The 1,150,559-nt window shown below is 45.1% G+C and overlaps 2 protein-coding genes across 2 annotated transcripts; one reads left to right on the top strand and one right to left on the bottom strand.

Annotated features, from left to right (window-relative positions):
* Positions 1–160,813: 160,813 nt before the first annotated feature.
* On the bottom strand, positions 160,814–162,501 carry LOC147705780 (uncharacterized). Its single transcript, XM_086929559.1, has 2 exons — positions 162,075–162,501; positions 160,814–161,796 (listed from the first exon to the last, which is right to left on the bottom strand). Exons 1-2 carry the CDS (start codon positions 162,499–162,501, stop codon positions 160,814–160,816), a joined length of 1,410 nt encoding a protein of 469 aa, XP_086785685.1.
* Positions 162,502–461,967: 299,466 nt separating this feature from the next.
* On the top strand, positions 461,968–969,372 carry CTNNBL1 (catenin beta like 1). Its single transcript, XM_086932233.1, has 16 exons — positions 461,968–462,112; positions 586,132–586,311; positions 595,882–595,988; positions 628,709–628,848; positions 636,692–636,789; positions 645,231–645,324; positions 647,125–647,216; positions 647,922–647,994; positions 653,375–653,433; positions 718,753–718,901; positions 820,296–820,477; positions 922,521–922,618; positions 927,409–927,489; positions 939,882–940,019; positions 943,570–943,642; positions 968,570–969,372. Exons 1-16 carry the CDS (start codon positions 462,083–462,085, stop codon positions 968,656–968,658), a joined length of 1,683 nt encoding a protein of 560 aa, XP_086788359.1. The 5' UTR covers positions 461,968–462,082; the 3' UTR covers positions 968,659–969,372.
* The last annotated feature ends 181,187 nt before the right edge of the window (positions 969,373–1,150,559 follow it).

Here is a 1,150,559-nt window from a genome sequence, read left to right on the forward strand (position 1 = left end):
GTGTAGATATTTTCTAAGAGAAAGGTCATTATCATTTCTGTTACACACAGACATGGTACTGGAAATGATTGCACTATGTTTGAAGAACAACTTCTTCATTTTCAATAAAGTTTTGTACAAACAGGCCCAGGGGACGGCAATGGGAACCTGCTTCGCCCCCAGCTTTGCAGGTCTTTACCTCGGCTGGTGGGAGGAGCAGGTTGCCCGGAAGATCGATCAGTACCAAGATCATGTCGTCCTCTGGGTAAGGTACATTGACGATGTATTCTGTATCTGGGATGGTGACCAACAACAGGCAGAAGAGTTTGTAAGTAAACTGAATCAAAATGAATGTAATTTGCAATTTACTTGTGAAATGAGCAAGAAGAAAATTGAATTCCTTGATTTAGAACTTGATATTGTCAATAACACAATCTGTAGTAAATTGTACAGAAAAAAGACAGCTGGCAATAGTTTATTGCTAGCTCAGAGTTGTCATCCTAAAAACCTTATTAATAGTATTCCCTACGGGGAATTGCTGCGTGCCAAACGCAATTGCAGCTCGTCCATGGACTTTGAAATAGAACAGCAATTGATGATATCTAGATTTAAGGATAGGGGATATAGCTTTTCAACCATTCAAACAGCAGTTGACAAAGTTGCCCTAGTGAAAAGAGAGGACTTGCTCGTTCACAAAGAGAAGGAACTGTCTAGTGACAACAAGACGAGATTCATTACTACATACCATAACCAGGCATGGGAGTTACGTAGGAGTTTGAGAAAGTTCTGGGAGGTTCTTAGAACCGATGAAGATTTGAAAGAGAACTTGTCTGATCAGCCATCTATAACGTTCAGACGTAACAAATCACTGAAGGATATACTTATGACAAGTGAGATTAGAGAAACTAAGAAAAGAAACCCAGTACAAGGATTCTTTACATGTTCTAAGTGTAAAGCTTGTCGTTATAGCCGGAACTGTAAAACAATGAAACTGAACAAAGATCTTGCTGCATTTCAAATATTGAAACACCTATCCTGTGATACAGAATTTGCTATTTATGCCCTGAGGTGCCCATGTGACCTATTTTATATAGGCAGCACGATCAAGAAAGCCAAACTGCGCATCTTAGAGCATCTGCGGGCAATCACTAAAAATGACAAGCAATACCCGGTTGCTCGACACTTTTTTGAAAAACACAACCAAAACCCAAACCTGCTTAAATTCTGTGTGCTTGACACAATACCCCTAAGAGAAAGATGAGGGAATCGCACACTAGAATTGAGGAAATTGGAGTCAAAGATAATTATAAAATATAACACCGTGATTCCTCATGGTTTAAATGTGGATAATGAGATTTCTATACACCTGAGATGAATCATGTTCTGTATCCCAACCTCCTTCTTACTGTATATCTTTGTTTGATTTTAAAGTCTTAAGTTTGGTATTTTTTTGGACACTCAGGGTTCGAACTAGTTTTAAAGTCAGTTTTCCGTTTGTTTCTTTGCAGACTAAAGACGTAACTTCCAAAGATGTTTTGCCCAGATGCTGTGAATATTTGCTCACTAGAGCTACATCACAAATGAGACTATATTGAAAGCCCAACTGATATAATTTTGAAATGTGTAATTAAGCCCACTTGGGCTAAATGAATGTGAAATGTCATGGTTAATTAATGGCTACAATGTATTTCAGGGCAACGTGGAAAATTAATTATGTTTACTCTGCTCGAAACCAAAAAACTGAAGTATTTTTACTATGTTTATTAAGTTGGAACCCTGCACCTTTGAATGTGTGTATTGCACTTTATTGAATCACCCTTGACAAAGCAGTGAGGTAACTGCGAAACGCGTCGGGTTTGCCCGAAAGCCTGAATTAAAGACCGTTTATGAAACGTGGCCACGGCACCAGTGGATTCATTTATTTTTCTAATACTGGGTTACGTTGGAATATATATATATATATATATATATATATATATATATATATATATATATATATATATATATTTATATATATATAGTGTAATATGTATATGTAATGTGGTATTTATAGAGCGCATACTGTCACTCCGGAAGGAGCTTCCTGGCGCTATACGGATAGAAACAAGCTTAACAGTGAAGCATAGAGACCTATATGAGGGCTTGACAGAATTAATCTGATGCTCCAAAGATCCAGGTCTTTAGGACCTTCCTAAACTGCATTTCTATTTCTATAGACCTCAATTTGTTCGGCATGAGATTCCAAGCCTTTGCACCTAACACGGCTGCAGATTTCCATCCCTGCGTTTTAAGTTTGAAACCAGGCGGTTTGAGGAGGTTTGCTGACGAAGATCTAAGTAGCCCCGTTGTAGTATGTGGTGTGAATCTTGCAGAAAGATATACTGGACCCAGTCAGCGGGAAGCTCTAAAGGAGGTAACAAGGAGTTTGAGTAAAATTCTATTATGTAGCGGGAGCAAGTGAGTGAGGTTTCAGAGCTGCTGAGGCGGAGGCCCTATGAGGAAGTTTCAAGACCAATTGAGCTGCTGCATGCGGCACTACCTGTAGCCTCTTCAGGGTTGATTTGTTGGCACCTGCCAGGAGGCTGTTACAACTGTCTAGGCACGAAAGTATAAGCGTCACCGCGACTGTTTTCCTGGCTGAGAGGGGGATATCATCAAAGAATTTTTTTAAGGTTTTAATTAAGCCAAAGCAGGTGCCGGGCACCTCAAGTACATGGGGTTTAAAAGAGAGAGAGGAATCAACAAAACTTCCAGGTTGTTAGCCACTACCACAGCGGAAGGGTGGGCTACCACATGCTTGGGCCACCAGGCCTTAGGTTGAAATGGGTTGTCTTTTCCTATCAGTAGGATTTCTGTCTTGTCTGTATTACATCGGAGGTGGTTGTTTTTCATCCATTGGATGACCTCCGTGAGACAGAGTTTAAAATGTTCTTCTGCATCCGTAGAATTTTTGTCAAGGAACAGGATCAGCTGTGTATTTCCAGCGTAAGATGTTATCTCAATCCCAAATGATGAAATAATGGAAATAAGCAGAGCCATGTATATGTTGAATAAAAGTAGACTGGGTAAAGAGCACTGTGGGACCCCTGCAGTAATGGAGCATTCTGGAGACAGAAAAGGGCCGAGAGAGACCGCTTGCCTCCGGTTGGTCAGGAAGGATTTAATCCAGGCCAGTGCAGTGTCAGAAATGCAGCAAGATTTTAGTCTGGCCAAAAGTATGTCATGTAAGATGGTATCAAAGGCGGCAGACAAATCAAGCAGAATCAGTACTGCCTTCCTGCCATTATCTGTAATACATTTCAGAATGTCTGTTATCTCAAGCAATATCACAGGGGGGCACCATCCAGTGGTGATTCTGATTTACAGGCTAAAATTGCAGCATATGTAAGCGTGTCGCGTTCTAATCAAGGACCCTGATCGATACTGTGACCTTATGCCCCTATACGGCTATAAACCCTTTATTCCCCTATATTGGCATAACCGATCAAATGCAATATTCAGAAACTCGTCTCTGGCCTCACACGAACAGAGCCACATTTCAGAATCGCTTCCTCTGCAACTTCCTTTGCAGCTCATTAGTGCAAATGACACAGCAGAAGCCACTATCTAAGATTCCTAGATTAACACTCCAAGTTCTTCAACAAGATAAAAACTCAGCAACCTGGGAAAGCCCCGCTTGCTATGTTTTGATTAGTAATAGAACTCTAATGAGCACTGAGAGACGATCACTTCCTAGTGACATCTTTATTGACGTCTTATGTCCAAAAACTTACGTCAAACAAGGCACCTTTCAGGTATAAATATTACCAACGTTGCCTTAAGCAAATGCTAGCTGCCTCATAGACATCGCTGCCGTTATCGCTGCTGATGCTATCGCTGCGAACGAGCGAACGATGGTGTGGTGAACACAGGAGCTGAACAGCTGTCCCCCTGCAAGAGCCCAGCAGATGCAAGCTGCCCGCGGACGCTGCCCCTCCTCCTCTTCCTCGACGCGCTGAGAGAGACGCTGCCTTTTCTCATGCTAAGAAATCCAGCTCCAGCGTTTCCAGCCTACTCTTGCGAGTGACTGGGATATCGAGTCCCTGGAAGGAGATACCAGACCTCCAACATTCAATTCCAGAGGTATGGTGTTAACTATACACTTAGAGAGAATTCTTGAAGCAAACATTGGCAAAACCAACTTAACTTAAAGCTACTTACTTGCTCCCCTCCCAAGTATTAGGCTTATGTCAGGTACACTGGGGTAGGCGGAGTTAGAAGCACCAGTTGAGTACGTTAGTCAAATGTATATATGAATGTATATATGTTTTATTCATTTTAAACCATTGTATGGCTAAGAAACCATATCAATGCTTTTACAGTATTATTTCGCAATACTCATTTTACTGTACGCACTTTTTATAATAACAAGTCTTGCAATTGTGGCAATTCATTTCTCTTGTATGAGAAGAAAGACTGTTCAATAAATAATACCTTTTATTGAAAATGCCCGTCTCTCTATTCTCTACATATTGTGAAAGTAATCTGCACAACAACTGACTGAGTAAAATAACTGTCTATTGTTTCACACGACTCTAGAGATTGACTCTTATCTGAGGAGCAAAGTTGTCATGTTGCACGGTTGTTGGAAAACAACTGAATCCCTTCTTGGCTGTGCCAGGGAAGCTGATCACTTCCTATTCAGTCAAGAAAGTTTCCAGTGACCTCTGAGCTAGTTGGTAACAAACCCAATTAAGTTTAGCATAGTCAGTAGAGGCCTGGAAGATCCGCACTTCTACGTCGATACTGCTGTTTATGTTATTCCAATGCGCAGGGCCTATTGGGAAAATAGGAACTACACTACATGGCGCCCAAATGTTTGGTAAGGCGATAAACTAACGCAAGACGTTAGAGTAACTCAGCCGTGCATTTTTCACACAGACCCCTTCTCCCGTAAATACTCCAATAGACATCTGGAGTGGGTGAAAGGTTAAAATCCGCCCGAACTCAGTAGGAAGAGATTCCTATGTAAAGCTCTGGTTTATTCAATGTTGAAGGATACAGTGTTCCAAAATATTGTGCACCTAATCTTTGTCTCCTTGGAGACCTGCTCTGTAAAACCTGCATTTATAAAATGTCAGTAGAAAACAACGGAACTGATGCCACAGTAGATGCGACTCAGCAGGGTCCCGACGGGACTACTGAACCGGGTGCAATAATCATCCCGGCACATTTAAGAAAATCTATAACGTTAAAACTTATAGAAAATGGACTGACCACACAAGGTGGCACAGTCGTCTTCGTGATAGAGGCACACGAATATCGGCAGACAGAGGTATTCTATTCATGGATAAAATTTCCAACACACGAGTTCCACTACTATGTAGTAGGAGTTCCACCGGATGAATACGCTCATTTCGAGGAGATTGAAATCCCATTAAAATACCAAGAGCACCTGCTCTGGTTTAAAGGCGCCCTAAAACATAATGATCACATAATCAGGCTCGGTCCACTAGGTAGACCAGGAGCAACGTGGCCGGTTCTAGCCAGCTACACACCACATCCGGACATTGCAAAAATGTCTAGAGAAGAGCTGTTAGCACAGCTAAAAACACTAATTAAAATACATAGACAGTTAGTCCAATATGTAATGCGGACTGCAACAGTCCAACCAGCTGTTAATGTTCCACAGCTGACCCCTCATCAGGTGAACACAAATAAAATTACACCACAGAACATGCAATCATGTCTTGGTAAAACACCCGTAAAACGGGAACAAATTCCTTTTTGGTTAGCGCAGAAAATTACTCAAATAGAGGCAGTATTTCCGAATACTACCCCTATTGAGAAACACAGAATCTTGACCATCTGCCTTCCAATGGGGGTCGCACCACATATGGAGGACTGTGACACTTGGGGTACAGTCTTTGCTTCCATTTACACAAAAACACATGGTGTTCCGTCAATGGCGGTAATACCAGATGTGCTAAAACAGATTCAAAATGAATACGGTCCAGAACCTGCTTTAACTCTTGGTATGAAATTACTGAAAGACTTCAAGCAGGTCTCGGCTATATTACTAGCCAATATAAAAGGAGAAGCCGCATCTGTGGCGATCCGCCAGAAGTTGAAGGAAACAGATATAACAGATCAACCAATTGAGCTAGCCAGAATCATAGAGAAATGCTATGAAGAACTAGGTAGAGACAGCTTGGGTGGGAAACCAGTAAAGCCCCAACTGCTCGAAAATCCTGAAAAATTATTTATTAAAAATAATTCAAACACTCCTAAAAAGAGCTGGGATGGAAATAAACAATCCACTCCCAAGGAAAAAGTTTTCCAGTCCAGAGGAAGGTCTCCTCGATGGAGGGAAAGAACTCCGACTCGAGAACACCAGTCTCCCCAGAGGGAGCCCTCTGAAAAAAGATACAACCTTAGAAATAGGGATAATTTGAAGAAGCCTGATAGATATCAAAGTATTGATACACGTCCCTCTCGATCTTTTTCGCAGAAATCGGAAAGAAGAGGACGGTCAGACCCATGAGAGCACACCAAGTCCAAAGACAAGGACCTGCTCAGAGTAAAAAATCTCAATTTCCAAAAAAGAAGGTAGCCAGTATTAGAGTAATCGAACATGCCGAGAATACTGAGGACACAGTTGAAAAACGGGGAGTGGGCACAGACAATGTTAGACAGTGCAGCAGAAATCAGTATAGCTCGCAAGATCCTGATGAGTCATCTGGAGACAGTGGACACGAATGAATACATTCAGGTTGAAACTGCCGACACCAGAGTTAGCGAGCCCCATAAGATATACGAAATAACACTGCGTATAGAGGGTGATAAGACTAGGAAAATAAGGGGTCTATTTTGGGATAAACTCTCAAAAGGCTATGACATTCTGTTAGCGGAAAAAGATTGGCCCCCAGAGTTTGTCAGGGAGTGCCCTCGTGGCGAAGAAATGATTATGCCTGCCTTCTCGAATCACATTCCGATTCACAAAAAATATACTTATGCAAGGAAATGGGCAGTAGCCCAGGCACCAGCATTATATAAAAATCATGTAGGATGGGATGAGGACTCTCCTCCTCACAAAATCCAGTTAAAAAGTCAACCAACTGCACAAAGGCAGTATCCCATTAAGCAAGAAGCTAAAAAACAAGTCAGCGTGGTTTTAGATCAACTTGAATACCAGGGGGTGATTGAAACATGCACCTCTCAAATGAACAATCCTTTGTTTCCTGTCTCCAAGCCAGACAATTCATATCGTCTAGTTTTGGACTACAGACACCTTAATGCATGTTGCAAAACTTTTGCAGTACAAAATTCGCATAGTGCTGCACTAATGAATAACATAGTTAGGAAAAAATATAAAACAACATTAGACATATCTAATGGTTTCTTTTGTCAAAACATTGCACCAGAAAGCAGATACTTGACCGCTTTCTCAGTAATGGGGTCACAGTAAAAATTTCTGTAGGCTCCCACAGGGATTCAAGAACAGCCCAGGACTATTCTGAGCTAGAGTAACAGAGTTACTACAAATATATGATGATGAGGCATTATCTTACGTAGATGATATCTATCTCACAGACGACCACTTGGATACTCACTTGAAAAGAGTGAACACCATAATACTTGGGTTCGCTGCAGAAGAATACAAATTCAACTTTAAAAAGTCTCCAATTGCCCATCTGACAGTATTATTTTTAGGATACGAATTATCAAGTGAAGGGAAAAGCCTAGCGGACAACTTCTTAGAGAAGTGCGCTGTACTCCAAGCACCGAAAACGCTGAAGAATTTACAATCGATTCTAGGCTTTCTGAATTTCGGTAGAACTTACATTCTAAATTACGCAGAGAGGGTTAAACCTCTCTACGAACTAATTAAACCTGATTTTAAACAAATCACCTGGACTCAAAAACACACAGAAATTTTGAGATCACTGCAAACAGACATGTTAGCAAAAACAAAATTAGATACACGTGACAACACACGCAATCTTGTCATCCGAGTCATCCCAGGAAGATGCGGATTCACGTACCTGACCTCTAATGAGGGAGAAAAGGTACCAATTTCAATTAAATCTCACTTGTACACACAAGCGGAAAAGACATTCAGTCCCACAGAAAAAACTGTGAAAGCAGTGCAAACTGCAATAGCAAATGAACGAGAACTAGCACACGGCAAAAGGATTAATATCCTCACAGCGGAATCCGCCTTCGAGGCGCTATTCAGCCCAGTAAACCTGCCTACAGTGTCACTGGATCCGAAATGGATACAGTGTGTAGATTCTCTTGGAGCAGAAGATGTGAAATACTATTTCGCCCCGCAATTCGAAGAACTGAATGAATTGACTTATGAAGAAGAATATCCTCTGCCAATCGAACTTCTGCCTCTCCCACAGTACGTCTGTATAATCTATACAGATAGATTTGTACAGCATTTTAACGTAGAGAACAAATCCTACGATGCAGCCTGCGCGATTGTTAAAGGTCGTTGGCTGTGCGGTAAATTCAGACTGAAAATAACAAAAACTGAATCAGTAAAGTATTGTTCGGCTCAGAGAGCTGAAATCAGATCTTTAAAGATGGCGCTAGAAAACGCAGAACGTGAATTCCCGACACTTATCATGTGCGATTCTCATTTTTGCGTCAACTCTTACAATAATAAGTTGCAGAGCTGGATTGAAAACGATTACAAAGATGACACAGGTGCCACAATAAAGCATAAATTGCTCTGGAAACAAGTAGCTCTTTTACAGAAAGAACTACAAAAGACTCACGTGATACACACTCTGAGTCATCAACGTGATGGCGTTCACGTTGCAGGGAATTCATTGGCTAATACAGCCACAGCGGAAGCAACTAAACCGGCTTCCGTAGCCACAAAAAAGCGTTCAGAAAAATACATAGACGGGGAAACCATGCTGGCAGTAAAAACGGTCCGTAAAAGGCGACTGTGCAGCACTACCCGTGAACTATCCACTCAATTATTCACACGTAATCGATGCAAACTCCGTTCCTTTTGCTCGAATCCCTGGAGTGGGGGATAAGGTAATTCCAAACATGAACCGGAGAAAGTTATTAATAGCAGACGCACAAATGGGTGAAGGTCCAAGGCACAATGCAATGAGGGAATCTCTGACAGAATTACAATCAGTGTACTGGTGGCCAGGAATGAGCCTACACCACTACAGATATGTAAAGAACTGCCCGGACTGCGACAGAGATCGCAGCAATGAGTCAAGCGCATTAATGCCATGGTAGGCATAATGCTGTCTACCTGCCATCCAGCGTCCTATTAATCATTAAGGCTAAACACACTTAAAAAATGTGGCCCCAGAGCTCGGCTGATGCCAGAACGGTTATAAAAGATCTGCAAGTCTTTATCGGCACATACGCAATTGCCATGTTCCATTCTGACCAGGGTCCTGCTTTCAGCTCTCGAGCTTATAAGGAGGCCATGGCCAGCATGGGAGTTGGGTTGCGGTATTCTTGTCCATCACACCCCGAAGGGAACAGTGTGGTAGAAAGAAAAAACCGGGACATAAAGCAATCTATAACAGCGAAGGTATTAGGTTCAGGTGCTGGGTGGGTCAAACATTTAATAAGTGTCCAATTAAGGCTAAATAACTTGCCAAGAAATTCTCTAAAAGGTTTCAGCCCATACGAACTATTGTTCGGAACTAGAATGCGAATTCAGGACTTAGATAGTCAGGTATCAGTGGTAAAAGATAAGAAAACAGACTTTGATATCAAAGACCGTTTGGCTGTTTTACAGGACTTGAATGAAACAAGAAAATCCTTAAGCAACATAAAGTTAAAGCAACAGCCAGCTACCACTGACGAGGCACCACCAGCACCAGCCCCAGCAAGGCCTGTCTGGATTCCAAAGATTTGGGATCTAGTCAGAGAAAAAATAGCGGTGAAGAAGGAATTTGGGCCTTCTTACAGAAAAGCAGTACCTGTCTTAGCAGTCAAAGGAACAAGATCAGTAGTACTACCGCCCCTTGCTGGTAAAAAGGAGAACAGAGTTGTATCAATCGACCTGGTAAAACCACAAGCATGTGGCCTATAATCAACAGTAGGCCCAGTGGACTCCCAAAAAACAACAGAATACCCAAACTTGCAACAATCCAAGAGGTTCAAACTAAAAGACTAATCACATTCGATCAGCCTGCAGTGCACAGAGAGGGACTATGCAATAATGCCATGGAATTCGTGCCTCTTGAAACACAGATTGAAACAGTTCGTCAAGAAACACCAGTCTACAATGATGTGGCATCAGAATGTGCCACCGAAAGACAAATTGAAAGAACAATCCCAACAATTGACAGAACTGCCTCTGGCTATTTCATCAACTTTGATAACTTTTCTGAGGATCAAAGCAACCCCGAAGTGATGCCAGAAACAAAGACTTTTAAAGAAAAAGCAACAGAACTCTTTCATCAACTGAAGGAAATTTACCTTATTTCTCCATGGTTAGAGTTCTGGTTTGGTCTAGGTGTATTTTTCCTCCTGCTTTGGCTCATCATGGTACTATGTTTGGGAAAATTCATTGAGGGAAAATATAGTACAATGGACACAGCAAGTCAGAACATCAACTTAGTCCTCAAACCACACAGATCATCCCACGTGAAGAAAAGAGAACTGTCAACAGTAAATGTCCCAGCCATTCCAATACCCGGTGGGGTAGTATGGGAGAAACCTGACTATGAAATCTATGGTCCGGTCGAAATCCTGAAGTATCCTCATCAATTTAAGGTTTCCTTAAGTGACTTTGTAAAACCTAGTACATTCTCTGATGATTGGGACTTTGAAAGTATTAATAATATGATGTCGGATTTAGTAATGTCAGCTAGATTCACAGAACATGATTATTTACAAGGTTCGTCTAGGTATGAACAGATGTTCTGCTTCACACACTATGGTGATCATTATTTGCATAAATCTGCACAGCCTAGAAATGTTTTTAAGTATAACCAATGGGAACATTGTGCTACACCACCTAAAAGCAGTTCTAAAACATTCTATGAGAAATTCCAGTACTTCTCAGGGTTTAACACTAGTGATGCAGAAACGTTTTATTACAAACTGTTAAATAAAGCAGGATTGAAAACAATGCTGACAAATACTAAATTGATATATTCAGAAGCATTTTATGAAAATATGATGACATTTGGATTTGATTATTGGAAAAATAACATTGAAACAAAGACCAACTGGGGTACAAAAGAGTGGCAGGTATAAGGCCTAGAAGCATTATTCAGAGCCTGCATGATCCCAGAACAAATGATGTTTTTAAATGACACAATTCACCAAACATCCTGTCTTGGCCTAGCTAAGATTAAAGACCTTAACAAACCGTCTATTCCAAAGCCAATACCTGAAAATACAACAACAGATATTGAGATAGACGTATCTAAAATTTTACATTTAAACAGAACACATCCTGATTGGAAAAAGTGGTTAATCTGGCCTACTTACACAAACAACTGTCAAGATAGATTCCTGAATAAAACACAGGGGTTAAAAATGACCAGACAAGACCCTAGATACTCCCAGAGACAACATCCAGGGATAGTAACAACATACAGTGTAGGGAAACTCTGCCTCGAATGGCTAGGATCATCCACACTGGCTGAAATTAACCAACACTTATCTTTACTTAAAGATGGTGCTGATTTGCGCGATTTTATTATGGGACCACGCAAACAGCGTCAAAAGCGTTTCATAGCGACCAGTATCTATGCGGTATACAACGAGGCTTGGAAAGTCACACAAATTGAAACATCAGAAAAAATACGAGAAATTGATCGTATTAATTTGGAAAAATCGCTTTCTGTAGTGGACAATGGGTTAATGACTCTGTCCTCCAGAATATATTCACTTTACAGCATTGTATCATCTGCCATTGATATAATAGACAAAGACTTGCTAATGTTACAGCATGGCCTTTCACAATTGCGTTCTATTGTACAGTTAGGCTGGACGCTGCAAAATCTTCGTTCAGGCTATGTGCCTTGGCGTTTAATCAACACAACGTCATTGTTTTCCATCTTTAACCTTACTGATAAACAAATCAGCTTGGCACAGAAAGGAGCAGACTATACAATCCTGAGCATCGAAAAACTTGAGAGATTACCTTTGACAATGTCAGAAAGTCCTGTCATTGAATGGATAATACACAGGATTATCACAATTTCGATAACAACTTTCCGATTTAAAAATTGCCTTGAATACATACCTACTGGCCAGTATGAACGATTGGGTAAAGGTTACATTAAGTCAACATGGAAATTACCATATACACACACATGCTATAGTGACAGCAACAAAAATGTATTTCTTAGTGGTGAAAACTGTAAACGTTCACTAAGCGGTATACTTTTGTGCCAGGGTATTAATTTACACGGAGCCTGTGAAGGAAATTCTAACAACCTTTCATGCCACCAACATGTCACACCTGCAACGCAGATAGAGCCTTTCTTTATGCAGCTCTCGAATGGGAGTTACATTCTAATAACGGATCACAGCTGTTGTGGCCTTTTGCCAGGGAAAGCCTATCTCGTAAGCGTAACTTCCATGGTCAAATGCTGTATGCAAGCATTGTTTCCGAGCGGCCCTGGAGACATACAGCCATATTCATCAATCTCCCGTTTTGCGAGGCCCTAATAGCAAATTATAGCGATTCGCTATTAAGGACTCGCAAAACGGGATTCATGTAGGATTAGCAAAATTTATTGCGATTCCTACTGATTCCTTATTTGCGATTAGCAAATTGCTAATCGCAAATAAGGAAAAACTCCCCATTCATTCCTATGGGCGAAAAGGCCCATAGGAATGAATGGGGAGTATTCCTTATTTGCGATTAGCAATATGCTAATCGCAAATAAGGCAGGGCCTTCTCCACCCTAGCTCCCAAATGGTGGAATGATCTTCCTTTGGATCTTAGATCCCTACCCTCCCTACAGAAATTACGTAGTGCCCTCAAAACTCGCCTCTTCCTGCAAGCCTATGTGTAAGGATGTTTGTTTCAATTTCTGATCGTGTTGTTAGGCGCCTTGATACCTGCGGGTTATTGTTTTGCGCGTTATAAATTTTGTATCAATCAATCAATCAATTGCGATTTGAAGGGTGCCAGGGGTGTCCAAAGGACACCCTGTAGCACCCCTCAAATGCACATCTGAACAGGTGTTGCGCACACACATGTCCAGAGGACATGTGTGTGTGTAACATGCAAAAGAAAAAAATGCCCTAAAGTGCTTTTTACTCTTTTTTCGCAATTTACCACGAAGTCAGATTTCGTGGTAAATTGCGAACAAATATTGCGAATTCGCAATTTCAAATTGGGTGATGAATTGGATTTAAGGAATCTCTATTAGAGATTCCTTAAAATCCAATTCCTCGCAAATATGCGATTTCGGTAATAGCGATTTTTGCATTTGGGATGATGAATCCCAAATGCAAAAATCGCACTCGCAAACGGCCAGATTCTCAGAATCTGGCCATTTGCGAGCGCAATTCATGTTGATGAATATGGCTGATAGAGACTCCCATTTGGCCTCGTTTGAATTTCTCTTCTATACGAATTGATACTTTAAGCAAAATGAAGTCTGTGCTTTTTCAGACAACAGTGCCCATCACGTCATCAAAAGAGACGTATGATCTCCTAGTTGCAAGGACGGCTACGGAGATACATGACCTTTTATCAACAAATTGCCCCGTGCATTTCACAGAAATGCTTAGCCAACTCCTTAACATGTCTAGTGCCACAGGCATCCCAGGCATATTTAAGGACGATTTTTACGGGACTGCTAACACCATTCAAAGCAATTCTGGGAATCATTCCTAATTTTGTCCATTCAGTCTTTGGCGGCATACCCCTATTTTTGGGACTTGTAGCTGGCATTTTATTTTTGACCCTCCTGCTTCGATATGGCAAGCCACAGCTCAGACATGACTCCGGCGGTAATGGAAGAAACAATCCTAGCAGTGCGCTACCGGGACAGAATAACTAGAGTCCTTGGATTGGCCAGGCTGAGAGATCTAAACATGACCTGGTTCCTTTCATTCAGACCTATATGGCAAACCTGCATCTTACCTGTGCTTCGATGTATGCTATGCGGAGATGAATGCGTGTTGGACACCTGTCTTGCACTTCCATCAGCAGTACCAATGGATATCGATACTTTACTCAGTCCTGTAACGGCTCACGCATTGTGTTGTCCCCAGCGGCTACCAATCCTGATGACGGCATTCGTTGAGACTCCTGTACTACGACTAGGTGGTAACAGTGGAGCGAGTGACAAAAGCAACATCACCCAGGTACGACCTTCTGTGAGCATTGCTGATCCAGACTTTGATGATAGCAATCATTCTCACACCTGCCAAGTTACAGCACTATCCAATTTGGTCGAACTGTCACCTGATTTTGTAGACCAATTTTTTGAGAGCCTGTCTGATATGATGTTCTCACCCGAACAGAAACAATAACTTTAGAAAAGCATTCCGACACACAGCGTTCCCATGAACTCTGAATTCGGCCTTCAGTTTTGATCAACAAAAACTGCCAAAAAGCGTTGGAACTCTATTCCCCCGTTCAACAAGAATTCTTTTAGAATTGAACACTTTTTAAAAAAATATTCACCTTTTTTCTGGCACGAAATTTCTTTGCTTAAAGTAGACCTATTCATAAAGAACAGAAGCTTCTACTTCTATTTAGGTAAATCTAGAGACATAATAACTTAACACCAGCCTCTAGCTCATTTTACAACAAATGCATTTATATGTGATGAAATTATCTCGCCCTTCTTTTCTGTATTAAGAGATATTTCATGTGTAAATTTTTCGCAAAATCGTTCAAACTGATTACATATGCTATAATTTTTTGAATGATTCCTATGCTTAAAGACGTACAGTACCTATATTTTCACGTATTTCAAATACGCCTATTTCAAATGCAAATATGTATTTTGGGGTGGGCAATGTTACACATGCATCTTATTGCTCTAGTTTTAGTAATTTGATGGACATAAATTCGTGGAGTGGGTATCGCGTTCTAATCTAGGACCCTGATCGATATTGTGACCTTATGCCCCTATACGGCTATAAACCCTTTATTCCCCTATATTGGCATAACCGATCAAATGCAATATTCAGAAACTCGTCTCTGGCCTCACACGAACAGAGCCACATTTCAGAATCGCTTCCTCTGCAACTTCCTTTGCAGCTCATTAGTGCAAATGACACAGCAGAAGCCACTATCTAAGATTCCTAGACTAACACTCCGAGTTCTTCAACAAGATAAAAACTCAGCATCCTGGGAAAGCCCCGCTTGCTATGTTTTGATTAGTAATAGAACTCTAATGAGCACTGAGAGACGATCACTTCCTAGTGACATCTTTATTGACGTCTTATGTCCAAAAACGTACGTCAAACAAGGCACCTTTCAGGTATAAATATTACCAACGTTGCCTTAAGCAAATGCTAGCTGCCTCATAGACATCGCTGCCGTTATCGCTGCTGATGCTATTGCTGCGAACGAGCGAACAATGGTGTGGTGAACACAGGAGCTGAACAGCTGTCCCCCTGCAAGAGCCCAGCAGATGTAAGCTGCCCGCAGACGCTGCCCCTCCTCCTCTTCCTCAACGCGCTGAGAGAGACGCTGCCTTTTCTCATGCCGAGAAATCCAGCTCCAGCGTTTCCAGCCTACTCTTGCGAGTGACTGGGATATCGAGTCCCTGGAAGGAGATACCAGACCTCCAACATTCTATTCCAGAGGTATGGTCTTGACTAAACCCTTAGAGAGAATTCTTGAAGCAAACCTTGGCAAAACCAACTTAACTTAAAGCTACTTACTTACTCCCCTCCCAAGTATTAGGCTTATGTCAGGTACACTGGGGTAGGCGTAGTTAGAAGCACCAGTTGAGTACGTTAGTCAAATGTATATATGAATGTATATATGTTTTATTCATTTTAAACCATTGTATGGCTAAGAAACCATATCAATGCTTTTACAGTATTATTTCGCAATACTCATTTTACTGTACGCACTTTTTATAATAACAAGTCTTGCAATTGTGGCAATTCATTTCTCTTGTATGAGAAGAAAGACTGTTCAATAAATAATACCTTTTATTGAAAATGCCCGTCTCTCTATTCTCTACATATTGAGAAAGTAATCTGCACAACAACTGACTGAGTAAAATAACTGTCTATTGTTTCACACGACTCTAGAGATTGACTCTTATCTGAGGAGCAAAGTTGTCATGTTGCACGGTTGTTGGAAAACTGAATCCCTTCTTGGCTGTGCCAGGGAAGCTGAACACTTCCTATTCAGTCAAGAAAGTTTCCAGTGACCTCTGAGCTAGTTGGTAGCAAACCCAATTAAGTTTAGCATAGTCAGTAGAGGCCTGGAAGATCCGCACTTCTACGTCGATACTGCTGTTTATGTTATTCCAATGTGCAGGGCCTATTGGGAAAATAGGAACTACACTACAAGCGGAAGAGTGACAGGTTGAAAGGTTTGCAAGTAGGGCCTATTGTGCATATGATCCAATTTGTGATCGTTGACGAGATCTTGTGAACATAATGCTCCGAAATCCTTTTGGATATTCTTAATCTTGTCCTCAAAGTATATCGCAATATCATTGCCGAGGGTCTGAGAGGGGAGAATTTCAGAGTGTAATGCTTTGGGGTCAATATAAGATTTTATGATTGAGAATATCTCTATTTGATTGTACTTGGCATTAGCTATTCTGTTGGAAAAATAGTCTTTTTTTGCAAATTTGATAGCAGTATGATATTGTTTCCTGTATTTTTTAAAAACATGCAAATCGGCTGACTCTTAGCCCCTTCTCCATCTAAGTTCTAGTTGTTTGCAGTGTAGGGGCTGCTTCGCTAGATCTTTTGTAAACCATGGGTCATTATGCGATTTTGCTTTGCCTCCTCTAATAGAGTGTTTAGACTGGATTAATTCCTCACTTGTAGCTGTCATCCATGTGTGGAAACTATAAGAATACTCTATGGGATCACCAGTTAAAACTGGCTTGTTTTCTTGGGCAATTTGAGCAGGCTGGGGTTGGAAGCTAACAGGTGTCATTTGCGCCTAGGCTCGGCCTTAGGAGTTTCTCATTGTAATGCCTACTATGGGACCGCCAACAGCATGTCGGATAGTCCCAATCCCCGATACTATGACTGAAGTCCATCCGCCACCGCAATCAGCCCCTTAATATCACCAAATCAACACACATCATCCAAAAACTCAACATAACTAGACACAAACACCACAGTACAACAATGCATTCCTCTGCTGGTATTTACCTGTGTACAATTCTACAAATATCATGGCTGTTTCAAATAGGGAAAACAGGATATCCTCATTCAAGAACATTCTTCTTTTTGGAGTTCAGCAATCAGTCCAAAATCAGCCCGTTTTCAGATTATTTGAAGCTTGGCAGATGTGTTTTCATTAGGCCTCTCAGACTAAGGCATATTTGTCATATGGCTGCGTTGCTTTTGCACCACGCAACGCAACAGTGACGCAATCCTTAAATTTGATTTATCAAGCCATGCAAGGCCAAATCCTGAGTGAGCAATTCAACGCAGACTGCGCTGGAAAGACGTTCAATTGGTGGAGCGTGGGTGTTCCCACACATACACCGATGGATTCTGAAGCATTGCCAAATTAACCAATACTGGTAAACCTGGGAATGTGCCAGAATGCTGCACCTATGTGTGTTGCATTCTGTAGCAAACAAAGAAAGAGGAAAATGCCTCGGGGGATTGTTTTTGTGCAGGAAAGTGTTACTCCCTAAACAAAAACATTCCTGCTTTTTAACACAGGCACCCTTGCACAATGGGTAAGGGTCCCTGTGTTGTTGCTAGGCAGCATGTTGTGCTCCAGCCCCGAGAAAAGACAGGAATGCGCTGTATTATGTTGAATACAGCGCATTCCTGCTAATTCCCTGTCGGGTAGCGCACCAAGGTGATTTGCTCTGCTGCTCTGTGTTGTGTGACTTTTTGTTAAATATGCCCCTTAAAGCTTATGGAAAACATTGTACTATTGACTCTGCAAGCAAAGCAAGAGCTCCCCAAGCCCCAGATGGATAAACTAAGATTTATGGCATCTGAATGCACTCTGCACCCTCAATTACGAAGAAGCCTGAAAAAGAAACACCAGCTTTGGCAGTCACATCAACTCTCAAAGTAGAGAGGAGACTCTGTGATGATGAGCAACAGAAAAATGTCAAGACGGTGGTAAATTTAGCCATGAGTGAGAACCATGAGGAAGATGGGGTGTCAAAAGAAACACATATACTGAGAAAAGTAATCATTACAGGAGGGCTGGATTGCAGAACTAAAAGCAGCCATGATAAAAATGCTCAGACTAGCCCCACTCCCTTCATCTTCTCGCATAATCTCTCTCTTTCAATCCATCCATTCTCTTTCTTTCCTTCTCTCCTCTTTTCTCCCTCTCTGATCGCTTTCTTTCTACATTCTTCCACCCTCCTTCTCCTTCCCTTTCTCTTGAAGCCTCCCTGTGCCTGCTGTAATCAATGAGCTGGGGAAAGGGACAGAAGAACCAGGAGTAGCCCTTGTCTTTCAAATCCAGCATCCAAGTGCTCCAGCCTACCAGGGAAATGCCCAGTGGAATAAAAGGCCTGTCCGGCCTTGAATACAGGTAAGAGGTAATGAGTAGAGAGATTGGAGGCAGGAAAAGGAAGCTAAGAGAGAAAAAGAGAAATTCAGGTGCCTACCATAATATCCAGGACAAAAGATGTGAGGAGGAAGAAAGAAAGGCAGGCAGAGAAAGAAATATATGATCAGTTAACTTTTGGGTAAGGGAGCTGAAAAGATGGAGCGAGCCAGAAGAGGAAAGATTCTGAAGCTGAAGAAAGATTAAGAGAGGAGAGAGTGAAAGAACAAGATAGAAAAGGGTAGGCAAAGAAATGGAGGGGTCTTGAAAGTGGGAAAGAGACAAAGTAATGGACAAAAAGACAGTGCGAGGAGAGGGTAAGCAACTGGAAAACAGGCAGAACAAGAGAAGTTTACCCAACATTCTGTGACAAGTAAGGTGCATGATTTTTCAGGTTTCTAATTAGCAACATTGATTACATTACAGGAAATTACATCACACGATCGTTGACATTGACCAAATATAAAAAATAGCATTACAGCCCTGTATGGGTCCCTCTCTAGAGAAGACAGTGCACTTGGACATGTCAGTAATAAGAGACTAAGGGCCAGATGTAGGTAATTTCAATGTACCTATTCTTAAATACCGAATCATGCTAATTCGGTATTTAAGACTAGGTAAATGGGATGTAGGTAATTTTTAGTTAAAAATTACTGAATCGGTAAGTTTCGGTAATTACCGAATTGGTATTTACCGATTTGGTAATTGCCATTCATTCCTATGGGCCTGGAGGCCCAAAGGAATGAATGTCAATTACCGAATCGGTAAATACCGATTCGGTAAAAGGGGGAAAAGATTGAAGGGTGGCAGGGTGTCACTTTGACACCCTGTTGCACCCCTCAATTGTGTATGGGTGCACATGTGGCACACATACATGCCCTAAGGGCATGTATGTCTGCAACATCGCACTGTTGGAAAAGCAAAAAAATGCTTTTTCAAAGGTTTTCATTATTTACCACCAACTTGTACTTGGTGGTAAATAACGAATCCTTAACTGAGGAATGCACTGACTGGAGTGCTCCCTACATCCTGGATTCGGTAATTTACTGAATCGGTATGTTAGGAATTCAGTATTTTACTGAATCCTTAAATTACCGATTCGGTAAAATACTGAATCCTAAAAAAATGCCACCTACATCTAAAAAGCCCAAAACCGGTCGGTAACGGCCGAAATTCAGTAATTTCGGCCGTTACCGACCGGTATTGGGCCACCTACATCTGGCCCCAAATGTGAAACGGGTGAGCAATCAAACATATATCTTTATTCGGCAAGGATGCCTTTAAGCACATAATAATGAAAGGTATCAATACAGTACAGTATGATAAAACAGGCCCGGACTGGCTGTTGCGGGCACCGGGCAAACCCCGGTTTTGGGCCATTGGGGGCCGTTTTTTGTAACAGGGCCGTTTTTGCAGCATTGCTGAAACAGCACTGTAACAAAATCGGCCGAAAACCGGCCCTGGCACAGAGCGCGGTCGCATCCCCAACCCCCCCTGGGGGGTGGGGGGCCGGCCGAGCACTTTGCCAGGGCCGGTTTTGGTTCCCAGTCCGGCCCTGCGATTTATATAGTTGCATTCAAAATCTAAGAGGATTGAGCATTAAAACAGGATAACATAAATGCAATCATACATTAACAGCACAGGGGCATAGCACGCCAGAACCTACACTTAAAGTGGCTTTCTTCAAGAGGCTAGCTTTTTTTGTCTAGTTCTCCACATATTTAACAGGAAACAGAAAATAAAATTGGTTAACACGTATTAGTTCTCATAATCCTAATTTCTGTTCTTATTTCTCGACTCCCCAAGCTACGACAAAGCTGCAGAATCCTCTTCCTCCTATACCCATGGTAAAATAAGCCACAAATAATAGCCTGATCGATTATTCTATGACATGAGGGCAAAAGTGACAGGATGCATTTGAATCAGAAGTGGTATGCTGCTATTGCGTTGAAACTGATCGTAACGGTTAACTCCCAAACTGGAGTTTCATATATAGGGGCAGATTTATGTCAGTCTTGCGCCACGTTTAAGCCGCTGTTGCGTCACGACGCAACTCCAGCAATGCGCCACCTTTACAGCACAGATGCGTCACGCATTTGTGCAGTTTTTGCCCCATGGTGCGCCGCATTGAAAATGCGACGCACCATGGGTGGCGGAGCTGCAGCGCACAATTACTGGCGCATCCCTGGGGATGCGCCAGTTATTGTAAATCTGCCCCTATGTGCTTTGGCGAGAGGGGGGCTCAATCTCATCCCAAAAAACCTCAAAGGAGCAAACATCTTTCAACACAAAGAAGGCAGTAGTTAGTAAACCCACCCTCCCATTCCTGTAGAGCACAGCATTTACAAAGCCCTTGAGGGTGGATTCTAGATTACACATGCGATCTCAGGGGTAGACCAGAGAGTCTTACATCCCAGCTCAGTAAAGTGACATTTTATAAACCTGAACCACAGGATCCTAGTCGTCCCATGTAGCTTCAAAATCTCCTCCAACCCCAACTGGTATGACACAAGATCTGCAGATGCACAAACCCTTTGCCAGTACAGTAATAGACTAAGACCCACTTTATTGTTAAGTGAAATAAGACCTAGGTCAAACTGAAAGGGGATAAGAGAGGTGAGGATGGGGAGGTTTGTGAGGAGACACATGAACCGGTACTCAACTAGATCCATATCACCAACATTCATGTGGCCCCAGAGCTCCCCACCGTACAATGACTCTACAAGAGCTTGCAGGTAATAGATTTGGAGGGCTGGGGAAAGTGGGCGGAATGTAGAGCCTCGTAAAGCTCTCACAATATCCCCGATGTATTGCTCCAACTTGAGTCTGCACTGCTGAATATGTAGCGTCCAAGTGAACTGCTCTGTAAGTATCATCCCTAAATAATCAAAGGTGCAAACTCTTTCCAAGGGGACGCAATAAGAACTGGATTTGAACAAGCCGTCCGGCAGGGACTGAATACCATATACCTTATTTTGGTAAGGGTAATTTCCATGCCTCTCTGTTTGAGGAAGGTTCAGAATTGATTAAGAAGCTTTCCGATCCTCATAGGATATTTTTAAACTAAAAGGGTGTCGTCTGCAAACAGAAGCGCTGGAACCCTCCCATTTGCAAGCCTCAGGGCGTCATGATCGCACAGTTCAAGATGAGCCACCAAATCATTACTATATAGTAACAAGCATTTACAATGCAACGGTTTCACCTTTGGAAAAGTTTGAGCTATGGGCATTGTAAATGACAAAATTTGTATTTATGTGTTGGTTTTGAAAACAGATAAATAAATAGCATTGTTATTTACATTGCCATTAGCTTAATCTCTCGCAAATGTGAGACCTATTGTACCCTACGGACGAGCTCAGCAGACAGCAATTACTACCACACACACACACCCAGAGCCACACAAACACACCCAGAGCCAGCCACACACACACACCCAGAGCCAGCCACACACACACACCCAGAGCCACACACACACCCAGAGCCACACAAACACCCAGAGCCACACACACCCACACCCAGACACACACACACACACCCAGAGCCACACACACACACACAACCAGAGCCACACTCACACACACCCAGAGCCACACACACACACCCAGAGCCACACACACACACACACCCAGAGCCACACACACACACACCGAGCCATACACACCCACACACAACGAGCCATACACACCCAGAGCCACACACACCCACCCAGAGCCACACACACACACACACAGAGCCACACACACACACACCCAGAGCCATACACACTCACCCAGAACCACACACACCCACCCAGAGCCACACACACCCACCCAGGAGAGCAAACACAGCCAGGGGGCAGGGAAGCAAGCATAGCCAGGGGGCGGGGAACCAGGGGGCGAGGAAAAGGTTTATTGGTCACCTTTCTATTATTTATTACTTTATTTTAGAGCGGAGCTTGCATTAATGAGGTGCAACCTATGCTCAGACATTGTTAACAAGTGTAAAATCTGCAAAATAATAAAGTAATACTACAGCTAAGTGTATCTCACTAAATCTTTATCATGCTCTATATTTTTGTAATCGTGTACAATATTACATGTGTAACGCATGACTGTGATGCCATCCACGCGATCATGTAACTAATCCCCATTCCTATGCCCCCTGGCCGGAGGAAGCAAATGTTTTAAGAGTTTATGCTTGACATGTTTGTAATTCGTGCAAGAATAAAACTGATCAACATGGACTGAAGTACGCACCGCATCCCTCCAGAACGCGAATGTACATTGCCTAGGTTTGTGATTTATACAGCGCTTCCATGTTTCTAGAGTAGTAATCCTCAACAAGAGCCCAGAAACTTTCAGCGTTACACATAGCACTACACCAGCGGCCCAAAAACAAGTTAACAGCAGTTTTAGAATGCAAGTTATGAAGCGCTATTTAGATGCTAAATGCAGTACAGTTGTGGTGCTGCAAAGAACAGCGAACTTACAGTGGTCACCGCCAGTGCCTGGACGCCCAGGGACAGGCCGAGGAGCACACAGAGCAGCTGCAGCACCTTCATTGCAAAAGAGATACGGCAGACGCCACTCAGCAGACTCCGCCCCAGGCAGCGGGCTGATCCGGTCAGGGAGGTAATGCACCGCGGGATTGTTCTCTTATATATATAACCCCTCAAACAATTTCTCAGGTCAAGGCCCCAAAAATGTTTTTAAAAAGACATGGGGTAGGCACTGCTACCCCTAATTGAGTCCTCTACCATGCCGCTTCCCTCGTTTCATCTAAATCCGTTAAAACCAAAACACAGAGCTCTTTTGCTGTTACGGTAGTGGGGAGAGCCTGGCGCTATGGTGTTCGCATTAAAGGTTCCGTTTATCGCGGCCGCCACCGAGGCCGAGCCTGAAAGCTGCTTGTGCGAACCTATCATTTTCTCTGCGCATTATGAACACTTAGCCACAAAGCAAGTCTTGGCTGCAGAGCCCCGCGCACTCCTCTGCCCCGGCCCCTCCTTTGCCTTGCTTTCCATGGGAACCAAGTCACCCTTTACAATCAAAAACCCTTCTCTGCCTGCTTCCCTCCCCTCCCCTCCCCTCCCCTCCCCCAGCAGCCGCAGGAGGACAAACTTCTGGTGCATTCGGAGCTTTCATCAAAAGAAAACGTGAACAATAAAATACTTTTTCAAAGATTAATAATATATACTGTTACATCCTCCAAATGCAGGGAGCGTAGACACCACCCCATCTAAGTAAAATAAGCTTAAATCGAAGTTTGTTTACCACTTGAGTCAACAAAAAGTACTAAAAGTTTCTTTTAAATGATTGTGTCGGTATGCGGTCCCAGTGGCCTCGCCTGGACTTGTTTGGAATTATGCAAAAGTCATTAAATTAATATCGATGGTATTTAGTTGTGTTGCAACAGCTCAGCATCTGCTAAATATATGGCCTCTTGGCGCTGTATGGTGTGGTTTGCACTTGTGGTTGTTTGGGGTGGTCCTCTGGGCATTTTTCCTTCGGGCCCTTGTCCATGAGCAGCTGTGTTTGATATAAAGTGCATCACCTCGGGCGTTTATACACACCTTCACAATCCAATCCATGTTCATACATGTTATTGGCATTGCGCACATATGTGGTATTGTATAAGGCGAATTGAGTTTGTCTGGGACTTCTTGCATTCTATTGAGGGATGTTGTAAGTCAAAGAAAGTAAAACTATTGCAAGAAACGTCACGCTCGCTGGCTGAAAAGGCGCCTCAGCCGCGCACGTCCGCAGTGTCGGCATGTGTGATGTTGCGCATCCCAATGGGCTTTTCAGCGCTCTCTCACCGCCTCTTGAGCCGGGCATGCTTCGCCTGTCCCTCCTGCCGCCCACTACGCCCGGGCACACACTGGCTTCAAAGCGGGGGCCGGCCGCCCATTGTGCGCGCCTAGAGCCCGCTCCGAGACCGTATTTAGGTCAGCGCTGCCTCCGCCGTCTCAATGGGCCGGTGGCTGTCAGGGACCAGTGCACACCAGCGCCCGGAAGTGGAGTCCCGCAGGAGGAGGGAGGGCGGACGGGGGCGTCTGAGGGCCATCCCACTCCGGCTCTGTGCGAGGGAAGGGCTGCTCGCAGCTCGCCCGCCCCTCCCCTCTGCTGGCGCCTGGAGGCGAGAGGCTGCGGCGCTGGAGCGGTGCGGGGTGCACCGCAGCAATAGGGGTCTGTCACAGCTGCCCTCGCATGAACATCTGGCTGCTAGTGACGCGCGTGGCCCTGGTGTGGGTCCTGTGTGGAGTTTCCTGTGAGCAGGAGGGCAGAGGGGCGCTCTGGATCCGTGATTGGCTCTACCAATGCTGCTTGTGTTCAACACCCGGGGGCACCGTCAGTAACCTAAGCTTTCTTCTTGCCCAGATCTTCCAATGGCGGCAGTACAGGACACGAAGACAACACACGGAGACGACAGGAAACAACAACACTCGGAGACGGCAGGAAACAAAGCGCAGCCCACTCCTGCAAAAGGCAGGACGAAAATAACAAAAACATGCTGAGACAAAAAAAAAAAAAAATACGCCACCGCCGCAATGACGTGCTAAAAGGGGCTGGATGAGAAAAAATCGCCGGAACGCCCACGAGTCGCCTCGCACAATGAAGGACGCCTCTCTCTTCCAATGGCTAGCCTCCATTTATGGAGCTAGCCAATGGAAGACAGAGGCGGGACAAAGCCCAACTACTGTAAACAAAAGATTTTGCCTGCGCGAAACGCTGTTGCGCAGCTTTCGACAGGCAAAACCTAAAAAGAGGGTTCGGACAAGCACACACCCATTCCTCACACCCAGGCTAACAGAAAAGAGATCAGTAAATTCTCCAAGGGAACCACATTTAACCTTAGCATAGTTATTAGAGTGGAGCCTAATGATGGCCTCAACTAAATATTTGGGAGCACCCAAATGCAAGAAGACCCTTCACAGAGAGTCCCTGTATACAAGATCAAAAGCAGACCAAAGATTTACAAAAACTACGTAAAGGCCTCCACGCCCCAAGTTAACATATTTCCAGAAAATTATTTGGAGGCAAAACACCTGATCAATAGCTCTAGTCCAGTCCCTAAAAACAGCTTGCATGGGAATCAACAGGCCCACCTTTTTCATCCACTCGTTCGGTCTCTCCAAAACAAATCCGACTGAAAAGTTTGTGTGAACTATCAAGCAAGCTGCCAGGCCAATAACTGGAGGGAAGAGACCTAAAGTCCTTTTTAAAAATTGGTATAATCTTGGCCCCCTCCAGGTAAGCGGAATGGTGCAACTGCCCAGTATAGTGTTAAAATACAGAACGAAAAACAAATGGACACCATGTGTCTTTATCAACCTTAAAAAGGTCCCCTGGAACCGTATCCAATCCAGGTGCTTTACTAGGGGTAATGCAGTCAATAGCCTCACTAACTTTCCTAGCAGAAATGGGTCTAACATCACAAACACCCTGGGTGGTTGGACGAGCACCCACAGATGTACCGACTATGCGCCCCCCCCTTCGGCGACAAGTGGCTCTACTGATGCATGTTCAGTGCAAACCATACCACCATACCCACACCACCATACCCAAGCCACCTGGGTGAGCATCACTTACCCAGTTATCCTTTCCAAGATCAGGTAACCGCTCTGTTTCACACTCCTCAGAGTCCCCATCCACATCATGTATGTGTACATCTTAGAAAAATGGTCGAGCAAAGAAGCTGCAGGAATACTGCATGCCATTGGAGGGGCAGCCACCGAGATCCTATTGGCCAAGATGCACAAGAAGAAGCAATGATCTTTCCCTTTAACAGCAGATAGCAGAGTCTCCCATTTAGCCAATTCCCAGTCTCTTTTGGCCCTTGATATCAAGCCTTTGAATCGGGACCTGGCTTCCTGAATTAAAGTCCTGCAATTAGATAGCAGTTCCCTAGGTAACCTACTGGGAGTTGGAATAACTAATAGGGATTCTCTATCAACGAGAGGGTTGTGTTCATGCTACGCATGCGTGGCTTCAAGCCGGTATCGTCTTAATGAGCAACACACACATAGATAACAAGCTATTAACATTCAAAGCTCTGAGGGAGGACTATAGCCTCCATCAGGGGCAATTTTTTATCATATCACGCCTGAAAGAAGCCATAAATACCACGTGGGGAGAAGTAGAGAATGAACCACTGACCTTAGAAACTCTCCCACTCATACCGAGACATGGGATACAATGCAATGCTGTGACCTGCGTACAGCGTACTATCCTAGTATGACAGACCTGAAGTGTAAAAATTGAACAGTAAATGGAAACAGAGTTGACCGTGAAACAATTGGAGCGCATATTAGAGTATACGAAAATGGCTAGCGGGAATCCCCATTATAAATTAACACAACTTAATTATATACACTGCCCATATCTGTACCCGACCCAACTAGTCAAAATGGATCTGGGAATACCACTGATGTGCTCTAGATGTCAAATTGAGATGGCTGACTTCTTTCACATGGTATGGGATTGCCCCCACATACATCCCTACTGTACAATCTTTAAAGGCATATTGGAAGACCTGAAGGGGCAACTGTTACCACTAATGATGGCTGCAAACCTCTTGGGACGATTCCCCAGGCCAACGAAAGCCAAACAAATGTCTACATTTTTGGACCCGGCCTTACTCCTGGGGAAACGTAACATAGTTATGCACTGGAAGGTGTCTGCGCCTCCTCCGGTGGCTTGAGGGCTTCAAGAACTGATCAAATGGACCACTGCAGAGTTCGCAGTTCAACTGCATATACATAAACCGACAGGGAGAGGTACATCATTGACGGAGTACGACGCCTTACTCATGGCTGTACAAGCCAAATCCGAAGAGAGGCCCCCAGAGGAGGGACTGACCAAGACTAAATAATCACTACACAGGCTGAAATGCCACACACTATATGTGACACGGAATGGGACCAATGAGATCTGTTTCAAACACACCAATCACCCCAACGTAGATGCACGTATGAGTGGAATGAGGAGACCTGCGTGTGAGCAGCCCGCCTCACACAACATCGAGATACATAGGTGAGAGGGATACACAAGTACGGGTTGACGTCGACGAGATAAGGGAAAAACAGGAAGGGTGTGAGGGGTCCGATATGAAGAGATGCATATTAGTACGGTGAATCCCACCAGACAGATTGGAATTGCGAATGATACGATGTAATGAGACTGCTTTGTGTTAAAGCTCAAGATTGACATTCATCAATGTATTTACTACACTATAAACAAGGGTAATACTGTTGCTATATGTACACAAAAGTGTATACAAGTGTACCAGATTATATATATTAAAACCCCATAAAGAGCTGTTGTCATTGCACAACTTCCAGAATGCTTAGTTTGTGAATGTGATGGCTTTGTGGATAGAAATCTGTTTCTGAATTAGAGTGTACTCTGAAGATAAGTAAGTTGTTTAAAGTGTCTGAAAATGGTCCTGATGGAAGAGAACTCTTCTAGTGACAGTCAGTGGCTCTGTATTCAGTGGAGTGCAGCGCTGAGTTATATACTGCCACGGAAGAGGCCCCAAAGGGGTGGCAAGACCTCAGGAGTATGCCAAAGGTTGGTATAAGTGATCTCTTGTCTCTCCCAAAAACCTCCCACAAGCCTTTTTCCCTGTTTTCTAAGAGCGTCCTTCGTGAGTTAGGGCTGCTTCAGGGACTAAGAGATAGGTAGCCCATGAGGCCTGGTTATAGAAATAACCCCAGTGAGTTCAGATGTAATTCTCATCACATTGTCCAGTAATTTGTTAGGACCTTTGGGGCTGTCAATGAGTAAGTTTGTGGCTCTCTATTGTTAATGCTGGGATTATCCATTACCCTTGTCTTGAAGTTCTGGTGGGTTAAATTCTCTTGAAATAGCACGTTTTCAATTTAGCTCCAATGAGCAATACATCCTTGAACCTGCTTATTGTGATAATTTAATTAATGTGCCTTTAACACACTGATCTAGCATCTGTGCTCTTTTTCAGGCAAATAGACAATTTTGAGTCACAGCTCTTGTACTGCTAAAACATCAGGTAGAGGCACTTTGATTTATTATGGGTGAATAGTGTGTACAGTTAATAGTGACACCCCTCACACCCATAAACTGGGGTTTGTCAGGCCCCATGTTCCTATCTGATGATGATATTGCAGGAAATTACGTCACTTGTCCGGTGTTCTGCTGACCTCTCATGAACATAAAAAACAGCCTAAAGTTTTGTCTTAAGCCTGTATAAGACTATCAGCCAGATTCATCAAAGACCCGTTTTGCGAGTCTTTAATAGCGATTCATAAGGAATCGCTATTACAGACTCGCAAAACGGGATTCATGTAGGAATCGCAAAATAAAATGCGATTCCTACACATTCCTTATTTGCGATTAGCAAATTGCTAATCGCAAATAAGGAATGAATGGGGAGTATTCCTTATTTGCGATTAGCAATTTGCTAATCGCAAATAAGATAGCGATTTAAAGGGTGTCAGGGGTGTCCAAAGGACACCCTGTAGCACCCCTTAAATGCAAATTTAAACAGGTGTTGCGCACACACATGTCCAAAGGACATGTGTGTGTGTAACATGCAAAAGAAAAAAATGCACTAAAGTGCTTTTTACTCTTTTTTCGCAATTTACCACGAAGTCAGACTTTGTGGTAAATTGCGACCAAATATTTCGAATTCGCAATTTCTAATTGGTTGATGAATTGCATTTAAGGAATCTCTATTAGAGATTCCTTAAATCCAATTCCTCGCAAATATGCGATTTCGCTATTAGCGATTTTTGCATTTGGGATGATGAATCCCAAATGCAAAAATTGCACTCGCAAAGGGCCAGATTCTCAGAATCTGGCCCTTTGCGAGCGCAATTTCGCTTGATGAATCAGGCTGATAGTAAACAGGTAAGCAGTAACTAGGTATGGCTACCTACATACTGCATATACTCTCTCGGCACACTCAACTCTCTAAAACGAAAATTACTACTTCCCACAATGTTTATAAGATAGATAAGCCGACGAGAAGCAAAGCAATCTCTGAGAAATTCATATCAGCCTCATCTGAACAGTTCAACAGCATCAAATTTGCCATTTTTCGCCGATGCTAATTTTCCACCCTGATGACAATTTGTCCTCGTCTTTCAAATCCCTAATACAAATGTAAGCATGCGGAAACACGTCGCGCGCTCTCGAGGAGAGGGAGATCTGTAATCGTAAAAGTCGCGTCCTCAATCAGACCGCGCTACTAATGGTTTGTCTTATCACGACGGCGGATCTCCTCCGTGGCCCCCACCCCCTCCCCGCCAGCCCCCGGCCCGAGCCCCCGAGGCAGCATTTACATTTCTTAATAACCCCTGATTCATATTCATGACGTGGGGAGGGCTGGAACAGCTGAGCGCGCGACACTAATTCAATTTGAGCAAGCCTCCGTGTGTTTAGCTAATCACCGAGGGACCCGGCTCCTCACTTCAATTATTTATTTGGAATTAGATCTTGAAGCATGGGGACTCAAGAGCAACCGGGAACGGAATACAAAAAAACCTCACTTTTCTTCTTCCTGATCTGACTCCTTTCTCAGTCCAAGTCCTCTCTGCCCTCCTGAAAATACTAAATCAACACGCCACATAAGTACTTTTTCAGTCATTTGTCCGTTTTTTTCTCCTTTTCATTTCTTTTGTCCATACTGTCCAACTTAGGAGCTGACAAAATAAAGTGTTGACTGTCTGAACGCCTAGCACTACTAAGTGGCTTATGGTAAAACAAAAAAATACTTAAAATGGAAATAAAAAACTGGTGGCTTCTGGTAAAAACAAAAAAAATACTTACAAAACTGGTCTAATATTTCCTGATTTGTTTTTCTTGAGCTCATAGGCCTTTGCTTATATAATTGCAGGGACCCATTTGTTCTGCCAAATGTGTAAGTTGTCTGGGTCTTTCTTCGACCACCCTACACTTCATGACTGATGGTCACTCATGCAGGTTCCATTACATCCCTGCTTTCCCAGTTTGTCACAGTTTCCTACCTTTCTCTTCCTCCTTCTTTCTCAATTTTCAGCTTTTCTCTCTCTTGCTTTGGGTCATAGCATGATGATAAAAAAATAAGTCCTTATTAAACAATCAGTTATCCACGAAAAATGGCCATCATTAAAAATTAGTCACAATTAATCAAAGTGGACCTTCTGCGCCACATACCGTACAAAAAGCGGGAGACCGAGAACACAATAAGGGGGGATATATCATATTTTAAAATTCTAACGGCTTGAGCACAATGTTTTAGTCCCAGATTTATACATAGTGGTACCAGCCAGGCTCTCCGGATTACGCTATAAGCAGGGCAAAAAAACAAAACATGGGCAATGTCTTCTTTGCCAGTGTTGCAGACAGGGCAGATTCCCTCCTCTTGACCTGCCCATTTGCAGGTCAGTGTCCCAAGTGGCAGGCAGCCATGCCTTAATTGTGTGTTTAATTTTCTTGCAGGGTGAGGTTCTATTTGATCCAGAACTTCCTCCCTGCTGGAGAAGGGTTTTACCTACAAAAACTCCGAAGACAACCTGCCCATACTTGGCGAACGGTGCAGCAGACTTAGGTTTTAGTGCCTCAGAGAGGCCAGCAGCACAGTTCTCCTCAGCACTGGACAACTCTCAGCCGGAGTCTCCCATATTTGGGGCATTCCTATTCGAAAGGCAATAGTTTTAATATGGAGCAACCAGGGTATTTTCTTGCTCTTCAACGACCCCCAGACAGCAGCGAACTCAGCTCTATAATCCGCAAGCTCCGGTACTGTCCAGAGCCTTCTACCTCAATAGGGTGTGGATATAATGGTTGTGGTTCTCTGGTGACAGAACACCTGAGACAGTAAGAAACCGGTGCATGACAAAAACAGGCATTATTGCAAAAGGATATGCACAAAGTGTTTGTGCTTCTCGAGTGACAGAACACTCTAGAGAGCAGGACCCTTGTAAAATGAAGTATGAACCAGGTTCTACCTCAATGAGACATGTCTGTTCGTATGTGGTTCTCAGTGGTGTAAAGAGAAAGCCACCTGTACTTGAAGAAGGAATAGTACCTGTTAGAAATGGGGGTCTCTAGTTGACAAGGGTTGGCACCTTTGTCCAAGTAGGGGTCCTTCCTTTGAGGTGCCGGGTTTTTAGGAACCCGGTGGTGCCAGGGGATAACACCCGAAGACCTCTGAGTTCTCCCTGTTCCGGACCACAGAAACCAAGAGTCTTCTAGATGAAGTCAGAGATCGAGTTTTATTGGCTGCAACCAAGTAACATGTGTCCTAGAAGCACGACAGCACGGGTCGTAAGTTTGATGGAGCAGATTTCATCTGCAGTCAGGCATTGTTTTATTTTTGTGCTTCAGACAAACTGCATTTAAATTGCCACGCACCTTTTGGTGCAAGTTAAAACCAAAGGCACATGAAAAATATAAAAGTGACACCTAGTCTTTCTGAAATGCTTGTGCTGAATTAACATGTGTTTTTACAGTATAAAGAAAAGTGGCTTTTTTTTTTTAGCTTTAAAGATGAATAAAATGTGTTTCTCTCCTTCCTAGCTCATCTATTGCAATCTGAATTCACTATTTCCTGTTTTAAAAGACTTTAGCTTGTTACATATTTAATAAACGTGTTTAGTTTAAAACACCTCTTTTTATAATGTGTGAAAATAATAATGCACCAAACACTACACATGGTGCTAAAATGCTTTGTACATGAAAAGGTATCTAAAACATTTATAACATGTTTCTGTGTGTGTTACATTAACTGTATGTGCTTTTAAATTTTACACTAAAGCATAATATGCTTTATTATACATTGCACATTTATTTTGCATGTTATTATAAATAATAGAAAAAGCTGCTTTAAAATTAGTAGCTGGGTTAGGTAAACATTATAGTATTAAATGGTATACATTGTACACATTAGTGCTGTATCTAGAGTATGTTCTCTTTTTTATTTTTATTATGTGTTTACATCACATGACCCACCCACGTGACCTAAGAACTGGGCCTTGCAGCATTGGAACCTAGCCAGTTGGCTACCGAAGCTGGGACTCTCCTGGAACGCTCACCTTCGCCCCTGAAAAGATGCTGTTTTTACGTCTAATAATGATACAATGTTGCACTCTTTTGCATGCTCTATTGTCCTTTCCCTCACGTATGCCTGGGAACCCAAACTCTAAGGGGAGGGTACTGTCACGTGAACACGTACTATGGGAACGAAGAATTATAGGTGGTGACAATGACTTAACCACCTCCCTTGACCAATCAAAAGATGGGACCTTGTCACTTGCAACATTTGTGGGTGGTCTAGGGGTCCCAGTAGAGTATAAATAGCCTAGCTTAGCTTAAAGAAATTGTCCGTCTGGGCTGACTAGCTGACCAGACACTGACCCACCGCTCTACAATAGGCCCCATAGATAGATGCTGCGAAGCACTCTGTCACCCTGCCAGAGGACCCGGGACGAGGTCTCTGAGCCTAAGTGCTGCGGAGCACTCTGCCAAATTTTCTAAGTATAGCACCCAGATAAGGAGAAGTGCTACAAAGCTCTTTGTCATTTTTTTTTCCCCACCGGCTCCTTTTAACCCAGCTGGCACTGGGCACATTAGGGAGGAGGGGGCGTGTGAGCCTTGACAGGAGACGCAGATTAGAACAGGCATCTCTGTGGGTTAGGCACGAGATCGTGGCGGGTATTTTTGTTTTGGGCGTTCCGAGGAGGGTCTGATAAGAGGGTTTCCCTGTTGATTATTTCAAAATCCTGGCACGTCATATTTTGGCACAATAGGCCACATTCCTCTCTGCGAAGGGCGGGCTGCTTGCTCTTTGGAAACGGACAGAATGCAGAAGAGCAGTGTATAGATAGAATTAGGTTTAAAAGATTTGTCCAACTTATGCATTTATTTTTCTTAAAGGGAGACTATTGATTACCCTTGCAAAACTATTTTCTTAGAGACTCATTAAAAGTTTTGTATGACATTCTGCGCCACATTTTTCCTTCCTACATGAAATGCTTATATGCAGACTGTAATACGTTCTGTACTAATGCTATTTTACCTGTTTTCCAAATTTTGTAACCTGATTGATGTTACTGATGAATAAAGGGTCAGAAAAACCTAACTTTTGATTAGAAAATAAAACCCTTTAAAACTCAACAACTCTCTTTATTGGCTTAAATAATAATTGCATTTTTGACTGTTCATGATTATTAAAGTCTCCTGAAGGTAATACATGGTGTGAAGGGCCCAACACCTTTTGAGCGGTAAATTAGAGGTAGCATGAGGGTTTTGCATTGAGAAATTACCAGAAGAGATTACCGCTCCATCAGTTTTTGGTAGCAGAGGATGGTCATTATTGATTAGTTTGGTGATTAATGATTATTGATTTCACCATCAACTACTCAACTAATGGATCATTGACCTTAAGAAGGGAAATAAAATGATTGCCCAAGTTGGATAAATGTCCAAGTCCTGATTCCTGACTCCAATGCTCAGAACCTGAAGACTGGCAAGGCAGTACTGGCAGGTGATGCAAGAAGTGGTGTGAGTATCAATAGGGTTGTGAAATGTTGTTAATATGCTAGCATGTATGTATTTTTGAAGTGTTGAAAATAGTAAGGGTTTTTACTGTTGGTGACATTTTGCTCATTTTGAATTGATGGTGTTATTGATTATATTGGTAATTTCATAGGACATAATTTTTGGTTATTGATTACATGTTTTAACTCTTTATGTTAAGTAAGTGTCTTGTTCTATGTTGTCTGAACACGCAGGTATGCACACCTGTGGAATCCCGGGAAGGAATAGCGGGTGGTAAATGGAAGCCACACTGCACTGAGGTTACTCGTCTGTTGGAATAGCACTGAGAAGCTAGGTAGGGCTGGCAGTGTTAAATTAGGGACTATTTTCTGTGTGAGTGATTGTAGCAAAGAGTTCGCTGGTGAAACTTTGGTCTGATATCACCTAGAAAGGGTCACACCAAAGGAGTAGCAGGTTCTTCTGAGCTTGAGTGACATCAAAAGGGTTCGCTGGTGAAACTTTGGACTAAGATATATCCTGAAGGATAAGTCCAAAGGAGTAGCAGGTTCTTCTGAGCTTGTGTGACAGGTAAGCGGAAGGGATTTACCTGCAGTGTTTGAAGAGTAAACGGAAGGTCTTACTTTGTGAAGGGTAAGCGGAATGTGTTACTCGCAGTGAATATAAATCTATCCTTTATTTAGCACAACAGACAGAGTAGCGAATGTATTTATGTTGTTACTAAGAGTTATTGATTAAGAAAATATTGCAGTAAGGTTTTGTGGAGGGTCAGTGTTAGGAGTAAAACTGACTGAAATTGAGACTGACAGCTTTGGAGAAAAGAAATTGCATTGAACTATTGCGAAAATTGTTTGAAGGCTTAAAGAAGCTGTTAGGAGGTAAAGTGAAAAATTCGTTTTTTATTGATGATGCTCCTGAAGGAACACCTGTACATTTTATGTCTACCAATTTGGGACAAAATACATGTATGTGGGTTCACCAATGGTGCAAGATTACTGAAAAAGAGGGTGTTTTGAGGTTTCCAAAAGATGGTACTTTTGAATTGCAAATTATTGACAAATTAAGGGAAGTGTTATGTGAAATAAAGACACCATCTAAAGCTGTACAATTTGAGGCCTTAAGCTTGTGGGAAAAGACAGCAAGAGAGAAAGCAAGTGAGGATAAAAAGGTAAAGAACCAAATACAGGAGAAGAGAATTAATGATGATAAAGAGCTTCAAATAAATAATGATTCAGGGGATAAAATAATGGATGCATTGTTAACTGAGTGTCCACCACTTTATGTGGTTCCCATTAAAAATACTGAAAATAGTGTACTAGTAAGCACTACAGTGGCTACTGCTTCTGTTAAACAGAGAAAAACACAGGTTGAGAAAACTGTGCAAACATTTCAGATTGACCCATTACCTGTTGATTCAGCACTGACAGTGTTACCTCCAGGTGTTACTGCTTCAAATGTGCCTGATTCAGTCCAAGAATTGCTAACTGCAGATGCACAGATAATGCATAGAAAAATTATGACTGTCCCAATTAATATGGTCCCTACTGAAAAGGTTCAAAGAGCTGCAGAAGGAGTGATTATGGCAGAGTTTATTTCAGAAACTCAGAATTCACAGATTATTGAACAGAAATTACCACAAGCACTGAAAGGTGAGGGAAAAATGGCCTTTACAACATCTGCAGCCCAGAATAAAATAAATGCAATTGAAAATGGGATTTCTCAAACCTGCTTTGAGGAAGCAGCAGTGATTAAAACGATAGAAAACATGGGAGAACATATTAACACAGGCCCTGAAAAAGAGAAACAGCTTAGTGTTTTAAATTCAGCACTTGAACATGGAGAAAATAACAGTCCATGCTGTTTAAATAATGAAAATGTGAACCAGTGTCAGGAAAAAGAATTATTTTCCCTGAGTAAGGAAACAGTTGCATGTGCATTAACTACTCATAATGGCCTGACAGATTTGGCTCAAAATTATGAAATTGATGTTTCAGGAAGTTTCCCATTTCAGAAAAGTTTTAGGGTACATATGGATGATGAAGCAAATGAGAAAATGTGTTCTTCAGAAATGCAACTGCACATTGCAGAAATAAAATATATTTTTAAATGCAATGGGTTTGAGACATTAGGAGACAAATGGGCAAGAAAACATGAGAAGAAAAAGAAACCACCAGACCTAGCAAGGAAACTGGATAAGGAAAAGAAGCCACCAGATTTAGTTGAGAAAAATAATAAGCAGAATGAGGGAGAAGCTTTTGCTTACTCATTGAGAGAAATAGTGGGAGGAGTGCATGTTCCTATGCCACAGAATAAAAGTGAACTTGCAGCATTTCTGAACACAATCCCACAATTGAGAGACAGAATTATGCTGTGGTACCCAAATGTTGATGGATTTGTTGAGATTTTAAAAGAGCTGTGCAATATTTTGGAAATGTTCTTTTACATTGCCATGCAGACTTAATTGTGGTTTGAATCTAAAGTTTTGCAAAGGCCAGGTGAGGAGACAGTGAAAAGGGTTTGCATGAATGCACCATTATTTTCTGTTGTTATGGAGGAAAATATAGCAGTGATTATTTTCCTGAAGGGTGGAGTGCCAGCAAAGGATGTTGATTGGGTACAGATTAAAAGAACACAGGATGGAAGTAAAGGTGGTTTGGTATGTGAAAATTCAGGTATGGATGTTGTAATGCTGGAAAATGTGTCCTTTTGCCATCTTTATAGCAGATTTGAGCATTGGAAGAAGAAAAATAAATGTAAACATGATGCACAAAAACATGGAGAAATGCAGATGCAAAATATGCCAGCTAAGCAAATGCAAATGTCAGTTCAGAAACAGGTACCTATGGCAGGAATTTTCCAAGCAAAGATGGTCCCACAAAATATGGAAAATGCTAAAATTAATTTAAATAAGGTGTCCAGAGCAGGAGTGAATTATTTCCAGAGGCAAAATCAGAACCCAGTTTAACAGGTTGCTGTGTTTGAAAAGGAGAGTTTTAACACTCACAATTCAGAATTTACCAAGTGCATTGTGAAGGCAGAGGAAAGTCCAGATTTAAATGCAGGAGGTTTAAACAAAGAAATTACAAACCCAGTTTTAGAAAAATGTGCACCAAAATTAGGCCCATTTGAGGAAGATTGCAAAACTGTTGTCTGTGATTCAGGCCTAGCAGAAAAACAATTGTTTTGTAAATTAAGCGGCAGAGATTACTGTGCATCAGATAATGTTCATTTTCAGATTCCTGATGAGGAGGTACATTTTAAAAAGGCCCAACAAGAAACAGCTGTAGCATTATTTTCAGAAAAGACAGTTGAAAATTACCTTCTGTTTTTGAAAGAATAATAAACACAGAAATAAGAGAGTTCAAAGGGAAGGATGCCAAATTAATAAAATGTGCAGAACATGTCTTATTAAAATTAGAACCAGATGACATGTATTCAGGAACACCATCAGTTGCAGAAATGTTACCAATAAAAGGATTTTTGATGGAATTGATTGGAAGTTTGTGTAACTTTCTGATCACAGGCTCACAGAAAATAAATGAAAAGAATAGAATAGTGCAGGAGATTAAAAGCAAATTTTTTCCATGTTGTCCTGTGGTACCGAATCCAGCCAATATATTTTTTCACATTCCATGTGCTGAAGAATGGCTTACTTTTATTGATTTTTGCGAAGTCCATGTAACAGTGCCATTGCATGAGAATAGTCAGGAGTACTGTCAAAAAGAACATGAATACCTGGGACACAAAATTGGAAAGGGAGGTAGAAAGGTGTCACCAGAAAGGGTGGAAATAATTTCCAAGATGAATCCACCTCAGATAAAGAAAGAAGTCAGGACATTTATGGGAATGGTTAGCTGCTGTAGAGAGTGGTTACTAAACCTTTCCCTAGTGGCTAAGCCTTTACTGAGGCTGACACACAAAGGTGTGTCTGATCCGCTTCCATTGGACAACAATTGCACAAAAGCATTCCTAGAGTTGAAAGAGAAAGAATGTTGCGCCCCAGCACTAGGAATGAAAGTTTATTTAAGAGAAAATACACCAATTTGCAGTGAGAGGGAGGGCTGCACTCTCTCATTGCCTATTCAAAAAGATGACTGTGTTCAAAGCTCTGTGATGTATTGCCCAATGACCTTTGACCCTAACTTCACAGAAATGTCAGCAAATGATTTGAATTGTGATGAAACTGAATATGAGTGTCTAAATATCATGAAAATATGCATAAAGCCAAATTCAGACTTTAATGATGAACGTCTGAGTCAGCCCAACAATGTCCATTTTGTAGATGGCCCATGTTTGAAAGGTGACACATTAAAAGCAGCACATGCTGTGCTCCTTATACATTATGTTGTCAAAGCTTCATGGCTCTCAGTAGTTGCCCCAGTCCAAAATTCGAAATTGATTGCCCTTACCATAACATGCAGTATATCTGCTCAAATGAGAGTCACTGTTGTCATGGGAGAGAGAAACGCTTATTCAGTTGCACACATTTGTGTTCTGTTAGCATGCACATTCTATGGAATCTTCACAGGTGAAATAAAAGAGGCTCAAGAAAATGTTTTTGAAGCAGCACAACAGGGTTGTATCAGAACTGTTTTTGAGAAAAGTGACAACTGCATAGTGGAAAAAGTGTTATTGCAAAGACTGATGCCCAGGTATAGATTGCCAGTTTCTCTGAAATCAGATTATAATGTGGTCACAAAGATAATGAGTGCAGAACAACAGATTGGACAAGGAATGGATTGTAGCTATCTGCCTGAAATGTCAAGCATAATAAAGCAACACAATGGCAGCACTGAGTTACCTTTTGCAAAAGACGGTGTCTCACCAACACCAAAGTGGCTTGAAAATGCATATGCAAATGCACTTGTGGAAAACACTGAGGAGAACACTAGCCATGGCTGTGTAGGTCTGGTTGATGTACAGTGTGCAGTTTCTCACCAGATTGCAGCTGCTACACAAGATCTGCATAATGGATGGTGCAACGGCTTTGATCTGAGAGATGGTGTGGTGAATCATCTGAATCTGATCAAAGTGAAAATAAGAGTGAAAGGCATTGGTTGAAAAAGTGCCAAGGATTGATGGTGCTCTGTCCGAGTTTCTCAGCACCTAAGTAGTCTCATTTGCATTGAAAAGTTACAGAATGCCAATGAGCCATTCTGATGGCAAGCTGATGACAAAGAGAAAAGAAATGCTGAAACTGTCCTGTTGAATTTTTTTTTTTTTTATTATTTTAGTTATTTATTTTAAAGAAGACTAACTGTTCCAAGAAGCTACTTACAGAACTCTGCACTAAAACATTTGAGCTTGGCTATATATGATCTGATTACAGATAGACTTGTGTTTGCCTTAGAAATAGAAGTAAAATTGTTATATGCTCAGCTTTTGCAATTTAAAGTCACTTTTGAAAATGAAATACGGAAATGTGTGATGAATTATAAATCATTTTATTATGATTTGAATTATCAGAAGGGTGGATTGATGGAGCAGATTTCATCTGCAGTCAGGCATTGTTTTATTTTTGTGCTTCAGACAAACTGCATTTAAATTGCCACGCACCTTTTGGTGCAAGTTAAAACCAAAGGCACATGAAAAATATAAAAGTGACACCTAGTCTTTCTGAAATGCTTGTGCTGAATTAACATGTGTTTTTACAGTATAAAGAAAAGTGGATTTTTTTTTTGCTTTAAAGATGAATAAAATGTGTTTCTCTCCTTCCTAGCTCATCTATTGCAATCTGAATTCACTATTTCCTGTTTTAAAAGACTTTAGCTTGTTACATATTTAATAAACGTGTTTAGTTTAAAACACCTCTTTTTATAATGTGTGAAAATAATAATGCACCAAACACTACACATGGTGCTAAAATGCTTTGTACATGAAAAGGTATCTAAAACATTTATAACATGTTTCTGTGTGTGTTACATTAACTGTATGTGCTTTTAAATTTACACTAAAGCATAATATGCTTTATTATACATTGCACATTTATTTTGCATGTTATTATAAATAATAGAAAAAGCTGCTTTAAAATTAGTAGCTGGGTTAGGTAAACATTATAGTATTAAATGGTATACATTGTACACATTAGTGCTGTATCTAGAGTATGTTCTCTTTTTTATTTTTATTATGTGTTTACATCACATGACCCACCCACGTGACCTAAGAACTGGGCCTTGCAGCATTGGAACCTAGCCAGTTGGCTACCGAAGCTGGGACTCTCCTGGAACGCTCACCTTCGCCCCTGAAAAGATGCTGTTTTTACGTCTAATAATGATACAATGTTGCACTCTTTTGCATGCTCTATTGTCCTTTCCCTCACGTATGCCTGGGAACCCAAACTCTAAGGGGAGGGTACTGTCACGTGAACACGTACTATGGGAACAAAGAATTATAGGTGGTGACAATGACTTTACCACCTCCCTTGACCAATCAAAAGATGGGACCTTGTCACTTGCAACATTTGTGGGTGGTCTAGGGGTCCCAGTAGAGTATAAATAGCCTAGCTTAGCTTAAAGAAATTGTCCGTCTGGGCTGACTAGCTGACCAGACACTGACCCACCGCTCTACAATAGGCCCCATAGATAGATGCTGCGAAGCACTCTGTCACCCTGCCAGAGGACCCGGGACGAGGTCTCTGAGCCTAAGTGCTGCGGAGCACTCTGCCAAATTTTCGAAAGTATAGCACCCAGATAAGGAGAAGTGCTACAAAGCTCTTTGTCAGTTTTTTTCCCCACCGGCTCCTTTTAACCCAGCTGGCACTGGGCACATTAGGGAGGAGGGGGCGTGTGAGCCTTGACAGGAGACGCAGATTAGAACAGGCATCTCTGTGGGTTAGGCACGAGATCGTGGCGGGTATTTTTGTTTTGGGCGTTCCGAGGAGGGTCTGATAAGAGGGTTTCCCTGTTGATTATTTCAAAATCCTGGCACGTCATATTTTGGCACAATAGGCCACATTCCTCTCTGCGAAGGGCGGGCTGCTTGCTCTTCGGAAACTGACAGAATGCAGAAGAGCAGTGTATAGATAGAATTAGGTTTAAAAGATTTGTCCAACTTATGCATTTATTTTTCTTAAAGGGAGACGATTGATTACCCTTGCAAAACTATTTTCTTAGAGACTCATTAAAAGTTTTGTATGACATTCTGCGCCACATTTTTCCTTCCTACATGAAATGCTTATATGCAGACTGTAATAAGTTCTGTACTAATGCTATTTTACCTGTTTTCCAAATTTTGTAACCTGATTGATGTTACTGATGAATAAAGGGTCAGAAAAACCTAACTTTTGATTAGAAAATAAAACCCTTTAAAACTCAACAACTCTATTTATTGGCTTAAATAATAATTGCATTTTTGACTGTTCATGATTATTAAAGTCTCCTGAAGGTAATACATGGTGTGAAGGGCCCAACACTTTTTGAGCGGTAAATTAGAGGTAGCATGAGGGTTTTGCATTGAGAAATTACCAGAAGAGATTACCGCTCCATCAAGTTCTCAGGAGACTGTTCGTTTTTACAGAACCAGCCTTCCCTCTTTATACAGAAATAACAGCTGCAGGCAAGAATTCTTGAGTTTATGATATGGTTATACACATATTTCTACAATAATACAAAGAGCGAAGTCATGCTGGTCAACACATATTTTAGATGTCCGGATCGTGATGGATGACCCAGCTCGGCCCAGAACTACCATCAGATATCGACAAAACCCCATTAAAACAGGGCACCTCCTTGTCATAAAACTGGCCATAAACAAGGAACATGGACGGATTGGTGTCAGTACAACGCGGATTTTTACAACGCATTCCGTTACAACGGAATTTTTACAACGCAGGATCCATTACATCGGATGCCATTACAACGTATGGCATTACATAGCAGATGCTATTACAACGCATGGCATTACATCGTAAGTATAGGTAAGTATACCTTTTTTTTAAAAATGTTATTAAGTTAATTTAATTAATTTAATTTAATTAATTTAATTAAAATACATTTTAAAATAGCCATTAATTTAATTTAATAAAATAATATCTATTTAATAAATGTAATTTTAATAAAAAATGGAAATAATTTAATTGAATTAAAATATGAAATTAACTTAATGTACATATTTTTATAATTGAAATTAAATTAAATTAATTGAAATAATTTATTTAATTTAAATAATTTAATTTAAAAATGTAATTAATGTAATAAAATTAATTTAATTTATTAAATATATTTTAATTAATTTAAAAATGGTAAATATAATTTAATTAACCCAAAACACAAACCTACCCCTGAACCCTACAATACCCCTGTACCCCAAAACCCAAACCCTGCCCTAAAACCTAAAAACACCCCTGTACCCCAAAACCCAAACCCTGCCCTAAAACCTAAAAACACCCCTGTACCCCAAAACCCAAACCCTGCCCTAAAACCTAAAAACACCCCTGTACCCCAAAACCCAAACCCTGCCCTAAAACCTAAAAACACCCCTGTACCCCAAAACGCAATTCCTGCACTAAAACCTAAAAACACCCCTGTACCCCAAAACCCAAACCCTGCCCTAAAACCTAAAAACACCCCTGTACCCCAAAACACAAACCCTGCCCTAAAACCTAAAAACACCCCTGTACCCCAAAACACAAAACCTGCCCTAAAACCTAAAAATACCCAAACACCCCAAAACATATACCTCAGTACCCCAAAACATATACTCCTATACTCATACTTATTTAAAAAATTACTTAAATTAATATATTTAATTTATAATATTTAAAAACATAAATAAATATTTTTATTTATTTTTATTTATAATTAATAATAATTAAATCAATTATATAATATTAAATAAAATAAAAAAAATTATATACTTACCAATACTTACGATGTAATGGTATGCGTTGTAATACCATCTGCTATGTAATGCCATGCGTTGTAATGGCATCCGATGTAATGGATCCTGCGTTGTAATCGCTGCGTTGTAACAGCATTACGACATAAAAGTTGCGTTGTAAGTGTTACATACCACATGGACAGGTGTATGTGTGTAGAAAACATGGTCTGTATGTAGTGAAGGGTTTATGGCATGTTGTGCTTTGATGATATCTTACTCGGCCACTGGGCGAGGAGCTGCTCAAACAGGTTCGGCTGGAGGCGGTGGAGTCAGTTCGGCCAGGTCATGGGGAAGTCAGCTAAGGTGGACGTGTCCTTTCAGATCAGGCTCGACCTTAATCAATTGACTTATATGAGGGCAAGGCATAAGATGGACGCCGTTCACAAAATGGAGTCCGAGGGTTCAGAACGGAAACCACGATTCGAGGGCGTCGTTGGCATCGCTCAATCACGACGCAAATGCACAGGGTTAATGTCCTAATCATTACCGGTCTGCCGATACCAAAGTCGTCATGGTACGATGATATTTTGTGACACGAGTGTTGAACCTCGGTACCGGTATTACAGCAGGGTCCAGAATTTCAGAACCACAGACCCTCCTTTTGCCCTCATATTTAGGCAATAACTCATGTTAATCTGAGTCCAAATCCGTATTAACGAATTCATGGAGATGCTGCTATAGCATCATTCTGTTGCTCAATTCGTCCCTTGACACAGGCTTCCTTACACATGAAGTAGCACAGAGGCCACATATTGCAGGAGCGCACTGTACAAACAGGCAGAACATAAACAGAACGGCTAAGATCATCCCAATGAAAATCAGAGTTTTCCATCCCCAGGCGGAGATCAGTTCCCAGACCCACCCTAGCAGGGACCAATCCCCTTTATCCACATGAAGGGAATCAGAGATTTTGTGCAGTTTGGAGATGGCCTGGTACACTGTCGGAGCGTTATCAGGGATGAAAATGCAACAACTGGATTGGATCACCCTACATACACCACCACGGTCTGCAAGTATGACATCTAGGGCAACCCGGTTCTGAAGAGTCATAAGCCGGTCCGACTGGAGTTCTGCTGTCAAATTACTAAGGGCACCGGCCGTCTCGGTCACGGCGGATTCGACTACCCTTGGTAACTGGCGGATGTTCCTGCTGTTCACCATAGGCCCCCAAAAGGGCAGAAAACCCTTTGCGAAGTCCCCAAATTCTTGACCCGCAGTGCCGTCTTGACTCACGACACCCCTAACTGTCCTTTTCCGATGGTAATCTGCTCCGGCCGTATAGGTGGGTGGCAGCAGAAACGAGATAAAACATGTGCCCGAGAAGTCAGGGGGCAACCAGGTGTATGCTTTGTCATGGCAGATGAAGTATGTACCCTTAGCTGCCAAAAATGGAGGGGAAGTTCGGGATGCAAACACGTACGTTTCTGTGCATGCGCTCTTTCCCATCCGTGCTTTGGGATCCCTGCCAATACCTTGCAGACATAGGTGACCTCGGTGGGGTACTACCCAAACCGGGGAGGATTTCTTCGAATTCTGGCTCTCACTTAAGGAAATCCCATATTTGGTGATGTTCCACCTACTGTACGGGGCAAACTCATCTTTGGGAATCGTGCGATAGGTGTCGATATCCCTGCTCATATTCCTTACTCCTGCCACTAGTGCTTTGTTGCTGGAACTGCTCCCTGTGGGACGTGGGGGATATGGTTCTATGGCAAACAGGAACATCGTCTGAAAAGCCCACAGAGAACCATAGTAACTGAATGGCAGGACAAAGTAAGGGATACCCTTATCGGTCGTGCATGGCATTAGTCCACATATCCAACAGTTCGATGTGTTCATTATAGACTGGTGCTGGTGTAGGAGCTGGATGAATGAGTTATTTACAAATTCTAGTCTTCTGGCGGACTCGTGTTCAGGAAGAGGGTGAAAGGAGTGTGTAGGAACAGTAGAAGGAGGTGTGGGCAGAGTGTTATTTACAAAGGTAACTTGGAACGTGGATAGAGTATAGCTAATCAAGAACATCGTTATGCTGCACAACAGTAAAATACATACTATCAAGAATCTCTTTCTGGCCATTACGGTGCATATTTGCCTTTTAGAATTCGTAGGTCTAGCAGGTCTATCTGCCCTCGGAAACTCCATCCTCTAGTTGCTGCCCGCGGTGGGAGTTTGATTCTGCCAACGAGTGCGCTCTGTTCGGCCCGGGGTAATTCCCTCAGACCGACCAGAACCGTTGACCTAGGCGTCCCCAGCTGCACTCCTCAGACTTCAACCGCGGCCCTAGCAGCAGAACCGGATGGCGGTTCGAAAATCAAAAATGAGCAAGTTCCCTGGGCGAGAGAGCTGTAAAATCAAAAATAGTTCTTAGGGGAAAGAAAGTCACATCAATTCACGTTTATTAGTCCCTTTTTCTCGACCTCAGATTATATTGTTGTTTCCCAGCTACGGTGTGGTCTTTAAACAATGTTTCAGGTTCTGTAGTGTCCAACTGTATTGACGGTGGCACAAATCCTTGCAAAATACGATCACTCTCCTTTTCGGTACCAGTTCCTTTCAGTCGTGCATCGCTGAAGAGTGCAAAGCGAGGTACAGCTTCGGTTTCAGAGTCAGCGATTCCGTCCTGGACCCACCGATCATATGGAAGAGGCAGAGGGACCCGTTTACAGTGGGTCCCAAGGATCCAGTTCTTCTTTCCTTCCACCCGAACGGCTGATCTTGTGGAAAGAAGGACGAGGTGCGGTCCGGTCCACCTGGGCTGTTCGTTGTTCGTGCGCTGAAAATTCCGCACCAGCACCCAGGTGCCGGGTTCAATGGAGTGACCTGGATCATCAGAGGCTGGCGGGGAGGAAATGTGAACCTGTTGGTGTAAAACACGCAATTTAGTTGTCAGTTCGTGCAAGTAGTCAAGCAGTACATGGTGCTCTATCTCGCTGAGCCTTCTGGGCCTCGGTACCCCCCATATATTTGCTGGGCGCCCGAACACGATTTCGTGGGGGCCAAGTCCCAGTCTAGAATGGACAATCATTCTGGTAGATAGGAGTGCTAAAGGCAAGGCGTCAGGCCATTTAAGACCTGTGCTGGCTTGGATCTTGGCTAGTTTGAGCTTTAGAGTGCCGTTGTAGCATTCTACTAGACCTGCTGATTGGGGGTGGTTTGCAGCGTGAAATTTCTGGTGGATGCCTAGACATTCGCACACTCTCTTCATCACCCGTCCCACGAATTCACTTCCATTATCACTCCAGACCATTCTAGGCATCCCAAACCTAGGGAAGAATTCTTTGACAAGGGCTTTGGCAGTTGACAAGGCAGTGTTGTCCTTGAGGGGATACGCTTCCACCCACCTGGAGAAGGCGCAAACAACAACAAGCACGTATTTCCGATTGTTGCACCTCTCCATGTGGATGAAATTGAGCTGCAAAACCTCGAACGGGTACGTTGGAGGCGCAAAATGACAAGCTGGAGTTGGGGTCCCTCTACCGGGATTGTACTTCAAACACACCATACAATTCCTGACCAAATTCTCTGCGCATTTCGGGATACCACTATTCTGCCATACTGGGGCCAACAGTTTACAGATTCCTTTCGCACTGATGTGTGCCATTCCATGGGCCATTGTCACCACTGCGAGTACATATGCGTTGGGTAACAGCCATCGTTGGTGCTCTGACAATTCGACCCAACAGCCATTCGCATCTAATCTTCCCTTGCTTTCTCTCCATTCATTCACCTCTTCTTCGGTTGCATCAGCTTGTATGGGCTTCACACTTTCAATAGTGTCCTCACACATACCCACATCGGCGACCCATCTAGCAGGACCTACAACATACATCCGACTCATCGTGTTCCTTGCGGTCTCTTTCGCAACTTCGTCTGCAAATGCATTCCCCCGACCAACATCATCTTGAATCTTCCTGTGTGCACTGCATTTTACAATCGCAACTTGTAGCGGCAAGGTCAGTGACTCGAGGAGCTCGTTAACTAGCTGACCATGTTGGATTTTTGCACCATGTGACGTCAGGAACCCACGTTCACGCCACAATCTTCCAAAACTATGGGCTACGCCAAAGGCGTATTGGCTATCTGTATACACGTTCACTCGCTTTCCTGTTGCCAACACACACGCTCTTGTAAGTGCGATTAACTCTGCTGCTTGCGCAGAATTCTGGGGGATGCGTGCGGTCTCTACAATAGTGTGCAATGTTGTTACAGCATATGCTGCAGTTGTATCACCATTTGGCAACTTGAAGCATGAACCAGCATCAACCCATAAAGTATCATTACATTCAGGAAGGGGTGTGTCCTGCAAGTCTACTCTCCCTTTTGTCTCTTCTTCTGTCCTAAAGCAGCAATCATGTTTTTCGACCTCATCTGTCTCTGCTGGGATGGGCAATAACGTAGCGGGGTTGAGTGTATCACACCTCTTTATGTGTATGTGGCTCGCTAACAGTGTCAGCTCATAGCTGGACAGTCGAGCACTAGTTAAATGCTGTGTCTTCGTTCTGTTTAGTAAAATGTCTACTGCGTGTGGGACCATAGCGATCAGAGTATTATTCATGACTAACCCAGCAGACTGTCGAATACAGACAGCTGCTGCAGCAGTGGCCCTCAGGCAACTTGGTAATGCCTTAGCTACAGGATCTAGAGTCGCTGAGAAATATGCACATGGGCGCTGTTTGTCTCCAAAGTATTGTGTCAGTACTGATAATGCGCAACCTTCCTTCTCGTGGACGTATAGCGTAAAAGGCTTACTGTAGTCGGGGTTGTCCAACACAGGAGCCGAACACAATGCTTCGCGCAACTCATGGAAACTCGTCTGACAATCTTCAGACCAAGGCATAGGATTGGGTGTGTCTTTGCAGAGTAGTGCCAGCAAAGGTTTGGCCAATAGGGAGAAATTCGGTATCCATTGTCTACAGTAAGATGTAATGCCCAAGAAAGCCCAAACTTCTCTTTGTGTCCTTGGGGCACTCAATCTTGCGATTGCCTGTATTCTTTCTGGGGTCAGTCTCCTTCCCTCCTTCGATAATATGTGACCTAGGTAGGTCACTTCTTGTCGGCAAAATTGTAATTTCGAAAGAGAGACTTTATGCTTCATGTCACATAAATGACGCAACAACGACAGTGTGGCTTGCTTGCAAATTTCTTCAATATCTGCAGCGATCAGTAGATCGTCTACATACTGAATCAGAGTCGCACCATCAAGTAGAACAATCGTATCAAGTTGTGTTTTCAGAGCCTGACTGAATATGGATGGGCTTTCGCAGTAGCCCTGAGGAGCGCGTTTGAAGCGGAAGCTTCGTCCTCCTAAATTGAAGCCAAAAATGTCTCTGCTCTCCTCAGCGATCGGGATGCTGAAGAAGGCGTTCTTCAGGTCAATCACCGAAAACCAAGTGGCTGAAGCTGGAACCATTGTCAATAAGGCAGTAATGTCGGGGACGACTGGAAACTGTGGTACAATGATCTTATTTACTTCACTGAGATCAATCACGAATCTGTATACAGAGGGCTGTGAAGGATCAGTACGCTTTAAGACAGGCAAAATAGGACTGTTTCAAATGTTGCCTGTTGTTTCCTCAATGACATCTTTCTCAATCAGATCGTAAATGATTGCTAACAACGCCTTTTCACATTCGCTAGAGATCTTGTATTGGGGAATTCGTGGCAACCTAACATTGGCTTTCAACGTTATGACATACGGTGCGATCTCCAAATGACCTACATCATTAGAACCAGTAGCCCAAAGTATATCCGGGAGAGATGATAATTCAGTCGGAATATCCTCCTTTGACAAATACATTGGGGAAATCACTTTCTTACCAAGGGTAAGTTGTACTCCCGAAGGAGAACAGTACAAAGTCGCATATAATCTTTTTAACAAATCCAAACCTAACAAATTTTCGCCACAACCTGTTGTAAGGATGAGGGGTGCTTCTAATTCGCATTGGCCGACAGAAAGGGGCATAGGATTAGAGATCGGGTTTCTAACAGGGGCGCCAGAGAAACCTACTGAAATATTCATTTCGCCAGACAAAGGTGCTCCAGGAAGTTTTGAGTGCATAATAGAACTTTTTGTAGCACCAGTATCCATCAGAAATGGCTCTGACACTCCTGATGTGATCACCTCGACATAGGGTCCATTCTGATCTACTGGAACTGAAACAACTCCCTCTCTTTGTCCATGGCTGTCCTAGCAATTATTACACTCATTCTCGTTTTCAGCGTAATAGTCATCGGCATAGTACTGAGCTGACCTCGAAGACGCATTATTCTGTTGACCAAAGCTATTCATGGAATTCTGAGGCGGAAAAGAAGTGTTATTCTGGGGGAAATCTCCACGGCCCCTACCCCTAGGAACTTGTTGAACACCTCTACCTCTTGCACCGGAACCACCATTTAGGCGTCGCGCCAGAGTTGGACAATTGTTCTTGAAATGACCCTCTTCTTTGCAATAGGCACACTGATTCGGGCCGTATGGTAAACGCTGATGGGAAAACTCGTTTCCTCGCACGTTTCTCGAATACTGCTGTGTTTGTTGATAATTGGGCTGACTAGGTGTGCGAGGCGAATAGGCTTGCTGGAGAAGAGCTTTGGTCTTTAAATCTTTGGTCTTTTTGTCTGCCTTATCTAGCTCGTCTTTGCGCCTATTTTCGTAGTACTGGGCTGTGGCTAAAATCTGTGCTGACGTGGAAACAGCCCAAGCACTCTCTGAATCTTTTAATTTATTACACAGTTCGGGAAGCAGATTATGTACAAATTTGTCTACAAACAATCTTTGGCCACCCTCGGTAGCCATGTCCTGACCACTGTGATCGACGAAAGTCTCTTCAAATCTGGTGAAAAAGTCAGACACATTTTCATCTTTCTTCTGTTTGCACGCAGACAATTTGTCCCAATTAACACGCAATTCAGGCATTAAGGTCTTCATGTACGTGATAATTCTCCCAGGAAGTTCAGCTATTAAAGGCTCGGGGTTGGAACCACCAACTTGTCTAGTATCCGTAGCAGTAATATTAGCCCATGTGTCACCTAGTTCTTGATCATGATCTGCATGACGAATTTTACTCCATAAAGGCTGTGGAACGACGTTCCCAAACAGCATGTCTATATCTGCTAAATTCATTATACATGAGCTGGCAGTCTGTGATAACTCCTTATAATACCCTGCAGGATTTTTACGTGGATCGGGCAATGTCTGCTTGAGTGCTAACACTTCAGATCTTTTCCAGGGGACATGTACCCATACACGCTGGAAATGCGGTGGAACAGGTGGATGTGCATTCGCATCGCCTTCCCTCCAAACTGGAGGAACCTCTCTCATAGGGTACTGTCGCGCCTTTTTCCTACCTGACACGTCTTCTTCATACAATGATCTAGAGACATTTCCCTTACTCCTATAGGATAATAACAGATCTATTGCTTTTTCAACATCGGCGCCTACAATCATGCCTTCATAGAACTTAAAACGCATGCGAAATAATTCCTTCATCTTGCGCTTTGGATCGTTTGTCTCTAAACCTTCACAAAGATATACACACATCTCTTCAAATACATATCTCTGAGTGGGTGCATCCCATTGTCGGAAGACTTCCATAACAGACTGAACATCGTGTCTAACAGTGTCAGTAACCCATTTGCGTGCTAACTCATTCAGCACTTCTCTTTCCTCATAATCAGGCAGTTGACTACGCAACTGTCTACGTCCTGTTTTAGGGGTCGTTTTAGGCGACCCAAAGAAAGGTGAGAACAGACCAGTGACAGTACTTGCTACTCTCTGTCGAACAGAAGGAGAAGCTTGCGGAGAGGCAGATGCGCCAGAAAAGACAGGCTGATGTAAAGAGGAAGTCGAGGCAATAGCAGAGGAAGTCGAAGCAGTAGCAGAAGTAGTATCAGAATAAACAGGTGGAGTGGTAGGCAAAGTTGTAGGAGAAGTAGTCGGAGTATGTAGCAAAGGCGGTGGCCCTTGAGAAGGCTGCGCCGGAGAAGTAGGAACCAGCTGAAGAGGAGCTGGTTGTTGTGCAAGAGCTGCTTTTCGCGCGCCGGGGCGCGGTATAACAATACGCTTCGTGGGTCCCACAATACTCGATGTATATGGGGGTGGTGAATTCAACAAATGGGACATTAATGGATCTTTGTCAGATGCTCCCTTCGGATCTTGTCCTCCATGGGGCAACATTGGGTAGCATTTATCTGCTGCTAGTTTCTTGCTTCTGAGCATTTGTTCACTTTCCTGTTCTTCCTCATTATCCCTGTATGCAATGGCAGCTTGCACCATCGACATACCTCTTTTATTCTTCTTAGCTAATTTTATTTCTTTCTGTTTGGCTTCTTTGCGCCATAGCGAAAAGAGTCAAACATCGCCGGCCGGGCTTTCTTCTTAAACAATTTGACCTCGAGGTTGTCTAAAATTTCTGAGTCAAAGCTACCATATTGGGGCCATTTTAAAACACCATCCTTGCGGGTGTATTTTATCCATACTTCATTATACGTGATAGGGCCTACTCCGTGCTTGATATATAATTCATATGTTGGAGTTCCAATCGGAGGAACCGGACATGAATCCTCTAATCGGGAGTCCTTACTACAACCAAGACAAAACAAGTTTCCAAGTCTACTAAGACCAGGCATCTTCGCTCACTAGTCTAGCTTCAAACTTCGAGGGATTATCTAATTATGATTTGTTTGTGAATACACGAATCCCTCGGTTTTGGCGCTTGCAAGTTCCAAACAAGGTGTACCTCAAGGATACCAAAGACTAAGAACCAAACTAAGGACTAGGAGACGCTCCACTTATACTTAACTGAAGTATTGAAGATCGGTGACGTCACTAGAAGACTCGTCTATCGTTTCGCTCTACCAAGGATCACTGGGTCCAAAACAGGGCGATAGTCAGGGCAGCAGTCCTTCGTAGCCGTCGGGACGCGGGGAACCTCGCAGCAAAGACCTTCGGAACCACGTCGACATACAGGGGTCGCTGAAGTGGCTGGCCGTCCTCTGGAATTTTCACACGAAGCTTCTCACGAACATCTGGCTTGGACCGTCACCGCTTGATACCACCCCACGTTGGGCGCCAACTGAGGTGCCGGGTTTTTAGGAACCCGGTGGTGCCAGGGGATAACACCCGAAGACCTCTGAGTTCTCCCTGTTCCGGACCACAGAAACCAAGAGTCTTCTAGATGAAGTTAGAGATCGAGTTTTATTGGCTGCAACCAAGTAACATGTGTCCTAGAAGCACGACAGCACGGGTCGTAAGTTCTCAGGAGACTGTTCGTTTTTACAGAACCAGCCTTCCCTCTTTATACAGAAATAACAGCTGCAGGCAAGAATACTTGAGTTTATGATATGGTTATACACATATTTCTACAATAATACAAAGAGCGAAGTCATGCTGGTCAACACATATTTTAGATGTCCGGATCGTGATGGATGACCCAGCTCGGCCCAGAACTACCATCAGATATCGACAAAACCCCAATAAAACAGGGCACCTCCTTGTCATAAAACTGGCGATAAACAAGGAACATGGACAGGTGTATGTGTGTAGAAAACATGGTCTGTATGTAGTGAAGGGTTTATGACATGTTGTGCTTTGATGATATCTTACTCGACCACTGGGCGAGGAGCTGCTCAAACAGGTTCGGCTGGAGGCGGTGGAGTCAGTTCGGCCAGGTCATGGGGAAGTCAGCTAAGGTGGACGTGTCCTTTCAGATCAGGCTCGACCTTAATCAATTGACTTATATGAGGGCAAGGCATAAGATGGACGCCGTTCACAAAATGGAGTCCGAGGGTTCAGAACGAAAACCACGATTCGAGGGCGTTGGCATCGCTCAATCACGACGCAAATGCACAGGGTTAATGTCCTAATCATTACCGGTCTGCCGATACCAAAGTCGTCATGGTACGATGATATTTTGTGACACGAGTGTTGAACCTCGGTACCGGTATTACAGCAGGGTCCAGAATTTCAGAACCACACCTTCTAGTCAGGATAAGGGAGTTACACTCCTAAAATAACCCATGCTCACCCCCTTTGTAGCTTGGCACAAGCAGTCAGGCTCATCTTAGAGACAGTGTGTAAAGTATTTGCACAAAACCAACAGTAACACAGTGAAAGCACAAGTGGACACCACACCAAATTTAAAAAATCCAATACTTTCATATACTTAAAACAAGTCCAAAAATGATAAAAATACACAATACAGTACTTAGAAATCTTCAGTCATCAAAATAGACTTGAAATATAGTTCCTTGAAGTCAATAGCTCCATCTGGGGCTAACTGTCACAATTCACTCCATGTGCTCTTGTATCCACCACCAGGGGGCCACATAGTGGGACTTACCAGTCCTCTAATAAGCTTCCAGACCCTTCCCTGCATGCATATCCTGACTTCCAGCCATTTGGACACTGGTTGGAAACTGACATCCATTCCCAATCCATGCCGGGTTTTGTGAAAGCCAGCCTGGGTCCTTGTTGTCTCTCACATTTTTTCCGCAAACATATGCATAGCAGGAGCGCTCCGTACCGACACAGGGGCAGGCACCGCAGCGCCTCCCTGAGATGGAGACGTATCCGTGTGGAATGGCGGGACAACAATGGCGGCCATCCTTCCTCACAGATCTCGGGCGCCATGGAGCAGGGCCGCATGCAGGGTCGTCAGAGCAGCCAATATATCTTGGGACGTGGGTTCATTTTTGTGCCGCCAGACCTCTGAGCACTCCCGCACAGCGACTTTTTCATTCAGATGCAAGCTGCATAGGAGGGTGACGGCCGCCATCTTAGCTGATCCGGCCCCGTCCTTCTTCACCTCACCCCGGGACCATGCCCCACACCCGGGCTAAACAGGATGTACAGTGTAGACCCAGAAAGTCTAGGCAGGTCATCCGGCGAAAACCACCAAAAGGCTAAACAAATCGCTGCCGCTCCTTGGGAGCCGCCCGCAAAACTGAAACTGAAAGGGGGGCCAAATTTCACATGCCCCCCTCAATCCTGCACTGCCACGCATCCCCCGGAGGCACTCCGCTATATGGACTGAGTCGTCGCCGCCGCCATCAGCCCAGCAAACCTCCGGTGCCCACCGGCCGACTCCACACCTCCACCAATGGCCGCTGTTGTGACAGTCGCGGCTGGCTACTCCTCTCACTCGACACCCCGGTCCCAACTCTGTGAAGGCAGCAGAACAGTCGGGGACATTTCTTCGGGTCTGCCGCACGTGGAAGCCCCGGAAGCAAATGGTAAGTGAAGGTTTTCCTTTGCCTACTAAAATCCGCCGTTACAGCTCAGGATAAGTGTCAGGATGTATGTGCGGGGCGAGAGGGCTCCGGGAGCTGAGCGTCTATGCGGCCATTTCGGTCGCCAGCTTGGCTCCTCCTTCAGCCTGCTTATACTTGAAGCCAGCCTTCTCATGCCTGAAACTCCATTACCCAGAATTCCCTGCTCACTGCTTTGTCTCCACCCCTGCAGGCCAAGGATGGGTGGATGAATTTAGCTCACCTGTGGCTGGCTGCTGCTAGCCTGTTCGCACCTTATGCATATGATTACTGTGAGCTCTTTTAAGCCCCAGCTCCCTTCAGGCCAAGGTTAGTCATTGTAGCTGTTTACCGGTGAGACCGATCCTTGTTTCCAGTGCTCTTTGAGCTTTTGCTATGCTTGTTCCCAGTCTTTCTTGAGCTTTAGTTATGCCTTGTTCCTGACCTGCTGCTGTTATCCTTGTTCCTGAATTAGCACTGCCTGCAGTGCTACTGTGACCCCTGAGCCTTAGTATTCCTTGTTCCTGAACTGAAGGAGTTTAGTTTCCCTTCTCCTGAATTAGCACTGCCTGCAGTGCTACCTTGACCCCTGAGCCTTAGTATTTTTTGTTCCTGAACTGCAGCAGTTTCCCTTCTCCTTGCGGTGTGTGCGTTGCGGCGGGCCCTCTGAGGTGCCTTCAGGACACTGAAGTCGGCCGCTGCATCATAGATGGCATTGGATTGCTTTTACTTCTGTTGCAGCACAAAACACACAGTCCCCAGTGCTGATGGTAGAAGAACTTCAAGTCTTTGCTGTTCCTGAGACTTCTAGAACGGGGGCTACTTCAAACCCTTGGATAAACTAACAAAAATGAAGTTGCAGAAAGTTCAGTCCAGTCCTTTCACTGCCCAAGACAGAAGCAGCCACTACAGGCCAATACATCAAAGCTCACAGCAAAGAAGTAGTCTCTCCTCACAGCTTCTCCAGCTCTTCTTCTTGGCAGTCGTCTTGCTTCCATAAGAGTTCTAAAGTTTAGGGGTTTGGGCGCCACTTTTTCTAGCCCAAAATCCTTTGTTCTCTGGGGTCAGCAAGTGTCTGTGTCCAGTCAGAACCAGTCTTGTCCTCCCTGGTGCAGCTTCCTCGCAGAAGGTGGAGACAGCATTGTCAGAGGTAGACCAGGCCCATTCAGGTGAAAGGAAATCTCCTCCCCCCTACTCTAAATGCAGTTCAGGTCTATTCAGCCCATCCCGACCCATCTAGATTCTCTGAAGCCACTGCTCCTCCCCTCCTCAGCCCCTGTCATCCCAAAGCCAGACAGTCAATCCACAAGCCCAGCAGAGGCACACTGTATGGCAAAGCAAGAAAATACCTACTTTCTAAAACTGGTATTTTCAAACGGTAAACAGACAAAATATCGACTACAAAATATCGAATGGACATAATATCGAGTACAAAATATAGGCTGGACAGAATATCGAATGGACAGAATATAGACATAAAAAATATCGTTTTGAAGGTAAGTAATGTAATATCGAAATTTAAAATATAGATAGTCAAACTATCGAAGTACATAATATAGGTTAATAAAAATATCAAAAATGTAATAATATCTAATTTTTTATAGTGTTAAAAGTGTTTATTTATGTTATAATGTAATTTAATTAGTGAATTTAATGTTATTTACATTTTGCGTAATTCAATTCTGTAGCGGGTTGTGGGTTTATAGGAGAATAGCGTGGGAAGTCATTTAATTATAATTAATTAAATATGTAAATTTATTTATTGGTATTTGTTCATAATTAATTGTTAATTAATTTTTATTTTGTAATTAATTACATTTGAATTGCCAATTCATTTTATTTAATTGATTAATTGATAATTATGTTAATTTAATTAATGTAAATTTTGTAGTGGATTGTGGGTTTATAGGGGAATAGGGTGGGAAGTAATTTAATTATAATTAATTAAATATGTAAATTTATTTATTGGTATTTGTTTATAATTAATTGTTAATTAATTTGTATTTTGTAATTATTTACATTTTAATTGCCAATGAATTTTATTTAATTGATTAATTGATGATTATGTTAATTTAACTAATTTATTTTATGTAGTGGGTTGTGGGTTCATATGGGAATAGGGTGGGAAGTAATTTAATTATAACTAATTACATATGTTAATTATTTTGGGTATTTTTTAGATTTTAATTGTTAAATAAGTTTTTAATTACAAAATAATTAATTGTTAATTTGTAATTAATTAGTATTACTAGATAACTAATTGTAATGATTAAATTAAATTAGTATTTGGAAATAATTTTTATATTATATTAAATTGGTAATTACTTTTAATAATTTTTTTTATAGATATTAATATATATATATATTTTTAAATAATATATGAAGCATCTACTTTCCCTACTGTTGCACTCTTTGGAGTGGGAATAGTAATTTTTACCCCTACGCTATCCAACGCTTTCCCTACTGTTGCACTCTCTGGAGTGGGAATAGTAATTTTTACCCATACGCTATCCAACGCTTTCCCTACTGTTGCATTGTCTGGAGTGGGAATAGTAATTTTTACCCCTAGGCTATCAAACCCTTTCCCTACTGTTGCACTCTCTGGAGTAGGAATAGTAATTTTTACCTCTACGCTATCCAACGCCTTACCTACTGTTGCACTTTATGGAGTGGGAATAGTAATTTTAACCCCTATGCTATCCAACGCTTTCCCTACTGTTGCACTCTTTGGAGTGGGAATAGTAATTTTTACCCCTATGCTATCCAACGCTTTCCCTACTGTTGCACTCTCTGGAGTGGGAATAGTAATTTTTACCCCTACGCTATCCAACGCTTTCCCTACTGTTGCACTCTCTGGAGTGGGAATAGTATTTTTTACCCCTACGCTATCCAACGCTTACCCTAATGTTGCACTCTCTGGAGTGGGAATAGTAATTACTACCCCTACGCTATCCAACGCTTTCCCTACTGTTGCACTCTCTGGAGTGGGATTAGTAATTTTTACCCCTACGCTATCCAACCCTTTCCCTACTGTTGTACTCTCTGGAGTGGGAATAGTAATTTTTACCCCTACGCTATCCAACGCTTTCCCTACTGTTGCACTCTCTGGAGTGGGAATAGTAATTTTTACCTCTACGCTATCCAACGCCTTATCTACTGTTGCACTCTCTGGAGTGGGAATAGTCATTTGGGAATAGGGTGGGAAGTAATTTAATTATAACTAATTACATATGTTAATTATTTTGGGTATTTTTTAGATTTTAATTGTTAAATAAGTTTTTAATTACAAAATAATTAATTGTTAATTTGTAATTAATTAGTATTACTAGATAACTAATTGTAATGATTAAATTAAATTAGTATTTGGAAATAATTAATTTTTATATTATATTAAATTGGTAATTACTTTTAATAATTTTTTTTATAGATATTAATATATATATATATTTTTAAATAATATATGAAGCATCTACTTTCCCTACTGTTGCACTCTTTGGAGTGGGAATAGTAATTTTTACCCCTACGCTATCCAACGCTTTCCCTACTGTTGCACTCTCTGGAGTGGGAATAGTAATTTTTACCCATACGCTATCCAACGCTTTCCCTACTGTTGCATTGTCTGGAGTGGGAATAGTAATTTTTACCCCTAGGCTATCAAACCCTTTCCCTACTGTTGCACTCTCTGGAGTAGGAATAGTAATTTTTACCTCTACGCTATCCAACGCCTTACCTACTGTTGCACTTTATGGAGTGGGAATAGTAATTTTAACCCCTATGCTATCCAACGCTTTCCCTACTGTTGCACTCTTTGGAGTGGGAATAGTAATTTTTACCCCTATGCTATCCAACGCTTTCCCTACTGTTGCACTCTCTGGAGTGGGAATAGTAATTTTTACCCCTACGCTATCCAACGCTTTCCCTACTGTTGCACTCTCTGGAGTGGGAATAGTATTTTTTACCCCTACGCTATCCAACGCTTACCCTAATGTTGCACTCTCTGGAGTGGGAATAGTAATTACTACCCCTACGCTATCCAACGCTTTCCCTACTGTTGCACTCTCTGGAGTGGGATTAGTAATTTTTACCCCTACGCTATCCAACCCTTTCCCTACTGTTGTACTCTCTGGAGTGGGAATAGTAATTTTTACCCCTACGCTATCCAACGCTTTCCCTACTGTTGCACTCTCTGGAGTGGGAATAGTAATTTTTACCTCTACGCTATCCAACGCCTTATCTACTGTTGCACTCTCTGGAGTGGGAATAGTCATTTTACACTCCCGCTATCCAACGGTAATAATATTGGATATTTTTTAATTATATTATGTTACTATATATATATGTTTTAACAAATATGATTGTAACTTTTTTTTTATAACTTTAATTAATTATTTAGTTATTATACGTTAATTTAAGTATTTTTAAGTATATTTTAGTAAATAATTTTTAATATTAATTTAATTTAACATTGTTTTTACTAAAGTCGATATTTTTACAAACTATATTTTAGTAAACAATAATTTTTTACTCGATATTTTTGTACTTACCTGTTTGTAGATACAAAGTCGGTATTCTGTCTGTCGATTTTTTGTCGCCGATATTTTAGGTAGTCGATATTATGTCCCTCGATATTATGTCAGTGATCCTTTTCAAACACAGAATGTAAAAATCACCTTTACTAAAAGATGCATCTTTAGATTCTAAGTTTGTGCATACTAAACTTTATTTTCCTACTTTGTTCCCAGGGGTAGTTATGTTTCTAAAATGTTATAAGCAAACTCCCCATTCTGTCCTATGGGAACCGGATAGCCTTGCAATAGTTAAAAAATTAAATTGGCAGTGGTTTACTATCAGGACATACCACACACCAGGGCATGTCCTACCTTTCACATACACTGCACCATGCCCAAAGGGGTTCCTTGGGCCTACCTTAGGGGTGACTAATATGTAAGAAAATAGAAGGGTAGGGTCTGGCAAGTGGGTACACTTGCCAAGTCGACATGGCAGTACTAAACTGCACACAGATACTGCTGAGGCAAATCTGAGTTACCTTTTCAGGGCTACTCATGTGGGTGGCACAATCAGTGCGGCAGGCCCAATTAGTAGCATTTGACTTACAGGCCCTGGTACACTCAGTCCACTTTACTAGGGACTGACTAGTAAATCAAATATGCCAATCATGGAAACACCAATCCATAATACAAATTTCACAGAGAGCATGTGCACTTTTGCACTGAATAGCAGTGGTAAAGTACCCAAGTCCTTAAACCAACAACAGCAGGTCAGGAAAAAATAGGCGGAAGAAGTAAAAAGTTTGGGGATAACCCTGCAAAAAGGGCCATTCCAACAGTACCTCATCAGTAAGAGTTGTATGTTGTCTATGGAGTCCCTGTAACCTGTATACTCAACAATGTTACACTTGTAGGAAGGAAGTTCTGGCTCAACGGGGCATGCATGTGGTGTTTGTGGTCAGGGCCGGACTGGCTGTAGTGTGCATCTGGCATTTCCCTAGAAGGCTGGAAGGTGGAAGGTTTTGTTACTGGGGGCCGGTTATGCAGTGGTGCTGCAATATTGGCTCCACAGTAGCAAAAGCCGCAGTGCACTCTTGCGCAACTTTGCAGGGGTATCAAGGAAGTAATATTACCAAAGCACAAATGTTTCCCATGTCAATACCATGGTCAGCTTCCCAAACATACTCGTGGGAATGTCTGTGAAGTCCAAAAGACTTCAACTCTAAGATTACCTTTGTGAATCGGGCCCAAGTATGTATGCCTGGCCTGCCCTGTCTTAACCCTCACACTTTCACACACTTGGTTACAATAAACTTACAAAACATGTTTCTCTGGTATTTCTCTCTCCTTACTTCACATATTCTACCAAACACCCTTGTCTTCTGTCTCTTTCTTCCCCTCTCTCTCTTTCTCTATGCCTAGCTGTACATCTCTATGCCACTGCACCATCTCAACTATATCTTACCTCACCTTTCTGTCAATACACCTCTTTCTAAACCACCGCTCTCTACCTCTTGCTCATGACCACATCCTCATATCTTTGACCTTTATATATCTCCCTCAGCTTCCCTTGTCTCTACCTCAAATCTATCTACCTCACCCCTCTCTGTTTAGCACATCTCTGTTTCCGTCTCTACTCTGGTATCTTTCCTCTGTATTCTTCTCGTTCTCTCAACCTCATCTCTTTGTTTAACATACCTCTCTCAAACTCTCTGTACTAAACTTGTCTCTATGTCTTCATCAGTTCTCTCTCTAACTCACTGCTCTCCTCCCCACTTCTTTCTTTACCTTACTGTACTCTCACTACCTCACATCCCAATTTATGTCACTCATTTTATAAGACCATTTCATCCTTATCTCTACATCACAACTTACTTGCTTCCATTTCTGTTTCTCTCACTACCACAATTCTCGCTTCTTGTCTGCTTCTACCTCTGGCTCACTGTCTGTAGTTCTCTTTACTTCTCTAACTCAATCTAAAACATTCCCTATCACCCCACCTCCCTTTTACTTACCTCTTCTTATTTGTATCTTTTATTCTGACTCCCTCACAATTCCCTCTTTACCTTATGTCTCTCCCTACCCCACCTATCTCTTTACCTCAAATCTAGCTGTACCCCTATAGGAAACTGAAGTTTTGTTGCAGTTGTTCTCCCACCTTTTGCTCCATTAGAATCACTAGGTGCTGGTGTTTGACTCTGACAGTGCATTGAAACCTGCTAACTAGGCGCCAGTGCTCTTTCCCTAAAACAAAAGTAACCATTCAATTATACCCCAAGGAGCAAAGACTTTAGCACCCCTATAAGTCCCTGGTTAATGGTACCAAGGGCATGTGAAGTGCTAAAGGGGGTCCCAGTGGGCGGTAGCATGTATTGTGTCACCCTAAGGGACCCAGACACAAATCCATGCAGACTGCCATTGCAGGCTGCGTGACATGGTGCAAACCATGTGTAAAGCACGACATGACACACTCACTGTGTGCCATGCCAAAGCCACTGCATGTAATATATGTATGTGACCCCTACAGCAGGCCTTGTAGCCCTAAGGCAGGGTGCATTATATTATATGTGAAGACACATCTGCATGAGTAGCTCTGCCCCTGTGCCGTCTAGTTCAATTACTTTATGGTACGAGTGAGCAGGTAAGCATCTTACATATATGTACTGGGCACTGGTCAATACGAGTTCCCAAGCTACATGATGGCTTTACTGAAACCTATGGTGTTTGATATCAAAAACCTTGTCTTAATAAATCTGTACTGTTATCAGTGCTAGATTCATTAGGACATGCACTCAGAGGGCATCTTGGAGTTGCCCCCTGAAAAACCTACCAGTAGCTACTGTGCTGGCTGGCTGACTGGTATCATCCAGCCTACCACCACAGACAAGTTTTTGCAGGTGAGAGCCCGCATTCTCTGAGGTCAGAAACAATGCCTGCTCCAGAGGATGGTGTTCACACCTCTTCCAGCAGGATCCCTAGTGATTTAACATATCAAGGTCAAAAGGCTTCAAAGCCCTTACTGCCTTTGATATATGACCCCAGCTTCCCCCATATATTGGAGATGTCAGCCCCAACCCTGAGGCCCATTTGGTACCAGGATAGGCAGGAATTAGCCATGCAGTAGGTGTGTTGCACCTTTGGGACAGTCACACCCCTTATGTGAGTTATTTGATGTACGCCATGAAATAAGGGTTCAACCATCTTGTTTTTTATAGAATTAGGAACTTTGGGACAGGGTTATGCCCACTCCCCACAGGAAGTGGTCATATAGGGGATGTAGTGATCCCAGGGGTAAGTAGCCCATTGACTATTTCCCTTTACTCCCCTTAATGCCCCAAAATGTATCATTTAGGTGGTCCCCTGACACCAGTAACTCAGATTTGTCTGCATGAAAGAAGAAGGACAAAAAGAGATGACGACGTGAGAACTGTGAACCAGGACCTAACAGAACAATACGCTGCCTGGCTGGTGCTCTCCCGACAATCGCCAACACAGACTAATCATGAAGCAAAACAGCCTCATCAAACCTATGAAGGTCTGCCCAGCACTTCATCAACCCAGCAACATCTCCCTTGGAGTGGAGAAGCCAATTCCCTGCACCAGCAGGCACCGACTGCATCTGCCCAGTACAGCGTTCTGTCGACGCCTGTCCCCACTTAGGAAGCAGCACTCCAAAAAGAGGTGTTCATTGCAATAATCTTGGTGACAACAATTATATAAAAATCTGTGTTATTTTTCGAATTTGCTCTTGAGTTTCTTCTTGAGTGTGTGTCTCATTTATTGACTATGTGTGTACAACAAATGCTTAACCCTTATAAGCCTAAACCTCTTCTAAGCCTCTTCTAAGCCTAAACTGCTTGCCCACACTATCACAAGGAGAGCATTTGGGATTACTCGTTTAAACCAAGTAAGCCAATCAGGGTCATCTGCACTTTCTACTTAGTGTACCTTATTTTGGTACACTACATAAAAAGTAATCTACCTACAGCCTCCCCTTCTCCCTCTACATCACCTCTCTCACTATTGTGTTTGCTTTAAATCTCTCCTTCTTCTGACGTCTGCCCCCTCCTTATCTCTTACTCAGCAGAGTCAAACTGTCTAACACAGTGGTTCTTAGCTTATGGTCTGGGGTCCTCTGGGGGTCTGCGCGCGCTACTCGGGGGCATTGACTACATTTAAAATTAGGCAATCACATATTAATAAAGTGTATGTAAATAAAGATCCATAAATGAAAATTATAAACATTATGTAAATGTGAAGGAATTTGAAATTGGAAGTTAAAAAATAAGGGCTTGATTAATATATTGTCAGATGGAGTATTATGTATCGGCATGGTGGAGTACTTCACAACCGCCATACCAAGTGTACTCCTCCTGCGGTATGTAGATTCATCTGTTGGAGCAGTGGACATATTTAGAATTTCCAAGATCTGCCATCATGGTGTTTCCTGGAAATGCATTGAAAGGGTGGCCTCACTTGTATTTAGAAAAGCTCCAAGCTCCAACTTCCCTATTAAATTTAGAATTTATTTTTTTCTTAATTGTTTGTGAATTGAATTAAATATTTCATAATGTGTTTTCATTTGACTATGGTTCCCAGATTACAGTAATGACTCAGTGGGGGTCCCGGAATTCCAATATTGATTCAGTGGGGTCCACAGACGTCAAAAGGTCAAGAATCAATGGTCTAACCAGAGTAATGCACCCATAGAAAGAGGGGAATAGCGACAAGGTAAGGGAGAAGAAATAAGGAGAAAATTATACATTTTCATGTAAAGGAATGGTGAACATCCTCAGACCAGTGCTTTGATTTTCACTGATGCAGCAAGAGCTCCAGTAGTGATGGGAGATGTAACAGTGGAAATGAATTGCAGAATATTAGAGTATTTTACATTACTCATTTTGGTATTCACAGAAGGTACTTACTCATTTCGGTATTCACAGAAGTTAGGAGTCCTAACTTTAGGACTCCTAAATGCCTTCTGTGAATACCAAAAGTCTTAAAGTTAGGATTTTTCTCAGTTTAGGAGTAGTAAAGGTAGGACTCCTAATTTTAGGACTCCTAAATGCCTTCTGTGAATACCGAAGTCTTAAAGTTAGGATTTTTCTCAGTTTAGGAGTCCTAAAGTTAGGAGTCCTAACTTCACTACTATTTCATTTCATATACAATGTATAACAATTTATTTTCTTTTTCTTCGGGTCATGGGGTGAGGTTTCCAGGCGCATCGCTGATAAAGTGAGACTTGGCGGGGGTTGAATGCCAGTGATTTCAAGTCTTACGAAGGTTCAGTGTGCATGCACCGCAAATCCGAGATGGAGAATACAGTTACTCGTCAGGCCTAAATATGAGCTATTAATAAAGTCAAAGAGAGAGACATCAGAATACAAAATTAAATTAATGCACTGGATACCACTTATTTCTACTCTAACCTTATTTCTTTATTTTCTCTTTTGCATTAGCAGTTAAGCAAAACATATGAGGTTTAGTTTAAGCAGAAGCATATGCATTAGCATGTGAAGTTTAAAGCGGTCATATAAGGCACTACTGCACAGCTGCAGAGAATTCCCACCAAAAGCAAAGACGTCATACTATGTAGATGCAGTAGACACATGCGCAGAAGAGTTCCTGCGTTTTCGGCAGCCATTTTATTACACTCGGATTACTGATAAGTGAACACATAAGCAAGCTTCCCCTAGATAAAAGAAATGTCGTGTGGTGCAATTATTAGTATTTACCAGACATGTTGGTTAATTTGTTACATGTTATTTCGAGAGGATTGAATCCAAGCAAGTTTCTTTACGTATGAAACCTTGCTCCATCAGGGGCAGGGAGTGTCTTGTGATCAATTAAAGAGCTATGAAGTGGAATCAAGACTAGGCAGCCTTGGCATTCAGCAACCAGATATTCGTGTTATTCAGCAACCACGTTATCATAGTGCAGGCCACAGACTTCTGAGCAATAGAATATCGTAGTCAGAGGAGCATCTGTCACAAACATTACGGCCGAAATATTGTTAACAAAACTATTACCAACATGTAAATAATAATAAAAAATCCACACTCTGTTGGATGATATTTTTGTAAACAATTCTTATGTCAATAAACATTGCTGGCTATGATATTCTGTCATACAAGCCTTAATGGACAGTAATATGCAGGATCCTGGGTGGGGGCCTAGGGCAAGAGCTCCGCAGTTGCATTACCTTGCCTATGATTGCTCTGGGATGTGACTTAAATTACTAATCATTGTCCTTAAGTAGTGCAGAAAATCACATTATGAAATCCCTTAGTACCTTTGAATGAGAAAGACTATAATTGAAGTAAATGTATGTTCAAAATGCCGTTTAATTAAACACTTAGATGTTTTCAATTTATTTTTCTCTAATATAAGTATGTGCACGTGCATCATTCGCAGGCGGGTGGCGGATGGCTGATCATTGAGGCAGGCGAGTGTCTGGAATGAACATTTAAATGGAAAAGGAGGGCGGGGAGGTGATCTCCTCCCCCTGGAATCAATATTTATTCATCCGAGGGCAAGCCTTATCCTCCCCTTACATTTCATTATGAAGCCTTCAAATGGGATAAACAAACCCTAGCCATTCCTAAGCAAGGTTGGATTGACTAGTTTGACATTCTGTCATTTCCCAGTGAGAAGCAAGGCAATGGTCGACTTTTAGAGCCAGTTGGTCTCCAGCTGTTTTGCACTGATGCAGACCTTCTAATTCACTCAGTGCACCATGTAGCACTCAATAGCAGCCCCTTTCACATGGTCTATAAATGAGTGGCTGGTATCACATGGTGGCACAAAAGATGAGCCGGAAATCCCTTCATGGAGTGGGTTCCCAGCTTGTGCTTAAAGGTCCCACACAGCCAATGTCCATTATGGAGTGTGAAACGTTCTCATGACATAAACTTAATGCTTAACAGCTTTTTATTTTCTTAGTGTAGGGGTTGGGCCGGGTAGAAGTGTCTCAGGCTGTGCCTTGCCCCATCCAAAGCTGCTCCCTCTCCTCCCACATGGTGACATTGTATGAGAAGTTTGCAGGTCTGTTGATGTGCTCACTGCCCTATTATTGCCACACTACTAGAGCCGTGTTGGCCTTAGTGGGCACCGGATGTTTCACCGGTTGGCCGCCAGTGCGGGGGCCGGTTTTGCAACTGTAACAAAAGCGGCAGCGGTTAGACAGAAGTGGTGCTTCCAACTAGCTCCCCCCTTGCCTACGATGCCTGACGAGCTGTTTGCCAGGTCCGGTTTAGGTTCCCAGTCCAGCTGTGCACACGTTCAACAAGTACCACATCAAGCCGAGTGTCTTTCTTGCTCGGCTCAAAATAGCACCCTTTACAGGTACCTTGTTAATCTAGGCTGGATCTACAGTCATCCTGCAAAACTATCCACAAAGCATTTGCTTACACGTGCGTAGAAGGTTTCATCCAAAGGTGTTTAGAGCAGAAACTTGGAGCACAAGATTACATCGTCCTCACTGGCTGGAGCAGAAACAGAAGCAGTGCTGAAAAAGATGAACGGCGCTGGCTGCAGTCTTTGTTCAGTGGTGTACTGAGCACCAGGCACTTGGTACAATGGCTACTGAAATGGGCTATTAACGTAGCAAGGAAGACATGGGCCCTGGTAGCACGAAAATGGGATCTTTATGACCACTGATGAGGTAGTAAAGTACAGCAATTATCAGGGTTCAATGGGCCCCTCAGGGCCCTGGTGCCACTGCACTCGCTGCACCAATGGTAGCCATGTCTGAAATGGGCCCCGCTCATCCTACTACATTCAACAAAAAGGAAGTTGAGGTTTGAAACATGTTGTCAACTGGAGCAGTGAACAGTGAGGGCAATTTGGTTTCTGGCATTACATTTGTACTGTACATACGGGGTCAACATGGACTCTGGCATGATTCTAACAGTTTCTGCATTGTTGAAGTGCCCGTGGGACGTAACTTTTGCACCAGACCAAAACTTTGTAGACAAGCTGGCCAATTTTTTTCAAAGTAAGGCTCAGTCTGTTTACAATGGTCTTTCAAAAGCAGCTAAGGATACAGTGGGAATTGTTCCAGCTCAGGCTGATGACAAGGTCGAGCCCTGTGGTCTCTCACAATTTCCATCATTGACACGGGACAAAGTAACAGACCTGTTGCCAAAAATCAAATCAGGCTCTCCCCTGGACCCTTGCCCTCCGTTCATATTACAGCTGACCCCGGAGGAAATAAGCACTGTACTCTCTACTGTACTGAATCAAATTATTAGCTCAAGAGTTTTTCCTATGGCATGGAAAAAAGCTTGTATTTGCCCCCTGTTAAAAAAAACTAAATTGGACCCACTAGACGAGAAGAATTACCGTCCCATCTCCTGCATGTCTCTGCCTGCCCAAGTGCTGTTGAAGGCCATGAATTCAGAATTAACATCTTATTAGGACAACAATAACATTCTTGATAACACACAACATGGCTTTCGTTCGAAACACTCTACGGAAACAGCATTAATAATGGCAGCGGAGGAAATACGCAAGGTGATGGATGAGGGAGGAAAGGCCATACTGGTCCTGCTTGATTTAACAGCAGCCTTTGATACCGTGAATCATGCGGTACTTATACAAATACTACAGGATGTAGGTATAAGCTGCACAGCTCTTACTCTCCTCTCCTCCTTCTTAGCGTCTAGGGAACAAATGATCTTTTGGGATGGATATCGATCCGAAGACTTTATACTCCATGGTGGAGTTCCCCAGGGTTCGGCCTTATCACCTACACTTTTTAGCATTTATGTAGCCCCCCCTATCTAGATTAATAAAAAGTTACGGCTTTACGCTGGTGTCATATGCTGATGACACTCAGCTGATAGTCTCGGTAACCCAGTCAGCGGATACGATGGCTGGCGAATTCTGCAAGAGCACTTCCGCCTTGATGACCTGGATGAAGTCTAACTTCTTAAAGTTGAACACTGACAAAACTGAGGTCTTAGAGTTTGGTCAGAAAGGCTCGATTTGGAATCATGCTTGGTGGCCTCCTACAGCCGGTACTTGTCCTGTGCCAGTTAATAAAGCCAGAAATCTGGGCTTTATGTTTGATAAGAACCTTACCTGAGCCTCTCATATCAATCAAGTTTCATTCGCTTGTTTTTTCATGCTGAAAGGCCTCAGAAAGATCCTCCCATTCATCCTGTTTGATTTGAGGAAAACAGTGGTAGGGGCCACAATTCTGTCTAGAATTGATTACTGCAATGCACTTTATTTGGGAGCAGGTGCGGCCCAGTTGGCTAAACTTCAATCAATTCAAAATGCGGCAGCCAGAACCTTGCATCATCCTACATCTAAGTCTATAAAACAACTTCACTGGCTCCCAGTGAGACAGCGTGTTGATTTTAAGACTCTCTGCGTGGTGCATAAAGCCTTGTTTGGTGGTGGTGCTGAGGACGTTCAATTACTGTTCTCTCATTATCTGCCATCACGGCCCCTAAGGTCAGCCTCTCTTGGCCTGGTACAACTCCCTAAAATAAAAAGACTACGGTGTGGAGGAAAACGTTTTTCCTTCCTGGCGTCCAAACGTTGGAATTCACTGCCCTTACATCTGAGGAGATTATCTAACAGATCTATTTTCAGGAAGGAAATTAAAACATGGCTCTTCTCCCAACATTAAACATGTCAGTTGGTTGTTTGTCATCTATCTCCAGCGCCAAGATGCCTCGGTAGTAGTGCACTTTATAAGTACCCTCATCATAGTTCTGTTTTGCGATTTCTAAATAGCGATTTTTAAGGAATCGCTATTTAGAAATCGCAAAACGGTATGTATGAAAAAAATCGCATTTTTTTTGCGATTCCTTAATCTTCCTTATTTGCGAATTCGCAAGTTGGGAATTCGCAAATAAGAATAATTTCCCATTCATTCCTATGGGCCAGGAAGCCCATAGGAATGATTGTGAAATGCATTTCATTTTGCGATTCGCAATTTGCTAATCGCAAAATGAGATTGATTTCAAGGGTGCAGGGGTGTCTCAAGGACACCCTGCTGCACCCCTGAAATCAGCATGTGTGTGCATATGTCGTACATACATGCCCTATGGGCATGTATGTGCATCACATGCCACATTCAAAAATGCCAATTTGTGCATTTTTACAAGAAATCGCAAATTACCACCAATTGAAAGTTGGTGGTAAATTGCGATTTCTTAAGCTTAATTCGCTATAGAAAAATGCTTCATACATAGCATTTAAGGAATCGCAAAATTGCGATTCCATAAATGCTATAGCAAAAAAAGGAATCGCAAATTTATGCGATTCCTTATGATGCGATTTTTTAATACATATCAAAAAATGCAGCACAGCCTTTTGCGATTCACAAAGGCCGGAATTCGCCGAATTCCGGCCTTTTGTGAATCGAAAAAGGCTTGATATATATGGCCCATAGGGCTATATTTAAGATGTTATTGGCGCTTTAAATCTGAAGGCAATAATGATTGCACCATGACAACGGTGTTCGCATAATGGCTATTAGGAATTTTAGTATGGCAATGCAATGGAGCTTTGCATGTGAAGCAACATGCATTCTGCAAACTGGTGTTTTACATACCTACACGGTGGGACTTTTTATATGACAGTTTTGTTTTCATATATCAACAATGTAGAAACTGCCATGACAATCTTTATTTTTCACATTGGGCTGGAATGGACGAACCCCTGGATCACAGCAGTGTCTGTACCCTAGTGGCGATCACTATTTTGTGAGGTCTGAGCCTGTGTAATAAGTAACCTGCAGCAGTTCCAGCTCTCTGAACAGTAGCGATGGCCAGTTTAAAAAAAAAAACTGATTTTATTAGTTTTTCGGTGGATCATACTACAGGTATCACATTGTTTAGGTATTATCCTCACCTTTTGTATCAGTTACAGTATTTGGTCAAGTATATATACAAATGCAGCATTGGCATATTAACTCCTACAGTGAAGTACAATACATATGCATTATAGTGACGCATTTTACACCTGTGTACGTATGTTACATCACATAACAAAATTACTCAATTTCTATACTAAACCCCCTTAACTCTCCCCACCCTCAACTTTCGGATCGCAGTTCCTGTGCTGTAACATATCAGTAGAACCTTTGTTATCGTTACAGTAACTCGCATCTCACATATGTATACATACAACTTTTCACTTATTATACCTGAGTTCAAGGCATGGGCAACCCAGTATACAGCAGTACGGAAACTTGTCAGACCGTTTGGTCTACATCGGCTGTTTTCAACTCCTCTATCATAACTTCCCATTCTAGTGATATCTGTACTTTACGTACCCCTCTCGCTTCTTCTCTGCGCAGCGCTGCACCTTCTGCAGTACTCCATCGGATCATCTCTGTATACCAGTGCGAGATAGTGGGGGGTTTGCTTGACTTCCAGCGCATTGTGAGGGTTCTAATGGCTAGTATTAATGCAAGGTCTATGAAGCGGTATTGGACCTTGTATTTTGACAAATGTGTGTGCAGACCCAGGATACATTCTTCCACAGTATCATGGATCTCGTGTTGTGCTGCTGTTCCAGTTAGGCTTCTAATCTTGTCCCAGTAGTCCTGTATGATCGGACATACCCATATTATGTGTAACAAGTCTGCCCCTTCCGTCTCACAGCGTGGGCAGACGTGCTGTGTTTGTGGGAACATTCTATCCAATCTACTCGGGGAGAAGTAAGCACGATGCAGTACCATCGTTTGGATAAATTTGAATTTCGTGTTTCTTGATACCTTTCTGGGATGTTCTACTATGGCTGTCCATTCCTTGTCTGTCATATTTCTACCTATATCCTCCGACCAAGCAGTTTTCAGTGCTTCTAGCGATATCCTTGTGTGGGCACTAATGCCATTGTATAACCAACGTATCAAGTGTCTACCTCTTCCCATATAGTGCACCATCTTCACTAGTTCATTGCTGGAGGGTTCTCTCCTCTGTGGTGCCCAGTGTTTTTTCACATAGTGTAACAGTGCAGCGTGTGTTAGGTACAGGTGGGCCGGGGCACCCGTCTCATGTACGAAGGCATCATGATCCGGGAGTGTCTCGTTACTAAATAAGTCTCCCACTGTGCTGACACCTGCTTCCGCCCAGGGTGCTAGTCTGCGCTTGGTGAGTATGCCGCTTTCCAGTGGGATTCCCATCAATGGAATATTGCCGGTGTATACAGGGGGTGCATTTGTGTATCTTAGCACCGATTTCCAGCACTTAAGTGCAGTATCCAGCAAGGGAGGTAGGTCTCTCGGCACTCTATGACCTGGTAATAAGAAGGCGTGTAGACCTCCATTATCTATGTCGGTCGCAGTGTACCCTATTTCTTTCAGATTACGACCCGTCACCCAGTATGACAACCATTGTAGTTGGCAATCATAATAATAAGCATGGATGTCTGGAACTCCCAGCCCCCCGGCCCGGGTGCCCACCTGCAGTTTTTTTAAGCTTATATGTCTCCTACCCTTCCCCCATATTAATTCTATCAATAGAGTGGGTTAGTAAAATAATACAATAATCGTGGCAAAACAACCGTTTTCGAGATTGCAACTCTTCCCATTACAGACAATGGGAGCGCTGTCCAAAAAGCAACACTGGATTTTAATGCTCTGATCGCCCTGTTAAGGTTGCCCTCCAACATGTCCTCAGTTTTCCTATATATCTGTATCTCCAGGTATTTAAATGTAGTCTGAGCTATGTGGAGTTTGGTATCTGGGAAGTCTATTTTCACTGCATCTGCATGGTTTGTGAAGAAAAATGCATGGGACTTTGCTGTGTTTAAGGCCAGACCCGACAACTCCTCAAATTGTTTATACAATTCGAATATTGGGATTAGGGGTAACCGGAGATCTCTTATGTACACAATAATATCTTCGGCGTACGCCGATAAAAGGTGTTTCATGTTCCCTATCGGGATTCCCCATCCCAAAAAGGCCTGTCTCATTTTTATTGCCAAGGGTTCCAATGCCAGAATAAATATAAGGGGCGAGAGCAGGCAGCCCTGTCTGGTTCCCTTATGTATCTCATATTCCCCTGATATGTGTCCACCTGTTCTGGTGCGCGCTGTGGGAGCCTTGTACAAGAGGCTCAGCCAGTCCACATATCCTTCCGGTATTCCAAATTTCGGTAAAACCAGAAACATGTATTCCCACCTTATTGAATCAAATGCCTGCCTAAGGTCCAAAGAAAGACAACCCGCCTCGGCGGGTCTTTAATTAATTAATTAATTAATTGCGGGTTTATATAGCGCTAGGATCGACTCCCGGAGGAGTATCTCCGCGCTTCGACCACTGGGGAACCCGTCCTGGCTCACCCTGAGAGATGGTCCCTAATGGGTATCTCTAAGGTGCGACCAAGCATCCCCGGCGGTCTGGGGGGGCCGTTGTGAAGATGAGGCAAGCTAATGCCCAGAGTTGCCGAGTGTGGTCCCTGACTGGAGTGGGCACCGAGGCGAGAATTATCGAGCCCGCTGACCCTGGTCCACAACCCTGCCACGTCGGGAATCGAACCCTGGTCCCAGGCCGTCCTCTGCTTACGGGTCTGCTGCCTCTAACCAGTGAGCCACACCACTCCACTACCAGTGAGCCACACCACTCCACTCCGTCTTGGGCTCAAAATTCCACGGACCTGATAATTCTCGCCTCGGTGCCTATTCCAATCATGGAGTCCCACTCTGCAACTCTGGGCAATAGCTTCCTTAATCTCCACAACGGCCCCCACAACGCTAAGGATGCCTTGCCTCCACCTTGGGGGTGCCCAGGAGTGGACGCCTCACAGGGAAAGCCAGGATGGGTTCCACAGCGGTATTCGTACAAGCCCCTTGAGACCCTTGCGGGTGAGTAGTGCGCTATACAAGTATCAATTTACATTTACAAGTAGTGTAGTTTCCTGATATTTAGTGATGTTCTACGTCCCGGTAAGAACCTGGTCTGTTCGATGTGAATTAACCTTGATAGATATGGCAATAGCCTGTTGGCCAGCACTTTACTCAATATTTTGTATTCTGTTGATAATAGCGACAGGGGGCGGTAATTAGCCATGTCCGCATGGTCTCTTCCAGTTTCGGTATCGATATTTCTAGTGCCTGCGCTGTGGTGAGAGGCAAGGTACCCTTATCCCATACTTCTTGGAACAAAGCTGTTAGCTGAGGTACTAGTGTTTCTGCATACGCAGCATAGAATTCAATGGGGGGCCCACCTAACCCAGAGGTCTTATTACGTGGGAGGCCCTTCATGGTAACTTTGATCTCCTGCTGCGTAATGGGCCCTACTAATTCTTTCTGTGCCGCAATCGGTTATATCCGGAAAGTTAAAGTGGAGAGAAAAGTCTCCAATTGATCAGTGGTAGCATCTGTCGTCACTCCATACAGCATCGCATAGTAGTTCCGAAAGGCAGTATTGATATCCCCTTGATTGGAAACCCGTGTCCCATTTGCAGTGCTAACTTCACTAATGACTTTTGTAGGAGGGGTGTCTCAAATTAATCTAGCAAGCAAAGTACCTCCTTATCCGCTTCCACGTGTGTACGTCTAGTGTATGCCTCGTAATCTATAACCCTGAGTGGCTCCAAGAGTTCAGCATGTCGAATTCGCGCCTCTTGTAGCAGGCCCTCCTTTTCGCCATCCACCGCAGCCTCCTGCTCTAACCTGCCCATTGAGTACTCTACCTCTACCAACGATCTATGGACTTCCTGTCTGGCACCCACCACCGCACTGATCGCTTTGCCTCTTATGACCGTCTTAAAAGCGTCCCAGTCTACCAACCTACTCGACACAGTATTCCTATTTTCCGCAAAGTAATTATCTATAATTTGTGAAATATCATTGCGGAATACTGTGTCCTCTAGTACTTGTGGCCACAGTTCCACGTGGTTACCGAGGTGGGGATACTGCCCCAAGTGATAACCAACTTCTGTGGGTTATGATCCGAGAAAGTTTTGGGCAGGTATGTGGTGTGCAGCACTTGCATGGCTATCCTATCAGAGCAAAGAATTCTATCAATTCTAGTGTGTAGGTCGTGCACCGCAGAGTAATAGGAGTATTCCTTGTATCCCAGATGTCTCATCCTCCATACATCGCACAATTCCCATCCTTCTGCCCATCTCCCCAATGTTTCTGCCTGTTTAAAGACCCCAGTGCCATGTTACGTCGCTGCAAGTGTGCATGGATTCTATGTCATTTGTGTGTTGTACCCATACCTCGTATGTTCCAGGTTACAATGGTGAATTTCCCCAGGACATGCATTGTATCAGGCATTTACTCCAGTTGTGTGTCAACAAGGTTCCCAATATATCTGAAATAGCTGCACTAATGTGAAATCTGCGATCGTCCCAACCTCCAATTTGTACAATACTCAGTCTGGTCTCCGAACCATACCAGACCATAACATAGAACTAAACAAATAAAAACATAGTGATCATATAGAGGGCCTTCGCAATATGGGGGGCACCGCCTGCACTCTGCATGTGGTGGTATGCGATGTCAAGTTACTACACTCAAGCTTCAACGGTACCTGGGCTCAATAATGATGTCTGACGTAATGCTGACAGTGTGAAAGGGGGAAAAGCATGGTCACTTTAATGCAAACACTCATATAGAAAAAAACAGTACTTGCACGAGTCCATTAACCAAACAGATCCGTGATCAGCTGCGGGGTGGCCGAGGTCTCCTTCCTCTCCTATGTCCTACCGAGGTTCCAGTGTGGGGACGGCCCCCTTCCTCCTTCTACGCAGCGAGGTCCGCAGCAGTAGTCAGTTCCATGACCTCCAGCCAGTCTTCCACGTCTGGAGGACTTTCAAAGAAATAGGCTTTCTGTTCATACATTATTTTTAGTCTGGCCGGGAAGAGTAGTGCATATTTCAGATTTAAGTCCCTGAGCCGCCGTTTCACTGCCGTAAAGGAAGACCGTTGTCTCTGCACTAGTATCGTGTAGTCCGGGTAGAAGGAGATTTGCGCATTTTCAAGGTTAATCGGCGCTACTTCCATGGCCTTTTGTAGCAAAGTGTCCCAGTCTCTGAAGTTCAGTAGTTTTACTATGAGGGGCCGTGGTGGGGCGCCCGGTCTTGGTCTCCCCGTGGGTATTCTATGGGCACGCTCAATGCAGTATTGTGCAGATAGTCCTTCCGTCGTAACGTGATCCCGAAACCACTATTCCATATAACTCGAAGCGTCAGACCCTTCACTTTTTTCCGGCAGACCGATCACTCGTATGTTGTTCCGTCTCGCCCTCCCTTCTGCATCCTCCATATGCTCCATGAGAGTGGCCACCTGTGTCTGAAGCTGCTTCACATAATTTTCAGTCTGTTTCTGCCAGGAAAGAACCTCAGCCAGCGACGCCGCGCTGTCTTTAACTATGTCCGCCGTTTTCGCGTGGTCCGCCTTCAGCAAGTTCAGGCCAGTGGACAGGGCCCCTATCTGTATCTCAATTGCTTTTCTAGAGTCCCTTACTTCTCGTAAAATGAGGTCCAGTTTATCCTCCGGATCCATTAATGTAGTTGGAGGGATACAGCTAGATGCGGGCGTACTGTCCATGCTGCTTGCCAGGTCCTTGATCGGTGCTGCGCCTCCCTGTTCCTGCTGTTTGGCCTTGGTCCATCCCATCACAGCGATTTTATGTGGCGGCTGGGCACAACCTCCGCAGACCCCGAGTCAGATATTTTGTGCTTCCCACTGCCGTAGGGACACAAGCAGTTTGCCTCTCTTCAGAAATAGGTATGTATAGTCCGCCGGCTTCCTATGGCCCAGTAGCGCTCCTGGCCACTGCGAGGGGCAACGCACCGCACCCCGATATACAAGGATCCACACTGGCAGAGCTGCAAAGTGAGTCGCCAGTATTGACACAGATGCCGCTTTATAGTAGTGCTTGCCCCTCCTGTATGTGCACGGTATCAGTTCTGGGCCTGTTCATGAGGGGCCCATTCGCCCACGGTGGGGCACCGGAGCCCTGGGCTACAGTCAATCACCCAACTGCACCTAGCTCCGTAGTTCACCTGCAGCCCATCATGGCCATTCGCACTCTTTACGGCCCCCTCTCTCATTCGACAGTATCAAACAACATCCCACGGTGTGCCTCACGTGCGTCCTTGGTCCCACCACAGTGTGTTGTGTAGGGCAAACAGTTGTGATGCCACCCCACTTCGGCCAGCCTATTCACCTCTGTTGTCTCTCTCCAGGGGAGCCTGCAGCCTGAGCACACTATCACCACTCTCAGAGTTAATCCAGGGTGACCAGTCCCAGTATATCGCGTGGGGCCTTCTCCCCTCGTTGCAGCCACAATATTCCTCCTGGGGGGGGAGGTGGCACCTCACGTGTCTTCTGGGGCGGTCCGGCAAGCCTCTCCAAAGCTCACTGCTTCTCCTCCTGTAGTCGCCGTTCCTCCCGCCTCAGAGGCTCTTTCCCGCGATCCGTGTCCAGGGAGGGGGGCTTCCAATTTCAGCGTAACTCGCAGCTCCCGGGTCCAGGTGACAAAAGCCAGCGGGGACTCCCTGCCCTCCCCTCCCCCGTCCCGCCAGCTGCCTTGCGGGGAGAGGGTATGCAACAGGTCCCGCCGGCACTCCGGTCTTCTTTATCCCACTGCAATCGCAGGGACCGCCAGGTGGGAGGGGAGGGGGGGGAGAGACAAGAGCCGCCCGCACCTTCCGTACCCACAGGTGCGTCACGTCCGTCGAGTCTATCCCCTCCTCCGCTGCCTCGTCCGTTCTCGGGTCCTCCAGGCGCTCCACACCAGGTATTCCCGCAGTCAGTGGAGCCTCCACCACCGTTTCGCAGTCCGCCTGAGCTGTATCCCATCAACAGGGAATAGCAGTGCTCCTCTCGTCCTAGGCCCAAGATGGTGCCCCTCGAGCCCCGTCGTCTCGATCCCCGCAGCACACAGCGACCAGTGCCGGTGTCCAACACGGCCGTTGTTGGTATCGCTCAGCTCCTCCGTAGTTCCGGTAGCTTTATCCCGCCTCCTGTCTCCAGCTGTACACGCTCAACAGATTTATGCCAGGATAGTTGGTGGCCTGGTCCGGAACTCGGGTACTAGACAACCGCCATGCTCTGCGCTTAGCCACGCCTCCCAGCTATGGCCAGATGAGCAGCACTTTGGCACAGTCAGCAGTCATATTGAGCAGCACTGGCCTTCTTGAACATCAGGGATGACACCAGACAGACTGGCATTTTGAGAAATATCTGGCCCAGATTTACATAGACTTGGCGTCACGTTTTCTTTACTTTTTTTAACGCAGACTCAACAAAAGTCTACCAGTGGGATTTACAATCCACTACTAATCATGATTTGCGCTTGATTGTAACCCGAAGTAATGCAACGCAGCGCAATGCAATGACCTGCATTACTGTGCATTAACCGGGCGTTCCATGGGTGGTGCATGGGCATTCTCATGCAGCCAATCATGGAGTAGCAATTGTAGACAGCAAATCCTGCACCTCCAGAGGCAGACATAATGGGGAGAATTGTTTTTATTTCTCCTCATTTTCTTCTTTATTTCTTCTTTGTATGTGTGGTGTATTCTACAGCACACTTACAAACAGGAAAATTCTTTAAAGAATAGTTTTTGTACAGGGAGAAATTCTTTCCATCACAAAACTACGCACAACCTCAACGTGTGCACCCTTGCAGTATGGTGCAAGGGTGCCTACGTTGACACATGGCGTCCGCAAGTGCGGAAGCGCCGGGATAGAGCTAAACTTTGCCTTCTACATAGTAGGGTGCAAGTCTGTTCTTCCACATTCATGCAACGAGCACAGCACCTTTACTTGCTGCTCCTATTTTGCCAAAAATATTCTGAGGCAAGGAAATTGTTTATACTGCCAATTCTGAGGCAACATAAGTGTAGGCAATGTTGGGTCGTAATGTATTTTTTAAAAGCCCTACATGACCCATTAGTCTGTTTCTGTGTTGCCTCATATCTATGGGCCTGCCTCAAGAAGAGGAAAAGGGTGGCATAGCTTCTAGCAGCACCCTGTAACCATATTATGAACTGTTTTTTTCTATTATAACCGATTTTAAAGGTTTTAATTGGACCACAGCTAAATTTATTTACTAATGTTTTAATTAATGTAGACCTGGATATTTTTTATATGTATTCTTTTGCTTTTATGATCTGTTCACAATGATCGAATAAAGCTGTGTGAAATGAAAAAATACTTACTGTGCTGCATTGTGTAAACTCTATGTAAACTTCAGGGGCGGGTCCTCCGTAATGGGGGAGGAGTGCCGCCCCCTGCTAAAAGACGAAAAATAAAATGATAAAAGCATTTAGCATTTTATTGTTGCCTGTCTGAAAGCAGGTTTGAGTCTTTGGGGCGGGCCCGGCAATCCTGCGTGACAGGCATGGCAGAGGGAGGAGAAGCGAGCACTTTTATTAATAAAACTAGCAGCCCGTTCCGACCTTGTCTGGGAGCATTCAGGCTTCCTACCCCTGCCTCCCCCGACATTGCTCAGCAGCCCATGCCCCCGCCTGCCCCGTCCCCCGCCTGGCCCGACACCCGCCTGCCCCGACATTGTCCCCGGAGCCTTGCCTCAGCCGCCGCACCTCAGTTCACCGCTCCTCGCCGCTCTGCTCCTCACCGCATGTCCTCCGCCACTCCTCCCCCGCGCCATGACCGCCTCTCCACTGCTCGAACCGCCACTGGCCTGTCCGCTGCTACTCACGTCACTGCTCTGCCCCGCGCCATGTCCGCCGCTCCTCGGACGCCGCTCCTCCCCGTGCTCCTGGCGTGAGCACGCACGTCGCGGCCGGCGCTACTTTGGAGGGACTACTTTTTTTTTAATATAAAGTTTGTAAATAACGTTTATTTTTTATAATTATATAGCCTATAACCATCTACACACCCTGACGATTTCAACGGTGTATCGGGTGTGTAGATTGGTGCTGTGGTTCCCGAGTTTACCCGCCTCAAAGCCTGAAAGTTCTTACTTTATTATAGTAGTATAGATGTGTGATGCATTTTCAGTTGTTGCTAGTTAAAACACAGCATTGGCTGGACCATGCTCCCTGCAATAACAGGTACCTCCAGATTTACTTTTAACAGATGTTTAAGCACATCATAACAAAATAGACTAATGTTTACTCAGGCCAACACAAAGCCTTGCCTCACACCCTGGTCAATTATAAAGACGTCACTACACCCGCTAGAGAAGCCATATCAGACCCTGGTCGAATTTTTGGTGAGTAGCCCATCTATAGGATTTTAAAGAGGGCTAGCAACACCCATATTATGCAGTGATGACCTGAATTGCTCCCAACTGATGAGGTGGAACTAGAAGTGGTCCTGCACCTCCATCATAATTTTCTTATTATCCACCCAGCCCTGTGATCTATTAAATAGGTCCTTACCTAGGATCTTCCCTGCACCGTCCAATAGAAAAATCGGGTAGTTCTTTGGGGGATTTTTTCAGCTACCTTTCTTGTGTATCTGTACCAAGAGCTCTGATTGCCATAAAATCTGAATCTTATCATTTTATAAGTTAGCATTAAACACCTTTGTGAGAATACAGGACTAGGCTTTTAGCTCCTCATGATATGTAGGAGGTATTAGACCTGGACCTGGGGCTTTGTGCTTTTTCATACTAAGGACAGCTCTTTCCATTTCTGAAGCTAGAATGATTTACACCCATTTTTTACCCACACTTGGTTCATTATTAACCACGTTTTCACTTGCAGGGTGTTTGATCAAATAGAACTGCTTAAAATAACTTTATCCATTCCTTAGCACCTATATGGTAATCTTGCCTATTCGTTCTACCTGTTCCCACATTAGAAACAATCTTGATTAACTTCGTTGTTTCCTTCCTATCTCAGACTTACTTTAATCCTATCCACCGTCATTTTTAGGTTGAGCATAGGCAGCGCACATTCGCTGTCTTCGAGACATGCAGTATTGACTCTATGGGCTTTGAACACACAAAACGCTTCTCATTGGTTGTTTCCTCCGACTTTCGAAATTCCAGCTGTTGTTGGTGAATTTTTACATTTGCCCTCCTGGTGTGTTGAGCCCTCCCATGGCAACTGCCCCTGCTACATGTCCCCCTATTGTTTTGTTTATTTATGTTTTTTGGGTGCACTCTATTTTTCTTTAGGCTACTCATGTTATTGTTGTTATTGTTATTTGCGATTTTTATAGCGCTAAATCACCGCGAGGTCTCTCAGTGCTTAAACAGAGGTAGACAGCTCACTGCATGGATGCGACACACAATCTAGAGGAATTAATCAATGTTTAAGGCTTCTTTAAAAAGGACAGTTTTAAGTAGTTTCCGGAAGTGAAGCAGGTTAGGTTCTCTACACAGTAGAACGGGTAACCTTATGTCTTTGTGCAGCCTGTTTGGCAAGGCATCCTGCATGCTTGAAGCCATCCTGCAAATTTGCGGGTGGCTCCGCCCTCTTTGGGCATTATTTAACAGTGGTCCATGCGGCCTGGAGTGCTCTGACACACTGCAACGCCGGCCTCATTATCTATGAAACCTGGTTGTCATCCTTCCGCTGACTCTGGATCTTAGGGGACAGTGGGAGGGTTACTTACAATTGCTTTGCACGATCCTCGACGGCTGCCTCTCTCCACCTAGGTGTGGGGGACCCAGCGAGGTTCCCCCAACTGAATTCTGAAGGGTGTGTACTGTAATGGTTAGCATTCTGGCGTTTCAGTTTGCTAGCCCACGTCATCCGCAGGCCAGGCGTGGCCTGCGGGGATAAAATAAAAGGTGAGAGACCACACGTAGGTTATCTCCGACCACTGTGAAACAGAGTGTGCGTGTACATTTATTCTTAAGCCAATCCATTAAGAAGTTATAGGCCTTACTTTAACCACATTGCCCCCAGCTCCTCACATGAGTGACCACGCTTTCCCACATACCTTGGGGACACTGATTACAAGTAGCGGCTCGTGGAGGGAGTGCTACGGGGTGGTGGGGAGTGGCAGCGGAGGTGCAGGATGGGAGGTAGTAAACGCCGGCTCACGGCCGACCGGAGTAATGTAAATAAATAAATAAATAAAACTAATTTCATTGCCCGTGCTGAAACGCCAAATTTGGCACGTACCATCGGGAGGAGGCCGCTGCCCACAACACCCCCCCCCTTCCCCGAAGCTATGCCACTGTTTGCAACTGCATTGGAAGAAAAATAATGTGAAATATTTTATTTAGTCAGGAATAACGTTTTCACTTTAAAGCACAGTAGTCACTCTGAAAGTCTCATCAAATACAAACTAAGTGGAATTGTTTTAACTCATTAGAAATGTGCAGATCTTTGCAATCAAAACTCTCTTCCAAGTCGAAATACCAGAGGACACCTAAACCCTCCAACCCATTTCCCATCTGCTCCTGGAAAATGTCAAACATATAAAGAACCTACTATCCACAGACCAAATTCACGAACTTTTAATTCTATAAGCGAGTTAAGTTATGAACGCCTATGTTTGAGAACTTTGCAATATTTGCGAAGGTTTAAAAAAATTAATAGAAGATACTTCAGCTATTAATAAAATTCTGATACAAAAACTCCACAGAATCCTATATTGATTTTGCTTCCTCCACCCACACCCTTCTTCTTTCTCGCTTGTTGCTTCTCCTCCACTGCCCCCACACCTCCACCCTCTATGTCGCTTCTCTCCCTCCCCTGGCATTATGTTACAACCAAACTACCAACATGGCTACCAGAGTCTCTATGTAGGATACAACACATTAATGGTGCTGTTAAGATCTTAGATAAGAGTTTCCCACAGTGCAGTAATCAGCAATACAAATGCAACGCTCAATAGTGGCTGATAATTGCACTGTATCCATGGCGAGGAATTTCAAATGTCAATCTCTTTGAAAGACACCGGCAGTGTCAGGCAATCAAAGTGCACAGACAGCATTTTGTTAGTTTCACTGTAAGCAATCCATTTTTGTAATATTAAACTGTCTATTTAAACTTCTCTCCCAACTTTAGAGGCATGGACGTAATTTAGAGGGTCGCAGTTGTGAACCCTAGCTTGCCCTTTGCTACCCACTACCTTTGCGACCCCTGGCCTCACAGGTGGCACAATCAGTGCAAAGAACACAGGGTTCTATTATTAGAGTCAGGCTCTAACCTCGTTTTCTGCTCATTTTTATTACATTAATAGTGAGTGATAGTTTATTATTCACTATTAGTGAAATAAAAAGTGGAGCAGCGAGATCTGCACCTTCATTGGCATCTTAGATAAGAAAAATAAAATGGCTTTAATGTATGTTGTGTGCGTGTATGTGGGTGAGAGTGAGCTTGGGTGACAGACCATGTACATGTATGATCATGTATATTTCTATATGCGATCGTGGATGTGTGCGCATCAAAATGAGTGAGTAAGTATAAGAAAGTAAGAGTGAGTGTGAGCAGTGGTGGCTGGTGACATTTGAAAGCGGTAGGCCTAAACATTCTGGATGACTGCCCTGTGGCAAGCGAGTGTAGAGAAGGTTCTCCCCTCTATAAATTTTTTTAAAAAGAGTGGGCAAATAGTGCATTTTCAAGCTAATGTGAGAAAGGTTTAAACCATTTGGCCCGGGCTAATATGGCTTCCATTATTTCAGTTCACCATTTACAAATGTTTCCCCTGGACCTTGCTGATGGCATGCAGGACTGATCCAAGTATTAAACTGCTATGTGGAAGAATCTATTTGCCTCTTGGAATTGGCTGGAGGTGGTTACTGGCTGCTGCAAGGATTTTTCCTTAACCTCTTGGACTGCCGTTCTGGGTTTTTTCACAGGAGATTTTCGTTCACTATTCAAAAGTCACACGCTACAACTTGATCCAGTTAAAACAATTTAGAAGCCATTCTCCATGAATCTAAACGTTGTACATAGATTTATTTAGATTCTGCAGTCATTAGGGTCGGAGATGCTCCGTGCAGTTAGTAGGAGAATCGCTACATCCGTCATCATCATGAACACAAAAGGCCTCCCTAATATGTTCCCTAAGGCATTTCAACATCAGAGTGAAAGCAATGTATCCTACCAATCTGTCGTCAGAACTATCCATGCCACATTTTTGAACGCCCGCCTTAACATACAATGAGTAACGGTTATCCAGAAATAGTGAATATAGCTGACAATTGAATTCCAGGATTGAGGCAACTGTGCCCCATTCTACAACGCCAATGATTTGTGGAGCTTGTTTTTTGTTGTTGCAGTTTTATATAGCACGAACTCGACCCCAAGGAATCAAAGCACTTTAAAAGAGCACCAGTTACATTATAGACGGACATATTAATTTCAATGCATGGGGAGATTGGGGAACAATTTGCCCAGAGTCACAGGATGTTTGAGCCTCGCCAGACTCGAACCTGGTTCCCCAGCTTCAAGGTCGGCCGCTGTAGCCGTTAAGCCACAACTTCTCCCGTGTTGTCGTTGTTGGATGTTTTGTGTCGGCCCCCATATGTGTAAGTGAAGGACTTCCTCAAGAAGACAACCGTAAGCGGGTGACTGTGGTATCGCCAGGACCGAGGGATCAGAAACATCAAATATCCGATCAATGCAGGGCCCCATTTCACAGCAACACTATCCCCACAGCGGCACGCGGCCAGTGGAGTCACTCATAGGACCAAAAAAGGTTCCTTCGGACCTGGAGAGAATACAGATCCTGTGGAGATGTTATCATGTTACCTCTCTTCTGGGACGAGCTTTTAAAAGGTTTTGAGCTTTATAAAGGGATTCAAATCCATTTCTTCCATAAAGCATCTATGGCCCGGTTTGATAAACAACACGTGAAGGAGTTAGGCATACACATCAGCGTAGTTGCAGTCACGGCTGGGGAGGGGGTGGGGGAGATTATTGAAATACATTTAAAAAAAGTAAAATCCTACCTGAGGTGAGGTCCTGAGCAGGTCCGCACCGCCCTGGGTCCGTTTGGCACCTACAGCCCCTCTCAGCCAATTCTGGCGCTGCCATCAGTGCTAGGCAGCGCCAGGGCACGGCTATTTTTCACCCGAGGCACGCCCATTAGGAGCCCTAGGGGCTCCTAATGGGCATGCGCAACAAGCCAAAACACAAGTGCGCATGAGTGGGCACGGTGCGAAAATTCACCCTCCGTTCCCACTCATGCGCACTTCTGTTGTGCTGCTGCCTGTTGCCCCCCACTAGTCTGACAATCATGTCACTCAACATGACGCCAGACCGCCGCCCACCCCCTTCAGACTCTGAAGGGGTGGGTGGTCCGACGTCATGCTGACTGACATGATTGTGAGTTCTCCCTCAGCATCTTTGAACTTAAGTAAACTGAGAGTTTACTTAAGTTCAAAACCGCCGAGGGAGCTGCGGGCAGGGGGCGGGGGGGCTATGCCCCCACGCCCCAATGGACGCACCGCGCCTGAGTGAGAGTGCAAATGAGTGATTTATTTTGAGAGTGAGTGCAAGAGAGTAGGTGAAAATGAATGAGTGCAAGTCAGTTCTAACTATAGAGTGAGTGTGAATAAGTGAATGTAAGTGAGCATGTGTTGTTATGCTTGAAGGTCCACTGTTGGACCTGGCATGCTTCTTGCCTTATAGATGCAGCCTTGACAAATTGTTGCCACTAGAATACTGGAGGCAATGCTTGCATATGGGACACCCTCAGCAAAATGCTACTGCTGGCACTCTGTAGGTACATTTTGGCAATGTAGCACCCTTGAACAAATTCCAGCCCTGGCTCCTGGAGGAAATTATCTGTATGGTTTGCACCTTTGGCAAATTGCTGGTAATGGCACATTGGAGGACATTCTTGGCATATGGACAGAAAACTGTGGCAAGGTCATGATACCATCCATGACAAAATGTGGTCCTTGACATATTAGACATAACCTTTGACATAGGGGTCTACCGCAGTGCAAGAGATGCACTATTATGAAAATTCTGGCACTGGTATATTGTATGTAATGATTGGGCAAAAGACGCCACCATGGCAAAAAATGCTGGTCCTTGCAATAAAGGTAATTTTTGACCGGGACATTTAAAAAACTATAATTGGGCGAACTCATGGGGACAGTCAGATTTCAGCAGCTTGGCACACCATGAAAGACTTAAATATTTAGTGAGTGTTTTTTAGAGCATATGACTTTTTAGCAAATTTGCTCAGGTAAGAGAAACCCCCACCCTCTGATCTCCCCAAGAAGAATATATAATATTAAATATGCAATTATGTCATCAGGATTAAGGTCAATGGACATCACTTCTTGGGATGATGCAGGGTCAAAGGTCATATGATGTCACTTATTGTGACATCATTATCGTCAAATGGTATATGATGTCACTTCCGCTACCCCAGGCATTAAGGCATTGTGGTGAATCGACGTTCATGTATCAAGGTGGTTTGAGACAAAGAAGCGACGTTAGCATAGGCTGTGGAAACCTTTGAAGCTGTATGTGTCTGTTCCTGTGATACGATTGAAAGATACTCCTTTTCAGACATTTTACGTTTTTTGCTGACATCTGGCATCATTTCTACAACTCTTAGCTCTCAACTCTTCCGCCAAGGTGCATGAAAGGAATTCCTCCCCTCTCTCACCCAAGTCCTTTCCATTTCTTCGAACACTGACACAACAGAACCGTTAACCTCCATCAAAGGCTGAGCACCCATCACCAGAGACAAGTGGGAAAACCTGTGTCACTTTTGAAAGGACTGACATCATAAACTGTCAGGGCAGGGAAACAGTGACACACAACGGAACAGGAAACCCTGATATCCGTGCACAGTCAGCTTGTGGAAGAAGTTTGCAGGGTGGAAATATGGCATGTATGAAAGGCATGGCCAGGCTGGATTCTTGAATGCCGGGTATTTTAGGTTTCATGTTTATCTCTCAATCTTCTCAGTTGTGCTCCAGCACTAGGACAAGTGCACATGTTCCCTGCCTGATTTGGAAAGGGTTCTCTCTCTCTGTCTCTCTCTTTCTCTCTCTCTTTGAAAGTTTTCTAATCATCAGCATTGGAAATGCAGGTGTTACATAGGGGTGCAGTGACATCCACTGCTGTCCTGCTCACCTCTGTGCTCTCTGCTCCGCCTATTCTCCTCCATGCAGATCACAGGATCCACTCCTCCTGAGACAGCTCAGAGGAGCTATTGGACCCGCAGCAGGGATCGGGATATAAGATGCAGGCTAGAGGATTCACACCCCATAAGACAGCTTACGGGGTTACTGTACCCACTGCAATGATCTTTGTATAGCATGGAGGTGATAAGCTCCACACTTCATAAAACAGCTTATGGGGTTACTGTACTTGCTTCGGATATCTGTGTGCACAATGCTGCTGCAAGGCGGCACTCCCCATGAGACAGTTTGAGGGTTACTGTAGCCACTGTAGAGATTTGTATGCAATATGTACATTACAGGCTGAACCTCAAATTTGACAGCTTAGGGTTTTTTGTACCCGCTGCAGAAAACTGTGCAAAATGCAGATCAGAGGCTTCCTTTCTTGTGATACAATTTATTGGGTTACTATACATGACAAAGAGATGCGTGTACAGCAGGCAGGCAGCATAGTGCCCACACCGTCATACGCTCCCCCTTGCATTTTATACACTTGCCCATAATGACTACACAGGACACATAGTTTATGGGTAAAGAACTGCTGCGGGTTTATTTTCATACAACAATAGTATGACATTTTCTGTGGGTTATCTTACGGACGATGCAAGGCAGGCAGCCCTTCACTGCCCCGCCCGCATAATGAGCCAGCCGGCACGGTGGGTCGACGCCCAGACAGTGCAGCACCTTTGTAGATCCCCTTCTGGACCACTTGATCATGCGTTATACTCCCGCCTCTTTCAGGGCGGAGAGTGGTCTGGCACACCCCCGGTTGGTCAGGCCCCCCAACCGCCCGAAGGACTAACGGGGCGCCGTTGCGGTTTCCTGGGAACCTCCCTGCTGCTCCAGGTGCTTGGCTCAGGCACCCTTACTGTGCCAGGCAGAGGCACCCTTACGTTACCAGTCTGCCGCAGAGGTACCCTTACTGTACCCGTCTGTCTCCAGATCCCCTTGTAACTCCGCCACAGCTCTGGAGGAGGCTATCGTCGATGACAGAGCCTCCCTCTATTGCGTACCTTACTTGCAACCTACAGCTTCCAGTGCATTCTGCACATCCAGGAGAAACATATCCATCCCAACCCTGGACAAGTGCACACCATCTTCCTCATAATAATCTCCAACTCTTGCCTGTATCAGTGCATGCCTTATGAACCCCAAGCCTCTCCGTTCCATGAACTTCTGCATGGCCCTGTTGACCCTCTTACGTGTATGTTCTACCGCAGCTATGGATCTGGCCCCCCGCCACTCCCTACGTGGGACAATCTCTGACCACCATACCTCGCATGACCCCAGTCTGTTGCTGATAGCCCGATGTCATTTTGCATGGTCTGTATGAGTGCCCTTCTTCCCACATTGACCATGTCATTGCCACCCAAATGTATAATTAGGACATTGGGCGGGGGTCCCCCTAATGCAAGGCGTTGCTCTAGGCTGATTCTCGCACTGCTCTATCTCATCCCAGGGACGCCCAACCAAACAAACTGCGTCCATGCGAACCCCTGGGTCCAATTCTTGTGTGCTGTCCACTGCGCCAACCTGGCCACATAAGAGTGTCCCAGCAACCACACCCGACAACCTGATGAAATAAAAAGGGGGGGGGGGAGGACGCCATCTTGTCACACCTGTTTAATTTGTTTGAAAATCCCTGTACACATTGATTACACAATTTTTTCATAACAGTCACATTTGCACTTCATTGACTTTGCACCTTTAGAGACGAATGTAAAGCTGGAAACACTTCGATTGCCAGCGCCCCACACCCTTGACTCCTTCGGGCCCCATACCCGCTTTGAATGCCGCCGTGGCTGCGCCAATTCTGAAAGAGTGACTTGAAAATGTTCTACTTGAACTTACTAGACCGGCATGTATGAGGAAGAGCCCTGGGTTTGCCGGCCTTATTCTCAAGTATTCCCTTACTGTGGTGACAGGGCAATACCTGGGGTCCCCCAAAGCTTGCAATACTATTGTTGCACCCCACCCCGCCTGATATGTTTTGGATCTCCGAATGCGAAGCACGAGGTGGTCAGTTGCACTGACATCCTGTATGGCCAGGGCTGCCCCTGCTGTGTCAGTCTTGGATTTGGCGATGAACTCACTCACCCTGAGCACCCCGAAAAATGCCAGGCAGAATGCTGTTGTGAAAAGCCTGGACTCGAATGGGGAGTTGGTGACCTGTGGCACAACATCTATCATGCCCTGCAGGAAGGGAAAATCTATCGGTGCCCTGGAATCTGGGATCCTAACCTCCTCCTCGCCCACCCCTTCAGTACTGCCCTGACCTTGAATGAGCCAGTTGGGTCGAAGCCCCCGTTGAGCCTGGTGTCATGCCTCAGAGCGGTAAGGTGACCGCACACCCATGAATGACTCTTGCCGGTGTCCTTGGCCCAAACAACAAAGACCTCCACCTGCTCCACTAGTGACATTGACTCTGCTTTCACCGACTCTATGACTGTCCTGAATGTTCGCAACTGTGACCCATATTTCTTCCTTGTTGCCGGGGCCAGTGACCGCTCACCCATCATATTCAGTTGCTCCCCCACCATAGCGTTCGCCATAAGGAGGCCGGGAATGGTGTCATCTCTGCCCTCGCTCGTGGCCAGGCCTCTCGAAAACGGAGCCACTGAAAGCGAGAGAGAGCGTCAGCTGCCACATTCTTCACACCTTCAATGTGTTGCGCCCTGAACTCAATGTTGCTGCGCAAACCCACCCTGACCAATTCTCTCAGTAAACTCAAAACCAGGGGACATGTGGCTGTTAGCCCATTTATTGCCTGAACAACTGCCATATTATCCGACCAGAAAACCACCATCCTGTTTCCCAATGTTTCTGGCCATATATGGAGAGCGACTATAATGGGAAAGAGCTCCAGTACTGTGATGTTTGAGGTTATCTTCTTTTTTCGCCAAGCATTTGGCCACTTCATCGCACACCACTCTTTCCCCAAGATAACACCGAAGCCCTTCCTACCTGATGCATCAGAAAAAAGGCAGATTTCCTGGCTACCCGCCCAAGGGGCCCTCCAAATGACAGTCCCGTTAAACTCTTTCAAGAACTCCGCCCACATCACCAGGTCGGCCTTCAGCCCGGAACCGAGTCGCACCAAATGATGCTTCTTGCCTATGTTATTGAAAAACAGAACGAAATAGCTGATCAGGATTGTTTAAAGAGAATTCAAGGTCCACACAGCCAAAGCGTACTGCGTGGCAATGGTTATATATTCCAAACAAATGTATTGTCATTTAGAATCAATTTGCATTAGTTCATCAGAAACATGACATGAAAAAGGGACCTTCTATCAAAACAGTCAGTTCAAAAACATGCAAGAATATATACAATATATACAAATATACAGACATTTTAGGTAAGTACTCAAGATGGAGTGACACCAACAGAAAACACTTGAAGCCAGTTACATTGCAAAGTAATCACAATCATAAACCACCTTTACAGAAAAAATGATGGAGGATCTCCCTGAAGCTCTTGCTGGACACTGTCGTTGTTTGTTTGTTTTTAATACTAGGTATTGACAATCGCAACGCAAGAAGGGTAATATAATAGTGTTATCCTCCCTGAAATACATATTTTGTGGTAGCCATAGGAGCATAGATACACCACACCATATACAAATTAGAGTAGACAGTTTTCCTCACACTTAGATACCTGCTAACATAGTCACACGTGGTCCTGAAGAATCGCTTGATATTCTCTTTATAGCATGAAACATGTTGACCTGACTACAACAACCTTTGGATCAGAGTTGGAAACATTATTTTTCTTCACTCTCCTCCAAGGTAATCGTTTTTAACCAAAGCAGTGGCCCTCTGAATAAAGTACTCTTGGTACCACTAGCTTTATTTTAACCCACAATACCCACGTCTACCACCTACATCTGGCCCCATACCCACACTTCATCTATACGGCAGTTGGAAAAAGATCTCCGCCAAAGAGCCCCTCCTTGTGGTGTCGCCCGTTGGGTATTGCACCGCCAACCCAACGAGGAGCAAGCCCAAATGATGAAGCATGACACCTGAAAGGGTGTGTGAGGGCATTAAATCCAACAATATGGATTCCCAGGGTGAACTTCTAACCACCCTCCCATAATCCATTCACATCACTGACTGTACCAATCCTTCCTTTTGTTAGGAACAGCACGACAACTTTTTGCATAGACTATAGGATCTAAGCCTAAACCTTGAGGCGGCTATGAGCTTGTTGAAGTGATTCAGGACAAAAACTTACCAAAATCGAATTTGCAAATATTGGCTTCGAGGGTAGCTGCTCCTAAAGAGGTGGAATTAGCCACCATGTCTATCACCATATGGTGGTTTTCTGCATAGCACCACACAGCTATCTTCATAGTTGTGATAACATAACATAACATGAGTATTTGTAAAGCGCACGTTTACCCGGAGGTATCTTGGCGCAGAATAACAGATGTTTATTGTTACCCAACTCAATGGTAAGAAAACATTCCACTAAACTGCACCAAATCCACAGATGGAGGAATCCGTAGTTGTCCTTGAGTTTCCTCAACTCGTTGGTCATCTTGACTTACGAAGCCAATTCTTAGAACCTCCAGGGAACAACTTCTTACAATGTGCGGTTGCTCCCTAAAACAGTCCACTTTTCCAGATGCTAGGAAAGTCACAGTGGTCAAACTGCTAATAAAGGAGGCAACCCTCAGCCCTTATGACGTCAACAACTGTCAACCTTCATCCAATTTAATTATTTCCTTATATGGTACCGCTGTTCGAGAAATCTGTTTTGTTCCCGCTTCAGAATGTCGCTAAAGCAAACCTCTTGCATACAGGGTACCAAGAAGGATTCCTGGTAGGCTACAATGTCGAGCTGGTGAATCTCTCCGCATCTGATGACCTGTGCCAACTCATCGATGCCAGGGATGGTGGAATGTTAATTCGCTTAGACTAATCGAGTGCTTTAGATCCCCTCTATTATAATATCTTTGTTAACTCACTGGAAGCACCTGGCTTCACTGGCACAATCCTGAAGTGGGCCTTCATTTTACAGAGAGCTTAACTGAGTGCATTACCACTTTTTCCTCCTAAGTGTGGGTCCTATGCTGTGATGTCCTAGAAGGATCCATTCTCTCTCTGTTTCGGTTCAACTTGAGTAAGCATCCTCTCTTGCAAACACTTATTCAGACCAGGGTATGCTTCTATATGCATGCTGATGTCACCAAGCTTATTTTCAACCTGCATTGTACAGGGCACCAAAGTCTTCCAGGCAAAGCAGGAGCACCCTAGCAGAACCCCTTTCCATTGTTCGATAGTCCATGGCAAAGGCTTATGAATGCAAAATCAGAGAAACCACCTACATCCGTCTTAGAGAAATCCAAGTGACTGTTGCTTGATATGGGGGTGGTCCCCTTCCCACTTCCCCAATAAATACACTTTCCCTGAAACCCCAGTCTACATGTGTCACGTCTACCGTTTTAACACAACTGATATATTCAAAAAGATTCCACAAATAATCAACTTAGTTCAGCTTCATGGTAACTATATGCCGTCTTTCGGTTAAGGCTGGATTGTGCCATCTCAATTTACCTAGAACATGGCAGAATGCACACCTAATCTAATAAGTTTCTTTTAAATGCTCAAAGGTTTTAAGTTGCCATTTGCACCCACATCAAGTACCCTTCCTTAGGGGTAACAGTGATAAAACAAAGCATGCATAAATCACCCATGCTCAGGAGAGGTGGGGCAGGGGGCATAGTTGGGGGGGGGGGGGGGGGGGATTTGACAGACCACCACGAGGGAAAATGAAATAAATATTAACTTTTCCCTCATCGTCATCTGTCGTAATCCCCCTAACCCGGCCACAATGCCACACTGCTCTTACCTACACGGGTCCCTCCTTTTACTCATAGCAGACTCATCTGTGCTGTTTCTACTTCCTACGAGTTTACACAAAAACATTTTTGTTGATTCATGGGACGCATGATCATTGAGCAAGCTCTCACAAAGTAATAACAGCACAGGTGAGTATGGGTGATTTTATATATTCTTTTTGTTATAACAGTTAACCCTGAGGAAGGGCAGTTGATGCCCGGAATGCATTGGGTTAGAAAATACCACCTCGCGCTATGAGGAATGGTGAATTTCCAAGTGTTTTGAAGGAAAGCCTGGATAGGCACATGGTAAACTTGTGGTTGAAATTTAGAGTCTGAATATGTTTGCATTTTAATGGACCATGGATTCGATTGGAAGAAATAAATATGGATTATCAATAGAAAAACCTGTTGAAACTTTATTGTTTGTGAATAAATTTCATTTAATTGCTGTGCATCCTTATTTGCGACCACGCAAGGTTCCAACATGTCTTTAATCTCAATTTACTGGCCATTTCCAGTGAAACGCTTGCAACCTCTACAGTTTGTCAAGAACCCAGATGCCTGTGAATTGACAGGGATATTAACCCTGGGCGTTGTTTGCAAAGTAGTGCTACGCTTAGCTACGCGAAGTACACTATGCACTACGCGAACTGCGTAGTAGCCTGTACGCACTGTGCAAGATGCCGTTTTCAATGATTGCACAGTGCGGACAAGCATCTGGCACTGTGCAATCATTGAAAACGGCATCTTGAACAGTACGAGCTGTAGTTTTTTGCCGATCAAGTAGATTTTTACTCGATTGGCAGCTTTCTCAACACGAACTGGTAGTTTCTCATCGCGAGCGGTCGCGAGCATACGCGATTACTGGCATTGAGAAACCTGACCTCCCTGCATTGAGAATCTCGTCGGGAGGTTTATTTTCCACGCTCGCAATCGGCAACTTGATGTTGCTGATCGCGAACAAGGAAAAAGTCTCGCCGGGATGTCATTTTGCTTGCTCGCGGATGCCAACTTGACGTTGAGGACTGCGAGCAAGAAAAAAATGACTGCTGCACTATGCTACGGTATGCTACGCATGTTTGCACTGTGCTACGTGCAATTCACGTAGTGCGAAGTAACGGAAACTTCGCAAACTTTGTGAGCGTATCATAGTGCTTTGCCCAGGGTTAGATATTATCTTAGTGCTAAGCTCTACACACTGTGTCCTTCTAAACACTGGTGATTTGGGGGAGGGGGTGTGTAAGGAACCTGCGTCCTGTACATAAAGCCTTTTGGGGCAAGGCAATGAGTGATTTACATTTGGGGTCCGTCTATTCATTGAGTTTGAACAAAAAAATGAAGGAGTGGAATTCGGGCTGGAGTAACTCCCAGTAGCTGAAATGAATTCAAATATTCCGTGCATCACATTTTTGGTTTATTTCATATCTTGGTGCATGAGGTGCCAATGACGTTGCACACCAGGGCACTGCTGCTGAGAAGAGAAGTTATTAACAATTGTCAGACTGAAGAGGTGTAATGCAGGCCCCCACAGCCTCTGTGGCTCAGGAGTGCCGCCACCCTTCAAGTAGCCCCCAATCAGAATCTGCACCATGAATATATGTGACATGTGAGAGCCCGAGGGGAGCCCCTAAAGACATTTTGCGTGGGAAGGGAGAATCATTTTACCTTACGCCACTGTCAAACTGGTCTTAAGGCGAGGCAATACGGAACCTCTTCCACCTGTGCTCTCTCTGAAAATGTAGGCATGGCCACCGAGAACGGGAAGTGCCTACTGAAAGCCTCAGTGTGCACAGCAGGCCATAAAGTGTTAACAACGTAAAGCAGCAAGAACGAGTGAAAATCTTTCAGTAGTTTGTGGCCTAGAGTCTAACACGTGTTTTATAACTTGACCACAGTGTGTGATCCTGGGCAAATTACTTCCTGTGCCTCGAGTCATCTGCAATAAATTGTACGCACTTGGTAACATGTTAAATAACTGATGGCAAATGAACATTCGTACCGTACACCCTCTGATATTCCAGAAAGTCCCAAATTCGAGGTTTAAAGATTAGTTTCCAACAGCAAATATGTGTCCGTCCCCAGAACAATGTTGCCACTCTGTGTCGGTCATTCACTATTCCAAATTGTCCGAGATAAACAGAGTCCACACTGTGTAGTTTCTTCAGTTTGATGTTAATGTATTTCCTCATAGTTTTTACATCCATCAAAAAAAAGACTGCCACTATGCCAACACTTGTTTCGTCTCCCCTTAGACTTTGTCAAGGCGATGGTTGTTCTATTGTTCATGGAGTAACTGAACTCCCTCGTACTTCTGGGTAGAAATAGTCCACAGCCTTCTCCCAAGTATATTCTCCAGTATCATCCTGGGCACCCGCAATCCGTGCCCCAAAAGTTGTTCTATAGTGAACGCTTATAATGAGCATTTATTGTTCTTCAATAGGTAGCACCACCTGTTTTCAAGTCTCTGAGGCACCCAACATGAGAGAGGGGATATTCCAAATTTGCCTATCAACTGTAACCAAATCGTACGTTTTGTACTTTCTCGATGCGACTCAACACCTGCTACTGTTCAGGTTGGTGCACTACCCCATCCAAGGTAGGTAGGTGTGTGTACTTATATAGCGCAACCTGTCACCCAAAGGGCATCCTGGCGCTTGCTTAGGGAACCCGTCCTGGTATTCCCCTGTGAGAGGCCCCGGCAGGGTGTCCACAGGGTGAAAGCCAGGCATCCCGCCACGAGGGGCCGTAGTGGAGATTAAGCAAGCTATTGCCCAGAGTTGCAGAGTGGGACCCCGTGAGTCGAGTAGGCACCGGAGCGAGAATTATCGAGGCAGTGGAATTTTTGAGCCCGAGACCCACTGAGGCGGGGAATCGAACCCTGGTCCACGGTCGATCCCAGCTTCCGGGTCTGCCGCCTCTAACCACTGATCCAACTCAATTGTATAGTATTACTCTTGGGATTGCAAAAAAACTCTTTGTGTCCTGTCAATTGGATGGTCAATGAAGAAAAAAACAACAGACTAGTCGGTATTAGAAACATGATAAATTCTAACCCGTAAATCACACAATTAATTCCCTTTTTCCAGGCCGCCTGGAACTGTTTGTAGTGCTTTATAAATAAAATCTTTCTTGCGGAGAACTAATTCTCACAAGCATCAGTGACCTCGGAGAGCTCTCGGTCTCACAAGCCATAGTCTACCTTCCTAGAATTAACTGCGTCACACAAAAAACAAGCCCGCTGAAATCATGCGATTGTGCGACGTAGCTGTTTTAGCATAAATTAGCATAAATGAGTACCATTTCTGAGTTCCAGTGAGTTGGGTAACAATAAACATCTGTTATTCAGTGCCAATATACCCTTCTTGGGTGTATGTGTGCTTTACAAATACACGTTATGTTATGTTAATTGTGAATTTATTGCACTTGCTCTAATGTGAAAACGTTCCTGCGGTGGCCTACTAATTCAATTATGCAACTAAGTTTATAAATATCTAATCAGGTGACAAAAGATAGAAAAATACTGAACTGCGACGGGAGCCTTAAGTGACATCTTGGCCCAACTCTTTTTAGCGTTGTCATCTTGCTAAAATAGCAATTCAGTTCCTTTTCACCATCCTAGTTTGGAGTTTGAGTGTGGTATGATTGTTAGCACGTGAGTGTGTTGAGAGACATGGGTGTTACCAAGGGTTATTATTAAATAATTTTGTATGTTGTACATAAAAAAATTTTTGTTGTAGATATTCATGATTTAACTGTACTTGTCCTAAAATTTTTTTGATATGAATTGAAAAATGTATGTCTTGTGAATTCTGATTGATAACAGAACTCATATGAATTGAAAGATAAAAAGAGAAAAATAAATTTTTACACGTTTTGAATAAATTCAGTATTTTTCTATCTTTTGTCACCTGATTAGATATTTATAAACTTAGTTGCATAATTGAATTAGTAGGCCACCGCAGGAACGTTTTCACATTAGAATTGTTGCTTGCTCCCCTCTGTTCCTGGGCCACAACTTACTTTTTTGAGGGGGTCCCTTCTTACATGTTGCTTTATTGCACTTGCCACATAATCCATAATCTGCTGCATAATATATTGATTTCACCACAAAAAATTGTTTCTAGCTCAAAAGGTTCAAAAGTTACTAAAAACCCAGTGACTCGTGTTGTCACACCGAAAGTTGACTGGTAAAATTTCTGTCTCTTGGAGAAGTGTGGCTCACTGGTTAGAGCGGCAGACTCTGAAGCAGAGATCAGGCCCGGGACCAGGGTTCAAGTCCCGACGCGGCAGGGTCTTGGGCTCAATGTCCATGGACTAGATAATTCTCGCCTCGGCGCCTACTCTAATCATGGGGTCCCACGCTGCAACTCTGGGCAATAGCTTGCTTAATCTCCACAACGGCCCCTACAACACTGGGATGCCTGACTTCACCTTGGGGGTGCCCAGGAAGGGGCATCTCACAGGGAGAGCCAGGAAGGATTCCACAGCGTTATACAGCGCCGGGAAAAATTAAATAATAATGAAGTCATATTATAGCAAAATGTGCATCGTTATGCCGCATAATTTGGCTTTTCTTGCCGCATAATTCACTCAAACCTACTGAATAATTTGGGCTTCTCCAGCCGCATAATTCCAGTGGCCCTGCACATAAACACCTCAGAAATTGGCAAACAACTCAGCATTGCCATTAAGACAACTTTGTTTTAGCTACCTTCTCAGCCACCGATTAGCTGTGAGACACAGCATTGATCAAGTCAAGACCCTTGTAATGTGAATTTCCACAGTAGAGGTCAGTGCGAGAAGCATGCAGTGTTGTAAATGACACAGTAGAGGTCAGTGCGAGAAGCATACAGTGTTATCAAAGCATACAGTTTTGTCAATGATACAGTAGAGGTCAGTGCGAGAAGCATGCAGTGTTGTCAAAGCATGCAGTGTTGTCAATGATACAGTAGAGGTCAGTGCGAAAAGCATGCAGTGTTCTCAATGATACAGTAGAGGTCAGTGCGAGAAGCATGCAGTGTTGTCAATGACACAGTAGAGGCCAGTGCGAGAAGCATGCAGTGTTGTCAAAGCATGCAGTGTTGTCAATGATACAGTAGAGGTCAGTGCGAGAAGCATGCAGTGTTGTCAAAGCATGCAGTGTTGTCAATGATACAGTAGAGGTCAGTGAGAGAAGCATGCAGTGTTGTCAATGATGCAGTAGAGGTCAGTGCGGGAAGCATGCAGTGTTGTCAATGACACAGTAGAGGTCAGTGCGGGAAGCATGCAGTGTTGTCAATGATACAGAAGAGGTCAGTGCGAGAAGCATGCAGTGTTGTCAATGATACAGTAGAGGTCAGTGCGAGAAGCATGCAGTGTTGTCAATGACACAGTAGAGGTCAGTGCGAGAAGCATGCAGTGTTGTCAATGACACAGTAGAGGTCAGTGCGGGAAGCATGCAGTGTTGTCAATGACACAGAAGAGGTCAGTGCGAGAAGCATGCAGTGTTGTCAATGATACAGTAGAGGTCAGTGCGGGAAGCATGCAGTGTTGTCAATGACACAGTAGAGGTCAGTGCGGGAAGCATGCAGTGTTGTCAATGATACAGAAGAGGTCAGTGCGAGAAGCATGCAGTGTTGTCAATGATACAGTAGAGGTCAGTGCGGGAAGCATGCAGTGTTGTCAATGACACAGTAGAGGTCAGTGCGGGAAGCATGCAGTGTTGTCAATGATACAGAAGAGGTCAGTGCGAGAAGCATGCAGTGTTGTCAATGATACAGTAGAGGTCAGTGCGAGAAGCATGCAGTGTTGTCAATGACACAGTAGAGGTCAGTGCGAGAAGCATGCAGTGTTGTCAATGATACAGAAGAGGTCAGTGTGAGAAGCATGCAGTGTTGTCAATGATACAGTAGAGGTCAGTGCGAGAAGCATGCAGTGTTGTCAATGATACAGTAGAGGTCAGTGCGAGAAGCATGCAGTGTTGTCAATGACACAGTAGAGGTCAGTGCGGGAAGCATGCAGTGTTGTCAATGATACAGTAGAGGTCAGTGCGAGAAGCATGCAGTGTTGTCAATGATACAGTAGAGGTCAGTGCGAGAAGCATGCAGTGTTGTCAATTATACAGTAACTTTCATATTTCAATTATTTTGCTTGAATGTTCTTTCCTCTGCAGGTGCAGATACAAGGCTTTGGTATCTAGAGTAAGGCATTGTTTGCTTCCAGCAAAGGTAAGGTAAGGGAGGAATGCATCCTCCAAATCCAGCAGCGGCAATGGCTCTTCCGCCATCTTAGGTAGACTCTGGAGCTCCCGCTGACGTGACCCCGCAGACAGCGGATAATATCATTTGACATGCACTTTGTTGATTTGCTGTTTTCAGTTATCCGCTCCTGGTCACTTGCTAATGAATTACTGTGGTGCCTGTTCCACCTTAGTCTACACATGTTGCAGGTGGCATCCATGAAGTACATCTTTTACTTCTGCTATTGAACGATCACAATACTGCACTGTTTATATATCTGACTTCTTTGTTACAAATGTTGTTGGGATCTATGTACTGCTGATGCCTGATTATCTTGAATGCTAAGGGTACCTCATACTTGGCTTGTTGTGCCTTACCACCCCCTAAGTACCTTCGCCTTCATATATAGTTGCAGTTCAGTAGTTTGGGCGGATACATGTTTTCTTTTGTGTTATGTGGAACCAAGCGCCACAGCTGCACTCACACACATTGGACATCGCTTTCAGGTGCCTGTCAATGGTGCCACTCCTCTCCATTACATGCATGACTCCGACTAACATTATCACCTGAAACGTGCAGGAAATCCATATGTTCACATGTAGATACTCTATCCATTCATACCTCAAACATCTCTCCACTCTCATAACACTTTTACAGGAGACTCACTTAACGCTTCTGGAGGCTATTAGGCTTCAGAAACGGTGGCAGGGTCAGCTATTTTCCACTAACTATTCCACATACGCCAGGTGAGCGTTGATGTGGGTTAAACCACTTTGTAGGGGACAAGGTTGACATTGATACGGAGGACCACTATGTCTTTGTAGGAAGTCGCCTCGATGGGCGACAGATGCTTATAGGCTCGATTTATGCACCTAATTCAGAGCAGCCTCTTTTTCTCAACAGTGTCGAATGCATTATCCCGCTAGGGCGGGATCCCATGGCTCATAGTCAGGGCACAAGTCCTAAAAAAATAAGTGGGGGGACGCTGACGTCACAACGGGAAGTGACGTCATGAAAGCTGGCTTGCACCATCAGACGCATTGCCCTTAGATGCGATTGCATCAGAGAAGCCAGCGAGTGAGCGGCGTTCTGAATGAGCTCCGATCTCGCCCCAGAGAGGCCAAAGAGTGAATGTGTGGGTCCATTTGCTCCAGTTATCAAGCTACCAGTAGAATAAGTGTTGGGAAGCCGTCCACCCGCGTGGTACCCCGACTCAAGCCTTGCTCATAGTGGGAGACTTTAACAGTGTTACCAACACAGTCCATGACCCTTTTTCCCTCCCCTACCCCAGACGTCTACAGTTGCCCATGCAAGGTTGCTGCAAGACTAAGTCCAACACTGACAATTAGTTGACATCTAGCGCTTGCAAAATGCAAGTACGAAAGTGTATTCCTTCTTACCTGCCGCAGATCAATTACTTGTCCTAATTGGCCGGCTACTCAGTCTGCTGATTTGTTACCTTCCGTTCTTTATACTAACTAATTAGGTCATAGCCACTCTGACCATAACCCACAATATTTGCAGTTTGTGTGGGGCACTGACCCTCCACCCATCCCTACTTGGAGGCTACAGGCAGAGGCACCAGAAGACCCTCCCTTCTGTACCTCTCTTGGTACAGTCATTGCAGATTATTTTGAGCAGAACACCGATCCATCTTCCACAAGACTTCTTGAATGAGATGCGTTTAAGGTAACCATACAAGGAAACATCCTTCCCAACACGGGCATTGCATCACAATGCCTTTACATCGCGGGCATTACAACGCAAGTCGTTACAACGACTTGCGCTGGATGGTGCTCTAACCTAACGAATAGTATCATTTACTATTGCAACACCTTCCCTACTGTATGTAGACTGGAGATTGAATAATAAATCATACTATTCCTAAATCCAGCACCCTGCAGCGCAAGTCGTTGTAACAACTTGCATTGTAACAAACGCGATGTAAAGTACTGCGTTGTAAATGTATGCTTAGTAACGTCATACATTCGAGCCGCAAGGGAATGTATGACGTTACTAAGCATACATTTACAACGCAGCGAAACCCAGGCAGCATACAACCCGTCTAGGATATATAGATCAGCGACAATGAGCCGTGAACACACAGCGCTGCTAGAAAGGTTACAATGTCTTAAATATGCCACACTCTGTCACACGTATGCCAATGCTGACTGTTTGGGCTGGTTCCTCACAAGGCTTATTCGCCAAGACCAATTGCGATCCCCCAACTTGACACTACGCACTTCCCCCGGAGACTTGATTATACCCAACATGAAATACATACAGAACTCACACGGCATTACACAACATTATATCAGTCAGTTACTGTCACCAATTCTAGCAAGCTTGATCAGTCCTTTTACGCGCTCTCGTTGCAGCGCATCACACCTGACCAATGGACAGAACTGGATGACCCCATCACACAATCTGAAATAAAAGAAGCCATCTGTGCACTCACTAGTGGCAGGACCCGAGCCCCAAGGGCCTGTCTGCTGAATTCTATAAAGCGTATGCCCCAATTGTGGTGCCTCAACTGCAAGTCTTATTTGAGTAGGTCCTTTCACCATCTGCTTTATCTGACTTCAGCAAGAGGCATTACTTGTCTCTCTCCCCAAGCCAGATAGGGACCCCATTGAGTTGGGATAACACACTGGCCTTTGACCTTGCTCAACACAGATTTTAAGGTCTTAGCCAAAATCCTTGTGGATCACCTGGCACCCCTGGTCCCGTTACTGGTCCACTCGGACCAAAATGGGTTCGTGCCAGCGTGTAACACTTCTTTGAACCTAAGGGGCTTTTTTTGTGTTATGAAATATTCTTCGCAATATTGGCCTCGAGCAGGGTCCCTTTTGCTGGACCTTTCACTGGAATGTTGATACTTTGGCACCCCAGGAAGTTCAGGTACTTAGGTGTTCGACTATACCAATCTCCAGTGGACCTATTTGGCAACCTCACACACAAGCCACTTCTATCAGATCCCAGATGACCTTTTGGCACATGTTGCCATTGTCAGTGGCAGGACGGGTGGCCCTACTACAAATGGTGGTGCTTCCCCACCTCTTATATTATTTAACAATCTCCCTCTGTATATCCCAACTGCATTTTTTGGGGATCGCGAGACTCACATTAGGGAATTGATCTGGAACAAAACCAACCTCCGAGTGGTGCTGGTGAAACTCTATTCGCCTCTGGACCAGGGTGGCCTGGCTGTACCAAATTTGGAACAGTATTACCTTGCATCCCAGGTTTAATGGGTGTATAGTTGGGTCTCTGGCCTACAACTGACTGACACAGCCACAACACTGCCAGCCTGAAAACTGCCCCAAATCCTACACCAGTTTTACCCATGCACTAGGAGAAGGACACCCGGAACTCTATTACTGCGAGTGGTTCATCCTTGTTATCGCCAGAGGCTCTATCTTACATGATCAGTGACCCCTTATGCACCGGCGCTAGCCTTATTGGTTACACCCAGACACATAGCCTCAACCTCAATGGGGGAACTTACTACCTAGCTTACAGCTGGCTTGTACACCCTGGAAGATCTTTACCGGTACGTCACGGTCATCAATATTGGACAAGTCAGGTTTACTACCCGGATAGTACCTATTATAACTCACTGCTCATGCGCTGTCTCGTAGGTGGGGTGACCTTATTTATGTGCCTCCAACCCACTCAGTGGTGCAGTACCATCATGTAATGGGGCCGGGCAGACACCCAGTGCATTGGTTTGCTTAATCGTTACAAATCCACACCATGCCTTTGCATACAGCTCCACATAGCAACTGGAGGGCAAGCTTACCGTCCCTGTTAAGACAAGGAGTGGGCGGCTGTACTAGGAAGTTCTACATGTGTACTGCACAATGCTAGTTTTCAATTTACACTATTTTATATTGTGTACAGAGCCTCCCTTACCCCTGGCAAAATCAATCACTATTTCCACCGCGTAGATGCTGCATGCCCATGATGAACCTAGTAGATGCAGACCTGCTGCATATGTTGTGGTCTTGCCAATCTCTCCAGCCTTATTGCCAAGGTGTCACAGCCCACCTGTCAGCTTGCATGGGGTGCCCTGCACTGTCTAAATGGGAAATATGCATATAGGGTGTTTATCACAGGGACAAAAAGAAAAAGGTTACCTCCAGCTTTCTTGAACTGAGCTTCTTGATGGCCACGCGCCTTCTCACCCTCAAATGGAAGGCATCAGAACCTCCAACACCTGAGGCATGGTTGCATTCCCTCATGGCGTGGGCACAAGCGGAACGTGTGGTGTTATGCAGAGAAGATGTCCTGGGGTTGTGCAAATATTCTATGTCCCCTAGCAAGGACACCATACAAACAGATCTCCAGGCCAACACACAGGAAGGGAACGGGAGTGACACGTTTTCACTGGATGGCAAAGACCATATGGCAATTGATTGAGTCCCACATTAATCATCTGTTCACCATAGAGATCCAACAACTTCCCTGCTAATGTTTCTTCAGGTTTATTTCACCTTACATGTTCATCAATTTATTCAAATGTTTTTTGCTTATGTGTGCTGACCGCAGGAGTTGGCAAGGGGGTCCAATGTTGTGGTTTCCTTTTGTTACTGTTGTCTACTCTCATATAACTAAACCTTTTTTCGTCGTTCATCACATTGTATACAGCTGCTTCCTCATTAGATCATTGTGAATCCTCTTATGCTTATTCGCTAGAGATAGCAGGATTAAGTTTGTTAATCATTTGTGGCCTGATGCTTGCTTGATCAGATTAGTAGCGTACCTTCTGTAACCATCAGACACTGAACTCTCAAGACTTGCATTATTAGCTCTATACTCCATGTCAGTTGTATGTGTGATTGGAATTGCTGTTATCTGCTCATTTTCACTCTAAAACATGGACATCAAATCAATAAAAAAAATTTAAACTAAGAAAGTAAGATATAGGAGAAATTTCTTGGCAAGAAGAAGACGTGTTTATGAGGTGGGAGACAAGTTCTCATGGCAGAGAAGGGACGCGCAAGGACAATCGAATGTGCTCCATTGAAAGTGTGGGAGAAGAGCAGGATGTTGCAAAATTTTACCTAGGACAATGGAAATGCACTGATAATTAACGATGATATTTACCTTGAATACTCTGTGTGCTCATAGTTGTTGTATTGTTAGTTAGAGAACAGAGGGGCATATTACCAACAACTAGTGATAATTATCGCTATGTTGGCTTAGCGGCAATAATATTATCGCCGAGCTCCGTCGATTTTTATCGCTAAGAAGCCTTGCTATTACAAAGGTTTATCTCATAAGCGATAAAAATCGGCCGAAATGCATGAATATTGCTGAAAAGTCAGCGATATTCATGCATTACCGAGCTAATGCTCTTAGCCATGTTATCCACCTCCCATTGGATAACATGGCTAAGAACTGCTGTGGGCAGGCGTTAGCTTTTGGAGATATTCGCGCTTAGCGCGAATATTTCCAAAAGTAGGTAATAGGAGATAGCTATGTTAGCGACTGTTTCCAGTCGCTAACATCTTGGCACGCCCACTTTGCATGTCATTAGCGATAAGTATCGCTGACATGCAAAGTGGGCCCCAAGATGATCGCTATCTCCTACTAGCTGTCGCTAACTGGTGTTAGCGACAACTAGGTAATAGGGCGATGAAATTATCGCCGCTTTAGCGGGAAAAATTCCCGCTAAAGCGGCGATAAGGCCCTTGGTAATATGCCCCAGAGACTTTTAGGATTTCATGAGGTACAGACCTCTTTTTTGATCCCCCTCACAGTGTAGCTTTATGCTATACTCTCTAGGCTTGGAGTACTTTTACGAAAGACTCTACCATGCTGACAACTGTTCCTTTCTTCCCATAGTTTATCAGGGTTTCCCCGAATTTAGGGGTCAATTACAATGGCGGAAGGACCGCCAAATTAAGATGACGGGGGGAATCTCCTGCGACCATGTCAGTCGCAAAGTCCGCCCACCACGGAACTCCACAGGCAATCCTCTGGATTGCCTGGCCAAGCGGACTTCACCAGTAAAATGGAGGCGGTGCCTAGCAGACACCCTCTGCCAAATTACGATGAAGGTTAGGGACAGCCTTTCCATGGTGGTGGAACCGCCATGGAAAGGCTGGCGGGGATTGTGTTTGGGGCCCATTGCGGGCCCTCATTGTGTTGGGGAGGCCAGGGTGCACATGGGGGTACCCATGGTACCCCCCTATATTTCACAGCACTACGTGGCAAGCACTGTGTGGTGCCTGCCACGTAGTGCTGGGAACTGCACAACATGGCATTGTCGCATCGCGGCGGGTGCTGCTGTCAGCAGCAACCGCCGCAATGTTAAGATGCAGGATCCAACCGCCACGGTGGCGGTCGCATGCGGGACCGCCGCATGCATGGCGGATGGTCCCGGTTTACACCAGGATGGCGGATGGTCTACATCCTAATGAGCCCCTTAGTATAGAATAGGATAAGCTTGATTTTACTAGAGATACTAATGACTTTGCAGGAGGATCGAATTCTGCAAATAAACCTTCGGATTCTCTTTCTCATTTTCTGTATCGCAGCCACCGAGTTTGTGGTGTGCTTCCTATTGTTTAGGCTGAAGTTCATCAGGAGATTTGGATCAATGCTTTTGATGCTATATTTTTACAATACGCTTCGGAGACTCATCTATATCAGTCTGTTTCTGAGTCTGTAATAAAACACTTTAACTTTCTTCAGTAGTCCTAGCCTTATTGTGTGACCAGTTTGTTACACTGTTATTGTGATATGCAATGTCTGTTTACTCCCACTTACCTCTCAGGCAACTAATAAAAGATCCACCGACCAAGGAGAGAAAATATTTATAGGTTTAGACCGATCTGAGCCTTTAGTTTGCTCCTGGGCTATTTCATTCCTGTGGCAGCCATGATAACATCTCACACACCGCCACCAGAGATGTTTCCCTCCCTTCCCACTGCCTTTCCTCACGTCTTTTCACCCCTAGCTGCTTGTTTCTGCCTCGCCATTTCTTGCCCGCCTGTATGACAAATGGCGCCGCTGATTGCTCCTTACACGGCAGATGATGGAGAAGGGAATGAACAGCAGAAAGAATGGGCCGGCGAGGCCTGTCATAACTTTATTTGTGGGAGGCGAGTGCATGTGTCTGCTGAGATAGATGGCTGGCGGCCAAGACTCAATCTACGTCGGTGTCTGTTCTCTTCCTGCTGCCTCTCATTGAGTCCCTCCCTTTGCTTCTATCTCACCTCTCTGGACCTCTCTGTTAGTCTTTCTATCTCTCCTCCTCTCTAGCTTTCTCTGTCTTGCAGCCTCTTTTGCTCTGCATGTTGATCACCCCGATTTAACTCTTTTGCACTGTCTCACTCACCTCGCCGTCTCATAATCATTCTCGGTACCTCTGCCAATCTCTCACACACCCTCTCTGTCCTTTCACTCACACTTATTTTCGCTTACTCATCCTCTGATTTATTTTTCAACTTTATGTCTCCACCTCTCTATCTCCTTCCCTCACTAGGGCCCGATGTAGGTAATCCCAGATTACCACTTAAATACCGAATCATACCGATTCGGTATTTAAGAACTGGCAATGGGGATGTAGGTATTTTTACCGAATTAATTACCGAATCTGTATTTGCCATTGATTCCTATGGGCCTTGAAGCCAATAGGAATCAATGGCAAATACCGATTCGGTAATTACCCAATCCTGCCAGGGGGAACAGGGTGTCACTTTGACACCCTGTAGCACCCCTGTTTATGGCTTGTGTGCAATGTGACACACATACATGCCCTTAGGGCATGTATGTGTGCCACATGGCACAGGTGAACATGCACAGATGTGCATGTACACATGAATTCTTTATTTAAATAACGAATTCTTAGAGACCTCTAGCACTGTCAACAGTGCTACCTACATTAGAATTTACAGATTCAGTATTTTTACCGGGTCTGTATTTACCGATTGGGTAATTTTACCGATTCGGTAAATACAGAATCGGTAAAAATACAGAATCTGTAAATAAATGCCTCCTACATAGGAAAAGGCATTTACCGGTCGGTAACGGCCGAATTCGGCCGTTACCGACCGGTAAATGCCTACCTACATCGGGCCCTAAGTCTTTCTTTCTTTCTTTCTTTCTTTCTTTCTTTCTTTCTTTCTTTCTTTCTTTCTTTCTTTCTTTCTTTCTTTCTTTCTTATTATCTCTCTCTCTCTCGCTTAGCCCTTGTAGCTCTCCTTCACCATTTCTCTAGTCATATCCTCTATTATTCAGTTTGAAGCGTTTCTGGACGTCCATAAAATTTGCGTAATTACATGCAATTTCGGGCAAATTGTGTGAAATGAAGTCCAATTACATAAAATGTTACACCGGCATTTGGCGTTACATTTTAGTAGGAAGAGAAACCATGCGTCAAACAAATGGCACCAAAAACACAGGGGCTTATTTATGAGCCCTTGAGCCACTTTTGCGTCGCCGGTGAGTCACTTTTTGTGACGCACCAGCGGCGTAAATAAATGAGCCATGTTGCTTCATATGTACAAAGTGACTCATCTAGGTAGATGTGTCACTTTGTAAACCCCTGCGCCACATTATACCTGCGCCAGGTATAATGTATGCAGGGTGGGCGTTCCGACACAACGTAGAAGTGGCAAAGGGAAATCTATGAGATTTCACTGCGCCACTTCTAGGATGCAAATGCGTCCATATCTTACGCCTGCTTCACATCAGGCGTAAGACTGACGCAACCACATTTGAAATGGGACTTGCCCATGTGAAATGACCAATTGCTGGAGTTGCGTCATTTTTGTGACACACTCCAGCAATGCATAACTTTCGCGCCTACAGATACGTCAGAAATACTGACGTATCTGTAACTCCTCGGGACATGATGCCTCAAACTGTAAATATGACGCATCATTGGTGTCGCAAGGAGGGCGCAATGAAAAGTGACGCATTGCTGTTTTCACGCAGCGATGCGTCACTTTTCATAAATAAGGCCCACAATGAGCAGCTGCTCACGTTTGGCTGCTAAGATGATGCATGTGCTACATTTTTGTTTTGAACAGTGTGTAATTAAGCAATTGCACGGTATTTTGCATGAAAAGCTTAATGTGAAAGTACAAACAATAGGCGAGATTACGCTGCTAAAACGGAAATTTCGCTCAGGCCTTCCTCCCACCTGCATCACATGAACTCATCTTTCTCTCATCTCTGGTCCTCCTGCCTCATCCCTTTTCGCCCGGCCTCTCTCACTGACTCTTTCATGTCCCGCCGACTCTCCTATTTTGTCTCCATCTTTCTTCCTGTTTCTCACACTCTCTCACACCACCTCTCTTTCCCTCTCCCTCACGCCGTCTCTTATCCCATCCTCACCCCTCAGGCTGCCTCGTCCTCTTCCACAGCCAGACTCCTTTCCCCTCTCTTCGTTCCTGTCTCTCCCGCTTCCTCCTCAGCTCTCCTCTTTCCCATTCATTGCTCCTGTCGCAGATGGCTGCGCGGCCTTGGAATAAATAAAAAATGATGCGGCTGAGCAGCAAAAGGGGAAATGCGTGGTAGCCAAGTAACACTGCCAGGAGATCATTTTTCTTGCGAGCGAAAGAATTGGAAATGTCCAATATATTTTGCTGCGATGTCGAAGGGCAGGGAATAAAGCTAGAGAGAGAAAAGCAGAGAATCCAGCAAGCACGGGGGCTTACAAAACCAGGAGACTCGGAAACTGGGAATGCAAGGCTGAATGGGAGCCCGAGAGATTTGCAGGACAGGGCGCAGGGAACAATAAAGCAGAGAAATAGAGAGGGGATACAATGTAGTTACATGCCGAGGCGGCTCGTCCCCTAAGGCGGAGGAGTACTGCCCCACTGCTATAAAATGACAATAACGTATCGATATTGTCATTTTATTTTTCATATTGAGTCAGTGGCCTGTGTGCAGTATGGGGCGGGCGGGGCTGGCAGCGCAGCCAGAGGAGTGGTTTGTACTCCCTAAGTGCACATAAACTGTTTGGCCGGCCCTCTTGGACCGACCAAACAGTTCATGCGCACTTTGCATGTGCCTACCAGGCTGCTTTACACAGCCTGGACAGGAACATGCACAGGCTCCCTGTTCCAGTCTGAGCGCTGATCCACGGCTTTCAGACCAATCACAATGCTGCAATGACGTGAGTCCCTTGCTCACTTTGCCACTGGATTCAAGCAAGCCTGGCTGAAGACGGCTGGAATGCCAGAAACCGGTCCTCGGAAGCTTGTTTCCGGTCCAGGGAAGACATGGCTTGGCAGTTCGGGCTGGACTGTTCCCATGAGGCACAGGGTCAGACTGATTTGAATATAGCCATGTCTGAACTGGGGTGGCAGAATGGGCTAAAGAACGGTGATGGATTAAACCCAGATCTTTTGACTGGGTGTGAGTGTTTGATTGATGCAGAAGCTCCGTCCATCACCACCCCCTTTTGTACCGCAATGTTGTGATTGGCTCAGGAGAGCCTGTGTTCCTGGTGCTTCCTGCTCCCAGCTGGAAATCAGAGGAAGAAGGAAGAGGACGCAGGGGAGGCAGCTGCCGACCGTTATAAGGTAAGTTTTTTAAAATTAATGAATTTCCCCTCTCGCGCCACAATCCCCGTCCAGTAGCAGTTGCTTCGGGTTCAGTGAAGGGAAAAGAGACAGGAGAAAAAATACAGGGAAAGACGGGAGAGGTAGAAAACAAGGGAAAGCAGTAAAGTGGTTGGAAGGGAAAGAAATCAGGGTGGCAGCAGGAAAAAGATGGGAATCAAAAAGTGAAGGGTTTCAGCAGGATTGAGCAGGTGGTGGCCCTTTCCCTCCAGGCTTTACCTGAGAACAATCCTCCCATTGGTTAAGGCTCTTTCAGACCTTGCACCAGGGCCTTGAGGCTCCCGCCGCAATGCTCCTCTCACGCCTATCTCTCTCTCACTGTCTCGTCCTCTCACTCTTCTCTGTTTCTTTCCCCTTTGTGCTCTTCTCACCCAATGGCGTAACACAGGCCCCAGCAGCCCCCGCACTGAGGGGGGACCCATGGTGCACCCTCAGCACAGTACTCAGGCTGGAAAGCTCCAGATTGAGTCTAGAAGGAGCCCCTATACCTTGCAGGGGGGCCCCTCAAGTTTTGTTACGCCATTGTTCTCACCACTGCTTTCTCTCACCTTTAAATCAGTGGCGGCTCCTCTGCTATGGCGGAGGAGCGTCGCCCCATTCCATTTGAGCAATATAAAGGAAAGAAAATATAAAATGATAATAACTTTGAGTTATTATCATTTTATGTTTCGTTTGCAGGCGGGCATGCGGCTGGTGGGTGGGGCTCCTCTGCTCACCGAGCATGGCAGGGGAGGAGTGGTTTGCCCCATTCTAAGTGCGCAACGCCTGCTTGGTCGGCCATCTCGGGCCGCCCATACCAGCCATGCACACTTTTCCCACTCTCCATTCAAGCTGCATTACAGCCTGCTTGGAAAACAAGCCCAGATCCCCATGACCTGGTTAAGCGTCAAACCAGGATGCTCAAAACCAATCACAACGCCATGCCGGCCACCACTGCCTTTCATCATTACTGCTCTCAATCTTTTTCTCACTTCTTTTATCTCGTTTTTTTGTGGCACTATTTTATGCCTTTCTCTCTTTTAGCTCAAGTCTCCATTACGTTCACCCGTTTCATTACTTTTGCCTGTTTTTGCTTTTCGATCTTTCTGCCATATTATACTTTTGTTTCTCACCAGTTGTTCCTTGACTTTTTGCTGCATTTCTTTGTTCTTGATTTTATGCACTCTTTCATTTTGTACAAGTTAATCAAAAATGAAAATGGACACTTGTTACACTTTACAACCTTAGGTTCAAGGAAGAAGAGTACCCTCAAAAAACTCAATGCTATTCGGAGTGCGGTATATATGTTTCATCCGCCCCGCATTGAAGTTTTGGCAGTTATCATTGGGTTTTCTTCAGTGCGTTGGCTGCCAGCCTCATCCAGAAAAGGGGGTGGTGATGAACAGAGTGTCTGAATTAAGCAGACCACTCTTACCCAGTCCAAAGATCAGGGCTTGATCCATCACCGTTATTTATCTCACTGCACCATCCCAGCTCAGAACCTGGCTATATGCAAATCAGTCTGTCCCTGGCCCAGTGCATCACGGGAACAGGGCAGACTAAACTACCAAGCCAATTCTTCACCAGAAAGGAGACAAGCTACCGGGGACCGGTTTCTGGCATTTCAGCCGTCTTCGGCCCGGCTTGCTTGAATCCTGATGGTGCAGTGAGAAAGGGACTCATGTCTGACTATACCCTGCCATACCTATAGTGGCCAAAAACGATTCAGAAAAGGGGGTGGTGATGAACAGAGTGTCTGAATTAAGCAGACCACTCTTACCCAGTCCAAAGATCAGGGCTTGATCCATCACCGTTATTTATCTCACTGCACCATCCCAGCTCAGAACCTGGCTATATGCAAATCAGTCTGTCTCTGGCCCAGTGCATCACAGGAACAGGGCAGACTAAACTACCAAGCCAATTCTTCACCAGAAAGGAGACAAGCTACCGGGGACCGGTTTCTGGCATTTCAGCCGTCTTCGGCCCGGCTTGCTTGAATCCTGATGGTGCAGTGAGAAAGGGACTCATGTCTGAGTATACCCAGCCACACCTTTAGTGGCCAAAAACGATTCAGAAAAGGGGGTGGTGATGAACAGAGTGTCTGAATTAAGCAGACCACTCTTACCCAGTCCAAAGATCAGGGCTTGATCCATCACCGTTATTTATCTCACTGCACCATCCCAGCTCAGAACCTGGCTATATGCAAATCAGTCTGTCCCTGGCCCAGTGCATCACGGGAACAGGGCAGACTAAACTACCAAGCCAATTCTTCACCAGAAAGGAGACAAGATACCGGGGACCGGTTTCTGGCATTTCAGCCGTCTTCGGCCCGGCTTGCTTGAATCCTGATGGTGCAGTGAGAAAGGGACTCATGTCTGAGTATACCCTGCCACACCTATAGTGGCCAAAAACGATTCAGAAAAGGGGGTGGTGATGAACAGAGTGTCTGAATTAAGCAGACCACTCTTACCCAGTCCAAAGATCAGGGCTTGATCCATCACCGTTATTTATCTCACTGCACCATCCCAGCTCAGAACCTGGCTATATGCAAATCAGTCTGTCCCTGGCCCAGTGCATCACGGGAACAGGGAAGACTAAACTACCAAGCCAATTCTTCACCAGAAAGGAGACAAGCTACCGGGGACCGGTTTCTGGCATATCAGCCGTCTTCGGCCCGGCTTGCTTGAATCCTGATGGTGCAGTGAGAAAGGGACTCATGTTAGCCAATTTGAAACCCAGCATGTCCTCAATGAAACCAATCCATACTCTTCCAGTATATTATACTGGAAGAGATACATCGATGACATTTTATTGATTTGGGACACTCAAAAAGACCTATCCCAATTTATAATCTGGCTAAACAGTTTGGATCCCTGGCTCAATTTTACATACACCTCTAGCAATCATAAACTGGACTTCTTGGACCTTACTATCTTCAATGAAGACAACATCCTGCAAACAAAGACCTACACGAAACCAACGGCCAAGAACAGCCTATTATCGTACAAAAGTTATCATCCAAAACCACTCAGGGATAACTTACCCTACAGCCAATTTTTAAGGCTCAAAAGAAATTACAGTAGGAATGAAGATTATAAAACCCAAGCGGAAGAACTCACTACCAAGTTGAGAAATAGGGACTACACCGAGAAGACAATCAGAAATTGCAAAAAAAGAGCCAGTAATCAACAGAGAGAGTGGCTATTACAAACTTACCAAAAAGAACCAATAACAGATCTTACTACTTGTGTGACCACCTTCAACCCGGCCACATATGCCATACAAAAACTAATAAATAAAAATTGGCACATTCTCAACACAGGAAAATTTGATTGGCCCAAACCTAGATTTGCCAATCGCAGATCTAAAAACCTCAAAGACGCTGTAGTGCACCCTCGCCCTCCAAAATACAAACCAGCAACCATAACGAGAGATGCAACAATGACACCCATAACAGGACATTACCCCTGTGGGATGTGTGTCGCATGTAAGACCACATCAGTCTCCAAAACATTACAACTATCAGAAAACTTTACATGGACACAAAAACAACACACCACTTGCAATTCCTCCCATGTTATCTACATGGTGAGCTGCCCTTGTAAAAAACAATATATAGGAATGACATGTCGCAAAATTAAAACAAGGATTAGTGAACACAAAAGTAATATCAGACTGAAAAAGAATACTACTAAATTGTGTTCACATTTCATTGAAATGAACCACTCTTGCGATGATATACACTGGACAGTGATCGAGATGTTGACGGACAAGTCACAGAACGCAGAAAAAGTGCTGTATGAAAAGGAGCAAAGGTGGGTGAACCGATTGCGCACTCATGAACACGGTCTAAATGATGAGATCATGTGGCACCACTTTGCTCATTGACCTCATGAACCTGGTACTTTTTGAAAAATGCAAAAACATACTATTGGGAACAAATGCACCCCCCGGAATAACGACACTACCTATTATGCACTGAAAAAGTAAACAAATTCACTCATACAAAGCTGCCTATCCATAATGATGCATACGATTTTAATGTTTGTTTAATAAACAACTATATTGTTATAAATCACCCAGTTTTTTCAAAAAATAAGACCACCTAGGCTCCTTTAATTACAATCGACTACTTGATTGCGGCCCCTTTAAAACTGAGTAACCGGAACACCTTCGATATCCGGGGGCAGAGCCAGCACTAGTCAGGAAACTCTCCACACGCGGGTAATGGCGCCGATAGAGAGACCTTCAATTTTACGGTAAGACGCAGCGTCCTTTTTTCTGTCTAACCCTGCGTTCATCTCTTTACCATCCTACTAGCCCTGCGCTTAAAAGCGATCTCCCCCGTTGCAGCCACGAGTTCTACAAATTCAGGTAGGACGCTTCCCCCTTTTTGCTAACTATACTGTATGTATTTCACTGACTGGCGCTAAGTGTTTTCAATTGTTTGTGCACCGCATAAGACACCAGCATCTCTAACGCATTTGTTTTTAGAACGGTATGTTACCCCCATGTTCCGCTTAAACTATGCTGAGCCTCCACCTTAGAACCAACTTGGCATTAATGGGTAAATACGAGCTTACCCCGGCTATAACAGCATTCTAATGAGCGCCACACACTGTAATAACTACCCACTACCAGCTACAAGCGCCCCAGTGTTATCCAGAGTATACTTGCAGATTATAAGATCAATTCTGCAACTTAGATACTGTATACATTTAATATGCTTTAACAATAACTGAGCCCAATAACCTTCCTCCCCATGTTTTTCAATAGAGTATAATCTAGTATTTCTCCACAAAAGAAAAAAAAATTTCCCCACTGTGTAAATGAACTTCAGACAATACTGCAGTTGTTCGCACTAACATGCAATTCTCTTTCAGAACCTGGATATTTGATCCTATCTTGAAAAGACTAAATCGATACTGCACAAACAGTGTGAGTATATCCCTTTTGTTTTGTTAGTCCTGACGAAAGCTTCACAGACCCCTCGGGCCTAAGGAGCTGAAACATGTCAACGAATCCACAATAATCTATATACTCACAGACCTAGTAACTCGGTCTGCATTAAGTATCACATCATTTTAATACTACTGGGAACCTACCCCTTAATAAATCTTTGGGGTTTTCTTCTCATTTTTAATTACTATTTTTGCACATCACTATTCTTTTTTCACATTGTAAGTGGGGAAACCCTCAATCTCTGGACACTGCACCAAAGAACCCAGAGGTGCCTCTGGATGAGGCTGGCAGCCAACGCACTGAAGAAAACCCAATGATAACTGCCAAAACTTCAATGCGGGGCGGATGAAACATATATACCGCACTCCGAATAGCATTGAGTTTTTTGAGGGTACTCTTCTTCCTTGAACCTAAGGTTGTAAAGTGTAACAAGTGTCCATTTTCATTTTTGATAAACTTGTACTCTTACCCCGGGGAAAGAAACGGACACAGCAATTCCTCATCCCTCCCTGTTGATGAACCACTCTTTCATTTTGTGCCAGTGTTTTATCTGATTTTCATTCTTTGCCTTCCTGCCCCATTTTTCTGCCCTGTTTTGTCTGCTTCCAACCTTTCTTCACTCCTTCCCTTACTGCTTCCCCAACGTTCCTTACCTGCTCCTCGATGCATTCTCTGGCTCCATTCCTTGCACACCCCAGCGCTCCTTTCACCACCCAGAACCTACTAAATGGCAGCCACAGAGGGATGCAGCACTAGGACGCCAAAGACAAGCCCATCGGTAGTCACCCATGCCTGTCAGCGCCTGGACCACACCTGATCTCAGAAACCCTGGTCCACCACGGACCCGCTGCCCTCCTCAACACTCCTCCAAGCCGCGAACCCTAGACGCTACTTCCTGCAAAGCTGCCTTGCCGCACCACACATCTCAGAAGGAGCTTTCACCAGCATCTTCCACCTCTGCACCTACATCACCACCCCCACTGCTCCCACTCCCACCACAACCACACCAACAGCACTGTCAGATAGTGGAATATTATGTGGTATGGCTGGAAACCTTACAATGTAATATTATCACAATACCTTAAAGATAATCCTTGGATTCACACCAATAAATCCTTATTGCCATGAGTGGCAAAGAGCAGTCTGGCTTTCCTAAAGGAACATGTGTTAAGCATTTAAGAGTACCAGCACGGACGATAAGTAATTAACACAACTGGAGAGAAATCGGAGTGTATTTTATCTTAATTTAGACACCAAAATGAATGAAATAATATACATAAAACTGGAATTATGGATTTTTGAAGCAATATTAAATCAGTGCAGTAAATGGACAAAATAACATTGCGGTCAACGGTAAAAACCACTAGTGACAATCAGTCACGTGCAGTGTTTCCTTTCAGGTGCGCACCTCTCTTCGTGGGAGCGCGCATTTCCGTGTGGAGCTCGCGCACACACCGGACAACCTAAAGGAGTTCGCGCCGCCGTTTTAAAAAAGCAAGTGGTGCGAAAAACTTCCTGGATGCAGCTTTTGGAGGACTCTGGAGTTTAGGTAAGTCTGTCTGGCTTGGGGTTTGGGGCTGTTAGGAAAGCGCTGTGTGGGGCATATTGTGCGCTTTAGTTTAAGTATTCATGTTAATCACAGCCCCTCATGAGCTGTGATTAACATAAATACTTAGACACAGGCACACAATATGTCCCGCACCTCGCTTTACTTACAAGAGTACAGCAAGTTTAAAAACACAGCGTGTACTTTCAAGTACACACTGTGTTTTTAAACTTGCTGTTTAAAAACACAGCGTGTACTTTGTCTAAGTATTCATGTTAATCACAGCTTGTGAGGGGCTGTGATTAACATCAATACTTGTCATAAAAAGGCTCTCTGGGTGTTTAGAAGCAGGGAGTGAGCACAACCACATTGATACATTGTCTTGTTAAGTTACAAGACCATTGGCATTGTAATACCCTAAGATCATTTAGCTGGCATGGTTTACGTGTGTACACAGAGCATGCCTCTGTGGAGAAGTAGTGAAATATGGCAAATTCAAGTATGGATTTTATGAATGGACTTTAGGAGAATCATATTTTATTTGTGTTTTATTAAAAAAAGGTTTTCTGAATAAAAAGGATTCATCAATAAAATCGGTAGCTTTATGTAATGTTCCTAGCTCTCAGCTGAAAACGCATTGTATGTTGTAAAGAGTATGCCAGAAGTGTTTTTGAATTAGTAAGTTGAACAGCGCAGAGCCTATATTCTTAGTTAACTATTTTTTATATGTTAGCAAAGTGTAAACATAGATGAAGAACACACTGAAAAACACGTTTGAGCGTAGGCAAAGACTCCCATTTCCTGCTGCCAGTGCTGCAATTATGCAAGAGGGGGGTGGCATTATCCCAGGGTTAGGCATCATTGTGCCATAGATGCCGGCAGCTGCCACCATTATGCTTGAGCTATTATTCAAATGGTAGGCACCATCATACCATGGATTCCCTTACCTTGCAAAGAATTATCAACATTATGCCAGAGCCGGCTTTATACTAGAAATGTGCCAGTCACACACATTCAGGCATGCACACCAATACTCTGGCACATGCACTCTCATTAACTACATTAAATGTAGTTACTCTGCGAGGCTGTAGTCCGTGTGGTGCAAGCTGCAGCCCCTCTCCCTCGTGGTACCTATAGCATAGCAGGAGGTATGAGGTAGAAAATGCAGTTTGAATTCTAGCTAGTCACTTTGTGGTTTGAGACGTATAGAGGTTGGCTGTTATTTAGGCATCTATTTTAGTATTTGAGGAACTCCCATGAATCGGCTGCCCTACTGTGCCTTATTCTGTGTTTTGTTTAAACTTATCTGCAGGTAAAACATGATTAAAGGTTATTCCTCTTGATGCTGATTTTTAAATTTAAGGCTCAATTTTCTATTTACTGTCAAAAAGCACCCTTACGTTCTTACAATCAAAAGCTATATTACTCTTCCGCTCGGGTGGTCTGTCACAGGTTTTCTGCCATTGCAATGAATGGAAATGCAGCTCTTTGATAGTTATTAACTTACTGTTCTATATTAGGATTTAAACTTATAAACTGCAAGTAACAAAAGGGGCAACATTTCCCCACTTAATGAACAGTGCTCCAGCTAAGAATCTTTAGTAAAATCTTATGATGGTACCACCGTTGGGGCATATTATCAAGCACGGCGCTAAAATTATTATCACTTTGGCAGCAGGAAACTGCCGCTAAAGCGGCTATAATGGGCTTGATATTATGCCCTTGAGAATTCCAATAGAAGCCCAGGTTCACACCAGAACATGGGCTTCTATTGGAATTCTCAAGGGTATATTATCAAACCCATTATCGCCGCTTTAGCAGCAGTTTCCTGCCACTAAAGCAGCGATAAATTTAACGCCGTTCTTGATGATATGCCCCTTGGAGTCTTGTGCTTTTCTAAACCTGAAGTACACTTGCCTGTGTAACCAAATCATGTCATGGCGTGTTTATCCAATTTTCAAACTGACCTTAAGACCCTTAACGTGGCGCTGTATGTGTGAAAATGCACCATCTTTTCTCTTTTCTAAGTAAACGTTTGGAGTGACATTTGGTGCTGCACACGTGTGCGGTCTGGCTTCTGGCGCTGCACACACGCGCAGTCTGGTTCCAGACGCACATAGCCATGGTTGCAGCGCACAGAGACTCTCCACTGCCACACACAGAAGAAAAAAATTAGAGGGATCTTTGGTCACGTGTATGTTGAGTTTCGTGGAACTCTTACAGAGTTAAGGTCATCCGGGCCCAGAACCAGGCCAGGACAATCAGAACAATTTTACCTAGCCCATGGAGTCTAGGTTCAGAGTTGTCCTGGCTGTCCTTAGTGCTGAAAGTGAGCCACGCTGGTGCTGATTTTACTGCTTACACAGTGCTGAAGAAACAGATTGCAAAAAACAACAGATACACACCTGCTGACATCAGATGAGGGTTGCACAGTGTTCCCTGTAGATGCAGTGCCAACTGTGGGGGTCGGTTACCAGATTGGTGACCAACCAGCCTTGGCAGCGGTAAGCACAGCGAAAAACCTATGGGCCTTCAATGGGTCCGAGGGGGTGATGTAGCTGCCTGAGACTTTGGAGCAAGAGAAACTACAGCCCTTACAATGTATTGGACCACCTGGATTTGGGCAATCCCACAGGGGACCCAATGGTAAGTGATTCTATGGATCTGGTGAGTAATTTTACCGGCAATTTGCAGGGGACTAGTGCAACTAGTCCAGGGCAGACTGAGGGTTCTTCTGGCTGTCACAGGGGTCCCTCTCTTCAGGAGTGCTGAGGGTTAGCCACGAATGAGGATTGTTCATGCAGTTTCCAAGTCTGTTGCCACAGGGACAGACTATCCCTATTTTGCTTTGGTGCTATGGGCAAAGTTCTATTGTCCGCGACACAGGTCTCCTCTTGGTCTTTCCTTGTTGCAAGTTGTTCACATCTGAGGGTCTGGTGTTGGGGGCCCCTTAAATACTAGATTCAGGGGAGGGAATTAAAGGCATGTGAGCTAATAGCCCATGGGCAGCGAGTCCCTGCAACGAATCCACCCTTGATGTGACCACATACATGGGTGTAGGTAAACTTCTCTACCCAGAACCAAATATTCCTGCCCTCCTAAAGATGGCAGAATTCTATTTTAGATGTACAGATCAGGCTGCCCACCTTAGAGGTTTGGCCAGCCTTCCTGGAGGTGCACACCTCCTGCATGCCTAATTTATCACCTTAGCCGGGTGCAAGCACACCTGGAGCAAGGGGAAAGGTGTTCCCTCCTCAGGGGGACAGCAAAAACACATATTAGAGGCAGTGCAGCCTTCGAAGCTCACCGCCTTGTTGTGCCAATTCACTATCCTGTTTGGGAGGAGCCTTTGTTCCTGACTCCTGGTAGTGATCACACTGCCTGACAGGAGATCAGAATCTTGTGTTGGCTGCAGCAGGAACGTGAAAGCATGGGCTGGTCAATCAGAACACAGTGAAGTTGGGGCAACCCGGTGGACCACCTCTTAGGTTGCCACCTGGGTGAATGACACGTCACCCAGGGCACAAGACTTGTGTCAGGGGTGCGAAGGCATGTTGTTTGATACCAAACATGACATATTTTAGTGGTACCAAAATGGAGATGCCAATCTCAGAGTGCCCGGTTGGCAGCCCACGTTATCCCATGGACCACTAACAGTTATAGTAGTTTCCAAAGGGAAACTATACCATAGGGACAAATAGACTTGAACTTATATGTCCACACCTTTAATATAATTCACCCATCTCCTTGGCTCAAGATGCCTACCTAAGGGGTGTCTGCCATATTATACACAGTGCATTTGACTGTGCCACACATGGTAAATGCATGGTTGAGTTTGAGCAGCTTCCTCTTCCCCTACAGTCTGTAATGGCAGGCCTGCTGTTAGTAGTTTGCTTGGGTCACCCACAGTGGCACACAACTGTGCTGCAGTCCTGGGGATCCCTTTAATATCTATGTCCTGGGTACCCCTGTTACCATTTACTAGGGACTTATACGGGGTAAATTATTTGCCAATTTGGGATTACCAAGTCAAACAAACAGTTTTGGGAGAGTGCACATGCACTGAGATCTGGGTAGCAGACTCCAGTGCAGTATCAGAGTTATAACCATCAGCATTTAAAGAAAAAAGTGTGGGGGGGCCATACTCAAAGGGACACTTCCCTTAAGGATTGCCGCCCCTCAGATGAAAGGTGATGAGAAATAAGCATGGGCGAATTTTGCGAATCCGGCGTTCGCGAATTTGCGTATTTGCGAACTCGCAATCCGCAAAATCCGCGAATTCTCGCGAATTTGCGGATTTTTTATTTTTTTGTGTTCGCAAGGGTTTCTGCCAGTTCGCAAGGGTTTTGTACCAGTTCGCAATTGCGAACTTACTTGTCGGCTCGCAATGATCGCGACTATGTTGTTTCTACGTCTGGTTCATCATCACAGGTTCACAGCACCCTCTGTTTCACCACTGCCACCCTGTTTCACCCATGCCACCCTCTGGTACATCAATGCCACCCTCTGGTTCATCACTGTAGATTATGGAGGGAAAAGCAAGCACACTTGCCCTGCTTCAACTGACATGAATTAATTTGGGGTTGATTTCTTAATGTGTCACTGTTTTAAAATTCCAGTCTGGCACCTGCTTCCTTATCTGTAATTTGCTTCCTGTTGCAGTGCAATTTTTTTTTTCAGGACCTTTGTGGCCTACTTGTAGCTATTCTATGAGCCTGCTGTGAGGGTCAGAGCAGGGTCATAGAATTGTTGCAACTAGCAACTGAACTCTGGAGGGGCCCCAGTCAGGAAGCACTACAGGGAATGGTTATTAATGATGAGTTTGAACTTTTGCACCTGGTGAGTGCTTTCAGTTTTGCAAAACTCGTTTTTCTGCAGAACAGCAACTGTAATGCCCCAAACAAACATAGGCAACTGAACTCTGGAGGGGCCCCTCAGGAAGTACTACAGGGAATGGTTACTAATGATGAGTGAACTTTTGCACCTGCTGAGTGCTTTCAGTTTTGCAAAACTCGTTTTTCTGCAGAACAGCAACTGTAATGCCCCAAACAAACTTACTTGTGAAAGTTGATTTCTAATCCAAAAGTGATCCAAAGAAAGTCAAAAGGCCTCAAATCCAAAAAAGTGCAGGCAAATGTCAACCTGAGGAGCTATTCTGATAAAAATCATCATTTTCAGAAGGTCTATGCTGCTTGCTAGTGGATTTCTTGTGCAGAATTGCAAATTTTGTAATTTCGCGAGTGCGAGATTGTTGCTGTCCGCCGCACCTACATGTTCGCAATTGCGAACTCTCGCGATGCGTCGCCAAACTCCCGCGGGATCCCGCAGCAAGATCCAAAATGGCGCAGCACTCGCAAAATATTGAGAAAAACAACTCGGCAAACGCTGAATGACGGTAAGTGAACGCCGCACACCGCAATATTGTATCACCAAGAAAAAAAATCCGCTGTGTGCGAATTTGCGGATTTTCGGTAAATTCGCGAGAGTTCGCGGATTGCGAATTTACCGAAAATCCACAAAATCCGCGAGCGGAACGGATTTTCCGCCCATGCTGAATGAGAAACTTAGCTGTCACTGGGCAGATCGCATCATCTAAGTGAAAAAAGCTGGAAAGGCCATCTGCTCTAGAATGGTCAGCCCTTTGTCTGTGTTTCACTGTAAAGTCCATAACCTCATCATCTACATCAGCCATCTGAGAGATCTGTAATCTGTGGTTGGTTTGAACCTTGAAGTGAGTCTGAAACAAGTAGGGTCTCAGATTCTTCAGGGACCAAACCACAGAAAAGGCTTCCCTCTCAATCACACTCCAACGTGCGCTTCATGAAGGAGTTGCCTGCGGATATAGGCAACTGGTTGATCCTGGCCCTTCTCATATGTTTGTGCCAACACTTCCCCAATCCCATGTTCAGCAGTATCAATAAACCCCTTTCCATAGCCAGGTACCTTCAGTACAGGTGCGGGGCACACAGCCTCCTTTAGGGTGTCAAAGGTTTTTGGATTTTGTGGTTCATATGCATGCCTTAAGCTGTTTCTTAGAGGTAAGTTCAGTAAGTGGGGCCAGAATGGCCCCATAACTCTTCCCAAACTTCCTGAAGTACCCAGTCAAGCCAAGGAAGGCCCTGACTTGAGTCTGGAATTTTGGGAGCCTCCCAGTCTAGAATAGTCTGAATCTTGGGCTAAAGAGGTTGGACTGGCCTCCGCCTACAAGGAGGCTCAAGTATGCAACATAGTTCTGCCCTATCTGGCACTTACTGGCCATCATAGTTAGGCCTGCCTGATGCAGGGCCTGTAACACTTCCTTGAGGTGGATCAGGTGATCCTCCCCGGTAGAGATAAAGACAGCTACATCATCTAGATATGCTGCACTGATAACTTCCAAACCCAAAAGGACTCTATTCACCATCCTCTGGAAGATGGCACGTGCATTGTATAGTCCAAAATGCACCACTCTGCATTGGAAGTGGCCTTCTGGGGTCGAAAATGCTGACCTCTCCTTTGCTCCCTAGGTGAGTCCAATCAGCCAATACCCTAATGTTATGTCAAAGGTACTCAATAATTTGGCTACACTTAGCTTGTCAATCAATCAGCCTGCTCTCAGAGTGGGAGAGCATCAGCTTTGGGAACTGCATTGAGACCCCTGCAATCCGCACAGAACCTCATCTCAGATTTCTCACCCTTAGAATGAGGATTTGTAACAAGCACTACTGGGCTAGCCCAGGGGCTGTTAGAGGGTTAAATATCCCCATTCTGTAACATCTTGCTGACCTCAGTCTTAATGCAAGCCTTCACTTAGTCTGACAACCTGTGCATCTGATTTTTCACAGGGAGTATGTCACCAGAGTCCACATCATGGGTACACAATGATGTCTAACCAGGGGCCAGGGAGAAGAGCTCAGCAAACTTACCTGGGACTTGTCTGCTATCATATTGCTGTTTTGCAGTGAGGGTGTCAGTCAAGACAATACCTTTAACTGATCCATCCTGGGGGTTGTTTGATAATATGTCAGGGAGGGGTTTACTTTCCTCCTCCTGTCCCCCATCAGTGACCATGAGCATGGTCATGTCACTTCTGTTCTGGTGGGGTTTTAGGCAATTTACATGGAGAACTCTATGAGGACTCCTTGGGTGCCTAAGTCAACCAAATAAGTGGCATCCTCCTTCTTCTCTAAGATTGGATATGACCTTATCCACTTGTCCTGGATGGCCCTGGGAGCCAGAAGCCCCAACATCCATACAAGAGGACCTGGTTGGTTCTCCACCAGTGCTGACTTCTGGTCATACCAGTACTTTGTAAGCTCCTGGATAGCCCCTAGGGTCCTGTTTTCCCTCTTCATGTACTCTGTGATACGTGAATGCAGGCCTAGCACAAAGTCTACTATCTCTTGCTTGGGCTCTTTGAGAGGTCTCTCCCATCCTTCCCTACAAGAATCAATAGACCCCTTACTGGATGGCCAAACAAAAGTTCAAATTGGGTGGAATCCAATCCCCTTTTGTGGTACCCTCTGTATGTAAACAGTAGGGAAGGTAACAGGACATCCCATCTCCTTCTGAGTTTTCAGGGCGACCCATTATTATGCCTTTCATCGTTTTGTTGAACCTTTCAACTAATCTGTAGGGTTGAGGGTGATAGGGGGAGTGAGCTTATAGCTCCCACCACATTCATCTCAAGTAGCTTTTAGGTATACAGACATGAAGTTAGTCCCTCTATCAGAGACCACCTTTTTAGGAAACCTACAGTGCTGAAGGTTCCAAGAGGACCATTGCTACTGCAGGAGCAGTTGCAGTTTAGACAGTTTGCCTCTGGGTATCTAGTGGCATGGTCCACTACCACTAGGATCAATCTATTCCCAGATGCAGTTTGAGGGTCAAGGAGGCCATCAGTACCAATCCCTACCCTCTCAAAGGGAGTCCCAGCCACTGGTAGTAAACTTAGGGGATCCTTTGGTTGTGAACCTGTCTTGCCACTACCCTGACAGGCCACACAGAAGTGACAAAACTCCTTCACTTTTTCAGACATCTGGGGCCAATAAAATGGAAAGTCAACCTGTCCCAAGTTTTGTCCCAGATATCCAGCTAGGGGGGTGTCATGGGTCATATTAAGGATGAACTCTCTGTACTTTTAGGGGACCACTACTCTCCTGGCTGCCCCTGGTTCGGGCCCCTGGCCTCAGTGTACAGAAGCCCATTGCCATAGTAAACCCTGTGGGTGCCACTGACATCACCCTCTTCCATCCCTGCAGCTTGCTTCGCAAGGCCTTCAAGCGTAGGGCACTGTTTTTGCCATTGGCATATGTCCTCTCTGGAAGGTCTCCCTGCACTTAGGAGGTCTGCCAGGTCAGGCCAGACACCATTATCTGCAATTCAATGCTCATGCACCAGGGCATTACCCTCCAGAGAACTCTCCCTCTGGTCCAGTGAGTCAGATGCTGCCTTAGCAGATTTATTGCCCTTTATCTTGTTTTGGGTCACTTGGTCCACTGTTTCAGGAAAAAAAGTTCCCATGGCTTCTATTGCGTAATGCTTGTGTTCTGGTAGTGACACACACCCACTATGGGAGACCCAGCATTCGGGCATCAGCCTTCCTCTCCACCTCTGCCCATGTAGAAGTCTCAAGATCATTTCACAACAGACCCTCCACTTGCGATGGCAGGGGACACAACAACATTTTTGGGGCCAGTAACCCATTCCATTCTAAGCTTACCAAGGTTATTGGGCGGAGCGTAGTTTCATTGTCAACATTGGTAACCTGGTGACCGACACCAGGCAACATTTGGTCTAGGAAAATCAATATAGCTGCCAACAGTGTGATGCTTGGAAGCCTGTGAACCCCTTTTCAGGTCACTCCACACCATAGGTCTTTCTGGACACCTGGGCCTGACCCATTTTTCAGCTATCTTCCTCAGCTCTCTGGGAGAAGACAACTTTGAATCCACCAAATGCTAATGCAATTTGTCCATGGAACAATTAGTGAAACTGTGCTTCATCTTTTAATTCTACAGCCCATCATAAGTGACCACCTCATTGCCTTTTATCTAGCCATCTAGTGCTTTGACAGAAGAGTCCACAAAGTCCACCCATGTCTAGTTTTAACCTTTATATGTGGTTCTGAACTTTACCCTGTATGCTTCTGTAGTGTGTCCAAATCCTTGTATCAATGTCTCCTTCACATGCTGATAGGACTCAGCTACTTCCTCAATGAGGGTCAGAAGTTTATCTCTGCTAAGAATTCCCAAAGTAGAGAGCCTCAGTGCTGAAGTGCTATCCTCCTGATCTGCAGGCTCTCTCAAAGGATGCAAACCATTTGTCAATATCATCATCATCACTAAATATAGGGGCAATCCCTTTGGGGGTTTTATGGTCCAAGGATTTTTCTTTCTCTCTGGAACTATGATTTCTGGCACCATCTTTGGGCCTTAGGCCCAACGTAACCGTTCACTCTTCAAGGGCTAGTCTCCTCTCCTCAAGTTCAAGCTTCTTCTCAAGATGTCCTACCACCTTACCTTTGGGGGTGCTGCTAGAGCGACTCCTGTCACTTCCCACTGGTGAAGGGGGTCTGGGGAAGAGTGTAGAGTTGAGTTCTTCACTTTCTTCCCCTTAGTTATCAATTTGGGGTAGGGCATGATCCTCATCCTCTTCAAGACAATCTTCTGAGCCTTACCTTTCTAATCTCCCTTTCTCATTGGAGCTTCTCCAGCGTTTCCTTTTTAGCTGTCACCTTGTAGCTAATCCCCCTTGCTCTGCACAACACCCTTAGATCCATGAGCCTCAAGGCTGGGATGACCGCCAGGTTGAGATTCTGATCAGTCTCCATTGTACCTAACTTTTTACATAGCAGCTGGGATCTTATTAAAAAAAACGTTTAGAGCTTTTCCTATCTCACTATGCCTTTTTGAATGTACTAATGGTATAGGGGTCTATAAAGGGCACTAACAATCCAATTATAAAAATTGAAATAAAGTCAGAAATAATTATTTTTGATGCTAAAGTCAATTAAGTGGATTTAATTTGCAAAATCACTTATGACTAAGTGGTACTGCAAAACAAAGGTTCAGGATTCCCACCATGTAATACCAATGTAGGAAATTGAAATTTTACGTGGCATGGCTGATTAGCCTTACCATGTAGTATCATCATCGTATACAAAGGGGGTCCTTGGAGTCACACTAATACATCCTTAGCTCAGTCCTGGTAGTGTGGCAGAGACCAGTTTGGATTAACTGGAGGAACATGTGTTAAGCATTTCAGAGTACCAACTTAACCGTAAGTAATTGACACAAGTCGGGAAAAATCCAACACCAATTATTAAAACAGAGAGTATGTTTATCTTAATTCAGACACAATAATGAATGCAATAGCATACTTATAACCAGTGTTATAGATGTTTGAAACAATATTATATCTGTGCAGTAAAATACAGGGATAAAATAACATTGCAGTCAATTGTAAAAACCATTAGTCACTTGCAGGTTGAGTTGAGAGGAACCCTTACCGGGTTAAGATCATGTGGACCCCAGGACCAAGCCAAGACAGTCAGATCAATTTTACCTAGCCAGTGTAGTCTGGGTGCAGAGTTGTCCTCGCTGTCCTTGGTGCTGGACGGGAGCCAGGCTGGTGCTCATTTTACTGCCTAAACTGTGCTGCAAGAAACAGAATGTGTAAAACACAACAGACACACAGTTGTTGATGTCGGCTGAGGGTTGCACAGAGTTCCCTGTAGATGCAGCATTGAATGTGGGTGTTGGTTACCAGATTGGTGTGCAACAAGCCTTGGCAATGGTAATCACAGCGAAAAGCTTCTGGAACTTCACTGGATCCGTAGGAGTGACGTAGCGGCCTGAGTCACTGGGACAGTCGAGACTACAACTCTCACAATGTACTGGGCCACCTGGATTTGGCCGATCCCACAGCGGGCCTGATCGCCAGAGATTCATTGGATCCAGTTTTTACCTTCAGTTTGCAGGGGACGAGTGCCACTAGTCCAGGGGAGACTGAGTGTGCTTCTGGCTTCCACAGGGGTCCCTCTCTTCAGGAGTGCCGAGTTTTAGCCCAGGATGAGGTTGTTCATGCAGTACCAAACCTGTTTCCACAGGGACAGAGTATCCCTCATTTGCTTTGGTGCTATGGGCAAAGTCCTGTTGTTGGCGACACAAATCTCTTCTTGGTACTTCCTTAAAGCAGGTTGTTCAGATCTGAGGTTTTGGTGTCAGGGAGAGGCCTTAAATACTAGATGTAGGGGTGTTAGGGGAGTGGGAGCTAGTTGCCAATGGGCAGCTAGTCCCTGCAGCTACTCTGCCCCTGAGGTGACCACATCTGAGGGTGTAGATCACCTTTTCTGCCCAGAACCCACTGTTCCTGCTTTGTAAAAATGGCAGAATTCTATTTTATATTTACAGATCAAGTACCTACTCTGGAGGTGTGGCCAGCCTTTCTGGAGGTGTGCACCTCCTGCATACCTAATTTCAGCCTTTCCAGAGTCCAAACGTGCCTGGGACAAGGGGAAGGCTGTGTCCTCCTCTAGGAGATAGACTAGATACACATCAGAGGCAGTGCAGTCTTTGAAGCTCGCCGCATTGATGCCTGCTTGGAAGGAGGGAGGTGTGACCTCCTTCCTGCCCAAGCCTTTATTCCTGACCCCTGGGAGTGATCACACTACCTGGCAGGCGGTCCGAATATTGTCTTGGTGGCAGCAGGTGTGGGACAGCCTGGGCTGGTCAGCCAGAACTGGGCTGAGGAGGGCTAACTTAGGGGTGTCTGGCATATATTATAGGACGTGCATTTGACTGTGCCACATATGGGGAGGGCCCAGTTAACTTCAAGCATTGTTCACTGCTTCTGCAGTCTGAAATGGTAAGCCTGCTATCAAGAGTTTACTTGGCTCACCCAGGGTGGCACAAAACTGTGCTGCAGTCCTAGGGACCCCTTTGCCACCTATACTCTGGGTACCCCTGGTACCCCTGGTACCATATACTAGGGGGCTTATACAGGGATAACATATTTGCAAATTTTGAATTACCAAGTCGAAAAGAACAGTTTTGGGAGAGAGCACAGGCACTGGCATCTGGCAGCGGACTCCAGTACACTATCAGACTCATAACCATCAGCATTTGAAGCAAAAAGTGGAGGGTGCCCATTCACAACTGGGCACTTTCTTACAAGCAGCCAACACCACACACAATTAATCACCCACAAACTTAAACGCACCTACACACCAAACCTCAATCCGGCCTTGAAAAATATACTCGACCACCCGCAATTGTGAGTAAAATTTTTATGAGGTCGAGCTATTTTTAGTACCTACTCGTCCCATCTGGTGAGTGAATTTAGGATGGAAAGGAGCAAGTGTTCTGTTCATTCAGAAAGTGAATGAGCAATAAAGAGTCCATTAAATCTTGTTTTTGTCTTGACACATTTGCTGTCTGTTCAAGGAAAGAAATCAAATGTTGATTTGCCTTTTTACTAACTGCTGCTTGGAAAATGGAGTTTGTTTTTCTCTTTCTCTTACTAGAGTTAGAGGTTTTTGTCAAGTGAGCTGTCTAAAGATGTCAGTTATTTTTCTCTAGCACATAACATTTAAATAAATAGCCTGTAAATTAATATTACAAACATTTGAAAATATATCAGGAATTATAAATGCAACTTGTTTGTAAGTACGAAGTTTGATGCAAACAAAGAGTTAAATAGGAGCAAAGCGACAAGAAAACTTTACTTGATAATAAGCAAATGCTACAAATGACACATATTTGCAGAAACTCTATTTCCAACCATTATTGTTTGTACACTATATAGTTTTATCAGTTCAACCACATGTCAGTAGAAAGGTTTGTGGCCATTTCAATGTAAAATCTGCTGATTACAAATGACAGTGTGCTACCACATCATGCATTAATTATGTATTTATTAAAAGCGATAGTTTTTAAACATGATTTGAGAAACATTCCTGCCACCACCCTGATGACAATGCTGTTAATGAACAAAGAGGCAAGTCAGGGTTCATGTATATATTGTGGCTAGGTTTGTATTATATATGGAAAATATGTTTAGTCTATTAAATCAAACTAAATAGTTTTTGTACAGCAGACATGCTGAACTCGCACATTTGAAGATGCTCCCACATGTGATAATGAAGAAAATGGAGGCTCAAGGAATTAACAAAATTGCCAGCGCATTACAAATAGGTCGAGTAGATTATTTAAGTCACTAGACCTGCAGGCCTAGTAACATTTTAATGATTTTTCGAGGCTTGTCAATGTCATAAATGCTCCTTATCACCTGCTCATTCATTAGACACACCCAAGAGATCTAAGCCCATCTAAGTCTAGCCCACCTCAGATTTGACATAGACAGAATCACATTTAGGACCCTCGAAGCGAAGAATAAATCTTACTAGGTATATTATTAGGAAATTATTATATGTTGTTATCTCATGTAATGCCACAGTCATTTGTATGGTCCTTTCCACCAACCATTGCTATGGTGCTGTACCAATTTCAGAGTCTGGACACACTTCATGGTTCTGTGGTACTCATTGACTCAATGTGGTCTGTCATTATATTTGGTTGTTGCATATATTATTTGGATATGAGTCTTATTACACAGAGGCCAGAGAGGATAGAAAGACCAGAGGAATGTTTAGCAGTGGATCAGCTTTGGAGAGGGGCTGGAACCTGCTGTTGATCTGTGTGAAGCATGATGAGCATGCAGAAGGACGTTACTTGTTTCAATCTGGTATGGTGTAAGCCACGTTTCCCAGGTTCAAGAATGTCTAGCTACTCCAGTCCAGTTTTTATTTAAATTGTGGGACTTGTATTCTACAGTGCCAGGTAGAACAAGGAGGGGGACATATCATCTTTCCAACACTGATAAATCAAACGAGTATTGCAATTATTTGAAATAGACACTCAGATATCGGCCTGGTGGACAATAGTGTACAACCTTTTGTACTAACTTTCCATCCTTTTGTTTCTGTTTAAATTTCTTTTTTCAAAGATCAGTAAAGAGATTTAGGGTCTGATTTCGATCTTGACAGATGGGTTACTCCTTCACAACGGTGACGGACATACCATCCGCCGAAATATAAATTCCATAGGATATAATTAGATTTATATTTTGGCATACTGGATATGCTGCACCATTGTGACGGAGTAACCCATCCCCCAAGATCTAAATCATGCACTTAATTTATCACATATTACTGTTTGCTACATGTATATCAAGGTCAAGTGAGCTACATCAAGGGGATACCAGGCTAGTGTATCCTGGGCTACGCTTTCTGTTTTGGTTTTTACCCTGTGTTGGACCTGGCCCTTTTTGCAGGCTTATCCCCAAACTCTTTGCTTCCTTCTTCTTATTTATTCTGACCTATTTTTGTTGGTTTAGGACTTTGGGCACTTTACCACTCTGCTGATCCGTGCTAAACTGTAGAAGCTCTTTGTGCAAATGACTATTTATTATGGCATATTTAATTTACTGCTAAGCCCCTAGTGTGTGCCCAGGGCCTGTAAATGAAATGCTACTAGTTTGCCTGCTGCACTGATTGTGCAGCCCATACAAGTAGCCTTTCAAATGTGTCTCAAACCTGCCTGCTGCAGTGTCTGTGCATGCAATTTTAAACTTCCATGTTGACCTGACAAGTGTACCTAGTTCCCGTGCAAGTAAGACTCAATGGAGTACGTATGTCAAGGAAAACCAGTAGGTTTTATTAGAAAGCCCTCACCCACCAACCTAGTTGGTGGCATGCTTCATCATCGGGCCCACCACAGTGGCACCTAACGTGCCCCGGGTGTGCTTCGACGCCAGATTACTGCGGAGCTGGTATAATTACTGAGTGTGCAGTGTGGTGAGTATGAAGGTGAAGATTAAAAAGCCATACAAAAGTCCCAGCACCCGAGGGTAAAAACTATTTTAATAAAACTGGGTATCTGTTGGCACGTTAAAAAGGCAAACGGACACGGTGGAGTATGGATTATGACCTCCAGTGTCCTGTGTGGTCTACATGTTTCAGCCTGGCCTTTCTTAATTTGAAACAGGCTTTCCTCAGGACCAAGTGAGTATGTGTAGGTTTATAAAAATAATTTACAGTGAGTGTTTTTTGGATTTTATGTGTAGCACGCACTAAGGTGCTATATGGGTGAGAAGGGGATTCCCTCTCGCTTTGACAGTATTTAGCTGTTCAAAGCCTCCTGTGCACAACCGGGCGCCGCAGAAGGATTACAGGTCCAAGGAGGAACCAGATCGACAGTTTCGGTCTTTTTCTCTGCCAGGCGACCCAAGGAGGCTTTGAACAGCTAAATACTGTCAAAGCGAGAGGGAATCTCTGATCCCTCAACTTTTTTGTTTGGCAGTCGCAGTTTCCCTAATGGTCCTGAAGAAAGCTAAGACCAATAGTCAGTACAGCTGAAACATGTCGACCCTCACTTACTCTGCCCACATGTAGTTATTATTTCAAACTATTTGGCAGAATTTTAATTTTAATTTTTTTATCTTTTATTTTTATCATGTGAGCTCATTGCACTTTATCTAGAAATTATAAGCTGCTATCACATGCACTTATGCATTTTACCTCCAAAACTGGAAAATGGTTAATCAGATGTCGGGCATGTTATATTTTGGCATTGTATTCATATAAGTTCAATCAGACTATGTGCTTGTATGTATTTTTGTTTTTGTAATGATTTTAATGAATCAACATATAAAGTATTTACACCTGACTGATGGAGAGTGGTGTTAACCAGGGGTTATAATCGCTTTATGATATATAATCTGTTTTGTACAGTGGTTTTTATTATGTGTATATTTGAATGTTAAAAAAAATTATTTTGTATGAATTTGTAATGTAATTTATGCTGAATATTTATGAATTGCTTATGAACTTGGACATAAGGTAATACAAACCTTTATGAGAGAAAAAAAGAAATAAATTGTATATGAAAAGAAATAAAAGAGAATATCTTGTGAAAAAATTAAAAAAAACCTTTTATAAAAATGATAAAGGAATATTGTGTGTTTGTCACCCTTGTTCTGTTTATACATATATTAAAAAGTAAATGAGAATTATATCTTTACTAAATTATTGTGGTCAATGAGGGAAATGTGTTTTTCTTGAGAAGGATTCGGTAAAGCCATCTACTTTGAGAAGATAGAGGCCCCGGAGGGACATTTTGCCTTTCAGTGCCCGAGTTCACTGTGGAACAGAGGCTGCAGTGCATTCACAGCATTTCTGACAGATGTGTACCTTCATATTCCCATTGCTCCCTGGCATCATCAGTTTCTTGGTTTTGCCATTGATCAGATCACTGATAAAATATGTGGTCCTCCCTTTCATCTAAAGCTAGCTCTGATAGTATTGGCCGATATGTTTGGCCCACCTGTAGCACATTAACATCTCCAGAGGCTGATGCTCTAGCCCTAATCAGACAATTGGCTGTTTGACACTCCTGTCTGAAAAGTGGTGGATACAAGAATCGACAAAAGGTTGAAAGTTACTTCAGAAACATAATTGTACAATTATTTAGCATTCAGCACACGACCTGCTGCTTTTAGAAGGATGATTCTGGGCCGATATGAGCATGGTCTTTCTCCCAGAAGAAAGGGTCTCAGTGCCCTGAAAGCTGGTGCTTCAACAATACCACTCGGCTGTGATGTGCCTCTGGCTGTGGGTGTCGGGGTACATGACATAATATGTGTGGTCCTACTCAATGGGACACTCTCCATCTAATATCTATGGGTCTCAGGTTCCCAGCATAGACCTTCAAGCGAATCCAACTATCTCAGCCTATATTTGAGGCAGTCTGTAAGTGGGATTGGTTTCAGCCAACTTGAGCTGCAAGTAGTGGCAGCAAACCCCAGCAAAAAGGTGAGTGGAGTAACACTAGGGTCCATAAAAATCAAGAGATGTGGTAAGCATCACAGAAGTGTCCATCATTGAACTAGAAAGAGTTATCCACAATTGCAATGATTTCTTCCTCATTTTCAGTAAGAGTCTAAGGATACCCGAGCAAGGGGAAACAACCTTTACAACGCAACTTTTACAATGCACTACCATTACAACGCAGTCATTACAACGCAACATCCCTTACAACACATGTCATTACAACGCAACCATTACCACGCATGACACTACAACGCATACAATTACAACTCATGTCATTACAACACAGTCAATACAACACATACCATTACAACGCATATTATTAAAAAGCATAGTACCCTTACACTATCCAACACTTACCCTACTGATGCACCCCCTGTAGTTAGAATAGTATTTTTCCCCTACACTATCCAACACTTACCCTACTGTTGCACCCCCAGGAGTTAGAATACTAATTTTTACCCCTACACTATCCAACACTTACCCTACTGTTGCACCCCCTGGAGTTAGAATAGTAATTTTTACCCCTACACTATCAAATACTTACCATACATGCAATGTAATGGTATGCATTGTAATGGTATGCGTTGTAAAGGTAGTATGCGTTGTAATGGAATGCGTTGTAAAGGTCGTTTTTAAATATTCGTTGTAATGGCATGCATTGTAATGGAATATGTTGTAATGGATGTTGCGTTGTAAAAAAATGCTTTGTAAAGGTATGGGTTGTAAAAGTATGCGTTGTGACGTCATACATTCCCAGCAAGTCATTTGGATGCCTAGGCAGAAGGGTATTGGCTGAATCTATTTGTGACCAATATCAGATGGGTAAATAATTGTTCTGTTCGATGGGTCGAGCAGAACCTTTACCATATTCCAAGAGATCTTACCTTGGCCCAAAGCTTTCCATCAATTATGAAGAGGTTTGGATCTCTCTGGTAGGATCTATCTGCCTCAGCCTTTATCTTTTGAAGTTTTTCTCCCAGTTCGAAGATCTATTCACACAGGGGATGGACGCATGGTGGTATACTCCCCAGAGGGTTTATCCCATTCCCACTGTAGTGATAGTAGAGGTCTCAGTGGTGGCTCTTTTTCTCCATGGAGAAGTTAGTATCTTATCATGAATTAGCAGTGGCGGACCTGACTTAGAAGCCTTCCCAGTAACCCTCCACGCCTTCTTTTGATATGACATGCAGTAGGTGCACATGCGCCATACTGCAATCCTCAACCTGCAGTATTAAGTGGCTGGTTTGCAGAGCTCAGACACAGAAGAATACGGGTCATCCATCTTTAGGTGTCGCTGGCTGAGAGATGTCATATTTGGATATTCAGAGGCCTCATATATTTTGTCATCTATGTATGTTGCAGATACACCGCGGCCAGTGTCCTTTACTTTTTACAAAATCTGATCTGAAGACTGCTCTGCTTTTGCTTTCTTCAATGGCAAAGGCTGGGAAGAGGACAAGAGATGTGATGGTAATGCCGAGACTACTTGGCGGTAATGTTTGTTATTCCAAGCATCCCAGCATACCTCAGGACGTACATCACACCATACCCCCTTTTTGGTATGGGCATTTGTGCAAGAAGGTAGCGTATGTATATTGAAAAGGCTTTTAACATGGTCAAGTCCCAAAGCACATGGATACTCACAAACATTTGCCCAGGGGCCACAAAGTGAGGTCTGTGGTGTGACCAAAGGCCGCTCTGATGCCAGCAGGGTGGCGCTAGGGGGTCTGGGTGGATCAGGGGTCGAGTAAGGGGGTAAAAAAAAAGTTCAACAGACAGGCAATCATTTTTTTGCAGGTTAATAAATGCTTGCCTATTTATTTAACATTTTTTCTGAATATTAGTGTTCAGCAACTAAACAGCAGGGGGGGGGCGCATGCACAGGCCAAGAGGGACACAGGTGGCCCCCGGGCCGTACTTTGAGTATCACTGCCAAAGCACATGTTAGAGGTAGGCCGTACACCACCTCAGAAAGTATTTCAATGGAAATCTTGTCTCGGAAGTGCCAGCTGGGGATGCCATCTGGCTGCTTTTTTTTACTTCCAGGACCAATATTTTGAATCCCCCACCGGTACGAAAATTTGGAAAACCCCTTATTAGTATACACTTTAAAAAACAAAATATGAGTTGCTAGTTCCAGTATACAAAGACAGACAGGCTTTGTTAAAAATGCATACAGACAAGTTTTTAAAAGGTTTCATTTTGGTATCACGGGGGCACAACTAGATTCAAAATTCAGTGGGGAGGCTTACAGGTCAACAAAAGGAGGTGGGGCTAACACTTCAAAAAATGGAGTGGTGCTATCCTTTAAGTAAATACAAGAAAATAGAGTGCTAAACTGTACATTTTAAACATATTGGTCAAGCCCTATGTGATTACAACAAACTCCTTTTAGTGGACTTGACAATGTTTATAGGCTACTGGCAGGGATCTTTAAAAAGAGGAATAAATCATTTGATGACAAAAAAGCAGATGCCACTGATTTCAATGCAAACCACTTGAGAACCAGTTTCTAGAGAGTTAGTTCAAGATAAGGACTTTTTTTGACCATTCTCTAAAACTATCTCTTCTATGAATTGACAATGAGCTCATGCAATATTTTTAATTCCATCTCCATAAAGGTGCTCTTGCTTGACTGTTGACTAAAGGATCATTTTCAATCTGTTTGTTTAGACTTTGCAATATATGCTTGTTTGTGGCCGCACACGTGTACTTGTCTCAGAATATTGAGCTTACGGGGTTAACGCTTCTGATTTCAGGATATGCAACTGGTCAGTCTTGAGTTTGATTCATAATGCATCTTCCACTCATCCTGAGACTGAATAAGTGAGTGCCAATCAGTTGGCAATATTACTGCTTGTTAATTACTGTGTCAGAAGTCTGCGTTATTCTAAATCAAAATAAAATGATTGTTGTTAGCACCCCACATTTCTCATATTCAATTCTATTCTTAAGACTCCAGAAAATAAAGTATCAAATCCACAAAAATATCAATGTTGATTTAAAGTCTTGCAGGGGAATGTGCTGTATAAAATGTAATATTTGCTTTGAATTTCTCCAAAATTCTTATGAGAAAAATATTCTTTATAATAGTTGTTCCTAAAAGTATGTACTAATTATCCTGACCTGTGTAGAGAAAGCGGACAACCTTGAATGGAGCACAAGAAGGACACCAGGCATGGTTACCAGCTTGTCATGATGACACAACAACAAGTAGTGCACAAAGTAGTGTTTTCATTGGGCAGTGCTTCTACATTAGTAACCTATTATACACAATATCAGAGTTATGCTTCTTTTGAAAGTCCCAGGCTTGGCCTAGCAGCAGGATAAGATTTCACAGTAATTTTGCTGCCAAATTTCATTTGTTTGGAGAGTTAGGACACAGGGATTCAAAGCTTACCAAAGGGGAGTGTAGGTTTACCGCATCTGCATGGATACCATTCCAGTGAAAGGCCACACAAGTCATATGTTACAATAAATTCTACATTTGTTTTACAATGTACTCTGAGAAAACTGATCCAAGAGACGTTGGCTTAAGATGGCAGAGGTTCAATATACTCAGATACACTGATCAAAGAGACGTTTGCTTTAGGTGGCAGAGTTGTGTTTCTGGTTAGACATAAATGATATGTTCAGGCTTCGCATAGATGAGCTATGTCTTAGTCTGCCTATAGGTCAGGCATCAGAAACCTGAGCCACACCACAGGTGATACTGATCCATCATCAAAGGATAAGAGCCACAATCCATCCTTTCTGCTCAATTACTTCTAAGATTGCCACTGCCCCAGCTTTTAGTGCATGTGGTCACCTACTAAGTATACTTAAAACCTGTACATGCAATATATGAGTGAGTTGGTACTTATAAAGTTGAACAGATGTCCTAAGGCATCTTGTCACTAAACTGACGAATAGTGTCAGAAAAAATATGCAGACAATCCAAAAAATGGTTACATTTGAGACCCTTCCTCTATTTTGCTCAGGCTGAGATGGAGTACATCCCAAATGGAGGAAGCAACACACACACCCCATCCCCACCAAGACTTTCTCACTCTGGGGACAGATAATTGCTGCTAGTGGTACCTTTGAGTGGGGTATTGAATGGATAGTATTATTATTTTTGGAGATCCCCACCTCAAAATGACGCCTGGGGTGGAATTACTGTTTACCAATACGATTACTGCATGTTTTGCCTTTATGTCTTATATATTTATTTTAACTGTAATTATCATTTTCTAAAACAAGAACAATACATCATCAACAAGCCCAAAGCTATGGGTATACATTTCAATAGCAGTGAACTGTAAGGGTCATAGGTATAGAAATGTCAGCGTGTACAGAAGGCAAAGCATGGTACAGATGGGCGAGGCAAAAGTATACAACAATTCTGGGGTGTCAGTTATAACAATCAGAATTACAAATCACAGAGGTGTGAGACTCATAGTCATATACATTCAGTGGCTAGGTAGAGACGTCTGAGTCAAGTGTTAAAAGGTAGACCCCAAGATGCTGCCAGATATCCTTTGGCCTAGAGGTCGGTGGTTGTAACGTGGTATGCACTTCACTTGTGGTATCCCTGTAGATCATACTGGTTAGCCAAGCCTTGACAGTTGGGCAAATACTGCTACCAAAGTGCAACTCTATCTCCCTTTTAGCCAACAATAATTCAATGGCAGTAAATCTGTGAACTGATTTAGGGACGTCTGCCATGTTGGCCATAAGCACCGTAAGGGGATCTGGGTTGAACTCAGTGTCCGTCGTCAAGGTAAGACCCTCAAATTTTGCCCCAAGATGCACCAATAAGTGGACATGTCCAAGTCAGGTGGGCAAAGTCTGATCTGAAACGCTGCATTTTGGGCAGTTTGGAGATTTGGTAGGATCTATTCTGACAAGTGAGCTGGGGTGACATATGCCCCGTCAGAAATTTGTGCCAATCTTTTGGGGACACTTATTTAATCTGTGGACGGCATTAGTACCACTCCTTGTAAGACAGGGTATGGCCCAGGTCAGTGCACCAGTTCCCTTGAATCTTTCTGTCATGTGTGGGTTTCAAGGACATGCAGCCTATGTAGAGTTTGGAGATCAGCATCTCCTCTTCAGAATCAGATATTAATAATATTAATGGGGGAAAGGCATCAGGGGATATGGGGTATGTGGACATACTTGTACTTAAAGCTGCATGGAGGCAGCACAAGATACAATGTTCCATATGTGTAAATCTGGTGTCATCAGTATGACCATCGAGGAATATATCTCCCACCATGTGTAAGTCAAATTTACTAAGTGCACGGTTTACCACTCACTCTCAGGTCAGAGGGGTCCATGGACTGTTTGCTAGTGGAAGCAGAGGTGCATTCAGAAGACCCATCCCCAGGAACTGGCTGAGTTTCTTCCATGCCCAGCTCGTAGTGGACATCGTTTGTATATCAGTGGGGTATAGTTTGATTTCCTGTGGGAGGATTGATGGTAATGGGAAGTCCTCCGGTTCGTCACACTCTGGGATAGCATAGAGCAATCTGGCATCAGTGTGGAACCAATACGATGCAGATGGGATTTTCACCGCTAAGTGATATAGTTGAAAGTCAGGGACACCAAATATAACCCTGTCATAGGGAAGCACAAGTGTATTCCACTGAATCCATGGCCTAAGGCCGACCCAAATGAGTCATGGCAACAGATTCCAGAGGGTAAGAAAGAAGATATTGGTCAGGGGTATAGGGATGTTCAGAAAAATATAAAGAAAGAGGGGATGGCCAACCATTTTAACAATGGATATCCGAGCCGCCATAGAGAGGTGGAGAGACACAGCCACCACTCAGTCTGGACTGTAAGCCTATCAATGGTGGGGCCGTAATTCAGACAGATTACTTGCTCCTTATCCCTATGGAGTATGACACCCAGGTAGTTGGTGGAATCACTTCACAACTTAAGTGAATATTTGCATGGCAGCGGTGTGATAGCATCAGTAAGGGGAAACAAATCCTATTTCGCCCAATTGATATTGAGTCCTGAAAAACCCCAAATCGAATGATCTCCCGAATAACGGGAGCAGGGTTTTGGGAGGGCAGAGGAATAAATAATAAAATATCATCCGCGTGTGACAGCATAGACCACAATGCATATGTTTTTCCTGGAGCTGGCGTACTAATGGGTCCATGGCAATAATACAAATAGTGGTAACGGGAGCAACCCTGTCGCATACCCCGGGCAATCACGAACCGGTCAGTGAGTGATCCATTCACTCGTAGCAGTGCTACCGACTGGCAATAGAGAAGCATGATCAGCACAATAAAGCCCCTAGGGAGCCCAAGTTCCTGCAGCATCGCTTGGAGAAAAGGGCATTTTAGAGAATCATGCTTCAAGGAAAGGCCATTGTAGAGGTTCAAAGGCCTTATTCGCGTGTTGCAGGGCAGTGGCCAACGGTATCTCTGGTGAAACCCTGTTGAGCACATCAAACACTATGCTGAGGTGGAAAGACGTGGATTTATTGGGGACAAACCCTGTCTGGACTGGTGAGATGATCTAATCCATCAACAGCGACAGTCAGGTAGTAACCACTTTGGCCAGGATTTTATTATCAAAGTTTAATAAGGAGAGCGGTCTGAAGGAGGTGCAAAGCTGGGGGTCTTTGCCCAGTTTCAGCAATAGTGTGATAACTGCTTCTCTCAGCGAGCACATTAAAGTGCCCTCCTGTAGGGCTTCAGCATACATATCTAGTAGGTGGAGTACAAGGATATGTTGATAGGTTTCATAAAAAATACACCCATCAGGCAACCGGGGCCCGGGTTCTTAGAGCCATCTAAGACATCAATGGCCTGTATGATTTCCTCTGCAGAGAAGTGATCTCAGCCAGTTGCGCCCACCCGCTCGATGTCTCAATCATGGTGGGAATTATGTATTGTGGGTGATAAGTTTGGAAGCAATAGTGATCCCTTCCAGACAGTTGTCACTGAATAAACAAAAAAACAATAGCAGTCCCCATTCAAACAAATCGCACAAGGCACCAAACTTGCCGCAGAATTCCGGATAAACCAAACAAGCAAACATAAATACCAGAAGACATAGTGTGGTATACACCATGGGGGTGGGGCAACGCTATGGCAAACAGAGCCCATATGAGTGAGATACCTGATGTATGTCAAAATATGGTTACAGCAATTATGAGATTGCACCATCTAGAGCACAGTTAGTAAACATATAGTGTTGCCTAGAGGTGTTCATTCTGTGAATTGCATCATGAACAGGCCTGAGGTGGACAAATCAGCCAGGAGGAAAGATGTCCATTATTACTGTGTGGTAACAACCCAGCAATATTGTGCAAATATGAGTTACAGCCATGGAATAAGGAATTACTGTGAGATACCGGATTTACCAAACAGTATTACACATGGAATTCCCTTTTCCCTGGGGTTTCATACACACATTTACAACCTGCTCTGAGAAAGTGATGAAAGTGAGCAGGAGGTTGTGGTATAATTGTGCAGGGGACTGTTATGGGGCATGAGAAGAGGGAGGGGTGCAGAGGGTGGGCAGTGGCATAACTAACTTGAGCCCACCCCCCTGCAAGGCACATGGAGGGGCCCTTCTCCAGATTCAATCAGTAGCTCTCAGGCCAGAGTACTGTGCTGAGGGGGGGCCCTGCAGCTCAGGGGCTTCTGAGGCCTATGTTATGCCACTAAGAGTAGAAGGATGTAATTCTACATCCCTGCCTTCTGTGATGGTCATGCAGGGGTCATGGAAAGGGCATGAGCTACAATGCAGCCTTTCCCTAAGTGATTTTACGGGAAACAACCTTTACAACGCAACGTTTACAACGCACTACCATTACAACACAGTCATTACAACGCAACATCCCTTACAACGCATGCCATTACAATGCAACCATTACCACGCATGACACTACAATGCATACAATTACAACTCATGTCATTACAACGCAGTCATTACAACGCATACCATTACAACGCATACCATTACAACGCATAGTACCCTTATACTATCCAACACTTACCCTACTGTTGCACCCCCTGGAGTTAGAATAGTAATTTTTACCCCTACACTATCCAATACTTACCATACATGCAATGTAATGGTATGCGATGTAACGGTATGCGTTGTAAAGGTAGTATGCATTGTAATGGAATGCGTTGTAAAGGTAGTTTTTAGAAAATTTGTTGTAATGGCATGTGTTGTAATGGAATGCGTTGTAAAGGATGTTGCTTTGTAAACAATGCGTTGTAAAGGTATGCATTGTAAAAGTATGCGCTGTAACGTCATACATCCGATTTTACCTGCTGAGCTTGCATTCCTTTACTCCTTTGCCTATTAGAGGCTGTACAGAAAAATAGGGTATGAACAATGTTTTCTGCTTGGTCTAAAGTGCATTGAGTGCAAGTCTCTGTCTGGTAAGGCGTATTCATCTTCCATTTTGAGGTGTAAGATCTGATTTGGAGAATTCCATAACGAAATTTCAAATACAGTATCTTCACCAAAAAAGGCTGAATTTCATCTAGGAACTGGAAGTCTTCAAATGCAGCGGCTGGTTTTATATTGAGAAATTGGGTTGCAAGTTACCTAGTTTTATGTTGCGGTGTGGGGAGTCTGCAACATATTCCTGGCACACTGATTTAAGATGTTTCTTTGAGCTAGTTTGTAGTGTTTGAGGCTCGTTCCAGTATGAAGGAAGGGTAAGTTTTATGTACCCCGCTTTTATATATCGCAACCATGAGTAAGTTAGATTCCTATCTAGTTCCAGTATTTCCTTTTGACCGTCTCGATAGTGACCCAGCTCTTCCATGGTCCAGATCTTATCCAGTAAAGGATAGATCTTAACGGTGTGATGTGACCTCAGTGATTGAAGTGGGCTAGATCTATTGGGGACAACATTCCCAATCATTTTAAATTGAACAATAACACTTCCCATGAATTTTGTTAAAAAAACAACCAGACTTTTGATCGTCTCTGGTTGAAAAGGAAGGCGGAGTCACCTATTCTTTGGAATCACAGCGGAAGCTGTAAGAGAAAGCAGTAACAAGCCTTGTCTCCAGGGATCCTGGTACCTGGAAGAAATGTAAATGTGAACAAATGGGCAGCAAATCTAAAGGCTGAGTGGGGGCCAGGATACGGTTTTAAATGAAGGAGCCATTTGACCTTCATGGTGAGTCGAATTAATTCTATTTAAGAGGAAATGTGGGGGTATCAACTGAGATCTGGGGTGTTTTCTTTTAATTGTAAATTACAAAAAAAGTGTGCACTGGGTATAGTCTACTACTAAAAACATATATATATACTTTTAACACATTTATCTTAAACACTGAGGGATAGATATACATACATTTGGACACCAACTTTTAGTAACTCAAATGGTATTTTGAAACGCCTATCTACTAATAGGCCAGCTCACTAAATACTGAATTGCAGTGTGTCACAATTTGACCTACCTCATGAATATGAATGAGGTAGATCGCAAATTGCGACCACTATGATTCATGGCCATCACAGGGATGGTGGCCCGCTGGGCTTAGCAGACAACGAATGTGATTGATTTTCAATAAATTAATATTTTTTTCAACTGCAGCCATTTTCTAGAGGAAAATGGTATGTGTTTATAAAAAAATATATAAAAGTTTGCAGAACTCTTCTTTAAGAGTAGACAGTGGTTGGGAAAGGTTTTTGGGACAATTCACAAAGGACCCTATCCCATTTGCGATCAGGTTGGTAAAATAATAATATTTTGGGCCTGCATTTCGGTGTCACAACATTGATACATACCATAAAGCAGGGGCATAACAACCCCCCGTTTTACCAGCTACAGAAGGGTTTGATTCTTTATGGGTTTCTTCTGTCTGCAACTGCCAGAAAAAAGCTCACAATTAATTTAAAGAAAGACAGGTCAACAGAAAAGGGAAAGAAGAACGTCATGTTAAAAGAAAGAATAGGTTAAACGGTGAAAGGATGCGTGGGTGGTTGAAGGATGCATGGATGAAAGGGGTTGGATTGGTGAAAGGATGGGTGAAAGTGTCCCCTGGTCAGGATACGCCTGGTACGGAACACCACAATTTACATGCTCATGTTTATTAATTTGCCTTCTCTTTTACACACAATGACTTTTTACGTACATTTGCATGTGTGACAATGCAGGGTAACATTCTCCGAATCGGCAATGCTTACATTTCCATTTCATAGGCACACTATCACAACACCTTGAACATTCAGTACAAAGGATAAAGTTCACTGCGCAAATGTCGTTGTTGTTATTGTCTGGTAGGCGACAAAGCTGTCAAACTAGAATAAAAAATTGCGGCCTTACTGGGGTTAAGACATGACCACATGAGTGCTGTTTATCATATATACAGAACCACTTCCTTGTTTAAGACAGAAGAGCACTCAGCTGACACTGTGAGGTCACTGCATGCCGGAATTTCAGTTCAACTGATTCCTGTGTTTACCAACACAAGGTATGTCCAGCTCTACACCAAGATGGACAGCCTGATGACACTTACCTGTAGGTAATGGGGAGCTACACCATCCAGCATGGATGTGGCAGATCACCCACCCTAGGCAAGAACTAGGTTATGGAGCGCTGAGTAGGAGTACACTATAACACAGTACTTATATGCCAGCATATATTCAGTGTTATAGCACAATGCTCAATTTATTGATCTTTTTCACCTTTCTCATCATGCTAATTACTGATTAGCACAGTGCACATATTTTATATAAGAATCACAATGCTTTAATAAATATTAAAATGCCTTGCTGAGTATTTCTTGTGTATTTCTTTCAGTAAGCATGAGAGTCCAAACGAAAAGGTTCTAGATCTGTTACCACAATTACCTTGGGGGATTAGGTTTGTCCTGTTCTAAAGTTGCACACATATTTGTTACCCTGTAAGGTTAGGGGTGCTGATAGTGCATTGTGGGCTAGAAGGCCTATAGACTAACATATCCTGAGGGTGTGCACGAAATCAGTCTGTCACAATCCTGACATTTATGTTGCCCAACAAATACACAGTTTTACCGGAGAGGCACAAGTTGTACGACAAAGGATCCATGGATGTGTGAAAAGATGCAGGGGTGGGTGGGTGACAGGATGGTTTAAAGGGTTAATGGGTCAAAGGATGCATGAGTGGATGAAAGGATGAGTGAAAGTGTGGATGGGTGAAATGATGCATGGGTGGGTGAAAGGATCTAAGAGAGATAAAAGGGTGAATGGTTGGGTGAAAGGATGAAGGGGTGAATGGGTGGAAGTATGCATCGGTGAGTGAAGGGATGGATGAGGAAAAGAAGCCTGGGTAGGTGAAAGGATGGATGAATGGATGCGTGAGTGGGTAAAAGGATGGGTGAATGGGTGAAAGAATGGGTTTAGTGGATGAAAGAAGGGTCTATAGGTGAAAGGATGCATGGATGGGTGAAAAGATGTGTGGGTAGGTGAATAGGTGAAAGGATGCATGGGTGTGTGAAAGGGTGAGTGGGTGGTTGAAAGGATGGATTAGTTAAAGGACAGGTGAAAAGATGGATGGATGAATGGATGGATGGATCGACAGATGGATCAACGGATAGAACAGTAAAAGACTGAATGATGGATGTAAGAACGAATGGATGACAGAATGTAAAAGTGAAATGGTGGATATCCGCTGGTGGATGTAAGGGTGAAAGGATGAATGGATAGATGCTAGGATAGAAGAGACAAGGAAGCTCTTCTGGGGAGGGTCGGGCTCATGTGATTGGTGCCATCAAAGCTTTGGTTCAAAATGGATGGTAATTTAATTTTGTGGCTACTCCCTTGCCATAAAGAATCGCTATTTGGAAAGGACACTCTAAACTGGATTAGCGCTTCAGTAACGTATTACTGAATCTCTAAATGGGCTTAGTACTTTTCTAAAACCACATTTCCTTGTTGAAAACCCTGTGATTTACTGAATATCAGGGCTTGCAACAAAAAAATGTGTTTGGACATCTGGCCCTTAATCGCCGCACATTTTATAGCAGCCTATCTTATACTGCGTGCACTGCAATTTTAAAATAATGCTTGATTATTCAGAGTGCTTTCATTTTCAGGCTGGGACCCCATTGCACTACAAATACACCCGACCCTATTCCCCAATGCACACACAAGGATTCAGTTCTGAGACTGTCTGCCAAATACATTTACAGTGATCGCATTAAACAGTTAGGCGTTCATAAAATAAATTAGTGAAATTCCCACCAATTTTTACAATTTATGTTTATTTTTCATTTAAGGTGTACATGTTCTTTTTATTTTATGTATATATTTACCTGAAGGTGAAAGAACAACAAAATAGATGTGGAATAGTTTGCTCTTTTTCAGCCATGCACAGTTCCCTTTTTCATGGACTTAAGGCTCTGGATGACCTGAAAAATATTTTGCATGCGGCGGTCATAGGGCCCCCATTTACAGCCCAGCAACCAGCAGTTAAAGAACTGTCTGCAGCCATCTCAAGTGCCACACATCTTGTGTTAGAATAACGCATTTTTTGTAATGTCCGCGCATTACCGCAAAGCATGGGTTTGTCAAGAAAAAAAAGTTTTACACTTCACTGAGCTTGCACATCTGATCAGATTAAGCTGTTAGTTGAACTGTGTCCCCAAAGTGCCTTGTCATTGCCAACACCAGCAACTTGTCCACTCTCTTCCTCTATATATAAGGAGCACTAGGCTGATCAGCACAGTCAGGTGATGGGTGGACTTTAACAAATGTTTTACTGGGGCGACAGGTCCCTCCCCTCCTTATAGCAACAGGACAAAAAATACTAGTTAGCGCGTCAAGAAGTTTCAATTCTCTTAAGGACACAGAGGTAAGGATTATGGTTCTCTTTCTTAACTACTGAAGAACACAGCAGCCAATCAAACATTAAACAGAAATAAAACTACATTTCCCATGATCAGGGTAACCGCTCTCCCCTTGCGCAGCTCCGTGCTTAAGGCACTGCCCCCAGCAGCTTCTGATCTCCAGGTAGGTGTTCGAGGCCCTCTTCCACCCGCAGGCTCCCGCCAGCACCTTATCCCTGGTGGTACAGTAGAAGAGCCTTGCTCTTCTGCTGGTTCGCTCTGCCAGCCTTTCTGCTTTTTTTCTGTCTACTGTTTTCCTTTTTGTCTGTTTGTTCCCTTTTATCTGTTTGTGCCTTTTTGTCTGTGCCGTTTTTCTGTCTTCTGTTTTCACTGTTTTGTTTTTGTTTTCTCTGTTGCTTTTTTTTGCTCGCTTTCCATCCGCTGCTGCCCCCGTGGCCCCTCCCCCCCTGCGTGTTCCCGCTCCCGCCTCCCAGCTGATCTCCCTCCCCGACCCCTATTTGATGGCAGTCGCCATGCGGCCGCACGCAGCGGGCACACCGTTGGCATGTCAGAGGCACACCAAAGGCAAGCCTGACCATGACCAGTGCCAGGGACCCTGGTCCTCTGACCCCTGCTGCTACAACTCAGGAACCCTCCACGCACTCAACCCTGGATGCAAAAGGAACTGCCAGCTCTCAACGCGGAGCATCACCCAAGACTCTTTCTCCTGCCGACACTGCCGCCGCACCTCACCCACCTCCGGATCTCAACAGCTACTGCCAACCCACCAGATGCCAAAACTCCCAAACCCCTGATTTGCATCCTTCAACATAAGCTACCTGCACAGACACGTAGTAGAAATCTGAGACCTCCTCAAAACCCTCTCACCAGATTTTGCCTTTCTCAGAGAGACCTGGACCAATGCCAGCTCTGTGCCCGACATCGCAACCGCCATCCCCGAGGGTACAAGATCCAGGGGAAAGACTGCCCCAACCACCCTGGAGGAGGCCTCTCCATCGTCCACAAAAGCTCCCTCGTCTGACTACCTCCATCTCTAACGACTGCTCGTCCCTTGTGGAATGCATTCACTGCCAGATCCAGGTCAACCCCAGAGCGACTCTATGTGCCACACTCGCCTACAGACCTCCTGGACCCCACGCCCCGTTCACTAACACCATTGCAGAACATATCACACCCCACGCCCTCGCCTTCATGGACCACGTACTGCTCGGAGACCTGAATGTCTACCTTGACAACCTCAGCGACCCCAACTCAACCACCCTCCTAGACAACCTCGCCAACATTGGACTGAATCAACTCATCACCACCCCCACCCACAAGGCTGGACACACCCTCGAACTCATCTTCGCCAGAGGAAACACATCTGCTTCAGTCACATTACGCAACCTCTCTGGACGGATCACAACTGCGTACACTTCTCCTTCTCAAAACCTTCCGCACACAAACCAATGCCACGCCCACCACGCAGAAACTGAAGCAAGATCACCGAAGAGCACATCACCTCCACCCTCAGCCGCACTCATCCCCCCACCATGACCGATGCCAACCCTGCAGTCAACGACTCCACAAATGGATCGCCGACTGGACCAGCATGCTTGCACCACTCCAGAACTCCGACAGAAAACACACCATGAAAGCCACCTGGTTTACCACAAACATCCAAGAACCCAAGCACCAGTGCTGACGACTTGAGAAAGCATGGAGGAACAGCAAAACCCCGAAAGCACGTATCGCCTACAGTACCACCACTACGGCACACCACCAACTCATAAGATCTACGAAGAGGAACTTCATTCAGGACCGAATCCTCTCCAACTCCCACAACTCCAAGGAACTCTTCAACATCATATAAGAAGTCACCAGACCCCTCAGCGAAACCTCTGACGTCCTTCACTCCCAGGACCTCTGCAACAAACTCAACTCCTTCTTCCACCACAGGACTCTCTACGACAACTTCAATGAGCATGACCAAGGCACTGACCATACACCCTCCACCAGAAGCACCACACAGAGGACCATGCTAGACTACACCCCTGTCACCACAGAAGACATTGCAAAGATCATGAGGAGCATACACTCCAGAGCACCCACTAACCCCTGCCTGTTGCACATCTTCCTCAGGGCTGCCTCTGCCATCGCACCAGAACTACGACAGACAATCAACTGCACCCTCGAAACAGGCATGTTACCCGATGACTGGAAACACGCTGAAGTCAAACCCCTCCTCAAGCAGCCCTCCGCAGACCCAACGGACCTCAAGAACTACAGGCCCATCTCTCTCCTCCTCTTCACCGCCAAAGTCACCAAGAAGATAATCAACATCCAGCTAATGAACTTCATAGAATCCAACAACACCCTCAACACATCTCAATCCAGCTTCCGCAGCAACCCTAGCACCGAGACCGCCCTCCTTGCCACAACGGACAACATCTGCACACTCCTCGTTCAAGGCCACACTGCAGCCCTCATCCTACTAGACCTCTCAGAAGGCTTCAACACAGCCTCCGACCGCACACTAGCCACCAGACTCCATGACACCGGCATATAGGGACCTGCCATAGACTGGTTTCGCTCCTTCCTTGCTGATCGAACACAAAGAATAAGACTCCTGCCCTTCCTCTCCGAACCCACGGAGATCAGATGTGGAGTACCCCAAGGATCCTCCCTCAGCCCCATGGTCTTACACATCTACATGGCCCCTCTTGCAACCATCATCAGAAAACACAGACTCAGCATAGTATCCTACGCCGATGACACCCAGCTCATCCGCTCCCTCACCAAGGAACCCAACATCACCAGACACAATTTCTAGGAAGGAATGAAGGACGTCGCATCCTGGATGAGTAACAGCTGCCTGAAGCCTCATCCTCAGGTCCAACCCCTCCGCGTGGGATGACACCTTGTAGCCCCCCACCCTCGGAAACCCTCCCACGCCCACAGACTACACCTGCAACCTCAGCATCATACTCAACTCCTCCCTCACCATGAACCGATAGATCAATGCCTTACCCTCCACATCCTTCAACTCCCTCCACATACTCTGCAAGACCTTCAAATGGATCCCCGAATCCAGAGAAGACCGTCACCCACACACTCATCACCAGCAGGCTGGACTATGGGAACTTTCTCTACGCCGGAATCAACAAATCCCTACTTCACAAACTCCAGACTGTCCAGAACGCCGCAACCAGACTCGTCCTAAGCATCCCACAACAAGACCACATCACCCAGCATCTATGAGACCTTCACTGGCTCCCAGTCGAAAAAAGAGTAACCTTCAAGCTGCTCACATATGCCTACAAAGCCCTCCACAACACTGGACCCCAATACCTCAATTAATGAATCTCCTTCTACGCCCCCAAGTGAAACCGCCGCTCCACTGACCAAACCTTGGCCAAAATCCCTGCACCCACAGAGCCAGAACGGTAGGCAGATCCTTCACCTACATCGCAGGCAAAATACCTGGAACAAAACTCCCTCTCAAAATCAGACGAAGCCTCACACTGCAATCATTCAGGTAGAGCCTCAAGACCTGACTCTTCGGAAGACCGGAGCTGCCCAATGCCACCCTCCCCCACAGTGCCCTGAGACCCTAACGGGTGAGTAGTGCGCTCTACAAATACCCGATTTATTGATTTATGTCATAGACCATCACCCATACTATTCTACCAATCATGATCCATCAGACAATATAAGACATCATATGACCTTAGTACTTCCTCTCTTTGCAAAGTCATAACTGCCTCAATCCATGCATGAACAGCGGTCTCCAGCATGGAAATCAGGAACCAACTGCAAACCATCGATCAACTGAAGAGCTCAAACTCAATATCCAATAAAAACATATCCTTCAGCTCCTGTTCTTTATTCCTGGGACCCTTAACCATCTGCTCTCCAACGAGGCTCACGCCAGTTTGTTATTCATGCCTGTCAACAAGAAAAACTGAGGGGTTGATTAAGATATTGGTTGGAAAGCGTTCCGACCGAATCCGTCTCAGAATGGTTTCCGACCGAATCCGATTTGGATAGTCCAACCCACCGATTACGATGGTTCCGGATACCATTCGATCAGACTCCCATTGACTTAAATGGGTGCCTGTGTTCCGACTGAACACACAGGCTCCCTTTCAAGAAAGGGGTGTGTGGGAAAATGATGCACCCTGTTGCAGGCACCCCTTGGTGCCTGCCACACTGTGCATGGTCTGAGAGAGCGGTCCCTTGGTTGCCCCCACGGTCCCCATTTGAAAGGCTCCGGGTGAAGGGGGATTTACTCCTGTCCCCCAAAGTCAGATTCTGACAGCCAATCCGGTTCCTCCGATTGCCATCCAGAACGAACCCGGAAATTCCGAACATTATCCGAATATCGTCATCGGTCGTTTGGTGAGCTGTCCGAAGCAGTCGGAAAGACGGCATACGAATTTGGATTCTGCAGACCTGAATCCAATTTGGAGTCATTCCGACAGACATCGTAATCGAACCCTAAGTTCGAACAACTCATCTCCATCAGAGATAATAATAAACATAGGCTAGGTTAAGAAGTTAGTACAACATCAGCCTGATAGCAAACATTGTATACTTCCCCAGCAATAATCATTATGACATACATGATCAAGACTGCTGACGGTGGGATAATTCTTACCTCCCAGATCCTTAATGGAATGGAAAATTCTTGATGTGCCAGCTAGATAATGTTTATTTTATGTCAGGACTGGAGGCTTCGGATTATGCTAGTTCAAAGCTGTGCCACCACTGTTGAAGCTACATCACAATTGGTTTGTGATCAAATATTTTAAAAGTGGTATCAGACGACCTGTTAGCAGCTGCCATAATATCTCCAAGACTAGACCCCACAGAAAAAGCCTTAGAAGTTATGGCACCTCAAAACAAATGCACTCAAAAACTGGCTACATTAATTCCCATATCAGCTAACAACCATTTGTCCAAATGGCCCAACGTTGCAAATAAAATGGACGAAAAGGCTTTTGAAGAGAGCTAAGAAATTGTACTGATTGGTACCAATTCACTACACCAATGAACCCATCATCGCCATGCAGCTGCATATCTCTTGGGAGTACTGGGGACTCAATACTGGGATACATAGCTGGCTCCGAAATACCTGGAACTTGCCATTGTCTCCTGAATTCCTCCACGCCATGAGAGATAACCGTTCTTCGACCTCCAAAGGATGAAGGAGACCCATTGTGTCCGAAAGATGGTCATAGAAAGACCGAATTGGAACCGGATAGTGCACAAGATAGGACCATTGCCACCGGAAACCAAGACTGCGCCTTCCAACAAGGGGTCATCAGAATCACGTCTGGTTTTACAGTGCACCTAAGAGAGAACTCTCTTAATATTTGCCAAAGGGGAAACTCATAAAGCAAGTTCCCTGTCCACGAATGGAGAAAAGCACACCCACTCACTGCCAGAGGGTCTGTTCTCCAACTGTAAAAGATTGGAATATAAGTATTCAGATGCAACGCAAAAAAAGATCCACCCCACAGGGGCCCAAAAGCTGTCCAGGGCCCTGAAAATGTGAGGAGAAAGTCTCCGGTCGCTGGGATCGCAAAGAAACCAGGACTTCCTGTCTGCTACAATATTCTTTTGACCCGGGATATATTCCACTGTCATCACTATCTTGCATTCCAGGCAGTAGTTTCAAAAGGTCTTGGCAATTTCCAGAAGGAGATACAGGCATGTGCTCCACAGTTTGTTGATATACCTCACTGCCAAATTATTATCCATTGAAAAAAGTATGCAATATTTCACCCTATGAGTTGTGAGAGTTCGCACCGCAAAAGCATAGGCTAGAAGCTCAAGCATTTGATATGAAGGTGAAGTTTGTCTGAAGACCATCTGCTCCCCCGTCTCCACCGGTCCTCATCACACTTCCCAATCCCATCTGGTGGCATCCGAGTCTATGATCACCTCCAGTACAGAGGCAAAAATGACCTTGCTGTTCCAAGCTTCCATGTGGCCTAGCCACTAGGAAATATCAGTCCTGGCTTCCTCTGGCAGGGTTATGTGTTCCGAATAGGACATCCCTTTCTAGAGATGGAAGATTTTGAGTCGCTGTAGAGCCCGAAAGTTAAGTGAACCCGGGAAGATAGCCTGAATAAAAGATGCTAGAAGGCCAACCAGTCAGGCTAAACTCCTCAATGATATAGTCTGAAAGACAAGGGCTCTTCTCAACTCTCTCTTGATGGACATCAGTTTGGAAGAGGGAGTTAAAGTTGAGCCAAAATGGAATCCACCTGGAACCCCAAGAACTCTAGATTCTGCGACAGAGTCAGGAGAGACTTCTAGTTGTTGATGACAAAGCTCAGATCTTGGAGAAGATGAATTGCCCAAGAGAGATGGAGAAGGACCTTTTCGCATTGATGATGAGAATTTCGCCTAGATAGACAATCTAATGCGCTCCCCTCTCCTTGAGGTATTTAACTACTGGACAAAGGATCTTGGAGAAACACCAAGAAGCCGAGGAGAGACCAAACAAAAGAGCAGTAAATTCATATTAATGTTGATGCCAATGAAACTGAAGGAATTCCTGGTGTGGAGAAAAAAATCAGAACCGTTTTACGTCCTTCAGATCGAGGCCCACCATCCAATCTCCTTCCTACAAAAGATCTTTAAGCAGATGGATGCTCTCCATCATGAAATGGTTACAGTCCACCCTAGAATTTAATTATCTGAGATTGAGAACTAGACAGAAACCCCACCCCACCTTATTTCTGCACAAGGGTAATTGTGTTTCAAAGCCACAGGGGTGAGGCTGTAGGAGTATCAACTAGATCTTGGCATCTACAAAAAGACTCTCTGACTGGGAAAAATGGAGAGGGGGCGGGGGCGGGGAAACCTCCTGAGACGGGGGTCCCATAAAATTCCAGTTTGAATCTCTGTGCTGTATCTAAAAGCCAGAAATCCTGAGTAATCTTTCTCCAATTGTGCAGGAAAAAACTGAGTCTGCCCCCCAAAGCAATGTCAGAGAAGGGAAAAGTTTTTATCTGTATATGTGGAGTTCGATGTTGTGTTTCCATCACAATAGCCACCCCTGGAGGAGCAACCCCTGCCACCTCGATGGGAAGGATAGAAGCTGTTGGAACCAGAGTAGGTTGGTGTTCCTCTTCCTCTGTGGTAGTAACCTCTAGAAAGAATTAATCAAAGACTGGGCCTTATCTAATGCAGAGAACATAGCAACATATTTACCCTCATTTTTTACAAATTTGTTGCCGAACAGAAAGCCATTTGCTAGAGGACCTGTTTCGGCAGATGCTAATTCAGCCAATTTTGGATTGATGCACATTAACAATGATTTGCCTCTTTCAGCGGAAATGGCGCAATTGGCATTGGCCAGGGACCACTCTAACAGGGCATCAGAATCTACTGATAATCTACTGGGGTGTTGGAGTCGTCCTTAGCCTGAACAGCAAGTTCCAAGATCTTCGTGAGTGGTCCCGTGATGATCCCAGAAGTTTATCCTGGCAGCTGCACCAGGCGAGGTCACTCCCTTTTTTTGGAATATTCGGTGAATTCTATATCAGGGGCGTCAGCTACCTTGCCTTGGAGTGAAGGAAAAGGGCATTTAGAGCACAAAGTGTTGCAAACCTCCCTTTCAAAACCCTTGCGCAAGCAGAGCTGGACATACTCCTCTCTTGAATGAGGGTGAATAATTTAATCTAGGTTGAATAGCAGTTTTTGTTGCATAGCCAAGCTTGGCTTCAAGTGAAATAATGGGACTTATATTTCCAATTGGAAGCAGGTTGAGAGTCATGTTGGGATTGTTCCAAAGTGGAGAAGTGAGGGGCAGAGTCTTCTGAATCCTGCTCTTTCTCGCGGACAAGCCCTCTAGGGCCTTGCGTTGCGGTAGAGTCATAGTCATGATCCAAAGGAAATGATTTTACCATCTGCTTCAAAGCCTCAGCATTAGGCCATCCAGGGTCCGTAGACTTAATCTCTAGCTGAGGGGGAGGGGGGTACCCATAGGCCGTGCGCCCAGTTCTCTCCTACCATTTTGTATTTTGTATTTTGTATTTTGTATTTGAGCTTATATAGCGCACAGCTACCCACAAAGGGTTTCCCGGCGCTTGCTTAGGGAACCCGTCCTGGTATTCCCCTGTGAGATAACCCCGGCAGGGTATCTACAAGGTGAAAGCCAGGCATCCCGCCGCGAGGGGCCGTTGTGGAGATTAAGCAAGCTATTGCCCAGAGTCGCAGAGTGTGAACCCGTGAGTCGAGAAGGCACCGGAGCGAGAATGTATCAGAGGAGTCATGAAGGGGAGGAGTGCCCTAAACAAGGCCCTGTTTATGGTATCTTGCACATGGATGTCCAATAACTCCACCTACCTTTCCGCCAATTGCTGCTCATAAAAGACTTCATAGTACTGCCCAAAAGAATCCTCTCCATTAACAAATCAGGTCATAATTATGCAAAGCACTGGTATATTTCTCCAGGGGAGTACAAATATGACGAGGGGGAATAACTAGGAGGAAGTTAAGGGGAGGGGACCCCAAAAAGGTTAGATATTCGCAACAAGAGTGAAAAAGTGAAGGGAACCACCTGTATTCCCATAGGGCAGGGCCCTTAAACGCCTACTCAGCCCCATTGGGCGTAATTGGGGGCAGAGTCTCTTTTAATTAAAGTGCAGTCGGCCTGCGCAAGGGCTCTCCGAGTCCAACTGCAGATTAAGCGTGCACATGCACAGTGCTCAGAAGCAAAAGAGGACGGCGTCCTCCAAACCTGAGTGCCGTGTGTACTGAAAAGCTCCACTTCCGCTTCAAACTGGCGAAATAAACAAAGAGGAGGCATAAGCCCTCATGAACTGCCCTGTGGGCCAAACACTTACAGTCAACTGACAATAGCACACAATAGTAATAACAGTAGAGCGAAAAGTGTGCCTTATCTGTGACCTCTGTGGGGTGACCTCTGACCCTCTGGGCCGGTCACCCCATGCACCGCGCACACTCTCTGCGAGTGAGCCCAGGCTGCCCCAGTTCCCGCCGACTGCCGCTGCTGCCTGCAGCTGTGCTCCTGGTCTGCTGTTGGGGTAGCTCCTCTGCTGCACTGCGTTGCTCCCTGCTGTAATCTTGCTCGTATTTTCACTGCGTGTTCCCTGGTGTAATTTTTATCGTTTTTGTCACCACGTTGTTCCCTGTTTAATTTTCACTGTTTGTACTTTCTCTGCTGTCTGCTTGTTGTGCCCCTGCCCTCTGATTATTCGTTTTGCTCCCCCTCTGTTGTGGCCAACCCCGGTCGCGTTTCCCGCCCGCTCCCCGCCGCTGCCCCCCTGTGGCCCCGCCCCCTTCCCTCGGACTCCCTTCCCATTCGCCGCCCGCTCCCGCCTTCCAGCTGCTCCTCCCTCGCTCCGCTCCCCCCCCACTCTCCACGTATGGCAGAGTGGCAAACGCACAGCGTTGACGCGCAGCGGGCGCGCCGATTGTGCGCCAAAGGGCGCCAAAGGTAAGCCGTCCGCGCCTGGCCCGCGCCCGGCGCCCGAACCCCTGGCTCCCGTAGACACCAGCCCACCCGCCGGACCTACGACGCCACCGAACTCTACGCACTCAACAACGGCCGGACCTCCGGATGCCACCGAGCCACCCCGAGACACACCCAAGGACCCTTCAGCTGCCACTCCTGCAAGTTCACCTGCATCCGGACCTGCACTGCACCCGCACCCACCAAGCCGAGCACCGTCAGCAACCACCTGAAGTGCATCCTACTCAACACCCGCTCCGTCCACAGACACGCCGTTGAGCTCTGGAACCTGCTCGACACTACATCACCAGACGTCGCCTTCCTCATGGAAACCTGGATGAACGCCTCCTCAGCGCCCGGCATCGCCATTGCCATCCCGGACCGATACAAGATCACCCGGAGGGACCGCGGCAATCAGACCGGAAGAGGCATCGCCATCATCCACAGGAACACCATCCGCGTCACAACCAACACTGACGACACCCTCACAACCGCCGAACACCTGCACTTCCAGATCCACACCGACCCCAAGACCACCCTCAGAGGCACTCTCATCTACAGACCCCCGGGACCACACACACAATTCAGCGAAGACATCGCTGACTTCACCAGCCCGCACGCCCTCCCCTCCGCTGACTACATCCTCCTCGGGGACCTCAACTTCCACCTGGAGAACAACAACGACCGCAACTCCACCACCCTGCTGGACAACCTCGCCAACCTCGGTCTCAAGCAAGTGTTGACCACCCCCACCCACTACACCGGACACACACTCGACTCCTTCTTCTCCTCCAGCAAGGACATCGCCTTCAGCCACGCCACCGGACTCCACTGGACGGACCACAGCTGCGTCCACTTCAGCTTCAGAAAGAACACGACCCACCACCACCAGCAACAGGTTGCACGCAGAAGCTGGAACAAGATCACAGCCGACCAGCTCGCCGCATCCCTGAGCCAGGATCCCCCCGCCAGCTCTGCGAACCCCAGCCAGGCCGCCAACAACCTCACGAAGTGGATCAGCAACTGCGCAGACGACCTCGCCCCTCTGAGGACCCCGCCTAGCAGACCCGGCAGCAAGAAAGCCCCATGGTTCACCGACGAACTCAAGAGCTCCAAGAAGAACTGCCGAGCCCTCGAGAAAGCCTGGCACAGAGACCCTACTCCAGACAACAAGACCACCCTCAAGCTCGCCACCCGAAAACACCACCAACTGATCCACACCACCAAGAAAACAGCATTCAAGGAACGACTGGACAACAACGCACACAACAGCAAGGAACTCTTCAACATCGTCAAAGAGCTCTCCAACCCCAACGCCGGAAACAACGACATCACAAGACCTCTGCAACTCCCTCGCCTCCTACTTCCACAACAAGATCGCAGACATACACAACAGCTTCAGCACACAACCAACGCACCCCACGACCGAACCAACGCCCCCCACCACCACCCTCCGCGCCTGGACCCCGATCAGCACCGAAGACACCATCCGCCCGATGAACTCCATCCACTCCGGATCTCCATCCGACCCCTGCCCTCACCACGTCTTCAACAACGCTGTCATCGCACCCCACCTGCGGGACATCATCAACACCTCCTTCGACACCTCTACCTTCCCGGAGAGCTAGAAGCACGCCGAACTCAGCGCTCTACTGAAGAAACCATCAGCGGACCCCACCGAACTCAAAAACTACCGCCCCATCTCGCTCCTCCCCTTTTTCCGGCCAAAGTCATCGAGAAGACGTCAACAAGCAGCTGGCCGCCTTCCTCGAGGCGAAGGGAGCCCTCGACCTCTCGCAGTCTGGCTTCCGGGCCAACCACAGCACCGAGACCGCCTTCATCGCAGCCACCGATGACATCCGAGCCCTGCTCGACAACGGAGAAACAGCGGCCCTCATCCTCCTGGACCTCTCCGCGGCATTCAACACTGTCTGCCACTGCACCCTAGTGCAGCGCCTCAGCAACGTCGGAATCCAGGAGAAGGCACTAGAATGGATCATCTCCTTCCTCGCCGGAAGGACACAGAGAGTCCGCCTCCCCCCGTTCAGATCAGAAGCCACCGAAGTCATCTGCGGTGTACCACAAGGATCATCGCTCAGCCCCACCCTCTTCAACGTCTACATGAGCCCCCTTGCGGCCATCGCACGCCAACACAACCTCAACATCATCTCCTACGCAGACGACACCCAGCTGATCCTCTCCCTCACCAACGACCCCGCCACCACCAGAGCCAACCTACACGAAGGGATGAAAGACATAGCCGAGTGGATGATGAACAGCAGCCTGAAACTGAACTCAGACAACAATGAAGTCCTGATCCTGGGATCATCACCCTCCGCCTGGGGCGACTCCTGGTGGCCCCCCGCCCTGGGCAGCGCACTCAAACCAACGGACCACGCACGCAACCTGGGCTTCGTCCTGGACTCCTCCCTCTCCATGACCAGACAAGTCAACGCCGTCTCCTCGTCGTGCTTCAACATCCTGCGCATGCTACGTAAGATCTTCCGGTGGATCCCCACTGAGACCAGGAAGACGGTCACCCAGGCCCTCGTCACCAGCCGGCTGGACTACGGCAACTCCCTCTACGCCGGAACCACTGCCAAACTCCAGAAGAGACTCCCGCGGATCCAGAACGCCTCAGCAAGACTCATCCTCGACATCCCCCGACACAGCCACATCTCCGGTCACCTGAGAGACCTGCACTGGCTCCCGGTCAACAAGAGAATCACCTTCCGTCTCCTCACCCACGCACACAAAGCCCTACACAACCAAGGCCCAAGATACCTCAACAGCCGCCTCAACTTCTACACTCCCGCACGCCAGCTTCGATCGACCAGCCACGCCCTCGCCGCCGTCCCCCGCATCCGAAGAGCCACCACAGGAGGAAGGTCCTTCTCCTACCTGGCCCCCAAGACTTGGTAGTCCCTCCCAACCCACCTCCGCCTGACCCAAGACCACCTCACCTTCAGGAAGCAGCTCAAGACCCTGGCTGTTCGAGCAGTAGCGGACCCCCCCCTCCCCAAGCGCCTTGAGACCCTCCGGGTGAGTAGTGCGCTATATAAATGCACTGATTGATTGATTGATTATCTGTTGCTATGAAGCAGCAAAGAAAGGCGCAAGACTTAGGTAACATGATGTCTTACATGATCTGATGAATCATTATTTGTGGAACAGTATGAATGATGGTCAAAGACTCATAGGAAATGTAGTTTTATTTCATTTTAATGTTTGATTGGGTGCTGGTTTTTTTAGTAGTAAAGAAAGAGAAGTTCCAGCACTCAATCACTCATGAGCACTTCTCCCCAGTTCCAGACGTACCAAGAGACCGGTTCCTGCTCTCATCCTGACAGTGGCTGTGGCACAGGACTGGCCACCAGATCATAAAAAAGTTTTAGATAACTTAGGGGCCTATTAGGATGGCGGTCAGACTTTTTTCCGGCAACCACTGTAGCAGAGATTGGGTCCAACCGCCATGATTTTATGATGTGACCGCCACACGCATGGCGGTGATTGAGTCCGACCGCCATGCTTCCAGCGGTAATTGAGTCCGACCGCCATGCTTCCAGCGGTCCTGCCGGTTGAATTATGATGGGCCCGCCACCACTGCGGTCACATTTTGCAGCGTTAAAATTGTGGCGGGCGGTGCTGGCAGCAGCACCACTGCATTGCGAAAACAAACATGTTGTGCATTGCACTGCACTACGTGGCAGGCACTGCACTGTGCCTGCTACTTGGTGCACTGAAAAGTAGGGGGGTACCATGGGTACCCCACAGTGCACCCACACACCCCCAACATGAGGGGGGCCGCAACGGGCCCCCAAACACAATCCCTGCCAGCCTTTCCATAGTGGAGAGGCCACTGTGGAAAAGCTGGCTTCCCCTTGCATCCTAATCCGGACGGTGGAAAAAGCTAGGCACTGGCACCATTTTAGCGGTCCAGCCCTGCCCGCCAGGCCAGCGGGCAGATTGCTACAGGCAGAAAAGCAACAGACTGATTTTCACGCAGCCGCGGTCACCACCGCCATCATGATCTGACCAGCGGTTTTCAAGGTTACTCCCGCCATCGTAATAGGCCCCTTAGTCTGCCTGGGGACTTGTCAGTTCTGGCAGTTGAATTCTATCTGTTGCAAGAGGACAACCCAGGCTTGCACCTCTAGCTTGCATGGACGATTGAAAGTTTGCACTGAGAATGTGTCAATGTCCTTCCGCGACAAGATGATCTGGCTCCGCTCAAGGCCACCTACAATGTTTTGCATTTTATTTTTACTATCGGTATGTACCATTTAGAAACAAAAATACTGGTATTTTGCATCCTAAAATGGCATTATAATAAAGTGCAAAATATTACGTTCCGAAGGCTCATGGTTAAACGCATTCATGGTGTAATACTCTCAGCTATATTCGCACTCTGCAGGTACTCAGCAGAAATCACTGTGTGCAACTCTTCACACAGCGTGGGGTCACTTTGCACTTCTAGGAATCGGGAAACGTGCGTGCCTGGGATCACATTGATCTGTCTACACCTCTCAGAGCACACAAATCGCTCTAGTGCCTGGAGGCATACAGATCTAACCTGTCACTGGAAACAGCCACAAAAACTCCGTAGTTTGTCAGTCAGCCACCCCTTTCTCCTTTTCCTCCAAACTCATGCTATCGGGGGTCACAAGAATCCATGCTTCCCTACCACACCCACACAATTTCGAGTTTCTTCTCGCACAGACTGATCACACCGCAGTCATAATTTCGATAACCCTCCCAGACTCTGGCCTTTCTTTTATGTCTGATGGCAGTGCTTAGAAGCGGGCACTCTAGGTCATGTGCATTCTCCATGCTGCTCAGTCTTTCCACCAGGGAGGTCAAATTATTTCCCAATCCTTGCCACCCCTTTACTCCCCAGTCTACGTAACTGGTTTCATGATCATATTCATATGCAGTACACCTTCAGAGCTGCTCTGTCACTGCGATCATGTGCGAAGGACCCTGAGGGGTGGGGGGCACCAACGCACAGGTAAGGAGCTAACCTATCTTACTTACAGCCAGATTCATGAAGCAAAATTGCGATCGCAATAGCTGCGAATCAGCAATTGCGATCGCAATTTGAAGAAAAGGAATTCATGATAGTGAAAAGTTTAAAATAGAGAATTTGCGAAAGAAAAATTGCGAGTTCGCAAAGTAATTCGCAGAATCCTGGAAGAAGCCCTTTAGCGAATCGGAAATTGCAAGAAACCATGGATTCTGCTAATTAATTTGCGAAATCGCTAAATAATCGCAATCGCTATTCAAGAAAAGTCACAAAATGCAAAAAACCCAAAAATTGCCATTAGCGACGCGCAATTTAAGGAGAACCCAAACCAGGTGGTAACCATTAAGGGAAAAAAATATATATATCTTCAACAAACTACCCACAGGTGCAGGCCTGACCAAACACACTTAAGGATACGTAGCTGGAGCATGAGGACTCTCACAATGCCAGGACTCTACATGGTGGTCAGGCGGCGAAGGTTTCAGCGAGCAGCACGGAACAGACGCAGTATACAGGAGCGAATATTTCACCAGCGGATCACCCTACTGGGTCAAACTGCGGAGCAAATCTACTCCAAGTACCGCCTGAATGGGGCAATGTTCACTAAGCTGATCCGGGACCTAGACCCCCTGATGCAGCACCCAACAAGGAGGACCAATGCCGTGCCCACCCATGTACAGGTCTTGTGCAGCCTGCACCTCCTGGCTTCCGGAAGCTTCCAGGGGGTGGTTGCCGTTGCAGGGGGATCTCCAAGAGCACCATGTCCTAAGGAGTTTCCTGGAGGCAATGCTGACCCAGCTAAACCATTACATCACATTCCAAACCACCCAACAGGACTTGAATCAAACCAAGCTGGATTTCTACAAAATTGCACAATTCCCCCATGTAATTGGATGCATAGACTGTACCCACATCCACATCTGCCCACCTGCACAAACAGAATACATGTACCGGAACCGCAAGTCCTACCACTCCCTGAATATCCAGATGGTGTGCAACGCTAAGACAATCATCAAGGACATAGTGGCACAATACCCGGGGAGCACACATGACTCATTCATATTACGGCACAGCGGCATGCACACACGACTGGCCAGGGCAGACTTTGGCAAAGGACACCTTCTAAGTAAGTACACATGCCACTAAATGGTACATTGTAACCATGTTGCTGCGCATAACAGGCACTCACCCTCTGCTCCTTTCATTCAGGTGACAGCGCCTACGGTCTCCGTGAGTACCTCCTCACACCCCATACCTCAACCCTGCCACACCACAGCAACGGCGTTACAATGCTGCACACATCCGCACTAGAAATTGCATTGAGAGGACATTTGACCTTTTGACGAGCCGCTTCCGCATACTGCACAAGACTGGTGGGGCCCTCAAATACGAGCCTGAGGTCTGCTGCCGCATCGTGGCCGTGTGTGCAATACTCCACAACATTGCTACCAAGCGCAGGATACCTGTAGAGATATCTGGCAGTGAGTCGGAAGGGGACAACCGCCCACCTGCACATGCGCATCATGCACACGGGGAAAATCCAGCTGAAGGACACAGACGCCGCAACCAAATCACAATTAACTGTTTCTAGTGCACCCACTCCCCTCACCTAACACTTCACTCATGCATGACAATTGAAATAATGACATGAGTCTGATGTACTGTTATTGAATAAATATTATTGTTGTTTTCACAATAATATTGCATTATTTTCAAAAGATACATTTGAGGTGTATTGCGTCATACATCTCCTGATTTGTTAGAGGGCATGCTTTTCTCATCAGCATGTCCCTGCATGATGAGCAAAAATGGTAATGGCGCCTCCGGCCCAAGGCTCCGATTCGCCTCTCCACCTCTTCCTCCGGATTCGCCTGTGATGCTGCAGTGGGCCTGCTGCTGCGGCGGGGAACTCTAACCGGTGGCAAAGACAGGCTGCTGTGGCTAGATGTTCCCTCACTAGCATCATCCCCTCCTGCCTGGCCATGGCCAGTTGCTTGCAGAGCCTGAACTGCAGTGGTTGCCTGCTCAAGTGCCCGTGCCACGTCCTGGCAGCATTGGACCATCTGGATTTGCATGGCCAATGATCTTTGGGACAGCTGGGATGTTGCGTTGCCAATTATATAATTGGACCGCGTGTACGCCGTGAGGCGTGTTAGGAGCTGGCAGTGGTGGCGCCGGGTGAGGTCCCGCTGGGTCAGCATGGTCTCAGTGTTTGCCTCCACTGCTGTGGTCATTTGCTCCATCCGGTCGGACAGCTGGCCAACATTCCTGGCTGTATTGTGCAGCTGCAGATGTATTGCTGCAAGGTGCTGTGCCTGTTGTTGGTGGACGCGCAGCATGGGGCACTCTAGTGAAAGACCCGGCACACGCACAGTCACCCCCCTCCTGCCGGCGCGTGGTGTAGTTTGGCGCTGCTCCCTGACCTGTCCGCTGGACTGGGTGGGCACAGTAGGTGTGCGTTGTGTTGGTGGCCTGGCGGCTGCTGGTGTTTCCGATGCCACTGGCATGGGTCTCACAGTTGGCGGTTGTGGTGCGCCTGTTGTCGCTGGCGTTGCAGGTGGTGATAAGGCTGCTGGCGCTGGTGCTCGCCCTGATGGACCTGGTTGTGTGGATGGATGTGCGTCACCCTCAGAATCCTCAGGATTCTCGTCAATTTGCAGCCCCTCACTGTCGCTGCTGGTATCTTCAGCGCCACCTGTGATGTAAAGTGGACGTTGATTAATAAAATGTATCTTGCACATGGAAGGTTGCTACATGCATGCAGGCTAGCATTCCCTGACTGGTTGTTGGATGGACTCTATTAGGACATATCTGGCTGTATGGGGCTGAATGTAAATTGTGGTCAGACTACATGTCCCACAATGCAATAGGGATTTTCTGGTGTGCATGGGCTGCATGACTGGGGTTTCTAATGGGTAGCTCTAGGGTCATGGCCATTGTTAGGGGACAGGGTCGCAGTCGCATGGCAATTACCTTGGATTTCTTGGGTGAGTCGGGAGGAGTCCAGCCGGGTTACCCCCACGCATGCCTCAGGTTGCAAGATGTCCTCAACGAGGTCCTCCAATGGGGTGTTGGGAGGGACTGTTGGCTCTCCCCCTCCTGTTGCAACACGCTCACCCAGCCTCTCAACGATCCTCTCCTTGGCACGACCTCGGAGGTCGTACCACCTCTTCTTGAGATCGTCGATTGATCGCTGGGTGACTCCAACTGAATCGACTTTTGCGCGGATGCGCAACCAATTTCGCCGTTTGTCGGCCTCTGGCACCCTCCTGGAGTCGTTCCCGAACAGTCTGTCATGATCTCTACTGACTCCCTCAATCAGATATTCAAGCTCCTGTTTGGAGAATTTAATTTTTCTCTTTCTCCCTGTGGAACTGGTCCCTGCTGCTTCCTGTGACATTGCTGCAGTGGGGTGTATCCTGATTCAAAGCTGGAGGTGGTTTAGAGTGGAGCTCTGGGCAGTGCTGCTTCCAAATCAGCCTCAGTATTCAGAATGAGGGAGGGAACTGCCTGCTTCCTGGTTGTGATGTCATCACTGTGCTCAAAATGCGACTTCCCGTTTTTGCGATCTCGCTATTAGCGAGATCGCAATTTGCGATTTCGCTAATAGAGCGGTCATTTGCATTCTACCGGGCTAGGGAGGATGCTACACTCTGCTTCTACAACTGTCATAGTTGTCAGGTAGACGTGCCCTGTTTGACACCTTTTGCTAGTTCTCAGCATGGCGTTTTAGCCAAAATCGTTTTGTACATTGGGCATTTAAACTGAAACTTGAAAATTGACACTACGAGTCCCAAAATAGCAATATGATGCAGGTAAAAAAGTGAGAATCACATTAGGGTATATCACATCATGAAGGGACGCTTAACATCTGAACAGTAAATTACAGACAGCCTTTCAAACTAAAATAGCCAGGAGTACTAAATACAAACAGGAGTCACAGGGGTGGCCTTAGTCATGTGCAAGCTGTGCACCTGCACAGGGCCACCAACCCCCAGGGGCCACCAGGCCAATATATATCCTTAATATAATAATCCTCTGAGGATGGATACATATTTGCGTGGCTTGCGTGGCGGCCCCTGGCAGGAATTTGGCGGCCTCCGGGCTATGTTTCCACTTCCAAACACCCTGACTCCCCCTCTTCACTGACCTCCGCGCTCCGCCCCACCCGGACCCCCTCTTCCGGGGCCACCTACCTACACTCTCTTCCCAGGGCCGCCATGAGCCTAGAGCCGCACCTGGGAGTCACCGCAATATGGGATAGCGGAGGAGAGAGAAAGAGCAGAAAAGTTGTGAAAAGGGAGAAAGGAGGGGCAAAAGGAAGAGGATGAGAGTAGGAGAGGGAAGAGAGAATTAGAGAAGAGACACAGAGGTTTGGGAGAGAGAGCTGAGAGAGGGAGATGTTATTTTGTAGGAAGTGGCTCAGCCTATATCCTCTTCCTCTGCAGGGGTGTTCCATTGAGAACCCCTCCTATTCGAGTCCCGATAGTCACGACGTGTGACGTTGGAACAGATGATTGAAATAAAGGAACTCGGAGGGCGTTGCCTCAGAGTGAAACGAATCCTGGTGTGTGGTGTCACCTTTACATTTATTGGGGCTTTCAGAATATAGGCCCAATCATCATAAACACCCCACACACACAACAGGAGAAAGGGAAAAGCCGAAGAGTTAGAGTGGAGGAGTTAGAAAGACAATGGAGAAGAGTTAGAAGAGAGGAGGTACAGACAACAAGTGTAGGGAGGAGAGAGAAAGAGAGACAAACTCCAGAGGGTGGGTAGCGAGGAGAGGAGAAACAGAAGGAGAGGGGAAGATGGAATGAGGGGTATTGGTAAGCAGATAAAGATAGAGCGCAGGAAAGGAGAGAGAAAGGGAGTCAGATATTGAGGGGAGGAGCATGAAATACTAGAGTGAGGGCATGAGGGAGTGGGGTACAGACAAAAAAAAGTGGGAAGAAAGGAGTGAGAGGAATGAAAGACAAGAGGGAGAGAAGAGAGGAAAAACAGAAGGGAGGAAAAGAGATTGCAAAGAAGGGAAATAGGAAGTTGGGATGAAGGACGAAGTGGAAGGGAAGAGAAGGGTGAATACATGAGGGAGAAGATGGGGGATAGAGAAAGGATAGAAAGTCGAAAGGATGGGAATAAAAAACAAATGTAACAGAGTAGGCGGGAATCTTGGAAGCAGGTTGGTTCGGAGAATAAGAAGAAGAGGGCAGGAAGCAAAAGTGGAGAGCAGGGTAAAAGGAGAGTGGGGTGAGTAAAAGTAAAAGCAAAGAATGGAGAGAGGAGGAAAGAGAAGGGGTGTAGGAACTTCCTGGTCTGTAAAGAGGGAAGAACAAATGCTCCCAAGCACTATCTGAGCGTACTTAGCTAGTGGTCCATGGACTCCATTTAGAGGTGAGTGCTGATCGATAATTGCCCAGTATTTGGAGGACGTGCTAAATCTGAAAGAGATTTCCCCAGGTAGCATTTCCTGCAACATAGTATTAAACTCATCTGGTTACTTCCACTATCAGGCTGTCCCTTTTTTCTTCTTTTAATGGAGTTTTATATAGCGCTACCTTGACCCGAAGGTATCGGGTATCAGAGCGCTTTGCACCAGTTGCGTTACATGAGGACACATTCATTTTTTTGTTAGGCATGGGGAGATTGAGTGATTTGCCCAGAATCACAGGATGTTCAGCATCGTTGCCGAGACTTGAACCCAGTTCCCCAGATTCGAGGTCGACCGCCCTAGCCGTTAGGCCAACTCCTCTCCTCTCCCTGTATTTACTGTTGGTCCTTTGTGCCAGGAGTCAAGATGCCAGGGCCCGCTGCTCTCCATGCTTGCCTCTTGACAGACTGCGACAGAAGAAAGGCTCCCAGTTTTTGCTTATTAATACTCTATTTCTCACAGGATTCGGTCTGCTAGGCCACTTTCCACATTGCCTGTGTCTAATAGTTTCATGCTGTTGCGGCTTCTTTCAAGTCCCATTAAGCACCCTCAGATAAGAGAAAAGGGCGTCATTTCTAAAAATGATCTATTGACATGGATGCAACTGTCTTATTTCACTCGTAATAAAATGTAACTCAAAGTGTCACATTTTACATTGAAATGTCACACATAAAACGCACTACACACATGGGAATGTCACACATAAGCAAGCTGAAACCTTGGCAGCAATTTAACCTGAGTCCCGTAAGCTTCTGCGGCCAGGGCTAGGTCGCACGATGTGATAAGTTAGGAGGGGAGTGCAGGAGTGTGGGGAGGGGGAGGCAATGAGCCTTGTGTGTCTATGTCTGGACCTTCGAAGAGAATTCTAAAACTGGGACTGCGACCTGAACACCAAGTAGTCGCAGGTTCGCTAATCCATATTCACTACCATGCGCATGTTTAGTTGTTTTCTATTATATCAGTTAATCGCTGTTTTTTCATTTCTGTGATTTCCAGTGCACTATTTCCCTTCTGGCCATGGACTGAATTGAACATGTTCCTATTTGTATTCAGACATAATATCGATCTTAAAATATCGATGTACAAGAATATTGGGTCATTAATATTGTTTGCAAACATATTTGTTTAACCCTTTGCATGTGTCGGACGGCCCCCGGCTGTCCGACGTCACAGTGGGCGAGTGCGGAGGACGGCCAGGGGCTGTCCTAACCACGCCCAGTCATAAATCACCCGCACCGCGGTGGAATTCTCGCCGCAGTCAACGTGTTAAAATATAGTTTTTAAAATTATTGTTATGTATTTTAGTTTATATTTTAAATGTATATAATGTAATTTTTTGTATAATTATTGTTTATGTTTTTTAATTAAATTTTGTGTTTAGTTTTGTAGCAGGTTGTGGGTTTTATAGGGGTATAGGACAGGAAGTGATTTAACTACAACAAATTCATGAATTTTTAGTATTTACAATTATTTATTTTATTAATATTTACTCATGTTAATTAAGGTATTATATTATTTTAAAGTAAATTTTATGTGCGTTTTGTGGGATTTATAGGGGTTAAGGGTGGGAAGTAATTTATTTCTAATTAATGATTAACTTATTATTGATTAATATTAATTAATTAATTGAAAATTAAATATGTTGATTGTGTAATTTCTTTGTTAGTGCGGGTTGTGGGGTTATAGGGGAAAGGGTGGGAAGTAAAGTATATATAATTAATGTATTTATTTTGTAAGATATTGTTAATTAATTAATAATTAAATATGGTAATAGTTTAATTCAGTTCTTGAGGGTTTGGGTTGTGGGGTTATAAGGGTAAAGGTTAGGAAGTAATTTATTTGTAATTAATTATTAATTATTTAGTAATTAAAAACAATTAATTGATTGATAATAAATTATGTGTAATTGTTTAATTAATTTTATTTAGGTGTGGTTTGTGTGGTTTATAGGGGTAAAGGGTGGGGAGTAAATTATTTTTATTTAATTACAATTATTTATTAAATACTACAAATTATTTAATTGACAATTAATTGTTTTAATTATATAATTAGTTTTGTTTGTAGTCTGATTTCAGGTGTGGATTATGGGGTTTATAGGGGTAAACGGTGTGAAGTTATTTAATGTCAAGGAATTTGTGTTTTTAAATTATTTGTTTTAGATTGTATATGTGGGTTGTGGGTTTTCTAGGGGAATGGGATGGGAAGTAAACTAATTTAAAGTAAATCATCGTTTTTATTAATATTAATTATTAATTTGATAATTAAATATGTTAATTGTGTAAATTATTTTTGATACATGTTATGAGGGTGTTTTGTGTTTGTAGGGGTATATTGTGGAAAGCTCATTAATTATAATTAATTAATAATATTATTCATTTCATGATAATTGGTTTGTTGCAAATTTTGTATTAATAGTGTACATTTTTCTTTTTTTAAAGTACATTTTTTGGTTCAGGTTGAGAGTTTTGTGAGGTTATACGGTAGTAAGTGAGTACATTAAATTCATGTAATAACTATTTTTTGTTAAAAAATAATTTTTAAACAAAAAAGTTTATTTGTCTGAAAATTATTTTTTAATTTTATGTATATTAATTGTAGGTATTTGTCTTATGTGTGTTTTTTAAATTAAATACATTTGTATGTTTTTTCAATATATTTATATTTTTGTATTTACTTTGTTTTTGAAGTAATTTTATTCAGTTTAAGATATTTTGTTGCATTTTGTTGTTGTACGGATTGTTGAACTTGCTGGAGTGAGAATAGTACATTTGACCCCCGTCACTAGCCAACACTTTCCCTACTGTTGCACTTATTGGAGTGGGAATAGTAAATGTAACCCCTCTGCAATCCAACACTTTCCCCACTCTTGCACTTGTTGGAGTGGGAATAGTAAATTTTACCCCTCTGCAATCCAACACTTTCCCTACTGTTGTACTGGTTGGAGTGGGAATAGTAAATTAAACCCCTCCATATTGCAAAACTTTCCCTACTGTTGTAGTGACTGGAGTGGGAATGACTGCAATCCAACACTTTCCCTACTATTGTTCTGATTGATGGAGAAGTACATTTTACTTTTCTGTTCTGCAATAGTTTCCCTTCTGTTGTAGTGACTCAATGATTGTCGTAAATGAAACCTATTTATAATTAAATATTTTACTACTATTGTTTTTATTGGAGTGCGATTTGTAACATTTACCAAGATTTTTTATTTTTGCATTGTGTGAACTTTTAAAAAATATATTTATTGTATCACTGAAACAATATCGATGACCAAAATATAGAACTACCAGAATATCGAGTAAAAAATACAGAATGCCAAAATATCGAGTTCCTATCTCCAAACAGGTAAGTACAAAAATATTGAATCAAAAATATGGATGTAAAAAATATAGTTAGTCAAAATATCGAATTTTTTAAAATGCTTTAAAGTAATTAAAAATTAATGAAATAATAAATATAATTAACCTAAACATACTTAAAATACTTAAATAAACTTAAAATTAATAAATAATTAATGTAAGTTAAAAAACAACATACACATTGATTTATTAATACATATATATATATATATGAACCTAATATTAATAAAAAAATATAAAATATTTTTACCGTAGGATAGCAGAAAGGGTAACATTTACTATTCCCACTCCAGTAGGTGCGCCAGTAGAGAAAGCATTAGATAGTGTAGGGGTAAAAATTATTATTCACACTCCAGTGAGTGAAACAGTAGGGAAAGCGTTGGATAGCGGGAGGGTAAAAATTACTATTCCCACTCCAGTGAGTGCAACAGTAGGGAAAGCTTTGGATAGCGTAGGGGTAAAAATTACTATTTCCACTCCAGAGAGTGCAACAGTAGGGAAAGCGTTGGATAGCGTAGGGGTAAAAATTACTATTCCCACTCCAGAGAGTGCAACAGTAGGGAAAACATTGGATAGCGGGAGGGTAAAAATTACTATTCCCACTCCAGTGAGTGCAACAGTAGGGAAAGCGTTGGATAGCGTAGGGGTATACATTACTATTCCCACTCCAGAGAGTGCAACAGTAGGGAAAGCATTGGATGGCGTAGGGTTAAAAATTACTATTCCCACTCCAGAGAGTGCAACAGTAGGGAAAGCGTTGGATAGCGTAGAGGTCAAAATTACTTTTCCCACTCCTGAGAGGGCAACAGTAGGGAAAGCGTTGGATAGCGTAGGGGTAAAAATTACTATTCCCAGTCCAGTGAGTGCAACAGTAGGGAAAGCGTTGGATAGCGTAGTGGTAAAAATTACTATTCCCACTCCAGAGAGTGCAACAGTAGGTAAAGCTTTGGATAGCGTAGGGGTAAAAATTACTATTCCCACTCCAGAGAGTGCAACAGTAGGGAAAGCATTGGATAGCGGGAGGCTAAAAATTATTATTACCACTGCAGTGAGTGCAAAAGTAGGGAAAGCGTTGGATAGCAGGAGGGTCAAAATTTCTATTCCCACTCCAGAGAGTGCAACAGCAGGGAAAGCGTTGGATAGCGTAGGGGTAAAAATTACTATTCCCGCTCCAGCGAGTGCAACAGTAGGGAAAGCATTGGATAGCGTAGGAGTAAAAATTACTATTCCCACTCCAGTAAGTGCAACAGTAGGGAAAGCGTTGGATAGCGTAGGGGTAAAAATTACTATTCCCACTCCAGAGAGTGCAACAGTAGTGAAAGCGTTGGATAGCAGGAGGGTAAAAATTACTATTCCCACTCCAGAGAGTGCAACAGAAGGTAAAGCGTTGGATAGCGTAGGGGTAAAATTTACTATTACCACTCCAGTGAGTGCAACAGTAGAGAAAGCGTTGGATAGCGTGGGGGTGAAAATTACTATTACCACACCAGTGAGTGCAACAGTTAAGAAAGCGTTGGATAGCGTAGGGGTAAAAATTACTATTCCCACTCCAGAGAGTGCAACTGTAGGGAAAGCGTTCGATAGCGGGAGGGTAAAAATTACTATTCGCACTCTAGTGAGTGCAACAGTAGGGAAAGCGTTGGATTGCGTACGGGTAGAATTTACTATTACCACTCCAGTGAGTGCAACAGTAGAGAAAGCGTTGGATAGCGTAGGGGTAAAAATTATTATTCACACTCCAGTGAGTGCAGCAGTAGGGAAAGCGTTGGATAGCGTAGGGGTATAAATTACTATTCCCACTCCAGTGAGTGCAACAGTAGGGAAAGCATTAGATAGCGGGAGGGTAAAAATTACTATTCCCACTCCAGTGAGTGCAACAGTAGGGAAAGCGTTGGATAGCAGGAGGGTCAAAATTACTATTCCCACTCCAGAGAGTGCAACAGTAGGGAAAGTGTTGGATAGCGTAGGGGTAAAAAATACTATTCCCACTCCAGTGAGTGCAACAGTAGGGAAAGTGTTGGATAGCATAGGGGTAAAAATTACTATTCCCACTTCAGTGAGTGCAACAGTAGGGAAAGCGTTGGATAGCGTAGGGGTAAAAATTACTATTTCCACTCCAGAGAGTGCAACAGTAGGAAAAGCGTTGGATAGCGGGAGGGTAAAAATCACTATTCTCACTCCAGTGAGTGCAACAGTAGGGAAAGTAAGTACTTCATATATTAATTAAAAATATATATATATTAATACCAATTAGAAATTAATTAAAAATAATTACCGAGGAGGAACCAAGCAGGCATTCGAAATGGCCGCATAGTCGCTCGGCTCCGCGAGCCCTTTCGCCCCACACGACTATCCTGGCGTTTATCCTGTGCTGAGAGGGCATACTCTGATAGGAGAAGGAATACGAACACCTACCGTGTGTTCCCGGAGCTACGGTGTGCAGCGGATCCTGTGGACTGTCCCCGTCTGCTCCGCGGCCTAAGCGGTGACGAGACCGGGGCGTTGACTCGGCGGGGCCTCCGGCCGCAGCTGTAGCGTCGACGGCCGTTGATGGTGATGGGGGCCTGCCGTTGGGTGCCGCTGACGTGAAAGACCGCTTCTGGCGGTGAAGACCCGGTCCGCTTGTCGGCGACCCTTGAGGAGCAGTGGGGAGACATTGGACCGGAGGGGGCGCTTGACTCTTGCCCCCCCTCCCCAAATTTTGTTGCCCAGGCATAACCAAGGTCTGCCCCCGATATAGGCGGGCGGCTCCCGGCTGGGACTTTAGCCTTTTGGTGGCTCTCCTTTCTGGTGCCTGGCCCACAGTTTGTTTGCCCTGGAGACGCGTCCCGTGGCGCCCTCGTGGTGAGGCCTAGTCCCTGAGTGTGGTGAAGAGGGACGGGGCAGGTTGGATCAAGATGGCGGCTGGTGCACTCCTCTATGACCCGAGTCCAGATAGGACGGCTGATTTACGGATGGGGCCGAGATGCTCGCAGCACACAAAGGAGTTCATTTCCCGAGACGTGATGGCCGCTTTAGCTGTTTTGCACAAGACTATGCTTTGCCATGCCCGAGACTTAGGCGGAAGAATGGACGCCATTGCGGTTTCGCCGTCCTTGGTGGCCACGCCCCGATTCCACGGGACTGCAGGTGAACTTGCTGCTGACCCAATGGAGGAATTTTCGGCTCCACGGAGCCACTCGTAGCCACATGAGGACCGAGCTCCCGTGCGGGCCGACTCGATTGCTTATCTGGATGTCACCTTGGGACATTTGCCTGGCTGGCAGCTGGGGATGGAGCGCTGTTTTTCCTTTTGGACTGGAATGGTCGTGTCGCAGCGGTGGCTGGACTGTGTGACTTTCCTCTCCTGGATGGCGTTGTTGGTTGTGAGCTTTGGGAGTCTTCCGGGACCGGCGTTGATATCATCTGTTCTTGGCTGTTTACACTTTGATGGGCTTGGATTATTGTACTCTTCCATGGTTGCGTCCCAGCCGGACCCACTTGTACTGTTTGGACCCTCAGGATTGTGCTCTAAATTGATCAACGAGATGACTTCTGGCGGTGCTACTGCCAGACAGGGTCAGGGATGATGTGGGTCATGTCTATTGGTGATATTATTGTTAGACGGTGCAGTGGGTATGTTCGATTGATATTATATTGTGTCTATACTCGGGGTTTGTTATTCTCCAGTAAAGTATTGCTTCCATTCTGGAATTTCCGTGGTGTATGGGTGAAGGGCGGGGCCGGGCGACACAATGAGGGCTCTCCTCCGCTTATTTTCTTCACTTTCCACTTCTATCTTTCTATATTTCGGGTCTCCATTAGGGCAACAGGCACGCTGCTGGGGGGGTAGGCCATGGCCTTCTGCGGGTGTGCAGGGTGGGGGTTGCGGGATGGGTGTTTGCTTGTTATTTGTTTCTATGGCCCTTTAGTCTTTCTTTCCTTTTTTAGTGTCGTCGTCGCTCATGCTCTCTGCGGTATGTTTGGTGTTGAGGGGCGGGGTTAGGCTTGCTACCCGATGGGGCTGTGCCCACCTTTCTCCTGCTTTGTATATCTTGCCCCTCCCGATGACTCCTTCGTATCACTATTGTTTGCTGATATCCTGATTTGCACATTATTGCGGGACTGTGTACGATTATGCGACACTTTCTTAGTTTCTTATTTGAAAAATGAACCTCTCGAATCCTGATTTTCAGCTGTTGTGTATGATTACAAGCTGCGCACTGTTATCTATTCCCCCGGGGGCCGAACTGCTCTAATTACGCATAATGCTTGCTTTACTTCAATTCTGTTTAGCGGCCGGCCAGGATGGTTGTAGGCCCATACCTGTAACTACATGCACTATAAATAAAGGTTAAAAAAAAAATAATAATAATAATTACCAATTAAATATAATATAATAATTAATCAATTAAAAATACAAATAACAAATATGTATTAAAAATCATTACCTAATAATACAAATTAAATACCAATTTAAAATAAATTAATTAACAATAGAAAAATAATGAACAATTAATTAAAAATAAATACCAATAAATATATTTAAAAATTTAAATAATTACAATTAAATTACTTCCCACCCTATTCCCCTATAAACCCACAACCCGCTACAATAAATAAATGAACAAAATCAACATAATTATCAATTAAGAAATTAATAAAAATTAATTACCAGTTAAAATGTAATTAATTACCAATTAAAAATTAATTAAAAATAAATTCAAGATAAATACCAATAAATAAATTAAAACATTTAATCAATTATAATTAAATTACTTCCCACCCTATTCCCCTATAAACCCATAACCTGCTACAGAAAATAAATTAATAAAATTAACATAATTATCAATTAATCAATTAATAAAAATTAATTACCAATTATAATTTAATTAATTACCAATTAAAAATTAATTAGCAATGAATTCAAGATAAATACCAATAAATAAATAAAAACATTTAATCAATTATAATTAAATTACTTCCCACCCTATTCCCCTATAAACGCATAACCCGCTACATTACTTAAAATAAATTATAAAATAAATATACAATTTTCACACATATACTAACATAAAAAACACTTAAAAAAATTTGATATTATTAAAAAATCGATATATTTAACATCTATATTATATACTTCAATATTTTGACTTTCTATATTAATGTAAATCGATATTAACTTACTTACCTCAAAAGCGATATTTTTGTAGTCTAAATTCTGTCCATTCGATATTTTGTCCATTACATTCGATATTTTTGTTGTCTATATTTTGTCCATTCGATATTCTGTCCATTCTTTATTTTTTACTCAATATTAGTGCAATTATATATTTTTTACTCGATATTTTGAGTGTATACCATATTTATAATAAAGCTTTAGGTAGTTTTAAATAAATTGCAGTGGGAATAGTATATGTATTAATGTTACATTTTATTTTATTTTGTTATAATTTATAATATTGTCTTTTTGTTTATTTAAAATTATAATAGTTTTGATTATTGGTGTTTTTCCATACGTGAATTTTTGTATATTACATTTTAAGAATTTTAAGCAGTTTAGTTTTTTAACTTTATTAGAATGGTTGTTTTAAAATATATATTTTATTAGTATATGTATAAATATATTTTTCTTTCTTATAATGTTACATTATTTAATAATTTTGAAATTATAATATAAATTATAATTATCAGTTTAATAACTTAACCGTGGCGGGAATTCCGCCGCGGTGCGGCGGTTTTAATAAGTGGGCGGGGCAGCGTCTTCCAACGGACGTGCGCAGCACTACAGAGGTAGTGCTCATGACGGCCGTTGGCCGGCGGGCGCAGCGAAGGGGTTAAATATTGTTTTTAAGTAGATATATGTAAATATATATATTTTTTATTATTTATTTATACAATTTATAAAGTGCGCAAATACCCAAGAGTGTCTCAGCGCTAAAATTCATTATTATATATGTGTGTTTAACTTTTTTTTTAATTTAGTTTATTTGTTATATTTGTTTAAATATATTTACATTCATTGTATCGTTTTAATTAGTTATTATTTAATTTATTTACCATTCATTAATTTATTTAATATATTTTAAAAAAACGATATTCAGTAAAACGATATTAGTTACATTGATATCTTTTTTCAATATTTTTGTGCTTACCATTATGAAGATATGATGACAATATTTTTGTCATGGATATTTTGGTTATAATATTTATCTATCGCAATTTTTATGGGGCCAATATTTTGTCAGTGAACCGTTCGTATTCAATCCTAGTCTATGAGCACCTTGAAGAATTCACTTCCATAGTTAGCTGAGAAAGAAATGGATGAAGCAGATCTGGTGGCCATTATGGAAGCTGCAAAAACATGTCAAGGAACGTGAGCAGAAATGACAGCGCCTCATGGCTTTTGAAGAATAGAAATCGCTCTGCTCGTTGATGAATTGTGTATGTATGTATGGAATTGGTGGGCAATCAAGTCATGCATCAAGCAAAAAATGGCTCTCAAAAATTGTGAATCGATAAAATAGACCATTAGCGAACGCAAAACAGTACTTTCCAATGCAGGAACCCAAATACAGAAAAACAACAAATTCGCAAAAATAAGGACTCGCAAAATGTGCGAGAACCAATAATGCGAATCTTTAATAGCGAGTCACACACCAGCCACCGCAAATAGCGATTAGCAATTAAAGGATCGCAATGCGAGTAAAAGCGCAATTAGCGATTTCCAGGAAAATCGCACATTAGCAAGTGCAGAAGAAGGGAAATCATAATCAGGTGGTAAAGTAAAAAACAAATTGCAGAGGTGCTACAAATCAGAAAGCCTTTAAAACTGGCTGAGAAGGCCCCTGAAGCCTCTCACAATGGCAGCACTCTACTTGATGGCGAGGAGGATGAGGAGCCATGCAGCAGCCCAGCGGAGAATGAGAGTACAGGAGAGGATTTTCCAAGTGCGCATCACATTGCTTGGACAAACAGAGGATGAAATCTACGATAAGTACATGCTGAACGGTGCAATGAACATGCACCTACTTGCAGAATTGGAACTCCTAATGCAGCGCCAGACCCATAGGACCAATGCTATCCCCGCACATGTACAGGTCCCATGTTGCCTGCACCTACTTACCTCAGGCAGTTTCCAGGGGGTAGTAGCTGTAGCTGGATTAGTATCACAAAGCTTACTTTTAAGCTTCTTCAAAACCTTCCTTGACGCCATGATGACAAGGATCCACACCCACATCACCTTCCCTACAGCCCCACAGGATTTGAATAAGACAAAACTAGACTTCTACCAGGTAGCACAATTCCCTCATGTGATCGGCTGCATAGACTGTACGCATGGCCCTATCTGTCATCCAGAAGCTAATGAAAACATCTTCAGGAACAGGAAATCATATCACTTGATCAATGTGCAAGTAGTGTGCAAGCAAAGCATATCATAACGGACATTGTGGCACAATTCCCTGGAAGCACCCATCACTCCTATATATTCAGGCACGGTGGCATCCACACGTGTCTGCTCAGGGGTGAATTTGGCGAAGGACATTTACTTGGTACACACATATACCTATTCGCAACATTAATCAAACAAATTTAAATCCATAACTGTAGCTAACCCTTTGCTTTCCACCCTGTAGGTGACAGCGCATATGCCGTGTGGAACTACATTTTGACATCATACCTCAACCCAGCCACACCACATGAGTAGAGGTACAATGCTGCACACATCAGCACACAGAATGTGGTTAAACGAACGTTTGGAATACTGAAAAGTCGCTTTCGCATTCTGCACAAATTTGGTGGATCGTTGCAATACCGTCCAGAGACCTGCTGCCGGATCGTGGCTGCATGTGCCAGAGTGAGTCAGATGAGGACAACCAACCACCCTCACAACACCGACTAGCGCACGTGGCAAACTCGGCAGAAGGGCACAGGAGACGTGCACACATCACCCAACATTTCTGAGGTAGCGAATAATAAGACATAACACCTAAATGGCAAACACAAAAGTATTTATTAACATGAGCCCATGTCTCAATGTGTAGCCACACAGAGATTTGTGCAGATTATAACTGTGATTGCATTTAGGTATTAAGTTAAATAAACAATTCCACGCACTGGGTAGCAATCACTAGTATGTTATTGACCATGGTTACGTCACCATGGCCAAACAAAGGAGGACATGCCTGGCTAGTGCCTCCTTCAACGCACACCCAGACGGCTTTTGCCTGCCTCGGCTACATCACCCTTATGTGTAACCGAAGATGTTGTGCTATGCAAACTGCGCCTCCTGGCAGTGGTCACTGGCACCGACAGGCTGCTAAGACTGGATGCCTATTCACTCCCCTCCTCCCCTGTCAAATTGATGCAACCAACAGTCTCAGCCTGTATGTTCCACAGCAGTGGTCACTTGTCCTAGCGGCCTGACAACATCCCCACAGTAATGGCCCAGATCGATTTGCATGGCCACGAACCGATGTGCCAGCAGCGCAGTGGTGTTGCAGAGCTTGATGTTGGCCCTTATATAGGCTGACATGCGCATCATGCTCTGGCGATGCCTTCTCTTTGTGCGTCGTTCCGCAAGCATTTCCCGGGTGATCTCCTGTAGGCTTGAGTCTGTCTGCCTATTCCCCTCATCAACTTCTGTGGTCAGCTCATGCATACTGTCTGTCATTATGCTGATGTTCTTTGCAAGTTTGGAAATCTGTAGTTGTATTGAGCCCATGTGTCTTTCCTGCAGGTGCTGCACATGTCACATCTGGGACTCTACGCCACCAAACACATTCGGAGCCTGGTTTTCATGTGCAGCAATACGGTCCCTTGACCTGCACCGCCATCCATGTTGGACCTGTGCCTGTGGTGTAGGTGGTGTTGCCATACTAGGCTGGCTGGTCCCTGTAGTGGGTGCCAGAATCCATTGGCTGCAGTGAAGGGATCTGGGGCCTGCCTTTTGTGGGTGCGGGTGGTGTACATGCTGGGGCAACTGGAGTCTCCATATCAATGTCAGCAGATGTCTTAGAGATGGGTAGGCAATTACTATATTCAGAGCCTGCCTAATCTGCATCTGAGATGTGAAACAGTGCAATGTTAATTTGTGTTATTCTTACTACTGTGTTACATTTTGAATACTTGGCTCACATTAAATCACTGACTCCAAACACTGATTGCCATGCAGTGTTGGTGTGTTCTGCTTGCCATTGTTGGGTTGGAATGCCCACTTGAATGTCATGCCTACAACTCCCATGATGGATTGGGTGTTGAGAGAAAACGTAGACTGGAGTCTGATCTGTACACTGTGTTTTGCCTGGGGGTATGTGCACGATTAAACATTACGTAGAGGTGCATGGTTGCATGCATTTTACCTTGTGGGGTACTTGCTGCGCCGGATGTGTCCAGCTGGTGACTCCAACCACTGCCTCTGGCTGAATTGCCGCCTCCACCAGGTCCTCCAGGGCTGTGTTGTTGGGTACAGTACATGGGCACCCTCCTATGCCACTTGCCTCCTTCAGCCTTTTGGCAATGCGCTCCTTGGCATGGCTCCGCAGGTTGTACCACCGTTTTTTAGGTCATGGATGCTGCGGTGTGTGACACCCACAGCATTCACCTTGGTCTTGATGCACAGCCATATCCTTCTTTTTTCAGCCTCTGGCACTTTGAGTGACATTTTCCCAAAGAGCTTGTCATGGCTCTTGCAGACCTCCTCAATGAGATTTCCAAGTTCTCTCTCACTGAATTTCATATTCCTCTTTCTGGGCGTGGGACTATCCCCTGATGCTGTTTTGTCCATCCTGAGGCACAGAAAGTTTCAGGAAACAGACTTGGGTGTTTTTCAGCTCACCTCCAATACTCTTCCTCCTCCTCTGAGCTCCTCTGGGCACTGAATGAAGCATGGGCTGGATGACATCCTGGTTGTGATGTCATCAGCATGCTTCCAATGCGACACGCTTTTTGCCAAATTGCAAATAGCAATTTCGCTATTTGCGATAACGCTAAAAGCGAAATCTCAAATAGTATTTTTCCATTTTAGCGCATCGCATTTGGGATCTCACAAATCGTTTTTGCAATTTTTAACGAATCTGTATTTTTTCGCTACAGGGCTTCATGCATAGCGGTTAGCGTTTTCTAAATTGCGATTCCTTATTTTTTTCGCAATTTAGGAATCGCTATTTTTGAGTTTGATGCATGTGCCTGAGTGTCCTTTGAGGAACGGTGAATGGAAATTACAGAGCTGCTTGATGAATGGGAATGGCAACGACGATTGATTACTGGTGAATTGGAGCGGCTGAGTTGTTTGATGAATGGGAAATGGTAGAGTTGTTTGATGATTGATGAATGTAGTGGCAGAGTTGTTTGGTGAATGATGAATGGGAGTGGCCGAGCTGTTTTGTGAATGATGAATGGGAGTGGCTGAGTTGTTTGATGAATTGGGAATGGGAGTGGCAGAGTCAATTGATGAATGATGAATGAGAGTTGGCAAAGTTGTTTGATGAATGATGAATGGAAGTGGAAGAGTTGTTTGGCGAATGATGAATGGTAGTGGCCAAGTTGGTTGATGAATGGGAAATGGTAGAGTTGTTTGATGACTGATGAATGGGAGTGGCAGAGTTCTTTGGTGAATGATAAATGGGAGTGGCCAAATTGTTTAATGAAAAGTGAATGGGAGTGGCAGAGTTGTTTGGTGAATGATGAATGGGAGTGGCAGAGTTGTTTGATGAATGGTGAATGAGAGTGGCAAAGTAGATTGATAAATGATGAATGAGAGTCGACAAAGTTATTTGATGAATGATGAATGGAAGAGGCAGAGTTGTTTGGTGCATGATGAGTAGGAGTTGCTGGGTTGTTTGATGAATGGGAGTGGCTGAGTTGTTTGATGAATGAGAAATTGTAGAGTTGTTTGATGACTGATGAATGGGAGTGGCTAAATTGTTTGATGAAAAGTGAATGGGAGTGGCAGAGTTGTTTGGTGAATGATGAATGGGAGTGGCCGAGTTGTTTGATGAATGGTGAATGGGAGTGGCAGAGTTGATTGATGAATGATGAATGATAGTTGACAGAGTTGTTTCATGGATGATTAATGGAAGAGGCAGAGTTGTTTGGTGAATGATGCATGGTAGTGGCCCAGTTGTTTGATGAATGGGAGTGGCCGAGTTGGTTGATGAATAGCGAATGGGAATGGCAGAGTTGTTTGACGGATGGTGAATGGGAGTTGCAGAGTTGGTTGATGAATGATGAATAAGAGTTGGCAGAGTTGTTTGATGAATGTTGAATGGAAGTGGCAGAGTTGTTTGGTGAATGATGAATGGTAGTGGCCGAGTTGTTTGATAAATGGGAAATAGTAGAGTTGTTATATGACTGATGAATGGGAGTGGCAGAGTTGTTTGATGAATGATGAATGGGAGTGGCTAAATTGTTTGATGAAAAGTGAATGGGAGTGTCAGAGTTGTTTGGTGAATGATGAATGGGAGTGGCCGAGCTGTTTGATGAATGATGAATGGAAGTGGCCGAGTTGTTTAATGAATGGTGAATGGTAGTGGCAGAGTTGATTGATGAATGAGAGTTGACAGTGTTGTTTGATGAATGATGAATAGAAGAGGCAGAGTTGTTTGGTGAATGATGAATGGTAGTGGGCAAGTTTTTTGATGAATGGGAAATGGGAATGGCAGAGTTGTTTAATGAATGGCGAATGGGAGTTGCAGAGTCGACTGATGAATGATAAGAGCCGCTGAGTTATTTGATGAATGGGAATGTCTGAGTTGTTTGAGGAATGGCTGAGTCGTTTGATGACTGGGAGTGGCAGAATCGATTGATGTTTGATTAATGCGAGCCACTGAGATGTTTGGTGAATGGGAGTGGCAGAGTTAATTGATGAATGGGAGTAGCAGAGTTGTTTGATTAATGGCGAATGGGAGTGGCCGACTTGTTTGATGAATTGAATTGGTAGAGTTGTTTGATGAATGGTGAATGGGAGTTGTTTGGTTAATGGGAGTGGTGGAGTTGTCTGATGAATGGCGAATGGGAGTGGCTGGGTTGTTTGATGAATGGAAGTGGCAAAGCTGTTTGATGATTGATGAGTGGTAGTGGCAGATTTGATTTATGAATGATGAATGGGAGTTGCAGAGCTGATTAATACATGATGAATTGGAGTTGCCAAGTTGTTTGATGGCTGGTGAATGGGAGTGACAGAGCGGGTTGCTGAATGGTGAACGGAAGAGGAAATAATCGGTGAGAAATGGGGAATGGAAATGGTAGAGAGTTTTGATAACTGGTGAATGGAAGCGGAAATGCTCGTTGAGAAATAGTGAAAAGAAATAGTGCAGCCATTTGATACATTTTACATGAAAATGGCAGAGCCCTTTGATAAGTGGTGAATGGAAGCGGCAGTGTTCCTTGAGAAAAGGTGAATGGGAGTGGCAGAGCAGTGTGATAAATTGAAATTGCATTTATATAGCACTTACTACTGCTGACGAGGTGTCAAAGGCGACTGGAAATGGCAGAACTGTTTGAAAAACCTGGATTGGAAATGGTGCAGTCATTTGATGAATGCTGCATGGGAGCAGCAGTCTTTTTTGAGGAATGGTGAATCGAAACAGCAGAGCCGCTTGATGACCGATGAATGGAAGAGGTAATGCTCTTTGAGAAATGGTGAAGGGAAGAGGCAGAACCGTTTGATGAATAATAAGTGGGAGCGGAAATGATTTTTGGAGAAATGGTGATGGGAAAGATATAGCTGTTTCATAAGTGGTGCATTAATATGACACTTTGATCAGTGGTGAATAGAAGCAGGAGTGCTCCTTGAGAAATGGCGAATGAATATCGCAGTGACGTCCGTCTGATGAAAAGTGAATGGAAGAGGCAGTGCTCTTTGAGGAATGGTGAACGGAAATCGAAATGTTTGTGATCCTAAGCAAATGTTGAATGGCAGTGGCTTTGCAATTTGGTAAATAGCATATGAGCATGGTTGAGGTCTTTCTCACAGATGAGAGATGGTTAAAAAAAATAATGGTGCTCTTAAACAAATAGTGAATGAATGGAAAGTCAGTGAGTGAAATGGTAATATTCTTAGATGAATGTCACCTTGAACTGAGTGTGCACTTTCACTCGTTGTGACTGAACAAAGAAGGGCACTTAGGTTTTTCAGGATTGGAAATCAGTTTTATTTAGCTCCAGGTGTATGAATGCTCTAGGGTCCCTTTTTCCCGAGAATGTGAGTGGCAGACTGCCCAGGGTTACAATGACAGACAGTGACATTGTCCCTTAGAAACTACTGAATACTGTCACCTATAACCCACTGGGCTACAATGAATGAAAGTAACACAATTTGTTACTGGTGATGTGAGATTGTATTGCTCTCTGGATCTTGGTGAGTGGCTTCCTAGGGTGGCTGAAAGAAATGACCTGTTTATGTGTCCTGGTAGATTGTTATCTGGCTGTCCTGACCTGCCTATACTCTATGTGACATCTAAAACAATATGGACCCGGAGAAATACCTGGGGAAATGATTCTTGTTAAGTCCACAGTGCTCCTAACATTCCTGGTTTGTATCTGTGCATAGGCACTGGGGGCCATATGTACGACAAAGTGTTGGAGCATGTTGTTAGCCTCCTGGGCTCAACGACACGCTCCACTACTTCGGAAACGCAAGGCTGCACCATATTTACAAGAATGTGGTGCAGGCTTGCATTCCCCCTGCGATGGTGCTAATTTTCACAACTTGGCGCCAACGCAGGCACCCTTGCACCAGAGTGCAAGGGTGTCAGTGTGCAGGGGAGGATTGGATATGTACCTTCCAACACAAAAACAATCCTAAAATGCCATTTTGTAACTTTCATGTGTGCTGCTTCGAGCAGCACACATGAAAGTTACAAAATGGCATTTTTAAAAAGGTTTGTTCATGTACAGGAAGGGACACCTTCCTGTACATAAACAAACCATGGCATTTTGTTTTTTACATGTGTGCTGCATAAGGCAGCTCACATGGAAAAAGCAACAAGCATTTACAATGCAATGGTCTCGGCATCATTAAAAGTAGAGCTATTGGCATTGCTCACGACATATCTTTTTTTTCCTTAAATCATAAATAACAGCACTCTGCACTCAACAGCACACACCACTCTGCACCTGCACTCACTGCTCTGCACACTCACTCTGCACTCACTACTCTGCATTCTGCACTCACTACTCTGCACTCACTACTCTGCACTCACTACTCTGCACTCACTACTCTGCACACTCTCTACTCTGCACTCACTACTCTGCACTCTGCACTCACTACTCTGCACTCTGCACTCACTACTCTGCACTCACTACTCTGCACTCACTACTCTGCACTCACTACTCTGCACACTCTCTACTCTGCACTCACTACTCTGCACTCACTACTCTGCACTCTGCACTCACTACTCTGCCCTCTGCACTCACTACTCTGCCCTCTGCACTCACTACGCTGCCCTCTGCACTCACTACTCTGCCCTCTGCACTCACTACTCTGCCCTCTGCACTCACTACTCTGCCCTCTGCACTCACTACTCTGCCCTCTGCACTCACTACTTTGCCCTCTGCACTCACTACTCTGCACTCATTACTCTGCACTCACTACTCTGCACTCTGCCCTCACTACTCTGCACTCTGCACTCACTACTCTGCACTCTGCACTCACTACTCTGCACTCACTACTCTGCACTCACTACTCTGCACTCACTACTCTGCACCCACTACTCTGCACTCACTACTCTGCACTCACTACTCTGCACTCTGTACTCACTACTCTGCACTCTGCACTCACTACTCTGCACTCTGCACTCACTACTCTGCACTCTGCACTCACTACTCTGCACTCTGCACTCACTACTCTGCACTCTGCACTCACTACTCTGCATTCTGCACTCACCACTCTGCACTCTGCACTCACTACTTTGCACTCACTACTTTGCACTCTGCACTCACTACTCTGCACTCTGCACTCACTACTCTGCACTCACTACTTTGCACTCACTACTTTGCACTCTGCACTCACTACTCTGCACTCTGCACTCACTACTCTGCACTCTGCACTCACTACTCTGCACTCTGCACTCACTACTCTGCACTCTGCACTCACTACTCTGCACTCTGCACTCACTACTCTGCACTCTGCACTCACTACTCTGCACTCTGCACTCATTACTCTGCACTCACTACTCTGCACTCTGCACTCACTACTCTGCCCTCTGCACTCACTACTTTGCCCTCTGCACTCACTACTCTGCACTCACTACTTTGCCCTCTGCACTCACTACTCTGCACTCACTACTCTGCACTCACTACTCTGCACTCACTACTCTGCACTCACTACTCTGCCCTCTGCACTCACTACTCTGCCCTCTGCACTCACTACTCTGCACTCTGCACTCACTACTCTGCACTCTGCACTCACTACTCTGCACTCTGCACTCACTACTCTGCACTCACTACTCTGCACTCACTACTCTGCACTCTGCACTCTGCACTCACTACTCTGCACTCTGCACTCACTACCCTGCCCTCTGCACTCACTACTTTGCCCTCTGCACTCACTACTCTGCACTCACTACTTTGCCCTCTGCACTCACTACTCTGCACTCACTACTCTGCACTCACTACTCTGCACTCACTACTCTGCACTCACTACTCTGCCCTCTGCACTCACTACTCTGCCCTCTGCACTCACTACTCTGCACTCACTACTTTGCCCTCTGCACTCACTACTCTGAACTCACCACTCTGCACTCACTACTCTGCACTCACTACTCTGCACTCACTACTCTGCACTCACTACTCTGACTCACTACTCTGCACTCTGCACTCACTACTCTGCACTCTGTACTCACTACTCTGCACTCTGTACTCACTACTCTGCACTCTGCACTCACTACTCTGCACTCTGCACTCACTACTCTGCACTCTGCACTCACTACTCTGCACTCTGCACTCACTACTTTGCACTCACTACTTTGCACTCTGCACTCACTACTCTGCACTCTGCACTCACTACTCTGCACTCACTACTTTGCACTCACTACTTTGCACTCTGCACTCACTACTCTGCACTCTGCACTCACTACTCTGCACTCACTACTCTGCACTCACTACTCTGCACTCACTACTCTGCACTCTGCACTCACTACTCTGCACTCTGCACTCACTACTCTGCACTCACTACTCTGCACTCTGCACTCACTACTCTGCACTCTGCACTCACTACTCTGCACTCTGCACTCACTACTCTGCACTCTGCACTCACTACTCTGCACTCACTACTCTGCACTCAATAGTCTGCACACTCTCTACTCTGCACTCACTACTCGCACTCACTACTCTGCACTCACTACTCTGCACTCACTACTCTGCACTCACTACTCTGCACTCACTACTTTGCACTCTGCACTCACTACTCTGCACTCTGTACTCTGCACTCACTACTTTGCACTCTGCACTCACTACTCTGCACTCTGCACTCACTACTCTGCACTCACTACTTTGCACTCTGCACTCACTACTCTGCACTCACTACTCTGCACTCTGCACTCACTACTCTGCACTCTGCACTCACTACTCTACACTCTGCACTCACTACTCTGCACTCACTACCCTGCACTCACTACTCTGCACTCACTACTCTGCACTCTGCACTCACTACTCTGCCCTCTGCACTCACTACTTTGCACTCTGCACTCACTACTTTGCACTCTGCACTCACTACTCTGCACTCACTACTCTGCACTCTGCACTCACTACTCTGCACTCTGCACTCACTACTCTGCACTCACTACTCTGCACTCTGCACTCACTACTTTGCACTCTGCACTCACTACTCTGCACTCTGCACTCACTACTCTGCACTCAATAGTCTGCACACTCACTACTCTGCACTCACTACTCTGCACTCAATAGTCTGCACACTCTCTACTCTGCACTCACTACTCTACACTCACTACTCTACACTCACTCTGCACTCACTACTCTGCACTCACTACTCTGCACTCACTACTCTGCACTCACTACTCTGCACTCACTTAGAGCATTCTCCCTTCTGTAGTGTAAATGCCCTTCACGGCCGGATGCAGTATGTAGGTACTCTCATATATTTCTTGGCACCTACGATGTAAGACTGTGTGTTGGATCTAGGAGGACATATATAGCACAGCACCATGTTTTGTTTCACTCATTGCACTAGCACTGTGCTTTTATCCTCTCTTCTCCGTTTGATTAAACACATAAGCCAGCATGTAAACATTTGTATTAATGCTTCGCACGGACTGCATCCACAGGTAAACACTTGCTTTTCATTTTTTGGCTTTCATGAACATGTTATTTTTCAGGGTTTTTTCGGTACGTTATTATTTCGCACATCTGATTTAAGCTTTTTGATTTTCAGTGCCCATCACAGCTTTAGCATTCATGTTTAACTTCGTTTTATTCGTTCTGTCCACATTATTTTTACTTCCTTGAAGCATGGCACTGTATGAGCAAGTGCGTGCATGGGCGCTGGTGTGTGTCTGTGTGAATGCACGACAGCAGCTGCCCACAGCGAGCGCGATCGCGTTTCAAATCGCCTCCAAGGCGATGCGCGCGGCCAGGAGTGTCTCCTGGGAAGCACACTCGCTAACAATAAGTTCTCGGCAACAACGCGCTTCCGCGCGTTTAGCCGAGACCTAAAAACGAGGAGAAATAATGCATTTCTCCTCAATTTGCCACCTTAAAACCAGGGTTTTCCTGGTCTTAATTTTGGCGCTGCCTCCTATGTACACCACCATTGTACATAGGGGGCAGCGTCAAATACAATGGGTGTTGCAGTGGAACGGCCACCGCAGCACCCAATGCACGCACCTTTAATGATAAACATAGCGTGAAAGGGTGCCTTATGTGCAAGGCAGCGTTAAGCCACGTTAAGTGGCTTAACGCTGCCTTGTACATAAGGCAAGGCCCCTATTGCCACGGTAACGTCACTAAAAGTGACATTCCCATGGCGATAGGGGTATCGCCATGGGGATGTCGAGTCTTGCAAAAAGTTGTAAGATGGAACAACGCAGAGAAATACGCTGCAAGCCGTAACCATGCATTTTTTATCACGCATTTTTTTACAACGCATATGTTTATACAACAGATGCCAGTACCACACATTGTTTATTTATTTAAAAACAATGTATTTGTGGGGGGGAGACCCCCCACACTCCCAACTTACTTGAAATGCATGGTAAAGGCATCTGTTGTAAAAACATACACGTTGTAAAAACATGCGTGCTTAAAAATGCGCTGTTAAGTCACAACTTGGTAAAACCCTCGTTATAAAGGCTGTTTCCCCTGGCAAACAACTCGGGGGCGAAGTGAGTCCTCACTCCTTTTGCCATTAAGACCATATGGTCTTTTAACTGACTATCCCTTTCGTCTCACCCCTTAGGTTCACCCATGAGCAATGAACTGTCTTCTTACATGAAAGAATTTTCAAGAAGAAGTTCTCTTGTAAGGAGAATCTACTCAGTACCACAGCACTGGCGCCCCCGTCAGGAAGGAGGCTCTAAAAACACCCATGTCAATTAGGGGAGCTTCGCACCAATACCATTCATCTGGAGCAACATGCAATCTGACACACCTGGAGACCAAGTAAACTAGACTAGATATATATGTTAATGGCTTTGCTTTATATGACGTGCCTCTGGCCTCTGCCCTCCCTTTCTGTTCTGAGCTAGTATTTTCTTTTCACTTAATTGTTTTTTATTCATATTTATTGACATTTATCATACATTGTCTATGTGAGGTATCCCTTGGTTGCCTTTCATCTATCAATGTGTTGCTTGCTAAGTAATGAAGACAAATCAAATGAAACCCAAAACACATGCCTTGAGCTCACTTCACTGCTCTAACATGGTTATATGTTGTTACAACGAATTCCGTTGCAACGCATGCCTTTACCACGCATGCGTTACAACGGAATTTGTTTTCTACGCATAACCTTTACCACTAATATTCCTTTACCACGCATAGATTAACAACGTCTTTCGTTGTTAATTTATGCATTGTGAGGGCATATTCTTGTTAAAGGTTACACCTCTCCCCTTACACTTCCCCAGCCCCCACTCCTTATAATTACCCCTGCCCTTAACCCTTTATTTTTTTTTTAATTACATTTCCCCTTACCTTTTTCACTCGTCTCCTCTCCATCTTCTTGGTTACGTCGGCCGTAGGTCGTAAAGAGGAAGCGGAAGTTTAATTCCGTTTCCTCTTTAACAACGCTGATTGCTTGATCTTCGGCACTTCAGGTTAGTTCTTTTTTTTGGGGGGGTGAGCCCCCCCAACCCCCCTTTATTAATCCCTCGCTTTTTTAATTTTTGGGGGGAGACCCCCCAAACCCCCACCCTTTTTTTTCATTTACCACACATACCTTTACTACGTATTTCGTAGTAAAGGTATGCATAGTAAAGCCTCTTGTTGTTACCACGCATGCGTTGTAATGCATGCGTGGTAAAGGTTTTCTTGGAAACGGCCTCGTTGTAGTGCCCGTTTCCCCTCTAACATAGGTTCTCTGCTGATTAAATATTTAATTGGTGAGTGGTAGATGTCTTATGGAGAAACACACACCTCGGCCCTACACAATAAATTGTGAAACTTTGTAAAGTGGCTGGTTTTGATTTTCTAAGATTCTTGTATATTGAATTGTGTAAGCATGAGGGTGGGATCAGACTAGTCTCATATTCAGAATTATCCTAAACAAAACTATTTTATCAGGACGAACTATTCTGAGTGTGTGCCTATATGTGTAAATATGTGTGTGAGTCTATGTTTGTGCATATGTGAGCAAGTATCTGTGTGTGTCTGTGTGAGAAAGTGCAGTTGTCTGTCAGTGTATGTGTATTTGTGTGTCTATGCATATCTGTGTCAGGGCTCGAGTCGGGGTACCACGCGGGTGGACGACGTCCCCCCACTTATTTTACCGGGTGGACGCGGTCCCCCCTGCCAAACAGCTGAACTTCAATCTTTGGCCTCTCTGGGACGAGATCGGAGCTCACAGCACTCTGCTCACACGTTGACTTCGCAGATGCAATCGCATCTAAGGGGTGAGCGAGGGGAGGCAATGAGCCCGATGGTGCAAGCCACCTTTTGTGACGCCACTTCCTGTCGTGACGTCACTTCCGGTGACAGCATCCCTCCACTTATTATTTTAGGACTTGTGCCCTGATCTGTGTGTCTGTGTGAGGGATTGTGTGTATGTGAGACGGCATTTGTGTTTTTGCATCTATGTGTGTGTGTGTGTTAGAGTGGTTCTGTGTGTGAATGTCTGTGCAAGAGTGTCTTTGTGTTTGTCGGTATACATGCATGTGTGAATATAGATATATAGACAATAAGGTTAAACAAGAATGCAAGAGTTTAAGCTACTGGCATTGTAAATGACAATGCCTTTTATTTATCTGTTTTGCTAACTAACACATAAATAAAAGGCATTGTCATTTACAATGCCAATAGCTCAAACTCTTGTAAATGCAAGACCTATTTAAAGAAGCGTCTGCCATTGCCTCAGGCTGTTCGGAAAGTGAAAGCACGCAGGGTGCGCGAATGTTGCAGGAAGGCATGTTGTGCCTGCATTAGGAGAAACTGATTAAAGAAAATAGTGCTTACAGACTAAAAAAGATGTACGGTCTAACAACCAAATTAAAGGGCCAGTCCTCACAGGAGGTTACAAATGAAGACAAGGCAGTATTAAGGAGGGACTAACAAACCTATTAACGAATCAGAAGTCAGCATTAACGAAGGGCAATGGCACGAGCCAATGACAAATATGGGTGGAGAGTGGGTGGGGCTGCAATTCCTACTCCAATACAGCATGTTGTAGAGCAGCGCATGTGCTGCCCAAGCTCGACGTAAAAACGTGGAAGCCCAGGAACTGATGAATGAATGATCACCCTTCTCTACTAGGAGAGCTATGTAAACATGGGCACCATTTGTAGTGGATGGGCTTGATGGTCCGTTGGGGGGTTAGAGGATGGAGGAAGGTAGGAAGTAAGGCTTGTTATGCGCCTTAAGAAGAGAAATTTAGAACTTTTGTAGGTATTTTAATCTCAATGTCCATATACATTTAAGGGTATTACTTCATGTTCCATTAAGGAGTCAGTTGACCTAGTTGATCAAAATCATCTCGCGTACTGGCTCAGCCATGTAACCTTAGTGCCAATTCTTTGGTCAAGAACAAAGAGAGAATGTAGTAATCTGATGCCAATAGCATATCCCACATTTGATAATGATTCTCCTACCAATGAAGGGTGCAATACCTGTGTATAATGATCTGTTCGCCATGAAACTCAACCCGTCCAATCCAACACTACCAGCAGTGATAACAGGTATGGCGTGAAGGTTAGAAAAAGCAATTCATGAAACTTGAAAACCAAAACATAAAGCCGAACATTTGAAATGGTGGGGCACCATACACAGTATGATGGGGTCCACATGTTGAAGTTCTACTGATGAAGAATAGTCATCTCAATCAAAAGATTACTATGTATACAGATATATAGACCTTTTTTTAAAGGCGCACAGTATAATATTTTGCAAGTGTTGATAGCCTCATGGTATAGTTTTGAGTAGAGACCCAAGGTGCACATGTGGCTGAACCATTTTTGTTTACGCCAGGAGTGAAAGAGTGTGCCCGGATTTAGTACTTCTGGGTGAAGCCTTCTGTTACAGTGTTGTATAATAGCCCCACTAAAAAGCTCAAAACCAAATCAAACCTAGGTCGAGATGTCCAGACTCCAAGTATAGCAGGCAGGCCAAATTTAGGCATCTGACCAGTAGGATGAAGATAAAGCTGAGCTATGCTGCTCCTTGGACAGCAAGATTATTTGAATGCCAGGATGAAGGGGTGTGTCTTTAGAGAGTTCCTGAATTTGATGTAGTCTTTTTCAAGTCTCGAGTGGTTGGGAACTGAGGGGCATATTTAGAAGCCCCTATCACCACAGGAACTTTACTCGTTGCGTTCTTCCTGTGGCGATAATCCATTCGCCTCATTTACAAGGTGGAATAAAGCCACTTAACGTGGGTTAACGCCGCCTTCTACATAAGACACCCTTTCAAGCTATACATAGCGTGAAAGGAGTGGGCAATGGTTGTTGTGGTGTGCATTCCGCTGAAACACCCATTGATTTTGATGCTGCCCCCTATTTGCAAGGGTGGCATATATAGGATGCAGTACCAAAGTTAAGATTAGAAAAAAGCTGGTCTTAACATGGCAAAACAAGGAGAAATGGTTAATTTCTCCTTGTTTTTGCTGTGTCTATGTGAGCTGCACTGTGCAGCACACATAGAAACAGCAAATCATCATGAATGATTGTGTACGTGGAGCAAGGTGTCCCTTCATGCACATACACAATATTTAAACAAAATGGTGATTTGCAACTTCTATGTGTGCTGCACAGAGCAGCACAGGTAGGAGTTTTAAATCAGCATTCTAGATTGCTTATGTGCAGGAAGAAACACCTTCCTGCACATAAACAAGGGGGGCTGCATTTGTGCTTGGCAACTAGATTTAGCATCAGCACTAGGGGGAAATGCAGGGGTTCGCCACATTATTGTGACTATTGCGCATCCCTGTGTTTTCAAAATGGCAAAGCGTGGCGTTAGCAATGTTTGCTTAACCTCTTCGATGCTAATGGCGGAACCCAGCAGTCATGAGTCACGGGTGGCCAGTGCGCATGACGGCTGGGTTCCGTCACGACCATATCCCGCGATTATAATGTCCAGCACCGGGCTGGAATTCCTGCCGCAGGCAAGGTGTTAATGCCACACTTCGCGCTTCTGTTGAAAATATGCCCTCATGTTGTATACATATCAGGCAAATAATTTAGAGTTTGTCAACATTTCTCTCCGCCATTACCATAGAGTCAGTCAGATAAGACTGTGAATCGATACCAGTTTACATGCAATGTCAGGCACCCTGTTAACGATTCAGTATTATTTTGTGTTGCTGTACGAGATTTAAAGATACTGATAACAATACTAATGAAGACTGCTCCTCACATAATTCTGTGTTGGAGATCTGACGCCCATCTACATTCCCATAAGGAACTAACAGCCTGATTCATCATAGTGAAGTTTTGCGAGTCTGAAATAGCGATTGATAAGGAATCGCTATTCCAAACTCGCAAAACGGGATTCATGTAGGAATCGCAATATTTTTTGCGATTCCTACAGGTTCCTTATTTGCGATTAGCTAATTGCTAATCGCAAATAAGGAATAACTCCCCATTCATTCCTATGGGCCTAAAGGCCCATAGGAATGAATGGGGAGTCATTCCTTATTTGCGATTAGCAATTAGCTAATCGCAAATGAGATTGCGATTTCAAGGGTGCAGGGGTGTCCAAAGGACACCCTGTAACACCCCTGAAATGTAAATTCACACAGATGTTACACACACACATGTCCAAAGGACATGTGTGTGTGTAATATGCAACTTAGAAAAATGCATTTAAATGCATTTTTCTAAGTTTTCGCTATTTACCACGAGGTTTGACCTCGCGGTAAATAGCGGCCCAAAATTGCGAATTCGCAATTTTTTAATGTTTCAAGAATAGCATTTAGGGAATCTCTAATAGAGATTCCTTAAATGCTAATCCTCGCAAATTTGCGAATTCTTTATTAGCGAATTTTGCATTTGGGATGATGAATCCCAAATGCAAACATTGCACTCGCAAAGGGCCAGATTCTCAGAATCTGGCCCTTTGCGAGCGCAATTTCGCTTGATTAATCAGGCTGTATGGCATTTAAGCATGTATAGGAGACTGCAATCAACTATGGACATTGTAATGTTACCTGATAATAAGATAGAAGCATAATGATAACATTTATTGAGGCCAGTCTGCTTTAGGTACGTGCTCTGGTCCTGAAGAAGGCTAGTCAGAAAACATGTATGTCACAGCCAGAAAATGTGTTGAAACATTATGTCCTTTTTATGCTACCTTGCTGACAAACTCTGAAGGGATTTCATTATTGCCATCTGTTTGGCCAAGACATAGACATGAATGTCTTATGCATCTGCCGAAACATAACAACATTATCTAATGAGGTACTACACATTTTCTTAATGTTTGTATATTTTTAGCTCCGTAGCATCTCCTTCAAGGGACAGTGATAGCACATTGATTTAATGTGGGTTAATCTATCAATGCTAATATTCAGTACACTTATCAAATACTTGAAAAGATGTTTTAGATCAAGTTTTTTGCAGAATAAGGACCCTACAAAAACCCTGACAGGCTATACTTCATTCCACCTGGGATGTACTTTACTGCCCAGGCAGCTACCGCCCACCATACTTAGACATGGCTGCCTGCCTGGTGGAGATCTCTGTGTCTTTCTTCAGAGGAGCCTCTGCCACAGTGGCTCAGTTGAAGGCATTGTAGCTTTGCAGTGCGGGTGCCTTGTTCAAGGCGCCTTCAAAGCAAAGTAACTCCCAAATTAGGACTTTGTTTTTGTAAAACAAAAAATCAACTGTCCCTCACAAGTTGGGAGTTTTCTGTTCAGGACTGCCAGGGTGGATGGTCTGAGGTACTTTGAACGACAGCAAAATGTCAGTCGGGCTGCCAGTCAAAGGTCTCTACTGGTGTAGCCAGCGGAGATTCCACCATTATAAACAGGATGGTTTGCCTGACTTTAAAATAGAGTAGGCAAACTAGGTTTTTGGTGGATAGGGTATTCTGATATGTTTGTAGTGGAATTCCCTGTTTGACAAACTCTAAATACGACCTTAAGACACCTGGGAATGGACAGACCAGTATGGATCAAATCAAGCATTGTTTCCTGTAGTAAGTTGGAAATATAAGCCTTTTCATATCTTGAACCCAAGATGTGGTATATCATGTTGCCACAGATAAGACTATCTTCTTCTCTCTCTTAGTTCAGAAAGGAGCTGAAAATACTCCACTTCAAGAAACATCTCAACCCTCATTAGAAACAATCTGATGACTCTTATCATCGCCACACAAGCTAACCTCGCATGTAATCCCTTTACCCTCCACTCACACAATTTTGATGTAACCTCCAGCCTTACTATGTACTCAATTTGAATTATTCCCCTCCTTGTATAGCACTGGATTGCTCACCATATAGGTCTTACTAGATGATTCCCAGCCCATTACATACAAGACAAGTTTAAATTGTATTTACAATGATAACTATTGAGGAGGGTTCTTCTAACTAATAGTTTGAATACCTCCTATAATATATTCCGATACAGTTGTGTAAGTTACAACTCTGGAGTAACTTGACAAGGGGTGTTTTACCCACCCACTGGTGACGTAGGTGACTTGGTTCAATGCTCCAGCAATGAATGTGAAAGACAGACTATTGTAGCCCCACAGTACACTATTCAATGTGTAATTGAAAGAGTGTTATTGCTTTTGGGTTACTGACAATACCTATGAAGGGATCAGGGGCACCATGGTAACACTAAGAAATCTATTTCCTTATTCACAGTATTACACACACACTGTCCTAATAAGAATGAATCCTTTTCATTACTAGTATTTATTACTACAGTACCAATCAGTTTCTCAATATATCTAAAACAAGTACGCAGAATATTATAAAACTGCAAGAAGGCCCATTATGAATAACAAGAATAAAATGAACATTTCTAGCATGTTTAAAATGTCATCTAAAACTAACACGCTAGTCCCTACTTCTATACGCTACACTAAGAGAGCACAGAAGGGAGAACACCTTGCAGTCTAGAGTTTCTTAGGACGAAGAGACGCAGGGCATACCATGTTGCCTGAATAAGCAATCTTTTATCAGTGGAGGCATGAAGACCGTGATCCCTGTGAGGGGCAAACACGCACTGCGGTAGCAGTCGGTCTTTCTCCGGGACTCAGCTATATCAGCTTCAGGCAAGATATGGAATCTGCGGAGTGTGCTTGCAGTAGGTGAGATTGTCCCTGGCAGAATCCTGTGCAATAATCTGGCCGAGGGATCTCTCCTGACAAGTGGTCAAGTAGTAGTAGGTTTAAGGATGTCTGACATTGAATATATCCTGCTAGATGTTTCCTTATGAACATATAAAGTAAAAAGACATCAATTCAGACGTCTCTATTTTGGCTAAATCTCTGTATGTGTTCTTATTGATTTTTGACCCAATGAAAAGTAGGCATTTGACCCAGACAAATTTCTCATTGTGATGCATCTTACCCCCAGATGCATCAAGCCCAGATTCTGCGAATTTTAAATTACGAAAAATACTGAATCGCAATTTAGAATTCGCAGAACGGGATGCATCAAGAACAGCGACTAAAAAAAGCGAATCGCAGTTGGCCACAATCGCCGATTGCGATTTTCGGGAAATTGCACAAAAATCGCAGAATTGCCCGTTTTCCATGTTCAAATTGCAAACTCGCAATTACCGAAATTGCAAATTGCGATCTCGCTAATTTCGAGATCGCAAAAACGGGAAGTCGCATTTCGAGCACAATGATGACATCACAACCAGGAAGTAGGCAGTTCCCTTACTCATTCAGAACAAAGAGCCTGAGAGTGGAAGAAGCACAGCCCAGAGCTCCACAAGACACATCCTGCAGCACCACAACAGGACACAAACACCAAAATAGAATGTCCTAGGAAGCAGCAGGAAGCAGTGCACCTGGCAGAAAGCGAAAAATTAAATTTTCGGAACAGGAGTTGGAGTTCCTCATCGAGGGAGTATCCAAGGACCATGACAGTCTCTTTGGCAAGGAATCCCGGAGGGTGCCTGAAGCCGACAAGAGGCACATTTGGCTGCACATCCGGTCCAAGGGGAACTCTGTTGGAGTGACCCAGCGCTCCATTGATGAGCTTAAAAAGAGGTGGTACGACCTCAGAGGTCATGCCAAAGAACGCATTGCTGAGAGGCTGGGGGAGCAACATGCCACCGGAGGAGGAGACCCCACAGTTACACCCAACACTCCACTTGAAGACCTGGTGGAGGACACACTCAACCCTGCAGCCTGCGTGGGCATCACCCAGCTGGACACCTCCCGACCCACCCAACAATCCCAAGGTAAGTGCCATGCAACTGCGACCCGTCCCCTAACAATGCCCATGACTCCAGAGCTAGCCATTTGATAACCCCAGTAATGCAGGCCATGCACACCTGAAATCCCCTATTGGATTATGGGACCTGTAGTGTGACAATATATCCCGGATAGCCACACACAGCCAGACCAGTCAAGTGAAACATATCCCTAAAGCCAGTCAGGGAATGCAAGCCTGCATGCATGTTGCAACATCCCATGTGCAAGATACATATCATTAATCATGCACCCATTTACATCACAGGTGCGTCAGAACAACCCAGCACAGACAGCGAGGCACTCCAGATTGAGGAGAACCCTGAGGACATCGAGGGAGAGGGCCATCCTGCCCCACGACCTGGACCATCACAACCACCAGCACCAGTACTACCACTTCCCCATGTGGACCGGGCCACCCCTGCACCCACAGGAGGACAGCAATCACCCCATGTGACACCCATGGCAGTGGCACAGGCCACACCACCCAGGAGGCAGACACGGCGCACAGCCACTGTGTGATCGCAGTCCAGCGGACTGATGAGTCAGCAGCGAAACGTGTCAACATGCGCTGGCAGAGGGGAACATGCCCCAGATCCTGGGCTGGGCATAGAACGCCGGATGCTTGCTGTCCACCAAAAGCAGGCACGGCACTTAGCAGCCATCCAGCTGCAGCTTTATAAGACAGCGTGAAACGTGAGCCAGCTCACGGAAAGCATGCAGGTGATGATGGCTGCTGTTAGGGAGAAAAGCCAGATCCCGGTGTCACAGCAGGACATCACCCGCCGCCGCCGCAACCGCCAGATGCTGACCCGCCTGTCAGCATACACAAGATCCAACCATCTGAATGGTAATGCGACCTCCCAACTTTCGCGCCGCTCCCTTGCGATGCAAATTCAGATGGTACAATGCTGCCAGGACGTCGCCAGGACCTTGGAACAGGTCACAACAGCTGTCCAGAATCAGCAGGCGTGTGGCCATGGCCAAGCAAGTGGGGGGATGATGCCAGTGAGGGCACATCAAGTCACAGCAGCATGTCCTTGCCGGTAGTAACCGCACGCCGCCGCAGCACCAGGCCCACTGCAGCATCACGGGCCAATACTGGCGTGGAAGACGTGGAGAGGCGACTGGGTGCGTACGGCCGGAGGCGCCAGTGCCTCTATGTACTCTAGCAGCAGGGCCATGCTGATAAGGCAAGCACGCCTGCTTCGCTATCATGGGGTTGTATGAGGAAATACAGTTGTCATGTATTTTGAAAAAAAAAAATTAAGACACATTATTGTGAAAATAACAATAAGAATTTATGTCACACGTAAATACGACTCATGTCATTATTACATTTGTCATGCATGAGTGCAGAGTTGTGTGAGAGGTATGGGTGCACTAGAAACAGTTCATTGTGATTTGGTTGCGGCGCCTGTGTCCTTCTGCAGGATTCTCCCCGCGTGCATGATGCACATGTGCAGGTGGGCGGTTTTCCCCTTCTGACTCACTGCCAGAGATCCCCACAGGTATCCTCCGCTTGGTAGCAATATTGTGGAGTATTGCACACACGGCCACGATGCGGCAGCAGACCTCAGGCTGGTATTTGAGGGCCCCACCAGTCTTATGTAGGATGCAGAATCGGCTCTTTAACAGCCCAAATGTCCATTCAATGCAATTTCTAGTGCGAATGTGTGCAGCATTGTAACACCGTTGCTGTGGTGTGGCAGGGTTGAGGTATGGGGTGAGGAGGTACTCACGGAGGCCGTAGGCGCTGTCACCTGAATGAAAGGAGCAGAGGGTCAGTGCCTGTTATGCGTAGCTACATGGTCTCGACGTACTATTTGTGGGCATGTGTACTTACCTAGGAGGTGTCCTTCGCCAAAGTCACCCCTGGCCAGGCGTGTGTGCATGCCGCTGTGCCGGAATATGAAAGAATCATGCATGCTCCCCGGGTTTTATGCCACTATGTCGGTGATGATTGTCTTTGCGTTGCAGACCATCTGGATGTTCAGTGAGTGGTAGGATTTGCAGTTCCGGTACATGTATTCTGTCTCAGAGGGTGAGCAGATGTGGAGGTGGGTACAGTCAATGCATCCAATTACATGGGGGAATTGCGCAATGTTGTAAAATTGTAGCTTTGTTTGATTCAAGTCCTGTTGGGTGGTTGGGAATGTAATGTAATGGTGTATTCGGGTCAGCATGGCGTCCAGGAAACAGAGCGGGACAGTGTGCTCTGGGAGATCCCCCTGCAACTGCAACTATCCCCTGGAAGCTTCCGGAGGCCAGGAGGTGCAGGCAGGACAAGACCTGGACATGGGTGGGCACAGCATTGGTCCTCCTTGTTGGGTGCTGCATCAGGGGGTCAAGGTCCCGGATGAGATTGGTAATCATTGCCCCATTCAGCCTGTACTTCAAGTAGATTTCATTCTCAGTCTGGCCCAGGAGTGTGATCCGCTGCCGGAAAATGTGCTCCTGGATCCTGCGTCTGTTCCTGGCTGCAGCCTGGAGCCTTTGCCGCCTTACCACAATGTTGAGTCCAGGCATTGTGAATGTCCTCAAGCTCCTACTGTGTCTCCTTAAGTGTGTTTGTTCAGCCCTGCATCTGTATCTAGTTTAAATATATATATATATATATATATATGTTTTTAACTTTATGGTTACCACCTGGTTTGAGTTCTCCTTAAATTGTGCATCGCAATTTGCTTTTTCGCTAATTGCGATTTTTCATACATTTGGTTTGCGATGTTCCACCTTGATTCTGCGATTTTATTTGCAAAGTCGCAAAATTTATTTAGCGATTTCGCAATTTGGTTGTTTTTCATTTCATGAATTGCGGTTCATGGAATTGCGATCGCAATAGCTGTTTCACAACTATTGCGATCGCAATTTGTGTTGATGAATCGAATGGCCTGACACTTTCACAGTTCCAAGAAAGATAAGATCTGGCGACATCTGCATCTAACAGCAAACATGACAATGTTTCTGCATAAATCAGAGAATACAATAGGGAAAATGGTGACCTCCATTAACTAAGATGGAGTCAGGACAAACATAAAATCAAGTCAGATTTCATTGGCTTAGCATCAGGTGGAAAGATGATATGAGTTCCTTATCCTAAGATGGAAAGGCGGGTTGTATATGGCTACAAGAGATCTCAGATAGTGCTGAAAGACATTTCTTTTGGGGGGGGAAACCTCACATTAGATGTAGACAAGACAGTACTAACGAGCCTGTTCTTTAAAGAAGAAGCCAGAAGATGTAAGTTACAACCTATTTGGAAAGGTAACATAAAAGTGCAACACTGCCATCCAATTCCAGACAGAAACCTATACATTACAGCATGCACACATTATCGGCCAAGTTCCCCATCGGAAGCACCAAAAATAACATTCAAGATGAAGTCTCCAGAGAGGAAAACCCTCTGAAAATGAGGATGGATAATCCTAGGTGTAGATTGCAAATTGGGTGGAATGGTCTCCCTGGCTGGGATAACCCGCTGCCTGACTATAAATAGCGCACTGTTCTTTCACCCTGATTTACTCGGTGAAGCAATACAGCATCCTATTTTATTGGTCAGAGACCCATCTGGGAAAATCCCATGAGGCACTGGTTGAAGGTACAGCCCTGCCACATGGAGTGCAGAACTTTCATTCCTAACAGCCCACAGATTCTTCAAAACCTCCCCTATCCCTGCTGCATCACCCTCGCCTGCCCTGGCCACCTACTCCATTTGCCACCTACTCAGAGTGTTAATCCACACTTAAGGGGTCATTAGGACGGCGGACGTACCCCCGAGGTGGAGGGACCGTCCGCAAGGGCAGCCGCGGTCCCTCCTTGCCAATTAGGATGTGACCACCACCCTGGCGGTCACATCCTGTATCTTTAACATTGCGGCGGGTGCTGCTTCAAGCAGCACCTGCCGCAATGTTTAAAATGCATGCATTACATTTGCATGCACAAAGCGGCAGGCACCGCGCGGTGCCTGCCGCTTTGTGCATGCAAATGGAGGGGGGTACCATAGGTACCCCCCATGTGCACCCCCACCCCCCTTCACCCTGGGGGCCCGCAAGGGCCCCCCACAAGCAAAGGTCCACATACTTTTCCACGGCAATAAAACCGCTGCGGAAAAGCATGTTTACACATGCTTCCTAATTTGGATGGCGGTGTCTTGCAGACACCGCCACCAAATAGCAGGCTACACCCCGCGGATCAGCAGCAGACAGACCTACCGTCCGCCGCTGATCCTACCGCTATCCTGATCTGGCGGGTGGTGAATCCGCATCCTCCGGGCCGGTGGTGGCTTCTACCGGCCCGGAGGATGCGGATTCACCGCCATCCTAATCGAGCCCATCATTTGGATTTTCGTGCTGAATTTGACACACAAAAACGGTGCATTCAGTGTGAGTTTATAGCTTAAAAATCCTCAGCACTGCCAGGATGCTTGCACATGGAGCTGGGGCTGGTGGCTCAGTGGACTAATGCATCTCCTAAAGGAGACAGTGTTCGACCTCATGGTCACAGGTTCAAATCCCAGCGGGTCCACTCAGCCTTTCATCCATCTGAGGTCGATAAAATGAGTACCATTTAGTTGTGTAACAATACACATCTGGTATTCAGTGCCTCCGGGTGAACATGCGCTTTACAAATACATATGTTGTATATGGGTGCGGTGATTATATCCCACCAGTACTGTTCATCTCAGTCCCTTAGAGAGATCGACAAAGCCACCAATAGCATGGCAAGGACCTTGCACAGCATGTGCGCAAATAGAAGTGAGGACTTAAGAGTAACACAAAGACAATCAAATGATGAAAAATAAGACATGGATTAATTTATGTTGCAAAAAAACCTTTCACCCCCTCTAGAATTTGTATCAAAGCAAGTATAACTCATAATTACATTAGTAGATATAACCTTGCTAGAAATGAGAAAATGCAAAGCGGTCTGAAAATGTAAATATGAATCCACTTAAACGAAGGCTTGCAATAATTGCATTTCTCATCTCGAGTCGGGAGCCTTTCTATTATTAGCATCAATACCAGGTACTCATCTGTGCATTCTGTATCTTACAAGTCTTCAATTACATTACTTTTGTTGTGAAGTCATGTTGGAAAGCTAGTGTCTGATCTACTCTCTCTGTCTGGATCTCTCTCTCTCCCCCCCCTGTTGTTTGACACTCTATTTCTACCTCTCTAGCTTTCTCACTCTCTTTTTCTTCTACCCCCCCCCCCCTCTCTCTCTCTCTCTCTCTCTCTCTCTTTTTTCAGTTGTGCTGAGGAGTTATCCAACGCATTAACCTACAGTAAAGATAGGCTTTTTGATGTTTTTGTGGCATTCATGTGCTTGATTATCAAACATATACCACCTAAATACCTAAGCAATAACAGAGTTTAGAAAACATTTTTATTTAAGCACATACTTTGGCCAATAGCACAATTTACTTTTACAGTAACTTGCTGTAACCCCTCAATTTGGCTAGGACTGTGGTTAGAATACTAAATATGACCTCTTAGGGCCTGATTCTGAGGGTCCCTTGTCACATGCAATAATTATCGCACCCGATAGTGTTCGTTAGGGGGCGCCGGAGAGACCAGACGAATTGGCCACTTTTTAGAGCAGCTCTGCCGACACAGCAGGAAAATCTATTTGCATTCTGCTGAATATTGAGCAATTTTTTGCACCACCCAACATGAGCTGACTCCGTGTTCAGCCAGGAGTCGGACGATAGGCTTCGCAAGCGCAAATCGGGTTGAAGCAATGGAGTAACACTAAGTGATGGCCCCCCCTGCAAAATGTGAAGAGGTTCCATATTCTCCCAGATCTCAATCAATCAGAGTACTTGTAGAGCGCGCTACTTACCCATGAGGGTCTCAAGGTGCTGAGGGGAGGGTGCTGCTGCTACTGTTCGAAGAGCCAGGTCTTGAGGAGTCTTCTGAAGACGAGTAGGTCTAGGGTCTGCCATATGTGGGTAAAGAGGGTGTTCCAGGTTTTGGCGGTGAGGTAGGAGAAGGATCTGTCGCCGTAGGTCATACGTTGGATGCGGGTGACAGCGGCGAGAGCGAGGCTGGTGGAGCGAGCTGGCGGGTGGGGGTGTGGAAGCTGAGTCTGCTGTTCAGGTAGGCTGGTCCGGCGCTGTGGAGTGCTTTGTGTGCGTGGGTGAGGAGCTTGAAGGTGATCCTCTTGTCGACGGGGAGCCAGTGTAGGTCTCAGGTGGGGGGTGATGTTGCTGTGGTGGGGGATGTTGATGATCAGTCGGGCGGAGGCATTTTAGATGCGTTGTAGTCGTAGTAGGTGTTTGGCTAGGATTCCTGCGTAAAGTGCTCTTCCATAGTCCAGTCTGCTGCTGACGAGGGCCTGTGTCACCATTCTTCTTGTTATGGTTGGGATCCACTTGTAGATCCTGCAGAGTATGCGAAGAGTGTTGTAGCAGGAGGAGGAGACGGCGTTGACCTGCTTGGACATGGCAAGGGAGGAGTCGAGGACGAATCCTAGGTTGCGTGCATGGTCGGTGGGTGTTGGTGCTGTTCCCATTGTGGTCAGCCACCAGGAGTCGTCCCAGGCTGAGGGGGTGGGTCCGAGGATGAGGACCTTCGTCTTGTCCTAGTTCAGCTTCAGACGGCTGTACATCATCAAGTCGGCGACAGCCTTCATTCCCTCGTGGAGGTTGGTTTTGGCGGTGTGTGGGTCCTTGGTGAGGGAGCGGATGAGCTGGGTGTCGTCGGCGCAGGAGATGATATTGAGGTTGTGGTGGCGGGCCATTTGTGCCAGGGGGGCCATGTAGATGTTGAACAGCGTCGGGCTGAGGGATGAGCTCTGGGGGACGCCGCAGATGATGTTGGTGGCTTCGGATCGGAAGGGTGGGAGGCGGACTCTCTGGGTTCTACCTGAGAGGAAGGACATGGTCCAGTCAAGGGCCTTCTCTTGGATTCCGGCTTCTAGGAGGCGTGTCTTTAGAGTGCGAGGGCAGACTGTGTCGAAGGCGGCTGACAGGTCCAGGAGGATGAGGGCTGATGTTTCGCCATTGTCTAGTTGGCTCCTGATGTCGTCTGTGGCGGCAATGAGGGCTGCCTCGGTGCTGTGGTTGAGTCTGAATCCGGACTGGGACGGGTCCAAGATGTTGTTGTTTTCCAGGTGGCGGGCCAATTGCATGTTGATGATTTTCTCGATGACCTTTGCCGGGAACGGGAGCAGGGAGATGGGCCAGAAGTTCTTGAGGTCCTTGGGGTCCGCTTTGGGCTTCATGAGGAGGGTGTTGATTTCGGCGTGTTTCCAGCTTTCCGGGAAAGTCTCTGTTTCGATGGAGATGTTGATGACCTTCCGTAGTTGGGGTGCGATGGCTGCGTCTGCTTTGTTGAATATGTGGTGTGGGCACGGGTCTGACGGAGATCCTGAGTGGACGGAGTTCATGACCTTGTGAGTCTCGTCGTCGTTGACGTTGGACCAGGAGGTCAGGGGTTGGTGCTGGTGGTGTTGACAGGGGAGGGGGAGTCTGGCGTGGTCTGGCAGTGGTGGTGTTGAAGCTGTTGTGGATGTCAGCGATCTTTCAGTGGTAGAAGATGGCTAGTGAGTCGCACAGTTATAGTGAGGGCGGGATGTCGTTGGCTTTGGCACTGGGCTTGGAGAGTTCCTTTACGATGCTGAAGAGCTCTTTGCTGTTGTGTGCGTTGTTATCCAAGCGGTCTTTAAAGGAAGATCTCTTGGCTAATCTGAAGAGGTGGTGATGTGTGCGGGTGGCGTCCTTGTGGGTTCCATGGTTGTCCGGTGTGCGTTCGTGGAGCCATACCATCTCCAGTTTCCGGCATACGCGTTTGGAGGTCTGGAGCTCATCGGTGAACCAGGTGGCGCTCTTGCTGGTCTGGCTGTTGGAGGGTTTTTTGAGCCGGGCGAGGGTGTTGGCACAGTCGTCGATCCACTGTCTGAGGTTGCAGGCTGCGGCGTCTGGGTTGGTGGGGTCGGTGGGTGGGTTTTGGGCGAGGGTGGTGACCAGCTGGTGTTCGGTGACTTTGCTCCAGCAGCAGTGAGGCAACTGTTGGGTGCAGTTGTGCGTGGTTGGTTTCTTGAAGGTGAAATTGATGCAGCGGTGGTCGGTCCAGTGGAGTTCGGTGGTGTGGTTGAAGGTGACGTGGGAGCCTGTGGAGAAGACGGGGTCCAGCGTGTGGCCGGTGGCGTGGGTAGGTGTGGTGACGAGTTGTCTGAGGCCGAGGTTGGCGAGGTTGGCGATCAGGGTAGTGGAGTTGGCGTTGTTGTCGTTCTCAAGGTGGAAGTTCAGGTCCCAGAGGAGGATGTAGTCCGTGGAGGAGTGCGTTGTTGCTGGCGAGGTTGGCAATGGAGTCGCTGAACTGAGGCCGGGGTCCGGGGGGGTCTGTAGATGAGTGTTCCTCTGAGGGTGGGGTTGGGGTCGGTGTGGATCCGGAAGTGCAGGTGTTCGGCGGTGTCGAGGGTGTCGTCTGCATGGGTGGCGACCTTGAGGGTGGACTTGTGGACGATGGCTATTCCTCCTCTGATTTGGTTGGCACAATCCCTGCGGGTGATCTTTTAGCCGTCCGGGATGGCTATGGCTATGTCGGGCGCCGAGGAGTCGTTCCACCAGGTCTCGGTCAGGAAGGCCACGTCTGGGGCGGAGGTGTCGATCAGATCCCAGAGCTCGACGGCATGTTTGCGTGCGGAGCGGGTGTTGAGGAGTATGCAGCGGAGGTGGTTGGGTTCAGTCCTTGGAGGTTTGGTGGTTCTGTCGCAGTGAAGCTGCAGGTGTGGCAGGAGAAGGGTCCGTGGGTCCGTTTCGGGGCAGCCTGGAAGCAGGTGTGGTTTTGGCCGGTGTTGAGTGCGAGGAGAATGTTGGTGGTGTCATGTCGGAGTCTGGTGGCGTGGCGTTCGCGGGGTCCAGGGGTTCTGGTGCTGGGCGCGGTCCAGGCACGGACGGGTGCAGACAGGCTTGCCTCTGGTGCGCTTCCGGAGCGCCAGCAGCGTGGCCGCGCAGCAGCTGCCATTTAGGGAGAGGAGGGAGGGAGGAGCAGCTGGGAGCGGGGTGGCGAATGGGTTAGCGAGGGGGCGGGACCGCAGGGGAGCAGCGGCGGGAACGGGACAGCTGGGACACAGAAGAAAAAGAGGGGGAGAAAAACAGTGTCAAGGAAGGCAGAAACAGAACACAAAAGAGGGGGATGAGCAGACTTATGAGCGAGTCCTCCGCAGCGGCAGCTGTGGCAGAGGCACACAGGCGGAGCTGTGCGGAGGGGGAACGACCTACCAGGAGGGTCAGGGGTCGCTCTCCTCACCGCGCAGCGTCTGGCATATATGGGGAGGTGGGAGGGAGGAGCAGCAGCTGGGAGTTGGGAGGCGGAGCAGCGAATGGGCAGTGGGCTGTCAGGGGGCGGTGCCGCAGGGGGCACAGCGGCGAGGGAACGAGTGGCACAGGAAGCAAAATGGGGCACAAGAGAGGGGGAAAACAGTGTCACAGAAGGCAAAAGCGGGGCACAAGAGAGGGGGAAAACAGTGTCACAGAAGGCAAAAACAGGGCACAAGAGAGGGGGAAAACAGTGTCACAGCAGGCAGAAACGGGGCACAAGAGAGGGGGAAAACAGTGTCACAGAAGACAAAAACGGGACACAAGAGAGGGGGAAAACAGTGTCACAGAAATTCATTGATCTTGGGCTCAATGGGGTCACCGTGAAGGGTCGGAGACCTTCTATGCGACAGGTGGCCTGCTTTGGAAAGCCGAATGACTTTACAGAGCGTTTTCCTATTTTCTAGTCTATGCCATTGCACGGGTTCTGTAAGGCATGCAATAGCATGGCTTTTGGAGATGAGGGGGCCCCTCCAAAACAAGGAACCCTACACCTCCCCCCTCCACATTCTGAGGCTTATGTTACGCCCCTGGGCTGAAGTAATAGTTGGGCAGGTGCCGTGGCCTGCGGAGACACAGCTGTCCTTGGACTCAGGTCCAAGGCACCGGGAGGCAAGGAACTGGCCTGGAGTCTTTGGCTGTAGCAGGACAGGGCACCAACACCACAAAGACAGGAATCAAGACTTCATGAAGTTCAGCCCGCAATGCCTCTGATAGAAGAGTAGCAACAACTGACGGAAGCTCATTTAATGTACTGTTTGTCGCCCCCAACTTTTAGTAACATATTCTATGTAGTGCAGCAGACAAGTCCACTTTAGCAACTTTACCCTTACAGTGCATGTTTAAACCCCAGTCCTGGATATGTTTCAACCACAAAGAAGGGCAAAACAGAACAGCAGCAATCAAAGTTAAACTTCGATACCTAAAAATTCACAAAGTCAACCTCAAAAAGCTAAAGGGCTCCCACGGGAGGTCATGAAAAACATGGAAATGAGGACGAAAAATGATTTTAATGTAATACTGTTGGATATGAAAAAGTCTCAAATTCATAGACAATAAAATAGAGAATCTTATAACAAAGGTTAATCATTTGAACAAATGTCTCAATAAACGTGTTGAAAGGATCAATATGCAAAAACCACAGTTGATGGACAGAATGCAGAACAATGTCATACATTGTTCTGCATTCTGTCCATCAACTGTGTTTTTTGCATTTGTCACCCCGAGTGGGATTGGTATGCTCAGACGTGAGTCCCATGCACTCCACACCACTGGATTCAAGCAAGCCGGGCGGAAGACGGCTGGAATGCCAGAAACCGGTCCTCGGAAGCTTGTTTCCGGTCCAGGGAAGGCATGTCTTGGCAGTTCGGGCTGGACTGTTCCCATGAGGCACAGGGTCAGACTGATTTGCATATGACCATGTCTGAACTGGGGTGGTGTGGAGTGCAAAAAAACGATGGATTTAGGCCCAGATCTCTGTACTGGGATGAATGTATGACTTTGTTCAGCATTCTGTCCATCAACAGTTTTTTTTGCATTTGTCACCCCGGGTGGGATGGGTATGCTCAGACGTGAGTCCCATGCACTCCACACCACTGGATTCAAGCAAGCCGGGCTGAAGACGGCTGGAATGCAAGAAACCGGTCCTCGGAAGCTTGTTTCCGGTCCAGGGAAGGCATGGCTTGGCAGTTCGGGCTGGACTGTTCCCATGAGGCATAGGGTCAGATTGATTTGCATATGGCCATGTCTGAACTGGGGTGGTGTGGAGTGCAAAAAAACTATCGATTTAGTACCAGATCTCTGTCCTGGGGTGAATGTATGACATTGTTCTGCATTCTGTCCATCAACTGTGTTTTTTGCATTTGTCACCCCGAGTGGGATGGGTATGCTCAGACATGAGTCCTATGCACTCCACACCACTGGATTCAAGCAAGCCGGGCTGAAGACAGCTGGAATGCCAGAAATTGGTCCTCGAAAGCTTGTTTCCGGTCCAGGGAAGGCATGGCTTGGCAGATCGGGCTGGACTTTTCCCATGAGGCACAGGGTCAGACAGATTTGCATATGGCCATGTCTGAACTGGGGTGGTGTGGAGTGCAAAGAAACGATGGATTTAGGCCCAGATCTCTGTACTGGGGTGAATGTATGACATTGTTCTGCATTCTGTCCATCAACTGTGTTTTTTGCATTTGTCACCCCGAGTGAGATGGGTATGCTCAGACGTGAGTCCCATACACTCCACACCACTGGATTCAAGCAAGCTGGGCTGAAGACGGCTGGAATGCCAGAAACCGCTCCTCGGAAGCTTGTTTCCGGTCCAGGGAAGGCATGGCTTGGCAGTTCGGGCTGGGCTGTTCCCATGAGGCACGGGGTCAGACTGATTTGCATATGGCCATGTCTGAACTGGGGTGGTGTGGAGTGCAAAAAAAACGATGGATTTAGGCCCAGATCTCTGTACTGGGGTGAATGTATGACATTGTTCTGCATTCTGTCCATCAACTGTGCTTTTTGCATTTGTCACCCCGAGTGGGATGGGTATGCCCAGACGTGAGTCCCATACACTCCATACCACTGGATTCAAGCAAGCCGGGCTGAAGACGGCTGGAATGCCAGAAACCGGTCCTCAGAAGCTTGTTTCCGGTCCAGGGAAGGCATGGCTTAGCAGTTTGGGCTGGACTGTTCCCATGAGGCACAGGGTCAGACTGATTTGCATATGGCCATGTCTGAACTGGGGTGGTGTGGAGTGCAAAAAAACGATGGATTTAGGCCCAGATCTCTGTACTGGGGTGAATGTATGACATTGTTCTGCATTCTGTCCATCAACTGTGTTTTTTGAAAGGATCAATATGACAGAGGAATGAACCTTTGATATTGAAGATAACACGTATGAAAAGAGACCAACATTCAAGATCCTGAAAAGACTGCTGTTTCTATAAGCACCAAAAGACAAGATCAAGGCACAATTATCTATGTGTAGTGTGTTTGATTTTATGTGCACTAGGACCTTCGCCGCTCTAGGCAGACTCTAAACAGGATTTACGTAATCTGCTGGAAGGTGTTAAGGTGTGGTTATGAAAGTTATGGCGCAATGCGTGCAATGTATGATTCATATGTTGAAGAATAAAGATGGTTGTTACAGAGATACATGTGCGGCATACTCCTTTGCATGCTCCCAGGCTGGGGAAAAATGCTACAACTGGCGACAAGTAGGGCATACGTTCCCCGTAGAAACAAGGCTGCTCTCTCTGAGAGTTTGCAATGGTACGGCAAACTGCTTGTGCATGCTATGGACACCCAGAATCGATGCAAAGCAGTTTGCGGTTGGCGTATGTAGAGTCAAAGCCCCGATCCAGCCCATACATAGTTGCCAAAGAAGTCGAAAGCCCTGCAGAGGAGCACATTTGAAAAGCGTACCAGAACCCACGGGTGAGGCTAAAAGAAGAGATACTCTGCCACACCATAACACAGAGCCATCATCCATACAAAGCAAATGCTAAAGGCAGTGACGATCAGGTACAAAAGCAGAAATGTGCTTAATGGCACAGACGAGAAAAAAAGTCCACACGAACTCTAACCGAACATGATGACCAAGGCAGAAGGCCAATGCATGAGGCAATTGCAAGTGGCATCCTGTGCAACAAAAGATGCCCAAACAGCATATACACTTGATGGCAGTGGAAGGAAGCGTGATATGTACCACAAGTATATTCCTAAAGTCACCACCATTGTTTGACATACTGAAGAAACAGGACATTGGTGTCAGGTGGATGGCAAGGATTACACATTCAATGACTTTATAGATGCGCTAGAAGAAAAGGACGATACAAAACCATTAAATATTTGAAAGACCCAAGCACAGTCGATGATCGTCAAGTTCATCATATAAAAGCTATTGAATGTAATTATCAAGTGCTACCAAAGAAGATAGATGTGCTTTGATGATACCAACTAAGGAATAACATCCACATGTAGGGTTAACTGCTTGCAAAGAAGATCAAAAGTCAAAGAAGAATCGACAAACGAAGCTACACATCTCATTTGGAAACTATGCTAAAATTACATTTAAGGTGAACAGTTGCCCTATAACCTTCATTTTAGACAGTGGTGTGTCGATTAACATCATGCCAATAGAAAAGTTCATTACCTTATCTCCTTTGCCACACCTTACCCCATCAAACACAAAGGTATACTCGTGGGCTGCTTCTAAACAATTACAAAGTCAAGGGTCATTTACAGCAACCATGCAACATAAAACAACATCAGTGCTAGTGCCAATTCATGTCCTTCAAGGAACGTCATCTAGTGCATGACTTCTTAACTTTGCCACTGCTGTTGACATGGGACTGATATGTCTCAACTACAACCTTTGTGCTCAGTACAAAATTGTGAGTCAGTTCCCATTGTTGTTACATGGCGTAGGAAGACTCAAATTGCAACTTCACATTAATGAGGACATTCGCCCTGTTGCCCAATGGCACTGTAGGGTTGTTTTTCACTTTTAAGAAGCCTCTGAGTAAGAACTAGAAACACTTTGGAAGCATGACATCATTGAACGGTCCACTGGTCCTATGCCATGGATGTCGTCCATAGCTGTGGTGCTAAAAAGGACAGTGGACTGAGGTGCAGTGCACATTTGTGCTGATTTGCGCAAGACCAACAAAGCAACAAAGCAATTGAGAGAGAAAGGCATCCTGGTCCCCGTATAACTGAAATGATCATGCAGCGGAATAGAGTCAAAGTGTTCTCCTCTCTTGACCTGAAAAAAGGATGCCATCAACTTGAGCTGGAAGATAACATTACCACTTTTTCTAATCATGTTTGTTTGTACACATATAAAAGACTGAGTTATAGAGTATCTGCGGAGATATTTCAGGATTTTATTCGCCAAGTAATTCAACCTGTTACACATGCTTTCAATTACAGTGATTAGTGGAACTTGGGACAACACAAAAAGAGCATGACAAGGCTCTTCCACAAGTATGCTGATGCTGGTCTCACTCTTAATGCAGCAAAGTGTGAGTTTCACAAAACCAAACTTAAATTCTTTGGGTATTTATGCTCTGATGGGGGATGACTCCTGACCCGATAAGGTACAAGCACAGTCATCTACTTGTTCCCCATAAGATGTAACCACTATGTGATCCTTCTTAGGCATGGCCAGGTATTGCTCAAGGTACATTTGTGACTACTACAGTGAGTGCCCCATTGAGAGACTTAACAAAGCAGAATGTCCCATTTCAGAGGTCTCCTGAGTGTGACCAAAGTTTCAAAGGAATAAAGGATGTGATTGAGAATGCAACTAAAATGGCCTATTTTTACCCCAAGTTATATACTGTGATCACAGTAGATGCGAGCCCGGTGGGGCTGGGGGAGATTGTGGCCTATGCTAGTAGAAGCCTGTCTGTAACAAAACATGCCTATTCTCAGCTGTAAAAAGAGATTCTAGTACGGGCCTTTGAACATTCCCATGTGTTTTTATATGGGAAAGGTTTCACTATTATCACAAACCACCAGGTGTTGCTCACTTTCTTTGGCAACCCAAAAGCTAAGATGCCCGCTCGCATTGTGAGGTGGGGGCAGAGACTGCAAGAGTACAACTATGCGATTAATCCTAAGTCGTGGAAAGACCAAAACCCCTCCGATTACTTTTCAGGAGTGCCACTAAATCGTCACAGTTCCACATCCAAAGCGGTTGAAGAGTATCTCAATTTCATCGTGTGGTCCAGCACGCCAGCAGCTCTCTATCCACTGAGAAGAATATTGCTGCTATCAACCAGTGGCATTTGGTGACATACAAAAGTGGTGCGGCACACAGTCAAGCTCACAAACATACAAACACATAGAGTCACAATCAGAACCAGAGCCACACAAAGACACACAATCAAAATATATAGTGTGCCAGGAAGGCATCACATTTAACAAATAAAAAATAAGTGCCTGATTCACAAAAGTAAACTTAGACCAAAAGTCTAAGTTTAGACCTAAAGACTAACTTTTGTAGTTGTAAAGTTAGACTTTAAGTCTAAACTTAGACTTTTGGTCTAAACTTAGACCAAAAGTCTAACTTTAGTAGTCGTAAAGTTAGACTTTTGGTCTGTGGCTCCGACTCCTCAAAGTGTAAGGTGACGACCCAAAACAAACTACCTTATTTAATTTGGACGCTGCTCTCATGCTGTTTAGCAGCATGAATGAAGCATCTGGATTGACTGGAGAAGGCTGGCTCAGTGCTCTGAAAGGCAATGGAGGTCTGCGCCTGCTTTTCAACCCAGCTGTCTAAGATAGCTGGGTTGGAGAGTTTAAATGCGCATGACGGACTAGCCATAGCAAAAAAGCCGCCCATACCGGCATCCGCACTTCATACTGAAGAGGCCAATCCTCATGGCTGCCAATCAGCAGCAATGAAGCACTGGCCCTGTCCCACTGTCACTCTCCATTCAGCAGAGATTTGGGAAAAATAAAATGGTAATAAAATCATTTTATTACCTTTTTATTTTGCCAGGTTTCTGCGCAGCAGTGTGGGGGAGCGTGAAGTTCCTCCACTTGTTAGGAGGAACCGCCACTGCTACCAACCCAGATAAAGACATGGTCATCCTCAAATACCTCATTACTAGACACTTCACTAGACACCCTAATTCCAAAAAATGGTTATCCAGCAAAAAAGTAGAGCAATCTGCACCATGTAACTCCCCCAAACTTAGGGAAATGAAACAAGTGTGTAAGCGCTTGGAGAGAAACTGGAGAAGGGGTTTCTCCACAACGGAAAAAACTAACTACAGAGCTGCCTTGAGAGCCTATAAGACAGAAATTAGAATTGCTCAATCTGACTACTATGGAAAGAAAATACTTTCTGCTGCCAATTCCCCCCAGGAAATTTTTAAAAGTTATGTTATGTTATGTTATAAAGGGCTCTTCTATAGCGCACGGATACTCCATGGAGTGTCCCGGCGCTTTGGCAAAGAGAGAATAGAAGGGAAGTACATAACACAACGCCCACCACATGGTGGCACAGAATTACTGGGCGAAACGCCATGTCTTCAAGTCCTTTCGAAAAGCGAGCAGGTTAGAAGCAGTTCTTAAAACAAGAGGAAGCTCGTTCCAACAACGAGGGGCCAGATACCGGAAAGAGCGGCCTCCAGTAGGAACACGTTTAATGATGGGGACAGCTGCTTTGGCCTGCTGTGCGGATCTTAGGGACCTCCTGGGAGCATAGAAGGCCATCCGCTTTTGGAGGTAATTAGGGCCGGTCAAGTGGAGAGCTTTAAAGGCCAGAGTCAAGATCTTAAAAGTGACTCTCTTGGCAATCGGGAGCCAATGAAGTCTCTCAAGCAACTCCGACGCGCGAGCCCTTCGCGGTAGTCCAAAGATGGCTCTAGCGGCCGAGTTCTGCATGACCTGCAAACGGGCTAGAAGATACTTCGGAAGGCCTAAATAGAGGGCATTCGCGTAATCAAGACGCAAGCCTATCAGGGCCTGAACAATAATTTTTTTATGTTGGAAGGATATTAGGGGAAGAAACTTCCGCAGCATTTTCAAAATGCCGAAGCACTTTCCGGTCAGCCCTACAATCTGGGGTCTAAAAGAAAGATCAACATCACATAAGACACCCAGATTTTTCGCCTCAGGGGGTGACATGTCACGAGGCAACCAAGACTTCCACTCGGGGTCCGGAGGGCTTCCAAAGAAGAGCAACTCTGACTTGTCCGAATTGCACTTCAAACTATGTCTCTGAAACCATTCAAACACGGCTTCCAGACATTCCCTGATCTGACCGCTGTCAAAATCTTCACCCTTGTTACACGTGAAGAGTAGCTGGGTGTCATCAGCATAGGATATGATCTGGCCACCAAAAGATTCCACTACCGCCGCCAGAGGGGCCATATAGATATTGAAAAGGGTGGGGCTCAGGACGGACCCTTGAGGAACCCCCACCTCCAGCGGCGGCATTTCAGCGGAAAACGGAGGTGCCCAGACCACTTGTCGGCGGTTGGTTAGAAATGACTTAAACCATTTCCACACCGTCCCCCGGAAACCGATCTCCCAGAGTCTTGAAAGGAGACCGTCGTGGGGGATGGTGTCGAATGCCGCCTACAAATCTAACATGACCAAGATGGCTTTCCCTCCTCCATCCAAAGTCTCTCGAATGGCATCGGTAATCTCTAAAAGAGCTGTCTCCGTGCTGTAATTCGCACGGAAACCTGATTGAGAGTCGTGCAACAAGTTGTTATTCTCAATAAAGCTGGAAATAGAGAGGTGCACGTGTTTCTCAATCACCTTAGCCAGAGAGGGAAGGAGGGAAATTGGTCTATAGTTTGCGTGAACAAGGGGATCTGGTGTAGGTTTTTTTAACAGCGGCAGAATCAAGGCGTGCTTCCAGGCCATGGGCACCTCTCCAGTTGTCAGGGAGGCATTGAGCAGTGGATTGAGCAAGGTGTTAATTACCGGCGCCACCCTCCCAAGGCATGTAGCAGGACAGGGATCTAGCGGCGAGCCTGATTGAAGTCGAGTCAGGAGGTCAAGAGAGGAAGCATAAGAGATGGACGGAAAGTCCACTAGAAGAGGTCCTGTCTCCTTCACAAGTGAAGGCAGAGGAGTCAGATGACAAACATCAGAGTTAAGGCCCGCTCTAGGGAAGGAGCCTTGGATAAGCTTGATTTTATTAATGAAAAATTCACTAAGTTGGCTGATCCAGACTTCCGTGTGAGAATGATTAGGAGAGCTCGGGGCAGGAGAGATGAACTCTTGTACAATTCTAAAAATTTCTTTACTCCTACTATCTGCTGCGTCAATTCTGTGTTCCAAATAAGCTTTTTTGCATCTAAAATTTGCTTATGGTAGAGTCGGATTAACTTCCTGTATGTAGTTTTATCTTCTGGGTCATACAGGCGTCTCCAGACTCTTTCCGCCCTCTTGCAGTCCTGACGCATCCTGCCAAGAGGAGGAGTAAACCAGGGGGCCGAGATGTGTTTACCCACCGAGTTACCTGGCTTACCAGGGACTAACTCATCAAACCTAGTTTCGAGCCATTTCTGGACCAGTTCAATATCATGCTCCAGATCACCTGATAGGAGGCAGGGATATTGGCCAAGATCGGTAGAAAGCATTTCTGCCGTGACTCGATGAAAAGGCCGCGACATCCTTCTGGTATCTTTCGCTCCTCTAAAACTGGACATGGCTCTAACGGAAATGCAAAATTCTATTAAAAAGTGGTCTGACCAGAGAACAGGAAGCGGTGGAGAGGCCTCGATAGACCTAGTGGAAAAGATCTGATCGATCGTATGGCCTTTGATGTGAGTCGGGCTAAAAATAAAAGGGGACAACCCTAGCGGACAAACTATGTCTTGGAGCTTAATGGTGTCGGGGTCAACAGTGTTGTCCATATGGAGATTAAAATCTCCCAATAGGATACAACGCTCCGATCTCAGGCAAGGTACAGAAAGTGCCGCCTGAAGGTCCTCAAAAAAGGAACCAAAAAGGGCCAGGTGCCCTGTAGATAATAATCCCTGTGCAAGTTTGACGGGGAAACAGTTTGAGAGTGAAGCCTAAGGCTTCACTACCCTTGATGTTATCCACAGGGAATGTCGAGCAAGAGAGACTCTTGTCGACAACTATTGCCACACCGCCACCACGACCAACCACTCTGTCCTTCCTGTAGATGGTGTAATTTGGAGGGACAGCAGCGGCAATATCAGGGCCGGAACACTCACTAAGACAGGTCTCTGTGAGAAACAGACACAAGGTTTTAGAGTCAGATATCAAATTCCAGATGTCAATGGAATGCTTGCTGAGAGATCTGGTACTAAGCAGGTGACAGAGAACATGTGGTGATGTGGGTACAGGTGGAACACCTTCCCGCATCGGCAAATTCCAGCCGCAGCCAGCGCAACCCTTTCTAAGCGAGCGGCCTCCTGGGAAAATATGGTGACAGGAGGTAATAGAGCCTTGTAGCGCTAATAGCTCAGTGGAGGAATAAGAGAGCATAGGAACTACTGATACGTCTTAACCACCAAACGACAGACTACAGGACAGCAAAGTTACTGCAGGCCTACCTCGCCGACTTCCGAGACGCGGACGAGCGCAGACGGGCGGGACTCTGGCGCGACTCAGGCGCAGAGAAGGCGCTCCCGCTGCGCATCACCGCTGCGCGTCACCGCTGCGCGTTGAGTGGAAACCTTTAAATAGGCAGCTCCCAGTGTCCCTGAGCTCAAGAACGCTCAAAGATGGCGCCCACAGTTCCCCTCCCGCACAAAGATGGCACTCCCTGCCCCCTGCCTCCCCGGAAACCGGACCCGCTAAACAGCGGTGGGGTGACAGAATTATAGTCCCTTCTGCTTTGCTTTGATAAAACTTTTTTCGGATATAGAATATCAATTAAAGCACAACGTTTAAGAAATGAAATATACAATTAAAAACACTGTAAAAACATTTCACAGCTTGTGCACTAATGTCTATAGTATAATATAAAAGATACAACAAGTGGACAGACAGAGTAAAAATTATACAAAAGAGCCAGTTTGTGTAATATTACAACAAGGTTCATTTAAACTAGCAGCAGAGTTTACAAATAGCAGAAAATTTTAGAAAAGTGCATTAAGTATAGTAACAATATACATATAATGAAAATCAATGAGATGCAATCTTCTAGTTACATTGAGGGCTAGTACTAACCAGCCACGGGTTCAAGAAATTTAAGGCTATTTAAAGAAATAGAGCAACAGTTACTATGGATCAACCAAAAACTCTGCGATAGTTAATACAAGCCTTTAGGAAACAAGCTATGGGGTTCACACTGAATTCAGTGTCCAGGCATTGGAGAGCGAGAAGCGCCGGACGACAGCGGCGCAGTCCCATATATTTTATTAGTGGAATAACCCACTGTGTCCGCGGGTATTCGTAGTAACTGCAGAAAAAAACAATGTGTAAGAGTGATTGCTCTGATCGCTCGTCGCAAGGGCAAGGAGAAAGATTGCTAGACCAGTCATTACGCTTCGGGAAAGTTAATAATCGATGAAAAATATTGAAACGAAACCTGGTTAGCAGATATTTCTCATAGTCTGTGTTGGAATGTAGTAAATAAGGCTGAATCCCATGCGAGGTCTGAGCCGCTAGAAGATGGACATTTGATGACTTTGTGATCTCTTTAGTTAAACGGAGCTCACGCAGATGAGATTGGAATAGGGTTTTCAGACTTGCCCGTGTTATTTCTGCTGTGGTTTCAGGGTGTAAAAAATAGGTCTCCAAATTTACATCTGTTAAAAAATTGTACACATAAGCCAACCATGGGATAGATTTCCAGTTATCTAAAGCTAGGCAGTCTGTAATTAAAGAACGGTCAATTTGCATTCCTTTGTTTGCCATATACGGTGCCATAGGAGTATTGGCTGGATAGCAATGGTGTCTGATAGATAGTCCAAGCCTAATTCCAAGTGGCAACCGTAAGTGGGGGAACATTTTGGGACAGCAAGGAGGTATCTGATGAAACCATTTTGTACTTTTTGCAAGATATCAGTTGCGACATGGCCCCACACCCCTGCTCCATATGTTGCCACTGAGCAACACTTTACCTGGTATATTTGGAGCATCTTTCGGGAAGGACATTGCCCCAAGTTCTGTGCAAACGATACCAACGCCGTAGTGGTTCTAAGGAATGAAAGTTTCCTAGCCTGTATGGCTTGCTTCCAGTTAGACTTATTATCGATCAGGATGCCCAGGTAGGGATAAGAGTTTATGCAATCCAACTTAACGTTGTTAATGAAAATACTGTTAGAGTGCTTTGCTCTTTTCCCTACATGCATTACATACGTTTTTTTAATATTAACGTTAAGATCTAGGCTCGCCATAAAGTGGCAGTATCTGTTAGGAAGTAGTTGTAGCTGGAGGGGAGTCCTGGCCATGATGACTGCGTCATCCGCATTAAGTAACGCAGGAATTGGGCGATGGTCTATCTGGGGCAGATCTTGGCTCCCTTCTAACATGGCCGCTTCCAAACCATTTGTGTATAGATTAAAGAGAAAGGGAGCCAGAACACATCCCTGTCTGACTCCCTTTACCACAGAAAATGATTTCGTAAGCTCCCCATCTAAGCCATATCTTACTTTTGCCGTGGCATTTGAATATAAGCCTTGCATGAGATAGACAAGAGGAAGATCTACACCCATGTTCAGAAGAATTTGCCACAGCTTTCCATGTGACACGCAGTCGAACGCTGCAGACAAATCGACATAGGCCAAATTCAATTTTCCTTTCTTAGCCCCTACATATTTACCCACTAGTAATGAGAGATTGAGTGCCTGTTCCACCGTCCCCAACCCCTCGCGGAATCCGTACTGTAAGTCTGATATTATGTGGTTATTAGAAGCCCAGTCTTGGAGTCTTTGAAGAACTAATCGCCCCGCCACTTTACCAGCTGCGTCAAGAAGAGAGATAGGTCTATAGCAAGCTGGATTAGTGCGTTCACCTTTTTTAAATATGGGGAGCAAGATTGAGGTTGTCCAAGATTTAATAGGGCCTATTTTGACTACGGCTTCGAAGACCTTTGTAAGGATTGGGGACCAGAGGCCAGGGTTGTATTTAAAAATGCCCACAGGCACCCCATCAGGTCCTGGAGCTTTTCCACATTTAGAAGCCATCAAAGCCATGGTAACTTCCTCATGGTCAAAACGTAGGTTTGGCATGTTAGTTAAATTGTCACAGGAATCACCACTCCCTGCTGTTGCTGAGGGCTGTAGTTCAGAGCCCTCTGTGTGCCCGAAGATCTTTGAAAAGTGGGTAATCCAAGCATTTTCATCCACTGCCACTTCTATTCGGGGGACTGAGTTTGGGTCTGTTAAAAAAGGGGCTTTTACAGTGCACCAGAAGGTGGTGGTATCCTTCAGTGCACAGCTCTGTTGCAGTTTATTCCATACCCCTTTTTTGATCCCTATTTTGCACATTTTTAGGGCCTGATTATAACCCTTTCTTAATTTAATAATTTCCTCCTTGTCCCTGACAGTCCTACGTAGAGCTTTCTTTAAAAGAGAATAAGCTCGCCTGGTGTCAGTATTGAACCAACCCTTTTTAGAGGTCTTTTTGCTTTTTATTTTACGGAACAATTCATCCTTAATTGTTCTAGTAATAACACGAAACTGTTTATTATCTGATCTGGTTTAGAGTCTAGATTGAGACAAACTTCCACTTGCGGCAGGGTACGTCTCAACACTCTAGCTGTAGTTTCAGCAGGGTCGATTTTTTCCCATTTTATTGAATACCCATTCAGTTTATCTACCCACAGTGTATGTTGAGATAATAGCGTGGGTTGAGTATGTTTTTTACGTGAGTGGGGAACTATTATACTTATAGTGTTAGGGAAATGATCGCTACTAGCATTGTTTCCAGTACTGAAGCTATGCATTTGTTCTTTCATATTTTGGGAGACTAGTACAAAGTCAATTAGACTGGACAGACCCCAGCCATTAAAGGTGGGAACAAAGCCAACTGGAGGAGCTACAAGCTCGTTTGCAAAACCTAGCTCTAAAATAAAAAGAATTTCAGTTAAACGCTGCCCTAAGCTGGTATGTGAGAAGTGGGTTAGATTAGCCCCACTCTCGTCCATTATCCCGCATTTCTTAGTGTCGCTTTCCTTGCATAAAGTTATGTTAAAATCCCCACCCCAGACCACATTAAAGAGGGTACCCATGTGTTTATTCCGTTCTTCCATAAGGAAAATGTAAATTTTATCTAGTATGTAGAATGCATCTTGGTGCGTTAAATTGTTATAAAAATTAATTATATAATAAACTGATGTTTTGTTAGGTAGTATTTTAAGAATTTGGAAGTTAGGGGCCTGCAGTAGGTCTTCTATGCCTATGCTTGAGAATTCATTTGCAATATATATTGACAACCCACCTTTTGCTCTACCAAAGGTGGAGGGCTGGGCAGGTGAGTTGAAAGTTTTATAGCCTTGCAGATGGATAGGAAAGGTCAACCAGGTTTCTTGAAGACATATAATGTTATGTCGCCTAATAACAGTTAACCAGGAGGGTGAATCTAACTTTGAACGCAACCCAGCCACGTTCCAAAATATCATGTTAAGATATGTGGTGATATATCCAGGTTTGAGTGTATAGGTGGTACTTCAACAATAGTTCCCGGGAATCCACAGTGAGAAAACATGGGATAAACCTTTTTACTAGGAGGGAAGTCTAAGGGGACTGAAACGGAATCCGTTATTTTAGGTTTAGGTGTCCCAGATATGTCGTTGTTAATTATGGGCTTACAAGAATTTTCGTCTTGGGTGTTACAAACAACAGAAAATAAATCAGACACATTTCCAGAGTGGCAGACCGGTGATACCAGTCATTCATTATCATCTAGGCCTGATAGTAAACTGAATCTGTTCTGAGTAACAACGACTTGGGGCCAAATAGATTGGTTGTTCAAGTTTCTCCATGAGGCAGACTTCTGGTTGTTCCTTGGAGGAGGGTAGAAGTATCCTTGTGGTAAAATCTTAATCCCTATTGGGTCTAAGATGTGATTAGCGCCTATTGTCAATATCTCTTTTACCAGGAGAGGGGAGGCAAAGGTTATTACTATGCAGTCCCCTCTAAGCTCCTTTTCCTTAGTACCTACCCACTTCACCCTCTGGATCATCTTAAATTCATCAAACAGGTATCTGCTTAGGCCTACCCGAGTACTTAACCAGTGCAGAGATTTATTTTTTAAAGCATCAGGGGATTCCTTTTCTGCGCCACTTAAATGGGGCCCGTTAGCCATAACCAGGACGTACGGGGTCGCTTCGTGTGGCAAATCAAGATGCCGGTAATCTGCATTATATTGTCTCTGGTGATTGATTTGGTGTGGTGGGTATTAATGTTGCCTAATGGTACTTGTAGGGGGTAAATTAAACATTCCATCATAAAGAGGTGGTGGGTTGAGTAAGTTGGTTTTACTTTGTGAAACTGTCACATTAGTTGGCCTAGTTGTTAAGGGTAGTCTATCGTTTGTTCTTACAAGGAAATTATGCTTATCACTAAGAGGAACGGTTTGAGTAGAAGAGTTCTTCTTTAGGGGCTGGATCTGGCTCTGTGCAACCCTTAAATTGGAGTTTATGGGGTTACTCTGTGATTTGTCCAATAATTCTAGTGGATTTATTAGCTTTGCAGTGACAAGCTCATCTATTTTTGCCAACCTGGCTGTCAATTGATCGAACCTAACTCTTACAAAGAGGTCTAGGTGTTCTACAAGAGAGCCCAATTTCTGTAGTTCCATTTGCGGTTTGTAACCATTAGAACCTGGGTGCTTTTTGACTACTTGGTGCTTCCTGTGGGGAACATCACTTACAACGCATTTTTTACAACGCACTACCATTACATCGCAACCATTACAACGCAAACCATTACAACGCATTGCGCTGGGGGGCGCTCTAGGATAGGGAATATATTTAATTTACTATCCAACACCTTCCCTGCTATCCACGGGGACTGGAGTTGGAATAGTAAATTAAATAATTCACTATCCAGCGCCTAAAAGCATTATGCGTTGTAATGGACTGCGTGGTAAAAACCGCGTTGTAAAGGCATGCGATGTAAAAGCATGCGTTGTAGTGACACCAATCCGCTTCCTGTAGCCCTGGCATTTCTTTGCTGACACTGTTAGACTTGGCAGTTTCTTCAGGGGGGATGGACTTGTGCACGAAAGCGCGGTGTGTTATTCGTCATCTCTGTAGAGATGACATCTGCTACAACCGGGTTCTTGGATCTTTTTGAGGGAGGTTGGGAAGGGGAATCGTTAACAAGGGAAATAATCTCATCAGAACTTGTTTGAACACAGCCATTTATGGTTTGGACAGGGGGAGTTCCTTGGGCTTTTAGAGCCCTACTCGAGAAGGCAAAGGAATTCTGACTCAATCTGGATGTTGTGCTATCTAAGGATTCCTCGACTGAGGCAATCTGGTTATCTAATAACCCCACCGCCCCTGTTAAATAGTTTAATAGGGTCTGTTGTGAGTGGGAAGGGACCTCAGTAGTCTTTGTGATTTTAGGACTCGTTTGCTTCCTCTTACCCATGCTTAGCTAAACAGATAACAACCAGTAATAGAACGATGGTACAATGATAACCGTTATTTGATTGTGCAGGGTTTAAACAGCAAAAAATAACAATGCGTAACGGAAACCTAACAAGAAACAGATAGCATAAATAGGTACGATCCTAGGTCTATATCGACAGTACCCACTTCACCCCAAAAAATAATAATACAACTTAAACCAAATAAATCTATATGGGGGTGTAGCAAAAGGCTCCTTAGTACCGCAAAGGCATCTGGATATACACAAGGGAAAAATATATAGGAACAGCTGATATACCAATGAGAGTACAGGGAGTACCTAGAGTCCAAATTGTCAGGGACCAGTCCCAACCCGACCTCCTTCGGCCTCTGATGGCCGTAGATGGCCCGCCCTTTGCCCGGGCTTAGCCCGGCGCGGTACCGTGACGCGAGAGCTGTGCGTTGATTTAAAGTCCTCCAATGGCGCAGGAATGACGTAGTCAGGCGGCGTCAGCCGATGGGTCCTGGGAAGTGGAGTCCCCCGCTCGGCGGCCGCAGATGGCAGGAAGCGTCAGCGGGGGGACTCACAGGGCCAGGAAGAGTGTCACACAGTGGGAACGACCAGCGCAAATAGCGGGAGCAGGTAGGCAGAGTGTAGACTATTCTTTGGCAGGACGGAAGAGCAGCACCCGCTCCCCGGGTCTGCGCATTGATTTAAAGTCCTCCAGTGGCGCAAGAATGACGTAGTCAGGCGGCGTCAGCCGATGTGTCCTGGGAAGTGGAGTCCCCCGCTCGGCGGCGGCAGATGGCAGGAAGCGGCAGCGGGGGGACTCACAAGGCCAGGAAGAGTGTCACACAGCGGGAATGACCAGCGCAAATAGCGGGAGCAGGTAGGCAGAGTGTAGACTATTCTTTGACAGGACGGAAGAGCAGCACCCGCTCCCCGGGGCTGCGCGTTGATTTAAAGTCCTCCAGTGGCGCAGGAATGACGTAGTCAGGCGGCATCAGCCGATGGGTCCTGGGAAGTGGAGTCCCCCGCTCGGCGGCCGCAGATGGCAGGAAGCGGCAGCGGGGGGACTCACAGGGCCAGGAAGAGTGTCACACGGCCGGAACGACTAGCGCAAATGTTATGTTAATAACTTTTATTAGGCGCACAGCTGCCCCAGCAAAGGGGCGTCCTGGCGCCTGATCAAGTGCCACAACACAACAAATCGATGCTGGAAAAGAGAGGGAATCAGTCAGCAGTAGGGAACAGATAAGTTTTTATGGCGCGTCTGAAAAGAGTCAGGCTGTTCAGGGCACGAATATGGACAGGGAGAGAGTTCCACAATCCTGCTGCTAGAACTCAAAAGGAACGACCTCCCATCCTACTCAGTCTGAACCTGGTCTTAACCGCCAGATGAAGAGATTCCGACCTGAGAGCCCGCGTAGGAACATAGGGGGAAACAAGATTCGCAAGGGCTGGAGGAGAGGAAAGTTTCAAGATCTTAAATGTCAGACAAAGAGCCTTAAATGTAATTCTTTGTCTGACCGGCAGCCAGTGAAGAGAGGTCAAGACTGCAGAAACAGAACATCGTCTAGGAAGGCCAACGATGGCCCGCGCCGCGGCATTCTGCACCCTTTGCAGCCTAGTAGCCTCCGCCTGATTCACTCTGAGCAGCAGCGCACTCCCATAGTCCAGCCGGGAAAGGATGGAGGCTTGGACCACCAGTTGCCGAGTAGGGGGGTCGAAGAATTTGAGGACTGGTCTCAGTCCTCGCAGAATACCATAACAGGTAGCTGCAATCTTCTTTGTGTGGCTGGTAAAGGAGAGTGTAGGATCCAGCCAAACCCCCAAGTTCTTAACTTTGGCAGCTGGGATTTATTTATTTATTTATTTTTGGCAATTTTTAGAGCGCGCAAATACCCGAGGGTGTCTCGGCGCTGTGACACAGAACTCTCCGTAGGAAAAGGAAACTAGGCATGGAATAGCCATGTTTTCAGATTTTTTCTGAACTTAAGCAGGGTAGGTGCACACTTAAGGTGGAGAGGTCTAGCTGTGGCAACGGTGAAACGTTTGTCTCCCCAGTTAGCCCTTCTTGTGCGGGGGACTGTTAGCAGATGGGCAGAAGATGAACGCAATGTTCTTTGCTGTTCGGGTGGGCGAAAGGCTTGTTTTAGAAATAGGGGGCCATGGTTATGAATGGCTTTGTACGCTATGCACAAGGCTTTAAATTTGATGCGGCTCCTTACCGGCAGCCAATGCAGCTGTTGGATGTAGGGGGAGACAGATGCAAATTTAGGAATGCGTAGCAGGGTCCTAGCTGCTGCATTCTGTACAGTCTGTAATTTATTGAGGACCTTTTGTTGTGCATTTAGGAGTAAGGCATTACAATAGTCGGTCTTGGAAAAGACTAGCGTGCTGACTAAAGTTTTGCCTGCGGAAGATGGTAGGTACGGGATGAGTTTTTTGATTTTTTTTAAGGTGTGGAAGGCAGATGAGACCACTGAGTTTGCGTGCTGCTGGAAGGACAGTTTGTTTTCGAAGATGACCCCCAAGTTTCGTACCTTGACCACTGGTACTGGAGGTTGTCCCATTTGTTGGGGCCACCATTGAGGAGACCAGGTTGGTTGTAGTCTCCCGAATGTCATCACTTCTGTTTTATCAGAATTTAGCTTGAGGCAGTTTGATGACATCCAGGAGCTTATTGCTTCCATGCCAGATTGGAAGTTTGACGCTACTGTTTGGCCATCATCGAATACGGACAACACCAGTTGTGTGTCGTCTGCGTATGTAGTGAGAGAGATACCGTGGGACTTGATGACCCTCGCTAAGTCAGACACATATATATTGAACAGTGTCGGGCTTAGCGAGGATCCCTGTGGTACACCGCAAGGCAGGGAGAAGGTCTGGGAAGTGTATTGTCCCAGCTTCACCGTTTGTGGGCGGTTTGACAAGAATGAGGCCAGAAGCTCCTTAGCCTTGTCCCTTACTCCTATGGCCGCGACACGGTCGATCAGAGTGGCATGATCGACCGTGTCGAAGGCTGCGGACAGATCTAAAAGTATGAGGATTGCAGCTCCTCCATTGTCCATAATGGATCGAATCTCGTCCGCCGCCTTCAGGAGAGCTGTCTCTGTGCCGTGTCCCTGACGGAACCCGAACTGGGTGTCATCCAGTAAGTTGTTGTTGTGGATGTATGTTGCCAGTTGCTGGTTCATGATCTATTCAAAGATTTTGGCCGGAAAAGGAAGGCATGCAATAGGCCTGTAACTGGATGGGAGAGACGGGTCTAGACTGGGTTTTTTGAGTAGCGGCTTGATAATGGCTTCCTTCCATACTGAAGGGTAGGTGCCGGATGTGAACATTGCGTTGCAGATCGTAGTGAGTGACGGGGCAACAGCTTCTGGGATAAGGTTGAGGACAGCAGGAGGGCATGGATCAAATGGAGATCCAGATTTGGTTCGGGCGATAAGGGTTGAACCGTATCTTTCGTGATATTTTCAAAGGCTGAGAAATTTGGAGTGTTATTTGTCGTAGGGTGCTCGGTAGGGGATAAGGAAGGGTCAGGTGCGAAAGTGGAGAAAATGGCTCTGACCTTATCTTCAAAAAATTTGGCCAGTGCATCTGAGAGGTCCTGTGATCCCTCTGAGGGGGGTGGAGGAGGATTGGACAGGTATGTTACTACCTGGAACAGTTTTCCTGATGAGTTTTTGGCCTGGTTGATTTGGTTGGTGTAGTAAGTGGTTTTCTCGGATGTGATCAGTTTTTTATAGTTGGAAAGGGCATTTTTATAGCTGATCTTGTCTGCGTTATTATAGTGTCGACGCCATTGTCTTTCTAAGTTCCTGCAATATTGGCGCTGCAATCTGAGTGATTCCGAGAACCAAGGGGCTGAAGGATGCCTTCTGTTCCTGTTAGATGTTTTTGTGGGGGCTAGTTTGTTACAGGCTGCGTTCAGGATGTTTAAGTAGGTGGCTGACGCAGCTACAGGGTCTTGATTGTTTAGCGGAGGACTGTCCCGTATGATCTCAGTGAGCTGGTCGATATTAATGTTTTTCCAGTCTCTGAATTTTGTTGGTCCAGAAGTAGTCTGGGAGGGTGGGCAAGGAGTGATGGGGACTGAAAAACAAACTGCCGAATGGTCTGTCCATGTTAGAGGAAGAACCTTATTGATTGTAATATCTCTGTCGTTGGTGAATAGGCCGTCTAAGGTATGCCCTGCTGAGTGGGTAGGTGATTTGACAATTTGTAGGAGGTCTACTGACTCCATGTCACCTAATAATGTTCCTGTATCAAGGTCATCATGAGATTCAAGATGAAAATTGAAGTCACCTAATACGGTGAAGTGTTGGGCTCCGATAGACATCTCGATGATTTTGTCTACATTTGAGAGAAATTTAGATCTGGATCCTGGGGGGCGGTAAATTAACAAACCTCTAAATGTAGTTTTACTGGAGGTGCGTATGGCAAAGAGGAGAGCTTCGCACTCAGGGAGAGTAGTTTCTGATGTTGTTAATTTTAGGTGCTCTTTATGTATGATTGCTATTCCTCCGCCTTTTCTTAGGGGTCTGTTTAGCTTGCTTACACAGTAATTGTTAGGCATGGCATCTCTGAAATCAGGTCCAGAGGATTCATCTCCCCATGTTTCGGTGATGAATAATAGGTCCAGGTCATGGGAGTCAATGAACTCGGCGATTTCCATTTTGTGTTTGGGTAAGGAACGAACGTTTATTAAAGCTGCAGACACTGTGGGTATGGAGGTGGTAGTGTCTGTAGACGGTATCTTTATGCATGTGGGACATGTAAGCGGTCCAATGCAAGAGTCGTAATTACAAAGGGGTATGGGATGGGCTATTTCGGCATAAGGTTTATAGCTCCGGAGTTCTGCAGAGGAGTAACCTAGCAGAGGAGTATTGATGGTGGGTCGTGGACCAGGCAGAACAGGGGGGGTGGCCCCGGGCCCGTCCTCGGCGCGGACGAGCGCAGACGAGCTTGCCTTATGCGCGCCTTCGGCGCGCAATCGTCGCGCCCGCTGCGCTCGTCCGCTGCGCTTCCGGAAATTGCACATATTAGTAGGGGTACGTAATAGGGAGGGGGGCGTGGCCTGGTGTTGGTGGGCCTGGCCTCAGTGTCCCGAAAATCGCGGCAACACAACTAATCCCGCAGCTGCCTCTAAAACTGCAGCGCGGTAAATGCCCCGAGAAGGTGCTAGTTTGATTTTAAAATAACAGAAATCACAAAATGCACAATTCAAGTTTAAAACACAGCGTAGTGACCCTCCCGGCTTCCGCCTCAAGAGGTCTGATGTCAGGGATCGCGCTAGCGAATCAGCGCGCTTTAAATGCTGGTGTGGAGGGGGGCGTGGCCTGGTGTTGGTGGGCGTGGCCTCAGTGTCCCGAAAATCGCGGCAACACAACAAATCCCGCAGCTGCCTCTAAAACTGCAGCGCGGTAAATGCCCAGAGAAGGTGCTAGTTTGATTTTAAAATAACAGAAATCACAAAATGCACAATTCAAGTTTAAAACACAGCGTAGTGACCCTGATGGGAGTCACCCCCAATTCTGGAGGCCACCACTGGTCTCCCCAGAGTTCCGCCTGCTTCCCTAGGATCAAGACCTCGTTTTTTTTGGCATTTAACTGCAAGCAGTTAGTGCGCATCCAGTTTGCCACGGGAGCAGGTAGGCAGAGTGTAGACTATTCTTTGGCAGGACGGAAGAGCAGCACCCGCTCCCCGGGGCTGCGCATTGATTTAAAGTCCTCCAGTGGCGCAGGAATGACGTAGTCAGGCGGCGTCAGTCGATGGGTCCTGGGAAGTGGTGTCCCCGCTCCGTGGCCGCAGATGGCAGGAAGCGGCAGCGGGGGGACTCACAGGGCCAGGAAGAGTGTCACACAGCGGGAACGACCAGCGCAAATAGCGGGAGCAGGTAGGCAGAGTGTAGACTATTCTTTGGCAGGACGGAAGAGCAGTCTCTTCTGAAACCATCAGTACCCCCTTTACCCTCAAAGGATAAAGATGAAAGATGTAATAATTTGGCACTGTTTTTCCATAAGAAAATTTAAGACATTTACTCCACCTTTCCCCTGCTAGCAATGCCAACAAGGTCCGATCTGTCTGAATACCCTACCCAACTCCCTGTCCCCACTATCAACATAATCCCCCCATGAATATAAAAACTTAAAAAATCTACTTTGCCCAATTGAAATCTGGCTCCCCGTGTGATAGCGCTCCTCCCACTGTCCTTAATAAGGTCCTTGATGCTATTGCTTCCGTTATCCTGGAACTTATTAATACCTCCTTTTCTACCGGGACTGTTCCCTCCTCCTGGAAACGGGCTATGGTCAGAGTCCTGTTGAAAAAAACATCCATGGACCCCGAGGTCCTCGTGAACTACCGCCCAATCTCACTCTTGACTGGGATAGCCAAAACTAGAAAAAAATACATTAACTCTGTTCGATCTACATTTCTAGAACAAAATAATTGTTTACACCCCTCACAAACTGGCTTCAGACCCAACCAAGGCACAGAGACGGCCTTACTAGTGGTTATTGAGGAGTCACGGAAAATTCTTGATGCAGCTATTATACTACTCGACCTTAGCGCGGCGTTCCATACGGTTAACCACCAGCGCCTGGTAATAGAATAAGAGAATGCGGGGTAACGGTATGCTTTTGAATTGGCTGGAGTCATTACTCTCAGAAAGGTCTTTGCAGGTCTATGAAGATAATGTTGTCTCAGATAGGATGCTTTAAGATGTGGGGTGCCTCAGGGCTCTTCCCTAAGCCCCATGCTTTTTAATGTCTATATGCGCCCCCTGGCCGATGTAGTTAAGCCCTTTGGAGTTAGGCTCATTACCTATGCTGACGACACTCAGCTGGTGGTGTCCCTTAATCCCTCAAACAATAATAGTGCCAGCTTGGCAAATTGCCTGGAAAGATTGTCTTCGTGGATGGACAGTTCCTTTTTAAAACTGAATGCTGCTAAAACTGAGCTCATGTTATTGGGGAAACCTATCAACTTGGATCCCAGTGCCTTTTGGCCAAATTGCCTAGGTTCTATGCCTCCCCCCAAAGACCATATCAAAAGTCTTGGGGTTTGGTTGGACAGCAACCTGAATTTTGGGGTATAGGTGAGTAAAGTAGCAGGCGCCTGTTATGGCATCCTCAAAATGATAAGAAAGGTTCTACCACTCCTGTCTTTCAATGCCAGGAAATTGCTGGTACAAGCCTTGATTCTTTCTCCGGTGGACTATGCCAATGTGATCTATTTAGGTGCTCCTGTTACGACTATCAGAAAACTTCAAACAGTTCAAAACTGTGCCGCACATCTTCTGATGCAGGTCCACAACCGGGAATCTGCTATACCGCAAATTTCATCTCTGCACTGGCTGCCAGTTGCCGAGAGAATCCAATTCAAGTCATTGTGCATTGCTCACAAATCTCTCTTGGATACTGCCCCTCCGATCCTTCGTGCCATCATTCCCCGGTATCTTCCTAAAAGGTCACTGCGCTCTGAGAAGAAACATCTTGCCATTATTCCCTGAGTGAACCGAGTGCGTAGTGGTGGCTGGCGTTTCTCCACTGTTGCCGCAAGGTGCTGGAACCTTCTGCCGGACGATATTCGGCTCGAGCCCAATCATTTACGGTTCCGCAAACATCTAAAGACTATGCTGTTCCCCTGAGCCGGCTGCTTTGCCTTCGTTTTATGCTTGTCTCCAGCACTGGGAGGCCTTTGGTAGCCATGCGCTTTACAAGTGTATACTCACTCACTCACTCATTACGACACAATCTTGGAAGAAAAGTATTCGACCCTTTGCTGATGATGTTAAATTTAAAACATTCTAAAATGTACATAGTTGGCTATCTATCACCCGAGAGGTTATAATATTGAGAGGCTCGAGATTCATAATGACTGAGAGTCTGAGACAGCAAGTAATTGAGTTGGCCCATGAAAGACATTGTGTCATTGTAGCCACCAAAAGAGCCCTAAGGGACTGAGTGTGGCTCCCTCGGTTCGATGAACGAGATAAGAAACAGCTGAAAGAGTGCTACCTTTGTAACTTTATATACCCCAAGGTGTCCCAGCAGCCACTGACAATATCTGACCTTCCTTCGCATACCTGGGAGAGAGTTGCAATTTATTTGTTTGGACCTCCTGGAAATGGACATCATCTAATGGTACTCATTGATGAATATCCATGTATTCCCATGGTGGAAGACTTATCATCGACATCCCATGACAACGTCATTGAGTGGCTTGATGCCATTTTTGGAGCGCTGGGCCTTCCACTATTCTAAAATCTGATAATGGCCTGCTTTTCAATAGCAAAGAATTAAAGGAGTATCTTGTTTGACTGAATATCAAGCATCTTTAGCCCCAAGCCAATGGCGTTGTTAAACGATTCTTGAGCACCCTCAAGAGAGTAATTCAGCGAGCATCAATTGAAGGAATGGGTCTAAACCAAGCCATATGTCAAGCCTCACATCCTATTGATCAACTCCTCACTTCACAACTGGTGAGTGCCCTGCCACCTTGCTATTCGGGAGAGCCATCGGAACCGCACTACCACAGTGTTCATCTAACCAATCGATGAATGCCAATAGGTTTGTGTCACAGACATTTCTCGAAAGTGCAAAATGAAACATATGCTTATCAGCAAGGACAAGTTGAGGAAGCAGTCTTCGATAAAGAGACTGTGTACTAGTCAAACAGAAGCGGAAGCAGAAAATGAGCACTCCATTTTCTGTCGACCCTTCAAGGGTTGTAATGTGCAACGACACAAGGTGACAACTCAGCATCCTTGAAAGTCCATCACATGGGACACGTCACACTTTAAACACCTATCTCGATGTTCAGCGGCTCCTGCGATCACGAGCTAGGCAGTCCTGTCTGAATGTATAGATCAAACATCTGAGACTATGTCATCAGTGCCTAATCAAGGTGCTTCTCAACTACCTCATGCCACCTGATCTGACAGGCCTGTGCAAGCACATCCCGACATATTGAGGAAATACAATTATAAAGTTGTTTGTACGTTTTATTTATCCAAGGGGGAGCTGTAGTGTCTCTGACATTATGCGCACTAGGACCCTCGCAGTTCTAGGAGGACTCTATACAGTATTTTCGTAATCTGCTGGGAGGTGTTAAGAATGATTATGAAACTTATAACGCAATGCGTGCAGTGTGTGATCGTATGTTGAAGAACAAAGACGTTTATTACAGACTCAGAGTGTGGAGTATTATTTTGTATGATCCCGGGGATGGAATGTATTACAGAAATTCCGAAATCTGCCAACACAGGCTTGATATAAACCTTTGGCAAAAAAATCTAAATGGACACTTTGGGCAAGACACATTTCTTCACAGTACTTATAATGGAGCGCACCCGCCACTTACCTCCTGTAGTGCCTCGTAGGCCTGTAATAGCCATTACCCCCTCATTCTCCATCCTCCTTGTCCATGTGCTGGGACAGGGAGCATGTTTTCAAAATCAAGGCCAGGCCATTCGGTAGTCACTTTGTGGTGGCCTGTGCTGTAGTGTATGCGCGAGTGTGCAATGTACACTGCAAGAGCTTGTTAGTATATCAATTATATAAACAGACAGGACGGTACACTAGCATGTCACTTCCCTATTTACACTATGGAGGGCAGAAGGCTCTATCAAAGTGGCATCATGAGGAGTTGCAATCAGAGGAGGAAGGGGAAGAAGTATTGCAAATTATTGAGCTGACCTCCAATCCCTCATGAAAGGGGCTGTGGATTTAACACTGGTCAAGCCTAGTGCAAAACTTTCTAGAGAGGAGGAGGAGTTGGATTCTGAAGAGTATCATAGAGGCAAATATGTGAAGAGTGCCCACCTTTGTCATCACCTTGTCTACATTAGAGAAACACTGGGATTTGAGCCTAAAACCGTCAGGAGGAAGGATTTTATCCACAGTACACCAGTGAAGAAGCAGATAACCTTCCTTTTCACAATGTTATAAAGGATTTGGTAGCTAAGGAGTGGAAGGATGCATACAAAGGGTCAGTGCTGCGTTTAAAAAAACATAAATACTTACTCAAAGAAATTGATAAGGACTTTCCTCAGAACCAAAAACTGAATACTATCATTGCTTCTATGGCATTTATTTCTAATTTTGCCTCAGATGACTTTGTTCTTCTGGATGTGGTGGATCGCAAGGTTGAAACGGCTTTTAAGACATTTTACATGACTTCTAACTTTGAGCTGAGAGTCAACATCTACTTAGCCTACGCAACTCAAGTGCTGTTAAAATACTTCCAAACTCTCATTGATTTTATTTAGGAGAATGAGGACCCTAGTTCTCCAGTATAAGATGGAGTTGGTGGCCTAATTTCTATCAAATATGTCTATTGATAGCTTGTGGAATGTCGCGTCCTTAGCTGCTGCTGTGATGGCTGGTCTAATAATACTTTGGATGAAATCAGGGAAACTGGAGGAATCCCCAAGGTCTTTGATCCAAAATTGCCTTCACACAGGTCAGAAATTATTTGGTTCTAATCTATATGATATGGTAAAAATAGGCGGCAAAGGAGGAAAAGGTCCTGCAGCCATTCAAGTTGAGTTCAGGAAAGAAGTTTTATTAGTTTAAATGCCCTCATCAGGCCGCACAGAAAATATGGCCATTTCTTTTTCATGTTCAGGCCCATGGTCGGGGGCTGCGTTTGCTTCCAAAACCCTACCCTGTACTTCCAGTGGACAAGAACAGTCAGGAAAATAACTATCCCATAGTTGGAGCAGCGTTAAAATTATTTTATCCTAGATTGGCAGAGTGTGTCACAGACCAACTGGTACTTTAGGTAGTGAAGCACTGATACAGAATCCCTTTCAACCAGAACCTGTCAAGTCATCATTTCAAAAGCAGATCCAATGCAACTAGGAATATAGTAATTAGTGGAGAAGAAGGCAATATTTCTGTTTCCTGTGGAACAATGTTAAAAGGGGTTTTATTCTGCCCTGTTCTTGGTTCCCAAGGCGGATGGTCATTTGAAGCCTGCTACAAATTTTGAATACTAAACCAGTTTCTACTTATAGAGACTTTCAGAAAGATTTCTCTGCAAACTACCATTCCATTGATTTCTCAAGATGACTTTTTGGTCACATTGGATCCTCAAGAGGCATATTTCTACATTACGATTCACCTTTCCAGTCCAAAGCTGCAGGGATTTGACCTGGGCGACTGGCATTTCCAGTTCCAGGTTTTTCCGTTTGGGCTTGCGACATCACCAATGGTGTTCACCAAGGTACTGGCTCCTGTTCTTGCTTATTTCCAATTATGTGGTGTTTCTATTTTCCATGTCTTGGCAACTGATTGCTCTGTGCTTCCTCTTTCTTTAAGGCTCTGTGGAATCTAGAATTGGTAACTAAGGTTCAACGTCAATTAGGCTTCTTGATCAATCCCCTAAAGTGCAGGCTGCATCCAATTCAATAGAATATGTTTATTGGGGCACAACACTCTCCAGGCTCATGTGTTTCTGCCACATGTAATGATTGCAGTGATTCATCGCACAATATCTCAGTTACTCACTCTGACATCTGCAACTGTTCGTCTTTGGTTGTGAGTTCAGGGTCTCTTGGCAGCAACAATTGGAATAGTCCCATGGGTTCGCTTTCATCTCAAACCTGCAGTCAACCACATTCTACAATGATGGGACAGCTACAAAGAATTACAATCTTCTTATTCTGGTGTCAGTGACACAGCCATTGCAATGGGGGTTGATGGAATACAATTTGTCAGAGTGGGTGCCATTGAAGTATCCATCTCCAGTTCAGTTGACAACCAATGCGAGTCTATGGGGTTGGAGACCACTCTAAAGGAACTGGAATTGAAGGGTCCCTGGACAACAGAGGAAAATCTGAATTCATCCCATTGGAGGGAATTGGTTTCAGTGTGGCAGCTTCTTCAGGCCCTTGCTCCCCAGTTAGAAGGCCAGAATGTTATAGTGAGGACCAGCAATCAGGTGACGAGGTGCTATCTCAATCATCAGGGAGGTGCATGGTCAAAAGCTTTGAATCATCTTGTGCAGCTAATATTCTCCTTGGCAGAGGTCCATCTAGTAGCTCAGGCATGGTATACATTCAGGGATCCCTGAATTTTCAAGCAGAGAGTCAGAGTCTGAATCTTCCATCTTAAGTAGCGTTTCCCTTGGGAGACAGGGAGAGGCACGCAGGTGGATCGGCCACGCTACTACAGGAGAACCTTCCCGAGTCCCCTTATTGATCTTATGAGTTCCTGACTCTAATACCAAGGGAAACGCTACTCCCTTCTACAAACTTGGTGGCACTGGTTAGTTCAGGCCGCCACTAATACTAAAATTGACCTTCCTTTGGTCCTGAAGAAGCGCTTTGGCTCTCCTTCTGAGGCCACATACAGCGCGAAACATGTTGACCGCTATATATGTCCATTAGGGACATATACCCAGCTACAGAGGGACATAATATCCCCTTGAGCGGCACCACACAATTTGTTTCAACAATGACGGATGGATCACCCTAATAAATAGTATCCACTCTCCCTCCAGTCATTTTTTAACACACCACTTTAGACTTCACTGCCACTTACACCCATGTACCCAAACGGCTTCTCATCAAAAGATCTCAGATAAAAAGACCCTTCGGGGACCCGTAGGGCATTGCAGCGCTGGCCCGATGAGAAGAAAAGCCCAAATGAAGAAGCATGACATCCTTCGGAGTGTGTGAGGGCATTATGATGAGGACACACTGATTGAGTAGCACACAACAAAAGTTTCTTCTTCTTTCATCCTCTACAAGGAACAGTGGCTCCCTTTGTATACTGGTTTTCTGATAGCGCCGGAATGCCTGCTAGGTGAACTCTGTGCTCAAAAAATTGACAATAATAATAATAATCCGCTGTTCTGTGGTGCTGGTATTATTCTTAATGACCCCACGCATTTTAAACTAATTAATTGGCATATCTGATGTCTCAACAGTCCTAAGAAGGGACGGCTGGTAGCAGCATACTTGCAGAAATTTCAGATGGACATTGCCTACGTTCAAGAAAGTCATCCGACTCCTGGATCAGAAGGGACATTTTCTAAGGCCCAGGGAACACATTGTGAGTTTGCATCTTAAAAAGTGCTTTTACTGGATGGGTGGTGCTATCCTCTTTAAAAGACAATTACCTTTTCAGATGAAAAAGACTGTAGCCAACACTGAAGATAGATATATAATAATACAGGGTTGATGAAACACAAGCATTTAACCTAGTCATCTCCTATGTTCTGAATTTAGACACCACAACATTTTATGAGGAATTATTTCAAAGATGTCACCTCATGAAGGCAGTATGATTTTTTGTGGTGGGCTGGTGATATGAAAAATATTTGTAGAAATTGTATCTGTTAGATGTACTAGCTCCCACCACCCCCTCACATCTTCATCTGAAATGTTACAAGTATATATATGATGAAGAAAATACTATTTAGTAGATATTTGCCATTTTAACCATCCTACATTTTGCTCTACAGTACATAACTCATCTTCACGCATAGGCTATTGGATTACCACTTTAGATGTCTGCATACACACTCACAGCGTAAACATACTGCCCTAACACTGTGAGATCACTTCCCCATAATACTGACAGTATCCTATATACACTTGTTACATAGATTCAAACCCTGGATATTCTCATCTAGCGCTCTTCTCAAATTTGCCTTTAATGAGCGATTTAGGCAAGGATTTGCCTATATCAAGGCTGTTGTATGTCTAAGCTGGGGAACATAATGAGTTCTATACATACAACTTAGATGAGGCAGTAAAGGTACTAAGAGGAGAATTTACTGCAATCCAGGAATCCAAAATTCTCAAGAAAAAAACATAGCACTCTGCTATTATTTAGAGAAGAGGCTGATAGAGAAATAAAATATATGGTCAAGTATAATGGGAGTGCCAACGTCCAACCCCAACCGCACACTGGCCAGGCCACTGAAATCAAGATGGGTCTCATAGGAGTTGCTTCAAATAAAACAAAAGAGGTGAGCTAGACATATTAATTCTCATGACATAAGAACTAATTTCACTGAGTTTTACACACATCTATTTACAGCTGATAATGGGTCTACAGTGGTGCAAATGCATGAATATCTAAACAAAACTTCTCTGAATTGGGTGGAAACTCATGAAAGGGAGCCCTTAAATCAATGTTTGACATAAGAAGAAATTGTAAAAGTCATTAGAGAGCTCCTTGGCTTAAGGGGACCTCAGATTTCTATAAGATTACTACAGACACACTAGCACACCACATGTTAGTGCGATAAGAAGAAGCGCATGAGGGAGGTAATATGCCTCCAACTCTGATAAAGGCTATCATTACTGTTTTCCTAAAGTTTGATAATTCCTCCATGTATTGTGCCTCTCTTAGGCCCCTTTCCTTAATCAATATTGAAATTCGATTTCTAGCTAAAGTAATTGCCAACCAGTTACATCCCTATGTAAAAGGAATGGCATCAACTGAGCACGCTGGGTTTGTCCCAGGGAGTTTCACTCCAGACAATTTATGAACATTTTTCTCCCACAAATGTAATATAGGTCTACTACTTGGCTCAATGCTAAAGTGCTCTCTCCTTTAAATATAGTAAAATTGGCTTACACCCAGTAAATGGCACTATATGTACCCAGGACCGGAACATTAAATGCTACTAGTGGGCCTGCAGCATGTATTGTGCCAATCAATTAAGGAAGACTTTGTAAACATGTCTCAGTCTGCCTTTGCAGCTGTGTGCACAATTTTAAACTACCGCTTCGGCCTGGCAAAATAAACCTTTCACCAGGCCTAAAACTCAATTTTTAATACATATCTGTCACCCCTAGGGTAGGCTCTAAAGAGCCCAGTTTGCATGTCCTGGTAGTGAAAAACACACTAATTATTTAATCATTACTTTGAGGCATACCACTCCCATAGGATAACATTGGGTTGACGTATTACATTGAAAAAGTGATTCGCTTTGTTCTGGGACCAGGTGGGAATGTCATGTCTTATGTCCGAGGAATCGTAATTCAAAACCCTTTTTATTGGTAAAGTCAGATTTTAATCCCTACGTCACGCTGGGAGTGTGCTCAGGACGGTCAATTCCCCAGCGCGCCGCAAATTCCGCACCTGCGCTGGAGAATTTATCAGTGGGCAGAGTTAGGACGGCCTCCGGCCATTCTGAGCACACACCCAGTGTGACGTAGGATAGCCAGGGGCTGTCCTGAGCACGCAAGGGGTTATGCCCCCTAATTATGTCCCCGCACCACAGAGAAATTCACGCCGCGGGGAAGCGGTTAAGCCACTATTCTGTTTCTTTTATTGAAACGTTTTATATCACTTAAATCTCACAGTGATAATAGAAATACAGGGTCGAATGGCCTCATAACAGATAAAAAGAAAAATATGGATTATTACAGAACCATTAAACATACAAAGGTACAATCATTCATACCTATTCATTTATCAAGAAAAAAGAGAATTAAGCAATTGATTAAGACACAAAATGTCGCTATTACTTCATATTTCTAGGTGGCAACAAGTCACAATTCTGAAAATGCCACTTTCAGAAAGTTAAAGACACACAATTGATGGACGGAATGCAGAACAAATCAAAACATTCACCCCCAGTCAAGAGATCTGGGTTAAATCTATCATTCTTTTGCTCACCATGCCATCCCAGTTTAGACCTGGCCATATGGAAATCAGTCTTGACCCTGTGCCTCATGGGAACAGTCCAGCCCAAACTGCCAAGCCAAGTCCTCCCTGGACCAGAAACAAATATCCTAGGACCAGTTTCTGGGCTTCACCCCTCATCAGCCAGGATAGCTTGAATCTAGTGGCACAGTGAGCCCGGGACACACATTTGGGCATACCTGCCGCACTTAGGACGAGAAATCAAAAGACACACAATTGATGGATGGAATGCAGAACAAATCAAAATATTCCCCCCAGTCAAGAGATCTGGGTTAAATCCATCATTCTTTTGCTCACCATGCCACTCCAGTTTAGACCTGGCCATATGCAAATCTGTCTTGACCCTGTGCCTCATGGGAACGGTCCTGCCTGAACTGCCATGTCAGGTCCTACCTGGACCGGAAACAAGCATCCTAAGACCGGTTTCAAGGTTCCACCCTTCATCCACCAGTATAGCTTGAATCCAGTGGCACAGTGAGCCCGGGACCCACGACTGGGGATACCCAGCGCACTTAGGGCGAGAAAGCAAAAGACGCACAATTGATAGATGGAATGCAGAACAAATCGAAACATTCACCCTCAGTAAACAGATCTGGGTTAAATCCATCATTCCTTTGCTCACTATGCCACCCCAGTTTAGACCTGGCCATTTGCAAATCAGTCTTGATCCTGTGCCTCATGGGAACAGTCAAACCCGAACTGCCAAGCCAGGTCCTCTCTGGACCGGAAACAAGCATCCTAGGACCGGTTTCGGGGTTTCACCCCTCATCAGCCAGGATAGCTTGAATACAGAGGCAAAGTTGGCATTTTCTAGTTAACCATTTGGTGCTTGCATCCCGCTTCCTGGGTCACATGACTGGGTGTAGATGGCAGTTGGCCTTTGTGTATTCCTCCCAGACAGTTGTACAATAGAGGGTCTGCGTCTTGGCAGGACTTGATGAGAGGGGCTGAGCTTTCCCCGGTCACACTTGCACATCAAGACACTGCCTCAGCTCACACACAAAGGACTTCACAGTCGCCAATTGTGCCTGTAGACAGACTGTGACCAGGACAGGGTGGCAGGAAATTCCAGACACTTCTTTACGGAAAGAACTCCAGATGTATTGTCCACTCCATAGTGGGCAACGGATTAAAAAAGGGGGACACAGGCCCACTCTTGGACCTGTGGATACAACAGAAGAAGGCCTGCCCTGCTACCAGATGACTGCCCTGCTGCTGGAGGCCTGCCCTGCTGTCTGAGAAGGAAGACTGAACCTGAACCTGAACCCTTCATCCCAGGCTACTTGAGTGACTCCAATGTCTAGTTAGCTATCCTCCTGTTCTGAGTTACAGTTATACAACAAGCTCCATAGGCCTTCCTGCAACTGCCCAGCTGATCTGCTTCACTGGACCAGCCTGGACCCTGCTGGCCTCTTCTAGAATTATTTCCTGAGTGCCCCAAAAGGTGCCTCCCAGGGTCAGGACCATTGGCGTGACATCAATTCAAGATCTGCACTTCATGCTACAGCATTGACAGCGTACAGTGACCACCAACGTGAATCTTAAGCAACGACCGTTCATGATGCCCCCAACAGGATCTTCTCGCTACAGCGAGATCATCCAAAATGACTGGCCTTCTCTTTTCATTACAACAATGAACATCCACAATGCCTTCCCTGCGCCTGGCAGCATCCTCCACCATGAACTGGGCTCTTCACGCCAGACTTTGAGAAGGTACCTTTTTCAAAAGCATTAACCTGGTCCCTGTATCCGGCCTGAGCTCTATCGTGGCCAGCCTGAACTTGTGACTTTCACTTAGTCTCATACAATCAGATAAACATGAGTGGTGCTTTCTGCTTTTAGGCGCCAGACTTAGTTTAAATCTTTGAAACTGCATATCTCCAGTTCTACTGAATGTATTTTTGTAATTTTTATGTCAAATATTGTAATACATTTTACTCTTTTTTTCTTAATTGGTTTCTAATTGGCGTGGGATTTATTTTGTGTTGTGTTTTCACTGTGATACATTTTGTGTGTTTTAGAATAAGCCTGGCTACTTTTTTGCCAAGCTAGCAGAGGAATAAGCACAGGTTATTTACTGATGTTGTGTGGTTCCTCCTGATAAGGACTGTGGCTGTTGCTTGAGTAGGGGTTCACCCCTTCAAACCAATACCCCAATCCCTCACACTGTTGTTCACATCCTGCCAGTAAAGCCTTTTTGCCCCTTGAAACTTCTCTCATATGGTCTGAAAGAGCAGAAGGTCCTTGGAAGGCCCTCTGAACGAAGGACTCATTCTTCAACTTCAAACGTCAACCGCGTCCTAGTTACAACCAAACGTTTTGCTTACCTGCCCCATTTAAAATTACTGCCTGATTCTGGAGGCTGCAGAAGGCCCTTTTGAACCACAGAGAGCGGTTTCTGCTGCCGAAAAACCAAGAGCTGCAGTTTGAATTGTATATTTTACTACAGACATGATAGAATGATAGAGAGCCTATGCAACTGGAAATTTCAAACTGGTGTCGAAGGATAAGTCATGAACATTTGGGTTCTAATTTTCTTTTGTCACAGTACATTTTAGCAAGAAAAAATCCTGAAAAGTTAAGCAATTCTGTCAGCAGAACTTGGTTTCATGCCCATTTGACCATTTTGAGAAAATAATTATTTCGCTGGGGCCGTACAAAGCCGTTTTATCCAAACAAACTTTATATAATGTTGCTATATTTTATTTCATACTATGTAATTTCTTACTTTTTGTAGCACTTTATTTAATAAATTCCTCTTTAACCTCTTGGTTTAGACCTTTTATTTTCTTTATTTCCTTAGCTCTATTCTTGTTTCGGTCAGTTATTACTCATGTACCACATGAATTTCTCTGACGAAGGGCTTACTGATGGACCCAAAATACTACGGTTCAGCTAGGGATTCATCACACAAAACAGTGTATCTTTAGGGGTCAGGTTGTTTGTTCCTTGGGGGAGGTAAGTCGCAGCTCGTATCAATACTGTGACCTCTCTCTCCAGTTGCTGAAGCTTCTGATTTCCTACATTGGAGAGTTGAATCATACCAGATTTTCAGGATTATCAATGCCTATGCCAAAGACTTCAATCTTTAGTTAATGTCTATAATTGTTTCTTGTGGAAGTAGCCTGAAAATCTGGCATGGGTTTGCTCTCCTGGTTGTACACTGGGAACACCTTATTTACAAGTATTAATCCCATATGTACTTGAACAGTATTTTAGTTGGATTCTTTGTGCATCAAAATCAGCGCCTAAATCAAGCATAACTAAGGCAGCTGTCTTGCCTTCACCTGCAGCCAGACACTTATACTCTAAGGTGAATAAGAGTGCCGATTCTGTGCTGAAAAGTGGCCTGAAGGCAGATTGAGACTCGTGCAAAAGTTCCGTCTCTTCCACAAAATTCATCAGTTGTCGGTTAACAAATGTGACTTTAGAAAAGAAAGGCAACATGGACATGGGTCTCAGATTCTTAGGTTTGGAAGGATCTAATGATGGTTTCTTCAGGAGTGGAATCACCATGGCGTGTTTCCAGTCAGAGGGAACACAACCTCACAAACAAGCACTGGAAATGCAGTAGGTCTCGCATTTGTTGGAGTTGGAGCTATTTGCATTGTAAATGTCAATGTGTTTTACTTATGTCGTAGGTCTGTATTTGTTGGCGCTATTGGCGTTATAAATGGCAATTATTTTTACGTATGTGTTAAGGAGTTAAATGACTGGGACATTAAGAGTAACTGAAAAGCACCAAGGGCAAGAGAGGGCAGATTGTGTGAGGATGAAACAGGTCCACATCATGATGGAATTGAGGGTTGAATGAAGAAAGAGGTGGCTAAAGCCGACAGCCAGCAAGAGCAGATGCAAGAGTTAGCTATGACTGCAGCACCAGGGCACCGGAAGGTTGATGGACAGGTGGGAGGGGCCAGAGCAAAGGCAGGGGGAGAAAGAACTCACCTGAAAGTTTTGCAGGAGGAGAGGAAGAGATGAACTGAGGGCCTCAAGTAGGGAGGGCAGTGGGAAAGACTCATGGGTAGAGGAGCCTGTTCGCGAGTTCTGGGATAGCAGAAGAGACAGGCTCAGAGAGAGAGGAAGTGTGGCAGACTGAGGTTAAAATGTTTTGGGGGTAGTTGGGGACCGTGTGGGATGGTGTGCAGGGGAGGGAGGGGTGCAAACATAGGGTAAAGACTCTGATAGACACTTGGGAGCGGCAAAGAAGAGATGTATGTTTAGGAGCACACTGTGTGCTGGGAGCAAGACATGACTAGCCTGCATTGAAATACCTGTATTTTCAGACATTCTCTTGGTCAGGAAGTACAGGGCTTTGATAAACGAGGCGCTTTTACTTACTTTCGCTTTCTGTTTTAGTGCAACGAGGGTGGAAAGTGACAGGCAGGAGAGAGGCTGGGGAGCGGAACTAGGGGGGCGAGAAGATGAAAAATTTGATTCACTTTGTGACAGCAGGGGCACCCCTCTCCACTGCCACGGCATTAATCAAGGCACTTTGGTGACACCCCGGGTGGCTAATAAGGCAACTGGGAAAGTGCTGCGATATCCAAAAGAAAGCGCACAGAGTGGTCCTGACTGTACCCGCACCCTCCTCCAAAGAGCAGCTGCTTCAGAGCTGCTGACTCCTGACGTGAAGATCAGTGTTTGAGCCTCAGTGTTGATGAACTGGGCAAATCACTTAATCACTCCAATGCTGAAGCTAAATAATTGTACAAATTTTCATAAAACAGCATCTACCTCAGAGGGGTGGCAGCGTAATGTAAACAAGTCAAATAAGGAGACACGGCCGGCCGAGCGGCCGTGAAACTGAAAGCACGGCCGGCCGGCCGTGAAAGCCTTTGATCTGGCAGGGGGTGGAGCGGCACCAAGCTGGGCAACAGATAGCTGGCGATTTGATGCTGTGCACGCGCATTTTAGGTCAATGCGCTTGCGCATTGACCTAAAAGCGCACGGGCACAGCACCAAATCGCCAGTTAGTTAAAGTTTGTTTAAAGCCCTATAGTCTCGCTTCTCTATCAATGCGCATGCGCATTGATAGGTCACGAGACCTAAAAAGATACGTTTAGCAGGCCGCAGAGCGAGGAGGCAATCGCCTCCATGCCTCAATCCAATATGGCGGGTGATCAGGATCAAGTGGCAATCCAGATTTCACTTTGGACATAAGACAGTGGGTCTCATGCACCGAAATGGTTTTCAGTCTGAGAAAGTCTCCCAATGAGGTGACTGGTAATAGGTCAAGTAGGGGGAATTGAAAGTTCCTATCACTCTCAGGAAAGGATGCATAGATGGCATCTATCTTCTCGAAGAAGTAGAGTGCAATCTGATCACATAATATTTGTCATCATCGCAGGCTGTTGTATGGTAGATGTTAACTCTGAGGGCCATGGGATATTCCTGACAATATGCTAAAGACAAGAAAATTACACTCAAGCAAATTCACGTTATTATGTAATGCTGCAGAAGAGGTACATAAGATATACTGCAATAGTAATGTAGGGTCAGAGCTGTAGTTTGTGAGTTTGTGTGTTTATGTTAATTGACTCTTCAGCTTCGAAGAACAACCTTGACCATAATATCGTTTTCTCCAGATTTTGGGTGGTGATAAGTGTGTTGGACCTTACATATGGATAGTTCCACTACTGCATGAACCATAGACGTACTAAGCTTAACCTTGGTTAATATTGGAGTGTCATAGGGATCCATCATTTAACATGCCTTCAGCCTGTCGCCGATGATATAAGATGGTTCTATAGCTAATGGACTGTCTGGAACTTAATCAAAGAACCATCAGCAGTGTGTTTGCTGCCATCCAGGTTTGGATGAGCTTGAATATAGGTAAGCGTGACTTCTTGTTAATTGCTTCACCACACAAATTGAAAAAGATGAAAAACCTATAGGAGAAGGTCTAGGGGGAGAGACTTTGTAAATAAGTATGGTAAAAAACCCAAAACACTGGGTTTTCCGTTCGATTTACCCATTCTCCCTACACTATCAGCTAAATCAAACAAAAGCAGTCCAGCAGGGACTATAAAAGCTACTTTGCAGGAGCCGAACATTTTTTGTTTGCCATACTCTATGTCACTGTTGCCATAGCAATGTGCGCTTCAAAAGTTGATAATTGAAATGCCATTATGATTAACACAAGAAAATGCCCTCTCTGCATCATGTGTTCTGCATATGGCACTTTTTAGCATAGAATATATGAATCTGTAAATTAAAAAAAATGACAACTGAGAGTGATATTCTAATTTGATAATCTAGTGTAAGGATTCGAGAACCACTGGGAGTATTTCATGGGGAGAAGGAACAGATAGTTTTGAGGGGAGACAGCATTTACAACGCAGTCATCACATGTCAGTTCCTTTACAAAAGCGGTCGTCACAATGATCGCGTTGTTAGAACACGATGCCTTTACAACACAAGTCATTAGAGTAACTTGCTGTAGGGGGTTCTCTTATATAAGGAATAGCATACATTTCTATTCCAACACCTTCCCTACTGTTGGGCAGGCTGGAGTTGGAATAGTAAATTACACTATTCCTAAATCCAGCGCGCTCCCTACAGCAAGTCGATCTAATGACTTGGGTTGAAAATGTATTGCGTACTAACAACACGGTCGTTGTAACGACTGCGTTGTAAAGGAACGTGATGTGATAGCATGCGCAGTAACATGCTATAATTGTTTTGAGGGTGATCATCTGAGGTGACGAAATCGGTTATTAATAATTCAAGATCACCATAATGTTATTGAAAGGGGGATAGTGTGGGTATAACCTTTCGATGTTGGACTTCATAAAAAATGGGGCACATCATTTAAACATTTGATGAACCCTGATATAATGGATTAGTTTGCCTTTCAGCAAATGCTGTTCTGCAGTATTTTCAAATAAATTGGTGGTATATAAATTATTTTATGAAACATGGATGTTAAAATGACCTGAGGATATGAAGTGCAGGTTTGAATTTGAACACCAAGGGGTCTATTAGGATGGCGCCCTACCGGCGGTGGCGATCCGCACAGCAAAACACCCCGCCGGACAGCCTTTTACCCCCTGCCACATTATCATGGTGGGGGTTCCGCGGCGGACGGAAAGGCCGTCTGCCGCTTTTCCGCCGGTAGGCAATTGTCACGATTGCCTCCCGGGTGGAAAAGGCCCATAATATGGTGGGGGTGCCTTGCAGACACCGCCATCCATATTATGATGCCGGCTGTTTGGTGCCTTTCTATTGTGGAGACTCCGCCATGGAAAGGCATGCAGTTGTCACTTTGGGAGCCCATTTCGGGCCCTGGGGGTGCAGGTATGCACTTGGGGGTACGTATGGTACCCCCCCAACATTGGCATACACAAGGTGGCAGGTGCCTGTCACGTTGTGCATGCCAATGCACAACCTGCTTATATAGCATTGTGGTGGGTGCTGCTTACAGCAACGCCCGCCACAATGCAATGTATGCGGGATGTGACCTTCAGGATGACGGTCGCATCCTACTTGGCGGTGCGGGACCACCACACCACTGGCGGCCGGTCCCAGTAACGCTAGGGGGGTGGACAGACTTGAGTCTGCACACCATTCTAATAGACCCCAAGATTGGAGAAAGTGTCTACTAATAGGAAGATTTTTTAGCACCATGTTGGTGCAGATCGGATTCCATGCACCCACCTCTTTTTCCCTACTGGTAGCTGGCATGTCCCAAGCCTTCTGATCCTTAGATGTATGGCTGACTAGTCGAGGTTCTCTAACTCACAGGCTCCTTTTTTGTCCCCAGTGTTTCCTCTTAGGTATTTGTCGAAGGATATCCACAAAGTTTTGCTTTCCTTCCATTTTTAAATAAAATGTTGTATGACTTTCAATCATTATGTTCTTTGTAATCCAAGATGGAGTCTGCAACTATTTCTATACTAAATCCCAATGAAACATGCCTCCCTTGAACTTTAAGGTCAAGGTAAGTAGCTGTACTATGTAAATAATAATTTAGATGCGCTTGAGTACCTATCTGCAGCCAATTTCAATTGCTTTGCTGTTGATGGTCTAGATCCTGCTCTCTGCTTCCTGCCTTTCTGCTCAATTTTCCTCTGTGTGACCATACAACTAGTTTCCCCTGAAGAGATTGTTATGTATCATTTTAGGACCCTATTGTAAGTTTCCCGATTCATGCCCTTATATAGGTATAAATCACCATATCCTTATATAGGCATAGAAATCATAACCATATTTAGGCATAGCTCATGCAGTCCAAATACGGCAGGGCTACTTCCACTAGCTCCATAAATCCACAATGATTTCTTGGAAAACTCAGCTTCAGCAGCTGGGGACTTACCCTTGCTTGAATATGGATTTGTCCAAGAACTCATGGAGTTTTCAAAGAACTGACACTCTTTGAGGACGTTATTATGTCCAACTGTACGTCAAAGTCGGCACCTTCAAGGTATAAATATGCCCACACTCGCCCAAGCAAACACACGGTGGTTTGGAGCAGTTCGACTATCTACTTGCCTGACGCGCCCTGCTTAAGCAAGTGCTGAAGGAAGCCAACCCTCCAGCAGACACACTGAGAGAGACGCTGTCTTTTCTCCTGCCGATAAATCCAGCTCCAGTGTTCCCAAGCTACCCTTGCGGGTTGTTGGGAAATCGAGTCCCGAGACTGACCTTCTCCATTCTAAACTAAGGTACGGCGCTGATTAGACCTTAGAGAAATCTTGAGCAGATTCTTGGCAAAAGAATACTACATTTATGCTACACCTCACTTACTTCTTCCCTCATACTAAGCTTAGGTTAGGTACGGTGTACAGACAAAATATCGACTCCAAAATATCGACTGGACATAATATCGAGTTTTAAATATAGACTGGACAAAATATCGACTGGACATAATATCGACTACAAAAATATCGTTTTTCAGGTAAGTGAAGTAATATCGACTGTATAAAATATAGATAGCAAAAATATCGAATTTTTAATAATATATAATATTTTATAGTGTATTTTTATGTAATAATATGTGTGAATAGTGTGTATTAATGTTATAAAATATTTTATTAAATGAATTTTGTTTTTATAATAATTGCGTAATGTAATTCTGTAGCGGGTTGTGGGTTTATAGGGGAATAGGGTGGGAAGTAATTTAATAATAATTAATTAATTAATATATGTTTGTTAATATTTTTAATTAATAATTAATTGATTAATTAATATTAATTAGTTAATTAATTAATATAATTTTGAACATATTTTGTATTAGTAATTAATTGTTAATTAATTAATTGTAATTAGTTAATTACATTAATTAGAGTAAATTTTTAATATATATAATTTTGTGTTATTTTTAAGTAATTAATTTGGAAAAAATAATATTAATTATTAAAATAATTACAGCTAATGTTCTAATATATTTACTTTATTGTTATTGTTAATTAATAATTAATTGGTAATTAAATAATATTGATAAATTTTGGGTAAAGGAGCATTTTTAGGGTTCAGGGTCAGTTTTCTGTTTTAGGGTAAAGGGGTATTTTTGGGGTTCAGGGTCAGTTTTCAGTTTTTGGGTAAAGGGGCATTTTTAGGGTTCAGGGTCAGTTTTCAGTTTTAGGGTAAAGGGGTATTTTTAGGGTTCAGGGTCAGTTTTCAGTTCATGGGTAAAGGGGTATTTTTAGGGTTCATGGTCAGTTTTCAGTTCTTGGGTAAAGGGGTATTTTTAGGGTTCAGGGTCAGTTTTCAGTTTTTGGGTAAAGGGGCATTTTTAGGGTTCAGGGTCAGTTTTCAGTTTTTGGGTAAAGGGGTATTTTTAGGGTTTAGGGTCAGTTTTGGGTTTTTGGGTAAAGGGGTATTTTTAGGGTTCAGGGTCAGTTTTGGGTTTTTGGGTAAAGGGGTATTTTTAGGGTTCAGGGTCAACAAATAAGATTGTAAAAAAATATTTTTATTATTTTCATTTATTATTTAATTATTATAATTTAATTTAAGTAGTTTTAAGTATATTTTAGTAATTAAAATTTAATATTAATTTAATTTAACACTGTTTTTAATAAAGTCGATATTTTTTACATCTATATTATTGTTAACGATATTTTGTACTCGATATTTTTGTACTTACCTGTTTGTAGATACAAACTCGATATTTTGACTGTCGATATTTTGTCCACGATATTTTGGCAAGTCGATATTTTGTCCCTCGATATTATTTCAGTGATCCGTTAGGTACACCGGGGTAGGCGTACTTTAGAAGCACCAGTTGAGTACTTTTTAGCCTTGTTATTTATGTATGTATTTATATATGGTTTAGGAACCATACAATGCTCTGACAGTATTATTTTATTCTACTATTTATACTGTACGCAATATATTTTACAAACAGTTTTACTATTGTAGCAGTTCATTTCTTATGCTTGAGAAAGAAGACTGTTCAATAAATCCTTTTATTGAAAACGCCCATCTTTCTACTTTCTCTGCACCTCTAGTGAGACGAAACATGCACGATTGACTGAGTGAAATATCTATCTATTGTTTCCACGACTCTGAAGATACGTTTTATCTTGGGGAAACAAATTTGTCATGTTTATGTGGTTGTCAGAGACTAATCCCTTCTTGTGAATTCGAGAAAGTTTCTAGTGACCTCTGAGCTAGCTGGCACACACCATTAAGTCTAGTATATTCTATAGAGACCTAGTCGACCTCAGTCCTACATCTAATCTATAGGATATAATATTCCAATGTGCAGAGCCTATTGGGAATACAGGAACTACACTACAAGATGGTTTCTGATCAGTTCTACATTTTTCTGACTTTTTCATGCTCACCTGTGGAAGAGAATAGTGGAGTGAAACAGTAGCCCGCATCCACACAACAAGATGAGGGAAGACTCTGTGCGCCTTTACTCCCTTGAAAGCCACAAGGCCACATCTCCCCTGCCTTGAGGACCCTACATCGGTTGCCAGTTTCCAGAAGATCCACATTAAAGCTGGTTGGTATCACCCACAAAGCAATACATGGAACAGGCCCTCTTTTCATCAGGAAGAAAATCACCAAATTCATTCAACTTCCGCTACAGATTGGCACCTCGTCTCAAACACCCACCATACAAGAAATAAAATATAGGTGGCACATCCTTCTCTGTTCAAGCAGTCAAACTATAATATTAATACCAGCATTTGTAAAGCGCACAGCTACCTCCAGAGAGGAGTCCCGGCGCTGGGGGCCCTCGGAAAGATTTAGCGAGCTATTGCCCAGAGTCACATGGTGCTGGGCTAATCTGCCGCCGGGGATCATACCGTGAACCCCGTAGTCGGGAGTCAGGCACCCTGGCTGCTTTGCCACACCTTTTCCACTATGGAACTCACTACCCCCAAACATAAGATCCACAGATAACAATCTTATCTTCCAAAGACTACTCAAGAGTTGGCTCTTCCCTACATAACCACCATACTCAAACACAAATGTACAGCATATCTCTGTGTATGCAAACATTTCATTTGATTATATGTAGGCATCTAGATACGTGTATTTCTTTGTATAAATATGTATAATAATTATGTTTATAAATATATAAATATTCTTTAGGTCTACTTATGCTTAACAGATGTACATATTACTTATGGTTATATTGTTCTTTGGTTAACATGTATATAGGTCACTGTATAGTTTTCATATAAGATTAGATACTTATGGTTCTCCATTTATTTATCAATAAAATATGTACATTTTATCATAACTATTTATTTACAATTGCTTTACTTTTGAATTATTGAAAGAAAATAAACAAAAATAAATTAGCTTAAAGTACAGTAACACTTAAACGTCGGAGTTTATTAAAATGAAATACAACTTAAATATTGATATATTATCTTCCTTATACATGTATACCTTCCATGTACGTATATATATCTATATATTTATTTCTTTACTCCTACTGTAAAAAAAAACACATTTGAGTAGCTCAAATGCACTACCCTATCTTTCACCCTATACCTCTCTCAATATATCCTCCACTGCCACTCTCTGATTCACCACAAATCTCATTCTGCTACTATGATCTCCAAGCTAACCCTTTCTCGACTCTTGCTTCATGTATCCCTCCTTAGACTGATCCGACACCTAATTTTGCTACTATGATCTCCTAATCTATTTCTAGAGACGCTTCCTTCCTCCGTCTCTCCTTTACTCACCCCAAACCTCCACCTGCTATTATGATCTCCCAATAAAATGTTTCTAGACTCTTCCCTCTTCTATCCCTACATTCTCCTTTTCAATCCAACTAACAGACTCACATGTCCACTACTCAAATGAATTCATGTTTCCCTATATTAATTCACTACTAATCTTTTTTGGGTTCCGCAGTTGCGTGCTACTTACCAAACGTTATTTGATGCCTCGTCAGGGGCTGTAAGCGCTATATAAATACAACTAGCAGCCCGTCCCGACATTGTCCGGGTATGTCGGCTGGAGCTGGAGCCGTTGGAGCACCAATGTAACTGTGAGTGTTTTCGGTTTTATTTTTCCTACCTGTGGCTTAGTCAGTATGTCAAGGTCCGTGTGTGCCGCGTGTTAGATTCACCCTTGTGAGTAGTGAATGTGCAAGCACCTTCGTGTTGAAAGCCGCGCACTTGTTTTTTTTTGTCAATTTACTGCAGCCTCCTTTGAGAAGGGTGACATCGCGTACTGAGAACATTGCTGATGAAAGGCGCGCCCCTTTTTGTTATTTTTTTTCCCGCCCCCTCTGAAAAGTTGTATGTGCACAAAGTTTTCGCCGCAGTAATGTTGGCTGAATGTGAAATGTTTCGCAGCTGTGTGCTTCTCCACGTACCTGTCAGACGTACTTGTCAAATGCGAATTGTCAATGTCGCTTCCTGACAACGTGAATCTGTACGCACATTGCTTCCGAAAGGCGCGCCCCAGAAGGGTGACGTCGCGTACTGAGAACGCGCATTGGTACGTACGTGTCAGACGCGAAGGTGGTTCGTGAATGGGCACGCACATTAAAGGCGCGCTACGTGTCATGCCCCTCTGACAACACTGTTGGCACGCCCCTCTGACAACGCTGTTGTGCCTGTGAAGGTTGCACGCCCACAAAGTAATAATGTACTGCTGTTGTGGCACACCCCTGTACTGTTGTGCCATGCCCCTCTCTGAATGTTGGACGCCCATTGACACGCCCACATGCAGTGTAGTTACTTTGACACGCCCACACTAACGCCCACAAGGGTCTACTTTACCCCTTTGCTTCTTTGACCTTTGTAATGTATATGGTGCCCAGCTGTATAGCCTGTGTCCATCTGCTGCATCTCCCCTTTCCAATGCTGTATTGGGTGTTGTGATTGGTGCTATACTTCTTGAGTTTACCCGCCTCAAAGGTTCCCAGTTCTCTCTTTATAATAGTAGTATAGATTAGAATATATAAATTGGTACACAAGATCTGAGAGACAGATATTAGGAGAACCTGAATGTCATAGTGGAAAGTAAAAGTGGGAATATGGGTAGGCAGGTTGTATAAATTAACTTAATGCCTTTTGTTGAAATGTTCGTTTTGTATAAAATCTGCCATATTTTATATATATGCAATGTTTTTGGTCTTTAAATTACAGTGTTAGATAGCACATAGTGTCACTGTGCTGTGAGAAAGGTTTTCTTGAATGGATAAAGATAATATAATCATCTTTTCATTCCACTAAAATATTAAGGACCGTGTGCGCAAGTATTGGGTACAGGAGTGGGTTATCAATGTGTAGCTGCTGTTCAGGTGATTTTCAGAGGATGGTGGATTGGGTGGAAGGTGGCTATTATTTGGAGGTTAAAAACCTGTGAGACACTATTTTTAATATCCTTGAACACTGTGAACTTTGTTAGTGGAGTTTGTGGTTAATATATAATGCTACAGGTGTCGTCACGAGTTGCTAAGGTATCAAGAATAGGCATACGGTCTGGTAAGACAGCATAGTGCTAAATAAGGTCAGTCCGTTGAGTGTTTATGTTGGTTTTCCAGTGGTATTGCATAATCAGCGTTAGACATATATTTGAATTTTATTGGAGAGTAGATGGGCAGGCGGTTCAGTTGGAGTGATGTCATCAAAACATATCAAAGCAAACACAAGGAGATGATGGACAGAGCGCTGAAACTTTTCAGACACTCACTCCAAGTCACAGATCTGGGTTGAATCCATCACCGTTCCTTAGCTTACTTCGCCACCCCAGTTCAGACACCACTATATGCAAATCAGTCCTGACCCTGTGCCTCATGGGAACAGTCCAGCCAGAATTGAGAAAGCCATGTCTTCCCTGGACCGGAAACAAGCATCCTGGGACTTGTTTCGGGGCAACAGCCCTCATCAGCCAGGCTAGCTTGAATACTAGGACATTTGCTGCATTCACAAGTAGCTGGGGTAAGATGGTCACTCTAGCACCTTGACCAAGAGCAGGCTGCAATAGTACACCTATTGCAGGTGAAAATTTGGATTACACGGTTGTGGAAGTTGTTAGTTAGTTTGCTTTATCATGTGACTGCTAAAAATGGACCAATTATTGCCATTCTTGAAAGGTTGTGGCCATCTAGATTCATGACCAAAATAATGGATGCCATGGGCCTAGGGACAAGTTAAGGAAATCACTTTCACTGCACACTGATGTCACGTACTGTGCTAGTGAATTACCGTCAAATAGTAAAACCTGAGCAGAAGTGGGGAAGCCTGTGAATTGACATTAAACATAGCTTTAGGCATGTTAAAATAGGCACTATCTGAGCTCCTATCACTATGCATCCTATGTGAACAAAGTTCCATTGAAATCTGCCTTTTTTGCCTAGGGGATGGCCTTAGTAGTGAGAAGTTCTATTAAAAATGATGGTCCTTTATGAAAATGTACTTCGATAGAGAGAAAAGTTCATCAGGGAGTTAACCACCGTGGAATATATCATGACGTAATTTGGCGTAAAAAAGAAATCAAATTCCTCAGCTGCGAGGTAACACACAGATAGAAGTATGGAAAATATTAACCATTGAATATAAAATGAATATTAAGAAAGTTTAATTAAAATTGAATGGACTGTTATCACAGCACCATAATACATTTAGAACAGATTACCTTTGTTCTTTCCATTAATAGAAAAGTGGAATAGGATGAATATGTTCTTAGGGTTTTTGGTAATGTGCATTTTGAGTAATTGACAAGGTTTGAAATTAAAGCATGCCTTAATATAAGACTCAGTGCTAATTAAATCAGTACCTCGAATTACTCTCAAATTGATTACTGAACTGCTACGTGATTGGTTCCAACTAATTGAGATGAATGGATTGCTCTGGCATACAAAATTTAAATAATTAAAAAAAATCATAAATTATGTGAAATCCTTTCTTCGTGTCAATTTTCTACGGTCTGTCTTTAACTTCTGGTTGCACATTAATGAAAAAAAGAGCAAATACCATGCGCTACAAGAAAGGTTATATTTAGCCAAGGGCAGAATCAGAAAATCTGCCATAAAAATGGTGAATAAAAGTCATTTTGTCAGGAGCAGCATAGCTTTAAGATGGTACAGCAGGCAAATAATAAGTGTTACATTACCTTATTGAGAGCTGCAGGCCTGCCACATTATAATCATATTTCCTAGTGTACTTATATGCCCTGGAAACAGTGCTGAAAGAGGCAGTGGCAGCTCCTCCAATAAGGTGGAGGAGCATCGCCCCACTCGAAAACTATAATGATCCCAACAAGCGTTATTATCATTTTTGTTTTCCGCTTCCTGGTGCAGAACAGGACTGAACTACGAGAGCAGCGGCCAGGCGGAGGGGTGGATGCTCCTCTCCAAAGTGTTCATAACTATTTGGCCCTCTCTGGCCGACCATAACAGTCATGCACACTTTGCATGTTCTGCACACAGGCTGTATTACAGCCTGGGTACAGAACATGCCCAGGCCCCCATTCCCCGTCTGAGCACCGAGCCATGGCACTCAGATCAATCACAACGCTGCTGTACATTTGTAGTGTCCACCAGTGGTGTAACGAAACAGTAGGGGGCCCCTGCAAAGTATGGTGGGGGGGCCTTATATTGACTCCTCCACCTGCTATGCTAAGGTACCTCTCCCTAAAAAATACTGTCTATGATATACACAGGAGTATCAGGGATACAATTAGCTTCAAAGAGATCAACACAGAAAAATATTTTAGGGTGTTACTTTGTGAGGAATAGGCAGGTATAAGTGAAATCAATTCAACAGAAGGTGAAGGTCACCACCTTCACTCCTAGATTAAAAAGCTTATTTTCATGTGCTATTTCTTCAATCTTTATTTTAGTTTTAAAAGAATAGTCCACGAGGCATGAATACCACAGACATGTTACAATGTGCGGGTGACATACACTTTCCAGAAGGTGTGAGTCAGGACCGGTGTCAAACAGTGCTCCCTACAACACAGTCAGTCCAGCCCTGGCTACAAACAGATACACATTAGCAGTACTTAAACATCCCACTACCATTCAATTGTACACTTAAAAAACACATTGCTTATTTCCTTATAAAGGTAAGAAGATTACTTTTCTATGATTTGTCCTAGCCTCTCAAAGCAAAGCTGAACTGTGTTTATTCTATCTACTTTATAGGGGCGGAACTAGTCTCAGTATTGTAGAAAAACTTGAGGCACATGCTTAAAAGTGAACACAAGGAGATGATAAACGGAGCGCAAAACTGTTTAAACACTCCCCCCAGTCACAGATCTGGGTTGATCTTGGTTGAATCCATCAATGTTCTTTAGCTCATTTCACCACCCCAGTTCAGATCCACCCATATGCAGAGGGACAGGTATGTCCAGACGTGAATCCCATGCACACTGTGTCACTGGAACCAAGCTATGCATGGCTGATGAACCCTATGTAGGGCGAAACTGGTCCTAGGTTGCTTGTGCTTCAGTTCAGGGAAGACGTGACCATGCAATGCAGGCTGGACTGTTCCACTGGTGCAGGGTCAAGGCTGATTTACGTATGTCTGGGACCAAACTGGGGTGGCATGGTGTGCGAAGCAATGATGGATTGAGATGCAGCCATGAGTTACTGCCAGTGGCTCAGATTAATTCAAGCATTCCATCCATCGTTTTTTATATAGTTTAGCATGTTTTATGTGGTGCCAGATCCTTCGCCAATATAAAGGAAGGAAACTGACAGTTAAATAGACATGTGTGCTTATATTTATCATTTGCACAGAACAATCTAAATGATCTCTGGCAACCTAAAGTAGGAATCAATATATTCCTACTAGCTTATGCCTTGGGATAATGGAAAGCAGTGTTAGCTCCACCAGGAAACAACCACACAGATCTTGTGGGACGCACTTTGCCCAGTCTTAATAAGAGCAAAGATTAAACTTCAATCGGCATGCAGGCATTCCGACTGACCTACAGGACAATCAGGCAGTTCATAAAGGGCTGGTCTGATAGATTAGTGAATGGGCTGGTGTTGTGGCTGTTTGTAGGCTATTTTTATGGTCTGGTTATCTTTTGATTTCTCTGATACTTACACAAGCTTTGCGTGCAGCAAGCACAAATGCATGCAGTTTCCAGTGCATTGCAAAACACCTATACAGTGTGTCTGCACAAGATTAAAACTGCTCTGATTTGCAAATGTAGTCCACGTTTTTAGTTACCTGATTCACTAACGGTGGCATCTGTTAATTTGGTGCCTGGACTATTTTTTATAAGTGTCCGCCCCAGCTTACATGCATTATATATAGAGCTTTATAATGCCCTTGGAAGCTAACTCTCAAATTCAAACCCTGCGTAAATTCAAGTAGTTATCAAATTAGTTGTCCAAGCTGACTTAAATTGTAGAATCTGTGAAGGGTAACAATGAGAACACAATCGGACAGCTTGGATCTGAGCTCTGGCATGGTTGTATAACATTCCAATGAATGCCTTAAACATGCAATGCATTTATCACGCATTGCCTCTACCACACGAAGACGCACTTCCATGTAGACAAAAGGATTTATTTTCAGGCAGGAGGCCTGGCGCTTACATAGAGAATTCTTTCCAGCCTCACGCGTTTCGGATCCTCCCGATACTTGTTCACAGGCAGCCTCATGACTTTACACCAAACAGCTGTGTCCATTTTTTCTCATGCTAATAAAACTTTATTGTCCTCCAGTAGACCTTTCAGGTAAGTTTGTTGTTTAATTGCATGCTGGGAAACGCAGTGTTGCAATGTTCATTGTTATCCACCAGTAAGTGTGCATAACCATAAAGCAAAATAAAAAAATGTTGAAAGCCCTTCAGGGGACATCTCAATGCAAGAGCCAGCTGTACTTACATCTTTTTTGCCAGTCTACTGTTCCTCTGCTTTGCTCCAAACCTTGAAAGAAACTGGACCCACAATTCTTCCTCTGTGGTGGTGCAGTCTTCTCAGCAGGAAAGCGATATAATCTCTCACCAAAGTTGCCCTTGGACATAAGACGCACTCCCATGTAGACAAAGGGATTTATTTTCAAGGAGGAGGTCTGGGGCTTACACAGAGAATTCTTTCCAGCCTCACGCGTTTCGGATCCTCCCGATCTTTGTTCACAGGCAGCCTCATGACTTTACACCAAACAGCTGCAGTCCTTTTCTCATGCTTATAAATCTTTATTGTCCTCCAGTGGACCTTTCAGGTAAGTTTGTTCGACATTTACAAGCTCCCACTGGAGGGAAAGCAAATATAGAAACTACCAGCACCACAAATCAATTGGCAGTAAACCCACTTGAGGGCAATAAAAATCAAAGTGAGATGAGGTTTCATTTGTTTGTGATGTCGAAATATGCAGCCTGTGATCAAGGACTCATGAGAGTCCAAAAAGCGTAAGGAATAAATGCATGCATTCCAAAATCGTATGCTTTGCTTTTGTTTTAAAGGAAAACCTCACAAGGAGTGCAACGTCATCTTTGGGACAGAAACCGAGCACTTTAAACGGCAGTCCAGCCAGGAAGTAAGCACCACTGCTGAATGAAATGCAGGTCCGTGACTTGGACTGGGCAAAGTCACTTTTGGAACGTGAGAGTACAATATATTAATATTTAACTGGCAAAGTTGACAGCCCACTGGAGGGTGATGAAAATATTTTAAAATTCAACATTTACAAGCTCCCACTGGAGGGAAAGCAAATATAGAAACTACCAGCACCACAATGCAATTGGGAACCCACCTGAGGACAATAAAAATCAAAGTGAGCTGAGGTTTTATTTGTTTGTGAAGTCGAAATGTGCAGCCTATGATCAAGGACTCGTGAGAGTTTAAAACATGTAAGGAATAAATGCATGGATTTCAAAAAAGTATGCTTTGCTTTTCTTTTAAAGGAAAACCTCATCAGAAGTGCAACTTCATCTTTGGGAAATAAATGGAGCGATATATAAACTCGTCACTGAAATAAACTGAGTTTGTTTTAAACCCCTACCTTGGAGTGTCGGATGGTTGTCTGTTACACTTTGGATGATCCTATATCCGATATGTATATATATATATATATATCCGTTCCAACTCCTACTCCTCAGCAAAGGTACCGACTCCTTGACGTAGGTACAGACCACAAATACTGCGCTTGTTTTCAAATCAAGGGTGATTTATTGTTCTTCTGTCCCCAGCATGACGCGTTTCGGCTGCAACACGGCAGCCTTGATCACATGACTTAAAAGAACCAATACGTGTGCTTATATACTGTGAATGTCCCCTTTGAGACGCAAGTACAACATGAACATGGAAAAAATACTTCGTAAACGGAGCAACTATCTAAGAGCCAGTTAACAATATACAATGGTCCATGTGCAAAAGGCAAATTCATTTCATATTAATATATACAATTGTCAACACTTAATAAGGCAAATTGATATATTTACACATTATTTACAAATAAATATATCGTTCCATGCTAGTGCCTATGGAATAAAGTGCATTGCCTGTCAAATCCATAATTCACTCCAATTAATGTATATATAGACTCAAATTGCTACAGGAAGTCTCAAATTACAGGGAACGTGCAAAATATGCTGTTACTAAAAGTGCAAAACAGTGCTGATGTGCAAAATTGTGCTTATTAAAACCGAGTCTCATACTCAAATGTTTATAGGGAGTACATTGGTGGTGGCACGTTGATTGGATCTCTATTAATGAAGAGTTACATGTCACCCACTAACAGAAGTAAATGTATATAACAGTCATAGTAACGCTGAAAAACCAATTTAAGACACCGCTAGTAATATAGCACAACGGGAACATTATGGCATAGTGCCCAATACATGATAAAAAAGCTCGCTACGGGAGGTACGGGGCCAAACAGGGGTGTAAACTCCAGTGAATATTATGGCATAGTGCCCTTTCAATGCTACGTGGACAGCTAGAAAGAGTGAGGAGCTTTACAGGGGTACCTCAAGTTGGTTAGACAGAATATCCATACCTGTCCCCTCGATGTATAACATATCAAAAAGCTTCTACCCCAGGCTTTACCCAAACGGATTCATGAACGTAGGTTATTTTGACAGGATGATTATCAGAGCTCCCTATACTACACCCTCTAGAGGAAGCAATAAAGGTCCTCCCCCGTATTTAATCCATTTGGGATTCTGGTATCTAGCAATACGATGTACTTACTCTCAAGCTGCCTTAACGCTCTCTCCCTGTTCCCCCCTCTGATGTTTTTTGGCACCGCATCAATGATGAAATATCTTAATTTGTTTAGATTTTTGTTGTGGACTAATTCAAAATGCCGGGCTACCGGATAATTGCCATCCGAATTGACCACAGCTCGTAGGTGTTGCAGAATGCGGTTAAAAGCCTGCAGTTTTGTACTACCAACGTACCTGAGTCCACAGGTACATTGGAGCACGTATACTGCAAAGTCCGTGCGGCAGGTGAAATGATCCCTAATCTTGATAGGATTGGGGTCAAAGGCAGAGCAATACTCACTGGTGTTTACACCAAATTTGCAGGCCCTGCAAGATATACATTTGAAAAAACCGCATTTGTTAGAAATTCGATGAGGTTTCATTATTACCTCTGGACTGGATTTAACCAACATGTCCCTCATGGACGGAGCTCTTCTAAACACCACCCCTGGTTCGGCTGGTATGAGGGGGGCTAGAGTGATATCTGTCTTTAACAGGGGCCAATGCTTTTTCAAAATTCCTCTCACTTTTTTGTGTTCTTCATTAAAAGTTGTTATTAGACTGATGTTATTAATCTGTGTCTCAACCTCCCTTTCAACTGGACTAGATGTAACATCCAAATTAATGGAAGCCAGATAATTGTCCCTATCCAGTTGGTTGGCTCTGTCTTTCGCCTCTAATAAAAGGGCGACATCATACCCCCGAGCACGGAATCTTTCCAACGCCTCATTCTGACATTTTTCCAAATCTGATGAGGTGCTGCAGATCCTCCTCATCCTAAGAAACTCACCATAAGGGATGCTTCTAATCAAATGGTTAGGATGGGAGCTACTTGCGTGCAGTATAGCGTTGCCCGCTGTAGCTTTCCTGTGCAAGCGAGTGTGTAACCCCCCATTCTCAATGTAAATCTCCACATCAAGAAATTGGATGAGGTGTGTACTGATCTGTGAGGTGAAACCTAAATTGAGATCATTGACATTTATCATATTGACGAATTCATTAGCTGACTCCAACGACCCTCTCCAAATCATACATATGTCGTCAATGAATCGCCAAAAATGTACCAAGCAATTGGGAAAACAATCAGCGAGTGTTCTCTTAAGGACATGCTCCTCCCACCACCCCACATGTAAACATGCGTAGGTGGGAGAGAAGCATGCCCCCATAGCCACCCCTCTCAGCTGCTGGTAAACCTCCCGGTTATAAAGGAAGTAATTATTGTTCAGACATAATTCAAGCATACTCATTAACATGTTGCTGTGTTGACTGTAAGATATGCTGCGTTTGTTTAAATAGTATCTTACTGCATTTAACCCGTCCTTATGTGAGATGCTAGTGTATAATGAATTAATGTCCAAAGCAATTAGAATAAAGTCATTTTCCCACTTGATACTGTTGATCTTAGAGAGGAAATGGCCAGTGTCTTTTATGAAGGACGGTAAATTTTCCACATATTCGTGCAGGAATTGATCAACATATCTAGAAATAGACTCCAATAAACTCCCTTGGGCGGAGATGATTGGACGCCCAGGGACCGGCAATGTTTGTTTGTGGATTTTTGGAATTAAATAAAAGAAAGGAGTGATTGGGAAATCATTTTTCAAAAAGGCATGTTCTTGCTTGCTTAGTAAACCAAGATGCCTCCACTGATTCAATTCCTTGTGGGTCTTCTCTTTCAGGCTCTTGATGTCATTAAAGCTACCCTTTTTGTAGCAGGTGGTATCACTTAAATGTTTTTCTGCTTCCGCCATGTACACGTCCCTTGGCCAGATGACAGTGTTGCCACCCTTGTCGGACTTGTTAATTATGAGATTCGAATCACTCCTTAATTTCTTCATTAGTCTTTGGTATTGTCTTTCCATGTATTTAATTCTTTTCTTTCTACGTGTAGTTCTCATTACTAATCCTTTCAAATCTTCCACAACTATGTCACAGAAAGCATCGATGTTATCTTTTGGCATGATTGGACAGAAAGTGGAAGGAGGCTTGAAGGATGTCACACAGGGTTGATTCATGGGAATCCCTGCCCTGGAAAGATTCTCCTGGGTGGAGCCTGGTTCAAACTCCACATTTTGTGCCAGTTCATTTGCCACTCTCAGAGCATTCACATCTGAGATCTGAAACACTTTTGAAGGTTGGGTCTGGTTAGTGATGTTTGTAGCCCGAACCTGAGCGTTGTTTAGTTTGAAATGCTTCCTTAATTTTAGTTTGCGGATGAATTTGAACACATCTATGCGTGTCTGCACGTAATTAAAAGAATTTTTCGGACAATAAGACAGCCCCAAAGAGAGGAGTTGCATCTCTGCTTTGGATAAGGTGGTGTCGGACAGATTGATGACCGTGTTATCCTGTGCCGCTTGTACTTCTGTTGTGTTAGGGGTTGTATTTAATATCTGATTCTGGGCCTCTGTTGGATTATCTAGGGTTAGGTTAGGTGCTGCCGTTACCATTTCTTCCCTTGCCCTCTGCCTCTCTTTGCAAAGCCTCTGCCTTTTGAGTTTTCTCCTTGCGCTGCGCTTTTTATTTGCTTTTCTTCGTTTAGTTTCCGCTGTTGGCGAGTTAGCGGTCGCAGCGTTTTGTGTCTGTCCTCCACGAGAAAACCCAATTCCTCAGATGGCGTATATTTGGTAGGTACCAATCCTCGACTAGTACCTCCTGCTGCCCCTTCATCTGAATCATAACTGCTCGATCTTGAGCTCATTTCTGGTTCTGATGCCTCCGATCTCTGTTCAACACCACCTGTTGCCTCAACATTTTTGGCTGCCAGTGCTTGTCTTTTTGCGTTGTCAAATTTTCGCGCAAACGTGAAAATCTTACCAGTTTCATAGTCATTTTTATCTCGTGCAAACTTATATTGCTTGCGCTGACTAATTGTTTCCTGGTGTTTTACCAGTCTGGCATCTGACATTTACAAGCTCCCACTGGAGGGAAAGCAAATATAGAAACTACCAGCACCACAAATCAATTGGCAGTAAACCCACTTGAGGGCAATAAAAATCAAAGTGAGATGAGGTTTAATTTGTTTGTGATGTCGAAATATGCAGCCTGTGATCAAGGACTCATGAGAGTCCAAAAAGCGTAAGGAATAAATGCATGGATTCCAAAATCGTATGCTTTGCTTTTGTTTTAAAGGAAAACCTCACAAGGAGTGCAACTTCATCTTTGGGCCAGAGACCGAGCACTTTAAACGGCAGTCCAGCCAGGAAGTAAGCACCACTGCTGAATGAAATGCAGGTCCGTGACTTGGACTGGGCAAAGTCACTTTTGGAACGTGAGAGTACAATATATTAATATTTAACTGGCAAAGTTGACAGCCCACTGGAGGGTGATGAAAATGTTTTAAAATTCAACATTTACAAGCTCCCACTGGAGGGAAAGCAAATATAGAAACTACCAGCACCACAATGCAATTGGGAACCCACCTGAGGACAATAAAAATCAAAGTGAGCTGAGGTTTTATTTGTTTGTGAAGTCGAAATGTGCAGCCTATGATCAAGGACTCGTGAGAGTTTAAAACATGTAAGGAATAAATGCATGGATTTCAAAAAAGTATGCTTTGCTTTTCTTTTAAAGGAAAACCTCATCAGAAGTGCAACTTCATCTTTGGGAAATAAATGGAGCGATATATAAACTCGTCACTGAAATAAACTGAGTTTGTTTTAAACCCCTACCTTGGAGTGCCGGATGGTTGTCTGTTACACTTTGGATGATCCTATATCCGATATGTATATATATATATATATATATATATATATATATATATATATATATATATATATATATATATATATATATTCCACAAGCAAACGTCCCTGATTAAGGAGGAGCGGCCAGTCAGCTGGTGCAGGCGACGAGTCAAGGCCTAGACTCGTGATTTATTGTCAAGCAATTAAATAAAGACACCGCACTCTTCTCGGGTCTGGTTGAAGCGATTTAATCCAGCTCAGAAAAACTTCCTTCACCTACGCGTTTCGAACAGTAAATGTTCCTGACCGTGATCAGGAACATTTACTGTTTGAAACGCGTAGGTGAAGGAAGTTTTTCTGAGCTGGATTAAATCGCTTCAACCAGACCCGAGAAGAGTGTGGTGTCTTTATTTAATTGCTTGCCAATATATATATATATATATATATATATATATATATATATATATATATATATATATATATATATATATATATATATATATATATATATATATATATATATATATATATATTTTGCACACCTCTTCGTTAGAAGAATTGAGTACGCACTCACCAAGTTCTTTCTTTTCCCAAAAAGGTTTATTTCGCAGTTGTTATCCAGCGTATTAGCAAATCATTCCGACGCGTTTCGCTACAAACATGTAGCTTGCTCACGGTTTATACAATGATGAGAATGAGTCCCTCCTATTTCTACGGAGGTTCCCGCCAAACATTCTGTTACACAATGCATCGCTTCCTGTTTCGTGATGCCGGAAGTAACTTGGGAAATGTAGTTTTTTATCAACATTTGACCATTACACATAAGTTAAACCTTAGTATGTTTAGTCACTAAAGAAATATTTTGGTATTTAAAACATTTCCAATTTGGTTAAGGGACATTCGTCTGTTTTAAAAGGAGGTCAAATATGTACCCGTATTTTACGAAGTTATATTCAAATTGTGATAGATTATCCGTGTTAGTTTTTACGATTTATTTTGAGTCCTCTAGTGGGCTTTGATTGTAATTATCCTCATTTCGATTCATTCCATAGTTATTAAAGGAAATTATTCCAGATATTGTTTTATATTTAACATTTTCCACCCTCTAGCTGGATAACAACTGCGAAATAAACCTTTTTGGGAAAAGAAAGAACTTTGTGAGTGCGTACTCAATTCTTCTAACGAAGAGGTGTGCAAAATAAATGAAGGCTTGACTCTGCTGAGGAGTACTGCACCGGAGACAGGAGCGCCAGGGGTCTGCAACCTGAGAGTCGATTCAGTGGATATATATATCCTTCCGGCCGACATGAAAGTCGCAAGCTATTCAAACTTGTGGTAGCCAGTTAATTATCTGATACCAACTGAGAAGACATCATACAAAATCCGGCGGCTGTAGGCGAGGGACATACGGCCTTTGGTGTGGCGATACTAAGAATCGGAACATCAGAGTCACCCAATTGGCCTGGTATCATCCAATGGCTGAAGTGGACAGAATATAACAGTCCAATCATTTACAGCGTACTATGGACAAGCATTACAGCATTGAGGAGGCGATGAACGCCGAAACGCGTCTGCTGTTACCAAACAAAGCCATATGCCGCAGTACTACAAGCAGTTTCAATATAATACGTTTGCATGTATATTCTTCCACTCTAGAATGGCCGCTGTGATCACGTCTAGGGCTAATATGTACCTACATGCCTTCTTTTATGTTTAATCATTATTTATGCACTTTCTTGTTGAACTGTGGTTCTGTGTGATCAAGACACATCTGTGTCGAAACGCGTAACGGTTGGCGAGAATAAATTCTTGGTGGAGCAACTTTGACCTCTGAGAGTGCGTCTAACTTTGTTGAACTTTTGATATATATATATATATATATATATATATATATATATATATATATATATATATATATATATATATATATATATATATATATATATATATGCAGTATGTTTCGTCCTCAAATCAGCAGTACAGCATGCAGCCAAAATCGTGGTATATATGCATAATTTATGTGTCACTCTATGCCTGCAAGGGAATTGTTTTTATATATATATATATATCGCACCGCTCCACTCACACGAGCAGTCGCTTGCGCTTTTCTCCCTGAAAAGAACGTGGAGCACAGACCCAGATAAGTGCTCAGAATCTTCTTTATTTAGCTGTGCAGGATGTCGGCCATTACGCGTTTCGGTACACAACGTACCTTGATCACATGACACAAAATAACGTCACCTGACCCCTTAAATGCCAAAAAAAACACTTTTTTTCTTTTCATTTTGCTTGTGATGCAGTGTTAAAGTGACAGTGCTCATTTGTGCATTTAAACAGTGCTACTTGGTAATTCCTTAGTAGTGACAGTATCGGTCTAGTGCCATACTTGATCAGTTTTTTTAGTTTTTCTGCAGTGGGTCTCACAGATACTTTTCTTATTGGTTGTATCCTTGACATAGACACATGTGCAAATAACGCTTGTGCAAATATCGCAATACAGTACATATTTTCATGTGCAAATCTCTGCATATAGCTGCCATTTACAAAGTGCAATTTATGCCTCTCTTGTAAAACAGTTATATGTGCAAATTTACGCGGATGTGCAAACTTTATATTTATATATATATATATATATATATATATATATATATATATATATATATATATATATATATATATAAAATTCACTAAAAAGTCAAAGGTTACAGGGATGTTATAGTTAGGTTCAGATTTTACACTTATAAAACCATAGCAATTTAGCAATTTAGCAGTTATAGTTATGTCAAGAAACTATAACTCATGCCCTAAGGTAAGTATAAATCACGCCTTGCCATTCACAGCTTTCTGATCAATAATTTTATTGCAACTGGTGCAGTGATATTATAAATGATTTATTGGAAGATGTCATAACTGATGTAATATATGGGGTCATTCGAAGTGTATGGTGGATCGCAAGCTATAGTTACCTAAGGGCATGAGTTATAGTTACTTGAGATAACTATAACTATAATTGCTGAATTTCTATGGTTTTAAGTTCGTAAAATCTGAACCTAACTTTAACCTTTGGTCTTTCAGTGAATTTCTAAGGTTATTTTAATTCTATTTACTAAAAATAACATCCCTGTAACCTTTGTTTTTCTCAGTGAATTTCTACGTTTTTCAATTCTATCTACTAACTATAACGTCACTGTAACCTTTAGTTTTCTCAGTGAATTTCTTTGGGTTGTTAATGTTATTTTCCTAACTATAATGCCCCTGAAACCTTTGTTTTTTTCGGTAAATTTCTATTGTTTTATAATGCTATTTCCTAACTATAACGTACCTGTAACCTTTATTTTTTCAGTGAATTTCTAAGAGGTTTTTTTTAAACATGAAGTGATATTTAATTACCATACATTAATCCAACCACTGTGTGACCAACCCCCTGTATACAGCCAACCCCATGCTGTGCATGGCCTTTCATCATGCACAGTGGGGGCTGAGGACGAGACCCCCCTCCCAGGCCAAGTTTTGCCCTGGGGTCCCCATCCCCTCCACTATATCTATGAGGGAGAGGGGCATGCAGCCCCCCCAAGGCAGATTTTAGCACTAGGGACCCCAGGGCCCGGCAAAGTCCAAAAGGGGAAGCGGGTATATAGCCCTCCTCCCTGGGTCACCTGTGGCCCCAGGGACCCTATACCCCAGGGTTCAGCACCTATTTGAATGTGGAGGGGATCACATAGTCCCCCTCCAGTAGCAGCAATCGGCCCCACCACACTATGGTTGGGGTCTGCTGGGGAGCCCCAAGGCCCTCGCGGCCCCAGCCAGCTCCCCGTTTCCAGCAGGAGCCAGAATTGCGCAAGTTATAGTTACTTTAGGGTACTAGTTATAGTAACTTGAGATCACTATAAGTGGTGAATTTCAGTGGTTTTTTAGGTTTCAAACTGTATGTTTTACATGACAATTTCACCTAACTATAACATTCCTTTAACCTTTGTTTTATTGAGTTAAGTTTTTTTAAGGTAAAGATAGATTTTCTTACAATTTCTAACTATAACCTCACTTTAACCCTTGTTTTTTTCAGTGAAGTTCTAGGGTTTATTTAACGTAAAATAGGATTTCCATTGTAATGCATGTAAGGGGGGTTGGATGCAGGATCTGGCCTGGCATTGTCCTTTGTGCTGTCCTCGTCCAAGCTTGCTGCCCCTACCCCCTCTTCCTTGCGATCCATTGTCACAGTCCATACCCCTTCCCCTCATCAAGCCCTGTGTGGCTGTTGTTCTGCTACTGCCCTTCCTGCCTGCCCTTCACAGTTAGCTTGCTGCCCCTACCTACCTCCTCCCTGCCCTCAGTTGTCCAAGTTCATTTACCTACCCTCTCCTTCCTGCACTGAATGGTCCAATATGCTGTGACTGCCCACCAGTTAGCTTGATGTCTCTGCTCACTCCTCCTGCCCTCCGTTGTCTGAGGGTATACTCCTATCATTGCCCTCTTGCTTAGCCTTTATTCTTCGCTTGCTGCTTCTCCTTTTCACCCCTACACGCCAATGTCTGTGTGCATGCCCCTACTCTTTCCCTTTGGCCACCATGTTCCATGGACTTGCCAGTGCCTCTTCTGTCTACTCGAAGTGTTCTGTTGAGCCTGCCAAAAATGATCAAATGGCTGATGCCTGTCCCTGCCCCCTCCACCTTGCCTTCCATTGTTTCAGTTCCTTGCTCCTATCCCCTCCCCCTGTTTTCCATGGTTCACTTCCCTGCCACTATCTTCTGCGTTCCTTGCTCAGTTGTGCTGCAACTGGTCCTCCTGCCATCCCCTGCATGGTCTGTTGTGAAGCTGATGTCTCCTTCACCTGTCCTCTCTTGTCTGAGTCCCGCCACCTACCTCTCTCTTCTGCCCTCTATGGTCCTCTGTGCATGGCCCTGCCCCCTCCATCTTGTCCATCATGGCTGTTGTGCTACCACTAACCCTCCCACTTGCCATGAATTTTCTTTTGTGCTGTCACTGCCCCTTCCACCTGCCCTGCATAGTCCATCTTCCCTCTGTTGTATCTGTGTGTGCCATTTTTGTCTCCCATTGACCTCCGTTGTGCTTTGTGCTTTCAGTACCCATCCCACCTGTCCTGCATGGTCAGCTTGCTGCTCCTGCCCGGTCCCCTTCCCTCTGTTTTCCATTGGTGGGCCCCAACCCTCCCTCTTGCCTTCCACAGTCTACTAGCGTCCCCCTGATGCCTCCTTCCTGCCCTTCATGGTCCGTTGTGCTGCAACTGCCTCTCCTGTCTGTCCAGTATGGTCAGCTTGCTTCCCTTGCCTCTTTCCCCTCTAATCTCTATTGTCCATGTGCATGTCTCTGTCAACTCCCTATTGCTTTCCATGGTCCATTTTGCTGCACTACCCTCCACTTGATCTGCATGGTGTATTGTGCACCTGCAACCCCTGGCTTGAGCCCTAAAAGTTCAGTTTGGTGCCCCTGCCCACCTCTCTCCTGCCCTGCATTGTCAAAGCCCATCTTCCTACCCCATTCCTTCTGCCCTTCGTGGTCTAAAGTACCATACATGCTAACATTTTGAACTTGGTAAGAGAGATTTTGAAAAAATTGGGGGAATTTATTTGCCCCATTGACTTGCATTGAAAAAGAGGATGTTTTAGGCAGGAGGCGGCTAAAATAAAGACTTTTGGGCTTAAAAACTTCGGGAGTGTCCTGCCTGACTCTGGTCTGTTAGCATGTATGGTTATACTGCCACTACCTCTTCTTTCTGCCCGCCCTCAATGTTCTGTTGTATTGCTACTGCGGAAACTTGTCTCCTCGATTAAAGGTTAATGGTTCTTGTTAAGCAGAATGAGAGGTAAGGAACGCCTCAATTCCCCCACGCAGAAACTGAAAGTTCTCAGTAACTCATATCCACAACTAGATAGTCGTTAGTCAATTTATTGTAGGTTTTTAAACAGATTTAAATATATCAGTCTAGGCATAAAAGTACAGAAATACATAGAAAATAGATGAAGCCAAATCTCTGGAACAATTTATCCTATATAACAAAAAGAAAACTTCAAGTTCTGTTATTGTCACATAGGATATTAGGACGCCAAAATGGAGGTTAGATTGCATCGAACTCTTTGGAAGAAATATTCCCTAAGTTCCCTAACTATCCCTACACGTTAGACAAGGGAAATATAGACAAAGCGAGGTTCAAGGAAAGCATAAACAGGTCACAGTCATCAGACACTCCAAAGCTAGTGCCACAATCATCAAGAGAGGTCTGTACCTCTGAAAGTCCACAAGACGAGTGTCAGCTAACCCTAACTTCATTAGTATAAAGCAGCCATCCAATACTGGCATCTCCCAACTGTAAAGTAATTTTCCATTATTCCAGTAGACTCCATAGACTCCCTTCTCCACCTTCTGCTTTACATGGTAAAGTTCCCTCATGTCCTTGGTGCCATGGCCTTCTCCCACGAGAATTCATTCCGTCTTTGTTATTCATTCCTTCCCAGGCCTAACTATCAACTAATGAAAGGGTCCTTCTCTAAACTAACAATATCTTGTCCATGTGCAGTGGGGGCAAAAATAAATGCAAGGTTTCACAGTACAAGAAAAATAATGTTATATGCTAGTCAGGGAAACAAGCCAGAAATATAATTCAGGCCTACTGCTTTGGCTAAAATAACATCACATACATTTCAATGCAACTTCTCTGCAACACACAAAATATGTTATTTTACTATCCACAACATCATGAATACCCAAGTTCTGCTATATTATCATGACAATGATGTTATAAACTATCTTACAAATACATTTAATGATAGATAATTATTGGGTGTTAAGGTGAAGTTTAGAGATCTCAGTTACATTCCTAATTGGCATGCCATGCATTGTAAGATAAAGGTTTACCACATCTTAAGCAAAAACCCTTTCAGTCCTAAACTAGTCACACAGAATATACATGATTTCAGGCTACTCAAGATTATATGCACTCCTACAGTAACTATTTAAAAAAAGGTGAAACAAAACATAAAGCGTAGAGCTACGCTTCTCCAATATTGCCACAGCGTTTCTTGCCTTTCCTGCATGATTGGTTTGTTAGCCCCACTCGCTTTCCCCTGCCTACTATGGTACATTGTGCTGCCTCAGCCCCTTCCTCCCTGCCCTCAATTGTCCAAGTCCGTGCATCTGACCTCTGCCTTCCCACAGTGTTCTAATGAACAACTAGGTTGCTAAATTTCGATATTTATTGCAAAAGTGTGGCACTCCTGCAGTCATATTGATGTAATCAGAACTGTAGTACCTAAAGCTTTTCCTTTAGAAAATATAACATTGAGGGGGTCTTTTTCTCATGGAAATAATGATTAGTGCAAGCTTGAAGATGAAGAGTGGTGTAAGGCTACAATTGCCCCTAGGGGGTTGGGCATCCGTGCATGTCTTCGCTTGGTCTAACTTAATTATCTCCATGTTGCATACTTAAATTTGCAGCACCTCCTGTTGATAGGCATGGTATCCCAGGCTTGCTGTGCTAGATGCCTCTTGCCTTAGGCAGACTTATTCCTTATGGTGTGGGCATTTCCAGGGGTGACCTCCTTCTGGGCAGGAGTTGAAGGGAGGTTCTCCACAATTTTTTGTTGAGGGCTACACCTAACCCTTAGGATTGCAAAAGTGGATCTGTTGGTGGATGTGGGTGGGCAGAGGATGGAGCATTCTTCTATTGGAGTGGCATTGTTTGTGGCGAAATAGGACATTCCTGGCCATTGGAAGTCCCAATCCCCCCTTGTTGGTAGAGTAGAGGAAGGAAGTGGACTGGTGTGCTCATCAGGATCGCCCCATTTACGAACCTAGCGGATGTCTGTGCAAGCATGAGAAGATTTGGTAAAAATGGTGTGCCTACTATGGACTTGATGTGGGGATTATTTACCTGCACTATTGCTATGCTTTTTCATTTGCCGATTGGTGTGTAATGGACATGTTTGTGTTATCATTGAAAGGTTAATAAAAATTGGTTAAAAAACGAAATTAAGGTTAGTGCTCTAAAAACCTAAATGAGGACACATATTCTGAGTTCTCTAATAGTTACAAATAGCTTTTAAATTACTTGCTATATTTATGTATCTTTATCCAGTTGATTACTTAATTATTTGTTGCATTTAAGGGAGAGGATGTGGCGTTACAGCCAGAGCTGGGACTTTGCAACTGGGCAACCAGGTTCGAGTTTCGGCGTTGGCTCAACTTCCTGTGATTTTGGCAGATCACTTAATCTCCTCATGTCCAAAATCAAAATGAATGTGTCCTCGCGTAATGTAAATGATGCTCATTTAAAGCACCCCAATACCTTTGGTTCAAGTCCACGCTAAATAGACTGCAAAAGATTTTTGAAAAGCTTTCCCGTTTTGCACAGTTCTGTCATTGGGCTATACTTGGGCTACATGTGGGTGATATTTGTGCTACATTTGAACTCTCTTTTCTCTGGTAGTTGTCTTGGGATCTTTTTTGTTATGAAACTTCCTCATTTCCTCATTTACTACAGTATTCTCAGTAGAAAATGCTTTCAGTTTTCCATTTTGATTCCATCTAGATGACATTCAGATGGTCCACACTCTTGGCATAACTTTAGAATGTTAGCACTCTAGCTGCACATTAGAACACTGTGGTAAAGCCGCAGAGCACCAGGTAGTTAACTGACACTCTGCTCCTGGTGTTGAAGGTGCGTATTTCAGGCTACGTGTTAGAATGTTTTCAATGAAATGTGTATGACAAAATGAATCCCCTCATTTTGTTCCTTTCTAAATGAAATGTTTTAAGTTTTACCAGTTTGATTCAATCAAGATGGCTTCAGGTGTGCCACACATTTCTTATAGGTAATTCTGTTATCACTCTAGTTGTTCTGTAGAACACACTGGGAGGCTGCTGTGCAACACAGGGAGAATCAACTAACAGGCTGCTACTGATGGAAGTACATGTTTTACTGAGAATGTCAGACTTTATTATAACATGGCTGAGAAAGATAGTGAGAATTTACCAAAATAATGCTCTCAATGTAGCTTCTGCAGAACTTTCCATAACCTCTATGAGAAAACCATGAGAAAACAGTTTTCTCTCAAACATGATTCATGAAATCCCAACAGCTGGTCAGCAATTTCCACATAGTAAAATGCCCTTAGAAAACACCACAGTACCAAAACCTACCATGGTACCACCAAGGAATGATTTATATTGTGATTAAAAACTGTTATCACCCTTTATACAGGCTCCTTTTTGTGACCATCAAAACCTGCCCTTCACGACAATGCATTTCAATTGGGTCCATTTCCCAGAGTCCTCTAACTGCTGCCAAAGCATTTTGTCCATGTTGTGGCAAGCCAATAAGGGCGGGGGGGACTTTTTGGGACCCCCCAACTTGCCCTTTGGGGTCTGGGTGTGCTCAATCTGCCCCTTATATATATTTTTAATTCATTTACAGGACACAGTGACAAAGTTCGTAAGTCTAGCAAAGGCTGCCAATAGGTTCAAGATTGACTAGTCTCCTTTAACTTTACCAATCAGAGCATATCTGGACACCAACTGTCCAGTTATCTCTATTTTTGTAACCTAAATTTATCAAAAACTACTAAATGGATATCACACACTCTATGGACCAAGATCTAGCTTCCTGCCAAATTTTGTGTCATTCTGTTCAGCAGTTTTTGTATATAATGCTCACTGGTGGTAGGCAGCAAGTAGTTACAGTTAGGGCCACGTTTCCATAGATAAAATGTTTTTTGACTTGCCTATATCTACATGTTTGGCGCCATTTGACGAAGCTTCACAAAACTTGCCAAACAAATGTGGCAGTGATTCTTGTTGTGCATGGAAAATTTCGGAGCAGCCCATCAAGCGGGGCCGAGAAAAAGATGGGGGGGTTTAAAGATTTTTTTTTCAAATCTTAATTTATGTAGAGATTTTTTGACACGACTACAGTCCGGACCACTGGACGGAATTACAACAAACTTCGTAGAAAGGTAGTTCTTGGTCTAGAAAGGACCCTATTTGTTATTTGGTGTAAATCTGTTTAGTAGTTCTGAGATATTTCTTGAACAAATTGTATATCTAGGGACTCGGATCATCCAAGGTTTTGACAGTCCCAGTGCTGAAATATAATTGGCTATGATTCAGAAAAGGGGGTGGTGATGGACAGAGTATCTGAATTAAACAGAACACTCATACCCAGTCAACAGATCAGGGCTTGATCCATCACCATTTTTTAGCTCACTACACCATCCCAGCTCAGAACCTGGCTCATTGCAAATTAGTCTGTCCCTGGCCCAGTGCATCATGGGAACAGGGCAGACCAAACTACCAAGCCAATTCTTATACTGGGAAGGAAACAAGCTTCCGGGGACCGGTTTCTGGCATTACAGCCGTCTTCGGCCCGGCTTGCTTGAATCCTGATGGTGCAATGAGCAAGGGACTCACATCTGAGTATACCCTTCCACGCTTATGGTGGACAAAACGACTCAGAAAAGGGGGTGGTGATGGACAGAGTATCTGAATTAAACAGAAAACTCATACCCAGTCAACAGACCAGTCTGCCCTGTTCCCATGATGCACTGGGCCAGGGACAGACTGATTTGCGTAAAGCCAGGTTCTGAGCTGTGATGGTGCAGTGAGATAAATAACGGTGATGGATCAAGCCCTGATCTTTGGACTGGGTAAGAGTGGTCTGCTTAATTCAGACACTCTGTTCATCACCACCCCCTTTTCTGAATCGTTTTTGGCCACTATAGGTGTGGCAGGCTATACTCAGACATGAGTCCCTTTCTCACTGCACCATCAGGATTCAAGCAAGCCGGGCCGAAGACGGCTAAAATGCCAGAAACCGGTCCCCGGTAGCTTGTCTCCTTTCTGGTGAAGAATTGGCTTGGTAGTTTAGTCTGCCCTGTTCCCATGATGCACTGGGCCAGGGACAGGCTGATTTGCATATAGCCAGGTTCTGAGCTGGGATGGTGCAGTGAGATAAATAACGGTGATGGATCAAGCCCTGATCTTTGGACTGGGTAAGAGTGGTCTGCTTAATTCAGACACTCTGTTCATCACCACCCCCTTTTCTGAATCGTTTTTGGCCACTATAGGTGTGGCAGGGTATACTCAGACATGAGTCCCTTTCTCACTGCACCATCAGGATTCAAGCAAGCCGGGCCGAAGACGACTGAAATGCCAGAAACCGTTCCCCGGTAGCTTGTCTCCTTTCTGGTGAAGAATTGGCTTGGTAGTTTAGTCTGCCCTGTTCCCATGATGCACTGGGCCAGGGACAGACTGATTTGCATATAGCCAGGTTCTGAGCTGGGATGGTGCAGTGAGATAAATAACGGTGATGGATCAAGCCCTGATCTTTGGACTGGGTAAAAGTGGTCTGCTTAATTCAGACACTCTGTTCATCACCACCCCCTTTTCTGAATCGAAATATAATTGGCTGGCAACACTTAAACCAGGAAATGTTGGCAGCCATCTTGAGACGGCTTCATTTTCTGACAAAACATTGACAAGGGTTAGAGTAGGAATACCCTGAACCCCAACTCTGTCACCCGAAAGGTCAAAAAGCAATTTTTTCGATTTTCAACAAATATTGCGGTGGGTCCTGAGCCCCAGGGACCACCACCTCCGTAGGACTAAATAACACAAATGGGAGGGCCAGCGGACTTCCCAGCCCCTGTGACCACCATCTCCCTGGGCCAAATATTTTTTTTAAGAAATGGAGACAGGCTGTTCGTCCGCTCTCACCGGTCGTTCTTGGCACTGGGGACCACCACCTATCCTTGGTGGCCCATGCACAAGAGAGGAGGGGACCCACACGGCCCCCTTCTGGAGCCACACATAGTCCTGGGAACCGCCATCTCTCAGGGTTGGTTCCTGAAATGTCCCAGGGTGCCCACCCCCAGGACATAGCTGTTTGCTTTTGCTTGGCGGAAGCTTTGGCAACTCCCGCTAAGCGAAAGTAAACACTCCAGGTCCAGCTGGTGGGAGCTGTCAAAGTGCCCCTGCCTGCCGGAAGCAGTGGTTTAATCTCTGTGGGCAGGGAAAGAGATGAAACAGATTGTTCCTGCATGGGGAATATGCCTTTCCAGCAGCTCCCTCCACGCAGCAGCAATGCTGGCTCCCGCAGGAGGCAGGGGGCCCGCTGGGACCGTGGGGGCCTTGAGGTTCCCCCCATGTCCCCAGGGGAAAAGAGAAGAAAGAGACAAAATTAAGGTCAGATATGAGCAGGTAGAGGCAGAATAAAGGTCAGAAACTAGCAGAAAGAGGCAGAATAATGGTCAGCAAAGAGCATAAAGAGGCTAAATAAAGGTGAGCAACTAGCAGAAAGAGCAAAATAAGATGAGAAACGAACAGAAAGAGGCGAAATAAAGGTCAGCAATGAGCAGAAAGAGGCAAAATAATGGTGAGAAACAAGCAGAAAGAGGCAAAATAATGATCAGCAACAAGCAGATAGAGGCAAATAAAGGTGAGAAACGAGCAGAAAGAGGCAGGATAAAAGTCAGAAGGGGAGCAAAAAGAGGCAAAATAGAGGTCAGAAACCAGAAGCATGAGGCAAAGTAAAGGTGAGACTCGAGCAGAAAGATGCATAACAAGGTCAGGAACGAGCAGAAAGAGACAAAATAAACTTGAGAAACTAGCAGAAATTTGCCGAATAAAGGTCAGAAACGAGCAGCAAGAGGCAAAATAAAACTGAGAAACAAGCAGAAAGAGGCAAAATAATGATCAGCAGAGAGAGGCAAATAAAGGTGAGAAACGAGCAGAAGAGGCAAAACAAAGGTCAGCAATAGCAGAAAGAGGCAGAATATAGTTGAGAAACAAGCAAAAAGACGCAGAATATAGGTCAGAAACGCGCGCCAAGAGGTAAAATAAAGATGAGAAACTTGCAGAAAAAGGCAAAATAGGCCAGCAAGCCACATTTTACCACACACTATGGACGTGCCCAAAAGTATACCCCTTATGGGAGGGAGCCACAACACATATGTCCACTGCAATAGAGAAGGAAGTAACTCTAACCCCACGACTAGGACTACTAAATATCTGGGAGGCCACTGACCTAACGGAAATCGAACAACAGTTCACTACACTGGGTTACACACTGGTGAAGAGAGAGGTGGCTAGGGGTTGGGGAGATAGAGCCCCGCCTTGTGTTACTCTACGGGGCAAGGAAATGGACCGGTGCATGCTAATGGAGACAGAGGTCTTTAAGGCAAGGGGGTGCCCTAAGAAATGGGACAGGAAGTGGTCTCTCTGGAACAGACATAGGGGAGATATATGTGTGTCACCCACTGTAGAAATGGAAATACGCATGCAGGACAGCTTGGTGAGAGATATACCCTGAAAGCTACTGACTGATGGTGACTTGTAATTTTCTGATGTTATCTGCAATGAGTCATTCAATCATATACTGTATTAATGTGATTTTCTGAATAACCAATAAAAAAACTTTAAAAAGAAAAGAAAAAGGCTAAATAAAGGTGAGAAACGAGCAGGAAGAGGCAAAATAGAGGTCAGAAACCAGCAGTAAGATGAAACAAAAGGTGAGAAACAAGCAGAAAGAGGCAAAATAAAGGTCAGCAATAAGCAGAAAGAGACAAAGTAGAGGGAAGAAAAACGAGCAGGAAATTGCAAAATAGAGGCAGAAAAATGAGCAGGAAAGGCAAAACAGAGGGCAGAAAAACAAACAGAAAAGACAAAACAGAGCAGAAGAGGCAAAACAGATAGCACTCAGACACTCACAACCCACTCACAGACCCATTCAAATGCTCTCACACTGACTTACACATCTATGCAGGGGCTCACACACACACTCACAGACCTACTGAGATACTCGTGCACTCACCCACACACTCACTGTCAAAGATTAGTGGTTACATTTAGGAAATAAAATGTAAAAGACCTTAGTAATTCACTTAAAAAAGCAAAGGTTACAGTGAGGTTATTGTTAACAAACAACATTGAAAAAAACTTAGAAATTCACTGGAAAAAAACAAAGGTTACAGGGACCTCAAGGTTAGGAAATAGAATTTAAAAAACCATAGAAATTCACTGAAAAAACAAAGGTCACAGGGACTTTATAGTTAGGCTCAGATTTCACTTGTACAAAACCAGTGAAATTTAGCAGTTATAGTTAGCTTAGCTAACTTTAACGTATGCCCCCGCAATGCACTGCTTATGACCTCACATATTATATCGCTCAAGACATGGTCAGTGACATCACTGATGACATCTAAAATGACATCACTGATGACATCAACAAGAGAAGCACTCACATACCCACTCACACCCCATACAACCTATCATACACCAACATACACACCCACACAACCACTCATACCCATACAAGTACTCCCACAACCGCTCACTAATCCCTAGAGCCACTCATACAACCAGTGACTTACCCGGCCACTCACTCACCCATACAAGTACTCACACACTTGCTCACACACTCACACAACCACATACATACCTATTCACACATCCATATAAGCACTCACACGTCTGCTCACTCACACATACATCCATTCACACAGACACTCATTCTACAATACAGCCACTTACACAGCAACTCACTTAACCAAACAGCAACTCACTCTCCCATACAGTCACTTACACAGCCAGTCACTCACTCATACAGCCATTCAGACAACTACTCACCCATACAGTTACTTATAAACACACTCACCTATTCATGCAGCCACTTACGCAGCAGCTCACTCGCCCATACAGCCACTGACACCCACTCACTCACAAATATAGTCATTCACACAGCCACTCACTCACCCACACAGCTACTCACACACCTACTTAAAGACCCCTACAGTCACTCACACAGCTACTCACACACCCATACAGGCACTAAGACACCGACTAACACGCTGATACACACAGTTCCACAGCCACTCACATAATATATGTTATAAATAGTATCACTCATTAGTAGTACAGAAAGTATACTATTTTATCTTTTGTAGTAACCTGGTATATATGTTTAATGCTCAATATTTTAGAAAACACACTCACTGGAGTATGTCATCAGTGATGTCATCTATGATGTTATTTGAGATGTCATCAGTGATGTTATCAGTGAGTCAAAGCCTCGCCAGGGCGCCGGAAAACTCTCTGGTACCGCGCTAGGAGACAAATGGTGGTATCACACAGGTGGAGCCTGTGAGTTAAATGGAGGGTGTGAAAGGAAATACTTGATTGTGCTGATACATTGTTTTTCTCGGCAAGGTTGAACTAACTCCATTGAACGAAGGCTCACGACGAGCGGATTCCAGGCCAGGTTTCGCAAAAATGCAAGAAAGCAAATGGTTTTTGTTCTGAACAAAACTTTATCAACAAGGAACTGCCACATTTAGACAATGTAATCGTACTTTTTAAAGACACTGCACGAGGAGGAAAATAGAATTGATATAACCTGCTGCCGCCCTCCTCCCCACACCACACACCGTGTAGCGAACTGGGGTGAGGTCATGGGGCAATAGGGGTTAGTAGGAGTGAACAAATAACAGACTGGAAATCTCTACATCTGCCCCCTTCTGATTTGCACCCTCGAAGAGAGACGCTGTGAGGAGCGTCGTGGAGCTGAGGACCTATGAGGATGTGAGGCAGCGTTCTCTGGTGGCACAACCATTAGGAATTAAGGCAGCCAGATAGGCAGATGGAAAGATCAACTCTGGGGAATCCTTACCAGAGCCCTAACATGGCACACCCCAAGCGATAACTAAAGCGCCGTGGTGCGTGGAGAGGTGAGCCCCGAACGTTCCCCATCTCATTCCCCATCACACTCAGGAAAAACTTCCTCAGCACTTTAAAGACCTGAGTTGGTGGAGCAGGTACAGAGTCCTTGCATCGCGGGAGCCACTGGAAGTTGCAGGAAGCTCCGGCAAGCGACCCAAGCACCAAAACTTGTCAAGCAAACCCCTCCCCAAAGGACACTGACCAAGCTCACAACCACGGATCATTAGGTGAAAGGGCAACAAACGCACCATGAGGTCTGGAAGGACAAGAGGTGGGGAGAAAAAAGACCAACACTTGCTAGCCAACTCCAAAAAAGATGCTGAAAAGGAAGCGGAAAAGGAAAGCACCCCGGTGCTGACCGCGGAGGAAACCAGCAGCCAACTTGACTCATCGCAGGGAGGAGCGAGCCAAACAGAGCCAACGCAAATAAACTGCGACAAGCAGAACATGTTTGGACTTTCATCAACGATCAACGCAGGGACCCCTGCAAAGACAAGTATCGAGCCTATCACCAGCAAAAAATTTAACGAGTCAGCCACACATGTAGCTCTTGAAGGTGGAAAGAAAGGCACTCCACCGGTACCACCCAGGCATCATTCATGCCCGAATAGCAGTAAACGGGCACTAATCACTGACTTTTAAAAGTGGCGACAAAAACCATCAAGACTAAACAGGATCAGACTGAACTTGAACACCCTGAATATTACAAAATCAGCAAAGATACCTCTGACACTCTAAGTGAAGTCGCCACAAAGCCTCTCCGGAAGAGAAGGAGCGGCGAGAGCCAAAATCATGAAATAGAAGATTTTTGGGAAACGGGTCCAGGCCACCAAAATCAGGCAAACATTGAAGTCCACACACCCGAAAGTCCCCTAGATAGGGGACAAAGCCACAAAACCAAAGCCACGGAGGCATTAATACACCACCATTATCACCCACTCATTTCAGAATCTCACTTGGAGCAGGAAAAACAAACAGCACCCAGCCCTCACTGCAGCAATGAGGCAGTTCCAACACATGAGACGAGTTTAAACATCCTCAGTCCATTTGGAAACGAACATATACCTACACTCACAGACAACTTGGACCCTGTTGAAATAAATAACAAGGAGAAACACCAACACACCACGTCTCAGCACCTACTGGCAACAGTGTACCAAAGTGGCCAGGATCTCCCATTTTCTAACCAATATGATGACACGTTCCTCAATTTCAAAAACGTTGAAAATTCCCCCACTGTGCCGTATTTACAAAAAAGGGAAAAATCAAGTGGGAATCCGGATTCACTGAATCTACTGTCTCCGGAGACCTCCAATTACCACAGGAGAAGAAAGCTAGATCACCACCGACAATAGTATGGACGCACTTGTTAAACACCCTGGACACCATTGGTAGAGCTATGATCTATCACGCTGATAAGTTAGACACCCAAGTGGATCTCTTAAACATCTTATCTACCCACGTACAGGGTGTTAAACAAAAGTTGCAAAACTTCAGCGACATGATCATGAGGGTGCGGCAAGACCAAGAAACCACCTTTCAAACATGTCTGTGCCATTGCACTCAAATAATAGATCAATTAGCTGTAGTCCCAGGTTTAATGTCCGAACTATTGGGGGTCTCCAGGGACAACGCATTAAAGATCAACCCACCAGTCAACAAAGTGAAAGAAACACTGAGGGAATAGGAACCGGCTTGTCCTGGCCCCCTAAAGGAGCGAATTGCAGAACTACTGGAGTCAAACCTAGACCAAACACCAGGAAACACTAATAAATCTCCACCAATAGCAGTCATAAGCAACCCAGGCCCCCCGGCCACTCCATCAAATGATCATAGTACCAAGTCACCAAAAAGAACAGCCCCACTATCCAAGCAGGAAAGAAAACGCTTGAGAAAGGCCAGAAATGGGATAAAACAAAGACAGATACAGCACGCATCCAGCATTACAAAGACGCAAGACGCGACTCAAAGCGAAGCTGAGACATTAATTAAAAACATTGAGGGTGTCAGCCTAGAGGTCGAAACTTCACCATCCATCAACAAGATCTCTATCTCTAAAAGCCAAATTGAACCCATAACAGGACACTCACAGTCACCAAACGTATACAGCATATTCAAACCCATTAAAAAGGAAAAGAAATGGCATGCATCAACCCAGGCCACACAAACCATAACAACCTCCACTACAATGGGCCTAAATATGCCAGAAGAAACCTCAACCAGTGCAAAGGACTTTATCCCGCACAAGGAGGGCGATGATGAGGTCAGGACCAAACATAAAATAACAACCAATCACCACAGGGGAAATGGCGCAGCAACGATTGTAAAGTATATTGACACATACAACCAAAATAGTACATTCAATGATCAAAATGTTCATAATCACGATCCGATCATTCCAGGACAAATTATGGAAGAGAAACTAATTAGTAACTGCGTGGAAACTGAACAGTGGCCGGTCTCGCCTGACCTCATCATTGACTATAAAAAGTTGGATTTTATCCCCCACTACGTCTCAAGGGGAACCCATGATATTCTCAATAGAAGTGTATTACTAAAATTATTTAAAGTACTTCCCTCCTTGAGTCACATAAACACCAGTAACCTAGAAAGCATAGCGTTTAAGCTTAATCCCGACCCAACAGGCCACGAAATCACCACAGATACTTTCATTGATAATCCTACCACCGAGCAGATCTGGCGGCAGCAGGAGTCATTTGCAAAATGGGGCATAGAAATAAAAAAGCAATCTCCTTCCCGTTACCCAAGTCTGTTACAACTATCAAATTCCCCAGAGAGTATGCTGAGAGGTGCGAAAGGCCCTGAAGACCACAACACAATAAAGAGCACAATTGAAACCGGAAGGAAAATAACTATCACGTTTGCTCACCCTAAAGCCACCTTATGGAATGGATTACCCCTGCCACTCAGGAAATGCACAGCACATCTGAGTTTTAGGAAACAACTTAAGACCTTTCTGTTTCAGTCATAAATCATTTCCTTTGGACTTGTTGAAAGCGTTCTCTAGATCACAGGTGCAGAGATACTCCTCCGGGAGTTTATTCTAGCGCGGTACAAACCTATAAATAAATAAATAAAAGCAAACAAGCATACTGGTCATAGGCAGACAAACACAACCGGAACCATTGACAGAATGGCATGAATAAAATCAACCAGAGGAATAAAACCAGATAAAGACTATCATTTGTTCCTGGAACGTCAATGGCCTAAGCACAAAACTAGAAGATCCCGACTTCATGGTATTCATTCAACAGTATGACCTTCTTCTTTTTCAAGAGACGTGGCAGATAAACCCCTCACCAATGGTGGGATATAAAGAATATCTAATTCCGGCGAAAAAAGGAATCGATATACGGAAGAGCAAAAGGGGGCCTTTCCATCTTTGTCTCGACATACATCTCATGGCAAGTTTCTGAAGTAGACCTCGACTCAGCTTGGATGTTATGTCTTAAACTAGAGGCTGCACCCTCTTTTAGCCTGCTAATATTGAATGTCTACATACATCCATCACCGAAACAAAAGAGAGCATGTATCGAGACCTTATCAGCAACACTCGCTACCCTCAAACTTGCCCACCCTCAGGCCAATTTCATACTGTCAGGAGATTTCAACATGAATCTACTACAAGTTCCCAAAAAAAGATCAACAGGCCAGACTCGACCCAGCAAGCGAGGTGATACTCACGGTAATAGATGCGCATCCCTGCTGGATTAACAGTCTATGTGCATATTAAACGGACAAGTCCCACCGGGGTGTCTCCCAGTATACACCAGAGTCACGCAAAAAACAGGATCAACCATTGATTATACATTAACAGATCATGACATCCTCTCACACATCTCAAATTTCCAAATAATAGAAAGGACAGAAAGTGACCATTACCGGCAATTCCAATACCAGGCAAAGCAATGTCCCAACACACACAATGTTACAACCTAAAACGCCTGACCTGGAAAAGGGAAAATATAGGTGATATCATGGCCACATGCACTGCCCTTCTGGAAAACTTTAAGGTCGAATCATCACATATAACGGCCTGGATATCCTTCACACATGCTCTAGATATGGAATTCACAAGAATGGACATCGGCCACAAAGTAGGAAGGTCAGCGGAGTCGGCGTGGTTTGATAATAACTTAAGGAAACAAAAAAAACAACTGAATAAACAATTAAGACAACTATGAACTCGAGGTTCAGACCCTCCACAGGGCACTCTCGCCCTAATATCAAAATTAAGGAAAAACTTAAAAAGGGACATCAATGTGGCCAAGATAAACAATAGCGAACTGCTCTGGGCGAAACTCCATCACGTCACCAAACAAAGAGACTCCAAGCGCTTCTGAGATGTCATTAACCAGATATCAAACGGCAAGAATCGCCATTTCAACTCAGAAATAATGGAGGATGCCTGGAGAGCACACATCGAACATACATACAACGCCAACCCACTCACCGATTTTGCAAACTACGGAGTCTCTAATGTAGGAATATCCCATGACAAAGCAAAGACAAAACACCCTGATTTTACCCTAGAGATCGCACAAGAGCAGGTCCTAAACATCACAAAAAATCTAAGGCCTGAAGGAGCTCCAGGGCCCAACGGTTTGCCAAACGCTTTATTCCGGCACGACCCCCCGTTCTGGTCAGGTATTCTTACTCCGCTCTTCTCACACGCGCTCACATCAGGCACTATCCCTGACTCCTGGCGAGGAAGCATCTTCAATCCTATATATAAATCAGGCCCACGCTCGGACCCCGCCAATTATAGAATGATTGCACTAATTGACGTTGAGGAGAAGATCTATGCTCCGAACCTGTTGGTAGATCTAGAAGAATGGGTGAGCCGTACAAATCTAATGCCAAATACACAAACCGGATTTCGGGCTGGAATGTGCACCCTCACAAACATCTCAGCGGTTACTCTGCTAGCGAAACAAGCACACGCAAAATCACGGACTCTGCACGCGTGCTTTATCAACCTTAAAGCAGCATTCGATAAAGTACCTAGAGCAAGAATATGGGCCAAAATACAAAATTGGGTGTTACCAACCAAACTTCAGTCGGCGATAATGAACCTTTATACAAAAACGTGGGTACAAGTAAAAAAAGGAGACGGACGCAGTTTAACAAGTAAGATTCCAACAAAAAATGGACTAAAACAGGGGTGTGTGTTGGCCCCCTTCAATACGCAGACAACATTGTTCTCCTTTCTCAAACACCTATAGCCCTGCAGCGATCAATGGCCCAACTAGGAGCATACATGATCACAGCCCAACTAACAATAAATCACAAGAAAACAAAGGTGCTATGTTTTTCCAAACATCAGAAAACAGGGTCAAAAGGTAAATTCATCTGGAATCTAGATGGCAAACTAATATCCCAGGTGAATTCCTACAAATACCTAGGGTTTCAACTTGAACACAACCTCAATTTTAACAACCAGCTGAACTAAGGAAAAACAAAGGCAAAACAACTCCATTACGCCTTTAAAATTCTAAAGAGGAAGTTAAAAGGCTGCTCAACGGGTCACCTGTTAAAGGTAATTGCAGCAAAATTCATTCCAACCATTTCATATGGCTCAGAACTGTTGAATACAAAAGATGCAACCGCTTTAAACCAAGCCCAGTCGAGTCTTTTTAAGAATCTATTTTCAATTCCACGATACATCTCTCAGCCTCAGATTCAATTGGAATACGGGCTCAAAAACAAAAAAAACCAGCCCGACAAGGAGTGGTGGTCAAATATTACTGGCGGATGAGGCAAGCAGAAGAAAACACCTTAGCCCACTCTTTCTGGGCAGAAATTGAACAGCAAGCGAGACAAAATAACGCCATTGTCAGCATATTAAAAGAATCACTTGCAGACCTACACCTTGAAAAGGCCTGGAATACAATCACCTCTTATTCCGTGTTCAAAAAAGTGGCGAACACAGCTGCGAAACATCGGTCTTTGTTAATGGATAAAACAGCATTTGCAACAAAAAAACATGCATGGGCAGTGATTCAATCGTATCAGACGCTGAAACCACAACAATACTTGTCAGAACACTTCTCACACCACAAAAAGCACTACCTGGCGATGCTACGGTTGGGGCACTTCCCCACGAAAGATCTGACCCCGAAATGGAAACGCACATGGCCAACTAAAGAATGCAGACTGTGCGGACAGGGAGATGAGACACTACTTCACCTCCTATGCATCTGCCCTTCGCTTTTTGAAAGACGGAAAATCCGCCTTTGAGAGTTTTTTAGGAAAAAACAATTAAGGACATGCAGAGCTTCTGTCATAGAAAGCCTAGGAGGCCTGTCAGTAAAACGGTCCTGCAAAGCTATCACGTTCTTGGAAATGGCAGCCAAAGAACTAGATAAATCACAAGAATTAACGTGAGTGGCCGTCACAAGACAGACTAATTGGACCTCACCTTTTGATGCACTAATTTTTGATCATTTCCAAAACGAAATATCCTACCATTTAAATACCGCTCCTACTATAAACATAACATTTCTTATTTGTAATTTTAACGGGGATTGCGTAATGACAACAGTTTTTTTTTGTTTATTTTCACCTTTTTGCATCTTTTAAATCATTGTTTTAATTACTGTGTATAACGTGTTTTTACAATCTTTTACGATTTTTTTTTACAAAATCAAATAAAAGTATCATTGACTGACGGACAGTGATGTTATCAGTAATGCCACTGACCATGTCATGAGTGATGTAATATGTGAGTTTATAGGTAGTGCATGGCAGGTGCCTATTATAATTAGCTCAGCTAACTATAACTGTTGAATGTCGCTGGATTTGTACAACCGAACTCTTAGCCTAACTATAACATCGCTGTAACCTTTGTTTTTTTCAGTGAATGTACATATTTATATATATATATATATATATATATATATATATATTTTCCAAAGCAATTGAAATAATACACCGCACTCTTCTAGGTTTTGATTAAGCTTCTTTAATCCATCAAGGAAAAACTTCCTCACCTACGCGTTTCAAACAGATTACTGTTCTTGCTCACGGTAGTTACAAGTCCATTTTTTCTTTTTACTATTTATACCCTCCTGCCCATATGGCAATTAGGATGCATTATGGGAGGGGTAGTTTTTGGTGAAAACAAACCATGTCAGGTCACTTTCGCAAGTTATCACAGTCCAATTAATTGACTTGAAATGACATATGATGGCTGAGTGCCTGTGGTTTTAATAAAATAAAACCATTTACAAAGCGAAATGAATTATGATCTATCTCGCTGTGTGAGTGTACAGATAATGTACAAACTAGGTGATAGCTAAGTGCTACACGTAGAAGTCAATGACTTGTAACTTGCTCCAGGACTCTGACATTATTTAAAATAAACGCTGGTAATAACAAACAAAAAAGTTTAACTTTTACATATGTATTCAGTTATACCCTATATATTTTCGACTTCTAAGCATTGTGTACTCAAAGGAATCAAAACGTCCAGATTAAGTTTCAAGTTTGCATTTCAAATCAATGTTATTTTAGATTCCAAAACTACTTTGTGAGAAAAAGTCTATTTGTCAGAAGAGAATGTCATATTGTAACCGGAGATTTCCATACAACTGGTCATGTGATTGCATTTGGGCTCTTGGATAAGTCATAAATGTACATAAAGTTCTTCGTCCCCGTTCAATCCTTGGGGGGTCTTAGTTTTGAATTTTATTATTAATTTTGACTCCAAACGTCTGAGTTTCTGTAGGCGATTACCTCCTCTCTCACTGTCTGGTATCATTGCCAGGCCTGAATATCTAACATTTAACCAGGTTTTATTCTTGTGAGTTGTGAGATGTTTTGCCATAGCATAAGTTTGGTCCTTGTTCTGCATGGCCCTAATATGTTCTAACATCCTTTTCTTTAGGGCACATATGGTCGATCCAATATATCTCTTGCCGCATTCACATTCCAGGAGATAGACAACATAATGGGATTCACAAGTGATCTTAGTTTGAATTTCAAAGGGTTGGCCTTTCGGATCTGTTATGGATTTGAGATTTCTTCCAATTTTACATGCTTTACAGGATAAGCATTTGGTGAATCCTTTTTGTCTTTTCTCTAGCCATGTTTCCTCTCTTTTGTTTATGAAATGGCTGTTGACCAGAATGTCACCAATTGATGGTGCTTTCCTGAAAGAAAGTAAGGGGGCATCTCCTATGGTGTTTCCAATATCAGGATCCTTTTTTAATACACTCCAGTATTTGGTGACCGCTTTTCTTATGTTTGCACTTTCTTTTGAATATGTCAAGATGAGGCGTGGTTTCTCTTCCTTTGTTGTTTCAGTATCCTCTTTTTTCTTGACTATCAGTGTCTCAGTTCTTGTTTTTTCTCGTGCTCTTATTTCTCCTCTTTTTATTGTTTTCATCTTGTATCCCCTTTGGGAGAAACGATTGACTGTTTCTGCAAATTTGTTTTCCATTTCCGATGGTTCAGAGCAGTTCCGTTTCATCCTTAAAAACTCTCCATAGGGTACATTTGATTTCAAGGAAGTTGGATGAAAACTTGTCCCATGCAAAATACTGTTGGTGGAGGTTTTTTTGCGGAAAAGGGTCGTATGTATGATGTTATCTTTGATATATACTTTTGTATCCAAATAGTTGATCTCCTTCTCTTGGATATCAGAAGTAAATTGTAGATTGAGATTAGCATAGCTTGGAGAGAAGGAAACTCCCATGGCAGTTCCGCAGTTTTGCGAGTATATGCCATTGTTGAACAGGAACACATTGTTCGTTAGGCATATGCGTATCATGTCCAACAGCATAGCCGAGTGTTTTAGTTCCCCTATTGGTCTCTATCTTAGGAAGTAAGCAATTGCATCAAGACCTACCTGGTGATCTATCGATGCTAATCTCACCATGGGATGGTGGGAGAAACACATAGCTTGGAGAGAAGAAAACGAACCATATACTGCCAAGACAGTTCTCTGGCTAAGATTTATCGATGATCTCTTCCTGGTGTGGAATGGAACCAGGGAGGAGTTGGAGGAATACATAAGAATCTTGAATCAGAATAATGTAGGCCTACAATTTACTTCTGATATCCAAGAGAAGGAGATCAACTATTTGGATACAAAAGTATATATCAAAGATAACATCATACATACGACCCTTTTCCGCAAAAAAAAAAAAAAACCTCCACCAACAGTATTTTGCATGGGACAAGTTTTCATCCAACTTCCTTGAAATCAAATGTACCCTATGGAGAGTTTTTAAGGATGAAACGGAACTGCTCTGAACCATCAGAAATGGAAAACAAATTTGCAGAAACAGTCAATCGTTTCTCCCAAAGGGGATACAAGATGAAAACAATAAAAAGAGGAGAAATAAGAGCACGAGAAAAAACCAGAACTGAGACACTGATAGTCAAGAAAAAAGAGGATACTGAAACAACAAAGGAAGAGAAACCACGCCTCATCTTGACATATTCAAAAGAAAGTGCAAACATAAGAAAAGCGGTCACCAAATACTGGAGTGTATTAAAAAAGGATCCTGATATTGGAAACACCATAGGAGATGCCCCCTTACTTTCTTTCAGGAAAGCACCATCAATTGGTGACATTCTGGTCAACAGCCATTTCATAAACAAAAGAGAGGAAACGTGGCTAGAGAAAAGACAAAAAGGATTCACCAAATGCTTATCCTGTAAAGCATGTAAAATTGGAAGAAATCTCAAATCCATAACAGATCCGAAAGGCCAACCCTTTGAAATTCAAACTAAGATCACTTGTGAATCCCATTATGTTGTCTATCTCCTGGAATGTGAATGCGGCAAGAGATATATTGGATCGACCATATGTGCCCTAAAGAAAAGGATGTTAGAACATATTAGGGCCATGCAGAACAAGGACCAAACTTATGCTATGGCAAAACATCTCACAACTCACAAGAATAAAACCTGGTTAAATGTTAGATATTCAGGCCTGGCAATGATACCAGACAGTGAGAGAGGAGGTAATCGCCTACAGAAACTCAGACGTTTGGAGTCAAAATTAATAATAAAATTCAAAACTAAGACCCCCCAAGGATTGAACGGGGACGAAGAACTTTATGTACATTTATGACTTATCCAAGAGCCCAAATGCAATCACATGACCAGTTGTATGGAAATCTCCGGTTACAATATGACATTCTCTTCTGACAAATAGACTTTTTCTCACAAAGTAGTTTTGGAATCTAAAATAACATTGATTTGAAATGCAAACTTGAAACTTAATCTGGACGTTTTGATTCCTTTGAGTACACAATGCTTAGAAGTCGAAAATATATAGGGTATAACTGAATACATATGTAAAAGTTAAACTTTTTTGTTTGTTATTACCAGCGTTTATTTTAAATAATGTCAGAGTCCTGGAGCAAGTTACAAGTCATTGACTTCTACGTGTAGCACTTAGCTATCACCTAGTTTGTACATTATCTGTACACTCACACAGCGAGATAGATCATAATTCATTTCGCTTTGTAAATGGTTTTATTTTATTAAAACCACAGGCACTCAGCCATCATATGTCATTTCAAGTCAATTAATTGGACTGTGATAACTTGCGAAAGTGACCTGACATGGTTTGTTTTCACCAAAAACTACCCCTCCCATAATGCATCCTAATTGCCATATGGGCAGGAGGGTATAAATAGTAAAAAGAAAAAATGGACTTGTAACTACCATGAGCAAGAACAGTAATCTGTTTGAAACGCGTAGGTGAGGAAGTTTTTCCTTGATGGATTAAAGAAGCTTAATCAAAACCTAGAAGAGTGCGGTGTATTATTTCAATTGCTTTGGAAAGTTTCACGAGTCTTGTCCTTGACTCGGCACCGGCACCAGCTGAATGGCCGCTCCTCCTCCAGCAAGGGACATTTGCTCTAACATATATATATATATATATATATATCCCTTTCAAAGTTGCTCCGCTAGGTTGCAGGTGGCCCCGTGTGAGGTGGCGCGTACACCGGCCGAGCAGGCCGGTAATTCACGCATTTTTCACCTACGTGATGAAGGCTTTTTCGTAAGCCGAAATATGTAGTAGGTGTTAATAAACACCCTTGGACTCTGAAAAAAAAAAACAGTAGGTGTTAATAAACACCCTTGACTCTGCACTCTGGCGTGGTGTGTTTTTGGTCTCCGAGAGCGTGACGAATTTGGAACTGTTTGGATATATATATATATATATATATATATATGTATATATATATATATATATATATATATATATATATATATATATCCACGAAGTCCTCTCAATCGAGAAAAGGATGACAAGCCACACCATCAGGTACTGGAAGAAGTTGTTTATTTGGGCATAAACAAACGACGCGTTTCGAGCTCACGGGCTCTTGGTCACATGACCACCATTTTTTTCTCATCATTTAAGTACTGATAGAAATCATGAAAAGGGAAGAAAGTTCTCCGTGTTTACAGACATCACACGGAGACTTCTTTTTAGAAAAAACATGCATTATTTACAACAACAAAAGAATCACTGTTGGAAATTTTATAATAATGCATTATCCCAATTTGTTTGTTTTTTTTAAGTCATAATTAAGTGATACATTTCATTTGTTAGGTTCATATATATATTTACCTGATAACTTACGATTTCATTTTAAAGGCATGTGTGGTAAAGGCATATGCGTGGCAAAATCCTGCATGGTAAAGGCAATGTGTGGTAAAGGCATTGCATGGTAAAGGATGCATCATAAAGGCATTGCACACTAAATGCCACATTGTAAAGGCTGGTTCCCCCTCTGGAATGCATAAAAACCTTCCGTGGAACATCACCAACCTTCAAATCTTGCAAGAAAGTCCAGGGCACGGAGACAGACATTGAATTGTTCATCAAAGACCTCAACCAAAATTCCCTAAATCTAGAATTTGTGGGGCATTATAGTAGGACCACCATAGACTTTCTAGATATCTGGATTAAACCTATTGAGGGAAACCTGGAAACAACTGTATTCCATAAAGCTACTGCTAGGAACTCAGTTCTCCATGCGGAAAGTGCTCATCCTGCCGCGCTAGTCAGGATTGTCCCCTTTGGGGAGTACTATAGAGCAAACTGACCATGTAGCAATCAGGAGGAATACGACAGAATAGAAAAGGAAATGACACAGATATTCATCCAAGGGGATATTCGCCTGACATCCTGAAAGGTGCATCAACCAAGGCTAGAAATCTAGAGAGATATAAAATATTGTTCGAGCTATCTAGAACAAAACAACGGCAACAACAGAGAGATAAACTGAGGGACCAAGATAACTCTAGATTCATAACAACATTCAATGTGAAACACGAAGAAATCAGGTCTATCCTGAACCAACACTGGCACCTGATAAGAAATGACCCGGTGTTGGGCTCCAAAGTTAAAAGAAATCCTGAGATTATTATATAAGAGATCTAAATCTCTGAAGGATTTGATTGTCAAGAGTGAATTCCAAGAAAGGAAGGGAGGTGCCCCCACATGGCTACATCAGAAACCAGGTTTTAAAAAGTGTTCAAAGTGCAAAGCGTGCCAGCATGGCATGAATCGCACTGATTTTAGATTTTTTTTAAATAAAACTGTAACTATTAGAAGTTTTCTGACTCTATTGCCCCCCACTTTCCAAATGTATGTAGTTATGAATGCGGTGTGAATATAGCGGAAGGGGTTTGTATGAATGAGAGCTTGTTGAAAAGTTGCTATCTGTCTCTCTACCTGAGGTTATTTAATACTACTGTATGACAATGTCATTATTTTGTAATAATATGTGTATATGTTGGTCAGAGTAATTTTATGTGCAAAGTTGATAAAAGAAATGATCAAAATAATTTTGATAAAAGAAAGAAAATAAAAAAACAATGTTAAGACAGATGAAGATGTGTATGTTGTTGCACTTTGTTGTTGTTTAAATTCTATCTTTAGCCCTTATTGAATTGGTGCTGAATCAGGGAAGAGTAATGCAGGTCTTGAGGGAGTTCCTTTCTTTGTAATTAACATTTGAAATGCAAACAGGGATTGCATCACTGACCTGGATTACCTCTTTAAAGGTTTTTGCACTAATTTTCAGAAACTCAATTTGTGTTTTCACCTGTAAAGTTAAGGACATAAATATAGGGCCCAGTAAGGACCTAAATCAATGTCAGTTTTTAATTACTGCTGATTCTCATTAATGGCTGGACAATTCCCATTTAACGCTCTGCCACTCACTTACGCACACAGGTGCCCTTTCTGACCAGCCACCAGCAAAACTCTGCAGTGCCTCGTGCCAGCAGTCACTGATCTTTGCGCTGAGCCCTCATGCTCGCATAGGCTACAGTGTTTTTTTTTATTTAATGATTGACAGTGCAGTCATCCTAACAAAAAAGCGGCTTAGCTCGTGTCAATCAGGAGCCCACCCCTGCGTGCAATACAGAGGAGGAAATGTACTAAAATGTGACGCAATGCAGCACAACAATCAAAGTTACTGTGCTGCAGTGAGTCAAAATTAGAGTGAAAAACAGCACCAAATCTACTAAGGTACGGCGATGTTTTTCTCTCTGAATGAATATAAAGCCCGCTCTGTGTACATTCTTAGAAATGGGTCTGTTTGACAGCCGAGATGTCAAAAGTCAGACCCAAACTCGTTCAGGGAAATAATAACAAATATATTAAATTATATTTCATTATATAAATATATTATATTATTATATAAATATATTATAATACATATTATATAATTTTCCTCTCTTATAGCAGTGGTAAACTTTATGCCATAGTGGGCGGTCGTGTGCATTTTGTCAAACGTACGTTTTGTACTGGATGGAAAGCCTTTCAGTATAAAAACTATGATTTGATACCTTTGTCACATTGTATGTGTGCTGTATGATGCAGCACACATGTAAATTTGGAAAAGTCTGGAGAATTTCAAACATTTCTCCTCCATTTTGTCTGCCTCCAAGAAGTATCATGTTTTGGCACAAATTCCTTTCTACAGGTGATAGGGATTTGCATCAAAACCCATGGGCGGTTGCATTTGAATGCCCATGAACCGCCTCCTTCACTCAATGTAGCGCAAAGTAGCACATACCACAACTTTGCGTTACTTTGGAGAACTTTGCATTGTAGATTTTGAGTTGTGTTGGAAAGTAAATTCCACCACAACATTGTGCACTGATTTTGCATTACATAGGTAACAGAAAGCCTGTTTATAGTGTAAATAAATCCGGGTTGGAGTCACTAAATTCTATGCTCCACTTTGATAATAACGATAATAATTCCTGATTTGTAAACCGCAATTTATCACCCAGAAGGGTCTCCAGGCGCTCGGGGCCGTCAGGAGATTAAGTGAGCTAGTGCCCATAGTCACATGATGCTGAGCTGAGCTGGCGCCGGCGATCAAACTGTGAGCCCCGCACTCCGGAGTCAGCTGTTCTAGCCGCTGCGCCACACCTCTCTGCCTGGGGCCTGTGTCTGCTTCTTTCCTTTCCTTGCCTCCCACACCTTCCCAAAAGTGAACAGAGCTGGACTGCAGTCAGACACTGGCACATAAAAAGAAAATTGGAGCTTGCCCACTTAAAACCGTGCTATAGCTTGTGCATTGCATTCTAAGCCCTGTCACTCCTCTAGGCCCCAATGCCACTGCACCAGCTGTACCACTGTTAGCTTTCCCGCTGATGAATCGCTCTAGATTACAGCTAACCAGAGGTCAATTGAGTTTTCTGCAAAGTTTTAGACGTATATGCCTCGAAGAGCTCAAAAAGCGACATGCAGTGACAACACAAACAACAAGGGCTGCAAAGTACAATAGGTGTGGGTTGAAAGTGCAAACACATGGAGTGTTAGCACATTAGAGCAAGACAAAGGAAGGGGCCAAGGCTGTTATTGTAAATTAATCTGCCATGCACTTTAATGCACGCTCAAGAGTGGAAGCGGAAAGATACACCCAAACAGCCAATCCCTTTAGGTGAGAGATAATACTCCATTTGGGATGAGCCAAGAAGTGATTGACAGCATTTTAATCCAATGGCTGAAAGAAGCTGGCTGGAGAAAGCCAATTGTTGAATGGGGTGAATTGAAAGCCCACTCCATGTGCAGTCTTAGCAATAGGTCTGTTTGACAGTTGAGCTGAGCTGTCAAACCGCAAACCTAAAAACTACAACTCGTTCAGGGAACTAATCAAACTCACATTAGACACGAGTCTGTCTCACATGAAGCGAAAACTGAACATGCTACTTTAAGATATGATTCTGCACAGTGTTGTAAACTTGCTGGTGTCTCAAATAGTGGAAGATCTGAAGCAGCAGTATTTTTTCACCTTTGCCAGTGAATAATTGTTATTTGTCACATTTATTTTTTATTTTTTTTTAAACCTTTATTGTAGCACTCAATAAAAATACAAGCATGGGCCTACAACCGCAGGGGCCAGCCGCTAAACAAAATTAAGACCGTCTATATCACAGTACGACACAGCTCATCAGCCGACAACCCTGAGGTCCGGCAGCGACTCAGGATAGAACTTGTATTAGAATGCACAACTGAGTCCCATGATGAGACAGAGGTTCCATTTTATATTATTTAAGAAAGGATCAGGTGCCATACAATCAAACAGAAGAATACCGGGGACAGGGCAAGAGACAGGATATGCACATAATAACCGCTATAATGGAACACTGGCGCCAAAGCATTTGGATCGGTGCAAAAAACAATACAATATACATTCAATGATGAGCGCCAGTTCTCAGGGCCTGCCCACCCGGGAATCAGGATATCATAAAAGCATACACACTAAATATAAGTACACAATAATAATCCAAATGAATCGTCAGCTATACTGATCCTTTAAGGAAGAGAAAGGGAAGGAAGAAAAAGGCCATAGAAATAAAAAAAGGCAAAATATAAAACCCCTTTCCGGCCCCCCCACCCTGCACCCCTGCAAATGGCTACAGCCTGACCCCACTAGCAGCGTGCCTGTCGCCCCTAATATCTAAAACCCTAAAAGTAGGAAATAGAATGGAGGAGGGCTTATCCGTTTGGGCTCCCGGCCTCTTTAGTCTCCCCGCCAGAAACAGACACCCCCTATCACTAAAAGACTAAAGTATGACAGCACTTATGGAAGAAATTAGGGGGCACCGTGATACACTGCCCAGCTTCTTAGATCAAACAGTTGCGGGTCGAACACCCGTAAAAGCCACTCCAAACTGTCCCGACCTGGTTGATCTTAACCTTGGCCCTTCCGAACCAGCACATTAACCCCCCCCCCCCCCCCCCAGCGAGACCCAAAGGCACACAAAGGAGTAATAAAGGAGAAGGGAGTCATCAAGAATCAATCTATGGCGACTCATAGGCAATGAGTCCACAAAAACTTTAGACGCAGGAGAACTCTCCCGCCTAGATGGACAGTCCCAATGTATCTTGTCCAGGAGTCGTAAAGTCACCAAGAAAGGAGAAGACGACCACAAAATGACTGGAAAGTCATGAACAAAAGTTTCCGGGAGGGGGAACGCCTTTCGGTACCTCCAAAGTCGATAGTGGTGGAAGGTTCGGCAGAACACTGACAACCTCGGGAACACCGTCCTCCAGGGCACCATCAGATGGTTTCAATACTTGCTTCTTCACGGGGTTCTCGCACGGAGTCAAAATGGCCGTGGTTTGAATGGCTGCAGATTGCTGTTCCAACTGTAAGGCTGGGTCCGGTTCCACCAGGAGCATCTCAGATAGGCGCGTGTCCAATTTGCTCAATAAGACATCCACATGTGAATGAAACACCCAAATTTCTGCCAATATTGACCTCAGCGATGGCTCAAGCACCGTTCGATCCATAGTCTCACGCCCGACACCAATCACAACCACCTTCCCGGGTGAATCTGGCATCCTCGGGGGGGAAAAACAGGATCCCGAACGTGCAGATGCGGAGGGTGACCAGTCTTTATTCGCAGCCACGGTCAACCCGGTTAAGGCCGCAGGCCAGAGACCCCGACCCACCGAACTCCGTCGGGCCCAGTACCGGGTCCGCGAGACGGGGACCCCAACCCGCAGCCAACAGCAAGCAGAATCACTCCTCCATCGATGCTGAGCAATAGAAACAATCGCCGCCAAATTCGGGCTTAAACAAAGCCTCCACTCCGATTGACCGGACCGGATACAGCCTGGGTCTCCTGGCCGATGTTGTTGCACTGCAGTCCGGCTGTGAAAGTACTCGAGGCCCCGGCTTCACCGCTGGAGTAGGCCACAATCTTCAACTCGATGGAACTTCGTCAAACCAGCCGATAAAAGATCCCGGATTTCACCATCGGAGTGCAGAACAGTTCATGCACACAGAGGCTAGGCGTAAAATCAGGATAATGTACAGGATATTGTGGCGGGATACGGAGGTCATCGGAGCCGGGAGCCTAACCAGCCATCTTGTTTGCTGACGTCATTTGTCACATTTCTATGTAAAAAAATGTGTTCCATTTTGATACAAATTTAGTAGTATTTGTGGATGCCACTAAAAAACAACAGAACACAATGACATAGCAGAAAGCACAATAACAAGACAGCAATGTACAACAAAATAAAACGATTGAAACAAAACACAAAACAACAAATACCTTACAAAACAATAATAACAGAATTAACTAATGGGGCGGGAAAACATCACAAAACAAACCCACTATAATAAAATACAATAAATGTTCCCAAACATTCTTGTCACATATCACAACCTCCAAACAGCTCCTTTAGTAGCACATTTTGGCACTAAGTACGGCCTTACTACAAAGGACACAAAATAAAATCAGGCAAACATTTTTGTCGTCTGGTCTATTGATAAAAATAGAATGGAAAAGTTTTTCCTAAAAATAAGTTGGATAGAACAGGTTAAACAGGAATGTAAAGAGTTGCCTGTTTTGCGACAATTAATTGAGGAGTGAGACAACAAAATTGACTGGCCAGTATTGTTAAATTGTATACAAGCCAAATAATGCAAGAGTTGAGATGGTGCACACGAAACATGACACTCAGTTCTTAGTCTAAGAGAGAAGCGGATGGACATTAAATTAGGTGACCTTGGAGAAGGCCTTGCTGTACCCCAAAGCACAAACTTTTTACTAAACTAACACCTGGACAAAAATAAAATGTGAAGTGAACTGTCGGACAGAAAAAAAATGAATCACAGTGCAAACACGCAAACCCTGGTCTTGTAATACGGGGTCACAAAAATTAACGGGGGATATACACGAACCTGAATATGTATATTTTTATTGCCAAATGAATCTTCAACAATGGGTGTCTTTTAATGGTATGTGCATGTGAGCATGCCTAAGAGCGCATATGTGGATGTAGAAGAAGTTTTAAAGATTATAGTGCACAGAAGAGGAAAATAGGTGTGACATTACAAAAGTGGTCGAAGATCCTTTGGCGAGGTACCACTCCCAAGGGACCCACCCTTTCTGTTCGACGTTGGCGAAGCATTGGCTTCTAAGTGGTTGGGGCTGGAGTTCAAGGTTGAGGAGGGAAGACCCTCTACTGAGAGATTTGTGGGAACTAGAACCCACATGGTACTGGATCCAGTCACAGAGGAGGAAAACTTATCAACTAGTGAGCGCAGGACTGCCATATTGAGAAAGATTCCCGAAAAGTCTTTGTGGGGACCACATGTCAGTAGCTAAACCAGCTGACATTCACAAAGTATAAGTAAAAATGATGTTTCCTGCCATTCCATCAGTTTTTCTTTGATCCCCCTTCCTATCAGGCATAGATTGCATATGTCTGTAGGGCAGGACTTGGCTGTGATTTCAGATTCTTCGAAAGAAATGGCCCCTCCTGGAAGTATTCTGGTCTTTAGCTGTAGGGAGCTATCTGCAAACACTTCAGCACTCTTAGGATTGGCCTTTGTTCTCAGTAGATACCCAGCTATGTTGCAAACGGCAATAAAAAAGTGATAAAGATGTAAACATTTGGACCGTGAGGCAACAGTAAAGGTAACTGGGAAACTATTCTCCAAGACCAGGTTGTTGGGCGAGCTTACCTTCTGTCCTACTCTGCAGTCCACATCTGTGGTTTAACACAATAGTATGGAACTTCCTTAGTAGGGTCTTTCAACCCTCTTAAGTCTTTTGTCTCTGTCAACTCCTGCTTGACATGTCTGCAATGGTTGTGGCCTTCTCTGTTTGGACAGCTTTGCTCCCTATTAGAATGGGCTTTCTGCCAGGGTCTACCTCTTTGGTTACCATAAAAGGCTCTTAACCACAACAGAGATGAAGTTGGCTGATGTAACATATTAGTGTGTTTCATTCCACTAAAACAAGTGTGCTGTTCCCCATCTATTGATGCAGCGGTATTGATTGATAATGGTGTAAGTGAGAACATGGTTTGTACTTAATTATTATTCCTGTGTAGCAACCTATGTTCAGAACACAGACATGCTCTTGTCATTTTTAAACTTTATCTAAAAGAAAAGAGCTTCCAGGACCATACATTTACCTATTTATATAAATAGGGAACATAATGGTCTACTAGCCCAACTGATGACTGCAATTTGATATCAACTGTTTGCTTGATAAAACATTTAATTACATGCAATTTCTCTGCCCTGTTTTGATACTAACTTTGTAACTATTGTTTAATAATTATTTTACGTATGTTTTTTAAAAGGTTGGATGGATGTTCATGCATATTTCTCAATAAAGTATTAATGAATGAATGAAACTGTTTTTATACTTAACACTTTCAAACACACCAGTTGCCACTTATCTGTGACAAAATGCCGCCTAGCAACATTAATGGAAGTATACACTATAGGGTATGCTTTGCGATTTTGATATAAAACCATACAAAACAAGCAATGATTAAAGGTTGTGTGACTAGTGTCCCCAATTTTTGGGATAAACTTGTTACTCTGAATAAAAATGTAAATTCATACAAGAAGCCATTTGAAGTCCACAGTGAATCCTTTTGTCCCTGTTCGGTTTGGTCAATTATATCGCCTAGATAGCGTTATGGTTGGTGTAAGATTTTGACTATTTCAATCGAAAGTTCTGTAAACCTCATACTGTAAGATGCCTATGAGATTTCACTTTTTTCACTAGTCTACCAGTCAGTAAAATAACTTTTTTTAGACTGTAGTCTTTCAAACAACAGCTTTTATAAACAATAATATATTATTAAATTACAATCTAAAAACCTAGGTAAATGAAACCCATTTAAAATCTCATTAAAATTATTTATAGCTATAAAACAAATATTCCTGTTGGAGACGTTCCATCAAAATATGTTATATTCATTTAAGATTTAACAGACGGTCTCCTGTCTTGTATCTCATACTTCCTAAAAATTGGCCTTAAAATTAAAAATAATGCACGATCAGTCAATAACCAGTTACACCCTAAAATAATACGTAATGTATTACATGTTACATTTAAGCCACATATACGATTGTGTTATCTCTTGAAATTGCATTCTTTATCTTTAAGCATCAATGGAATGGATTCAGCCTTATTCCCTAAATTGGAACACTGCAGACTTCATTGCTGCGTTGGATAATGTGTCTGTATAGTGAAAGACATCATTACAGTGCCAAGAATCCCACCTTAGCTGAAATGATATTTTAATACTCGAATATCTTACATAATTTTCACTAGAACATGTTTTTGTCAATAGTTGCAGCTATGTTTTTGCTATAATTACTTGTACGTTTTTACTTTCAATTGTAACAAACATGCTACATGTTTCATTTAAAACTTTTCTTACTTCTTGGGCTCGCTTAGTGAAAACGGGACCGCCCAACAAGGAGTCGGCAGTCCCGCTGCCATCATTACGATGCAACCACCTTCATGGCGGTCATAAAGTGTATGTTTTCTATTACGGCTTGTGCTGCGGGCTGCAGCACAAGCAACAATTGAAAATATACACTTTCAAAACATCCATGCACGTGCGTCAGGCACCATGCGATGCCTGCCACACGATGCATGGATGTTTGGAGGGGCATTCTAGGTGCCCCCAGACCCCATTGGGGTGGGCCAGGGGAAAGGGGCCCTGCTAAGGGTCCCCAAAGTCACTTTCTGCCTGCCTTTTCATGGTGGGCAGACGGAAACCGACATTGTACTCACGACTGCACAGCCAAGGCTGGCTGCGCTGTCAATTTGGGATTACTTTTCCGCCCACCACTCCAACGGGGTAGCCGGAGCCCATCAGAAGTGGAGCGGAATTCCCCCGTGGGTTTCCCTCCGACCACCTGTATCATAATACGGCGGTCGAACCGCAGGGGCGGCTGATGTTAATGGGCAAAATGGGTGTTGCCCTGCCCCTACCACTCTGAGGGGAGAGGCAAAAAGAGAATTTAGAAAATAGCCACGCATCTGAAAAGAAACTACCACTTGCTGCTCTCATGTTTTTATGGGCAGCTGTGATTAACTTTGCAGATGTCCTGCTCCTGCTGTGCATGTGCCCGCTGGGCGAGGTATTCTTCGACCTGCTGGCACGAGCTACAGCTGTGACACAACTGTGTACTGTCCCATGGAGCTCAGTCTTCAGCAGCTGCAAACACACAAGGGACAAAAAATACAACAGAATCGCAATCATTTTTAAAGCAACCTATCCCTGGTCTCATTTTTTGGTGCTGCTTTTGCAATCTGTGAGGCAGAGGTTACAAGGTCAGCACCAGAGGCGCCTGCTATTCCTGACGATCCACCAATGGCGTCCATGCATGCCTCTTACTCCTACAATCTATTTGTCCATTTCACCTTGGAGGTTCTTCATCATCCCTGTTTTCTCTCTTGTCATTGTTTGCCTAGCATTCTCTTCCGCCTCTTTCCTCCTTTTCTGCCTATTTCTCTTCGCTCTGGGTAAAAGATTAATAATGAAAACAAGTCTCGGGCCCCCAATATTGAGAACCCATGCCCAGCACCTGCACATATTCAGCATTCGTTATTTATACAAGAAGGCATGGGGGGAAAACAAATCAGACATACACTGGCCAGTGATTCTTGAATGGGGGCCCTGCATGTACAGTCTATACATGTAAACGACATAACTATTAAATTAAACAGAAGATGCTGGTACGGTTCGTTGCTACAAGAGACACTGGCACTGCATTATAAGAAGAGACATGCCTGGGGAATAATAGGCTGGCAAACTAAGAAGTTTTTGATTGGGGAAGGGTCGGTATCGAAAAGGGGGGAAACCTTCTTGGGAAGTTCTGATCAGAAAAACAGCCTAAGGCACGAATGGTACTGTGCTGTGACCTGATGTGAAAACACTGCATGATGTTTTTGTGGGTTCTATACTGGTGTGGAGAGAAGGATGGTTTCAGGGTTAATAGTTGGAGTGGAGCTGCTGGATAAAGCAGCTAATAAAAGAGGCCTCGGCTTATCTCAGGTCTCCTGGTGGATATTGACTAACATCACACTGCAATGAGTGACTGATATTGTGGAGAGATGCTTCAAAGTGAAGGCAACAAAGACTGGAGGTTCTAGGGGCCAGCAGTCAATAACAGTGTGAGAATCTGCTTGGAGATGAGTGGCCGATTTGTCGTGGCCAAAAGGAGGAGAGCTCATTGTCTAAGCTTGAAGCTGTGATCAGTTTGGTGGTGAATGTTTCAAGGTGTAGCTTCAATGCCTGTGAAGAGGAGAATACACCACCACTCACATAAGACACCCATGCAAATTAATCTAGTTCAGTTGGTCATGAGACCATTGTCTTGAAGTATTAGCGTAAAGGCCACAATGAGAAGTTGGGAAAGTTCTTGTCTATTACATTATCCGGACGCAAAGTTGGAATGATGATATAGCAGCCATCTTGGGTGGTCTGAAGTGGTATCTATTCATATCAGCACCTCACCTAGTTTGGGAACACTGTTATCCAGTGACGCACACACCTATGTTTTGTGTTTGTGATATTTACTACTAAGTACTTTTCATCGCACCAGAGTAAAAGGTTCACTGGCAAAATATCGAGTAGTATAACATCGACCTACAAAAATATTTAGACAAAAATATTGACTACAAAAATATCAACTAGCTATACTCAAAAGTACAAAAATATTGGAAAAAAATATTATTTACAATAATATCGTTGAATTAAATATCGATTTTCAAATAGATATAAATTAATATATGAAAAAAAATATGTACATATATTAAATTCTAGTGTTAATTTAATTAAAAAAATATATATTTTTACAAATATAACAAACTTACTTTAAAAAGTTAAAAACACATACATATATACATGTATTAACATATACCTATTTGAAAAATATAATTAAACTAATATTTTTTAATTATATTATAATTAAAAAATATATATATTATAATAATATAAATATATATATATATATATATATATATATATATATATATATATATATATATATATATATATATATATATATATATATATATATATATATATATATATATATATATATATATATATATATATCCAAACACAATCCAGTCCTGGAAAATGATCACACTGGAGCCATCGCCACAGGTTTGAAAACAATTTAATCCTTGATTTTACAACGGGATACACCCGACGCGTTTCGCTGTTGCAATCACAGCTTTGTCACGGGTAAAGTTTTCTGATTCAGTGCTCATATTTAAAGAGACAAAGACCACCTCCATTGCAATAGATATAGTAAAGAGACCCTTGTTGATTACACAGTGCATATGTTTAGCAAGATAATGGAATACATTATTATCATTCAAAATAACTCATGATGCATTTTTATAAATGATTAATTTTCAACATTGTTGCTGTGAAGCCCAAGTGGGCATAATTACAAACATATCAACGTCAAGCCATAAGAGGCTGAAAATGAAAATAGAATCCTCGTACTGGAAATGACTCAATCATGACAACAATTGTCCAGAGTTGACATTTTAGTCCCGCTCAAGTGAGCATAAATGTAAATTCACTTCTGGATCTTGCATTTTGTCACATGCGTCATTCTGCAAGAGAAACAACATATATACTCTATTTAATACCAGGGGAACTGCCTCATAGTGAATTAAAACTAATCAATTAACACCTTCGCTGCTAAGGCAATTCCCCTCCTGTGCTGGAAATTGCTATTTTCCTTATTCTATGACGAGCTGGGCTCGTCATCAGCACACGACCACTGTGCACCATGACGAGCCCAGCTCGTCATCAGCATCGAAAGGGTTAAAAACAATCTAGGAGGAGCATGCGTAAGGGTCAGACAGATTCCATGATTATCTAAGGTGAATTGACATTTCCTCGTCAAAATTTAATCCCCCAGGTATCATGGTGTTGTACTTGATAATCATTTTGGACTCAAGTTTTCTCCATTCAATTAGCCGGTTCCCACCTCTTTCTCTTAGGGGTATTGAGTCCAACACACAGAATTTCAGGAGTTTTTGGTTTTGGTTGTGCTTTTCATGGAAGTGTCGGGCTACGGGATACTGCTTATCATTATTGGAGATGGCTCTCAAGTGTTCAAGCACTCTTAGTTTGGCTTTTTTGGTAGTACTGCCAATATAGAAAAGATCGCATGGACACTTCAGCGCGTACACTGCAAACTCAGTGTCGCATGTGAAATGACATGCAATCTTAAATGGTAATTTGTCCTTTCTAAGCTTCACCGTTTTGCAGTATTGACTATATTTGCAGGCCTTGCACTTCATGCAAGTAAAGAACCCTATTACTGGATTTTTCTTCAAAGGCTCTTTAATCAGGTTGGTCATCAGGGTATCTTTAAGGGATTTGCATCTCCTGAAAGTAATTGATGGATATGGTCCTACGTGTTCAATCAAGTCCTCATCGGTTTTTAAAACCTCCCAGAACTTGGTTAAACTTTTCCTTATCTCCCACGTCTGGTTGTGATAAGTCGTTATAAACCTCAATTTGTTGTCAGACTGTCTCTTATCTGTGGAGTTAGTTATTAAAACATCCCTGTCAAGATTTCTGACTTTATCAACAGCCGTTGATATCATGTCATTACTGTAGCCTCTTTCTTTGAATCTTTGGCTCATAAGGGTTTCCTCTTTTAAATAGTCTTCATTAGAGCTACAATTTCTCTTTGCCCTCAGTAACTCACCAAAGGGAATACTAGAGACTAGGTTCCTTGGATGACAACTTTGTGATGACAATAGGCTGTTACCTGCCGTTTTTTTCCTGTGTAGCTTAGTTTGAACTCTATTATTAGCAATGTAGAGCTCTAAGTCCAAGAATACAATCCTTTCCTTACTGATTTCACTGGTGAACTGGAGATTTTAGTTGTTCACATTTAATCTCCTGACAAATTCCTTAGCTTCGCTTTGCTCACCTTGCCATACACAGAAGATGTCATCGATGTATCTTGCCCAGAGGACGACATGGTTCTGGTACAAATCGATCTTCCGGACCACCTGCTCCTCCCACCAGCCGAGGTAAAGACCTGCAAAACTGGGGGCGAAGCAGGTCCCCATTGCCGTCCCCTGGGTCTGTCTGTACATGGTCTTATCAAAAATGAAGTAATTATTCTTCAAACAAATACCTATCATATCTAACAACATCTCTGTGTGTGCCAGATAGGATAACAATCTGTCCCTTAAGAAGTGTCTGCAAGTGTCTATTCCAGCATTTTGTGGTATGCTGATGTATAAACTACACACATCCATACTTAGGAGAAGATAATTGTCTTGCCATTCAATATTCCTGATTTTTTTCAAAAAATCCCCCGTATCTTTTATGTAGGCTGGAAGGGACTGCACATATGGTTGTAGAAAATAATCTACATATTTTGATATGTTCTCCGAAATGCTACACCTGGAGGATACAATCGGCCTCCCTGGTGGTGTAGTAGCATTCTTGTGCAATTTGGGCATATATATATATACCAAACACATCAAGGTTCTAATTACTATGTCGATCGGAAAGCCCCCGGCCGCTGTATTATAGCATTAAACTGACGGCAGTCAGAGTTAAAACCAGCAGTGGTTCCAGCGGTCTAGTCGTAAAGGCCTAATAATCCTCTAAGGACGGCGTTTCTGCTGTTGTGATTATGATGGAACTTTACAACAGCAGTTCCATATGAGCCTTTCTGACATGGAACTTCTGTCGGAAAGTGTCTTAGGGGGCCCTAGCAGGGCCCCATCCCTACGCAGCCTTTGCATACTGTCCTGGGGGGCACCTGTGGTGTCCCCTTCAACATCCCTGCACTTTGTGGCAGGCCATGTGAAGGGCCTTCCACACGATACAAGGATGTTTCCATTTTTCTATGGAAGCTTATGCTCAGGGCCAAAGCCACGGGGCATTTGGGGGCTAGCCAGTCCACGTTAATCATTGCCACCCCAAATGGCAAAAGCAGCTAGCCCAATATTTATGAAAAAATGCAGTTTATCCAAAGAAACTCCATTCACATTTGAACACATACAGTCTAATCGGAAATAAACATGCTGAAGTTCAGAAGGTGAATGAGCAATAAAAATGTCATTTTTATCTTGTTACTTTTGCTGCACTCTATCGTTGTCGAGGAATTGACAAACCTGATTGTACATTGCCCTTAACCTGTCTTTAACCTGTCAGAATTCTCCTAAGTTGATTATGGGTCACCTTAGAAAAACTAATAGGAAAATGATAAAAGCTCAAATGTAATGGCATTAGCATCATCAAGGCAGTCAAGAAGAGACAAGCAGTTAACAATTGGGATACTGCCATCTCCCAGTAAAACATTGTGTCATTATTGTGTTTTTGAAAATTGAGTGTAGAAACGGTGTTGTCTTTCTAATCATGGAAAACAGTATGAAATGAACTAAAGTAACGAGGCAGCATGGTGATTATCAAATTAGAATGTACTTTACAAATTACTCTATGCAAAAATGATCAAACATTTTTTTTTCAATGTTATGAAATGCGCTAGTCACTTTAAAAAACTGAGAACCATACTCCTTCCTCTTCCCTCTCCTCTCCCCCCTCATCATCTTTTTGCTGCTAAACTTGACATCTAGTGTAGAGGAATTTATCTATAGAAAAACTTGTCCTCGTAGTTTTTAGCTCTTACTTTTTATACTTCTCATGATTCAACAAGAGGAATTCTGCATTTTAACTTTATGAAACCAAGAGTAACGAATCCGGCAGGTACAGAGATCAGAAAAAAGAATGTACTTTACAAATAACACTGGCCGCATAATTAAATAACATACTATATGCACTAGTCACTTTATTAAATGAACCTCTTGGTTTTTGTTTTTAGCACATAAAAATAATAATGTACTTTACATTTCATGACATGTGCTCTCATAACGATAACAACAACAATTACTGATCATGTTTTACAAAGCATTTGAAAAACCTTGTACTCTCTTTTAAAGACTCCTGCATAACTTGCACATGGATATATAAATTTATGTGTATCTACCTCAGCCTGAATTGGAATTTTCTGTAGATACATGTACTTTTTGTCAGGATTTATTTAAGCCTAGTCTTTCTTCTAATAGAAAGAAATGTAATAAAACACACTGATCACTTTAAATGAGATGTTCTAGACACCAGGACTCTATGGTCGAGTAGAAGGCTGGGAGCCGAAACACGTAGACTGTCCTCTACCGTTTTGTTTTGCACTATGGTTTAATAAAATAGCACATACTTGAACCCTCTGCGTGTGGGGCTGTGATCCTTCACTGAGTTTTACTGGAGTGGAGGAATTTTTGGGTGCAAATATATATATATATATATATATATATATATTAGGTCCAATCCCACTCCCGAAAGAATGGGTCCGAGTCCACTCGTATGACAGGGGATGATGTTTATTTGCCCATTTACAAGCGCAGACAAAGGAGTTAGTAATGTCCTTTTAAAATCACGTCAGAGGGGATTACTGTGTCCAGAAACCGCTGGACAGGGCAGACGCGTTTCAGCCTTTCTGCTTTCTTCAGTGCCCATTTCTCCCCAGCAGCGATGACACACCTGAGGGCCTGTTTAAATCTTGGTTCGTCCTCTCCCATTGGAGTACTGCACTGGCCCTTCCTCCTCGGCTGCTGAGTGCGCTGTTCCTGTTTCGGAATCCATGCCGGGTTTTGTGTTACCACGTAGCGGGGGCAATATGCAGTGATTTGCCCACTCGAACACCCAGTGGCATCCCAGGCTTGCTGGCCACGAATCCGGCAGGTACAGAGATCAGAAAAAAGAAAGTACTTTACAAATAACACTGGCCGCATAATTAAATAACATACTATATTCAAGCCATCTCAAAATTGAACTCAGGTTCCCCTTTTGATCCCTGTCCTCCTCTACTACTCAAGACCATAAAAGACGAGGTTAACCCAATGATCAATTCTATTCTGAACTCTTCCCTGCAAACAGGAGATATCCCCACATGCTGGAAAGTCGCAGTAGTCAAACCTCTCCAAAAAAAATCTATCCAGGACCCGACGACACTGTCAAACCTTCGACCTATATCACTTCTCCCAGCACTTTGTAAACTTACAGAGACATGCGTAAACAAACAGCTTACCGCATATTTAGAGAACAATAGCCTCCTTCATCCTAATCAAGCTGGCTTCCGCTCTCACCACTCCACGGAATCCGCCCTTATCTTCTCGATGGAAACAATCAGGACCGCGCTGGATCAGGGCAAAAGAGCTGTCCTGATCCTACTGGATTTATCCGCGGCGTTCGACACGGTGTCCCACGATATTCTACTTCATCGCCTGAGCAGTGCAGGCATAGGGGGCACCGTGTTGAAATGGTTCACCAACTTCCTCAGACAAAGAAAACAAACCATCATCTTAGGGCCATATCACTCTGAGGCAAGTGAAGTTCAATCTGGGGTACCTCAGGGCTCCAGCTTAAGCCCTATATTATTCAACCTGTATATGGTCCCATTAATGAAACTCATCTCCTCCTTTGCTATCAGCTCAATAGCCTACGCCGATGACACTCAACTAGTTTTAATCCTAGACGAGGACACGGCAATCGCTGAACGCTCTCTTAGGGACTGTCTGGAAGCAACTTTTGAGTGGATGAACACAAACCACCTGAGATGTAACACCGCAAAGACCGAAATTCTACCCTTCGGGAAAAATAATCTGGTCTCCCCCCAAACCTGCTGGCCACCCAATGCCGAAGCCCCGCCAAGCACTATAAAGAGTGCCCGAAACTTAGGAATTAAATTTGATGAGGCACTATCATTCAAGCAACAGACCAGTGAAGTTGCTGGTTCATGTTTCAATGTCATCAAGAGCCTTCGGAAATTCTTCGACTTCCTTCCCCTATCAGCCAGGAAAACTGTAGCGGTGGCATTAATCACATCCAGGCTAGACTATTGTAATGTTCTATATGTAGGTGCCAACAAAGCCTTCCTACATAAGTTGCAAATGGTACAAAATGCAGCAACAAGATTAGTGCTAAAACTGCCAAGAAAGTCCTCTGCATCTGCAGCACTAGACATTCTCCACTGGCTTCCCATTCAAAAGAGAATACTATTCAAACTATTGATAATTTCCTTCAGGGCATTCCATAAAACTGGCCCAACTTATTTGTTTAACAAATTCAACCGCTACCACCCAGGACGCCACCTAAGATCTGCTACGGCCAACCTAATGATCATCCCAAAGTTCCGATTGGCCACCAGAGGGGGAAAGTCTCTGGTGGTCAAAGGATCTAGAGCATGGAACAAACTCCCCCCTCAAATCCGGGAAATCTCATGTGAGAGTAAATTCAGGAAAGCTATCAAAACCTGGATCTACAACCAAACAACCACCTCCTGCAAAACCCTGGTCTAAATCTGAAACGTCTCTAGGGGTCATTACACCTCCTACCCCTCCTTCTGGATCTACACAAATCACATCCAGCGCCAAGATGCTCCTCGGAGTGATAGAGCGCTATACAAAACCCCAATCAAATCAAATATGCACTAGTCACTTTATTAAATGAACCTCTTGGTTTTTGTTTTTAGCACATAAAAATAATAATGTACTTTACATTTCATGACATGTGCTCTCATAACGATAACAACAACAATTACTGATCATGTTTTACAAAGCATTTGAAAAACCTTGTACTCTCTTTTAAAGACTCCTGCATAACTTGCACATGGATATATAAATGTATGTGTATCTACCTCAGCCTGAATTGGAATTGTCTGTAGATACATGTACTTTTTGTCAGGACTTATTTAAGCCTAGTCTTTCTTCTAATAGAAAGAAATGTAATAAAACACACTGATCACTTTAAATGAGATGTTCTAGAAACCAGGACTCTATGGTCGAGTAGAAGGCTGGGAGCCGAAACACGTAGACTGTCCTCTACCGTTTTGTTTTGCACTATGGTTTAATAAAATAGCACATACTTGAACCCTCTGCGTGTGGGGCTGTGATCCTTCACCGAGTTTTACTGGAGTGGAGGAATTTTTGGGTGCAAATATATATATATATATATATATATATATTCAAAAGACAAACTCCACACGCCACCTCCAATCACCCAGATCGGCGAAGCAAAGGAGAAACAGACCACAGGATCTGGCTTCAGAAGAATTTAGTGGGCAGGTGAAGCAACAACAGCACGACGCGTTTCGGGCCCGTGGGCCCTTGGTCACATGTAAAGTTGTTACAATTCTTTTCATTTTTAAAATGCTAGTGAATAAACACCACGCCCCCTTAGTGCCTAGTCATAAGAATCACCTGACCATAGACATAAAAGACACACTTAGTCAGTCAGTCAATCGATCAGTAAATATTCCTGGTTCTATTTTAAACAAAACATAAATGTTCAAACAGAAAAATAAGAAACTGTACAAAATATATATGCAATATTTCTTCTATCAGCGTAAATGCTTGATGGAGAGGTATCAACATAACAAGATGATGAAACTGTTAGTGATTCGGATGTACAGGATATCGTAGTCTTCCGGGATGAATCCCTATTGGCTTTCATTTTACCTGTAATACATCATAAGACAATTTCTTAAGAAAAGCTAAAAACAGAACTAGCGCATTGGGCAAAAAAACAGTATATGGTGACAATAGCAAAAATAAAAACAAATCTGAATAAGACAACTAATAAACCTGTTATAATAACAGGAAACAACTTAGCTAATAGTGCAAACATCGCTATCCAAATCAGTGCAAAGATTATTATAGAAAAGTGCCACGTGCCTAATGCGGAAAGAGTTTCCAACACACTATGTATAAATATGTGATAACAATAAAAGATCGGTAGTAGCCAAAAATTCATTGTTAAAATCAATAAAACAATACAAATGTTAAAACATCCTAACACATCATATATCATAGGGAGTAAACACCCAATAAAAGAAGTGAGCAATAAGAGAGGTCTTAAATATTAAATATGTACAAAGGGAAATGAAGCACATATAGAGGCAAAAGGGAACCTGACTACCTCTATAGACATTGCAAATTTACTAGAGAAATCTTGATCACCAGCAAAGCAGTCGACAAGGCTATACTGCTAAGAATCCTAGGTACAGGGAACCTGACTACCTATAGTTATTCACCTCCTTGTCTGCATTAAGAAATGGAACACGGACAACAGTTTTAAGTGGAAATGATGCCTCAGACAATAGAGAGAAGGACAGACACAAGGGTACACCAACTCTAAAGGTGAGTATACATATCTTCAGAGTTGTTTAGCCCATTAGGCCATCTACTATCGAACTGTAAGATCATAGTGGTCTCAAGCTGCCTGAGTAAAAGTTCTCTATTGCCACCTCGGCGCAGTTTTGGAACGGCACCTACCACATATTAAGAAAGGCATGTTAAATCATTCTTATGTTTTGCCTTAAAGTGCCGTGCCACCGGGTAAGCAGGGTCATTGTGTAAAATGGCCCTCAGATGCTGTAAAATCCTGACATGCACCTGTAATTTAGTGCTGCCTATATAATTTAGGCCACAGGTGCATGTCAGTTTTACAAGTGTAACAGCCAGGAATGGGAAACATATGCTCTCCAAAAGGTGTTTGATAGTGGGTTTTATTAATCCCGAATTTACAAGCCCTACAAGAAGAGCATTTTTGAAAACCAGCAACGGGTTTTAGCCAAATGTTTTTTTGTCTGGTTTCAGGACTGCTGATGTCAAGCAAGGACCCCATATTCCTAACCCTACTAAAGGTAACTGACGGACTATCAGGTAGCAGGTCACCTAGTACTGGATCAGTGAGGAGAATAGGCCAATTTCTTTTAACAATCATTCTGATTTTGCTTTCCTCGTTGCTGAAGGCTGTGATCAATCTAGGGCATTCGTTATCTATAGGAGTGGGTTGTACACACTCAGCAATTTCGTTATTAGATTCATTTGATTTAAACAAACTAACTCTCGAGGGCATTTCTGCCTTTGAGAGAGCTTGTTTTAGAAGGGCATCAGACTAGCCAAGTGCTCTAAATCTGGCATTCATTTGTGCAAGACACTGATCAAACTGAAGTTCTGCAAATACGTTTTAAACGCAAAGTTTCACCCAGCGGGATACTAGTAATTGTATGCTTGGGGTGCAGGCTGGTAGCATGCAAAGTAGTGTTCCCAGCCGTGGGCTTCCTGAAAAGTGTAGTCTCTATTTTGTCACCTTTAAAATAAACTTTCACATCCAAGAACTCAATTTCTTGTTGGCTCATTTTGGATATGAAATTCACATTTAAAGAATTAACATTGATCTCTTGTACAAATACAGCCGCTTCCTTTGCATCTCCTTCCCATAAGATGAACACGCCATCTATGTAGCGGAGGTATTTGACTATCTTTTCATTTACCCCAGTGTGGTGTTCGACATTCAGAACCTGTTCCTCCCACCAGCCCACGAGTAAACACGCGTAGCTGGGGGAGAAACAGGATCCCATTGTGACTCCCCTAAGCTGTCTCCATACATCCCTTCCATACAAGAAAAAGTTGTTATGGAGACACCAGTCTATAAGGCTAAGAATAACCTTGTTATGCTGAAAGTACTCCGCCGGGCGCTTGCTTAGAAAATACTCAATAGCATGGGCCTACACTGTGTGCGATGCTGGTGTAGAGGGACTCTACATCTAAGGCAATCAGTAGCATGTCATTATTCCACTCAAGATTCCCAATCTTCTATAGAAAGTCGCCAGTATCTTTAACAAAACTAGGCAACGCCTTCACCATAACCTGTAGGAAAAAATCTATGTATCTCCCTACCTGTTCACTAGCACTTTTAATAGCCGAGATAATAGGTCTCCCAGGATTGGGATACAAGCGTTTGTGAACCTTAGGTATAAGATAGAATACAGGGAGTACGGGAAAATCATTGTACATGAATTTAAATTCCTCCAAGGATAATAAACCCTCCCTGCGCCATTTATGCAAAAATTTAAGATTTTGTGGGTGGTCTTTTCATAGCAAGTCTTGTCGTTTAACTGTCGATAAGCTTCCACATTGTAATTCTTTTTAGGCCATAGAACAACATTGCCACCCTTATCTGATGTTTTGATTACAATATCTGTGTTGTTACTCAGTTTTTAGGGTGGTGATGGAGCGGACTTTCAGATTTATTTCTGAAAAGTTTGTGACAAATGAAACTCTCATGATTTTTATTTTTTAACTAATGTGTGTCGCATGATTTGTACGTTTACTGACTCAACCTAGAGTAATATACACCATCATAAACACGCGGGTATAACCATTTGTGCTCTTGTCATGTTTGTCGTTTTGCTTTGAATAATATATTTACTTTGTCTCTTGTTTTGTTACTTATTAACTGCAGCTGTTTTGAAAATAATAGCATGTGCATTCTTTTAAATGTGCTTTTGTTCACGTATTATTGTCTCATGTGTATGTGTTTGTTTATTTGTTCGTATGCAAAACTAGCTTACATAGCTAATGGGTTAATTTTAGTAGCGGGGGTGGGTAACAGAATAATTATCATTTCTTGAATTAATTATTGTCTTGTGTTTCCTTGCATACTAGACTAACCCTCATGCAAAAAGGCTTGTGGCCTACTTCTAAAATGGACGTCTGAAAAGCTTAGCCAAAGTGGGCCTTGCACAGCTACGCTGGAATGTGAAAATGTTTTTCTACATTAATTCTTGGAGAAAGGCTTGCAAATAAATGCTGTGTGGAAGCTTAGGACATTTGGTTCAGATTGCTTCATGGTCAAGGCCGTACTTGTCGTTCGGCAGCGGAAAAGCGTGAGCGGACGAAGGAAGTTTTGCTTTTTGTTAAATGTTTCTTTCTTCAGAAATTGCCGGTGACTTGCTTAATAGACAATGGCACTTTTGAAAACGTGACTCTGGCTACCTGAGAGTCGGATGATGACCGCATCGAAAGACATTCATCGATCAATGAAATCTTGTTCTGCTCGAATATTTGTATTCTTTTAGTTAGTTTAGATAGGAAAATACTATAAGAATTGCCCCCTTGCTAAGAGCACTGTTCGATCGATCCTGTGCTCCAGAGACGCTGCCAGATTTCTCATTCACGTAAGACTTGGAGATTTTACTTTACTCACAGGTTTTTCCTTCCTTCAGCTAAGTTAGGGAAATAGGTTATGGAGAAATAAATAAATAACTGTTTGAGCTTTACTCATGCTGATGTTGGTTCTTTGAATTTGCTAATCATTTGTGCCACTAATGAATTAAGTTGCTGAAATAAAAATTGCTAATAAAAGAGAAATGCTTCTGCTTTGAAATAAAATTTATAAAATAGATTTTGAAATGACAAGCTGGTCTTGATCGTTACTTTGATTTACCATTAGTTAATCCATTGCCTATTAAATGTGACTTAATTAAAGTGTTTGCTAGATTAAAATAATTAGGTCACATGATTCAGTAGGTCAGAATACAAGTCTCTGTCAAGAATGGGCCTAGTGAAAATTTTATAAATAAATGGTGAGTATCCTGGTGTAGAGTTTGCATATATGAGACTGAATTTTTTTAGACCCGCTGGATCAAATTCCTGGTAGCAGAGTTCGGTTACTATGGTAACATACATGTTACATGGTAATTACATAGGATACATGTTTAACACATGTTAAGTTTTGTCTAGATGTTATATGTTTGTTGTTAGGTTTTTCCAGCAGTGTGAAAAGCCGGCAGAGTAGTGTGACAAGTGAAGTTACACAGTTCATTTGTTCCGTTTCAAAATAGGGGTACAGAAATATCACTAAGTGTTGTGGTCGTACAACACAAGTTTAGGTATTTAGATATATGATAGTTTGCATGAATAGTGAGGATTGACTATGAAATTGTAACATTGAGTATAGGGACTTGGAGCCCGTTTTAAAACTCATTGTGAAAAGAATAGTAGGATTTTCTGAACTTGTGTGAAGGGTAAGATAGCTTTTTCTTACTGGCATAACAGGGATTCTATTGGTTGGTTAAAGTCCTACTGAAGAATTCATGTATATATGGATAGGTTTCTCTTTGTATGAAAGTGTATGAAAGCTGAAAAATTATTTTTATGAAAATAGCGTCGTCTGTTTCATGTGAGAGAAATTTCTGAATGTTTGATAAAACTATTACTTTGTTAGCGAATCGGACTAAAAATGGTTTGTTTTATGTAGTTATTAACTAAAATTCTTCGAAAGGAAGTGGTTAAAATGGCGCTGTGAAAATATTTTGTAAGGGAGGGGTGAATTACGGAGAGACACTGACACGCGCAGCTTCGCTGCAGCGGCAGTGTACATCACAGGGTTCACGCAGTGATTGGCTGACATACGTCACAGCAAGCGCGCTGATTGGCTCACGTAATCAAATCGAGCTGTTAGCTGATTGGTCATTTCTGAAAACTGGTTTCTCATTGGTTGAGCAAGGTAGTGACGTAGCTTAACCTGCTTGGCTTGTTGGTGAGTTTCGCGCATGGATTGGTTAGAACAGCGGAACAACAGAAAAATTATTTACAATCTTTTCTAAGCTTTACAAATTAATTTTAAAACATGAGTTATTGGTATAAAGAAGAGAAAAAGCCTTCATGGATTCAGAAAATTAAAAATTTATTTAATCCGGACAAGAAAATTAAAGCGCGTGGTGGAAAATTGCTTCATAAGTATTAAACACCTGCAGCACATATGGAAGGAGAATACGGATATCATACCGTTCTCTGGTTTGAAAATTGGATGCAATATACTAAGGGAGACAGTGTTTTAGCCTGGCCGGGGGATGGGTCATTTAATGTTAAAGTTCTAAGAAACTTAAGAGATAAAATGATGGCTCTTTCACCAAGACCGAGACCCACTCAATTTGAAGCCTTAGTTGAATGGGAAATTGAAATGATGGAGCTTGAGTGAGAAAATTGAGGAACACCAAGGAGTTTATATTAAGAAACTCATCAGGAAAAAGTACGCCGTTGGAGGAAAGGAGATAGGCAGGAAGGACTATATCCAGTATTAGAAATGGTTTTAAAATCTGGTCAAAAGAATTCTCAAGAGAAAGGTAAATTAGATCAAGAACTTGATGCAGTTTTAGAGGATATGTTAAACAGTCCTCCGCCGTATCAACAACCAGGTTGTTCACATTCTACTCCAAGAAGTTTTCCAGGTGTTTCTCCTTCTGCACCTAGGGAAGTTGAGGATTCACCCAGGTTTATGAGACTACCTGATAGAGAAAGGTCATGGAGTAAAACAAGATCCCCGAGAGAAAATTCAAATTCTAGAAATAATATTCAGAAGGATATATAAATGATAAAAGGACTCTGCCTGATATTCCAAATATAACAGATTATCTAAAAGCAAAGGGAGAATTAATTCAACAATTGACAAAAGGCATGGAAGCAGTGACAGTACCAGTTACAATTGGTCCTGTTGTACCAGTTTTTGATCAAAATGAGAACAGGCAGTCAATAATAGCAAATCCTTTGAATGCAGAGATTCAGAAAGTGGCTGAAAATTTTTATTCTGAATTAACAGAGATTCATAAAGATAAAATTATGCCAAATTTAACTTTAAATCAAGGATTGTCAAATGTCACACCATCAGTTGCAGAATCAGATTCTGGCTCTGTAAATAGAACAGAGTTAACACAAATTCCTTAATCAAGACAGCTTGATATTGCTAATTTAAAAGCAGATTTAGAAGAATTGATTACTGGCACAATTGGTACAGATTGTTTGAAACAATATCAGGATGATGAATTGCTTTTTATATGTTAGAGTATACAATGGAAAACGAAGAATAAATATGAACAGTTTGAAGAGGTGGCTGCTGAATTGGAAATAGATTTAACTCGTCAGAAACAATTACAAAAGCATTACAGAGTGGATTTTTCTGAAAGGGACATAGAAAATCTTAATACTACTGGCAGAATGACTCACATAAAAGAATTAATTGTATTCCTGAAAAGATTAGGTGATTTAAGCAAATGGAGAGTTGAATGGACAAAAAAGAGAGAAGAAGAAAAGAGGGACAGGGGAGAAGTTTTTGGTGAATTTCCAATGAGAGAAATAGCTGGTGGAGGTTATGTTCATGGTCCATGGACAAGACAGGATATATTACTATTTACAAATGATTTCCCAAGACTCAGAGAAAAGCTAGTGGAATGGTATCGCCAGGTAGACAGGTTTATTAAAGTTTCCAAAGTTCTGTGGATTGATCTTGATGGTTTCTTTGACATTGTTGTCCCGTCAGATCTTTGGACATAATGCAAAATTTCTGTGGGTTGGCCCAAGGGGGAACCACAAAGGCATAGAGTAACAGGTGCTCCTTCAGACACTGTCATGGATTTCTATGACAAAGTAATTGTCTGGTTGAAAGATAAAATTCCTGCAAAAGAAATAGATTGGGTTAAAATTGACAGAACCAACCAGGAACCAAAGGAATCAGTTCATTCTTATTATGAAAGATTGCTTCTGGTATTTAAACAATACAGTGGCTATGAGAAATTAAGTGAAAGCGACATGAGCCATTTCATTTATAGATTTGTTTATGGCCTGAGACCTGAAATAGGGGACATGATTAGGACTGGAATAGTTGGCTGGCAAGCACTTTCAGTTGATGACATCCTGAGAAAAGCAAAATATTGCAGTGATGAGATAGATGCTAAGCAGAAGAAACTCAAGGAAAAGGCAATGTGGGCGCAAGTGAAAGTAGCTGAGCAACAGATAGCAGCTTTAGAAAATAAAAATTTTCAGCAGAATCAGAATCCTGGTAAGTTTAAAGGAAATTTTACGAATAAGCCAAAATTTAATATAAACATTGAAGAATTGAAACAAAAGCTACCCTGTTTTAATTGCGGGGAAATTGGACACTGGAAGCGAGAGTGTAAAAATCCACCCAGAAATTTAAAGAATTCATCATTAAATCCACAGATGCAGAATGAGATAAATCAGCAGCAACAGCAACAGCTTCAGCGACAGTTAAATGAAATAAGTCAGCAGCAACAGCTACAGCGACAGTTAGTGAATCAGCAGCAGAATCAATTTATTCAGCAAAGCCAAATTTCCACAGCCATCTTTGCCAAATTGCAGAAATACACAAAGATACAATCCGGAAACAGGTTTCTGCGGAGCTGAACAGGTAAAAAGATCACAAAATGTGTCAAATGTTTCTCAACAATTTTGGTTAAAAGAAAACGAGAGCAGTGATTCGGAGGATTGCTCATGACGGTGCCTGAGAGGGGAAGAAGAGTGTGTACTTGGAGCCACTCTAGAGGTAGATCAGTCAGGTCAATTTGTAAATGGTAAGGTGAATGATAAAGATATCATTTTTCTTGTGGACACTGGTGCTACCCGTTCTACTGTTAGGTCAGTGAAAATTGAAAATCTTCCTCTCTCGGGTGATACAATCCAGGTTGTTGGTGTAGCAAACCAGCATATTAAAACTAATCTGACAAATCCTGTAGATGTAGAAATAGGAAATTACAAAGACAAACACAGATTTATTGTCTGTAACAGCAGTCCTGTTAACCTATTAGGTAGGGATCTGTTGTGTAAGATGAATTGTAAAATATACTGTTCACCTGAAGGTATTGAGCTTCAAACCTTAGAAGAAGATGGGTTGTACAAATTGACATTGTTAATGGTTGATGAAGAAAATAAAATGTTTCCTGCTTTTGATAAACATAATTTACCAGAAGAACTGAAAGAAGCAGTGATTCCAAAAATTTGGCATTTGACAGGTGATGAAATGGGTTTAATGAAACATGTAGACCCAGTTAAAATTACTGTAAGGCAGGGAATAGATTTTCCAAATGTTCCTCAGTACAAAATGAAACCTGAAACAATTGAAGGGGTAATTCCTGTCATTGAGAAATACATTACGCAAGGATTTTTAAAATAAATTGAAAGCAGCCCATGTAATTCACCGATTATGGGTATTAAAAAGCCAAACGGAACATACGGAATAGTTCAGGACCTGAGAAGAATTAATAAAATAGTTGTTCCTTGCTGTCCAGTTGTACCAAATCCAGCAGTAATTCTATTTCAGATTCCACATGATGCAGAATGGTACAAGGTCATTGACCTGTGTAATGCCTTCTTTACAGTTCCTTTACATCCAGATAGCCAGCAGATTTTTGCATTTCGGTTCCAGGATCGAAAATTAGCATGGTGTCGTATCCCTCAAGGGTATACAGAGAGTCCATCTATTTTTAATCAGTTGTTTAAAAAGTCCCTGGAAGATCTAAAATTGCCTGGAGAGTCAACATTAGTGCAGTATATTGATGACCTTCTTGTCGCAGGTAAAACAAGAGAAAATTGTGTGACTGACACCATTACACTTCTGAATCGTTTGGCAGATGAAGGGCATAAAGTGTCTCCTGCAAAACTACAGTTTTGCAAGCAAGAGGTTAAATACCTACATCACAGGATTGCGAAAGGAATTAGACAAGTGACAATTGAGAGAATAAAAATGATTCGAGCAATACAGCCACCAACAACTCAGAGACAGATCAGAATGTTTCTAGGAATGGTTGGTTATTGTCGCCAATGGATTTGTGGGTTTTCAGTTATTGCAAAACCATTACAAAGATTAACAAAAGCAGACATTAAAGATCCAATTGTCTTGACAAAAACAGAATTAGAGGCTTTTGAAAAGATAAGGAAAAGTCTTTGTGAAGCACCTGCGCTAGGTATGCCAGATTATAACAAAGAATTTGAACTGTATTGCAGTGAAAGAGAAGATTGTGCTTTATCAGTTCTAATTCAGAAACATGGAAACATGAGAAAACCTATAGCTTACTTTTCAGCTGTCCTTGATCCTGTTGCAAAGACTTTGCCAGGTTGCTTACAAGCAGTGGCTGCAACAAGTGTAAGTCTTGAGCAAAGTGAAGGAATTATAATGGGGTTTCCTGTAAAAGTATATGTACCTCATTCAATTGAAACACTTCTTACTAGAAGTAAAACACAACACCTGTCTAGCAATAGATTAACGAAATATGAAAAGGTTATTCTGGGATCAGATAATGTATCTATTGCGAGATGTCTGAATCTCAATCCAGCCACACTTTTGCCAGATGTGACTCCTGATGATGATGATGTAGAACATGAGTGTTTGGATGTTCTAGAATACTGCACCAAACCCAGGAAGGACATTAAAGATATACCTTTACCAGAGTCAGATATTGTTTACTTTGTGGATGGCTCTTGTTTAAGAACAGATGAGGGCATCCTGAGAGCAGCATATGCAATCTGTACAGTTTCTGAAATAGTTGAGGGTTCAACTCTTGAAGGAATTCGTTCAGCACAAATAGCAGAAACGGTTGCTTTAATTCGTGCCTGTGAAAGAGCTGAAGGGAAAAAAGTTACCATAGTGACTGATAGTCAGTATGGTTATGGAGTGGTTCATGATTATGGGCAGCTCTGGTCTCAAAGAGGTTATTTAACCTCTGCAGGGACTCCGATCAGAAATGCAAAATTGATTAAAAGACTAATTGATAGCATTCAATTACCAGAGAAAATAGCAGTAGTTAAATGTGGTGCACATAAAAAAGGTCAGGATTACATTACTAAAGGAAAAGCTTTCGCAGATGAGACTGCGCGTTACTGTGCAAAGAACAATCTTTCACTTAATCGGGAGAAAAATAATGAACATGTAATGAATTCTCTCATGCTAATATCTGTGGTAGAAACTTGGCAGGGAGTAAAAGATTTACAAGATGAGGCGAAAAATACTTGGCTCAAGGAAGATTGCAGACAGCGAGAGGAAGATGGAATTTGGGTTTACGAAGATGGAAGACCTGTTATTCCTAATTGCATGACTGCTGACATGGCACGGATGTACCATGGACCAGGTCATTTAGGAAGAGACACAATGATCAGACAGTTCAGAGAGACATGGTATAATCCAAAATTTAGGGTCATTGCAGAGTCACTTTGCCAGCGTTGTTTGATCTGTCAGCAAATCAATCCAAACAGAAAAACAGTGGCGAGCATGGGAACCATAGGTCGGGAGGGTGGTCCTTTTACCAGGTTGCAAATGGATTTCATTGACATGCCTCAACACAATAAGCTCAGGTATGTGCTTGTAATTGTCTGTTTGTTTTCAAGATGGGTCGAAGCTTTCCCAACTCGTCACAATGATTCAATCACTGTGGCAAAATTGCTTTTATAGGAAATCATACCTAGATATGGTTTTCCAGTAACTATTGAAAGTGATCGCGGAAGACATTTTGAAAACAGACTAATTGAACTAATTTGTGAAGCATTTGGCATCAAACAGAAGCTGCACTGTGCATACAGACCAGAGGCATCAGGTGTTGTAGAGCAGATAAATGGAACAATTAAAAACAGAATTTCAAAAATGTGTCTAGCTACAGGAATAAAATGGACAGATGCCTTCCACTTGTTTTGATGTCATTGAGAAGTACTCCAGACAAGAAAACAGGTCTTAGCCCTCATGACATACTTATGGGAAGAGTAATGAGACAGGCTCATATTCCGGTTGGAAAGTTGCTAGCAATAAATGACAGTGCAATTTTAGACTACTGTAAGCAACTCTCTGACGTGGTAACCTCTGTATTCCATCAGGTGGGAACAGATGTGATTTCAAAGGAAAAGGAGCAAGCTCATGATCTTTTGCCAGGAGATTGGGTCAGAACAAAGGTTCGTGAAAGAAGGAACTGTTTGGTACCCAGGTGGCAGAAAGCAAGGCAAGTAATTTTAGTGACAACTAATCCTGTCAAATGCAAAGGCTTGAAAAGGTGGGTGCATGCTAGTCATACCCTTCGTGTACCTGCACCAGATAACCCTGAGGAATACAGTGAAAAAACTACATCAGATTCAGATTCTGAGGAAGAAGAAAATCCTGAAAATCCAGATTCTGAAGATCGACAAAGAAGTCGACATCTGGAGGAATCAGAAGCAAGACAAGTATCAAATGAAAAGGAACTAGATATCGTCGCTGTTGATTCAGACAATGATGAAGATGTTCTAGAAAAAAGAACTGAAAAGGAAACTGTGTCAGAAGAGATTCAAGATCAGGAGAGTATTGAAAAGCAGATTGAAAGCTCTGAAAGCAGGACCAGAAATCCTGAAACTGGGAAGTTACAAGTAATTCCAGAAGAAGAAGAAGATGAATTGCCAAGTACCAGCTACAGAGATGTTGTTCCTAATGGAGTGAAACTGCTGAGTAAAGAAGTTCCTAGATACAGTATTGAAATCTCTGAAACTGACTCAGACGACAGTGATGAAGAATCAGAAATAAGAAAATTCAGAAAAAGGGCTTGGAAAGCTGAAAGTAATGAAATGGAGCCTAAAAAGAAACTTTTAAGAAAAGGTGATATTTGGCCTAGAGAAGATTTGAAATTCAAATTGGTCAACAAATCGAAAGAACAAGTCAATGAAATCACAAGTCAGAAAGGTGAAACAGACAAAAAGGGTCAAGTTGGAAAGAAAATTGAAGTTTTAAATAGAAAAAGTAAGAGACCATTGAAGCCTAATCAGAAGTATAAATCTCCAGAGTGGGCCTACTTGATTATCGCACCAATAGTTGAAATGAGCAGCAGTAGCCAAGAAGATTTGGAAGAAAACAGTGACAATGATTGAGGTTTAGTTACAATTAGGGTTAGGTTGGTTTTCTTTTTGGCATAAGGCTGAAGAAATTGTGTTAGGTGACACAAGGTCGAAGAAATTGTGTTAGCTGAATACTTTTATGGACGCAAGGTCGAGGAAAAGTTGTTAGAGGGTTTCTTAGATTTCTTTAAAAAAAAGAAATTTAAAAGGGGAGGGTGTGTGTTATTTGTGTTTTATTCAATTATACATACTAATTTCAGTTATACATACTAATTCTGGTAAAAAATTTAAATTATTTAAAAAAAATTGTTTTATTGAGTAAAATGCCTAACGCTGATAATTCTAGGTGTGCAATTCTTTGAAGATGTTGCAAAATGTCTTCTATTTGTGTTATTTTGATTATTTTAGTTTGGTTAATTTTAGCAGTCATTTTCCCTTTTGGAATTGACAAAGAGCATTTTAGAGTAAATATAACAAGCAAAACTGAATCAAAACAAATTGATCATGATGTTGCAGGCAAAACTAACAGAACCATTAAGCATAAACCAGATGTCCATCAGGACAGATCAGTTGGGGATTTTTCTTCTAATTAATTTTCCAGACAACTTTCAAAATATGTTAGAGTCATGGATGTTAAAGATTGTTACGTATGTGTTAAGCTTCCTACTTCTGTTTCTGAAGGGGTTAAGTACAATATGCTTCCCCTTACTTATGGAATTACCTGCAGTGTTATATCGAGCTTGTTCTATCAAACTGGTCGTCTGGAATACTATTATTCAGACTATGATGAGATTTTTGCTAATTTGAAAGTTGTGAACAGTCTTAACAAAGTTAAGCCTGCCAAACAAATGAGGGAATTATTCCTGGTTACTAACGAATTAACTTACGAATATGCGTTTAAGAATAATTTAACTTGCAAAATGAGGGATGAAGAAAAATATTTCCTTGATCAGGTTGAGGAGAGAAGAGCAATTTATAAGAGGAATGAAATGCTGAAACAGACTAAATCAAAATTTTGGCAGATAGAAGATGAAAAACGTAATGGTGAAAACAGATTTTCTGCCATCCATATAGATGAACCAGTTAGTGGAAAGCTTTGTATCAGAAGAGATAATACGCTCAATGATAACTATTTTGTTGGTGCTAGTCAACGTGAAGACACTTATTGAATTATTGGGGGTTGGGGATTTAAAGGTGGCAAAGACCCAATTTTCCCAGGGATTTATTTTGTTTGTGGTAGTAAAGCATATTTTAGTCTTCCTGACCATTGGTATGGCACATGTTACCTTGGTCTTGTTTTTCCTAAAATTTTTCATGTTGACAGAAATTAAAAAGAATCATTCGAAATTGGCAAACACCTGAATAGGATGGAAAGGGAAAGTTTTTCAGAAATCATGGGGGATATATTTGGTGCAATAATTCCTATGGTGGGAATTACCTTGAATGCAATAAAGATCAGGAAGGTTTCCACAATTGTTGATAGACTGTCCACTGATACTGCAAGTGGTTTCCAGTTGGTCCATACAGAGCTCATTGCTACCAGAAGCATGGTTATGCAAAACCGGCTTTCCCTAGATATTCTTTTAGCAAAAGAGGGAGGAGTCTGTGGGATTTTGCATGTTCAGCACTGCTGTACATATATCCCAGATAAAAGCCAGAATATTGAATCATTAATTAAGAATATTACAGAATTTCATACAGAAATAGAACCTATGGAAGATGACAGTTTTTCTGAACGTTTGGCAAAAAGATTCAGGGCAATCAAGGAATGGTTTGCTGACATTGGCAGTTCAATCATTGGCAAAGTACTCTATCCTGCTATAGTTATTGTTATAGTGACACTTCTGTTAAAAATCTGTTGCATGATTCACAAAAGAAAAAAGCATGTGAGGGAAAAGAAGAGGATTTACAAGCTCAGAAAGGCTCAGGAGAAGGAGATTGAAATGGATGAGTTCCGTAGGACTCAAAATGATAGTTCCAGACAAAGACAGACTGATGAGACAGGAGTTTAGGCTTACTAATTCTGAGAGAAATCATTATATGTCATTTATAAAAGTAAAAATTTAGTATACATTTTTGGGTTTTGTTTGGTGATTTTAAAATCACCAGAGGAGGGAGTTGATGGAGCGGACTTTCAGATTTATTTCTGAACAGTTTGTGACAAATGAAACTCTCATGATTTTTATTTTTTAACTAATGTGTGTCGCATGATTTGCACGTTTACTGACTCAACCTAGAGTAATATACACCATCATAAACACGCGGGTATAACCATTTGTGCTCTTGTCATGTTTTGAATAATTCATTTACTTTGTCTCTTGTTTTGTTACTTATTAACTGCAGCTGTTTTGAAAATAATAGCATGTGCATTCTTTTAAATGTGCTTTTGTTTACGTATTGTTGTCGCATGTGTATGTGTTTGTTTATTTGTTCGTATGCAAAACTAGGTAACATAGCTAATGGGTTAATTTTAGTAGAGGGGGTGGGTAACAGAATAATTATCATTTCTTGAATTAATTATTGTCTTGTGTTTCCTTGCATACTAGACTCACCCTCATGCAAAAAGGCTTATGGCCTACTTCTAAAATGGACGTCTGAAAAGCTTAGCCAAAGTGGGCCTTGCACAGCTACGCTGGAATGTGGAAATGTTTTTCTACATTAATTCTTGGAGAAAGGCTTGCAAATAAACGCTGTGTGGAAGCTTAGGACATTTGGTTCAGATTGCTTCATGGTCAAGGCCGTACTTGTCGTTCGGCAGCGGAAAAGCGTGAGCGGACGAAGGAAGTTTTGCTTTTTGTTAAATGTTTCTTTCTTTGGAAACTGCCGGTGACTTACTTAATAGACAATGGCACTTTTGAAAACGTGACTCTGGCTACGTGAGAGTCAGATGATGACCGCATCGAAATACATTCATCGACCAATGAAATCTTGTTCTGCTCGAATATTTGTATTCTTTTAGTTAGTTTTAGATAGGAAAATACTATAAGAATTGCCCCCTTGCTAAGAGCACTGTTCGATCGATCCTGTGCTCCAGAGACGCTACCAGATTTCTCATTCACGTAAGACTTGGAGATTTTTCTTTACTTACAGGTTCTTCCTTCCCTTAGCTAAGTTAGGGAAATAGGTTATGGAGAAATAAATAAATAACTGTTTCAGCTTTACTCATGCTGATGTTGGTTCTTTGAATTTGCTAATCTTTTGTGCCACTAATGAATTAAGTTGCTGAAATAAAAATTGCTAATAAAAGAGAAATGCTTCTGCTTTAAAATAAAATTAATAAAATAGATTTTGAAATGACAAGCTGGTCTTGATCGTTACTTTGAGTTACCATTAGTTAATCCATTGCCTTTTAAATGTGACTTAATTAAAGTGTTTGCTAGATTAAATAAATTAGGTCATATGATTCAGTAGGTCAGAATACAAGTCTCTGTCAAGAATGGGCCTAGTGAAAATTTTATAAATAAATGGTGAGTATCCTGGTGTAGAGTTTGCATATATGAGACTGAATTTCTTTAGACCCGCTGGATCAGTGGCATAATCTCTTTGTTGTTGGTTAAATTTCATACCCTTACCAACAGTAGATCTATGGAGTTGCTTGATCTCATTGGTTACACAATCATGGAATGTATCTATAGTACCTTTCACAGCCAGAGGTACAAAACTGGATTTACTTCTGAATGGAGTTAGCCCGCTCCCTTTTGTAATTTATACATTTTATTCAGTCTCGCTTGTGTGCTTAAGTTAATGTCCGGGCCACAGGGCTGAAAGTCTGTGGCATCATGCAGGTTATGGAGCGCCAAAAGGAGAGGGACGTCCCCCGCAGTAATCCCAGCACCGTTCACAGAGGCTCCAGTTAGCGGGACTTCAGACTCTGTAGTTCCTTTTAATTTTAGGATGGAAAATAATTTTTTCAATTTTAATTTCCGGATGAAACGGAAAACATCTATCCTAGTGGCTGCATAATTAAACGACTGTTTCGGGCAGAAATTTAAGCCTAGTGACAATAGCTGTTGTTCTGCCAAAGTTAGTGTGACATCGGATAAATTGATGAGAGAATTGTCACTTACTTGTATTTTTTCTGCCACTTCGTTTGAGGCTTCTTTTTTTGCTGTTGCTTTTTTAACACAGATGCGTCTCCTTTCCCGTCTTCTTTTATTTCGGCGATTTTTGTTTGATTCTTTAGTCATGGTCTCAATGTATCCAGTATTTCTTTGACTAAAAAATCCAATTCCTCTTCCAAGTTCAGAATAGGTGCTGCTTGTATTGTGGAGTCCGTATCAGAATCTCTCCTGGAACTGTTCGTGAGTGAGATGGAATCTATGCTAGAGGGTTCTTCTTCCAGGATGTTAGATGATTGGTGGTTTTCACTCCTTTCTAACTGTATTGTTGCCGTTTCGCCACACTGAATTTGCGAGTGAACGTGAAGATTTGGCCCTGTTCATAGTCGGCCTGATCTCTGGCAAATTTGAGTACTTTACAGGTTTTAATTTTATTTTCATGTTTTTTCAAACGTTCAGCCATAGTATCATTTAATTTTTTCACATCCTCTGTATCTCCGATTTTGGCAATTTCGTTGTTTAGCCTCTCTATTTCTTTCAAAACCTTATCTCTGTCGATGGCTGCATACTTGATTAAAATGTGCACCAAGTTTATAGAGCCTGAGAGGTTGCTATGTCCCCACTCCTTTAGCATTAGGGGATTAGGCTTGTCAAAACTCGGAGCCAGCATTGTTCTCAATCCTCTTGGCACTCTCCCTGCATCAGCGTATTTAGATAGCGAATAATACTCCCACCATTTAGTGGCTTCAAGTTTTTTTTTTTTCACCAGGTCTCTAAATAGAGTTTTGATGTTCGTTTCCTCATGTGCTTCATTTCGATTCGTGGCATTAGTGGAACCGGCGGCAGCCGCTACAATGTTCCTAAAAAGTTCTTCCGCCTCTGCTGCTCGAGCGCGGACAGCTTCTGCCGACATTCTGCTGAACACCTGCACCTTTCGATTAAAGTGAATGTAGCGCCAACTATCCCCTGATAGCTACAACTTCGCTTATAATGCCGATCTCACTTAACCTTCCCACCTCCACTCTGCCATGCAGTCTCACCGCGTTGTGGTGTGTACTCCGATCTCCCCTACATTCTCCGACCCAGGTGCAGCTCGCTTCCTCCTTACTAGCGGTGAAACCAATTCTCGGCTGTGTGAGGGGGCGTTTTCCGTAGTTCCCGATAGGATCCAAAAAACAAAGGTGGTTTGAAGAAAACGCCAACTTGTGAAAAGGGGGTCCGTAAGCAGAAGCAAACCAACTACTGCCGTCATATGCAAAAGACAAACTCCACACGCCTCCTCCAATCACCCAGATTGGCGAAGCAAAGGAGAAACGGACCACAGGATCTGGCTTCAGAAGAATTTAATGTGCAGGTGAAGCAACAACAGCACGACGCGTTTCGGGCCCGTGGGCCCTTGGTCACATGTAAAGTTGTTACAATAATTTTTTTCATTTTTTAAATGCTAGTGAATAAACACCACGCCCCCTTAGTGCCTAGTCATTAGAATCACCTGACCATAGACATAAAAGACACACTTAGTCAGTCAGTCAATCGATCGGTAAATATTCCTGGTTCCATTTTAAACAAAACATAAATGTTCAAACAGAAAAATAAGAAACTGTACAAAATATATGTGCAATATTTGTATATATATATATATATATATATATACATATATATATATATATATATATATATATATATATATATATATATATATATATATATATATATATATATATATATATATATATATATATATATATATATATATATATATCCCAAGAGCTCCGATTTCCTGATGCTGTTTCCTTACAGGCAAAGAAGCGGATACGGACCACAAAGTCTGTGCAGGTTAGTTTATTTTCGTGCAGCAAGTCGCCATGACGCGTTTCGGCCCCTCCCACGGGCCTTGATCACATGACAAAGGGAAAGACTTTGCATTGGTTTAAGTATATTTACAAGTTGTTGACATTTGCCATTGACGTGAACTGGCATATAAATACAATTAACATAGACAAAACACTGCATATATTAAAGACTACAACTATGTCTTCAATGTTGTTTCGTCTAACGATGTTGTTTGCGATAAATATACTTAATGCTCGCAAATTAAAATACATTTTAGTCGACATAGGTTCCAGTCAAAATACAGTTTTTACGTCCATGTATAAAACCAATCTCTCAATAAAGTGAATACATGTGCAAAAAAAGTGCAAAAAATCAGTGCAAGATAGATGAAGTAAATCTTAAAATAATGCAGCAGCAAATATTTACAGCATACTAGATCATTGGCAAATAATTCAGCCCAATACCTGTCTAAATACATCCAGACATTCCTAGTGGACCAATAAATAATACATACATTTTGGAAAACAAAATTGGAGCCCCAATGTTGTTGAGTTCAAATGGACAAGTTCTCTGATATATGAAAAATAATAAAGTGCAAGTGCTTGACAGATCTAACACATGGATCAACACCTGTAGTGGTTGGATCTCAAAGTGTATATGACTTTGAGTAGAAATATCGGTATGAATACCCTGGTTTTGCAAGAAGGGGAATTATAACGTTTTGTAAATTAAATACGATTATTGCCAGCTGGTAGGAAATAAACCCTACCTGCCGAGAGTGTATCGTAAGAAACCTATATGTCTAAACAACTATACAACCAAATTATTACACAACAAATATAAATAAGCTAAGCAATAAATTCCTATATTGGATAAAATAGCAGCCTAAAAAATATTATTGTATAAATAATTGATGTAAAATTTGTATGCAAAAAGGTTAATAGAATCCTCATAAATAATCAATAAATAGAATATAATGTATAAAAAACCCCAATTACAAAAAAAGTCTGTTCTGTATAAAACCTACCACTGGTTTGAAATCATGTATAAAACTGTCAAAGGATCCAACTACATTTTAACATTAACATATTCAGAGGCATGTGAACAGATATTCTGTGACACTGAGACTCGATGGTGCTTGGTGTTCAACTCCAGAATATATCTGGTCTCAAGATGGTGTAGTTTTTCTTCTCTATTTCCGCCTATTCTACTTGCGGGAACAGAATCAATAACAAAATACCTCAAATCACGGCTTCTGGACTCATGTATAGATTTAAAATGCCTGGCCACAGGGTAAGTATTGTCTTGATTGTTTATTGCCCTGAGGTGTTGTAGTATTCTTTTATGGACTTGGAGCTTAGTGCTCCCTACATACAGTAGATTGCAAGGGCAGGTCAAGACATAAACAGCATATTCGGGTTTGCATGTAAGCAATCTACTGATCTTGTGTTCCTTTTGATCAAACAGGGAAAGATACGTTGTTTTATTTTCACCCTGCTGGCAGGCTTCACTTGACTTACAGTTGAAGAAGCCAGTATGTGTTTGCAACCAGTTTGATGATTCAATAACTTCTGGGCTGGTTTTGACTTGTTCATCTTTCATTGATCGTCCTCTACTATATGTTATTGATGGTCTTTTAGGTAGTTTTAAGCCTATTGTGGGATCACTTAGGACTAAGGGCCAATTTTTCCTAATAATAGATTCAATCTTTTTGTGTTGTTTACTATATTGGATAATGATTCTGAATTCCTTATTTATCTCATTGGTATTTGTTTCCATAGCCATGTTATTAGCACCATCTCCAATACCTAACAGATCTAGCCTATTTTTTTGCATAGATTTAGTAATAGCAGTATTTATGATCTTGTCAGAATAACCCCTTTCCTGAAATCTCTTTTTACTCTCATGTTGGGCTATTAGAAGATCACACTCTTTACTGTGGATGCGTCCTAGCCTCAACATTTCCCCGTAAGGGATACTGCTTACCAGATGTTTTACATGCGAACTGTTACCATGGAGTGTTGAATTTCCCGCAGTTGACTTACGGTGGAGCTTGATTTCAATTTTGTTGTTCTCAATAACAACCTCTGCGCCCAAGAAGCTCACTGATGTTGAACTTATATTAGCAGTGAAATGCAGCTAAGAGTATTGTCATTGATAATCTATTTTCATGGGCATGTAAGGATCCACCGAAACGCGTCGACATATTTTAATGAACTTTTTTATTGATGATTTTTTTAAACATATGTTTTTCCTGTATATGGCTGAACAGAAAATGCCTACTTGTTGAATGTATTGTATTAGGTTTGATGAAATCTGTATTTTGATATGAAAATAGTTGTATGACGAACTGGCAAGAATAAGAAGCACTTGTGTTTGCCACAGTTTGTAGTTTTGAACTCTGTTTTTATAAATATATAAATAAAATAACGACAACATTCTTCTTTGGCTGTGTAATTAACCTTATAGATTGTAAGTGCTTTTGTGGTTTCAGTTCTAGTGAAGGGCTCTCAATAAATGGATGGATGATTGGTGTGTCTAGTGAACTTTACATGCCCATGAAAATAGATTGCAGCGGGTAAGGGCCAGTACCATACTGTTGATTTAGGATTAGAGCAACCAAGGGAACTATTTATTTATTTATTTTTTTCTGACCCTGTTCCCTTGTGATTGTGAAAGGGTGACTCTCCTTCTTTTTTCTATATTGTCATTGATAGCCTCCTCAGCTGTCTTCAAACTCCCGTCCCATATCACAAATAAATGATCTATGAAACGTAGCCATGTTTTGACATCAGTGTTTATGGCCTCTTTGTGTACCGTCATGAGGACCAGCTCCTCCCACCAACCCATGTGAAGACATGCGTAGCTGGGGGAGAAGCTGGCCCCCATGGCAACAACTCGCAACTGCCTGTACAAAAGATTGTTAAACATAAACATGTTATTGTTCAAACAAAAATCAACCATTTCCAATAGCGTTGTGCTTTGTCATATTACCCAAAGATCTTTCCAAATAAAAGTCAAGCGCTCTTAAACCATCAGAATTTATGATACTTGTATAGAGTGAACTAACATCAAGGGCTATTAATAAGAAGTTAGGTTCCCAATTAATGTCCTTGATTTTGCGTAAAAAGTCACTTGTGTCACTCACATGTGATGGGATAGCTTTCACATGGTTTTGGGGGAAAAAATCCACATATTGGGAAGTGTGTTCAAGGCAACCATTTCTTTCTGATATAATGGGCCGGCCCGGCGGATTTCTCAAGTCTTTGTGAATCTTTGGTAAAAAATAAATAGTTGGTACTACAGAATTTTTTTTTTTTAGGAATTTGAATTCTTGTCCAGTAATGAGACCCTCCGATTTCCAATTGGACAGTTTTTTGCTGAAGTTTGTGTACATTGTTTTCAAATCAGTTCCGTTGCATCTTGTTATGTCATTTAATTGGCTGTGGGCTTCTTTAGTATACATCTCTTTGGTCATTAAAACAATATTACCACCTTTATCTGAGGCCCGAATTATAACTTTGTTATTTTTCTTCGATTTAGATATCAAGGTATTGTAGTCCGCCTTTTCCTTGTTATATTTTGATTTGCCTCTATGGATTTTAATATTGAATTCCTTAAGTTGGTCCGTCACTTGAACATGGAAAAGGTCGATCGAATCCTTTAACATGACTGGGTTAAAGGTTGATTTTGGTTTAAATTCAGTTAGTGGACAAGTAGTTAAAGTTAATAGCGATTTGGAATCTGTATTTGATGCGGTTGTGTGTTCATGTTGTGATCCAGATCTGTTGTCCAATGAATCTGCATTCCACAACTCCTGCATGTCATTAATAAGAGCTTCTGTTGTTTGTGTATGTTCAATGGTATTTGAGCCTTCATCCATCATTGTTATTACTGGGTCATTTTTGTCTGGATTATGATTTAGTACATAGAATTTTTTCAATTTGAGTTTTTGTGTACTTTTAAATATATCCAGTCTTGGTTTCACGTAGTTGAAATCGTATGCAGGGCAATATGTTAGACCCAAATTCAATATTTCCATTTCTCTGTTATTTAGTGTCACATCCAATAAGTTTACAATTGTTTTGTTTGTTGCTGAGGAAGTATCTATTTTCCTTTTCTCCAACCCCCTCTCTTTTTGCGAGTTGCTCCTGTTTCGTTTGGCCTTCCGCCGATATCCTCGTTTCCAGTTTTTGCTTGGCCATAGTTTGTTCTTTGCGTGCGGGTACGGAGGGTTTGCCTCCTGTCTTCGCATAAAAAAAAAGACAGCTCTTCATCCGGGGTGCGTTTGGGCATTCCTTGTCGGGTTATCCCTTCCCACTCTGATTCGCTGTCTGAGGCCGAACTCAGGTCTGATTGTGAGGTGCCTGACGATACTCCATCTGTCCTCGCACTTTTAGTCTTTGCTGTAACTGTTTTACGGTTATCTTTGTTGGTTCTGAACACTTCATATTTTTGGGAGAAGGTAAAGATTTGACCCATCTCATAATCTGTGTTGTCACGAAAGAACTTATAGGTTTTCCATTCTTTGATTTTATCTTCCTCCTTTTTCAACCTCGCAACCATTTCCTTGAGTAATTTCTGTTTTTCATCCAATTGATCCATTGCATCGATTTCCTCATTGATTTCAGCAATTTCCTCCAGTAGTGCTGCCCTATCAATGTCTGCATATTTTATTAAAATTTGCATTAGGCGTTTGGAGTAGTCCAAATTGCATTCTGCCCACTCACGCATCATTAGAGGATTTGGCGCCTCATAGCTCGGTGCAAGGAGGATACGAAGTCCCTGAGGGACTCTTTCCACATCCAAATACATTTGCAATGAACGTGACTCCCACCACTTACTTTGTTCTGACCGGCTATTCTTTTCCAATAATTTGAACTTGTCCTTTAGTGTCGTATTAGTCTCTCTAATATTGGTGTTGGTGTTGCTTTCTTTATTTTGTACCACTCTGGCCTCTTTGAACATTGATAGTGCTGCCAGTTATATATATATTTCTTTTCCACAAGATCCAGTAGAATGGGGCTCGAACTTACGGCGGTCCTGAACCGATCCCGTAAATCTTTTAAATTCGCCACACTTATTCCAATTCAAAGAATAAAGTTCAGGACACTTCCACAGTGCTCAAATGCTATTTATTGCAGACACGATAGCCTCAGACCAACGCGTTTCACCTTTATGGCTTTGTCACAGACCATGTCAAAACCGTAAAGGTGAAATGCGTCGGTCTGAGGCTATCGTGTCTGCAATAAATAGCATTTGAGCACTGTAGAAGTGTCCTGAACTTTATTCTTCGAATTGGAATAAGTGAATAAGTGTGGCGCATATATACATACATATATATATATATATATATACATATACATATATATATATATATATATATATATATATATATACATACATACATATATATATATATATATATATATATATATATATATATATATATATAATAAATACCAAAAACATCAAGGGCCTAATTACTATGTCGATCGGAAAGCCTCCAGCCGCTGGAGGCTCTCCGCCTGACATTGTAGGTTTAAAGTCCGACCACCATATTATAGCATTATAATGACAGCAGTCAGAGTTTAAACCAGCCGTCGTTCCGGCGGTCCAGTCGGAAAGGCCTCATAATCCCTTAAGGACGATGTTTCTGCTGTCGTGATTATGATGGAACTTTACGACAGCAGTTCCATATGACCCTGTCCGACATGGAACTGCTGTCGGAAAGTGTCTTTGGGGGCCTCGCAGGACCCCATCCCTACGCAGCCTTTGCATACTGTCCTGGGGGGCACCTGTGATGTCCCCTTCAACATCCCTGCACTTTGTGGCAGGCCCAGTGAAGGGCCTGCCACACGATGCAAAGATGTTTGGAAACAACCATTTTTCTATGGAAGCTTATGCTCAGGGCCAAAGCCAGAGGGTCATTTGGGGGTTGGCCAGCCCACGTTAGTCATTGCCCCCCCCCCAAATGACAGAGGCAGCTAGCCAAATATTTATGAAAAACTCAGTTTAAATTCAATTTATCCAAAGAAACTCCATTCTTATTTGAACGCATACAGTCTAATCGGAAAGAAACATGCTGAAGTTCAGAAGGTGAAAGAGCAATAGAAATTTCATTTCCATCTTGTTACTTTTGCTGCACATTCAAAGACTGACTTTAAATGTCAGGCTATATGTTGTGAAAAATTGCTGCTTATTCTTTTAAGTGGAGATGCTGTTTACTTTTCTTTCTCTGACTGCTAAGTGAGAGGATTTGGCAATGTTAACTATGCTGCAAGAAGGGCCGAATTGTGCAACAAGCTTGACTAAATTGTGCGGCAAAAAAACACAAATTCTGAAGCTTAATGCAGAACAATTTGTAAGAGTATTACTTCATTCTTTTTACATGTTACCACTGTCTGGGTAAGGGTTTAACTTCATAACTGCCAGTTCCACACTCAAATACAGCTATGAGTAACTGAGGGATGATCAATAAACCTTTGAGAAGGACTCTTCACTGAGCGAAAGCAGTTGTTGCAGCATTTGAAGTAACTTTTGATCTGTTTGAGCAAGAAACACTTATTTGTTAAAATCTGCAGATTATGCAGTAGATGATGGATTATGTGGAAATGCAGGAGATTAATTCAGCGGAAAATGCAGCAGAATCGCATAATTCCAGTACAGGGAGTATAAAAAGAACTACTAATGGATGCTCATTTTATTCACAAAAACATGAAAATACCTGTAAATTAACTGTACAGATATTTCAACATATATCAGCAGTTATGAAAGAAAAAATTAAGCGCATTTTGTTTTATAATTTTGAAGTGTGATGGAAATAAAAGATTTTAATAGGAACAAAGAAAACTTGGTGAAGCACAAATGATAAATATTGTATTACATTGTATTGCAGCATTTATATAACGCTTACTACTCCTTTTGTTTAGCACTGAAGCACTTATGTACGTGGGAAGCAATCTATGCCATATAGGGTGGTGTGTGGTTGGAAGGGTGTGTCGTCGTTTTTTGATCCTATGTGGGAAATGTTTCCATGTTGTGGATGATGACTACCAAGGTGCAGTTATCATGCATGTTATGGAATGCAGCACATTGCAGGGTGGTGAAGTGTGCAATGTAAGCTACACAAGTCCCAAGTTATGGGTTTTCAGTATGTTGGCAGCTTTGAACAGCTGTGCAGGTCCCTTTATGGTATTTCATATGATTATAGTTTTGCTGATATATGTATAACAAAGGCAACACCTGTTGCACCACCTGCCTGTAACCATGGAAGGTGTGAGCCAATGTTGGGGTCTGCTTCAAGTCTATGCAGTGTTGACTGGTGCTTTTGACCGAATGTAATTGAATGATCCCTCTTTGGCACAACGTTATAGTGAAATTCAATGTGGGACATTCCCAACTTCCCCTCTAAACTGGCATCTAAGTTCTATTTCGTTTTCACCATTGTTGCAGCCCTAAATTGTTTAAAACACACAAATAATTACCGAAAATATTCATAACAGATTTGTTCCTAGCTCTCTGTAAAGTTATTTTGAATTAGTGATGAGTGTATTTAAAACCACACTTACAAAGGTGGGTGGAATTAGGAAAATCCACAGTTTATGAAAGAGATAGTTTGCTAACTTTACACGAGGTAAGAAGTATCCTTTAGGACCTTTCAGGTGTCATGATATTCCCCAGTAGGACATCCTCCAGTAAAACAATGTTGAGTGTGGAGGCTGGACATCCACCACCTGAGGTAAGAGGTACGGGAGAGAGGGTTCTTAGATGAGACCAGTTTATTGGTTTTTTTAAAGAAAAGAACCTCATAAACTTTGCATTTCACAAAGTTTTTAAAGTTTAGAAAATACACAAAGTTGCAAGCCAGCCTATTTTACAACTTTAGTCTCCTCTACTTTAAATCCCAACTAGCTGATGGAATTTAAAGTTGGATTGCAGAAAGTTGATTGACGTGCACTCTGAATAACGAAACCTGAATATCGATGGTACAGAATATCAAATCCAAATTATCAACAGGTAAGTTTAGATTTTTTTTTACCTTACTCCGCGTATATGTACCTACGCAATATATATATATATATATATATATTCAATGAAAAAACCATTGGTTTTAGGCCATATATAGTTAGGGATTTGCATTTACAAAACCTTATTTTACTCGCATAAAACCATTGAAATTCCATATATAGTTATAAGCGCTAACTATATATCGCGCACCCGCAATCCACTGCTGATGATGTCACATATTACATCATTCATGACATGGTTAGTGACATCACTGATGACATCACTGATGACATCTCAAATGACATCACTGATGACATCACTGATGACAACATCCAGTGACTGTATGTTTCTGTAAAGTTAAAATATGTCTTACATATTGAAGAATGAGTGGATGTATAAGTGTCTGGATGAAGGATTTAGTAGGTGCATGACTGACTGTATGAGTGAGTGATTAAATGTGTCTCACTGAGTGCATGGGTTAGTGACTAAACTGTTTTAATTTGTGCATCATTATGTCTGTTGTTCTGTAAACTGCTGCATGTGTTGATCAGTAGCTATATGAGTAACTGTATGGGTTATTCATTGGTTGTCCAAGTATTTGTATGGGAAACTGAGTGTGTGTGTATGGGTGGCTGGGAGGTGTGTGACTGTACATAGATGTGTGAGTAGTTGATTCACTATACGTATGGATTCAAAAGTGTATGTGGAAACAGCTGTATGGGCGGTTGACTGTGCATGAGTGTATTAGTGAGTGAATGGATATCTCAGTGCTACATGTCAAATTAAGTACATATGTAAAACACAGTACATGTGAGAGTTGACATCTATAAATAACTGTGCATAAGAGCCAGTGAATGTGTGAGTGGCTGTATGGATCATTGAGAACATGTATCAGAGATTGTATAAGAGAGTAAAGTAAATATGTGTTAGTATATGTTTGAATAAGTAAGGTGTGTATAACTGTATAGTTGAGAAAATGGAGGTGTGATTGATTTTTGGCATAACTGACTAGGTGTGTGAGTAACTCCATGGATGAGTGACAGTCTGTGACTGTCTGTTTACACTGATTGTATCTAAGGTTATATTAGAGTCTGAAGAGGTTCATGGTATTATCACATGAATGATATCATCAGTGATGTTATCAGTCATGTCAAATGAGATGTTTTCAGTGATGTCATCAGTGATGTCATTTGAGATGTCATCAGTGATGTCACTAACCATGTCATGAATGATGTAATATGTGACATCATCAGCAGTGGATTGCGGGTGCGCGATATATAGTTAGCGCTTATAACTATATATGGAATTTCAATGGTTTTATGCGAGTAAAATAAGGTTTTGTAAATGCAAATCCCTAACTATATATGGCCTAAAACCAATGGTTTTTTCATTGAATTTTCAAGGTTTTGTAAGTGCAAATTCCTAACTATATATCCACTATAACCTATGGTTTTTTCTGTGAATTTCATTGGTTTTTTAATAGCAAATATGAAAAGCTTTAAAATGTCAAGTACGTGATAGATAAAAACATTTTCGTATTTATGCACGCTGATGTGCTTTGAACGCTGCCCCCCCCCCTCCCCTCTTTTCTCTTAGTAGTACTCTCTCTTTGCAGATACTGAACAGTAGTTAACGCAGGCCTTTGCCCCCGTTCTAATCCGTCGTGCCTGCTTGTCTCTCCATTTGATTGATTGTTATCCAAGCATTTACTGTTTTAGAATTGGTTCTCTTTGGATCATTCTCTATTTACAAACAAGCACAAAGTCGCAATACTCTGTTTAGTTTTTGCAGATAGTGAAAAATCGTATAAAAAAATAAAAGTAATCGAGCAAAATCAGTAGGCCACTAATTGGATCTCTTTTTGACCTCGCTAAAATAGAAATATTAGGAACAACCCTTCATGAGAAATACGAAAATAGTGAGATGAACTGAGCTCCACACCATGAGGGCTGCAAGACAGCTCGACTCCGTCACCCACCCCGCCCAAAATAACGACAAACCCTATGCAAATATTAAAAATATAGACAACACACCAGCAGCAAAGAAACAGGGTAAAACATTTTATTAAATAACTATTTACATAACTACTTTATACTTTTTATTGCCCGATCCGGCTAGCTCAATCGATCGAGCATGAAACTCATGCACTCTGATAGCAAGCGTTGCTAATGATGCTATGCAGACCAAAACTGGTTTTCAGTTTGTACATTTTTCAATCCAAGGTTGGTTGACTTTGTAGAACGATGGCTTCAGATTTTCAACATACGGTGTGGTGGCGCGGACTGGGAGGGGGCGCTTCGCTCCTGCCCCCTCCCCAAGTAAGTTTTTCATACGTGAAAGTACGTTAATGGTTTGGGTCCCTGAGTTTCTTCAATGTCACTGCCATTCTCAAATGGCATAAGTTCTGGATGTTGGGTGCCATAGTTAAGAGTTCTGAGCAGTGCTTGTAACACTGTCTGAAGCTTATTTCCACCTACTGCAGCTTCACTATTCTCAAAGTAAGTGAGTGCCGTTTGTGGACCTGACTGCATTAGAAAACAATGTGATATGTTACCTTCCTAAACAGCTTGACGGAGGCCCCTGAGGGGCGGTGTGATGGCCATGGACTCGGAGAAGACGCTTGGCTCCGACACCCTCCCCAAGTCTTATAGCACTGGTGTAGCCTGAGATCGCCCCCGACATAAGCGGCCGGCTCCCGGGGTCTGGCGGAACTTTTTGCCTTTTGATGACTCTTCAATTCTGGACCTTGTCCCACAATCCGTTTGACCTGAAGACACGCTGTAGTGGGGCACCCCTTTACCGTTTCAGTTGCCATTCCGCCCGCTTTTGCTACACTGTGCCTCTTCCGCCATTCAGCTGTTTACCGCCCGCTCTTGCGACTACAGCGTCTCGCTCATCATGTAGTTGAGTTGCTCCCGCTCTTGCGGTGCAGCGATAGGCGGCTGCCACAGGACTCTCAAAATGGCGGCCGGCTCTTCGGTTTTGGGCCTGGTCCACTAAAATGGCCCTGGGACACCTTTGAACTCGGACGCTTCCCTGATAGGGCTTGGGTCCCATTCTCGAAAGCGTCCCCTCAGCCGTGAAGATTCTACAAAAGTCTTGGGGGCCTCCGACTCCCGTAGGCTTCTGGTGGGGAGCGGCTGCCATGATTGCTCGTGGAATAGCCACGACGGAGCTACGAGATGGTAGTGCTCTCATGCTGACGCCAGTTTTAGTCTGAAACATCCAGAAACACTGTAGACTACCAATTCGATCAGTTCCGGTAGCGCCCCAACATGACCCGGAAGAGAAGAACTTGCCCTCCCCTCTTTGACTGATGGTTCTTCTTGCCTGTCCCCTCTGTTGTCATTTAACAGAACTTTTTGGACTGCTGAAAGGGGTTGTGTTCCGAACGCTGGTTGGTGGAGACATTTTGACTATATTCTTGACCTACGTTGTCGCGTAATGCGTTATATGACACGCCGCGTTAGCGCACCCGGAAGTGATCCGAGGCGCGGCGCGCAGCGCGTAACGTAAGCATAACAGGTCATGTGACTTGTTAATAAAACTTTTCATTGGTTCTTTTTACTTTTGTTATTTTAATGATGAAAAGCTTGGTCATATGACCTAAAAATTACGCTTTTTATTGTTTTCGAACATTATTTTTTTTAAAACATATATGTTACAATATTCCAGGCTAATGTACTTTCCCGGAAAATTTACAACTGTCCTGCAAGTAAAATATATTCCTTTTTCGAGAAAAAGGTCGTTTCTTCATTCCATGACGGAGCCGTTGAGTAAAAGAGACTCGGCCTGCTGTCTTAGTCGCCGATACGCCTGATTATCAGATTCTTATCGATCACTTTATGTTGCAGAAATGAAAAACACAACTGCCCTTGACCATTTATCTTTACTGCGTTCCTACATATTATACCTTTTATCCGTCATGTAATTGGACTGCTTTATTTCACTTGCCTTTTACTGATTCGAAAACAGTGACTAAAAGTTAAAACTTTACCAATGTAAATACTACTACCGTGTTTTGTTTTAAAAACCTTTATTGTGAAAATGTCAGTATACAAATACGGGCCTATAACCACGTGGGCCGGCCACGGAGCAAACTGAAATCATATATGATGAGGAGACATTTACACTGAAGAGGAACGTAACGAGCGGGCCATTAGGTTGCAAGAACAAAGGTGTCTAACAGTTGCGGAATCGGTGGACGTACATTTTGTAATTAAAATACGACAGGGCCACTTACAATAACATTTTCTAGATATACATTTGCGGGCAAGGAGTTACGAGTCCCATTTATACCGGCGCCATTTTGTGCGAGGCCGGGCAGGTCCAAGATATAGTCAAAATGTCTCCACCAACCATCGGCCAGACCAGAACCCCTTTCGGCCCTTTATGCTACAAGATGGTGTCTTCCATTCAGAAAATATTGTTGGCAGCATTTTGAAAGGAAACAGAAACAGCCGTTCTCCTAGTGAGTTTCACATTGTTACATTTAGGAAGAATGTTGAAGAGTAGTATGTGGAAAATCTGAAGCCATTTTTCTACAAACTCTCAATCAGACTTGGATAGAAAAAAAAATCCTGAAGAATGTACAAACTGAAAACCAATTTTTGTATGTATAGCATCAACAGCAACACTTGAGTCAGCTTTGTGTCAAGCCGCCATTTTCATTCAATCAATAGCGTCCCCCTGCACACATTCAGGGACCTGGTCGTGTCTTCAGATGAAACGGATTGTAGGAAAAGAAGCAGAAAGGAAAAGGAAAAAAGTTCCGCCGGACCTCGGGAGCCGGCCGCCTATGTCATGTGCGACCTTTGGCCACACAAGGGCAATAGTGAAGCTGCAGCAGGTGCAAATAAGCTTCAGACAATCTTACAAGCACTGCTCAGAAATCTCAACTGAGGCACTCAACATCCAGGATTTGCCATTCGGATCTTGGCGCCTTGTGCTGGTTCCGACCTATTCACACATCGGTCCACTACTGACATCACCTCATAAGCCAACGGGGCACCCCACGCCGACTTTCGGCGCAGCATTGTAGGATGGCCACACCAGTGCGGCAAATTGCTGGACACAACCTCGGTGCCATCGGATCTCGGCGCGTTCGACTCACTGTACCGCAAGAGTGACTGCAACTCAGCTGGACACGCCGTCTTTCGGCGCAGCATTGTAGGATGGCCACACCAGTGCGGCAATTTGCTGGACACCACCCCGGTGCCATCCGGATCTCGGCGCGTTCGAGTCACTGTACCGCAAGAGTGACCGCAACTCAGCTGGACACGCCGTCTTTCAGCGCAGCATTGTAGGATGGCCACACCAGTGCGGCAATTTGCTGGACACCACCTCGGTGCCATCCGGATCTCGGCGCGTTCGAGTCACTGTACCGCAAGAGTGACCGCAACTCAGCTGGACACGCCGTCTTTCGGCGCAGCATTGTAGGATGGCCACACCAGTGCGGCAATTTGCTGGACACCACCTCGGTGCCATCCGGATCTCGACGCGTTGTGCTGCCTTCGGCCTATTCGCACATCGGTCCGCTACTGACGCCGCCTCACGTGCCAACGGATTTTCTACGCTTTTTGTAGCCCTATGCCGCAGAACAGGTCATGTGACTTGTTTATAAAACTTTTCATTGGTTCATTTTACTTTTGGTTTCCTAAAGATGGAAGGTTTGGTCATATGACCTAAAAATAACACTTTTCATTGGTTTAGAACATTTTTTTTTCCCAAACGATGAAAGCCCCACCTTGTTTCTGGATCATTCAGACTGAAGCTGGCGTCAGCATGAGAGCACCACCATCTCGTGGCTCCGTCGTGGTCATTCCACGAGCAATCATGGCAGCCGCTCCCCACCGGAAGCCTGCGGGAGTCGGGGGCCCCCAAGACTTTTGTAGAATCTTCACGGCTGAGGGGACGCTTTTCGAGAATGGAGCCCAAGCCCTAGCAGGCAAGCGTCCGAGTTCCAAGGTGTCCCAGGGCCATTTCAGTGGACCAGGCCCAAAACCGAAGAGCCGTCCGCCATTTTAAGAGTCATGTTGCAGCCGCCTATCGCTGCACTGCAAGAGTGGGAGCAACTCAACAACATGGTGAGCGAGACGCTGTAGCCGCAAGAGCGGGCGCAACTCAGCTGGATGGCCGCCACCTGGGGAGGCCCGTTCACGCCGCCCCCCCCGGGCCGCCGCACGCCAATTTTCGGAGCAGCATTGTAGGATACCAAAACCAGTGCGGCAGTTTACTGGACATCACCTGGGTGCCATCAACATCTCAGCGCGTTCTGCTGCCTTGGGACTATTCGCACAACAGACCGCTACTGACGAGGCCTCCCCCCGCACCACCCGGGACGCCCCACGCCAATTTTCGGAGCAGCATTGTAGGATCCCAAAACCAGTGCGGCACCCAGGCGACATCACCTGGGTGCCGTCCAGAACTCTGCACGTTGTGCTGCCTTGGGACTATTCGCACAAAAGACAGCTTCTGACCATTGTTGCTTTTTTGGGTGAAAAATGTTTAAATGTTTTTACAGTTTTTGTTCCGTTCATTATAGTTAAAAGTTAATAAAGTTTTATAATCTTACTTTGTTGGAGTGTTATCTATTTTTTTAAAAACGGGTGAATGGGGCCTTGAATCGGGTTACTGTCATGTGTGGGCTTTGGAAGTGTGCTGCTGCAGGATCGGACATTTCAAACTCAAATGCACGTTCTTTTTCTTACCTTTCCGAAGCATGGAGCGCAATAGCAGGCAGAGAAAGGGTGATGCACGTGTTGAACACTACCTGACCTGGCAAGTTGCTGGCAGTGCCCCCCCGCCCGCTCCTGAAAGAGGGCACACACACACCGCCGCCCCGAGTACTTCACAAATCTTTAAAAGACCATGCGCTTGTTCATGAGGCTTAAATGGTTTATCACCTCTTCAAGAACCCCTGCATCGACCCTCTGACGTTTCCTGGAAGAATTAGCACGTAACACAATACCAAGCCCTGTCAGCTGAAACTCCCGAGAAATCATGGGGCATATTATCAAGGGGGTTTATTTCCGCTTTTTGGACTTTAAAAGCCAAAAAAAAAAGAGATAAAATTATCTCCCTATTACCAAGCTGTCGCTAACACCAGTTAGTGACAGCTAAAAGGTGATAGCGACCATCTTGGGCCCTGCTTTGCATATCAATGATATTTATCACTAATGACATGCAAAGTGGGGGTGCCAAGATGTTAGCGACTGGAAACAGTCCCTAACCATCGCTATCTCCTATTACCAACTTTTGGAGATATTCGCGCTAAGCGCGAATATCTCCAAAATCTAACACCTGCCCTGAGCAGTTCTTAGCCATGTTATCCAATGGGAGGTGGATAACATGGCTAAGAGCATTTGCTCGATAATACATGAATATCGCTGACTTTTCTGCGATAATAGCAAAGTTTATCTGCGATAAAAATCGCCGATGTGCGGCGATAATTTTTGTCTCTAAACAAGTTAGAGACAAAAATTATCGCTAGTTGTTCGTAATATGCCCCCGGGTTTTTGCTTGCAGAAATCGGGAGGCGGGAGACTAGCACTGAAATCAGTAGTCTCACGCCTGAATCGGGAGGGTTGGCATGTCTGAATTCTCTACAGCTGGGGCCATAAACTACATCCGCAGGGGTAGGTGATAGCCTGGGACCAGCCTGGCATCTAAAATGGCTGCCGTGCACGACAAAATTGTGGCATTGGAAAAAAGGCAAGATGGCCCAGCCGCTGGAAGAGATGTATCAACATATATGAGCCTCCTCAGCCACCCTCAGGAAACATAGGGGATTAGGATACGTCTCCCGCACCCCCTTATACCTAGTAATTTAATTAACGAAGCACAAAATGGCGAATTCCCGTTTCGCTACCAGTTTGCGGCCCAGTTCGCGGCCCGTGAAGCGCTTCTACCGTGAAAAATCATTTTTATTTTATTTTCCCCACGGGACCCTTTAATAACCCCAACAACATTCCTAGGGGGTCAAGAGGGGGATACCTTGCCCCCTTTCATTAAATTCCCCCTTCGTTTTTCACCTCTTCTTCTCTCTCGATCCTACCGAGAGATAAGATGGCGGCCGCTCCGGACTGTCACGCAGCAAAAAAAAAAAAAGCTCACGCACAGCCGCTGGAAGAGATGTATCAACATATATGAGCCTCCTCAGCCACCCTCAGGAAACATAGGGGATTAGGATACGTCTCCCGCACCCCCTTATACCTAGTAATTTAATTAACGAAGCACAAAATGGCGAATTCCCGTTTCGCTACCAGTTTGCGGCCCAGTTCGCGGCCCGTGAAGCGCTTCTACCGTGAAAAATCATTTTTTTTTAAATTTTCCCCACGGACCCTTTAATAACCCCAACAACATTCCTAGGGGGTCAAGAGGGGTATACGTTGCCCCCTTTCAATAAATTCCCCCTTCGTTTTTCACCTCCTCTTCTCTCTCGATCCTACCGAGAGACAAGATGGCGGCCGCTCCGGACTGTTTAGAATGTTGACAGACACCGGAGAGCCAATCAGCTTTCTGCGCGCAAAGTTCCGTTTCGCGAAAAGTAAGCGGACCGGATCGCTGCCCAGAGCGCAGTTACAGATATATATCTTGTTTTGAACGTTAATTTCTCAAAAACTACTGGAGCACATATATTGAGACCTAGCAAAGGCACATCGGGCTAACAGTCCCTACAATTTTGCCAAGTTTCGTGCAAATCCATTCAGCCGTTCGAGCTAAAAGTGAGTCCAACCGCCCTATGGAAATTAACATGGGAAAAACGTGTTTTGGGACCCCCCTTTTTTCTCGGCCCCCCCTCGACAAAACCCCCCCAAATTTTCAGGGGCTGCTCAGAAACAAAATGTGCCATTTTCCTGAAAATTTCAGCCGATTCCGTCCACAAACGCCAAAGTTATTAGACATAGAATTTTCAAAAATGCCATAGGGAAAAAATCCTAACTATATATACCTACTGGCGATAGCCAGTAGGTAATATATATATATATATATATATATATATATATATATATATATATATATATATATATATATATATATATATATATTTCCAAGGTATGTAGATATGGAAGTAAGGAATAGTAAATAGTAAAGCTATACTTTCCTGCATGCACTTACCTTTCGATACTCTGTCCGTGATATCCATGTAGTATGGTATTCTGGGTGTTGATATTTAGTAACAGGGACGTGATTGGGTTGTAGGTAGCGGACTTCAACATGCAGGGATATTTTTAAAGATATAGTGCTAAGCATTTCATTTTCTAATGTATATTTCAATTGTGGTATTATCATACTGAGGACATTGCTTAAAACATATGTGGAAATTGAGGCTAACACCAATTATTTTTTCTATTGAATTTATAGATTTAGATATTGCCCCCCCACAGATTTTTGGGAAACTGCATGTAAATTGTTGTTTTTTAAAAACATTTGCAAAATGTGAAGGTAATGCATTTTAAATAAAAAGGTGAGTTGGGGTGGCTTAGGGCTTCCCAATTCTCAACTTGACCAGCATGCTGTTTGTTTCTGGGAGAATCACTTTTTCTTCCAGGGACTTAAATTGCTAATATATACAAATGGGTTATAGAAAATGTGAAAATAAAAGTTGCACTTCGTACTGTTCATATCACAATGCCCTCATTCGTCTCCCATTCCCAACTTTCTGGTTTGTGTAATCTGATCCCCCCTGTTGACCCCCATCACAACACAGGTTTCTGTACAGGACCTCAGTTTTGACATGCGACTCCTACATAAAAAAAAATATATTCATTGCAAAGCTCTCCACTGCTTCCTATATATGTCCGGACTCCATCAAGTACCTAAAAACGATGTTTATTTTATTAGCTCCCTCTGAAATTCTTCTTCACCCAGTGGAAGTTCCTGAACAAATACAGTTCTCTCTATTTTTCACTCAAAAATTCACACTTGAGATTTCCAAAGTGGCATACAGTTTGTCTGCCAAATGTTTGGTCATTGACGAGTTAAGACAGTCTCAGGCCAATCTGGGCATAGAAGTGACAACCTTGCTGTCATTGGATGAGCAGCAAGCTATAACTCCGTCAACCTGCACAATATGTGCAAGCTACACAGTCAGATATGTACAGTGTGCAGCAAAGTCGCAAATGTATGAAAGGTATGCATGTTGTAGATTTATGCACGTGGGTAGAGTCTCTGGCAAATACACTGTTTACAGCTTATATTATATGTCCAGTATATTCCTCAGGTCTCAGGTATATGCATGGGCTGCCCAGCCTCTAGCCTATAAACAACATGCAGGCCTCTAATATGTATCACTCGCCTGATAAAAGTGTTATTCATGCCTCACATTGTGTCTGCATATGATGCATATATTGAATAAAATGGCCTAGTGAGTTAACGCTCACCCCTGACATCTATTGTTATCTACAGGTGACAAATTTTAATCCAGCAAGGCCAGGTCAGTCTTCCTAGGTCAATGAAGTGATTAACCAGTACGGTGTGTAATTGGAGCACCTGTTATTTACAACAAGTAGGTTCTTCAAAAATGGCCGCCTACATCAAGCCAATCAAAAACAAACAAAAATTCACTCCAGCAGAAGCTACTAACTAGCAACCAATTTGCAAACCTTTATTCCTGCCAAACTCATTAATACAGAAGGCTTGAACTAGAACCTACCCTCTATCACCAAAAAAAGCTTCCTCCAATGGCTGAGAGACCAGTGTCGATCTAAATGGATGGGAAGTCTTATCATTAGCTAACCTGTCCACTGCCTTTGATTTAGTGCATCACCCCACATGGGTTCTAAGGCTAGCAGGTTTTGGTATTTAAGGAACCTTCACATAATGGATTCCCTCCTATCCCTCCAACAAATGAAGCATAATCTTGTGCCCACCCTACTCTTCAAGTCCTTTCTGCACTTGAGTCCCACAATGCTTCATCATCTCTGCACACCTCAGGCAACTACTAAAACGCATCTGGTCCTTCAAGCAGACCTGTTACAGCCGCCATGCAGAAGACACCTACTGCCCACTGAAGCTGAAACCCTGACTTATTCTCCTCTGTCCTAGATCACTGCTTCCAAGCCATTGACAAATAATGCTGTTCCACCACCTAAAATGTAACTCATCAAAAGCTGTTGGAAATCGGAAGATTACCACCTTACAACCATCTGACCTCAGGAACCAGAGCACTTCCAATGACATACAACAAACCTGGGAGTTATCATGGGCACTGACCCGTCACTAGTATCACAAGTGAAGAAAGTCCTTGATAGCGCCTTCTTAATCATGACAGTCCTCTGCCAAATTGTTTTCTCCTAAATTTCCCATAGAAAGTCGGGACCACCATCATCTTGATACTGTTCCACCTAGGCTAGGCAAACTTACTGACCATTCCACCCTTCAAGAAAATGCTCATTGGTGGCGCATCCCTGCCTCTTTAGAAAGCCAATTCCAAGATTTTACAGCCAGCAAAGCTAACAAATATTCACCATCTCCTGGCATTTAAAGAGGTAGCAAGAAGCTGATCTTTACAAAAAGATGTCCCACTTATTGGAAACACCACCAAACCAAACCTTCATTACCTAAGCAAAGGAAGAATCTGCTATATCCACACAATTATTTCTAACCCAACCTCCACTTCATTTGATTTATAAAGCGTATCTACATGTTCACTAGGACATCAAAAGCGCACCTCTCTGGTTGCCATGTACAATACAACAACTTTTCCCACATAAGCAATTTAAAAGTCCCACATTCCACGTATTTAGTACAACAAATGGTGTAGCAGTAATGAGATAAAATGCAAGGAAGGCTGACTCAATCTTTCATCATTGTGGGGTCAGTAAGCTTAGTAATTGAAACATCTTCTATTTACAGTGCTTAGAAACAGTGCTATACAAAGACAAGTTCCTAATATTTATTATTGAGGGGAAATGTATGTCTAACACAGGGTTAAAAAATAAAGTTACACATCACCTCCCTTTCATGTGGGTTAAAATATCCCCGCTCTCGTGAATGGTTGTATGAGTCCCCCACCTTTGTATGGATCTGGCACTTGATCCATATTTAGAAGCATTAGGTTTATATGATCCTGCTGCCAAGGAGATGGTCTTCAATTGTCTTTATGAGGAGCATGTCTCTGAACCATTCAGTGTACGAATCCAATCAGAAAAGTTTTTTTAAGTGCAAACCTAATAACTGTGAAACATGTTTGTGAAGAACGCCGCAACATAATGCAGAATCCTCTGTAGTCACTTATCAAATGACTATCCATCCAAAAGTGTGCAAGTTACATCTGGTCCCTATATCATACTCATACAACTTTCTTATTTTGGCTTAATACGAAAGTCTTATAGCACATTACAGTGCCACCTCTTCTAACTATGTTTGATACTAAGGCAAATATTAGCATTGAGTTGCTTCCCCATTGCGCCGCGCAAGGGGGCGCAAGGGTGGTGCAATTCCTAAGTCAGATTTATCAACCATGCAAGGCCAACTTACGTGGCCCTGTGTGGCTGATAAATGTAGAGTAACGCAATGCACGCAAATCACTGTGTTGCGTTACTCTGCCCCAGGGAAGAGTTTCATGGGTGGAGTGTAGGTGCTAGCAATGTCGGGTGGCGACAAAGGTTACACCACCGACATAGTGGCATGTACATTGTATATATGCTACCAGAGGATCCGATGTCCATCCTGGCGAGTGCCATGGACTCTGTTGAGCCACGAGTCAGAAACTTGTTGACGGTTTAGGTAACCTGGTATACTAGGTCCCCTATTCCCTATTTGGACTTAGAAAACATCATAGAACCCAAATCCATACTGGTGAGGGCAACGCATGAAATCAGAGCACCTTTGGACAGAGAAGGGATAGCTGCATTTGGTCCTGTTGGACCTTTCTGCGGCTTTCAATATGGACAACCATACATTGGTTGGCCATATGCAGAGTCTAGGGATAGGAAGTTCTGCACTTGCTCTCCGACAGTCGTATTGATCTATAAGTCTTACTCTCAGCCATCCAGAGCCCCACAGGGACGCTAATTGTCATGTCACTGTCGAAGGATGAGGTCAACTCTGGTGACACTTTTAGGAACTGCATGAGCGAGGTGAGTAAATTGATGGATGGCAACTGTCTGACATTACACTCATCAAAGACAGAGGTCATCCTTTTTGGCAATGATCCCTTCTTTTTGAAAGCCAGCGTGGTGGCCATCTGAATTGGGATCTCTTCCGACTGCAGTATCTAGAGTCAAAAACCTGAGAATAATGTTAGACAATGAGCTGAAGCTGAAAGAACAAGTTAACAAGATCATCTCTGCCTGTTTTTGCTCTTTAAGACTAGTAAAAAGAAATCGAGAAATATCTTCCCTTCGAGCTCTGGAAGGCAATAGTAATTTCTCCTGTAATGGCCAGACTTGTCTACTGCAATAGTCTCTATCATAGGGCCATATGTATCAAGATACCAATTAGTGATTCTGTAATAGCGACTTTTAAGAAATCGCTAATTGGAATGTATCAAGAAAATCTCAATTTTTTAGCGATTTCTTGATATTAATTAATTGTGAATTCGCAAATTGCGAACCCATTTGGCCTTGATACATATGGCCCTTAATCTCTTGGTAGGCTCACAGAAGAAGATTCAGACCTTGCAGAATTCAGTGGCACACTTTCTTTTAAAAATACCCATATTTGAATCAGCTAGAGGTGCCATCAGGAAACTTCATTTGTTGCCGTTCAGGCAGTGCATCATCTTTAAGGCCCTTTGGTCCGCCTACAAGACCCTGCATGGGCAAGGCCTTTTCATTTTTATGATCAATATGAGGTGGCATACCCCCAGCAGGACCCTTCGTTCAGGTTTTGCCAGGAAGCTGGTAGTTCCCTCTTTTTCAGAAGGGCCACCTGGGGCTGTACATCTTTCTTTAGGTCCACTGCCCTGTTTTGAAACAACTTGCTATTGGAACTTAAAACAGCTCTCTCTCTATCGGTTTTTAGATTTCACGGATCTTTGTCCAGAAATAGGTGATCAGAACTTCACTTCCCTGTCTCTTCTAGCACCAAGCCACTGGGCATTAGTTTGTGCTTAATACATTGTTCATTCATTCATTCCCCATATTTCATTTTTAAATAGCAGGTGGTATCCTATATAGTATAAAGGTCAGACCAGATTACCACATTGGTCTTTAAGAACATATTTCCCACAGATCAGTATTTAGTAATAAGTGCCTCCCTGATTTCAGGACTAAGGCCCGCTCTTTATCAAATTGGGTTTTTGAAGAGCGAGAGGAGTCCTATGATGAAGCATCACAACTGGTGGTGTGTGAGGACATCCCATCAGATATTTGTGTAGGTCTGGGAGCAGGCTGCTATAACATGAATATATTACGTAATGTGATGGATTAGAAAAAGTTTTAAGAAAATCACTAGGGTGGCTTTATTATGCGTAACAGTAATTAAATACTGACTTTGAATCGAGTCTCTTTCGGGCCATATACTCATGTCCTGACCTTTAGAGGCTAAAACATTGATTGATTACTCAGTAATTACAGTGAAACCCCTTAAGGAAACCCATATCAGTGAAGCAGTCCCTACTTACCTTTGTTTTACTTCATGTAACATTCCTTAAAAGTACTTTCTTTTTCCATGTTTCACATGCAGTTTTTTTATCATGCAACACATAACTTTTGTATAGTTCATACTTTGAACGGAGTCATCCCCTGGTGTCTGACCAGAATCAGGTTGTGGGTGAGTGTTTATGCTGAAGCTGCAGGCAGTGTGAATTTCTCACTGTGGCTGTCAGTACATCATAGAGGTGTGCAGACTACCTGCACATCCAGTGTTTGGCCTCTCTGCAGTGCGCACATGGAGATGGTCACATAAGTAGCAACTGCTGTTGTGATTCTACGGTAAAGTGTATGTAGGGGTGTTCTATAGTGGAAATTTTGACAGCACAAAAACAAAAAAGAAAATGCAACCCTCACAGGAGAGTGGGTGGTTTCTATATGCTGAGGAGGAAAGATGCAACTTGTTCGATATGTAAATGAAGGAGTTCAGAGAGATGGAGAAGAGAAAAAGGACGTTAGTGTTTAATAAAATGAGAGACTGCAGAGAAAGGTTAAGTAGAGAAAATGAGTAATTTAGACACTCTAAAGTCCACTACGCTTTCCGCAAACCTATGTAATCATTCATTCAAAATGTTACATTTTAATTCAACTTATTCAGAAGAAAATAATAATTATTGCCAGTTTATTTGATACTGCTGACAGGCACTGGGAAAGCTAAAAGGTTTGGATTGTCTTTTGATGTGATCTCTATGTCTGGATGCAATAACAAGAAAAGCACAAGGAGAGACCTATGTATTTGTTAGATGGCATGCTGTGTGAAGCACAGGTTTTTGGTTTACATGTTTTAAGTCACAACCTTAATGACATAAGAAAGTAATCTTAGTTACATTTCTGTGGACACTTTCATTTTAGAGACCCCCCGAACCACTTTTGAGTACTGCTAGGTTGTTTAACCATGTTTAACCATGAAAGAAAGTTATTTTATACAAGCAATTTTGTTAATTTTTTGAAAAACGTTTGTTGTTTCCGTCTGTGCAGCCTCAAAGCCATCAAGCATGTAGGTGAAGAGATGTAATCGCAGTCAGCTCCAGTTAAATTATATAATGCCAAGTTAGGCTATTCTAAAACTACATGATTTCATTCTCCTACCTGCCTCTGCCACGGTTTCTCTTTCTTCTTTCTGGCCAGGGCGTGCTGTAAGAACTCAGGTCAGGCACTTTTAAATCACTGCTGGTAAAGTGTGGGAAGAGACAGGGTTGCATGATAATTACCACCACTGCTGTACCAGCCCTTTGTTTTATTTGACAATCCACATAGGATTTTTGCGGTGGTTCCATCTGCACCGAGTTGGACACAGCCAACGGTATGCAGAATGGAAGGAAAAACATACAATGATGCTCCCGGCAGCTGTAGCGGCACTATCCAGCTCTCCTGCAGCTGCGCACAACACCTTGACTGGAGGTGTGATCAGAAAAAGAAAAACATATATCTTAAGCATTTATTTAAAATCCGAGTAATACGTGACCATCTGGTTTAGGGGGGCCGGCAGAAATATGGGCTGGCTTGGCCCCCGTAGCTACGCCCTGCCTTCATTGGTTACCGGTTGCCAGAAGATCCACATTCAAGCTGCTTTGTATCACCCACAAAGTGATACATGGAACAGGACCTCTCTTTATCAGGAACAAAATACATTCCACAAAGGAACCTCCGCTCTAGAGTGGCACCTCGCCTCAAAATTCCACCATGCAAAAAAAAAAAACTTGGGTGGCACATCCTTCTCTGTTCAAGCAGCCAAACTATGGAACTCTTTACCCCCGAACATAAGACACAGATAACCACCTTCAGAAGACTACTCAGGAATTGGCTCTTCCCCACATAACCACCACACTCAAACATAAATATACAGCACATCCCTCTGTATATAACCATTTATTTAGACTATAGATGTGTACATACATATGTGTATTGCTTTGTATAAACTTGTATAATAATTAGGTTTTTAAAGATATGGATATTCATTAGTTTCTGCTTAAAAAATGTACATATTACTTATAGTTACATTAACCCCTTCCACACTCATGACGAGCTGGGCTCGTCATGGTGTAGCCTCCTCATACACTGATGACGAGCCCAGCTCGTCATAAAACAATGAATATAGCAATTTCCCAGCACAGGAGGGGAATTGCCTTAGCAGCCATGGAGTTAATCTATGCTTGACACATATACAAGTACATATTTTATCATAACTATTATACAATTGCTTCACTATTGAAGTACAAAAAATAAAAACAAACACATGAATTTAAAGTACAACCAAAACTTGAAAGTCTGATTTTACTAAATGCAACTTTAATCTACATGCATTACCTTCCTTATGCATATATATAGCTTCAACGTACTTGTGTATCTTTATAATTATTACTTTGCTTCTAATTCATCATATCCAATGCACTACCCTATCTCTCACCCTATATCTCTTGCAATATATCCTCTATCTCCACTCTGACTCATCTCAAACCTTATTTTACTACTCTCTCCAATGCACTATCCTATTTCCCACCCTATATCTCTCTCAGTATACCCTCTACCTCCACTCTCTCACTCATTCCAAACCCCATTCTACTACTATGATCCCCAAAATAACCTTTTTCTAGACTCTCACCTATTTCTCACCCTATACCTCCCTCAATAAATCATCTACCTCCTCTCTCTCTCTCACTCATCCCAAACCCCATTCTACTACTATGATCCCCCAAAAAACCCTTCTAGACTCTTCCCTTCTCTACTCCTCCTTGCATCATCTCATACCTCTTTTACTGTTCAGATCTCCCAAACAAGCCTTTCTAAACCCTTCCCTCTGACTCTTCCCCTGCCACCTCCCCATTACTCATCCCAAACCACCTCCTACCGCTATGAACTCCAGACAGGCAGGGGGAATACTTTCTTGACCCTTCCCTCTTCTATCCCGCCACTATCCTTCTCAATCCAAATAACAGACTAGCATACCCACTGCTCAAATTTAATTTCATTATACCAATTTGCCACTAATCCTTTATGGGTTCTGGAGTAGCTTGCTACTCACCGAAAAAGTGATTCAACTCCTCGTCAGGTGTATTAAGTGATGTATAAATGCAAGTACAATACAATACAATCCCAGACATAAACGGTATACAACGTTTACAACAAAGTTTTTACCACGCACTACCACTACAACGCAGGCATTACCACGCATACCATTACAACGCATTGCGCTGGGGGGCACTCTAGGATAGGGAATAAGTATAATTTTATATCCAACACCTTCCCTAGTGTCCACGGGGACTGGAGTTGGAATATAAAATTATACTTACCACTATCCAGCACCTCTAAGCGCTATGCGTTGTAACGGTATGCGTTGTAAATACCGCGTTGTAATGGTATGCTTGGTAAAAGTATGCGTTGTAACGTCATACATCCGACATAAACTAATCTGTGGAGTCCATGCATAATCAAACAGTAGTGTAACCTAAGGAAAGCAACAAAAACAAAGACGTATGCAAATCTGGAACCTCTTGAGTACCAATGGAGTGCAACCCAATGAAAAGTGACCACACACAGAAGTATATTAACCTTTGGAATCTGCCTAAAGTACAACCTCAAGAAAGCAAGAAAAACACAGATGCTCATGAACCTATGGAATTCATTCAGATGTGGGTTGGGTGAGAAAGGAGGATTAGGTGGAAGAAGGGATGCTGCCCCCCCCCTTGCTTGGGTGGGGGCCTCTGACTGTGCTCACTTATGAGTTGATCTGCCTGGTTGTCCTGCTGGCTGCCCCTTGCTGGGTTATAACCTTTGTGGCCCCTGCAGGGAAATTGCATTGCAGTGCAGCCCTCGACTAGTGGTGGAGTGCTGCATGGAGCGATTATATTCTTCCGGGCTAGCTTCAGGAGGACAGCTGAGGCACACCCTGCAACCCTGTACAGGATTGCGCTCCACTACTGCGAATCCCTCCCCTTCGAACACTGAATTTGCCTGGCTGCTGTAGGCCAGCTCATGCCCCCTGCTGTGGCACTAGCGGGGTGAGCCAGGGTCCTACATTCACAACTACATTGAGACTGGATGGTGTTGAATTGCTGGTTATTATTATTATTATTATTATTGAGTCTTGTATAGCGCGTGGTTACCCTTGGGCATCCCAGCGCTCGTCCAGAGTACACACCATAGCAGAGAAAGCGTTAAGCAGGGAACAGATGGGTCTTTAGGAGTTTGCGAAATCGCAAGGTGCCAGTTTCGGAGCGCAGGGCAAGCGGAAGGGAATTCCATAATGCAGCCACGTTGACGGAGAATCTTCTACCGCCAGTCCTGGCTTTTCTTACTCTCGCGACTTGCAAGAGATGATGGTGGTCTGAGCGGAGGGCGCGAGGGGCCTTGTAAGATTGAACCATACTCCGTAGGATAGGTGGCCCTTTCCCCTGCAAGATTTTATGGGTCATGCAGAGTGCTTTAAACTTCACCCTCTCTCTAACAGGGAGCCAGTGGAGCGCCTTCAGCGCGGGTCGGGCTGATTGCCGCCTGGGGAGGTCCGTCAAAAGCCTGGCGGCAGCGTTTTGCACTTGTTGCAATTTGTTTAGAGTTGATTCTGGAGCCCCAGAAACAGCGCATTGCTGTAGTCCAGCCGTGACATGATGAGCCCCTGGATTAGTAATCTCCTAGTGGCCATCGGGAGGAGGGGTAGGATCTTCCGGGCTGACCGGAGAAGGCCGAAACACACGCCTGCGGTCTTTTTTGCGTGTGTCTTAAAGGAGAGGTCCTGCTCCAGCCACACCCCCAAGCTCTTAATCTCCTGTCTGCTCCAGCCACACCCCCAAGCTCTTAATCTCCTGTTTTGGGGTGGGTGGCGCTCCCAGACAGCTAGGCCAGCTACTTGGGGACAAGGAGGGAGGGGAATTCCCCAGCATCATCAGTTCGGTTTTTGAACCGTTGAGTTTAAGTGCTGAGTTGCACATCCAGGTGAAAATCTTGGCTAAGCATGTGTGCAGCAGGTCGGGTTGGTTCGCCGGCTGGGGGAGTCCTACCACCAACTGGGTATCATCCTCATAGCTGATGATCTTAATACCCAGTGGCAGTACCACACTCTCCAGTGGGGCCATATAAATGTTAAACAATGTGGGGCTCAGCGATGAGCCCTGTGGCACACCACACTGGAGAGGAACCGATGTTGACTTCTCGTGGCCTTCCCAGACCTCAAACGTCCGATCTTCTAAGAAGGACGCGAGCCATTTCAGGGCCATCCCGGAGACCCCCACCCCCGACAGCCGCTGGAGTAACACCTGATGGTCTACGGTGTCAAATACCGCACTAAGGTCCAGGAGGATCACTGCCACCGATCCCCCTGAATCCAAAATGCTCCTGGCATTCTCCACGACTGCCAGCAGGGCAGTGTCCGTCCCCTGGCCAGGGCGAAAGCCCGTTTGGGAGTCACCCAAAAGGGAGTTGGATTCCAGAAAACCTGAAAGGCGCCTATTCACAAGTTTCTCCGCCACCTTGCTAAGGCCGGGGAGCAGGGAAATAGGCCTAAAATTAGCAAGGTCGGTGGGATCCAGGCTGGGCTTCTTCAGGAGGGCCTTAACTACCGCTCCCTTCCAGCTGGGAGGCACCACTCCTTGGGTGAAGGATAGATTTATAAGGTCCGTCACTGGGACGCCGATGGTAGAAGCTACCTGCTTCAGATATTTCATCGGTACCGGATCTCTCGGAGACCCACTCTTCACGGTCGCCAGGACCCCAAGAGCTTCGTCCACAGTGACTGGTCCAAAGGAGTCCAGCTCTGCTGTCCTCACCCCAGGCTGAGACCCAGGGTTGCATACAGAGGATGGCTCCTGAGCTAACCGAGGGAGGGACGCTAAGATGTTTTCTATCTTGGATTTAAAGAACGAGGCTAGTTCTGAGCATTTCTCACGCGGGTTGTCGTGAATGACCGGAGGTTCTGGAGTTTTCAAAAGTTCTCTAATGAAATTAAAAGAGTCTTTCGGGGAGTTGGAAGAGAGACCTATTCTCTCCTCAAAGAACTTAGATTTCGCTACCCGGATGGCGGATTAGTAGGTATTAAGAGCTGCCCGATAATCTCTCCGGCTCACTTCGCCCCAGTCCTTCCTCCAAATCCGCTCCCGCCTCTTGCAGCCCTTCCTCAATGTTCTGAGCTCTGGCGTGTACCAGGGAGCTGAACCCACTCTCCTACCCCTGGTGAGTAGTCTTTTCTTAGGGAGGATAGCATCGAGCGAGTTGGTCAGCCAGGTGTTTACGTTCGCATCAGCTACTAACGGGTCAGGCCCGGGAGTGGGATGAGACGCCTCCAAGTGTACCGCCCAGGTGTCCACTGGGAGCCTAGACCAGGCTCTTTCCACCGTGTATACTCTAGCCCCCACATGCATCAATGTAGGATTTTGCATTTCTTAAATAGCGAAAATTAAGGAATCGCTATTTAGGAAATGCAAAATGCTATGCATCATTTTTTTCGGTATTTCTTTGTGATTCGGTAAAAATCGCATTTTTTACCGAATCCCAAAGATATACCGAATTCTTAAGTTAATTTTCGCAATTTCCATTGATTCCTATGGGCCAAAAGGCCCATAGGAGTCAATGCAAATTGCGAGTGGCACTTAGAAAATTTCATGGGTGCAGGGGGGGGTCCAAAGGACCCCCCCCATGCACCCCTGAAATGTATTTTTCGCATCATGTTGCACACACACATGTCCTAAGGACATGTGTGTCCGTAACATGAATGTAGAAAAAATAACATTTTAAGCATTTTAAACACTTTTTCCAAATTTACCGAGTGGTTCAACCACTCGGTAAATTTGGAACCCTAAGTGCGAATTTTCACTTGTCAAAAGTGATGATGCATTGCTTTTAAGAAGTCGCACATCTGCGACTTCTTAAAAGCACCCGCAATTTTAGAACTCGCAACAATGTTGCAAATTCTAAAATTGCTTCATGCATCCCAAAAAGCACTTTTGCATTCGCAAACGGCCGATTTTAAGGAATCGCACCGTTTGCGAATGAAAAAGTGCTTGATGCATGTGGGGGTAGGTGTTGGTGCCACTGGGACATCAAACTGCCACAGGGCCGGAATCATGAAATGGTCTGTCCAGGGCAGAACCAGCGCGGGCAGTACTTTGAGGCGTTCCGAGTTCGAAAAAATGGGATCGAGCAAATGTCCCTTCCCGTGCGTTGCACCCAAATTGACCAGGTTAATCTCGAATGCTTTCAGATCACACTGAAGATCTACTGCCAGCGAGTCAGATGGGTCATCAAAATGGATGTTAAAGTCACCCAGTGCCACGAAGTTGACTGTGGAAGAAGCAAGAAGCGCGACCGTTTCTAGAAAGGAGTTAAGGAAATTGCCCATGATCCCAGGTGGGCGGTAAACAAGGAGGCCTGCCAAGGAAGCGGTAGGCGGCAACCGTAGAGAGAACTGACAGCTCTCGCAGTCGCTCATCCCTCCATCCTGAACCTTACAGGTTAACGTATCCCTGTAAAGGACGACAATTCCACCTCCCCGCCCCACTGGTCTATCTAGGTGAAATATAAGAAAGCCTGGTGGAAGTGCTCTGACCATATCCGGGCCGGAGCAGGAAGAGATCCAGGTTTCTGTTAAGAACAACACATCCAACTTATGATCGAGAATGAGGGAATTAATTTCTGTCGCATGACTGGGGAGGGACCGACAGTTCAACAGGGCGATTGATAACACGCAACTGTCTTTGGCCGTTTCCTGACCCGGATTACAGACCCCACAGGGCAGGAACGGTTGTCCTCCCTCGTGAACATACCTACATGCGGCGAGTTTCTGCGACCGCCAAAGCATGAGTTCATCCCTCGAGTACCTGATGAAAACCGGAGATAGCTCCCGGGAGTCGGGCAGGGGGACCAGCCCTGAGCCCGTCTGGGCCCGGACGGGCACAGACGGGCTGAACTCTGGCGTAACTCCGGCGTCAGTCCGGCGTCCCCGCTGCGAGTGGCCGCTGCGCGTCAGCATGGCTGCCTATATGCCCGCCTAGCGAGTAGAAAGAGGACTTGAGCGCGCGATGAGACCCCCTCACTCAATATGGCCGCCACGAGCCAGGGGCAGAGGACCCGCAAAGTGCGGTGGATTTCACACAATTATGGTGCAAGTAGAATGACAGCAGTGGGAGTATGCGAGGCCAGGCTGCTAAAAACAGGGGATAAGTGTCCAAACAAAATTTAAAATTAACGACAAAACGGGAAATTAAAACCAGGAGCTGCCAAAAACAAGCACTGCAGGTATTGCGCTGACGCTGGAATAGGGCGCGCTGCAAGATTTACATGCCTATATTCCCGCCTAGCGAGTAGAAAGAGGACTTGAGCGCGCGATGAGACCCCCTCACCCAATATGGCCGCCACGAGCCAGGGGCAGAGGACCCGCAAAGTGCGGTGGATTTCACACAATTATGGTGCAAGTAGAATGACAGCAGTGGGAGTATGCGAGGCCAGGCTGCTAAAAACAGGGGATAAGTGTCCAAACAAAATTTAAAATAAATGACAAAACAGGTAATTAAAACGAGGATCTGCCAAAAACAAGCGCTGCAGGTATTGCGCTGATGCTGGAATCGTACCTTGGAGCTGTTCTCCCACAGGACTAGGTGAGGCCGTGTGAGTATTGCCTGCCTACGTACCTTACATTGGTTGTCAAGTTATTCACAGTTGTACCTCCTAGTGGGGTGCACTTGGAAGGAGGCGGGGCACTATGAATGAAGCGTCTCAGCCTGGTCGCCTGACACCACACGCCTCAAGTGACATCCCCCTGTGACTGAGTGTGCGGCTGCCTACACCATGAGGAAGAAAGACAATAAATATTCCAAGCTGTCCTTTAAATAACGCAGGACGACTGCTCCATGAAAGCTGCATCAGAGGATTTTATGCTGGGCCCCCAGGCCAGTGGGAGTATGTACCCGGAGTGGAACATTGGGTCCACGTTCGTCAACCTCAACCAAAGCCTGCACACCATGGACACAGAAATCGATATGCTAGCTGACCACTTCGGCCATCTAAAGGAGAAGGTAGACAGGAACGAACAATGACATGGAAGATATGCACTCCTCGACTGGGGAGCAACTCCTCCAAATGGAGAAAGTACTTGAAGTCATCCGTAACAAAATGAAAGATTTGGAAGCGCGGTCGAAATGCAACAATCTGAGGATCATAGGGGTACCGGAGTCGACCACTATGGACCACATGGAAGAATTTGCGCACCCTATTGGGGAGGCTCTGTCCCCATCTTGATCGTTGAGAGGGCACACAGATTGCTGGGTTAGCGCCCACCCTGGGGCACCGGCTCGACTAATAATAGCAGGGCTTTTAAACTATCAGGACAGAGATGCTACACCTTGCCAGAGAACGTCGACCCCTTCACTACCAGGGCAGTGAGATTTCATTTTTACCAGATTTCACACTGGCTGTCCAGGATGCCAGATGAGACTAAGTATGGGCGTAAAATCCGCTCCGCTCACGGATTTTGCGGATTTTCGGGAAATTTGCAATCCGCGAGATTCGCGGATTTCCCGCAAAATCCGCTAAATTTGCACGCAGCGGATTTTTTTTCTGGGTGATACAATTTTTGCGGCGCGCGGCGTTCATCAGCGTTTGCCGAGTTGTTTTTCTCGATATTTTGCGAGTGCTGCGCCATTTTGGATCTTGCTGCGGGATCCCGCGAGAATTTGGCGAGCGCGATTACGTAATCGCGGCTTGCCAACTTGCACAGCGAGAGTTTGTCAACGCGTGTACGCCGTGATCACGTATCGCGGGACTTCGCAATTGCGAGCTTGGAGATGCGGCGAGCAGCAACAATCTCGCACTCGCGAAAATATAAAATTTGCAATTCTGCACAAAAAATCCACCAGCAAGCAGCATAAACCTTCTGGAAATGATGATTTTTATCTGAATAACTCCTCAGGTTGACATTTGCCTGCACTTTTTTTGCGAGGAGTCCATTTTGGGGAGGGGGGGGGGGAGGAAGGAAGTGCCCCATAGTCTTTAACTTCCTGTTCCTGTCCAGCAGGCTCCTCCCAGTGCTTTGTCCATCTCCTGGTCACTTTTCATTTGGATCTGGAGCTGGAAGGATTACTTTTTGTGGATGCTGCTGGATATTTGGATTTGAGGCCTTTTTGACTTTCTTTGGATCACTTTTAAATTAGAAATTTCACAAGTAAGTTTGTTTGGGGCATTACAGTTGCTGCAACTACAATTTTGGAATTTTCGATTTTTGGGCTGTTTTGGGGCCTTTTGCCCAGGGTTACTCAGTGGTGGGTGGACTGAGTCTTTCTGTGGGGTGTCTTGAATTTAAACATCATGGAGGGCATGGATGGAATGGGATTGTGCTGATTTTTCAGTGATTTTCGTTTTTTGGGGCTGTACTTGTGGCCTTTTCACCAGGGATATTGAGTCTTGCATGGGCCTAGTCTTTCTGTGGGGTGTCTTGAACTTAAACATCATGGAGGGCATGGATGGAATGGGATTGTGCTGATTTTTCGATTTTTGGGGGTGTTCATGGGGAAGGACAGGCCAAAGTGGCTGGGGGCCATTTTGAGTGCTGCTACAGGCCCTGGCCATGTGCTGGGAGGCAAGTGGCCATTTTGAATGCAGGCATTGTTGTTAGGCCTGCAACCATTTTGCCTACTTTTCAACCTTTATGCCCAGGGGTAGTGAGTCTTGCATGGGCCTAGTCTTTCTGTGGGGTGTCTTGAATTTAAACATCATGGAGGGCATGGATGGAATGGGATTGTGCTGATTTTTCAGTTATTTTCGTTTTTTGGGGCTGTACTTGTGGCCTTTTCACCAGGGGTATTGAGTCTTGCATGGGCCTAGTCTTTCTGTGGGGTGTCTTGAACTTAAACATCATGGAGGGCATGGATGGAATGGGATTGTGCTGATTTTTCGGTGTTTTTCGATTTTTGGGGGTGTTCATGGGGAGGGACAGGCCATGTGGCTGGGGGCCATGTTGAGTGCTGCTACAGGCCCTGGCCATGTGCTGGGAGGCAAGTGGCCATTTTGAATGCAGACATTGTTTTTAGGCCTGCAACCATTTTGCCTACTTTTCAACCTTTATGCCCAGGGGTAGTGAGTCTTGCATGGGCCTAGTCTTTCTGTGGGGTGTCTTGAATTTAAACATCATGGAGGGCATGGATGGAATGGGATTGTGTTGATTTTTCAGTGATTTTCATTTTTTGGGGCTGTACCTGTGGCCTTTTCACCAGGGGTACTGAGTCTTGCATGGGCCTAGTCTTTCTGTGGGGTGTCTTGAACTTAAACATCATGGAGGGCATGGATGGAATGGGATTGTGCTGATTTTTCGGTGTTTTTCGATTTTTGGGGGTGTTCATGGGGAGGGACAGGCCATGTGGCTGCGGGCCATTTTGAGTGCTGCTACAGGCCCTGGCCATGTGCTGGGAGGCAAGTGGCCATTTTGAATGCAGGCATTGTTGTTAGGCCTGCAACCATTTTGCCTACTTTTCAACCTTTATGCCCAGGGGTAGTGAGTCTTGCATGGGCCTAGTCTTTCTGTGGGGTGTCTTGAATTTAAACATCATGGAGGGCATGGATGGAATGAGATTGTGCTGATTTTTCAGTAATTTTCGTTTTTTTGGGCTGTACTTGTGGCCTTTTCACCAGGGGTATTGAGTCTTGCATGGGCCTAGTCTTTCTGTGGGGTGTCTTGAACTTAAACATCATGGAGGGCATGGATGGAATGGGATTGTGCTGATTTTTCTGTTTTTTTCCCGATTTTTTTGGGGTGTATAACTGAACTGATGTTCCTCTGTCTTCCATTGCTTTGAGGTGCACAAGACTCAAGAGAACCACCAGTGCCAGGAAGAAGTCCTGCAGCGGTGTGTGTGTGCAGCATAGCGTCACGCGACGTCACGTCTGGCCTCAGACAACTCAATCAATCAATCAATCAATCATAGGCATTTATATAGCGCACTACTTACCCGGAGGGTCTCAAGGCGCTAGTGGGGGGGGGGGAGTGCTGCTACTGCTCGAATAGCCAGGTCTTGAGCTTCTTCCTGAAGGAGAGGTGGTCTTGGGTCAGGCACAGGTCGGTCGGTAGGGAGTTCCAGGTCTTGGCGGCCAGGTAGGAGAAGGACCTTCCTCCCGTTGTCATTCTTCGGATGCAGGGGACGGCGGTGAGGGCGTGGCTGGCTGATCGGAGATGTCGTTTGGGAGCGTAGAAGTTGATGCGGTTGTTGAGGTAGCTGGGGCCTTGATCGTGTAGGGCTTTGTGTGCGTGGGTGAGGAGGCGGAAGGTGATTCTTTTGTTGAAGGGAAGCCAATGCAGGTCTCTCAGATGTCCGGAGATGTGGCTATGTCGTGGGATGTCGAGGATGAGTCTGGCTGAGGCGTTCTGGATCCGCTGGAGTCTCTTCTGGAGCTTGGCGGTGGTTCCGGCGTAGAGGGCGTTGCCGTAGTCCAGTCGGCTGGTGACGAGGGCCTGGGTGACCGTCTTCCTGGTCTCGGTGGGGATCCACCGGAAGATCTTCCGTAGCATGCGCAGGATGTTGAAGCATGACGAGGAGACGGCGTTGACTTATCTGGTCATGTTGAGGGAGGAGTCCAAGATGAAGCCCAGGTTGCGTGCGTGGTCTGTCGGTTTGGGTGCGCTGCCCAGGGCGGGGGGCCACCAGGAGTCGTCCCAGGCGGAGGGTGAGGAGCCCAGGATGAGGACCTCCGTCTTGTCTGAGTTCAGTTTCAGGCGGCTGGTCGTCATCCACTCGGCTACGTCTTTCATTCCTTCGTGAAGGTTGGCTCTGTCGGCGGCGGGGTCGTTGGTCAGGGAGAGGATCAGCTGGGTGTCGTCAGCGTAGGAGATGATGTTCAGGTTGTGTTGGCATGCGATGGCCGCGAGGGGGCTCATGTAGACGTTGAAGAGGGTGGGGCTCAGCGAGGATCCTTGAGGGACGCCGCAGATGACTTCGGTGGCCTCTGACTTGTACGGTGGTAGGCGGACTCTCTGTGTTCTTCCGTTGAGGAAGGAGATGATCCAATCCAGTGCCTCCTCCTGGATTCCGACGTTGCTGAGGCGCTGCACTAGGGTGCGGTGGCAGACAGTGTCGAATGCCGCGGAGAGGTCTAGGAGGATGAGGGCCGCTGTTTCTCCGTTGTCCATCAGGGCTCGGATGTCATCGGTAGCAGCGATGAGTGCGGTCTCGGTGCTGTGGTTGGCTCGGAAGCCCGACTGTGAGGGGTCGAGGGATCCATTCGTCTCGAGGAAGGCGGCCAGCTGCTTGTTGACGGTCTTCTCGATGACTTTGGCTGGGAACGGGAGGAGCGAGATGGGGCGGTAATTCTTGAGTTCGGTGGGGTCTGCTGTAGGTTTCTTGAGTAGAGCGCTGAGTTCGGCGTGCTTCCAGCTCTCCGGGAAGGTGGCGGTGTCGAAGGAGGTGTTGATGATGTCCCGCAGGTGGGGTGCGATGACCGCGTCGTCCCTGTTGAAGACGTGGTGAGGGCAGGGGTCGGTCGGAGATCCGGAATGGATGGAGTTCATCAAGCGGATGGTGTCTTCGGTGCTGGTCGGAGTCCAGGCGCGGAGGGTGGTGGTGGGGGGCGGTGGTTCGGTTGTGGCGTGCGTCGGTTGACTGCTGAAGCTGTTGTGTATGTCCGCGATCTTGTTGTGGAAGTAGGAGGCGAGGGAGTTGCAGAGGTCTTGCGATGGGGTGATGTCGTTGTTTCCGGCGTTGGGGTTGGAGAGCTCTTTGACGATGTTGAAGAGTTCCTTGCAGTTGTGTGCGTTGTTGTCCAGCCGGTCCTTGAATGCAGTTTTCTTAGTGGCGCGGATCAGTTGGTGGTGCTTCCGGGTGGCAAGCTTGAGGGCGGTCATGTTGTCCGGTGTTGGTTCCCTTCTCCAGGCTTTCTCGAGGGCTCAGCAGTTCTTCTTGGAGCTCTTGAGTTCGTCGGTGAACCATGGGGCCTTCTTGCTGCCGGGTCTGCTAGGCGGGGTCCTCAGTGGGGGGAGTTTGTCCGCGCAGTTGCTGATCCACTTCGTGAGGTTGTCGGCGGCCTGGCTGGGGTTCGCTGAGCTGGCGGGAGGGTGCTGGCTCAGGGAAGCGGCGAGCTGGTCAGCTGTGATCTTGTTCCAGCTTCTTCGAGCAACCGGTTGCTGGTGGTGGTGGATCGTCGTTCTTCTGAAGGTGAAGTGGATGCAGCTGTGGTCCGTCCAGTGGAGTCTAGTGGCGTGGCTGGAGGCGATGTCTTTGCTGGATGAGAAGACGGCGTTGAGTGTGTGTCCGGCGAGGTGGGTGGGGGTGGACACCAGCTGCTTCAGTCCGTGGTTGGCGAGGTTGTCGAGCAGGGTGGTGGTGTTGCGGTCGTTGTTGTTCTCCAGGTGGAAGTTGAGGTCCCCCAGGAGGATGTAGTCAGCGGAGGGGAGGGCATGCGGGGTGACGAAGTCGGCGATGTCCTCGCTGAATTGTGTGCGTGGTCCCGGGGGTCGGTAGATCAGGGTGCCTCTGAGGGTGGTCTTCGGGTCGGTACGGATCTGGAAGTGTAGGTGTTCGGCGGTTTTCAGGGTGTCGTCGATGTTGGTCATGATGTGGATGGTGTCCCTGTGGATGATGGCGATGCCTCCTCCCATCTGGTTGGCGGAGCGGTCCCTCCGGGTGATCTTGTAGCCCTCTGGGATGGCGATGGCGATGTCGGGCAATTCGTGCAACTGCGGCCTGCTGTCTGACCTGCTCTGAAGAAGATGGCCCCAAAAAAAGGTCTCCGTAGCTCCTCTAGCAAGAAAGTTGCTAGTAAGGAGCAGAAGAAGCAAGTTACCAAGGAGGCTGGTGTGCCGGCCGCCGCGTTTTTTGGGAGCAAAAAAAAAAGTACGCCTGCTGCCGCAGCAGGATCTGCTGGGGACCAAGCTGGGAGCAGCACCCCCGCTCCATTGGGTTCAGTGCCTCCACCACCACGCCAACTTAAGTCAAAGCCCTTGAGTGCGTCAGAGGCAGTCAGTGTACTTCTCCAATCACCATCGACCAGTGATGTTGGCTCATCGCAAGAAAGTAGCAGCAATGTCCCTGAATCAACACAGGTTGTTGTAACTCATCTGACAAGTGTTGAACTACCACAGCCGCAACAACAACACCATGTGCAAGTACAAGCCCAAGTACATGTGGAAGGAGAGGCAGCGCAAGGAGATGCGCAAGCAGAGGTGCATGGAGGGTCACAAGTGCCCACAATAGTTGTTCCTCCCGAAGTAGGGGCACATCAGGAAATCGACAATCAAGCCGAGGAATCATTGGAAGCCACTCCACCTGATCATTCATTGTCTTCCACATCCCTAGCAAGGAAAAGATCAAGGTTGGTGTCTACATCTTCTTCAAGCCCACCTCCTTCTGATGATACGGATCCCAATTGGGAACCAGCACCACTGCCGTCTGAGAGTGAGGCACACCATGATCTGACAAAGGTACCTAAGCGTAAAAGGAAGGTCGTCGAAAAACTCATAGCTATGGAGTGTGATGAGGCTCAACAAGAAGTGAGGGATACTGCTGCTGATGAAGCCTCTCACGATGACGACGAGCAAGTCATCATAAAGTTCACTGCAGCCCCAACGGGCATGCAGCAAAGAGACATTTTGACCCTATCCCGAGAAGCTGCTGAGCGTGATGATGATGATGTCGACGAGGAGGCAATGGAAATGGAAACACAACAATCATTAGATTTGGAGTTAACTAGTACACCAACACCTACCGCTTCCATATTTCTTTCTCGCAAGAAGGGACCTCCATCCACCTCGACCTCAATTAGTGGTGGTGAAAAGTGCAAAACGTACTGAAGTTCGGCAATCCACATCCTCCACTTCATCTGGCATTAGCAGCAGGACCACCACCACCAGTATCGCCGCCTCCTCCGGCCCCCAAAGACATTTCAAGTCTCCGGTTTGGGACTTCTTTAGTGTTTGCCCAAAAAAGGAAAACGTAGCCATTTGTAGCATTTGTAAGCTTCAAGTTAGTCGTGGTAAGTTTGGTACCAACTATGGTACCGGAGGCCAGAGAGGTCATCTTAGGAGAACGCACGCTGTCCAATGGCTTGCGCACCTAGATGCGGTCAAGGAAGCCCGAATTGCACGTAATGAAAAAGTTGATTTTTCATCTGATGATGACGAGGAGGCAGAAGATGATTCAAACACTTCACTTACACCCAGTACCCCTGTCAGCAGCACACCCCATGTGAGCCACACTAAGAGTGTGGGAGAGAGTGAGACATCAATGCGAAAAAGTTCATCAGCGAGCGTAACTGGGTCGAAGATATCATCATCATCCCGTAAATCCTTGGTCCAGGGCAACATTAAAAAGATGTTGTTTACAGAAGCGCAATATGAACGCAACCACCCACTGACGCGTCTGTATAACACTAAGCTGGCTAAAATGCTAGCTCTGGACCTTCTCCCTTTTTCTTTTGTAGAAGGGGTTGGTTTTCTAGAACTAGTGGCAGCGCTCTGCCCTAAATGGAAGGTTCCTAGCCGGTTCTATTTTGCCCGAGTTGCGGTTCCAGCACTACATGAAGATGTTCTGGAGGTGATTGGGGCAGCTTTGCAGAAGAGTGCTGTTCACACTATACATCTGACAACAGACATGTGGACCAGTGGCGCAGGCGCTGATTACATGTGCATCACTGCACACTGGGTCTCTTTTTCAGGGGCTAAAGCAAAGCTAAACGTAGGTGTTGAGCCGGACATTGTTTTTAAAGCTGCTCGGAAACATGCAACACTAGCCATGTTTGGTTTGGAGAAACGTCACACAGCATAAAACCTTTTGGATGTCTTCAACACAAAGGTCCTTGACTGGCTGTCCCCAAAAAAACGCCAGGTTGGTTATGTTTCCACGGACAATGGCTCCAATATAGTTAATGCCATGCAGCTGGGTGACTATTTCAGAGTGCCGTGTTTGGCGCACTGTATAAACCTGGTTGTCAAAAAATTGTTGGGTGATAAAGACAGTGCAGCGTACAGAGTAGTGGAGACCTGCCGAAAAATGTGCAACCATTTCAGCCATTCTTTTAAGGCCCGGAAGCATCTGAGGACCCTGCTATATGAACGTCAAATGCCAGTGAAAGCACTCATCCAGGAGGTGGTAACACGTTGGAACTCAACCTTCTACATGCTTGAGCGTCTGTATGAGCAGTATACGGTACTCGATCACTATTTCTTAACACAGGGTACAGCTCAGAAGGAGGACCTGAGGATGGGTGCGGCGCAATGGAACATAGTTAAAAGCCTGACACACATGCTTCGTCCTTTTGAGTTCTTCACGCGTGCAGTCAGCAAGGAGGACTGTCATTTGGGAAAAGCTATCCCATTGTTGTACATGCTGGAGCACCAACTGAAGGAGGTGTGTTCTGTGTTTGAAAAAGATGAAAAAAACCAAGACCCTTTTGTTCTGGCTGAGAAATTATTAGAGCACCTACAAGGTGATGAACGTCTTAAAATGATCCACTCAAACCAGCATTACATTTGTGCTACTATTCTGGATCCACGCTACAAAAAGGCGCTGGCAGGCCAAGCATTCTTTCCTTTTGCTGATGAAGATGTTACAAAGTACAAACAGTGGATAGCCTCCTCAGCCAAGAGGTTTGAAAGAGAACGGCAGCAAATTGAAGGAAAAGGCAGTACATCAGCATCAGCAGGCCATCCCCAGTCAAAACAATCCACTTCTGCACCTGTGGCTGCGGCACAAGTGACCTCTCAGCCATTAAAGAGACCGGCAACCGGATCATCTGCACCACCAGACACAACAGTAACATTGGAGGCTGAAGAGGATTGGCTAGCTCTGCTTGGGTTTGGTTCTCAAAAGGTCACAGCAACAGCTAAGCAAAGTGGAGGAACCTTGGAGGAGAACCTTGATTCGATGGTCAAGGACTATCTGAATGACTCAACAGAGGTCTATGTTAATGCTGACCCATTGGCGTATTGGCATGGGAAAAAAGAATTGTGGCCCCAGCTCACCAACCTGGCTTTAAACTACTTGTCTTGCCCACTCGCAAGCGTGTCTTCTGAACGTGTTTTCAGTGCTGCTGGTGGCATTGTAACTTCCAAACAGAGCCGCCTCTCGCCCAAAAATGTGGAGAGGTTAACAATGATCAAGATGAATCAGCACCTCATACCACCAGATTTCAGAGTACGAGAAAGCGTGCCGGATGAAGACGAGGTGGACAGCAACATAGATGAGGGAATTTCTTCTCTGTCAGGTCACACTGACCTCACCCTGCCTGAATTCGCAGAGTATGATGACGAAGCCTTATTCTTATTCACGGACCGTGATACCGAGCCCTGAAAATGAGACAACGAATCAATAACTTTCTTTTTCGTCCTTATTCACTTTTATTCCTGTGTGTCTGTCTTTCTTTGTTGTGCACAGTTAATATATTTCAAACTTTAATCAGATAATCACAAAAACAAGCCCATCAGCAGAACTGTCTTCACTTGTTTGCTAATTGATTTGAAGGTGCCGCAGTCTGCATTCCTCAGGATCTCAAATTCAGAAGAACATGCTCCTCTATCCTCCTCCTCCAGACTCCTATTTCCATCAAAGCAGAGGGCTGGTTTACGCCCAATGAAGAAAGACTCAGCACTTGTGGGAGTGTTGTTCTACCTCTTTGCTGGTGAGTTGACGGCTCTGGGGCCATTGCTGGGAAGCTCTAATACCGGATAAAAGTGGTTTGGACCAAATCCGAGGCGGAAATTCTTTTGTGTTTTTGCTGACTTGCTTGCCTTTGAGGTGCTCTTAGGGGGGGTTCCGTCTGTTTGTGGGTGAGTTTCGGGGTCTGTGAGCACTACTGGGACACTCTAATCTTGATTGCATTTGCTTTTCAGGAAATCCGTGGTGGCAAACCGGACTTATGGCCTAGCTACGCAGCGCGTTTGGACCGAAGGCCGAGAAATATTGCAAGTAGGAGATGTTGCTTTTGGCCTGTTTGGGGGTGTTATGCTTTTTGGCGGGTGGGTTGGCGGGTCTTGGGACATTCCTGGGAAGGTCTAATACCGGGTAGAAGTGGTTGGGACAAAATCCACGCCAATTTTTTTGTTGCTATTTCTGACATTTTGCTCAATGTAGCGTTTTCGGGGGCCTGTTTGGGGGGCTTCCTGGTGTTTGTGGGTGGGTTTCGGGATCTGGGAGCACTGCTGGCTATGGATACTTTAATTTGCAAGAGGTTTGAAGCAAATCCATGGTGGCAGAGGGGAGTTAGGGCCTAGCTGCAGAGCGCGCGCGGAGTGATTTGGGAAATTTGGGAAAAAATGACTAAGTCCCCATTTTTGTACTTTTGCTCTTTGGCTGTTTGGGGGTCTTCTACTCGTTTTCTCCTGGGTTGACGGCTCTGGGGCCATTGCTGGGAAGCTCTAATACCGGATAAAAGTGGTTTGGACCAAATCCGAGGTGGAATTTTTTGTGTGTTTTTGCTGACTTGCTTGCCTTTGAGGTGCTCTTAGAGGGGGTTCCGTCTGTTTGTGGGTGAGTTTCGGGGTCTGTGAGCACTGCTGGGACACTCTAATCTTGATTGCATTTGCTTTTCAGGAAATCCGTGGTGGCAAATCGGACTTTTGGCCTAGCTACGCAGCGCGTTTGGACCGAAGGCCGAGACATAGTGTAAGTAGGAGATGTTGCTTTTGGCCTGTTTGGGGGTGTTATGCTTTTTGGCGGGTGGGTTGGCGGGTCTTGGGACATTCCTGGGAAGGTCTAATACCGGGTAGAAGTGGTTGGGACAAAATCCACGCCGATTTTTTTTGTTGCTATTTCTGACATTTTGCTCAATGTAGCATTTTCGGGGGCCTGTTTGGGGGGCTTCCTGGTGTTTGTGGGTGGGTTTCGGGGTCTGGGAGCACTGCTGGCTACGGATACTTTACTTTGCAAGAGGTTTGAAGCAAATCCATGGTGGCAGAGGGGAGTTAGGGACTAGCTGCAGAGCGCGCGCGGAGTGATTTGGGAAATTTGGGAAAAAATGACTAAGTCCCCATTTTTGTACTTTTGCTCTTTGGCTGTTTGGGGGTCTTCTACTCGTTTTCTCCTGGGTTGACGGCTCTGGGGCCATTGCTGGGAAGCTCTAATACCGGATAAAAGTGGTTTGGACCAAATCCGAGGCGGAAATGTTTGTGTTTTTGCTGACTTGCTTGCCTTTGAGGTGTTCTTAGGGGGGGTTCCGTCTGTTTGTGGGTGAGTTTCGGGGTCTGTGAGCACTGCTGGGACACTCTAGTCTTGATTGCATTTGCTTTTCAGGAAATCCGTGGTGGGAAACCGGACTTATGGCCTAGCTACGCAGCGCGTTTGGACCGAAGGCCGAGAAATATTGTAAGTAGATGTTGCTTTTGGCCTGTTTGGGGGTGTTATGCTTTTTGGCGGGTGGGTTGGCGGGTCTTGGGACATTCCTGGGAAGGTCTAATACCGGGTAGAAGTGGTTGGGACAAAATCCACGCCGATTTTTTTGTTGCTATTTCTAACATTTTGCTCAATGTAGCGTTTTCGGGGGCCTGTTTGGGGGGCTTCCTGGTGTTTGTGGGTGGGTTTCGGGGTCTGGGAACACTGCTGGCTATGGATACTTTACTTTGCAAGAGGTTTGAAGCAAATCAATGGTGGCAGAGGGGAGTTAGGGCCTAGCTGCAGAGAGCGCGCAGAGTGATTTGGGAAATTTGGGAAAAAATGACTAAGTCCCCATTTTTGTACTTTTGCTCTTTGGCTGTTTGGGGGTCTTCTACTTGTTTTCTCCTGGGTTGATGGCTCTGGGGCCATTGCTGGGAAGCTCTAATACCGGATAAAAGTGGTTTGGACCAAATCCGAGGCGGAAATTTTTTTGTGTTTTTGCTGACTTGCTTGCCTTTGAGGTGCTCTTAGGGGGGGTTCCGTCTGTTTGTGGGTGAGTTTTGGGGTCTGTGAGCACTGCTGGGACACTCTAATCTTGATTGCATTTGCTTTTCAGGAAATCCGTGGTGGCAAACCGGACTTATGGCCTAGCTACGCAGCGCGTTTGGACCGAAGGCCCAGACATATTGTAAGTAGGAGATGTTGCTTTTGGCCTGTTTGGGGGTGTTATGCTTTTTGGCGGGTGGGTTGGCGGGTCTTGGGACATTCCTGGGAAGGTATAATACCGGGTAGAAGTGGTTGGGACAAAATCCACGCCGATTTTTTGTTGTTGCTATTTCTGACATTTTGCTCAATGTAGTGTTTTCGGGGGCCTGTTTGGGGGGCTTCCTGGTGTTTGTGGGTGGGTTTCGGGGTCTGAGAGCACTGCTGGCTATGGATACTTTACTTTGCAAGAGGTTTGAAGCAAATCCATGGTGGCAGAGGGGAGTTAGGGCCTAGCTGCAGAGCGCGCGCGGAGTGATTTGGGAAATTTGGGAAAAAATGACTAAGTCCCCATTTTTGTACTTTTGCTCTTTGGCTGTCTGGGGGTCTTCTACTTGTTTTCTCCTGGGTTGACGGCTCTGGGGCCATTGCTGGGAAGCTCTAATACCGGATAAAAGTGGTTTGGACCAAATCCGAGGCGGAATTTTTTTTGTGTTTTTGCTGACTTGCTTGCCTTTGAGGTGCTCTTAGGGGGGGTTCCGTCTGTTTGTGGGTGAGTTTCGGGGTCTGTGAGCACTGCTGGGACACTCTAATCTTGATTGCATTTGCTTTTCAGGAAATCCGTGGTGGCAAACCGGACTTATGGCCTAGCTACGCAGCGCGTTTGGACCGAAGGCCCAGAAATATTGCAAGTAGGAGATGTTGCTTTTGGCCTGTTTGGGGGTGTTATGCTTTTTGGCGGGTGGGTTGGCGGGTCTTGGGACATTCCTGGGAAGGTCTAATACCGGGTAGAAGTGGTTGGGACAAAATCCACGCCGATTTTTTGTTGTTGCTATTTCTGACATTTTGCTCAATGTAGCATTTTCGGGGGCCTGTTTGGGGGGCTTCCTGGTGTTTGTGGGTGGGTTTCGGGGTCTGGGAGCACTGCTGGCTATGGATACTTTACTTTGCAAGAGGTTTGAAGCAAATCCATGGTGGCAGAGGGGAGTTAGGGCCTAGCTGCAGAGCGCGCGCGGAGTGATTTGGGAAATTTGGGAAAAAATGGCCAAGTCCCCATTTTTGTACTTTTGCTCTTTGGCTGTTTGGGGGTCTTCTACTCGTTTTCTCCTGGGTTGACGGCTCTGGGGCCATTGCTGGGAAGCTCTAATACCGGATAAAAGTGGTTTGGACCAAATCCGAGGCGGAATTTTTTTTGTGTTTTTGCTGACTTGCTTGCCTTTGAGGTGCTCTTAGGGGGGGTTCCGTCTGTTTGTGGGTGAGTTTCGGGGTCTGTGAGCACTGCTGGGACACTCTAGTCTTGATTGCATTTGCTTTTCAGGAAATCCGTGGTGGGAAACCGGACTTATGGCCTAGCTACGCAGCGCGTTTGGACCGAAGGCCGAGAAATATTGTAAGTAGATGTTGCTTTTGGCCTGTTTGGGGGTGTTATGCTTTTTGGCGGGTGGGTTGGCGGGTCTTGGGACATTCCTGGGAAGGTCTAATACCGGGTAGAAGTGGTTGGGACAAAATCCACGCCGATTTTTGTTGTTGCTATTTCTGACATTTTGCTCAATGTAGCGTTTTCGGGGGCCTGTTTGGGGGGCTTCCTGGTGTTTGTGGGTGGGTTTCGGGGTCTGGGAGCACTGCTGGCTATGGATACTTTACTTTGCAAGAGGTTTGAAGCAAATCCATGGTGGCAGAGGGGAGTTAGGGCCTAGCTGCAGAGCGCGCGCGGAGTGATTTGGGAAATTTGGGAAAAAATGACTAAGTCCCCATTTTTGTACTTTTGCTCTTTGGCTGTTTGGGGGTCTTCTACTCGTTTTCTCCTGGGTTGACGGCTCTGGGGCCATTGCTGGGAAGCTCTAATACCGGATAAAAGTGGTTTGGACCAAATCCGAGGCGGAATTTTTTGTGTGTTTTTGCTGACTTGCTTGCCTTTGAGGTGCTCTTAGGGGGGTTCCGTCTGTTTGTGGGTGAGTTTCAGGGTCTGTGAGCACTGCTGGGACACTCTAATCTTGATTGCATTTGCTTTTCAGGAAATCCGTGGTGGCAAACCGGACTTATGGCCTAGCTACGCAGCGCGTTTGGACCGAAGGCCGAGACATATTGTAAGTAGGAGATGTTGCTTTTGGCCTGTTTTGGGGGTGTTATGCTTTTTGGCGGGTGGGTTGGCGGGTCTTGGGACATTCCTGGGAAGGTCTAATACCGGGTAGAAGTGGTTTGGACAAAATCCACGCCGAAAAGCCTTTTGGCACTTTTTGTAACTTAGGGTTCGTTAGGGTTAGCCCTAGCAGCAGGATTGCATGTGTTTCGGGGTGTTCTAGATTTTTGCAACTGAGTTCTGGGGTCTTAGAGCACTCGTGAGAATGTGTAATTTTGGTTGCAAGTCATTTGAAGAAAATCCATGGTGAGAAAGGGGGGATTTGGCATAGTTAAAAAAAGCCTTTGCCACTATTCTTAACTTAGGGTTCGTTAGGGTTAGCAGTATTTCTATTGCATGTGTTTGGGTGGGGGGGTTTTCGAGTCTTGGAGCGATGCTGGCTATGGATACTTTTGCTTGGTTGCTTGCAAGTGGTTTGAATGCAATCCACGGTGGGTAAGGGGGTATTTGGGCCTACTTTTACTTTCAAAGTACATTTTGTCACCAGTTTTCTGCTAGGCCTCGTTTTTTGCGATTTGATTGGGGGTCTTCTACATTTTTGCGACTGGCTTTAGTAAGGGTCTGGGTGGGAGCACTGCTGGGAAGATCTAATTTTGTTCTAAAACACAGTTTACAGTACACCTAGCTTGAGGGGAAAGATCCGCTACATTAATTTGCCCATACTTATTTATTCTTCAAAAGGTGACTCAGACAGAGTACGCACTGTCAAAAATTTTGTACTGTCTACTAGGAAAATCAAAGTGTGACTTTTTGCACTCCACAGCCTACATACCTTATATTTATTTATCAGTGGTGTTGTAATATTATATCACTTCCTGTTTTTCGTTGAATAATTACAGGCCGGGTTTCAGTCTGTGCAATGGGGAAAAAAGGATGGAGTCAGGCTTCACATTAGCGAGCCGCAATTCAGCATTTGCCAGGCAGGCAGTGGACAGGGTGTCTTTGATGGACGAATCGTCAGATGGAATGGAGGAGTGCCGCTAATAAGAGGAATTTTTTTCTGCATGCAACTTACTTACCAAATTCAACAGGACAACTACAACAACATACAGATACAGTATCCATTGTGTTTTTCTATGACTGTGACTGCATTTCTTGGATCTCTCTCTGCTTCTAAATTGATCCCTTAACACATCACTTAGTCCACTCCACTATCACATCTGCACCACACATAGTCATTTGTAAGTGCTCCTACGTAATTCGCAAGTCGCAGCACGCCCCAGCCCGTAGAGGACTGGGATGGCCCCAATGATGAAGCATGTCACCAAGGGGCAACCCTGGTGAGTGAGGGGACACCTAGAAATAGAGCAATTTCTCCTTTTCTATCTACTACACCTTCCAGACCAACCCCATTGAGTGTTGTGAATGGATTTATAGTTGTGGTAAATATTTTACCGTATCATTTTTCCATATAATTACAAGTACAAGAATAGCTCAATAAAATGAAAGGCAGAGTCCGGGGTGTCTGAGTCTTAAAGGGCTTTAATTCAGAAATGACTCGAGTCAATGGAGATCTATTCCATCAATACAAGGGTTCGGGTATGCTAGGGAAGATGTCAGGAAAGATGTCAACGATTTATTCACAGTACATGGCATATATAGTAAAATGACACAATAGCATTGCATACAGTAGGCGTGACTAGTGAAATGTATATGATAAGAACACATGTGCGTAGCAAAAAGGCGTGAACATGGGTGTGCACAGAGGCGTGAACTAGAAACGTCACAGAATAGTGTCATAAGTGGGTGGATGCTTAGTGAATTCTTGCAGAGTCAGCTGAAACCTATGGCCTGAATGCGCGCGCAGCTAATATGACGTATGATTGACGTGCATCTGGAGAAAGCTAAGAGTCTGACTTTTAACACTAGTAGAAGAGACATAAGTCTGGCATGTCAGATCGACCTGTTCCTAATACATATCTGATATCTTGTGTTTGGAGGATGTTTATACTGGAGGAAAAGGTCTTTCGGGCAGAGGCTATGCTACACTGAATGTATGCGTGTCTAGGTGCAGATGCGCGGAGCCAGGGCCTACCATGGTAACGGGAGCAATGAATTTCATGAGGAGGACAGGAAGGCTTTACCCTTTACTCTGCAGCCGGGGAGCTGTTTACTTATTTTACTAGACAGGAATGTGTTTTCGAGGAGGCTGAGCTGGCTACGCTGATAACTTGAAGGCAATACTGTTTTTGGCAGGCAGAGCAGGCCGAGCCGGGCACCGCTCGCTTGGCAGGAAGTAAGGCAGAGGTCAGGGATGCATTTCATCTCCACGTTGCAGCTTTCGGAAACAGAGACGGGAAAAGTGGTTCAATGGCAGGAATCAGGGCCTAACTCGGCAGAGCCAGGAAAACGTGAAAGTGCACCATGTAAAGACGGTGGCACGGCATACTTAGGAACTGAATCATCAATCCATCCATGGTGGATCTGAAAGAGTACATGTTAACGTTGGACGCAAATGTATTTGCGTCTTCAAATTCGGTTGCGGAGGGAAGTTACATGCACTTTAACTCGTACATGGAGACGATGGGGTACTCGTTAGGGGACATAACTGACCATAAAAATTCCAATTACCTCATTCCCTCCTTGTCCCCTACGGACCCATTAGGATATATCTATTTTCATGAGACCATCTATTTGTTCGTATAACATCATTTGTTCTTCTTTCTTTAATCGGGAATGGGAACGTGAACTTGAGCGGGGAACACAAGCTGTGGCGCACAAGCCGCAAATCGCTGGCCCACATTGAAGACATAAACAGCAACTGAATACAATGGCCAATATAATCCCTAGGAATGACAATAGCTTCCATCCCCAGGCTGTTACTACACTCCAGAGCCAACCGGACCAAGTCCAGGAGCCTGGGTTCTGGTGTATCTGATGGGCAATTTCGTGAAGTCTGGTGATGGCCTTATAGACCGAAGGCGCGTTATTAGGAATAAACACGCAACAACTGGATCCGATGACTCTACAAGCCCCGCCCCTATCGGCCAGGATGACGTCAAGGACAAGGCGGTTCTGAAGAACAACAAGTCTCATAGCAGACTGCTCCTCTGTTAAGTTGCCCAAAGCTGAAGTAGTCTCATTCACTACTGCTTCGAGAACTCTGGTTAATTTGCGTATCAATTTACTATTGGACACTGTGCCTAAATAGGGAAAGAATCCTTTATTGAAATCAGTATATTGTTCCCATGCGGTTTCAGTAAAATCAACTAATGGAAGGTCTCTTTTGTGCCTAACTAGATCGAGGCGGGAATTTCTGTGATAATCAGATGGGGCTAGAAAAACTGGTGGCAATAAGAATGCAATGAAACACGTACCATCCCAGTCTAGACGTAAACGTACATAAGCTGTATGACCACAAATGAAGTAGGAATGTCGGGAAGCTTTGAATGTAGACTTGCCTTTATCACTGAATTCGACCACAGTAGTACATTCACTATGGCCTAGATGTACTGAACCATTCTTTCTGACACATAATTCACCTTTGACTGGTAATACTGACATAGATGGCAAGTCCGGACTAGTTTCTGACTGAACATTTAGAATCATGAGGTCGAGTGTAAAATTGCCTAATCCATACACTTCATTTTCTAGGTCGGTCCCTGTCCTTTGGGGAAGACCCTCCTTGTCTGGGAAACATGCCTTATTCATAACTGTGTTCAGATTTCCCCATACCCAATTGCCCTGGAAAACTATGGAATCAGCATCTACAGAATTAATTAAACTAAACCATGCACCACAGGAACCATTGTGTGTAAACGGATACGGAAAGAGGGGCAGAGCTCCCTTGTAGTTCTGATAGGGTGGGAGTCGGCCACATATCCAACAGTTAGTAGCATTGTTGATCTGGTGAGAATGGTGTAACATACGAATGAATGTATTGTTGCGCAGCGCAAGTCGATAAGACAGTTCGTGTGGAGGTAGTTCACTAAACGTGTGTTCTGCAGTGTCATTAGAAAAAGAATGTGCAATCGGAAAATACAGGTACAACATCAAGCTGATGCCAATTAACGTAAGACTCAGAAAAAACATAATAATCAGGGTGCAAATGCACCTACTACGGATATTTTTACAGTAACAATTTCTTTTCATGATCTCCTGTCTATCTCTCTCTCTATTTGGGTCTAACTTGATCATTGTCAGAAACTGCCTAACCGCTTCACCCGAGGGGGACTTAAACAATTAAACTGTCTGACTTACTAGACCTCAGTTTTTGTCTGTACTCCTCTTGGGGAGTTTTCTCTCGAAAAGGGAGTTTAGTGTCTGTCTTTGGTACGTGAGTGTTCTGGGAGTCAGGGTTTGGCGGAAGTCCATGAAATTTCTTCACGTGACTGGAGTGCACCCAGCCCTTCCTCCCCTCTAGCTTTACTGCATTCCGGGTTGTTAACAAAACAATCTTCGGCTCCTTCCAGCGGGGCTCCAAAGGACTTGTCCTATCGAAGTTCCCGAACAACAACAGTATCCCCCGGGACCAGTGCATGTGGCTTCACCTCGGTGTTGTCTGGGAAGGCTGCAGCAACCTGTGAACGACAAGATTGTAGTGCAGACATCAAGGAAGCAAGGTAATCTGTCAGCATAGTACTTTCGACATCGGTGATTTTTCTCGGCAGAGGTGTCCCCCACATATTAGGAGGTCTACCGAAGACCACCTCATACGGAGATAGCCCTGTCCTAGAATGGGCTACCATTCTCATATAAAACAGTGCAACTGGTAATGCTACTATCCAATCTACGCCTTTCTCTTTACACACTTTTGCAAGGCGAGTTTTCAGAGTCTGATTGTGGCGCTCCACGAGACCTGCTGCCTCTGGATGCCGGACACAGTGAAACTTCCACTGGTACCCCAATAGAAGCGAGATCTGCTTCATCAGTTCAGACGAGAATGGCTGACCGGTGTCTGAATACACAACACGGGGCAAACCGTATCGAGGGAAAAATTCACGAACCAGCTGCCTGGCAGTGGTCGGGGCAGTGTAATCTGGAACGGGATATGCTTCTGTCCATCGGGATAGGGCACATACAACTACGAGGACATACTTGAAACCTCGGCATCTGTCCATCTGGATATAATCCATCTGGAGGACTTCAAAAGGATAGTCAGGAGGATGAAATCCACCTTGCTCTACGGGAATCCCTTTTCCTGGATTGAACTGACAACAGATCATGCAGGTACGCACTTTCTGTTTTGCTGCTGCTCGTAAATGCTTGTTGAACCAGAGATTCTGTAAACTGTCTAACATGGCTTTTTCACCTAAATGTGCTGGGCTATGTGCAGTGTTGATGATAACTTGAACCATAGAGTCGGGGAGGAACCATGTGGTTTTTCCCCTCGTCATCCAACCCTGATCTGTCTGGACCCCTCCTTGTTCAGCCCATTTCTTGATTTCGTCTGGAGTAGCATGTGTCTGTATGTCAATGACATCTAGTACGGGGTCCCTTACTGTCATGCAGTGTGTCAGTGATGATACATCAGTCTTTGTCATATCAGTCGTCTTTGTATGTGTCTGTGCTGTATATTTCGCTGTCTGATCTGCAAAGTCGTTACCCTGGGAAATCTTGTCTGTTACCTTCGTATGTGCCTTGCACTTCATGATGGCTATGGCTGTAGGCAAATGTATTGCTTCTAACAGTGCTTGAATGAGGGGACCGTGCTGGATTTTGGCTCCGTGAGAGGTCAGAAAACCTCTCTCTTGCCAGCGAACACCGAAGTCGTGTACGACTCCAAATGCATAACATGAATCTGTGTATATATTTACTTTCTTGTTCTTGGCTAGTATGCAGGCTTGGGTCAGAGCAATGAGCTCTGCTGCTTGGGCTGACAGGGTGTCAATACGATGTGTTTCTATGACTTCAGTCTCAGTGGTCACTGCATATGCGGCCACTAGCTCTCCTGTACTTGTTCTCATGCATGAACCATCCACATAAAATGTCAGGTCTGGATCGGGTAATGCGACATCTGTCAAGTCTTGTCTGGGTTTCGTAACTGTGTCAACTACCTCTACGCAGTCATGTGGAGTAGGATCTGTTGTGCTTGACGGTAAAAGTGTAGCAGGATTCAGTGTATTACAACGTCTGATTTCTATGTGTGGTTGGAATAATGTCAGTTCATAACCTGTCAGTCGTGCTATAGTCAAGTGTTGGGTCTGTGTTCTGTTAAGGAGAACTTCCACAGAGTGTGGAACCTGTACTGTCATTTGGTGTCCCAATACAATGGAATCACTTTGTCTGATTGCTAGAGCTGTCGCTGCAACTGATTTCAAGCACGCAGGCAAGGCTTGGGCTACTGGGTCTAATGTGCTTGAAAAATAAGCACACGGTCTGTGTTTGTCTGCTTGAAGCTGAGTGAGAACCGACAACGCTGTGCCATCGCGTTCTGTGACAAAAAGTGTAAAAGGTTTACTGTAACATGGTGTCGCTAAAACAGGTGCTTGACATAGGGCTTTCTTCAATTCGTCAAAAGCTTGTGTATGTTCCTGAGTCCATGGGAGGACAGCCGAAGACGCTGCCTCCTGTGTTGTCAACTGTATGAGTGGTTTAGCTAGAAATGCATATTGTGGAATCCATTGTCTGCAATAAGAAGTGAGTCCAATAAAGGCTCGTACTTCTTTCTGTGTCTTGGGTTGTGGAAGATGTGCAATTAACTGTATACGATCTGGTGTCAGCTGTCTCCCCTCTTTGGACAGCAAGTGCCCAAGGTACACAACTTGCTGGGCACAGAATTGCAGCTTCGAAGGAGACACCTTGTGTCCCTTGTCCGCCAAGAAGAACAAAACTGTCAGTGATGCTTGTTCACATTCTGGTTCACTTCGGGCGGTGATCAATAGATCATCGACGTACTGTAATAGGGCAGTAGTGGGAGGCATGTGAATATCATCAAGTTGTCGTTACAGTGCTTGGCTGTAGATGCTGGGGCTTTCTGTGAATCCTTGAGGTGCGCGTGCAAATTTGAAGCTTCGGCCATTTAAACAGAATCCGAAAAGATACTGGCTTTCCGGATCAATAGGAACACTAAAGAAGGCGTTCTTCAGATCGATTACAGTAAAGAACGTCGCCTCTGAATCAATAGCTGTCAATAAGGAAGAGATATCCGGGACCACAGGGTACTGTGATACCACACATCTATTCAATTCGCGTAAATCAATAATCAGTCGATAAACTGGAGGTGCATTTGGATCAGTACGTTTAAGAATCGGAATGATAGGAGAATTACAAACATTGGAGTCGGTTTCTACAACCACTCCTTGTGCAATGAGCTCGTCAATGATTTTCAGTAAAGCCACTACAGCATCTGGTGGTAACTTGTATTGTCGGATACGTGGTAGTGTAACTCCTGGCTTGAGTGTGACACGGTACGGTGTAATGTGCATACAACCTACATCAGTGGGGCCTTTCGCCCATAAATGTGCAGGAACGTTCTGTAACCTGGGATCAAAATCTCTCAACACATAATGGCCCTTGAAGTCACGAAGGAACAGCCTGACTCCTTCCGGAGAACAACATATTACAGCTCCTAGAGCTTTCAGGGTTTTTATGCCAAGCAAGTTTTCAGGACATGATTTCGTGAGCAATAAATCAGTAGTTCGGGACAATGGACCAACTGCAAGGGGTACTGGTTTCGATACTTCATTAACAATAGGCTTTCCTGAAAATCCAAGGGAAACATTCTGTGAGCCTGAGAGGGGTGCCCCTGGAACCTCTTCGTGACTGATGGTTGTTCGGCTTGCCCCTGTGTCAATCAAAAACTTTCTATCTTTCCCTAATACCTGACTATGTACATAAGGACCCTCTTGATCTACAGGAACCTCTATAAGGGGCAAGCCAACCTCCCTCTCTAGGCTGTTTCATGTGTATTGCTGATAATCGGGGTAATCAGATTGAGCATACTGGTACATCTGCTGTGTGACATGCTGAGTCGCGGCAATGGGTTGGGGCTGTGGTACCGCTACGGCCTGCTGTGGAACATGCATAGGTTGTACATTTTGTGGAACATGCTGCTGGACCTGATCCTGTCTGGGCGGACGTGGCCTCTCTTTGGTTTTGCCTGTGGCGATATTGTGTTTCAAAACTGCGCAATCGTTTACACAGTGACCTGGCTGTTTACAATAGTTGCATGTCCCTTTAACGGGAGCCGCTGAATTATTTGAATGTGTCGCGCCTTTCTTCTGACCATCTGCTGGAACTGACTGAGCAACTAACATTTTCATTTTCGTGTCTTTCATACGTCTCTGTTCTTGATCATGTTCCTCTCTAATTCTGTTCTGGTGATATTGTAACATTTGTAACATTTGGGATGGCGTATTGGCTTGCCATGTACTCTCGACTTTCAAAACACGGTTCTTAACCTGAGGCAGAGAATTCTCGACTAATTTTGACACAAAAAGATGTGGGTATGACTCACTACTTGTTTTCAGGCCACTGTTAATAATAAAACATTTCTCGAATCTGGAATAAAAATCACTAGTGTCTTCGTCGGGTTTCTGTTTACAGGCTGAGATTGCATCCCAATCCTCCTTTTTAGTCGCTAACAGTCTAGGCAAAACCTGTACTAATAAACCTGGCAATGCTTTAGTTTTCTCCCCAAGGCCTACACCTGGGGTTCGACCAGTTTCTTCGTTTTCTAATGCAGCCCAATCAATCTTTTTGTCTCCCACCTCCCATTCTTTTTCTTTGAGTTTCTCGTAAATACCGGCAGGCAATAGCACTTTCAATATTTTCATAATGTCGGGATAGGTGTAGTCACCCATAAGTAACATGTCTTTTATTTCACGGTGGAAACCTGCAGGGTCTTTATCGTGACTGGGCACTATTTTCTTCATTTCCAATAATTCCATTTTAGTAATGGGCGTGTAAACGAACACACGTTCAAGGGTATTATCGTCTTTCCTGACTGGATGTACTTCACGTAAAGGATTCTGTTTGTCTAAGTGATATGGCTGCCTGACTGGGGGTGGAACGGAAACAAGACGTGGAGTCAAGAAAGTTCTATATTTGTGACGTTGTTCTAAAATCGTTTCAATTAAATCGGTACCTAGGCCTCTCCATCTTCTCAGGAGTAAGTCTTGCAATAAACTGTATAACGGACCTGGATCAGATGCTTGGTTTTCATACTGTATAATAAGGTGTTGGGTCATGTATATACCAGCTAGTCGCTGTTCTTCTGGAGTGAGACTTAAAAATGTGTGCACTACTGAATCGTCTTTGTATATGCTGTCATCCCCGGCCCACTGTACCGCGGACCGGGCTAGTTCCTGTTCTCGTAAGGTATTGAGTTCGTGATAACCTACTCTGTCTTTCAGTACTTTGTCAGTATTTTGGAACACATGCTCAAGGGAATACCGCTCCGGTATCGGACATAGATAACGTTTCTTGTTTTCTAAACGAATGGGTCTGTCAAAGGGCCGATCAAGGGGAGATGGTCTAGGGAGTTTCTCCCTACTACGTATGCTATCATGTCTCTATTTGGTAATTGTGAGGTTTCTGCGGTAATCTCTGGTTGTTCTTCCTCATCTGAGGTTTTCTCGACGTCTGACTCGAGTTGCCTATCAGACTCTCGGCGGACATGTATTGCTATTATTTCTGAACGGATTTTTCTAACCATAGCATGCACACATTTCTCTTTGTCATGTTTACCCTCTGCAATATTCTGACTCCATCTGATCAATCTCTTCATCTCTCCTTCGGGAAAACCGGCCTGATCTTGCTCTCTTATCAAACAATTAACCAGAAATCGCATTATTAAGCCTTGAGTCTCAACTTTCTGACGTGACATGGCTTCACCAACACACTCCGGTCTTTCTCCTGTTCTAATAAAATGATACATATTGTCTAGACGTTCTGGCATTTCTGGCAGTAAAACTAAATATTCGGTAACACGTCTTAAACGTAGGGATGCTAATAACATGGGTCCTGTTTGTCCTGGCACTGTATCATATCTGCAATCAGTAAGCTGTTCTTGAAGTTTTTCGGCTGGAGCTCCTTTAGGTGTTCGCGACATTGCAAGATCTCTCATTGTCATACGTTGTAACTGTGGTGGGGTACGAAAACCTCCTCTAGCACCTCCTGAGGTGGAGGCTTGAGCATAACCTGACTGTAGGGTCGGTATTTGTGGCGGGATTGGACCCTGAACAAAGGGATTAAGTGGATGAATACCACCAGGGAGAACTACAGGGGAAGTGACAACAGGTGCAGGATGTGGTGCGGGTGGAGTTTGCTGTTGCGGACCTGGGGGTAGATGATCGTGGGGTAGGTTAACGTCAGCAGGCGGTACGGGTACATGGGCAGGTGCATTAGTATATGCGGGAGCTACATCGTCTAAATAGGAAGAAAGGAAAATGTCCGCTGCGGTCTTATGACGTAATTTAGTCGGAACCAATGGAGGGGGCAGATCTTTCGGTATTTCCGGGGTCGCCTTGGGCAGGCCCTCGGCCAGAACTGGATACAGTCCTGTCACAATGGCATTACTCTGTCTGTCGTGTTGTTCCATTCTAACTCGTTCTCCTTCTTCTATTAGTTCTTTTTCTTTGGCTTTTTCGGAATCTTCTCTACTTTTCTCTGCTTTTCTGAACGCTTTCTCTGTCCGTCTATGTGATTCTTTACGCCACAATTCAATGGCATCTTTCTGTGATTGTCTAGCTTTCTTTTTCCATAACGCTTCTTCTACTCTCATGATGCAATCGGCATCCCATGTCCCTGTAACAGGCCATCTCTGATTCTCTGACAAGTCCTTCCCTTCGTGTAATCCACCCACAAATCTAGATATAATATGGCATCTAAGCCGTGCTTGTGGTACATAAAATGCCCAGGAGTGTCCCTGGGTGGGATGGGAACTGCTTCTTCAAGGATCCCTTTCCTAGTCCCTATCTGTTGTAACTTCGAGAACAAAGGCATTGCTGCCTCTAAAATGGACACGAAAACAATGAACACAATATAATATGCAAACAGTCACTCATACCACGACATTAAACACATTGAAACATTTCGAACATAAATTGACAACCCACTAATTCTATAACAAGAACAAAATTGAACCGTTGGATACAGGAATTACTTGATATACTGCTAAACAGTACAGATACACTGCTAAAACAGTGCAGACCGGGTCTGTGTACCCAAACCCGTCTTGACCGGATACAAATCAATGCACCCGTCTTGATGCGTCCCCAGCAACGGTACTCACCGGGAAGCACGGAACGGAAGGCCTCGGAAACTCGACTGGACTGGACTGACGTCACCGCTTCTGCTGCGCACTACGCATGCGCCTCGACACTACAGGTGGGCCTCTCGACACCTCGGACGCTGCTCTCTCGGCTGGGCTCTGGTCGGGATCCTCCGCACTCCTCACCGCCTCGTCTGGATGTCGACCGCAGTCTCCGTCACCTCCGTGGGCCTGAGGGAGATACAGGAAATCCTGCAGATGCGCATGGGGTCCGTCACGGCCGTGGCAGGGGGCTAGGCCTGCGACGCATCTCCGGCGCGTGGGGTGGGGGAGGGGTCCCTGTTCGGGCGCCAAATTATGTGGTAAATATTTTACCGTATCATTTTTCCATATAATTACAAGTACAAGAATAGCTCAATAAAATGAAAGGCAGAGTCCGGGGTGTCTGAGTCTTAAAGGGCTTTAATTCAGAAATGACTCGAGTCAATGGAGATCTATTCCATCAATACAAGGGTTCGGGTATGCTAGGGAAGATGTCAGGAAAGATGTCAACGATTTATTCACAGTACATGGCATATATAGTAAAATGACACAATAGCATTGCATACAGTAGGCGTGACTAGTGAAATGTATATGATAAGAACACATGTGCGTAGCAAAAAGGCGTGAACATGGGTGTGCACAGAGGCGTGAACTAGAAACGTCACAGAATAGTGTCATAAGTGGGTGGATGCTTAGTGAATTCTTGCAGAGTCAGCTGAAACCTTTGGCCTGAATGCGCGCGCAGCTAATATGACGTATGATTGACGTGCATCTGGAGAAAGCTAAGAGTCTGACTTTTAACACTAGTAGAAGAGACATAAGTCTGGCATGTCAGATCGACCTGTTCCTAATACATATCTGATATCTTGTGTTTGGAGGATGTTTATACTGGAGGAAAAGGTCTTTCGGGCAGAGGCTATGCTACACTGAATGTATGCGTGTCTAGGTGCAGATGCGCGGAGCCAGGGCCTACCATGGTAACGGGAGCAATGAATTTCATGAGGAGGACAGGAAGGCTTTACCCTTTACTCTGCAGCCGGGGAGCTGTTTACTTATTTTACTAGACAGGAATGTGTTTTCGAGGAGGCTGAGCTGGCTACGCTGATAACTTGAAGGCAATACTGTTTTTGGCAGGCAGAGCAGGCCGAGCCGGGCACCGCTCGCTTGGCAGGAAGTAAGGCAGAGGTCAGGGATGCATTTCATCTCCACGTTGCAGCTTTCGGAAACAGAGACGGGAAAAGTGGTTCAATGGCAGGAATCAGGGCCTAACTCGGCAGAGCCAGGAAAACGTGAAAGTGCACCATGTAAAGACGGTGGCACGGCATACTTAGGAACTGAATCATCAATCCATCCATGGTGGATCTGAAAGAGTACATGTTAACGTTGGACGCAAATGTATTTGTGTCTTCAAATTCGGTTGCGGAGGGAAGTTACATGCACTTAACTCGTACATGGAGACGATGGGGTACTCGTTATGGGACATAACTGACCATAAAAATTCCAATTACCTCATAGTGACCAGCAAGGCTCTCAGGTATCTGGCAACAGAGACCTTATGTTGAATATAGTTATCAATAATTCCACACACGCCCTATACCATGGGTACTCACAAACTTTCTCTAAGGGGCCAAATTCACAGTGTAGTTTGTGGCCGAGGGCCGCACCGGTGGGGGCGTGGTCAGTGAGAGAGGGGGTGGGGCTAGAGACAAAAAAAAACCTGTGACCATGAGGTTGAACACAGGCCCTGGCAGTGGATGTCTTTGTCCACTGAGCCACCAGACCGAGCATACACACATATCTCTCTCTCTGTCTCCCTCCCTCTCTCTATTTCTCTACCTCCCTCTCTCTCTCTCTCCGTCCCTCCCTCTCTCGTCTCCCTCACTCCCTTCGTCTCCCTCACTCCCTCTGTCTCCCTCACTCTCTCTGTCTCCCTCACTCTCTCTGTCTCCCTCCCTCCCTCTCTGTCTCCCTCCCTCCCTCTCTGTCTCCCTCCCTCTCTCTGTCTCCCTCCTTCTCTCTGTCTTCCTCCCTCTCTCTGTCTCCCTCCCTCCCTCTCTGTCTCCCTCCCTCTCTCTGTCTCCCGCCCTCCCTATCTCTGTCTCCCTCCCTCCCTCTCTCTTCCTCCCTCTCTCTTTCCTACCTCCCCTCTCTGTTTCCATCCCTCTCTTTTTCTCCCTCCCTCTCTTTTTCTCTCCCTCTCTCTCTGTCTCCCTCACTCCCTCCCACTTGTCCCTCCCTCTCTCCCTCTATCTCCCTCCCTCCCTCTCTCTGTCTCCCTCCTTCTCTCTGTATCCCTCCCTCTCTTGGTCTCCCTCCCTCTCTCTGTCTCCCTCCCTCTCTCCGTCTCCCTTTCTCTCCCTTTCTCTAACTGTCTCCCTCCCTTTCTCTAACTGTCTCCCTCCCTCTCTCTCCCTGTCTTCCTCTCTCTCTCCCTCTCACCCTCTTTCTCCCTCCCTCCCTTTGTGTCCCTCCCTCCTTATGCCTCTGCCTCCCTCCCCTCCCCTGACTCTCCCTCTCTCTCCCTCCCCTGACTCTCCCTCTCTCTACCTCCCTCCCCTCACTCTCCCTCCCTCCCTCCCCTCACACTCCCTCCTCTGTCTCTCCCTCCCTCGCCCTCCCCTGACTCTCACTCTCCCTCTCCCTCACCCTGCCCTGGCTCTCCCTCCCTCCCTCCCTCTCCCCTGACTCTCCCTCTCTCTTCCTCCCCTGACTCTCCCTCTCTCTACCTCCCTCACCCCTCCTGGCTCTCCCTCTGTCTCCCTCCCCTGACTCTCCCTCTCTCTACCTCCCTCCCCTCACTCTCCCTCCCTCCCTCCTCTCACACTCCCTCCCTCTGTCTCACCCTCCCCTGACTCTCCCCCTCCCTCTCTCACTCCCTCCCTCGCCCTCCCCTGACTCTCTCACTCCCTCAACCTCCCCTGACTCTCCCTCCCTCTGTCTCTCCCGCCCTGGCCCTCTCTCTCCATCTCTGTCTCCCTATCTCTGTCTAGGCAAGGTGTATTAATTCTATTAGAAATATCACGAATAGCAAGAGCTATTTGCTGCACACATCGAACCACCTTCCCCAGCCTTCCCAAAATCTGCAGCACATTATTAGTGCCTCCCTAATGTAGAGGGTGCACGAGAGCTGGCTGGACCACTGCAGCAGAGATCAGGTGTAATCCGGAGGGCAGAGATTCCAAATAAGGCTGGGCTGATTCAGACTTTCATCCCTTCAGTGTCGATAAAACAAATGCTACTCGAGGCTGCGCAGAGTGATCTCCAAGTTCATGCTCGGCTCGGTTCAATCAGTCACGGGGTTTGTCCTGATCACTGTAATTGTCCAACAATCCTCTCCCCTCCCCCCACCTCCTCTGTGGCAGCCCGGGATGAGTCAGCACACAGCCGGAGCACTTCACAGGTCTTTAAAAGACCATTAAATCGTTAATGAGGCTTTGTTCTGTTTCACCTCTTCTGAGGCCCCTGCAGCTCCACTCTATGGCTGGAATTTCCCGGCCCCCCAGAGCAGAGCCTCTCCGAGTCAGGCTGCATCAACCGGCGGCGTTTACTAAAACTCTAGATTTTTTTTTTTTTAAACTGGTACATGTCTGCAAGGTCCGGCGGGCCGCCAAGGAAGGCTTGCCGGGCCGCCACCGGCCCGCGGGCCGTACTATGAGTACCCCTGCCCTATACTGTCGCATTCTTTCTTCCACAGTTGTCGAAAGTACTACTTACTTTTCACTGACATGCATGCACTAGTGCATGCACTTTCAAAGATTGATGGATAGGTTTGTACCCAAAGATTTGTTTATGTTCAATTGTTTGTCCATGCTGTGCTTTTTTTACAGGGTGTCTTCTGGTGGTGACCAACATCGATGGACGAAGCGTCAGCTGCAATGGAGGAGTGCCGCTAATAAGAGGAATTTTTTTCTGCATGCAACTTACTTACCAAATTCAACAGGACAACTACAACAACATACAGATACAGTATCCATTGCGTTTTTCTAGGACTGTGACTGCATTTCTTGGATCTCTCTCTGCTTCTAAATTGATCCTTTAACACATCACTTAGTCCACTCCACTATCCCATCTGCACCACACATAGTCATTTGTAAGTGCTCCTACGTAATTCGCAAGTCGCAGCACGCCCCAGCCCGTAGAGGACTGGGATGGCCCCAATGATGAAGCATGTCACCAAGGGGCAACCCTGGTGAGTGAGGGGACACCTAGAAAAAGAGCAATTTCTCCTTTTCTATCTACTATACCTTCCAGACCAACCCCATTGAGTGTTGTGAATGGATTTATAGTGACCAGCAAGGCTCTCAGGTATCTGGCAACAGAGACCTTATCTTGAATATAGTTATCAATATTTCCACATACGCCCTGTACTGTCGCATTCTTTCTTCCACAGTTGTCGAAAGTACTACTTACTTTTCACTGACATGCATGCACTAGTGCATGCACTTTCAAAGATTGATGGATAGGTTTGTACCCAAAGATTTGTTTATGTTCACAATTGTTTGTCCATGCTGTGCTATTTTTTCTTGTCTCACAAAACCTTTCCCAAAAACCCCCGTACCCATCCATTTTTCAAACCCTAACCCTCTTCCCCCGGGCTGTGTGGTTTTGATTGATGTGTGACTAAATTACAGCAATAAATCCACACACTTGCTGGGGAGGATAAGGTGATACCAACAGGCTGGTGAAGAAATCCGAGGATATATTCTTACTCTGCTTGACAAAGACCCATGGCTAATGTCAAAGAACTTCAACCAAATTAGTAGTTATACTTTACCATTTGTTAGGCTACAATATGGCACTGTTCTAGTGTACTGTCACCTGCTATATTCTCTATTGTACCGTTGTATTGCTCAGGAGGACAAACCAGATTTCATTTTCTTTTTTTTCATAGGCATGCAACTGCCACTGTGTCACACCACTAGTACCACAGCAATGAGGAAATGTTATCCGCCCAGGATTGCCAACCTTATTCGCTGTTTCCCGTGGAGCCAGCCCTGGGCCTAGCCCTACTTGCAAACAGAAATTACAGGTAAGATAGGCGTTTGGTTGGAGGTAGTATAATGGAGTATTCGGAGAGACGAGAGATTGACGGTAGTACTACTAAAGTCCTAGGACTATTCAGGAAAACAAACTTACTGTTAAACCCCCACCCACCAGACTCAAAAGCAGTAAAAAACAGGTATGGTCAGATAAAGTTTCAAAAATTATATTTTTATAGCCCTAACAAAATAATCTCCCGCAAGACCCTCCCTAACCCCAACGATTGTCCTTCAAAAGTCCCCAAAAAACCCAACTCCCAATTCCCACCCCCCAAAAGTCTCTAAAAAAGGGGTAAGGGACACTATGGCAGGGTGCTGTTGGCTTTAGCAGCCAGGGCATCATGCTCCTTGCGGAGGGTGGCAAGTTCGAAGCGGAGGCCCTCCACCAAGTTCTTATAGTTCAGGACCTCCTGCTCCAGGTAGGACAGTCTGAGGGATAAGCGGCGCCGGTGTGCCTTGCAAATCCTGTGGGGGGCAGCTGTTGTCTTTGCTGCTCGGCGTTGGCGTTGGGCTTTGGTAGCCCGGCTCCGTACTGCTGGAGCACTGCGCTGGCTGGCAGCCCGCACGGAGGAGGATGCAGCTGTCCCCGTGGACGTTGTTGTTGTACCAGACTGCGTCTCCTCCTCCTCCAGGGCCACCAGTCGCCGATATTCAGCGACAGTGGCATCCAGCCTCCGTTGCCGGGCCATTCGAGCCAGCTCCTTCCTCCTTGATGGTGTCTTGGATTTGGAAGGAGCAACTACATGAAGAAAGAAAGACATAGTCTGTAACCAATGCTCCTTAAGATTAACACAAAATGATTGAGCAGAAAGCTGTCACAGTACAAGTAGCAAATTGAAACAAAGCACAGTACATAACTATTGAGGACAGTATCTATGTAACCTCCGACTTCTTCATCCTTGCTCTAACATTAGTGGGAGTTTAAGGAATAAATTCTACAAGCACTATGGACTTCCATTACAGTCGACTATGACAGTACACCAGTCTTATTCTTCTTCTTCTCTCTTGTTTAGGAAAATTGGTACGTTATCTTATGCAAGCCGGCATAATGCCAGCGCAGTGAACTTGCACCCGAGAAAAACAGACGCACACCATGGTGAGTGAGACAGACTTGCGTTACTGTACCGGTCCAGTACATGCAGGTGGTGAAGCTCTTACTTTTCTATTACGGGTGGCACTGAGAATACTCTGTTAAAAGGGCTACTGCTTAATTAATTTAGCTTTCACCCTACAGTGCAAATGAGTATTAGAAAAGGAAAATAAAGAAGCTAAATAATCTGATTATCTATCACTTCACATGGGATGTATTTGATGACATATGGGATGACTTTAGGTGCTTTGCTTATTATTGAGTGAACAGTGATACCCCCACACATGAATGACGTACTACTACTAAACTAAAGTTATTAAGAGAGGTAGGGAGTGTCCTCCGTAATAACCGGATATATGCTGTGCTTGCGGTTGCAATACAAACTACTGCTACTATTCATGGTAGTATTTGGACAAAATTACAACTTCTTTTCCTTGCCTTTCTTACACTGGAACGGACGTGCGGGTGCGGTGTTACATGCTCTTCAAAGTAACACTTCGTTCATCCAGTGACCGTCTACTCTCTCTAGATACACATATGCTATCTAAGAGTCAGATAGTACCATGAATGATCCAGGCATCCATCCATTCAAAGTATATGCACACATACAGTTTCTGTTTCACCCACCCAGGCTGTTCTCCTTCCACCCATCCTTGCTTCATCATTCACCCAGCCATGCACCATACCATATTCTTTCCTTCCCAGCCACCTCGGGGACCAAGCAAACACATATCATTCTTCTTTGCCAGTCATCATTACATTTCTCGTCCTTCCACACTTACTTACACCCTTCTTTCTCTTTTCGTTCATCCCTTCCATCAAGTTCACCTCAGATCTGATTGGGATTCTTCTCGCCAAAAACTTCACAGCTAAGTCGAAGTACATTTAGAGGAGGCTACTACCTGGTTTATTTATAATACACCCGTGCAGAAAGCACACTCTGCAGTCTTCAATCTCAAATGAGTAAGGAATGTATAGCTTACCTCTGCCCGCCACCACCGTGTCATCCCCCTCAGATTTGTCCGGCACTTGCACCGCCTCCTCCCCAGAGTTGTCCTCGTCCAATGCCACCACCACCTCGACGCTGGGCCCGCCTCCAGATGTTCCACCTACAAAGTACATTTAATAATGTTAGAATACACCACTCACTACTATATAATATTTGGTCTAGGAGGAAGAAAGAAATGTGAAAAAAACAGTATACAATTTAATAATTTGTGACTGTCTACTGTAAAGTAAAAATGTCCCTTTTTCCAGGGAAGGCTGTTGTCTTGCTGCACTTTTTGGCACAACTGATGAATGCTTGCTTTTTATTTTTAACACGCACCACTTTTTCTCCTAACAGACAGAAGCTTGACTTCTAAGAACACGAGCAGGATCAAGTTCAAACCAGGTGAGAGCTCGGCTCGACCACAAGAAATGTGTCCAATTAATCGTCAGCACTAAGCACTTTTCCATTTCCAGTTAAACGTTTACTTTTATGACAAACTTGATTTCAATTAATGTGTTTACTTTTAATAAAGCTTTTAAACTCAAATAGACTCTGTGGTTTTTGGTCCTCCAGACTAGAGTGGATGAGCTAAAGGTTTTGGAATTTTTGCAAGCATAAGTCCATGCCTCTGCCATCGGTGACTTTGGGAGCTAAATGACTCTGCCACACTATCTAGTCAGTAAGGAGATTGGGGGTTCAACTACAAAGTCTGTTATCACTGAGGTATGTGGAAAGTCTAACAGCACCTATTATAATTGATAAGCTAAGCAATGCATTATTTAGTGTCCATAGTTCTGTTTGTGCAGATTTGTCCCTGCAACAGTAGTAGAATGGATTGTCCTCCTATCCAAACCAAAAGTAAAGTAGTATCTTATTCTTTCTTGGTGGTCATTCACCTTTTTATTGTTGGCAATTGTCAAAGCATAAACATTTAGAATACTTGAAAAGACATTATGGACAATCCCAGAGGACTGCACTCAGTGCATAGAGCGATTGCTGACTAGAATGGGAGTCCAATGGAAATGCCAAATGTGCAATCTTAGTTAGCTACACAGACAGACTAATAAGAATAATCTAGTAATACCACACGGAGTCATAGTCGAGGCAGGATAAGAATTTAGATCCTGTCTACAAGAAGATCAAAGGCGATTTAGAAAAAATCGAATGAGGAACGCTAGGAAAAAATAAGTACTCTATATTAAAATTAAAACTTACTGGGGCCAGCAAAGGAGCCCTCGTCTGCCCGGTCCTGGCCTGCATCGTCAACAGCACCCTCCTCCTCCTCCTGTGTCCTCCTCTTGCCCCTGGGGGAAGCTGATGTACAACATGAAAGAAAGAAAAACAGAAAACATGGATGATATTTGTCAACCAAATCAAACATTTCAAAAGAACTAACAAAATATTTTAGCGAAATAGCAAATAGACAACTACTCCACGGGATATATTATTGACCAATCTCATGTGGTCGACTACGTTATTACTTTAGTATTGCTTGATTTGCGGACCGTCGAATTGGAAATTACCTTATGTAACTCACTAAACAAAGTACTAAAAAGGTTTGCCTAGGATTGGCAGGCAGCAGTCCGCAGCACGCGAAGTGACAGCCAAAGTCCATTGTGATTGAAGATCAGCGACAACACTAAAGTTTCCTACTACATTAACCAGTCAGTAAAATACTCAAACTATCAATCCACCACCACTATTTCTTCTTATCGCCATGTGTACAAAGGAAGGACTGGACTTGAGTCTGTAGGGGCTGATTTAGAAGCCCCTTGCGGCTCTTTTGCTCCATTGTTGCGTGACTTTTGTGACGCAGCGGCAGCACAAAAGAGGCGCAATGGTGCGGTGTATATTAACAACGTGACGCATATGGGAGATGCATCACGTTGTAAAGCCCTGCGCCAATAGGGGGCGTACCGGCGCAAGGGAGGGCGTTCCTGCGCAGGAACGCATCCTAAAAGTGGCTGAGGGAAATCTACAAGATTTCAATCAGTTACTTTGAGGACAATGATGCGTGACTCAAACCCTGCACCTGCTTGAAGCAGACGTACGGCTTGACGCAGCATTGGGGAGATAGGACACCCCAGAGCATTGATGGAGCTGCACCATCGTTGCGACGCAACTCCAGCAATGCGCCGCCTTTACGGCACAGATGCGTAACGCTTTGGTGACGTTTTGGGCCCATGGTGCGCCGCATTGTAAATACGGCGCACCATGGATGATGGTGGCGTGACGCACAATTACTGGCGCATCCCTGCTACTTTGCAGGGATGCGCCGGTAATTAGAAATCTGAACCTTAGTGTGTAGCATTACGCAGTTCTTTAAACTACACTCATACATAATTTCACAGGCCAATGAAATGAACACAAAATCTAAAACAAATAAGCATAGTAGCAACACTACTGAGAAGAAGGAGAGCAGTGTACCTGAAATGCACAGAAGATTTTGAAATATAATTTACCTACAATGTAATGAGCAGCATTATTGCTCTTGGTAAAAAACAAAAATTTGCAATATAATAACACAGCAGGAGAAAACATAGTAGTAAAGAAATAGCTACTACTACTCACCAAGCCCGGGGATCTCAAGGCCAAGGAGGTCGAGCAGATCTCGCTCACGGGTCAGGACATCCGTCCAGCGGTGGGTGGCCTGGTTGTAGGTGCGCCAGACCCGAGAGTGGTGGTAAATGGCCTGGCACACCTTCTCCCACCGCTTCCGGCGCTCCCGGACCCCGGACCCGGCACTGATCTTGCCGCCTCCCATGATGGTCCTGGGGAGGCGGCGCTGAACATAAAAAATGAGTTGGCCCACCTCCTCCGGGGTAAAGATCTCCCTGGGTATGACCTCCTCCCCCCTCAAACGCCCGCACGGGAGCCGGACACGGGGTGCGGGACCCTTCCCCTTCTCGGGATGCTTCCCGGCTCCCTTCACCATGGTCTGGGCGGAAAGGAATAAAGAAAATAGAATAGGGAAGAGAAGAAAAGAAAAGAGTTTAAAAAAGTAGTTTTAAATTAACCAAAAGTAGCAGTAAACACAAAAATATAGGGCTAGAAAAATAGAGGGATAGATAATAAGTAAAATAGATCAAAAAAAACTTCAAACAAGCAAAGGATGGCAGAGATTGACAGAGGATACAAAGACCATGCCCAGAACCATAGCAATGAATGAGAAACAAGATGGCCGCGCCCGTTCACGACCGCGCGGGTAAGTTCGCGCGAGATTTTCCTTGCGAACATTCGCGAAACTGTACAGGCGAGCCGCACACTTTGCGGGATTACACTTCGCGCCCGGAAACGGAAATACGTCAGGCAAACAAGATGGCCACGCCCTTGAACAACCGCGAGGGTAACTTCGCGCCTTGCGCTACGAGCGGCTTGCAAAAACGCACAAAACCTTGCGAACTAACACCCCGCAAAAAAAGAAATCGCATATTCGCACAAATTCGCAGCTTCCGAATCCGATCTCGCGCGTGTTCTCGTCCCGCGAATCCCGCGAAATTGCAGAAAAACGTGTTTTGCTAAACTGAAAGCACTCGGCAGGTGCAAGAGTTCAAACTCATCATTAGTAACAATTCCCTGTAGTGCTTCCTGACTGGGGCCCCTCCAGAATTCAGTTGCTAGTTGCAACAATTGTATGACCCTGCTCTGACCCTCACAGCAGGCTCATAGAATAGCTACAAGTAGGCCACAAAGGTCCTGGAAAAAAAAATGCACTGCAACAGAAAGCAAATTACAGATAAGGAAGCAGGTGCCAGACTGGAATTTTAAAACAGTGACACATTAATAAACTAACCCCAAATTAATTCATGTCAGTTGAAGCAGGGCTGGTGTGCTTGCTTTTCCCCCCCATAATCTACAGTGATGATGAACCAGAGGGTGGCATTGATGTAACAGAGGGTTGCAGTGGTGAAACAGAGGGTGCTGGGAACCTGTGATGATGAACCAGATGTAGAAACAACATAATCGCGACCGTTGCGAGCCGAAATGTAAGTTCGCAATTGCGAACTGGTACGAAACCCTCGCGAACTGGCAGAAATCCTTGCGAGCACACACAAAAAAAAATCCGCAAATTCGCAAGAATTCGCGGATTTTGCGGATTGCGAGTTCGCAAATCCGCAAAATTCACGAACGCGAGATTCACAAAATTCGCCCATACTTAGATGAGACTTGATCCCTGTAAAGTGTATACTTCAGAAGATGGACACCAATTACTCCCTGATCTATCTGGCCAAGCTTCGAGTGCACCACCTAGGGAAAAATAAAACATTTTTACCGACCTGAAGCCAGATGCCATATTGACCAGAGAAAAACCAAAGGGGATGACGGACGGAGCGTTGACAATACAAACACTCACCCCCAGTCAACTGATCTGGGTTTAATCCATCACCGTTCTTTAGCTCACTCCGCCACCCCAGTTCAGACCTGGCCATATGCAAATCAGTCTGAGCCTGTGCCTCATGGGAACAGTCCAGCCCGAACTGCCAAGCCATGTCTTCCCTGGACCGGAATCAAGCTTTCCAGGACCGGTTTCTGGCATTACAGCCGTCTTCAGCCGGGCTTGCTTGAATCCAGTGGCAAAGTGAGCAAGGGACTCACGTCTGAGCATACCCTGCCAACTTAGGGCAAACAAAGAAAAGCCAAAGGGGATGATGGACGGAGCGTTGAAAATACAAACACTCACCCCCAGTCAACTGATCTGGGTTTAATCCATCACCGTTCTTTAGCTCACTCCGCCACCCCAGTTCAGACATGGCCATATGAAAATCAGTCTGACCCTGTGCCTCATGGGAACAGTCCAGCCCGAACTGCCAAGCTCTGTCTTCCCTGGACCGGAATCAAGCTTCCCAGGACCGGTTTCTGTCATTACAGCCGTCTTCAGCCGGGCTTGCTTGAATCCAGTGGCAAGGTGAGCAAGGGACTCATGTCTGAGCATACCCTGCCAACTTAGGGCGAACAAAGAAAAACCAAAGGGGATGATGGATGGAGCGTTGACAATATAAACACTCACCCCCAGTCAACTGATCTGGGTTTAATCCATCACCGTTCTTTAGCTCACTCGGCCACCCCATTTCAGACATGGCCATATGCAAATCAGTCTGACCCTGTGCCTCATGGGAACAGCCCAGCCCGAACTGCCAAGCCATGTCTTCCCTGGACCGGAATCAAGCTTCCCAGGACCGGTTTCTGGCATTATAGCCCTCTTCAGCCGGGCTTGCTTGAATCGAGTGGCAAAGTGAGGAAGGGACTCACGTCTGAGCATACCCTGCCAACTTAGGGCGAACAAAGAAAAACCAAAGGGGATGATGGACGGAGCGTTGACAATACAAACACTCACCCCCAGTCAACTGATCTGGGTTTAATCCATCACCGTTCTTTAGCTCACTCCGCCACCCCAGTTCAGACATGGCCATATGCAAATCAGTCTGACCCTGTCCCTCATGGGAACAGTCCATCACCGTTCTTTAGCTCACTCCGCCACCCCAGTTCAGACATGGCCATATGCAAATCAGTCTGACCCTGTCCCTCATGGGAACAGTCCAGCCCGAACTGCCAAGCCATGTCTTCCCTGGACCGGAATCAAGCTTCCCAGGACCGGTTTCTGGCATTACAGCCGTCTTCAGCCGGGCTTGCTTGAATCCAGTGGCAAAGTGAGCAAGGGACTCACGTCTGAGCATACCCTGCCAACTTAGGGCGAACAAAGAAAAACCAAAGGGGATGATGGACGGAGCGTTGAAAATACAAACACTCACCCCCAGTCAACTGATCTGGGTTTAATCCATCACCGTTCCTTAGCTCACTCCGCCACCCCAGTTCAGACATGGCCATATGCAAATCAGTCTGACCCTGTGCCTCATGGGAACAGTCCAGCCCGAACTGCCAAGCTCTGTCTTCCCTGGACCGGAATCAAGCTTCCCAGGACCGGTTTCTGTCATTACAGCCGTCTTCAGCCGGGCTTGCTTGAATCCAGTGGCAAGGTGAGCAAGGGACTCATGTCTGAGCATACCCTGCCAACTTAGGGCGAACAAAGAAAAACCAAAGGGGATGATGGACGGAGCGTTGACAATATAAACACTCACCCCCAGTCAACTGATCTGGGTTTAATCCATCACCGTTCTTTAGCTCACTCCGCCACCCCAGTTCAGACATGGCCATATGAAAATCAGTCTGACCCTGTCCCTCATGGGAACAGTCCAGACCCGTTCTTTAGCTCACTCCGCCACCCCAGTTCAGACATGGCCATATGCAAATCAGTCTGACCCTGTCCCTCATGGGAACAGTCCAGCTCGAACTGCCAAGCCATGTCTTCTCTGGACCAGAATCAAGCTTCCCAGGACCGGTTTCTGGCATTACAGCCGTCTTCAGCCGGGCTTGCTTGAATCCAGTGGCAAAGTGAGCAAGGGACTCACGTCTGAGCATACCCTGCCAACTTAGGGCGAACAAAGAAAAACCAAAGGGGATGATGGACGGAGCGTTGACAATACAAACACTCACCCCCAGTCAACTGATCTGGGTTTAATCCATCACCGTTCTTTAGCTCACTCCGCCACCCCAGTTCAGACATAGCCATATGCAAATCAGTCTGACCCTGTGCCTCATGGGAACAGTCCAGCCTGAACTACCAAGCCATGTTTTCCATGGACCGGAATCAAGCTTCCCAGGACCGGTTTCTGGCATTACAGCCGTCTTCAGCCGGGCTTGCTTGAACCCAGTGGCAAAGTGAGCAAGGGACTCACATCTGAGCATACCCTGCCAACTTAGTGCGAACAAAGAAAAACCAAAGGGGATGATGGACGGAGTGTTGACAGTACAAACACTCACCCCCAGTCAACTGATCTGGGTTTAATCCATCACCGTTCTTCAGCTCATTTCGCCACCCCAGTTCAGACATGGCCATATGCAAATCAGTCTGACCCTGTGCCTTATGGGAACAGTCCAGCCCGAACTGCCAAGCCATGTCTTCCCTGGACCGGAATCAAGCTTCCCAGGACCGGTTTCTGGCATTACAGCCGTCTTCAGACGGGCTTGCTTGAATCCAGTGGCAAAGTGAGCAAGGGACTCACGTCTGAATTGAATTGGATTAAACCCAGATCAGTTGACTAGGGGTGAGTGTTTGATTTGCTCATCCCCTTTTGTATCGCTTTGTTCGCCCTAAGTTGGCAGGGTATGCTCAGACGTGAGTCCCTTGCTCTGAGGTAATAGAAATTTTCAGGTAGCCAAAGTGTCCCCCAACTCGCACCCTATCCATGCACCCATGTTCCTTGTATGTCGTGTAACTTTTGTTCTGTTCATGCTAGAGAGACGCATATGCATTTGCGTCCATCCTTAACATGTCAGCTATCCAGTCATGCATAGAAATCCAGTTCATTAGGCTTCTAAACCTATGGTGCCAACGTCTTTACATGGTACACTTTTGAATAAAGCACACGTTTTCTCCATGTTTCCTGGCCCAGTCGAGCTAGGCCCTTAACGAGTCTCCAAGTTCATTTCTGCCTCTGAAAGCTGCAGTTTAGGTATGCATCCCTGACCTCTGCCTTACATCCTGCACAGACGAGCGGTGTCCAGCTCGGCCTGCTTGCCTGCCAAAACGTTATTTTGCCTACAGTTATCTGTTCAGCCTCCGCGAAAACACATTCCAGTCTAGTGAAATAGGTAAACATATTCCCGGCTGCAGAGCAAAGGGCCCTGCCGCCCTGCCTTCCTGTCTCCATGCAAGTAATTTACTGCTCCCGTTACCATGGTAGGCCCATGGCCTCCGCACTCTACATGAAGATTCATATGCACGCATTAGCATTCAGTATTGAACGGCCTCTGCCCGAGAGACCTTTTGCTTCAGATACTACATCCTCCAAACATGAGATACCAGATATGCTATAGGTACAGGTCGTTCTGACACCCCAGACATCAGTCTCCTCCACTCGTGCAGAAGTCAAAGCCCCAGCTCCCCCAGCCATGCTCAGTTGCGCGGCCCATGTGTACGCCTTCTTACACGCCTCCTGTTACGCACATGTGTTCTTATCTCTCTCTTTTCACCTGTTACGCCTACTGCATTGGAACCAAGTATACTGTTTTACTATATATAATGTGTACTGTTAATAAAACGTTGAATATCCCTTCCTGAGCCTTCGTGGTGATGGAACTCGATGTCCATACCTCGAGGTATTATTGTAATATTCCCATTAAAGCCCGTATGACTCAGATTCCACGGACTCTGCCTCTCATTAATTGAGCTATCCGTTTACTTTTAATTGTATGGAAAAATGATACGGTAAATTTATTTACCACATAATTTGGCGCCCGAACAGGGACCCCCCCCCTTCCCCACTCGCCGGAGATGTCCCGCAGGCCTTGACCCCTTCTGCGGCAGCGACGGAACCAGTGCACTTTTGCGGGTTTTCCTGCTATTCTCCCTCGGGCCTACGGAGGAGACGGTGACTGCGGCCCAGCATCCAGACGAGGCGGTGAGGAATGCGGAGGATCCCGACCAGAGCCCCTAGTCGAGAGAGCAAGGTCCGAGGTATCCAGAGGCCCACCTGTTCCGAAGCGCATGCGTAGGAGAATCGTCACCTGACGCAGTCCAGTCCAGTCCAGTTTCCGAGGCCTTCAGTTTCTGCTTCCCGGTGAGTACCGTTATTGGGAACGCATCTAGACGGGTTCATTAATTTGTGCCCGGTCAAGACAGGTCTGGGTACACAGACCTGGTCCGGACGTGTTTACTTAGGTAAATACGACAACACGTGTCTCTTTATGGGACCGGTCTGTACTGTTCTAGCAGTGCATCTAGTAATCCAGTGCATCTAGTAATCTAGTAATCCAGTGTTCTAGAGTCTCGAGAATCTTACCAGTATTGTGTTTTCATGTACCTAGTAACTGTTCAGAAAATGTTTTTTAATGTGTTTCATGTCGTGGTATGAATGATTGTTTGCAATTCATTACTGTGTTTATTGTGTTCACGTTTAAATCAGTCTCAATATGCCACTGTTCTCGAAATTATGTCAGATAGGAACTAGGAAAGGGATACTCGAAGAAGCAGTTCCCGTCCCGCCTAGGGACACTCCTGGACATTTTATGTATAATAAGCATGGCTTAGATGCCATATTGTACCTAGATTTGTGGGTGGACTACACCAAGGGTCTGGAAGAAAAGTATTGATGGCCTGTCTCAGGGACATGGGATGCTGAATGCATCATGAGAGTAGAAGAAGCATTATGGAAGAAGAAAGCCAGACAATCCCAGAAATATGCCATTGAATTATGGCGTAAAGAAGCGCATAGACGAAATGAAAAGGAAATCAGGAAAGCGGAGAGAAGTAGAGAAGAATCCGAAAAAGCTAGAGAAAAAGAGTTACTAGAAGAAGGAGAACGAGTAAGAATAGAACAACAAGACAGACAAAGAAACGCCCTTATTACAGGACTGTATCCAGTTCTAGCCGAGGGCCTGCCCAAGGCGACCCTGGAAGTAACACGTAACTTGCCACCACCATTGGTCCCGACTAAACTCCGTCATAAACAAACCGCAGCAGATATTTTCCTTTCTAGCTATTTAGATGATGTTGCTCCAGCACATACTCATGTACCCGTACCACCCGTTAATAATGCACAGCAGCCTGCTCCGTCTGTTCAACCCACTGTTCAAGCCACGACCCCTCCACGTTCCCAAGTCACGCTTTCTGTGCCTGTTACTTCCCCTACTGCTACTGCTACTGTTACTGTCCCACCTACTGGTGGTCCTCATAATCCTTTCGCGACAGATGTGACCCAGAATCCACCTCCGGTACATATGCCACCTATACCCGCTATGACATCAGCAGCCACTGCCCAGTCAGCTCACGCCCTCGTTTCCGCTTCAGGAGGCGCAGTAGGAGGACATCTTCACACCCCGCCACAAACAAAACGAATAACGCTTAGAGATCTAGCATTACAGCGTTCACCTAGACCAGCTACATTCGAAACCCTTAGACAATACTTGACAGATTGTAGATATGACCCAGTACCTGGTAAGGGGGACATGATATTATCTTCGCTACGTCTACGACGTGTTACGGATTATTTGATGCTTTTTCCCGAAATGGTTAACCATCTAGACAATATATATCATTTTATTAGAACAGGGGAGAGACCTGAATGTATTCGTGAGGCCATGGCACATCAGAAGGTTGAGACACAAAGTATGATTTTACGATTTTTGATTAATTGTTTGATAAGGGAACGAGATCGACCAGGTACAAGCCAAGAAGAGAAGGCCAAGTTGATAAATTGGAGTAATAACATATCTGATGGTAAACATGATAAACAAAATTGTATAGACACCATGTACAGAAAGATCCGCAAAGAAATAGTAATAATACACGAAAGAGAGAAAGAAGCTAGGGGAACCGAGAAAGAGAGTGAAACCGAGGAGGAAGAGGATGGGTTAGAAGAGTCAGTTGACCGCCAAGAGATGATAGCATACGTAGGTAGAGCAAGACCTTTTGACAGACCCATACGCCTAGAAAACAAGAAACGTTTTCTTTCTCCCATACCAGAACAATGTTCTCTTGAACATTTATTCCAAGCCACTGATAAAATCCTGAAAGAAAGGATAGGTTACAACCAACTTAGTACAATGCGTGAACAGGAACTAGCACGGTCCGCAGTACAGTGGGCTGATAATAACAGTGTATATAAAGATGATTCAGTAGCGCAAACATTTTTGAGTCTTACTCCAACTGAACAGCGTTTAGCTGGTATGTACATGATCCAGCATCTCATTATGCTATATGAGAGTCAGCATTCTGATCCAGGCCCCTATACAATATATTAGATGACTTACTCCTGAAAAAATGGAGAGGCCTAGGTACCGATTTAATTAATGTGATTCTTGAACAACGTCATAAATACAGAATATTTTTGACTCCACATTTTGTTCCCGTTCCACCTCCAGTAGGGAAACCCTTTTACATGGACAGACAGAATCCCTTACGAGAAGTTCATCCCGTCTAGACTCCAGGGGGTGCGCTTCAACGCGTATTCGTATATACACCCTTAAGTAAAATGGAATTATTGGAAATGAAGAAAATAGTGCCTTGTCACGATAAAGATCCAGCAGGGTTTCACCGTGAATTAAAAGACATGTTACTAATGGGAGACTACACATATCCCGATATTATGAAAATGTTGAAAGTACTGTTACCGGCTGGTATTTACGAGAAACTCAAAGAAAAAGAATGGGAGGTGGGAGATAAAAAGATTAATTGGACTGAATTAGAAAACGAAGAAAGTACACGAATCCCAGGTACTGGTCTTGGGGATAAAACTAAAGCATTACCAGGATTATTAGTACAGGTTTTGCCGAGGTTATTGACAACTAAAAAGGAAGACTGGGATGCAATCTCAGCCTGCAAACAGAAACAGGACGAAGACACTAGTGATTTTTATTCCAGATTTGAGAAATGTTTTGTTATTAATAGCGGCCTGAAAACAAGTAGTGAATCATATCCACATCTTTTTGTGACTAAATTAGTGGAGAATTCCTTACCCCAAGTCAAGAATAGAGTCCTGAAAGTCGAGAGCACATGGCAAGCAAATACACCTTCCCAAATGTTACAAATGTTACAGTACCATCAGAACCGAATTAGAGAAGAACATGATCATGAACAGAGACGTATGAAAGACACGAAAATGAAAGTACTAGTAGCTCAATCTGTTCCAACAGACGGTCAAAGAAAGGGTGCAGCACCTCCAGGTCAGTCTGCAGCTCCCGTTAAAGGGAATTGCAATTACTGCAAACAGCCAGGCCACTATATAAACGAATGTGCCGTTCTGAAACACAATATTGCTACCGGTAGGACGAAAGAAAGACCGCGTCCTCCTAGACAGGAACATGTTCCACAGCATATTTCACAGAATACGCAACCACCACAGCAAGCACAACAGACAGTAGCTGTACCCCAAACTCAACCACAGCCTATTGCTGCCACTCAACATGTCACGCAACAAATGTACCAGTATGCACAGTCATATTACCCCGATTACCAGCAGTACACATGAAACAGCCTAGAGAGGGAGGTTGGCTTGCCTCTTATTGAGGTTCCTGTAGATCAAGAGGGTCCCTATGTACATAGTCAGGTATTAGGGAAAGACAGAAAATTTTTGATTGACACAGGGGCAAGTAGAACAACCATCAGTCATGACGAGGTTCCAGGGGCACCCCTCTCAGGCTCACAGAATGTTTCCCTGGGTTTTTCAGGAAAGCCTATTGTTAATGAAGTGTCAAAGCCAGTTACTCTTGAAGTTGCTCCATTATCACGCACTACAGACCTGTTACTTACGAAAGCATGTCCTGAAAATCTGCTTGGCATTAAAACATTGAAAGCTCTAGGAGCTGTGATATGTTGTTCTCCGGAAGGAGTGCGATTGTTCCTACGTGACTTCAAGGGTCACTATGTGTTACGAGATTTTGATCCTAGATTGCAAAATGTACCAGCACATTTATGGGCACAAGGCCCAACTGATGTAGGTTGTATGCACATTACACCATTACAGACTGGGTTTTTATCACAGAGACCTGGGCCACTGACTCCTCGGGTCATGACCTTCTTCTAGCCGTTCCTGAGGGCTATTCCTTACATAGGCATGACAGACCTAAACGTAGAGGAGGAGGCATTGCCATTCTTTTTAAATCCTCCTTACTATGTACGGTTAATCCACTTTCCTCGCCCCAAGATCGCTTTGAAGCTCTATACTTCTGTATTACATGTGCCCCCTCAGTCTCTTTTACGGGTATACTGATTTACAGGCCGCCTGGTCACAGAGCTAATTTTGCCTCGGACATACTGAGAATCCTTGAACCTTACTTTGGAAAGCCCTCCTTCACTATTTTAGGTGACCTTAATTTTCATCTCGATGAAGTTCACTCTAAGGATACTCTATCATTGGTTGAATCTCTCGGAGCTTGTGATCTTATTCAGCTCGTTACCAATGCTACTCACATAGCAGGTCACATTCTTGACGGGGTTTTCTCTAATGATCTAAGACTCTCCAGCGGTACACCTTTACCGTTGGTGTGGACAGATCATCTTGCGGTTCCTCTGCAGTTAGCCTTTTCTACTTCTCATTCGACTAAGAAAGGGACTACCCCTTTCGTTTCCAGAAGAAATTTTAGAAACCTTACTAATGAGGCTTTTGCCCCTTTTGTTCCTACACCAGAGGCTCTCTCCCTAAAAGATGCGGATGAGGCAGCACAAGATCTGCAGGATTCCATCACTAATGCAGTTGAAAAACTTGCCCCTGCATCCCTGCGATATGTAGCCCGGCGGAAACCATCAGCGCCAGGGTTCTCGGACCATCTTAGAGTATTAAGACAGGGTTGCAGAAGCAGTGAGAGGAGATGGAGGAAATCCTGGGATCCCATGGATAGGGAGGCTCACAAGTCTGCTCTACGGGAGTATAAGCAGAAAGTGATAATGGAGAAGCAGGAATACTTCTCCAACCTTACCAGTTCACTCACTTCCTCTAGGGAGCTTTTTAAAATTGCTGATTCGCTATGCTCCCTCCAACTTCCAGATCCCGTAGTCAGCTCTCAACGTCTTTGTGACGACATTGCAGACTTTTTTCATACAAAAATCCTTGATATTCATACTTCCTTGGAAGTACAACGTCTCTCCCTGGCTGAAAATCTTCCTCCAGGCTTGAGTTCTTTTGAGGCATTGGATATAGTCCCTTCCAGCCTCCTTTCTGTTTTTCCGTCTATGTCTCTGGAGGGATTGAATCTTCTTCTAGACAAGACGAAATCCTCCTCTCCACTAGATCCATTGCCTCTCAAAAAGCTAAAAGAGTGTAGGAACAGCCTCCTTCCTCCCCTACTTGAGGTGATGAACAAGGCAATTGTTCAAGGTACTTTTCCATCAATATGGAAGAAGGCCATTGTGAAGCCGCTCCTTAAGAAGCCTTCACTCGATCCTGGCCTCTTGAAAAATTTTAGACCCATTTCTTTGCTCCCTGCACCTGCTAAAATTCTAGAAGCACACCTGAATCGCCATTTATCCTCTTTCCTTGAAGCTTCGGAGTATCTTGACATTACCCAGCATGGATTTCGAAAACATCATAGCACAGAATCTGCCCTCACCTCTGTAGTCGATAACATCCGACGCAAAGTTGATGCTGGACAAACTACTGTTCTTGTGCTATTGGACCTCACGGCCGCATTCGACACTCTGTCTCCTGCCATTCTAACATCTCGGCTTAGGGAGGCAGGTGTCACTGACTCGGCCCTGAGTCTCCTCAACTCCTTTCTCCTTGATAGGGAACAGAGAGTGATGCTCGGCAACCACCTCTCCCCAGCAAAGTCTTTGCAATGTGGGGTGCCACAGGGGTCGGCATTAAGTCCGACCCTGTTCAACATCTACGTGGCCCCCCTTGCTAGGCTAGTAAGATCGCAGGGGATGGAGGTGGTATCATACGCCGATGACACCCAGATCATGGTCTCACTCACTCAGTCCTCTGTCATAACATCTGCCTTTAGCTTCAGGTCCTGTATGCAACACGTTGCAGATTGGATGGTTACCAACTCCCTGAAGCTAAATGGCGACAAGACTGAGGTCTTGATCTTTGGGAAGGACCAAGATATCTGGTCGAGTGAGTGGTGGCCTTCCTCTCTTGGCACCTGCCCCACTCCCTCTCAATCTGCCAGAAATCTGGGTGTAGTGTTCGATACTTCACTCTCGATGTCCTTACAGGTGAATCGGACTGTTTCGACCTGCTGGGGCGTGATCAGGACGCTCAATAGAATTCGCAGCTATCTGTCTCTTCTAGCACGCAAGCAGATTGCAGTCGCCCTTGTTGGTTCCAGGTTGGACTATTGCAACTCTCTCTACATGGAATCCAACAAGGGCCTCATACATCGACTGCAAATCGTGCAGAACGCTGCTGCACGTTTTGTCCTGGATCTTCCCAGGGCCTCTTCTGCTACTGCTGCGAGGAGAGACCTCCATTGGCTGCCTATTCAGCACAGAATTTACTTCAAAATTCTGTGTCTGACCTATAGAGCACTCGAGGATGGACCTAAAGGCGCTATCAGCTCCCTGCTTACCCGTTACCACCCCACAAGGTGTTTGCGCTCTTCGGGACTATTCCAACTTGTTGTCCCTCGCTTTAAGCTCACCAGATGGGGAGCCAGGGCTTTCTCAGTCGTTGCTCCACAACTCTGGAACATCTTGCCGATGGAGATGAAGACCCTACCCTCTCTAGCGCTGTTTAAAAAGGCCCTAAAAACGTGGTGCTTTTCTAGAGCTTACACAGGCTGAGCTGTAAGGTCGTTGTTATGAGCTGGATTTGGAATTAGGCGCCTTGACGCCCATTGGGCTATGTTTGCGCAAGATAAGATCCCTTTTATTATTATTATTATTATTACACCTTATCGTGTCACTCTTAAGCAAGGTGTTGTACTGCCCCGAATCCGACAATACAAATTGCCCCCCGAGGCTGTAGTGGCCTTATTAAAAATTATTGACGAATTGATTGCCCAAGGAGTAGTCATAGAAACTGACTCCAATGTATGTAATTCTCCAATCATTCCGATTCTTAAACGTACTGACCCAAATGCACCACCAGTCTACAGATTGGTGATCGATCTTCGAGAACTGAATAAATGCATCGTATTCCAGTATCCAGTAGTGCCAGACATATCATCCTTGTTGACTGCCATTGATCCCGAAGCTGCGTTCTTTACTGTAATTGACCTCAAGAACGCCTTCTTTAGTGTCCCCATTCATCCGGAAAGCCAATTTTTATTCGGATTCTCATTAAATGGCCGAAGTTTTAAATTTGCACGTGCACCTCAAGGGTTCACGGAAAGTCCCAGTATTTACAGTCAAGCCCTGAAAAGACAACTAGACAGTATTCACCTGCCTGCTGACACTGCTCTGCTCCAGTATGTAGATGACTTGTTAATCACTGCACGGACCGAACGTGACTGCGAGCACGCGTCACTGACTGTCCTATGTTTCTTGGCCGAAAAGGGGCATAAAGTGTCCCCTTCGAAGCTACAATTCTGTGCCCAGCAAGTGGTATACCTTGGGCACTTGCTGTCCAATGGGGGAGACAACTGACACCAGAACGTATTCAGTTAATTGCACATCTGCCACAACCCAAGACACAAAAGGAGGTACGGGCCTTTATTGGCCTCACCTCGTACTGCAGACAATGGATCCCTCAGTATGCATATCTTGCCAAACCACTCATACAGTTGACAACACAGGAGGCAGCGACTTTGACTGTCCTCCCTTGGACTCAGGAACACACACAGGCTTTTGATGAATTAAAGAAAGCCTTATGTCAAGCACCTGTTTTAGCGACACCATGCTATAGCAAGCTTTTTACACTTTTTGTCACTGAACGCGATGGCACAGCATTATCTGTGCTCACACAAGATCAAGCAGGAAAACACAAGCCCTGTGCTTATTTTTCTAGTACATTGGATCCAGTGGCCCAGGCTCTGCCTGCGTGCCTCAAATCAGTTGCAGCAACAGCTCTAGCAATCAGACAAAGCGACTCAATAGTGTTAGGACATTCCCTGACAGTACAAGTTCCACACTCAGTGGAAGTTCTTTTGAACCGAACCCAGACTCAACACCTGACCATAGCAAGACTGACTGGATACGAATTGACATTGTTTCAGCCACACATAGAGATCAGACGTTGCAATACATTAAATCCTGCCACATTGTTACCCTCGAGTACAATTGACCCGACACCACATGACTGCGTAGAAGTCATCAATATTGTAACGAAGCCCAGACAAGACTTGACAGATATTGCATTGCCCGATCCAGACCTGACACTTTACGTGGATGGTTCATGTATGAGAACAAGCACAGGAGAGTTAGTGGCCGCCTATGCAGTGACCACTGAAACTGAAGTCATAGAAACACATCGCATTGATACACTGTCTGCCCAAGCAGCAGAGCTCATCGCTCTGACCCAAGCCTGCATTCGAGCCAAGAACCTGAAAGTAAACATATACACAGATTCACAGTATGCATTCGGAGTTGTTCACGACTTCGGTATCCTATGGCAAGAAAGAGGTTTTTTTACTTCTCATGGAGCCAAGATACAGCATGATCACCTTATTCAAGCTCTGTTAGAAGCAATACACTTACCTGCATCCATTGCTATCATGAAGTGCAAAGCACATACGAAAGTCACTGATACTATTTCCCAGGGTAACGACCTGGCAGACCGAACAGCTAAACTCACAGCTCAGACTCAGACAAACCCGACAAAGACTATAGTACCAACACAGACATATTGTATGACAGTGAAGGATCCCACACTAGAAGTACTCGACATACAGACACATGCCACACCAGACGAAATCAAGAAATGGACTGAACAAGGAGGGATCCAGACAGATCAGGGATGGATGACGAAGGGAAGAGCCACATGGTTCCTCCCCGACTCTATGGTTCAAGTTATCATTAACACAGCACATAGTCCAGCACACTTAGGAGAAAAAGCCATGTTAGACAGCCTTCAGAATTTATGGTTCAACAAGCATTTACGAGCAGCAGCAAAACAGAAAGTGCGTACCTGCATGATCTGTTGTCAGTTCAATCCAGGCAAAGGTGTTCCCGTGGAACAAGGTGGTTTCCACCCTCCCGATCATCCTTTTGAAGTCCTTCAGATGGATTATATCCAGATGGACCGATGCAGAGGATTCAAATATGTCCTTGTAGTTGTATGTGCCCTTTCCAGATGGACAGAAGCATATCCAGTCCCAGATTACACTGCCGCGACCACTGCCAAGCAGCTGGTTTGTGAATTCTTCCCGCGATACGGCTTGCCCCGTGTCGTGTACTCAGATAATGGACAGCCATTCTCGTCCGAGCTTATGAAACAGGTATCGCTCCTGTTAGGTTACCAGTGGAAATTTCACTGTGTACGACATCCCGAAGCAGCTGGTTTGGTCGAAAGACACAACCAGACCCTGAAAACACGATTAGCTAAAGTATGTGCAGCAAAAGGTGTAGATTGGATCGTAGCACTGCCAGTTGCACTCTTCTATATGCGTATGGTAGCTCACTCCAGAACAGGACTGTCACCTTATGAAATTGTTTTTGGACGGCCTCCCAATATGTGGGGTACGCCTATGCCTAAAAAGATTACCGATGTTGATAGTACTATGTTGACAGATTACCTAGCTTCCTTGATGTCTGCACTACAATCATGTCGTTCACAGGTTGCGGCTGCCTTCCCGGATAACACCCAAGTGAAACCGCATGAAGTTGTCCCCGGAGAGCTGGTGTATGTTCGTAACTTCGACAGAGCAAGTCCGCTGGAGCCCAGATGGAAGCAGCCTAAACTGGTGTTGATGACGACTAGGACCGCGGTCAAGCTGGAAGGCCGGAAGGGGTGGTTGCACTCCAGCCATATAAAGGAATTTCATGGACTGTGTCCAGACACTCTGATCAAAGACTGCCCCCTTTCGGACACTGAATCTAAACTTCCCCTGATAGAAAAAACTCCTCAACAGGAGTACCGTTCAAAACTAAGGTCTAGTAAGTCAGACAGCGTTTAATTGTTTAAGTCCCCCTCGGGTGAAGCGGTTAGACAGGTTTCTGACATGTATAAGATAGACCCAAGTAGTCAGAGAGATAGGCGTATCGAAAAGAGAAAACATTATTGTAAAAATTTGCACAGTCGATGCATCATAACATTAATTGTCATGTTTCTTCTGAGTCTTACGATCATATGCTTAAGTTTCATGCTACATGTCTTCTTTCCTCTTGATTCATATGTACATACTTCCTCTAATGATTCTGCAGAGCACACTTTCAGCGACCTGCCTCCACACAAATTATCCTATTGATTAGCAATGCGCAACAATACATTCATTCGTATGTTACATCATACTCACCAGACCAGCAATGCCACAAATTGCTGGGTATGCGGCCGACTCCCACCTTATCAGAAATACAAGGGAGCTCTGCCCCTTTTTCCTTGCCCGTTCACACATAATGGTTCATGTGGTGCATGGTTTGCTTTAATGTCTTCCTTAGATAGTGAGTCCAAGGTTTCCCAAGGTAATTGGATATGGGGGAACCTGAATACAGTTATGAATAAAGCATGTTTCCCAGACGCAGACAGTCTCCCACAAAGGATAGGGACCGATCTAGAAAATGAAGTGTATGCATTAGCTAATTTTTCCCTCAATCTCATGATCCTGAACGTCAAGTCCGAGACTAATTCGAACTTGCCGTTTATAACAGTTTTGCCAGTGAAAGGTGAATTATGTGTTAGAAAGAATGGTTCAGTACATCTAGGACACAGTGATTGTAATACTGTGGTCGAATTCAGTGATAAAGGAAAGTCTACTTTCAAAGCATCACGCCATTCTTATTTTATTTGTGGTCATACAGCTTATGTACGTCTGCCCCTTGATTGGGATGGGACGTGTTATATTGCGTTCCTATTGCCACCTGTTTTCCTAGCCCCGCCTGATTATCATCGAAATTCACATCTTGTACATGTAAGACCCAGAAGGGAGATCAAGTCCCCGATTGTCGATCAAACTGAGACAACACTGGAACAATATACCGATTTCAATAAAGGATTCTTTTTCTTCATAGGCCCCATTCAAAACAGTAAATTGATACGTAGATTAACAAGAACCCTTGAAGCGGTAGTGAACGAAACTACTTCTGCTTTAGGTAACCTAACCGAAGAACAATCTGCTATGAGACTCGTAGTTCTTCAAAATCGCCTTGTCCTTGACGTCATTCTGGCCGATAGGGGCGGGGCTTGTAGAGTCATCGGATCCAGTTGTTGCGTTTTCATTCCTAATAACGCGCCATCCGTGTATAAGGCCATAACAAGGCTTCACGAAATAGCTCACCTGATACATCAGAATCCAGGCACCTGGACTTGGTCCGGTTGGCTCTGGAGTGTGATATCTGCCTGGGGATGGAAAGTATTATCATTCCTAGGAATAATACTGCTTATTCTATTCAGTTGTTGTCTCTGTCTGCAATGTGGGCCAGCGATATGCGGCTTGTGCGCCACAGCTTGTATTCCCCGTCCAAGTCCACGTTCCCGTTCCCGAATGAAGAGAGATGAGCAAATGATGTTATATGAACAGATAGATGGTCTGATGAATATAGATATGTCCTAAAGGGTGAAGTAGGGGCCAAGGAGGGAATGAGGTAATAGAAATTTTCAGGTAGCCAAAGTGTCCCCCAACTCGCACCCTATCCATGCACCCATGTTCCTTGTATGTCGTGTAACTTTTGTTCTGTTCATGCTAGAGAGACGCATATGCATTTGCGTCCATCCTTAACATGTCAGCTATCCAGTCATGCATAGAAATCCAGTTCATTAGGCTTCTAAACCTATGGTGCCAACGTCTTTACATGGTACACTTTTGAATAAAGCACACGTTTTCTCCATGTTTCCTGGCCCAGTCGAGCTAGGCCCTTAACGAGTCTCCAAGTTCATTTCTGCCTCTGAAAGCTGCAGTTTAGGTATGCATCCCTGACCTCTGCCTTACATCCTGCACAGACGAGCGGTGTCCGGCTCGGCCTGCTTGCCTGCCAAAACGTTATTTTGCCTACAGTTATCTGTTCAGCCTCCGCGAAAACACATTCCAGTCTAGTGAAATAGGTAAACATATTCCCGGCTGCAGAGCAAAGGGCCCTGCCGCCCTGCCTTCCTGTCTCCATGCAAGTAATTTACTGCTCCCGTTACCATGGTAGGCCCATGGCCTCCGCACTCTACATGAAGATTCATAAGCACGCATTAGCATTCAGTATTGAACGGCCTCTGCCCGAGAGACCTTTTGCTTCAGATACTACATCCTCCAAACATGAGATACCAGATATGCTATAGGTACAGGTCGTTCTGACACCCCAGACATCAGTCTCCTCTACTCGTGCAGAAGTCAAAGCCCCAGCTCCCCCAGCCATGCTCAGTTGCGCGCGCATCTAGGTCAAGAGTTTCTGCTGATCCTGCAACTTTCACTATGCATCCACCCACTTATGACGTTTCATGTTACGTTTTCTCTGACATGTCATGTACACGGCCATGTGTACGCCTTCTTACACGCCTCCTGTTACGCACATGTGTTCTTATCTCTCTCTTTTCACCTGTTACGCCTACTGCATTGGAACCAAGTATACTGTTTTACTATATATAATGTGTACTGTTAATAAAACGTTGAATATCCCTTCCTGAGCCTTCGTGGTGATGGAACTCGATGTCCATACCTCGAGGTATTATTGTAATATTCCCATTAAAGCCCGTATGACTCAGATTCCACGGACTCTGCCTCTCATTAATTGAGCTATCCGTTTACTTTTAATTGTATGGAAAAATGATACGGTAAATTTATTTACCACAGCTCACTTGGCCACTGGATTCAAGATAGCCTGGCTAATGAGGATTATGAATCCGAAACCGGTCCCAGGATGCTTGTTTCCGGTCTAGGGAAGACATGGCTTGGCAGTTCTGCCTGGACTGTTCCCATGAGGCAACGGGTCAGACTGATTTGCATATGGCCATGTCTGAACTGGGGTGGCTGAGTGAGCTAAAGAATGGTGATGGATTAAACCCAGATCAGTTGACTGGGAGTGAGTGTTTGATTTGCTCAAACGCTCCGTCCATCATCCCCTTTTGTATCACTTTGTTTGCCCTAAATTGGCAGGGTATGCTCAGACGTAAGTCCCCTACTCACTTGGCCACTGGATTCAAGATAGCCTGGCTGATGAGGATTATGAATCCGAAACCGGTCCCAGGATGCTTGTTTCCGGTCCAGGGAAGACATGGTTTGGCAGTTCTGGCGTGGCTGAGTGAGCTAAAGAATGGTGATGGATTAAACCCAGATTAGTTGACTGGGGGTGAGTGTTTGATTTGCTCAAACGCTCCATCCTTCATCCCCTTTTGTATCGCTATATTGACCAGAGGGCATCCCGCTGCTGAGCATGCTCCGCGGACATCACCTATGTGATTGGGCCACTGCCACCCCAGTGAAAATGATTGACGAACTGGGGCCTATATGTTTTTGATGGGGTGGAGGCTTGCCGCTGGCCCTGGGCTGCACCTACCCAACCATGATGCCTGTTTGAATCCTGAGGCAGGGAGGCCCCTTGGCCCTCTGTCAGATGGTGTGGGGTTCACAGCCAGCTCTGCCAGCAGAATTGCTTCTCACCCCTGGTCACCCTAAGTTTTCGACCTGGCCACCCAGGACGGTCTGTGCTGGGAGCGTGTTGGGAAGCTTCCTCACCCCTCTTGTGAGGAGTCCCTTTATTCTTTTCTTACTTCCCCTTTGGGAGATATTGGGTGGGAGGTATGGTCCTGGTTGGCTCATTTGGGGGGCCACAGTGGAATGGGGGTATTGGGTTACAGTACTGTTTTCCGTTTGTTTTCTCCCTGTTTAGCCACTTAGACCATCAGGACTTTCTCTCTACACTACACACACCTGACCGACTATACACACTCCCCCCGATTCTTATATCCCCCAATGGCTGCCATTAAATACTTAAAATATTAGTGGCATGAATGACAAGCGGAAGGTGCAAGAAGTATTTGCTTATCTACACCTACCTACTGCAGGAGTTATATTTCATGGACACCACTCCGATGTGCCTGAGAACAAGTTAAGTTGGTGAGAAACATGTAGCCTGCTACTCAAATTATTTGAGGGGAATTGCAGTGGTGCTCCGCAGGGGCTGCACTGGGGGACTCATTCCTCACTTTGCAATTTGCAGGTGCGGTATGTCACCCTGTCAGGAGTGCTTCGGGGTCGCCCTCTGATATTGGTGTCAATGTATGGCCACAAAAAGACCATCCCCTTTTCTTTGCTGAGGTCTACTGACTAGTGGGCATGCTGGACCCAGTGGCTGTGCTCTGGGTTGGGGACTTAAATGTGGTGCTGGACACCAGTGCGGATAGATCTAGTGAGATGCGCCTGCCGCACCCACAAGCTGCTGAGCAACTATGGACTATTATCACTAACAATAGTCCTACAGACATTTAGTGCACCCATCGCATACACAGCTCCGAGGGAACATGCATAACATCCACTCACAACAATTGGTCTAGAATCAACTTCTGGTTTGCCACCAGAGATGTTTTCTCCTGGACCACTAATCTTTAGCATCTGCAGTGAAAGCTGTCCGATCACGCCCAAGCGCCCCTTTTGCTCCATCTGCTGACACTGTCCAGTGTACATTTTCTTGACGGATCCCCTCCATTGCGCTGTGATACCAGGTGTTCCGGAGTCAAGTCCAGGACCTCCTGGACAATATAGAATACTTGAAACCTAATTCGCTGTCCATAGACTCTCCGTCCACCCATGTGGGAGGCTTTTAAGGTGGTCATCTGCTGGGTGTACATTGCAAAATAGGGGGGTGCTTAAGGCATTCCAGGTGGTCTTCTCTCGTCTGGAGGTGACAATTTGTGCTCTAGAACTCCGATTTTTCAAATCCAGGTGCTCTGCTTGCATCTATCTGTAGAAAACTCGTAGACTATGAGGAGGCAGCGATGTGCAAGTCATATTATCTGGGAAGAGAGGCCCGTGGCCAGCAATACCATGAAGGCGACTGAGATGGCAAAACTCTAGCTGGACTTTTGCATAAAACCTGGGCAAGCGACTATGCGGTTAAACTGCTGGACGACCATCAAAATATGCAGGTTTGTTAACATGGCCGTACAGCGTACCACAGTGAACTTCTATGCTAACCTGGACTCCTCCTTCACCATTCCACCACCCCAGACTCGACTCCTTATCTGGACTCCACTGGCTGGAGAAGGTCATTGCCTCTTGCTCAGCAAACCGTTCATGGTGGAAAAAATTGCTCAGGTAATTTCGGGTTTGCCTGGTGATAAAGCCCTTGATCCTAATGGCCTCACCGCTTCCTTTAATAAGGAATTTGCACCCCTGCTTGCCCCACACCTTCTTGACATGTATGAGGAGTCTCTGCGGATCAGCTTACTCCCTCCTTCCCTGCGAGAGGCTCTCATAGTTACCATCTTGAAACCAGGTAAGGACCCTTGGCGGTGCAATTCATATAGGCTCCCATGCATGATAAACAGTGGGGTAACAAAGAACCCTGCAGGCCCGCAGTGAGGGGGTCCCAAGCTTTAGGGGGCCCCTCCTTGCACTTTGCAGGGGGGCCCCTCAAGTTTCGTTATGCCACTGATGATAAACATTGATAATAAAATCCTGGCAAAGCCGATTGGCTCATGTCTCCTTCCCCTCTTCCCGCTTGCGGAATGACCAGACCAGTTGGGCTTTGCGCCGAACAGGTCGACAGCTCATATTCTGCGCAGGTTCTTTGCCCTCCTTCACACAATTGATCTGAAGCTAAGGGTTGCTGCTGCATATTTAGATGCCGCTGAGACTCTTGACTCTCTCTAATGTGCCTATCTTTTTCACCTCTTGATCTGATTGCTTTACACCCTTCCAGTCAAACTCCTGTGGATAAATAGAACAATTTCAGCTCCTTTTATGATAGCTTATGGCACACTTCAAGGGTGCTCGTTGTCGCCTACTTTATGCTCTATTGCGAAGGAGTCACTTGCGGCCCTATTGTGGCTACACCATTGCACCATGGTCTTGGGTTCCGCCCCATACAGATACCTGTATACATATATGCGAATGACGTTACTCTATATGCAAGAAATATGGCAGGCAACCTAGACCCTATTCACCGGGAGTTCATTTGCTTTGGCGGTATGGCGGGTATCAAGTTTAACTGGGCAAAATCCATCCTATTTCCGCTTATGGTGGCCATGCGGAGCTTCACTTCCGACTTCCCACTGACATGGGTCCAAAATCCTGCTCCATATTTGGGTGTCTGTCTTAACCAGGATCTAAAGGAACTTTGGCAGAAGAACTATGGAAGACTGATGACGTGGCCCGAGGACCTGGTGGCGGCATGTTCGAAACTACCACTGTCCCTTACCAGGAGATTGGCCTTAGCGAAAGTTGTCAGACTCCCCAAACTTTTATACTTATTTATCAACTTGCCACTCCCTCTACCAGCCTACTTTCAAATGAAACTCTGCTCCCTCCTGGTATCGTTGGAATGGGCCGGCAGAAGACCATGGGTGGTGTGGAGGGGCTGATGCACCCCTTTGAGCAGGGTGGGCTGGGGGTACCAAATATTGACTTGCATTTCCTTAGTGCCCAGGATCATTTTGCCCCCTACTGGCTTACCTCTATACAATATCAGTCGCATACTGCAGTGGAGGCTGACCGTTTGGCCCCGTGGCATGTACAGTATGGGCATGGAATGGGCTGCTGAAAAGAGGACACCTTGATCATATGTTTGCCGTGTCTGTTCCTATTTCAGGACACCTGCTACTAACGATGACTGCTGACTTCCGTTGGAGAGTTGTACCCCGATGGTAGATTGTGTCCCACCAGCAGGGGTTTCAGGACTCCGCGGCCTCTTTCTTGGATACCGTGACTTATTATCAGTTTCAGGCGTCAGTGCGACGCCTTAATTGTGAGACATTAGCCTGGCATATGATGTCCACTAGTTCTAGTGGACACCTTGCACCAGTGTAATCGACCCTTATTGATGACGGTTGTAAAGTCAACCTTATAGAAAGCTATCCTAGGCGTAGCAATGGCGAGCAGTCTTCAGGCTAAGACTTCAGAGAGCGAATTAAGCTAGTTGTTTTACCAATTATAATCGGATGTACGACGTTACAATGCGTACTTTTACAACGCGTGCCGTTACTACGCAACTTTTACAACGCAAGTCGTTACAACGACTTGCGTTGGGGGGTGCTGGATAGTAAATATTTTAATTTACTATTCCAACTCCAGTCCCCGTGGATAGTAGGAAAGGAGTTGGATAGTAAATTAAACTATTTACTATCCTGGAGCGCCCCCCAGCGCAATTCGTTGTAACGACTTGCGTTGTAAAAGTTGCGTGGTAACAGTACCGCGTTGTAAAACCTTCGTTGTAAAGGTTGTTCCCCATTATAATCTCTTGAGTACCAATTGAAAGTACACCACACAAGGTATATATCAAATATATATGTATTTATTCTGAACACAACCCCTCTGGACTCTTTATGAGGTCAGAGGTAAAAATACAATACAAGGAACTTAATTAGCATACGATAAGTTGCACAGTATACGTTTTGCCCTAGGGGCCTCACAAACCATATACTAATATAGTGGTATAAGTACCACGTGAGGAATAGAAATCAGGCCTAGGGCCTGAGGAATCGTTGGGGCTACTCAGAACAACCAAGGGTTAGGATGTAGGAGGCCCACGGGAGACGCGTGCAGTGTCTAAACACAGAAGCGGGTTACCATTGACTCTCTATGGGAAACAAACAAGTTACAAATTTACAATTTAAGGACACTTCTGAATGAACTACGATGGAATCCTTTTAGACTTAGACACTTGGAGGGCCCATACTTTCGAGACTACCAGAGTACTTGTGTTACCTCACCCACGGAAGTCGGGTGCATAGGTGTCTTTTGGTGTCCGGTTTTGTTGTTGATTCCAATGGAGATCTGCGAAGGAGTGCTGCAGGCGACCAGAGGAAAAGTGTCCGGGTGGATCCAAGGGTGGATCGAAGATCTGAAGAACCTGAAAGCAGAGGAGACGGAGTCTGGGCCACTAGCCAGTGACCAGGGCGGCGATAGAAAGATGCCACCAGATGTCGGGTGATTTCAGGTGAAAAGGTGAACTTTGTCTCTTCAGCTACGAGGACCAGGAGGCGTCGATGACAACCAGGAGCTGGATTCGAGCTGTCCCACAAAGAATCTAGTTGACTGCGCTGTCGGTATCTTGATTGGACCCAACAAGCCTTGGCAAACGCAACCCATGCAGGATGTCGAGATTGGCTTTGGTGCAGACCAGCAAGGTCTGAGGGACTTCTCCTGTGCAGGGAAGTTGGAGCAAGCCTGGAGCAACCAGGAAAGCAAGTTGAAACAAAGGATTGTCTTCTTAGGGGCTCACTAGCCAACGAACTAGGAACCGCGAAGACGCATTGAGCTGAAATGCACAAAGCGGGCCCACGGGACACTCGTGGAGTGTGGGCCTCTGAGCTTCGATGCAAAAGATACTCGGGGCTGGGGCTTCAAGCACCCCAATGCACAACTTTGGGATACCTTGGAAAGTTGGTGCAGGTAGCAAAATGAAGGATGTCCAGGAGTTCCGGTCCCACGTCTCTCGTGTCCGCCAAGGGTCTCAGCTTTGCTGTGAGCAAAGGTCGGGTCAGAGATGTCTGGAAGTCTATGTCATGTGTTGCAGATTCTTCGGGTTCCGGCGGGAGCCTCGAAAATGCAGACTGGCAAAGATGCTGTTGGTGCCTGTTTGAACAGGGTGGTCACTCCTTGACAACAAGGGAGATTTCTTCCATCTGCGAGTCAAAATGGAATGTCGAAGGTCCAGGATATATGTTGCAGAGTTTCGTCCAGGGTAATCTAAAGTCCTACGGACTGGGGTTCTATACTTATAGCAATTTTAGGGGTTGGACTAACTCTAAGTTCCCTCCTATGGGTGGACCTGGGATGGGGGTGGTGACACCCCTTCCCCTTTGTCCATTTTCATGCCTGAGCTGGGGCTGAGTGCCCCAGCAACCAGTTTGAACTGGGAAATGCATGGAGCACCTAGTGTCCCCCAGGCAGTGTCTGGAAAGCATTTACAGAATGCAGCCCTCCCTGCCCCAGTACACAAAGAGCCTGTCTTGGCAGGTGCCAGCACCTCCCTGGGCAGAAAACCTATTTTCCAGGACCCCCCCTGTAGGAGTTTCGTCCATCAGCAGGAGGGCAGGCTCGTGTCTGTGGCAGCAGCATCCATTTTGTGATGCTGAGGCTCTGTTTAACTTTAGCCGGGTAAACCAGTAACTACATGTCTTCTCCCTCTGGAAGGGTGGAATGCTACCCCCACCACCAGACCTGGTGGGGGGTAGTATTCCAAAGTGTTTGACACCTTACACGACATGTTTTGATAAAGCCAAACCAAAGTTAGCATTAACCGCGAGGATAATGCACTTAAGAGTATATGGTATGGCTATTTCATAGAACAGCTATAAGGAGATGGTTCCGAAAGCTGCAGAGGGGCTCAGCTCATGCTAGGGCATTCTCTCACATAAAACAAAGCACTCTACCTCCAGAATTGTCGAGGTCTGCCTTAGGAGTGGCTTATAGGTGTATATGTGTCTATATAGGTTTACAGATATAGGTATACCATATCTAAATAAGGGGTGATTACACAACCTTACCCAGACTGTAAGAAAAGACCTGTGGTGTCAGTTTGGAAGGCTAACCATGGGTGGCACAATACATGCTGCAGCCCCTGGTAGGCCTAGGGTGCACCTATGCCCTGTTTACCTAGGGTACACTATACAGTGGCTCAAAAGGGTGACCCAGTAACCAATCTGGTATGTTCCTAAAGTACATGGTATCAATTTAGAGAGAGAACAGCTGGGCTGTGGACCTGATTAACACCTTGGCTGCTAGGTGTTTTCCCCCCCTGTGCTGGAAACTGCGCTTAGGCTGCATTCATGACGAGCTCAGCTCGTCATCAGCACAGCTCAACTGTGCATCATGACGAGCTGAGCTCGTCATCAGCATCGAAAGGGTTAACAGGTCCACAGCCACACTAAAGTCGAAAAAACAGAGAATCACAGCAAAAAGTGGGGATAACCATAGGAAGCAGATCCTACTCTCCTACATTAATGACATGTTTTTGGCAACCCCCCACATTCACAGCTCTAAAGGAGATGCTTGCCAACCCTTCTCCTCGCAAACTGATCACGTGCATCTATGCTAGTATGCAGAGAACCACGGCGATCCGAGCAACCTCTTCTCACCAGACCTGGTCGGATAACATTGGAGTGGCGATAAGTGAGGAACAATGGATATACTGCTGCACTCAGTCTAAGGCCTTATCCCCGAGCTACAGATTGTGCTTGATTCACTTTAAATTCCTACACAGAATCTATCATATGCCTGCACGCCTGCTATGAATGGGTCTCATTGATAAAGGTTGCTGTGTGCTGGTCGCAATTATTTTCTACACCTTTCATGGAAATGCCCTGAGATCAGGACTTCTGGGAAGGGGTGGTTAGTGATGTGACTAGTACCACGGCTCATTCTCCTAAAGGCTCTACCCTTGTCATGCTGTTGGGCTAAGTCAAGGAGGTTCCCACGGAGGTCTGTCAGCTGACAGCTATGTTGCTGCTGCTGGCGAAGCATAGAGTGGAGATGCATTGGGGTAGGAGGTTGGTGCTCAGTAGGAGAAAGTGGCTTCAGGATGCTGCCACTTGCCAAGAGTTGCTAGAGGCATAATGGGAATTGATGCCCATCCGCTCACATCCGAAAGACATCTGAGCCCCTCTGGAGACTTACCTCAGACTTCATGGTGATTGCACTGAGGATGCAGTAGTTCCCAACAGTGCGCTTCTGACTGTGGACATGCCTGACTGCCCCACATTGGGTGGCGCTTTACCTGGTTGCCCTACCACTGTGGCCTGATGCCCTGACGTCTTATCTTGGTGGGAATTTTACTTTCAGATCATAATGACGCTTTGCCTTGGCTCCATGACCCATACCTGCTGCCTGGGACTGACGAGAGGGAATTGCTGCCGGACCCGCCTTCCTTGCTGGTGCCCCTGCTCACCCCCTGCCGCCGCACGTTTCCATCTATAGGTGCGGCCGCCGAGTGGGGTAGAGCTTTTGTGCCCACGATGGACTCCCAGCCCCACAAGTCCTTGCCCCCGGAAGAAGGCGCACAAATAGCCGCGTCACTTGCGGTGGAGCGAGACGCTTTGCCTTGGCCCCGTGACCCATACCTGCTGCCTGGGACTGACGAGAGGGAATTGCTGCCGGACCCGCTTTCCTTGCTGGTGCCCCTGCTCACCCTCCGCCGCCGCACGTTTCCATCTATAGGTGCGGCCGCCGAGTGGGGGAGAGCTTTTGTGCCCACGACGGACTCCCAGCCCCACAAGTCCTTGCGCCCGGAAGAACACGCCAGGAGGTGCACAAATAGCTGCGTCACTTGCGGTGGAGCGAGACGCTTTGCCTTGGCCCCGTGACCCATACCTGCTGCCTGGGACTGACGAGAGGGAATTGCTGCTGGACCCGCTTTCCTTGCTGGTGCTCCTGCTCACCCCCCGCCGCCGCACGTTTCCATCTATAGGTGCGGCCGCCGAGTGGGGGAGAGCTTTTGTGCCCCCGACGGACTCCCAGCCCCACAAGTCCTTGCGCCCGGAAGAACCCGCCAGGAGGCGCACAAATAGCCGCGTCACTTGCGGTGGAGCGAGACGCTTTGCCTTGGCCCCGTGACCCATACCTGCTGCCTGGGACTGACGAGAGGGAATTGCTGCCGGACCCGCTTTCCTTGCTGGTGCCCCTTCTCACCCCCCGCCGGCGCACGTTTCCATCTATAGGTGCGGCCGCCGAGTGGGGGAGAGCTTTTGTGCCCACAATGGACTCCCAGCCCCACAAGTCCTTGCGCCCGGAAGAACGCGCCAGGAGGCGCACAAATAGCCGTGTCACTTCCAGCGTCGCGGGAGCGCGCGGGTGTGCCCGGGCTAAGCCCGGGCAAAGGGCGGGCCCTCTGTGGCCCTCAGAGGCCTAAAGAGGCCGGGCTGGGCCACCCCATTTGACTCTGGACATCGAGATAACTGAGTAAGCTAAATATACATGAATAAATAAACAGTCTATATTATGGCTTTTGCTTGATAGTTCATATATTGGTTGCGTGGGTTTTTGTCCATTAACTATCTGTGCCTATACGATTTGTTGTGATTTCTGACTAAATTTAGAAATATTATATCTCATGGCTACTAAAGGGGTTCCTAAAACTATTATCTCCCAGGGGGGATCGCTTAAGGGGACAATAGACCACTATTTAACAAGAGCAATACCTGCTATTGAACGAGAAATAGCGCGAGCCGAACAACGCCTATCGTTAGAAATTACATCTAATAAAAGAGCGTCCTTGGTGGCTGCTGATTCTTTGCAAACTCCAACTGCATTAGGGGAAGGAATTGAGATTTGTGACATTACACGTACACCTCATTGTGTACTTCTCAGTGCTTGACCTCTCTCTCTATACCATCGGAGCAGGAGTTTAATCTCCTAGCGGACAAGGTCAAGTTTGGCTCACCGGATGACCCTTTGAGACCTGCCCAGTTTATGGACTCGGCATCCTTTTGCCTTCCTCCTATCCGCCACCTGGTGGAGCAATCCCTTACCATCGGTTCTGTTCCACCTAATTGGAAGGCTGCCTGCGTCATGCCCATCATAAAGAAGCCTGGATTGGATCCGTTGAAGCCGGAGAGTTATCGACCCATCTCCCTCCTTCCCTGGGTGGCAAAAATTACAGAGGCCCATGTGAATAACATCTTAACAAACCATCTGGAATCTGCACATCTTCTAGATCCTACACAGAATGGCTTTAGATCTGGACATAGTACAGAGACGGCACTTCTATTCATGGTTGAACATCTCCGCTCTGTACTAGATGCAGGTCAAACGGCGGCACTGGTCCTCTTGGACCTCAGTGCCGCCTTTGACACTGTATCTCACGCCATTCTTATTCGAAGGCTTGGTGAGGCTGGTATTTCAGGCAGGGCGTTGGATTGGTTTCAATCGTTCCTTTCGGAACGATCCTTTCAGGTTGTAGTGCCACCGTTCAGATCCAAGCCCCACGCCATCACTCAAGGAGTCCCGCAGGGCTCGGCGTTGAGCCCCACTCTCTTCAACCTCTACGTTCAACCTTTGGCGGAGGTTGCGAAGAGTTGGGGTCTCACTATGGTATCATACGCCGATGATACCCAGTTGGCGGTGGCTCTTAACGGGGACTCTGACCAACTGGCATCGAACTTTGCGGAGGGTTTGAGGGCCGTTGCTAGTTGGCTTACGTCCAATTGTTTACAACTCAACGCCCTCAAAACTGAGGTGATGGTGCTGGGGAAACATCCTGATCTGTGGGGTGCTAGCTGGTGGCCTAAGGAGCTGGGACCTCCCCCAAAACTTGTCTCCGAACTCAAAAATCTTGGCGTCTGGTTGGATTCCAAACTAACCTTCTCGTTCCACACTAAGAAGGTGGCATCCATGTGCTTCGGCATTTTGCGTGGCTTGAGGCCTATCCTCAAATTTGTTGATGCCCCCACCCGCCAGATGGTGATCCAAGCTAGCATACTATCGAGGCTCGATTACGCGAGCTCACTGTTCTTGGGCGCCAACCAGGCGGAAGTCTTGCGACTTCAACGGGTGCAGAATGCGGCAGCTAGGGCCCTGGTGGGCCTGCCACGCTTCTGCTCAGCCCGTAGCACAATTTTCAATCTGCACTGGCTGCCAGTAATCAGGCGCATAGAGTTCAAGGCCCTCTGTTTTGCGTTCAAAATTCTTAAATCTAACACCCCTATCATCCTTCAGCACCTTTTGTCCTCGTACACCCCTTCGCGCAGCCTTCGTTCTGCTGGCCAAAATCTGGCACTTGTCCCCCGATTTCAAAAATGTAGATTGGGTGGCCGATCGTTTACGGTCTTGGCCTCTAAACTATGGAACGTACTTCCTGCCTACATTCGCTCTTTGGATGACCTTCTTGCTTTTAGGAAAGCTGTCAAAACCTATTTCTTTCCTCTGTCTTATTAATCACTCCCTACTTTTTCTGTGTTATTAGTTATGTTACTTTTTCCAGTTACAGCGCCGGGACGCCCCTTAGCTGGGGCAGCTATGCGCTTAAAAAAATCCAAATAACATAATATAACATAACCTGTAGAACAAGATTATGGGTCAACAAGGGCTTCCAGTTGTGAGTTAACTTTGGGAAATATGAGTGCTGAGCCCAGCATACAAGTTATACCTGACGAAAGCCCTTTGGGTGTTGCCCCTAGTCTGTCAACTAAAGATAATACGCAATCTGTTATACAAGTTCAGGCTCCATTTGTTAAGAGAAAGCGAAAAGGCGCTAAACACAGGGGGAGATTAGCGAAACAACAAGAATTACATTCAAGTCCCCCAATGGTCACTAATAGCCCCCCAAGTTCCCCGAAGGAATGCCCAACACCACAAGTGCCAGTACATATTCCATCACCAGATCTACTGGCCCAGATTGAACATATGGTCAAATCATTAATGTTACCGCTACTAGAAAGAGTGAAGAGGATAGGGGAAAAGGTGGAGAGTATAGAAGAAACAATAAAGGCAAATGCCATTCTTATTAAGAAAATGACAGGAAATAAGCAAATTCAAAATTTAAATAAATCCACTGTGACCAAAAGTACTGAGGTAATGAATACCGCTTTAAATCAGCTGGCACCTTTGGAAACATCATCCTCAGATAGACAGGAGTTAAAACTAACCCAAAAAACTATAACAGTAAAGAGTGCTGCACCTATAGTAGGGCAGATTGAAAAAGACAACAACTTAGATGGATCCAATCAGGGTAGGATAAACAGAAGCGTCAACCGTATAGATTTACCCTCGGCGGCTGCACCCTTTGTGAGTGTTCTCTCAGGGGTGCCCGAGCTTACAAGTGGGAAAATTGAAGGGCACCTGGAATTAAAAAATAAAGTAGCCTTTTGGCTAAGTAAAAATAGACCTCTTCCAGCTAATATTGATGGTAACATTTTGAATGTTAGAAGGGTGGGGTGGCTGGGACATATGCCAAAGGACATACCAGGAGACCTGGTTATAGTACATTTTAGGGACAAACATGTTATCCCCTACCTCCGAAGCTGGGAACCCCAAATTGGAGATGGACCTATAGTTACTTGGGAATTAGGAGATTTCTACCCGAGAGCACCATATCTACCACCTGTAAGACCCGGACTAGGAAAAAATCATTTTGGAGGTAGTGCTGGTTATCTACCAGGCAGTTACAATATACCAACACATAATCGGTTTGACCTACTTTCAGGTCTTGAACTGGTGGATTGACTTTCTTGGGAAAAGCCTGTCATCAGTAAGCAATTTATAAAACAGGATAGTGAAACAAATAAGTTGTATGTTGAAGAAGTTGTATTGTGTGAAGGGAAGGTAGTCCCAAACTGCACAGATTCCCTCCCCCCAGAGAGCCATAGCAGTAATGAAGGGGAACGTATAATGAATAATAGTATGGTTAGAGTACTCCGGCAGGAAGATTCTGGAAGATCCGGATGTCAGGTTGAAATGAGTGAAGGGGGTGATGCGCTTAGAGCTGACCCAACAGATAGGGTAATCTCGCCCCCATGTGCCATTAGTACTACTAACAAAAAGGAATTCTGTAGCCTTATGTTTTGGAATGTGGCAGGATTAAAATCGAAAATTGGAAACCCTATTTAGGAAAATGTAGTAAATAGATATGATATCCTGGCCTTTCAGGAAACCTGGCTAATATAGCCTCTTCATATAAATGGTTATAAAACCCTCTTCACACCGGCATTGGGGGGAACGCATGGGAGAGCTAAGGGTGGCCTGAGCATGCACCTCTCTAACCAGCTTAAGTATGACAGAGCTCTATTACTATCAAAAAGTAGCTTCTATCAGCTGGTAAAAATAGATGTCAAAAAAGCGGTTAGTTTTATCATTATAAATTTTTATACCAACATCCCGAATAGCGATATTGCTATCATTATAAAAATGTTGAGGGATGATCTAAAACATGAAATAGATACCAATAAGAAAGAAGTAAAAATCTTTTTGGGGGGGGGGATTTTAACTGTGCTCTGTGCAAAAGGGGTCAACTAGGCATATGTGGCCTTATGTTAGAACAAGACATTAGCCTTACCCATTTTGAACATTCCTTGTATGGGGACCTTTTAAACAAAATACTGTTTGCTTATGATCTGGGATATACAAATGAAATTGCTCAAATATCATCTCCTTTTGTCCCAACATTTATTGGTAGGGGAGCCTTGTCTGTTATTGACTTTATTATATCTGCGAATAGATATGGTCGACAGATTAAAAGATTTAAGACCCTTGATTTGCCGTTGAGCGACCATCGGCCACTAACAGTAGAGATTGAAAATCCATTTCAGGAATTAGATGGAGAAGGGCCCTCTAGCCAGTCAGTCCCTGGTGTGATACTTGGGAGGCAAAATGGTTATACAATTAAATGGAGTAAGTTGGCCCCAGAAAAATTCACACAGAAATTGGTGAAGAAATGTTTAGAAAGTTTTATGATCTGTCTGGACGAGCACACAGACAGTGAGTGTATTATTGAACACTTTAACTACATAGTATCTACTATCAAGGAAAGTTTGTGGGTCGAGTTTAAGAATCGGGGTAAAGGTAATAGGAGTTGGTTTGACACTTCCTGCACTAAGGCACTCTCCGACCTCAAAAATGCGCTACACGGGATTCCTCGAGACCTGTTGTTGGTGAGAGGTTTAAGGAAAACATATAATGAGGCATTGAAAAACAGAAAAAATGCTATAAAAAGGGAGGCCTTGGATGCCCTTTGCGAAGCGTCGCTATCTAAAGATTCATCTGCATTTTGGAAGGCGGTAAACGCCCCCTTTCTTTATGACACCACTAAACTACGCATAGAAATAGCGATTGCTGAGGACGAATGGGTTGACCATTTTCTAAACTTTATAGTTGCCCATATGGAACACCCCAATTACTGTTTGGCACAACTAGGGGAAAAAGGGAGCTAGACTTGAAATTGGATATAACCCTGGAAGAAGTCCTGGAGAGTCTGAAATTAACTAAGGGCGGAAAAGCCGCAGGCCCGGATGGGATCCCAGCAGACCTATTTAAAGAAAACAGTGAGATTTGGGGGCCTATGTTGGTACAGCTTTTTAATGCTCCTGGCAGAAGCGGTCGCTCCACACGCTGCTCCTCGCCCTCACCTGGTATCGTAGCGATTCTCGCCCTGCTCTGCTTCTGCCTGCATAACTACTTCATTCATATTGATTGCCTGCATAATTATTTCACTGAAATTGAAAGCGAGAGATTGCCCCGCCTGCCTATTAATAATTAATTAATTGCGGAGGCACATTTGATCGTAGCGCTTGATTGTAACTTTTTTACTTGTGCTGCTGTGCTGCCTGCAGAGTTATTTTGCCTGATTGTGCCAACGCCACTGCCATTTGCTTCGCGCTACTGCCGATCCTGCCCCAGTCCCGTTACGTTATTGGCTTGCTGCCATTTTGTTTGTTGTTGTTTGTGCCTCCCTGCCCTGATCTCCACCCCACTCCCGCCTCCCAGCTGACCCTCCCTCCCACGGATACTGACCAGCCCACTCCACCGTGGTTGCGCTGTGACCGTCCTGCTCCCAGCAGAAGCGGTCGCTCCACACGCTGCTCCTCGCCCTCACCTGGTATCGTAGCAATTCTCGCCCTGCTCTGCTTCTGCCTGCATAACTACTTCATTCATATTGATTGCCTGCATAATTATTTCACTGAAATTGAAAGCAAGAGATTGCCCCGCCTGCCTATTAATAATTCATTATTGCGGAGGCACATTTGATCGTAGCGCTTGATTGTAACTTTTTTACTTGTGCTGCTGTGCTGCCTGCAGAGGTATTTTGCCTGATTGTGCCAACGCCACTGCCATTTGCTTCGCGCTACTGCCGATCCTGCCCCAGTCCTGTTACGTTATTGGCTTGCTGCCATTTTGTTTGTTGTTGTTTGTGCCTCCCTGCCCTGATCTCAACCCCGCTCCTGCCTCCCAGCTGACCCTCCCTCCCACGGATACTGACCAGCCCGCTCCGCCATGGTTGCGCTGTGACCGTCCTGCTCCCAGCGGAAGCGGTCGCTCCACACGCTGCTCCTCGCCCTCACCTGGTATCGTAGCAATTCTCGCCCTGCTCTGCTTCTGCCTGCATAACTACTTCATTCATATTGATTGCCTGCATAATTATTTCACTGAAATTGAAAGCGAGAGATTGCCCTGCCTGCCTATTAATAATTAATTATTGCGGAGGCACATTTGATCGTAGCGCTTGAATGTAACTTTTTTACTTGTGCTGCTGTGCTGCCTGCAGAGTTATTTTGCCTGATTGTGCCGACCCTACTGCCATTTGCTAAGCGCTACTGCCGATCCTGCCCCAGTCCTTTTACGTTATTGGCTTGCTGCCATTTTGTTTGTTGTTGTTTGTGCCTCCCTGCCCTGATCTCCACCCCGCTCCCGCCTCCCAGCTGACCCTCCCTCGCCCCTCCCCCTCCACCATCCAAATATGACAGATGCTATTGCGTGCAGAGTTCACGCGCAGCGGTCGTGCCCCATGCGCACCGAAGGTGCGCCAAAGGTAAGCCCGTCTACGCCCGTCTGCGCCTGGACCGTGCCCAGCGCCAGACCCCCTGGTCCTCGCAAAACCCACTCCACCCGCATAACGTATGACGCCGCTTCCCTCCTTGCCCTCTACCCCGGACGCTCACCACAATGCTGCACAGCTACCCCAGGATACACCCATGGACCATTCGCCTGCCACTCCTGCAAGTTCACCTGCATCAGAACCCACACCAAATCCTCTTCCCCCAAACACAGCTCTGACTCTAACTACCTGAAATGCATCCTGCTGAACACCCGCTCGGTGCACAGACATGCCACTGTACTCTGGGATCTACTTGACACTACATCGCCGGACGTCGCCTTCCTTACTGAAACATGGATGAACGCCTCATCAGCACCCGACATCGCCATAGCCATCCCGGACGATTACAAGATCATTCGAAAAGACCGCACCGTCCAAACAGGAGGTGGCATCGCCATCGTCCATAAGAACACCATCCGAATCACGACCAGCTCCGACGACAACCTCGCGGCCGCCGAACACCTTCACTTCCAGATCCACACCGACCCCAGGACCCCACTGAGAGGCACCCTCATCTACAGACCACCAGGAACCCGCACACAATTCAACGAAGACATCACTGACTTCATCAGCCCACATGCCCTCACTTCCGAGAACTACATCCTACTGGGAGACCTCAACTTCCACCTGTAAAGAAAAATGACAGCAACACCACCACCCTCCTGGACAACCTGGCCAATCTCAGACTCAAACAACTTGTTGACACCCCCACCCACTTAGCCGGACACACGCTCGACCCTATCTTCACCTCCAGCAAACACATCTCCTTCGATCACACCTCAGCTCTTCATTGGACGGACCACAGCTGCGTCCACTTCAGCTACAAAGAGACCATGACTCACAACCCCCCACAACCTATTCCTCGAAGAAACTGGAATAAAATCACCACCGACCAACTCACCACATCGCTTATCCAAAACCCTCCTGCCATTTCATCGGACCCAAACCAAGCCGCCACAAAACTCACACAATGGATCACCCACAGCGCTGACGAATTAGCACCCTTGAAAAACCACCAGATCAAACAAGGTAACAAAAAAGCCCCCTGGTTCAACGATGACCTCAAAAAATCCAAGAAGTTATGTCGCACCCTCGAGAAAACCTGGAGAAAAAACCCAACCACCGACAACCTGACCACTTTCAAGGACGCCACCCCCAAACACCACCAATTGATCCGATCCACCAAGAAATCAGCATTCAAGGATCGAATCGACAACAACGCCCACAACAGCAAGGAACTATTCAACATCGTCAAAGAATTTACCAACCCCACCGCCGGCACCAACAACATCACTCCCTCCCAAGACCTATGCGACTCTTTATCCTCTTTCTTCCACAACAAAATCACTGACATACATAACAGCTTTGAAAACCAGTCCGAAGAACAGTCCACTCCACCCACATCCGAACCAAAACATCACTCTCACAACCTTTGCACCTGGAACCCAATCACTACTGAAGACACCACCCGCCTGATGAACTCCATCCACTCAGGTTCTCCAACCGACCCATGTCCCCACCACATCTTCAACAAAGCAGACTCCATCATCGCATCCCATCTCCGCGATGTCATCAACTGTTCCTTCAACTCCGCTACCTTCCCGGAAAGCTGGAAACATGCCGAACTCAGTGCCCTTCTGAAGAAACCCACAGCAGACCCCTCTGAACTTAAGAACTACTGCCCCATCTCACTCCTCCCATTCCCCGCCAAAGTCATTGAGAAAGCCGTCAATAATCAGCTCGCCGCATTCCTCGAATCCAACAATTCCCTCAACCCCTCACAGTCCGGCTTCCGAGCCAAACACAGCACAGAAACTGCCCTCATCGCAGCTACAGACGACATCCGAACGCTTCTGGACCACGGAGAAACAGTTGCCCTCATCCTACTTGACCTCTCCGCCGCCTTCGACACAGTCTGTCATAGCACCCTCATACAACGCCTCAGCAACGTCGGAATACAAGGAAAAGCTTTGGACTGGATCATGTCGTTCCACGCCGGAAGAACCCAGAGAGTCCGCCTCCCCCCATTCAAATCAGAGGCCACCGAAGTCATCTGTGGCGTAGCACAAGCATCATCTCTCAGTCCCACCCTCTTCAACGTTTACATGAGTCCCCTCGCATCCATCGTGCGACAACACAACCTCAACATCATCTCCTACGCAGACGACACCCAGCTGATCCTCTCCCTCACCAAAGACCCAAACACCGCCAAAACCAATCTACACGAAGGAATGAAAGAAGTAGCCGAATGGATGAAGAACAGCCGTTTAAAACTAAACTCCGACAAAACGGAAGTCCTCATCTTAGGACCTTCCCCCTCTGCCTGGGACGACTCATGGTGGCCACCAGCCCTGGGTACAGCACCCATACCTACAGATCATGCACGTAACCTGGGCTTCATCCTAGACTCCTCCCTCTCGATGACCAGACAAGTCAATGCATGCTCAAAAAAATCTTCCGTTGGATTCCCACCGAAACAAGAAAGACAGTCACCCACTCACTGGTCACCAGCCGACTGGATTATGGAAATACCCTTTACGCCGGAACCACAGCCAAACTTCAGAAAAAACTCCAACGCATCCAAAACGCCTCAGCCAGACTCATACTGGACATCCCCCGTCAAGCTCACATTTCCGGTCACCTGAAGGAACTCCACTGGCTCCCCGTCAACAAGAGAATAACGTTCCGTCTCCTCACCCACGCACACAAGGCCCTCTACGACCTAGGACCCGAATGCCTCAACACACGACTGTCCTTCTACAAACCCACCCGCCAATTACGATCTTCCAGTCAAGCCCTCGCAGCAATCCCGCGCATCCACAGATCCACCATGGGAGGAAGATCCTTCTCCTACTTAGCGGCAAAAACCTGGAATTCTCTCCCCACTCACCTTCGCCTTACTCAGAACCACCCCTCCTTCAGAAAGCAGCTAAAAACCTGGCTATTCGATAAATAATGCGCCCACCATCCCTCAAGCGCCTTGAGACCCTCTGGGTGAGTAGTGCGCTATACAAATTCTAGAACTTGAACTTGAATGCTACACTTGAGAGGGGACTAAATCCCTCTTTGTTTACCTCGGTAATTGTGCCAATATTTAAGAAGGGAGATAGGCAAAATTGTGCATGTTATCGACCCATTTCTCTCTTAGACTCGTCTATAAAGATCTTTGGTAGTTATTTTAGCGAGACTCCAGAACTGGGCAGAAGAAAATGGGATAATGAGTGACCTGCAATATGGCTGTCAGAAGGGTATAGGAACAGTTGAATAAGGATTAAATTTATTTATTCTACACCAAAAATATATTAGGGTAAAGGGAGAACATTTATATTTTACGTTTGTCGATCTTACATCGACTTTTGATTGCGTGTCCCATAGCAAACTTTGGGCAATATTAGAAAGATTAGGGGTGGAAGAAAATATCATCTGTTTTCTAAGGGAATTATATTTAGGGGCCACAGCATCTGTCCGCTATGGGAAGGGTGGAGATTGTACTAGATCCTTTGGGATCGGCCCGTGGGGTACGACAAGGGTGCGTCCTGGCCCCTTTTTTATTCTTGATCTATATAAATGGCCTTGAGCAGCATCTGCTGCAGGAATGCAGGGATATGCCTATGGTTGGTAAAAGACCTATCCCTGCACTCCTGTATGCGGATGATGCGGTTTTAATGGCACGAATGCCCCTGGCCTTACAGAACCTGACAACATCTTTTAATAACTTTATGTTACAACTGGTTCTAAAAATTAATTGTACAAAAACATTCTCCATGAATTGCGGTGCAGGTGGTAAGCAACGAAGAAAAAAGATTTATATAAATAATATTCCCTTGGACTCTACCCCCACCTTCCCTTATTTAGGTATCCTGTTCCATGAGACTGGCACATGGGCAAGTGCAGTAAAAGCTAGAACACTTTTGTTCCAAAAAACAATAATGGCTTTAAAAAACTTTATTAAAAAAATGGGGAAAAAAACGATCAGGGAATTAATAACTATTTTCAATGCTACCTGTATATTAGTTGTACTTTATGGATCAGGCCTCTGGGGATATGCCAGCATCAAAACAATCCAAATGGCCGAAAATATGTTTTTGAGACACATTTTAACTCTTCTTGACAGTGTCGCGACTTATATTTGTCACGCAGAACTCGGCCAGCCGTATATTACAGACACTATTAGAATTCAGCCCATCCTTTTGTGGCACAGGGTATGGACTACAAATGAGTGTGTCTTAAATCGTGCTATTCTTTGGGATGTTTTAAATTTAGAAAAAGCGAGTAGGATCAAGTGGCTCAAATATGTTAAATCTTTCCTTGTTGAAATTGATTGCCAACAATATTATGACGATCCACCCGAAATGGTTAATATACCCAGAAAAGTTTTGAAAAAACTCTGTATGAAACATATTCAAGAGAAAAGAGCAAAAGATGAAGTAAAGAAAAAGACGGTTTCCTTACATCAACTGATATTACTTAGGAACAAACTACAGCCATATTTAACCCTATAAATGACTAATTACGAGAGGTTTGTCCTGACGCGTTTTAGATTAAACATTGTTTTTAGACTTCTGACTTTCCCTGAAATGAATTCCTGGTCCCAAGATTTAACTCTGTGCCCATGTGATTATTCTTCAGCCCAGTCTAATATCCATGTATTATTTTTCTGTAAATTTTATACATTGCCTCGCAGGAAATTTATTATTCCAATCCTTAAGGAAATGAATTTAAATTGATGTCGCCCAGCGTTTTTAGAATTACAGAAATTAGATACAGTTTTTACCGTTGCAACAGTCTCAGAATTTTTAAAACAAGTATTTAAATTGCGGAAATCAATCTGCTTGGATGAATTTTAACTGTCTTTTTGTGTGTAAAACCGTTTTTATATTGAAAATCAAGTGCAATATTCTCTTCTCCAAATGAAATGTATGGAAGAATTTTAATTGTTTCTTTCTGTGTAAAATTATTTTATATAGGGATTTAGGCGTAAAACTTCTTTGTAAATGATATTTCTTCTGGTATGCTTTTATGGTTATTGTCAATTAACCGAATAAAGTACTTGAACTTGAACTTGACTATGTATAGTATTGACCTCTACGAGAGGCTAGTTTGTTCTTCCTTCTTTTCCTGCGCACCTCCATCGCCATTACTGCCCCCCCCACCCATCTCCGCCCACCTTCTGGTACACTTTTCCGGTGCATTCCTGTGATGTCGAGATTATTGATGTTCCAATTTCAAACAGTATCTGATTCCAGAAGGCATTTTGCACTGAAGTTCTACTGTATTTGGTTAATGCAAAACTAAATAAATGAAATTAAAAAAATACATATATTAAAACATAATCACTTTAGCTCATAAATTTACAAAGGCAAACATTATCTAACATAAACAAAGAAAACCAAAGAAGATTTCATACAAAACCAATGAGTAAAAACCCTGGCACTTTCAGTTGGAAATCTAATGGCATTAAATATGGTTTGTACATGTTTTGAAGACCTAACTTTAAAAGAAATTAGTCTTTATGCTCATTGATGGGCTTCAGTGTATTAGGAAACTTGAAACCACATTCTTCATGACTTACATTTTTTTTATGGATCTTCGAGTTTAAAATGTATAAAAAGATTCTATTACATAAATATGAATGGCCAAATGCCTTCTCCAACGCAACTAAATGGAAACCCAAAGATCAACAGAGAGCCTCCTGTGTCCTCCTAATAAACACTGTTCCAGTGGTCAGAAAACCTATAGATTGTGAGTTATCTGATTGACGTAGTGCACTTAGAATTGCACCAATTTAACTAAGGCTTAACTATCTAACAGTGCACTAGTGTGAGTGTTGTAGTCTCTTGTGAACGTTTACAAATCCCATGGAGTTCTGGTCTCTGTGGTGTTCAGCTGCTATTCAATCTATAGAGGTGGACAAACTGCAGCACAAACTCTGTTGACATTGCAGGCCAGTATTGTGTCAGTTTCCATGTCATGGTGAGAGCTTATGTACTCATGTAGAATGATGAAGCTGGCACGGCTACGTCACAGACTAAGACTACCGATGGAGTCACTCTCTCCTCTGGGTGGTAAAGGGCATGCAATAGTACCTGAGGATCACGGATGATGCTAGTCAGGTACAGCTTTGGATCCGGTTGCAAAAGGTGCGTGGGTTGCAATGGGTCACCTAATTGGATGTCACTTGCATGGTACCACAAATCTCACAAAGAAAGTAGGCGCTCACATTAGTGATGGGCCACCCCTCAGGATGCATCTTGCGAGTCACACTTCAGCATTGTGCCTGCTGTGTGTTAGATTTCTGACCATATCAGGCCACATCATGGAGTGCGCTTCTTGCTGTGTCACACATTGACCTTCAACACAGAATGCAGAAGCTCAGAGTGGTGATAGGGCGCCTTTTTGAATGTCTCCATGGGGGTCACACGCCATCCTTGTGCCTGCACTGTTTCAATGAGCATGCTGCTTGGGGTGCTCTTTGGCCAAAGAAAGGCCATTCATTTCCGTTGAGTGTCGTCTATAGTTTTGGTCGGACTAGGCAAAACTAAGCATTGTACAGTAACACAGGAATGATAGATCTCAAGCTCTTGAGGTTCCTTAGCAAAAAACAGCAGCATTGGTCTTCTCCAGAGTCCCAGGGATTTCTTCCTAACTCCTTCAAGGAAGATAAAATGGTTTATGTTTCCTTTCCATTCTTTTCTCTTAACAAATGTGCAGAACTTCAGCTAGTCAACATGTGAACACTAGGATACAAGAAAGTGGCATGCTTTTATCCAGTTTTATGGGCAGTTGGCATTTCCAAATTTCCAATGAAAATTAAATAGCATTTTATTTGGCAATTGGCTCAACCCCTCCTCGAACTCAGAAATCAACACAGCCACTCCCGAAGGCTACAAAATGATTCACCAAGACTGTGCCTACCATCTTCAAGGAAATCATCAGACGCACCATCACCAAATACGATAACACACATCTCATTAAACATCTCAACTTCCTACTACAAACTGATGTGAAGATCATCATAAGAGGCACCCTCACCTCCAGACCCTCGGGACCCCGAGGAACATTCTGCGACGCCATCCAAAACCTCATTGCTAATTGACTCTCCTCACTTCGTTCTACTTGGCGACCTCAACTTTCACATTGATTACCCAAACAATGCCAATTGCATTGCCCTCCTCGAGAACCTGAGCAACATCGGCCTCATCCAACTGGTCACCAAACCCACGCACAAAGCGGGACACACACTCGATCCCATTTTCACCTCCAGCAACAGAATTAAATTCAGCCACACCACAGAACTCACCTGGACTGACCACACCATTGTACAGTTCACCATCACCGACGCCCAGCACATCACCACCAGGTGTCAGATCTCCCACCACAGCTGGAGCATGGTCATCGAAACTCAGTGGCCCTCACCACCTCCCAACCTGGGGCCTAAACAGACCTTGACCAGGCTGTCCAGACCTTTGCCACCTGGATCACCAACCGTGCCAACAGAGTCACCCCACTGAAACGTACAAATTCCAACAAGAGCTCCAAACATGCCAGCTAGTACACCCCAGAGCACAGAACCACCAAGCGCAACTGTCACCAACTGGAGAAATGCTGAGAATTCTCCCACCCTACAGCCATAGAGAACACCATCCACCCCTCCCAAGAACTGTACAACACCCTTTTTGACTTCTTTCACAGCAAGATCACCAACATCTAAAACAATTTCAACCTCTAACCCACCACCCTCAACCCGAATAACGTCAACCAGCCAGTGAACACCAGCCAAACCATTACCACCTGGTCACCACCCTGACCACCTCTGGTATCATGTCTTCCATCCAGTCTGAGGTGCCCACCGTCCCCTGCCTCCACCACCTCTACTACCTCGCAACAAACCCAAACAATACACAATTCACCAGCATCCTCCACACATCAATCTCCACAGCAACCTTCCAGGAGAGATAGAAACATTCAGACATCAGACCTCTCCTAAAGAAAGCCTCTGTCGACCCCAACCATCACAAAAATAACCATCCGATCTTCCTGCTCCCCTACCTGGTCAAAAGCAGCTCACCAAATTCCTAGAACAAAACCACCTACTGGACATCTCACAATCAGGATTCTGTGCCAACCACAGCACTGAGACCACGCTAATTGTTGTCACAGACAACATCAGAAACTCCTCGACAGCGGAGAAACGATGGTCCTGATCCTCCTCAACCTCTCTGCTACGTTCAACACAGTCTCCCACAACACCCTCATCAACATACTCTACAAAATAGGCATACAGCAAGATGCCCCCAAGTGGATCACCGCCTTCCTTACAGGATGCACACAGAGCATCCGACAGTCTCATTCACTTCCACACCCAAACACATCATATGCAGAGTACCACAATGATTATCCCTGAGCCCAACACTGTTTAAAATCCACATGACCCCGCTTACAGACGTCACCTGACATCCCAAGGACTCAACATAATCTCCTATGCAGACGACACTCAACTGATCCTCTCACTCACCGAGGAACCCACCAAAGCAAAAAACAACTTCTGCGACACCATGACCAACGTAGACAAATGGATGAGAGACAACTGCCTCCAACTCGAATCACACAAAACTGAAGAACTGATTTTTGGTAACAACACTTCCGCATGGAACAACAGCTGGTGGCCTGCAGAACTCGGAGATCACACTGACCGACCATGTACGCAACCCGTGCATCAACCTCTACAGCCATTTGACAGTGAAACAACAAATTAATGCAGTTGCTTGCACCTGCTTCCACAAACATTGCCTGCTCAGATGGATCCAAACCAACACCAGAAAGATCGCCACTCAGGCCCTTGTGTCCAGCCGTCTCAACTACGCAATGACCTCGACACGGGCATCTCCACCCAGCTCCTCCGTAGATTCCAGACCATACAGAACACAGCAGCCAGACTCATCCTAGAACTTCCCAAATAAACCCACATCGCCCCTCACCTGGGAGACCTTCAGTGGCTTTCCATTCAGAAAAGATGCCAGTTCAAGATCCTCATGCATGCCTACAAAGTCCTCCTTTGACCTAGGACCGGTCTACGTCAACCATCCACTGAACTTCCACCAACTTTAGAGACACAAGCTCTCCTCTTCACTGGCCCTAGTGCGCACCCCCCGCATCTGTTGCAGCCGTAACTGTGGCGGATCTTTCTCCTACATCGCTGCCAAAACCTAGAACGCCCTTTCCCTCTTCAGAAAGAGACTCAAGACATGGATCTTTGACGGAGACACAGCACCCAGATAACCCTATGCGTGACAGTGTTGCGCTTTACTTCTGCAGTTTGATTGATTGATTTGTCATGCTGTGTCTAGATTTCGCAACTTTTCTTTGCAAATTTGACTCTGATTTTGCTTGTTTGGGACTACTATCCATGCTCCCTAATGTTGTCATTCAATAACCTCAGGACTCCCCTGACCCTTCAGGGGGTTGATTATTAGAGCATAAGTCCCATTTATTACTTGCTTCTCCCCAACAGTTATCCTGGGCCTTGCTCTCCTGCCTTTCTGTCTATTTAACCCCTTCGATGCTGGTGACAAAGCCAGCTCGTCATGGGCGTTACCTGCGCGCATGACGAGCTGACTTTGTCAGTAAGGCTCTTTTTTGAAATGTCAGCGCACAACGGGAAAACCCGCTAGCGCGCATGCGGTTAACCCCTTCTCACATGGCCTCCAGACCAGGTTTCCGGATGAAAGGCATAGAGATTAAGGCTGTCTTCCTGTAGCATCTATGAGAAGTTAGCCTGGCATATGATGTCCACTAGTTCTAGTGGGCACCTTGTAACAGTCTAATCGACCCTTATTAATGGTGGTTGTAAAGTCAACCTTATAGAAAGCTATCCTAGTGGTAGCATGAACCAGCAGTCTTCAGGCTAAGACTTCAGTAGGCGAGTTAAGCAAGTTGTTTTGCCATATATAATCCCTTGAATACCAAATGAAAGGACACCACACAAGGTGTATATCAAATATATATGTATTTAATCTAAACACAACCCCTCTGCACTCTTTATTAGGTGAGAGGTAAAAATACAATACAAGTCACACAGTTAATATACGATAAGTTGACAGTATATGTTATGCCCTAGTGGCCTCACAAACCATATACTCAGAAAGTGGTATAAGTACCACGTGAGAGTTAGAAAGCAGGCCTAGGGCATGTAGAATCGCTGGTGCTACACTTAGCAACCAAAGGTTAGGAAGTAGGAGACCCATGGGAGCCGCGTGCAGTGTCTAAACACAGGCGCGGGTTCCCATTGACTTTCTATGGAGTTCGTAAAAGTTACACAGTTACAGTTTAAGGACACTTCCGGATGGACTAGGACAGAAACCTTTTAAACTAGGACACTTCGAGAGTCAAGACCCATGGGAGCACCGGAGTACTCATGTTACCTCACCCAGGGAAGCCGGGTGCATAGGTGCCTTTTCGTGTCGGGTTTCGTCGTCGTTTTCTATGGAGAGCTGCAAAGAAGTGCTGCAGGCGACCAGAGGAAAAGTGTCCAGGTGGATTCAAGGGTGGATCGGAGATGTGAAGAACCTGAAAGCAGAGGGGACAGAGTCTGGGTCACTAGCCAGTGACCAGGAAGGTACCAGGAAGGAACCAGGCGATGTCGGGTGCTTGAAGGTGAAGAAGGTGAGTTTGTCTCTTCAGCCACGAGGTCCAGGAGGCATCGACGATGACCAGGAGCTGGATTCGAGCTGTCCCACAATGGATCTAGATGACTGCAGTGTCGGTATCCGGATTGGACCCAACAAACCTTGGCAACCGCAACCCAAGCTGGATGTCGAGATTGGCTCTGTTGCAGACCAGAAAGGTCTGTGGCGCTTCTCCTTTTCAGGGAGGCTGGAGCAAGCCTGCAGGTACCAGGATCACAAGTTAGATTCAAGATGGCCTCTTCAGGGGGCTCACTAGCCAACAGGCAAGGAGACAGGAGGACGCGTCGAGCACAAATGTAAAGGCGGGGCCCACGGGACACTCGCGGAGTGTGTGGGCCTGAGCGTCGGTTCAAATGATGCTCGGGCTGGGGCTTCTCGTACCCCAATGCACAACTTACTGAGGCTTCAGGAAAGGAGTGCAGGTAGCAAAATGCAGGATGTTCAAGATGTCTGGTCCCATGTCTCTCGTGTCCGCCATGGGTCTCAGCTTTGCTGTGGATGTGGGTCGGGGTCAGAGAAATTTGGAAGTCCAGTTCTTGAGTCGCAGAGTCTTCGGGTTCCGGCGGGAGCCTTGAAACTGCAGACCGGTAAAGTTGCGGTTGGTGCCTGTTTGCACAGGGTGATCACTCCTTGAACACAAGGGAGATGTCTTCCATCTTCCAGTCAGAATGGAATGTCGAAGGTCCAAGATATGTCTTACAAAGATTCATCCAGGATAATCTAAAGTCCCAGGGATCACAGCTCCTCTCACAGGGCATCCAGACCAGGCTTCCGGATGAAAGGCATAAGGCTGTCTTCCTGTAGCATATTCCCTGTTTGGGCCTCTTAGTCCCAGGATTAGAGTTCTGCTCTTGTGCGAACATCCCACTCCTATCAATTTTTTAACTCCTACAAACACTATTAGTCTTTTGAGAGCAAGATACCCATAACACTGTTGCCATCAGATTGCTTACAGATTGAACCAATAAAGCGTTTACCAAGGCAGCCTGTAACCAGTCCACGCTGTGGGTACTTCTCTGTTTCTTTTGGGTGGACAACCCCTACAGTGTATTTATTCTAGTTGCCTTTAACCACTTTATGCTCCTCTTTTCCTTTTAGCCGGACCAATAGGGCTTTTTTCTGGCTGCCTAAAATCAAAGGACGTGTTGGGGCACAAGACACAAAAGGTAGCTAGCAACTGAGGAGAGAAAGTGCCTAGTATTATCTTCGAGACTGAAGAATCCAATAGGTAAAAACAGCTGTGGAAAAAAAGAGCAGGAATTCAGGATAACAAGTATTTATGGTTGGTAATAAAAGTGACAAAAAATATGGGAATCAAAAGCACTGCAAGGCATCCTTCTCAGTTCCAAGCTCCCTTGTCTATAAGTGGAACAGGAAATGGTATCACAAAAAAAATTTGATCTAACACCATCTTGGACAGAGAAGCTTTAGTTGCACAATCGAAGAAGATGGCTACTATTTTTAGGTCTCTCTAAGTACTATTCGAAATTTGTAAAACAAAATGTTGCTGATATTACAGACACTTTGAGAAGATTGTTGAAAAAACAAGAAACATTTTATTGGGATATTGATTGTCAAAATGGGGGAACAACCTTTACAACGAAGGTTTTACAACGCTGTACTGTTACCACGCAACTTTTACAACGCAAGTCGTTACAACGACTTACGCTGGGGGGCGCTCCAGGATAGTAAATGGTTTAATTTACTATCCAACTCCTTCCCTACAATCCACGGGGACTGGAGTTGGAATAGTAAATTAAAATATTTACTATCCAGCACCCCCCTAACGCAAGTCGTTGTAACGACCTGCGTTGTAAAAGTTGCGTAGTAACGGCACGCGTTGTAAAAGTACGCGTTGTAACGTCGTACATCCGTCAAAATGCCTTCACACTACTAAAAAAAAAGAAATTATTAATGCTCCTTATCTTCGTCATTTTTACACTAAAAAGTACGCAATAGTTACCACAGATTCCAGCACTAAAGGAATGGGAGCCGCTCTCAGTCAGATTGTTGAGGGAGAAGAAAAAATTGTAGCCTTTGCTTCAAAAGCACTAGCAGATGCTGAATCTATGTATTCAGTAATACAAAGAGAAGCACTTGCATGTTGTTTGTTGCAAAAACAGATGGACAGAATGCAGAACAATGGCATACATTCACCCCAGTACAGACATCTGGGCCTAAATCCATCATTGTTTTGCTCACCATGCCATTCCAGTTTGAACCCAGCCATATACAAATCAGTCTTGACCCTGTGCCCGATGGGAAAAGTCCAGCCCGAACTGCCGGGCCAGGTCCTCCCTGGACTGGAAACAAGCGTCCTAGGACCGGTTTCTGGGTTTCACCCCATATCAGACAGGATACCTTTACTCCAGTGGCATGGAGAGCAGTGGAGCATTTCAGATTTTTTTCCTTTTACTTTAAGAACAGATCATAAACCATTGATCTCTGCATTTTCTATTTAACAAAAACATTGAAAGAACCACACCTAGTATCTCCAGATGTCTTTGAGGTTGGGGGGTTTAAATTTCAAGATGGTGTACATTCCTGGTGTAAATAATTTAGCAGCTGATTATCTTTCTAGGCTGCATCTTGCTCATGAGGGTGGTGAAAATAGCATGATAAAGGAGTTTGTGGTCGCATCTGTCACTGGTAATGTCTGTGTTAAGGAATGGGAAGATAACATGAAATCAAGCCCCGGTATTATGTAAAATTAAAGAGTTGATATTAAAAGGGAGGCCCAAGAGATTCTCTGACTTGGATGATTCTCTAAAAGTTTATTAGGAGCTACGAAATGAACTGTACATTACTGGCAAAAATGTATATAGAGGGAGCAAATGAGTTCCACCAGATGGTTTGTATGAAAAACGTGTCAACCTAAATCAAGAAGGTCACATAGGCTGCAGTTTGACGGGAAAAAAGTAGGATGTCATTACTGGTAGCCTCGCATGGATTCCATGATTGAGAACAGTATAAGAGAGAGTGTGAGTTGCACATACAAGGACAAGAGCAAACAAATTAAAAAAAATCCTATATCTGTAGTTGAAATACCATCTACTCCTTGGAACAAAATTGCTTTCTTTGGACATTATTGGACCTATGAATTTCAGTGGCCTCGGGAAAAGGTTTATTTTGACCTTAGTTGATTACAATTTAAAATGGGTTGTAATCGAAGTGGTGGACAACGTTAATACCAGTACAGTAATCAAATTTTAAACTGAGTTTTTCACAACGTGGGCATACTCTAAATTATAGTCACCGATATTGGTGTACAAGTCACGTTGACGCAAATGAAGGAGTTTCTGAGTAGTCTTTCTATAACACATCTGCAAACTGCTCTATACTGCCCTTCAGTGATTGGTTTAGTTGAGTATATTAACAGATTAATTAAAGAATGTATTCAACTCAATACTGCCAATGGTACAAATCTGAGAACAGCTTTAGATGAGATGATATGGTTGCACCACATTCCACCTCATTCAGTCACATGCGGTTGTCCATTTTTATCCTTAAAAGGGAGAAATCCGGGAACAGAATTAGCCTCTCAGTGGTTAACTGGTAATACTACAGCTGTAGTAAATAGAGAAGGTATTATGGAAAAAGTACATACTTACTGTTAGACTAGGCACCATTGGCGTGAGTCTCCCTTCCACGTTTTGCTGTTGCCTCATCTGTTTTAGGGTCTAGATGCTTTGGGGACTTTGCCATTGCTGTTCAGTGCCAAAGTGCAAGTGCTCCCTATTCTAAAGTGATGTAATGGATTAGTGAATCCATGATTGGTTGTCTGATTTACTTGTCAGACCCTAGTACAGTGCACCATGTGTGCCCAGGGCCTGTATATCAAATGCTGCTAGTGGGCTTGCAGCACTGATTGTGTCACCCACAGAAGCAGCTTGTAAAATGTGGCTCAGGCCTGCCATCGCAGAGCCTGTGTGCAGACTGGGATTGCCATGCCGACTTGGCCAGTGCATACACTTGCCAGTCCCTACACCTTCCCTTTTCTACATGTTAGCCACTCCTAAGGTAGGCCCAAGGTACCCCTGTGGGCAGGGTGCATTGTAAGTGAAAGATAAGACCCAGAAAGCTCCTGAGGAGGTGGACCACTGGGTCAGTACCATGGTCCACAAGGGTCATGTGGGAGACTTCCCCAAAGGTGGGCAGGGTCCCCATCAGAAGAGTGGGGGGACAAGGCTAAACTGAAGGGTTTCCAGAAAGGGCCCCAAAGTAATCCCCAAGGGAACCAAGGGAAAGGTTCCCAGCCTTCCACTGAGAAAAGGCCATGGGTCCCCCCAGGTAAGACTGTGCAGAAGAGTACGAAAATCTGTTTTAGCTGTGGTCAGGAGGGTCACTTCAGGGGATATCCTAAGTGTCCCAAAACAGTTACCACTGCACCCACTGGTGCACCAAACCAGTAGGTGGCTAGTGTAGCCCTGGGGGAGGAGTTGGGTGCCCAAGGTGGGTGGGGCCCGCAGACGTGTCCCTAGTCTCTTTAGGAGACAGTGAGATTGTCCCTAGCACTCAACTGCCTGATAACACTAAGAAGTACAGGCAGTGTGCGACCATCAATGGCCCTAGGGTGGAGGCTCTGAGAGACAACAGAGCAAGTTTGACAGCTGTTAGTTGTCGGCTGGTGTCTGAAGAGCAGGTGATCCCAATGTGTCTACCCTGTAATTGCCACTGACAAGTCAGAGAGTCACTGCAAGGTGGCTCAGGTTCCCTTTGAGTGGGGGGGATCTCAGGTACCTTTCAAGTAGCTGTGAGGCAGCCGTGCCTGTTGACTGTCTGCTAGGCAGTGATTTGGAGAGCTCCCTGTTACAATTAGCCTTGTTGGTACATTCCGTCCACCCCCATTGTCTGCCCCTTGTTGGACCCTTCCATCCTGAAGCTCCCTGTGGAATGTTCGTTGTTCTCTAGTGAGGAGAGTGGATGGTCATTAAACAGTTACCTTGAATACTTCTGCGTCCTGTCATCCTTCAGGAATTCCAACACTGGCGACGGAACTGCGCAGGGGGCAGTATTGGCCATCTCCCCTTTGAGTGCTCTCTCCATACGTGAAGAAGAAACTATTAGTATTTTTCATTGTATTTGGACTACCTTATTCACCAGGAGGGGCGAGTGGAGTCAGATCGTGCGAGGCATTTTGTGTTCATGCCTTTGAACCGGGTAAGGCTTGGAGTTCAGCCTGCGAACAAGAGCTACAGTTTATAATTTCATAAGGAATGGCATGCGGTTGAAAATCAAAAATCAATGTAATAAGTGAACGAGAGGTGGAAGGTTTCCCCGTTGGTGTGTGCTACGCGTGACGTGCCGTGTGGAAGAAACACATTTTCTAAGCACCGCTAGCCCCACTCGTACCTGCTCTGTTGCGGGAGGTTCGTGGTGCATGAAAAGAGGAAGGAGTGCCGTCCGTTAAAGCACCGCTAGCCCCACATGTACCTGCTCTGCTGCGGAAGTTTCGTGGTGTGTGAATAGATGTAGGAGTGCCGTCCATTATGTTTATCTACAGCGGGAGATCAGCGTGCGATTCCTTGGTGCTACGATAAGATTCCCCCGTCAGGTGCAGACGGCAAGTGGCTCGGGTTGGCGCCTGCGCTAAATCCCCTCAGCGAGTGATTTCCTGGTGCCTGACGAGATTTCCTGTCAGATCTGACTGAAAGTGTCTTGGGTTGGCGCCTGCGCCCAATCTCTTTGTCAAACCGGCAGGAAGCTGATTGCTGAGTTGACGATTGATTCCTGGCTGCAATAATTCTACGTGCGCATCAGGAGCTCAGGGCCGCCTATTTTTCCTCACTTGTCTCGGAGGATCAGCTGTATCCAGTATTTTCGATCCGGCTGGCGCACCAGGAGCAAAGGAGCGGCATTTCCATTCCGGAGTTGTGTGAACCTTTTCTAAAGACTACAAGTTAGTCGGGTGAGAGGATTACAAGTAAGGAACTGGTTAAACGGAAAGCAGTTAACAGACAGTTGGTGCTACAAGAATTCAAGTGGTCCCATACCTATACCACAGTAACTTCAAAGTGTGCAGCGTTTTTGTGTTTCTTGCATTAAAATAGTATAACGGGGTACTGTTGGAAGAATTCCTGTACTAGAAAATCCATTCAAAGTTTAAGCTGTGTAGTACTGTAATTTTTAATGTTATTCTAGTCCCTCTTGGTTAGTGTTCCAGTGCCACTAAAATGGCAGCAGCAAGCATGAATCAACCCCCGCCCTTCCTGAACGATATAGGGGAACCTGAGATTAGCTGGAAAGAATGGGTGAAACTTTTTGAGTCGTATCTTATAGCCATAGGTGGACAGAGGTTCAATTCAGTAAGAAAACAACATATTTTGCTGCATAATTTGGGTGTACAAGGGCGTAAGGTGTATGAATCTCTACCTGTGCCTGAGCAGGATGGTAATGCTGTTGGAGAGGTAGATGTGTATGTGCAGACCATGGAGAAATTAGAAAAGCATTTTGGGGATAGAATCAATGTGGTTCTAGAGCGCCACAAATTTTTTTAAAGGTGTCAAGGAAAACAGGAGTCAGTACAGAATTATATTGCAGTGTTGTGGGGACTTACACAGTTATGTGAATTTGGTGATCTCACAGACTCTTTAATAAGAGATCAACTGGTAAGGTGCACGAATAATCCGCGCATCCAGGAGAAACTGTTGGCAAAAAATCCAGGGCTCAGAGAAGCTATTGAAATTGCCAAGTCAGTGGAACACACAGCAAAGTGTGTGAAAGAAATGAAGCCAGATGGGGAGATAGTGGCTACCATTGATAATGTAGAAGACAGGAATGACGTGTATAAGATGAAGTTTAAGGAAAATGCTAGCACCAAGATAGATTACAGAGAGAAGGGTCCCAAGTGTTACCGGTGTGGTAGCAACAACCATTTTTCCACCTATTTCCAGTGCCCAGCCAGGTATGTCACTTGTAAGAAATGCAATAGGAGGGGGCATTTCACCAGGGTGTGTCGGGATGGAGAGTTACACACCAGAGATCAAGAAAAGAATACAGATAGGGCCACTAGTAGAGAAGTGAAATGCATTGAACAAAAAGTGGAAAAATGTATTTTGCAAGTAAAAGATGTCAGCGACACAGTGAATTCTATTTATCCAAAATGTGATGTATTAATTAATGATGATCTAGTTGAAATGTTTGCAGATTCCTGTTCTCCGTTCACTTTAATAAATAAGGATGATTATGTGTCCACGGGAAAGAATAAGATTAGTGAGCTGAAAACCCCAGATATTTCCCCCTCAGGGTACAACAAGGGTAATATTCCTCTTTTGGGCATGAAGGATGTGCAGCTACAATTCAAGGATTCGAAAACCTATGGGACTGTATATGTAGTGAAGTCGGGTTCAAATCTTTTAGGATGGGTACATCAAAAGGAGTTGGGAATCATACTGGACCCCAATAGTGCTGAACAAGTGTTACTTACAGAGAAGTTTCCGGGGGGGGGAAAGATTTGTGATGAATTCAAACAGCTGTTTAAAGAGGAACTGGGATGTCTGCACAATTTTCAGCATAGGATTAAATTAAAGCAAAATGCTAAACCTGTGGTGCACAGCCTGCGAACTGTGCCTAATAAATTGAAAGAGCCCCTAGAAAATGAGCTGTGCAAGTTATGCGACTTGGATATAATTCAACCCATAGACTGTTCCGAGTGGTTGGCTCCGATAGTCCTCGCGGCCAAATCCAATGGAGAAGGCATATGCCTCTGTGTGGACTTGCGCAGTCTAAATGACTGTATTTGGGTAGAAAGACATCCCTTGCCAGTAATAAATGAAATGCTAAGCACCATGGGCTCTGCAAGGTATTTCAGCGTAATAGATCTATCCATGGCGTACCACCAGATCGAGTTACATCCAGATTCGAGGCCACTCACGGCGTTCATCACGCCTTTCGGAGCATTCATGTTCAAAAGGATGCCTTTTGGCCTTGCATCGGCTGCTGCCATCTTCCAAAGAGCTATGCAGAAGATCCTGGAAGGTGTGGAACGCACAATGTGTTTCCAAGATGATATATTGGTCTATGGAAAAAATTCAGAAGAACACGATAAAGTATTGAGGCAAGTCTTCCAAAGACTCACAGATGCCGGCCTAACGGTGAAGAAGGAAAAGTGTAAAATAAAAGTACAACAAGAGGAATACTTGGGCCATTCGATCTCGGAAGAAGGATTTAGACCAAAGAGCAGTTTGATCCGGGCAGTAAAGGAAGCTCCCAACCCAAGAAACAAAGATGAGCTAAAGTCCTTTTTGGGACTCATGGAATACATGTCAAAGTATGTGGACAATTTTGCTACTAAGTGCGAATCCATGAGAGAGATGTTAAAGAAAAACAAGGAGTTTGTGTGGAACGAGGAGCAGGAGGCCGTTGCTAATGCCTTGAAGGAAGATTTGATCAACTCCCCAGCCCTTGGGATTTTTGATGCTACTAAGAAAACTATTCTAGCAACTGATGCCTCGAACTATGGTTTGGGTGCCACTCTAGTTCAGAAAAACGAAAACGAAGAAAAGATTATTGCCTACGCGTTCAGAAGTCTCTCTCCACCAGAAAGGAACTATTCGGTAATCGAACGAGAAGCCTTGGCGTGTTTTTGGGCGGGCGGGCAGGCATTTTAAGTTTTTTCTATGGGGTTTAAGGTTTACAATACGGACAGATCACAAGCCCCTCACATATATTTTCTCGGTGAAAGGCCTGGAGAGTTGCACCCCACGCATCAGCAGATGGATTCTGGGGTTGGAACATTTCAATTTCAAGATTGAACATGTGCCGGGCAAGGAAAATACCATTGCAGATTTCCTCTCTAGATCACCCCTTCCAGAAGAAGATGCAACAGAGGAAGCTCTGGACAGTCCGATAATGATGATGGATTTTCCGGCCATCACGGAAAAGGAGTGGGAAGACGGAATGAAGAAGGACAATGAGCTCAGTGTCCTAAAAGAGCTTGTCAAGAATGGATGGCCAAACAAGAAGAAAGATGTGGAAGCAGAAGTGGAAGAATTTTGGGAAGTCAGAGATGAACTAAGTATCATTGGAGGGAAGGTTTATCGCAACAAAAGAGTGATACCTCCCAAAGAATTACGTAAGAGAGTCATAGACTTGGCGCATGAAGGCCACCTTGGACGCAGTGCTACTAAGGCAAGAACTAATTTCTGGTTCCCCAAAATGGATGCCATGACGGAAGAGGTAGTAAAAGAATGTGGAGCATGTGAAAAAAGTGATAAATCAAAAATGGTACACAAATCTCCATTGTCTCCAGTAAGTGTTCCAACCAAGCCATGGAGCAAGTTGGCAATGGACATCATTGGACCAATGCAGAATCAGGTTGTGCAGAAAAGATTCATGTTGGTTCTGATCGATTATACTTCACACTGGATCAAGCAAAAGTTTGTGCACAGCATCACTATCAAATCGGTGATCCAATTCCTAAAAGAGGTGTTCAGTGAGGAAGGTATCCCTACCACACTAATAACTGACAATGGGGTACAATTCACCTCTGAAGAGATGCAGGATTTTCTGAAAATGTCAGGCATAAGGCATGAAACCACAGCTCTTTATTGCCCAAAAGCTAATGGCCTGGTGGAGAGAGCAAATAGGGTCATTAAGGAAAATATCCAGCTAGCTGCCATCAATGGACATGACGTTGAAAACTCTTTGAGGGAATGTCTGTGGGCTTATCACACATCACCCAATAGAGTAACTGGGGTCTCCCCTTTCGTGTCTTTACGTGGGAGGGAACCATGCACCAAGTTTAATCCCGGTTGGTTAAATGGGGGTGAAGTCAGGGAAGTAGATTGGGAGGAGGCAGGAGAGAAGGACAGACAACACCAAACCAAGTACAAACAATGGTATGACCAAAAACATGGAGCGAAGTTCCAAAAGTGGGAGGTGGGAGACATGGCGCAAGCCAGAAAGAACACCAAGTCAGGAACTGCCCTCAGCAAGTTTCACTCTCCCTGTAAGATTATTAAAGTGTTGAAAAATGTGGTACAGTTCAAAAATGGGCAATGGTGGAGTTTTGACAACATTGTAAATGTGCAATCATAACGTGTTTTGCTGGGTACCTTGTGTTCCTCCGCTGATGCGTCCAGCCTACCACTAGCCCCTCTCACCTTTTCTTACTAGTGTCCTCATTATAAGGAAGGGAGATGTGTTACAATTAGCCTTGTTGGTACATTCCGTCCACCCCCATTGTCTGCCCCGTGTTGGACCCTTCCATCCTGAAGCTCCCTGTGGAATGTTGGTTGTTCTCTAGTGAGGAGAGTGGATGGTCATTAAACAGTTACCTTGAATACTTCTGCGTCCTGTCATCCTTCAGGAATTCCAACACTCCCCTTGGGCGAAGGTGGAGCGGAAGTCTCATTTGGAGGTGCTGGGTCTGCCTGAGTGGGCAGGTGTGACCACTAGGTCAATGGCAGCTGGTAAGGGTGTTCAAGAGGACCTGGAGCCTGAAAGAGTGGCCCAGGTGCCTGCCTTAAAGAGAAGAGGCAGTGGGCACGGGAAACCAGCCCCCGGAGTTCCCACAGTCCAGTATGAGGTAGACCTCGAGGAGGTTTCCCATGGAACCTACAGGGGAACAAGTAGCGGAACTGGGGGACCTGCCTGAGCTGACCCATTGGCAGTAGGAAGGAGGACCCTCCAGGGAAGAGTTCTGTGAAGAGCAGAAGACGTGCCCTTCTCTTGTGCGTTTGCAGCAACAGGCCACAAACCATGCAGCAGGCGATCAGTCTAGATCACATTGGATCTACTGGGAGAATGGTTTCCTGTATAGTGAGCCTAAGGTTGCTGAGCCTGGGTCAGCCGGTGTGCTGGTAGTACCCCTGTGCTCCAAAGCCTTCCTACTGGGTCTGGCTCATGATGTGCCTTTAGCAGGACATTTGGGGCAAGACAAGACTTTTGAAAGGCTTGTCACCCACTTTCACTGGCCCCAAATGTGCAAGAGTTCAGATACTCATTGCAGGACCTGTCAGACTTGCAAGGCAAGTGGTCAGAGTGGGAGGAAGCACAAGGCTACTCTCCAACCTTTCCCTGTGGTCAGCACCCCCTTTGGCACCCCCTTTGAGAGTGTGGGTATTGACATTGTGGGGCCTCTGGATCCCAAGACAGCCATGGGCAACAGGTTAATCCTGGTCTTGGTGGACCATGCCACCTGGTACGCAGAAGCCATCCCTCTCTGGACTGTTACGGCCCCTGTGGTGGGTCCTGCATTGATGGGGATTCTCTCCCATGTGGGGTGCCCCAGAGAGGTGGTGTCAGACTGTGATACCAACTTCATATCTAAGTATATGAAGTCCCTGTGGCAGGAGTGTAGTGTAACCTATAAGTTCACCACTCATTACCACCCCAAAGGTCATGGGCTGGTTTAGAGATTCAACTGGACCCTGAAGGGCATGATTATGGATCTTGAGGAACCCATGAGGTGTAAGTGGGACGTCCTCTTGTCATGCCTTCTGTTTGCTTAAAGAGAGGTGCCACAGAAGTCCTTAAGGTTCAGTCCCTTTGAACTGCTGTATGGTCACCCTGTAAGAGGACCTCTGAGTTTGGTGAAAGAAGGCTGGGAGAAAGCTCTCATTAAACCTCCCCAGGATGTATATAGCTACATGCTGGCCTTCAGAAACCAGACTAGGCATTTCGGACAACTGGCTCAAGGCGAATGTGGATGCCAGCCAGGAGGAGATTAAACCGTGGTATGATCAGAATGCCACTCTAATCGAGTTTCAGCCTGGACAAAAGGTTTGGGTCATAGCCCCCTGGAGCCTTGTGAACTCCAGGATAAGTGGACCAGACCATTTGAGGTGGTGGAGCACAAGAGTAACGTCACCTACCTTGCGGTCTCCTAGGAACACTTTGCGGGTCCTGCATGTTAACCTCCTGAAGCCCCACTTGGAGAGGTCCGAAGTGAGCCTGCTCCTAGCAACAGATGGATGGAAGAGGTGACCGAGCCTCTTTCTGACCTCCTGTCTGCCCAGGAGCAAGATGGGTCAGTAGACAGTGTAAACCTCTCTACCGCCCTGACCCCTGAGCAACAGAATGACTGCCGCCAGAAGTTGGGGCAGTTTTCTGATTTGTTCTCCCTGAGCCCTGATGTCAGTCAGTGGTGTGTCCATGATGTGGACACTGGGGACAGTCCTCCACTAAAACATAAGATTTACAGAGTGACTGACAGGGTCGGAGCTTGCATCAAGGAGGAGGTCTCCAAGATGTTAGAGCTAGGGGTGATTGAGTCCTCAAACAACCCTTGGGCCAGCCCAGTGGTCTTGGTCCCAAAGGCTGCCACACCCAGTGCCCACCAGAACACCGGTTCTGTGTGGACTACCAAGGGCTCAATTCAGTCACCAGGTCTGACACACACCCCATCCCCAGAGCTGATGAGCTCATCGATCGGTTGGGGGCTGCCCGGTACCACAGCACATTTGACTTAATGTCTGGGTACTGGTAGATCGCCTTAACTGGCGAGAGAGGTCAGCATTCTCCACACCCGATGGGCACTAACCAATTCTGGGTGATGCCCTTTTGGAGGAAGAATGCCTCTGCCACCTTTCAGAGGTTGGTCAACCAGGTGTTGGCTGGGCTGGAGGATTTCAGTACCGCCTACCCGGATGACATTGCAGTGTTCAGTGCCACTTGGGTGGAACATCTGCTCATGGGGTATTACAGGAGGTTTGTCAAAGGGGTATTGCAACATTGTTGCACCCTTGACATAGCTGACTTCCAGGAAGCAGCCCAAGAAAGTGAACTTGACTGATGCCTGCCAGAAAGCTTTTGATGCCCTAAAATCTGCCATGTGCACGGCACCTGTGCTTCAGGCGCCCGACTTCTCAAGGGAATTCATTGTGCAGATAGATGCTTCAGAGCATGGCGTGCGGGCTGTGCTTTCACAGATGAATGAGGAGGACCAAGGCCAGGGGTACTCACAAACTTTCTCTCTGGGCCAAATTTACAGTGTGGTTTGTGGTCAAGGGCCGCACTGGTGGGGGCGGGGTCAGTGGGGGAGGGGCGGGGCTAGAGCAACAAAAATAACAGTGACCATGAGGTTGAACACAGGTTCCTTCAGCGGACGCCTTCTTCCACTGAGACACCAGACCCGGCATACACACATCTCTCTCTCTCTCTCTCTCTCTCTCTCCCTCTCTCTGCCTCTCTCTCACTCCATCTCTCCCTCTTTCTCACTCAGACGGTCTCACTCCCTCTCTCTCTCCCTGACTCCCTCTGTCTCACTCATTCTGACTGTCTCACTCCCTCTCCCTCTCTGTCTCCCTCTCTCTCCTTCCCTCTCCCTCAATGTCTCCCTCTCTCTCCTTCCCTCTCGCTCACTCTGTCGCTCTCCTCACTCTGTCTCCCTCTCTCTTTCCCTCTCCCTTACTCTGTCGCCCTCTTCACTCTGTCACCCTCCTCACTCTGTCGCCCTTCTCACTCTGCCGACCTCCCCCTCCCTCTGTCTGTCACCCTCTTCCCTCCCTCTGTCTGTCACTCTCATCCCTCCAACCTACCTCCCTCTGTCTGTCACCCTCCTCCCTCCCTCCTCCGTCTGTCACCCTCTGTCTCCCTCCCTCTGTCTGTCACCCTCTGTCTCCCTCCCTGTCTGTCTCCCTCTGTCTGTCTCCCTCCCTCTCCCTCTCTTTGTCTCCCTTCCTCTATCTCGCTCCTCCCTCTGTCTCCCTCCTTCCTCTGTCTCCCTCCTCCCTCTGTCTGTCACCCTCCTCCCTCCCTCTGTCTGTCACCCTCCTCCCTCCCTCCTCCGTCTGTCACCCTCTGTCTCCCTCCCTCTGTCTGTCACCCTCTGTCTCCCTCCCTGTCTGTCTCCCTCTGTCTGTCTCCCTCCCTCTCCCTCTCTTTGTCTCCCTTCCTCTATCTCGCTCCTCCCTCTGTCTCCCTCCTTCCTCTGTCTCCCTCCTCCCTCTGTCTCCCTCCTCCCTCCTCCCTCTGCCTCCCTCCTCCCTCTGCCTCCCTCTGTCTGTCGCCCTCTCTCGTTCCATCTGTATGTCTCTCTCCCTCTCCCTTTCTCTGTCTCCCTTTCTCTGTCTCCCTCTCTCTGTCTCCCTTTCCCTCCCTCCCTCGCTCTCCCTCTGTCTGCCTCCCTTTCCCTCCCTCCCTCGCTCTCCCTGTCTGCCTCCCTTTCCCTCCCTCCTTTCCTTCCCTCCCTTGCTCTCCCTCTGTCTTCCTCCCTTTCCCTCTCTCCATTTCCCTACCTCACTCTCCCTTCCCCTCCCTTCCCCTCCCTCCGTCACTCTCCCTCCCTTTCCCTCCCTCGCTCTCCCTTTCACTCCCTCACTCGCTCTCCCCCTGTCTGCTTCCCTTTTCCTCCCTCCCTCGCTCTCCCAACCTTGCTTTCCCTCCCTCCCTGTCTCCCTCCACCTCCCTCCCTCGCTCTCCCTGTCTGCCTCCCTTTCCCTCCCTCGCCCTCCCTGTCTGCCTCCCTTTCCCTCCCTCCCTCTCCCTCTGTCTGCCTCCCTTTCCCTTCCTCGCTCTCCCTCTGTCTGCCTCCCTTTCTCTCCCTCCCTCCCTTTCCCTCCCTCCCTCGCTTTCCCTCTGTGTCTGTCTCCCTTTCCCTCCCTCCCTCGCTCTCCCTGTCTGCCTCCCTTTCCCTCCGTCCCTCGCTCTCCCTCCCTTTCCCTCCCTCCCTCGCTCTCCCTCCCTCTTGCTCCCTCCCTCGCTCTCCCTCTGTCTCCCTCCCTTTCCCTCCCTCCCTCGGTCTCCCTCCCTCTGTCACCCTCTTCATCTCACCCTGCCTGGCTGTGCCCGGGCTGAGGCAGCTTCTGGGCACACACACACACAGCCGCACCCAAACACTTCACATGTCTTTAAAAGACCATTTGTATGTTAATGAGGCTTTTGTATTTCACCTCTTAGCGCCCCTGCAGCTCCACTCTGACTTTCATTGGAATGCCCGGGCCCCCACAGAGCAGCAGAGTATCTCTGAGTCGCGGCGCGCAGTACACTCTTTAATTATTTTTTTTAACATGGGTAAATTGTCTGCTAGGTCCGCGGGCCGCCAAGGAAGGCTTGCCGGGCCGATGGCGGCCCGCGGGCCATACTATGAGTACCCGTGGCCTAGACCAACCTGTAGCCTTCATTAGTAGGAGGTTACTTCCACGGGAACAGAGGTGGAGTGCAATTGAGCGGGAGGCCTTTGCTGTGGTCTGGGCACTGAAGAAGTTGAGACCATACTTATTTGGGACTCACTTTAGGGTTCAGACATACACAGGCCCCTCAGATGGTTGATGCAGATGAGGGGTGAGAATCCAAAGTTTTTGAGGTGGTCCATTTCCCTACAGGGGATGGACTATACGCTGGAACACCGCCCTGGTACAGAACACGCCAATGCTTATGGTCTGTCCAGATTTTTCCGCCTTAGTGAAGAGAACTCCCCGTCCCCTCTCTAGCCCCGCCCCCCTCAGTGAGAGAGGGGGGCGGGGCTAGAGCCAAAAAAAAACTGGGACCATGAGGTTGAACACAGGCCCCTGCGGGGACGTCTTCATCCACTGAGCCACCAGACCAAGCATACACACATCTCTCTCTCTCTCTCTCTCTCTGTCTCCCTCCCTCCCACTCTCTCTTGCTCTCCCTCCCTCCCTCTCTCTCTTTCTCTACCTCCTTCCCTCACTCTCTGTCTCTGTCCCTCCCTCTCTCTGTCTCCCTCCCTCTGTCTTCCTCACTCTCTCTGTCTGTCTCCCTCACTCTCTGTCTCCCTCACTCTCTCTGTCTCCCTCCCTCCCTCTCTCTCTCTGTCTCCCTCCCTCCCTCTCTCTCTGTCTCGTCCCTCTTTCTGTCTCCCTCCCTCCCTCTCTCTCTGTCTCCCTCCCTCACTCTCTCTGTCTCCCTCACTCTCTCTGCCTCCCTCCCTCTCTCTGTCCCCCCTCTCTCTGTCTCCCTCCCTCTCTCTGTCTCCCTCCCTCACTCTCTCTTTCTCCCTCACACTCACTGTCTCCCTCACTCTCACTGTCTCCCTCACTCTCTCTGTCTCCCTCACTCTCTCTGTCAACCTCACTCTCTCTGCCTCCCTCACTCCCTCTGCCTCCCTCCCCCTCCCTCCCTCCCGCTCTGTCTCCCTCCCTCCCTCTCTCTCTGTCTCCCTCCCTCTCTCTCTCTCTGTCTCCCTCCCGCTCTCTGTCTCCCTCCCTCTCTCTGTCTCCTTCCTGCTCTGTCTCCCTCCCTCTCTCTCTCCGTCTATCCCTCTCTCTGTCTCCCTCCCTCTCTCCGTCACCCTCCCTCTCTGTCTCACTCCCTCCCTCTCTTTCTCTCCTTCCCTCTCTGTCTCCCTCCCTCTCTCTCCCTGGTCACTGTAATAGTCCAAATTGAAGCTTTGCACACTGTTAAAAGTAGGTTGTGAAGGACAGCCCTACCTTTCAGGGGCAAACAAGCTTATGTACGTGACCACCATAAACCTGCCTGCCCTGAAGGAAATATTTGTGCCACATACAGGCGTGCAACGCCCATTGAGTTCAAAGGGCTCCCCCCCTCCCCTCCCCACCCCCCCTGCCCCCCTGTGTGGCAGCCGGGATGAGACAGCTTGCCTGGCGCGCACACAGCCGCACCGGAGCACTTCACAGGTCTTTAAAAGACCATTAACTTGTTAATGAGGCTTTGTTCTTTTTCACCTCTTCTGAGGCCCCTGCAGCTCCACTCCATGGCTGGAGTCTCCCGGCCCCCATAGAGCAGGGCCTCTCTAAGTCCAGGCTGCTGTGGTGTTTACTGACACTCTTGAAAAAAAAATGTTTAAACTGGTACAGGTCTCAAGGTCCGCGGGCCGCCACGGTAGGCTTGCCGGGCCGCTGGAGGCCCGCGGGCCGTACTATGAGTACCCCTGGTCTAGATGCTTTGGGCACTTTGACACTGCTGTTCAGTGCCAAAGTGCAAGGGCTCCCTATTGTAAAGTGATGTAATACATTAGTGATTCCATGATTGGTTATTTGATTTACTTGTCAGACCCTAGAAGAGTATACCATGTGTGTCCAGGACCTGTAAATCAAATGCTGCGGGTGGGCTTGCAGCAATGATTGTGCCACCCACAGAAGCAGCTTGTAAAATGTGGCTGAGTCCTGCTATCACAGAGCCTGTGTGCAGTCTGGGACTGCCATGTCGACTTAGCCAGTAACACACTTGCTAGTCCCCAAACCTTCCCTTTTCTACATGTTAGCCACCATAAGGTAGGCCCAAGGTACCCCTGTGGGCAGGGTGCATTGAAAGTGAAAGGTAGAACATGCTCTGATGTGTGTAGCATGTCCTGATAGTGAATTACTACCAATTTCGTTTTTCACTATTGCAAGGCTATCTGTTCCCATAGGCCAGAATAGGCAGCTAATATATAACACCTTATAAATATAACTGACCCAGGGAACAAGATGGGAAAATAAAGTTTAGTATGCCTGAACTCAGAATGTTAAAGAGCATCTTTTAGTGTGAATGATTTTAACATTCTGTGTTTGTAAATACCACTTTTAGAAAGTAGGTATTTTCTTGTCTAAGTATCCAGTGTGCCTCTGCTAGATTTGTGTATTGCATGCTGGCTTGTGAGCTACATGAGCTGGGAGATGGCTGCGGCTCCAGCAGTCTGATGAGTCAGGGTTGGGCTGAATGGGACCTGGGTTGAATTTAGAGTAGGGGGAGGAGATTTCCTTTCACTTGCCTGAGCCTACATAGAATAGAGAGTAGGGGGGGGAGATTTCCTTTCAGCTACCTGGGCCAGGTCTGCTTTCACCAATGCTGTTTCCGCCTCCTGCCAGGAAGCTGCACCAGTGAGGACAGAACTGGTTTTGGCTGGGTACAGACACTCTCTGCCTTCAGAGACAAAGGATTTATGTGTATAAAAAGGGGGACCAGACCCCAGAATGTTAGATCACTTCTGGGAAATCAAGAGGAACCTTTGCCAAGGAGAAGAAACTGGAGAAGCTAAAGGAGGATTACTGCCCCTGTGATGTTTGCTGTTTGGGGTTGGCCTGCAGTGGTTACTTGTTGCCAAGGAAAGGAGAAAAGGACTTTGCTGTTTGCTTTGTCATCTTGAGGAAGATATCCAAGGGCTTGAACTGAGCTTGCCTCCTGTCTGAAGTCTCAGGGACACAAAGACTTCACCACCAGCTCCCTGAATTTCTTTGCTGGGAATTCTAACCTACAGAGAGGTGCCTGCAGCTGTTGAGGACCTCTAGAGACTGTTTGTCGCTGGAAGCACAACGCAACTACGAAGAAGCGTGTCCCATCCGCACAGAGACCCAACGCATAGCCGAACCACGGGAAGAAGCGTGCCGCATCTACAGCGAGTCCCGACGTAACACCAAGAACACTGTTGCAGCACCTGCTGTGCGGCTGCGAAAGTACATGCATTGGAACACAAGGAGACACTATTTTGTCCCATCGCATTGCACCGGATTTTCACATTGCATCGAGGCACCATCTTGTTGCATAGCAACCGGAACACAGTAAGAAACCGACGCATCGCTGCCTCTCCGGTAAGGAACAGACGCATCGCTTCCCCTTCGCTGCAGTAAGGAACCAACGCTTCGCCTCCCCCGAAGCAAGGAACTGACGCATTACCTTCCCTGCAACGCTTTTGTTTGTTTTGCGTGACGCATTTAAGGTACTTTGTTGGAAAAGTGTTGCATTTACAACTTGCATCAAATTGAACTATTTCTACCATTGAAGAGCCTATTTTAGTACTGTATTGTGGATTTTTGTCGTTTGGTTTTGTTTAGATAAAGCATACTTATTTTTCTAAACTGGTGTGGTGTCCATTTGTAGTGTTTCACTGTATTACTGTATATGTTCACAAATGCTTTACACACGACCTCTGAGATAAGCCTGTCTGCTTGTGCCAAGCTACCAGGGGGGGGTGAGCAGGGGTTATTTTAGAAGTGTTTCCCCTTTTCTTTGACTAGTGGCAAGGGTCCCTATTTAGACAAAGGTACCTATCTCTGGCAACTAGAGAACCCCATTTCTGACACTTACCAACAGAAATACATGAGTAGCTATAACAACAAAGTAAGTTGTGGTGAAGTGAACAGGAAAGTAGGAGAACTAGTGAGAGTAAAATTGCCTTGTTCTGTTCAAACTGGCTTCTAAAAATGTTCAGCTCGCAGAAACATTTGTAAGTTAATGAGAAATGTTGTTGTATTGGACAATGACCAAATCTAGAGTATGGGCAGAATTGTAAAATACAGAAATGTAGGAACAGGAAATGTGGGAGCAAAAGAGAAAAGTAAGGAATCAGATAGTAAAAGAATGTTTATATGTAAACAGTGCAAAAAACTTGTATGGGACAAGCACTTTGTACTGGATTAACTGTTTAGTTTTTAGGTCCAGCCTGGGCAGTGCATGCACTGCAGTGAGGCATGCAGTAGTGAGTATGAACTTGAAGCCCGCCCACTTCCACCCACATTTGAAATTGGCTTGTGTCACTGTCCTTCGTAAGCGCGGACTTCTGATTCATTATTAGACCTGTTAGTCCTTCCTTAGTACTGCCTTGTCTGCATTTTTTACCTCCCATAACGACTGGGCCTTTTACTTGTCTTGTTACATGGTCTGCTTTATCTTGGCTCTGAGCACTATTTTATTTAATGATTAGCTCCTATTCCACCCACTAATTTGCAGGACACCGCCCGCTTTTATTTTAATTTTTACTAATGAGGGTCCGCTTTAACTATAGTGGCCACGGTTTTTTATTTTAGAAGCTCGTCTGCATTAAGTATAGCCGCCGCACTTACTTATTTATTTATTAATTTTGTTTACTAGCGCCCATGCGGTGCTTTCACATTCATTGAGGCCGCGCCCTTTTCTTTACACAAACCGCATCTCAAATAAGGTACTCGGCTGACATTAAAGTGAAAGCACTGCATGGGCGCTTTTACAAAAAAAATATCTATTTGTCAACTTGACAAACAGATGCTTTTTTTTGTCAAAGCCCTGAAGCAGGGGTTTCACTTTAATGCCGGACACACCCCTTTCTTTAGATGCGGCTTGTCTGAAGAAAGAGGTGCGGCCTTCATGAATAAGAAAGCACTGCATGGGAGCTTGTAAAAAATAATATTTGCAAAGCAATAGAGCTTGCGTTTGCGAGAGTTTAAGCTATTTATTTATTTATTTATTTATTTAATTTTACAGATTTGTAGAGCGCATGGCTGCCCGTGAGCGTCCCATCGCTAAATAACAAGAACCTAGTGGGGGTGAGCCTCATGGGAAAAGCCATGTTTTGAGTGCTCTGCGAAATGAGAGAAGGTTGGGTTGGGCTCTGAGGTTTGTGGGAAGCGAGTTCCATAGTTTGGCCGCGTTGTATGAAAACAGTCGGCCGCCAGAGCGGGCTTTCCTGATCCTCGGTATTGCATTGCAAATAGCTTAAACTCTTGTTAATGCAAGACCTATTTCATTGCAAATTCTTGTTTTCACTGTGTCACATGAGATCTAATGACATTTAAGTCTCTAATGTTTGTCAAATATTTTTCCTATAGGAAGGAGATGTGTTGTATTCATGAAGTATTCACTTATTATGTATTCCCATATTATGTTGTTTTTTTGTATCTACTTGTGACAAGTATGTATATGTATATATTTATACATATCATATTGGTACAGTCAGTGTCCCCCTCTACCTTTCTCTGTACCATCACCAATTGTAATTTTGAGTTCTGCTAAGGCAGTAATGACACTTAGGGGCAAAGTGTTTGTTCTTTCTGAAGAGATTAGACATTGATGTTGTTGGAAATAAATTGTTTCTTGGTCATCGTATATTTGTGGTGATTTTTTTAACTGTAACATAGCACATCACGCATGGACGTGCGAAACCTGACACGGCAAATTGTTTTATCTCATAAGATTTAGGTTCGGCATTTTGCATTTTTTGGTTTCCTATCCCCGCAAAGTCTATTGCGATGCCAAACTAGATCTGTGCCTTTGTGACTCGAGGTTTGTACAGTGTACATTACATTTTATGCTCTTTTGGGAACTTTACATCAAACCACGGGGGCCTTTATTATTCCTCTCAAAGTTTTTAAATATTAGGAAGTGCTGGGCAGCCTTATATCACCTCCAGCTGTTTAATATCGACTCACCTGTCAGATACCAACCAATATGACCTGACAAACCCAAGCACTGGCTCAGGAACATCAATGAAGTCCCTATCTCCGAACTTGAATCCAAGATCCATGCCCATCTACAGTTCCAGTCCACCACTACGTCCGCCGATGACCTCACAGCTCACTTTAACTCAATTATGACTGAGGTGTTAGATCAAGTAGCGCCACTCAAACTTAAACAATTGAGATCTATCAAATCTAAAACATGGTTCAATGTGGATCCCAATACCGAAAGACGACAACTCAGACTCGCTGAAAGGACTTGGAGACAAAACCCATCAATAAGGCAACTAGCATTACTTAGGTCGGTTTGGTCGGAATATAAAAAGCACATCTTTAGAGAAAAGGCCTCATTCTTCCGCAGCCAACTTGACCAGGCTAAGAATAGACCCAGAGAACTCTTCAATATTGTCAAAAGGTAAACGAACCGCGCTCCTCCTTACGAAATTAAGGCGACCAAGGATTGGTGAAAGAAATTGCCAGCTTCTTCACAGACAGTCACTAAAATTGAGCAATTCTTCATCCAAACTTCCAATACACCATCAAACTTAACCTGCCCCCAATACTCACCCTCGAACAAGCAGATCTTAATCATACCAAGGACAACCAAGTCCGCTGCCAACTGAAAAATGATGCAAATTGGTTGGACTTCGAACTTGTGTTGGAAAATTAGGTTTTCAATTTAATTGCGAACTTAAATCCTACCTCCCACAGTACAGACCCTCTCCCAGCCACTATAGTACAAAAACTCAACCACATCATTACCCCTTTCTGGACTAAAATCATCAACTCCTCTCACACATCAGTCTGTGTCCCAGACTCCCTTCAACTAGGACAAATCCCACCCATACTCAAAAAACCAGGGGCCGACCCTAATGACCTCAACAACCTCAGACCTATCTCCAACCTCCAGTTCCTAGCCAAAACCTTGGAAAAGTGCATTCTCCATCAACTTAACAAGAATATTGAGGATTTCAACCTCCTCAACACCTTTCAATCGGGATTCAGGAAAGGGTGTAGCACCAAAACAGCCATGCTCAATATCTTAGATGATATCCACAGAGCCTTAGATATAAGTGAAGCCTGTCTCCTCATCCTTATTGACCTATCTGCGGGTTTCGACACAATTAATCACCCAGCTTTACTTGAGACCTTGAAGGGCCACTCTGGCATTAATGGCATTGTACTAAAATGGTTCACTTCCTACCTCCAGCATAGTTCGCAACAAATTAAAATCAACTCCTGTCTGTCTAAACCAACACGAGTCACACTTGGGTTCCCTCAAGGCTCGATCCTCTCCCCCGCTCTCTTTAATCTCTCTTCATGGAACCCCTTACAATCATTCTGAAACAAGCAGGAATCAAATATCACCTATATGCAGACGACACTCAACTCTACTACAAAATCAAAACACCTAGCGACATTCGACACCTCAATGTCACCCTAACTGTGATCCAATCCTGGTTTAACGCAAACCACTTAAAGCTGGACCCAGACAAAACAGAATGTATGCTGTTAGCTATAAAAAGTAACCACCTTGCTATCCAAGACTGTCTCAAGAACATGGTGCCCTAAACTGGTCCCTCGCCCTAACAGACTCGGTTAAGTCACTAGGCATAACCATGAACAAGAACTTATCGATGAAGGATCACATCAAAAACTCTTCAAAAAGTGTGCTTTACACACTAAAACGCCTGAAGAAAAATAAACCTTTCATTCCCCAAGACAATTTGAAGACTGTTGTTCAATCCCTAGTCCTATCCAAACTGGACTACGGGAACGCTATCCTTACAGGGACGCCAAAAGCTCACCTCGCCCCACTAAGGTCAGTACTTAACATGCCAGCTCGACTCATAACTGGGGTAAAAAAGTTTTATCACATCACACCATCCCTCCACTCCCTCAACTGGCTACCCATTGAAGGTAGATGTATCTATGAATTGGCCTGCATCACACACAAAACCCTTCACTCAGATTACCCCAACTACCTAAACAGCAAGCTGGTTAAAGCTGGAAGATATAGATCCCTGAGAAGCTAAAACTCACTTCTTCTCATCCCGCCGAAATTGAAAAAGAAAACCACTCAGTCCAGATCCATTTCCGGTAACGTACCCAAGATATGGAACTTACTCCCGACTGACCTCAGATGCAACCCCTCCTTCCCATGCTTTAAAAGGGACCTGGAACTCCTTCTCCTCAAGAAATACTTTACCGTCCAACTCAACAAACCTAGATTCCAATAACCTAGCTCACTTGTCCACCCCAGATAGGCGGATATTGGACTAGCTCAAACCTCTTAAGCTTCCCACCTACCCTTCACTGTATGCCTAATTATAATGTGTTGCTTATATCCCCAGGCACCCTTATGTCCTGCTAGGTAATGTATGCCTAATTATGTTTGGCTTATATCTTTATATATCCCTAGGTCATGCTATGTAATGCAACTGTGTATGTATAGCGTTCTGATACCCCGGGTCCAGCTAGAGCTTTATAAAACGTACATATAATAAAATAAATAGATAAAATAAAGGGGTCCCCAGGGTGACACTTGGAGTGATACATACCTGACAACATTTAAAAAAAAAGAAAGGAGTTTTAAAAAAACAAATCGGGCAGCGTATTTTCCCCAGTGATTTACATTGAAGCTGAAGCAATTGTAGGCATGAGAAAGCTAAAAAGACATCTTTTGGCTTACAAAATCGAGTGTCCCTTATAAATCGAATCTGTTGGCATGTATGGTGATACAACGAAAGGTTAACGATGGTAACATCATACCTGAAGAAAGAGGATGACAAGGGAAGACCACCGACAAAGCCACAGGGAAAAGTTTTCATAACTAATACATACCTGCCAACTTATAAATGAATGCCACCGCTACCTAAGAGGCACTCTGTCCCTCACCAAGCCCCCCCACCCCGCACCTCTCCCAGACAAATACATGCATAGGGTAATTGTGGCCCTATGGTTGTTTTTACACCTTTTAATGGGTATCAGCTGCATACAGCATCCGAAAACAACTTGAGGTTGTGGTCTTACGGCCAAAGCTACCGATTTTGGAGTTGGGGAAGCAGGTTCGATCGTCGGCGGCGGGTCAGCTTCCTGGGATTCTGGGCAAATCACTTAATGCCAGATGTAGGTAGGCGTTTACCGGGTGGTAACGGCCGAAATCGGCCGTTACCGACCGGTAAGAGCAATTTGACATGTAGGTCCCTGTATTTTACAGACTCTGTAAATTTACTGATAGGTAAATTTACCGAGTATGTAAAATACCGAGTCGGTATCATTACGGATTCCGGTAAATTGGTATGTAGGTGGGACTCTTCTGAGTCCCACAAGCAGTACAAAATCGGTATTTTACCATCAAATACTACTTGATGGTAAAATACCGTTTCTGGTGTGCATGCACATGTGTGCATGCACACCTATGCCATATGACAGGCAGACCTGCCCTTAGGGCAGGTATGCCTGCCACATGGCACCCGAGCCTCTTTTGGGGGTGCCAGAGGGTGTCAAAGTGACACCCCCTGCACCCTTGTGACAGTCGGTATTTTCCGATGTGGTAAATACCGACCGGTAAATGCCCAATCAATCCTATGGGCTTCAAAGCCCATAGGAATGAATGGGCATTAACTGGTCGGTATTTCCCGCATCGGAAAATACCGACTGTTTCCGATTCGGTAATTGCACATCTGCATTTACCTACATCTCGGTACTTTTATTTTCCGACCTCTGAAATACCGAGTCGGTATGACTCGGTATTTAAGAGGTCGGAAAATAAAATTTACCTACATCTGGCCCTTAATCTCCAGTGCCTACCAAAAATACGAGTGTATCTTTGTTTAACGAAACTGGTGCTCATGTAAAGGCTCCAATACCTTCGGGTCGAGTTCGCGCTTTAAGAAACTGAAAGAAAAAAAAAACACTGTTTACAGTTTTTTCTGCTGGTTTTCCCTGCCACCAGATAATATCGGCTCCTCGCCCAGTAACCGTGTGAAGAGACAGAAATCGGGTGACACAGGTTGGGACCGTGTGAGTTGGCGGGTATGTTGATAGCCAAGAGGATAAGGGGCTCGACAGAGTCTAACCCTACGTTCACTCTTCGCCAAATTGTACTGTGTTCTATTTTTCTGGTTTCGGTTTCTTTTGACAAGTACAGTGCGCGTGTACTCCGTATCTCCTATGGCAACACAACTTACTGAACTCTGCGTGCTTCACGACAGAGTGGCTCTTGATTGTTGTCGTGCCTGACACGTTTCGCCCGTAAGTCGCGCCCGTGCTGCCTCGTTTTACGGCAGTGTGGCTGTCTGTGTATGAAACTGAATGCCCGGCGCTTCTGCTTCGCTTAACTGGGTAAAGAAACATTCCGAGCCTCAACCGCTCTTTTTCGGAGCGAACCATGGATGTGGGCGAGCTGCTGAACTACCAGGTTAGTTGGGAGGGCGAGAGACGCTTCCGCATGCCCGGCTGCGACTGTCTCTACTGGAGTCGAACATTTTATTTTGTTGCAGATTTACATAGCGCTTACTTGGCCGAAGTCATTGGAACCATAATAAGTGAACCATGATGTGTGTGTGTCTGAGCGAAGGCATGGGCTCTTTCTGATGCACAATAACATATCATTCACTGTGTCTCACACCTGGCCTAATGATTTACTTCCTGGTGCACATTACATATCCCCTGCACACTTTCTCAATCAATCTCTTCTTGGAAGTGCACATCTGCTCCCACGCCTTCATGATACTGAATTGCCCCTTTTCCTTCCTACGTGCATATCTGCCAATCTTTTGTAGTTCACATTTCTTTCGCGCTCCTCCTGTTTTCACTGCCGCGCACACCTGCCCCCTCTATTCTACACACCTCAGTTTACCAGCTACTCTTGTCCACCCTTCCTAATGCATCGACGCCTCCCTTCACAGTATATGCATTTCCCCGTGCAAACGTGTTAGTTTCACGCCTGTCTCTTCTTCGTTCGCAATACTACATTGTTCCCTTTCTTTCCTCCGCATACACACTGCCGATTTTCCTAGTGCATGCTTACGCTCCATTAAATCCCATTGCACACGTGGCCCATTTACTACCTGGTGCCCATTTGTCTCATTCTTTTCCCCCCGGAGTACACTTCCCCTTTACCTTTCAGGCGCACACTTGCCATCCCTTTCATTGTGGTGCACATATGTTCAACATCCTTCTGGGACACCATTCCATTTCTTTCGAGGTTCACATCTGTTCCCCTCAGAGAGATGGGGTGGTAAATCATCTCTTTTTAGCACTCTCAATTAGGTTTTCGCCCTGGACACAGTACGAGTCTGCGTTTCTGATAGTGATGGAAGAGCTTGATTTGATTTGATTTATGCATTTATAAAGCCTAACCATCTCTCCGGAAGGAGCATCTTGGCCTAAAGTTACCCTTATTGTTGGAGGCACTGGGGCGCTTACTTTACTGGATCTTAGTACGTCGTTCTATACCATGGGTACTCACAAATTTTCTGTCGGGGGCCAAAGTTACAGTGTGGTTTGTGGCCGAGAGCTGTACGGATAGCGGTGGGGGTCAGTGGAGAGGCAGGGATAGTGTGGGAGTGGGGACAGTGTGGGGGCGGGGCTAGAGTAAAAAAACAACCCTATTTCAAAACAGACAATGCTGTATTTCAAAAGTAGATGTAACTGCAAAGAGCACAATTTAATAATACAATTTTATTAGCAGACAATAGCAATCTTAAGAGACATTGCATAAACACACTTTGACCCCAATTCCATCACAGCCTCTCTCTGTCAGTCGGTCAGTCTCTCGGTCGGTCGGTCAGTCTCTCGGTAGGTCGGTCAGTCTCTCGGTAGGTCGGTCCGTCTCTCTGTCGGTCGGTCCGTCTCTCTGTCGGTCGGTCCGTCTCTCTGTCGGTCGGTCCGTCTCTCTGTCGGTCGTTCCGTCTCTCTGTCGGTCGGTCAGTCTCTCTGTCGGTCGGTCAGTCTCTCTGTCGGTCGGTCAGTCTCTCTGTCGGTCGGTCCGTCCCTCTGTCGGTCGGTCCGTCCCTCTGTCGGTCGGTCCGTCCCTCTGTCGGTCGGTCCGTCCCTCTGTCGGTCGGTCCGTCCCTCTGTCGGTCGGTCCGTCCCTCTGTCGGTCGGTCCGTCCCTCTGTCGGTTGGTCCTTCCCTCTGTCGGTCGGTCCTTCCCTCTGTCGGTCGGTCCTTCCCTCTGTCGGTCGGTCCTTCCCTCTGTCGGTCGGTCCTTCCCTCTGTCGGTCAGTCAGTCTCTCTTTTGGTCAGTCAGTCTCTCTTTTGGTCAGTCAGTCTCTCTTTTGGTCAGTCAGTCTCTCTTTTGGTCAGTCAGTCTCTCTTTTGGTCAGTCAGTCTCTCAATCGGTCAGTCTCTCAATCGGTCTGTCAGTTTCTCAATCGGTCTCTCTCAATCGGTCAGTCTCTCTCTCTCTCTGTCAGTCTCTCTCTCTCTCTCTCTCTGTCAGTCTCTCTCTCTCTGTCAGTCTCTCTCTCTCTCTCTCTCTGTCTCTCTCTCTCTCTGTCTCTCTCTCTGTCTCTCTGTCAGTCTCGCTCTCTCTCTGTCAGTCTCGCTCTCTGTCAGTCTCTCTCTCTCTCTCTCTCTGTCAGTCTCTCTCTCTCTCTCTCTCTGTCAGTCTCTCTCTCTCTGTCAGTCTCTCTCTCTCTCTCTCTCTGTCTCTCTCTCTCTCTGTCTCTCTCTCTGTCTCTCTGTCAGTCTCGCTCTCTCTCTGTCAGTCTCGCTCTCTGTCAGTCTCTCTCTCTGTCAGTCTCTCTCTCTGTCAGTCTCTCTCTCTGTCAGTCTCTCTCTCTGTCAGTCTCGCTCTCTGTCAGTCTCGCTCTCTCTCTCTGTCAGTCTCTCAGTCAGTATCTCAGTCTTTGTCAGTCAGTCTCTCTCTCTCTGTCAGTCTCTCTGTCAGTCAGTCTCTCTCTCTGTCAGTCAGTCTCTCTCTCTGTCAGTCAGTCTCTCTCTCTGTCAGTCAGTCTCTCTCTCTGTCAGTCAGTCTTTCTCGGTCTGTCAGTCAGTCTCTCTCTCTGTCAGTCAGTCTTTCTCTCTGTCAGTCAGTCTTTCTCGGTCTGTCAGTCAGTCTCTCTCTCTGTCAGTCTCTCTCTCTCTCTCTGTCAGTCTCTCTCTCTCTCTCTGTCAGTCTCTCTCTCTCTCTGTCAGTCTCTCTCTCTGTCAGTCTCTCTCTCTCTCTGTCAGTCTCTCTGTCAGTCTCTCTCTCTCTCTCTGTCAGTCTCTCTCTCTCTGTTATTCTCTCTCTGTCAGTCTCTCTCTCTCTCTCAGTCAGTATCTCAGTCTCTGTCAGTCAGTCTCTCTACTCTTTCCTCTCTCTCTACACTGTCTCTCTCTCTCTCCCTCTCTCTCTCTCTCTCTGTCAGTCTCTCTCTCTCTCTCCCTCTCTCTCTCTCTCTCTGTCAGTCTCTCTCTCTCTCTCTCTCTCTCTCTCAGTCTCTCTCTCTCTCTCTGTCAGTCTCTCTCTCTCTCTCTCTCTGTCTCTGTCAGTCTCTCTGTCTCTCTCTCTCTGTCTCTCAGTCTCTCTCTGTAAGTCTCTCTATCTCTGTCTCTCTCTCTCTGTCAGTCTCTCTGTCTCCCTCTCTCTGTCAGTCTCTCTGTCTCTCTCTCTCTGTCAGTCTCTCTCTGTCAGTCTCTCTCTCTCTGTCAGTCTCTCTCTCTCTGTCAGTCTCTCGCTCTCTCTCTGTCAGTCTCGCTCTCTCTCTCTCTTACAGTCTCTCTCTCTGTCAGTCTCTCTCTCTCTCTCTGTCAGTCTCTCTCTCTCTCTCTCTCTCTCTCTCTGTCTCTCTCTCTCTCTCTCTGTCAGTCTCGCTCTCTCTCTGTCAGTCTCGCTCTCTCTCTGTCAGTCTCGCTCTCTCTCTGTCAGTCTCGCTCTCTCTCTGTCAGTCTCGCTCTCTCTCTGTCAGTCTCGCTCTCTCTCTCTGTCAGTCTCGCTCTCTCTCTGTCAGTCTCGCTCTGTCAGTCTCGCTCTCTCTCTGTCAGTCTCTCTCTGTCAGTCTCTCTCTATGTCAGTCTCTCTCTATGTCAGTCCCTCTCGGTCAGTCTCTCTCTCTGTCAGTCTCTCAGTCAGTATCTCAGTCTCTGTCAGTCAGTCTCTCTGTCAGTCAGTCTTTCTTGGTCTGTCAGTCTCTCTCTCTGTCAGTCAGTCTTTCTCGGTCTGTCAGTCTCGCTCTCTCTCTGTCAGTCTCGCTCTGTCAGTCTCGCTCTCTCTCTGTCAGTCTCTCTCTGTCAGTCTCTCTCTATGTCAGTCTCTCTCTATGTCAGTCCCTCTCGGTCAGTCTCTCTCTCTGTCAGTCTCTCAGTCAGTATCTCAGTCTCTGTCAGTCAGTCTCTCTGTCAGTCAGTCTTTCTTGGTCTGTCAGTCTCTCTCTCTGTCAGTCAGTCTTTCTCGGTCTGTCAGTCAGTCTCTCTCTCTGTCAGTCTCTCTCTCTCTGTGTCTGTCTCTCTCTCTCTCTCTCTCTGTCAGTCGCTCTCTCTTTGTGTCAGTCTCTCTCTCTTTGTGTCAGTCTCTCTCTCTCTCTCTCTCTCTCTGTCAGTCTCTCTCTGTCAGTCTCTCTCTCTCTCTGTCAGTCAGTATCTCAGTCTCTGTCAGTCAGTCTCTCTACTCTTTCCTCTGTCTCTCTCTACTCTCTCTCTCTCTCTCTCTCTCTCTCTCTCTCTCTCTCTCTCTCTCTCTCTCTCTCTCTCTCTCTCTCTCTCTCTCTCTCTCTCTCTCTCCACTCTCTCTCTCTCCACTCTCTCTTTCTCCACTCTCTCGGGGGGACATGGATACATTACCTGCAGGATCCGTGTGCCGCCAAGGACGGCCTGCAGGCCGTACTATGAGTACCACAGTTCTATACTGTGTCCCATCAAGGACCCAGGACCGGCTTTAGTGCTGGTGGCGCCCTGTGCGACAATGTCTGTTGGCACCCCCCCCCGACCACCTCTGCCACAGATTCTCTCACTAGCCCCCTTTAACAGTGCCCCTCAAGTCTCCATAACCACTGTCTCTCAGATTCATTTAATTTTATAGCCTCCCTCATACCAGTGTAAGGTGTTAGAGCACTTTACTCCACTCACATTGCACAGAGACAATCATAGGTGTGTAAATCAATGTATAGAAATGTAACATCAGACAGGACTACAAGGTGTAATGTAGGAGTGCCTTGTCATTGATATTGGTAGGCAGTATAGTTTGAGTCAGTCAGTCTCTCTTTTGGTCAGTCAGTCTCTCTTTTGGTCAGTCAGTCTCTCTTTTGGTCAGTCAGTCTCTCTTTTGGTCAGTCAGTCTCTCAATCGGTCAGTCTCTCAATCGGTCTGTCAGTTTCTCAATCGGTCTCTCTCAATCGGTCAGTCTCTCTCTCTCTCTGTCAGTCTCTCTCTCTCTCTGTCAGTCTCTCTCTCTCTGTCAGTCTCTCTCTCTCTCTCTCTCTGTCTCTCTCTCTCTCTGTCTCTCTCTCTGTCTCTCTGTCAGTCTCGCTCTCTCTCTGTCAGTCTCGCTCTCTGTCAGTCTCTCTCTCTGTCAGTCTCTCTCTCTGTCAGTCTCTCTCTCTGTCAGTCTCTCTCTCTGTCAGTCTCGCTCTCTGTCAGTCTCGCTCTCTCTCTCTGTCAGTCTCTCAGTCAGTATCTCAGTCTTTGTCAGTCAGTCTCTCTCTCTCTGTCAGTCTCTCTGTCAGTCAGTCTCTCTCTCTGTCAGTCAGTCTCTCTCTCTGTCAGTCAGTCTCTCTCTCTGTCAGTCAGTCTTTCTCGGTCTGTCAGTCAGTCTCTCTCTCTGTCAGTCAGTCTTTCTCTCTGTCAGTCAGTCTTTCTCGGTCTGTCAGTCAGTCTCTCTCTCTGTCAGTCTCTCTCTCTCTCTCTGTCAGTCTCTCTCTCTCTCTCTGTCAGTCTCTCTCTCTCTCTGTCAGTCTCTCTCTCTGTCAGTCTCTCTCTCTCTCTGTCAGTCTCTCTGTCAGTCTCTCTCTCTCTCTGTCAGTCTCTCTCTCTCTGTTATTCTCTCTCTGTCAGTCTCTCTCTCTCTCTCAGTCAGTATCTCAGTCTCTGTCAGTCAGTCTCTCTACTCTTTCCTCTCTCTCTACACTGTCTCTCTCTCTCTCCCTCTCTCTCTCTCTCTCTGTCAGTCTCTCTCTCTCTCTCCCTCTCTCTCTCTCTCTCTGTCAGTCTCTCTCTCTCTCTCTCTCTCTCTCTCAGTCTCTCTCTCTCTCTCTGTCAGTCTCTCTCTCTCTCTCTCTCTCTCTCTCTGTCTCTGTCAGTCTCTCTGTCTCTCTCTCTCTGTCTCTCAGTCTCTCTCTGTAAGTCTCTCTATCTCTGTCTCTCTCTCTCTGTCAGTCTCTCTGTCTCCCTCTCTCTGTCAGTCTCTCTGTCTCTCTCTCTCTGTCAGTCTCTCTCTGTCAGTCTCTCTCTCTCTGTCAGTCTCTCTCTCTCTGTCAGTCTCTCGCTCTCTCTCTGTCAGTCTCGCTCTCTCTCTCTCTTACAGTCTCTCTCTCTGTCAGTCTCTCTCTCTCTCTCTGTCAGTCTCTCTCTCTCTCTCTCTCTCTCTCTCTCTCTGTCTCTCTCTCTCTCTCTCTGTCAGTCTCGCTCTCTCTCTGTCAGTCTCGCTCTCTCTCTGTCAGTCTCGCTCTCTCTCTGTCAGTCTCGCTCTCTCTCTGTCAGTCTCGCTCTCTCTCTGTCAGTCTCGCTCTCTCTCTCTGTCAGTCTCGCTCTCTCTCTGTCAGTCTCGCTCTGTCAGTCTCGCTCTCTCTCTGTCAGTCTCTCTCTGTCAGTCTCTCTCTATGTCAGTCTCTCTCTATGTCAGTCCCTCTCGGTCAGTCTCTCTCTCTGTCAGTCTCTCAGTCAGTATCTCAGTCTCTGTCAGTCAGTCTCTCTGTCAGTCAGTCTTTCTTGGTCTGTCAGTCTCTCTCTCTGTCAGTCAGTCTTTCTCGGTCTGTCAGTCAGTCTCTCTCTCTGTCAGTCTCTCTCTCTCTGTGTCTGTCTCTCTCTCTCTCTCTCTCTGTCAGTCGCTCTCTCTTTGTGTCAGTCTCTCTCTCTCTCTCTCTCTCTCTGTCAGTCTCTCTCTGTCAGTCTCTCTCTCTCTCTGTCAGTCAGTATCTCAGTCTCTGTCAGTCAGTCTCTCTACTCTTTCCTCTGTCTCTCTCTACTCTCTCTCTCTCTCTCTCTCTCTCTCTCTCTCTCTCTCTCTCTCTCTCTCTCTCTCTCTCTCTCTCTCTCTCCACTCTCTCTCTCTCCACTCTCTCTTTCTCCACTCTCTCGGGGGGACATGGATACATTACCTGCAGGATCCGTGTGCCGCCAAGGACGGCCTGCAGGCCGTACTATGAGTACCACAGTTCTATACTGTGTCCCATCAAGGACCCAGGACCGGCTTTAGTGCTGGTGGCGCCCTGTGCGACAATGTCTGTTGGCACCCCCCCCCCGACCACCTCTGCCACAGATTCTCTCACTAGCCCCCTTTAACAGTGCCCCTCAAGTCTCCATAACCACTGTCTCTCAGATTCATTTAATTTTATAGCCTCCCTCATACCAGTGTAAGGTGTTAGAGCACTTTACTCCACTCACATTGCACAGAGACAATCATAGGTGTGTAAATCAATGTATAGAAATGTAACATCAGACAGGACTACAAGGTGTAATGTAGGAGTGCCTTGTCATTGATATTGGTAGGCAGTATAGTTTGAGTCTTATTATAGAAAAGCACAAATTCTGAATTTAAAACATAACATTGTTAGGTGGTCTCTTTCGTAATAAGAATTGTTTTCTACCCAAATGAACCCTTTTCACTAGATTAGGATGATGACAGACTGGGCAAAAAAACATATTGCTCTAACATATACCTTGCAGTTTGCATGGAGCTCTAAAGGAGCTCTCTTACAGGAGCAGTAAACCATTGACCTATTTACATTACATGCACTTTATCTGCATGCAGCATGTTCTTAGCAGCAGGCATTTTAACTCACTACGCTACCTTTGGAAGAGTTAAAACTTTCTCTAGACACACCTCGGGTCTCTTTCCAGGAAGACGATTAATCACCGGAGTTATCTTGACATTTTAATTGGTGTCTGAAAATTGCTGGAGGTCAGGAGCGCAGCAGCAGGTGCTTTTAAAATAACAGTATACATTGTCAAAAATGATGCCCCCATCCCAAGTCAACGCTCGGTGCATTCGCACCGATTGCACCCCCCTAGAGCCGGCCCTGCAGGTACCACTTTGAAGCCTTAAAGAGTGTGGAGTCTCATGCATAGCTTTGAACTGGTTGACTAGTTTCTGAGCGATAGCTCTTTTCAGGTACTATCTAAAGCTTCTAAGTCACCAGTGAGATGAATTCAGTATGGGCTGGCACAGGATTCTTCTGAGCCCCACACTTTTCAATGTCTATATGCGTCCTTTAGCAGATATAGTGGAAGCTTTTAGCTTCTCTATAATATCCTATTCGGACAAAATGCAGATTACCGTTAGATTGACGTCTGAGAATAATTGATGATCTAAGTTAAAGTAAACTCTTTAATCAGTGGCCAAATGGATGGAGGTTAATTGCCTAAAAATGTATGGCAGTAAAACAGAATTTATGGTGGTAATTATCCCACCTTATGGGGGTCCTAATGGTAGCCAACAGAATTAGATCTGGTCCCTGCTCCAACATCCATAGTGAAAAACCTGGGCATTTGGCTGGAAAACCACCTTCACTTGACCAGCAGTTTAATAAGGTGACGCATCTTGTTTTGGTTTTCTCAGATACTTGAGGAAATGTCTCTGCTCTCTGCAAGATAAGACAGAGAAAACAGTTATTCAGGCTATTATCTCCTGCCTGGACTATGGAAATGTGTTATACTTGGGAGTAAATAAAGACTATTTTCAGCATCTTCAGACCATCCAAATAGCGGAGACCCGCCTTCTGTTGCATTTGTCCAAATATTCCCATAGTTCGACTCTACTTGGGGACCTTCACTGGTTTCCTCTGGACGGATGTATTTGGTTCAAGACCCACTGTATTGTCTATAGAGTTTTGAAGGGTATTGCAGCCGTCTATTTTCGCCGCCTGATTCCTCAATATTCTCCAGTGAAATGTCCATGTTCATCAAATTGGCACTTGGACCAATTTCCGAGAGTTAAAGGAGCCAAGGAAAGCAGACATTCATTCATTCATTTCTTTGGCTACGAAATTAATTGTGGAATTCTCCACCCCCCTGACCAGCTGTAAGCCTCCCTCACAGAGATTCGCTCCCGCAAACTCCTCAAAACGAGTTTTTTTCACAAATATGGTATTAACCTAGTTTATTAAGGGTTTTTTAGATTAGGCACTACTGGTCTTCTTTCCTTGGTTGGGTAGTCATGCGCTCTATAAATCTAAAATTAATTCATTCAAATTATTTGACTGGATTTGGTGACATGCTGATCTGTGATGTTTTCAGCACTCAGGTGTTACACTCTTCTCTTTCATAGTGTATTGAACTGCTGTTGCTCTTCTTTCTCCAACTTGCTTCATTGCATAATTTGCCCCATTTCTCCTTTGCTTTTATGCAGCTTAGATTGCCATTTCGTAATGGTCTCCCGTCCAGTGAATATCATACGTGCCTAGGTAACCAAAGTTGTCATTGCCTTCAGTATTTGTCTATTGATAAGTTGTATTGAAGCTTGTGAACGTCATTCTTTTTTTGAGGGATAGGCAAGAACAGTGTGCACCTCTGATGATCATCTTTGCTTCACAGTTTTGACAGAATGCTGCTGCAAGGTATACACCTGAAAGAGTTGTCAAATACAACACTGTATAGCAACAACAATTTAAAAATCCTTATTGGCGTCTCACATATTTGGTGGTCAATGACATGACGTTGACTCTGTTCCCTAAATCTCCCTGATGTGAATGCAAATTATTTAGATTCACAGTGCTAATAACCCAGCTATTGTTGTTTCAGAGATGTATAGCTCAAGTTTTATTTTATTTGTTTTGGTACTCTAATGAGGACCACAAATTTTATACGATAAAATTCAGTTACATATACTTTTAGAATTTCATATTAATACAAAGCTAAAAAAGGTTTTAAAAATTTATAAAAGTTATAACAAACTAGTTCATTAGGAGGAAATTTGGATACTGTGATCAAGTCCTTTACTGTGGTGATACGGCAGTTAATGTATATAGGATACAGATGTTTTGTCCTAGCTGCCACTACTTTTGGGTTAGGACATATAAATAAAAGATGTTCTACATCCTGCTCCCCTCCGTGGCAGAGGTTACATAATGGAGATCCATTTGGGTGCCATCTTGATGTTGTGGTTAGCACTGGTAAAATGCTGAGCCGTAACAGGATGATTGTTCTCCTAGCTCCGTGCGAGAGATTAAAGTGTATGTATTGTTGCACTTGCTTAGGTGCGATAGTTTCCGTGAAACTTTTATACAGAGTCAATTTGGCACAGTGTGAAAAATCCAGATCATAACTGATTCTGGGGGTGAAATATTTTAAAAAGGGTTTCAGTTGTGACGGAGACCACGTGAGCAACAGGTTAACATTGATCTCAGCTAGTTTAAGTGCAGTGGACATGTTGCTGAAGAATACTTGTTTTGAAGCGTCACAGTCAAAGGTCTCGGTTTTAAGTAGTGAACGGAGAGTTCCAGCCTTTGCGTGCAGCAGGTTATATGCCCACCTGATGACGTTTGCGATAGCTCTTGAGTAGGAGCTCGTGATAGAGAATTCGAGGCGAAGAGCTTGCACCGGGGTGGATTGTGATAACTTCAGCATTTTCCTCAGTATCTTCCCTTCTTTTTGGTCCAGGAATGACCACTGTTTTATTGGAATATATTCCAGAGCAAATGATGAAACTGGAGGTATCTTTGTACTATATTCTTTGAGAAGGGATGAAAAATGTCTGTTGCTTGAGGCCGCGTATAGTCTTTGAAGGGCTCCGGCATGCACCTCGGATTTCCTAATCAGGTTATTAACCTGTAAATTGTTTTTTAATGTCTTAGTGAAAATCCTGCCCAGGTATGTGTATTCCTCTGTCTCTTCTATTGTTCCAGCGCCGAGTCTCCAACAGAATTTGGAGCTTCTTTTTCTTCCTGAGAAGGAGACTATTTTTGTCTTGGTGAGATTCGGGATTAAGAAATTTTCCTGACTATATTTGTTCAGAGTGTCTAGAAGTCTTTGCAGGCCAAAGGGGGTATGATCTAACATTACGATATCGTCTGCATATAAGAGGGCGTGAACATTGTGGGCTGCGATCTTTGGAGGCAGACTTGACGCTTGTTGCAAGTGCTGAGGCAAATCACTAAGATATAGCGAGAATAACAAAGGGGCTAAGAGACACCCCTGCTTTAGACCATTTGCTGTTGGAATTATGTTGGTCAGCCCTTTTCACTCCCCATTTGCACATGACACCACGTGTGCGAATGCAGTGTAATTATAATTTGTAATAATTGCTCAGGAATTCTTAACTTCCTCACTTTTTTCCAAAGTGATGGTCTGTCTATTCGATCAAATGCGGTAGAAAAATCGATGAATGCTGTGTATACCTATTGGGATTTTCCTACAACGTATTTGTCGAGGATTGTTTGTAATATCGCGATGTTATCGATAACCGAATGGTTAGGCCTCAAGCCAGCCTGATATAAGGGGATTAGATCCTGAGAAATTGCCCAATTTTTAAGTTGGTCCAACACTTCGCGGCGAAGATTTTCCCTGTGGCATCTAGTAATGCTATTTGGCGATAGTTGCCAGCCTGATGTCTTGACCCTTTTTAGGTCTCGTCGAGACCTATTGCTGCGTAGTTCGCTCTCAAGGGAGATTAAGCGGGGGACGAGCGCCGATTTTCCTATCGTGATCGCGCACGTCCAGCCCGGCGCCGTGCACATCTCCTAAACACATTCGCAACAAATCAGCTTCTCGCAATTGCGCATGCACTCATACAGCCACACTCATGCATGCACACACACAGACGTGCACACACACACGCATGCACCCCCCCCTACAACTAAGTAGTCGCACTTTTTCCCCAACATCCACCCCCAAACCACTTAAGTCGATTTCCTAGTGTCTTACCGGCCGGATTTAAACTCCTGACTTCCGACGTCCATTACCTCGACTGCCTCTCCGTTCTTCAGCAGGCTAGAGCCCTCCCACTCTGCCTCCCTGCTCTTCAGCAGCACCGAACCCTCTGACTCTGATGTTCGGCCAATCCACCACCTCCAGGCGGATCGAAACTACGGCTCCCACCGACTGTAAAGAGAAAGTCTCGGATAAAGACATTTGCGGAGTCGACAGCGAATCAGCACTTCGAAATTCGTTATTGCTCGCTAGCATTGGTTTGGGTGCCTCCAATCCTAGATCACTTTAAGCTTTAGCAGTACCGCCCACTTCCAGGCGCCTCCCAGAATCTCTCCATTTCTGGGATTGAGTGTTATATGACCCGGAAGTGCTAAACAAAATTATGGTTAAATGACATTGGTGAAAAAAAGCAGTAAAAGGCCACTGGCATGAGGCTGAATTCAGGGATGTCCCGTGTAAGTAGCGGACAGGTGGTATCCGCAGATGAAAAAAACCCAACAAAACAAATCTTTTTTAGACGCTCCCGTGATTTCCTGTCTCCGAAAGAGGACACACATTACAAGAACGTCTCCGCAGCCCTGCAATGGTGGTCCATCGAGAGAGGCCTTACAGGTGACTGGCAAAGCGAGAGAAGACCTGGAAATGTAAACTAGCGCTACAAAGTGGCTTCATGCCACAAGCCAGCGCTAGATAGTCATAAAACGCTTACTACCAAGATCTCAGGCTTCTAACTGCTATAAATAGAGTGCGTACTACACATACACATATTAACAAACACCTAGTGACAGTGTTGTGTAAAAACGAAACCCGACGTTTCTGTTTGATTCTGCAAAATGCGAGGAATGCTGAGCTCTGACGTTTCTCTTCTCATCAGGCTTGGTTTTGCCCATCTCTTCTAGCCAGTCTCCCCTCACACCAAGCGCCCTCATGTGAAAAGCATAAGCGCGCGCACTGATGTACTAATTAAAGAGGCTCGGCCGAGAGGTAGTATGCGCATACCAAAAAAATATGCTAATGCATTCAGTTCAGTGCTTAATTTGTCAACAAAAAATAATAATAAATAAACATAAGGGCCGGGGCCCTCGTCAGGGGCCACTGTTCGCTACCTCTTACATTTTGTTTGCTTTAGACACTTGCACAAGTGCCACCATTGCCTCTTAAAATCGCATAAATAAATGACACCCATGGAGGCTTTCCAGCTGCTCACCTCGGGGCCTCCCCCTCTCTTCCTGCCGCCTTCGAAGCCTTTGGTAGAGTCTGGGGGGTTGAGGCGCGGTTGGGCGCAGGATCTTCAGCCACGGTTTTCCGGGTCAGCACAAGCCCCGGTGGGCCGGCTACCGCCGTGAAAGAATTTCAGTCAGACCAGGAGAACGGGTAGTACGGGTATCGCAAAGAGACGTCGACGCTAGAGGACTTGCAGGGCCACAAGAACATCGGTATGTGCTCCTCGTTTATCACTTATTGAGTGGTGTAATGTTTGAAAATTGGAGTGCTCCAGGAGTACCTGTTGTTGAGAAGTGCCGGTGCTAATCTGTTAAAAGCAGTGCTTAATTTGTAAAGCCGGGGCAAAAAATTTGCTCTGAAACTGCCGTCGCCAGCACTTCAGAAAGTCGTGGTGGCTCGGACAGTTTGCAGTTACCGGTTTCTTGCGTTAAGACCCTAAAGAGGTGACACTGACTCTGCAGTCTCCCTGCAGCAGAGTTCTCTGGCTTTGTGTGATGTGCCAGGGAGACACCTCTGGTCACTACTTGTAAACAAACCACACTTTAATAACGGGGTGAAGGGAATGGTTTATTCTTTATTCCTACACACTTTTTATTCATATAGTGTTATTATCCAAACGTCTTTGCATAGTACAATAGTGGTAAAAAAATATTATTATTCTTTCTAAAGCTGTACTCATTTTGTCGAACTCGAGAGGATGAAAGGCTGAGTTTACTATGAACTTGACTTGAATCCGTGACCTTGAGATCTCTGTATGATTTCAGCAGCGCGTCCTTAACCCCTGAACTATATGTAAACGTGTGCGGTGTTTCATTCAGCGCTGTGATCGTACAAATAACAGGTATGTAGAAAGATTGCATGTTAGATGTACACATGTAACTCAAACCGATGCTAGAGTTTTGTGTTTTTAATATCACGTTTTTTCTAGATTATGTTCACATCAATACATTTTCTAGGTATGGTTTCATCAGAGCAAGCAGGATCGCGAAAAATCGAGACCCCCATCTTCAGCTTTTCCAGATCGATAAATGGATCACCATTGGTTGAGTAGCAGAAGCACCTGCTACATGTAGCACTAGAAAATGGCACAATTGCTGTGGGCTGATCGGCGGTCTTTATCCCTGATGAATTTAAAGTTCCTTATTTCAAGACATTCAAACAAATAAAATCTGTCGTACCGCGATCCGGGGCTGGTAATTATAAAGAGGCGCTCAATCAGAGTCACAACGCGCATGCATCCTATACTGCTGCAACTTTGACCTTCAAGGCGCTTTGACCTTCAAAGGGGGGCGGGGATGTGAAGGGTAGAAAGCGGCTCGCTGTCAGCAAGAAGGATGTGCAGCTAGCTTGTCCTCTGCCGAGTGAACAGTAAATACTTGCACAGGGGCTGGTCTGGGACACTTCCTCTGTTCTGAACATCCTGTGCCCCCACCTGCCTCTCCTCTAAGACCCGGCTTTGCTGATCACCGGTTAACAACAAAGGCCCTGATTTCGATTGGCCTGGGATCGGATGCCGTACCACTTTTTATACGGCTCGAATTAGAACCGGAGGTACTGGGGCGCTTTGCACTAGACAGTTACATTACACAAGGACGTATGCGCACCCTGCACTAGAGCGCTACGATGCATGCACGGGAGGGACACACACAGTAGTGTAAGTTAAATTGAAAAATGTGACGTGCGCCTGGTGCGCGCAGTGCAGCAGATGTGTGTAGAGTGTAGACCCGGCCCTGTCATACAAGCAACTTTGACAATGCTCCAAACCAGGTTAAATGCCACAACGATTTAGATGTTGCCTTTGAAGCTTCTCTTTGCACAGAAATGTGTTTGTCTGATTTTTTTTTTATATCTCTGTTCCGTTACTTGGGCACTCAGATTTGAATATCAGCATTTATTGCATTGGTTGACTCACAATGTACTTGGGCCAGGAGACTCAAGGATAAGGTGACTACAGAGTGCACAAGGCTGTGTCCGGCCTGTTTCACAGCTCTTGAAAACTGATCCTTAAAGTTTATATATGTTGTTGTCACCAGTTTAAAAGCACAGAAATTAGTTGGGTTAAAATCATTTTTGTTGTCTATCTGGAAAGTATAAGGTAATTCCCCCATTTTTGGTTGTCAGAAGTGTTTAGTATGCCATGGTCTAGTTGCAGTCATCTGCTTGTTAGGGGTTGTATACTAAACACATTTTGCCAATCAGAAATGATTGTTGATCCTACGTAGCTGCTAATGGAGAACCATGCATTCTGAAAACAGTCTGCTATGTTTCTGAATCATTACCTGCATGGGAGTGATGAAATACCAATATGAGTTCACTATATGTCCCTAAAGTAACAGTTGGACATGTGCTCTCACTTGGTCTACACCTGTTTGGTTTATTTAATTTACATGCAAGTCCCTTGTGCACAGGTATCCCATATACACAGGGCTTTTAAATTAAATGATACTAGTGGGCTTGCAGCACTGCTTGCGCCACCCTCCGAAGTAGCCTTTCAAATCTGTCTCAGGCCTCTGCCGCAGTAGGACCTGCGCGCGCAGTTTACTTCTGCATTGACGTGGCATGTAAAATTGTTGCCACGTCTGCAACTTCCCTTTTACTACATATGTCACCCCTAAAGTGGGCCCTCGCTAGACCTATGGGCTGGGTGCCGTGTTGGTAAAAGGCAGGCCATTTGCCTTAACTGTGTTGCATGTCCTGGTAGTGACAACAGCCTATTTGGTTTCTCACTGCTGTGAGGCTGCCCTCATACGTTTCCATTGGGAAATCACCGATATGTGCTTCAGTGGTAATTCTGATATGAGAGGGGTAGTGTGACCATGTTTGGAATAGTAGCGATGAATACTGCTTATTGGTGTAAGCAGAGGTGTCATTACTATTTTAGAATGCCACTTTTAGAAGTGGTACAGGAGAGAGGGGTACCAGTAAGAAGTGTTTGTGAGAGGAACAAGACGTACATGTAAACACTTATACACAATTATGCGATAGAGAGAATTAGAATAAACACACGGTTATTTAATCGCACTGTGTTTCATTGCATACACATTACTTTTCAAATCCAGTGAAAGTGGTGCCCCAAGGGAGTGAAAGGGATAAAGTGCATATAAGGCGAAATATGTACAGTATTATCACAAGTATAAATGAGGAGAATGTTCAATAACATCACAACAATGATTCCTTCTTGGCATCAATAGAGCCAAATGCTATGTGAACCAACAATGTTCAAAACATATTCAGATCTAAACCATGCTACATGCGCTACAGTCAATGTTCTCTACTTAGAAGGCGCGGGCTGGTTAGGGAAAGTCTCGCATAATTGTGTATAAGTGTTTACATGCACATCTTGTTCCTCTCACAAACACTTCTTACTGGGACCCCTCTCTTCTGTACCATATAGCACCCAGGTCCCAGTGACTGTTATGGGTATACCCTTCTACTGTAACATACTTTTAGAAGTGGGCATTTCTGTGTGCTTATGTGTCTTTGTGCCATGCCTGGATGTGTATTCACTTTCTGGTTTTGACTGACAGGAGAGAGGGGATGGGTATTCACTCTAGACAGTCACAAGGGGCGGTGAGGTGTGTCCTGCCTTTCCTGGGTGACTCAGCGCTAGGCTGAATAGACCTTGGCTGCATTTAGAGTAGCAGGAGGAGATTCCCTTGCCCCTGAATAGGCCTGGTCTACATTTAGAGTGGTGATAGGAGTTGCACCTGTACCTGAATAGGGCCATGTCTGCCTTCTACAATGCTGTCTCCGCCCCCCTGTACTGTTTCTGGGGCCATGGCTTGAGATGTGAATGCGGTCTTGTGCACTTCTAAACAGTGTTTGACGTGCCACCCCGCACAAAGACTTTGGAACTATAAGTACAGGGGCTGTGACCCCATGAAAAAGACACTGCGTGGACGGCACAAGGCCAGAAAGAACTGGCGTACTGCCAGGAGAAACCGCCATCTGAACTTGCTTTCTTTGCTATGCTCACCTGTGGCCTGCTAGGTCACAAGAAGGACTTCCACTTTGTTGCAGGAAAAGGACCCTGATGAGAGCTGGCCTGCTGGTAGTTGTCTGCTCTGCTGCTACCCCCCCCCCCCCAGGTTGTCCCCCAGGGACTGGGAAGGGCAGCACACACTGTTTGCCAATAGCGCGTGGTGAGCACTTCTGGGGTTGTCCTGCCCGCCGTTCCCGGTGTTGGGAAGTTATCGGGGCATGGCTGGGATTTGTGTTTGAGATTCTCGAAAGCAATCCATTTTCCTTTTCCTCTTGGGACTATTGTACCAGTAAGCAGTGCACTTCCTGGTGACCCCGGGGCACAAGCAGGCACCTGACAGCAGCGCGTGGTGCGTGCTGATTTCAGCCCAATGGTCCCTTTATTGCAGCTGGGCTGGGGATGTAGCGAGGCTACCATACAGAGTCTTGCGGCACCTGCGTTGTTGGGACCTGCTGCGGAAGCAGTCTGTAGGAGAGTGCGGTGGGCCACGCCTGACGCGACCTGGTAGACATCAACACCACTTCCAAAGTCGGCCGATCGGCTGGGTATCACCGGAAAGCAGAGTCCCATGAGCCGGACCCGTCCTGACTGGCTAGAGAGCCCCAGGGAGTCAGGCGGGTGTGACGGTGAGAGGTACTTTCCTGGGCAACACTCCCGTGTGGTGGGAGGATCGTATGCCCGACCCCCTTTTGCCAAACTCCTTACGCTACTCTGTCTCCCCGCTGGATTACTATCTGTGTTGTTCATGTACCCCCACCCCTGTGTACCTGTTGGGGGGGGGGGGGGCACTAGTTTGTGGTGGCCATTGAGGGGCGAGCCCGTCCACTATGAAAAATTCCCGAGTCCCGGCGCCCTGAAGTCTATGTGTCAGGGAGCAGTGACTGTGAGACTTTATTTGGGATATACCCAGAGGTCTCAGTGCCCTACATAAATGCCCTGGCTACCATAACGGATGTAATAGAAGCGCAAGGGTGCTGTGTTCATGGTTGTTTATGCTAAACATAGGGTGTGATGTATAAGCTGTGGTAAATCCGCTGTGTTCTGCATGATGCCCAACTGCTTGATGCCTATGTCCTGACGTTGTGATGCATGTTTGTTCTCCTCACATTCCCAAGATTGGCATAGAATGCCCAGCAGCCATGATTCATGTATAACCTAACCTGCATTTTAAGCCCTTATATTTTTTAATGTATGTTGTTTTGCCTTGCATTGGTCTGGATAACGAGCATTATGTCCTAGTATGCCTTATATGTGCAGTGATGGTGGATTTATGATGTGTATTTACTTTAGTGCACTACTGGTGGTGTTATGACAATTTCCTTGTTGGCAAAGTTATTGAGTAATATATGTGACGTCATCATGACAAGTGCCTAGTGGCACAATAATTAATGTGATTGTGGAGTCTCTCTTTGTAGTCTGCCAAGTCTGTCACTGGTGTTCGCGTGTGTTGCACAAACGCTTTACACATTGCCTTTGGGATAAGCTTGACTCCTCTGCCAAGCTACCAAGAGGTGAGCAGGAGTTATCTTGGGTGTGTAACTCCCTTACCCTGACTAGAGTGGTGGGTTCTGCCTGGCTTAGGTGCATACCCTAGTCAACCCGAAACCCAATTTTTAACAATAATATAGTAAAGATTTCACTGAGTAGAATCTGAGACATAGTCCTTGCCGTCTGGTTTCTCTTTCTCACACTAAATCCAATGCTCATGACCTACCTGTATCACATCATTAACACTACTAATCTATATATATATATATATATCAATCAATCAATCAATCAGTGACATTTATAAAGCACGCTACATACCCGTAGGGTCTCAAGGCGCTGGGGGGGGGGGGGGTGCGCGTGCCGCTACTGCTCGAATAGCCAGGTCTTCAGCTTCTTCCTGAAGGAGAGGTGGTCTTGGGTCAGGCGCAGGTCGGGAGGGAGGGAGTTCCAGGTCTTGGCGGCCAGGTAGGAGAAGGACCTTCCTCCTGTAGTCGCTCTTCGGATGCGGGGGACGGCGGCTAGGGCGTGGTTGGCTGATCGGAAGTGGCGTTTGGGAGCGTAGAAGTTGATCCGGCTGTTGAGGTAGCTCGGGCCTTGGTCGTGTAGGGCTTTGTGTGCGTGGGTGAGGAGGCGGAAGGTGATTCTTTTGTTGACGGGGATCAGAAAACAAGAATCCCTGTTTGAACAATTGTAGGCTAATATGGCCAAACAAAATAGTAATGGACGGGGTAGGAGATAAATGAGTGATTATCCTTATGAAAATTCACTCGAAGTAACCTATTCAGGCAGGCAAGGACTAAACCATTCACATAGCAAAAAAATATATAAAAAAATATAGTACACAGGTCAAATTTTTGTTGGTTACACCAAAGTTAAAACAATTTATTACCTCCCAGTATGGGTTACAATCTACACATCATAAAAAACAACATACAATTGTAACCCATACTGGGAGGTATTACTATTTTGTTTGGCCATATTAGCCTACAATTGTTCAAACAGGGATTCTTGTTTTCTGATACATAGACCCCCTTCCCTGCTATAGACATCAGGGGTACCTCCTTTTGTTGAATTCTATTTGTTGACGGGGAGCCAGTGAAGGTCTCTCAGATGTCCGGTGATGTGGCTGGTACGTGGGATGTCGAGGATGAGTCTGGCTGAGGCGTTCTGGATCCGCTGGAGTTTCTTCTGGATCTTGGCGGTGGTACCGGCGTAGAGGGCGTTGCCGTAGTCCAGTCGGCTGGTGACGAGGGCCTGGGTGACGGTCTTCCTGGTCTCGGTGGGGATCCACCAGAAGATCTTCCGTAGCATGCGTAGGATGTTGAAGCATGCCGAGGAGACGTTGTTGACTTGCCTGGTCATGGAGAGGGAGGAGTCCAGGATGAAGCCCAGGTTGCGTGCATGGTCTGTCGGTTTGGGTGCGGTGCCCAGGGCGGGAGGCCACCAGGAGTCGTCCCAGGCGGAGGGTGAAGAGCCCAGGATGAGGACCTCCGTCTTGTCAGAGTTCAGTTTCAGGCGGCTGGTCGTCATCCACTCGGCTACCTCTTTCATCCCTTCGTGCAGGTTGGCTCTGGCGGAGGCGGTGTCGTTGGTCAGGGAGAGGATCAGCTGGGTGTCGTCGGCGTAGGAGATTATGCTGAGGTTGTGTTTGCGTACGATGGCCGCGAGGGGGCTCATGTAGACGTTGAAGAGGGTGGGGCTCAGAGATGATCCTTGAGGGACGCCGCAGATGACTTTGGAGGCCTCTGACTTGTACGGTGGTAGGCGGACTCTCTGTGTTCTTCCGTCGAGGAAGGAGATGATCCATTCCAGCGCCTTGTCCTGGATTCCGATGTTGCTGAGGCGCTGTACTAGGGTGCGGTGGCAGACCGTGTCGAATGCCGCGGAGAGGTCTAGGAGGATGAGGGCCGCTGTTTCTCCATTGTCCATCAGGGCTCGGATGTCATCAGTGGCGGCGATGAGGGCGGTCTCGGTGCTGTGATTGGCTCGGAAGCCGGACTGTGAGGGGTCGAGGGATCCGTTCGTCTCGAGGAAGGCGGCCATCTGCTTGTTGACGGTCTTCTCGATGACTTTGGCTGGAAACGGGAGGAGCGAGATGGGGCGGTAGTTCTTTAGGTCGGTGGGGTCCGCTGTTGGTTTCTTGAGTAGAGCGCTGAGTTCAGCGTGTTTCCAGCTCTCAGGGAAGATGGCGGTGTCGAAGGATGTGTTGATGATGTCTCGCAGGTGGGGTGCGATGACAGCGTCGGCCTTGTTGAAGACGTGGTGAGGGCAGGGGTCGGTCGGTGATCCGGAGTGGATGGAGTTCATCGTGCGGATGGTGTCTTCGGTGCTGATCGGGGTCCAGGCGTGGAGGGTGGTGGTGGGGGGTGGTTGTTCGGTCATGGTGTGCGTTGGTTGGTTGTTGAAGCTGTTGTGTATGTCCGCGATCTTGTTGTGGAAGTATGAAGCGAGGGAGTTGCAGAGGTCTTGCGATGGGGTGATGTCGTTGTTTCCTGCGCTGGGGTTGGAAAGCTCTTTCACGATGTTGAAGAGTTCCTTGCAGTTGTGTGCGTTGTTGTCCAACCGGTCCTTGAATGCTGTTTTCTTGGCGGCGCGGATCAGCTGGTGGTGCTTCCGGGTGGCAAGCTTGAGGGAGGTCCTGTTGTCCGGTGTCGGTTCCCTTCTCCAGACTTTCTCGAGGGCTCGGCAGTTCTTCTTGGAGCTCTTGAGTTCGTCGGTGAACCACGGGGCTTTCTTGCTGCCGGGTCTGCTGGGCGGGGTCCTCAGCGGGGCGAGCTCGTCCGCGCAGATGCTGATCCACTTCGTGAGGTTGTCGGCGGCCTGGCTGGGGTTCGCTGAGCTGGCAGGAGGGTGCTGGCTCAGGGAGGTGGCGAGCTGGTCTGCTGTGATCTTGTTCCAGCTTCTGCTGGCGGCCTGTTGCTGGTGGTGGTGGGTCGCCGTTCTCTTGAAGGTGAAGTGGACGCAGCTGTGGTCCGTCCATTGAAGCTCTGTGGCATGGCTGAAGTCGATGTCTGTGCTGGAAGAGAAGACTGCGTCGAGTGTGTGTCCGGCGAGGTGGGTGGGGGTGGACACCAGTTGCTTGAGTCCAAGATTGGCGAGGTTGTCGAGCAGGGTGCTGGTGTTGCGGTCGTTGTTGTTCTCCAGATGGAAGTTGAGATCTCCCAGGAGGATGTAGTCAGCGGAGGGGAGGGCATGCGGGCTGACGAAGTCGGCGATGTCCTCGCTGAATTGTGTGCGTGGTCCAGGGGGTCGGTAGATCAGGGTGCCTCTGAGGGTGGTGTTCGGGTTGGTGTGGATCTGGAAATGCAGGTGTTCGGCGCTGGTCAGGGTGTTGTCGGTGCTGGTCGTGAGACGGATGGTGTTCCTGTGGATGATGGCGATGCCTCCTCCCATCTGGTTGGCGTTGCGGTCCCTCCGGACGATCTTGTAGCCCTCTGGGATAGCGATGGCGATGTCGGGAGCTGAAGAGGCGTTCATCCAGGTCTCCGTGAGGAAGGCAACGTCAGGGGCTGTGGCGTCTAGAAGGTTCCAGAGTTCGATGGCGTGTCTGTGGACGGAGCGGGTGTTGAGCAGGATGCACTTGAGGTGGGTGCTGCTGGTGTTCGACTTGGCGGGTGCTGGTGCGAGGCTGGTCCGGATGCAGGTGAACTTGCAGGCGTGGCAGCTGAAAGGTCCGTGGGTATGTCGTGGAGTGGCTTGATGGCATTCTGGGAGTCGGCCGATGTTGAGTGCGATGAGGGTGGCGGCGGAGTACGTCAGGCGGGTAGGTCGGGGTCTTCGTGGGCCAGGGGTCCTGGCGCTGGTCGCGATCCGGTCGCGGACGGGTGCAGACGGGCTTACCTTTGGCGCGCCTTCGGCGCACAATCGGCGCGCCCGCTGCGCGTGGCCGCTGCGCGTTCGCACGGTCGCCATTTAAGGCGAAGTGCGCGGGTGGGCGGAGCAGCTGGGAGGCGGGAGCGGGGAGGGTACAGAATAGAAAAAGGGGCGGGGAAAAGCGGCGGTGGCGGGAAGGGAGAGCGGAGGGCGGCGAGGTAGGCGGACAACCAGGAAGGAAAACGAAAACACAGGCACAACAAAATTATAGAAAACAGGCACAAATGGGGGCAAAAACAGAGCAAAATACAACACCTATCAGCAGAGGCAGGAGAGCCGGCAGGCGCTCACGGAGCACGCCGGGGGGCGTGGTCAGTCAGTGGCAGCGAGGCAACAGGGCAAGGGGCACACGCAGCAGCTGGTGGCCGTGCGGCGCGGGGGTGTCCCACAAGTGGGTCACACTCACCTGCGTCGCACGGTCGCCATTTAAGGCCAAGTGCGCGGGTGGGCGGAGCAGCTGGGAGGCGGGAGCGGGGAGGGTACAGAATAGAAAAAGGGGCGGGGAAAAGCGGCGGTGGCGGGAAGGGAGAGCGGAGGGCGGCGAGGTAGGCGGACAACCAGGAAGGAAAACGAAAACACAGGCACAACAAAATTATAGAAAACAGGCACAAATGGGGGCAAAAACAGAGCAAAATACAACACCTATCAGCAGAAGCAGGAGAGCCGGCAGGCGCTCATGGAGCACGCCGGGGGGCGTGGTCAGTCAGTGGCAGCGAGGCAACAGGGCAAGGGGCACACGCAGCAGCTGGTGGCCGTGCGGCGCGGGGGTGTCCCACAAGTATATATATATTCACTCACAGCTATCACATTAATAGTGTAGTAATATATAACACATTTACATTCACTTCCAAAATCAATAATCCAATGGCCTCCTCCATAGTGAATTTTTTTTTAATTTCATGATGACAACTCATTTCGACTTTACAGCCTTTCTCAAAAGCAGGTCCAATCCACCATAGAAAATAAATTGAACAAACCAATCATCAACTTAAAAGACATAGATAACAGAGTATGTCAGTAATGAACCCAGTCAGTCAGTCAAATTATCTTTATTCGATTTAGTTAAAAATCATACAAAGAGCATAAAAAATGTATTATATACAAGTAAAATACAATCAAACAATTTCATTTCAATCGAATACATGTGACAGGGTATACAGTAAAAACAGGGTTTAAAAAGGAATATAAAAACAATTTATACAGGGAAGTTTACTGGTTTCTTGCGTGTTCTTGATCTAGCTGCCGCCACTAAAAAATTTGCCACGCAAAATGTAATGTGGATGTTGTTCAAAGATTGGAGGTAAAACATGGCTGGTCTCACCTGGGAGAAGCCTGCTTCCCTTAAAACAGGTAACAAATGTTTTTTCCTCTGTACAGAAAAGAAATCGCAAAACATAATAAAGTGCATGGTGTCTTGTGCAGAGAAATTATCACAAGTACAGGGTGGTGCTAACTCTGGTTTTGTCCAACTTCCCAAATAAAAGTGAATAAGATTAAACATGAATTTCGTTAAAAGAAACCTGTGAAATGGGTTGGTAACAAAACATAAATAAGGTTCAAGTGCAGGTGTGTTAACTAACAAATAATGGCGGCTAACTGTGGGTTTTAACAATTCCGTTTCTTCTCGACTCATACTTGCTCTTAGCATAAATTGTTTTTTTAATGATGTCTACGTCTTGGTTTGTTATGCCAGAGGGGCCAGTAAAAAGACCTGGCCGTCCCAAGTCCATAAAGGTTTTTTTCAAATAGGCCAACCATGGGATTACATTGCTATGCTCCAAGGACATGACATCCTTCATAATCAAATGTTCATAATCAAATGATTGAGGGTTAATTCTGTGTTTAGCCATGTCTTGAGCTAGTATGTTAGGGGCGCCAGTTTTAACCTATCATGGACATAGTCCATTCCCACCTCCGCGTGTATGGAAAAGGTTGGTGTCGATTGAGGAAGGCACAAAAGAGAGCGTAAGAATCTATTTTCCACCTTCTGAATATTTTCCAAACATGCATAACCCCATAAAGGTGCGCCATATGGTGCCACAGAGAAGCATTTACTATTATAAACCTTTAAAATGGCTTCCATCGGTCTGTGACCCAACCTTTAGGCAAAACCCAAGAGGGCCGTTGATGTCCTGTCACCGCCAGGCTTTTGGCCCTTACCTGGGGACCCCAGGTACCCTTATTATCAAAAAGCACACCAAGGTAGGGAAAAACAGGTACTCTGGACACAACTTCTCTCTTGCATCTGAATGTTTTTACCATAGCTCTTTTCTCCTGCGGACCAACACCCACAGTGTGTGACTTGTTTGAGTTAACCTTCAAGTCTAGATGGTCCATGAAGGTACCGAATGCATCCAAAAGCTGTTGGAGATAGACGCCGGTGCAAGCTATAAGCACTGCATCGTCCGCGTATAGGAGAGCAGGGATCTTAACTTTTCCTACACGCGGAACGTCTCTCGCAGCGCCCTCTAAGTGGGTGCCTAGGCCATTGATATAAATTGTAGATAGCAGGGGTGCAAGTATGCAACCCTGCCTGACCCCCCGCTTCGAGCTAAAACGGGACGTGCATCTGCCTTCTTTTGTGACCCGCACCGCTGCAAAGAGCTCTTGGTGGAGTGAGGCCATAAACCCAACCAGAGCCTCGTCAATCCCAATCTTCAAAAGGATATCCCAGAGCTTAGACCTATTGACCACGTCGAAGGCCGAGGAGAGGTCCATGAACGCTAGGTACAGTGACCCCTCCTTGGCCACCGTATACTTTGAGATCAACAGGTGTAAGTCAGAGCACTGCTCAATCGTGCCTCTCTTCTCTCTAAAACCGTACTGAATGTCGGCCAAACCACCACAACCTTCCAGACTATCCCTTAACCTAGCCAAAAAGACTCTGCCTAAGGTCTTTATTGCAGAGTCCAAAAGGGATATAGGCCGGTAGCACCCCGGGTCATCCCTTTGACCCTTTTTAAATATGGGGACTATTGTGGAAGTCGCCCATGTGGTTGGAGGGGGGGGGGTACAGTTTGCAGCAGTAAATACATTTGCTAGGATACCGGCCCATAGTTCTGGTGAGTGTATATAAAATTCAGCCGGCACCCCATCCGGGCCAGGGGCTTTATTCCTGGTAGTGGCACGGATTGCTTTCTCTACCTCGGCCCTGTTAAAGTGCATGGGAGTAGCCTCAGGGATGGTCATGTTAAGAGGTTGGGTAAACGTGCCATTATCTCCATAAACCGAACTGAAATGGGCCAGCCACTTATCATCTGGGATGACACAGTCCGTATCTAAGTTACGTGAGTCAGAGAAGGAAGGCTGGTTGATTACGGCCCAGAATTGCCTGCTATCCCGCAAGATATCGATAGAGATTAAATTCTCCCAAGCCTCATGTTTAATTTTATCCTGTCTGTTCTTAATGGCTCTTTTGTAGTCTTTTCTTAGAGTTGCAACGGCTGCCCTGTCCCTAGGACTAGCTTTAAGGGCCAATTTTAAGGATTTATTGGCTTTTGAACAAGGAGCATCAAACCATCGGCAGTGTTTATTTTCTCCCTTCCTCAGCTTGACCGTGAGGTTAGAAGAAATTTTACTACAGATCGTTTGGAAGGCATCCATAATGTCATGACCTTGCGAAGATGGATTTTGGCAAATCATGATATGGTCCTCGATTTGTGGACCAATTTATTTATTTTTATTTATATGCTTGTATAGCGCAAGAATCCAGCCCGAAAGGGTTATCTCCGCGCTTTGACATCAGCAGGTCGCAAGAAACTGAGGGGCAGCAATCCTAAAGTTATATCTCCTCAAACAGATTCGTCTTCAACATTTTTCTAAAGGTGAGATGTTTGGGGACCTGTCTTGAGTTGAGGGGCAGGTTGTTCCACAGGGCCGGCCCCACTGTTGAGAGGGCTCTGCCGCCTTGTCTGGTTTTTTTAACGAAAGGTGTTTTGAGCAAGAGAAGATTACTTGACCGTAAATCTCGTTCTGGTTTGTAGGGTTGGAATAGTTTGGCTAGGTACTTGGGGCCGTTTCCAAATAAACACTTATGTACAGTGCAGCAGATTTTAAATTTAACCCGTTGGCGTATTGGAAGCAAATCACTAGGGACCACGTTTGCCCACTTAAGCCGTCTACCCGGGTCTATTGTGCGTAGGGCAGGTCCTGTAGTGACCTGTCCCGGCATAGGCCCATAGAATCCCCCCAGGCCACCACCAAGAGGACAGGATTATGGTCACTAAGGGGGGAAGGGGCTGTGCAATAAGAAATAGTTTGATTGAGAATAACTGGAGTCACAAAAATATAATCAATGATAGTGCCAGGGACTGTCCCCTTGAAGGTAGGTGTTCTAGACTCCCCCTCCCTATTCCCTGGTTCAAAAAAGTTAAAATTGGCCAAAAATTCTTCCAGTTCTTCACCTAATTTAGTGTGCTCAAAATGAGGACAGGATTATGGTCACTAAGGGGGGAAGGGACTGTGCAATAAGAAATAGTTTGATTGAGAATAACTGGAGTCACAAAAATATAATCAATGATAGTGCCAGGGACTGTCCCCTTGAAGGCAGGTGTTCTAGACTCCCCCTCCCTATTCCCTGGTTCAAAAAAGTTAAAATTGGCCAAAAATTCTTCCAGTTCTTCACCTAATTTAGTGTGCTCAAAATGAGGCCTCTCCTGTCCCATAGTCTCCATACGATCAATTGGACCACAACCATAATCACAGGGATGAATATTAAAATCACCCATGAACACATATTCATAGTTTGTATGAGTATTTTGACTGACTAGGTTTAAAAACGAATCCAGTGCGGCAATATTATTGCCACCACTATCCTTATTACCGGAGTTATGAAAATTTATGAACAGGGTACTCTTAGAAGAACTAATTTCCCTTTCAACAATCAGACAATTCGGGGAATCATATTTGATCTGTTTCAACGGCCCTTTGAGATTAAGTGAAAAAAGGGTCAAAAGGCCCCCCCTGGCTCTACCTGCATTACTTGGGGTTGCAGCTACAGCGAAACCTACGAAACCATCCAGCCAAAAGCGGGATGAAGTATCCCAGGTTTCGTGTAGAGCAATGACGTTATGTTCTGAAATAAAGCTAACCCAATCAGTGTCGCTCATTTTAGATCTAATTCCTGCGACATTCCAGCTAAGGATTTTACATGCTGCAACTCCATTTGAATTGCTTCCCCCCTCAATCGGTGTTAATTCTGCATTGGGTAGTCAGTCTGTGTCGTCCATGCCGGACAGGGGTGCATAATGGTTACTCAAGGTCAGCCCGCCGTCCTCTATTAAATCCTGTGGGTCCTGGGGGCGGGCTATCAATGGGACACTGGGGTCCATTGCAAATTGTGTTGTTGAGCTGTTGTCAACGTTTCTGCGTCCCGGTACTGCCCTCAGGCCCTGCCATCTAGCTTGGTAGTTGATTATAGGTATTGAGTGGGCTGGAGGTTGATAAAAGAAACCTAGGGGAACGGGTCTCAGGTGGTCCCTAATGGAGATCGCCGAACCGTCCCAGAACAGCCTATCGACTAGATCGGCCCTACAAAAATTAATTACCACGCAATCACCATGTGTAGTTTTCGGTTGTTTGCCAATCCAGCCCACCCTCCTTGCATGGATGTTCATATCTGCAATGTTCTCCCCACAGCATTTCTCAGTGCACCACATTTTTACTTTGGCCATGAGATCCCGGGTTGATTCCCTCTCCCCTTCCATAAGAGGATCTACCCCAATAAACACTGCTACCAGAGGAGACGCCTCTGGGGGAAGGTTAAGTTTATATGAACTTGGATTGGCCCTCCTTTGGGGGTGTGAGCTCTTCTGAGGTAAGGCCGTTGACTGAACCCCCGATGTGGGGGCGTTGGCTATCTGTTGAGGGGGAACTGGTTTTGAAACCTGAGGCCTGACATCTTTGAACATAGTGCTACTTGTGGGAAGTGTATTTATCATGTTGCCTGCTGGTGTCAAGCCCCCACCCGCTTCCTCAGGCAAACCTTTTCTTAATAAAGCGATGTTGGAAGGTAGAGAGCTTACAAGTCTGTCGATGAGGGAACATTTCTTTAAAAGACCTTCCAGGCACGTGTTTAGAGTGTCCACAATGTCTTTGGCAATTCCCACCAAAAGGGGTTCAATCCTAGCCACAAAAAGTTCCTCAGGTTTATCTCCTAGAATGTCCGTATGATCACTAGTAGAAGTCGTCATATTGACTTTTTTCCCTTTTTTACGTTTAGCTGGTTGAACACCCAGCTGGGGGGGGTCAAACTTTGAGGTTTAGCAGGTGAGGCAGAAAGGGTGTCTTTGCTCGTTTGACCCAGAGGGGGGGATTTACTATGGTGACAAGTGGTTCCAGAGGAAGAGTGGGTGTGTTCGTAGATCCTGGCAAGTCAACCTCCAAAGGTTGCGAAGATACTATGTTTCTCGGGGAGGTCGGAGCAATGCCCACTTCTTGCTCTGCGTTGGCAATCTCCTTGGTTAGGGCCCCCACAGCAGAGGAGAGGTATGACATGATAGAATTAGAATGTCTTGGTACCTTGGCATTTTTACCCCCCTCCTCCATAGTCAAGTTTTTCTTCCTCTTGCCCATTTGTTGTTGTAGATGTTAGCGGGATGGCCCTGCCCTGCCTCTTCCTGCCCTGGACGGCCACAGACGGCCCGCCCTCTGCCCGGGCTCAGCCCGGCGCTGCCCGCGGCGCGTGAGGAAGTGCTGCGCTATCAGGGCCTCTGGGCGGAAGTGGGTGTGGACCGGCAGCGGCCCCGCAAAGCAGGGGACGCTGGGTACTGTAGTCTTTGTCTGCCCAGCCCCTCTCGGCGGCCGCTGGTGGACTGCGGCGGAGGCAGGTAGCGCTGTGTGCAGGCGTCTCGTGGCGTGGCGTGGTCTGCTGTTACGCCGTTCACCCCCAAGGCTGAAAGATCCCCCGCTCCACCGGAGGAAGTGCTGCGCTATCAGGGCCTCCGGGCGGAAGTGGGTGTGGACCGGCAGCTGCCCCGCAAAGCAGGGGACGCTGGGTACTGTAGTCTTTGGCTGCCCAGCCCCTCTCGGCGGCCGCTGGTGGACTGCGGCGGCGGAGGCAGGTAGCGCTGTGTGCAGGCGTCTCGTGGCGTGGCGTGGTCTGCTGTTACGCCGTTCACCCCCAAGGCTGAAAGATCCCCCACTCCACCGGAGGAAGTGCTGCGCTATCAGGGCCTCCGGGCGGAAGTGGGTGTGGACCGGCAGCGGCCCCGCAAAGCAGGGGACGCTGGGTACTGTAGTCTTTGTCTGCCCAGCCGCTCTCGGCGGCCACTGGTGGACTGCGGCGGCGGAGGCAGGTAGCGCTGTGTGCAGGCGTCTCGTGGCGTGGCGTGGTCTGCTGTTACTCCGTTCACCCCCAAGGCTGAAAGATCCCACGCTCCACCGGAGGAAGTGCTGCGCTATCAAGGCCTCCGGGCGGAAGTGGGTGTGGACCGGAGGCGGCCCCGCAAAGCAGGGGACGCTGGGTACTGTAGTCTTTGGCTGCCCAGCCCCTCTCGGCGGCCGCTGGTGGCCTGCGGCGGCGGAGGCAGGCAGCGCTGTGTGCAGGCATCTCGTGGCATGGCGTGGTCTGCTGTTACGCCGTTCAGCCCCAATGTTGATTGTGTCTCTTAATCCAACTTAATTGGTATGTGCTATATATTGAATGATACATTTGGGATTTAACTAAGATAATTGACAAGTCCCAATCAAAATGTTCCGCAGTATGAATACAATTTCATCCTTCAATTATATGTCTGCTTTCGGCATATCAAAACATTATAGGTCAGAAACACATCCTCATGTATACACTTGTGCAATACATCATTCCATTGTCCTTAACAAACCCCTATGGAATAATCTTGCTCCATTCACATAACCTTTATAGACATTGGGTCTATAATAATTATTAAATTCCGTTATATGGATGCCACTAGGGACAGAATCCTCAAGGACAATCAACCATATTGCTTTTATGCATGGAACCATGATTAATTAGTCCAAAAAATCAAATAATCATAACGCTCGGAGGTGAATGCAAAATATCTAGTGACCATTCGTAGTTTCAAATAAAATTGGGGAAAAAATTACTGCTTAAATATGCACGGCAAGTTCCTCATCCATATTAAATGCACACAGAACCTTTGTATCCAAATCAACGATTAGACGTAATTCTCGAATACGCAGAGACTTCTCTCGGTCTTCTCTTCTTGCCAATGCCAAAAAATTGGAGGCCATCTGGGTTACTTACATGATTTATTTGGAAATGTCTATTTAAAAAAAAAAACTTTTTATTATTAACATGAGGAAATAGCAATAAGCAATAAACAATAAACAGTTACATGGCATCCATATATCCTACATAAATGTACTCCAGATTTTTTCCAGTTTACATAGTGATTGAATCCCCTCATTTTAGCGAGTGCGAGTTCCATATCATATGTTTCTTTAACCAGGCATCACCATTCCAGAGCCACCGGTGGGCTCCGCGAGATCCAGACCCGAGCTATAGTTAGTCTAGCACAAGCCAGTAGAATAGTTACTAGATCTTTCTGGCTAGAGTCCCTATTCTGTCCACCCAACATCACATTCAGTACTGTAAATGATATAGGCCTACCAAGTTTCTGAGACAACATTTTAACCATCCTTCGCCAGAACTCTCTTAGTGCTGGACATTGAAAAAACATATGTTGCAGATCAGCTGCAAATAAATCACACTTTGGCCACCTGGTCCAATCACTAGTAGAGGTATTTAATGACCATTTCGCTATCCTTTATAATATAATGAGCAAATAGTTCTATACTGCTGTAATCTCAAATTTGAGGAATGTACCAATTTACAAATACCACTAAGTACAGACGAGATAGTATTAGCAGTGATATTGGTCCCCATTTTTTTACTCCAGTTGGAAACGTCTAGCAACAGGTTATGTCACTTCATGGTCCTTAATGGCGCAAAGATGTTCCAATATTCTGTTTTTGAATGGGAAAGTTGTACTTCCCAAGTACTATAGTTTGCATGGACATTCCAAAAATAGACACAATAGTCTGTAGTAAAGGTGATAAATTGTGTAATCATTTTTTCTTTTCCATTTGGCAACAGATAATACTTATGGTTGTTTCTATGCATGCAGGCCTTACACCACCACATTTATAAAAACCTTCTGTATTTTTAAGCCAGTCAGTGATTTTGCGCTTTTGTAAGGGATGCCTGTGTGGGCCCCACAATGGTTTTTAGCACTGGGTCACCTCTTAAAACACCCCAGTGTTTATTCGTCAGTCGCTTGATATCAGCGGATTAAAAAAAAGCAACAACAATTTATATAAATCAATATGCACAATGTTTGTCCAAACTGTGTTTTTCAGTTAGACACTATGCACAGATTATTGCGCGTTTCAAATTTTTATTCCATCATCATAACGCCTTTCAGCTTTCAAAAGGCCTTGTTGACATAACCAGAGCTGCCATTGGCAGAATACATATAGAGTCTGTCAACATCATGTGATTACAAGTCACCATTGAAAGTGAAAACATACTAAATAACTCATACGTTCTTTAACATTCCCCAAGTAGTCACTTATTGTTGGGAATTCTTTTACAGAGTATTCTTTTCAATTCTCACAAGTATACTGATAAAATTCATTAATTTGCTTGAATTGAATACATATCAATGGCAAATCAAAATAATTACTTTCACGATTTAAAAAACAATATGAATTTGTAAGAAGGCTTTAAAAGCAATCTAACTATTTATCTCCCTGTAAAAAAAATGAGTCCTTCGATTAAATCTTTGAATTGTTTTAACCCTTGGTTTCTCCTTTTGACCAAATGTGTTATTGTTCAAAATTGTGCCTCAGTGGGCTATGCATTGTACAAAAACCTATACAAAATCTGTAACTCTATTGAGATTCTGTTGAACACTAGAATTGATTACTTGGAGTACCTCACTATTCACGACAATGTACCAGCACACTTCAATATGATACAGAGGCTAACCCAAAAAAAGGCAAAATTAAGTTGAGAAAAGAGAGATACTTATTCCTTTACCTAATTCTACTAATTTAGAAAGAGAAAACTAAAATACTGAGTGACAGCTGGAAAAAAAATTCTCAATATATATATTTTTTTAAATCAAGTATGAGAATGCAATTCTGCATCCATGTTTAAACCTGTTGGAGCCTTACTGTTAAAACGCAATATGTAGCTGGGTTCCCGTTTTCGCCAACTTTTTTCTCAATCACCTCCCCTTACAGAACTAGGTACCCTGTCAATCACATTTTAACTCATGAGCCTATCCTCATTGTGTGTTGCTGAAAACTGTAGAGCTACTGACAATGTGCTGTCCCGATTTTTCTATGGCTCTTATGTGTTGCAGTATGCATTTGTGTACTGGGAGTTTGGTGCTAGCTATATACCGTAGTCCACACGAACATTCCAGGACATAAATAGCATGGTGATCTTTACAGTTTGAGGCTTCCTTGATTTAATGTGGCCAAGGCTCTAAAGGTGTTGCGTATTTTGTCTTGTTGATGCCCTACTCACATGCCTTACATTTCTTACATTTGCAGAAGCCTTGACTGACACTCAGGAAAATTCCCAAATCTGGTTCTGTAAGAATGTTTCTAACCAGGTCGTCTTTCATTGACCTCACTCTTTTGTAGACAATACCTAATCTTCTCAGTACCTGTTTTCCAATCATTGGATCACTACATACTAAGTGCCAGAAATTGTTGTGCACCTTGCGAATCACACCATGTTGTGCGCTATAGTGTGTAATGAATCTCACCTTAGAATACTTCTGGTTTCTGTCTTCTGTCTTGCATGGTTTAAATAATACTGTTTCTTGTTTGAGGCTGCTGGTCTTATGTATTGCTCTGTCTACTACTTTTTCAGAATACCATTGTTTTCTAAATCTCCTTGACATTTCTTATATAGCTGTTTTAAACTCTGCATCAACACTGCAATTTCCACTCGGTCTCAATGCTTCACCATATGGTATGTTGGTGTTTAAACTGTCAGGGTGAAAACTCAGCTTTTAGCACCATGTTCCTTGCTGTGAGTTTTCTGTACACTTTGGAATGCAGTTTGCCTCCCTTCTCAAAGACTAATAAGTCTAGAAAGGCTACTTATTTCTTGCTGATTGTACTAGTGAATTGTAGATTTAATTGGTTTTCATTAAAATCTTGAACATATTTTAGAGCGCTCTCCTCAGAGCCTTTCTAGATTATAAATAAATCCCCAAACCTGGACCATAAAATCACATTGTCATTCCAGTTCTCATGAAATTCTTGCCTAAGCACCTGGTCCTCACACCAGCCCATATGCAGATTAGCATAACTGAGGACGAAACAGGTGCCCATGGCCGTACACATCATCTATTTGTACAGCTGTTTTTCAAACAAGAAATAGTTGTTCTACAGATACATTTTGATAATTTCTAATAGTATGTTGGTGTGGTTCTGCAAAGCCAATGGTCTCACTCCAAGAAAGTGTTCTAAATCTCATAGGCCATCCTTGCGGCCAATGCCGGTGTAAAATGATGTTACATCCATCGATATTAATAGATAGTCCTGTTACCAATCTATCAAAAATCGATTTCAACAAATCGCTTGTGTCCTGGACGTGTCCTGTAATGGCTGTAACAGCATATTTTTCAGGTTGTTGCTAGCTAATCTGGATTGATTAGATCCCTCTAAAGTGGCCAGTCATATCTGGATACCCACAGACCAGATATCACTATATTTTTAACCTCTTCATGACCACCTAGTTAAATGCAAATTTCTCAGATATGGTTTACACAAAAAAACTAAAACCATGCTTTCTAAGTAAAGGTTACATTTTTTGTCAGTTTGGGGCAATTCCATTCAGCATTTTTTTTCTGTTTTGCTTCCCAAACTTTGCTATGGGAGTGAACATGGTAAATCAACATTTTGGGGCTCATGCTTTTTCTTGGCACTCGTTTAATGGATTGATTTAAATATTTACAGGGAGGAGCTGAAATGGATGTGCTTTTTTTATTTGTATTTTTTTAAATGTTTGGTGATGATTCACAAAACATTACCAAAGCTAGTAGCAAAACAAAAATTGTCCCATGCAAACTTTGATCTAACTAGAACCTAAAAATACTTGAAGATCAGGCGTAGGTTATTAAATGAAGTATAAATTATGTACAGTGTTCACAGGTTAATAACATTTATACCATAGGTTATGTTTAGATTATTGCACAAATGTATAAAAAGATTACATGTACATTAATTCAGTATGCTTAAAAATAGCTCACTACATTCAATTTTAAAGTAATGATAAACATTTAAAGTTTGGGGTTTGATCATTAAAATAAATAGAAATTAATTGGATATTACTTGTTTTATTTTAACACTAAATATTGCATTTCTGATTGATGTAAATTAAAGAGACTACGATCATCCAAATTATGGTACTCCATTTACTCATCTTAAAAAAATTGAAGGCTACATCTCCCTTGTAGGAAATCTAACCTGTGGCCTTAAGAACCCCTCATTTGTCAGCTATCCTAATTAAAAGTAAAGGTTATGTTTTCAAATTAAATTAATGAAAAAATATACTGCATATGTGGGTTATTTATTGGGTATTGTATCCATGGCAGAGTGCAACGTACCATTTTATTCTGTGCTGTGCAACATGGATTGTTCTGTGCATTCTGCATTTTTAGTTTCAGCATACAAGTGGACAGCTCTGCAAGTGGCTCACTCTATTTCACAATAATCCTTGTGTTGGATTGGGGAGCAGCAGCAAAATACTGTTCTCACATCTCTGCCTTCCTTTAACTCCTTCAGGTCCATGTTTTAAATCTAACGACCAATGCATGGGAGATTTTATCTTAAATTGTTGCCCGAGTAAACGCTGTATGGGCACTTAATATTAAACTAAAGTTTGCTGATTAGAGGTTGATTAATTACATATGTATTTCCACAACCTGTTGTTTTATTTTCAAACCAAGATTTCACTAGTTTGTATACACCACATACACCTCTGATGACCTATCCTGCCCAATTCTCATCTGCAGCAGTCGCCCTCACTTAATGCTGTGTTAACTAACTTGTTGTGTCAAATACATTTCTACAGTACTGCCTTTGCCCAAGTAACTCCCCATGCCTCTATATATTCTATCCACATTGATACTGCCCTCATGTTGTGCGTTTTGTAAATGGTATATGTCAACTGTTATTTTCTTTAGTTTCAGTAGTTTACATTGACGTTTTATGACAGAAAACATATCAGGAAACATGTCCAACAAATATAAAACAATCCCTCCACATCCTCCCTTCCACCTCCTTTCCCTTCGGGTCACTTTTATCCTCTACATTATGTCTTTCTTAGAGCTCCTTCTGAATCATGTCGATCTAAGCTTAATTTCTTTTATGTTTGTCTTTATGTAAGAGCCCTGAATTACGGCTGGGCATGTTAATCCTCTATTATCCTTATTCAGATGCGTTAATGTCAGATCCCACATTTTAGTGAATTTGTGCAACTTGTCTCTCAAGTTGTCTGCAATTTTTTCGTTCAATATCAGCCGCAATTTCCTCTGCAGTCACAGTTCCACCATGGGTGAGACGTCCTTGCCTCATAGACTAAAGATTGTCTGTCTTCTCCAAACAGTTGGAATATTTTCTTGCTTCTAGCGAAGTGTAGCGGGTATAAAACCACTATCAAGGATCCAAATATAACTGCAGTGGTACTATCCCCCAGGTCGATGTCTTCAATTTCTCTTATGGTATATGGATGGATAACCAAACAATTACAAGATATGGGAAAGACTAGGGAATATGCATTATGGTACCAGGCTTCCATATTGTCGTCAGCACAGGTTAGAGCAGGGATACTCAAAGTACAGCCCCGGGGCCGCATGCGGCCCTCCTGACCTTTAATTGCTGCCCCCTGGTAAACAAACGCACTGAGCTGCTGTTCACGTAACCGAGCAGGAAAATTCAGAAAGCTGCAAAACAAACAGACATGTTTTATTTACACGTTTTACACATTAACTAAAGTAACCATGAGGAAGAAAAGAAAGTGCCCTAGACAATTTATCTTTAGGAACACCTTTAGTGTTAAAGGCACTTTTAGTTTTAAACTCTCTGCAAACAAGTACATTTTATTAACATGAATGAGAGTTGTATCTTAGTTGATCAGATTGTCAGTGTATTGAGAGGCATTTATTAGCAGTGATAGTTTTCAAACATGATTTTGAAAACTTTCATGCTGCCCCCATTCTGAAAAGAATGATATTAGTAAACCTAGAGAGAAGTCATTTATCCGGTGCACCTTGTGTGTAGCCTTGGCTGTTATATAATTGAAACACCCTCCAGTCAGTAGCGGTAGAAGCACCGGCACTTTATTCCTCGATCTCCACATCGCCACTTTGCCCTCGGGAGTACCAGGTACATCGGACTACATTACCCAGCACTCTAAGTGGCAGGATGTGCCAACGCGGTTACTCTGTGCCAGGTGGCGCATAAAAGCGTCCTCGGGCTCCCGCAGCACGGGACACACGCCAGCTAAGGGCGGGCCCGTCTGCGCCCGGTCGAGGTCTGACTGGGCCAGGACCCTTGGTTTTGGTCACTCTATTTTGTCAATCAGGTGTGCTACAACGCACGATCAAAGGTAAGACGATGGGAAAACGTAAAACTACCATTCCTTCAAAGAAGGATTGTCCGTTAACCACAACTATTACTAGCTTTCTGATTAATGCTAGGGGGGCTATCACTAGTGAGATTGAGTCTGTGGAGGAGAGACTGGGGGCTACTAAACAGGCTTTACACAATAGCTCTTTGCTGGACCTGGAGTGCTCCACAGACAATGAACTTTTGAGGTCTATAGACTCAATAATAGGCGCCACAGCATTAAATGGTCTGGAAGCCCCCTCAAATATAACTAACACCAGTGTACACCAGCAAGGCTGCTTTGTATACACCTTGTCTCCACCATCACTGAAAAAATCAAAGGCAATCGCCAAGCCTAAGAAAGATATCCTGCCGCCGGTAACTCGAAAGAAAATAACAGTACCTCCTGTATGAAGAATGCAAGGGTTTTAGACCCGGTAATAGATATATGACTGAAAGTAAACCAAGTTACAGGGGACACGTCACTACACACAGAACATATTGGTTCTCTCAAAGTAGTAATGAAGTCGTTACTTGAGCCACTTTTAAGCTTCTTGACTAACATTGATACGTCTCTAAAAATTTGATTGGCTCAAGTCTTTCCAGACTAACTACAGGGACAAGAAATGTACCTAACTCCGATTCTAACCCGCCACTTGCAGCTCCTTCCTCTTTGGCCCGCCCCAGGTGAAAGTCCTGTCACTGTTACTAAAATCTTAACTCGTTCTTCGCAGCCCCAGAGAAACAATGATCCCGTATTGGCCAACGGCCAGCCAATTATTCCATCTGGGCTAAAAGAGATTGGAGTGCTCAAGCCTCTTGACAATCGTCAACACAATTGTCATGTCACATCAAGGAAAAATCTTGAAAGAACACTCCACCTTCCACCCGAAGCAACTCTGTTCGTAATAGTTCTTAAGAATTTTCCATCTTTGCCATCTTATAAGTTGGAAGACTTGAATCAGCCAAAAAACAAAACTGTCCATTGGCTTGTGAAAGCAGAGGACTGGCCTAAAAGGGATAATGTATTTTCTCAAATAAATAATGTTGATTGGATCTCATGGCTGGGCACGCATTCTAAAATTGAGCAAGGAGATTGTATTGTTGTAAACTTTAAAAATAGGTCACTAGTCCATTGCCTTTGGGATAGACTTTTTTGGAGCAACAAAGTAAGTGGTCCCATTGAGGCAGTACCACTTGAGTACTTTTATAAGCCATATGTATCTATTGGACAGAGGCCTCCACTCCTAACTGAAAGTGTCATTCACTATTTTTTATTTCCAACCTCTAATCATTTTTCTTCTCTAGATTATGTGGATAGACTACAGCCTTTGGCGATTGGCTGCGTTAGACAAACTAAACATGATTTACATTATAGATCACTTGGTAATTGTACTGGTACCACGGGAAAATTAACACCGATTGTTGTGCAATATGCTGCTATTTCTTTTTCCCATGAGTCACCAGAGTTAGTTTTGTCGGCCCCCAATGTTAACTTACCGGGTGAGTTTGCTCATTCTTCGGTACCATCAAACCTGGTCACAACACACAAAATAATGAGAAAATAGTTGTCCTCCCTATTGAGGAAGTGCCCTATATCAATGGTAGTACAACTGTCTACGGGAGCCTTTTCTGTAACATTGCCGGCCTGTCCAATAAATTAGACTCCAAACAATGGGTTGCTTTTATAAAAAGGTATAGCATTGTGTGCTTACAAGAAACCTGGATGAGAGAGCCTGTACACATTAATGGCTATGTTTCTGTACACACCCCAGCCAACGTAGCCTTAGGTGTTCTTTCTAAGGGTGAATTATTAACACTGGTATCAACAACATTGGCATGCAAGATAGGCAATATTATTATTATTATTATTTAACATTTGTAGAGCGCCTGGCTACCCTTGGGCATCCCCGCGCTATTTTGACTACAGGTAAGGACCAGCATACGAACAACCTTATTGGGGCAGACTCTGAAAGAGCCATGTTTTCAGCTGTTTCCTGAAGGATAGGTGGTTAACTGTTGCACGCAGTTGCTCCGGAAGGGAGTTCCATAGCCTTGCTGCATTGAAAGAGAACATCCGACCCCCTGATCGAGTCCTCTTTATTTTAGGGATTGATTCAATTTCCTGCTCTCCATTATTTATGCTTGTTTTATGGGGGAACAAGTCATAGATATGTAAAACATTTTTGTTAAAAAATTCTGCTAATTCATCGCACCTAATCTGGGCCGATGCTAGTGGCACATCCAACTCCACACATCTAGTAAATGATTTTGTAATCTGAAAGATTTCCCTGGGTGTGTTTGCCGCTGCTGTTATTTTTTCCTCGTAAAAACAGGCTTGTTTTTTTTTTAAATTTCTACTTGATATGTTTTAATAGCTTCTCTATATTTTCGTTTTCTCCCCCTCATTATAGTCTTTTCTCCATGCTCTCTCCAATTTCTTACGTTGCTGTTTAAGTTCTCTTAAATTAGATGAGTACCATGGCGTCTGTTTTTCTTGCTGCTTCTCCTGAATCCATTTATAAGGGGCCGTAGCATCCAGCGAGGTAGTAATCCATTGATTATATGTCAGATACCCCACCAGTTACCTGTTTCTTGCGGAGAGATCTCGCAGAAACGACATGAGCTATCACCCCCACGCCGACCTTACCCCACGCTAGATCCGACCACAAACTAGGATGAAGATGGGAGTGGGGGAAGGTAGCTAAAAAGATCAGGATGATGTCAACAAGGTAGTAGTGGACGTCCCTCTGTTCAGATGAACCGTGGGCACCAGCTGGACACAGAGACAAGGGAACACCTACTACCATCAACCCAAACAAACCTGCGACCACTCACAAACAGATACTCATGTGGGAGTCAGCGATTACCCCCTGTGTAGACACCAGAAGGTCTGCTACCATCAAAAAGCACAGAAGGTCTTGCCACTGCAGCCAGCGCACCTGGGCTATGTAAAGGAAATCAATAAGCGCTCCTGCACTAGAGATCTATATTCTCCCCAAACAATTAGGTGCTTCAGCGCGATGAGGCTAAGTTCAGGAAAGAAATACCAGTAGCGCTATATACAAAAACAAAGGCGCTCCTGCGCAATGTGGCAAGGGTGCAAGTCAGAGTTAAAAACAAGCTCACCAGCGCTTCAGGGTATGGTAACAAGTACTGGTGCTAGTGGGACCGGATGGAGTTACCAGCATCAACACAGATGCTCCAGGGCTATGATGCAGGTATAATAACAAGTGCACCAGCGCGGGCAAACAAAGTCACAAGCAAACAGATAAGCGCTCCAGCGTGGCAGTGCAATTATGCAGTTCAGCGCTCCAGCGCAGCAGTACAATTATGCAGTTCAGCGCTCCAGCGTGGTTATCAAAGTCACGGGCAGAAACTAGGAAGCGCTCCAGCGCGGTTAACAAGATACGAGCAGAACAATAAGCGTTCCAGCGCGGCGGGCAGTAATACCTGTGACAGCGTCCTGAAGCAAAGGCAGGCAACAGGCATCTGGACTGGCGTCAATACGAAGAGCCGAACCGGGGGAAAACCACAGCTGAAATGCGGATTCCCCCGGAAGCGCTAATGACGTCATGGCGGTTCCGGCAAGAAGGGCTGGACCTCTAATCAGCAGAAACCAGAAGTGAGGAGATCGCGTCCCCCATGAGCAAGAATCAATCGCACACAGGCACCCAAGTGACAAGGGAAGGGGGGACGACAGACGAACCATGACATTATAGCTCTTTGATGCTATTGCCGTGTGTAGGAAATGGGACCCCCGGCCGGCCAGGGCTTGCGCCACAGCCAGTCAGAGACCGCCACTCCTATGAAAAGTCGACCCCTGCTCGCCCTCTAGGTAACGCGGCGCGGGCAGCCAGGCCTATCTCGGAGGACATGTGAAGCATTTGTGCATGCACCCACCAACAACAACATCCCGGGCCTCCCACAAAAGGAACTCCACACCAAGTATATATGAGAATAGTCTTTGTATTAAGCATGACACATATAGACATACATTGTACAAGGTGCCAGGGGCACGGGCAGGGGCTACAGGGAAGAAGGTACAGCGCAGGGCCAAGGGACCACTGCCAGGAATCACATACAGGGGACATCTGGCATTTCAGGGGGGAAAGGGCAAAAGTACATAAGTCTGCAGGGGTACCTGTAGGAAAGACACATAGAATAAATCTCAAGGAGCACAATTGACATTTAGCTAGTCCACTCAACAGGCCAACCGACCTTCGGGGGCTGGGACGCCCATAGTCTCAATGTCAGGGGTGGGGGGGACTGCAGGTACCCACCGATAAACCTAAACGTGGCAGCGGCCCACGAAGTGCTGGGCAGCTGTAGATGCTGGGGGCATCACGTTGGAGCCTTGCAGGCTCGGCAGGACAAGGGACAATGGTGGAGCCTCTCGGGCTCGAGGAATGAAGGGGCCAGAGGTGGAGCCTCGCAGGCTCGAGGTACGAAGGGGCCAGAGGTGGAGCCTCGCAGGCTCGAGGTACGAAGGGGCCAGAGGTGGAGCCTCTCGGGCTCGAGGATGAGGGGGCCCAAGGTAGAGCCTCGCCGGGCTCGGGAAAATGAAGGGTCAAAGGTGGAGCCTCGCAGGCTCGAGAGATGAGGGGGCCCCAGGTAGAGCCTCGCCGGGCTCTGGAAAATGAAGGGTCAAAGGTGGAGCATCGTGGGAATCCTTCCCGGACTCTGGGACCAAGGGGGGGGAAGCCTCGCGGACCCACAGCACTCCCCAAGGCCGAGGAGCGTCCCGTAGCCCGCCCGCACTCACCAGTTGTTAGAGGCGGCGGCTCCACGGGGCCTCAGCTCCTCGGCGTGGCGATGGCGGCGCTCCCTCCTCCGGGAGAACCCTAGACTGCCGGGTGCGCCTGGGGAAGCCCTCCAAGGTCGGGCCAATCCCTGCGCGGCCCCGCAATGACGCGGAAGGAGTCCCGGCGGCCAGGACCAATGGCGGGGTGGCAATGCTTTCTCCGGGGCCGCCAATGGCAGCGCGGCCCTGGATAGGGAGGCGGGCACAGCGCCTCCACAGCCGACTCCGGGCTGCAGCGGTGAACTCGGGGAGGTAGCGAGGAGTAGGCTCCCTCGTAAATATACCACGCAAGGGGGTAGGTGAGGTAGGCACTCGCTGGGCGTCGGGCAACTCCGTGGAGCAGGGCAAATGCCGGGTGGCACCGGCTCGATGAATCCAGCGCTCCCAAGCGCTAGGGTATAGATGCTGCGCTCCCAGCGCTAGGGATCAGAAGAAAAGCGCTCCCCAAAGGCCAGATGAAGGTAGCAAAGTCCATGGGGAGTCTAGGACCTCAGGTGGAGCGTAGCCGCTCCTAGAAGGGGGGAAAACCATCAGGAGTCCAGGAGTCGGGCAGGGCCCAGGGAGGCAAGCCAACCCTGAGCCCAAGCAGCAGCAGCTCCTGGTAGATTCAAGTTGAGAACAAGAACAAGTCCAGAGTGTCACAGCACCCTTTTTATACACACATTCTTGGTCTGAAGGGGCAGGCAGGGGGAGAACCAGCTGGAACTGGTTATGGGGGGATTCTTTACACTGGCCAGGCTAGGAACATCAGCTGCACCCCAGGGGGTGGAGCCAGCATTGTCTGGGGAAAACCCAGCCTCATTCATGACACTCAAACCAGACAGTCAATCCACAAGCAGACCCAGGCTCACTCCTCCCCTCACATCAGTATGCTAAACACTCCATTCACCACCGGGGCAGACCCTCCCAGATCCTAGGAGCCAGGCTCACCAGCCAGCCCCGGCCAATCATACGCCAGGCACATATTCCACAAATATGCCAACTTCCAAAAGGGGGACTTCTACACTAGACACACTCATACCTCATATACCGTTGCGCAGCATTCAATCTCACGAGTTCATACATACCAGACTTGACCCTGCACACCCTACGCACCGGGAACTACAGAGGACTCATCCATTCTCCATGTATTCCTATGGAAGGGTAGGTCGCTCTCTCTCCTCACACTCACTCAGAGGGGGAATCACCATCCCCAGGTTACATATACCATAAAAACTTCAGGGGCGGACCTGCCAGATGGGCCACGTCCAACACATGCCCCTCCCAGCCCAAACGCAGGGTAGACCAATCACTACCGTGATGGACTTCCCTGCTGCAGGGCGATAGAACATGGACGTGGCTCGCGCTACCAAGCCACCCTCCAGTTCGACGCCTACCTGGGCCGATAGACACACACAGGCTAAAAATTAAGAAAAATAAAAAAAATAATAAAAAAAATAATAAAGACATAGGTCCAACCAGGCTACCCCCCTGGCACGCCTTAGTTGTCCGTGACTAGGACCAGGCCCTAGGCCACCCAGATACCACTGGTCCCTGCGAATCCGAAGTGGGGGGTGGTAACCCTGGGCCCACAATAGCCCTTCTCCACTCCCTTTCTCAGGGTAGCCACGACTACCACTGTTCCTTCCACCTAGGGTCCACACCCTCAGGCTTGCCAGAGGTCACGGCCAAGAATGCCCCACCCTACCTCTACTTCTGAGGTTCCGCGTTCTCCCAGGAGAAACACCCTCAGAACACACTTTCCTAACAGTCTTGGAACTTCCTCCCTCCACTGGTCTTCCACCTGGGAACTAAGTGTTTTAGCTCTCCCCAAGGCAAGCCGCGGCCGCGCCAGCAGGTCTTCCTTGTCTGGGATACAACTAACATGAATTCAACAAAACGAGCCGCGGCAGTACTAGCCGGTCTCAAGGTTCAGCTCTCCCCAAGGCAAGCCGCGGCCGAGCCAGCAGGTCTTCCTTGTCCGGGATACAACTACCATAACTTTAACAAGACGAGCTGCGGCAGCGCCAGCCGGTCTCAAGGTTCAGCTCTCCCCAAGGCAAGCCGCGGCCGAGCCAGCAGGTCTTCCTTGTCCGGGATACAACTACCATAACTTTAACAAAAACGAGCTGCAGCAGCGCCAGCCGGTCTCAAAGTTCAGCTCTCCCCAAGGCAAGCCGCGGCCGAGCCAGCAGGTCTTCCTTGTCCGGGATACAACTTAACATAAATTCAGCCAGGGCGACACCTGACGCCTAAACCACATTCAGCGGGGTACGGAACGCATGATGCATCAAACACAATTAGCAGGGCAAAAAAGGGGGGGGGACACCTGACGCATCAAACACATTCAGCGGTGCACGGAACACATGATGCCTTCAACACATTCATCGGGATAAGGAAGGACAAGATTAACGTTGATTCAGCAAGCTCCCCATCCCAGAGAACTTATACTCCATTACTCAGCATACCTCAACATTCATGCACATACCGTTCCCTAGACTGGTAGGACAGTTTTCCACCGCCCCTGATTCCTCAACCTGACCCTATGTGGCACAGGTACCATTATTCCAAGGAAGGGACAGGGACCATATACATTGAACATAATTATGCTGCCACCACTGGATCCCACCCTTCCGGTGAGTCCAGAAAACACATTGTACTAGGGAGTTGATCTACCCTCCCTAGTTAGGGCCATCTAACCAGAACACATCTTTCATAGGACATTTACGTAAACTCTTAAAACAATAATCTCTTTTCTTTGCGACCATTTACAATACAGAGTTTTGTAGGGAGGCCAGTTATCATTGTGGTACTGCGCAAACACAAGTCCGGATCCCACCGCTGCCACCAGTGTAGGAAATGGGACCCCCGGCCGGCCAGGGCTTGCGCCACAGCCAGTCAGAGACCGCCACTCCTATGAAAAGTCGACCCCTGCTCGCCCTCTAGGTAACGCGGCGCGGGCAGCCAGGCCTATCTCGGAGGACATGTGAAGCATTTGCGCATGCACCCACCAACAACAACATCCCGGGCCTCCCACAAAAGGAACTCCACACCAAGTATATATGAGAATAGTCTTTGTATTAAGCATGACACATATAGACATACATTGTACAAGGTGCCAGGGGCACGGGCAGGGGCTACAGGGAAGAAGGTACAGCGCAGGGCCAAGGGACCACTGCCAGGAATCACATACAGGGGACATCTGGCATTTCAGGGGGGAAAGGGCAAAAGTACATAAGTCTGCAGGGGTACCTGTAGGAAAGACACATAGAATAAATCTCAAGGAGCACAATTGACATTTAGCTAGTCCACTCAACAGGCCAACCGACCTTCGGGGGCTGGGACGCCCATAGTCTCAATGTCAGGGGTGGGGGGGACTGCAGGTACCCACCGATAAACCTAAACGTGGCAGCGGCCCACGAAGTGCTGGGCAGCTGTAGATGCTGGGGGCATCACGTTGGAGCCTTGCAGGCTCGGCAGGACAAGGGACAATGGTGGAGCCTCTCGGGCTCGAGGAATGAAGGGGCCAGAGGTGGAGCCTCGCAGGCTCGAGGTACGAAGGGGCCAGAGGTGGAGCCTCGCAGGCTCGAGGTACGAAGGGGCCAGAGGTGGAGCCTCTCGGGCTCGAGGATGAGGGGGCCCAAGGTAGAGCCTCGCCGGGCTCGGGAAAATGAAGGGTCAAAGGTGGAGCCTCGCAGGCTCGAGAGATGAGGGGGCCCCAGGTAGAGCCTCGCCGGGCTCTGGAAAATGAAGGGTCAAAGGTGGAGCATCGTGGGAATCCTTCCCGGACTCTGGGACCAAGGGGGGGGAAGCCTCGCGGACCCACAGCACTCCCCAAGGCCGAGGAGCGTCCCGTAGCCCGCCCGCACTCACCAGTTGTTAGAGGCGGCAGCTCCACGGGGCCTCAGCTCCTCGGCGTGGCGATGGCGGCGCTCCCTCCTCCGGGAGAACCCTAGACTGCCGGGTGCGCCTGGGGAAGCCCTCCAAGGTCGGGCCAATCCCTGCGCGGCCCCGCAATGACGCGGAAGGAGTCCCGGCGGCCAGGACCAATGGCGGGGTGGCAATGCTTTCTCCGGGGCCGCCAATGGCAGCGCGGCCCTGGATAGGGAGGCGGGCACAGCGCCTCCACAGCCGACTCCGGGCTGCAGCGGTGAACTCGGGGAGGTAGCGAGGAGTAGGCTCCCTCGTAAATATACCACGCAAGGGGGTAGGCGAGGTAGGCACTCGCTGGGCGTCTGGCAACTCCGTGGAGCAGGGCAAATGCCGGGTGGCACCGGCTCGATGAATCCAGCGCTCCCAAGCGCTAGGGTATAGATGCTGCGCTCCCAGCGCTAGGGATCAGAAGAAAAGCGCTCCCCAAAGGCCAGATGAAGGTAGCAAAGTCCATGGGGAGTCTAGGACCTCAGGTGGAGCGTAGCCGCTCCTAGAAGGGGGGAAAACCATCAGGAGTCCAGGAGTCGGGCAGGGCCCAGGGAGGCAAGCCAACCCTGAGCCCAAGCAGCAGCAGCTCCTGGTAGATTCAAGTTGAGAACAAGAACAAGTCCAGAGTGTCACAGCACCCTTTTTATACACACATTCTTGGTCTGAAGGGGCAGGCAGGGGGAGAACCAGCTGGAACTGGTTATGGGGGGATTCTTTACACTGGCCAGGCTAGGAACATCAGCCGCACCCCAGGGGGTGGAGCCAGCATTGTCTGGGGAAAACCCAGCCTCATTCATGACACTCAAACCAGACAGTCAATCCACAAGCAGACCCAGGCTCACTCCTCCCCTCACATCAGTATGCTAAACACTCCATTCACCACCGGGGCAGACCCTCCCAGATCCTAGGAGCCAGGCTCACCAGCCAGCCCCGGCCAATCATACGCCAGGCACATAATCCACAAATATGCCAACTTCCAAAAGGGGGACTTCTACACTAGACACACTCATACCTCATATACCGTTGCGCAGCATTCAATCTCACGAGTTCATACATACCAGACTTGACCCTGCACACCCTACGCACCGGGAACTACAGAGGACTCATCCATTCTCCATGTATTCCTATGGAAGGGTAGGTCGCTCTCTCTCCTCACACTCACTCAGAGGGGGAATCACCATCCCCAGGTTACATATACCATAAAAACTTCAGGGGCGGACCTGCCAGATGGGCCACGTCCAACACCGTGTTAACCTCCTTCCCTGGTTTTGTATTTGTCAAGACCTTTGTCCACGTCTCTAGTGAACATTTTTCCCAGGAGCGTGTTCATTTCTGACAGGGTTGTTTCCCTTCAATCTTAAGTGGGGCTTTCCTCTGTTATGGGGATTTAAAAGTGATCCGACCATGGGACTGGAGTGGGGCTTTTGAGAAGACTGGGTCAAGAATATGGCCCTTCTCATGTGTTGGGCTGGGCACCTTTTGTAGAAGTTGAATGGCTTGTAAATCTTGAGTCAAGCCTTCTGCCTCTGCTTTAAGTGGTATTTGAAAATGTAGATTCAGGTCTCCTAAAACTGTCAGGTTGGGTGAAGTGCTTGCCAATCTGGCAGCGGCATCTGTTAGTGATTTAATTAACTGACCTCAAGGACCCGGTGGACGGAAAATTAAGATTCCTAAAAGTGTGGTGGTGGCGGTAAATGTAATCGTAATCGCAAATGCCATGCTTTCGCAGTCTGCTATGATGTCAGGTTCTATGCGACCCCCTCAAATGATTTTTTTAAATCATGATGATACCTCCCCCTTTTTTATTTTTCCTGTTGTGTCTTATAATGTGATAATCTGGTGTTAGTGTTTAAATTTAATCAGGTTCTGGATCCTCGTGGAGCCAGGTTTCTTAGAAACAGCACCTCCGGTTGTTCATCTCTTAATAGAATGTTGATTTCCCCCACATGTTTCGGGAGGGACCTACAGTTGAGGTGTATCATCTTTTGATCCCTCTGCCCTTTTATTCTTTGGAGTGCTAGATTGATATTTGCTGGATTGAATGAGCAGTGAGAGCAAGATTCTGATCCCTTCAGCATTTCAATAACATGCATACATTCATCTTTCAACATGGTTCGTAGTCCATATAATTGAGAGAATGAGTATCTCTTGATCTCAGTAGCTTGGGGACCATATTTCCAGGTCCCTGGCCCCGTTTGGGCGCAGACAGGCTTGCTTTTGGCGCACCGGCGGCACGTCCGCTTCGCATTGTCATCTGTGCTAAGTAGCTTCCCTTCCCTTCACTTCCTGTCTATGCCCCACCTTCTCTAGCCGCCTCCTCCACAACGCGACCTTCCGAGGAAGACCGGGTTCGGCAGGTGAGTTTTGTTAAGGGTACAGTGCGCTTCAAATATACTGTGCAAATTCAGGCTTTTCAATTTAAAAACAAGTTTAAGAACAGTTAAGAAAAATCCCCTCAATTCAATTCCCCAACGCATATTCAAGTATTAGCTTGCTCGTAACTCAGCTGCTTCTTACTTGTATATTCTGCTTCATTCATCTCACTTTCAAATTATTAATATTCGTTTAAAACAAACTGTGACCTTGATCCTTGTTAACTTTTGTCATAATAATTTTAACATCAAGAATACTGCCATCGCTGAAGATTTAGAAAATGCATTGTGCAGGAGATAAACATGGATTTTATCGTTCTTTGGGGGGGCCATTTTAATTTTAAATTATGCCCCCTATCAAAATAGTCTGCATGCCATTTATTAGACTGGGCAAGGGACGGCGGCTGTCCTTTTTTTTATCACAACCCTTGTGGGAAAATTTTTAACTCATTGCTTTCGAAATTTTCTCTTTTCCTTACACTTGATCTTACCCAAGCGGATAGTTTGGATTTTGTTTCATATGTAGGTAGAGGTCAAGGGACTTTAATTGACTTTATTGCCCTTTCTGAGTATTTTAAACCTCAATCTGTGAGCTTTAGCATTCATAAGGTCTGTTTCAGTGATCACTATCCCCTATCTCTCCACCTAGAGATTCATGTTGCTGACCGCGCTATGTCCTCTAAACCATGCCCAATGATTTATGGTAAAAATGAGGGGCTATTGCGGAAGTGGTCAACCATAAATCCAGACTCTGTCTTACAACAGATCATGATATCCAACATGACTCAAGTATTTGATTGCTTGAAAGACACTATAAACCCTCCATCCATGCTAAAATCCTTTGCGGCAATAATTGAGACCGTAAACTCTTCTTTAACTAGTAATCATAAAACAAGATCTCGGAGGCAAAGCAAGTGGTTTAACAGTGAGTGTTCACAATCTCATAACAAACTAGTTAAATCACTGAAGAAACCGCCCGAGACAATTTGGAGGTAAAACAGCTACGATGTGAATATAAACCTGTGTTAGGTAGACGCAAATTAGATATAAGAAAAGATGCCTGGGAACAACTCCATGTAGCCTGTCAGAGCAAAGATTCCATACTCTTTTGGAAGACCATTAACTCAGAATGTTTTAATAGTTCTCACAATAGCATTTTGGATGTCACAATTATGCCTAAGGTCTGGGTAGAACTGAACACTCAGACACAACTGTGTCTTGTGCAGGAATGCACTGTTCGAACTTGCACAGGTGCAATTCACTTACTTCATTCTCTTCTTTTTATATTTATATTCACATATATTTCAACTTTTTCAACATTTAAAAAGGTAATATGATCCCTACATCAATTGTAACTTTACTGCCAGTATTTATCCCAAACACATAAGTGAAATAACAAAAAACCTTAATGCCAATTCACTAATCATTTATTGATGGTTTTCAAAAGTTTTTCATATTAGCATTTCTACATACATATTCACAATTTAAATTCATTGAAAATATGATTCATTTTCTTTTGGCTCACGCCAAACTAGTGTAGATATAGCACAGTGATTATATTGCACATCGCGACGACTCCCAATGCATTTCGATGCTTCAGCATCTTCGTCAGGGGACAAGCTATATCCTCCAAGCGGGTGTAATATCTCTTGGTGAAATTTCGTATCGACAACAACAATATTTCGTGTTTCCAAAAAACCCGAATAGTCTTGAGTTTAAGGTTCGGCCGAGTGTTCCCTCCGAACCGCTGATACCGGCTCTCTCCTTCCTGCTCCTGTGTGAGAAAACGCCGGTCATATACACATTTTGTTAAGGTCTGGGTAGCACATTTTTCTAGTTTATATAGTACTAATGGTAAGCCTCATTTTATTTTAAACTTTGGGGCATCTGAACTGGCCCAACCGACACTTGAGGTAGAAGGGGCCTTAAATAACACTGTGAAGAATAAGGCCTCTGGCCCCAATAGCATCCCGGCAGATTTGGTTTTAAGTAATCCCCCCTATGGCTCCCACTATTGACAAATATTTTAAGTTGTTATGCAACCCAGGGTCCTCTGGACTTGTGGAGATCTGTGATAATAGTCCCTATTTTTAAGAAAGGGGACAGGTCTGAACCAAAAAGTTATCGGCCCATCTCCATAATTGATTGCACTTGTACAATGATGGGCAGGGTTATTTTAGAACGGTTGGAGGCCTGGGCAATCGACAGTGGGAAATTTTCAGATATACAATACGGCTTTAGGAGGGGTTTGGGAACAGTGGAACAATGTCTCAATCTGCACTTGGTCATAAGTAAGTACACGCTAGCTAAGCCTGGATCCCTTTATCTTGGGTTCATGGATCTCACGTCCACTTTTGAGTGGATGCAGAGAGGGAGCTTGTGGGAAAAGATGTTGAACATGGGCATTGAACTATCTATTGTCCACTCCCTAGCCACCATGCATGAAGATGTGACAGGGAGAGTTAGATATGGAGCAGCTGGTGAATTCACGGCCCCAATAAAAATGAACTGTGAGGTTCGCCAGGGCTGCATACTCGCACTTTTTTTATTCTGCCTGTACATAAATGACTTTGAACATGTCTAGAACTGGGGTGGGGTTGCAGAGGCTTTTGACTAGTTTTAACGATTTTATGAACGACCTCGGATTAAAGAGTAATGCAGGGAAATATTATACTATAGTGGTGGGTAAATTCCCAACCATTTTAAAATCTTGTTTTATAAAAAATGTAAAGTTGTCATATGTCCCTACTTTTTCGTACCAGGGAATTCTTTTCGATCATACAAGTACCTGGCATCATTTAGTAGAATCAAGGATTAGTAGTTTTAATCAAAATCTTGAGGCGATTTTTAGATATATGAAAAATTAGGTTCTAAACCAATTATTGCAATTATTAATATTTATAAGGCACGCCTCTGCTCCGCCACTTTATATGGTGCCGGAGTATGGGGCTTTGGTAAAGCAGGGGGCCTACAAAAAGCAGAGAACATTTTTCCGAGATGCCTGTTGACAGACCCTAAAAGTCTTGCTGCCACTGTCTGTAATAGCAAATTAGGGCTGATACCTTTGACCTTTCGAATACAGTTGGCTCCAATAATATTATGGTATTCAATCTGGGCAAAGGAAGAACCAGATCTTAATCGCTCAATTATCTCAGACTGTCTTAAACTGGATCATATGATAGAAATACCTTTGCTCAGTTATATAAAAAACAATTAGAAACCATGGGGCTACCGGACTGTTTTTACAACCCAGGTAGTATTGCTATCATAACGAAAGCGAAATTGAAAAGGGATTTTTTAACTGGCTTATACTCAATTAGAGGGAATTTAGAGAAGACAAAAGCAAGTGTCCTGGAACACTCTTTGCTAGTTTGCACACCAGGTATTGAGCCCTAGCTCTCTTTTTACTTCAGTCACGCCAAATTGTTTTATCTCATAGGATTTAGATTCGGCATTTCGCATTTTTTGGTTTCCTACCCCCGCAAAGTCTATTGCAATGCTAAACTAGATCTGTACCCTTTTGAATCGAAGTCTGTACAGTGTACATTACATTTTCTGTTCTTTTGCGAGCTTTACATCAAACCACGGCGTGCCTTTATTATTTCTCTTTTAAAGTTTTTTAATATTAGGAAGTGCCGGGTAGCCTTATATCACTTGCAGCTTTTAAAAGATGAATTTACTTGTCTAATTATTTATAGATATATTTCTCGGCTGTTCGTTTATGGGACATTGTTGGAAAATGATTTTATCCTATTTGTTTTAACAAGGATCAATTATGGGCTCTGTTATTTTTGGGTAAGGGGACTGTTAATGAATTTATTTGTACCCTGACCTTAACCCTTGATGTTATTTGTGGATAACGTTAATTATAATATTGACACTTTGACAATGAAATTGCTACTGTCTTGGAAAATATTGTTCTCTGTATGTTTCCCACTTTTTAATTTGTTTTATATGTCTCTTGATGCATTCTTTTATGGCTGATTATTAGCTGAATAAAGATTTTCTGTCTGACTGCTGAAACACCCTTTTAGTTTATCAAATAAAACACAAGAAGGTTTTCTATAGTACATATTCTATTTTATGGGGTTCTCGTATGTGTTAATGAAGAATTAGGAGGCAAATTGAAATACAAATTGCGTAAGATCACAGTTTCATCAAGTGGGGAAGCCATGATTAATACAGGGTTTCTGGTTTCACATTTTTCAATTCAGCCAGCAGATGAGTATCTCTTTCCCTCCCATGTTTTAATTTACATTATAAGTTAATGCTTTGACTTTAATTCTTGATGCATGAGAATAGGGCATAGGTGGCAGACAGTAGTCACGTGAAGGCTTGCATTGTTGTCCACACCATGCATCTGTTTCACATCACCTTACGCTCACCTTTCATCACCCCGACCCTCCCATTGTTGGCATCGGGCGGTCCTCGGGCATGCCACAGACAGTACCTTGCGGCCCCCAGGGAAATGTTTGTGAGTGCCCATGGATTAGAGTGTGTTTTGCTCATACTATTTTGTCTGACAAGGGTATGATACATTCCACAGTTTCTGATCCAGTGAAATACTTAGATCTTTTTTCCCAGCAAATTTTGTATGGATATTTATACTCTGTAGGTTTAATATGAAGTGTGTTTATATATCCTCAAACCCGCACTGTCTTAAGACAAGTTTCTAAGTTGTTACAGTCCAATAGGACATGCAATGTATCTTACTTGCTCTCCCCACATCTCCAGCAAGCTGAGTGCAGTAACAGGCCAACCCTGTGGAGCTTAACTGGGTACCAGTGCCAATTGTGGAGCAGTGAGAATTAAGAGAATTAAAAACTAGCCTCCCTAAGAAGAGTCATGGCAGTCCATCATTGTCCAAGATCTGGCAGTGAGAAAGTATAATTATTCAATAGACTATACATTCCTGAAATTGCTCTGTGTAAGATTCGATCGGCGAGGGTGGGATGAGTAATGAGACACCGCCTAACCTAAAGATACAAAGAATCTATGAGTTCATTGCATGTATTGTATACTAGGTCAATTTAGAAGAAGGCCTGTTGTCAAATGTAAAGCTGTTTAGGATGAAGTGTGGCTCAGGGGTTAGAGGCGGCAGACCCGGAAGCTGAGATTGGCCCTGGACCAGGGTTCGATTCCCTGCCTTGGCGGGTCTTGGGCTCAAAATTACACGGACTCGACAATTATTGCTCCGGTGCCTACTCGACTCACGGGTTCACACTCTGCGACTCTGGGCAATAGCTTGCTTAATCTCCACAACGGCCCCTCGCGGTGGGATGCCTGGCTTTCACCTTGTGGATACCCTGCCGGGGTTATCTCACAGGGGAATACCAGGACGGGCTCCCTAGGCAAGCGCTTAGATACCGGGTCGGTGATTTGCGCTATATAAATACATGTACATGTACATGAACAACACCTAATCTGCATGTGTTAAGTTTGAGAATATTACTTGCAAGCTGTTTGCCAAGATGTTCACAAATAGTTTTACGTCTGTGTTTAGTAGGGTCTTACTAGGCCTTAGTATTATATCGGTTGACACTTCGGTCATCGACTGAGGGAGTTTGGGAGTAGATCATAGATTGATATACAGGGTGGCTCATATGAGGCCCAGTTGTGATGCAAATCATTTGTGAAAAGCAACTGTGAAGTCCTTGTATCTCACTTTTTGTTGCTGTGGGAAGAGACAGAGTGTGTACGCATGCGGTTGCATCTTGTGGGTCCGAGGGGGAGCTTTTAAAAGTTGTTCACAATAAGGCTGTAATGCTAGTAATTTCCCTTCAATGGAGCTGTAAATTACCCTGGAAAGTCTTTGATTTTGTTTCTCTGCTTTGGTGACCCCTTCCTGGAATCTAGCTCCTACACACAATATGATGTAATTTGCGCTGTCATACTTTAATGTACGCACCAGACCATGAATATTCATTGCCTACCTAATTTTTTTTATGGTTATTCTTGTGCTTTTGTTCTAATGGTATCGCTCCACCCGCAACTTAGTTAAGGCAGCTTCTTTCATGTGTTGTAACCAGCTTGCTTCCTGAATCAAGTTCCCTGTAATAACTGCCTTCAGGGCATCACAGACTCTTCTCAAAGCCACTTCCCCAATGTTGTTATCTTTAGGTACTCCTCAATGGCTTCCTGTATTTCACGAACATCGAGTGAGTCCCTCAAAAGGTAGTCATTTAAATGCCAGGCCCTAGATGTGCGCTCAGCGTCTAAGATGGGCCAGTCAATTTCAAGCAAGACTGGTCCATGGTCTGAGACAGTCTGAGGTGGCTGACTCAATTCTCTCTAATGTTTGGGGGAGCCTCTGGTCTGTCAAGAGGTAGTCCATACTCACAGCGGTTTGATATGCGGAAGTGAAGAGGGTATAGTCCACCATTAATAAGTGTCTACGACGCTAAAAAGCATCCAAAATGCCCAGATCATTCATAAGGGTCCTAGTAGTTGCAGACAAGGAGGTTATGCCTCCTAAGCGTTGATTCAATTTATGGGATGTGAGATTCACTACTCAATTGAAGTCCTCCCCCCCCCCCCCCCCCCCCCCCCCCCCCCAAAGATGATGGGATTTTCTGAGATTCTAGCTATCTCCTGTATATTTTGGCCAATAAATTAATTTCTCCTGGACCGTATTTTGACCGTAGATGGACACAATGAGAACCGGGGTGTGTCCTCTGTGTCCTCATTGTCCCACCATGACCAAGCAGCTACCTTCGCTGTGAGCTTAGTGAATTTGAATTTATCTTTGACCATTATGGCTACTGGAGCTGTTTTAGTCCGAGTGGAAGCGTGATATTGACGGGAAGAAATGAAAGATCAGATCGTGCTGATCTTTTTTTCAGTAAGGGTGTCTCCTGGGACGGACATATGCCTGGACTGGATAGTTTGAACTCCCCACTACACTGAGGGGTTTATTGGGGTTGTTTAAACTGTTTTATGTAATCACTGTCAGTGCAGTAGATTAAAGAATGGTGTCTGGCTGTTGAAGTTTCTTGTGAGGCTAGAGTAGGAGTATTCAACTTATGAATTGGGTGTGTTCGTATTGGTTCACTATGTAGGAGGGTAAACCTCTTCCTCTTCAACCTCCACTTTTAACTCCAGCCAAAACATTCTCCAGGGTCCCCCCGAGCAAACGCTAGAGAGTAGTCTACGGTGTAAGACCCAGACACTGTTGGTTCCTAGATGTCATCATGTTTCAGGAGCATTCTGGGCTTTGGGCATGTGAGAAGACAGGCTGTTCTTCCTTGGATACTTGCAAAGGTGTGTCAGAATACTCCCTCTTCCAGATATGGTTTCTGAGGTGTCTGGTTTCAGGTGTCACCTTTTGTAAGATACTAGTGTCCATTGAAATCTTCTCTTTCAGTTCCCAGGGACTTGTGTCTGCAATAAGGTAACTTTGGTTTCTGGGAGGCCCACCACTGTACACTATTCTTAGAGGAGGCCAGAGAGCAGCTTTCCTTCCCATTTTAAAATTACTCTAATCGGGTGGCCCCATCTATATGTAATTTCTTTAGATGTCAGGATGTCGAGGATTGGCTTAAAGGTCCTGCATTTAGCAAGGGTAAAACCTTCTGAAATAATTGGATGTTGGATCCATTGAATAATAAATAGGGCACCTCCTGCAGTCTTGCATCAGGATGGCTTTTTTTACTTTTAGAGAAATGGGCCGTTGGGAGGGGCTCTCTGGGATGCTTTTTGCTGAAAACTCCTATGTTTTCGATCTGGTCTGGTCGTTGGCTCCTGGTGATTCTAGGACTGCTTTGAAGAGGTTCTACACATTGGTTAGGCGCTCTGCCAGGATCTATTTATTTATTTATAAAGTTTTATATAGCACGAACACAGGATACTTGGATACCCATGATGCAGATGTTTGTTTCTATGTGCTGTTTTCAAGATTTTCACATTATTCTTGGAGGGTGATGTGCTGTTCCTTCAGCAGTAGCATGCACTGTTGAGGTTTCTCATGGTTCTCTGCTTACTCGTGTAAGCCAGGTTCCACCTCTTTGACTCTGTTTCCTATGTCTACTCAGTCCCTAGCATTATAGTAGGAGCCACTTCAGGGTTTGTTTCATGTGCCACATCTTCTCCTGGGGTATCTGGAGTTGGTGCGTGTACCGGAAAGCCATCTGCCTCTGCTCGCTGTGCTGCTCACTGCAAAATGTCACCTCACAGGCCACCCTCCTATTCAGTGTATATGAAGGGGTCTCTCAGGTCAGGTAGCCCCACATGCCGCCAGCTCTAGGTGCTTGTGAGATGTCCGAGGTCTGTTTGAAGCTATGTCAGGCAGCGGAGTCCAGGGATGCATCCTTGCAGACCCCTCCTTCCAGGCAAGTGTCTCCAAGCTGGTCTCCCCTGGGCCTGCCGCTTTCCTCTTGCTTGTCTCTGGGGCGGTTTGCCACTTCTGTGCTCCCATCCTGATGTCCAGGAGCTGCATGCGGGTAAGCTCAGTGAGAGGTAGCGCTGGGCTCAGCTGCCATTTTCTATACCTCGTTGTGTCCCATAGTGCATATTAAGATTTCCACTGTCCTTGGCAAATAGGAGGGCTTAGTGACTATCACTCTTGTGTCAGGGATTGTTTCATGAAAGTTGCCAGGTCTTTTCTTGTGATCCAATTATCAAAATGATTTGTGATGGGAGTCCCCGAAGAGGAGCTTGCTAGAAAGTACCTGACATCTTTGTGTCTAGCCCCCCCTCCCCCAACCCCCCCATAGTGTTCTTTAATGAGATTACTTTTTACATCTTTCAGCAAGTGGAGCAGGGTTTCCGTTGTATGCGGGATATGGCAATGTTATTCAAAAATCTGGGTGTATACATTGAGGAGGCCTGTTGCCTTCTTATTCTCCTCCCAATTTTTCGTCTCTACTTAGATGGTACCCTGACTGTGGGTGTGCCTACACGACTGGAGATCGAGATCTTCTCAGCCGGAGAGGCACAGACACTGGTTGTGAATGCCTTCTAAACGTTGAAGCTGGTTTTCAAGATTGTATGGGCCAGTAAAGAGAGCCACTGGAATGCCATAAAAGTGGGGGTGATATGGCAATATTTTATCAAGCCATTTAAATGGTTCTCTATGATGTGTAGGATACCCCGTTTCTTATTGTATTCGGAAAATCTATTTCATGTGGAGCCTTAATGAATACAAATTTCTTTCCCTCAGTCCGAGGTTTCAAAGGCCCTCAAACTGGTGCCTGAAGCTGTGCTGTGTTATCGGCTGGGGAAGCCCGATGTCTGGCTGCACTTGTCTATGATCATTGCATGAAAAATTAATGCTAGCTGCTTAACCGTCAAGAAAAGAAGAGTTGACCCCATGGGAGCAACAATACCCAGAACTCGTATAACAGTGGCGCCAGGACAGAAATGACTTATTTCAAGGGCCATTTCATTTCAATTCATGCCGCCATTACTCTCCAGGTTGTTGCTTTTCACCTGCTTTAATTTCCTGGTCCCATTCCTCCTTGTATAATATTCTCTTGCTTTTCTTTTTTTTCTTGATCAGATTCGTGTTACGATTCCTATTTTTTATTTGACTCCTTATTCTCATTCTTGAGTCTAGCCAAGATTTATTTTACATTGTTAAATTACCCATCCTAAATGTTGCCACCTCTGCACGTTTTAATTGCCTCTGCTCTTTTCTCTTTAATTTAATAATTTAATGCTCCTTCTACATTTACAACCACTCTCTAATATGTAGATACATGTATAGAAAACCTAATTGCATGCCGTGGGTTCAGTATTATGGTGAAAAGGATTTGTTGTAATGTGGTCTGGAGCGGACTGTATTTATGGAAGGCTGGTGGAGCTTGGAATGAGTGATGGGTCCTTGAACACAAATGTGTGGGCATGAGGGGCAGTGAAGAATGTTGAAGAGAAAGCGGTGTCTGATAGAACTTACCGGGAAGCTGTTGATCGGTATAGTTATGAATTTGCTTTGAATAAAAACAACTGACATTTTTATTAGTATCTTCCAAAGTGAATGTATAAGTGATGGTACTCCTAATGTGAGTTGTGCTGGTGCAGCTGCAGCAGTCAGCCTAAATTTAGCATTATCGTTTGTTTCCAAGATGAGACTAATCAAGATACCCCTTGGAGAGGGTTTAGGGGAAATGGGGTTTTTTTTTTTTTTGTTTTTTTTTGAAAACCTTTATTTACAAGTGCACGATACACAGCGTCTGCCTACAACCCCACCGGGCCGGCCGCTATGACAAAAACTTGTTGAGCAAAAAATGTTATATCCGGCAGAACGATGCTGGAGCAATCTATCACATCAACATTATCGGCAAGAGCGTAGTATCATACAAATCAGGATAAGAGAGGTTTAATTTTATGTTTTTGTTGAACTGCACACAAACAAACAAACACATGGTATCATGGTGGCAAGGGTTGCTGGAGGTGGGAGGAGGGGAATGGATGTAGGAGAAAAAGCGAGTGTAGGGGGGGGGTGGCGCGCATAAGAGAGCAGAGCATTTGGTGAGTGGAGGAGGGGTACGGAAATCACGGAGAGGAGGGGAGAGGGACTTCGTAGTCAAGTGGAGAACAGATGTCGCCACGATAAGTATTCCAGGGAGTCCAAACTCTGGACCACTTCCCAGGGCGCCCCCGGGCCTCATATACCGTCTTCTCTCGAAACATGGACCAGTCCATGTTTTCTTTCCAGGCACTGAGCACTGGCGGCCTAGGGGAGCCCCAGAGCTGTGCGATATCCCTCTTCGCGATCATATTGCCCAGGGTGACCCAAAGCGTCTGGGCAGCAGTGCAGTCAGACGGTTCCCACACATTCAACAGACAACGACGCGCCTCAGGAAGCAAGGGGACCCCCGTGACACGACTCATAACTTCATGCACCCTCGACCAATACGCTACAATCACTGGACATTCCCACAGAACATGAAGAAAAGTACCATCCACCCCACACCCACGCCTGCAGCGTCCGTCAGCAATCAGACCCATTCGCACCAGACGCACTCCAGTAAGATACACGCGATGGAGGATTTTCAATTGGACAAAGCGAAGTCGTGCCGGAATAGCCACCTCCTTAGGGGAGGACACGGCGGACTGCCAGTCCTCGTCGTCCAATTCAAGTCCGTCAGCAGTCCAGGAAGCCCGGAGCTTCTCAAGCTGGTCAGCCCTGTTATGGATGAGCTTTTTATAAATTAAGGAGATGGTACTGTCTGGGACATGGCCATCTAGAACTCGATCCTCCAAAGGGGAGGACTGCGGAACATCAGTACCGGAGGGGAAGACAGAAGACAAGGCATGTCTGACCTGCATATAACGGAAGTGCTCCTTGTCGTCGAGCCGGTACTCCAGCTTTAGTGATTCAAAGGACTTAACCGCGCCACGTGTCCAAAGGTCCCCCACAGTACTAATCCCAATCATGTCCCATTTCTCAAACCCCTTCGTCTTCCACAGGTTGCCCAGTCGCTCCGAGTCGTATAGTGGCGTCATACGTGTCAGTCTACCACCCCAGCCCGTGGCCACCGTAGCATCTCGCCATGCCCGCACTGCACATTTCGTTGGGCCCGTAAGGAGTCGAAAGGGGGCTTTAGAGTATAGCGCCCTATTAAAGTTACCGCCGGGCAACAACAGCTTATCCAAAGCAAAGGCGGGGGCTGGCTCTGGAGAATATGTCGCATGGTTGATGGCGCTCAGGTGCGAGGCCCAGTAGTACCGTCTAATATCCGGTAGCGCAATACCCCCATCGTACCAGGAGAGTGTGAGCTTAGATAAGGCAATTCGGGCACGGCCATCCCAAATAAGTTGCCGCTGTAAACTTTCGACTTCATGGAAATAGCGGGCTGGAACGGGGTCGAAGAAATTTTGCAGGGCATAGAGGAAGCGGGGAAGCGACATCATCTTAAAGAGCGCCGCCCGGCCCAATGGGGATAAGGGCAGTTCGCGCCATCGCCGAACATCCTGCTTCAGCCTGCGGAGCGGAGCATACAAGTTCCGCTCATAGCGGACCGAAGAGATCATGGATACATGGACCCCCAAATACTTAAAACCGTCAGTCGCTACCAGGATGGGAAATCTACGGGGGAGAGGCGGTAGAGTACCAGCTATGGTGTAGACACAGGACTTGGTCCAGTTAATGACCAGCCCCGAGTTCCTACCGAAGGACGTCGAAGAGGACATTGAGTGACTTCTGAGGGGAAGTAAGGTAAAGGAGGATGTCGTCCGCATACAAGGAAACACGATCCTCGAGGTCAGGGGACCATCGGATCCCTTTGATCGAGGGTTCCCACCGGAGCCACGCGGCTAGAGGTTCGAGTGCCAAAGCGAACAAAAGCGGAGAAAGGGGACACCCTTGACGTGTGCCACGGCCCAAAGGAAATGGGTCTGAGCACCTCCCGTTCACAGCGACCTGAGCTAGCGGCTGTTCATAGAGAAGCTTGACCCATGCGATGAAGGTGGGGCCAAAGCCAAATTTGGCGAGGACTGCCCATAGATAAGGCCATTCAATGGTGTCAAATGCCATCGTGGCGTCAAGGGAGGCGATCACTGCTGGCTCGGCGAGAGTAGAAGCTCTCGCGAGGACACTGTGGAGCCTTCGTAAATTAAGAGCAGTGTTCCTGTGAGGGATGAACCCGGATTGATCCGGATGGATCAAGTCGCAGATAACAGCAAGCATCCGATTGGCCAGCACCTTGGCAAGGATTTTGGGTTCCGCATTAAGGAGGGAGATGGGGCGGTACGAGGCACAGCGGTCACGAGGTTTGCCATCCTTATAAATGACCACTATGGTAGCAAGGCGCTGCTCAAGGGGGAGGCATCCGGTCTCAACCGCCTCATGAAACATGTGACGCAGATGAGCGGCCATCTTGTCAGGGCAAAGTTTGTAGAGTTCAATGGGGAGTCCGTTAGGGCCCATTGCCTTACCCGAGTGAAGGGAACGGATTGCGAGGGCAATCTCGTCGACAGTAAAGGGGGCCTCCAAAGCGAGGCAGTCCTCATCAGACACGGTAGGCAGAGCAATGTCACGCAGGAGGAATCTGGAGTCGGCCTCATCTCGATCACTAACAGGCGTATAAACCATTCGAAAGTGGTCAACAAAACACTCAACAACCTCACCCGGATCCGAGACAGTAACACCAGAATCACGAACAATGGAGGGAACAACACGACTCGCACGCTCAGTCCTATCCAGCCATGCAAGAAGCTTGCTAGCCTTGTCACCCACATCATACAGTCGACCAAGTTGATTAGACCGCATCAATTTAGCAGCATCCGTGACACAGGCCTTATAGTCTGCTTGTTTCAGTTCCAATTCATGCAACAGTGCAGGCGTGTCATTCCCACCAAACTCACTTTCAAGCGCAGTGATTTCAGTTTCAAGAGCCACAACAGCCTCCCTCTTCACCCTACGCTCAGTAGCAATGAGTGACAGGGCGGAACCCCGAATAACCGTCTTGAAGGCCTCCCAGAGAACAGTGGGGGAAGTGACAGAGCCCAGGTTCTCAGAAAAATAGCAATCTATTGCTTTAATCAATTCCGAGCGGAGCCGGGGGTTTTTAAAATGCCAGGGGGGAATCGGGGGGACTCTGTTACCATGCCGACCACCCACAGAAATCGTGATCAACAGGGGGGAGTGGTCCGAGATACCCCGGGGAAGGTGCCGAATCTCACGAACAGTGGACAAAGTGGAGGCTAACATAAAAAAATAGTCAATACGGGAAAGGCTGCCGTGCGCGCCAGAATGAAAAGTGTATTGTTGGAGCGTGGGATGTAGTGAGCGCCAGACATCTACTAAGCCAAAAGTGTCAGCCATGTCACTGAGCCACATCTGGGACTGTGGTAATACTCTAGGGGGTAGTCGGTCGCAGTCGCCGGACATGACAGAATTGAAGTCCCCGCCCAGGACCAACAGGCCGTCTGGCAGCCCAAGAAGAGTCCTACCTAAATCAGCATAAGTGGTAGCCTGCAGTCCCGGGGGGATATAGACAACAACAAACACGACCTGTTTACCCTCCCACCTCCCCGAAACAGCAGCATACCGCCCACGCTCATCAAGGATAACATCATCAATAGCAAGTGCGAGGGAAGACTTTACCATAATACCCACACCCCGGGAACCCGAAGTGAAACCCGCATGTGCAACCAGTCGATAACCCCGGCGGTCTAATGCCTTGCAAGCGTTACCAATCAAGTGGGTCTCTTGAAGGAACACAACATCAGGGGCGTGGCGCCTCAAAAATTGCAGCACAATGCCCCGCTTAATTCTATCCCCCAGACCATTCACGTTCCAGGAAAGAATCCGCAGTTCACCCCCCCCCAGTATGGCAGAAACATTCCACACCCACCCCCCAGCAAGACCCACTGTGAACAATCATTGCAAGATATGAAATACCATGAAACAGAGAACAGAACAAATAAAACGAAACACAAACCAGTCCCCAAACACCGACCCCAGAACCCAAACCCGTTACAACACCCCCCTCCCTGCACCCCTGCTGACTAAAAAGCCACCCCCAACTGCAGTGTGCCTGTCGCCCCATACTTCTACACAAAGAACCCCCCGAGGAGGAAGGGAGAAATCACCCGTTACCGCACCGCCACGGGCAGAGTCATCAGAGAATAAGTCAATATGTACAGTACGTTGCATAGTCTTAATCGGAACCTCCAGGGCATCTGTTACTCCTGGGCCTCTGCACCACCCTCCGCGCCACCAGGGCCTCCGCTCCCAAAGTCATCTGCCGGCAACGAGTCCAACCAGTCGGCAGCACGGTCAGGTTGATCAAAGAAATAGGCACGTTCCCGATATTCAATCCGGAGCCGGGCCGGAAACAGCATGGCGTATTTCAGTCCCCGGTCCCTTAGGCGACGCTTCACTCCGAGGAAACCAGATCTTTGCCGCTGCACTTGAGGAGTGAAGTCGGGATATATGGAGATAGAGTTATTGTCATACTTCAGGGGACCATGCTTACGGGCGGCCTGGAGGATAGCATCCCTGTCCCGGTAATGAAAAAGCTTGGCAATGATAGGCCTCGGCGGATTCCCCAGCTTCACTTGACCTCCGGGGAAACGATAGGTGCGCTCAACGGCAAAGAACTTACTAAGCCCTGCCGGGGCCAGGTGGGCGACTATCAGTTCCTCGACCAGCAGATCGGTCGCTACCGAACCATCGCCTCCGACCAGGCGTATGTTGTTCCGCCTGGCCCTGTTATCATAATCCTCCATCCGCTTGAGCAGCAAGTCGTGCGATGCACGCAGATTGCCAATTTCGGACTGCGCCTCAGCCATGTCGGTCACCAGGCTCGACGTTTTAAGATCCAGTGCCTTCACCCGCTCATTCGTTTTGGCCAGGTCGGCTCGGATCAGAGTCACATCCACCGCCACCGTGTCAATTTTGGTCACCACGGCCTCAAACTGTTGGCCCATGTCGGCCTTAAGTCCAGTGATGGCAGCCATTAGGTCTTGGAGCGATACTTCCGACGTGGACAATATGTCCGTTTGAAGTCCTTCAGCACCCATGCATACGGTCCCGGGGGAGCCTCTCGGCTGGGTATAGCGTTCGATCATGTTCGTTTGGATCGATCCCCCCCGGGTCGCAGCTTTCCGGCGTCTTTCGGCCTCCACTTTCGTCGCCATCTCGCCTCCAGAGTTGGGCGGCTAGCCAAAGGAGGTGATGAACAGGTAGAAAAGTCTCGAAACTCCGATGCGCCAATGAAGCAGAGGTGTAGCGGCCTCCTTGCCAGTCCAACGGAGGATCGTTCAGATCGAGAGGGCAGCAGGCGAGGCAGAGTAGGAGGAGACAGGAACAAAGGGAAGGAAACCGAAAGTGAAAGCAATACACCTCCGGCGGGCCAGATGCCAGGCAGCCGTTGTTGTTCAATTACATGTCGGCCACAGTGGGCAGCCGAGTCCCCGGTCGCGCCAGCGGGCAGGCCAGAAAGTTCCAAGTTGCAGAAAAATGGTCCCCAAGGTCCGATTTCGACCGGAAAAGGATCAGTAGCATCAGCGATGATAGTGCTGCAAAAGCCCGTCAAAATGACCAGGATAGGTGAAGGATAGATAAAGGAGGACGGCGCGGGTCTCGGGAGCTCTCTGCTCACGCGACCATCTTGGATGCCCGCGTAGCTCCTCCCCCGGAAATGGGGTTTTTACTCGCAATTTTCACAGGCTGGATACTCTGGTGTCACAAGTGTGGTGTAAATGTGATGAGGGAGTGATTTAGCAGAGTATTTCAAAGTACTAAATACATTGTTCACTGGTGGCTAATATAAAATCATCATAAAACACATGGAGTGTTACCTAGTTCCCCATTTCTTATCTAACACCAACTTGTTTTGAGAGATAAGACACACACTTTAAATAAAGGTGGGAAGCATGAACTCTTTCTGTACAAGTTAGAAAGTAAAACATTTTTTTAATGATCACACTTTACTTATGGTTTTTGGTTCATTTGTGCAAATTGCCTTCTTTTCTGAACCTTCACTCTCCGAGGACAGAAACAAGGTCTGCCCTGGGCAGAGGTGTTCACACCTCCAAGCAGGATAGGCATTCTAGGGCGTGAAACTTCAAATGCCTGCTGCCTTTGTTATGCGACCTCTTGCCTCTCCAGATAGTGGAGTTGCCACCTCCTTTCCTGATCCCACTTTTTGGCGGCAAGCCTGGCAGGAAAATTAGTTCGATCAGGAAGTGTGCCCACATTCAGCCAACACCACCACTAGGGTGTGCCAGTTGATGTGGACCCCACTTTTCAGATTCTTCCATGTTGTTTTGTATGGAATTCGGGTCCGAGTTATGCCCAGTTACCACAGGAAGGTCATATAGAGGGTGGAGACACCCTAAAGGTGGGTAGTCCCTTGTCTACTACCCGTCACTCCCCATCACTCCCCATAACGTCCCTAAATTGAGTACTTAGGTGGCACCCCTTAACTCAAGGACTTAGATTTGACAGATCAACTCAAGAAGATGGACCAAGAAGAGTCACTGCCTGGCGAGAACTACAGAGGAACTTTTGGACTTTGGTGCAAAACCCTGCCGTCCTCACCTCTCTATCAACAATTGTGACAGAGTAATTCTTACTGCGAGCTGGAGAACTAACAAAGCCTTGTGTAGCCGACTAGGAGTGTCCAGTTTGGATCCTCATTGCACCAGGACCAAGCAGCCATCAAGGGATGTCAGCATCACTGGGACCCACTTTGAGAGTGGCCCAGCTGCTCTGATTTTGCCCCTGCAATCTCTCTGATCACAATGGTGCTTCTTTGCCTATCCAGGTCAGCCGGCCAAACCACTCTGTTCCCAAGCCCCCTGTGGGCCACAACAAACCAGCTGTGCCCCGTGCTCCAAGACACTTTGCGACAGAGCCCCCTTTTGTGAGCTCTCAGACATGCCCACAAGTTCCCCTTTGCAGCCTCTTTTCAGGTGGTGCCCCCTCTTCATAGCGCCAGCGACCAGCACCCTGCTCCCAGTAGAACCTGACAGTTCCTGAAGAACTGCTGGTAGTACTTTGAACCTTGGCTGACAACTACTCCGAGTTCGGCTGAACAATAACGGGGATTAAAGATTTCCTCCTGTTTTTGCAGAGACTGAACTAGTGAGTGGGCGGCCTTGCACAGCCGGAGAGAGCATAGAATTTACCAAAGTGAAATATGACTGTAGCCACAGTTACCCTGTTGCGTTTCGCATTTATTTCCTTATGTTTTTGTATTTGTCTGTATATTGTACATCTTGACTTCTTTTATGTTTGCTCTCTGGGATAAATTGTGTTCTAAATTAGAGTGCTTCCTTTCTTTCTAATGGGAGAGGTGTAGGGCAACAGCCAGAGCGGCTGACTGCGGAGCACAGGGTTCACGGTTCGATCCCTGGATATTGGCAGCAGCTCAGCATCATGTGACTCTGGGCAATAGCTCACTTAATCTCCCAGACCACCACCAGCGCCGTGAAAAACTTAAGGGGTGATATGTTCACACTTTACAATTAGGAATTATTATCTAATCAGTTCACAGTTTATCCTAAGTCCACCATGCCGTATCCATCCTGGCGTGCCTTTTCTAGTTTGGCCTTTCAACTTGTCATAACGTCAGCATTGCCCTCCTTCGATTTCTAGGATCCCAACCAGTGTTTGGGGCTTCATTTGGATTCACTCCTGCCAGTCTTCTGACTAGATATGTCTCCTTTGGAGTTACTTTGGAGATTAAGGGATTACTTAATCTTCCACCACGTACTTGTGCTCCTCTACTTCAGAATGTTCCTGTTTTGTGTATTTTGCCTGTTGAGTATTTTGTGTGCAGTACAGTATAATTGGCTGTCGGACCTGTCAAGCCAGTATGTTATGTGCTAATCAATTCCAACATTGTGTGACCAGGATTTTCCACTGAAGGGTATGCTTGGAATATTTGGGAGTTATATGGACCGGTATTCAGCAGATGGCATCTCCTGTTGGTGGTGGTTTAGTCATACAAATTAGTTCACTTTTGTTCTCCTCCTTAAGTGAAGGGAATGGTGGATGGTAATGAAACTGCTAACCCCGTGCAATTTTTCATGGTGGCAACTCCACTAAAATGGCCACTGTGATACCAGCCACCCCCACGTGCGTTTCCCCAACTCCTTCAAACAGTACAACTTCCAAAAAGTTCCTAGTAACCAAAAATTCAAAGTGTGGCAAAGATGGCAAAACCTGTGGAAAGAAGCCGCAAAGCTGAGGGAGCTCTTAGTGAAAGCAAGGTGAATCATAGAAGTTGAAAAGGATGACCTAAATGTCTTTCAATATCACTAACTTCTTTTTCCCAAGTTACTTATATTTTTATGCACAGCATTTTTCCCAGGGTCTATAAACGCTATGTAAATGATGTTTCGCTCCCCTAGTTTTTTGGCAAACCTTTAGCTACTTCCTTCTAGTGCACAAACAATATGCCTTAGATTACTCCTCTGATGTGTCACCTCCATAAACAAACCCTTGTAATTTGATTTTTCTGCTGCAGGGTTGCCATCTTCTAAGGATTTTCTCGCTCTGTTATCTTTTAGAGGGGTTTTAGAATTTAAGAGTCTTAAATTTCCAGTTTGTTACGGTTAATTGACCCCGATATGTGATCTGCCTTCCCTTGCATGCTTTTGACGGTCTTAAATTTTCCATGTATTCTTCGTTTAGTAGGCCAGTAGTTTGCATGGTTGTGCATAGGCTTGGTTGATGCCTTTGGAACATTACAGTATTGAATATTTTTAGCAGCTGATGCCTCTGTTTCTTGCTGCCAGTCTGCATTTGCATGTTACTTTGTAATTCAGAAAGCTGCACATATTTGCATTTCATTTGAAAAACTAAAATGGCTTGTGCAGACTTCCTGCCAGAAGCGCAGAGTTCAGTGACAGTATGGCACCATTTTCTATCTCTGGTAATGGACTTCCTCCTCCATTGTGCTGCATAGTGGAATTTGGATCAATGTGTTTCTGCAACTTTGGGCCGGTTCACCGCCACTGCCTGTACTTAGTAATGTAATTCCCGATTTACCGTTAAGGCTAGTATGATTTCTGTATTATTGTAATTGTATTTATGCAGCACTTACCACCCCTGATGTGCTTTGCACCAAGTAGCACAATACTCTGGAACCCAAGGTTAGTGGTTAATTCTGTGTTTTTTTTTTTCCCTTTGGTTTTGATTTTTGGGATGATTCTTGTGTTCTCAATTAAACTATTCCATGCATTTACTCCAATCTCTTTATAGTAGATAAAATTAATTGGAGTTGCATGTGGGTTTATGCACATGGTTGGTGGGGTGAATTGAAAGGCTTGCAGAGATTAGTTTTGTGTTCCCTTTCCATAAGTGCTGCAGATTAGCCTCGAAATTCTCATTGGAAATGATGTTTTCCAGTCAAGCCTTAACTAAACCATGGACGAGTACAATGTCTGTATGTGATTCAGCTGGTGTGCTTAGATTTATAGTGCTGAAAGTTCTTGATCTTTTTTTCTATTTTCTTCAGTTCTATATTGCTCCGATTTGGATCCTTTGGGTGTTTGGGAGCTTTACATGAGGGACAGTTACATCCAAAGCAAATACCTGCTACTATTAAGAATACCTGCTACTATTAAGAATTTGCTTTTGTAGTGACTATTCAATCCAATCTTTTCAGGAAGGGGAATGTTTATTTTTTTTCCTTGTCCTCGGTATAACTATAGGTAGGTGAACCCGCATTTAGGGGCCGATTATGATAGCGGTTTTTCCGCATCCTCCGGGCCGGCGGAAGCCACCACCGGCCCAGAGGATGAGGAAAAAACGCTGTGGAGCCTCCAAAGACCCACCGCCAAATTAGGATGGCTGGTGGGTCTGGAATTCCGTCCGTAGCTTTTCCACTGCGGTCGCCTTTTGACCGCGGCGGAAAAGCTCTAACATGGCTGGCGGTGTCTATCAGACACCACCAGCCATATTAGGATGGTGGTGAATACATGCTTTTCCACTGCGGCTTTTCCGCCGTGGAAAAGCATACAGACTTTCACTTCGGGGGCCCGTTGCGGGCCCCCTGGGTGAAGGAGGGGATGGGGTGCACATGGGGGGTACCTATGGTACCCCCCTGCATTTGCGTGCACAAAGCGGCAGGCACTGCGCAGTGCCTGCTGCTTTGTGCATGCAAATGCAATGCATGTATTTTTAACCTTGCGGCGGGTGCAGCTTGAAGCTGCACCCGCCGCAATGTTAAAGATAGAGGATGTGACCGCCACCCTGGCGGTCACATCCTAATCTACTTCGAGGGAACGTCGCAGCCCCTGCGGACGTTCCCTCCTCCTCAGGGGTCGCGGACGGACTTGATCCTAATGACCCCCATAATATGGCTGCCATGTGTCGCAACATGAGAACGCAACATGAAGAATGACTACCGTGGCCACACTTTTTTCTTTGTTGAAGGAAAGTCAAGCTTTGGCAAAGCAGTTGGGTCTTGCCTTAATGACCTATTGGCTTTGACAATACTTTTTGCAAATGTAGTGCAACAGCAGCAAAAATGAAAATAGAAAGAAACAAAAAAAGACTCTTGATGCTGCTAATTTGGGTGGTCATGCCATTCATATAGTGCACGGTGGCAGATGTCACTTGGATAAGTTAATATTAAAAAACTAGGTTTTTTTGGGGGCGTAAAAGCGCAAAAAAACTAAAAAATATAAGCTATCATATCAACAACATGAAGTAGGCGAATGCTCATTTTCCTGTCCCACTTAACTCCAACTCCTAGTGGACTGCATTCAAACTCCTCACACACTGAACTCTCCAATGACCTGAACTCGCATACCACATATGAAGGTCACCTACCATCCTCTTTTACTAAGGCTCTTTGAACTGATGCCCTCATACCCCTCCTCAACAGTGCCAATTCCTCCCTGAGAATAGGATCTGACCATGCCAACTTCAGACCCATCACAAATCAACCCCTTATAGGAAACCTCATTCAGCCTCTACCCAACACCAGTAGCTGAGCAACGATAACACTCTCTTGCAGGAATACTATTCTGATTCAGGCCCTGTTGTAGTACAGAGGCAGTTACTGTTGAAATAGTTGAGAATGCTGTCCTCCCCAGAAACAAAAACCACCCCTGACTTGTGATCCTGATTGAAGTCTCTGCAGCCTTCTATGCAGTTAATCATTAAGTATTGTTTGCATCCTGGAAACAGGTGTGGGCTTTTCTGACATCGTTTCGAAATGTTGGACGTTCTTTCTCACCAACCACTGAGTATTAATTCAGATGGTAACCACAAGATTCCAGACACATCTAGTCCTCTGGGAGTACCCCATAATTCCATTGTCTCTCCCGTCATCTTAATTTTCTACAAGATCCTCTTGACTCTTTACTACCCATTGTTAATATTAAAATCCAGTGGCACCCTGATCACTCTCACATTTACTTTTTAACATCTGTTCTACTAATTACATTCAACAACTCAAAACCTGAGCTAATCTTGAACTGGATGTTGGGTGCCTTCCTAACGATCAACGATGGAGTTCTTCTTATTTGCCAACAATTCGAGACAACCAAACAACTTTGATATACAGGATCAACCTTGAAGTCTCCACCCCACAGCTGACTGACAATGCAAAATCAGTTGGATTTAACCTCGGCTTGGACCTAATCTTGAAAAAACACATCAGGAGGAAAAAAATCCTCATTATTTGAGAAATCTTAAACACTTCCTACCAGTAATCAACTTCAGAAAAACATTGCAAGCCCTAGTCCTCTCACCTGGTTTGAGGCATGAACCACGACTAGCTACCCTTGAAGGCATCCTACAGATTAAAGCATCAAGGTTTGAAAGAAATTCAACTACATCACTCCATCACTTAAGAAACAACATTGCTCCTCCACCAGGCCCAAATCATTGTCACAAGATCAACTGCACTGAATAGGAAGTCATCACAAGCCATAACTCATTATACCGGGCGACTACCTAAACACATCAGACGGACAGCAGTGTAGTAGAAGCAGACCAGACCGGAGAAGAAAATGTACAAAAGGAAGGACTTCTCCGTCTACCCTTCCACTGTCATCGTAAGTGCTCCTACCTTCTTGTGCTAAAGATAAATTTTTTTAAGGAACAGGATGTTACCTTACAACAGAGACACCCTGGTTACCTAGCTCTCTGTAAACAACTGCTAATCACTAGGCTGGGCTCTCACCCATTGTTTATTGGTGTGCTCACAATTATGTTCACTTTATATAAGTACCATTGCATACAAACATAGATGATTCTATGGACCCATCTGCATTGAGATGTACAGCTTTTACAGAAGGCTGGCTCCAAACGGGAGCAGTGTCCTGTACTGCAGCTACATCTTTGATTTGTCACAGTCTTCCCAGACATGCTTTTTGCAGGTACCGTTGTGAAAGTGTCCTTAGCAAAGATGGGAACATGATGAGATATATTGTAACTACGGAGATAAGTGAAATAATACATCTGTCCACATCAATGCAAGTAGCTTCTCAGAAGTCATGCTGGTGTACAGTACGCATTGATATATGTAAGAAGTTGAAGTAACTTTCACGGTAGATAGACTGGACTCCTATATTATATTGGCTAACCCAGAACAGATACCACGCCGTGAAGTATTATGACATCCCTCTGTAGCAGGAACCCTCAATCTCCAGCATGAACCCCCAGTCAAGAGGTCTGACCTTCTGCTGAGTTAAAACTGCAACAAAAGAATGTGTCCCCCCCTTGAGAAGTACGACTTCTGGTGGTGTTGGGTTCTTTGGCAGCTCTGAAAGCCATTCGGTATTGAGCACTAGAGGCTGGTCAGAGTCTGGGAGCAGGGGGCTCATTAGTATCTAATTTCTAATGCATCCAGCTTTTACCGTCATTAATCTTGATGAGGCAACTGATTACATCCATAAATCATAATTCATAAATAATTATTCCTGTGATACCACTGCAGCACTGCCAGCAGCTATTTCATAGGGACAGATGAACAGGTGTAGTTTTGATCAGCTGTTATCTGAAGTGGGTGCCACTAAGGTTTTAGTTGTAATCAATTTTGAGCTTGCTTCCTAAGTTCCAGGTGGAGGTTTGTAGACCAGCCCACCTACGCACAAAAGCTGCAAAAAGAATCATTTAAATGTATTTTTTGGGTGACAGTGGATCTTGCAGTAACTGGAGTTTTATTTAAAAACAGGGAAGCTGGAAACACATGTTCTGCACAAGGTACCTAACGGATTCCAAGGCATGTTTTTTAAATACTTCATTTAGTAGGGTCCTATTGTTTGTTTCGGTTTTTCTATAGTGCAGGCATAATCAAGGTTGATGCTGGAGTGCTTTAGGGAGAGTAAATGAAATGTTAGAATATCAGCTTAATATTTACATTGGTTATAGAAAGGTAAAATACATGCATACATAAGATCAACCGGTAAATTTAAATACAAATTGCTGAATAATACTGCATTGATTTTAATTCGTTGTAGCCGTTTACTCAGGTCAATGCATGGGTGTTCTATGTCGCTCTTGCAATGTATTTTTGGGTTTTCTATCACAACTCTGGTCTCTCTATAAATGTTTAACTTACGTGTGATGTGGCAGGTTCTCCTCCTGCAAGATATATTTCAAAGAAAGCTGAGAGACTCTGCAGATCTAAGTTTATTGGCCACTTTGTCTTCAAGGGTAATAATTATTGATGCTCCTTTGACTCTGTTCTTTTTATTTGTTCAGGCCACTTGTTTGTCATTGAACATCTGTCTCATTCACAGTTTCCTGGACGAAAGATGATCTTCTCATGTAGTGATACACATCTCCTTAATAAAATAGTGTCGTTATGGACTCCGTGATCCCCTTTCCCTTCACTTCCCTCTGACAAATACAAAGTGTGATCTCGCTTTATCATTTCCAGAATATACAACATCTTTATCAATAATGCAATGTATCTCCAGTGCCACAAATAGCTGCTCTTATCCATGAATCTATTTTTTTAATTCACATTTGACCTATAAAGTAATTGCGTAATTTAGCTGTGTGTGCTAACAGTTTAAGTCATCCGCATCGTATTTAGATTCTTTCTCCTTATCCTACGGTGTTCGTGTTCTACTGAATGGTAATTTGACCTCGGACAACCCCTGATAGCCCCACCCAAAACCCATAAATAAATGGCATCCTCTCCTTTCTCATGGCACACACTCTGGTTTCCCTTTTGCCATAAATGGAAATTCTGCTCCCACCAATTCTAGCACTGCTCTCATGCTGATGAGAGCAGCACTAGGATTGGTGAAGAGAGTTGCCACATCTTGTCCTTTTGGGTGTTGGTGAAAGAGCTCCGGGACGGAGGATATCCTGTTCGGTAAGTCTTTTAATGTTTGTTATAATTTTGCAGTTGCGCCTGCACCCGCTCCCCATCAATGTCAGCTGATACTGCTACCCCCATTAACTGCATTATTCCTTTTTTTTCACCCTGGCACATTTCCTTAGTATCCCAGTTGTGTGATGTTATTCCCCTCGTCATTCCACAGGTGGTTTCCTCTGTTGCAGCATGACGTTTACAGACCCTTGTGTACCATGCACTAGTGTACTCCTCTGGGCTCTCCAGTTGGAGATCACCATCCACTGTCCTACTGGAGTTTCTCCAGCGTCCTTCCTTACTGTCCCATGGCAGTTTGTTACTCCTACTGCCTTCTTGCACTTTCTTCCCACTACCATCATTGTGCTTTCTTCTCCTTCGCTGCATTGTGCTTTCTCCCCCCACTGCGTTATGCGTTCATCCCCCTCACTGATTTGTACCTTCTTGCCCTTGCTGCAGTATTCTGCTTTCTTCACCCTAACTACATTACTCTCTCTTCCCACTCATTGCAATGTGCTTTCTTCCATTTACTACCTTCTGTTTTAACACTGCAAAAAGCAATACGGTACACTCTGATTGGTATTCCAACATTAGATTATAGGTTCCCCGTGATTGAGAAATATTAGTGGCCCATGTAGACAATGATGCATCCAGATGTCTGGTGAGGAGGCGAAGCGGTGTTCGGCTTAGAGGTTGCCGGTTCATCCTAGTGTGAGGGACTGACAAGTGTGGTGATATGGGAACTGCGTCCGTAAGGGTGGAGCCATCTGGGTCGAGTTCTTGGAGGTCTAACATGACACAGCCATTAAACAGGATAGAAAGGGGGGAATGGGGGTCAAACCGTAGAGCTGGGAACTAGGAGGTGGTTTCGGGGAGGGGCATGGTATTTGGAACAGCGGGCCCCAATGCCTCATGGACCCCTTGTTGATGTGGTAGAATTTAGTGGCCGGGGTGTGAAAAGTAGCAGGAGGGGGGAAGGCAGAGGGGCTAGGGGTGCAGGGTTGGAGTACACCAAAAAGATTAGCTTTGTCCCCGATGCCTCCCTAGTGAAGCACATTTGTGGCGCCTACAGAGGAGAGCAAATTAGGGCTAGTAACTTTGAACAAGGAGTCAGTTGAGTCCGGTGGGTCAGTCGATTAAGATAGCATTCTTTCTCAGTCATGGGCTATACAATGGCTCCCAAAGATGGGGTTTAAGGTAGCTTCCATCTCATCGTTCTGGATCGTTTGACGAGAATTAGGGTGAGATCAAAAAAAAACATAGGTTGCACTCTTGCATTTTGGAGGCTGTTTAAGAGTACCTAATGCATGTATCTCCCAGGAGTTGGTTCCTGATATACCTGTGAACTCCTCAAGATGCTGCAGCACCGTCTCCCAAAAAGAGCAGATCTGGGGTTAGTCCCATAACCGATGCTGCAGCCCACAGCTGAGGCGCTACATTTTACACTGGTGTCTTGGGTTCTTGGAAACATTCTAGAGATCCAAAGGAGGAAGAGATCGGCCCTATGCAAAACATAGAATTGGATAAACTTTTGACAGGTGTTCCTGGAGACCCTCCTTGGAACATTCTTTTTCCTGTAGGGGATCGAATAAACTCTTCCTCCCATGTTTTCCTTACTGGTTGTCGGTTGATCTTGGTTTTCACTGCTAAGCCCCAGCAAGCCAGCTATTCAACCAGCAGCCTTCTCCTAAAGTGTACATGGCCTGGAAGAGTTGGTGGGTGGCTAGCTCCACGTCCTGAATCCTCCAAAGGCTCCTTGGACCTATCAGTCTGATGTATGAGAGAAATTGACCATCATGGAGACCAAATTGACCTACCAGGGCCAGAAAACACATGAGTTGTCCTTTTTGGTATAAAATCCCCTAAGGTGCGGATTCCAGGTTGAGTCCAAAGGCTCTGTATCTGGCCAATTATACTGCCTTTCAGGTCTTCAGGCCCAGAAAAGGGGAATTATGTGTATTAGGTATCATGGGGTGGTTATGTTGTGGCAACATGCTAAGGAAGCAATTCAGGGAGTCTGGTTTGAGCTGGGTCCCAAGGAGTGCTAGCCCTGGGAGTAGGGTGTGAGCTGAAGGTTAACCATGCATGTGTCCTCTAGCAAACGACCGGCTAGCCAGCATGATAGCCATTGCAGTTGAGAGGCCTCATAATAGAATTTGAAATTGGGGACCACAAGGCCTCCCTGGTTTGGGGTGGGGGTCGGAGTAGTAAATTCATGAATGCCACCTTTCTGCTCGAGTTCTGCCTAATGAGGCCTCCCAAGAGGGCATGCAACCCGCAAAAAAATTTGTGAGGAAGAATAATAGGGAGGTTTGCAAAAATAGTAGAGAAGATGGCTATATTGCACATCAATGACCAGTGTTAGAGAGTGCCAGAACGCCACCTGTGAGTAGAGCGACAGCACTGCCGCTATCAAATTGACCTCAAGCAAGACAGGGGTAGAATGGAATATGTGAATCATCAGGTACCTGAAGGAGGTAGGTTCCCGTTGCACCAGGCCATCTCCCAGATCGGGCTCTGCCGGGCTCGATGAGATATGGGGATTATACAGGATTTATGCCAACTTACACATAAACCCGAAAGGTCACTGAATTTAGCTACAAGCTGTGCAATGTGGGAATGTATTCGGCTTAAAGCGAAATGCCCCATTCCCTACCACTCAACCTGAGTCGACCGCCAGGGGCTCCATTGACAATGCAGAAAGAAGGGGAGATATGGGGCATCCTTGCTCCGGTGCCCCTGCCAACCAAGGGATGGAATCCAAAAGCTGTCTCCCATATCGCATTGATCATTTGGTTTGTATAGAGCAGATGGATCAATTGGATCAGGCAAGGTTCCAAAGCCAAATCGCCAAAGAAGTATTACCACCTGAGTGTATCAAAAGCTTTCTGCACATCTAAGACCAGGGTGGCAGTTCTTGGCCAGCTTCCTTAGGCAGACTCCATGACTCTGTAGAGCTTGCAAGGGACAAACCCATTCTGGTCTGGGTGGACCAGATGGAGAAGCACTTGTTGGAGATAGTCGGCCAAGATATTACTGAAATGTTCGTAATCAATGTTTAGGATGGCTATAGGGCGATATTAGGCGAGTCTACTGGGTCCTTCCTGGGTTTTAGTAGCAAGATCAGAGATTCCTCACGAAGCATAGTCAGGAGGGATCCCTTCCCTGCAAAAGTCTCTTTGAGGTTCATGAGTTTGGGGGCCGAACCACCTACATATATCTTGTACTATTTGTGAGGGAGGCAGTCTGTCACAAGTGTCTTCCCTGCCACTATGCTCAATATGGCTGCCTGCACATCTTAGACTATAATGGGAACTTCCAGCTCCTCCCGGTCCTCCGGTGAGAGTCTGGGGACAGGTATGGCCACTAAATAAGCCTGCAAGGCAGTGTGTGAGGCCTCCACAGGACTGTAAAGAGCGTAGTAATAAGTGGTAAAGGTCTCATGTATTTCTTGCTGAGTAAGGTGTGAGTCACGTTGTGGATGAAAACTACATAGGATTGCCTGGTATTTCTATCTATCAACCAGGCTAGGAGGCGGCTGAATTATCACTCTGAGAGTGTGCGGGCAGTGTAAGAGGTGTAGCATTTTTCCCCCCCTCACTGCATTGTGCTTTCTTTCCCCTCACTAAATTGTGCTTTCTTCCCCTATGTCTTTCCTATTGCCTCATTGCACTTTCTCCGCTGATGCTACCCCACAGCTCTTAACCCTCTTTTTTGTCTTCCACCGATGTTTAAAACTAATGTCTGAGCAGCACCTGATGTACATATATGCCTGCCCGGTCACACCTGGTTTCTATGCCCAGTGACATTTTTTTATTCCTCTGAAGCCTCTACTCCTTTTCTTGTGAATGCTGTTTTTGTGTTTCATGACTCCATGCATACCCAGATGGCTGTAAGTCCACTAGAAGAGAAGCGTGTGAGCTGCCCAGTTCTCCTTACCTCCGCAGGCAGGGAGGCAGGATTGATGGCTCACCAGCTTAATACAGGTGTTACAAACAAGATTAAGAGGTTGCTGGCGAGCAATCACTGGAGGTTTGAGGCTTGCTTTCTCCAGTCGTACTAAATTGACAAGTAATGGCTTTCCTGTTTGATAGCTCTCTTACAGATGAAAACCGCTGCTGGAGATGGGCCCACAAGGGAAGTTAGGGAAGGCTCTTGATTAATTTTTACATTTCTTAAGCAGACGATTCTTCAGCTCAACATTAATGAGGTGACTCTGCTACTAATACAAAACAGATCTCCTCCATAACTAAAAACTGAGCCAAGCAATCTGCTGCTGGAAGACATTTATGTTTGCTTGCTCTTTATATCCAGTGTGGAATCGGACATTTACCTCCCCATAGTTCACTTTTACATGAGTAGAAGGTAAGGTGTTTGCAAAAAGGGAAGGAAAAGAGTTTTTTGGTACTCCACATCCACTTCCTTCCCAACTTCTCTTTCTGGGTCATAAAGTCCCAAGTTGTTAGGTCGAGACTGGGCAGGGCATGTCCTGCTCTGCAAGGCATGCTGTATTAGAGTATGGACTTGAAGCTCCGCCCCCTCTCTGCTCATATTTTTCATTTGCTTGTGTCATTGTCCTTTGGTAAATGCTAGCTTCTGATTCGTTAATAGACTTGTTAGTCCCTCCTTAGTACCGCCTTGTCTTCATATGTATCCTCCTATGAGAACTGGCCCTTTTACTTCTGTTGTCACACAGTATGTCTTATTTCAGTCTGTAAGCACTATTTTCTTTAATGAGTTTCTCCTACTGCAGGCACTATGTGCTTTCCTGCAACATTCAACGCACCATGCAGGCTTTCACTTTCCAAGCAGCCCGGCACAATGGCAGCCGCTTCTTTGAAATAAAATAGATCGCACATTTATAAGAGTTTAAGCTGTTGGCATTGTAAATGACAATGCCTTTTATTTATCAAAACAGATAAATAAAAGGCATTGTCATTTACAATGGCAATAGCTTAAACTCTCGCAAATGCGGGACCTCTTGCATTAAAATTCTTGTTAATTTATTGTAACTAAATAAGCTGCACATACAAGCCTCTGACATTCTTCCTATACTGAATTATACCGCAGTCTTCTTCCCAATAACATGTGAGAGAGTCTGTTTCGGGTTGGTGAGCTCACAAAAACTTACAAACCAATTTGATGATCCTTGAGGCTGCCTTTCTCCCCCTTTCTGCAAGGACTGAAAGTACTTTGAGAAAGGTAGCTTTCAAAAGAATGCGAAGATCGAGCAGCTAGAAATGTACATTTTGTCAACATTGATCCTCATGACTAAAGGCTAAGAGACTTTGGGCCCCATAATGATCGTGGGCGGATCGCCAACGCCCGCGGCAGTGGCGATCCACCCGCCATCAACAGCCCATTTACCCACTACCACTTTAGCATTGTGGTGGGTACCACGGATGAGGGAAAGTTTGTCCCCTGCTTTTCTGCCGGTTGGATTGCCAGCCGGGCAGAAAAGGCACATAATATGGTGGCGGTGTCTTTCAGGCACCGCCATCCATATTATGATGCATGCGGTGTGCATGCCTTCCCATGGCGGAGACTCTGCCTTGGAAAGGCATGCAGTAAATGGCATCGGGGCCCGTTGGGGGCCCGGGGGATTGGGGGGGGGTCCGTGGCTGCACTGGGTGTACTTATGGTACCACCCTTCATTGCCATACACAAGGTGGCAGGCACAGCACGGTGTCTGCCCCGTTGTGAATTGCAATGCACGACATGCTCTCTTGACATTGCGGCGGGTGCTGTTTATAGTACCGCCCGCCGCAATGTTAATGGCAAGAATGCTCCCGCCAGGGTGGCGGGCACATCCTAATTGGCTTTGCGAGACCGTCGCATCTCTGGCGGTCGGTCCAGTTTTCCGTTACTCCCGCCATGGTAATGGGGCCCTTTGTCTTGTCACCTCTTGTGAGTCTAGTGTCCAACATGAAAGATTCACATTTTCTCAGTCTAGTTCTTTACACATAAATGGTACAATATTGCCATGTCTAAGCTGTGAAGTCAAAAGAGAATCTGTCAATGTAATGATCCTGCAGTTTTCTGAAGTACACAGATTTGTTTAAAGTACTTTGTGAGGCTGTGAGAACCACAACAATTTCCACTTAGAGGTGTAAATAACCCAAGTGTTCTAATAAGAGGTGGAGTGTGATGTAAGCCCTTAAAACGTCTCACCTAGCCTCTTTACTCCTCAATTTGGAGCAGGGGTGGCAAGTCTTACTGTTACCACCATCTCAAATAGTGTCCCTGAGAGATCTTCTGGCAATCCGGTCTCCTCGTCTTCAGATACTATCGCCACAGGGTCTTTTTCACACTTCCAAAAATTTGACATTTGAAGAGTTTGCAACAGTCAGTCCTCAAACCACTTGATTGACTACATTGTTTTGGTGTGATGTTAAGTCCCATTACCATAGAGCAGTCTTACCATTTAGTATACAGTCTTTGTCACCAAAATTGAACCGTTAGTATTAAAATACTTGACACATTGCCTACATTTGGTTGTACATTAACCTCTAAAATACACATTTTATTTGGGACCTATTTATTTTTATTTATTTTATTTATAAAGTTTTATATAGCGCAAACAAGATCCCGAAGGATATCGGAGCGCTTTACAATAAATTGGTAGAGAGGACAACATGAAATAAACATAGTAATTGAGAAAAGGAGAATAACAGGAAAAAAAATGCTAAACAGTAAACAATGGTACAAATATAAGGTATAATATTATGCAGAGGATACATCCGTGACTGTTATTTGTGCCATGGACGAAGGATCAAAGAGATAGACGCCTTCTAGGTGCCCCATCCCCTTATGGCAAGCATTTGCTCATTAAGAATCTTTTGGCTTCAACTTTGAAGGCTGTCGACGAGAGTATACGTACATCCGGAGGAAGGGAGTTCCATGTTTGAGGGGCAGCACCAGAGGAGGCTCGGTGACACGTTCTCTTTTTGCTGAGGATGAGCATCTTTCTATAATCACTCTATCATGTTGACAAAAACATGTTTAATGGTAAAATACTGAACAGCAATAGTCATTCCTGGGAGTTTATACTTTCTATGCCAGGCTTTGTTCCTAGGCGTGCTGAAGGGTAGAGTGTGGGAGAGGAAGGGCCTATTAAAATATAGAGTTTATTAGTATTCTTTTTTTATTCTCTCAGAATCTTTTCTCCCCTCCGGTCTTTCTGTAGCAAACTACTATTACACATAATCACAGGTCCCGGTAAAATATGGGGTTCACCATAAAAGTGACGGCCCCAAACCACTTTGCGCAGTTTTACCAAGTAAACAAAACCTGAACATTCCAGTTACAAACCTTGTCCAGTGTTAATTGCACATTGAGTGGAAAAGCTTCAACCATCCTTCCCTTCTGCAGACAGAATGTGTGTTCTACGTTCTTCTTAAATACATAACTACTTTTTAACTACTTTTTATCTTTGCCTACTGACAACTGCACAGTTTTGTCCCAATATTTCGCCTACTGTTTTCCATAAACTTTTACATGTTGCGAAAAACACATTTTAAAACTAAGGGCCACAAAATAAAAATGTAATATGTAAAAAATACATAACGGGATATCAAGTAATGTGGACCAGTACGATCATCAAAGTTTTCTGGTGACTACAGAAACCATGGGGCCAAAGGCTGAGTGGTTTGTAAAGTTCACCAGAATGCAGAGAAGACCATTTCAGACCATATTACACATATTTATTGTTATATTGCATATTTATTTTGGGGTTTGTTAGCTTGAAATTGTTTTTCTTCAAAGCCGAGCTAACAATATTCACGGACTTGAATTAGAATATTTACGTTTTGTTTAATTTTCATTAAATACTGGAATATGGTATGTATGGATTCTTGTGATTCTTTGGCGGCAGCATTTACAGACTAATTGTGTATACTGTGCATTTGCCACAACATTTTCTTTTCACTAAAAATATCTTGCTTAAATGGATGTAAACGATACCGCCGAAAAACGTACTACATTGTTTGCAATTTTCGCCTCTTAATTTAGATCAACTTGCCACATAATTTGTCCTCCAAGCCTCATGATTCAAGTAGCTCTGACAGTGGTAAAGCTCTGCAGAGAAATTTGGGGACTGTCATTATGTGCAATCCATGTTTCACGGCAAGCCATGAAATATATCCATATTTTACGTTTCCTTGAGATATGTGGGTTTTATATGACTGCATTTTCTGCAATAAAAGCACCCAAACATGTTCTATATTTATATGTGTTTTGCTTGATTGCCATAACCAACTCTGTAGTTCTGATAAAGGTTTTCCTAGTTAATAACATTTTACTCTCACAGACGCAATTAATTGGCTGGTTTCTTCTGCAAAAAAGTGGTGAATATTCAGGCCTCGCTATCTTCTTTTTCTCCGGCTGCCCACTCTCAGTTGCAAATAGATAAAGGAACTATTTGTACCTTGGCCTCTTGCTCTCAGCCACAAGTTGGAAAATAGATCATTTCCAGTTCCTCCCTCTTCTGCTCTTTGAGCACTCTTTTGCCTATTGACTTCTTGAATTCGATCAAACCTAGTTCTCCTTTAGATCCACTTCCGCTTGCCTATATGAGTAAATGTTGCCTTTATCTTCTGAAAATAGTGATCCAGCTCTTGAATTCCCCACCCTCAGAAGGCTGAGTCCCCAAAGCATGGAAACATGCAATGGTAATGCCCCTTTTCAAAAATTCTGAATCTTGATCCTCTCAACCTGTTTAATTATAGGTCGAGTTTGCTTCTACTACTATTTGCAAAAATTCTTGGAAAGCATGTCAATCAGCAAATTTTGTTATTCGTTGATACCAAGGGCCTTCGTGCCCCAAACCCTCCAATCACAATCCGGTTTTAGGACTGTTCATAGCACTGAGCCTACCCAGCTTGAAATCACAGAACAGCATAGACTCCAACTAGATAGAGATGGCACAGCTTCTTTGATTTTACTTACCTCGGAGCAGCATTTGCTCTGTGTCTCACCAGCTAAGACTAGAGGACATGGATCAGTTCATTCCTACAAGACCATTCTTTTCATGTCTTTTCTGCAACCCATATGTCCCACCCTAATACTCTATAATCAAGCGTACCCCAGGGTTCAGCTCTTAACTCAACCCTATTTAGCATTTATGTGCGATCCCTGCTGGATGTTGTGGAAAGTTGTGGTCTCACTTTATTTTCCTACGCAGATGATACACAGATTATTGTCTCTCTTTAACCTACGGTAGATTGCTACTCTGACACTCTGAATATCTGCCTTACGAAAGTTCCTGCTTGGTTGATTAAAGGGCGTAAAAAGCAGCGATAGAGGTCCAGTATATTGGCCCTGGTTACTACTTGAATAGATGGGCCATCAGGGCAGCTGTAAAGGGGGACGTTGAAGAGTTGGTGGCTTTTAGGCTGCCCTAGGCTCCCATCTGCTGATATGTGCTGAGTTATCAATTCTTGGCCATTTCCTGATGATATGGGATTTTTTTTTGGTACCACTGAACATATTTATTTATTATGCACTTGCACTTTATAGATATGCTAGTGTTTATAGGGAAGATGGAAATGCTGCTTCTGCGTAAAGACCTTGCACTTTCCAAACATTCATATGCACATTTTTCTCTATTTTAAGAATATGCTTTAAACCTCGGGGTTACTATGATAATACATTTTAATCCATTGTTGGAGCTATTGTTCATAATAATGATGGAAGAGGAGGTTTTATTTCTGCTGCAGTTTATGAACTATATATTAATAGTATGAATTGGTATTTTATACTACTGTTTCTATGTTTGCTGCAAAAATGTTATTGGACTGATCATGAATTTGAATTGTTTGTACTTATGGGTATTAAGAATTAATAAAAAGATATTTTTTGAAAAAATGTATTTGGGCATGGTTCAGTATTGCCTAAAGCAATTATATTTTAAAGGGAAAGAGTCTAGTTAAGGCCTGCCATTGAATATGAAACCCTTGTGTTTTCAGCACCAAATGTCTGTTTCATTTTAAAATGTATTTTTCATGTTTGAAGCCCAAGACAGATTATCATTAGTAGTGACTAATTTTTATAGGAAATGTTTCCGCCCTCACAGTATGCATTTTCTTGAGATGGGCAGAAGCATACCCAACCAGAAGAAATTACCGTTTCACAGTAGCAAACCTGTTATTGCAAAAATTGATCTCCAGGTATAGATTGCCAGTTTCTCTGAAATCAGATCAAAAGAGCCACTCTATCAATGAGGTCCTGAAGAGGATATGTGCTGTGCAGCACTACAGATTGAACAAAGATAGCACTGTAGATATCGACCTGAAGTTTCAAGCATAAAGCCTCTCTTAGAAAAAGCCTGTGCTTCAACAGCACTGACGTGGCCTCATGCCTTACCCTTGGTATTGATTAGTATTCGAAGTATTCCTGAGAGAAGACCTGCAAATGCACTTGTGAACCTCGCAGATTAGGTGAAACTCGATTGCTGCAAAGGATTTGCTGATGTGGTACGTTCAGTTTCTCACAAGGTTGCAGCTGTTACACAAGATCCGCATAGTGAACAGTACTACAACCTCAATCTGACTGATTTTGCTGTGATCAAGAAGCACATTCAGAAGACATGTTCGGAACAAAGATAAAAAGGCCCCTTCCAGATTATTTTGGTCACAAATAGTGGCAAACTGGGTGTGTGCATTGCAGACAAGAAGAGTAAGAAATCTACATGGGTAAGAAGTGTTCTCATAGTCTGAATGGAGAGCACTGGTAAAAGGTTCATCACAAGTTGCCTGACAGAAAGAAGCAGTGATTGAAAGATCATTACCGCGAGGCAAAGAAAGGGGTGAAGATTTGCAACCAGTCGCACCCATACAAGTTCCTGTGATGTCGCAAAGTGGCATTAAAGTCCCTGATGAAGAAGAAGAGACACCTCGAGCTGAAAAGACTTCTGAGAGCATCAGTACAAAATATGGGTAAAGGAAAAAAGCACTGAAAGAACGTGACGTTTTTGTAACCATTTCACAAAAAAAATGTGCGAATGAGAATGAAAAGAAGTGTATCAGTTCTTGGGATTTCAAAGACTTTCGCTTAGGAAACCGAGTCAAGGGGTGAAAATGCCACAGAAACAAAGAAAACCAAAGTGAGCAGGAGTTCCTTGACGAAGTAATCCAGATTCCGACTTCATTTACAATGGCGTGTTGTGCCCTGCACCCTGTGGTTATCACCTAATCTATTTTTTCATATATTATGGTTGTTGTTCGGCCTCAATTTGTGTACAAAATCCTGAATGTTCTTTTTCAGTATGATTCATATCGCAAATCGGTGCACTCATGTAACCGAGATGTTGTCTCTCCTTTACATTTCCCTGTAGCCCCCTTTGATTTCTGGACAGCGCTATGGAAGACAACAAAATAATGTTTTAAATATTTACCTGCCACCGACAGCGGTTCTGAGGGCAGCGTGACCTGACCCACCGTAGCTTTTACCATTCGATTGATTGCCATTCCATTTATTTTCTTGTGGTTTCCAAATTCTGGCTGGCGCAGTGACCCTTGCAGCTGCGCACCCCTGTGAAATGTTTGTGCTGCGCCTTGGGTATCACAGGAAAGAGTCGAACAGAGAAATTGCCGACAGCAGTCCCTGCCATCCCAACTTCCCGCGCTCTTGAAATGTGCTCTTGTCGAACAGCTCCGTGCTGATCAAAGCATCGCTTTGATATTCTTATCACAATCACCTCCTGAACCAGACTCCTGCCTTGGCAGAAAGCAGCCTTAATTGACACTCGGATGTAACGGAGCTGGGTTGCTGTTATCTACGTGCAGCTCCTGAGAAAAATGTTAATTGTGACAGAATAGGCCACTTCTGGCAAACCGTGTTCCAATCTATTCTGCCGAATCAATATCTTTGTCACTGAATGGATGTTATGACATCCCTGCTCTTTAAGCTCCGCGGCGCTGCATTCCTTGTTGTTCTCGCCATATTGTGTTCATCATTAGTTTAGCCGCTTTGTCGAATTCCGTCGTGCATCACTGTGCTTTGTGAATCGAGCATTTTACGTTTCTTTCCCTTAAACTCCATAAACTCTCAGTGCGTTAAGTGGCTTTTACTAGCAGAGACATCTTCTACCTCTGGGTGTTTTTATTGATTTACCTATGCTATCGAGGTTAATGCACAGAATGTGTGAGAAGCACATCAGATAAAGGGTGGCAGACTAGAGGGTGTGTGGTTACCTCTGGTTTTATTTAGCATATATTGAATGGAATACTAACAGGGCTCGTATAAGGTCTACATTGATAGAGCAGGATACCTATGAAGCCCAGAGGCCTTATCATTGAGGAGCACGTTAGTGCAGGACAAAACGGCACGCCTGTTACTATGCAATTGCACGTTTTACGTAGACTTTTTTTCAGATATAATGAAATAAAATGAAAAGTGAATCTTCTATAGCGCAATTGCCACTCCTACCGGAGTCTCCCGGCGCTGTAAATGCCAAGAATCGGCTGTATAGAACAAGACCTAAATAAGGTCTGGACAGCAAGCATCAGATATTCCAAAGATCCATGTCTTTAATGCTTTTGTGAACTGCCCCGCCTGTTCGATTACTCTAAGTTCCTTTGGCATACGATTACAGGCCTTTGCTCCTAGTACAGTGGCTGATCTTCCGCCTCTAGTAGCCAATTTAAAGCCTGGCACCTTGAGCAGGCTTGCAGTGCTGGATCTCAATGTTCTTACCGTGGTATAAGGCCTGAATCTTGCTGAGAGATATGTTGGGCCCAGATGACCATGTGCTCTAAAAGTCATCAATAATAGTTTAAACAGGATTCCTTTATGGACTGGAAGCCAATGGAAGGTCTTCAGTGCAGCCGAGGCCGACGCCCTGCGCGGCAGCCCTAGAACCAGTCTAGCTACAGTGTGCTGGACTACCTGTAGTCTCCTCAGGATAGTTTTATTAATTCCTGCAAGGGAACTATTACAGTAGTCCAGCCGCGATATGAGAGCCACTGCCACTGTCTTTGCAGCAGCCAGGGGGATCTGATTGAAAAACTTTCTCAAGGTTTTTATAAGCCCAAAACAGGTCCCAGTTATCTTCAGGACATGGGGTTTGAAAGAAAGAGCAGAATCAAACCACACGTCTAGATTTTTTTTGCAACCTCCACCGTTGATTGAGGGGTTGTAGTATTATCTGGCCACCAGTCCTTTGGTTGAAAGAAGTTGTTTTTACCGATGGGTAGAATTTCAGTTTTATCAGAGTTACAGCAGAGATGGTTATCTTTCATCCATTTTATTACTGCTGTGAAACAAGATTTGAAGTTTTCTTCCACATCGGTAGAATTCTTGTCTAATGACAGGATCAATTGAGTATCGTCGGCGTACGACGTGATTTCGATCCCAAAGGTCGAAATCAACGAGATAAATGGGGCTATATATATATTAAATAAGAGAGGACTTAGAAAAGCCCCCTGTGGCACTCCAGTGGAAACAGCTTGTGCTGGTGAAAGAAAAGATCCGGAGTGCATAGCTCTGGAACAGACAGGCAGCCACTGTTCACAGTATCTGTGCTGTATTTTCTGCCCCCCATGCACTAAGGGGCACATTTACAAGCCCCTTGCGCCACTTTTACGCCGCCGTTGCGTCACTTTTGTGACGCAGCGGTGGCGCAAAAGATGCGCCATGGTGCGGGGTATTTACAACGTGACGCATCTCCCAGATGCGTCATGTTGTAAAGCTCTGCGCCAGAAGAGGCGTACCTTCGCAGGGGGAGGCGTTCCAGGGCAGGAACGCCTCCCAAAAGTGGCTGAGTGACATCTACAAGATGTCACTAAGTCACTTTTGGGCCCATGCTGCGTCAAAACCCTGCGCCTGCTTGAAGCAGGCGTAAGGATTGACGCAGCATTGTGCACATAGGGCCCCCCTGATCATTGCTGGAGCTACGTCGCGCTTGCGACGCAACTCCAGCAATGCGCCGCTTTTGGCACAGATGCGTGACGCATCTGTGCTGTTTTTACCCCTTGGTGCGCCGCATTGTAAATGCGGCGCATCAAGGGTGGCGGAGCTGCGGCGCACAATTACTGGCGCATCCCTGCCGATATGCAGGGATGCGCCTAAGTTCTGAGAAATTCCAAGTTAACTGTATGCATTTTAGAATCGCAAAAAAATAGGCAATGCTAGAAAAGCAAATTGAAGCAAGGAGCTTAACAACTTTACACTAGTTATGTGCTGTTACCGGGACCAAGTTTATATTGACTGTCCCACTAACTATTTATAAAAGAATGCTGACCCACGACCACTTTTGTCTAATTATGGTTATGTACTGTGTGTGTACTGTGTCTGTATCTATGATCTCATGTACTGACTTTCCATTTCCAACAATACCCACATCTTTTGCAACCACTTACATGAGAGTTCTTCTGGCTACTTCCAAGACATAAGAATTTGCTTGGAGTCTAAGGGATATTTTTCCTTAGATCCATGGGCCAGTATATAGTCTGTGACGGACCCCTGGCACAACTGTGTGTTGTGCAAAGATAGTGGGTCTAATCAAAATATCTTCTCACTGATCTTCCTAATCCTCATTTTTTAGACCAACTTCCCCCCTAAACTGGTGAGATGAGTTCATGTAAAGGTCTCCCTCCAGAGTGCATCAATTTCCTCCAACTGAGAAAGACTGACTGTCCAGTTCTGGAGAGAAGTTGGTGTTCCTATGCTGTGGCATAATTGATGAAGAAGACAAGCCAAGTTTTTTTCTAACTCCAATTGCATCTCATCTCTTTAGACTGGCCCTAGTGACTGGGGAAGTGTACAGACAATGTAGGCGATACTTGGGTGTTTTCATAATTGGGCAAATATTAAGAATCTTCATCTTGTGCTTCCCACGTTCATCTGGCTGCCACTAGTTAATGGATGATTTCCAACTGTATCTAATAAATACCAGCACAATGCAGATCTTTATGGGTGAAGAATTGAATGGTACTGGATTCAGCTTTGATCCCCTCTTTTATGGCTCTGTTAGAAGCTGGCTTGTTTCCGTCTGCTCATTTCATCTATCAGCCAGATGCCTCCGTGAGTTAAATGCTCGCTTCTGACATCTGCTTTGACCAACATGTCTTGTGTTTGAATGCTGGCAGGCCGACTGAGTACTCCATCTTTCCTGTGTGGTTTAATTGAATACCCTTAAAGTGTAAAATAGTGACACCTATTATTACAGTTCTTCAATGTCAAAAATGCAGAATAAAGCTCCATCAGCCTGATTCATCAAGCTGATATGCGCTCGCAAAGGGCCAGATTCTGAGAATCTGGCCCTTTGCGAGTGCGATTTTTGCATTTGGGATTCATCATCCCAAATGCAAAAATCGGTAATAGCGATTTCGCTATTTTGCGAGGAATTACATTTAAGGAATCTCTATTTGAGATTCCTTAAATGCAATTCATCATCCATTTAAAAATTGCGAATTCGCAATTTCGGCCCGCTATTTACCGCGAGGTCAAACCTCTTGGTAAATAGCGAAAACTCAGAAAAATGCCTTTAAAAGCATTTTTCTAAGTTGCATGTTGCACACACACATGTCCTTTGGACATGTGTGTGCGCAACACCTGTTTCAATTTGCATTTAAGGGGTGCTACAGGGTGTCCTTTGGACACCTCTGGCACCCTTTAAATCACTATCTTATTTGCGATTAGCTAATTGCTAATCGTAAAAAAGTAATACTCCCCATTCATTCCTATGGGCCTTTTTCCATTGTCTTTTATTGGTATCCTTGAAGGGTCTGGCATCACTCTAATCATTTTGTCATGCCACTGTGGGCCATACTCGGCGAAAGGGGCATGGCTGAACTGTTAGAGTGGGTGCCAGTGTGGAGTTGGTGTATTTTGCTTACTGTAAGCTATTTAATAGTCCATCATTTCTTCCTACATCTGTCATTATCTGTTCACAGGCTGATGGACTAAGGTGGATTGATTGAGGCAGGATTGCTAATTGATTTGGAGGGAGGGTAGTCCAGCATCCGTTCCGCTTAAAGCCCAATGATTATCTTTCTCTGACTTATCTTGTATGAATTGGCTATTGGGTGGAGATGGATTGGTGTGGTCAGGGTCAGAGGTAGGACTATCGACCCTACACAACGGATCATAATGCTTGCCTTTATAACCGCCCCCGCCTCTCCTATGAACAACGCCACTTGGTCTAGCTTCATAAACCTTGATGAGACTGGCACTCTAAATCTTTCGACCTCCCTGAAATTTTCTAACCACTTTGTTGATCCTCTCCCCTCCCTAAACGAGTACATTCACCTACTCCCACTATGGACTAAGATAATCAAAGTCTCTCTCACCCAAGGCTTCCTACCAGATTGTCTCAAAATTGGTTAGGTATCCCTATCCTAAAAAAAAAAACTAATTCCGACCAGTCCGAACCCAACAACTACCACCCCATCTCCGAACCTCCCTACTATGGCCGTACTCCTACAAAAATGTATGCACCTACAGCTTCATAGTCACATTGAAGAATTCAACTCCTGGACCTTTGCCAGTCTGGCTTCCGTTCGGGTCACAGCACCGAAGCTACCATGGTCCACATTGTCAACGATACCCTACTCTCACTTTACCAGGATGAATCTTGCCTCTTGATCCTATTGGATCCCCCAGCAGCCTTTGATACCATCAACCATACTACCCTACTCAACCTTCTAGAACATAGGAAGGGCATCTCTGGCACAGTGCTAAAATGTTTCTCCTCTTTCCTACACAATAGGTCTCAGCACTTCCTAATTAAGCATACTCTATCCAAGCCAGCTCCAGTATTGCTGGGATCTCTCATCTCCCCAGCATTGCTCATCCTCTACATGGAGCCCTTAGCATGCATATAGTAGGAGATGTGGGAGCCTTTGAGGATATCAGCTAACGACACGCAACACTATATGAGAACAACCTCCCCAGAGGACAACCATACCCTTAATTACACCCTAGCAATAACACAACAATGGCTGACTCGCAATCACCTCAAGCTCAATGCCCTTAAAGTGAATTCTTACTGATCGCTCCACCAACTACCATCTCCAACGTCAGAGAATGTCTCCCCTTCTATATGACCTGAACTGCACCACACACATTGTCGACTATGCTAAATCCCTAGGTATTATGCAAAAACACATCAGCGTCATCACTAGAGGAGCTAACAATCAGCTGCACATTCATAGGAAACTAAAACCTTTCGTCTCCACAGCTGACCTTACAACTGCGACTCGTGCACCTGTGCTTTTGAGACTAGACCTTGGTAGCACTACCCTATTGGGCCTCACTTGCTCCCCTTAAGGCTATACTTAATGTAACAGCCAAGCTCACCATGGTTTCTAAAACCCCTGATCTTCGAGCTCTGACTTGGCTACCATTCGAGGCCAGAATGCATTTCAAAATTGTTTGCATGACCCATAAAGCTCTGCACTATAATGCCACTTCTTACCTATTCCAGAACCTGACCCATTCGGGTGGAAACAGATCCTCCAGAAGTATGAGCACTTTACTTCTCAAGCCACAAAAGCTCAAGAAAACGAAAACCTTTTACAGATTCTTCTCTGGTAGGGCCCCTAATATCTGGAACTTACTCCCTCCCTATTGAGAGAAGATGTAATCCATCCACACCCCTCTTCAAGAAAGATGTAATCACATTTCTTTCCATCAAATTCCTCTTTCACTGAGGACTTGGCTTCGCCCCCTATCCCTGTGTAGATCCTGCCCATCATCTGTCCGCTGCCCCCGGCACACCGTAACTTGCCTGAGTCTTGGACCTATGGTACTCCACACCCCTCGCGTAAATCTATGCATCACTACCTCTGAAAAACTGTGCATCGACTGTACCACCCTTGCATCTCCCTCGACAATTACCTCAGTACTCTTATGCACACTGTCTTTTGTCATTCTTTATTTATTGTCAGTCTGCATTTGTATTTACACTTCATGTAATTCGGGTTCAGTCTAGCTTTCTGTTTACATCTCCCACCGAAGGTCGTTTACTCTTTTTTTTCCGTTATTAGATATTTTTATTTACTCCCATTTTGTCTCCTGTTATTGCTGTTGTATTTATTCTGTAAAGTGCTAAGTTGTCTTGAATGTGATTGCTAAGCTGCCATGTCCTTCACCACCTCAGGGAGAACTATCCACCTACTCTCAACACCCTGGCAACTCCCCTACCCCCCAACTACCCCTGTTCTTTAAGTCAACACATGCTTTGTATTTTTATTTACGCTTTATGCAACCAGGGTATTTGCTGCTCTTTGCTAATATATCCCATTGTATACCATTCACTCTTTTTACCTTTATATTGTATCTATTGTATATGTACCTCAAGCCATGTCCCTATGCTTACTCTGTGAGGTGCTATGATACCTTCAGATGCTCCCTCTGTAAAGCGCTCAAATACATTCGGATCAAGTTTGCGCTATATAAAACTCAAATAAATGTGTAACCTTCATAGATAAGCTCATAACACTCCTGCCATAATGAAGCTTCACTGGCTCCCTGTCATACAGAGAGCATTTTTTTATAAATTAAATGGCCTGTATTATTTACAGATCTGTTCATGACCAGGCTCCAGCATTTGTAGTGAGCAAATGTAGGAGATATGTTCCTACTTGAGCCCCCAGATCATCTTTTGCCAACCGGTTTGAGGATCCCTCGGTTCAAGTGACAGGGGGCAGAAGTTTCTTTGTCCTGGCCCCATCTTATGGACCTCTTTCCCTTCCTGGGTCAGGCTGGATCCAGGTCCAACTTCCCGAGGTTCACAAAGCTTTTGAAGACCTGGATGACTAAGCAATCTTCTGATTAGCCTGAGCTCTCTCTACTGTCCCTCCTGGTTGTCAGGGCGCCACAAAACATTTGGTTTTATGTGCGCTTTATCAGTTTTCATAGCAAAACAAAACCACATAACCTCCTCAAGACTCACTGAATTTACCTCTCTTAAGTTGCCATGTGTCCTAGCATAATGGTAGAATAGCTACAGCATTCTTTGTAGGGATCAGATGATGACGTAAATGTTGGTTTTTGCACACTTTGCTCATAATATAAATGCTGTTTACATGAAGTATCAAAGTTTAAATTTTGTTTGGATACATAAAAGTTATATTACACGAGAGATAGTTTTTTTTTCACAATTATCATTCCATTTATGATGTAGAAATATTTCACCATGTTAAAAAATAGCGTAAATTGTGAAACCAATGATGAATTTACAAAGCAATGGTTAATTCTTTCCTATGTTATATTTTGTTCCTTCGGTACCGTTGTTACTTTAATTTTGCAAAAGATTGTCCATCAAGTAAATCTGCATGAATATGTAACCATTTGTGGACGTTAATTTTTCCCCCCTTTGTAAGCTATGCTCCTTATTGCAAGAGAATGTGTCCGTTTGTGTGCTGTAAGAGAAGCCTAGATGAGCCCTGACTTCCTTTACAAATTTCTCGTTTAATATATCCTTCTGCTCTCGGGGGCTTCTTCAGAGTGCCAGATGTTGAAACGGTCTGTTACTAGTGGATGTGTAAAAGGCAAACATAGCCTAAATTTTTCATCTTGATGAGTGTGTGTAAAATTGATCAATGATAGATCGCGGAAAAAAATATTATCTAATTTACAGTTCCTGTCCAGCCCAGAATCCCTTTTATATTCCGTTTCAATAATGGTATATTTTTGAGGAAAATGTAGGTGACTCTCAACCAGTCCAGAGCGATTTCAGGGCAAAGGTAACCTAACACCAAACAATCAAGGTATCTCTTCAGTTCAGGTACTTGGGCTAGCATAAGTCAGTCTTATTGAATTTATCATAACATGTTCTATGAAATACTTGAAGGCCTGCCCTTCAGGCTGTCCCTTGCAGCCAAAGTTAGGCTTTTCCTACACTGGGATAAAAGCGGGTCACCAGCTATCTTCTTTTGCTCCACGTCCATGAAGGTATTCTATTTGATGTAACTGACTAGTCTTTGTAAGGATTTACAAAGCTGTACTTGCCTTTCGAGCTGGAGGAGATGATCTTAACGCTTTACTGTAGGAGAGTAGGATCTGCTTACTATGGTTACCCCCACTTTTTGCTGGTGTTTCACTGTTTCTCAACTTTAGAATGGCTGGAGCCCTGCTAACCAGAACCCCAGCCTAGCTGCTTCCTCTCTAAAATGATTCTATGTACATTAGGTACACTCTAGATTGGTTACTGAATCACCCTTGTGAGCCCCTAGTATATGGTACCTTAGGTACTAAGGGCATAGGTACCCCAGAGGCCTACCAGGGGCTGAAGCATGTATTATGCCACCCCTGAGAAGCCTTGCAAAATTGCACCATAGGTCTGCTACTGCAGCCTGGGTAAGTTGGTGCATGCACCAATTTCTAAGATATAGGTTACCTATATCTACCTTTAATCACTGACGCATATAAACCTATAAGTCACTCCTATGGCAGGCCTTATCAATCCTGAAGGCAGAGGTCTTGGTTTTGTGTGAGAGGGTGTCCATGCATGAGCAGGACCCCTCCGCAGCTCTTGGAGCATATTTTCTGAGGCTGTTCTGTGATGCAGCCAGACCATATACTCTTAAGTGCATTATAACCTCGCGGTAAATGCTAACTTTGGAATGGCTGCATGGAAACATGTCGTGTTTGGTGTCAAACACTTTGGAATCCTAAACTCCCCCCCCCCCCCTGCCAGCCCTGGCTATGGGGGTAGAATTCCACCCTTCTAGAGGAAGAGACATATACACACTGACCTAACCGGCAATAGTTTAAAAGAGCCCCAGCCTCACAAAATGGATGGCCTGGACAATAGGTTTCCTGTCACAGGGAGGTGTAACCACCTCCAAGACTGGCTTTAGTGTATTGGGACTTCATTGGTGCATTCAGAGAATGCTTTTCAGACAGAGCTGGGGGCACATTTGGTGTCCCTGTGCATACACCAGTTCAAACCGGTTGCAGGGGCACTCAGCTCCTGCTCTGGCGTGAAACTGGACAAAGGGAAAGGGGTGTGGCCACCCCCTCTCTAGATCCTCCCATAGGTGGGTCCCCAGAGTACGTCCAACCCCCTTCCTTAGTATAAGTATGGGACCCCACCCCTTCCTTAGTATAAGTATAATTCCCCACCCCTCCTTAAGCGCCTTGAGACCCTCTGGGTATGTAGTGCGCTATATAAATTCTCTGACTTGACTTGACTTGACCTCAGTCCTTAGGACTTCAGATTACACCTGGACGAAACTCTGCAACATATATCCTGGAACTTCGACATTCTACACATTCTACACAACTAGAAGACGGAACAATCTCACTTGGGGTCAAGGAATGACTCCCCTGCTCAAGCGGGCACCAAAGAAGCATCTTGCCTGGCGGCATTTCCGAGGCTCCCGCCAGACCCCAAAGTATTTGGGACTCAGGACACTGACTTCCAGACTTCTCAGAGGCCGACACGAGATCCCTGCAAAGCTGAGACCCGCAGACCTCACAAGTGACGTGGGACCGGAACTCCTGAACACCGTGCACATTTGCTAGTGCATCCACTTCCCGATATTTCCCGATGTTGTGCATTGGGCTACTTGTAGTCCAAGCCCCGAGCACCATCTGCACCAAAGATTGTGGGCCTACACTCCACGAGTGTTCCGTGAGCCCACTTTTAGCATTTCTGCTAGATGCCCCTTCGCGATCCCTGATCCGTCGACTGGTGGGTCCCCACGAAGGTAACTCTTCTTTTCCTTGGGCTTTCCTGGTTACTCTAGATGTGCCCTGACTCTCCTCCAAAGCGTGAGTCCCTCAGACCTTGCTGGTCTGCACCAAAGCCAATTTCTGCTTTCTGCGTGGGTTGCAGTTGCCAAGGTTTGTTGGGCCCAATCCGGAAACCGACACCGCAGCACTCAACATCCTTCATGGGACAGCTCAAATCCAGCACCTGGTCGTCTTCGATGCCTCCTGGTCCTTGTGGATGAGAGTCAAGCTTCACCTTCACCTGAAATCACCCGAAATCGGTGGGCATCCGCTCATTGCCTTCCTGGTCACTGGCAAGTGACCCAGACTCTGTCCCCTCTGCTTTCAGGTTCTTCACATCTCTGATCCACCCTTGGATCCACCCGGACACTTTCTACTTGGTCGCCAGCAGCACCTTACAGCAGCTCGCCATTGAAATCGACGACGAAACCCGGCACGAAAAGACACATATGCACCCGGCTTCCCGGGGTAAGGTAACTCGAGTACTCCCGTGGGTGTTGACTCTAGAACCTCCTAGCTCTAAAGGGGTTTGCTCCAAGTCCTCTTCTAAGTGTCCTTAATCTTTAAATTTCCAACCGCGACTTTCCCCATAGAAGTTAATTGCAAATTCACAGCTGTGTTTAGACACTTCACGCGTCCCCTGTGGGTCCCCTGTGTCACTAACTTCGGTGGTTCCTGGTGGCTCCAGCGGTTCTAAAGGCTATAGGCCTTGTATCTATGTCAGTTGTGGTTCTTATACCACTTTCTTAATATATGGTTTGGTACGCCCCTGGGGCTCAACGTATATTGTGCTAATTTACAGTGTGCTAATTAAATTTACTGAGTGTACTTTTGCCTCTAGCCTCATAAAGAGACTAGTGGGATGTGTTTAGAATAACTACCTATATTTTATATATATACCTGGTGTGGTTATCCTTTCATTTGGTCATTCTTGAGATTATAGTCTGGTAAAACAAGCTGCTTTACATTACTCCAAGACTTCGCCTGAAGGCTGCTCTCCACAGCTACCACTAGGATAGCTTTCTGTATAGGTTGTCATTAAACCTATCATCAATAAGGGTCGTTTGGACTGGTGCAAGGTGCCCACTAGAATAGTGGACAGCATATGCCAGGTCAACTTCTCACACTGACGTTTTGTTTTGGGAAATCATCGGTATGTGGCATTTCCTTTTTTTGTTTTGTTTGCCAAAGCGGTTTCGCATCATCAGTACCATTTTTTTTTAGGTCTTGCCTACATTTTATAGCTATTTTCTGAAAGGCCTAATGTGTACAATAACACTACTTAGTGTGGGTTTTGGCGATGCCCTTATCTCATAATTGGTTGGCTTTCTTGTCGATCTTATTCAGTGATCTTCTTTCTTCTTGACTTGTATTCTTGCACTTCTTCCAGTCGCTCCTCCTTTTTCTTTTTTTAGGCCAAGCTTAGAGGCAGCTTGCTTGGGCTGATCTGCGAGGCATGCTGTAATCCCTCTGTGGAGTTTGAACACTCCCCTCTCTTTGATTGGTTGCTTAGTCTGCCTTTACAGATTCTGTTGCTTTCCATTGTGAACAGTGTTCATTTGTCTTGTGTCTGTTTTTTTTTTACTGCCCTGGGGACTGCCCTACTACAAGGATCCTTTCAGTAGTGGCCATATGTTTTCTTTTAGTGCACTACTTTTTCCTTTCCGCTGTCTCCTCTCCACTTGTGGGTGCACAGCGATACCGATAGACCCAGTTCCCTTATTCTCCTTCTTGCTGCTTCAGAGACCATGGCTCAACGGCTTATTTCCCCTTTTGAAAATGCAGTGATGAGCGGAACCGAAGATGTGTGAAAAGTTTTGTTTGTGGGGGAATAAAATCTAAATGTAACCCATGCCACCAACAGGCCAGTTTACACGTTCATCCCACAGAATGGTTCAACAAGCATTTACAATGCAATGGTCTCGACATTATTAAAGGTAGAGCTATTGGCATTGCTCATGACTTTTATTTTTAATAATAAATAAATGGCATTGTCATTTACATTGTCAATAGCTTAATAGTTAAATAAATGGCATTGTCATTTACATGCCAGTAGCTTAATCGCTCGCAAATGCATGACCTATTGAATTTCCCCCCAACAGAGCCACACACAGAGCCACCCACAGTCATTCACATAGAGCCACACACACAGAGCTACTCTCACACAGACAGTCACCCACACATAGAGCCACCTACAAAAAAAGCTATCCACACAGAGCTACACACACACACACAGAGCGCTGCACACCCACAGAGCGCCACACACAGACAGAGCGCCACACACACACGCACAGACAGAGCGCCACACACACACACACACACAGACAGAGCGCCACACAGACTACACACACACACAGACCAAGATCCACACACAGACTATGCTAACACATATCCTGCCTACTGTCCCAACTCCTCCATGCACTTTAAACCCCTTTAACCACTCTACACTCACCCCAAATCTTCTACACCACGAGAGAAAACCACTTCCAAACAATCACACGTTGGACCGCACTGCTATAATCCTCCTGCGTTCAATTAATAAACCTGCTTATCACACAAATAAAAAAATCCTAAACTCTACATCAGCATTTAAAACTCGTCCCACAGCTTGATATATACATGTCGCCCTTCCGCCTCTCTCTAAAATCTAACATCACCCTCCCACTATTATGACCACCCTTGGTGTGAGACTCATAGGTTTCACCCCAAGAACCTACCGCTTACATTCTCAAACCCTACAAGATTCCCACACCCATTGCACGCACTCCAAACACTCAAGCTACATACACACACACACCATCTATAACCACATCTACATCTTGATGTATATCCTCCACCCACATCACACCTATAGGCTCACTGAGTCATCTTCGACACCACACACCCACATCAAATGTTCAATAAGTAGATTACACAAACACATAACGGGTTAGATACGGCGGAGTTGGACCTTAAAGTTGTCAAACAGAAAACGAAAATGACGAAGATGATTCTACCACCGGCAAAGGCATGCATTCCTATTTTCCCATAATTCGAGTAAAATAACTTGTGTTGCTCGCACAATTGTGCGCGCCCCAGACAAGACAGCACTTACTGGGGTGTCCGTGCAGGTTGAGCCCGGGCGAGAGGTACTTGCTGGGGGCCAGCTGTGTCGGCAGCCCCCCCGGACATGTGGGCGGAGGTGGGGGCCATCTGGCCGGCCGTGGGGCCAGCCCCCACTTGATGTCTGTCCATGGCCAGAAGTGGAGGGGGGCGTGCACAGAGCGGGGGGGCCCAAAGTCTCGGCCATCCATCATCCCGTGCCCGGCCCTCTTCGATCAAACAAGGCTTAAAAACACAGCCTTAAAATGCCCCATGGCGCGCAGCTTCCTGCGGGCCCTGCGGGCCCTATGCTCTATGTTTCTGGGGCTCCAAACGAAAATTTACAAAATGCGCATTGGTATTACATACAGTTTTGGAAACCTGAATTTACAATAAAAGACAAGACTGCCCCTATATAGTGTTTACATCAGCAGTAAAAAACAGACAGTTCAGAAATTCTTAATGCAATACTGTTAGCATAGAAGACTAAATACATCCCAAATATTTCTATGTAACTTCAGAAACCGCTCTTAAGGATCAAAAAGGTTACGTTCAAGCGCTTTTCCACACTCACCCATTAAACTTCAATAAACGCATTCATTCAACGTTCCATATAGCGCCAAAGAAGACTAATCACACTGGGGTAGTTGTTCGAAAGGCCACGACTTAAGCGAATTTTAAATTAGGCATCAAACTTTGATATCTTGCAACAGAATCAGAATGGTGCATTTATTTAGTGCTCGCTTTATGTGCCTCGTGCCCCTTTGCACTAATCTCACACGGAGTCTCGAGGCGAGATATCACTGCTCTGAACTATCCTCAACCCCCGCCCCTTACAGAGGTCTTCTCGGGGTGGGAGCAGACATTTGCCCGAACACGTAAACTGGATCTAGGGCTGGTATCTACAGCTACAAAGCTGCAGGGGGATTGATGAAATTTATATAGAGGAGGGGGGAGTTTTGTTGAGCGGACTAAGGAGTGCATTGACATGAAAAGGGGGGGGGGGGCGTGGGTGACGGGTTCGGGCCGGAGGCAGGGTGCTCCCCCGCTCAGCACGGCGCTGGTGGCCATGGGGAGTGCAGACTGTGCGAGCTGTAGGACGGGGTGTAGTGGGGCTGCTGCTTGTGCGCTCTGGCTCCCGCTCCGTACCAGCGATCCTGTGCGTGTCTTCTGTCTGGGCCGGGCTGCCTCCGCCTAAGTCCCCGGCCATTGCGAGCTCTGTTGCAGTAATGCAGCAGCAGGGGCGAGGACTCGGCGACTTCTTGGTGCGGCGGTCGTCGCGAAATGGCATAAAGAAAAGCGCCGCCATTTTCAGATTCGGGGGCGTGTTCTGCTGTTCAAAATAGGCGTGGAAAAAAAGTGGAAAGAACAGCAAGGAACATGCCCCCGAATCTGAAAAAGACGGAGCCTATTTGGAGGGACGGCTCTCTCCTCCAATGGCTGGCCTCCGTTTAGGGAGCCAGCCAATAGAGGAGAGGCAAAAAGAGGAGGCGGGAGAAATAGCCATCTAAGCAACATAAGATCTCGGTACTTCCGGTTCTGCCTTCGGCAGACCGGATATTACCTCGGCCTAAAGAGACGCCCTAAAAGTAAATCATCATCTTGGCCCACCCAGCCACTGGACCTTCCTGCTTGAGATTGTGGAAGACTTATGTGCTAGTAGTTTTACTCCTTATGGTAGCAATGCCTTTGTTTTAAAAAATAATAACGTTATGGATTTTACAACAGTAATACTGGTTGAGCAGCTGTGGCTGCCTAATGCGAAATATAAACACATCTGGCAACTGTACACACAGTGCAATCACGAATAAAGACACCTCAATTAAGTCTTGGTGCACTCATTCTGCTGCCATCAGCTGCCATCATGGGAAACACGTGCAGAAATTCAAATTCCGCCTTTCACACTACTTTCCTGCGTTCTAAACAAAGTCTAAGTCTCATACTTTGTGACAAGGTTTTAATATTATAAATAGTCAGTCAGACTTCCTCACCAAAGGCATGCCCTGCCCCACTCCCCCACAATTGCATTTTGAGTCGTGTTACTGGCAGGCAGCGTGCTTTTTACAGACACACACTCATAGAAGAAAACACTCTCGGGTATGCACACCCTGCTCTTTAAAAAGTAAATAAATATATATTTACATTCCACCGTAAGACTTAGCGGTCCAGCATTTCCTCATGTGGTAGTCAAATAATAAAAACAACTTGTTCTTGAATCAGACCTTAGGGTGTGCAAGCCAACTTAGGAAGTTTCTCTTCTTACCCTTCTCTCGTTATCTATATTTTCTCCTATGATTTCCTTCGTAGTTTTTGTCCTTCTATACTCTTGCATCCACTCTTCCCATGAAACATAGGTCTGCCTCTTGCACCTCAACCTGCTATACTACCCATGCCTGCTTGTGATCTGTTGTTAATTATCTGCACTCTGTCTGTATACCTCACCATCTTTTTTGTGAAGTGTTAGTCTCTTCTGTCTTATTCTGCCAGATATCCCATCTCTCTCTCTTACCTTCTCGTCCTAGTCTCTGGACAGCATCCGCTCCTATGTAAGGTGTTTTTCTCTTCATCTGGTATCCCATCTCTCTCACCTTCTTCCCCTGAAAACTCTCTCTGTACCCTGCTCTTTCTTCTATGAGGTGTCTTGCTCTTCTTTGTCAGGTATCCCATCTTTCTGTGACTCTCGCCTTTCCCCGTGTAGACTCTCTATGTCCCACCTTATCCTGTTAAAGGTCTTTCTTTACCGTCTCAGCCTGCCAGCGGTCTGTAGCCTTTCATACTTTCGCCCCTGTAGACTGCCCCAGTTCCACATTCTCCCCTGTCTCAGCCTGCTACAGTTTCTCACTCTTTCCCCAGACCTGTTGTCTGTCTCCACAACCTCTCATTGTCTTACCACTCTCATACCACCTCTCTTTCCTGAAGTGCCTGTCTCTCTTACCTCCACTCGCCAGGTATTTCTCACTCACACTTTCCTCTCTGTAACTCCACCCTGTCTTTCTGTAAACATCCCTCTCAGAGATCTATGAAGCATCGATTGTCCCTGTCTTAGATTCTCATGTCTATCTTTGATGCCTGCAGTGTCTCTTTCTCCCCTGCATTCTGCCACTATCTAGCTACTATTATCTCCTTATTTGGCATTCATGGTCATCCAGTTGCTCGAGCTGTCTTTGTTTTGTTCCACACTTGTTCGTGAGGGCATTGTATAGCTATTCAATCCCTGGGGGCACAGCACTCAGGATATTGTGCTGCATGGCTAAACACTTATAAGGCCCCAAAGGTAAGACCTTTTGGCTATGCCAGTGCTTGGTTTCTTCTATAACTCTGTGAGTGTATCTGTTTTTTTGCTCTCTCGACCAAGTGCTGCTATTCCTTTTACATCCCTACCCAATGATCTCCCCATTGCTTTTCCTGCTCCCCCAGCTTCTTTCCTTGCATACCTCACCCTTCTAGTCCCACTTATTTTCTCCTTCCTCCCAACCACCTGTCCCATGAACTCTTACTCCCCAGCCTTTCCTTGCAGGTATTGTTGCTCTACGTCAGTCATCGGCATTCAGTTGCTCTGCCATCCGATCCTGTTTTTAAAAAAAATTCTTCATTTTTTAGAGGACCTGGAAGCTTTAACTTTCTTCTGAGCCACCCCTTTGCTATAATTCTTTTTTTACCCACCCTTTGTTGTGCTTATTAATTTACTGCTTAAAAATGGCTTCTATTCGCTCTGAATGGTAAATTTAAAGAAGTCAAAATGTGCTCTCTACGATGAATGCACCTGCTACTTCACAATAACACAGCAGTGTGCAGTTTGGCTTTATTTGTTTGGCAATATCAGAGCTAGATTGGGTGCAGAAATCGAGGGAAACGGTTAAACAACATGAGGAGAAGTAAAATTGTCCAAAACTCAGAGTAACAGAGAAACTGAGCTACACAATATAAGAGGAACAAAAACTAATAGAGTAAAATAAAAAAAAAGAGATTAATCGACAAGTGATATAATGTAAAGGTTACAGAGATGAAACACCGGATTGCCGAAAAACGAAACCAGAGGACCTGGCCTGGCAGTTCGTTCTGGACTGTTCCCATGAGGCACAGGTTCAAGACTGATTTGCATATTGCTGGGTCCAAACTGGGGTGGCATAATGGGCAAAAGAACAACGGATTTAACCCAGATCTTTTGACTGGGGGAAAATGTTTGCATTGTCAGCAGTCCATCCATCATTTGTTCGCTGTAATACTTTTCGACCTTAGTGGGATGGCTATGCACAGACATGGGCCCCTTGCTCACTGTGCCACTGGTTTTAAGCTAGCCTGGCTGAAGATGTGTGAAATACCCTGAAACTTGTCCAGGGAGGACCTGGCCTGGCAGTTCGGTCTGGACAGTTCCCATGAGGCACAGGGTCAAGAGTGATTTGCATATGGCTGGGTCCAAACTGGGGTGGCATAGTGGGCAAAAGAACGATGGATTTAACCCAGATCTTTTGACTGGGGAGAATGTTTGCATTGTCTGCATTCCGTCCATCATTTGTTTGTTGTAACACTACGTCAGTCATCGGCATTCAGTTGCTCTGCCATCCAGTCCTGTTTTTAAATGTTTTTCTTAATTTTTGGAGGACCTGGAAGCTTTAACTTTCTTCTGAGCCATCCCTTTGCTAGAATTTTTTTTTACCCACCCTTTGTTGTGCTTATTAATTTACTGCTTAAATATGGCTTCTGTTAGCTTTGAATTGTAAATTTAAAGAAGTCAAAATGTGCTCTCTATGATGAATACACTTGCATACTTCATAACACAACGGTGGGCGTATTTTGGCTTTATTTGCTTGGCAAGATCACAGCTAGATTCGGTGCATACATAGAGGGAAACGGTTAAACAACGCGAGGAGAAGTAAAATTGTCCAAAACTCGGAGTAAGAGAGAAACTGAGCTACGCAATATAAGAGGGAAAAAACCTAATAGATTAAAAGAAAAAAAAGAGATTACTCGACAAGTGATATAATGTAAAGGTTACAGAGATGAAACACCAGATTGCCAACAAACGAAACCAAAGCTTCAAACAAGGACCGAGATTTAGAGAAAATGGAAAGACATTTTGTGCGTTAAAAAAACCCCAAAGTAAATAAATGAAGTATGCTGCGGACTAATGTACCTTCGTCATGGTTCTGTGTGTAATATAGAGGTCACAGGTTTTGTTCCTTGAGAAATACGGGTTTGCGTTTAAATAACGAATGCACAACTTTGTGCATCTTGAATGTCACAGCATCAGGTTCCAGTCCGAAACCTCTGCTAAATGCAGCTGCTGCACATTTCTGTGTGTATACTGTAGTTCACCATTTTTCATAGCAAGGAGAACGCTTCGAGGGTTGGAAGTCCAATTGCTGGGATTTGCTTGCAACATATTAGTCACAAATTGTAATTTAAAGTAGTTGGATCAGAGGGTTAATGCATCTACTGCATTGATCTGTATATTACCTGTATTTAACAGGTTCTATTCAGAGTGAGCTGCGAAGTGGGAGTGTGAGGTCTACATCAGCAGAGGCTTAATCAGAAAGAGGAAACTTAGAAATGTAAATGTTGACTAGTTTAATCGACCACCCAAGGGCAATCCTAACTCCAGTCACTCTATTCCTCATGTGTCGTTTATACATGTTTCATATCCGGAGGCTCCATCTTGTGACCATATATATATATTCATGTGCCACAGTTATATATTCATGTGCCACATTCTAACACCAATGAAACCTTTCCCTAACCTCTGTTTATTGTGTGGAGTTTATTTGAATGTTTAATAGCTGCAACAAGTAGCCAGGAAAACTCTAGAATATCTGATGACTGATTGCCTCCCCCTTACTACTTTCTTGGAAAGAGTATATAACCAGATATTTGAACACAGGGTCTATCTCCAAATTTGAAAAGTAGCCGTTGTCATCACTATTAACCCCTTCGATGCTGATGATGAGCTCAGCTCGTCATCAGCTATGGCGCTCGTATGCTGATGACAAGCTGAGCTCGTCATGTAACGCAGTAATTTGAAAAAAGCCGCACACAGCGGGAAAAGCCGCCGCAGCGATGCGGTTAAAAAGAAGCTGAATGGAGAGCCAGGTGATTTTAAAATATGTATTCCCCATTTTGCTTATGCACACTCCAGCAACGTTTTTTGAAAGCTATCTTAATCAGATTCTAGCCGAGTTCATTTCCCCACAGAATTAGTTAGATTCCTCACAAAATGGATTTCATAGAGAACACAGTACTGAAGCGGACCTAGTAGCTGTAGCAGACAGTGTTCGTTGTCAGGTGGACCAGGGTGGCACTGACATCCTGGTAATGCTGGACCTGTCGGACACATTTGATATGGCGTCCCCCCTCTCGCCTGGTACTATGCTTGCGGCAGGCAGGTGGGGTTGAGGGACACCGCACTAGACTTATTGAGATCTTTTCTCATTATCAAAACTCTGCTCCTAGCCGTGGGTACTTCACAGCAGATCCCTTCTATCTTCCTTGTGGAGTACTGCAGGGGTCCTCACTCAGCCCTACTTTGTTCAATCTATATGTTGCACGCTTGGCAACTCTGATAAGGTCGATTGGTTTCCAGGTTTTATCCTATGCTGATGACACGCAGATTATTGCCTCTGTGTCTGATGATGTGATATCAGTGGTAGAAAGATCCAAGCTTTGCATGGTGAACATTGGGACTTGGATGAAGGAGAACTGGGTGAAAATGAATTTGGAAAAGACTGAAATTACGGTTTTGGGGTTCAGCTTTCGGTACTGTCAGAGCTGTGGTAACAAGTGTCTTGTGGCCCCTTCCTCTGTTAAAAACCTTGGAATAATCTTTGACAAGGCATTTACTTTTGATTCACAGGTCAATATGACCACAAATGCTTGCTTTTTAGGTTTTGCCTAGCCAATGCGTACGAAGTACGCATGTGCTAGGAAAAACCTAATGAGTATAGTATATGTGGCTTGGAATACGCCCCCGTCTTTCATTGGCTAGCTCCATAAATGGAGGCTAGCCATTGGAAGACGGGCCTGTCCGTCAATGTCGGACCAGATTCGGAGGCGTTCCCGAGAATTTTTGGCTTTTGGCGACGTCACGCTACGTCAGCCAAAACTGTTTGAAGTAGTTAAGACTCTGGCAGGGAAGGTGGTAGATCTGAACCCTCCACACACTCAGGAATTCTGCAATAATTTAGCAGATTACTTTTTCTCAAAAGTAAACGATATATATGCAGAATTCTCGGTCATTCCATCAAACACCAGCACTTATCCTAAATCACCAAAAAACAGTATGGACTGTTCGTTTTCCCAATTTAGGGATATGACGGAACAGGAAATAGGAGATATTATGAGACTGGTTAAAACAGGTTCAGCCTTAGATCCTTGCCCCCCTAAAATTTTTATTCCAGTAACTGATGTGGTGAGCAAAGTCATAACCCCCATCTGTAACGCCATGTTCCAATCGGGGATCTTTCCGGATAAGTTAAAAAACACTTTGCTGAAACCCTTATTGAAAAAAACTGGTCTTGATAAAACAATTCTCAAAAATTACAGACCCATTGCTAGCCTACCCTACTTGGCTAAAATTGTAGAAAGAGCAATGAATGTTCAACTAGCCGAATATATTGAACAAAACAGTCTCCTGGACGAATCGCAGTTTGGATTCCGGAAGCTTCATGGGACGGAGACTGCCCTCATTAAAGCCGCCGATGATATCAGAGCCATTAGAGACCAAGGAGGGACAGCTATACTGGTCCTATTGGATCTCTCGGCGGCCTTCGACACGGTCAATCATACCGTTCTGATTGACCGTGTCGAGGAGATGGGCATTTGCTCAAAGGCCAGAGAGCTTCTGGCATCATTCCTGTCCAATAGAACACAGGCAGTAACATTGGGCGCATTTCAATCCCCTCAGCTCGCCCTCCCATGTGGCGTCCCGCAAGGCTCATCCCTAAGTCCGACACTCTTTAACATCTATGTGTCGGACTTAGCAAGGGTGATTAAGAACCACCGGATGAGCCTTACCTCCTACGCCGACGACACCCAACTGGTGATCGCTATTAAGAACAACGGTGAGGAGGTTGCCGCCAGATTCCAAGAAGGCATGCTTGCCATCAAGGAATGGATGTCGGAAAACTGCCTGCGCCTCAACTCGGAGAAAACCGAAGTAGTGATCTTTGGAAATTTATCACCACAGTGGTCCACTCTTTGGTGGCCGACACCCCTTGGAGCCCCTCCAGAACCAGTAAAAAAGGTCAGGAACTTAGGCATTATGTTTGACGACAATCTTAACTTTTCCAACCATGCCAACCAGGTTGCGTCGTCTGCTTTCTACAAGCTTAAGATAATTAAAAAAATCCTGCCCTATCTTCCGGAGAGTGCTAGGAAAACAGTGGTGAGCTCCTTAGTACTCTCTTCACTCGACTACTGTAACGGACTGTTTGTAAACGCCCAGGCAAGGGTGGTGGCCAAACTCCAGCTTATACAAAATGCGGCCGCAAGGCTACTAGCTGGCATTCCTAAGTTTCAGTCCACCAGGCATGCGATTAGGAATCTCCACTGGCTAACAGTGAGAAATCGCATCAGATTCAAGACCCTGTGTCTCACCTACAAAGCTCTCAAGGGCCTTGGACCAGCCTTTCTCAAACGAAAACTTCAATACTATTCACCAAAAAGATCCTTACGCTCCGAACATAGTCACCTACTGGTAGTGCCTCGCACCAGGACGGTGACATGGGGCGACAGAAGTTTTACCAATGCTGCAGCCAAAATCTGGAACATGCTCCCAAAGGAAATAAAACTGGCACCATCATTATTCCAGTTTAGAAAACTGGTAAAAACTTGGTTATTTGATCAATAATCCGCTCAGAAACAATACGTTTGAAGGAAGATACCACCTTATTCTGGGATTTTCAGCAAATTATAGCGCCAAGACACCCACGGGTATACGCCGCGCTCTATAAATTTTTAAAATAAAATAAATAAATAAATAAAATAAAAGCCCTCAGGAACGCCCCCGAATCTGTTCCGGCATTGACGGCACCCGGAAGAAGTCCAGGTGAGTGCTTGCTTTTATTTTTTGGCCGTTCCCACCCACTCTCCCGCTCTCCGTGTCTCCGGCCCCGTTCCCGCCCCCCTCCCGATGCCTCTCCGGCCCCGTTCCCGCCCCCCTCCCGCTCTCCGTGTCTCCGGCCCCGTTCCCGCCCCCCTCCCGCTCTCCGTGTCTCCGGCCCCGTTCCCGCCCCCCTCCCGACAAGAGACATCTGAAGAATTCTGGTTCACACTCCGATTACGAATGCATCGTGTTACCTGGCGTCCAACCTATAGCTCTGTGAATCCCGGCATCTAGGCGCATGAACTCCCTGGCCTGTGACTGTAAGCATCTTTTTTACCGATCTGTAATAAGGAAGCATAATACGCAGGATTCCTGGACACACCGGTATGAATGCCATGTACAACGTGCGTGGGCGGCTTGTTGGCAAAGCTTGAAGGAAACGGTCCAGAGGCTGGGAAGAGCGCGCCCGTCCCTTCCTCCCCGAGCTTCCCTCAGAGCTGACGCCTAGAAGTTTACTCCAGTCAGTCTGCTTTCACTTTCGAGGGGGAGGGGGGCGATTTCGGCGCTAGGCACAATTTTTCTTCACGAGTGTCCACTGAAGAGTTTACCTTACGAGTGCGAAAAATTGGTATTTATTTACCTTACGAGTGTGGACAATTGTTATTTACCTCACGAGTGTGGAAAATACTATTTTACCTCACGAGTGTGAAAAATGGGTTTACCTCACGAGTGTCAACAAATGGGTTCACTTTACAAGTGTCAACAAATGGGTTTACCTCACGAGTGTTGTTTCTCCGGTCCTGTGATGTCTCTTCGCGCGGATTTTAAGTGCGTGTACTCGATACGTTTTCCTTTTATACGGCTTTATGCTTCTGATACCCATATTTGTCTACGTTCTCTGTATTCCTGATAGAGATAATATATATATATATATATATATATATATATATATATATATATATATTATCTCTATCAGGAATACAGAGAACGTAGACAAATATGGGTATCAGAAGCATAAAGCCGTATAAAAGGAAAATATATATATATATATATATATCCCAGTTCTACATAGCAGGAACTCGACCCGAAGGTATTGGGCGCTTTACAAGAGCACTTGTGCTAGCATCCATGGCAGAATGGCTGATGCTTTCAAATCCCTGCGCCTTTGTGTGATCTTGGGCGGATCAACCCTCCTCCTTTGCCAGAGCTCAGCAACAGGGAGCCTGAACTGTTGAAAGTTTAAAGGGGCGGGGTACTCAGATGTGTTGGGGGGAGGGGAGTTCTCAGCTTGTGCAAACATTGCGTTTTACACCCGTGCGCCCGCACATGGCCGTGTTGTTGAGGGGCAGGGCTGGTGCTCGGGTGCCAGGCAGGCCCACCCCCTGGTCCATTTGAGTTTGTTGCAGCTCCGGCCCAGCCCCTCCCCCGGCCCTCTTCCCTCCTCCTTGGAAGCCGCGGCGGCGTTTCTTTTTCCGAGTTGCCTCTTCCGTGTGCGCGCCAGAGGGATCGTGGGCCGGCAGGGGCGGGCGCCTCGTTGAGTGGCAGTGTGTGTCTGTCTCTGTTTGTTTGTCTGCCTGTGTTTGTGTGTGTGTTGTTTGTGTGCGCGCGTGATCCAGGGGTCCCCCAATGGCACACCACCAGCAGAACGGACAGCAGTACTACCGCACCGACAGCAGCGACTCCGCAGCCTGCATGATGCCCCCACCAGGAGGCAGGAAGCAGGAGGAAGACCCCGAGAAGGAGGGGGCGACGAAGGCACGGAAGAAGTGCAGCCCCGTCTGGCCCGCCACGGCCGTGATGGCCATCCTGGCGCTGCAGATCGCCTCCACCACCGGCCTCTTTGTTTACTTCACCATGTCCATTTCCAAGGTGAGCTTCGGGCAAAGTTACTGACCCGATTGTGCCCACAGGGGGCTGACCAGTTGGAGTCTGAGCGTGGTGGCAGGCACCGGCACAAGTAAAGTCGAATATGAGGGGGGCGAAGGGAAGTTGGGGCCAGCTGGCCCTCCAGGGTATGGGGGAGAGCTTGCAGGCACAAGACTCCATTGAAGTTAGATAACCCCGTCCAGGCTAATCTCAGTGGAAGCTGACCAACCCGAGTCCGAGGGGTGAACTGAACACCCTGAGCCTGAGGGGGCTTACCAGCATAAGTCTGAGGGAGAGCTGTCTAGCTAGAGTCTGAGGAAGAGCTGACCAGCCTGAGGGGTGCACTTACCTCTGGTCAGTGACCAGGCGAAGATGGACAATCACTCCTATAACATCACTTCTTATTTTGGGGCACATACCCACATATTCTGGTATTCGGAAAGAAGCACAGTACCGCCCCTTGACACGTGCATCAAGCATTGATTTCCTGGAGCTCTCACATTTGCAACATTGACAAGTACCAGCAGGTGGACGTGTTCACGCATGGAAGTAGGTTCGTGCAGAGAGTGTGCAGGTAGGGATGTGCCCAGCCAATCAGCTTCCAAGACACTTAAAAGTACACATGAAGAGTAGATTGTCTTGGGTTCCAGCCGGTGCTGCATTGCACTGGCCTCCGAGCTCTGAGCCTTTCATTCTGTGATGTCATGCCACTAGCATTTCAAGAGTAACATTTGTAAATCAAGCCTTTGTCATTCTGGATGACTTTTATCATCTCATTAAAGTTGTGTATTGAACAAATCGAGTCTTTTATGTCACACCCAAGACAACAGTTTAGTAGGGCTTGACTTTAAGCATTTCATATATTGGCATGTAAGTGAAGCAGGGTTTGCCCAGGATAACACAGAATGTTCAATAGTGAAAGCCAGGATTAGAACCACAGTCGCTTGGATACAGAATCTCGCCATGTGATGTCCAGGGCGATGACTCCTGATTTTCTCTTAGAAAGAGTATATCTTTTGGTATTTTTCTGCTTTTCAAACTTTCATCTAGGAATGAGTATGTTATGTTAGTGCGGGAACTTTCTCTGAGCTGCTGTGCACTCTATAAGGTCACTCAGTAAGTTCACTCTATCTTTCATGTTATGCTATGTTATGTTGTCTTATGCTTTCTATCTTGTTATCTTGCATTGTTCTGGGTTAATTTGTTTTGTCAGACTTTGTGTGGCACACTTCTACAATTTGTGTTTGCCATCTATTTCCAAATTTATGGCATTGGAAATACAAAATAGTGGAATGTAATGCTGCGAGCCTTTATCAGACCAAGGCCACTCTGGCCTTCCTGGCTGAGCTGGGGGCTCATAAAACTTAATAAATAAATAAATAAATAAAGTAACCTGGGCCTATCACATGTCCCTGAAACGGAGACGATACATTCGGAATATAATCTTTTGATAACAAGTAGGTCACAGTTTGAGTGCAGAATGTCTGGATTTAAATGCATGCGTTCGCAACTAATATTACATCAACGCCTCAATTCTCAGGACGCTTGCCATCCCCACGGCAAAAAAGATGCAGTGTTTTCAACAGTGTCTGTTGAGAATCTCCATGCCATATGGAAAGTGACGTGGCTTCCGGTGAGCACAGCTCCACAATAGAGGATCTGTCCTAAAACTGAGGTCTGTGTGGCATAAGCCTGAAGGCACTCTGAAAATAACTTTCATGGCCATTGAAAGAGAAAAACCTTGCTATATTGTGTATTTTGGGGAGGGTTTGTGTGGTTCCTTCTGCTCACAGCACTTTTCACCTACCTTTACGTTGAAGTCAGCCGGGGGCTCAGTGGACTAAGGTGCGCACGAGTTTATCCTTTCCTCATAGATTTCTCTCGCAGCCGAGCGCAGCCTTTCATCTTCATGAGGTCGATCAAACCGCAACATTTGATGCAAAGATAGAATCTGTTATTAGTGCTGAAGGCCCACTTTAATAACTCTGCTGTGCAATAACTTGATGCTGTGGCTTGTAACTGTACGCATATATACAAGACCAATATTTGAACAGAGGTCTGTATCCTGTTATTGGGTGAGGAGGGACTTGAGGTGGTTGGAAGATGGAAGGGAATGGTTTTGGGAGGTTGGTGGTCAGAAACAAAGTCCATCCCAGGTGCGCCTTTGGATTTCATTAATTTCCCATCCTCCTGCCTGATTTTGAACCTTAAATAGTTGCTAAAAAAATCAAAACAAAATCTGTCCAATCTTGGGTTTTGAGTTACAGAGGCCTGCCATAAAGGTATCTGTACATGTGGACTCTCTGTGGGGCTCCCAGTGGGCATGCATTGAGAAGCCAACCAGTGCCCCCAGTGGACAGTAGCAAACTCAACAGGAGGGGCAAACGCTGGGAAAGGTATCTGCACGATAAAACAGCCCATGTGGTTCATGTGCTAGCTGCAGATGTGTGTGCAGCTTATGTGTTTGGAGTGACCAGAGTGCCTGCTGTAAAGGACTGTGTATGTTTTAGGAAGTGTGATCTATGTGTAAACTGCAAATTATAGTGTTAGGCACTGCAGCCGTAGGGTATTTGCTTTAATGTGTATACATCTTGCAGGGACCGAAGGGGTGCGACCATGGTGAAAGAGCACAGACACTTAGTGAGCTTGCTGGAAAAACCTATGTGTAAACTGCAAGTTACAGGTTTGATTACTTGCTGTTAATGGAGTGGCTTCATGTGCCATCTGTGAAGATCTGTGTATTTATCCCGCAGGACAAGAGATTGAACCGAGAAAGATAGCATGGTGGTTGGGGTGCCTGTTGTAATCATCTGAGTACACAGATTGGGGGTTTGCTCTGACTGCTTCCATGGCCAATTTAGCCTGGAACGCCTGTCGCCACTACACCTGGCTCTGGTGCTTTGCAGCAGTTTAAATATTTTAGAGTTTCTGGTTACTCTAATGGGTGTATTTTCTGATATTTATATGTTCCTCTCGTATTTATTGCTTGATTTTGCTCGTGAGAAAGTGTCACTCATAGTCGTTGAATGTCGCTCATAATTACACTGAGATTATGAAAATGTCACACAAAAGCAATCTGAAACCTTGGCAGCTATGCCCAGCATCGGGGAGCCCTCCAGCGGGCAGAGGCAGACGGAGCTCCGGGGGTCACTCCCACCCCCGCTGACACCAGGCACCGCAGCCGGGCCGGCCGCTCGCACCCGCAGCCACATCCTGCCGGGGTGTCAGGGGATGCGCCGGGAGCAGCCCCACAAAGGGAGCGGCTGACACACGGAGAGGGTGGGACAGCCCCCGGGGGGCCGGCAAGATGGCTTTGACCAAGAAGCACATCTACACGCGGGTGAGTGGGGGCCGGGGGGCCGTGCACATACAATCTGTCTGCACAACTGGCTGTTTTAAATGTGTGTTATCAATGTACACGTATATGTGGGTTTAGGCTCATGATATGTGTTCACAGATGTGCATGTATCTATGTGCCTGTACATTGCACATGCGCATAAATATATATGTAGATATGTATACATACATACGTGTATCTTTTTAAAGGTCTTAAAATGTCACTGAGGCCTCATGTGACAATAAGCCATGAAGCCGAGGGCCTCGTGGCTTGCGACGCCCCCACACCCACGAGATTGCTTTGTTGGACCATTACACACAGATTACCCTCAGATTACCCTCTATGTGCTCCCATCCACCACCTTTTAGGTTGGAGCAATTACCAGGGCATTTTTTGGAAGGGATATGAATAGATGTACTGCAAGAGTCACATAGGAATGTTAGAATAGAAAGGTCTACTGCCTATACTAGTGAATACAGTCCTCTCTATATACAGAAAAAATGAGTTATATTTAGAGGGGTCGGAGTGGGACACAGTGGGTGGATAGACGCATGATGGATGGATGTATGCATGATGTATGGGTGGATGCGTGGATGGGTTGTTGGTTGGATGGGTTGGTGGATTGCATACATTGTTGAGGGATTGGCTGTATATATGCATCTATCCATCCACCCATCCATGCATCTATCCATACACCCATCCCAACACCCATCCATGCATGCACTCATCCATGCATCCACCAACTCATCCATGCAAGCATTACAACAAGAGCCCGCAGCTCTCCGTCTCTCCTTGCCCCCCCCTTCCCTGAGCCCTCAGCTCTCCTTCGTCTCTCCTCGCCCCCCCTTCCCTGTGCCCTGCTATTGTAAATGACAATGCCATTTATTTATGTTACAAAAAAAAACATAAATAAAAATAATGTCAAGAGCAATGCCAATAGCTCTAACTTTAACAAAGGCAAAACCATTGCATTGTAAATGCTTGTTCATTATCAAAATGTGAAAGAAAGATTCATCCTTTTATTCATGTGCAACACAGAATGTCAGTGGTCATTGTAATGTCTGAACTGGGGTGGTGGAGTGAGCTAAAGAATGATGATGGATTAAACCCAGATCAGTTGACTGGGGGTGAGTGTTTGACTTGCTCAAACGCTCCATCCATCATCCCCTTTTGGCGTCGCTTTGTTCGTCCTAAGTTGGCAGGGTATGCCCAGACATGGGTCCCTTGCTTACTTTGCCACTGGATTCAAGATAGCCTGGCTGATGAGGGTTATGAACCTGAAACCGGTCCCAGGATGCTTGTTTCCAGTCCAGGGAAGACATGGCTTGACAGTTCGGCGTTGGACTGATCCCATGAGGCACAGGGTCAAGGCTGATTTGCACATGGCCATGTCTGAACTGGGGTGGTGTGGTGAGCAAAAAAACGATGGATTTCAGCCCCGATCTGTCTACTGGGGTGAATGTATGACATTGTTCTGCATTCTGTCCATTAACTGTTGTTTTTGCATTTGTCACCCCGAGTGGGACGGGTATGCTCAATGTGAGTCCCATGCTCTCCACGCCACTCGAGTCAAGCTATCCTGGCTGAAGACGGCTGATAGCCAGAAACTGGTCCTAGGATGCTTGATTCCGGTCCAGGGAAGACATGGCTTGCTAGTTCGGGCTGGACTGTTCCCATGAGGCACAGGGTCAAGGCTGATTTGCATATGGCCATGTCTGAACTGGGGTGGTGTGGTGAGCAAAAAAACGATGGATTTCGGCCCAGATCTCTCTACTGGGGTGAATGTATGACATTGTTCTGCATTCTGTCCATCAACTGTTGTTTTTGCATCTGCAAATAGTATCAAAAAAGGGGAGTGAAGAGGTGGTGCTCAACGGCACCAAGGTGGGCACATCCTCCTCTCCTGTAAGTACGAGTTATCAAAAAGGTCCACCTCAGACTGAGTTATTGTGTGTCCAGATGTTCTTGGAATACACAGTATGTGTTAAAATACCCCTCACACACCAAAAGGGCCCTTGGTGTCCTGCTTCATCATCGGGGTCTTCCCGCCCGCTGCGGGACGGGCGTGCTACGACAGCGACTACGCTGGAGCACCTTTCTTATGTGGGTGCTATGTGAGTGTATTGGAGTGAGTGTCAGTAGGGTCAGGGTTGATATATAAAGTGATGTTAAATTAATACCTGGCCTCGTGGTAGAAAAAAATATTTAATAGTCACTGGCTGGTATAGTTAAAAAAAGTTGTTCAGAGAGATAAAGCTAGTTATTGGGCTTACTCTCCTGTGCAGGTCAACATGTTTCGGGGCGTGTTGCCCCTTCGTCAGGACCGGGGTCAGATCCCCCTGTCACTCACTAATGTTTTACCACAAAAATGCGTAAAGTGTATGTACAATGGTGTAAGATATTGTTATCAATGTGTGGAATATATACAATTTATATCTACAGTCGTGGCTTCCGACATATCACGGAAGCCACGGACGAGGGAGGATGCGAAGCCTGCAGTGGGTTGATTGGACCCTTTAACTACCCTTTGTCCAATTTGGCTCATGGGGCACTGACTCCATTATTTATCAGCTTATTACATCAGGAATTCTGACAGAGCTTGGGAAAGTGTAGATATAAATTGTATATCGCCACACATTGCTAACAATATCTTACACCATTGTACATACACTTTACGCATTTTTGTGGTAAAACATTAGTGAGTGACAGAGGGATCTGACCCCGGTCCTGACGAAGGGGCACCGCGCCCCGAAACATGTTGACCCGCACAGGAGAGTAAGCCCAATAACTAGCTTTATCTCTCCGAACCACTTTTTTTTTTTTAACTATACCAGCCAGTGACTATTAAATATTTTTTTCTACCACGAGGCCAGGTATTATTTTAACATCACTTTATATATCACCCCTGACCCTACTGTCACTCCAATACACTCACATAGCACCCACATAAGAAAGGTGCTCCAGCGTAGTCTCTTGTCGTAGCACGCCCCGTCCCGCAGCGGGGCGGGAAGACCCCAATGATGAAGCATGACACCAAGGGCCCTTTTGGTGTGTGAGGGGTATTTTAACACATACTGTGTATTCCAATAACCTCTGGACACACAATAACTCAGTCTGAAGTGGACCTTTTTGATAACTCGTTTTTGCACCTGCACCAACAAAGATCACTTGCCCTGAGGTTAGTGTTCCAATGGTACACACCTACAAGGCAGCTACGGTCTTCTTCCCTTCGGAAAGTTTTTCTTCCTAGGGCTCTTAAGGTGAAATGGGGTGGCTTTATCTTCTCTATACCGACTGCCAAATTATGGAATTCGTTGCCAATCCACATTGCTAGCCTAACTGATCACATGGCTTTCAGTAAGAATGTAAATTCTTGGCTGTATTCTCTCCCTTAAGTGCTCCGCCTGCAGACTGCTCCTTTCTAATGGCCGCACCATGGCGCCTTGGGGCATAGCGTGGTCTATGAATCAAAATCAAATGTTCACAGGATGAGACCTACTAGCTTTGCAAGCGCGTATTTTTAGAGTTTAATTAATTTGTACTGATGTCAGTCAGTATGGTAAGCTTAAGATTCTTATGTTGGCGCGAGAAGACTGAGAAAGAGCAACAGAATGGAGTACTGAGGCATTCCACTTGTTACTTTCTGTAGCTATGTATGCCTTTTTATACAACTACAACCTTTTACCTATTATCAAAGCCTTATGCCTTTTGCTGAAGGGCCGCTCCTTATAAGGACTTCTGAAATATAAACATCTTCTGCTTTTGGGCGGGTATAGAGACCACTCTAGCTTCTTAACTAGCCTCATATTTGCCTCCGATTCAAATGGAGGCACACTTACACGCTCTTTGTCGCTAGTGACTGCATTTTGTTTGTACTCATGTATAACTCTGTCTAAAAATGTACTCTTCTTAGTGCCCTGGGTGATGGGCCAATCTCTACTTTCGTTTCAAGCTTTTTTTTCTTCTTTTTGTTGATGGGTCACATTTATATTTCATTTGCGAACATGTGCATGCCACCATAGGGGTCAACATTTTTAGTTTTAGTTACTTTTACATTTTGATTGCCAATTGTGAATGTTTGCAAAAAAAGTAATAGCAGGCTTGACAAGGCCTTACCTATTCACACCTGCCAGCTTGTAAAACAATCTCAGTGTGAGGATGGGGCGGGGCCTCATGCAGAAAAGTACCTATGGGGCACTTTTGAATGCCCCCTCCCCACCCGCCGCTTTCACCCAATAATAAAATAAATAAAGCTTGCTGAGGCTGGTGCCCATGTCCTGAGGTGTTTTCCAACCCTCTCAAAAACCAGCTGGAAAGTCGCTATTTACAGTGGTTTTCAGCTTGTTTTGCCACAGTGTGATATCGGCTCCTCATCAGGAGACTGTGTGTTGGGAGCCGATATCGTGTGTCCCACTGTGGCACCGTGTGAGTTGGCAGTATGCCTATTATCGTTGCCAATTCATATTTACTGCTTGATGAAAACCTGATCGTGTATTGTAGGGCGGGTTTTCAGTATTCAGTGTTTATTTTCACTTTCTTGTAATGTTGCTGTATTTCAGTTTATTGGTTGTCCACAGTTGAGTCTGACCCCTCTGTGAGTTTGCGTAATGTAGGCCTCGGTAATTTGTCTGCCCCTTCCCTGCACCCATGTGGTGCCTCCATTTTGCTCCTGCCAGTTTTTGACGATCCAATGTGTTCCTTGGCGAATCTTCCCACCCCCCAAGAGTAGACCGTCCCCTTTAAATTGACGAGAAGCCTAATTGGTTTGCAGTGTTTTAACTGCACTCTAATTTCCCCCCTCTTGTATTCAATTACATTCCCGACGCCGATGTCACCCTAGCCCCAATAATTACACTCCCGCCTTTCCCATTACTTATCATAATGGCTGTATTTTGGCACAGTATTGGGGGTAAGGCGTGCGTTTACCCTCCACATCCTCTGGTCTCCCTAAAATAGAAACACAAATAGAAAAGGAATTAATTGAGGTGGCAGCAGATAGTTAATGGTGCAGATCTAGTTGCGAATGGGGGTGTTTTAATTTGGGATTTGTTCTGGCATGGCAGGCTCTCAACGCGGCACATTACTTCGCAGGCAGCAGAAGCACACTGTCCCTGTGGTCTGCCTCCACCAGCCCAATCTTTCTGTGCTTTTTAATTAAAAAGAAATAAAAGGCAGACAGGAAAAGATGGGGCTGGGAGTACCTCTGGAGATTGGAAGTGCGCAGAGCATCTATGGCTCCTGCTGGGTGTCTTTTAACTCTCTCTCGCCTCTTAACTGCTGGGGGCTGCTGTGAGGAGTCTTTCTGCTGAGAGAGATTGTTCCTGAGGTGTGTTCTTGCCGCCACAGGTTTCCTCTCAGTCCCCTTAGGTTATCTAACACAGATTTATCTCATGGAGCAAAAATCAAAGAAATTGGTCCAATGCTTGAAGTAGAGGAAATGAAACCTTGAAAAACGATTTATTAATGTTTTAGTATGGTCTCTGGTAGGTTTAGATGCTTGACTTGCATTTACACTGGGGAATCGTTTCTTATCATAGACAGAATGTATTTGTTATGCATGGCTCTATCATTTATTTCAGTTTCTGAAAGTCATAACTCCTTGCTCTGACATCACAACAGTTGATAACAAAATTGGTTATCAACTGTTGTGATGTCCTAAAGGCCTTCCAGGCTGAGTGACAGGGCTTTCTGAGAGCCTGTCAGTGCTTGGCTGCTTGGTGGGTTTTGCTTATGGACAGCAGATAAGATATTTATTCTTCACAATTACGTTAGGGAGGAGAGGGCATGTTTGTATATCCTTCCTATTATCCTCTACCCCTGCGCAGGTGTTGAAAACAGGGGCAGATGATTTTCGACGCCCTACATAACATAAACCTATAGATGGAAAAAAACTGAGTTTTGTGGATGTTTTACATCTCTAGGTTCTGAGTGACATCATAGATAATTGAGCTTCTCTCTCGTTGTCTAGTTGATGTTACTGAGAACTCCTCAGTGAGAAAAATCAACGTAATTCACTGTTCCCCATCTGTATTTATATATATATTAATGAGAAATAAATATGCTATCGAACGTAAGGTCATTTTTAAGGAGTAGCTCGCGGTCCAGGTGGAGCAGTAAGGTAGTTCAGGTAAGGTAAGTGTGCTGTTGACTTGTGTCCCTGCCTGCACATTCGTGGCAGGCAGAGGCAGTGTATAATCCTCCTGTCCACGTTACTGCTTTGCCCTCTAATGCAGTATCATTTGTGCTTGGTTGGAGCCTTTTAATAGACCTATTTAGTCTCCACGCAGGACATGAACGCAGTGTTATGGCTAGGCTATGCCCTACTCTGAACTAACGCCATTTGCAGTTAATATTCCAGGCTGGTGCAATACACTGCTGTCGTTGGCTCTTGACCGAGATCGCCAATTGCTGCTTGTGCTCTGAAGTGGTATTTCCACCGCTCCCTTCTCAATACAAGAAGAGCTGGAGAGACTCGGCTTTATTGTTTGTTGCAGAGGCTGCACTGTGCAGTTATGGTCCGAGGTTAATGTAGGTTGAGGATAACCGGTTAAGTAAAGGCAAGCTGCTTAAACAATGCTGGTCTGCAGAGATTTTCAGGGTTTGTTTTTTTCGCTTGGTCCCTTTTGGAATTGAAGGGTGTATGACTTTTTAAAAATGTAATATTTCAATATTGGGCATGTAGTGCTGTCTTTACCAAAGTGCATAGCAAAGGACCAATTCTTTTTGGCTGTAGGCCACAGCTTTGTTCACCTCGAGTATTAAGCTGCCATTTATCCAGTGATCATTATCAGCGTGCACGATTTTGAAAATGATGCGCAAAGTTGGCAGGTAACTCTTCATTCTCAGGTGGATTTGTTCCATTCTTACTCGGATTTTGATGAGAATTCCAGATTTGGGCCCCAAAACTCACATGTTCTCAGCACTTAGGGTGTAATTAATCCTGATGGCGGTCTGGCAGTCCCTTCAGAGAGCATTATGTCCTTTAAGGAGATATTGAGCAAGGTAGTGGAAGTCCTTGAAGTGGCACAGCCCTTGGCAGATGTTAAATCCAACCTTTGACTGATATTTTGCAGACCTGTTGTTCTATGTTGGAACCCTTTTAATGAGATGTTATTGGATTAAGATATGTCGCTTTGGAATAAATTAGCCTTCCATTGTGAGGTTGCTCATTGTTCCTCTGCTACCCGATCATGTGAGCCATCAACTCGCTAAAATGGTTAAACATGGATTTTGAGGTTGCTTGGCAACTTCTTAGAGCTGGTTGGCACTAAGAACTTGAGGGCCCGGCCTGTGGGATCCTCAGCGGTCGCATGCTTGGTTGTTTTCCTTAGGCATTCATCGAGATGCTATGGGTGAAACACTTGATGCTCTCATCTCTTGATTGAGCATACTTTCTTATAGATGTCACTACTACAGATGCGGTGATGCCCGATAGGTGGTCCTATCATCTGTTATTAACCTATCCGTGGATGATTGGGAGATTTGAACATTTTATAAGAGTTGTCCGAACAGGCATTGGCACCTCTGGCCTGATTCTCCTGCCTTCCTGTGGCTTTGGGGCACCTCATAAGATGATGTTTTCAGAAGCAGCAATCTTTTTCAAAGGTCATTCCCCAGTAAAATCAGGTTGATTATGTCTGCAGGGGTGGGCTTGGGAGAATGTTGGTATGCGTGAGTGAGTGAGTGATTGTGGTCCTATCATCTGTTATTAACCTATCTGTGGATGATTGGGAGATTTGAACATTTTATAAAATGTGTCCGTACAGGCATTGGCACCTCTGGCCTGATTCTCCTGCCTTCCTGTGGCTTTGGGGCTCCTCATAAGAGGATGTTTTCCTACGCAGCAATCTTTGTCATGGTCATTCCCCAGTAAAACCAGGTTGATTATGTCTGCGGAGGTGGGCTTGAGAGAATGGTTGTAGGCTTGAGTGAGTGAGTGATTGTGTTCTGAGAACAGTGTTATTGAGGCTGCATCTGCATGGAGGTGTATTCTGCCACAAATCTTGTTTGTTGCACTGTGTTTCTTTCGGCCACATGATATTCAATCAATGTTTTTTATTGAAATCCTAGTATGTTTTTCTCCGTCCTCTTAGATTATTTGATGGGAAATTCCATTCATGTTTATTTTCTCAATAAAGACCTTGTTTTGCCTAGGACATTTTGTACTTTTCTCTAGTTTCTAGAATATCCCAGCTGATCATCTCATTCATGCTGGGTGCGCCACTATTCATGGATGTCTTATCTGTTATCATCATCATCATCATGTGACACCTAGTGGCATTGTTTCACCATTACTTACTTGGGGTCTGAAGAGGTCTAACTTACAGAGTATTCAAGGAAGGAGTCAAGTTAGCTTTTGTACTTATTTGCTTTTTCTTACTACCAGTGCATGTTTGTGCTTTGAGGGATCAGTAGCTGGTATCTTCTCTCCTGAAAGTTCTCATCTACACATCCTTCTTCCATGCCTGATAGTGGTGCAACACATTGCAGCCACTGATGTCAACCTACGAGTGGTAAACGTATTTAGGGTTTGACATTAGGAGTTGTGTGCGTACATTTATCGATTCCTGCGTCCAGAGAATGTCAAGACCCTTCTAATGCCAAACCAGTGTAAGTCGCTGTAAAGCAATTGAATGAGCACATGACTGAAAAGCCGGCTGTAGTGGAAGCCAATTGTCAAGAAAGTACAATTTTATTGTATGGAGTCAGTGCCTTACAAAACTGTTTAGAAACGGCACCTCAGATTTCCTGCTGGCCCTTTAAATGGTTTTAACTTGATAGCCCGTTTGTCAGAAATTGAGACTCTTCCCTTCTGCAGGAGCATCTCCAGCCTGCCACCTGGGAGCTGCAGCGTCACTTACTGGCTCTACCTGCCCTCCGCTATCTTCTTCCCTCAGGCACCTCCTGAGGCTGCAGATCCTTCTTTCCATGATCTCACGTAATGTCAACTTGTCCTCACTTTTGAATTCATTGCTCAATGGCGGTCATGCGCTTCTTGCAAAGGTGGGGAGCCTCCTGAGATCTCCTCCATTACGTCATCTCTGCAAACACTGTATTCTTCTGTTAAGCGTGGCTTACTTCAATGGCCACAGACAAAATGGACGGGCCACAAATGAGTTCTACATCAAACCTGCAGCCTACACACATTCCTAATAATTAGCTAGCATCATCATCTGTCTACTTGTACCTTTCTACATGGTTCATGCTTGCCTGTAGCACGACCTTTCACTCAGACTAACTATCCAGCTGCAAGTGTCTACCTGCTGGACCTTAACCACAACGCTCGACTAGTGGGCACAGTGCTCAATAAAGGATTGGCTAATGTTGTTAATTGGAATATATTTACTGTTATGCGAGGGCATAATGCAAGCGTTGAAGCCGAGACAAAATACTTCAGAAAAATCACACATCATCCAAAATGTGTGCATGGCTGTGAATTGTGTGCCATGGAAGGATTATTTAAATCAGTGTTCAAATAAATCTGCTCCTTGGCATCGGTCGTTTCAATCCAAGTGAAGCAGAATACTGCTTTGTTACATATAACATCCTGCTGGATGGAGCCCCATGTTTTTAATTCTTCTTTTTTTCCCTGTTGGAGGCACCTTCTAGATTCTTGGTCCAGGATTTGCTCTGCGCTCCATTGCTGTAGATCCACTTGATTACAAAATAGTTTTCCTCAATTAGCCTATCAACAGTTTTACCCGTTTAGATTTTCTGGCCATATTCAATCCAAAATTTGTTCCTTGTAGAGCACACTACTTCCAACCGTGTTGCCTGTAAATTGACAATTTTTTCTGGTGCAGGAAATGAGTCTGAGGGAGAAAGTGATATTCCTTGGATCACTAAGTAGGGTTAAGCAAGGTAGTCCGATTTTGCTCCCTAATCACTGAGGTCTGAAGTCTGTAACTGAACCACTTCACCATATAATTCCCATCATCCCTGAAATTTTGTATGTTTTTTGGTAGTGAGTAAACTTTAATCATTAGACCCGCACTTAACTGCATCTTTGGCCATCACCTCCACCAAAGATATCTACATTATTGTGTTCTAGAAATGTAAGTTTTAGTGAAACCACAACGTGTCCTGGGACATTAATTGGTTCTGATCTTTGAAAAGTGTGAATGAAGAATATAAACTCTGTTGGTTTGGCCAGATTGCACTGAAAATAAAAGAATGCTGTTTTACACACATTAAATGGTTATGGCCCTGTTTTAGAGCAGTTATGAGTCAACATCCGTGACTACTTGCTAACATGAAGGCGGAGAGGAGAGGAGAGGAGAGGAGTTGGCCTAACGGCTAGGGCGGTCGACCTCGAATCTGGGGTACTGGGTTTGAGTCTCGGCAATGACGCTGAACATCCTGTGATAATGGGCAAATCAGTTAATCTCCCCGTGCCTAACAAAAATGAATGTGTCCTTATGTAATGCAACTGGTGTTATGTAAAGCGCTCTGATAGCCGATTCGGGTCAAGTTCGCGCTATATAAAACTCTGTAAAAAAAAAAATGTTTTAAATCATTCCAAGTGCATAGCTGTAATGTTTACTTCCCTTAATAACAATTTCTTTGATAAATATTTAAAGTACTTCATCACACTAATTAGCTACTTTTTATAGTTCTCAATTAAGATATTTTTTCTTTTGCAACAGGCATTTTCGTTACCTGGAGTACACCTGTTGGAAGAGATATTTCATGTTGAACATTATGTGGCCTGTTTTGAGGATGCTGTTTCATTAACTGTGTCTGATGTTCTTGCAACCCAGAAGCTGGAGGGGACACGAGTGGACCACACATATGTTGTTGTATCTAGGCCAGTTGTTTTCAACTGTTTTGGTGCAGTAGAGGCACTGTAATGTCAAAACATATTGATTACTTAACTTTGTTAACGTGGATGCCGAGGCCTTTAATCTCATCAGACATCCTCTGATGGATCAGGCCTCACCATCGTCAGTAAATCAGAGTTATTATAGCTGGTTCTTCTTTTAAAATCTTACACAGTTTTGATCATTAGGTCTGTTATTCAGAAATGGACCTCTTATGGCAAATGGTGCTACTTGAAGCAGGGTGACTTGTGTACCCCCAATTTTTTAAGCTGTTGAGGATATTTAATCCCCCGTCAGTATTAAAAAGTTGGCCTGCTTCATTGTTCACTTGTAGGTACATAGCGGATCAGGCAGTTGAACGATTGTGGAAATATATATTATTTCCTGTTGGATTATTCCAATCTAGTTGCATTATTTAGTCATATGTTAGTGATATTTTGTCAGATTCAGCAAGCCGATTTTATATTTTTTAAATTTTTTTTTTTTTAAGGAATTTATAGACCTGAAATTATCACTTGTTCTTCAGCTGAGCATTGACTGTTATATAGAATTATGCTGGTCATAAATCTGGATCTTCGCATCTGTGTTGCTATTTGCCAATTTTTTTTCTCTTTAAAACAGTTCACTGGGGAACAAGAATAAAATAGTGACTTAACTCTGCTCCTCTTCCTGCTTAGCTTTCCCCACACATGATAGGCTCTTGAAGCTTAAACACTATCAAAAATTGTCTTGTTGGTCCGATTAAATGGTATTTATTTCTAAAGTATAGGTAATTTGTTCAGATTAGAGTCTTCAGCTTTTCGTCATGCTTTTGTGTTGATTTTAAAACTGCAGAAGTTACGCGTAGCAATTTGTGGCTATGTTAACGCTTCTGATCGAAAGAATCGTGGAACACGCCAATTCAAGATCATATCAGATTGCCCATAGTTTTACTAGTTCTCCAATGTCTGCACTTTAAGATATTATTGAAATGTTTGATTATATTTGTGATAACCTTGTATCCATTCTGAAATTAATTGGTTAATGGTGTTGGCGAAACTCATAGAGCGTAGTTGGCGGGCTTCTTAAACTGATGAATATGTGAGTGCAGTTTTGAGGAATTGCCAATAGCTTGAGATAAAATCTTTCACACTAACCCTCGGCTTACCTGCTCCCCTTTTCATTGAAAGGATTGGGAAATGACTGGTCTGAAGCTGGAAGAATATTAATTACGGACACTAGTCAAGTAATAGTGTTTGGTATCAGTAGATTCCTCCTGGCAGTAAAATTCATTAGACAAAAACTGTCACTGCCATTTTAAATGTCTGGCTGTTATAATCCAATGTAATCCTTTTTTAACTGTGTAAATATTTTAAACTTTTTTTAATTATATTTATTGATGTGTGTTTCAAGCCCACTCCCGTGATCTAGCTGTGAAGGCTCAGGGATAGTATTTGGTAAAGCACTAGCACTTTTTGAATTGCACACTTTTGTATACTGTTGACGATAATGTGGCCACGTATATGATGTATTTTGTATATATATTATGTGTTTTGTATATCTTTTATGATGCAATTGCAACGAAATAAAGATTATTGAATTGAATTGACTGGTCTTCTGCTTGCCTTTCAGCCTGATCGAGGAACAAAGAGACCTCGAGAAGATGAAGTGGAGAAAGTTAAAGCTATGCGAAAGCGTGAACGTATTCGGCACCGAGAAGAAGAACCTACTTCCGCTGATGTGGTAGATGATGAGAAACGCAAGCTGCTTCAAGTTACAGAAAAGGAGAATGATGAAGAGGACGAGGCAGAGGTAAGGAAGTAGTAGTTCTTGAGGAAGAGTAATAGCAGGTTATTTTATGCTTGTGAACATATCAAAACATGCCTTTCTAGATGGAAGACCTAATGACGTTTACCAGCTGTAAAAACTGTGAAATGCAGTGTGTATTCTTTGTTTGTTGGCGCATCCATTTTTAAAAAAAAATATCAGCTCTTTCCCCTTTATTATATCATTTACTCCCTGATGAGACCTCATTCTCTTGCTTCTTTTCTAGCTCCCAACCCCTTTCGTGTTACTCACTCTATGCAGCATCTCATTCTTCCCACTCTTTCGCATCTGCCGTTAAACCTACCGTGTGTTTTGTTTAAAGCCCTCTTAGAGGCGGCTTGGTCGTGCTCATCAGCCACTCCACTTTTGCTGAGAGATTACTCTAATTTACTCCAGTCTGTTCCATCACTTCTTATTACAAGTCACTCCATCTTTTGGTTTATATTACCCACCTCACTTTCAGTCTTGCTGTTCCTGAATCTAATTTAACCATTTATGCTCCTTTATTTCGTGGTTGTGTTATTCTGTTCAGCCCAGCTCCTTTCTCCCCAGCTCTACATAAGAATCCCGTATTTTTTTCTAGCTAAAATTTCCTCCTGTTTTCGAGGTACACTGGGTTTTCTTCTTTTATTCTCACTTGTCTTGGTCTCAACAAAGCCCAGTCCTCTCACGAGTACACAATTATGAAATAGCAACTTCTCTTGCATGAAGGGCTTTTTAATAATCGGTTATATAGTTACATGAACTCTGAAAAAGTGTCTCCTTGTTACAAACATTGACATGTGGTCAGGATTGTCTTTGCCTCTAGTGTCTTCCGGTAATTATGTGCCAATCAGATGTTATTGTGTTCTTCAGAGTGCGCTTATTTGCCAAAATAAACTGTGTGAGATTTGATGTCACTGTATTCCCGAGTTCTCAATGTTATTACAATCGTCTAGCTAGCTTCCATATGATGTATTGACACTGTAAAAATCATTGATTTGAATTTTGACGGAAGTACTTTTCTTATAGAAACCTGCCTATTCATGCACTGAAACCTTGCATGGCTATAGGGAATTGTGATGAATTATTAAAATGATTTTTCACAGACGCTAAGCATATAACTGGAAGGGAAGGATTGTGAGCATAAAAAGCTTCCTTAATAGTTGTGGGGCAATCATTAAGATGAAATGGTAGATAGGTGGCTGGGAGATACACAGTGATATTTCATGTGCTTTAGACTGAAAACGTCACTTTCCTCAAGACCGCTCCAAAACACACTATGAAGTGCCAAGGGTAGCATTACATCACAGGTAATTAGGCAGTTCTCTGCTGTTTTTGTTGTGTGTCTTATTCTCTGGGATTTGAGGATATGACTTTTAAAGTCGATGTTAACTGTGCATACTTAGAAGAATGTAGCATAATGGGAACACTCTGAAGGTAAGTTTCAATAATCACAGTTCATGGGAATGTATTTTGTTTGAGGACGTCCTAATTGATATTTATTGGTGTATCACATGTAGTAGTGAGGCAAACACAAAAAGATAAAGATGATGGACGTAGTGCTGAAACTTTTCAGACACTCCCCCCCCCCCCCCCCCAGTCACTATTAGATCTGGGTTTAATCCATCATCATTCTTTTGCCCACCACACCACCTCAGTTCAGACCCAGCCATATGCAAATCAGTCTTGACCCTATTCCTCATGGGAACAGTCCAGCCCGAACTCCAAAGCCAGATATTCCCTGGACTGTAAACAAGCATCCTGGTACCAGTTTCTAGGTAACACCCCTCATCAGCCAGGCTAGCTTGAATCCAGTGGCAAGGTGAGCAAGGGACCCACATCTTGGCATACCCTGCCAAATTAAAGCTAGCCTGGCTGATGAGGGGTAATACTCCAAAACCATTCCCAGGAGGCATGTTTCCGGTCCAGGGAGGCCCTGGCCTGCCAGTTCGGGCTGGACTGTTCCCATGAGAAACAGGGTCAAGTCTGATTTGCATATGGCTGGGTCCAAACTGGAGTGGCATAGTGAGCAAAAGAATGATGGATTAAACCCAGATCTGAGACTGGTTTAGTGGTTGGAAAGTTTCAGCACTTTGTCCATCATCTTGTTGTGTTTGCTATGTTCTCCCTAAGTGGCCAAGGGTATGCCCAGATGTGTGTCCCTTACTCGCTGTGCCACTGGATTTAAACTAGTCTGGCTGATGAGGGGTAATACCCCAAAACCGCTTCCAGGATGCTTGTTTCCAGTCCAGGGAGGACCTAGCCTGGCAGTTCGGGCTGGACTGTTCCCATGAGAAACAGGGCCAAGACTGATTTGCATATGGCTGGGTCCAAACTGGGATGGCATAGTGAGCAAAAGAACAATGGATTAAACCCAGATCTTTGACTAGGGGTAAGTGGTTGAACATTTTTAGCACACCACCCATCATATGTTGTTTCACACTTTTCTTTTCCAAGACTTCAGGTGAATGATATCATGTATACAATAAAAACAAACATATGCAATAGGTATTGGTGGTATTGGCAATGGTATTGGGGGTGGTGGTATTGGTGGCGGTATTGGTATTGGTGGTGCTGATAGTATTGGTGGTGGTGGTATTGGTGGTGGTAGTGGCATTGGTGGTAGTGGCATTGGTGGTGGTATTGATGGTGGTAGAGGTGGTGATATTGGTTGTGGTGGTAATATTGGTGGTGGTATAGGTGGGCGGTTGGTATTGGTGGTTTTGGTGGGGGTGGTGGTATTGGTGGTATTATTGGTGGTGGTGGTGGTATTGGCGGTGGTATTGGTGGTGGTGGTATTGGATTGTTGGTGGTGGTGCTATTTGGGGTGGTATTGGTATTGGTGGTTGTAGTATTGGTGGTGGTGGTGGTGGTATTGGTGGGGCTGGTGGTATTGGTATTGGTGGTGGTCATATCGGTGGTGGTGGTATTGGCGGTGGTATTGGTGGTGGTGGTGGTGGTATTGGTGGTAGTGTTATTGGTGGTGGGGGTGTTGGTGGTATCAGTGGTGGTGGTAGTGATATTGGCGGTGGTGGTATTTGGTGGTATTGGCCGTGGTGTTGGTATTGGGGAAGTGGTGGTATTGGTGGTGGTGGTATTGGTGGTGTTGGTAATAAAACAGACTTTTGAAAACAACCAGTCAGGTGGCTTTAGTACAGATGGGCTGTTGTCAGCTTCAGCCATTAGCACAGGATTATGTGCTACCTGTAATTCACATGACTTAATTCGCGAATCATTTCTAAATTCATTTTACTTGGGGGCTTGAAACAATGCTGGGTTAAAGTGATTGAAAGCAGGCGCCCGTGTTACGGGGGTGGCCGTGCTGCTTAAAAAAAAAACACGCGGTTTCAGCTGAAGCAGCGCATGTCCGGCCTGCAATAAGAGAAACTTCCTGAAATGGTGTGTGGTCTGAAGAGTAAGTAAATAGCGATCAAGAGTATCCATGTCCCAAGTGTAGTGCAACCACAACAAATATAGTGAAGTCAATTAGTCCTCTGGTAGTAGGATCATATAAGATGTGTGAGAAAAGTGTGTTCTTTTGGAGGAGGGGAGGGGGGGTGTTTAGGTTTTGATGCCCAACAGAAGATTCCGAATTTGTATGGAATCCTGAGCTGTTTTTTGATGATGAAATGCATAAGACAAAAGCAGAGGTAGAGACTCCGAGGCATACCGCTAGGAAAACGTAAAGCATTCCCCTGGCTTCACTGCCAGCTCACAGCTGCAGATAGCATTGTTGCCTTAGCCAGCCATACTACCAGAATTAATCTCAGTGGCAAAATCCGCAGAGTCCGTGTTCCTCAAAGGTTACCTTCAAGCGTATGGGGTAGCTGGGAGCCATCTGCTGTAGCCGGAATACCACCTACTAAAATAAAACAATACCTACCATACTCCATCCTTACCCGCTCTTGGTGCGGGGGGGGGGGATGACTGATTTAAAAATACTTGGAAGAGAGACAGAAAAACAGATGGGTGCTGTCTATTGTCATGGCTCCCGATACATTGAGGCTGAACCCACCCCCTGCAAAAATACAACTGGCAGAGTACAAGCAACATCACACAGAAGTATTAATAAAAGAAGTACGTGTTTTCCAACAAATGCAGGTAGTGGAGAGAGGCCAGATATGCACGACAACAAAAACATTTATTTGAGGTTCTGTTTGGTGGCCTGAAAAGAGAACTGTGAATGATCCCGAATATAAGTCTATGTACTGGTAAAAAAGAAATAGAAGAAAGGGCTATCACTTCACTAGATATTCCTGGAGCACAACTGTGAGATTATCTGTAGCTGGACATCTCCAGAATGCACATTTTCATCCGCTGATCGGCCAGCAGCAAAAAAAATGTTTAACTGCAGTTTCAATACTGAGGAGAATAGGTCTTCACACCTACAGTGAACATTCCACTTTTTTCCTGTGAATAATAGTCAGCACTTTTGGCCTTGAGCAAAAACGTATTCCTTTGGGAAAACCATTATTGTTAGTCCAGAGGAAATACAGTATGTTGTCTGTTGGCTAATCCACACTCAACAGTAAGCCATGTTATAGGTGCCCTGCATCTTTGTAGTTCTCAAAACAAAGCTTCACATGTGACCTTTACAAGAGGGCCTCGGGGTCCACTGGGATCTGCATTCAAGGAGTAGGCAGTACAGATTGACAGAGTCCCCTGCAAAATTGCAAATATTCTTATAGTGAACCCTTTAGTTCAGAAACTGCAAAAGCAAAACATTATCACAGATGTTTTACCAGTAGGATGAGGAACGCTTGTCAGAGACCTGCAGACACAGGAGACTTGGTCCTGTGTAGGCTGGTTAGCTCCAGATAAAATTAGTTACTACAGCAGAATACATAAAATGTCAAAGCTTCATGTACCACAGGTCAACACTAGGTTTGAAGGGGAAAGCCATTTTGATAAAGTGTTTCAGGACGCTTGTCTATGCTGTACCCCTAAATTCCCTCATATTAAAGGTGATACCTAAACTGAATCAACACTGGGCTCGAAAGAACCTGATAAATCTGAAATCACGTTGGCAAAAGTGTTTCACAGATCACCCAAATATGCTGTCCAGGGCACATAGTGGACCATTGCCCCACAGCTTGCCATCACAGAGTGTGGGGCCTTGTTTCTGAGTTCCTGAAGGACAGACGCTTAACCGATCTTCAGACTACATGGACTTTATAAGAACGCAAAGAGAGGTTTCGCCCATGTGCCGTATGTCGTCAAGTAGAAAAGACTATGGTGTATCAAGAGGTCCACTGAGCCACTAAAGAAGCAAGAAGCAAATGATAACTACCATATGCATTTTACCTCACTAAATCTGGCTCAAAGTTGTTCTAAGTAAATGTACACATAGCTGCTATCACTGACTATAGTACCTCACTGAACTCTTTTTTTTTTATCATTTCATTTAATTGAGTAAAGATTTATGGAAAAGCGTCTGTTCGGAGATAAGCTTCTCCTTCGGTCCTCATGAGCCAGACAACACTTAAGCATCTATGCTGACAAGTGACTTACCTGGGAGCCATGACATCTTCCCAACATGTGCGTTAGATAAAGTCATTGTACTCTGAGCACTTCAGTGTCTTCTGTAGAAACAAGGTAGTCTTAGAAACACATTTGTCTTTCGTTCTTATCACCGTCTTAAATTTTCATATTAGGCAAACCATTTAGCTTCCTTTGTTCTTACCCTACTCTGTCTTCTCTGGCTGATCAAGCTCATCATCCAGGAGCTGTGAAAAAGGCTCCAACACGCAGCCTAGCCAAAACAAAACACATTAGACTATTAAGTCAATTGTTGATTAAGTATGGTTTTATCAGTAATGGGCTGACAGCCTCTACAAAATCTATCTGATGGATTGTTTCCTGTTCAATATGAGTTATCAGAAGGGTAACAAACTACTGAAGGGAAGACCAAAAGCTCATTCTATCACAGGAAAGGCTATCAGTATCACAAGTAAATAATGTTTCCTTTTAGCCGTGCTACACACTCTGGTCTCGAAATACATTACTCAGTCTGGGAACTAGAGGACTTTGAGTTTGAAGGGCAAAAGAATAACAATGCCTTCTCTTTACCTGCTTCCCTCGGCAAACCCTTGCACAACCATTTTCCACAGCAGCAAACTCTGCCTGGGAACTTATTGGAGAGTTTCTGGAACATAATTATCTTATAAACTGTAATAAGATATTTCTGATGGATGATAAAAATTACTGACTCCTCACCTTTTGAATATTCTCCAGGCACCAGGTTGAATCTGGAAGGTTTTCAGCAGTGCTCCTGTGCACTGGAAGGTGGCGTCCTGCTGCTCTGCAATGGTTCCATACCACCACTAAAGTGATGGATCGGAGTTGTATCTAAGCATCATCATTGCATGCAGATGTTAGTTAATTCTTTCTACACCTGATGTGGACCTGGAGCTACACTCCCAACATTGTCGGTATTCCAATGCTTTTGAATTTCTTGAAAGGCAATGTGTTAGGGAATGATGTTCAACCAAAATAATAAGTTTTAAGCCAAGCTGAGACGGTTGTATATCGGAACCATGCAGGCATTTATCACGTCTGCCTTGATAATGTGGCCCGAACCATGAATGCTTCTTTACCACACAAGAAGTTACAACAACTTGCCTTAGGGATAGCGATGGAATTGGAATAGTATAATTTACTATTTCAACTCCAGTCTGTGCAACAGTAGGGAAAGATTTGGACTTAAAGTCCAACATTAGTCCAACAATACTTTCCTTATGTCTAGTAGTTTTAACGACTTGTGTCGTAAAGGAATACGTTGTAAAGACTCGTTCGTGGTTCAGACCACATTGTTAACGCACTGTGTGGTTCAAGATGCATTGTAAAAACGGTTTCCCTGCTGAGACTCGTGCAGAAAGATGTCAGTCACAGACCATATGAGGAGTGTCTATGGTGCCTGGGCTCCTGTCACGACTGCAGTTCGTTTGACCAATGTACCGTAAAGCAACCAAAGGCATTCTGAGTCCGGGAGGCAAAGTTTTGCTTAGCCAGCATAAGAAGAAGTGGGTATCCTACAGGTCCTGCTCCAAGTTGTTGTTCCTGGTCTGGAACCATTGCTGTGACTACTCCACTTTCCGCTCAGAATCTTCAGTAAGTCAAAGTCCAAACACCAGCACAAAAAACGAAGCAGGATATGAGCTCATCCTGTCACTCTGGCTGCAAAGAGAAGGTGCAAGGGAGTCCAGATGTAAGCCACACTCCTTTGAGTTCTCTGGCTATGGAACAGATAGTCAACTGGTCCAGACGCCTCCAGATTGGCCTAGGCCGTTCTTGATCCTGCAGAAGATGGAGGCCCTCAAGGAGGCCTGGCTACTTGCTTACTAGTAAGCGTGTTTCTGGCTCCATCTGGTTCGCCTACAGCCCACAGGAGCTGCAGGATCTTCCCCGGTGATTTACTGCTGATGGGTCCTCCGTCAATGCCGTCTGCACCTTGGGACCTCTTACTGGGCCTTTATGGATGCCAGTACACACTTCCATGCTGGCCCAAAGGCTCACTCGGTTTCCAGCCGCTCTGACGTCTGCGCCGGTTCCACTGGCGCTGATCAGTGATCCAGTGCTGATGCCAGTGTTGGATTCTCCACCAATACTATGAAAGAATGAAAGTGTAACCAGTTGTTATGCTGCCTAATTCTAACCAGACACTTCTACTGTGTCACAGCTGTCAACAGCGACTCTATTCTCTTATTGGCTTATAATCTGATGCTGTACCAGAACAGGGATACTCCCATGACACTGATGGTGGGAAGGGGATGACTTCCACATCAATATGCTGTTAATGTCTCTTGCCTAGTCTTAGAAAATGCCAGTAAATTTTCCACCTTCCCTGAAACAGTGCTTGTCTGGACACATGGGCTACCAGTGGAAAAAAGTGAATCATTTGCTGAGATGATTTCGGAAGACTACTCCGATTCCTGCATTGCAGCTGCCCTCCATTGAGGTAATATAAGTGTTCTGACAAAGATTCTCCAACCTGGAGCAGATATGTGACATAGTCACAATCAGGTTAAAACCATGTTCTTGTCTGCCTGTAAGTCAACAAGTTGCCAGGGAAGAAAGTCAGAATTTTCTTACCAAGCAACCAACCCTGGAAAGTTTTATTTTGCTCGTTCTGACTCTAAAGTTAACAAACTAATTTCTGACCAATCCACGGCTAGAGAATCCAAACGGATTCATGCTGGTGGCAAAATTATGTTTTCTACTGACAATTTGGCATTGGAGTACATAAATGCATTTAGCCTCTTTGCTTATATAAGCTTGCCTAATGTGATATGGCTAGAGCAGTCTTTCTGGTGGTCCTGGAATACCTACCGTCCCTGTCCCAGACAATCAATAATGACCAGGATGTGTCAAAATACATTATCCACGCAGACCTACACATTGGCAGGGCAGTTGGTTCCAGTGTTGTGCTTCAAAGGCATTCCTTGATGAGGTCCTCTGGGTTTTCTGGCGATGTGCAAGCATCGCTGATGAACATGCCCTTCATTGGGTCTAGACTCTTTAGAAGGAAGACAGTTTTCGTATTGGATGTGCTAAATCCAGTAGAGTCACAGCACACTTGTTGTGGTTACTGACTCTTGTGTAACAATTCCCTATCAATTCAGCAAATTTAGGGGATGTCGATTGGTGTTACCCTATAAACAACTGTAACTTTCCTAACCAGTGATTCAGCGGGCCAGGTACAATACACCGGGAGACATCTTACAGGACATCATGGGCACCAGTCCTCCGAACTCCCTGTCCCCTGCTGCTACCAAACTGTTGTAACCAGCCTTCTGTGACTCGTGTGCAACTGGAATGAGGCAAGGTTGATTATTTCCTCCCAGGTTGGTGATTCTTCACATCCAAAAGATGAGTCTCACAGATTGTTTATAGGTTTGTAATTTATTTGTTGACCACCTCAGACCATTTCCTTCACTGTTTACAGTACTTTTTAAGTTGAAACTCAATGTTAAAAAAAAAAGAAAATTGAAGTTTCCCTTTGGCAATCAATAGCCATTTCATAGAATTCAGAATCTAGGTATACAGCTAAAGGCTAGAAAGTATGTAGACTGGGCATGAAAATGGGATGGGATGAAAGTGAGGAATCTGCTGTTAGACAGAGTATCCACCAGCAAGGGTGTTACCGAAGGTGAATAATTTCTGACAGATACTTCTAGCCCAAGAAAGATTCCATTTTCATTAACTACGATAAATATAAAAACTCAAAGCCTTCCTGGAGGATCTACCCGGTGGAGCCTGTTCTGTTTCAAAGGGCGAAGGGAAACAAAGAACTGGTAGAATAATCGATTGCCCAGCATGGGGGGAGATCACAACGAAATGAATGGCAGGGCACATATGTATGAAGGATAGGGTGTACTGAAGAATATATTCTTGGCAATAGAGAAGATCATCACAAAAATTCAGGATCCTAACTGGTTTTGACACACTCCATATATGCATAAAAATGTTGCATATTCTCTGTCTCCTCTTCTTGGTGACCCACTGGCAGACCTCAGTTATGTTCTATTTATATTCCAATCTCTGAATAACATGTTTTATTTTTTTATTGCCCAGGATGAACCGCTGGATGAAAGTTCTGTGAAGAAGATGATTCTAACCTTTGAAAAGAGGTCCTATAAAAACCAGGAGCTGCGTATCAAGTTCCCAGACAACCCTGAAAAGTAAGAGTACTGTTTTAAATACAAGTATTCCACATGCCAAAATAATTGATGTAAACGATTGAAGGAATTGGGGAACCCAGGAGGTACTTTGATCAGAGTAGAGTGACTGCCTGTTGAAGCAATTCTGGTTTCTTTTTCATGTTAGACATGTTCATTCAACTTTAATGAGTGCATTAGCAGACTTGTGCAATTTCCCTTTTGCCCATCCATGTAATTTGCCTTGTTGTAGTTAAGAGTTATTGACTGCTCTCTCTTGACTTTCATAGTGTTCCGAAGCACCCCGTTTTGAACTTCTTCCTCTCTTGATATCTGTGCTTTGAACCTCCTCTGTGACTCCTACTCCTGGGCTCTAGTTTTAATGTCTACCTCTCCCTGAATCTCACTATCTCTTCATACTCTCAGACCACTGTGTGGTGGTTAACTAAATCCCCAAAACTAAATAAATTATACACTAGTCATCAGCCCTTCTTTGAGTTTTTTCATGTTTACTCCAAATAGCTTCTTATTCCACATTGCTCACTTACCTTTAACTGAGCTTCAAATCAAGCTGATGTCCCATTTCTTAGTATTCTGTCCTTTACTGCAACCTATCCCAGTGTTATTTTGTCTCCAGATTTTAGTTTCAACCTTCTTCTGTATCCTCCTGAAAACGGTACAATATCAATGCACCACAAATAACACTTTCTCGTTCTACTTTTTCTGCCGTGAAACTCCTCCCAAGCACCTTTTTCTGGGCTCTCCATCTGTAATCGCTCCATCCCTTCACCTATCCAGTCTTCTATTACACCAGTGGATTTATAGGTTAGCAAACCTAATTTGGGCAATCGCACTTCCTGAGAAATTTCCCTGCGCTCCTTGAACCAGCTGAAAGTGTTTGTTATAGGGTAGTAGATGGTGGCCATTACAGGACAAGAAATGGAAGACATATATATATTTTTTAGCTTTTACATTGCACCACAAATCATTCAGTAAATGATTCAACAAGGTCTGGAAGAAACATGAAACAAGCTAAATAAAGAGAACATGACATTTTGCCAAGCAGTTTCTTTTGCTGAATATCTAGAAATGTTTGTTTTTACTGGTTTTAACTCCTCATGCAGCACGCTTTCTAGCAGTGCCCAATTTGACACCCCACTCAAACTCCTAGAAAATCTTTATTTCCAAGGTAGCTGCATACTGGTAGTTGACTTGAAAGCCCAGTCGCTTGCAGTTGGTTCGTTTTCAATGTGAATCCTGCTCCTACAAATGACGTTGAATCAAGCAGATCTGTCTCAGTAAAAGCTGCTAAATCTCTGGCCCTCTGTCAGACTGAAGGGCAGACCTTTAACTCTATGAGAATTGGGGGCGTACACATCAGTAAGAACGTATGGTCATTCTAGTCTGTGGATACAAGTCAAACCGTTACTTAAAGAAACTTCTACTGTCCAGTTGTCATGGTTCACCCATTTTAATCAATAACAATATTTTATAATTACAGGGCATAGATTACTTCTTTGTCAAAGTAACTTGAATAATCGTTAGCCAGGGGATTTTTAGCATCACTATAAAATAATAATTTCTTTAAAAATATGTTTTATAAAAGGCACCAAACTAGTCGTCAAGTTGTTCTTGTAAAGGACTTTCTGATGGAATATTCTAGCTGCAGATTCCTCACCTCTTGAATCTCCGCCATGTGACAGTCTATATCTGTAAGCTTGAAACAGCATTTTTAAGCTGATAGGTATACCCAGCCTTCCTCTCATCGCATCCAACCCCTGAGAGCTTGGTCGTCCATGCCTCTACCTCCTGTGGCGGATACCCTTCCGCACCACTAGATAGGGTACCTAGAGGCAGGATAGTTTCGGAATGAAAATATTTTCTTCCACCTGCCTGGCACTGCAGTCCATAAACGCGGTGTGCCTATTGGGCCGTTACTCCCATTCTTTACAAGAGACGGTTGCGTAAGTCCTGCCACAAGTCCCAGAGGAGGAGTGGGCTATCCTCCCCCAAGCTGCTGCTGACGGAAGAGACACAGCTAAGTTTACTATTTGCTGTGGCCTCAACACTACAGACTCGCTAGACTGATCGATTTTTGCTGACAGTGGCCGTTGGGTGCCACGCCTGGCTGAGAACGTCTGGCTTCTCTGGGGTTGTCTAAGCCAACCTGATGGACATGCCCTTTGGCGGCTCAGTTCTCTTTGGAGATAGGGCGGATGCCGCATTAGAGTGCTTCAAGGAGTCACAGGCATGGCCAAGTCTTTGGGGCTCTCTGTCATCCCAGCCAGCCTCTGCCTTTTGTGACTACGGAAGAGGTATCCAGCCGCGCCAGCCCTATCCAGCCAGAGGACCGCACAAGTTACACAACCTCTGCACGGCCGTGGGCGCCGCTCACCCCAACCCCGTGGGGCTGGGCGGCCAGAGGTCAGCTCAGGACGGAAACCCTCCCTCCCTCCTCTGCCTCCAACCCCTCATAGTCCGATCAGCCAGGTTCATGGGCATCCAGTTGGTGGCAGGATACCCCATCACCTCCACCACTGGCAGGACATCACCTCAGACAGATCGGTTCTCCAGATAGTCTGAAGGGGTTATTCCCTCCCCTTAGAGACTTCCCATCCCTCAATACCTCCAACATACAGTCGGCTGACGGAGGATCACATTACTTTACTGGCCAAGGGAGCCATAGAGGGGGTTCCGGTGCCAGAAGTAGGCTGTGGTTGCTATTCCCACTGCTTTCTGGTCCCCAAAAGGGATGGAGGCCTTCGTCCTATCCTAGACATCAGAGCCCTCAACTACTTTCTCAGAAAAGAGAGGTTCAAGATGCTCACCCTAGCTCAGGTTCTGTCTGCCCTAGACCCAGGAGACTAGATGGTAGCACTGGACTTGCAGGACTCTTACTTCCATATCCATGTCCTGCCTGCCCATCATTGCTACCTGTGGTTTACGGTGGGCCACAAACATTTTCAGTTTGCCCTTTCCCCATCGGCCTCACCAGCATCTCTTTGGTGTTCACCAAGGTGATGACGGTGGTCGCAGCTCATCTGTGGAGGTCAGGGGTTCCAGTCTTCCCCTATCTAGATGATCTAGCTGGAGCTTCCTTACCGACCCACTCATCTTTCCCACACTGCGTATCCGTTTTTAGTGTTGGTTATTCCTCTTCAGGGCCCTAGTTGTCTAATACACCACTGTCGGTCACCTTCATGGCTCCGCGCTTCTGGCACGGAAAGTCATGAAAAGTGCTGGCGTCAGTGCGCTAAGGTGTCGCCTATATAGACGACGCGGACGTCATAATGACGAACACAATGCCAAGAATTTCACGCGGAGTCGACCTACGCCACATATTAGCGCGTAGTGGTACTGCTCATGAAAAATCTTCCGGATCCAGTCTGACGCCTTGGAAGTTCACAGGTAAGGAATCTGCGGCTAGATTATGTCTCTACCAGATAAGGCATTACCGAGGGTCCACTGATGTTGGTTCTTTTTCTTTTGAACGCCCTTCGACTTGGAAGCGGAATTGCCCTCATGGAACATTTCATTATGTACATTTTCTTTTTTTAGTGTTTTTGACAATATGTCTTTCGTGAAAATTTCAGTGTTTAAACCTTGTTACTCCTGTCATAAGCAGATGTCAATCTCTGACTCTCATGATGTCTGTCTTTGGTGCTTGAACCCAAATATTACTCCCAAGTCGTGTGAGAAATTAGGCCACATACACGACAAAGCCAAGAAGGATGCTCAAGAGAAATGTCTGGTCTGTCTATGATCCCGGTCCTGCACCAAGTCCCACTCTTACTGTTCTTTCACCAGCAAGACTTCAAATCATGTTGCCAACAAGGACAATTCTTCCATGAAGATACACAAGAGGGATTCTTCAGCTTTAGACTTTGCTCCCTCTCGAGAGATAGGTCTTCTGTCCAGGACTTTGTTCCCTGACTTCGGCCTATATGTCTCCTGTATAGCCTATTTTGGTAGATGTGCAACTGGCATCTGTTCCAGGCTTGGAACTCCCACTCTGTTTCCAGAGTTTCTAGCTACTAGCCTTAATGCTGCACAGATAGTAGATTTTATACAGTTGATACTGCCTATCTTTCCCCAGTCCGGCTCCCTTTATTGTACCTACATGTCCCAAGAAGCCTTCAAAGCCTATGATCGTGCCTTCACGAGCAGTGCCATCCCTATTGTTAGCCAAATCCCCGCCTCCCCACCCCCCATAATACCCACATGCTCGAGTTCACTGAGAAACGACATCAATTTCTCCCTGGGAGAAAATAACACCAATATCTGCAAGTGTTACAAGTAGAGCCCCTGTTCATGCTCAAAATTTTTCCAAATCCCAGCAGAGGCAGGATTTGACTCTGGGTTCTAATTATGAAATAAGAGATCAGAAGATTCAAAAGAGTCAGATATTGGCCAAGCTGTTGTATGGTATCTGTTTAAGTCAGATTCGTTTCTTTCTTCCCTCATTTTATAATTTGTGTATTCTTCCTCTAAGTAATATGCTCAGGTGCTTGTGTAATGTTTTTATTTTGGCCATATATCTGTGAATTGTTGCTGCTTGTGATTGTGATTCTGTCATGTGCATATATGAAAGATCCAGTGTTGAAGAAGAGATAAATTACTTTCCTGTTCTTTACTTTGGGGTTTATTCATAGATTAACAAACAACCCTTTCATCCTCCCCAGTCAGAGGTTCAGGATATAAACGTCCTTTTACATCAATGCTATAGAAATCTGGAGTATGCCAGCCTCTAGGTGGAGTCTGTGGAGGCTTCATCTCATTGGCTGGAGTTTGGGTCTTTTTTCAATGTAGCGGTTGTGCTACTAAGATAAGGTTTGTTTTAGCTTTTTTAAATTGAGTAGTCTCCTCATTGCTATGTCTGAAAACTTTAAACGACCTGGAGCAATTCAAGCATCTGAATCGATAGAGATCCCAGCAATGGAGATCTTTAGTTAAGGTAAATACCTACGTTTTTTTAAGGCAACAACAGCTAAAACTGTTTTCTGCTGCATCTACTTTATTTTTTATTGTAATAACTGATAAAGAATGACACTATGGAAATTGTGTTTTCAGTTCATTTGTAATAATGCAATTGTCTTGTCTCATTTTTGGGATATTTACCTTATTGATATTTACAGTGTTATTTCAGTTTTTTTGGAGCCTGTATAATGCAAAATGTTCAGATTACTTTTGGAATGTGATTTGTATTTTTGCTAACGTCGATAATAGCATGCTTTTTATATTTTGCATAGACATAAAATGTAGTCTGTCTGCGGTTTCTGGTGTTCTAATATTAAAGGGTGTTTGGAGTCCTCCACATCCAAGATTATATTAGGAGTGTGTGCCTGAGGTGTAGTCTGTGCAAAGCTTTCCTGCCCTATCTTTTCATACCTTGCATCGCCTGTCCCTTGGTGTACCGGCGTTTGTCTTGCGAACAGAAACACACTTGAACTACTATCCTTTCTGATTGTGATAAAAAAGGTCACAGCTGGAGTGTTCTGCTTCTGATAATAGACTCCGTGACAGAGATTCACCCTACATGCAAGCATTATGTGCAAGTGAAACTTGATGTAAAGAGTCCCACTGGTAGCAGTCATTGGTGTGAATGTACTCTTCGCAAGAGTTCTGCCAGCCTGTTATACTACAGAAAGTACATTGGTTACGGTTAGTGAAGTGCTAGCTGGGTCTGTAGGAGATTCGTTGTGACATAATTGCAGTCTTCACTGCACTCCGGCATAGCCAACTGTTTTATTCTACGTTGTTACTTTAGTTGCACTTTTAATATGAAGCCTATTGTAGTAAGATTGCATTGTTCTTTTATTAGAATTATGAACTTTTAATGCCCACTTGTCCACTGTGTGTGGAGTGTAATTTTGTTTTGCATGTGTTTGATGAAATCTCTTTCTGATTTGTAGACCATTTCCTTTTGTTTTTAGTTGGTAACAAATCAGGTAGACAAAAATAGCCAATAGAAGGATATTTTAGGATAGTTACATGCTTTTGTTATTAATTTAGTCATAGCATATTTATTTACGCTAACGTTCACAGGTGTTACGAATATATATATCATCTACCTCACAGCGGTTGCTCGCTAACTGTTTATATATATGTTAACCCTTTTCCTCTCTCATGTTAAGCGCTCTGATACCCACGGGTCTTGTTCGCGCTATACAAAACTTTATAATAAATAAATAAATAAATAGTGAAGCAGATCATGAGTAGGCCTGGGCGGAATGCACAGAATTTGTCTCAGTGGAATTACAAAAAAAACTCTGCAAGATTCTGTGAAAATCCGCGAACAGGCAGAAATAGGCACGTTGCCATGCTCGTGCTGTGATTTGGCACTGGGAGCTCGTTCTACGCTAAAAATTCAGCACGAACGGCACCACACAGCGCACCAGAGGGCACAGCATCTCGAGTTAATTTTGCTACCGTTTGAGTAGATTTTGTACTCGAGCTGCAGCTTTCTGACTGTGAACGGTCTGACTTCCCGCAACTGCCCACTTTGGAGGAGTTTTGCCTGGTGCCCTCCTAGTGCGGGAAAATCTCTCTAGGAGATGCCAAATATCACCCACACTCACCAACTTACTGTTGGAAAACAATCTGCGCGGAAAAACTCCTCCACACAGGGGTTGGCTGAATTTGGCCAGAACTCCGCGGAGCGGAACATATTGCCCACCGATAATTGAGATTTGTTTGAGCCATCACATAACAGCAGAGAACAGGGAGTGACAGACTGTGCTGAAACAATGGACATTGACAATGAATCAGCGGTGTTTGTCAAATGACAAACAATGAATGAATACCTGAAAAATTGTCAGACTGTTGGCTGTTCCCTGGTCTTCTTGACATTGTGGCTGTGCTGCACACATCACTACACATCACTTTGTTTCTTGACTTGGCTGTTGGCTTCTTGATGATTGCCCCAGCATGAAATACCAGGGATGCTCTTCCACCACACCAGCCAAAATAGCTACTGGTAGGTCATTCAGTCTGAGTCATTTCTGTGCCTTTTACCACAGTTCATGGTCCTAAAATTAGCCAAGTGGGAGTGAAAAGAGCACCACTCCCCACAACATCAAGACAAAACTTAGGTAATCATCTAAAAGTCCAAGCCAATCAAAGAAGAAGGACCTGCTATCTACTGGTGAACCAGGAAAAAATTAAATTAGCAGATTAGCTGATCGATTTGGCTGTCCACGAAAACTGTTCCGTAGGTAATGTTTGATGATCTGTGAGCTCATGAGCATATTATAGAGATAGGCAATACATATAAACTATGTTTTGCCCATCTATAAAATGCTCATGAGCTCTATTACAGGTGGTACATTGTATAGAGAATCAACACCCCTAAGGAAGCCGACAGCTGATGGTGGAGAGGGCCCATCCTGAGACAAAAAAACATCGAAAAAGTTCTGTTCGCGAAATAGACATGAACACAGAAAACAAGCAGTTAGTAGACATGATCCTGTTGATTGCACCTTGATGACAAAACGAACAGATAAACATGTTGTTACTCATCATTTTGAAACAACACCCTTGCTGTATATAAGAAACTGATACCATCAAAGACAAAGTATAAACCAGCAGTCTCACCATGACATTATTATGGGATGAAAATGTGAAAATAAGTCAGAAAAATAACAAACCCTTACCATTCGATCCTGGACTCTGTGATTAGAGGCAGAACTGACACCAGTGCCTCAATGGATCTAATTATACAAAGACTTGCAGCATTGTATTATCTAGCACAAGGAGCAAGACACACATAAAAATTAAGCAAGCACAGGTCTCCAGTATAAGAGATTTCCAGAGTGAGTGCCATCTAGAGTTTGCTAATCAGCCTGGAAGACCAAATACTTGGGGGAACCTTAGAATATTTTGCCTGACATAGGGTCCAGCGACTCTATACACCACAATGTAAGATTTTGGATCCAATAGACCCGAAGTCTTTTTCTAAAAAAATATTTCATATAGAATTAGCCTGTAGATTACCATCACATAAGGTAAATTGTGAAAAATACCTTGGTGCTACAATATTGTAATGACCGACTGTGACCATGTCAAACAAATCTTATCCTACATGACAAAAGTCCAGAAAGTCATATGGAGTGGTTGAGGGATAAGAATTGCTAAAAATAAGGAGACTTCACTTAAAGCTGAAGTCTAAATCACCCCCTTTTCTTCAAAGAACTGTCTGCAAAAGAGACTTTCATAAACAACATATTAAAATTTGCAGTGGTGAAATGACATATATACCAAACATGGCGAGATGAGACTTCTTTCAGTGACTGTTAATCACACTAAGTTTTAATCCGATAATACGGGTGAAAGGAAATTGTTTTATTTCACTTTACCTAACCTGCTTCAAGTAAGTTCTTGCTGTTAACATATTTAGATGCTTGACTTGTTTTTTTTGTGATAGTATACATTTCTCTATTTTATCTACCTAATATAAGTGAAGATTGATGGAAACACACCTTATTTCTACACAATGACTTTGCCCTAGCACCCCTGCCCTCCTATACACATCTGCTCACACTTTATCAGAACACTAGCATTTCACTGAACCTTAATCAGGCAACAGTTCTACAGTTTTCTTACTCCTTAACTATGCTTCAACTTTTAGATAGTCACAAGGGTGGATGTGTGGACAGCGTGCGGGCGGGCTGAGTGTTAGTGTCATGTGGGTGTCACTGCCTCATTTATACTTTTGGGAGGGATGGGGGTAGGAAGAGGGTTAGAATGAGACTCTTGAGGAGTTTTGCTTTTCAGATTTCCCTTTGCCTTTTTCTCCTTTTTAAAGCCCTATTTATCGATTGATGCAAAAACAGTTAACCATAACACAACAATGCGATAGATGCCTGCCAATCCATATATTAGAACTTTGGGCAGGTTGCTCCTTACCTCATTCCTGTCAAACCATTCATTTCAGCCCTAAAATCTAATAATGTTTAACTAAAAGATCCTTTCTCTCAACGCGGAGTATCTTAAGAGGATAAAGATCATAGACAATTGTAATAAGCCTAAGAGACCAAAATCGTCATAGGAGAAGCAGTTCAAAGGAAAAATGGCTGGGTAGAGAGGACCTTCGATATTCAACTGCACACGAGGAAAAATTGGATGGTAAATGCATTCTCCAATTCATTGGGACTAACCATAGTCTATTCAAACTTTGAAAATAAGGGCCTCTTGTTAACCAGAAGATTACAAAAAGAGTGCTCCATTTTGTATTTATGCCTCAGTGGGAGATATCCCAGAGTTTTGTATCGCACTTCACAAGATATCTGAAATTCCAAGCGATCCAGGCATAATCCTGGAAGGAGACTTTAAACTACAAATGGATGGGCTCTCCATAGAAATTCATCATGTACTACAAGTCCAGTAAATCCAGTACTGAAATGCTCAATCTATGCAAAACAATGACGTGATCTGGAAACTTTATAATTCGAGCAGTATTTCACTACATGCTCTATTCACATCCCCTCAATACATTGTTTAGTATTACATTGTTTAGTAGTACATTGTTTATCGTAGAGTTGATAATACTGACTTGGCAAACTCCTCGTTGTCCAATATAGAACCCATTGTAGCCTCAGACCATGTCTGTATATTGGCAGAAACTTAGCTTGGTAATACAAGCCCTCATTTAAAAAGTTGGAGAATGAATGCCAGGACAGAATTATAATGGGCATACAAACTTTCAGAGGGAAAAACCTCCAACAATCCCATCACCACAAATAGTTTGAAATGCCCCAACTCAACTCTGACTTATGACAATACTCATGTGCAAATAGAATATAGAAAACAATATCAAACATAATAACCTGGAGAGAGACAATTCACAAAGTGAGCACGCCTATACTCTTACTGAAAGGGACGGAACAGCTGAATACACTGAGATCATCGAAATATGACTACAGTAAAATGTTAAGTTCCAGAGTACACCTATGAATTATATATATATATATAGTAAAACGAAAAAATCTGCAAACTTATTAGACCTTCAAAAATGCTGGCTGCTCTCAAAAAATTCTAGAGACACTGAATTGTTACACTCATTAAGAATGCTAAATCTATCTTAGTAACAAAAAGAGAAGACCTATTTGAATCCCATCACTCCCTTTTTGCGTTTCTTGACACACTAAATAAATTGTTCCTCTCTGAATAATGTGATGCCTATCAAAGAGACTAGAAGCTACCATCACTATTTATGTAGGATAGAGAAAGCCTGAGCAAACTGATAAATAGAGATGAATTTGCATGGCTATCAAAGAATGGTAGGTCTGAATGGGGGTTAGACCTTGTTTTAAAAATTGCGCCAAGAAGCTTTTTTAGGTCTCGTCCTATTAATCGCGCAAGCAATAATAGGACGAGAGTATAGATCATGGGTACTCACAAACTTTCTCTCGGGGCCAAATTTACAGTTTGGTTTGTGTCCGAGGGCCGCATCGGTGGGGGGGCAGGGTCAGTGGAGGAGGGGCTAGAGCAACAACATAAAACTGACCATGAGGTTGATCATAGGTCCCTGCAGCGGACGCCTTCGTCCACTGAGCCGTCCCGGCATACACACATCTCTCTCGGTCTCCCTCCCTCTCTCTAGCTCTCTCTCCCTCTCACCCTCCCTCTCTCCTGTCGTCCTCTGTCTCACTCCGACTGTCTCACTCCCTCTCTCTCACTCCCTCTCTCTCACTCCCTCTCCGTCCCCCTCCCTTTCCCTCCCTCTCACTCACTCTCTGTCTCACCCCCTTTCCCTCCCTTTCCCTCCCTCTCCGTCTCCTTCCCTTTCCCTCCCTCTCACTCCCTCCCTTTCCCTCCCTCTCTGTCTCCATCTCACTCCCTCTCCCTCCCTGTCCGTCTCACTCCCTCTCCGTCTCACTCACTCCCTCTCCCTCCCTCTCCCACTCATTCACTCTCACTCTCTCCCTCTCTCTCACTCGCTCACTCCCTCCCTCTCACTCCCTTACCATGCACTCCCTCCCTCTCACTCTCACTCTCACTTACTCCCTCCCTTTCACTCACTCACTCACTCCCACTCACTCACTCACTCCCACTCACTCCCTCCCTCCCACTCACTCCACCCCTCTCACTCACTCCCTCCCTCTCACTCACTCCATCCCTCTCACTCACTCCATCCCTCTCACTCACTCCATCCCTCTCACTCACTCCATCCCTCTCACTCACTCCATCCCTCTCACTCCCTCCCTCTCACTCACTCCCTCCCTCTCACTCACTCCCACTCATTTACTCATTCTCTCTCACTCACTCCCTCTCACTCACTCCCTCTCACTCATTCACTCCCTCTCACTCATTCTCACTCACTCTCACTCTCTCAGTCACTCTCTCCCTCCCTCCCTCCCTCTCACTCCCTCCCTCTCCCTCCCTCTCACTCACTCACTCTCTCTCACTCCCTCTCACTCCCTCTCACTCCCTCTCACTCACTCCCTCCCTCTCACTCCCTCCCTCTCACTCACTCACTCACTCCCTCTCATTCACTCCCTCCCTCTCACTCACTCACTCTCTCATTCACTCCCTCTCACTCACTCCCTCCCACTCACTCCCTCCCACTCACTCCCTCTCACTCTCTCCCACTCACTCTCTCCCACTCACTCCCTCTCACTCCCTCCCTCTCACTCACTCACTCCCTCCCTCCCACTCACTCCCTCCCTCCCACTCACTCCATCCCTCTCACTCACTTCATCCCTCTCACTCACTCCCTCTCACTCACTCAACTCATTTACTCACTCACTCCCACTAACTCCCTCTCCCTCACTCACTCCCTCTCCCTCACTCACTCCCTCTCCCTCACATACTCCCTCTCCCTCACTAACTCCCTCTCCCTCACTCACTCCCTCTCAACCCCTCTCTCTCTCACACTCTCCCTCTCACACTCACTCACTCCCACTCACTCACTCCCACTCACTCACTCCCACTCACTCACTCCCACTCACTCACTCCCACTCACTCACTCCCACTCATTTACTCATTCTCTCTCACTCCCTCTGTCACTCACTCCCTCTCAGTCACTCACTCCCTCTGTCACTCACTCCCTCTCCCTCACTCCCTTTCCCTCACTCCCTCTCACTCTCACTCCCTCTCACTCCTTCCCTCCCTCCCTCCCTCTCACTCACTCACTCCCTCTCACTCTCACTCTCCCTCTCTGTCCCCCTCCCCCTCCCTTTCCCTCCCACTCCCTCTGTCACCCCACCCTGCCTGTGCGCCAGCCGGGGAACACACACACAGCCGCACCCGAGCACTTCACAGGTCATTAAAAGACCATTTGCATGTTAATGATGCCTTTGTATTTCACCTCTCCTTAGGCCCCTGCAGCTTTACTCTGGCCATTCCTAGGATCGCCCGGCCGGCAGCCCCCACAAAGCAGGAAGAGTCTCTCTCGCTGCTGCAGACACTTTAAAAAAAAAAACTCGGGAAACACAGGTATTATGTCTCGGGGGTCCGCGGGCCGCCAGGGAAGGCTTGCCGGGCCGCCACTGGCCCGCGGGCCGTACTATGAGTACCCCTGGTATAGAGGCTCAACCAAGCTCTGAAACCATTGCGGATTTCGTCGAGTGCATGTGCTCGTGCACGCGCTTGCCCGAGCCGCCTGCCTGCGAGAGCTTCCCTTCAAAGGGATCCGCTCCCCCGCCCCCTGCTTCACACTTTTCACAGCCGCCAGGCCGTGTCTCGCATTTCTCCTCCCCCCCCCCCTGCTTCACACTTTTCACGACCGCCAGGCTGTGTCTCACATTTCTCCTCCCCCCTCCCCACAGCAATGCCAAGAGCCTGCTCCTTTCATGATTTATGCACTGCTTGTTTTAACTTTTAATTTTTTTACTTTTGTACCCACACTCCAAAGGTATCAGTGCTGGCTCAAACCCGGTTTCCCCGCATCAGTCTCCCACTCCAGCCATTATGTAAGATCCTCTTCATTCCCTTGTTCTCCCTGTTCCCTCCTTCCACGTGATATGTGCGAGTTCGAGATACATGCTGTACAGTTCTTCTTGTGTATAATTAACTAGGTTTTAATGTTACGCTGAATATCGATGCACGTCTGTGTCATGCCCCCACCTTCATCACCCCTACTGCCACCCACCATCAGTATCGCACACCGCCACCCGCCACTCCTCCTTGTTTTTTTTTTTTTTAATTGATGCTTCCTGCCTTGACACGGGCGTCGCGCTGTATGTTTTAGCAAGCCCGGTTTTGTCCATTATTGTGTTTTTTTATCGCCATGGTGCCCTTTCCTGACCTGCCATGAGCATAACTTTAAGAACCACAGGCGCCTCGCTATATATTGTAGCACGGTGACAGCTTTAGTCTTCTTGTGTTTTTTATTTCCTTGCTTAAGATTTTTTTCTTTATCAGCATGGCCCTTCAAGGGCTGCCATGTGCGTAACTTTATTAGGCAATGGCACCACGCTATATATTTTATTTGCACGGCGCCCGCTTTCGTCTTTCTTTAGCAAGGTTAACGCCGGGACTGGCTCCACAGCTATGAGCGCCATATTCAGCTTTCCGCTGGAAGTGGCCAGAGAGCTTTGTGACCCTGGCTGAAGGAGGCAGCTTTTCCAGGCCGCTGTGGCTGTAATTATTACTTATTTGTGCTGCACGGCTGCTGCAGGGACCGGAAGAGGCGGCGGAAGCAGAAAGAAGCAACGGTAATGCTGCCATTTTGATATGTGCGAGTTCGAGATACATGCTGTACAGTTCTTCTTGTTTAGTTTTCAAACATCACTAAAGGCTTTGTCCAAAGATGCACGCTAGCCTTCACAATCTTTAACATTGACTAGAGAATATGTCTGTGATGGTTTTTTGGCTAATAAGAGTTTTAGGGATCTCTTTAACAATATTCAGCCCAGTGGGGTGTATTTCCCCCAGGCATCAAACATGTAGGTATACGAAACACTCAGTCTGTCTGCAGCGCAAGTTTTTTGTTGCACAGGCATTAAATATGTAGGCACAAAGAAAATTCAACGCTGCCTATGTGGAGCTTACACCGGGAAGGCTTTGGCAAGGGGCTGGGAAGATGGTAAAACTCACTTTCATGCCGGACAAACATGGGGGCTCCATAACAGGGAAGTTTCCAGCAACTGATAAAAGACGCAATAACATGGCTATTCAAGTCCAGCACAAATACCTCATAAATCATATGCTTGTCTCCAGGAAGTGCATACCTTAGCTGCCCTCGAACCAAGGACTGGTTAGAAAGGTGCAAATAAAAAAAGGTTGAGAGATTTTTTTAAAAGGCTTTTTGAAAAGTGAAAAATAACTCTCCCCCTCCCATCTTCCCTCTCTCCTCAACCTCCCCTCCCCCCTCTCTTCTCACTCACCCCTCATTCTCTCCCCATTCTCCCCTCGCCTCTCCCCTCTCTCAAATCCCACTCTCCTCACTCTCTCCTCACTCCCCTCTCCTCACTCACCCCATCTCACCACTCACCACTACACTCCCTCTCCAATCCCTCTCTCTCCTCACTCACCCCTCTCTCGCCTCTCTCCCCTCTCCTCACTCACCCCTCTCCTCACTCTCTCCAGGCCTGACTCTCTCCTCCCCTCTCACCACCACTCTCCCCTCTCACCACCACTCTCCCCTCTCACCACCACTCTCCCCTCTCACCACCACTCTCCCCTCTCACCACCACTCTCCCCTCTCACCACCACTCTCCCCTCTCACCACCACTCTCCCCTCTCACCACCACTCTCCCTTCTCAACACCACTCTCCCCTCTCACCACCACTCTCCCCTCTCACCACCACTTTCCCCTCTCACCACCACTCTCCCCTCTCACCACCACTCTCCCCTCTCACCACCACTCTCCCCTCTCACCACCACTCTCCCCTCTCACCACCACTCTCCCCTCTCACCACCACTCTCCCCTCTCACCACCACTCTCCCCTCTCACCACCCCTCTCCCCTCTCACCACTCTCCCCTCTCACCACTCTCCCCTCTCACCACTCTGTCCTCTCACCACTCTGTCCTCTCACCACTCTGTCCTCTCACCACTCTGCCCTCTCACCCCTCTCACCACTCTACCCTTTCACCACTCTCCCCTCTCACCACTCACCATCACTCTCCCCTCCCCTCTCTTTTCCCCTCTCTCCTCACTCTCCCATCACTTTCCCCTCCCCCTCTATCCCCACTCTACCCTCCCTCTCACCACTCTCCTCCCTCTCACCACTCTCCTCCCTCTCACCACTCTCCTCCCTCTCACCACTCTCCACCCTCTCACCACTCTCCCCTCTCACCACTGTCCCCTCTCACCACTCTCCCCTCTCACCACTCTCCCCTCTCACCACTCTCCCCTCTCTCCTCTCTCCTGTCTCCTCTCTCTCTCTTCTCTCTCTCCCCCCTCTCCTCACTCTCCCCTCCCCTCTACCATCTCCCATCTCTCTCCACACTCTCCCTTCTCTCCTCTCTCCTCTACCCTCTCTCCTCTCTCTCCCCACTCTCCTCCCTTTCTCCCCTCTTTCCTCACTCTCCCTTCTCTCCCCTCCCCCATCTCTCCTCAAGGTACACACAATTCTCAATGAGCACTAACACAGCATCATTTATACCATTTAGTCAACACCACTAGAGCATCACTCAGCACACCAAATCATTAAACAGCATCAACACAGTATCATTCACCACCACTACACCATCTTTGATCACCAGCACTGCATTAGGCATTACTAATACAGCATAAATCTGCAGAACTCACACTACAATTATAATATGCCCCTCAAGCGGGGCACAAATTCACCACCACAGCATCACTGAACACCACAGCATCACTCGACAGCACCACAACATCACTCTGCGCCACCACAGCATCAATCTGTGCAACCATTCAACAACTACTGGTTCAAATATGTTCTCTCAATGTTTCAAGCTTTATTAAAAATGTCGCAAAAAGATGTTAATATTTCACTTCTGTTCTTGGATTTTCGTCACAATAAAATACACTGAACATAATCTTCATAAGTTATTTACAAAAGTTTAAGCTATTGCCATTATAAATTACAATAAATGTTATTTAGGTATTAATTATTAAAAAAAATAAAAGCCAATGTTATTTGTTATATCAATACATGTAAGTCACGAAAATACAACACATTGTATTACAAATGCAATAAGTGTCACATTTGCAAAAGTTCAATTCAATTCAATTCAAGAATCTTTATTCGGTGATTAAAAAACACCATAAAAGCACACATATATATACATAGATAAAAAGTCATTAAACATTAATCAAGATCCTTATACACAAAGTTAATACAAATTGAAATACTGACATACAGGTCCACAATTTAAAAATACAAAATCCAAAACATTTCATTCCTCTCCCCTAGTCTGCCTCAGTCGGAACGCAACCTTAATAAAATTCATAATACAGCACAGTGTTAGGGGGTCAGAGGCTTTTTGCAAAAAGACTAATGCGTCCCTGGCATGTTCCTGTTGGGCTTTTTTTGAAATATGTACAAGAAATCTGCGCCTGGGCATAGAAAAATAGGGACAAAGCAAGACAAAGTGAAGGGAATCCTGTGGAGACCTGTTGTCGCAGCCGCAGGGTCCCTTCTGCTCAATTGATGTGGTGAAACCTGCTGGTGAAGCCAACATAAAAGGAAGTAGATTCAATATGAAACGACACATTAGAAATCTATCCTGTGCATTATTCACAAGGTACAGATAAGGCTCCATACCCTCCACACTCTTCACCAGATTATGATCCCTCACAGTCTTTTTAGTTCCTTCAGCCTCAGCTCTGCATTGGGTTTTCCGCGCTAGGAAAATTTCCCCTACTTGTTTTGCTGGGCTGAAATTGTTGTAGGGTTCGTGAAGAGGTTTCCAGAACCTAATTCTTCAAGGGTGTTTTTTACGTATTTAAGCCAGGGGATGCGCATACAGTTGGCCCTATCCAAGCAGTCCAGTAAAATTTCTCTACTGAGATGCGCATCTGGATTAGCTATAAATCCAGCGGTACTGGGTGGTGCCCTCAGGATAGATTTCAGATATTTGTTTTCTTCCTGCTGGATTCTAGTGGTGTTCACGAAGCCCCATACTTCTGCCCCATAGATTACTTTGGAGCATGATACGGAGCTGTACAAGTTCATCACCTGTTCCGGGCTCCATCTACCTAGCCTCCTGCCATATCCAGCTATTGCCCCATTGGAGGCAATCATTTTGCTACAACGTTCCGCCACCAGGGAGTTAAACAGCAGAGCGCCGTCAAAGGTTACTCCAAGATAAGAGAACGTTTTAACCTCCTCTAAAATGTGGGTGCCTATTGAATAAGTAAATTTAGAGGAAGGTTTTTTGCCAGCCAGGAGCACGTACGATTTACCCAGGTTGACAGAAAGATCCAGGGTACCCATGAACTTAACAAACCCGTCTATCAGGATTTGTAAGCTTCGGGGTGTACGTGCAAGCAAGACCGCGTCATCTGCATAAAGCAGAACAGGGATATGACGCGGCCCGACCCTTGGGGAATCTGCCTTTAGACCCAACAGAAATTGCTCCAGGTTGTTAATATAAAGGGAAAACAAAAAAGGGGCAAGAATGCAACCTTGTCTGACTCCGCTCTTACAGGAAAAAGAGTCAGACAATCCTCCCTCCCTATTGAATCGAACCTTGGCCGTGGTATCGCTGTGCAATTCTCTTAATATGGTAATTAGACCACTCTCAATCCCCATACTTGACATCATGTCCCACAGTTTTCCTCTATTGACGTGGTCGAATGCTGCTGCCAGGTCCATGAACCCCATATAAATTGGTTCGTCACTGGCCAACGTATATTTGGCAGTCAGCATATAAAGGTTCAGGCATTGGTCACTAGTGGACCTCCCTGTCCTAAACCCGTATTGAGTGTCCGAGAAGGTGTTGTTCTCTTCGGTCCACTCGGACAGTCTGTTAAGGATTGCCCTACCCAAAAGTTTGGCCGATACATCAATCAGGGAAATAGGCCGATAGCACTTGGGGTCGTCCCTATTGCCCTTTTTGAAAATTGGCACAATAATTTCTTTAGATCAGGATGGTGGCAGGCCACAGGTGGTAGCAGTATTTATGACCCTGGTCATCAGAGGGGCCCATAGTTCTGTGTTGCTTAGAAACAGGTCAGGGGGAATTCCATCCGGGCCCGGGGCTTTGTTTTTAGTCAGACCCTCCATCCCTGCAGTGATCTCCTTAAGGGTAAATACTACCGGGGGAACCTGACTTGGAATAACCGGTAACTCTACAGGGGTACCGGGCTCATGGTTATATAAACCCCTAAAGTGGGTGACCCACTGCTCCGGGAGGATGTTAGCCCCTATTTCCGGGGAATCATTTTCTTGAAAGGTCGGTTTATTAATGATTCTCCAAAAACCCGCTAAATCCTTTCTTTCCCCAGCCTCTCTTAAATCTGCCCACACTTCTGCCTGCAGGGCAAGTTTCCTCCTTTTGGTCTCTTTTTTGTATTTTTCTCTACACACCTTGATTTTTTGAGGGTCCCTTGGTCTTAGTTTAAGGCAGCCTTTCAACTCCCTCAGTGCTTTAGAACAGTCTTTATCAAACCACCGAGGGTTAGCCTGGTTACGTGTGGGCGCACTGGTCTTAAGAAGGCCGTCGATCAGGTTAGCAATCTGATCAAATGCTTCCAATAACCTTGAACCCTGGACTTCTAGGTCTAGACAGTCGTTGATGGCCGATTTACCCTTGTCACCCAAGGTTTTATAAAACTTTACCCCGTCTATTTTAGACCATTTTAGTCTCCTGCCTTGGTCTGTGACCCTCTCCTCGATTGTACGATGGACTCTGGTTCCAGCGCCCACCCTATGCGTGAGCTCCAAAACAAGAGGGTTGTGGTCGCTGAAACAGCTCCATTCTATCCCTACACTAATTATTTTACTTATCAGGGATCTCGAAGCCAGAATAAAATCTATAATAGATGAGCAACCCCTGCCCTTGAAGGTTGGTGGGAGTGTGCCATCCTTCTGGGGATCTATCATATTAATGGTGTGCTCTAAGTCGTACTTAAACCGAAGCAAACTGAGAGCAGACCCAGTAGGCGTATGAGAAAAATGCGGCCCCTTCTCCATAGGGCATTGTGCCCAGTCTGTATTTACCTTGACCAGTGCCGGACAGAGATGGCAGTTAAAGTCTCCCATTAAAAGCAGCCCATGAGACTGCCCCTTATTTTGGAATGTAGTTTCTTGTCCCAACCTATGGTCCAGTTCAGCTAGTAGCGGGATATGATTGTCAGCTATCTCAGTGTTATAAATGTTAAAAACAGAAAATCTTAACCCCTTCCCGAGGAACCGAACTGCCTGAATTCCATGAGAGTACCAATCTGGGGCAGACCAGGTGCCTGGGAGGTCTAAATCTACGTAAATGGACAAACCGCCCATTGCTCTCCCTGATCTGGTTTTTCGTGCGGGAACAAAAAAGCACTTGTACCCCTGTAAGTGATAGTTATTCACCGGGGCCCATGTCTCCTGCACACATATAACATGAAATTTTCTAATAAAGTCAACCCATTCCTTATTATTAAATTTGCCTGCCAGGCCTGCTACATTCCAGGAGATCAATCTCACTCCCTCCCCCCTCCGTTCTAAATCCCCCTGGGGCCTTACTGGTATCTCCTGCATTGATCCTTGCGTGTCCAGCCCATGTCCCCCTCCTATACATTCTATGTCTGTAGCCTTAGGTTCAGCATACACGGATTTCCCAACACCACTCGGTGGAATTTGCTGAGCCTGAGACCTTTGGTCCTCCGCCACCTCTGCCGAAGCGCCCTTTTCCATGTAACCCTGGGGGGCATTATCCTTTTTGTCAATCTACCCCCTCTAGGCCATTCAGACAGTTAAACCGGTTGTAGGTGTGAAAGGGTGGTCCTGGTCGGCAAAAAATAATGGCCTGGGGTTAAAGTCCTGGTGTCTCCCCCTCCTGCCAACCCTCTCCCAGTTGTCATGAGTTTGGGGCAGCTGCAATGGGACTGGAATAATGGGAAAAAAGAAAGACACACGAAGGGTTTGGATAGTGGATTCCCTAGATCTATTCTTCCCTTGGCATATATAAGAAACCGTTCCTGTGTCCCTAAAGCTCACCAATATGCAGTCCCCTATTATGGATTTTTGTGTTCTCCCCACCCATGGCACCCTTCTTACCATTATGATTTCATTATTAAGGTGTATCGGGAGGGGTCTATTTATGTTTAACCACTTAATTACCCTACTTTTCAGAGAACAAAAGTCCTCAGTTTCACCTACTTCGAGTGGGGGGACACCCGCCATGACTACAGTGAAGTCATTAGTCTCTGGGGGTAGGTTAGGCCTACGTGGTCTCGGGGGAAGCTTCATTAGAGGAGTTAATGTGGTACTATCTACCGGCTGTGCCGGAAGAACAGGACCTGCAGGAGGAATGGGCATGTTAGAGTTAAGGGACTTGGTTGGTGCAGGCTTGGTCCTCAAGGGTTGTTGCGAAACCGCCGCGTTCGCGGCTTGTGGAGGGGCTGGATTTGCTGCACTATTTACAGGCTGATGGAGGGCTAATGTAGCGGGAGTGGGATCTAGATGCCTTCCCTGGTGACCAGCCGGAATTTTCAAACTAGTTAGCGTGGCCTCCAGAATGGTTAGTCTGATCTCAATCTTTTTTATGCTCTCGCTAATTGGTAGTAATAGGGACCTTAGCAGGAATTCCAGGTTTCCCAGTGGGACAACAGAGAGGGGAACATTAGCGATATTAGTTCCTGTATCTTTTGTCGGGGCGGGAACTAGGGCCTCCTGGGCTGTAGGTTTGGGATGTGATTCAGCCGTTAATTTCGCTGCTAATAAGGGAGTTTTTAAAGGCTTCCCAAAATCTGAGTGAGAGATTTTGGGTTTGCTCTTCCCCTGGGCTCCCTTCGATTTCCTCCTACGTTTATTAGGAGGGGGCCCAAATACGCCTTGCGTAGTGGCTGGCTTGGGTTTGGCTTTCCTAGCCTTGGGGGCTAGAGGGGGTTGGGAGACTAAATCGATGGTCACCCTAGTAGGACTTGGGCTGATAGCTGGGGCTATACTTATGGCTACAACTGGTGAGGCGTTCGTACAGTCCCTCAGCAGGAGTGGGACATCATCTATTGGGGTCAACTCCTCCCTGGACATGGTGGGGTAGTCTCCAAGGGGAGTATTTTTCAGGTTATCTATTGAGCGTCTCCGCTCTGCCCTTAGCCGGGATAAGTTGTTCTCCTTATCCCCCTCCCCCACCGCCCGGGAGAAATAGTTCTCTAGGGTCCTGTTTTTAACACCTCCCTGCCTCAATGGGGTGCTCTCCCTTACCGGGGACGGCATAACAATTAATGGTAGGATATATACGGCGGGGGGCTATAGCAGTTGATAGGACCAGGGTTCAAATAACAAACACAAGAGGGTAGGCCCAGCTCAGCCTAATCCGGCCTATGACGGCCTAAGACGGTCCCGCCCTTGTCCCGGGCTTCTCCCGGTGCCCTCCCGGTGCCCTCCCGCGCGCTCCCGCGCAGCGGGATCCTAGTGCAAAAAATAAAAGAAGAGGAGGTGGGGCGGGGGGCGTGGCAGTCAGGGAGAGTGACCCAGGTGTTGTGGGTTGACCTCACGCAGGGGCTCCTGGAAGTTGGAGTCCCTGCGGGTCCGCTCGCAGCCCTGTACTTGCCTGCCAAAGCCCAGAGTCCGGTGTCCAAGATCAGAGCCCCTCTATACTCAAGGCGCCTCTCTCCACACCGCGAAGCGGGACCCGCGGAGCGGGTCCGGCGAGGAGGTGCGGCAGAAGAAAAACACCACAGGTGCAGGGAACAGCCCACGGCGAAGTCCAGGCAAACAAGGTATCCCCCGTCGATCAGGAAGGAGGCTGCTTTCAAATGCTAGGGCGGGGGGCGTGGCAGTCAGGGAGAGCGACCCAGGTGTTGTGGGTTGACCTCACGCAGGGGCTCCTGGAAGTTGGAGTCACTGCGGGTCCGCTCGCAGCCCTGTACTTGCCTGCCAAAGCCCAGAGTCCGGTGTCCAAGATCAGAGCCCCTCTATACTCAAGGCGCCTCTCTCCACACCGCGAAGCGGGACCCGCGGAGCGGGTCCGGCGAGGAGCTGCGGAAGAAGAAAAACACCACAGGTGCAGGGAACAGCCCACGGCGAAGTCCAGGCAAACAAGGTATCCCACGTCGATCAGGAAGGAGGCTGCTTTCAAATGCTAGGGCGGGGGGCGTGGCAGTCAGGGAGAGCGACCCAGGTGTTGTGGGTTGACCTCACGCAGGGGCTCCTGGAAGTTGGAGTCCCTGCGGGTCCGCTCGCAGCCCTGTACTTGCCTGCCAAAGCCCAGAGTCCGGTGTCCAAGATCAGAGCCCCTCTATACTCAAGGCGCCTCTCTCCACACCGCGAAGCGGGACCCGCGGAGCGGGTCCGGTGAGGAGCTGCAGCAGAAGAAAAACACCACAGGTGCAGGGAACAGCCCACGGCGAAGTCCAGGCAAACAAGTTATAACTAGAGCCAATGTAAATGACAAAGCTATTAATTTCGCAATTTTTAAAACCAACACATAAATAAAAAATTTGACATTTACAATGCCAATAGCTCAAACTTTCTTAATGCGAGACCTATTGCATTGCAAATGCTTGTTTTTTATACCTGCTTGAATAATTATTTAAAAATTTTGCCAATAAGGGTTGGGAAAATGGTACAGCGAAGACTTGGTATATACTAAGAATTTACTCCTATATCAAAAATGTTGATTGCAAGGAATACACAAAAATGCTTGCCAAGACTAGAGTCAATACCACACTGGATACACGATTACAAGTGGGATTTCTACATGGCACTTTCTCAAGTGACAACACAAGTTTGAGTCTTATAATAGAAAAAGCCAAAACATTTCCCTCTTCCACTGCAGTTTAATGTTAGATTCAAAGAAGGTCTTCAATGATGTCTTATGGGTGTTTCCTCGTTCAAGGCTACTTAAATATGCTCTAGGATACAAGTTTGTTGAAATGATCCTCACCTCCATCTCCTTCCACAAAAGCCAGAGTTCGGATCAATAGCGCTATACCAGAATAGTCCCACTTAATGCAAGGCACACGTCAGGACTGGCACCAACCTATTTCTGTTTCTGCATATTATTGAGCCAATACTCAAATATCAGGGGATCCCAACGTTAGTGGAATTCATTGAAATCCGACACATTTAATGCAGCTTCATATGCAACCAATATCTTTGCATGGAATGGTGAACATCAGTATGAGCCCCCATTGATGACATAAATTCACATTCCAATGTCTCTGGCTGCTCTCTGAACCGGGACAGAAGTTAAGTACTACCTCTTAAGGGCTTTTGTAACTTCACTGTAATAGGTGATGCAGCACTGAAAGGGTACCAATCAAGAATTAAATATTTAGGCATCTGGTTTGGAAAGAATCTGGATGAATACTTTATATTTAATGAAAGTATGACACTATGGTCAAAGACATCCTCCGTTCACGGTCATCACAATTTATCACAAGGTGGGGACGATTTGATATTATAAAAATAATTACATCTGACCATATTTTCCTCAATAGGAAGTAAGCTGCTAGATAAACGTATAGACTGGAAATAAAAGAATCCAAAACTATCAATAAATAAGCTGTGGTGAAGAAGTGCGTGATGTAAAACATCTTTTCTGATTCTGGATGGTGCACATTTGTTCGAGCCAAGCCCTAGAGCCCCCATTCCGGCTAAACATCAAGAAGGATTTGATTGCTTCTCTCCCTCTGTCAGCTACTCTACTGACTAAATACATTAATCTAGACCACTCATCTAACCTTATTAAAGACGCAATGTTCATACTAAGACATCTAGCTAAGAAACCTCTAAATAAGATAGCTAAATCTAACTTCATTTAATTATGGCATAACCAGTGGCTTAGCTTGTTCAGTAAGACTGGGGTGGCATATCATGATGATAATTCAATGAGTATAGAAATACTATGTGAAATCCGACAGACACCTTAATATATCTGTCTGAAAGCTCCTGAACCCAACTACTGCTTAAATAATACATGTATTTGGGGGGGTTGTAACACCCTAAACACCGGTCCCTGAAGCTATGCCCCTGGGCAGAGCCATAACATTAGATTCAATGGGAAAACAATGTTTTGGGAGGACTGTGCTATCAGTGTGATGACTCCGGTCTTTCCACTTAACTTTTTCATAATTACAAACAGCAGTGCATCCTGGGAAAACTCCTTTGGACAAGAAGGAGCCTCGTGGCTACCGGAAAGAACCGAGCACGTTGCCTCTTAGGGCACATTAGAACACTGCACTCACCACAGGTAGTCAGTAAAGTCACTGGATCACACTACTGGCTGATAACTGGAGGAAGGAACTGACTTGGGGCTATCCTCTCTGCCTTGCTTCGTGGATCCCTGGTGTTGCCGCCACCTCTCGCCGCACCCGCTCCGCGGGTGCCGCTTCGTGGCTCGAGCTGGGGGCTGTCCCGGAATCTTCGTCTGTGGACCTTGCCTGAGTCAGGGAGTCAGCAGCAGCTTCAGGGGTGGTGCGCGGCAGGGACTCTCTTGCCCAGGAGTCCCTGCACAGCCTCGACCATCTCGCCCGCGCCCCCCTGATAGCCACGCCCCCCGCCTGATCAGGTGTTAAAGTCCGGTGTTCCCTGTGAGTTTGTGGGACGCTCACACTACTGGCTGATAACTGGAGGAAGGAACTGACCTGGGGCTATCCTCTCTGCCTTGCTTCGTGGATCCCTGGTGTTGCCGCCACCTCTCGCTGCACCCGCTCCGCGGGTGCCGCTTCGTGGCTCGAGCTGGGGGCTGTCCCGGAATCTTCGTCTGTGGACCTTGCCTGAGTCGGGGAGTCAGCAGCAGCTTCAGGGGCGGCACGCGGCAGAGACTCTCTTGCCCAGGAGTCCCTGCACAGCCTCGACCATCTCGGCCGCGCCCCCTGGTAGCCACGCCCCCCGCCTGAAACGCCCCCTATTTCAACGGCTCGTCTAACGCTTAGCGGGACGCGAGCGGGACGCCGAGCGAAGCCCGGGCAAAGGGCGGGCAGTCTGTGGCAGTCCGGGGCTCTCCTAGGCTGGGCTGGGCCACCCCACTTACTTTTTTGACTGTTTCACTAGGTACAGAGGGGTTTCCTACTAGTAATATCAATCTCTGGTTTGCTGTCTTGTAGTAATGTCTACCCGCTCAGGGAGAAGCCTGAGAGGGGGGGGCGGAACAGCTGTATTATAGTCACAATGGACCAATTTATTACACGGGTTGTCACTGTCATAGAGAAAGAAATTGCTATGACAGAGCGGCGCCTTTCTCACGAACACCCTTCGTCCAAACGGTCATCTTTGGGTTCCCTGGCACTTGTTACCTCCCCTGCAAGTAATTGTGCCCCCTTGCTAACTACTTCCCCCGTACAAGAGCTGTCACGGGTTGCTTCCCTGAGGGCTAGTGTAGATAGGCTAGAGAATTTGGCAGCTATTTCTATACCCATCCCTACTGTTATTAGTACTTCTGACCCACGACCAAATGAGTTCTGTGTCCCTACTTCCTGCCCTATCATTCCTGCTTCTAATAACAATACCCTGCAGATACCTGATGTGCCTCTGCCGGTGCCAAAGAGCTTAACACACACCAAAAGGAAAAGGATTGCTAGCCCACGCAAAGGCAGCTTCCCAAAGCCATATAAGAGACAAAGGAAACAGGGAGTCAGGGGAACGGGAATAAAAGCAGGTGAGGGGCTGGGCATGAGAAATCCCGGGTTTGATAAGGGGGATGCTCACCCCGGTGAGTCAGTCGAGAAAGTATGTGTAGATTTAACTACCGACTCCCTTGTAGCTCCACCTAATTCCACTACTACTGTACAAATTGAGGAACTGATGAGATCACTATTATCCCGATTGTAGACAGAGTAAAAGGGTTGGGAGAGAGGTTGGACAGATTTGAACAGGCAACTCTGGATAACTTCTTCTCCCTCAAAACCCTCATTAAACTGCACTGTAGAATTAGGGAGGACGGACAGGGAGGGGATATCAATACTCGGGTGATCCCTACTTCTCCACAGGCCGCACCTACTACTGCTTCTAATATGGCTAACACTGCAAATATGCAGGCTGTGGCAGATGCACTTGTTACCCAAGCGGTGGCTCCCTTGAGTAGTAGTGGACTCTCAGGGCCGGCCGCAACACCGGTCTTAGCACAACCAAATGCACCCAAACCACTTACTGTCCTGGCTAAGAAGCCTACCAGGGTTGAGCAATCTGGCAGGAAGGGACCTGCTAAACCCAAGGGGACCCCGATTGGGCATGGTACTGGACCTGTTGATGCCCCTCCACTAAGAACCTGTACTAACCTCCCAAAAGCTCCTCAGCTAGAAGTATTGCCCCCCAAAGCGGCACCAGTAGCTCCACCCATGAATTTACCCCCTGAGTGCCACCCATATGTCGCCATACTCACTAGCGTACCCTCCCTGAAGGAAGGCCAATACGAATCACAACAGGCTCTCAAAAACAAAACCATGCATTGGTTAAAAGATAATAGACCTCTCCCTAGGGGATTAGATGGGTTGATCCTAGGAGTTAGAAGGGTAGGGTGGCTTGGGTATGGTACTAAGCACTTAGTTGGAGATTGTGTGGTGGTAAACTTTAAAGACTGTAGGGTTGCCCAAACAATCTGTAACCAGAAGCTTGGTACTGGAAGTGCAGGCGTAGGTGTAGTAGATTTAACTTACTTTTACCCAAGGCCTGCAGCAAGCTTTAATGGTATACATCTTGCAGGTGGGGGATGGAGCAATATCCCTGCCTATCCTGAGAACCCTGCCATCCCACTTCTATACTAACCGGCAGCCTGGCTTGGGTCATATGGGAGGCCTCCTGGTTATTGAACCGATACCTGCCAAAAAGCGGCTATTGGGTTGCCGAGCCCTTGTATCGCCCCTGTTCTTAATGAACTGGGTAGACACAATAGCAACCTTCCTTTCCAGTCAAATGATGCCTCTAATCAAGTTCAGGTTATCAACCTGTGTACAGGAACCCAAAGTGGGGACAGTGGTCTGGGGACCATAGATCCGATGGGGGAGTCACTAGGGCTCGAGTCCCGCAGGGGGCCGGCTGTGGTGGATCCAGTCCTTAGGATCTTTAGCTGGAACGTTGCGGGTATCTCGAGGAAGCTGGGCTTACCGGATTGGAACGTCCTTGTGGAGGGCTACTCTATTTGTATTTTCCAAGAAACTTGGAGTAGGGAGCCCTGTCACAAGGTAGGCTATTCAACTTACTTTGTCCCCGCTGTATCCCCTGCATCGGGAAGGGGACACCCTTCGGGAGGACTCCTTATATGGGTTGCGATCTCACTTGACTGCCAGGTGGTCCAGAACTTAACTAATTCACCGGATCTCCTCAATATTACGATAAAGGGTGCACGGGGTGGCTTGCTCCTGGACATTTTTAATATCTATGCCAGAGGCATGAAGGGAGGTATACAGTCACCTACAATTTCCCTATTAGAAGGCTTGCTAAGACAGCGCCCCGACAAATCCCGAACCCTGGTGGCGGGAGACCTGAACTGTACGTTCGAGCCCTTGGGCCTGGACGATACCCTGGGAATCAACGAGGAGGACTCCAGGAGGGGGATCCCTGCCTTGGCTTTGACCCCAATAAGGAGGTGGACCCAAGTGGCAGTACAGATCAATTCCCTAAATATGGAATTTGATCTTAGGGCTACTAATGGGAGGACAAAGTCTGACGTAGCGGGAGCCCATACCTATAACAGGACAAACCATATGTCGAGAATAGACTACATTCTTCTTGACGTAAGGCTATGGAAATTTCTGAAAGATATGGAGGCCATACCGTCAATTGAGAGTGATCACAATCTTCTCTCACTTGTCCTTTCTCTTCAGTGGCTTGCTTCCAGGGGTGGAATTTCTTCCCATATATCACCACACTCCCATGAAGTCTTTCCATCTAATTGTGGCAGAAGGCTGAAATGGGCTAAGCTTACTTTGTCCAAAGAGAAAGTGGCAGACATAGGGGTGCTCCTAGCCGCAGCACTTTGTAAATTGGATTCTCTGACTGGACGATCCGAGGAGGTCTCCACGACCTTCTGTGATCTAACCAGCGCCTTGAGCAATTTGTTCATTCTCCCCAGCATGGCCCCTGTGGCTGATAATAGGAAGAAGCCACCCAAAGTACAAGGGTGGTTTACTAAAAAATGCAAGGAGAAGAAAAAAGCACTGGTTGGTGCTGTTAAATCTAAATCCCAGGCTGCAATTAGGCTCGCTAGGAAAGACTATTATGAGACCATCAAAATAGCAAAAAGAGAGTGGGATGAGAAATTTTGGGCGGACCTCCTGGATGCAAGTTCGGCAAGGGATGCTAGGGGATTTTGGAGTTTGGTAAGATCTAGGGATAGGCCTGTTGACTCTCTGCTGACATGTAATATCCCAGTTCAGAACTGGTTCAGCCACTTCCTGTCTCTCTATACCGCTTCTGAAGGGGCCTTTACCAACCAGTGGACTCTAGCGGACCACGCAATGGATATAGAGGGAGACACTTTTACCGCCAGAGAAGTGGAGGTCGTAATCAAGTCCCTGGTGCCCCTTAAAGCCGCTGGGCCTGACTGGATTCCCGGTGACTTGTTACGTGCCAATCTCAAGGAATGGGGGAAGCTGGTTTCTACACTACTGAATTCCATCATGAGGGGAGCCCCTGTACCCGAATCTTGGAAAGGGGCGGAGGTTGTCCCGATATTTAAGAAGGGTTGTCGGGACAACCCTGCTAACTATAGGCCTATAAGTCTAATCGATTCTTTTCAGAAAGTGGCAGGGAAGGTAATCCTGGGGAGGGTTCTACAATGGGTGGATGACAATAACATCTTGTCAGAGTTCCAGGCTGGATTTCGCTCCGGCACTGGGACTATCGAGCAGGCTTTTAGATTAGTCCTACTGTACTGGAAGGTGGTGGTGCTGGGCAAAGGCAGTCTTTGCTTGGCATTTATCGACCTCAAGACTGCCTTTGACCTGGTACCTAGGGAGGAATTGTGGAGGGTTTTACAGGGTCTGGGGCTGCCCCCTTATATCCTATTGCTCCTGATAAAATTACACACAGGCAATTATGCGCAGGTGCAGTGGGGTACGAACGGGGAAAAAACTGACAGGATCCCAGTGAGAAGAGGTGTGCGCCCGGGGTGCGTGCTAGCTCCCACCCTATTCTCTTTGTATATGAATGGTGTGGTTGAGTATCTGCTTAAAGAACCTGCAGACGCACCTTCCCTGGCAGGGACACGAATTCCAACACTGCTCTTTGCAGATGACACCCTCCTCATTGCAAAGACCCCCTAGGGCCTCCAAAAACTGCTTAACCGCTTCCAGGAGTTTTGTTCCCTTAGGGGATTGGTGATCAATGTTGATAAGACCAAATACTTGATCATGAATCCTCCTAGGAAACTGGGGCGCCCCCCGGTGTTGAACTCGGCTCCCCTAGAGAGGGTATCGGAGTTCGATTACCTGGGAATCCGCCTTAATGACTCATTGAGTTGGACTCCGCACATTCACAAGATGCTGCTTAGCCACAAAAGGGTGGGAGGAGTGCTGCTTAGGGACCAACGTTCCTCCACAACAAAACCTATCGCCCCAGTTGTGGAGATCTATAAAGCTAGAGGGGTCAGTGCAGCTCTGTACGGGGCGGAGTTGTGGGGTACAGGTAATTTGGATGTTCTAGTAAAATCTGAGTCCAAATTCTTGAAAGGTCTGATGGCTCTCCCTCTGAGCACACCCACAGTCCCCGTGCTACTGGATCTAGGCTGTAGATCAATTGCGGACCAGGCACGACTTCGTCCCTTGCTCTTGTGGGCTCGGCTCTGAAGGGTGCCCGAACTTGCCTCCGATGCTAAGGCATTGTCTGAGGTTATGGATATGGGAGGCTGGCACAGGATTAAATGGCTGAGGGATGTTAAATGCCTTTTGGGTGAGCTGGGACTTGGTGATGCCTGGGATACTCGCTCTGCCCCTCCTAAAGCCATGCTAAAGAAAAATTACTGGGATTTGGGTTACTTCTAAACTTATTGTCGACCGACGTCACTGTAATTCCACCTCAGATTTTCTGAAGATTAAAAATGTGGTGGCTTATGAACCGTACCTCGACATGATTTCTATTCCATTTGATCGGGCTTTATATTTCAAGTTTAGAGTGGGGACTTTACCTGTTAGTGACTTGGTATCCCGGTGGAAATCGTCCTCCCTGTCGTCCCCCTACTGTGCCCTTTGTTCCAAACTGGTCGAGACAGTAGCACATATCCTCTTTGAATGCCCAGACTATTCTGCTCCTAGGAGGCAATGGCTTAAACCACTGTGCAGACTCCTAGGAACTTGTCAGCACTCTGTGGCCCTACGGATCTTATTGTCTGACACATCCGCCTTGGTGGTTTGCGGCATGTCCAAATTTTTAAAGTGGTCTTGGTTGATTCGTGTAAAAAGGCTTTCTCTCTCAATTTAATCCTAATTTTAATTGTATATATTGGTTCTCAATTATGTCACTGCTTTTATTCCTTTTCATTGTGAAGGTGTTGTACATGTTGTAAATATTGTGGCCATTTTATCTGTTGTACTGCTTTTAAGATATTGCATATATCGAAATAAAGCCTATCAATCAATCAATCTAAATACAAACCAAATAGCACCTCAATAAGGTAGACTTCTATAAATTCCTCAAACTAGAAATGACAATATTCAAATTAAGCAATCTAGTAGAACCTAACTTTCCCGTATCACCGTCAAAATTGTTATTCAGGACTATTTTGCAGCTAAATTGTATAAACTGCTAGTCCCAAACGCTTCTAAACTGAATTATACAATTTAGAGTAAATGCGATTCAATCAGTGCTAACTCTAAATAACCCCCAGTCATTCAAAAATACTGATAGTGGATTTGAAATCACCCCGTTACTGGTCCAGTCCAGATTATGAGAAAATGCACAGAATTTGTTGGACGCCCAATCAGCTAGACAGGCTAGGAATACACAAAACTAATTAATGGACTGTAAATGTGTACAGACAGTTTGGAAAGACACATTGGCACCCCCTGCTGTATCCCTTTCTTTCATCTCAAACTAGATTTCACAAAGATTGCTTTAGACATATAAGTATCACCTTCCGTACCACATATGTCGCAGTCTGTGTTCTGAACGTTTCCTTGAACATGGGAGCTAAGACCATACTATGAGAAAGGAAAAACACCTAAGGAATTTCCTTTTACACTTGCTGGAACTAGTTATGTTTTATAAGGAGAACTGATAATAAGATACCCAATGGATCATGCACAGCATCTTCCTCAAAACGATTATGAGACAAAATGGACTTGTACTTGTAAGTATCCGACCGACCATGACAACATTCAATTATATATCTGTTTCTGTTACTCAATAACCATTATACATTATTTAACTTAATTCTACTCCCGTAAAAGATTACTTTTGACTCTTGCTAATCCAAAGCTAATGTATTATTTTCTAATGTAAATCCTCATCCTGAACGCCTTTTGAACATGATCAGTTACTCTCATTAGAGACAAGGGAATTGAGCAATTGATGGTCACTTCATGCTGCGTTTATTGTGATAGAATCTGTTTGTTGGCCTGCTTTTCTTGTGTTCGACAACAGTAGTTATTTAATAATCTACAGACCTCGTTTGTCATAAATAATTAATATATTAGGTGCCCATACATCATCTTGTGCTGTATCACTATGCTGAAATTCAGTGACAAAGATTTGAAAATAACATTGGACATGAGACATGTACACAGAAGTTGAGCTCCTGTTTTTGGAACACTTGACTAGGTCAATTTTCTTCGCCTTCTCTTGATTTAGAGGTACCTTGCAACAAGTCTTATTGTTGTGTACTTGTGTTGTCACTGTGCTAAACTTGGGTACTCTCCCGATTTCACAAAGTGTTAGGTAAATTGACTAGCTTAAACCTTGCACTCTACTAGCAAAATGATTGCGAGGCCCAAATAAACGTAGGGATAATGTGGCCTGGTGCTACAAGCCATGCTGGGCAGAATATAGTTTTAAGGCATAGTAATTTTTATTTTTATTTCTTGGCTCCTGTAGAGTGCTTAATGAGCGTGACAGAGGGGATTAGGAGGGAAAGAATAAAGGAAGAGGTTTTGAAAGTCTTTGCTGAAGAAATGGCCGTTAAAAAGAGCCCAGATTATCATAGTGAGCCTATTTCAGTCGTTATTGACATGTCAATTACAGCAAATCACGTGGACATTCTACTGAAAACGGTTGGCATATCAAAGGTTGTGCGGGCCTAGAGGTGCATAGCGCTATTGTGCTGCATAGAGAATGTGGTGGTGGAGTATTTGCATGTTATGGACAGGAAATACAGGAAATAGAACTGCATTTTGACTCTGATTCAGACATTAAAGACCATCTGTAGAACAGAATCCTGCATATGAGTCTGTAGCTGTGTATTAAATTCTTTGGCGGTAGCTGACAGACGTGTATGCAGCCTGGTGCTTATGATGTTTAGTTTTCATACCGGGCCAGAGAGTTTGAAAGCAATGATAAGGAGCCTACTGCAAAGGTGACAAAATAAGAAGGCGGCTCCTTTGAAGATGTTTATTTAAGAATGCATGAGTAAGTTTCTTTTAATAACACATGTCGATTAGTAACTGAGTTGCAGAAGGATGAAGGGGGGAGTTCATGACCAATTAATGCCTTGTGTTTTCGTACTGATCATCCTGAATAGGGTGTCCTTTCTCTAATTTCTTATTGTGGACGTTCTACTCAGATGTTTTCTTTTTTTTTTCTGGCAGATTCATGGAGTCCGAGCTGGATCTGAATGACATTCTTCAGGAGATGCATGTGATTGCCACCATGCCGGACCTGTACCACCTGCTGGTTGAACTGAACGCAGTGCACTCCCTGCTGGGGCTGTTAGGGCATGACAACACAGATATCCTTTGCTAAATCAAAAGGGCCATCTTCCTAATTTACATGTTTTCCTCTTTGGAGGCTTAAAATGGTTACTGAACTAGAACAAAATACACATGTGTGAATAGGATGGGCATCCTTACATTGAACATCCAGCGTCCCACTTTGGCCTTCTTTGTTTCCTCTTTAGAGGTTTTCTCAGAGCGAAGAGACAGAATGAGAAGAAACGACTTGGTGCTGTAAAGTTTGTGGTGTACTATTACTAATAAAAAACTATTTCTTGGTCTTTGAGGTCTTTCCTTCTGACCCTTTACGTCTTCCAGATGTGTGCAGAAACCTGGCTTGGACAACAGGACATCGTAGCTACTTAGCTTTGTCATTATAATTCTGTTCATATTCCAGTTTTTTGCGGGACATTTTTGCACTTGCATAAAATGAGATGTTTTTCTAACTCAAAAAACCAAAATGTGGAGAGATAGGACTGTTGGACGGCCGTCCTTGTCCCTAGAAGTATTTGATAACCAAAGAAGACGGCCAAAATGAATGACTGTCTTACACTAGAGTGTCTGGCACTTCAAAGGTTTGATAAGAAAACCCTCACACACCAACCTGGTTGATCCATGCTTCATCATCGGGTCCCAGCCGGGTAGCCAAATGTTTTTCTAACTGCCACTTGTGTCTGATGATGCTGGTAGTTTCTTCACCACTTTAGGTAGGCGCTCACAAATCTTAACACTCTAGGCATGTTACCTAATCAGTCTACCCTCATTGTACTGCAGCTGTTGACACTGCAAAACTTCACAGATTTTAAGCAGTGCTTGCCTTACTAGTACTCTTGCAGGGCCTCAATGCCGGTGCCCACTTCACTTTCATTAGTTGTACCATACGACACTTTATTGTTATGTTGTGTTCCGCAGTATTAAATTCAAGCTCGGAAAGCTCTAAGTTTGGCCGGGCTTACTTATTCTATTATGTGGTGTATTTGCCTCCTAGGTTTTACACTATGTATGGTAGAATATTAACACATGGATCATTCATAAGTGCTTTAACTATGCAATGCGTTGTGTTGTCAATAGGGGCACGTATAGCAATAAAATTATAGTTTTCTGTTAGACCTGCCAGCTTTAGTGTGGTCTTCCCCCAACCTTTTTGCCTCTCCATTTTGCTGAAATTATTTTTGTTGGCTTAGTTTCCATTTGTGGCAACTTTCCAGTGATCTGTTGAGTATATCCTCCAGAGTATTGCTTGTTCCTGCAACATGCTCCGCTTTGAGGGTGATGTTGTGAACTGTCAGCCACTGCCAAAGGTCCTGAGCCTCTAAGGAAAGAGCCAGGGACCTTGTTCCTCCTTGCGTGTTCACATATTGTATATTGGTTGTGTTGTCTGTATGTACCAGAACTGATGATCCGTGTATGTGAGGCAAAAAAGCTTGGAGATAGAGGAAGATGGCGTTGAGCTCTAGGCGGTTTATATTCATGGACTTTTGGCATTTTGGAGATGTTCACCCCATCCTTCGAGGGAGGCATCTGTCTTTATGATGAAGTCTGGAATCAATGGTAAAAATGTAAGGCCTTTGGAGATATGTGATATATGGTTCCACCAGTTCAGAGTTTGGTCCATTCTTGGCATTATTTTTATAAAGTCGTCGAAAGACCCCTCTGTTTGTAGCCATTGAAGTTGTAACTCTGCCTGCAAGGGCTACAAGATTGATTTCTAATGACATCATTCCTAGCATTGATTTGTACTGATGCACTGCAGCGGTCCTTTTTCTGAAAAATTTGAGAGCGAATTGCACTAGTTTACATTTGTCCCACCTTTTGGCTGTTTTGTTCCGGCACTGGAGACTGCCCCTGCTACATGGGTCATTTCACTATCAGCCATATGTTTAGTTTCGGTGCACTCTTTTTTTAATTTTATTTTTTATTGATTTAGCCATGCTTGCAACTTTATCTGTAGTCTGTCTGAAGCCTTCGTGTTTCCCATGATCAGTGCGGCACACTGCGCTTCATCTTTAAATATGGCGGCCGTGCCTTTCTTTTGTTCTGCACGACGTGGCTCGCCCACCTCCTATTTTTAATTTTAAAGAGACTTTAACATATTTTCATACTATGCTTTTTGCATCATTTACATGGCTATATATTTTCTTGGCTCGCCTTGTGCACCACAGGCTCTTAAAGCCAGAGATCGGCTCTAGGCTCATTTAGTAAACCATCAGTATGATTACTCCTAACCATTCTTGACTAGAACCAGTAGTTTGTTTCATTGTTTGGTTGTTAATATGAGGTTCTGGTTTCAGCTTGCACATTTTATGAATTCCTCTTTCCCCTGCTTTTCCCGCTTTGCTGTCATTACTACTGAGTTATCACTGGCTGCTTCGAATGTCTCTGCTTGCGGTGATTGGGTGCTTAGGGACAGTTTAGCTTGGCTGGTTTCAAAGCTGCTCATTTGGCAGCATCTGCAGTGTGGAAGGAGCTGTGTTTTTCAGGTAAAGGCTAATTTATATCTTTCTGCATGTTTCATTATAGATGCTTGTGCTGTCAAATTAAGAAAAGCAGAGAAGAATGTACTGGCAGAGGTGATGGGTAAAGCCTGTGGGATCGTAGCAAGGAAGTCTTACAGAGAGGTGTGGTGGCCCGTAATGAAAACAGTTACACAATACAAACTCCAAACACATAGAATCATTGCTAATAACAGGGGCTCAGCGGATCAAAGCAGACTTCTTATTCTTAAAGGAGATAACAGACGACAACACAGACATTTTGACTACATCATGCTGGGTGCATGTAAAGCATCAAAGGTCTCGCCCAAAAACATCAAACCGTTAATATCAGCATAAGAAAAGCGATCAGATTAGAACTGCCCTGACAACCTCAGCCCGCGCTGCTATAGAACATGCTAAAGCAAACTAGAATGGGGTTTGGAGAGAGCAGCAGTCAAAGGCTGTATTAAACAACCTAATGCATTCTGGGAGTTGTGGTCTTGATTTTGATATCCAGAGGAAGAGACCTGTAATGGAACACGGTGCCCCTGGTGACACAGACTCGCCTGGTGACTTTAATTGATGTGTTAAAGGTTTATTAAGGCTGCTCTTAAAGGTGTCTTCTGAACATCAGTGCACAGATGATAACTCATTGTTAAACAATGTTGATTCCTGAAGGGCTCTGTATACAATGCAGCTTTCCTAGTCTGACATATATTCTTAAAAATGTGTGCTGGAATTATTCCAACAGAATAAAAGCAGACAGATGAAGGTGTACACGTGGATAAAAGCAACGTGGCTCTTGGAGGCCTCAGCACTTATTTAGAAAGCATTCCTGAACTCACTATTGGAAGGGGGGTCTGGTTAGCTCTGCTCATCTCTCCCTCACACTCCCACTAACCCGGTTACCTTTTACTCCAACTGCTACCTCTCATCTCTCCCTCACACTCACCAACCTAGTCATCTCTCCCCATCCCATCCTACCCCACCCCCACCTCTCTTCTCATCTCTCCCTCACTCTCCCACTGCCTCTCTCATCTCGCACTCCCACTGCCCCCTCTCATCCCTTCCTCACACTCCCTTTCTCTTCTCTGTTCTTACTGCGCACACATGTTGCCTTCCTGTACCTCCCTGCGCTGTGCACTCATCCACCTCTTACCCCCCCTTTCTGGGTGCCCCTTCCACTTGTCTTGGTGCTGCTCTCACTTCTACTTGGAAATTAGAAGATGTGTATAGCCTGCCCCTTTCCTTGCTCTCTCTGTCTGCTCACATGTCTCTCTCAGTCCGGTGCCCATCCTCGGTGCCCCGCCGTCAGCTGGTGGGTGGTCATTGCCTCTCAGAACACCTGTCTTACTTTAAGGTTAATAAGGTTTCTTTAGGAAGAGCAACCAGTCCCTCTCTCTTTCTCGTACTTTCACCTTCTCACACACTCTTCCCGCCTGTCTCATGTGGTTGACTTCAGTTCATCGAGCAGTTTCTTTTCTGTGCCTTTTCAATATTTCCATCCCTCAATCCCTCCCTCTCCTCTTTTTTGGGGTGTCTTCTGCGTACACAGGTGCTCACTCTTTATACGTCTTTCACCTGCTCTCCTTCTTACAGACTCTTTCTGCTCCTCTGGAGTTCATTCACCATTTTGTGCACACAGATCCGACTCCCGCTCTGATCTTCAAGTCAACATGGGGCCACACGTGACACTTTTTCTATCCCCACACCCTTTTCACAAAGCCACTCAATCTTGCCAAACACACATTGCACTGCACCACATAGGTTGCTTTGGTGGCAGCAGCTTGGTACTTATAGAATGATGGTTTTAATTATTGGACAATATTGTCTGTGATCACTGCACATCATTTGGGCTGTTTGGACTTCTTATACACATAATTAAACTGTTAACAGCATGAGCATCAACAACTACCTCGATTACTAGAACAGAAGCTCTACTTTGCTGAGCATTACAGAGTGGCAGTGCTTGTTTTTGTATATATTTTTTTCTTTCAATGTTGTCAGGAGCCTGTCCTAAGGCATACAGCCAGGTGGGTACTCTCTTTTTACGGGGCTTACACTGAAAATGCCCTGGTATCTGGCAATGCACAGTTGATATCACAGTCATGCCAGATGCATCTTTACTGTGGATCCCTATGAGACTGCGTAAAGCGTCACCAAGTAGGTCAATAGCACCCTCACCTTGAGTACTTGCATTTTTAAAAACTCTCTAGCCAACGTTTGAATATGCTTGGCATGGTCATGTTGCGGGTCCTTTCAAAAAGTGACTTCTAATGCCCCACGATAATATCTTTTGTTCTAGGGGGCGCTACTGAGGACGTTCACCATTCGGGTATCTTTTATTGTTTACCTGAGTCATGTGGGGGCAAGTGGGAGGCACATGCTTTATACTTTGGGCCGTAAACCTAGTGGGTACTCCTTATAACTACCCAAGTATGTGCGCTTGGGCTCGGCGCTATGCCGCTCACCTTTATCCTTAGCATCATTGGCGCTCATCCTAGGAATGACTTAGCAACGGGGGTTAAAATCATTCATGGGCATAGCGGGCCGGCATTCGTCATGATTTATTACTGCTAAAAATGCGCATTTTTTGGGGGCATGCTAAGACCAACGGTCACTACCGATTTTCTAAGGTGGTAGCATCGCATAGGGAGCCCTCGCATCGGCACTTAAGGACATAGCAGGCACTTCACTGCGTTTTTACTTTTGCACGCCTGGGCAGTTACGTAGTGCTGGTTATCCACAGAAGTTACCTTTAGCAGTGTGGTTAAAATTAATCACATGGTTAACATGTCGGCACTTGTGATTTCATTTGACGATTTCAAGCATGGTGGGCGGGTCTAAACTTAATCACAATGTGGGCGGGGGATTACCCCCACCTTTTTAACTTTCTTGTGGTACAATACATGATCATTCCCAAATTGTGTCAGTCTGCTTAGATTGTTGACAGGTTTTGTCTCCCACCCTCACTCGTCGTTTACTCACACCCACTTGCTGCTCCAAATCACGCATGTGTGAACCTATCTCACTTATTAACACTATTATTCACAGCCGCCTGTGACTGCCGAATACCTTTGAGACATATCTGACGTGGGCTGCAAATGGCACGATTAAGGTCATGTGTGTGTTTGACGGGTGGGGGGGGGGGGTCACCATTCTAAACTTTTGCATAGTGTTCTGATGTTCATAGATGTTGTAGCACCCAGGATAATGTGTTGCTTGCCTAAAAACTTATAAGGTTCCAAAGGCGAGACCTATTGGCTATGCTAATGCTTGTTTCCTAATGCCACATACTAATCATACATTCTGTACAACAAATAATGTACACATATATCTACAAGACATGTCATCTTCTCATCCAGGATCCTTATGGAAGAATGTCTTTTCCCCACTGGGGAAAATGCACTGTTCCATAAGCATATTGATCGGATAGAAGGTGTAGTTGGCCCAACCCTTACCTGAGTGTAATTTTCCCACCTTTATTTAATCCATAATTAAAGTGGTATTACTGACTGCAGCGCGGTGTGTCAGGCTTACCAAATAGCACATCTTTTCATCAAGTACCGTTGTTACTATGCAAACATCTGCAAGTGTGCATAAGAGCACATTGAAGGTCACATAGTCCTTCCTGCGTTGCTGAAAACAGTCGATAATGTGTGAAAGAAATGTGCAGATTGACACAAGCTGAAATCACATGCCCCGGTAGTAAATAAATGTCGGGAAGAAAAATGAAAATGGTTCTGCCACTGAACTAGAACATTGAGCTCCTTTTATCCCTGGCTGAATCTCTAACCCAAAGTGGATCTAATTTTTATAGTTTTATGTTGAACTGCCATTGTGTAATGTAAAAGATTACAGAGCGGAATCTCATAAATCTCAACAAGCACTGGCAAAGCCAGTAGGTCTCGCACTGGCTGTTAGCCTTTCAACTTTGTCAGTGATTGTTTAGTCATGGTTTTTGCACATCGGTATTGCGAGGGAGATGCGAGGCCCTCATCAATCTAAAATAATAATAATTGAAAAGTTGACTTAAAGCAAACATGTTTTTTGGTTGGCCTCCAAATGCAGGCATTGCCTTAGTAGTCCCTGGCAAGGAAGGTAACTACTTAGTATGTGCCCCTTGTGGAAGGGCAGAATGTAGTCACCCACAATGACGTTAGCCAATGGCTGAAGTGAGCTGACCCATTGCTCCATTCTGTATGCTGTAGCAAGCGGAAGAAAAAAGTGTGAATGACACGGTTAACAGACCACTGGAGGAAGAGGGCTGCCTGGAAGTCATTTTTGCCAAGAATGTTGTACTATTCATAACATTTCATTCATCTTGGGGTCTGAGAGCTATCTTTTTTGTCCTAGCTTGCTTGTTATGTTCTTTTCTTTACTTGCTCCCTTTTATGTTTGTAGCATGACATACTTCGTTTTTCATATTTACTTACAAATTGAAACATTTTTTTTACTGACTTAATGGTTCTCCATGTGATTCCTCAAACTATGGTTGTTCAGATTCAATAAAATAATTTTATTGTCCAGAGTCATAGGGATTCTGGTCGCAACTGGTCGCTTCTTTAAGATGTGTACATAAGCTTATTTATTAAGAGCAACTTTTTCATCCCTTATATTGAAATATTTAAAAGATCTTTGACGGTTGAAGATCACTTTGTAGACATTACTCTTATTGTAAATAAAGACAAGCTAATATTTTAATGAAAATATAAATTGACAGTTTTCTGAAATTCATTGTTATTTCTGTGGATTGGAGATTATGACCCATCCCAATGTTCCACTACCATCTGGTTAACACTTTCTGAAATACTTGATCTTTCTAATTTAATATTTGTGAGTAAAACACTTACTTTATCTTTTATATTAATTACATTTTATTTTTCAATTTGCTATCAGTTCCAATCCTGTGTTTCACACATTTTCAATATTTGGTAAATTGTGTAGTCAACATTGTACTCCTAGAAGGTCAAAAATGGATTTGTCAGCAGGTACAGATAGATGTCCAGTAACTCTTTGGGCAGCAGACACTTGGTGCTTGAATTAGAGCTTGACAGATGGTTTACTCCATCACAACGGTGACTGATATCCCGTCCACTGAAATATAAATCCCATAGGATATAAAGTGATTTAGATTTCAGCGTACAGGATGTCCGTCACTGTTGTGATGGAGTAACCCGTCCGCGAAGATCTAAATCAGGCCCTTACTGTTTCAGTATGGTGGAGGAAATGTGGGGACTTGTCTTTATGTGGATCCTTTACAGACCGACAAAAACATTAGTAGCCATGCTCTTGGTTAAAGGGGCATTCAGTATGAAAAAGGTGGCCAGCAACTCCTTGCCTGGTGGGTTGGTTTCAAGTGATTTTATCCTTGACAGTTGGTCACATGTGTCCATTGCGGTAGTGGACTTGCTTCAGGAGCTGACAGACATCGACACACTACATGAAAGTGAAGAAGGTGCTGAGGTCCTGATAGATTCTCTGGTAAGTGGATATTGCAGCTGTTGTGAATAAATGAATAGTGTTACTGCTATCAATCAATCAACCATTTGTAGAGCGTGCTACATACCCGTGAGGGTCTCAAGGCGCTAGGGAGGGGAGGAGGGGCCTCTACTGATCGAACAGCCAGGGCTTGAGAAATCTCCTGAAGGTCAGCAGGTCTTGGGTCTGTCGTAGGCTCAGTGGAATGGTGTACCAGGTCTTGGCGGCGAGATGGGAGAAGGATCTCCGGCCAGTGGGTGTTCTTCGGATGCGCGGGATGGTGGCGAGTGCGAGGTCGGCAGAGCGGAGCTGGCAGTTAGGGATGTAGAAAGAAAGTCGTCTGTTGAGGTAGGCTGGGCCAGTCTTGTGGAGTGCCTTGTGTGCGTGGATGAGGAGCTTGAAGGATATCCTCTTGTTGATGGGCAGCCAGTGCAGGTTTCTCAGGTGGGGGGTGATGTGGCTGTGGCGTGGAACATCGAGGATCAGTCGTGCCGAGGCGTTTTGGATGCGTTGCAGTCGTTTGATGAGCTTGGTCAGGACTCCTGCGTAGAGGGCGTTTCCGCAGTCGAGTCTGCTGCTGACGAGGGCCTGGGTGACTGTTCTTCTTGTATCTGTTGGAATCCACCTGTAGATCTTGTGGAGCATGCTGAGGGTGTTGAAGCAGGAGGAGGAGACAGCGTTGACTTGCTTGGTCACTGAGAGCACGGAGTCGAGGATGATTCCCAGGTTGCGTGCGTGGTCGGTGGGTGTCGGGGCTGCCCCCAGTGCCGTCGGCCACCAGGAGTGGTCCCAGGCTGATGGGTTGGAGCCGAGGATGAGGACCTCTGTTTTGTCAGAGTTCAGCTTCAGTCGGCTGATCTTCATCCAGTCGGCGACAGCCTTCATTCCTTCATGGAGGTTGGCTTTGGCGGTGATGAGGTCCTTGGTGAGGGAGAGGATCAGTTGAGTGTCATCGGCGTAGGAGATTATGTTGAGGTTGTGCTGTCGGGCGACGTGTGCGAGCGGGGCCATGTAAATGTTGAACAGTGTCAGGCTGAGGGAGGATCCCTGGGGTACGCCGCAGATGATCTCGGAGGCTTTGGAACGGAAAGGGGGGAGGCGGACGCTCTGGGTTCTGCCAGAGAGGAAGGAGGTGGTCAATTTCAGGGCTTTGTCTTGGATCCCTACGGCGTGGAGATGTGCGCGTAGTGTGCAGTGGCAGACAGTTTCTTCGAGGTATTGGGTTAGCTGTCTGTTGACGATCTTCTCGATGACCTTGGCTGGGAACAGGAGCAGAGAGATGGGCCGGAAGTTCTTGAGGTCTCTAGGGTCTGCCTTGGGTTTTTTGAGGAGGGCGTTGATCTCGGCGTCTTTCCAGCTCTTTGGGAAGGTCACGGTCTGTGTTCATGGTCTTGATGGTCTCATCGATGCTCATGCTGGTCCAGGCTAGCAGGGGGTCGTGGTCGATGGTGTACAGAGGGTCTGTTGTGTTGCTGTCTGGGTGATGAAGCTGTCGTGGATGTCTGCTATCTTGCGGTGGAAAAAAGTGGCGAGGGAGTCGCACAGGGCTTGCGACGGCGGGATATCGGTGTTGGAGCTGGGGTTGGAGAGTTCTTTCACGATGTTGAAGAGCTCCTTGCTGTTGTGTGCGTTGTTGTCAAGGCGGTCTTTGAAGGAGGTCCTCTTGGTAGTCCTGATGAGGTGATGGTGGCTGCGGATGGTTTCTTGTGGGCTGCGTGGCTATCCGGAGTCTGTTCGCTGTTCCATTTCTTCTCTGGTTTTCGGCAGGCTCGCTTGGAGGCTAGGAGTTCTGGGGTGAACCAGCTGGCCCTCTTGCTGGTGTCTCTGTGGGGGGTTTTCTTCAGCGGGCCAGGGTGTTGGCGCAGTCGTCGATCCAGCGTGTGAGGCTGTGGGCAGCATCGTCGGTGTTGGAGGGTTCGGTGGGTGGGCTGAGAGCGAGGTTTGCGTGTAGTTGGTCTTCGGTGATTTTTCTCCAGTTGCGGCGAGGGATCAGTTGGGTGAGGTGGTGTGTGGTGGATTTCTGGAAGGAGCAGTGGATGCAGCGGTGGTCGGTCCAGAGGAGTTCGGTGGTGTGGCTGAAGGAGACATGGGGGCTAGCGGAGAAGATGGGGTCAAGCGTGCTAATAACCTTTGCATGTGTGGGAACTTTTGTTTTATGTTCCTCCCAATCTTGGGTTCATCAGGAGTCTACAAATACTTGAACATAGAGCCCTCCAGAAAAGTTGGTCCCTGAAATGCTTTGGCAAATGCCTTAAACCAAAATAGTGTCAGTACATCTCTTATTATTCGTTGCACAAATGTCCATATCATGGCGTGTGGTTCCAACGTACGTTGGTACCTTATTTACTCCTGCAACCCATACATTTATTCTCTGACTAACCAGGCTTTCTGTATGTATGTTTTTAGCATAAACCTAGCCGAAGGGCAGCGAAACACTGTATCGGGTTAAAGACAAGCATAAAGTGAACGAGTGATGGAAAAGATGAAAGGGAACGAGTAATGGGAGAGGTGGCTGGGTTGTGGACATTTAATATATTGTGATGCAGTGTTCTTTAAAGAGGTGTGTCTTCAACTTTTTCCTAAACTGGAGCAGCAATGTGGAGGGCCTCAACGATTCGGAGATTGTTCCAGATCCTGGGTGCATAGACGGAAAAGGCCTGCAGCCTTGTGTTTTTTCTTTTTTTTTATACTTCTTAGTCTGCAATCTGATGGTCTCTCTCTCCACTGTAGAATATCTTTTTTGTTTCCTCATCAAATCTGTCAGAGGGAAGAGACTGAAATGCTTGGAGTCTGCATTTCTTTTTGTGGAGTTCTCCACATTCTGTTCCATTTCCCTCCTCTCGAAGTCCTCCTCGTCTTATCATTGCAGTGTTGCCTCTGAGAGGTTAATTGCAAGGCCCAGGCTATTGTCCCTGCTCATGTCTGCAGCTTTCCTAATTACTGCCCTCCTCCCCCTTGTAACTGGCGAAGGGAAGAGATAGTCTCCCTGCGGATGCCTTTTATAAATCCTGCACAGAGCAGCAGGGAATTAAATACAAGGCCCTTTGTTTCCCTTGTCACTGAACCCATCACAGCAGCAGGTCTAAGAGCTGCCATTGTCCACTCTGAAAGGGAGCAACTAATGCACATTCCTGGAACAACACAAAATCAATTGGGTGATTTTGCTAGAAAAGCTGACCCACCGCCTAACTGCTAGTAGAGGCAAGGGGAAGGCGAACCCATAACTGTCTCTGCGGTGCCCTGTGGCCCTGCCTCATGTCTGGAAGCCAGCTTGCTGCGTTCTTTTTGTGTTCTGGATAGGCGTGCCTGTGTCTTTCCATGAGGGTTTATTCAGTGGGTGACAGCGATATGGGTATTGCGGGGTTTCAGGGAGCAGGGAAATGTTTCCACTATTCCAGTGAGATGCTGAAAATAAGTGGCATGATAACTTTTGATTACTAATGGATTCCAGGTAGTGGCACCATGCTAGACAAAGGACCTTTGTAAAAATCAATCTTTTTGTTATTTGCGGGATATTAAACACCCTGTCCATGTGCTTACCACATTCGTTAGGTCTTGGTTTGATATCACAGCTGCCTAAATAGACTTTTGTTTACAATGCACATACAGCAGGCTTTGAGTCTACCCCTCTCAACCATTGGCTTATTTGGACTAGCCTCTTTCAGCCACTGGCATGAGGCTTTGTCAGTCATATCTTTGATCAGCCTGGATTGTTCCCTCAAATAATGTTGTTGGCTTACTGCATATATGCTTTTTTCGAATGACGTAGATTCAATGTATACACTCAATTGGATTGAGGGACACCATGATATGCCTCCTTGCCACTCCCTCTATGGGAGACGGTGGCGGAAGTGCTGCCAGAGTGCCCGATGGAGGTACGGGCCAAACTCGGCCAAGCCCTTGTGGAGGGCCGGGATGCAGTCAAGTACTCGATCAGGTGTGGGCTGGATACTACAGACTCGCTAGGCAGAGCGATGGCTACGACATTGGCGGTGAGACGCCACGCCTGGCTGAGGTCCGCCAATTTTTCTGCAGATGTCCAGAACACTCTGATGGACATGCCGTTCGATGGCCGTCGCCTCTTTGGCGACAAGGCAGACCACGCGCTTGAGCGCTTTAAGGACTCCAGGGCTACGGCCAAGTCCTTGGGCCTCTCGGCCCCGCACCAGCAAACGGGTGCCTTTCGCTCCTTTCGTGGCTAGGGAAGGGGCGTCCCCACACGTGCCGCCAGCCACTCGCCGCAGACTGTTGTCCAGCGCGGCGCGGCCGTGGGAACCGCCACGGAGGCGGTCGGGGAAACAGGCGAAGTCAGTCCACACCTGCCCCCGCGGCATCCACCTCTAAACCCTCCTAGTCCGTGCTTTTCGGCCCATGTGACGCCAGTGGGAGGCAGGGTTCGCCATCTCCACCCTCACTGGCGCACTGTCACTTCGGACAGGTGGGTGCTGCAGATCGTATGGAGGGGCTACTCCCTCCCCTTCGAGACGACTCCTCAAGCCATGCCACCGCATCACCACCGCGTATCGGGGGATCACTTGCGGCTCCTGCAGGAGGAAGTTTCGGTCCTCTTGGCCAATGGGGCCATCGAGACGTTCCTGGGCCAGAAGTAGGACGTGGTTGCTACTCCCACTACTTTCTGGGACCCAAGAAGGGCAAAGGGGGCCTACGCCCTATCTTGGATCTGAGGAACGTCAACGGCTTCCTCCGGAAGGAGAAGTTCAAAATGCTGACTCTGGCTCAGGTCTTAGCTGCCCTAGACCCAGGAGACTGGATGGTAGCGTTGGACTTGCAGGACGCGTATTTCCACATCCCCTTCCTGCCGGCCCATCGGCGTTACCTGCGGTTCACGGTAGGCCACGAGCACTTTCAGTTTACCGTGCTCCCCTTCGGCCTTACCAGTGCCCCACGGGTGTTCACAAAGGTGATGGCGGTGGTCGCAGCTCATCTGCGCAGGTTGGGGGTCTCAGTCTTCGCCTACCTTGACGACTGGTTGTTAAAGGCGGGCTCGCCCCAGACAGTCGTCAGCCACCTCCAGACTACGGCAGATCTCCTGCACCAGCTGGGATTTTCCATCAATGTGCCGAAGTCACACCTGTGCCCCTAGAAGAAGCTCCTTTTCATCAGAGCGGTTCTCGACTCGGCGCAGTTTCGGGTTTACCCGCCCGAACAGCGGGTTCGGGATATACAGGCTCGGATTCTGATCTTTCGGCCTTCATCCCGAGTTTCGGTCAGGTTGACGCTGCGGCTTCTGGGGCTGATGGCCTCCTGCATCCTTCTGGTGCATCACGCACGGTGGCGGATGCGGGCTCTGCAGTGGGACCTGAAGTTTCAGTGGGCCCAGCATCAGGGCAACCTGTCCGACCATGTCCTGATCTCTGAGGGCACTGCGAGTCAGCTGCAGTGGTGGCTCACGGACCGCGATTGGGTCAACGGCAGATCCCTCTCCCTTCCCCAACCGGAGCACGTAGTTGTGACGGACGCGTCCCTCCAGGGCTGGGGCGGCCACTTGGGAGAGGCGGAGATCAGAGGCCTCTGGTGTCCGGCGGAGTCCCGGCTCCATATCAACCTGTTGGAGCTGCGGGCGATTCGTCTAGCACTGAAGGCATTCCTCCCGTCAGTCCGAGGGAGTGTAGTGCAGGTGTTCACGGACAACACCACCGCCATGTGGTACTGCAACAAAAAGGGCGGGGTGGGGTCGTGGACCCCCTGCCAGGAGGCTCTGCGCCTCTGGCAATGGCTGGAACATCAGGGCGTGACTCTAATGGTTCAACACCTGGCAGGTTCTCTGAACTCAGCCGACGGTGCTCGATGGATCACGAATGGCGTCTGAACTCGGACGTGGCGCAAGGCCTCTTTCAGCAGTGGGGAGAGCCTTGGTTAGATCTATTCGCCACCGAAGAGAACGCGCAATGTCATCAGGTCTGCGCGTTGGAATTTCCAAGGCGGCACTCGCTCTGAGACGCTATTCGTCGCGAGTGGAGCTACGGTCTGTTGTACGCCTTTCCGCCTATACCACTTCTGCCCAGAGTGCTGAAGAAGATCAAGCGCGACCGGGCACAAGTCATCCTTGTGGCTCCGGACTGGGCACAAAGGTACTGGTATCCCGAGCTACTCAGTATGTCAGTCGATCCCCCGGTTCGTCTGCCTCTTCAGGAGGACCTTCTGTCGCAGCAGCAGGGGACGGTCCTCCACCCAAACCTGTCCAGTCTCCACCTCCATGCTTGGAGATTGAGTGGCGACAGTTGAGGCCATTTGACTTGCCTCCTGAAGTTTGCAACATCATTCTGGCAGCCAGGCGTCCCTCCACAAAGTCAGTATACGCCTGCTGGTGGAACAGATTTGTGGCATGGTGCACAGCAAAGGCTGTGGATCCCCTCAATGCCCCTCTTTCTGAGGTCCTCCTCTTTCTTCTCTCTCTTTCCCAGCAGGGCTCTGCTCTGGGCACTGTCAAGGGCTATCTTTCAGCTCTTTCAGCCTTTCTCAGGCTGCCTGACCAACCTTCTTTGTTCAAGTCCCCTATCGTTAATCGATTCCTGAAGGGCATCACTCATACGTTCCCTCCTGTTCCCTTCGTGATGCCTCAGTGGGACTTGAACCTGGTTCTTACGTTTCTGATATGCGCTCCTTTTGAGCCACTTCACAACTGTCCTCTTCGCCTTCTTTCTTTGAAGACTGCCTTCCTGGTAGCCATCACCTCTGCCAGGAGAGTGAGTGAGCTCCAGGCTCTATCTTGTAAGCCTCCTTTCCTTTCAGTCCATCCGGACAAGGTTGTGTTACGGACGGGGCCCTCCTTCCTACCCAAGGTAGTCACGGCCTTCCACATTGGGCAATCCATCACGTTGCCCACCTTCTTTCCGCCTCAGCACCCCTCTAGGGAGGAGGAGTGGCTCCACCGTCTGGACCTAAAACGTGCACTCTCATTTTATCTGAATCGCACACAACAGTTCCGGGTGGATGGTCAACTCTTTGTTGGATACGCGGGCGCTAAGAAAGGGAAAGTGGTGCACAAGAGGACCATCTCCCGGTGGATTATCTTGTGCATCCAGGCGTGTTACTCCTTGGCTAAGAAGGAACCCCCTGTTGGGCTGAGGGCTCATTCCACTCGAGCCACAGCCACTATAACTGCCTTGGGCCGAGGTGTGCCCTTGCAGGACATTTGCCAGGCGACTATGAGGGCCTCGCTGCACACGTTTGCAAGACACTATTGCCTGGACAGTCAAGTCCGGAGGGATGGCTACTTTGGCCATTCCGTCCTCCTGGACTTTCTGGTGTGATTATTGGACCCACCACCACGGGGTTGGTATTGCTGGGGTATCTATTCTAAGGTAAGGAATCTATCACTAACGTGTCTTTTTCAGATGCACAAGTTACTACTTGTGTAACGATATATCTGTAAGAGACATTAGTTAGTGATGGATTCCTTACCGACCCACCCATCCTCCCCGTTCTGCGAACTGATATCTAGGGTTAAGGTCATCCCCTTTCAGGGCCCTAGTTTCTTGGCACCAGTGTTGTTTTTTTGGCATGGCTCTGCGCTTCTGGCGCGGAAAAGCTGTGTCTAAGAACTGACGTCAGCACGCGGAGGCGGCGTCTAAGTACTCCGACGACGTCATCACGGCGCCCACGACGCCAACAACGGACGCGAAGCCGCAGACGATGCCTACCGACGCGCAAGGGTACTGCTACGCAAAAGTTTCCGGATCCAGTCTGACGCCTGGGGATATTCTAAGGTAAGGAATCTATCACTAACTAATGTCTCTTACAGATATATTGTTACACAAGTAGTAACTTGTGCGTTAGCAAATTAAAACCTGACTTATTGGCTTTGCCATGCTTGTTGTACATTGTGACCGAAGTTTTGTATCGCTCCACAAAGGCACAATTTAGAATGTCCTCCTGATATTAACTTATACATTGTCTGCAATACAATTTCAAATTTTAATTTATACTGTTTTTGTTACCTTGGACTTGAAAATCAGTTTCAAGAGTAGATTTTCTGATTACAAGTATTGTAATGTTGTTTATATTTCTGTAAAGTCTTCAAATGTGAGAAAATTATTTGGGATGTGTTCCATTTAGCATTAAATATTTGACAAACCATATTATTTTTTTATATCTTGGGCTCATGCAAGGAGTAATATTCTTTTCTCTCTGTGCTTATATCATGCTCTTTTAAGTATTTTAGGAGAGGGTGGGCTAGGGTTAGGGTTGTGTTCCTTTACTTTTGTAGCAACGTGATTGGCATTCCGGAAATTCCTGGCTGTATTTTACATTGGCTTAATCTGCCCTTGCTGTGAAAGTTCACCTGAGACAAATGGTTTAGCTACACCTCTAGGAAGGAAGGAGTGGAGTGTTAGATCTGCATAAAGAGAAGTGTCTGTAATAGGAAAAGTGATCTCTGTTATAGACATTCATTTTATTCCTTCTATTTTCTCTCTCCTTAGGTTGATGGACAGGTTGTAGCCCTCCTGGTGCAGAATCTGGAGCGTCTGGATGAGGCTGTGAAAGAAGAGGTTGATGGAGTCCATAATACTCTTGGTAAGGTGCCAGTAATCCCGTTGTCTCTCATCCCCCTCCAGAAAGATCTCATTCAGCTAAAGTTTAAATCTTTTTGTTCACAAAAATGCTTAAGTAACAATAATAACAAAATCAAAACCCCTTTATTGATATCACTGAAAACGTACGCTTTTACAGATGAAATATTAAAAGAACAGCTGCTCCCTCAGGAGAAGGTCAGTTGGTGAGAGGCTGTACCTGAGCAAAAATCATGTCCCCATAATTAGAACCAGCGATCACGCACTCTTACAGTCCTCCCCTCCCTACATTGGGGACCTCTTGGGCCCGCCTTACAGTTTGACAATAACCCCATATCCCAACCCTACCTCTGATTTCAATATAATCCTCCCACAGCCTCATCCCATGTCCATCTGCAGCCCCTTAAAAATAACTGTACCGACTCCTCTTGGCTAAACTCACATCTCTTCCCACTGTGCTCCATCCTCATGTTACTTAGAAATCTTACTGATGCTGTAGGCTTCTTTGCCACCATTGCCTCCTTGATATTCCTCAACTCTCATATCCTTCTCAAAGTTCCTGGACTCCTCTTGGGGTGCTGTAATATTTTATTCGCCCCCACTATTACTGTTTGGTTGCATCAAGATCTGACCTCTGCAGTCATGTTATGTCTCCACTACCATCACTGTGTATCACCACTACCATCGCTGTGCCTCTGCACCCGATGACATTCTTTAGGACCTTGAAGGGAGTTTATAGATCTTCCAAATCACTAAGCTAGTGTTCTCTTGCGTTTGTAGCAGAAACAACTTCCATCCATTCCGGCCAGTCACTCTGTCAGATCTCCTCAAGCACTCTGTGTTCGCTGATGCTAGTTGTTAAGGCTAAACGTGAGAGTCCTATTAGTGTAAATTGCATTGCTGTGTTCAATTTTATTGCTTGCCAGCCGTTCTTGTGAGACCATTTCTCTATTCGAGGGATTAGTTAAAGAAAGTTGTCCTCTCTGCCTCTGTGCCCTTGAAGTTCTTTCCTTTACTTTAGAGTTAAGTCTCTCGATGAACTAACCTTAGCAGTGAGACAGGGAATGCATTCTTCAAACCTTTTAATCCTTCATCCCTCATGGAGATAGCTAAAGTGGAGTCAGCGTCTAAATTTAGCATCAGTTCATTAGGAAATAAACTGAGATCTCTACTGTCTTTAGATTTGAAACTCTTAAGATGTTAATTTTTGCTTCCTGTAACCATCAACCAAATGCAGAAAAGTTAGATTATTTGAAGGGTTCTCCTTTCCTTTCTTACTGGCCATTTGGTAAGTAAATGGCACCTCTCTCAGTGGTAATCAAATGTGACTTGCCAGCCAGTCATTGAACATATCGCTATCCCTGTACCTTCACAAAAGCTGTTGAAGACTAGTCCATAACCCATTCACTTTACTCTGTGACATTAAAAATTATGATTTTATTTCTCTTCCTTTGATATTTCTATTAAGATCATATCTGGGCCGGTTCTTTCCCCACAATATTCTGGCCAGGCCTAATGCTAATTCTCCCGCAAGCTTTGAGAAGATGATTGTTGGTAGTTGGATCTCCCTCCCCTGCAGTCAGTGTGAAGGACACTTTGTTCCTTTGACCCACACCATTTTTTGGACACATGTAAAAATGGAACTTTAATTTTCCATATATTGAATGAAAACATACCCATATCCCTCTCTCTCCACAGTGATCATTGAGAAATTCTATTCTTCACTAACAATCATTATGTATGTGGAAATGCTTTTCCTTCCTATCACAGGGGTAATCACTGATCTCTTCTTTTTCCCTCCTAGCAATTATTGAAAATATGACGGAGTTCCGCCCAGAAATGTGCACAGACGCTGCTCAGCAGGGCCTCATGCTCTGGCTCCTTAAACGTTTGAAGGTAAATACTTATGTTAATACTTTTGGAGAATACGGGTCCCAGGAGTGGTCAGTGGACTGTTCAGAGAATCTTGAGGCAGATGCTAAACAGCTTGATGAATTTAAGGGGAAGAAATTATGAGGGATTGATGAAAATCTGCTATGTACCAGTCTCAGTATTTAATTTTTCAAGTGTACTTTTGAACTGGTCTGCAAGTTGCCCTTGTAGTTTGTTAGCCATGTTCTTGTGCTATTACATAGGTTTCCTAAAAGCCTGTTGGGAGGTTACAGTGCCCTATGAATCAATTTAATGGCCAGCATAGGGTACACGAAGGAGGGAGTCATTGAACTAATTGGGTCATTTATGCAGTGTAGGAGATCCATAAGAGCCCTAAATTGCGCCTTTGTGTCTAGAAGAACTATAAAACTACAGCATCTAATCATCATTGTGGGAACACTGTTTGATGCAAGGTAATGTATAGAGCTGTGCAATGGCTGCTGCTCAGATGAGTTTTCCTTTTGACTTCAATGGTTTTCACATTTAATTATTCTGTTGGAAGTGTCTCACTGTGTCTGGTGAGGTAAGGATGCACCTGACAAATCTGTTGTTTTTCCGTTCATTAGTGTGCGGTTCAGTGCGGCAAATAGTATTGACTCGCGCATAGAAGCTTAGTATAAATGTTTCCGTATGCCAACAGCCTCTTTCATTGCAATGTTTCTCCATCAGGCCAAGATGCCCTTTGATGCCAACAAGTTATACTGCAGTGAAATACTGGCCATCCTTTTGCAGAACAATGATGGTGAGCACCACACTGAGGTTGACTAGGCTTTGAGAACTTGAGTCAATTTTGTGCTGATGATCACAGTGCTCTCTGCTATAACACCCTCCATTTACTGTCTTTCTTTTTTTATTACTTACCCGCTTTGTAGTTTTCAGTGTCTCTTGCCATTTTACTTGCTTTCATACTCTGTTCCTCACTCGCCTTTGTTTCTCCATCTTGCTCTGTCATGCTATACTGCTCTATAGCTTTGCATTTGTTATATCCAAGCTGCCTAAATCTGCTCACTTTCCATTTTTGTCCCTATTTTTCTGCTTTCTCAAACTTTGTCCGTTCTATTCGTTCTCCATGTGGTTCCCTCAATTCTCTCATCTTTTGCCATTTGATTTTCCTCTGTATGAGCAAATCATTAACCAGATAGAAGTGAGAGAGACGATAAATGGCCAAAGTACTTTAGCCGAGCTTCCAATACACCAGTCCTCAACTATTTGCATGGGTTAGTCAGAGACTTTTTAATTATTTTTGAAGGTTTGGCCTACCTCGAGTAGTAAGCATGTAAGAAGTGATTGAGTGATGCAGGAAACCACAGTGCTAACCAAAGAAGAGACAAAGTAATGTATATATATATTTTTTTTTAAGCGGTTACAAAAATACTAAGAATGTATTAGCTAGAAACCATTCAAATTTAAAAAGTAGTGAAATTAAGAAATAAGCATACAATGGTACTTATGTTCTTCATGGCCTAGCACGGTTATGGTCTTAGAATCAAGATTTAATTTGTAGACACAATGAAAGCAATGGTGGGCGATGACGTTCAACTAATAGGTCGGTGGAGGTTCGTAGCTGGTTGAAGCTCTGCACTAACACGGTGTTGGACAGACTCTCGTCAACATACAGTAGTATTATGGACATTCGGAAAAATGAACTTCAAATGACTCCTTTCACGCAAAGTTTTTGCTAGTATTTCACAGTAGATGCAGACGGTCCTTCGAGCAGCTGCTTGTTTAGGGGCTGTTGTGTTCCACAGCAGGACCACACAAAGTGTCCTCTATTGTAGCTTATGTTTTTTTGTGGACATGAATTGTGCAAATCGAAATTTCACAGATTCTTGCAAGTCGTTTTCACTGGGTTGAGATATTGTACCAAACCTCCATCTGCCCTCAGAAGTAAAGCTAATACTGGCAAGTGACAGTCTTCTAAATCTGGGCATCTCAGTTTAGGCTTTTATTGGGCACTGCAGTCCCATCAACAAGCACTGCAAGGAATCTAAGCCTCCCTGTCTGTACAGTGAAGGAAGAAAACCCAAGGAGGTGATGGACGGAGCGCTGAAACTTTTCAGACTCTCACCCTCAGTCACAGATCTGGGTTGAATCCATCATCGTTCTTTAGCTCACTTCGCCACCCCAGTTTGAACCCAGCCATATGCAAATCAGTCTTGACCCTGAACCAGCCCAAACTGCCAGGCCAGGTCCTCCCGGGACCGTAAATGGGCATCCTGGGACCGGTTTTGGGGTAACACCCCTCATCAGCTAGGCTATCTTGAATCCAGTGGCAAAGTGAGCAAGGGACCCACGTCTGGGCATACCCTGCCAACTTAGGGCGAACAAAACAAACACAAGGGGTTGATGGCAGCCATCATCCTTGGGCTGACAGACAATAGTGTCAGGTAAACAGTGTTTCTGTGCTTCTCTCCCTATGACAACTAACAAGGTGAAATGTAAAATGTTTGTCTTTTACCCACAAGGCTGTTACATGTTGACACGCCCTTTGTGTTGATTCTTTTGTATGATTCTCAGTTTTGCAAACGTTACCGAAAATACTTAAGAATAATTGTGTTAATTTGCTTTATAATTCTTCTGCAGTCGTATCCACTTCTTGACTTCACCTGGTTGGCGCTCTTTGGCCGTAAATATGTGATCTGCAGGGTGCATTTAAGGTCGATAAGCAAACGTGATTTAAATGTCATTTTTGTATGAGTGGTAGAAAGTGTAGTAATCAAATTGTAATGATTTCCAAAGAGCAATTGTTGATATAAATAGCTGTGGGTTACATAGTGTAAAGATAAATAAGCCAGAAGTCACCAGATTAGTCCCGACAAGTTAGGCTGTTAGGGCCCCGATTTTCACTGTGTTTCCTACTCACGTATTGTTATATTCGGTCCATTGTGTTATTATTTTTTGTCTAATCGCATTTACAAGACGTCCCTGTGCAGTATCGTAGATAGGAAAATGAGTGGATGGCTTGGCACAGCAGGAACTCACACTAAGACCTACCTGAAAACAACCACTGCAAAGAGTGTTGTAGTCTCACATGCTATCCCAAAAAGACTTATAAATTCTTTTATAAAATCTCTAAGAAGATTTAGTAGTTTTACCTTGTTTTGATAAGGTATAATCATTCAATATTTGTATTTAGCTACCACTGCAACGTGTAATACATAAAATTATGTTGCTTCGCTTTTGAGCTGGATTTACAGTTGCCATTTTATAAGTGCTGGCTTGACTACAGTGGAAAGTTATTTCACTTGACAAACATTGTTACTTTATGCTGTCGACAGGAGCTTTCTTCTGACACAGCCTTTACCTTTTATTACAGATGGAGAGTAAAAGACGCCATAGTTTAACTGAAACACATAGATGTTTGGATGTACTACAAAGCACTAAGATTCTAACTGAAGTCAGACAAGGCGGGAGGTCACTGAAAATTAGAAAATCTTGGCTCTAGCAGAAGCAATTATCTCTTAAACACTGCATTTGCCTCTTCCCGCTGCTTCATTAACGCCTTTTGCTGTCACTCGCTGGTTATCTAATGCTGCCCGCTTCCTCCTTCAGAGTGTCGCTGGTGCCCCTTTCACTTCATGGTTTCCTCTGTCTCCCTTCTACCTGTGACTGTATACTTCTGGCTTCTCGTCTTTGTTAGGGCTACCTCATTTCCCTTATCGGTATCCCCCTTTATGCGGCCACTTGCGTTACCTGTTTAACTACCCCCATATCTTAGTATGTTCTGATTTGCTATCCCTCAATGCTTTCTTGCACAGACATTCTGTGCTCTTTATTTAGTATGTTCCGATTTGCTATCCCTCAGTGCTTTCTTGCACAGACATTCTGTGCTCTTTATTTAGTTGGCTTGCTTTCTCCTCTCATTGGCCTGTTCTTTACAGTTGGATTTACCCTCTGCCCTTCACTTACCCTTCTGGTTCATTTTTTGTTCACTTTCTCCCTCAAGGTCCTATTTTCTCTAATTTTGCTGTTTGGATCCCTCTCTTTACACCTTCCGTTATACTACCACCCTTTTTCTGCTCACCATTCCCAAGCTTCCTTTTGGCTTTCAATTTCCCAGTCTGGCTCCATACCTCCATTCTCATTGTTCGTCTGGCCCCTTTGTCTGCTCCTTTGTCGTTCTTGCGCTCCTTTCACTCAGCTTTTCCAGTTTTATCGTTCTCCCCCTAAGTTTGCTTTTCTCTACCTTCACTTGTTTTCTTTCTCAGGCTCACGGTCTGAACTTTCTAATTCTGATTCCTTTTCACTTTTCCTTTTCCCTCTGTCTTTTAAATATCTCTGCACTGCAACATCTACTCTTGTTTCTCTATTCTTCACATTCTTAACTTCTTGACTCCACCTCTTTACCTGTTTTCTCAATTGACTGGATTCTGTCTTTGCTTGCATTGTCTCCTTAGACGTCTTCACTCAGATTCAACCACATCAGTTTTCTCCTTCATACTCCCTCAAGACCATTTTCTAAGCTCCTTTTCTCCTCTAGCTCAATCTTTTCTCCTTTCTTCACTCGCTTTATCCGTTTTTGCATCTTCTGAACCTTCTTTCACCTTCTTTTTTTGTTGCTTTTTCCTTATGGTTCCCCATTGCTGCCCACTTTCACATTTTGCTTTTTTTCCATATCCAATACCCACCATGTTCCCTTATTGTCTTTGCGGTCTCGATATTGCCTAGTTGCATCCCCCCGTCTTTCTCTGTCTGCTTCTTTTTTACTATATAGAACAATGGATTTAACCCAGATCTCTTGACTGGGGTGATTGTTTCATTTACTCTGCATTCCGCCCATCATCTTTGCCTCTTTTGCTTCTTTAACAGAGCTTGCTATTTCTCTCCGTAGTGACTCAGCTTCTTCCACTTATTTTATCTTCAATTCCTCCAGGTCTTCTACTTTCCTTCCACCTATCTTACAGCTTTCTGAGTTTCCCAACCCATCAGCTCTATTCATGTCCCCAGGATGTCCCATCTTTCTCCACTGTTTTTATCTCCCATTCCCTTTCTTCTTCTGCTTCCTGTTTTCAGTCACTGTTTCCCTGTAGCTTTCACCATTGTCCGTGTCATAGTCTAATGTTTACTTCCTCCCACTTGGTTTCTCTCACTGACTGCTTGAGCTTTCTGTTTCTATCCCGGTTATTGCTGTTTCCTCTGGCTCCCTCCTATCACATGCTTTTCTTCCTATGGCCTTTTTTTTCGCTGTTTCCATCCTGCTTAGTTTTCTCTCTCTCCCTTTTCTTTCTACTCTTACTTTATCTCCAGTTGCTTACCAGGTGGCTTTTTCTTTTAACTCGCTTTCTCATTTCCTTACCTTTCTTGTCTTGCTTTCTCTGTACGGTTCCCTTTTTTTTGGCTTCCTAGTTTTCTTATATTTTTGTCCTCTCTTCCCTTTTTTCACTCATCTTTCCCCTTTCACTGAATTCCCACCACAAATTATTTATAAAAATATAAAGTCATTTAATACAAGCTCTATCGAATTACGATTATTATCTTTTGCTTGGTTTGCAGCCTGGATCCTTCATTCACTTGCTTTGTAACTGTGACTCCCTGTCTCTGCAGCCTTCGTGATGCTGTCCCCCTAGCTGTAGTTGTTTTTCTTTCTTGACAACCTGTATTTGCTTCAGTTTTTTCTATCAATGCTTCCGCTTGCCGTAGGCTCCCGACATTTACCACTTGCTTGCTTTTTTGTTTAGCTCATTCTCCCTACAGTTGTATTCCTCTGACTCCCTTCCGCTGCTCCTCCCCCTTACTCACTTTTTCCTACTATCTTCTGTGGTAAACATCACATTCTATTCTCGTTGTCATTGTCTTTTTCAACTTACAGTGCACCATCCTTCATCTTGTCCTCCGGCCCCATTCAGATCTTTTGTTCCTCCTCTCTCTTCATCACACTTTCTTTCTTTATCTCTCTTGCTATGTACAACACACTTTCTCTCCTCCACGTACAATTCTCCTTAGCGATCCTTAAGCCTCCCTATATCCTCCTTATTAATGCATGGATGCATAAAAAATGTCATGTTTTCTTCCCCCTATGCCTCTGAACTCTGTCATGCTGTATTGATTCCCAGCCTGGATACATCTATGTTCAAGTGATGTGAAAATCTTGCACCATCTTTGTTTTTTGTCTGTTCTGGCAGAGACGCGAGAGCTGCTGGGGGAACTGGATGGCATTGACGTGCTGCTTCAGCAGTTATCGGTGAGTTGCGCGATGTTGCCTGTCTGAGGGCGGCATCCTCATGGACATTTTTTAATTAGTAGGGGTGAGTGGGCAGAAGACAGATGTGCTGAGAGGGTGGGTCTGCATGAGAGGGGCATGCTGAATCAGCAGTTGTGTGTTAGTCTGCATGACTCCCAGCTGGTACTCCTCGTAAAGTTCACCTGCTATGGAGCAGGCATATGACAAATTACTCTCTGAAAAGGAGACTACTTTACTACAGAAATGAAGTGCTAACACTGGTTAATATAGCAGGTCAGGTTGGTGAATGCCTTAAAACAAGTGTTGATTGTTGTTACACCGCCTTTTATAAATATGTTTGTGGAGAAGTGTGGCTCAATGATTAGAGCGGCAGACCCTGATGCAGAGGTCTAGCCCGGGACCAGGGTTCAATTCCCCGCCACGGCGGGTCTTGGGCTCAAAAATTCCACGGACCTGATAATTTTCGCCTCAGTGCCTATTCCAATCATGGAGTCACACTCTGCAACTCTGGGCAATAGCTTGCTTAATCTCCATGACGGCCCCCACAACGCTAAGGATACCTGGCCTCTACCTTGGGGGTGCCCTGGAGTGGACGCCTCACAGGGAAAGCCAGGATGGGTTCCACAGCGGTATTGGTACAAGCGCCTTGAGACCCTTGCGGTGAGTAGTGCGCTATACAAGTATCAATGTACAATTTTTTTCCATGCCCTAGGGCCTCAGACTCTTGATGTCTAAAACCTAGAAGTCTACTTATGCGTTGTGCTTTGGTGCTCTTGAAGACGTCAGTAAAGCCATCGGTTATAAAGATTCTCTTACTTCTCCTCACCAAACTTGATTCTGTAGTTTGCAGTAAAAAATGTTATGAGAAAAAGGTATACAGCAAAATAGTTGTCAAATAACGCTGTCTACTGAAATATTAGAATAAAAAAAATTGTAGATCCTCCCCCAAAAAATGAAACATATTCAGGTACATACATCAACCATTTTGCGAGCGTAAATGGTGCGATTCGCAAAAATAAGCTGTTTGCGCCCGCAAAAAAAGGGCGTTTGCGATGCATGAAGGGTCAAAGCACTCACAATGAGAATTCGCAATTAATTGCGAGTTCTTAAATTGTAATTGCATTTAAAGAATCTCATTTTGCCATTCCTTCAATGCAATGCAAGAACCACTTTGAAGTAGCGATTTTGCTTGTAGGGGTCGCAAATTACCATGAAGTTGAACTTCTTGGTTATTTGCAAAAACTTTGAAAAATGCACTCAAGTGCATTTTTCAAAGTCGTAGGTTACAAACACACATGTCCTTTGGACATATGTATGACCAACATTTGTGCACAGATCAATTTCAGGGGTGCAACAGGGTGTCATTTTGACACCCTTTCACACTTGAAATTGCATGAGCAATTTGCGAATACCTACTGGTACTCGCAAATTGCACATGCAATCTCCCATTCATTCCTATGGTCCTGTAGGACCATAGGAATGAATGGGAAGGCATTCCTTAATTGCGACTCGCAATTTGCGAGTCTCAATTAAGGATGTTTAGGAATCGCTATTTGTATAGCGATTCTTACATGCATAGTCTTTTTCGATTCCTTAATTGCGATTCCTTAATAATCGCAATTGAGGAATCGCAAAAGCCTACCTTGATGCATGTGCCAGATTGTGTCCTATTGGGCAGATGGAAATGTATTGGCAAGAGGCATCTCCTCCTAAACCACAGAGGAGCATTTACAATGAGCAGTGGAAGGTGACAGGGAACTAGTAATGTGTTTTAGGATACAGGGAAGGGTAGCGTTAAGGAGTTGTAAGGAGTAGGTAGGGTTTTGGGATGTGCAGCATAATGGGGTTATCAGCATATAGGGTTCAGAGAGGGGTAGTGTTAAGGGGAAGTAGACTTTTTTTAAGGGCTCAGGGAGGAGTAGCATTAGGGGATGAATCAGGGTTTTAGGGGTTCAAGGATGGGTGGTGTAAAACAGTAGTGAGGGGTTTTTAATGTTCAGGAAAGGGTTGCATTAAGGGGTGCTTAGGATTTAGCGAAGTTTAACTTTAAGAGATATTAAGGGTTTTTAAGGCTCAGAAAAGGGGTGGCATCTTGGGCTGCTCTGGGGGGGGCGGGGGGGGGGGGGCGGTGGGGGGCGGTGTGGGGCCAGCAGCGCAGACAGCTCTCTCCAAATGGATGTACCGAGGGGCTCGCAGCTCCCTGGTCAGTCTTCTGCAGCCCGAGCTCTAGAGATCAGCACTTCGGAGAGCTCACCCGCCTGGGCTGAGGCGCGCTTCCCTGTTCTCCCTCTCCTATCTAGCTCAATTAAGTCCCTTTGTAAGCCATGCTAACCTTTGTATTTTTTTGAAAAAACAATGGTTCAAGGGTGGCCTAATAAGGTCCTGTGTGAAAATATGGCGTAGGAATAATTCACGCTAGGGAGCAGAAGGATGTAGGTACAGAAAAAATGTATTATTTATTTTCTCTTTTAACATTTATCAAAAAGGTTTCAGGTGCTCATATGAGTGACAAGGTGCATAACGTGACACAAGTGAACATAGTGAAAACGTAATATCACACAACAACAAGGTAAAAGACCACATACATATATACAATAGGGGGGTGGATATATTTCCTTGAGTAGGTCCACGACGTTTCGATCTATATTATTTTAGATCATCATCAGGACTGGGGAGCTTCCTGAAACTGCAGAGAGGGAATTAAAATTAAAAAAGGAACCTACATTTACATTTTCTTACTTTAGTGTTTTCGGCGCTCCCAGTGACAGGATATAATTCCATGCACAGTAAAGTCTATTATAAAAGGAGGCGCTTAGCAATAAACCAATGTGTGCTGCGCTGTTATTAGTTTTCAAGAAAGGAGAAGACGCTTATTAATATACGGATACTAATTAGTTTGGACTTACTCTGTAGTGAGTCCTATAAGCTCACAGACTATTTCTGAATTTTTGAATTTTTGGACAGCGTCCAGTTGACAAGCTTACTTTCTGGGGGGGTCAGAGAAAAAAGTCATATTGCAGCACTTATTGCAAGGATTATTTACAATAGTCTTTATTCATCAATCATCATCATTCGAGTTCATGGAAGCCTTTTAAATTTACTGTCTAATATGGGCCAGTAGTGATTCAGAGCGTTTAGGCTTGGGAATCTAATCCTGTTAATACAAAGTATATCAACACATACTCAAATTAATTGGAGACAAAATGTACCCCGGCTGGGGGACAGAGAAATTATCAACATTCCGAGTTTTCATAGATCAATTTGTGCAAATGTGAGCATGACTTACTAAGATCAAAAAAGTGTGTCAGATCGCTGGGTCTGGTTTAGTTCAGCAAGGTGATTTAGGGCGGACTCTTTTCTTGTGCCTACTGGACAAAAAATGCCAAGGTATACATATTGTGACCGCTATATGGAAGGTAAATTGCGAAAGGGGAGCGAATAAAAGCCAAAGCGTGGGCACTTACTGAAGTGAATTAATTGCACTGTCATAGGGGTCTTCTAGTGGGTATAGGAACCGGAGCCATATCGATTGGTCAATTGTCGGTTCGAAGCTAGAGAGAAAGGTGTGGTTGATTATAAAAATGATTGCCGTATGAAGGTTTAGAACGGGGCAAGGTCGCGGAGTCACTTACTTTTTATGGATACAACAAATGCTGCAAAATGGGGGGTCCGGCTGTCAGTAAATCAATTGCCTGGAGCTGGGTTACAGAAGTAAAAGTAAAGAACGGGTTAGGGCTGGTGGGCGGGTCGATTACTGAGAGCCGCAGCGGGCGCGAGGTGACACTTACTTAATCGAGGCTGGAAGCCTGCTCTGGAAGGGGTCCGAGTAACACGCCTCTGGGAGCACTCACAATGAATGCCCGGTTACCAGCGCGTTATGAGCACTTCCATTATTGCGCGCGCAAGCGTTCCACTATACTGCAAACGCATGCGTGGTCGGGGACTAGCTGAGTCATGGGGGTAGTGAGTAGGCGGGCGCGCATGGGCATTCGGGTATTTGGGCTCGATCGTAGAGCAGAATTGTACTTGTATGATTGAAGATAAACGTGAAGTCTGAATTATTTACATTTTTAACGGCTAAAGGACAGAGAGTTATTCAGTATTTTAAAATTTCAAAATTCAACTCACACTGGCCGGCATGACTTAATAATTTCGAAGGTGTGTCAGACAACCAGCGTAATTTTAAAAAATGTCTCATACACCCAGCTGGGTGGTTTTTTAAGGAGGAGAGTTTATTTATGCCAAAATACCAAAGGGATTTTAGGCATACCTGTTATTACCACATATTAGGATATAATTAGCAAGATTCACGTGGGTAGTTGGTATTACTGCAGTTGGGAGTGCGCACATCCTAAATATGATATGGGGTAGTGTGTCAATAGTTATGCTAATTCCCTTTTAGATGCATAACGAAGAGATTACATAGAGCTTTTCAATACAGCAATGTTTACATCAGGTAACACTTTGGTAGAGGTGGTCAGGTAACCATGTTCCATTTATCCAGAGAGTTTAGTCCTTTCTCAATAGTCTTGCAATTGTAGATCCATTTGCACTCCAGGCGGCTCAGCATAGTTTGTTGGTTGCCTCCCCTTGCATTGGGATTTAGTTTATCAATGACTTGCCACTTCAGGTCGTTTTCCGTGTGGCCAGCTTCTATGAAATGTTCAACCAAGGGGGCTGTTGTTACTCTGCATCGGATTCTGCTCCTATGTTGGGATATCCGCGTCTTTACTTGTTGGGTTGTCTGGCCAATATATAGCAACTTGCAGGGACACTCAATGCAATAAATGACGTTTTTTGAATTACAATTAGTGAAAAAATTGAGATTGTGCTTACAGCTTTCATACTCGAATACTTTTGTGTTTTTTGTGAATTCGCATGCCATGCAATTATTACATTTGAAGTGTCCTAGAACCGGTGGTAAATTGAAACTGGTCTCAATTGTGTTGGGCTTGGTTGGACAGGACGCTGCTCTCACCAGGTGGTCTTTAAGATTCCGACCTCTTTTAAATGAAAAGAGGGGGAGACCTGTATTTAGTTCTAGAGGGTCTAAGACAGTCCAGTGTTTTTTAATTAGCTTGGATAGCTTATTACTAACTGTGTTGAACGAGGTTACACAAGTAATTTTAGATAGAGCTTTTTTGGGGTGCGGTGCGAGCAGATGTTCTCTATGCGTGTACCACGCTCTCTTCATGGCCCTCCTTACAAGTTTTCTGGGGTAACCTCTGGATGTTAGTTTTTTACAAAGAATTTCGGCCTCTGTAAAGAAATCATTTTTGTATTTACAGTTCCTTCTGATCCTTAGGAACTGGCCATAGGGGAGGCCGTCTCTCAATGCCCTTGGGTGTGCACTTTGATATTGGAGGAGGGTATTGCGTTCTGTTGGTTTACAGAATAGCGTTGTGTATAATTGTTCATCCTCACATTTGATAGTTACATCTAAATAGTCAACTTGTTGTCTATTAAATGAGTATGTGAATCTGAGGTCTTGTTGGTTGGTATTAAGCCAGCTGCAGAAGCTATGTAATGATTCCTCATCTCCCCTCCATATCATAAGGACATCGTCGATGTACCTGCGCCACAATTTTATTTGGTCATTGTAGGGATTGCTGTTAGTCAGGATGGTATTAGACTCTATGTCATCTACGAACAGAATGGCAAAGTTGGGGGCAAAAACAGCCCCCATGGAAGTTCCCTTGCACTGTCTGTAATAGCTGTCTTTGAACAAAAAATAATTTTTAGTCAGGGCTATTTCCAAGAGTTTAATTATAAACTCGGTGGGCACTTGGTGGGGTGCTGGTCGGTTGTCTAGATGTTTTTTTATTACAGCTATCCCTTTTTGTTGAGGGATGTTAGTGTACAGTGACTCTATATCAAGAGTTACAAGAATTTCACTGTTAGGGCAGAATGACTGGGATTCAATGAGGTTAATGAGATGTGTTGTGTCCTTGATGTAGGTGGCGGTGTCATGGACAAGGTCTCTAATGAAGAAATCGATATATTTTCCAAGGGGTTCTACAATTGACCCACAGCCTGAAAGTATTGGCCTGCCAGGCGGATGTTCTGCGTCTTTATGCACCTTGGGAAGTGTGTAAAGTACTGGGGTGCGCGGGTCCTTATTGTTAAGAAATAAGAATTCATTCTTGCTAATGAATCCCTGCGCAAGTGCTTCTTGGGTAACAAGGAGAATGGTTTCACTTATGTCTTTTACAGGGTTGCCCCTTAGCTGTTCATAGTGATCCCTATTGTTAATTTGACGCATTATTTCATTTTCATAGCTAGTACTGTCTTGGATGGCGATCCCGCCACCTTTGTCACAAGGCTTTATGACAATATCAGTGTTTTGTTTTAGCCTAGCCAGGCTATTTTTCTCCTCTAGACTTATATTGTAGGGGGTGAATTTATAGTCTTCCTTAAGTTTTTTTAGGTCTCGGAGAACTAAGTGTTCAAAGGTGAGCACTTCTGGCGGCATCGTCCCACTTGATGGATTAAATATTAATGGTGGGCGAAGACCCGTGACATCGTTCTTTTTGGGACCATTGTGGTTTCTGAAGAAAGTTTGAAGCCTTACTTTTCTGAAAAATTGCATGATTTCTGACTGGATATTAAACCAATTTGGTTTCTCAGCTATCACAAAGGATAGGCCTCTGCTGAGAAGTGCTATATCGGTGGAATCCAATTGATGCTTAGACAAATTGAATATGGGGATTGTTTCCATATTCATGTTAGGTACAGCCACAATATCTAATATTGGTACCCCCATTGATAGTGCCTGTTCCTGGTCTGACGTTCTCCTGGGGGGAAGTTGTACCGGGGCCTGGATCGTCCTCTCCCTCTCCCTCTCCCCCGAGGGGGTTCTGTGTTCCTGGTCTGGCCTCTGCCTAAAAAATTAGGGTTTGTGTTGGATGAAGTACTAGGGGCTTCTAGTCCCTCAGAGCCGTCAGACTCAGCAGAAGACTCAGAAAAGGTCACTGGTGCTCTATTTCTAAAGCGACCCCAAGTGCCTGTGGGGAATCTTTGTTGGTCCTGTGGGCCTGCAGTGAAGAAATCTTCTTGTAGATAGGGGTATGTTTTTTCTTTGTTGTACTGGTTGATATCTTTTGTGACTTTTGTGTTTTTTTTATGATGTTTAAAACTTTCAAAGTCTTTGATAGTACGTTCTATTTTTTCTAAAGCAGTCTTTGCATCCGCTAGGCTGTCCAGATCGCGAATAGTTTGTTCTAGTGCCGCTATCTCTTCTAGTTCCTTTTTACTGTGTTCTAGGGCGGTGTCTATGCCAAGCACCATCCAATGGCGAGAACACGTTGTTCCAATGTTTGAGAAACCAAGTTTGAATTTAGGGTCTTGGATGAAAATTGCCGGAACGTTGCGAACCTGGAGGCCTAAGGGGATGACATCGGCTCGTAGATAATCAGTGAGCATGCGTGCATGCAACTCTGTACGTATATGTTTTTTCTTAAGACGTTCAAGTTCAGCAAGTTTTTCGCTCGCTACATCTAGGGGAACCCTTGGATTGGTTATAGGGCCCTGAAAAAGAGATGGGCCTGTGAGTTTACTGGCGATATATTCTTCAGTATATGTTGTGCCTATATTTATAGACATTATCTGTGTGAAACTTGGACCAGAAACAAAAATTATTCCTGACCTATGAGCAACTTTTTTTAGAAAACCACTCAATGAGTGATACCCTTGCAGTGTAGCCACTGCGCATTAAATATTTTTAAGAACAAGGGTACCCCATAAAGAGAACCTGGGGTAATGGTTATTTTTTTTGAAAAAACAATGGTTCAAGGGTGGCCTAATAAGGTCCTGTGTGAAAATATAGCGTAGGAATAATTCACGCTAGGGAGCAGAAGGATGTAGCTAAGCTAAATGTCTTAAAAACATCGGTTGTATTGACTCTGTTCCCAGTCTCTACCTACCCTCTGCTCAAGCCTTTTGAGATGGAATGCGTCTATATGCATGACTGGACATAGGAGCCCCCACTCCTACTTCGTCTTCCCCCACAAAGCAAACCACTCTTGCTGTCGGTTTATTAAAGTCCGTTCTTTATTTCAGTCAGCAAGCCCTACAGGCCTACACCCTATTGCATCACAAAATGTTTCAAGCGGAGTGCATCGTCGTAATGCAGCAAGCGATAAGCGAGGAAAAGCTGTCTGCTACAAAATATACTCTCTGCGATCGTTAAACCATGTTACATACTGCTGTTGCAAACTTTATAGAGCAAGGACTAATATTCCGTGCTCATGCTGTGCTGTGTTGTTACCCGGAGACAGATCTGCAAAATACAGGCAAAGTTAGATTCCTGTTGTGTCCATGCATTTTAGGAATTGCAGAGTAGTTCATGCTCATCTTTGGTGTGCTTGGGACTGGTGCTTGTCCTTTTAGAGCGCATTTGCCTGCCTGCCTGACATGACGCTTGTAGGTCACTACCACAAACAACAGGCATGCAGGCATTTTTAGGTCTTGTAGAGAGACCTATTGCAGTCAAACCAGAAAGCTGAGGATTTGTAGAAGTGCACGTGCTCGTGAACGCGCTTCTATCCCCCTGCCTTGCTCTACAAAGGCTCCCCTTACCATTTGCTCCTGCTTCCCCGCCCACTGCTTCACACTTCACGGCCGCCAGGCCGTGACTCGCATATTTTTTCTCTGTGCCCTCACCTCTCCAGCCCCTCCCTGCTCGCCGTGCTCCTTGCTTCCAGCCCAGGCCAAACTCATGCCTTCAAAACGTGACAGCATTGTACAGCCCGGCCGCCTTTTGGTCTCCATCAGTGTGTTAAAGTGCGTGTTCCCGTGCACGAGCTTGCCATTTGCTCAGGCATTTCTTTTCCCCCTAATTAGTCACCCCTGCTGTTGCTGCCCACGGCCGGCCGTACTTTGTCTCGCATTTCTCCCCCCCCCTCCCCACAGAAATGCCAAGAGCTTGTTTCTTTTTGTATCTGTTTTGTAACGCACGTAATCCTAAATCCTTATACTTTGCAACCAGTTCTTATGTAGATCGCTCTGACACCTTCCGGTAAAATTCGCGCTATATAAACTCGTATAATTAAAATAATATAAACAAAATAAAAAATTCTGCGAGCAGCCACTTCAGGATATCCCTCCCACAGTGCAAGGCGCCTGTTGCGGATCTGCCCGCTCTTGAGGCCTGAGACGGCTGGCTATTCCCTGGCGTTGTTGTTTGCTGGCGGGTGGGGTAGATGTTTCTTGGCCTGACTCCCTCTCGCTATTCTCTGAGGCCTCCTTTAATGCCCCACCTAAGACCTACCAAAGCTATTCTACATACCAGTGGGCCCTGAGCCTTGGCCCCTTCATCTTTGTTATACCGGACGTCCCTTAATAATGCTATTTTCGTGCCTTTAATAACAGCACCCTAGCTGGCTGTGAGATGTGAGGGGTCAGCTGAATTGTAACATCAGTGAGGAAACGCCATTCGCGGGGCACAGTGCGTAAGTAGCAGCCAGTCCCCATTGCGAAAATTGCCCCTCCTAGCCGCTGCAACACACTCACAATTCCACTGTCAATGTGAAAATACTTAAACATAAGCAATCTGAAACCTTGGCAGCTTATGCAAATTACAACAACTGTTACGTTAATTGATGCAACGTAACACTTGCTCTTCTCTCACCATCCCCGCCACCACTCTGGCCTATCCCAGCGCATCCATTACATACCGCGCCCCACAGACCCAAGCAACCCCACGCAATGGAGGGGGGTGGGGGGCAGTGGAATCCCACAGCTGACCCTCTCATCAGCCAGGCCTAACGGCCCTCCTGAAACTCTATCTGCCGCGCAAACAAAGCCCATCTCTTCTGACCTGTGCCTGTCCCACTCCCAGACTGCTATCCCAAGCCAGCTATGCATTTCCGCACGCCTTTCTCCGAGCAGTCTCCGTCGTCTTCAATGACAGGATTCCCCTCCCAATCGCCCAGCAACGCTCCCACATGTGCCTCACTCCGAGCGGTCTCCGTATCCTTCAATGACATGATCCACCCTTCCCCTCCCGATCGCCCAGCACTCCCACACGTGCCTCACCCAAGGGCACTTGACTGTGCGGCCCCTGCCCCCCCCGCCCTCGGCCATCCCCGCATCCTCTACTGCCCTCATCTTTCCCGACCACGCCTGACCCTGGCATTGTCCCCTCAGCGCCCGCAGCACCAAACCCCATTCCTATCGGCCCCAGAAGGATGAAAGGCCCGTGCATGACGCCCATCCAAATCAGCTCCAAGCTTAAATCCCCCCGCCCCCGCTCACTGCCCCTATTTATGTTCTGCTAGGCACCGTGGCACCCTTGATCCATCTCACCCAACGTCCTATTCTTAGTACGTGGCCTTTAATTTTTCTAAGCTATGTATATCCATATTACACTGACAAATAGGTAACGTTTTTGATCTCTGCTATCAAAAACCTAAATACGTTTAAAGCAGGAAAACCAGGCTTATTTAAAGCAGCAAAATACAGAGGCCTAAAAATATATTAGAAAAAACGAAGCATTTTTCCCATTGACCAAATACATGGCAAGAAAATATAATCTAATTAAATATGTGAAAATAAGTTATTTGTTTTCACAGTGAACTACATAAATCATGATGATATTACAAGATCTAGATCTCCCTATTAATGTATATATTTTTGCATGATTGTTACCCTCGTTTATATTTACGTTCGGTTTTAATGGCTGCTAGGGTTGCTTTGGGTTTACACTGAAGAGCTCAATGGTGGTATGGAGTGGTAAGGTCAGTCAACTGCCAGGTTAAGTTTGGCCAAAAACTATCTCAGGCTGTTAGAGCTGGGAGGAGCCAGTGATGTCAGCCTCATGCTACTTTTCGTGTACATCACCATCTATAATTCTCTGGCAGTCAGCGCCCACCCAAGCCTTGTCCACATCTGGTTTGTTTGTTACTGCTAACTCTTTCACACGTACGCACACACGCATACACACACACACACACACACATTCACAGGAAGATATTTTTGTGTATTAAACGCTCGCTGCTGACCTCTTTAGTTATGTAATAAAGGTCATCAGTTCACATCCTGGCAGGACCAACTCACACACGTGCTATTTAGTGCTAATTCTTTCACACACATGCACTCACGTGCACACACACACATTCATAGCAAGATTTTTCTGTGTTTTAAATGCTCGCTGCAGACATCTTCAGTTATGTAATAAAGGTCATCAGTTCACATCCTGGCAGGACCAACTCAACCACATGCTATTTAGTGCTAATTCTTTCACACACATGCACGCACACACACATTCACAGCAAGATTTTTCTGTGTTTTAAACGCTTGCTTCTGACAACTTCAGTTATGTAATAAAGGTCATCAGTTCACATCCTGGCAGGACCAACTCACACACGTGCTATTTAGTGCTAATTATTTCACACACATGCACGCACACACACATATTCACAGCAAGATTTTTCTGTGTTTTAAACGCTTGCTGCTGACATCTTCAGTTATGTAATAAAGGACATCAGTTCACATCCTGGCAGGACCAACTCACACTTCCAGCTTCTAAGGTGGATGAATTGAGTACCGTTACATTGGGTAAAAGTAGTTCATTTTCATTGTGTTGTGAGTGCACCTGCTGGTCAAAATAGACTGCCACGTTAACGCATGCATGCTACACATTCGACGCCGGCACCGACCCCGTCGGAGTCGATTCCGAATCCGTTGACGTCTGCTGTGAAGGAAAGATCTCTGAGAGAGGCCCAGAGGCTTCTGGAAGAGGAAAGATATCAATATTCAGATACTGAAGAAGGGGAGTTACAGGATTCTGAGGATCCTTTTGAAGACTTGTGTGAGGCCAGTGGGCTTGAACTGTCGCCTGAGTGGGAATTGGCTTCAGTGTCAAATGTACCATCGAAGGATGTGGTGCCTTATCACACTGTTATTAAAAAAGCAGCGAGTTTATTAAATATTACTCTGCCCACTGCTGATTATAAACCTAATATTTTAACTGAGGTTCTTCATTCACCCTCGTCAGTAATTGAACCTGTGTTACCCTTCAACGAGGCCTTATCTGAGCCCATCTATGAGGTTTGGAAGAAACCTTTATCTGCTCCTGCAGTTTCTAGAACAGTGGTGAGGAGATACAGAGTTGCACCTGAGGACCCTGCGTTTTTATCGATTCATCCCTTGCCCGAGAGTTTGGTCGTGCAGGCTGCCTGCTCAAATAAATCTGCTGGTGCTTTTCCACAGGTTCCTGGGGATAAAGAATCCAGAAAGCAAGATCAGAGTGCCAGGAAGGTTTTCTCATCAGCCAGTATGGCGTTAAAGTCAACCAACGCAACGTGTCTGATGGGAAGGTATATCCATGCCTTGATGGATTCTGTCAAGCAGCTGATTCCGAAAATTCCTGAGGATGACAGGAAGGATTTTCAGGAAGTGATATCAGACACTCAAGCAGCTGCGAGACAGGTGATTCAGAGCGGTCTGGACACTGCTGATTCGATGGCAAGGGTCATGGGCTCCTCCGTGGCCACCAGGAGGGCTGCCTGGCTTAAATCATCGGAGTTCTCTGCGGACGTCCAGTCTGCTTTGTTGACTTGCCTTTTGATGGCTCAGGATTGTTTGGCAAGAAGGCTGATGCTTCTTTGGAACGGTTTAAGGACAGTAGGGCCACTTCAAAATCTTTGGGTCTTCAGTCCAGAGGTACTACTGGTAGACGCTTCAGGGGGTTTGGAAGATCTTCCTTTCGTTCTTACAGACCATCCCAGAAGCAGCCTCAACAGCAGCAGAATACGCTGTATAAGTCATACAGGGGCAGGCAAAGATCCCGCCCTAGAGGTCGTCAATCCTCCTCCTCCTCCTCCTCTCCTTCCCAACCCCCGGCCAACGCAGCAAAGCAGCCCTAGATCCGCCATTCCGGATCATGTGGGCCCAGTGGGGGGTCGGCTTACTCATTTTCTACAAGATTGGGAATTAATAACATCGGATCTTTGGGTTCTCAATCTTGTAGAGAATGGGTATGCACTTCCTTTCCAGGAATTCCCTCCCAATTACCCTCCTTGCCAGGGTTATTGTTCGGAGGACCACCTGCTTCGCCTGCAGGAAGAAGTCCTGGCTCTGTTCCAAAAAGGTGCGATAGAGGTGGTTCCAGAGCAGGAAAGGGGTCAGGGGTGCTACTCCCGGTATTTCCTGATCCCCAAGAAAGATGGCAGGCTTCGGCCAATCCTGGATCTCAGGATCTTGAACCTTTACTTGAAACAGGAAAAGTTCAAGATGCTCACTCTTGCGTAGGTTCTTCAAGCGCTGCTGGAAGAAGACTGGATGGTGTCGATCGACTTGCAGGATGCGTACTTTCATATTCCCATCTTGAAGTCGCACAGAAATTATCTCCGTTTTATGGTTGGGTCACAACACTACCAGTTTGTGGTCCTTCCGTTTGGTCTTACTACTGCGCCTCGAGTCTTCACCAAGGTGATGGCAGTGGTGGCGGCTCATCTCAGGAGACTGGGGATACATGTGTTTCCGTATCTAGACGACTGGCTGATCAAAGCGGAGTCGCCGGAGAAGGTGCTCCATCATCTGCAAGAGACAACTCAGTTGTTGCACAGGTTGGGTTTTTCGATAAATGTACCCAAGTCTCACCTGGTGCCCTCACAGCGCAACCTGTTCATAGGTGCGGTACTGGACACTACTGTGTGTCGTGCATTTCTCCCCCCTCAAAGGATTCGGCAACTTAGTCTTCCCTCCACACTTTCGATAAGCATTACTGCTTGGATTCCGAAGTGAGGAGGGACGGTCATTTTGCGCGCTCTGTCTTTCAGGATTTCTTGGTCTAGAAGAGTGGACACCCTCCTCCGGGAGTGGGGACTGCTGTGGGACTCTATTCACAAGGTGAGGAATCCACACGGCAGATGTATCTATCAGAAGAACAAGTTACTTAATCAAATCAAATCAAGACATTAATAGAGCGCACTACCTACCCATAGGGTCTCGAGGCGCTTGGGGGGGGGGGGGTGCCGCTACTGCTCGAACAGCCAGGTCTTGAGCTTCTTCCTGAAGGAGAGGTGGTCTTCGGTCAGGCGCAGGTCGGCCGGGAGGGAGTTCCAGGTCTTGGCGGCCAGGTAGGAGAAGGACCTTCCTCCTGAGGTGGCTCTGCGGATGCGTGGGACGGCGGCGAGGGCGTGGCTGGCGGATCGGAGGTGGCGTTTGGGAGAGTAGAAGTTGATGCGGTTGTTGAGGTAGCTCGGTCCTTGGTCGTGGAGAGCTTTGTGTGCGTGGGTAAGGAGGCGGAAGGTGATTCTCTTGTTGACCGGGAGCCAGTGCAGGTCTCCTAGGTGTCCGGAGATGTGGCTGTGTCGTGGGATGTCGAGGATGAGTCTGGCTGAGGCGTTCTGGATGCGCTGGAGTCTCTTCTGGATCTTGGCGGTGGTTCCGGAGTGCGTTGCCGTAGTCCAGTCGGCTGGTGACGAGGGCCTGGGTGACGGTCTTCCTGGTCTCTGTGGAGATCCACCAGAAGATCTTCCGAAGCATGCGCAGGATGTTGAAGCACGACGAGGAGACGGCGTTGACTTGCCTGGTCATGGAGAGGGAGGAGTCCAGGATGAAGCCCAGGTTGCGTGCGTGGTCCGTCGGTTTGGGTGCGGTGCCCAGGGCAGGGGGCCACCAGGAGTCGTCCCAGGCGGAGGGCGAGGAGCCCAGGATGAGGACTTCCGTCTTGTCCGAGTTCAGCTTCAGGCGGCTCGTCGTCATCCACTCGGCTACCTCTCTCATCCCTTCGTGCAGGTTGGCTCTGGCGGCGGCGGGGTCGTTGGTCAGGGATAGGATCAGCTGGGTGTCGTCGGCGTAGGAGATTATGTTGAGGTTGTGTTGGCGTGCGATGGCCGCGAGGGGGCTCATGTAGACGTTGAAGAGAGTCGGGCTCAGTGAGGATCCTTGAGGGACGCCGCAGATGACTTTGGTGGCCTCTGACTTGTACGGTGGTAGACGGACTCTTTGAGTTCTTCCGTCGAGAAAGGAGACGATCCATTCCAGCGCCTTCTCCTGGATTCCGACGTTGCTGAGGCGCTGCACTAGGGTGCGGTGGCAGACCGTGTCGAAAGCCGCGGAGAGGTCTAGGAGGATGAGGGCCGCTGTTTCCCCGTTGTCCATCAGGGCTCGGATGTCGTCAGTGGCGGCGATGAGGGCGGTCTCGGTGCTGTGGTTGGCACGGAATCCGGACTGCGATGGGTCGAGGGATCCATTCGTCTCGAGGAAGGTGGCCAGCTGTTTGTTGACGGTCTTCTCGATGACTTTGGCTGGAAACGGGAGTAGAGAGATGGGGCGGTAATTCTTGAGTTCGGTGCGGTCTGCTGTAGGTTTCTTCAGTAGGGCGCTGAGTTCGGCGTGCTTCCAGCTCTCGGGGAAGGTGGCGGTGTCGAATGAGGTGTTGATGATGTCCCGCAAATGGGGTGCGATGACAGCGTCGGCTTTGTTGAAGACGTGGTGAGGGCAGGGGTCGGTCGGAGATCCGGAGTGGACGGAGTTCATCGTGTGGACGGTGTCTTCGGTGTTGACCGGGGTCCAGGCGCGGAGGGTGGTGGTGGGTGGTGTTGCTGTGGTCGTGGCGTGCGTCGGTTGAGTGCTGAAGCTGTTGTGTATGTCCGCGATCTTGTTGTGGAAGTAGGAGGCGAGGGAGTTGCAGAGGTCTTGCGAAGGGGTGATGTAGTTGTTTCCGGCGTTGGGGTTGGAGAACTCTTTCACGATGTTGAAGAGTTCCTTGCAGTTGTGTGCGTTGTTATCCAGTCGGTTCTTGAAAGCCGTTTTCTTGGCGATGCGGATCAGTTGGTGGTGTTTCCGGGTGGCGAGCTTGAGGGTGGTCCTGTTGTCCGGCGTGGGTTCCTTTCTCCAGGCTTTCTCGAGGGCTCGGCAGTTCTTCTTGGAGCTCTTGAGTTCGTCGGTGAACCATGGGGCTTTCTTGCTGCCGGGTCTGCTGGGTGGGGTCCTCAGTGGGGCGAGTTCGTCCGCGCAATTGTTGATCCACTTCGTGAGGTTGTCGGCGGCCTGGCTGGGGTTTGCTGAGCTGGCCGGAGGGTGCTGGCTCAGGGAGGCGGTGAGCTGGTCGGCTGTGATCTTGTTCCAGCTTCTTCGGGCAACCTGTTGCTGGTGGTGGTGGGTCGTCGTTCTTCTGAAGGTGAAGTGGATGCATCTGTGATCCGTCCAGTGGAGTTCTGTGGCGTGGCTGAAGGCGATGTCTTTGCTGGATGAGAAGATGGCGTCGAGTGTGTGTCCGGCGAGGTGGGTGGGGGTGGACACCAGCTGCTTGAGTCCAAGGTTGGCGAGGTTGTCCAGCAGGGTGCCGGTGTTGCAGTCGTTGTTGTTCTCCAGGTGGAAGTTGAAGTCCCCCAGGAGGATGTAGTCAGCGGAGGGGAGGGCGTGCGGGCTGACGAAGTCGGCGATGTCCTCGCTGAATTGAGTGCGTGGTCCCGGAGGTCGGTAGATCAGGGTGCCTCTGAGGGTGGTCTTCGGGTCGGTGTGGATCTGGAAGTGCAGGTGTTCGGCGGAGGGTGGGGTGTTGTCGGTGCTGGTTGTGATGCGGATGGTGTTCTTGTGGATGATGGCGATGCCTCCTCCCACCTGGTTGGCGTTGCGGTCCCTCCGGGTGATCTTGTAGCCCTCTGGGATGGCGATGGCGGGAGCTGAAGAGGCGTTCATCCAGGTCTCCGTGAGGAAGGCAACGTCAGGGGCTGTGGTGTCGAGGAGGTTCCAGAGTTCGATGGCGTGTCTGTGGACGGAGCGGGTGTTGAACAGGATGCACTTGAGGTGGTTGCTGCTGGTGTTCGGCTTGGCGGGTGCTGGTGCGAGGCACCTTCGGTAACGCTTTTTCTGGTAGATACAATATCTGCCTGTGGATTCCTCACTGACCCACCCGCCTCCCCGTTGTCCACTCTTCTATGCCAGAGTTTCTTTAATGTATTATTTTATTGTCAAGGAATTGTTTATTTCAAATGTTTTATTGCATTTGCTTCACACTGTGTGTGTTACCTTGATTTCTATACTGCGTATACTGTGTTTATGTCTACTGTCATCGGTCCGTCCGTGTGCCTCGAAGGCACGGAAAAAAGGGCGGAACTGATGTCATCACGCCGGCGTGGGCCTGTTATAGGCGTCGGTGACGTAAGCGGAGTCTCGAGCGGTGCCGTGCCTCTGTGACGTCCGGATCCACGTCGGCGCGAAGCTACAAAAAGAATTTCCGAATGTTGCTGACGCAAGGGGATATTCACAAGGTGAGGAATCCACAGGCAGATATTGTATCTACAAGAAAAAGCATTACCGAAGGTAAGTAATTTGTTCTTCAGGACTCCTGAGCTGATGTGCTGTGTGTGTGCCACGGATGCAGCTGTTGCTCTCCTGGCGCCCCAGATGTTACCACTGGCCGAAGCGTTGCCCAAAATTCTACCACAGCGGACAGTGGTACAGACACAGGGCGGAGGCACCCCCTGCAGGGCCACATAGCACAGGTAACTCAGTCGATTTGGCAGCAGCGCCCCGTGCACCCCACCCCAGAGTCACCCCAGTCACGTGGGTGCTCACGCCGGCGCCTCCTGTTCGGCCACAGACGAGGTCCCTCAGTCACGTGGGCACACACGACCGGGTCTAAACTATCGCCACAACCACTTGGGTACCAATGCCCGGTGCCTCAGTCACTAGGGTACCCACGCTCGACGCCCCCTGCACGGCATAAGAAAAGATAGGTACATCAGTCACTTAGGTACGTACCCTCGCCTGGCTACCTATGCACAACCACAGCACAGACACCCCAGCCACTGGGGAACCCATCCCATGTCTGCCACCACAACACAGGCACTTAATGCAGTTACGTCCCCGAGCACGGTCAGTCACAATCAGCTGCACAGACACCCAGGCTCAGTGGCTCCCCAGAATAGGCACTGTAAACCACCCGGGATCCCCCAAACAGCGTCTGACGCACCGTCGCAGCTGGGCACACGGGCACTCGCGCCGCGCCGACCACCACCACAGCACAGGTACTGTCTGCCAATGCCACAGGCGCTCGCGCAGGGTGCCTACCGAGAACAGCCACCTTCACCCGCATGGGGCCTGGTGCACAGAGATTCTGGCACCACCACAGCACAGGCACTTGAGACACGCGGGCACCCACGCCGGGCGCCCCTGCACCACCACAGAACAGGTACCCCCAACTAACTACACAGATGCACGCGCAGTGGCCTGCGAGAACAGCCACCTTCACCCACATGGGGCCCGGAGTACAGCGTCCCTGACACCACCACAGCACAGGCCCAAGGGGTGAACCAGCTGTGAGACCCGCGGCCGCTGCGTGAACACCTCCGTGGAAATGAAGAAGCGAAGGACCAGGCCGAGCCAAGACTAACCCAGGGAAGAAAGGCGGCTTGGGGCCGCGGCTTAGGCGAACAGGGAGGGGACCGTGGACAGACGGAGCCCAAGGGAACTTCCAGACGATGGCACCGACAAGCGGCAGCCTCCCCTAACGCACGCGGGGCACAGGCACGATGAAATGTAGTGTCAAGAACCGGAGATTGGGGGCCGATTATACGTTGCCCTTGCCACAACCCCGCTATAATATTTTTGCAGGGGCACTGGGGCGAGAGGCACATTGCATTGGCCTTCGGTCACAATTTTAAGTTGAGCCAGGTATCTTTCCCTGGCAGACACCATCAGAGGCCAGTCCTTAACTTGTATACTTTTATCACGTATTCCAGAACAGAGGCAGTCCTTTAGTGTAGACTTTCATCACGTATTCCATTACAGGGCATTGCAGGCAGATCATCTAAGGCCAGTCCTTCACGTGTCTACTTTCATTACTTATTCCAGAATAAGGCATTGTGTGCAAAACATCAGAGGCCAGTCCTTTAGTGTAGACTTTCATCACCTATTCCAGGACCCTTGCTCACATCCCATCTAAGGCCAGTCCTTTAGTGTAGACTTTCATCACCTATTCCAGAGCATTGCGCACACACCATCCTAGGCCAGTCCTTTTACGTGTATACCTTCATCACTATTCCAGAACAGGGCCAGTCCTTTAACAGAATACTTTTATCACCTATTCCAGAACCATTGCTCACATCCCATCTAAGGCCAGTCCTTCAAGTGTAGACTTGTATCACTATTCCAGAACAGGGCATTGCGCACACGCCATTCAAGGCCAGTCCTTTAGGTATATACTTGTATCACGCATTCCAGAGCAGAGCATTGTACACAAACTTTTGGTGAATACAATGCCAGCAACCACGCACAAGAAAGAATAATGCACAGAAGAAACCCGCGCAGAGGGGCCAACCGCATCTTCAGGAAGTTATCTGCTATGGATGCAAAACTTTCCGTTGTCGCAGCCCACGCTGATGACAACAGATGCACAACCATCCATAGGTCCAAACGCTGTGGCTCGCACGAGGAAATTACAATTCGTAGGAATAGAGAAAAGGCGCAGAGATGGACCAGGGAGGCCCGCCATGGTGGGGCTTCCTACCGTGGTGCAGAGGCCTGAGATGCAAGTGGAACACAGTTATTTAACGTGTAGATTTGAAACATGGAGCCATTAATGTTTAGATATGATCCTCTGAGCAGAGTCAGTCCAAGGTACAGCACCCGGTGCATCCAGACTTCCGCTCAGAGCTCTAAATATCCGGAAGAGCTGTCCACTTACTCCTGTGCACTGCACTTTTGTGATGCCAGATGGCCCCAAACATCTACTATTCTTGTTGCATGTGCACTGATTCTGGTGAGCTATCAAACGTGGTTAAGCTTTCAGGGTTCCAAAGAGGTAGCGCAGACAGTGGTGACTTCAAGTGATGTTACTTCCAATGATGTCATGCCTTCAAAATTATTTGTTACTATTCAGCCCCCCTTTGGAGTAGATTGGCTCCTTTGAACATCACTTCACGGCCGGTGCATTAGACATTATCTAAACCCTATGGACAGAGCACCCCCCCCGACCCCTATAGGAAGCGCAGAGTTTAGGAGGGACCCAAGAACACTGTAGCCCAGGCACTGTCCCGATCCGGCGACTTGCAGACCCGCGATGACTTCCTCGCAAGATGCAGGCGGCATTGGGAAGTGCAGAGTTGTGCTGAAGGCGCGTCACTTAACTTCATGCTTGCCAGCTGTGCATTTTACACACCTCCGGCTTTTTAACCTAGCATCGAGTATTCTGCACGGGACGCCACCTCTTTTTCATTTTTTTGTTGCCAGCTTGTGACCCTGTTTACGTGCCTTTGTTGCCTGCTTGTGACCCTGTTTTCGTGCCTCTGTTGCCTGCTTGTGACTCTGTTGCCTGCTTGTGACCCTGTTTTCGTGCCTCTGTTGCCTGCTTGTGACCCTGTTTTCGTGCCTCTGTTGCCTGCTTGTGACCCTGTTTTCGTGCCTCTGTCGCCTGCTTGTGACTCTGTTGCCTGCTTGTGACCCAGTTTTCGTGCCTCTGTTGCCTGCTTGTGACCCTGTTTTTGTGCCTCTGTTGCCTGCTTGTGACCCTGTTTTCGTGCCTCTGTTGCCTGCTTGTGACCCTGTTTTCGTGCCTCTGTTGCCTGCTTGTGACCCTGTTTTCGTGCCTCTGTTGCCTGCTTGTGACCCTGTTTTTGTACCTCTGTTGCCTGCTTGTGACCCTGTTTTCGTGCCTCTGTTGCCTGCTTGTGACCCTGTTTTCGTGCCTGTTGCCTGCTTGTGACCCTGTTTTCGTGTCTGTTGCCTGCTTGTGACCCTGTTTACGTGCCTCTTTTGCCTGCTTGTGACTCTGTTGCCAGCTTGTGATCCTGTTTTCGTGCCTCTGTTGCCTGCTTGTGACCCTGTTTTCGTGCCTCTGTTGCCTGCTTGTGACTCTGTTTAAGTGCCTCTGTTGCCTGCTTGTGACTCTGTTGCCTGCTTGTGACCCTGTTTTCGTGCCTCTGTTGCCTGCTTGTGACTCTGTTGCCTGCTTGTGACCCTGTTTTCGTGCCTCTGTTGCCTGCTTGTGACCCTGTTTTTGTGCCTCTGTTGCCTGCTTGTGACCCTGTTTTCGTGCCTCTGTTGCCTGCTTGTGACCCTGTTTTCGTGCCTGTTGCCTGCTTGTGACCCTGTTTTCGTGCCTCTGTTGCCTGCTTGTGACCCTGTTTTTGTGCCTCTGTTGCCTGCTTGTGACCCTGTTTTCGTGCCTGTTGCCTGCTTGTGACCCTGTTTTCGTGCCTCTGTTGCCTGCTTGTGACCCTGTTTTAGTGCCTCTGTTGCCTGCTTGTGACCCTGTTTACGTGCCTCTTTTGCCTGCTTGTGACTCTGTTGCCTGCTTGTGATCCTGTTTTCATGCCTCTGTTGCCTGCTTGTGACCCTGTTTTCGTGCCTCTGTTGCCTGCTTGTGACCCTGTTTACGTGCCTCTGTTGCCTGCTTGTGACTCTGTTGCCTGCTTGTGACCCTGTTTTCGTGCCTCTGTTGCCTGCTTGTGACTCGGTTGCCTGCTTGTGACCCTGTTTTCGTGCCTCTGTTGCCTGCTTGTGACCCTGTTTTCGTGCCTCTGTTGCCTGCTTGTGACTCTGTTGCCTGCTTGTGACCCTGTTTTCGTGCCTCTGTTGCCTGCTTGTGACCCTGTTTTCGTGCCTCTGTTGCCTGCTTGTGACCCTGTTTTCGTGCCTCTATTGCCTGCTTGTGACTGTTGCCTGCTTGTGACCCTGTTTTCGGGCCTCTGTTGCCTGCTTGTCCTGTTTTCGTGCCTCTGTTGCCTGCTTGTGACTCTGTTGCCTGCTTGTGACCCTGTTTTCGTGCCTCTGTTGCCTGCTTGTGACCCGGTTTTCGTGCCTCTGTTGCCTGCTTATGACTCTGTTGCCTGCTTGTGACCCTGTTTTCGTGCCTCTGTTGCCTGCTTGTGACCCTGTTTTCGTGCCTCTGTTGCCTGCTTGTGACTCTGTTGCCTGCTTGTGACCATGTTTTCGTGCCTCTGTTGCCTGCTTGTGACCCTGTTTTCGTGCCTCTGTTGCCTGCTTGTTGTGTATTTCTTCCCTCTGTCTGCCTGGTGTTTTGTGCCGTTCTACTCTCTGTTACAATCATCCCCCCTCGTTTTTTTGTGTCCTGCCCCGTGATTTGTGCCATTCTGCCCTCCGTTACAATCACCCCCCCCCCCCCCCCCCCCCCTCGTTTTTGTGTCCTTCTTCCCTCGGTCTGCCTGTTTTTTTGTGCCAATCTGCCCTCAGTTATAATTGTTTCCCCTCGTTTTTGTGTCCTTCTGCCCTCTGTCTGCCTGGTGTTTTGTGCCGTTCCTCCACCTGAACTGAGCCTTTTAAAATAAGGCCATGCTCCAAAAAGTACTGCATCCCCCTGCCCTGAACAATAAAAAACTGCCCCCTACCTCCGTGAAGTACTCTGACTCTGCTCCCTACCCTCCCTTGGCGCCTAAAACTGTCCCCTGTCATGCACCCCACAAAGCCTCGACTTAGTAAACTGTCCCTTCTCTGTATGCTTCGAGGCCGTAAAATGTAAGCCTAGGCACAAATGGATGGTTGGATTTGTGGGGTAAAGTTTAATTTAATGTGATTTTATGTAGCGCGAACTTTACCCGAAGGTGTCAGAGCGCTTTACATAAGAACCAGCTGCCAAACCTAAGGACTTTGATTTACATGTGTTAAGTAAAAGATACAAACAAGAAAACAATTGAAATGTACTAGATGTAGTCACACAAAGAGACTGTTGATTCTCGTTATATTTCTATATACATATGGAAGGGATATGAATAGATGTACTGCAAGAGTCACATAGGAATGTTAGAGTAGAAAGTTCTACTGCATATACTAGTGAATACAGTCATCTCTATATACAGAAAAAATGAGTTATATTTAGAGGGGTCGGAGTGGGACACAGTGGGTGGATGGATGCATGATCGATGGATGTATGCATGATGTATGGGTGGATGCATGGATGGGTTGTTGGTTGGATGGGTTGGTGGATTGCATAAATTGTTGAGGGATTGGCTGTATATATGCATCTATCCATCCACCCATCCATGCATCTATCCATACACCCATCCATGCATGCACCCATGCATGCATCCACCAACTCATCCATGCAAGCATTACAGCAAGAGCCCGCAGCTCTCCTTCGTCTCTCCTCGCCCCCCCTTCCCTGAGCCCGCAGCTCTCCTTTGTCTCTCCTCGCCCCCCTTCCCTGTGCCCTGCCCTGCTATTGTAAATGACAATGCCATTTATTTATGTTAAAAAAAAAAAAAATGTCAAGAGCAATGCCAATAGCTCTAACTTTAACAAAGGCAAAACCATTGCATTGTAAATGCTTGTTCTATGTTTGTGCCCGTCCCGGTTTTTAATTTTGAAAATCTGGTCACCCTACATTTGACTGACAAGTACTAACATATCGTGGAACTTTCTCTGAAATGTAAACCAACACAATAGCCGACTTCATAGGGTTCTAAATGGCTAAAGACTCTTCCAACTTGACATGGTTTCAGGTCAGCGGAGTTTAAACGAGCTGTCAATGCCGTCGATGCAATTATGAAGGACTTTTTCTTTATTCCTGCGGGCTTCCTGAGTCCGTCCAAAGTGCTTATTTACAGCGCCCGGGTGGCCTGCTGCTGCTGGGCACTGTGCTGTTACTGCTCTGAGGTCTGGGCTCTCCCAGGGGTCGTGTGCAGACAGGTGGGCAAGAGGGGGAAGGAATTGGTCTAGGGCACCAAAGTAGTGGCCTTGCTGGGTTTATGAAAATGTTTTTATATGGTTGAAGGCTCCTGCTATGTGCTGACTTGGCCATTTTGTGCCCGCATCAGGAATCATGTAAACAGCTGTATTGTTGCAACATGTGTTTAAACTAAGGAACATTTTGTCATGTTAGGACTAGGGCAGATATCCCATTTTTTCTTGTCACATTAAAGCTGTTCATGAAAGCCCCTACTCTTAATTGTAATATATCCCAAGGCTGCTGGTAATATGAGGATTTTTGGTGTTTGATAAATGGATATTAAAGGGGCATTTAGTTCATAATCCGCCTGTCTTTTCGAATCAATGGAATGGATTTCATCTCCATATTCTGGCAACATAGGAATAGCCGCTTGGTTTTTATTGGACACAAGGTGAGGAATATGGCCTGCAATGTGCAGCGCCATGTGACCCTGTACGTCGGTCAATCTGCACATCTTCCCATCTACTGGCATGTGCTGTTCATTGGGGTAACCATATTGACCTGATGCCTGGATACGACTGGCACTGCTCGTGGGTTTGATTTGTTTAGTGGAAAGTTTCACTTTGCTGTGTGTTTTGCACCTTGTGTACACAAGACATGCAGGGGTACCTGCACTGTTAGACATATTTTTCTCATTGCTTAACAAAGCTGGCATGATGCTTGTTTGTTGGTAGAGGATTTGGAAAAGGTTAGTCTGCAAAAAACATTAACGCTTTGCTTAAGACCACACCTGTAAATCATCTGCGAAAGCAGTTATTGTAGTGAAAATTCAACAGCTTCAACAGTTGGACTCTCCTACATACCCTTATAATCTTATTGAATTACGTGTGTTGGTGCGGAAGCTCTTCAATCCCTAGCGGCACAGCAATCACAATAATGTGCTGTCGCGTTCTAATCTAGGACCCCGATCAATACTGTGACCTTATGCCCCTATACGGCTATAATCCATTTGTACCCCTATAATGGCATAAACGATCAAGAGTGATATTTCAGAAACTCGTCTCTGGCCTAACACGATCAGAGCCACATTTCAGAATCGCTTCCTCTGCAACTCATTAGAGCAAATGACACAGCAGAAGCCACTATCTAAGATTCCTAGATTACACTCCGAGTTCTTCAACAAGATAAAAACTCAGCAACCTGGGAAAGCCCCGCTTGCTATGTTTTGATTTGTAATAGAACTCTATTGAGCACTGAGAGACGATCACTTCCTAGTGACATCTTTATTGACGTCTTATGTCCAAAAACTTAAGTCAAACAAGGCACCTTTCAGGTATAAATATTACCAACGTTGCCTTAAGCAAACGCTGCCTCAACGACATTGATGATAGCGATGGTGTGGTGAACATAGGAGCAGAACAGCTGTCCCTCGCAGAGCCCAGCAGATACAAGCTGCCCACGGACGCTGCCCCTCCTCCTCCTCGACGCGCTGAGAGAGACGCTGTCTTTTCTCCTGCCGAGAAAATCCAGCTCCGGCGTTTCCAGCCTACTCTTGCGAGTGACTGGGATATCGAGTCCTGGAAGGAGATACAAGTCCTCCAACATTCTATTTCAGAGGTATGGTGTTGACTAAACCCTTAGAGAGACTTCTTGAAGCAAACCTTGGCAAAACCAACTTAACTAAAACTGCTACTTACTTAATCCCTCCCAAGTATTAGGCTTAGGTCAGGTACACTGGGGTAGGCGTAGTTAGAAGCACCAGTTGAGTATGTTAGTCAAATGTATATATGAATGTATATATTTTATTCATTTTAACCATTGTATGGCTAAGAATCCATATCAATGCTTTTACAGTATTATTTCGCAATCCTCATTTTACTGTACGCACTTTTTATAATAACAAGTCTTGCAATTGTGGCAATTCATTTCTCTTGCATGAGAAGAAAGACTGTTCAATAAATAATACCTTTTTATTGAAAACGCCCGTCTCTCTATTTCTCTGCATCTTGGTGAAAGTAATCTGCACAACTGACTGAGTAAAATAACTGTCTATTGTTTCACACGACTCTAGAGATTGACTCTTATTCTAAGGAGTAAAGTTGTCATGTTTATGCGGTTGTTGGAAAACTGCATCCCTTCTTGTCTGTACCAGGGAAGCTGATCACTTCCTATTCAGTCAAGAAAGTTTCCAGTGACCTCTGAGCTAGTTGGTAACAAACCCAATTAACTTCAGCATAGTCAGTAGAGACCTGGAAGACTGCACTTCTACGTCTATACTGCTGTTTATGTTATTCCAATGCGCAGGGCCTATTGGGAAAATAGGAACTACACTACAGTGCTGCATGGCTAAGCACTTAAAAGGTCCCAAGGTGAGCCAGATTGGCTATGCCAATGCTTGTTTTTTAAATTTAAATAAAGAATGTTGCAACATGAACCAAGCCTGACACGGGCACCATCATCACACAGTACACGTCATAGGAAATGTGCAACAACACCCTACACCGTGCCGATTCTTAAAAATGGTAAACCATTTGACCAAGACACATTACATTAGTGCTCCTCTTGTGTAACGAAGAGAGGTTACGTTTTGCCTTCGTTCTGTGTAATCATCCTTTGAGTAAAAACAACTACATTTTTCAGTTTGAGTTCTGCCCGGGCAGTGTTCCCTTTTCTTTTGTATGACCCTCTGTTTTGAGTACATTTTACTGTTACAATCACTTGGCTTCAGTGCCCACGTTTTCCATGACTTGCTTTGTCCAGTTGATACAATGAGAGAGCCAGGTAAAGGCCAATGTTGACATTATGGATCATATTAAGCTGTAAAACGTGAACAATGTAAACACTTTTTTATTGCAATCGATTTCTAGCTAAATGTGTTTCAGCTAATGTAAATTACAGACACACCTAACAACTTGGTCTCTCGCAAAAAACCTCAAACTACATCTACCACAAATTGTTTCAGAGTTTCAACTTAGTGTTGTTCTCCCTGAGCGAAAAATCGCTTCTTTAGTTTCGAATTTTAGTATTTTATACCATTTGAGGTAGTTAGTCTGAATACATTTATATTCGGTCCAGCGTTCCAACCCTGCATTGCACTCTGGAAGCATTTGGCTATTGGTGCCCCATTCGTCTCAGCCACCTTGGATCCTCATCCTTGTATATCTACCAGCTTTTTTGGAACTTGAATGACCTCATATTTGTACTAATGCTCTCTGGGTGCCCTTTACTGACATGTTACTCTCAGATTATCCTGGCCTGTGAGACTTAAAAGTGAGCCCAGCATATAACAGATTCTGCGACAAACCTATCAGCCTAACTAACCCACATAATGACACTGACACACCTATCAAATTTGTGTGAGTTTAGCTTATTATAGTCTTTTTAGGTCGAGCCTGAACCAGCACCCTAAAAAACTGAAATCACTGCATGGAATGGTTTGCTTTGAGCGCCCAAGACTAATCCTAATAACAGTAACCAATAACACTGAACTAACCATTTGGTTCCAGAGCAAGGTACTGCCCGGTTTAAGGATCTTCAACGCCTTACCAGCGGAAGTAAGCGCTATATAAATGCAGTTACAATTCTAGTCATAATCTGCTTATGATCTCAAGCAGCCACGCAAGGGATATGGTTGCTGCTAGTTAGTCTAGGAACAGCATGTGATTTTCAGCAGCTGTTGCTGCAAACAGAAAATGTTACTTACCCATCCCTTCTAAAGCTCTACATCTCCACACAAAGAGTTACCCCGGGATGGAGAGGTTTGCACAGTCTAAAGGTGGGGTCTATCCTGGTGTATTGTAGGTTTCAAGCCCAACATTAGGTGACTAGTGTGAAGTGCAAATGAATTTACCGCACTACAAGCTCAAACTGATCTCTGCAGCTAAACCATGTGAGAAGTTGGCCTGGTATATGATGTCCACTAGTCTATGGTGATGGTTGTAAAGTCAACCTATAGACCAGCTATCCTAGTGGTAGCATGGACAAAGCAGTCTTAGGCTAAAACTTCAGAGAGCATGTGAAGCCAGCTGTTTTACCAATAAAAATCCCTTGAATATCAAATGAAAGGACACCACACAAGGTATATATCAAATATATATGTATTAATTACTAACACAACCCCTCTGCACTCTTTATGAGGTCAGAGTTCGAGATACGTTACAAGTTACTCACTAAGCATACTATAAGTTGCACAAATACAATTCTGCCCTAGGGGCCTCACGAACCATATACTAAGTAAGTGGTATAAGAACCACTTCAGGAAAGGTGAATAGGCCTAGGGCCTGGGGAATCGCTGGGGCTACACTGGACAACCAAAGTTTAGGAAGTAGGAGTCCCACAGGATGCGTGTGCAGTGTCTAAACACACACTTGAGTTACCATAGAGTTAGAATGGGAACGTAAAAGTTACGAAGTAGTAGGTTTCGGACACTTCCGGATGGACTACGGGAAAACCCTGTTAAACTAGGACACTTGGATAGTTAATACCCAAGGGAGCACCGGAGTACTCGAGTTACCTCATCCAGGGAAGCCGGGTGCATAGGTGTTCTTTCATGTTGGGTTTCGTCGCTGAATCCTATGGAGAGCTGCAAGAAAGTGCTGCAGGCGACCAGGAGAAAAGTGTCCGGGTGGATCCAAGGGTGGATCGGAGTCGAGAAGAACCTGAAAGCAGAGGGGACAGAGTCTGGGTCACTAGCCAGTGACCAGGAAGGAACCAGGCGATGTCGAGATGCAATCGGGTGAAGAGGTTAAGCTTGTCTCTGCAGCCACGTGGACCAGGAGGTGTCGACGTCGACCAGGCTCTGGATACGAGCTGTCCCACGAAGGATCTAGGTGACTGCGGTGTCGGTATCCGGATTGGACCCAACAAGTCTTGGTAACCGCAACCCACGCAGGAAGGAAAGATGGGCTTCTGTTCGGACCAGCAAGGTCTGGGGCGCTTCTCCTACACAGGGAAGCTGGAGCAAGACTGGAGCATCAGGCAAGCATTGTTGATTTAAAGGTTCGTCTTCGCAGGGCTCACTAGCCAAGGGGCTAGCAACCGGGAAGACGCGTCGAGCTGAAATGCAGGAGCGGGCCCCACGCGGCACTCGTGGAGTGTGGAGGGCTGAGCTTCGGTGCAAACGCTGCACGGGTCTGGGGCTTCTCAAACCCTAATGCACAACTTCGAGGGCACCTCTGAAGCTACACGGTTAGCAAAAAGCAAGTAGTCCAGGATGTCCGGTCCCACGTCTCTCCTGTCCGCCACGGGTCTCAGCTTTGCTGTGGATGTGGATCGGAGTGGGAGAAGTCTGAAAGTCCAGTTCCTGAGTCGCTGAGTCTTCGGGTTCCAGCAGGAGTGTCGACAAAGCAAACCGGCAAGTTACTGGTGGTGCCTGTTTGCACAGGGTGGTCACTCCTTGACCACAAGGGAGATGTCTTCAGTCTTCCAGACGATGTGGAACGTCGAAGGTCCAAGAATTTCGATTCAGAGTTTCTTTCCAGGATAATCTAATGTCTCTAGACACACTATACTAAACTAAGAGGCTGGATTAACTGCTAGGTCCCTCCTATAGGTGGAACCTGAGAAGGGGGTGGTTACACCCCTTTCTCTTTGTCCAGTTTTGCGCCAGAGCTGGGGCTGGAGTGCCCCAACAACTGGTTTGAACTGGGCTTGCATGGAGTACCTTGTGTGCCCCAGGCAGTGTCTGGAAAAGCATCTTTCCATTGAACCCACCCTGCCCCAATCCACTACAGGCTGTCTGGGGAGGTGCCAGCACCTCCCTCGACAGGAAACCTATTGTCCAGGCCTCCCTTGCCAGAGTTTCGTACAGATGCAGGAGGTCAGACTCGTGTCTGTGGCAGCAGCATCCATTTTGTGATGCTGAGGCTCTGTTTAATTTTAAACGGGTAAAGCAGTAACTACATATCTTCTCCCTCTAGAAGGGTGGAATGCTACCCCCGCCGCCAGGATTGGTTGGGGGGGGGGGGTAGTATTCCAAAGTGTTCGACACCTTACACAACATGTTTTGATAAAGCCAAACCAAAGTTAGCATTAACCACGAGGATTATAATGCACTTAAGAGTATATGGTATGGATGTATCATAGAACAGCTATAAGGACATGGTTCCGAAAGCTGCAGACGGGCTCAGCTCATGCTAGAACACCATCTCACATAAAACCAAGCACTCTGCCTTCAGGATTGTCAAGGCCTGCCATAAGAGTGACTTATAGGTATATATGTGTCTATATATAAGGGTAGATATAGGAATACTATATCCAAGCAAGGGGTGATTACACCACCTTGCCCAAGCTGAGTGATCAACCGGTGGTGTCAGTTTGGATGGCCAGCCAGGGGTGGCATCATTTATGCTGCAGCCCCTAGTAGGCCTTGGATGCACCTCTGCCCTGGGTACCTATGGTACACTATACAGGGGCTCACAAAGGTGACCCAATTCTCAATTAGGTATGTACCTAAAGTACATGGTATGAATTTAGAGAGAGAACAGCTGGGCTGTTGGTCTGATTAGCAGGCCCACAGCCACACTAAAGTAAAACCAGAGTATCAGAGCAAAAAATGGGGGCTGACCATAGGAAGCAGACCCTACTCTCCTACCCCCGCCCCCCCCCCCCCCCCAAAGGCAGGGACATTAAACTAACCTTGACCAGTTGAGTCTTCATGTTCTAAGTGAAAATATCTGAAGAGTCAATCTGCATTGCCATGGTCAGTTCCAGGTCTATGTTCCACTGTAAAGTCCATACCCTGCAGGATAATGGACCACCTGAGTAGTTTGGGATTTTCACCCTTCATCGGATTTAGCCACAAGAGGGGCTTATGGTCTGTCTGAATCTTGAAGTGAGTACCAAACAAGTATGGCCTCAGCTTCTTCAGGGCCCAAACCACAGCAAAGGCCTCCCTCACAATAGCTGACCAACGTTTCTCTCTAGGGGTCAGCCTTCTGCTATTAAGGATATTAAAGGAATGCAGAGCGATACTGCTCCCGCCTCTCCTGGAAGTTATGAATGGTGCTATAAATCAAGGTACCTTCCCCTCAATATGGAAGAAGGCAATAGTGAAACCTCTACTCAAGAAGCCCACGCTAGACCCTGAACAGTTGAAAAATTTCAGACCTATTTCACTGTTACCCGCTCCTGCTAAGATTCTTGAGACACATCTCAACGGCCATCTTACCGCCTTTTTGGACTCATCTGGGTATCTTGACAACTCCCAGCATGGGTTCCGAAAGGCGCATAGTACTGAGACAGCTCTGACTATGGTGGCAAATAACATCCGTAGGAAGGTGGACGCTGGCCAAACTACTGTGCTGGTGCTACTGGACCTCACAGCGGCATTTGACACCCTGTCTCCCTCAACGCTTACATCTCGGTTGAGGGAGGCAGGGATCTCCGGCATGGCTCTGAACCTTCTGCACTCCTTTTTACAGCACAGGGAGCAAAGAGTCAAGCTTGGTGAGTTCCTTTCCCCTGCTATGTCCTTGCAGTGTGGGGTGCCACAAGGGTCGGCTCTCAGTCCGACCCTATTTAACATTTATGTTGCCCCCCTTGCAAGGCTAGTAAAATCTCAGGGGATGGAACTGGTGTCATACGCCGATGACACCCAGATTATGGTGTCACTGGCCCACTCAGTTTCATCGTCTGCCACCAACTTCAGGATCTGTATGCAGACAGTCTCCGACTGGATGCTTCAGAATTCCCTGAAGTTGAATGGCGATAAAACTGAGATCCTGGTCTTTGGTAAGGATCAGGATATCTGGTCGGATGAGTGGTGGCCGTCCTCGCTGGGAACTTGTCCATCTCCCTCCCAGTCGGCAAGAAATCTTGGGGTAATCTTTGACACTTCCTTATCCATGACTCTACAGGTCAACCGCACGGTGGCCACCTGCTGGGGGGTGTTAAAGATCCTCAGGAGGATTCTTCACTATCTTTCTCCCTCAGCACGTAAACAGGTGGCAGTGGCATTGATAGGCTCGAGATTGGACTACTGTAATGCGCTTTATGTAGACTCCAACAAGGGGCTCATTCAGCGATTACAGGTGGTTCAAAATGCGGCTGCTCGCTTTGTCTTAGCACTTCCCAAAGCATCATCTGCTACGATGGCCAGAAAGAGCCTGCATTGGCTGCCCATTCATTTCAGGATCTCGTTTAAGATCCTTTGTCTTGTCTATCGAGCTCTGGCAGAGGGTTCTTCTGATCCCCTGGGTGCCCTGCTGACCCGTTACCAGCCTGGTAGATCTTTAAGATCTTCAGAGATGAATTTGTTGGTTGTCCCACGTGCCAAAAGGGTTCGCTGGGGAAACAGAGCTTTTTCCATTGCTGCTCCCAAACTATGGAATTTGTTACCTCTTGAGATTAAGATGCAACCCTCTCTGCCTTCCTTTAAAAAGGCGCTCAAGACCTGGTGTTTTGTCAGGGCATATCCGTAATTAGGATTATTCTCTGTTACCTGGTATTATTTGGTCAGGCGCCTTGACGCCCATCTGGGCTTAGTTGCGCGTTAAAAATCGTTTTTCATTTCATTTCATTTCATTGAAAGCACTGGGCTGGTCTTGACCATCTTTATTCAATTGTGAAAGAACAGCTCCCACACCCAACTCAGAAGCAAGCATCTGTTTGGACAATGAATTCTTTGGAGTAATCTGGACTTTTCAGAATAGGTGCAGAGCACATGGCCTGCTTCAGGTCATCAAATGCCTTTTGACAGATTACTGTCCACTGAACCTTTATTTGGCATTTTCTTAGAGGTTAAGTCATTAAGTGGTGTCCCAATAGACCCATAGTTCTTAACAAACTTTCTGTAATAACCAGACAGGCCCAAGAAAGCTCTGACCTGTGTCTGGGTGGTTGGAGGAGTCCAGTCCTTTATGGTTTGGATCTTGCTCTCCAGTGGTTGAACCTGACCTCCACCTACAAGGTGGCCCAGGTACACAACCTTACTCTGCCCTGTCTGGCACTTGGTAGCCTTGATAGTTAGGCCTGCCTTCTGCAGGGCCTCCAAAACATTCTTCAGGTGGATCAGGTGATCCTCCCAAGTGGAGCTAAGGGCAGCAATATCATCAAGATAAGCTGCACAATAGTCATCCAGGCCTGAGAGGACTTGGTTCACCAACCTTTGGAAAGTGGCAGGTGCATTCTTCAAGCCAAAGGGCATCACCACAAATTGGTAATGACCTCCAGGGGTCGAAAATGCTGTTTTGGTTTTTGCATCATCAGCTAGCCTGATCTGCCAGTAGCCTGCTGTCAGGTCAAATGTGCTAAAAAACTTGGCAGAAGCCTATCTGTCAATGAGCTCATCTGCCCTGGGTATTGAGTGGGCATCTGTCCTAGTGACAGCATTGAGACCTCTGTAGTCCACACAAAACCTCATCTCTCTCTTACCGTCTTGGGTGTGAGGTTTAGGCACAAGAACTACTGGACTGGCCCAGGGGCTCTCTGATGGCTCAATAACTCCCAACTCCAACATCTTATGGACCTCTGTCCTGATACAGTCCCTGACATGGTCAGGTTGCCTGTAGATTTTACTCTTCACAGGCAGACTGTCACCAGTGTCCACCTCATGGGTGCACCCGTTTGTTTGACTTGGAGTCAGTGAAAACATATGTCTATAGGACTGGAGAACTTATCTGCAGTCCTGTTGCTGCTGGTCAGGGAGGCTGCCTACAAAGGCTCCATCATCAACTGAACCATCATCAGGGTTCTGAGAAAGCAGGTCTGGGAGAGGGTCACTCTCCTCCTCCTGTCCCTCATCTGTAGCCATGAGCAAGCCCATGTCTGCCCTGTCAACATATGCCTTCAGTCTGTTGACATGAAGCACCCTGTGGGGACTCCTGGGAGTTCCTAGGTCAGCCAAGTAGGTTACCTCTCCCTTTTGCTCAACAATAGTGTGGGGTCCAGACCATTTGTCTTAGAGTGCTGCTGGGGCCACTGGCTCCAACACCCACATGTTCTGTCCTGGCTGGTACACAGTCAGCACAGCCTTTTGGTCATGCCAGTCTTTTTGTAGTTCCTGGCTAGCCTCAAGGTTTTTAGAAGTCTTCTTCATGTATTCGGCCATCCTGGAGCGGAGACAAAGTACATAGTCCGCCTAACTTTGTGGACCCTGTAATTTAACTTATAACTTATAATTCACTCCACACTCTTTCCACATAGCAGTTAGGTACCCAGACATAAAGTTTGCACCTCTGTCTGAGACAACCTCCTTCGGAAAGCCCACTCTTGAGAAAACTCCCAGGAGGGCTCTTGCCACAACAGGGGCTATTGTGGGCCTTCGGGAAATAGCTTCTGGGTATCTGGTGGCATGATCCTCTGCCACCAGAATAAACCTGTGCCCAGATGCTGTTTGGGGATCCATTGGTCCAACAATGTCTATCCCAACTCTTTCAAAGGGAACCCCCACCACAGGTAGTGGTATGAGGGGAGCCTTTGTGATGCCACCTGATTTGCCACTGGCTTGTCAGGTGACTCAGGAGTGACAAAACTCCTTGGTATCTTCTGACATGTGGGCCCACACAAAGTGAGGGACAAGCCTGTCCCAAGTCTTGTTCTGGCCAAGATGTCCTGCTAAGGGAATATCGTGGGCTAAGGTAAGAAGGAAGCCCCTGAATGCCAAAGGTATGACCAGCCTCCTGGAAGCACCGGGCTTGGGGTCTCTAGCCTCTGAATAAAGGAGCTCTTCATCCTAATACACTGTATAGGTACCTGTAGCATTCCCAGCAGCCCCAGCAGCAGCTTGCTGTCTGAGGGGTTCAAGAGAGGAGCAGTCCAATTGTGCCTGCCTCAGGTCTGCCCTTGAGGGTCCCCCTGTCCCAAGAAACTCAACCTGATCACGCTCAAGCTCTTCTAGGACAGTTCCCTCTTGGGTCTCACACTCGGCTTCCTGGGAAGACTGATCCTCATCCTGAGGCAAGGGTGAAGGCACTGCCTTAACCCTTCTGCTCTTTTTCTTGGAAGACAACTGGTCCATAGTTTCAGGATCCAGTGCCTGTTCAGTTTGGCACTTTTTCGCCTGTGACCTGGTCACAGCAAGGACATGTGCTGATATGCCCAGCATCTCTGCATGAGTTCTATACTCCACTTCTGACCAGACTGAAGATTCTAGATCATTGCCCAACAGACATTCTACAGGGAGGTCTGAACTTGCAACAACTCTTTTGAGGCCAGTTACCCCTCCCCAGGAGAAATTAACAATTGCCATACTATGGGCGGTAGTGACATTGCTAGCATTGATCACTAGGTAATTATCACCTAGTATGATCTGTCCAGGGTCCACAAAGTTAAGCGTCACCATGGTGACACTGGCACATGTGTCCCTGTAGGCCTGAGCCACTTTATTATTGATTAAAGGTGTCTGTCTGTACTTGCCCATGTTACTGGGGCTCACAGTAGGGGACATAGCCATGTCCACATCACAGACAATGACAGCTTGAGTTGGCACTATGACTAGGCCAGAGTCCACCTCAGTTTCCAGGTTTAACCCTACTACACCCTTCTGTTGAGAACCACCACTATTAGCTGTACTAGAGGGAACAGTTGCCTTAGGGGCAATGGTGGCTGGAGCTGTCTCCTTTTTGGTGCAATCACTGGTCCAGTGAGTAGTACTTTTACAAAAATTGCACCAGGGTTTGTATGGACCTTCTTTCTTCTTGGATTTCTTGGAACCCCCCACATTAGAAGCTTTTTGGGGACCTGTTAAAGACTTCTGGTCTTTTGCTTTCTGTCCTCACCTTTTTGGTCATGATTCTTCTGATCACCAACTTGGTTCTGGACCGTCTGCCTCACCCTGGTTCTGACCCATTTGTCTGCCTTCTTTCCCAATGCTTGGAGTGAGGTCAGATCAGAGTCAATCAGGTGTTAATGCAATAACTGGTTCTGACAATTATTAAGAATTTGTTCTCTCATAATCAAATTATGCAATCCTGTATAGTCTTTGACCTTACTGCCCAGTTACTAGCCTTCCAGAGCCTTAGAGGCACAATCTACAAAGTCAGTTCGGTCCTGAGTCTGTGTCTTCTGGGTGTCTCTGAACAACAACCTATATTGCTCAGTGGTTAAGCCAAACCCATCTATCAGAGCACTCTTCAGGACAGTGTAGTTGTTAGCATCCTCATCACTAACTGTGAGGAGCTTGTCTCTACCTTTTTCTGAAAAGGAGAGCCATAAGATTGCTGCCCACTGATTTTGGGGTACCTGCTGTACTTTGCAGGCCCTCTCCAAAACAGGTATCCACTTGTGGATGTCATCCCCACTTTGGTAGGGGGGGACAATCTTACTTCGGTTTCTATGGTCCTTTGACCTTTCCCTAGGTCTAGGGATATTGCTGCCACCACTGGATTCTACTCCACTTAACTGTTGCTCTCTTGCGAAAGCCAGGGTCTCTTTAGCCAGGGCAAGTTCTTGCCTCTGGATCCTAAGATTGACTTCTTTCATCCTAGCTTCATGCTCTCTTCTCTGAGGGGAATTCATTCTCCTGGGAGCAGAGGCATTTAACCCTATTGAGTCACCAGAGTGGTGAGATTCCCTGGAAAATGATCTCCTTCTTCTGGGCTCATTGTTAAGCCTACTTGGGGGTCTGGATGGGTTTCTGCCCTCTCCATTCCCATGTAGGCTTAGGTTGACCTGGTTAAGTTCTGCTACTTGGACCTGATCAGTGTCATCATCATCATCCCCCACTAGATTTTCATCAGGGAAATCTTCTGTTGATGGATGACCCTCCCCTGTACTATCTGAAGGACCTGGGTTATCTGCTTTCTTAGCATCATACTCCTCTAGGATTTCTATCAGGTGCTTGAGGGTAGGGTTTGACCCTTGTCTCAACTTTCTAGTTGTACATAAGCTTCTCAGCTCATGAAAGATAAAGGTGTCCTATCTAGAAGGTGCCCTGGGAGGGTCAACTTCTGCTGGGAGGGATCCACTAGGTTCTTCTCTCAGAGACATGTTCTAGTGAGGTGTGGTGTGTGCACCTACCTACACTAAGTGTTACCTACTAAACCTCTCTAGAGTTGTAGTCAGGGTGTGCTAGGCCCTTTGCTCTACAACAACTAAGTTTAGTAGAACTTAAGTATTTAAGACTTGATTTATATGTACCTCTAGGTAGCTTAATGTGATCTTTCAAATGATATCTTAAGATTATATGGTGAAACAAACAGCAAGCTCTTATCCCAACCGCTGCACACCAATGTGAGAAGTTGGCCTGGTATGTGATGTCCACTATTCTAGTGTGCACCCTGTATCAGTCCAAACAACCCTTATGGTGATGGTTGTAAAGTCAACCTTATAGACTAGGAGGAGTGTGGCTCACTGATTAGAGCGGCAGACCCTGATGCAGAGGTCTGGCCCGGGACCATGGTTCAATTCCCGACGCGGCAGGGTCCTGAGCCCAAAAATGTCCACAGACTCGATAATTCTCACCTCGGTGCCTACTCTAATCATGGGGTCCCACGCTGCAACTCTGGGCAATTACTTGCTTAATCTCCACTACGGCAGCCCACCCGCTGCGGGATGCCTGGCTTTCACCTTGGGGATGCCCAGTAAGGGTTATCTCACAGGGAAAAAGCCAGGACGGGTTCCCAAGGCAAGCGCCTTGATGCCTTCGGGTGATACGTGCGATATATAAGTCGCAATACATTTACATTTACATTTACATCCTTGTGGTAGCATGGACAAAGCAGTCTTAAGCTAAAACTTCAGAGAGCATGTGAAGCCAGCTCTTTTACCAATAAAAATCCCTTGAATATCAAATGAAAGGACACCACACAAGGTATATATCAAACATATATGTATTTATTACTACCACAACCCCTCTGCACTCTTTATGAGGTCAGAGCTCGAGATACTTTACAAGTTACTCATTAAGCATACTATAAGTTGCACTAATACAATTCTGCCCTAGGGGCCTCACGAACCATATACTAAGTAAGTGGTATAAGAACCACTTCAGGGAAGGTGAACAGGCCTAGGGCCTAGGGAATCGCTGAGGCTACACTGGACAACCAAAGGTTAGGAAGTAGGAGTCCCACAGGATGCGTGTGCAGTGTCTAAACACACACGCGAGTTACCATAGAGTTAGAATGGGAACGAAAAAAGTTACAAAGTAGTAGATTTCGGACACTTCCGGATGGACTACGGGAAAACCCTGTTCAACTAGGGCACTTGGATAGTTAATACCCACGGGATCACCGGAGTACTGGAGTTACCTCACCCAGAGAAGCCGAGTGCATAGGTGTTCTTTTGTGTCGGGCTTCTTCGCTGAATCCTATGGAGAGCTGCAAGAAAGGGCTGCAGGCGACCAGGAGGAAAGTGTCCGGGTGGATCGGAGTCGAGAAGAACCTGAAAGCAGAGGGGACAGAGTCTGGGTCACTAGCCAGTGACCAGGAAGGAACCAGGAAGGAACCAGGCGATGTCGAGATGCAATCAGGTGAAGAGGGGAAGCTTGTATCTGCAGCCACGTGGACCAGGAGGCGTCAACAACGACCAGGCTCTGGATACGAGCTGTCCCACGAAGGGTCTAGGTGACTGCGGTGTTGGTATCCGGATTGAACCCAACAAGCCGTGGTAACCGCAACCCACGCAGGAAGTAAAGATGGGCTTCTGTTCAGACCAGCAAGGTCTGGGGCGCTTCTCCTACACAGGGAAGCTGGAGCAAGACTGGAGCAACCAGGCAAGCGTTGTTGATTTAAAGGTACGTCTTCGTAGGGCTCACTAGCCAACGGGCTAGCAACCGGGAAGACGAGTCGAGCTGAAATGCAGGAGCGGGCCCCACGCTGCACTCGTGGAGTGTGGAGGGCTGAGCTTCGGTGCAAATGCTGCTCTGGTCTGGGGCTTCTCAAACCCCAATGCACAACTTCGAGGGTACCTCTGAAGCTGCACGGCTAGCAAAAAGCAAGTAGTCCAGGATGTCCGGTCCCACGTCTCTCGTGTCTGCCACGGGTCTCAGCTTTGCTGTGGATGTGGATGTGGATCGGAGTCGTAGAAGTCTGGCAGTCCAGTTCCTGAGTTGCTGAGTCTTCGGGTTCCGGCAGGAGCGTCGACAAAGCAAACCAGCAAGTTACTGGTGGTGCCTGTTAGCACAGGGTGGTCACTCTTTGACCACAAGGGAGATGTCTTCAGTCTTCCAGTCGATGTGGAATGTCGAAGGTCCAAGAGTTTCGTTTCAGAGTTTCTTTCCAGAGTTTCTTTCCAGGATAATCTAATGTCTCTAGACACAGCTCATATCTTTATACTAAACAAAGGGGCTGGATTACCTGCTAGGTCCCTCCTATGTGTGGAACCTGAGAAGGGGGTGGTTACACCTGTTTCTCTTTGTCCAGTTTCCCGCCAGAGCTGGGGCTGGAGTGCCCCAGCAACTGGTATGAACCGGGCTATGCATGGAGCACCTTGTGTGCCCCAGGCAGTGTCTGGAAAAGCATCTTTCCATTGAACCCACCCTGCCCCAATCCACTACAGGCTGTCTGGGGAGGTGTCCGCGCCTCCCTTGACAGGAAACCTATTGTCCAGGCCTCCCTTGCCGGAGTTTCGTCCAGCTGCAGGAGGTCAGATTCGTGTCTGTGGCAGCAGCATCCATTTTGTGATGCTGAGGCTCTGTTTAACTTTAACCGGGTAAAGCAGTAACTACATGTCTTCTCCCTCTAGAAGGGTGGAATGCTACCCCCGCCGCCAGGACTGGTAGGGGGGCAGTATTCCAAAGTGTTTGACACCTTACAGAACATGTTTTGATAATGCCAAACCAAAGTTAGCATTAACCATGAGGATTATAATGCACTTAAGAGTATATGGTATGGCTATATCATAGAACAGCTATAAGGACATGGTTCCGAAAGCTGCAGACGGGCTCAGCTAATGCTAGAGCACCATCTCACATAAAACCAGGCACTCTGCCTTCAGGATTGACAAGGCCTGTCATAGGAGTGACTTATAGGTATATATGTGTCTATATATAAGGGTAAATATAGGAATACTATATCCAATTAAGAGGGGATTAAACCACCTTTCCAAAACTGAGTGATCAGCCTGTGGTGTCAGTTTGGACGGCCAGCCAGGGGTGGCATAATTCATGCTGCAGCCCCTGGTAGGCCTTGGATGCACCTATGCCCTGGGTACCTATGGAACACTATGGAGGGGCTCACGAAGGTGACCCAATTCCCAATTAGGTACGTACCTAAAGTACATGGTACGAATTTAGAGAGAGAACAGCTGGGCTGTGGGTCTGATTAGCAGCCCACAGCCACACTAAAGTAAAAAAAAAAACAGAGTATCACAGCAAAAAGTGGGGGTGACCATAGGAAGCAGACCCTACTCTCCTACAAACCACATTTTCTATTTTACCATGTAGAACAGTGTAATGCTGGGACAAATTCATTTTAATATCAGACTAGTGCATCGGAATCAAATTTGCCACTTAGAGTAATGCTTTTGCACAGTTCGCTGAAAACCAATGTATTATTCTGTGTCCCAGTGAGCTGAATGACTAGATCATTAAACATCAAACTATGCTTCACTAAGTAGAATGTTGTCTACCATCAATCAAGCATGACAGTATTCAAAGATAAGGGAAGCTCATTTTTGAATAGTGCCGGTAGCATCATTTTGAACCTGCCTGAATAACTGGCAGTCCTAGCGGAAGCCTACAAATAATTGATCAAGACAGCGATTAGCCAGGCCTGATGGCTCAGTGGAGTAATTGATCCACTCTTGGAATCTTTGTTTGACATCATGGTCACATGTTTAAATTCTGGCAGGGCCACTCAGTCTTTCATCCTTCCAGGTTGCAAAAATGATTTGATAACAATACATATGTTATTCAATACCAAGATGCGCGGGGGTCGTGGGGAGGGAACAGATGGGTGAACGTTTAAAAAATATGCCTTAAAATACAAATGTTGTTTGAATTTATTGCTTTATGTTTCTTTTTTGCATTATAACGTGTTATTTACAGCATTTGATTTAATAAACGCACATTTTCGTATTTATTACAACATCCTGTGAAAGTGGCAAAAGAGAGGCACTTTATTTAATCACAGATTGCACGTTACAATGGCGTTACACAGCGAAACAACTTAAACTCGTCAATGTGATACAACCTTGCTGCATAAATTTAACCCCTTGCATCATGGTTTGGTGAAATATTTTTGTAAAACATGCACCTGAAATGCTGTTACACCTGGAGTGCTGTTTATTAACTATATCGAAGGAGGCGATGGACAATTGGATCCAATCACCTCCCGTAACTCGTATCCCAGCCCCACTCTCAAGAATGGTAAGCAGTGGCATATTGCACTTTGTACGTTATTTATTCACTCAGCCAGAATGCTTGTTGTTTACAGATTACAGCACAGGTCTATTAAACCTGCAAATCTCGTTCATTTGTGTAAGAGGCAGGTGTTAAGTACTACATTTTGAAAAGACATACTCCAGTTTCTAAGTTATGATGGAAAAAGTTGCAAGGTTTGTTTGCACTTTTAGTTGGGATTTGTCAGAAAGATGTGTGCTGGTTACTATAGGCAATCAAAGTCTTAATCTGTGTCAAATAGTGACAGTAGAGACCGTGCAAAGTTCTTCTTGTAGAAAAGTGTTTCATGCCACATACCTGAGGAGGTTCAGGAGACAAGGAGCTTGCGAAGCCATTACCCAGCCCAAAAGCCGTGAGGGGAACGGCGCAGCGTGTAGTTTGACCAGCCCGAGACAGTAAGGACCACAAGCCCTAGAAGTCTATGGGGCAGTCGCCCAGGAAGTGACGCCGCGTGAGGGCGTCTGAGGCCTTCACAACCGGCCCGGCTCTCCTGCAGCGAGGGACGCGCGCGAGCGTGCCCGGACGCTGCCCGGGCTTTGCCCGGGCCAAGGGCGGACCCATCCGCGCCCGTCAGAGGCCAGAAGAGGCTGGGCTGGGCCACCTCATTAACATCTTCACCTTCTCGTTTGGAATTGATTGATACCAAGGTACTTAGGGATTACTCTATCCCGGATATTTGCTTTAATTGCTGCTGGACCGTTTATGGCAAACATTTCCTTCTGTTGATTGTGTGGCTGAAAGAAATAAGTCATGTGTATAGCGAGACTTGTTTGCCTGGTTATAAGAATGAGTGAAAAGGACAAAAACACTAAGCCCACTACCTCACGACGGGTGACTAGATTGCAGGCTGCAATAGCACCACCCCTCCCAAGCCTCACCGCCACCGACAAGATGCTACAAAAGACGATTGGGGTCGTGGCCTCTGCAATTGAGTACACGGAGAGGCGATTATCTATTACCCCAGCCATCCCTCCACCTCAGACAGTTGGGGACTTTTCATCAGTTACTGTTAATCCTCCAGGTTTTAGCTCCTTCCTTATGTGCTCTTTTGCAGAGTTGCCTTGCGCGCAGATTGACCTTGATACTAATGTCTCTGCAGAGTTTGTTAGTTCTCCTCCTCCTTCTCTTGTAAGCAAAGTCCCTAAGCCCTGACCGAGAAGTAAAAAAAGGAAAAAAAGTCTAGTAAAACACCTAGAATTCCGCCTGACTGTGTACATGATGTTGTCGGGCCTTCTCTGTCTAAAGTGGGAACTCCTGTCTGGGATACTCATCTTTTATCTGATTTCGAAGCTCACATGGAAAAGATTATTGGTACATATCTTAAACCACTGACATCTAGGCTTGATAGATTAGTAACTATCATTAACAATATAGGTTTAGGGAAAACCCCTACAACTAGTTCTACGGGGAACGTTGCAACTAATAAGCTCAGCTCCAGCTGTAATCCTAATACCCCAATAACTAGCTGCAATATACCAGCTGCACTGGTTAGGGCAACTGTTAATTCTATTCCTGACCCTACCTTACCCTTACCCTTGCCTGAGGTCGGAAAGTTAGATAATGGCAACAATACAGTGTCGAGGGGATCACTGAAATCAGAGCAAATCCATCGAACCAGCAAGCTAAAGAAGGCGGAAATAGTGCAGCGGAAGGCCCTTCAGTATTTTTACCTATTCTTGACCTCCACCCTGAGTCCGCTCCATACGCTGTGGTTCTTGCTGGGGTCCCCCCTTAAATCAGGGTAAAAGTGAGGATCATTTTGAACTAAAAAACAAATGTATTCAATGGCTTAATTCCAACAGGCCTCTCCCCCCTAACGTTTCCGGGGGAATATTGTGTGTCAGAAGAGTGGACTGGATTGGGACTGGACCTAAAACTATTGTGGGGAATTGTGTGGTGATTAATTTTAGGGACCCAGGTTCTGTAGAATATATCTGCAGTAGGTCGACGTCGTGGTCCAATACCCAAATATTCCCCCTACACTTGTCATACTTCTATTCAACTCCCCCGTGGAGGACTAGGCAGAAGAGAGGTATCCGACAAGATGGGGGCTGGAACGTTCAACCATCCAGAAACCAACATGGAATAATATCTTGGGAGGGCTGGCAGCAGTTTACCCCCTTACTATAAACATTTCCACAGAGAAATAGGTATAGCATGCTAGAATGGGTCGATTGACGCCCCCGTGTGTTAGAGTTTTTTGCCTTTAACATGCAGTGGTTTAGGTACCCAAATAGGGATAAGGGCGGGCATTGATGATAGCAGTACCACTGATAACATAATTACAAATAATAATTCCATTGATGATGGGATGGAATCGGGGTCTGGTATCATGCAAGTGGAGGTCTGTGCTTTCACTGAGGAAATGTTAACAGGGGAGGTATTGGAAAAGTCACAAGAGCCACTAGAGCCTAAGCCCTCACTATGTAGTACTGGACCTAACCAAAGCAAGTGTGAATCACCAACTAATGCTACCCCAGCTCGCAGTGGTATAAAAATACTGTCCTGGAATGTGGCTGGAATGAAAAGTAAATTGGCTTTACCTGATTGGGGCTCTTTTATGGAAATGTATGATATCTGTCTGTTGCAAGGAACCTGGGCACTGGAGGAGTGTGTAAGGACCTGCTTTGCTACCTTTGATGTCCTGGCGACAACTAGGGGCAGGGGGGGAGGGCGGAGCTTGCCGGCAGCGATGGCAGTCGCTTGAAACCGCAGCTCCGCCAAATCGCCTCTAATATCCTAAATATATCCTCTCCCCCACAGCGCTGGACACCGGGCGGGATCGGCGCTTCACCCCCGCCTACCGCTGACGCCCCCGGCACCAACGTCGGAGTCCAGGCGAGGCCGCAGGGCAAGAGAGACGGCGAGCGGAGGCGCCGAGGCGGAGGGCCGCGGAGCCACGGCCTCGGGTAGTTCTGTCCCCGAGCTGCGTCGCAAGATGTGCGGCGCGGCCCAGCCTGCTGCCTGGGTGACGTCATGGGCCCTGCTTTCCGGCCCCGGGGGGACCGGCTGGTACAGCAGCGTAGGGCAGCACCCTGCACACAGGAGCGCTGAGACGCCGTGGAGGGCCCCCATTGGCACCCCCTGTACAGCGGACGGTTTCTGCCTCGGAGGAGGTAGTGCACTGCATTTCAGCACATGGGGCTGGGCCCAGCACTGAGCGGACCCCCGGACGCTTCTTCCACCTTGGCTGAGATTGCGCCCCCGGTCAAGAGAGAGCCCGCGGGGGGACGCATTGTTGCTCTGGACCATATCCACCCCAACTAGGGTTGTGGGAACCATCGTGATAGGCGCCCCACGGCGCAGACCTGGTCGACGGCCCGGTTTCCATTACAGACCCCCCCCTTGTAGGTGGATAGGCAGGGGGCGCGGGGGACGGCGACGGTCCCGAGACGCCAAGAAGGGTTTGACCAGCGGCCTCCTCCTCTTCCCAGAGGAGGTTGCGGACACGTGGAAGGTCGAGCTGGGGAGCCCGGGAGGCCCCCCCACAGAAAAGACACCCCCCCCCCCGAGGCCAACAGGACAAGAGGTGGCCTGACGGAGCGTCTGCGAGGCAAGATGGGGAAAGGGGACACAAAACAGTCAAAACTCCCATTCGAGCAACGTCGCACCAGGCCTGTGGACTCGGGGGAAGCGGGCAGGCCTCTGCGGCGCAGGAGCGCTCTATCTACGCCGGTATAAAAGACCTGCTGGTCACCATGGAAAAGGGCCTGCAGGAGAGTATGGCATCGATTGGGACCAAGATTGACACCCTCACCTACCGCATGGACAGAATGTCGGAAAGGGTCGACAAACACGCGGAACGCCTCGACATGTCCGAAAGACGGCTCACGGAAGTGGAAGAAGGGCAGATGGAACTTGATAAGGACCGCAGGCACATGGCGAAGTTATTGCAGGTCATCCAGGACAAGTCCGAGGATTTGGAAGCGCGCTCCAGGAGGTCCAACATCCGGATCACGGGGGTGCCGGAGACGACCCAAACGGGCAAAATGGAGTTATTCGTGGAAAAGCTGCTGACCAGTCTGCTGGGGGAAGGCGCATTCTCCAACATGTTCATAGTGGAGAGGGCGCACCGCTCGTTGGGACCGCGTCCACCACCGGGAGCCTCCCCCAGGCCCATAATAGCTAAACTCCTAAATTACAGAGACAGGTACACGGCTCTGAGAGTCGCGCGGGAGAAAGGCCAGCTACAATTTGAGTGATCCAACATTTCCTTATACCCTGACTTCACTGCTCGTGTACAGGAGGATCGGAGACGTTTTGCTCCTTACAAACAACAGATGAGAGACCTTGGGCTGGACTACGCAATGCTGTATCCGGCAAAGCTGCGGATAAATCAGGGTGGTCACTCCCATTTCTTTACGGACCCACAAGAGCTCCAAAAGGCGCTGAAATCCTGGGCGAAAGAACAGCGCAACAGCCCGAGGGATAGACCAGAGGACCCGGGGCCCTCCAGTGGTCTGGAGGAACAAGAATGACGGCTCAGCCTCTTTGGACTCATCCAGTTGGTAACAAGCCGGCGCTCCGCCACGGAGAGGTACTGAGCAGCCAGGTTTGCTCGGGGGTCCTCACGGTGTCACGAACTGGACAGTTGGGGTGAGCTGCCGCCACATTGGGAGTAAGCACGAACTTCATCATATGGTGAGATTGTTCCAGTATATGGGGGCGTGTTTGACCTTGGTGCCACTTGAATACACTACTTGCTTACTCTGACTTACTAGCACACAGGAGATTGTTGGTGCTGGCGGTTTCTTCCCCCTGGCCTACATAGATCTTTCAAAGAGTGGGGTGTTGGGGCGGCGGGTGGGTGGGGCGTTTGATTTCGACTGATGGGGACACTGGTCTCGATTATTGTTTCTGGTATAGAATGCTGTGGTAGGATTACTGATTGAGGTGATGTGGCGGGGTGCCGGATGGCGAACGTTGGTTTTGGTTACATGCTTTCTACAGTTCTTTTGGTGACCTCTGCCCTAGAGCTGATCGCACACAGGGTTCCGGCTGGGCCCTATGGTTTTGGTTTGGGGGAACTGGGGAGGGGGAGGTCTATCGTGTCATGCTAGGCCAAGTTGGGGCTGGTCTGCTGTGGGTGGAGGGGGGGGAGGGCGTGGTTGCCACTACGGGACAATGGGAGAGTTACAATGGTTATGTACTGTTTACATGTTTCTTGCCTCAAAGTACTCAAGGCCTCTGCGTCGATTGTCGGATTGCCAGCTCTTTAGTCTGCTCAAGACAATTGCATAAGATGATACTCCCCGGGTGGCGCCCTGATGGCTGAGGGGGAGGTTGGAAGGGCGGATGTGCGCCCTGGGTTGGTACATTCTTTAACTTGGAATGTGAGGGGGCTGAATGATCACAGGAAGCTTAGAAAGGTACTCTGCTATCTTAGACGCCACAATATCGATATCTCACTACTACAAGAAACACATCTTCCACTCACCAGTAACATGCTGCACACCAGGAGTTTAGCAGGTAACATAGCAGTTGCGGGGTTCACCACTCACGCGCGGGGCGTCCTCACCTGGATAAACCCGAAATCGGGACTTCATCTGCAGACCATTCGGGTCGACCCAGAGGGGAGGTATGTCCTGGCGTCCTGCACAGGGAGGGGGATGGAATTACTAGTGGTTAACACCTATGGCCCCAATTTTGACTCTCCTGTATTTTTTGACTCCCTGGCCACAGAGATCTCCAACCACAACAAGTCCCACATACTATGGGGTGGGGATTTTAACTTGACGCTAAACCCAGACTTAGATAGGTCCTCGGGTCCACCCCGGCAGCCCTCCGCAGCCGCGCAGTCCCTCTCCGCGAAGTTGGTGATGTTGGATATGATCGATGTGTGGCGGAGCAGAAATGTCGGGAAGAGTGGTTTCACCCATTACTCGGCATTTCACGACATTCATACAAGGATAGACCACTCGTTTGCTACCGCGGGATCTGATCGCTTGATCAAGTGCTGCAAAGTTCTCCCCCGCACCCTCTCGGACCACTCCCCCATTCTGTTAACCCTGGAGACCCCAGTGAAGGGTTACGCTCCGTTCACCTGGCGCTTCCTGCCGTATTCCTTACTGGATCCGGTTTTCCGTGGAGAGTTGGCGGAGGCGATCGAGGTGTTTTTCGAGACAAATGTAGGCTCGGTTGACGACTTCCAAACGGTGTGGGAGGCATTCAAAGTCTATATTAGAGGGATAGCGATGTCCAAGCACTCCAGTGTCTTGAAGACTACCAGAGCCACTCTGGCTGACCTTGAGCGGCAATTACACGCTTTGGAAATGAGATCCCGCTCCCACCCGGACGATTCCATGGAGGATGAAATGAAGCGTTTATTAATAGAATTCCATGAGGCGGCCGACAGAGAGGTACTACACCTGGGCAAATATGCCACGGCGCGCACTTACGGCGAGGGAGAGAGACCGGGCGCTGTCCTGGCAGACATTGTCAAAGGCCAGAGGAGAAAGGCGCATATTCCTGATTTAAGGACCGCTAGCGGAGATAGGGTGATGGATGAGGCGGAGATGGCGGCAGTCTTTCGGGACTACTATGCGGAGCTATATTCCTCCAAAAGCGGTGATCTGACGGAGGAAGTACGGGATTATTTAGAGCATATACAGCTACCGTTTCTCCCGCACTCGGACAGGGAATTCCTGATGTGCCCCATCCAGTTGGATGAAATTAGGGAAGCATTAGCCTCCATGAGATCGGGTAGTGCGCTGGGCATGGATGGCCTTTCTGTCGATTTCTACAAGGCGTTCCAAGACCAACTACTGCCACCCGTCCACGCCCTCCTAGACGACATAGGGGCCCAAGGTACTATGCCTAGCTCTATGAGGGAAGCAATGATAGTTACCATTCTTAAGCCGGGTAAGCCGCACGCCGACTGTAGCTCATATCGCCCGATCTCGCTGCTGAACGTGGATACCAAACTATATGCGAAAGTACTTGCGAACAGACTGGCTCTTCTAGCCCCGGATTTAGTAGCTCCGGAACAGGCGGGATTCATCCCATCTAGAAATCTGACATATAATATCAGGACTGTCTTGGGTACCATTCAACATGTGAAACAAGACACGCCAGCGGTAGCGCTCTTTTTAGACCTGGAGAAGGCGTTCGACTCCGTAGAGTGGCCATTCCTTCTACAGGTACTGCGAAGAATGGGCCTGGGCGAACCCTTCATCCAAATGATTGGTGCGCTCTATGATGTCCCGGCGGCAAGGGTCCGGGTAGGCAATGCGGTGTCCCCCCCCCCTTGTTCATAGGGAGAGGCACCCACCAGGGATGCCCTCTGTCCCCCATACTATACGCGCTTGCGGCTGAACCCCTCGCCTGTGCCCTGAGAGAGTATCATAGTCACAGGGGAGTTCGGTTCCCAACATACAAACTGGTCGTATCTATGTACGCGGACGACACCTTGCTATACGCCCACGACCCGGCCGTCTCACTTCCCCCACTCCTGAGAGAGGTGGTCCGATTCGGAGCGCTCTCGGGGCTCAGGGTTAACTGGGCGAAATCTGTGGCACTGCCCCTGACTCCTGTGACGACTCAAGTGGAGACTGAGTTCCCTATACAATGGACGGAGGAACCGATCGGGTATCTCGGGATCCAGATCCATACGGACCCGGATCTGCTCCAGGGGCAGAACTACGGACGAGCGGTCAGCAAGCTCGAAGACGAGATAGAACTATGGTGTAAACTACCTCTAACGCTGATGGGCCGCATAGCCCTAATGAAGATGATAGTACTACCACGGTTTCTATTCCTGTTTAACGCACTACCGATCGTGCTCTCTAAATCCTTCTTCCATCGCCTAACTAGTCTGCTGATCCAATTGGCATGGGCAGGCAAACAGCCGCGAGTCAAATGGACTACGCTCACCCTCCCATATAAATTGGGGGGGCTGGCAGCGCCGGATCTGGAACTGTACTACAGGGCCGCCCAGGCATCTCATCTCCATACTTGGGTACATGGCGATCCGCTAATCCCACATGTCCGCCTCGAACGATTATTTGCGCACCCTGTACCGCTCCCGGCCATGATCTGCCAACCGCAGGATCGCCGGACGGGGATATTGGATTCCATATCCTCCACTAACCACGTGTGGCACTCACTCCTATTTCGCCAGGGAGGAGCACTGCTGTACTCACTGGAAATGCCGATAGAGTGGATGCGCTGGCTCCCCCCTATGGCGGACAAAGCCCCAACTCGGGAACTCGCAAAACTGGGACTGAACAAGGCGGGAGACCTCTTCCTAGACTGTTCGGCCAAAACCTGGGATCGGGCGCGGGGAAATGGAGATGACCCTCCGCTGCTTCAGAGGTTCCACTTCAATAGAACGCGGAGTGCCCTCGCCAAACTCCTGGGTCCGGATATGTCCGAGCCTCCGGACATGCCGGAATTAACATATGTGATCACACGTAAAGACCCCAAGAAACTCTTGACGAACCTCTACAGTATAGCGAGATCCCAGGGGGGGCATCAACTTATGAAAGCTCGCTTGGAGTGGCAGAGGGACCTAGGTACCCCGTTAGATGACTCGACGTGGAGCTACTGCTGCGAAAACACGAAGCGTATTTCCCTAAATGGAAAACACCGACTTATACACTTTAAATTCCTTCAAAGAGTGTACTACACCCCGGTGCGACTTCACAGGTACAGGCTGCGTTCGGAGGCACACTGTGAGCGTTGCAGAGCGGCAGACGCGGACTTCTTGCATTTGGCGTGGGGTTGCCCGGGGATAAATAGATTTTGGCGGGACATTTTCTCGGAGATGAGCAGGATTCTGGAAGTCGACTTAGACATGGACCCGGGATTAGCACTAATTGGCAACTCAAAAAGACTTCAGGGGGCGATGCGCAGGCTTACGGACATGGGGATGCTGATGGCGAGGAGAGTGGTAGCTCAGTGCTGGATGTGGGGCCCTCTTCCTACCAAAGCTAGATGGTCACGAGACATGCTGTTCTGCTCCACACAGACAGAGGCATACAGTGAGCTGTTACCCCCCAGGTCCCGCCCGAAGAACTTCTGGACCCTTTATAGGACTTATTTGCAGGGACAGCAGACAGAGCAGGATGACTCCACAGACAGCACCCCCTCGAGGGCAGCTACAGATCCCACACACGATCTAGAATAGGGTACTGACACCGGGAAGGGAGGATACCAGGGGAGTAGAGGGCTCAGGGGGTGAGGTTAGGGGAAGTAAGGGCCCTGTGAGGGGGGTATTTTTACGGGGAGGACCACACACTGTCCGATTTCATTACTAGCAGGGGTACACACGGAGTGATTCAAGATCAAACCCCCCCCCCTTTCATGTCCCCTTTGCTATCAAGGAGTTGGTCGTGGATGGAGGGAGGGGACGGGGTGCGACCGCTGTCATTGAAGAGCTGGCTACACTATGAGGTGCGAGATACTTGGGTAAAGGCTATGGGCAAGATTAGGGGGGGGGGAGTTGTTCGGGGGGAGTTCAGGGGTTGGTGTGGGGGGCGAAAATTAGAAAACGCACAGAAAGTCGGGCAACTGCCCATTGATAGGACCTGCACTACATAAGGGACCTCGGATGCACCTATGCGCCGCCGGACCCCCGGGTTGTCGGCCTTGAGGCTGTGTACTACTTGTAAAGCGCTTGAAGCTACTAATTATGTCGCGGCCGGCCCCGGAGGGGTTGTGGGCCAGAAGCTGTGTAAACTGTATTTCCTTACTCTGTGCAATAAAAAAAAAAAAAAACTAGAGGCAGGGGGAGGCCTTCCGGTGGCCTGTCAATATGGGTGGGCACGCATTTGGGTGTCCAGGCAGTTCAAATGCCAACTAACTCCCTTGACGTCCAATGTGTGCTCCTAAAATCCCAAGATTGGCCCCAGTTGGCCATAATAAATATCTACTCGAGACCCCTTAGGAGTAGCCAGGAATCGGATACTATTGAAACACTAAGGCAGGTTGTACAGTCTCTTGATCCCCAGATTGCCCTAATAGTTGGCGGCGATTTCAACTGCCAATTTGAGCCCCTCGTGACCTCTAATGCGGGAGAGCAGGATGACGAGGACCGGTTTTGGAATGTGCCTGACCCGCTAATCCCGACTGTTAGAGCATGGACCCCATTGGTCCTGCAAATCAAATCCTTCTCCCTTTCAACGTCTTTGCGGGCGTGTAACGGGAGAGTGGAGTCTGACAGATCGGGATTAGCTACGTTTAATAGATTGTGGCAAACCTCCATTATTGACTACATTATGATGGAAGCTAGGCACTGGGATAAACTTTTGGAATTTAAGGTCCACCCACGGCAAGACAGCGACCATAATGCCCTTGTCTTAACACTTAAACCTGGGAGTTTTGGGCTTACAAATACTACTCCTATGCTCAATAACTTATTGCTGCCAATTTTACTTTCAAATAATAGGCGAAGGGTAAAATGGCCCTCCTTCCAGGATTCCCCCACTAAGCTAGCTAAAATCTACCAGATAGCAATACAGTTGCTAGTAGATATGGGTGAGGTAGCTTTTGGAAATATGAACTTAGACTCGCAGGGCAGAGCTGTGGAAATCCACAAACAGCTGGCTGCCAGGCTGGTGGACGTGTTTAGTCCCATGGCAAGGGATAAAGCTTACCAGGTCAGGACACACCCTTGGTACGATGCCGCTTGTAGAAAATCTAAAAAAGATTTGCTATCAGCGATAAAAACCGAAAATAGAACTAATATTAAGAAATCCCGCCTTGATTATAAAAAGGCTATTATCAGGGGGGAAAAGCAATGGGAGGAGAGCAGATGGGAAGAGCTCAGCTCTGCACTCTCACGTAGGGATTCCAAATCGTTTTGGTCCATTGTGAGTTCTGGTGTGGGTGGGGGAGGAATGGTCTCAACTCCGAATATAGCACCCGCAGTGTGGGAAGCGCACTGCGGCGCGTTATATGCTAATTCGGTTGTGGAGACTGCTCTCCCCCATAATTTTTATCCGCACCAAGAGTATACACCGGTAATGCCAGGGGAAGCTGTAGTATGTCCCCTGTTCTCTGTCCCGGGCACCAGCGACGAGTATCGACTGGCAGGGCTCCTGGACGGTGACCGGAGGCTTGCCCCCCAGTCCCATGGGGGATGTGTATAGCCTAGAATGGTCAGAAGAAATTACCCTTAAGGAGGTTGAGACTGCAATATCCAGCCTAATACCAAACAAGGCCCCCGGCCTAGATAAAATCTCCGGGGATTTATTTCGATCTCAACCGAAAATATGGGCACTGTATCTGGTTGTTTTATTCAATACTATTCTTAAGGGAATTAACCCACCAGATACTTGGCTCGGTGCTGAGATCGTTCCCATTTTTAAGAAAGGCTGCCCACTAATACCTTCAAATTATAGGCCGATAAGCCTTGTCGATACCACTCAGAAGTTAATGGGCAGGGTCATTTTAGATAGGATGCAGGGGTGGATGGAAGAAAATAAAATATTAACCACTCCAGGCCGGGTTCAGGATGGGTATTGTCCCCATTGGATCAAATATTTCGGCTGCAGGTCTTATTCTAGAAGATGGTGAGAATGGAGGGTGGCAGCCTCTATCTCATCTTCGTTGACCTGTGGGCCGCTTTCGATTTGATTCCAAGGGAAAAGCTGTGGAAAGTCCTAACAGAACTAGGTCTCCCATCCTATTTATTGAACATCTTAATTAGGCTTCATACTAGTAATTATGCCCAAGTCAGGTGCGGTAGGAACGGGGATCTTTCGGCACGTTTTCCAGTTCTGAAGGGTGTACGCCAAGGGTGCGTCTTAGCGCCAACGCTATTCTGTCTTTACATCAATGGCCTTGTTGACCACCTGCTTGATGTAAAAGACAATGATGCCCCTCGGTTGGCTGATAGGAGGGTGCCTGCTCTGATGTTTGCGGATGACACCTTGTTGCTATCCAAAACATCATCGGGCATCCAGCGCACCCTGGATGGTTTTTCAGCCTTTTGTGCTTTCCGGGTTTGGCGATTAACTTGGAGAAGACCATGTTTATGATTTTCAATCCCCCAAAGCAGATGCGCCCGAACCCCATTCTGAATGGTTCTGCCCTGGAGAGTGTTAAGACCTTTGTCTACCTGGGCATTACCCTGACGGAAAATCTTGACTGGGGGCCCCAAATCAGCCCTTAGGCTATCCCAAGTAATGGGGAGCATTAACAAAATCCACAGAATTTCTGATTTCAAGCCGGCTGCCCCAGTTATTGAAATATACCGACGACAATCGTAGAGGCATGAGTGGTGTACTAATTGGTAGTCCCAAAATACTCCTCATAAAACCCTGCTCAACTTTCAGTAGATTAGATGTGTTTTTGTGACCCCAAATTTCTGCACCATACGTTGAGATCTGATCTGGGGTTGGAATCCATAGAAGAAATTGTATCAGTACGGCCCTTGCTCTATTGGAAGAGGCTTTGGTCAGTGCCCGAACTAGCTCCTTATAGGGAGGAATTCCTAGAGGTTTGGGCTCTGCTAAAAGGCAAGAACATCCCGTGGCTGTATCATATTAAGTCTCTTACCCTCAAGATTGGTTTGCCTCAGCTCTGGGAGACCCCGGATGTATGTTGCCCGGGAATATCCAAACTGGAACTTAAGAGTCGGTTAACACAGCAGTATTTATCAGCCCAACAGAACTCAGATTCCCTAGGAAGGCTTTCAACAGAGTTCTTCCTGGTGAAAACTGAATTGCGAGCAGAAGAATTTTTAGATGTAATTTATCCACCTCTTGCCAGGAAGCTCTATATCCAGCTAAGGAACGGCACTCTACCACTTAGAGCATTTACTTGCAATTATTGCTTGCCCGGCATGTAACTATAAATGGGAAGATGTTAGCCATGTAATGTTTTTTTGCCCTGCCTACGAGGTTATAAGAAAATGTTGGCTAATTCCTTTGTGTAGGAATATTGGGTTCAGATATTGTAGACAGGCTTGTAGGGTTTTAACATATGATGCTCATCCCCCCATTGTCTTCGCTGTCTCTCGCTTTCTATTTGGCATGTGGCGTCGGAGGAAAAGTTTTGGACGAATTTTTGTGTCCCAATATGTTTTATTGTGAATTTTAACTCTCAATTTTTGATAACTATCTAGTTTAATCCATTTTTAATACAGGTTTGTTATTTATTTCTTCTTTTATTGATCGTGCATCTGTGTATGTATTTTATCTGCACTTTTATGGTCAATGACCGAAATAAAGTTATCAAATGAATGAATGTTTCTCAAGAATCACAGTGCAATCTTTCTAAGATGGTGACTCTCTTTAAGAATGTGTAGGATGTCTTTCCTCTCATGGATAGGACCGAAGTATGCCACATATTAGTGAGAGTGTGCATTTTTCGAGCATACTTTTCTTTCATAACAAATCCTCACTTCACAATGTTCTGGCATTTGCCTGCCTTACTATAGTGCATGACCTTATACTTAGAATAGGGGGGGTTACAATCTGAAATGAGAAGGTTCTGCTTGTTTGTAAGTTTAGAGAAGAGCCCAGAGCCTATGGATAGGGATAAATTTGGTCTGAACTATTTCATCTAAATGATATGGTCTCTGAGCAAGTCTGCCAGTTTTGAACAAACTCAAGGGTGCGGAGTGTCTGTTTCCACTGTATCCCTTTTAGCAAGAATACTGGCTAGGACTTCTGCAAGCATTTGGTAGCAGGCACCCACATTTCCTTTTTAGGTCTCGCCTAAATGCAGCGCGCATGCGCTGCTTTAGGAGAGGGCTTGTGGAATCACTTCAGACTTCCAAGTACCTCCTCCCACACATCCTGTTGGTCTTTGTGTGTGGCTTTCAATAATTGAAAGCACACAAATGGGCAAAGACGGGTGCATGTCCCGCCGATCCTCAAAACTTTCACTCCCATGGCCTAGGGGCCTCGGTAACACACAGGGTGCCATCTGTTCTGGATCAGGTTTACTCCCATAGCGTTTTGTTCTCGGGAGCCAGCAGCGGCACGCGCACGGGATGCCATCTGTTGTGGCTCATGTTACAAATGCTTTTACTTTTGCGGCTGCGCGTGTTAAACAACCGACCACTGGAAACATAAGACTTCCCCCGCACGTCTCCTCCTCTCCCAGCCAAAACATGACTTTGTAGAACATTGTGATAAACTCGAAGTGAGTGTAATGTCAGCCTGTGAAATACGAAACAGGCTCGGCATACGAGTCTCGAGTAGGCATGTCTAATGAAACAATGTTGCCAAATTTTGAGGAAAGGCTAAGCTGCTACACCAAGTGTTACAGTAACTTCTCCACGCCCTCTGCTCTCAATGGAATGCAGACGAGGAATGGATCTGGAAGGTCAGCTTCCCTGAGGTCCAAACGGCAGAAGGCTCAAGCCGCTTATGCGCCCAAACCCTCCCACAAGTAGGTAACTAACCACCAGTCCATGTTCCCCAGTGGTACATATCTGGACATTAGTACAAAGCTGCAGATTGGCCCAAGCTGCCAGGGTTCCCACACTGCCCAAAATCCACAGTGTACTGGGGAGAAGCAACACCAATTATTTTGACGTGTACCGCATACACACACCACTGTTGCATAGATCTCTTTAATTTAAGCGCGCTCCAGTCCCCACAGGTCCCAGCATCCGGCTGAGGCTGCTCAGTGGGTGCAGGGGAGAGAGGGCCGGCTGGACGGGCTCAGATGTGCTTTTGTTAAACACCAGTAACACCCCCATAGAAGATATATATTTTATTTTGATTAGTCTGATTATCTCACTCAGTTGTTAAAGCAAAGCCTGAGCACTTCACATTTGTGGCATGGATGGAAGAAAAATACATAATTAATAGTATCTCCGAGGCTTCCACCCGTGCAGATGTTGTGTAAAAGCAATGTGCCCAGTTAGAATTGTATCTGCTTGTGTTATTCATCAAAGAAGAATATATTTTAGAGGACATATTTAATAACTGCTGCAAATTAAAAATAAATTACAGAGCTTTTCTCTGTTACGTCGTTTTGGTAACTCCTGTGGTACGGGCACTGCCACTTATAGCAATGTGGGATCTATAGGGGGCACGAGTGGACGAAATCCGGATCCAATCAAAGAATGCTGTTATTAACACTACATATGTATGGCATGTTTACTATAAGCACAGGAATTCATTACTTTTGTGAGCTGAAACTCTCTGCGTCTTTAATGCTGTGTTCTGTATTGTGACTTTTAAGACTGAGAGGCTGATGTGAAAAAGTGTGAGTTTGAGGGGCAATTAAGCATTTTTTCAGTTTCTCATAGATTCACTCATCTGCTTTCCTTCCTTCCTTCTTGTCATTTCATAATTTATATTATCTTTATTAATCAAGCGATGTATATTTTCATATCTGTACATATATGGGATTACCATATATGTGTGTGCGCGCGCATGTCATTGCATAACTCATTTTATCTAAATCAATTGGTGTGTATGAATGTATATGCACATACAATGTATATTTTATATATGAAGGATAAGCCTGTGTATGTTTGCCATTGCATAATTGATGTAATCTATTTCAACCAGTTTACGTGCACATATATAGATGTATACACACAAGCTGTACTTTCAGTGATCGAGAGTTCGGACTGTAGACTCACAGATCGGAGCTGAGTGCACTCATTTCGAGGGCCAGGATTCAGGAACAGAGCAGGCATGTTCATCCTAGAGGGGAGGCCACGTCAGAACAGACTAACACTTTAGTACTGTTGGCAGGCTGTGCCACTAGCAAATTATGGGGAAAAGTACCTGAGTTAATCACAGCATGGTTCTCCTTACGGTGCATTGTAGTTCATCTTTTGCGTTTTGCCCACCATGCCACTGTAGTCTCTTTTGTGCTACATGGCTAAACACTTATAAGGTCCCAAAGGCGAGATCTATTGGCTATGCTAATACTTGTTACTCTTGCCTTCTCTGCACCAGTACACGTCCTTTGTATTTTAGCCATGCTGACAGCTAGTCTCCTGTATATTGTATTGTATTGTATATCACACCTTCTGTAACTAACTAAAGTATTTCTTTGTTATTCTGTGCTAAAGAATATTAGCACTATTAGAACAGAGATTGTCAATGCACCATGTGATGATATAATGAGATCTCACCTTAAAGATACACCATACCCTGACCCCTAGGCACCAATCACATTGCCAGAAAATCCACCTAACTAAGGGCCTGATTAGGATGGCGGTCGGACTTGCGTCTAACTGCCATCCTGGTGGGAAACTGGACTGCCCGACAAGCTGTTGGCGGTCTTGCACCCTGAATCACGATGTGACCGCCTTCAAGGCGGTTGCAAAGTGCATTTATTTGCATTGTGAGAGCAGCGCGACCATAGGCGCTGATGTTTTACTATTTTGCGTGTGATTGTGTTTGTTTTTAAACCTGATTTTAAATACCTGAATTCTTCTGCTTATTTACACGACTGGGGGGACACGGGCAAATTGTTTGAGATTGTTGCCTCTTCCTCGGTCCTTCCCCGTTCCGCCACAGCTTTCATGTGCCACTTGAGCGGAGGGACGAGACTCCTCCCACCACCGCCTACAAAAGGCGCCAAGGAAGCAATCCGCGCTAGTGAGAGCAGCGTGACCATAGGCGCTGGCGTTTTACTATTTTGCGTGTGATTGTGTTTGTTTTTAAACCTGATTTTAAATCCCTGAATTCTTCTGCTTATTTGCACAACTGGGGGGACACGGGCACATTGTTTGAGATTGTTGCCTCTTCCTCGGTCCGTCCCCGTTCCGCCATGGCTTTCATGTGCCGCTTGAGCGGAGGGACGAGACTCCTCCCACCCACCGCGTCACTTCCTCTCTCCACCCTATTTCTGGGCATGTGTGTCCGGCCGCGCAGCAGACGAGCGCAGCGGGCGCGACGATGGCGCGCCAAAGGAAAGCCCGTCTGCGCCTGTCCGCGACCGGACTGCGTCCGCGGCCGGCCATGCTGCCCGGGAGGCGTGGGATGGGGGCCGGATCCCCTGGTCATCCGCAGACCTGTGGGCGCTCAACACTTACCAAGGCTGCAGAGATCATTTGATGATGCTGGGGGCGAGGTCTCCACCTAAGACATGTGAGCGATGCAGGTTCACTCTGGGGGTTTACGGTAAGGCGGCCGATGAGATGCCTGCAAAAACAGTAGCGCCAAGGTCCGTGTGCTTTAAAGCAGCCCTCCTAAATTGTAGATCGCTGCCTAGGCACGCGGCCGACATTTGGTCGCTCCTCGAGGATCATGAGTGGGATGCTCTGTTTTTAACAGAGACCTGGCTCGGGGAGGATAATATGACGGCTATTGCACTAGCTGTACCCACGGGCTACAAAATGTGTTTTGCTAATCGAGGTGAGGACAAGAAAGGGGGAGGGGTAGCGGTGATAATTAAGGCAGCTTTCACGCTTACTTCATCAACCCCTATCCAGATATCAGGAGTGGAAGGCCTACACTTTGGTATCCAGATGGGCCCTCAGGTGACCCTGGCTGGGCTATTAGTATATCACCCCCCGGGAGGATCTTCCTCCAGCTTGGAATCACTGCTGGATATGATTGTTCAGTGCTCACTTACATTCCCATTTTCTCTTATTAGGGGACTTTAATGTTCATGTGGATAGGGATAATTGCACCCTAGCTGAAACCTGACTGTCCACATTGATGACTGCAAATCTGACGCTGTGTAAGGAGGGCCCCACACATAGAGCAGGTCACACACTAGACTTAATTATTAATAATGGGGATACTGTAAAGGTAGAGTTGGCCCTGCCGCTGATCTGGTCAGATCATTTTCTTATTCCCTTTACAGTGGAAATAGATACGCCCAGACCGGTTATGAGTAAATGTACCTTTATCAAGAGGCATTGGAAAAAGTTAGTCCCTGAGGCTATGGGCCCGGCCCTGGGCCTGAATAAACCTGTTTTAACTTCTGATAGCAATACTGATGCGCAACTATTTAATACCTGGATCAAGAATATGGTGGACTCAGTTGCACCCGCCAAACGCGCAACTTCACAAAGGGAGTCTCCATCGGCCCCCTGGTTCTCGAGTGATCTCCGAGCCGAAAAGAAGGCATGTAAAAAATTAGAGAGGTTATGGAGAGTAAGGTATGGGGAGGTAGAAAGGGACCGCTACAAGGATGCACTAAAAAATTTGCAGAAGGCAGTGAGAAGGGCCAAGAAAGCCTTCTTTGCGACCTCTATCCGAGAAGCAGAGCACTCAAGTAAGGAAGTTTTTAAAGTGGTGCAGTCTTTCTTTAAACCTAGCTGCATAGAAAGGGAGGTTCCCCCATCCCTGTCATTGTGCAACAGTATCTCTGAGTTTTTCGAGTGTAAGATCCAAAAAGTTTACGACTCTTTTGGCCCGGAGGTTAGGACGGAGAAATCAGATATAGCAGTAAAAATAGGGCCAGTGGTAGGACTTGAGCAGTTCCTTCAGATAGACTTGGATTTAGTTATTAAGGAGCTCCAAAAATGTAAATCGGGTTCCCCAGATGATCCCTGTCCGCCCAAACTCTGGAAATCTATAACTGAATTTGTGGCACCCACCCTACAGTCCATCTGGAATGGATCCATTACCTCCGGGGTATTTCCGGAGGCATGGAAGCATGCCACTCTCCTCCCGTTAAAGAAAAAAGCAAATGGTGATCCGTTGGACTTGAGCAACCTGCGGCCAATTTCTCTGCTGGCGGCCCCAGGAAAAATGTTTGAGAAGATAATCCAGCGCCAGCTTAACAAATTTATTGAGGACAATGGTGTCTTACACGAGACTCAATCAGGTTTTAGACCGGGCTTTAGCACGGAGACTGCACTCATTGAAGTAGCAGAATCAGTGAGGTGGTCGATGGATGCCGGGGAGTCAGCTATGCTGGTTCTCCTGGATCTGTCGGCCGCCTTCGATACGGTGGATCATGGTAGGCTCCTACAACTGCTGGCAGAGATAGGGCTAAAGGACCAAGCTCTGGGATGGGTTCAGTCGTACCTGTCACAAAGAACACAGAAGGTGGCATTGGGTCATATTGTGTCTAAACCCACCAAGATAAAATGCGGTGTTCCCCAGGGGTCGGCTCTGAGCCCGCTACTATTTAATGTTTACTTGGCACCTCTGTTTACACTCATTGCAAACTGGGGATCAAGGCAATATCCTATGCTGACGACACCCAGCTGGTGTTCCCATACTCAGGGGTGTCGGAAAGCGCTTTTGCAAATTTTAAGGGGTGCCTCCAAGATGTGGCCAGATGGATAAACGCAAACAAACTCAAATTGAATGCTGAGAAGACAGAGGTCATCTTCTTTGGCAAGGGATCATCCCCCCCTGCAGAGTTCTGGTGGCCGGAGGAAATGGGGATGCCCCCGTCGCCGAGCCAGAGTGCAAAAAACTTGGGAGTCCGCTGGGATAGCAGTCTCTCCTTTGCTTCTCATATTCAGCAGGTAGCAGGATGCTGTCTATCCAAGCTGAGGAACCTGTGCAAGATCCTGAGACTTCTACCAGAAGAGTGCCGTAAGACGGTAGTCCATGCCACAGTAACATCGAGGCTGGACTACGCCAACGGACTTTATCTGGGTCTTCCCCAATACTTAATCCAGCGCCTACAGACGGTGCAGAATGTGGCTGCGAGACTGCTGAGGTGTATTCCTTTTAAGCACCCAGTCTCTCCGCATCTTCGAGTACTGCACTGGCTCCCAGTGGCCAGTAGGATCAAGTTCAAAACCTTGACGCTGGCCTTCAGGTCCCTGTATGGCACCTGTCCCAATTATTTGAGAGCTAGGTTACCCAGGTATCATCAGTCGAGGACCCTCCGCTCCAATAGGCGGGTGCAGCTCGTGGTCCCTCGAGCGCGAAGAGCGCGGTTGGGTGGAAGAACCTTCTCGGCCAATGTGGCGGGGTTATGGAACTCTCTCCCTCCTGCCCTACAACAGGCCCCTTCTGAAACTTGCTTTAAACGACTGCTAAAAACCTGGCTTTTCACTCCACTACGCTAAGATTTGTCACCTGGCATATGGTTAGTCTGTTTTCACAGCGCCGGGACTCCTCCATGTGAGGTAGCTGTTCGCGCTCTACAAAACTCATTATTATTATTATTAATATTATTGTGGCGGGTGTTGCGGGCTGCAGCACATGCCGCAGTACAAAATATGCACCCTGTGCATATCCCTGCATTATGTAGCAGGCACCATGGTTCAGGGATATGTAGGGGGCACCATAGGTGCCGCCCAGGGCCCATATCGGAGGTCTGGGGGGAAGAGAGGTCGCTACGGGCCCCCAAAGTCCCTTTCCTCCAGCCTTTTCATGGCGGGTCAACCACCATGAAATGGCAGCAGACAGGGACATTGTAAATCATGAGAAGGCACCGCCACTGTTGTAGGGATACAACTCCTTCTGACGCACTGATGCGTGGCGGTCGGGCTCTCCGACCGCCAGACATCCACCCGCCATTCTAATGTGCTGGGCGGTAAACATTATTACGATGTCGGTGGGACCTCCACCGACGGGCTGGTGGTCTCACTGTCATCGTAATCAGGCCCCGGAATGCTGACCCAAGGTGGCTTTGTACAATATGAAGTTGCGGCCGACAGGAAACTGGTCCCAGACCAGAAATGTGGACCACTCTTTTGGTAATTCTCTCAGGCCACCAGGCTGCACTTGAATTCCTGAGGCAGTTTGAATTTAAGCTCTGCAGGTGGACTCTGCAGTTTCTTCTGAGGACTCCTGCAGACATCGTGTTTGTTTTTGGTGTTGATACAGATGTACGCACAACAAAAGGGTAGAATTCAAAATGTTCAAAACAAAAGCACGTCTCTTCCTGTACAGTACTGTTTGTAACAGCCATTACTTAATAAAGTGAACTCCCGGAAGGAAAGGCTCTTGTTTGTCCCAGTGAAGTCTGCTGCTAAATTGGATTATAAATCGTGCCTCTGGAAAGCACTGTCCCCGTTTCCGATCCAGAGGTGCCTTACCATGTAGAAATATCACAGTCTGCATCCTTTAATCGAAGCAAGACATTAGTTGTTGCTCTCATCGCTTCAGCACTCTGATGCCCACAAAGGGGTTGTGTTCTTATGTTGCAGGGGTTGGAATGTCAGTGCAGGCATCTGAACGCCTGCCAATAACCTGAGTGATGTTGGGCAGATCCCTTTTGTCTCTTTCAAGTTCATGTTAATCCATTGTACGCTATGGTTTTCACTGAGTTGGACTGTTCAGTACATAATTATTTATACTGGTCAGAACGTGCTTTTAATACGCGTTTCAATTTTTACAGTTTTTTGAGTTCTGCTAACTATTATCTATTTTTTTCTGTAAACACTGGCTTCGAAATGGTCCTGCTATGACCCAGAGAAATAAATCCATGGTGCCAAAGAAAATAAATCCGAAATTATTCATGAATTGTAGCCCCTTTTTAGGTTTTGCCTAGCCAATGCGTACGAAGTACGCATGTACTAGGAAAAACCTAATGAGTATAGTATGGAGCTGGGAATCCGCCCGTGCTTTCCATTGGCTAGCTCCATAAATGGAGGCTAGCCATTGGAAGACACATCTGTCCGTCAATGCCGGACCAGATTTGGGGGCGTTCCCGAGATTTTTTGGCTTTTGGCTACGTCAGCCGAAAGCCTGTTCTCGGGAACGCCCCCAAATCTGGTCCGGCATTGCCGGCACACGCCTGAAGGAGAAAGTGCCTCACTTACATGGCGTGGAGCGCTTTTGCTGACCTCTAAAGCCGGTGCCGCGTCATCGGGAGGAGGAGTGGAGAGCAGGAAGCAAGAGATCTGCCGGAAGATGTCCAGGTGAGTGCTTTGTTTTTTTGTTTGTTGCTTTATGTCCATGTGTGTCTGTTCCCGCCCCCCCTCCCGCTGTCAGTGTGTGGCCGTTCCCGACCCCCTCCCGCTCTCCGTGCCTTTCCGCCCCCCCTCCGTTGCATTGTAAATGCTTTTTTTTATGTGCTTGCACCCATCGGTGTGATCCACCACTTCCTATGTAGGCGTCCACCCTGTCCAACCTTCCCTCCCTGTAAGCCTCCACCCAGTGCGCAAGCATATTCATGCCCCCCAATCTGCCGTGTCCCCCCCTTGCTATGGGTCCTTTCCTCTGCGCTCCGCCCCTAGCCACTCCACCCTCCAACTCTTCAAACTCTACTGGCTGATGCAACCCAGCTTCCTACTGGCTAGGCCGCAGGCTCTGTTCCACCACTTGGCACGCTGTGCTGATTCAGAGGCTATCGGCTCCTGCCGCTTTCCACCCACACTAGAGCTGCTTCCTCTGCTCTGACGCGGACACGGGCAGTCAGGTAAGTTTTCTTATTATTAAAAAATGTACTTTTTAACCCCCTGCGCGAGTCCCCCAGACCCCCCCCCCCGCCCGCACCCCCAAGTCCCCCCCGCACCCCCAAGTCCCGTCACCCCACCCGAGTCCCGTCCCCCCCCACGCGAGCCCCCCCCCCCGCGTGAGTACCGTCCCCCCAACCCCCCCTCCCCCCCTCCACGAGTCGTAAGGATCGGAATGACTTAGGATGATTTCTAGGTGCACGCGACAGCAGACGTTTGAATGGCAGGTTATGGTAACTATAACGTAATGAGACAGAGTTCAGCGGATGAGGACCTGCGAGTTTCAGAGGAAGTGAATACATCTGTGGAAGAGCATTATAATATGGAGTATTGGCTTACGGAGAAGTAGAGCAATTTGACGAACGAGAGCCAGCGAATAGTGCAACAATAACATCTAGTGGTCAGACTGTATCTGTAGCTGAAGTACTGCGGGCAGTAGAACTAGGGTACTTACAGAGGAGAAAAGAAATATAATCACTCATGACTAGTCACTATATGTCGGTTTCTGTATATATATTGATGTCCTGGAAGGTGAAGACAATGGTGCAACAGTGAACAGTCAAAGTATGTTGGTATGCAGTACGGATACCAGTGGCTAGTATATAATATTAACTTAGGAAGGAGAAGACGGACACAGGCGTAGTAGAGAGTGAGTTGTCCCAGTGTAACACGGGCAGTGATCACAGAAGGGGGAGATACTGATGCAACAATGACATCATTGACCAGGCTTTATATGATTTTTAATATAATGCGATGTTTCTTTAAGATTTCTATGATGCTCCTTTTGGTATGTCCACAGCATGAGCTATGAATGCAGCGTGGGCGGTCTTTGCATGCCCTCATGGTATTATTGTAGAGCGCTATATTTATCTTTGAATCTATGCTTGTCATGTTGGCATAGTGCAGTGTTTGCTTTGAAATGTTCTCCACGTGCGCTTTGTGTGCAGTTAATTTGTTTCCTGTGACTGAAGCCAGTAAGCCGTTGGGATCTGAGGATTACTGGAACAAGCGACAATTGGTTAAGTTAACTTCAGAACAGGTTGAGATTATGTCTAAAAGGAGAGATTGAGTCATGAGTGCTGATTGGGCACACTGGCTACAACCCTCTGTTTAAACCTCAGGTGAAAGAAATACTTGTTTGAATTCCACTCAGGGAAGCTCTTGTGTAAGTGAGTTTCTCCTGTGGGCGTCCACGTATGAGCTCGGTGGGTTCACGTGCCAGAAGAATGTCAAAGCAGTTTGAGGATTTAGTGCTTTCCTGAGCATTCACACGTTTCGTTTTAGTTTCTTGTTTTAGTTTTATTTCGGATCAAAAGGGAAAAGATGGTGTAATATAATGCAATGTTTGGCTGTGTGTGTGGGGGGCTCTGTGTGGGTGGGTGGGTGTGTGGGGGGGCTCTGTGTGCGTTTGGGGGGGGCTCTCTGTGGGTGTTTGTGTGTGTCATTTGCGAGATAAAGCTAGTGGCATTGTAAATGACAATGCCATTTATTTATGTTAAAAAAAACATAAATAAAAATAATGTCAAGAGCAATGCCAATAGCTCTAACTTTAACAAAGGCAAAACCATTGCATTGTAAATGCTTGTTCTTTTTTCATTTGACTCTTTTGACTAGTTTATTTGTTGGCATGTGAAGGTGCATCTTCTTGTCTTAAGAAACAGAGGGAGGGGCTTCCCTGACTGCATGGATTTCTGGTAGCAAATATAAGCATTTTGTGTGGCATGGCTTCTCAGCGCCCGAGTTATGCATTATCTGCAAAGTCAGAAGTTGAGCGTGCAGAAATTTGCAGATGTAACAAATGGGGAATCGAGCTGGTGGCCGTTCTGTTCCCCAGGCTATTAAGAAAAGGATGATCTGGTACCTGCAGTACTTTCTTTTTACGAAAGCGCATTCTGTAGTTATTTATAGCATGCAATATTTTTAGAGACAGTGGACTGAACTTTTCATGTTCAATGTATTTGTATGCTTCCAGTATTAATTTGACCTGATGAAGTCTGATGCTAAATTGAATTGCAAAGGGTGCCTCTAGAAAGCACTGACCTTGTTTCAGATCCAGAGGTTCCTTACCACGTAGAAATGTTCTTCTGTAAGTCAAAGCAAACTCTAAATCTATATGGTGGTAGTGGGTTATTTATTTCTTACAGAATGGTAAATCCGTGCTAAGTTACTGATTCGTGAAATTTCTTCAGTAACCTTTCCGTCTACTCTTGCGGTCTGCAGGTATTTAAAAGGCACAACCCCAGCACAGCGGAAGAGCAAGAGATGATGGAGAACCTGTTTGATGCCCTCTGCTCCTGCCTGATGTTGAGCTCCAACCGGGAGCGCTTTCTGAAAGGGGAAGGGCTTCAATTGATGAACCTGATGCTCAGGTACGTGATGTCTAGTTGGGAAAGACTAAAGTCTCTGATATGGATGACTGCAAGTGATGGACCTCAGAAGTGAGAGATCTGCCAAGAAAAGGCTATATTACATGGCACCTGTTACATTTACTTTCTGTACCGGTGTTCGTGGTTGATAGATTTTTTGATCCAGTATAACTTAATTGAAAGGGCTGCAACTATCTGTGTGACTGTGATAATGACATACATTTGTTTTATTTTCGAAGCATGGGATGTACCTATTTGTGCGCTGTATTTATTTATTCTCTCAACATTTCAAAATGAAGGCTGGATTGCGTTCTCAGGCAGATGAATCTGGGATGAGGGAGCATAAAACATCTTTTAGTCTTGAGGTTCAAAAGTATACAAGGTGGTAGTTCTTACATATGGTTTGAAGTATGCAAAGTGTGTGGAATGTAAGGAATGGCTTCACCAAACTTGTGCCTTGGACGAAAGGTCCAAATGCCTTTGACCACTGCTCTGTCCCTCTGATGGCTGTAGCATACGTTGTGCCCTTGGGAGCTATCTCTATCCTAGCTGGTGGTTATTTGTAGACAAATTCAAAGACCGATGTCTCTGATAAATTCTGGGGACATCCTGATCTGAAAGGGAAACATGGTACTCTTACACATGCCACTGCACACATGGATCTGGAGGGAATTTTGTGGCATGCTACAACAAGTTTTGCTTGCCCCTTACCATTGCAACATTTTGGGAAATTTGGGATTACTTTTCTTGTGCTTAGAGAGAGAGCGTCTTTAACGGAGCAGCACAGACCACTTTTGTCTACTTAATTTGCAAAGTGAGAGGAAGATGTACTTCATACGAGGTGTCTTTCGAATAATGCTCATTTGAGCCCCCAGGATTTCCACTCACAGCCATATAAAGCTTTTGGTTTTATCTACTAAGAGTACATGACACCATATAAGATGGCGAGCTGTAGATGGCCACCGGTGTGTTCTGGTGGCAAGTGCAGCATCTGCTTCTTATCAAATTTGATTTACAGACAAATACATATTTATGTAATACTTTTTATTTCTCATATAATGCAACATTTGATCAACTTGTATTGCATAAATTGTAGGCAGGTGCTGAAAAGTTGGAGTTCCTTGTAATTAATTTATAAGTTCTCTGCTTACTTGGTTTAGTGTGTTATTGTTCCTGACCTAAGGCTAAGAATGTTGGCAGGTACCAGCGTTTAGGGCATCAGACAGAGTTAAATTGTCTCCTAAACATAGGGGATGAGATGCTAGATGGACACTAAATGCTAGATTGTTTGATAAGGTGGCAGCTCTTTAGAAATGCTCCAGCACCCACAGAATTCCTCCAAGATTTCTCAGACTAGAAGCTTTAGTTTGATTTACAGATTGTACTCTGAATTTCTGATGCATACTTAACCACAGGTTCCTCAACTGTTAAATATCCTCCAGGCAGCAGAGTGGATCTGGATGTTTTCACAGTGACCCCGTGCGCAACTAGGTGGCACTGTGTGGCTCTGCTTTAGTCGTGTTCCGACCCTGAAGTGATGGAGCAGTGCCGCATATAAACATCTCACCGCATCAGTTCCTTTCTTTCCATGCCCTCCACAGCAGGATCCTTTTTATGGTCTGACATCACAGCTTAGCTGTCGCCAGACAATTATGTGAGCATCACTAGAGAGGGACTTTAACTGAATCCACATGTTGGAAGCCAGGAGTACATATTTAGACTGGGCAGAAGTTGTGTGCTACCACAAAAAAGTGTATTGCCTCCACGCAACTGGGATCATTTTGTTTATTAATCCCGCTGCCGGAGCTTGAACTTTCAGGGGCACACAACATTGGAATGCAATAAAAGTGCATAGATAACTAGATAATTTGTTTTTCTCTGGCAGCAGCACAAATGGGTGGAGGTTAGTCATGAACCTACATGGATTTTTAGTTCTGGCTTGACAGTGCAACTGTCATTTAATTTACACCAATATTACTCTACAGTACTTTGTTTGCACACAAATACATTTCTATTCCTATGCTATTTAGTTGTAAGTCTTCACATTACCATGCAGCCTTCCTTTAAATTCGCCAAAGTTTGTTCGTTGGTTTGACATGTTTTTCAAACTATTCCAATGTTCAAAGGAACGCTGCCCCCACCCAAGACTAAAGGGTTCAAAACATGCCATGAGTACCATAAACAACTGTTGGTGATGAACCTGCATGAGATATGCCTCTGGAGTTTGGGCTTGGAGTTCGATTTCAAGTTGTGTGAGGATTACTCACTCATGCCCCCGAAGATGATAACTGGGCCATTAAGCGTAGCTGTACATTGCTGAACATTAAACCTATACCGGTACTGCTCCTACTCCCGCTCTAAGTCGAAGGTGCAGACACGTTCCCGCTCTTGAAGCCCAACACACAACAGGTCCTTTTCAGAGTCAAGGGCAACTGGTAAGTCAAAATCCTAATTGAAGTGAAAATAAGAGAAAATTAAGTAGGACTCTACTCCATCCTGCCACTCTCTAGCCAAAGAGAACTTGTGCGGACAGCAAAGTGCCATTTGATCGTGATCTGCGATTGAGGAGAGGATCGCACAGTTGATCCCAGTGTGCCCTGAGTTCCTGGGGTTATTGGTGATGACGCAGCAGGTGGTGGCCTTAAGGGAGGCCACGCTGCGTAGTTTTGCCACTCTTCCGGCTTCCTGGGGTACATATTTGTATTGCAAGAATCCACAGTGGCCTCCAGTCGGGTTACCTCCATAGGTATGTGCCGTCTGTGAACCTCGACCCCTCCTCGTCGTTTTGCACCAACTCCAGTGCAGACTGCAGTTCCGGCCTTTACCCTACAGTATGATGACAGTTTGTATATGGTTTTATAAGAGGCCAGAGGGCTTTTTACTTCCCTTGATACAGGGTTCAATTCCTGCCTTGTGCCTCCCACGGCCGAATAGAATGCTTCCTTTGCGGTAGTCAATATATGTGCTGCTGAGGTCCTGAATTTACAACTCTCCTCTTTTGAGGTTAAAGCAAATGTGCTTACTGAAGTCTTCCAGCCTCGTAGGACTTGGTCGAAGCCTTTACTGACATTCAATCAAGACCTAAGTGACTCACCTATGGGCGCTTGGTCTCAACCTTCTTCTTTCCCACATTGAACAGGCAGGTGGCCAGGTGTCAGTTCAGTGCCTGATTTCCTTACGCAGCATCTTACTCCTGAGAATGTGGCAGTCCGTCCTAAGTAAATCTCAATTTATTGCCCACAACTGCCCCTGACAAGGTATCAAAAACGATTGAGAAGTTTAGGAAATGCTAGTTCTTGACTTGAGGTCAGTTATTGACAGTTGCCTACTGGACTGTTATATGTAGACCCACTGGGACATTGTCTATGAAATCTTGCTCGTGGTCCAGGGAGAATGTAAAGCCTCTTTGGCACAAACCATTCAAAATGGTATGGATCAGCTGATATTGATTTATGCTGGAACTGAACATTAGTCATTTTTTGGGGAGAGTATTGGTCATCTGTAGATGAGATCCACAGTCTTCTATGGAGACATGCAGGCATCCCTCAAGAACATGCATTTTGATGGATCCCACCCGTTTGGTGAAAAAGCTGATTTTACCCTGGAGTGCTTTAAAGAAAGCCAGGCCTCTGCTTTTTTCCCCGGCCAGACCGATCACTCATCATTTTAATTCTGTATGAGTCCTCTTCAGCGGTTTGGCGTAGAGAAAGTGCCAGACGCCCCACTCAAGTCACCTCAAACAGCCACACTCCCCTCTAGTCACCTCATCCTTTTGTGGCCAGGGATCAGGCAGGCAATGTGTAGGTCACCTGGGACACCAATCTACCAAGCCCATCTCCCATGCAACATCAACCTCCAACCCAATTTAGTTTGCTCTCATCATCGCACATACTCCATGTGGGAGGCAGGATCTGATATTTTCTCCTGGGATGGCAGTTCAAGACTTGGATCTCGGTGAGAGCAGGTCTGAGGCTTCTTGGTATGTTAGGCTCCTGCATCCTGCTGGTTGACAATGCTAATTGGCGTATGCGGGCTCTACAGTGTAATCTGAAGTCTCAGTATGCCAGTAACCAAGGAAATCTGGTGGACGTCATTCAGTTTCAGAGGAAACTGCACAAGATCTGCAGTTGGGGCTGCAACCTGACCAATGGCAGACCCCTCTCTCTTCTCCACCTAGAGCTTATGGTGGTATGGATGCACCACTGCCTGGTTAGGTGGCCATTTAGGAGAGGTGGAGAACAGAGGGCTCTATTCTCTAGGGGAAACTCATGTCCAAATAAATCTCTTGGAGTTGCGGGCCATCTGCTTGGCGTTGAAGACCTTCATGCTCTCCAACAAGAAATTATATGTGCATGTTCTCATGGACACATGCCATATGGCACTGCAAGAAGCTGGGCGGAGTGGAGACTTGGGTCCTGTTCCAAGATGTACGCCACCTCTGGAGTTGGCATCTCCCTGAGCATGTACCACATGGCCAGATCATTAAATTCCAGGGCGGACAAGCTCAGCCAGTGATGCCTGTGGATCACGAATAGCTGTGGTACCCCAAGGTGGTACAGAGCCTCTTCTTTTTTCAGAAAATGTTTTTATTGGTAGAGACAAGGGTGTCAATACATGGTACATGATATTAAATGCATTTCATTACAAAAGGAATTGCAGCAATAAAGTTTTATGAATCGGGCTCAAGGATAAAAATAGAAAGAATAAAACAGTAACAATTATTCATATAAAGCATTGAAATAAATATTTTAGGAACATTTGGGTGTTCAAGGGGTTTTTTAAACTTCTTGTTGAGTTGGCTGTAACTGAAAAGATCGTCTGGCACTTGCATCAAGGTAAATTGTAACAGGAGACCACAAATCTAGTTGTTTCATTGCCATATGCATAGGGTATACAAAGGAAGTGTCCAACCTGTGATTATGGCAAACAGCTTAACACCGTGCCTTGTAAGAGATTTTTGTAAAGTCCTTCCAATTAGTGGTAATTTGCTGAAATGCGACTGCTAAAAGCAAATCAATAATTTTAACATTAAGTGTAACATTCTCCCAGCAAGATGAGAGACTTCCTAAGAAAACATGAGTAAAGGAGAACGAAAGTTTAGTTACAAAAATCAAGTTGATTTGGGACCATACTTGTTTCCAGAAATTATACACAATAGGACAAGTAACCTATGGAATAAATCAGCATAGGGAGATAAACATGTCCAACAAGCATCTGATGCAGTCATACATTTTTTGCTTAAAGCATGCAGTGTTAATAAAAGTGCATTATAAACAAAACACAGCGTTTGCGTTATATTAGCTGCTCTGGATGATTTACGAATCTTAGTCCACAAGGTGTTCCATAAAGACACAGGCCAAAATAGCATAAAATCTTGTTCCCATGTCTCTTCTACTTTGGATTTTGTCCTAACAGTGTCATTGCCTTGTAAATATCTGTATATAGTGGAAGCTTTGGGTGTGGTTTTTAACAAGGTATGAAATTGTAAAGAAGGGTCTGGAATGGTAGAGACAGTAGGTGTAGCAGGTCAAAGCCTCTTCTGAAACTGAGGAGAACTTGTGCTGGCTCTTCATCATTCTCTTATGCAGTGTCAAAGCTTCTGGATGTTGGAGCGCTCTCACTAGAAGACGCATATAGGCTATACAGGTTCCTCTCAATTGAGGGAAAACCCACAACTTGATGGTTTGTTTTTTGCACCCTTTAATTTTCACACCTGATTTTAACTTTCACGTCCTCTGGTAAGGGTGGGCCTTAGCGCGCCCATACCGCCGAGGTACACTACTTAAGGTCCCGATGAAAGCCCAGTAAAATTACACATAGATGGGCAGAAAAATGTCGACCCCACCCTAAGTGGAAATATCCAAACCATTATTTGGTAGATTTCCCACACATACATTTTTACTTATGTCAGGCTGACCATTGAATAACATTTTTGTATGGTACAGCCTTTGACATTTTTAATTCACATTCCTTTGACACAATTGCCACGAATAACCAGCTCCGCAGTAACCTGGCATTGTAGCACACCAGGGAGGCATTCGGCTTCTCCTGGTGGGCCGGATGATGAAGCATGTCACCACCCAGGGTGGTGAGTGAGGGCTTCCTATGAAATCCCTAATGATTTCCAATCTGACTCATTCAGGTTGATTTTTCCTTCTCTGCTTTCTGTGCTCATACATTTGTTTTTCACAACACTCTTTTGTTGTTTGAAAAGATTGACCAGGGGGACCAAGAGTGTCCTTTACAAATCCCTCTCTCTCAATTTGTTGTTACTCACCCGTTGTGTAAAATTAGCAGTATAAACCCTTTTAATACTAGCCTGATGCATGTTCTATTGCTTCTTTTGTCTGTGGTCTAGTAAGGTTTTGCAGTGAGATCTATTGATAGCACATTTTTGGCCCTTTCTGTCTCTTTATATTTGCCAAACCAACCATCCTTTTTTAAGTCACCTGCTATGATGTGTTTATTAAAGGTTTAACACATATTCCCTCCTAAACAGTTTGATACTACGGTGGGATCTTAATTTGAACTTGCGTACTTCATGGACCCCCCCTTCAAGCCATTGCACAGCGGCTCACTGCATTTTCTAACTCTCAAAGCTATCTTTCCAACTGCTATCACTTCAACTTGTCACATGAGTGAACCCCAGGTGCTCTCAGTGGAGCCACCCAATGCCACCTTTTTTCTGGACAAACGTGTTGAAGACCAGGATAGCCTTCTTGCAATAAAGTTGTGACTCCTTTTCATGTTGGGCAATACATCACCTTCCAGTCTCACTTCTCTAAAGCAGAGAGCTCCATTGACTGAACCCCAAAATAGGCTTAAACTTTTATGTCATGCACGCCAAAGACTATCCGGTGGATGGTCAGCTTTTTGAAGGGATCTTAAGGCAAATAAAGGTAATGTAGTGCAGAAATAGACTTTGTCACGGTGAATAGTCCTCTGCAATAGGCTCTGCAACGCTTTGGCCATGATAAAACCTCTGGAGGGGCTGCTACCACTGCGGTGGCACACAGAGTGTATGTTCTTGACATATGCCAACCCACTAAATAGACGCATTGGTGCACATGCTCCACAAGCACTATTACCTTGAGAGCCAGATCTGATGGCAAAGGCATTTTGCCTGTTCGGTCCTGCAGGAACTTTTGGATTGAGTTCTCTCCACAGACCCTCTACCTTGGAGGGGCATACTGCTTTGGTATCTATTCTACAGGTGAGGAATCTACAGTTAGAAGTGTTATTTACCTTCTGTATCGCTCTTTCAGGTGGAGACTCCAATAACTGCTAATTCTTTGCTGCCACCCCACCTCACCTTTCTGTGGATTGGCCTCTTTTTATAATTTGAGAAGGCCCCAAATTAGAGAGCTGCACATTGGTAGCTTCAGTTGATTTGTGCTGCCCGTCTGAGGGCATGGAAAGAATCGAGCAAGAAACTGACCTCAGCACACAGGGGGTGATGCCTATATGTGGTTCCGTTCCATCAAGGGCGGAATGAGACAAGAGTTGCACAGCACCACCCAGCAGTGCACAGGAGCACAGCTGTGAAAATGTTCAGATCCAGCCTGGTGGACATGCTACTGCTGAGGATCTGTGGTTCAATTGTCTATCAAAATGACGGTTTCCAATGGTAAGTAATTTGTTTGTTTGGATGTGAGGGGAATTAGAGCAGTCATCAGTGATGTGCTTCAACAGATTCTGTCTTGTCCTCTTACTCCTGGCCGTTGCTGCTATCCAAGGCTGGTTTTAATTGCCTAGCCCCACTATCTTGTGCAGAGTATAAGCTTGGCTATGACCAGCCAGACTGTTAATCATGCAGGCCTGACATAGGAGTGGGAAGCCTAGGAAGTAAGCTTGCAGTGGTCAAAGTCTGACGTACATTGGATCTGGTCCTAAAAGGATGTAGAGGAAACCGGACTGAACATCTTGGTCTATACATATTGATGTCAGGAGCCACAGTTTGTTTGGTTCCCACTCAGTCTGCCTGAATCTCCTCCTGCTCCATCTCAGTCTGTTTCGCATATCCACGTGTTCTGCTTTTTTTCAAGCTTTCTTATGTGGATTTGCTTATGGCTGCTCATCGGCTCATCCTTTGGGTCTGTTGTCAGGAGCTGTGTGATTTGGAATGGCTACTTACTGGATTGTAGTTGTGAAGCTGTAAGGCACTTGTACTTATTCGCAAATCTAGTTGGGGTGCTCTTGCCAGGCATTTTGGGCTGAGTGGTGAGGAGAGTAGCGTAAAATTAGTGGCCATGTTTAACCCGTGAGTATGAGGTGAAGCATGGCTGGCTGGGATTGACAACAGTCAAGGCTGAGTTATTTCTTTTAGACTTTACCTCCTGACAACCTTACCTATCTTGCATGTTTAAAGTAATCAAAATCATTTAGTAATAAAAAGAGGAATATACGTTTCTACAAATAGGTGCTTAATCTCAGCCCTCTGCATCCCTTGGTGTGCAACTTGTTATTCACTTTTTGTATACACTGGCGATGACCTGTGGCATGGGACAGTGGATCACCCCATTCAACCATTGGCTCTCTTTCACTGTAAGTGACTGCCTTTTGCCTGATGGTGTGTGCTCAGCCCTCATGAAGAAGTGCACTTGAGTGCCATGGCTGCTGAGCCAATACTTTATTTGGATATGCTTTTCAATTACAATTCTTTATGCTTCATTTTTTTATCAAGCTATTTTTCAGGTTACAGTATTTAAAGCTAATAGTACCTTCCTTTTTTATGGCAATAAAATCATACTTTTCTGTGATACTTACTAACACTTAAAAGGGTGTCTATGCCTGTTATAAGTAGATGTTTGTTTGGAAGCTCCATTATTGTTACCTCAAATCTATATGCAATATATTTTTTTATTAAAACTTGGTTTGCAAGCATGTGGCTGCCATATTTTTTTCCTCCTCCTTCTTTAGTGACATAAGCTTTCAGTAACAGATAAACATAAGTTAACTATGCAACTGCTCGAAAACGGTCAGACTTATTTGCTTTGCCAGTGTTTGTTTTCAAAGGTGCATGCATAATTTTTTTTAATTTGCAAATTAATTGGTCTCAGGGTGCTGTAAATCATGTCCTCGATACTTGCAGCATAGAGCATTTTTTATTCCCTCAGTGTGAAAGTGAAGCTAGTGGGTAGTGGAGATGAATGACAAGTTATCCTTAACAATTGATAGATGAATGCTGCAGAGCCTTATCCCCCAGATGATCTGAGGACCATTACTATAGATTCTGATGCTCAACTGAGCCTCGTTATTCAATAGGAACTGTGTTATAGACATTATTTATGAATGTATGGATCACTTAACAACAAAGGTGGACCTTCTGTTGCCCCAAAAGAAGTACTTTAACTGGATTGTTGCTGGAGAGACGCACATTTTAGAAAAAATGAACTGATTGCTGAGATCCAGCATAAATTGAAACAAAATGTCCAGCAAACAAATTGCCATCTAATAAAAAAAACTTTTGACAGTTAGTGAGCCCAAGATCAAGGTTAATGTGAATTACCAAATTAAAATAGAACAGAACCGGCTATATAGGTGTTATCGATCCCACATTAAATAATACACTAAAGGACGAGCATATAAAGAAGCCCAAAATATTTTTTACATTCTTACTTTAAAGATGTTTTCACTTTTTCTAATAAAAAGGTTTTCGCTATAAATATGATGCCATTGCAAAATAAAAATAAAATAAAACAGGAAAAGGTCCTAGAATATTTTAATTTGAGCCGGATATTAATGTATATCGTTAAATTCTGAGGATGACCCAAAAAAACAATCCTAATTCCATGGTTTACAGTTATTTATACATCGACAAAAGACAAATCCCGTTCGGTGAACCTTGAAATCATAGATGAGGAATAAATAATATGGTTAAAAACAACTTTAATATTGAAACGTTATACACTACTAACCAGGTTTTCAATGAAGGACAAGTGATATGCAAGTCTAGCCTTGGTTCTACTAAGAGGAGGACAGAGGTTCCTAAAGTGAATAAGATGACCCTCATCATTAATCAATCAACGGTCCTATATTTTGAGGACATTTCTCAAAAGGAGGAGGTATGGCTAAATGATTAGAGCAAAAAAATTACACATTTTGCATTCAGTTTTCAATCCACACAATACTGAATTATTATACTAGCCTCCTTTGTGAAAGAAGATAATTGTCCTGAACAATTCAATAATGCACATGTTGACTTTGAGTCAGATCAAATAGCAGAAGAAATTTTAACGGTAGTGGATAAAATTGGAAAATTAGGAATTGGTATTGTCTCAGAGGATGTGTAAGTTTTATATTGAGCACGTTATTACTCCAGATTATCTGCCAATATCAGTAGCAGGGAATATGAAGCCATAATGGATCATTTCATTTTCTTTCTGTATTAGGTTTACATATTGAAAACCATAAACGTACACAGTAAAAAGAGGTACATTTGTTAAATTAAAACTATGAAACCAGGGCTGATGTCTTGATTTTAACGCCCAATGACAAAAATCTATAACATTAGTTTGTAGCAGCACAGGCTCTACATACCTAAAGAACAACAAGCATTGGCAATGCCAATAGGTCTCGCTTTTGTGACCTTATCAGTATTTAGTTATGCAGCACAACATCCTTGGTGCAACAACATCAACTTTTGCATGGCTAAGCATTTATAAGGTCCCAAAGGCGAGACCTATTGGCTATGCCATTGCTTGTTGTTTTTTCTTTTGTTCATGAAAGAAATATTTATTTTCCTCTTTGTATACCATTTGTTGCCACCATTCAGTGACGTCTTCAGAAACCACATAGAGCACACACAAAAAAATATTTACAACATTGGTAAATTCATGAAAATGTGAGGCTGCGTATCTCAGACTATGTGGATACTAGAAGTGGAGTGGTATGTCTGTCTTGGTACTTCCTGTCTGGAACGCCAAACACAGCAAATGTACAGGGCAGGAAAAAATACAGCAATGTTCCCTTTGCGCTGTATTTTATCTCCTAGCACTATTGACAACGATTTTTCATTTTCCAAAGACAATCCTCCGCTTTGAGGGTTTGGCAATGGAAAAGTTAAAAAACAATGCCGGGTCCATCTTGCTGCAATGGTATAGTGGACGAGCCGGCACTCGGTTATTACCAAAACTGCTCTTGTCATGTCAGCGAAAACCGTTTTGAAGATTAGTTTGCCTAGTCCACTGCCATTGCTAGAGTTTGAGAGTGGCAGGAGCTGAGCCAATGGAGATGTTACCTCCGCCTCCACAGCCGCTTGGGGGACCGCTTGAAAACTGTAAACAGTGAGAAGAGTAAAAGGAAGGTGCCAGCAATCAGGATGAACTTAACTATTAAGAAACGAACTTACAAATATGTTTAATATGTAAAATACTACATACTTTTTTTATAGTGTAGAGTTAATTTAACCGTAGGTCCCTGATAGTCCTCTTGTGCTCCGTGATAAACTTTGAAGTATTAGATTGGTTCATTAGCTCCCCTTTCAGAACTGTTGCTAAACCGTGTGGATATTAAGTCCATATATTTGACAAACATGCTTCAAAACACAGGTCTAAGCCATTTTGAAAAAGTTTCTTTGTGGTCGGTGCATCATAGTAAAGAGATTCATGCATCATATACGTAACAAGCCAAGATTGGTAAACAAGAGTTATAAACTATGAAACTTTTTGAGCACACGTCTTGTGCATAATGCCCTTCCATGACAAAATTTGGCCTTGAAAGGAGCAAAGCGCAAATAACAGAGAGGAGCTATTAGTTGTTCTAACATGAACATAGTAGGCCAGAATGTCTGCGCAGCCAGTTCCTCTCCAGCCCCACTGCCCTTAGTTTTCGCCATAGTTCTCTTCCAGGCCTTCTTTGGCAGTGCTATCTGAACATATGTGGTCCTCAGCAGGGGACAAAGAGTGGCCATATAAACCTTTTTCACCCTGGAGTGATGCTCTTTGTGTCTGGATTTCCCTTGGACAGATGGGGCACCAAGCCACTGGAACCCGCCCACCATGACCCTCTAATTATTATAAATACAATCCGGTGTAAGCTGAAATAATGCCATATATTATTTCTTTATTTATTTAAAGAGTTTTATATAGCGCTGGCTAGACCCGAAGGTATCAGAGTGCTTTACATGAGAATCAACAATGTAACAGAAAAAGTTAAACAATTACACAATACATCAAAAAATAGGTAATATAATTAGGAGAGGAGAGAAAGGAGAGAGAAAAGTAGTGGAGGGGGCGGTGAAAAAGGGAGGATAAAGGGAAGAGACAACGAGAAGAGACGAAAGGAAGTCTGTCTAAGGACCGACTGGGTAGGTGACGACCAAGGAGGGAATCCACGGCCCATCACACTTATAGCTAAACCAGGTAGCTCCATCGGGCATCAGACAAAATAGTTCAGTCTCAGTACATTGAGAGAGGAGAGAGGGAGAGACATAAGTAGAGGGAGGGTGAGGGAGGAGACGACAGGAGAGACGAAAGGAAGTTCAACAATGTGGTTCAACAGTATAACAGAAAAAGATCAATACTTACACATTACATCAAATAATCAGCAATAAATTAGGAAGGAGAGAAAGGAGAGCGAGAAGTAGTGGGGGTAGGGGAGGTGAGAAAGTGAGGATAAGGGAGGAGACAACCGTAGAGACGAAAGGAAGTCTGTCTAAAGACCGACTGGGTATGTGATGGCCAAGGAGGGAATCCACGGCCCCTATAGCTAAACCAGGTAGCTCCATCGGGCATCAGACAAAATAGTTGGGTCTCAAGTGGCGACGGAAGAGGTTCACAAAAAAACAGGGTGGGGACAAAGGGCAAGGGCAGATGAGGGCAGAGGACCGCAGCTAGAAAGAGTGGGAGCGGAGGGGGGAGAGGGTTGGGGGAGGGAAGAGGGGAAAGATAAGATCAGGAGAGACGCTGGAGCGTTTGCCCGAAGTCCGGCTGGTTAGGTGATAGTCAAAGGAGGGAGTCCAAAGTCAATCTCCCCTATAGCTTTCGAGGTAGCTCCACCGGGCATCATACAAAAGTAGCTAGGTCAGCTGTCTAGGGAAGTAAGCAGGTAAAAGGACTAGGTGGGTGGGCGGGGGCAGGGAAAAGCTGGTTGAGGTCCTGGGGAGATCAATGATTAAAGACTAGGGGAGGAACGAAAACATCACAAAGGGTCTCAGTGAGTCAGCCATCTGGAACTCAGGCAGGGGGGTATCAGACATTGTACGTTCAGCCACAGTCAGTCAGAGGGGGTGAAAAATGGCCTCAGAAAGAAGCGCTCCTCACAGGCAACTGGCAGCATCAGCGCAACTGTCCAAAGTCGCCCAGACTTCAGCGACAGACAGTACAGTGGAAGCACGCCTCTCTACCCCCCCCCGGTACCGGGGAAATGCCACAAATTTTAACACCCCATCCAGCGATGTTACAGCTCCTTCAGGGTCCTCTGGGGGCCTGCCGAGGGCCCGCTCCCGTTCCCGTTCCTCAGCTCGTGGCTCGTGAGACTGGTGCTGGCTCAGCAATACATGCAGGAGTTCTTCGCAGGGCAGGGCAGGGGAGAGGAGACACGAATGGCGACCGGAGCCCGCGCACCCCTCCTCCACCGCCGGGGCTGCCAAAGTTGCCAAAGATGAGTTTGCAGCATTGGATCTCCCAGCGGGGGTGGTGTACACGCAGGGCCACATCAAAGCTTGTGCGGCGGTTTTGTGGCAATACCCGCTTAGCAGCAAATGGCGCTCAGTCTGGGGCAGATATTCAGTGCAGCAGGGGGCGTCATCTTAGATACCTGATCATCATTCGTCTTCACAGCATTTTTCCCCATAGCCCCGTCACATTTGCTGTGGTAAGTCGCAGGGCTGGTGTGCTAATTATATTTTTTGCCAGTGCTTTTACTTTCGATTGATTATCCTTTTTTTGTCATCTTTGTGTGTCTAAACTTCGTCTTTAGGTTACAGGGATTCAAGCCCAAAAGTATATTTTCTTTGCAGCACATGAATCAAAAGTTCCTGTGATATGAACAGAAACGGTTTCTATATCTGTTCCGAGTAAACCTGTCTGCACACATACTGTTATATTAAAATGACACGCACCCGTTATGTTTTGATATTCAAATTATTAATTACATTTTTAGATGGCGGTCTTTGTGTGTCATGCTTAAAGCATCCTTGACAAGTGCAGATGTACTGGCTTTTTCTAATGCTTGCTATTAAACGGTCCACCATCTGAGAAACATCCCTAGTTGAGAAAGCTGGGGCATGTGTGTGTGCTGGGGGTAGAAATTCACAAATATTGCATCTACAATTTGGTAATTAAATGTATTCTCGATGTCTCTGAGAGAAGGTAACAGGGCCACCCAACGCCATTAGACGAGAGATCAGCGAGTGATGAGCCAGGCACTTAAAGTCTAGAAACTAAATATATAGCTTGAGGAGAGTTAGAATATACCTCGGGCACTGCAGCAAGACTATACGCTCGCAGAGAGAGAGAGAGAAACAAGTGTGCATATTCGTACATGATGTAACATGGGCACCACGCAGACAGCCAATAGGTGTAGAAAACCTTCACCATGCCTCACACTGTGCCTACCAGTTCCAACTGGCATAGGTTCCGCTCTGGCACACATCAGGGCTGATACATCGCCTGCCAATGCGGGCGGAGGCAGGTGGGCAAGGGTACAACTGTGTGTGATGTCCTATTACTGCATATGGCTCAGCACAAACCCAGACGGAAATATTAACCAACACAAGCGCGTGCCTCGCGCGGCAGCAGGGTAGGGGGCCTGCACGATTCCCTTGCGGGAGCATGCAGCAAGGCCCGATGATTGCGACCATATGGCCTCTGGTTCAGGTCTTCTAACCCTATGTTGGTTCACCCAAGGTTCTGCGTAGTTTCTGGTGAGTGCAAGTTTGGCTTGAGGCACGGCTGTGCTGATGGTGGTCCAAGATTTCTACTCCCACTGCCAGGTTGCCCATGGGTTCATGATTAAATGGGGTGTGACCAGTGTGCGTTAGTGCTCCTAAGCATGGAGAGTGCCTTAAGCGGTTTCCTGGTTGTTGGTGCAGGTCATCTTTACCAAGATGTCATATTCAGTACTTTTGGTGATGCATACACTTGTTGGTGTTCTGTGCCTGTCCCGAGAGGAAATGTACATAGGGACAGGTTTGAATTCTCAGGACAATAATAAGTTTCAAAGTTTTAATCTTACTCTAAATATTTGAAAAAGTTTAACAATGCCTTGTGTGATACTTTAAAAAAATAAAAAGCTAGCTCATACTTAGAATACGGAGGAAGACGTTGCTAGTGGACACCGGTTCCTCGTACGAGTGCACATTTGGAGACTTCAGGAAGAGCGTGTGACTTGAGCCACCCCTGTGAACCATACGATTTGGAATCTATATACTGTGTTGGGCGGACACACTGTAAAGATTAAGATTTCTCGAGACTTGAGCCGAGACGTTGGCACCTACCCCACCCCTCTGGGTGGGCTGTGGGTTGATCGAGTATATTTGCCCTAGATTTGGACAGGGCCTTGCAAATGAGAGTACCCATGTCCTGATGAAGCCTACATCATCTGGCTGAAACGCGACCGCGACTGCGTCGACACCTTTGGTTTAGAACGGAGTCCCTTAGTTCAATACAACAAAGATTTGATTTATTCATTGATGCACCTACACAAATATAGTTTGGGTAAATGTGTTAACCCCCTGGTGCCTGTCTGTTGGGACTACCTTTTTTGTATACTCCGTTAGATTGTAAGAGGAGATACATCTGTAAATTGGTGTATGTATATATATATTTTTTCTTATATATATAATTCTTTTCCTTAGGGTACATAAAAGTGTTGGTTGTATTATATATGTTGTAAATTTGTATAGAATGTACATGTGATGTGTTGTGTATATATAATGTTTTCTGTTGTGCCTCTCTGGCTGCCCGCCCATATATGTATATATGAATTTATGGATATGTTTCTTTGATTTAATTTACTATTCACAAGAAAATTAATTGTTTCTTGTTTGAGAAATAAAAGTGGATTGATCCCTTCAGTACCATTTTTTTTCTACTTTTTTCATCCGTGGATGACTCCTGCTCAGGTACGGGAGGGTGAGGTGGGCAGAACCCCTAACCATTTTTTCTAGTCCATACTTAGAATACTGACATAGTAGTCCCTGACTCCTGCCTGGCTTGAAACCTTATGATTAGTTTTGGGTAGATAAAGAACAATGCATGAATGGGTTTAGTGTAGCTAGTGAGTATGATTTCTGTCTACTTTTTCCCCGTGAGTACTGGAACACCAAAGATATGGGATGGGCCACGCCACCAAATAGTAATAAAAAAGTTGTATTAGAACTAGTACTGAACAACTTGGGCATGGGAGCTGAGCTTTCCCTACTACTGCATTCCTGTTTTAAAAAGTGTGTAATCTGGAGATAAAGAGAACAAGCACTGGCGTTGCCAATAGGTCTCGCAGTAGGAAAGTTGGAGCTATTACAATTGCAAATAACAATGCCTTTTATTTTTGTTTTCATTTTAAAAACCTAAAGGGCTTTGTCATTTACAAAACCAATAGCTCCAACTTTCCTACTGCGAGATCTATTGGCACCACCACCAGTGAAACCCACAAGCCTTCTGTACGACTTGGGAGTTTAACTTAAAGCTAAGAACTGACAGCAAGGGGGAGGAGCTATTTTACCATCCAAAAAAGATGTACGCAGTATTTAGTAGCTGAGCAAATTTGAAAACTAGAAACAAAAACCAAAAAAACACATTGCAGACCTGGGAAGTGAAGTTACCATTAAAATTATTCTAAGCATGTCGAGGTTCCGCAAAGGTGTTCCAAAAGTGAAGGGGGATGTGCACATGATTGAAATGAACGGATAATGCAATGTACAACTTCCTTCAATCGCCACTAATCCAATATGGGGGCGAAAATAGACAAACCATCCTACGGAGATGGCATTCAGGAAGACAACACAAATTTCGGCACAAAGAGTAAATTATTAGCACGAAAAAGCATGCCCCCTATTAAAACAACGTAACAGACTATGCAAACCCGCGAGTATACAAGAGGCAGCTAGTACTATACAGATGTGCCAGAGTTAATAATACTGCCTGGATTTATGATTTGCAGCCAAGAAGCCAGAACGTTCTGCTACCGGTGCTGTTGATAACTTTACAGTCTTCCCAACACATTATTCCAAATATTACACGCACAGCCGACATGACACGAGTTCTGCCTGGCACATCATAAAAGCAAGCATTGGCAAATTCAAAAGGCATTACAGTTGAAAGTTTATCCAACCTGTAGACTTAGCCAATGCTTGTTGCTGAATATCAAAAATAAAAACAAGCAGGGCAAGCATGATTACGGGTGCATTAACACCTTCGACGCTCATGACGAGCTCAGCTCGTCATGAGGTACACCTCTGTACACTCATGACGAGCTGAGCTCGTCATGAACAATGGGAAACTCAATAAATCAGCACAGGGGGGGAAAAGCCTTAGCAGCCATGGTGTTAAGATGCTAAAGCTAATATTTTTAAAACGAAGCAGATCTCGGAGCAGTACATTATAACGGTGCATGTATTATCAGAAATTAATGTTCAGAATAAAAAGCTGCAAGCCACCAAAAGAAAGGGGATGGGGTAAAGGAAAAATCACCACGTATTTTCCTGCAGGCGAGACATGTGCTGCAGGGCTTTCAAACGGCTGATGGCTTCTTTCTAAACGCACAAGCCCCGTGAGTGAACAGAAGGATGGGGAGGGGGAGGGGGATGGAGAGGAGAGAGATGGGGGGGTGCTGGAGGAGCTGGTTGAAAACACAGGCGAGGGAAAGCAGCTGATCAACAGAGCTCATAAAACAAGTACGGGAAATGCAAGCGGGGGGGTGTAAAACACCACAGACATCATGTCGCCACATGCCAGCTCGCGACACCAATCCATCTCCAACGTCATTACTGCTGTGCACATCTGAGCGAACATTAACTTTGGCGACTGCCTAAAACCACCATGATTAGAGTTCGATTGGTCTCCTACGCACAAGGAAGCAAGCTTAACTGTGGTTCGCATTCGCGCTTGCTAGCTCCGATTCCCAAAATTATCTGGTTCAAGAAAACTTAAAATATTTTTAAAAAGGAACCACACAGCTAAAGTATGTAATACACGCTTCTCAACCACCAACAAATGCATTAACAAAGATGTTTGAGCACATGCAGTCGTCTGTTCCTGTACCCGAGTATGGTATGCTGGCAACTTAAAAATGTTCGACATGACAACAAAGTGAGCAACAACAATGAGCCCATAGCCGGTGATGGCGAACGGCCACCACTGGCGGTTACGTCGACGGTGTGAAGCGCTGCGAGAGCTTCCTGTCAACGCTGCTGAGAGGCTCGAGGAGTCGCGAACAAGGGTCGAGTGGGAGAGTGAAAGGAGGGGCAGGGCAGGAAATATACATATGAAAAAAGAAACCGCGGGGGGTATACAAGCATGCTGCTTAAAACCACTGTCACGCTTAAGGCCACAAGCGCAGGAGGGCGATGTGGGTAAAACCCAGACTAACAAGGCACGAGTAGTTTTGCTGAACAGTATAGAGTGCAGGCATGGTGAAAGGAGATACGTGGAGGGAAGCCGGATGGGGGCGGGAGAGCCTATTGGGGGGGCAGGAATGCCAGCGAGGGGAGGAGAAGTGTGGCAGGCAGATGAGCACAAAGTAAAAGCGGCGCTGTTATTTAATAAAGGCCTAAGGGCATGTTGTGTCAGAGGTGGGAGGTGTCTGGAAGCGGCACTGTTACTAAATAAATCAAGGAGCACAGGCATGCTGTGACGGAGGTGTGAGAGGTCTGGCAGGGAACAGATGGCCTGGCCGTGAAGCAGGGGGCGGGGCAGCGCTGGGGAAGCCTGTGGGAGGGTGATTGATGCCTTTGATGTGGGGAGGGAGGAGAGCCTTTTGCGAGCCTTGTGCAGGAGAAATGCTGCCGATGCGCGTGCTTGTTTGCTCACGTGATTCACGTGAACTTCATGAAAACCGCGGCTGAAAGCCCTTGGTTTGACGAAGATTTTGCCGACATGAATTCTCTCTCCCCTCAATGCGCTTGCGCGCATTGATAGGTCGCGAGACCTAAAAAGCTCTCACCCCTTAGATTTGTTGGTTTGCCAAACGAGGAATGGAATGTACCATATCATGCTCAGGTAATATTTTTTTGACAACTCTCTCCATCCTTTTACTGGGCCCATACAAACCCGGAACAAGCGGCCTATAGTATCATGCCAAAATAGCTACACGGATTCTCAAATCAAAAAGACATGTCCACGCTTTTGTTCGATTTACAAAACCAATTAGGTGTTTGATAACAACTGCTCGTGCCATGCAATCTGACAGCAGCCACCTGACTGCGTAAAGTGCTTCGCAGAGCAGAAGTTCTGCCACCTCAATGCTATCTTGTGGCTGCCTCCAACTTGGGGTTTTCAAGGTGCTCCAAGCACCACACTGTAAACCCTTTTAAGAGGGTCACAGTAGCCGCCAACACTCAGAAGGAGGGACAAGAAAACAATTCAGCATATCCTCTGCCAAAGTTAAAAAAGTTAGTGTGTTCTTGTTTGTCAGCTTTCAGGAAATCAGATCACAAGGGTGAAGTTAAATCAGTCTATGTATTCTCTGCACGAGGCGTCACAGCTAAAAAATAAAACGGAGGAAAGGACAAGTTGTTAGTTTGAGAAGTACTTTCCAAAGCAGCAGTTTTGAGTTTGTAACTTTTTCAATTCCGTCTTCTTTGAAGAACTAGGAGTCTGAATCGAGAAAGAAACACACCATACCTTTGTGAAGAAGCCAGAGAGAAAGGTTGTGAAGGTGCTGTAAAAACATTTCCCGCTACCCCTCCTGAAACTTCTGCATAAGTATTTATGAAAGCAAGCAGCACACAGCACACAGGGCGCCTCTCTTCAGAATATCAAATCATTTTCAAAGCATTTGAGAGGAACAGGCTTAAGTGCTTCAAATGGGCGAGTACTGCAATGCCAGAACAAGAAGTACTGTCAGGTGAGAGTGGCAGGAGTTTTACACATGTCCGCAGCCATTTTAATGGGCCGGTACTGGCTGTCCAGAAGGAGGCATGCGCTTTGTGCAAGCGTCCTTGTGCATTTATTTTTGTGCCACATTTGAAGCACTGAGTTTGGATTTATTTTGCTGGGTGGGCTTGAAGTAGCTGCACAGGCACAAAATAAATGAAAACAAGCAAAAAGACTTGTGGTCGCAAGACGCACTCTGTGGTGAGGGAGGAGCGTTGAAGCGCAAAGCAAGCAAGACGGAGAGGCGGAGCGAGGCGCACGCGCTTGTGCGCGTAACCGCACGCTCTATGCCTCACAAAAAGCTGTGTTTGGCTTTTTGAAGCCCACTAACTAGAAGTCTCACCAGAACAGCGCATGCGCTGTCTCAGGCGACACCTGCTAAGTGGTCCGTCATGTTATTGGTAATAATCGCCTTGCGCTAAGCTCACATATTCTGATCAATTCAGTCAATTGATTGAATATCGTTTTAGTCAAGAACAACAATGTCCATAATAAAATCTTTAAAATGTTACGTTTATTTCATATTAAAAATATTTCACACTTTCTCATTTTATTAGTCAGAAAGCTGATGAATTGTTTATAGGCGGACTATATTTGTATCAAGAAAAACATAAGGTAGTAATTTCTTTGCTCTAAATAGGGACAATCCTATTAAAAAAGATAATAATACAATGTATAATAGAATTAAAAAGGCTCCATCAAATAAGTCTGTCAGGAGGCACATACTGAGTATAGCTATAGGCATAGGCATCTTCAAGAGAAACATAATGCGGCCTAATGTGATAAGGCTTCCAAACGTGCTAGACTTTTCCTTCGACCAAGAGCAGATATAATAAATGAGATAACGGCAAGACCTATGTCCACATTGTCTAATGCACATAAATTATTAAAAGCATCCTGATAATAAATATATTTACCAGTTTTAAAAATTGGTGCTAAGTGTTGTTTTCTGAGATCCTTATTTAACCTACAGATCAAGATAAAATGCATTGTTTTTTGGCTTGTCCTACCATTGCATGAGCATTAGCCCACTCCCACATTTTTGGGGAGGTGACACTCGGGAGCCATATTCCTAGTCAGTATAGTGAGGTAGAACATTGCTGGGTGTTCCTCACCATTACCAGGTAGTTGTGCAGGTCGGCTTGTACCCGGGTCTGACCGGTATCTACACATCATGTTTTGTTTTGCTCTCGCTAGTATCTCTTTCTATCTCTCTCACTCCCATAAGTATAGATTTAACCTCAGTTCTACTATATCCTAAGATTTTATTGTGTCCTTAACTCTAATACTGTTATCCACTTTTCTTAGGTGGCTGTCTATATAAGTCAGCCATCTTATCTTTCTCTATGAGTCTAAGTTTAGGCAATCTGATATTTCCTTGTTAAGCTTTGTCCCTACTTTGCACCATATGTTATACCACGAAAGAACGGCCTGGCATGTCGGTCTTCCTCTAAAAAAGGAACTGCCACTTCCTTATGAGTAATGTAGGATGAACTGGTTTTTGGGTCAACCAGCAGTCGGGCTAAAAACAAGTTCTCAAGTTGCAAAGAGCAGAAGTTACCCACCCCCTCAGTGCTGCACCGTAACTAGCACTTGGGAGGCATTTCCTTTTATATAACACCAGTATTTCCCTAATCGGTTTATAGCCTACGTTGTTAGCAAATCTAAAAATGGATTTCAATTGGGTTTCCCATCGCCCTGGTGTGATAATTTAGACTCCTAGATATGAGAACCATTGTATCTTGGCTAATCTTACTCCCCTAATATGGTGTGCCCTCTTTTTGCCCTACCTTTCCCACTCGCCATGATAACTGTTTCTATAGATTTACTTTCATCCCTTTATCTTCCACAAAGGTGACGAATCAGGAGCTGTGACCAATTTGCTGTTCTATATAATACAGCAGCGTCCTCTGCATAAAATAGGTTTGGAAGTGGGCAGGATCCAACCATGGTGGCGTCAGCCTTCACTTTCTGTAGCATCTCATCCACCCCGTTTATATAGAGTGAGAATAGTAGGGGGGCAAGGACACACCCCTGTAGGATTCCCCGGACAACCTTAAATCATTGAGTACATTTCTCTTTCGGGCCATAACGTACCCATGCAGTCAGATGGCAATAAAATTGTGACAGGTACTTGATAATACCCATCGGGTCGCCCATGTCCATGAGTTTTCCATAGCTTTTCATGGTTTACCAAATCGCACGCTTTGCTTAAGTGTAGATAAGCTTGTCCTTTTGCTACAGCCTTAATATCTTTCCAACAGCACACCATGATTTTGAACTGTCAGATTAATTCCTCTTACATTTAGTTGTTGTCCTGTTGTTCTTTTTCCATCTCTTGCTCCTTCCAACTCTTACAGCACTTTCAATAATAAATACTCATTACACAGAGCACTCCTCATATGTCCAGTTCAGGTGCTGTATAATCATCTGTCATATGGATTACACCACCACTTACCACCAGAAACGTAAAACAGACATCTGAAAGAAAAAAGTTAGTGTTAGATTCCTTACCTTAGAATATCTCCAGGCGTCAGCCTGGATTCGGAATGTTTTCGTCAGCAGTACCCCTGTGCGTCGTCTGTGGCTCGGCGTCCGTCGTCTGCGCCGGGATGACATCGTCGGAGTACTTAGACGCCGCCCTCGCGTGCTGACGTTCTTCTTTTTTCCGCACCAGCAAGTGCAAATCCGGGAAGAGCAGTACTCTTAGTCATTTTTTGACTAACTTTTTTGATCTATTTCGATCACTTCTCGAGTCGTCCTTCGACTCGCGGTGCCGATAGGGATGCCTGGGTTTAAACCTTGTGAGGACTGTCACCGCTTGATGTCGGTGACCGACCCCCGCCGTCGGTGCCTTTACTGTCTCGGGGCCGACCACGAGGACAAGTCGTGCCCCGACTGCCAGGCCTTGACCTCGAAGGCTAGACGGAAGTGGTCCCATAAGTGGTTTGAGCTCCGGCAGTCGCCGCTCGAGGTCCCGGTCTAGGAGGAAGTTGAGGACCGATCGCGGAGCCGCAGTCATCGCCGCTCGACGAGTCACCACCACTTGTCGGGCTTCAAGTTCTCAGGTAAGTCAAGGCATTCGAAAAAGAAGTCTAAGAGACGTCATCGCTCTTCCGACTCCCCCTGGTGCTTGAGCGACGCGGCCGGGGGTTCGGGCGACACCGCCCACGCAGGTTCCCTGGAGCCGCAAGCGCCGCATCCAGCCCGACACCTGCCGGTCCCTGGGTTGCACGCGACGCAGGAGGAGATACGTGACTTCCTTGTGGCCATGAGGACTCACTTCCCTCCGTCGGACCCTGTTGTGGCGCCTTCGGGCCCCGCAGGTCTGTCTGGGAGCTCTAGCGGGCCAGCGGCTCCACCCTCGACGCCGTCTGGTGCTTCGGCCCTGGCGCCGTCGTCGACTCCGGTCCTGACGCCGCAGGGCCCTACAGGATCCGGACCTGGATCCGGGATGTCGCCAGTCGACCTTACGACTCCTCCGCTGGCACCGACCCTGAGAGTGTCGCCCACGACGCCGTCCCCGGAGGACTAGGAGGGGTCTGAGAACCCTCTGGCACTGCAGTGCCAGTTGAGGCAGGACTGGGCAGACGAGCTAGGGGAGGCCAGTGGTCTGGACACTTCACCCGACACTGGATTTGTCTCTCCTCCCTCCGTGGCTACGGAGGAGGGGGCTGCTTACAGCATGGTGTGGACTCGGGCGGCCAAGGCCTTGGCTCTTAAGCTCCTTGTTTCTGCCATGAAGACTAACCTCCTCCATGAGGTGCTCCAACCGCAGGCAAGCTCCTCGCAGCCTCTACTGCTGTTTAACGAGGCCCTCACTGACATTCTGCTGGGCACCTGGTCCAAGCCCTCCACAGGCCTTCCTGTGGATCGGAACGTGGCCCGACGCCACCGCCCGGCTCCGGGCGACCCTAGCTTCCTGTTTATTCACCCCACCTCCGAGAGCCTGGTGATTCAGGTCTCTACTTCCCAAACCTCATTCCCGACCGCTCCTCCGGATCGGGAATCCAAAAGGTACGATTAGTTTGGGAAGAAACTGTTCTCCTCCTTGAGTTTGGGGCTGCAGTCTGTCAACACCGCCTGCCTTTTGGGTGAGCTTTGCCAGGAGGAGGCCCCAGCAAAGCTCACCCAAGCTCTGGCGGAAGGGCGAGATGCAGCACGCTACTCAATAAGGTGTGGACTCGACACCACGGAAACGCTGGGTAGGGCGATTGCAACGACAGTGGCTGTTCGCCGCCACGCCAGCTGAGGTCCGCCAACTTTTTGGGGGGTGTCCAGGCCACCCTTATGGACATGCCCTTTGATGGCCGGCGCCTCTTTGGCGACAAGGCGGACAGTGCGCTGGAACGTTTCAAGGACTCCAGGGCTACGGCCAAGTCCTTGGGCCTAGGCCAGTGCCAGCAAACTTCAGCTTTTCACACCATTCGCGGCCAAGGAAGGCGCAACCCCACACGTCCAGCCAGCCACAGGCCGCAGGCCCAGGCTCAACGCGGTCGTGGACGTGGTTACCGCCGTGGCAGTACCCGGGGACACCGGTAGGGTCAGTCCACACCCGCCCCTGCAGCATCTGCCTCCGAGCCTTCGTAGTCCGGCATTTCAGGCCCATTCGTCGCCAGTGGGGGACATGGTCCGCCATCACCTCCCCCACTGGCATACCATCACGTCAGACAGGTGGGTGCTGCAAATCGTCTGAATGGGCTACTCCCTCCTCTTCAAGGTGACCCCTCCAGCCATGCCACCGCAGTACCACCGAATGTCGGGGGATCACTTGCAACTTCTGCAAGAGGAAGTTACTGCCCTCTTGGCCAAGGGGGCCATCGAGCGCGTTCATGAGCCAGAAGTAGGACGTGGTTGCTATTCTCACTACTTTCTGGTACCCAAGAAGGGCAAAGGAGGCCTACGCCCTATCTTGGACCTACAGAGCTTCAACGGCTTCCTCCGGAAGGAGAAGTTCAAGATGCTGACTTTGGCTTAGGTCCTAGCTGCCCTGGACCCAGAAGACTGGATGGTAGTAGCGTTGGACTTGCAGGACGTGCATTTCCACATCCCCGTCCTGCCGGACCACCGGCGTTACCTGCGGTTCACAGTAGTCCACGAGCACTTTCAGATTACCGTACTCCCCTTCGACCTTACCAGCGCCCCACGGGTGTTCACGAAAGTGATGGCGGTGGTCGCATCTCATCTGCGCAGATTAGGGGTTTCAGTCTTCCGCCATCTCGATGATTGGTTGTTGAAGGCGGGCTCGCCCCAAACAGTTGTCTCCCACCTCCAGACTACGACCGACCTCCTGCACTCGCTGGGGTTTTCCATCAACATGCCGACATCACACCTGTGCCCCTCTCAGAAGCTCCTTTTCATCGGAGCGGTTCTGGACTCAACGCAGTTTCGGGTTTATCCCCCCGAACAGCGGGTTCGGGATATTCAGGCTCTGATTATGATCTTTCAGCCTTTATCCTGAGTCTCGGTCAGGGTGACGCTGTGGCTCCTGGGACTGATGGCCTCCGCCATCCATCTGGTGCATCACGCCAGGTGGCGGATGCCGGCTCTCAGTGGGACCTGAAGTTTCAGTGGGCACAGTATCAGGGCAACCTGTCCGACCACGTCCTGATCTCGGAAGGCACTGTGAGCCAGTTCCAGTGGTTGCTCACAAACTGCGATTGGGTCAGTGGCAGATCTCTCTCCCTTCCCCAACCGGAGCAAATAGTGGTGACAGATGCGTCCTTCCTGGGATGGGGGGCCACATGGACGAGAGGGAGATCAGAGGCCTCTGGTCTCCGGCGGAGCCCCGGCTCCATATCAACCATCTGGAGCTGCGGGCGATCCGACTTGCACTGGATGCATTCCTTCCCTCTGTCCGAAGTGTAGTGCAGGTGTTCACGGACAAAAGCACCGCCATGTGGTACTGCAACAAACAGAGCGGGCTGGGGTCGTGGACCCACTGTCAGTAGGCTCTGCGCCTCTGGACATGGCTGGAACACCAGGGCGTTACCCTGGTGGTTCAATACCTGGCAGGTTCCCTGAACGTCAGGGCGGACGAACTCGGCCGCCGGTGCAGGATGGATCACAAATGGTGTCTGTACTCGGACGTGGCGCAAGGTCTCTTTCGGCAGTGGGGAGATCCTTGGTTAGATCTATTCGCCACCGAAGAGAATGCGCAATGTCATCAGTTCAGCGCATTGGAATTTCCAAGGCGGCACTCGCTCGGCGACACTTTTCGTCGCGAGTGGAGCTGCGGTCTGTTGTACGCCTTTCCTCCTATACCACTTCTGCCCAGAGTGCTGAAGAAGATCAGGCGAGACCAGGCCCAAATCATCATTGTGGCTCCGGACTGGGCACGAAGATACTGGTATCCCAAGCTACTCAGCATCTCAGTCGATCCTCTGATTCGTCTGCCTCTTCAGGAGTACCTTCTGTCGCAGCAGCAGGGGACGGTCCTCCACCTGAACGTGACAAGTCTCCACCTGCATGCGTGGAGATTGAGTGGCGGTAGTTGAGCCATTTGACTATCCTCCTGAAGTTTGCGATGTGATTCTGGCAGCCAGGCGTCCCTCCACAAAAACGGTATACGCCTGCAGGTGGAACAAATTTGTGGCATGGTGCGCATCAATGCTGGTGATCCACTCTCTGCGCCCCTTTCAGAGGTTCTCCTCTTCCTTCTTTCTCTTGCCCAGCAGGGCTCTGCTCTGGGCACTCTCAAGGGCTACCTCTCAGCCATTTCAGCCTTCTTAAGGCTTCCTCATCAGCCTTCTCTTTTCAAATCCCCTGTTGTAAATAGATTCTTGAAAGGCATCACGCACATGTTCCCTCCTGTTCCCTTCGTGATGCCACAGTGGGACTTGAATCTTGTTCTAACGTATCTCGGTATCTGATATGCGCTCCCTTTGAGCCACTTCATAACTGTCCTCTTCGTCTTCTGACTCTTAAGACTGCATTCCTGGTTGCCATCACCTCTGCCAGGAGAGTGAGTGAGCTCCAGGCTCTATCTTCTAAACTTCCTTTTCTCTCTGGCCATCTGGACAAGGTTGTTCTAAGGACTTGTCCTTCTTTCCTGCCCAAGGTGGTCACAGCCTTTCATATCAGGCAGTCCATCACCTTGCCCTTCTTCTATCCGCCTCTGCATCCCTCGAAAGAGGAAGAGAGGCTCTACCGTCTGGACCCAAAACGTGCGCCCTCATTCTATCTGGACCGCACACGCCAGTTCCGGGTGGACGACCAGCTCTTTGTTGGTTACGTGGGTGCAAAGAAGGGACGGGCAGTGCACAAGGGACCATCTCTCGTGGGTCGTCTTGTGTATCAAGGTTTGTTACTCCTCGGCGAAAAAGGAGCCTCCTGGACAACGCGCCCATTCCAGTCGGGCCACGGCGGCTACTACTGCCCTGGGTCGGGGAGTCCCCTTGCAGGACATCTGCCAGGCAGCTATGTGGGCCTCGCTGCACACATTTGCTAGACACTACTGCCTGGACAGCCAAGTCCGGAGAGATGGCTTTTTCGGCCGTTCCATTCTCCAGGACTTACTGGTGTGATCCTGGTTCGCAGACCCACCACCGGGGTTGGTATTGCAGCGGTATCTATTCTAAGGTAAGGAATCTAACACTAACCTGTTTCATTTAGATGCACAAGTTACTTACCTTCGGTAACAATACATCTGTAAGAATCAGTAGTTGGTGTTAGATTCCTTACCGCCCCACCCATCCACCCCGTTCTGCGAACGGATATCTAGGGTTAAGGACATCCCTTTCAGGGCCCTAGTTTCATGGTACCAGTGTCGGTTTCTATCATGGCTCTGCGTTCCGGCGCAGAAAGCTTTGTACAGAACTGACATCATTGCACAAGAGCGGCGTCCAAGTACTCCGACAACGTCATCCCGGCGATCACGACGACGGACGCGGAGCCGCTGATGACGCCTAGCAACGCGCAGGGGTACTGCTGACGCAAATTTTCCGGATCCAATCTGATGGCTGGGAATATTCTAAGGTAAGGAATCTAACAATAACTACTGTTTCTTGCAGATATATCGTTACCGAAGGTAAGTAACTTGTGCATCGAACAGAAGATGAGACTCAGCATATCATGTACATCCGTTAACCACACAACTCTTTCACAACAACATCACCATGATGCAGGCATCTACATTGCAAACATAGGGCAGCAAACTTGTGGAACTAGATGCCTAGTCACCTGAGATCAATAACCAAGGAAACACCCTTTCAAAAAGGCTTTGAAGACGTGTCTTTTTAAACTTTAGGGATTCTTGGACACCTATTGGATTCTGACCCGCCTCATCTGTACTTTTATGCTGAGTTCTAGGACACTTTGAGTAGTTGAGTGCTATATAAAAAACATTCTCAAGATAAGAACACACCAGACATACACTTTCACTAGCAATCAGTAAAGCCCTCCTGTCACACATCTCCAACACCAAATTCTTACACTCACTGTTTATTAAATAAATAGCACCAGCCGACCCACAATTGGACTACAATACTGCTCCTATACATAATGCAGAGCAGCCATGACTGGTCTGTGATGGAAACTTCTAAAACATGTAGTTCTCCAGTATTAGGGTGTCTTTCATAGATTCACATGCTTGAATATTTCCCGTCGTCGAAGTGGGAGTCCCACAGTAAATAAAATAGCAATAACATACCAATAACATATGTATGTAAATACATAACACATAAAATACATAGTAAATACTCCAAAACAATTCCTACATAGGAATACATGGTAGAGAGAGAAAACACTTGTAACATATTCCTGTCATTATGTTAGTCCAAACTACAGCCAATCAGGCGCCAGCACCCTTCCAGAACCTTCTCCTCAGAGCTCAGACCCTCAGATTTTCTACCGCTCGTCGTGTGAAGGGAGACTCCCTGAGCTCTGCTCAGTTTTCTCAACTTCTTCAAGTTTTCCAGTCTTCTCAGCATGTCTTCAAGTAAGAAGTCTTTATTTAGACCTTGTTCTTCTTGTGGGAAATTGCGTCTTTACTCTGAAGACCCCCACAAGAAGTGCATTTATTGTCTTTATCGCGACCATGAGGTTGGTGAATGCAAGTTTTGCAGAACTTTCTCTACAAAGACCCTTAAGGACAGAGAAGGCCGTCTCCTCATTTGGCTTCAGAGACTTAAAGTTAAGGATTCGGCACTGTCGGATGCAGAAAGTTTAATATCTGGACCTTCTAAAGCAGCCTCCAAGCGTAATAGTGTGCAGGATATGCCTTCTCCTTTTCTGAAAAGGAAGAAACTTTCCCTGTCTGTGGCTCCTGCGGTGTCTTCACCACCTCCTATTACCTCTACGCCCACGAGACCTGGCTCTCAGGCGTCTTCTGCTGCCTCCCCTCATGTTTCTGCTCCGAAACATGTTTCATCGTCGACGGGAGCGTCGACGATCGTCCCGACGTTCGAGATCTGCTGTCTCCGGGACGGCGACAGTGACGACGACGGAAAAGTTGGCGTCTTTCATGTCGACTAAGGTATCGCTTAGCTTGAAAACTGTCTTGTCGACGATACCTATTGCCTCGTCGTAGACGAAGAAATCTGCTTGGTCGTCAACAAAATCATCGTCGCTGAAAGTTCACAAGAAATCTTCTTCGTCGTCGGTCCCATCGACGACAACTCCGTCGATGGTGGCTTAATCAACGTCGACGAATTTGTCGACAAACTTACCGTCTACGATGGTTCCGTCAATGGCGTCTCCGTCGATGGTGGATCCTTCTACAGCGACTTCGTCGACACCTCTGCCATCGTCGTCGGCGGCACCGTCGACGGTGGTTCCTTCTTTATTTGCTTCATTGCCTTTGGTGCCCTTGTCTTCCACCTGGTCTGGCTCTTCCGCCGCCGACCCCTTGCACCATCGTCGTCAGCGGCCAGTTGACCATCTGTCCATCCCAGATCCACAGCCTCCCTCGCCCATGTTTGAGCAGGACTTGATTATCAAGTGCCAGGATTATGGTGATGATGATGACAACCAATATTCTCCGGCAGAGGAACATTCTGTACAGGTTCCAACTGCGACACTGCCTTTGTCACTCATCTCAAATCTCCAACATATGTTGGATGACTACAACCGGCCTTTCCCGTCCTCTCCACAGGGTTCGCCTGTGCCTCATGTGCCTGCGGTTGCGGCGGCTCCTGTCACTGTTCCACCACCACAGCCACCAAAGCCTTCTCCACAAGTTCAGACGTCAGTGAAAATACACACTACGGTGTACCCGGTTGATGATGACGACGTCATTCCAGAACCGGAAGATGGAGAAGTTCACGATGATGATGATGACGACGCCACCCACATGGCGGAGTGGGACGACTACCAAATCCCGACGCCTTCCCCTCTTCTGGTGGAGCCCGGGGATTCGCCTCCGGTGGACATTGCAAGTTTCCATCAGCTGATGGATAGAGCGGCCCAGCGCTTCAAGCTGCCCAGAGTCCAGAGGGAGGAGGACTGTTTCCTCTATGATTTTAAAAATCAACCGTTCAAGCAAGTCCACACTATACCCCTCATAGATTTTATATGGAATGAAGGGGTGAAATTAATGCAAACTCCAAATTCACTACCAGCACAACTGCCTCGCCTTGAGAAAAAATACAAGGTGCCCATTGGTTCTCCAGCGTGCCTTGTTGCTCGTCCAAAGCCTGACTCCGTGGTCACTCAAGCTGCACAACGTCGTTCCCGTAATCTGACATCTCCAATTATCGCTCCTCCGGATCGGGAGGGTCGTCGCCTGGACGCTATTGGACGCAAATTCCCCACTATGGCATCCACTACGGTGAGGGGGGCTAATGCTTTAGCCATCTTAGGCCGCTACGACCGCCAGATGTGGTCGGACTTGTCTACCCTGGTGGCCCTCATCCCTGGCGCTTCCAAGGCGGAAGCCTTAAAGATTCTGCAGGACGGAGAGAGGACATCGGAGGAAATGATTGATGTGCAGTTGACATTGCGTGCACTGGCTTTCGTCAGCTTGCTGGGGCAGCGGTCTTGCGGAGGCAGGGTTGGTTACGGTCCACCTCTTTCCGCCAGGAGGTCCAAGCCAAAATGCTTGATATGCAGTATGACGGTGAGTCGCTTTTTGGGGCGCATGTAGATGAGGCATTACAGTCCATTAAGAAGGACACTGATACTGCTCGCTCATTGGGGAATTTACAGTTTCGGAAGCAGCCTTTTCGTGTTGCACGCGGACGCGGCACCTTCTCAACTTTTCGTGGAGGACAAACTCAATATCGTTCCTACCACCAAGGTAATCAATGTTACTCATCCAACCAACAGCAGTCCACCCAACAGCAGTCGTCCAAATCCTACAGGGAAAATCCTCATATAGAGGATCCACTCTCAAACGACAATGACTTGTGTATCCCCCCAGTGTTGGAGGACGAATCTCCCTGTTCTTTTCTCAGTAGTCCTCCATCACCTCGGACTGCTGCGTTCTGGACATTGTGGCAAAGGGCCATGCTCTAGAGTTCATCAAGATTCCTCCTCCCACTCCACCGTCTGGCCCGCCTCCTCCCCACCTCAAGGAGCTTTTCCATCAAGTTCGTCTTCTAATTCAGAAAGGTGCCGTCGAAGTGGTTCCCAAGTCTCAGAGGGGAAAGGGTTTCTATTCCCATTTTTTCCTAATACTCAAGAAGTCGGGAGACTGGAAACGATCCTGGATTTGCGAGCACTCAACAGGTATTCCAAGAGCCAATCCTTCCGCATACTTACACTAGTAGAGATCTTGCGACTTCTCTCCATGGGCGACTTCATGACTACCATCGACCTTCAGGATGCTTACTTCCATGTTCCAATTCTCCAAAGGCATCGGAAGTACTTGAGCTTCTGGGTGGGACGGAGAGACTTCCAGTTCAAGATGTTGCCTTTCGGCCTCCGGTCCGCCCCTCTTGTCTTCACGAAAGTATTGGCTCCAGTTGTGGCTTACCTGCGTCTCCAGGGCGTCCAAATCTTTCCATATCTGGACAAATGCCTCCTCAAGTCACAGTCTCGCAAACAGCTGCTTCAAGACACTTGTCTTTGTCAGGACGTGTTTCGATCTCTCGGCCTAGCCATCAATGCCGACAAGTCCCAGGTCGAACCGGCTCCCCGCAGGAATTTTCTGGGAGCCACTTTAGACACAATGCTTGCAAAGGCATTCGTGTCCCAAGAGCGTCAACACAAAGTCCTCCGCTTGGTGTCTCTGATTTGGGCAAAACTGTCCGTTTCAGTCTTAGTCATTTCTGGGGATGGCATCGTCTTGTATTGCGCTGATCCCAAATTGCAGACTACGGACTCGCCCCATTCAGGAGGATTTGGACGTACAGTGGCGTCAGGTCACCGGTTCTTTCAACGACCTCGTTGGTGTCACCGCTCGCATGAGAGCAGCTCTCCAGTGGTGGGCGCAGCCATCCAACCTTGCAACAGGGACTTCTTTCGTCTCCACCACACCAGAACTCACGCTAACGATGGACGCCTCCTTAGAAGGCTGTGGTGCTCACCTTCTAAGCCTTTCCATCAAGGGCAAATGGTCTCTGCTTCAGCATTCTTGGCACATCAACAGGCTGGAGTTGATGGCCATTTTTCTGGCATTCAAGTCGTTCCATCCTGTGATTCAAGGGTAATCTGTACTCATTCAGACGGACAATACTACCAGTATGGACTATGTCAACAAGCAGGGTGGAACCAGGTCTCCACTCTTGTCTCGGCTGGCTTAGTCGATCTGGGATTGGGCAATCTGTCATCAAGTTACCCTGACGGCGGTGCATCCGCTGGGCGTCTCCAACATCCTAGCGGATTCCCTCAGCAGGTCCGCGTCGTCGACCCACGAGTGGGAGTTGCATCAACCAACTCTCAACCTTGTTTTTCAACGGTGGGGTTGTACGTCTCTGGATCTCTTTGCATCCCCAGAGAACCTGAAATGCCCATCTTACGCAAGTTGGCATCCCCACCACGGGTCGTGCGGGAATGCCTTTTTGATGAATTGGTGCGATCTATCCGCCTACGCGTTGCCTCCGATTCCTTTGGTACCTCGTGTGCTGTGGTAGATGCGGAGGCAGCCATGCCACATTCTCCTAATCGCCCCCAGATGGCCCGACAGGCGTGGTTCTCAGAGTTGCTCCTTCTGTCCCAGTGCGAGCCCATCCTCCTCCATCCTCGCCCGGACCTCCTCACGATGGACAAGGGTCAGATTTGCCATCCGAACCCCTCCTCTCTACAATTGTCGCCCTGGAAACTGAGCACCTTGAATTTGCGCATTTAAATATCTCGCAGGAATGAAGAGACCTTCTCGCTCAGGCCTGAGCTCCGTCTACCATTAAGACTTACAAGCTCAAATGGAGGAGGTTCTGTCATTGGCGCGCGGCTACTAATATCCATCCTATCCATTCCACTCCGGAGCAGCTACTTCCGTTATTTTTGCACCTGGCTCAATCAGGGCTTTCCCATGTTACTTTGAAAGATTTCTTGGCGGCAATCTCTCATTTCCGGCAGGATAGCTCCTCCTCTCTGCCCTTCCAGAGTTATTCGTCAGATTTTCACAGGACTGTTCCGGAAGTTCCCACCTCTTCGGCATCCTCCTCCCACTTGGCATCTTGGCCCAACTAATGAAGGTGCCATCCGAGCCTATCCATAGGGCGGACTTAAAGTTTCTGACCTGGAAGGTAGCCCTTCTCCTTGCTCTGACATCATCTCGTCGCGTGAGTGATCTTCACGCTTTCACTATTAAACCTCCTTTTCTCCAATTCAAACCTGTCTGTGTGTTGCTTCGCACCAACCCAACTTTTCTGCCAAAGGTGCCTACGGATTTCCATCTAAATTAACCTGTTTTCTTAAAGACTTTCTTTGCCGATCCTCAATCTCCGGCAGAGCAACGATTGCACTCTTTGGACATCAAACGATGCCTTAAATTTTACATCAATAGGACAGCCCCTTTTCGCAGGCCCGATCAACTGTTCATTGCCTATGGACGCATGCGTAAAGGGTGCCCTGTTACCAAGCCAACTATTGCACGTTGGATTTCATCAGCCATTATCTTCTGACATCAGCAAGCCTCTACAATCTTCAGTGAGGGCTCATTCCACCAGGGCGATGTCATCCTCTACCGCCATGTTTGCTGGTGTGCCGCTTTATCAGATCTGCCGAGCAGCCACGTGGTCCAACAGGCACACGTTCACAAAGCACTACTGCCTGGATGCCATCTACGAGGCGGATACAGCAGTGGGACAGGCAGTACTTCATCTTTTTAACTAAGGTGAGCCTCTGTCTTTCCTCCTCCGCTATGGTTTTATATGATTGCTATCAGTCCTTACATGACTGTATTATTGTCTCATTGATTTTCTCCATGCTGTTACATAGCAATTGGGCCTCTTCGGCTGTTACTGCTCTCTCTTCTATTCAACAATGTAAATCTATGAAAGACACCCTAATACTGGAGAAGAACAATTGTTACTTACCTGTAAACAGGTGGTTCTCCAGTATTGGTGTCTTTCATAGATTCACATGCGACCCACCCACCTCCCCTCAGAGGCTCGCTTCTCCTCATCAACTCTTTTGTCACTCTCGTGCTACGAAAATCTGACTGTCTCAGCTCTGAGGAGAAAGTTCTGGAAGGGTGCTGGCGCCTGATTGGCTGTAGTTTGGACTAACATAATGACAGGAATATGTTACAAGTGTTTTCTCTCTCTACCATGTATTCCTATGTAGGAATTGTTTTTGAGTATTTACTATGTATTTTTCTAGTATATATTTTATGTGTTACGTATTTACATACATGTTATTGGTATGTTATTGCTATATTATTTACCGTGGGACTCCCACTTCGACGATGGGGAATATTCAAGCATGTGAATCTATGAAAGACACCAATACTGGAGAACCACCTGTTTACAGGTAAGAAACAATTGTTCATATCATGCACTATCTGTTGTGTTGATAGTCCTCAGGATCGGTTTGTCGAATGGTAAGCCCACCTCTAAATCTAGCCAATGTCTGAATAGCCTTGATGGCACAGAACGTTGACCGGATTAAGCGAGGGGAAATTATAAAGACCAGGGAAGGAAAGGAAGGGGACAGCAGGGAGGGAGATCTGAAAGACAGGAGCAAAACACAAGCATAAGATAAGGTTCCGTACAGGACTGAGCACTCACTGTATACACATAGAAAAGAGTCTATCAAATCTATACCTGTAAAAGAAAAGAAGAGGACCTTGTGGAGGTGTAGAGGTTACGTAGAGGGCTTGGTGGCATAACTAATCAAAGAGACAAAAATCAATGTAATCGCAGGCAACCAGAATGAAAGTTCATATATCATACATTATGTACATTCTCTTACAACATACCCAATTATTGAATCCAATAAACATCACAGGGGAAGAGTGTAGCCACACCTCAGTACCCCTGTTAATAGAAAATTCAACACACTGTTAATGCCAAAATCAATATTATTGTAAGTAGTTTTCCCACATGTGATATGCACTCCACAATACTCCACAGGGCTCGAAGAGTCCCTAATCACAGCTAATACTTCTTAGCTGATAAGGCAAATAGTTATCCAGAACGGTAAGCAATGTCAAAGAAACCCAAAAGGCTATCTATAGTCTGATAGCGCTAAATTCCACACCAACACCGTTGGCCGGTATACCAACCGAGTCAAATCCACAATAATCCCAGAAACAAAAGCCAAGATGAGGTAACCGGAGTTCAGGTTACCAACCACTTCCCAGGCAAAAACCAATTCCCCAGAAGATAGCAATCAAGGTCAGGAGTCCAACAAAAAAAACGAGTATCAACCAACTCGCTACAAAGCGCTTCCAGAATGCAGTGGGGCAAGCACCCTTACCGGACCGGAACACAGGGCAAAGCAGCAACACACACCAGGACCGGAATTCCCGATGCTGATCCTCCGACCGCCATTCTCTTAAATGGGATTCTCGCGAGAATGCGGCACGTCGTGGAGGATCATGGGAATTGGAGTCAAACCCCCGGGCATGCCGAGAAACGTAGTTCGCGTTTGCCGCGATTACGACAGTACATCCCTCTCCCCTCAGCGGGGTCACGGGCCAGGCTTCGCAGGACATCTCCGATGATAAGCAGATACCAACCTGGGGGCATGTATTCCTAACGCAGGCTCCCAGGAGTTCTCTTCCGGCCCGTACCCCTTCCATGACACCAAGTACCACAACTTTCTTCTCCGATATCTGGAGTCCAGTATTCGCTGGACCATATACTCCAGCTCACCCTGCACCAGCACCGGGGACGGACGGGGGTTGCCCTTGGAACGGGAAGGCTTCAACAACGAGACATGGAACACAGGATGGATGCGGAGATGAGAAGGGAGTTTTAGCTTCACCGCCACCGGGTTGATGCGCTTCAGAATTTTATATGGCCCAATGAACCGGGGGTTGAACACACTGTGTTTCCTGAAACGCATGTTCCTAGTGGACAGCCACACCTCATCTCCCACACAGTACAATGGACCCTGCCTTCGGTGTTGATCTGCAACCGCTTTGTACCTGAGTTTCACAGCATGCAGCTGTTCTTGTGCCTTAACCAATGTCTCCTTGATATGAGCCACCCTTTGAGCCACCCCTGGGAGTAAAGAGTCAGTTGTCGGCTGAACAAAGGGTAGAAAACGAGGGTGTCTGCCATATACACAATAGAACGGAGTGTTCTTGGTGGATCCATGTGTGGCGTTGTTGTAAGCCACCTCTGCCAGCCATAAATAGTCTACCCAGTTCTCTTTGTCATTATCCACATAGCATCGCAAATATTGCTTAAGCGTCTGATTTAAGCGTTCAGTTTGGCCATCTGTTTGTGGGTGGAAGCTGGTGGAAAGGGCAGAGTCAATGTGTAACGAAGAGCACCATTTCCTCCAGAACTGTGCCGTGAACTGTGCCCCTCTGTCGGACACAATGACGCTTGGCAGACCATGTAACCTCACTATATTGACCATCATCAGCGCCGCCGTTTGACCCGCTGATGGTACTTGCTTACAGGCCACAAAATGTCCCATCTTGGACAGATAATCGACCACCACCATGATAGCAGTGCAACCCTTGTTCACAGGGAGACCTACGATGAAGTCCACCGATATCCTATCCCAGGGTATTGACGGAGTAGGAAGAGGCTGCAACAACCCCTGAGGACGACCATGGTCTGATTTCATTCTAGCGCATTGATCACATGCAGCAACCCAATTCCCCACATCAGGCCTCACCGAGGGCCACCAGAACTGTCTCAATACAAGCTCCAGAGTCTTTGCCACCCCAAGATGTCCCGCACTAGGCGACTCATGACACCAACGGTATACTTGTTTTCTCAAAGCCATGGTAGGCACCAGGAGCCTGTTTTGGAATAATGGCAGGCCTCCATGCAACCTCCATTCTGGGTGACTACCCAGCCAAGTCCTCCAGACAAAGGTATCTACCCCTTTCCTCACGTCTCTCAAGAAGGTGTCAGGCTGTAATACACACACCACACGGTCCGGGGCCACGATGCTCGCCTCCGGTTTCTCCACACCAGGAGTGCATGTTGACTGGCGAGTGAGTGCATCCGCCTTTCTGTTTTCGGCTCCCGGGCGGAACGTGATTATGAAGTTGAATCCAGAGAAAAACATCATCCACCTGAGTTGTCGAGGGGATAGATGTCGTGCCGCGGACATGAACTGTAGATTCCTATGATCGGAATAGACAGTAACCACATGACGTGCCCCCATGAGGAAGTGTCGCCATTCCTGGAAGGAGTCGCGTATGGCCAGCAGCTCCTTTTCCGCAATGTGATAATTCAGTTCCGCCTGATTCAACTTACGTGACATGAATGCCACCGGGTGTAACTGCCCCGTGTCCGTATGCCGCTGCGATAGAATCGCCCCAATTGCCACCTCCGAAGCATCTGCCTCTACAACATAAGGTTTGTCCGGGTCAGGATGAGACAACACAGGGGCCGTTACAAATGCTTCTTTGAGGGCCTCGAAAGCAGACTGCGCTTCTCCAGACCACACAAAGCTTTTCCCTTTCCTGAGCAGCTGAGTAATAGGTGCCACCACTCGAGAGAATTGATTTATGAAGCGCCTATAAAAGTTGGCAAAGCCTATGAAGCACTGCACATCTCGAACATTGCTCGGCACAGGCCAGTTCCTGACCGCATCAACTTTTCTCCCAGCCATCTCCTGGCCTTCCGGACTCAACATTACCCCCAGAAACTCTACAACACGAACATGGAAATCGCACTTACTTATCTTACAGTACAGACGGTTTTCCTGTAAGATAGCAAGTACACTGGCCACATGTTGAAGGTGCAATTCCTCTGTGTCAGAATAGACCAGGATATCGTCGATATAGACGATCACATAGCGGTCTAGAATTTCGCGGAAAACATCATTTAGAAAGTACTGAAATGCCGCGGGGGCGTTGCAGAGACCAAACGGCATCACTCTGTACTCGAAAAGTCCGTATCTAGTCTTGAATGCCGTCTTCCACTCATCCCCCCTGCGCATCCGCACCAGATGGTATGCCCCCTTCAAATCCAGTTTAGTGAAAATCTTGGCCTTTTTAACTTGTTCTAACAGAACACTGATCAAGGGTAGGGGATACCTATTTTTAATGGTAATGGCGTTCAAGGCACGAAAATCCACACATGCGCGCAGCTCACCATTAGCTTTCGGAATGAAAAATAGTGGAGAGGCGGCAGGGGATTTAGAGGGACGGATGAAGCCCAAATCCAACAGTTTGTCCAGATATTCACGCAAGTGTTGGTTTTCGGGTTCTGTTAAGGCATAAATCCGCCCACATGGTATAGAAGCTCCTGGGACCAAATCAATCTGACAGTCGTACTGTCTATGCGGGGGTAGTTCCTCTGCCTGCTCTTCATTGAACACCTGGACAAAGGACCTGTAGGCCGCCGGTAATTGCACGCTCTTCTCTGCAGCCGTAGCTATACAAGACCCTCCCGATAAATCTCGAGCAGGTTTCATGGTGCCCTGAAAACAATGTTGCAGACAGTAGTCTGACCCCATCTTCACAGTTCTGGTGTCCCAGTTAATGCTAGGATTATGTTTCTCTAGCCATGGTAACCCAAATATAATAACGTATTGAGGTGCCTTAATAACCCCAAAAGTTAGGAACTCTGAATGTGCATCTTCCAAGATCACCTCAATTTCCTCAGTTTCATACCCAATGGGACCCATGTTAAGCTTCCTCCCATCCACAGCATACACATCTTCAGGATTTACTTTTTGTACCAAAGGTATACCCATACGTTGGGCTTCCTGCAAATCAATAAACATACCCGTTGCCCCCGAGTCCACCATAGCAGCAGTACTGACTGCTTTACCTGCCAGCATGAACACTATGGACATAAAGAGATGATTTGTTACCGGGCTGATTCTGCCACTCAAAGAAGGGACGTGTTTAGGACTCCAAGAAACCCCTTCTTGTTTCCCAGACCCAATTAGTTTTCCGACACCTTATCTGTTTCTGTTGCCGCCACCTTATTGCCCCGATATCTATTGGTTTTGGGTTTCACCGGGCATTCTCTCACAAAGTGACCCTTTTTACCACAGTATAAACAGAGGCCCTGTTTACGCCGAGACTCTCTTTCAGCAGGCGTCAGGGCCGACCTCACAGCCCCTATCTCCATAGGCTCCGCTGAGGGAGTGGGATTCCCCTCCTTGGTGACATGTGGCTCTACACCAGATTTTCTCCTATTTTCCCCCTTACGCTCACCTAAACGATGGTCTAGGCGTAAGGCCAAATTAATCAGGCCCTCGCAAGTGGTAGGCTGTGGATCTATGTGCGCAATTGCATCTTTAAGCTCGTCACTTAAGCCTTGGTGGAATATTGACCCTTGTTTATTTTCAGGCCAAGTGGTCTCTGTGACTAAGCGTCTGAATGCAGTTAAGTAGGTGACTAGATCCTTCTTTCCTTGCCTTAATTCAAGTAATTCCCTGTCCGCTGTGTACGAATCAGCTCTCCTATCAAACACCCTTAGAAATTCAGTTCTGAAAGCCTCCCAATCGTGTAGTAATGGATCATTGCGGTTAACTAATGGGACTGCCCACTGAGCAGCTGTGCCCGCCAAGTAAGAGATCAGGAAGGCTACCTTCGTTTGGTTTGTAGGGAAAGACCTGGGTTTACATGAATAATGCAGCGCTATTTGTGTGAGAAACACCTGCACCTTATCTGAATCCCCTGAAAAACGCTCAGGTGAAGCTAACGGCACTGACACAGGTATTTCCACCACCACTGGCTGAGGTGGCGCCGGGCCCCCCGCATCAAACGGATTGCGTTGAACCACATCCACACGTGCCCTTAAGTCAGCAGTCTCTAGTCTGGATGCAGCTACCTCTAACTGCAATGCCCCGAGTGCCTCTATCACATCCTCCAAGGTGGCCATACCGATACAACCCGATCAGGAGGACTAATATACGTGGATCGGGAATTCTGTTGTGTTGATAGTCCTCAGGATCGGTTTGTCGAATGGTAAGCCCACCTCTAAATCTAGCCAATGTCTGAATAGCCTTGATGGCACAGAACGTTGACCGGATTAAGCGAGGGGAAATTATAAAGACCAGGGAAGGAAAGGAAGGGGACAGCAGGGAGGGAGATCTGAAAGACAGGAGCAAAACACAAGCATAAGATAAGGTTCCGTACAGGACTGAGCACTCGCTGTATACACATAGAAAAGAGTCTATCAAATCTATACCTGTAAAAGAAAAGAAGAGGACCTTGTGGAGGTGTAGAGGTTACGTAGAGGGCTTGGTGGCATAACTAATCAAAGAGACAAAAATCAATGTAATCGCAGGCAACCAGAATGAAAGTTCATATATCATACATTATGTACATTCTCTTACAACATACCCAATTATTGAATCCAATAAACATCACAGGGGAAGAGTGTAGCCACACCTCAGTACCCCTGTTAATAGAAAATTCAACACACTGTTAATGCCAAAATCAATATTATTGTAAGTAGTTTTCCCACATGTGATATGCACTCCACAATACTCCACAGGGCTCGAAGAGTCCCTAATCACAGCTAATACTTCTTAGCTGATAAGGCAAATAGTTATCCAGAACGGTAAGCAATGTCAAAGAAACCCAAAAGGCTATCTATAGTCTGATAGCGCTAAATTCCACACCAACACCGTTGGCCGGTATACCAACCGAGTCAAATCCACAATAATCCCAGAAACAAAAGCCAAGATGAGGTAACCGGAGTTCAGGTTACCAACCACTTCCCAGGCAAAAACCAATTCCCCAGAAGATAGCAATCAAGGTCAGGAGTCCAACAAAAAAAACGAGTATCAACCAACTCGCTACAAAGCGCTTCCAGAATGCAGTGGTGCAAGCACCCTTACCGGACCGGAACACAGGGCAAAGCAGCAACACACACCAGGACCGGAATTCCCGATGCTGATCCTCCGACCGCCATTCTCTTAAATGGGATTCTCGCGAGAATGCGGCGCGTCGTGGAGGATCATGGGAAATGGAGTCAAACCCCCGGGCATGCCGGGAAACGTAGTTCGCGTTTGCCGCGATTGCGACACTATCAAACCATTCTATGCCACTTACATAACACATTGGGCAACTTTTTCCATGCCTACTGGGCGGGTTTAAGCTATTGGGTGGTTCAACATTGCTTAATTTCATTGTTCACTGTGGGATGAAGAATACTTTCAAGGTGGTGTATTCAGAGTTCTTGGGGGCTATACAATCATTTACCCCTCTATCATTGACTCTCTATGCTGAAGGACAGAAACCGATGGATATTAGGATTTACATTGTGTCGCTCACAATTAGGCCCTGACACCCACTTGTGGCACATGGAAAATGTAATGGTAATCTAGGCATGAATCTGAGCAAAAGGACAATTCAGGTCAACATATATGTAAGGTATGAGCAAACAGGCACTACAACGGCTAACTATTAGAGCCGCACTTCGCTGTACCGTTTCTTTCTTATCCCAAATATAAGTAAGGTATCTTTTAATTATTGAAGTAAATTGGTACACTTCAAATTCCTGCACTATATAAGTATAAGCTTCAGCCTAGGCGCCTTCATGAAACATACTTGTGGATGCAGCTTGTGGCAGCTGCTGCTATGCTGAGTGACTTCTTCCAGATAGCTTGGTGATGTGCTCCTATTAGGACTAAATGCGAGCAAGCAATTGACACTGTTGTGAAAGCAGATGTACTGGCTTAGTAGGGTCTTTTTTGATTGCGCACTTAGGCAATATTAAAGAATTCCCTATTCACCTATTATTGATGTAGAAATTATTGTTAGTCAATTGGTTTAAGGGTACGTCTCCATGTTAAACAAGCATTGACAACTCCAATAGGTGTCCTCTGTGAAAGAACTATTGACGTTGCCAGTGTTTTCTTTAACCATGGTACACAGTTGTGTGGTTGATGCGTGGCATGGCTGAAAGTACATGGGAATAAAGGGCTTTGACGAAGCTTGTGCTGACCACGTCATAGCTTTTTCTTTCCTTTTACTTTCAGCAATGCTGCACAGCAGCCATGATGCTGTACAACACGGTTAAACACATCAGCAAAGCCAATAGCTCTCAGAGCTATTGGCTTTGCTGATGCATGTCTAGGCTGGACTTAGCTAGAAATCAGTTCTTAGCTGTAGAAAGTTGGGGGTGGCAGCGAGGAGTGTAGAAAACGAGATGAGGCGGAGGATGCACGCAAGCGAAGGGGGATTACCAGCAGGGTGGGTTCCAATGACTATTGAAGCAAGGAGAAGCTGGAGCTTGCCTGCCTGTTATGGGGAAGCTCTCTTAGACGATTTCAGACATTTTGTTTATAGATGCAAGTACTGAAGCTGATGGAGTTATTGATGTGTAATTCTCAGAATTTGGCACAGTTGACTAGCTTTGGGGTTATGCCATCAAGGTCCATTGCTAATAACCATTTCCATGTTCCTTTTGGTTGGTGCTGGCAATGAACACAAACTGACTTCAGACCTAGATTAAGTGACTTCATGAGTTTGTACTAGCAATATGAAGCCATGTTATGTTTGTGGTAGCCGTGGGGTGCAGGCCGCTTCGTGGTTTGTAGCCACAGCTTTGCTTTACAGGTGCAGTGTCGTTTCGCACTCCTAATGCTTGGATATTCTGTTTTGAAGGTGATTGTATCTGAGGGTAGATGACCTTTGAGTGACAGGAGTCGCATATGACTGCCAGGAGAATCCAGAGAATCCCTTTCATGCTACAATTGGTAGGCCCCCTAGTGTGTGCTTCAAATGCTCCCTCATGAAGGTTTAAACCTCTCACTGCGCAGTACAGCCCCAAGTGTCTGCGTACTTCATACAGAAGCAGTTAACTACGAAGGCAGACTGTCTAGGTAGTTGCACAGCCTACCTCGGCTTGTCCAGCTGTATATAAAAAGCATGATATTCTAGATCGTTCTACATGGGTCCTGAGAATCATCTTGAAGTCCATGTAAGAAGCCTCAGCACAGGAATTCAAGAGTAATTCGACAGATCCTCAGCTGAGATCTGTGGAGAGCTTTGATTAGACGGTTGGAGTATATTTAAAACTAGAGCCTAGCATCCTGTTATTCAGAGGTCGCTCTCAATCCACTTAATTGCTAGTCCTGCACTCCTCCAGAGATCCTCCTAACCCACGGTACAGAGAGCCCCTAGCAAGTACACAGTGCAGATGATGCTCAAGGACCTTTAAAGAAAATGTGAAGGCTCTGGGCACATGCTTTTGTCCAGGAATTCACACCATTAAGTAATCAAACAACTGACTATTAGAGGGAACTCAAATACCCTAGCGGTCTAGTTGAAAAATCGAAGTAATAAAGAACATTTAGCTGCGCACATTTGGCATTTAGTGTGTATAACATATTTTGTTTGTGTTTAAGAAGTTCAATAACATGAATGAACAAAATCTAACGTTTTATTAAGAATGTGATGTTCCTCTTTCGATGGTTTGTAAACATATCTTTTCTATTTAGCGTAATTAGAAGTGTCTTGGTTGCTTCATTCAGTAACTGGAAATATGTGGCTTTCTATATAAAGTGTTTTGTGTCATGAATGTGTCAGTACAACATGCTTAGCTCTTTGCGACCACTACATAAAGAGGGTAGTGGATGCTTTTATACTACTCAGTGGGGTGAGGATTGCGATATCTTGCGTATTATCACTATATATTATTTTTTTCCAGTTTTATATAGCTCGAACTTGGCCCAGGTGCATTAGACTGCTTTACTTGAGCTGAGATTGCATTACACTATGTCAGATTTGTTTTTTCTCCTTTTTAGGTCTCGTCTGAGACAGCACATTCCTGCACACTCGCTTGCGGGGGCTATTATTTACTATTAAGGGCTTGGAGCCCGCCTTATGCTTACCATTCAATGGCTTTGTTGTCACTTTTCTTTGCTGCCTCCAAATTGGCCAACACCTGCCAGGCGTCACTTCCTTTTCTTTCAGTGGGGCATGGACTGGCTGTGTCAAAGCGCTTTTTGTCTTGTGATTGGGCAGGGGGGATAAAGCAACACAAGTGTAGGAGATAAAGCAAAACAAACCACGAGTAGTGGGGGGGTGATAAAGCAACATGAATGGGGGATTGGGTGGGAAGCGGTGGAATAAAGCAACATGGACAATGGAAATAGTACCTGAATCACTGCACAAACAGCAGACTGACACTAATTAAGTTGAATCTATTTATACTTGGTCCAAGCTTCACACAAATAAAAGGAAGTGACCCCTGCTACACGCTGGCCAATTAGAAGGCAGCAAAAAGAGTGACAGTGATGCAGATGATGAGCCCTTTAAAGTAAACAATAGTCCTCGCAAGCGAGAGCGAATGCAGCGCAGGCAAGACCTAAGAAGCACGGATCTGGAAAATGGCCCAGTGTAATGAAAAGGAGGAAAGGCATTGGTGTTTCTGCTTGACCTAATGATATATCAGTGGTGGGGTTTTGTGAAAGCATTCCAAATCAGGCTTCCCTAAAGCCTGACTGTCTGGAGCACGTGTATCTATAAATGAGGGAGTAGACCGAGACAAAATTATGTTAGAAGGTTAATATAAGTGAACTTAATGTATTCTGCTCAAGGGGGTCATATTTTGCTAATAGTGAAATAAAAAATACTCTTCGCGAAGATGTCTGGTACAAGTCTGCCTAGATATTTGGCATAACTGCTCCAATTTGTAATATTTTTTGTAATGACCCAAAACTAAATAATATGTTACTTGATGGGTTTGTGCATATATCCTGATGGTCTGCAGGCAACTAATGTCATGCTTGAATTGCTTCTGAAGTAGTACTGAAGCTGAAATAGTTTAGGTAGGTTTGGCACTGAAGAGTGCCACTATGGAGACACAGGCTCAGATGTGTTACGTGAAACAGCTTGCAAATGATGTATGGCGTGACTGAAGCTGATCTCTAGCTTAGTGTGGCATTTGAGAAGAGACTCAAGGTGTTGTCTCATTTCTATATCGGAAGTCAATTAATTTCGTATTTGGTGTCATATATAGGGAATCTCAAGCTGGTCCAGTGTTCAATCCAGGAATCTAATTGATCTGCGTAGTTGCAATGTCTGGGGAGACTTCTTTGAATTAGCCACTGACTCCAGTATTTAGCAGAAACGTATGAATGTATGATGTTACAATGCATACATTTACAATGCATGCACTTACAATGCAGTTTTTACATCGCAACATGCACTACAACGCATACCATTACATCACATACTACCTTTACAACGCATACCATTAGAATTGCATTTAAGGTAAGTATTGGATAGTATAGGGGTAAAAATTACTATTCTAACTCCAGGGGGTGCAACAGTAGGGTAAGTGTTGTATAATGTAGGGGTTAAAGTGTACTATTCTAACTCCAATGGTATGCGTTGTAATGCCTGCGTTGTAGTGACATACGATGTAGTGTCATGCGTTGTAATGGTATGCGTTGTAATGGTATGCGTTGTAATGGTATGCGTTGTAATGGTATGCGTTGTAATGTCTGTGTTGTAATGTCTGTGTTGTAATGTCTGTGTTGTAATGTCTGCGTTGTAGTGTCAAGCGTTGTAAAGGATGTTGAGATGTAATACCTGTGTTGTAAGTGTAAAGCGATGTAATGATTGCGTTGTGAAGGTTGTTTCCCGAAATTTATTGACCTTGTTTTATACACGTATATGAACATGCAGTATAATTGTAGGACTATCTGGGATGATGCGTAGTCGATTGGACTCCATCTTAACTTGCGTTCTAGTGAAGGGAGGTGAAAGTGTTCACATTTGTGCAATGATCGTCATATCGTTTGACTCTGAAATCATATGATATGGATAAACTTGGGTCCATAAATACATTTTTTTTTAAAGCCCTATGGATGATAGTCTCTCTATCTTTTCTTAGTCCTGAGTTCAATATTACTCTAACATTTGACATTGTCACAATAGTGACGCAGTTATGTGGTGAAGTGTTTTGGCGCCTTCTGTCATGATGCCAAGATGGGCTGAGGTCCATATTGGTCAACATTGAAGCACATTTGATAGGTGTTTACAGAAAAACTCAAAATCCAGCAATCTGAGTGACATTGCGGTGTCTATGCTCCTATTTTTTGATGTTATGGAGGCATTTCATTGATATAAAAACAGTTTTTGCAGCTTAATGAAGATGGAATTCTGTCTGATGTTTTGAACTGGTTTCTGTACCATAACCACGGTTGGTTGGTGGCTTTCGAATCAATCCCTGGGCTTCATTAGCTTTTTATTTTCAGCGGCGAAAGGTAAAGAAGGCGTGAAGGGCAAGCCGGAGTTAAACAAGGAAAGACATCTGTGCTGATGCAGCCCCTTGAGAGATGCCGCCACCACCGTGGATGAAGCAGCAGGAAATTAATGGAGCGTCGAGCTCTTCGAGCCTTATGTAGGGCGGTGCGCATAGCTGCAGGTCCATGTTCTGACTACAGATGGTGTATAATTGGAGACGTTGGTTCCCCTCGGACAAATTACTAATCTGGATTAAGTAGTTTAGCAAGAAATACTCTGAATTATGCATACTCTGCTGTTCCCGCGCAGTAACAACAGAAAGGCATACAAATGCAAGAGATTTTGCCTACTTTGTTTTCAAACCTCAGATCCCATTCCAATAGCACTGGGAAATGTTCTCATGGAGGCATGCCACGTTTGTTAAGGAATCCAGGGCTTCCAGCAGCGCTTGTTGTTTAGACATCCTGTGATTCCGCCCTGCCAATGTAGTTGAATTCTACCAATGCACCTCTCAGTTTCCCCCGGGTAATTTATTGCAATGTTCGTGGCGGCACTCTCAGACTCTACGGGGCAGACCCTGATTTGACCGCTCTACTAATACATCTCTCGGCTCAGCATTATTATTTGTTCGCCTTGATCCTCCACCTCAAGCTGAATCTCTCTCATCCATATCCATACATCTCATTGTATCACACGTAGTGCCTGAACGTTGTTGTGTTGGGTTATCGGGTAGTATTTGTAGGCATGAGATAAATACAGAAGTATGTCCAGTCGGAGGTCTCCTTACAGCTCTGCTGCACATCTGGAACCCAAATTTGCTAACATTCACAGAAAATGCTTGTGAGAGAAAAATTCCCACAGTACCCTTCACCTCAATTTTCAGGTACTTGACAAGACTGTTAAAGCCCTCTGGGGAAGAGACAAAAGGAGTGTGTTGGCAGCTTCTTCAGCTTCAGTGACAGGTGCTTTTATTGCTTGCGCAGTCAATACCTGTTCTGGAGATTGCTATGGGATGGCCCTGTCTCATGGGTCCGTGGAGAGAATGAATGAGAAAGAACAGCGAGGCGTGTTGGGGACACGGGTTGGCAGGAAAACAATTAGAGGGGGTAATATCATTATTTTCTTAACTGAGTGTAATTGGTCATCCAGGAGTCGGTAGAAAAGACAGAGCGGTGCATTTTTGTGTTTTTGTGTTTCTTGACTAGGTGATCCCTAAATGCTAATGTGCAGTGCAGGATTCATCAGTCAGCTCTGAGTGCGAGGAAGGTAGGGTTTCATCATTTTTTAAACATCCTAATTTTCCTTGAATGGGTGAAGACATAAATAAATTGAAACACCTTAAACTGATATCTCTGTATCACATAGGTTTGGCTGAACCTTATGTAACTGAAACAACAGTGCTCCCACTTGAAAATATCATGCTACGGTCAATTGGCTTTGGCCTTCTTTGGCCTGAATCTTTTGGGCTGACTACAATGTGTGGCAGATTACTTAGACAAGGAATGCCATTCTCATAGCCCTTTGACTTTCACCTTTCAAAAGTAGGGTCAAAGTAGCCATCAAGACCATATTGTTTGCTTATCCCAGTGTCTCTCTGTTACCACCAAGAAGAGGATCAGGAGGACCAAGTGATGCTTCGGGGATAATGCGCTTTATAAGCTTTTCTCTGTCATTCAATTTATTACAAAAACACTGGCTTATGTCTGGCAACGTTCAGTCTAGTAATGCAATTCGTGGTGTCTTGTGTTACTTCTTGGCACTAGGCTGCCTTGTAGACCTGTGGCTTCTGATGAAGAATGAATGTCCATAGCAGACGAACCCTGAATACGAGGGTAATTAATTCAGACCCTAATTATTCAAACAAAAGATATTTGCTTACATTGGTTCAAGAAAGCACGAAAACAGGATTAACTGACCGTGATGCAAATATATGATGTGACCTTGCCCCCTGAATCTCCAACAAGGTTTGTTGTGACTCGGGAGTTTTACTAATCAAGGGCCAGATGTCTGACCCTTGTAAATTGCGCCCCTCATTTTGGGCTCGTTAGCGAGTCGCAAATTGCAAGGCGCAATTTGCAATGTACTACTGTGTCAAAGACACTGATTGCGATTCCGAATGGGGTCGCAAAATGCGAGGCTCATGAATATTAATGAGCCACTCACAATTTGCGACCCCATTGGGAATGGATAGCCCTCCCAGAGATGGTGGCCTGCGGGCTCAGCAGACCTCAATGTCTGGGACTGCTTGTCAATAAAGCGTTTTTTTTTCGTTTTTTTTTTAAATGCAGCCCTTTTTTCTTAAAGGAAAAAGGGATGCATTTAAAAAAAAAGAAAAGTTTGTGTTTCATTTTTTAAGGGCAGGTAGTGGTCCCTTGGACCACTGCCTGCCCTTAAAAAGTATTTCAGAGGACCCCTGCCCATTTGCGACAGCATTACAACCCTCTTAAAGAGGGTGGTAATTTGCGAGTATTTTGAGACCGCAGTTGCGGTCGCAAAACATTGGTACAAGATTTGTGACTCGCTATTAGGAAGGGAACGCCCCTTTCTAATAGCAAGTCGCAAAACACCATTTTGCGAGTCGCAAATTATTTGCGAGTCGCAAAATAGGGTTTGTACATGGACCTATCAGAATTAGCATGCGCAAACGAGTCGCAAACCGTTTGCGAATGCTAATTCTCATCGTACATCTGGCCCCAAGTCTTTGAAACGCTGATGATATCTGACAGGTGGTCTGTGTGCTTTGTCGAAATACCTGCTGTCTTCTTTGTTACGGAGGTCTACATTCAGACTGTATTCTTCCAGAATTTACATTGTATACAATTTCTTTGCATTTTCCTTTAGTTATATATAACTCTGACTTCCCTTGAAATCTCGCTAGAGAATTGGCGTCCTTCACCGATATAGTCCTCTGACCTTGTATGGCGTCTGGGAAGTTACTCTTCTCTGATCTCCAGAGATTTGTTATATAAGCAAGTTTGCGTTCTGGGGAAAAGTATGGTAGTAACAGTCTCCACTGTTAGTATTCAATCCAAGAGACTCTGAAAGTCTTTTATATGTGCCATACGCCAACGTATGGCACCTACCGTACTCCTGGGGGATCCAGACTTCATTACGCCAATGACCTTTTCCATCTTCCCCTATATAGGTACACACAACTTCAGATTATCGGATTAATTGCAGCCAAGATAATATTATTAATACTCTCTACCTACCTTGCCTCTTCACTGGCTACCAGCAACTCTGAAAATCTAGTTTACAGCTCAGCAAAGACAATTCACTCTTTATTTTATTCTGTGATTTCCTTTCGATTTCTTCTGACATTCCCATTGCTCTTATAACTTGTTTGTTGATATTTCTAAATGTAAACCAGTATTTTTAGCTTTATATGGACCTCCTGCTATCTTTCTTGTCAAACTGTGCTATTACTTATGTTTCATGCCGATAAGGTATCAGGAAAAGGACCAAAGTGGACTATGGAAACTGTATTTCTTACAGGTGGTGTTTTTGTTCACTATGCAACAGGGTTTTAAATGTTACATATATATGTGTTCTGCAAAGGTTATAGAGTTTGTGAGGTGTTTTCTTTTAATGGAAGATGTACAGTAGTCTACTACATTCTAGGCAAAATATGTATTCACCCATAGCAGGAGACGGTACTTCTCTATATATATATTTGGAATTAATACCCTATGCACGCCTTTAGGTGTTGCTCTGAGTTTGTGGAACGGAGCTTTTTTTTGGGGGGGGGGAATACAAGTTCCTTTACATTTTCTGTTAGCCAGCTTCTTAATATATTTTTATAATTATATTAAAAGTATATATCGACATTAAATTCCACTAGACCCAATGACTTCTTTGAGTCCTCAATCTGACATTTTACTGTTTCCGACCCAGTTTCAGTGGTATGTAAGTGTAACTGATTGCCACACAAATCCTTTACTCTTCGATAAGTTTCGAAAAACTATTTAAATACTTGCATTTTAACACTTCATTGCATCAAATGTTTCAGAAAGTTAAAACTTTGCTCGTACTTCGAAAGTGCGCTTTTCATTGTTTGGTGTTAATCTGTTCTGGCATTTTGGAGAACTGCACTTTTAAAGAGGCGCTCGGGTTGGCCATGAAGCAGTTAAAAAGTCTGGTATATGTGGACAGTTGGTCCCGAGGGGACTTCTTTTTACAACATGAGGCCCAGTGATTGGCCCAGGGAATATTTTCTCTCTTGGGCCATTTCAGTACCAGGTCACCGAAAGATTTGATTGGTTGGCAGCCGCTAGAAACAAAATGCTGTGGATGCATTTACAGAACTTGGGGACTCAGTCCCGGAGCCCTAAAATGGTTTAGTCAAAAGCCCTTAAGTGCAGGATGGACCCACACTGACCCCCGAGGGCTATGTATGTATGTACGTATGAGTGGGGAGGAGCTTACCATATTTTTTAAAGTACTCTTAGCTGGAGCTCTATGCTCTTCAGCTGGAGTGATGAGCACCGTTGTGATCAGTTCTACGGCTACACTTTGTAGCTTGACATTTTTTACCAAAAGACTGAGATGATGATTTTATGTTTTAAATACATTTTTATGATTTTTTTCATGAAAGTCACTTTTAAACATTGAATGGTGTTGGTTAATTGAAATATACAGTACATTATAATTATTGGTCATTTTCTGACCAAGACAATACATGTGTTTGATATATGTTGATATTTGGATCCCTTGATATTTTGGTGTTCTTACAAAGTCAGTAGCTCTGTGTTAATTAAAATGGCACCCTTTATATCCAGCAATGTGCACCTGCAGGAGTTTGGGTGCCAGACCCTATGCCACCCCCCCCTGCAGAGCATGGCTTGTGCGCACTGGGATGAGGTTGGGCACCAGCGCAGGACCTGACCTATGGCCAACCGCATATTACGAAGGCTGTGCATGGCATGGGTTCAGCTGCCCATGAGGGGTTGGTCGCAGAGCCTGCCGCTGGCATGGGGCTAGCGTGACCGTATGGTAATAAAATATTACTTTGTGAAGAAAAAAAAGCAGGGAAATTCACTGAAAAAAAACAATGGTTAAATTGACGTTGTAGTTGGATATGGTAACAATATCTTACTTTACATTTAAAAAAATCTTATAAATTCACTGAAAAAAATCAAACCTATGGTTAGGTGAACGTTTTACTGACAACATAATGTTTTAAACAAAAAACAAACTGAAATTCATCAGTTATAGTTATCTCAAGTAACTGTAACTCATGCCCTAAGGCATGGGTACTCGCAGACATTTTCCCTGGGGCCACAAAGTATGGTCTCCAGTGTGCCCAGGGGCGGCATTGATGCCAGCAGTGTGGGAGTGGAGGGGCAGGGGAGATGCTAGAGGCACAATTGTGTGGGTTTCGCAAAGCATGTACATGGTTTTCCCAATGAGCCATGGAGCTATTTGGAGGTTTTCATTCCATACTGCTCTCTAAATTAAGCCCCTAGTCTCTTGATGAGTCATAGATTTGACAGTACTATTATGCTATATTTGAATCTCTATCCCTCTACCGCACCTTAGGGTAAGCCTTATCGACTTGCTAGCACTACCTTGAGAGAGTCAAGTGTTAAAAAGAGTTAACTTCATTATTGATTGGAATGAAACAGAATTGCACAATGTGAAACAAGAAAACCTAGAATCAATCCCGGTTTTCTCACTTGGCCAAATTGTGTGATTCTTGGCAATTGTTTTATTTCACTTAACCTCCTTTTTCCTCATTATCACGCGTAAGAGTGCCTTGAAATACACATGTGTAGGATATGCATTGTACAAAAACTACTCTTGTGTTTGATTTAAGAACCATCATGCTGTGCATGTATTATAACAATCCAGGCCACCCAGAGGGTTCGGCGTGACAACTGACTTGGCTGTAGGCAGGGAGTTCGAAGGAATTAATGTTTCCTTGTTAATTTTGGAAAACTAACTTTAAATAAAAATATATATCTGAATGCCCTGCTATAATATGTTGTACTAAGGTGAAACACTTCTACATGTTAATGAAGGAAACCTTTTTTGCATATTGAAGTGAATCTGTCACATTTTATAAACGTTTATTGGAAAAAGTCTTCAAAAATGAATGTGTTTCAGCATACCTTATTTGCTTCTTCTCTTTTCCTTCAGTTAGTTAGCAATAAACGCGTCCCGTGGGGGGGAATGAATGTAATCTATTGCTGAATGTTAGTTCCCTCTCAAGTAAAATGCAGCCATGCGGTAGTTCAGCACAGGGGCATATGAAGGTCAGGAGGACCCCAAGGTAACTATAACTGATGACCTCGCCATTCACTGCACTGCTAATTAGCCTATTTATTACATCACTAATGGCATGATTTATGAACTCATTGATAACTCCACTGCAACATCTGAATTGACATCATTGATGACAATACTTTGCATTACGGGGGTGCGAGTGAATGCAATTGTCGTTTAATAAACCTCTGAAATTCACGGACAAAAACAGTTAAATTTTTGTTATGATTCCAATCCAAAAACTAGAAATCACTGAAAATCGACAGCTATGGTTAGGTAAACTAACCAGAATTCTTTCTCCTTACATATGACATCACTCATGACTTGTTAGATGACATTGTTAAACATTTCACAGATGATATATCAAATGACATAATTTACGTCACTGATGAAAACATGAGCACACAACTTTACATGGGAAACGCAAGTAGATTAACCTTTTTATTGTGAGGTTTTGTGTAGATTTTGCAAACTGAGGCAAAGTTATTAGCAAAAAACGTAAAAGGCTTTTCAATGGAAATTTAGACTTAACCTTAACTAGACAGGTGCTATTGTTGCCTGTTTTAATTTCGAAAGTAGTGGGAGTTGTAGTTATGGTACAAATTCACTTTGCATTGAAAAGGCATGTTTTTGATTTGCCTCTAATTTGGTTTCACATACCAAATTTCATGCAGATCTGGTTAGAGGGAAAACTCCATGCGGGGTTAAAAATACGTGTTTTTGCTTTCTTTCATTCAAATTCCATGTAGTTATTTTCTTAATACTAGAATTTAAACGAAGTTGATAAGTTGGCTTTAAAGGATCAACACTTTTATATATCTCTGCCATTTTGGACTAGTGAATAAGTCACAAGTCTGGGAATTACAAAACAACAACAAAAAAAGAGTAAGAGATCTCCTTGGACAAAGGAGTGTTCAATTCTGGTACTGCGGATCAGCAAAACCTGATTAGCTGCTGCAAGAGAATAATTTCTCTAGCTGCAGCCATGACAGGACTAGGAGCAGCCCCGAGCCCTACATTTAGTGTAAAATAAATGTACAAAAATTACATTTAAAGGGTGCGGTTTAGGCTTATTCTGATCCCCAGACAGCAGCATGTTGATCCCTCACAGGGACCATCGTTAAATTGAAATTACATTTTTTTTAATGTTTAAAGTTGATAGTTTCACAAGCCAGTTGTTTACCCTTGAATCCTATACACCTTAAATGACATCCTGTGAACACAGTACTTTTCTTCAGGCCCAGCACTAGGTCTTAACCTTGCAACAGGGCAGGCCCTGTACCGAAACCTCTACTGCGCAGAGCTGAAGGACGTGCACAGCTGAGGTTGAGTGCAGGACTTGGCCCTAGACCACTCTCCCGCACAGCCAAAGAAAGATTTGTTTGTATGCTGCAGGTGGGGCACCGGACCTGGATGTAGGCAGTTTCTTTTACAATCAGAATAGAACTCATATGCTTCCTTAGATTATTTTTAAGGTTTCTTGAGCAGAGTTTTATATATCACTAAGGTAAAAAAAGAATGATCCTGAGGGAATATACTGAGATGATAGCCGTCCATCGTAAAGAAGGGTGACTTCAATTGATGAATGCTCTGTGTTAATGTAAGTTAACTCTGCCAACCATAACACCTAGCTCCCCTTGTGCCATGGTTTAATAGCTGATATGTTATTCAGCATATTGATTCAATTTTTCAGTCTTCATATGTTTAAGTCCTCACCTCTGCCCGAGGATGATAACTAGTGGACAAATAAACTTCTGTATCTAATTCCTTACACATCACAGACCAGAATCTTGTAATAAACCTTGCTCCTCTATTAGTAATTCAAACCGGTGGAACATCATGCAAGTGATTCACTTGTTCCTAACTCTTTTGCTGTGGGCAAGCCAGGCAAAGCTGTCAAATGACCCATTTCAATCATATGGTCCATAACCTTGAGGATTACTTATTTATATATGATTTTCACAAATCGCAAACGAACACCCACAGTTGCCTTTGTACACAAGGAAAATCTAGATCTCAATTTAGCAGCTGAAAATGCACACATCTAGCCAGACGTATTTAATTCAACAAAAAATTGGCCTTGGTCAGATCCCTAAATTTTAGTAATAACATTATGTTTTAATTTTGGTTGGCAGGGCGTTCCACAGTTTTGCAGCAGCTACTAAAAGAGATCTGCCTCCTAGCATTGATCTGTGAAATTCAGGCACATTTACCAATATACTTACTATGCAAACATGACACTTGGCAAGTTCTAAAGTAAAATCTATTCTGATGGATTCTTTAAGTGCTGATTCCCCGCCTTGTTAATATTCACCAGGTGTTGGAGTGAATCTAGTAAATTTTAGAGCAGTTCTCCTGTGTGTCAATAGGTGGTGACGTACAGCTCCGTGGGCCGTTGTTCTGGTAGAGACGAGCAGAGCTGCATATTAGGGCCACACAAACACGCTGAAATGTGATTGAGTCAGGGTAGATCTAGAAGATTTTTGATAGCAGTACCCCTGTGTGCTGATAAGTGGTGATGTTCGACTCTGCGTGAAGTCATAGGCATCGGGTTCGTCGTCGTGACGTCCGCGTCTTCTATATAGGCGCCACCCCAGTGTGCTGACACAAGTTATTTTCCTGCCGGGCCAGCCAGCGCAAATCAGTCGAAGAGAGTTATCCCCGGTCACTTTTTACAAAACTTTCTTGACTTTTTGTCGACTCCTTTTGGTGTGCTAGGTATGCCAAGGATGAAAGCCTCGGGGTTCAAGCCGTAAAGCACCTGTCGCCATATCGGTCCCGCATTTGGTGTGTCTCTGGTTCCTGGAGCGCAACCACGACACAAAGTTGTGCTCCGATTGCCGGGTCATGGCGCCGAAGGCTCTGGGGTTCGAAGTCTTCACGGTCAGTTAAGAGGCATAAGAAGTGCTATGACTTTGCCCTGTCTGTCGCGTGACGAGACGGAGGAGCCTCGGAGTCCGCTGCCATGTCCTGCAGAGTGGGTGCCTTGGTCGGCTCCCTTTCTGGGGCCAGAAGCGACCCCCGCTCAACTAAAATAATTTTATGATGTTGTGTGCACCATATTTGGGTTGGCTGACCCTGCTGGCACGCCTTTGGGCCCCGCAGGTTCAGCTGAAGGAGATCCTGTGGGTTCCACGCCTTCGGCTCAGGCCACGGCCTCCTCTTGGATCCGTTCCCAGTTCCAGACCGACGCCAATCCTACCTCTGCGATCTTCCCAAGCGCTGCGTCCGATGCCGATAAGCGTTGCTGGCGCCCATCGGCGTTGCCTCCCCATCATCATCACGGATGACATGGAGCCGGTTGGGTGTCCACCGAGACCGACGGAGCCTTACAATTTCATGCCGTTCAACCATCCCTTTTCTGAAGGGTTAGGCATAGAGGATGAAGATTAGGAGGGGCATCATGATCCCTTAGAAATCCCGCAACCCAATCAAAACCTGGACTGGCTGAGGACCTGGGTGATGCCAGTGGCCTGGACACCTCCCCAGATTCTGCCATGCTGACTCCCCCTGACCTGGCTACAGAAGAGGGAGCTTCAGTCGCAGTGGTGGTGCGTAGGTCTGCAAAGGTCTTGGGCTTGCAGTTTCCTACGGTGGCATTCAAGACTAACATTCTGACAGAGGTCCTGCAGCCTGGTGTCTCCTCCTCTGCACCCTTGCTGCTTTTCAACGAGGCCTTATTAGATATTCTACTAGGCACCCGGTCCAAGGCCAGCACAAGGGCTCCTGTGAATAGAGCCATTGCCCACCGCCACCACCCTGCACCAGGCGACCCAGCTATCCTCTCTACCCACCACACTGCACAGAGCTTGGTGGTACAAGCCACCACTTGCCACCCGCGTTACCTTCCACACCCCCGAACAGGGAATCCAAAAGGCTCGACACCTTCTGTAAGAAAATCTTTTCTAACACCAACTTAGCAATGCAGTCGGTAAACACTGCACGTCTCTTGGCCCATTGCTCTAATTCTCTATGGTAAACGTTTGCGCAGGTGCTCCCCACAGTCTCGGAGTAGGACCAAGCTGTCTTCTCCCAAGCCATTACAGATGGGAGTGATGCGGCTAAGATACAACAGGCTCGCTAGGTAGAGCGATTTCCTAGACGGTGGCCTTTAAGCACCAACCCTGGCTGAGGACGCCTGAGTTTTAGGAGGATGTCCAAGATAATCTTATGGACATTCCCTTTGATGGCTCCTGCCTCTTTGGAGACAAAGCGGATGCAGCCTTGAGTGTTTTAAGGACTCAAGGACTACGGCCAAGTCTCCACGTCATCCTGGCCTGTGTCTGCTTTTTGACCCTTTCACAGCTACAGAAAGGGATTCCAACTGCGCCAACCCTATTCCAGCCAGAGATTCCCACACGTCCAGCAACCTCTGCAGGGCCATGTACATGGGTCTCCCGACACTGTATGTCAGGTGGCCAGAAGTCAGGTCAAGCCACAGCCCCCTCCTCCACCTCAACCTAGTCTGTTCCTTCTCTATCAAGGAAGTCCAGTTGGTGACAGGATACGCCATCACCTTCACCACTGGCAAGATATCACCTCGGACAGGTGGGTGATGCAAATAGTCCGAAATGGGCTACTCCCTCCCCTTCAAGATCACTCCCCCCTTCAAGATCACTCCCCCCTTCATGATCACTCCCCCCTCCATGCCTCCAACTTCCGATTTGGTGACGAGGGTCACCTTGCCATACTCCGTGAGTAAGTCAAGACTCTCTTGGCCAAGGGAGCCATAGAGAGGGTCCCTGGGCCAGAAATAGGCTGTGGTTGCTATTCCCACTATTGTCTGGTTCCAGAAGAAGGACGGTGGCCTTCGTCCTATCCTAGACCTTAGGGCCCTCAACTACTACCTCAAAAAGGAGAAGTTCAAGATGCTCCCCGTTGCTCACGTCCTGTCTGTTCTGGACCCGGAAAACTTGGACTTGCAGGATGCCTATTTCCACATCCCTGTCCTGTCTGCCCATCGTTGCTATCTGCGGTTTACGGTGGGCCACAAGCCCTTTCAGTTTGCTGAGCTCCCCTTTGGCCTCACCAGTGCCCCTCGTGTGTTAACGAAGGTGATGGGGAGGTCGTAGCCCATCTGCTGAGATCAGGGGTTCCCCTATCTCGATGGCTGGTTGTCGAAGGCGGGCTCTTCCCAAGCAGTCGTCTCCCACCTCCTGAGTATGGCGAACCTCCTGCATTCGCTGGGGTTCATCATCAGTGTGCGGAAGTCACACTTGACTCCCTTTCAGACGCTTCGTTTCATCGGAGCGGTTCTGGACACGGTGCAGATTCGGGCCTATCCGCTATTCTTTTCATCACGTGTGGCACACAAACCTCCTACACACTTTTCCATCCTGTTCTTCTCCCATGGTTTCACCCACCTCCTTCCCCTGCGCTATCTCCACACTTGGTACAGCCTGCGCTGTCAGCTGAAGGCAGCGATAGAATGTTGTGTGATGACAGAGATTATACTCGACAAGCTGGGAGCACCTGTATTTTTCATACGTGAATAAACTATCTTGAACCCATCGAATCGGATGCATTCTTTACTACATTTTTGGCGACGTTGGAAAGGAAGCTGAGTCAGGGTCAGCAAGGTGTTTCCCCCCTAGAGCAGTTTGGAGCTTGGTCGGAGTAGTGAATATAATTTTGTGACTTACCCTTCCTGGGGTGTTTCACCTCTGCAGTTCTAGTCGGGAGCTGTGCAGGGTGAGCAGGACAAAGAAGGTGAAGAACGCAGAAATACATCAAAGGCAGCAGCTGTCAGGGGGCGAAAGGTGCGATCTGCCGCTTGCATAAGGGCTGGTCACAGCAAGTTTGACGAGTGAGGCGCCCCTGCGGTTCTGGAGGAAGGAAGACGGAAGGTGAGCCGGTGTAGAGCGTGCGTAAAAGGCTCCTGGTTTGCCGTGGTGTTTTTCGGCTAGCGGTAACTGGCGCTGGATGATCAGCGGATCTGCATTCTCTTGAGGAGTGCCCTGCAAAGGTGATGTGAGAGGAGCAAGATTTCAGGCCGTTAATCGAGGAGTTCCAAATGCTGGTCTGACGCCGAGGGTGAGCGGAGGCGTGTTCAAGAAGTTTGCCTGGTGAACGCGGTGAGGAAACTGCCTCGTGTGAGGAAACTGCCTCGGTTCTGTCAACGGGCGTGTGCAGTGGCGGCGAACGGCGCTTCGAGCAACAGACTTGTGGGAAAGGAAACGAAGGCGACCTGGATGCCTGACTGACTGTTCCTGACGAGCCGGCAACGCTCCTCACAGGAAGTTCCCGCCTCTGAACTTAGTCATCGCTTGCAATTGGTTTGGTGAGGGAAATTCAGTGAGGAAGAAAGAGGACTGATTTTGTCTTTCTCTGCTAGTGGTTTTACGATTAAACCTTACTTAATGAAGGGTGTTTAACAAAGTACATTTTACCTCCCTTTGTGAACTATATCCTTCCATCAAATTGACCCTTCACAAAAAAAAAATGTTGTGAGTTAGTTGGCAAAATAAGGCCCTGCTTTTGGGAAGCATTAAGTGACAGTAACTGGTTTCATCTGGAGGGAACCCTATCTTTATGGCCATGGCAGGGGCAGGAATGAGCCAGCCTCTACCTTTCTTAAATGATTTGGGTGAGCCTGACATCCCATGGAAAAGGTGGGAAGGTATTTTCAAGTCATACCTCATAGCAATAGGGGGAGGTAATTACGACAATGTGAGAAAACAACATATATTACTGCATAACTTGGGGATTCATGGCAGGAAGGTGTTTGAGGACATAACCGGCAGGCAGGTAGATGATGAACAAGAGGTAGAAGGGACCAATGTGTATGAATATACGTTGAGGAAATTGGAGGAACATTTTAAAGTTAAACTTAATGTGGTACTAGAGAGGCACACATTTTACAAAAGGGCGCAGAAGAAAGATGAAAAGGTCACTAACTATGTTGTAGTCCTGAGGGGTTTATCTCCCACGCGTGAATTTGGGGCATTAACGGACTCTATGATAAGAGACCAGATTGTTAGATGTACAAATGACCCTAGGATCCAGGAGGAACTCCTTACAAGGAACCCTGACCTAGAGGAAGTACTAAGTATTGCAAAAGGTTTAGAGCACACTGCGTTGTGCATGAAGGAGATGAAAATACATGAGGGGGTTTCCAGAGACAAAAATGAGAGCAAGGTGGTACAGGAGGGGGAGGCAGTTTGTAAAGTGGGGAAAAAGGCAAGGAGCAATCAACGCAGCAACATACAAGGGTTATTATGCTACAAATGTGGTAGTCCTAATCCTCTGGTAAACAACTGGAAGTGTCCTGCCAGGGATGTGTTATGTAGGAAATGCAACAGGAGAGGGCATTTTTCAAAAGTGTGTAAGAATATCAATCCAAAAGTACACATGGTAGAAAATGTAGAAATTGGTGAAGAGGGTGAGAAAACCTTTATATTTCAAGTGGGAGATGATGAGGAAAAAGAAAGTAATGAATATCCTAAATGTGAAATTACCCTTGATGGAGAGAGAGTTGAATTTTTTGCTGATTCGTGCTCTCCTTACACGTTGATTGACAAAAGTGTGTTTGAAGAAAAGTTTGCAAAATATGTGTGGAACTAGAGAAAGCTGACATTTGTCCAGTAGGTTACTACAAGGAACGTATACCATTAGAGGGAATGGCGAAAATGAGGATAACATTTAAGGATAGGCACACGGTGGGAAAAGTGTATGTTACCACAAGGGGTTCTAGCCTTCTTGGGTGGAAGCACCAGAAAGAGTTAGGGATTAAGCTAGATCCCAACAACAGAGAGCAAGTGCTTTTAGTGGAACCACCCAGTATCGCTGAAAACTTAACCATGGAATTTAAGGAGGTGTTTAATGAAAATCTGGGAGTGTTGAAAAACTATATGCACAGAATCACTCTCAAGGAAGGAGCTGTGCCTGTGGTACATAAAACACGATCCATTCCTCTGCGCATGAAGGAGCCATTGAAAAGTGAGTTGGAAAAACTGGTCAGCCAAGGGGTGATCAAGGAGATTGAAAGTTCAGCATGGTTGGCTCCGGTCGTCATCACGACCAAGGATGGAGGAAAGAACATTAGGCTATGTGTAGGCCTGAGAGACCTGAATGCAAATATTCAAGTAGACAGATACCCCCTCCCGAGAATTGGAGAGATGTTGAGCACCATTCAAGGGGCAAAATTCTTTAGTGTCTTGGACCTGTCCTCGGCCTATCATCAGATAGAGCTACATCCGGAGTCACAGTTCCTGATGGCATTCACAACCCCTTTTGGAAATTTTAAATTTCTGCGGATGCCTTTTGGTTTGGCGTCTGCGGCTGCAGCTGCAGCCTTCCAACGGGTTATGGAGCACATTCTAAAAGACTGCGAAAAAACAATGTGCTTTCAGGATGATATCCTGATATATGGATCAAATGAAAAGGAACATAGTGAGAACATCAAAGGAGTGTTAAGGAAATTGAGGGACGTAGGCTTCACTACCAGAGTGAGCAAGTGCAAGTTGGGGGGTGAGCGCTGTGGACTACTTGGGCCACACTATTTCGGAAGAAGGCATCAAACCGAAGTGCGATCTGGTCAACGCAGTTAGAGATGCTCCAACGCCAAGAAACAGAGAGTAGGTTGTGTCATTTCTGGGACTGGCGGAGTACATGGCGAAATTCATCAAAGATTTCGCCACCAGATCTTATGCTTTGAGAGAGTTGGTAAAGAAAGACAGCATCTTCAACTGGGGAGAAGACCAAGAGACGGCGTTCAAATATATAAAAAATGCAATCATACAGGCACCCTTTATAGGAAAATTTGATCCTGAAAGAGTCACAATCATTTCTACAGATGCAAGTAACCGAGGAATAGGTGCAACCTTAGCTCAGCGAGTGGAGAAGGAGATAAAAGTGGTAGCTTTTGCTTCCAGAACCCTCACCGCTCCGGAAGCCAACTATTCTACGGTGGAAAAGGAGGCCCTAGCTGTATATTGGGCAATCAAACATTTCAAGTACTATGTGTGGGGAGTGCAATTCGAGGTGCATACAGACCACAAGCCATTGGTGCCCTTGTTCACAAAGAAAAACATGGAAGAAATGACGCATAGCAAAGTGGGTGTTGGGCCTGCAAGGATTTAATTTCAGAGCGGTATACATTCCGGGGCAACAAAACAGGGTGGCGGATTTCCTCTCAAGGGCTCTAATCCGCTGTGATGCTGAGGAGAAAAAGTTGATGACACTATTTTGGAAATAGGCGTGGCGGCAGTGGCAAAGGAAGAATGGGAAAACCAAATGGAACAGGACGAAACCTTGAAGAGGGTAAAGAAGTATATTGTGTCAGGATGGCCTAACAGGTGCAAAGAACTGGATACCGAAATTCAACCTTACTGGAATGTTAGAGAAGACCTATCGGTGGAGGCGAACTTCATTTTGAAGTCTGGAAAACTAGTTCCTCCCGAGGGGATGAGGAATCAAGTGATCTCCCTGGCCCATGAAGGTCATTTGGGTAGAAGTCTATGTAAGTCAAGGTTAAGAGCAGACTACTGGTTCCCAGAAATGGATCGAGAGATGGAGGAAAAGGTACGCGATTGTTATGCGTGTAGTTTAAGCGACAAATCAAAAGTATCTAAACATTCTCCCTTGATCCCGGTGGAAGTACCTATGGCACCTTGGCAAAAACTGGGTTTTGACATTACGGGCCCCATACATGGAAGAGGCTCACAAGACTGGTACCTGTTGGTATTGATTGACTATTACTCTAACTGGATAACTCACAAGATTGTATGTAATATCAATACAAAGTCTTTGATACACTTCCTTAAAGAGGTATTTTCAAAAGAGGCTATTCCTACAACGTTGATAACAGACAATGGAGTGCAACTGATCTCGGAGGAAATGAAAGAGTTTCTAAGAGACTGCTAGATTACCCATATCTGTACTCCGTTGTATTGTCCAAAGGCGAACGGCAAAGTGGAAAGAGCGAACCGCTTGTTGAAGGAATGTATGAATCTGGCCAGTAAGTCGGGGGAAAACGTGAAGGACGCCATCATGGAAACGCTGTGGGCATATCATACCACCCCCAACTCCATTTCAGGACACTCACCGTTTGAGCTGTTGAGAAGAAGAAAGGCTGGATCTAAGCTTTCTCTCTCTCTCTCTCTTTCTCTCTTTCTCTCTTTCTCTCTTTCTCTCTCTATCTCTCTTTCTCTCTCACACTCTCTCTTTCTCTCTCACACTCTCTCTTTCTCTCTCACACTCTCTCTTTCTCTCTCACACTCTCTTTCTCACTCTCTTTCTCTCTCACACTCTCTCTTTCTCTCTCACACTCTCTCTCTCTCTCTCTCTCTCTCTCTCTCTCTCACTCTCTCTCTCTCCCTCACTCTCTCTCTCTCCCTCACTCTCTCTCTCTCTCCCTCACACACACTCTCTCTCTCTCTCCCTCACACTCTCTCTCTCTCCCTCTCTCCCTCACACTCTCTCTCTCTGGTTCCATGCCCCCATACTTCCTATCCTTGGTGTTCTCCCTAGGGAGGATGATGTGTTGTAACTTCTCCCATGGTTTCACCCACCTCCTTCCGTTCCCCCCCTACGTTATCTCCACACTTGGTACAGCCTGCGCTGTCAGCTGAAGGCAGCGATAGAATGTTGTGTGATGACAGAGATTATACCCGACAAGCTGGGAGCACCTGTATTTATCATACGTGAATAAACTATCTTGAACCCATCGAATCGGATGCATTCTTTACTACAGTTGTCTCTGTCAAAGCCTTTGGGTAAGTCAAAGAAAAAAACATAAGAAATACAAGCGGGAAATGGCCCTTTCCCTCAACGCTGGAAATTTGAAAGGCTGCAAGGGTGCCAATGTGCCTTCCTGTCTTGCTACCGATCTCCATTGCAGGTGATTCCGACGTTTGATCCCGAGGCATTCTGAGCTTCTAGGTCCATCAGCGACTTTTCAGCAAGTTGAAACCCATAGGAAGGCCATTTTGCTTGTATTTGGCACTTTAAGGACTCCCTCTCATGTGACTTTGATAGCCAAGGATTCACAGGGACCTCCAGTTGGATTTCCAACATCATGTCCACTGTCTGTGCCATCTTTGCTCCTTGGACCCTCATCTGGTTCAAGACTGATTCTTGTTCCAGTACCATCTCCTGTGTAAGTTCTGCACACATCTACCCCATTGATGCTGTATGTGGATGTATATCCCATAATCCTATCCGACTCTGAGATTAAGCAACCATGACCATCACTGAAGTTGCGCCTGGCACGTAACCACATGGCAACCCTTCTGACTCCAGTTCTTTACCCTTACTTCATGGTAGGGCTAAAAATTTATGTAGTCTTTTTGTCACCGGTTCAGACAATGATAGCTATGATCACGAAGACAATATGTTCCCCCAATATGAGGAGGAAAACTGGTATGAAGAATTTCAGGATGGCAGTAGGCTAGACACTTCACCTGATGCTGGCTTTGTGTCCATTCTGGTACTGTAACAGAGAAAAGGGTTTCTTTCATTATAGTGGTGTTGTGAAAGCGGTTGACGTTTTGGACCTACAGCTACCAACCATGGAAGACCAGACTAATGTATTGATGAAAGTATTACAAACCAGTCAAGCTCCCATTTCCATTCAATGAGGCTCTTACAGAAACTATTTTAGGCACCTGTTCCAGGCCATCTACAGAGCCGCCTGTTAATAAACAGGTTGCTCATTGCCATTTCCCTGCACTGGCTACTCAGCTTTTCTAACACAGCATCCAACGCCAGAGGGTCTGGTAGTATAGGCATCCACCAGTAATGTCAAAACCAATGTCTTCCCTACCTCTTCACCTGGTTATGAGTAAAAAAAAAAAAAAAAGGACTATAGACATTTGTAAACATTTTTTTCCTCCACCTGCCTTGCTTTATGGTCAGTAAATGCCAGCGGTCTCCTTGCCCGCTATTCACATGCCCTTTGGTACACGCCACTTATTTTACCGGCTGTTCCAGACAACCTTCGGGCATCCCTCACCCAAGCTATGAAGAGCACCTGCAAAGCGGTAACCTTTGTAATAAGACCTGGATAGGACACAGCTGATTGTTTGGGTTATACTGTGGATATTAGTGTAGCACTTTGGCGCCAAACCTCAGTGAAGTCTATGGGCTTCTCTGGTGATGTACAAGCATCTTTAATAGACATACAATTTGATGGCACTCGCCTTTTCAGCTAAAAAGGCACTCAGCCTTGGAACATTTCAAAGAGAACAGAGCCACAGCAAATTCTTTGGGCCTTTCTTCTTTCACAAGGTAATTCCATCTGAAATATCTCCCTCTCCGTGGCTATGATAGAGGCTTTCTGTTTCTCCAGAATCCTCTGCCAGTATGTCAGGATTTTCGGGCCTGTGACAGATGTGTCTCTCAAAGACAACATGGACAGTAGGGACAGCATGCAACTCCATTCCCTGCCCCAGCAGCAGTCACAGCCACAAAACCGCTTTAGTGTGTCCTTGCTTGCACAAAGCCACCAATTTGGAGGCAGGATCCGATATTTTCTACAAAGGTGGCAAGCCATCACGACTAACAAGTGGGTCCTGTAAATTGTCTACTGGAGCTATGCCCTTCCACTCCTTTCTACTCTGCTGCATCCTCCACCAACTTCAGAGTAAGATTCGTATGACCAATTGTATGTAATATGTCGGGAAGTGCAGGCACTTTTGACCAAAGGGGCCATAGAGAGGGATCAAGCCTAGGAGACAGGAACTGGGTGTTACTCCCACTACTTCCATGTGCCGAAGAAGAATAGAGGCCTACGTTGCATTTTAGATCTTGGCCCTCTCAACACTTTCCTGCTGAAGTTCAAATTTGAGATGCTCACTCAAACCCAGGTTCTTTCTGCCCTGGAGACTGGGTGGTGGCAAGGACCTGCAGGACGCTTATCTTCACATCCCCGTCCTGCAGGCCAGAAAATGGTATCTATGCTTTATAGTACATCAAGAGCTTTTTCAGTTTGCAGGGCTCCTCTTTGGCCTCAACACTGCTTCTCAGGTGTTCAGAAAAGTGATGGTGGTGCTCACAGCACACCTTCGAAGTTAGGGGTACCAGTCTTCCTCTGCCTCAATGACTGATTGCTGAAGGCAGGCTCATCACAAGCTATCATCCACCACCTCTGCTGACTGCAAACGTCTTAACATTATTTGGGTTTACTATCAACTTGCTCACTCCTTCATAGATGCTCCCATTGATCGGAGCCATTCATGGTAAAGTACTCTTTCAATCCTTTCCTCCTGCTCGAAAGAGGTGAGTCCAGGACTTTTAGACCATTATCCAGATGTTCCGACCTCGGTCCTGGATCTCAGTACAGAGGACTCTGGGACTCTTGGGATTGTTCACCTCCTGCATCCTGCTAAGCACATCAAATGGCACTTCACATTCTAGTGGATACATCATCAAGAAGATCAGTCTGATTGTATCCAGATTTCAGAAGAGACTGCAAGATATGTGCAGTGGTGGCTACAGTACCATAATTGGAACAGTGGCAGGACCTTCTCCTTACCGACTCAGAGCAGCGGGAGGTCTCGGATGCATCACTGCCTGGTTGGTGACGCCATCTGGGAGAGGTGGAGATCAGAGGGCTTTGGTCTCCTGCAGAAACTCAAGTTCATATCAATTTGTCGTATTTGAGGACCATTTGCTAAGTGTTCTAGGCCTTGCTTTACTCCATCAGAGGAAGCCTGGTGCAAATGCCACGGATAAAAGCATTGCCTTGTAGTACTGCGACAAGCAGGGCGGGGTGTGGTGCTGGGACCTATGTCAAGAAGGCCTGGGCCTCTGAAACTGGCTGGACCGCCAAGAGATTTCTCTGTTGGTGAAACACCTGGCGGGATCGTTATACCAAGGCAGACAAACTCAGCTGCAGGCGTCTAGCAGATCACCAAAGGCAGTTGTACCCTGAGGTGGCACAGACCTTCTTCCAGCAGTGGGGTAAACCCTGGCTCAATCTTTTTGCCACTGCCGACAATGCTCAATTTTTCTGTGCACTGTAGTTTCCAAAGCAGGTTGCTCTTTGATAAGCCTGCGTTCAGACTAGTGTACAGGAATCCTGTATGCCTTCCTGCCATTACCTATCCTGTTCCTAGTTCTGAAGAAGATCATTAATGACTTGGCTCAAGTGATCCCAGTAGTACTGGATTTGCCCAAGAGAGAGTGGAACCCAGAACTCCTGGAAATGAGCATCTGTCCTTGTTAGAAATGGGGGTCTCTTATTGGCAAGGGTTTGCATCCTTATCGAAGTAGGGACCCTTCCTTCTAGTCAGGATAAGGGAGTTACACTCCTAAAATAACCCCTGCTCACCCCCTTTGTAGCTTGGCACAAGCAGTCCGGCTTATCTTCAATCAATCAATCAAAAAATGTATATAGCGCGCTACTCACCCGGAGGGTCTCAAGGCGCTTGGGGGAGGGGGTCTGCTACTGCGCGAACAGCCAGGTCTTGAGTTGCTTCCTGAAGAAGAGATGGTCTTGGGTCTGACGGAGGTGGATGGGGAGGGAGTTCCATGTCTTGGCTGCCAGGTAGGAGAAGGATCTTCCTCCCATGGTGGCTCTTCGGATGCGTGGAACGGCAGTGAGGGCGTGGTTGGTCGAACAAAGCTGGCGGGTGGGAGTGTAGAAGGTCAGGCGGTTGTTGAGGTACCTGGGGCCCAGGTCGTGGAGGGCCTTGTGTGCGTGGGTGAGGAGACGGAACTTGATTCTCTTGTTGACGGGGAGCCAGTGCAGGTCTCTCAGGTGTCCGGAGATGTGGCTGTGGCGGGGGATGTCCAGGATGAGTCGTGCGGAGGCGTTCTGGATGCGTTGGAGTCTCTTCTGTAGTTTGGCTGTGGTTCCGGTGTAGAGGGTGTTTCCGTAGTCCAGTCGACTGGTGACGAGTGCCTGTGTGACCGTCTTCCTGGTTTCGGTGGGGATCCATTGGAAGATCTTCCGGAGCATGCGTAGGATGTTGAAGCACGAGGACGAGACGGCGTTGACTTTTCTGGTCATCGAGAGGGAGGAGTCCAGGATAAAGCCCAGGTTGCGTGCGTGGTCCGTTGGTTTGGGTGCGCTGCCCAGGGCAGGGGGCCATCAGGAGTCGTCCCAGGCGGAGGAAGATGGTCCCAGGATGAGGACTTCTGCCTTGTCTGAGTTGAGTTTCAAGCGGCTGTTCTTCATCCACTCGGCTACTTCTTTCATCCCTTCGTGTAGGTTGGTTCTGGCGGTGGCTGGGTCGTTGGTGAGGGGGAGGATCAGCTGAGTGTCGTAGGCGTAGGAGATGATGTTGAGGTTGTGTTGGCGTGCGATGGCCGCGAGGGGGCTCATGTAGATGTTGAAGAAGGTGGGGCTGAGTGATGATCCTTGTGGTACGCCGCAGATGACTTCGGTGGCCTCGGATCTGAACGGGGGGAGGCGGACTCTCTGGGTTCTGCCGGCGAGGAACGAGACGGTCCACTCCAGAGCCTTCTCTTGTATTCCGATGTTGCTGAGGCGTTGTACTAGGGTGCGGTGGCAGACCGTGTCGAACGCTGCGGAGAGGTCCAAGAGGATGAGGGCAGCTGTTTCCCCGTTGTTGAGCAGGGCTCGGATGTCGTCAGAGGCTGCGATGAGGGCGGTCTCGGTACTGTGGTTGGCTCGGAAGTCGGACTGCGATGGGTCGAGGGATTCGTTCGACTCGAGGCAGTGTGTAAAGCATTTGAACATAACCAACAGTATTACAGTTAAGACACTACAAAAGGACACCACACCAGTTAAAAAAAAATCCAGTATTTTTATATATCCAAAACAAGACCAAAAGCGATATAAATCCACCATACAGTTCTCAGAAATCTTCAGTAATCAAAATAGACTTGAAATACAGTTCCGTGAAGTTGATAGCTCCGTCTGGGACTTTCATGGTGTCGTGAACAACAAATCCAAACAGTTCTGGCTGACCACGGCATTGCGGGCCAGCTACGATGTGGGAAGACCCACAAAACAGTACCTCTTGATGAGCCCTGAAGGGCCGGCGTCCACAGGCATCGGTTCTGGAGGTCAGTGCAGAAGCTGTCAGGCCCTTGAAGTCCCACGCAGATTGAACTCTTCTTGGTTCGAAGTCGGGAGCTCAGGCGTTGGGACTGCGGTGCAAAGTGCAGCTGTGTGGCGTGCGGCTCCCTCAGGTTGCGGTGCAGGCAGCGGCTCGGTGTCGGTCATTCAGCGGCATCGGTGAGACCAGGGCTGCGGTGCGAAGAGATGCGGTGCTCGTCGCGGTGCCTGCAGGTCACGGTTCAAGCAGCAGTGTTGTCATTGCTGAAGCTGCGGTGCCCTCTGCGGTGCCTTCAGGAAACGGAGTTGGCAGCGGCGTCAGGTTGCTTTTCTTTTGTTGCAGCACAAAACGCACAGTCCACAGTGCTGGTAACAGATGAACTTGAAGTCTTTGCTGTTCCTGAGACTTCTTGAACAGGGGGCAAGCTCTACCTCAAGCCCTTGGAGAAACTTGCAAAATGGAAGTTGCAGAAACTTCAGTCCAGTCTTTTCACTGCCCAAGACAGAAGCAGCCACTGCAGGCCAACACAGCAAAGCTGCAGTGAAGTGGTAGTCTCTCCTCACAGCTTCTCCAGCTCTTTTTCTTGGCAGTCTTCTTGGTTCCAAAAGAGTTCTTAAACTCTGGGGTCTGGGCCCCAATATTTCTATCCCAAATTCCTTTGTTCTCTAGTGGCAGAGAAACCCTGTGCCCAGCCAGAACCAGTTCTGTCCTCTCAGTGTAGCCACCCAGCAGGAGGCAGAGACAGCATTGTCTCTGCCAGACCAGGCCCATTCAGGAGTGAAAGGAATCTCTCCCCCTACTCTTAATGCAGACCGGGCCTATTCAGGTGCTAGTGAAAACTCCTCCCACTACTCTGAATGCCTCCCAGGTCTCTTCAGCCCAGCACTGACTCATCCAGACTCTCTGGGGCCACTGCACATCCTCAGCCCCTGTCACTCCAAAACCAGACAGTCAATACACATCCTAGCAGAGGCACACTTGATAGCTAAGCAAGAAAATACCTACTTTCTAAATGGGGTATTTTCAAACACAGAATGGAAAAATCGCCCTCACTAAAAGATGCATTTTAACATTCTTAGTTCAGCCTTACTAAACGTTAGTTTCCTACCTTGTTCCCAGGGGTAGTTATGTTTATAAGATGATATAAGCAAACTCTGCATTCTATCCTATGGGAACAGGTAGCCTTGCAATACTGTAAAACTAAATTGGCAGTATTTCACTTTTAGGACATGCCACACACACCAGGGCATGTCCTACCTTTCACATACACTGCACCCTGCCCACAGGGGTACCTTGGGCCTACCTTAGGGGTGACTTACATGTAAGAAAAGCGAAAGTTAGGGCCTGGCAAGTGGGTGCACTTGCCAAGTCAACATGGCAGTACTAGACTGCACACAGACACTGCAGTGGCAGATCGGAGTTATATTTACAGGCTGCTTATGTGGGTGGCACAATAAGTGCTGCAGGCCCAGTAGCAGCATTTGATTTACAATCCCTTGGCACACACAGTGCACAGTACTAGGGACTGACTAGTAAATCAAATATGCCAATCATGGAAACACCAACCCATAACACAAGTTCACAGAGAGCATATGCACTTTTGCACTAAATAGCAGTGGTAAAGTGCCCAAAGTCCTAAAACCAACAACAGGTCAGTAAACAATAGGAGGAAGAAGCAAAAGGTTTGGGGATAACCCTGCAAAAAGGGCCATTTCCAACAGTCCTCCAATCTAGTTGCCACTTCCGGAAGATCTTCTGTCAGAACAGCGGGGCAGGGTGCTGCGGCTGGGGCCCTATGCACTTTGCATTTCCATGCTTGGAGTTTGAGAGGCGACAGTTGACTTTTTTGGCCTGCCACCTCAGGTTGTCAATGTCCTCTTGGCTGAGGCATCCTTCCAATAAGCCAGTGTACGCTTGTAAAATTTATTGATTTATGCAGCACCTGGCAAATTAATCCTTCACATGTAAAGTGCTCTGAAATGGTATTGTTTCGTCTGTCCCCAGCCTAGCAAGGACATGATTTGAGCATAATTAAAGGGTCTTTTTGCTTTTTTACTGTTAGGTCAGGCTTCGTTATTCAAATCATCCGTTATGATGAGATTTTTTAAAGGTTTGCAACATGTATTTTCCCCAAAACCTTTTGTGATGGCTCAGTGTGACTTGAACTTTGTCCTCACTTTCTTGTTGTGCACAACGTTTGAGCCACTGCCCCATTGTACCTTTAGGCTTCTGATCTTGAAGACAGCATTTTTCATCCCCATGATATCTGCTAGACGTCTTAGTGAACTTTAGGCAATTTCTGCAAATACACCATATAACACCTTCTTTACAGATAAGTTGTTTTTGACGACCTAAGCTTCATTTCTACTGAAAGTGATTACTCCTTTTCATGTCGGGCAAGATATCACCCTTGCAACTTTCTTTGCTCCCACTCATCCATTCAAGGAAGAAGAAAGACTCCACTGTTTGGACTCTAATAGAGCATTATTTTCTATATCGATCGTACCAAGGAACATCGAGTGGATGATCAGTTCTTTGTAGGGATTTCCGTGCAAAGAAGGTCAAGGCAGCGCAAAAATGGATGCTCTGTCGATTGATTATTCTCTGCATAAATATCTGCTATGCAGTGGTGAAGGAGCAGCCCCAGAAGGCTTACAGGGTCACTCCACCAGGGCCAAAGCCTCAACCACTGTGTTTTCATGCGGAGTGCATGTACTGGACATCTGTCAGACGGCTATATAGGCATTCGTACACTTGTTCATTAAGCCCTACTACTTTTACAGTTGGGACTATTGAGAGGGGAATCTTGCCTGTGTCCTACAGGACTTTTTGGTGGGAGCCAGGCCACAGGCCTACCACCTTGGGAGGTACTGCTATAGTACATATTTACAAGATGTGGAATCTGCAGTTAGAAGTATCCTTCAAAAGAACAAGTTAGTTACCTTTGAGAATGATCTTTTTGATGAATGCTCTATTTATGCGGCTTTCTCACCGGCCCTCCCACCTCACTGTTCTGTGAACTGGACTATTTTCCATCTAAAAAGGTCCCAATCAAGAGAGCTGCTCACTGGTCTTACTAATCTGCTGATGGGCTCTGCATCTAAAGACATGGACAGCCTAGAAAGAAACTAAAGTCAGTGTGGATGGTTGGCACTTGTATGCACAACGACGCCCATTGGTGCGCATGAGGGCTATTCTAAAAGTTTCCAGATCCAAGTCTGATGCTGGGGGAATATTAATGTGGAGAGACATCTGTGGTTACATACATTATTCACCTGAAAGATAGTTACTGAAGGTCAGTAATTATTTCTTATGCCAGGGTCTAGGGGTAACAGGCAAGGGTCTGGGTTTGCTATGTGAGCCCTCGATTTGAACAGTGATTTAGCAAGTTTGTTTACCATCAGTAAATAGGATTTGCCACCAAATAAATCAACTTACTGCTGTCAGTCTTAACTTTTCCCTGATGCCCAGCTACCATTCTCATGAAGCCAATTAATAGTCTAGTGTCTAACAGGTGTGATGGTAAATACCCAGGTTTTTCATGATATATCAAGCCATCTTTTTAATTTATTTCTGATATTTAACCAAGTCTCTTTGTCTATGTGTTAATGTTCTGCACATACCTAGATCAAAAATGTAATCCGCATTAATTCAAGTGATGCAACGGTCACACAAACCCTTTAAAGACGAGATTAATGGTGGATCACTTGATTTTCAATCTCAAACTGATCTTGTTTTGATAGGGCATCGACCTTCTAATTCTTAGTATTTGGTATATAATTTATCATAAAACCATAGGTAGAGAAAAGCAAACCCCTTATGATTTGTCTAAACTTAAGTGTTCAGGCTGATTTCAAAACTTCAGATATCTCTGCTTTGTGTGCACTACTGTAATGTGTTTTTGCCAATCCTTAATTTGTAAAAAAAAAAAAAAAAGTGTTTGTGCCCAACGTTTTGATCGTAAGTTGGCGGCCGTTGCTATCAAATGTCAGGGGTGCCCCATGTCAGGATTGCTAGTCTTGATTCCCCCCTCTTGCCACTTTCATTGTCGACCTGACGTCGCCTGCCCCTTTATTTCACTCTTTTATATTCTTTCTCATCCCTGATTTTTCATGTGTCATGGTATTCCCGTCTTTCTCTCCCTCCTCCTTTCCCTGTTTTTTTATTCTCTCTTTTGCTCTGGGTCAATGTGTGAAGTGGAGAAATAAGTGTCTGTCCCCAAAAATAAGTGCCAGTGGGGCCCGCAAGCGACCACCGGCTCAAATTAAGCACTGGTTTCTACCCTAAAACGTAAAGCATGCATTCTCTAAAATATATCGTAATGGCCAGAAGTTTGTTGTAATTAGTATAGTTAGTTGGCATGATTTAAATCTACTAGTGAAACATTCTTGGAAACGTCAGCGTGAATCTGGCCAGTGTTTGGATTTCTCGGAGACAAAATAACTCTTGACATGATAAGCGTGCTTTGCAATCAATGCCTTGCAAAGCTTACTCGGTTTTAGAATAGCACAATGATCCAAAATTCACCAGTAAATATATTTAAATGACTGACAAGTAAAACAATGTGGATTTTGGCATTGGCAAGTCAAAATCTAGACTTAACCCCCTTTGAGATGTTATTTTGGGCCCTAAAGAGGGCTGGTCATAAACAAACACCTTAAAGTTTACTGAACTTGATCAGTTTTGTAAGGAAGAGTGCTCCAGAATTCCTCCCTAGTAAAGTGAAACACTGAGAAGTGTTTGCTTCAAGTATAACCTAAAGGGTTTTTATCACTTTACTGAATTATATGTCTTACCTTTTCACACAAGGCTGCTCAATGAGTGCGGATTGCCTATTTATTAAATGATGACAAAGTGACATTGAAATGTGTTATTTGTCACAGGAGGTTTGATGTATCTACTGTTAAAACGCTACAAGGACTAGATGAAGACCAGAAATGTCCTAATGTGTAAAACCATAGAATATTGAGTGTACTTTTTTTTTCACATTATTCACCAACTTTGGGATGCAATATACTCATCTACATATGTATTAACTAAAAAACAAAGTGAAGTTATTATTAAGATTGGTTTTAACACCTTTGATGTATGTTTACCAAAATGAAATTTCACTTAAAGTTCAGTAATGGATTATAACTGAAAACCGAAAATCTATAAGCACTGCATTTGGCGCCTGTGTTATGGCTGTCAAATGAGTTATGGATTGCGGTTCGAACCATAACTTGCGAATTTCAGTGATGTTTGGTTTTAATCCACAGCAGAACTGCACTCGAACCGTGTCTTTTTAAAATATAAATACACACACAAAAATAAAAAATTCCCATTGTGATGGTTGAAGTGTGGCGGCGAAGCAGCCAGGAGGAAACCTCTAAGTGTTCTAGAGTCGGCAAGCCAGCTATAGCGGTGTCCAGTGAGGACAGCCTGTCCTGTCTGCTGAAGATGTTTGACCCACTGGGAACAAGATTTCTTCCATGCAGCAGGCGAGTCAACAACCTGGAATACAACTAAGATCAACAGCTTGCCTGCGGCAGAATAAATATTTCAAATGTAATCAACCCGGAGCAGTCCAGCAGCTATTGATCCCTAAAAGCCTGACCCTGCAGGGGCATGAATATTCCACAGGCCTGCTCTCTGCAGTCAACTTCACTCAAGATCAATATGCAATTAGCACATCTCCAAACATTCATAAGATGTCTGCTTTCCTCTTCGCTGTTCCCGTTGCCACATCACTCCCCGAACACACCCTCCCCTTGTCAATGATTTGCAATATGAGAGCAAAATGGCTTCTCCCGACATCATGGCTATCCCCACTGCTCTGAGGCAGGGAGAACCTCAACTAACGTAAAGTATCTAGAACCATCAAGCTCAAAATTAATCTTATGTGGCGTACTCCGCTTGGATGTGGGAAAGGAGGCAACTTTTCTTTGTTAATTAACCCTCACACACCCTATTGGTGTCATGCTTCATCATCGGGTTCACCCTGACTCCTAAAGGTCAGGGTAAACCTCACCTAGGACCTGAATCTTGATTCCCCTACTTTATATTGGCACTAATAGTTCGTCTGGCATCTTATTAGCTGTTTGAGGTTATTTGCAATATAGATTAAAGAATTTTCTCTTTGTTGATTTCAGAAGTAAAACTGCCAGAGTATAAATTCGTCTCAGGGAAGAACAAGGGAAACCCTACTCACAACTGAACCAGGGCGTCATATTATAACAAAGAACAACGGTTCCTGTGGTATGATATTTGTATAAGTAATTCAAATATTTGCTTAATAGCAATTTAACATGACACAGAAAGGTAGATGTCGAAAAGAGGTGCAAGGACAAGTTACAATCAGTCTCAGTAATGTTTATATTTCAAAACATACGTTGTTCAATTATACAATCAATAGATAGTTTGTCACAAAAACATGTGAAAAGCACAACACAAACTTTACGGGTGCACAGTGTCCCAAGTGTATACATATGAAACCAAAGAAAATGTTTTAGACAACACACAAATAAACATACAATTAGCGGTTTCTTATAGGATGACCAATTAAAGGAAAGTGACCTAAATATTGATAGAAAATTTTAACTAGTGACTATATCTAGTCATAGACACTATATTGTAGGTTCAATTCCTTATAGCGTCGACGGCGTTTCAACCCTTGAGAATATGGGTCTCATCAGGACAGGACAAATGGGGACATCTACAATTAAAACGGAGTGAGAGATAAGTATGGGAAGTGACAAATTCATAATTTAATCAATGTATATTGGGGATCAATGTACCTGTTTCGAGACTTGTAATCACCCATGCGTGGTAGAAAGGATAAAATTGACTTACAGGTAGCCCAGCCGGGTACTGTTGTCATGTGTAGGACAAAAATTAGGGGTTAGCGTCAAGGAAACAAGGTAGTACTCATTCATTTACATTTTGTGTAAATGATTGTAGAAAACACACACTACTCACCACTGTCGTGGTCAGCGATTCTGGGTAATGAATTCCGCTCTCCAGAGAGTTTTTTATTGTGGTAGGCTACAGGACAATGCCTGGAAAAATGCGTGAGCACCCAATGGTGCTCGAATCGGCAGCAAGGTACTGGGTTCTTGTTTCCTGCAGGACGATGCCTGGTGAGGAAAACGAACATCGTGTGAGTAACACGATGTACTCAGTGACAAGGATACGGTTGGCAAAAAATCAAGGGAGAGGTATCTTACCTGAAAGGGTCTACAACCGCTCGATGGCGTCTCCGTGAATCGGTAGTGAGGAGGCTGACTGCACTTCCGGGTTTAGACGCTTCCAGACCTGACGGGGAGAGTAACGAAAACTCGATCCGCCGCAAGGTCTTGTAATAGAATGTCGAGTTAGTTGAAGGGGTGTATGGGCTAATATAACGTTCGTGTAAAAGCCCTTGGACATAGCTAAATTAGCTATGAGGCATATTTATGGAATAGCGTTCGGGGACAGTATACTGGCTAATACTCCCTTATATGTAGTATAGCATTCTTATGTTCAGAATATTACATTATTTTATATACAATCCAGTAGACAATTATATTTTCACATATGACAATTCACAATGAATATATAACACAAGATGACTTCTCATTACTGATATACAACGTGCAATCATGTACATAAGAGCAGGTAATGTAAGACCCAATAAAGAAATTATATCAAAGCTGCAATGGAAAAGACAGCCTGAATAGTCTATACAGAGAGACAGGCCATAGTGATATATTCACAAGAAAAACGGGGAGCAATGTCTACAGCTTAGTTTCTGATACTGGATACATATCCTCGCCATTCATCCGCTGAATTCAAACCATGATTAATGGAGTCAATTCTTTCAATCCAGTGACATTCCCTGCGTTGTAGGATTTGTGCGATATCACCTCCTCTGTCAGGCATGGTTATGGTATCAATCACTTGCCATTTGATTTGATCTGCAGTGTGATTGTGATCTTTGAAATGTGTAACTAGTGGTGCTGTCAAAACTAGTTTCCTGATACGGCTTCTATGTTGGCCTATCCTTGCTTTAATTGGCTGTTGTGTCTGACCAACATAGGGAAGGCCACACGGACACCATATACAATACACGACGTTGCGCGTGTTACAATTTGAGAATGTTCCCAATGTGTGTGTTATATCGCCATGTTGGAACGTAGTGGTTTTGGACGTGAAGGGACATACCACACAGCTGCCACATGGGTAATGTCCAACCACCGGTGGTAAACGCCATGCTGTCTCTAATGTAGCTGATGCTGCTTTTATTTTTTCATTAGAGGAGTTTACTAAGTGATCCTTTAGATTCCTTGCTCTTTTATAGGCAAAGAGAGGAACCTCCAATGATGTATCAATGCCCCTTAGAATGTGCCAGTTTTTTGTTATTAAACTGCGAATTTTGTTGGTATGTATACCAAAGGTAGTTACGCAAACAATTTTCTGCATATCTTTTTTTGGTCGTTTCAATAGAAGTTCTTCCCGTGGACAGTACCACGCACGTTTTAATGATCTCTTTACCAACTTGTTGGGATATCCTCTGTTCAATAACTTCAATTTGAGAATTTCTGCTTCTCTTTTATAGTCATCCCTACGGGCACAGTTGCGACGAATGCGCAAAAACTGCCCGAAGGGAAGGCCGTCTCTTAGGGCTCTGGGGTGATGACTTTTGTACGATAGTAATGTATTTCTTTCTGTGTCTTTTCTATGCAGCGATGTGATCAACTTGTCTCCCTCATGTATAATATTCAAGTCTAGAAAGGCAATGTGGTCCTTTAAGATCGTGGATGTGAATGTCAGATGTTTCTGTATGTTATTTAAATGTGTGACAAAGGCATGAAAGTTTTCTATTGTGCCACTCCAAACTAAAAAAATTTCATCTATATATCGATACCAACATTTAATGTTGGTACGATACGGGTTGGAATCATGGATGGCGTAGGTGCGTTCAAGTTGGTCCATATAGATATTCGCCAGGTTGGGAGCAAAAATTGCTCCCATGCTGGTCCCACAGCACTGTTGATAGTATACACCTTTGTGCACGAAATAATTCCTTTGGAGGGCAATTCTCAATAAAGAGATTATGAATGAGGTGGGTACATTCATAGGCCTAGGTCTAGTATCCAAAAGACATTCAATAACACTCATGCTGTCCTCCTGTGGTATATTCGTATATAGCGCTGAGATATCTAGGGTAGCCAAAAAATCAGTCTCTACATTAAATCTCACGGTATCCAACAGATTTATCATATGCATTGTATCTCGGACGTAGCTAGGTTGGATGGGTACATAGTCTCGGATAAAGAAGTCTATATATTTACCTATAGGCTCTAGAATCGAGCCGCAACCTGATAGAATTGGTCTGCCCGGGGGATGTGTGATGCTTTTATGGATCTTAGGTAAGGTGTAGAGGACCGGAGTCCTGGGGTTCTCTGAGTTTAAAAATTCAAACTCATGTTTGCTTAGGAAGCCAAGGTCTAATCCATTTCTAGTGATGTTCAAGATTTCGTCTTTGATGTCACCGAGAGGATTATGGGTCAATTTACAATAATGTTTTGGATCGGAAATTTGCGTGTTTATGGTAGTCTCATAATCAGAACGGTTTTGGACTACGATTCCTCCGCCTTTGTCGGCTGGTTTTAGTATTATCGAAGAATCACGTTTCAGATTATTCAAAGCCTGACGTTCCATAAGTGTGATATTGTATGGAGTGAACTGTCTGCTATTCTTCATACTTTCTACATTTTGTAAAATTACCTTTTCAAATGTAATCATTTCTGGCGGCATCATGCTATTATTAGGGTAAAAAATTGATGGAGGTCTAAGCCCTGTTACTGATTCTTTTGCTGAGTACGGCCTGTCTTTGAAGAATATGTTCAACCGAATTTTTCTGAAGAACTGGAATAACTCGGACTTCAGATTGAAAAAATTGGTTTTTTCTGTTACCACAAATGATAGGCCTTTACTGAGTAAAGATATTTCAGCCGTAGACAAAATATGATCGGATAAATTGAAAATCGGTATGATATCGATGTTTTGTGGGCATGGGGATTGGTCTAATAGGGTTGTGGTCCCCACTGATAGTGTTTGTTGCGGGTCTGCCGCTCTCCGGCATATTGATGCCATATTCTCCGCTTGGGTCTGCCTCCCCTCCCTAAAAAAGGTTGACTTTGATGGTTGTTTGGATTACTTGGGCCTGCTGAGTTGTTCGAATCACTGGAATCACCAGACGATTCCGAGAAAGTTACAGCTTGATTGCGTTTAAACCTGCCCCACGTTTGTTGTCTATTCTGTGTCAGAAAGTCTGAATAGTAGTCTTCCTTCAGGTAGGGGAATGCTCTTTCTTTGCTGTAATTCTTGATGTCTTTGGATACCTTATCTGCTTTCTTTTTAAGCTCAAAGGAATTAAAGTCTTCAATCGTTTTGTTTAATTTATCTAGTAAGGCCTTAGCTTCAATGACCCCATCACCGCCTAGTAGTTCTTTTTCTAACTCCTCGATCTCTTTCAATTCAACTATTGAATGTTCAAGGGCGGTTTCCACCCCTAAGACCATCCAGTGTCTTGAGCAAGTTACAGAAATATTGCAAAATCCGCCCTTAAATTTTGGATCCTCACGGAAGATACCTGGTACGTTTTTAATCTGTAGCCCTTGAGGTATTATACCTGCTCTGAGATAGTCGGTGAGCATGCGTGCGTGAAGGTCTGTTCTTACATGTTTCTTTTTAGCCTTGTCTAATTTGTCAAGAAGTACTTGTCTAGGGCTACTTGTATTTGTCGGTAAGTTCGAAAATAGCGAGGGTCCACTTGTCAATTTTGTTATATATTCCTCAGTATATAGAGGTGCATCTCTTTCCGTCATCACACCCTTTCGTAGCAAAAATACCCTATTATTGTATAGGGAGGGAACAATCCGGTTAGGGATAGAAGCCCTTGCAGTGCAAGCACTGCGCAAAAAGTCTCAGGGAAGAACAAGGGAAACCCTACTCACAACGGAACCAGGGCGTCATATTATAACAAAGAACAACGGTTCCTGTGGTATGATATTTGTATAAGTAATTCAAATATTTGCTTAATAGCAATTTAACATGACACAGAAAGGTAGATGTCGAAAAGAGGTGCAAGGACAAGTTACAATCAGTCTCAGTAATGTTTATATTTCAAAACATACGTTGTTCAATTATACAATCAATAGATAGTTTGTCACAAAAACATGTGAAAAGCACAACACAAACTTTACGGGTGCACAGTGTCCCAAGTGTATACATATGAAACCAAAGAAAATGTTTTAGACAACACACAAATAAACATACAATTAGCGGTTTCTTATAGGATGACCAATTAAAGGAAAGTGACCTAAATATTGATAGAAAATTTTAACTAGTGACTATATCTAGTCATAGACACTATATTGTAGGTTCAATTCCTTATAGCGTCGACGGCGTTTCAACCCTTGAGAATATGGGTCTCATCAGGACAGGACAAATGGGGACATCTACAATTAAAACGGAGTGAGAGATAAGTATGGGAAGTGACAAATTCATAATTTAATCAATGTATATTGGGGATCAATGTACCTGTTTCGAGACTTGTAATCACCCATGCGTGGTAGAAAGGATAAAATTGACTTACAGGTAGCCCAGCCGGGTACTGTTGTCATGTGTAGGACAAAAATTAGGGGTTAGCGTCAAGGAAACAAGGTAGTACTCATTCATTTACATTTTGTGTAAATGATTGTAGAAAACACACACTACTCACCACTGTCGTGGTCAGCGATTCTGGGTAATGAATTCCGCTCTCCAGAGAGTTTTTTATTGTGGTAGGCTACAGGACAATGCCTGGAAAAATGCGTGAGCACCCAATGGTGCTCGAATCGGCAGCAAGGTACTGGGTTCTTGTTTCCTGCAGGACGATGCCTGGTGAGGAAAACGAACATCGTGTGAGTAACACGATGTACTCAGTGACAAGGATACGGTTGGCAAAAAATCAAGGGAGAGGTATCTTACCTGAAAGGGTCTACAACCGCTCGATGGCGTCTCCGTGAATCGGTAGTGAGGAGGCTGACTGCACTTCCGGGTTTAGACGCTTCCAGACCTGACGGGGAGAGTAACGAAAACTCGATCCGCCGCAAGGTCTTGTAATAGAATGTCGAGTTAGTTGAAGGGGTGTATGGGCTAATATAACGTTCGTGTAAAAGCCCTTGGACATAGCTAAATTAGCTATGAGGCATATTTATGGAATAGCGTTCGGGGACAGTATACTGGCTAATACTCCCTTATATGTAGTATAGCATTCTTATGTTCAGAATATTACATTATTTTATATACAATCCAGTAGACAATTATATTTTCACATATGACAATTCACAATGAATATATAACACAAGATGACTTCTCATTACTGATATACAACGTGCAATCATGTACATAAGAGCAGGTAATGTAAGACCCAATAAAGAAATTATATCAAAGCTGCAATGGAAAAGACAGCCTGAATAGTCTATACAGAGAGACAGGCCATAGTGATATATTCACAAGAAAAACGGGGAGCAATGTCTACAGCTTAGTTTCTGATACTGGATACATATCCTCGCCATTCATCCGCTGAATTCAAACCATGATTAATGGAGTCAATTCTTTCAATCCAGTGACATTCCCTGCGTTGTAGGATTTGTGCGATATCACCTCCTCTGTCAGGCATGGTTATGGTATCAATCACTTGCCATTTGATTTGATCTGCAGTGTGATTGTGATCTTTGAAATGTGTAACTAGTGGTGCTGTCAAAACTAGTTTCCTGATACGGCTTCTATGTTGGCCTATCCTTGCTTTAATTGGCTGTTGTGTCTGACCAACATAGGGAAGGCCACACGGACACCATATACAATACACGACGTTGCGCGTGTTACAATTTGAGAATGTTCCCAATGTGTGTGTTATATCGCCATGTTGGAACGTAGTGGTTTTGGACGTGAAGGGACATACCACACAGCTGCCACATGGGTAATGTCCAACCACCGGTGGTAAACGCCATGCTGTCTCTAATGTAGCTGATGCTGCTTTTATTTTTTCATTAGAGGAGTTTACTAAGTGATCCTTTAGATTCCTTGCTCTTTTATAGGCAAAGAGAGGAACCTCCAATGATGTATCAATGCCCCTTAGAATGTGCCAGTTTTTTGTTATTAAACTGCGAATTTTGTTGGTATGTATACCAAAGGTAGTTACGCAAACAATTTTCTGCATATCTTTTTTTGGTCGTTTCAATAGAAGTTCTTCCCGTGGACAGTACCACGCACGTTTTAATGATCTCTTTACCAACTTGTTGGGATATCCTCTGTTCAATAACTTCAATTTGAGAATTTCTGCTTCTCTTTTATAGTCATCCCTACGGGCACAGTTGCGACGAATGCGCAAAAACTGCCCGAAGGGAAGGCCGTCTCTTAGGGCTCTGGGGTGATGACTTTTGTACGATAGTAATGTATTTCTTTCTGTGTCTTTTCTATGCAGCGATGTGATCAACTTGTCTCCCTCATGTATAATATTCAAGTCTAGAAAGGCAATGTGGTCCTTTAAGATCGTGGATGTGAATGTCAGATGTTTCTGTATGTTATTTAAATGTGTGACAAAGGCATGAAAGTTTTCTATTGTGCCACTCCAAACTAAAAAAATGTCATCTATATATCGATACCAACATTTAATGTTGGTACGATACGGGTTGGAATCATGGATGGCGTAGGTGCGTTCAAGTTGGTCCATATAGATATTCGCCAGGTTGGGAGCAAAAATTGCTCCCATGCTGGTCCCACAGCACTGTTGATAGTATACACCTTTGTGCACGAAATAATTCCTTTGGAGGGCAATTCTCAATAAAGAGATTATGAATGAGGTGGGTACATTCATAGGCCTAGGTCTAGTATCCAAAAGACATTCAATAACACTCATGCTGTCCTCCTGTGGTATATTCGTATATAGCGCTGAGATATCTAGGGTAGCCAAAAAATCAGTCTCTACATTAAATCTCACGGTATCCAACAGATTTATCATATGCATTGTATCTCGGACGTAGCTAGGTTGGATGGGTACATAGTCTCGGATAAAGAAGTCTATATATTTACCTATAGGCTCTAGAATCGAGCCGCAACCTGATAGAATTGGTCTGCCCGGGGGATGTGTGATGCTTTTATGGATCTTAGGTAAGGTGTAGAGGACCGGAGTCCTGGGGTTCTCTGAGTTTAAAAATTCAAACTCATGTTTGCTTAGGAAGCCAAGGTCTAATCCATTTCTAGTGATGTTCAAGATTTCGTCTTTGATGTCACCGAGAGGATTATGGGTCAATTTACAATAATGTTTTGGATCGGAAATTTGCGTGTTTATGGTAGTCTCATAATCAGAACGGTTTTGGACTACGATTCCTCCGCCTTTGTCGGCTGGTTTTAGTATTATCGAAGAATCACGTTTCAGATAATTCAAAGCCTGACGTTCCATAAGTGTGATATTGTATGGAGTGAACTGTCTGCTATTCTTCATACTTTCTACATTTTGTAAAATTACCTTTTCAAATGTAATCATTTCTGGCGGCATCATGCTATTATTAGGGTAAAAAATTGATGGAGGTCTAAGCCCTGTTACTGATTCTTTTGCTGAGTACGGCCTGTCTTTGAAGAATATGTTCAACCGAATTTTTCTGAAGAACTGGAATAACTCGGACTTCAGATTGAAAAAATTGGTTTTTTCTGTTACCACAAATGATAGGCCTTTACTGAGTAAAGATATTTCAGCCGTAGACAAAATATGATCGGATAAATTGAAAATCGGTATGATATCGATGTTTTGTGGGCATGGGGATTGGTCTAATAGGGTTGTGGTCCCCACTGATAGTGTTTGTTGCGGGTCTGCCGCTCTCCGGCATATTGATGCCATATTCTCCGCTTGGGTCTGCCTCCCCTCCCTAAAAAAGGTTGACCTTGATGGTTGTTTGGATTACTTGGGCCTGCTGAGTTGTTCGAATCACTGGAATCACCAGACGATTCCGAGAAAGTTACAGCTTGATTGCGTTTAAACCTGCCCCACGTTTGTTGTCTATTCTGTGTCAGAAAGTCTGAATAGTAGTCTTCCTTCAGGTAGGGGAATGCTCTTTCTTTGCTGTAATTCTTGATGTCTTTGGATACCTTATCTGCTTTCTTTTTAAGCTCAAAGGAATTAAAGTCTTCAATCGTTTTGTTTAATTTATCTAGTAAGGCCTTAGCTTCAATGACCCCATCACCGCCTAGTAGTTCTTTTTCTAACTCCTCGATCTCTTTCAATTCAACTATTGAATGTTCAAGGGCGGTTTCCACCCCTAAGACCATCCAGTGTCTTGAGCAAGTTACAGAAATATTGCAAAATCCGCCCTTAAATTTTGGATCCTCACGGAAGATACCTGGTACGTTTTTAATCTGTAGCCCTTGAGGTATTATACCTGCTCTGAGATAGTCGGTGAGCATGCGTGCGTGAAGGTCTGTTCTTACATGTTTCTTTTTAGCCTTGTCTAATTTGTCAAGAAGTACTTGTCTAGGGCTACTTGTATTTGTCGGTAAGTTCGAAAATAGCGAGGGTCCACTTGTCAATTTTGTTATATATTCCTCAGTATATAGAGGTGCATCTCTTTCCGTCATCACACCCTTTCCCTGAGACTTTTTGCGCAGTGCTTGCACTGCAAGGGCTTCTATCCCTAACCGGATTGTTCCCTCCCTATACAATAATAGGGTATTTTTGCTACGAAAGGGTGTGATGACGGAAAGAGATGCACCTCTATATACTGAGGAATATATAACAAAATTGACAAGTGGACCCTCGCTATTTTCGAACTTACCGACAAATACAAGTAGCCCTAGACAAGTACTTCTTGACAAATTAGACAAGGCTAAAAAGAAACATGTAAGAACAGACCTTCACGCACGCATGCTCACCGACTATCTCAGAGCAGGTATAATACCTCAAGGGCTGCAGATTAAAAACGTACCAGGTATCTTCCGTGAGGATCCAAAATTTAAGGGCGGATTTTGCAATATTTCTGTAACTTGCTCAAGACACTGGATGGTCTTAGGGGTGGAAACCGCCCTTGAACATTCAATAGTTGAATTGAAAGAGATCGAGGAGTTAGAAAAAGAACTACTAGGCGGTGATGGGGTCATTGAAGCTAAGGCCTTACTAGATAAATTAAACAAAACGATTGAAGACTTTAATTCCTTTGAGCTTAAAAAGAAAGCAGATAAGGTATCCAAAGACATCAAGAATTACAGCAAAGAAAGAGCATTCCCCTACCTGAAGGAAGACTACTATTCAGACTTTCTGACACAGAATAGACAACAAACGTGGGGCAGGTTTAAACGCAATCAAGCTGTAACTTTCTCGGAATCGTCTGGTGATTCCAGTGATTCGAACAACTCAGCAGGCCCAAGTAATCCAAACAACCATCAAGGTCAACCTTTTTTAGGGAGGGGAGGCAGACCCAAGCGGAGAATATGGCATCAATATGCCGGAGAGCGGCAGACCCGCAACAAACACTATCAGTGGGGACCACAACCCTATTAGACCAATCCCCATGCCCACAAAACATCGATATCATACCGATTTTCAATTTATCCGATCATATTTTGTCTACGGCTGAAATATCTTTACTCAGTAAAGGCCTATCATTTGTGGTAACAGAAAAAACCAATTTTTTCAATCTGAAGTCCGAGTTATTCCAGTTCTTCAGAAAAATTCGGTTGAACATATTCTTCAAAGACAGGCCGTACTCAGCAAAAGAATCAGTAACAGGGCTTAGACCTCCATCAATTTTTTACCCTAATAATAGCATGATGCCGCCAGAAATGATTACATTTGAAAAGGTAATTTTACAAAATGTAGAAAGTATGAAGAATAGCAGACAGTTCACTCCATACAATATCACACTTATGGAACGTCAGGCTTTGAATAATCTGAAACGTGATTCTTCGATAATACTAAAACCAGCCGACAAAGGCGGAGGAATCGTAGTCCAAAACCGTTCTGATTATGAGACTACCATAAACACGCAAATTTCCGATCCAAAACATTATTGTAAATTGACCCATAATCCTCTCGGTGACATCAAAGACGAAATCTTGAACATCACTAGAAATGGATTAGACCTTGGCTTCCTAAGCAAACATGAGTTTGAATTTTTAAACTCAGAGAACCCCAGGACTCCGGTCCTCTACACCTTACCTAAGATCCATAAAAGCATCACACATCCCCCGGGCAGACCAATTCTATCAGGTTGCGGCTCGATTCTAGAGCCTATAGGTAAATATATAGACTTCTTTATCCGAGACTATGTACCCATCCAACCTAGCTACGTCCGAGATACAATGCATATGATAAATCTGTTGGATACCGTGAGATTTAATGTAGAGACTGATTTTTTGGCTACCCTAGATATCTCAGCGCTATATACAAATATACCACAGGAGGACAGCATGAGTGTTATTGAATGTCTTTTGGATACTAGACCTAGGCCTATGAATGTACCCACCTCATTCATAATCTCTTTATTGAGAATTGCCCTCCAAAGGAATTATTTCGTGCACAAAGGTGTATACTATCAACAGTGCTGTGGGACCAGCATGGGAGCAATTTTTGCTCCCAACCTGGCGAATATCTATATGGACCAACTTGAACGCACCTACACCATCCATGATTCCAACCCGTATCGTACCAACATTAAATGTTGGTATCGATATATAGATGACATTTTTTTAGTTTGGAGTGGCACAATAGAAAACTTTCATGCCTTTGTCACACATTTAAATAACATACAGAAACATCTGACATTCACATCCACGATCTTAAAGGACCACATTGCCTTTCTAGACTTGAATATTATACATGAGGGAGACAAGTTGATCACATCGCTGCATAGAAAAGACACAGAAAGAAATACATTACTATCGTACAAAAGTCATCACCCCAGAGCCCTAAGAGACGGCCTTCCCTTCGGGCAGTTTTTGCGCATTCGTCGCAACTGTGCCCGTAGGGATGACTATAAAAGAGAAGCAGAAATTCTCAAATTGAAGTTATTGAACAGAGGATATCCCAACAAGTTGGTAAAGAGATCATTAAAACGTGCGTGGTACTGTCCACGGGAAGAACTTCTATTGAAACGACCAAAAAAAGATATGCAGAAAATTGTTTGCGTAACTACCTTTGGTATACATACCAACAAAATTCGCAGTTTAATAACAAAAAACTGGCACATTCTAAGGGGCATTGATACATCATTGGAGGTTCCTCTCTTTGCCTATAAAAGAGCAAGGAATCTAAAGGATCACTTAGTAAACTCCTCTAATGAAAAAATAAAAGCAGCATCAGCTACATTAGAGACAGCATGGCGTTTACCACCGGTGGTTGGACATTACCCATGTGGCAGCTGTGTGGTATGTCCCTTCACGTCCAAAACCACTACGTTCCAACATGGCGATATAACACACACATTGGGAACATTCTCAAATTGTAACACGCGCAACGTCGTGTATTGTATATGGTGTCCGTGTGGCCTTCCCTATGTTGGTCAGACACAACAGCCAATTAAAGCAAGGATAGGCCAACATAGAAGCCGTATCAGGAAACTAGTTTTGACAGCACCACTAGTTACACATTTCAAAGATCACAATCACACTGCAGATCAAATCAAATGGCAAGTGATTGATACCATAACCATGCCTGACAGAGGAGGTGATATCGCACAAATCCTACAACGCAGGGAATGTCACTGGATTGAAAGAATTGACTCCATTAATCATGGTTTGAATTCAGCGGATGAATGGCGAGGATATGTATCCAGTATCAGAAACTAAGCTGTAGACATTGCTCCCCGTTTTTCTTGTGAATATATCACTATGGCCTGTCTCTCTGTATAGACTATTCAGGCTGTCTTTTCCATTGCAGCTTTGATATAATTTCTTTATTGGGTCTTACATTACCTGCTCTTATGTACATGATTGCACGTTGTATATCAGTAATGAGAAGTCATCTTGTGTTATATATTCATTGTGAATTGTCATATGTGAAAATATAATTGTCTACTGGATTGTATATAAAATAATGTAATATTCTGAACATAAGAATGCTATACTACATATAAGGGAGTATTAGCCAGTATACTGTCCCCGAACGCTATTCCATAAATATGCCTCATAGCTAATTTAGCTATGTCCAAGGGCTTTTACACGAACGTTATATTAGCCCATACACCCCTTCAACTAACTCGACATTCTATTACAAGACCTTGCGGCGGATCGAGTTTTCGTTACTCTCCCCGTCAGGTCTGGAAGCGTCTAAACCCGGAAGTGCAGTCAGCCTCCTCACTACCGATTCACGGAGACGCCATCGAGCGGTTGTAGACCCTTTCAGGTAAGATACCTCTCCCTTGATTTTTTGCCAACCGTATCCTTGTCACTGAGTACATCGTGTTACTCACACGATGTTCGTTTTCCTCACCAGGCATCGTCCTGCAGGAAACAAGAACCCAGTACCTTGCTGCCGATTCGAGCACCATTGGGTGCTCACGCATTTTTCCAGGCATTGTCCTGTAGCCTACCACAATAAAAAACTCTCTGGAGAGCGGAATTCATTACCCAGAATCGCTGACCACGACAGTGGTGAGTAGTGTGTGTTTTCTACAATCATTTACACAAAATGTAAATGAATGAGTACTACCTTGTTTCCTTGACGCTAACCCCTAATTTTTGTCCTACACATGACAACAGTACCCGGCTGGGCTACCTGTAAGTCAATTTTATCCTTTCTACCACGCATGGGTGATTACAAGTCTCGAAACAGGTACATTGATCCCCAATATACATTGATTAAATTATGAATTTGTCACTTCCCATACTTATCTCTCACTCCGTTTTAATTGTAGATGTCCCCATTTGTCCTGTCCTGATGAGACCCATATTCTCAAGGGTTGAAACGCCGTCGACGCTATAAGGAATTGAACCTACAATATAGTGTCTATGACTAGATATAGTCACTAGTTAAAATTTTCTATCAATATTTAGGTCACTTTCCTTTAATTGGTCATCCTATAAGAAACCGCTAATTGTATGTTTATTTGTGTGTTGTCTAAAACATTTTCTTTGGTTTCATATGTATACACTTGGGACACTGTGCACCCGTAAAGTTTGTGTTGTGCTTTTCACATGTTTTTGTGACAAACTATCTATTGATTGTATAATTGAACAACGTATGTTTTGAAATATAAACATTACTGAGACTGATTGTAACTTATCCTTGCTCCTCTTTTCGACATCTACCTTTCTGTGTCATGTTAAATTGCTATTAAGCAAATATTTGAATTACTTATACAAATATCATACCACAGGAACCGTTGTTCTTTGTTATAATATGACGCCCTGGTTCCGTTGTGAGTAGGGTTTCCCTTGTTCTTCCCTGAGACTTTTTGCGCAGTGCTTGCACTGCAAGGGCTTCTATCCCTAACCGGATTGTTCCCTCCCTATACAATAATAGGGTATTTTTGCTACGAAAGGGTGTGATGACGGAAAGAGATGCACCTCTATATACTGAGGAATATATAACAAAATTGACAAGTGGACCCTCGCTATTTTCGAACTTACCGACAAATACAAGTAGCCCTAGACAAGTACTTCTTGACAAATTAGACAAGGCTAAAAAGAAACATGTAAGAACAGACCTTCACGCACGCATGCTCACCGACTATCTCAGAGCAGGTATAATACCTCAAGGGCTACAGATTAAAAACGTACCAGGTATCTTCCGTGAGGATCCAAAATTTAAGGGCGGATTTTGCAATATTTCTGTAACTTGCTCAAGACACTGGATGGTCTTAGGGGTGGAAACCGCCCTTGAACATTCAATAGTTGAATTGAAAGAGATCGAGGAGTTAGAAAAAGAACTACTAGGCGGTGATGGGGTCATTGAAGCTAAGGCCTTACTAGATAAATTAAACAAAACGATTGAAGACTTTAATTCCTTTGAGCTTAAAAAGAAAGCAGATAAGGTATCCAAAGACATCAAGAATTACAGCAAAGAAAGAGCATTCCCCTACCTGAAGGAAGACTACTATTCAGACTTTCTGACACAGAATAGACAACAAACGTGGGGCAGGTTTAAACGCAATCAAGCTGTAACTTTCTCGGAATCGTCTGGTGATTCCAGTGATTCGAACAACTCAGCAGGCCCAAGTAATCCAAACAACCATCAAGGTCAACCTTTTTTAGGGAGGGGAGGCAGACCCAAGCGGAGAATATGGCATCAATATGCCGGAGAGCGGCAGACCCGCAACAAACACTATCAGTGGGGACCACAACCCTATTAGACCAATCCCCATGCCCACAAAACATCGATATCATACCGATTTTCAATTTATCCGATCATATTTTGTCTACGGCTGAAATATCTTTACTCAGTAAAGGCCTATCATTTGTGGTAACAGAAAAAAACAATTTTTTCAATCTGAAGTCCGAGTTATTCCAGTTCTTCAGAAAAATTCGGTTGAACATATTCTTCAAAGACAGGCCGTACTCAGCAAAAGAATCAGTAACAGGGCTTAGACCTCCATCAATTTTTTACCCTAATAATAGCATGATGCCGCCAGAAATGATTACATTTGAAAAGGTAATTTTACAAAATGTAGAAAGTATGAAGAATAGCAGACAGTTCACTCCATACAATATCACACTTATGGAACGTCAGGCTTTGAATAATCTGAAACGTGATTCTTCGATAATACTAAAACCAGCCGACAAAGGCGGAGGAATCGTAGTCCAAAACCGTTCTGATTATGAGACTACCATAAACACGCAAATTTCCGATCCAAAACATTATTGTAAATTGACCCATAATCCTCTCGGTGACATCAAAGACGAAATCTTGAACATCACTAGAAATGGATTAGACCTTGGCTTCCTAAGCAAACATGAGTTTGAATTTTTAAACTCAGAGAACCCCAGGACTCCGGTCCTCTACACCTTACCTAAGATCCATAAAAGCATCACACATCCCCCGGGCAGACCAATTCTATCAGGTTGCGGCTCGATTCTAGAGCCTATAGGTAAATATATAGACTTCTTTATCCGAGACTATGTACCCATCCAACCTAGCTACGTCCGAGATACAATGCATATGATAAATCTGTTGGATACCGTGAGATTTAATGTAGAGACTGATTTTTTGGCTACCCTAGATATCTCAGCGCTATATACGAATATACCACAGGAGGACAGCATGAGTGTTATTGAATGTCTTTTGGATACTAGACCTAGGCCTATGAATGTACCCACCTCATTCATAATCTCTTTATTGAGAATTGCCCTCCAAAGGAATTATTTCGTGCACAAAGGTGTATACTATCAACAGTGCTGTGGGACCAGCATGGGAGCAATTTTTGCTCCCAACCTGGCGAATATCTATATGGACCAACTTGAACGCACCTACGCCATCCATGATTCCAACCCGTATCGTACCAACATTAAATGTTGGTATCGATATATAGATGACATTTTTTTAGTTTGGAGTGGCACAATAGAAAACTTTCATGCCTTTGTCACACATTTAAATAACATACAGAAACATCTGACATTCACATCCACGATCTTAAAGGACCACATTGCCTTTCTAGACTTGAATATTATACATGAGGGAGACAAGTTGATCACATCGCTGCATAGAAAAGACACAGAAAGAAATACATTACTATCGTACAAAAGTCATCACCCCAGAGCCCTAAGAGACGGCCTTCCCTTCGGGCAGTTTTTGCGCATTCGTCGCAACTGTGCCCGTAGGGATGACTATAAAAGAGAAGCAGAAATTCTCAAATTGAAGTTATTGAACAGAGGATATCCCAACAAGTTGGTAAAGAGATCATTAAAACGTGCGTGGTACTGTCCACGGGAAGAACTTCTATTGAAACGACCAAAAAAAGATATGCAGAAAATTGTTTGCCTAACTACCTTTGGTATACATACCAACAAAATTCGCAGTTTAATAACAAAAAACTGGCACATTCTAAGGGGCATTGATACATCATTGGAGGTTCCTCTCTTTGCCTATAAAAGAGCAAGGAATCTAAAGGATCACTTAGTAAACTCCTCTAATGAAAAAATAAAAGCAGCATCAGCTACATTAGAGACAGCATGGCGTTTACCACCGGTGGTTGGACATTACCCATGTGGCAGCTGTGTGGTATGTCCCTTCACGTCCAAAACCACTACGTTCCAACATGGCGATATAACACACACATTGGGAACATTCTCAAATTGTAACACGCGCAACGTCGTGTATTGTATATGGTGTCCGTGTGGCCTTCCCTATGTTGGTCAGACACAACAGCCAATTAAAGCAAGGATAGGCCAACATAGAAGCCGTATCAGGAAACTAGTTTTGACAGCACCACTAGTTACACATTTCAAAGATCACAATCACACTGCAGATCAAATCAAATGGCAAGTGATTGATACCATAACCATGCCTGACAGAGGAGGTGATATCGCACAAATCCTACAACGCAGGGAATGTCACTGGATTGAAAGAATTGACTCCATTAATCATGGTTTGAATTCAGCGGATGAATGGCGAGGATATGTATCCAGTATCAGAAACTAAGCTGTAGACATTGCTCCCCGTTTTTCTTGTGAATATATCACTATGGCCTGTCTCTCTGTATAGACTATTCAGGCTGTCTTTTCCATTGCAGCTTTGATATAATTTCTTTATTGGGTCTTACATTACCTGCTCTTATGTACATGATTGCACGTTGTATATCAGTAATGAGAAGTCATCTTGTGTTATATATTCATTGTGAATTGTCATATGTGAAAATATAATTGTCTACTGGATTGTATATAAAATAATGTAATATTCTGAACATAAGAATGCTATACTACATATAAGGGAGTATTAGCCAGTATACTGTCCCCGAACGCTATTCCATAAATATGCCTCATAGCTAATTTAGCTATGTCCAAGGGCTTTTACACGAACGTTATATTAGCCCATACACCCCTTCAACTAACTCGACATTCTATTACAAGACCTTGCGGCGGATCGAGTTTTCGTTACTCTCCCCGTCAGGTCTGGAAGCGTCTAAACCCGGAAGTGCAGTCAGCCTCCTCACTACCGATTCACGGAGACGCCATCGAGCGGTTGTAGACCCTTTCAGGTAAGATACCTCTCCCTTGATTTTTTGCCAACCGTATCCTTGTCACTGAGTACATCGTGTTACTCACACGATGTTCGTTTTCCTCACCAGGCATCGTCCTGCAGGAAACAAGAACCCAGTACCTTGCTGCCGATTCGAGCACCATTGGGTGCTCACGCATTTTTCCAGGCATTGTCCTGTAGCCTACCACAATAAAAAACTCTCTGGAGAGCGGAATTCATTACCCAGAATCGCTGACCACGACAGTGGTGAGTAGTGTGTGTTTTCTACAATCATTTACACAAAATGTAAATGAATGAGTACTACCTTGTTTCCTTGACGCTAACCCCTAATTTTTGTCCTACACATGACAACAGTACCCGGCTGGGCTACCTGTAAGTCAATTTTATCCTTTCTACCACGCATGGGTGATTACAAGTCTCGAAACAGGTACATTGATCCCCAATATACATTGATTAAATTATGAATTTGTCACTTCCCATACTTATCTCTCACTCCGTTTTAATTGTAGATGTCCCCATTTGTCCTGTCCTGATGAGACCCATATTCTCAAGGGTTGAAACGCCGTCGACGCTATAAGGAATTGAACCTACAATATAGTGTCTATGACTAGATATAGTCACTAGTTAAAATTTTCTATCAATATTTAGGTCACTTTCCTTTAATTGGTCATCCTATAAGAAACCGCTAATTGTATGTTTATTTGTGTGTTGTCTAAAACATTTTCTTTGGTTTCATATGTATACACTTGGGACACTGTGCACCCGTAAAGTTTGTGTTGTGCTTTTCACATGTTTTTGTGACAAACTATCTATTGATTGTATAATTGAACAACGTATGTTTTGAAATATAAACATTACTGAGACTGATTGTAACTTGTCCTTGCACCTCTTTTCGACATCTACCTTTCTGTGTCATGTTAAATTGCTATTAAGCAAATATTTGAATTACTTATACAAATATCATACCACAGGAACCGTTGTTCTTTGTTATAATATGACGCCCTGGTTCCGTTGTGAGTAGGGTTTCCCTTGTTCTTCCCTGAGACTTTTTGCGCAGTGCTTGCACTGCAAGGGCTTCTATCCCTAACCGGATTGTTCCCTCCCTATACAATAATAGGGTATTTTTGCTACGAAAGGGTGTGATGACGGAAAGAGATGCACCTCTATATACTGAGGAATATATAACAAAATTGACAAGTGGACCCTCGCTATTTTCGAACTTACCGACAAATACAAGTAGCCCTAGACAAGTACTTCTTGACAAATTAGACAAGGCTAAAAAGAAACATGTAAGAACAGACCTTCACGCACGCATGCTCACCGACTATCTCAGAGCAGGTATAATACCTCAAGGGCTACAGATTAAAAACGTACCAGGTATCTTCCGTGAGGATCCAAAATTTAAGGGCGGATTTTGCAATATTTCTGTAACTTGCTCAAGACACTGGATGGTCTTAGGGGTGGAAACCGCCCTTGAACATTCAATAGTTGAATTGAAAGAGATCGAGGAGTTAGAAAAAGAACTACTAGGCGGTGATGGGGTCATTGAAGCTAAGGCCTTACTAGATAAATTAAACAAAACGATTGAAGACTTTAATTCCTTTGAGCTTAAAAAGAAAGCAGATAAGGTATCCAAAGACATCAAGAATTACAGCAAAGAAAGAGCATTCCCCTACCTGAAGGAAGACTACTATTCAGACTTTCTGACACAGAATAGACAACAAACGTGGGGCAGGTTTAAACGCAATCAAGCTGTAACTTTCTCGGAATCGTCTGGTGATTCCAGTGATTCGAACAACTCAGCAGGCCCAAGTAATCCAAACAACCATCAAGGTCAACCTTTTTTAGGGAGGGGAGGCAGACCCAAGCGGAGAATATGGCATCAATATGCCGGAGAGCGGCAGACCCGCAACAAACACTATCAGTGGGGACCACAACCCTATTAGACCAATCCCCATGCCCACAAAACATCGATATCATACCGATTTTCAATTTATCCGATCATATTTTGTCTACGGCTGAAATATCTTTACTCAGTAAAGGCCTATCATTTGTGGTAACAGAAAAAACCAATTTTTTCAATCTGAAGTCCGAGTTATTCCAGTTCTTCAGAAAAATTCGGTTGAACATATTCTTCAAAGACAGGCCGTACTCAGCAAAAGAATCAGTAACAGGGCTTAGACCTCCATCAATTTTTTACCCTAATAATAGCATGATGCCGCCAGAAATGATTACATTTGAAAAGGTAATTTTACAAAATGTAGAAAGTATGAAGAATAGCAGACAGTTCACTCCATACAATATCACACTTATGGAACGTCAGGCTTTGAATAATCTGAAACGTGATTCTTCGATAATACTAAAACCAGCCGACAAAGGCGGAGGAATCGTAGTCCAAAACCGTTCTGATTATGAGACTACCATAAACACGCAAATTTCCGATCCAAAACATTATTGTAAATTGACCCATAATCCTCTCGGTGACATCAAAGACGAAATCTTGAACATCACTAGAAATGGATTAGACCTTGGCTTCCTAAGCAAACATGAGTTTGAATTTTTAAACTCAGAGAACCCCAGGACTCCGGTCCTCTACACCTTACCTAAGATCCATAAAAGCATCACACATCCCCCGGGCAGACCAATTCTATCAGGTTGCGGCTCGATTCTAGAGCCTATAGGTAAATATATAGACTTCTTTATCCGAGACTATGTACCCATCCAACCTAGCTACGTCCGAGATACAATGCATATGATAAATCTGTTGGATACCGTGAGATTTAATGTAGAGACTGATTTTTTGGCTACCCTAGATATCTCAGCGCTATATACGAATATACCACAGGAGGACAGCATGAGTGTTATTGAATGTCTTTTGGATACTAGACCTAGGCCTATGAATGTACCCACCTCATTCATAATCTCTTTATTGAGAATTGCCCTCCAAAGGAATTATTTCGTGCACAAAGGTGTATACTATCAACAGTGCTGTGGGACCAGCATGGGAGCAATTTTTGCTCCCAACCTGGCGAATATCTATATGGACCAACTTGAACGCACCTACGCCATCCATGATTCCAACCCGTATCGTACCAACATTAAATGTTGGTATCGATATATAGATGACATTTTTTTAGTTTGGAGTGGCACAATAGAAAACTTTCATGCCTTTGTCACACATTTAAATAACATACAGAAACATCTGACATTCACATCCACGATCTTAAAGGACCACATTGCCTTTCTAGACTTGAATATTATACATGAGGGAGACAAGTTGATCACATCGCTGCATAGAAAAGACACAGAAAGAAATACATTACTATCGTACAAAAGTCATCACCCCAGAGCCCTAAGAGACGGCCTTCCCTTCGGGCAGTTTTTGCGCATTCGTCGCAACTGTGCCCGTAGGGATGACTATAAAAGAGAAGCAGAAATTCTCAAATTGAAGTTATTGAACAGAGGATATCCCAACAAGTTGGTAAAGAGATCATTAAAACGTGCGTGGTACTGTCCACGGGAAGAACTTCTATTGAAACGACCAAAAAAAGATATGCAGAAAATTGTTTGCGTAACTACCTTTGGTATACATACCAACAAAATTCGCAGTTTAATAACAAAAAACTGGCACATTCTAAGGGGCATTGATACATCATTGGAGGTTCCTCTCTTTGCCTATAAAAGAGCAAGGAATCTAAAGGATCACTTAGTAAACTCCTCTAATGAAAAAATAAAAGCAGCATCAGCTACATTAGAGACAGCATGGCGTTTACCACCGGTGGTTGGACATTACCCATGTGGCAGCTGTGTGGTATGTCCCTTCACGTCCAAAACCACTACGTTCCAACATGGCGATATAACACACACATTGGGAACATTCTCAAATTGTAACACGCGCAACGTCGTGTATTGTATATGGTGTCCGTGTGGCCTTCCCTATGTTGGTCAGACACAACAGCCAATTAAAGCAAGGATAGGCCAACATAGAAGCCGTATCAGGAAACTAGTTTTGACAGCACCACTAGTTACACATTTCAAAGATCACAATCACACTGCAGATCAAATCAAATGGCAAGTGATTGATACCATAACCATGCCTGACAGAGGAGGTGATATCGCACAAATCCTACAACGCAGGGAATGTCACTGGATTGAAAGAATTGACTCCATTAATCATGGTTTGAATTCAGCGGATGAATGGCGAGGATATGTATCCAGTATCAGAAACTAAGCTGTAGACATTGCTCCCCGTTTTTCTTGTGAATATATCACTATGGCCTGTCTCTCTGTATAGACTATTCAGGCTGTCTTTTCCATTGCAGCTTTGATATAATTTCTTTATTGGGTCTTACATTACCTGCTCTTATGTACATGATTGCACGTTGTATATCAGTAATGAGAAGTCATCTTGTGTTATATATTCATTGTGAATTGTCATATGTGAAAATATAATTGTCTACTGGATTGTATATAAAATAATGTAATATTCTGAACATAAGAATGCTATACTACATATAAGGGAGTATTAGCCAGTATACTGTCCCCGAACGCTATTCCATAAATATGCCTCATAGCTAATTTAGCTATGTCCAAGGGCTTTTACACGAACGTTATATTAGCCCATACACCCCTTCAACTAACTCGACATTCTATTACAAGACCTTGCGGCGGATCGAGTTTTCGTTACTCTCCCCGTCAGGTCTGGAAGCGTCTAAACCCGGAAGTGCAGTCAGCCTCCTCACTACCGATTCACGGAGACGCCATCGAGCGGTTGTAGACCCTTTCAGGTAAGATACCTCTCCCTTGATTTTTTGCCAACCGTATCCTTGTCACTGAGTACATCGTGTTACTCACACGATGTTCGTTTTCCTCACCAGGCATCGTCCTGCAGGAAACAAGAACCCAGTACCTTGCTGCCGATTCGAGCACCATTGGGTGCTCACGCATTTTTCCAGGCATTGTCCTGTAGCCTACCACAATAAAAAACTCTCTGGAGAGCGGAATTCATTACCCAGAATCGCTGACCACGACAGTGGTGAGTAGTGTGTGTTTTCTACAATCATTTACACAAAATGTAAATGAATGAGTACTACCTTGTTTCCTTGACGCTAACCCCTAATTTTTGTCCTACACATGACAACAGTACCCGGCTGGGCTACCTGTAAGTCAATTTTATCCTTTCTACCACGCATGGGTGATTACAAGTCTCGAAACAGGTACATTGATCCCCAATATACATTGATTAAATTATGAATTTGTCACTTCCCATACTTATCTCTCACTCCGTTTTAATTGTAGATGTCCCCATTTGTCCTGTCCTGATGAGACCCATATTCTCAAGGGTTGAAACGCCGTCGACGCTATAAGGAATTGAACCTACAATATAGTGTCTATGACTAGATATAGTCACTAGTTAAAATTTTCTATCAATATTTAGGTCACTTTCCTTTAATTGGTCATCCTATAAGAAACCGCTAATTGTATGTTTATTTGTGTGTTGTCTAAAACATTTTCTTTGGTTTCATATGTATACACTTGGGACACTGTGCACCCGTAAAGTTTGTGTTGTGCTTTTCACATGTTTTTGTGACAAACTATCTATTGATTGTATAATTGAACAACGTATGTTTTGAAATATAAACATTACTGAGACTGATTGTAACTTGTCCTTGCACCTCTTTTCGACATCTACCTTTCTGTGTCATGTTAAATTGCTATTAAGCAAATATTTGAATTACTTATACAAATATCATACCACAGGAACCGTTGTTCTTTGTTATAATAAAGAGTATAAATTCGTGCCACTCAACAATTTGAGCTAATACACTTTTATTGACTGTTAACAAGAGCCTTTACAGTTTACTTTATGTGTTTTCAATTTCCTAAAATACTGTACCTTCTACAAAGTATATCCCAAAGCTGTAAATCGACATTATTCTTTTGTGTTACTTTGTACTCAAAGCTCTGTAAATACAATGCAATGCTTATACTCGCAAACTGTGTAAATTGCAGTGTTTAAAAATACATTTTACACACATTACATAAAACGCATAAATGCTACCTTCATTGTACACTGAATACCAAACGTTAGTGACATTGTGCAGTAAGTAGAAATTCCGGCCAAAATGTTAGAGTTCTGAAGTTTCCAGTCTATCAGTAGCTCATTCAGTCCAGGGTCGTCGTCACATTCGGAGATTACTCAATATTGTATAACGAGATATCTTGGACAATAAATCCCAAACTACAAAAAGCCTGCACTGGATGAGCTTTTCAGATCTGGAACAGGAAACTTCAGTGCTCTGAAGTATGCACCTTTAATTCAAAAAGTATCCCACAGAATCCATGTGAGGCATTTTCTTCTAAGCACTTTGGATCAGTGTGAAGGACAGATGTTGCGGTTTTCCCTTAAGCGTTGCTATATCGTGTTAGACACCATTTCTGAATCCCTGTACAATTCTGTGCATTTCATATAACCTACATCTAAAATGTGTCACAAATAGTAGTGTCTTTGATACTAACTATCCACAAAACACTGTTCCAAAAGTATACCCAGGCTGCTTTTTTTTTTTTTTAATGATAAGGCATAGAGGTTTATAGGCAAACTTGTATTTGAGTAAGTCTGTTTTTGCTTTTACCTTCTCACACCCTTAAGGAATGTTTACAATTACTTATTGTTACTGTAGCTTAACTTTGTGCTATGCATGTAGTATCACCGGTGGCGGTGTCTAACTTTGAAAGTGGGGGGGGGGGGGGGGGGCGGGGGTCATATGGTAAATACTGGAAGTCTTGTGGCTATTTATTGATATAGATTATGTGATTCAGCATACCATTAGACTCCGGGCTCGGAGGTTAAATCCTCCTGCCTCTTGGAGTCGCCCTGCTGGAACGTTACTGTGTGTGGGTAGGGGAAAAATAATCACAAGCTCAACATGACTGCTCTTATGCAGATTATAATACTAACCCGCATAACAGTAGTGCTTGGATTGACTGAGGCATGCAGACACAATGCTTCCTGGACGACAGATGGGGCTGCGTGGTTACCTACGCAGCTCCATGCTAGCCTTTAATGAGTAAGCCTGAACTGCGCATGTCAGATTGGCCACAGCAAAAATACGGGCCAATCTTATATACGCAGCTCTGTTAAAAGCCCCAGCTGCTCATCCCACTCACCTATGGGCTTTGTGAGACCACCAGCCCCATCCCTTAAGGGAGAAAAAAAGCAGGTACGCAGCTATTTAAATTATTTTTTAAGCTAATGAGCATGGGATGTAGTGGCTCACAGAAAGGTCAATGCCCCTGCGCTTCTGTGAAGGAACCTCCAAGGAGCATGACTTAGCCCGAACAACATGGTTGTAGGAGTGTTTTTTATTTAATCATTAGACCTCTGTTTTCAAGCTCTGATGTCTGCTAAATATCGAATTAAATTCACCTAATTAAGTTACATGAACTAACCCTGGGTGGAGTTCGCAGAGTTGCACTACACGGAATTCTGCTAAGTGCAAAAAAATCTCTGCCACACTACACGGACCTCCGCAAGCTGCGGAGTATGATAGAAAAATGCTGTACGCGGTGATTGCACAGTGCCGGATGCTTGTCCGCGCATTGCAATCATTGCAACCGTCCCTGCTTTCCTTTTCTGTCGCTCGAGTAGATTTTTACTTGAGTGCCAGTTTTCTCAACGCGAACAGGCTGTCTCACAATTCGAGCGGTTGCAAGCATACGCGACCACTCGCAATGAAAAACCTGACAATCCCCCTACACCCCATCCCCCCCCCCCCCCGTGTCTAGAAATCTCGCCAGGAGGTTGATCTTCCATGCTCACCCTCACCAAATTGATGACGATGGCAAGCGAGGAAAAATCTCGCCGGGAGGTTGATTTTCCTCGCTCGCGGTCGTCAACTTGACATTGACGAACGCGAGCAAGGGAAAAAACTCTGGTACGCTGAGTTGATTTTTGGAACTCTGCAAGTGGAGCGGAGTTCACCGCTCAGGGTTACATCTATCAAATACTTGATCCAGTTTACTTTGCACCTAGACTCCGACAGTATATAAATGTAACAGATAATGCAGGAAGTTTTTTCATCATGTGGTTGTGAAAAATGCATCATTCATTTGCACATGGATGCCATGTTGTTTTCTTGCTGTCTTTTGAGGGCCACTTACCAGTGCTTGCCATACTCTCCCAACAGTTCCATCTGGTTATTTCTTTTTTTTTTTCCACAACTTTTCTGATTCAATGTCATTCTTTAATCACAGGGAAAAGAAAATGTCTCGCAGTAGCGCTTTGAAGGTCCTAGACCATGCCATGATTGGCCCAGAGGGCACAGATAACTGTCACAAATTTGTGGATATATTGGGCCTGAGGACAATTTTCCCGCTCTTCATGAAGTCACCCAAGAAGATAAGGAAGATGGGAACCTCGGAGAAGGAGCACGAAGGTAGGACTGCGGATTATGCTACAATACATTGCTTCGGCCAGTACTGAGAATATTATTGTCTTCCATCTGCGCCACCAAATGCGATTTTAAATATTGTGTTGCACATCCAGAAAATTAATGTTAGCAGTTTTCATAAAAATGAATCCTGATTAAATGAAAGTGTTTGGAAAATAATTATACACCAACACTCATTTTGTAATTTAATTCCACACGTGTAACCTTAGCAGACCCGCCTACTAAACATGTTTGCTGAAATGTCTGATGATTGTCACATGTTGAGACAGGCTCCATTATAAGCCCTGTCTTGGTGGGAAGGTATTAACCTTCAGACTCCAACAAGAGCATGTGAAACAGATCTTCTTCCATTCTAGGAGAAGCTTTCCAGAGGCAGCCTAAACTAAAGAATACTCAGTAGTTATTCACGAAGACTTTTTCTGTTAGGCACCGTATCTCTAGTTTATCTGTGAGTTGGAGGCACATCTGTGACCATCTGCATATGCTGTTTCAAGTTTCCAATCCCTCCTCAAGATCTTGCTTGCTGAGCTCTTTTTCCTGCGTGTTTAAATCACTCGTTCAAGCCGAACCCCATGTTCTCCTAAAGTCCTTGCACATTGTGTCCAAAGCTGTTTTCTTTGCGCTGTCCTCTTACATATTCCAGTGTCTTTGTACTTTTAAACCTGTTTATTTGCAAAGCAGTCTATTTTTTCATAAGACCTGTTTATTACTGGTTGTACTGAAAAATTGCTTTATTTTAATTCTGATTTTACTTCTTGATTTGGGTACTCGGTAGTCCTAATCACATTCTCGGTTCTATCTCACTTATTTATGTATGACGAAAACTGAAAAATTATATCTCCTATGTCACATCTACTAGTTAATGCATAACTACCTAATTGTGATCCATGTCTTCTGTAATTTTGTTACTCTACCAACGCTGCATTTCACTAACTTAACCCACCCATCCTTTAGATCACTGTAACTAAGCTCTATATGTTCCTATGAAACTTGCTGTAGGGTAAGTAATGTGTTTTGCTATGTCTCCCGTCATCTCGTGGTTCACTTCTGGCAAGTGTTTTCACACTCACCAATGCACAATGTTCCGAAACCCCACTGCATGAAGCATCTGCTGTATAAGTCAACAAATAAAAAATAAACTTTTAGAAGGTGAACTTAAGCGTTTTAGGTGCTACAGAGAAGCAACACTGTAAGTATGCTCCTGGACGGAAGCTCATGCCAGACACCCTTGAAAGAGGTTTACGGTGCAATGGTGACTTACCCTAGCGTCGAGTGACCACGGCTAGTGAATGTATGAAAACGGCACAGTGTCAAACATTGTGTCTTGCATTAGTGTTGCGATGCTTATAGTGTGCTTCTGTTTGGCAGGCTTTTTCAGTGTTTCCACTGTTTTGTTGATGAAAACAATAGTTTTGTAATCTTTGACGTGCTTTGCTAAAGCATGAAATAAACTCATTGAGTATCCTAAGACATGGTCCATGTAGCTGAAAAAGGTTTAGAGAAAGTTGCCTCAATGTTACAATTATCACACTGTCTGAAGGTCATACTCCATAGCGAAATTCACAGTAAACTTTGTTCCCATAGTTGTGTGTGAATTTCGTTGATTGCACTAACAAGAGCAGCCTTGGCTATGTCACGAATAGAACATTGTGTTATACAGGAATCTGCAGTTTTGTATTTTTTTGTTGTCCACAAAATTCAGGAGTAGGAGCTGTGTCTTTCATGTACCTCTGTATCCTGCCTAGAGAGTCTTGTGTGATCGAAGCCATATCATATAACCCATAGCAATAATAGTACATATGAACTGCCTGTAAATATTGCTTGCAACAGTGCTACTGTGGTAGAGGGCCAAAATTCCCTTTCTACCCGTCTTGGAGCACAGCATAAGCAATACTGGCTTTAAAGACTCCCCAGGTGTGTGATGATAGTGGCGCGCGACCCTCAGTAGCAACACATTAGCATTTCTCATAACTGAACTCAACATCCCTGGGCTTGCCTCTCCCCCTGCAATGTGTTTCCTTTGAGTTAGTGAATCTGAAAGTACTCTTATGTACTTCAGGCTGTCCTACAAGGAAAACAAGCATTTGCAAGGCAATAGGTCTCGCATTTACGAAACTCTCGTCAATGCGAGACGCATTGCAGATGCTTGCTTGTGAAAGAGCCTATACGGCGCTTTCACTTTAACCCCTTCGATGCTGATGACGAGCTCAGCTCGTCATCACCCACGGGTGGCGTGTGCTGATGACGAGCTGAGCTCGTCATGTAACGCTGTATTTTAAAAATTGCCGCGCAGCACAAAAATCGCCGCAGCAGCGATGCGGTTAATGTCAACCACGCCCCTTTCCTTAGACGATCAAAGTCTAAAGAAAGTGGCGTAGCAGACATTGAAGTGAAAGTGAGGCATGTGGCACTTTTACGAGAAAAAAAACATTTGTCAAGTTGACAAACCAATCTTTTTTTTGTCAAGTTGACAAAGAAATATTTTTGGGGGTAAAAGCGACATTTCACTTTAATGTCAGCCACACCCATTTCTTTAGATGTGGCTTGTGTAAAGAAAGGTGCCTGGCTGATAATAAAGTGAAAGCGGTGCATGGTGCATTAAAAAAAAAAGAGCATTTAATAAATAAAGAAAGGAGCGCTGCTGTTATATTCAAAGCGGACCGGCCTGAAAAAAGAAAGTGCTGCTGCACTATTGAAAGGGACCGCGCGGGAAAAATAAATAAAGGTGCACAGCCGTTTCAAGAAAGCACGTCTTGTCTGGAGTAGGACAAAATAATGAAAGGAAAATAGTTCTCACAGACTAAATAAACATACCGTGTAACCACACAAGTAAAAGGTCTAGTCCTTATGGGAGCTTACAAATGCGCTGCCCAGGCTCTACCTAAAAAGTGAGGCTAGCTTTTTGGGGGTCTGTGGGTAATTGTCAGTGGTGTTGTAGGAGGGATGGAAGTTCCCTCAAGCAAGCGGACCTTTGTCTCCCATTGTTCCCAAGGTAATGCCTTCAGGTAGATTGCAGGGCCCAGTATAGAAGGTACTTTCATGCCTTATGCCCATCTTTTGCGTTTGTTGGCCAGAGAGAGAGCTTCAGGCTGTACTTCCTGCCAAGAAAGATATAATGCCATCTGTTGGATTGGTGTACTCTCTCTAGCAGTAGCTTCTGGGGGACAGTCTCCTCACCCCAACTCTGCTGCCATGGCTAACTATATTCTCCTAAACCTGCCCTTCTTGTTACCTGCTTCCAACAATATTCAGTCTGTGGGAAGAGAGCAGGTTTAAAGGCACGTCCTTTTTGTCAAAGCAGACTTCTTAAATGAGCCTGCTCATAAGAGGTCCTTGAGTGGAATCAGTGAAGTGTGATTGAGCTTCAACTTGAAGCATCTGGTCTGATGAGATACTGATGGAAGGCGAGGAAGAGGCGTGTTTCCGCTGGTCTTCGCCTCCCAGCGCCAGTGCATAAAAAGACAAGCCTGCCTGAAGGAGGCTTTGGAATCACACTGTCTGACATCAGACTGTATTTTTTGTATCATGATGCATTTGCTTTTCCCTGTGAGGAGTTGTGGAGCTTCAAAGTCTGTTTAACATCATAGCCGTGGTAACGATGAATGTTGATTGCTGAAATGTTTGTTGGCCTGAATCGTGAACGAATTTCTTTATTCAGTGAGATGATTTATTTATGTGGCTCCTTGAAAAATCTTCAAAGATAACAGCATTAAATGTTGAAAAAAGTCACTCATCCCCCATCATTATGTCCTAATATCTACTTACACTGTCCAAACCTAAAAAGCTCTGAGCTGATCCCCTGAAATTCACGAAATACTCATTCCCAAGAAAGAGTTCACCCTAAAGATGGAAAGCACATTTTTCAAATATTACGTGCAATGAATGACGGTGTACGTTGTCCCAAATCAGCTACTTAAATTTAAAAATCCTGTAACTTAACAAGAATTCTTTAAAAAATGTTGTTTGGAATGTCATTGACAAATCTCAAAGGTGCTGGATTATTAAAAATGTTCAAAAGCTTAAGTTTGAGCTGGTATATTTATGTAAGTTATTTTTAATAAGGAAGTTTCATTTAATCATGTCAGCGCACAGTACTACAGGCATGTCCTTAATATGAAAAAGATAAATTTTGTTTGTGCATAATAAGACACATTCCGTTTGTGTGTTCATACAGCAATTCTGACTTTGACCTTTGTGTCTATATTTTTTGCAATGTGGAGCAGAGACGTTTTAAGGCATGGGTAAAGTGGGCATTTGCCCAAGGCCCCCACCTTCGAAGGGCCCTCCTGGGAAAGTAAACTTGATCTCTCTCTCTATCTCACCTCTGTCTATGCCGACCTTCTCGGTCTCTCTCTGCCTAGCCTTATCTTAAGGATTTGTGGGGTCCTAGCAAAGCCATATTTCAACAGTTTTTTGTTACAATTAGCACAGACGTAGGTGATCAAATACAAAGTTGTTACACATAGGGGGGTCCAAAATATATCTTGGCGACGGCCCCGAACATTCTTAAGACTGCATTACTGAAGATGATCCCACTTGAAGATGCAACTCAATTAAATATATAAAAATACTGGTATAACACCTTTGGTTTTTTAAGATCACAGTTACCGTGGAATTGTGGTACATTTGAGTAGCTTAATAATAGAAAAAAATACTCACTGAAAGGAACGGATCTAGAAGCTCGTCACTGGCTCCACAACGCACACCTTCTCTGTTCGGCTTTCAGAGCACCATAGGATTAGAGTCTATTTGAGAATGCAGTTTTTTTATGTAATGCTTATTCAATAGCAATTTATGTTAACCCAAGTAAGCTCGGTGAGTGGCTAGGGTTGCAGAGTCCAAGGTTCCACTTGTTGCAGCTTTTAATATGGATTAAGGAATGTAGAGTCATTGATGTGCAAGTAGTGCAAGTAGTGCAAACGTAGAGTAAATCAACTTCTGACACAAGTGTGACAAATGCTGATGAGATTGTGAGCAGTCTCCATTTCTGTTTTTTGTGTGCACACATGCATTAAGACAAAGGCTGTCCATTTTCATCGATACTGCACTCGTTTCAGTGATCTATTTAAGGCTCTTTCTTGGTTATAGTTGAGTGGTGCTCCGCAAGGGATGTATGCTTTTGTATAACTCTTCAACCCAATATATCTGGTGGGTACTTGAGTGCTTTTGGCTCTGGCTTTTGTCACTTGTCTTCTCAATCATGGACAATTAGTGCTCTGAGGGCCCTACTTTTCTCAGGAACAGGCACATTTTGCAGCTGTGACTTGTTAGCTTAATGTGGTCTACCAGGCATGCAATGATGACAAGAAAATATTGACTAGAGAATTAAACCCGAAAATTCCCAATAAACAACGAGGTTATGTTTGTGTTTCTGCGGTAATCCCCTCCCCTGGTTGGGTAATTAAATTCCTTTGGCTGCGTAGTGCTCTTGCAATCTCTCAAAGTAGCGGAATTAGCAGCCAATGTTTTTGCAGCTTTAACTAACCCCAAAGCAGGATTGGAGCCACTGTTTCAATGTGAGCATTCAGATTTACACTCCCAACAAACCCCTCAAACTAATGAACAAACAATCACTGTAGCAATCCAACTCTCAATTCCTTTGACATACTATCTCCAGCAGAAACAGTACAACTTGAATTTAAATTACGCCAATCAGGTCAATCTCTGATATATTACCTGCATATCTTACAAAATCACTAATATCTACAATGGCTGAAGACATCACAATTGATTAATGCAGAAAGGAATTTGCTCGTATTCCTAAAACAAGGATACATAACCCCGATTCTGACAAAAACAGAGCATACACTTGCCTCCATGCTAATTGTAGACCTATTGTATTCCTTCAAATGCTGAGGTTTTTTTTTTTGTCACCGCTCAGTTGACAAATACTTTAGAAGAAATAATCTACTATCTGACTTTCAGTCTGGCTTTAGACCTAATCGCCGTACAGAATTGGAAATCGTAAACATCACGGACATTTGCCAAGAATCAGAGACAGGGGACATAAATCTGCCCTGGTTTTACTGGACCCGTTTGCTGCCTTTGACAGAGTAGATAACTAAATCTTGTCAACGCACCTAAACACTGATTCAGCATTCAAGGTAAAGTCAAAGACTGCATTCAATCCTGACTTTAAACAGGAAACAATACATCATAATGGAACGATTTTTTCCAAAAACACCACTGTCAATCTATTCAATATATGTGTGCGCCTACGAACAGGCATGCTATCCTCGTGTGGGTTTAAATATATGCTGATAGTACCCAGATTCTGCTTGACCTTCAAAGAGACAACTCCTATTCCTTTTCAGAGTTCAGCAGAGGAAAGCCTTCCAAAGGGTGCGGCCTTGAATGGCCTGCACTCGACCTTCATATCTTAGATTTGTGTAGCAGAGAGTTCTGTAAAAATTAATGGTTGAGGTTCATGTGGGTTTAGCTGCATTGGACTGCCTACCTACAGAACTTGATATATATGTATATATATGTATAAATGATCCAGGGAACTTTGCATTGTATTTGTGCATTAATGGGCTGTCTGAGTAGGGCTTCTGAACACCTCTTTCATATGCCAAGAGCTGCTGCAGAAGACCTGTTTTACTGTGCTGTTTTAGAGGTTTTTTTCAACTTCATCAAATGTGTCTATAGGAAGCCAATATAGAGGCCTGTCGAAAGCACCATGCCCCTTATGATAGAGATTTAGTGTTTGGCAGCCATGAAAGAAGTAACGTTATTGACCTTGTCTGCAGGGTTTAATCACTTAACAGGCTTGTGAAATAAGGAACTTTTCACTTTTGTGGCTTACTCTCAAGTTGCGCTTCTTAGAGCCCGCAAACTCTATTCCAGTTATGCCTGGTGGGCAAAAGTCACTAATAAGAATTGGTGATCCCACCAGAATGATGCTTTGATGGCACCGAAGACCATGCTGTTGTTTAATTAAACATTAGTTGTTGGGTCAAACCATTTCATAATAGAGGTTCTAAGAATTCACATGAGGTATGCAAAGACACGTGCCTTCGCCAGCATACATTCGTGAAAAAATCTAAACCGTATTGATAGTAAAGCATAAGCTGTATGCACTTTTAAGAACTGACTAGACTAGGTTTGAGAATGTGAGGATTTCTTTGTTTGATATCCCAGTGAATGTACAATAGCAAGGTTGCCTGTTGTGTTACGGTTCCATCAAAGCGTTATATTTCTGTTGCTACCTTCTCATGTCTAACAGTAAAGCAAACCAAGTGCGACTTAAGGACTTTGGCTTCCGAGGGAGCCCAAAGAAATGTTAGCGCGTGCCCTCATCCTCTCTCGACTTGACTATGCCAATGCTTTGTTCATTGGCATCGCGGCTTATCTGGTCAGGAGGCTCCAGATCATATAGAATGCCGTGGCTAGACTCCTATTTAACATCTCGCGAAGATCTAGTGTTCGGCAGCATCTGCGTGATCTGCACTGGCCCCCAGTGGCCCAGCGGGTGCTATATAAGGCCCTCATTTTATCTCACAGGGCCATTCATGGTCAAGGGCCAGTGTATTTGAGGAGAGCCTTTGTCTTGTATATGCCGAACCGCCCCTTTGCTCTGCCACTCAGTGTCGGATTCACAACAAACTGTTGCCACACTTGCGTTAAGCAAAAACAATTTCATCTAGGTTAGAAAAATGTTTATTACATCCCAACCTGGCATCATTATTCAGTGCCATTTATTGTATTCTTTTTTCTTTAAAGTTCTACGACACATAGATTAGCAGAAAAAGAACAAGCTGTACATCAGAATATTTACACTACTGTACATAGTTTTTACACACATAGAAACAAACAAGCTCTCGAGATTTAAGAAAGGTGGGTTTCCAAACAATTGGGGAGGGCAAAGAGGTCACCAAAGTACAGCTCTATTCAGGCTTGGTGGCGTCCGCAATAGAAAACGCAGAGCAAGAAATCCGTAAAGAGGGAATTCGACTAGTGCCCAAAGAAGAGTTAGCGCCAGTGCTTAAGGTACACCAGCAGAAACCTTTTTTAAGGTATCATGCGGGGCTAAGTAAGAGGCAGGTGAGGCTCCCCGAGGAGGAAATAGAGGAAGGGAGAGAAAATTTTAATATAGTAATAAATAATACAGATATGTTGGAAGCATGGAAGAATTGGAGTAACACCTCCAGCCTAGCAGGACCCTCATATAGTTACAGGGAGGATTCATCAGTGAATGGGCCTTTAAGTGATGTAGAATAGGCAATGGGGCAGGCACAGAGCATACAATTGGTCTCTTGGAACATAAATGGATTGGGAACAGATCTAAAACGTGAAACAGTGAAAGAACTTGCAAAAAAGAATGAAATTATTTGTATACAAGAGACCTGGCTCTGTGGTGTTCCCCAAATAGTTGAAGGGTTTCGACAAGTCCACCGTGCAGCTGTAAAATCGAACTCTGGGCGTCCCGCAGGTGGCTTATTGACAATGATATCAACAACTCTAACAACCAAAACCATTTTGTTATCAGTAAAGTGCAAGTGGCTCTTAGCCTGCAGAATCCAAACCACATTTGTGGATAAGAAATATAAATTTATACTGATCCTAAATGTGTATATGCAATGGAATTCAGCAAAGGAATATGGGGTAGAATTGTTACATTTTAAGAATGACATGGATGCACTTTGTGATATGTATGGAAATGATCTGATGGTGTTAACGGGTGATTTTAACCATAAATTAAATCCAAAATTATCTGATCAATGGTACTCAGAAATTCTAGAGGCATATGATATAAAAAACGCAAAGTTTATGGAAACAAAAACCCCTAAAGATGCGATGGAATTGGGCAATTATTTATCAAATAAAAGTTTCTTTTGTTTGAATGGAAGGATAGCCCAAGACCGCCCGGCTAAAAAAACTTTTAAATACGGGGCTCATAATTGCCCTATAGACTATGTGTTTTTGCCAGCATGGAATTTTGAGTTAGTGAAAGATTTTAGCATTAACCCCATGGAATGTAGTGATCACAATCTAATAAAGTTGGAATTGAGAATAGCAGAGTATATGGTTTGCGACAGAGTTATCTGGCAAGAGACAGAGTACCCGAAGCGGATGACCACGAGGTTATCTGAAAAATCTATAGAGAAGTTAGTAAGCCTGCAACATAAGATTCAGTTAGGTTGTTTGGAAGGCCAAGACCTACCCTGGTTTGTGGGAAAAATAAAACAAATTGTAGAAAGTATAAGCATAGAATTAAGGCCCCCAGTAAAAGACCAGAATAAGAAATGAAATACTCAAAATAAGAAAGGAACATGGTTTAATCAAGATTGTTTAATGAAAAAAAGAGAAATTAGGAGAGAAGAGCGTAGCCTACGCAAAAAATTTACACGAGCAAAAGCGAAATACTTAATCAAAAATAAAGAGAGAATATAATATGTTAATCCGCAATGTAAAAAGGATCTATAAAGAATCTTGCTGGAGCAAATTATTAGAAACCATTGAAAATAAGAACCTACGGCAATTCTGGAAGTTAATACAGTCAGCCAGGGAACCTTTGAATGCCCCAATGACTTGTGTAGTAGAGGAAGAGGCATGGGCTGAGTATATTCAGAAATTGTATGCCCCGGGGAGGTTGTCTGATAATTTGGTACCAAAGCAGTGGAGAGACCTAGTAGATGATCTCAAAATATGATTGCTCAGTAACAAATGTCCTAAGGATAATTAGGTCCTTAAATGTAACTAGAGCAGCTGGCCCGGATGATATGCCGGCCCTGATATTAAATTCAAATCAGACCTGGTGGGCAGAATTCTTTTAAAAAATGTTTACTCTAATACTAGAGCAAGGGGTAATACCTGCAAACTGGAAGGGTGCAATAATAAGGCCTCTGCATAAGAAAGGAGATGTACATGCCCCTAAAAATTACAGGCTAATTAACTTATTAGACATAGGAGAAAAGATTTTTGCTAAGATGATACTCGGTAAATTAAAAGAGTGGGCGGAAATTTGGTCAATCGTACCAGTGGAACAGGGTGGGTTTAAAAAAGGCCACTCCACGATTGATCATTGTTTTGCCCTATGGGCTTTAGCTAGGAAATCGATTGAACAAAACGGCAAACTATGTTGCTGTTTCGTCGATCTCCGAGTGGCCTTTGATTCAGTTGATAGAAGCAGGTTTTGGGAAGCGCTAGAAAATTATGCATTGCCGGAGGGAATTTTAAATATTTTAAAAGAACTACATAGCGACAACTGGGCCCAGGTCATTAGAGATTTAAAGGGCTCATTAACACAGAAAATTCCAGTGAAGAATGGCTTGAGACAAGGGTGCGTCTTGGCACCTTTGCTCTTTTCAATCTTCCTAGCAGATCTTCCCGTGGTTTTGGAAGTTGAAAAGAGTGCGAGCCCGCGCATGAATAATAATAAAGTTGCATGTCTTTTATATGCTGATGATCTAGTGAACGTGGACCAAACTGAAATGGGCCTCCAAAGCAAATTAAATGCCTTTAAAATATATTGTGATAAAAAGTTTCTATCAGTGAATATGGAAAAAACAAAGATCCTATGTTTTGGGAAGAGGGTAAAAAATGTTAAATGGTTTTTAGGTTTAGACAAATTAGAGGTAGTAAATGAATATAAATATTTAGGCCTTTGGTTTGACAGTGCATTAAAGTGGAATACCCACGTGGCGGCACAAACTTCAAAGGCGGCCTCATCGGTCTGTGGATTGAAAAAATTTAACAAGGACTATGGTGAAATGTCGCAAAGACCGTTACTAAAGGCATTTGAAGCTATGGTACCCCCACAAGTTCTTTACGGCGCTGAAGTGCTCTATCTGAGTGGTAAAAGGGGTTGGGACCAGGAGGAGGGAAAGATAATTAAAATGATGTTGTCCCTACCTAATGGTTCCATGTTGCAAGCTATTAGATTGGAGGCAGGCTTGACGGCATGGGAGGTAAAGGCACAAATGTCATTGTTAAGATTTTGGAACCGCCAGATGACTGGTGATGAACAGAAGGTGTCAATTTGGTGCAGAAAGGAAATACAAGCAAGCAGCTTACATTGGGCCCGAGAAGTGAGGAAAATCCTCCAGCTTGTAACTGCACAATTACAGTTGACCCTCGAACAACCTCTATTGGACATAGTCTTTACTAAGAAAATGCTTAGGGACCGAGGGTATGAATATTCCAGATCACAAGATCTGGAGTACCTGAAGTCGAAAAAATCAGTGAACTGGGTAAGGAATGAATGGGAAAAGGAGGTCCGGTTTCCATATTTGGATGTGCTACCCAGTAAAGGGTTGAGGTACGAAATCATGAAGGTGCGGGTAGGCTTAAATCCATGGAATATTGATAGTAAATTAAAAGCAACCCTGATCCAACCTGATGGTATTTGTAAATGTGGCCTAGGTGTGAAGAATGATATTTTACATATACTACTGGATTGTAAATGGATTTTAAAAGTGCGTAAAATGTTTTTACGTCCAATATTTTTAAAGTATAAAGTGAACAAACGATCAGAGGCTGTTGTTCTCCTTACAGAAATGTCGTTTTTAGATATTACAATTGCGTTGGGGAAATTTTTGAAAGCAATAAGAGAAGCTGTAAGGGAGACAAGCAAGGAAAACGGGAAATTTTAAGATATTAAGATTTTAAAATATGAAAAATGTCAATTTAGTGTTTTTAGGGTTTTAAATGTGTATTGAGTGTTAAATTGAACTATGATGTAAAAATTACTATTGTTAAGTGGATCCATGGTCATGTGTATGGTTTATAGACTATTGTCTAAATAAACTTTGATTTTACTACTTAAAAAAAAAAACAATTTCAAATTAATATGCCTTACACACATAGAAACAAACAATGTCAAATTAATATACCAACATCAAACATACTACAAAGAATTATTACATTGCAAAAAAACACTATCACATACATATAATATCAATGAATGAGGAAAAAATCAAAAGAATGGGGAATATCGTCAAATAAATTACTCCAAATCAACAATATCTGGACTATAAAGTCCTAGTGTTCTTTTCAAATAGCGTTATATTCCACCACATCTACCCGCGCGTTTCGAGGCCAGGACTCACGTCCCTGGACTCTCATCAGGGCTTTTTTCTTTGTGTCAAGCTTGTTTGTGTAAAGGGGGAAGGCTTGTAAATCTTATTATAAATTTCCGGGGCGCCGTGGGGATAGTTTGTGTTGTGTGACCAGGCAATCTAATCTTGCTCGTCGATTAATCCTGATCTTTCTCATGTGCCACCTGTGGGCGTGGTGGCTGATGGGATGTTTCCATCTGTGGTATTCCTTGCCACTGTCTTCGTTTTTCTTGGCTTAATGCTCCATGGGCGCTAGGGTTCCTTCTCTAGTCGCGCGTACTTCGCATCTGGGTCCGCCTATCTCCTTAGGGTTTCAACTCAGTGTCGGCTTGTCATCCCACGGTTCCGAAGGGTGCGTTTAGGTGGCCAGTCTGTCTCTGTGAAAGCTGCGGCTGCCTGGAAGGCCCTTCCTGTGGAGCTTCAGCATACTCAGGATTTCAAGCTCTTTGAAAAAACACTTAAAACTCACCTTTTCAAAATGGTTAAGTAATTCTCTTCTTTTTCTGCCCACTTTCTCACTGTCTGTGCACGCGCCAGGACACTCTTGAGTATTTGAGCGCGTACAAAACCCTCTATACATATAACATAACAACGAACATAACTTAAACACATTTGTTTATACTGTTATCCTTCAGTCTTTTCAGTACTGCTCAGTAGTAGTATCAAAGTGAGAAATGATTTCTGAATATTTCTAGAGCTCTTTTGCCCTTCAAAGATTTTGTTCGCATTTTCGCATGTTTGAATGTTATTTTTTCCTCGATTTTTTTCGAAAGTTAGTGGTACGTACTTAAAACTATTTTAAGTGTAATTTTGACGAATAAAAAGCTGGTTTTAACTGGAAAATCATATAATGGTATGTCTAAAAGTGACTGCACAAAACTTAACAAATGAGAGAGACTATTTAAATCAGGAAAACGAAACAGCATTGTAAGAGTCACTTAACATTGCAATCAGAATTTGTTTTTCAATGCCAAGTCCACCATTTCGAGTTATCTGATAAATGGGTTGAATTGGAAACACCTACAAAGTTTAACAGAATCAGTCAGTATCTGATATTTCTCACATTGTTCATATGAATTTGAATAATTCACAAGATGAAATCTAAATTAATTCCATACCTTTTGGTGAATTACTGTGGTTGGCATTCCTAAGATCCATAAGAACTTATCTTACCATTTTCCTTATGTTATCATTAGATTTTTTAAGATGAACTATAACTTATTTTTAACTAAGAATTTGTACATAACCAGTGACCATTTGTCCTGAAATCCTACACTAATTGTAACACTACCAACGTTATATATGTGATCCGTTGTCTGTGTGACCTTGTGTATGTAGGCCAGATTCAAAAAAAGTAAAAACAAGAACAATGCAACATGGCAGTCGGATACGTTGTGAGGTAACCGGTGCACCCCTGGTGGAACACTGCAAAAGACTTGGACATACCCCTGACAGTTTGAAATGGATTGTCCTGGAAAAAGTACTACTTGGCCCAAGGGGCGGGGATAGCACCATCATTTTGAACATTCATCAATCAAAGTGAATGTCAATCTTTGACTCCATCAACAATGGACTTAACGAATTGGACAGCAGTCATGCCCAATTAGCAACACTGAGCAGATAGAATCCCTATCCCACTGGAAGCCCCCCTCCCCTTCTCAGCTAAATTACAATTACACACACCAACACCTTTTGTGATAGACATTTATATGTGCTTCTCAGTACCTAAACTTTATACAGAATATGGTGGACAACTATATCCTCGTGCCTGAGAGGTAATTGTCGGGCATTGCACACGATCATGAGTGCCTGTAGTATTTATAAATTTCACCTGAGTTACCACTAATATTGGGTTTTTGATTCCAAATAAATGTCATTATAATAAACGTCTTCACCCTCATGCTTGAGAGGTGCGCGCTCTTATTTGTAAAATTATTATGTGTAGATGTGTCACATTTTCAACCGTGACAATGGCCTACTTATTCATTTTTGGCCGTATGTTATTCATAATTCACATGGTTATACTGTTGGTGACAGTAAACACATGTACAGCGCTTTCACCCTCGTGCCTCAGAGGTGTGCGTTATTATTAATATCTAACCATGTGGGACATACGTGTGCACCTTTCCATGAGTTGTGGCATACAGAGTCTTTTCACCATGGCGACTCATTAATCACGCGTCAGATAACGTGCACGCGTGCAGCGTGCGTCCCTTTTAAGCTCTGATGGGCCGGGTCCTGTGCGACTGCTGATTTTTTCGGCGAAAGCACAGGACCCTTTCTGAATCGATGGCGGCTAGAGGTATTTATCACTCGGCATCTTTATCTTGAACAGGGGCAGGGCGGCCGACTATGCCTGAAAGCTTATTTTTATGTCACACTGAAACTATCGTGCCCTTTACCTTTCAGACTCTGCCGACCCCTGCAGCGGCTTTCTCATTTCCGTACCTATCATTGACCAAACGACCAGCAGCGTGAAACTCAAGTGAGTACTCGCGGTCAATGTGTCATGGTATTTCATCCGGTATACCCCCTGTCACTCACTAATGTTGCTCCCTCCGTTTTATGTTATTGTTTCTACCAGTAACCCGCTGACCTTCATGGCGGACTGCCAGTACACCGCAAACCAAGTCACTTGATCACGCTATCGCCCTGATTTATGTATGTGTTAAGGTGACCTTGAATAGCTACACTTGGTGAATTGCATTCCCACATAAATGTTCTATGACCTCACACGCGCCCGCTCTGCTTACTATGTCTTGCAGTGTGACGTGTGTTCTCCCTGGATTGGAGCCGGACGGCCCAAACCTTGAAGCTTTTTCCCATGGTAAATGCCATTTGGCGCTCCCAATTTTTAATTCACTGTGCTCTTTAAAGGTATCACTCACTACACTTCATTATTACAGATAATCCTGCCCCACCACACCACCCACGTCCTGATGAAGACTCCGTTTTAAGGTCCTACGGATACCTCATTTTATGTTGGGGTCGAAACGTCGACAAACCTAACCCCCAACCATCTTGGTAAACCTGCATTCAAGATATCCTTACAAGCGCATGGAGCATGGTTTTGTTTAAATATGTTATGAACATTGATGGTCCCTGTTTCGGCTGGCTCTATGGTGAAGCCAGGGTTGAGTAACCTATTTATTCTCAAATTTAGGACTAGCATTGTTTACTGTGTTAAACCTCGCACATTGCTTTTTCTCACTTACCCCCCTCTCCCAATCCACCACTCCCTGGGGCACTAATGTATTCTTATTATAACAATGTAATGTATATTTAACATATTAGACCTCCACGCACATTGTTAGTAAATAAGTGTACCAATCAAATATATGCATTCGTGTTCCTATATTTGTATACATAGATACCTGTATTTGATATTCCTTGTTCTGATTAGATACCAAGTACTGGGACCACGCTCTTTATGTACCACATTGCACCCAGGTGCCAGTGATTTTAATGGGTTTACCCCCTTTGTTGTACTGCACACACTCTCCAGCATTTGTGTGAGCAGTCAACGTTAAATATATGCAGTGTGAACGGTAGAGTGCCAGCAGAAGAGCTTCTTCAATGTTTGTTCCCACCCTGAAACAGTTTATCATTATTATGCTCTTCCAGTTGTCGTCATTCTGCTACTTACTGAGTTCTGTAATTGCCCCAAACTTTCGAGATATTACTTTTAGTTACCACTGTAGCTCTATATTTATTTATTTATTTATTTATTTGATATGATTTATATAGCGCAAACTTTACCCGAAGGTGTCAGAGCGCTTTACAAAAGGATGAGTTTGAGACTACTGCGTTCATGGAACATAACCAATGAGATTGAGTTGCTTCCATGTGACAGCCAATAAGATTCGGGTCTGACTCGACCCCAAACAAGAAACTCTGAACAACCAGTAAACCTTGTACAGAACATCAACAACATATTTTCCTCGACATTGTCGAAGCTGCAGCCGTTGGCCTCCAAAACACTTACTATTTTCCCATACTGCGCACAGACATTTTCCGTAAAGCTTCCTGTGCATGAAACTGGCTCCATCTAGCTATGTTGGTTAGAATGATGTCCTGTGCCTCCTCTCATCTCACATACAGTCCCAACCTAGCCCATGCATGTGACACTTAAGGCCTCAGTCCAAGGTCCCTGATAATCCAGAATCTGCCAGTATTGAGACTTGCTGGTCGAATGTGGATTACAAGATCTGCCGTAACACCATGGATCTTTGGCGTTTCACGACTATAAGAAGGTGGAGTCTCGAGGTGAAGCACTGGCGAAATGAGAAATTTCCAGCAGAATCGAGACTGTGCCTCTGCTCCTGCACCACTATTGGTAGCTGTGCCCCTTTAGAATTGCACATATGTCAAATATATTCAAGGGGAGTCACAAAGGTTCCCTTTCACACAAGTATAACAAGTGCAGAACAGGCCTCAACACTCACACAATCACAAACATGCACGATGCATACATTTAACCCTAGTACAAGCTTTGTCTCACCCAGAGAAGAGGTAACCAACATATGCCGCAGCAAGAGTGAGCACCTTACATACACATTGCATTGTGTTAGATGTTACACAAGAAACCATGTTTGAAGTGACACTGCTACCTTCACTTAACTCTTTCACTGTCTTTCTAAGCAAGTAACAAACATATTGGAGACCGTGGTTGTAAATGCCCAGAATAATATGATATAAAATAGTTTGATATTACCAGAAGAATGTAGTACTTTTTTTTTAAATGGACTTGCAAGCGACATAGCACGCCCCCTGAAATAGTTGTCTGTCACCCCTGTATTGTCAAAGAGCTGACGATGATTTGTTATATGTTGTAAGAGGTAACCAATACAAATATTCAACAAAAAAATTGCATTTAAATGAAAGTAATTTACATATCTCTGCCATTCTGTAGAAGTAAAGCTCAAATTGTGCTCAGTGGATAAGCAGGTCTGTGTTGCTTTTTAGACTTAAAGAAGACTGCTGCTAGAATGGAAAAAAGGCTTCAAATCATATAAATTGACATATTGCCAGAAGGTTTCCTGTTTCTCTTTCAGTATTTGTTTTTATTCAGTGTTTCTTAACCCTTTAACTTCTGCGGACCCAATTAAATCACAACTGGAAGCCAAGGACTCTCAGGCCATTTCTACACCTTGTACTTCAGCTTCAATAAACCAAATCTATAAAAACCAGCATACGCTATCTGAACCTGGCTCATCTACTTTCCTCTGCAACTGCATATACAGTAGAGCGACTACATACTCGGGTATCAGCAAGGTTGTATTCGCAGATTAATAGGCAATCATGTGAAACCAGAGGTCTCGGCTGAAGTGGTGAGACAGAAGTGGTAACTGGATAGGCCCGGACAGATACAGGTCAGCCATTGATCTTGGTATCGACATAGCTAGCGGCCACGCAGGGTCATTGTATCAGAAGTTGACAGACATTGATTGCATAAACGCCAGAAAGCCGGGTGATCATTATGGCAGCCCACATGCTGCCTGCTGAGAAATGGTACTCTCCCTGTGGGGGTACTACAGCTCTTCTGAAAGGTGCAGATGTGCCCCATTTCTCATACAAAAGTGCAGATGCTTGAAGTCTCAAAGTGCCTGGCCATGTAAAGCTGTGGATGAGAGACTGTGCAGCCTAGCAGGGCCTCTTTTTTTGGGGTGGGGCGGGGGCGGTCTGCCTACATACACATGCAAAGGTCACTGAGCTTTAAGGACAATGGTTAACCATGCAGATGTGTATGATTTTCTAGCAAATCCTAAGCAATTTAGAATGGTTTTAACTCAGCAGCTGATTGCTATTTCAGGTTGGAGCGTGTTTTAATGCGAACAATGACTGCACATTCATACATGCGCCATGCTGATCTAGCAAACAGCTTTTGATTAAGAACGTTTTAAAATGCTTATGGTTATTTTTATAAACATTACCTATTTTGGTTTCTTAATACATATTTCAAATTCATTGGGGATGCAATCAAATAGTGTTCAGGTAAGTACTGTGTTTGATTAGACCATTATGCTCTTAGTTGGGACCATCCTTGTACAGTTATTCAGCTCAAATGCTTATGGACAGAAAATAAAGGTTGATAGTCCTATGGATCCGCAGACCTCCAATTTATTGGAATGAGACAACCCTTCAATCACACACATACATCATGTTGGATCTCATGGTTACCTTTAACAGCATTTGCACACTAAAATGTCTTGCCCATCTACTATGAAGAAATATATTTCCAAAATGTACTATATTTATGAATTTTAGATATGGGATTCATTTTGTTTAAATAATGTCCAAACTGTGTTGCTTCGTGTGATTTCCAGTTCTTAGTAATAATGTAATGGTACTAAAGTCAAGATGAACAGTATTAACTCTTGCCTTGAGAGAGTGCAATCGCAAGTACAGCAATAGCTGAGATTACTGTTATGATTGCTTCGTTTTAGGTCAATATGATTTTAGCCTAGGGGGTGACCATGACATATGACTCCAATCACTTCTGCTCACATCAGGGCGGAGTCGGGCTTTGAGGTATAATCTATTCAGATTAAATTTTTCTGGTGTATAATATATCTACTACACACTAAAATATTGTATACTCAAAATATTCGTGGTGCGTATGCATCAACTTGTGCGCTTTCACACCTTATCATGAGTGCTATCAGAACATTTGCGATATTCTTCCACCATCGTGAAATGTGTGCAGTGTTTATAGATTTTTGCAATTGCAATCAATAAAAAGCTGATACTTGGTTTCCTTTGTCAGCACACAAATTGTGGCTATTTACACTTCTTACATCTAATAATCTAAGCAGAGGCTTTATCTGGATATGCGAGTATTGACCCACTTGGTGTATCGATATCGAGAAAGGCAAATCTGAGTAAAACCTAATCTCTAAAATCCAAGCAATCTTCAATTGTGCTGTACCCCGAATCTTCAAATTCTTTTTACCGTCTGGAAATTCAGGAACCCATTCATTCCATGTACATCTAGAAATGTTACAAATGAGTGAAAAAGTGGTAGATCATAACATTTTGCTATCCTATGACAGTAGCAAGAACACTCGAGGAAATGCATTCAGGCTAGAGTGCAACACCGGATGCTTGTATGCCTATTCGCTCCTGCCCAGACAACTAAAGAAGATAAGGAATGACTGAGCCCTAGGGACTCTGGACTGGGCAAGGAGGGTGTGCTACCGAGATCTTGTGGACCCCAGAATTCCAATGAGATTCTATATTGATGCCACCAAAGAACATCAGGTGAATGATTAGTCTTTTGTGTGGTTTTCAGGAGTAAAAAAAAGGCAACACAGAGCAGGAAAGAACTGTCAAGGTGGATAGTCCTCTGCGTTAAGATATGCTTCGCACTGGCCAAGAAGCAGCTCCTGAAGACCTAATGTCCAAACCACCAAGGTTGCTACCACCTCGCTGAGTGCTATACTGGACATCAATCGGGATGCAGCATGGGCATCAGTAAACGTGTTCACAAGAACTACTGCCGTGACAGCCAGTTCTAAAGGTAAGGGCATTTTGGCGGTTCAATCCTTTCGGACCTCTTGATCTGAAGCATTCCACAGACCCACCACCTGCAGAGTTACTGCTTTGGTATCTATTCTAAAGGAGAGGAATCTGCAGTTAGCATACCCACCAGAAAAGCTTTACCGAAGGAAAGTAACTTGTTATGAAGACTCCTTCTGTCTAACTTCTGAAGCTTCACCAACCTCCCACAGCCCTTCTAACTCCTTAATCTGTGGATTGATCTCTTTTCCCATCTAAGAAAAGTCAGAAACAGATATACACAGTGATACCGCTGATTATCGTTTGACTCTGTGTCTAAAAGCGCAGACCCAGTAAGGGAATAAACTGACGTTAATGCGCCAGGATTATGCTTATATACCGCTCTATTGTAACTTCCAGGGCTGAATGAAAGCAGTGTGCGAAAGCAATGCTGTTTAAATCTACCAGACCCAATCTGGCACCGGGGGTATTCGAACGGTGAGGAATCTGCGGTTAGAGAGAGCATCCACCAGAAGGAGCATTGCTTAACGTAATTAACTTGTTCATTTTGAACAAACTTATGTAGCAAACCAGTAATATAGAATATGTTTGCCATTTGTTATTGGACTTTTAAATAAGAATTTCCAGGCACAATTGGACTTTTTATCATGTAACAATGCCTCCAAACGTGATACGTTATTAATGTTTAATGGAACCTTATAAGATCATTTCAGGTCTCCTATTGTAAAACACTTTACCTTCATTTTAAAGTTACATGCTCTAGCACAATATATATATCAAAAAGTTATTTACTTCTACCGACATTGAAGATTAAATGCACATAATATATTTACAAAAGTACTTTTTCCATTTCTTAAAATCAGAATTGCATGTGAGAAAAACCATACCAATCATTTAACTATTTTTTTTTAAAGGTATCTCTAGAAACATTCAGGTATACACAGCATACACTTAATCCGGTGCAAAATCATGTTTGTGGCAAGCAATTATTACATATTTTTGTTTTAATAAAAAAAATTGGTAAAGATATGCATAACATTTTAATTTTAATCTCCATATGTAACTATCCTAATCAATATTGTTTTAACACATCAACTGTGAATGCAAACTTTTTGGATTTTCACCTTTATCAGGATACACTATCAGATGTGCTATATTAGAATTTCTTCTTAATTACGTCTTATCAAAATATGTTTTGTCTTTTGTTTAAATGATTATTATTTGTACTTGATCCACAACACTATTAAGGAACACTTTGCTTTTTATCAATTGTTATCCACCTAGTAGGGATATTTCTGAAAGTGTTTCATAACTTTACAAAAACAGTCTGATCCTCTTACACATCTCGCATTGTGACTCCGGCTGTTGCCCCTGGCCTGAAGGGAAGGTACAAATATCTCATGCTTCAGGGAAGTGGCTAGATGCCTCTCTGGTGTCTGCTCATAGGCTCATACCATATCTTCTTCTCATTCCTGTTTCTTAAGAGCTTAAGAGTTCAGTTGATTTAAAGACAAAAACATTTGTTTCAATGTCAACTATGAGAATGTTCTTGACAGCTGCCCGTCCTTTTGATTCTATGGCTGATAAATGCCTTGAGCATGCCCTCATTTTGGAAGTCTAGAGTGAGAAACATAAAGTTCCTAAAACACCTTGTTATAAAACGCCTTTCATCTTGTCTGCACTTCTCCCAGGGCCGGCTTGCTGCAGGTCGAACAGGCAGCTGGTAATCCTGTTTGTGAAGAATGCGGATGCTGGACATGAAAGTGAAGGTCGTTTGACTCTTCCCGCCTCTGTCTCGATTGATATGCTGGTGTAAGAACGCCAGGCTGTGACTCCATTGAGCATAGGAGGGCTTTACATCTGTTCAGAGCCAGCATGCAGAACCTCAATTATTAATGGATAAAAACAAATACAATCTCTTCTGCTTCACTTTAATCTCAACGAAGATTACTGGGTCTAGGTACAGAGAGTAAAGCAGAGTAGGCAGTGGTTTCATCAGTTTTGTGGATCAGTCTTTGGTTTTCACATTCATGCAATGCAGTGGCTTGGTGGCTAAATAAATAAACTCTACAGACATCACCTTTTTTTCATTCTCTTTAAATGCTTCATGGCAGAGGTCGGATGGCCCCTGATATAAGAATCTTCAAGGGCTGCTTTACCAGATTTGAATCCATTAATATTTTTATACCCTACCTTAAAATGGAAGCTGTATTGTATTTGGGCAAGAGTTATGTTGTTCATCATAATTACCTTATGCATTGATTCGTCTTTGTGGACACTTATTCCTGTGCCTGTGTTTAAAATATCTGCAAAGAACAGAAACCTGTTAAGCACGAAGTTACGTTGATCCATAGTTCCAAGCCAAAGATGCTATGGGCTTTTAGGAGACCGAATCCTTTTTTAATATAGCATGAATTAAATTTTTAATGTGAAGAAAAAATGTCCCTCTCGCTGTATCTTTCTTGTTGTCTGTTTTTAGATATATCAGTCATTGTCTAACCACTACGTGATCACTATAAATCTGTTTATTTAGTGTTACTTTTTTGAGATATTTATATAGCATTGATCCAGCCCCAAGGGCAATGGAGAACATAACAAGCAAAAAGAATAACTGCAGGCACAGATATCAACAGTGGCACCAACAACGGGCCCTGGTGACCCAATCCCCCAGGGCCTAAAGAGGGTCCACTGGCGCCCACCGGGGCACCCAGAATAAACCTGTATGGTGGCCCTGAACTCATGCAGCCCCATCGTCTAAATGCATGCACCAATCCTGGTTGTACCTGGAGCAGTCTGAGTTTGCCTGCTTACAAGAGCACGGGCAGGGAAACAAATGTCTTCTCCCAGCTGGTAGTAGCATTTTTGCAGCTCTCATCAGGCGGGAGCACACAATTTGAACCAGTGTCACGGGTATGGGGTCCCAGGAACATGAGGAGCTGGCTCCAAGCATGGGTTCCTTGTGGTCTGTCAAGGCTTGTGGAGGGGGTGCTGCACTCCCCCGCCATAAAATAAATGAGCTCAGGGAGTGTGGCTGCTCCCCCCCCTCCCATTTAATTATTGTCCCGGGGCTGAAATCGACTCAAGGAGTGTGGCCCCATGAACGCCCTACTGCCAAATAATGATATACATTTGCTTCCCAGGCAATGACCCACCCAGAAGGTCATACTTTAAATAATAAATGGCTACCACTACTTTGTTTTCTTCTTTTAGTGAGTACTGAATGATCAGGGCACTTTTTTGATTTCATTTTTTTTACATTTTGTCCCCAGGAGTCCCTCTGGGACATCCCACAAGAGCTAGGTAGCAGGGTATCTCTGCCCTAACGCCTTATATTGCCAGGGCAGGGGATTAAGTCCCCGAAGTCCTGTAATGGTGGCTGCAACATTTTATTTCATGTTGCTGCCAGCCAATTAGAGCGCTCCCACAAGAGCAAGGGAAAGAAGCTCCCAAGGCAAATCAAGGTGCTCTATTTTTTTCAAGTTGAGCTCGCTGGATTCTCTAGAGAGTCCCTCAAATGCAAATGTCCAGATATACAAATATTTTTGTCCCTTACTGGCTAAAAAACAAACAAAAAAAACTATTGAACTGATTGATACCAAATCACAAAAAGCATGCTTTCTGGACCAAGATGTAGCTTCCTGCAAAGTTTGGTGTAATTCGGTTTTGAATATTTTAGCTATTGCGTTCCAAAAAATTCAACGGAAAATACATGCGAGTTTGTGTTTTGGGACCATTTGCCCCATTTTTCTAATTCCCCTATTGACCGATCGCTCTGATAGTTTCCATTAAGAAACAAAGCCAAAAATCACTTTTTTGGAAAGTGTGAACATTCGTCAAACTGTGCCAAAGTTATTAGCAAACCAAAAAAGGCATTTCCTACAGAAAAGCAGGCCTAACTATAATGATCCAGTGGTGATTACCAAGGGTAGCTATAATTAGGTCTGCGTTTCCTTAGGGAAATTTATTTTTTGAGTTTGCTATTAACTTTGGCAGTTAGGCAAATCTTCACAAAACCTGTCAAAAAAAGTCTCATCCACCTTGGCTCCTTCCAGTTTTGGGGTGAGAAAGAAAAAAGTGGGTGGGAGAGGTTGGCAAAATGCATTTTCCTCATCCATTTTTGCGTAGGAAAATTGAAGAAATGTTTTGTTTAAATGCTGAACAGAATTACACCAGATTTAGCAGAAAGGTAGATATTTACCCACAAGCGTGATTTAGTGTAAATCCGTACAGACGTTTTTGAGTAATAAAGGTCCAAATGTATTCACATTTCATGTCGCTGTACCGCTATGGGCTCCCCACAGAGATCAGTGGAGGCGTGAGCTCAAACTACAAGATTTAATTGTCTGTTCACTACTTGAAGAAAAATATGTGGTCAGGAAAAAGTTGTCGTCGCCATGTTCCTGTGTCCTAAAAAACTATTTTTTAACATAGCACAAGGAGGCAGGGTAGGTGTACACTGACCTCCCTGGGTATAGTTGGGGGGGGGGGGGGGCTTTGAGGGGCACACCTGAGGTGCATATTAAAAAAGTATGCTTAATTTTGCTGTGCCGCATAGTTGCCGAGGTGCTTATCATGGCCTATGTGATTCCGAGGAGCCTTAAAAAAACAAACGAAAGGACACATGGAAAATAGTCCTTGGTGGGCTAAGTTGCCTAGAAACCATTGTGGCCCTTGTTCCCTCAGAGTGAGTTCTTTTCTCAACTTTGGTGAAGTTTGCAAGCTTGCTTAAAGATCTGAATACCTAAACTCTGCTACTGCTCGGTCTTGAATAGGATTGGTAGTAGAGTTTAGGTATTAAGATCTGCAGTCAGCTTCCCACTTTCACTAATCACAGACCTTGCCGCTCCTGTCCATCGTCCCAGGGGATGGTGCAGTTAACCTCATTCAAGTCCCATTGAACCTCTAGTGAATACTTGGTTCATAACTACCCACTCCTCTCTCCATTGTCTGCTTTATACCTGCCATTCAGCCGTTTAGCATTGTTTGGAAATCTATGTGGTTCACCATAACCTGGATATCCTAGTTCTCAAAGACACCTAGCTCAAGAAAACCTCCCACAGTGTTCTGGACTATCACCTTACTCACTACTCTATTCTCCGAGGTGTCAGAGACGGATAAGGTGATGGAGTAGCATTTTTCATCAGAGTACTATATGTTGTAGAAATCTTGCCTTTGATAAATGCCACTACTTTCAATGTTTTTAACTTGAACTCTTTGCTAAAGGCTGTACTGTCATAGTAAACGTCAGGCAGTGCTGGAGAGCAGAAGGAACCCAGGGGATCCTGGTTCTGGCTGCTATTTCTTGGCTGGATATGGGATCCACTCGACCCATGAAAATCTGATTAATTTGTCCTGGTATTATTTTCTGACACTAGGACGCAGTCCTACAGCGCCCGCAAGTTGCCTGCTTTCCGTTTGTTCGAAACAACAACCTTTGTGTGTAGAGTGGCTTGCTTATTGTAACTTCTAGCTGGGCTCAAAACTAAAGCCTGATTGAAGGGCTGTCAGCTCTGCTTTTGTTGAAGTAGGACCCTGGCTGGGAGTCATTTCGATCTCAACATCTGGACGCCAATGCAATAGAAGGAAACAAAGGTGCACAGCTTGTTATCACTTCACAAGTAATTGATTGAAACTGTTGACGGCAGATTTTTTATTTTGTTCATCCCCCAGTGTTAGAGATGTGCATGTACTGTATGAATGCCAGGTGTATCTGTGTGTATTTACAAAAATAATGATTTAAATAGCACCTACTTTTCTTTCTTTTCTTTTATAGCTACTCATCCCAGTGTAGGGTGTCGGAGTGCTCTGCAGCACACCTGCACCAATAAATCATACAAGTGTGTAAATCAATGTACAGGAAATGTTACATAAGATAATGTGGGCCATAAGGGGAAGGAATTGCATATTGTCCATACGTGTAGACATTATATGTTAAGCAGGGCACAAGTTGTAAAAAATGAAGTGGGGGGACGCTGTCACCGGAAGTGACATCACAGCAGGAAGTGACGTCACGAAAGGTGCTGAGCTCCTCGTCCCAGAAAGGCCAAAGAGTGAAGTTCAGCTGTTTGGCAGGGGGGAGGGCATCCCCCCGGTAAAATAAGTGGGGGGACGCCGTCCACCCGCGTGGTACCCCGACTCGAGCCCTGATGTTAAGAGTGAATGGTCAGGGAATCACAAAGTCCGGATATAAAACATACCAGTGACTGGACTCTTGTGTACTTAAAAAGGACTTCCCAAAAACCCTTCTTTGCAATCTTAGAATAACAACAGATTGAGGAAAAAGAAACAATCATGATCTAAGCCCATGTCTTACCGTTTGTATGCAGCTCCTTGATGCTGGTAAATAGATTTCTGTGTTATATTACAAGGATTGCTACTTGTGAACTGGAAGAACACAAAATGATGTCAGTGTCAAAAAAGCTGTACTCCACTTACCTAGCTACCTTCAATACAAATCTGTGATCTGCATTTTACACAGTTTGCTTTGCAGCAGGAACGTTACTCTATATGCCACTTTGAGTCAAAACTGTGACTGGACATAACCGAGCTATCCCAGAACTGCATTAGCCACCAGAGTTATGTTCCTGCTATCCCCTCAAAATTGCTGCGCACACAAAGATCTCTGCAGCTTTAAAATGCAGTATCTTTGTGACCATTTAAGTAAGCTAGAATAGATTTAATCACACATTTTTTCTTGCTGCTATGTTCGTTGCAGCAGATTTGTTTATATACATACGCTGACTGTCGTATTATGATTTTCAAGCGCCATCCCTTGTGACTCCACACCCTTTCCTCTGCCACACCTTGAGCCCCAATGTATGGGTTCCCAAATACATTTTTCCACTTCCAGCACTAACCTCATCTATAACTTTTCAGATACTAGCCTTTCATCCAATGTCCTGTACCCCAAGGTACCCAGTCTGTGATAAATAACCCTTGATTCCTGTAGTACTCCTGGTACACCCGGTACCCCTTTTGTGATATTATAGTTAATCCTGTTCTCAGAATGTTATTATCTAAATTGTGTCTGCATTCTATAGGAGGCAGATACCAAGATTCTGCTCTGGATGGGGTGCTTAATGAATGCATCTCCAACCTACATCTGTCCATTCTGATTTCTGTGGATTAACCCACTTCACAGAACAGCCTTTTCCTCTTGTTTAGTTCATTGTATTAATACCTTTGTACATCCACTTCCAGTATATGCCATCATCCCAGTTTAGCCAGTCCAGACTGTGGTATTTTATGTGGGCATTACAGTCTGGTGCATTCTCAGGAGCTGTTAACCTATCTGGCTGCTTGTTTATACACAGATACTGGACCAAAGAGTAGTGTTTTCAAATGCATCCATTTTTTTCAGCATAATTTGAAATAGTCTTTTCATGATTACCCAAGCATTAATCGAATAAAAGTTTTTAAAAGAAAGAAAGAAATAGTCTCGCCTGGGTAACAATACATCTAGAAGGATGGCAAACAACCTCTTAATATTTTTCTTAATCTTGTGTCAATCGTGGGTTGTCCATTACAGTTCTAGTTGGGCTGTTCTGTCCTCACAGTATTCTGGTAAGACAGGAATGCCTCAAACGGGCTAACTTTGTGAACTCTGAGGTGAAAACTTGGTGATGAATAGCCCTAAAGCTGTATACCCCTGCCGCGATTTACCCAGGTACTGGTTTCGGAATGAATCCCTGCCTCCCTGAAGAAGTTGCAATGAATCCCTGCCTCCCTGAAGAAGTTGCTTCACTTTATGGAGATGTTAGGGTTAATAAATAGGTCTGTGCGAAGGGTAGCGGACTCGTTTCATAAAAAAAAGGGAATTCAATACCCATTAGAGTCTAGGCACAACAGCAGTCATTGTATAGTAGAAGTCCAAGGTCTGGTTATACATCAGTCCTTACCTTTGTGCTCGAGAATCTAGCCATCTATTTATTGGATACGTGGAGCGCCGAGTTCAAGAAGGACAATATGGCGGCTGTCTGTGCGCCTCTGTTTGTTTGTTTTAAATGTGTGTTTAATTGCAGTTTTATATATCACGAACTTGGCCCAAAGGCATAAGAGCCCTTTGCACGAGCACCGAATTACATTACACAAGAGGGCAGCTTTGCACAGAGTCACAGGATGTTGAGCTGACACGGGACTGGAACCTGGTCCCCAGTTCCAAAGTCGGCAACATCTCTCCTTAAAGCCGATACGAATCACTAGAAACAAACAGCCCTGTGTTCGCTTTCCAATATTCGGCACCTATGGCCTCTGGTGGACTGTCCTGTGCCCTTGTTCCGGTCAGCAGCAAAATGAGTTGTGGTCTCGTGAGCTGAGGAACGGAAATCCTCCACCTCCCCCCCAGCGGCCTACTTTGTCTTTTGCCACGGATGGTTCTCTCAGTCGCAGTCCGCACCTTTTCTCTACCCCTCGCTGTTCCCGTCCAGTGCCCTTGTATTACGCCCGGAGGCCTGCCGCTGGGAAAGGTGAGTTAGGGCGGGCAGTCCTCTCAGCAGCTCAGCCGCGCCTCGGGTAGCAGTACATATCCAGCAGCAGGTGGACTGTGATACCATTGTATTAGCAAGGGCCGCTGCACGCATGGCGCGACAGCAATCTGGCAAGAACGAGCACGGCACTTAGAGGAGAACAAATGGAAAGAGAAGAAACACGCTCGCCTGCCTTGTGATGTTTCCTTTTGGAGGGTTTGATAGGGCCGCAGCCCTCATACAAGCACGTTCGCAGTCGTAGCAGTGTCTCCCTTCCTCCTGAATGGTATGGCCCTGGCAGTCTCCCCGCGAGCAGGCAGTCCACATCTCAGCCCGGCTGTTGGCGGGCATGCAATGCCCAAACTGAGTGGTTTTTATTTTTTAACCTAGAGTGGTGCTTTAACCGCATCTGCTTCTTTATACTACACATTTGTTCAAACTAATGAAATGGCAGACGTTTATGGCAGCAGCTCGCTATGATGTCGCGAGTCTGAATGTAATCAGAATGTTGCTGTTTAATTATGAAATACATACTGTACCTATTGCAAAAAAATAGTTCTTATACAAATTGAAGTCTCCAAGACTTTAAGTCCTTCTGTGATAATTGTGCTGTTCAGAGGTTCCAAAGTGTCCTCCTTCGTCTGCCTGAAAATGTTCTTTTGATTTCTAATTTTACAGTTGGGCAATAATGCCAGTACTTATTATTGCGATTCTTAGAGATAATTGAAAAATATCCCACAGTGAATATGCGAGAGTATCCTTCTGTGGGCAGCTGGCTCAGACGCGTTGTTGCCTTTCATAAATTGTCTTAACACAGTTTCTTTGATGTGAGGCTGTTGTAGTCAGATTTAATGGTGTACGTGAGCCTCAAGGCCCACATAATCTGTCCCTTTCCCCCACCGCAGCTAAAAGGGTAGCTGTTATCCTATTTCCAGATTACCGTTCCATCTCCACACCATGAAAGCCCAACTAATGCTTCAGCCACCAGTGATCCAGCTCACTGCTCACAAAGCTTTTTAAACGCCCTCTTCCTCGACCACACAAACTGTCAGATACGCCTGATCCCACAAAAGTTGTGGAGGTTCTACTGCTTTAACTAACTAGTCACTCAGATAAACCCTGTCCCCTAAAAGCTCCCCATTCTGTAAATAATTAATCTCACAGTATCATGCCTCTCAACCTTTTCAGTCCGAAAGCGGGGCAGAAGCAGAACAGTACTTCACAATTCAGGGCATTCCAACATTCAGAACACCCAAAAAGTTACCTCAGGAACATCTCCCACTGAAAAACTAATTGCAATAAAAGGCACCCAAAATCAATTTAGCCGAGTAGCAAAGCCAGGTAACTGGGCCCACCCAGTAATTGAGTTTTTGATCAGGACATGGTAAAGGGTTTTATTTCAAATAATACATAGTAAATGCAGCAAAGTTAGAGTAGTCAAAATCAAAAATCATTGTAAGTCCCAAATGAGCCGTAAAATCAAAATGGTATTGGACAGTATCTCTAGCAGAACCGGAAAGTTTTCTAAAATCATCTTTAGCTCACCTCCAAAATCAGGTTATTTTTAAAAAATACACAATTCTTGCATAACAAATTAGTAAAACAGGAGAATTGCCATGGTATGATCAGAAGTAACAACTCTTTTTGGCAAATGAAACATTTCCTATTAAACGTGAAGGAAAGTTTCAATTCTATGAAGGACACAGAGGTGAAGATTTTGCTCTGCTTTTTTTATTTTATTCAATTCCAGCAGAACATACTTAGAAAAAAAACTTTCCAATCAGGCAAACCGAAAAGGACTACAGCAGTTCAACCAATCAGCTGCCAGTTCCTTCCATATTTGCGAACATCCCCTGAATAGCTTCCTCTTTCTTGAATGCAACTGGAGCCCTTCCATCTCTTTTCATCAATCTCCTTTATTACTGCCAGAACCTGAAACAAGCCAGACACAAGAGCCATGAACCTGTACTTTAGAACCCAGGTCATGCACATATATACTAGACTGTAGCTTAGCCTATTTGCAAGACTTACATTGTTGGAGGAAAGAAAAACAGATTAATTATTGTTGACCCAACGTTGAAACCAGTTCCACATTACGCTGACAGAAAACAGATACTTAGACCTTACAATATCTGTATGTCTACGTATGCAACTACTAAAAAAATATAAACCACTGTATCCACTTGGGTTGGAAAGAGTTCTCGGGAACTGCAAGTGTGAATAATCCTCTCCTCCATGTCCTTAATAGAATTTAAACTTTCCTTCATGGCTACTAGAACATTTTTCATTCTATATCAGAATCGGAGGCAAGGATTATGTTTGTTCAAAGCTTATTCACCACCAAGGATGCCACGTCCTAGAACCGGTTTGAAATAAAACCGTTTAAACATGGAGTTCGAAGACCAGTCCACTGCATAAATGATACCCTCTAGACAGGCACCTGGAGAGAAGGCTTTAGAAGCCATCACCCCTCTGACAGAATGGGCTGCAAACTGCGAGACATCAATGCCCGCTTATTGCATGACCCAGCGGATCCATCGAGCTATGATTGAATGAGTGACCGCTTTGAAAGGTTTCCTGAGAGAGATTAACAACTGGCGTTCTCCAGGTGGACAGAATTCCTTTGTCATGTTCTCATACGCCTTTACACAGCACACTAAGCACAATTTGGACACTTTTATCAAATGCCCCCTTCAAATTTGACCACTTTCAGAATTTGACTTTGTACATATAGAAATATGAAAGGTGACCCCCTGGGAAGTAAAGATCTGACCCATGATGTCTGGTTCTAGGACATCCAATGCCCTTCAACAGGACACCAGACACAGCAACACGATGCGTTTCCCCAAGAGCTCTTTGCTTGATAAGTATTTGTTCTTCTGCAATGAGGTATAATACTCTTTACATCCCAGAAGGATGAATACCTGGGTTCTGGAGGCAGCGCTAAACATATACCCCTTTTCAGTTTACACATCAAAGGATGTTTACCCTTGTATGGTGACATGGCCTGTGGAGATGTCCAATCTATAGGTGTTGATTGTCTGATAGTCCAATTCTCATGGGATCTTGATCATATTGAACTCACAAAGAAACCCATCTGGAACATGCAGACCTGTAACGCTTGTTGGTTCCATCTGCCCAAAGTACAGCCAGCATTCTTTCAACCTCCTGTGAAAGTACTGGGACTCGCCAGCATTGCCGGTAATCCGCCAAGCCATAAGGGGCATGCATCTCTGGATCACCGACGGGTGATAATTGCCCAGGGGGTCCCCAAAGAGATCTAGTGCGTGGGGTAAAAGGATTGTAGAATCCCAGGACAGTTCCAGAAGAACTGGAAACCATACTTGAGACCTCCAAAACGGAGTTATCAGGTCTACGTTTGCATTCTTCCTTCTCCCCTGTGCTGATAATCTCATGATCATCGCAAATGTAGGGAATGCAAATCCTTTTTCAGTTACCAATCCTGAAGGAAGGCATCCGTTGCTGTCGCCAGAGGATTCAGCTTCCAGCTGAAGTATCTGGGAACCTAGCGATCTAATCTGGAGGCACAGAGGTCCACTGTGAGCTTCCAGCCTCTTGAAGACCCTGGGGTCTAAATGCCACAGACTTGTATCAGACCATTGTCTGGAGCACAAGTCTGCCACCAGATTGGAGGCTCCGGGAAGATACTCAGCAGTAACGGAGATGCTGTTGGACAGACCGAATCCCAGAAGTCCTTTGCTATGTCCATTAGGACTTTTCACTTTCTACCTCCCAGACCGTTGATATAGTGGACCGCCGAGATATTGTCCATCTTCAGGAGAACACTGCAGTTCACTGTGTTGTTCATCCAGCATTGATCATGAAGGACCCTGCTGTTAGCTCTAAATGCTTGATGTGGAGCTGCTGTTCCTCTTCTGGCTATTTTCCTCCTGTAAAGGAGCCCTTGCAACAGACTCCCCAACCTGATTTGCTAGCGTCTGACTCAATAATTATGTCTGGATCGGAGCCGAAGATAGCCCTCTCATTCCAAGCCTTCATGTGGTTCATCTGCCTCCTCATTTCATCCTTGATCCTCCGTGAGGGGTGTTCTGAATACTGTAAGCCCATGCGCAGATGGAAGACCTTGCGATATTTAGGGGTTCTGTAGTGAAGCAGGCTGCCCACCAAAGGGAGATTTTTGGTCTGGACTACATCCTCTTCAATTCTCTGCAAATCTTGGCCACTTTCCGGAAAGGAATGCCTAAGGTCTTTTCCACTGAATTGATGACAAAGCCTAGAAACGTCTGTTTGGACGGGACCAAGAGCGATTTCCACCCGCTGAGGACGAAACCCAAGCTTTCCAGCAAATGGATTGTCGTTTGCACCTGTTCCATCAGGCGCATTGGAAAAATAGGGGGCAGCCAGGAATGCGTCCTTTAAGTCTGAAGGCATCATCCAGTTGTGGGGGCGGAGCAGGTCACTGTGTGTGGTGAAAAATTCCCCATCGCAAGACTGGTCATCAGTCTTCTTGAAGCCTCTGGGACAGTCTTGCGTATAGAAGCAGCCAGCTGAGCGCCCTCGCCACGGGCGGCCCGTCAAAAATTTGGGGGTGAAATATCTTTTTATAGACACTTGCGTCATGTCCAGGGAGGTGAAAGTGACAACAAATTTGCCAAGCTCCTTGATAAGAAACTCTCTAAGAGCCCTCCCTGCACCACAGCACCAGCCTCTGTGGACACCAGGTTCCCCAGATTGGGGTCGACTAGCAGGAGGGAGCGGAGTCTCTCAGTAGACAGGGCGCAGTTCACCTTCCCTAGGAATATCACTGTTCATTGCACCTAACTTGAGAGAACCTCTGGGGAAACCTGGGTGCCTGAGGCCTTGGCCTCCTCCGCCAGGTCAAGAGTCTTTGTGAGGGACCCTTTAACATCTAGGAACTTGTCCTGGCAGAATCTATTGATACCCTTCTTGGGATCTCTGATAAATTTCTGTAGGAATGTGGCCATACATGTATCTAACTGGGGGGTGAGCGCCTCCTTGCTGGTGAAAGAGTGACGGGGACACTCAGCCCTCAGGCACACCCAGACATCTTTATCTAAGGGTTTCCTAAGGTGGCCTGCCACATATTTGACTTAGTCCGAGGGGACCCAGTCTGCCGAGCGGGGATAAACAAGGTCCTCCGGGTCCAACATATCGGAAGGCTCCTCGACCCTGTGTGGGTCTGAGGGCCCTGAGGGGTACGGGAACAGGAAGGAGCTTTCTTAGGATTTGGAGTCTCCAGGAGAGTCATTATTATCTGGATCTGGGCGGAGGGAGGGGAAGGGCAGCTCATCTGGCCATGGCCAAGGCGTCATACAGGCATGAAAGGAATGCCTTTTTAAGGCACTCAAAGGTGCTTGAGTCCATCCCGGCATAGCTTTTGCGCTTAAGAGCATGCTTATTCGTGGAGAGTGCCCCCAATACTGGGCAGGAGTTATTCAATCATTTTAGAGGGACAGGGCAGGTGTAGGCCAATTCCATCTGGCGGTCTTCCAGGGGCTCTATTGTGGATGCCAAAGCCTTGTGAATGGAGGCGTCAACTGTCTCACAAAATTCATCGTCCAAGGGGAGGACCTGCAAGGACTCTCTCCATGTACTCCTTCTCCATTACCCTTACAACGCCCTTGTTGGGGGTTACATGGGCCAAAATATATAGGATGTATCCTAGAGTGCAATGGAACAGCGACAGGGAGAAAAGCCTGCAAACTTTAGGGCAGCAGGGGAGGCCTGCAGTTAAAGGTGGACGCAGCACGAGGGACTGCAGGTATCTTGTGGGCAGCACAAGGCTATTATGACACTGGGAAAGCCAGTATTAACTTGGTTGTGCTGGGTGTGAGGAAAGGTCTGTGCCCTGGGACTGACTCACCAAAACAGTCTCAGAGGGTCGTCATGCGCCTAGGCCCTGGCCCTAAACATCAAGTTCTTTGGCCCATGTTAGCGCTTGCTTATTAACAAGATGGGGTTTAACACAGTCCTGCTATGCGAGTGTCAGGCTGTTCAAATATAAATGTACAGACCCGTGGAACATGTGTAAGCGGCTTCCAGACAGCTCGGGGAGGGTCGGACTCCTTGGGGACGCAAGCTTGTCAGTTTCTCTGAAGCTGACTGAAGCGTATCCCCCTCTACGAACAAGATACATACAAGCAGGAGCGCCAACCCTCTAATGGTGGGCGGCCTCACCGTATTCACGCGGTCCCGGAACTTGAATGACTCCGCGATCGGAGCGCTGACACGCATTCCCGCTGCAAACTGGCACACCATGGTGGGTAACCGTATTAACGTTTGCACACACAACATTTGGCAATAAAGAGGTACTTAGCTGCTGGAAGTAGGAAAGAAAGAGGAAGCTATTTTGGGCATGTCTGCCTATAAGAAAGGAACTGACAGCTTGGTTGGTTGAACTCTTGTAGGCCTTTTCGCTTTGCCTGATGGGAGAGTTCCTTTTTTACAGTTTGTTGAAGTCTGTTGGAATGCAATAAAAGAAAGAAAGCAGAGCATAATTCTCGCCTCTGATCCGGAGATCGAATCAAAAATATGAACGTCATTACCATAACACATTAGCACTGTCTCATTTTAGGAAAACATTCTGCATCTTCCATGCTACAGCCATCCAGAAACGTTTATACAAAATATGAAAGATGTCGACAATATTGCTTTGCATAAATGTGAACAAGACCAGTCTACACGGCAGAACTACAGTAAAAGGGCCTTGGAAGTTGAAGCATATTGTGAACACAGAAAAGTTAATTGAAAGCTTTTTGTTCAAAACAGTGAAAATAAACCATTACATCAACTGACTTAGCTTGTGAGGAAATGTATTTATTTATTTATTTGTGCAATTTGTATTGCAAGCAAATATCCTGGAGTGTCTCGGTGCTGTGAGGTAACTGAAGAGTCACTGAGATGGGTGACTACTGGTTGAAGAGCTAGGTTTTTACTTGTTTCCTATATGTTAAGAGGGAGGGGCTGGTTTTAATGTGGAGAGGGAAGGTATTCCATAGTCTGGCTGTGGCAACTGTGAATCGTCTGTCTCCCCAGGAAGTTTTCTTTGTGCGGGGAATAGTAAGTAGGTGAATCTCGTTTTCTAACTGCTTTGATTTAGCATTAACAGAACTAATGAGGAGATGTTAAAAATCAACAGGCCCTGCCAGTGCACGCTTCGTCTTAGGGCTTTTTTCTACAATTCACCAATCATAAAAACTTATCTTTGGTGAAAATGGGGCCACAGCCCTGCTCTCCTAGGTTTAGTCTATGACCGTACTACGTGCTTGTGTTTCACACACTTTTGCTGTGTTTTGATCGCTCTGTCAGTTTGTTTGGGTCAGTGTGCTCTCAGAAGTGCAATTAAAACATTCCTGATCAGTGCACACATCATCTAGGTCCAGAGGAGGCCTCGAGTCCAAGCGGTTGCCTGAATGTCAACTTTAGCTGGATATGCATAGAACTAAAGTGATGAAGAAGGGATTATTGTATTCCAATTCGAAATAAATTCATGCAGTGGAACAGTAAGCTTGTGGTAAATTTGAGGGTCAAGCCTTCTACCGTCAGCCGACTAGATGGAAAAGCCCTGGGAAAAGGTGTCCCAGAGTAAAGTGTACACTAAGGCACTGTACCCACAGTAGAACCTCGAAACTAATGCAAGCCACCACCAATCTGGGGTGGCAGAGTGGGCTAAAGAACGGTGATGGATTAATCCCAGATCTGAGTGTTTGATTGGTTCAGAAGCTCCGTCCATCACCACCCCCTTTTGTACCACCACCAATTTATCAGCATAAATCAATCAGAGTCCAACACCCGATTGGATATTCATGGACTTGATCTCCTTAGAAGGTCTTACCAGTAAGATCTTTTGTGCCTTCCAGAGGTGGAAGCCCTTAAAACCAGTACTGCCCAATACAGGCACATTCCATAGCCCCTATAAGACGCTGTTTTGCTATCTGCTTTTATGGAAATTCACCACATATCATTCTGTTTGTGACAGATGCTGAGGCCCTTCCTAATAGGGGCATTGGTTGTCGTCAGTGCCCCTTTTAGCAAACTCTGGGTAAGTGGACGGGAGCTGAGAGCAGGTGTTGTGGGAAATAGCACTGTTTCACAAACAGGAAAAATAGCAAATCACTTCTTTGTAATGTAAGGAAAAAGAAAGCTGTGAGGGCGAGCAAAACAGGAGATAGTATATCTTCTCTTCCTTATATACTGCTTTAGTTGAATTCTGGAGGTGTTGATTACAAATTGCCTGCTTTCCAGCTATCCTTCACATTTGCAGGCTGTTGAATGTTAATGCATTGTAGTTATTTTAACCCAGGCTTCTTCGTTGCGCTACATCAAAAAAAAAACTGTAGAGGACATTTTTGACATGTGTCTAAGGTTCCAGGCCTGCACGAATTTCTAAAAATTCGTAGATAATCTAGAACTGGTAAATTAATTTACTCACCATTTTAATTGAGTAAGGTGTTCAAAACACTAAACTTCAATAGATCTTCCTAACTACTCCAAGTGGGCAAGGAGAAATTTGGAGCTCTGTAACTCTCCCTCTATAAGCTTCGAGTACAACTAACGGCTGGGAAACACAAAGTATCCCAACAGGACCTTTTAGACTAAACGCTGCACAAGCATCCTGCTTAAAACAGATGCGCCATGTAGTAATGTATGGCCATACTCACTGAAGACGTTATTTTTAATTACATGCCAGATGCATAAGATCCTGCATATGGTAGAGAGGACACAGCAAACATCAGAAACAGCACAGATGTGCCATACAGTTGTGTATTGTTGCACTCACTACAGCATGCATCCTTTTTCATGATCCACACAAGTCACATCCAAAAGTATATGTTAGACAGGAAAGGGCCAAACATCTTCCACACCACAGATATTCCCTGTAGTTGATGATCATTGTGCTACCAACAGCAATCTTTCCAAGGACACTTCAAACACTATTAAACAATTGAAAGCATTAAGACAGAACTAACATACATGCGACTAAGCCAAAATATGCCAACAACTAGCTATTACGGCACCCAACAACTCTTGCTTTCACAAAGTGCCATAGACATACATTGGTCTGTAAGGCCATGGGCATGTCTACCGATGTATAAAATGTATACATTTATGTGGTAGTCATCTAGCCTCACCTACCAAATACCAAGAATGTTAATCTGCAACTCGGACATTAACAATTACCCAACAGAGGAATATACACATTCATACTTCTGATGGCACACATTAACATAGGTGACTGAACTTCGATGCCCAATGGAAGCCTCCAAATCTGTTGAGTCACTGCTGGCATACCCAATCATCTGCAATGGCGGATTGGGTGTTAAACTAACACCACAAACAAAATACACTGTCTCAACAATATCACAATTTACTCCCTCTACACATATGCCACCCAAGTACACTCCTCGTCAGTCATGTCTGGGAAGCCCTTAGCCTTAAATCGTATACAGCTGCTTATTCCATTGGAGCTAGAGGTGGATGGGTGAAGTCGGCTGAACAGGGTTGAGAAATAGACGTTATTATCTTTTTGTTTTTGCTAGAAGACTTAACAATGAATTACGTGAAAACTTGCTATCTCTGCCCGAATTTCTAGAGAGACAGAGGCATACAGAAGTACTAACCATAAATGAGGAATAATGGGGGCAAACCAAAATGTTAACGCAGAGCTATTAATACAGACAAGCAACAGTGCTGTACTGGCTGAAGTACTCGTTTCTTTTAACAGAAGCGCAGCTGAATTGCAGACTGGGCTAAGCACTGGGCACCTGCAGTCTTTATTTTACGTTGTTTGATATAGAATCACTTAAACCTCAGCTGCAGTGGCAGTGCACTTGAGAACTGGAAACAAAGCAAACAGAATATGATGAAAAGTCGTAAGAGGACCGTATTATACGAAATAACAAAGGCAATATCAGATACATGATGTGAAGGAAGGAATGCATCAACAAAATTAATCAAAAGAAATCAACACATAAATGGGGTCCTTATTCAAGCACTAATGTTGCATATTAACAGTAACATAATTTAAGCACTTATAAACCTTTTATATAAACTTTTCGAAATGGCTCAAAAGAACGGAGTGCCTGAGCATTTCTGACGTGCTATATCGCTAGTCTTTGTGGAGCAGTAACCCAGTGGCACCCTCTCCCCTACCCTCCCCATATCTGGATGCAGTCAGCACCTGTTTTACAAAGTATAATTAAGGAAGGGTGAGACACAAACACCCTAACATTAAGATGACCACGTGTCTGCTACTTAGGAAGTCCGTGAATTAAACCTTACAACCGGGATTGGCTTCTTTGACAAAGTAATAGTTGCAGTTGTTTTAGTGCTTCCAGGTCACTAGACAACGAATTCCAATGGCTGTCTTTTGTAGTTGTCTAGGGGCGGGAGGGACTCGTATTAAGTTGAGTGCTGTGGACTCTGCACATGTTTTCAGTGGTGTGTGTAAAATACTGCCCGACCTGTAATACGAGTTCCAGGCTTTTTTGATCTAACAGAGCAAGCATTCTGTCAATTTCACGGCCGCGCGGCCCGCGAAAGTGATCGCGTTCAAGCGCGGCAGAGGAAAGAGACCTGCAGGTTGAGCACGTGCCCGTGCACGTAAGCTTTAGGCCACAGGCAGCACTTTGAAAGCCCTTACACTAAATGTCTCGGCCAGTTCAGCGCATGCGCTGGATCAGGCGAGCCATAAAAAGGAAGCAGATGAAGCGCAAGAGTGGGCAGGCCCAACCCATTGATGATGTTAGGTACCAGTGGGTTTATGTGGTCTCTCTTAGATACACTTGTGATTTTGATGGATCATCATCAATGGGTCAGAGGTTTAGACCTGTTGTGATGCGAATGTATTTAATTGGCCACTGAGTGGTTGTATTCACCCAGCAGCCTTCTAAAGTTTCATGTGAACAACACTCCGACATCCCACCAGGGGCTTGTCCATGGTATATTAAAACCTAAATCAGTAAATAGGTACTAACCGCCTTCCCCACCCCCAACCTGGTCGTTGCTTTTTTATTTGTAGTGTGGTAAATAAATTTACCGGACTATTTTTCTATACATTACATGACAATAAAGATAGCTCAAAAATGAGAGGCAGAGTCCGTGGTATCTGAGTCATACAGGCTTTAATTAAGTATCTCGAGATACTGGACATCAGGTTCCATCACCACTAAGGTTCAGGAAGGGATATTCAACATTTTATTAACATCACACATTATATATAGTAAAACTGTAAAATGGAAATGAATACAGTAGGCGTAACAAGTGAAAAGAGAGAAGATAAGAACACATGTGCGTAAAAGAAGGCGTGTACAGGGGCGTACACGGAGGTGTGTGCAGGAAACGTCACAGAAGTGTCATAGGTGGGTGGATGCATAGAGAAATTCTGCAGGGTTAGCAGAAACTTTTACCCTGGATGCGTGCGCAACTGAGCATGACGTGTAACTGGGGAGAGCTGGGGGGCTTGACTTTAGCACTAGTAGAGGAGTCTGGTGTCTGGGGTGTCAGAACGACCTGCACCTATAACATATCTGATATCTTATGTTTGGAGGATGTGTTGTCTGAAGTAAAAGGTCTCTCGGGCAGAGGCCGTTCAATACTGAATGCTAGTGCGTGTCTATAGTTCTTCATGCAAAGCGCGGGGGCCATGGGTCTACCATGGTAACGGGTGCAGTAAATTACGTGCAAGGGGACAGGAAAGCTAGGCCCTTTGCTCTGCAGGCTGGAATATGTTTACCTATTTCACTGAACTGGAATGTGTTTTTGCGGAGGCTGAGCAGATAACTTGTAGGCAAAATACCGTCTTGGCAGGCAGGCCAGGCCGAGCCGGGCACCGCTCGTCTGAGCAGGAAGTAAGGTAAAGGTCAGGGATGCATACCTAAACTGTAGCTTTCAGAGGCAGAAGAGACTCGGAGCCTCAATTAAGGGCCTGGCTCGACTGAGCCAGGAAAACGTGAAGAACGTGTGCATTTCAATATTTAAAAGTGTACCATGTAAAGACGTTGGCACCATAGGCCTAAAAGCCAAATTAACGTGGTTTTCTTGGAGAACTGAATAACTGACATGTTAACGTTGGACGCAAATGCATATGCGTCTTCCTGGCAGGCACGGGAAGGGAATTACATGACATACATGGGACATGGGTGCATGGTTAGGGTGCGAGTGGGGGTCACACTGGCTACCTAAAAATTTCTATTTCCTCATTCCCTCCTTGGCCCCTACGGCGCCCTTCAGGATATATCTATTTTCATTAGACCATCGATCTGTTCATATAACATCATTTGCTCATCTTTCTTCATTCGGGAACGGGAACGTGGACTTGGACGGGGAATACAAGACGTGGCGCACAAGCCGCAAATCGCTGGCCCACATTGCAGACAGAGACAACAACTGAATACTATGAGCAGTATTATTCCTAGGAATGACAGTACTTTCCATCCCCAGGCTGATATCACACTCCAGAGCCAACCGGACCATGTCCAGGTGCCTGGGTTCTGATGCATCTGATGAGCTATCTCATGAAGTCTTGTAATTGCTTTATATACTGATGGTGCGTTATTAGGAATAAACACACAACAACTAGATCCGATCACTCTACAAGCCCCCCCCCTATCGGCCAGGATGACGTCAAGGACAAGGCGGTTTTGAAGAACAACAAGTCTCATAGCAGACTGCTCTTCGGTCAAGTTACCTAAGGCAGAAGTAGTTTCGTTCACTACTGCCTCAAGAGTTCTGGTTAGCCTACGTATTATTTTACTGTTCTGTACCGGGCCTATGAACCAGAAATATCCTTTAATGTAATCCTTATACTGATCCCATGCTGACTCGGAGTAATCGATAACTGGAGGGAGATCTCTCTTGTGTCTTACATGTACAAGGTGTGAATTTCGATGATAATCGGATGGGGCTAGAAAAACAGGTGGTAATAGGAACGCAATGTAACACGTTCCATCCCAATCTAAGGGCAGACGTACAAAAGCTGTCTGACCACAAATAAAATAGGAATGGCGGGAAGCTTTGAAAGTAGACTTTCCTTTATCACTGAATTCGACCACAGTATTACAATCACTGTGTCCTAGATGTACTGAACCATTCTTTCTGACGCATAATTCGCCTGTTACTGGTAAAACTGTTATAAACGGCAAGTCCGAATTAGTCTCGGATTGAACGTCCAGGATCATGAGATTGAGGGTAAAGTTTCCTAATCCATATACTTCATTTTCTAGATCGGTCCCTGTCCTTTGGGGAAGGCCGTCCTTGTCTGGAAAACATGCTTTATTCATAACTGTATTCAGATTTCCCCATATCCAGTTGCCTTGGGAAACTTTGGACTCACTGTCTAAAGAGGACATTAAAGTAAACCATGCACCGCACGAACCATTATGTGTAAACGGGTAAGGATAGAGGGGCAGAGCTCCCTTGTATTTCTGATAGGGAGGGAGTCGGCCACATACCCAGCAATTCGTAGCATTGCTGGTCTGATGTGAATGGTGTAACATACGGATAAAAGTGTTGTTGCGCAGTGCTAAACGATAGGACAGTTCGTGTGGTGGCAGGTCACTAAAAGTATGCTCGATGGTGTCATTAGAAGAAGAATGTACATGTGAACCAAGAGGAAAGAAAATATGTAATGTCCAGCTTATACATATGATCGTAATACTCAGAAAAAACATAAAAAGTAATGTTATGATGCATCTGCTTCGCAGATCTTTACAGTATTTCATTTTCTTGACTTTCTGTTTATCTCTCTGACTATTGGGGTCTATCTCATACATGTCAGAAACCTGTCTAACCGCTTCACCCGAGGGGGACTTAAACAATTAAACGCTGTCTGACTTACTAGACCTCAACTTTAATTTATACTCCTGCTGCGGAGTTTTCTCTAACAGGGGGAGTTTAGAGTCTGTGTCGGAAACGGGGCAGTCCTTGGGAAAAGTCTCTGGTTTCAGTCCATGAAAGCGTTTGATGTGGCTGGAATGGATCCAGCCTTTTCGTCCTTCGATCTTTACTGCGGTCCTCGTGGTCATCAACACCAGTTTCGGTTCCTTCCACCTGGGCTCCTGAGGGCTTGATCGGTCAAAGTTACGGATATGTACATATTCTCCAGGAACGATTTCATGCGGTTTCACTTGGGTGTTGTCCGGGAAGGCAGCCGCGACCTGTGAACGACAAGATAGTAGTGCAGACATCAAGGAAGCCAGGTAATCTGTCAGCATATTACTTTCAACATCTGTAATCTTACGCGGCATAGGCGTCCCCCACATATTCGGTGGTCTGCCAAAGACCACTTCGTACGGGGATAGCCCTGTTCTGGAATGAGCTACCATTCGCATGTAAAAGAGGGCAACCGGCAAGGCTACCATCCAATCTACACCTTTTTCTGCACAGACTTTCGCTAACCGTGTTTTCAGAGTCTGATTATGTCTCTCAACGAGACCTGCTGCTTCAGGGTGTCGTACACAGTGAAATTTCCACTAGTAACCTAACAGGAGTGATACCTGTTTCATGAGCTCGGACGAGAATGGCTGTCCATTATCTGAGTACACGACACGGGGCAAGCCGTATCGCGGGAAGAATTCACAAACCAGCTGCTTGGCAGTGGTTACAGCAGTGTAATCTGGGACTGGGTAAGCTTCTGTCCATCGGGAAAGGGCACATACGACTACGAGGACATACTTGAATCCTCGGCATCTGTCCATCTGGATATAATCCATCTGGAGGACTTCAAAAGGATGGTCAGGAGGATGAAATCCACCTTGTTCCACGGGAATGCCTTTGCCTGGATTGAACTGACAACAGATCATGCAGGTACGCACTTTCTGTTTTGCTGCTGCTCGTAAATGCTTGTTGAACCAAATATTCTGGATACTGTCTAACATGGCTTTTTCTCCTAAATGTGCTGGACTATGTGCTGTATTAATGATAACTTGAACCATAGAGTCGGGGAGAAACCATGTGGCTTTTCCCTTCGTCAACCATCCCTGATCTGTCTGGATCCCTCCTTGTTCAGTCCATTTCTTAATTTCGTCCGGAGTGGCATGTGTCTGTATGTCGAGTACATCTTGTGTGGGATCCCTGACTGTCATGCAATGTGTCAGTGGAGTTACTTCAGTCTTTGTCATGTCAGTCGGTATGTCTGTTTGAGTCTGAGCTGTAAGTTTAGCTGTTCGATCTGCCAAGTCGTTACCCTGGGAAATTGTGTCTGTGACCTTAGTATGTGCTTTGCACTTCATGATGGCTATGGCTGTAGGAAAATGTATTGCTTCTAACAGAGCTTAAATGAGGGGACCATGCTGTATCTTGGCTCCGTGGGAGGTCAAAAAACCTCTCTCTTGCCAGAGAACACCGAAGTCGTGTACGACTCCGAATGCATACTGTGAATCTGTGTATATGTTTACTTTCAGGTTCTTGGCTCGTATACAGGCTTGGGTCAGAGCGATGAGCTCTGCTGCTTGAGCAGACAGTGTGTCAATACGATGTGTTTCTATGACTTCAGTTTCAGTAGTCACTGCATATGCGGCCACTAACTCTCCTGTACTTGTTCTCATACATGAACCATCCACATAAAGTGTCAGGTCCGGGTAGGGTAAGGCAATATCTGTCAAGTCTTGTCTTGGTTTCGTAATTGTGTCAATGACTTCCACACAGTCATGTGGTGTAGGGTCTGTTGTGCTTGACGGTAACAGTGTAGAAGGGTTTAATGTATTGCAACGTCTGATCTCGATGTGTGGCTGAAACAGTGTCAATTCATATCCTGTCAATCTTGCTATGGTCAAGTGCTGAGTCTGTGTCCTGTTTAGGAGAACTTCCACAGAATGTGGAACTTGTACTGTCAGGGGATGTCCTAACACTATTGAGTCGCTTTGTCTGATAGCTAGAGCTGTTGCTGCAACCGATTTTAGGCACACAGGCAGAGCCTGGGCTACTGGATCCAATGTACTAGAAAAATAAGCACAAGGCTTGTGTTTTCCTGCTTGATCTTGTGTCAGAACAGATAATGCTGTGCCATCGCGTTCAGTAACAAAAAGTGTAAAAGGTTTGCTGTAACATGGTGTCGCTAAAACAGGTGCTTGACATAGGGCTTTCTTCAGTTCGTCAAAAGCTTGTGTATGTTCCTGAGTCCAAGGGAGGACAGTCGAAGTCGCTGCCTCCTGTGTTGTCAACTGTATGAGTGGCTTTGCTAGATATGCGTACTGGGGAATCCATTGTCTGCAGTAAGAAGTGAGGCCAATGAAGGCCCGTACTTCCTTTTGTGTCTTGGGTTGTGGAAGATGTGCAATTAACTGGATACGGTCAGGTGTCAACTGTCTACCCCTCTTGGACAGCAAGTATCCAAGGTATACCACTTGCTGGGCACAGAATTGTAGCTTGGAAGGGGACACCTTGTGCCCCTTTTCGGCCAAGAAATACAAGACAGTCAGTGATGCACGTTCCCAATCACGTTCGGTCCGTGCTGTAATTAACAGATCATCAACATATTGGAGTAGGGCAGTGTCAGTAGGCATGTGAATACTGTCTAGTTGTCGTTTCAAAGCTTGGCTATAGATACTAGGGCTTTCTGTGAATCCTTGAGGAGCACGTGCAAATTTGAAACTTCGGCCATTTAAACAGAAACCGAAAAGATATTGGCTTTCCGGGTGAATGGGGACACTAAAGAATGCGTTCTTGAGATCGATTACAGTAAAGAACACAGCTTCTGAGTCAATAGCAGTCAATAGTGACGAAATATCGGGAACCACAGGGTACTGCGGTATAATGCATTTATTTAATTCTCGAAGATCAGTGACCAATCTGTAGACCGGTGGTGCATTTGGGTCAGTTCGTTTAAGAATTGGAATGATAGGGGAATTACATACATTGGAGTCGGTTTCTACAACCACTCCTTGTGCAATGAGCTTGTCAACAATTTTCATTAAAGCCGTTACAGCATCAGGTGGTAACTTGTATTGTCGGATTCGGGGTAGTACAACTCCTTGTTTGAGAGTAACACGGTATGGTGTAATGTGCATACAACCTACATCAGTTGGGCCTTGCGCCCATAAATCCATAAATGCTGTGGAACATTCTGAAGTCTTGGATCGAAATCTCTCAACACATAATGACCTTTAAAATCACGTAAAAACAATCTCACTCCTTCCGGAGAACAACAAATCACTGCACCTAGTGCTTTCAATGTTTTAATACCAAGCAAATTTTCAGGGCATGATTTCGTAAGTAACAAGTCTGTGGTACGGGACAATGGACCAACTTCTAGGGAAACTGGTTTTGACACTTCGTTAACAATAGGCTTTCCTGAAAATCCCAGGGAAACATTCTGTGAGCCTGAGAGGGGTGCCCCTGGAACCTTGTCATGACTGATGGTAGTTCTGCTCGCCCGTGTGTCAATCAAAAATGTTCTGTCTTTCCCTAATACCTGACTATGTACATAGGGACCCTCTTGATCTACAGGAACCTCAATAAGGGGCAAGCCAACCTCCCTCTCTAGGCTGTTTCATGAGTACTGCTGGTAATCTGGATAATCTGACTGAGCATACTGGTACATTTGTTGCGTGACATGTTGTGTGGCAGCAATAGGTTGAGGCTGGGGTACTGCTTCGGTCTGTTGTGGATTCTGTGGATGTTGCGTGTTCTGCTGGATATTTTGTGGAACATGTTCTTGTCTAGGTGGACGCGGTCTTTCTTTCGTTTTGCCTGTAGCTATATTATGTCTCAGAACAGCACATTCATTTATATAGTGACCTGGCTGTTTACAGTAGTTGCAGTTCCCTTTAACAGGAGCTGCAGGATGACTGGACGATGTCGTACCCCTCTTCTGACCGTCAGCTGGGACAGACTGAGCAACTAGTACTTTCATTTTCGTGTCTTTAATACGTCTCTGTTCGTGTTCATGTTCTTCTCTAATACGGTTTTGATGGTACTGTAACATTTGTAACATTTGGGAAGGGGTATTAGCTTGCCAGGTACTCTCTACCTTTAGTACTCTATTTTTAACTTGTGGTAAGGAATTCTCTACTAATTTAGTCACAAAAAGATGTGGGTATGATTCACTACTTGTCTTCAGACCGCTATTAATAATAAAACATTTCTCAAATCTGGAATAAAAATCGCTAGTGTCTTCATCTTGTTTCTGTTTGCAGGCTGAGATTGCATCCCAGTCTTCCTTTTTAGTTGTCAATAACCTCGGCAAGACCTGTACTAATAATCCTGGTAATGCTTTGGCTTTGTCCCAAAGACCAGTACCAGGGACTCGCGTATTTTCTTCGTCTTCTAATTCTGCCCAAACAATCTTTTTCTCTCCCACCTCCCATTCTTTTTCTTTAAGTTTTTCGTAAATGCCAGCAGGCAACAGAACTTTCAACATTTTAAGGATATCGGGATACGTATACTCCCCCATGTGGAGCATGTCTTTTAATTCACGGTGAAACCCTGTTGGATCTTTATCGTGACAAGGTACTAATTTTTTCATTTCCAATAATTCCATTTTCGTTAAGGGTGTGTATACGAATACTCGTTCAAGCGTATCATCTGCCCTCCGGACTAGATGAACTTCCCGCAAAGGATTCTGTCTGTCTATGTAGAAAGTTTTTCGTACTGGGGGTGGAACGGGAACAAAATGTGGAGTCAGGAAAGTTCTGTACTTGTGTCGCTGTTCTAGAATGACATTAATTAAATCGGTACCTAGGCCTCTCCATCTACCTAGGAGTAACTCGTCCAATATATTATATAGGGGACCTGGATCAGAATGCTGACTTTCATACAATGTAATGAGATGTTGAATCATGTACATACCAGCTAATCGCTGTTCGTCGAAAGATTCAAAAATGTTTGCGCTACTGAATCATCTTAATATACGCTAGTATTGCCAGCCCATTGTACTGCTGACCGAGCTAGTTCCTGTTCATGCATGGAGCTAAGTTCACTGTAACCTATTCGTTGTTTTAGTACTTTATCAGTGGTTTGGAATAAATGCTCAAGAGAACATTGTTCTGGTATGGGAGAAAGAAAACGTTTCTTGCTTTCTAGGCGTATGGGTTTGTCAAAGGGTCTCGCCCTACCTACGTACGCTATTTTATCCGCGTTATCGGGGTTTTCAATTGGTATATCATCATCTTCTGAAACTACATCATCAACTTCTCTATCGGCCTCTCTTTCTGCTCTTTCCCTTTCGTGTATGTCTATAATTACCTTACGAATCTTTCTGTACATGGCTTCTATACAAGCCTGTCTACTATGCTTGCCATCGGCTATGTTGTCACTCCATTTAGTCAGAACTCTCATCTCTTCCTTATTATAACCGGGCTGGTCTCGTTCCCTTATCAAACAATTTATCAAAAACTGTAAGATCATATTTTGAGTCTCCACCTTTCTGTGTGCCATGGCTTCTTGAATACTGTCTGGTCTCTCCCCTGTTCTGATAAAATGGTATATGTTATCTAAATGTTCTTGCATATCTGGAAAAATAGTCAAATAGTTTGTAACCCGTCGTAAACGTATTGAATATAGGATCATCTGGTCTTCGCCAGGTACTGCATCATATCTACAATCAGTAAGATACTGTTTAAGGGCTGCGTACGTAGTTACTTTTGGTGTGCGTTGTAATGCTGCTTCTCTGAGTGTGGTTCGTTTTACTTGGGGCGGGGTGATAGGGAGACCTCCTACCGCTCCTCCTGGAGTGTGATCGTCAACTAATACTGGTTGTGCTGTCGGTGGTAGTAACGGAGCTGGTAAAGTAGGTGTAGTAAAAGTAGGTGTAGGCAAGGTAAGTTGGCCCTGGGTGGCTGTCGTAAAGGGATTGCCAGGACCAGTGGCAGCAGGAACAGTAGGGGGAATCGTGTCATGAACGGGGTTGGGAGGATTATTAATAGTAGGTGGTACACGTGCATTAGCATACTCTGGAGCAACGTCATCTAGATAGGAAGAAAGGAAAATGTCCGCTGCGGTCTGTCTATGACTGAGTTTAGTCGGGACCAATGGTGGCGGTAAATTACTGGGTACTTCCGGGGTCGCCTTGGGTAGGCCCTCGGCGAGAACAGGATATAGACCTGTAATAAGGGCATTTCTTTGTCGTTCTAATTGTTCTACTCTAACTCGTTCACCTTCTTCTAGTACTTCTTTTTCCTGCGCTTTTTCAGATTCCTCTCTACTTTACTCTGCTTTTCTAAGTTCTTTCTCTGTTCTTCTATGCGATTCTTTACGCCATAATTCTATGGCATCTTTCTGGGATTGTCTGGCTTTCTTTTTCCATAATGCTTCTTCTACTCTCATGATGCATTCAGCATCCCATGTCCCTGAGACAGGCCATCTATACTTCTCTTCCAGATCCTTGGTGTAATCAACCCATAAGTCCAAATACAGTATGGCATCTAAGCCATGTTTATGGTACATAAAATGTCCGGGAGTGTCCCTAGGCGGGACGGGAACTGCTTCTTCGAGTATCCCTTTCCTGGTTCCTATCTGACGTAATTTCGAAAACAGCGGCATAGTTGTATTTTACTTGAACGTGAACACAACAAACACAGTAATAAAAAGCAAACAATCACTCATACCACAACATTAAACACATTAAAACATTTTCCGACTGAATACTACCTGGTACATTGAAAAACATAAATTCTGGAAATCTCGAGAAACAATACTAGAATACTGGAATACTAGAATACTGGATCACTAGATGCACTGCTAAAACAGTACAGACATACCGTTCCCATAAAGAGACACGTCATACCGTATTCACCTAAGTGAACACGTCCTGACCGGACTGTGTACCCAGACCCGTCTTGACCGGGCACAAATTAATGAACCCGTCTAGATGCTCCCCAGCAACGGTACTCACCGGGAAAACAGAACTGAAGGCCTCGGAAACTCGACACTGGACTGGACTGGACTGCTACGGCGTCTGGCTGCTACTACGCATGCGCTTCGGAACAGGTGGGCTTCCATACACCTCGGACCTTGCTCTCTCGGCTTGGGCTCTGGTCGGGACTCTCCGCATTCCTCACCGCCTCGTCTGGATGCCGGACCGCAGTCTCCGTCTCCTCCGTGGGCCTGAGGGAGATAGCAGGAAAACCCGCAGGTGTGCACAGGAGTCCGTCACGGCTGTAGAAGGGGTCAGGGGCATGCATTACATCGCCGGCGAGTGGGGAAGGGGAAGGGTCCCTATTCGGGCGCCAGATTATGTGGTAAATAAATTTACCAGACTATTTTTCTATACATTACATGACAATAAAGATAGCTCAAAAATGAGAGGCAGAGCCCGTGGTATCTGAGTCATACGGGCTTTAATTAAGTATCTCGAGATACTGGACATCAGGTTCCATCACCACTAAGGGATATTCAACATTTTATTAACATCACACATTATATATAGTAAAACTGTATAATGGAAATGAATACAGTAGGCGTAACAAGTGAAAAGAGAGAAGATAAGAACACATGTGCGTAAAAGAAGGCGTGTACAGGGGCGTACACGGAGGTGTGTGCAGGAAACGTCACAGAAGTGTCATAGGTGGGTGGATGCATAGAGAAATTCTGCAGGGTCAGCAGAAACTTTTACCCTGGATGCGTGCGCAACTGAGCATGACGTGTAACTGGGGAGAGCTGGGGGGCTTGACTTTAGCACTAGTAGAGGAGTCTGGTGTCTGGGGTGTCAGAACGACCTGCACCTATAACATATCTGATATCTTATGTTTGGAGGATGTGCTGTCTGAAGTAAAAGGTCTCTCGGGCAGAGGCCGTTCAATACTGAATGCTAGTGCGTGTCTATAGTTCTTCATGCAAAGCGCGGGGCCATGGGTCTACCATGGTAACGGGTGCAGTAAATTACGTGCAAGGGGACAGGAAAGCTAGGCCCTTTGCTCTGCAGGCTGGAATATGTTTACCTATTTCACTGAACTGGAATGTGTTTTTGCGGAGGCTGAGCAGATAACTTGTAGGCAAAATACCGTCTTGGCAGGCAGGCCAGGCTGAGCCGGGCACCGCTCGTCTGAGCAGGAAGTAAGGTAAAGGTCAGGGATGCATACCTAAACTGTAGCTTTCAGAGGCAGAAGAGACTCGGAGCCTCAATTAAGGGCCTGGCTCGACTGAGCCAGGAAAACGTGAAGAACGTGTGCATTTCAATATTTAAAAGTGTACCGTGTAAAGACGTTGGCACCATAGGCCTAAAAGCCAAATTAACGTGGTTTTCTTGGAGAACTGAATAACTGACATGTTAACGTTGGACGCAAATGCATATGCGTCTTCCTGGCAGGCACGGGAAGGGAATTACATGACATACATGGGACATGGGTGCATGGTTAGGGTGCGAGTGGGGGTCACACTGGCTACCTAAAAATTTCTATTTCCTCAGTAGTCACTTGACTCATCTTTGGCTGCCCTGTAGTAAATAGTTTACGTTTCCTACCGGTGTGCTTGCATCTGTATTTTCGCCAACGGTGTGGTTTTATTTCGACTTTTTTTTCTATTTTTTCCAGTCACATTTGCTTATCTGCTTTGTTTATGGAGTGCATGAGTGGTTGACCATGCCTTTTAACGTTTCATATTCTAGCACAGCGAGTTTAGTTCTTATTGCAGGGATGTGCATGTAACCAGCTGCTAATGACTGGAATCCCAGCCTGTACAATTATTCTTTTCATCTTAACGAGTGCAATGATAGTGTCACAGTTAGTAAATTGTAGCAACAGTTCTTTAATGCGCTATAAACAAATCAAATGATGTACAAAGCCCAGGATAGCACTAATTTTCAACCAGCTGACATTTGTACCACTCCTAGAATCTGTGAAACTGATTATAAACAAAACCAATTCTAGCTCAGCTCTAGACTTCACGTGGCCTACCCTGCTGTACGTGTGTTGATCTCCCCTGGTTTAGGGTTGCTTCTAGGTCTAACTTTGAAAAAGTGCTTTCACCAGGTATGAAATTCCTGTTAAGAAAGTGTTCCCATTATACCATAGTCTGTTCTTATATAGTTTGTTTCTGCACTTATCTCTTCAACTTTCTAACCATGAACTCACTTGTGTTCTTTGCCCCAAAACACTAGCCTCTAAATTCTTCCTCAACCATTGAGATTAGTGTTGGTTGGATTACCCCATCCATTGCAGTAATTGAAGCTGTTGGACTATGTTTTATAGATATGCAAATACGTCCATTTAAGGTACAAACCATCTTTTCTAGGTAGGAAGTAGTACACTTTTTTTGTCTTCAAATTCATTATGGGAAACTTTAAATGTGAGTACGGTTTTAGGGTACCTTTTCCCACATCCTAATTTCTAATGACACATTCTGAACTTTTGCGTTCTTGATTTTCCCTTCCTGTACCACCTAGACATCTATGTGTTTTAAATGGGTAACACACAGGTGGTTAGCAACCCCCTTTTTTTGGGTCCACGCCTTAGACTGTTCAGAAAAATGCCACACACCCACTGCCCAATAGAATTCCCTGCCATTTGAAAAAGCCTCACAGGGTGCCTGCATGCCTGGCCCTCACAACTTCAATGACATCACTTCAGTGCAAGATAGGTTGTTGCCTATCTGTACAGCCAGGCAGTCACATTGAGCCAGACACTTTACATTGAACTTTAACCAGTATCTGCCTCTTCCCCAATGGGATGCCAATATGGTGTCCACAGAAGTTTTCTCTGATTCAAGGTCCATCGTCAATTATTACGGTCTTTCTTCAGTGCAGAACACACCTATCTCCCAGTGTCCCATATGAAGGTCTTCTGTTCACGTTTGGCCAAACACAACCCTTTAAAATTAGGGTGGAAGTCTGGGAAAAATCTTGCAAGATATGCAATGTATTCACAAGAGCGCAGCATCATGCTTCCCTCTTTTTCATGATAGTTGAACCAAAAACCACCCTTAAGTTCCTCATATTTGAGGCTTGGTTAGTTGCTCATCCCAGTTCCTTCAGTGTGAGAAACTGCCCTTCACCTTTTGATGGCAGCTGATGCAATGCCAATGAGTAACCTGTGGGGTGCATTCTGCTAAAAGTCTTCTCATACTTTAGAAGGAAAGGGACAGCAATTCAACTGAGAGCTTATTTTTAGGTCGAGCCTGTGAGACTACATGCGCCCTCGCTTGCGAGACTATTAACAGTAAAGGGCTTGGTAGCCCACAAGTTGCTTACCATTTGTTGACTTCATGTCACTCGTCTTTTTGTCACTCACGCTGCTGCGCATCATTCTAAAAACATTGACAAAGCCAATAGGTCCTGCGTAGGCAAGACCTATTGACTTTGCCAAACCCTGTTAAAAAAAGAGACATGAAATTTGATTTTACATTTAAACTGCATTCAGAGCAGTGCTTAATTTGAACCGGTGGTTTCCGGTGCTCAACACCGGCGCTTAATTGTCAACAGTCTTCGAAATGGATGGTCTAATTTCCAAATAAGCTCAACAGCAGTTGTTTATTAATTTAATATACATGAAAATGATTAATGCAGTCCTGAAACGGACCGATTTAGTCCCATTTGGAAGACTGTGATGGTTAGTGCTTATGTTGGTACTGTCTTTGGTAGTGCTAAGCGACACCGAAGGGGATGATGGACAGAGTGCTTGAGCAAATCAAACACTCACCCCCAGTCAACTGATCTGGGTTTAATCCATCATCATTCTTTAGCTCACTCAACCACCCCAGCTCAGACATGGTCATATGTAAATCAGTCCTACCCTGTGCCTCATGGGAACAGTCCAGCCCGAACTGCCAAGCCATGTCTTCCCTGGACCGGAAACAAGCATCCTGGGACCGGTTTTCGGATTCATAATCCTCATCAGCCAGGCCATCTTGAATCCAGTGGTAGAGTGAGCAAGGGACCCACGTCTGGGCATACCCTGCCAACTCAGGGTGAACAAAGTGATACCAAGGGGGATGATGGACGGAGTGCTTGAGAAAATCAAACACTCACCCCCAGTCAACTGATCTGGGTTTAATCCATCATCATTCTTTAGCACTCCACCACCCCAGTTCAGACATGGCCATATGGAAATCAGTCTGACCCTGGGCCTCATGGGAACAGTCCAGCCCGAACTGCCAAGCCATGTCTTCCCTGGATCGGAAACAAGCATCCTGGGACCGGTTTCGGATTCATAATCCTCATCAGCCAGGCTATCTTGAATCCAGTGGTAGAGTGAGCAAGGGACCCACGTCTGGGCAAACCCTGCCAACTCAGGGTGAACAAAGCGATACCAAAGGGGATGATGGATGGTAGTGCTGGCAGGGGCAATGGATATTGTGCAAGCTTCAGTGGCCTCCTGACGAAGGCCCTCTCACTTTGTTTTTCTTTTTTACAAATTAAGCACTGCAGAGAGTAACAAAGTGTGATGGGTGTATTTTGTGAGCTGTCAAACTTGCTGTTAATGTATGTTTGTTGTGTACTTGTGTTCTTTATCCAGCTTCAACATACAAACGCGCTGCATACTTGCGGTTCATCTGGCAATAGACTAATGATGTGAAGGTCTTCTCAGATAAGAGCTTCAAAGACCACCCTATACTGGGATTGTACAAATAAAGCTTATGCTGCCAGTGGGAAGTGGGTTTAAAATTACCCGGAGGCTTGGACAAAAACGGAGTCCCTTGCCTAAAACAGTGGGGGACTCCCTACTCCTTGTTCCAATCCTGATGACTTGTGCCCTGACCTCAAGAGAGCCCAAGAACCGACTACATATGGAGATTCCGTACTCTTTCACATCCTCTGGCATACATCCTGCAAAGCAACTGTGATTGGCAGGGGGAGGAAGCTTCCGCCGCAGTAGTCCCTTCTTCACGTGCTGTTATTTAATTAAGGATTTCCGTCACGGTCGTAAAGTTCACTCTGAAGAAATGAAAGCTGAAAACATGAGGTGGTGTGCAACCTTTTTGCCCTGCTGGTGTTCTGAAAGCCACATCTGAATTTGTCCTCGTGTTCGATTGATTTGAATGTTGACAGTCCTAAATCCTTACTGAGGAATGGATTTCTTTCTTGTGATTACATTTCCTCATATATCTTACCCACATTTTGAGCTGGTTGCAGTCTTCACCGCATTAGCAATGTTCATTTTCAGATCTGGGTAGGCAACTCAGCTCTCTGCACTCCATTGTATCTATTTCTTTCAAATATACAAAGAGTGTGCTTTGTGTGGACCCGATGAGTGTTTCTATCCCACCTAATGCCAGTGGCTGTTTTCTATTTCATTCTGCCTCCTCTGGCGGGCTTCCACTCCCGCCCATGGTATTCTATATATCTCAAAAGCGCACCGACTAATTATACATTGTTTCTAAATGCATGCATTGTACACAGAAAGCAATATTTTTGCAAGACGTTTCTTTAAGTCGGTACAGCATGCTGCTCGAAAATGTTTTAGTTGGGACTTGTGTGTGTTGCTGTCGGTCTTCCCCCTTGTTGTTTTCCCCTCTGTCTCTCTTCTATTGACTCCATTTATGTTTATTTCGTCTGTTTCATGAAAAAAACAGTTGCCAGTAGTAAGCTAATATTTGCAATAAAGAAAGGTCTTTTGGGTTTGCCAATGCTTGTTTCTCCGGATTTTGTGTATCGCCCATAAATTGGCCTGTTTCTTGGAGGCCCTAGTGTGTGTTTTTTTTAACTGGACATTGTTTTTTCACAGAATGTCGCTTTGTGTGTTGCTCGTGCTTTCGTTTTTCATTTGAAGCCTGAGGCACCTTTCCGCACCCATCATTTATTTATTTTACGCATCATAAAAGAAACGCGCGACATTGCAATCAGCCTGTGACTGCTTCGTGTGCCTTCCCTCAACACGCGATCATCTTCGCACTAAGCCCGTGGTCTGTGTTCTTCGCGGGCCCTATTCATTGCCAGGTTTAAGCCGATTAATCCTTTGGCTGTTATGAGAAACAAAGCAGCGGCGCGCGGCCCCGTTAATCCAGGTAATAACCAGTGTGGGAGGGAGCTCGGCCTGCCGCACCGCCTAGGGTTTAGCGAGAACAAAAACGCGGCAAGCGCAACATCTGATTGCAGGAAATAGCATGAAGTCGTTGCTGACAGGTGCTTTTGTGTTGCCCATTGATTAGAGTATCTTGCTGTCATGTGGAGGGCGTGAAAAAGCTTTTAATGTTCCTCTTTTTTCCGGGTCATTAAGGCCGCACACACCACTCCGAGGTAACTACGCTTGGTTTGTGTGAAAGGGAGCGGGGTCTCAGGAGGCCAGGGATGTGTGTGCCAATCATTCATTTATTTTTTAATGGGACTGTCATGTGGCTGGTGATCAGTGCCAGTACTTTGACCTCTGACATCCTAAAATACTTTGTCCTGTATCATAGAATTTCCAGTCTAAAGTCCCTCTGAGCTACCCCCTTGTCTCTTTTGAGACTATTTTAATTTTCTAAAACTTTTTTCAGTGTGCAGGGTTTAAACTGCGTGGAGAATGTTGTAAGCAGATGTTTGTGGCTGACCCACCTTTGGTTTGCCTGTGGTGCCTGCTCCCTCTAAACAACTTCCTGAGAGAGGAGAAATTCAAGATGCTCAGGTACTGTCTACCCTGGAGACTGGATGGTAAGCTTGTACTTGCAAGAATCATATTTCCATATTCCTATCCTAACGGCCCACAGGGATTACCTGTGGTTCACAGTAAGCCAGGAGCATTTTAAATTTACTGTGCTCCCCTTTGGCCTCACCATCGCACCTTGGGTGTTCCCGAAAGGGATTGTGGTGGTTGCGGTAGATGAAGCCCATCTTCAGAAGTCAGGCGCTCTCGTCTTCCCCCTACCTCAACGACTTTGACTGGTAAAGGTGGGCTCGCCCCAGACAGTTGTCCCCCACTTTTAGACTACAATGAATCACCTCACATCATTGTTGTTTCTTGTAGGAAGGTGATATCTGACTATATGGTTACCCCACTTTTTTCCTGGTGTTTTGCTGGTTTTCGACTTAGTCTGGGGCCCTGAATAGCTGGGTCCCAGGCCACCTATCTGCTTTCTCTATACAATGGACTCCATGTACTTTAGGTACATACCAGATTGGTTACTGGGTCACCCTTGTGAGCCCCTGTACCATAGGTACCCAGGGCATAGGTGCACCTTAGGCCTTCCAGGGGCTGCAGCATGTATTGTGCCACCCCTGGTTTGCCTTCCAAACTGACATCACAGGTCTGTTCACACAGCCTGGGTAAGGTGGTGTAATCACCCCTTACTTAGATATAGTATACCTATATCTACCTTTGTATATAGACACATATACACCTATAAGCCACTCCTATGGTAGGCCTCGACAATCCTGGAGGCAGTGTGCTTGGTTTTATGTGAGAAGGTGCCCTAGCATGAGCTGAGCCCTTCTGCAGCTTTCGGAACCATCTCCTTATAGCTGTTCTATGATATAACCATACCATATACTCTTCAATGCATCATAATCCTCGCGGTTAATGCTAACTTTTGGTTTGGCTTTATCAAAACATGTCGTTTAAGGTGTCAAACACTTTGGAATACTACCCCCCCCCCCCCCATCAATTCTGGCAGCGGGGGTAGCATTCCACCCTTCTAGAGGGAGAAGACATTTAGTTACAGCTTTACCCGGTTCAAAGTTTAACAGCCTCAGCGTCACACAAAATGTATGCTGCTGCCACAGACAAAAGTCTGACCTCCTACTGCTGGACGAAACTCTAGCAGGGGAGGCCTGGACAATAGGTTTCCTGTCCAGGGAGGTGCCAGCACCTCCCCAGACAGGGTTTTGTGTATTGGGGCAGGGAGGGCTGCATCAGCAGATGCTTTTTCAGACGCTGCCTGAGGCACACACGGTGCTCCATGCATAGCCCGGTTCAAACCAGTTGCTGGGTTTCTCCAGCCCTGCTCTGGCGCGAAACTGGGCAAAGGGAATGGGGTGTAACCACCCCCTTCTCAGGTCCACCCATAGGAGGGACCTAGTCAGGTAATCCAGCCCCCTTTCTTAGTATAAGTATAGGAGCTGTGTCCCTGAGACTTTAGATTATCCTGGACAAATCTTTGAAAGACATATCTTGGACCTTCGACATTCAATTCTGACTGGAAGACGTAAGACATCTCCCTTGTGGTCAAGGAGTGACCATCCAGTGCAAACAGGCACCAACAGCAACTTCTGCAGTTTCAAGGCTCCCGTCGGAACCCGAAGACTCTGCGACTCAAGAACTGGACTTCCAGACTTCTCTGACCCCGATCCACATCCACAGCAAAGCTGAGACCCGTGGCGGACATGAGAGACGTGGGACTGGACATCTTGGAAATCTTGGACATCCTGCATTTTGCTACCTGCACTCCTTTCCTGAAGCCTCAGTAAGTTGTGCATTGGGGTATGAGAAGCCCCGAGCACCATTTGCACCGAAGCCCAGGCCCCCACACTCCGCAAGTGTCCCGTGGGCCCTGCCTTTGCATTTGAGCTCGATGCGTCTTCCCGGTTCCTTGCCCGTTGGCTAGTGAGCCCCCTGAAGATGCCATCTTAAATTTACTTTGCTTTCCTGGTTGCTCCAGGCTTGTCCCAGCTTCCCTGAAAAGGAGAAGTGCCACAGAAATTTCTGGGCTACTACAGAGCCAATCTCGACATCCTGCGTGGGTTGCGGTTGCCAAAGCTTGTTGGGTCCAATCCGGATACCAACACCGTAGTCATCTAGATCCATCGTGGGACAGCTCAAATCCAGCGCCTGGTCATTGTCGATGCCTCCTGGACCTCATGGTTGAAGAGACAAACTCACCTTCTTCACCTTTATTTATTTATTTGCTGGTTTATATAGCGCTTGAATCCACTCCAGCTGGAGTATCTCTGCGCTTTTGGAACCGGTAAACAGAAGGCGTGAAATGGAGGTGGAAACTAGATATCATTATTGAACAGAGTGGTTTTTAGAAGTTTTCGAAATGGGAGGTGTTCTTTACATTGTCTCGGAGACAGAGGGAGTTTGTTCCACAGCTTGGGACCAGTAACGGACAGAGCTTTACATCCGTGTCTGGATTTTTTGGCACGGGGGACCACTAGGAGGAGATTGTTGCTCGATCTGAGAGATCGTGTTGGGACGTAGGGGACAAATTTCCGCTCGAGATAGACGGGCCCCTGTCCATTCAGACATTTATGAATCAGGCAGCATATTTTAAATTTGGCTCTTTGTCGGATTGAGAGCCAATGTAGCTGCTCAAGGAGGGGCTTAGAGGCAGTTCTCGGGGGGGGCATTCAGAACAAGGCGAGCTGCTGTGTTCTGAATGACTTGTAACTTAGCCAACACTCCTTCGATTGCAGCAAGCAGCAGGCCATTTCAATAGTCGATCCGACTAAGGATCAGTGCCTGGACAAGGGTTTTCCTAGCAGAGCCTTCAAGCACCCAAAATTGCCTGGTACCTTCCTGGTCACTGGCTAGTGACCTAAACTCTGTCCCTTCTGCTTTCAGGTTCTTCACATCACCGATCCACCCTTGGTTCCACCTGGACACTTTTCCTCTGGTCGCCTGCAGCACTTCTTTGCAGCTCTCCATAGAAAACGACGACGAAACCCAACACGAAAAGACACCTATGCACCCGGGTTCCCTGGGTGAGGTAACACGAGTACTTCTATGCTCCCGTGGGTCTTGACTCTCGAAGTGTCCTAGTTTAAAAGGGTTCCATCCTAGTCCATCCGGAAGTGTCCTTAAATTGCATATTTGTAACTTCTTTGTTTCCCATAGAAAGTCAATGGTAACCCGTGTCTGTGTTTAGACACTGTACGCGTCTTCCGTGGGCCTCCTACTTCCTAACTTTTGGTTGTTTTGTGTAGCCCCAGCGATTCCACAGGCCTTAGGCCTGCTTTCTAACTCTCACGTGGTACTTATACAACTTTCTTAGTAAATGGTTTGTGAGGCCCCTTGGGCATAACGTATACTGTGCAACTTATCGTATATTAACTGTGTGACTTGTATTGTATTTTTACCTTTGACCTCATAAAGAGTGCAGAGGGGTTGTGTTTAGATAAAATACATATATATTTGATATATACCTTGTCTGGTGTCCTTTCGTTTGGTATTCAAGGGATTACATATGGTAAAACAACTTGCCTAACTCGCCTACTTAAGACTTAGCCTGAAGACTGCTGGTTCACGCTACCACTTGGATAGCTTTCTATAAGGTTGAATTTACAACCACCATCAATAAGGGTCAATTATACTGGTACAAGGTGCCCACTAGAACTAGTGGACATCATATGCCAGGCTAACTTCTCACATTTCTGATCAACGTGCCAAAGTCACACCTGGCTCCTTCAAAGATGCTCCCCTTCATCTGTGCCATTCTGGTCACGGTGCAGTTTCGCACCTCTCCTCTGGACTAGACATTCCAGGACATTCGGGCTATGATACTGATGTTTCAACCTCTGTCCTGGATCTCGGTGAAGAAGACTGTGAGGTTGCTGGGACAGATGGCCTTCCTCATTCTACTGGCTAAGCATACCAGGTGGCATATGTGGGCTCGGCAGGGGAATATGAAGTTCCAGTGGCCAGAGTACCAGGGAGACCTCTCCAACAACATCCATATTTTGGAGGAGACTGCAAAAGACCTACATTGACGGCAGCTGGATCACAAATTACGCCAGCAGCAGATATCTCTCCTTACTCCACCGACCTAACATGGTGACTGATGCATCGCTTCCGGGTTGGGACTGCCATCTCGGATAATTGAAGATCAGAGGCCTCTGGTCTCTAGCGGAGACTCAGGGTCACATCAGCATGTTGGAGTTGGGAACCATCTGCCTGGAATTGAAAGCCTTTCTGCCATCCTTCAAAGGAAGGCTGGGTCAGGGATTCATGTATAACACCATCTAAGCATGAATTGCATTTCCAGTGTTCATTAAATAGCACGAAAGCCTCCCTTGGGTGTGTGACCATTCGCCAGTGGCACATGAAGTAACAGTAGTAACTAAGATAATGTGCTGCATGGCTACACACATATAAGGTCCGAAAGGCGAGACCTATTGGCTATGCCAATGTTTTTTTGTCATCTCTTGGCTAGCAAATCAGAAGAGAGGGTGGTCTAAATATTTTCTAAGTAAGCCGTATTGGACTATTCCTTCATTAATTTCGGTCACCAAACCAGGCTTGGGCTACACCAAATATTCTGCCATATTTCCAGGTACTAGTTAGTATTGCTTCATCTTCTGTCAACACTCTCTAAAAGTAACCTGTACATGCCTGGCGTTATCCATAATTGATGGACTATTTGCTGTGTTCCAAGGTAAAAATTAAATATAGTTGTACTTCGATTTTAGAATTCAAACATTAGTGCAGATAGTGGCTAGGCCATAACACTTCAAGAGCAATCTAAGTTCAAAGTCAAAACAACGTTTGTGCGCATCTTGCCAAGTCTGGGTTCACAGTCCAAACGAAACTTTGCTTTAATGGGTGAATCGACCTTAGTGAAGAGTGTGGAACAATAAGGGCGATTTCTCTTTTGAATGGAGTGCTGATGTTTAGACTACTAAAGGCACTATTCCTAATGGAGGAAGGCTGACAAAAACATTTAAATAAGCATTTGCAAAGCCAATAGGTCACCGCAATGTGTGATCGATTGGCATAGGCAATTTCTTTAGCCATGATTCACCACTGCACGGCTGCTGAACATTGCATAGTGTGCTGTGGTATGGTACAACCGGTCATTGTGTGGTATGATGTGGTATGGTATGACATTATATAGTATGGTACTGTATGCAATTCAATGAGAGACATTAAAATACACTATCACTGACAATGCAATTCTCTGGGAGACATGAAAATACACTGCCCCTGATTTACAATGCAGTCCTATGGGAGTCATTGAAATACATTTACAGTTCAGACTTATGGCAGTTATGAAATAAAAGCTAACACAAACTTCCAACACAGTCACACGTGAATGTACACTTAAAGTGCAGTCCTAAAGGTCTTGTGAATATATGTAGCCTCAGATTTACACCTCAAATGGTCTACGCTGATCCAAAGCCATGGCATCCAGTCGGGTAACAGTGCCTTTATCGATAATTAATGTATCCAAATCACAATTCAGTCCTATGGGAGACACCAATGTACTCTGCTGCTGACTTGGTGTCATCTAATGTGGCAAATGAAAATATTCAGCCACTGATTTACAATGCAGTCTTCTGGGGAAATGAAAATATTCTCAATCTAAAGCCGTGCAGTGCAGTCGGGCCCATGAAAATATAGTGCCACTGATTTATAAGGCAATTCTGTAGGAGTCTGAAAATACCTTACCACTATCTGTTACTGCTGTTCTTTGGAAGGCATGAAAATACACTGCGTACGACCTACAATACAATTTTATGAGATACATGCAGATGTGCTTCCTGTGGCTTACAATGGAATTTGATGGGGTCATGAAAGCAGACTGCCACTAACCTACCGTGCAATTCTACAGGCGACATAAAACTGCCACTGAAGATGCATTTCAATGAGGGACATGTAAATACAATGCTACTAATGCATAATACAATTCAATGGGTAACTTTAAAAAACACTGACATAATATATTCGGGGGGGGGGGGGCGTTCTTTTTTGGGACAGTGCACGTCCAAAGTCATCCCAGTTCAATGTGGGACTTTGGCTATAAAAATTCCAAATATATGTCTAACAGGCAAGTGAGACTGTTTTCAAATGTTATACAGGCGAGAGCCGACACTTTGAAAATACACCTGTCGCTCTCTGCCTGTTTGTATTGGAGTGCATTGAAGGCTCACAGAAGCTAAGTGACTACTCCCTCCCAGCCACTGCTCTCATGTTTTCTATAATAGTAAAGAGCATAAGAGTAGTGTCCGGATTGGCTAGGACAAGTGGGCTCAGTGCTCAATACGAAACCTTTGGGACTGTCTCTCCTTCGCCAGCTCTGTGGCAGTGCTGAATGTGGAACCTGAACTACGCATGTCTGACTGGCCACAACAAAATACTGGTCAGTCTGGCATGCGCTGTTCAGTCACATAGCCTCAGCTGGTTGCCCTAATCAACCACACCTGCTGCTTAGATGGACAACTCAGTGCGGCCCTGCCCCCATTAAGGAAGCAATGAATGATGCGCGTTACAGGGGAAAGTATTTTTTTGTTTTTTTTTGTTTATTTAAATAAAGAGCCAGGATTATAGTGGAGGCAGGGGGTCAACGCCGCTACGCTCCTATAGAGTAACCGCCTCTGATGTCCAGGTCCCCAAAAATTAGTGTTGACGCCTACCACCCTCATATAGTAAACCCTTGATATATTTGTGAAAGTGGGATGTTCAGTTAAGCTGAGGTACTTGATGTTTTAAGGTCTCAATTGTTGGGATTGAGGATACCCAGTCCACTCTCATCTATTACACACAGGTGTGCATCCAACCACATATTTGTGGTGAGAGTCACAGGCGGATATACCCTTTTCATGGCAAGTGCAGCCTACATTTTTGCGTATCATAAGATTGTATGGTTTGTACCGGGAACTTCTTGATATGAGTCAACGAAAGTCTTTCTGCCAAAAGACAACTGGAACCAGACTTCTACAGATAGAGTGCAAGGGATATTTTTAGTCATCTGGATGTGTTGTGTTCCCCCCCACCCCCCAGCCCCCCAAAAATTGCAGTTTAGATTTATCAATATCTTGGTCTAGAAGTCCCTCATAATCAAGTCAATTGGAAGCCAGTTTTCTAAAACGCTCTCCCTTTAGCTTTTGTGCTTACACTATGCAGCACGGGAGATATGTTTAAATTTCTTCATTGTCAAAATGGGAAAAAAGTCGAGCAGGAGTGCTCGAAAACTTCGCCATTAAAGCTGTTAAATAAGGAATTTTCCAGATCTCGTTTTTATCGATACAGGTTATTTAGACCAGTGACGTTGCTGAATTAAAATGTTATACATTCTAACCTGTCGCGTGGTGGATCTGTTGCACAGGTGATTATTTAATTCGATGTTTTGTAGAACGCAGCACTTTGCCTTTCCGATATTACAGAGTACCAGAGGGTTTTTCAATATTATCTGTAATCTGATTTCAGTGAGTCTACTTGTCTGTCAAGTGCCAGATGAAGCACCCCTTGCAAAAATAAACCAGTCCTTGCCCTGTGCTTCATGGAGGTCTATTGAAGTCACCCTGAAAGATCATTGCTTGTATAGATTAGCTTTTATTTTGAAATCTCAATTCACAATCTTGGTGGAACTGTTACAGCGTTATCTGACCTTAAATATTTTCACTTTTGCGCATTTTCTGTGGTAAGCACCTAGAAGCCGTTTTTTTCAGCATAGCACCAATCCATGGTGTCATACAGAAGAAACACCCTCTTACCATCAGCTGTAAGTGGTAGCTGATCAAGTGATTTCAGTGTTTACTGCTTCCTCCTCCCATCTGCTGGTTCCTCCCCTTGGGAAGGTCTGGGCTTGTTTATAACTATGTTAGCAGCAAAGTTTGCCACAACAGCAGTTGAGAGTTTAGAAAAATATGCTCCAAGGGCATTGATTATTTCTGTATTTTGGTCATGCGTCCTGTTGTGCATAGCTCAGGGTTTCATTAACATGCAAACTGGGACAGTCCCATCTGCTTGGCTGCTGATTTTTATCCGTTGTGTTTCTACTGTTTTGCTCTGATTCCTTGATTCAGTTTGTCCTTTTTCATTTTGTGATTGAGGATCCCTATAATTTCCTAATACCACACTTTAGGCACATATTTTGTAAAGGTATCATTCATTGGGTGGGAGACACCACGAAGAATGATTATTTCATTCACTAGTAGGGTGTCACAGGGTTTCGGGTTCCTACATTTCTGTCAAACATTGAGCATGGAAGCACCAAGAGCTAATTATGTTCATTAGTAAATGTTAGTGTTGTATGTTTGTTGATTGGTGGTGATCCATAATGTTCCTTTCGCTCTCCCCCTTAAGTGTTATTACATCCTAGAAATCGAACAGGCAGCGAAATAAGGTTGCTCTCCAGAACCCCGGATTCTGCAAAATTAATTGAGTATGGTTATGCCACCTTTCTTTTTTCGGTGAAAAGATCCCCATAACTAAGGTCTTGTGTTTACCTATATTTCAACCGAAAGGCTCTTTTTAAAAGTCTATAGTTTTCAAAGTGTTCAAACCCAGGAGGCAGAACTAGAGATGAAAAGTGGCCTAGTGTGTTGGTCCTTTTAGAATGTTGAACATGTATTGGCTTTGTAATCAAACCTAGCAGAGAAGATGAAGGCAGGAAGAAGCTTGTTTTGACAAAAATCATAGCAGGAATTTGGACACTGGGAGTGGGAGAGCATATAAATTGAGGTATATTTGTTTTCCAGTGTGGCCAAAAAGACTTAAAACCGAGGCTTTTGTTAATGGATTATTTGGTATTAGAGTGATTACATGGGCCAAAACTGAATTAGACAAGATTACTTTTGGGATTCTGCACCCCACTTTATTGAGTATCACAATGTCACCAAAAAATCTTCATAGATCGATTACAACCTTCAAAACATAAGACGTGTGGGTAAAGGGAGACATCTATGGCTCAGAGCAGTTTTCCTTGTCTTAAAATTCTTTCTTTTGTTTGCCATGGGTGGGTGGGTCTGATAAGTATCAGGAAAACAGAATGTGTTCTACCTAAATAAGCTAGATGGGTGCACTCTAGTCTGTCCATCTGTGTTGGTTGGTCATGGAAAAATGCAACAGGACTTTGTATTGGTTTATGGGCCTTGTCCTCTTTGCAAGTTGCAGTTTTTTTTACACGTGGTGGTCATCTCAATGCCATTAAACACTGCTCCAGATGTCAAAGTAGGTATTTTTTTATATGCAGAGGTTACGATTTCTAAGTGAAGCTTTCCTTATGAACTGATAATGCTAATTGCCATGCATTCTCCTCCTCCTTATCGGTCAGTCAGAATGTTGTGCTTAAGCTGAAACATGTCATAGGGTCCTTTGGATCCTTTGAGTCAGATGTTTTGGTTCTCATGCCACATATTTTTGACAAATGTCAGGCTCTTACATGTTTCTTACAAGGGAAATTCATCTCCAACACAAGAAATAAGTTCACCACCTACAAGACTGAAATTGCTCACTGTATGAACACCAACTATCTCAAACTCTACACCAGCAAGACAGAAGCAGTGATCTTCGGCAAGATCATCTCACCCTGGGACTCCAACTGGGGTCCTTCCGAACTCTACACCCATGCCAAGAACCTTGGAATATTAATCAACAGCAAACAAACTCTATATGACCGAACAAGTCAACATTGTCCCTGCATTTTGCTTCCACACCCTGAAGATGCTGGGGAAGATCTTCAAATGGCTTCCAAGCAACACTTAAAAAAATGACACCCACACCCTAGTCACTAGCAAGTTCGACTGTGGTAACACCCTCTACACCAGGATCACTAAACAACTCACCAGAAAACTACCAACCATACAGAACTTGGCAGCCAGACTCGTACTCATCCACCCACACAGAACTTAAATAACACCTCAGGGAACTCAATGGCTCCCGATACACAGACGCGCTCAATTCAGACTACTCACACACACATGCAAGGCACTACACAACTCAGGACCCACTTACCTGAATAGTCACATCTCCTACCACCAATCTACCAGACCCCTACACGCACACATCCCACGCATACACAGAACCAGATCAAGAGGACAAGCGTTCTCTTACATCGTTTCTAAAGCATCGAACAGCCTTCCACTCTACATCAGAGCCTCCTCCTCTTTCCCTGAATTCCACACAAAGCTGAAGACATGGCTTTTCAATTAACCAACCTACCATAGGCATGGCGAGGCACACATCTGCTCAGCGCCAGGATACCCTCACACGTGATAGTGCGCTTTACCAAATACACATAACACAACAGATGGGATTGCTGGATGTCGATCACCACCATGCCTTCAATTACTGAAGCTTCAGTAGATGAAGCCAGTTGCTGTGATGCACATAGCCTGGAAGCACTTCTCCTAGAGGCAGTTTTGAGCAAGTGGCCTAAATTTCCAGTTCTGTGTTCCACTGCAGTGTTGAAGCCAGTAGAACCATACCTTTGAATTAGTGGGGTCTGCATTCTTCTCATTCTGTATGAAAGGTACAGAAAGTTTTAAGTTATTCCTCTGCATCTAAGAGGGAATGTATGCCACATTGCCTTTTGGCGTGACCATTAGACATGAAGATGTGTTACCTTTCTGGATACCCATCCATTTATCAAGGCCACCACTTCTGATATTTTAATATTTTCTCTGTATTGTGTTTATGTGTCCTGGTTTTTGATCGAGGGTGGGATCTGTCTCAACACTCCGGCACTGCTGCAAGGATCTGTGTTTTCCGATATGTGTAACTACCCTCATGCTACCTCTGACTATACTCCCCTCGAAGGGTCCCCACATCTGTATCTGCTGCTTGGACCTTCGTCTTAAGATATTTAATTGCTGTGCCCCTACCTTAACTAAACTCTAGTGTTTCTGCCCCTCCTACACCCACTTCTGTCCGCCCATAGCTCAGATTGCCTTGACAACTGCTGCTTGTTCTTTCTGTTTGTCCGGCTAAAAGATCCCTCCTAACATTTTCCCACTTCTTACTACTCTGCCCAATCTCTACCTTCTCTGATACTAACCTCACCCTCCTCTACCTGGGTGTTCACCTCCTATCACCCCTGCGCTGCATCGACGTTATCGCCGTACTTTTACTTGCTCCCCTTTTTCCTGACTTCTCTCTTCTACTCGTTTTAAACATCTGTACTGATCTGTACTACTTGTTCGAACCCTTTGCATTTTTGTATGACTTTGAAATTGAATTACTTGATTGTTTATGATATCACTACACTGTACTTTTAACACTATTGATGTATCTGTGTATATATGCTCCCCTCCTCTGTAAAGCGCTCTGATATCTGCGAAGATCTTGTTCGCGCTATATAAAACTTTCAAAATAAATAAATAAATAAATCTGTGTGCCTGTGAAAACACACAACTTTTGAAAAACATAAGTCATATTTACAAAATGTGATTGCTGTTGTTGACTGAAGTTATTTTTTTCCCTTCAGGTCTCAAGAATCGATATCTTGTGTATTTCTTCAATCATTGCTATTGTCGTTAATTTTGGGTCTGCGAAACATTGAGCTTGACATTTTAAGCATTCCGATAGCTGTTTGGTGGACTATCAGATTTGGTGTGGTAAACTCGTGCTCTGCTAGACTTTGACATTTTTCTAACCAGTCAAGCTTCTCGCCTGTTTAAACCTTCTGGTGTGACAAATTCCCTTCCTTGGCACTTTTCCTGACCAAGTCCTACCCATGCTTCCTGTGTAGCTGTCTGCCATTCATGCCCCCTCTCCCTTTTTATTGGTGCCTTTTATCAATCTCCCCATGTGGCTGCTTTACCTATCAAATGTTTCTGGTGTTCCCAGTTCTTTTTTCCAAATTCGTTCTTTAGATCTGTCCTTTACTCGGCCTCCCTGTGGACCCTGTGTATTCCTGACGCCCCTTTAGGACTTACGTCAGCAGCAATTTGTGGTTGATTAATTTCATTCAGCTCTGCTTGTGGGTTTCTCCCACATCTTACATTTTTGGCGTTTTAAGTTATCCAAACTCCATTTTTGGCTAGTTTGATTGCATAGTTCCCACATTTAGCCAGTTCCCTTCCATGGGCTTTGTGTGTCCGATTACTCGGTGGACATATTCACATCTCTAGGTTTCCCTGTGTGGCATGTTCTCACTTAAGGCTACTGTTTTTGGCCAGCTCCCATCCAACAGCACGTTTCTGTAAGATGGGGCCCAGTTCCAGGCTCACGCTTCTCCTCAATGCCTTCCACTACTCTCTGTGCGCATACGTCCATCCTCCAGTCTCCCATGCTTGCTTGTTCCTAGATGTTTTTGTCGTCCTGTGACATAGTTGACCATAAACCACCTTCTCCCAGAAGCAGACTCGGTGCTGACAGAAGTACATGAATGGCCATACTGGTGTCCACGCACTATTGCCTGTACACCACTAAAAGGACTGTGCATTTTCTCCCTACCCTGCCCATTTTTACTTTGCTTATGCAGGGGCTGCTTTCAACCTTGATACAAAAGGGGATGATGAACGGAGTGTTTGAGCAAATCAAACACTCACCCCCTGTCAACTGATCTGGGTTTAATCCATCACCATTCTTTAGCTCACTCAGCCACCCCAGTTAAGACATGGCCATATGCAAATCAGTCTGACCCTGTGCCTCATGGGAACAGTCCAGCCCGAACTGCCAAGCCATGTCCTCCCTGGACCGGAAACAAGCATCCTGGGACCGGTTTCGGATTCATAATCCTCATCAGCCAGGCTATCTTGAATCCAGTGGCCAAGTGAACAAGGGACTCATTTCTGAGCATACCCTGCCAACTTAGGGCGAACAAAGTGATACAAAAGGGGATGATGGACGGAGCGTTTGAGCAAATCAAACACTCACCCCTGTCAACTGATCTGGGTTTAATCCATCACCATTCTTTAGCTCACTCAGCCACCCCAGTTAAGACATGACCATATGCAAATCAGTCTGACCCTGTGCCTCATGGGAACAGTCCAGCCCGAACTGCCAAGCCATGTCCTCCCTGGACCAGAAACAAGCATCCTGGGACCGGTTTCGGATTCATAATCCTCATCAGCCAGGCTATTTTGAATCCAGTGGCCAAGTGAGCAAGGGACTCGCGTCTGAGCATACCTTGCCAACTTAGGGCGAACAAAGCGATACAAAAGGGGATGATGGACGGAGCGTTTGAGCAAATCAAACACTCACCCCCAGTCAACTGATCTGGGTTTAATCCATCATCATTCTTTAGCTCAGACGTGAGTCCTGTGCTCTCCACACCACTGGAGTCAAGCTATCCTGGCTGAAGACGGCTGATAACCAGAAACCGGGCCTAGGATGCTTGATTCCGGTCCAGGGAAGACATGGCTTGGCAGTTCGGGCTGGACTGTTGCCATGAGGCACAGGGTCAAGGCTGATTTGCATATGGCCATGTCTGAACTGGGGTGGTGTGGTGAGCAAAAAAACGATGGATTTAGGCCCAGATCTTTGTACGGGGGTGAATGTATGACATTGTTCTGCATTCTGTCCATCAACTGTGTTTTTTGCATTTTTCCCCCCGAGTGAGACGGGTATGCTCAGACGCGAGTCCCGTGCTCTCCACACCACAGGAGTCAAGCTATCCTGGCTGAAGACGGCTGATAGCCAGAAACCGGCCCTAGGATGCTTGATTCCGGTCCAGGGAAGACATGGCTTGGCAGTTCGGGCTGGACTGTTGCCATGAGGCACAGGGTCAAGGCTGATTTGCATATGGCCATGTCTGAACTGGGGTAGTTGGTGAGCAAAAAAACGATGGATTTAGGCCCAGATCTTTGTACTTTGTGAATGTATGACATTGTTCTGCATTCTGTCCATCAACTGTGTTTTTGCATTTTTCACCCCGAGTGAGACGGGTATGCTCAGACGTGAGTCCCGTGCTCTCCACACCACTGGAGTCAAGCGATCCTGGCTGAAGACGGCTGATAGCCAGAAACCGGCCCTAGGATGCTTGATTCCGGTCCAGGGAAGACATGGCTTGGCAGTTCGGGCTGGACTGTTGCCATGAGGCACAGGGTCAAGGCTGATTTGCATATGGCCATGTCTGAACTGGGGTGGTGTGGTGAGCAAAAAAACGATGGATTTATGCCAAGATCTTTGTACTGGGGTGAATGTATGACATTGTTCTGCATTCTGTCCATCAACTGTGTTTTTTGCATTTTTCAACCTTGATACGTCATGCCACACCTGTAAAAACGTAATTTAACACGCGAAGCCTTAGCCACTGTACACTAATAAGCTTACAAGCGTTTCACGGTCTAATGGGTTTTGGGCCTTAAACTGCCTTTTGACCACAACAGACCTGTTAGTCTGCATTAAGCCCTTATGTTTCTTTCTCTTATCACCTTACATTTTGTTAACCCTCCAATATGGGCTGCAGTTTGGCCACACCTGAGTGCTAATCTATTCTACCTAACCTTTTCTATATTTAGCTCCTCTTTTATCCCCATAATTCTTACCATTCACCTCTTCATCATTTTCCTTTTCAACCTACATATAATCTGGTCTTTCGGTTCACCTGTTCCCTCTTTCATGTAACTGCATGTCTCTAAACAAAAAATTCTACTTTAATTAGTACATATTTTTACCAATCAGTGAAACCTAAGGCAATGGTTTCCATTGGATACTGAAGAAAATCAGAAGTAGCTATAAGTGAAACCCTCTGTTATCGACCCTTCCATGTTATTAAGTCTACGTATGATTGGATCCTTATCTGGTTGTCTACTCATGCAAAGTAAATAAAAGCAACACGCGGCATACCTGGCTTTAAATTGCGCATGGCGAGCATAACATTGAAATGCATCCGTCTTTGTCTCAATGCAGTTCCTAAAATAAAAACTATTCTTATATTCCATTTCCCTCAAATTAAAGTGTGTTAAATTAAGTTCTTGTCTCTGTTCAAATTGTTTCTTAGTGAGTTGCCATATCATATTTACTAACAATTGTGGACCAGAATACAGGATCTAGGATTGGATGGGGAATTGAGTAGAACAGTACTAGGCAGTTCTAAAGTTGAATATTAGTTATGAGTAAAGCCGTATGTAGAGCCAACCAGAAATAGATTATCTGATCAGTGTTGCAAAGGTGATACTTTGCCGTTTTCAAAGTATTTCTTTTTTTTCAAAACTAGTGCTGGCCTTGTTCTCATCTAGCATCCTTAGAGGAGAGCAGGACTTTAAATTATTTAGCACTTGTAATAGAAGTCTTGAAGACATTAATTTTCCGTTCTCATCCATGACCAGATTTGTATATATAATTTTGTTCTCCTTGCTTTATTCCAAACAGCTCAGTAGGAAAATTGTGGCCTAGTTATCATATTTTGCATCTAATCTAGACACCATCCGCCTCTGCACATACCCAGTATCAAATATAAATAAGAATATTAGCCGCAATCTATCCCTTCATATTAAGGAAGGCTTTCCCACTCTATGCTTTGGGGGATAATTAGATTTGTTTTTGTATTTCATCCATATAAATGAGCCTTTCAATCTGTCTATGGAAATTATGGAAATTCGCATATTGCATCCACTGGTGTTGGATTCTTCCCCCAGTATAATGCTGCTAAAATATTCATGGATTGAAGGTTTGCTCATCCATGTTAGTGGTGGAAGTATTAATATCATGAGATCATTGAAAACAATATCTTCAATGCATGCAAAGTAGAAAAAACTGCCATTCGACAGTATGTAAAAGAAGAAACCAATTAAAGAATAAACTGTGAGGATTGAAACCTCAATTGTTGTTATTTCTGAAGGAATAACACTTGATTTTTCTATGCTCTTTTGGTGATCTGAAAATCGTGGTATCAAAGCCTGATTGCCTTTTCTCCATATAAATGATTTTAAGTGTTTCTCCGCCTCAGACAGTATCAACAGTGTTATTTGAGGTCCTAAAAGCCGTTGCAAATGATCAGGAGTTGCTGGAAAGAATAAGGGGCTATGTATACATTGAGTAATTTATTGTACGCACTCCATAAATGGAATTGTTGCTTAGAACCTCTTCTCTTCACAGGTTCTATTGCCCATCTCAGAGGTACTTATTTTCTCAACTAGAAAGCCAGTTCTGTTTGCCACTCACGAAACCTGCTCTATGCACTTTCCACATGTATTTTGAACAAAATCCATGACAAATAGACAAACCACATGTACAGCCCACACCTGAACTGGCAATCAATCCCTGCACTGAAGTGCAGACATTAACACAAACCAAATTCAGATATCTGAATTTCAAATTCAAGGCCTGATAAAGATAGGAAGAATGGTTGTAGCCCCTGCAGCTCCTTGCCCACCAAAAGCCTTCAAAATGCTCCTCTCCTAGCTCTGTGCATCTTGGGTCTTTTGCACAGTTTTCTGCGCCGGACTCCAGACCATTTCGCTACATAAATAGTTCAAAACCTCACTGGTCACATCACTACTCAAGAATCTTTTCCTTTGTCCAATCAAATTACCAAACTAGTGCGTAATCTCCCACAATAGTATTCCCTGCTAAACGCCTCTAAAGTGACATTTTCTCCCAAATGATAATACCAAGAATCTAACACTACTCAACACATCGCAAATGGGGGGTTCAACAGTGAGCTGGGCCCCTCTTTAGTATCAAAATAGAACAGCATTAAGCTCATCAAGGACAACAATGGAACAGTGACGCTTCTTGCCCACAGCTCGGTGAATCCTACTATAGTTACTCATTATACAAGTGCTGTTCAAGATACTCTACCTCTCTTTCCATGCATGCCATGACAAATTTCCAGCATCCCTCTGGGCAGAGGAATTCATTTTTCCAACTCACTTAACTCTGGCAGGGGGTGGATAAAGCAAAGACCTGTGAACAGTCTCTGTGAGACAGTTGTGTGCCGAAGAGACATATACACATGCAAGGAAAAGGAGATAGACAACCAAATGGACAGGAAATAGATACAAAGCAATAGGCTTAATAGGAAACGAAGACATAAACTTGAGTTCGCATTGCAAGTGAAACTCTAAACTTTGCTTTAGGCAGAAACTGGATTATCCACCAAAATTTGTCAAGCAACACTTGTAGTATAATATACAGTATGTATGTTGAATTGGGTAGAATTTCTCCAGCAAAAAGGACTAACATTTTGGGACATCAAGCCGAAATCAGTGTGGTAACCGATTTCCAAGTATTAATCTAGTTTCTATCTGTATTATATGGTGGGTTTTACACCTGTCCCTATTGATGCTGAACTGTTTAGTCCCAAACTCTGCTTCTGTATGATATGTGTTGCTGTCTTTGTTCTTCAAGGTCTGTATTCTTCAGGATGTCTTTTGGATTCACATTTTGTGACCTAATTTACCGAGTGTGGCCGAGGACTCAGCTTAACTGTTGTGCAGATTTAGGATCCACCAGCTTCTTTTGGGTGCACGTTTTTGGGATTTGTCCTCACTGTTCAGGGCTACATTGGAAAATGGGTAGTTTTTGAATTTGATGTTGCTTTTGAATTTGGTGTTCACTTGATTCATCTAAGCTGAAAATGTTGGGAACTCTTGTTCTGTTCGGACTGTGATCTCTAGAAACAGTGTAGGTGGAACAGTTGGTTCTTTAGATTTAAAGGTCCTGGTTCTTACTCTGTCTTCAAGGCACTAATCGTGCTTTGTGTTCTGGTGTGTGAGCCGTGGTTAGTAACCCTTTCTCTGGCGTCTTTCTTAGTGAGGTTTCCACCAGGTGAAGTGAACTTAAGACTCTTCCCTGGCAGGTATGTCTCTTTCCCTAGTAGGTTGGTGTGTCTACGTGGGTATCTGACACTGTGAGAACCTGGGAAACCAACAAGGATGAGTTGCTGTGCTCTTATTGTCAAGAGTTACGTTGCATTCATTTTTACAATACCTCAGGCTACCTTGTTTCTTTGTTTATTTGATCGTATGAGCATGAAGAAGCAACGCTCATTTTCGTTTACACTTAGCAGAACAGCTGTGCCCTCGAGAAAGTAAATAAACGCATGCAAGAGATTGGGGGTGGATTAGTAAGTAAAAGATTTAAACATCAGTGTCTGTGTTTCTACTCTAGATAGCTATTATAGGCATTGAAATAAATGATGTCTCAGTTTTTTTTTTAGATACTAGTTTAGCACCAAAATCCTGTAAAAATATAACTTTTATCTGGTCTTGATAATCCCTCAAATATTTTTAATCCCTTGAGACATGCTGATTGTGTTGAAAACACATTTTTCCCAGTGTCTAATTTAAAAACTAGCAGACTCGCACATTATTTATCTATCTACTATTTTATTGAACATTAGCATGGAAAAGTAGTAAAACGTACACCTAATCATCCTCTGTCGACTATGACAATGCCAGGGTAAATCGAAAAAGACTGACAACCAAGGCAAAAATCCTTTCGATCTACTACTATACGCCATATTCGCATACATAACATGTTCTACGTCTATACATTTCTTTCTGTAATTTTTTATTTAGAATGTATTGTTGGGTTAAGAAGAACATGTAACTGTGAAATATGTTGTAATACTTTTAGTGTTACTTGGCACCCGTATGTGTTCGGTTTTCTCCAAAGGAGTCCCTTCGTCCCCAATCTCATGTTGTTCATTCCCAACAGCGCCGCCCTTGTTCAGTTTGCCTCAATGTATTAAGTAGCAACTCTTTGTATAAAATGTGCAATAAATCTTTCTTATGCTTGCTTTGTTTGCAGGTATGTGTTATGTATCTGAAAACTAATAAAAATAAGTGTAATGACCCTTTGAGCCTTTTTGTTGCTAGAGTGTTTTGGGTCATTTCAAACCATGCTTAATTTGGACATGTGCTGGGCACAGCGCAAATGTTTTCTCATCCTACTTAAAGCTCCATAGCAGGAAAATAGAATGATAGGGAAAAGAATGAATAAGCGCAAGATAGCAAAACACTCATAAAGGAAGAAAACATGGATGAAAAATAAGCTGCAAAGTGAAATAAAGAGACGAGAAGCGTAGGGAGGTGGAAGAAAGGTATGAAGTGGATAAGACTATTGTGCACAAAGATATGGTAGAAGTGCTCTGTCCATATCAGTCCAAAGGAAATCTTTTCAAAACCATATCAAATTATTTGAAAAGCACATAGATAAATCTAGCAAAAGAGACCTATTTAATTAATACACTTTGTGTAGCTATACAATGTATTGGTCAAGATACCACGGACTAGTACATGAGTATGTTTAATAGTTTATTCTTTATTTTCATCTTGTTAAACGTGATAAGGACAGGGACACAGCCAACGCATTTCGTCCCTTACAAGTGGGACTTTTTCGGGGCATAAAAGGTTTTTCCCACATTTCCCATTAATGGTCCATAAACTTTGTTTAACCGTTTCATCGCAGCATGAGGCCCCTCTTTTTTTTCCAGTCTGGCAGTATGTTGTTACACCTTTTCACTATTTTGCCAAAACTGCACAATTTGTAGGCACACATATCATGTGTTTGTAATATCTTTGTCAAACGTTTCCCTGCTCTCCAATGTGCGTCTGGGATATGTGCTCTAATAATGTGCTGTCTACTTGGACATCAGTATGTTCTGTGTAAGATGTCCACCTAAAATTAAAAGGTCATGCCACTCCACCTGGCTAGATGAAATACTTTTCTACATCCCTCTATTACTTGGCTTTTATTTCTCAACGTGACTGTTGCTGATTTATGTGCAGATGTGTAGACCCAGGATTTGCTACTTTCAGGGCACAAGTCCTAAAAAAAAAAAGAAGTGGGCGGGGACGCTGACACCACGACAGGAAGTGACGTCACGAAAGGTGGTTTGCACCATCAGACTCATTGCCTCTCCTTGCTCACCCCTTAGATGTCATTTTATTCTAATTCCTTTAGCGTAAGAAACAGGTGTTTACTCCTGCTTTACATGCTGTGCGTTTAAAAGTAGTGCCATTTTTTTCTTTTTTGCTCCAGTTATCGAGCTCCCGGTAAAATAAGTGGTACCACGCGCCCACCCGCGTGGTACCCCGACTTGAGCCCTGGCTACGTTCTTTTAGGTCTCACCTACCAGACAGCACACTGTCTGGTTATGAAAAACCTATTGTGAACTTACAGTAGGCTTACAGCCTATTCCTTGCCATTGGTTGGTGTTATTGTCACTCATGTGCTTGCTTATTATTCAATGGCTTGCCTACTTCTTTTTGTGTTTTTCCCTCACCTGGCACATAGATGCTTTATGATTCTTTTGATTTGCTCACTTGTATCCTTCCACTGCTCTCTACTTTTTTCTTTTTCATCCAGCACTCCATTAGAGTGGATGTGTTTTCCAGCTTTCCTCCTCGTGTCCTGCTTCTGCCTCAAATATCACACACTGTGTTGCTTCCCACTCCTCTTAGCTTGTCTATAAAAGCACAGCCCAAGGGATACTTGTGCTGGGATATGCTGAAGAGCAGTTTTCAAGGGTTGTTTTTTGTTTGCTTTCTATGGACTGCATGAAAGCACATGAAAGGGCTGGCTGGTGTCGGAGGTGTAAGGTGTATTTAATATGTCGCTTATCTATGATGCCCATAAACCTGATCCCTGAGGTATTAAAGAGGACCAAATGTTTGAATCATGTGAAAGTAAATTAGCCTTGGCAAACATTTTCTTTTAAATTCTGACAATTGCTGTTTTTTAATGATGTTCAATATCCTGGGTGAAAAATAAACCACACCATTTATAAAGATGGAAAACATTAAACTAAATGTACTGTTTTAAGACACCATATGTTTAATTCCCTTTAGTATTTTGCATTGATTTTTGTTTTTTTACTGAACAGGGAAAGATTGGCAAAACCAAAAGCTCGGCACTCTCATTAAAAGGCGAGACCTGTTGACTTTGCCAGTGCTGGTTTCCTAAGGTTTCTAATGTGCTCTGGCATCAATGCTCTCTGCATTGCTATTTTAAACCATTGTTAGTACTAGGAATGAAGGTTTCAAGTGTCAAGTAATCTGATTTTGGCACAAGCTTTGAAAATGTATCCACAGCACATAAATGTAGCACTGTCATTAAACTGCGTGATATTAATTCGGATACTGTGGCCCCAAAATCTGATAGTCTACTATCTTGTGCGGTGTTTCAAATTTGTAGTTCACCCACATGTAGTATTTTGTTATATAGTCTCCAGAGTACAGTCTGATTGGTTTACTATGCAAATAACATCGTAGTACCACCTTTCTATGTAATTTCATGTTATGAATTTGTGTGCAATCTTTGTCTAAAACATTTTAAAGGATCTGTAAACATTGTGCCATAATTATTAGGTTTTAGAGAGAAGACCTCTCTAATTTGGATTTAGAGAGAGAATGATTTAGTATACTTTGTTTCTTACCGGATTCCCTTTGCCACGAGGATTGCCAGAGACTTCTGTGCAGCCTGTTTGTCTTCCTGCTCGCACTTCACCTTTCCCGACACCCGCTTCGCGGGTGCCGCTCATCCGCTCCCTAAGGCTGTTCCTCGCTGGTGTGAGCGGCTCTGCAGTCGGCAGAGAGCACACGGGCTCCCAGTTGAGGACGGGCCAGGTGAGAGAAACAGTGGGCGAGTTAGCGCGTTGAGCCTACCAGGGGGACTGCGAGGACCAGCAGCCTCAGCTCTACACAGCTGGTGCCTCTTCCCCCGGCGGCCACGCCCCCAGCCTCCAGCATATTTTAAACGCGGACAACACCGGCTGAGTGGGTGTTTCTTACCGGATTCCCTTTGCCACGAGGATTGCCAGAGACTTCTGTTGCAGCCTGTTTGTCTTTCTGCTCGCACTTCACCTTTCGCGACACCCGCCTAGCGGGTACCGCTCATCCGCTCCCTAAGGCTGTTCCTCGCTGGTGTGAGCGGCTCTGCAGTCGGCAGAGAGCACACGCGCTCCCAGTTGAGGACGGGCCAGGTGAGAGCAACAGTGGGCGAGTTAGCGCGTTGAGCCTACCAGGGGGACTGCGAGGACCAGCAGCCTCAGCTCTACACAGCTGGTGCCTCTTCCCCCGGCGGCCACGCCCCCAGCCTCCAGCATATTTTAAACGCGGACAACACCGGCTGAGTGGGTGTTTCTTACCGGATTCCCTTTGCCACGAGGATTGCCAGAGACTTCTGTTGCAGCCTGTTTGTCTTCCTGCTCGCACTTCACCTTTCGCGACACCCGCTTCGCGGGTGCCGCTCATCCGCTCCCTAAGGCTGTTCCTCGCTGGTGTGAGCGGCTCTGCAGTCGGCAGAGAGCACACGCGCTCCCAGTTGAGGACGGGCCAGGTGAGAGCAACAGTGGGCGAGTTAGCGCGTTGAGCCTACCAGGGGGACTGCGAGGACCAGCAGCCTCAGCTCTACACAGCTGGTGCCTCTTCCCCCGGCGGCCACGCCCCCAACCTCCTCGTATATCATTGCCTTGTCCACTACCGCACCGCGGGATGCGCGCGGGGCGAAGACCGGGCAAAGAGCGGGCCGTTTGAGGCCGTTCGAGTACGTGAGAGTCCGGTCCGGGCCCCCTCTCTTTGCCTGCCACACCGAGGACATTGAAACACCAGTGAAATGTGTACCAGGGAAACCAGGAGCAAAACATCCTCCCTAGCCGCGGCCGGAGCCGTCAAAGGCCCCATTGACACTTACTTTGCCAAAGCTGGTTCTCTTCTAATTGAGGAAATCGAGGTCCTGGAGCGCAGAATTTCGCAAGAAATAGACTGGGTAAGGAGATCTTCAATGGGCCCTATGGCCTAAGCTAGAACCCCAGAAGACAGATCTGGTTTACCGACTAGCCATAGCACAGACCAGACAACATGTCCACTCCCAGGCACCACAACTACTAACCCAGAACTCACCATTGAGGTCCCGAGTGACTTTGAAGACATGAGCCTCATGGCTTTACCCAACACCCAAATCCCACAACCCACATCATCAGAGAACACTGAGTCAGACAAAATTATAGAACCTAACAAAGATAGCAATAGGGGGGTCAGAGAAGGGGCTATTCAAAAAAAGAAGCAGGGTCCACAAAACAAAGAAGATTATAGGACCAAATCTCCGAAATCCAAACAAGCTAGAGGCAAAGGGGGGAAAGGAGCTACCTCTGCCCCCATGCTGGAGAGGCCGGGATCGCCAACCCCCCCTAGAACTGCCAATCCAACCTCACTACCACATCCCACTAACAATGCGCCAGTAGACATTACCTCCGATGACATTACACTGGAGGACATAGGTACACTTCTTAGATCCCTACTGAGTCCCCTTGAGGCTAGATTGATCAAGATCGAAGCTAGACTAGTTAGCATCGAAAAGGCAACCGTGCAACTTGCCGACTCAAGGAAAATCGATAACAGCGGGACCAAAATAGCAAAAGAGGGATCAGGACTAAAACCCACTAAAGGCAATGGACCTCCTACAGCAACAAATAATAAGCTCCCACTCACAAACCCCAAACCCTCACAATCCTTACCAAATAACGCTCCGCAACCACCAGAGGCCAATAAGGCCCCTATCCCTACACAGCAAATAGCAACTGCCACCCCAAAAATAACCCCTCCATTGAAAGATAATGTTTTGCCCTCGACTAACGCTAAGGTTGATCCTCCACTTATTGGAGAGAAATCAAACACTAATCGCAGACCAAAGCCTATAAACCTCCCCCCAGAAGCAGCACCCTACACCTTAGTCCTGGCGGGGGTTCCGGAACTAAACTCTCTCACATTTGAATCCACTACTTCACTTAAGAATAAAGTTATTAACTGGCTCTCTGTAAATAGACCACTCCCGAGAGGAACAACCAGTGATATATCCATGGCTAGGAGGGCAACGTGGGTGGGCTACACCAGGAAATCCATCAGAGGAGACTGTATTCTGGTCACCTTCAGAGACCCGAACACAGCCGCATATATCTGCACCTGGACTTCCGATGAGGATTTTGGCAGCACTATCCAACCACTTCCCCTTTCATTTTTTTACCCCTCAAATCTGAATAATTTAGAGGACCATAGGTGGGGGTATCACCAAGAGCTGCTGGAGGGTTGGGAAAACTGCCCTAGGGAGAGTAATAACCACCCACTATACAGGGGAAGACCAACAGAGCAGTTCCCTGCATACGGGAATGAGGCTGGCTGGGAAACTGTCACAAGAAGGAGGGGGGGGTTGGTGGATATAGGAGGGGAATTCCAGGGCCACACAGAACACACTACCCTGCCTATCTATCTACCCATAACCGATACAGTAGTCTAGAAATGGTAGACTGACAGGCGGCTGAAGAGGGGAGTGTTCCACAAATAACTCCCACAATTGAGATTAATACACCCCCAGTTACAGAAACATACTCTATGGCATCCAGCATAGTCGAATTTAGCCAGGTCCCAAGCACGACGTATTCTACTCCACCCCCTGCCAATAGACCCATGGGCACGAATCACTTCCCCACAAGCCAACTGGCGCCCACTGAGTGTACCCCCAACAACTCTGCTTCTACAGGCCTAGCCACTACCCAATCGTAAGACATAACAGTGATCTCCTGGAATGTGGCAGGCCTTGCTAGCAAAATAGACTGCACAGAGTGGGGTTCTTACATCAGATCCAAAAATATAATTCTCTTTCAAGAAACTTGGGCGCGTGAGGAAATATCATTCCCGGGCTTCGCCTCTTTCTTCAAAGCTGCTAAATGGGGGGGAAGGGGTAGGCCATCAGGGGGACTCACGACATGGGTAGCCACGGATTTAGGCTGTCAAGCTACCTACTTAGAGACCGCTTCTGATGACTTATTGGCTGTCTTACTTGAGTGGCCAGACTCCACGAAGTTGCTAGTCATCAACATCTACTCAAGGCTGGTACCAATGCACAAAGAATCTGGCACCGTGGATGAGTTAGCTAGGTTCCTAGAAGGCACTCCATGCGAACTCGCCTGCCTGGTCGGAGGCGATTTTAATTCTCACTACGAACCACTGCCTGGACTACGTGATGGTCCTTCCCATGAGGAAGATTCATGTTGGTTCATTCCAGAGACGGTGGCACCACCCCCAAGGGCTTGGACTCCTTTAGCCCTGCAGATAACTGCCCTTACCCTTAACCTTGGTCTAAGGGCGTGCAACGGCCGTTGCAAATCAGATATACCCAGTAACCATATCCTATAACAAACCAGGTAGCGAATCCAGACTGGATTACATCATGGTTAAACTGTTTATGTGGCCAGCAATAGTCGATTTCAAAGTCACTCCAAGAATGGACAGTGACCATAATGCCTTGGAATTGACTTATTCCCTGCCTGGGAATGAGGCCATATCCTACGGATCGGATAAAGATAAGGCGGGCCTCCTACTTGAAAACAATCGTAGGAAAGTCAAGTGGGAGAAATTGGCCAACAGTCTAGATAGAATACCCCGGCTACACGAAAGGATCATCCCATTTTTGGAGAATGCCTTTCAGTTAGGAAATAAGGTCCAAGATGATGCTACCAGAGGAGAGCTTGCACAAATACATACAGGTATCATCACCACCTTAGAGCAGGATCTGTTCTCATCCTCAAGGAAAAAGAATGGCCCTACGCCGAAGACATCTTGGTACAACGCCGCTTGTAGGGAAGCAAAGGCCCACTTGTTAATTGCTATAAAGGGACGTCTCAACAAGGAAGAAATCCGTGCCAGGAGAAGATCGTATAAAATCCTCCTGGAGAACGCGAGGGCGGAATGGGACCATGATTATTGGGAAAATCTCGCTAAAGCACTAACAACCAGAGATTCCCGCAAATTCTGGCGCGTAGTCGCGAACGACACGGAGGATCTATCCTCCGCAATAGAGCCTAACATAGCCCCCATGGTATGGCAGAGTCACTTTGAGGCGTTGTATGCGGAGGGAGGGGGGGACCAGAACAGCGATGGTCTCATAACTACATCTAGTCCCACAGGGGTTGCTTTTACTGAAAAAGAGGTGAGGGAGGCCATTAAAGGCCTAGCTGCTGGAAAAGCCCCGGGACTTGACGGGGTGCCAGGGGACCTGTTTAAGCAGGAACCTGGGATATGGGCACCTTATCTTACATTAATATTCAATGCCATTTTGGGGGGAATGGAGGTGCCCGATACTTGGAGGGGAGCAGAGGTGGTCCCAATTTACCAAAAGGGATCCCCCCTGCTTCCCGCCAACTATCGTCCCATCAGTCTTATCGACATATCCCAAAAACTCTTCGGTAGACTGATTCTGAATCGACTCCAGGCCTGGACTGAAGAGATGGACATCCTGTCCCCCTATCAGGCAGGATTCAGGCAGGGTGTATCGACCATAGATCAAATTTTCAGGCTAAATCTCCTCTACTGGAGAACAGCTGTAATCGAGGGCGGCACTCTATATACTATCTTTGTAGACTTACGTGCCGCCTTCGACTTGGTACCCAGAGCGAGGCTGTGGAGAGTCATGGAAGAGCTGAACGTCCCTGTTGACATCTTGGCAATCCTGATGAGACTCCACTATAACAACTACGCCCGCGTAAGGTGTGGCAAAGGTGGCAAGCTAACCGAAAGGTTCCCCATTCGCAGAGGTGTGAGACAGGGTTGCGTGCTCGCACCGACCCTGTTTTGCATCTTTGTAAACGGGGTTGTTGCCCACCTAAACAGGATTGCCAACTCTGATGCCCCAAAGTTGACAGGCAACAGGGTGCCTGCAATTATGTTTGCAGATGACACCCTGCTGCTGTCTAAATCCCCTATGGGGATTCAACGCATCTTGGATGGCTTTTTAGACTTCTGCTCTGAACGAGGATTGGAAATCAACCCCCCAAAAACTAAATTTATGATTCTGAATCCCAACCCCCAGAATCGAGCCCCACCCAGGCTAGGCACAGTCCAATTAGAACGAGTGCACAATATTGAATATTTGGGGATCACTTTAAACGAACATCTAACGTGGACGTCTCACCAGGCTAAAGTGACCATCAAACTGGCTCAGTTGGCGGGTGGCACTATGCGTCCGGCGAATAAATCCTTCTACCGCCCACTAACCCCAATCATTCATATTTACAAAACTCAAGCCCGGGCGGGTGTCACATACGGGGGTGAGCTGTGGGGTCACTCAACTCCCTAAATTACAGTCCACCGAAAACAAATTCCTGAGACAGGCCCTCCCTCAGAGCACTCCACTACTTCCCCTCAGATTAGATCTGGGAATTAGACCAATAACAGAGGAGTTAGGACTCAAACCCCTAACCTTTTGGAGGCGTTTGTGGTGTAGCCCAGATCTCATAAACTACAGAGAGGAACTACAGGAATTCCTGGAGCTACGGAATGCCAAGAGGATCCCGTGGTTGATTTACGTCAAGGGAAGGCTTGAGGAGATGGGCTACTCGGAATTATGGACGGATCCTTCTAACTCTTGTATAAAGACTCCAAAAAAGGTACTCGTGAGAGCATACCATGAACTGATGCTCACAAGAGCTATCGACGACACTCGAGAAGGATCCTTGACACACTTATTCCTGAAAGTGAAAGACTCTTACTGCCTCGAAAGTACTCTAGATGCGATCTCCCCTGTATTAACGAGGAAACTATTTTTACAATGGAGATACGGATGCCTCCCCCTAGCATCATTTACAGCGTCTTGGTCACCTCGCTCCACCGTAGAAACTTGCCCAGTGTGTGCCCATCCGAAGGAGGATGATGTTCACGCTGTTTTCTTTTGCAAGGGTTATGAGAGGGTATTCTCAGATGTGAGACCCTTGCTCATTGCACCATCAGGATTCAAGCAAACCGGGCCGAAGACGGCTGTAATGCCAGAAACCGGTCCCCGGGAGCTTGTTTCCTTCCCAGTGTAAGAATTGGCTATTGTAGTTTGGTTTGCCCTGTTCCCATCATGCACTGGGACAGGAACAGACTAATTTGCATACAGCCAGGTTCTGAAACTGGGATGGTGCAGTGAGCTAAAAAACGGTGTTGGATCTAGCCCTGATCTCTTGACTGGGTGAGAGCTTTCTGCTTAATTCAGAGACTCTGTCCCTCACCACCCCTTGTTGTAAATATTTTTGTCCACCCTAAGCGTGGAAGGGTATTCTCAGATGTGAGACCCTTGCTCATTGCACCATCAGGATTCAAGCAAACCGGGCCGAAGACGGCTGTAATGCCAGAAACCGGTCCCCGGGAGCTTGTTTCCTTCCCAGTGTAAGAATTGGCTATTGTAGTTTGGTTTACCCTGTTCCCATCATGCACTGGGACAGGAACAGACTAATTTGCATACAGCCAGGTTCTGAAACTGGGATGGTGCAGTGAGCTAAAAAACGGTGTTGGATCTAGCCCTGATCTCTTGACTGGGTGAGAGCTTTCTGCTTAATTCAGAGACTCTGTCCCTCACCACCCCTTGTTGTAAATAGGGTTATGAGAGGAGCAGGAAATACTGGTTAGTCCCGTTACTCAGGAACTTGGGCTTCAGATCTTTCCAACCTGCTTATAGAGTTTTAAAGACAGACCTCTCTCCTACTGTAGTTTTTGCCCTTTCGAAATTTTTAACCTCCTTGTGGTTCACCCGAAGCCGAGTGATGAAAAGACTTGTATAAAAGACCCCTTGAAAGTTTTATAGCGCATTCATCGTACCCCTTGTTTTTTCTAAATGTTTTAACTATTGGATCACACCATGTTTAATAAGTTTTTTAACTGTGTATATATTGTTATGCATCTTTTATGATCTGTGATCGAAATAAAGATTTTTGAAATGAAATGTATACTTTTTTGGTATATTGTATTGTGACAAAATGTGTGGTGCAGACGGATTGTACACCATTGGTTGTTTTGCTGACAGGCCACTTGTAGGTTGATACCAAGGTCTGCCATGGGACCACACAGGTTACATGAATTTTTGTTAGATTGGAGTATGTTCTGGTGTGCCTAACACCACAGTACATTATTTTTGCCTATGTTGCTGATAAAAGTAAGGATAAGGACTTCCAGGAGAAAAAAGGTTGTGTACTGGAGTAGATGCTGGATTATACATGTTTGATGGATATCGGCATCAGTGGCCGGTGACACGAGGAGGAATAAGTTGTGATTGTAAATAGAGGTACCGAATCAGATAGAAGACCGCCTTGCCACAGGTAAATAAGAATACAGAAGATTTGCAGGTCAGATTTGAGTCTTATTTTATTCTGATCAGCTTATTAGTGATGTTTACATCTGGTATTATTAAGAGACCGAGATAAATGAGATATAGGGGGGAACATTACTACAGAAGGAGTTTGTGAGTCTATGTGGCAAACCTTGGGAATAAGATTGGGTGTGAAAATGTCTGTTGGAACTGGCAAGTTCTGGTTGGCTGAGGCAGTAGTCCAGCCAGGCAGAACCTACCACTCCCATCAGGGGCGCTTGATTACACACACTGTATAACCTGTGCTCACCCTTGGGTAGCTTGGCACTGAGCAGTCAGGCTTACCACAGATGCAATGTGAAAGCATTGACTCTGCACTCTCACAATATATAGCTTGAGCATCACAAAAGAGACTTCACACGTAATAAGTAACGTTTGTATTCAGTACACATAATAATCAACACAACATGAACATCATGTATTTCTGGGCATAAATAACATTCGAAATTATTACTAGCAGTACTAGGCACAAACGTGTTCCGATGACATCAGCAATATGCAGCTTGGGAAAGATCCTATTGTATACCTTCCATCACCCTTATGCGGTGCAACACTTTGTCCACCCCAGGCCCACCCTAGTAATTCTTACAATTCAATACCACAAAGTTAGAGGGTGCACCACAGGTCACAATGATATCAGAAGTATGTACATGCACAGAATGATACCACTTTTTAGCAGCACTGAGGTCGAGCGAGGAAAAAAACAATGTCAAACTCAATGCTCTTTTGGCAAGAAATCAACGTATCAGTCAAACTGCCGGCCAGTGTCGTGAATCACAGGAGGTTCCCTAGTGTCACCCCCCTCACACACTTACTCCTCCCTGCTAAGCAACGGATGTCAGACAAGTCTGTATTGAAGCGCTCGACACATACGCACTCAGCATCCTAATTCAGTTCAACTTATACCTAGCAGGTCAACTGGTTACACACTGCAGACCCTGGTGGCCCCAAGCCGCCCTTCACCCTCCAACTTACCCCAACTATCCGACACCCATGGATTGGAGACACCCGGGCACTAGGCCACACGCAGCTGAAGTCACACTTCATCATGGTCCCAGGAAAGATGGTGGGGTAGGCAGAAGGTGAGTTAGGAGGCAGTCTGCAAAAGGGGTTTGGCAGCCACTCGAGAAGTTCACCTAAAAAATGTGGCGTGGAGACGGGCCGAGGGCAATATATGGTTATACCAAAGGGGTTCCCAAGGGCCATTGGCACCAGCCCAGTTCTGCAAAGCACTGGGGGTCACACAGTCTCTTGACCTGCTTTCGATCGTTCTTGGAAGTGTTCCTCCAGCCCAGTCAGTCATTCTTACCACCCAGGCCCGAACCAGACAATACTACCTGGCAACACAATGTCGTCTGGGAAGGCCCGTTGAGGAGAGGGCAGTTGGTCCGCCACGCTGAAGGCCAAGTAAGGGCCAAGTTGATGAATGGAGAATGAAGCAGGGGAGGTCCTCTCGGAAGGAGGAGGTACCCCCAGGTACACCGTGATCAGAGTCACACTCAGGCAATCCGTGCACAACGTCAGGTGAGAGAAAATACGAGTCACACCAGATCATTCCGGTCACATACAATGAAGAGTTGGAAATGTCATACCTCCCTGGAAATGAAGCACAACGTCCGGTATTGGTCACACCACACTGCTCTGGTCACACACACAGGCACAAGTTTAGCAATGCCCCTTAAGGTATAATGGGGTACTTCTACTGTTACACCCCCACCTCCAAGGGTCGCATCCTTTGAATCTGACAACGCACGCCATGAGCATGCAGTTGGTATGTCGCACAAGAGATATGCGGCACGCTCGACGAAGCAGGCCATGCTGTGTCCAGCAACCGGTGAATCCACTCCCCACCAATGAGATGCTTAGGCAGACAAAGGTCCCCTTGATTGGGGGGGCACTTGCCTTAGATGGAGGCCAGACTTTAGGGCTCCGCACAAGGCAATCCAGTCTCCAGGCATAATGATTAGATCCATGCCCATGCTGTGCTACCAGTTGGAATCCATTTACAAAAGGGGGTGGTGATGAACAGAGTGTCTGAATTGAGCAGACCACTCTTACCCAGTCCAAAGATCAGGGCTTGATCCATCACCGTTATTTATCTCACTGCCCCATCCCAGCTCAGAACCTGGCTATATGCAAATCAGTCTGTCCCTGGCCCAGTGCATCATGGGAACAGGGCAGACTAAACTACCAAGCCAATTCTTTACCAGAAAGGAGACAAGCTACCGGGGACCGGTTTCTGGCATTTCAGCCTCTTCGGCCCGGCTTGCTTGAATCCTGATGGAGCAGTGAGAAAGGGACTCATGTCTGAGTATACCCTGCCACACCTATAGTGGCCAAAATCGATTTACAAAAGGGGGTGGTGATGAACAGAGTGTCTGAATTGAGCAGACCACTCTTACCCAGTCCAAAGATCAGGGCTTGATCCATCACCGTTATTTATCTCACTGCCCCATCCCAGCTCAGAACCTGGCTATATGCAAATCAGTCTGTCCCTGGCCCAGTGCATCATGGGAACAGGGCAGACTAAACTACCAAGCCAATTCTTTACCAGAAAGGAGACAAGCTACCGGGGACCGGTTTCTGGCATTTCAGCCTCTTCGGCCCGGCTTGCTTGAATCCTGATGGAGCAGTGAGAAAGGGACTCATGTCTGAGTATACCCTGCCACACCTATAGTGGCCAAAATCGATTTACAAAAGGGGGTGGTGATGAACAGAGTGTCTGAATTGAGCAGACCACTCTTACCCAGTCCAAAGATCAGGGCTTGATCCATCACCGTTATTTATCTCACTGCCCCATCCCAGCTCAGAACCTGGCTATATGCAAATCAGTCTGTCCCTGGCCCAGTGCATCATGGGAACAGGGCAGACTAAACTACCAAGCCAATTCTTTACCAGAAAGGAGACAAGCTACCGGGGACCGGTTTCTGGCATTTCAGCCTCTTCGGCCCGGCTTGCTTGAATCCTGATGGAGCAGTGAGAAAGGGACTCATGTCTGAGTATACCCTGCCACACCTATAGTGGCCAAAATCGATTTACAAAAGGGGGTGGTGATGAACAGAGTGTCTGAATTGAGCAGACCACTCTTACCCAGTCCAAAGATCAGGGCTTGATCCATCACCGTTATTTATCTCACTGCCCCATCCCAGCCCAGTTGGAATCCAGCAGACAATGTGGGCACTTCAGAGGGCACCAGGCTTCAGGTGTCACAGGTAGATGTGTGGGTCCCTCTTAGGAGATCTTTGATGTCCCTTAGACCTCCTAAAGAACAGGGGGCAAGCTCAACAAGCCCTTTGAGAGCACACTTCAGGGTGCCACAGTGCAGCAGGTATTCGGCCCAGGCCAGACACTATTCATGAAGGTCATGCGGTCCCTTTGAAAGGCAGTAATCCTCGTGCACAACAAATTATTCTGACATTGCATCACGTAGTTCCAGGTTCTCTGCTCCCACGTCCCCACAAGCGTGTCTCACACTGCGCTGAAGTATGGCACCAGTAGTTATACTGGAGTGTGCCTTTGAAGTTGGAGTGGTTCAAAGGTTCTCCCGTTGAATCACCGATGTCTCCCCTAAATTTCAGTCCTGTCTGCCTTGGGGCTATGGAATGTAGATCTTTAGTGGGACCCTGATCTGGACCCAGAGGCCAAGTGTCAAAATCTCTTCCTTTAATCTCTCCAGCCTTCTCACAAATGGTAGAGGTCTGTTGTTCTAGTTGCATGCCCTGTGTTTTAAGCTGTGTCTGGGGAATGCCCAGGTGTGCTCACCCCACCCGCAGTGTGGACTGGAGCCAAGCACCAAGGTACACATAGAGTTTTAGAGCAGAGAAATGGCTGTGTCCTAGTAGTGGCATTTCTACGTGAATTACGACAAAGCCACCTTTACCACTGGAAAGGGGTTGTCGCTGCAAATCCAATGTGAGGAAACATCATGAGGCTATGCTACTGCAATCCACTATTGCAGCCTGAGGGGATTTTAACCATTCCCTCGTGTTAGCCTATGGGAAAAGCAAACCTCATAAATAGTGAGAACACCCATGGGTATTCCTTACTTCCTGGGCGGTGGGGTGAGGGGGGGACACAGGTATACCTGCCCTTCCTTTCACCTACCACTTGTTTCCCCCTTCAAGACGTACCCTTGGGGTACTCTGGTGGAAGTGAAAGGTTCTCTCAGGATGGCTAGTGACTCAACAGGCCAGACTGAGTAAACGTGCAATTGCGCACATCCGCCTGCGGCGGCAGGCTAGACAAGTATTTAATAGCACCATCAATGCAAAGTGCTCACCAGCTTCCGCTGGCAGGTCTGACACGTATTTAGGAGCAGCATCGGTGCAAAGCGCACACCATCCTGTGGTGGCAGGCTGAACATGTTTTCAAAGAACCCATCGTGCACATGTGCTCACCAGCCTGCACTGGCAGGCTGGACCCAGCTCCTAAACATCATAGGTGTGAGTAGGCACCCACCAGCCGGCAATGGCAGATCTGACCCACGCTTTAGAAAGCTCAAGTGAGCACCACTTCCTAACGTGTGTAGTAAGGGCATGCACACTTTAACACTGCACTTTTAATAGGAAAGTGCCCCAGGCCCTACCATGAGAATCGCCCACACCCAGAAAATGTCTTATAGGAAGAGCCAGCCCCTAGATAGGGAAAACCCACAGGGGGCTCATCCCTACCAGGGCTGTACACACACAAATGTACCTACCTGCCAATTCACCTACCCTGGTTTGGTGTTAGTGGGTTGCCCCCTCTGGGTTGACTACGGAGTTAGACCGGCCAACCTGAGTCTGAAACATTTTGGACAGATTATTCAGGTGGGTGGCACAATCAGCGCGGCGTCTCCCTATTAGCCAGTGTCGCACCTGCCCGGGTACTGCCCCAGCTTGAGGCAGCTGGTTGGACCGCTACAGTCTGGCCATCGGAAACCCATAATGTGGACGGCAAACAGAGATCCCTGTACAGCTGTATGGATGCAGTTTGTATGCAACTGCTATCTCGGTGGCCGGAGAAAAGCTGTCGGAGTCTACGGTCTTTCAGCAGTCGGTCAAAGTACACAATGCATGCATCGTAATCCAGCAGTCGGACCGACCACTTCCGATGAAACCATAAACGGTCCGAACACATCTGACAGGACCACAGAAACCAGTCCAACTGGCATCGTAACCAGCCCTTAGTTAAGAATTGGATGCACTGGCAGGCAGTTCTCACCCAGTTAATAAATGGAGCCCACCTGAAGGTAATATTTTCCTTGCTTTGTTGTACTCCCTTCCTTCCTTTTCTTCTAGTTGAGATGACTGCCTCCTGGGAGCATGCCATCACTATGAAGACGGTTTTGGCTAAGGCAGTCAGTCTCACTGATGCAAGTGACAGATTACTCTTCTAAGTGTGTACTAGTAATTGAGATCTCAGCAGACTAATGAATTGTTCCATCCAACAAAGCCAATGTTCCCATCCCTTAGCGTTATAGCCGTTACCTGGATTGCGTAAACACTCCATGTACTCTGGCTCGCAATTGTACATTTTGCGTGGATAAAGAAGGGCGTCCAATGAATTAAGAAAGGATACAGCAACCTGTTGGTGAACTCACTTTATGTTATCATTAATTGTTCGGTTATTGTATTACGCTTATTTATTTATTTTATCTGCAATTTGGTGCCTGCTGTAGAGAGTTAGGACACATGGCACGAAGCCTTTCATCAGTTCTAGCTCTTGCATCTTGCTACCTCCAATAACTCACTCTCAGAGCGCACGCTATCCCTTTCGCACAACCCACTAACACTCTTGCCTGTTCCTCAAACCATCTCTGCTTCTCTCTTCAGACCACAGCACTTCTTTCCCACTGTTTTGCATCGCTGTTTCACTCTGCAGGTCTCAACTTCCCTGCACACATCCAATTCCCACCAGTATCTACATCTCTTTCCGACTCTTCTCGCTTCCTTCTCATCCCTAGCTCTTTCACTCTCAATATCCATCCCTCGAAGGGGTTCGCTTTATCTTTCTCTGGCTTCACATCTACTTTGAAAACCCTCACTCTCTCTCGCTCAGGGACTTGTACCCGGGCATCTTTGTGTTTTGTTCTTTCCCCATCAATTGTTCTTCGTAAATTATACTCTAGTTTTGCTGCCAGTTTTCTTTCTTCTCCTCTCCCTTGTATTGCGCCTGCTAGCTTTCCTCCCCTGCGTACCCTCGCCGTCTTCCGTTTGTTTTCTTCTCTTTTCTCTCTTGGGCTGCTGTTTAATTGGCTCTGCATTAGTATTCCGGCCCTGTGTGACGGGGGGCGCGCGCGTACTTGTCCTCGCGCACGGTCTCCCTCCCCTGCCAGGCAGCTGTCCACTAATTTAGAGTGAAATATCTGGACAGGGTGGGGAGCGAGGACTGGAAAACAATGCGCGCCGACAGGGGAGTGCAGTGCCAGGGCTCGCGCGGGCCTGAGGCTGCCGGTGCAGCAGCTGTCATTGTGCTGTTCTGGACAGATTAATCTGCGCCTCGACATGTCACCGCCGGAGACGAGAGCTGTCTAATTAGGGACTTCTCCAAACCGCTGTGTGTGTAAACGGCCGTCCCCTGGCTACAAATGAAGGGGAGTAGGGTGCAGGAGGGTGCTTAAAGCCCAGCGTTTTTGGTGCGATACCAAACACCCCCCTTACATTAAAACAACCGTCCTCTTTTTAAATTTGGTAAATTAAAAGAGGAAGTGGTCATCACACCCGTCCTTTTTTTTTAAACAGACTTTCAGAGGAGTTGCTGGTGCACAGTAACCTCCCTCAGAGGCTCACATTTTACCAATCTGAGGTGGCCTCTCCAGGGTTCAAGCAAACGGGCTGCGCACATATGTTTGCATTAGGTGCATTAAATCTGTCCTATGTCGCGATTTTACGTGCACGAAAATGAATATCGCATTGTCTTTGAAGGTCGAGCCGCCCCGTCTCAATGTTTGTAGTTATGTTTTTCCATATGTCGTTAATTCCCTAGGGAAGTGTCTGATTTTGCAGCGTTTGTGCGGCGAGAGGGACGAGTACGTGTTTTACTAGAGCTTAAACATACAAATGGATTTGTGTGTTTTTGTTGTTACATAGTAAGTATTTACAAATTATACAATAAAGAGAAATACATTGGAGTTAAAAATACCAGCGAGTTTAAGATTTAAATGTGCGTATTTTAGGAAACCTATATATTCCTAGAGTTCAGTGTCAGCTGGGCAGAACCAAAAGCTGGGTCCATCATTTGTCCCCTGAAAGGACTCGCCTCTCTGGATTGCCTTCAGGGGGGTACCAGGATGTGAGTATCACCAGAAAGAGCGTGTATAACAAGTAGGCCCTGAGAGAGATGTCGGCATTTGCATGCTTAGTGTCTCAGAGCACACCAAAGCAACTGTTGTAGCCACAACATGAGACAGGGGTTTGGTTTAACAGTAGGCTTTATTCAGTAATGCAGCAAGACATCAGCGTGCCCATCGCCTTCCGTCAGCCGGGGAGAACTGACCTCAGGCAAGCGGCGCTTGACTTCGAACGTTCCGCATGCCAACATTCCACGGCATAGCGCGGAGTGGAATGACGTCACAACATACCCCCCTTTCCTATACACGCAGGTAGGGAATAAAATAAAACAATTTTAGGAAAGGGTAAGTAAATGTCAGAAACAAAGAACATTAACAACAAATCATCCTACAATGAAATCGTGCAAATGCTGAGGGAGTCTCCTAGCCCGTAAGGGTCTCTGATAGGGCTGAGCTCCATGGAGATCGTATAAATCATAATTTGTGTTGATTGGCCTTTTACTAGTGCTCAGGTTATTCCCACCGGGGCCTGGTGCCCTCGCCTCAACTCCTGTGCGAGCACTGTTGAGCAATTGACGGTCATGGGCCAAAATGTACCCAGAACATGAACTCTTGGTAACCCCTTCACTAACCAAGGTTTTAGGAACGCGGTCTCGTGAGCAGTACTTTGCTACCCTACGTAGATTCCACTTTTCCCCATTCTCTAGCACAACATAGAATGGGTGTGCTTACTTTACCTGGTAGGGTCCTCGAAACTTGCATAAACCTTTCACCCATCGTCCAGAACGAACTTTGACCCAGTCACCCTCATTTATGCTGGGCACATTCTTTTCCTTTACATGCACTCTACAGGAAGCATGCTCAGGGACTCTCGCATCACAACCATCTTTCTTCCCTTCTCGCTTCCGTCAGCCGGGGAGAACTGACCTCAGGCAAGCGGCGCTTGACTTCGAACGTTCCGCATGCCAACATTCCACGGCATAGCGCGGAGTGGAATGACGTCAAAACAGCAACCATGGAATCACCCAACTTATGGCTACACAAAGTACCTAAACAAACATGCCAGTTTAACTAGCACAGCTGTTACATGCTGTCAGATTTGAATTGCAGCGCAGAAGTCAGACTTCCTGTAGCGAACATGGATGACGTTTGAAGTCTGAGGGTTTGGTGCTCGTACTACGAGTTGGGAGCACTCTTGTTTTATTTCAGAAAGTCTTGCTGTTATTCAGTTGTTGTCCTTAATGTAGGGTGACATTAACGGTGTGAGAATCTCAGTTCTCCTTGTTAGTCAAGTCTGGTGGCCTAGTGGACTAATGATCCACTGTAGGGGCCATGTTTGACCTCATGGTCACAGGTTCAAATCTCAACGGGACCACTCAGCCTTTCTCATCTCAGAAATGGTTGTCTTTATTTCTTAGTTCTGATAGAGACTTCTAACTGTAGATCCCTCTTCTTTAGAATACTCTCCCAGACATCAGACTGGATCTGGAAAAAAGTCAGTGGTACCCCTGCGTGTTGGCAGGTGGCACCGGCAGCTCCGCATTGACATTGTTCTGTGCAGGAAGTGACATTTGCAGGCCTAAATAGGCATCACCCATGCACGTTGTCATCCGTTCCTTCTTTGCGATCCAAAAAAAGGTGGATCCAGAGCTACCCCTTGTCTCATTGAGACACATTTTCAAAAGAATTCTATTTACAAAAACAATATGTCCCCTCCCAAATCTACAGAGTTTAAACCATGTGGTAATCTTGCAAACAAATGTCTATAACTGACATATATGGTTTGCCTGGGGTCAGTCCACTATTCCAAGGTCAGCAGTCATTTTGCCTTAATGCATCCCAAGGCTATTCGAAACTGGTATGTAAAGCTTTTCACAGCAAAGCACCAGTGACCCCACTCCAGAATCATTTCAGGCCTAAAGGTAGGTCCCATCCTGTTGCCAGTGAAGCTCATGCAACAGGTTGTCTTCACGGCAAGAAAAAGCCAAGAATGCAATCTCTCGTATAGAAGAGGGCGGGAATGAGTATACTGAAGTAAAGGACATACTGAGGGTTTTCGAGAACGTTTATCAGAGGCTTTATGACTCGGAAGATCTTGGTAGAAATCAGGGGGAGGAATTTGTGGACGGGGGCCCCTGCTTAGATGATGCAGCCAGAGAAGAACTTGACAAAGATATTACACAAAGTGAGGTTATAGCTGCATTGCGGGAATTAGCCCCCGGGTAAGCATCTGGTCCAGATGGGATCCCCCTCGAGGTCTATAGAGCTATGGAATCCGAGATCGCTCCTCTTTTGGTAGATCTGTTTAATGGGGTTATGTATTCAGAAGTGGTCCCGGATTCCTGGAAGGAAACGAATATTATAATCTTTCATAAAAAGGGGAAACCGAGTGAGAAACTAGGGTCCTTTCCCCCGATTTAGTTGATCAATGCGGACACCAAATTATATTCTGAAATATGGGCTAAAAGGTTGGGCATGGTCATTGGCGGTCTTGTTTCCCCATGGCAGCACAGGTTTGTCCCCGGTAGGGGTACGACAGACCATACATGTAGATTGCCTGTTTGCCAAGGCTGCCACGGGGGGGGAGATGGCCATGATCCTGCTCGACGCAGAGAAAGCGTTTGACCGCGTTGCTTGGAGCTTTCTCTGGGGCATTTTGGCTGGGAGAGGATTTGGCGAGAAAATTATCAGAGCTCTTAAAGCTATGTATTTAGATCCGGTAGCAAGAGTGATGGTAATGGACGAGAAATCGGATAAAATTAATATTAAGAGAGGAACTCGCCAGGGCTGCCCATGCTCCCCCATTCTTTTCTCCCTGTATATTGACCCTTTTATCCAGAACATTTTAGAATGCCCTAGGATAACCCCTGTGATATTTAATGGCTATTCAAATAAAATTTTGGCGTATGCCGATGATTTGGCATGATTACTACAAACCTACAGCAGGCGCTTCCTATTCTGGCTCAGATGGCAAAGGTTTTTGGTTCTGGTTCAGGGTACCTACTAAACGAATCTAAAACTCAGATAATTTGCTCAAAAAATATTGTTAAGTCTGTTTCCAGATTCGTGGATTCTGCCATTTACTTAGGTGTCAAAATTAATGCGTCAGTGGATAGAATTGTGGAGGAAAATTATCCCCCCCTTATTATATCTATAGACGCTGAACTTAAAAGAATAGATGTGTTGCATCTTTCACTGTTAGGGAGGGTTAACGCATTAAAAATGTTAATGTTTCCCAGAGTATTGTATTTGTTCCAGGCTATTCCCTTATTTATTGATGAAAAAATAATGAAAAATTTGGAGTCCTTATTTATAAGATTCATCTGGCAATCAATACGGTAAGGTTAGGCGCTCCACCAACCTTATGTCACTACCCAGGGAAAGGGGTGGGATGGCACTCCCGAATTTAAGATTATATAATTGGTCTTGCCTACTGATTCAAATGTCTATTCTCTTTCAATGTGATCTTGGTACCGGGATGGAAAGTCTTGCAGCATAGTAACGCCCACCCCCACCCCACCCCCACCGATTTTTAAGATGCTGTTGGGGGGAAAGGCAACCGTCCTGCTGCTGTGTGAAGTTGAACAGAGGTTTTATAAAAAGGCTCGACTTAAGACCTTATTAGGGGCATGGTTACTTTGGAAATCTATCCTGAAATTCTTTAATGCCCCCAAGGTGAATTCTTATTTACTTCTGAGTAACTCCAGTCTTTTTCCTCAGCTGAGAGCTGATAGGAATCTTCACGTCTGGAAGGAATTGGGGGTTAAGACCCTTGGGGACATTATGGAGGGGGACAGGATACTCGGATTTGATGTTTTGCAGGGTAGATTCGGTATTCCAGCCAATAATTGGCTTCTCTATGGTCAAATAGCTCGAACCCTTAAGGTTTTAAGACCAAAGCTGTCCCCCAAGGTGGATCTCCCTCTGGTTGAGGTATTAGCTAGAGGATGCAAGAAGATCAAAGCAGTGTATAAACTTCTTGTTGAGAGGATTGAGGATGATATTGAGAGGACGGAGTGTAAGTGGGCAACTAAACTGGGGAATCCCGATGTCGACCTGGATCTTGCTCTCTGCATGAATGAAAAGATATTTCTGGCTTCCAACCTCCGGGCTCAGCATTATAAAACAATTTTTAACCTTTATCATACACCGACCAAATTATTTGCCTGGGTTATAAGGGAAGATGACAGTTGTCCTAGATGTAATGTTGGTCAAGCTGATATATTACACGTTTTTTCACTGTAATCGGTTGGTAACAATAAAGGACGAGATAATGAAATTCTGGGAGGGGCTGCTAGGTCATAAGATCGATCTATCCCCTACCCTGATGCTATTGGGAACGGACTCTAATCTGAACCTAGGGAAGGACGAGGAGGCCCTAGTTTTTATGTCAGTTGCAGTGCTTCGGATTTTAATCTCTGCAGGTTAGAAAGATGTGACCGCTCCCTCCTTCCAGATGTGGCTATCCAGATTATTGGGTATACATAATATTGAGTCCAGTCTATATGAATTGAAGGGGGCAAAAAAACGGGAGATGGGAAGAAGTATCTGGGCCCCGATTGCAGAGTGGAGAGAAGCAAGAGTCTGATATAGGAGGTAGTATGTTCAGGTTATACCTAAGATGTTCAGCTGGGGTGGCCCGTAGGAACTGTTTTTTAGCAAAGCTTTTTTTATTATTAACTATGTATTTATCTCTCTGATTGTTAATGCTGATTCTGTGTATATTGGTTTCAACTCTATGCTGGGCGTAAGTCCGGGCTATGTATGTTTGTATCAAATTCATCTTAATGTCTTTTTAATGCACCTTTTATTCCAATAAAAATATATAAAAAAAAAAGGTTGTCTTCACAATCTAAGTCCTTGGGCAGAAGCAAGAAGAAGCACAATAAGTCAAAGTAGGGTCTCTGCCCTTTCCTGCACTCTTGAACTCCAGAGAAGGCACCAGGGTGTCAATGAACCTCCAGGTACCATTCCCGACGTTGCAGAGATGATGCAGCCCTTGTTACTTTGCAACTGAAATTTCTGGTGCTTTCAGCGACACGGCAGCAGAGCAAGGACTTTCGTGAAGCCATGCCACACATTTTTCACTTTTTACAGGTTCCCTCTGGCATGCCTGCAAGCTCCAAGGAGCCAAAAGTTCTCCCAACTGGGCTTCTGCGGACTGGTCCACCCTCTGCACCAATTCGGCCCTCTAGATCCACTCAGGGCTCTAGACCAACTGCGGTACCAGTTCCTTCTCTGGTGTAACAACCAACCCCAGAACACATTCCACGTTTGCCAATACCAGTGCTATAGACTCTGGACATCGATGGCCAACCCATTGTTCTGTCCGATTCTGAGACACCGCCTCCTTGACTGATACTGCGCACATCTTTATTTAAGACGCAACCACTTTACCATCTTTCTGATACAGAAACAGTGCCCCTATTTCTGGAGGGGCTTGTGTCCTTCGTAAGTTATTTTACACAGACTTCGGTAATGGGGGCTATGATGCTGGGGATGAAATTGACCAGCTTGACCTAGAGGTCAACTGCTAAGAGGACCTCAAGATGCCAGTGGCTTAGATGCATCCACAGACACTGGCCTAGATTTCCACCCATGCTGAGCACTGTTTACCCTTCAATAATTTGATTGCATACTTGCAGTGATATTATCAATAATTCCCCAGAAGATATTGTAAGTGATGTAATATGTGTGGTAAACAGCTGTGCATGGCAAGGGAGCCAGTTATAGTAAGGTTAGGGCACGAGTTATACTTACCTGAAATACCTATACCAATAACTGGTGAAGTTCTGTGTTTTTTTTGTTGTTGTTTAGGTCAAAATGTTACATTGTTGCTGAACATTTCACCCAACTATAATGTTACTCAAACATGTGGTTTTTCAGGTGAATTTCTAGTGTTTTTCTTAAAAATTGAAAGAAATATATTGTTACCATACGTAAAGCCAAACCCCCCACATGGCCCCCCTCTCTGAGCCTTAATTGGCCCTGGGGAGCTTGCACTTTAAAACATTTTTTGCTGCGGATTCTAGGATCCTTTGTGAATTTGCAGCAAAATTACTTTGGATCAGTGCATTTTAACAGAACATCTACTCATGTCTCGCTATATATCCTTCCATCACAAGCCTCTAGCTGACTTAGGTTAGCAAATTTTATTTTAAAAGGGAACAGTAGAAAAGGATGTTCCTTAAGATACTTCTTGGCTCTCAAGAAACATGATCGTTTCTGACTTTTTCTCAGCCTTAAGTTCATGAGAACATTTATTTAATCATATATTCATGCTGATCATGCAGAAAATTATTCATGCTCGTTGTCTTCGGGACTGGATGGTTTTGTTAGATCTTTATGATGCATACCTTCTCATTCCTATTTAGGAGTGTCATAGAAAAATGTATTTCATTTTGCTGTGAAGGGCAAACTTTGCTATATGATGTCCTTCCCTTTGGTCTCTTATCTGTTTAAAGCTTATCACCAAGGTGAGTTTGGTGACGTTCTTCACATATAAGGGATTCAGATATGGCCTTATTTAGATGACTGGTTTATTAACATCAGCTCTCAAAATCCTTCCTTCCAACTCCTGCTAGGTGCGAGTAGATTCTGTCAATAGACAATAAAAGATCCACACTCATAACAGTGCTTAGAATGGCATTTTTTGGTCAGATGTTCAACCCTTTCCTCACCTGGAAAGCGTTCAGGATATTTGGCACATGTTAGACCAGTTTTCTTTCAGTCCTCTAAGAAGGCTTTGATGATGACTGCTTGGATGGATGCCTGTTTGTTTTGTCCACCAGACATCTGCATATGAGATTGTTTAAGTACCATCTATGAGGCAAGTGATTACAGTCCTATGGCAACCTTTTTGATAATCTGATTTGATTCAGCCATGGCACTGTTGACCTCGCCCAGAGATGCCTCTCAGCAGAGAATCGTGTTGTCCTCCAGGTACTCCTTTCACTGTAGTGAGAAAAGCATCTTTCTTGGGGTTGGACCTATCTAGGGAGCTGATCATTCATTGCCCTCTGAATCTAGAGGTGTTATTGCATACTTAACCTTGAACACTGAAACTTTTCTTTCCAGTCTGACATCCGCTCAGGTTCAAATTCCTTCAAACAACTCCTTAATGTTCTGCGTCTACAAAAGAGTAACAGTGTGAAGTTGCATAACCTTTTTGCACTTTTAGTGGGATATATGGCTTGCCAGTGACTCCCTGTGACTTTTGTTTCCACAAGGGTATTGCTCACATACAAAAATTCACATGCGATACAGACAAATTCAAACAGAAGATGTCTCTTTGCGAAACATTCCCTGCATGAACCCATTTTCTGTGTGCGAAAATAAGCTAAATTGTGTAATGCGCAATTTCCGAAACGTAAATTGTGTAATGCACAATTTCCGAAACGTCATGTCTTGCAATTTTGCCTGCTTACTTTACATTTTGCTGGAGCATAAAAAAGAGCCAGTGTGCTGTGCTTGGAGGTAGTTAATCTGTTGCATAGATCAAATAAAGGGGGTATCAGCTTCTACTCTTGCGAGTACCTGAATCTCTGGTTGGACAAAATAAGCAGGCTGTAAACAGAGAATCCTAAGTGGGAAAACCATCCATTAGTGCTCTGTTGGTGAACCTAATAGCTTCAGGTCTCAACAGAAATGCCATCCGTTGTGCTCAGTTAAATTTGTTTATGGCTAGCATTTTCATGGTGCATCCTCAAAGACTGAGTGATTCATATTCATTATACTTTTCCACCCTTTTCAATCATATCAAAAGTAGTTCAGTACATTGTAGAAGGTCCTGTGTCATCCTCCTTGCCTTTGGTCGGCTGAGGAAACCTTTGGAACTCAGCATTGATCCACTTTGGCCCCGGTCAGTTTGAGACAATTTGTTTATATGAAATGTCTCCTCCATTTTGCGCTCAAATCGAAGGTTCCTGCACTTACACGCCTGAATATTGAGCAGGAAGCTTTAAGGTCCCAAGCCTTTGTTAGCACGTTGTGAATGTGTTGGATGCTAGTAACAAGGGCTTTTGCTAAAGCACGATATTGATGAAGGCAAAGATTTTCTTAGTAGTGTTACTTGAAGGAATTGAATCCTTCATTTCTATTTGCAGAGAGCAGAAGCCGTTTATATGCCCCACTGAATTTTCATTAAATTTTCTGATTCGAAGGAAGTGGAACTATCTGTAAGGGGCCTATCCCCGGGAGTTTTAAAGTTCATTAAAAATGTTACACTTTGAAGAAAAAATCTCTTAAGGATTTAGGTACTCTGTCATCTGGAGTTAAAGCTGCTACTCGTGTTCTTATTAGAACAGTCGGTCCAACTTGTGAGCATTTGGAAAGCACCCATTATCTCCCGAGTCACACGTTTGTATTAACACTAATGTACTACAGAGCATTGAAGAATAGGTCATACTTTAAACGAGGAATCATGCAAGGTTTTCTGATACATGATTAGCTTCGTGAAATGGTGCTTTGGAAGTGGTTCAAGATGAGGATTCTGTTGGAGGGAGCACCCATGAAAAGAACAAGTTACTTACCTTTGGTGGTCATCTTTTTGGACGGTATGCATCTTCTCATGATTGCTCTTTGTGCCGAGGTCATGTCAGTCTTCAGTTACGTACTGTCAGACAAATATTGTTTTGTTTCTGATTTTTATTATTGCTTCGATTTTTTTTAGTCCTGACCTCTGTAGTGCATAGCTGATAAAGAAGATGTGCAATTGTTTTTTGTACAATAATGTTGCTGGACACAGATTGGTGGCACAGCGAATCCCAATATTCTAACAAGTGTTCTCTAGGGGCTCCAACAAATGGGAAGAGCAGCCACACCAATGCCCCTCAAGTTCAGGGTGATCCCAAAGTGTTGAGTCAAGTCCTTGTGATCACACCTAAGAACACGTGTGGAGTATTGTGCGGCGTTTCTGAAATCTGAGCCTTTTGAATAGCAAGACTTTTCACATAATACAGTGCCGGCTGCCGCCAATCAAAACTGGTAGGGCAGCGCAGGGGGGTGGAACAAAGAAAACTTACCTGACCCTCCGCTCCCGCTGCCAGCTGCCTCGTTCCCCGTGCTCCTGTCATCCCGGAAGTGGATGGGCCTGAAGGCACAGGCTCACCACCCAATCCAGACGCTGCTCTCTAGCCTGAGAGCAGCGTTAGGATTTGTCTGAGATGCCTGGTTTGCCGCACACAGTGCCTGGTAACCTGTGGCTTTTCTCCAATCGGGCTGCGTAACATAGCTGGGTTGGAGAAACATAAGTGCGCATGTCTGTTTGGCCGGCCTGAAACGCCCGCCAAACTGACATGAGCACTTATAGACCAGAGGTGGCACATATAAGCTGCTTCATGTCATCATGTCAGAAGATTGGATGGAGTTGGAAAATAGACTGATAGCACCACCTGCGCTCACATGGGAGTTATTGTAAGAGTTTCCAGATCCTGTCTGACGCCAGGGGAGATTCACAAGGTGTGGAATCTGTGATTAGCATATCCACCGGAAAGAACTTACCAAAGATAAGGAAGCAGTAAAAGTTAAATCTATGAATTCAACCAAGCACTTCACAAATAATCGTTTTCCTAATTTTCCTAGTCCACTTATGGGACAGAAGAGGGAGCAAATTCTCAACTGCTAGCCAGTATGGAAAAGCATGTCTTTTGTGTGCACACAAGCACTTCTCTGTGATACAATTGTTTTTGGTTATTGATTGCCTTGGTTTAAAAACGGATCTGTTGAAGATTGTTTAAGAAAAGTTCGTAGGTACGTTTATTTATTGCCAGCGATGAAAGGACAAGAACTCCATATTTGTATGCCAAAATTGTTTTGAATTTTCCATTATGTTATTAACTTACTTCGAGAGGCGTTGCGTTCACAGACTTAATTTTGAAGCACTATAAATAATAAATGTTCTTGCTGTGGTATAAAATTGTGCTCATTGTAATGACCTCATAAAGCTGAAGGTCTTTTGTGTGTAAATGTGAAACCTTGGACCAAGGTTTTTTAATTCTGGTATCCCTGTTAATGCCTCTGTTTACGAAGTCATCACATCGAACAAACTGTACCTCTCACTTCTGAATACATGATTTGTGGTGTTGTTATGAAGCTGCAGATGTCCATGGTTGGTGTATAAAGTTAATACAAGACGCAGGGTGTGTCAAGAATGAGATCTTCTGTAATGCCGACTCTGATTGATTCTGTCTCCCTTCTCAGAGCACGTCTGTTCAATCATGGCCTCCCTCCTCCGGAACTTGAAAGGCCAGCAGAGAACAAGACTCCTCAATAAGTTCACGGAGAATGACAGCGAAAAGGTGAGTCCCTTTTCCCCCACACCAGTTGTTCTGATTTTATATCATATACAAAGGGAAGCATCTCTCTCCTTGCACAACGCGATAGCTACATCCCAGAGCCCTGAATCGAGGGCCCGATTCACAGAACTAACTTAAGACAAAATCCTAAACTTACAACCATTTTGGTATTCACATAAGGCATGTACTCATTTTGTTATTCACAGAATGCAATTACTCATTTCGGTATTCACAGAAGTAAAGTTAAGTAAAGTTAGGACTCCTAACTTTAGGACTCCTAAACTGAGAGAAATCATAACTTTAAGACTTTCGGTATTAACAGAAGGCATTTAGGAGTCCTAAAGTTAAGACTCCTAACTTCTGTGAATACCAAAATGAGTAAGTGCCTTCTGCGAATACCAAAATGAGTAAATATCTTCTGTGAATACCAAAATGGCAGTAAGTTTAGGATTTTGTCTTAAGTTAGTTCTGTGAATCGGGCCCAAGACTTTTAAGTAATTTCAACAGGGTTCTGTTATTGGCGGGATTATATCATGCTTGCCTTTTTTGTGCTCATCGTGTTGTGCTTCTTCTAATGTCCCATGCTGCTGAAATAATTGGACTCAGGAAAACTGCTTGGTGATCGTGCCTAACTCCTTGCAGTGATTGCGAGAATAATTGTATTTATCATTTAGAAATATCTTCATTTGTGCAAAAAGGTAAAAACTATGATTTCAAAGTCAAGACAGTACAGCTGTCGAAGAGTGGGTTCCAGGGGTTAAACCATTATGATCCTCTACCCGCAGGATGACCTCTAGTTGAAGGTATAAGGAGTCCTTAGATTATTTTCGTGTGCATAGTACTACACGCCTCTCAGGCTAACACAAAGGATACCATTGCTGTGCAGATCCAACCCTCATTTATTAACTAATTGCTCAGCGTGGTTATTTGCCAAACTACCACCATTTAGTCATACTAGAACGAAGACAAACACATTTTATCACTATGTAACGCAAAATGTAAGTGTTTTGAACTGTAGATTAGGTTTTTAAGAAGTGGGCCCTATTGGACTACATTTCAGCCTATACTGCATTATTATAGGCACTATAGAACCTAATAATGTGTGGCTTAAAGAGTTAGATTAAGTTTCCTGCGTGTGGATCTCTAGAAGATTCATTCTGCCTTTGATTGGATTAAAGCCAGCTTTATGAATTTTCACCTCTGTCGCTGATCGAACCTAGTGCTACTAATTCTGATTTTCCTGAATTTGGCCGGATGGGTCTCGTTCTTAGAACTGCTGACCCTCAGCACTTTCTTATCTTTTGGGTATATTGTCTTTGGACTTGCCTGACTATGATGTGGGCACAGTTAAATATTTCTTGTTGGCCCTTTTAGCCTTTCTTCATTTGCCTGATAACCTGGAATCCCGTTTGGGATAAATAGGTGGGTGGTGCGTATGCGGTTAATGGTGCCTGAGAGAAATGTTTGTCAGCACGCTACAAGTCCTGTTCCACTGAAGAAGGAGCTGTGGAGAGCTCTGAAACGCGTTTGGACTTTATTTAATATGGTCTGTGAAGGCCTGTGTTCCGAAATAAAAGGTTTTAACCGAGCTTGCAGTCGGCGTATCTTTGCATCAAGGCACTTTTGGTTGGATATGTATTGGCAGTTAGGACGTAATAATTTTATGACATTCAAAGGTGCCCACTGGGGCTATATTAGGAATACCTTGATCTCAACCGCTATGTTTATGGCTGCTACGTCTTGTACATTTGCACAATTCCAAATGCAACTTTGCACAAAACTATTTGCGGATTTGCACAACAGAGCATTAATTGAATGATGTAGATGTATATATTTATATATGTATATGTATTTATGTATGTTTTATATCAATTATTTAATTTATATATTTGCAGATATTTGCACAATATAGCATTTTATAATGCGGTTGAACATAATAAGAGGTTGTAAATATGGTATTTTAATAATTTTGTGGTAACAGAAATGTGAGCTGTTATGCGAATGTCTATAACAACTTTATTTTTCAAAAGTACAACTTAAAATATGGCGAAAGTCTGTTTTTTATGTCCGTTGGCCCAGGGTCAGGTGACTTGCACATGCACTTGGCGGTCATTGTGTTGCACATGGAATAAATATTGCAAACTACCTGAGCGGGTCCATGTTCGTTTTTCCTGGCAAAATCTGGAAGGTGTAAACGGAGTTCTTGAGAGATATATATATATATATATATATATCTGTTACATTTTTACCAAGCACTTGCGTTTATCATGCATACCTTTACCACGAAAATGTATTAATTATACAGATAATTATAAACCCTTTATATGTACATAAAAAAGGGTTTACACTTACCTGTAAAATATGTACATTTAAATTTAAAACCTTAACCACACATATGCCTTTACTGTTCATGCCCTTACAATGAAATCTGTTGTAAAGGCATGCGTGGTAAAGCATATGCGGGGTAGAATCCTGCGTGGTAATGGTAACCGTGTAGTAACGGATGCGTTTTAAAGGCATGCGAGGTAACACCATACGTTACCATCTTGCCTTTTGTGACTGTCTCACGCTTTACAGATTACAAAATAATTTATTCATATACCTTCCGTGACACTCTTTGGGGTGGATATTCTCCCTAACAGCAAAGTTCCCAATTGCCCACTCTCCTTGCTGTTCTGTTGACTGGACAATTGGGAATGAATAAAGTTGCAACATAAATTTGCACACTGTCAGTGTTACTTAATCAGTTAGTCATACTCCTTGTCTTATTGTGCAGGAATAACCAATTAATAAGCTGGCATCGACCCGGGGTGGCACCTATAAGTGGCTCCATGTCTTCCCGCCAGGAGAATGGATGGAGTTGCGAAACAGACTGATGGCACGTAGTAACTGTTGTAAGGGTTTCCAGATTTTTTCTGGAGCCATAGGAGATTCACAAGGTGTGGAATCTGTGATTAGAGTAGCCACCAGAAAAAAGCATTACCAAAGATAAGGAACTTACTAGTCTATGCATAGCAGTAAAAGTTTAATCTAGGACTTCATCTAAACACATAACAAATAATAATTTTCATAATCTACTTATGGAACAGAAGAGGGAGCAAAGTCTCAACTGCTAGCCAGTATGGAAAAGAAAATCTGAGCTAGCCATTTGCCAATAAGCACAAAACAGTGCAGTGACTCTCATGTACAGTTGTAACATTGCTTTAGGTACACCTCACCAACAGAAGTCGGAAAAACCATTACTTGTATTGAATCTGAACTGAACACAACATATGTATGTTTTTGTGTATATGATATTTCTATAGCGTCAACCTAGCCGAAAGGCAGCAGAGGGCTGTACATGGTCAAAGACGAACATAAAGTAAACTAGTTATAGGGGGAGGTAGCTGGGTTGTGGGCGGTTAATGCACTGTGATATATTGCTCTTTAAAGAGGCGAGTCTTCAACTCTTTGCTAAATTGAAGCAGAATAGCAGTGGTCCTGATGGCTACTGGGATGTTGTTCCAGATCCCGGGTGCATTAATGGAAAAGGTCCGCTGCATTGCTTTCTCTGTTTTTTTGTATCTCTTAGTTTACAGTCGGACAGTCTCCTGGCTGTGGGTGTGCTGAGAGCCAACAAAGACGGTAGGCTTGTCTACAAGATAAGCTAGGGTGCTGTGGTGGTGGCTTTGTAAATGATGCAGCTGGTTTTGAAGACTGTGCTGGCCAACAAGGGGACCCAATGGAGTTCCGAAATGGCAATTGTGGCACCTCTGTAGGCTTAGAAAAGAATAGAAAACCCTCATCTTGCTAGAAATACCTGCAATGTCCCTTCACATTCTTGAGACATAGGATCCATTTATATTCTCTCGCACTGTCATGTCTCTTTTTCTACCTGTTGTGGTGAGACTAACTTCTTTGAACAAAATTTGCATTCAGTGAAATGTACCTGTGTCCCCCCCCCCCCCCCCCCCCCCCCCTGCCATTCTCAATTAAAGGAAGGGCTTTTAATCCAAGTTTTGCTAGCTTCTGATTGGCCAGTATTCATGACATCTAACCCATTATGCACCTTCTATCCTAACCGGACTGAATACTTCTGTTAATATAGTGTATTATCGCCCTTTGGAATAGGTTCTTAGGTTGGAACCTCCAGCCAGGTAACCTTTCCAAGGAGACCAAATGCTTTGCTTTTGGCCAGCCCAGAGCGATGGAAAAGCCTCACACTTTGAATTTTCCAAATAGGGAAACCTTAACACCTCCTGCAGCTCTGTTCATTGGGACAGCGAGCAGTTCCTGAATGCCCTTGTGGTTTAGCTTTTCCCAAGTAGGGCAGTACTTGTCTCTGATGATGATCTTTGTCTGATTGTAGGAAATGTAGTCTTCTGGCTAAGTTGCTAATGTTTGAACCTATGTACTTGAGTTATAATATCATCGCAGACACTTGGCTGAAAAAGTGTATTTCTGGTCAAATTATTTATTCAGTGTGTGCCTAAAATTGTTAGTATGTATGAAATGTAATGCAGTTGTAAAATTGTGAAATGTAACGTAATTCCAAATATCTGAAACGTAATTCAGCTGTGTGATTCAAATGTGTATATCTGCATTCATTGTACCTAGTTTTGTATTATCTCGCAACACTTCCCATTAATGTCGAGTAAGAAATCTGGTGCTCCCCAGCTAGGCTTGTGCTGTAGGAATACATAGGCATCTATACGTGCATACAGGTTGGTAATGATATGGGTATGAAAGGAGTATGCCATCAGAGTGTTGCCCTTTAAATGTACTCACATATTTCTGGATTTCTTTCCTCTCAGGTTGACCGGCTAATGGAGCTGCATTTTAAGTACCTAGATGCCATGCATGTTGCAGACAAGAAGATCGAAGGAGAAAAACATGTATGACTTGCCTTCTTTCTAATAATGCATCAAGTGATTTTGATTTTAGTCTTGCTCCTGTTTAAGGCTTCTTGCACCTTTCAATCAGCCTTTGTTTTTTGTCCCACGTTTGTCTCTTGATTTAGATGGAAGCATCTTGTCATTCTTTCTCTTAACCGTCTTATTTGAAATGTTAATTAGAGAACTTGAGTTCACAGTGATTAGTCTAACCATTGCTGGTACCTTCCTGTACTTGAATAAAAAGGAGGAAAACAGATGTGGAAAATGGGATTATGGGTTGGAGTCCATATATCAAGGCAATGAATTGGATACTAATTCATTGGGATACTTATTTTATTGCTTTCTATTGAGTGTTAAAATATCGCAACTTTAGTCGTTGCTCTTAGAAAGCACATGTAAGCCAGGGAAAAAAAAACAAAGGGAAAACATTTCAGTGGAGAAGAGAGAGTGGAGAGTAGGCAGACGAGGAGTTGGAGGAGGGTATGCTTGCTAATGGTTTTATCATATGGAATTGTAAAAAGGTCAGGCTTCTCAGAGTAGTGTGGGTCTTGATGTTCTTGCTTTTGTGATCTGTCTCCAAATTGAGTGCAGTCAGAGTTAGGAAAATGCCAAAAGTAAACTCATTAAACCATTTCTACAAAGTATTAAATTGTCACCGTGAGTTTTAGAGTTCAAGATGTAATATTTGTTTTGATTTTGAGATTTTTCCAAGCATCGGCTCACGGTTGCTGTGAAGGCCTCAGAAGATGAAGGTCTGTTGATGCTGCATTTAAACCGCCCTACAGACAGTGGATCTTTGTGTTATGAACGTGAATCCAGGGAAAGGGGGAAATCAATGATCTAAAATCAGCCATGTTGCCTACTGAGCTGCAGACATTCTAGATGCTTCAAGCTAATACAAACTGAGGGTGTAATTAATTAGTTCAATTTCTCCATTGGTTCCTCTTGTTCAAAGATGTTGGTGGGCCTTGTCCCTACCAGGCAGGTATCTTTAAAGAGTAACCTTACCCCCACTCACTACCCTATTCATTTTCCAACTAAGCGCTTCCGTGCATCACACACAGTGTAGCAGGCCCCTTTCTGTAACGTAATAGGAAGGAACTCTATAATCAAGCAAGCCACCAAAGCCTATCACTGGTGTGTGAGAGCTCTTTAAAGCAAAAGGATGCTTTTTTCCTTGGGTCAGCAGAAGGGTTCTTAGGTTGATCCATTCAAGCTGGGCTCTATAGTCTGTGTAAAGTTAACAGGCTAGCTAAACAACTGAAATACTTATGGCACTATGTCATAGGCCCATGCTTGACAAACACCACTTTTTTCAGATGGATCAATAAAGACTCAGTTGCAAAATAATATCAGTTGCTAAATATTTCTAATAAAAAGCAGAGCAGTAGCATATTTGTGTGGTTCATCTGTGTTCTTACACATACTGTACACTACTCACTTGCGTTTCTAATCCTATGTCTCAGCTTGGACCTTAGACTAAAATATAATGGCACAACTATACTTGTTTGTGTTCACTTAGTCAAAAATACCTTTAATATATTCAGTGAAAGTTTGTTTTAAAATCTGACACAGATGTTTTTGTAACTGTTTTTACAAAGTGAGTTTAGATAGTACTTCATTGCTTGAATTTTAATCTACTGCTACCATGGAGAATTTTAATTTACCTGCTACCATGGACTACTGCAAGTGCTAGACAAGGGCTTAAAAGGTTTTGCCCTGGTTGTACCCCTATTTATTTCAAAATTGCTACATTGAACGCTGAACTTGGTGAGCATAAAGTAAAGCATGGACTTAAAATGGCCTCCATTAACCTAATGTGGTGATTTAATTAATGCTACAAAAGGGGACACCTACCAGCAGCCGTTTTGAGGCAATTTCTGATTTCATTACGTAGTGTTATTGTTGCACCCACAAAACATTGATATTGTAACATTTAAGGATTGTGATTACACTTGTATAATTGTTTGTTTTTTATTACTTTTACTTCCTGGCAATCTTATATTTTCAAGCAGTACCCTATACCGGCTAGTGGTGAGACTGGAAACTGCTGTTTAAAGCTTTTTAAGACCGAAAATTGTGTGGCTAGTGCTGGCTCTATATGAAGACGCATCAGGCCACGTTTTTTTGCATTCCCTCTCCAATTCCCAAGTTGAACCAGCGTAAACTTCAGTGTGATTCTCTAGTGCAATGGATCCTTGCAAAGTTCTGGCCCAGCATTTGTTTTTGTACTCTAGTTGTTTCTTACAGTTTCCTTTTTTCTGTGGTTATTGCTGCATAAGCTGCTTTACTTTTATCACTAGTCATGTAGGAAGTGTACAATTAGGAGGAGGGTGCCCACACTCATTCTGCATTTCTTGCCTAGGCAGCAGTCATCGAAATACCACCTGAACTCTGTTTCCGTCCATCGGTGAGAGATCTCTGAAGAGTGGATACGAGCTAGTGGGCCTGATATTAGAGACATTTGCTTTTATCTTCAAAAAGAGGATTTGATTTAAGTATAGGTATGGTATCTAGTCCACCTTAGGTCAGTAAGGATGAGAGACACTATATTAAAGGCACCACTTGGTTGAAGAATACCCTTACAGACCACCCACAATCGATATTAATTGTTCATGCAAAGGCTTGACACCTGGACCCATAATATATTATACCTTTACCTGGATGCATCTAGTGCAGACCAGGTCAGTGTGTCCTATTACAGTAAAAGGCGCCCAGCTGCAGATTTGCACCTGCCATGTTGGCAGCACATTATTGAAAGACTGACCGGCTGTTTCAAACAACCAATGTCTTTCAATGTGCACAAAATAGTTCTATGGTTCTCAATGCTCATCGCTCACAAAAATTCCTTCCTCATATCAGATGTGAGCTGCGCTCTTCTATCAGCACTAACGCTCGGGACACCTTCATGTGCAAACTTCTCCTCCAGGAATTCTAGTACAACAGTCATGGTTGTATATTATCTCACCACACACTCCCCTCCTCCTCCTCCAATTAAGTGTGTATTTACTATTCTAACTCCACGTGAGCTTTGATAGTAGGGTAGGTTATAAAGCGGAACTAGGCAAATATAACTGCACTTTTAGTTTTTTGATACACTCGTTCAAAAGTACATAAACACACTATGGGGACCACTTCGCCTGACTCACCGGTCCTCATAAAGTTAGTGTTGACAAGTTTAATCCACTCTATGAGGAACGAGCCGGTCCTCACAGTGCGCTTTGTACATGCCCCCACATCTCTCACTCGTCACAACCCATTTGCACGTGTAATCGACCAAAGTTGAAACTTATCTCTCCTTGGAGTGCAGTAACTCAAAAGGACCGGTTATGTCCAGCCCCAATTTGACCCATGGATTTCTAGGCACTACAGTACAGGAAAAAATCGAGTTGTAATTACCTTCTTAGATTTATCACTACTTGCATATTGCAATCAATCAATCAATCAATACATTTATAGGGCGCACTACTTACCCGTGAGGGTCTCAAGGCACTGGGGGGAGGAGGGTGCTGCTACTGCTCGAAGAGTCCGGTCTTGAGGATTCTTCTGAAGGTGAGCAGTTCCTAGGTCTGCCGCAGGTGGGTGGGGAGGGTGTTCCAGGTCTTGGCGGCAAGGAAGGAGAAGGATCTTCCGCCGGCGGTCGTTTGTTGGATGCGGGGACAGAGGCGAGGGCGAGGCTGGCGGAGCGGAACTGGCGGGTGGGGGTGTAGAACCTGAGTCGGCCGTTGAAATAAGCTGGTCCGGTGTTTTGGAGGGCTTTGTGTGCGTGGGTGAGCAGTTTGAAGGTGATCCTCTTTTCGACGGGGAGCCAGTGTAGGTCTCTCAGGTGGGGGGTGATGTGGCTGCGGCGAGGGACGTTGAGGATCAGCCGGGCGGAGACGTTTTTAATGCGTTTCAGTCGTCGTAGGTGTTTGGCTCGGATACCTGCTTAGAGTGCGTTGCCGTAGTCTAGCCTGCTGCTGACGAGGGCCTGGGTCACTGTTCTTCTTGTTTCGGTGGGGATCCACTTGTAGATCCTGCGGAGCATGCTGAGGGTGTTGTAGCAGGAGGAGGTGGCGGCGTTGATCTGCTTCGACATGGAGAGGGTGGAGTTGAGGATGAAACCCAGGTTGCATGCGTGGTCTGTGGGTGTCGGTGCTGTTCCAAGCGTGTCGGCCACCAGGAGTCGTCCCAAGCTAATAGGGTGGAGCCGAGGATGAGGACCTCCATCTTGTCCGAGTTCAGCTTCAGTCTGCTGTTCCTCATCCAATCTGCGACAGGCTTCATTCCCTCGTGGAGGTTGGTTTTGGCAGTGTGTGGGTCCCTGGTGAGGGAGAGGATTAGCTGGGTGTCGTCGGCGTAGGAGATAATGTTGAGATCGTGCTGGTGGGCAACGTGGGCGAGGGGGGCTATGTAGATGTTGAACAATGTCTGGCTGAGGGAAGAGCCCTGTGGTATGCCGCAGATGATGTCGGTGGCTTTGGAGCGGAAGGGGGGGAGACGGACGCTCTTGGATTCTGGCTTCTTATAGGCGTGTCTTTAGTGTGCGGTGGCAGACTGTCCAAGGCTGATAGGTCCAGGAGGATGAGGGCCGATGTTTCGCCGTTGTCCAGGTGGGCCCTTATGTCGTCTGTGGCGGCGATGAGGGCTGTCTCGGTGCTGTGGTCTCTTCGGAATCAGGACTGGGATTGGGTCCAGGGTGTTGTTGTCTTCGCGGTGTCGGGTCAGTTGTGTATTGACGATTTTCTCGATGACCTTCGCCGGGAACGGGAGATGGGAGATGGGTCGGAAGTTCTTGAGGTCCTTGGGGTCCGCCTTGGGTTTTTTGAGGAGGGCGTTGATCTCGGCGAGCTTCCAGCTTTCCGGGAATGTGGCTGTCTCGAAGGAGGTGTTGATCACTTTCCGAAGTTGGGGTGCGATGGCTAATTGCACACAATGGGGGCATTAGAATGAGGATTCTGGGTTTTCAGTCCTCATTCCACCCACAACACACAAGGAGTAGTACACTGTTGCTTCTCGGACAACTCCCAACTCACCCAGTGGAGATGTTTAGGAGATGTATTCTCTATTCCTTTTTTGCGCCACAAGAATCCTTCATTTAAAGGAGACGCGCCACAACAATAGGACGTTGGTCAGAGAATCTGTTTAATTTTTATTTATTAAATGACATCCATTGTTTGTTCAAAAATGTGCAGATAATGGACGACACGTTGCGGCAATTTCCCTTCAACTGAACCATATATATAAAGAAGTACTAGGTCAGAAAATTAGGGTTTTCATTGAAAGGTTCTAGAAAGTGACTTTGCTTGCTTGTTTTTTACAAGAATGTTGATTTTTTAGCCTAGTTCCCTAATATCTTAAACATACTTTGTCTCATTGCTGTACACTTTAGTCATTTACGTTGATAGTGCTTGACCTTGATGGGCCAGTGTCTAATTTAGGGAATTGTTTTAGAATACTGTAAACTGGTGCACCCTCCCATCCATACGTTAACAGGTATATACTTGTCATGTGTGGTTGACACCAGCTCCACAGCAGTTTGTGATCTGTGTTTCTTTGTGTGTCACCTGCGATCAGTCAAGCTTGTCAATCCTGCCTCATTAGAGCCGTTGGAGCTCATTCTGCAACCCCAGGATCCCATCTCAGAGCTGTCTTCTCCCATCAGCCAGAGGCTTCTCAGCAAAAACAGGCTGGCAGATTGGTACTGGCATTCAGACGACTCTTTAGATGTGTTCACCTTGATGGCTGTGAAGGAAGGCGGTAGAGCGGGAGGAGGTGACCAGCTGCATGACGGTATATACTGCATCTGGTGAGCCTCAGAAGTCTGAGGGAAACATGAATTTGTTGGAAACGTTGACAGCGTACTTTACTTTGTTCGATATTGGAAACTTTAAGAGTAACGGCTTCTGATTGCCTCAGGGGCCATTCTAGTTCATAGCCTAGAATAGGAGTGCAATAGATGGAGGAATGTATTAATAGTGCATTTGATCTGCAGATCTCAAGTTCATGTCCTGCCGGGTCTTTTTGAAAGAAAGTCCTGTCCTGTAGAGATTTAGTTGCCTTCATTCAGTAAGTTTGAAATTTTAAGTCCTTCTCCTAGTGAGCAAGTGTTCATTTACCTATGTGATGTCTCTGTCAATGTTTTGTTAAACAATTAGTATAGACTCCAATAATTGAATTGTCAATGACATGCGTACATCCCCTCCCAGTGTAAGTGAATCTTGCTCAATCGCTCTGTAGCTGAGATCAATGCAATTTTGTAGCAATGGAATATAAAATGATGTTAAATGGTTGACCTAGAAACGCAAATTATAAGGTGCAATGTACATTCTGTAGGTGTAATGCACATTCTGTAATAGTACTTCTCATTTTAGCACGCATTAATACTGCCTGGGCAGACATTTTAACTCATTAGTTCCAGTTTAACACTTGACTATAGTATATGGCAACGGAGCTGTAAACCTTTGCAAACGGTCTGCCGCTTTTTAAAGTAAATTTTAACCTGAACTACAAGCAACTTCTTTTGGTAAATCTATAAATTAAGCTGCAGACAGTGGATTACCCCTGGCAGTATATTCATCATGAGTGATGGAAAGCATTTGAGACCCCACCTCCACCATTACTAGGGTATTGAATACTTGTCGGTCACCGACACCAACATTTTAGAACCCCCTTTTATTGGAAAGCGGCCAAAACCACCCAGCAGCGTTAGCATCAGCAAGTATTGAAATGGTTGACTTGTTGGAGTGAGCTCATTTGAAGGCTGTCAGCGACAGAACTCTCGAGGGACAAACGGACAAAGTAGTTCCACTCCAACCACGATGACGAAGCCCGTCCACCTGTGAAGTTGTACATCTGTAATGGTAAGCAAAGATCGCTTTGGATGGTTTCTGGTGACTATCGTTGCGCCATTGGACCGCCCACCTAAAGGAATTGGTCCGCTACATTTTGGCACATCCATTTTGCCCCATTTTGTGGGGTGAATACCTTAATAAAGATCGCATCCCAGATATTGGCATTATTCACTTTCTCAAATACATATAAAATGTTCACTGCGAGAGGTACTTGGACTTCTTACTAAATGAGGACGGGCATGTGAATGGCTGAAAAAGTTGCTCGTTTTTTTCCTTTTCTTTGCTTTAAGTAGAAGTACTCAAAACCTTAAGTAGTAGCAAATGTGCTCCTGTTCCCATGAAGGGCATTGTCATGCTTTTGTCCCGAAATAATTAGTTTCTTGAATTTCCTTTTTTTTTTAGATTGTGCCTTTCTAGTATGTTGCCTGCCAACACAACACAGCGTCCACTTGACGGTGATCTCTTCACATGACCCGTGCTGGCAGTTCCAGGGCGATAGGGTGCTCTGATGAGCCTCTGTCATTCTATCATGAGGTAGTTTTACCTCGGTCTTACAACCACATAGGCTGGCTGAGAAACACATTTGGTAATAGAATGTAGATGAGGCCCTTTGTAGTTATTGTGACTTTCTGCGGATATCACTTTGCAACATTTGGCCAAAATAAATGCCGCCTGACCTAAGGGGAGCGAGTCTTGGAACAGTTTGTTCCCCAGTATCTTCTGCACAAACATTTACAAATGTCAGTGTGTGGACTTGCTCACTCTGTGTGCCTTTTCTCAGGAGAATGTTGGCATTAGGTGTTCCTTTTCTCCCAAATCGTCAGAGTCTGCAAATCCCAAGCTCTTTTTGTAAACACTGCAATGCGCACTGCTCCGCCAGAACAAATGGAAGCAATTTCCATAAAACAGTAAGGGGTGGTTCAGCATTTCAGTTTATTCCACATGAGTTAAAACTGTGCTCCTCCTGGGAAGGGCCAGCGCCTCCGCATTTAGCGCCCCGCATTCTGTACCCAGAGCGGTCCACGAGTATTGGATGGTGCTTGCGGCTAAGATGAGGATCTGTAATGCCACCTCATTTAGTAGGAAAGCGCCAAGATTTGTTCTGTTTTCGAAATAGTTAATTAATATTTATCGAGTAAAAAAGGAAATTCAGACAGTGTCTGCACTCTCAGTAGATTGCATGGCCCAAAGGTGAAAAGGGTCACTTTTGTTAAATTTAGCAGTAAGAGAGAATTTCTCAAAAGTTATTGATAGAAAGTACTAGCTCTCAATACCCCAGGATCTGAATGCAAAGCCTTCAAGCGACTCACCGCGTGTCAACCGATCATGGTTTATGGGACTAGTGTAAGGTCTGTGTGCATCAATTCACCAGGGTTGTTCTAGGTAAAACCCTCCAGTTCAAAAGATGTGATTTAAATGCAAGCACTGGATGAGACACATGCAACATAGGGCTGAAATCAGTCACTCATGCAGTGATCCATACTTGAATACTTTCTTTGACAATCAATGATTTTGCTGTTGATTGGCAAGTCAACACTGAAGCCAATGTGTACCCACTGTATACAGGGAGCATAGTCTATCCATAACTCGTTGCCGCTCGGATGATTTAGGGCATATTTGTAATTTACCAGAAGATCATAGTAAGTCAACTTTCTCTCTGAAAAAGACAAACCAAGACTCTTTCACTAATTGAATGCTGTCCAGATGTCCAGATGTCCAGAATCACACTGCATCTTCCATCAAACCTTTGGATGGTTACTTATTGTCCAGTGGTTTTCTTCCCCCAAAGTGTAATTTTTTCTGTTATTTGTCTGTTGGCTTCACGGCAGTCTTGGTTAAACCATATTATGTAGCTTTACCCCAGCATCCACCCTTCAGCTACTACTGACAGAATAGCAATGCACCTCTCAATTTTTACCCTAATTTTATATTGGTGTATGCTTTGTGGCTAATTTACAGTGGGCCCAACAGTGACTATGAAAAGGTGCTTGCCAGTTACGGTCTGTCTCATTTCACCACCTCTCCTGTCACCATCCCTGCCTCTCTTGTCACCAGTGTGATCACCTGTCCCCGAGTCAGACTTGGGACTGGACTGAAAAAAATGATTGGTTATAACACCATAGACATAATCTAATCATGCGACTAAATAAAAGTCAACTTTTGACACATACATTTGTTTATATTCGGTTTATGTATTGCCTGTATCTCCCTTGCTTTTGTAGTACAAAATAAGATTACCTTTTTAGAATATTACTTCCTCAGGTCATCAGTGTCCTGGTTGAATATAACCCACCCCAAAAAAACTTAATTGGGGTGATTTACACCCTCAAGAAGAATTTTAAAGAACGGAATCATCACAGTATTTCAGGTATTGAGTTAAAAGTACACCATTTTTACAGTCGTAGTTTAACTTCACCCACGTTTTATAAGCGGTGCGCTTCGAATGTAGCTCTTTCTGTCGATTCCGGTGGGGATTGTGCGGAGATGCAAGTTGCGTCTCGCACATGCTGAGTCCTTGCTGGTCTGGCCGAGAGTTAGGAGAGAATCTATTATTAAGGGAGCGGCCATCAAGCGATCATTCCTGGCTCCGATGGGCAGAGTCACAGCAGGGCCAACACTCGCAAACTGACTATATAACAATGACTGGCTGACTGGCTCCTATAGACGGCAGGAGATAGCAGTAGCTGATGCGCCTGTTTCATCTGTAAAGAAAAGGTTGCGAGCATGTGTTCCTCCTTTCCCAATATTTCAGTTCACTCCCATCATTTGGTGTATTTTGCTTGATTGTGAAAGATAGCAAAGTACAGATTAGCTTGAGTGAACAAAGTTATTTTTATTGATTTTTTTCATCAGGTTTCATCCATTTTCACTCATTTGTCAGATTTTCATCGTGCAAATTTTCTTAAGCAGCAAGGCTGAACAGCCGACACGTGTTTCGCCCTGTGTGGCGAGTAGGGCCAGGGCTTTCTCAAGGCTATTTTTGTTCTCTCAATACAGCAATGTTTCACGATTATTTAATTCATTGTCCCGTAATGTGGCAGACATCATCAGCGGAAAGTCAAATTTTAGAGGCAGTCGCCATCAGCTCACTTGACACCGGGTAAATCCGCTGCATGCCCATTTCATCTGTAATGCTCAAGTATGTTTAATGCCTTGAAATGCAGTTGTCTCAGGGTGAAAATTTGAAAGGAGTCCGGAGAAGCCATACACTGCCCCTTTTCAAACCCTGACCCTCAAACTCTCACATAACTGTGCAGGGAGAGAGTTGTACCTGTGTGAGTGTAGGTAGAGGCGTGACAGTCAGTGAATAGAATGATTTGTGCCTTTGTGAATTCACGGAGAGCAATGTGCATTTGTGAGTCCGGGGTGAGCGGTGGGCTTTGTCCCTGCTGTGGTGTGCTTGTGTAAGTACACGTGCCTGCAGGGAGAAGTGTGCCTGTGCGAGTGCAGGGTGCAGCACATTACAACAGATCCATTGGCATTGCCAGTGCCCATTTGTTTTTGTCCTTATTTTTTCAACAATAGCAAATCTTAAGCAGAGAATCTGCGTTTTACCACAGACCAGTGATATTCAAACTGTTCAGGCCAAGAGTTATTCATGCCCTTGGGAAAATAATTGTGGGGGAGGGGGAGTTATGTATTGCACAACACATTTTGAGAAAAAAATGATTATCCTTATGGCTTATTTGCAAAAAGCACATTTTGCCAAGTAAGTATATCTGTAAAAGTTTTTTTCAAACGCACTTGTGAAGTATTTTGAGAAGTTTCAGTTATCCTCCTTGTAACAGGAACCGTCCCTCTGGACTTTCCTTTCTACACTCCCCTACCCCCCACTGCAGGGCAGGGCTCGCCCCAAAGTTGATTGTCATACACCTGCCCCGTCTCCTTAGTTCTCAAGCCTCCGGTGTCTTTGCAGCGTGAAAGCCTTCCTTTTGCCCCCCGTTCCCATGTTAACCTTTCAAGATGATTGCACACAGCCCTCATTGTATTTACTTTAGAGGGTTTGAGTCTCCCCTTCTCTTTCTCTGCAATTCACCACAAACCATACACGCGAGAAAGTTATATTTGCCTCTAATCCATTTCCAATTATAAATGACATTTTACGCCATTTGAGAAATAGAAATCATTTATAGTTCCCTTCAATGCTCATTGAATTGGCACCTTGGCAACATTATTACCCTATACTTAATACCCAGAGAAAATTATAGTTTTCTGTTTCCTCTTGCAGAAAGGACTTCATTTTCTGGTCTGTCAGAATCAATATTAGTTCAAAATCTTACGCTCAGAAGAAATTGAGAATGTCCAGGCTTTAAGGCGTGAGGGTGTTTTGCTCTTCTAGGCTTAGCAAAGTACCTACGAATAGGTCGGATGAACACCCTGACCAGGAGTGAGGAAGGCCTGCCTTTAACCAGAGAGGCTCTGCCTTTATTGTGAAAAATATTTATTGTTTTCATAGACGAGGCAAGGACTTGCCGCTATTTTACGTAACTGATGGGGGAATCTCTCCAAAAGGGCCCATACATAAAGCGGGTATACGCCATTAATGGGAGAAACAAGAATGCTCTTGTAGTGGTTGACGGATTTGCATTTAGTGATTGTAGTAGGCCATTTGCATAGTGTGGTCCAAGGACATAATGTGGTTGGTGAGGGTCTGGTCATGAACATTAAACCAAGGACCTGCCATTACTTTGAGCAAAGGCCCCTTTCTTTCAGTATCCGTGGGAACTCATGGAAGCAAATAAAATGCTGCCTGTGATGGAGGAGGTTTTTGGAGGCCCATGACAGAACGGTGGTCCGATGGTGGAAGATGTGTTGCTGTTTAAAAATCAAGCTATATACCTCATCAGTGGAGCTGTGTGTCAGTAGTAATCAGCAACCAACATTCTGCATTAAATAATGCTGAACACCGAAGGTGCTCCATGCCATGTCTGAGCAACAGCCAGGATTATTTGTCCAGACCGGAAATGGCAAGATTTTATAATGGTGTTATTTAAAGCAAGAGGTCCGATTGTCGCAGTGCTCAAAATACTCCCATTTTTGTCTAGTGGGAGTTTTCTTTAATTGATCGGGTCACAAATACTTTTTTGATGAGAACATTTGCGAGTTATGTAATATCTGTGCAACGAAGAGTGAAGTGTAGGTAACCTGGCATGGAGCACCTTTGGTGTAGGTAACCGTGTGGGTTATCAATGATTGTATCATCATTAATTTGTCTGGTTCCGCTCGCCAGTGGACTGATGTAGGTCATGTTTAGCAGCAGATAACTTGTAATACTGGAAAACGTGTCCTTTATTTTTTGATTGAGATTTCTCTGTAGAGGAAGGCAAATTAATAACACAACATACAGTTTCTCTGCAGTAGTAGTATGTGGGCTACTGTCTAGCGCCTTGCACTCCTCTGGCCATGCTTCAATGTAAGATTCCCAGTTTCAGGTCTTGTGTCCCTGCCCATTTCCTAACTTCAAGTATGTTCTTCCTTCCTTGTGCATGCCCCATTGTGACAGAAAAGATTTCTTAATTGTCAGGGTTCTCATCACACCTTCCATTTCCCTTCCTTTAGGACATGGTGAAGCGCGGCGAGATCCTCACTGACGACATAGAAGACGAGTTCTACTTACGAAGGCTCGATGCTGGACTCTTTGTTCTGCAGCTCATTTGCAACATCATGGCCGAGATCAGCAATGCCGGCATCCCCCAAGTAAGACACAAGACATTGCACATTCTGAGTATTTCCACCAGTTAGGATTCCATTTTGTACAGCTGGGGTACACATCAAAAAACTCATTTGCTATGATTGGCCTTTCTTTTGGCACTTACTAGAATAAATCCAGGACCAAACATTTCAGCCATTTTTCTTCATAATATTGACAAAGTTCTCAGTTTGCCAACAAAGAGAATATCTAATTAAGGATTTGAATCCCCTAAATCCACTACATTCTTTGTCATGTGTTCTTGATAACTCCCTTGAGAACAGACACTATACAATCTGGCTATGCAGTTGAATTTGTGATGGATGTCTGGGGCAGGCAATATGGCCTTATGGATTTACCCTACTAGGTTACAGGCCAAATACCTTTAATTGGTGCATATGTGCTATTGAAGAAGGAGCCCCTTGACCTTAGAGTTCTTCTAAGTGACCTAGTTAGTGAGACAAATATGTTTCTTGGTGTGCTCACTCATTTCTGTGCTGTGGGCAAGCTCCCTAGCCCACTGGTCGGTTAGTAGTGTTTGCAAAGATTTGGAAATGCCTGCATTCATAAATGTAAATTTACATAGTACCATTTAGGATACGATGCACTTTATATATCAGAAGCTAATAAGAAAGTTCACATACAGTAGTGAGGAATAATGCTTCTTTATTCTTGTCGAGTTGCTCCAGTCATTATCGCCTAGTGTACAGTCCACGTGTTTTTCCCTCTGTTGGTACACATACCTGGGACTTTTTCAAGGCAAGTTCAGAGTGGTTCTTTGGTCAAACCTGTCATTCAACTGCACACCTCTGGAAATCTCCTTAAAATGGCAATATACTTTTGTATTTCAAGTGTGCATGCGGCCATACTCTAGATACTCCAAACGCAATTTCTTGACTAATTTTCACCCTCGTTAATGTCAAAAATACCAGTGACAACTGGCAATATCCTGCTGTTGTCAATCACACTACGTGACTCATTTGTTTCAAAATCTTTTGACAGCTGTAAGTTGATATGAGCAGTATTCAAAAACGGCAAATAAAATTGTATCTTGATAGCATGGCTCAGGTAATTAAAATCGAGTTCCTAAATCTTGGATGTGACTCAGAAGGGATGACAAAGAATCGGTGATACGGACTGTTCGCATGTTGTTCTTTTAATATAGACAGTAACTTCTGGCTGACTCCGTTGGCCAAGGACCACATGTATCCTTCTGTTTATGCAAAAGTGCCATCCTTTTCACTGGAGTCAAACAATTAAGTTGAGTTAATAACACACTAGGGGAGAGCATATGGCTCAATCCATATGAACACCCCTCTAATTATAAACCCTTAATAGACACAAGTTAAATAGATAATGACTATCTTAACACAGTGCCAGAAATCTTAATCAGTCTCGGACCCCTGATATTGCCAGCTTCCCACATACTTCATCACAGTGCCATCGGAACCTTAGATTAGGTCAGAAGGCATCAGGCATACATATATTGAACCGGGAGAGGGCCTCTGTGTTTCTGTGTACTGCTAGGCCACATGTACAATTAGTACACTCAGCCTAGAAGGCATCTCAACCCCCATTGGCAGCTGGCCGTTTCTTCATGGGTTCCCAGGAGCATAACGAAGAGTATGTGAGAAACCCTTCTCTCCATATACCATCTACTCTTCGGGGTGGAGTGCTGTGATTCAGACTAGTAAAATTATGATTTGCCTGTCATAATTCCTGCAATTTTAATGCTGATAGTTCTCATAGTGTGGGATGATTGTTTCTTTTTTTTATTGAATTCTATATATATCATAACTTATCCATTCCTGAACATCTCAAATCCAACAATCCTCCCTTTTCCACCATTCAAACTGTATAAGCATTAAACATACCCACCCGTCTCAAATCTTGGACTCTAGGTATCAAATCAAAAACATCCACATTCTTTAATAAATACCATAATGATCAACCTAGAGTTCCCAGATTCTTGTCTATTACTTCGTTGCATCTGCAGCTGTAGTAGATTGTTTTCTGCAGCTATACGCCATTCCATAATTCAATAGTACTCCTCAACTGTTGGTGTCTTTGAATTGCCACATTCCCAGGCTGTGTCCTGGGGCACAACACCAAACCCACAATTCGCCTGAGTTCAGAATATCTTTTCTGGGTCTGTTTATCAAAGATAGTCCATCAGCACTATGTGCAAGACAGGTGGGAGTTTCCAGTATAGTATACAGTAGATCTCTGAACTTCATTCTGAATAGCTCAATTTGTTGGCCAAACTGTATGATGGTAATCATTATTTCTGACACCTTATTAAGATTACAAACTCCAAAACACAAACATGTCACAGCAGATATGGCTCTTAACTGTAGGAGCCAGACAGTTTACTCAATTCAGGATTATTTGTGTCCCAGAACATGTATGGCCTCATACACCCCCTGGGTGCCGTGCTTCATCATTGGCCATCCTGCGCGCGAGAGAAAATGCTCTAGTGCTCGTGCTCAAAAATGGTCTTTTATTAGATAGGTAAGGTGCACCAACCGTCAGCCTTATAATACAGTTGAATGTCGTAGTACTCCCACAGCAACCATGAGTCTTGTGGGCCTGCTGCTCACTTTCCCTTCTCTTAGAACCAGTGGAGCCCAAGCTGTCAGATAGACCGTCCACCTTTGTATTAGTTTGTAGGCCCACCAAACCAAGCTTAAGCACTACGTAGGTGCCTCTGTTAGTCTATTAAGACTGTTTTTCACACTATACTGAACCCAACAATTTGTGAGGTATGTCTTTTTACCTACCTTTCTGTCAGGAGTCCTAGCAGACAGCGCCCAGTGAATTACATGTCATGTAAGTTTGCATCACATCACCTTGAAGATCATCTTTCCAGATATCCCAAAGGGAGATTAGGTATGGATGGAGCGGTTAGTCCTATAGTCGTTCTCGAAAAGGCCCCTGATTGCACGTCTGTTGGTATCTGAAGTTCCACCGCCTAAGGAGATGTCTGCAGACAGACATGATATAACTTGGACTTTCTCCTAGACAGATCCCTTTTTTTCTAAAACCGTGCACGATATAGCTTGCACCAATGTTATTGTATCAAGACTTTCTCATTTTCTCTTAGTGAATCTCCCTTTTTCCCCAGCATCGCATTCAAAAATATAAAAACAAAACCAAGTTCTTATTCTAGCTGTGTGCAGGTGTGTGTGGGAGGTGGGGGCGGCTTTACAATGCTCAAAGAGCCAAATGCTCCTGCAGGCTCTTCACATCCATTACTTATTTCGCCGTCTTGCTGAGTAAAACAGTTATGTAAATCTCTTAAATATTTTACCCTGTGTGCCATGCTATTTTTAGGCCCTCTGCATTCTGTGTGTTCTTTGTGGGAACATTAGAAAAGGTTTTATGCACCAATGTAATGGGGGTTTAATGAGTTCCAAGCCAAAGTGTGCCAGTGTCACGAGGGCAGTGAAGCGGTCACAGGCTGGCTGTTAATGGAAGAGCCGTGCTGTTGTAAGGGGTGTTGTGTGTGCGTGTGCAGATCTCATTGTCTCTGTCTCCTTTCTCCCCCCCCCCCTCTAGATTCGACAGCGAGTGCATCAAATTCTGAATATGAGAGGCAGCTCCATCAAAATCGTTCGGCACATCCTAAAGGGTTGGTATCTCTTCATGCGGATGTTTTTGAATCTGTACTTTCTCCTCCCTCCCTCTCTTCAGTGCATGTCCTCTTCTTCCTTCTTTACTGGCTTTTCTCCAACCACTCTAACGAGTGCGCCATTTCCTCTCTACAATCTCTTACCTTTCCTGTGCAATGCATCTCTCTTCTGTCTCACATGCCCTTCTCCCTGCACTTTGTCTTTGTCTCTGAGTTTTTTTAATAGACATCAATCTTCCACAAAAATAGCAATTGGTGTCCCCATTCATTGCCCTTTCTTTCACCTCCTCCAGTGTCCTACTTTCTGCAATCCCTCCCGCTTCCCTTCGCTCAGTGCCCTATCTAGTGTACACTTTCGTTCAGTGATGCCCACTCATTCCTTTGCCACATGCCTTCATTTTGTCTCTTGATTGGGCACCTGTTTCCTCCACGCATCTCTTCCTTACATAACATCTTATGTTCTCACCTCTCTGCTACCCTACCCACACTGCCCTCTCTCCTAAATTCCCATTTCTCAGCTTTCTCTCCCCACACTTCGCCTCTTTTTATGTCTGTTCCCTTCTCTCCACATTCATCTTATCTTTCTTTCGTGCCGCATCTGATTCCTGCTTCGCTAGCATTCCTACTTCTCTCTACTCTTGCCCTTTCTTGTAAGCCTACCCCCTCTTCTGCCAAGGTGTATTAACGTTTTCCCTCTTACTACTCCTGTCTTTACACAATATCACTTGTTTGGAATTTGCCGGTTGTTCTCCATTCCCCCTGGCTTGTGTCTCCAGTGGCCCTGACTACTCATAACTAATCCCTCCCTCTTGATCTTCTGGAGTTCCATTCTTCTATTTGTTCTAGTCCCTCCTACCTGTTGTCCCTTAAACCCTTCCTGTTGTTGTTCTCCTGTTCTTTTAACCTGTTTTCCAGCCCTCCTCTTCTAGTTCTCCAGACCCTACCTCTGGTTTTCTCCATCCCTTTGATTGTGTTTTTCTCTAGTCTCTCCCTCCTGTTCTCTTACCCAGTCCCTCCCTCTTCCTGTTACCCGGTCCCTCCCTCTTCCTGTTACCCAGTCCCTGCCTCCTGTTGCTATCTTTCGCTTCTTTTGCCGCCAGTCTCTTTCTGCTTTTCATTCCCATTCTTCCTCCCACCATTGCTCTCCATTCCTCTGTGGTTCTCCCCTTTCTCTTGTCTTTCACAGTTCCCTTTCTCCCGTTGCTATTTCTCTTTTCCAACATGCTTGTCTCCTGCCATCCTGCTCTATGCTCACTTTCTCCTGTCCCTTATTTTTGTTTCATTTATTTTTGCCACCTGGACTCTGCATATTTAATTTAGCCTTCCCGCCTAAATTTGAGATTTTCCCTATTGTTTATCATACGTCCCCGCTGTCATTGACTTTGGGGAAGATCTGGTAGTTCAGTCCCAAGAGGGACCACTGTGGAAGTGGTGTTCACTCCATCAGTGAAGTTACGCAGTAAAACACAAGATTAACTCTGGGTTTGGGGTGATGCTCTTATTAAAAGATGGCGACCTCTACAATGATGGGGTTTGACATCCACACCACCGATGTTAGCATTGCGTTTTTGTTTTGGAAGGGGGTAAGACTACTATACAATATGTGCATATTGTGCACAAGTCCAGTCCTTGACGCCAGCAAGTCACTATATGAAGCACTCTTTCTAACAAAAGTCAACACCTTAAATGTTTTCTTTTCCCCAACTTATTGCACATCACAGTGTCCCTCACTGGTTTCTGACGATGTCTCCTCGATTAGGCAGCTGCATGCTTTGCTCAGGAGGTATCAGGAAATGAATTGACCATTTTGTTCAGTTTATTTTATGTTCAAGACTGGATTTAGGATTTAGAAATTGTATTACTTCATTTTCATTTCATTTTCAAAATATTTTTGTTGGCATATTAGATTTGTGTTTACATTTTAGTAAAAAAATATATATATATATATGTGGGTAAAGTCGGAGGCACTCAACGGGGAAGTTTAAAAGGTGTAAGTTTATTTGGCAGACAGCGTGATATAAAGGGACAGACGCGTTTCGGCGAACAACACCTTCCTCAATGGTATATATGTATACATATATATAAATACATATATGTATATAGATTGTGTTTCAATAGGAAATGCCTTTTTTGTGTTGCTAATAACTTATGCGCCTTTTGACAAATTCTCACGAAACTTTCAAGAAAGTGCTAATTTTTTACTAGTTTGCACATGGAAAGTTTCTGGGGGGAGCAAGAAAAGGTGGGTGGTCCCAAAACGCGTTCTCCTATTTCATTTTTCCATGGGAACTTTAGATACAGCTACAGCCCAAACCACTGAACGGATTTACACCAAATTTGGCAGAAAGCTAGATCTTTGTTTAGAAAGACTGCTTTTTTTGTGATTTGGTGTAGATCCTAAAGTGATTTTTTTTAACCATTAATACTCAAACACTTTGTATATCTAGGATGTGGAGCCTTCGCAGATCTGACAGATCTCAAGCTGAGATCTGATGGGCTGCCACCCCATCAACCAGGAAATGGTGGTGGCTATCTCTGGGCTCAGCCTTGAGTCCTACACAAAAAATTAAAATAAAAAAACAACATAATCAGGGAGGGTAAGGATAGCCTTACCCCATAGTCCTGGTGGTGTAGTCCCAGAGTAGCCCGTCAGAGGCCCCAAACTTTTTTTTTTCTTAATATAACCATGATTCCATGGAGGATATGCAAATCTGTGGCAATTTGTTTTATTTTTAAACATGAGCTCCCATGCCTGTTTTATACCCATCCACAGCTGGGCCTGGGTCCCGGGGACAGCAACATATATTGTAAGTTGGGGAGGGGTTGCTTGGCCCTCTCCCCAAGCCTTACTGATGCCCAGTGACCATGGAATGCGAGTGCCTAGTGGGCCACTTTTGGTAAGCAGAACTGGCGCTGCGGGATGAACCGAATCCCAGGTCAGATGCTGGAAATGTCAGGAGGGGGAGCGCAGCCTCCATTCCGGATCCTTTTATGGCCCCGGAGTTCCCATCATCTGGGGCTAGAATGCTGTAAAAATGCAATAAAAAGGGAGGGGGCCATGCTGCCTCCCCACCCGGGGAGCGCAGCCTCCATTCTGGATCCCTTTATGACCCCGGGTTTCCCATCACCTGCGGCCAGAATGCTGTAAAAATGCAGTAAAAAGGGAGGGGGGGGGGGGCGTGCTGCCTCCCCACCCCAAGCCAAAAAAGGCTCAGTGGACCCCATCTCCCTGGGGTCAAAATTATAATGGAAAGGTAGGGGAAAGGTGCGTGGCCCCCCTCCAAAAGCCCCCAGGGACCACATCCCCTGAGCCCGTAAAGCTAATTAAAAGGGAGGCTTGCCACTGCTGCCCCTCCCCCCCCCCCTTTTAGAAGACCCCTGGGACCCCATCTCCTGGGGCAACATGGGTTTAAATTGAGGGGGTGTGCGGCCCCCCTCCCTGAGCCTTTAAAGTCCCCAGGGTCCCCATCCACCAGGGCTTGCTCAGTTACTGTGGGTCAGGGGCCAGCCCCCAGGACACAGTAGGTTGCCTGTCCAAACGGGAACAAACTTGCAAGTCTGCTCCCACCCGACTGGAGATTTAAACATGCTCCTGCTAGCTGGGAGCAGACTTCTGTTCTGTTTCCAATGCCTGCACTCCTGCAGGCAGGAAAACGGAACATATATTGCTCCTGCCCAGAGGAAGCAAGCAGAAAACAGCTGCCCCCTCGGGCTGGCAACAATGCCAGCTCTCTCATCATGCAGGGAGCCGGCTGGGGCTGTGTGACGGGTGGATGCCCTGTGTGGGCACCTATATTAAAAGCAGGCCCTGGTAGGTGGGGTCCCCTTTGGAGTAGAATCACCCCTCATCCAGGCTAGCTTGAATCCAGTTGCACAGTGAGCACGAGACCCACGTATGAGCATACCTGGCGTACTTAGGGCGAGAAAGCAAAAGTCACACAAATGATGGACTAAACATGTCCGGCATGACCAGACATGGGTCCCGGGCTCACTGTGCCACTGGATTCAAGCTAGCCTGGCTGATGAGGGGTGATACCCCGAAACCGGTCCCGAAATGCTTGTTTTTGGTTCAGGGAGGTCCTGGCTTGGCAGTTCTGGCTGGACTGTTCCCAGGAGGAGCACGGTCAAGACTGATTTGTATATGGCTGGGTCTAAACTGGGGTGGCGTAGTGAGTAAAAGAATGACTGATTTAACCCAGATCTGTTGGCTGGGGTTGAATGTTTTATTTGTTCTGCATTCCGTCCATGATTTGTGTGTCTTTTAAAACTCAAGGAAAGCGGGGGAGGAGCAAAGCCTCTCAGTACTGTTCAGTCTCCCTGCAGGGATCTCTCAGGCCTGTGCATATTAGCGCCTTTCACATTAAACTGTAAGTATTTTACAGAATGATCATCTTGGTCTCTGAGATGCGTTCTTGTTGACAAGCTTTAAATCAGAGGGAGGTGGAACACTCCGTGTGAACTGCCATCTTGCTCATTTACATGCCTCTGTCTCATTTTGGAACTTTTAATTATCATTTAGGAACCCTTAGACTGTTTGCCGTGTATACTGTATGAACGATCTACCAGCCAGTCATACTATGGGGAGTTTGCAGCAACAGTTTCATCTCATTATAGCCTCTTAAGAAGTTTGGTTCTGATGTCCTCACCAGGATGTAATCTCACTCTGCAGTGCTTCCTCTTAGAAAAAATGGAGCCTTTGAAGTAGGAGGATTAACTATGCTCTTGCAGTCCCTTTCAGATGGAGGCGTAGCTTGGTCAGTAAGATTGGGAGGGTACGAGCTTCAGATTTTCCAACAATCGGGTTGGAATGTAATGTTAAAATACATTGGCCAGGCAAGGTTCATGAGAGGGGCCTAAGGGGTAGTGGAAATGGAGAGGCATGCGGATTTGTAGGAGTACTAAGAGAGAAAACACCATATTTTGTAAAAACGATCTTTTGTAGGACTTGGAAAACAGAGTAGGAGAGTGTGTGTGTGTGCTTTATTGTCTGTGTGTGTATGTAAATGTTGGTGTGTAACACCTCAAGCACCCCCCCTGAAATTGTAGTAGTAGTTAATTAGCTGCAGTTGACTGAATGATTCCACCATCTTCATCTGTTCTACACCCTGCTCCTTGAGGTCTCTACAGTCCCGTTTCCTTCCAGTATTTAATGATGTCGGAGACAAAGTAGAGGTGTTGAATGTGCACCATATTCAGCTTATGTACTTTGAGGTGAATCCACCTTTTGGTGGCGGAAAGGGGAGGGGCAGATTCTGCCTTACACGGATTGGAGAAAAAAACGTGAACAACATGTTCCATAGCGGTCCACGAATATCAGTGAGCTAAACCAGCACGATTCGCGGGTAGTTTAGTAAAGGATATAAGGTTATGCTGATTGGCCGCATTGACCACCTTTTCAACCAGTCAGAACACGGTCCTATGTGTAAAGGGTTATGCCCTACTCCCCCATGCACATAAAGTAATCACACAAGACACACTGGTATGGTATCTGGAATTGGCACCGGGCATGTACGCTCGCCCCTTTTATTGATAGGGTCACAAGTCCTGTGACACCTATGTTGGATGGGTGTAGGGTGAGTGTGGAAGCCAGCCCTCTAGGAGTGGCTGGTGGAAACACATTCATTAATAACACTAGAACGTGACCAGCCGGTCACTACATCCCTCCCAACCTTTATAAAAAATGGGACAACAAGACCAACCTGTAGGACAGAACTAAACAACAACTCCACTGAGTCCATTCAATTTGCTGGCAGAACAGAATACGTGGACAGGTGCAGCTGGGATCAGAAGGCATCACGGCACACCTCTGTCGTTTTGACCAGACTGCCCTGGCCACGAATAGCGGTGTAGATGAACTCTGGATTTCTCGCTCACCAGTTCGAATTGTCACCCTTCACCTGGGCACTGTCTCTCCTGTCCAACCTGAACTCACTGCGTGGAAGTGTATATACAATGCTTGCTGTGAGGGTGCATGTGGAGCAATAGTGAAGTCTGTGGCTGATACATTTTCAAAGATTCACTGGCTCCATGGACAGCAATCCTCCAAAGACTGATGACATCATAGTTACTATTGACGAGACTTCCTCAGATGCTGCAGTGCTTCCAGCTGCCCGTTGGTGAAGCAACCTCTGACTTCCTTCTCTCATCTGGATTCCCCTCTCTTACCAGGATTCCCCTCTCACAGGAATCCCCTGAGGTCCTCTTCACTGGGCTTTCACAAGACTGTATGTACTACACTGTGTAGCTAAAAACGCCATACTATAGGCCTGTGGATGAATAGAGATGAATCCCACCTTCAAGTCACTCACTCCGCCTCTTGGATAGTTGTTTCCAGGTCGTGCTACTCCTGCCATCCTGACTCTCGTGCACTGGCATCTGTTGGCTAGCCTTTGGGGTAGCCAGACGCCGACTGAGACCTTTGTGCTTCCTTGTACCTGCCAGGGAACTGCTGCAGATTCATCTCTCGTGTCTGGATTCCTCTCTCACTGGTAATTTATGAGGCCCTTGCCCCTTGATTGCCATGGGCCAGTGTGGATTGCTAGGGTGTTCTTTTAGGCCCCACGACAGGACGTCTAAACAGGACATCAACCCCTAGTCTTGCATGCAACCCCAAAGGTGGGTGGTACAAATGGTCCAGCTCGTTCTTTTCTGCAGGCTTCATGTTTGCTTGGTCTAGCCAAGGATTTCTGGGTGGCCAGCCTCTCATGGTGACGAAGATGCCTCACTGACCTCCTAGTGTTTCATAGGTACAGTGCTTCACTCTAGATGTCCAGGCTCTTGAGATGTTCTTGGGGATAAACTTGATTGCAACGACACTCAGTCATATTCTGTACTTGCAGGGTGCTAGATGTCTACTACACACCCTTCTATTCATCTTTCTTTGGACACGTAGTGCTGTGGCCTTGTGCCACATTTCTTTCCTTCATCCTCTTCGCGATGCGGTCTGACGTCAACATGTCTTCCCTTTTTTTTCTTTTAGCCAGGCCTCTCCATGTGACGTGCACTTCACATGGGTCTCTCTGGCCATGTCCTACCCCTAGTACTGAGCGTTCTCCTCGACCACTGACCAGAGCTCTTGTTGTGACCTTCCTTTCATGACCTCTCACAGGTCATCCTCTTGGGCCACTCATAGGCCTTATCTTCGTCGACCTCTCACAGGTCTCCATATCGAGCTCTCACAGGTCTCCTCTTCGACCTCTCACGAGTCTCCTCTTTGACCTCTCACGGGTCTCTTCTTAGACCACTCATGGTTCTCTTTTTCCACCACTCTGTTCGACCTCTCACGGGTCTCTGCTTCGACCTCTCACAGGTCTCTGCTTCGACCTCTCACAGGTCTCTTCTTCAACCTCTTACAGGGTCTCTTCCTCGACCTCTGGCGGGTCTCTTCCCCGACCTCTCACGGGTCTCTTCCCCGACCTCTCGCGGGTCTCTTCCCCGACCTCTCGCGGGTCTCTTCCCCGACCTCTCGCGGGTCTCTTCCCCGACCTCTCGCGGGTCTCTTCCCCGACCTCTCGCGGGTCTCTGCTTCGACATCTCACGCGTCTCGTCTTCGACATCTCCCACGTCTCGTCTTCGACATCTCACGCGTCTCGTCTTCGACATCTCACACGTCTCGTCTTCGACATCTCACGCGTCTCGTCTTCGACATCTCACGCGTCTCGTCTTCGACATCTCACGCGTCTCGTCTTCGACATCTCACGCGTCTCGTCTTCGACATCTCACGCGTCTCGTCTTCGACATCTCACGCGTCTCGTCTTCGACATCTCACAGGTATTTCCCTACGACCTTTTACAGGTCTCCTCTTCACTAAATGACACACCCCTTGTGCCTTCAGGCTACGCTGTTGTGGCACTCACTTCTGCCTCCACTCATTCAGGCTTCGTAGGATCTGTTACCCTTGTAACAACATGGGCCCTCTTCCTCGCAGGGCTCTCACTTCCAGGCTCCTGCCCGCCGTCGTTCACTTGAGCTGCACCTTCTGCTGGCTCCTTTCGCACCCTGTTCCTCCTCTTGCAGTAGCGTCCTTTCGCCACTAGGGGGAGCACTTAGCACTTTCCTCCTGAACGCGGTGCTGGTATACGACTGCAGAGGATGCTCATCGCCTACCTTTTTCTCCTGAAGGCTTTCTCTTGTCTGGAGCCTCTTTGCTCCGGTCAACGCTCTTCTTGCCTTTTCCTGTGGCAGTACTTGCGGGGATTCACACTCCTTCCTTTTTCAAACTACCTGGCAGTCCTCTTGGCTAGACACAGCTGTGGTGCCATGGGTCAATGCACCATCTCTTCTCTGCCTATAACCACTGCCTGCATCCCTGGGGTTCTTCTTGCTCCTGGCTAGTGCAGCCTCAAGCTACTTGGGGTCCTCTTCAGTGGTGCACAAAATTCCTCATTCTTTCAAGGATACTGCTACTTGGTGCTGCCACCAGCTTCGGCCCTGTGTCAGGTAGTCCTCCAAACATTGCAGCCTTACTCTAACACAGGGATACTTTACTGCTGCAGTGACAACCCATGGCCATTAGGCATTACAGCATCGTTTTCGTATACCCCTGCATTTGTCCACTGAGGTCAATGCAGGTTATTCACTTAGGGGTGGTGCTCGCCCTCGTTACAAACATGGCCTAGTGACACGGTCTCATCTGGGCTACCCCTTCACTTCATGCAGAGGCACTTTCCCACGCCGACTGTGGGACGCAGCAGTCTTTCTTGTGCTGTAGGCTCTTTCTCTGTGTACCTCCAATATTTTTTCTACCACTGGCTGCAGTGCCTCACTTGCTCACTAGGTGGTGCTGCTACTGCTCCTCAATCTCGGCCTGCAGGCCATGACCCCGACCAGTTAGGCTACTGCCGGAGTCCTCCTCTTTAACAACTGCAGTTTATGATTCCTCGCTGGGGACTCCCACAGTGCGTTCAGCCCTGCACCTTTCTCCTGCGGGGAGAACAGCGGCTGGTAGCAGGTTCATTTCGGGGGACTTCCTCTGTTAACTCGCAGCACTGCTCTCGCTTCAGTGGTCCTAAGGGCAGCAGAAGCTGGTCTCATAGGAGTGTCATCCACCTCACGGTGAGTGCAGGATTCTTGCCCACGCAGGCCCTTCATGGGAGGGTATAAGGGTACTGGGATGGCAGCTGCGCTGCACTTTTCTGGAAATATACTCCTGCTCATCGCAGGAGACACCCTTTGCTTCCTCAGGCAAATGGGATGGCGTTCATCTCCCGCTGCGGCTCCTGCACCTTTCTCTGCCCTCTACCTTGGGTGATACGATGTGCAGGGCAGTCGGTACAGGCGTATCGTGCAATGGCGTTATCCCCTTTCACTGGCCCTGACGGTAGCAAGGGGAGGGGGGCACTTGTGGGTACTTGAGTGTAAGGGACCAAGCACACAGGGCGAATGATATGAGTATATACTTATGTGGCATACAGCATTACACACCGACACAGGGGTGGGCTAGTCGCACCGGAAGTCCCGAGCGACTCTGGCCCGTTTATTTATAGCCTTCTGGCCACACCTGGCCAGAAAGTGATACAAATGTGAACGTGTTTCTGGATGCCGCCAGGACTTGGGTACAACCACTAGAGCGCTAAATTCCTTCCCAGGTTAGACTTTTTAACAAATCAAAACAAAATACTTAGCATGCAAAGACTTGGCCTGGGATTATGCCTGAGGTTGTAATGTCGCCGTCCCCTCATCAGTGCATCTTCTGGGTTGGGTCGCTGTGGTGTTCTTGGTGACCCGGGGGCTGTGGCAGGAGAGGTTGTCGGTGACTCGGAGTGATGGAGTTCTGAGGGATCACTCGCAGTGCTGCTCCCCGCCGGTGGTTCACCCGGCTGCTCTGTGCGGATAGGTGTTGATGGTATTCGTTTGAACCACGAGACGTTCCTCGTCACTTCTTCCCCATCTCGCTGTACTGTTATGGCAGTACCCTTGGATGTTCGAATCGTCCATGGTACGGCCTCATACGGGGTTCTGAACTTTCCACCTGGCCTTCTCTCTCGGATGAGTACTGAATCTCCTGGAGCTAGTGCTCTATGGTGAGCTCTTCTCCTCCTGCTCGCCCTGTCGTTGGTCTTCGTCCGCGGGCTTGAGTGTCTACTGGGAGGTATGGGTCAGGTACCCAATTTTCCGCCATGGGGAGCAGATCACGCCTTGGGCCCGACAGCATGAGCCAGGGGGACCTCTGGGTCGTACTGTGGGGTGTGCTTCTGTATTCGCGTAGGAAATGTTGGAGTGCCTCTTCAGGGTTTGCGCCTTCCACTGTAGCTATCCTCAAGATTTTGTTAATAGTTCTCATGAACCGCTCCACTTCTCCGTTGGCCTGGGGCCATTGCGGTGTGATGCAATGATGTATTACTCCTAACTTTTTCAGAAATACCATGAATTCGCTTCCTTGAAAAGGAGAACCATTATCCGTTTTGAGTCTGTGTGGAATTCCGAACATGGCAAAAGCTTTGCTCAAAATGGGTTGGACGTTGGTGAAGCTGGTGGATTGTGCTAGCTCCACTATAGGATATTTCGTATAACTGTCCATAAAAACAACGGTCACTCTCCCATCTGGGAAACTGCCAAAGTCCAGACTGACCTATGACCATGGCGATGGGGCGGGGTCCACAGTGATGACTGGGGCTGGAGCTTCTGCAGTGCTGGTTAGTTGGCACGCTCGGCAATTCTGTACAACTGTGTTGACGCTGCTTTCAAGATTGGGAAACCATACTTTTTTGCGCATTCTGGCTTTCATCCTTCTTGTGTGTATATCATAACAACAAAATCACAAGCAAGAGGAAGGGTGACTTTATCAAGGAATCACTGATACAGTTCAATATAAAAACTCAAGTTCATTTAATAAATGTTCATAGTAAAAATCCTTCTTGTGCCCTGATGTCCTTCATGGGCTCGCATTGTTGCTTGAACCTGTAGTGCAAGGGGGATTACCACTCGATGCCCTCTCAAAATGAGCCCATTCTCTGCGAGGCTCAGTTCGTTGTGTACTTTCCAGAGCTGACCCAGACGCAGTCGGTCGTCTTCACTCCATCCCTGGACATTTCGTAAGAAACCTTCCCAGGATCCTGTCTGTATTGCATCTATGACTCTTCTCAGAATTACATCACCATCGTATTGGGCCACAATTGTTTCTGTTGACATCGCTTGTGGACAAGCCCATTGTGACACCATGTTCACAAACTCTTCCGTCTGCCTGTCCTGATCGGTCTCAAGTGCAGGGTCTACTGCTGGGCGCCGAGATAGGAAGTCCGCTGGGTTTTTTGATCCGGGTCTGTATACAAGGTCCATTTGGTATTGCTGTATTTGAATGGCCCATCGCTCTATTCGCGTTGGTGGATGAGGGGAAGGGCCTTTGAACAAAGGTATCAGTGGCTGGTGGTCTGTCACCATTCGAAACGGGTGTCCAGTTATGTAGAGGTGAAAGTGATTACAGGCCCCTTTCACGGCCAAAGCTTCCCTATCAATCTGGGAGTATCGCGCCTCAGTTGCAGTGAGCTTTGCTCGCAAAGGCCAGTGGAGCCCACATCCCCGGTTCGGTTTCTTGAGTGAGTAGAGCTCCTAGTCCGACAGGGCTGGCATCCACTAGAATTTCAGTGTGCCGCGAAGTGTCGAAGTAGGCCATGGTGGTCCCATCTAGTAGGGCAGTCTTTACTTTGGTGAAAGCTTCCTCTTCAGCGTCTGTCCACTTCCAAGGACTCTCTTTTTTCGTCAAATTCCGTAGGGGTTCCGCGATGCTGGCCAGATTAGGGATGAACCTGGCACAGGACTGGGCCATACCCAAGAAGCTTCTCACCTCAGAGGCTGTCGTCGGGGCAGGGGCATGCTTGATCGCCTGAGACTTCCTGGGGTCCACTTGAACTCCGTCTGCATTGAACACATACCCAAAGAATTCTATTGACTTTTGGAAAAATGTACATTTGTCCTTGTGCAACGTTACTCCGTGTTCAGCCAACCGTTTGAGCGTCGACTTCAACCGTCGATGGTGTTCTTCACTGGTCTTGGAGTGTATTAGGATATCGTCGCTGACGTTCAGCACTCCTTGTAGACCTGAGAGTATATCCTTTATCGTGTTCTGGAATATTTCGGCCGCTGAGGATATTCATAAGTTTAACCTCTTGTACCTTCGGAGGCCTAAATGAGTCGAGAATGTTGTTATGTATCTGCTTTCTTCGACAAGCCTCAGTTGGTGGTATCCGGCATTCAAGTCTAGTTTCGAAAACCACTGCGCCCGTTCAAATCTGTTAGTATATCATGAACTGTGGGGGTGATGTGTCTTTCCCTCTTTATTGCTCTGTTGGGCATTCGCATGTCTATGCAGATTCGTATCTTCCCAGGCTGCCGTGGTTTTTCTGCAATCACCATGGGTGATACCCACGGTGTTGGGCCTGTCACTTTTTCAATGACCCCTTGCTTCTCTAGTTGTGCTAGTTCTTGCTCGACTGCAGCTCTTAGATGGAACGGGATCCTCAGGTGTTTCAGCGTTATGGGTTGCACCGCCTTGTCAATGCGTAGTTTCACTGGCTGTCGTTTGATTGTTCATAGCCATTCAAACAGCGACGGAAACAGTTGTAGGATATCTTCAGTCTGGAGTACTTTGACGGCGTTGGCAAACGCAATGAGGTTGAGATCCTCTGCAGTGTGGCTCCCGACCAGCAGGTCGGCTTCTTTGTAGACGACGTGAAACGTTGTTGTTACTTCCCGGTCCTCTGCCTTGACCTGTACCAGCATTTTACCTCGTAGAGGGAGGGGCGTTTGACTGCCATACGTCAGGATTCGGATCCTGGACGGTACTAGCTTTGGCTTAGGGTTGAGGCTCTTGTAGTGTTGTATGCCCATCACATTAACTGTGGCGCCAGTGCCTATCACTCCAGTAACCGGCGAGCCATCGATCTGTATTTGGCATTTCGGTTGGGGCCTCCGACTCTTCTTCAAGTCTTTTGTGAAGCATACGAAATAGCATTCGTCATCCTCTTCAGTGGATGAGTCATCGAGACGGGTTTGTTGCTGGTGTCGGGTCGATGTCGTTCTTGACGGCTGATCCTCTTCGAGGGCTAGTTGTCTGACTGCTCCCGTGAGCGTCCTTCTTCCTTTTGGATTCCTTCCACGGAATCCTCCTCGGCACACACTTGCAAAATGGTTCGGCACACCACACTTGGAGCAGGTCTTCCCTCGCGCCGGGCAGCCATCTTGATTGTGTTCTTCTCGTCCGCAATAGCCACATGGTTGTCGCCGCTGCGTTCTGGTCGGCCATCTTCCTCGCCCATTCCTACCTGGAGTGCGAGCGACATCCCCCCTTTCCGTTTTTATGTTGGCCCCGGTGTCTGCATGGGGATTGAGGGCGGCCTCCATCGCTGTGGAACGGGCATCTGACAGTTCATGCGACCGGGCGTGGATTAGTATTTCATCCAACGTGATCCGTGGTTGGCGCAGGATCAGTGTTCTTAATGTTTTATTCCTGCATCCCTGAATTAGCTGAGCGGTGACCTCCTTTGTTTGGTCATCCTCTGTGCATGTACTTGCTCATTCTCTCAGACGAGCATGGAATGCATCCATCGTCTCCCCTTCTCTTTGCCTTGATTGACGGAATTTAAACCGTCCATAATACGGGTTGAGCTGCGGGTCAAAGTGCGCATTGAGTGCTCGCACTGCACCGTCATAGTCGTTGGCAGCCCCGGTGTTTGGAAGGTGGGTGAACAGTTTGTAGATTTCAGTCCTCCAAAATGCAGCAAGAGTGACCTTTTAACTTCATTGTCTTTCTCTCTGGTGGCTATAAAGTAGTTGTTAGTTGTCCAACCCACACTGCCCACCTCGGTGCTGCCGTTCCCGGATCGACTAGCTCGCTGAATGGTGGCAGTGCTTGGATTTGCGAGTGAGCTGACGGTAGCATTGGTGGTCCAGCGGGTTGCGGCGGGAGTGCTGCTTGCTGTTGATTTCCTGCCGCATCGCCTGGTTGGTTCAACATTGTGGGATGTCAGACGATTAAGTGTACTCTTCGCGCTTCTTGGTGTCTGATGCTTGGGCATGCAACAGCTCCGCGGTCTTAGCTTTGGGTTTTGCCAGTGCTTGTTGTGTGGCTTCACTGTTTGATTTGCCAGTGCTTATTTCCCCTTTTTATTACTTTTATTTTTCTTTGCCTGTGTGGAGTGCTTGTTGTGTGGTCCCACGGCGTGTTACTTTACTGTTCACTTTGCTAGGGTTTGTTTCTTGTGGAGTGCCTGTTGGGTGCCTGTTGGGTGCTTGCTGTGCGTTTTACCAGTGCTTATTTATTTCTGGGATTACCCCCGGGCTGTCCCATTCATTTCGCTCTGATCAGGGCTGCACTGGGTTGCTTCTTCTCTCGTCGGGACTCCTGTACTCTCACTCGTGCTGGGCCTCTCTCTGTCTAACGGCCTTAGTGCTTCTGCGCATGCGCGTCAACTTCATCCGGCAGTCGGGCATCCCAGCGAGCAGGCAGGTTTCCCTGCGCTTGCGTCTTTCTGCCTTTCGCTGTACCGGTGCGCCCTCACGCATCTCCTGCCTCACGCTGTTACCGGTGGGGTTGACGATGCTGCTGATCACTTCGTTTTGTCCACTCGTGCAGCTCCCGCAGTGTGGGATGCAGCGTCGGCCTTCCACTTGACGCGATGTCTCGCTGGACCTGCAGGTATTGTTGCGCTGTTCTCTCGGGGTTATTCATCGGCATCCCACCCTCGTCGCCAGTGTAAGGGACCAAGCACACAGGGCGAATGATATGAGTATATACTTATGTGGCATACAGCACTACACACTGACACAGGGGTAGGCTAGTCGCACCAGAAGTTCTGAGCGACTCCGGCCCATTTATTTATAGCCTTCTGGCCTCGCCTGTCCAGAAGGTGATACAAATGTAAACGTGTTTCCGGCTGCCGCCAGGACTTGGGTACAACCACTAGAGCGCTACATTGAGCATCTCACAGTCTGTACAGGAACCCGCCCTTCCTTACTTTATTGGGTGTGTGTTCATATTGGCACCGTCCCTCTTGGCGCTGTTCCCTCTTCCCGAGCTCACGGCCTCACGCCGCCATCGCTGGAGCTCGCCTCACGCCCGGTGACTGAACGGGCAAACCACATCGTCTGCAACAGCCTCACGGGCAGGATCCCTCCTTGTTTTTGGGGACTGGCTCGTTGGCAGGGGCACCCTCGACACGGGCTATACTTTCCCCTCTCCAACCTGCAGTGCAGCTGCCTACCTACACACAGGGCTGACTCACTTGTCACCAATGTAAAAGGTCAGGCCCTAGGCCCCCATGCACATAAAGTAATCACACAAGACACATTCTTATGGTATCTGGAACTGGCCCGAGCCTGTGCAGGTCCCTTTCATTGGCAGGGTCACATGTCCTCTAGGAGTGGCTGGTGGAAACACATTCATTAGGAACACTATAAAGTGACCAGCCGGTCACTACATCATGTATGGCCACTTTCATGGGCTGCGGCCTATCAGAATAGCCCTGGACATCATCAGCAGCCCCGTGGGGCGCAGATAGTCCAACCACAGGTCGTTTTCTGAGTTCAGGTCTGAAATCCACCCATTTCTCTAGCTTACCTAAAGAGCGAATTTTGCCAGTTTTTGGAAATTAATTCTGTTATGCGGCAGACTAACACAATAAAGTATGGATCTTGAAATTTTACATTTCGGAAAAATACATTATCCACCCCCCACTAGTAATACCCGCCTTCTGGATGTATTCTTGACCTGTTGTACAAAAATCTGCACCCGATGTAAGCTTCAATTTCGGCCCCAGCGTTTTCCCAGTACAATTCAGCAGATAAACATCGAGGTTTAGGTTTTCACTAATCAGTCTGTTTCCGAATCCATCGCGCTAGTGTGTCGGGGCCATCACCATACTAATAAATCTAAATCCCGCTAAATCCGTACATCGGCGCCCTCGTGTAATCCCTCCAGATCCCTCTTTCGCAGAATTCTAATCTCCTTGGAGGTTGTGCGACTTGCTAATTAAATGGTGTCTTCTTCACCCTTTTGCCTAATTTTTTATTTAATGAGCTACGCATTTCTCACATCATTTTAGCTTAGAGCTCTTAAACAGTGGGGCTCCGTGGAACAGTGTTGAAGATGCTGAGCATACGGGTGCTTTGTATTGATCTAGATTTCCAGTTGATGCACACAAAAAAGTAAGGTTCTACATTGTGTAGTTCTGCCTTGCATAACAAATAATCTCTCTCCTACAGGTGGGGCGGTTTTGAATTCTTTTCTCCTGGCACGAAGATATAATGGAAAGTTTGTGCTACCTATTTCGAGAGCTGGAACAAAAATAGCAAACTAGTATTGTCAATTTTGAAAATGGCGAAGAAACATTTTCCTGGGTGTTTAGTATGTAAAATGTTGGGGATCAGTGGGGCGCCCCTGTTTTGTCATTCTGTCATTTCAAACTGGAATGGCATTGAGCGCAAAAAAAAAGATGGATTTAGGCCCAGATCGCTATACCGGGGTGAATGTATGACATTGTTTTGCATTCTGTCCCTCAATTGTTCTTTTTGCATTTGTCACCATGAGTGGGATGTGTATGCCCAGACGTGGGTCCTGTGCTTACCATGCCACTGGAGTGAAGCTATCATTGCTGGTGAGGGGTGAAACCCTGAAACCTGTCCTAATATGCTTGTTTCCAGTCCAGGGAGAACATGGCCTGGCAGTTCGGGCTGGACTGTCCCTATAGGGAGCAGGGTCAAGTCTGATTTGCAAATGACTTCAAACTGAATTGGCATGGGGAGAAAAGAAAGATGGATTTAGGCCCAGATCTATGTACTGTGGTGAATGTATGACATTGTTCTGCATTCTGTCAATCTATTGATCTTTTTTGCATTCTGTGTAGTCTAGCACACTCTCCCTCAGGGTACTCTTGAAACGAGTTTATTCTCCCCCACCAGCAAAGCCCTGCAGTGGAAGTCTCTCCCTACTCTGGCGACTATGTGCCACTGTGGAGTTGAGGTAGTCAACCACCCGATGATACTCCCCACACCTGTCCCCTTCTGGTCTGGACTAAACTGATGCAACATCCTCATGAGCACAGAAAGTCCCATTCCACAAGGCAGACACATGCTGAGAATGGCAAGACAAACCTGAGCATTGAGAGAAGAGCCATATGTAAGTTCTTCAAAGGTCTCTGCACTACCTCCCAACATGCCTTACTGAGTTAGTAAAAGGCGCGGGCCTGTGCGAAATTTAGATCACACCAGCGAAATTAAGCTTTAAGGTTCAGCTGTCACTTTCCTTTCATTTTAAGGGAATGTTTTATTGTTAAACTATGCTCTGTTTGAATAAAAAAAAAACATGAAATCATAAGATTCCAGCAGGGGACTCGTTCGAGCAAAATGTCTCTTGGTTCGTCTTGTTCAGCACAAATTAGTCTTCCACGAGCGAGCGCAGAGTTATGTTATGTTATATTATATTTGTAAAGTGCACGGTTACTCGAAGTATCCCGGCGCTGAATCCCAAGAAAGCCCCCCACATGACTATTCGAGGAAGAAAAAACACAGACACATAATAATCAAAGGAGCGATAGAAAGAAAGAGCCCTCAGAAAAGCAAAGTTTTTAACTTCTTCTTAAAAACAAGCGGGTCCGATACCCTCCTAAGGGCCAGAGGGAGCTCATTCCAGGCAAGACCCGCTTTACGGGCGAAAGAGCAGCCACCCAGCCTTTGACGACGGAACCGAGGGTTCTGTATCAAGAGTTGGTCCGAGGACCGCAATTGCCTAAAGGGTATATAAAAGGCAAAACGCTTCTGCAGATAGAGCGGACCCAGTCCATACACCGCTCGTTGGACAATGGACAGCATTTTAAATTTAAGACACGACTCAACTGGGAGCCAGTGCAGATGACGAAGATGAACCCGCACACTCTGCCTGGAGGAAAATCCCAGGAGGAGTCTCGCTGCCGCATTCTGGACTATCTGCAGCTTCCTGGTCAGATAGCCAGGGCATCCCACCAGGAGAGAGTTAGCATAGTCCAGGCGAGAGAGGATCAGCGCACGGACAACCGTCTCTTTAGCACGGGCTGGCAAGAGGGGAAGGAATTTCCTCAGAATTTTAAGCGTACCAAAACATGTCCCTGTTAGCTTCTTCACATGTGCGGCAAAGTTTAGATTTTCCTCAAACCAGACCCCCAAATTTTTTACGAGGCCCTTGTTTGATAGGGGGGGCAGGAAGTCGGGCGGCCACAACCTGGCTCTGAAGTCCACCGGGAACGTGCCAAACAAGAGAACCTCTGATTTTTCTTTGTTGCACTTTAGCTGTGCATTAGCCAGCCAGCGAAACACCGCTGCCAAACAGTGCTGTGCCGAGCTGACCGAGTCCTCGCCACGCTTCCAAGAGAACAACAGCTGTGTGTCATCCGCATAGGCCATCACCTTAGCCCCCAATGACTCCGCCAGATAGACCAGGGGAGTCACGTAGATGTTGAACAATAGGGGGCTAAGTGAGGAGCCTTACGGACACCGGTGGAAAGGGACATAGGCGCCGAAGAGCAAGGGGGCTGCCAGACTTGCTGAGACCTATCCTCCAAAAAGGATCTGAGCCAGCTCCAGGCAGAGCCACCAATGCCAATGGCAGTGAGACGGTCAAGCAGAAGAGAGTGGGACACCGTATCAAATGCCGCCGAGAGATCAGGCATCACCAAGGCTGCTCTCCCGCCGGCATCCAAGCAGTCCCGTATAGCTTCCGCCACCTCCAGTAAGGCTGACTCCGTGCTATAAGAGGCACGGTACCCTGATTGTGCCGGGTGCAATAAGCCCTCCTTCTCAACAAAGTTGGAAAGCTGAGAGGTAACTGCTTTTTCGCAAACTTTCATCAGGCTGGGCAGAAGCGAAATAGGCCGATAGTTGGCGGGCACAGACGGATCCAGGGTAGGCTTCTTGATGAGGGGCAATATGAGAGCCTGCTTCCAGGCAGATGGAACATAGGCATCGCAGAGCGACTGATTAACCAGAAGGTTAACTTCAGGATTAATCACATCGGACAGCTCGGGCCAGAAACCTAGCCGGACAAGGATCCTGAGGGGACCCCGATTTCAATGCTCCCTAGGATACGGCGGGAGGTCAGTGGGTCAATAGGGGTAAAGGCCGAAAAAGAATGGACCACAACCCTCTCCGAGCCGCCCAGTGGAGCAGTCGGGGTCGACGTAGGATTTTCCGGGAAAGATTCTTGAATGGCCATAATTTTATCTCTAAAGTGTTTTGCCAAGGTGTTGCACCAGGTGTCCGAAGGGGGGACCGCCACCTCCTGGGCGCGAGGCGTTACGAAACTCTGCACAATGGCGAAAATTTCCTTAGAATTGTTATTCGCCTGGTCAATGCGAGTAGCAAAGTGTTGGCCCTTAGCCAAGGCAACGGCTGGATAATAAGATTTTTGTTTGACTCTGAGAGCCTGCTTGGCAGTGGGGCAATAATGGCTGGCCCGCCACGCTCTCTCCAACACCTTACAGGCGTTCTTGAGAGCCTTAAGCTCCGGGGTAAACCAAGGCGTGGATGGAGTTTCTCTCCCCAATTTGCGGGGAGCCGGGGTTGAGAGGGCCCTCACTGAACCATTAATCCAGCTAGAAAATGCAGTGAGATTGTCCTGCAGATCCCCTAAGAGGGTAGGGCGAGAGGCGGCCAGATGGGCGCCTAGCAACCCGGCATCCAACTTCCTGGCCGTGGGGGGGCGGTGGCAGTTGACTGATTGTCGTTGGCTCACGGCGGACCATGTAAAGAAAACAGGAAAATGGTCAGACCAGGTAATTGGGAGAGGCTTTTGAACCAGCACCAGGAAGTTGGCACAAATAGGATCCAAAATATGCCCCCCCCCCCCTTGTGAGTCGGATCCGTCACCCATTGGGAGAGCATGGCCAGCTGGAGGTTTTCCATGAAGGCCATGGAGTCAGCAGACTCCAAGGAGTCAAGATGTAAATTAAAATCCCCCAAGAGAAGGTAGTTGGAAAACCTTAATACTCTATCAGCTAAAGCGTCTCCACAAGCATCTAGGAAGACGCCCGCTGGGCCCAGACGGCAGTAAAGTAGAGAGCCCCCCCAATGTGAAGTGAGGTGACAGTTGGAGATTGAAATCCATAGCCTCACAGCCTCCCCATAAGGTGGAGGACTCACAGTGCAGAGCCCAACATTATCTATGAATAATGGCAATGCCCCCCCTCCCACCAATGGGCGGTCAGTCCGATGGATTTTATACCCCGAGGGGGTGGCAAGAGCAACGATGGGATTAGAGAACTCATCAAGCCAAGTCTCCGTGATGAACAATAGATCCAAATCATTGTCCAACACCAAGTCGGTGATATCAGCATGATGTCGCTTCAGGGACCTGGAATTAATGAGGCAGGCTTTGAAGGAGCCCTGGGGGCAAGGGGCAGCCCTCGGTGGAACCAGTGAAAGTTGAGTAGATGGCAGAAAGCCACAGTCCGGGCAAGGGGAGATATTCTCTGGGTAGGCAGAGCTTGTAGGGTAGGAAGGGCAGCGCGGAACTCTCAATGACCTTAAGGCAGTGCCGGAGTACTGTGTGAGCTTGCCATTGCGACAGGTGGAAGCGAATCCAGCAGCATGACTTGCCCTGAGCCCTGCCTTGGCGCTGACGGGCGCAGACGGGCTTGCCTTAGGCGCGCCATCGGTGCGCCCGCTGCGCTCACGGCACAGACACATTAAATAGGGTGGGGCCAGTGCTGGGGAGATGCGTGAAAACGACCGGACCGCTGACCGGGCCGAACTCGTGTCACGTCCAAGATGGCCGCTACCCGGCCGAAAATGAGGAAAGGGGTGCCGTGGAGCCGTGGCGGCAAGAATACAGCCCCGAGCAATGCCGAGCACCAACAGGTATATATAAACACTAAAATACTGTTTTTAGCACATCGGAGTGAAGCAGAAATAAAAGATAACTAGCATGCACTCCCCCCCCAAATTCCCTTCACACACACCAAGGAATTTAAAAAGCAACGATCAAAAGTTAAAATTAGCAGCAAGCTAACACAGTGCACGAAATTGTGTGATGTAAAATCCTAAGAAATGTTGCATACCTTGAAACTCGTGTGAATTTCGCTGGTGTAATCTCAATTTTACGTTATGTTCATAAAATGGTGGGGGGTGGGGGTCTACGTAGTTTCGCACAACCTTAAGAAGCAGTGCAGGATGCAAGAGGCACCCGTAGCTCCCCGGCGTAACCACCCATTCCAGTCCGCTTCATTCTTTGTTTTTGAGGACAAGGGTGAGAGATGCCAGCCCCCCTTCTGACGAGAACAGGCTCTGCTGTCGCGAGTGTCGTCCGCGAGGAATCGAACGCCCCCGGTGAACAAGGCCCCCACAGACCGCCCGCCGCCACGAGACACCGTTGCAGGACAGCCTCGCTTTCCAGCCTCCCCCCGCTTTACATAAACAGAAGCGTTTGCATTCCTCTGCCGACTCCGGAGTTGCTGTCAAGGATCGCCTTTAATATTTATGCGTGGAACACAGGTACTGGCTTCTGAGGCGCATCAAAGCTTTTATTATAAGAGACTCGGAAAAGGCTGGGGACAGAGTGACGCCGGCTGATGTGCAGAACTTCTCTCTCTCCCTGCCAGACTCTCGCTGCAAAGCAAAGAGAACTCTTTGCCCAAAGCCTCTGGGAGAGATTCCTTTAATATTTATAAACTGTTCTAGAGAAGCTGTAATAACACGAGGTGACTGGAGGCGCCGAGCTGCCACTTGCAGGAGCGGTGCTAACACAATCCGGCTGGTACCACAGAGCGCCCACAAGCAGGAGCCGCAGTCACAGGAGGTGTGTATGTGGAATGGCCCGGTTGTTCTGCAACTCTGCTAACAGGGTGTGACGTGCCCGCAGAGCGTGGTAGTAAGAGACCATGAGGGACAAGAGCGTTCCTACAACCGCTCTGTAGCAGGAGTTACGTGCCTTGTAATGGATCCGTACTATAGAAAAGGAAGAGGCAACCTCGATAATGCATAGCTTGGCGCTCTTCAGTGAATTCTTGGGTGATATCACGATGGAAGTTCAATTTTGTTCAAAGCAAGGCAGGATACAAAAGTATGCCTAGGGTGTGATCATCAAAAGGTGTTAACAAAAGCATGCTTTACTTCAAAAGCAATAGTGTAGTGTGGGCAGTGGCACTGATGTACTTTCCAGTGGCGTAAATGTATTTGTCACATCCAAACCAAGGATCAGAATGTGGTGGAAAGTGAGTGCAAGTGAGCCGTGCTGGACAACAAGAGTAGTAGCTTACAACCACACAGTAGATTTTAGTAGTGCGCAGGAAGTACTAGTAGAAATATTATATTATTTTTCCACTCTCTGTGTACAGCACCAGGTATGGCTCATCTGCAGTACTGGATCCACTTCAGGAGGCCACATAATATACAAGGGCTGGCTACAGAAAGTGCAGAAAGACTACCGAAACAGTGCATCGTTTCACCAGTGGCTTTTCCTGAGGAAACCTTCCGCTGACCCTGCAGAACCAAAGAACTAACAGCACATCTCCCTGCGCCCCGTTCCAGCAAAGGTCCTCAAGAAGGCAATCAACCAGCAACTCACCGAACACCTGGAACATAATAACCTCCGGGCCCCCCTCAATCCGGATTCCGAGCCAACCTCAACACCAAGGCAGCCCTGAAAGCAGCCATTGATAACATCAGACCCCTCCTGGACTGCAGCAAAATAGCAGCCCTCATGCTCCTGGACCCGTCAGTCGCCTTTGACTGTCCTCGAATGGATTTCCGCAGACCTCACCGGACGAACCTAGAGAATCTGTCCCCATCGTTCATCTCGGAACCCAAGAAGATTATCTGCAGCGTCCCCTAGGGATCATCCTGCAGCCCCACCCTCTTCAACACATACATGACCCCCCTGGCTTGCGGCGTCCCCACATGGATCAACCCTCAGCTCCACCCTCTTCAACACATACATGACCCTCCTGGCCAACTGTCTCAAGCTCAACACCGACAAAACGGAAGTACTCATCTTTGGAAACAAAACCTCTCCTTGCAACGTTGCAAGGTGGCCTGCTAAACTCTGCCCGTCCCCTGCCCCAACAGATCACGCCCTCAACCTCAGCATCATCTTGGACAGCAACCTATCCATGAAGAAACAGGTAAACCGTCTCATCCAACAGCTTCCACACCCTATGAATGCTCTGAAAAATCTTCAGGCGGATCACAGTCAACCCCAGAAGGGCCATCACGCAGACCCTTGTCACCTGCAGGCTAGACTTCGGGAACACGCTGTACGCAGGATTCACTGCACTCCTCCTGAGGAGACTACAGACCATACAAAACTCAGCAGCCAGTCTCATCCTCAACCTCCCCAGATAAACCCACATCACCCCTCACCCCAAGAAGCTACATGGTCCAGAAGAGATGCCAGTTCAAGATGATGACCCTTGCATACAAAGCCCTTCACAAGGAGGGAGCAGTGTACATCAACAAATGCATGACTTTCCACCAGCTGACCAGACGCCTACCATCTGCCGCCCTCTTCCTCAGAGACACCCCCCGAATCTGTTGAGGCAACTGTGGAGGACGCGCACACCTGGCAGCCAAAGCTTGGAACAACCTTCCCCTGCACCTAAGGACTGCCCCAACGCTCCATCATTCAGGAAAAGACTCAGGACCTGGCTGTTCGATTTAACACATCACCACAAATCAGCTAACAATCCCAGCACCTCGAAACCCTTGCGGGTGATTTGCCAATGCTTTACAAATCCTGATTGATTGATTCTCTCAGAAGATTATAAAGACTCCAAAATTGGATGCACCCAGCAGTGTAGCCCCAATTAGTACTGCAGCATGTGCAGTGGCAGGGTTCTGACGGCCAACGGTATCCCAGTTACAACTACTTTTTAACTACACGCCTGGGGTTGTGAGTCAATTTTCCTTTTTGTATTCATTCCCATTGCACTCTATGCACAAAGTGTGAGAGTAAACCTCTGAAAATTTTTAAATGGTTGGATTTGTTCCTCAGATGAAAGTCCCTAGTATCCAGGTTCAGGGCAGGTGGACGACCAAGAGAATATGCTTTGATGGAATGGGTCACATATGCATGAAGCAACCACTCAGCAGAACTGGTGGAAACAAATAGTAGTTGCATTGTAAATAGTAGTTACATTATCACATAGACAGTGGAATAGTGTTGTAAAGTAAGGCTAGAGCCAGATTCTGCATTGAGCCTATACCTGAAGGCGAGGCATGAAATTGGCATACCGAGTGGATCCTCTGCGACTTATGTTACTTTTTTAGATTGTGTAAAACGCAGCTCTTCCTTACCAAACAATATGTGCTGACACAAGCCTCTCGGTTCCACGGTGCATTGCTATACAGCAGATCATTCGGTCTCTCTAGGCAGAGAGCTCTTCGATGCGGACATGGGTGGTTCCACGCATTTCATCCAGAGCCTATAACAGGACAGTTTGTGATCATATACCACTTAAAACTAGGGTATTGCAGAGCTTCTTGGAACTATCTGTAAATGAAAATACTTTTAAAAGCCACTGAATTCCTTAGCATAAGAGTGTTGTAAGACATTGGTGAAATTCCTGGTGAATTTGTAGGTAACACCTACATCTTGTCTTCCAGGGCTTTATGTATATGATTGAGTAGCTAGGGGAAGTAGAGGCATTCAATCTTCCTAGCCCGAGGCTGTCCATTGTATTTCCAGCAGGGCCGAGTCCATGCCTTATTTTCAGGATGGCCTCCAAGGATGTGGATGGTTTCTATTTAAATCCCCTGTATGTAAATTTGTTATTCAGATATCCTGAAAATATGGCACTGATCTAGCCTTTTTGAAACAATAATGGGTATCCTGCCCTAATGTTTCTTGTTTCCCCTGAATGTCTTGTAAAGTAACTTTCGTTATTTACTTCCCCAACCAGTTCCTTCTCCCTAATGTTAAATTCTTGTCTGATGTTTTTGTTTGTTTCTCCTTGCTTCTCTCCTCTCCAGACTATGCAGAGAACATCGGTGACGGAAAGAGCCAGGAGTTCCGGGAGAGTGAACAGAAGCGCATCATTGAGCTCCTTGAAAATTTCTAATTGGCTTGTGGGAGCACTGACAGGTTTCAAACTGTTGATGGAGCTGCAGAGTTGTGACTGTCTCATGAATCCCTCTGCAGTATATAATAGGTAGTGTGCCTGACCCTTGCCACCACAATGACTTTTATAGGAAAAACTCAACCATATGTTAAGTTTGGAAATTGTTTGACTACAAGGAGAAATAGTTTTTTGCCACTTTTTTATCTTTTGCCCCTAAGCCCCATTTTTCCTGAAGAAGCCACTTTGATTGATCCTGGCTCTCCCACACATCCTTCTCTTGGCTACCCATGGCACAAGGATTGGGGCATTCTGGACTCAGTCGTTTTTAGTGAAGATACTTTGGGAGACACTTTCCCCAATATACAACTCTTGTCGCTCTTATGAGAGCATCTGAGCACCAGGCTGATGCAAGCTACAGTTCTTCAAGAAAGTCACCAAATTGTTTACTGGATGGAAAACAGAGCACTGAACACTGAGCCCTAAGGACTGTTGGCACTGGTGCTTCTATCCTATTTCAAATGCTTAGAGCTGGGAATGTATAATATATATTGTCATGACAGCAGTTGATGGGTCATTTTTGTGCTTGTAAAGAGATGGTCAGCAGATATAAGAAGACAGAAATCGAATGGAGTCCAAAATTAATACGTTTCTTATAAAATTGCTTATTTCCTGTTGTTTTCTCATTATAATTAAATTTGAAATGATATCACTTTAGAATATTAGCAGTAAAATAATTAGCAAAGATAAAATCCAGAAATGAGAACATACAGAAAACTACCCTTTCTGAAAATGTGATAGTTGAAAAGCCCACAAAAGCTCCCAAGACTTTTCATTCTGAGTTTTATGGGCCAGCTGGTACCATATCTGGAGAGCTGCACTTAAAATGTCCACTGGTTCCACCTTGACAGCCTCCGCTGTACTACATTGGGTCCAAGCTGCCCAGCCAACCATATAATCTGAAAGGTTTTTCCTGAAAACTGGAGTAAATGATAGTGTTTAGTCCCTTTAGCTCTATTGCAGCACTCTCCGATTCAGTGAGGGTTGTGGAGATTTGGTATGTGTGCTTTCAGACACTTACAGTGATGTACTACTTGATAAGCACTGTCGTTCACTTTAAGTTCACCTACCTTGTGCAAAAGGATACTCAACAGAGGGCAGTTCTGTGACAGGAACATGATTTTATGAGTTTGTGAGCTAACATTCAAGGTATTGCACAGACGTTGTGTTTCTCGGGACAATGTGCAGCAGCAGAACATTGTGGCTTGACTGAAAGTGCCAAAAAGGCAGAAGTACGACAAAAAAACTGTATGCATACAGAGTAGTACATCCACTGCTGTTGGTATATTTTGACATAAGTGCTGTTCAACAAAATAGGCAGAGTTTTCGGCTGAAATGTAACCACACATCTCACTGCCCCTTGCTGTCATGTAAAAGATGAGGAATAGAGAAGTCTGCCTGAAAGTTGGACCTTAATAACATTATAAATAACATTTCAGTCGTATTTCCAGCTTTTTTCTGTCTAATTCAAGGAGGTAAAATGGTGTACACTTTTGCTAGTTATCAATCTAAATGGTAGACATAGGACATTTGCTACATCTAACCACAATCGCACGTCAAATAAAAATAACAATCAGAAGCATGTAAATATAATCAATGACCACTATGGGGAACTACATGGTGTGCTTCCACACACTGTTAGTGGATCATAGAAACATGGCCCATAGCAGGACTTCCCTAACAAGGTAAATGCACTAGGGGTGGAGGTTTGCATCTTGGAAGAAGTGCATGACAAGATGAGAGTATACATTTCAAGGACAGGTGGACCAACGCCAGATGGCAGCTATAGTCCTTGGTCAAGGCCCATGATCATTCGTGCAAACCTGTGGAATGATGTACCAGTTTCATGAGCTTCCATTTTTAGAGACTACCATCATCAAGTTAGGTAAGTTGCATATGTCTTAATGTAGCAACTTAAGTCAACTCCTTCCATAGATAAATCATGCATGTAATTCTAACACACCTGGGCAACTCGAACACTTGCAGCACAAAACGTGTAGTAAAACACAAGTAATAATCCACCTGACTGCTCATCCACAGCTCCACTGAGGCAGCCATTTCATTTAGCCTCAACAATTTCCTTTGGATGATGGGCAACTAGTCAGTCCTGTGGGGTTTATTCATGTCCCTTATAGACCTGAAAAAGAACCACCAGTAAGGCTGGAGAGTATATAGGGGTGTCAGGTCAGGCTTTAAAATGGCTGAGATCCTACCTATCAGGAAGACAGCAGATGGTGAATTTGGCACCTTTCACCTCTAGTAAGTCTTCGGTGCAATATGGGGTACCGCAGGGCTCTGCGATCAGCCCTGTCCTGTTTAACATCTACCTTCAGCCTCTGTTCCCTATAATTAAATCTTTCGGCATTGACTAGGTCAACTTTGCCGACGACACTCAACTGGTGTTCTCCCTTGAGGAGAGACACGCAGTGTCGATGGACCTCTTTCAGGAGTGTATGCGGCAGACGGCTGGATGGCTTAGGAATAACTCCCTACAATTTAATGGTGGGAAGACGGAGGTGGTTTACTGCCCCACGGCCAGACTGTCCCAACAGTTACCCCTGCAGTTCAGGCTTACACCAGAAGAGGAACCTCTTACCCCAGCTAAAACGGTGAGAAACTTGGGAGTCTGGGTGGACAGCAACCTTCAAATGGAATCACAGTCTAACAAGACTGGGGGGTATGTCTATCCTTGATGCGAATGCTACGCCAGATCCTTCCACTACTCCCTAAAGATACGCGCGCCTTGGTAGTGAGGAACATAGTGCTGAGTAGGCTGGACTACTGCAACTCCCTGTATCTGGGAGCGCCGCAATACATCTTTCAGGGGTTGCAGAGAGTCCAGTCCATGGCGGCAAAAATGGTGCTGAATAAACAAAGTAGGTCCTCAACAGTGCTGGCCTTGAGAGAACTTCACTGGTTGCCCATCAGGGAAAGGGTGCATTTCAAATCCCTTTGCATTGCATTTAGAGCTGCGCACAACTTGGGTCCTATCCCGTTACGAGAGAAATTTACGTGGTATAATCCAAAAAGGCAACTACGATCTTCTAGTACAGGCCTGTTGGCAACTACTAGATTTAGGCGCTCTAGGATGGGGGGGGAGAGCCTTTAGCGTGGTGGCCGCCCAACTATGGAATGGGCTGCCACAGAACATTAGACAGGCCAACTCGTTGACGGAATTTAGAAAGAGCCTGAAAACCTGGCTCTTCCCTAGGACTGACCTTTAACACTGCCTCTACGGTTACTCGTTTGCGTGTAGGCTGATTGTTCCAAATCTGAGCGCCAGGATACCCGTAGGGTGACAGTTGCGCTATAAAAAAGCTCAATTCAATTCAATTCATCCATCCACTTGCATGTGCCCCAGCACTACCCACCGATCTGCTCCCTCAAAAGAAACTGATCCAGATCCCAACTTACACACTGTATAGCATAGCCAAAAATGTTGAAGCCCCCCTCGGATTTACCCTCCCATCACATTGAACACGTCAGTGAACACTTAATCACTAGCCTTACCCCACACACCGAAAGATCCTTCACCCCTTCTTGATTGTGCACACTTCACATATGACCTACCAGCACTACATGTCACCAAAACGTTTTTTTTACGAACCTTTAGGCCTGCCCCTCACTCTTTGGTTTAGTGGTGTCTATATGGAAGATGTATTGGCATAGGCAACCCAACCTCAACAGACATTCTTACACAAGAAAGTTCAGTACATTATCTTTAAAACATAAAAAAAAGTGTTGTGGCTGTCGGATGTGATATCATGGCGCTACAGTGTCTGTACAAATATAAGAATTTAAAAAGAAACCTACAAACATACTGCAGAGTGAAGCAACATTTCAGTCCTATGGCAATTTGTTAGTCTACATAGCAAAGTTTCAACATTTGGTGATGAATAGAAAGATGAATCCAATTTGAAATTGCCACTCTTACCCCTCAAATTAACCCCACCCACCCGAACCTAACAGGGTGCTGTCATGGGTTCAGGGTAACATTTCTTAGCTACCATGCTCTGTGCCCAATGCAACAGTGAATGAACCCACCTATTTGGATGTGGGTATGTGTACAGGTGGTGTAGGACCAGAGGTCTCCTCTGGAGAAACATACATAGCAGCAGGGTTAATGGTTGTAGTGTGGGTAGAACTGATAGAGGAACAGGACGGAAGGCATGGGTGTGAGTCTAGGAGATGGCATGAAGTCTGTCCTGGTCTATAGGAACCTTGTCCTCTCCCTGTGGTGTGTCAGCATGTAAATCCATCAGGGCTAAAACCCATTCTCCTTTGAAGTAAACCCTTCTGGAGTGCCTGTAGAGTGGCATTGTCAGTTACTGACTGCTTCAGTGGCCATTTCACAGGCTCCAGGGTGACCAAGTGTGTGTGAAGGAAAAACATGAGAGGACTTAGGAGTGTTCTTGGCAAAGCTAGCCATTGAATGCCAGTGACCTGATTGGCAGGCGCTGCTTATGTAAGAGGCGAGACAGGAGATTTCGGCACAAGCTTTAGTGTTGCCTGATGGCCACCATCTCACCTTCCTGTCCAGGAAGGACCACCTTCGCCTCTCCTGACGTGAGATGGTGGTGTTCAGAAACATTCTCTGCCTCATGTTCGCCTACCTCCTGGAGATGTTTAGAAGAAACTTGTGTGTCTAGGAGAGAGAGGTGATAGACTCTCCATTACAGAAAGAGCCTCATCCATTGTGCTGGTGAGTGCCCGCCCTGCAGCTCTGAGTAATGTTTTTTCCACCTATCTGTGTGCTACCCTGTTTTTAAGATATTGTATGAGAATGGCTGTCACTCCAGTTTCGTTTGTCATCTGATACAAATGATACAGTGACAGTGGATATCAATCTTTTCCTATTTGAACTATACCCTTCATGTTTTCATCTCAAAATATTGCAAATGTCGATGCCAGACGAGTGAGCCCTATTGTAACAGTGTCCTGCGTCAAATGATCAGACTGGCCTGCCCTGGACATCAGCAGCTTAAACCACTGACGTACGTTCAAGATTCTAAAGTCAGAAGACCTGCTCAAGCCATGTGGCAGTTTCTTTTGTGGTAGTTCCAAACAAATACGATTGACGGAAACTGAACAAGTCATATTTGAACACACTACTGTGGCATGTCTAGTTGATTGTATGACGTCATTTGCACAACATAAACATGTAAAATGTAATTTATTTGTTCATAAAAAACATGAATGTACACCATACAACCATAATATATCCATATAAAAGCAAAAACAAATACAAACACAAACTTTAGGATCCAGTTCACCATGACAACAGCTGGGAAGCCTAGAACAAAACCATATGGAAATCGAACTTTAAAGCGCATAACGCAAAGAGCCAAGAAGGATGGTGCTCGCATGGACGTAAGCAAATATAAAATCAATATATCTATGGACGAATATTTTACAAGCTCCTATGGATTTTTCCCTCCACATTAGCAGCGAGTTTTAAAATGTAGGACATGGCCAAAACTATATTGTGTTGTAAAGTGCGTAGAGCGAAAAGCCACGAAACTTTGTACAGGCATAAGCATAAATAAATCTGTGTGACCATAACAACATGTGGAACGCACATCGCACTGGCTTCACCGGGTTCAGGAGATCGTGTAACGGCATAGAACCTGCACATAAAATATAACAAATTCCCTGTGGATGCCTCACCCCCAGAATACAACAAGTTTTAATCTGAAACACAGCCACAACTACTTCTACTGCAAAGGGCATAGTGCATAGCAAAGTGCTAAGTGCAACCGGGTCCCCTCCTGACTCTGACCTACTTGTGTCAGATGAAATAGTGCTCGGACAGGGTCAGTACTAATTTGCATCGGATACATCTTGTATGGATACCAGAGAGGCTAGATTGCAGACGTGAATTAATAGTATTATGGCGCGTTCAAGTAGTCATGACGGTGGTTAATGTGCCGGCGGACTTAAACCATGCCATATTAAGACTGTAGGGGAATCCCTAACCCACCCCCACTCCGACCACCCCCCACACACACACCTCGTTGTAACATGTAGCTGGTTTCGCCCTGCCTGGATAAGTATACACCTCCCCGCACTGCTGTGCACTTCCGGACAATGGAGTGCCAGAGCGCCATGATGCAGCCTGGTGTTGCTCTTGCTTTGACTGCCATTACTTCTGCAGGAATTACTTCAGTACTCCCTGCCCTACTGATGTTAGGGGCCTGCTTAGTTCTAGCCTACTATTTAGGTCCATCTGGGGTGGAGCAGCCCCAGGATGGAAGGTGTGCTACGGTGCTTCTCCGTCTCACAGTTGTCCGGTTTTTGCCCTTCCATGTTTGATTTTGGGTATGCACAGTTGTTGGTTTATTCCGCCAGCGCTCTGCACATGTTCACTGGCGAGGTTCTGAAAAAAAGGAAAAACGGGTGACCCGCAAGAAGAATTGATCGACAGTCCGTTATGCACACAAGAGTCCACAGTTATGGCATCCCCAAGGAAGGAAGATGTGATGTAAACTACTACCGTACTATTCCCCACTGTACTGCTCTGTTGGAATATCCCATGACATCATAGGATGCCTGAGTGGCTCTCTGTGTTTAGAGTGTCAGTTGGTCAACCCAGGCTGAGCGGCTAGGAGCCTGCTTCTGGTGGGGCTGCATCTGTACCCTTTGTCTTCTCCTACTCACTTATCCTAGAACCGAGCTACAATAAAGGATTACTCTACTTATACAGCTGGACTGTGTCTCATCCTTTACAACAGCACGCATTAATCTTTACTCTCGACATTGTCAGGTGTAAGATGTCTTCATTTGACACAGAATTTAGTTGCACAGTGAGGAAAAACGAACACAAAAACTGCATCAGAGAAGCTATCCATTTATGCTGTATGTTCAGTTGGTCTTGAATTGCTGTTGCATCATACCAAGACCGATAACGTTGCCTCAGGATGTTAATTGGAGTCAAATGTATGATCCACCTTTCATCATTGCAAGCACTATCCAGCTTGTGAAGCATGAAGCCACAAGTTGGTTGATAACATGCCCACTTTGACCCCTGGACCAGTTTAAGGACCTGGATGGGGTTGGAGTGCCCCCCTGTCACTGAAATCATGCTGGTTGCCTAATTCGTGGCTGTGTGCACTGTGGCGACCCTGATCTTAAAGGGTGGCTTTTGCCTCAGGACAACAGAAGACAGACTGCAGTGGGCAGGGCAAAGGTATTGACCCGGAGACAGGATATCCGCACTTGGTTCCGACCCACACATGCCCAGTACAGCTTGGCTTAAAAAAACATTGAAAGGCCAAACAGTAGAGCTAGTTGACTGTGCCAATGTGTTCTTGCCATGTTGGACAGCTGCGTGGCTGCTGTGCATCATGGTTGAAAGTAAACAAAAATTTTAAAATAAATTAACGTTTGCCATGCTGCGGAGCTGCTGAACTACTCTACAAACTGACCAATAATACAACACTGACAAATCCAATAAACTTCATAGGCGAAACCTATTGGCTTTGCCTATGCTTGTTATTCCACAGGGACATTATTTTCAGCACTGGATACGCGGTCTTGTCACAGATCTCCGGAACGGACACAATCTCCACTGTGAGGCACGCAGACCCTGTCAATAATATACCCATTAGTGAAAAACAAGTTTCTCTTCGGCTCAACACCATTGATTCATGCTAACCGATTCTTGTACAGTAGCGCATCGCCATCAATATGTTGTCTTTTTTTTGTGCAAATTCCTAATTGGCACACACAAATTGTATAGAGTAGTCGATTTGAAGTAAGAATGCAATCCACAGTTCATATGTTCCTTCAATTCTGGAACTCCATAGGTCATGTATTTCAAGTTTAGGTCTTCAAGTAGTCAAAGTAGCCAACGCGTGTTTTGTCGAAAATATCGACTTCTACAGGGCTGGTAATCTCAAATTAATATAGTCAGCAGAATAGCCATACTGTTAGCTAGAAGAACATCACCAGTCCACCCTAATATATGGGAGGAGTACTCAGCCAACCATGTAATAATCACTGTATGAAGGGTCCTTTGAAATCCTATTAAAATGAAACGAGAGGCCGATCAACCATTGTTGAATATGCAACGGGTGCAGTATTATTAATGTCGTAATGAGTTCAGAAGTTCCTGTTCTTGTAGGCATCGGGGATGGCTGTGAGTGCACAGTTGCATTGGAACATTTGAACTGTGAATTGCATTATTACTTCAAATCGAATACTCTTTACAAATTGTGTGTGCCAATTAGGAATTTGTAACATTTTTACTGGACCCACTTTGGTCTCCAAACTATGAATGTGGGGTGAATATTCCTCCCTTGTGAGCACCACTATTACCTCTCAATTTTTTATATACTCTGTTAAATTGTCAGCTGAGCGCTGAGGTAACTCCTTTCTTTCACCCTTCCTTTTAATATGGTAGCTCCCCCAAACTCTTGTTAAAGGAAGGTTTTCCAACTTGTGCCAAGGAAGGCCGGATTCTTGCTACTGTTTCAGGATACCCACTAGCTCCGTAAATTAGTTCTATTTAGAGTAACTGTATGTGCACATATGCTGTAGATTCCTGTAAATCTGGCATGGACTCAGCTCTCTCTGCGGATCTGTGCTGGACACACCTGAAGAGAGTGCTGTAATACCTTTACACCACTTGGCCTTGTAACACTCTGTAACATGGTGCGGTAACGACAACACAACACAGGTGCAAACATTCTACAAATGACAACCTAAAGATTACATTACCTTTTCTGGCACTTTTTGTCTCATCTGGCATTTGTGAGACCTTTGCATGTTAAATATTTACTAATAGGATGCAGTAATAGCAGCACAGGCAACACATTCCATGTGGTCCACATCCATCCTAGTACAACAATGTGCATTAATACGTTTTACGCACATCAGCTCATTTTGAATGTTCTTCAAAAGACTGCAGACACCAGGCCAATGTAGAAGACCCCATGCTTTTCACTGGCTTATTTTGAATCAAAGTGTAATAACAGCACGCTACATGCTATGTAATGCAATGTGGTATTTATAGAGCGCATACTGTCACTCCGGAAGGAGCATCCTGGTGCTATACGGTTAGTAACAAGCTTAGCAGTGAAGCACAGAGACCTATATGAGGGCTTGACAGAATTCATCTGATGCTCCAAAGGTCCAGGTCTTTAGGGCCTTCCTAAACTGCATTTCTGTCTCTGCATCTTGTGCTAAGGGCACATAAGGGACATCACTCCATTGTGTGGTTAACCCAGTACAATGCACAGGAGTGACTCTTTATAGAGGCTGGGCGGGACAATACAGCAACTGACTCTAAGACAACTCTGACCCCCTGCCCATCTTCCTAGTACTACACCTATTAAAACACAAAGAACAGACTGAGGAAAGAATGAGGTATCTAGACACGTATCCACGCAGATATCCTGCCTCACTTAGTAACAGGCACTGGGACTCTACGTACCAGAACACAAAGGTTGAATTGAGAAAGGGACGAGTTTCTTCCCCTCCCTTGGCTTGAAACAGCTTGTCCACTGTAGCACAATGCATCCCAGAATACACTGTTTCACCCTGTTAAGCCAATTTACATAATACATCATCCTAGCACCTGTAGTTTCAACCCTGTTGAGGTCAGCAAATTGACGAACAGTGGGAGCTGAACCGGACAAGCAACAGTATGTGCCTGTCAGATTATTTATATGATTTGTGTATCTGTCTTGGTTTCTTTCTGTAGCCATATATGCATGTACGTGCTTGAATCTGCTGTGTTTGTGTGTAGGAATTGTTATATGTGCATGCTTCAGATTACATTTGCCTGTGAGTGTCTGCAAGTCTCTTTGTCAGTAACTGGTTGTGTTTGTGTCTGGGTTTTATTGGTGTCTGTATCCATATGTGTCCACATGCAGCCAGGTGTATGACCTTTTCCCGGTCTGTTTGTGTATGCATTTATGTGTCTGAGTGTATGATCTTTGTAAGGGTAAAACTGTGCGTGGACCTATACGTGTGAGTCTGTGTAATTGTCTGTATGTGTGTGGGTGTGCTTATCCTTATTTAAGCATTTGTGTAGATGTTTTCTCTTTGTTAGCCTGACTATGTGTGGTCAGTGCTTAATTTGTAAATACATAGGTGCCAGGGGCCTTGTCCAGAGTACTCCGCAGCTTGCACCACCCATTGTCCCTGCTATGCTGCCAATGACAGTACCAACACAACTACTAACCATGACACTCCTACAAGAGTGACAGTTAAGACTATTCCGGGCCCCCATAGCTATAAGAATGGCTTGGATGGCAGGTATTAGTCATTTTTTTGTATATTGAATAACAAAACAACTGTTGTTGTGGTCATCTCTAAATTAGAGTGACAGCGCCACTATGTGGCAGACCCTCATAAGTGCCGGTGCTGACAAAGAAGTGCCGGGGCCGAGCACCGGAAACCACCGGCTGAAATTAAGTGCTGGTGAGTTTATGCATCTTATGTCTGTCTATAGGTGTGTGTCTCTAAGGTATTTATCTGTTTATTGAAATAGTTTTGGTCCCTCTGCACTCTTTTTTAACAAGTCGACTAGTTTTATTGTTTTTATGCGCAAACAATTGTTACACGATGCCTAGTCGTGCCTTAATCATATAGAAAGTAGTGTGTGAAGGTAGGATCGCCTTTCACATAAAAGTGCGCTGAAGTTCAACAAGAAACTGAACACTTTCTCCTCCGTTTATTTTCGCATTTTCAATGAATTGATATCAACAAATGTACTGAGAATCATTTCAAATGTCTTTATTCACTTCTTTTTCCTTTCCTTATTATCAATCATAAGGGTGTTTCATCATTTCATTAACAGATCCATATTTAGAAATGAATCTTCCGCCCAATGCATTTCGGGTTGGTATAAATGACCCTTCATCAGGGGCCTGTAAAATGAATAAAGGACCTTAGCAAACACTCACATTAAACACATCTCACATTTTAACAAAAATATGATATTTTTAACATGTATAATGAACGATATTACAATATCTGAATTCTAGCTTTCTAAAACAATTGAAAGTGACTGTAAGGTGAGTTCATAAACCAGAGGGTACGGAGTCTGATCTATACTAGGTAAGTGTAACAGAATGAAAAACCTGATCAGTGAAGGGTGAAAGAAACGGGGGGAAGCGAAAATGGTAAATCGCGTTAGCGAAGCTGTTTACAAAACATCGCATTAGGGTTGCTGATTTAAATTGGAAATAAACGGAATACAGGTTTCAGTCGGCAAAAGAAAAAAGTTACTGAAGATCTGCAAGAAAGTAGTCTCCGCTACATCGAGGTTTACCGGTGGTTCGCGGGGTTTGGGAGTTTCTGATATTGCCGATCACGTGAGGAGTATTATCATGGAAGTCGAAAACAGACTTTCCGGAGATATTCCGTAAATGGTAATAATACAAAATAAATCAAAATAAATACGAAGGTAAAATGGTAACGGGTGACTAATGATTAAGCTCAAGAGAAATGTGAAATAAAAGAAAAGAGAAAAGTGGAATCGAGTGGATGGCCTATTTATCCTGGGGAGTCTAATGAAACGGACTACAATAGAAATGGAAGAAATGAATCCATGAGTGAGAGATCGCAGTTCGAGTGTGAACTCTAAATTCAAGAATTGATAATAGCAATTGATGATAACAATCAGGAGAAATAAATAATAAAAGAGAATGTGGAGAAATAAAACATAATTAATAAATTATAAATTATACATTCAGCAAGAGTTGCATATATGTACATAACAGTGAATCATCATTTCAGTGTCAAGGGGAGCACAACAGTCCTTTTAGGATGCCATCTATAAAAAGCACGAATATTCGATACGGTCATTCATTCCAATTGGTTGTAAACAGTTAAGTTTTTTTATCCAGAAGAATTCCGCTCTTAGTCTCTGTTTGGTGGGGTCCATGTCACTGCGTTGTGGAATTGCCTCCAGAACCGTAAATCTTAATTGAGATATTTGATGTTTTGCTTCAATCCAATGATTGGCAACTGTAGATTTCGTATTTTTTAGGCGAATGTTACTTTTGTGCTCTGTTATACGCACCTCAATTTTTCTTTCAGTTTGGCCTACATATGTCTTTCCACATGGGCATTTAATTGCATAAATGGTATTCTTGGTGTCACATGTACTACTGTGTTTCAATTCTATTTCATATCCTTGAGTAGGATGCGTAAATTTATTCCCCATGAGAACGTTGTTACAGTGGGTACAATTAAAGCATTTAGACATTCCCTTGTGAAGAATTTTAGGATTTTTTGTAGTTGTCAGGATTTCTTTCAGAGTTTTGGATCTTTGAAATGCAAACGTGATGCTTTCGTTGTAAAGATCTTTTAAATCTGGTTCTGTTTTTATTAAGTTCCAATGCGTGTTGATTATCTTCTTGATCTTCATTGCCTCAGTAGAGTATTTTAAAACGCACACTGTTTTCTGTTCTGAGGTGTTTGTTTTAGGTAAAAAATGCTTTTCCCTTGGAATGTTGTGTACTCTTTTCATTGATTCTTCCAGAATGTTCATAGGGTATCCTCTTTGTTGATATTTCGTTATTTGTTCTTTGAATGTAATTTCAAGTTGGTTAGGATCAGAGGTAATCCTTTTTAGTCTAATCAACTGAGAGGTTGGTAGATGTTTTTTCAGTGCATTAGGGTGGAAGCTTTGGAATAAAAGGCTCGAATTCCTGTCGGTTGGTTTTGTGTAAACTTGAGTTGTGAATTGAAAATCTGTCATGTTGACTTTCACGTCCAGGAAAACAATAGATTCATGATTGATGATGTGAGTGAATTTAATCCTTTCATGTCGTGTGTTCATGGCCATGATATTTCTTTCAAGTTGACTTTTTTCTCCTTGCCATAACACAAAAATATCATCAATGAAACGTCTGAATATGATCAAGTTGTCTTTCCAATCAGGGTTGTTTAGGATGAAGTCTGTTTCAAATTTTGACATGAATACACAGGCATATGCATTTATCTGTTTATGTCACATGCCCAAGAGCCATATACAGCTGACAAATTGTGGAAATAAAAAATGGCCAGTCTGGTACACTGTAAAAGAGGGTACTCCTGAGGTGTGTGTTGGCCTTAACCCAAATGTATATCTCAAACTAGACAGTATGATGGATGCTGTGGCTTATCCTTTGATGCATACATGTTCACTGATCGACTAACATTCTGCAGTGATCAGGCTTTTAACAAAAAGGTTGTTTCAGCTCTGTACTGATAGGTGCAGAAAAGTAATAGAAAAGGAATAGTATGGAGTGAAAAGGGAAGCTTTACGGTGCTGCTTGACTCGCTCTGCCTTATCTTCTGTGCCCTCAACTTAAAGCAGCGGAACACCTCAAGTCCCATCTGCAATAATACATGCAGGGACTCCGGGTGTATACTTTCCTCATTGCACATCTATCACTTAAAACTATTTCACCAAATGACTACCAGGATATTTGGTTCTCAATCCTGTGCTGCAGACCACAGAAGCGTTGTATTTTTGTTTGGTGTTTTACACAATGAATCAAAGGACTGGTATTTTAAGGGAATAAAGTTGCATTTATGAATGTGCGTGAATGCAACAACCAGCAAACTAAGAAGTAGTGTAGGAAAACAGAGACATTCTGTGCCAGGCAGCCCACTCTTCTATTTGTGTACTAAACATACAACAACATTTCTTTCCCAGCCAGCACCTTCAAGATTGTCACATACTTCCTCGCTTTGAAGTCACAGAAAGAAAACACCAAGCTTCCTCGGAAGACACAGCTTAACATTTCACCTCTGTCTTTGAACGCACAGCAAATGTGACAAGATAAGAATAAGATTTAAAGACCTGTTTAAAGACAACAAGCATTGGTGGAAGAATACAGTAAATAGAGTTTGGGAAACTGAAGGGACGAACTAGACTTGGACAGCCTGAAACAAAAGGAGCCAGAAAATACAAAGCAAACAAATGTGAGTTCTAAACCACAAAGGCAATGGTTGGAGTGCATTCCCAGGGAAGCTATCTGAATGTCCCTAAGATGTTGTAAGCTTCGACCTAAAAAGGGTTAGTCTTTACAAAAAATGCTGGGCAAGCCCCAATGAAAGTCTAGCAGTCCATCCTTTAAAACTATTTGGCAAAAATGTAGACGCCCTGCAAGTAAACATTTATACAAACGTTGGTGTAATTTTCAATCTTTACTTGGTATCATTGTGTATTCAGCCAGGCAGGCAGTCACAGTGTAAATGTAAATTCTCACAAAGCTAACGGGAAGTTCCCTAAATCCTACCTTACCTATGGTTTACTATCTCTTCCCGGTTAGTGCTGTGGCACGGTGCACAAAGCAAGTGGGCCTAGTAAATTACTGGACCAGAATCAAGCATCCTAGGACCGGGTTCTGGCTATCAACCGTCCCCAGCCAGGATAGCTTGACTCCAGTGGCGTAGTGAGCACTGGACCCACGTCTAGGCATACCCTTCCCACTTTCGATACAGGTGGTATACGGATATGGACAGGTTTATCCTTCAGGTTGCTGGATCTCGTAAAAGCAAACCTGGGAGGTGGCATTACAAAGTCTTTATTTGAAAGCAGGGACCAGTGCTTGTGAATGGACTGTCTGATCCTTGTTGCCAACAGGTCAAAGGTCATAACTACTGGGACACAGTCATCTTTTTCTTTCACATTCTTCTCCAAAAGAACACTACGTGGAGTGTTGAGAGCTTTTTTTTGGCTTGTTTAATTATTCTTTGGGCATAATTCCTGTGCTCTAACTTCATTGTTAGTCCCTGGGATTGTTCCATGTAAACTTCGGTAGAGGAGCAATTCCTCCTAAAACGCAAGAACTGTCCTACCGGAAGGTTATCCCGCAAGGCCCTCGGGTGATAGGAATCGTAAAGTAAAAGAGAATTTCTGTCAGTTGGCTTTTGATGAACACATGTAGTGATGACCTCATCCTTGACTTCTATAACAAGGCCCAAATATATAGCCGTGTTATGGCTATAGGACCATGTGAATTTCAGGCTGACATCCTGCCGGTTCAGCCAATCAAGGAATTGCAAAAGAGCCTCCTCAGTTACTCCAGTATTGGAACTTTCATAGATTCCCTTTGCTTGTATCATTCCCCGTCGATGGAATGGGAGCCTCGGTAATTATATATATACCTAGGTAAATACACCCTAATAGGTACAAAAAAGTAAAAAATAGGCCTAGGCCTCATTATATTTTGTAGCCTATAGGTGTCCGTATGTAAAAAGACCCAAACTCACATTAGCAACCAATCAGATTAGCCTCACCCTGTGGAACCTTCCTGAGAAAGCTCAGAGCCTCAGATTTTCTACCGCATCGTTGGTGACAGGGAGTCTCCTTAGAGCTCTGCTCTAACTTCTACTTTGAGGTATTATTTAAACTGTTTTCTGACAGGATTTGTTCAAAATTTAACAATGCCTGATAAGGAAAAGAAGAGCCTATTCAGACCTTGTGCCACTTGTGGTAAAAAACGGCTTTATGTTGAGGACAAACGCAAGGACTGTATATATTGTTTATACCCTGACCATAAGGCAGGAGATTGTAAAATATGCAGGGTGATGTCTGTTAAGACCCTTCGTGATCGTGAGGGAAGATTACTTATTTGGCTCAGGAAGTTGGAAAAGAAGGATGGAGTGGTATCAAGTGATGAGGAGGATGCCAGGTCAACATCTTCTAAAACGTCTCTAAAGAGGGGTAGATCATCTGTGGAGGTATCATCTGAACCCCCCTCAAAGGCTGTGCGTGGGACCTCTGATAGGTCTGGCAATCCCGAGCCTGGCGAATCTCCTCACGGAAGTGTAAAGGAGAGGGAAAGGCAAGCACCTCAGGTGCAGAAGGCAAAACTTGATGAGGGCTCGGCCGGGCCTTCACATCAGGATAAAGTTTCTAAGTCCTTCAAGAAACCAACTGTAGAAGCTTCAACAGTGGTTAAAAAAGGCTCTAAAGCCTCTTCAGTGACTTTGTCTCCTCATCCGTCGAAGAGCCATCCTGCGACGACTAAGACGACGAAGGGGTTGACGAGGACTTCAACGACGATGCCGTCGACGAAGACTGGGGCGACGACCGCGTCGACGATAACTACGTCGACGGTTACCACCTCGTCGACGATGACGAGCCCGTCGACGATGACGAGCCCGTCGACGGTGACAATAATCTCGTCGACAGCCCCGTCGACGATGGCAGTACAGCCTATGGATATGGTGGACTCATTTATGACGCCGTCGACGGCAGGTGCAAGGGAAAGCACCAGGAAAAGGAGGATAAATCCGGATATTACATCACCTAGAAAGGTGACTTCATTACCCCCAGTCCTGTTATTGGACGAAGAGGACTACTCAGAGGAGGAGAATGAGATGTATGGAGATGCATATAGTCCATCACAGTTGCATCTTAAATACCATGATTCTGACCAAGAAAATGAGTATTATTATCAGCAAGAACAGCGACAGCAAAATCAAGTCTCATACCAGGAAGCCCAGGTACAGCAGGGCACGGTTACTATGCCTATGAGTCTTTTGACAGACTTAAGAGCAATGCTGGAAGAATATAGAAGCAGACAAGGGTCGCGGCCAGTGGAAAGTCAGGCGCAAGTTCAGCCACAGGTGGTGGCAATTCAGTCTGTGCCTCCGTCACATGTGGAAGAAGAGGGGGAATATCCTCGGCAGACACCAGACCGGGATGACACCTCGGATGAGGATGGAGCAGGTGACAACCAGGATCAGAACCCGGATAGTGAATGGAACCAGTATATTATTCCGGATTCGGCTTCTCCGGTGCCTGACCCGATAGATTCACCTCCGGCGGATGTGGGAGGTTTCTTCAGCTTAATTGAGAGAGCCACGGCACGCTATAAACTAGCCATGCCTTCAACATCTACGGATTGTTTTTTATATGATTTTAAAAAGGCTTACCGTAAGACAGTGCGTTCGATTCCCATTGTAGACCATATATTGGGAAGAGGGAAAGAAGGTGATGCAGGCCCCGGCGACGGTCATTCCAACCCTACCGCGCCTAGAGAAGAAGTATAAAGCTCCTGATGACAGTCCCGCCTGCTTGATTGGACAACCAAGACCAGACTCAGTCATATCACAGGCAGTGCAGAAAAAATCGTGGAATCCTTCGGCCACCCTCACAACTCCACCAGACAAGGAGGGTAGAAGGTTAGACAATGCTGGGAAGCGTTTTTCATCAATGGCTAGCTTGCTGGTCCGGGCAGCCAATGCCTTGGCGATTCTAGCGAGGTACGACCGCCAGATGTGGAGTGATGTTGCAGCCTATGTAAACCTACTGGCGGATGACCCTAAGGCCGAAGCACAAAAACTTCTGGAAGAGGGGCAACGTTCTTCTTCAGAAATGATTGACTGCGCGATGGACATCGCAACCACTTCTTTCCGTGCTCTGGGTAGCGCGGCTGTTCTTAGACTGCAGGGTTGGCTACGAGCTACTTACTTCCGACCAGAGGTTCAAAATAAGATTCTGGACTTACCCTTTGATGGGGACATGTTATTTGGAAAACATGTCGATGACACCCTGCAAGGAATAAAAAAGGACACAGACGGCTAGGGCTCTTGATACCCTACAATATAGGAAAACACCATTCTGTGGGGCAAGAGGAAGAGGCTTCACTTCGCCAAGAGGTGGTTATCAACAGCAATGGTACTCGCAGCAGTCGCAGTCGTACAGACCTCAGTACGGCAATCAGTATTATCAGCGGCAGTCACAATCTCAGTCGTTCTCTCGTCAGAACTCTCGTGGACGTCAAGGGCGTCAAGGCAAGGACGCTGGCAAGCGTCAATAGCGGCCTCCTGACTCTGCCAACTGTTTCTCCGCTCCATGGGTCTCCAGTGGGCGGCAGGATAACTCAACATCTGAGCAGCTGGGAAGAAATAACATCGGATCAGTGGGTATTGAACATCATCCGACATGGGCATACGTTAGAATTCCAGGAATTTCCACCTACAAGAGCTCCCCACGCCACTACTTCAAAACATCTAAACCTTCTGCAATTGGAAGTTCAACAAATGCTTCGGAAAGGGGCGATCCAACGTGTTCCCCTATCGCAAAGAGGAGAAGGTTTCTATTCAAGATTTTTTCTGATCCGCAAAACAAAGGAAAAGTGGCGTCCGATCCTGGATTTAAGGGAGCTCAACACCTATCTCATAAATCTGTAGTTTCGGATGATTTCGCTCCAGGACATATTGCGCCTCTTGAATCCAGGCGACTTCATGGCTACGTTAGACCTGGAAGATGCCTATTTTCATATCCCGATCCACCCAGCTCACAGACGTTTCCTTCGCTTCACAGTAGGCAAGAGTCACTTCCAGTTCATGGTGCTCCCATTTGGATTAAAATCTGCACCCCGGATATTCACAAAGGTGCTGGCCCCGGTAGCAGCTTTTCTGAGAAGACAGTCTCTGGAAGTATTCCCATACTTAGACGACTGGCTGCTGAAGGCACCAAGTTTCCAAGCGGCAACAGAAGCAGTGGAAACATGTTTAAGTCTCTTCATTCATCTGGGTTTACAACTCAACAGAGAAAAATCGGTTCTTCGACCGGCGGGTTCGGTGAAGTTCCTGGGAGCAATACTCGATACTCAGGTGTGCAAAGTCTTCCCATCAGAAGAGAGACAAATGAAACTCATGTCTTCAGCCGCTCGATTGCAAAGGAAAAGTTGGATGACAGTCAGGATGTACAAATCTCTTCTAGGGTCGATTTCATCCTGTATTCAATTGATTCCGCACTGCAGGCTGCGAATGCGCCCCTTGCAAGAGGAACTAGACCTTCAGTGGACGCAGGTGGAAGGGTCTTTCAACGACAGGGTAACTGTCACCCAGCAGATGAAACAGACGGTTTCATGGTGGATGAAAAAATCTCACCTCTCGGTGGGTCTCAGTTTCAGAGCGGCGCCGGCTCCTCGCGTCATTACAACAGACGCCTCCCTTCAGGGTTGGGGAGCGGTCATGCAAGATCTCCAAGTCAGTGGACACTGGACGCCAAAAGAACGTCGCTTGCATATCAATGTTCTGGAGCTAAGAGCTATTCGATTGGCAATGTTGGCTTTCCTTCCATGGATTTCAAATTCTGCCATCCTAGTGCGTACGGACAACACCACCGCAATGCATTACGTCAACAAGCAGGGAGGCACAAGATCGCCACTGCTTTCTCAGGAAGCCCAGCTGTTATGGGAATGGGCAATCTCACAGAACATCATGCTCGTGGCGGAACACCTTCCAGGAGTATGCAACACGAAAGCGGATACGCTAAGCCGCCTGAGGGCAGTCTCACACGAGTGGGAATTGGACAACGCAGTGGTCAAGGACATCTTCTCCCGCTGGGGGACCCCAGCGATCGACCTGTTTGCCACTCCGATGAACAAGAAATGCCGGTGTTACGCAAGCAGGGAACACCATCGAGGATCGCTGGGGAATGCCCTTTTGATGTCTTGGTCCGGCGCATTTGTTTACGCCTTTCCGCCATTTCCCCTGATTCCTCGAGTCCTCAAGAAGCTCAAGATGGACAAGTGCAGGATGATACTGATAGCGCCCGCCTGGGCTCGCCAGTTCTGGTTCACGGAGTTGCTTCTTCTGTCGGAGGAACAGCCCATTCATCTTCACTCCAACCAGACTCTTCTATCAATGTCCAACGGCCAGGTTCTCCACCCGAACCCAAGCTCGCTTCAATTGGCAGCATGGCTCCTGAACACAGAGAGTTTAAGGATCTAGACATTCTGGAGGACTGCAGGAACATCTTAGCACGAGCTCCTAGCACTAATAAAACATATAGAGCGAAATGGAAGAGGTTTTATTTATGGTGCCAGAGAGGAGTGCATCCATTCTCATCAGCTCCGCATCAACTCTTACCATACATTCTATCTTTGGCACAGGCAGGTCTGGCTCATGCTTCCATCAAGGTCCACTTGGCGGCTATTTCCAGGTATAGAACAACAAGATCTGGTCCTTCTCTGTTATCAGCAAGAGTGATAAAGCAATTCCTAAAAGGACTGTGTAGAGTATTTCCGCCAGTTCGGCCTCCACCTCCGGTTTGGCATCTGAATGTGGTCCTGGCTCAACTGATGAGATCGCCATTTGAGCCAATACATAAGGCCGACTTGAAGTTTCTGTCATGGAAAGTGGCGCTTCTTCTGGCACTCACCTCGGCAAGGAGAGTGGGAGAACTTCAGGCTTTAACTATCAAGGAACCTTACTTGCAGTTCAAAAATGATACCTTGATCCTCCGAATGAACCCCAAGTTCATTCCGAAGGTACCGACAGACTTTCATCTTAATGAACCAGTGGTTCTGAATTCCTTTTTTCCTCGGCCTTCAACCCAGGCTGAGAGGACACTTCATTCTCTGGACGTCCAGAGATGTTTGAAATTCTATCTTCAACGCACAGCTGGATTTCGGAAGACGCCCCAGCTGTTTGTGGCTTTTGGAGCCCCAAGGAAAGGGTTTCCTTTGTCAAAGCAGGGAATTTCCAGATGGATATCGAGTGCGATCCGTTTCTGCCACCAGGCAAGCCGTTGGAAGGACAGGTGAAGGCGCACTCCACAAGATCGATCTCATCGTCTACAGCACTGTTTGCAGGAGTATCGATAAAGGATATTTGCAGAGCGGCCACCTGGAGCAGTACTCACTCATTCACGAGACACTACTGCCTGGACGCGGCTGCAAAGGGGAATTCGGCTGTTGGTCAAGCAGTCCTGAGAAATCTCTTCCAGTAAGAGGTGAGCTTTCCTCTCTTCCCTCCTTCCTGTTTTTTCTCACATTTCATTGATTATGCTATGGTTACTGATTTATGATTATTATGATGTGTTATATCATTGGTTGATAATAGATTTGTAACTACGAACGAAATGTTTGAGGCATGCTAACTACTATCTACTCTGATACAATCAATGGGAATCTATGAAAGTTCCAATACTGGAGCAAGAAACAAGTTACTTACCTATAACTTTAGTTCTCCAGTATTGGTAACTTTCATAGATTCCCATGCGCCCACCCACCTCCCCTGGGAAAGCTCACTTCTGGTCTAGGTGACTCTGTGGCAAGGCAACGGCTACGAAAATCTGAGGCTCTGAGCTTTCTCAGGAAGGTTCCACAGGGTGAGGCTAATCTGATTGGTTGCTAATGTGAGTTTGGGTCTTTTTACATAAGGACACCTATAGGCTACAAAATATAATGAGGCCTAGGCCTATTTTTTACTTTTTTGTACCTATTAGGGTGTATTTACCTAGGTGTATGTATATATATATATATATATATATATATATATATATATATATATATATATATACATACACCGAGGCTCCCATTCCGACGACGGGAAATGATACAAGCAATGGGAATCTATGAAAGTTACCAATAATGGAGAACTAAAGTTACAGGTAAGTAACTTCTTTCTTCCTGTCCAAATGCAGAGCACATCGTCTATATACCTCTTCCAGAGGCGTAAATTCCTCTGGAAGGGATTGGTGGATTGATAGACGACGTGCTCTTCAAACTGTCCGACATAGATACATGCCAGACTAGGTGCCATGGTAGCCCACATCAACTTACCTGTTGTTTGGAGGTACTGTTGATCTTTATAACTAAAATAGTTCCTAGTGAGGGCTAACTCGACACATTGCATCACAAAAGATTGAGGTACATCATAGAATCACTCTTGTTCCCCCAATGCGCGTGCTGCTGCCACCAGCGTAGCGTCCTGGGGGATACAAGTATAGAGTGATTCTATATCGATCGTGACAAAAAACTCCTGTTCTTGATCAAAGGACATGCCATCCAGAATGTTCAGAACCTCTGTGGTATCTTTTACAAAAGATTGTTGGTTGATCACTGATTCCCGTATGAAATAATCAGCGTATTGTGACAGGGGTTTGAGAACAGATTGTATTCCCGACACAATCGGTCGTCAGGGAGGGGGGCGTGTTGGCTTGTGAATTTTGGGAAGCATGTAAAAAGCAGGAGTCCTGGGATTTTCATTGATCAAGAATTCTGCCTCCTTCACCGAAATCCATTTATTTTCCTTTGCTCTGCCCACCTTCTCCCGTATTATCTTTAGTTGATCTTGTACCGGGTCACGACTGAGGGGCCGATAATTAGTCTGTACTCCCAACAGTCTATTGACCTCAGCATCGTAATCTATAGAGTTGAGAACACCCACTGCCCCACCCTTGTCAACTGATTTTCTGGTCAGGGAGTGGTTATCCTGCAAACTCTTCACTGCATTCCAATCATCCTTAGTCATGTTATTGTATTCTGATCTATTATCTTGTGTTTCAAAACTGGTAATATCTTGCAGTACTTTGGTTTCAAAAACTGCAACTTCCGGACCCACTGAGGTCAACGGTGGACAAAATGATGACGGTCTCTTCAAATTAGTACCAAAGGCTCTAAGATTCTTTTGAGGTTTATTGGCAAAAAACTTCTTGAGTTTGATCCTATGCATAGTCTCCTGGAATACCACCCTACATTTAAATGAGTCATGTTTAGGCGTCAGAACAAACCCAAGCCCCATGTTATGGACCCTCTCTTCATTGACAGTCGAAATGTGGTCAGACAAATTGACCACAATATTATTTATATCTGATTTCGCTCCCGACTGCTGGTTACTCTCGGGGAGAAGGATTGCCATTGTGGACGCTGATTGCCCCTCCCTCGGCCTCTTCCTGTCTACCCTCCCCCTCTGTTGGTCCTCTGTCCTTGTCCTAAAAAAGACCTAAGAAGTACTCCCAAATCCTCTTTATTCCGATCTTGCTGGTTGAATCTCACCCTATTGCCTTGCTGGCCCTCTTCCTCACTGAATGTGTTGTCAAAAGTCCAGTTGTTAGGGGTACGCCTCATCTGTTGTCTCCCCCTTTGACGTCCTCCTGGATTGTACTGCTCAGGTCCTGCTTGATAGTACCCCTCGTTTACATAAGGTAATGCCCACTCATGGGTGTATCTTTCAAGGTTACGTTGTTATCCCTTTATTTTTTGATTGATCATATAATTTTTATGAAGTGTTCTTTGGTATCAGTAAAGGTTGGTATCCAATTCCCAAAACTCTTTTAGCAGTTCCTCACTTAGCCTTTTGGCAGTGCTTTTCATCAATATTAACCAATTGTGTGTGCATTTGTTGGCTATAAAGCTCCAATCTAGCCTAAACTTACTAACGTCAGGAAAAATTTGGGGTTCAATTCTTACAAGTAGGCTCGCTGGGGTAGCTCCTGCTCTGTAATACTCTGTCATAAGCGCCCCATGGAGCGCAATCCTAAACAGTTTTTTCTTTGTTACTTAATTTTTCCCACTCCTCCCTGGCTGAAGTACTACTTAGTAGGGGGGCATCGGGAAAAAGCGAAGGTCAGCTACAATGGCCGCAATTTGTTCATCCGTGAACGCTAGACAATTTTTCTCCATCTAGATGTCTCTTTTATATTGTCTAAAAGCAAAAGAGAACAAAGGAAAAAGTCAACAAAACAAATAGACACATTGAAAGAATAAAATGATCCTATTGGAGAGATTGACAGCAGTATTTAATCACACAGTGTGTAAAAATTGGAAAAAAGCTCTCAAGGCTGATACACCGTCCTAACCATATCTTCAAAAAGGAGCCTAGAGGGTGAAAGAGAAAACAGCACAAAAAAGTAACTGGTGCTAATATATAGTGCGCCAATACCTTTGGGTGGTGTTGGCTCTATATAAAAAGGCAAAAACGAAAGTAACTGGTGCTAATGTAAAGGGCTCCAATATCTTCAGGTGGTATTGGCGCTATATAAAACTGCACACAAAAAAGTAACTGGTGCTTGTGTAAGGCGTTCAAATACCTTAGGGGGTGTTGGTGGTACATAACATTGCACAAAAAATTGAAAAATAGAGTTGGTGGGGGAGGGGATCTGTGCATGAAGTTCAGCGGGGGCAAGCAGCAAAGGGCAGGGAGTTTAAGAGATTTGCCTATAATCACAAAATGTGGAACTGAGGCGAAGGCTAAGGAGACGAAGTGGAGTTCTCTTCGGAGAGGATGCAGAGTAACCGCCAGAGCTGCCAAATATGGGGCTGGGAAACTGGGTTTGAGTTTCGGCCTCAGCTTGGCTCTTGGCAAATCACTTAATCTCCCCGGTACTACAAAAACGAATGTATCCTTGTGTAAAGTAACTGGCATGTTGAAAGCTAAAGCACAGGTGCCCCAAAGGTCTTGCATTTGCGAGCGTTTGAGCTATTGGCATTTTAAATGACAATGCCTTTTATTTATGTGTTTACAAAACCTGCAAACGGTATTTACGCACTGCTTGCAGTGTTTATGCACCGCTTGCAGGTTTTGTAAATATATAAATAAAAGGCATCATCATTTACAATGCCAATAGCTCAAACTCTTGCAAATGCGAGACCTCTTGTATTGCAAATGCTTGTTTATTTACTGCATCAAGTTAAGAATCCGCAAGTACATTTTTAAAAATGGGATCCTAATGCCATATGCTTTAGCACGAGGTCAACGCATGCCTGTATTTACGTTACAATGCTGAGCCATTGTGTGGTCAAAGCATACACCTGTGATGACGTGTGTGCATCATTGTATTTTGTTTTTGCTGATCAACATCGGGAAACAAGTATTTTTTCTATGTTTACTAATCAGCAAATTGCAACCAAGCATTTTTTTCTCTTTTTGTTCTATGGAAAAATGCGTTAGCAAAACCAAATGATTTGCATTGCTTTAAAAAGGAGACACCAATTGTCTCTGCCAATGCTTGTTACAAAGTTCCTTTTTCCTCGAGCACAGCAACCTTTGTGGCCTAACCAGCATCTTTTATTAAACAGTTTGGATGAGTGAGTAACAGCTAGTGACACATCTTGGGTGTACTAAGGGCTCTCTGACATCGGAGATATAAATAGTTCCTACCTGCGTGAAAAAGGAAAATCTTCTCTTTCATGCCTGGCACCTCGATGTTGAACAGCGAAGTATCTGGGAATGCTTTTTTTGTTATATATAGCAGGAGACCCCCCACAAGGGGTCTGGCATAATTTTGCTGATTCCACCTGCAATGGGCAAAGACAATAAACAGAAAATGATTATATATAAAAATCAATTGTTCTATCCGACTATCTGTGTTCTCTTTTCTTGAAATGCTACATTTTGTTTCCTCAATACGAAACAAAAAATTCTCCTCCTTGGACGAATGATGTATATCCTCATAGTACACACCACACATTTGAATCTGATAGAGACTTCTAGCCGTAGATTTCTTACCTTAGAATATTCCGCAGACTGCATCTAGATTTTTTATTTTAGCAATCCCCTTGTATACTGGTACATGGTGTCGTTGGACTCTGCGTGGTATTGTGGAACTCCACGCCAGAAGTGACACATGCAGTGACTGTATAGGGGCCCCCCAGCATGCTGACCTCAGTTGCTTTGGATTTTTTCAAAATTTTGTCGAAGAGCAATGTGCCTTTTTTTAGTATGTCCCTCGAAGAAATCTACCCGGGTTCAAACCTTATGGAGGATGTAATCGACAGATGTCTGTGGCGCACCTCCACTTGGAGATGGACCACGACTCCACGTCTTGCGCAGAGTATCGGACCATGAACCCCAAGGCCCTCCGTGAGCGGGCCTTGAAGTTCTTGGCTGCTCGCCATGCAACTCCATGCCTCTCTAGGTCTAGTTTGCGAGGAAGGTCTCGGAACCACTCCTGGAGTCGCCTGCGCAGTTACACATCTACTGCAGGACTTCTGGAGAGTCCCATACCAAATCAAAGAAGTTGAAGCACTGGTCAACTTCTCTGCTTAGCTCCCACTCTTCGGACGACACAAGGTAACAAGTCCACAAATACAGGCCCCCTACCAGGTTATTCCTGTGTTGCCGGCATCTGACACTGGATCTGCAGAGCCCTCTGCCAAACTCTGTGAATCCTACAAGGCCATGGGCCTCATTATTGGGCAGCCTAATCTCTCTTAAACTCTTTGTGCCCCATGGGTTCAGGAGGCTGTTCAACAGGAGCTCTGCCGGTGGGTATGCCCTCTGCACCAGTCGACCTGTCTCCGGATCCTATGGTGATCCTTGCGACCTCCTCTGAGGAACATTACAGTGGTGCTGTTCCCTGAGGCGCCGACCAAATTATAATTCCCAACTCTGATACGGAGCCAGAACAGCATTGAACGAAGTTGGCTCCAGCTTCAACTAGGCCCACATGGCCTGAATCTGAGATGGAGCCCTATTTGCGGAAGGGCCCATTGAGGAACTCTAACGGAGGGGATCTGATGTTCCCTTAGGCTATTGCGACCCCCTAGCTGAGTCCTTGGCCTTTGGTGCCTGGTACGAGGATTTGGCTGATGCCAATAGTTTGAACACCTCAGCAGACGCCGGTCTCCTACTCCTCTCACAGTTGTTGCGTAGGAAGGGAAATGACACACAGATGATGGACGGAATGCAGAGCAAATCAAACATCCACCCCAAGTCAAGAGATTTGGGTTAAATCCATTGTTCTTTTGTTCACCCCAGTTCAGACCAAGCCATATGCAAATCCGTCTCGACCCTGTGCCTCATGGGAACAGTCCAGCCTGAACTGCCAAGGTCCTCCCTGGACCAGAAATGAGCATCCTGGGACTGGTTTCGGGGCATCACCCTTCAGTACCCAGGCTAGCGTGAATCAAGTCGCACAGTGAGCCCGGGACCAATGTCTGTGCATAGCCGGCGCACTTAGGGCGAGAAAGCAAAAGTCACACAGATGATGAAAGGAATGCAGAACAAATCAAACATTCCCCTTAGTCAAGAGATCTGGGTTAAATCCATCATTCTTTTGCTCACCAAGCCACCCCAGTTCAGACCCAGCCATATGCAAATCAGTCTTGACCCTGTGCCTCATGTGAACAGTCAAGCTCGAACTACCAAGCCAGGTCCTCCCAGGACCAGAAACAAGCATCCTGGGACCGATTTCAGGGCATCATCCCTCATCAGCCAGTCTAGCTTGAATCCAGTGGCACAGTGAGACCGGGACCCACGTCTGGGTATACCTGGCGCACTTAGGGCAAGACAGCAAAAGACATATGTTGGACTTGGCCCTTTTTGGCAGGTTCACCCCTGAACTTTTTGCCTTAAGCTCTGACATGGTGGTAGTGATTTTAGGCCTCTGGGTACTTCAGCACTTTGTCCCAGTGTAAAGTGCGTGCCCACTCTGAATGCATGTGGTGGGATTGGCCTGCCCTCCCACAGGAATGCATGGGGATATGTGTGTCCATGGTAATTCCTGGTATGAGGGGAGTGCAGGGTCGAGTTTAGTATGTATGAACTCGTGAGGATAAATGCTGCTCAAAGTTGTGCGCAGATTTATGGTAACTGGTGGAGAAATGCCACTTTTAGAAGTTGGCATTTTTGTGTACTGTGTGTCCGCCTGCCTGATGTGAATTGCATGTCTGGCTTGTGATTGACAGGAGCTGAGAGGTGTGGGTGGCTCCAGGAGACAGGGTGAGTCAGCCCAGTGATGAATAGAGAGATCTGCATGCAGATGGGAGGGAGGAGTTGCACCTAGGACCTGAATAGGGCTGTGCCTTCTCTTCACAATGCTGGCTCCGCCCCTGTGGTGTGTCTGATCACTGAGCCTCCACATGACAAAGGGTAGAGGAGCTGGGCAAAGCAAAGTGCTCCAAATCCCCTCTAACCCAGTTCTGACTGGTATCCCCAAGCCCTGTGCTGTGACACAAAGGAAATGCTAGTAAAATATAGGGGCTATGACCCCATGAAAGTGCCCTGTTCAGTGTGCTATTTTTGGTGCTGCTGCTGGGACCCAGGGGGGGCTACCAGGAGGGCTTGCCTCCCTGGGCCCTGCATTGCCCTTTCTCTCTACAGGAATTTTCTTCCGAATTTATTCTGGACTACAGGACCTTTTGCTTCATTTCTTCACCTAAGGACTGATGCCTTTTTACTGAAGGATCTGTGCCTGCTACTGTAGCTGTGGCTCCTTGGCACCTTGTGCGTGCTTTATTTTCATTCCTCCTGGAGCGTTTTGCGTTGAAGAGTGCTTTATTTTGAGGAGGAGCGCTTATGTTGTCCCCTTGCAGCGTGGAGCTGCAAGCGCCTTCGGGGGAATCCCGACGTAGGGAGTCCCCCGCCATTCTGATTTTATAGAGGGAGCCTACCCCTCATTGCTGCTTTTGTTATTTACTGGTGAGTGGGAGCCCACCCCGCCTTATTCTAATTTCACGGGTGCCCCCCGCTCTATGTTTATCCTTACTGCAGGTGCCTACCCCGCTGTGGTGGCCTTAGCGGGAGCCCAGCCCGCACTTTCTTAATTAAAATCACCGCCACGGCCCGGGAAGAAAACTGGAGCTGTCGGCCGGAGCAGCGTGACCCTGAAGCCAGGCGAGCTGCCTGACTCCGGGTGGAGCCACGGCAGGAAGCAGAAGGGGGGCGCGAGGAGGAAGCGTCAGCCTAACCCCAGGGCTCCTGTATGCCGGTGACAGCCCTGCGTAATGCCGGTGAGAGCCCTGCGCAATGCCAAGAGAAGTCCCAGGAGGGGACCGGTGACGCCAGGTGTGCGGTGGGAGCAGGCGGTGCTCCCGTGAGCTGAAGAAGCCCCAGCAGGCAGCAGCGACGAGGAGACCGGGAGAAATGGTGCTGGTCCTGCAGGTTGCTGCAGCCGAATAGTAGACCAGCGAGTCCCCAGAGCCCCGGTGAGTGAAGGGGGGGGCTGCCTTCTTTGTTCTTGGTGCTCATGACGCTCCCGGGCAGTCGTGTGTAAATTTTGAGCGGCCCTACCTGACAGTGGGCCGCTCCAACGATGATCAATATGTGTTTGTTGAGGGTCGATAGGGGCCATGCCTCTTCCAGTTTGACCATGTTGTCCCTCTAGTTTTAAATTGCTGAGCGGACCCGCCGTTGCGGGCCGTTCCATCATGGGGGTTACAGCTGTGTAAGCATCCCAGGGGGACCTGAGGAAGGGATGAAATGATTTCATTTGGAGAGCGACAGTAAGGCCCAGAAGGCACAGTGGTGCCAGGGCCTATTTGCTTGATCCTAGCTGCGCTGCACCAGCATGGGCAGCTGCAACGTCACACATTGGTTCTAAGGGCACCGGGAGTGCCCAGGCCCTCAATTGATACTTGCAGCTGCCCAGCAAGTAGTGGGCAGCTGCAACGTTTAGGCCACAGTTCTTTGGGGGCATGTTTTGAATTAGGAGTGGGATGCACTCCTTGGCCCCATATCTTTTCCCAGCTGCCCAGCAATTAGTGGGCAACTGCTACGTTTAGATTTTTGCAGTGCGCACCCTTGACTTCTGCTGCTAGGCAGCAGCCCTGACATTCTGTACGCAGGGCGTTTGAGCCCCTTTTGAGAGGGCCAGTTGGCCAGGGGGACTTAGAGTTATAGGGAGCCAGGCACTAATGTGATTTATGTAGTGGTAGGAAATGTGATTCATGTAGTATGATTTATGCACCCTGGTTTATACCTCTAAATTCGTTTTTTTAGGATTATGAGGTTGGTTTGCATATTAAGTTTATGCTAGTGAGATTATGTTCCACTGTGATTTATTCCCCTAATGTGAGTTATACTTAGGAGGTTAGGGTCTAATGCATTTAGACTTATGAGAGGATTGCATAAGGTGTTTATGCTGGTGAGGTTGGCGCAGAATGTAATTTGCGCCTAATGTGATATTGTGCATAATGTAGTTTATGTTACAAGCTGATGCTAAGTACAGTGATTACCAGTGGTTACTGGTTGTACGGTTATGAGATGTATTACTTTTACTAAGTTCACTTTGTGATGGTTCTGACAGTGGTCCAGTGGGCCCTGTCAGGTGTAAATAATCCCTTGTAGATATGACCTAGTGCCAGGTGGCACCATGTATAATATATGTTTACTATTCTAATGTGTTATGGGAATACAAAGGCTATTTTTGATATAACCTGTGTGGAGTTCCTTTTGTAGTGTGCCTGGGAGGTTGGTGCTGTGTGCGTGTGCAAATGCTTAACATATGGCCTCGAGGATAAGCCTGACTGCTCGTGCCTAGCTACCAAGGGGGTGAGCAGGGGTTATCTTTGGCGTGTAACTCCCTTGCCCTGACTAGAGTGGCGGTTTCTGCCTGGCTTTGGTGCAAACCTTAGCCAACCAGAAATCCCATTGCTAACAACACACTGATGATGGACGGAATGCAGAGCAAATCAAACATTCACCCCCAGTCAAGAGATCTGGGTTAAATCCATCGTTCTCTTGCTCACCATGCCAGCCCAGTTCAGACCCAGCCATATGCAAAATCATTCTTGACCCTGTGCCTCATGGGAACAGTCCAGCCGAACTGCCAAGCTAGGTCCTACTTGGACCGGAAACAAGCATCCTGGGACCGGTTTCGGAGCATCAGCCCTCATCAGCCAGGCTAGCTTGAATCCAGTGGCACAGTGAGCCCGGGACCCATGTCTGGGCATACCCTGCGTACTTAGGGCGAGACAGCAAAAGACACGCAGATGATGGACAGAATACAGAGCAAATCAAACATTCACCCCCAGTCAAGAGATTGGGGTTAAATCAATCATTCTTTAGCTCACCATGCCACCCCAGTTCAGACTTAGCCATATGCAAATCAGTCTTGACCCTGTGCCTCATGGGAACAGTCCAGCCCAAACTGCCAAGCAAGCTCCTCCCTGGACCGGAAGCAAGCATCCTGGGACCAATTTTGGGGCATCACCCCTCATCAACCAGGCTAGCTTGAATCCAGTAGCATAGTGAGCTTGGGACCCACGTCTGTGAATACCTGGTACACTTAGGGCAAGACAGCAAAAGACATATGTTGGACTTGGCCCTTTTTGGCAGGTTCACCCCTGAACTTTTTGCCTTAAGCTCTGACATGGTGGTAGTGGTTCAAAGGTTTTTTATTTGCATAATTAGTTAAAATTATTACAAAATTCGCATAATAAAATAACAATACAAAATTTATTAAAAAAAATTACTAAAATTGTTGTCTCTCGGCTATTGTTTTGTTTGGGGGCGGGGCTTGTGAGGTCCTGGGTTTAAGCTGGCCCTGTTTGCCCACGAACTGGATGGTCCTCATATTCTATTAGGTCTAAAAGTTTTCTTGCTTCTGCCAAGAATTTGACTCCACGGCATACTAGGATTATGTTGGAACCACCGAGCCAGCTTGTGACTGCGTGTCTGCAGGATCGAATGTTGAGAGCATTAAAGATGGGTTTCAATAAGAGTCGTCTCTGACTTATCAGGGCCGGACATAAGCAGAAAAGGTGGACAAGTGTTTCGGTGTTGTACCCGCAAAGGCGACATTGAATCGTCTGGTGTGATGATTTCCAGGACGGTAGTAAATCCTTTGTGACATGCATCCCCATCCGATAGGCTGTAAAATACTTTTTTAGGTGACCACTGAAGTGGGATGTTAGATATGTGTGTGTTTTTGGGGTTGTGAAGCTGTTCAGGATGGTCCAGGCATGCCGCCGTTTTGCTAATAACTCTTTGTCCTCAAAAAAAGATTTCCATTTTGCTGCCGTATTGGCTGATTTTTTTAGACTTACTTTATCTGTCCCTGATTTCCAAGCGACTGCTAGCTCTAACTTTTCCACGCAGAATGTCAAATACTTTCCCCAATTGTTCATGGATTCAGTTTCCCCTCGTTTTTTAATTTCCTCCCAGCTTAGCCAGTCCAAGGAGTCTGGATCTGCGGGTCTAAGTTTGTGGCAGAAATTCACGAAGCCGCTCATGCTCCGGAACTTCTGATTTTGCAGTCCAAATTCGAGCCTGACTTGTGCGGCTGAAGCAGATTTGGGAAGATTGAAGACCGCTTTATAAATTTTAATTTGTAGTTCATTCAAAAGGTCCACCTCCTTACCGCACCACATGACTAAGCCATAAGATAAAGTGGGCATAATCTGTGCAGCCATTGTTTTTAATAAATGATTGTAGTTGGGGCAGTCCATTTTTTCCTTTAGAGAGCGATACGCGAAGATTAAAGATTGTACTTTTGCTTTGAGTGCTATTTTGTGGTCCTTATAATTTGCTCCTTTTGTTATTGTAATGCCCAAGTACTTATAGTGTTCTTGTTCTTTCACTGGTGCCCCTTGGGCCATCCATTTGTACTTTAGGTTTTGCCGGTCAACTAGGCGGACCACTTTAGTTTTCTCTTTAAGTGCTAGGCCTTCCCGTTCTAGGTACAGAGTTAGTTTATTAATAGCTCTTTGTAAGCCAATAGGTGTCTTGCTCAATAATACAATATCGTCGGCATATTGTAAATAGTATATTGGATTGTTTGCCAAAAATGGAGGATGGTTGTCTGCTGATTCGATCGCGCTTGTGAGGTCAGAGAGAAAAAGGTTAAAAAGGGTAGGGGCTAGTACACAGCCTTGCTTTAAGCCTTGGGGCGTTTGGATGCTACTGGTGGTACTGCCACCATTTCCCAACTTTACTCTTACCCAAGTATGGTAATGAAGAGCTTTGATGGCTCTTAGGAGTTGGTAAGGCATCCCCCAACTCTCTAGTTTGCTCCACAAGCGCACTCTGTTTACCCGATCGAAGGCAGACTTGATGTCTATGAAACAGGCATACAAGCGAGTGCCATTTGCTATTGCTTGGTCCGTTAGGATAGACAGGCAGGTTAGGTTAGTTGTTGTTCCCATTCCTTGCCTGAAGCCTGTTTGAAATTTTGGCATGATCTTTGTTTCTGATATCCAGACTTGTAATTCACGTAGAATGCAAGAGGCGTAGAGTTTAGCCTCTACATCTAGTAAGGATATCAGTCTAAAATTTGCAGGATTGCGATGATCGCCATGCTTAAAAATTGGGTGGATGATACTTCCCTCCCAAGAGGCGGGTATCTCTGCGAGATTGTATATTCGATTGAACAGTGGCGTTAGAATTTCTGCCCACAGATCCGGGTCATGCTTAAATATCGCATTCGGTAGACCGTTTGGTCCTGCTGCACCCTCTGACTTTAGTCTTGAAATTATACCTCTTAGTTCAGTTTTGGTGATTAAGTCAGCTGGGTCTGTTGACCCCTTAAGGGGTTTTTCCTGGTTGGATTTCCAATTGTCCTTCTTCGTCACTCCTTTTGGTTCCTCCATGTTGGCTTTAACTTCCCCTGAATCTTTAACGAGACCTGTATTTGTATTGCTATATAGGGTTTGCACATGTCTGATCCAGGTTTCTGCTCCAACCCCGGCTTCTTGTAGGATTTTTGCCCCTTGGTTAAGCTCGTTTATGATGCCCCAGAAGACCCTGCTATTAGGTTGTTTTCCCGCAATTAGCAGTTTATTCCAAATAGATTCTTTGTATGAATACTTTGCGGCCCTCAATGCCTTCCTGTAGATGTTCCTTGCTCCCCTCAGATTGGATTTGTTTACCACTAGCCCCGACATTTTTTGGTTTGCGACGGCCCGAACCTCCTTAGCGACCTTTCTTTTTTTGGCTCTTAAGTCCATATTGAACCAGGGCTCCTTCTTGATGTTAAAGTTACTATGCTTCCCTTCCCTTGCTGGGAACTTTTGCTGCAGAACTCGAATCATTTGCTCCCAGCTTATTACGAGGTCCTCTTCATTTTGAATTCCAAAATTGGCTATATGTGATTTTACTGTGTCCGTAATTTTGCCCAACCCCTCTCCGTGCCATTTCAATTTTTTCAAGTTGAACTTTGATGCATGATGCAGAAGGGCGGTCGTTGTTAGCGCCATACTTGGTGCAATATTCAAGGTTAGTATTTGTGGGAAGTGGTCGCTTTCTACCCGATGTTCTATGTGGATTGATTTGATGTTAGGAGTTAATTCGTCACTTACTAAGGAGTAGTCGATTATTGAGTGTACCCTGCCGCTCAGGTATGTAACTGCTGCCGGCATGTCCCCCTTAGTATTGCCATTCATAATCGCCAGACCATGGTCTTTTAATCTACCGCTACCATTTCCCGTCATCTTCACCTTCGCCTTGTTTTGATCAATAAGGGCGTTGTTGAAGTCCCCGGAAATTACCATTGGGTATTGCGAGTAGGTTCTTTGCATGGACTTGATAAGTGACAATAACGTTGCGTGTTTTTCTTTTTGTACCTTTTTGTCTGGATGGATATAGACGTTAAATATTAACAATTTCCATGGTTCAGTCCCCGGTGGCGATACTTCGGTGATTTTGATCACTTGGGCCCACTTCAGGCTAACGTCTATTTCCTCAGATACCCAATTATATTTATGGGTTACGTAAGTTGATAGTCCACCACGGGGATGGCCGTGCATGGAGAGTCTTTCTGCATATATTTGATGTTCATGGAAACCTTGGACTGGGGTTGATTGCAGTTTCCAAGATTCCTGAATCAGAATTATATCTTGTCGTTGGAAAAAGACTCTGGTTTCACTATCATGGGCCATTTCTCGAAAACCATGCACGTTCCATGAACAAATTGAAACTGATGAGTTCTTTGTTAGGTTCTGGGGGAGCAATTCGTTCTGCTGGTTTACGGGGAAGTTTGGATCTGGGTTAGGTAGCTTTATTGCCGAGGACATTAGGTATCCATGACCAATCCGTTCTATCAGCGTGGTGAAAACCGTTTCTTTGCGCTTTACAACTTTCGCTTGATGGCTCTATCGTGGAAGCCCTGGCGCCACGTAGACAAGAGATGTTTTGACCTCTGCTCCCCTGTCCCTTGTCTTGAACAGTTATATTTGATTGTAGGGGATGGGGGTACCTTGGGCGCTTATGTCTCATTATAGATATTCCCCATGATTCAAACTGCGATTTTTCAAGATATATCCTTTCTACCAGATCCTTTGAGGCCCAAGTTGTAATTGTTTCCTCAATCGCCCCATTGTTAGCATTTTGTTGAAATTCAACAGAGTTGAGGTCCTGGGAACTGATATCTTTTAAAGCCGGTAGTTCGTTAAACAATTTTAACAAGTTGCCTCGATTTAAGAAATCCTGTGACCCCCTAGTTACATATTCGGGGATAAAAGTTAGCTTTAAATCAAACAACTCTGGGTAATTAGTTGGCTCCATTTGTGATGTTCCGGTTTTGCAAAGTAGTGAGTTATAGGGTAGCGTTTGGGCCGTTCTTTGCTCCCTTCGTAATAACGAACATTTGCGTTCCTTTGCTAGAACTGTGATTTGTATGGGGCTTGAGGCTGTTTGAAATTCGGGTATTGCTGCTGGTCCTTGAGGTTCATATGCATTACTTTCCAATATGGTAGAAAGTTGTTGCTCAATTGTAATTTTTGTGCCGACATTGTGGCCCTCTTTGGAGTCACATTTAGAATCCAAACTATTTTTTACCCGGGCTGTGGTCGGCTCATGTTGCTCGATGCCTCCCTGTTTGACCACCTGTTTTGGCTTTATTTGTTCTTTTCCCGGTTCTGGAGCTTGTGATTGGTGGTTCAATATGGTGAGCGTTTTACTAATTTCCATTGTGGAAGGGGATTTGGTTGATTTGGCTCCTGACCGGGGGCCATCACCCCTTGATATGAATGAAGTGTTTGAGTGGTCGAGTCGGTCTATGTGGATTTCCTCACTCACTGAAGGCCCATTCAAAAGGTTAGATTTTTTTCTCTGAGGGTATTGGTGTTAAAGATGGGGAAAGTTTTGCCCTGATCTATATGTTGATTGTTCTTGTATTTGAGCCTTCCCTTCCTTGCCCTTTTCCTTTGTCTCTTTGTGGGATGCTCCTCAAATGTGGATTGGTGAGATGGTTCGATTTCTTCAATATTTGGGTCTCCTTTATCTGGGTCACATTCCTTTAGTAATGGTACTTTATCCATTATTTGTTCGCTTTTCTTTGGGCCGTTTGAGAGATTTCTCTTGCGCGACTGAGAGTTCTCCGGGGTTGGCTTAGTTTCTGTCGTCTGGCTGTGGCCACGAGATAGTTTTACTTCCCCTAAAATGTCCATCAAAATGGCCGGGAGGCTTGCCAGCTTTTCAATAATACTTTCACATCCGCAGATTTGTTGTTGGTTGCTCCAGCTGGTTTTGGGTTCTAATTTCCCCTGGGTTGACAGGAGCAATGAAAGGGAGTCCAATTTTGTGTTTATGCTTGAGATATGCCCAGCCATCAAAGTGATGAGGTCGATCTGGACTTCCATTTTGTTTGATTGAAAGTTCAGCACCCTAATTGCTTGCTCTAGAGTGCTTAACAAAGGTTGGGTCCATGATGCGGCGGGCTCGGCATTTTGGATTTTACTTGGGTCCTTGGGCTCTAAGTCCGACGCGCTCCCTGATGAGATTGTAATTGGGTCGGTATGGGCGTGGTATGGTTGATTTGCCTGCATGATGATGCTGTCATTTACGCTTCCTTTTTGTTGGTCTCTTATTGGCCCTAGGCCACGCGGGGTTGAGACCCGCATAACCGGACTCAGATGTCGGCCATCAAAACCGTATTCTTCTTGTGACGTTCTTCCTTGTGAATCGATATACTTAATAATTCTCTCTGAGAGTTCCTCCAGTTGGGAGTCATTGGATAGAAAAAGAGGCTGTAACCATGGGTCTCCTTCTTGCCCAGATGTGATGGATTGGTTTTTGTGGTCTGTATTGACCTCCTGCGCGCTCTTGCTCGCCATTCCGTGATCTCTATTCTCTGTTGGCTCCATGATTGCCTCACTTTTGTTCTCGCTCGACCTGATGTCCTTCTTGAGGCAATTATCTGTGGTATTCTTTTCTGCGCTACCTCCCTCTGTTTCGTTTGTAGCTGCGGGTATGTTGGGGCCGTGCACCTGGGCGATGACTAACTCTTGTTTGCCTTGACAGTTGGAGCCCAAAAACGGTGGTGGGGATACACACGCTGTATCGCTACATGGCGTATTCTGCAGAATATTGGCCCGGGGGGAGGGTGCGTTCAATGGCGCAATGGGGCTTGGTAACTTACCCGCCTCCGCAGTCTGTGCGTAGATCGCCGCCATTGGATCCTTGAGATAAAAGAATTTTAGGAGTCCGGATTTCCTTCTGGGGTCTGATTTTAACTCAGGGGTTGGTACAGATACCAGCCTCTCCCTGGGTTTTAATTCAGGCCCTATACGTGATGACGTGTTGGGTTCCGTGGTTGTCTTTCTTAGCTTTTTTGGGGGTTTTTTGCTCTCCACAGGTTGTCGCGTTTTTCCTGATCTCATTTCCCCAATTGGGTCCCTTTGACCCCCCGTCGAGACTCTGGTCGTGGTTGGTGGTAATTGTTACGATGTGGTCTTGACGAGGTCGGGGGATGTGTGAACAACTGCTCAGTTGAATGAGTGGCCCAGCCTAGCTAGGCACGTCGCTTCCCTGGGCCTGGCGCACAGGCTTTCTTGGACTCTCTCTAGGGCTCCCAAAAGTCCTATGCTTCCTCCGCTCGCCGCTTCGTCCCTTCTCCTCTTTTGCGACACTATGTATCGTGTGGGGGTGTCGTTGGCGGTGCGCTGCTCCACTGCTCCACCGCTCCCGTGACCCACTGCAGAGAGGCGTGGGTCCTCTGCCCGTTGTGCTGTCTCCCCTGTGCTACACCTGTACCTCTTAAACCGCCCTATCCGTAGTGTCCATCATGTCCATGCAGCCCCCAAGATGACCTGTGTGTCTGGTCCGCACAGCCGCGCCTGTAACCACGCAAGGGGGGTGCTGAGGAAGAGGTGAAGGTGATTGGCAGATGGGCAGGATAGGCAGGAGGACGGCTGGGAATGTATTTCGTGTGTGGCAATCTGCAGTTCTCACCCGTCGCGGCAAAAAAACAGAGAGGGCTGGGAGGCTGTAGCTGTACTGTGTTATGGTGCTTTACTCACCAATGGCAGTGGTGACGTCAGCTGGCACCCGACCTCAACTGACCCAGCGTCTCTCCTTGCAGCGGTCTCCGTGCTCATGCACCTCCTCGCCTGCCGCCCTCGCCCCGGTGCAGGCGGAATAGACAGTTGTTCTGTTCAGCCCCCTGTCTCTCCTCTGCTGCAGTTTTTGGTCTCCGAGCGGCTCCGGCTCCGGCCCTGCGCTGTTCCCCTCCGCCTCGCCTGCCTTGCCTGTCACACTCGCCTGGGGCTTGGATTCTCTCCCCGCGAGTTTGTGCAGACTTTTAATACTTCGGGAGGCTTGACCTTGACATTAGCTATCGCCCGATGTCTCCACCACCAGCAGCTCTGGCAGCAGGCACCGCGGTCTCTCGTTACTTGCCTACCCAGAGCTAGAGCTGGACGCCGGACACCAGTAACGAGGCGCCCTCCACGCCGCACCTCGCCACTCTTTTGCAGCTCCAAGCTCCACGTGGCTTCGGGCTGGCTGCGGGCGAGTCCGTAAATGCAGACCGGAGCTTGAGCCAACCTCTGCCGTGTGGCCACTCAGCTAAACACCTCGACCTTGAGTTGGAGGGGAGGCCGTGGTCGGCAAAGTGGTCAGGGCTCCCCTAGTACTGGTCCTAGGGGCCCGCCCGCTACGCACTGCACACAACCTCTGTGCAACTTCGGCTCTGGCTCCGGCGCTGCTTCCACTCTGCTCTGCTGCTTCTGCAGTTCGGTACCGCGTACACGATGGTAGTGATTTTAGGCCTCTGGGTACTTCAGCACTGTGGCCCAGTGTAAAGTGCGTTCCCGCTCTGAATGCGTGTGGTGGGATTGGCCCGCCCTCCCACAGGAATGCATGGGGGATATGTGTGTCCATGGTAATTCCTGGTATGAGGGGAGTGCAGGGTTGAGTTTAGTATGTATGAACTCGTGAGGATAAATGCTGCGCAAAGTTGTGCGCAGATTTATGGTAACTGGTGGAGAAATGCCACTTTTAGAAGTTGGCATTTTTGTGTACTGTGTGTCCGCCTGCCTGATGTGAATTGCATGTCTGGCTTGTGATTGACAGGAGCTGAGAGGTGTGGGTGGCTCCAGGAGACTGAGTGAGTGATGAATAGAGAGATCTGCATGCAGATGGGAGGGAGGAGTTGCACCTAGGACCTGAATAGGGCTGTGCCTTTCCTTCACAATGCTGGCTCCACCCCTGTGGTGTGTCTGATCACTGAGCCCCCACATGACAAAGTGGAGAGGAGCTGGGCAAAACAAAGTGCTCCAAATCCCCTCTAACCCAGTTCTGACTGGTATCCCCAAGCCCTGTGCTGTGACACAAAGGAAATGCTAGTATAAATATAGGGGCTATGACCCCATGAAAGTGCCCTGTTCAGTGTGCTTTTTTTGGTGCTGCTGCTGGGGCCCAGGGGGGGCTACCAGGAGGGCTTGCCTTCTTGGGCCCTGCATTGCCCTTTCTCTCTACAGGAATTTTATGCTGAATTTATTCTGGACTACAGGACCTTTTGCTTAATTTCTTCACCTAAGGACTGATGCCTTTTTACTGAAGGATCTGTGCCTGTAGCTGTGGCTCCTTGGCGCCTTGTGCATGCTTTATTTTCATTCCTCCTGGAGCGTTTTGCGTTGAAGAGTGCTTTATTTTGAGGAGGAGCGCTTATGTTGTCCCCTTGCAGCGTGGGGCTGCAAGCGCCTTCGGGGGAATCCCGACGTAGGGAGTCCCTCGCCATTCTGATTTTATAGAGGGAGCCTACCCCTCATTGCCGCTTTTGTTATTTACTGGTGAGTGGGAGCCCACCCCGCCTTATTCTGATTTCGCGGGTGCCCCTGCTCTGTTTATTCTTACTGCAGGTGCCTACCCCGCTGTGGTGGCCTTAGCGGGAGCCCACCCCGCACTTTCTTAATTAAAATCACTGCCACGGCCCAGGAAGAAAACTGGAGCCGTCGGCCGGAGCAGCGTGACCCGGAAGCCAGGCGAGCTGCCTGACTCCGGGTGGAGCCACGGCAGGAAGCAGAAGGGGGCGCGAGGAGGAAGCGTCAGCCTGCCCCGCAGGGCTCCTGTATGCCGGTGAGAGACCTTCGTAATGCCAAGAGAAGTCCCAGGAGGGGCCCAGGTGACGCGAGGTGTGCGTTGGGAGCAGGCGGGGCTCCCGTGAGCTGAAGAAGCCCAGCAGGGAGTGTTCAACACCTACGAGGAGGCCGTCAGGAAAGGTAAGCCAGCATTGTAGTGTATTTGTGTTTACCGTAGTGTAGGGGGTCGTGAAGGGTAGTGTTTTGTGGAGTGTACGGTAGTGTAGGGATTGAACTGGGGGTAGGGGCAGTGTCATGCTGGGGTTACAGGTTTTGGGTTTAGGGTAGTGTGGAGTTTGTGTAGGGTAGTGGTTTAGGGTAGTGTTGAGATGTCTTATAGGGTAGTGTTTGGGAGTAGGGACAGGACTGGAGCTAGGGGAAGTGTCGTGCTGTGGGTAGTAGTTTAGGGTAGAGTTGAAGTGTTAGTGTAATTTAGTGTTTAAGGGTTAAGCATAGTGTTGGGGTTGTGCAAAGTAGTGTTAGGGAGTAGGGACAGGACTGGGGCTAGGGGCAGTGTCGTGCAGGGGTAGTGTTTTAGGGTTTAGGTTAGTGCTGTGGTGTTAGTGTACTGTAGGGTACTGTTGTAGGCTTTAGGGTAGTTTCCAGCGTCCTGCAGGCTAGTGTTTGGGAGTAGGGACAGGACTGGGGCTAGGGGCAGGGTCGTGCAGGAGGTAGTGTTTTAGGGTTTAGGGTAGTGTTGTGGTGATACTGTAGTGTAGGTTACTGTTTTAGTGTTTAGTGTAGTGTCGGGGTTGTGATGGGTAGTGAATGAGTGTAGGGACCGGAGTGGGGGAATGCGTATGTTCGTGCAAGGGGGTAGTGATTTAGGGTTTAGGGTAGTGTAGTAGTGTTTCAGTAGTGTAGGGTAGTGTAGTGTTTGAGTGTAGAGTAGTGTATTTCTATTTATTATTTATTGTAGTGTTGTGCTTTAAACATTTTAAAAAGGCTTTAAATGTCATTTTTTAATATGACACATTAATCCACATACCATTTTTATTACTAGGCAAGTTTTTACTTCGTATACGTTACCATTTTCAATGTAATGGTATGCGAACTAAAAACGTGCGCAGTAACAGTTATTTTGTAATACCCGCGAAAATAATGGCATGCAAAGTAATGGCATGCAAAATAATGTGTCATATTCGCGTCCATGTCCTCCTAGTCACCATGGTCAGCCGGTATCACACTCCTTTTCTGGATGCAGACTTAGCTCACACAGACCTCGCGGGAAACAGAGCCAGAGGACAACCCAGTACCGCCTCCCCCCCTCCCCCCCTGGCAACCACAACTCAGAAACTTCTTTAGTTTGCCCTTGATCTTGGTGACAAGATTCGGTATCACCTGCATCAATGACGGGAAATAATTTGAGACAAGTGGGTACTTCAAATCTTCTATAGAGGCTATGCCCTCCCATTCCAACAGACCACACCCCCTTTGCCACTGTCCTCCGATCCCCTGACGGAGGACCACCTCTCACTCTTACAACAGGAAGTTTTGGCTCTTCTGACCAAAGGAGCTATCAAGAGGGTACCACCATCAGAAGCAGGTTGTGGTTGATATTCCCACTACTTTCTGGTGTTGAAGAAGGATTGGGGCATCCGTGTTCCATATTATATCTACGTTTTATGAACTATTTCCTGAAGAATGGAAAATTCAAGATGCTCATATTGGCTCAGGTATTATCTACCATCGACCCTGGAGACCGGATGGTAGTGCTGAACTTGCAGGACTCTTCCTTCCATATCCCCTTCCTGCCTGCCTACAGTCAATGCCTGCAATTCACAGGGCATCACAAGCACTTTTGTTCACTATGCTTCCCTTTGGCCTCACTACTGCCGCTCGGGTGTTCACAAAGGTGATAGCGATGGTTGCAGGACATCTGCGGAGGTTAGGGGTTCCAGTTTCCTCCTAACTATATGACTGACTGATGAAACCGAGATTGCCCCAGTCACTCGTTTCCTACCTCCAGACTAAGGTGAACCTCCTGGTTTACTTTAAACTTACGAAAGTCACACCTGACACCCGCTCAGATGTTCCTTTCAGCTAAGCTGTTCTGGATGCAGGGCAGTTTTTGGCTCATTTTCACAGGAACAGCGAGTTGAGGATATTCAAGGTATGATTCTGATGTTTCAGCCTCTATCCTGGATTTAGGTGAGACTGACTCTGAGGCTGCTAGGCCTCATTGCCTACTGCATCCTGTCAGTAAAATATGCCCATTGGCATAAGTGGGCTCTGCAGTGGGATTTAAAGATCCAGTGGGCACAGAATCGGGGTAATCTTTCTGATCTGGTCCAGTTATCCAGGGAAACTGCAAAAGCTCTGCAGTGGTGGCTTACAAACTGTGATTGGGTCAGCAGCAGACCCCTCTACCATCCCCACCTGGAGCTGACAGTGGTGAGAGAAGCGGCACTTGTGGGTTGGGTCGGCGATCTGGGAGACGTGGAGATTAGAGGACTCTTGTTTCTGGTGGAGTCTCAGCTTGACATCAACCTGTTGGAACTGAGAGCGATCCATTTGGCATTGAAAGTCTTTCTTCCTTCCATCAAGGGAATGCTAGTTCAGGTGTTCACAGACAACACTACCTCCATATTGCAATAAGCAGGCCACGGTGGGGTTGTGCACCCTGTGTCAAGAGGCCTTGCCTCTGGACATGGCTGGAACATCAGGACATTTTCCTAGTGGTTCAACATCTGGCGGGTTCTATGAACACCAGAGCAGACCAACCCAGCCATCGATGCTTTGCGGACCTTGAAAGGTGACTCCATCTGGAAGGGGTGCAAGGTCTCTTCAGAGATTGGGGAGCACCTTTGTTAGATCTATTCACCACCAATGAAAATGCGGAATGTCAGCCCTGCAGCATGCGCTCAGAGACATATTTAATCTTTAATGGAGCTCAGGGCTCCTGTATGCCTTACCACCGATACAACTCTGTCCAGATTTCTCAAAAGCAACAGGGCCCAAGTTATCTTAGTGGCCCCCGACTGGGCAAGGACAGTCTGGTATCTGCTGTTTGTTTTATCCCTAGCTCAGCAAGACTTTGCTTTGGGCATGGTTAAGGAGTACCTTTCCACCATATCTGCCTTCCTGCGATTGCCGAACCAACCTTCCCTATTCAAGTTACTGGTTGTGATTCATTTCCTTAAAGGTTTACAGTGTGTTTCCTCTTATGCCTTTCATTATGTCCCAATGGGACCTGAATTCAGTCCTCACCTTCCTTGTGTGCTCGCCTTTTGAGCAATATACAGCTGCCCTCTAAGACTGCGGACTATCAAAACTGTCTTCCTTGTGGCAATCACATCTGCGAGGAGGGTTACTGAATTGCAAGGGTTTTCTAAAAACTCCACATACATTTCCTTGTTCCCAGACATACTGGTTCTTAAAACCCAAGCATGTTTTTGCCAAAAGTGGGAACACCTTTTTATGTTAGGCAAACTTTCACACTGCCTACTTTCTTCGCCCTACCTCATTCTACAATGGAAGAGGAAAGTCTCCACCTACTGGACCCAAAAATAGCACTGATATTTTATATTGATTTCAGCAAAGATTTCTGGGTGGATCACCAACTGTTTGATGGTTTTATGGAGGCGAAGAAAGGCAAAGTAGTTCACAAATGGACCATCTACTATCTGCTATGTAATGGCTAAAAAGCAGTCCCCTGAGGGCTTCAGAGCTCATTTTACCAGAGCTAAAGCTACGACCACTGCGTTAGCGAGAAGGGTCCCGGTTCTGGATGTCGGTCATACAGCCACGTGGGCATTGCTGCACATGTTTGCCTAACACTACTGCCTACACAGTCTGGTCCGGCGTGATGGGCGTTTTACCCATTCGGCCTTCCAGGACTTAGCAACACAGTCCGCAGAACAACCTCCATGAAAAGATTGCTTTGTTATCTATTCTAAGGTAAGGCATCTGTGGCTGGAAAGCTCCATCATTTGAACAAATTACTTACCTTAGGTAACACCTTATCTGGTGGAGACTGTATCTAGTGGCAGATTACTTACTAACCCTTCCATCCTCCCCATTCTGCAAACTTTACGCCATTTACAATTGAAGTCCTTCAGGATCTCACTTGGCACACTAGTCATCATTCCTCAGATTAATTTTGTGTTTCTGGTGTGGAAAAACAGCCAAGGATTGAGGTCGGACAGCTGGCGCCACACCTATATAGGCATCACGCATGTCACTTCCGGAACAGACAATGCCAATTATGCCACACAGAGCCAAACAACGCCACCTACTGGTGCACAAGGAGGTTGCTCAAAAATTTCCAGATCCAGTCTGACATCTAGGGAATATTCTCAGGTGAGAATCTACGGCTAGATAGTCTCTACCAGATAAGGCCTTACCAAATGTAAGTAAGTTGTTTGTCTCTGGACTGTGATGCCTAGTTGCCTAGGAAGTCTCAAAAGGGAGATGAAAATGTCTAGTTAACAAATTAATCATTTGACGAGGAGCCATTTTAACTGCGGAGTGAAATCTAAGATGTGAACCCTTTGCTTAATGTTCTCAGCAGTGCATTTCAGTTGCGGTGGTTGCTTACGTGAAAGAATCTCCAAACTCCCCTTCTCAACCTCTCACATCGTGTGGTAGACCATGGATAATGTAATTGTCTATTGTCGACCTAAGAATGAATCTTGAGAGTCATCTATCATGGCCCAATACTAGGGGAGGCTTTAAGTAACAGCCATAAGATCTTAAACTTAATGCAAACTTTCCCATTCAGCATTTTTAGTTGTCTAAGTCCATGTGAAATATGTTGTATTTTACTGACACCTAAGTCCAATCTTACCCCCACCTTCTGAACCAGTTGCGGTTTGTGGATTAGATTAAAGAAATGCCTCCAAAAAGGCTATTATACTCCAATCTTGAACAGACAACGGCTTAGACCACAAGCTGCCTGCAATGTGGGAGGTTGTGTATTAGGTGAATCATGCTCCAAGTAGATACAACTAGAAGACTACTAGTTCTCCAACTTCTCTAACTTCATCATTATCATCTCAATTTTCATATTTAATTCGACCTCCAAGTTTTTAACTTGGATCGAGTGACAGCTCAATTCATCTGGTAATGTCTTATTGCCTGAATAAAAAAACTTATTTTTTTCATCTGAAAATTGATTTTTTGGACTGTAGAAAAAATTATTCAAAATGTCAATTGGATTGTGCCTCGTGTTGAATAACCACGTGTTTTTGCCTGATGTATATTTCTGCATTAGCTCCATGTGGCTGGAGGCAGTTAGTATTAACTATATTGTGCCCGCTCACCATTAATCTTGAGCAGAAGCTGTGCATCATCGGCATCAGACTGGAAAACCAGTCCTTGTGGCAGTTCAAATTTAGGAAAGGCCAGATGTATACTTTAAACACTGCTGGTGAGAGGGTGGTGGCAAATGGAACCCCCACTGCTTAGATTGCTGAGCTTGAATGGGTTCTTGTTTTAGGGTCCAACAATGCTCTGATGCAATGGAGTAGGACCAACTTAACTCCAGCACCATCATCCCACCCATGTCATCCACTGTGTCAAATGCTGCAAAGAGATCCAGGACTACTTGGAAGGCTACACCCCCCCCCCCCGCTGCTCATCGATGGAGTCCACCTTGGGCTGAGGTCAATGTGATGGACCAACTGAACAGTGTATAGTAATTCATGCGCCCATATGCTCTTGCACTAGAGGAAAATTCCAATATTGTGCTTATGATACTGCATTGTAGTTTTGCTTATATAGGACTTCATACCAATGACAAGGAGCCTGAGCCCTTTTAGCAGACTGTTAGCATGCTATTCAAGTGTTTGTGGTTGGACGTAAGGGTGTGGGTCTGCAGCGTGCCTTATGTGGGAAGTTCTTCGGTGTTGCAGGAGATGACCAGAGTTGGGCCCTTATCAGGTCAAATTTAGCCGTACCAGAGCATGAATGGGAGTAAGAGATGAAACAATTGATGCTGGAAAGGTCACTTTGATGAACATTCTAAGATCCTAAGACCTGCCCCCAGTGATTTTTCAGAGATAAGTTGCAGGCAGCTGAATAGGCATTTAACGTCTTTGCAATAGTGTATATTATTATTATTATTATTATTATTAGGACGGTCTTGTATAGCGCGTAGTTACCCTGGAGCATCCAGGGTAACTACAGAGTGTATAGTTACTAACGACAAGGTGTTGAGATATGTGGACGGGCAGGAAGGCCATAGCTGGCACAGAGTCATCCTGTCATACTGCTGATGTAAAGGCACTGTCTTATGAAAATGATAAAGCAGGTGGAGGAAATGGAAGGGGGTGGTAATACTAGTGCTGTGGTGCCTCAACTACCCACCCCTGCCTCAAGTGATTTGCGGTGTTTGTGGGAACTGTATAGAGTCTACACTTGAGAAGAGAATGCAGAAGGGCTGCAATAGGTGTGCATATCGATGGATGGGATTAAAAACTTGTCCTTGGGTCTCCCTGTTGTTGGAAATACCTAATGTGGACAAAATCAAAACATTCAGGGATCTTTGTGCCAGCCCATTGATCAACATTGGTTGACTTTCTTGCCAATCTCATGTATATGGTCCTATTTTATGGCTTTACTTGCTATTCTTGCACCTGTCTCTCCTCTGGAGCATAACGTCTTTAGCACCCTTTTGACTGAATGACATTGTATCCGTCCACTGTTTTATATTCAGGGAACTACTTTTTTCTTGGAACTACCCTTTTCTTTTTTCTTTCAATACTCCGTTGGAATGTATACATTTCTTGCTCTCTCCCCTGTGCTGCTCCCCCTCACATCTCACCAGGCTTTCTGCATTACTCCCTCTCCCAAACTCATCTATTGATTTCCGCACACCCCAATGTCCTGCTCGTTCTGCTTGTCAGTTTCTTTCCTGAAAATCCAGGTAATGGCAGTTTTCACTGTGGAGCACCCACTGAAGTGCCTCAGTGATTCAAGCAAATGCTTTGAAAAATAGCACAACCTGAAGACATGATGACTTAAGCAGGGCCTGTCAAATAACCAAAGATGACTTTCTGCCAAAGCGACAACGAACCAGCCCAAAGACGGAAACACAACACCCATTCAACACTTTCATGTTGACATATGTTTTTTGAGAGATATTCGTAATTTGGTAAAACAAGATAAATTCTTAAAATTGGATGGAGTGCACTGCCTAAAAATTGACATGCATGTGGTCACTGCTATTTTAAGAAATATTGGAGTGGTGTGCTGTTGTTGTGACTGCACGATGCAATCGTATTTGGGGTGGGCGGTGAAGTTGTGCACAAGGGTGGTGGTACAGGGCCGAGTAGCTCCGGGAAGCACGTTTCATCAGCATGCCATGGAAGTAAACCTTGTGTGTTGTTGTGATATCTTGGGGAAGGGGGGGGGGATCACATTTTATCTCCCGCTGGAATTGAATTTTCTCAGATAAATACAGAAAATGCTCCAAGAGAAATTTGTTTTACATTAAAGAAGAACCCCTGGCAGGGAGAAAGTCCCCTGGTTTGACCCTAAAAGGACTCTGTGACTGAAGCCCTTGGCCCTTCATGAGAGAATAACAATTGGTAAAGCAAATCCCAAGGACATAGATTACTACATCATCTTAGATTGGATGGGCTGCTCATGGTCCACCTTATTTCACTATTCTGACCAAAATCTACCCAGCTGAAAGCAATCATGCACATGTATTCTTGGTACTGCGTACACCAGCCGCATAGAAAGGGGCTTTGTCCGAAGCCCATTGACAATGGAGGTTCATGCAATGGGTAAGAGTCATGTTGAATAGTCATCAGTCAACGGGCATCAACAGTTAGCTGCACATTCAGTAAAAAGGTTTCCAGGCTTTTAGAGATCATTGTATTTTCCAAAAATGAGCAGAACTTAAAAGATAATTATTGTTAATTCTGGCTTTGGGGACTGCGAGGAAGGGGCTTTTCACCCTCCTCTTCATCTCTCCCGCTTTACAGTAAACAGTGAGGATTTGGGATGGGCCTTTGCAGCATTGTCCACTGCAGGGCTAGATGATTGCGAGGTCCTGATCAACAAAGCCCTTTGGATCAGATATAGTGCTTTGAAAAGAGCTCCGGATTGTAGGTGGCCTTTGAATATGTCTACCTCCCAAAAAACTGTCATTTTTATCTTTCGCAAATTACATGCAGTATTTATGTAAATTTGCACACCTGTTAAGGATTCCATAAAATTATGGAGGAGGTAGAAATCCCATTGGAAACCTAACCATTATTGCATTTATTGTACTCAAAACATTATTTGCAAAATGAGTTTATATCCTTCCATCAAGACTTGAGGTTTTGAGATTTACATTGTACCCCATGCCTCTGTGTTTCTTGGGCAACTAAATCAGTTATTGGTTGAGTCCTTAAAGCCTTTTTGAGCTGTTTGCTTTCTGAAATAAGAGATGGTGGTCCATATCATTTACAATGACGGGCCCTAGGGGGCAGTGCAACATGGTACCCCTAGATGAACTCCTCAATAAGCTTGCTGGACAAGATGGCTGTTTTCCCAGATTAGGAAGCCATTACTTTAACATTACGTATGTACTGAAAAGGTCTGCGCCCTTCCATTATAGACATCTTAGTTTGCTTCTGAGGATCTATGTTTAGTGTGATGCCTCTAGTTATGGTATTGGCCATGAGGTACCATGGGCCTTTCAGCAAGCACTCCCGATGATACCCAATAGTCTGTGAAAGTACATGTTCTACTGGACCTTAACACACCACAAGTTTATATTATTTTACCATGGCAAACAGACTGATTTTTTATTGGTAAACTCAGCCTGTCAACCCCACAGAAAGTGGTTTGAGTCTGCATTGAACCCTCATCGTTCAATATGTATATGTTAATTATTTGGATAATGTGCAATCTTTCTGTAAGAATGTATTTCTTAGAAATAAAGAATCTGATCTCATCTGACCTGCATTAAATGTGTTGGCAGGGCTTTAAGCGGGCCGGGTGTTGCCGGTGCTCAGCACCGGCAGTTCTAAAAAGCAGGTGCCAAAACGGGCCTCTATCGGGGTCTCTATTTTTGCCCACACCCTTGGGATGAAAAACAAAATCTTAACTCTGCAGCAGTACCACCCTTCACTGCCTTTGAGATAACTTTAAAGAGACTTGTTATTAAGCATGGGCGGATTTTGCGGATCCACGATCCGCGGATTTTGCGGATTTGCGGATCGTGGATCCGCAAAATCCGCGGATTTTGCGGATTTGCGGATCCGCGGATTTGGGGCAGGGGCGGGGCTTCCATGCGAGTGCACATGCCTCTTGTGAGGCCTCTATCCAGCATCACAGCTGATTTTCCACGGTAGAGTTGGGAAGAAGGCACACCTGTCCAGCCTCGACGACGCTCACGATTGTTTTTGGGCTAATGAATGAGTCACTGAATTTGAGCATCAACTAGTTCGAGCGACCATGTGTGTGTTACTATGCAATCGCCCGAAGGGCGCAGGGAGGGGTCCCTTGAGTGAGCTGTCCATCATAGTGGGTGAATGGCGGGAAGACGGGGAAAACCGCGAGTATGTGGGCGGGGCCAAACGGGCAGGGCAATCATGCGAGTTCACACATGATTCTTGTGTGTATAAAAGGTCAGAGAAAGATCAGTTCAGCAGATGAAGAGAAATAAGCTCCTGGTCACAGAAACAGCACGGGTATTGCGCTCGTGAAAGTCAAGGATGGAAAAGCCTCTATCCAGCATCACAGCTGGTTTTCCACGGTAGATTTGTGAAGAAGGCACACCTGCCTCGACGACGCTCACGATTAGGGCATGTTGTAACTATTTTAGGATGGCGCCGGCAAGCTGCCAGCGCCATCCTAAAATACTAACTAAATTAGCTTCAACAGGAAGCTCTAATAGATAAAATAAAGCAGGTGCGCCATCCTAAAATAGTCACAAGTTGACAGGCCAGCCAGGCTTCAACTTTTGCCCCCGGAATCCGCCGCTCGCGGATTTGCGAATTCGCGGTAAATTCGCAGGAGTTCGCGGATCGCGAATTTACCGAAAATTCGCAAAATCCGCGAGCGGAACGGATTTTGCGCTCATGCTTACTTGTTATAGTTCTTTTACAGTCTCATAATTTCAGACTGGAAGTATTTTCAATATTATATACAACAATGCCATAGTTGTTGCTTATGTATCTTATGCAACTAACAGTCATTGACAAAGCCATTAGCCCTAGCTTGTTGTAGGTCATCTTACTGTTTCTATTATATATCTGGATTCAATCACAGAAGCAGCAAAATGCCAGTCAGGCGGAACAATCAATCAATCAATCAAGAAATGTGTATAGCGCGCTACTCACCCGGAGGGTCTCAAGGCGCTTGGGGGAGAGGGGTCCGCTACTGCTCGAACAGCCAGGTCTTGAGTTGCTTCCTGAAGGAGAGGTGGTCTTGGGTTAGACGGAGGTGGATGGGGAGGGAGTTCCAAGTCTTGGCTGCCAAGTAGGAGAAGGATCTTCCTCCCATGGTGGCTCTTCGAATGCGTGGAACGGCGGCGAGGGCGTGGCTGGTCGATTGTAGCTGGCGGGTGGGAATGTAGAAGGTCAGGCGGTTGTTGAGGTACCTGGGGCCCAGGTCGTGGAGGGCCTTGTGTGCGTGGGTGAGGAGTCGGAACGTGATTCTCTTGCTGATGTGGAGCCAGTGCAGGTCTCTCAGGTGTCCGGAGATGTGGCTGTGTCAGGGGATGTCCAGGATGAGTCGTGTGGAGGCGTTCTGGATGCGTTGGAGTCTTTTCTGCAGTTTGGCTGTGGTTCCGGTGTAGAGGGTGTTTCCGTAGTCCAGTCTGCTGGTGACGAGTGCCTGGGTGACCGTCTTCCTGGTTTCGGTGGGGATCCATCGGAAGATCTTTTGGAGCATGCGTAGGATGTTGAAACATGAAGATGAGACGGCTTTGACTTGTCTGGTCATCGAGAGGGAGGAGTCCAGGATGAAGCCCAGGTTGCGTGCGTGGTCCGTTGGTTTGGGTGCGCTGCCCAGGGCAGGGGGCCACCTGGAGTCATCCCAGGCAGAGGGTGATGATCCAAGGATGAGGACTTCCGTCTTGTCTGAGTTCAGTTTCAGGCGGCTGTTCATCATCCACTCGGCTACGTCTTTCATCCCTTCATGTAGGTTGGTTCTGGCGGTGGCTGGGTCGTTGGTGAGGGAGAGGATGAGCTGGGTGTCGTCGGCGTAGGAGATGATGTTGAGGTTGTGTTGGCGTGCGATGGCTGCGAGGGGGCTCATGTAGACGTTGAAGAGGGTGGGGCTGAGTGATGATCCTTGTGGTACGCCGCAGATGACTTCGGTGGCCTCGGATCTGAACGGGGGGAGGTGGACTCCCTGGGTTCTTCCGGTGAGGAACAAGATGATCCACTCTAGTGCCTTCTCTTGGATTCCGATAATGCTGAGGCGCTGCACTTGGGTGCGGTGGCAGACAGTATTGAACGCTGCGGAGAGGTCCAGGAGGATGAGAGCCGCTGTTTTGCCGTTGTCGAGCAGGGCTCGGATGTCGTCAGTGGCTGCGATGAGGGCGGCCTCGGTGCTGTGGTTGGCTCCGAAGCCGGACTGCGAGTGGTCGAGGGAGCCGTTCGTCTCGAGGAAGGCGGCAAGCTGTCTGTTGACGGTCTTCTCGATGGCTTTGGCAGGAAACGGGAGGAGCGAGATGGGGCGCTAGTTCTTGAGGTCGGTGGGGTCTGCTGATGGTTTCTTCAGAAGGGCGCTGAGTTTGGCATGCTTCCAGCTCTCCGGGAAGGTGGCGGTGTTGAAGGAGCAGTTGATGATGTCCCGGAGTTGGGGTGCGATGACTGAGTCGGCCTTGTTGAAGACGTGGTGGGGGCATGGGTCGGTTGGTGATCCGGAGTGGATGGTGTTCATCGTGTGGATGGTGTCTTCAGTGCTGACCGGGGTCCAGGCGTGGAGGATGGTGGTGGGGGGCGTCGGTTTGGTGGTCTGTGCGCCGAAGCTGTTGTGTATGCCTGGGATTTTGCTGTGGAAGAACGGGGCAAGTGAGTCGCAGAGGTCTTGTGAGGGAGTGATGTTGTTGTTTCCGGCGCTGGGGTTGGAGAGCTCTTTGACGATGCTGAAGAGTTCCTTGCTGTTGTGTGCGTTGTTGTCTAGTCGTTCCTTGAATGCTGTCTTCTTGGTGGTGTGGATCAGCTGGTGGTGTTTGCGGGTGGCGTGCTTGAGGGCGGTCATGTTGTCTGTAGTCGGGTTTTTTCGCCAGGCTTTCTCGAGGGTACGGCAGTTCTTCTTGGAGATCTTGAGGTCGTCGTTGAACCAGGAGGCTTTCTTGCTGCCAGGCCTGCTGGGATCGTTTTTCAGAGGTGCGAGGTCGTCAGCGCAGTCGGTGATCCACTGTGTGAGGTTGTTGGCTGCTTGGTTGGGGTCCGTTGAGCTGGCGGGAGGGTTCTGGTTCAGTGATGTGGTGAGCTGGTCTGTGGTGATCTTGTTCCAGCTCCTGCGGGGAACCTGTTGCAGGTGGTGGTGAGTCGTGGTCCTTCTGAAGATGAAGTGGACGCAGCTGTGGTCTGTCCAGTGGAGTCCGGTGGAGTGGCTGAAGGAGATGTACTTGCTAGAGGAGAAGACTGGGTCAAGCATGTGTCCGCTGTAGTGGGTGGGGGTGTTCACCAGTTGCTAGAGTCCGAGGTTGGCGAGGTTGTCCAGCAGGGTGGTGGTGGTGGTGTTGTCGTTGTTGTTCTCCAGGGGGAAGTTGAGGCCCCCTAGGATGATGTAGTCAGCGGAGGGGAGGGCGTGTGGGCTGATGAAGACGGCGATGTCTTCGCTGAATTGTGTGCAGGGTCCTTGGGGTCTGTAGATGAGAGTGCCTCTGAGTGTGGTCTTGGGGTCGGTGTGTATCTGGAAGTGAAGATGTTCGGCGGCTTTGAGGGTGTCGTCGGAGTTGGTCGTGATGCGGATGGTGTTCTTGTGGACGATGGCGATGCCTCCTCCTGTCTGGTTGACACGGTCCCTTCGGGTGATCTTGTATCCGTCCGGGATGGCGATGGCGGGCGCTAAGGAGGCGTTCATCCAAGTTTCCGTGAGGAAGGCGACGTCTGGAGATGCGGTGTCGAGCAGGTTCCATAGTTCCACGGCGTGTCTGTGGACGGAGCGGGTATTGAGCAGGATGCACTTCAGGTGGTTGCTGCTGGTGCTCGGCTTGGCGGGTGCGGTGCTGGTCCGAATGCAGGAGAACTTGAAGGATTGGCAGGTGAAGGGTCCGTGGGTGCGTCTTGGGGTGGCTCGTAGCAGCCGGGAATCCGGCTGGTGTTGAGTGCATTGAGGGTGGCGGAGTCGTAAGTTCGGTGGGTGGGCTAGCATGTGCAGGGGCCAGGGGGTCTGGTGCTGGGCGCGGTCCAGGCGCGGACGGGCGTAGACGGGCTTGCCTTCGGCGCACCATTGGCATGCCCGCTGCGTGTGAACGCTGCGCGTACGTGCGGACTCTGCCATAAATGGAGAGTGGGGGGGGGGGCGGAACGAGGGAGGAGCAGCTGGGAGGCGGGAGCGGGGTGGCGAGTGGGGAGGGGAGCGGTGCGGTGATGCTGGAGGAAACGGGAGTGGGGCCGCGGGGGAGCAGCGGCAGGGAGCAGGGAGCGGGGTGGAGCAGCAGGAGAAAAACGACGGTAGAGGCACAAAAAAACAATCAGGGGCACAACAGTGGATGAGAAAAAACAAATTACTGGCACAACAGTGGAGAACGAGATCAGGGGCACAACAGTTGACGAGAGAAAACAATTACTGGCACAACAGTGGAGAGCGAGATCAGGGGCACAACAGTTGACGAGAGAAAACAATTACTGGCACAACAGTGGAGAACGAGATCAGGGGCACAACAGTGGGGCAGATACAATACTGGCAGCGGCGGCGGCAACAGAGACCGGGCACACTAAGGATGGGCTACGCGGCGGGTGGAGCGACCGGCTCTGACCAGGTCAGGTCAGGTCACAGCTCCCCGCCTCGCGGACACCATCTTATGTATCCAGTGGGAGGGAGGAGCAGCTGGGAGGCGGGAGCGGGGTGGCGAGTGGGGAGGGGAGCGGTGCGGTGATGCTGGAGGAAACGGGGGTGGGGCAGCGGGGGAGCAGCGGCAGTGAGCGGGGAGCGGGGTGGAGCAGCGGGAGAAAAACAGAGGTAGAGGCACAAAAAAACAATCAGGGGCACAACAGTGGACGAGAAAAAACAAATTACTGGCACAACAGTGAAAAACTAGATCAGAGGCACAACAGTTGACAAGAGAAAACAATTACTGGCACAACAGTGGAGAGCGAGATCAGGGGCACAACAGTTGACAAGAGAAAACAATTACTGGCACAACAGTGGAGAACGAGGTCAGGGGCACAACAGTGAGGCAGATACAATACTGGCAGCGGTGACGGCAACGGAGACCGGGCACACTCAGGATGGGCCACGCGGCGGGTGGAGCAACCGGCTCTGACCAGGTCAGGTCAGAGCTCCCCGCCTCGTGGACATCACCTTATGTATCCAGTGGGAGGGAGGAGCAGCTTGGAGGCGGGAGCGGGGTGGAGAGTGGGGAGGGGAGCGGTGCGGTGATGCTGGAGGAAACGGGGGTGGGGCCGCGGGGGAGCAGCGGCAGGGAGCGGGGTGGAGCAGCGGGAGAAAAACGGCGGTAGAGGCACAAAAAAACAATCAGGGGCACAACAGTGGACGAGAAAAAACAAATTACTGGCACAACAGTGGAAAACGAGATCAGGGGCACAACAGTTGACGAGAGAAAACAATTACTGGCACAACAGTGGAGAGCGAGATCAGGGGCACAATAGTTGACGAGAGAAAACAATTACTGGCACAAAAGTGGAGAACGAGATCAGGGGCACAACAGTGAGGCAGATACAATACTGGCAGCGGCGGCGGCGGCAACGGAGACCGGGCACACTCAGGATAGGCCACGCGGCGGGTGGAGCGACCGGCTCTGACCAGGCACACAATGCTAAGCACAGATTTTTAGCTTACACATTTTAAACCACGACCTAAAACTGCATCAGCCCACCCCTTTGAGATACCACCAGTTTTTTCATCCCACTTAAAGCCCTGTGTGTTGGTGAGGAACAGGAGGATCTGAGACATACTCCAACCATGGTGCAGCATATAGGCTACACATAAGAATAATGGGCCCGATTCACAGAACTAACAAGACAAAATCCTAAACTTACTACCATTTACTCATTTTGGTATTCACAGAAGGCACCCACTCATTTTGGTATTCACAGAAGGCACTTACTCACCAATGAGTAAGTGCCTTCTGTGAATACCAAAATGAGTAAGTGCCTTCTGTGAATACCAAATGACTAAGTGCCTTCTGTGAATACCAAAATGGTAGTACGTTTAGGATTTTGTCTTAAGTTAGTGCTATGAATCGGGCCCAAAGAGTTGCAGAAGAGTTTAAGAACTGATTTAGCCCCACTTGATTATACCCTCCTTTAAATCTCTCGCCTAAGGTCATCTTTTAGCCGCCTGTTGTCGAAGACCTATTGTGGGCAATATCTATACTTATACTGGGGTTTGGGTCAGCCCATTGCTTACCATTGTTTGGCTTTCTTGTTATTCTCCTTTGCTTGCTTCTTAGTCAATGGCTTCCGTTATTCTTCTTGTGTTAGTCCCTCCCATAATGCACAGCTACTTTCCATCCTATTAGATGTATCACTTGTATTCTTCCACTAATCCTTTTCAGGGAACTACTATTTTTCTTCTCCATGGGAGTGCATGTGTTTTATTTCTCGCTGCCTAATGTGCCTGATCCCATAAAATACTCACTAACCTCAATCTCTATGTTGGTCCCTCTCATTCCCACTCTCCCCGAGCTGGTTCGTCACTTTCATCACCCCGCCTCTCTTGCTTATTTTATTTTCCTCTTCTCTCGCCCATAGCTCCAAATTGATCTCCTATGTTGACTTCTGCTCCCATCCACTCCTACCGTCATAGCCATCATACTCTTTTAATAATTTTTTAAAAATATTTTTGAAAGGTTCCGCAGCTGGCATTTGCTACTGGGACGATCCTTTGGCTCCATGCACTTTTGAATATTATTTCTATTTTTTATTTCCACCTCAAGTTTGGGCCCCACCCTCTAGGGAAAGGTAAATTAAAAGTTAAAAAAATGAAACTAAAAATCTATCATGTCATGATGCATACGTGCACATGCATGGTGAAGCATTACCACATATGTCATCGCGCTGCAACAGCTCTTTTTAGCCAGTGCTGTCCCGCATTAAAAAATAAGTATGTTTTTCTTTTAGCCGAAGTCGAAAAGCATCAGTGAAAAGCACGGACAAAACCAAAAGTTTGCGACCTACTGACTTTGCCAATGCTGCTTTTTCTCAGTCAGGTTTAGCATGTGTATCAGTTGGTCACTCGATTTGACAGAACTGATTGTAGTGCAACCAGTTTTGATTAGAACTGTGGAGCCTCTGGCGGCAACTTCGGTAGTCCAAGGACCATGCCTTATCTGGTGACCGTGGGTGTCTTGCTACTTTGCATTCTGGTAATCAAATGTGGCCATCCAATTGCGCCCATCCTGCTGTCTTTGTCTCTTACTGATGGGCTGGGAAGTCACCAACTCTATTGGACGAAATGGGAAAGAAGGGAGATGAGAAGGTGGCAGTACCCTCCAGGCAGCGTGCCTACGCAGCCATTGGTGGTGTGATGCTGCACCTTCAACCACTGCTGGACTCCAGAAGCAATAGTTGTGACAGTCATTGTTCCTTTATGTACAAGGCTCCCTGTTTTCAGTTTTTACTGATTTTTACAGATAAATGCAGACAGAAAACATTTATTTTCTTGTCTGTATTTATTTTTAAATGTGGATAAAAACGGATATTGGGTTGCTTTTTGAGTAATTCTAAGTACTGTCTGCCATGACTGCCAGACCAATAGATGTGTGGATTGATAGATAAGGAAGATTAAAAAGAAAGGCATTTTAGTACAGAGGCTTTAACAACAGTAGATATGCACAAGGTTGATACTGAAATTTGCATATTTTCTTATAAGCGCATTGATTTATCTTCTGTGTGTGTTTGCAACATTGAAACCTGTTAGGCATTCAAGTATGAGTGCATCATTACTGGTTAAATAAATATGGAAATATACTAACTTCTGCTTAATTTTTCCATAAAACCCTGAATAAATATGGCTAAATATAGATAAGATTTGCAAAAAATAAATATAGATAAATGAAGACGGAAATGTAAAAAAAAAGAAAAATACCATAAACCCGGGAGCCCTTTTTATGTCCCAGAAAAAGGCGTGTGGTCTCGAAACATGCACAGTAAGGACAAAGCACACGTTTTACTTCCGCTTCATGTGGACTAACACCAGAGTTTGCGACTTTGGAACTGGGGAACCTGCTTGGAATCTCGGGGTCGGCTCAACATCCTGTGATTGAGGGCAAGTGGCTTAATCTATCCGTGCATAAAAAATCAAAAATGAATGTTTCTTTGTGTAACGTAACTGGTGCTCATGTAAAGCGCTCCAATACATTTGGGTGGAGTTCGCACTTTATAAAACAAGAAAAAAAAAACACAACAAATACGCTTCCCACCACAGAAGGTGGCGGCCCTCAGTTGTGAATGCTGACCACCAGCAGGCTTGCTTCCCTGACCCACAAAAGGTTGATTGGAAAGGCTATAGTGATGGAGCAAGGTGGTAAAACAAAATTATGTATACCCCCTGTGAAATCATACTCCGATAACAATAACTTGTACTAATAAAACGTCGTGCATGTATAACCAACGTAGAATAAGAAATGCACCTACACAAATACAGGTGGGAAATTAATCTTGCTTGTGTTGCAATCATAATCAACTAATTATGTGATTTTGTCATGTCCTCAACTAATCAGCAGCTTCTAGATAATAGAATGCGACATATATGTGCTTTTGTTTATATTTTTTTGTGCAATAACGTGAAGATAAAATAAGTATATTGCGCTTAAATGTAGCTTTTTGCTAGGTGAATACTAATTGGGAAATACTTAGTAAAGGGGGAAGTAAACAGAAGGGTTAATTGATTTAAATTACCGTTTGTTTGTTTCTATGATAGTTCCCATTTCTGAGTCGTGAGGCCTAAGAGAAAATGGAGTCACTCGATTATTGTGGCCACAAAAGAAATGCGCATGCGTGAAATCTGAAATCTTGAGCCTGGACTGAAAAAAGTTCAAGGACAACTTGGACTGGAAGTGCAGATGGCTGGCAAGTGATGAGCACAGTGGTACAGAACGTGGGAAAGAGGCCGAACGTTGCGAATAGGCATCCGGACTAGGCTGAACATTTAATAAAACAATAGACCCATTAGAAAAATTGCGGACAGAAGAAAACATAAGTTTCGATGACGAGATGATGTTCATCCACCCCAAAATTGTCCAATCAGAACTCGCATTTAAGTCAAAAGATACACTTTTAGTTAGATAGAGCTAGTGAAAAAGGTATAAAAAGTGCTGATTTTACCGAAGGGGATCGCTTCCTTCAATTTCCTCCCAAGATACTGTTGGACTGATGACTTTTTCCCGAGACGTAAGAAACCTGCCTAACTCTGTTTTTCTTTTACAGGGAAATGCACTTTAGCTGAGAGTCTAGATAGGGATGTTAGGAGAGTAGGTAAATGTTTCGGGAACTATCTGTCTTTTGCTAATATCTGAGCTATTCGAATAATGAAAAGGCCTATTCTTGGATTTTTCTAAAATAAATGATATAACTGTCATAAATCTGAATCCTTATATTTTAAATGCCGAATTTTTTAGAAATAAAATAAATAAAGGTGAATCATTTTTAGACATGCTGAATTGCTATTAATAAAAATTAGATAAATAGAGAATCAAGCTGGTCTTGAGTTTTCCTATGACTAATTTTCTTACTAGCAGATCTATTGATCTCAATGGTGGTGTTTCTAGTAAAATTGTTGCATTTTTGAACCATGGAAAATACATCTAAACTGCAGGTATAAATAGTATAAATATGCATATTAGTTTTAGGCATTCCATTAAGATACAGCAGCTTTTCCTTTGAATTTCACCGATCCATGGAGTAAGGTGTAAGTGTTTAAGAGTGATTCGCAGTGATATGGGCCCCACTGTCTGATAGTATGTCAGAGATTATGCTTCAGGGAAAGGTGAAATGTCTTTAGAAATTATTTCTGGAGGAGCGCTGCATCAATAGCAGCAGGCATCGTCGACCATTTGATTTGTGAAGTGTATGTTTTTGCTTGGTGGAATTTGTGGCTGGAATGTTTGCCTATGCGCGTGCCCTTCCCCACTGTTGTAAACCATGCCTGGAGACCCTGCGGATCATTAAAAACAGATCATTTTCCCTGTCAGCCTCGCATCTCTCTCTCCTCTCCCTCTGCCCGACGCGAAGACACGAATCAACCCTGTGCCTCAGGGCGGAGCGCTCGCTTCCCCTCCTCGAGGTTGGGGCCAGCTTCGAGCCCACCTGGGCACCTTCTTACTAATTAAGGTAATTACAAAGCCTAATGTGTGTCTACTGCAGCCCGGCCTCACGTTGCAATAATGTTCGACACACGTTCAATTTCTCCCCTGCGCATGCGCATCTGGGCTGGCGTGATGCTTGTCTGCTGAAGGTAAACATCAATGTTATAATTGAGGCAGAATTGCACATCTCTGATTTTTTTATGGCAAAACATCTGATCTAATAAAGCAATTAGCAGGTTTCTAAGTGGGATGATTGACGTGTCGAGCCTCTTGGTCGACCTTCTCTTTGGACTTCATCCCGGTTCTAATTCTGCGGCCCCTGCTATTTAGAGCCGCCCTTTAACTCATTAGAGGTGAGTTGGATGGGAGAGCTTTGGAACGAGCATTATTAGTTGACAGCAGGATTGGGAGACAGGAGGGGGATAACAAGCCTGCTTCTGACTGGCTTTTAGATTTGATCACAGGACCCTAATGAGATGGTAATGATAAATATGCAGCTGACTCCCCCTCCCTTCCGTACAGGGAGCAGTCGGATCTGAACATCTGTCTGGCTCCCATTTCCCGGTCTGTGCCTCCTGCCTTCTCTTTTAGATGGATGGGTGTTGTTTGGAGCTTCCTCCCCAGCCTGGGTACATGCAAATGAGCACGCCACACACGGAGCTTGGTATTTATTACACGTCTTTTTTCCTCAGTGTGCAACTGTTAACTGGGCATTGTTCATCACGAATTCAGTCACCCACGCCCACGCACTTACGTCACTGTTCTAAGGAGGTTGTCATGAACCAAAAGGGTCCCGTCATCTCCAACTCACAAGACACTATATCTCCCCCTTTATTGAATAAAAAGTACCAATAATACATATAAACATTACAACTCTTCAATAAATCGTTTTGGTGCTCGAATCAATATCCCAGATCGATTCACATGAGGCTGCGGGGATACAGGAGAAAAGCCAATAGCTGGCACTGGTGACATAGGCACTGGTACGGTACAAAAGGGGGTGGTGATTCTCAGGTGGATAAGTCTCACTTATGACAACTGTAGCTGGTGAAGGTAGAGGCAGGTGCTTGAAATGCACAGAATCTCTCTCAATGGACTTTCAAGAACGGCGAGCAGTCACCATGTGTCCTTTACGAGTCAAAGACTTCAGTGGGTTAGCATCAATAGGTGCATCAGACTTGCATTTCTGTTTGTGCCTGACGATAACTTGGTCTCCTTTGTTGAACACAATGCTCAGAGTACGGCAACGTATGTCCCCAGCGGTCTTCATTTTGCTACTGGGAGATAAATCAATAATGCAAAGTTGATCATTGTAATAGATCTTTCATTAGTCCATTGTGGCAGTTTGCGTCCTACAGCTCTCCCAGACATTAAGATGGAAGGGCTTTCACCTGTGATGGAAATGCAGGGTCGACCTGTATGCCTGAAGCGTGGACTGAAGAACTGATTTGAGTTCAAACACGGTCTTCTTGAGGGTACTCCTAAATCTCTCGACCACACCATTAGCCTGTTTGCAAAAATGTGTGCTTTTCTTATACTTGACCTTTGAATGAGTAAGAAAATCTTTAAATTCTCAACTATTGAAAAGCAGGCCATTGTCAGATTTCAAATCGAAGGAACTCTCCATTTTGCAAAGATGATACTTTCTAATCTCCCAATGGCTCTGTTACAGATCTTTCACAAGTGGAAAACAGAAATATTAATTGTTAGACCTGGCATCATTGGCGTGGGTCTCCTTTCCATTTTTGCTGTTGCCTCATGTATTTTTGCTAGTGTTAGATGCTTTGGGCATTGTGCCACTGCTATCCAGTGCCACATTGCAAGTGCTCCCTATTGTAAATTGATGTATTTATCAGTGGTTCCATGTTTGGCTATTTGGTTTACTTGTCAGACCCTAGTCTAGTGCTTTGAGGGTGCCCAGGGCGTGTACATCCAAATGTTGCTGGTGGGCCTGCAGCACTGGTTGTGCCACCCACAGAAGCAGCCTTGTAAAATGTGTCTACGGTCTACTATTGCAGAGCCTGCGTGCAGTCTGGGCGAGTGCACCCACTTGCCAGTCCCTAAACCTTCCCTTTTCTTCATATCAGTCACCCCTATGGTAGGCCCAATGGCAGGGTGCATTGTAATTATAAGGTAGGGTAAGCTCTGGTGTGTGTGGCATGTCCTAATAGTGAATTACAGCCATTTTCGTTTTTCACTATTGCAAGGCTACCTGTTCTCCATAGGCCACAAAGGGCTGTTAGAGGTTTTACATTTTATAATCCTAACTGTCTCAGAGAACATAGTAGAAATTTGAGTTTAGTATGCCTGAACTCAGAATAATAAAATACATCTTTTAGTGAAGTTGGTTTTAATATTCTGTGTTTGCAAATACCACTTTTAGAAAGTAGGGATTTGCGTGTCTAACCATTCAAACCTGCCTCTGCTAGGTTGTGTATTCCTATGTCTGGTTTTGTGGGTGACAGGGCTGGGTAATTCCAGGAGACAGGCTGAGTCACCCGGTGGTGAATAGAGAGATCTGCATCAAGATGGGAGGGAGGAGTTGCACCTGAACCTTGAAAAGGGCTGTGCCTGCCTTCCACAATGCTGGCTTCACCTCCTGGGGAGTGGCTGATGTCTCTGCCCTGCACACTGAAAGAAAAAGAGTCCTGTAAACAAAGTGCTCCAGGACTGTACTTGCCTTCCAGAATGCTGGCTCCACCTCCTGTGGGGCATCTGATGTGCCTGCCCTGCACTGTGAATGGAAAGGAGAAGTCTGGTAAACAGAGTGCTTCAGAACTGGTTTGGACTGGGCAAAGGCCCCTCTCCCCTTAGAGAACAAAGAATTTTTGGGTATAAATATTGGGACCCTGATCCCATGAAATTAGATCACTTTGGACTACAAGAAGAAACCTTTTCTGAGGAGAGGAACCTGAAGAAACCGAGGAGAGACTATTCCCAAGCTAAAGTGCTGCTTGGGGGATTAGCCTGCAGTGGTTGCCTTACTGCCAAAGGAAGGAGAAAGGAACTTTGTGTACTTTGCTTTCAACTTGTGAAGGATCTCCAAGGGCTTGGAAAAGAGCTTGCCTCCTGCTGAAGTCTCAGGGACAACAGACTTCACCCCCCCAGCGCCCCAGAGTTCTTTGGGAGTGCCTTCTGCTGTTTTGGGCTTTCTGAGGGACTGCGGGTCGCAAGGAGCTGGAAGCGTGACTCAACGAGAAGAAGCATGCCGCTGTCGCGGTGCCTGCCGTCGCAACTCTGAAGGAGGGTGTCGCCGCTGGAACTGTCGCACTGCATCGCATCGGAGAGAAGCATGCCGCAACGAAGAGGAAGCGTGTTGCCGTCGCTGCTGCTACAGTCGCAACTCCAAAGGAGGGTGTCGCCGCTGTAGTTGTCGCATTGCACCGCATCAGTAGAAGAATCTCGCAACGAGGTCGGAGCGTGTCACCGTCGATGTGCCTGCCGTCGCAACTCCAAAGGAGGGTGTCGCCGCTGGAACCGTCTCACTGTACCACATCGACCAAGAGCACCTTGCATCCCCGAGAAGCGCGCCACCGTCGGAGCTGCTGCTGTTTCATCTTGGATGTCGCTGCTGTAGTTGTCGCATCGAGCGGAAACTTCACGCATCGTGGGAGAAGAGCGGCACCGCTGGAGCTGCTGTCGTCACATCGTAAGTGTCTCGCCGCTGCAGTCCATGGATCGAACAGAGAACTTCTCGCATTCCCCGAGAAGCGTGCCGCATCTGGAAAATTTTCACATCTTTATTTCTTTGTATCTGAACTTTGCCGCATTTCCCATCGCTGCGACATTGCTTGTCGTGGAAGCGCAACGCAACTTAAGGCACATTGACGCAGCGTGTCGCATCTAAGAACTGAACTGAACTAAGCTTAAATCTACCATCTTAAAGTAATAGTATTGTGTATTTTTGTCATTTATGGTCTTGTGGTAACTCTATATAAAGTCTACTTATTTTTGATATAAAACCTGTGTGGTGTCCATCTGTAGTGTTGTCACTGGGTTACTGTATGTGGTCACAACTGCTTAACTTACACCTTTAGAAGCAGTGTCATGACACTGTATTGGCCCACGTGAGAAGTAGTGAGCAGGGCTTTGTTCTTTACCTGGACTGTGCACAATCATATAATCGTACTTCTGCAGTTGCGAACTCCACCACCTAATGTGAGGGGGTTGGCTTCAGGATTGCCAAAAATGGTGTGCAATGCTTGGTGGTCGGTGACAATTGTGAAATGCTTTTCCTATAGGAAAACATGAAAATGTTCACATGCCCACACAACAGCTAGGCTCCCTTTTTCAGGTTGTCAATAGGCACTTTCTGTCAATGAAAGACTTCGACTAGCATATGCCAGAATGTATCTTGGGGCATTGGGATATCTAGTGTGCTGGGCAAGGAGGGCACCCAATCCCACTGGGCTGGCATCAACAACAACCCCCATCAGACAAGATATGACCAAAGAAATGGATTTTGATGTGTTGAAAGTCACACTTTAGCTCATTTAAAATGAGACCTGCATCGGCAAGTAAACAACATACTTGTGTAAGAGCTTTATCTTGTTACTTTCATGTGGCCCGAAAAACTAGTATGTCATCACTGTAATTGAAAGCATTTGAAACTGTATGTACTGATTATTGAGTGCCCTCCTGAAAAAGTTCTGCAGCTGATAACACTCCAAAACATAGCATTCTTTATCTAAATAAACCAACATGAGTCGAAAAGGTAGTAATGTAACTGCAATTCTTTTCCAGTTCAGGCTGGTGATATCCTGTGTTCAAATCAAGGTGTGAAAAGTCTTTGGCTCCATTCAGCTGCATAATCATATCAGCAATGTGCAGACCTGGATGTTATTCTCTTGTAATCGCTGAGAGAGCGCAATTTGAATAAAACGTATATCCGAGTCATATTTACAAGCATATCGTATAAACGTAGGAATGAAATGTATATCATAACGTGAAGTTGACACTAATAGTATAAAGTTAACAGACGTAACCAAAGTAATATAGGAAATGTAACTGTATTTACTCTTGAAAATGCATTAGATGTAGAAGGCCCGTATACGTAGTGGGCTAATGTAGAAATGTGTAGAAATGTTCACGAACAGAAGAACGTGCAAAGTAGAATTCATGTACGCGTGTAACTTTAAATGCAGAAACGGCGAGAAATGTAACATGGAGAAATGTGCAGAGAGCATATATAACGATGTAACAAATGAGAGTATAAAATTATATTCTATGTATCAAGGTTATATTCTATGAAAAATGTATTCACATATAAGCAAAGGAGTTTGCTAAATGCGATCATATATAAATGTGTGTTAAAGGTTATACTGAGTAGAAGAAGTTTGTAGGAATGTTAGAAGAGTTTAGGTCATTTGTGATTATAACCTGACTGACCAAGGGTTCGCAGGAGTGTAGTCCGCTGTTGGTAATTTAGTGGGCTCACAGGAGTCGTGAATAGCCTTGATGTGAACGTGAGAGCCAAGGAGTCTAGTTCTTGTTAGATTTAAGGTGACAATGCTGGACAGAGTTTATTGCCGAAACATGAGAGGAGACGCTTGGAATTTGAGTTGTGTTTTGAAATGACCATTCAAAGGACCAAGAAAGGTTACGTATATAGTCGTAAAGAGTAAAGTTCTGATGAGGTGATAGATTTTGCTCCGAAAGTGTCAAATGTAAAGTCGAATGAAGTCACCAGCAAAAAGACGAAGATGGCGTCTAAGGAGAAAGGTCAACTTAACGGACGACGCGAAGAGACGAAGCCATGGAAAGAGCTGAAAATGACATCATGGGGGAAAGTCCGTGGTGGGCGTCGAAGGGGCGTTCCACCCACACTGTAATTGTGTATTTTAGGGACAGCACCCCGGGGAGAATATAGCGAGAACAGCGAGAGGCAAGTTAGGAAGCGCAGATGACTTGAGCAGATGCGCTGAGAGAGATCAGAGCGCAAGAGAGCAGTAGGCCGAGGACCCTTAGAGAGCGGATGGGTAGGCAGAGAGGGTACTGCTTCTTAAACTTAAGTTACCTTTAGAGGTTAAGAGAGTTTGAACTTCTTAGGGAGTCAAACTGCTGACACCTTTTTAGGGTACTAGAAACTTGCGAAGTAGGGATGTCACTTAGTATAGAGTAGGGACAGATTTAACTTGTATTTCTTTCCTTTTGTAGATGACGCAACGGAACCACATCATATCTATGCTTTTTAATTTGTTGATTCTGGAACTGACTTTAATAGTATTCGTTTGTAGACTGAGGTTCTTTAGGGAATTTATGTTCCTTCTAGTTCCTGTATATTTGCTGAATTTTATCCTGAGAGGATTGTATTTGCAACTTTTCTTAATTTTATATTAAAACTTTTAAACTTCATCAGTTGTAAGTGGTTCTTCAGAGTTGCGTCAGTTTATGGGGTTTATCTAACCTATGCGGGGGCTGTCTTTTACTCAATGACAGATAACAACCGATCCAAAATTGACGAATGAGATATGTTATCAAATTAATCATAAAAGATATTAGAATCTCATTCCCCGCAGTTGGTAGCAGAGAAAGATGGTTTTCTTCTTGAGGAAGATAACCTAGGTCAGGTCTAGATTACCCCAAGGTCCCTAGTCATCGACGACCAGAAGAAGAATCCCCGCCGAAGAAGGTGCTGACGGTGCGTCGAGAGAAAAGCAGCAGAGTCGGTCGAGAGTGAGTATAAGGGTCATGCGTTGCCAGATTGCGGTGTTTTATGTTGTACCTGTGTTGTAATGTCAAGCGGAGTTGAATGCCTGTAGTGTGATTGAGGGAAGGTTGTGAGCGCGCGCAACCGGATAAAATCTTATGTCCAGAGAGGGCTTAAGTGGTTCGGGTGGATCGAACACCCAGAGTAATTTGTCTACCATTTAAAGGGGGTCATGAGGTACCATTGATCGCCCGCAGACCGATGATAGGGGGAGTGTTTGAGTGAGTGTATGAGTAACGGACGCTGGTCGTACGTTTACTGTGTGTAAGTAACCTATCAGTTGAGGCAAGCGTCTGACCGTTAGAGGGAAGACGTCTCGTCAGTTGAGGTGACAATTACAGTTAGACTGTGGCCGTACAGTCAGAGAAAAGTGATCGCTTGGACGGAAGTAGTCATTTTTCGGCGTATGAATGAGACGTATGCAAGACCGCGAGGCAAGCTGAGAAAGGAGGGGAACTGCTGCAGAGGGGACGAGTGACGTCAGCGTAGAGTCGCGCTGAGATTGGTCGGTTAGCGTAGAACCGCGCTGGAATAGGCTGATTAGCGAGAGTCGCACAGGGATTGGTGGTTTGTCATCGGGACGTAAATAAGGAAGAGAATTAATAAGGGAAAATCGTAGATTACTGAAAATGAAGTGCTTTAAGAGTTTAAGGGCAATCTTTAAGAGAAATAGAAGAAACTTATATGCCGGAGAAGAAGCTCCACCTGAAGGCACACCAGCTTATCATATGGCAGTGAATGTAGGCTTACACTCGATAATATGGATCTCCGAGTGGAATAGGCTAACGGAAGGGAATAAGGAACTGACGTTTCCGAGATACGGAACGTTTAAGCTAGAAGTGTTGAACCAATTGAAAGCAGTAATGCTTGCAACGAGACCTCTACCGAGGCCAACACAGTTCGAAGCACTTAGTGCATGGTTTAGAGCAGCACACGAAAAAAGCTTAAAGAGACGCCAAGAAAGAGTGAGACGATCGGTAAAAGCAGTGCAGGATGCAAAGTGGGATGAGGAAGCTAAGAAGTGGAGAGTGCAAAAGATAGAAGCAGACAAACTGTTCACCATGATAGAGACTACGGGAGAAAAGAAACCTCTAGAAGAAGATGAGGATAGTGAACCAGATGACGATCTGATAGAGAGGCTATTAACAGATAGACCACCTCCGTACAACAGCGAAGTCGCAAGTCCCGTATTACAGCAAGGGGACGGAGCTAGGTGCGGGGAATATAAATCGCTCCCCACATCAGAGTGGGATCCCAAGAAAGATGAGGAAGTACCTCAAGCTAGTTCCGAACAGAGAGTAGTGGGAAGATTCGTGGTCCAGAAGGTCCCAGAAACACAGCATGCAAGATCGTATCAAATGCCAGATGCTTTACAAGTACCTGTTACCATAGGCCCCATAGTGTCAATCTACAACCCAGAGGGGGTCCAGCAGGAGGAGCAGGCACGATGGGACAGGGAAAGGGCAGAGATGGAGAATAGGAACAACGCGATAAATCCTCAGAGGCAGATACTAGCACCAGTGAGTCGGAGTACCCCATTAGATTCCGCAACGGGTCCCTGGATAGAACAAGGGGGTCAAAGAGGATCAATGGATTGGAGGGGACCGAAACCAAAATCCTATAAGGAATTAAGGGAATACCTGAGAGAATGGGATACTGCCGAAGAGACTCGGAACAAAAGCTTAGAAACAGGAACAGAATGGAGAGACCAGGATAACAAGATCCTCTCTCATTGTGGAGCTGGCGAAAGCAGCCCGGAGTGGGAAAGAGGGAGTCAAGGAAGCAGGGGAGATACTTGCCCTACTACTAGTGGCAATAGGCAAATGTGTAACGACAGGAGTGCAGGGTGTGGGGAAGTGCCTCGCGTCACCTTTAGTGAGGGAGAACGAAGGACGCAGGAGTACCGAAATACTTTCAGATGCACTCACCATACCCCGGATGAAAATGTGCAACATTGGAATCACGGGAACATGGAGAGTCGCGAAGGGTCTCGCCATGCGTCCGGTGATCAAGAACGAAGTCATGAGAACATAGGGAGTCGCGAAACGTCTCGCCATGCATCCGGTGATCACGAACGAGATCGCGGGAACATGGAGGACCGTGAAGGACCTTACCGTTTGTTGAGTGACACTAGACAGCAAGCGAGTTATAGTGGTTTAGAACAGCATGGAGGATCCTATATCGTATCTGGAGAAACCGAGCCGAAAGGACGGAATGTAGTGATGGGGAATGGAGCAATGTTCCACCACACCCCAAGGGAAGATGGAAAGGCTTGGGATCTAGAGAGATGGGAACAAAGAGATAGAAGAAAAACTCCTCATAACTCACCTGTGCTTAGGCGTAGGGCGCATAGTGGAGGTGAGAGGGATGTAAGAGAACAACCTAGGACTGACGTACTGAGAGCTGAAATAAAAGCAAGACGGATAGATGTAATGAGTTTGAAATCAGACTTGGACGAAATAATTGACGGCACAGTGGCAATAGAAAGGTTAGAGCTGTATGAACCAGATGAAATACTGTTTTTATCTAAAGATGTTACTCGAAAAGCAAGGGCAGCCCATGAAAAGTTGTCCGAATTAGCAGAAAAGTATATGATAGACATGTCACGAACTAAAGCCTTACAGGCCAACCATAGGCTGAATTGCACGGATCGGGATCTAGATGAGCGTAGAACGATTGGGCTAAGAGTACACATAAGGGAACTAATCATGTGTATCAGAATATGGAGAGATCTGGATAGATGGGAGGAAAAATGGTCCAAGAGGGGATCTGTCAGACGGAGTACACTTGTGAAATCCCAGGATACATACCTAATGCGAATGGAAGCTTTCCCTTTGCGAGAGATCGCGAACGGAAACTACGTTCATGTACCCTGGAGTAGGGGGGATTTAGCGGCATTCACTAATTCTTTCCCAAAGCTTAGAGAGAATCCCGTGGAGTGGTACAAGCAGGTAGAGAGATTCGTGAAAATCTCTAAGGTACTGTGGATCGATTTGAACACTTTGTTCGATATCGTGGTACCCGGAGATTTGTGGACGGCATGCAAACTTAGTATTGAATGGCCCACTTGTGAGCCTCCGAGAGATACCCAGACAAACGGTCCATCAGACAGAGTCATGGAAAAATACGAGAGAGTAATAACATGGCTAAAAGAGAAAGTGCCGGTGCAGGACATAGACTGGGTTAAGATAGATCGAACAACTCAGGAGCCTAAAGAGACCGTTCATGAGTACTATGAGAGATTACTGAAAGCATTTAAACAGTACAGTGGATTGGACGTAAAGGATCCTAAAGACATAGGACAGTTCGTGTCGAAGTTTGTTCTCGGATTGAGACCAGACATAAGCCTGATGATTCAACAGCATTTGATCTGCTGGCAGAACAAACCTCTGGATGAGATTCTGAGGTATGCAAGGTACTGTAGCGATGAGATAGATTCGAGGGCAAAGAAGCTTAAGGAAAAGCTGATGTTAGTACAGATGCAATCAGCTGGAAAGGGTGGACAGCGGCAACAGGGAACGGGAACGCCAGCAAAGAAACAGAATAACCAGAGCAGAGATGAGGAAGAAAGACCGAGACTGAGAATAGATATTGCGACACTGAAAAAGACAACGAGGTGTCATCAGTGTAATGAGGTGGGACATTGGAGACGCGAGTGTCCTTACAATGTTGAGACAGGTGAATTAGAACAGGAGGAGGAAGAGGTACAGAACAACGTGGTTAAGGGAGCGACAGTCCCGAAGGGAAAGTTTATCAAAGGGGGGACTCAGACTCCTCGAGCCCCGTTTCCTCAACCGCCTCGCATTACAAATGGAGGGAAAACCTATAGACAAATGCCATTGTTCGTAGGAGGAGAAGAATGCTACTATGTTGATCCTCTTACAGGGCAACGAGTGAATAGGGATGAAGACTGTACTCTAGGAGCAGCCCTGGAAGTAGATCAGAGAGGACCATACGTCGAAGCTGAAGTAGCTGGATGTCCTACGACCTTTTTGGTGGATACAGGGGCCACTAGATCCACGTTGAGATCAGCGGTAGTCCCAGGTCTGCCGATATCAGGAGAGATGATTCAGGTGGTAGGAGTCGCAAACAAGAGGATGACGAATCCTCTGACAGAACCAGTGTCAGTGAAGATAGGGAATTACAGTGACGAACATCAGTTTGTGATCTGTGATTCTAGCCCGGTGTGTTTACTAGGAAGAGATCTGTTGTGTAAACTGAATTGCACAATACATTGCACACCTGAAGGAGTAGAAGTGCAGACCAACGATGAAGATGCCGATTTCAAGGTTGTAAACTCGCAGGAATGCGTGGAACTATATCCTACCTTAACAGTGGGGGAGCTTCCACAAGACTTGAGGGAGAAAGTGTCAGCTGAGGTGTGGGATTTTACTGGAGAAGAGATACGAACGATCAAAGGGGTAGAACCAGTAAAGATCATGGTAAGACCCAATGCCGAATATCCAAGAACACCACAATACAAGTTGACACCGGAGACGATCGCAGGAATAAAGCCTGTGATCGAATCCATGATTAAACAGGGAATACTGAAGGAGATCGTGGGTAGTCCATGTAACTCCCCGATTATGGGTTTACAGAAGCCTAGTGGAAAATACAGAATAGTGCAGGATCTTCGAAAGATTAATAATATTGTTGTCTCATGTTGTCCAGTGGTACCGAATCCATCAGTGATATTGTTTCAGATACCGTTCCAAGCTGAATGGTTCACCGTGATAGATTTGTGCCAGGCTTTCTTTTCGATTCCTTTAGATGAAGATAGCCAGTATCTTTTCGCTTTTAAGCTGGAAGATCGCGTTTTAACATGGTGTCGTATCCCTCAGGGGTATACAGAAAGCCCATCGATTTTTAACCAGCTACTGAAGAAAAATCTTGAAAGTCTAGTACTGCCCAAGAATTCGGTTCTGGTCCAGTACATAGACGACCTCCTAGTTGCGTCAGAAACTGAGGAAGCTTGCAGAGTAGACACTATCACCTTACTAAATCACTTGGCCGAGAACGGGCATAAGGTGTCTCCAAGTAAATTGCAATATTGTCTTACTGAAGTGCAATATTTGGGCCATAGGATTGAAAAGGGAAAACGGAAAGTGTCTCCAGACAGAATAGAGGCGATTATGAAAATGAACGCGCCTAAAACACAGAGAGAAGTCAGGATGTTTCTAGGCATGGTCGGTTATTGTCGACAGTGGATAGCCAACTTCTCACTGAAGGCAAAACCGTTATTACAGCTGACGCACAAAGGAGTGAGTGATCCGGTACCATGGGACAAAGATTGTTTGATGGCGTTTTTGCAGCTGAGGGAGGACTTATGTCGTGCCCCGGCTTTAGGAATGCCGGATTACACAAAACCATTTTTGCTTTACTGCTGCGAAAGAGAGGGTTGCGCTTTAGCAGTTTTGGCCCAGATACATGGAGATGCGCGTAGGCCAGTTGCGTATTTTTCGGCTACATTAGATCCAGTAGCCGCAGCGTTGCCCGGATGTCTCAAATCCGTTGCTGCAACGGGTGTCAGCATTGAACGTTCTGAAAGCGTGGTAATGGGACATCAGTTAGTGGTGTACGTACCGCATTCTGTGGAATTGTTAATGACCAGGACTAAGACTCAGCATCTGACGAATAGCAGGCTCACACGCTACGAGCAAGTCATATTGGCTGCCGAGAATGTGACCCTAAAAAGATGCTCCGTCTTAAATCCTGCTACTTTGATGCCACTTCCAAATGATGTGGATGATGAAATTTGTACAGATCATGACTGCCTTGATGTGACTGAACTATGCACCAAACCGAGACCCGATATCGTAGATGAGCTATTGACTGACCCCGATGAAATATTCTTTGTCGATGGTTCATGCGTAAGAGACGATATCGGTCAGCTGAGAGCAGCTTATGCAGTTTGTACAATCACCAGAGTTGTAGAAGCCGCTTGCCTGGAAGGAGTACACTCCGCTCAGGTAGCTGAAATTATTGCTTTGACGCGTGCCTGTTTAGCAGGTAACAAACTTCGAGTCACCATATACACCGATAGCCAGTATGGTTTCGGGGTAGTTCACGATTACGGGCTGTTATGGTCTCAAAGAGGTTACATGACCTCCTCGGGTTCTCCCATTAGGAATGGAGAATTCGTGAGACTATTGTTAGATGCATTGCAAGGTCCGACAGCCATAGGGGTTGTCAAATGTGCTGCGCACACGAAGAATGTAGACTTTGTGTCGCAGGGCAATCGCTATGCCGACGAGGTAGCGCGTTACTGCGCAGAACAAGGATATTCTCACACTGATGTGAAAGTGGGGGGAATCCAAGAAAGAACTGAATTGACAATGTTGTTAGACACTGTAGATACGTGGGATGAGCTAAAGAGTGTTCAGGAAAACGCACCAGATGAGGAGAAAAAGGGCTGGGAAACAGCTGGGTGTATAAAAAGTGAAATGAACTTTTGGATCTCTGCAGATGGGAGAGCAGTTTTACCAAATGAACTTGTTAGTCCAATGGCAAGGAAATTGCATGGATCAGCTCACATAGGTAGAGATGCCATGGTGAGAGTATTCAGACAAACATGGTTTAACCCTAAATTTAGAGTAGCGGCAGAAGCAGTATGTCAGCGATGTGCGATCTGTCAGCAACTGAACGTAGGAAAGAGAACACCAGTCACACTGAGTCACATAGGAAGGTCTGGGGGGCCTTTCAATAGGATGCAGCTTGATTTCATAGAAATGCCTAAATGCAACAGACTCAGAAAGGTTTTAGTGATTGTCTGTATATTTTCTAGATGGGTTGAAGCTTACCCTACACGTAGATGCGATACACTTACAGTAGCAAAACTGTTACTTAGAGAGTTGATACCGATGTTTGGGGTGCCATCCTCTTTGGAATCGGACAGAGGAACTCATTTCAACAGCGAAATAGTGAAGATGCTATGCTCAGCTTTGAGTATCGATCAGAAGCTCCATTGCAGTTATCGACCAGAAGCTTCAGGGATTGTAGAACAAATCAACAGCACAATAAAATCCAGACTTGCCAAAGTTTGTTCGTCAACATCCCTGAGTTGGCCAGACGCACTACCAGTGGTTCTTATGAGCATACGTAGCACACCAGATAGAAAAACAGGTCTCTCTCCACATGAAGTGCTAATGGGGAGAGCTATGAGATTGCCATCGGTTCCGACTGCAGCGTTATTGAACATCACAGACGACTTGATCTTGGACTACTGCAAGGGACTATCTGATGCCATTAATTCTGTGTCCCTCCAGGTCCAGGCTGCAGAGGTTCCATCAGCACAAGACTTGTGCCATGACCTGAGTCCGGGGGACTGGGTCTTGGTGAAAAAGCAGGTCAGGAAGAACTGCTTAGACGTGCGCTGGCGAGGACCATTTCAAGTCATACTTGTCACGAACACTGCAGTGAAGTGTGGAGGCCTGCCGAATTGGATACATGCTTCACACACTCGAAGAGTGCCAACACCTCTAGAAGAAACAGCTCCTCTCTCGGATGAGAATCCAGCGGAAAGCGGAGAAGCCATAGAGGGGGAAAGCCAAGCTGTAGAGGTGATCGAAGAGGCTGAACCTGTGTCGGAACAGGTCGACGAAGGTCAGGACACCAGTGAGACCGAAGTCGCCTCAGGAGAAGAAAGTAACTGGGAGATCGAATCGGATACTGAACAAGCAGAAAGTGACCAAGAGACAAGTCCAAGAACAAGAAGCAGGAGGACAAGGAGTGACGAAGCTAGTTGGCCAGAGAGAAGGAGAAGGCCAAGCTTAAAGGCACAACAGGAGAAAACTCTTGTCCCAATCTCTGAAGAGTCGGATCAAGAAGAGGAAACTACAGACTCAGGCACGGAGAGTCCAAGAAGATCGAGGAGGGTACGTGTGCCCTGCAGAAGGTACGCCACCCCAGAGTGGACTTATCTAGCAGATGTCTTGGGGACAGAAATCTGGGAGAGTGAAGGAAGTGAAAGTAATCGATCACGATCCATTTGTGGCAGTGGAGATATGGATGTTGACGCCTGGACTCGAGACTGAGGGGTTACTGACTTTCACACTTCCCATACCCCCATACCTAAGTCGGATCAAAGACCTAGTGCTAAATCGATTACAGTTTCCAACTTTTGGTCATCAAATTCCAGAAGAAGAAGAAAAAGTCATTCGTTTTGAACTATTGGAACTTGTTATTAAAGCTGCAGGTACGAGAATAATTGTTGATGTATAAAGACTTTTGTATATAAGTTATAAAGAAGAAGATAACCTAGCGCCGAGTGGAAAGAAGAATAAAATTAGGGATTACATTTAGAGGACGGAGAAGGGTTAGGGTTGTCTGTTGTTAAAGATAAAGAGACATTGTTGCAAAAAAAAAAAAGAGACTTTGGTTGATAAAGAGCACTTTACAAACTGAGAAGAAAATAAAGCAAATAAAGCAAACCAAAGACTGAAACTGAAAAACTTTCTTCGCAAGGAAAGAGTTACGCTGTTTGACAACATGGAGAACGGCAACCCAAACCGAAAAGCTAAATGCATAATAGGTACACTTATAGCAGTAGTAATTTTTCTCATAATTACGGTAGTGACAATATCATACATAGTAGGACATGAAAGTGATAAAGAAACAGCAGATGTAAAGCCTGTAACGACTTTGAAGCCTGCTCTTGATGGGAAGAAGGAGGAGAGCAATGTTATTCGTGAAAAGGCGTTACTGGCAGATGAAGCTCGTAGATTACACGTAGACGAGTCACAGGGAAACTTTAGGTCAAATGCATATGCCAAACTATTGTACGAGTATATCGATGCCATGGAGGCCAAGGATTGCTACGTTTGTATGCAATTGCCGGCTTCTGTAGATGAGGGCATCAGATATCATCATCTCCCACTGACTTATGGGATAACATGTAGTTTACTGCTTAGTATATTTTATGGTAGAGAAGGGTTCGAGTACTACTTTTCAAATTATGATTCGGTACTGCCTGAAGTCCCGAATTATAAACAAATGAATAAGTGGGACTATTATAAAAAGGAGGATAGACTAGCCAAATTCTTTCTTCCTTGGGATACATTAGATACATCATACGCACGCAGAAATAATCTGACTTGCAAAGTGTCAGAGATTGAGAAAAAGTTTATAGGACAAGTAGATGACAGATACAGAAGGCAGAAGATTCTAAAAATGTCAGGACAGTGGAAAACTGATTGGACCGAAGAAGAAAAGGCACATAAAAAGAAAGGTAGCAATGGTCCAATAGCTTTGGATAGAACGCAGAAAGGAAAGTTATGTTTAACTCGAAGCAAGACATATTATGAGAACGTATTTGTAGGTGAAGTTAATTGCGAACATGCTTTTCGATTAGAGTACTACACGAAAGATTTCATGAAGGAGATGCAAGTGATTCCTAATGTATATTTTGTATGCGGAAGAAATGCCTATGTAAAACTGCCTGACAATTGGTTCGGTTCGTGTTACTTGGCAATTGTCTTCCCCAAAATATATCATGCAAAGGATTTAGCGATCATAGAAGGAAAGGCTTCGACAAGAACGAAAAGAGAAGTAGGAGATGCAGAAGTAGTAGGAGACGTATTTGGAGCGATGTTTCCTATGTTAGGTTTAATACTTAACGATGTTAAGATCAGGAGACTAGCTACAGTTGTAGATAGATTGTCTGCAAGTACTGCAAGGTCATTAATGCTAGTAGAAGGCGAGATGCAATCGATTAGAGCAATGGTTCTTCAGAATCGACTTGCTCTTGATGTACTATTAGCAAAAGAAGGCGGAGTTTGCAAGGCTTTGAAGGTCCAGGAATGTTGTACTTATATTCCTGATAATTCAAAACCACTTGAGAAGGTCATAAGAAACATTACACAGATTCATCAAGAAATCGAAGATTTGACAAAAATAAATGTTTGGGAAAAAGTAGGTCATGGAGTAGGAAAGGTTGGAAGTTGGTTTGCCAACCTTGGTAAAAGCATTGTATGGTATATATTAAAACATGTATTAATAGTATTAATTTGTATAATCACATTGTTAGGATTTGTGAAACTATATAAATGGTATAGGACGAACCGGTTACAAAGGTCCATGAGAGAACAAGAAAGGAGATTAGCTGCTTTACAAGATCAACAGTATAAAAGTTTGAGAGCACTTGAAATGATGAAAAGAGGAAGTGATGTAACTAGTTCGGTGTAAAGGTGCTATTCAAATTGCATTTAGTGATGACTCCTAAAAGTCATCAAAGGGGGGAACTGAGAGAGCGCAATTTGAATAAAACGTATATCCGAGTCATATTTACAAGCATATCGTATAAACGTAGGAATGAAATGTATATCATAACGTGAAGTTGACACTTATAGTATAAAGTTAACAGACGTAACCAAAGTAATATAGGAAATGTAACTGTATTTACTCTTGAAAATGCATTAGATGTAGAAGGCCCGTATACGTAGTGGGCTAATGTAGAAATGTGTAGAAATGTTCACGAACAGAAGAACGTGCAAAGTAGAATTCATGTACGCGTGTAACTTTAAATGCAGAAACGGCGAGAAATGTAACATGGAGAAATGTGCAGAGAGCATATATAACGATGTAACAAATGAGAGTATAAAATTATATTCTATGTATCAAGGTTATATTCTATGAAAAATGTATTCACATATAAGCAAAGGAGTTTGCTAAATGCGATCATATATAAATGTGTGTTAAAGGTTATACTGAGTAGAAGAAGTTTGTAGGAATGTTAGAAGAGTTTAGGTCATTTGTGATTATAACCTGACTGACCAAGGGTTCGCAGGAGTGTAGTCCGCTGTTGGTAATTTAGTGGGCTCACAGGAGTCGTGAATAGCCTTGATGTGAACGTGAGAGCCAAGGAGTCTAGTTCTTGTTAGATTTAAGGTGACAATGCTGGACAGAGTTTATTGCCTAAACATGAGAGGAGACGCTTGGAATTTGAGTTGTGTTTTGAAATGACCATTCACAGGACCAAGAAAGGTTACGTATATAGTCGTAAAGAGTAAAGTTCTGATGAGGTGATAGATTTTGCTCCGAAAGTGTCAAATGTAAAGTCGAATGAAGTCACCAGCAAAAAGACGAAGATGGCGTCTAAGGAGAAAGGTCAACTTAACGGACGACGCGAAGAGACGAAGCCATGGAAAGAGCTGAAAATGACATCATGGGGGAAAGTCCGTGGTGGGCGTCGAAGGGGCGTTCCACCCACACTGTAATTGTGTATTTTAGGGACAGCACCCCGGGGAGAATATAGCGAGAACAGCGAGAGGCAAGTTAGGAAGCGCAGATGACTTGAGCAGATGCGCTGAGAGAGATCAGAGCGCAAGAGAGCAGTAGGCCGAGGACCCTTAGAGAGCGGATGGGTAGGCAGAGAGGGTACTGCTTCTTAAACTTAAGTTACCTTTAGAGGTTAAGAGAGTTTGAACTTCTTAGGGAGTCAAACTGCTGACACCTTTTTAGGGTACTAGAAACTTGCGAAGTAGGGATGTCACTTAGTATAGAGTAGGGACAGATTTAACTTGTATTTCTTTCCTTTTGTAGATGACGCAACGGAACCACATCATATCTATGCTTTTTAATTTGTTGATTCTGGAACTGACTTTAATAGTATTCGTTTGTAGACTGAGGTTCTTTAGGGAATTTATGTTCCTTCTAGTTCCTGTATATTTGCTGAATTTTATCCTGAGAGGATTGTATTTGCAACTTTTCTTAATTTTATATTAAAACTTTTAAACTTCATCAGTTGTAAGTGGTTCTTCAGAGTTGCGTCAGTTTATGGGGTTTATCTAACCTATGCGGGGGCTGTCTTTTACTCAATGACAGATAACAACCGATCCAAAATTGACGAATGAGATATGTTATCAAATTAATCATAAAAGATATTAGAATCTCATTCCCCGCATCGCTTTGTTCGCTTGGCACATATCCATGCGAATCACTGACAAAATATAGAACACAAAAATATAGAATACTAAAAATATCAAAGTAAAAATATAGAAAGCAAAAATATCAAAGTCCTATCTACAAACAGGTAAGTACAAAAATATTGAATCAAAAATATCGAAAAGAAATATATAGTTAGTCAATATATTGTATTTTTTTAAATGTCTTAAAATTAATTTCAAATTAATGAAATAATAACTATAATTAATTAAAACATACTTAAAATACTTAAATATCTGGCTGGCTGATGCCCCCCCCTCCCCATTGAGTAACACGCCCACCCTGTTCACACAACGCTCTCCCTGTCTCACACTTCCTATACCTTTTCCACTCTTCTCTCCTTCCTTTCTCTATCCCTACACCTCACATGTGCTTGTCGGCCCCCGTTGGGTCGTTCATAAGTATGGGGCTAGTTGCCCGTCCACCTAATCCTAATGGCCCGGTGTTTGGGCTTCATGCGTATTGAATAGTTATGACAGCTGATGTTAAGTCACACGGCTGGCCCCACTGGGGGTGTAGACAAGGCGCTGTGGTACCTTTCCTTTTTTTCTATATATGTGCAGAACTTATGATCTAATACGCGGCCGGCCTCAATATGAGGTTGTAGGCTTAACGCTGTGTCTATGTGCCCCTGTCAGGGGAATTATCTCATAAAATAAAATAGACTTGGAACAAAAAAATACTTAAATAACTTTAAAAGTATTAAATAATTATTTTAAGTAAAATAAATAAACATACAATTAATTTTTTTAACACATATATATATGAACATAATATTAATTAATAATATACAATATTTTAACTGTAGGATAGCGGGAAGTTAATATATACTATTACCACTCCAGCAACTGCAACAGTGGGGTAAACGCTGGATAGCTTAGGGGTAAAAGTTACTATTCCCACTCCAGTGAGTGCAACAGTCGGGAAAGCGTTGGATAGCGTAGGGGTAAAAAGTACTATTCCCACTTCAGAGAGTGCAACAGTAGGGAAAGCGTTGGATAGCGTAGGGGTAAAAATTACTATTCCCACTCCAGACAGTGAACAGTAGGGAAAGCGTTGGATAGCGTAGGGGTAAAAATTACTATTCCCACTCCAGAGAGTGCAACAGTAGGGAAAGCATTGAATAGCGTAGGGGTAAAAATTATTATTCCCACTCCAGAGAGTGCAACAGTAGGGAAAGCATTGGATAGCGTAAGGGTAAAAATTGATATTCCCACTCCAGACAGTGCAACAGTAGGGAAAGAGTTGGATAACGGGAGGGTAAAAAATACTATTCCCACTCCAGAGAGTGCAACAGTATGGAAAGCGTTGGATAGCGTAGGGGTAAAAATTACTATTCCCACTCCAGAGAGTGCAACAGTAGGGAAAGCGTTGGATAGCGTAGGGGTAAACATTTCTATTCCCACTCCAGTGAGTGCAACAGTAGGAAAAGCGTTGGATAGCTTAGGGGTAAAAATTACTATTCCCACTCCAGTGAGTGCAACAGTAGGGAGAGCGTTGGATAGCATAGGGGTAAAAATTACTATTCCCACTCCAGAGAGTGCAACAGTAGGGAAAGCGTTGGATAGCGTAGGGGTACAAATTACTATTCCCACTCCAGAGAGTGCAACAGTAGGGAAAGCGTTGGATAGCGTAGGGGTAAAAATTACTATTCCCACTCCAGTGAGTGCAACAGTAGGGAAAGTAAATACTTCATATATTATTAAAAATAAATTCAATATTAATACCAATAAAAAATTAATTAAAAGTAATTACCAATTTAATATAATATAATAATGAATCAATTAAAAATAAAAATAAAAAATATTTATTAAAATTAATGACCTATTAATACAAAGTAATTACCAATTAACAATTAATGAATTAATAATTAAAAATTAATTAACAATTAATTCAAAATAAATACCAATTAATAAATTAAAATATTTAATTAATTACAATCAAATTACTTCCCACCCTATTCCCCTATAAACCCACAACCCGCTACGGGAAATACATGTATAAAATTAACATAATTATCAATTAATCAATTAATAAAAATTAATTACCAATTAAAATTTAATTAATGACCAATTAAAAATTATTTACCAATTAATTCAAGATAAATACCAATAAATACATTAAAATATTTAATTAATTATAATTAAATTACTTCCCACCCTATTCCCCTATAAACCCACAACCCTCTATGGAAAATAAATAAATTAAAGTAACATAATTATCAATTAAACAATTAAGTAAAATTAATTGCTAATTAAAATTTAATTAATTACCAATTAAAAATTAATTACCAATTAATTCAAAATAAATACCAATAAATACATTTAAATATTTAATTAATTACAATTAAATTACTTCCCACCCTATTCCCGTATTAGCCCACAACCCACTACAGAATTAAAATACGCAAAAATGAAAAAACATAAAATTCATTACTTAAAATAAATTATAAAATAAATATACACTTTTCACACATATACTAACATACAAAACACTTTAAAAAAATTGATATTATTAAAAATTCAATACATTTAATACCTATATTATATACTTCGATATTTTGACTTTCTATATGTATGAAAATTGATATTAAATTACTTACCTTAAATTCGATATTTTTGTTGACTATATTCTGTCCATTTGATATTTTGTCCATTCTATATTTTCACTTCGATATTAGTGCTATTCTATATTTTTGATTCGATATTTTGTCTATATACCATCCATGCAGATGTGCACAGCTCCTCCACTATCCTTTTTTGGCACTACCAATATGGGTGATACCCATGGCGTCAAACCAGTTGATCGTTCAATAATGTGGTGCTTTAATAGTATCTCAAGTTCTTTCTCAACAGCTTCTTGTAAATGAAATGCAATTCGACTATGTCTTTGAGCAACAGGACAGATGTCCTCATTTATGTGGCGTAGCATTTCCATGGTCTTATGTCTTAGTAGCCAATGAAACAAAGATGGAAACTGATCCACTATCTCATTATAGGCATTAACATTGTAGTTTACAGAAACCAGAACCATGTCAGCAGCAGTACTGAAACTGAGTAAACATGTACTTGATGAAGTGCCTGGCAAGAACATAAATTGGTGCTCGTCTTTCGTCTGTTTTTGCTCCACAGTTGCTATGAATAAACCTTGACTTAGTAGTGGCATTGAAACAGCCCACATATACCCTTTGGTTTTGATGGAGTTAAAAGGGGCACCTGAGACAGTACGTTGTACTTTTCCACTGGCATAATGTTTATCGGTCTATGATAAAAGGTATGGAGCACCCATTCATTTTCAGTGTGATCTTTGGACACTGTCCAAATGAATTTCACCGTTTCACTTGTTGACCTAGTTGCGGCTGCATTCTTCCTTGCATGAGGCTAATCCTACATGTCCATGTCGTCCAGCAGTCAACATTGACATTGCACACCCATCTTCCTTACTGTCACTTGACAATGACGGTGATGACCTTTTAGATGAGGAATTTGACGGCAATCGATGTCGTTCAGTTTCTACTTGCCTCAACTGATGTGGTCGCTGGGCCATGTGGGCATGTGTACAGTGTTGCATTAAGAATGTTCTGGCATTCATTTTGTGTTTTTCGACGTGATGCATTTGATGTTTCCTCTATTTTGTTTTCTCAACGTGACACACTTGATCTTTCCCTTGCTTTGCAAACTGTTCCAAAATGGTTCTCTTTCCCGCAGTCTTTACATATCGGTCAATTAGTGGGACATTTACCTTCATGAGGAAAGGAAAATCACCATTGAAATCACAACTTCTTTTTCTTTGAAAACATTACATAACTTATATTTGGACTTACTTTTCACAATCAGCGCGATTCATTTTGGGACATTCCTGCCTCCATGTTAGGTGTTTGTCAGTCATCTCTTTTTTCTGCTCTGGCAGCCATGAGTACTTGCTCCAAACTGAGTGTCTCTTTTAGAATTTGTCATCTGAAAGAATCAGAGAGACAACCGTCTTTACTCTGAGATGCATGGCCTCTTCATCATTAAACTTGTTGAACTTGCACTGCTTGATGAGTGAATCAAGTCTTTCTACACACACTCATCCATTGTTCCACCAGCTATCTGCCTTTCCTGACTAAAAATGGACCTTTCATAGTCGTCATTTGCCGTACAATATGAAAGGTCTGCTTGCAAATGCATAGTGTAGAAGTAGTTGGGTCAGTTGCCTTTTCCTGCAGTGTTTCTGATCTCCATCCACCAAAAAAGCAAAGTGCCCTAATAATATGCTGTCCAACTAGGGAGCCAATTTCCTATAGTTCAGAGTGATTTCTCAATTTCAGGTGACTGGTCTCTCCCAGTCACTGTGATTAGGACAGTCAGGGCATTTGCCTAAAAGGAATGGGATGGCCTCACACATCCCCTGGGTGTCATGCTTCATCATCGGACAACCACAAGTTCGCCAAAGAATCCTCTAATGGCGAATGGCCCCCGTCATAAGACTGAGGGGATGTCTAGGGAAAAATCACAAGGGTAAGGGATTCAGTTAAAAATACCAATGACCTACCTAGCCACAAAATCACACCTTTTTCTGGAATGGTGGTGAATGGATGGTCAAAGAGAAGTGGTAGGACACATGAGGCCATATGAGGCAGCTCCTAGCCACAATGGTGGACATGTTTCAGTGAAGAAAAGACTCCCTTCAGGTTCTGGGGATTTCCTCAGGATTTCCTCAGGGCTTGATCCATCACCGTGGAAGGGTATGCTCCGATGTGATTCCCTTGCTCACTGCACCATCAGGATTCAAGCAAGCCGGGCCGAAAACGGCTGTAATGCCAGAAACCGGTCCCCGGAAGCTTGTTTCCTTTCCAGTAAAAGAATTGGCTTGGTAGTTTGGTCTGCCCCGTTCCCATGATGCACTGGGCCAGGGACAGACTAATTTGCATGTAGCCAGGTTCTGAGCTGGGATGGTGCAGTGAGCTAAAAAACGGTGATGGATCAAGCCCTGATCTGTTGACTGGGTACGAGTATTCTGCTTAATTCAGATGCTCTGTCCATCACCACCCCCTTTTCTGAATCGTTTTGTCCACCCTAAGCGTGGAAGGGTATGCTCAGACATGAGTCCCTCGCTCACTGCACCATCAGGATTCAAGCAAGCCGGGTTGAAGACGGCTGTAATGCCAGAAACCGGTCCCCGGAAGCTTGTTTCCTTTCCAGTAAAAGAATTGGCTTGGTAGTTTGGTCTGCCCTGTTCCCATGATGCACTGGGCCAGGGACAGACTAATTTGCATGTAGCCAGGTTTTGAGCTGGGATGGTGCAGTGAGCTAAAAAACGGTGATAGATCAAGCCCTGATCTGTTGACTGGGTACGAGTATTCTGCTTAATTCAGATGCTCTGTCCATCACCACCCCCTTTTCTGAATCGGCTGAGTCAAGTCAAGTCAGAGAATTTATATAGCGCACTACATACCCAGAGGGTCTCAAGGCGCTTAGGGAGGGGAGGACGCTTACTTGTCAAATATCCACGTTTTAAGTTGCTTTCTAAAAGCTAGGTGGTTCTGGGTAAGGCGAAGGTAGGTGGGGAGTGAGTTCCATGTTTTAGCTGCCAGGTATGAGAAGGATCTGCCTCCCATGGTGGTCTTGTTGATGCGGGGAACAGTGGCGAGGGCTTGGCTGGAAGAACGTAGTTGGCGGGAGGGGGTGTAGAAGGACAGTCGTGAGTTGAGGCATTCTGGTCCGATGTCGTAGAGTGATTTGTGTGCGTGGGTTAGCAGTCGGAAAGTGATCCTCTTATTGACGGGTAGCCAGTGGAGGTCTTTCAGGTGGCCAGAGATGTGTTCGTTACGTGGGATGTCTAATATGATCCTGGCTGAGGCGTTTTGGATTCGTTGGAGTTTCTTCTGGAGTTTAGCGGTAGTACCTGCGTAGAGGGTGTTTCCGTAGTCCAGTCGGCTCGTGACCAGAGCATGGGTGACTGTTTTTCTGGTTTCGGTGGGGATCCAGCGAAATGATTTTTTGAGCATGCGAAGAATGTTGAAGCAGGATGAGGATACGGCGTTGACTTGTCTGTTCATTGAGAGTGAAGAGTCCAGGATAACGCCTAGGTTCCGTGCGTGGTCTGTCGGGATGGGTGCTTTTCCAAGGGCTTCCGGCCACCAAGAGTTGTCCCATGCAGAGGGGGATGTACCTAAGATGAGGACTTCTGTTTTATCTGAGTTCAGTTTCAGACGGCTTTGTTTCATCCATTCGGCAACTTCTTTCATTCCTTCGTGTAGGTTTGTTTTGGCGGTGCTGGGGTCATTGGTGAGAGAAAGGATCAGTTGAGTGTCATCCGCGTAGGAGATGATGTTGAGGTTGTGTTGGCGAGCGATGGCCGCAAGGGGGCTCATGTATACGTTGAAGAGAGTGGGACTGAGTGAGGATCCTTGTGGTACGCCACAGATGACTTCAGTGGCTTCGGATTTGAATAGTGGAAGGCGGACTCTCTGGGTTCTTCCGGTGAGGAACGAGGTGATCCATTCGAGTGCTTTTCCTTGTATTCCGATGTTTCTGAGGCGTTGTAAAAGGGTACTGTGGCAGACTGTGTCGAAGGCTGCAGAGAGGTCGAGGAGGATGAGGGCGACTGTGTCTCCATTGTCCAGTAGAGTTCGAATGTCGTCTGTTGCTGCGATGAGGGCGGTCTCAGTGCTGTGTTTTGCTCGGAAGCCAGATTGTGAGGAGTCGAGGGATTTGTTGGCTTCGAGGAAGGCGGCGAGTTGGTTGTTGACAGCTTTCTCGATGACTTTGGCTGGGAAAGGAAGGACCGATATGGGGCGGTAATTTTTGAGTTCGGTGGGGTCCGCTGTGGGTTTTTTCAGAAGGGCGGTGAGTTCAGCGTGTTTCCAGCTTTCTGGGAAGGTGGCGGAGTTGAAGGAGCAGTTGATGACGTCTCGGAGGTGCGGTGCTATGACTGAGTCTGCTTTGTTGAAGATGTGGTGAGGACATGGGTCTGTGGGGGATCCTGAGTGGATAGAGTTCATCAGGCGGATGGTGTCCTCAGTGGAGATTGGGTTCCAGTCGTTAAGAGCGTTCAAGGGGGGAGAATGTTCAGCATATGGTTGGGTGGGTTGGTCTCCGGGTTGGTTGTCGAAGCTGTTGTGGATGTCTGCAATTTTGTTGTGGAAGAATAAAGCCAGGGAGTCGCAGAGGGCTTGAGAAGGGGTAATGTCGTTGGAGTTGGCCGATGGGTTGGTAAATTCCTTGACGATGTTGAAAAGTTCCTTGCTGTTGTGGGCGTTGTTGTCTAGTCGATCCTTGAATGCTGTTTTCTTGGCCTTTCGGATTAGTTGGTGGTGTGTGCGGGTGGCGTTTTTGAAGGCGTCCTTGGTGCTAGCGGTTGGGTCTTTTTTCCAGGCCTTTTCAAGGGAGCGGCAGAGTTTCTTGGACTTCTTAAGATCATCGTTGAACCATGAGGCCTTCTTGCTGCCAGGTTTGCGTTGACGTTTTTTCAGTGGTGCTAGGATGTCGGCGGTGTTGGATAACCATAGGGTGAAGTTGGCGGCGGCTTGGTCTGGGTTGGAAGAGTGGGCTGGGGTGTTTAGAAGGAGCGATGAGGAGATCTGGTCAATGGTGATTTTGTTCCAGTTTCTTTGCAGAGTTGGTTGGAGGTGGTTGGTGGGTTTCGGCTTGTTGTAGGTGAAGTGAACGCAGCTGTGGTCAGTCCAGAGGAGATCCGTAGTGTGGCTGAAGGAGACATGATTGCTGGAGGTGAAGATGGGGTCGAGTGTGTGACCTGCGATGTGGGTGGGGGAAGTGACCAGTTGTTTAAGTCCGAGGTTGGCGAGGTTGTCCAAGAGGGTGGTGGTGTTGCGGTCGTTGTTTTTTTCAAGGTGAAAGTTGAGGTCTCCCAGAAGGATGTAATCTTTGGAGGGGAGCGCGTGTGGAGTGATGAAGTCCGTGATGTCTTCACTGAATTTTGCGCGGGGTCCTGGTGGTCTGTAAAGGAGGGTGCCTCTGAGTGTGGTCTTGGGGTCGATGTGGATCTGGAAGTGAAGGTGTTCAGAGTTGGCGAGGTTGACGTCAGAGCTGGTTGAGATGTGGATTGATTTTTTATGGACGATAGCGATTCCTCCTCCTGTGTGGCCGGTACGGTCCTTGCGTGTGATCTTATAGTCTTCAGGGATGGCAATGGTGATGTCTGGGGCGGAGGAAGCGTTCATCCATGTTTCTGTTAGGAAGGCGACGTCTGGAGAGATGGTGTCTAGTAGGTTCCATAGGTCAATGGCGTGCCTGTGGACCGATCGGGTGTTGAGAAGGATGCATTGTAGACGGTTGGGGTCGGGAATCTGAGGTGTGAACGTAGCGGAGTTGGAGACGGTACCGATGAATTTGCAGGAGTAGCATGAGAAAGGTCCATTGGCGTGTCCAGGAGCGGCTTGGACGCAGTTGGTGGAGCGGCCGGGGTTAAGGGCTAGGAGGGTGGAGGCATCGTAGGTAATGCGGGAGGGCTGGGAAATGCGAGGGCCAGGGGGTCTGGCGCTGGGCGCAGTCCAGGCGCGGACGGGCGTAGACGGGCTTACCTTTGGCGCACCTTCGCCGTGTACGTAGCGCGTGGACGCTGCGCGTTGGGACATCAGGCATAAATGAAGTGTGGAGGGGGCGGAGCGTGGGAGGGTCAGCTGGGAGGCGGGGTCTGGGAGGAGGAGACACGGGTGAAACTACAAACAAAACCAAATGGCCGCCCAGAAAGGAATCGAAAGTGGGGCACAGCCGGAGCTTCACTCTAAGATTCAAGTACAAAGTTAATGAATAAATGAATACACGCTACGCCGACAATAACATATGCCACTATACACAGATAAATGAATTGGAGCAGTGCGAGTGCAAACAATAACAAGCGCTCAACGTTATGCAAATATTTAGGAAAGGCAGTGCGAGTAGAAACGATACCAAGCGCAGTTAAGTGGTCTATGCGCTCTAGCAGGACGGCAGTCAGCAGGTCAATGCAGGCAGCAGGCAAGGCAGGCAGCGAGCACAAGGCTTCCGTGAAGCAAGTGGAGTGCTGGGGGAGCGACCGTGGTGGAGGGAGTCCAGACGGTCGGCATGTGTATAGTGTTGCACCTGGAAAGGTCTGGCATCTATTTTGTTTTTCCGACATGACGCATTTGATGTTTCCTCCATTTTGTTTTCTCGATGTGACACACTTGATCTTTCCCTCACTTTGAAAACTGGTACAACATGGTTCTTTTTCCTGCAGCCTTTCCATATCTGTCTATTAGCGGGACTGTTACCTTTATGTGGAAAGGAAAATCCCCATCGAAAACACAACTTCTCTTTCTTTTTAGGAGACATTACTTTATGGCCTTCTAACTTATTTTTCGACTTACTTTTCACAATCGGCGCTGATTCATTTTGGGCAATTCCTGCCTCCATGTTAGACGCTTGTCAGTCAACTCTTTCTTCTGCTCTGGCAGCCATGAGTACTTGCTCCAAACTGAGTGTCTCTTTTAGCATTTGTCATCTGAAAGAATCAGAGAGACAACCGTCTATTACTCTGAGATGCATGGCCTCTTCATCATTAAACTTGTTGAACTTGCAATGCTTGATGAGTGAATCAAGTCTTTCTACACACACTCATCCATTGTTCCACCAGCTATCTGCCTTTCCTGACTCACAATTGAATTTTCATAGTCGTCATTTGACATACAGTATGAAAGTTCTGCTTACAAACGTATGATGAAGAAGTGGATGGGTCAGTTGCCTTTGCCTGCGGTTTTCAGATCTCCATCCACCAAAAAAACAAAGTGCCCTAATAATATGCTCTCCAACCTGGGAGACCATTACCTATACTTCAGACTTATTCCTCAATTCCAGGTGACCAATCTTTCTCAGCCACTGAGATTAGGACCATCAGGGCATTTGCCTAAAAAGAAGGGGTTGGCCTCACACATCTCCTGGGTGTCATGCTTCATCATCGGCCATCCCGCTTCTGCTGAGAGCCCTGACTTGTCAAGTGGTGCCAAATCCAGTTCCTGGGCCCTTGGAAGTTAATCTGGTAGAAAAAAATCACGCATCGACTCTCAACACCCATTTTTCCAACGCAGCACTGTCGTACGGCTGAAGAATCAATGCAGCACCTGTGGTGTGGCTAGAGAAACGACGCAGCCCCTGTAGAGCAGCCAAAGAATAGATGTATCGCTTGCCTTGTGAGTGAAAGATCGCTGCATAGTGTGTCCTGAGCACTTTGTCACCCTGCTCCGACGCAGTTCCTGCACCACGGCTGAAGAATTGCTGCATTGCCTGTGGTGTGGCTAGAGAAACGACGCAGCCCCTGTAGTGTGCGCCCAAAGAAATGACACATCACTTGCCATGTGGCTGAAATATCGTTGCATCATGTGTCCGGAGCACTGTCACCCTGATCCGACGCAGTCCCTGCACCACGGCTGAAGAATTGCTGCATTGCCTGTTTTGCGGTCGTGAAATCAACGCAGCACCTGCATCGGTGCATCACGTCTGGATTTTTGAGGCATTGTCCTTGGTCTTCGTCTCCTCAACGCTGAGTCATAGTAAGGAACTGAGGGTGCATGTCTGGAAAACAATGCATCACTTCCCCTGGCAGTAAGGAGTCTACACAACACTTTCTCTGCTCAGCAGTAAGGAGCTGACGCCTTACCTTCTCTGGTATTTAGGAATCAACATATCGTTTTTCTTTTTCTCCGCTTCACCTCTCCAGCACCTATTTTTGTCTTTTATTTTGATGCATCGAAGTATCAATGCATGCTGGCTTTGTGATAAAACAATCTCATACATATTTTGTATTGAAATAATTAATTTAACCTTTTAAAAGTGATATCTTTGTTTATGTATGTTGGAATTTTGTCGTTTTGGTCTTCTGTTATTCGGTTAAATATTAGTTCTTTTCCTAAATTGGTGGGAACTCATTTTGGAGAGTTTTCACTGTGTTACTGTATGAGTTTGTACAAAATGCTTTACACATTACCTCTGAGATAAGCCTGATTGCTCATGTCAAGCTACCAAGGGGGTGAGCAGGGGTTATCTTTGCTGTGTGACTCCCTCACCCTGACTAGAGTGAGAGTCCCTACTTGGACAGGGTGCAAACCACTGACAACTAGAGACCCCATTTTTAACACCTAGGATCACACAATTTGGTCAAGTGGGGAAGCCGGGATTGACCCCAGGTGCAATTCACCCACTAGATGTGCATATTCCGCTTCCCCCTACGTCCACCGTACACCTAACCTGCACCTGACGGCAACACTGCTGGGATCAATGTGGCGTTCAGTCACAAAGCAGACCAAACGTTTTGGCCCTTTGTAAAATGGTTGTGACTACCCATGTTGTAGATCATCACTCAACCTCCCACGGAATGTACAATGCTTCATAGCTAGGTTTGTGCCATATAAAATACCAATACATACATCCACCAGATGCTTATGGTTAGCCGCCACAATGTGTTATCACTCCATCAGTGAAAGAGAGGTGTTTTGGGGAACAATCACATGATTTTTTTATTTTTATTTGCCCACTCTCTTGTTCCCTCATTTCCTCTGTTGTGGTCTCATATTCCCATCCATCATTACATTTTTTATGGGCTTTATAGGAGCCTGATTGTGACACAAAACACTTTAGAAACAACTAACCTAATCTTAAATTCAATGGAGAAATCTAGATCAGATGTCCCAGTGCTTAATTTGTAAAAACATAAATACCAGGGCTCTCGTCAGTGGGCCACTGCAGCTTGCACCACACATTGTGCCTGCCATACTGGCAATGATAGTTACAACATAACTGCTAACCCCCACACTTCTACAAGTGTGACAATTCAGACTATTCCAGGGCCCCAAAGCTATAAGAATGGTGTGGGTGGAAGGTATTAGTCATTTGTAATGTACATTGAATTAATAATTAACTGTTGTTGTGGTCATCTCTAAATTAAATTAGCCAGGCTGCGCCACCTTTTCACACACTGTCACAAGCTCTCTTATTGACAATTAAGTGCTGGTGTCGATCACTGGCAACCATTGGTTCAAATTAAACACTGAGACGACCCCTCTCTCAGACGTCACCTTCTCAGCTTAACTTTCAGTTCTTTTCTGACTCTAGTAAAGACAAGTAACCATGGTTAGAGGCCTCAGACTTTATCACTTTAGTAGCTGAGTTGAATTTACACTTTGGCCAAAGTCTCACCTCTAAAGGTTACTGCTTCTCTGACATACTTTTTCTTCCCAAAAAATCAGAGGAGGCTACAGACTCGATGCCAATAAAAGCCAGGCAGCTGAAACCCTAGGCTGCCGTCAATAACATACTAAGGACCAGATGTAGGTGTCCAAATACCGTTCGGTAACGGCCGAAAATCGTTAATTTTGACCATTACCGACCGGTATTCCGAATTTGAGATGTAGGTGCCTAAAAGTACCAGAATCAGTAAATAAGAGTCGGTATAATTCCGAATCGGTATTTTCCGAATACCTATTTACCGAGTTCTTATTTACCGAATCGCGAAATAAGAAATGGTAAAAATGGCCCATCGAAATGTAGGAAAGGGAAAAAATACTGAATTCCATGAAATTCAGTATTTAAGAGTCGGTATTTACCATGGATTGAAAGCAGGTGGTAACCAGGTACAGGCTATAAAAAAGGGCCCGAAATGCCACAGTTTATCAAGAATGGCGGAATTCTACTTGATTGCGAGGCGGCTATGGCTACAGGCAGCAGGAGAGAGGGTTTGGAGAAGGGAGGAGCAGGTCTACAGGCAGAGAATCACCCTATTCTAACTGACTGAGCCAGAGATACTGCAGAGGTACAGGCTGCACCCCAGAACCTTCCTGGACCTGATTAGGGACCTTCACCCATACCTGGATCACCCAACACCCAGGGCCCACGCCATCCCACCCCATGTGCAGGTGTTGTGTAGCCTACACCTGCTTGCCTCTGGAAGCTACCAGAGTGTCATTGCTGCAGTTGGTGGTGTTTCCCAGAGCTGCCTGTCACGTTTTTTCCGGAAGTTTCTGGAGGCCATGACGCAGAGAATGGAACATTACATTCGGTTCCCTGACACACCTGTGGAACTTGCAAAAACAAAAACTGATTTCTATGAACTGGCACACTTCTCTCACGTGATAGGCTGCATAGATGGCACCCACATTCCACTCTGTCCACCTGCAGCCACTGAATACATCTACAGAAACTGTAAGTCAACGCACTCCATTAATGTGCAGGTGATATGCAATGCTGGCAACATCATCACAGATAGAGTGGCCACTGGCGTAACAAAAATTGAGGGGCCCTCCCTGCAAGGTATGTAGAGAGGCCCCCTTCGGGCTCAATTAGGAGCTCTCCGGACAGATTGCAGTGCCGAGCGGGCCCCCTGGAGCTTCGGGCCCCCCCGCACCGTGTGGGCTACGGGGGCCTGTGTTACGCCCCTGATAGTGGCAACATTTCCTGGCAGCACCCACGACTCCTACATTTTCCAGAATAGTGGGATATACACACGGCTAGTTGCTGGAGAGTTTGGGTACGGATATCTGCTAGGTAAAGAACTGTGATACATCCTGATAGTCATTGCAGATGTATGTGTCATGCGTATGTAACTAATGGACCTCTCTTTACCACCTAGGGGATAGTGCATATGCCCTACGTTTCTTAGTGCTCACACCCTATCTCAATCCAACTACCAGGAGTGAGAGGCGTTATAATGTGGCTCACAGGTCTACTCACAACGTAGTGGAGCGCACATTTGGACTCCTCAAGAGCAGATTCCGCTGCCTCTACAAGAGTGGAGGTGCACAGCAGTACACCCCCATCCTGTGTTGCAAGATAATAGTGACATGTGCCATGTTGCACAATCTTGCCACCAAAGAAAGCACAGAGGTGGAGGTAACTCATCACGAGGACATTGATGATGACCAAGAACAGGCAGAGCCCCAAGCAACAGGAGCAGCAGCAACAAATGGTAGATTGAGATGGGCAGAGATCACACGTTGATATTTCTAGGTAATGAATGAGACACAGACAGGTGTAGTGTGTGAAGTATGTAGTTTAATTATCCCTACATTATGCAAATGTTCAAACATCATTGTCCGACAATGTCTGTGTCCATGACTGCGTGCTCACAGTTACCCTCACTGTGACCAGTCCTGTGGGGTGTGGGCAATCTTCAACGTTTTCGGCCATGCACTTCAGTGCGGGATGAACGAGGCTGTGTATCCACACTTTGGGTGGTGGCTGGGTCTGAAATGTTGCACCTGACGCTCCTACGCATCTTAGGGACAGGTGTGCTGGAGCCACTCCTGCTGGTGGACCCTTCTGTTTCATCCACACCTGTGTCTCCAGCAGTGCCTGTCTGGTTAGTGAGCATCTGCTCCATTGCAGAGGTGACTCTCCCCTTGATAAGTCTGTGCAGCAGTGCACTACTGCATCCTACATTGATATTGAACGCCGGCACAGCAGTGACGTTGCTGTGGCAAAGCGGTTCAGGGCCTTAGACTGCTGCCGCATACACTGGCGCTCTCTGCGACGCTCCAAGTGATCTCTGTCCAACTTGTTAGACAGAGCACCCATGTACTGAGTGATGTCTGACATCCCCTTAGCAATTGCCTCCATGCTCACAGCAATGTTGCCTATTCCATGGTCAATGTGTGAAAGTTTGGAATTGATGCTGCGCACCTGCCTGTGCACTGCCAACAACGCCTTCGCCTGCTGGCGCAGCACCTTAACCATGGTGGCCTCCAGCCCACAGAAGACCCCCTCTCCTTCCTGCCCTTCACCACTCTCCCGTGCCCTTCTGCCAAGGACAATGGCCCGCACAGCGCCTTTCGTACTCTGCCGCCTGGCCTTGTCAGCCACAGGTGAATTCCTCTGCATTTCACCCTCCTCATCCTCCTCAACTGAGGTTTGCAGAATCCTCAGAGGGGGCACATCAAGCCTCCTTGCTCTTCCCTGCATGGATGACTGTGTTCTTGGTGTTGGCGACAGTGCTGCTGGTTCCAACTCAGGTGTTCCAAACAATAGAGGGGAATGCGGCTGAGGTGTTGTGGCTCGCTCAGGTGTTGTGGCTTCCTGGGATGTGGTGTTCTCTTTTTCAACAGCGCTGTGACCTGCACTTTGTCTTTCTTTTTCCTTTCTTTTAGGTACTGGTGCCCTCTCCTCCCTTTCTGGTGCTGTATTGCGTGAGGACACTCCTGTGAAAAGATATGGATATGGTGTCAGTGGTGTCCTTCACCTGTGTGTCTCAATTAAATACATTTTTGTCACACATTTGCCTAGTCTACATTAGCTGCTCGAAGTTGTGTGTGGCTTGCCTTGCTGGATTCTATGGTGTATGCATTGCATGTATGTACCTATGACTACATCTCCCATGATGGTATATAGAAACAAAGTGGTCCTAGATAGTTACCCAGGTCCTGTGATTAATTGGGTTAACCCCATTGATCCAATGGTACATCTCCCATGATGCATTGCTGGCCATCAGTAATAGCTGTTCTGGATTGTTATGCTTACACACAGTGGGGAAGTGGGACAGGGTAATGGGTGGGGATTACTGTCCATGCACCTTACCTTGCTTCTTTGAAGCTCTGGCAGAGCTATCCATGTCCCCAATTCCATGTATGCTCTCTGGCTCCAGGGTGGATTCCACTAGCTCCTCCAGCTCTGTTAATCTTGGAGCTCGTTTTTTCCCCCACCTGTGACACCAGCTTCCTTTCTTTGGGCAGCAATTTTCTTCTTGGTGATGATGCGCAGGTCGTAACATCTTTTCTTGAGGTTGTTGATCTCCCTGTGCGTCACCCCTATGGCATTGACCTTTGTCTGGATGTCAAGCCATTTGTTTCTTTTAACAGACTCTGCAACATGCAGAGACTGTTTCCCAAATATTTGGGTGTGGTGCTTTACCACTTCTTCCACAAGCACCTGAAGTTCTGCTGGGCTACATTTTAGTTTCCTTCTTCGCTCTGCAGCATCCTTCTGCCCTTCCTGAGACTCCATTGTGATGAACAGTTAAGCTCTGTAAAGCCAGCTCCTCTCTGTTTCCTCCTGCTCTGATAACTGTTCAGTTGCTCTGCACCTGCATGGGTGTGGCCACTCCCAGGTACTGGGGATGGGTGCTTGATTCTGATTGGTTGTTTCCTCTGTACCTTTGTTGTGGGGTGGGGTGTGTGTTCCTGATTGGTTTACAGGGTCATTTGTCATTTTTTAGAACTCCCGATTCGGATTTTACCGAATCTGTATTTACAGAATCGGTATTTACCGAATCGGTAAATACTGATTAGGTAAATCCCATTCATTCCTATGGGCCAGAAGGACCATAGGATCGAATGGGTATTTCCGAATCGGTATTTACGGATTTGGTAAATACCGATTCAGTAAAATCCGAATTGAAATTCCGAATGATACCGAATCAGTAAAATTTACTGATTTTTTTTATCTACATCCCGTTTTCCGATTCTGAAATACCGATTCGGTATTTAAGATTCAGAAAAAAAGATTTCCCTACATCTGGCCCTAAGTTACTTAGTGTCTGGGAATGCACCCTGCATTCAGACAAATCACTCCTTATTCTCGCCCTTCACTTTCATGCTCACCCTGCACTCACAACGATCACAATGCACTCACACTGATCACCATGTACTAACACCACTCACCCTGCACTCATAGGGATCACTTTGCACTCAGCGTGGACTTGTGCTATTCACCATTTACCTCACCCTGCAGTCACACAAGCACACTACTCACCCTGCACTCATGTGACACCACTCACCTGTCCCCCTCACTGCTCAATCTGCAATCTCACTCAAACAAGCCCATCACTAACCATGTATTAATTCGTCCCACTCTGCACTTGCATACGCACCCAAATTCATATGGTCACCCCACCCTGCAGGCACTCCTCTTACCCTACTCTCACACTGTTGCATCGTTCACTGTGCACTCACATGGGCACTCCTGCTACCCACAAAGCGCAGAGGGTTAATGTACCTGCTACTAAGAACGTGCAGATCACAGAACTGAGTGTGAGTAAACCATGACTAGCGCTATAAAAATGAAATGTTTGTCAGAAAGGTGCTATAGAGAGATGGGGTGCATTGTTGGTGAGTGGTAGTGAGAGAATTTATGAAGAAGGAGGAAATGGTGGAGGGGATGCCAAAAAAGACAGTTGCACCGTGTGCGACCAGTGCTCAGACCAACCCTGGCTGGGAGTGTTAGTCCCCCCCCCCCCAAATTCAGGTCTAGTTGCGCCCCTGTCCCCACTTACCAACCGCCCTCTTTCCCTGGTGTTGCCATCTCCCACTCACTGTCCCTCCTTCTCTTCGGTTGTCTGTGCTGTTGCCCAAGATCACCCAACCGCTCTCCCTCCCTTTCATTTTCAGTGATGTTACCCACCCTCGTATCTCTTCAAGGCCGTAGCCAAGGGCCGATCGTGCCTGGCCACTCTACATTTTGGTCTACCTCCCCAACCCCCATCACATGCTGAACTTTATTTTCTTTTTTCTTTTATTCTTTGCAGATTGGTATAGCGCACACTCAACACAAAGGTATTGATGTGCTTTACCTGAGCAACAGTTTCGTTATACAAGGACGCATTTATTTTTGGTAGCCACAGGTAAATTAAAATTATTTGCCCAGAATCACAGGATGTTGAGCCGACTCTGAGACTCGAACCTGGTTCAAAGTCTGCGGCTCTGGCCGTTACGCCACATTCTTCCCCCTTACACAGAAAGTTATGCCTGGGCAGTCTTGCAAAGTGCCACTCTTTCGGGTTTGGTAACGCATGCACAACGCTCATGAAAACTATAAGCTGATGGCACGCTGTTTAAAAATATGTCCCTTTTGTTTTGTGCTTTAAAGTCTGTTAACCAGGAGAAAGCTCATGGTTATTGTGTGATGGCCAGACCCCTGCGTTTGCCTCATATCCTGATTGGTTGTACCCTTACTACAGTGGTGTAACATAAGCCTTTGCGGTGGCCTCCTCAGCAAAAGTTGCAGATGGTAGCCTGGGGAGGGGGTGCATTTTGCACTTGGCAGGGGGGCACCTCAAGTTTCTTACGCCACTGCCTTGTTATGTCCTTCCCGGCTTCCCCTCTAGTAGTATGTTTGGTTGGTGAGATCTCATATGACACTGTCTCACATGCACCCTGCAGCGCCCACAGGTCTAGTGAAGTTAAATTGGAACTGTTGGACATTTTAGGAAAATTTGGCGGGTACATTTTCAGGAGAGTGCTGGAGTCTTGTGCTGTGTGCTGTCAGTGGCGTAGCTAGGGGGGGCGGTGGGGCGGTCCGCTCCAGGGGGCACAATTTTAGGGGCGGCGGCCGCGCGGAACTGGCGGCCCGTAGCGGGCCTTTATAATTTATTTGGGGACACTTACTGACACTACAGTCACTACAGTGTACTGTTACAGATTAGACTGAAACATATAGCTTTTAGTATTTATTCAATAAGATGCGGCACAGCAACAAACTGCAGCAAGCTGGCAGGCAGGAACAGTGCAACTGACTTGGTGCCTAGCAGCAGTGTACCTTCTAAGTGGAATAAGAATGCAAGTGAAAAGATACAGGAAATTTAAAGGGGCATAACAATGAAGCATATGTACAAGGCAGAATGTAACGCATCTCCTTTCATAACAAAAGAAAGAAAAAAACAAAACTAAAAAAGAAAGAAGAATGAGATCTGCCAGAGAAAATTCAGGTTGTATTATCAGCTAATCTCCTAGGAGGACATCAGGAGCGAACAGACATCTTAACTCTAGAAGCAACATCACCCTTAGAATTAGACTCTACATCAGGCACTGTAGTATTTGGCAAAGACGGAGAATTGGTAAAACCTTGCAAAGAGGGACATTTAGCAACATGTTTGATGTTCCATAACTTACCATCTTGAGTGATGACACTGTTACTAAAAGCCTTAACAACTTTCATAGGTTTACCAAATTTGTTTGAACATTTAGTGAGAAAACCAGGCTTCCTAATCCTGACCCAATCACCCACGCAAAAATTAGATTGTTTCACCTTCCACTTGTTGTCATACCATTCTTTGACTTTGGCTTGTTTGCACTCCACTCATTCTACCACATCCTTAAGCAGATTATTAGAAAACGACTTACTGGAACACTTGTCTTTAAACCACCAAGCGCAAATATAAGAAGCTGGGTCACGTCCTTTTAATAAGCGGAACGGACTAACTTCTGTTGTAGAATGTGGAGTTATCCTGTATGACCAAAGTTTCTCTCTCAATAAATTTCTCTAGGAAGAACCCATCTTAATGACATCAGCAACAAAACCCTTCAAGACTCTGTTGAAAAGTTCAACTAAACCATTCTCATGAGGTTCATAGACAGACACAGTACAATGTTTAATATTTTGTAGTTTGAGAAAATTTTCCATCTCCAAAGAGGTAAGTTGCACCCCATTATCTGTTACCAAAACAGAAGGACACCCTTCTCTGGAAAACACCTCCTTGAAAAACTCAATCAACATGTTAGTGGAAACCGACGAAACAAACTTAACCTCTGGCCACTTAGAGTGGTAATCAACCAAAACAAAAGCATAACGGGAATCAACAGGAAGACACATGAAAGGACCAGAAATATCGAAAGCGATTTTCTTCCAAGGTTCGTTAGGCCAAATGGAAGTTTTCAAAGGAGGAACATTAACCCTCAACATCTTCTCACTTCCCATACAAACATCACACTCCCTCACCTTGCGATCTGCTATTCTATCAATACCTGGCCACCAGAAATAATTCCTAATGAGACGCTTCATGGCAGACATTCCAGGGTGCATTTTATGAGCAATATCTAAAATCACATTTTGCATTTCAAAAGGAGGTACACATTTTCCATACTTGAAAACCAAACCATTTTCTAATTGCACCTCATCAACAACAGTAAACATAGGAATAGTACCTTCCTTTAAGTCTTTTTTATCAGGCCAACCCTCAAAAATGTACTTCTTAATAGTCTGTAAAGTGACATCATGATCATCTGCAAGATTCCAAGCTTGCTCTGAAATTTCTTCAAAGGAACCAGAAACGACATCCTGTAAACAAGTAACAACCTCTTTCACAACAGAAATGTCATCACCAGAGGATTTACAAGGCATGCGAGACATGAAATCTGCGATGACATTCTTTTTTCCTGGTACAAACTCTGTTGTAAAACAACACTCCTGCAACCTTGAAGTCAATCTAGCTATACGAGCAGTAGAACTCCATCCACCACCCGTAGAGAGAATGTTTACCAAAGGTTTATGGTCGGTTCTCAAAAGAAACTTACTACCCCATATGTAATTGCGAAAATGTTCTATGGCCCAAACACAGGCTAACAGTTCCTTTTCTATAACCGCATACCTTCTTTCAGTCTCATTTAAAGTCCGTGAAGCAAAACAAACATTCCATTCTTCCTTACCTGAAATTTGAGACAAAACAGAGCCCAATCCATACATACTTGCATCCACAGTGATGATACACATTTTGTTCATACAAAAAGGTCTAAGAGTGGGAGCTTGTACAATATCAGATTTTACAAAAGCACGTTGTTGTTCCTGTTCCCAAACAAAGATAGCATTATGTCTGAGAAGTTTTCTTAAAGGCTCCATCTTGGATGCAAAATTGTATACAAATTTGCTATAATATTCGCACATACCTGCGAAAGAAAGCAATTGTTCCTTATTTTCCGGAGCAGGAGCATTAGTGATTCCATCAACATTTGATTTCTTTGGAACCACCCCATCACCTGACAATGTGTGTCCCAAGTACTCAACAGAATGTTGAAACATCTTGCATTTGCTAAGTTTAAGTGTGAGACCATTTTCTCTCAACTTTTCACACACACGTCTCAAATGTTTTGAATGATCATCATTATTGTTTGAAAAAATCAAAATGTCATCTTGGAAACATCTAACAAAATCATCCAAGTCTCTGAAAATATTGAACATGACTCTTTGAAATACAGATGCCGCCGATGCTAGGCCAAACGGCATTCTAGTGTACTGATACAAACCTTGTGGGGTGATAAATGCTGTTAGACATTTCGACTCTTCAGTTAGGGGAACCTGATGGTAGGCTGATCTTAAATCTAATGTTGAAAACACTTTTGCCCCTTCTAACATTGATACCACTTCATTTATATTTGGGAGTGGATGACAATCCACAATAATACCTGCATTAAGAGCCCGAAGGTCCACACATTCTCAAACTTATATCGGGTTTCTTCACTAAAACAATGGGAGAAACCCATTCTGCAGATTCAATAGGTTCAATAATACTTTCTGCAACTAAATCATTTAACATTTTCTTAAGTTCCTCTCTAACATTTATTGGTACTCTTCTTAGCTTTTGTTTAACAGTGATAACGCCATTCTTAAGCTTGATCTTATGTGAGTAGTCTTTGATCTTACCCAAAGTGTCAGAGAAAACATCTTTGAATTCATCTTTAACTGACATTCCTAACAAGTTCGAATCAGCCTCTTTCAGTGCTGCAAAATTAACTTGATCCAAAACACTAGCCAGAATCACAGGCTCTTCTGCACGAGGATTGAGAATAATGCCAAACTTCCACTGGTCTCTCCATCCCAGTACATTGACACCTTTGATGGCTACATATACTTTGCCACTCAAGCATTTATTCTTAAAAGTAAGATCCACCAGGAAAAAACCTAAGATATCAATTTTATCCTCATTAAAACTCACTGCACATATGTCAGAAGGACAAATATCCTTAATATTAAAGATAGAGTTCAAACGTAAATCAAAATAGTCTTTTGTGATAATGGTCCAGGGAGAACCAGAGTCAGCCATGAGTTCTAACTTGGTATCTATAACTTCCACCTCACACAAAGGTTTTTTAACACAGATGCACTCATTTGTATCACTTATATTAGACACACCCTCCATTATATACACCGCAAAACCCTTCTTGTCCTCACAGTGGTTCCCATTACACTCACATTTACTCACTTTAGGACTTTCCTCCAAAACTGATGCAACTTTGGTTTGAGCATTAGGAACAAATTTCTTTACATCTCTACACATATTTGAAAAATGCCCTGACCTACCACACTTCCTACAGTCTCTGTTTATAGCAGGGCATCCACCATATGAAGCTAAATGTGATCTACTTCCACATCTAAAACATATGAAAGATTTATCAAATCTTCTAAGGTTGCTCTGAGGACTTATCTTATTAGAGTTGGAATTATAATTAGGATGTGGATTTCCATTTCCGAAAGATTCTGTACGTTTTACCACACACACTTCATCCACCGAGTCAGTCTTATGTTCAGAGTGTTTCTTGATGGTACTCATCCATTTTTCTGACTGTTCCAACGACTTTGCAATAGCAATAGCTTCAGATAACTTTGGATCACCTAATTCCCACAACCTTTCCTGTGTTTTTTATTTTTAACATGTACAATAATCTGGTCTCTTATCATCTCATCACACATACTTCCAAAGTTACAATGTATGGATAATGACCGTAAAGCAGTAATGAATTCATCGAAAGATTCTGTATCCAATTGCGCTCTGGTATAAAATTTATATCTGTTTAGCGCAATGTTTGTGACAGGTTTAAATCTCTTCTCTAATCCTAATAAAGATTCCTTATAAACATTCGTACCCTCACCCTCCCCTTCAGAGGGAGGAATTTGTGGTAAAGCTCTAAACACCATTTGGCCCTCAGACCCTACACAATGTAAGAGAATGCTTTTCTTTCTCTCTGCTCCCATTCGTTCGCCATCTATGGCCTTCATGTAATTTATAAACTCTTCTTTCCAGCGTGTCCATGGCAGAGGAGGATCCCCTTTATGCTGTAGGAATTTGTCTGGGGGATCAAATTGCATAGCCATAAGTTCAGTTTTTTTTTAAAATAAACTAAGATGAGAATAAAATAGATAAAATCCTGCAAATATATGTCAAATGAATTGATAACTGCCAAGAATGTGTGACCATACAATATTTCAGAAGTGTTAAATGATAAAAACGAGTATTTTCATCCAAGACATCCAAACGTCGATTTTTACAAGTCAAAGTCTCACCTGGCTTCAGCAAGAAGAGAATAATTAAAAATTGTTAATTCATGTGTTTAAAGAAAAGAATTGCTTTAGAACGTAAAAGAAAAAAAATAAATGAATGTAATACAAGGAAAATCCGTCGTATATCACTCGTTCGTGAGCAACTTCACTCGGTAGCCGGTTGTCATGGGGATCGAGTATACAAAATGGCTGCCACGTTGATATTGATGACGTTGCACGTAAAGTAGCGTCACGTCAATTTCCTTTTAGGCGAGAATGTTTCCTGTCGCGAAGACCGTCTCGTGGATCTGATGCTTGCGCACTCGAAACGCTGATGTCACTCGCGAGGCATGTAGAAAGCCATCTCGTGGAAACAATGCTGGCGCACACCAACCGATGATGTCACTCGCGAGGCAAATTCAAAAGTAAGCTTCTTACTTTCACAAAAAGCTTAAAAATACCTCTCAGTGGAAGTGAAGTATCTTCGGAATCCACGTTTTCTGTAAAACGAAGCAGGATGGCTTGGCAAGATGACAAAAAGCATAAATTTACTTCTTTTTAAAAATCGAAGATCTGAAAATCGTAGAAAGTTCTTTTAAAACAAGTTTTACTCCACGCCTGTGCCGCTAAAATGTTGATGGAGTAATTAATCTTCTTTGTTGACCCTCGTCGCCAAAATATGTTACAGATTAGACTGAAACATATAGGTTTTAGTATTTATTCAATAAGATGCGGCACAGCAACAAACTGCAGCAAGCTGGAAGGCAGGAACAGTGCAACTGACCTGGTGCCTAGCAGCAGTGTACATTCTAAGTGGAATAAGAATGCAAGTGAAAAGATACAGGAAATTTAAAGGGGCATAACAGTGAAGTATATGTACAAGGCAGAATGTAACATGTACCCAAATAAATTATAAAGTGAGCCACCAGTGCCGAGCGGCCGTAGTATGAAATGCAACCACACCTACTTGTAAGATGCCTTGAGTGCACGTGGTGCGGTGAACGACGTACTGCGTTTGTGGGTCCCGTCCCAGGGCCGTCAATCTTGTAGCGCGCGAAAGCGCTACCAATGACGGCCCTGTAAATGATGCTGTCCTGCCCCTAAGAGTGTTTGAGCCTATGTCGGCACCCTTGCCAACAACGAGCAAGGCCCTAACTTTCTCTGGTCCAATAATGGCTGTGCAATTTATGTTTGTGTGAAGTGACACCTGGAGTTTGTAGGAGCTCTCCCTTGTGCGGCAAAATGCAGGAGTGCTTCATGGAGCGGGCTGGGAGTGGTTAAAAATCAGCATTCGATAAGCATGAGAGAGTCTCTGGCCGGGGCACGGCTTCTCTTGCCTGCACTCCCGTTACCTGCCAAGCAGCACATCCTCCTCAGTGTGTGTGCAGTGCTCGCCTCTGCCTGTGGCCGGGTGCGAGGCTGCGTGGCCCAAATAACGGGGTCACGGCCGCCTTCGCCACTCCACGTTGAGGTAGGTTTGACGTTAAGTTCACAAGCAGCAGGAGCACGGTGAAACCATCCTTCTCGGTTACTGGTTAATTATCACACGTCTTCGGAGGCACAATGGCCTGCCTCTTTCTGAGTGATGTGATCCTCTGCACTTGGGAGCTGTGACAGGGAGACCTGGAAACTGACCAGGCCTTGCGCAGATAGTTGGACCTGGACACCCGGAAAGAAGCACAATCCCACGAGCAGACATCCAGGTACTGTACTGTGATGCCGCCGTGAGAGAAGAATGAGATAGTGTGGTGTTTTTATTGTGTAAGGATGCACTTAGATGCTATCGTGATGTTATGTGGTTACACCAAAATAGTGTGCCTCGCGGTTACTCCGATGTATTGTTCAATTATCATGATAGAAAAGCGTACTGACAATTTGACATAAATCAGAATCATGATTCGACTATGATATGCATTGAGGTTTTGTGCTAATATTTGGCAACCAGGGTACGCTGAGCAATGTGCCATTATGATGCCATGAGAGGATGCGGATTATATAATGCTATTGTTAGGCAAAGAGGGTGCACTGATATTCTGTGCTGTTCTGATGCTGTGACAGATTGTGCACTCATGATGCTACAGATAAGTGTAATGTTATGGCGATGCCGTGTAGGTAAACTGTGGGGCAGTTTTACTAAAATCTTGCGCAACACAGCACAGCAGGAAAGAAAGCAAAAGAAGAAGAGAACAGGAGAGCACCATATTTAAAGAAATACAGCTCTCTCCTGCCCAGCGACAGTGCCCTTGGTCTGTGGGCTACGGAGAGTGCTGGCTGGGTAGCAGGAGGAGTGGGTAATACCATGTATCCTTGGAAAGTAGTAAGAGTGGGCAGTTCTGCTGTCAGGTGACAGGAGGTAAGGCCTGTGTGATGGAGGATTTTCTTGCTTGCTTTGCCTCGGTGCACATGTTTTGCCTTTGGCATGCATGCCTCAAGCCATCAACCTGTCATAAGAGTTAGTAAGAGGTGGGCCTAGAGTTCAAGATGCCCTGTATTGGATGTTAGGTCACCTGCCCTAGTATTTTATTTCATTGGATTTCGTTCCTGCAATGGCAATCCAGTATAACTTAGTAGTCAATGTAAGTTAAGATTTGACACAGTGCTTCTCGAACCTGTACAGTTCTTTTAACCCCTTCACTGGGGCGGCTATTCTGCCGCAGTGCTAAGGGGGCCGCACGCGGGCGCATGCTGGTGACTGAACCGCTCTGTCACCAGCCGCAGTTGCGCTGTGCTCATGATGGAGCGGTTCCGTCATGGCCCCGCCCGCTCAATGGAACGCTCAGCGCAGGGCGGAATCCGCACCGCGCAGGCGTTCCGAGGCGGTCGTGATGGAACCGCTTCGTCATCAGCACAGCGTGACTGCGGCTGATGACGGAGTGGTTCCGTCATCAGCAGGGGAGGGGTTAAGGGAAGAAGGGGTTACATTTTCCAATTGTAGAGGAGGTAATAATAATAAATAATAATACAGATGCTTGTAAAGCGCGAACAGCTACCTCTGGGTGAGGTGTCCCGGCGCTAACGAGTATTTCAGCAGCGAGTGAAGAGCCAAGAAGAAATTCAAGTTTTATTGCATGAAAGAGAGTGGAGAATGGAGAGATATGATCACAACATATGATAAACAGTTTGTATGATCAGAAGTGGACGTAGACCATCAAGGTATGAGCCCTCATGACTTCAGTGCACTAAGCCTACTTCCAGGCTGCCATATTAGAAGATTCCTTGATCCACATGGTTCCTGATTCAGCTGCTTTTTGAATCTTCACATCACTTTACAAGATATAGTTTATTGACAAATATATTTACTAAGGGAAACTTACGACACTTGATATCGGCCTTTGATCAATGTAACTCTTCTAACGTGATGTAGTGGCAAACGAATCTGCATATATATATATCCTGATTTGCGAGTTTGCAATTATCCTCATTAGTTATTGTCTTGAAAACGATGCTCTTGTAATAAAGCAGACGAGACATCCATCATATTTGTGACAGAGTATCCAGTTCATCAAACTCTAAATCAGGCCCTAAATCTTTTTGGCTTAAATTCCACCAGATTTGTAAACTCATCTAAAATTAGTGGCCCATGACGTCCACAGAACCTGTTGACTCTACTATAGTGCTGAAAATTAGCAGCTAGCTCGTTGGTCATAACAGTGCTATGCCATATTACTGGCATTTTGCTGGTTTGACAATGTGTACATAGTACTAACACAGTGACTCGAGTCCATCAAGTGAGTGGTATTTTTAACCCCTTCACTGCGGCGGCTATTCCGCCGCAGTGCTAAGGGGGCGGGGCGGCCGCATGCTGGTGACGGAACCACTCCGTCACCAGCGTCGGTTGACCTGTGCTTGTGACGGAGCGGTTCCGTCATGGCCCGCCCCGCTCAATAGAACGTCAGCGCAGACGCGAAATTCGCACCGCGCAGGCGCGCCGAGCGGGCCATGATGGAACCGCTCCGTCATCAGCACAGCTCACCCGTAGCTGCTGACGGAGCGGTTCCGTCATCAGCACTTAAGGGGTTAAAGTACAGCTCGTTTTGCTAGAATTCCCTCCTAACTTGCCTTTTGCCTATTGTAGGGATTTAGATTTTCAGGGGTTCCTGTATTAGAGCCCTCTGTGTTTCTTTTGTTTTTAGCAGTTCAAATATCCTTAGTCTGTTTAGTGTTCCTTTTCAAGCTTGTTCTGATGAAGGGATTTCTTTTTGGCTTACTCTTTGTTTTAGATGCTTCTATTGATTTCTATTGTAAGGTTCTCCTCCTTTGTCAAGTGTCCCTACTTTATTTTGTTCAGTGTCTGTTATGGAGGGCAGGCCCCAGGAGTACCTTCTGCAAGTGCACCATACAAAATAGCACTCTTGATAAATTACTTTGTTGGAATGGAAAGAAGATTTCCTTTTGCAGGTACTTCACAGCCACCTTGAGCCTGCTGCAATGTTCACAGTATTAGCTTGAATATCAAACAAGGCAACCTTAACCTTTTATCTGCTGGAAGTTGGTAAGTTGAGTACCATTACATTTGAGAATAGTGAGATGGGTTATTTCGATCTACTAATACTTACTTGGAAATGCTCGGGAACTCCAGATGTGAAAATCGCCCATGGCTGAAGTTTTCTTCTTCTTTTTCATGGGGACTGTTCTTTATACTAGTAGTTAATAGTACCAGCTATCTTTAACTATATGACCACGCAGGGCCTCATTTGGAGTACAGTAGTAATTGAAAATCTTCAATTTTTGGGAGAAAATTCTAGCTCCGAAGAGGCCACTTTGAGGCCAATGCTTTAAAAAAATAGGCATGCTAAGTTATTGAATGTTATTGAATCACTGAATGTACTTGTTGACATAATTGCAAGTACATCCCTGATGTTTTAGTTCAAACATATGGAGTTTTTACTGCTCTTTTCAAGGCTGTCTCCTTCGCTCTGTCCTCATGACACCTCATATAGACGCTTGTTATGACCTGTACAGGACTCTTTTTTTGCTTTTTCACTTCCCATGATCGCAATGAGACAGATCTAGGATGCTGCAGTAGAGCTAAAAAAAGAACTTTCTGCCTTCGAGGCATCAAAGTAATACCTCCACCATCTTTGTGCCAAGGGTTATATTTTGTGCATTTGTGTACCGTTTACTGCCACATAGCACTTTGGGAATCTGGTCAGCCTTTATGATTCTTGGGTACCCTTTGACTGGAGACAAAGTGAGTGAACGGCTTTGTATTCAGGTAGTGTTTCAAATTCTTTAGAAGTGTGTCATACTGGACATGGACAGGCAAGATTAGAATGGACTGTTGGCATTGTAATGGATAGTGATGGATAGATCCTGTCATTTTCGTGGCAGTCATGCTGTCTATGAATGGCACTGATATTAAAATGATCTGCTTTAGATGAAGTGACAACATATCTCAACATGCTGGCGGCTGTGGCAAAGCCTGTTCTTTGCCTATACAGTCCTTCTTTTGCATTACTTTGTCACTGTCTCTTCGCACACCTGCATTTCCTTGGACCACTCCCTGCAAATCAACAGTATCCTATATAGCACGTTATGGCTTCCAAAATAGGGAAGTGGTATTGACATGTACTAGGTATATACATTTTTGCCAGAGCATAAATCTTCTATTGAATTTACACTGAAATCACTATTTTATAATGTTGCTTTTTGTCATAATGCACCACATGCCATATATTTTGGCCAAATAGTCCTTGGAAAAGAGCCCCTACTGATACAACTATCTTTGAATTCGGTCCAATTTTCGCCATCTACTCTTCATCTCTAAGCAGTTTTTCAAAACATCCTTATGGGAGGATCTCCGAATGCATTGATTAGTTGTATGTAAGTTCTTTCAGCTTTTGACCAATATTACTGTCCAGTACCAAGATGTGTTCGCACGTTTACAACATTTAACATTCTGAAGATACCTTTATCGCTCCCAGAATATTCTCTGATTAGATGCAATACTTGCAGAAGCATACTTGCAGAACTTAGAAAGCTATATTGATGATTATTTTCCTTGAAAATACAGTGTACACAAGCAAATATACAACTAAATTAAAATGTTTTGGTAAACTACTGTGCAATTTTAGGTGCCATTTCTTTGAAGTATCATTTAGTGAAATGTGTTTGATACATGCTAGTATTTCTCAAAAATAATTATAATGTAAACTTACTGTAAAGCGAGTTTTGGCATTATTATGGTAAACATGAAAATAAACACATGTTGGCAAAAGAAGTATCCTGCCATTGGTTGTTAGCGTTATGGTTTTGTCAATGCTTGCTTTGTTTGGACATGGTTTTGGTAAAACTTTATTGTTGTTCTAGCTGCTGGAACATAACTAATACAACTAAAACACTGGCTAAAGGCAAAAAGTTTTTTCGCTTTCCAAAAGCACAGGGTTCCCATAGTAGAGCCAGGCACTGAAGGAAACTGTTTTGTGCTCTGGTGGCCCAATTGTGAAAGAGTACAATGTCATCACTCACAGAGAAGTTAACCATATATGGAGTTATGTATGGATATATATTTTTTTTAAAACAAAAGGTCAATAGACCTAATTGTTAAAAAAAAGCACACAATTGCACCCATGGTATAAGCCCTTGCATTACTGCAGATTTACGACTTTCAGGAATTCACAAGAATTTACAGAAGTCCTGGCATCAGTACTCCTAGAAAAAGTCTGTGGACTGCATTACAGCAAATTTACTCATGGGAATATCTCCTGAGCATTTTCAAGTTCACTTACCCTATCACCCCTTTTTCCCCACCCTGGAAAAAGTTGTGCTTCTGCCCTTGGCGAGAGCAAATTTCCTACTTTTCCCAGCGTGGGAGAAGAATAGAGAAGAGTTGGTGGAAACCCATAAACATGCACGCCTGTAGGTGTGCGCAGACTCAGAAGAGCATTACCGCACTAGAACTACCACTTCCCGCAGCTTCCAGTTCCAGTGTGTAGATTTTCAGAAAGATGGCAAAATCAGGGCATTGCTAGAAACCAAGCCCTGCTGATGTATGAGTCCAGTCATAATCACAGAGGCTATTATCAGAGCGCTGATATAATGAGAACGCTCTCATAATTTGCCGCCTCACTGCATGGCATCAAAGAGGACAAGCAGCTTTGTGAAGCATTCAGTCCCATGGAAAAATATATACTTTATAAATGTCATATACTGTATCACCCTTTATAGTTATTTTGAATTAACTTTAGTTTTGACTGCGGTTCTATTATGCTTACCTGAAAGGGATATGCTCTTGGGGGGAGATTGCAATGGCACTTTAGATGGGAGGTTAGATCGCCTGCCCCCTAGAGGGAGCGAATCATTGGGATGTCTGCTCTCTGATTTTTGAGGGCTCTTGGCCTTATAGATGTTTGGCGGGTTTGTAATCCCAGGGAGAAACAATATACCTTTCACTCTGGTGCACATGGTAGTCTTTCGCGAATTGATTATCTTTTTTGTAAGGCTGCACAGCTGCCCCTGTTTGATAAGATTTCTATACTCCCTAGGGGCATCTCTGATCACTCACCTATTGTGACTTGTTATGGTGGCATGCCCCCATCGGGCCGACGAGAGATGGTTCTTCAACCTTGGTATCTCAAAATTCCTGAGCTACGCACCGCATTGACTGAGGCCACTCAGCTCTATTTGGGAGAAAATGTAGGTTCGGTTCAGTCTGACGTAGTATTGTGGGAAGCATTTAAGGACATGATACGTGGATGTGGAGTAGCGGCTGTGGCCGGGCATAAGAAAGAAAGACTGAAATAACTGGAGGCTGTAGAAGGGGAGATTTCGGCCCTTGAACCGGAGCTAGTTACTGAGGGATCACCAGAGACTTCACATCAATTGGGCGTCAAACAAAAAGAATACAGAGATATTGCGGGGGATGCCGCAAAGACTTACTATAGGGCCACTCAGCATAGGATCGACAACATTGGTGACAAAACAAGTAAGTTGCTTGTTTGGCTTGATAAAAGAGATCTGGCAAGTAGGTGGGTGGCAGAAATCGTAGACGATACATCTGTCCGCCACCGTGATAAAGCTGACATTGGAGGCGCCTTTGCTACTTATTTTAGCGGTGTTTATTCTCCCATTGCCACCTCCACACAGGAGGAAGCTGCAGAGTTGCTCGCCACGCTACCACTGCCCTGTCTAGACCCACAGGAGGTTGAAGACCTGGATGAAGTTGTAACATCCTAGGAAATCACCAAAGTGATTTCATCCTTACAGTCTGGGAAAGCTATGGGTCCGAGTGGCCTCCCGATTGAACTATACAAATCTGTGGCTTCGCTCATTACCCCTCATTTGCAATGTATGTATGGTGTTAGTGTGCAGGAGGGCGTTCCCCCACCCACGCATCGTTTGGCCAATATAGTCGTTATTCACAAACAAGGGAAACCTCCAGATCAATGTCCATCCTACCTGCACATATCCCTCCTTGACCCAGAGGTCAAAATCCTGGCCAATATATTGGCCCAATGCCTCTCGCCCCTTCTTTTTAAGCTGATTCACCTGGACCAGTCCGGCTTCATGCCAACAAAAAACACAGCCCTTAATCTCCGCCCTTTATTTGGGGTCTTGGGACGGGCCTCTACCATCCAGAAAGACTCAGTTATCATGTCCTTAGACGCCAAGATGGCATTCGACATGACTGAATGGCCGTTCCTCTTCACAGCGTTGAAACGGTGTCTTTGGTGACTGATTCATAGCTTGGATACATCTCCTCTATTCAAAACCTTTGGCAAGAGTTGCAGTTAAGAGGTGCAGATCTGCAGTTTTTTAATTGAGACGCGGTACACGGCAGGGCTGCCCATTGTCCCCACTGTTGCTTGATCTGCCGCTTGAACCTCTTGCTATATGGCTTAGGGGGGACCTCTGGATTCGAGGGCTTAACTAGTCACTGGATTGGGCGGACAAACTGTCCCTTTACACAGATGACATTTTACTTTATCTTGTCAATCCCCGATCCTCTATCCATGAAGTGTTCCATGATTTTACCCTTTTAAAAAAAATATTCCGACTATACAATTAATTAGGATAAATCCCTCATATATGTTTTGAGTGGCCGCCCTCCGCTTCCTCCACCAAGTTGTGGTGCTAAGATTGTCATTGACGGTTTCCGGTATTTGGCAATCTACGCCATGACTGATGAGGCGGTTTTTTTTTCAACGGAATGTGCTCCCTCCCCTTCATCATCTCAGGGCAGACGTGCAGCATTGGAGGACCCTTCTTCTCACGCTTTTGGGGAGAGCAGCACTTTATAAAATGATTGCTACCTCATTATCTCTATGCGTTGCAAAATACACCATATCTGGCCCGCTACAATATTTTAATTCTGTTGAGTCCAAAGTCCGTAACCTTTTGTGGAATAATGGTACGCCTCGAATTGCCTACGCCAAGCATATTCGGAGCTGGTACAACAGCGGCATCGCCCTGCCGTCCATCAAGACCTATTATTGGGCTTCGCAGTTAATTGTACTTAACCATTGGATGCACCGACCAGTAGATGACCCAGCATATCGAATGACTAGACATAATGTGCTTCCAGGGACGTACTGGAGGGCACTCTTTAGGTTGTTGAAATTAGCGTCCAAATTTACTCCAACCTCCACGATGGTCTTAGTCTGGCATGAGGCAAATTTGGCGCTGGGATGCAAGGGTAAAATCACGCAGGTGACCCCATTGCTTGACTCCTTTCACCTGAATGTGCTTGGGCAGCAACCTGGATATGATAAATGGGACTTGATAGGCTTGTCTAGGGTGGGCGACTTGTGGGTGAAGGGTAAAGTGATGTCTTTCAGTGATTTACAACGACAGTACCAACTGAATGATGGAGAGACATTTCGATATCTGCAGGTGCGGAGTGTGTTGACTAAGGTACTCCCTAGAGGTAAGGACCTGCCGGCGTCTTCCCCTTTGGAAGACAGACTGTTCGATGATTATCTCCCCAAGAAGCCCATATCTCTCACATACCATAAGATTCTCAATAACTCACCCAACCCCTTCGATAAAATCCATACAAAGTGGTGCTCTGATGTGGGTGAGATAACAGAAGAAGAGTGGAGGGAAGGTCTGGCGTCGCCCCGGGATGTTGCAATTTGCTACCGCTTTAAATTGGTTCAACTCAAATTGCTGCATAGGGCCTATTTTATGAGCTCTGTGCTGGTAAAGATGGGCATTCTAGTATCTCCGCTCTTTCCCCGTGGTTGTGGTCAGATCGGCACATATCTGCACCAATAGGGGGATTGCCTGGCTATCCAGGGCTATTGGGTAGAAGTTCTTGCTGTAATGTCTCAAACTTGTTGTAAAGTAGTGGAACTCACTCCGAAACTGTGTCTCTTGAACATCTGGGACGCCACGCCACTGATTTATCTAGGCCAGAGCGCATCTTGGGTTGCATGGTTGCAAAACACAATATTGCTAGAGCTTGGAAGGGAGGGGTTGCTTTGACATGTGCTGACTGGGAATCCGATATGTTTCGGTGCATGCAAGCTGAGTGATTGGTGTATGAAAGTAGAGGATGCCAGGGTAAATGGACGAACATTTGGGCCCCCTGGAACAAGAGCAGAGGCTGACTATGTGTTCCTTTTGCGGATACCTCTCCGTTTGATGCCAATGATGAGACATTGTAATTGTGCGCCGAAAGACTATCTGTGAATAAGTTCCTTTTAATCGGGCTCTACTCGACTGCACCTTTGAGACTGCTTTGCATTATTTAGGTTGACAACTTTTCATTTATTGTACACTGTACATTTCGGATGAGGGTTTATTTTGCATTTGGTTGTTTATTGTAATGTCTTTTGATTTGTTTCTCTTCACAATAAACAGACTTATAAAAAATATGAAAACTTTGGTTTTGACTCCAATACTTTAAAGAGCACTATTTGTCACAATTGTTGCCTAAAAAGCCTTCGGACAGAATAATATCATAATCAAAAAAATGTGACATCACAGGGTGCTTTAACAATCTCAATAATACTGCTCATGCTTAACAAAAAACATTCAAAGATGGAACCCCTACCACAAAACCCTCCCTTCATGTTTTTATTAGTGGGGTCCATGCCCAACTCCCAAATAATATAGTACTGGCTTCACTTCCATTGTCCGTGGTGTTGGCCTCTCCCCTCTTCCTTCCCTTCAGTTGTCTATGCTGCTGCCACCTTCCATGCACCCTCCTTTTTTTCCCTTCCATTGTTTGTGTTGTTGGTCTCTCCCACCCTTCTCCCTTCTTTTCCATTGTCTTTGGTTTGGTCTCTCCCTCCCTCCTTCCCTGTCTTTATCCATGGTGTTGGCTTCTCCCCATCTCCTTTCCTTCCTTTGTTTGTGGTGTTTTCCTCTCCCACTCTCCTTCTCTTCCTTTGTCGGTAGTGTTGGCCTCTCCCACCTTACTCTCTTCCCTTCCATTGTCTGTGATGTTGGCCTCTTCTACCCTCCTTCCCTTCCTTTGTTCATGGTGTTGGCCTCTCTCACCTTCCTTCGCTTTTTTTGTCCTTGGTGTTGGCCTCTCCCTCCTTCCTTCCTTCCCCTCCATTGTTTGTGGTGTTTTCCTCTCCCACTCTCCTTCTCTTCCTTTGTCAGTAGTGTTGGCCTCTCCCACCTTCCTCCCTTCCATTCCATTGTTCGTGGCATTGGCCTCTCCTACTCTCTTTCCCTTCCATTGTTCTTGGTGTTTGCCTCTCACCCTTCCCTTCCATTGTCCGCGGTGTGTGCCTCTCACCCTTCCCTTCCATTGTCCGCGGTGTGTGCCTCTCACCCTTCCCTTCCATTGTCCGCGGTGTTGGCTTCTCCTACCCTCTTTCCAATCCTTTGTCTGTGGTGTTCGCCTCGCCTACCCTCCTTCCCTACCCTTGTCCGTGGTGTTGGCTTCTCCTACCCTCTTTCCAATCCTTTGTCTGTGGTGTTCGCCTCTCCTACCCTCCTTCCCTACCCTTGTCCGTGGTGTTGGCTTCTCCTACCCTCTTTCCAATCCTTTGTCTGTGGTGTTCGCCTCTCCTACCCTCCTTCCCTACCCTTGTCCGTGGTGTTGGCCTCTTCTACCCTCCTTCCCTTCCATTGTTCATGGTGTTTGCCTCTCACCCTTCCCTTCCATTGTCCGCTGTGTGTGCCTCTCCTACCGTCCTTCCCTTCCATTGTCCGTGGTGTTGGCTTCTCCTACCCTCTTTCCAATCCTTTGTCTGTGGTGTTCGCCTCTCCTACCCTCCTTTCATACCATTGATTGTGATATTTGCCTCTCCCACCCTCTTTTTCTACCTTTGTCCTTGGTGTTGGCCTCTCTCACCCTCCTTCCCTTCCATAGTCTGTGGCGCCAACTGCACATCACTTGCCATTGAACTTTTTTTAGATTTCTTAAAGGAAAGTAATTTGTACAGAAGGGAAAAAGGAAAAAGCAGCAAGTAGCGGCTCTGGCGGCCAGCAGTGTTAAAAGTGCTAAATCTCTATAGCTGCGCGGCTCCAGGTAGAGGACTATCAGAGGGAGCTGCAGGTAATCGTGATGTCTTCATGTAAGCACTGCCGTCATCAAAGCATGGAACAGCTGTAAGGAGGAGAGCTCCGCTTGCCCACATTGTCACCCAAAGAGTGCTGTATAGGGAAGAGGGTTTCCCATATGCATCAGTCTCACCCTTATCAAACATCAGGTGTGTCCCAGGCAGAGGCTGGTGTCCAACATTTGAATTCAGTGTGGAGCGTGTGGCCCCCAGCACCCACTACCCAAATTTCAAGTTTATTGACGAATCAAGGTGGGGACTCGCAGGGTCTTGTGGCAAAGTCCAGAATTTAATTCAGAGCATCATCCATTGCAGGCTATAGGCCAGTGCTCCAACCTCTCATTTCCCCCTCCTTCTGTCCCTAGATCACAACATGACACCTGCTGATCCTGGCACTGCCTCTTCTAAAACCACTGGCGATCAGAACAAGGTGCCTGCCTTGTTAGCATTGAAGAACCCGGCTGTGCTGCCACTCAAAAAAATGACCTTAACATTAAAGTCATTTTTTGAGCAGCACTCGTGCCGCGCCACACGTGCCGTTTCCTCGCAAGCCAAACCACGCAGATTCCTTGACAATGCATATGCATGGTGAAGGCAATGTGCAGACTAGATGGAGAGCGGATGGGCGGGCTCAGTAAGACAGGAAGAGGAAAGATTGGAGAGGAAGCAGTGAGGTAAGTGGGGCTAGGGCCAGATTTTGGTGGGACGGGTAGTTGTTAGGTCTTGAGGATTCAGGATTGTTTACAGGGCAGGGAACAGTTTTAGGTCTCAGGGAAGGGGGGTGGGGGATGGGGTAGGGGTAGTTTTTAGGGCATAGGGTTAGTAGGGCTCAGTACGGGGCGGGGGAAGGGACACTTTTCAGGGCTGGGGCCAGCTTTAGGCCTCAGGGCGGGGAGCTGGGTTGGGGTACTTTACAGGGGTAGGGTCAGTTGTTAGGGCCATGGCGGGGGCCGGGGTCTGGGTTCGTTTTTAGGACGTGGGGCAGTGTTTAGGGCTTATGGCAGGGCAGGGGGAAAGAGACAGTTTTAAGGGCTGGGAGCCGTTTTAGGCCTCAGGACTGGGGGAGGGGGCTGGGTCCGGGTACTTTATGGATGTAGGGGGACAGTTTTTCTGGTTCACGTTGTGGGGGCTTGGGTCTAGATCGTTTTTAGGGTGTGGGATCAGTTTGTAGGGCTCTGGACGAGGCGATGGAACGAGACAGTTTTCAAGGCTTGGGGCAGTTTTAGGCCTCAGGGAGGGGGGCTGGGTTGCGGTAATGTACAACAGGGGTAGGGGTCAGGTGTTAAGGGTCAGGGTGGGGGCTGAGGTCGGGGTTCGTTTCCAGGGAGAGGGGACAGTTTTTAGGGCTCAGGGCAGGGGAAATGCACAGTTCTGCGGGTTGGGAGCAGTTTTAGGCCTCAGGACAGGGGGTGGGGGGGGCTGTATCCGGGTACTATAAGGGTGTAGGGGACAGTTTTTAGGGCTCGGGGCAGGGGCCTGGGGTTGGAGTTGTTTTTAGGATGAGGGGTTAATATTTAGGGTTGGGTGGGGTAAAAGGGACAGTTTTCAGGGCTGGGGGCAAGGGTATGAACTTTAGCACACATGTCCCTTTATCAATCATGTCTTTACCATGAAATTGTGTGGTAAAGGCATGTGTGGTAAAGGCATGCGTGGTAAAGGCATGCGTGGTAAGACGCAGTAATGGTTAAGTCCTCGAGGTTCAGGCATGCGTTGTTCCATCATACAACCCCTCCACTCTAGACACTGCAGAGAGATCCTATCATTGACTCCGATGTGAGCAATGCAGACATATCCAGTTGTGCCTCCATTGCAATCAATGCACATCCCAACATCGCCTTAAATGTGAGCTTGCCGATACAAAATCGTGCTGTCAATAAAAGCAAGGTAGATAGATCCCATATTGTCTTTACTGTAAAAACTGCAGATCCCAGTAGTGCCCCAACTCTAAGCACTGGAGGCAGATCCCAGAAGTGCATCCGCTGGTTGCATTGCATTTTACTTCAGTTCCTCCATATTAGTGCCCACACTGCTAGCGCTCGCTCCACCTTGCGCCCCACACACTTACATACCAAGGAGACTCATGAGACATAATTGTGGAAAACGGTGGTGCAGGTTTATTTTGCATAACAAGAAGCAGATAAGGTGGGTCATCTTACAGGCGATCCAATGCGGCAGCCCCTCGCTGACCCGCATGCCTAATTAGCCATCTTGCACGGTAAGTCGATGCTCTTGACGGTGCAATACGTTAATACTTTATTTCGTTTACTCCCGCCCCCCCCTGTCAGGGTGGAGCGATGAGGCACACCCCCGGTCGGTTCAGGCCCCCGACCGCCCGAAGGACTAACGGGGCGCCGACGCTGTTCCTGGAACCCCCTCGGCTCCAGGTTCTTGGCTCAGGCACCCCTACTGTGCCAGGCAGAGGTATTGACTGTCTCCTTCTGCCGCAGAGGTACCCTTACTGTCCATCTGCTTCCAGATCGCCCTGTGACTCCGCCTGCAACACAAAACAGACCATCAGTAGTTCACACTCGCCTGCTGCTCCGCTGCTGGGTCAGGACCAGGGTGGGAACAGCGCAGAGCAGTCAGGAAACGCGGCGAGAAAAGACCGAGCAAAATCAAGCTGCTCCAGATAAAGGCCCGTGGGTCCGCCTCTCGCTCTTCCAGCTCACCTATTATTGGCCATTAATAAAGGGGGCGGCGCGCTATCGTTTTACTCGCGCGGCATGTGTCACTAAGACGCTGTCTCGCGTTATCTCCCCTTCGTGTCACGCGGCCAGCGGCATAGTGCCCACACTGCCAGCGCTCGCTCCACCTTGCGCCCCACACACTTACATACCAAGGAGACTCATGAGACATAATTGTGGAAAACGGTGGTGCAGGTTTATTTTGCATAACAAGAAGCAGATAAGGTGGGTCATCTTACAGGCGATCCAATGCGGCAGCCCCTCGCTGACCCGCATGCCTAATTAGCCATCTTGCACGGTAAGTCGATGCTCTTGACGGTGCAATACGTTAATACTTTATTTCGTTTACTCCCGCCCCCCCTGTCAGGGCGGAGCGATGAGGCACACCCCCGGTCGGTTCAGGCCCCCCGACCGCCCGAAGGACTAACGGGGCGCCAACGCTGTTCCTGGAACCCCCTCGGCTCCAGGTTCTTGGCTCAGGCACCCCTACTGTGCCAGGCAGAGGTATTGACTGTCTCCTTCTGCCGCAGAGGTACCCTTACTGTCCATCTGCTTCCAGATCGCCCTGTGCTGTCTCGCGTTATCTCCTCTTCGTGTCGCGCGGCCAGCGGCATAAACAGTGCCGATCCAAACAGGGCCTCCACAGTAGGCACTGCCGATCACAGCAGTGCATCCACTTTAGGCACTGCCACCAAAACCCAGCACCCACCATTGTGAGCTCTGCCAATCCCTGCAGTGCCTCTCCTGCAATCACTGCAGACAGATCTAGTGGTGTCTCCACTTTATGCAGGGCACATCTCATCAGTGTCCTATCTGTCAGCACTGATGATCCGAATAACACCTCCACTGCAAGCACTGCAGACATCCCAGTGGTGCCTCCACTGTCATCACTGCATATGCCATTACTGTCTTCACTGTGAGCACTGCAATTCCAAACAGTGTCTTTACTGAAAGCAATGCAGCTCCCAGAAGTGCCTCCACTTTAAGCACTGCAGACGGGCCCAAATTGCCAGTTTATATATGTATACGGGCTATTATTTTCTTTTTCTGTTTGTGGTCTGTTCTATGGTTTTTCGTGTTAATTTCCCTGATATTACCAGAAACACTGCATTGAGCAAGCATAAATGTATACAGTCTCCCATACTTCCCACGTGTACTTCCCCACTCCTTCCGTTGTCTGTGCTACTGCCACCTCCCATGCACCCTCCCTCCTTCCCTTTCCTTGACGTGGTGTTGGCCTCTCTCACCCTCCTTCCCTTCCATTGTCTATGGTGTTTGCCTCTCCCTCCATTTCATTGTCCGTGGTGTTGGCCTTTCATTTTTTTTCATTGTCCGCGGTGTTGGTCTCTCCTTCCCTTCCATTGTCTGCAGTGTCGGTCTCTCTCTTCCTCCTTCCCTTCTGTTGTCTGCGCTGTTCACACCTCCCATGCACCCTCCCTGCTTTCCTTCCATTGCTCACAGTGTTGGCGTTTGATCTTCCCAAAGTGACATTTCTTAGCACTCAACGAAAGCTGTGTTGGGCGCCATACAAAGCCAGAAACTGAACATTTAGGTGGAGAACATGCTAAGTGCGCATGACGATTTGGCCGACCCAAGAGGACCGGGCAAACCGTCATGCGCAATTAGGAGAGTGCAAACCACTCCTCACTCTGCTCTGGCATCACAGATCCCAGCCCCGCCCGGACCTGGTTCTGAGTTGCGCATCGAAAAATAAAATGATAACGTCCTGTTATTATCATTTTACATTTATTTTTTGCGCTGCTGAAATAGCAGTTGGGCGTCGCTCCTTCGCCTTAGCGGAGGAGCCACCACTGAGGCAGATGCGTCACTTGTCGTTATGTCAGGGGCAGAATCAGCCAAATGTCCGGTGTAACCACATGAACCATCTTACTGAAGGTAGAAGAACCTTTGGCCCATAGTTTGTGTAGATTGGATGTGGGTGCGTTAAACCGAGGAGCTCTCAGGGAGTATGTAACCTGCAAATCCCTGTGTCTGACTTACAAAGCCCTTCATGGAATTGGTTGTCAGTTTCTGAAAAGTCATTTGAAATGGTATGAGCCCTCCAGATCCTTGAGATCCAGCGATCAAAAACTGATACAGGTGCATAGATTTAATCAGGTCCGGTGGGGGGAGAAGCTTCGGGCTACACGCAGCCAGGACTTGGAACATGCTCCCAACGACAATCAAAAACAGTCCCTCTTTGCTCTCTTTCAGAAAAGAGATAACAACTTGGTTATTTTCTGCAAGTTTTTAAACCCTGAATAGAAGCTAACTGGTCTACTATGTCACGTAGCGCCAAGACGCCCACGGGCAATCGCGCGCTTTATAAATATCAAAATCAAATCAAAGCAAGTTCAGCTGCGTGACAGACCTGCTGCGGAAGCTGTTGCTGTTGGAGGGCGGGACAGCCGGATGTCACTCTTCGGCAGGTTACACTGGCCACTCCCAGTCGGCTGTGCTTTCCAATTGGCAGCTGGGTGAGGTGTGTTACACCAGCACTGCCGGGTATCCCGTTATTTAAACAGAACTATGATATCCAGATGTGTGCTGCAGTATCTGAAGATGGCTGAAGAGGGTGGCGGCATTCCAGGAATACTGGGGCACATCCCGGCGGCTTGATGCCGCTAATTGAAGAAAACAATTAATCTACCTAGCAATGCATTAACAAACAAATACAATGGTAAATGAAAGTGTGCATCGATAACAGAATGAAGGATTTGACACATGAATAAACAAATGCATTGAAGAATGATTTCATGGGTGAATGAATGAATAAGTGAATTATTAAATGTATACATGAAAGCATGCATCAATATTTAAATGAATTATTAAATGCACGATTAAACAGAATGCACAAATGAATGGTTGTGTTCATGACTGAACAAGGTAGTTACTGAATCTCAGATAAATGCATGGGTGAGTGAATGAATAATAGAGAACATAAACAAAGGCATGCTTGAATGAATGCATGCTACAAAGGACCAATGAATTATTGACTTCATAAATGAATGGATGAATTGATGTACATGCGACTGAATGATTGACTGCATGAATAAACAAAGTCATGGATTCATTCTTGAATTGATGAATGAAATTTGGATGGCATGTATGAAATAATTGCTTGTCACAATACAAAATACACGATTAAATATATCTCTAAAGTAAATGATGGAATTAATTCATTCATTTGTGTAGGAGACCTCTGCAAAGCCAGCCTCCTCGTGGCAATGCCTGCTTGATGGGGTAAGTGTACAATAGCAACAACACTGCTTCTCAGGGCATTGCTTCCTTCCATTGTTCGTCTTTCCCCCAACCACATCCTCATTCCGTGTTGCTTTGTGGCCTGCCCTTCCGCCAGAAATAAAAAAAAGAAGCATTGAAAAAGCCCATAGGTCTTGGCACTGGCGTAACGAAAAGTGAGGGGGCCTCCCTGCACGGTACTTAGGGGGGCCCCCTCCGGGCTCAATCAGGAGCTCTTCCGGCCAGAGTTCAGTGCCGAGGGGGCCCCTTGGAGCTAAGGGCCCCCCCGCACCGCATGGGCTGCGGGGGCCTGTGTTACGCCCCTAGGTCTTGGGAATACGAGAGGTATTGGCTTTGTTAATGTCTTTTAGCCATGTTCTTTTAGCAGTGTCATTGCGCTTTTTTCCCTGACTTTTAGCCATGCTGAACAGCATGACCAAAAGACATTGACACCAAGAACGCCAATAGCTCTTGCATTCCTGAGACCAATTGGCTTTGCCAATGCTTGTTCCTTATGTATTTACTTTTATAAGTTTATTGGGGGTACCCGGAGGTACCCAGAGCTCCCTTTCAGTCACCTCCCTCAATCTGTACGTCTTTTTCTCTGAATCGTACCTGGGATACATCTCACATGCTCCCTTCAGTATTTATATGCCTGGAAATTGAAAGGACTCCAGCAGTGCACAGCGCCGCAGTATAATGTGCTGCAGAGAAGCTGGCTGGGAGTATTCATAGCTATTTGACTTCACCTTTACAGCTGCTGCTGGGATTAGGCTGAGATCTACAGCACCTCAATGATTACTTACAATATTTGTGGAATGTTAATCTATCTCCAAAATGCTCTAGGACAGATGTTAGGATACTAAAAGAGTCCCCTGGACATTTCAGTTTCCACAAATATTCCAGGACTGGCACTACATTTGTGAGAAGGCACAGCATCTGCTGCAATGCTTGCAAACCTGAAAGCATCTGGTCTGCATCTCATGTGTCCCCTTTCTATTTCCCTTCATAGCACAAGAAAGGGGGACTCCTGGAATAGCACTGCCTCTGCTGTGCTGGCACATGTTTCCCATGGTGTCAGGCACCAAATCCGGTTTCCCGCCCTGCTAAATGTTTGGGACTTGTCTGCCCTGACCACATCCTCCATTTTTAGGTCTTGTTTAAGGCAGCGCTTGCACTAACTGTTGCAAGACATTTTGCTAGCTTACAGAGGAGTAAGAGGCTGCCCATAAGTTACTATTGGTTGAATTCACTGTTGCTCTCAGTTGCTTGCTTCTAATTCTTTAACCCTTTCTCTGCTGGGCACATTCTCCCGCTGTACTGGGGGGAGGGGGGGTGCGCATACCGCCGCCGTGCTCATGACGAGCTCAGCTCGTCAGGCAGCACAGTGTTTGTGTGCTCTTGACGAGCTGAGCTCGTCATGACCTCACCCTGTTTCTTTACAACGTTCGCACAGCAGGGGAATTTGCCCAGCGTGCGAGCGTTCTAAAGGTCATGACGAGCTCAGCTCGTCATGAGCACACAAGAACCGTGGCTCATGATGAGTTGAGCTCGTCATGAGCATGGGAGGGGTTAACGCATGTGGGCTTCACTTTCTATTCTTGGGTTTGTGTCTAAACCCCGAACCCTGAGCAAGTACCCATTACGTGTGTATTTCCACTGCTCTGTTTTCAAGTGCTGCTTTTTTGTTTTGCTCGTTTAAGGAAAGGGGCATGGATGCCATTAATGTGTTTAAAACAAGCAAATATATATGATATTGTGCTGTCCCCAGAGGGAGAGGATATGGCTCAGCAGTCAAAGCTACCAACTCAGGAGCTGGGGACCAGTGTTCTAACCTCGGCATCGGCTCAACATCAAGTCAATTAATCTCTCTACTAATATAATTTTCTTTTAAAAACGGCTAGTCAAGTGGAGAAAGAGAGAAAAAAATAATTAAAATATATATATATATATATATATATATTCCACTTTGACAGCGCTCCTGCTGCAACCCCTCGCCTTCGTGGGTGTGGCTCGAACCGGCGGAGCAGCCGGAATCAATATGCAAAATGTAGCGGCGTTCCTTTCGAGCACTCGGATAAGGATCACTCAGCAAACTCCAGGGTTACCAAGAAAAAAAGATTTATTGCTTCATAAATCTCTCCGTGACGCGTTTCGCACTCCACAGAGTGCTTGATCACACAATATGCCCCGAGTTCCATTACATTATTTATGTCAGTTACACATTAGACACCAAGAAGGGACTCGTTATGTTAGATCCATGACATACATTTAAACTTGCATACAACAGGAGGACATGTTGGAATGGTATAAACCACATGAATAACGCCCCTTATTTCGTGAGTAAGAGTAAATAATAACAATATCCTACTCGAGCGTTGAGAAATAAACATTTGCATTACCATTTTAGTTATACTTTAAACAACACGCATATTTTCGTGAAATCTCCGTAATGCAAAATCAAGAGAAAAGAAATTGCAAGACATCGTGTTAATTGACACAATGCAGTTTCGTGACCCAAATCCCACTAATAACCGGGATGTAAAGGTGAACTATTTATATTTAGAGTTCCGGGGCTCCTCCCTGTGTGCGTCATGCAGGCATGTTGTCATGGCAACGGGGGGTAAACAGAAACAATAATAATACGGTCTATGGAGCAGAGAGAACATATCGTAATATGTAGATGCATTCTCACACTTTGTGATGCAGTGTATAGTTGGAGGCGGGATACCCGCTAGTAATGTTGGTGTTCCAACTCTTCAGGCTCCATGTTATACGCCGGTAATAAATAAAACTGACCGGGTAGTGCTCTATCTGCCCGTGACATGTATGTATGACCTACTGCATAATAGGAAGATGGGGGACAGTTGGATATATCCTACTCTGGTTAGTGAGATAGAAGCCCCCTTGGGCAACACGCAACTGGTGTGTTGACATTACTGTCCAGATTGTATTTATTCCTGGTTAGTGGAATCGATACTGGTTCAACCAATTACCCCCTCTAATGTTACTGGAGTCCCCAGAAGGGTTTAGGTGTGCCTGTGTAATAACTCTGTGGGTATTACTGCATACCACACGTGCAATCCTAAGCTCGGGTGCATATTACAGATTGGAGTACATTCCTATTTTAAAAGATAGAAGAGGATAAGAGAGGAGATTCTCTGTGCAGTTCAAGATGATTCATATGATTCTTATTCAGACATCTCCCTCGTTTGGAATTATCTGCAGAGAGACAGAGAGAATGGAGAATATAAGGAGAAGGAAAAGACAGGTACACTTCAGTCAATGAGTAAAATGCACATTACTTTTACAAGAATAATACCATTACATTGCACTGACACATTTCATTCTTGCAGGTGTACATTGTATTCTTCGTCCATATTATGCCCTTTAGGGTAACGGGTGCAGAGGCTGATTATGTATTTGGATTCCTTTTGTCTTAATTTAAGTAAGCGATTACCTCCTCTGGGGCCTATGTTAACCTGCTCCAACACAAAATAAGTAAGTTTTTTGGGGTCAGAGAAGTGATGACTCTCAAAATGGCGTGCTATCGGGTACTGTTGGTCTAGATTACTGATAGCTCTCGTGTGTTCCAACACTCTTTTTTTCGCCATATGTGTCGTGCTGCCTATATATAATAGGTTGCACGGGCAAGTCAGGGCATAGATGACAAATGGTGTGGTACATGTTAGGAATTGTTGGATTTGTTGCATCTTGTTGATGCTGGGATTCCAAAATTCCTTCCTCATGTGGCTATTGGCACAGGCTTTACAGTGGCCACAAGGGAAAAAGCCCGGTAGATCAATGCCTCTAGAAACAGGGATGGTGCTGACGTCATTCTTAACCAATAGGTCCCTAAGAGTAGGTCCTCTCTTATAAGTTATACTGGGGCGTTTAGGTAAGCTGTCTCCTATTATAGGATCAGAGGTTAGAAGATTCCAATTCTTCACTAAACTTTTTTGAATCTGTTTTGAATTCCCGTTGTAAGTGAGAATAACTCTGGTGATATTATCCTTTTCTACATCTTCCTTGGTCTTAGTCTCCAGTAAGTTCTCTCTCTCAATCTCCGACACTTTTTTGCTTGCTTTCTTTATCACCCACAAAGGATAACCTCGTTGGAGGAATCTCTGTGTCATGATCTTCTCTTCTGCCAGGTAGTCTTTATGTATACTGCAGTTTCTTTTCGCTCTGAGTAACTCTCCGTAGGGGATACTCCACTTTAAATTTTCAGGGTGGTTGCTTTCTGCATGAAGCAGAGAGTTACCTGCCGTGGTTTTTCTGAATAATACAGTTCTGATGGTGTTGTCTGTAATGCTGACTTTTGTGTCAAGATACTCAACCTCATTCTCACTGATGTTACTTGTGAGTTTGATATTGCAATTATTTTGATTCAGTTTATTGATGAAGTCTATGGCCTCCGATTTGTTGCCTGACCAGATGACGAAAATGTCATCAATAAACCGAAGCCATACCTTAACCTTCAAAAAGTCATTTTGCAGTTTAGTGTCATTCCTGGTATCCGCCTCCCATGCTCCCATGAAAAGGTTCGCCAGACTCGGCGCAAAAGAAGTACCCATCGCGGTGCCGTGGGTTTGCAAAAAGATCTCGTCATTAAAACAGAAGAAATTGTTTTCCAGGCAGTGTCTTATCATATCTAACAGCATGGTTGTGTGCCCTAGAAATTTTATGTCTCTTTGTTTTAGGTATCTAGCACATGCTTCCAATCCCTGGTTGTGCTCAATAATGGTGTAAAGGGCATTTACATCCATAGTTATGAGCAGATCTCCTTTGTTAATCTTCACTTGGTTGATTTTGTCAAGAAAATCCTTAGTATCTCTTACGTACGTAGGGAGATCCATGACAAAATCCCTCAGAAAATGGTCAATATAACGTGAGACATTCTCCAGAACACATCCCCTGGAAGAGATGATAGGTCTTCCAGGGGGATTGTCCATACATTTGTGCACCTTAGGGAGGAGGTACAGAATGGGCAACAAAGGATAATCTTTTTTAAGGAAACAATATTCTTCCCATTCTAGCCAGCCTCTATCTTTCCATTCATTCAATTTGTCCCACATGTTTTTAATGCTGTTATTGTATTCTGTCCGATTAGTTTTTTTGTATGTCTGTCCATCATGTAGTTGACGTTCGGCTTCTGCCACATACATCTCTCTTGGCATTATCACGATATTTCCCCCTTTGTCAGATGGACGAATGAGTATACTGGGGTCTTTAGCCAGATCTTGTACAGCCGTTCTTTGGGCCACCGTTAAATTGTATTTAACTTTTTGCTTTTTACTGTTGATCTGGTTACTTCTACTCAGTTCCAGTAATTCATTGCCCATCTGATCTTGAAATGAGTCAATATTATCATGGTTCATTTTGGGGGTGAATGTAGATTTGGGTTTGAAATCTGTGTTGGCGGCTTGATTGTGCTGAATTTCTAAAGCATCCAGTATTCTCCTGGCTTCCGTGCTAAGATTCAGATCATCTTCAGTAGTATTCAGTTCATCAATGGCAACTAAGTTATCTATATCACCAATGATCATCTGTTCATTATCAGTTTCCTGATTATCAGTAGGACGTTTTTTGCTTTTTTTCGGTTTCATTTTATGCCATTTTTTAAGTTTCAACTTTCTACAAAATTTGAAGATGTCAATCTTATCGTCCACATAGTTCATGGTTTTCGTTGGACAGAATGATAGTCCCAAACATAAAATTCTTTTCACTTTCATGCTTATTTGTTTATCCGACAAATTAATTATGGTTTTGTTTACCTGTTTGTCGTCCATCATTATTTCCTCTTTGTTTGGGCCCTTCTTATTCCCACTGGCCTTTGATTTGTTGTGCTGCTTGTTCCTCTGTTGTCGTTTCTTCCTCCTCTTTGCCTGGTACCTCTTGGTCTGCCTCTTGTGTTCTGGGCTTGGGCTTGATTCTTCTCTTGTAATCTCGTTGACGATCTTGTGCCTTCCCGGTTCTGTTTCATGAACCGGTACTGTAATAAAAAATTACTCCTCTTTGGTCTTGTTTCATCTGTTGACTTGATACTTTCAGAGCTCACGGTTAGTTCTGACATATCCGTCAAGGACTCCGCAGTGTCTTCTTCTTCGGTAGCAATTTCCTCATTGGTGGGAGTAGCCTGATCACTTTGTAAGTGTTTTTCTTGTAAGTGTTTTTCATAAAGATGGTCATATTTCTTACTGTGTGTAAGAATCCTCCCTGATTCATAATCGCCACAGTCTCTGTGTAGTTTGTACTGTTTTCTCTTTTTGATGTCGTCTTCTAAAGTTTTTAGTCGTTTCTTCATCTCTTCAAGATACTTGATGATGGTGTCTTGTTCTTCGTGTTTGTTTAATTCTTCAGCAATTTCCTCTATTTCTTTCTTGATTAAGGTTCTGTCCGACCAAGCATATTTAATCAGGATTTGCATCATCACTCTAGAGCTGTTTGTGGCGTTATCAGACCAGTCTTCTAGCATCTGTGGATCTAGGGAGTCATAGGATGGAATCAGGTAGATTCTCAATCCTCTGGGTATCATGTTCTTGTCCAGGTAGTCCTGTAATGATGTTGCCTCCCACCATTTGGATACCTCTAATTTATGCAGTTTTTCATATCGTCTCAATCTGTCCATGATGCTCTTATCTGCCCGGACAGGTGTTGGGAGTGTCGTCGCTTTTCCAGGTGCTCTTGCAAAAAGGGAGAGTGCTGCCTCTCTCCTCTCATTCTCCTCCTCCATGTTAGTTTACTTGGCAAAAGATAAACGTTTTGCCCTTGGTTTGCCCCTGTATGTTCGCTGTTGAGATCCTTTGTCCCCCTGTTAATTCAGGGTTCACCCTTGTTTCGGTATTATTGTTCTTAAATGTCCCGTCCCCCGTGTTGCTAATCCCAATTGTGGGGACAGACGGCAGAACAACAATTGGAGTCCCAACTGATTAACCTGTACATACGGCAGGCGAGAACGCTTACCTTGGAGGATGGTCCACCTCGTAGATATGCGTCTCAAGCCGCCTTAGAACCGGTCTCCTCCACTGTATTCAGGTGCTGGGTCCCAAGCGAAACCGCGTAGGTTGCTCCTTTAATATTCCACTTTGACAGCGCTCCTGCTGCAACCCCTCGCCTTCGTGGGTGTGGCTCGAACCGGCGGAGCAGCCGGAATCAATATGCAAAATGTAGCGGCGTTCCTTTCGAGCACTCGGATAAGGATCACTCAGCAAACTCCAGGGTTACCAAGAAAAAAAGATTTATTGCTTCATAAATCTCTCCGTGACGCGTTTCGCACTCCACAGAGTGCTTGATCACACAATATGCCCCGAGTTCCATTACATTATTTATGTCAGTTACACATTAGACACCAAGAAGGGACTCGTTATGTTAGATCCATGACATACATTTAAACTTGCATACAACAGGAGGACATGTTGGAATGGTATAAACCACATGAATAACGCCCCTTATTTCGTGAGTAAGAGTAAATAATAACAATATCCTACTCGAGCGTTGAGAAATAAACATTTGCATTACCATTTTAGTTATACTTTAAACAACACGCATATTTTCGTGAAATCTCCGTAATGCAAAATCAAGAGAAAAGAAATTGCAAGACATCGTGTTAATTGACACAATGCAGTTTCGTGACCCAATTCCCACTAATAACCGGGATGTAAAGGTGAACTATTTATATTTAGAGTTCCGGGGCTCCTCCCTGTGTGCGTCATGCAGGCATGTTGTCATGGCAACGGGGGGTAAACAGAAACAATAATAATACGGTCTATGGAGCAGAGAGAACATATCGTAATATGTAGATGCATTCTCACACTTTGTGATGCAGTGTATAGTTGGAGGCGGGATACCCGCTAGTAATGTTGGTGTTCCAACTCTTCAGGCTCCATGTTATACGCCGGTAATAAATAAAACTGACCGGGTAGTGCTCTATCTGCCCGTGACATGTATGTATGACCTACTGCATAATAGGAAGATGGGGGACAGTTGGATATATCCTACTCTGGTTAGTGAGATAGAAGCCCCCTTGGGCAACACGCAACTGGTGTGTTGACATTACTGTCCAGATTGTATGAAAGTGAAAAGAATTTTATGTTTGGGACTATCATTCTGTCCAACGAAAACCATGAACTATGTGGACGATAAGATTGACATCTTCAAATTTTGTAGAAAGTTGAAACTTAAAAAATGGCATAAAATGAAACCGAAAAAAAGCAAAAAACGTCCTACTGATAATCAGGAAACTGATAATGAACAGATGATCATTGGTGATATAGATAACTTAGTTGCCATTGATGAACTGAATACTACTGAAGATGATCTGAATCTTAGCACGGAAGCCAGGAGAATACTGGATGCTTTAGAAATTCAGCACAATCAAGCCGCCAACACAGATTTCAAACCCAAATCTACATTCACCCCCAAAATGAACCATGATAATATTGACTCATTTCAAGATCAGATGGGCAATAAATTACTGGAACTGAGTAGAAGTAACCAGATCAACAGTAAAAAGCAAAAAGTTAAATACAATTTAACGGTGGCCCAAAGAACGGCTGTACAAGATCTGGCTAAAGACCCCAGTATACTCATTCGTCCATCTGACAAAGGGGGAAATATCGTGATAATGCCAAGAGAGATGTATGTGGCAGAAGCCGAACGTCAACTACATGATGGACAGACATACAAAAAAACTAATCGGACAGAATACAATAACAGCATTAAAAACATGTGGGACAAATTGAATGAATGGAAAGATAGAGGCTGGCTAGAATGGGAAGAATATTGTTTCCTTAAAAAAGATTATCCTTTGTTGCCCATTCTGTACCTCCTCCCTAAGGTGCACAAATGTATGGACAATCCCCCTGGAAGACCTATCATCTCTTCCAGGGGATGTGTTCTGGAGAATGTCTCACGTTATATTGACCATTTTCTGAGGGATTTTGTCATGGATCTCCCTACGTACGTAAGAGATACTAAGGATTTTCTTGACAAAATCAACCAAGTGAAGATTAACAAAGGAGATCTGCTCATAACTATGGATGTAAATGCCCTTTACACCATTATTGAGCACAACCAGGGATTGGAAGCATGTGCTAGATACCTAAAACAAAGAGACATAAAATTTCTAGGGCACACAACCATGCTGTTAGATATGATAAGACACTGCCTGGAAAACAATTTCTTCTGTTTTAATGACGAGATCTTTTTGCAAACCCACGGCACCGCGATGGGTACTTCTTTTGCGCCGAGTCTGGCGAACCTTTTCATGGGAGCATGGGAGGCGGATACCAGGAATGACACTAAACTGCAAAATGACTTTTTGAAGGTTAAGGTATGGCTTCGGTTTATTGATGACATTTTCGTCATCTGGTCAGGCAACAAATCGGAGGCCATAGACTTCATCAATAAACTGAATCAAAATAATTGCAATATCAAACTCACAAGTAACATCAGTGAGAATGAGGTTGAGTATCTTGACACAAAAGTCAGCATTACAGACAACACCATCAGAACTGTATTATTCAGAAAAACCACGGCAGGTAACTCTCTGCTTCATGCAGAAAGCAACCACCCTGAAAATTTAAAGTGGAGTATCCCCTACGGAGAGTTACTCAGAGCGAAAAGAAACTGCAGTATACATAAAGACTACCTGGCAGAAGAGAAGATCATGACACAGAGATTCCTCCAACGAGGTTATCCTTTGTGGGTGATAAAGAAAGCAAGCAAAAAAGTGTCGGAGATTGAGAGAGAGAACTTACTGGAGACTAAGACCAAGGAAGATGTAGAAAAGGATAATATCACCAGAGTTATTCTCACTTACAACGGGAATTCAAAACAGATTCAAAAAAGTTTAGTGAAGAATTGGAATCTTCTAACCTCTGATCCTATAATAGGAGACAGCTTACCTAAACGCCCCAGTATAACTTATAAGAGAGGACCTACTCTTAGGGACCTATTGGTTAAGAATGACGTCAGCACCATCCCTGTTTCTAGAGGCATTGATCTACCGGGCTTTTTCCCTTGTGGCCACTGTAAAGCCTGTGCCAATAGCCACATGAGGAAGGAATTTTGGAATCCCAGCATCAACAAGATGCAACAAATCCAACAATTCCTAACATGTACCACACCATTTGTCATCTATGCCCTGACTTGCCCGTGCAACCTATTATATATAGGCAGCACGACACATATGGCGAAAAAAAGAGTGTTGGAACACACGAGAGCTATCAGTAATCTAGACCAACAGTACCCGATAGCACGCCATTTTGAGAGTCATCACTTCTCTGACCCCAAAAAACTTACTTATTTTGTGTTGGAGCAGGTTAACATAGGCCCCAGAGGAGGTAATCGCTTACTTAAATTAAGACAAAAGGAATCCAAATACATAATCAGCCTCTGCACCCGTTACCCTAAAGGGCATAATATGGACGAAGAATACAATGTACACCTGCAAGAATGAAATGTGTCAGTGCAATGTAATGGTATTATTCTTGTAAAAGTAATGTGCATTTTACTCATTGACTGAAGTGTACCTGTCTTTTCCTTCTCCTTATATTCTCCATTCTCTCTGTCTCTCTGCAGATAATTCCAAACGAGGGAGATGTCTGAATAAGAATCATATGAATCATCTTGAACTGCACAGAGAATCTCCTCTCTTATCCTCTTCTATCTTTTAAAATAGGAATGTACTCCAATCTGTAATATGCACCCGAGCTTAGGATTGCACGTGTGGTATGCAGTAATACCCACAGAGTTATTACACAGGCACACCTAAACCCTTCTGGGGACTCCAGTAACATTAGAGGGGGTAATTGGTTGAACCAGTATCGATTCCACTAACCAGGAATAAATACAATCTGGACAGTAATGTCAACACACCAGTTGCGTGTTGCCCAAGGGGGCTTCTATCTCACTAACCAGAGTAGGATATATCCAACTGTCCCCCATCTTCCTATTATGCAGTAGGTCATACATACATGTCACGGGCAGATAGAGCACTACCCGGTCAGTTTTATTTATTACCGGCGTATAACATGGAGCCTGAAGAGTTGGAACACCAACATTACTAGCGGGTATCCCGCCTCCAACTATACACTGCATCACAAAGTGTGAGAATGCATCTACATATTACGATATGTTCTCTCTGCTCCATAGACCGTATTATTATTGTTTCTGTTTACCCCCCGTTGCCATGACAACATGCCTGCATGACGCACACAGGGAGGAGCCCCGGAACTCTAAATATAAATAGTTCACCTTTACATCCCGGTTATTAGTGGAATTGGGTCACGAAACTGCATTGTGTCAATTAACACGATGTCTTGCAATTTCTTTTCTCTTGATTTTGCATTACGGAGATTTCACGAAAATATGCGTGTTGTTTAAAGTATAACTAAAATGGTAATGCAAATGTTTATTTCTCAACGCTCGAGTAGGATATTGTTATTATTTACTCTTACTCACGAAATAAGGGGCGTTATTCATGTGGTTTATACCATTCCAACATGTCCTCCTGTTGTATGCAAGTTTAAATGTATGTCATGGATCTAACATAACGAGTCCCTTCTTGGTGTCTAATGTGTAACTGACATAAATAATGTAATGGAACTCGGGGCATATTGTGTGATCAAGCACTCTGTGGAGTGCGAAACGCGTCACGGAGAGATTTATGAAGCAATAAATCTTTTTTTCTTGGTAACCCTGGAGTTTGCTGAGTGATCCTTATCCGAGTGCTCGAAAGGAACGCCGCTACATTTTGCATATATATATATATATATATATATATATATATATATATATATATATATATATACCGACCTCAGACAGTTGGTTGGGGTAGTAAGGGGTGAAGGGGTGGAACTGAAACCAAGGAGCGACAGAGCAGCTGTTGTTGCAGGAAAGCCTGCAGTAGGAGAAACTCATTAAAGAAAATAGTGCTTACAGACTAAATAAGACATACCATGTAACAACAGAAGTAAAAGGGCCTGTCCTCATGGGAGGTTACAAATGAAGACAAGTTGGTACTAAGGAGGGTCTAACAAGCCTTATTAACGAATCAGAAGCCAGCGTTTACGAAGGACAATGATACAAGCCAATGAAAAATATGGGTAGAGAGCAGGTGGGGCTTCAAGTCCATCTCGAATACAGCATGCCTCACAGAGCAGCGCATGGGCTGCCCAGGCTCGACGTAAAAACAAGGAGAAATAAAGTATTTCTCCTTGTTGTGCCACTCGTACGCCTCCGCTGTGGAGGCATAGGATTCTGACATAATCCCAGCTTTACAAAACTTGTAAATCTGGAAATATGTCAGGTTCCATGGATGTTGTGCAGGAACACCTACAGCAACACCAATGGAACGCTCCTTTCACGCAGTGTAATGCTTGAAAGGGGCCCATATTTACAAGGCCATGAAAAGTCATGCAGAATGACTTTGCATGGCCTTGTAAATATGGGCAAGCCCATTACGCGGTCGGTGCGTTAAGAGCAGTGACGCATCGGCGGTGCAATGAGCTTTTAAATGAGGCCCCTCGTGTTTATTAGATGTATATCTGTATTTTACTTTCTCTTAAGGATTTAGGGCCTTATGTACAAGCCCCTTGCACTGCTGCTGCGTCACTTTTGATATAGGAAAAAGTGACATAGCAGCGGTGCAAGGGTCTTGTAAATAAGCCCCTCAATGCCTAATGAGAAGCTGAGATTTTGGACGACCCAAGAATGACATTCCAGTACCAGTGGCATAGCTAGACCATATGCCGCCCGTAGCAGTCCCTGGCTTTGCCGCCCGAGGTAGACGCATGTAAGTATGGGGGCGGGGGTGCTGACGATACCTGCAGCGGCTGCCCCGCTACGGACTCAGGTAAGAGCAGGGGGGAGGCCGCCACCCACAAAACTCATGGCGCCTGGGGCAGACCGCCCCTCCACCTCCCTTGCTACGCCACTGTCCAGTACCATTTATGTGTATGAGGACACCCATTTAGTAGAAGACACCCCTCTCGCCACAGCCCCCCTTAAAAGCGCTGCTTCAGGCCTGCTCCAGTGCTGTTCCGCCATAAGAGAGGCGGCCAGGCGTGTGCAGTCAGAGGGATTTGTTGCAGCTCGCATTTGGGTCATGGTTTCTTGTCTCTGATTGTAAACAGATTTGACTAAAGAGGTAAATTAGAAGTTAATTAGAAGGAACATGATGAATGAACTGCTCTGCGGTGATTGGGAGTCTCAGACTCCAGAGAAATGAACGGCATGTTTGAGAGTGACTGATTGGGTTGAAGCCTTACCTTCTACTTCGTCTGGAGATGAGGTTGGAGTCTAGCCCCGGAACATCTCAGAGAGGAGCCTATCTGTCAGGCAGCTTCACTCAATCATCAGCAGATGACTGTGTCCTTGCTCCACCATCTGCCTGTTCTTGGGAAGCCCTAGAACACAGAAACACCAGACTCTAAAGTTTTAAGATACGACAAGGTCGTGATTCACTAAAGAACACGGAGGTGGTGTGCTTTGTTGATGCTTGCATAGAAACGCAGAATAACATCTCATCAGAGCTTAATTTGTTAAAAATAACAAAATAAACACCTGCCTCTTTCATCCACCACCCGAAACTTCCTACCTCTTTAACGCTTGTGCATTCTTTTTCATCCCTACATTTTCTCTTTCTCACTGTGTTCCTATCTTTCTCACTTTTCTGATTTTCTCTCTCTAATTCTGGGTCAGAAATTGGTGCAGAAAAATAAGTCATGGCTGTCAAACATGAGTACTGTGGGTGGCCCACCATCTTCAACCACCAGCCCTAATCAAGCACTGTGTCAATTATATTATGAAATGTACACTAGGCGCTTGTGAAACAGTTCCTCTTGGAGTCCTTAAAACTCAAGTTCAACGTTTTAATTCGGAGTGGAAGCAGCCACCGTCTGCTTAGACTGATTCATGCCTATTCATTAACTGACGATTTGAAATGGTGAAGTGAGGAAGTACGACTTGGGTTTGGTTTAAAAAGGCTGCACCCACCCACAATGCTGTAAAGAGAGAGCAATAGCTTGCTGTACCTAAGCTCCTGTTTCGAGTTTACCTGCGATGAAAATACCCCACCTCAAGCCACCTTTAGCCTTGAATAGATATAAGGCCAAATTACGAATATGGCTGTCCTCGCGGGGGGCGCGGTAGAGTCAGTCCAGCACCAGCGGTCCTACAGCCCCATTACCAGTTGGGCAGTCGGAGCGCCATTGCACCGCCGCAGCCACCTGGGAACTGCCCACCAGGGAACTGCTGTTCGCTGGCTGTGGTGCAACAGTCAGGGCCTCAGTAATATGCTGGTGGTGCCGCTGCGGCACCGCCATGCATATTACAATTTTCAGGACCTCCAGCGGTGTCATGGAGGTCTTTCCTCCCTGAAAAGGTTGGCCGTCCAGAAACAAAAGGGGGTCCTAAAGGATGCATGCAGGCGGCCACAACATGTGCCCCCCTGCATTTATGCATCCCATTTCCTGCATGGCATGGACTCCTGATACCTTGTTTTTAAGGGAGAATTGGCTCTCCGAAGACTCGGCGGCAATACCAGGGCTGGCACTCCTGGTGGGTTATGTTATCCATACTCTTAATAGAGACACGAGAGGCGGGGGTATTGCAGTTATTGTCAAAACCGGCTACTCCTGCACCTTCACTAAACAGCCCATTTTGGACTGTGAATGTGCCTGTTTTAAAATTGCTTTTAACTCCAACTACACCATGTTTGGTTTACTGGTATATCATCCACCGGGCCAATCCAAAGCCTCCACGGAAGCGCTTGTTGAAACCGTCTGTACTTTGGCGGTCTATACTTCTAACTTTACAGTCCTGGGAGACCTGAATCTTCATTTTGACAACCACCTGGATGTGGATGTGGCCAATCTGATGGTGGGTTTAGCTGCTTGTCAGCTTAATCAGCATGTCTCTGGCCCCACACATTCGGCTGGGCATTTGTTGGACCCTGTTTTGACTAACATTTCGTCCCTCACGGTCCTACTGTTGGTTCCCATGGCCCAGTCGGACAACTTCTTACTCCATTTGACTATCCAGGGCATTGCTCCCATGCGCAAATTAGACTACCCCTCCTCTTTTAAACGTCCATGGCATAAATCAAACTGGGACCAATTTCAAGTCTATCTTTCAGCCTCCATTATGGTGCAGCCTTTTCAGATTGGATAAATCAGCCGTTGGCTAAGCTGATCCCAGCTAAGTGGTCCACTAATCACATTTCTAAATCGAATCCATGGTATAACGAAAAATTTGCAATGCTGCAGAAAATTTGTAAAAAATGTGAAAGGTCCTGGAGAAGAGACTTTGATTCGTTATCTAAAGATCGCCATCGGGATGTAGTAAAGATCTATCACAAAGCAATCCATACTGAACGCATGGCCTTTTACGGTAAGGAAATTAGTAATAGCACCAATCCCGCGAAGAGTATCTTCTCTATTGTTTTAGGCCTTAAAAATCAGAAGGAGGCTGTTGGCCCACTGATTATCTCAAATAAGCAGTGAGAGGAGCTGGCCTTGTTCTTCTCAAAAAGGTAGAATACATTTATAAATGCTTTCCCACGGCCCATATCGGCTGCCCTGAGATAACCAATAATAGCACGATGGTCATCTTAGAGGTTTTCCCCCCGATTCAGCAGGACCGTTTACTCGTCCTTTGTGCTAAAATCAAGTTAGGCTCCCCGACCGACCCACTGAAACCTGACCAATTCAGGAAGATCTTACCAATTATTTCTCCTCTCCTTGGTCAAGTGATCAATAAATCGCTCAGTTCGGCTGTTGTGCCCACAGCATGGAAACAGGCTAGAGTGTTACCATTGCTAAAAAAAATCTCTTTGGATTTAAAAAAAAAAACGAGAACTTCAGGCCAGTCTTATTGCTCTCTTGGCCTGCTAAGATCGTGGAGACATATATTAATTCCATTCTTTCAAAGCACTTGACCATCAATAATACACTAGATTACAAGCAAAATGGCTTTCGCCCAGGCCATGGTACTGAGTCGGCACATCTGGCGGTGACAGAACATCTTTGGACAGCATTGGCAGCAGGACAGACATCGGCACTGATACTTTTGGATCTCAGTGCCGCTTTCAACACTGTGTCCCATGCAATCCTGTTGCGCCATTTGGAAGAGGCTGGTATCGGTAGCCTTGCATTGAAGTGACTAGCATCATTCCTTTCTGATAGGACTTATCAGGTGATCGCCCCCTCGTTCTCCTCATCCACTTTTCCCATCAAGCATGGAGTGCCACAGGGTTCCTCTCAGCCCTCTGCTCTTTCATTTGTACGTACAACCTCTGGCTGCAATTGCCAAGAGCAGAGGACTGACAGTGGTCTCCTACGCCGACGACACTCATCTGGTGGTAGCTCCCTCGAACAACTTTAGGCACGACGCTGCTAAGTTTCAAGATGATCTTGCGGTAGTTGCCGGATGGATGACAGCTAACTGCCTCCAGCTGAACGCCAGCAAGTCGGAGGTATTGCTGGTGGGAAGGGATCATGGGGTATGGAATACTCATTCCATAACCATGAATCTAGGCAAACCCCCTCCTAAACAGGTTGTAAAGAACGTGGGGGTCTAGATGGGCTCCTCTCTCAGTTTCTAGACTCAAACAAAGAAGGTGGCAGCCACCTGTTTTGGTTTATTACGAGGGCTTAAACCTATTTTAGGTTTCTTTGATGCCCCAACCAGACAGATTATCATTCAAGCCTTGATCACATCTAGGCTTGATTATGTTAACTCTCTGTACCTGGGGGCTAACAAGTCAGAAATACATAGGTTACAGAGAGTACAGAACGCCGCAGCCACAGCTCTTTTGGGCCTGCGCAGTTTGCCCTGTGACTAGTATAATCCGTCTCCTTCACTGGTTGCCTGTGGCTCAACGGATTGAGTTCAAGGCTCTCTGTATAGCCTTTAAGATCTTGAAGCTCGCTTCCCCTAATATCTTGATGGATCTGCTCTCTTTTTACGTTCCCTCCCGTCAGCTTCGCTCTATGGGCCAACATTTGCTGGTGGTCCCTCGGGTCAGGAGAACCCGGGCTGGAGGCCGCTCCTTCCGGTACAGAGCGTCGACTCTTTGGAACTCTCTGCCCCCCCCCCGCCCCCCCTCCCCCATATTCGAGGCCTCAGCAAAAATTTTTAATTTAGGAAAGCTATTAAAACTTTTCTCTTTCCCACTGCGTAGGCTGCTCTGGTTCCTCCCTGCGTTGTGGTTGCCTACTTGCTGTTAGCGCCGGGACGCCTCTTGGCTGGGGCAGATGTTGCGCTCTATAAATGTTTTAAATACAAAAATAGAAATTTATAGTCCATGCCTTGCAGGAACTGTTTTTGGTGTTCTCATTGCGGTCCCCATTTTCAGAGGCACCGCAATGGACCCACCAAAAACAGCCCACCAAACACAAGGAAACTCGTAATCTGGCAGGCGGTGCGACCACGGGTTGGGCAGCGCAGGAGCGGGTCACCTGCGCTGCAGTCCACACCAGCACTGCCAAACTGTTAATTAGGCCCTCAATCTCTACCGTAACTATTATATATATGTTGTTTTTGTCTTTTTTATGCTGGAGGACTAAACGTTAGGTCAAGTCCTGGCAATTTTGTTGGCAGTGGAAAAATATCAGATGGGTTGGGATCCTTGGTTCTGCCCATTCTACCCTTGTAATGATTAGCCAAATAGCAATATTATAAAATAACTCAGCCCTTTCTGCCTGCCCTGTGCTCTTCACTCTGGAGACCATTTGTAGGCCTAACAGGCAGTCTGTAAAGGCTGGGGCAGATTTACTAACTTTTGGCGCAACACAGTGCAACAGCCAAAGTTTTTGCGCTGCTTTCCGCCAACGTGAGAAAGATGATTAGCACCATATCTACCAAGATTTGGCACTGTATGTTTCTCCCCCTGCACTTATGACAACTTTGCGACAACACACATACCCATGCATCATATTACAAGAGTGTGCGCCTTCTGTCAAGCATAGGTTTTGTACTGAAGGGTACAAAAGTAACGCAAACCCAGGGCACAGTCTTAGTAAATCTGGGCCTTGGTGTGTGACATAACAGTTCAACTTGCTCCACGTTCCTTTGCCTGTATGCACCAATATTTTGCAACCTTGGAGCTGTTACTCACTATATGTGACATTATTCATAAAGCAAAGTTGTCATAAAACAGATGGGTCTGGCGGCCTGCTGCCGCCCCATACATAGGAAGCAGCAGTCTCAGTTTTGCGCATGCACATAATCTCATCAGGAGAGATTTTGCCATAGATACATGAGCACTTTATCCCTCACATAAATTATACCCCTGCACAAATATCAGCAAGATGCTCACACTCTATTTCCTGATAATCTTTTCTTCCCTGAGAGATTGCTGTTGGCTGAGAAATTTTGGAAGCGTGTGATGTGATTTCACAGTCCACATGTGGGCAGGACCCCTCTCTCCCTGTGCTTTCCTCCAGCCTTCATTAGGTTTGGGTTATCTGAGGATAGTTCCCTTCTTTCATCCCCTGTGGCAACTATTGGATGACACGGCTGTTCCTAAACACAGATCTGTCTCTTTGAATCTATCAGACCATGCGCCACTGTAACCTCGGCCAATCCTGGTTTGAATTAAGGTATAATCCTTAAGCTCTAGCATTTTACAATCGTATCTTGTCTATTGTGCCACGATAATAGAATATCTCTGCACATAAAAATGCTGCTGCACTGCCACTTTCAAATTCTTGTGCTAATTCCCTGCCACGACCTGCAAGGCAAATTCATCTTTTTTTTAGGTTCTTTCAAGACAGAGTTCTTTACTGAGACGAGTCAACTCTCCATGGGAGCTCAGAGGGAAAATAGGACAGGGTCGCCCTCCACTCAAACGTAAACCAACAACAAAAACCCTGTACAAAGGGCAAACACTTGTGTCAGTTACTACACTAATAGACCAGTCCAAACGTACTGATAACTATTGCACACCCCCTCAATTTTTGAGGGGAATAATTCACTGCACTACGCCCAAAAAGTTTCCAAATGTAGATAAAAAAGGCCAATCTCCCTTGACAGATACACAGAGCAACACATTGTCTGACACAACCAGGTCAGTATCAGGTACCCGCAACATCAGTGTTGGACAAAGTTCTACTTAGAAAAAATGTGCGAGAACCGAATGACACCTCACGGAAACACCACCAACGGGGTAACTGGTATGTAATTTCCAGACAAGCCCCTGTCTCATCATCGGTAGTCACTCGATTCTCAAAGAAAGAAAAAAGATAGTGTCCAAAACAAACAACCAAAACGTGTAACAAACAGTGGAAGCAGAGAACATCTGCTAGTGACAAACATTCAACATAGAAAAGTGCTTAAAACACAGCATCCAATTCCCTTCACAAACTTTATTCATAGGGAAATGAATATCTGTTATCAAGATAAAAAGGCTGGTAGCTATTCATGCATACCATTACCTATTGCCAATGCCGACATGTTTCACTGCCACAATAATTTTGGCAGATTCATCAGGGCTGCATTATATGCTGCCACTCCACTCTTGGACACTTGTTCTGTGTTTAACCAGAGGCAGCCTGTTTGGTCATACCAGCCGCCTGGGGGTGGGGAGGGTTGCAGAAATACTCCAACCGTGAGTCTCTGCCTTCACTCAGCTTTAAACAATCGTCAGCTCAAGTAATGAGCGCCTTGTCTCCTGACGAGACATAGAACAACAGTGACACAACCAAAGAAAGTACCGGTACACATGAAATCTTGGTCTTCAAAAAGAAGGATTTTTGTGGTGCTGGAATTGAGAAGACCAATTACAATAGACAATAAAAGGTCTTTTTAGGACATACTGTTTTCGATTCCTTTTAAAACCGGAGATTGATGTGTCCTATCGGATGTGTGTCATATTAGCATTTCAAATCCTTTGACTATTTCCACGGAATGATTGTTTCATTGATATACAAATGATTGCACACCAATAGAAAGTCCTTTCTTTATTTAATTTGTACAGGGCTGGACTGGACGTAGCGGACACCCAGCGTTTTCCCCGTAGGCCGGTAGGGTGGGGACTAATTTTTAAGTGGTGGGGCCCGTTTTTGTTACTGGGGGCCGGGTTTGCAGCAGTGGTGCAATATCAACCCCTGTAACAAAAGCAGCAGCAGTACTTCTCACTAGCCCCCCCCCCCCCCCCCCCCCCCCAGTCCAATTGAATTGCCAGGGCTGGTTTGTGTTCCCAGTCCTGCCTTGCGGGGAGAGCTCTGCGTGCGGCTGGACCGGTGTCATACATCAACAGCATTTTCCAGACCCTATCAATGGATGCTAATAACAATGCTCCCGCTTATAGAAACCAGAGTGCCACCCAGTGCAGGAGATATAAATACACACCCTACCAGCCAGTTGGACAACTGAGACTAGAATTGAAACTGCAGCAGATATTCATGTTGACAAATGAACAACTGTAGAATAATTAAGAAGGAGTTGGAGTATGGAAGAGTCAACAGGGAAACAAATTGGCTCCCTTGTGCAAGCCAGAACATGTGGAACAATGATTCATCATCGCTCAGACACTAAGTGGCTGACTTCTCAGAAGCATGGGCTGGCTCAAAATGGGATACGCCCATCTACAACTGAAATTTCAAGGGGAAGAGATACAACGGGTTTGAGGGTGTGCCCGTCCGTGAGATCAGAACACCTGAAGCCTAGACGGAAGATGGAGCATAACAGATATGACCCTGGCTCCGAAATCTTTGAAAGAGCCCAGCATTTAGGTCTGAAGTGGCCAGCTCAGATGAAAACTCCAGTGCATCGACTTCCCACCCCAACCTCAATGCCAGGTTCATCAATGACATCCAGTGCTCAGAAACTGCGAAACTGCAGCATCATTACCAAAAGCCCTCCACCCCTCTTACGCCATAGTGTTTCGCCGAAGAACCTTAATGGGCATGTTTCTAGTTCTCCAAACCTAGTTTCAGACTATGGACGTCATGTTAATATTTTGGAGAAACCCTGTTTTTCCAGTGAGACTTTCCAGAGCCACCTGGTCAATAGGATTACACCTTCAGTGAAAAACCCAAGAAAGTTCTATTAAAAAAATCTTCATCACATTCAAAGTCCAAAGGCTTCACTTACAAAGTGTCTGGGTTTCTTCTGCCAACACGTTTCTTTTAACAGGCAACTTGCCCTGTGACTTCCTCAGGGCTTCAAAAAGTGTATAGGAAACATTGGGGAATCAAATACTCCTAACATTATACTGACCCCCCCCCCCTCCCTGTACACTCCATTGCATAATCTTCATTTGAAACATGTATAAAGCTGTGCCTAATTTGTAAATAAATAAATATATATACATCACACCCAAAAGTTTTGCTCAGAAGTCCATAGCTAGTGCTAGAAAAGTTCAAGGTCCTGAATTCAAATTCTATGAAGTCTTGATTGCATCCTATGCCCCTTTAATCTGCCACAAGACACTCCTCTTTATCTCACTGTTGTGAGTTATTTTTCATCCCTGTTTTCTCCCTTTGCAACTGTTTTACCATCTTCCTATTCCTCCTTCTTTCTATCTTTTGTGTTTTTCTCTCTCTTGCTCTAGACCAAAGTTTGTTGAGGACTGCCGTAGAGGGCACAAGCTTTTCCCCAGTGGGCTGCCAGAGTGGGGGCCATTTTTGTTACAGGTGGGACATTTGTGCAGCATAGCTGCAATATCAGCCCCCTGTAACAAAAGCAGCAGCGGTGAGAAAGGAGTGGTCCTTTCTCCCCTCGAGGGCCTGGCGGAGCTGTTTGCCAGGGATGATTTCGGTTCCCAGTCCGACCGTGCTGTTCTCCAAAAATGAATGTTAGTGGGACCTACATTCAACCATCAGTTCACCTTCAGTGGTTAAAAGTATAAAAGATAGATGTCTGAAGGGAACAGATGGTGATTTACATGCCTGCATGAATATATGTGTACTGTTTGTTACTTTTCTCAAAAAGATTCCCAATAAATCACAATCCCTGGAAAGCTGCGGCAGGTGTAGGTTTCTGGGCATAATACTGGGAATGTCATGTGAATTCTCCTATAGGGTCCTCTTCCATTTGTATGAACCTCTAAATTGCATAGCATTCTGCAAAGGGGGATTGAAGGCTGTTGTGCTAATACATCTTTTTTTCTCCCCATGGGATTTTTTTTTCCCTTTGAAGATATCCCAACAAAAACTGGGGGTGAGCTGTTCCTTTTCCCATCCTGGACGGGGAGTAATTCTCAGAATATTTCCAAGTTGGTAAGATGTTGGATCGAAGTTTGAGAATGCCCACAAATGTTTTTGTTTATGCCTGGAATGACCTTAATGAATAGGCTGATGTTTGAGGAGTGTAATTCAAATGTCACTCTATTAATACTTGATTATTACTCAAGTGTCACTCAAACACTGTTTACGTGTCTCATGCATGTAACTCTAGTATCACTAGAGCATCACTCTAGTCTATTCAAGTTTGCGGCCTGTCGCATTAGTGTTATTCATGTGTCACTCCAGTTTCACTCTTGTGTCACTCTAGTAGAGAAGTTCTATTCTTAATCCTTGTGTCTGTGAATGCCCACCTTCATTTAAGTCCAACAAAGATCTTGACAACTTACTCAATATTCCACGGTGTGAACCAAGGCAGTGGTTTAACATAGCCTCCTGCGGCCCCCGTGGTGCGGGGGAAGGGGTGCTGAGCTCCAGGGGGCCCCCTCAGCACAGTACCCTGGCCAGAGAGCTCCTGATCAAGTCCGGAGAGGGGCCCATCCATGTACCTCGCTGGGAGCCCCTCAAGTTTCCTTGTGCAATTGGCACAAGTACTTGGCAAGAAATGTGCAGAGAATATTTCATGCTGTTACCAGGATGTGTAGATATAAACCTGTCTCCCTCTTTCCAGGGTATCACGTGCAGTTTGATGATAGTCTTACAATGTCTCGCCTTTTCTTAATATTACCTTGCATACTCATATAGTCATCCGCGATCTTACCTTTTAATTCCCTCATACATCGATACAATATTCGGGCACCACTGTGAGCCCCCAACTTCACCTTTTATTTTGTGGCTCTACTTGAAGTTGATTAAATGAACCTATCAATCCCTATTTCAATTTCATGAAAGCTAACAAAAAAGTGGTCCTTCCTGCTGTTATTGTTCGCACTCTTGTTCAATTTCGAGAATTGCTCACAACCCTCATTCTTTTGATTAAGGAAAACGCTTATTTAATTTCCAGTGCATTCCTTGCGTTTTCCTCTTATCTCATATAGCACAGATTGTTGAGCATCCCAGCATCAAAGGTATATTAGGTCGCACAAAAAGACTGCATTTGTTATCTAATAAGAAAATTATGAAAATGGTCTAAAATTGTTAAGACCAATAAGAGATGATCAACTCTCTGTATTTTCTTTACCATAAACTACTAAAGCGATATGTATACTTGACAGAATTCAATTGTCTTGCCCTGCTTTCCAGCTCATCGCCTTTTGTTTCAAGGCTAGCTCCCCTTTCTGCGTACCTTTGTAATTCCCATGTTCCACAAGCCATCACACTCTAATATATAAATTATTGTTCCATTTTCGATTGACTTTTCTGAGTCATGTAGATTCCAACTCTTGAATTCAGTATTTCATCTCCTTCAATTTCTTATCAATTTCATCCTCTGGTTTTATACGATTAGCCAAGCTGATTACGCCTAAAAGCTGTCCGGAGGCTGGATTCAAATGAGGATATTTCACCAAGGAGCCCTGTAGGTAAAGTAATTTTCTAATAGTCCTGTTCGGTGCTTCAAATGTTTTAGATGGGAGTGCGCTACATGCGAGCTATGTTACAAAGAGCATATTCCACTTTCTGGCAGCCATTTGCTCTGACAGTGATTTCTGAAGATAAACATACAGTCTTTAAGTGATCTTTTCTTCGATGTTATTTTCCTGTCTCTTTTCCTATATTCAAGAAATAGACATGCTCTGTATTGGCTTTGTATACTAGGTTGTATTAGACCACTTTGAAATAATCTCCATGTGTTTGCTTTGTTTGCCCTAAGTTGGCAGAGTATGTGCAGACTTGAGTCCCTTGCTCACTTTGCAGCTGGAGTCAAGCTAGCCTGGCCGATGAGGGGTGTTACCCAGAAACCGGTCCCAGTATGCTTGTTTCCAGTCCAGGGAATACCTGGCTTGGCAGTTCGGGCTGGACTGTTTCCAAGAGGCACAGGGTCAAGACTGATTTGAATATAGCTGGGTATGAACTGGGGTGGCGAAGTGAGCTAAAGAACAATGGTGGATTCAACTCAGATCTGCGACTGGAGGTGATTATCTGAAAAGTTACAGCACTCCGTCCATCATCTCTTTGTGTTTGCTTTGTTCTCCCTAAGTTGGCAGGCCATGCCCAAATGAGGGTCTGTTGCTCACTTTTCCACTAGATACAAGCTAGCCAGGCTGATGAGTGGTGTTATCCCAAACCCGGTTCCAGGATGCTTGTTTCCGGTCCAGAGAAGACCTGGCTTGGCAGTTCATACTGGACTGTTCCCATGAGGAACAGGGTCAAGACTGATTTGCATATGGCTGGGTCTGAAGTGGGGTGGCGAAGTGAGCTAAAGATCAATGATAGATTCAACCCAGATCTGTGACTGGCGTTGAGTGTCTGAAGAGTTTCAGCGCTCCATCCATCATCTTGTGTTGGCTTTGTTCTCCCTAAGTTGGCAGGGTATGCCCAGACTTGGGTCCGTTGCTCACTTTGACACTAGATTCAATCTAGCCAGGCTGATGAGGGGTGTTAGCCCAAACCCGGTTCCAGGAAGCTTGTTTCTGGTCCAGAAAATACCTAGCTTGGCAGTTGAAGCTGGACTGTTCCCATGAGGAACGGGGTCAAGACTGATTTGCATACGGCTGGGTCTGAAGTGGAGTGGCGAAGTGAGCTAAAGAACGATGATGGATTCAACCCAGATCTGTGACTAGGGTTGAGTGTCTGAAAAGTTTCAACGCTCCGTCCATCATGTCCTTGTGTTGGCTTTGTTCTCCCTAAGTTGGCAGGGTATGCCCAGTCGTGGGTCCGTTGCTCACTTTGACAATAGATTCAAGCTAGCCAGGCTGATGAGGGGTAAACCCTGCTTTTCACGCCAACACCATCCACATCAACTAGGAACGCAAGACTTGCACTTCATGCTACAGCAATGATGGAGCATGACACCCACCAATATAAAGATTCAGCAACGACCAACTGCAATGCTACACCGGCCCTTCACTGTACAGCCACAACTGTCCGCGATGCTTGACCTGCTCTTCCTGCTAGAGGGATGACTGTCCGCTAGACTCCGCTTTCTCCAACATGAATGGAGCTCTTTGAACAGACTTAGAAGTTAACTTTTCAGTCTGGTGCCTGTATCGGCTCGTTCACACTCGCTGTTGGCCAGAACTTGTGACTCTCCCCAGGTCTGGTGCAACCAGATAACATCCATGATTTCCTGAATCAGAGTGGAGTTTTCAGGGTAGGTAGCCCAACAGAGAGAGAAAGGTTGAGAAATATAATAATAAGGTTAACTTTTTTTCTATTGGACAGGTTAGACATTGTTGATACTTGGACTGGGATTTCCGTAATAAAACCTGACATTCCTGTTACATCTAGGGGAAGGTTGTATTCATTGAAGTTTATGTATTGTGAACCATATGGGGTCTTTACATTCTCTCTCTCTCTCTCTGTTGTGTTGAGACATCAACAGTTAGCAACACAAAAATATGATGGATGGAATTCTGAACATTGTCAAATATTCATGCTGTCACAGATCTTGGTTATATCCTTGTTTTTTTTGCTCAGTATGCCACCCCATGTTTGGACCCAGCCATATGCAAATCAGGCATACTGCCAAGCCAGGTCCTCCCTGAACTTGAAAACAGGCATTCTGGGACTGATTTTGGGGTATCACCTTTCCCACTAAGGGCGACTTATAACATCACAAAATAGTCTCCCTTAGTGGGAAGGGTATGCCTAGACGTGTGTCCCATGCTAGCTATGCCTTTGGATTCAAGCTAGCCTGGCTGATGAGGGGTGATACCCCGAAACCGATCTCATGATGCTTGTTTTCCAGTCCAGGGAGGACCAGGCCTGGAAGTATGCCTGATTTGCATATGGCTGGGTCCAACCTGGGGTGGCTTGTTTTCTGATCCGGGGAGGGCCTGGCTTTAGTTTGGGCTGGACTGCTCCCATGGGGAGCCCGGTCAAGACTGATTAGCATATGACTGGGTCCAAACTGGGGTGGCGTGGCCAGCAAAAGAACAATGGAACCCTGATCTGTGGCTTGGGTTGAATTCTTGACAATGTTTAGCATTCCATCCATCAACTTTTTATGTTGCTACAAGACATCAACAGTTCCCATTTACTTAGTCTGTTCCAAAGCATTATGCCATGGAGATCAGATTAGACATTGTGTACAATGTGATAACTATAATTGGTGTGGACATTTGCCCCAGAGGTGGCCAAAGTGGGTCTGGATCTATAGATTTTCAGGCAATTCTCCTAAAATACATATGTACACGATCAATAGAAATTGTTTACATAGTGAGAGGTTAACCAGATAATATGGCATGGATCCAGACAACCTGGACCTCAGCTGGGCACCCCTACTCTATTATTTGGTGTCTGGGTTTGAGATACCTTGTTACAAACCAAGTGGTGCTCATTTTATTGAGCTAGGTAGGATGCAAGTCGAGATTAACCCGTCGGATTTCAGCCAGCGGTCATGCGGTCAAAAACCGAGTTTGATAGTAGATACATTAGAGCGCTGACCCACCAGACCCCCAATTGATCAATACTTGGTTTTGTGGATTTTTTTTAAATTAACTAAGTAATCTGTTTTGAAACTTAGGCAACTGCTCCCATTTCGCCTGGTTTCTTTTCCGCCTACCCTGGTTTTAAAAAACAGAAAAGGCAGATTGTAGACAGAAGGCCGGCTGCACATAAATTTCCCGTTCCACGCAACGAGGATTGCAGGGAATAAGAAATATTTGTGTAGCCCAGAAATATCTGGGGTCAGAGAATGAAATTACCTTAATGGTAACTGCATTGAGTTAATTACACTGTACAGCCGTGGTACTCATGCAAGCAAGGTCCTCAACAGAGAGGATCCATTGAAGAGTTAAAAAAAAGCCCTGCGTGTGAGGCACGTATTATGCTGTCCTATTGTCTCAATATATGGCTTCCTAGCATCATGAGTGATACTCATATTAGAAGTCAGAAGGCTAAAAGAAAGAAGAGGGCATGTTCTGTTCCTAAAAGGCAGAGCTGGCACAAATTGGCCCTCGTGGCCCCGGGCCTTTTAGAACCAGGGGCTAATTTACAATTTACAAAGCTCCCGGTTCGTGATGGCGGGAGGCGGCTGCGCTCTGGAGAGATAGGCCGCTTCCAGTGTACGCTTCAGGACTGGCTCGTGAAATGATTTATACTCGCGCACATCTGCAGCCCTGGGCCCTGCCCGCGCGGTAATGAATGCAGAGCCCCCTGGCACTGGCTGTGTACCGCGCGCGCCGCGGCTGCACAGCCCGCGGTTCACCCTGTCCCAGCAGGACGCTCCTTTATTGATGAGGCACTTCATGGAGTGCAGTCACACTCCAGGTGCTCAGAGGCCTAATCAGGGCAGCGCGCGCAAGGGGCGGTGCTTCAAGAGAGGCGTAACCGCCTCACACTGAGAGCATCACGGGCATTACCCAATGCTGCACGCGAATATCAGTTTCTAGCTTGCAGGAGGTGCAAAAATGCAAAAAAAAACCGATTTGGTCTTATCGGTTGCATTCCAGTACCCTAGAAAACTGTCAAAGGAAAGTATCTTGGGGGAGATTCTACCCTACACCCAAGCTGCCATCCCTTGGGCTAAAAACTATTGGGGGTAGGGGGACTAATTTGCATAATAAGTAATGTTAATTCTGATTAAGGCTCCCTGTTTTCCGTTGTTACTGATTTTTACAGATCAATACAGACCGAAACCTACTTATTTTCCTGTCTGTATTTATTTTTAAATGTGGATAAAAACGGAAATTGGGTTGTTTTAAGTGAATAGCTATGGAGATTGACAGGTAAGAGGTTAACAAAAAAAGAAAGGAATTTTAAAAAAGAGGCATAAACAGCAGCAGATATGCACATAGTTGATACTAAAATGTGTATGTTTAGGTTTAAGTGCATTGATTTGTCATCTGTGGGTTTTCCTACCCTCTCAGGCATTGAAGCATTAGTGCACATTTATCGGACATGGGTCCCTTGCTCACTGTGCACTGGATTCAAGCTAGCCTGGCTGATGAAGGGTAATACCCAGAAACCGGTTCCAGGATGCTTGTTTCCGGTCCAGGGAGGACCTGGCTTGGCAGTTCGGTCTGGACTGTTCCCATTATGCACAGGGTCAAGACTGATTTGCATATGGCTGGGTCTAAACTGGGGTGGCATGGTGAGCAAAACAACAATGGATTTAACCCAGATCTCTTGACTGGGGGTGAATGTATGATTCATTTAGCATTCCGTCCAACATTTGTTTGCCTAGCATAAAACATAGAGTGGCAGAAGCTGCACACAAATCTTGTTCATGGACTCACCAAAGCTATAGATCTTACAGAAATGACTAACCCTCTGGTCGGGTCTTATGTTAACACGTAATGTTCTATGGTCATCTGTAGATGGTTTACAGTTGTTAGCAGCACGCCAAAACAATGTGGTGTCTTTCAGTTGATAGGCATTAACTATTTTTTCCTAGGAGTAATACTGGAGTTCTGGTTTTCTTTTCTTCAGAGTTAACTTATGCTCCTTCCTGCACATGGCATCAGCAAAGCAGTCCCTAGGGTTGACCCAGAGAGCCCAATGGAGTTGAACACAGGTGCTTCTTCAGCTACCATCAAACCAGGAATAGTGCCCATCCACCTCACCTCTGGTAGGTTTCATCAAAAACTTTAACAACTTGGCCCAACACATCAAACACTGAAACCAACTGCAGGAACACTAAATTCAGTGTTAAGCAGCTGTTCATTAGTGGCAAATATGCTGTATAGAGTATATATACTAAATCCCAGCCATATCTGCCCCTCTCCATACTGGTCTATCGCTATTATCTTTGGTGTCCAGTTCACACACAGCCCCTCTTTAATCTGGCTTCTTTCCCTTCACGAATTACAACCATAATTGTGAGAGGATTATGATCACAGTGTACACTAGGTTCAATGGCTCCATCAACTAGTTAGGTCGCAAGATGTATAGAGACAAATATATAATCAATTACCAGTTGCTAGGCTCCAAAAACATTAGTAGAGGTATTATGGTGAAAATTACCCATGAACTCCATTGCATTACACAAATCAAACTCGGATATGTATGAAGACAAAGAGCGTCTGCAGCCAACTCCCCCTCACCAACCTCAAACAGGCTTTTGTCAAAGGTGGTGGATTCACTACCTAGTTTAGTGTTAAAATCACCAGCTAATATCACGGTTGACCCCATATTTTTTATTACATGCTTATCAATGGAATACTAAAAAAACTAACAAATCTGAATAAAATTAGGGTTAGTAGCAGACGTAAAATTGTTATTATAAAAGTTGATAATAAACAAATCAAATTTGCTATCCCAAATCAAATGAAATGCCTGGATAACATCAGAACCAGTGTTAATCACTTTTATAAGGCATTCGAGAGCTGTCTTGAACCAGGCAATAAGCCGTGCACATGCTCGTCCTGCTGGTAGAGGAACTGCTGCAGTTGTCAAGGGTTCAGTGATAGAATATCGATGTAAAAAACATTGATGTAAAAAATATTTAAAAAATATATAGATAGCAAAAATATCGACTCCCATACCCACCCAAGTAAGTACAACAATATCAAATAAAAAATATTGATGTTAAAAATATAGATGTAAAAAATATCGATGTTAAAATATATATAAAAGAAAATAATTTATATTAAATAGATTAAATATTAATATTCATTTTACCAACATAAATTAAATGTAATTACAAATACACCTAATTAAATAAAAATAAGCACACACACATAATAATTTGTACATATATATATATATGTTAACTTTAAAATAATTATTAAACTATTATCTCTAATTTATTTTAAAACTTTAAAATGATATAAAAATTAAATATATATATATATATATATATATATATATATATATATATATATATATATACACATAATTTAAAATATAAAAACAAACATTCTACAATAAATTAGAACATTAAACTATGAAAAAATAGTTAAACTTAAATTGCCCAATACAAATAATGCAACAGTAGGAAAAATGTTAGATAGCAAAACAATTAAATTTACTATTCCAACTCCAGTGAGTGCAACAGTAGGGGAAGTGTTGGATAGCAGAGAGCTAAACATTACTATTCCCACTCCAGTGAGTGCAACAGTAGGGAAAGTGCTGGATAGCGGAGGGGAAAAAATTACTATTCCCACTCCAGTCAGAGCAACAGTAGGGAAAGTGTTGGATAGCGGAGGGGAACAAGTTACTATTCCCACTCCAGTTACTGCAACAGAAGGGGAAATGTTGAATAGAGGAGAGGTAAGCATTACTTTTCCAACTCCAGTGAATGCAACAGTAGATAGGTGTTGGATAGCAGAGAGGCAATTATTCCTGCTCCAGTGAGTTCAACAGTAGGGAAAGTGTTGGACAGTGGAGGGGAAAATTTACTATTCCCACTCCAGTGAGTGCAACAGTAGGGAAAGTGTTGGATAGTGGAGGGGTAAAATTTACTATTCCCACTCCATTAAGATCAACAAGAGGGAAAGTGTTGAATAGCGTAGGGGTAAAAATTACTAGTCACACTCAAATGAGTGCAACAGTAGGGAAGGTGCTCGATAGCAGAGAGGTAAACATTACTATTCCAATTCCAGTGAGTGCAACAGTAGGGAAAGTGCTTAATAGCAGAGGGGTAACAATTACTATTCCCACTCCAGTGAATGCAACAGTAGGGAAAGTGTTAGATACCATAGAAAAAAAATTACTATTCACACTCAAACACTTAAACACTTTTTATATATTAAAAAATAAAAACAATAATAAACATTTATAAAAATTAATAAACAATATAAAAAAAGTAAAATAAAATATATTAAACATATAAAAAGAACACATTATAACAAAAACGTACAAATACTATATACAATAAAATAATAAATACATTTACAAATAAATATTTCTTTTAAACTAGAAAATATTTACAAACAAAACAATAATTACAAAATATATTTTTTTATTTTATTTCCTAACCTATAACACCACACTAATAACAAAACACTTCACATTTTTTATTTACATTTATTTACATATTTAACATAATTAATAATCAATAAAAATGTATTAGTAATAAAAAAGCTATAAACATTAATTTACTATACACACATTAACACTATAATTTCCACAACGCAGACCTAGTTAAACTATAAAATATTGAATTTTTTAAAACTTATTTTAAAATGAAAAACTATTACTATTAACAACTAATTATTAAATATTTAAAATGTATGTAATACCCACTTTTTACCCCTTTAAAAATAACTTTAACAAAACATTTAAGAATTACCCAAAATAATTATCTATTAATTAACATTAACAACTATGGGGTCGATTCAGATCCGGGTTGGAAAGCTCTCCGACCTAGCCGGATCTAGGGTGTTTTCCAAGCAATCCGGACTCCTGCAGTCCGACCGAGCGAGTACGATGTGGCCGTATGCTGTCAGACTCAGTTCGGTTGGACTCTCATAGAAGTCAATGGGACCCGGTCGTACGATGCGTACATGAGCTCCCATTGACTGAATGGGTATGTCGCGGACAAGTGCGCCCCCTACAGTGGGTATGCATTGGAGCCATCCGCACCTATTTGCCTGTTTTGGGGAGACCCAGTCGTCTCCCCCTGTGTCTGAGTTGTAAGGCTGCGGGTAACGGGGGGTCTGACGCGGACCCCTGAAGTTCAACTACGGGAGCTATTGCAAGCCGGATGCTCTGACTCGATCCAGCTGTCTGAATAGAGCATCGTACTGGCTCAGTCGTAAAACGCTCTATTGCATGCTACGGTTTGCTTGTGACCGAGTCATATGGAGCGGTTCGGACCCGGAAACAATTCGGACAGGGATTTCGCGCTTGTCCGCATTGTACCTCGACGTCCGGACCAGTGTACGACTCGGACGGAAATCCAGCCTCTGAATCGGATCTGCTAATGCCGAACCTGATTCGGTGCCCTACAGACGAGATCGGAATCGGCCCCTATATATCAATTCATTAAACACAAATTACTTCTACACTTATAAACACCACAACACACACCTAAAATTAATTACACTATTACAATAATGAATGACCAATTAATTAATTAAACTTAATTAACAACCAGTTATTAATTCATCAATTACAAATAGATTACTTCCCATCCTTTAGTTCTATAAGCACTACAACACACACCTAAAATTAATTACACAATTACCAACATTAATTACAAATTGATTACTTAAAATTAATTAAACACCAATTATTAAATCATAAGTTAAAAATAAATTACTTCCCACCCTTTATACCTACAAACACCATAACACACACCTACAATTAATTACACAATCACCAACATTCATTACAAATGAATTATTTAAAATGAAACACCAATTATTAAATTATAAATTAAAAATAAATTACTCCCCACCCTTTACACCTATAAACACCACAACACACACCTACAATTAATTACAGAATCACCAAGATTAATTACAAATAATTAATTAAAATTAAATAATAACCAATTATTCATTATTTAATAATACATTACTTTACACATTTAACACAAAAAAATCAATTAAACTAATATTAATAAATAAAAATGAATCAATACATTTAGGGGCCGATTCCGATTCGATAAAATCCCCTACGAATAGCAGTATGGAGCATATTTCCCGTACGAATCGTACACCTTAAACGTCCCCGTACGTACGATGAAGTACGATCCGAACCCAAAGCAGGTCTCCGTACGAATCGTACGAAAGACCATACGACTTAATAATCCGTACAAATCGCAATTGGAACATGCAGTACGCGACGTCCGTACGGTTCGAAGCAGCTTTTTCCGACCCAGCAAGTACTATTCGTCACGTCAACACTCCGTACGACTCTTTTTCTATGGTAGCTCAAAACGTCCGTAAAAGCATATTTCGACTCGAACCGCGTACAAAACGGACCCCCCCAGGTACGCGAGTATACCCCATGATTGCAGGGGTACGGTGCGTAGGGGTACGGTGTGTAGGGGTACGGTGCGTAGGAGTACGGTGCATAGGTGTACGGTGCATACCCCCATAATTGCAGGGGTACGGTACATATGTGATTGTGTGGCTCTCCATACGAATTGCTCATATGACGTTTACCGTACGAATCGCGTTCTCGTTCCCGGTCCGGATCGTACTTGTCGGGTCATACAGCAAGTTTATGATTCGTACAGTTCACCGCGAGGGTCCGTATCGAACGGATTTTCCCTTGCTTTTTGTACGGTTCGCAAAGATTCTGACGTACTTTTTTCCTACGGATCGTACTACGCTATTCTGATGGATTTGTATGATTCGTACGGAAAGGGCTACGAATTTGAATCGTCGTACGGATTTGTTTCCCGAATCGGAATCGACCCCTTAATATAATTAAATTACTTCCCACCCTATTCCCCTATAAACCCACAACCCACTACAGAACTATGGGCCATATGTATCAAGCTAATTAGCATTCGCAAAGGCCGAAATTCGGCGAATTTCGGCCTTTGCGAATGCTAATTACCTAAATGGTATGTATCAAACATTTTAGCATCAAAATAAGGAATCGCAAAATTTGCTATTCCTTATTTTTTGATTGCACTTAAGGAATCACACATTTTGCGATTCCTTAAATGCAAAATATCAAAGAAAAAATATGCAAAAAATGCCATTAAGGAATCGCAAATTACCACCAACTTCTAGTTGGTGGTAAGTTGCGAATTCTTTAAAAAAAGCTTTTTTCCAAAAAACCAAATGTGCCATATGACGCCCATACATGCCCTTAGGGCATGTATGTGCGCCATATGCCCCCAAATGTCTTTTTCAGGGGTGCAGCAGGGTGTTCTTGAGACAACCCTGCACCCTTGAAAAAATTCCTAATTTGCGATTAGCAAATTGCTAATCGCAAATTGCCCCTTCATTCCTATGGGCCTCCTGGCCCATAGAAATGAATGGTAATTTGCGATTAGCAATTTGCTAATCGCAAATTAGGAATGGTAAGGAATCGCTTTAAAAAAGCGATTTTGTACATACATACCGTTTTGCGAATTCCAAATAGCGATTCCTTAAAATTCGCTATTTGGAATTCGCAAAACGGAACTATGATACATATGGCCCATAAAGTGCAAAATTCAAATAAAAAATAATAATAATACATTTAATATAATTAAATTACTTCCCACCCTATTCCTCTATAAACCCACAACCCGCTACTGAACTAAAAGCGCAAAATTTTAATATTTTATTTTTTATAGCTACTAAAAAGTTAACACATGTATTAAAAATACAAACAATTCTTATACTCAAAAACATACATCACATACATATAAAATATATGCTAAAATACTTAACAATCATAAAAACCGATATTTTGAACTACATTTTTGCAAACAATATTAAACTCTTCAATGTTTTTAAAATCGATATTACTTACCTTAATTCTATATTCTTGACCTCAATATTCTGGCTGTCGATATTTTTAACTCACAATATGTGCAACCTGATATTTGTGCAACTCAATATGTTGTACTCAATATTCTGTCTCTGCACTGTTGTAAAGCAGGTATAACCACCACATAAATCCTCTACATTAGATCAGGTTACCTGAAGTAAAACTATATTGTACTCCTTCACATAATACAACCAGCTACCATTGGCCAATTTGTTAGCCACGCCTGCTATACTCCAGCTCATAATATTTAATACACTTCACTCCCCAGTGGAATTAAAGGGATTGGCAAAATTTGCATACAAAGCCCCAGGTTGCAATGTAGACACTACCACGGCGGGTTCCCTATCAAAGCCCTCGCTAGCTCCAGTTGGTAAATGTAGCAAGTTAAAATCACGGTTTCCCTCATTCTGACACCCCAGTCAATGACACTCCCCCAAGATCAAAAGAGCTGAATATCTATTTTGAGTTACAAGCAGCAAAGCCAGCTCGGGGTAAGGGGACATATTGATTAAGACCTGGGCTTGGGTATAGGTTTAACATCACTCCTATAAATAAACCCAAAGGAAACACATTGACAGACCCTGGGCAACCATCCTAGAATGGAACATTTGCAACATTACCTCGACTAACTGGCTTTTTAAAGTTCACAATAACAAATTCAACCTCAAATTCCTTAGCTGTGGGGCCCACCCAAACCCACCCGCAGAGGAAACAGGATTTCATAAAACACTTGCACCCTGTTATTAGTATTCCTGTGCAGTTGATGTGCTACTTTATTCATAAACTGATCCATAGTTTCAAGTTTGTTAACAGAAACAATTGGCACATTTGCCAGGGCCAGTACATAAGGCATGCTGTTGGGGGTAGATACAAGACAGATAAAATTCCATTTCTGAACATGGAATCCCCTGTAGTATCAAGTGAGATTGGTGACAGAGAAGTACCTAGCTCTTCAATTGTCTGCGGGCGGGCACGGTATGTAATGCTGGAACTATAGGTTGATCATGACTGTCTATATTAGTCAAGGCATCAGATCCCACAGATTAATTCTTCTCATCCATATCTGCCTAACATTCCTCAGGAGTGGGGATAGGTGGATTAGAAAAATAATTTTTGCCTTGGCTCACAGCTGGTGTAACCAACTTTGCTTCACCCTGACGGTGCGTACATTGGTTGAACTGCACATAAGATCATTTTTCTTTACAAATGAGATTAGAGCACAAAGACAATTGTCCAAAGTAACCTTAAGTTGCTCTTTAATTTGTTGGACAATGTCTGTCTTGAGGGCTTCTAAATCTTCAGTCCCGGATCCTTTTTTTTTAGGTTGAGCCTAGGCAGCGCAAATGCGCTGCCTTAGAGACATGCTGTATTCACTTCTATAGGCTTTGCCCACTCCCTCACTGCTGATTGGTTAACGTGTGTGTGTGGTAAGGAGCATTCAGTGTGTCATTCCAAAAAGCTTTCTTGTCTGTGGTTTCTTGTGGGAATATGTCCCACCTTCTTGAGTCTTACTCCTCCCCTGGAGTATTGGCCTATTACGGGTATCCTTTCTCTAAAGGCTTTTTCCTTTGTGTTTTCGCACTCTTTGGTTGCAGCTTGTGCGTTTTTTGTTTGATCTGAAGGTTCCTTTAAGCTTTAAGCATGGCAGCTACCCATCTTTCTTTTTTTATTCTGGTTAATACTTTATTTCGATAAAAACAAACTTTATCATAAAAGTACATGCAATTCATTATTTTTTTAAACAAGCATTTGCAATGCAATAGGTCTCGCATTATTTAAGTTTGAGCTATTAGCATTGTAAATGGCAATTGTTTTTTGCTTTATGCTATATTTTTTTTTTACATAAAAAGCTTCATATAAAATATGTTTTATTAAAGTTATTTATGCAGTATCTAAATTTTGTTTGCATAAAACAGTATAATAATATCTTAGTAAAAAAGTCAAATATTTTAATGGAAATTCACCAAACGTTCATTTATGTGTTGGTTTTGAAAATAGCTAAATTAATAGCTTTGTCATTTACAATGCCAGTAGTTATAACTTTCGCAAATGTGACACCTATAGCATTTGTAATGCAACATTTGTATTTACGTGACTTAGATGTATTGATATTACAAATAACAATGGCTTTTAATTTTTTTTAATACTTAATAAAAGTGATTGTAATTTATAATGGCAATAGCTTAAACTTTTGTAAATAACTTTTGTGAAGATTATGTTCAGTGTATTTTATTGTAACAAAATCCAAGAACAGAAGTGAAATATTAACATCTTTTTGTGACATTTGTAATAAAGCTTGAAACATTGAGAGAACATATTTGTGCTGTGGTGGTGCTGAGTGATGCTGTGGTGGTGCTGAATGGGGCTGTGGTGATGCTGAGTGATGCAGTGGTGGTGCTGAGTGGTGCTATGGTGGTGCTGTGGTGGTGCTGAGTGATGCTGAGTGATGCTGTGGTGGTGCTGAGTGGTGCTGTGGTGGTTCTGAGTGATGCTGTGGTGGTTCTGACTGATAATGTGGTGGTGCTGAGTGACTGTACTCACTGTCACTCTGCACGCACTGTCACTCTGCACGCACTGTCACTCTGCACGCACTGTCACTCTGCACGCACTGTCACTCTGCACGCACTGTCACTCTGCACGCACTGTCACTCTGCACGCACTCTGCACTCACTGTCACTCTGCACTCACTGTCACTCTGCACTCACTGTCACTCTGCACTCACTGTCACTCTGCACGCACTCTGCACTCACTGTCACTCTGCACTCACTGTCACTCTGCACTCACTGTCACTCTGCACTCACTCTGCACTCACTGTCACTCTGCACTCACTCTGCACTCACTGTCACTCTGCACTCACTCTGCACTCACTGTCACTCTGCACTCACTGTCACTCTGCACTCACTGTCACTCTGCACTCACTGTCACTCTGCACTCACTGTCACTCTGCACGCACTGTCACTCTGCACGCACTCTGCACTCACTGTCACTCTGCACTCACTGTCACTCTGCACTCACTGTCACTCTGCACTCACTGTCACTCTGCACTCACTGTCACTCTGCACTCACTCTGCACTCACTGTCACTCTGCACTCACTCTGCACTCACTGTCACTCTGCACTCACTGTCACTCTGCACTCACTGTCACTCTGCACTCACTGTCACTCTGCACTCACTGTCACTCTGCACGCACTCTGCACTCACTGTCACTCTGCACTCACTGTCACTCTGCACTCACTCTGCACTCACTGTCACTCTGCACTCACTGTCACTCTGCACTCACTGTCACTCTGCACTCACTGTCACTCTGCACGCACTCTGCACTCACTGTCACTCTGCACTCACTGTCACTCTGCACTCACTGTCACTCTGCACTCACTGTCACTCTGCACTCACTGTCACTCTGCACTCACTGTCACTCTGCACGCACTCTGCACTCACTGTCACTCTGCACTCACTGTCACTCTGCACTCACTGTCACTCTGCACGCACTCTGCACTCACTGTCACTCTGCACTCACTGTCACTCTGCACTCACTGTCACTCTGCACTCACTGTCACTCTGCACTCACTGTCACTCTGCACTCACTGTCACTCCGCACTCACTGTCACTTCGCACTCACTGTCACTCCGCACTCACTGTCACTCTGCACTCACTGTCACTCCGCACTCACTGTCACTCCGCACTCACTGTCACTCCGCACTCACTGTCACTCTGCACTCACTGTCACTCCGCACTCACTGTCACTCCGCACTCACTGTCACTCTGCACTCACTGTCACTCTGCACGCACTCTGCACTCACTGTTTCTGCACGCACTCTGCACTCACTGTCACTCTGCACTCACTGTCACTCTGCACTCACTCTGCACTCACTGTCACTCTGCACTCACTGTCACTCTGCACGCACTCTGCACTCACTGTCACTCTGCACTCACTGTCACTCTGCACTCACTGTCACTCTGCACTCACTGTCACTCTGCACTCACTGTCACTCTGCACGCACTCTGCACTCACTGTTTCTGCACGCACTCTGCACTCACTGTCACTCCGCACTCACTGTCACTCTGCACTCACTGTCACTCTGCACTCACTGTCACTCTGCACTCACTGTCACTCTGCACTCACTGTCACTCTGCACTCACTCTGCACTCACTGTCACTCTGCACGCACTCTGCACTCACTGTCACTCTGCACTCACTGTCACTTTGCACTCACTGTCACTCTGCACTCACTGTCACTCTGCACTCACTGTCACTCTGCACTCACTGTCACTCTGCACGCACTCTGCACTCACTGTCACTCTGCACTCACTGTCACTCTGCACTCACTGTCACTCTGCACTCACTGTCACTCTGCACTCACTGTCACTCTGCACTCACTGTCACTCTGCACTCACTGTCACTCCGCACTCACTGTCACTTCGCACTCACTGTCACTCCGTGTGTGTGTGTTTGGGTGTCTACATAGAGCCTCTGAACCCCGGCACCAATGCTCCTGCTGCGCTAATGGAGGCTACGGCTCTGGTCGGTGCATCTGATTAACGAAGGAACTGAGATTAGAGAAGGTTTAAACCTAGTTCATGGCTCTGGGCCCACGGCAATGGAGTACTGTAATGTTGCTGCAGCACCTGGCCTCGCGCTTGTTACATTAGGGACAAGCGTACGTTTTCCGGTCCAAGGTGCTTGAATGTGCAGAAATGGAAGCGAGTGACAACGAACTTCTGCTGCATGTCTAGCTGCCACAATCTGATCCGAGGATGCATGTCCATTTTTCTGTACTACACCGGACACTCAACACTCCTCACTGGAAAGCACAGGGAGCACATTTCCTTAAATAATGTAAGAGCAGAAAGGTATTCCATCATCAAACCTGCACCATTAAAGGCCCTTCCATGATGTTAGCGTTTCTGACTCCCCTAGCTCCGATACCCCTGTGTCACATCCTGTTCGGTGACACACTAGCTCCTCCGAGAAGAACAGATTTTCCGGGAAGTATTAAGGAATATCTGGTTCTAGACAAGAAAATATACAAAGGTACCATGTGCAGCAGACAGCCGCCTTGTGCCCTACAGCACATTACACTCTATGACGCAATGCAAAATGGAGGGGGCCCACAGGCAGAATTTGAAGAGGGCCCCTGAGTCTCCCGTATCTCACAGACAAATCTTGGCCTTCAGTGTGGGCTCACTGGAGGATTTGCAGTCACTCTGCACCAGAATTACGGCAGGGTGTACTTTATGCCCTTTTTACATTAACATAGTCCCTCATATTCAAAACTCCCTCTCCGCCATTCTTCATGTCTCTACATGAAGGAAATGATGTCTGGTGAATGTTGGAGCTGTTCAACAGGGCCTCAAATCACAGCAGCGCGTATATTGTAAAAGCGGTGCCAATTCTGGAGGATTGCATGCAATACGTGTCCCCTCTTTTTGTTGAACACGGTCCTCTGCCTACCTCCTTTAATCCCACTTGTAAAAGAAATATGTGCTGTTAACAGTGAAAACGAAAGCCGGTTGTGACAGTGACTGTAAGTGCTCAGAGAAAACCTGCATTGCAGCATCAGTGTTCTGATGCACCGAGTCCTCTCAGCACCTCAGCCGTCCCCGCTGCTCCAGCCGGATCGTGTTGTTAGAAAGATGAGCTCCGGAGCTCATCCCTTGAAAGGCCTTGCCTGATAATGCGCAGGTAACACCTAGCGTTACTGAAATCCGGAAGTGAGTTTGATCGCAACACAAGGCAATCCGCAAGTCCTTTGGAGAGGCAGTAGTGGCTGGCCACTGAAGCACACATAGAGAGAGGACATTTCTGCTCTTGCCCGCATCCAGAGATAGATGCACACGTATGCATGCACACCTCCGCGCCAGTCAGACGTGCGTACATTCACAACTACAGGTGCAACGTCATATACACACATTAACACACACACGGGCCACCTGTGAGGGAATTAAACTGTGTCAATGTCCTGAAGAATAGGCTCAGGGAGCAACTCTAACGTGTGTTATATAATGAGTTGCGAACTTACAATACAAACCAAATGGGCACCAGGGGCATAGTACAGGCCCCTTCAAGCGGGGGAGGGGGCACGGTTGAGGGAGGCAGGGGGCTCTACTCGAAACTAAATTAAGCGAGATCACGTCCCTCGCCTCACACCCCCACCACCTCCTTGCGAGCCGCTTACCTTGTGCATTCCCTCTGCTGGTCAGCACCGCGATGACTTTACCGGCGCACGAAAGATTCTTAAGACACTTTTTGTCTGTCTGTTTGCCATGAACATTCCGTGTCTTCTACCAGGAAGTCAGGCAGGCCGGGCGGGACAACCGGAAGTAGGAGGGCGGGAGCCTACCCCGCCTCCCACGGAAGAGCCGCGATTGTTTGGCGCACCGGAGCAGGCAGGAGCCTACCCTGCGCCCCGGTGCCGAAGAAGGGAAGAAGAGTCTTGCTGCCGGTGGGAGCCGCTGCACTGAGGATGCCGGTGAGTGGGGCGTCGCCTTGTTGGGGGGGGGCGGGGGGCATCTGTGTGCGCGCGCGCGGCGGCGGACTGTGTATGTGTGTGAGCGTGCATGTGTGTGTGTATGTGTATGTGTCCTGGAGTCTGTGTGTATGCGTGTGTGTGAGGGGGGGGGGTTGCCTGTCTGGGTGCCTGCGTGTCTGTGTAAGTGTAAATGCGTGTGCGTGTGTGTGGAGCCGAGAGGAGAGGGGCTGGTGTGTGTGGAGGGGTCTCTGTGTATGCGTGTAGGTGACGGGGGTGTGCCTGTGTATGCGTGTGTATGTGCGCATGCGTGAGTGCTGTGTATGCGTGTGGCTGTGATGTGCGCATGCGTGAATGTTGACGCGCGTGCACGCAGCTCAATCCACGCTCGTCACAGTTTTGTGTCCCTCATTCCCCCGTGTCAGCCGACTATAAGTCTCCGCCCTGGACGCATCCTTCGGATGCGAATTCCAGGGCGAGACCTAAAAAAGAATAAAAACGTTAAAAAGGTAAAATCTTTTCAGAAACAAGTGGAGGCGCAGGAGGTTAGGGGCTAGATTAGAAAAAAGTCCTGAAACAAACAACCGGGGGATGGCCTGGTGCATTGTTATATACAGTTTCCTACCCCATTCTCGATTTTATCAGTCTAGAACGTATCTGCCAGGCCTTTCCCAGGAATTTGGCAACTCCGCAAAAAATCATCAAGGATGTTGTGTCAGTTACCAGTATGCGGAGTGCCATCGCATGGTGCCTAACTCCCAGTTCTCTGCATACTGGCTTTAACCACCTTCTCCTGGGTCCGCTGTATGCTCTACAGGCAAATAGAAAGTGAGCTAGAGACTCATTAGGGTTTGGGCATCCAGGACAGCTAGAATGATTGGACATAGATGTGTTCCAGCGCCTGGTAAAAGTGTTCAAGGGAAGTGTTCCATATCTAAACTTTAAAAACAAGGTTCTGTCTCTAGGTGCTTTAATGACATCAAGGAAGGGTTCAAACTTCTTCACCGGCTTGTGTTCTAGGAATTGGTCAGTTAAAACCTCCCAGTTTGATTTTTCAAGCTCCTTGGCTAGGACCCATTCCCAGTATATTTTTTTGATTGTCTCTTTCGGGGGTGGTGATTGGGACAACCATGTATCGCTTAGCCCCAATTTGGCGAGCATGTCCCTTAGGTTGTCCAACCATGCAATCTTAGTCATCTTATTCAGCATAATAAGTTCATCCAGAGCTGCAGCATAGTGTACCAATTCCGGTGTCCTTCTTAGTCGTACCCAATATAATAACGGTCAAAGGATTACAATGTCTTTAATTGCACAGCGGCCCATGTCTTGAAGCAGTGGTTTCAAGGGGGTAGAAATTGGGAGGCCCACCAGGTCTCTCAAGAATTTGTTTTCAGTTTTCGTTAGTTCTGTGATGTTGTCAAAGCCCCATAGTTCTGACCCATATATTGTTGCAGCCAATGCTTTCCCCTCATAGATGGCAAGGACAGGGGCAATGGGCCTGCTTGCAGAGGCTCGGTGTTCTCTAGCAATGGCTCCCGTAGCCCTTTTCAAATTCAAGTGCATTTTTGCTAGATGGGAGTCCCACTTCATTCTCCGGTTCACCCTTACTCCCAAATAGTCAAATGCATCAACCTCCTCCAGTGTACATCCGTTAAGCGCAACATTGATCTTCCTTGGTCTCTTAGTTTGGGACAGAACCATTAGTTTAGTTTTTGCGGTATTAATTGTTAACCCACGTTCCTCGCAGAAGGTGTCAAACTTGGTCAAAAGTTTTTGGAGACCAGAGGGGGTTTTGGACAGGAGGAGGGTGTCGTCCGCAAAAAGGAGGGTCGGTATTTTTTCACCTGCCAGGGTTGGAGCATCCGCAGGGTCCTCCCTCAAATGGTCTGCCACCCCATTTATAAAGAGGGAGAACACAGTGGGAGCCATCGCACAACCCTGACGAACCCCCCTGTCCACTGGTATTTTATCAGTTAGTTGGCCCTCACTCCCCCATCGAATCCTTGCATACGTGCCTTCATGCAGTCTTTTAACTAGCTCAAGGAGGTAGCGTGGGTAACCCATGGCCTGAAGTACCTGCCATAATTTGGTGTGTGGGACAAGGTCGAAAGCGGTTTTCAGGTCTATGAACGCTAGATATAATGACCCTTTGCTGACAGAAACAGTCTTCCAATAAATCGCAGTGAATCGGAAGACTTGGTCTATCGTACCGACCTTTTTCCTAAAACCTGCTTGTAGGTGTGTTAAAATATCGCCCTCCTCTAGCCAAGTCACAGTTCTAGATATGAGGACCCTGCCAACCACCTTCTGAATGACATCAATTAGACTGATTGGTCTATAATTGACAGGGTCCTCTCTAGCGCCCTTTTTGTATATCGTAACCACTTCTGCCCCTTTCCACGACTCAGGGACTGGGTATCCCTGAGTGAGAAGGTTCATTAGTGGAAAAATAAGATTGGCCCATAGGGTCGGATCGTGTAATAAAAGATCTCCAGGCAAGCCATCCGGGCCAGCAGCCTTCCCTGGAGCAATATTTTTAATAGCAGCTTGGACCTCGAGAAAGGTGAAGGGATCTACTGGTTTGACATTCATGATTGTTGGTTCAGATTCAAGGTGTGGGTCTTGCAGTTGTACGGAGTCAACCTCGCAGGAGTAGAGTTTCAGGAAGTGGGAGTACCATTGCTGTTCGGTTATATGGTGTAAAACAGAATCCCCTCCCCTTCTTGATGATTTGTTTATTAGATCCCAAAAAAGAGTTGAATCTTTTATGGAAGCAGCACTCCTGAGTTCCTGCCAGTGATCTTCCTCCCATGTTCGTTTTGACAATTCTACAGTTTTTTTATAATCTTTCCTAGCTACCCTTAAGGCTGCTGGGTCCTTTTTTTGAATCGCTAGAGAAATGGCTTTCCTTTTTTTCCTACAATCTGTTGAAAACCAAGGGTTGCCATTTTTAGGAGTAGTGTGTGTCCGCTTGTTTGGTCCTATAATTTTGAAATAGGAGCCCAGCCTTACTATAAAATCACTGTAGATATTGCCCAGGTCTGGACTAAGGACACCACCCCGCAAGGTGTTCAGCGTACTAAATTCCATTCCCTTAGATGCCACTAAAAGGCCTATACTATCCAGAGTTTTCTCATCGGATGCCACCTTGTGCCATTTTAACCTTCTATTGCAATTAAATGGAACTACTTCTTTGGTGTATAGGTGATTATTAAGAGTTTTCTTTTTTAAGTCCCATCTAATTTCAGCGGAGAGAGGATTATGATCGCTGTCTGGCATCTGCTTAACATCCATGTCGACAACATTCCCCCATAATCTTGTGTCCAGGAGAATGTAGTCAATACGGGATTGGCCGTTGGGGCTATTGAAAGTCATGGCCCCGTTAGGGTCTGAAGCTGTTCTGCCATTTAAAGCACGCAAATTATATTCCAATGTCAGAGCATTCATCTGCAATGCTCTAACCGACCATCTCTTAATGGGTTTTAGATTCAATGGGGGGATAGACTGTTTAATGTCCTCCTCAGTGACCCCTAGTAGGTCATCCTCCGTTAGAGGTTCATACGTGCAATTGAGGTCTCCTCCCAATATGATATTGGATCTTGGGGGGGTACCCTCTAGAGCCGTTTCCAATAGAGATATAGTTTCTGATTTTTTGCAAGCTTGCGCTCCTCTAGCATAGACGTTAAACAGATCTACTCTGTTGCCCTTTAGCGGACCCTTAAAAGATAGATGCAGGATATCTTCTGAATTTGTATTATGGCAGGTAATATCTAGATTCATTGTTACTTTGACCCATATTATAAGGCCCCCTGATGGGCGGCCCCTACCTTGGCTGACAGCAGGAGCGAAGAAAGTAGAGTAACCTGATTTGTACAGGGGTGTCGTACTCCAGGTCTCCTGGAACATGCAGACCTCATGTTTCTCAATAAAATCATTCCATTCTGGAATTACCAGGTGTTTTTTGAGGCCAGCGATATTCCAGGAGAGGATACGAATTGTATCTGAGGTGTCCCCCACTTCTATATTATTTCCAGTTCTATTCTGCTTTGAGAGGATTGTGACATCAGTGCCAGAAGGTTCATTCACTGGGGTGGTTAAATTTCCCGTAATGCCCATATTGAGGCTACTTTCCGGATCAATATAATAATTACCATTATTTAGTCAATCTACTCTATTTAGATCAGAAAAATTATCATCTTGAGTGATTGACCACCAAGGGGACGATCTAATCTGTATATTAGAGTGTCTCGGGGGGCAAGTTCGAAACTCTAACGTCACTAGATTCTCTGCCAGGAATTTGTTACAAAGTTGGATTTCGATGCAGTCAGTGTGCGAGCTCGACAGGGACAGTCTCTTAATGCTAGTTATATCCTCCCTTATGATAGATCTACAGCCCCTCACATGTCTTATCCAATGGATAGCTTTGTTATGAATTGAATCTCTTGTTTCTTGTTCAGAATTCAAGTGTAATTTAGGAACACCTGTCATATAGACTGTTGTAACTGGGTTCCTTATCACACTGGATTGGGGTGTTGTGTTCTGGCCTGTCTTAGAGTCCCCACGGCTTCCCAACCTTATACCGTTAGGGAAAGATACCTGATTATTCGCAGTCTTGTTATCTAGTGCAGGGCCTTTTGACATTGTGATTTCCGCATATGATTTAGTGTTACGGCTATGCTGCACATCAGTCCTACTTAACACTCCCGCACCACTAACCGGCTGCCCTTTTTTAGTTGGAACGTTTTTGTTGGGCAATCCAGGAATTGTGCGTTTGGTTAAATTAGGTTTTGTCGTAGGTATTGTGGGTGTTTCAGGCTGCTGAGTGGTGTTTGTTATGTCAATGTTTCCCTTCTGAGTTGGTGGATTAAGTAGTTTCTTTATGAATACTATGTCCCTTTGTAGTTTCTCTAATTTTTTTAAGATCGCCCTGTGAAAAGACCCACATTTTAGACAGTCATCTTCTAGGTCTGTACTAGCATCCGTAGCTTTGCTACCACTTTTAATAGCCCGCGCGATTACATCTGCGGCTTCCCCAGATTCTCCTTCCAGGACAGCAAACTTATTAGTGCACATTGTGGCTGGCTCCCCTACATTTTTTGTGTTGCCCCCCTGATCAATACTTCCACACACATTAGTTACAGTACTATTCTCTTCAGGGATGTCAGGAGAATCCAGCCCGGGCCCTCCCTCTTGGGAATTATGAATAATACAAGTGGTTACGTTTTGGGGGGGTTTTCTATTGAAAATAGCTGGTATCACTTTCCCTCGGCACTGTCCTTGGCTTTCTATCCCACTATCAGGGTTCTTCTCCTGTTGGGTATTGGGGTTATCTATCAATATTTCCTCAAGGTCATTGACGAGAGTTTCAATGCGAGTCAAGGTACAATTTGAGCCAGGGTGGGTCAGTTTTTTCGCCTTTTTCCCTTTTTTTGGTAGAGACTGTTGAGCCATCCCTTCCATAGTTTTTCTCTTGCCCATTGTTAAGAGGAAGGCAGATAGGTTAATTCACTCTCGGGGCCTTGTTACAAATGGGTCAGTACGGCAGAATATGGAAACAGGGTTTAAATACTCATGGGTCCCTTCGCACCACCCGGTACCTTTTAGAACTTGGATCCTGTTTCCCGCAGTTCGATGATGAATGGGCAGACGTTAGATGTGTGGCCCAGCCCGGCCTCGGTCGGCCCCAGACGGCCAAAGACGGCCCGCCCTCTGCCCGGGCTCTGCCCGGCGCTGCCCGCGCGCTTCCCGCGACGTGGGGGCTCTTGCTGGTATTAGAGCACCTCCGGGGGCGGGACAGGGCGTGCGCGGCTTCCTCCAGCAAAGGCTGCTGGGGGATGTAGTCCCCGGTCCGCCGAGATGTTCGCAGGCAGAGGGGCCAGGTGACAGCAGGCAGGAAGAGTTACGCTGGCAGCAGGGAAGGCACTGGAGCTCCTCAGCTCCCCTCGCTACACCCAGGTCGGTGGTTGCTTGTCTTACAGTGTCTTTTTTTATTGATTTATTTACTTTTGTAGCATTCGCGGCATGCCACGCTTTAGCATTCAACATGTGAAGCTAAAGCGTGGCGTACCGCAAATGCTTCCAAAGTAAATAAATAAAAAAGAAAGGTGGGTGGCCGCCTTTACAACATTGCCGGCTTTTTCTTTATTAAGCATGGCAGCTGCCCGCCTATATATTTGGTGTATTACATGGAAGCTCCCTGCATTTCTTTTTCTTTTTCTTTTCTTAATTTGTTGCCAGCCTCTTCTCAGCGGATCCTCATAGTGCAGCACACTTGCGATAACCGCTCAGGTTGCCTCTCAACCCCCGCCTCTGCAAGGCAATATGCGACAATGGATTCCACAAGCTTCTCCGCCTGAGTGAGCCAGTGACCAGGCCTAAGGCCACATTGGAAACATCAGTGCCTCGGGTCAACAAGATTTCAGGTCATCTACTCTTAACCAATTCAAGTTCAATCTGATTAAAGCAAAACTCTGTTTTCGGTGTGACCCGTTGCCCGAGAGCCACACGGCCTATACCTTCGCCATATGGATGTCATCCCCAGCTGCGCTCTTCATGCCATCCTGTCATGGTCTCCTTTGCAGCACGTCCTGTTGCACTCGGGACCGCTACTGCTTTCAATGTTGTTATCATCGCACATGGACCTCTATCGTTTCTTGCCTTTTAACTAAAAATGTCATGTTTTCCAGGAGAATGTGTGTATCCCACTGTCATAGGCTTGTGTTTTTAAGTTAAATTTCATGTCAGACACAGGTAGACCATGTCTGCGATTTTCCTGACTAATACATTTCTATTCTACAACGTCTACATCAGTAGCGGTGCATCCATTAGGGCGCTGTGGTGTTGCCCACAAGCCTCGCCCGCAGCTCCCTCTGCGGCTCTGTCTGACCTGTCTGAACTGACAATGCATGTCAGTTGGCATGACGCCGGACTGCCCACCCCCTTCAGAGTCTGAAGGGGGTGGGCGGTCCGGCGCCATGCTGACTGACATGCATTGTCAGACCGGGGGGTGGCACAGAGCACGCAGCAGGCTTCACCACAAGTGTACATGTTGTGTTTAGGTCGGAGAATTTTCCCGACCAGCTCAGTCATGCACACTAGTGTTTGCTCTGGCTGATGGCTGCATATTAGGAGAACGAGGGTTGTTCAACTCCGCAACCCTCCGTCTCCAAAAGGGCAGGCAGTGAGTATCCCTGCTAAACCAATCCTGCTGCTGCTGGAGCAGCGTTAGTATTGGCTGAGAGGGGTTGGGAGTGATGCAGCTGTTCCTGTTCAGAATTTAAAGGCGCCAACACGGGACCCCGGCCCAGGAGGAGAAGCGGCTCAGACCCGGTCAGGTAACTTTTCTTTTTTCTTTATTTTAAACTCTCCCGGCCCCCACCCACAAGCGTCTGTTTCCATGTAAGATTTGTCTACATATAGTACATTTAAACTGACCATATTTAAATAGTCCCTGGTTATCTGGAAATTCTAGCATTGTCCTGGCATTCTTGGATCTATTTTGCACATGCCTGCTCAATAACAGCAAAGCATTCACTTAACAAATGTGGAGGCTGATGTTGAAGAAATGACAACATTTTCCTAGACTTTCTGTTTCTTGATTTATGGAACTTAGTGAGAGTGTCTAAATTAGCCTCACATCACATGCCACTCACTGTGTTCGGCCAAGATAACCTATGAACAAAACAGTAAAGGTTTGTCCTTTTATTGTTATTGTTATTGTTAGTTTCGATTTATATAGCGCCAAATCACCGACGGGTCTCTTAGCGCTTGGAACCAGGAAAGAAGAACGGTAGCTGAGTGTGTTAAAGGCACATGGGTCATCAAAGGTTAAACTACATTTAATGCTTCTTTAAACAAAAGGGTTTTGAGCGATTTCCGAAAGTGGAGCAGGTTGGGTTCTTTACGGAGGTGTTCGGGTAGTTTATTCCAAAGCTGTGGAACCAGCACTGAGAAAGATCTACCGCCCTTAGAGGACAGTTTGTACCGGGGGCATGACAACAGTTGTGCCTCAGAGGACTTTAGTGATCGTCCAGGGATATAGGCCTCAAGGCGTTCTTTTATGTATACAGGTGCCAGGCCGTGCATAGCTTTGTGGCTATACAGAGGTTTTTGTAGTTCACTCTCTGCTTTATGGGAAGCCAGTGTAGTTTATACAGCAGTGGTGAATTTATTTAATTTTTTTGAATTTATTAAATTTATTTAATTTCCGTGCACTGTCTGCAGCCTTTTCCAGTTTTTTTGCGTTGCTGCTGAAGTCACACAGACAGTAAGCAGAAGGCTGAGAGCTGACGGATACCTGGCTTTAACTCGGGCTTATTGATAAAGCCAGGTTACTAAGGGGGTGTCGAGTCAGCACCAGCAAACTGTCGTAAGAGCAGACAGACAGTGCAGTGATGATTTTATGATATATATGAAACTATTTTAACAATATTGACTTCCGAGTTTGTGTTATCAGTCGCTAGTCTTGGCTGCAAACTAGGGACAAAGGTTATTTTCCAGAATTGTGCCGTGAAAAAAGTGAAATACCATCAAATTGCTTGTTTCACTTAATAATCACTTCAGTTAGCTCATGACGCACTGCGCAGTGTTACTGTCCCTTCGGCATAGCGAGTTGTAGTTTGTGGAGAGCCTTCCCATGCATCTGGAGTTGCTGTATGGTTGAGTCTGTTCCAGCATTGGATAACGAGAAACTGTGTAGTTGCATCTGTCTCTACATTGAGCTTCTCTTCTGGCTTAAGACATGCTGTATGTTTGTGTCTGTCCCTGCACTTAGCTCCTCTCCTGGCTCAAGAGGTGTTGTAGTTTCGCGTCTGTCCCTGCATTGAGCTCTTGTCCTGGCTTAAGGCATGCTGTGTGTTCGTATCTGTCCGAAACTGAGCACCTGTCCTGGCTCAAGAGGTGCTGTATGTTTGTGTCTGTCCGAAACTGAGCACCTTTCCTAGCTCAAGAGGTGCTGTATGTTTAAGTCTTTGTTAGAACAGATTCACAATTGCTTTATTAACAGTTTTCTCAAATTTGCTTGAAAATGCACCATTTGCCCACTCTTTTTTCAAAATTGTCTGGGGGGAGAAACCCCCATACCCCCCAGGTGGTTCGGGTTTGCTCGCTACAGTGCTGTCCAACAATTGTTTTCCGCCTCACCACTTTCAAATGTCACCAGCTACCACTGGTTTGCATTAATTATTTACTGAATCATGTGGTCTAGGGTAGGGTGTGTATGGGGGTTGAGGGGTCTTTCATTTTCGTATTTAAAGGACCACTATGAACTTCAACAGAAGTGTCTGTTCTTGTAAAATACAAAGTGGGGGAAAGATTCAAATATTTCAGCAACGTATGTTTAAAATGTTTGTCGGAAAATACATGCACACAATGCATACACATCCATACTAGAGGGCATGGTGAACCATATCTGTGTGTGTGTACATTTGCACTGCGAATACACACACAGTCACAAGCATATGTGTACCTGTGTATAAGTGGACCAAAGGAATTTAGGTAAAACGTGCATTCAGGTATGTAGAGATACATGGGTGTAATATATAGGTGGTTACTTAACGCCAATTGTACGCATGTTTGTCTTTACATGTACAAACTATGCCCATCTCTATATGGGCTCATCTGTCCTACCTGTCACTACCCAACTTACTCACCCATGTATTGTCCACCCAGCAGCCCATCTGGTCATCCCTATTTCTACCAATAAGACAGGACGTGTGTTGTGTACTCACGCACCGCTCTTAAGACTAACCAGTGTGCAGTAAATAAAGGAATTAAAATACCCTAACCTATTAACTTTCTTGTGGGGAGTGGGGAATGGGAGGGGCGGGGTTGCCGGTTCACTTATATAATCACTCCACTGCGAACAAACAAACAAAAAAAAGTAAAAAAAGTTTTCGTTTACAAGGCCAGTAGCTCTAACTTTCACAAATGTGACACAGATTGCATTGCAAATGCTTGTCCATTTTGCAGATGGTGTCCGAATTAGTTACAGGTGAGTGGTTAGGAGAGGTTGAGTTAGTTATCACACTGCAATTATAGATACGAGGAACACCCACTTCAGTATCCAATATCTGATTTGGCAAGATGCCATCAGGACTGATTGCAGATGTAGAAGCAGAAGGCGCGGGGGATGAGGAAGGGGCAGTGAGGGAGAGACCACTGCTCTGCTAACTGGATCTCCTTATCAATAACACCCCCAGCTAATTGAAAAAAAACTCCAAGTTCGTACTTCCACCTTCAGTGCTGGGAATATGTTTACTAATTTCTAATTTCTGCTTCCTCATATTAGATGAGTAAAGCTCGCAGATGCATAGATGAAAAGAAACAGGGGCAGATTTACAAGCACACCTGCACCTCCAGTACGTCACTTTACTTCTCCATAATTACAAGGAGAGGAAAAGCCACCCTGCATGACTTTTCTTCTCCTTGTAAATATGGCCCCTTCACACGCAGCGCTTTGAGTGGAAGGGTCTTTCCATGGGAGTATTATCACACAACACCCATGGAATGTGACACATTTCCAGATTTACGAGGAATCGTAAATCTGGAAATGCGTGTCTATGCTCTGCCTCGGCGTAGTGAGGCACAACGAGGAGAAATGTTTTAATGTATCCTGGTATTTTCCTCTTTCAAAGCGTGCTGCATTCTACAGCACACATTAGAAGAGGAAAATGCCTGTAGTGATTGTTTTTGCACAGGATGGTGCCCCTTCCTATACAAAAACAATCTCCCCGTGACGCAGGCATCCTTGCACCATGGTGCAAGGGTGTCTGCGCCGGCCAATGCTGCAGTTTGTGTTCCTTTTATAAAAAACAAGGGAACCCACTAGGTAACCAAGGACCTGGGGTATCAATTAACCTATGAACAATTGGTCCTTGACAACAGGGAATATGACTTTGTAATAATTATAGGCCACAATGAACTCTATAACAAGAAGAAAGTCCAGCCGGACTTAGAATTTAATTCAATCTATTGAAAATGTACTTAATCAGACGAACAAACAATAAAGCAGTGGGACACAGTCCTGCATCCTCGATGCTACACATACATTCAAAACATACAATTACAGTGGTATTTCAGGCAATTAGAGGGCGTGAGCAAAGAGAGTATTTAGCGTACAATTGCTTCACATATGCAGGAAACATACAATTTTGGCACATAATAGTACACTTATTGTTTAACCCACATATTGTGTCGACGGCGTTTCGATCCAATTGTATTAATGGATCATCATCAGGACTTCCAATGTTAGCCTGAATGTGGAAAGCCTGTATTGACAGGGAGGAAGGGAACAAGTAACAGTATATTTAACCAGCTGTGTTCCAGCACAGAGGGAAGCACACGAATGCTGCATACTTTTGTAAATATGTTTCATTCCTGTGCTTCGGGAGTGCTGCAGCGTGGCACAACCAAAGGGCATGTGTTGCAGCGCTACGGCACTTCATTGTAAATCTGCCCCCACAGGACCGTAGCAAAATGGAACGTACTTAACAGACCGCCCAAAGAGTGGTGGCATGGCATGGGTTCTCGTTGGCGCTAAGAACGTGGCCTGCCTTCTGGTGGTGAAGTCTGGGCCTTGTGATCCCAAATGTCCTTGTATGGGCATATCAATTTTTAATGTACAATGTATGTTTTACGGTACTCAACAGTACCTGCTGCCATTAATTAAGTATTACCTAATTATTTATTGCCAGCAGAAGGCCTTCATACCAAGCAAATAAGCTGATCCGTACAAAACATTTGGTAACTTTCTTCCTTCCTATCCCATTCAACTGACAAAGAGACAATCCTCACAGAGCCATCCATCAGACTACACCTCGCTGATGATGGAATAACACCACTGCCCCAAATTTACATCCAAATGGCAGTTTATGCCCCATACAAATGTTAAGTAACAATAAAAAACATTCCCATACATAAATCAAACATTCATGTTTATTTATCATTTCAAAGCAGTGACTTCTGAGGCAAAACTTGAGCCTACATTCATAACAAAGCATGCATCTTAAGCATTCAGTTATGCCTGAGATGCAAGGAAACGCAAACTAATGATTGGAAAAATTAAGAGGTTATGCACTGCTGTGCCCTGTGCATTTGGAACTTCAATCTAATATCAGCATTTAGCACTTTTTTGTTATACCTCATATTCTACATATTAGTTAACTGGGCATACCTTTGTTTATTCGTTGCACATTGTTAACTAGATGAATTAAAACATTTTAAAACCAGGGGGGGTCAAGCTTGGTAAGCCTATTTAAAAAGGCTATTTTTTCAATGACTACAACATACATTCTGAGTTGAAAATGATAATGCTTTGGGGGTAAACAATCTGATTATTGTAGAATTTGTGAAGCACTTTCTTACCTCTTGGTGGGACCCCAAGAGTGCTTTTCTGGCTAGTGGAATATGTAGCCACTCACTTTATTGCATATGGTTGGAAGAAGTCTTGTGTTGTGAACCGTGAATGGCATGTTTTGCTTATATGCGCAAGGACTGGAAATGTAACGGTGACGTGGCAGCACTTTGCAAGGGCAACTGCATGCAGATGAAACATGAAGGATCGTTTTACCCTGATAGTGCAGTTTACATGCAGGTCCCCGCATGTAAACCTGCACTTATATCCCATTGGGTACCATCACATTTTCTAAAGAAATTGTCAGGGAAGCCTTCTCCCTTTAAAAATCATTTTGAATAAAGGTCCACATTTGGCATTGGACATTCACCCCACCGTGTTGCATTGTGTATATTCAGGGCATTGTGGCCGCAGCCTTTGAGTACTGTGTGCATTTCAAGCATTATGGTAGCTGGCTTTGGCATTTTATCGCCATCCTAAGCCTCATGGAGTGCATCCTTGGTATATTGATGGTCATACCATATGGTGGACATCATTGACATTTAGACATCATCCCTGGCCCTAATATGAAACACTCAGTGGCGTCCCTTCCTGGCATATGATAGGCACCCTTGGCTCCTGATGGATATTTTGGCAGATGTTCAGCAGGCCTTAAATTGAAGTTAGCACAAGCATACAATAGACATCCCTATATGTGCATGAAATACACAAACACGTGAGTCAGTGTTGTGCTTCTGCTGCTGTAGTATCTGTGAATACTTGAAAAACATAACAGGCTGATATTTTGGGGACAAAACCTTTGTCTTTACTATTAAAGAATAGTTGGTTCTTGGATGACAAAAAAGTATTTTATATACAAAAATGCAAGGTTTTTTTTGTGGGAACTGAGCTCAATCATCCAAATTGAAACACTGTTTTTTGAGAACAAAATATGGTTTTTGAGAAAATGTTAAACGGACTCAGGGACACAAAAAATGGTGTTTCCGTTGTATGTATAATTCATTCATGCAGAGTTGAGAACTTCCTTTGCTGATGCCTTTTCCATGGTGCAGGAGGACATTTCCTTCTTTGTTATTTCATGAGTCACCTAGAGACATTTCATCATCTAAATTGCTGACGATTTTAAAACATTATCATCAGTGTTTCTGCCCGAGCAGAAAGCCTATAAAATCTCCGGAGACATAGGCAGAGCACGTATTCTGATCTTTAAGCCTATTACAATGGAAGAATCGTGCCTAGCGATTATGTCCACTAAATCAGGATGTCCCTTTGATCCTTGCCCCCCTACCCTATTACACACTTTCATAGACATTGTGAATCCCAATATAAGTAACAATCAACTCTTCCCTTTCCACAGTAAAGATCCCAATAGAGTGGAAACTTGCTGCAGTAAAACCACTCCAAAAGAAACTGGTGGATCCTACTACTCTGTCTAACCTAGGCTCCATCTCACTCCTCCCTAGTCTGTGTAAGGTGACTGAAAAATGTGTCAACAGGCATCTTACAACATTTCTGGAGAAAACTAATTCGCTGCACTCTAATCAATCAGGTTTCAGAGCACAACACTCCACGGTATCCGCACTATTGTATACGACTGAAACCCTAAGAGCAGCCCTTGATCAGGGAAAGAGAGCAGTCTTGGTGTTATTAGACCTGTCGGCTGCATTCGATACGGTCTCACGTCATTCTTTTAGACCATCTCACATCATATGGCATATCTGGCACTGTCCTAGAATGGATAAAGAATTTCCTGCAAGATCGCCGTCAAGTGATCACATTAGGCTAATATAACTCTCAGGAAAAGGCACTTCTATCAGGGGTTCCCCAGGGTTTAAGTCTTATCCAGACTCTTTAATGCCTATATTAAACTAATATCGTCCTTTAATATAAATACCATATCATACGCGGACAATATACGGCTACTCTTGGTCTTTGACAATGATACTACCCAGGCGGAAGAAAATCTCTGCAATTGTCTTACAGCGACTTTCAGTTGGATGAATTATAACCACCTGAGGTGTAACTCTGAAAAAAATGAAATTTTACCAATAGGCCAACCTTTTCTCGCATAAACTCTGGTGGCAAGCAAATACTACTCCCCCTCCAAAGACAGTGAACGTGGTTAGGAATCTTGGAATAAAATTTGACATCTCCATATCATTTAAACAGCAATCCCTGGCAGTTGCCGATACCTGCTTCCACATCATAAAAAGCCTTAAGGAATTCTTCGATCTAATTCCCATCTCTACAAGGCAAACTGTCGCCGTTGCCCTTATCACCTCCAAGCTAGATTATTGCAACAGTCTATATTCAGGAACTAATATATCAGTACTGCATAAGCTCCAGATGGTCCAGCATGCGGCTGCACGGCTGGTACTGAAATGTCCCAGGCAATCCTCCGCAACAGCAACGCTAGATATCCTACACTGGCTACCAATTAACAAACACGTCTTGTTCAAGGTCCTCATCATCACTTTTAGGGCCTTCCATTTTCTGGGCCCCCAATACCTTCGAACTGGTTTTAAGCGCTATGTTCCTTCCCAAAGCTTAAGATCAGCAAATGCAAATCTGCTGAAAATACCTGCCTTCAGATTGGTGTCAAAGGAAGGAAAATCGCTCACAGACTTAGGTTCAAAGCTTGGAATAAACTTCCTCCAAAACTTTGCCAGATTAGATCAGAGTCCCTGTTTAGGACGGCACTAAAAACCTGGATCTTCGGTGCACCGGACACTCTCTGCAAAACGCTGATCTGATCTCCCCTCCTTACCGTTAGCAGTAAACCAGCCCTACTACTTTAGTAATCACGAGTGAGTAGGCCCTGTTCTTGGTCTAGCAATAGGCATATGTAAGCAAGCCAATCATAACAGTGAAATATGTTGTGTGTAAAATGTACTAATTAATCATAAGATTGGCATATGTCATAATGTAGGATGACCATCAATAACATCATTGGATTTATTTCTTTAGATTTGATTATATACAAAAAATGACTGTTCACAATGGTACTAACTTTTTAAAATGTCTTCAGTAGAATCATGTTTGCTACACTCTATGATTATGATAAAACTTTTTTTGTCAGGATGTCCTTGCTAGACTTACGAACATAAATCACATCATGTCTTGTTGTTTAGATTAATGTATACGCATAGGTTTTTGAGATGTTTTATTAAAGCGGTATATCAAGAATGTAAAAAGAATACTAGATTCTTACCAATAGAATGGTGGAACAAACATGTAACTAGTTCGGTTGTAATCTGTCACGATAGGAATTCAATAACATTAATATCCTGTTATGATCTTTTTTACAGAATTTTGATGGTAAAAGTCCTGATGAAGGGATATTTTGTATGTCGAAACGCGTCGACCGGATGCCATCTAACCTCTTTTTAATCTGCTTTATGAATACATATGTATCACTGTATTGTTATTTTATCAATTTTGACCAATGCACTGAATTTTAATATCTTCTTTTAATCAAATTAAAAAATGTATTTTTCCTAAACCGAACTAGTCTGTTTGTTAAATCTATTGTGTAATTTCTGTAGTGTACGCCTGGGAGCGTTATTTTTCATATATTGTTTACCCTGTCCCAGGATACCGATCCGTATCAGGGGGTCCTTGTTACCAACAAACCTCAGCGCCAAGATGCTCCTCAGAGTGATAGTCGCGCTATACAAATAGACCATTACTTTACAGTACATTACAAATACATATATTGCTTTGACCTGAGCGGAATCTCTAATCTATGAGTATGTGATGTCTTTCTCACCTGTAGAATTGCTCTACTAGCTGAGGTTGATTTATATGTGTATTTTCTTATTTTCCCACATTGCCTCCTTCAAGTAGACCATTCATAATGTTTATTTATTTACTTATACACGTTTGACCAGAAATACAGATCGATACACGAGAGTGAAAAAGTTCTATTTCCACAATGAAAATATGTGTTTCCTTAAAAGCTTTTTAAAGCAAGGTAGAGACAAGGCTGATGTTATATAGACTGGAAGTACATTCCATAAATTGGGTGGTAGCAAAGCAACAGAATGAGAACAAGATGACGCTTAAGAAGGACAGGGAACAGCAAGAAGAAACTGTGAAAAAGAGCGCGAGAACAAGAGGGAGTATATGAGGTAGAGGCAAAGAATTCATATTTTACACAGAAAACAAATGAAACTATGAAAGACCAAGCTCGCAGCAAGGGGCGCGCAGCGGGTGCCCCAAGAGGCTAGTCCGTCTGTGCTCATCCGCGCCTGAACCAGACCCAGGGCCGGAAACTATGGTAATTTTAAAGCAGAACACCTGAATTGAGACAAAGTATTAAGACTCAATAAATGCAAAAGGGAAAGTTGTATTTATTTGTTTTATTTATTTATTTGTGGGTTTGTACCGCGCTTGAATCGACTCCCGAAGGAGTATCTCTGCGCCCAACGCCCGGGAAGATGGAATTAAAGAGCTAAGATCTAGGTGAGAGACTAAGACTGAAACAAAAAGGGATTCAGCCTTTTCATGAACGTTAAGTGGTCTGTACACTGCCTAAGAAAGATGGGGAGGTTGTTCCATAGTGCTGGACCAATGGAAGATAAGGCTTTACCACCCTGTCTTGCCTTTTTTACCAAAGGGACTTGAAGAAGCATCTGGTTGCTGGAACGAAGGGTGCGGGCTGGGGTATAAGGAATACATTTTTCAGCCAGATACGAGGGACCCAGCCCATGTAGACCCTTATGGACCACACAACATGTCTTGAATTTGACCCTTTGGCGGATTGGTAACCAATGCAATTTTTCTAGCAGGGGACGTGAGGGGGATCTGGGAGGGTCATTTAGAACCGACCATGCAGTAGTGTTTTGTACCACTTGAAACCTGCTAAGTACACCCTCATTGGCCGATACCAGCAGCCCGTTACAGTAGTCCAGGCGGCTGAGCACCAGAACCTGGACCAAAGTTTTTCTAGTGGTATCTGGAAGTAGGGGGAACACTTTACGGAGTAATCCGATTACGTGAAAGCAGGACCCTATTGTGTAATTTGCATGGTCCTTCAAAGATAGATCTTGGTCCAGTCGTACCCCCAAGTTCTTCACCACCTGTTTAGGGCTTGGAGCAGAACCTTGATCGGAAGGCCACCAATCAGGGGTCCACAGCATTTTGGCTTCTCCAAAGAGTATAACCTCAGTTTTTCCCATGTTGCACTGTAGGAGATTCGAGGTCATCCACTCTGAGACCGCCTTCATGCCTTCAGAAAAGGTCTGTTTGACCACAGGGGTGAGTGATTTAAAAGGGAAGAGGAGCTGAGTGTCATCAGCATATGCCACTGGGATGAAACCAAAAGCTCTCATAATCCTGGCTAGGGGGGCCACATAGAAATTAAAGAGTGTAGGGCTCAAGCATGAGCCCTGTGGCACCCCCTTTGTGATTTTTACTGGGGCAGATCGAAATGCACCCATATTAATGCACTGTGTGCAGCCAGATAAACCACTGAATGTCCCTTATCCAGTAAGCGAATTTTGCGAATCTCACGTTCGTGAATTTTGCGGATTTGCAAACTCGCAATCCGCAAAATCCGCGAATTCTCGCAAATTTGCGTATTTTTATTTTTTTGTGTTCGCGCGGGTTTCTGCCAGTTCGCGAGGGTTTTTGTACAATTTCGCAAACGCGAACTTACCTGTCGGGTCGCAAGTTTTGCGAACTTGTTGTTTCTACGTGTCCAGCCTGTTTGGGACACTCTTCTTCATCACTGCCACCCTCTGTCACCACTGCCACTCTCTGACTACTCATGCCACCCTCTGGCCCACCCATGCCACCCTCTGTTTCATCACAGCACCCTCTGGTTGTCCAGTGTACATTATTGTGGCAAAGCAAAGCACACCTTCCCTGCCTCAAGTGACCTAAATTAATTTGGGGCTGATTAATGTGTCACAGAATATTTTTTTAGCTGGCACCTGCTTCCTTAGTGCTTCCTGATTAGTGATCTTTTGCACTTGCTAAGTGCTTTCATTGTTGCAAAATTAGTTACAACACCTGCCCTGCCCCAACTGACAATAATGAATTAGGGGCTGATTAATGTGTCACTGGATTTGAACTCCCAGCCTGGCTCCTGCTTGTCTCCCTTAGCTGTAATTCAGGACCTTTGTGGCATATGTGTAACTATTCTGAGGGTCAGGGCAGGGTCACATAATAGTTGCAAGTAGGCAACTGAACTCTGGAGGGGCCCCTCAGGAAGCACTACAGGAAATGGCTACTAATGATGAGCTTGAACTTTTGAACCTGGTAAGTAGTTTCAGTTTTGCTAAGATCGTATTTCTGCAATTTAGCGCTTATTCGCGGGGCGCGAAGTTGAACTGGGAAGCCGCGAACTCACGCGAACAGTGCGAGCAAGCCATAAAATCCGCTGCTCGCGGATTTGCGGATTTTGCGGGAAATTCGCGAATCTCGCGGATTGCGAATTTACCGAAAATCCGCAAAATCCGCGAGCGGAACGGATTTTCCGCCCATACTTATTATCCAGTGACATACGAAGATCGTCTGTGACGGACAGAAGAGCGGATTCAGTGCTATGATTTTGCCTGAAGCCGGACTGAGAATAGTCCAGACTCCCTGTTCGTTCGATAAAGCTCGACAGATGTGTATTGACGTGCTTTTCTGTCAGTTTACTCAGGTATGGAAGGAGAGAAATTGGCCTGAGGTTGGACAGATCAGTCCAGGGAATGGAGGAATTCTTCCGAATGGGTCTCAACAGTGCCTTCTTCCATTCCTGTGGAACTCGGCCTTCGGAGAACGAGAGGTTGACTAGGGACAGGATCACAGGGCCGAGCACCTTGCCAACCACTGGCATAGTTCTAGCTGGAATGAGATCTGATGGACAGCCACTCTTAATTTGACCAATAAGGTCCTCCACCTCATCCACAGAAACAGCCGGAAACTTGGTAAGTATAGTGAAATTGTCTCACCTCTTTTCCTGAGGTGGAACCAATGGCCGCCCCGTGGATGGACTAGAGTCAGAGATTTTGTCATAAATCCTGTATATCTTATTAGTAAAATGGAGGGAAATGTTGTCACACAATTGTTGTGATGATACATCGGGGCTCTCACGGGCTGTAGGTTTAATGAAAGTTTGAAGGATCTGGTACAGGACCTTAGGGGCATTGCCTGCCTCCGTAAGTTGAGAGGCAATGTAATTCTTGCGTAATTGGACAGAAAACCATACTTCTTGCCGTTGCGCAATGCGCAATTTACATAATTTCAGGGGGGCGATGGTTTCTACCACTGAATGGATGGCAAGGTTATATTTGGATAGGGCCATCTCGATATTGTCAGAAGGTGCGATACAGGATTCAACAAATGTCTCTTGGAAGACCTCCTTTGACATTTTATGCCATTGTCTCTGCCACAAAGGTAGCGATGAGGGCAGGTTATAGGGTTTGGTCAGATTGGGCATCGTAAATTCTATTATTGAATGATCTGTCCAATTGACCTGTTGAGGAGGGTAGCACACAATTTTAGGGAAATTAGAGAGGATTAGGTCTAATGTATGTCCTGCCCGATCAGTGGGGCCAGTGTTTTACTGCGTTAGCCCTAGTAGTGAAAGATCGGCCAACAAGGACTGGGCCTCCACATTATCCAGTCGTTCACTGTATACATTAAAAACCCCTAAAAGTAAGAAATCATTGCCAGGATTAATATGTGAGGCCAATGCTTCCACTAAGGAAACAGAAAAGGTCGTGCAAGGGCCAGGGTAGCGATAGACCAAGGCCCCTTTCCAATTAGTCCTAGCCGAAGTATCAATCCTAAAAATCATCACTTTCATATCTGCAGTGCAGTATTGGTCCAATATAGAGATGGTAATGCTACATCTATGAACTATGGCAATACCACCACCCATTTTTATGGGTCGATCCATCCTTACTATTTTGTACTCTTCTGGTATCCCAAGGGTGATTGCAAGGACCGAATGGGGCTTTAACCACGTCTCCGTCAGGAAGCACACGTCGGGTTGTAACGTGAAAATAAGATCCCAGACCTCTGTGTGATGTTTAGACAGCGATCTAATATTGCAAAGCAAATTATTCCACCCTATTTGTGGGTTGGCGGCAGCGAGAGTTCCTGGTTGATAGTAATCATCAACAAATGGTGCCTGAAATTTGCAATGCCGACAGGAGAACGGTCCTTCTAGGTGTGACCCAGTCTCCCTAGCACAGCCCAACAAAGGGTCAGTCTGAAGATCTAATAGTGCTTGAGCTGAGTAACTAACCCGTTCTGGAGTGCAGCAGCCTCTGTCTACAGATGTAGGGGTCATGGCCCCTTGCCCCGTCCTGTCGCGGACGGGCGCAGATGGGCTTCTCTTTGGCTTGTCTTGGGCGCCTCCTTAGGCGCTCCCCTGCGCGCGACCGCTGCGCGCTCGGAGGGACGAGAGGGCTAAATAGCCCTTCCCGTACAACAGCTAGAGTGCTAACCGCTCCAGTGGGCGGAAGTACCTGGCTCTCTCTGTCCCGCCCTCCACTCAACGGTACTGGCTACCGAGTCGGACCAGGTCGGGCAGGATCACAACATTGAGCACAGGCTTCCCTGAGATAAGTGCCGGCCCCCTTAGTTCCCCTTTATGGCACAAAGAAATCTAAAACAGCAACGGTGCAAAATGCGGTAAGCACTTGATTAAAATTAAATTCAGCAACTTTAAAAATTCAGGAAAGCAACATAGATCGTAGCTCAGGAATGTCTCACTGTGCGTGAAGCGGGTCGGGGAGACTCTGCCACCGTCCTCCCTACCGCAGCGCACCTGCAGCTCCTCGCTGCCTAAATAGCCCTTCCCGTACAACAGCTCGAGCGCTAACCGCTCCAGTGGGCGGAAGTACCTGGCTCTCCCTGTCCCGCCCTCCGCTCAACGGTACTGGCTACTGAGTCGGACCGGGGCGGGCAGGATCACAACATTGAGCACAGGCTTCCCTGAGATAAGTGCCGGCCCCCTTAGTTCCCCTTTATGGCACAAAGAAATCTAAAACAGCAACGGTGCAAAATGCGGTAAGCACTTGATTAAAATTAAATTAAGCAACTTTAAAAATTCAGGAAAGCAACATAGATCGTAGCTCAGGAATGTCTCACTGTGCGTGAAGCGGGTCGGGGAGACTCTGCCACCGTCCTCCCTACCGCAGCGCGCCTGCAGCTCCTCGCTGCCTAAATAGCCCTTCCCGTACAACAGCTAGAGCGCTAACCGCTCCAGTGGGCGGAAGTGCCTGGCTCTCCCTGTCCCGCCCT

The sequence above is a fragment of the Lissotriton vulgaris genome, chromosome 7 (assembly GCF_964263255.1).
Source record: "Lissotriton vulgaris chromosome 7, aLisVul1.2, whole genome shotgun sequence".
In the NCBI taxonomy this organism is placed as follows: domain Eukaryota; kingdom Metazoa; phylum Chordata; class Amphibia; order Caudata; family Salamandridae; genus Lissotriton; species Lissotriton vulgaris.

Excerpts from the sequence above, each read along its gene's own strand:
- LOC147705780 (XM_086929559.1), bottom strand. The coding sequence starts at position 162,501 with ATGTCACAGGAAGCAGCAGGGACCAGTTCCACAGGGAGAAAGAGAAAA. Across the intron at positions 161,797-162,074 it reads ACTCACCCAAGAAATCCAAG|GTGGCGCTGAAGATACCAGC; the intron begins GTAATTGCCATG and ends TTTACATCACAG.
- CTNNBL1 (XM_086932233.1), top strand. The coding sequence starts at position 462,083 with ATGGATGTGGGCGAGCTGCTGAACTACCAG. Across the intron at positions 462,113-586,131 it reads GCGAGCTGCTGAACTACCAG|CCTGATCGAGGAACAAAGAG; the intron begins GTTAGTTGGGAG and ends CTTGCCTTTCAG. Across the intron at positions 943,643-968,569 it reads CGTTCGGCACATCCTAAAGG|ACTATGCAGAGAACATCGGT; the intron begins GTTGGTATCTCT and ends TCTCCTCTCCAG.